This window comes from Perognathus longimembris, chromosome 15, assembly GCF_023159225.1.
Source record: "Perognathus longimembris pacificus isolate PPM17 chromosome 15, ASM2315922v1, whole genome shotgun sequence".
Lineage (NCBI taxonomy): Eukaryota > Metazoa > Chordata > Mammalia > Rodentia > Heteromyidae > Perognathus > Perognathus longimembris.
This window is the reverse complement of record NC_063175.1, coordinates 34,162,565-35,315,997: the sequence shown is the minus strand read 5'-3', so window position 1 is coordinate 35,315,997 and position 1,153,433 is coordinate 34,162,565. Positions and strand designations below refer to the sequence as shown.

The window sequence follows — 1,153,433 nt, the reverse complement described above, 5'->3', positions numbered from 1 at the left end:
TGAGTATTGCAGTTCAAAACCAGCCTGGGCAGGAAACTATATCTCCAATAAACTACTCAAAAAAGCCAAAGGAAGTGCTTTGGCTCAAGTGGTAGAGCACTTGTGTTAAGAGTTCAAGCCCCAGTACCTGAACTTACTTGGGTATTTTACCCCTCCCTCCCTCCCTCCCTTCCTCCCTTCTTTCTTCCTTTCCTTCTTTTTTTTCTTACAGTTGTTTAAAAGAATAAAACTGACATTGCTTTGTTATTTCAAAAATTGACCAATGTCACAAGCTCTAAAGAGACATGAATACAAGAAGAATTTATAAAATATTTTTTTCTTTCCAATTCCACTACAGAGCCTGAGCCTAAGAATGTGTTTTAAGGTCAATCCCACCATTTATTATTATTTTTCATTTACTTTTTGTCAGTTGTGGGGCCCAAACTCAGGGCCTGGGTGCTATCCCTGAACCTTATTGTGCTCAAGGCTAGCACTTTACCAATTGAGCTACAGTGCCACTTCCAGTTTTTGAGTGGCTAAATGGAGGTAAGTATCCCATAGAGTGGGGACGTTTCTTCCCAGGCCATCTTGGATCCACAAGGCCAGCTTGGAACTGCGGTCCTCAGATCTCAGCTTCCTGAGTAACTAGGATTACAGGCATGAGGCACACCTAATATTGCTATATGTTATTATTATTTATTTTAAATGCCCACTATTCATTATTAATTCATAAATATTTAAGGCTAGAGGTGTTGCTCTAGTGCTAGAGTGACAGGCTAGCAAGCATGAGGCTCTGAGTTCATGTCCCAGTCTTTCCAAAAAAAACAGGTGTCAGGGTCATGCTTAGCAGTAGTAGTTACCCTAGCTATTCAGGAGGCTGAGATCTGAGAATCATGGTTTAAAATCATACTGGGGCTCAGGAGACACTATCTCAATTTAATCATCCAAGAAGCCAAACTGTAGGCATGGTTCAAATTGTCCTGTGGCCGCTGAGAGTAAAATAGTTGAGCTAGAGAAAGCCCTGAGTTCAAGTTCTGAGACCACACCAAAAAAAAATAAGAAAGAAAAAGAAGAAGAGAAGAAAAGAAAAAATGAAGAGAAAAGGAAGGCTAAGGGCAATAGTGTTTAATAAATGGTTGTCAGGAGAGTGAAAAGACAGGATCAGATATGCAGTATTTTCCTATTCCTGAACCTCTGACTACCTGTGTCATGCTGTGCCAACGTCTTTGACTTTAGAGATCACAATGTGTTTACCACGCGTCTCTTTCCCCACCAAGTGTTGTAAAGCTATTAAAGAAAAGGAAATGTCCTTTTCATGTTTGTTTCCTAAGTACCCCACAAAATACCAGGCACCTAGTAATGTTTATTGAAAAGCAAAACCATTGGGCATTGTAACATCAGGGTATGACAATGTGGAAATGCTAAAGAAATTAATCACATTTAAAATAATTTTGTATGAAATACTTGGTTACTACTCAGTCCTCAGCCTTATTTACAAAAATGGAGTAGAGGGGAGGAATGATGGTAGGGGTGACATTGATCAAGATGCACTTCTAGCTTTGAAATCTCTTTGTAAAACTACGTATTAAAAAGAAATACATATTAACAGATATAGTAGATATCAGATTCCACATGATGAGCTGAAATATTATTGTTATATTGAAGAATGTGTCTTAGAAACATAAGCAATACTGGGATAAATAAAAAAGAACAGTATTTGTAAAAGAGGAATATTTCTGTGGTAAAGCTAAGTGCTTGGGAAAAAAGCAATTTAGTTTCCCAATATTAATTATTGGGCCATATCCTGTTATTGATTTGTGCATGTAAAAATCAATGCTAAGATAAGGACCTTCATAATTGACAGAAGTACTTTTGAGGTATATGCTCATTGACATTCAAAGAGCAAGAAAACAATTTGAAGACAATATGGATGGAAAACTTTGGTTTTATTTGAAGTTTTAGTATTTTTTTAAATTTAAAGAAGTAAGGGAGGGAATAGATAAGAAAAACATTTTATTCCATATTACTTTTAGGATCGTAAAAAATACTATACAACTGGCATTTGACAGTATCATACATAAAGCCTATTTTAATTTTGCAAAAATCCCTTCTCATTTATGTCAGATGCTCATTGTAACTTGTGGGTAGAGGCCGTGCAGGTGTTTTCCTCAGTTTTTTAACAGATGCAAAATGCAACTGCATCCCTGGACTCTGTCTCCTACTTACTGCTGTCTACTTTTTTAGTAGTATGTATTTTCTTTTTCATGAGTGTTTGTGTGAGTGCACTAGCCTTTTATTTCCTGTAAAGAAAAAGGTATGAAAAAATGTGTCAGGGAACCTTAATAAGCTTATATTTCCTAGTGAAGAAGATCTGATTTTGTATCCTACAGCTTCCACTTATGACCTCTCTTCTGGTTCATGATGCCTCTCTACCCGGTGATTTAAGCAAGCAGCATTGCCAACGAGAAAAGAAATTCCATTGGTTTAGGGTTTTATTGTTGTCCACTTGGATTAGTTACCACTAGAGCTTGGTGCAGTGAACCCTAAGAATTAGTTTTATGGCTCAGGCTTCATCTAACTTTATGCTATCCTCTAACAAAACACTCAAAAAACCATGCTGCTTTAAAAAAATTCTTTAAAGAATAAAGTATATAGATTTCTCTGCCTTATGTTTTGCTATTTCTTTTGTGTGTGTGCCAATCCTGGGGTTTGTACTCAGGCCCAGGCATTCATTGTCCCATAGCTTTTTCATTTCAGGCTGGTACTCTACACTTGAGCCACAGCTCCACTTCTTGCTTTCTTTTTTTCTGGTTATTATTGATAAGAGTCTCATGGGGTTTCTTGCCCTGGCTGGCTTTGAACCACAATCCTTAGATCTCAGCCTCCTGAGTAGATAAGACAACTCTCTATTTTAATTTTCTGCACTTTGATTCCTTATTATGCAAAATGATTAACACGAAAGTATCCTCCTTTAGTTTTAACACTAAATAATAAAATAAATCATTTCCATTTGTTCACTATGACCTGCAACTATTTTCCTACATAGAACTTTGGAAGATGAGTGAGTATAGAGTAATTGAGAACAAGCTAGAACCTAAAAGAGAAATGTGGCCAGAATTGCAAGATCAAGTGCAATGTAGCTACAAGGAATAGACAGCCCATTAAACTTGGATTGGATGGAGTTTACTAAAAGGCTTATTAGGCATTAATATGGCTAGTAAAATTCATGAAAATGAGTCCTTTCAAACAACTTGTAAATGGACTAGACTAGGTAAGATCTGTAACATCTGTCTAACTTAGAGTAGATTCACATGGTCTCTGCTTGTGTGCCTATTGTATGTCTGCACCATTTCTCTTTTGTTGCATAAACGAACTCATGTTCTATGTAGTCCCTTAATATTTTTCTGTACTTAACTTTGATTGCTCAACCTAAGAGCTAATGGTCTTCCTAATGACTGTTATCAAAATTCTGACTATATATAGCCACATTGCCCAGCAAAAGATGAATATTCCTCACTGGGACTACTATTTATGTAGTTGTAGATATTTCCCATCAATTCTAGGCTTTCAGCATAAGGTAAACTCCCCTAAGGAGTAGGTGAGGAAAAACATTTAGGGATTTGAAAATTTTTGTAAGTAGAAATTGAGTAGAAGAAAGCTCACCATAGAGAAATGATAAATGCTAAGGAGATGGAAATGTTAATTGTCCTGAATTAATCACTACACATCTCATGCATGTATCAAACCATTACATTGCGTCCTAGAAATATGGAAAAGTATTATTTATCAGAAAGGAATGAAGGCTGATATTAGAACTCTTTTGAGATTGGCAACTTTCTCCAGTGGTTTTGACTAAAGATCATACAAAGGGAAATAATGTTAGCTAAAGATGAAGAAACTTTGGTAATGTGTAGTATTATATTTTACTACAATAGTAATGTGAGCACATTGATGGAGTTTTGTTTTAGGGAACATTGTGTGGAGGAAATATCCAGAGGATCCAGAGGATCAATTATAGCCCGAAGGGGTGGAGACTTGGAATTATAGAGAAGGTGGCTATTACTACCTCAAACAATATTGTTAAAAATAATATAGTTATTATGTTTTATAAATAACATAGCTACTATTTAAAATATGACTTTGTTTTTTATTTATCTTTTTGGAAGTCAGTGTTTTTTGCTTTCCTTAAGCATACTAGGCTTTAACCATACTTCCAGTGCTGTTTTTGGCTCTGTGTGTGTGTGTGTGTGTGTGTGTGTGTGTGTGTGTGTGATATAGGGCCAGTTTTGAGAATTTTTTCTGTGCACAGTGGCCTCAAACTGTAATCCTCCCACTCTCTGCTTCCCAAGTAGTGAGGATTAGAGGTATGGGCCATCAGAGACTGGCTGATTTAATTTTTTTCATTGTTGTAATTTTTTATAGTTTTTCTCCAAATGGCAGATGGTATCTTTCTTCTCCCTTGCTCTCTAATGGAGAGAAATCATACAGTCCTCCTAAATGATTTTAAGTCATTTGCAATAATATATCACACCAATTTCATTGCATTTACCTACAAATTATCTAATAACCTACTACACTGCATAATTCTTGAGGTTATTGCATTTAAGCCATCATGCACCTTTTCCATCTTTGCATTTAATACAAAGTCTGAGATATATTTCCAATAAATAATTCTCTGTTCTTTTCTGGCATATTTTTCTTTCACTTACTGATATTCAAACTAGAAAAAAGAATGCTATGTTGTGATAATAGGATGTTAAAATTTGGTAGAAATGAGAAGAAAACAAGAGGCCAGTCATTCTTAAGGGTTCTTTATAGAGTACCTATAAGTATGATCGCTGAACTTGTCAACATCCTTTAAGCATCCTTGAACAGTAAAAGAGCTGGTAGGAAATACAGGGGTGTGGGGGGGAAGACATTGTTGTGAACTGAATATTAGAGAAATATAAATCTTTGTAATTTTATACATTCAGCCCAGAACTCTCATGGCAGGAGATATTGGACATATTCCATGTGCTTCCAGACCTAAACAAATAAGCAAATAAACAAAATTAAAAAGCAATTAACACTTAAGAGCATGTAGCTAAAGGTTTCCAATATTAAGAGAGGAAGAGCATTCAAGATGTTGAAGTACCCTGAATAAGACTGGTTTCCAAAATAACTTCTGTTAACAGAAAATATTGAAACAGAGGTTAATTCTGAGAGAGATAACAAAGATTGTTGTTTTAGGTTGAAAGCTATACTAAACTTCAAAGACTTTCCAAAATATGATGTTTATATATTGCACTTGCTTAAAACATAATCCACAAACATGGTAATGTCTGTTTTTGGGTGGGGGCAGAAAATATTCTAAGTAATTTCAGTACTCATTTCTTTGGTGTACTTTATGATTTTTTTCTCACAAAAGTTAGGAACAGGCATAAATATGACATTTTACATCATCTTGAGAGAAATATATATGTATGTATACATACATATATATATATATTATTTCTGAAAAGGAAGAACTGACAGGCTTGTTAAGAGTAAGGAAGGCTCCCAAGAAGATTAGCAAGTATGAATCATGCGTCAAGATCAGAAGGGTCAGTTCAATAAGGCGAGCTTTAAAAAGGTCTGTTGGTCTGATCCCCAGGAGACAGGTTATGAAATGACTGATGCCAATCAAATCTCAAGTTGAAGGCTCTGTGTGTGAGTGTGAGTGAGTGTGCCTGTGTATTTCAATGGCTGAAATGTCAAATCAAAACCAACGTCAGTCATCGTGGTGTCAGTATGGTGGAGATGGAGTTGACATGTAGCTGGAGATTGGAGACCTAAAAGGTCTCTTTAAATGTTGACAATGCATCTTATGGAATATTGGCAAGTAGGGGAGGATTTAAGGCATAGTACATAATTCTAGTCACGATGGAAGTATAGCCAACTATTTAAATACTGAATACTTTCTCTCAGACAAGTTTTAACTAGAGGTTTCTTAATTTTAACACATCTAAGCCTGCTATTTTTGTCTCTTCCTCCCTCCCCATGACTCTTTGTTGACTGTAGATACATATTTTTATTCTGCAATTTCCCCAAAGTTACAATGATCACATTTTCATCCACGGTGTCTTTTAGTTTTGAATTCTAGTTTTTACTCCTGTTTAGTTATTCCTTGCAACTTTAGGGTGTCATAAACCAGAAAATGCACCTTACTTTTAACATTATGATCTCATCATATCATGTTATACAGCATTAATTTCCTGCTACTTTAGCTGTTTCCTTTTTTCTTAGCCTATCCCAGTTATTCTTGTCCACAACTCTCTCTTTATCTTTATTGACTCACTACTGTAAAACAATTTAGCACTGTTAGGCGGAATTAAAACCAACCTAACAGGTAATTTTTTTCCTTGAGCATTTGTCTTGTGACTTCAATAAGTAATGCAAGACTTTTTGACATAGCAATTCTCTTATGATTTTCCCATATTTCCCACTGACATGGTACTTTTGCAGCCTAACACACAAAATTTAAGTTAAATCATTCTGGCTTATATATTAAAGGTAGAGGCTTAAATTTTTTTTTTTTTTTTTTTTTTTACCAGTCCTGGGCCTTGGACTCAGGGCCTGAGCACTGTCCCTGGCTTCTTCCCGCTCAAGGCTAGCACTCTGCCACTTGAGCCACAGCGCCGCTTCTGGCCGTTTTCGGTATATGTGGTGCTGGGGAATCGAACCTAGGGCCTCGTGTATCTGAGGCAGGCACTCTTGCCACTAGGCTATATCCCCAGCCCTAAAATTTTTTTTTAAAGCATGTGATATAAGGTAACTTAAACTATCACTAAAGCCTTCACTGTATCAATTATATTTGCCTGTTTTCATTAGGACTTTGGGTGTGACTTCTTTAAAGGCAGGGGCTATAATTCACTATTTAGGCAATATGACCTTTTTTGATGGTTAGTATATAAAGATACTCATGTATTCATCATGTGCACAGGTGTGTGTATGCATGCATGCATATATACACACATATACTCACACATGCGCTCATATTCTCTTGCAATAGGTGCTGGCCTTGTGCTCTTGCTTGGTTTGTTTATTCATGCTCTGACACTTGAACAAATACCCCAGTTGTGTCTTTTGGCTAATTAGCTGGAGATAAGAGTCTCTCATTTTGTCTTCCCTGGTCTGGCTTTGAAATATAATTCATTTCAAATCTCAGCCTCCTGACTACAGCTTACAGATTACAGGTGTGAGATACCCACTCTGCTAATTCATCCATTTCATAAATAATTTAGAGCCCTTATTATGGTGGTACCACTGTGCCAGGCTCTGAAAGAACAATGGTAAGGAAGGAATGAAACGGACTGCTTGTTACTATCCAAGGCAGACCCAAAGCAAAGTGAATAGTATTTACAGCTCTTTGAACATATGTAACATTGAGAATCCTGTTCAAGCTTCTTTTTTATTTTCAATTAGGAGACAGAGAAGTCTCATAGGTGGGGAGACCTTGAGGATATGTTGAATTTATACGAAGTACTTTGGCCATTGCCTGACTTACTTCATTTTAATTATTTTTAGGAGCATAGGATTTATAATCCACAGGAAGGGTGGACAACTTATCAATACCAGTGAGAGTGTGGCAAGGGTTATGAGAAAAGAAGTATGGAACACTGTGAAAGAACCCCATACTGGTGTCTTACCTTCCCCAGGAAAGTAGATGAATGATGGAAAGCTGTCTCTCTGATCTGCTCATTAAAGCCACTGGATTAATGTTAATAGTAAATTTCTTATCCTTATGGGAAAATTATCTAGATTGCATTATCCAAGTTTCCTCTAACTCATTCTTCTAATTTTCTGCTGCCAACAATGGTGGGCACTTGGGCCTTTTATATCCTCCAGAAATTTCTGATTATCAGATAATGGGTACATTCTCCTGAGGAGTGTGGCACTCTGTTGCATGCCCGTATGGTAGATTTGAATTTCATGTGAAAGTTACGGTGGTTGAACCAAGTGGAAAAGATGCTACATTGCAGAAGTGATGAGCTAAAGACAAAAGGCTAGGTACAGATGGAGTAATTGTTCCAGATCAGATCAGAGCAGAGACAAAATTGTGAACTAGTAGACATTTATCTTCATTGCTCTTTCCTTTTCCTTTTTCAAGAGCTTCAAGGTAGAAAAAAAAATTACGTTATGATTCTCTAGGTTATCCTCTATTCCTGGAAATAGTAAGTCAATAGAAGGACTGAAAAAAAGTGAGAATATAAATTGGTATGTAATAAGATTTTGAAGAATGAAAGATGCTAATTATTTTAGATATAACCTGAGAATGTCTTAGCCAAAAATATTAAAAATCTGTAGCATTTTGAACACATATCAGCATGTATTTAATAAATAATACCTCTGCCTCTAAACATGGTTTTATTTATAAAGACTACGAGAAAAAACAATGATACAATTTTAGACACATTAAGGATAAGCAAGATATTTAGCAATAGATCACATACCCTAAACCTGTTGAATTATATATTTTATATATGAAACTGAACATTGTCGGTGTATTGACCCCCTCCTTTTGTGCCAGCACTGGGGCTTGAACTTAGAACCTGGGCACTGTTCCTGAGCTTTTTTGCTCAAGGCTAGCATTCTACCACTTTAGCCACAGCTCCACTTCAACTTTTTGGTGGTTAATTGGAGACAGGAGTTACCTGGATTTTCTTGCCTCTGCTGGTTTTGAACCAAGATCTTCAGATCTCAGCCTTTTGAGTAGCTAGGATTACAGGCTTAAGTATAACCTTTACTGAATACAGTAGTATGTGTTTGTCCATGTTATCACCTAGAAAAGTTGGCGACTGTTTTATTTAATTTCAGACAAACCAAGAGAGCTTCACAATTAGAACTGGAATCAAAGCTAAACTATATCTAGTGGTGAATAATTCATAATACACTTCCTTTCCTCATCTCTCTTGCTTAACCCACACTGAGACCCACTCTGTGTTCCATTGCTCCTTTGAGAAATAATCACTCACCACCTTAGCCCTTTTCCCAATTTCTGTCTTTCTGACAATGTCGGTGGTTTCAAAATACCTCATTATCTCCACTCTCCCACTGAGCCTGCAATGTGATGGCATTTGCCTTGCCTGAGGAGGGAAGAGACAATTTTTCCTCTCTCAATCGTCCTGCATGTTGAGATCTGACCAAAGCATTCTCAAGCGGATTCCAAATGTATTCCCTGGATAAGGAATAGCAGCAAATCGTCCTGCATGTTGAGATCTGACCAAAGCATTCTCAAGCGGATTCCAAATGTATTCCCTGGATAAGGAATAGCAGACTTTCTCATCTCCATTGTCAACGACTAGGAGAATGCTCTGCCAGGACCCTGCACAAATTTCCTACTGAAAGAAATGTTGGGTAGTGTTTAAAAGACAAAGCTATTTCAGGTTGCATGGCTGTGAGCTCATAAACAAAGCCTGGACATGAGAGATGCAAGACACACACATGTGCGTGCACACACACACACACACACACACACACACACACACACCCCTCAGTTGAAGACAGACCTGACAGACTTAGTAGTCAAGCCACATTGCTTTTTCTGACCTGTTGGCTATATACTCAGTTGATAGCTTCCTGCTACCTATCACAAAACAATAAAAATCTTTTAAGAAGACAGCCCAAATTGCTCTAATACCTTCTTTAAAGAGAACAAAAATGCAGAAAGTTTGACTGTAGGGACTTCATTTTTCATAGATATGCAATTTATGGTGTTTAAATATTAGCTTTTGATTCTAGGTTGAAACAATCTTGTCAAAAAGGCACATGAAAGACATTTACACTAGGCTCTTTTCTACTTAGGGTTACAGCGGAGCCTTCGCCTGTCTTTTATCCACAGAACACTTGACTGGCAGCTGACTTCACTTTGCTTCAGTAGCTGGCTCAAGAAAGGCTATTTTCTTTTCTGTCCTTTTTCTTTTTTGGTCTTGGTTTTTGAGGGCTGGAGCTATGATGACATGAGCCAGAGCTACTTATCTCAAATGCATTTAAGGGAGCTCTCAGAGTAAGTTAATAATCAAAACAATAACAGTTCTTCCTAATAACCCAGAGAAATGATATTTTGATGTGATATTTACAATTAATGCAAAAATCCATGATGAACAATACATGGAAGTGTTCAGAAGGGATTGATATTTCTAAGTTTTCTTTTGTACCTTAGTCACTGACCATTTATGATATTGAACTGACTGCCATGACTATCCATCTGCAGGAGATGGGGGTGGGGTTTCTGAGGCAAGCGCACATCTATTTCTTCATCCTTCCTAGAAAGGGATTAGCTAAAGGCATCAGGAATCAAAGTCAACTAAGTCATGGAAATTCATCAAGCAGCAACTCTTATCTTTTCATAACATGAAAAGAAATGCATAGTTCTGCTCTAGGTTTATAGGCGGACATAGGGCCAAAGAAACCTTATTAGAGGATTGCACATCTCAGTGCATGGGTTCACTGGACAGGGAGGAAGGAAGGGCAGTGTGGGTCTTTGGACAGAAGATGGAGTCAGGCTCCGTGAATGGTGTCATGGGAAGATACAGAATTGGACCAATGTTTGTGTACAGTATCCTTGGTAATGGTTACATTAGTTTTGAGGGAAGGGTACTGAGCAAGGAGCCACAGATGGCAGCTTGGGCAACTTGTACTTCAGTATTTTTTTCTTATTTATTGTCAAAGTGATGTACAGAGAGGTTACAGTTTCATACGTTAGGCCTTGGGTACATTTCTTGTACTGTTTGTTACCTCCTCCCTAATTTCCCCCTCCCCCTCAGTATTTTTAGCTAGACAATGGACTTGGTAGTATATACGAAATATAAGGAAATGATATAGTGATCCTATGACAAATGTAGCTTTTATCCTCATATTTCCTTTTTTTTTTTTTTTTTGCCAGTCCTGGAGCTTTGGACTCAGGGCCTGAGCACTGTCCCTGGCTTTTTTTTTTTTTTTGCTCAAGGCTAGCACTCTGCCACTTGAGCCACAGCGCCACGTATGGCCATTTTCTATATATATGGTGCTGAGGAACTGAACCCAGAGCTTCATGTATATTAGGCAAGCACTCTTGCCACTAGACCATATTCCCAGCCCCTCATATTTCCTTTTAAGATATAAGAAGTGATTCGGAGCTGAGTTCTTTTGATTTTTTTCTTGATAATCTTGCTCATTAGAAAGCATAGTAGAGTAGATATATCATAAAACTTGCCATTTAAAAATGTATAATCCTGTGGCATTAATTGTATTCACACTGTTGTACAATATACCATCATCCATCTCAGAAATTTGTCATCCCCACAAATTGAAGTTCTGTACTCATGATTTTTTTTTCTTTCTTCATTGTCCCTGGGAACCAAGATTACCTTGTAAGAATTTTATGACTCTCTTATCTCGTGTAAGTGGAATCACACAGTACGTATTATTTTTTTTAAGTCTGGTTGGGTGTAGCTGACACAATGTTTACATGGTTCATGTCTGGCTTGTGTCAGAATTCCTCTCCTTATTAAATATATATGTATATATTATATTCACACATATAAATGTATATATTCAACAATGTTCAATAATAAGAAAATATATGTTCTAATTTTTTCATTTCTGGACTTGGTTTGCTTCCAGCTTTTGACTACTTTGAGTAATGTTATTTTTTAATATGAGTGTGTAAATGTCTTTTTGAATCTCTGCTTCCAATTACGTATGTGTTTACACCCAGAATTGACTTTTATAGAGGGATCATGTAATACTCTTATGTTTAGATGAGATTGGGAGTGTTCAGGGTGGTATGGACATAGACTACTCTTTCTTTTTTTTTTTTTTTTTTGGCCAGTCCTGGGGCTTGGACTCGGGGCCTAAGCACTGTCCCTGGCTTCTTTTTGCTCAAGGCTAGCATTCTGCCACTTGAGCCACAGCGCCACTTCTGGCCGTTTTCTATGTATGTGGTGCTGGGGAATCGAACCCAGGGCTTCATGTATATGAGGCAAGCACTCTTGCCACTAGGCCATATCCCCAGCCCCTAGACTACTCTTATGTTTAGCTTAAGAGAAGAATGAAACTCTCTAAATTATTTCCACAGTGTCCATACTAATTTCTATTCCCATTAGTAGTGCATAAGGTTTTCAGTTCTTCTAGATCCTTGACCGACTTAGTCTTTTTATTTCATCTTTCCCCCCATTACAACCAACCATCCTGATGGTTGTGTCTCATGGTGGTTTTGAATCAAGTATTTCTGACAACTCATGATGCTCTCTCTTTTACTGCACTTATTGGCCAATTGTACATCTTCATTAAAGAATTAAGTTAGTTTTTTTTGTCATTGAGCTTTGGCAGTTCTATATATACTCTAGGTATGAATATCATATCTGATATGTAATATATGAATTCTTTTTATTCTAGTGTATGCTTTGATTCACAGAAGTTTTCAGTTTTGATGGACCTGAACTAATTTTCTTTTCTTTTCTCACCTGGACATTTTGCATCATACTTAAGAAATCATTGCTAACTCCAAAATCATATAGAATCTTCATACATGTTTTTTTTTCTTTTTTATGTGCCTCACACATTATTTGGGCCTGTAGTCTGCCTTTGTCTATACTATTTCCACATCTGCTATATTTCACATGTACTTGGTTTCCTTGAATTTTTTTCTCTCTTGGGATCAAAACTATCTTTGTCCTTTGTTCTACTAGGCAACAAAGCTCTCTTAGAATTGTATGCTTAGCCAAGAAATGCAAGGGATAATACCTTATTGATTATTATACATGTAGAAATTGTTTGTCTTTGATCAGGGCCATTTAAAATCTTGTCCTCCAGTAATTAATTTTATGATGAAAACTTCAATATTTGTGCCACATGGGCTTGTTGGGGGATAGTTCTGGAGTGGGTGATGGTATGGACCGCATCTTTCTGCACTAGAGTGTGAGTATGCATAGTAAGGAGGATGGCTACAGTAGTGAGTTGGCCAAAGAGTCTGTGAGAGTGGAATTTGTTTTCTTTCCTGGGGGATAAAGCTAAGGGGTTTGTAGAGTGAAGGGTGGGATTGCTTTGGATGTTTAAACCGATTCCCCTCTGCTACTTAAGAAACCACTGTGGCATAGCTGTTTGGCGTGATATTTTTCACACTTTATCTAGCATCCTGCGTCTCTCTTGCCTGAGAACTGTATTTATATTTACACTGTGAAGCGTGAATACGCTGCTATCCTTTGGGGAAAGGGATTCATCAAATAATCCTTTTGCTTGAGTATTATTAAGTAGACCATGACACTTCCTCTGCTTGTTTTTGCTTGGAGCCTTTGGGACAAGTGAGGTGGCCTTGTCCACTTCAGTGGGTTTCAGCAGGGTGAGCAAGATCTAAAGAAACATAAATTTAGTTGAAAGAGAAGGTAACATGGCATAGCTGAATAATGGCCTTTAATAGGCAAACCAAATAGTTAAATGCAAGATACTCTCTGCATGCTAAAACTTAAGGAATGCATATTTAATGCAATGCATTATTAAATACAGCATTGAGCATATGGGTACCCACAATTAATGTATATAAATAGCTGATAAAATTGCTCAGTATTAGAAAGCTAGCGGCAAAAATGACCTCATATGTCAAGCAGACAAGTAGGCAGCTACCATTTTCTTTGTACACCTTACAGATGATAAATTAGTTTTATGGTCTGCATGGGGCTCTTATCACACTACAGCACCAAGTGCATGATAAAGAAAAAAAATGCCTCGGCTCAAAAATCGAACTGGAATTTGGAGTCCCAGCGGAGCTCATTTTTTAAATGTAAAGAATTTTACCTTGCTTCCTTTGGGGAAGATTTATTGAGACCAAGAGAAATGTAGATCTTGGTTATGTGTTTTGATTAAAACTTGATTTTTGTTTTTATTGACACTTGGTTGAATGTGAATCCGTCATAACTGGCTGCCTATTGATTGAGAGCAATTTGGTCCAATGGGCACAGGACAGGAAGAAGAAAGGGAGTCCTGGCTTTTATTTCCACTTCTACTACTAACAGGCAAAGCTGACCTTGGATACAACTTTGTAACTCTTTGCTAGCTCTGCTTGCTCTATTTAATTCCTCTCAAGAGTGGGGGGAAAAGTGTGCTCTTTCTCTTGGTTGATAGCATACAGGAAAATCAGCTACCTCATTTAGAATGAAAGGAAATGGACTAATTTATCATAATATTGTATGGAGTAGGCATTAGCTTAGTAAGTAGTATTACTGACCAGTATCTATGTGTGGGAGGAAAGGGGGTTTGTGATGCCTATTAAAAAAAACAACAACAACACAAAACAGAAGCATACTATGTTCTGACTCATCATTTGTGTGGGTTTTCTCAGCTGTCAAAGTTTGTGTTTGATTCTCTTTGATAAACATGACAATCTCATGCACTCCTTTCCTACAATTTGAAATTAAAAGATAAGCTAAATATTGTGACAAAACTCAATTATTGTAATAGCACAGAGGTCAGCTTTGTTTCCATTGATGGGAGACTCTATCCCCCAAATCCTTCTCCCTTGGAGCCACTGTTTTGCCAGCTGAGTTTCCTTAGTATTATTTTCATATCTGGCCTCATCAATGATTTATTAGTTTCTACCTAAGTCAAGGAGTAGTGCTATTCTGTGCACAGAAAGCCTTCCTGTGCCTTGGGGAGCGGAAACTTTAGAGGTGATTATATCCTTTGTTTTAGTAGCAGTATGAATCAGAGATCTGTGGGGTGAGAGAGTGCTGGTTAAGAGGTACAAAGATAAGTAGCTTGAAAAAGTAAGTAAATCCCTTTTCCTCTCTCTCTCTCTCTCCTCTCTCTCTCTCAGCCCCCTTCTCTCTTCTACCCTTGTATCCTTAGCTCCTCACCTCAAAATACTATTTCCCTGCTGGAAAATAGTATTTTCTTTTAAAAATAATGTTTGAAATTCATTCAGTGTCTACCAATAATTAAACAAAGTGTTTCCCTCTCTTCCCTTCCCACATGACAATCTGAAGTGATGTGTTTGTTCATCTCTGATCCAGTAGTTTGCTCTTTTCTGGAAGGAGCTGAACCCTGGGAGGAGAAAGGCGAGTCCAAAGCAAACCTACCTTCTCTGTTGACAGAGGAATTGTCTCTGGTTTTCACTGTGCAGTTGCATGTCTGATTTCCACTGAGATCTAGGGAGTAAATAGATACTATGCTTTCATGATTTTTTTTGTTTTTGCTTTCTAAGATAATGGAAATGGTGTGTAGGGGGGCTGGTTATCTTCCTAAACTCTAAGCAATGTGAACTTTCTTCCTGGTTCACATAATATTTCTTGGATTTTGTGTACAGTAGAACCTGGTGTCTGTAGATAAATTGTTCCAAGGAAGTTTCTCTAGTGGAAAATGTGCAAATCTTTAGAGGCATCTTTTAAACACAACTGATAATGATATGGAACTAAGAACTACTCTGTATTGATTGAGATGTGTAGTGTGCACATATTTAATTTTTAGCCATGCTTCGTCAAAACCAAATGTGATAAATCCACAAATCAGGCAGCTTACTGTATGCCTTGTTATTTCATTCATCTACGTAAGAAGCATTAATTCAGCATACATTTATTGAGCAATCACCCAATTCCAGAAGCCTGTGATGTGTGATGTGACATTCTTCATAAAGCAGCCTATCGCTTTCCCAAACCCAGCTTCACCTCTCCTTCCGGAACCTCAATTTTCCCAAGTCCATGTCACATTGCTGCCTTGAATAAACATCATATGGCCCTGAATGCATTATTGGCTTTCTTGCAATGAGCCTTCCTTCATGTTTTTCTATCAAAATTGTCTTCTTCCTCCTCTCCTCTCAACTCTTAGGTGGACATTCTTTATGTGCCAATAAATGAACATGTTCTTCAAAGCTTTGCCTAAACCTATCACACTAGTTTGGATGTTTTTGTTAAGTTTTCTTTTTGCAGTTGCTCAGCTGCAATCCATTTCTGCCAGTTCTATGAAAGCAGAAGCCTTTCTCCCCATTATATTCCCACAAAGCCTTGGCACATAGAAGACATTTAACAATATTTTTAAATAGTCTCTTTCGTAAGCTGAAGAAGGGCCTGAAGCTAGAGTTTTAAAATCCTAGAAGGGTAGGTTTCCCTTCCCCTAACTATGGGTACTTAGGATTGAGTGATTGGATGCGTTTCTTTGAGGTGAAAGAGGCTCACCCAAGCTGAGAGGCCCTTTTAATTCACTAAGTTTTAGACACAGTTACTAAGGCTATGCTTGGAATTGATCTTAATACATATCAATGCTCCACATCGTTTCATGACTATATCAGATGCTACCTAGATCATGCTAAACAGTGTTTACTAGTTGATGTACAGGGTATAAAACCACTAGGAATGATGAAGAAGTAAGAGTTTTGACTTTCTTCTTGAGATCTTGCATCTGGAACATGCCACATGCCACACGAGAGGAACTTTCATCTCTCTCTAACTGATTGTGTAGCTCTACATGGCAGCTACTACTACCCTTGGCTGACAATAAACTTAGTGTCACTTAGCAGACACTAATCTGGATAGGTAATGACAGGGATGAATAAAACCCTTTTGTAAATTTGTAACTGTGATCATTAAAAATAAGATCTTTCTCATGAGGCCGCCAACCTTGCCAGCTACTTGGCATTGTTTAGATCAGAAGGCAGTCAGTCCTGTCTGAGCAGAGAAGGAAACAGTAGGACTTCCAAATGAATACTCTATTTGAATTTTTTCCATATATGTGGTTGTTTGGCTTTGATTTTAAGTTTTACTTGAGTTTTGTAACAGCAGTGAAGCTGATTTGGAGAATTCCAGGAGTGCTCACAAATGGGGTTCAGCCAAGCAGCCGTAAGCAGTGTGGTCTGGGGCAATCACCAGATACATGCAATGAGATGATCCTTATTTCAGATTAGCTCATGACTGTTTCATCCACTCCCAACAAATATCTGGACCCTAGAGACTCTTAGAAAGAACCAAAATGCTTTGTTCATATCTTTTTGTTTTGTTTTGTTTTGTTTTTGTCTTTTATCTTTTGATGGAGTGACTTCAGAGAATGTCAGTGACAAAAGCATTAGGGATTGGTTTCTCTGCACAGAGATGTTAAATGAGTGCATAGTCACACAGGCACAAAGTAGGATTTATGCCTCTGAATATGGCTTGCAAAGAGGGAGTAAACCTCCTGAATTTAGCAATCAAATTTGTTAAGGCTTCTCTAAAGCCTAAACTTCCAATTAACAAGCAAATCATCATCAGACAGCCAGTGAATGGCAAATTCATTCCATTCAACATCTTTTCAAAAGTGGATTTTGTGCACTTATCTCCATGAAAACCCAGCAGGAAGATTTTCCCTGGGAGTGCTCCTACATCTGCCTGTTTTTAATGACGGTAATGGCAAGCAATATTCTACAATTACTTTGGTGATCTCATTTCAAGCATGCAAATCATATTATTGAAGAGCCCAGCAAAAGCCATTTGTTCCTTGGAACCACCAGATAAGTTTAGTGGGCTGAGCAAATGCTGCTTGGAGAGGTCCAGGTCTTCTGTCTCATAACCTGGACAGTACACTTGCACAATTTTCCTAACAAGGTCAGAAAAAAGGATGATTGGAATCTAGACATCAAAGGAGAAATTAAACTAAATTTTATTGCAGAAATGAAGGGGTCCTTTTGGCTCCTTACAAGAATGATTTGTTTTTGTAATGCATTTACCAGTAACAAATAACCTGATTTAAAGAAAGAACACAGAACACACACACACACACACTCACACACACATGCACATGCACAAACACATTCAAACACACACATCACTGACAAACTTAAGGGTGATATTGCTCAAGGTGCACTATACACATGAAAAAATGACATGTTGAACTGTAACTCCTTTGTACAATTACTTAAACATAATAAAATATAATAAAAAGGTAAAATTCATGAAGTCAAATCAAACATCTTATTCAGAAGGTAAAACTTCAGGAAGTATACTAAGGTTCCTCATGCCTTTTCTATTTTTCTCTATTTATATTTTACTTACCTGCAATGTAGTTTAGCAGGAAGCTCAGCTCCACTGTCTCTGTATTTAGAAGCAACATAAGTCAGGTAAATGATAGTTCTTTCTTACATAAACCTTTCTGCCTGCCTGAAGACACCCCATTATCACTTCTTGAAAGTTATGCACATTATCAAGCTCAGATCCTCTAGCTGGCCAGGGTGATGTTGAAGGACAGTATTCCTTCATCAGCCTCCTGAGACTCTTTGTCCTCAGATCTCATATCAATGGCTGGCCCATGAAAGTTGTAATGGCTAACTTACACCAACCACTTCATAGCCACCTCTAAAAGTCCACTACATCTCTAGAACTCCTAGAGTAGAGGCCGAGGCTTATGTAGGGATTTCATCAAGGGTCAACTACTTCCTCTGCCTAAACCTATACTGCCTTCTCATCTTATTAGAAGACCTGCTTCCAAAAGCACCCTCTTGTAAACCCCAAGCACACTGCTGTTTAACTGAGTTAACGTAGCATATGATCTTAGTTGAATTAGCCTCCCTAAAACAAGTACTTTAGTATTTTAGTACAAGGTATGTGCCCTTTTGAAAGGTCAATATTTGGTGCTGTTTTTAAAGTCATCTTTGCCTTACCACTTTTCCCTTAACATGAGGTAGGCCCTTTCTGCATGACAGTTCTCTTTTCCTGTTAATATCAACTAATCTATTCTTTACAACTTCTGTTTCATCAAGTTTTGCTTCTTTAAAGCTCCAGCTAGCTCATAATTGTACATGGTCTCTATCGTACTCTACAGATTGTATCTAGAAGAAATTTTAGCTTTCATACCTGGTAACTTTTCCAACTTTTATGGAACTCTCTTCTCATCAACTTCTGAGCAAGAGACTCTAAACACCACTCAGAAATTATTCCATTGGTGGCTGCTATTCTCATAAACTAGATCAACACCCAGTTGGTTGTAGAGCTTTTGCTTTTAAGAAATAGAGGCTTTGGGTATTACACTAAGATGCTGGGTCAGTATATCAACTTTGCTAATATACCCAGCCACCGCAGTAATCTATGAATATACAAGAATAGCTTACAGCATCTACCTATTTATTCTTTGAACATGTAAGTTACATAAAGGAATCATACAATTCCTTCAGTCACTACCCTGAGCAGCCCTCATCTCTTAAGATGGAGAGAGTCAGAGAAAGTATTGATTCCATTCTCCTGAAACCAAAACCGAACAATCCATTGTCTTTTCCTACTTTGTCAGCTGTTCTTTTTCAGTGACATTTGCACAATTCTCCAAAGTTCTGGTTGATTAAGAAGAATTTGGTTATGCAGGGCAGGAAAGTATGCAGGAATAAGAGTAAATAATCTTGGTTCATTCTACCTTCTACCTTCTTCTTTTTTTTTTTTTTTTTTTTTTGGCCAGTCCTGGGCCTTGGACTCAGGGCCTGAGCACTGTCCCTGGCTTCCTTTTGCTCAAGGCTAGCACTCTGCCACTTGAGCCACAGCGCCACTTCTGGCCATTTTCTGTATATGTGGTGCTGGGGAATCGAACCCAGGGCCTCATGTATACAAGGCAAGCTCTCTTGCCACTAGGCCATGTCCCCAGCCCTCTACCTTCTTCTTAAGACTTAGAACCAAAGGCAGAAATCTTTTCACTAGAAGCTATTACCTACTTTAGAAGTCAAGAGTGTCTGCAATGCCTAGAAATTCTGTGCATTAGGACACTCTTCATTCTGTCTGTAATGAGAAGGGATAAATCCTCAGAGTCAAAGCCACACATGAAGAGATTCAGCTGGCTCATGATTATAGCCACCTTGTCCCTCAACTCAGGCCTGGGTTACTTAGGTCAGGTCAATATCAAATGAGGCACTGGGCGGTAGGAGGACAGTGTGGAACAAGTGACCAAATCCTAGGCAATAAACAACAACAACAAGAATATAATTGTGTGTGTGTGTGTGTGTGCGCGCGCGTGTGCATGCATGCGCGCGCGCGCCCATTTTAGGGCTTGCACTTGGGCCTGAGCACTGTTTCTGAACTTTTTTTTTGCTCAAGGCTAATGTTCTACCACTTGAACCACAGCTTCACTTCTACCTTTCTGGTGATTAATTGGAGACACAAGTCTCACAGACTTTCCTTCCCTAGGGTGTGTTCATTAGAACTTTGATACTCAGATCTCAGTCTCCTGAGAAGGTAGGGTTACAGATGTGAACCATCTCATTGCCCAGCTGAAATGGCTTTTAAAATAGTATTTCCTTATACTGATAGCTTCTTACTGGTTGATTTTCATTTGAAATTATCATGTTGGAGGAACATCATTTCGTACAATATCTCTACCTCTGAGCTTTTGACTGCTGGGCATTGATTTTAATTTGCTCATTTTTTTGCCTTGACACATTATGCACATATTAATTGTCATTGCTCTTTATTCTGCCATTCCTTTTGTTTGGCAGAAATTGTTAGGAGCTGGCCTTGTTTTGATAGTCCTTTAAGTGGCAAAATGATAATTTCTCATCTGCAGCCATAAAATATATGGGACTCAGGGTAGGAGAAGTAAGAGTAGAAGGTCAAAAAGGAAATAATTTCACTAAACTAGAAAGAATTTGATCAATTTTCCAAACCAGGGAGGAAAAATTACACATTGATAGTGAGCTTCTATATAGGGCAGAGAAGGCAAGTAATCTGAGAGTAAGCTTGGACAATAACCAGCAAATGAGTTTCTGTTGATAGCAAGCTGTTGTCTGACTACTGTGCTGGGAAGGAAATGAGATATGATGGCAATTTTAAATGACTAGAGAAAGGGCAAATATTGGTTCTAAGAAGGTCACCTTTCTTCAATTTGTGATGTTGTGTATATTCATTTGACTTTAAAAATTTATGTTGTTTTATAACTAATTATCTTTTCTATGTGTGTATCTGCTTCTGTATTGTAAGTTCCTGGAGGGCAGGTAAAATCTATGTTCTATGAAACTCAGGGCGATTGTCCTCAACATTTCAAGAGGGGTATTTAGATTGAGTAATACAGCTTATTAGCACTCACTGCTGTGAGCCCTCCCATGCTATTTTGAACAGGTGGTAGTGATTTTACTGACTTCATATGGGCATAGTGTAAGATCTCAGTCTGAGGATCACAGTTCAAAGCCAGCCTAGGCAGAAAAGTCTGTGAGACTCATGTCCAATAAACTACAGCCCAATAGCTATACCCTTAGAAACACATAAGATGATGCTAATTGAAATGAACTCCATGTTATGGAAACAAGTGATATATCACAGTTGTAACCACTTTCAACGTCCTATGTGTATGTGTAGTTTCTATTATAGATAATGTTTTGTATCACCTTCCTATGTTTGTACCTACACTATCTCTGTAATCTTATCTGAGTATATTGGAAACCGTGTTTACTGGTATTGGAAGTAGGAAATTCAAAGGGAATACCAAATTCGAGAGACACAGGGTAAAAAAAGAGAAATAACTACAAAAGCAATACTTGCAAAACTGTTTGGTGTAAGTGAACTGAACACCAAGGGGCAGGAGGGAAAGGGGGGGAGGGAGGGGGGCATGAGGGACAAGGCAACAAACAGTACAAGAAATGTATCCAATGCCCAACGTATGATACTGTAACCTCTCTGTACGTCAGTTTGATAATAAAAATTTGAGAAAAAAAAAAAAAAGCCAGAAGTGGTGCTGTGGTTCAAGTGGTAGCCTTGAGGGCAAAGAGCCTCAGGGACACAGCACCTGGGCCCTGAGATCAAGCCCTAGGACTGGCCAAAAAAAAAAAAATCTCAGGAACAATTAGGAGGCAAACCAGTGATAGATTATATTCACCTCAGATCCTGGAGCACATTCACAAAACAGAATTATATCTGTTATGTAGTTAGTAACGAGAGAAGATTCTATGGGAGTATACTTATCTTCTTCCTCCTATTTTATTGTAAGCTTCTCAAGGTCTCTCAGTCAGAATATAATTCTCCTTATTTCCAAAGCAATATCATCCAGGCATTGATCCTTTACTAAGTATTCATGACTCATGACATTGTGGGTTTTAATTGTTGTTTTTTTTGGAGGGGAGGTTGGCTTTTAGGTGTAGAGATAGACAATTAAGATGGTGAACAAACAAACAAATGAATAACTAAGCCTCCTTTATGTAGGGTTCCTTCTAACTCATTGTCCATTTACATTAAACTAAAAAAAAATCAGAGTGTAGACCTCAGGAAATGGTAACGGGTGACTGGGACCTCTTATCAGTGGGTTGACAATTCTCAAGTCTCTAGTCTTTATTTTTCTGGTAGTACTCTGTTCTGCACTTTGATGATTTAGAATTTATAGGAAGTGGGGAAAGTAAGGAGATGGTGTTATAGTTTCATTTATAAAATGAGGCAGCTTTGGGGTGTAGGTTACAGCATGGCTAGATAGACATATTTAGTTACGTGAAGGATATTGCACATCATGTAATGAATTTTGAACATATTTATTATGTCTCTTCCAATCCCTTTTTAAAACTAAATACAAGTAACTTAAATGACTTGAAAGAGATGTCTTTTGGTGGTATTAAGGTTTTAATTTAGAGCATTTCATATATAGACACTCTATCACTTGAACCATATCACAGTCCTTCTTGCTTTAGCTATTTTGGGCACAGGGAATACACTTTTGCCTGGAGTTAACCTGGACTGACTGTATTACATCTTATGTTTCCTTTACAGATGGCATGACAGTCAGGTACCATCACAAACTGGTTGAGATGGGCAGTTTGGGGAGGGGGGGACATCTCAGCAACATTTTGCCCTGTCTGGACTTGAACTGAAATCCTCCTGATCTCCACTTCCAGAGTAGTTGATGTAGATATAGGCCATTTGGCCCAACCTGAAAGTAGTTTTATAAAGGATCATGTCCCTATATTTTAAATCCTACTCGTCCTATATCAAATATATTTTCTATTTTTAAATAATGAAATTAAAGTATTCATCTAGTCCCTTATATTTTCCTTGGGTATATAATGAAAAATCATTGACAAAAGAATCAGAAAACATATTTACCTTCTGATGGCTGCCTCATAGACTACATAAGATTTTGCCTCTTACTAGGTTCTATGTGTACCAGGAAGAACATGCTATGGCCATCTTTTGAAAGACAACTTAGAAACTCTAACCATGGTATTAGTTGTGATTTCTGTTATCAGAATTCCTGTGAAACTGGAAGGTAGAAAATAAGAATACATAATGTACAATTCCTCTTGCTGAGAAGTTGTCTTTAATTCACATGTTGAGATCCTCTGAGAGACTATACAGTGCCTGTGTTCTCTTCTTTCTTGCCTAGAATGAAGTTAGTTCTTTACAGATATAATACCTAATTTATTGCCTTGACTTCTAACAACTATTCATTAGAAGAGTAGATGTAAGTCATTCGTGAAAAAGTACATACAGAGATGAAAATGTTAACACAATTGGAAGTCTTCTGTCTTTGAAATGGTACTTAGTTCTCTCATGTAATTGTAGGTCCTATGACTGGTCTTTTGTCTTTCACATACTTTGAAGTAAACAGCACAAACTGATTGTTCTTGAAATGCAAACTTTCTGCTGCATCTATCTCCTAGAAGTAACTCAGTGAGGTCAGTATTTGGATATCAGAACCCAGCTCCCTCCACTCCCCCTTCTGTCTCTCCATTTCCCTGGAGTAGAGACCTAAACTTCTCAAAACCGTCAACATGGCATTTCTTAACAATGTTGATGAAAACCACCAAACAACAATGACAAGCCTCTAAAATAGATTCACAGGGTTTGTGGTGGCTAAGAGCTGGCTTTGCTAAAAATAAAGCTGCCTCTGCTCCTTCCATCATACTTTTTCGGCTAGACTATAATTAAAGTCCACATCTGAAATTCTTATTGAGCAGCAAAGTCCCATGAGTGATTGGCATCTGGCATCCAAAAATATTCTGCAAAGAGCAGGGCTCTCAGTGGCACATCTGACAGGCTTGGCTCACTTTCAGTGCTCCTAGTTTCTCGATGAGTGGCAAACCAATGGATGAACAGGAAGATTGTTTCAGTACAACATCAATCAATTGGTTGATTCTTCTTTCAATTGCTTGAAGCAATTTCCCATGCCTACCCTCACTTACCACATACAGGTACATGAGAGAAGTGTGATAGGGAAAAAAAAAAATCAGCCTCACTAATTGGAATACTTTTTTCCTCTGCCTATGCCAAGAAAGGGGACCCAACTAAGTTGGAAGAATGTGGTTCCCAGGTGAGAAGGAGAAGTGCACTTGCCTGCTGGCCCCCCAAAATATTAGATTTTAAAAAAATTCCATAGAAACGTTACCCAATTAAATGACTTTTATTTGAACCCAAGATTTGTGGTCTCCCTGGGATGAAGAGATTAGTTTTTGAAAAGTGGAGAAAAGGCTTTCCCATCATCTTGTTTTTCTTGCTTGCATCATTTGCATGATAACTAGACAATGTGTGATTGCACATGGGTTACTCCTCCTAGCATCCTAAATAAGAATATGTTGGACAATGAGGGGCACTTTTTTTCTCTGAACAGTCAAATAAACCTAATCATATGAATATACAATGAGATAAAACATCAGTCTTTTACCAAAAGGTTTTATGATTTTAAGGAGACTTGTGCTAAACTCTTATCATAATTGTAATTAGAAAGAGCAGACCAGTTTCCTGCTGCTTGTACTCACATTTGACATGTGAACAGTATGAGGTTAGATGCCTGAGCTGAATTCTTGATTTCATTAGTTTAGAATTGCTGTTTTCTCTGTGGCAAGCAGAGGTCATATAAAGTAGCATTAATGCTGCTAAAAACAAGTATGTTTCTTTTTATAATTGCTATGGACAGTCAGTAGCTAGATTTGTGTTAGAAAAACACTGCTAGCTGTATTACATTGAATAATTAAAAGTTGAATAATTAAATGTTCTAATAAGCTCCAAGTATAGAAGAATTATCAATGTGGCCTTGGGTAATGATTCCATGTTTTAATATTCATGTGATTCCTCTAATAGAATGTAAGCTAATGCCATGATGATTGGGATTGTTTCAACCCATTTCTCAGGTTTTGTTCTTCATGTGTCAGGAGAAACAAGTACACTGTACACATGGGGAAGAAGGTACTTGTGCAAGTCAGAAAAACAGTAAAATGCAATTTATGGCTGTATCTGCGTAAAGGACTGATGAAAACAACAAATATTGGCAGGATATGCTCTGCTGGAATCTTTTGGTGAGTTCCAATACATTGAGTTTGATGCTATTGCAGATTGAAATATTGGAACAAACACCAAAGGTATTACTTGTCTTTTATTAAAGAACCCATTTCTCTATCTGTAGACTAACAGAAACAAGAACAGTGGAACTGGAAATGTACCTGAGATCCTATAGTATTTGGTCATCTGATCGAGATGACCAAGGAAGACTAAAGAATGAATGTAAGTTTCATAGAAAATTATGACAACTCTAGGGTAGTATTATGGGCCCATGAATGTAATTCAAGTGTGCTTTCTGAATTACTGAATTCACCAAGAAACCAATGTTAAAGGTAGTGAGGTTTTCAATAAGCTAGTAAACTGGCATGGACTAACTAAACAGGCTAGATGTGCATATGTTTTCCTAACTTTAGTCTCTAAGCCCTCACTTGGGAAGCTTGAAATCAGCCTTAAGGAGAATGTGAGTGCTATGGAAATGGACAACCACTACAAACCAGGTTTGAGTGACTTATTTTTCCCCAACAGAAAGATGGAAGGCAACCATCTAGCAGAATGTTACTGGTATTATATTTTGTTAACATTAAAACCATTCATAATATTTAACATTTTATTCAGTAGAATTAATAAGTTCTTTAGAAATCATGTCAACTAAATACATAATTTTGAACTAAGGATATGTCATTGGTAGAAGTGAAGGCATTCTAAGATAACAGAATTCTCTCACCCCGAGACATAAGAATATGTTTTGGAATTAAAAAGCTCCAACCATAGTCTAAAGAATTGGACCTACTTTAGTTATCCATCATTTAACATGAAAGGCTTACACAATATCTACAAATATGATAGATGTTTTAGGGAAAGTAAAAATATACAAGCCTTCAACTATAGAGTTTTTAATCTAATCAGATAAAACCTACACAAAGTTGTCATGGAAGTTACCTTAAACACAGTAAGAATTTAAAGGAAAAAATAAGTAAGACGTCAGAATGTGGTGGGGTCATTAGATAAGAATCTGTGAGGAGGGGGAAACTAGAACCAAATTTTAAGGATGAATTTGGTATTTGGTATTTGGATGATGTTTTTGGCCATAGAGAGGCAATTGCTGATGTGGTGAAGGGCTGTGTACACAAGCTCACCTATGTAGGGCCTGCTAATACTGGAGAGTTTTCTGGCCAGAACCTAGAGGACAGGTGGGAAATGAGTGTGGTTGACAAAAAGGCAGAAAGGAAGGAGAGAAGGGGTGTGTTGTAATACAAAAAAAAAAAAAAAAGAGGCAGTAAGGGATCAATTCATCAAAGCAGAGCCTCCTGTGAAACAGTCCTCCTGTGCTGTGGGAGATATCAGGTAGTCATCAAAACATAGTTAAGAAAAAGTCAGAGTTATCATTCCCAAATGAGAAACAAAGACTGAGAAAAATGAATTCTTACAGCACTGGGTCTATAGCAGGATTTTTGCCACAATACCATATACCCTGACATTCTTGATTTTTGGAAAACTCCCACAGTTTTCGGAAACCACTCTTTTACTTAAATATTAATAGGAAAAAGACAGACATCAGGGCTGGGGATATGGCCTAGTGGCAAGAGTGCCTGCCTCGTATACATGAGGCCCTGGGTTCAATTCCCCAGCACCACATATACAGAAAACGGCCAGAAGTGGCGCTGTGGCTCAAGTGGCAGAGTGCTAGCTTTGAGCAAAAAGAAGCCAGGGACAGTGCTCAGGCCCTGAGTCCAAGCCCCAGGACTGGCAAAAAAAAAAAAAAAAGAGACAGGAATCAGACGCTGGAATGTGGGAGGTTTAACCAGGTGACTCTCTGGCAATCAGGCATATAAAAAATGTCTTGAGTATGGAAAAAACTCAACTCTTGGAGTGGTGGTCAAGATTTTCAAATAGTGCAATGCTTCATAACCAGAAGAAAAGATAGGAAAGAGATAATAGCCCTATGGTATGGAAGGGAGGACATTACATTTTAAATGGAAGAAGACTGAAGATTCCTGAAAGGAAATATCAAAACCCTGAGCATTTACTGTGAAGAGTACCTCTGAATCTTTCCGAAATGGCAGAGCTGCTGCAAGTTAGCTCACGAGGGACCAAAAGTTACTTTTGACAGAGCTACAAAATTCCCCTGGTAAAGATAAATGGGGTGTAATTTAAGAAGTCCCAAACTTTTCTGCAAGCTTCAAGATCACATCGCATTGTTGGATCTGTTCATAATGGCCTGGATGGGATCCCAAAAACACCAGTGGGAGAGACTCAAGCAGACTGGCCAGGCTAGAAAAGGAAAATGAAGCCATTTGGACTTGGCTGAGGCTATAGATGGTCTGACAGTTTGCAATTTATAATTTTTTTAAGTCCTTTTAACATTCTTTATCTGCCTTTATTTGCTCAACAGCCCTTTGCTCAAGTTCACGCTCAGCTTACCACATTCGGTGAAGCACACAGCGGTGGACAGGGGAATTTAATCTAGAAGTCAGTCTGACTTGTCTTCGCAATGTATTTTAGCTTCCAGGGCTGAGCTAGGAGGATGCATAAGCAAGAGCCTTGTCTAGGTCAGGTGGCCTGAGAGCCCTGCCAGAATCCTTAACAATGCCTTGTAGGCAATGCTGTCTAACAGATTCCCATCTCCCAAACTGACAGCAATGAGCATTGTAATAAAATGAGGTTCTGGTTGTTTTGAAGCACAACACGAGTAGAAAGGAGAATCTGATAAGCTTTCACTATGGCTTTCATAATTTTGATCCTTCCATCTGAATGCCTTCCTAGACATTCTGAATAGATCATCCTCAACTTCAAGCTGTCTCAGGTGCATCACTTGGGATTCTTTCAATATGCTTTGTAGCTTTCAGGTGGTAAGATGGCAGGTGTCTGGTCCTTATGGGGAAAAAAATGCCTTCATTGTTCATTGTGCTACTATATCAGCCAATCATTTTGTTATATCCTGGAAGCCTAATTGCTTGTTTAACTGCTGCCACATACTGGGAAAACATCTTTATTAAGAAGTCCTCAGAGCTGTGGCTTGAGTCCTTTCCCTCAGGGGACTTTTAAGTCTCTAACTGAGATGAAAAATCAGAATGTTTCTGTCTACTTGGTTATCTTCATGTCAAATGATTTCAAAGCCATTGGACCTTGGTCAACTTCACTGTACAAATTTGTATGGAACCATTATTATCTTCCCAGAAGGCACAACACAAATCCATTGACAAAAATTCCTAAATTAGAATTCTAAATATACACAACAGATCAAAATGCATGTACACCATTAACAATATTCTGATAGGACTCTTCACAATCAGGAGAAAAAATGGTTATTACATGCTACCAGAATGGACAAGAGTCTACATTGGTGGAACTCTCCTCTATTTCTCTCCTATTGCTTAGTATTTTGTTTCTTTTGAGAAGGAATGAGATTGTTTTCCACTGCCTAGAGTATTATTTGGGTTTTACATGTACCCTGTGATTCAAAAATACTGTGTATATTTTAAGCATACCTTTTCAAAGCAATATATCCTGACAAGATCAGGAAGATGACCACCATTCATCATTCAGATGAATTTATCCTGTTTTCCTGTTTCTTGTTGCTTTCAGAAACACTAAGGAACACAGTTATAGAGGACACTTTTGTACTCTGACCAATAGCTTTACACAAGTGCACTAGACACATATGTACCCAGGTGCCCACACAACTGTGTTGATGGACATGTTGATTCATTTGTTTGTGATAATTATTGCACAACGCATATACACACAAAAATGATCACATCACACAACTTAAATACATGTGTGCAATATGTGTTCTTCAGTTAGGTTTCCATAAATTTGGGAAAATCTATGACATATGTTGTCTGATTGGTAAATAAATCAATGTGATATAGGGATTGCATGCCATAGGCACTTAATACAAAGCCTGTCATGCATGAAGTGTTAATATTATTACATAAGTCAGCATTATAGTTATTATTCATGTTGTGCTTATGCCTGACTACCTTTATCACATTCTTCCTCAAACTTTTTCAGAGCCATTACCTTAGTGATGATTCTATTTCATATGTATGCTTATTTTATTTCATCAATTAGTGACATAAATTGTCATGTTGACATGGAGTAGTTATATACACAATTTTGGGGATGATGACAAACACAAAAACATAGAGTTTATGTTTCTTTGGGTCTGGCACACTTCCCTTAGTATGATTTGTTCCATTTTTTTCCATTTTCTTATGCATGGGACAATATCATTCTTTCTGATAGAGGCATAGAATTCCATTGTGCATAAGTACCACATTTTCTTGATCCACTAATCTCCTGAGGGGCATTTGGGTTGATTCCACATTTTGCAATGGTAAATTGTTCTGCAATGGACATGGTTGTGCTGCTAGCTTTAGTGTGGTCTAGCTTGTGATCCTTTGGGTAAATGCCCAAAAGTGGGGTTGCTGGGTCATAGCATGTTGGGGAGCCTCAATAGCTATGTACATATATACACATAAGATGATGCTAAATGAAATGAACTCCAAGTTATGGACATAAGTGATTTATCATTGTACTATGTGAAATTATGCCTTTTTCTTTTGTTTTGCTTCCCTATGGTTTTACCCATAATATCATGGTAATAATTTTGGTACCTGGGTAGTATGTATAGGTTTATCAGAAGTAGGGAAGTGGAATATCAAAATGCAGAGAGAAAGGGTAAAAGGTGAACCAATGCAACAGTAATACTTACAAGATAATATGCTGTTAACCATCTCTACAACTCGGGGGGAGGGGAACAGACAGGAATTGGGGTGGAGGGAAACTGGGAGAAAAATGAGGTGAGGGAGGAGGTAAAAAGTTTAATAAGACATGAACTCACTGCCTTACATATGAAGCTGTAATCTCTCTGTACATCACTCTGACAATAAAAAAAAACGCAAAACAACTCATGAAGTCACATAATTGTAAACAACAAACAGAATGTGCCTGGCACAACAATTTCCTGGTCCCTTGCTATGATTTTTTTTTCCCCCAAGATCCAAGGCACTATGAATAAGCAGGGACCATACATGAAAATCATCACATTCAAAAAAAGGGAAAATTCAGACTTACTTTAGGATTTACCTTAATTCTTTTTGGTGAGCTATATCAATATTTTGTCAATTCATCTGCTCTTATGGATTAAAAACATTTAATTGCATAAAAGACTGGAGATACCTTTACACATATGATGGCTTGAATTTTGCTTCTAGACTTTCTACTTTTCCAGGATATCCTAGATCCAAACTGGCCCATTTTTCTATTGGTTTTGAGAAAGTGCAAGACTAAGTAAAAGCAGAAGATCCTAGTACCATCAGCTGATTTTGCTTTTAGTAGTGGTTGTTTGTAACAGCACATGTTTTCTTTCAAGTATTTTCTAGTTAGATTATGTAAAATCATGTCCCTGAACTATAAATTTAATCTCTTTCTTAGCCTCTTGCCTCTTGCCAACTTGAAGTAAATACTTTGACTAAATGCTGTGCCCTGAGAGCCGGGTAAACTATGTTATCTCAGTTTTAAGGGAGGAGAGGGAGCCAGAAATTGCATCTATTGAACAACTCTTTCCTTCTGCTCCTCAGGGTCTACATCCCAAAACCCCAGAAAGAGGAGAATTTTCATGGAATTTATGGTGGTATTTACCAGGAGCCTAACAGGGTATATAATTCATCTGACTCTTCAATAAATATTAGAAACTTCAAGAACCTTGTAGGAACAATGTATGTATCAAGTAGGCATGTAAAATGTCTGTTTCACTGATTCTGATACTAATTTTAGTCTGTCTTCTGCCAGAAGTACTAAAAGGATTTTGAGACTACCTTTTTGAATTACAGTAGAGAGCATAAAGCATAGTTAAGCCGAATTTTCAAGGAATTGATGAAGAAAACTAAAGATAATATAAACTGGAGACAATATAGAAATTTAAAATTAAGAAATTATTCTTGTGGAAAATAAAATAGATTCTATTTAAACATACATACACAAAATATAATTTCTAACCCTCTGTTGAGACTTCACATGACAAGATTTATAAAGAAAAGGGCATACTTTATTTTTAACATAGCTGGGTAGTAATAAAACAGGAGATGTTTTACAACTTCAGAATGTCTACTTGTGGAACAATGGAATCTAGATATGTTGCGAGGCAGTTGAGCTAAAATAAGAGGAAATGAAACACAGTTACGGGTGTTCAAAAGTTTGGTGCAGTACTCATGCACATGGTCAAAAAAGATAATGCTTTACTTATACAAATAATAGAACAGAATGGACAAGAGTCTACATTGGTGGAACTCTCCTCTATTTCTCTCCTATTGCCTAGTATTTTGTTTCTTTTGAGAAGGAATGAGATTGATTTCCACTGCCTAGAGGACCTCACAGTGGAGGTGCAGAGAGTCTGCGGGCACTAACCTGTGCCAAGACACTGGAACCTGCTGGGGTCAACTCATACCGCCCCCCACAGCAGACTTGCGATAGGGCACAAGCACCCTCCAACAATTCAGGGCGGCACACCCCCAAAGGAAACACTAGAGCGCACGTGCACGTGCCCCCCCCAGAACCAGTGTGGGTCAGCGTGCTAGCCCTCCAGTAGGAGGACCTCTTGCCCAACCCCCCGTGGGAGCACATGAGCGGGCAAGCTGCAACACCTGCTCTGATAGACAAACTCCACACAGGTGGGTAGGGACCCCAGCGGCAGCGCCTGCTCTGATAGGTGCACTCCGCACAGGTGGGCAGGGCCCCCCAGCTATAGCACCCGCTCTGATCAGTGCACTCCACATAGGTGGGCGGGCCACCCCTCAACAACAACACCTGCTCCAACAGGAGCACTCTGCACAGGTGGGCAAGCGGCAATTCTCAAGCTGAGAGGTGAGCTCTTTTGACCATGGCACCTAGTGGGAAAAGAATCAAAGAAGAGAAAAGTCTCCACGTCATACTGAACCAACGACCCATAAACCCCTATCAGGGACACACTAGGGTCAGCACAACACAACGGCAGGGCACTGTCCTGCAGAGAAAGACACAGAACCTACCCACCCCCAAGTGCAGTGAGGGTGACGGCCTCAGCAACTACTGAGACGGTCATGCTCACCCATTGGGCAGTAAGGTTCAACAGCCAAACTCAAACCCAGAGCCAGGACACAAACAAGTCTCCACTGACAGACCAGCGGGAACCAGCACAAAGCCAAGCCAAGGTCGCCACCTACAGATCTCCAGATGCACAAATCACAAACAAATACTACAAACTTCATGAAAGGTCAAGCCAACTCACTAGCTCCAAAATGTAGTACGACTGAAGAGGGGATGGAGAATTAAAAAAAAAAAAAAAAACTGAGGCTATGATAGCAGAAATGATGGAAAGCCTCAGGAACAAATTCAGAAAACAATTCCAGTAGTTTAGAATGGAAGTCTCAAAGGACCTTCAGGAAGTCAAGAAAGAAATGAAGCAAAAATGGATACAGTGCAATCCTCCGTTAAAGAAGACTTTAACATCCTGAGAAGCGAAAAGCATGAAAAAATAGATTTAAAATACAACTCTTTAAAAGAAGAAATTTCCACGATGAAAGCTGATCTGGCAACCATAAATACCTTGCTGACATCCATAAACTCCACACTGGAAGCCACAGCACAAAGAACTGATCATATCAAATCCCGAATCTCTCTTTTGGATGATGATGGAGCTGATAAGGACCTGAAAAGAAACAGTTAAACTCCATGGTAGACAAATCCAGGAGCTAGTGGACAAAGACAAGAGATATAATCCATGCATACTTGGAATAGATGAAGGAGCCGAATACCAGAACAGAGGCCTACAACATATTTTCAATAGACTTATTGCAGAAAACTTTCCCAATCTCACAAGGGACCTCACCCAAGTAACCAAAGCCTATAGGACGCCTGGCAGACCAGACCCTAGAAAATCCTCACCCAGGCACATAATAATCAAGACTTCAGATCCTAAGAATAAAGAGCAAATTTTGAATGCAGCCAAAATGAAGAAAGAGCTATATTACAATGGGAAAAGGATCTGAATAACAGCAGACCTCTCCACACAACGCACGAAGAGCATGGAAGAGCACAATCCAAGTCCTCCAGGCCAACAATTGCCAACCCAGAATTAGATATCCAGAAAAACTAGAATTCACCTTTGAGGGAAAAAACAGATCTCTTTAAATAGCAAAGAGGATCTAAAGGAGTATGTGAATAAAAAACCAGCCTTACAGCGAATTCTAAGAGGGGAACCCCACCCAAAAGAAAACATACAGGACACACAGACAGAAACAGAAAGAAACTACAATAGCCAGAGCCCAACAGAAAGAGCAGCTCAATAAAGACAAGAAAAAAAAATGGAGAGGAAAAACAGCCTAACAGGAAAATAGAAGGGGAAAAAACACTCTTACCCTTGATCTCTTTGAATATAAATGGTATAAACTCTCCAATAAAGAGGAGTAGACTGACAGAGTAGATCCATAAACAAAAAGTTGCCATCTGTTGTCTTCAAGAGACCCATCTTACAGCAAGGGACAAAAACAGGCTCCGAATGAAAGGATGGAGCAAGATCTTCCAAGCAAACGCACCTATCAAAATGGCAGGAGTATCCATTCTGATCTCAGACAAGCTGGACTTCTCATTAAAATCTACTCAAAAGACAAAGCAGGACACGACATTTTAATACAAGGCAAAATCCAGAATCAAGACATCACGGTGATAAATTTATACTCCCCCAAAAAAGAGGCCCTACATATGTCAAGCAAATTCTCACAGAACTACAGAACAAGATAGACCCAAACACAATCATAGTGGGAGACTTTAATACCCCAGTCTCTCCAAGAGACAGATCCAACACCCAGAGGATTAGCAAGGGAGCTGAGGACCTAAGTAACACCATATCCCAAATAGATCTGATAGATCTGTACAGTCTTTTACCCTACAGAGACCCAATACACCTTCTTCTCAGCAGCCCATGGAACATACTCCAAAATAGATCATGTCATAGCCCACACAAAGAACCTCGGCAGGGGCTGGGAATGTGGCCTAGTAGCAAGAGTGCTTGCCTCCTACACATGAAGCTCTGGGTTCGATTCCCCAGCACCACATATATGAAAAACAGCCAGAAGGGGTGCTGTGGCTCAGGTGGTAGAGTGCTGGCCTTGAGTGGGAAGAAGCCAGGGACAGTGCTCAGGCCCTGAGTCCAAGGCCCAGGACTGGCCAAAAAAAAAAAAAAAGAACTTCAGCAAATACAAAAGTATTGACGTCATCCCATGTATTATATCTGACCACAGTGGAATAAAGGTAAACCTCAAAGCCATACAAATAATTGGAGCCTAAACCCCTCACTGTTATCTAACACTTGGGTCACAGATCAAATTAAGGATGACATTAACGAATTCATAAGCCACAACGACAATGAAAATACATCACAAAGAAACCTATGGGATACAGCTAAGGCAGTACTGAGGGGCAATATCATTGCCCTCAGCACTCACATTAAAAGAATGGAAGCAGAGCAGGTGAATAACCTCACGAAGAAACTAAAATATCTGGAGAAACAAGAAATAATCAAATATAAAATGACTACGAGGAGAGAGATCACAAAGATTAAAGAAGAGATAAATCTGATTGAAAACAGAAATACCATTCAACAAATAAATAAAACTAAAAGCTGCTTCTTTGAGAAAATAAATAAAATTGACAGACCCCTCGCAAGACTTACAAAAAAAAGAAGAGACTCATATCTGTAAAATCAGGGACTCTACTGGAAAAATTACAACAAATACACATGATATTCAAATAATCATAAGGAACCATTTCCAGGACCTCTACTCACTAAAAAACAATAATTTTACAGAAATGGATCAATTCTTAGAGAAGTATAAACTGCCCAAACTGAATCAAGAAGAAATAAATCAACTAAATAAACCAATAACTTACAGCAAGATATAGGGGGTAATCAAGAGCTTCCCAACAAAGAAAAGCCCAGGCACAGATGGATTCACCAATGAATTCTATAAAACCTTTAGTGAGGAGCTAATACCAATACTCCTCAAACTCTTCCGCGAAATAGAAACAGAGGGAGAAACCCCAAACTCATTCTATGAAGCTAATATTACACTCATCCTCAAACCAGGCAAAAACCCAACAAAAAAGAGAACTACAGACCAATATCACTAATGAACACAGACGCAAAGCTCCTCAATAAAATATTATCTAACAGGATCCAGAAACTGATCAAGAAAATTATACATCATGACCAAGTAGACTTCATCCCACAGGCACAAGAATGGTTCAACATCCGTAAATCACCACATAATCAGAACTAAAATCAAGAATCACATTGTTGTCTCAGTCGATGCCCAACAAGCCTTTGACAAGATACAACATCCATACTCATTAAAAGCTCTGGAGATTACAGGAATAGATGGAACTTTCCTGAAAACAATAAAAGCCATATACAACAGACCAACTGCTAATATATTAAATGGAGAGAAAGTAAAATCATTCCCCCTAAACTCAGGAACAAGACAAGGATGCCCACTCTCCCCACTTCTGTTCAACATAGTGCTGGAATCCCTAGCCATAGCAATAAGGCAAAAGGAGGACATCAAAGGGATCCACATTGGCAAAGAAGAAATCCAACTATCCCTATTTGCAGATGACATGATCTTATACCTGAAGGACCCAAAAAACTCAGTCCCCAAACTCCTACACCTAATAAACCATTTTGACAAAGTAGCAGGATACAAAATCAATCCACAAAAGTCAGCAGGTTTTCTGTGCACCAGCAATGTACAAGGAGAAAAGGAAATTATGGAAATAATACCATTTACAATAGCTGAAAAAAAAGAATAAATTACCTAGGGATCAACCTAACTAAAGACATGAAGGACCTATTTAATGAGAACTATAAAAATCTAAAAAGGGAAATCAAAGAAGACACAAGGAGATGGAAAGACCTCCCATGCTCAGGGGTAGGCAGAATCAATATAGTGAAAATGGCCACGTTGCCCAAATTGTTATACTAATTCAATGAAATCCCCATCAAGATCCCAGCTACTTTCTTCACTGAAATAGAGAAAGCAACCTATAAATTCATATGGAACAGCAAAAGACCTAGAATAGCCAAAGCAATTCTAGGCAAAAAAAAAGCAGTGCAGGATACCAGACTTACAAAAACAGCCTGGTATTGGTGTAAAAAAAGACCTGAACAGTACAAGAAATGTATCCAATGCCTAACGTATGAAACTGTAACCTCTCTGTATATCAGTTTGATAATAAAAATTTGAAAAAACAAACAAACAAACAAACAAAAACAGACCTGAAGACCAATGGAATAGAATTGAAGACCCAGAAATAAAACCGCACTCTTACAGTCAGCTGATATTCAACAAAGGAGCTAAAGACATACAATGGAAAAAGCAGAGCCTCTTCAACTACTGGTGCTGGGAAAACTGGGCAGCCATATGCAGAAAACTCAAAGTAGACCCTAGCCTATCACCATGCACCAAGACCAACTCAAAATGTATCAAGGACCTCGACATCAGACCTGAATCCTTGAAACTACTGAAGGACAGAGTAGGAAAGACGCTAGAACTTATAGGCACAGGAAGGAACTTCTTGAATAGAGTCCCAGGGGCACAACAGATAGGGGAGAGACTCTACAAATGGGACTACTACAAAATAAAAAGTTTCTGCACAGCTAAAGACATAGCTACCAAACTAGAAAGACAGCCAACCATATGAGAAAGGATCTTTACCAGCACAGCAAGACAAAGGCCTAATATCTGTCATCTACAGAGAACTCAAAAAACTAAGCCGCTCCAAGCCCAATAAACCAATTATGAAATGGGCAAAGGAGCTAAGGAAAGACTTCACAGGAGAAGAGATAAAAATGGCAAAGAAACATATGAGGAAATGTTCAACATCCCTGGCAGTAAAGGAAATGCAAATAAAAACAACACTGACATAACACCTCACTCCAGTTAGAATGGCCTATACTCTGAACTCAGGCAACAACAAATGCTGGAGGGGGTGCAAATTAGTACAACCACTTTGGAGAAGAGTATGGAGGTTCTTCAAAAAGCTCAACATAGACCTACCCTATGACCCAGCCATACCTCCTAGGCATCTATCCTGAACAACAGGCCTCAAGATAGCAAAGAAGACATCTCCACCTCCATGCTTATTGCTGCACAATTCACAATAGCCAAAATATGGAAACAACCCAGATGCCCCCCCACAGATGAATGGATCCAAAACTATGGTACCTATACACAATGGAATACTACATAGTGATTAGAAATGGTGAAATATTGGTATTTGCAGGGAAATGGTCAGAACTTGAACAAATAATGTTGAGCAAGACAAGCCTAGAACACAGAAAACAAAGGGGCATGATCTCCTTGATATATGACTGTTAAGGTGGGGGGAGGGGGAGATAGTAGAGACCAGCTCTGCAAAACCAAAAACTTCTTGTCAAATGGTGTTTCCCACAGGTTTGGGTCAGTGACCCTACATTATGCAGCTAAAACCAAACAAGTACTCAACATATAAAGGTCAATAATAGACCTCTCAGTGGATCACAATAGATCAAAAGCCATGTATATAAGACAAGGATAAGCAAACTGTATTGTTGACATTACATTTAAAGTCCTAAGTGAATTTCCTTTGGCGTAGGGCACGTGGATACTGTATATGTTTTTGGTACACTGTGTATTGTATATATGTCGACCTGATCTAGGGAAGGGAAAGAAAAACAGGATGTAAGATATCACAAGACATGTACACACTGCCATATTATGTAAATGTACCCCTTTTGCACAACACTGTGTCAAAATTTTTTTAATTAATAAAAAAAAGAGAACATGAAAAAAAAGAGACAGGCTTTCAGTCATTTTTGGTTAGTTTGCTTGTTCTCAGGTAGGATCTCCTGCTAACTGCTCAAGCTGGCCTGAAAGTCTACTTGTCCTATTCTTGCGTTACTCGGGGCTGAAATTACTGGCAATATTTCACATTCATCTTGATTTAAAAAAGATCAGAACTATGGGATAAATTGGCCATGCCACATTGAGATCAATAACAGGATAGCAGGACAAATCTAAACTAAAAGTACTCATAAAAAAGGGGGGTTGTGTATCAGAATCATCTAGAAGGCATTGTAAAACACACACACACACACACACACACACACACACACACACATCTCTCATACTTAACTGGTGCTGTTTCTGAATATCTGTGATTGCAAGGGGTGGAGATAGGACCCAGAAGGTAGGAGTGTTTTCTCACAGACATTCTATAATGATAGGTCCTTCTCCATTGTTTTGAAAAAACTTGGCCTCAGGTTTCTTGTACCAACCATAATAAATAAATAAATATTTCACATTTTCACTCATATTCAGAACATAAACCTAAAAATAAAGATAATGTGACATGATTGTAAAAGCAGAACTACTGCAAGAGAGAGATGCCAATAGGTGGTGGGAGAGGGAATGAAGAGGGTGATGGAGATGAATATTGTATAAGTATACATGTACATGAGAATACCATAAGGAAACCCACTAAAACCGTTGTAAATGGAGGATGGAGAGGGCTATAGAAGAGTAATGTAGAGGGGATAATTTTTGTCAGAATATATATATATACATATATATATATATGCATTCATGGGAGTATTATATTTAAAACTTTATGCGATTAATTTATGCTACTAGAAATAAATGAAACTTGGCATTGGCGGCTTAGCCTGTAATCCTAGCTACATAGGAGGCTAAGAACTGAATGATTGTAGTTTGAAGTTTACCAGGAAAGAAAATATCTATGCAACTCCATTTCCAATTAACCAACAAAACAATAACAACATCAACAACAAAACAGGCTATGTTCATGCCTCAGGTCTGACAAAACAAAACAGGACAGAAACCTTCAGCTCCTTGCTCTTTAGGAAGATTGTGGTTCTACCTACTCCTCTTTGTTTTCCACATTTGTAGCTTCATTTTGAGGAGCTCTTTTTATTATAAGAAATAAAAAGCAATCCCATAGAAGGGGAACTAATTTTGCCAGAGTTGGTTCATAAATTTTACATGAATAGAATTTGAGTGATTGTTGGAGTAACAGGTCATAATGGATTAGACCATGCAGGCAAGAAAGAATATCAAGGACTCACATGTAGAAAGAGCAGCTCTAGTTCTTCATTGCTGGTGGCAGAAATGAAGGCCATGGAAAAAACAAAATCAGAGAATTGAAGGAAAAGAATAACATAGAGAAACAAGTAAAAGTCTCTTTAAATTAAAAGAAAAACAAAAACTATGCACACCACTAGATTGGTTCTGAGGAAATTGTGGAGGCAAGTCTGAAAAAGGAAGTTCACATTATAATTCTAAATGTAAAGTAATTTAGAGAAAATATGAACCACGATAAATAAAAAATGTAAAAGACAAATGTAATTATGCTTAAATAAAAAGATACCTTATTGTACTATTTGCAGCTACTTCTTTTTACTTTCTTTTTTTCCCTTTGGTTTATGTCCCTGTTTACAATTCCTGTACACTTTGCCTTGTGCATGTTTATCTGATTTGGGGAAGAGAAAGGAAATAACAGAAATGGTGTGACAAAGGATGGACCAATTCAGCACTGATACTCACTGGAAACTATGTTGGAAAGTAACTTTGCAACTTGAGGGTCAGGGGAGTTTAGAGGGAAAAAGTGGGAGAAAATGAAAGAGGGATAACACTGTTCAAAAACATGTACTCATTGCCTGATTTATGTAACTGTAACTCCTCTGTATATCATCTTTACAATAACATTTAAATAAGAAAAAGATTTCAAGTAAACAAATCTGTGGTTAAATGTCAATTAGTATACAAGAATTAGTATACAAGAATACTAGTATACAATGTCAACTTGTATACTAGTATACCAACTAGTGTACAAGAATTTTTAATACTATGTGAAAATAAAGGAAGAGTTGGTGTAATTCTTGGGTACACAAATAAAATGGTAACAGAACAAATAAAAGGCAAACTTTGCTTAGCTTCTCTTTTGATTTCATGTCTTCAAGCCAGTAGAATGGATCAGCCATCCTTTAAACTAAAGTCTTCAGCATAGTGATATAGCCCTTGTCCTTGTATTGTTGTGATAAATAATTTTTTTATCATTTTATGACTGAATAGATTTTTATCAATAGAAATGTAAAGATAGATCATTATTAGAAGATATTCAGCATCTCTCATTCCCATTTCTTCACAGACCAATGTGAACAATTTGATATCCTTCAAGGTCACGAACACTGCTTTGGTTTGAGAATTACATTGACCTTTATAAATATGCATCACACTCATTTTAGAATTGATTTTTCTTTCTTTTATTTTTACACTTAACAACTGAAACTCCAGGGGGAAAAAAAAGGAGTTCCTTATTTTAGTTTGAATGTGATCTGAAGGTACTTAACCTTGGAAGGAAGGTAGAAATGAAGACAAACTTTCTTTCTGGCCTCCTGATGCTTCTGTGTGAATTGATGGATCCCTCAAGGATGAATGCGACACCATGACAAGCACAGAGGGAAAAGTTATGCTGAAGCTGACATTCACAGGGTGTATTAATTATAAGTATCCATCTCCCTAGTGATCATGTCCTTTTTTCCCCCCAGGAAGCAAACCAACCAAGAATTTTCCTTTTGATGGAAATGAAGAATGTTTGGAGTTCTTGTTAAGTTTGGAGACTGTTAACAAATTCATCTTCACATTAACTTTAAAGATCTGCAAATCTCAAATCTATGTAAGTATAAGGTTGAGGAGAAATATATTGTTTTTTTTCATAATACTGAACTGAACTTAGAATGTGTGCCAAATCCCATTAATTTGTTTGGAAGGAAAGTTGGATTGTAATTTATGGCTAAAGGAGACAGAGTTTCTTAAGTTATGGTGAAGATTTTTCTTTCTATGAAGCTAAGGGGGGAATATTCTTTGTTGAAGTTTTGGCTAGCAAATGTGTTCATGATCATGAAGCCCCCCTGCCACCCTCCAAAAAAAGAAAAGGAAGGTATGTGGGAAGTTACCTTTGTTATGCCCAAATCACTAGATGACCACCAAGAAGACCACCAAGACCCAGGAGTTCCGAAATGCAAAAGCAAGGCTTTATTCAGACGGGCTGCAGCTAGGGCCTCCTCCTACACTCTGATGCAGTGGAGGTTAGGAGGAAGGCCCTGAGCTGAAATTTCACAGGGCTTATAAAGGCAAAAACCACAAAGTTACAGCAATCAGGTGTTCAAGCAAGATTAGGATATGGGTAAAAATCTGATTGGCTCAGGGCTAGAGACATTCCGGGGTGGTTAGAGTTAAGCATTCCCAGGAGGTTAGAGTTAAGCAGGGAGTTTCCTGACCGGCTGGGCCCTAATAAGCTTGTTCTGCTAGCCAGGATAATTGGTGGCCTGGGTTACTCATAGTTTAAACAGTCAACAAAAATGGCTACTGCCTCAAAAATGGGGTTTACTTCAACTCTACACCTTGAAGTGTTCTTTATTTATCACATTTATAAAGTAAACCTTTAGAAGGATGTGGTGGCTCCCTGAACACTACCCAAGCCGCGAAGACATATTTTCACATCCTGAAACCAGGATCACCTATCTTCTAAAGACAAAAAAAAAAATCAGTCTTTCTGACTGTTAGGTTTAGAACAAAAAAGAGGAAGAAAATGGTGTCGTTGGTATGTTCACAAGGACGTCCTACAGCAACAAACTCATATATGTGTTTATGTAATCTTCTCAAACCATTTTAGTGATATGCCAAAACAGCCTTAGAGAACCTGTCTGGCTAATCCAGGTCAAACTGAATGCATTTTCTCAGCAGGCTCTTTTACATGAGTTAAGTGCAGCCCACAGTTCCTTTCCACAGCCACATTTTAGGTCTGCTGATTTCCATAGCCACTGCAATTATATCAATTTACTAACTTGATCCTTGATTCCTTTTAGTGAAGTTTTGCTGCTGCTTTGGTTTTCTTGATTGTTATTTGTTTGTTTCCCACAGGTAGTTTCACAACAGCAAAAAGAAATGACATTTCTTAACGTGAACATTAATATATCTTACTCATCTGAAACTTGCTTTTATAGTCTTTTTGCCCCTCCTTATTTTCTGTTGGGCGCAGGACTTGAACACATGATCTGTTCATTGTCTCTGAGATTTTTGCTCAAGGTTAACACTCTACCACTTGAGCCACTCCTCTACTTCTGATTTTGGTGGTTAATTGAAGATAAAACTCTCTTAGACTTTTCTGGCTTTGGAACTTGATCTTCAGATTTAAGCCTCCTTGGTAGCTACTAGCATTACAGGTGTGAGCCTAAGGCCTCTTTTCTTTTCTTAAAGCAATTATCTCAAGTAAACAAGCCTATGAAAAATATTAAGAGATAAGGAGAAGGTGTGGCTTAAGAGTACTGGCACTGAGAAGCAAGTCAATCAAGAACACAAGATGCTCAGTTCAAGTCCCATTACTTGAACAAAGACTGTTGAAAGATAGAGTAAAATATATTTCTACATCTTTTAACCAACCCCTTTGCAGATGTCTTCTATTTGTTGAGATGAGCATACGAACTTGCATAGATTTTCCAGAATGTTAAAACACTATTGTTAGTTTGAGAGAACTGTTCTTAAATTCTTTAGCTCTTTATCATTTACTTATAGCTCTTAATTATTCTCCCTTTACTATATGGGTTTTATAACATTTGGGAGTTCAGGAGCTGTTTTCTTTTAGTCAAATGTTTTCTTACAGGAAAAAGTCACTATGTAGATAAGTCACAATAAGATAAACTCATGAATATTCACAGGGCATATTTTGAGTACTGTATTACCCACTTAATGCTCTTTTACTGGCTAGATCACCCATATTCCTGATTACTTCCCCCCATTAAATCCTTAATTGGTATTTAAATCAGGCAGTTTCTCATAGTAATTCTTGCCCAGTCTGGTGTCCTGGTATTGCCACTTGATATTACATATGACGTACAATTCCCTCTCATTCTGTATGTGGGATTCATTTCTTGCATAGCTTTTTGAGTAGGGAAGTTTACTTTTTTTTAATTTATTGTCCATATTTCACAAAGGGGGAAAGTTTTGAGCTGTTGGAAAACAGATTTTAATATCGAAGTAATATAACATTCCCAGTTCACACAAAAACTGCTAGTGTAGATACTTTCCATCCTTCATTTCTCAATGTAGAACAAAGTATTTTGTACTCCATTATTTGTTATTCTTGATGCTAGACATATAGGTATACCATTTCCTGCTGATTTTACTCTTTAGGAAGTCATAAAAGCTACAAAACTTATTTCTTAGAATTAATATTTATCCCTAACCACACATACCTCTAATATTATAACACTGTTCCTTGCTTACAAGTTATCTAGAATGTATAGAGTCTTTATTAAATGCCTGCAGAAACACAATGCTATGTTTTATATTATTTATCTAGAGTTTAGGTTTTGCTAAATGTTTTTCAGTGGTTTATAAATTTTCAGAAATCTTAGCTATGTTTATGTAGGCAGTATTCGGTAGAGTTGAACTTGTCTGAAAATTGTCTTTTCTTCAGGAAAGTTTGAATTTTCTGAATTGTCAATATTCAATATGCTTCAACCAGGAAATTGTGGTTGAATTTCTATTTTGAACTGCTTAAGATATTTGAATTAATATGTATATGTGATTGTGTTCATTTTTATCATTCATTGTCTATTTTAATGAGAATATATTTCATTGGTTGATTTGCTGTTTTTTTGTGATGATTATCTTAATTTTATTTTTCTTTTTTTCCTCTGATTATTTGTATTCTTTTCTTTTTTTTCCCTTATTTATTGTCAAAGTGGTGTACACAGAGGTTACAGTTTCATATGTTTGGCATTGGATACATTTCTTGTACTGTTTGTTACCTCCTCCCTCATTCCCCCCCTCAACCCCTCCCCTTTCCTTCTCCCCTATGAGTTGTTCTGTTGGTTAACACCAAACAGTTGTGCAAGTATTGCTTTTGTAGTCGTATGTCTTTTTATCCTGTGTCTCTAGATTTTGGTATTCCCTTTCACTTTCCTAGTTCTAATACCAGTATATACAGTTTCCAGTGTACTCAGATAAGATACAGTGATAGTGCAGGTACAACCACAGGAAGGGGATACAAGAGGATCATCAATAATAGAAGCTACAGTTTCACATGACATGTTGAAAGTAATTACAACAGTGATATATCACTTGTTTCCATAACATGGAGTTCATTTCACTTAGCATTGTGTTATGTATTCATAGGGGCATAGCTATTAGGCTCTTGTGATCCTCTGCTGTGATTAGCCTAAACCTGTGCTATTCCCTATGAGGGAGGCCATAAAGTCCATGTTTCTTTGGGGCTGGCTCACTTCACTTAGAATAATTTTCTTCTCATTTGCTGGTTTTAATGATTAATTTTGGAGTTCCAAGGGGCAGTCTTTGCTACACTCATTGGTAATTCAATCATTATGGTCCAGTAGACAGATTATAACTAGAAATACCCTATGTACTCTATGATATAATCTGAAACATGCCTGATATAATGAAATAACCTTATTGGTATATTCCTTATGGTAATGGAACTTTCCCTAAGAGGGCAAATTAAAATGCAGTTTTTTTCCACTTTTGAGGGAACAAGTTACTCAAAGATATATTGAAGTCATTAAATACAGCAGTTTGGGGGTTAAAAAGACCTTGGAGTTGGTGCTTTATCTACCAGCTCTTTGGCATATATCATGAGCTAGGTACTCATTTTCTCCATAGAGTATTCTCATCTATCATACACAGAAAATAATACTTGCTGGGGTACAAAATACTTACATAATAAATAATACTTAAATAAGACTAGGATAAAAAGGCAATTTATGTAAGTTGATCTCATGCAAAGAAGTTGTTTGACTTCCAAGCCAAATAGGAACAAGTTAGGAGTCAGTGCTTTATGGCAAGACCTAGTTCCAACTAACTCTCTCCTCACCACATCCTCTTGCCAGAACAGAATGGGGTCTCCAAAGCAAGGATGCAGCTGTAGTGGGCTCTGCAATGACCTTACATGGTATCCGTGAAATGCAAAACATGAACCAGATTCATCCCAGGTATGGTTCTTTTTCACCAAAGTTCCAGAAAAGTGGGGAAGTTAAGATTTTACCAACTTTTATTTCTGTTTATATTCTAGTTCTAATGACAACAGTAGAAGGACTTTTATAATTAGGGTTTTACAGTAAACAACCAAAACGTTGTGATCCTTTATGAGATCTGATCATTCTGTTTAGGTGGTTCTAAAATACAGTAAGCAGAGGCAGATCTACACATCTATGTCCAATGCAGTCTCACAACTTTTCCCCAAAGAAAGATGCTCCAGTAGTTTAAAATAAAATCTTAATTATCCAACGTTACTTCCTTTAGTGTTTAAATTCATCAGATAATTGCTCAATTATCCACTTTGTTTTGTCTGTGTAGATATCCTGGCTCAAGTCCATTAACCAACTAATGTACAAAAAAAGATGAGAAAATTAGGAGATTGTGCCTGTGTTGATATTTCTGTTCGCAACTCAATGGTTTGTCGGTATCACTGATGTCTGCTGTCCTCATTAGAAGTTATCAAATAAAAGTAATGTTTATTGCACCCAGAAAATGAATTAAAGTATGTTTGTATTTCCTCTTTGCCTGCCAGCTTCATGATCTATTAGAAGAAGGAAGGCAGACTTCCCTTTGAATGCTTGCAGATATTTCAGAGGAAAAGCAAGATTTAAATTTCTGCAGCAAATATAAAGATTTGCTATATGTACCACAAATAAATTATATCACAGGCTTTGTTTCTAATGCTCCACCATTATCAACCCCTCTCAGTTGAAACTAATGATGGCCTTTTGTCATTAAGATCACCTCTCCTTAGCTTCGGTCTAGCAGATGTAACATCAATGCTTTCATCCAGCACCTGCTCTCTAATGCATTTCTGTGCTAGGTAACATATAAGATAATGTCCTCATTTTTATAACACAGCATTCATTTTCCTACTATGATTTTAATTTTGTCTTGAATTTCTGATTGGTTAGGGTTACCTTCCCTTCTTTGTGAGGAATTTTATGACTAACATGGCATGATATAACAATCATGATCACTGGAAAAGAATGTATATGTTCTCTTTTGCAAACTCATTTACTGTGGGCAAGTTACCTAACTTCCTTGATGTTTATGTTAATGTTACATTAAACTCAATGTCCATATCAGATTCCATGAGGGTAAAGTGGGGAAAAAGGAGCAAACGCACTATATCTGGCACACATTTTTTGGAAGTCTATTATCACTTGCAATAATAGATTAATTATTTCAACTTACAATGGTCTGCTTTTAAATTCTTCCTTTTCTAGTTGGTACCTAAATCATAATAAAATAGGGAAATAATTATTGGTTGGGTGGACCAACATCACCTTTATTTTTTCTTGTCTCTCTTATCCTTTTCTTTCACTATTCCTGTGGTCTACTGTCCTGATACAATGTGTATTATTCCACTGTATGAAGATTGTCCGGAGAGTGAGGCAGTCTTTTACTTCCAATCCCCAAAAGACTATCATTTTGACAATTCTAGATCATCTTGTTTTGAGAAACTTTTAGAAACTATTGTTAAAAACACATTTAATACTTCAGTTGAATTAATGTCTCTAATGTGGCTCACTTTATGTGAGATGAGATGTTATAGGCATAATAAGTAGTTGCTTTACTTGGCACCTACCAAGTGATTAATTCTCTACCCATTTGCACTATCATAAAGTAACCATGAAGAAGCAAGATTGCAACTAGAACTTCTTTACAGATTTCTGGACAAAACAGAACTTTGGGACCATAACATCTAAGCTTCTCGGAGGCATGGTAAGCCTGTGTATTTACTCATTAATATCTGTCTGTGTTTTTAAAATTAAGTAGCCTATGTAACTTGAGTCTACCAATGAAATGTGGGCAGAAATGCCTTTTGTCTCTACTTGGGAAAAGCTTTAAAAATCAAAGCAACTTTGACCTCTTCTTTTAAAACTTGCTTCTGTGTTTGTGATGCCACAGTTGAGATATTGTCTTTCTCAGCCTGCTTTTTAGTGACTACAATAATCAGAGATTACTGACAACCTATGACACGTATACACCCTTCATCAGAAATAATCTTTTTTAACAAGACTTTGAGATTATAAGGTTTATAATATTATAACAGAGCTTGGTATGTTCAAGAAATACATAGCACAGCTCTTCTATTTCTAGTCCAAAATCTCTAGGAATGAGCAGTAAAGAGACTCCTGACTACTGGTAATGTTCTGGTTCTTAACCAAACTTTGAGATAAGTAGATTAATGCATATTCCGGGATAACACTCTCTTGTCTCCCTTCTATTGCTTTTCTCAGTGGCAGTTTAAAATACATTATATAAGATATTTAGGGCAAAGCTGGGGAACAGGCTATAGGAGCAACTTTATATATGAACAAGTAGATGTACTGTGGTACGACAGCACTGAATAACACAACAGGAGCCTTTATTAAAGTTGTAAAAATAAAACAGAATGTATATGTTAGATATTGTATTCTTCACTTAAATCATGCCATATTTTTATGTTAATAATTTTTAAAATAATTTCATAACTTTAATCTCTAATATGAAATAAGCAGTTACATTTTGATGTGATTATTTCTTTCCACTTGAACCATGCCTCCAGTCTTGCTATTTGCTAAATATTTGGGCCATGGTATCTCACCGATTTTTCTACTCAGAACCACAGTCTTCCCACTCTAAGACTCCTGAAGAGCTAAGATTACAGGTTATAAAATTTGTGACAGACATCTGAGAAGCTATGTTAGAAAGCTTAATTTTCAATGAATCTCCTATTTCCCCAGTTGCCTAAAAGGAGGTTAGTGACAAATGATTTGAAAGAAGTTCCAGTTTGGGTTATGCCCAATAAAAAATAAGCATAGAAACCAATATAAGCAATATATTGTTTTAAAAACCGAAATATAACTCATATTCCATAAAATTGCACTTTTCAGTTCATCTAAACATTGTCGTTTTTTAGTAAAAAATGTAATATGGAAGTGTGAGTCTTCTTTATCAAAATTGTTTTGGCTCTTCTGATTCACTGAATTGCAATGTGAATTTTATAGGATGTACTTGTCAAGAAGTTAACTGGAATTTTGAATGGGGAACATGCTAAACATGTATATCAATTTGGAAAGTCTTGCTTTTTTAACCGAAGTGTTCTGTTTACTTGCTTCTTGTACAATTTCTTATCAGTGATTTTATTCCTAGTGTAAATGCATATATATTCGGTAAAACTTACTGCTAAGTATTTTTAGTTCTTTTGATATTATTCTGTTTAATTATCTTAAAATTTTCCTTTTTAACCATTGTTGATGTACAGAAGTGCAATTGATTTTTTTTTTTTTTTTCGTCAGTCATGGGTCTTCAACTCTGGGCCTGGGCACTGTCCCTGAGCTCTTCAGCTCAAGGCTAGCTCTTTACCCCTTGAGTCACAGTACCACCTCCAGTTTTCTGGTTAAATTGGGGATAAGAGTTTCATGAGAACTTCCCTGCTCAGGGTGGCTTTGAAACATGATCGGCAGATCTGAGACTCCTGAGTAGCTAAGATTACAGACATGAGCCACTGGCACCTGACAGTGCAATTAATTTTTTTTTTTTTTTTTTTTTTTTTTTGCCAGTCCTGGGGCTTGGACTCAGCGCCTGAGCACTGTCCCTGGCTTCTTTTTGCTCAAGGCTAGCACTCTGCCACTTGAGCCACAGCGCCACTTCTGGCAGTATTCTGTATATGTGGTGCCGGGGAATCGAACCCAGGGCCTCATGTATACAAGGCGAGACCTCTTCCACTAGGGCATATCCCAGGCCCGCAATTGATTTTTTTTTTTTTTTTTTTTTTTTGCCAGTCCTAGGCTGTGAACTCAGGGCTTGAGCACTGTCCCTGGCTTCTTTTTTGCTCAAGGCTAGCACTCTGCCACTTGAGCCACAGCGCCACTTCTGGCCATTTTCTGTATATGTGGTGCTGAGGAATCGAACCCAGGTCCTCATGTATACAAGTCAAGCACTCTTGCCACTAGGCCATATTCCCAGCCCCCGCAATTGATTTTTACTTATTGATTTTCCATCTTATGGCTTTGAGGAATTTTTTTTATTATTTGAAGTATTTTATTTTTGAAGTATTATATTTATTTTATTATTTGAAGTATTTTGGGGAGGAGGCCTTGGGATTTTTCTCTGTATATCTGTACCATCTACAAATGGTTGTAAATTCACTTCTTTCTTTTTACCTTGTACACTTTTTATTTCTTCTATTGTCTATTTTTTCTGGTTAGTAACTCAAGTGCAAACTTAATACTAATCTTCAAGGGTAAACATTCAGTGTTTTACAATTAAGTGCCATGTTTACTGTGGATCTTATCTAGATGTGCTTTATCAAGTTAATGCTATTGCTATTCCATCCCTATTATCTTGAAGAGCATTTTTCATTTTTCTTTTTTATAATCACAAAATGATACTGGATTTTGTTACCAAAAAAACACCTTTTTCTGATATCTTGAAATTATCATGTGGTTTTTTTGTGCTCAACTCTACTAAAGTGGTTTATTACATGAATTGATTTTCATATGGTCAACTAATACTGTAGTCTGGAGATAAGTTCCCCTTTTAATGATGTGCAAGCTCCACAATATATTAATGAGTTAAAATTATTTATATCTTCATTCTTTGTGTTATATTTGATTTAGGAGCCAGCAAAATTCTGGCCTCAGAATGAATCATCATCTTTTTCATCCAATTTTATTTTTTTCCCAAGAGTTTGTGAAGCATTTCTCTTAAATTCATGTTAAATATTCACTAATGAATATTCTGACTGTTTTCTTTGTGGGAAGTTTTACTACTACTATTATTATTATTACTAGTTCAATGTATTGTAGATCCATTGCAATTTCTTCTTATTTTTTAATGTCAGATTTGGTATTTTTCTTTCTATGAATTTATCCATTTGCCTAATCTGTCTAATTTATTGGTATAAAAATTTACATAGTATGCCTTATCATTTTTGTGAGAATGAAGCTTAAGGTATGATAGCAATGTTTTCTCTTTTGTCTCTGTTTGAAGCAATGTCTTTTCTCTTGCTTTGTCACTCTAGCTAAACTTTTCTACTTTCATAGGCTGTGATTATTATTAAGGTATATTCAGGATCTCTTGAATATTCCTTACTACTGACAATCTGAGTCTAAAATTTTTATATATTTAAGTAAAAACTATCTCATGCACTATTTTTAGTCAACCCTTTCTCCAAAATAGCTTATAACTGAGGTAGACTTTCTTAAAAATGTCCCCAAACTATAAGATATGTGATTCTCAAATGCCTAACCATATGAATTCTTCTTGATTATCTGTATTTGCAAAGTGTAAGACTTGTTGAATCAACAAATTCATCATTTTTAACATTAAGACTTTATTTTTTTTTGTATTTGTTTGTGGATGGAAGTGTCTTCTCCTCTGTGTCTGTACTCAGACATAAGGACCTTAATCAGTCCTCTTGATTATTTGGAACTTTTCCATAGTCATTATATCTCCCTTGAGGTAGAATGCCCGGAATTGCATGTTGTTTTCCAGATGTAAAATCACCATGGTTTTGTAACACAAAGAGAATAATTTCCCTCGTACTGTGGAAAGGTGATTTCAGGCTATGAGAAAATGGTGGTTCTGTGAAATAAGAAGGTATAGGATAGGGGTTGGAAGAAGAAAATAAAAGAATGTACTGTATTTTCCTGGGGGCAGATGATTTGTTTTTTTAAAGACAGCAGAATACACCTTCCAAACTGATTCTGATTTGGGACTAAAGTAAGCCCATTTGGGGGGAGGGTGGTAGTCCCTACTGCCTACCAAAGCATCCTTCTGTTGTTTGAAATCAGAACATGATTTGAAATCTGCATGTGCCATCATTCATCTTAGGACTCTTTTTTGTATCTCTTCTGCTGTTCAGTAGCCAAATGGAAGATTAATCACAGAATTAGCATTTTCAAATCGCCAACAATCTCTTTTGCAGATGTGCAGTTATATTACTGAAGTCTGTTGTTTTGCCCTACATTTATTGTTAATAATTAATGTACATTTCTGGGTGAAATTATGTGCTATCACCATCTGGTTAATTTAATAGAAATAGTCAAATCTAAAGCACTTTATTAAATATGTTGGAAATAATCATCATCATTACTATAATGTAGCAAGCATCATGTTTTTTTCAATAAAAAATGCCAGAAAACAGAACAATTCACCGTATGTCAACTTAGTTACTGTTCCTACATGCTCAGTTTTTGAAAAACTTTTTCTCATGTTATGTAGTCAATGTGGGAATTAACAGAATACAAAGTTTAAGGATTAAAAGCTAGACTCTAAGAATTCTATTGAGTTTTTAGATAAATAGCTTAGATAATAGAGGTAAACTATATTAGATAAGTGAAGAGAAATTATTTTCCACTTCTTCATATTAGTTGTCATATTGAACACCATATGGAAATTCTGGAGTGTAACAAGAATATAATTTAAACAATAATATAATTAGTTGGCATTTTTCTTTTTGGAAATGTCTTAAGAAAAACAAGTGACATGAAGTGAGTGTTCATTTCTGAGTTTGTGAAGTGCCAACATAATGAAGGAAACATCATTCAGTCATATAGTATTTTCTTCTTGATACAAGGTTTGCTCAAGGCTGAAGCATAAATCACCACTGGAGATTTTTTTACTATCTTGTTAATGTTATGTTTACATCCCATAATTCTGGGTTTCACATAAAGGAGGAACCAGTAATCTATCAGGGATCTTCCACTCTATAGTAATTAGTTATTTATTGCATTTTGATAATGGAGACTCCTCCAATCTCTCTCTTTCTCTCTCTCCCCCTCTCCCTCTCTCTCTCAATGGTTGAAATATGTTAAACTCATTTCTCCTCATTTCTTCTTATTAAAAGCAGCTTCCCAGCTGCTTGCCCTCAGCTGGAAGCTGAGGGCAAAACCATAGGGTGCATGCAATCTCATTTCACTCAGTGATGTTAATCTTCCCATTGTCTCCCAGATATAGATCTTTCACTAAGTGATGTCCAGTCATTTTTTTCCCCAATTTGTGTTGTTGAGGCTCAATTCTTCAAGGGTTTTCATTCTAACTTAAAAAAGACATTAACTGGTTTATAAATAGTAACCGATGTTCACTATAATGAAAATGAATATAAAATGTAATCCATGACCATCAAAAGAATGAAATAGTTGTGTCTTTTTTTTAATAAAAATCTTAGTTCTTATTTACAGAGCTCTATGCACTTTGTGTGGATTATATCTTTGAATCACGTTGAAATTCTATGAGGAATGAACCATTATTAATTCCATTTTAGTGACAGAGAGACTCAAGCCTGAGGGAATAAATTTACTTATCTGAAATCACATAGCAGGTAAATGGAAGCAGAGGATTCTGGATTTAGGTTGACAGTAGTACTAGTATTATGTTCAACCTTGGTTGTAACCTGGAAAATTCTGAAAAATAATCATATGTACAGATTTCAACACTAGAGGAAAACTTAACCTGATTTAAGGCTTGAAAATGAATATTAAAAAACACACAAAACTATTCCTCATCAAAGCAATCCAAGTAGAGATTGATCTTATCTTTTATAGATAAATAGGCTCAATGTACAGAGAATACAATCTTCAGCTAAGAAGCCACAGATTCTAGATTTTTTGAGTTATTTTATTATCTAAATAAAGGACATTTAGAAACATATCAGCATATGTATATACAGTAATAAATATTTATTATGTATCTGTTCAATAAAAGTAATGTGCTGTTATGTAAATGCATGAGACTACTATAGATGTGAGAATCAAAGTGTTTGGTCATAGACTGTATAGTACTGACTAGAATGCTGAGAGTTTTAGAAGTTTAAGAGAGGGCCCATTGCTGTCACGGAAAGCTTAGTTATAGAATTACTCAGAGAATGGGGCTGGGGATATGGCCTAGTGGCAAGAGTGCCTGCCTCATATACATGAGACCCTGGGTTCGATTCCCCAGCACCACATATACAGAAAATGGCCAGAAGGGGCGCTGTGGCTCAAGTGTCAGAGTGCTAGCCTTGAGCAAAAAGAAGCCAGGGGGGCTGGGGATATAGCCTAGTGGCAAGAGTGCCTGCCTCGGATACACGAGGCCCTAGGTTCGATTCCCCAGCACCACATATACAGAAAACGGCCAGAAGCGGCGCTGTGGCTCAAGTGGCAGAGTGCTAGCCTTGAGCGGGAAGAAGCCAGGGACAGTGCTCGGGCCCTGAGTCCAAGGCCCAGGACTGGCCAAAAAAAAAAAAAAAAAAAAAAAAAAAAAAAAAAAAAAAAGAAGAATTACTCAGAGAAAATAAGTGTTTACAAGCAATTGAAGACTTTAGAACTAGTGATCAAACTTTTAAAAATCACACAACTATTAAAAAATTTTAAAAAAACACAACAGCATTCAAGATTAGTTTTCATCATTCATCTACATTGAAATGATGATAAAAACTAGAAGTGGTCTTACATGATCATCATATTTATAAATGTCAAGAACTTATATTTATACGTAAGTATAAGAAAAGTAACCTAGGCCAAATACAAGAGAGGGTAATGCGTTAATTTCTTTTTTTTTCAATTTTTTATTATCAAACTGATGTACAGAGAGGTTACAGTTTCATACGTTAGGCATTGGATACATTTCTTGTACTGTTTGTTACCTTGTCCCTCATACCCCCCTCCCGCCTCCCCCTTTCCCTTCCCCCCCCCCCCCCCCGTGAGGTGTTCAGTTCACTTACACCAAACAGTTTTGCAAATATTGCTTTTGTAGTTGTTTGTCTTTTTTTTTTTTTTACCCTGTGTCTCTCAATTTTGGTATTCCCTTTCAATTTCCTAGTTCCAATACCAGTATACACGGTTTCCAATATACTCAGATAAGATTACAGAGATAGTGTAGGTACAACCACAGGAAGGTGATACAAGAACATCATCAATAATAGATGCTACAGATACACATGGGTCAATGAAAGTAGTTACAACTGTGTTATAACAACTGTTTCCATAACATGGAGTTCATTTCACTTAGCATCATCTTATGTGTTCATAAGGGTATAGCTATTGGGCCTTGTGATGCTCTGCTATGACTTGCCTAAACCTGTACTAATTATTCCCAATAAGGGAGACCATAGAGTCCATGTTTCTTTGGTCTGGCTCACTTCACTTAGTATAATTTTTTCCAACTCCTTCCATTTCCTTACAAATGGGACAATGTCATTCATTCTGATACAGGCATAAAATTCTATTGTGTATATGTACCACATTTTCCTGATCCATTCATTTTAATGCATTAATTTCTATCCAATGGTACAGTAAGTCCAATAGTCCCTGGTCTTTTAATATTTAGATATGACATTTCAGAATTAATACCATACAGCTTGAGAAGACCTTTTTTTTTTTTTTTTTTTTGCCAGTCCTGGGGCTTGAACTTAGGGCCTGAGCACTGTCCCTGGCTTCTTTTTGCTCAAGGCTAGCACTCTGCCACTTGAGCCACAGCGCCACTTCTGGCCATTTTCTGTATATGTGGTGCTGGGGAATCGAACCAAGGGCTTCATGTATAAGAGGCAAGCTCTCTTGCCACTAGGCCATATCCCCAGCCCCGAGAAGACCTTTTTTGTTGTTTTGTTTTTTTGCCAGTCCTGGGGCTTGAACTTAGGGCCTGAGCTTCTTTTTGCTCAAGGCTAGCACTCTACCACTTGAGCCACAGGTCCACTTCTGGCTTTTTCTATATATTTGGTACTGAGGAATCAAACTGAGGGCTTGTTGTATAGGAGGTGAGTACTTTACCACTAAGCCATATCCTCAGTCCTGAGAAAAAAAATATTTTTAGGCTGGGGAACTTGCACAATTTTTCTCAAATTATGGCACATTGCTAACAATTAGAGCCCAAATCCCTTTGTTTCTTTGCAGCATGTAGCCATGCTATTTTGGGGTTTAAGTTCACACTTACTTAATATAACTACCATTTTTATTGTTTATTGGCACATGGGATATTTGTTGCGTATTTACTATGTATGTGCCAGACACTGTTCCACTCAACAGTGACTAACAGAGAACAAAATAAATTTCATGTTATTCTGGAGGTTAACTTATAGTTGGGTTGATGATGAAAGAGACAGATGATAAAAAATGTGTTGGATGAAAGCAAATGCTGGGAAGATAAATATTACAGAAAAATATTTAGGGGAATAACAATAGGTACAATGCCTATGCGCCTCTAATCATACAAAATAATATGTATTGAAATGACCTCTAAAAAATGGAATCAAGAGGGTTTTATTTCTTTTGTTGTTTTTGTTTTCTTTTTGCCTTGTTTGTTCATGTATTTGTACTTGGGACAGTTAGGGTGGGACACAAAAATCTAGGGACAACGGGTGAACAAACGCAGCAGTGATATTCACTAGAGGAAATGAGAATGGCCAAGAGGCATATGAAAAAGTGATCTACATCACTGGCCATAAAAGAAATGCAAATCAAAACAACATTGAGATTTCATCTCACCCCAGTAAGAATATCCTATAATCAAGAAAACTAACAATAACAACTGTTGGAGGGGATGTGGCCAAAAGGGAACCCTACTAAATTGTTGGTGGGAATGTAAAATGGTTCAGCCACTCTGGCAAGCAGTATGGAGATTCCTTAGAAGGCTAAACATAGAATTCCCCTATGACCCAGCAGCCCTACTTTTGGGTATCTATCCAAAAGACCACAAACATAATCACACTAAAGCCACCAGCACAACAATGTTCATCGCAGCACAATTTGTCATAGCGAGAATCTGGAACCAACCCAGATGCCCCTCAGTAGATGAGTGGATCAGGAAAATGTGGTACATATACACAATGGAATTTTATGCCTCTATCAGAAAGAATGACATTGCCCCATTTGTAAGGAAATGGAAGGACTTGGAAGTAATTATACTAAGTGAAGTGAGCCAGACCCAAAGAAACACGGACTCTATGGTCTCTCTTATATGGAATAATTGGCACAGGTTTAGGCAAGTCACAGCAGAGGATCACAGGAGCCCAATAGCTATACCCTTATGAACACATAAGATAATACTAAGTGAAATGAACTCCATGTTATGGAAACGATTGTTATATCACAGTTGTAAATACTTTCTACATGCCATATGTAACTGTAGCCTCTATTATTGATGATATTCCTGTATCACCTTCCTGTGGTTGTACCTACACTATCTCTGTATCTTATCTGAGTATACTGGAAACCGTGTATACTGGTATTAGAAATTGGAAGGGAATACCAAAATAGAGAGACACAGGGTAAAAAAAAAAGACAAATAACTACAAAAGCAATACTTACAAACTGTATGATGAAAATGAACTGAACAACTGAACATCTTGTGGGGGGAGGGGGAAGGGAAAGAGGGAGGGGGAGGGGGGTATGAGGGATGAGGTAACAGTACAAGAAATGTATACAATGTCTAATGTATGAAACTGTAACCTCTCTGTAATTCAGTTTGATAATAAAAATATATTTTAAAAAATGAACTATACAACTTGTGGGTTGGGTCTTCAATGAAAAACTGGGGAAGGGAGAGAAAAAAAGAGTATTGGAGAGAGATTGTCCAAAAAGAAATGTGCTCATTACCTGACTTATATAACTGTAACCACTCTGTACATCACCTTTAATAACATTAAAAAAGAGAAAAAAATAATATGGGAGAACAGAGAGATTAGGAGATGCTATTTTGAGAGGAAGGATTGTGGGACGGCAAAAGAAAGAAGATGAATCATTGATTCATGTGTGGGTGAAGTTTCCTTGGCTAGGAAAATGAAGAGGGAGTGTTTTAAAAGCAGCATAGATTCCTCATATTTGAAACATAGCTTGAATGCAGTAGAGAGGGAGTGAACGGTGGATACCTCCAGTGAGGTGATGTGAAAGGGGTCATTTATACAGAACCCTAAACCTCAACCCACCCTCCACTGTAGATAGATGGAGAACTAGTGCAATTTGTACAAAATTGTTATGATCAGATTCAAGTTAAGAAATTTGCTTATGTTTCTGGAAGCAAACAGGTGGAGATCAATTTTTTTTGTCATTATGATGTCCTTACTTAGAATCATTGGGGATAGAAAACTGGTTACACCACCCTTGTGACTATTTTGAAATGTAGGCAATGGAACTTGGTTTTGGTTTAAAGGCCTATTATGTGTTAAATAGAAGAAGAAAAGTTGACTTTAAACTTGCAGACCTAAGTACATGGACAACTGGAATGGTCATTTAATATGAAGAATGCATCAGGGAACCTAGGGTTTAACGTTATACAGGTTAAAGTCTAGTTCCTGTGAAATACTCTGTGTAGATGTTGACAAGGTCCTTGGTTATTGGATTATGGAATTTAAGGGGAAAGGTCAGGGATGGATAACCAATGGCATTTTGAGTTTCTGTTTAAAGCCACAGGCTTCAGTGGAAGCACTTGACTCTATTTGTACTATATGTGGTAAGATAAAGAAAATTAGGAGAGGAACATGAAAAATAGTAACTAGTGTATTAGAAGACAAAGGAAGAAGTGTCCCAAAGGCCCAAAGAAGGAAAGGTTTCAAACTGGAAGTAATTGGATCTATTGAATACTATAGATGGGAGGAGCCAGATAAAAGCTTATCAATTAATAAAGACAGCCTGAGTTCAAGACAGGCTTAGTTCAAGACCCCTGATTGCTACCACCATCAAGAACAAAATTAATAATGACAAAATAAAACACTCACCTATAGCAGTCCAGAGATTATTGTTTAATTTTCAGACATTATATTAGTGAATTTTTCAAACGGTGACAAAGTTGCTAGGTACCAGTGGTTCCTTCCTGTAATCTCAGCTACTCTGGAGATTCAAATCTGAAGATTGTGTTTTGAAGCCAACCCTGGCTACAAAGTCCATGAGACCCTTCTCTCCAATTAGTCACTGAAAATATCAAGAGTGGAGCTGTGGGTCAAGAAGTAAAATGCTAGCCTTGAGCAAAAGAGCTCAGAGACAATGTGCAGGCCTTGAGTTCAAGCCTCAGGACTAGGCATACACACACACACACACACACACACACACACACACACACACACACACACACGCCAAAGTTGAAATATTGCAATGTTACTTTTGTTATGTCCTTAGGAGGACATTCTTATAAAGTCTACCATTCTCAATGTTACTGATGTCTTCTCAAATTGAATCAGAAGTTTAAAGTATCCTTAATCATGAGAACTAATCTCACTGACTAATTTTCATTTGTATTTTTTACTGTATTTTTTTCTTTTGTCTTTCCTCTTTTATCACAGGGGATCGAACCCAGGATGTTGCAATTGCTAGGCAAGCCCATTGCCACTGAGCAACACCTCTGTACTGCCTGACTAATTTTCAAATGGAAAAGTTAAATCTAATGTGTGGAAAAGAGAAAATATGTTCAAGAAGTTGTTTGGTTTATGTCACTTCAAACAACAAATTGAACTTCATGCTTGTCCATAATATCTGCTACAATACTGGTCAATGTAATTCCAGTACAAATTGAAGAACTAAGAGACAACATTATGAATCTAAAGAATTGAAACTACTCAAAATTGTTCTTAGCCCTTTGATCAGAGTGATTAAAAAAAAGTATCGGAAAGCTTATCATTGTAACTCTCCAAGGAGTTTGCCCACGTGCATGATTAAGTTCTTAACACATTGTTGAGAATGGAAGAAGTTGTTAAAGTTGACCAAATGCAGCCTGTCAGTGAACCTAATGATCAATTGATGCATTCCTCAAGGGAAATGCTCTGTTTGTAATGTGCTGAGGTTGTAATGCATTTAGATTCAGAAGTATATCTGCAGTTCCAAATTCTGCATTCCTGACATGGTGTCTTCCCTTTCTCTGTGTGCAGAGGATAAAGTGCCAAATAAAAGGTCTATCTTAAACCCTCTGAACAAAACAAGGAAACTTCTGAAACTTATTTTGATTTTCCTATGCTTTGACATCTGTCACAACTCTGGCTTCTCCTTCTGTACCTAAAGGTGACCCACTAATTCACAGCTTTTTAAAAAGAGCCATTACTGTTCATTTGATGTAAGTTTCTCTTATTCTTGAATTTTCATGTCAGAAAGAGGCATTTAACTTTTCTTGACCTTAGTTTCAGCTTTTTAAAATGGAAGTTTGGATTAGCTCATCTGTAAGATCTCTTCAGGTGCTGAAAAAAAGATACATTTTTATGGGTTTATGTTAATAAACATGAAGTAATGCTATTAGTTATGAAGAGTGACTTGAAGAGCTCCTTTTCTCCCACAAGGCAGGAATAGACCTCTGATGGCATTCAGTCACATTAGAAAAGGAGAAAAGGTTACATAGTATCTCATAATCCTGAGATATGGTGTGTAATTATCCATTTGCAAAAGGCTTTCTTTATGTTCTGTTTCACTGGGAAAGTTAGAGCAAAGTGAAAATAAAGTTCCGCAATTATGAAATCTGCTCACTTGGCTCTTTCTGCTCTTCAAAGTAAATTCTGTGTTAATAGAGAAAAGTTAGTTAGTGTAACAGACCCCTAATTTGTTACCATTGTAATTATTTTTTTTCAGACCCATTAACAATTCTGAATGAATTTAATGCTCAGGAAAATGACGATCTCAGCCATGGTCTGATCCAGTCATGGCACATCCTGCTGGGATAAGGACCTTTTCAATTGCTTCTAATATACCTAATTCCCACTTAAAAATTGACTTATTTTGTCCCTTTAGGTACTTACTTACCTGAGATCAAATGCTCTGTAAATCACCACATACCCAGTGATTCATTAAATACATACTAATCATGATGTATATGTTTTTGTTTAAGCACTAGTAATAAAGCAAGGCACAGGTCAGATCCTCCAGTTTTTTGAAGAAGATATGAACTTAGTTTTCTTCCCAGGATGTTGATGATTGAACCCATGACTCCTCAAATGCTGAGCAAGCACTTTACAACTGAACCATACATACCAAAAGCCCAAGTCACACATTTAAGGAAACTGCTGTGAAACGTAGTACAAATAATAGAGCGAGTAAGATACTTTGGAATTAAGGCCTAACTCAGTCTAGGGTCGGAGAAACTGGAGGTAGCTATGATTAGGCTGAAATCAATAGAAGAATTGGAGCAGGTGCTGGTGGCTCACATCTGTCATCCTAGCTACTTATGAGGCTGAAATCTGAGGATTGGGGTTTGAACCCAGTCTGGATAGGAAAGACCATGAGACTATTATCACCAACTAACTACTCAGAAAAAGCTGGAAGTGGTGCTGTGGTGAAAGTGTTAGAATGCTGCTAGCCATGAGCAAAAGAAGCTCAAGGATAGTACTGAATTCAAGTCCCCAGAACCAGCACAAAACAAGACAAAAAAGAATTGGAACAGCCAGGTAGAATGTGTGTATTTCTGTATTGTTTTTGGGTCTAGGCTTGCATATCTTTCCATGCGAAGAATATATTGGGGATTTAGATACCACAGCAGTGTTTTTGAAAAGGGAACTAAACATGAAACACCAAGGAAGCCTTCAGAACTTAATGTTATTGCAATATATGGGAAGATTTAAAGGGATAAAAATTAGTGGAAAATGATGTTGACGAAATCATCAGGGGAAAATTTTATAACATGTTACGCAGTTTTGCATTTAATACTAAAATCTAGGGTAAAAATAAAATGTAAAATTGGCAGCGAATTAAAGAAAAATCTCACACATTCTAGTGAATGTTGGATTGGAAGGGGTTATGCCAGAAAGCAGGAAAACCAGTTTGCAAATACCATGCTAGTTATACTATAAACCAGGATAGAAATAGTGGTGCCTGGGACTTGGTTAAAGATAGATACTGAGTCCTGATCCTTTGAGTTATTTTAGAGCTGAAGTCACTGCGGTTGGTAGATGTAAGCGGAGACAGAGACAGAGCCAATGAAGCATTCCTGGATGATTTCTGGATTTAATGAGTGGGATGATGGTGTGGGTTATAGTGTTGGCATTTACTAAGATGGGCATTTGGGGACTGTTGCTGAGATGGTAGAAGTCGAGAGGAGAAGGAAGGATCAGAGATACAGGAGAATGAGTTATGAACTTTGTTTTAGAATTTTAAAATTTAGTGAAAGACATGGAGTGGAGATGGAAACAGGTACATGGGCTTAGAAAGCAGGGGCTAAATCTGGATGAGATTGGAGACTTGCACATGCGTGTATATTAGTAGTGAAGTTTGAACTCTGGGCCTAGGTACTGTCCTTTAACTCTTTAGTTCAAGGCCAGCACTCTACCACTTGAGCCACAGTGCCACTAGTCATTTTGGTATACGTGCCTTAAAATTTTGAAGCATTGTGACTTTCCTCTCTATGGTGGAACTCAATTTACCTTGAGTTATTAACATCATTGAGCACTTCTCATTTCTAGTGGGTTCTTTAAGGTCAGAAATTATGTTTCCTATTTTTGTCATTCTCACATCTTCTGGCCTAGAGGCTACAGTGAGATATCATTCTGGATTGCTGACTAAAATAGAGTCATTTCGTATGATCTTCCTTCATAAACTGTCTTGGTTATAACCTACATAACCCTGTGTCTTGGTGCTTCCTTCCATGCTAAAGAAACATGCCTCTTCATTTTTCTGGATTAAACTCTGTTTTATTCTCTCTCTTTTTTGAATAATTTTTTTTATTATCTCTAAGTAGTTGTACACAGGAGTTACCATTCACCATGGCAGTTTATAAATACAGTGCATCTTGAGTAATGACACTACTTTCACCATTATCATTCCCTCTTTCCTAATCTACTCCTTTCCTTATTTTCAGAATATGTATCAATTTTTTGCCACTTAGCAAAGCAGTTTATATGTACAAATGCATCTTGATTTGTGCCATCACTTCACAGCCTATATCATCATAGTGTAGATAAAGTAGCATCAATATGAAAGTGGAGTTGAAGAGAGTGTTGAACAGAATCATTTCTTCTATGCTGGACAATCATCAGAAGCTTACATCTCTGATCCTCATTTACTTGTCTGCTAAAGAAATGGTCTCCAAGATCCCTTCTAAGTCCAAGAAATTCCTATTATTTGTTTTAATAACTTGTGTTCTATATTATGCATATCAGTGTTTATATTCCTAAATGAATAATTATTTTTGTATTTTATGGATTTTTTTCTCTGCTCAAAGTGATTCAATAGCTCACAAGAAGTTATATTTCTGATTCTGGGCTTATTGATAAGTCCATTAAGAGGGTCACTTTATTCTTGTTGGATGCAGTTGAACAGAAATAAGTTTCAGTTTTTCTTTGTATAACCCCAACTCAACAAAATGCCCTAAGGCAGGAATTAAGTACTGTTATTTTAAATGAATACCAGGAAGCTGATACCTAAGGTGTGTCTGAGGGAGGTCAAAGGGAAGGGAACAGGTGAATGAATGGAGAAAGGGAAGGGAAAACAGTTATAAGCAGTATATTCAATGTATATCTTAAGAAAATAGGAAAATTGAGGGAATGATGAGGTTGGGAGGGATAAGGGAATCAATGAAGTTGGTGATATTGATGAAGATGCATTGTATTCACAAGCCAACATATTGTAAGGTAAACCCTTTGCACAACTGCTTAAAGATAATAAACTATAATTTTAAAATGCCATATCTTTTAGACTTGATTAATGTTAAATGATAATCTCTGTGGGAAGTTTTTCTAAGTTTCTTCTAAGCAGTGTCATTTTTTAAACAGCAATCCATATTTCAAAATATTTTAGAAATAAAGCAGGATGAATGTCATTATAATGACAGGGTCTGGATTCCTCTTGTAATAATTTCTTGTTTGGAACCCACCTTTCTAGATACTGGGGAAGAAGTCTTACATTTCAGGAAGGATCAGCCAGTATTTACATTTCTAATTCTTCAGCTCTATAATTCTAAATACCAGTATGTTGTACAGCTTTGTATCTTGTATCAGAATTATATGAGATGCTGTAGCTTTTAGAGAGATGAAGAAATTATAGCCCCTGCTATTATTTAGAATGATAATCTGCCTCACATGCACAAAGCAAGTAAGGAAGCTTATGTAATAGCTGGCACATTTTCTTTCTATGGAAGAGTTGAAGCAGGTGACCCACAGTTTCTTATCGTTTTCACATTCTGTGATTCTAAATGTTAATGATGTGGCCATGTGCATTAAGTGCTTTGAGCTCAGGAGTAACACACTATATAAATTCAAGGACCATTACGTGCATAATCACAGCTGTTAAGCAGGGACAAATTCCCTATTTGCATGATATCCTCCAGAAATCCCAAGGGAAAAACTGGTTAGGAGCAAACCACTATTATCTTCTTTCCTTCTTTTTTTTTGAGGGGGGGGGAGAAGAAAGGAAGGAAAGAAGAAAAGAAGATAGAAAGAGAGAAAGAGAGAAAGAGAGAGGCTCCTTTGCTTCACAAGCTCTTCCTCAACACATTGCTGCAGGTAAATCATTCATTTGTCATTTAGCAAAATATCCCAAATAATAATCTCCCTTGATTCAAATAAAATTTCCAATGCCAAGCCGTGCTGGTTGCCAGAAGTGTGTTTAGGTTAATTGCACACCTGCATTTTATTTCTAGTAAATTGCATGGAGCCCCAACCCCCCTCTTTGTGCCCCTCACAAAGCAAGAGCCCACCTGTCTGGCAGCTCTTCGGGCATTAAAGGGCTGCAACAAAAAAATTAGTCATCCTCTTTTCTTCCCAATGACTTCTTTGACCTTGAGACTTCTAATGGCATCTCAGACAAAATGAACATAATCTAATGGACAGCGGGGAAGAGGGAACGGCTGGGTACATCTGTCGTATTACTGGGCTGTCTGAACAGTCAATGAAGCAGGGCCAAACCATAAGAGGCCTGTTCAGTTTAGCTCCAGGGTCTGCAGAGAAGGAGCACAATCATTTATCTTTATTTACTGAACTCTGCTTTCTGTTTAAGAAAAAAAATTGACAGGTTGACAAAAACCCACGTTGGTGCTGCCCGCTGCCCAGAGATAAATACTATTTGTGCTCTAGAGAGTCAAGGACAGCACACAATGCCCTTTAGCTGGTCTCAGTAGGTGCCTATCATATGGAAACAAAATGCCAAGGTACTACTTGTATCCTCTTTCCCCACCAATCCCTCCATCTTGCCTGAGAAGAGTCTCTGTAGATGAATCCACAAGAAGGGAGATTTCTTTGTAATGAGAAGATGAGATCTACCACACCATCTATAACAATACATACTTCCAGTTACACTAAGAAAATGGAGACACTCAGTCCTGCATGCACGAGCTATGGAGAGAACTTGGTCCCTGTGCTATGCTATGGATCAGAAATTCAGAAAACAATTTTTCAAGACCTGTTCACCAGTCTCTGTCTGGATCACGTCACTCATCTCTTTCATGTCTCAGCTACATTTTACCATGTATTCCTAAGATCTGTCTTTGTTAAGTTGTAATTTCTGCCCTTCAGAGGAAGTATAAGACATTCAATTGGGCTTGAGGAAAACATGAATGCTTTTTATTCTCCTCTTCTTTCTTTGTCTTACTATTCTCATTCTTTCAAATTTCCTTTTTGTGGATGTTTTATGATGTGTATATTCATGCATTAGTATCCAGGTAACATTTATAAATATGTAAAAATGGGCATGCACATAAAATCTTTTTACTGATGGCAATTACAATGCAAAAAAAAAAAATCTGACCTCATCTGAACTCAGAAAAGCATTGTGGCCATTATGGTTAATCCTCAGGTTAATTACCTTGACTCACTATGCCCTACTTTGTGTGTAAATAGCCAAAAAATTCTGATAAACACCTCCTTAAACCCTCTAATTTGTGATTGAAGATATGCATGACAATTGATACAATATCATTTTTTCTCCCTGTTAAGATAATTTCATGTTTATTTTAGTATTAGGAGATATTAATTTTGAAAATATTCCCCATACTTGTCACATGTCATTTGCAGAAGAAAAAAAGAAAAAATAACCCACCAAGCCATCTGTGGACAGGGATTGGAGTTGGGGATTTAGTGCAGATCAAGTTTCACTATTGGGATTTCCTGCATTTCGGATACGTGAAATTTGAATGTTTGGAAAGAAGCACAACCTTGCATTCCAGATCATCTGGTCTGGGGTACTGAAGATCCATCCATGTTCATCTTCTAGACTAACTTTGACAAGTATCTGTTTCAAGTACTCTTTTTCTAAAAAGTAAGTTTGACCTATAGATGTGTGCATGTGAAGATTTAGTACTTGTTAGAGCATTCATAAATGATGGTCCGAGCAGTGACAGAGGCTCAGCATTCTGGAGCAGGGTCAGTGATAGACAGCTTATTATAGGGGATCCATCTAATTTTAGCTACACTGTTGGAGAGCAAGATGAGGAGAGACTTATGAGTTTTAGGGCAGAAAAATTAGAAATGGAGCTGAAGGGATTTTACTGACACAAAGCCATGATCTTATTAGATGGGTATAATGGAACCAGACAGTGGGGTAAGTATGGGTAGACGGACCTCTCAGAGGGTATGAGTAGTAGGAAGGCCAATGAGAGTGACTCAGGCTGAAGTAGGTTGGGTTTCGAGTGATCGATCCATGAATTCTCAGTTGTGAAGCTGGAAGGAGGAAGCTTATGCATTTCTGCCAGAGACAAAGCTGGCAGCTGTGGTCGCCAGTAGGGAGGGGAAGGTTATGTTTCTGAAAGTCACTTTAAAAGTTTGTGATCCGTGGTTTCTGCTGGCTTGTAACATTGTCACAGTGTCATTTTGTGTCATGTTTAGGAAACCGGCCTTGACTGATGTAGGGGTGAGGCCACAAAAACCTGATACTCCAGACCAGAGCCATTAAAGAAGTGATGCCATGAACTGTTTGATTGTTGTAGATGGCACAAATGCCTGCAAGACTGACTTCCTTTCTCTGCACTGTTGGCTAAAATTGTTGACTAATATTTTCTATCCCCCCAGGAAATGAACAATCATCCATATATTATTATTCCATTAACCAAGAAAACAATAAATTTATTTTTAAAAGTATAGTTATATACTTCATCTATTTACTTAATGATTTACTTAAATAAAAAATAACAATTTCAGGACAATATGATGTGTTTCTTTCCAAATGTCTCAACTAATTATTACTTCCTATTCAGTTTGCTATATGTAATTGAATAACTCAACTCATAGCTGCTAAGAATAATTATTCTGAGATGCTTTGAGATATTTAACAAAATACCAATTTCTTGCTTGATTTTTATTTCTTAGATTATTTATTATTTCTTTATTTTTAATGTGCGTGCTAGTACTAGGACTTTAACTTAGGCCTCAGTTTCTTGCTCAGCATTCCACTCATGACTGGCACTCTACCACTTGAGTCATGCCTTTAGTTCAGCTTTTTTCTGATTCAATGAAGAGGAAATTTCATGGAGATGTTTGCCTGGTTGAATTTGAACTGTGATCCTCAGATCTCAGCCTCCTCAGTTGCTTGGATTACAAGCATGAGCCACTGGCACTCAGTTCTTTTATATAATTTAGATCAGCATTGTGTATTGGTATCTATAGATAGCTGTATACTTTTTATTCATCAAAATTGCTTACATTAAGAATCTGTGTTTGTGTTTACTTCAATCAGTACTGAATAGTGCATAGAACTGTGTTATGTGCTAGAATTTTATTTTATCATCCCTGATACTGTAGGGGGTTGTTTCATATGAAAACAAGCTCAGGGCTTAACACAGGCCTTTGTTCTAGGATGAAGAAAGGTGATGGGGTAAGACTGATGAGGCACATTGTATACCTGGGTGGAAGTGTTGTAATAGAAACCCTCCTTGTATGAATAATGTATACTAATACATGTATATATACATACATATATATACATATATATGTATATATATATATGTGTGTGTATATATATATATATATTTTACCAGTCCTGGGGCTTGGACTCAGGGCCTGAGCCCTGTCCCAGGCTTCTTCTTGCTCAAGGCTAGCACTGTACCTCTTGAACCACAGTGCCACTTCCAGCTTTTTCTGTTTATGTGGTGCTGAAGAATCTAACCCAGGGCTTTGTGCATGCTGGGCAAGCATTCTATCACTAATCCACATTCCCAGCCCACATTTTTGTTGTTGTTGTTGTTGTTGCTGTTGTTTTGCCAGTCCTGGGTCTTGGACTCAGGGCCTGAGCCTGTCCTTGGCTTCTTTTTGCTCAAGGCTAGCACTCTGCCACTTGAGCCACAGCGCCGCTTCTGGCCATTTTCTGTATATGTGGTGCTGGGGAATCGAACCTAGGGCCTCGTATATCCGAGCCTCCCAACAAATGTATTTTTTTTTTTTTTTTTGGCCAGTCTGGGCCTTGGACTCAGGGCCTGAGCACTGTCCCTGGCTTCTTCCCGCTCAAGGCTAGCACTTTGCCACTTGAGCCACAGCGCCGCTTCTGGCCATTTTCTGTATATGTGGTGCTGGGGAATCGAACCTAGGGCCTCGTGTATCCGAGGCAGGCACTCTTGCCACTAGGCTATATCCCCAGCCAACAAATGTATTTTTAATCAGACCACTTCTCATTAACTTTCAGTGTGTAATGTAGTCCCTGTCAAAGGACTTGCATCACTGAATTAAGGTCCAGGACTTTTCCATCTGAAGATCCTACCAACTTCTACACAATGGATTCTAAGGTCCTGTGGAGGGAAAGGGACAGACTATTACATGGAGTGGATTTCAGGTGTAGATTGAAAGTGACTTCATTGCTTCTCCCAGACTTTTTATTGGCCTAATCACCTTTCCAACAGCCATTACTGACTTAAATTATCCAACCTCTTCCTTCAGAGACAATAAAGTCAGAGACATGCAATCTGACTTCCAAATTAGAGCAAGCAACATTCAACCAAGAGCTTTTTCTCCTACCTCATATACATGATCATATTTCCAGCCTGTTTTGTTTTCAATCTGTGAGTTTTATTGGTTCTCATTGTTCAGATGCTCTGTCAGGGGTACCACACATATGGCATGCTTGTTACAGCAGCTCCTGACTACAACACTCATTTCTGTACTAGAGCTATGTTGTGTTTCTGTACAGATATGCTGTGATACAGCCACAAAGGAAGCCTAGTAGTAAGGATGAGCAAGAAATGTTTATAGGATCCATAGCATAAGAAAGGGAGAGAAATATAATTTAGCGGGAGCATATGGTTACACACAAGGAGAATGAGAGGCAAGCTGATTATTTAGGAGATGACTGCTGTACCTTGACAAAGAATAGCCAGGGCTTAAACCAAGGTTGTATGAAAGAAAGGAAAAAAAAGGAGACATTTGAAAGATATCTGAGAAGAAGAACATCTGGCTTTGTAGAAAAGTAGTCAATCAAAGTCAAAGGCACAGGTACTCATTCCAATTATTCATTCCACTTGCTGTTTAATTTCCTTTATCCTTTGAAGCATTACACTAAGATGAAGATAGTCACATTTGACCTATAGATTTTTAAAGTGTGGTGCTCAAATGATATTAAATAAATGAGAATGCTTCGTGAACTGTGATATATAATATAAATGGTCGTTAAGTAAAGAAGAAATTGTTTAAAAAATGGCTTCAAAGTATTGAGCTTGGATATCAATGGGAATGCTATGTGATTCTAGGTCAATGGGAATAATAATATCTTATTATTTCACAGCAGAAATAAAACGAGGTGGAAGATGGGACATGATGGTGAATTTGGGGCTGGACACAAAAGGTTCATTTAATCCAGATATTCAACTGACTTTATTTAGTAACAGTGGGTCATACTTGGGTTTCCTAGAAGACGATCCTGAAATGATTCTGTGCAAGAAATTTGCTTGGCAAATATAAAAAGAGAGCAGGACAAAACAGGAAGAAGCCAGAAATCCTATTTTTCAGGAAGAGAAATATCCAAGGTAATTTTAACTTGATCTTGAAATGCTGGGGTTTTGACTTGTGTTCCTGTGTTTGTGGCACATGATGGAGCTAAGCTTTCACATTGTTGTATCTCTACTGGTTAATTGTTGGCTAAAGGCCTGGGAAAACATAAATGCCCAGGTACTTCCCAATCTTTCTTGAGTTGTAAACTGGTTCCAGGAACTAATGATAGAAATTCAGGTGAAGAGGATTCATAAGTAGGGTCATCTGGAATCAGAAATGTGAAAGCAGAAATGGCAAAGGAGGCTTGAAGAGGGTGACATTGATCAAGACACATTATATTCATAAATTGCTTTGTTAAATGACAATTCCTTTTAAGATAATACAACTACTCAAAAATAATTTTTAAAAATCGTGGTTATTGTTATTGATTCCAGAAGAATCTTTTTCTCTATCCTTTCCTTTCCATTAGTTTCTCACTTTCTCTTTTTTTTTGTTTCCTTCCTTCCTTCCTTCTTTCCTTCCTTCCTTCTTTCCTTCCTTTCTTTCCTTGTTTCTTTGGTTTATTCCCTGTTGTCACTGTTTTTATTTCTGTACCCTTTGTCTTGCTTATACATTTATCTGATTTGTGGAGGAGATGGGAAATGAAAGAAATTGGGGGACAAAGGTTGAACCAATTCAGCAGTGACGGTCATTAGACACTATGTAGGAAATGAACCATACAACTTGAGGTGGAGACAGGGTGTGGTGAACCACAGGGGAAAAACTGGGAGAGAATGAGGGACGGAGTGACCCTCTTCAAAAGGAAATGTATTCATTATCTGACCTGTGCAAATGTCATCCCTCTGTACATCACCTTTATAATATTTTTTTTAAAGATAGAACGTAATTTTCAGGCACCATTCCCACCAAATGCTTTGCCCTAGAGAGCCCAATGGAATGATTTTTTTTTTTTTTTTTTTCCTTAGGAGTATTTATTTTTCTTATGTAGTAACACACAATGCAAATATTAAGTCTATATCAAAAACCCGAAATGCATTAATTTGTTTTCACACATTGCAGCTAATTTTATTTTATTTTATTTTATTTTTTTTTTCTCAAATTTTTATTTTCAAACTGACGTACAGAGAGGTTACAGTATCATACGTTGGGCGTTGGATACATTTCTTGTACTGTTTGTTGCCTTGTCCCTCATGTCCCCCTCCCTCCCCCCCTTCCCTCCCCCCCGCCCAGTTGTTCAGTTCACTTACACCAAACAGTTTTGCAAGTATTGCTTTTGTAGTTATTTCTCTTTTTTTTACCCCGTGTCTCTCGAATTTGGTATTCCCTTTGAATTTCCTACTTCCAATACCAGTAAACACGGTTTCCAATATACTCAGATAAGATTACAGAGGTAGTGTAGGTACAAACATAGGAAGGTGATACAAAACATCATCAATAATAGAAACTACACATTCACATAGGACATTGAAAGTAGTTATAACTGTGATATATCACTTGTTTCCATATCATGGAGTTCATTTCACTTAGCATCATCTTATGTGTTCCTAAGGGTATAGCTATTGGGCCTTGTGATGCTCTGCTATGGCTTGCCTAAACCTGTACTAATTATTCCCAATAAGGGAGGCCATAGAGTCCATGTTTCTTTGGGTCTGGCTCACTTCACTTAGTATAACTTTTTCCAAGTCCTTCCATTTCCTTACAAATGGAACAATGTCATTCTTTCTGATAGAGGCATAAAATTCAATGGAATGATTTTTGAGAATAATTATATGAAGATGCTAAGTAAAATAGATAGGCATTGAGCATGAGGATGCAAGCCCTCCATTTTGCAGGAATTCCTGGTTTTCTCATTGATACGCTGACTTCCTAGATTTGTCTTGAAGGCAATTCTGCCACAGGATGCTCTCTGAGCACTCAAATGAAGTTAGAAAGTTTCTTCTTTTTTTTACATCCCTGGGAAGAGAGAGGATTTATGTGGCAGAATTTTTACTTAGTAATTAATTTGGACCCCAACAGCGTGGAGATGGTGAGAAAAGGACCCTATTAAGACTTGATATTAAGTTAATAGCAGGTGACAGAGACTTCATCAAACCTCTGTGCAAAACATCAAGTAGATGGAAATTTCAGTTCTGGTACATTACTCAGCTGAGTACCATCAGACCTGCTTACAAGGGTCATAAAGATTATTTGTACATTAAAGAAGGGCCTGTCCATCAAGCTCAGTATGAAAAGAGAAGCAGGAAAATTACCATCTCATCAAATGCAAGAAAAAAAAAGTCAGTGCAATTCCACTAATGAAACACTCAAGACTACAAAAAAATTCTCATGGGTTATTTTTCATTATTTCCTCAGACACAAAAAATAAATATACATTAACACACACACATTCACACACTTGACTTTTCCTGGAAGAGTGAGGGACAATTATCACAGACATTTATTAACATTTCTATATCTTCCATGAATAATGACCAGAAGGAGAAATTATGGGAGAAATTTCTGGCAAGATTGTTGTGATTTTAACAAAATTTGCCCAGCTAGCAAAGTGGGGCAGCAGTAGTCCTAGCTAGTTAGAGGACTGAGATTTGGAGCACTCCACTTCAACACCAACCTTGGCAGAAAGGTTCACTAACTCTACTCTAAAATGACCAACAAAAAAGCGGGACTAGAAGTGTGGCTCAATTGGTATAGCACTATCCTCACAAACATCAGGTCCTGAGTTCAAACACCAGTAATCCAACAGCAAAATGACAAGTAAAACTTGCTAGATAAATAGTGGTAAAAGTCATGTAACAAAGTGGAAATTTGGTGACAGTGGGCAACTATTAAAGCCTCTTTGAAATAGACACCCTTCTCTTTCGTTGATGTACATAGGCCAGAGATCAGGATAAAAGCACTAAGAGAAAAAAATGTGGATAAAATTTTTCACCAAATGGCAACATTTTCAACATATAATGTTATAATATAAAAGGCTGATGCAATTGAATGTTACAAATACATGGGAATTTGGAATATCAAAAGATACATTTCTCCTTGAACCACTGGAGAATCAGCTATCCAGGAATCTGGATCACTTTTTATCCATTGTGAATTGATGCCACAATTTAGCTACACTTCTGTGTCTGTTGAATCGGAAGCTCAGAAGTTGGAAGTTGTGTGTGAGTGGTTTGCAACAGGAATATCTTTGTTTCTTACCTCTGTCCCTTGTGCCTTCTATAAGCCAAAAGGACATCTCTGATTAATGCGGTAATTAGATGGTTATTAAAAACAGTAATCATGCAGAAATTATTTGATGCCACAAACACCCAATACAGAGAAAATATTTGAACATTTAAAAGTCGAGCATTGAAATTGGCTTTATATGCAAGAAACCAAAGGGGGCATAAAGAATTTTTAAGTTCCCAAGGAAACACTCACATTAACAACAAGTTGTCTTCATGATCAGGTTGGAAGTTAGTGTTACACATTCAACAGATTCCCCTGGCGGCCAGTAGCAATGAACCAATTTCTATTAATGAAGAGCTCATGTTTATGGCTAATATAGAAGAAAATGTACTGAAGGGGGGAAGCTCAGTCATTCATTGGCGATAGCTTAATTCTGGTAATTTCCAATTTCCAAGCTTGTTTTAATTTGTTACCAGAGTAATCACTCATTCCAGCTAGAGTCAGAAATAGCTTTTTGCCGTCGGTAGCTTGACAGATTATTCAGATGGAACCCCATTTTTAAAGCTCACCTGCTCAGCATCTGTGATGTGCTCACAAGTTCCAAGTGCCATAGATTTCAGCATTAGAGCCAGGATGAAAAGAAGGGAGGCTGTTTTCCTGCAGCTTTCTGAGCCAGGAAGTATATATTTCCTATCTCTATTTCCTGATTGAAACTCACTTATAATGAGTGGAAGGTGAGGGACATGGGATGGGAAAGGAAAATGCGTTACCTCATCTGTGCTAAGTTAACCTTGCATCTGTCCTTGTCCACCATTGCCACAGGGAATTTTCACCTTGATTTTGCTATAAACCAGAGATCACTCTCACAGGATTGCTCTGGACTTTTCCAATTCTGGTCCTTATTTACTTGGCTTCACAATGTCCAGGAGAATGGTCATCTCAGTGTGTTTGGCCAGCTGCAGGAAAGTTTAGCAAATGATGTTGTAAAAATATCAAACACTATTTAGAAATCTCACTTGGACGTTTATCTTAGGGTCTGCAATTTACAAAGGGAATTCTACTAACAGAAACTTGGGCATTAATTTTCACAGTTTTATCAGACTGTTAGGGGCAAAATAGAAAAGCTTCTACGTTGTTCTATAACCAGTGAATGTAGGGTATATAAAAGCAAGTGGGATTTTCTTTAATACATGTTGTGGCTAGAAAGACTTTAAGATCAGTTCTATAGGAGAGAAGTAGCAGCCTGGCTAGGTTAAATTAACACATTTGTACAGCTTGTTAAGGTTAAAGTGAAGATTTGAGGACTGACTCACCAGCTAGAGCTGAGTTGTCATCCATCCATCCATCCATCCATCCATCCATCTTTAAGTAATGGAACAAAGGGGTTTCAATTCATCATGCCAGTTTTGAGTACAATGCACTTTGATCAGTCACCCCTTCCAGCATTCTCTTCTATCTCTAAAACACCACCTATCCCCCTCAATTTTTACCTCTTAATAAAATGAATAGTTTGGAAAGAGATGGTAGGAGAGGAGACAAGGAATGAAAATTTCAAGAAAGAGAGAGAAAATGAATGAAAGAACATCCTTTTTTTCAAAGACTCATTATTCTTCTATATCTGTCATCTCAGTTGATAGTCTAGAATATCTTTTTCAATTGATTTTATTTATTGGTTGTTTGTTGAGGGTAGTACTAGATACTGAAGCCAGGGTTTTGTGTATGATAGATAAGCATTCAACCACACAGGTACATCCCCTAGAATCTCTTTTTGCTTTTCATTAAAAAGTTATTTTATTATCTTTATGTAGTTGTGCAAAGGATGTGCCATATATCAAAGCAGTTCATGGAAATGATGCATCTTAATCACTGTCACACCTTCAACATTCTCATCCCCCTTCACTCCACCTTTTCCCTTGCTTTTCTTAGTTTTGTGGTACATATGATGCAGTGAATTTTTGACTGTACCTCACACACCTTTTTCCCGTGGTCCTACTTTCCCTCTTGGATGTAGCCACTTCCTGGTGTTGATTTTATTGGACTTTGACTCAGTCTTTCTAAAAGATTATAGTATTTGTTGACCCTCTCTTTCTCTCTTTTTAAGCAAAAACAGAACAGGAAGACCACAGAATAGATAAAACTGATGGACACTAAACTCCAGACGTGAGGATATTCTTTCTGAATCTACAGAAACAATTGCAGACCTTAACCACAGTTCCCTCACGGTCACAGAGTGGCTTCCAGGAGATGATAATGAAGAATTGCTTCCTTTATTGCTTTGGCTGATGCTTCTGTCTGTGAGGCCAAGAGTCTGGATCTCCCTGATCCAGGCTGAGGAAAAACAACACATCAGCATTAAATAATAGGATGTGGTGCTACATTTGCAATGAAGAAAGTGTTAACAGAGCTGGAGCTTTGTCTAATGAGACTTCCCAGCTATCATCTACTGTGTCTCTGAGCTGGGAGGAGGAGAGAGGAGCCTTGGGGAAGGGGGAAACACACGGAGTGTCCTAATCTTATGATAAAAATAATATGATTTCAATAGCTGCTATCTCTCCTTACCAGATTTCTGTTCCTTGCATAGAACTCATAGTAATGCTTTTAAATGTTGGTTAAAATTAAAAAAAAAAACAGTCCCATTACACATATGAATAATGTGCTGTATTAAATATAGTTGGTTTGGGAAATGTATGTTTATTCTTTCTAGCCATACTGCCTACCATGTCCACAGTGTTGAGTGGACAGCCCCAGTGGTCTGTTCACCAGCTCAGCCCTGCTGAAATTCTCACGGATGAAATATATCTTCCCAGATCTGAGAATTCACTGTGGGTTTTTGTCAACCAATGAGATGAGTGCTCTGCTTTTGTATGGATTCAGAGAAGCATAAACCACATAAGTGGGACATCCCTGGTGGGCTTTCACCAGTACTGAGATACTCAAGATCAAGCAATGATGGCATTGATGGCACTATTGAAACAGAAGCATCTGTGATGATGTCAGTAGTGTGGGAGGAGAGATGGAGCCATCAGTTCATCACCGATTTAAGAAATATTTCTTATTTACCCATCACAGGCCTTGGCCTATCTGAAGAGCACCCTCAATTACTGAATATCTTCCATGTGATCTACTTTATGAGGTAGTTAGAATTTTCCTCCATTTCTGTAGTAAGGAAACTAAGTCAGGATAGGGTTGTCATTTAATAAATGATATATTTTTGTACTCTTAATTCCTTGGTTCTTACACAAACATGGCCCTTCAGCCATGCTAATTACACAAATGAAGTCTGTAACTGACCTTCTGATTTTCCCCCCCTGGTCCTGGGGCTTGAACTCTGGGCTTGGGCACTGTCTCTGGACTCTTTTTGCTCAAGGCTAGCAGTTTCCTACTTGAACCACTGTTCCAGTTCTGGCTTTTTCTGTGATTCATTGGAGATAAGAGTCTCATAGACCTTTGTTCTTGGGTTGACTTTGAACTGTGATGCTCAGATCCAAGCCTCTTGTGTAGCTAGGACTTAAGGCATGGGCCTCTGGGGCCTGGCCCTTCTGATTTTTATATTGGTACTTTTTCTCCATGAATCTCCTTTCTATATGGCTCTTCTTTCTCTTTCTTCTCTTACAATTTAAACTTAAGATTTTTCTGCCAGTCTAGGTACAGGGAATGATGTATTCCTATAATCCTAGCTGCTCTAGAGCTTGGAATCATAATGATTGCAACTTAAGGCCAGCTTGTATAAAAAGTTCCCAAGTCTATCTCACTCATTTAAAAACCTGGGCCTGAGACTGTCAGCCCATTTGAACAGGAAAAAAAAAGGAGAATAGCAGTCCAGGTATGCTTAGGCATAAATGCAATATGCTGGCTTCAAAGAAACAAGGCAAAAGGGTTAGAAACATGATTCAAATGGCAAAGGGGAAAGTACTTACAAATAAGGAAACTGATTTCATTCAGGGTATTACAATAGGGAAGACACTTCAAAGATGGAGTACTTGGAAGGGTAGTATCACCTTGGATATTTATAGAAAGTAGTAGACAAGCACAGCTAGAATGAATTGCCATCAGAAGGTTCAGATAATGTATGGAATTTTAAGGGGACAATGTTTTTGCTCATTTACTAAATCATGAGATAAAGAAATGGCAATTGGAGAATGAGTACTTGGATATTCAGTAGGTTAGGGAAAAGGATGTTCAATTCTGTCCCAGAAAAACTGGGGAGGCACCAGTGAATCTTAAGGAAAGAATGAGTAGCAGGTCTTATCTGAAGTCATTGGGTCACCAGGCACTGGCAGATGACATTTGTGATCCTAGCTACTTAAACGGCTTAGATCAATCAAACTGTGTTCAAAACCAGCCCAGAAAGAAAATTTCAAGGAACTCTATCTCCAAAGTAAACAACAAAAGCAGGATTGACTCAAATGGTAGAGTACCCACCTAGCAAGCAAACCAAGCAAGTGGGCCCTGGGTACAAACTCCAATGGTGGTCAGGAGGGAAACTCTTCCAAAATAAATTTTATAACGCTAGATAGCACACCATAATCATATTCATTGCATCATTCCTTCCTATAGTTAAGATATGGAACCAACCCAGATGCCCTCAGTAGATGAGTGGATCAAGAAAGTTGGTATATATAGACAATTGAATTCTATGCTTCCATCAGAAAGGATGATATCACCCCATTCATAAGAAAACGGAAAGACTTGGAACAAACCATATTATGTGAAATAAGCCAGACCCAAAGAAACATAGATTCTATGGTTTCCCTCATTTTAGTATAATTATCATAATTAGTACATGTCTAGGATAGTCCTAAAAGATGACCACAATTATCTCAATAGCTATGTACATATGACCATATAAAATGATGTTAAGGAAAATTACCTCCAAGATATGGAAACAAGGAAAGTATTATAGATTCTATGGAGAGATCAAATAGTATTATTTTTTGAAGAGTAGGTATAAATCCCCCAAAAATCAACACCAGGAAATGTAATGGTATATGCAAGTGGGGGTGTGGGACCAAAGGGAGAGGGGAAGATGAATGAAGAGGGGAAGAAAGGGAGAATGAAGTCACAAATGCATTATTTATACTACAAAATTAAGAAAAGTAAGGGAAGGGGTGAGTCAACATGGGGTGAAAATGTTGAAGGAGGTGACCTAGATCAAGATGCATTACATTCATAAACTGCTTTGTTAAATGGCACCTCCTTTGTACAACTACTTAAAGATAAAAAGATGTATAAAAATAAGCTAAATGTGTATTAAAAAGAGTTTTTTTCTTTGTTGTTGTTTTTAATATAGTATTGAAAGTTATTTCTTTTTTGTTTTATTTTTTCCCCTACAGTTTATCCCCTATTGTCACTGCATTTAATTTGGTACCCTGTGTGTTGTATATACATTTATGTGGATTAGGAAAGGGAAGGAGAATAACAAAATGGTGAGACAAAAGACAAAGGGTGAACCAATGCACCAGCAATACTCACAAGATACTATGTTGGAAATGAACTTTACAACTTGGGGGTGAGTTGAGGGGAGGGAAAGTGGGTGAAAAATGAGGGAGCGGGTAAGAATGTTTGACAAGATATGTACTCACTACCTTATGTACATAACTGTGACCCCTCTGTACATCACCTTTACAATCAAATTAAAGTAAAAATATAAATAGATGCCAGGTAGTAGAAGGGTCATTTTTTTTCATTTCCCTGAACATGAAAGGTGGGGAGATTTCTCCCTGATTTTCAATCCTATGACTCTGCTGCATCTTGGTATTGTCATATTTCAGGACAATCCTCCAATCTGGATCAGCAGCTTCCCATCCTTACTCCCAGCATACCTTAGCCCTCCACCTATCATTGCACTCAGGACACTTTTTACTTACATGCTTGCTTGGCTGAGTTACCAGTTTACTATCCCCTAGAAGACACTTGTCTCCTTGTCTTTCTTTTTTTAAGGCCTACACTCTTAGCTCAGCACCTTGCCTATAAGAGGTATCATTAATTATAGACACAGAGCAGATAGACTGAGACTGGGATAGAGGATTCCAGAGGAAAGGCAGAGCTGTAACACAGGGAATGAAGCTGACTCATGCAAAGTGACAGGTGCAAAGGAAACTGAGGCTCTGTACCCTGATTTGGCTCCAGTTGCCACCAGGGCCTCTTGAATCTGGGCTGAGGATGCCCTTTCACATCCCCTGTGGTTTTTCCAGAAGCCTGGTCTTCTGCCATCCTGGGCTGTCACTTTCACCCTCTCCCCGGTGGCTGATTTTTCTGCACTTCTGATGACACTGCTGTCAGAAAGTTTTTCCTGGCAGTTCAGCAAAGGGAAACAGAGGGTATTGTATTCCATCAGCAGCACATGAATCCCTTCTCTTCTCACTGCTTCCGCCCTACAAATATTTATAGATATCATTATGCCTCCCTTAGCTATCATTTATCCAAGCGGTAACAGCACCAGTCTTTCCATCTTGCCTCATAAATCAACCCCTGTAGCCCCTGTAATCATCTCCCTGCTCCTCTCTGAACTCTCCTGGGTCTGACAACATCTTAATAAGGTACCCCAAACTGAAGCTGCTCTCCGCCAGGGTACCAAGGCAATTACCTGCCTATTAGGGGGATGGCATATGCTAAAAAGACATTTTGGCCTTGTGGATGCCATTGTGAAGTTCAAGCTCATTTCTCACACGAGGCCATTTCTCTCCTCCAGCATGTTTTCTGTACAAATGCTATCTGTGTACTTCCTGTCTCCCACTCTCAGCAGCCATACAAATTTTAGAAGTAGGCAGGTTGCTCTTGGCCTTTCCTCTTTCCCTCACATTGTTTTGAATTCTTTAGGCCTTCTTGGCACCACTGAAGTCTTGACTATGTCTATCTATCTCATATACGAGGTTTTTGCCCTCCCAAGTTCTTATAGCTTATGAACAGAGCCTTAAGTGTGGAGAGACCTGCATTCACATCCCAGGTATACCACACTTACATATGGGTGACATGTGGTAAGATAATTGACTTCATTGGATTTTGTTATCTTACCTAAACACTGGGGATGAAAATCATATCAAATCTCTAGCTCTATCAAGTGCTGGTAGCTTACACCGTTAATCCTAGTTACTCAGAAGGCTGAGATCTGAGGGTCACAGTTCGAAGCAAGCCTGGGCAGGAAAGCCAATGAGAATCTCAGTTCCAATTCACAACCGGAAAGCACAAAGTGGAGCTGTGGCTCAGAGTGGTAGAGTACTAGCCTTGAGCAAAGAAGCTCTGGGACAGCACTCCCCAAGTTCAAGCTTTAGGATTAGCACTAAGAAAAAAAATATCTCTAGTTACTTAAAAATCAAGATTTCAAGGTCCCATTGAAAGCCAGGTAGACTGAAAAGTACAGGAGACTCTTATCTCCAATTAACCAGCAAAATGCTGGAAGTGGAGCTGCAGCTAAATTGGTAGAGTGTTAGCCTTGAGTAGAAAAGGCTTAGAGGCAGTACCCAAGCCCTAAGTCCAAACCCCAATATTGGCACAAAAATAAGAGAAAGGAAAGAAAAAAATGTAATTATATCAAATATGTAAGTTGTGAAAATTAGGAGAAATTCCAATAAGGCCTCACAATTGTAGTTGCTGTCAGTGTTCTCTTTCTCTTCTTCTTGCTCATCCTCATTTTCTCTTCATTTCTTTATATGTTATGGGGAGGATTTAGACCAGGGTTTCATAAGTCAAAGAGGAAGAAATGTTCCTGTCTTAATATCTAGACATGTTAGAGGGAAAAGTACATTGAATCAGAGGAAATTTTTTTCATTATTCGTTCCTTGAGCATGTGGTGGTACTTCCATAATGATAAAGTATTTAGTGAAGACATCCTGATTTGCTTTATAATTCAATTACTTTTATGATAGTCACTGAAAAGATTCAGAAAGAAGAACATGGGAATTAAGTTACATACCTTCTGAACAGCCATAAGAGTGTCTAGGAATGTTAGTTAAGAAGTAGAAGCAGAAGACATTTGACAACATTAGAGGGTATTTAAACAGATGAACTGATAGATATTATGTGAGAGGAAACTCCACAGACATATCAGTCCCAGGCCAATTAGGAAAATAGCTTCTACCAAATAGTTTGATACTGGGAATTTATTTTAGACAAGTACTTAACAAGGTGTTGATTAAAATACAGAACCATATGTTAATAATGCTACTTTTCCTAGGACTACAGGGACCCTAAAAATGTGCTGTGACCAGAGGCCATGGGGCTGGAAGCCTGGAGTGAACTGCAATTATATTGAGGCCATTCCCAGAGAGACAGTGTGATGCTCAAAAGGCTTGCCATGAAGGAACAGGCAGGTGTTCACACTTATTCCAATTTCTTCAGCCATTTCTCCCTCTTGGTTGAGCTTAGCCAGAAATCACTTGGCAAAAGTACATCAATAAGTCTCGGCAATTAGAAAAAGAAAAGAAAAGGAAAAGGGGAAACAGGTCAATAGATCACATGGCAAGAATCAAAACTTAAAAGTTAATAAATTGCCCAAGGAGTTCGTTTAGCAGATTATACTAATGGCTATGTTTCCCTCTCTCCCTCTTGCTATCACTTTTGTTCTCCTCTCACTCACCACCTCTGACTCCAAGACCACTTCTACATTTATCTCTATCTTACAGATTAAAAGAAGATGCACTCCCTGTGAAAAAACATGTCCTGCTTATTGATCAAGGTCTAATCAGGAGAGAGTGAACCCTATTAGCATTGTGAACAAGGAACACATAATATGGAGAAACTCCTAAAAAGGCATAAGGAAGATAAAAGAGGGACATAAGGGGTAATAGAGGTAGTAGATTGAAAACAAAATGTGACTGAGAAAAAGTACCTGGAGACTTAGAGGGTGATCCTTGAGAATGAGACCTGCTTTTACCACCCTCTGCCCAGAAGACAAGAAGCAAAGTGACTTTCAGTGTCCCACCTGCATGATCATGAATGCAAACTTTTTTTAAAAAGGTGGGATCATCGAGAAGTGACAAATTAACAACTGGAAGATCTGCGAAATCCTCACAATTTGGATTTTCAACGTTCAAGCTTAAATCTTTCCATCTTATTATTTAAGGCATCAGCTAGGCATAAAATTCGAGATGAACACAGATCTACACATTTGATTAAGGCTAGAGTGACAGGCATTCACAAGTGAAGCTTTGGATATTCCACATGAATTTTGAAAACTTCCACCTGGTATGTATGATTCATCACACCAAAAAGATGCTAAATATGGAGTCTATCTTGATTGAATCAACAAGAGGAAATTCCCCTGTCTGTGGGCAGAATGTTCTAGTAGAAACTTAGGAAATTGCTTCCCTCTCCTTGTTGCTTATCTAAGTAAGATCCTTGCTTTCAGGTTCAGTTGAAGTCCCATCCTCTTTCTAGTCTGACATCACCTCTCATTGAATGTGAATCTTTTTTTATGGTGTTTCTTAGCCTTCATTTTTCTGTCTCTCTGTCTGTCTCTATATTTGCCTGCTTTTCTCTGTGTATGAGTGTGTGTGTGTGTGTGTGTGTGTGTGTGTGTGTGAAATAAGGGTGTTGGCAATCTGCACTCTGAATTTTCTGAGTCTGAGGAAGTTTATGCAGAAGGAAATAATATTTCAGCCTAAGTTACACATTGAAAGTGATTTGAGTTTTGATGAATGGAAAAGCAGTTCATATATGTATGAGAGAACATGGGGGGGGGGAGCTCTTTGTGTATATGTGTTAGATAGGGTGGTAAGTGTTCCTTCCAAACAACTGAAAGCATAGTGCATGATGTGGAATATAATAGGAAGAAGACAAGGTATGCAGGAAATACTATGTGTTTCAGAAATACTCTTTTCTCTTTTCCTTGTCAAAATTGAGATCTGGTACCTTTGCATTTTGATGCCCCCAGGAGTGAACAAAACACTCCTTTTTGATTAGCAGTAATCTCCATTCAGGAAATTATTTCCCTTTTCCCAGCACCTCAAGAAAATGCTAGTTCCCTTTGTACTGTTTGTCCTTGCTGAACAAATGTGAGAGATGGAAGATCTATCAGGGCATCTCTTCACCATCTTTTCAGAGTTGCATTGTTCACAGCATAATACGATCTTTTCCTCCTGCCTTTTGTCTGTTCTGGTTTTTTATTTGGAGAGCGGAAGCTGCCTGTACTTAGTTTGACAGATTGTCCCTGACTAATAAATCTGAGCATCAGGACCTGCTCCTTTGTACTCACCAAGAATTTTAGTCTTTATTTATCTGAGACTGGCTATACCAAAATGTGCTTTCTTTGGTCTTATTCATTATCTTTCCTATTTGGGGGTTTTGCTCAGGAATATTGCCTGAGAAGGTGGATTGAAATAATTGCCACAGGCACTGTGTTCCAGCACCCCACATTGCTGTAACTTAGAGAAACTCTGTGTTTAAAAATAAAAATTTAACAGACCAAGAACCCATTTATATACTTCAATTTTATCCTTTCGAAAATTCCCATTGCAAAATGAGTTGAAATGCTCCTTTCTTGTCTCTCCTTCCTTTCTCTTCTCCTCAAATAGTTCCATAGTATGTATGACATTTATCCAGGAAAGAAAGCTAAGTGAAATTCAACCTTGAGCTGTGGGGAGTGATTGTTCTTTGGATATCTATTATTTTCTGGAAATCTTATGCAAGTTAACTCATTTAATTTTCACAATTGGGCCAGACAAATTATCTCTACAAGTTCAGAAAATGAAATAATTTTTCACAAGAACTGTCAGAGGCTGAGCCAGATGCAGAATAAGTCAGGTCTTCCTAACGTGTCCACTCTCTCATCATCATGGCCCACCTGTGGGTAAATACACAATACCTCACTTCTCACGAGTTCTGTGGAGTTCAGTGTCCTGGGAGAAAACAGAGGAACAAGTTGCTCATGGATCTTCCTGTTTTCAACTTTCCTTTGGGGAAAAGTTTGGCAAGAGGTCTCTCTAGTGAGAGCAAGGAAGCAAATAACCATTAGGTGCACAATCACCTTTGTAACAAGGACAGCTCTCTTTCCTATATTTTCAATGGATCTGGCAGGACCTCAGTACTCCTGTTGGGTGCAGGGGTGGGGGTTGTTAGTGACTTGCAATCAGGCCATTTGACACAGCTGCTCTGAAATGTCATGGGTATATGAGGAATGTCCAGTGCTCTGCCCCCAGGAGTGCTGGGCACAATCCAGGTTGGGGATCTTTACTGTCCCTCCTTGTTCTGACTCTGTGATAAATAAATTCACATTCTCCCTCAGGCTTCACTCTTGATCTGTCAATGGGTAGCAATCACCTCTTTTAGTGATCATTTATTTCTTTTAGTTTATGATTGAAACCAAGAGAATGGAAACTCTGGGAGCCCCATTTCCAAAATAGATTTTGTAGAGCCTCATTTAAGAAAATCGATGCAATAGCATGGGCTCTCAGTAGAGCAAATGTACAAGGAAGGAGTGACTGATCTGGCATTTGTTAAATGAGTTGGAAACGTATTTCCTGTTGTTCCGGTGTCCAGGGTAGATAAAGACATCATGTAGATTAAGTTATTGTTTTATTGTAAGTGGACTAATATCTGAGCCTATATTCAAGCAATACAAACTACTGAAGAATAAAAAGGAATTTCTCAGAAAAATCACACACATCTTGAAATTTGAGATAAATTCTTCAAATGTACCAATATTTTACACTGTGATCTGTGCTTGTACTTAACTGAGTTTAATTAGTTTTTAAACTCTGAATTATGATAGTGCATATAGAACTTAATTCTAAAACATCTGGCCACTAAGAAACAAAACCTCAACACAAGATTCTAGAATGACACGTTTTAAGATCACAGCAGATGCAAAAATAATAATTAATATTATCAGGTTTTAGTCAATTCTGACAGAAATAAATTTAACCAACTTAGTCTAAAAAAGAGAGAAAAAATATATTCCTTATATTCCTCCATATATTCCTTAAATTAACCTACCACTCTTCCTAGATTTCTTTCAACTCCATTTTCTGGGGAGTAGTCAAGGATTTATTCAAAATCATGCAATGCCTAAAATAATCATTATTCCCTCTATTATAGGTGGCATTATATCCGGGGCCTTCTCACTTACAGGCATGTCTGTCAAAGGGACCATTTTTCAGGCTCCCAGTTCCCAAGACTCTGTCACTTTCTTACTTACAGAGGCCCAAAATGGAAACTATTTTTCTTTTCATTATGAGCTGTCACTTTTTCATCTTGGCACTGCAATGATAGACTTTCATTCATCTTCTATATTACCTTTCCTGAAACCTCTGACACAGACTGACACAATGCAAAATGCAGGAGATCTTGCAGCATACGTTGGCAATTTTGAAGGAAGGCAGCAGCTTGTCTTGCTCCGTGATTTTAAATATATATTGAAAATGCCGAGATTCTCGATGTGGTAGACTGGAAATGCTAATGTGCCACGCTCTGTTTTTACACGTCCTTATAATGTCTGTTCCCTGGCCTCAAATCAAAGTGAGGAGTTGGCAGAGGGCAGCAGAGTTGCCAAGCCTTTACCTGAGTGGAGGGCAAAAGTAAAAAAGTGTGCTCAAAATCCATGAGGATAAAAAACAGGCAAGGGGACCAAGGGTTATATTTTTTCTCAATTCCTTCTATGCCCGTTTAGGTGAACAATGATTCCTCTGTGTATATTGAGATACTCTGTGGCCCAAATCAGTCCTTTGGTCCATCTTCCTCAATATACAAACCCAGATATTGAGTAGAAAGGCAGTAGTATCTCACTAGCTAATATTCTCCAGTCCAGATGCATTTCAGTGAATTTGTTCTCAAATGGAGTGACCCAGAAGCCTTTCTCATGGTGTAGGAGACCAAAGGCAGAGAAGAATGGAAAGAATAGCAAAACTCAGATGCAATTTGCTCCTACCACTCTCAGACTACACTAAATTTTTCTTCTGCTAATTTATAGATTTAAATAACCATTGTGTCAACAAGCCTTACATTGCTTGGCTTCTGGAAAATGTAAAAGTAACATCTTACATTCTTGATAGTCATATTTCTTGAGGGAAGATATTCTTGACATTCACATTTCTGTAACACAATCCTAGTCATAAGAAAAGTTGTGAAAAGAAAAAGGTTGAAATCTTTTGTCCACTGGAGACTACATATTTAATTGCTTAGCAATTTTTTTTTAAATTTTTGGTAGATGAATGGACAGGATATGGGCACTTAACCATAAATGGGGGGGGGGCGGGGGAGGAGCGGCAATGTCCTTACCCATTGTCTGTGAAGCTGGTCTCCCACCTGCTCTGAAACTCTAAAATCCAATTGTTTAAACCCCAGTCTCATAACATCCTTCAATTTTTATCTCATCTCAAAATTCAACCTTACTTTCATGGATACCTTGTTCTTCATGTGGATTATAAACTATTTTTACTGAGGAGTTTGGTTTCAGTTAATGTTATATCACAGAGTTCTTGCTGAATAAGTACTTGAAGATTAAAATAATAAATACTGAAAGGTTTGCACCAGACTAATTACCTAATTGTTTTCAATTCTGAGCTTAAATATGAGCCATGGGTGGTGCTGTCTTTTCACCAGGGCAGCATTTTCAAAGCATAAATTGGAGTGCCTGTAGGCTGGGCATGCCCTTTTCTGTTCTTGTGATGCTCAATGATCTTTCTGCATGCATTTAGTATCATCTGTGATGTAATTAAGCACAAAGTTTAGGATTTTCCGCTTCCTCCTATACTAAAAGTCCCCATTTCATGGTGTTTTCTATTCTCTTCTTACCTTTGTTTTGAGCCTGACAAAGAACACAGACATTTCTTTTATTTGTGTGAGGTCTTGATCAATGCAGGCTATCTCTCAATAAGCTGCCACTGAGCCCCACATGGAGAATTTAGACCATTTCCTTCATGAATGAACAATCAGCCTCTGTACATAGTTAAATGTGAAGAAAGAGAAAGAAAAAAAAATTGAGGAGCACTAAATTCTACTTGCTAGGCTTATGATGATAGGGTAGGGTTAACAAGGCAAGAGGCTCAAGACAGAATGACCAGGCAAGTGGCTATCTGGGACAAATCAGTTTCCAAAGTAGAAGAGCCAGGATGATCTGTTTGGAAAAATGACCAGAAATCTGATGTATGCCATTGAACATAGAGCTTCAAACATGGAGGAGCTGTGAGGAGGAACTTCCCAAAGCAAACACTGCAGTGAATCCGAACATACAGCAGATAGATATGCAGAAAGATGTGATTCTCTCTGTTGGACTGAGATCAGTGATATTTTTGACTCATCCATTTAACCTTACTCTTCCTATTTTGACCCTTGACAACAATTACACCATTACCTGAGAATAGTATGCCATTTTATTGTTTTGCATTTCATTATTTAGTTCTGTTGTTTAAATCTCCTCTTTCTTTTTCTTTTTTTTTTTTTTTTTTTTTTTTTTTTGGCCAGTCCTGGGCCTAGGACTCAGGGCCTGAGCACTGTCCCTGGCTTCTTCCCGCTCAAGGCTAGCACTCTGCCACGTGAGCCACAGCGCCGCTTCTGGCCGTTTTTTCTGTATATGTGGTGCTGGGGAATCGAACCTAGGGCCTCGTGTATCCGAGGCAGGCACTCTTGCCACTAGGCTATATCCCCAGCCCCTAAATCTCCTCTTTCTTAAGCTCAAATTTTCAATTTTTTTTTTTTTTAGAAAAGAAGCATAAAGTAATTCTACATTCCAACTAACTTACTTATTTCTGTAGGACACATTTGTGTTCTAGGTGGGTCATGTCTTACAAGATTATTAAAGAATCTGTGACCAAAGGTATTTATGAAATGCTGCTCACTGGATCTTTCTTTCAGTAGATTCTCATGTTAAGGATCCTAAAAAACCTTTCAGCAAAACTCTGAGATTTTTTTTTATCTCCACAGAAGTGTTTTAGAATGCAGTTTGATTTTTTATGTAATTCCTGTTAATTTTTTGCAGAGATAATTCCTCAAACAAATATTTGAGCTGTGCTGCCTTAAGGTTTTTTTTTAATTCCTATAGTTATTTTCTCTTCATAATTCCTTAGACATTACTCATAAAATTGAGTTTTGGAGGAAAACATAGACTGTGATATGGGCTTTAAACCCAGAGTCTTGTGCTTGCTAGACTGGCACTGTATTACTTGAATCATACCTCCTTTCCTGCCATTTGCTAGTTGTTTTGGAGATGAAGTCTAACAAACATTTCTCTCTGAGTTTTGACATTCAACAATCATCCTCCATATTGTACAGAATTGAGGCAAATGTAGTTAACTTAGTTCTCGTGCTTTGTATCCATTCATATTTCTCTCTCTCTCTCTCTACAAATCTAAGCTCATTTATTATAGTCTAATGAGTTTTTAGTGTTCAGCTCTCTTTTTAAATTTAACACATGACTTGGCAGTTTGCACAGGAATTGACAGACACTTTAAATACATCAATAGAAATCTATTATTTTTAAAGGAATGGATTAATTTGCATATAGTAAAACTGTCCTTTCTGCAGTATCGAAAGCCACTGAGAGATTGGGGATAAGTGGTGATATAATTTATCTGTTCACTGACAGGATCTAAGTCGTCAGGATGCTTTAAATAAAAGAGGTCTGAATTTGTACTCCTCACTTCTAGTCTAATCAGGAGAGAATGATTTCATAGAGAAGTCATTATTTGGTAGGAAACATTTTCTTTCTCATCTCTTTTTCATTTAAGTCTTAAGTTTTTTCTAGGAACTTTATCTTTCTACTATTCATCTCATGAAATCTCATCTCTTTATTTCTTTCTATAAAGTTTCTTTAACTTTCCCTCCCTCCTTCCTTCCCTCACTCTTTGCCTACCTTCCTTCCTTCCTTCCTTCCTTCCTTCCTTCCTTCCTTCCTTCCTTCCTTCCTTCCTTCCTTCCTCCATTTTCTCAGTTTAGATGGCTTCTGAAACAGCAAGGAATAATGTGACTATTGTCTGCCTAACAGAGAGAAAGCAATGAAGTGTTTAAATGTTTTTGCATAGGTCTACTGACTTGTGTTTTCTTAGTAAACTCTCAAATCTCTTGGTCATTCTTACTCTCACTCAGCCCTTGTATTTGCATAACTTTAAGTGAAAACTTCTACTACTCTGGTGTGCTTACCACTATATACACCGGAATCACAGGCAAACAGCTGAAGGCAATTTTTTCCAGATATCTACCAGAGGAAATCACTGCTTGTCAGTGAGTTAGTGACAGGTCACAGCTAATTTCTCAAAAGAAATAATTAACCTTCAAGAATCTTGGTGCCTTTTAGGAGATTAAATCTTTTCTTATGTTCTCACCCTTAATAATGCTTACCCATGCACAAACAAACCTACAAATTCAAGCCCTCCTCGTCTCACGACCTCTTTGTATTTGCTAAGTATATTCATTCTTCAAGGCCATTGACCCAAATGGTATAAGTGTATATTCACTGACAGAAAGTAGATCATCTGTGTTTTAAAATGATAACAGCATAAGTTAATAAAATCAACCAGTAAAGGCTAGAGTTATGCACATTTCCTCATTAGGATAGGCTTGAGCTGTAATTTCTGGGTCTCAACTTCCTGAGTAGACAGGATTATAGGCCTGAACCATAGCTGTCATGATTATTAATCTTATTTTTTTCTTTCATTTCTAAAATTTAATCAACATTTTCTTTGAAACATTTCTACTTATATCTGACATGTACATGGTATTAGCCTGTGAAGGCCTGGTTGGCAAACATTACATCCTCTCTTGATAATCATAATTAATGCATAGATGAATGTGATTGCAACTTAATTTGATACATGCTTTTCTTATAAGGTTTAACTTTGTTTAATTTAGGGGGCGAGGCCACTTATATTTTCTAAGAGTCGAAATTGTTTTATTTGAACCCTCAAATGTACATCTGAATTATTCAGAGGAATCATTGAAACACGGAGAACTGATATACTTACTCTGGTAAGGGGCTTGACAATTTGTCTCTAAAATATCTCAGATGCAACTAATGCTGCTGGCTCTGGCTTCCCATGGATGGGGTAGATACCAACAAACCCTTATCTGCAATTAACCCTCCATATGACTGAAAATCTAAAGTATCCATTAAATAATTGTTGGCCACTTATTCATACTAAATAGAAAACACTCTATGTTTTCTTTTCTCAGTATTCTTCCTATATGATTGCCAAGAAAGATCTTTAAAACAGGAGATAAAGTTAAATTGCAAAGTGCCTGTTCTACTCTCAGTAAGGCCTATGATCAGAACAGGGATATCCAGGAAGTCACTGGACCTTCCTAGCTAACACAATGTAAGGACATATATTTCCTGAGGAATGATGACACAGCAGGTATCAATAGTCTGATGTAGGAGCCATGAAACTCTGAACAGTATCTTGAATATAAAAGAGATCTGTACAGAGGTTAAAGGCAGTTTTTTCTTTTACCTTCAAGAGAACCTAAAAGAATGAAGAGAAAGAGAATTCAGGTGACCATTACAAAACAGAAAGCAAAATAGCCCTGATGAGCTGAGCTTAATTTGTATAAAATCAAAATTTTACGGTCTAAAGACAAAGATTATGAAGTGAAAATACGTTTAAAGTATTAATGCCGTTGATTAGGTAAAGTATTTTCCAGAATGCACCTCAGTAAATAAACCAGCTAGATGATCTTTTTCCTCTCTTTCAAAACCTGTGGGGTTCTGGATATAGTTTTCTGTGCATAAGGTCACACATCTGGTCCCAACATGAATTTCTGTAGTTGTGCAGTAAAAATATGTGAATGTACAGGTCAGTGGTAATAAGTACACAAAGGGTTATCTATTCTTGAATTCTTCACTGGTTATGGGCAAGCAACACTCCCATAGAAATATTAATGAAGGTTCCAAGGTGTTAGCTAGATATGATTTCCAGGCTATCAGAGCTGGAAAATAAAGCTTAGAAATGAGCATAAACCAATGACTTATTGTAAGTAATTAGGGAAATGAAGTTCTGAGGTAGCTTGTGACTCACTAAAGACGGCATAACCTATGAAAATGTGTTCATCCCACTTCTAGCCCAGGGCTGTTCTCAAAATGACCTTGAGTCACACCTGCAATCCTAGTTATTCCAGAAACTGAGATCCAAGAATCAAATTTTGAAGCCAGTCTGAGCAGGAATCTGGGATACTGTTATCTCCAATTAACTGTGCCTCTCTCAAAGCTGAATGTGGAGCTCTGGCTCAAGTGGTAGAACAATAGAGGAAAAGATGCTCAGGGACAGCATCCTGGCTCTGAGTTCAAGGCCCAGAACTGGTATACACACACACACACACACACACACACACACACACACACACACACACACTAAGAGTATACTCTTTTCTAGACATTATGTGAAACTCAGTCAAGGACAATAAAAAGCATAAATCATAGTTACCTGAGGATTGTAAAGTTGAAAAATTAAAACCTTTGTTTACATAAAATCATGTTTTATTTACATAATAAAGCTTGAATATAATTTTTCAAATATTTTGTTGAAGGCTCCTACTGACAAAGGCTGTTTTTGCAGCAAGACACCTATTTGAAAAACTCAAATCACAAATTAATGTTGAAAGTCCCTGTAAGTTATTAACTGGCATGTTCAAGCAGAAAAGAATTCTGGGTCGCCAAGGCTCTTTGTATGTTTATAGCTCTAGCAACTGCAGAACCAGTCCTTGTAAATGTCACAGGAGATAATAATTGCAATGGAAAAGAAAGAAAATGTTTGGAGCTTATGAGAAAAGACCAAACTGGTCCCAATCACACGTCTGGAGAGGTCAAGAAAACATCCCTAGGGCAAGAGAGATGAAACTTTTCGATGGTGGAGAAATTAATGCTGACACTTCGTCAGTTAGGTAAAGTGCAGGGCAGAAAGAGCCAGCCTGGCTGTGTTGTGGCTTATGGATAGAGCTGTGTGTACAGTCCAAAGAGAAACAAGTGTAAAGATCATCTTGTCACTGTAAATAAAAATCACCTATTGCCCAAGGGACTGAGAGCTTAGTTACAACCTGGTCAGTCTCAGCCAGGCCATCACTGTGCTATTATTGATGATAATCTGGGAAGAGGGTCATTTTCACTACTGAGTGGGAGGATGTAATGTCCAGCGCTAATGTCCAATTACATTAATGAACATGAAATTTGGCTCTGTGTAGGCATTTCTCCTCATGCTCAGAATTAGATTTTAGAGGGCAAAATAAAAGGTAATAATAGTCTTGTCTCCTGAACTATTTTTTCTTTGTCAGAGGGTATAGGAATAGAAGTGAAGAAGCCATAGTTTTCTGGATTATGAAGCAGTCTGTACAGAGGATGTTCAATGGTGGGACACAAGGCTGATTTTTACAAGGACAGAGGTTCATTGTTTTGTTGGTTCTATGGGAAGCTTACATTCTCAAACTGAATGCATTAGAACATGCAATCTGCTTACCTGCATTCAGCGCTGCTGTTAGAAGGTGGTGTGAGCAGCTATCCGGCTGAGGCCTAAAATAAAAAGGCTCTGAGCAGTACATGCTGGACCAGTTCCATTTTGAGCAGCCTCAGAACACTTCGGTCACTAAATTGAGCCACTTCGCTCATGATGAGAGTGTTGCAAAAGTTAATACATTTGTAAGACACAGGGACAAAGCTGTCCTGAGCAGGGGGAATATGTAAATTGGAAAATAAAACAAGCAAGCAAAACCCACAACAGCCTATGTGTGGGAGAATAATGGCCTTCAAAGATTGTGTATCTAATTACTTAATTGATACTGGCTAAATGGTACTAGAGAAAAGTAGTGAATCCTTGGCATTTGTGGATAGGTTATCTTACATAGAAAAACGGACTTTATAGCTGGCAGATGTGATTAAGTTAATCTCAGGATGAGGAGATCATCCTGGATTATCTGAGCAGACACATCGTAATCACAAAGCTACTTACAAGGGCAAAAAGGAAGCTGGAGAGTTGGAGATTCTGTGCCTAAAGCAGAGGTCAGATTGAAGCACATGTCTCCTTTAGAGATAGACTATAACAACCATTCTACAGCTGGGAAGTCTCTAGAAGCTAGAACAACAAGGGAAAAGTTCAATTTTGGAGCCTCTAGAAGGAGCAATGCCTTTCCCTACACCCTCATTTTATCTGGATGAGAACTTTGGCCACTAGAACTGTACAATAATAACATTTCAATGTCTAAGTTACCAAAGGAAATGATCTCACACACACACACACACACACACACACACACACACACACTTGTATTAAAGGAACATATAACTAGAAACTGCAAACCAGTTGGCCTCCATGTTTGTTTTTTTTTTCAAATTTTTATTATCAAACTGATGTACAGAAAGGTTACAGTTTCATACGTTAGGCACTGGATACATTTCTTGTACAGTTTGTTAACCTTGTCCCTCATACCCCCCTCCATCCTACCCCTTTCCCTTCCCCCCCCCCACGGAGGTGTTCAGTTCACCTACACCAAACAGTTTTGCAAGTATTGCTTTTGTAGTTGTTTGTCTATTTTTACCCTGTGTCTCTCAAATTTGGTATTCCCTTTCAATTTCCTACTTCCAATACCAGTATGCACGGTTTCCAATATACCCAGATAAGATTACAGAGATAGTGTAGGTACAACCACAGGAAAGTGATACAAGAACATCATCAATAATAGAAGCTACAGATACACATTGGACGTTGAAAGTAGTTACAACTGTTTTCTTAACATGGAGTTCTTTTCACGTAGCATCATCTTATGTGTTCATAAGGGTATAGCTATTGGGCCTTGTGATGCTCTGATATGACTTGCCTAAACCTGTACTAATTATTACCAATAAGGGAATAGAGTCCAAGTTTCTTTGGGTCTGGCTCACTTCACTTAGTATAATTTTTTCCAAGTCCTTCCATTTCCTTACAAATGACCTCCATGTTTTTTTAATTTAATTTAAAATGATATTAGTGCTTCAAAGAACACTTTAGTGCCCTTACCATTACATGTTTGTTTCCTTTCTTCTTCTCCAATGGACCTAGAAATAGAGAAAAGAAGACTTGGTAACTGTAGGGCTCATTTATCTATTTGACTTCATTAAAGTTTGAGAGTTTAATTCCACCTACATTGATAGAAACATTTCCAGGAGTAGCCTAACTTGAAATTCATTTTAGTTTTGCTTAGAAGAACATGCACACACATACGTTATTGTTTCTAAACTCCATTAATTATTTTTTAGCCCTTTAACTTGCTAGTCTTGTCTTTATGTTAGCTTTGAAATAAAAATGGTCTCAGAGCAGTAGGAAGCCTGACTTTGGCCACTCATTTACTAAAGGACAGTGTAGGATTCTGATCTGGAGTCACATTCTCTTCTCTTTATCAAAGAACTCCCAACACCATCAACCTCACCAGCTCATGTAATTCATACTTCCAAACATGGTTGAACTGATAGTTCTTTTTAGAAATCCCATGGTTCAGTGTTCTGAGTAAGTGAAAGTATTTTTGTTATTTGAGAAGAGAAAAAATTGACCTGAGAGACAAAGATGACACCTGGAAGGCAGAATGTAAGCTGTGATTTGAGAAGAATATTTTTTTTCATTTTTCCTGGTTTGTGTAGACCAAATTCAAATCAGTTCCCAACCTTCTTGTCTACTCCCCTTTTCACAACCAGTTACAGAATGACTTTATTAGCCCAATGAAAGGAAGGATTCTGATATGATAGTATTTCACACATCCTAAGAATCTTCTCTATCTATCTGCTCTATCATGGATTTTGCTCTATTTTCCTTTCTATATAAGGTCCACATCTTTGTGGTTGTCTTGTGGTGCCCAGCGCAGGATGCAATGTGTTGTAGCCAATAACTTAGCAAATCATTGGTTCTGGATTGTAACTAGCTGACAGTAAACTATGGGAACAACCTTAGTACATTTTGTGTGATTCAATGAGGAAACAAACACTGAGAAGCTGCCATGTTCTTTTCATGATAGCAGGAATGTGATTGAAATCAAGAGATCCTTTTTTTCTTCTGTCACTGAGAAAATAACCTACAAGGCTGTGATATCATGCAGTGGGATATGTCTCCTTTCATCTGTCAATTCACCATGAGGGGAAAGAGTATAATGTTTAGTTCTTTAGAATATAAAGATCTTCATTTATCTCTCAGATGTGTATTGAGAGGTAGAGACAACCAGTTGAGACTTTGGCCATTGTCTTTTCTCTCTTATCACAAAGTTGTCTGATCATGAGTTTTTAACTTAAGTGCTACATCTCAGTTACTTGATCTACAAAGTAGAGATAATGATGTCCAAAACCACATAGTTTACCCATACAAATTAGACCATTTGCTACTTACTTAAAAGTGGAAACTAAAATGTTGTTTTCCTAGCAACTATAGAATCACGGTTGCTAGAGCATAGGAAGAATATTGGAATGGATGGATGGTAAAAAGATGGTTAATTGCACAGGGTTGCAATTGGATAGGAGAAATAATTTCTAAAGTCCTGTCGCATGGTAGGTTAACTATGGCTGACCTCAATTAATGGTGTTTCATAATAATAGATGTGATTTTGGATGTTCCTAACACAAAGACATAACCACAATTTCTTATGTAACAGGCATGCCCATTATTAATATCTGATCATTATGTATTTTCTGTATTGCCACATTATATATCACAGTACATCTCAGAAATATGTGCTATCACTGTATGTCAATTAAAATTAATATACATATATTTAAATAATACCACACAGGAGATGCACTGAGGATTAAATAAATTTCCTCATGTAAAGTAATTAGAATTAGCTTAGGCACATAATGCTCAGGAAATATAAACCTTAAACAATATTTTTGCTTACTAGATACCAGCCAAGTGACTGTCTCTCTACTGGATACAGAGGCAAAGAAAACAAACAAGACAGGATGTTTGTAGCTCAGAGCCTGCCATTTCCACACTTAAATTTCTTGGGTTTTCCCACCCCCTGGTCCATTTACATTTGTTTTGAACTCATGCATTCCAGGCCTCCTCTCCAGGAAACCTATGTAAACTTACACTGTACTCAGACTAGATAAATTGCCATATTTGTCACTGTACCTCGCTCTCCTGGCTGCAGTTCTGTAATTTAGACAGTCTCCAAAAGCTGTCTCCAGTGAAATCTGACCCGATGACAATCTGAACAGTTTTTACCTCCTCCCCCCCAAATTTCCTGATCTATAATGATTTCCATGATATCTGTCCTCCATGGATTTCCCTTCCAGAGTTTATTTTCTCTTTGGAATTGTCCCTTGGCACTTTTCTTGGACGGTACAGAGATTTTACCTCAGGGCCTTATGTTTTGGCTTAGCTTTTTTTGCTCAAGGACAGCACTCTACCAAATGTGCAATATTCCCCATTTCTGTCCTTTTCTTGGTTAGTTGGAGGTAAGAATCTCTGAGGTTTGTCTGCTTGGGATGGGCTTAGAATTGGCATCTTCAGATTTCAGCCTCTTGAGTATATATGATTACACACTCAAGCTACCAGCACCCAGCTCCCTCTCCACATTTGATCTGCCGTCTCACAACACATATCACTTTATACTTGAAAGTGAAATTTGGAGGTTTTTTTTTTTCCTCTGATTCTGGGTAACAAGATTCTTAAAGAAGAATCTATTACTAATTCATCTTTATAGTTCCCACATATCATAGATGCTCTATACATATTTTATGAGCAGGCACTTGTTGAAATGATGAATTGTGAACACATTTGTATTACTAACCTTGCTTTCCAGTTGTGAGCACATGTGTGTATATGTTAAAATTAAATGATGCTGTAGACTTTCGTGTGTTTGTTATACGAAGTTCATGAGTTCACTACTCATATACACAGAAAACCTTCTCAACTTTCAGAAGGTATTTGAATAAAAGTTACACAGTATTCAAAATTTTTCACAGTAGATACAGTGTTATTTCATTGGCATCCTCTAACCATCCTCTTGGTGGTGTATCATTCTCATTGTCAGACACATAGCAGTGGAAAGTTTATTTCTGCAGAACCAATGACTCACTCCACTGTGACCAGTATAGTGGAATTTTGCTTCTTTCTTGTGGGTATAAAAACTAGGAAACATATTCTAACTCTGAACACCTGAAGTGGGAGCTGGGGACACGTAGAAGATAAATTCATTCATGGAATAAATCAACAAGTAAATTAAGAGAGAAGACTGGATGGACAGGTCCAGTGAAGTGGGTACTTTATACTGGTCCCCAGCCTATGTCAGCTCCCTGAGTTATTTTGTTTTGTTTATTCTTCCATAATCATCAAGGTGCCAGCTTGTCCTCCTCAGTGGAAATAATTTTAGAGGATGAAATCTGTCCCTAAGCTCTGTTTCTGACACACTTACCATAGAGTAATCAGCAAACATTGCAGCCTTTCGCAGCAACTGGAATATTACTCATGTCACTGTAATGTCTCCACTTACCTGGATGGCAATTCATTTTAATACTTTTGTCTGAAAAGAAAAATGATTTCGATTTTTCTGATCACACATGGGTTCAACCATGTATCAATTTATTTTTAAGTTCAATATTTGTATTCCTCATTTAAGTGCAAACATAAAATCAAATAGAGAAAAAAATATATCCAGCCAAAGCACAAGCTGCAAATAGAGATAGTTATAAAAAGTCCATCTCCTAAAGAGTTTGTCTTTAGAACTGGGGCAAATGTTGTGGAATTATCATGAATTATTAATGATAGTAGTTGTGATATTGATTGCTTTATTTGATAACCTCATATGTTTATTTCCTTTTTGTTATTGTTAGTTTCTTTCCTTCTTTTAAAAATAGAATTAAAATTCATATGAAGTAAAAAATCTGGAGGAAGACAGTTTAGGGCTGGAATGCAGGCAGGTGGAAGTAGACAGAAGCAGGGATGAAAGAAAATCTAACTGATTTCACTGCAAATTAAGTGGTACACACATCTAATCTTAGCTCAGCGAGCTAAGAAAGGAGTTTCACAAGTTTGAAGCAAACCTGGGCTCTCTAGGATGGTCCCTTTTATGCATTTAATTTAATTTCTCTCCCTCTTTCAATGTGTGTGTGTGTGTGTGTGTGTGTGTGTGTGTTTCTTTACACTCCTCATTATTTAGACAGTTTGCTTTGGTGTGATTCTGATAATTATTTCTTCCCTAGTATTTTGATTAATTGACTTTTTTTTTTTTCCAGTCCTGGGCCTTGGACTCAGGGCCTAAGCACTGTCCCTGGCTTCCTTTTGCTCAAGGCTAGCACTCTGCCACTTGTGCCACAGCACCCCTTCTGGCCATTTTCTGTATATGTGGTGCTGGGGAATCGAACTGAGGGCTTCATGTATAAGAGGCAAGCGCTCTTGCCACTAGGCCATATCCCCAGCCCGATTAATTGACTTTTTAATCACAATAAAATACTTCTCTTTGGTGCCAGTATATAATAGCAGCTTTCTTACATATATTGTGTTCATAGTTTATTTTTCCCATTTTTGTGCTTACAGTCTCTCAGGTCTCTCTATTTTAAGTTCACTTTTCTACATGCATACACACGGCCATGCTTTGTTTATGCTGTAGACAGTCTTCAACTTATGAGTGGGGTGCTAATGTTCTATGACTTCTTAGCATTCTTCACTAAGTCTGAATGAGATAAAGATGTTTATTGCACAAACATGTCTATGGTATAAGCATAGGAACACAAGGGTCACTCAAAGTAGCTACCATCAACATTAAGAAATAAACCATTATTTCATTATTGCTCATTATGATTTCAATTTGCTTGATGTTAAGGGTGTGTGTGTGTGTGTGTGTGTGTGTGTGTGTGTGTGTTGGGATTTTTGCCTATTTTTTTCCAATTCTTACATCATTTCAATGGTGAAATGCTTGTTCAAGTGGTCTGGCCTTCTTTTTAATTAACTATTTTGCTTCTTATCCTTGTTAGTATGAATTTGTGGTTTATATGTCTAAGTTCTGATTCTGCTAGATACAAATATTTTCTCCAAATTTGTAGAAATATTTTCTTCCAGCTTGTCTTTTCATTTTCTTAATAGTGTCATTCAAAGAGAAGGTTTGAATCTTAATGACATCAAATTAATACTTTTATTTTTCCTTATGTGAATAATGGATGTAAGAAAGAAATCTTCCTCTTAGCTAAATTGGAAGTATTTCCTCATATGCATTTTATAGATGTATTATAGTTTATATTTTCATGTTTTACATTTGAGTACATGATACACTTTTAGTCATTTTGTTGTATTCAGTAGCACAGGAGTTATTTTCTGGCACATAGACCTGAAATTACTTTCATTCCACAGTTTGCAAGGATACCATTGGATTTTCCTCAAGACTTTTTCAAAGATATGCTAGCTATCCACTTAAGAACTTAATCCAGTACTTCTAATTTCATCATTGGGATTGTTTTGTGCTTGTTTCCTGGTTTTAACTCCATTGTCACTGAATTCTCCCCTCATCCTTTGTTTTTTTTTTTGTTTTGTTTTTTTTGTTTTGTTTTGTTTTGCCTTCTTTTTGCCAGTCCTGGATCTTGGACTTCTTTTTGCTCAAGGCCACTTGAGCTACAGCGCCACTTCTGGCCATTTTCTGTATATGTAGTGCTGGGGAATTGAACCCAGGGATTCATGTATATGAGGCAAGCACTCTTGCCATTAGGCCATATCCCCAGCCCCTCATCCTTTGTTTTTAGCACATAGAATATATTTCCAGTATTTCTTTTTTTTTTTAAATAATTGTTAGCTTTTCGAAGTTATATTTGTCTTCTTTTAAGTGGTTAGTGGTGATTTTTCATTTGCTGATTCGTTACCATCTACTTTGCATTAGTATTGTACCACTTCAGGTAGTTAACCTAGAAGATAGTATCTTATTTATTCACCACAAGTTTCATAATTGGTGCTATTATCGTCTAAAATTTTACTTCTATACACATTTAAACCCCAAAATAAAACATTACTCCTTTATTCTGTAAGTATTCAGTTAACTTGTTAAATAAAAACAAGGAAAAGCATGGTATGGGGTTTTTAGCCTCCCACACTCTCCTGTCCTGTGGGAGAGATGGAAAAACATGCCCCAACCGGATGAGCCAAGAAGAGGAAAGGGCAGACAGACTGCCCACACCCAGCCCAGTCTCCTCTTCGGAGGACAAACAGTCCGGAACCAAGTCTCATTTTAAATGGGTCAGAGAGCGGCAGAATGGGAGGGGTACATGCACCTACATAGGGGCTGTGAAGGGTGGCCTGAGATGTCCATCAAGGGTGGAGAGCCGAGGGACCAACCCTAAGAGGCGGCCTAATTCTACATCACAGCCCACAGGACCGCCTCCGGGCTCACCACCAGGCACCATCTTGGCTACACGTGGTCCCAAGAACCACGTGGGAGGCGGGGCCAGCTAGAACCACCTTTCTGGTTCTGCAGGAACCCGGGAACCTGGAAGGCAGGTAGGGCTATCCACATGGCCCCAGGGCTGGGAAAACAGGCCAGGCAGGGCCGGCTAATTGTCTCTTAATGATGCAAGGCATGCCCCACAGCATGGTAATATTTTATATGTACCCAAATATTTACTATTTCTACTGAAAAAGAATCTGAGTTTCCATCTAATGTCATTCGCCTCTGGGATAAAAAAAGAATTATTGTTAGCATTCCTTGTCATTCAGGTATGCTTACAACAAATTCTTTCAGTTTTTGTGTATCTGAAAAAGTCTTTATCACAACCTTATTCTAAGTAGGGTTTTCAAAGGATGTGGGATTTTGGTGCATTTCTTCTTGTGTCTTGGTTATAAAGGATGTTAATGGTGTCATCTTGCGGTTCCACTGTATGTAATATTCCTTTTCTCCACTTTTTCCTTTTATGATTATTCTCAATTTCCAGTAGTTTGATTTTAATGTATCCATGTGTTCTTTTTTATGTTTATTGTGCTTAGGATTTCCCTGGATGCTCACATCTATAATTTGATGCTTTTAATCAATTTTTCCAGTATTTCTTCATACATTCTCCTGTCTATTTTATTGCTATTTTTTATCAGCCTTAGTAACACATAAGTTAGATCTGCTGATATTGACTCATGCATCTTTGAGAATGTTTATTTATTTTTAAATGTTTAGTGTATGATTTTTGGTTTTAAAATTCCTCTCTTTACCTCTCTTTTTTCTAACACACTTTCCTTCCCTTCCTTGACTTCCCTTCCCTTCTTTGGCATGCCTGCCTGACTTTTTTTCTTTTTGCAGAACTGCATTTGAATTAAGGACCATGTGCTTGATTTAGGCAAATGTTCTAACACTTGAATTAAGTTCCAACCCTTTGGAAGCTTAAGTTAATTTTGGCTAGAGTTTTGCTCAATTTGGCCCATGGCCAATCATAGACTGTGTTCCGTTTACCCAGGCATTGTACACAGTTTCGGTTACAGATGGGAACCATCACACTTGACTCTTTTCAAGACTGAATTCAAAGAGTGATTCTCCTGATCTCTGCTTCCCTACTGGCTAGAATTTGCATGCACTACCGTGCCTGGCCCAGCTTTTTTTGTAAGTTTTTCTTCTGCAGATTTGGTATATACTATTAGGCCCATCCAGTGTCTTTAACATTTCAAAATTTGTGGCTGTCAGTTCTAGGGGACCAAATTTGTTTTTTTACTCCTACCTATTCAAAGTGGAACATTTTTATCAATAATAATGGCAGTGAGCAATGAAGAGTACTCAGCCAAATATCTACCCAATTACTAATAGTTTGTAAGCTGATTTTGACTAGTTTGCTTTATTTATTAGTCAATGCTCTAACTCAAATGTATCAGAGAAGGGAGACAATGAATGACTTAGTTCCTTGGCATATGTCTTTAACTGACATGCCTAGTTGATAGCCAACAGAGATTTGGATTCTGATTGGATAGCTGTTGCCGCCATGAAGACATGGTTTTAGTTAAATTCTGTACAGTTTATATATCCTGTCTATCTTTAACTGTACCTATTTTGAGACAAAAAGGGAGTTATTCTGAATTTTTGGAAAACAATATAGAATCAGTTGCCACTGACTCTTGAGGGGAGAAGATAACATGTTTTGTAAAAGAAGTATTTTTTTTTAACCTAAAACTTGTGATTTCTTGTATATTATTATAAGTGCTTAAAATGTTTGATTAAGACAGATTAAACTCATTCAGGGCAACAAAGAGTATTCAGCAAAAATATGTTCCTTAAGTTCAGTAGCAAGCATTTTGTAGGAAATGAAGTAAGAAATATCTAGATAACTCATGATGTGGAAATAGTGACTTCATTGCATGCTATGAAAACTTACCTTCCTGTGTAAAACAGTGTTGCTAACACCAGTTGGACTAAGGTGATCTTTAATTCTGTGAGGGAAGCTTCTGTCTAATCCTGTACTGAGACTCCTCTGAGAACCCATATCTACTTGAGTTGTTGTAAATGAAGTCTTGCCGTGGGGAACTGAGCAAGAGGTTGAATAAAAACTCACCATTTTCTTCATTTCTCCAATGGCTATGTGAGACTTGGGACAGCCTCTGCGTTACCTGTGTGTCTGGGGGACCAAAGGCAAGCTGATCAGATAAGAGAACATTCTGTCCATGTTTTCAAGACACAGTTCAGTCAAGTATGGCAGGCACTGGGAACAGTTGGGGGACAGGATGGCCTTGAACCAGAACTGTTTCAGGAAATAACATTATCTATAGTAGTAGACACTGCCACTGAATATCTTAGCCAGTGGGTTTCTGCCAGATATTTAGACAGAAAGGACAAACATATATTTTGTTGTGAAGAAGCATGATGTGTGGCTCATTGAAGGAGGATCTCAGAAATAACTGAGAGACAATCGATGACCTTGGGGCACGGTGGAGGAGAATAAAGAATGAGAACCTGTAGTTCAGTAGGTGTTACTGGAGGCCAGAAAAGAAATGGATTATAAATATTAATGTGACCTCATTTTACCCACAGACTGCTGAAACTAAGAAATTTAGGCTACACATAGTATCTTTCTTCTCCAAGCCCTTTCATCTCTTATTATTTTGTATTTGAGCATAGCAATCAGAGCCATACTTAGGAACAGAGATCCAAGGCTCTATGTGCATTATTCTGACACTTTTCAAGAGAAATCAGTTTAAAATGAATAGCACAAGACCCTTGAGGAAAGTATAAGGCACATTGGGCATGTTATGGAAGATACATCCCTATTTCTTCTTTTGCTTTTGCTTGGCTAGTGTCAATAAGAAAAACAAAAGGTTGATACTTGTAAACAACAGAGAGTTTAACCTGAACATGATTCCTTGTTCAGAAGTCTTCAGTGTGGTTCAGATATCTTAGGCAGGCTCCTATGGAATTCATTAGTAATAAGACATTAACCTGTTTTCACCACTAGAATATTAGCTCCATATTTTAAAGTTGAAGTATGGTCCCACAAAATTCACACAGTCAAACCCATTTATTAAGTAGTTGTACAAAGGTTACAATTCTGTAAGCTTACTACTATAATGAATCTTGACCAATGTCAGCCCTTCCATCATTCCTCATTTCCCTCCCTTCCACCCCTGCCCTCAAATTATATAGTTCAATGCTTACATTATGTACACTGACCAAAATGCAGTCATTATATTTTTTTTTCAAATTTTTATTATCAAACTGATGTACAGAGAGGTTACAGTTTCATACGTTGGGCATTGGATACATTTCTTGTACTGTTTGTTACCTTTTAACAAAAGTTTATTTTTAAAGAGGTGATTAAGTTAAAAGGAAGATGCCGAGATATCCCTCTCTAATATTAATTGGTAACCTTCTAATCAGGAAGGAACTCTGTGTACTGAGGGGTGACCATATGATTAGGCAGATAGAAGGTCAAGACAGAACAAGGAGAAATGCCACAGAGAAAATCAACCCTGTTAGCAACTTGATCTTGATCTTCAAGCTTCTGGTATTGTAAATGGTCCATTTCTGTTATTTAATGCAACCAGTCTATTGTGTTTTGTTATGGAACCTCTACTCAAATATTATAGTCAGAATTGTGAGAAGTGTGCTCTATTCCTTATGTGTGTTGGACACCTAGGAAATGTTTCTGGCATCCAGTAGTAACTCAAGTACTCTTTGCTGGATTAATAAAGATAGAGTTACTTAACAGGAAAGTTTTCATACCTTAGAAGTAGTAGTCCTAGAATAAAGGGTCTGCCTTCTAAAACGAAAGCTCACATGGCATAGCTGAAAAAGTTCCTTGATCTGCTTTTCACTTGCATGGTGTTTATTTTTATTGTTCTTCCATATGAATCCTTCTTATAAGCTTATTTGTCCTATGGATTATTTCCCACAAAAAATGACAATCACTGTTAGGTTTCTTACCCATTGTGCATATGTTATGACTGTTTTTCTGGCCCAGATAACATTGCGCCAGCTTCCTCTTTATGTCTTCTCTGATTGTCTCATTTCTGCTCTGAAATTCCATAGCACTTATTAACTATATTAGTCACCTGAGAATAATCAGCTGCTATTTTATGTTGATATTTAGTCCATTATACTAAGTATGCATAAGACTTAGCATAGAACTGTAGCACCCTAAGTGTGATAAGCTAGTAGTAAATATTAGCCTCTGTTAAAATAATTATGCTGGTGTTCTTGATAGAGATTGGCACAAAGAAGAAAGTTCTGTTAATATACTGGGCTACTTTACCTAAAAATACTGTAGGTTTCTATACTCCATTCGATCACATATCAGCTATAGAAGGAGGTTGTGTAGAATTTTTCAGTATTGGCTATTGTAGTCATGTAGCCATCAAATGCTGGTAATTGTGTTCTTGGCAGCCTCAAAAGATGGTTTAGCACCATCAACTTTCTCTAGGCACCGAGAAGAGTCAAACAACCACTTCTCCCTTGGGAAAGCTTCTAAAAGTACTGAGTCAAAAGCTTAGGGGTAAATGGCCCTCTATCTGGCACTAGACCAACAGTGAATATACAAAGCAGTATTTGCAAGCTATTAGGATGATAATTGCTTATGGAATTGCTAGAGCATGGCATCTTTTCAGACAAGTCTACCTGAGAAATTCAGCTCCAGTACACCCGGGGAGTGACTGAAATAAATTAGGAGATGAGAAAGATTCAGGACTGCATCAAGCTCAGACGAGTCAGAGGAAGTGAATCAGATAAATACATTAACACACACACACAGTGACGGATGAGGCAGATGACATTTTATGCTCCTTTAAACTGACTGATGAAGATCAGACAAATTAGAAATAGCTGTGGACAAGTTCAAGAACGTCTTTCTAGTGTGTGCTGCAAAAGAATTTTAAGGAGAAGAGATGTAAAATAAACCTGGATGGAAAAATGGAAAATGAGGCAGTGGAAAGATGATTTTGAGGGTTGTGTCTCTATGATGAAATGGTACAAACTTTAAAAAGATGCTTTAAGAACTATTTCTTAAAATATGACACTATTTTAAAATGTATCAGAATATAAAAATATAAAACTAAAAAACAAAGACCATTTCTATTGGGGTACAAGTGAGTAAGAGTAAGCTTACAGATGTTAGGTTTCATTTGTTTATTTATAATGGATGATGAAGCCATTAGTTTAAGCCAAACTTTAGATCATAAATACCATTCCAGAGATGCTGACTTGTACTGGCTCTATATCCAGCCCACATATGTGTGTGTGTGTGTGTGTGTGTGTGTGTGTGTGTGTGTGAGAGAGAGCGAGAGAGAGAGAGAGTTTGTGTGTGTGTATGTGTTCGTCAATTGTGGAGCTTGAACTAGGTAGGGCCTGGGCGCTGTCTCTGAGCTCTTTTGCTCAAAACTAGCTCTCTGACACTTTGAGCCACAGCTCTACTTTCACTTATTGAATGAGTAATTGAAGATAAGAATCTCATAGGGGACTGGGACTATGGCCTAGTGGTAGTGTACTTGCCTCATATACATGAATCCCTGGGTTTGATTCCTCAGCATCACATATACAGAAGAAGCCAAAAGTGGTGCTATGTCTCAAGTGGTAGAGTGCTAGCTAGCCTTGAGCAAAGAGAAGCCAAGGACAGTGCTGAGGCCTGGAGTTCAAGCCCCAGGACTGGCAAAAAAAAAGAAAAAAAAGAAAAAAAAAAAAAGAATCTTCTGCGGGCTTTTCTGCCTGTGCTGGCTTTGAACGGCAAACCTCAGATCTCAACCCCCTGAGTAGATAAGATCATAGGTGTAAACCACTGTTGTCTGGTTAGCCCATATTTTTGTTGTATCTAAACATTATTAAATCCCAATATCTGAGGAAAATATTTGGTTTATTTACTTAAATTGAGATGACATTGGCTTCATAGAGGGTTCCTATCCTGAATTAAGTTTTCACAACTCTCATACAAAACTGTATCACTTGCCTTTGCTTTCTGTTTTGTGTAGAATTCTATAAATATTTTTGTTCCCATTGTCATTTGTCTTGTCTTATCCTGGAAATTTGGAATGACAAAGAATAAAAGGAAATTTGTGGCTGATGCCAGTCTACACTTTTAAGGCACAGTGATTTTAGGAAATGAATGGCAAACTAACTTAGACCATAAGCAGAGAAGTGAGCATAAAATGGCAGAATTCATTGGTATTTCTTTTTCTATGAATTATTGCCCTGTGGTCACTAAGCCCTTCAAGTGTAGTGATTCACTTAGTTCTTATAGGTGGTTAATGAATATAGCAGAGTCATCAGATAATGAACTTGAAGTTGGTACAGACCTAAACAATCACCTACTGGGGGTAAAATGTACTCAAAAGTCAAATCTGAAATCCCCAGAATGCCGCACTTTCAAGTGTGTGGACATACAGGAGTCTCTGTATAAAATAAATGGGAGTAGTCATTTCTCCTCTCCACGCTTGACATTTTCCAGTCTAAGTCCTCTGTTGAATTGAACTGAAGTATATACTGAACTCGTCACTCTACGTCCATTCCGCTATAATAACAGACTACCAGGAAAGAAACAGCTATGTGACAATATGCTCTGGTGTTTGTGTTTGTATAGTCCATTGGGTATTTTGTGTCTGGTCCATTCCCCCAGCTTCATTTTGCATTGGTTATTGTTTCAAGAAAGATCTTGTTTTTAATATTGGTGTCAGCTTAAACGGTGATCCTCCTACTTGTATTTCCCTGTGTCTCTGGGGATGATTGGTACAAGCCACTGGGAGCAGCCAATGTGATGTCCTTCCCAGAACTGGGAAAACAAGCATTCACTAACATACCTATCTGTAGGTTGAGATGGAGTCTCATGAATTTTTATGCCTGGATAGCATCTAACCACTATATCCCCATCTCTACCTCCCAAGTAGTAAGGATTATAGGCTTAAGCCGCTGTTTCTAGCCAATTTCATTTATTAAAATACCATGCATTGGGGGAAAACACAGTGTGCATTATCACTGTCCATCAAGAGCAAAACTTAGGGCACTCCACTGAAGGACAGTTCAACATGGCAGAGATACAATATGACAGACAGTGGGGAGTCAGGAATTTTAAGAAGGTGAAAAGCAGCATGGTCAGTGTAGGGGGTCAGGGTGAGGGAATATTTAAAAGCACCAGAGGAAGAGTAGGCTATATGTAGTTTGATGTTTTTGCATTGGAAGGAGAATGACAGAGGACCTTGAGCTATGAGACTAGAGTGGTAGCAGGCACTAGATCCCGAGAGTCCTGAATGCCCCATTAAACACTAAATTCATTGCAACATTCAGTCAAGGGTGGCAGGGTTAGATTCCTGTTTTATTAGGATCACCACTGTCTATGCTGAATATTTTTTGCTTCAATTTCTAATTTGAGGCTATGGTCATGATACTATTAATCACTATTCTTTTTAGGCATAAAACTCATCCTTCTAGGCCTTAAGAGTTGTGACCAGTATTATATGCCTTGGGGAGAGCTATTACTATGTGAGAAAATTGTGGTATTATTCTCAAGTCACCCAAGTGGTTTGACTAACTATTGAAGGTCATCCAAACATTTTCTTCACTACTGTTGGAGTAAAGGAAGTATGTCTGTCTAGGTAGAAGATCTTCTAAAGAGAAACTAGAGTCCTAAATGCAGTTGACCCGTACATTTTAAAGATAAAGTGATAATGAGTTATAACACAAATACAAGAACAAAAATCAGTTTCCCCCTCAAATATCTATTAGCAAAACAAAACAGAAAAGAAGCAAACAAGCAAATTTCATTGTGTTTTCAATAAAAAACTAATTTTTCTTTTACTAAATCCCTAATATTGTGATTTAGGGCAGATGTGGTGTAAAGGAAATTTAAGATGTTAGAAAAAATGAAGAAGTGGCAGCTGGCTTAGAAATAAATCAATTAAAGCTTCATAATTATCTAGCCAGTGGCACCTGTCCCAAGCCATCTTAACTCTCCAGATGTCAAAGTGGGTGATTTGAAGCAGTAGTTCAGCAACTTCCTGCAGGTATTTTTTTTAATTTTTTTTCTTTTAAATTGTTGTTTAGAGGGGATACAGCATCATGGTAACATGGTAATGATTTTAAAGATATAGAATATGAGGGGGAAGTACGGGAGAGATATGAGACCCTGTAAACCTGATTCACTGATCCCCGAACAAGCATTTGCGCTTGAGAAAAATCTGCGGAGAAGAAACAAATGTAACTTTGCTCAAATGTCATTTTGAAAATCTGGAGACTCATCAGCTAGGGAGGTCATTAGCTACTCCCTCTACTGAATTGTTCTCTTTTTTTAAGCAGGTGGTAAGAATACCAGCTTTCCAGAAGAGGGATGTTTGGTTATATTGTTGAAATACAGGCCAGGAATAAGAGCAATAGCTCGTCTACTAGCGACTGGGATTAGTAATTGCTTCCATAGGGACCTGTTCCATCTCCAGTAAATTAGAAGACAGTAAAACCATTACTCATCAACCGTCTGTGTTCAGAGGTGAAGAAAAACATGCCATCCCAACCAATGCCCAATATTTTGGATGGAAGATGCACCTTTTTTACCCAGAAGTAATTTATTGGATAGGTTACAATGCGAAAATCAAAGCGACTCCAAACCCAGATTCCAAAATGAGACTAGTCTAAAGGTCTATTCCAGCCTCACAGGGCTGCTTGCTGGATGCTGTGTAGTCATGTTTGAGGTCCCTCCACTGACACTGCCATGTACTGATATGTAAAAACATGTGTCAGGGATGCTGAACAGTCTAATACAGAGATGACCAATGAGCAGACATCAAAATTATCTGCCTATTGCTATTTATTCATGCTTCATTCATTCGCTTACTCATTTAGGATGGTGATATTGTTTAACTTGAATGCGCAGGGTTAAATCAATGAGGTCACAGTTACAATCAACAAAATAAATTTTTTTTAAATGACTGCTAGTCCGTTTCTTTTATATTTATATATTTATTCCTGGTATGAGAGCTTGAATTGAGTGCTTCATACATGCTCAGCTATGATGGTTTGATTGGTGTTCTACTATTGGAGCCATACTTTCAGCTTGGAGTTTTTGCTGATGATTTTGGAGACAGAGTCTCATGGTCTTTGATACTCCAAGTGACTTCAAATGATGGTACCATTGCTCTCAGCTTCCTGAGTAGTGAGGATTATAGTTGTGAGCCACAAGTACCTGACTATTCAATGAGATCTACCATTCCAGTCATAATTTGTTCCACTTACATAATGATCTTTGGGATCATTTCCAATTAATATAAAAAAACATTGTTAAATGGGAATTGTGTGTGTGTGTGTGTGTGTGTGTGTGTGTGCTATATAGCTCAACTATCATGTTGATCTACTATATTTTCTTATTGCCAAATCAGTCAAGGTATTCTGGTAGCTTCTGGGAATATTTATTATAAATTTCTGAGTGGTGGGAGTTAGAGAGGAGGATGGCTGATGCCTAAATTATTCAAACAGAAACAGAATTTTGAGTGTCCTGCATAAATGCCACTATACTAAAGAATTAAAATTGTGCATTTTATTTGACATTTAAGGTTTTTCTTTTCCCCGTCAGTAGATATACTAACCAGTGGAGCCAACTAAAATTACTTCCTTATAGGTAGTAAATAATCCACTCTTGTTTCAATGTGGTTTGAAACTTTTGGTACAAAGTATTTTCCAAAGGGATACACACTGTTTTCAATATCATTGTGCCTCCTGTGGAAAAAGCAGAAGTAGTAGACACATTCAGCAAGCTTCTCTGAGATGGGTACAGCCCTAATTTGATGATTAAAACTGTTTTTCATATTTTGTCTTTATCTCTGTTGGTCTCTCCCTTTCCTGTAGGTAGTATGTAGTAGCTATAAGTTTCCCTAGAAATAACCAAAGCCATAAATAACTCATTGAAGAAATGGGGATCTTTCTATACCCACAGCTTCATAAAGCTGAGGGAGGCTTTCAAATCTCCTCTATTTTATTGCCTGCCACAGCTATCTTACATTGATAAGTAATGACCAATAGGGTTAACACTTCTCCAAAGGAAGAAAAAATCCAATAAGAATTTATCTTGGCTTCACTGTTCTGGATTTCAGGAATCTGATGAGTTTCTCCTGCTGATTTCTCATTTTGGTTGTGTTGGGTTAACATTTCACACCATTGTTTCATTCCGGTCTTACTCCATTTGGCTGCCCACTTTCTGCTTGAATTCAAGCTGTTTGTCAAATGTGATAATGGGGCAGAAAGACACAGTTTGAGAAGTTAGCCTTCTTGTCTTTCACTATGTTCCCCTGGATGTAATTTCCTTAATATTAATTCAACTCTACATTTGACTCACAAATTCTAAAGCCCTTCAGAAAGGGCGATTGCATCTTATCTTGAGTGTACAGTCTTATTTTGTGGTTTCAGTTCTCTTCATTTCAGAAGCTCAGGCTTATTCTGAAGGTGCAGAAGTGGGAGGGAAAAAAAACAAAAAGAAAAGAAAAAAATTAGTCACCTTACGTTTTAGAGGTCACTGTCATATTCCACCATGACCTCTGCTGCTAAATGTGGGCAACTCAATGTGATCACAGACTTTGTGTCATGCCTGGGAGGTACTATGTTATGTCACATCACATCTCTTAAGCCATCTTCTTTTTTGTGGTTGTTACTTCTGGCATCACTCTCCCTGGCCTTGCCACCAACCATTTTCATCATTTATATTTTCTTCCCTTCTTTTGAATGTCAAACCTTCCTTAAAGAGGGATAATCACCCGGAAATCTGAGGACAAAGGTGAGGTGCTGGAGTTTCTTCTGGGCCCTCTCTGATTGTGGCAGACACACTGTTTGGCCTTGTGCAGGTCATTCTGGAACTCTCCACTTCTGCTTTCCCATCTGTTAAAAAGTGGATAATAATATTTGCCTCACTGGGGTGTATTTATGCTTAATTACTGTAATTGCTTGTAAACAATTTGCTATCCTGGGATAAAACATATGACTGGAGAACGAAAATTAGAGGAGACAATTTAATATTTCTTTATTTATGTTTGAACTTTATTACATGATTGCCTTTTCCCAGCTAGTTTAACAGTGTGTGTAATGCCTTTCAAAACAAGGGATAACATAATAGCATGGAAAAACACCTTGTACTAGACGTCAACTTTTCTTCATAAATGCAGCCTTAAGTTGCTGTGTGATATTTAAACTTCTCTGTGCTTCAAATATTTATTTTAAAAGGGGACATAATACATTCTCAATTGATCTTACAGAGGCAAGGTGTGTGTTACATTCAACAACTAGTGTAAAGGATAATTTGAGAAATTAGAAACCTATGGTTAACACATTTACTTCTCTCTCTCTCTCTCTCTCTCTCTCTCTCTCATTATTCATGGGGCTTAAATGCAGGGCCTGGGGGCTGTCTCTGAGCTCTTTCACTCAAGGCAAGTACTCTACCACTTTGAGTCAAAGCTCCACTTCTGGTTTTTGATTTGTTAGTTGGAGATAAGAGTCTCACAGGGACATTTTTGCCTGGGCTGGTTTTGAACTATCATCCTCAGATCTCACCCTCCCGAGTATCTAGCATTATAATTAAACTGAGAATCAATGCATCAGTGAGGAAATAGGTGAGAAGAGAATGTCCAGAAAAATTATTTTAAAATGTTACTTTTATTAAGCTTGCTTGATGTGTGACTCAGATGGTAGAGAACCAGCCATGAGCAAGAAAGATGGGAAAGTGAAGCCCTGAGTTAAATTCTAGTACACACACACACACACACACACACACACATACACACACATCACACACATCCACACACAGAAGATCTTCAAAATCTTTCTTTTTTCTTCAAGGTTAGAATAGTTCTTGACACATGAGAAGTTCTCAATAACATTACTATAAGTATCATTAACTGCTATTATTATTTTTTGTCACCCAGAATTCATACAATATTCTGAAACCAATGATATCAAAGTCCGTAAAAGAATATAATTTTTAGTAACACCAAGAATGTTGCGGTTTGCATGTAGGGCTAGGCCTGTTAAGTGTTATTAAAGGAAGCTACATGCCCTCTACTTCAGATCTCTGACATCTTCCCTTTTCATCTTGAATTTTTCCAGAATCTTCCCCACTTGAGGTTTACTCCTCTCAGTCTCCTTACAAAAGGAAATGAAGTCTAAAGAGGGTTCACTAAAATAACAATTAGCTTTTCAGACTCATCAAGAGGCAGGTATGTGTGAAGTGCTGTATAAAAGTTTTGAGGATGAATGCGACAGTGAGGAAGGAGAGAGAGAGAGAGGAGAGAGAGAGAGAGAATGAGTGAAGATGGTGTGGGAATAGATATTGTCATGTTAAAGAAGAGACCAGGTAGAATTGATAGGAGACACTTATAAAGGAGAAAAAATCTCTTATTAAGCATGCTGGTGCAGACTGTAATCCTAGCACTTAGGAACGAGGCAGGAGGATCTTGACTGACTCAAAGAAAAAAAAGTCTAACTCTAAAACCTGTGAGTCTATACCTATATATGGATCCATATTTATATTTATATATGCATTAACAACAAATATATAATATTACAATAAGATATATTAGGTTTTTTCACTGTATATTGTCCTTCATAGGGTCCAAGTGTTATTTATTTCAATTTGTTAAAATAAACTTGGTATTTTCATCATGACAATACAGTTAATGGGTGTTATTTGGGGGAAAGATTCCTATGTACTCATTAGATGCTCCTTGCATTTAAAAACTTTCAACTCAGGGATTGTTGGAGCTCCATATGAGTCAATACCCAGGACATGCCACCCACTACAGGTTTGCTTTCTTTTTCCTCAGAGGAAATTAAGGAAAGGATTACACTCTGTAAGAATCCTAGAGAATTTTCCGGGAAAGTCACTAATATCCAGGTTTCAGCCTAGCATGGAAACAATGCATACATAAATGGCTGCTGCACATGGAGATAAACAAAGATACTTGGGAAGTATCACTAAATGATTCTGCCCAATGTCCACAGAGAAGAGAGAAGTTTTCTGGACTGTGTAAGTTAGGTAGCATCCAGGTTGGATACTTGCAGCCAATGTTTATAAAAAGTAAAAGTACATTCAGTATTAAACTCTTAGTTGTAGACATTAGTCAATGTGAAGATGGCATTGGAGTTCAGCCTTGGTGAGCCATGGGAACTCAACAGGGGTGACTGGAGTAAAATAGAGTGGAGTTAATCTCCTTTACCTATTATGTGTTTTATTGTATGACTGAAAGATCCTGGATAGGCCGAGCCAAACAGACAAAGCCATGTATCGATTCTTCAACTCCTCTTCATGATTTTGCATGCTCTGCCCTTAGACTATTATCTAAAAACACTGCCTGCAATTAATCTTCAAGGCAGCTTGTAATCTGGCAAGAGTTACAAGACTAGGGTTTCAAATAGTACCAAATACTAAGATGTGGCATTGTACAATGGGGACTTCTACGTAGAGAGTCAGCTAAATAGTCAAGCTTCCTTGGGCAAAGTACATATTATGTGTGATGGGTTGGGACAGGAAAACATGAGGACATAGGATATGAGTGAACGTATTTCTTTATAATGTATCTGTCCATAGAGGCGGGGGAAGGAGGAGGGGAATGGGAAGGTGAAAGCGTCCAGATGCTTGAGCGCAATAAAGCATTCCTGGCTGTTAGTTCCAGTAGGTCATTACTGCATTAATTTGGTGTTTAATTAAATGCCTGTGCAACAGACCATTTATTTGTTATCTAATATTAGCTTTAGTTCTTATCAATTAAATGCTAGCTGAGGGCTTGATTCACTTACATTTTATGTCCCCTTATACTCTATTCAGAAACAACAACCAAAACCAACAAGTCCTCACTGTGCTTGCAAAGATTTATACCCAGATTTCAGTGAGGGGAATACAATATGCTGGTGTTATTAGGTGAGAGTAATGGAAATAAAAAGAAGATGCCATTTCATTTTGAGAAAGCAATTACCCAAATACATGGTCTGTGGGCTCCTGCTCCTTTCCCCCTGCACCCTGTGCCTGGAAGATATTAAGAATAGGAAACTAGAAAAGGACTATAGTCCCCATGCAGTGCTTCCTGCCCAATCTATGCTCCAACCAACATAGATTCCTGATGAACGAAAAGGATGCTGGCTCTCCCTCGTGAAACTACTCATTCCCTTGTGTATAGCTGAGCTTTTAGTAAGACTTGTAGCATCACCACAAAATGCAGGAACATCAAAGAGTTGTGTACTTACTGTCAAGTCAATCAAAATGCACTTCGACAGAATGATTATTTTGGGCAAAAGGGTAACAAAATACCAGGGAAAATGGGAGAGAGCAATTCTGCAATGAAAATGTTGGGAGTCTGAACCAAGTCCTACTTTGTTACCAGCCATTTACATATCATTGTCAACATTTCCCCATGTGAGTTACTTCATATTTTCTTCAAACCCAGTCACTCTGGCTCTCTCAGAAATTCATTTGTACAGAGAAATTTGATTTCACTGGATCAAATACATGACTGGTATTCTTTTCTGCAAGAGAGTAATAATGTAAAGAAGTACAATGCGACTAAAAGCATTTAATTTCTAGGAGCCTACTATTGCCTGTAAAAGACTCTGAGTTTGAAGCATAGATTTTTGTGTGTGTTAAGAAAGCAGAAAAAACAAGTGTTTGAGTGGTGTTAAAGATGCAAAACTTCAGGCTGATACTTTATCCCGGGTGTAATCTGAAGGACCAAAGGAGACAACTTTCTTGCTCTGTGATTCAATTTTATTTGCCAGAATTGTTCACCACCTAAAATTATCTGCTGAATTTCACACATGAGGAGATACAGCTCTAAGTCAGCATAGTTTAGTTTGTAACTTATCAGAAGCTCCAAGAAACATCCAAAAAATGGTTTGGGATGGAGCAAGTAGAGGGGATAAATAGTCCACATTGGAAATGGAGAGTCTATTCAGGTTCAGAGAGACTGTCAAGTGAGGGGCTATCATAGAATGGAGCTTCTAATAGTTATAGTTGTTTCTGTGGAAGACCCAATTCTATTCACTCCATGCTCAATCTTTCTCCCTCAGTTATCTGGTCTCATCGGGGTTACAGCTCCAGGTATGTAATCTTTCCTATATCAACAATCCATAGTTTCAGCAACTTGCTGAAGTCCAAGAATCATTCATTTGAGGCACTTACTATGGCAAGTTGTCATATATCTTTAGTAGCACTAGTGCATCAAACCACAATTAATCATAAGTCTTATCTTGTGCAATGGATGACAGAATGTGGGATAACAATGCCAGTATATTTGGAAGAAGGAAAATGTTAAGAACACAAAATAGAAGTCTAGTGCTCTAGACTGAATGCCCACATCCCTCCCAAATTCATGTTGAAATCCTTACCTGCAGTGAGATGGTGTTAGAAGATAGGGTGTGTGGGAGGTGTTAAAGTCCTGGTGGTAATTAAAATCATCAGTGGGATTAGTGCCTTTATAAAAGAGACTCATACCATGCCCCCACCCCCCTGCTCCTTGCTTTTTCTACCATGTGTAGACATGGATAGAAGCCAGACAAGTATGAATCAGCTATCAGGCCCTCAACCAGCCACTGATGCTGCCAGCACTTTAATCTTGAACTTCCCATTCTCCACAGCTGCACTCTGTCAGAAGCTGCCCCATCCATGAGACTTGCATTATAACCCAGCGCAATCAGACTAAGATACCAGAGATGGTGAGCATGATGGGATACATGGTGAACCTCCTATGAGAGGTTTTGTACCAGGCTCAACCTATCATACTTTCAGGGTTAACTCCTCAAGGTTCCATGTTCTTTATTGGTCTTTCTCCTCCCACCTTCCACAACTTTTAATCGTGTCTCTTTTCATCTGCTAACCTATTCTATAGCACATTGTACTCAAAATAAAACAGAAATGTGAATTATCTCGTAATCACTTTGGAAATGGTCTCTAATTTTCATATCACAGAGTCAAGCTTGAGTTCAAGAAGCTGAAAGCACTAGGAAAAAAGAAGGAAAAATAAAACAGGGCCAGAAATCAGGTTTCAGGTCCCATTTAGAATGACTAGGGTGCTGGCAAGAAAGATTGTATAGTAAGTTCAACTATATTGGGTAAAAGCAGATACTAAAGGGATGTTACACTAAGTATAATCAAAGCAAGAGTTGCCATCAGTCAGGAAAAATAATAGGTTGAAGAATGGTGAGGATTTATAAATTTACTTTGGATGAATAATTGTTAAGAAGCCAGCATTAGGATCACTTCTAGATATTTAGAACTCTCACGTTTAGGCAAGCATGGTTACTCCAAGGAGTGATAGAAATTATCCAGATACTTGTTCCCATTGGATTCAGAACTATGAGGTTATGATCAAGACTGGAAGGTAATGATAGACAATCAGGTAGGAAAAAATCAAAGTTTGTGTCATCACTAACTGAAGCAGGATTTATGGATGGAGTCTGCATAGTCAGGGGTAAATGAACACATTAGGGCTAAGACTGATGCAGACCTCATCACCATCCCTTACTATTCCTGTGTTAAAATAGGCCTACTATTATGGTTTGGGGATTCAATGACAGTCAATGATTCAGACACCTATGACCAAGGAAAGGGTAAGTTACAAAGGAAGGAAGATGAGTGGTTAATTTCTACAAGCCAAGGATAAATTTATTAGCATTATGCTGAAGGAATAAGCTCTAAGAAAATATAAGGGAAAAAAGAAATGGTTTAGTATGTCAGAACCATGAGCATCACCACCACCACCTCATCTTCTTCTTCCTCCTCTCCTCCCCTCCTCTTCCTCCTCCTTCTTTATGCAAGACTCACACAATCCCTAAGTAATCTGCTTTGTTTCCTTTTTCTTATTATGTGTCCCTATTCCTTCTGTTCTTTCCTTTTTTTTTTTTTTTTTTTTTTTTTTTTTTTGGCCAATCCTGGGCCTTGGACTCAGGGCCTGAGCACTGTCCCTGGCTTCTTCCCGCTCAAGGCTAGCACTCTGCCACTTGAGCCACAGCGCCACTTCTGGCCGTTTTCTGTATATGTGGTGCTGGGGAATCGAACCTAGGGCCTCGTGTATCCGAGGCAGGCACTTTTGCCACTAGGCTATATCCCCAGCCCCCTTCTGTTCTTTCCTTTGCTTCATTCTGAGAAAGTATGTGCTATATGTGAACCAGAACAGCTAGCTATTCTTTCCTCTGTTCTTCATATCAAACATTCCCTTTCCCTTGTATAACTTCAGTCCAGGTGTCTCATGATTGACTAGCTGACTTTGTTGTGTGTCCTCAGATCATACCCAGAGCCTAGGCATTCTAACTTCAGCAGATCCACAACAGTCACTTTCCATAGGAATGCAAGCAAGCATAACTGTACTACTCTTGCTGTCTTACAGGATTCTCTGAAGGCCCAGAAGAATATACCTGGGAAGGTGTCCCATAAAATAAAAATGCTTTACAAATTCAGGAATGTTTCTTCTTTGGGTATTAGTTAGTAGTTTTTCTGTATATTATAGACCTTACTATAATAACTGGATTTGCTCTGGCCCAGTGGGAGCTCCCAGCTGCTCTGGAAGGAAGTGTACTCCTTCTGAAACTACTGACAGAGCCCCAGCTGCAGGGGTGGTAGCAGCTGGTGTTCTGATAATGTCGGCTCCAGTTGAGGTACAGGAAAACAGAGCAGCTGAAGACTGAAATCAGAGAGATAACAGGAAATGAAAAATGAGGCAAAGTTATATCTTCTGTTCCCTCATAAAGGCTCCTGTGACAAATGGAATCACAGGCATCGGGCAAACTGCCTTGCTGAGCTACTGAAGGCATGAGCTATCTTGACGGCAAATATCCGTCCTCTGGTTATCTGTGGGAAAATAATAAGCAAATGGTGAGAGAGAGAGGGGGGAGAGGGAGAAGGGGAGAAAGACGGGAGAGAGCAAGCAAGAGAGATCACAGTTAATCATCAAACATAATCATTATCTATAGCATGAAAAAAGTAGCCATCTATATCTCTAAGGGTCAAACTTGAATATTTTCATAATTAATATCTATGTTCTTCCTGATATGCTTCTACCAACTAACACATGGTAACATTTGCTACCTTGTTCTTCTGCATGCATGCTAAATTTGAAAGTATGATTTAACTATAGGTGGTCATTCACCTCATTATAATTCAGATGCTCTTAATTAAAGATGCTAATGTTTACTGTTTTGAGTAAATGTGTGAACATATACTTTTTCATTTTATCATTCATACTGAATTTGAAATTCATCTTTTACACCTGTGTGTATTCATATAAATGTAAACATGCAAAGGTGTCCACAGAAACATAATCCCTTTGACATTACTAGATTTGAAAGTAAAGTCATGATTCAATTGTGTGAGTGGCAGAGGCTCCATATCCTATAACACTGGCTACAGAATGTTTTTCTAAGAGAATATGGCACCAGAGTGAAGTCCAAGTGCCCCTTGCCATATTTGTGTTGGGTTTCAGCAAATAAAAAATGCCTACTTAGAATTTTGAAAGAGAAATAATTTGCTGAAGGCCATCCTCTCTAAATAGGGCTGTTTCTGAGGAGAGGAAGGGGAAGGAAATAGAGGAATCCATGCCTTGCTGGGGGGACAGGAGAAAGTGATGATCAGATTACTTCAACCACCACTGATGTAACCTTGAATCATTCTACAGGAATGTGGGTTATGGAATACTTCCAAAATGGTGTCTGTGATATACTGATTTACTCTTCCTCAAGGGAATCTCTGTCCCTACAGGGGCAATTCACCTGATCTGTACAAAACAACTGAAAGATGTGATTATTCCAATGTATGGTGGATTGTTACTAACTCATTATGATGGTTGAACTTGGAGCCTCTGAGCCCTGTTGCCAACATGGAATGCCAAGGTTGGTTAGAACTCTGACACCTTTGGAGTGATTTAACACAACTGAAGAAATTTCCCCTTATCCTAGTTAGTCTCCAAATTGTCTATCTTTATTTTAAAAAATGAACAGTAAAAGGGGAAATAGGATTACAGCACATCATATGTATGTATGGAAACTATCAGATATCCATAAAATAAAAAAAATAAACAGAAAGTTACTTGCTTCAAAATATGGGCCAGTATACATTTTTTGAACCCTTTAAAACATTTAAGATCCAAAGAACTCTATAGCAAGGATACACGTTTGGGAAATAGCAAAATATAAATGTCAATTACAGTTGTTAGGATAAAGCAAAAGGATATAGAAAAAATAAAGTGTGATTATGAAGCCTCAAAAAGACATTTAACACTCAGAGGGCTGAGGGCAAGGGGGAGAGCTATGAGGAAGGCTGAGAATGAACAGTCTGGGAGGTGGGAAGGAAACAAGGAAGGAGTGTATCCTGAATATCAGGAGAGGAAAGAACACAGGGCAACAGCTCTATGTTCACTCCTGCTATCCTGCGGGAAGATTTCAGTGGGATACTCGTCAAGAAGTCAGATAATGAAATGGAAAAGAGCTGAATTCAAGAGTAGAGATGGCTAGACCATTCTCTGATGAGGTTTGGATGACAAGGAAAGCAAAGAGAGCATACTGTAGCTTGTGGGAAATTCCAGGGTCTTGGGAGGCTGATTTTATATTACTTTGTTTTCATTTGCAGTTTAAGATGTAAGAGACAAAGTGTTCACATGCGAATGGAAACAATTGGGTGAAAAGAGTTCATGGTCTAGGACAAATAAGGGACAAGTGATAAAGTGAAGCCCTTGAGGAGGCAGGAGGATTTGTGATGCAGAGCACATGTGCAGAGTCCCCTTGACAGAGGGGAGACACTTAATCACCTGAACCAGAAGGAAGACATGGGGAGAAGGATATTTAGGGAGGTTGCTTAAGGGATTTGGATGTAAGAACATGGAAACTTCAGGCTGATAGCTCCTGATGCACTCAGTATACTATAAGATTATTCCCCTGAAAGTGGCAAGGAGAGGATAAAAACAAAAGGTGCGAAGTAGTCTGTGATAAGAATGGAAGAGCTTAAAGCAAGTAAGTCATCTTGTGGAGGGAGGAAAATAGTAGCCAAACCTCCCCAGTAACACAGAGAGATTAGAATGGATTTCATTTTTTTAATGTAAGTAATTTCAGATGTTATAATCTCACACAGGAGTGGAATGTGACAAAGGTCTTAGCTCAAGGAGATTGTCTAGGAACAAATCTTCCAGTGCCTCATAATTCTAAATGGGTCAGGAAGCCCCTCTAGTTCCCTCCACAAACATCACAGTAAACATAAATTGCCTTACAGGGTGACTTCATGCTTTGCTTTTAAAAATAGAGAGACCAAAGGCCTAAAATCAAATTTTTGTCTATTGAAAATCTATCCTTCCTTTCTTTGGCTCCCTTTCATCCCCTCCCCTCTCACTTCCCCTCCTCTCTCCTCATACTCTCCTCCCCTTTCCTCCTACTCCCTTCCCTTCCCTTCCCCTTTCCTCTTCTGCCTCCTCCCTTCCTGTCCCCTTTCCTCCTCTACCTTCCCCTTTCCCTCTTTCTTTATTCTCTCTTCTGCACCACCCTTTCCTTGCTTTAGTCCATTTTCACTGTCAGTTACTAAATAAGCAGCTCTGCCAGTCTCCATGGGGAATATGAGCTGGCTGCTCTCTGCCATCCCCAGGGCCTCAGTGTCCATTCCTCTTTCCCTGCTGACTGAAGCTTGCATTTTATCGGCCCTGCTATTCTTGGCAAAGAGGCCAATAAAATGGAGATAACAAGTCCCAAATCCCAGTGTTCAGGGAAGCTGCTTCTTGTCAATGAGAGATGAAAAAATAATGGCTGGGCCCTTGAAACACCGGCTGCAACCAACTTTAAAAAGTTCAGATCTGACCATCTGGGCTTTACATCATAACTTTTGAACTTCTCTCTCTCTCTCTCTCAATCTTTCTCTCTCTGTCTCTGTCTCTGTCTCTCTCTCTCTCTCTCTCTCTCTCTCTCTCTCTCTCTCTTTTGTTTTTTAACTCTCATTTTCCACTAGGTCTTATATTTCCCACCTTATTGTTATGCCAAGTCACGAAACAACCACCAAGAAGGCCTCCGAGACTCAGACATTCCCAAATGCAAAAGCAAGGCAAGACTTTATTCAAGCGGGGCCACGGCCCAGGCCTTGTCATACCCACTGACACAGCGGAGGTTAGGAGCCAGCCTCGAGCTTCGATTACACAGGGCTTATCAAGGCAAAAAACAAAGTTACAACAATCAGGTGTTCAAGCAAGCAAGATTAGGACACAGGTACAAATCTGATTGGCTCAGGGCTCGAGGCATTCTGGGAGCAGTTAGAGTTAAGCATTCCCAGTGGTTAGAGTTCTTGACCAGCTGGGCCCTAATAAGCTTGTCCTGAGTTTGCTCAGACAACAAAATGGGGGCTGCCTGAAAATGGGGTTTACATTTAACTCTTCATTCCCCCCTTCACTTATGTTTTATAGTTTGATGATGAAAGGAGAAAAGTACAGAGTTCTTGACTCTAAAATTTAATCATTGAAGAGTCTCCTTTGAGGTCACCAGATTACAATTAGATTGTACTTTGTCAAAAGCAAATAGAACGGTTATGATTTAGTGTTAAAAACCTATGGGAGCTTTCTGTTCCCCAGTTCTTTTCCTGGGGCTTGACAGCGGCACATACAAGCATTGGCCACTTTCCCCACTGTGAATTTAATATCTCCATCACACCAGGTCTTGGAATTAGCATTTTCTGCTTAACTTCCTATTCTCTGGATGGGTGAATGCCATCTCCTTTAAAAACTGTCTGTGTCCTCACTACTATGCAAGAGTTTAGAGAATGGAAAAACCCAGAACACATCTTGAGAATAATTTCTATCTTTTTTTTTCTGAATTCTTAAGGTTACAGACTCTAAAAAGAGACAGTTACAAGGCCTGACTGGGTAGATCATGCCTATCATCTCAGATAATTGGGAAACAAAGACAGAAAGATTTCAGTAAAAGGCCAGCTCCTGTAATGCAATGAGAAACCATCCTTCTAAAGCAAACAACAACAATGGCTCAAGTGGTAGAGAATTTTGCTTAACAGAATGTCTTGAATTTAACCCTGTGTTCAATCCACACACAGGGACATTCTTTAAGGACTATAAGTACATTGTACTGATCCTTTTTCAGGAGGAATAGAGACAGGTAAAAGAAACATTTTGAGAGGGTGAAATTGAGTTCTTAATGTCTAATTCTTTGCATTGATCAAAATTCCTATTGCCTATTCTCTTCTAATACAATATGGAATATTCATTCTTGCCCACCAAAAATTCAACATTTTATTTTGAAGTCTTTCTTTTTCTCACAATTTGTGGGAAAGGACACAGAAACATGAATTATCCACAATCCACACAAGAAACAGGAATGAGAAAGGAATGAGGAGGTCAGAGAAGTTACGGGTTTAATAACAAATATGGTACCCTAAGCTTGGCAAATGAGGTGCCACTTGAAGTAAGCTCTGACCTGAGCAGGTAAAATGGTACATCCCATTATGGAACCAAAGCTTCCAATCATTTTAAGTGAAGTTAAAGCTTTAAATTATGTAGAATCTCCAAATGTTTAAGTATTGACACCTGTAAAAATGCCATACAGGTCAAATAAAAATAGCTATAGGTGAGATCCATAGTTCACCTAATTTGTTCTTTTTACTTTGGATCTGAAGTAATATTTATTTACCACCATTCACTTTCTTATTAAGTCTTCTGTATTGTTAGTGGAATAGTTCAATTGTTCTCTCCCACTTCCAAGTTCCATGAAGGCAAGACATGTGTTTTTCCTTATGCTTCCACAACACATCTTACAGGATTTTATATGTTTAGACTCAGCATTAATTCCCTACAAAAATAAACGTGGAATCAGATGTCAACAATATACTATGAAATTATCTTTGTGGGATATCATTAAGGATGGAGATAGTGAAAATGATATTTTATAGCTACATCCCTTTCTTTTCTGAAGCTAAGGAATGTTGTCAATAAATATTAGCTTTTGCTAACCAGTGCTTTTTTAATAGACAAGTTCTGCAAACACAAGTTCTGATTTCTCATTTTTAATTATTTTTATAAATTGTTATTATAAGTGTGATGTACAGAAGAATTGCAGCTACATAAGTCAGGTAAATAGTACATTTCTTTTTGGATAATGTCACCACTTCCTTTACTCTTTCCCATTTTTTCCTCTGGTCCCCACCCATGAGTTTCTGTTTATTTTTCTAAAATTTTATTGTAAATGTTATGTGCAGAGAGGTTACAGTTACACAGTAAGGTAATGAGTACATTTCTTTTTGAGCAGTGTTACAGTGTCCTTCATTATCTCCCAGTTTCCCTCTTCCTCCCCAAGTTGTAAAGTTAATTTCCAACTTAGTGTCTGGTGAGTATGGCTATTGCATTCATTCATTCTTTGTCCAACTGTTTCTGTGATTCCTTTTCCCTTCCCCAAATCAGATAAAATTATGGACAAGACTAAGAGTACTGAAATCAGAAACAGTGATCATGGGGAATAAACCAGGGGAGAGAGAGAGGAAAAAAAAGCAAGACAAGAGAAATGACAGCCAACAATACATTAAAGAAAAGAAAAGAAAAGAAGAACACTCCCCAACCTCTTGTTTCCATACCATGAAGATCATTTTGATTAGTGCCACCTTATTTATTCATATGTACCTAGCTCTTGGGCTATTGTGAACCTCTTCTAGGACTATCTTAGGCATATACTAATGATTACAAATGACCTACCCATGAGTTGTACAGTTCATTTTCTGCATAGCATCCAGTGAGTACTGCTCCTGCATTTGTTCATTCTTTGTCTCTCCATTTCTGTGCTCCTTCCTTACTGATTCCTTCCATCCTTCCTTCCTTCCTTCGTTCCTTCCTTCCTTCCTTCCTTCCTTCCTTCCTTCCTTCCTTCCTTCCTTTCCTTTTTTTTTTTTTGAGGCACTCAGGCTACTATGTACACCTTCCGTCATTGATTTACAGAGCAGTGGTTACTAGAATCTTCTAGAAAACTCTTTCACATATTTAGGCTCATCTTTCAACTCTTGTGGAGCACAAAAGCTGAATTTGGCAAAGCTCCCTAGGTGATTTAATGGACTTCTGGTCAGGTAAGATACACTGACACAAAATCTAAGCCCTAGCTTCAAGCGAGGCTTGGCACTTCTGACATACAAAATAACTAGACATAGATAAGATTTGTATAGCATCTTTACCTCCCTCTACTTTTTACATTGATCCCCACATCTACATGTGTATGTAATATTGCAGAGCCCAATAATTCAAATGACAACAAGGTAACATGGCTGTGTGTTTGATGAATGATGTCTATGCACTCAAGAGTCTAACAAAGAATTCTATTCTATGTAGAACTCAGTGAATACTTGATCAGTGGAGATTTGTCTTTGATTCTTTATACTTTATTCTGAGCACATAAAGACAGTCTATGGTTCCTAATAGGTAGTAGGTACGTACTGTGAACAGAGACCCTACATTCTTCAGGAAGTGGAGATGTTTGGTGTTTTTGTTGTCTTTCATATGGGTTTGTGAGGAATGTGACATTGCTGTCACATGGAAAATTGGAATAATACTTAAGAGTAGAAATCATTCAGTTTCTTGTCCCATGCACTTTGCCTAAAAACATTGGCTACAGTATCAGCTGTTTGTTGTCCAACTCTAGCTCTGACATCTTCCTACCTTAAACATGTTATATCTGTGTCTAAGCCTCGTGTGAAACAGGTATTGAAAAGTTGCCATTATAATTTTAGAAAGATTAAATGAGTGGATGCACCTAAAGCATGTGGCTGGGGGCCTGAGGTGTAGGAAGCAGTAGGCCTTTACTATAAAGTTTTTAACAAGCCAAACTCCCAGACCATGAAATTTTTACCTTTATCTTTATATTCACTCCACCTTGGTTTCTGTTTCAATGCAACACTCTTCTTGCCAATTCCAAAGCTGGAAATAATGTGTTCTGCATGGTGTAATTGATTACCCCAGAGGGAGCCAGATTTCAGAGGGTTAGAAGGCCTTCCGCACCCGGATCACATGCCCTGAGTTAAGTGGATAATAACTAAAGGTTATTAAAGATGCAAGGAAAGGAGCACCCTGGCCAAAACACTGTAAGCAACAAGGGAAACACAAACTCCAGCACAGGTTGAAGTCAAGGCTGGGGATCAGGCCAAGCTGAAAAGAGTTGTATCCAGTCAGGTCAGGGAATAGAGGGAATAGCTGTACAGAACTAGAAATCCCACCTTTATCTTTGCAGTCACTCTATAGTGGAGCCACATATAGACATTGTCAGGTCTGTCACATGGATCCTGCCTAGTCAGCTGGTGCCAGAAACACCTACCTGTCCTGTAGTCTCGTTCAGTGACTGTTCACTGAATAGAAAATAGCATCAAGTGTTAAACATTTCCATTATGTAAAAAGAGGTTTCCAACTTTCCCTAATGATCTCACATTTTATTGCATGTTTGGTCTACATTTAAAACTCTAAAGGAAGTTAATCCCCTCATCTCACTCTGCCAAATCATCTCCTATTTCAATGCCTTTCTTGTGTCTATTATGCAAATTGAGCTGCAATTTGTAAATATATATTTTGTTTATTTGTCTGTTTGCATTTTCTTCCAGTTACCACATTGGAATAGAAACCCTATGGCCATAAGCATAAGATTTATCTTATTCACTATGGTAATTCCAGTATCTTGCCTAAGTGTTAATGTTAAATTTTTAATGAAAGAATAAATTAATGAATAATTTGCTTTTCTTTCTATCAACACCCTGAAAATAAAGGCATTGTGTCAGCTAGGAAGTACAGAGAGACCGTTCTGCTTTCAAACTTCACTGCTTTGCCCTTCGCTTCCGGTTGCCTCGTTTATGATGCACGAACATAGTTAGGCAAGGATGTCAGCTTTGTTTAAGGGAACACATTCAAGCAAGGCGGAATACAAAATAATAGATAAATTCAAATCAAGAGACAGTCTAAGCTTACAATATATATTTTGGAGGAAATGGCACCAAATTATCTTGATTTTCAACTTAAACTTCTCAGTTCCCTGAAGATCTTTTCCCTTTTGCAAATGGATTAGCTCTAATGGCCCACCATAATGTGATAGCAGCAAACTTGTTGGGTGGTAAATATCCAACCTTCTTTTCTAAAGACACTAGGGGAAGGAAATGATGCTCTGAAAAGGAGCCGGCAGTTACACTTGCCAGGCTAAGACTTACAAGGGCCATCAGAACTCTTGCTTCGGGGCAGAACTTGGTCACCAGCTGGGCTCAGAAGAGATTGCTCCAAGCCCCCTGCCCTGACACTGCACAATTAGGTGCATTTCAGTAAGGACTTTTGCCTCCCCCCCCCCCATACTCTTTTACACTGGCTACTCTCAAAGGCAAAATCCTGGGCTGGATGGACCATTGGTCTGGTTCCAGTGGGGCAATTCTTGTGCTTTGATGGTCTTAAACAACCTTGCTGAGAGATAAATGGGAGGATTTTTGAGATAAATTCCCACAGCTATGAAGAGAAAACACATTTGACTTTAGTTTTGATGTAAGCAGCAGCCCAAATATTTAAAGTCATTTGCCTCATTTTTTTCAACTGTTTCAGCACATCTGAAAGGATCTGACTTGAGTGTATGAGAGAAATTCCTACATTAATTCTGCAGGGAATCTTTCCCAGGGCCCCTGGAAGCTGATTCATCTATGGAATTGGCTACACTTGAATTTGCTTCTTTAAATGTTTTCTGTTCATGACATTGCTCTCTTCAATTTGAGTTGTGCTTTGTATTTAAATTCAAATATCTCTACAAACACATGTTCTCAGTGTGTACAAGTTAATGTGAAAACTAGCACAGGAAATAGATTTTTTTACTAAGTGATTTCTGTTAGGTCGTAGAAGCCTAAGTGACAATAGATCTTTATAAATTTACTATTTTACAAAGGATATTTTGATTTCCTTTTTCTTTTTAGTAGTATTGAGATTTAAGCACAGAACCTCACATTTGCCAGTCAGGTACTATTTCATTTGGATTCCTCTGTCTGTGCCTCTTGCATAGCTGGAATTCACAGAAGTGCATTAAAAATCCTAATCTCAAATGGTAGTTATTTGTTCAAGGGAAATAAACACACACATCCACTAAAAATGGGCATCCAATCATAACATTATGATGGAAATCAGACAAAATAGGAAAATAACCCAAATTCTCAAGTACTGACAAATGAGGTTTCTTTAAAAAAAAAAATAAATGCAGGGAGCTAATCGCTCATGCCTATAATCCTACCTCCTCAGAAGGCTGAGATCTGAGGATCATGGTTCAAAGCCAGCCAGTCAGGAAAGTCTGTGACAGTCTTATCTCCAGTTAACCACCAGGAAATCAGAAGTGGTGCTGTGGCTCAAGTGGTAGAACACTATCCTTGAGCTGAAGAGCTCAGGAATAACATCCAGGCCCTGAGTTCAAGAACCACGACTGGCAAAAAATACAAGTCATATGTTTACACAATGGAATATTATTTGGCCCAGGAAAGGAATGAAATCCTAATAGGTGTGACAAGATGAAATGTGAAAACATTATATTAAGTGAAGGCAGTTAGACCCAAGGCCTATATTACATAATTCCATTTTCATTAAGTACCCAACGTAGTCAACCCATTCATAAAGAAATAAATTAGTGGTAGGGGCTGAGGGAACAGGAATGGAGGACTGCTAAGAGTTACTGATTTTTTTTTCAAATGGAATGATAATGTTCTTCAATTAGAAAGTGCTGATGTGTGCACAATTTAAAGGGTAATTACTGCTATGTAAATTACAACTTAATAAAATAGTAACAAACAATAAATAGTAAGAAGGACATAAATAACTGAGGCATTAGGTAGTAGAATGAGCTCCATTGAACCAGATAGAAAAAATGACAATGAGGAACTTGCTATTTTGGATTAGGGAGAATGAAGGGGATGTGATTGAAGGTGTCTCTGAGGAGATGTTATTGATATGAGCTCTTAAATGAGGGAAAGGATATTGCTATGTAAAGATTCTGGGGCAGATGCATCACAGAAAGAAAGAACATGCTTAGAATATTTGAAGCCTGCAAGAAGGTCAATGAGCAAGGGAAGCAGAGAAAGCCGGGAGGGTGAGAATAATTCAAAAATCAATTCAGGGATGTAGGCAGAAGCCAGTTTTGATAGGGCTTTGTAGAACATGGGATGCAGAGTTTATTTTATTTTAATGGAAAAAAAATCACTGGTGAGTTTTAAGCAGTACTGGGGATGATCTTATTTACATTTTGAAAAGAACCATTTCTGCTATGTGTAGCATGGATTATGAAAGCAGAGATAGGCTAGAATTCAGTGTAGTATTTCACAGCAAAGATAAAATGGCTGAGGCTATGTCAGGAGAAGAGGACAGAAATGGACAGATATAGAAATGTTTGGAGGTAGAGCTAGGTGACTAAAATAGATTCCTGATTCTAAACACCACTTTATTGATAATGGAACAGAAAGTCAAATATTCACAGGATGGGTACTTCTCATCTGGAACAATGAGTTGTGAACAGCAGTGTTTAAAATTTGGTTTATTTTTCAGGCCTGGAAATATTTGCATAGATAATGTGATACCTTGAAGATGGAATCCAAGACGAAACTATAGATATACATGCATATATATATACATATATATACATACCCTTATACAAATAGTATAAATAGGATGGTTGATTGTGATTGTCAGTTTGATTGGATTAAGCAGTGTTTTAGAGATTAGTAAAACACATTTCTGGTTGTGTTTATGAGAATGTTTCTAGAGATTGTGAACCCATCCTGAATGCGAGTTGCGACCTCTAAAATTATGAGTCAAAATCATTCTTTCCTATTTTGTGTATGTAATTTACATAAAGTATTTTTTCATAGGCCTAAAGAAACTAACATAGAATACCAGATAAGTGGAATCATTGCTGTGAAACCTGACTTTGATTCAGAAAGCTTTTAAACTGATTTGGAAGAGGAGTTTCAAAAGTTTTGAGACACAAACTAGGGAATTTCTAGAATGCTACCATGAGAATTTAATGAGTGATTCTTGGGGACAACTCAGAAGGTCATCTGTGTTGCTGAGGATTCTGATGGTAAAGTGGAATCTCTTGGAGACAGACCAGAAGCCATTCAAATAACATTGAAGCACATTGGCTATGTGTGTCTAAGATCTGAATCATTGTGAGAAGCTGGATTTTAAAATGATGCAATAATTTGTCTGGCAGAGGAAATTTCACTGCAGCCTAATATTCCAATGGTGGCATGGTGATTGCTGGCTGTTTTGAGCCAAGTTTACAGTGAGACTCATAATACAAGGTAAAAGAGAGAGGTTTGAAAAACTTGCAAATTATTTCCAAGAAAAGGAACAGGTTACAAAGCTGGCACCAGTGAGTATGTGTGGGTTTGGATGTTATTAAGACCATTAAAAAGAACCTAATTGAACATGATAACTTTGACTCGAGGACATCTCAGAAAGTGGCCATACACTTAGTAGACTCAAGGGTATAAAGACATTAACTCACTTGAAAGACTCTGGGAGTACAGCTTGGGTTTCATTGTTCCAACAGGATGGCTGAGAGGAGCATTCCACACATTCGACCATCCATGTACTCAGAAGCTGCTGCTGCCATTATCCAAGGAGGTTTGGCTGTGGTTCTATGTGGTGGCAGACTTTGGTGTTATCCATGATGGTGTTTTTACAGGCATATGCAGTGCAAGGATCATAGAGTCATGAAAACTTCATCCAGATTTCAAATAAGCCCTTGGAAGCCAGGCAGCATTTGTAAAGGCCAAGATTCTTATACAGAACCTCTAAAAGGGCAATTCTTGAAGCTACCAGGGTGAAGCCAATTTTCTTAGTGGGAACTAAGAGGAGACAGATATATGGCAGGTGAAAGCTACAGACAGTGAACAGAGCTAATCACATCATTTGTGTCATTGGCTACATTTCAGACCAGCCCTTTGTTAAGTGACTTGAATAGATCATCAGAGTCAACCCACTCCATGCTTCCTCGTAAGAGTCAGAGAAGGTGACTAAAAGAAGGATGGGCCAAGGTTAGTAAGACCACTGCTCTTAACTCAGTTGGTTGCCTTGTACTTTCCTCAATGGCAGGGAGGAAACTCAGCACAGTTTTCCATGTTTTCTGATTAACTACCAATGCAACTATGTATATTTTATTGCAGATATGTAGGTTATTTGGAAAGTTTAACAGGGTGATCTCCCTCCAGTTTTCTAACTGTGGGGGCAGAAGCTGCCTGCCTGATCTCCAAATTACCTCTTGGAATCACACAGCTATGTCACCAGTAGGGGGCAGCAAAGAGGAGGGGAGTTGAGAAAAGGATCTCTTCACAAGTTATCCTTGTCTCTTCTTTTCCCAGCTCTTGATCCCATAGAGATACACGTTACTGGTCCCTTTTTCTTCCTGCCTAAGAGGATTTCTCTTTGACAGGGCTTTCTCTCTAGAATTCTGTGTTACAGGAAAGCCAAAGCAATTCAGGATTTCCTCTCTGGGAGACGGGGAGGGTATCCTTTTTCCTTTCCTTCCACAGTAGATGCAGTAGCCTCCACCAATCTTTGCATCTATTCTCTACAAACTCTGATTTTCCTGGAGATTTAGAAACTGGCTACTTTTTCTCATATTTTAATATAAAATAATTATTTCCAGAATGTGTTACACACACTGACAACGGAGTCTCTAGGTTGTTAATCAGTGAGTTGGGCAGTGTTCAGGAATTTGTTTTGAATAAGAATTCTTCCTTCTGGCTGTACTCTAACAGATCTATTCTGTAAATTATTTTACTGTTATACTTAGCAGAACAAAACAACAACAAAAAAAACACTATTGGAACCTGGAGAACCATTGTCTGTATAACTATAAATGTTTACGCTGTTTTTTCCTTCTATTTTAAGGTTTGATTCAATACTGTTATTGATAGGAAATTATTAACACTTTGATTTTATCTAGAGTAAATGAGCCAAATCCACAAATAAGTTTCCATGCAGCCACTAGGGTCTCCATTTCAATGTTAGTGCTTTAATCAGAGTATGGTAAAGGTAAATTCATACAATGTACAGGATAATTTCTAAATTTCTCCCCTTGTTTCTTTATTTGGGTTCAATGAATGTGAGCTGTTTGGGAATAATTTCAGACACTTTGATGAGCACATTGCAAATTAATGTTAGATAGTTTGGCATTTACCTGCACAAAATGTTTGCTGTGGAAAAGTCAAAGAGAAGGGCAGGATGTAGTATGGGATAATGAAGGATGTTGCTGGTCAAAAGTGCAAAACTCTTTCGCTCAAACACCCCCGCCCTTTTCCCTTTTTTTGTGTCAGTCGTGGGCTTGAACTCCTGGCCTAGGCACTGTCTCTGACCACTTTTGCTTAAGGCTAGTGCTCTACCACTTTCAGCCACAACCACTTATGTTTTTTGTGGTGGTTAAATGGACATAAGAGTCTCATGAACTTTCCTGCTCAAGCTTGCTTTGAACTGTGATCCTCAGATTTCAGCTTCCTGAGTAGCTAGGATTACAGATGTGAGACACCGGCAGCTGGCTTTTAAACACTACTTAAGGGAGAATATAGAACAAGACTAGCACCTCATCTGAAACTTGTCTTAAATATGTTGCCTTGACTTTTTGAGTAAGAAGTATAAAAATAATCTGAGCATGGGACATGCTTGTAATTTCAGCAATTGAGAGACAGAAGAAAGAAGATTGTGAGCTGAAGGCCAGTCTAAACTACAGAGACATTGTTTGAAAAATGAAATAATAAAAGTAAGAAATGCAGATCTAATTTAGCATAGTCATCATTCACTAAGCAAGTGCACTGGAAAATGCAAGATCATTCTCTTTGTGTTAAACAAGTGACATTTTTTAAGCTTGTTGACAAGCCTTTCCTTTGTCAAAATAATCAGTTTTGGAGAGAACTCTTAAGAGTTGAGTGTGCTCAGGGCCACATTCATTCATTGTCACCTTGTGAGTAGTAAATAGAAAAATGACATTTCCCTGTAACTCTTGGTTAAAGTGACTCACATTGTTAATAACATTGAAAGATCAAAATTATAGCCATAGACTAAAATTTACTGTGTGGTCTCACTATGTGTTTTTTGTTGTCGTGTTTTTTTTTGTTTGTTTTTGTTTTTTGCCAGAAGTTGGAAAGGCTAACAATACCATAAGCTTAATAGGAACCATTTAATCCATTTTATTTCATGAAGATGGAATGCCATGAAACCATGTGATGGTTCTATAGGAAGGTTTCTTTGCAAAGAAGAATTTTCCAGGTGAGAACCTCAGGATTAAGGAACCGAAATTTTCATCCTAACATTTTTCTGTCTAGCCAAATTGTCTACTACAAATAGAGAAGTCATCTACACCTGCCAGTTAGGAAGGGTGACAATGGGGGTAAAAGATTTCCACACATTTAAGAGCTGTTCAGAGTACCAGTACATAGGCACATTGAGTTTTGATTAATCAAAACTAGATTCAACACGTTATTTCTGTCATTTCTCTTGATGTGATCTTGAGAAAGACAAATTCTTAAGACCACAGTGCTTTCATTCATAAAATGGAAATGATAAAAGTAGCTACCAGGTGGTGAAGTAGAAGTACTTAAATTAGCTAATATATGTATATGTGTGTATGTTTATGTACGTATGCATATATCTATCTATCCATTCCTCAAGAGAGTAACTATCAACAAAGTTAGCAGTGGCACAGTGGCTGTTATCTTTGGTTACTGGTTATTTTGTCCTCTGTGAAGAAGGGACAATAATACTTCCCTTCTTAATTTTCTTTTTTAGATGTATTTTACAAGCTATAAAATGTTGTATCATTTTATTTTATTTTTTGTATTAGCATTAAGTGTATTTGACAGAAGTGGCCTTGTTGAGGATGCCCTGTGGTCCCAAAGATAAGCAGATGCATTAACACTTCAGCTACCACAAGAGCCAATACTGAACACCCAGGAAATAATGCCATGGGAACACATGACATGAGATTGGTATTTAGGTTAATGCCTCTGTGACACTACACTGGATGAATGCAGAGTGAGCCCAGGAGGATTAGAATCATGTTCCATGCAAGTAAAGAGGGATGACAGGAGGGTACCAAGCCAAACAAGTGCCATGGGAAATTATTTGTGCTTCCTGTGTGGATGGCTAATATTGATCTTTGGCCTTTTATAGAGTCCTACTATCAAAATTGTGACATCTATAGCAGGTTTCTTTTTTTCCTGAAACCCTTTCCATTTTTTCTTTGTTCAGTCTACCCCAAATCATCTTATTCTGAGCTTTATAGGGAATTATCAGTGCCCTAGGTAGAATTACTACGATGTGTCTGAGAGCGTTTGAAATTTAAATCGTTTTGGATATAAAAATCCAACATTTTAGGAAAACATGACAACTGTTCCAGAGTTTCTTTCCGATGCTGATCAAATATAGGCATCCATTAAGAAGCATAATACTTATTCCAAAGCCCAGCTTTCCTCAGGATAGAGAGAAAGTAAGAAAAGGAAGCTTTAGGACTAAGTGTGACTTGGCTTTGGAGCCTTTCCTTATAGCCAATCAATAACAAGGTCAAAGTCACTTGGCTTGAAAATAGGACAAAAATCTCATGTAAACTCCAGAATGCCTTTGACTGTGTGACTTCATTGCTTTCTCTCTCAGTCAGAATTCATTTTCTCCCATACCTACATTTGATTTCAATTAAAAAAGAGGACAGCTTGCTTAATCTTTCCCACAAACTGATATGGTATATACCTGAGTGAACGGGACAATTTTCCTTATAAATTATGTATAAAATCTTCAACTGGCACTGCTCTCTTAGAGACTCAAAAGAAAATTCAATTTCTCTTAGCTTATTTTTTCATGGTTCTTGGGATATTCATTTCAGATTTTCCACTCATTTTTATAAATGTCTTATTTATTCAAGCTCTTCATAGAGGAAAGTAATCCTGTGCATTGCTGATTTTATTACTCTGGACAGGTTACAATATCTTCTCAGAAGCCCGCACATTAATTGATTTTAAAGTTTCTGTAAATATGGGGAAGCTTTCTTGCCATACACTTAAGAGGGGAGAAGAGTGGCATTGTGGGTAGTCTCTAGCTCCACAAAAGGGAGGACACTGATTCACATCTGATGTTTCTCCTTGTCTCCTTCTGTGAATATCTCTGGGTCTTGACTGTGACATGGAAGATCCCTTAAATACTGGAACAAAGGGGTTTCAATTCCATTTCTGTAAGGACAATGCATCTGATCAGTGTTTCCCCTTTGATCATTATTCCCCATCTTCCCTCACCCACCCATCCCCTCAATGACTAAATAAATACCAGGAAGCTGAAACATGTTATGGGGTAGGGTGGGTGAGTCAAGGAGAGAGGTCAGATGAATGGAGAGAAAACCAGTGGTTCAAAACAAAACATGGAAACGAATTAACTGCTGAAATTAAATATTTGTGTTTCCAAAATCTTGTTCCTCTGAAACACTTTTAGAAGTCCTGTCGTGATCCTACTCATAGCCTTTATTGATAGATGTTGGCTTAATATACTCTCTCAGCCACTAATTCAGGGCAGCCACTAATGAGGACAGTATCAAGTTTCTAACCTTAACTCTATTGCGAAGTGTATTTCAAGCATGGATTGAGTTCTTAGAAGACCCCAGAGCCAACTTGAGGGGTAGAATCCAGGGTTGAAGGAAGGATTCTGGGAAGAATATTATGAACCATAGTTTATTACACACTGGCCTTTCTTTGCCTTAGTTTATGGCCATAATAGACTTTCAATTTCTTCATTTCCATTTTTTCATTTATAATTGAAAATATACCACCTGTTGTATTATATTTTTTCCATTACTAAGATCCTTAAAATAAACAAATGTTTCTTATCTTCCTTTGCTTTGTATTAGTAACCATATATATGTATATATATTAAAGATCTATGTATAGTAAAGATACATATATATGTATTTATATATATAACATTTATATACAAATGCTTTCAGGCTAATATTTGTATTCTAACGAGGGACAATCTTGGCTGTGGTTATTGTATAGTTCTTTGATTCCTCTGTCAAAAATATGCAAAGTAATTTTTGGGGGTAGAGCACTGGTCCTTATTTATAGAAGTTTTTTGGTTTAGTTGTGTAGCTGCTTAGATCCAGGTCTATTAAAGATGTGTACAACTATTCCTATGTACTGTCTTGGTTCAGAGGTTCCAGAAATGGCTGACCATTTCTTCAAGCTAAATTGGTTATGGATTCCTTTACCTTCCCAAACCCTTAGCTTTTGCAAACATGAGCAAGATTGAGCAAGTCATATCTATGGAAGTTTGAATGAATGAGCCTAATTCTATTTTTAATTATGAGAACAGTGGGAAATAATATCTACTTTTCTGTGCACTAAACATACTACACCTGAAATATGCCAGCTCAATATAACGGTTCGTTAACACATCCTGTGAGGAAAGTAGAGAAGTATAAGGAGTGGCAGGACAGCGATGGAATTTACAGTTCCACAGGAGAAAAAGAAATAATGAATAAGGAGGATTCAAACCAATCTAAACAAACTTTAAATGAATTTAGATATATCTTAAAGAACTTTAAAAATCTCACTGTGATATTGAAAGCTTGGGTATTTTTCTTCTAATGCTAAACTACTCATTATTGTCTTAATGTCCTGGCTAATGGTCTTTTGTGCCCTGTGTAAAATGGAATCAGAAAGGAAATTGAGCCTCTGCGGAAGGGGCGGGTTTAACCTTTCTCCACCCAGCGTGAGAGCAGGGGTCATTGTGAGGACCCACTTGCTTCAGGGACAGGCTTCACCTGCAGGACAAGTGCAAATGTATCACAGAGAGAGAGAGAGAGAGAGAGAGAGCCATTGTGTGCGCTCCTCTGAGTGCCCATGTTCTCTCATTCTGTGGCCTTCTTCTGTCTCTGTTTACTGTGTGCAGGAATTCCACAATTACACTCTTCGGATATAGGAGCACTTTTCTCTTCTCAGTCTGTGACTGCAAACATAGTCATAAGAAAAGGAAACAGGTTATTCTGTTTACTATGAATAAAAAGATGAGAAGAAACAATTTGAAGTTCAGCATGGAGGCAGTTAAGTAATAGTTTAGGAAAGATTTTCCCGACAGTGAGGATTCCATGGTATAAAATAAGTTTGACTTATTTATTTATTTTTCTTAGAAAAGCTTCCGGAAGACAATGAGAATATAAGATGCATCTGTCCGGAACGTTGAAGGTGGATGGGGAAAGAAGACAGACATCCCGGGTGAAGAGCTATCATCCAGAGGTGCAAGAAAAATCTGAAACCAATGTCCGCCTCTGAAATATGCTGTTAGGATGAGGGTCAAAAGGGCTTCTGTTTTATGGGTTCTACAATTTCTCTCTTGTTGACATACACATAGTAAGTCTTTTTTTTTTTCTTTTTTTGCCTCTGTAATCACAAAGTCTTTATTGCAAGCTCAAACACATATTAAGTCTTTTGCAAAATGATTTGCTGGATTCTTAGATAACCAAAAGTGGATCCATTTGGATATGCAATTGATACGTGAGGCGGAGGCAGCCCTCCCTCCCCCGACCTACCCCTCACTCACAGTGCCTTTCATAGGGCTGAGGGGGAATGCTCTAGCTTTGACATCCATAGGCCATTTTCCCCAAACTCCAGCTTCTGGAACATCTCTGATGAACGCATTTTGATAGGGGCAGGAGTCTCAGCAGCATAATGGCGCTAACATTTCTCCGCTGCCTTTTAAGTCATAGCTCGGTGGTCTTGCCCTTTCCTATTTCATGGATTTGCTTTCTCCATTTGTTCTTAGTTGATTAGGAAATTGCTGAACACAGAACTTCTCCCTGTCCATAAATATCATCCAAGTTACACAGCATGAGGAGAGAGCTGGTATTTATTTGGTTCACCGACTTTGGGACTTTTTGCAAATTAAAGGATTTGAGAGGATCTAATATGGCTCTATTGAAAGATAAATCGTTAGGGTCAAGTTCTCCCCTTGGGGTTTTCGTTTAAGTTCGTGTAATCGAAGGTGGATTCCGGCATCCAAGGGCATAACTTAGTCCTCTGTCAGTAACCAGATGCCACCGCCTAGATGCGCCTCATTCCTGGGTGGGCAGTCTTGCTTTGTGTTTCAGCATTTCAAATTGTCATGCTTCACTATGCAACGCACTTTCACTTTCTAGCGTAGTTTAGAAAAAAGAATTGCTATTTTGTGTTTTTTTTTCTTTCTTTCATGGTATTCTATCACGTTTCTTTTCTGAGAGCTTATGGGCTTTTCAGATGTAGCTGGATTTTGTGGTGATATTTGGAATAGATGAAATTTAGTAAATCTAATGAAAAAAATGTGTTGCAGGCTGTCTGTATGCTCATGAAAAAACAAACCCACATTAGGGTTTTTGAAGATGGAAAAAAAAAAGTTTCTGTCGGAAAAGAAGTGGAAATTCAGTTAGAAACAAAATCATACACAGGGAGCCACAAAGAAGGCAGAAACATTTGTGCTTATCTGTGTGGTCACAGATGGGGTGGGATCACAGGAAGCCAAGAAGCATCATGATTAAGCTGGGCAAGTGGTCTCTAAGGAATTAGTCATATTTTACACATTTCCAGCTGATTGATAGACCATACATTGCAGGAAAATAACATTTTCCAAAACTCTGCAAGCTGTTTCTAATTGTATGCTTGCAAGTAGAACCATTTGAATTTATTTAGAAATCTTATTTTCTCTAAAAAGTCTTTATCTTGTGAAATCCACAACAAATCGGCTATCTTTCCTTCCTAGGAGTATCTTGTAATTGCTGTTTCTTTTATACCTCTATGCTTTTCTTCACTTAGATAGTCTGTGTACAGCATCCTACAGGAAAGAACTCATACCACCCATTTGTTGTCTTCCCTGTTGTCATTGATTATTTTCTACTTGGTAAATTATTGATTGTTACATTAGTTTTGTCTATGTTGATTTGTATCTATTTATTTTGTTTCTGCTAAAGACCAGTCCACTGGTTGTTGTCAGGAAGCAATAAACAAACAAAAAACTGCAGGAAGCACACTTTTTGCTATCCGGAAACTTCATGGGGAAGGAAAAGCACTTGGAGACAACAAAGGAGAGCAAACGCTAAAATGATTAGAGTATCAAAGACTCAGGATAGAAGCTAGGCTTGGAAATGTTGGGAGAATTAAGAGATAGCATGGAGGATGGGACTCCAGGTTTTAGAAGAATTGTCAGATCTGTCAGTCATAATCATGAAGCATCCAGAAGGGACATAAATGGTCATGAGAGAAAAAGAAAAGGGAGAGAAGGCAGGAAGAACAAGAAAAAATACAAACATTTACTCTATCATTTTTCTTACAGTGAGGAGGTAGGTGCAATTATCTCCATTCTACAAAAGAAGCAATAGAGACTTAGAAATAAGTGGAAGTATTTAATATAAGCCTGAGACTTGATAATTTCAACATATTGCTTAGTGTGTTCTTTGTACCTGGGCATATCACTTCCTAAGGCATTTTTGAGGAATAAAAATAGAAGGAATAAAATTCTGGGTAACCTTTATGTATCTGCCTTGGGGAGAAAAGATGCACGCAGCATCCCATTATAATCAGAATAAAACATTTGAGAGATTAATGTGCTCTGGAATCATCGCAAGAGGTGGGAATTGGGCTGGGCAATGTGGATATGAAGCTTACAGGATGATTTAGAATTAGAATATATTTTGACAGATTTTGTATCAGCCTAGCGTGGTGGTTACCACAGGACTTTATGAGTCTTAGTAATTTAAGTATCCTGTGCAAAATAGCAGAACTTGCCTGCTGCTTTTCATGTCTTAGGACTGAATATCAGATAAGAGTTCAAGTTTCTGTGACATGAAGGAAAGTAGGTAATTTAGGGAAAAATACATGTGTTCAGGAAATAGAAGCTAGCAGGTCTGTTTATCTTTCCTAATCAGGTTTGGTTGTGGGAGGTGATTGTTGTAAGGGAAATAAGTAGAATAGGCAGTTTTATGCCCTAAGTATTTATATCATCTATTAAAGATATTGCTATAGTCCCTTTTCAGTGATTTGCTGGGTAGTTAAATTCAGACTTCAGTTCAGTTTAACATCCTAAAGTGGTTGTTCTACATAATTTATACTGCTAGAATTCCTTGTAAACTACAGTTCAACCTTCATGGAGTAAGGAAGGCCATCCAAGTGCTTTTTGGTCTTTCAGGACACTTACAGTAAGCTTATTGGACTTGACTTCTTCATACTGTCATGTCAGTTCCATGCACAAGGGATGTGTTGTAAGGCAGATTTATTTTGGACTTGATGATGTTTTATTCTGTTAGTATCCATCCCTGGACATTTCTATACATACATGTCTGTCTCACCTTTCTAATTAGGTTCTGACTCCACAAAGTGGCATCGTGTCTTATATCAGATAAAACAGGGTTACTTTTTGATTTCATCTGGCTTTCTCAAAGAGTCATTTGGTTTACTTCATGAAGAAGAATAGATGGAAAGAAGAAGAGGTATAGAAATTAGAAATGGAATGCTATGGTATCTATGCCTAGAATTTCCTTTGTAGTCAATTTGTTTTACCTATGATGCTACATATGCCTTACTTCCTCAAACACACACAGACACACAGACACATACACACATGCACACACACACTGCCTTATAAAACTTCATTCATATATTATTCATAGTTTTCCCTAGGTCTCCCTGCCTTCACTCTGTTCACTCTTTTCAGTTAAGCTGCATGGTTAACTGTTAGTGTCGCCTCAGTCCTGTGATGTCTTTTCTTTTCTTTTCTTTTCTTTTTTTTGTCTGTCATGGGGCTTGAACGCTAGGCCTGGGTGCTGTCCCATAACTCTTTTGCTCAAGTCTAGTGCTCTACCACTTTGAGTCACAGTGTCAGTTCCTATTTTCTGATGATTAATTGGAGAAAAGAGTCTTGTGTGGGTTTCTCACAAAAGGCAGCCTGGGCTGGCTTTGAAATGTGATCTTCAGATCTCAGCCTCCTAGGATTACAGGCATGAGCTACCAGCACCCCTCTTGCTATTTCTTTTAGGTAATTTGTCTCTTTCCTATCCCATTGCCTATGAAAAGCCACCCACATATATCTCATTCACTACTGGCATGAGAAGTGGGCAATTAATTAGACTGCAGATTTTCAGCCCGTGGCTCAGGGTGAGTCCAGAGCCACTTAGACATATGGAGAGTCCTGGCAAGAGATTAAATAGATGGAAACCAAAGAGGAAAGTTGTCTATTCTTCTGGGGTCACAGACAGTAAAAGCCATGTGCCAACCTGGAATGGGTGCTCTTTGTACAACTAGAGTTGTCTGGGAAAAAACACAACATCCTGAAAAATGAATACCATTCTCCTGGAGTCTGTGTAAGTACAAGAGAAAGTTGAGAAGGGTGTTGTTTTCAGCATATCAGGTATACATAAAACCAATGATTTTCCTGGAGTTCTCAGTAGCCAATAAATTCCTCCTTTCACATGGACTTTATTATTTGCAGCAGAAAGATTTCTGACCACTTCAAAGGTCAAGTTCACTGATGGACCACCTTGTTTATAAGTTAACCTTCTATCTCTACTCCTTATGTTTTCGTGTAATGCTTTTCTATTTGAATTGAAGGTGTTCACATTTTCTATACTCACCTTTTGGTGCAATGTTTAGTCAGCCACTTCCTTTTGACCCAATGGCTGGCATGGCTCAGGTTCGGTCATATAGTACTTGGTCAATAGAGGTGGTCGTTCAAGTTTGCATATTGTTTTTCTGAAAGTGAGGACCTAAAAAGTGCTTACTATTTTCAGAGGATGTGACTCTCTATAACTCTTGAGATACTGTGAATTCTGGGATTTGAACTGAGAATTTACAATGTCAAAATTGTCTCTCCCTTACTAGCTATCCTATGTTCTAGATTGCATTTTCTATCCCAAGTTTTGCTACTGTGATTTGATCTCTATGACATATGGTTCACCTGGACCATATGGGAACTTTCTTTTCTAGAAACGGCACCCATGGTCAGAACAAATCAGGTTTTAGACAAGGATTTTCTGAATTTACATACAGGTTTTTCACTTAGATGAGATAATCCTTAAATTCAAACATCAATAAAGTGAATATTTTATAATCCAAAAGATTATAATTTTTAACAGATTCATATGTGGATGAATATTATAATCTATCTTGGGTAAGGAACTGGAGATGATAATAAATAAAGGCACAAAGGGCAAGAAATTCTGTGACAGTATGATTTGAAATATGGACGATATTTTCGATTATCAAACTATCAATGTTTTACCTTGATTCACTATGTGTGGCCATGACTTCAACTCCATGATGGTCTGAAGAGGAGAAGGGCTCTACTAGAATGTTCATTCTCCATGCTTGCTATCTTTTTGACACAATAAAACACACTTGGAGCACTTATTACAGAGCTTGATACACACTTGGAGGCAACAGCAAATACACTGTTTTTCCGGGCAATATCTCTTTCCCTCAGCCTCTTGAGTGCTAGAATTACACACCATGCTCATTTAGTACATGTAAAAAGGACTTCCATTTGTATATTTAAAATAAAAAAATTGAACCAAAGTAAAGTAATTGAGTTCACCAAGTAACCTGCCCCTATATTCTTCTCTTTTACACGTATATACGTCTTTCCATTTCTGTTTCTGAAATTAAGTTTAAAATTTTCCTATCTACATATGCTATCTGACAGAAAGGCATAGACTTTAGTCCACAGATAGATCCAAATTAGAAGAAATCTTTCCAGCTCAGATCCCAGGACCTCTCCCAGGTACATTTCTAAGTCCTTTTGTGTCTCTGGAGATGTGCTTACCAAAGAATAAATAAAGCTTCTTCTGTGAGTCTCCTCACACTAGGATGCTTAAATATTTATATGTGGGTATATCTTCACAGCAAATCTTTGATATTTGTTACATTTACATTCATGAATAAATTTTGAGTAACTAATTCTTTGCTGGATATTAGTAAGTAAATAAAGATATAGAAAAATGCTACCCCAGCCTTTGAGAGCTCACAATATAGTTGAAAAAAATAAGAAAAGTATATGTAAAATAGAAGACAGAAATGAGTGGAGCTCAGTAACTGAGATATATGCATATTTGTTCAGAACAAAATAGAAAACTCGTACACAAACATAAAAGCTTCTTATGGACTGATCTATCACATTGTACTCCCTCCCCACCCCCCGCGTTCAAAAATCACTCCTGCAACTCCTCTAATTTCCTATTATCAGGAGCATCATAATGGAAGTCATGGGGATGTTAAGCCAAACTGTAGGTCTAATGAGAATACAGATGAAATTATTCTTTGGAGTAAAATAAATAAACTAAAATAAACCCGTCTTCTATAAGAGAACTCCCCAGCAGGTAGCTTACTAATGAAAACAATGATTTCCAAGGGGTTGTGCATTTCACAAGTTTTGGCAAAGTACTAGTTTCTCAGAGGCTGTTCACCCAAAGAAGAAGCAAACAAGATGATGACTCCATGTCTTGCCCTCACCATCTGAAATGGAAAGAAATGATGAGGACAATTACCCATTCCCTGTGGTACCCCTCCCCCAAAGTGCAGACTTGGTTGGAGTATGGTACAAGCCTGACATAACTAATTGGGGCAAATATTCAGCACAAGGCATGGGAAATTAACCACCAAAGTCTCATTAGCATTAATGGGAATTGCACAGCTAATTCCCTCCCCATTGTGCACAATATTTACTTCATAATGTTTATCCTGACATTCTACAACTTTCAGCAGGAAGTGATGACTTATGCACAGGGGGCTGAAAATTCTTTTGGGACACTGCCCCCTCTTATCATTCTTGTTCATAGGCTGAGACCAACTCTTGGCTTGTTGATAGCCATGTATGTCTCTAATGCACTCCCTAATGCCCTTTTGTTCCTCAGGTCTGACTGTACACAGTTACACATTGCAAGGATATATATTGATTTTGTCTTCATAGTTTTTCCCCCAGTATTAAGAATTCCAAACTTAAGATCTGAAAGAGGTGGAAAGATCAGTTTTCCTGAGCTACATATAGCACAGGACAGGTGGTACTACCTCTCTACTCTTCCCTCCCTATTTTCAACACTTCACCCACTACCATGAGAATCTCTCATGGCCGCAGTCTCTAAAGTGAAACAAGCTATCTTCCTGTTCTTTTGAAGTGGCATTCTTTGGTCCTGTGAGGGGTCACTTTACTTAAATTATTCCTTTTAAAAATGTTACCATTTCCTCCCAAAGTCTTTAGCTCCAAATGGTGCTGTTTGATAAGGGTGCCTTTAGTTCATAAGGCTTTGGGTCACAACTGGTAGCTTGTGTTGACACTGTGATTTATAGTGAACACCTGTGTGAGTAGGTGGGACTTAGGGCCATTACAAATTGGTTGGCCATTGGAGGGGCTGGAAATTGAGGAACTAATGACTATCATACAGACACTCAACAAGTACTTGATTTATCCCCATTCAAAATGAATACATTGAATAACAATCCAACACAAGAGAGTACAAACAGGGCAATTCCTGTGCAATAACCTTAAAATTAAAAATAAAACAAGCTTCCATCTGCAGATGTGCTGCCTAAATAAATAAAAGATTACAGGAAAATACAAATTTGAGTACTTGTATGAAACAGATAGTGGTTACTATTGATTAAAAAGAGAGGAGGTTTACTTGACCTGGGACATTGTTTCATAGATCCTTGATTATTGATGAATCTTGTATATTTCTCTGTATGTTTACTTCACAAGAACTCAAATGTATACAATTGAAATAGTTTGGTTCACAGATTTTCCCCCATTTTCCAATTATGTTGTGATGGGAATATTATTCATCACTCATTCTAATCATTCTTCTTTTTAATATGAGGTATGCAGCACATAGAAAAATAAAACAAAAGTAAATAATTTTGATTTTTATTATTTGAAATCTTAGAAACATTACAAGTATAAACATTCCAAGTATTACCTTTTCTGACAAGAGTTTACCTCAGGGAAGGACCCCTCACTCTGCCTTGACCAATGGAATCTGCCATTGGGATGATACACTGACTTGCATGATTCCTCTTAAAAATTAGTGGAAGGAAATTCACTGGCTGGTGTTCTGCCAGAAGCATCTATGCTCAAATTGCAATACAGCCAACTATGTCAACACACTGAAAACTTAGACAAGAAAGGTGCATCTTATTAAAAACTGATACTTCCAAACCTTGCTTGGGGGTTATCTAATGGAAAGTGTGGCCTTTCACCTATCAGACCCAAACCAGAATCTCTGAGTATTCTGTGAAAATATGCCACCAGCATTTTACTCAGTGAGCACCATAATAATAATAATAATAATAATAATAATAATAATAATAATAATAAAGTGCATGCCCTGGCTTCATACGCTATTCTTAAAAAAAAAAGTACCTCCTACCCCCAAAAAACTCCAAACCAAAAACAAACCAAAAAAACATCACAAAGCATTCCAAATTCACTATCTCACTGTTACTCCTAGGCCCATGGGAGCAGAAAGGCTTGTTGACTTTACATTTCCATATAAGCTATGGAGTGGCCCAGCAGTCAGAGTTTTGATCTTTCCTTATGGGCTTCTGTCGCACAGTCTTCTTCAGATAACTGGCAGCTCATCTCTGAACCCTGAACTGCAGCTAAACATAAATACTTTGTTAAAAATCACCCTTTTTCTTGCAAAAGGCAAAACAAATAACCACCTCAGATTTCAAAAGTTAGAATAGCAAGAAATTAGTTACCTACAGATGCAGGAACTATTTTCTATTCTATAACATTTCCAAATAGACCAGGGCTGTGTGCTTCTTCTAGCCAATCTCATGTGGTGACAGTAAATATGTTTCTGACCTTAGCTGGAGGATATTTTAGAGGATACTTAAGCTTCATTCAACCCAGTTTGATTTACTTGGGTAGCCATATTTACCACTAGACTTTATATCCACAATCTGTAGACTGCAATCAAGAAGGGTCAGAAGAAGATGAGACCAATTTATAAAATTCCCAGTGTTCAATGTGTTTCTTTCCAAACAGAGTGCAGTGAAATGTGGTCTTGGTATGTGAGGCAATCTCAGACTTAGCTACACCCATTTCCTCTTTTCAAAGACTTTTCTACAGCTCTTTCTTTGGTCTTGGAGCATGCTTCCTTTGTCCACATGAGGATACATGTTGCTTTATAAGGCAGTAAAAGGATCAAAGTGACCCTGGGCTCCTTAAAGATTTATATCATTCATGCACACATTTAATAAAGGCTGTGACTTGACAGATCTTGACCACTCTAGATTAACTATTTCATCAGATGTGTGGATTTAGAGGGATAAAATGAAGAAAAGACTTCTGTTAACCCTTACCTACACCAACTACTAGTAGTGGTCTCTTTGTGACGTATCAGAAAGGTTACTGAGGAGTCTTCACCATTTCAAATATTGCATTGATTTCTTTACAGAAAAAAAATGGGTGTAAAAGTGTGCAAGTACTAATTTGTTATTTCTAAAATATGGAACCAACCCAGATGCCCCTCAGTAGATGAGTGGATCAGGAAAATGTGGTACATATACACAATGGAATTCTATGCCTCTATCAGAAAGAATGACATTGCCCCATTCGTAAGGAAATGGAAGGACTTGGAAAAAATTATACTAATTGAAGTGAGCCAGACCCAAAGGAACATGGACTCTATGGTTTCCCTCATAGGTAACAATTAGTACATGTTTAGGCTAGTCATAGCAGAAGATCATAATAGCCCAATAGGTATGTCCTTATGAGCACATAAGATGATGCTAAGTGAAATGGACTCCATGTTATAGAAACAAGTGTTATATCATTGTTGTAATTATTTTCAACATGCCATGTGAAACTGTACCTTTTTTTGTTGTTGTTTCTCTCGTGTTCCCTTCCTGTGGTTGTACCCCTGCTGTCACTGTATCTCATCTGAGTATCCTGGATACTGCATATATATGTATTAGAAGTAGGGAAGGGAAAGGGAATATCAAAATTGAGAGACAAAGGATAAAATGACAAATGATTCCAAAAGCAATACTTACAAAATCATTTGGTGTAAACCAACTGGACAACTCATGGGCTGGGGGAGAGGGAAAGGGAGAGGGGCAGGGGGGGAAATGAGGGAGGAGGTAAGAGTTGAACAAGAAATGTACTCATACATATGAAACTTACATATGAAACTGTAACCCTTCTGTACATCACTTTGACAATAAAGAAAAAAAATATAAAAAAGTGTGCAGGAGCTTAAACATTTACAAAACAGAACTCTTGCTTACGGCATACCAGAATTCAGGTTTTGGAATTAAATAATTTAGATCAGGAAAAGGGTTTAATTGAAAGTGCATGTTTATCTTTCCATTATTTTGTTAGAGACTGTATTAATAACATTACCTTTTTCAGGGCATATCTACTAGTTCCTTATCCACTAATCTGCCCTTGCTATATGTAGAGTGTTGACTTTCCTAATTGTCATATATCAAAGGCCTGCATTTTAGGAATGTGCAATATAATATAATATTCTTAGGTCATTTTTAGTGCTCTTCTGAAAAGGATGGGGGGGGGACCCAGTACCTCTTGCTGTCTCTCTATCTCTCTGGCTCTCTATGAGAGGAGCAGTTTGCGGTGCCAAGTACCTCCCAACATTGCAATTTTCTATTCTCTCATCCTAGAACAACAAAGTCCTCTAATCTTGGTTGAGAATTTTCAGAATTGTGAAACAAAATTTATCTTTCGATGACTTGATTATTTTCAGATATTTCACTGTAGTAATTTAAAGGTGACTGATGTAATTCCCTTGTAGCGTAAACCCTGTGAATTGCTGAGACATTCTTTGAATGCTTCAAAGACAAATGGATAATGGGACAACTCTGTATTTTTCCTGTCTCTCTTTATCATCTTCAAACTTCTCCAAGTAGAAGCTGCATAGGTCTCAGTGTTCATACACATACTCTTAATTTCCAGATCTAACATATGAAGAATTCCCAAGAAGTGATTCCCCTTTTAGACTCCTATTAAGTTCTTTAGCATTCCAAGTAATGGCTTAATGTAACTTATCATATAGAAATATTGTTTATTTCATGTTTATATTTTATTTTTTTACTGTAAACGTGATGTACAGAGCAAATATCTGCTTAAATATAACAGAGCATGGAACATATGGGTTGGGAAATGGTTGAATGAATGAAGGGCTTATCAGGTTTCCCTTGTTCATGTGAATTATTTTATTGTCACAAAAGAATATATAGTAAACTCCAAATCTCTGTTGTAAATTTCAAATATTATTTCAAAGATAAGACAGAGGATAATGATTAAGAATCTCTCTTATCTATAATCAAGTACACTGAAAATATTTATTATTGACATAAATAAATAAAAAAGGAAAGGAAAACAATGCAGGCTATCTGGATAAAACCATCCCTAAATGCCAGGAGCAACAACAAATCAAAAGAGAAAACTTATACATTTATGAGGTTTTTTGGATGTCACACCTAGGCAAGCAATGTTATATAAAATATTAAGCAGCTCTAATGCTGACAGAGGAAATTTATGGAGTCTGAAGTACCTGTCTTAAATCATATCCACTGCTTGCCTTTGTTTCTCACTATTTAACCAAGCTCCTCTGAGGGTTTGAGTTGTGCCTCTTTGTTTCTTTGAATTTTACACAATGGCTAAAACTATGTAGTAATAAAGAACATGGGGAAAAGATATTAAGAACAGAGAAGAATGTTACCATGCGCAGATGTGCTCAAGTTGTTCTTGTCTGTAAGTGTTCATGTTGGATGATGAGGTTGTTATTTTAAAAAAAGACACATTGGTCTTTCCTGCCTTTTCATTTCATTCTTTACTTTATGCTATCAAGGAATGTTTATTTAGCAACTGATTGGTTGCAAATAAAATAGGAGAAAATATAAAGAATGAAAGTTACATGAAATATATTTTCCAGCCCCCAAAATCTTTCACAGTGTGGAAAAAAAATCTTATATGTGAATAAGCAATGTGTTACATTATTATAAGATAGGTGCTTAATTAATTGAATTAAAGGGCCATTAATTGGCAGAAGAAAGGTTATTCTTTTATTCATGAGTTCATTTATTCATTTATCCATTTATTTCAGGACTTTTTTTCTAATTCATAATACCTCTCTAGCCTCCAGGTACCTTTGCTCAATTTATAGGCTAATATTTTTAGTTATTAATATGGAATTGACACTTTTTAGGCAGTTAGCCTAGATGATTTTCAAGAATTTTAATTCTAATATAGAAGTTTAAAAGCAAATGATACAATTTTAGGTAGTTACATGTCTCCGAAGGAGTGAAAACATACCAATTTGTGGGTGAGTAGAATGGAAATTATTTTACATGGGCCATCAGAAAAGGCTTTTTTTTTAAAATGAACCACTACCAAACTAAGGAAAAGAAGCAGCATGCCTGTCCTTGAGGAAGAACTAGAGAGGAGGACAACTATGATAAATGATGTTAGAGTAAGTGAGAGTTAGAGTAAGAATTATCTGAGGTAAGCCTGATCAGTCTAGAGAGGGAATGAGGGACTTGCCACCTTATAAACTTAGACAAAGGATTTGGCTTTGTTTCTAATGCATTGGTAAGTTGGTGAGGCGCTTTGAGAGGAATGTTGGACAGTATTACCTTTTTAAGATGTTGTCTCTATCAGCAGTTTGGCAGGAATCAAGAGAAGAAAAATGATCTAGAGCAGTTCAGAAAGATAGGCTGATCTCTCAAATGGATGCAACTTCTTACTCTAGGGTAAGGAAGGGCTTCCAATATCTGTAGCACCTGTGGGCAAAGTTCAGGACAGAGAAGTCAGAGCCCTGGTTTTGTTTAAATAACATAGGACAGAAGCAACAGGTCAGAAAAATAAATAGAGAAATTTATTTTACAAAGATAATGAGTTTTGAGATGTTGGTGAGGTCATTGATATGTCTTGGGATGTAGAGAGTTTGATAATGGGACATACCAGGACTTTAGGTATGCCTCAAAGTTCTGATTTGAGATAAACAAACAAATGCTTTTGTAGCATGAATATTTGGTTGATATGTCAAATGTTAACGGAACACACTTTCAGGTATAAAATCAGAAGAAGACAGATATTAAGGACTCAAGAAAAGAATGTTTCAGGAGAAGCAGCATTCAGAGGATCCCAGAGAGCTGTAATGAGACAGAAGACAACTTCAGATAAGCTCAGAGAACACTACTGGAAGACCTAAGAGAGAAGAAGTGCTCTTCTCCATGCATTGGAGTTGTTGCTGTGAATCCTCTGTAAGTTCTCAATTCTTTATTCATCTTGCTAAATGTCAGTCAATAGACAGATCAACGTTTAGTTTCTAGAGTTTAGATTTTGAGAAGAAAGTTTCAATTTCTTCCTGGTGTTATTGAGACATGGTGGAGACTCTCCTGCTTGGAGACTTTTTCAACATTGGAGAAGACCATGAAGGGTATATTTGAACCCCAGGCTCCCTTATTCTACTCTATTTCTATTCCTAGTCATGAAGTGATGAACCTGAGCCATACATACGACTGCCATGAAGTGCTTTGCTCTCATGGGCTCAAAGTAATGGATCCAATTATTCATGGCCTAAACCCCCCAAAACTGTGAACCAAAACCAATCTTTCTTCTTTTTAGCTAGATATATTAGCTATTTGTTAACATAAGAAGATGAATGGCATGATAGAGTTACAAGGCTTAAACGTGGTAAGCTCCTTTCCAGTTTCTCAGGCAAACAGAAGGTGGCGCTGTTTCATATTCCCCATAGAAGTGAATGTATCTGGATTCAAAGTATGCATCTGGCTCAGTGATTGTCTATTAATATCCTGTCTTGCAATATATTTTCAGTGCTACTTCTTATCCCCCCCCCAACCAGGACTGACTTGTATGTTACTTGCCTATAGCTTCAGGAGTGGATCAGCTGGTGAGGAACTTTAGCAGGAGGTTAGAGAATGGATTTTGATTATATATTCACTCAGTTCCCAATTCAATAGAAGAATTTATTCCATTAGCAGAAGGAACAGCTCCTTCAGAGGGAAGGAGGGGATTTCTATGATTTTCACTTATTCTAGCTCCTTTTATCTCCTCATACTTAGGAAGTAAGGCCTCACTACTACTAGCTTTGTTGTGTATTGTGCTTCTTTATGTTCATCACCATTTTTGGTTGGAGAACATATTGAGTTACTTGAGAGGATGGCATGCCTGGAGATGCCTGGGCCCTCCCCCATGTTTCCCTATTTTTTTTTCCAATTGGTTGATTCCGAGTTGCATAATTCAATTAAAAAACAAACAAACATTTATCAGAAGTAAAGCATTTTATTGAGTTCTATAAATCACTAGTGAATAAAAGCACAAAGAGGATTCTGAAATCCCCCACATTTATGATTGGCTGTGGATTTTCTGGCATCTTGCACCTAGCTAGTATCTGAAGGTAAAATATTCAGCCCCAAAGGATTTGGTCATTTAATTAGAATCAGATGCTAACTCCAGCTGATGGTGCCAGAATTGAACTGAATTTTCTGGCTATAGAGTGGGTCTCAAAGAATTGGTTGTTGTAGTTGATGAAACCACATACTTACCCCATGCACCTCCCTCCCCAGCAACACTCAGAGTCAAAATAAGTGCAGTTTATTTCACTTTGTATCAAGATTATTTTGTAATGTGTAATCAAAATATTCTCAAGTCTGGGAGATGTGCAGCTGTCCACAGTTTCCAATAGTTCTCAACAGCAGATACACTTTTAGTAAGCAATGATGAAGATATAGAATATCCTTCTCTCCCTTTCCTTCCTTCCTTCTTTCCCTCCCTCTCTCCCCCTTCCTTTACTCCCTCCTTCCCTCCCTCGCTCCTTCCTTTCTCTCTCTTTCATTCTTTCCCACCTTCCCTTCCTTCCTCTCTCCCTTCCTTCCTACTTCTTTCTTTTTCCTTTTCTTTCTTTTCTTTCTTTCTTTCTTTCTTTCTTTCTTTCTTTCTTTCTTTCTTTCTTTCTTTCTTTCTTTCTCTCTCTTTCCTTCCTTCCTTCCTTCCTTTCTTTCTTTTTCTCTCTCTCTCTTTCTTTTTTTTTCTTTTTTATTGTCAACTAGAAGGACTTTAGCTAATGCTCCATAAAAACTGGCTTAATATACAGTTATTACAACGCTTCAGATTTTTTGACAGATTAAGTGCTATTAAATCACCTTACTGTGAAGGCACTGAAAGGTCATAAGATAAATTAGTTCGGACCATCTTCTCCCAGTCCCCAGAAACCTGCTCCCCCCCAGCAAGAAAAAGAACGATGAATAAAAGAAAAAGGAAGTAGAAATTATGACCCTCTAAACGTCTCCAGGATGGGAGGCTGTGAAGAATGGCACCACCTTGTCATGAAAGGCAGATAGGTTTTTATCAGCTTGGAAGGCAATTTTCTACTTTATTCCACCCTCGCCCCCTTTGGTTGACTGTGATCCATAATGTTGCATTCTGCCCTTTAGGAAGAATTTTCCAGTTCACAGACTCAACAGCCTCATCCTGTCCCAGTGCTTAGAAAAGGAAAAGAGAAGGAAGGACTTCAGCCAGACTCAGTATTTCTTAACCATATAGTCACAACTGTTTTGTTTTGTGTTTCAAGTATCTCTTTTATATCTGTATGTTTTCTGGAAGAACTGAAAGTCAAATTTATAGCAAATTGTTACTGTAGTAAATGAAAATTTGAAGGTGTTGCTAGAAAATATGTATCTATAACTATATATAAAGCAGTCTGTCCCATACATTGACGATTTGAGTGAAGAGGATCAATATTACTAAAGCTTAGCTGGGCAGATCAGGGATTACTAACAGCCATTGTAGTTGTTGTAGTTTGAAAACAGTAGCAGTGTTTATTTTTCAGCTCTTTTCTTTCTTTCTTTTTTTTTTTAAACTTACCTGAATTACTCATTTATAGAAAATCTCATACAGGAAAAGATGAAAGCCAGTCTGAGAAAATGGGAGCATTATTTTCTACAACGGCAACTTTGGAAGTTGTTTTTTTCCACACAGGTAAAAATGACAGACAATTCTAGGTTTTGTCTTTGTCTTTAACAAATCCAGCCCCATTTCCCAGGTGAGCTGGTATCCTACATGGCTGTGGGCTGAGATCTGTTAATACCTGGGGTCTTCTTGGTTTGATAGCTTTACAATAGCTGTTCTGAATGGCACACATCAGGTCCATAATGATCTTCTTTTCAGGGTTGTTTTTTGTTTGTATGTTTTTTCTGGTCCTGGGGCTTGAACTGAGGGCCTGCATGCTGTTTCCCAGCCCCTTTGTGCGATAGGCTAGGGCTGTACCACTTGAGTTACAGCTCCTCTTCTGTCTTTTTCTGAGTAGTTTACTGGAGGTAAGAATCTCAAGGACTTTTCTACCCAGGCTGGCTTTGCTTCGGGATCCTCAGATCTCAGCTACCTTAGTAGCTGGGATTACAGGTATGAGCTATCAGCAGCCAACTTCAGGTAATGTTTCATCCTTAACTTACTATGGACTCACGCTAGAGCACATTGAAACATACATACACATTCAATTTTGCACAAAAGTAAACAGTAATTCTTGCTTTTTGTAATTCTTTTACGTTTATTCTTTCTTTAGAAGTTTCAATGGCTGAGTTTTGCTGTCTTGGATTTTTCAAAAGAAGACCTGTCCAGAGCTGGGTGGCTGGGCCTTGGTGCAGGTTTTTAGCAGAGGTGTAAATCCACACCAAAGGAATAGTAGACAATGCTGCGTTACAGGTTATTTGGACACAGAAGGAAAGGAAGTAAACATTTTATTTATCACATTCCACAGCCTGGGTCAGGCATATCCTATTGAGATATGTTAAGTCTATGATGAAGCATCACCAGCACAATGCCAGAGCTTGTGTTTCTGAACTGTAGCTTTTTTGAACCACACATTAGCCCTTTCTTCACTGCCATATCCTGAATCTTGAGACAGATTTCATTTCTTAAGTTAGTTTTTGTAGTTTCTTACAGTGTGTAAGGGATTGGACCAAGAGATTGATCACCGTTAATCATCAGTAAAATAAAACCAAACCATGAGATGCACAGCAGTCTAGACTGTAAAGCTACCTGGTGGATAGTTAGTCACACTTACTAACTAGAGGAATAAACATGCTGAGAGGGTCTTGACCAGGAAGTGCAGAATAGAGACCCTGATTTAGGTCCTTTTATTTTTATTTTATTATTGTTATTTTTGTGTATTTAACAATACATTGTTGTCTTTTCTTTAAATTATTGGGGATTGAGCCTGGGACATTGAACTTGCTAGGCAAGAGCTTTGTCAATAAGGTACATCCCAGCTCATTCTTTTTATTCTTGATACAGAATTTCTTTGGTGATATTTCACTGAGTTGATGGTTCAGACTTTTGCTGATTTTATTTTTCTCATTCTTAGTATTTTTGTGATCATTTTTTCCCTGAAATTACATCAGAAAGTCATAGTACAAGTGCCCTATTTATTTACATGAGTTCTTTTTTTTTTCATTCTGAATACCTGATCAATAAAGAGATAAGATGAAGGAAGATTTCTCTTTCAAGGAAAACTTGGTGAATAATGGGTCCCTGAAAGTTACCTGTGGCAATGCAAGTACTCATTTTCTTCAAAGTATTACTTTAGACAGTTCACAAAGAGATATTCAAGAAGTATAACTAATTAACTATTTTATCTACATTGAACAAAAATGATTGAACGAAACCTAACATACTTATTCTAGGTAATTTTGACTAAGGCTAAGACTTTAGGTATATTTGAGATTCAAGTAAGAAAATTGGAGAGAAGATGCAGGAAGAATACCAAAGGCTAAAGAAATGTATATGCAAATGAGTCTCTGGATTTAGTTCTTAGATGTTTTCTAACTCTGTCTTGATCCTAAGTAGGCTCAAAGTAGCAGCATCTTCTAAACCTAGGTAAGTACCATCACCCAGAGGACATGACAGTTTACTGGGTTCTGGTTTGTCAAGGCAGAAGCTTCACAGAAACCTCCACATCTGCTTGCACTCTCTGGACTCTGGGTATCTGAGGCCCAGAACAGCCATTATGACACATCCTAGGGGTAAAATCGAGGAGAAAACCTTCCCTCTTTCTCCGCACTATCTTGACGCTTCCTCTGGCTTTTGAATTGTTCACTCTTGGCAAGATTGTGCATTACAATCTTTTTTTATTTTCTTTTCTTATAGTCTTACCAGTAAAGGAAGGAAGGAAGGAAGGAAGGAAGGAAGGAAGGAAGGAAGGAAGGAAGGAAAAAAAAGAGAGGGAGGGAGGGAGGGAGAGAGGGAGAGATGGAGAGAGAGACAGACCAAGAGAGAGAGCGCACACAACTGGGGTCTCTTCCCTGGACAGTTCTTGCTACCAAGAGGAAGATGCCTTACTTTACACATGCCAGTATTTTTTCTCCATTTATTTCTACTTTTTTCTAAAATCAGAAATGTCCTTGTTCCTATTTCCCCCATTAACTAATTCTCATAGTTGCTCTAAATCAGAAGGTTTCTTCAGGAATATCTTGTCATCTGGATAGTTTTTATAGTCAGCTTCCTTAAAATGGACTGCCCTGTCTGTACAATGACACTGCTCTGACATTCTTAACAGTTGGAGCACCCTATCTCCAGGACTTGGACTCTGCTTATTGGATGGATAAGCAGATTCTGTCACTTAATTGGTGATAACATTTATCAGTAGAGGAATTTGTAATATGCTTGGGGCCTAACTGTTAAGTTAGCTTTGTGATCCTGAAGGACCGCTGTTGTTCACCAGGTGGGAAAGAAAAGCCTATTATGCAAAGACACTTTAAAAAATATATATTTTAAAATTTAATTTTATTGTGAAGGTGATATACATAGGGGTTACAATTACATATGTAAGGTACTGAGTACATTTATTGTTAAGCTTGTTACCCCTTCCCTCATTTTTCTCCCATTTCCTTCCTCCCCCCACAACTTGTACAGTTAATTTCTAACACATGGTCTTGTGCATTTTACTCATCACCCTTTTTCCTTGAAGACACTTTTTTTTTTTTTTTTTTTGGCCAGTCCTGGGCCTTGGACTCAGGGCCTGAGCACCATCCCTGGCTTCTTCCCGCTCAAGGCTAGCATTCTGCCACCTGAGCCACAGCGCCCCTTCTGGCCGTTTTCCATATATGTGGTGCTGGGGAATGGAACCAAGAGCTTCATGTGTAGGAAGCAAGCCCTCTTGCCACTAGACCATATTCCCAGCCCAATTGAAGGCACTTTTTTAAATGCACAAACTCATTTACATTTTCATCTTTTTAACATACCCCCCTTGAAACTTAGACCAAATTCTTAATATTCTATAAGCTGCACTAGCCTACCTTTCATTAAACTCTCATGTGCTTATAGTATGGATAAGTCAGTGGGCATTTGCATGTGATAGTTTACTTATCAATATTGTTTTATTGAAATTCTCTCTCTTATTTGTGTTCTGCATGAATGTAGGGTGTTAAGTTCTAAGCCTCACATCTCTGAGTACTACTTGATGATAACAGGCACCCAGTAAAGGCTTGCTCTGGTCTTTAAACTCTACTTTTATCTTAGATATGCACCTGATGCTCATTCCATTATGATTTCCCTCAAGGAGATAATATCTGTATATTTCCACTTGTATGCTCTTGTCTATTTGAGGGTTATTCTCTCTGTTTCTCAGAATACACAATCTAGTGTTTTGCCCAGAGTATATGCACAGAAACTAGTTGATAATAAACATATTGCCTTGAATTTTTGTTTGGGGCAGAAAACAACATAATGCATGCAAAAGCAATTTCGCAACAGCAACAAAAAGTATTGTAAAATGTAAATGTATGAGATTAATGCTGTGATTCAATGAGCCCAGTCCTAGGCTGGCATGTGATTTGATGGTGATGATTTTAATCCCATAGGTCAATATGCAACAAATCCTTCTCAGAATCGCGGGCTTTTTAAAGGCATGATATGATACAGGTTTATAATCTCAAGTTTCCTGGTTAACAAAAGTATGTTTTAGATGAGTGTGTGTCACGCTCTGGGACCCTACACATCTAAATATTTAACAGGATTGCTTTATATACCTTATGCTGATGTTGCCGATATGTGATTTGGCTTTTGCCTTGTGGGTTCCTGGGCTTTTCATCATCCAGTGCATATATTGGCTGCAGAGCGCCTGGGCAGCAAGAATAGTGGGGTTGCTGAGGCGTCCAATGCAATCAGAATGTGATTTAGAAAAGCCGGCTTGGCAGCCAAGCCTCGCACACATCTTTTATTACACTGTATCTTTGTGACATATTATTTCTGCTTCACAAGGTCACCTGACCCTGAATGGGAACCTGCGGTCCATTGATAACACAGCTGGAGGATGGCTCTGGTATGAGTGAGGGCTAGATGCAGAGAGATATGAATCTCCAAAAGTCCTTGGCCACAGAGACAGAGTTCTTGACGCTTCTCCTGTTCCTTAACTCTCCTCTTTTGCTGTGATGGGTGTGTGAGGGAAGTTAGAACAGGCAGGAAATGGTTTCATCAAAAGCCTCTGTCTATAGTGAGGTGAGGTGAGGTAGAGAGCAATAAGAAGCAGGTGAAATTCATGACTTTGATGCATGAACTTCAGTCCTCATGCCAGCCTTCAAAGCAATGTTCATTCACTGGGCTCTTCTTTCTCTCCATGTGTCTGGCTGTCCATACCATCCAGTTTCCAGAGGCAAGCTCCGAATTCTACTGTGAAATCATTATGTGTCCTAGATGTTTGATCTCCTCACTAAGCAGAAGAGCAATTTCCCATCTGACTGATTTATTCCACTGTTATTTGTTCAGCACCAACTAGGTGCCAGACATCAAGTTGGGTGCTAACAAGACAGCATCAAACAAGACAGGAGTGGTCCTTTCTGTCAGCAAAGTGATGTTCTACTCAGAATAGAGAGACATAATCAAGCAAGTAAAATAATAATAACATGATATGTTATGATAAATAGTGTGGTAAAAACATAACCAGGTGAATGATGCTGATCTAGATTAAAGGGAGGATAGGAGAACCCCTCTTGTAAAGAAATACTTAACAGATCTGAGTGACAAAGTGTCAGAAACATGAAGGTCATGAGAAAAGTGAATGGTTCAGAATAGACCAGAAGATATAAGTTAAGCTTGCTCTGTTCCTGTAATTCATTGAAGTCATTAAAGTTGTGATTATTAAAGTCACTAAAGCAGAGGCCAAAGGGAAACCTGCAGTAAGGTCATGTCAAACAAGTAGCCAGCACTAGGATCTGCACAAGCTTTTGGACTGGGGAAATAAAAGAATTCTTCATAAATCTACAAATATTTTAGGCTGAATTATTTTTGGCACAGAGTTTGAAGCACTCTGATCCTTGTTCACCTTTGCACTTTGGCCGCCCATTGTTGCATCTCTAAACAACATGGATACTTACTTTACCTTTTGTGAATGAAATCTCCTTATATGAATTTTTAGTGGTTACCACTGTCTCTTAAAGGAGAAGAAAGTAAGTCAGTTTTTGTACATGTCAGGTTTCTGTTTACCTTTTTCAGAAAGTGATAGGAGAGCTTTGAGATACTGGGATGGTTTCACTGGAGTGGCGATTATACTGGTGTTTGTTTCATATTTAAATAGTTGCACAGGGGGCTGGGATATGGCCTAGTGGCAAGAGTGCTTGTCTTGTATACATGAAGCCCTGGGTTCGATTCCCCAGCACCACATATATAAAAAACGGCCAGAAGTGGCGCTGTGGCTCAAGTGGTAGAGTGCTAGCCTTGAGCAAAAAGAAGCCAGGGACAGTGCTCAGGCCCTGAGTCCAAGGCCCAGGACTGGCCAAAAAAAAAAAAAAAATAGTTGCACAAGTATTTCTGAATTATATTCCAAATAAAAGTTCTAAAAAGTAGCCTGTGACTCATGCCTATAATTCTAGCTAGTCAGGAGGTTGAGATCTGGTTTGAAGCCCGCCAGGGCTTCAAGTCCATGAGACTTATCTACAATTAATCACACACACACACACACACAGGCACACACACACACACACACACACACACACACACACACACACACAGCCAGAAATGGATCTGTGGCTCGATCTGTGGAAGAGTAATAACCTTGAGCCCAAAAGCTCAGGACCCTAACTTCAAGCGCCTCAGGACCAGCAAAACAAGACAAAGCAACAAAAAATTGAAAAGTATCACATTTAACTTTTCCATCAAAGATTGAATATTGAATTAAAGTTAATTCTTTCAAAGAGACTGCTTATCCTTCTCCAATTATTTATCCTTCTCACAAAGCAAAGAGGGAAAACAGAGAGAAGAAGACTATTTCTAGTTGAATACAGATGTGTAAAAAGTTGAGTTATAGGAGACAAAGGCATGAACATCCTGCTAGGAATTCAGGAAGTTACCAGACAGCCTCAGTTCTGTCTTTTGTTGGCTTTGTGATTTAGTAAGGGACTTCTACACTTTTAGGTTTGTTTCTCATGGATGAAATGGAAGATAATCTACCATAATGGTCCATGTTAACTAACCAACCCATATGTGTCTCTTTGGATATTTTGGTTCTAATAGATCTCTCTATCACTGAATGTCTCCTCCTTCCCAAACATTTCTTATCTCTGGATTCTTTTATTGAATAGCCTATATGGAATACCTCACTCACAGAACACTGTGTCTCTGTTTCAATTATAAAATTTTCTAATCTGATATTATTGTCAACTGTGCATGTTGGTGAACTCTTAATAACCCATAATACTCACTATGCTCACCAAATGATTTTGAATGTGAGATCCTTTTCATTCAAAGGGGAAAATTCTATCAGCTAGTTCAGCTGATGTAACATCATTGGCTAGTTTTCAGTCTCAGTATCATTTAGTTAGTAACTGATAGGCTGGGGGTCAGTTGATCCTTGTGTGTGTTTTGTTAGCTACGCAAAGTAGAGAATAAATACAATTGTAGCTATTGGACAATTAGTAAATTCATTTTAGTGGGAGGCAGAAGACAGAACTCTAACCTATATTTATCTTCTTGCAGAACTCTCTTTGTACGCATCTTCTGAAATCAAATTGGGAAATTACAAGTCAAAGAGGGCAAACATTTCAACTATCAGATCATTTTTCATCATCAGCATCATGGTGTCAAACAAAAATGTCACCTGTGCTTTGGAGGTGAATGCACAGAGAGAGAGAGAGGGGGTCAGGGCGAACAAAGTAGTATGCAATTTCCTTTTGGAAAAAAAAGTATTGTCTCACTGAATAACAATAGCATGCTTCTTTTGTAGTACTGAGCTGAAAAAGAAATAGTCTATATTTTCTCCTCAAAATATATTTTCCTGACCAAGTGGGTGCATTCTGTCAAGCAGGGCAGCTGCTGACAGCTAGGCACAGAAAAGAGAGGAATTATGCAGACATTTGGCAGTGTAAATGTTAGAACAATTCAACTGTATGTATGTTCAGGAGAATGCAATAGCTTAGGTGAAGCAACTCTAAGAAATAAAATGACAGCTTGCCTTAACCATTATGCTAATGGACAGGGTGGGAGATGTCTTCCAGTTGGAGCAGGGACTTGCGAGACAAAACTTCTGGGCTCAGATCCCACTGACAACATTTCCTACTGTGATCTTGGGTAAGTTGCTGAACTTCACTGTACTTTAGCTCTTTTTCTCCATCCACAAACCCAAGCTAATAATAGTTACCTTCTCTGCAGGGGTAGTACAAAGATTAATGAGTTAATGAGCAGAATGCACTGTGGAGAGAAGGCAGGCTGTAAGATTGCAATCATTTCCACAAATCTCTGATTTTCACAGAGTCTGCTGCAGAAGCTTTTCTGAATGCTCATTCCCCCGCCCCCTTCTTTGGTAATGAACTGTCCATCTCATTTCTGGTCCTCTGAGGTCTGGAGGCTTTTCTCCAGGAAGTGATGAGGTCTCCCATGGTCCCCAAGTTCTGGGTACAGTGTGAAAATGATAAGGAGAGAGAACTTGAGTGACAGGATGATGGAAATCAGAGGAAGATGTGAGAGGGAAGAGAAACTTAGCTATAAAATAAAATGGCCTAACCGTGTTCATGATTTTTACTCTTTAAAATAAATAGCTTAACCACCTCCATGATTTTGCTGCTCTAAGAGAACAATAAACAGTGATGAAGAGGGATATTTTCCAAAATGAGTGTCATAATGCAGAGAATGTTCAGTAACTTAAAATACTTTCAAATTTATTTGTGACATATTATAGAGAGATGCAGAATATTGTTACACGAATTAGGTTTCGCAGTAAAACAGTTGTGCTACTGTGTGGCTTTGCCTGGCTTTTTGCCCTCAGCAGAGGTTAGAGATTAAAAAGATAGAAAGAAAAACAGTACAAATATACGTCTATAAAAGCTTCAAATATGCTAAATCAATCTTAGGTATTCAAAGAATTTTAGGTTTTTGGTGTTGTTCTGACAAAGACAAACAACAAACAATAATTTAGATTTAAGACCAGGATGTGGAAAAATTCTACAAACCAGTCAAAGTGTGATAAACATTTAATTATGTTATATTTATGATCTTACTCATTAGTCTTAATTTTTGCAATTAAGTGGAATGTTTCTGGTTTTTTTAAACTGTAAGACCTGAAATTCATAACTATTCATGACTAGCCATAGTGATCTTTCTTGAACTCAAGTCTCAGTGAAATCAACTATCCATGTTTTACTTGCCTTTCCCCATTTTCTAGAAAAAGAATTTTATGACAGTTATTGTATACTGTATAGCTACAGGCTAGATTGAAAATATATCCATGCGTTGTAATCACCTACCAAATCTTTGAAGACATGGAATTGAGCAAAAGGAGAATATACCCACTTGCCTCGGTTTACCAAGCAGGACTGAGGTAAAGTTTAGCAGGTCCTAGGATGAATTATACTCTGATCCATTTGAGGAGAACAGAGGCTTTGAACCCTGACAGATGAAATGTCAAATGCTCTTACTATGGTTGAGATGTTAAGATTAAATTGGTGTAATAGAAAAAGAAACCAGGCACCAACGGCTCATGCCTGTCCTAGTTGCTCAGGAGGCTAAGATCTGAGGATTGTGGGTCAAAGCCAGCCTAGGCAGGAAGTGAATCTGTGCCTCAAGTGGTAGATCCCTATGTGGCTCAAGTGGTAGATCCCTAACCTTAAGAAATAAAGCTCTGATACAGGGCCTTGGCCCTGTGTTCAAACCCAGGACCAGCACACACACACACACACACACATATATATATATATATATATATATATATATATATATATATATATATATATGCCACAGATATGTATACCATTGCATCTTTGCTGCCTTTCACTTAATGGAAAGAAAAAAAATTCAGTCTATTAGACTAAAGATATGAGGACTCTAAAAAATCACTAAGATCAAATTGTGGCTTTTATACAGATTCCCCACTATTGAGCAAGTCTGTGCATTTTTTGACCTGTTGATTTGCAAATAGTACAGAAAATAGAGAATTCCAAAAGGCAATACAAAATCTATACAGGTACATATTCTTGGGTGCTAATTTTTCCTCAGAAAAACTATGTATTACTTTGTGTTCTTGGCTTCATCTGTCATTTGGCATGTATTTTTTTTTGCATGATGGAATAAAGGGAATGGAATTGGGCATCATTATGTAACCTGGGCCTAAATAAAAATCAAGGAATCATTGTTCTCATATATACCTTTATTTCCATATAAACCATATACCTGGAAAATATGCCCCATTGAAGGTTTTTAAATATTTACAGTATTTTCTCATTAACCCATACTATTGGTGAATCTACCCAGTGCTGAGAACTGGTTTCATGTGAAATTCCAATACTGGCACAATTGTATCAGTATATTCCATTTGACACTGAATGTTAATGTTTCTTTACACAATTCTCTGACACAATTCTGTTTACCAAAGTGTAAAAATCAGATCATAATTATTTCAGTTACAAACCAATTCTGACCACTACTGTTGCCTTTTTAGTCAATTTTTAGTGTCCTGTTTATTTACTTATGTCTTTATCCATTCTTTCTTTTTTTTAAGAAAAGTATTTCTTTATTGTCAAAGTGATGTAGAGTTTCATACAAAAGGCAATGAGTACATTTCTTATCCAGCTTGTTACCTTCTTTTATCCATTCTTTCATTCTTGAGAAAAATGACTTAACTTCTCTTATTCCATTCTAGCTAGCTAGATCCAGGGATTGCAGTGGTGTGCAGGAATGATAATGATTGGTGCTCCAGTGAAACTCATGGTTGAAGTATGGAGGCTTGCACTAAACATTAAATATATTCATATGAATAGGTACCAAGAAAGGAAGAGCAAGTTGAGCAAGTGACTGGGAGATCACAGATGATCTTTCCTAGAAGGTGACAAGACACATAAACTGAAACACAAATGACAAAATGTGTGCCATTCCAAGAAAACTATTGCCCAAAGTTTAGAATGTGAAAAGGGCAAAAGAAGGACAGGTAATGTACCAAGTATAACTGAAATGGTGTGTCATAAAACATGAGTTTGTCTAAGCTCGCAGGAGTTGAAACATTTGGGTTTTTTTTTTTTTTTAGGCTTTAGGAGGTGTTTCATAAAGGGCTGGAAAGGGCTAACAGAAGGGTCTAAGTAAGAGAATGAGATGATCACATTTTACCTGTCAAAGATGTCTCTGGGGTGCCTTTTCTAAATTATAACAACTATGGGAAAATAAAAATTTCAGTGTAGAGAAATTTTAGTTAAGTCTAGGTTTGTAAACCTAATTATTTTCAAATTCAGAAAATCTTTTCAAAGACAACATTTAGAAAGCTCTGAACAGCTTGCATTCCTGATAGAATAACTACCATATATGTTAGTTTTCCATTTATGTTGGTGCTTCACTCTGAGCATGCCACAAACATCTCTGGACAAAGGGTAAAATGCAAATCAATGCAACAGCAATACTTATAAGACTATGCTGTAAACCAACTGTACAACTTGGAGGTGGAGGGGAGGGAATTGGTGAGGGGGGAAGGTAAGAAAAAAATGAGGGAGGAGGTAACAAATTTGGTAAGAAATGTACTCACTGCCTTATGTATGAAACTGTAACCCCTCTGTACATCACTTTGAAAATAAATAAATTAATTAATTAAAAAACCCAAACCTCGGGACCTTAAAATGAGGAAAAGTTTGAATGAGATGATCTCCAAGATCCCTTTCATTTCTTACATTTATGACCATTTGAAATGGATTAAAATCTAAGCAGCTATGGAATAGCTCTTCTTCAACATAAGTGAAATAAATGAGTTATTGCTGTTGTTCATGGTGATCAACATGTGTGCCACACTTTAGAGCCTACTACAAATACACCCATTAAACCATTTGAAATCACAAAACTGGTCAGGCATTATTATTATTTCCATATTTACCACTGGTGTTTAGTGAAATTGTTTGCTACAAATTAGATAAAAAATTAACTAGTGGAAGAACCAAGATCAGTCCAGAAATTTACTGTATGGACAAATGGAACTTTATATTTCCATTGTGCTTTTATATGGTTATATTGGCTTACTTAGAAATTAACCTCCCACTTCCTTAGCAATTACACTTGCTTTGTCTCTCTGGCTTATTTATTAACAATTATTCAAAGGGACATTCAGGTTAGAATTACTGTCCTGTCTTACAGTTACAAATAAAAAGAAACATGAAATGAGGACAGTTTTATTAAAACTGCACTGTTATTCATGGTCTGCCGCATATGTATTCTGTTAACGTAAAAGTCACTGACGAAATTAGACAACTGCCAAGTTTCTATTGTTTTCCTTTGAATATAGGAAACATACACACACAACCACACACAATCTTTTCATAAGTTTTACTATTTTGCTTATTGTAGCCTCCTGTCGCTAACTCTTATATGGGTTGATACATGCAGTTATATTCACACCCCTCCACCATCACCATCATGGATTTTGAAAGCCTGGGTGAAGATAAAGACCTACCACTCATTTTAATCTGATGGAAACTCTGTCAATATAGGTTGAAAAGTTTCTCAATTGTATTTCCCTGTGTTTTTCCCCATTCTTTCTTCTAGGTCTGCTTTTAAAAATAAGGACCGCATTTTTTAACTAGTATGTTCATAGATGCAAAATGTTTTATTTAATCATGTATTTTTACACAGATCATTGTGCATTTGATGGCTCCTTACTTGCAAAAACAGTCAAGCAAACGAAGAGCCTCATATAAAACCACACGCGGATTGAGTCCAAATTATTTTAGAATCACCCAGAAGGGTTTGGTAGCAGAAATGTTTCCAAGACAAACCTGTTGAAATGGCTTACTTTTGACAGCCCTTTCTGAGATGAGCAGTCTCTTCCCCTCCTTCCTTTCCTTTTCTCTTTCTTCATGTCAGACTGTCCCATGTTTGAAATTCCTGAGCCCACCATGCATGCGTTGCTGTCTTTATATATACACTCATCTCTCCCGAGGAAAGATTTCAACCTCGTGGCAAAACTGAAGAAAGCATGTCAGAATGCTGTCGGCGAGAGAACCTTCTTTTCTACAACTGTTTTTGGATGCCAGCCAAAATTTTCCCTTTCTGGCTTTTACACTTGACACTATCTCCCCATAGACTAGAAGGGATATTTTAGCAATCAGCAAGTTTGAACCGTGCCCCTCAATGCCAGCATGGGCAGTCCAGAATTCAGAACACTGACTCTATCTTTGTGTCAATATTAAATAAGCATACCATTTTAAGACAACACAGGGCAACTTTTCATTTGAGGCTATCTGGGGAGATTTTTTTATTTTATTTTATAAAGGGTTTTATATAAGACATCAAATAGTTATGAGGAACGTGGCTGTGCTTTTTATAACACAAGAAAGGTTAAGAGAGGAAATTTTTATAGACACTGTAAGAACTTTCAAGGGACTAAAAAGCTCAGTGGACTCTAAAGACAGATTTCACCTTCAGGAAGAGGATTCAAGTTTACCTGAGGAACCACCAAGTTACAAGGGTTGAGAAGCCAGCCTGGGTCCCTGGTGTCTGTAGAGCACTACATCAGAAGTCAGCTTTGCAACTAATTGAAAGAGCATTGTTGTGTGTAGCGAAGTTTTGTAACAGCATAGCATAAGGGCCCTGGTGTCTGGGAATTGTCCAACAGTATGGTTTAGGCTCAGGATTTTCGGGAAATCAAAGCATTATTTCCTGTAGGCTTTTTTAATGCCTCAAACCAAATAAAATTATGGTAGATATTTGCATAGAGAGGATTCCTGGAAACAGGCACTTTTCTGTATAAATGTTTACACTAACATAGACTGGGTATCAGAGATACCCAGATTTATTTATCAGAGATAAATGATAGTTTGATGAAATTCTAGGAAGCAGAGGAAGAACAAAGTATAACTAGAAAAATCTCCAATGGAAAGAATAGCTGAGTGTGAAAGTGAAACTCAAGTGAAATATGGAGAGGGACTGGAAGCAACAAATAAATATTGAATAAAAATTAGACTGTGTAGAGCTCACTGTATGCTTACTTCAAGAAGGTACCTTCTCAGAAGTGAGAGATAAATGCTAATGGTATAACTTGATCTCATCTTCTTTCCAGAAAGAACCAGTGTTAATGATTCCATGCTGGTTGGCTCTATGAACAAGTTGAATGCGAAGAACAATTAAATTATCTATGCTTAAATTATTGCTTATGCTCTCTTTAGAATTGTTATTCCAGAAGAGGATCAAATTTAGTGAGTGCTACCTGTACCTCTGAACTAAAAGTCAAAGAGGCTAATCACATTTATGTTTTACCATGGATCTTACATTTAAAGACATTCAGACTAGAGGCCAGGTGGCTTAGATAGCTTTCTGAAAGGAAGAGTTGGAGAGAAGACAAACTTTGCTGTTCATATATGAAGGAAACTCTGTGACCATAACCTGATTTATGGGTTACCTTTACCAATGATGTCCTGGAACCCCAAAGTCTTTACCCTTCTGTGCCTTTTACCTGCAGATTTTGTAAGAAGTTTGAAAAGTATAATTTGCAGCATAAGTGAAAACCCAGTAATTCCAGTTCATATTGATTTCTCCTTCTTCAAGGTCTTTATAGTATTACAACCTTTGTATATAATCTGTCATTGAATTTTGTATTGTAAAATTTTCTGTAGACCTAGAAATGACTTGTTTAGTTTAATTACTTGCTTGGAATCCAGCAAGAGACCCCCATCAATTTTTTTTTTTTGGTAATTACATCATTCTCTTCACCCATACTAAACATATTGACAATGCTGTTATATGAAGCGGAGCCTAATACTGAAAACTGGCTTATCAGTATTAGCATATTGATAATTTAACATGTGACCATTTCAGAAAACTTGGAAAATATGAATAATACAAGAAAATAACAGCAGGATTGGAAGTGTGTTTCTGTGCTATATAGCATGTGTGAGGCCCTGGGTTTGATCTCCAGCACTATCAAAACAGAAATAATTAATAACCCATATATATATATACTATATCAAAAGCTTAATAAATTTATTCAAACTTTTTCTATATTTGTCCATTTCCGTATATGTATATGCACATAATTCCTTTATATGCACAGAAAGAAACTTCCTACAGGATATATATTTGATTAAAAGACAGATAAGTGTATGTTAAAAGCTATGCATTTGTGTGCCAAAATGAGTATATTTCCCTTTTAAATGTTTTATTTTAATTAATTTATTTACTGTCAAAGTGATGTACATAGGGGTTACAGTTTCATATGTAAGGCAGGGAGTACATTTCTTATTAAACTTGTTACCTTCTTCTTCATTTTTCTCTCACCTTCCCCCTCCCCAATCTCCCTCTCCAGATGTACAGTTGATTTACAACATATAGTTTTGTAGGTATTGCTGTTGCTTTGGTTCACCTTTTACCCTTTGTCTCTCCATTTTGATGTTATTCTTCCCTAGTTCCAATACATGTACATGTAATACCCAGTGTACCAAAGTCGGTTACAGTGACAACTGGGGTGAAAACATGGGAAAGAAAGACAAAAGAAAATGGCATAGTTTCACATGGTACATTGAATATAACAACAACAATGATATGCCACTAATTTCTATAACTTGGTCTTCATTTCCCTTAGCATCATCTATGTGTTTATATTCACATAGTTATTGAGCTATTGTGATCTTCTGCTAGGACTATCCTAGACATGTACTAATGATTATCAATGGTTTCAAGAATACATAAAAGATCTTGGTGCCATTGGTTCATGCCTGTAATCATAGCTACTAGAGACTGCAAATTTAAGGAACATGAGTTCAGGACCAGCCTGGAAAAAAAGGTTCGCCAGAACCCTATCAATCAGTACAGGATGCTGGGGACTATCATTTAAAGCAATATGCAAGGCTGAGGTTGGGATGATTGTGATTCTCGAATAGTTCTGAAAAAAGTCTCAAAGGCTCTATGTCAATGGAAGAAAGCTAGATGTGATGGAGCATTCCTGTAACCTTAGCATTGATGTAAAGTCTAAAATAGACTGGTCATGATCTAAGATGCCCAGGAAGGAAGGAAGGGCTAGAAATATGGCTGTAATTGTAGTGTACTTACATAGTAAATCTGAGGTCCTGAGTTCAAAGCCTATTACTATCAACAATTAATAAAATAAATATTTGTATACTCTACTTCCTCCTATTGAAAGCATGTCAGTAAATATTCTGCATATTTAACTGATTTTCTCTCATTCATATATAGACTATTTTATTGTTAGTATATATCACATCATAATAAAAATCCATCCTACAGATGATTTGTCATATGCAATACCTTTTGCCTTAACTTTTATTATTGTTGATGAGATGGAAGATGGTAATTTTGATTTCAGTTTATGTTATTTATGATGTTTCCTATTTTGAAACATCTATTTTGAATTTTTCTATTAATACATACTTTTGTTAAACATTTTCTTTTTTTATTCTTAATATGGCTCATGGTGTTTGCTGAATTTCAGTTCTTCTATTTTTTATAAGTATATTATTTCTCAAAGCCCTCTCTATGACTTCTACCAATTTTGTCCTTAAGAAGAGGTTTTTTTCCTTTAAATTCTGTAAAAATATAGATAGCCCTTGATATTTTCATGTAACATTCTCTGTTATTAAAGAAGGTTCTACAGATGTAAAATATTTTTTCTGTTTTTTTTTTTTTTTTTTTTTTCCTAGTCGTGGGGCTTGGACTCAGGGCCTGAGCATTATTCCTGGCTTCTTTTTGCTCAAGGCCAGCCCTCTACTACTTGAGCCACAGCACCCCTTCTGGTTTCTTCTATATATGTGGTACTGAGGAATCGAACCTTGGGCTTCATGTATGCAAGACAAGTATTCTACCACTAGACCATATTCCCAGCCCTGTAAAATGTTTTTAGTTCACATTTTCAATGACATTTATATATACAAATAAGTCATCCTTTCCCATTGATTTATGATTCTAATTTTCAAAATTCTCCAGCTTTTAATAGTGTTTTTTGTGCAGTGTTTTGTTCTTTCATTGTTGGTTGTTTTTTTTAATGTTGGATGATATACATACAAATGAAGGTATTTACACTTCCTCTTTCCTTTTTATCTCCCCATTCACCCACTCTTCCATATTCCCCACATATAGTCTTAAAATTTATAGGATTTTTGGTCATTGTACTACTATTATCAGGAATTCATATAAAACAACTGGCAGTCATTTCCTAGTTCCATGTAGGATGACACATTAATGCCAGTTGGGGATGTGGAAAAAATTGTACAATGCCTTCTTGGTTAGGAATGCTACATCTTGGCCTTAGCATTTTTATAAAAGGGTGCATTTAGTTTTGTATTAGTTTTTCTCAATTATTTATTGTGTTATTTGTAGTGATCTGTTTTCATGAGAATTATCTGACTAATTCCTTGAAAAAAAAGATAACCTTACTTCTTATAAGAAGTTGCTGAACTCACAAGATTATATGCTGGAAATGAACTGTACAACTTGGAGGTGGGGGGATTGGCAGTGGAGGGAAAATGGGAGAAAAATGAAGAAGGTGGTAAAAGTTTAACAAGAAATGTACTTACTATGCTACATACATAACTGTAACCCCTCTGTAAATTAAAAAAGGAAAGAAAGAAGTTGCTGAAGTTGACTGGTCCTGAGAAATCCAATTCTGAATGTAATTATTCTACATGATTTTGATGTTTGAAAAGAATGTATGATACATTATATTTCATTGTTTTGACTTTTTTTAGTTCAAAGGTATGTTTAGCAAGGCATTGAACACACTCTACCATTTTTGACAAAAGTTAGATGTCCTTCAGTTGAGCCTCTGGTGCATGGGCCCAGTTCCTGCTTCACTGTTCTTGGGGACATTGCTATCCAAGGCTTATGTCCTTTACCAATATCTGTCTCACTGCTACTCTCAGTTTTACAAAAATATGTCCTACCGGAAGTATTGTCCCAAGACCCTTCAAGTTCTTTCTTCACCTCACTTACCTCAGGTCACCTTTTTCTGTGTGAATCCTACTCGAATAACAATTCTTCTTATTGGTACTCATTCTTGAAACTTCTCTGGGCATCATGCTAGTACTCCTTCCTGGTTAGTCTTTATCACTTACGTATGAACCAAGAACAGAAATAAGGTGAATAAGTATTATTCTGATTTATGTATACACCTACATTCTAGATATTTGGGGGGCTTAAGAGCAAGCATAATGTTTGTCAACATGGCAGTCATTAGAATGCACATGCACGCAGAAAATTTTGAATATTCTTCATCTGCAGTACAACATGTTTGAAGAGAAAACAAAACAGCCATGTACCCAGGGCTCACGCTTGTAATTTTAGCTACTCAGGAGGTTGAGATCTGAGGATCGCAGTTCAAAGCCAGCCTGGGCAGGAAAGTCCATGAGATTCTCATCTCCAATTAACTATCAGAAAACTGAAAGTAGTGCTGTGGCTTAAATAGTGGTACAGTGCTAGCCTTGAGCAAGGAGCTCAGGGAAAGGGCTCAGGACTGTAGTTCCAGCTGCATGACCACCACCACCACCAAAAAAAAAAAAAAAAGAACAAAAAAACAATAACAATTTTATCTATTTCAAAAGTAAAACATCACTAAATTTTTATATTAATGATATCTGAAAATGGTCATATGTTGGCTATGCTCAGTTAATCCAAGCATATATAAAAAATAATGCCAGCGATGACTTTTTTAACATATGCTTAGTGCAGTATTTAAAATTACATTTGTGACTCACAGTTTTGGATTGCATCATACATTTTTTGGGCTAGCACTGTGTAGAAGTTTCACAGTGTTCATTTTTAGTATCATGACTGTTATCCTTGCAATTAAGAGAACATCTTTCTGTGCTCTGAAAATAGGTTGCCCATTTTTAGCTGCCATATATGAATATATGTATCAAATTTTTATACATTGATGCTCACAATAAACTTTGCTTTCCTCAACTGTATTCCTGGTTTATGCTGGTTTCTGTTGCTTTGATTAAATAAAGAGGATGTTTGGTGCTGCTCATTGTGTCTTCATCCAAATACTTAACTTGTATGCATGTGTGAGGTGGGGGGGTGAGGATGAGAAAGAGAAAGAAGGAGAAAGACTCAGCTTAATTTGACATTTAAATTCTTTTCAATTGGATGACAATCAATGGTGAGAAAATGCGATCTCTCAACCTGACATTTACTTTGAACAATGTGTTCTTTCCTTTTGTATTCCTAAGAAGTGAGCAAGGTCATGGTCTTTGATGTAAGCTACCAAACATGATACCCTGAGTTTTATGGACACTGCATAAATTATTGACTTTCCAATAGTCTCAGTTGTCACATCTCTAATATCCAACAATTGTAAATTTATTTAAGAGTTCTATCCCTCCTCACTCCTCCGCCCTCTCCTCTCTTCTGTGTTACTTCCTATATTCAAATCCACTTGGCATAGGATGAGTCTTCAGCCAGCAGGTATTAAGAACATGACATGATGATGGGGGTAACAGGGAAGAGACTTGCTGAGGAGTCCCCTAGTGCCTGCTAAACCAGGTCCCAATTCCAAGTGCCACTGTCAGAATATTGCATAATTTTATGCAACAGATTACAGAAAATAACAATTCAGCATGCCAACCATTGGCATCAGGCATGCCTTCAGACCTGAGGGCGATGCCAATCCCTTTAAGAGATATGAGGAATGGATTTGCCTTAAGCTTCTTGAAAGAGGCCAAGAAATTTCATAGCTTTTTAATTTTTGCCAAGTAGAAAAAAGAAAGATGTTATGAGTTTCTTGCATACCCTCAATAGAAAATAGCATTTTAGCACGACACTTGATAAATTATCCTACATGTGAGACCAGTCACTGCCTTACAAGAATGGCAGTCTCTCTGCCAAAGGTGCAATGTGGAAGGGAACGATTTCAGGGCAGCTTGTGGCAGGCTGTCAGGGCCTGTGGCCATTTTGGAATGAGGAAGTAAGTAATGACGGATGAATGGGAAAATGTTCTGACTGGCTGGATAATACCCCAGAAGGTCTAATATTCTTCTTGCCTATCTGAATCTCAGTACTTTGAGTCCTGCCAAGTTTCTCTGGATATTTCTGAGTTGACCATTTCAGGCTATTTATTAATATCCATTAAGTTACAGAATGTTAGCAAAATGAAAAGGAGGGAAGAATAGGAAGGGGAGATGTTTTTTTCATCTTGGATGGAGAAAAAGACTACTAAATCATTGCCTTTGAGTTCTAAATATCTCCCTACTCACTAATACTATAGAGAACACACACTTTCCAATATTGGATGATGTTAGCATATAACACTTATCGCTGCTTTCTTTTCTATTTTTTTATTATTATCTCTAGTTGTACCAAGGACTTTCGATTCATCATGTCATCTTTTGAGTACAATGTACCTTGTTCACTGTCACCACATTTACTCTGCACCAGTCATCCCCTCAATTTATCTGGCTCAGTGTTTGCATAGACACGTGAATATCTCGGCTACATTCAACCACCCTTCCTCTCTCTACTTTCTTTAGTTACTCTTGTTTATTTCCTGTTTCTGCTTTAGCTGTAGGATTTCAAGATTATATCTCATGAAAAATCCAAAGTTTAAAGGATTTTCACTGGAAGATATCCAACCCAGGTAGCCCAAAGGATTTGCATGTAAGAGTGATTGATGGGGCAGAAACCACAGAATACTACTAAGAAGGAGGAATCTCAGTTGCTGGAGTATATACAAAATAATCCACATGTATTTTTAAGTTAGATGAGTTGCATACAATATTTGATATGTGTAATGCAATTATAGATTTGTAAACTATTTTTGTAGGTAATGGGCCTTGAACTTGGGGCCGGTTTGCTGTTCCTGAGCCCCTTTGCTTAAGGTTAATATTCTACCACTTTGAGCCACACTCTACTTCTGACTTTCTGGTAGTCAATTGGAAATTAGAGTCTTGCAGGCTTTCCTGCTTGGGCTGGCTTTGAACAGCTATCCTCAGAAAGAAGACACTTGAATAGAAGGGGATAGAAAATGTTTATGTGCCTCTATGTGAACATAGCAGAGACAGCTCTTCACTAGGGATAACGGTGTTTATAAAATACAATTGTCAATTCGGTTTGAATTGAGGGCCACTGAAGGTGGCCTTCTTTTACCAAAAAATTATTCTCCACTGATCTTTGAATTTTACCATGTGCAGCAATTTTGCTTCATTCTGAGATTCAGCCTAACACTGTCAAGCACTGTGATATTTAGAACTAAGCAGATCTGGCTGCAGATTAGTTCTCTGTGTCAGTAGCAGAGTGCTATTGAGCCTCTGTTAGCCCTTCTGTAGCAAAAATAAAATAACTGATCTGGCAAGTCAGAGTTTAAATAATTCACTGAATTTACCATGCCTACCATATGATAAGAATCCCACCCCCACCCCACCCTGTGCTAAACAGTAGTTTATACTTCTGTTCACATTGATAAATTGTAAACAGTGGCAAAAGGATCTATTGAACCCTGCCAAGCATTCACCATACGTGATCTGATGTTTTATGATTCCTTTTGCCTTCTGTGTTTCTGAGCCTGAGTTTGGCCTTATACAAAGGAAAACAAAGGAAAAATGCCAGAATAGATGTCCTTGTGAGGTCAGAACTAAGAAAGCCACCAAGGAACTGAACACAGAGTACTGGGTTTTCTAGAGAAACATTACAATGACCTATTTTATCAGTGACCTAATCCAGATGTGACCTGACCCAGGTGAAAAATTAGACTCCTATATTTGTAGATGATTATGGGAACAACTGATAAGTAATTGGCAGCTAACATAATAAACATTTTCCTGTAGGGCCCATCCTCATCAGTAATACTGCTCTGTGTCATATACCTTGAACCTCTACATTTACTTTCCTATCTACCAGTTAACGTAGTTAGTAGGCAAAAGCCAAGACTGTCATTTTCTCCTTAATGGATATGAAAATTTCCTGTTTTTGTAGAAGATATTCTCTGAGTCTAAAGAAAAATCTTTCTGATAGAGTCTGGACATTCAGACTTTGTTAGATTGGAGGAGACATTGGAATATTTCCTTCTACTATGCCCCTGTTCTCTCCCTATTCATAAACATACAGTTGCTGATATTGCTGATAAACTTCAGCAAATAAGAAATTTAACACTTTTTATTTCCATAGACAGCTGAAGGCCAGATTTAAGGCAGTAAGGGAGGTTGCATGATTTCCTTCATATGCAGTGGCTAGAATGTGCCTATAAATATAGAAGTAAACACATTGGGTGGTATGCAAGTGGTTACAAATGAATTAATGGAAGCATAATAGATTCTATGTAGATATCAAATTGTATAATCTTTTAGAAAGACTACGTCAAAACCCAACAATATCAACACCAGGATATGGGCACATCCAAGTAGGAAAGTGGGGCCTAAGGGAGGGGAGTAGATGAATGAAGGGAGAAAGGGGTGGGGGCAGACTGACACCAAGAATTCATTGTGTAGATGAGAAGTAAGGAAAGGGATAGGTCAAAGGGAGGTGACAATGTTGAAGGGGATGATAATGACCATGATGCGTTGTATGCATAAACTGCTTTGTAACAGGGAACCTCCTTTGCACAACTATTTAAAGATAATAAAAAAGACTAAAAGAAGGTAGGGGAAATGTGAATAAAAGAAGAAACAGAAGACAAGAGAAATTAATGGATTAATTTCAAAATAAGGAGACAGTACTTATTAGGGAGTATTTTGTTGTTCTCAAACAAGGGGAAATTATTAATTTAAATAATATTTATCAATGAAGATACATTTTAGGAATTTTATGTGTGGTCATGAATACTTGGTGAAGGTTTCATATTATGTTTTATAAGCAGGAAGAGAATACATAATACCAAATCAGAGAAACAGTTTGTAGGTAATAAATTGCCTGAGACTTCATGAATACTTTTATTAGGGTAAAAGGAATGGAGAACTGACATTCTTTCTTTTCTAATATGGTTACTAGGAATTTGGGGAGGAGCTGAGACAAAAAAAAAAAAAACCAACTAGAAGTATTTGGATTGTATGTGAAAAGTTTTCCATCTATGTTTGTTTTTGCGCTGTGGGCAGGCCACTTGCCTTTGACTTCTATATTTTGGGTCTCAAATAACATCAGTGTGCTGCACCTTTCCTTCCTTTCCAGCTTAACGCCATCACTGAGTTGTCAGAAGTTTCTGAAGGCATCTCTGAGGAATTTCTCCTGGCTAGGAATACTACTGCTTAGGAAAATCAAGAGAATCTGAGGGAATCCAAGCTAACATGTCCTTGCAGTCCCAGGTGTTGGGAGTAAGATTGCCCACTACAGCCCACTTATGATGACTCCTGATTTCTTTCAACCCTCTTTGCCCAAATTAGCACTTGCTTTGTCCCTGAAATATAGACATTCTTTCACCAATTGTAATTTGTCATTCGCTAGACAAATCCATTCCCTTAATGTTCAATTTTAACATCCTATTCATCATCTTTGTACAGAATTTGCTTTATAAAAATAATTTTTTTTATCAAGAGATGTTCATTTATATAGTTTGCAATGAAATAATTTTTTTGGGGGGGGCCAGTTCTGGGGCTTGGACTCAGGGCCTGAGCACTGTCCCTGGCTTCTTTTTGCTCAAGGCTAGCACTCCGCCACTTGAGCCACAGCGCCACTTCTGGCTGTTTTCTGTATATGTGGTGCTGGGGAATCGAACCCAGAGCCTCATGTATACAAGGCAAGCACTCTTGCCACTAGGCCATATCCCCAGCCCTCTGAAATAATTTTTTAAAACTAAGTTAAATAAGTGTCACTACATTTCCCATTCCTTCTTTTTTTTTCTTTATTGTCAAAGTTTGATATGGAGGGGTTACAGATTCATATGAAAGGCATTGAGTACATTTCTCATTCTACTTGTTACCTCCTACCTCAGTCCCCCCACACTTCCTTTCCTTCTTCCCCCAAGAGTTGTGCAGTTGGTTTACACCAAATGGTTTCTGAGTTTTGTTTTTTAATAGTTTGTCTTTTTGTTCTTTGTCTCTCAATTTTGGTATTCCCTCTCCCTTCCCCAGTTCTACTACCCATATCAGACAATATCCAGGGTACTCGGATGTAGTACAGTAGTAGCAAGGGTACAGCCACAGGAAGGGACTACAAGAGAAACAAAACTAGACAAACCACTCAGTCAAACAAACAGACAAGGAAAAAGAGAAAAAAAAAGTAGTACAAGTTCACATAGCATGTTGAGAACAATTACTACAGTGGTATAACTCTTGTTTCTGTAACGTGGAGTTCATGTCACTTGGCATCTTCTTATGTGGTCATATGGGTGTAGTTTTGGGGGTATTTTGGTCTTCTACCATGACTAGCCTATTCCTGTACTAGCTATTCCCTATGAGGGACACCATAGGGTTTATGTTTCTTTGGGTATGGTCACTTCACTTAGTAAGATTTTTTTCTAAGTGCTTCCATTTCTTTACAAATGAGGCAGTGTCATTCCTTCTGATAGAGATACAGAATTCCATTGTGTATATGTACCACATTTTTGCAATCCACTCTTCTACTGAGGGGCATCTAGGTTGGTTCCATGTTTTAGCGATGAAGAGCAAGGCGTATGACTTGGGTTGCTGTTAGGTTTTGTGCTAATCCTAGGATTAGGGCTTATGTTAGTTTTAGGGTAAGGTTTGGGGGCAAGCATACTGTTATGGTTTGGTTTGGTGTTAGCGTTAGGTTTTGCGTTATGGTTGACTAGGGCTCAGATTTGGTCTAGGTTGGGCTAGGGTTAGATTTAGGGCTATGGCTCTGTTTATGTTTAGGTTTGGGGCTAGAGCTAGGGTTTGGTTAGCTCTATGTTTACGGTTAGGGATAGGGTTAGGATATGGTTAGGGTTAGGGTTGTAACTAGCTTCTCTTTTTTTAATATTTATCGGAAACTTCTATATAAATGTCCTCAGGCTTAGCTCTTAATGATTTTAGTTACTTGTGGTTAAATGTGAAAAATTTTATATAGTGACTAGTAATACTATCTTAAAATGATTGTCACTCTCACTTGTATAATACAGTCTTCAACCATTAACCTACTTTTTGTTCAACTTTTTTAAACTGTATACACTATTTCGCTTTTGTTATGTACCTCTCCTTGTAGTTCAGGTGTCATATTGGTCCTTGTGTCCAAATAATGCTTATTTGTGTTAATACAAGTCACAATGATGATAATTCAAACTTTCCATGAAGACACATTTTTTCTTTAAATATAAAGTGTTACATTTTTCCACCTAATCAGGAAAAAAAAGAACATTATAATGTATAGGTTGCTAAGATCTGTGTTAAAAAATACGTAAATTAAAAATAAACAATTCTTTCATTTGCAAATATGTTCAGCATGGGATATATATTAGTTACAGTTTTGCTTTCTCCCTCAACCTGGTAGGTTTAAGTGCCACTATGCTCAATAAGAGCTTAGTTAAGAAGTTAAGGGTTAGATTTCTATAAGGATATATGTAGATTTAAAGCAAAGTATACATAGTGTTCAATGTTAGCTATGTTCTCACACTCTTCCTGATGTCCTGGGTGTTGGGATCCAGCCTTTGGACTTGACGGGGGACTAGATGCCACCCTTCCTCCAGCCCTGGGGGAATGCGGAAGCAGGCCACAATTCTCTGGGTCCGGAACCAGAAGAACCGGCTTTGCAAACAACCCCCAACTTTCTCGCCAGCCCAGGCGCCCCCAGTCTCTCCCTGGCGCGGCGCTTTGAGTGATGTTAGCTCATGAGAGGATCATGTGACAAGCTCCCAGCCTATCAGCATCCTGGCCGATCGCCTTCCCTTCCTATCATTTCCCTTTACCCCCGCCTTAATAAATCAGATAGCTCTTGAAGCTTCTCCGAGACCCGCACATGCCTGGCTTTCTTTACTGGTAAGGAGGTGGGCAAAGCATTCTTGTTCGGCCGCGTGCACTTGAGGTCAGTGCTGGCTCCCCGGCCCCATCTTGGCCTTATCTGCCATCCGGGTGACCAGGGGAGAGGGTGAGAAAGGGAGTTGTGAGAAGCGTAGCTGAGCCTTGATCCCCACGCCAGGGGAGGCAACCCGAGCCCGACACTGGGTTTTATCCCCCATCGAAAAGGAGGTATCTCTAGTGTTGTTGTTACTTATTCCTACTTTGCAATATTAGTTTATCTCTGTTTTATTCTTTGCACCGGGCCATTCCATTTCTTGCTTTTCCAGTATAAACATCCCATAAATTTGAGATCATTATGTAATAGTTACTTCATTTTGATAATGCAGTTATTCCATGTAGTTGAGCTACATGAATAAGTATTTCCCTCACCCTTTCTATTTTATTTTGCTCAGTAGTTTGTTTGCATTTAACAGTTATCTTTCTCAATTTTTGCTTGTGATGATTCTTATGCCAATCAACAAATAAATCACTAGGAAAAAAAGAGAGCTACAGCATTCCTACCAGGTGACTTCAAGAAATCAGGGATTCTTTTCTTTCTCTACTTTTCCTTTGTTTCTTCTTTTTCCCTTGTTCTTCCTCCTTTGTAGAAAATGCTCCTGTGGATTTTCAATCTATTCAGGCTCATTGACCCCTGTGCTTTCTTTAATCATGAGTGTTTCCACTATGGGAAATTACACCATTAAAAACTCTCCTAGGGCTGGGGATATAGCCTAGTGGCAAGAGTGCCTGCCTCGGATACACGAGGCCCTAGGTTCGATTCCCCAGCACCACATATACAGAAAACGGCCAGAAGCGGCGCTGTGGCTCAAGTGGCAGAGTGCTAGCCTTGAGCGGGAAGAAGCCAGGGACAGTGCTCAGGCCCTGAGTCCAAGGCCCAGGACTGGCCAAAAAAAAAAAAAAACTCTCCTAATTTTATCTTCATATTTGTTCATTAGTTCACTCTATATTGAGAATGATCATCTTGGTATTGAATTGTTGTTGGTAAGATGAATGACATTGTAACTTCAGACTTTTTTGTATATACTTAGTGAATTTTGTGTCATGTCAAAGTTTTAGGGCTGTCTCTTTTGTCCAAAGTCTCCTTGAATTTTATGAACATCCATCGATCCATCGATCCATCCATCCATCCATCCATCTATCATCTATCTATCTAATTCCTCATGCTAAACATTAACTATTTCTTTTTATTTACTTATTTATTCCAAATGTTATTATCAAACTGATGTCCAGAGAGGTTACAGTTTCATATGTTAGGCATTGGATACATTTCTTGTACTGTTTGTTACCTTGTCCCTCATACCCCCTCCCCCGTCCCCCTTACCCTTTCCCCCCCTGAGGTGTTCAGTTCACTTACACCAAACAGTTTTGCAAGTATTGTTTTTGTAGTTGTTTGTCTTTTTTTTTACCCTGTGTTTCTCAATTTTGGTATTCCCTTTCAATTTCCTACTTCTAATACCAGTATACACAGTTTCCAATATACTCAGATAAGATAGTGTAGGTACAACCACTGGAAGGTGATACAAGAACCTCATCAATAATAGAAGCTACAGGTACAGATGGGACATTGAAAGTAGTTACAACTGTGATATAACAATCGTTTCCATAACATAGAGTTCATTTCACTTAGCATCATCTTATGTGTTCATAAGGGTATAGCTATTGGGCTCTTGTGATGCTCTGCTATGACTTGCCTAAACCTGTACTAATTATTCCCAATAAGGGAGACCATAGAGTCCATGTTTCTTTGGGTCTGGCTCACTTCACTTAGTATAATTTTTTCCAAGTCCTTCCATTTCCTTACAAATGGGGCAATGTCATTCTTTCTGATAGAGGCATAAAATTCCATTGTGTATATGTACCCCATTTTCCTGATCCATTCGTCTACTGAGGGGCATCTGGGTTGGTTCCAGATTCTAGCTATGACAAATTGCGCTGCGATGAACATTGTTGTGCTGGTGGCATTACTGTGATTTTGTTTGTGGTCTTTTGGATAGATACCCAAAAGTGGGGCTGCTGGGTCATAGGGGCGTTCTATGTTCAGCCTTCTGAGGAATCTCCATACTGCTTGCCAGAGTGGCTAAACCAGTTTACATTGTTCTTTCTGCTTAGGATTGTTTTTGCAATTCTAGGTCTTTTATTGTTCCATATGAATTTCTGGATTCTGGATAAAAAATGGTGTTGGGATATTAATGGGTATTGCATTGAATTTGTAGATAACCTTTGGCAATATTGCCATTTTGATTATATTAATCCTCCGAATCCAGGAGCATGGGAGTTTTTTCCATTTCCTTAGTTCTGACATAATTTCATTTTTCAAGCTTTTAAAGTTCTCCTCAAAGAGCTCTTTCACTTTTTAGTTAAGGTTATTCCTAGGTATTTTATGTTTTGGGGGGCTATTGCAAAAGGAGTTGCTTTCCTTATTTCCGCCTCATCTTTGGGTCGTTAGCATAGAGAAATGCCGTTGAGTTTTGAGGGTTTATTTTATATCCTGCAACTTTGCCAAAGTTTTGGATCAGCTCTAGTAGCTTGGGGGTAGAGTCTATGGGATTCTTTAGGTATAGGATCATGTCATGCTTTCTCTGCGATTTCAGGTCGTTCGTGCTCAGCCACCGTCTGGAGGATTTCTCCCTGGTCCACGCTGTGTGCTTTCGCTGCTCGGAGTGCGGGTTGCTGTGCTGGGTGCTGTGCCGGCACTGGGATGCCGCCCAGAGCACAAATCTATTTTTTCAGATGAGCAAAGTTGATTTTTCCTTCCTAGCCAGAATCCCTGTACTGTTAGAACTTACTCTGGCTGTCTTTCTAGGAGTAAAAGTTTCTATGGTGTGAGAAAACTGCAGTGTCAGAGGGGGCTCTGCAGCTCCTCTGCTGTCTTCCCCAACTATTTCTTTTTAATTGTTTCCTAATTATGCACTTTTTAATTTAAGGGAAGTTTTTTATATAATCATTTACATTCAGGATTTTTTGGTTGTTTTAGATATTTGTACTTCTGGACTGATATACATGAAATTCTTTTTGTTATGATATTTAAAATATTTAAGATCTCTTTATCTGTATACTTTGTATGATTTTTTTTCCCTCCTAGTCCTGAGGCTTCAACTCAAGGCATGGATGCTGCTTTTGAACTTTTGTTTTCAAGAATAGTGCTTTACCACTTGAACCACAGATCCCTTTCTGTTTTGTTGTTATTGTTTTGTTTTGTTTTAGGTGATTGGTAGTAAGAGTTCCATGGACTTTCCTTCCTTGCTGGCTTAGAGCTGCAATCATCATTCTTAGGCTTCTGAGTTACTAGGATTATATGCATGTGCTACCATCACCTGGCTAGGCTCCCATTTAATAAAGTTCCTTTATACCTGTGTTTACTATATCATATACCATATGTGACATGCATATGTATTTATACATTCAATATTCATTCGTGTTTTTATACTCTGTGTAGTCACATACCCACTCAAAGAGAAGCTGTATTTTAAGAAAACCATTCACAAAATAAGGTAACTAACAGATATAGTACATAGAAATGAATGGTTCTAGCAATGGTCGTGAGAGGAATGTGATGGACAGTTGACCAAGTTACTTGGCCCTATCCTCCTATTAAACCAATCAAATATTGGAAGTAAATATATTTTAAATCTTTTTGAAAAGCAATAAGGATCTAAAACAGGGAAAAGAATTACAGTCTGAGAATACCATTTTCCACTACAAAGAACCAAAGGACTTTGACGAAGTAAAAGAATCTGGGTCTCAGGTTTAAATTTAACAAGATGAGCCTGGAGCATCTCACCATATCAGATAGCAACAAAAGAGCTCCAAAGACTTGTCGGATTTGTGTACAGAGTTCAGACAACCAACTTGAAGAAGTTTTGATCACTAATAAAAGTGACAACTATGATAGACTCGATATATAAATCTAAGAATTAATAATGACATTGGGGGTACTTCATGGATTACACTTGGATTATTCTAGATAATAGCACATTTTTGTGAAAATTTACTTATAAATATAAATTTTATCATTCTTCTTATTAACTAGTACACAAACATTTAGCTAAATAACTTTTATTGTGGCATTTTCAGAATGCATATAATGTACTTTGATCATCTATCATTCACTTCTGTAGTACCTTCCCCTCCTCACTATCCCTACACTTTTTATCTTCTGTAATATTTCCCTTTCTACTCTTAGGAAAATCTTAGGAAAATCAGATATTTGCTTATCAATATTTTTATTGATTTATTTTTATTTATTTGGTCATATTGGGGTTTAACTCAAGACCTTGCACTTGCTAGGCAGGAGCTTGAACACTTTCACTACACCATCGATTTTGTTGCTTTAAAATAATTTTTTCAAAGTAGGGACATATTTTTAATGCATGGGTTGCCCTCAGACAATGATCTTTCTACTTATACCTCTTGCATATCTAAAATTAAGCATTTACAGAAACATGACAGGCTTATTTGTTGAGATTTGGTCCCATCAACTTTTTCCCAGGCTAAACCTTAACCAGAATACTCCTTATCTTTATATTCCAAATAGCTGGTACAACCTGAATATGCCACCACACTCAGCTTCTGGGAAAATTTTCTTTTTCTACAGAAGTTCTCCAGCTTGCTGAACAAAGGAAAAATTGTAGAATTAAATTCTTTTATAAACATTAAGAAATAGCTAGTTATACTGAGTAAGCAGTAATTGTCAAGGATTAAAGCATCACAAGAAAGGAAAAAAACTGGAAACTATATCCTTTCTGAGGGAAGTACATATGCACTACAAGAAATTTCTTTTCTTTTATATATTGAAACAAAGTTTGAATATGGCTCTAAATAGAATTCTCAATTTTCAATTATCAGGGGCAGAGACACATATGTAATAATACTATAGGAATACAAAGTACAGATTGCAAAATACTGTATACAGACATGAAGCAGAATCCTCAAGAATAAACTTCAAAGATGATACAAGGGGTCAGGAGATAGAGAAGGAGAGTGAACAAGTGAAAAAGAAAGAGAAAGAGGGAAGAAGGGAGGAAGAGGGAGAGAAGGCTAGAGTCGGAGAGAGAGGCACTATTGCTCATACCATCCACACAAAGGACCTTAGCACTTAACACAGTCCTGGATTTTCAATATCTATTGTTAAACAGCACCTCTGTCTTTGAGTAGGATGAATGTTTGCTCATAATTTTGCTTTTAAGCTCATCAATTAGATTTGAATTTGCAACACACCTCTATTTTCTCTTCCCATATTGTACTGTGAAGTCTTTTGTATGGTTGTTAATTTGTGAGGTTTATTATGTAAGTTACAAATTTTATTTCATCAATACATTTCTGCAATTTACTTAGGAATATGGCTCATCTCCTGTACACCAGCATCTATTTCTCTATCTTCATGGACCTGTGTTTTTGTGTGAAGATTGTCTGGTGTCTAGAAAGATACAATGCTGGCTTCTATAGAATCTCCTGAAAGCAGCTCTTCCAATATACCTCTTATCTTTTCAAATATGTAATTTAACAATATGTTCCTTCTCTGTTATCTTTCTCATTGAAATGATGCCTTTAGAACATAATTAATACCTTACATTGGTTTGGCACTTTGAGTTCTTCAAAGACCTACCTCATCTATTATCACCCTAAATTTTATTTTATTTATCACAACCTGTAAGTAGGAGGAGCAGACTTTTGTTATTCTCATTCAGAGATGTGAAAGTGGAAGTAGAGAAGGGTGAGGTGATTTCCTGAAGGCTATGTAGATGATTAGTGATGAACTTGGTGTGAAAATCCCACATTTCTGATTTTCAGCATCACCACTTTTCTTTATCTGTCTCTTCCATGCTATAACACAGTTGCTCACCCTCTGCGTTTAGATTCTACCCTGAGGCTGAGTGGTGCGACTGTCACCACCCCAGAGCCCACTGCCTTATTGCTTTAGTGTGGAGTTATTTCTTCATTTATCATCCCCTTGTGGCATCCACAGTGGCTCAAGACTCACATGCGGGAAGAAGACCTTTTAAACCTGCCATAAATCAGACACATTTTACCTTGCTGTTGTCTGTGGTCTTTGAAAAATCTATTTTTTAGTTAAGACATTTTTCTTAGGCAAGTAAAAGTCTCTTCTCACTTTAATGAAAACATTAAGCTCTATTTGATGCAATCTGATTTTTTTCCTCTTATGTGACAAGGTCCATCTACAGAGTGCATGTCTGCCCAACTACTGATAAGGTGCATCAAGCTCCATTACCTGCACAGCCTCCCTCAATTCTGACCCCACCTTTTTCTCTTGGAAAGAGTTGCATTTCTAGAAATGTATAGAATCGGTCTGCATCAGCAAATAAAACACTGCATAGATTCATCAGAGCTCTCTCTGTATTTGTCTTCATCTGTCTCTGTCCTACTTACCTGGAAGGAAAACAAGAGTCAACACACCGATTATGCCAACTCAATGAGAGACAAATAACCATATTTCTCAGGAGAAGGTCAATCTGGCAGCAAGACAAATGTCTGGGGTGTTAAGAGGCCGCAGTGCTATCAGATACTCTTGTCTCTCCTTGGGCAGGTCACACCTCTCTCTGTGATGCTGTTCAATCTGGGTATTTGTGATATTTAAGTTTCCCATTGAGTTGTGACAGTAGTGTATAGGTTATGATGGGCAGCTTATGGTGTGGAAAAATGATGGAGATCATTTTTCCCTAGATAATACTTTTTAGGAAAACCTTCATGGAATCAACATAGAAAGTTCCAATCTAAATATTTGAATACATTATTTGTATCTTCTTCCATTGTTATTTTTATTTATTTATTTTTGGTAGGTGTTCATATGCATCCTAAAAGGCAACCAGATTCTTTTCTAATTGCTCTATTTATTGGGGAATAGGGAATGTGGTATATTGGACACATTTTCATAAACAACTTCATGTTGAGTAGCCTGAGTGGTAGAATAAATGCAGGTTATTATTTTGAAGTGTTTGCCAGCAAATTTCAAACAAGGAGCATGGGTAAATATTAGCAATGCTAGCACTAGTATAGAGCAAGGCCATTTTATTACAGGGTTCAAGCATAGTCCGGATATATGAAGTAGAATGACTGACTGAAGCATTGCAGACCACCTCAAGCACAAAGACTTGGAAGGATAACCACACTCATAGAGTGCCAGGAAAGTGGCATCAGTGAGAGGAGAATGGTATAGTCACAAAGATGAAGAAGGGAGGGAAGATTGTGACTTTGAAGACTATGTGGGAAACGAGTAGTATGGGAAGCAGTCGGCTCATATGGGACCTTTGAAACCTCTGGAAATGAAGCCTCTCAGGACCTTTTCAAAGATCTTTCCTTTAACTCCCAGTAGATGACAACCAATTTTCAGAGAGCCTTATTTGAGTGCCAAACTTAGAAAATGACATTCAGTTGACATTTAACAATTTGCACACATTTTGCAAGGGCTTTCTTTTTCATGTGTGAGACCAAACTGAGTGAACATAAAATAAGATGGCATGGCAATACTTGATAGGAGACTCAATCAGAGCACTGTTTCAGTCAAAACATTCTTGCTCTTAAGGTATAGTCAAGAGCAATGGACTTTGATTTTAAGTCTGAAGATAATGTCCTCTGAATTCTTGTACGAATTAGCAGCAACCTCCTTATGAGATCATAACATCCTCAAGTTATTTGGGTAAGGGTCATCCATAGAATATAAGGGTCTTACCAAATGGCAGACTATGCACAATTTTTTTAACATCTCTAAATGTCACTGTTGTGTAATTATAAATACCATGTATTTCAATAGAACACAAGTGTCAAAGAAGAATAAAGGCTCTGCTTCATCATGTCTGCCAATATCCTGGCTATAAACATACCCTCACAAAGGCAATACGCTTCACAGATGTCACAGGCTAAGATAGTGGGTGAGAGTTGCCAATCTGACTTACAAATACTACATAGTGTTCTTTCCAAAATTTATGTACGTGTGTGTGTGTATGTCTGTGTGCATATGTGTATAAACATTGTATATGTGTATGTGTGCATGCTTTTGTATGCACACAGAGAAACACAAAATCTATCAATATATTTCAAAAAAGCAAAAGTTTCAAAACTCTTATTTTTCATGATACTTGTAAATGTCCACAGAGGATAGTTGCTAAGTTTGATGAAATGTTTCAACAGTAAAGAGATAAGCAATTTGAGTAAATTTAAAATGAAAAGATTTCTTCTTGACTTTTAATCACATTATATTGGTGTTACCTTAGAGTCATCATTTGTTGACTGTGATTTTTTTTCTTTTCTTCTATGTTTTACTTTCTTCTTCCTTATTTAACTTGAAAAATCATTATATGCCTGCAAACCCATGAATGCTATGGCAGATAATAGTAACTTCAATCCAGTACTGATACTGGTACTTGTTAAAATAGAAGTTCTCCACACTAGGTAACTAGCGTGGACATATGATTATATTTCTCCATCTACTAACTTATTTCACTTTAGCAGCATTTATTTCATTTAACATGATTACTCTGTTGGTTTCAAATATTAAAAATATAAGCTATACCAAGTAAGGAAGGTTATATATGAGTGTTGAGGATCGTATTTGTTGCAAGGCACTTAATGGAGTTTTCTCCATATTGAGATAAATAAGGCATTGTCTTTTTCCCTAAGTAATTGGGAGCCCAGTAGGAAAAGTCAGAAATACAAGTATCTTTATGTTGTAAATCACTCCAATTATCTTCTGAATGAGGAAGAGAAGAGCATCAGCTAAATCTGTATTACGCAGGCCAAATAGAGTGAGCCTCATAAGAGCAAATATTTGACTTGAATGGGTCACTGGGTGAATATTTAAAAGTAAACTCCACAAGATTCCTCAGAAGGCTAAACATAGAACTCCCCTATGACCCAGCAGCCCCACTTTTGGGTATCTATCCAAAAGACCACAAACATAATCACACTAAAGCCACCAGCACAACAATGTTCATCGCAGCACAATTTGTCATAGCTGGAACCAACCCAGATGCCCCTCAGTAGATGAGTGGATCAGGAAAATGTGGTACATATACACAATGGAATTTTATGCCTCTATCAGAAAGAATGACATTGCCCCATTTGTAAGGAAATGGGAAGACTTGGAAAAAAGTTATATTAAGTGAAGTGAGCCAGACCCAAAGAAACATGGACTATATGGTCTCCCTTATAGGGAATAATGAGCACAGGCAAGTCACAGCAGAGGATCACAGGAGCCCAATAGTTATACCCTTATGAACACATAATGCTAAGTGAAATGAACTCTGTGTTATGGAAACGATTGCTATATTACAGTTGTAACTACTTTCAACGTGCCATATGTAACTGTAGCCTCTATTATTGATGATATTCCTGTATCACCTTACTGTGGTTGTACCTACACTATCTCTGTATCTTATCTGAGTATATTGGAAACTGGGTATACTGGTATTAGAACCAGGAAATTGGAAGGGAGTACCAAAATTGAGAGACACGGGGTAAAAATAGACAACTACAAAAGCAATACTTACAAACTGTTTGGTGAAAATGAACGGAACAACTGAACAACTCATGGGGGGGAGGGAAGGGAAAGGGAGAGGGAGGAGGGGGAAATGAAGGATGAGGTAACAAACAGTACAAGAAATGTATCCAATGCCTAATGTATGAAACTGTAACCTCTCTGTAATTCAGTTTGATAATAAAACAAATATGAAAATAAACCTGACATACTGAAAAAAATAAACTCCACACTAATGCTATAGAGCTGTGGGCTGTGGGGTGATGACAGTTGTACCACTCAGCCTCAGGGTTGAATCCAAACTCAGAGGGTGAACAATTATGTCATAGGATGGAAAAAACAGATAAAGAAAATGGTGAGGCTGGAAATCACATATATTGGATTTTCACACACCCCTATCATTAAAAATTTACACACCTGAAAAAAATGAAAGAATTGGATTTAAGGAAATGGGAAAACCTTCCATGCTCCCAAAATGGAAGGATTAACATCATGAAAATGGAAATCCTGCTCAAAGCTATTTACAAATTCAATGTAATACCCATGAAAACTCCAGTAACATTCTTCAATAATATGGAGGAAGAAATAAAAAAAATGAAATAACAAAAGATGCTGAATAGTAAAAAACAATCGTTAGCAGGAAGAACAGTGTTGGAGGAATATCAACACCAAACTTCAAACTCTGTTATAACTCCATAGTAATACAAACAGCTTGGTAGTGACATAGCAATAGGCCTGAGGACCAATGAACAGAATAGAAGACCCAGAATTGAAACCACAGACCTATAGACATATTGGATAAGGGAGCCAGAACAAGGGATAGAAGAAAGACAGCCTCTTCAGCAAGTGTTGAAAGAGTTAGATGTTCACATGCAGAAAACTGAAGCAAGATCCTTACATATGACCCTGCAACAGAATCAGTTCTAAATGGATCAAAGACCTCAATGTAAGGCCAGATACCATGAAAATATTGACGGAAAGGGTAGGGGAAACACTAGTTTTCCTAGGCATGGGTCAAAACTTCCTAAGTGAAGATCCAGAATCACACACACACACACACACACACACACACACACACACACACACACACACACACACAAATCAAAGAGAGATTGGATAAGTGGGATTGCATCAAACCGAATGGTTTCTACAAGGTGAAGGAAACAGCTAGCAAGATAAATAGAAAGCCCACAGGGTGGGCAAATATTTTTCCTAGCTATGCATCAGACAAGGGCCTCATATCTAAAATATACCTAAAGCTCAATTAAATCCCCAAAACTAAACCCACCAGGAAACAATAACCCAATTAGTAAATGGAATGCAGAGTTAAAGAGAGATTTATCAGAAGAAGTAAGAATAGCCAATAGACACATTAATAAATGTTCGACTTATCTGACCATAAATGAAATGCAAAACAAGACAACATTGAGATTCTACCTCACTCCAGTTAGAATGGCCACTATCAAGATAAATAACAATAACAGATGCTGGTAGGGATATGGCTAAAAGGGAATACTATTACATATTTGGTGGGAATGTAAACTTATCCAATCACTCTGGAAAGTAGTATGGAGTTTCCTCAGAAGACTAAACATAGAGTTTCCCTATGACCCAGCAATTTTTACTTCAAGATATTTATCCAACAGACCACTATCAAGACCACGATCAGTATAACCATGTTCATTGTAGCATTGTTACTGTATCTAAGACATAGAATCTATCCATATCACCAGTGAAAAAAATGAATCCAGAAAATATTGTAAATATAACAATGTCATTCTACTTGTTTATAAGAAAGAATAACTTTGTACCTTTCATCAGAAAATGGAAAGAATTAGAAAAAAATTATACTAAGTAAAGTAAGACAGACCCAAAGAAACATAGGTAGCAGGGTTTCCCTCATTTGTTGTAAGTAGAATGTGCCTACAAATTTATAAGTATGCAGATTGGATAGTAAAGGATAAACATTTACTCTTGGTCATGATAAATTATACAAAACTCACAGTGAGATCAAAGGAGGATATTCTTAATAGAGGATCACAAAGGATCAATAGCAAAGTGCATGTGATCACTGAAAATAATGTTTATCAAAATGAACTCCAAGAAATGGAAACAAGAGGTTTTTTGTTACTTTTGTTTTTGTTTTGTTTTTTCCTCCTCGGTCTCTATTTTTGTTGTCTGTATCTTTTTTCTTATATTTAAGTGTATCTTATGGGGGAAGGGCAAGGGAGAGCATAGAAATGGTGGGACAAAGGGTAAAAAAAATACGCCAGTGATACCCAGAAGATGAACTATAAAACTTGTTGGAGGGGTGGTCAGTGGGGAAAAATTGGGACAATTTGAGGGAAGAGGTGACAGTGTTAAAAAAGAAATGTACTAGTTACTTGATTTATGTAATTGTAACTTCTCTGTAAATAATTTTTACAATAACAATAACATAATTTTTAAAAAGCCATATGTCATGTGAAACTGTAGCTTCTATTGTTGATGATCCTCTTGTATCTCCTTCCTGTGGTTGTACCTGCACTATCTCTGTATCTTATCTGAGTATATTGGAAACTGTATATACTGGTATTAGAACTAGGAAGGTGAAAAGGAATATGAAAATCAAGAGATACAGGATAAAAAGACAAACGACTACAAAAGCAATACTTGCAAAACTGGTGTAAATCAACTGAACAACTCATGGGGGGAGAAGGAAAGGGGGAAGGGGATAGGGGCAGTGAGGGAGGAGTAACAAACAGTACAAGAAATGTATCCAATACCTAACGTATGAAACTATAACCTCTCTGTACATCAACTTGACAATAAGAAAAAAAAAGCCATGTAATTTAAGGCAAAATATTCGTAATTTAACTGTGGAAGAAAATGTTTTTTAGAGGAAATCAGGAGCAATGATGTAAGAGAGTGTGAGCTACCAGGTATAAGTCGCTCATGCCTAGCTACTCACAAGGTTGAGATTTGAGGATCATTGTTGGAAGCTGGCCTGGGCAGGAAAGGTTGTGAGACTCTTATCTCCAATCATCCACCAAAGAAAAAAAAAACCCTGCAAGTGGAACTCTGGCTCAAGTGGTAGCTCTAACCCTGAGCCCTAGGTCATTCACAAAGGATAAAAAAGAGTATGGGCTAAGTTGAGAGAAAGGCAAGGATTTCTGTGGACCTTAAAGTTGAGGCACATAGAAAATGGTGAGTTAGGCTGAAAGGGCCTGAGTTGGAACCATGGAGAATCTCTGGGAAAATAATTCTTATACTTGCAAAGTTCCAAAAAGAGGGATGTGGTGGAACATCAGGGATGGAGCCTGTGGCTTAGAATTGTGGAACCCCACAATTTCAGACATAATCTGAGGCGCATGTGTCAATTCTCCCTCATTGTCCTCCATGTCTTTAATATCATCCAACTCAGAAAACAGAAGGACGTTTACTTCTGCCCCTTTATTTGATATAGAGTGTACATATTGAACGAAGACAACCACACACTTTAAAGAATATGAGTTTGAAACAGTGTTTTAGAGGGGAAGATATTATCCAAAAAGAATGGACTCTTTCTTTACCTGATTTATGTACCTGTTATCCTTCTGTATATCACCTTTATAGTAAAACAATTTAAAAAAGAAAGCAATAAAAAAGGACAATAGTATTACGGGAAAACCAAATAAAGTTTGGAGGAGTTTGCATAAAAGAAAAATGTTTGGCAACTTCTGTGAGTGAAGAGGATACTAAGATTCTTTTTTCTCTTTTGCACAGGAGGAGGAGAAAATAGAGGAAAGAGAAAAAGAGAGAGATACAGAGACAGAGAAAATGGAAAAAATAGAGACTTTTTATTTGAATTGTAGCTCAAAGAGGGAACTGAGAGTAAGTTTGATATTTTCCAACCTGAAATAATTTTATACCTTGAGTGATTTCTGTGATTTCCACTGATTTATCTCTTTCTCACCATTTCATACCAATTGTTTCTGTATATGTCTATAAGCTGACCTGTAACATCCCCTTGCACTGACATGAACATCCTTTGTAGACACTACAATACAAGTATGAGTGAATGAAGTGGGAATCATTCCTCAGTCTTAGACAGAAAGAAGAACCAAAAGATGAACATGATTTCTACTAAACTCTAAGGGTAAAAATTACTAGCTGCTAAAAGCTATGGAGGATGACATGAAGAGGGGAATGTAAATAGTAGAAATGATGTAAATGTGAGTCATCAAATAAAGGAAGTACAAGGTGAAAGAGTTTGTTAAAATTGCTGTGCATTGGTGTGTGATGAGGACACACCTTTTATTGCCATTGACTTATTGGGTACTTATGAAAATAGACATTTCTTAAAAAGACAGATTTTGTTTGTTCTGGCTGTTGCCACACTGGTGTTACTCTGAAATGAAAACAAACCCATCCAAATCTGCTTTTCTTTCTCCTTTTGGTCATACCAAAAGGCTGGTTATTTACCAGCCTCACTGATGCATGCTCACTCTCCTGCAAGCTGCAGAAGAGGCAAGTTAAATTTGAACTATTGTAAGCTTCTTTATATTTGATTTTTCTCCTTCCTGGTATGGATAGAAAGCATTAGGTTGTAATTTGTAACACTTAGTCCTTTTTTATAGGCATGTTTGTGACACAATTTCAAAAACGACAAAAAGTGGTGCCACTGAAGATTGAGATGACATACAATATTATTTCAATGGACCTTCACTGGTTCTGAGTTTAGGGCTAAACTTGAGCCCATCTGTGTTTCAGTACAATTATGACAGTGTAATGTATGATTTCTTTGTTCAGAAGGAAATAGCTTCATTTTTTAAAAGACCCTTGGGCCTCAAATAATTTCTTTAAAAAAATTGCGAATGAGTCAGACTAATGCTAAATGAACTGTCTTTAAAATAAAATTGAGTTCCACAATTAAAGGGAACAAACTACTCAAACCAATGATGCAAGAACTTGACATAGTCAATAAACGTTATTCACTTCTTGGTGGCTGTTTTGCCCTCTTGTAGCATCACTGGGGTGGGGTTGGGGCACACGTCCAAGAGAAGACTTAAGTTTTTCTCTGAATGGCCACCATCAGTTAGATAATTATTGGTTAGGGAGGGAAAGGAGAAGAATTGGCTCTCAAGAAGGAAAGAGGCAAGTAGATGAAACAGTGAAAAAACTAGCCAGTGAATATGAAGTCAAAGACTGAACTTATTCTCCAGTCCAATGATGAAAATACCAACAAAAGAAAATACCAGTATGGTCTAAGCTATGGCCACAGTATATTCTTGTTTGTATGTTGGCATAAGAAAATTTTATGTCTGTGAAAGGTAAGGAAGTCAGTGAAACAGAATGCTCCATTAAGGATACCCTTTCCCTTTTGACCTCCTCTTTCAAGATGTGTATTATCTACATATCATGGACGATTCCTAGCTTATGGTTCTCCATGTAAACTGTTTGAAATAATGAAGAGGAAGAATTAAAGCAGAAATGAACTGGTTAATAGTGATGTCTGAAGCCAGATTGCCAAACTTTAAACCGTAGATTTATATCCTATTAGTTACATGATCTTAGGATAGTTCCTTAACTGACCTCTAAAATGCAAATTATATGTATGGCAGGAAAGTTGGTAACACTGAACAGATTAATTCCTGGGATATTCTCTCAGGGGACCCTACCTAGTACTGATGTCCTTCAGTTGGTGTAGTGTTAGAAAATCCTAATTACTAATGAAGTAATATTAGGCAGATACCTCTTAATAATATGGATAATGTTCAACTTACATGAACTATGTTTTGCCTATACTTGGATACTGAAGATAAACATGAAATTTTAAATTAGGCCATGGCAAAGATTAACAACATAAATCACAAAATAGAGTGGTGCCAACAATACATTATAATCTTAAATAACATTTTGAATTGCTTATGTCTGGAGTTTCTCAGGTTATACTTTTGGACATATGCTTACTATAGGTATCTATATCTACAGAAAAAACTACACCAATAGGGATCTTCTATATACTGGGAAAATATGAAGTAATGGTTTTAGAGATACAATTTCCCCAACAGCATTCAAGATTTCATTTCTATCAGACCAGCAGTCATTAAGATCATTAAAATGGAAAAGGATCCATCTAGTCATCCAGTCATCCAGTCAGGAATTTAGAATCCAAATTATCTGTCATTGCAATATGTTTTGAGCAATGAGTAATGTTTGTTCTTGGACTTTGATAAAGCAAGAGTAGAAGATATCAGGAAAAAGAAGGATTTGGAATGAAGAGTGCAGATTAGAGAAAATAGTTCCACAGGAATATAAAAGCAGTTACTACATATAGCCAAAGCTCCAGGCAGTAACACAAACCTTGCTGACCTTGCAATTTTGCCATCAGGCACTCTGAACTCAGATATGAGTATTAATAACACTTATAGTAACACATAAAAGAAAAGGTTTTATGGAAATGAAGGCTGAAAGTGTTGAAAAATAAATTGTTTCCTCTCTTTACATTCATCCGTAAGTCTTCAGTTTCCAAATGTGTTTGGTAATTTTTCTTTTTTTGATGCTGTTGTTGCTTTACATTTTGCCAGTGGTTTGTGCATGTGTTGAATATTTATAGAGAAACTCAATACACCATAGATCTTGTAAGTGCCTCGAGGGCAGGACCTGGGTTAATAAAGTCATAAAATTATTCATAACCATTCTGGGTGAAAGCCATATAGTATTACAAAACTATATGAATGTTAATAAAAGACATAGAAAAAGACCTAAATCACAGATCACTGAAGCCAAAATGGTGGCCATAAGAGGCTTTAGTGTTCAAGTCAACCTGAAACGTTGTTTTAGAAGATAAGATAGTTTTATATACTAAGCATTTTTTTCCTATGGGAAGCAAAACTCCCAGTGGCTTTAAACAAGGCCAACTTTTCATTCATATTAAATATCTACCAGTGGCCAGCCATATGTTCGGTTCATACCATCTTTTCTCAGGAGTACATGATACTGAGTGGCTTCAGTTTGGAGCACCTGAATGATGGAAATCTGATATGTTTAAGGATTACAATTTATGGCTATTCCATGTGAGGGCATAAATAAATATTACCATTCTTAATAAGAATTTGACAAAATGATGAAGCTAGCAGTGGTTAGATGTCAACTACTCTTAACAGAAATGTCGTGGCATAGTGAATATATACAAGCATTTACTAAGCATTATTTATGGGTCAAAGGAGAACAACTCCAGTCTTCGTTGGTAAGCAAGACATATTGAAAACTTCATAGAAAATAGAGAGGCACAGCTCAGTCAGTGCCCACTGCAAATGTCACTCAGGTGTCAGCAACCAAAAGAGTATAACTTTCCAAATGTAACAGATTTGTTGGAGAACTATATTTTCTAACGTTAGTTTGGCTGTCACTCATGCCATGAAGGACTCATATACCTAAGTCTTTGCACTCTATTACTCTTGCAAGTAGGACTTTTCTCACAGTTGGTATGAAGTTACAGGCATTCCTCCACTTTAGAAAACTTGAGGAAGAGTCGATATAAGTTGTGGCTGTCCTCTTTGTAAGAAAGTAAAATCCTCTTAGAAGGCTACCATATTTTTAATCTCCTTTCCCCATTCTTTTTTTTTTTTTTTTTTTTTTTTGGCCAGTCCTGGGCCTTGGACTCAGGGCCTGAGCACTGTCCCTGGCTTCTTCCCGCTCAAGGCTAGCACTCTGCCACTTGAGCCACAGCGCCGCTTCTGGCTGTTTTCTGTATATGTGGTGCTGGGGAATCGAACCTAGGGCCTCGTGTATCCGAGGCAGGCACTCTTGCCACTAGGCTATATCCCCAGCCCTTTTCCCCATTCTTTAATCGTTAGTCTAAAATGTGTATAAGTTACCGGCAAATGAAAACACATGATTAGATTTGTTATCCTTTTCTCTTGTTTGTTAGTTTGTATCTGGGAGGATAAAAGGGATCACAGAAAAGGTGCAACAGCAGTGGTTCTCACTAGATACTATGTAGAAAATGAATTGTATATCTTGTAGGTGGAGATGGTAAGTAAAGACTGGGAGACAGTGAGGGAAGGGACATGATTCAAAAAGAATTGTACTCAGTACCTGACTCATGTTAATGTAACCCCACTGTATATCACCTCTACAATAACAATAACAATTAAAAATAGTTCACTTCTTGGGATAATTCACTTCTTGGGATAAGAATATTCCTTTAAGTGAGAGATAATATAAGAGATTTTTGTAAGAACAGAGGACCAAATCTATTTTAATACTCTATGAGATGAACAGTATCTACCCTTACAGTAAAAGTCAATTGTTGGGAGCTATGAAAAGTTAGGTGAGAGTTCAATATCACCCTCTGCGTTATGGCCAAACTTCTTCATGATGATCATACATTGAGTAGAACACTGAGGTTATTTACACTCAGGGATACTATTTACACTGGTGTGATCATTTCAAGTCGTAGTAGAAAGATTGCTAGGGCTGCAAACTGCAGTAGATTGGGTGGCTTAAAACACAAATTTATTTGCTTACAGTGATGGTACTTAAAAGCCAAAGATCAAGGTGTTGACAGGGTTATTTCCTCCTGAAGACTGTAACGAGAAGCATTTTCATATTTCTTTGCTGGCTTCTGGAGGCTTGCAAGCCATCCTTCGGATTCCTGTGTTCACATGGCATTCTCCCAGTGTGACTGTTTTTTTTTTTTTTTTTTTTTTTTTCCCCTTTGTGTAACTGTGCCAGTTATAGTGGATTTGGTTCCATCCTACAACCTCATTTTAATCTGATTAACTCTTTAAATACCTTATCTCCAATTATGGCTATTCAGAGTTTCTGGGGAACTTCAACCTAAGAATTGTGTGTATTTATTTTTTTGCATGGGGGTAGATATCAATAAACAGCAGTGGAGGAAACTGTAGACACAGCCTGTCTCTGAGATATCTTTAAAGCCCCACTTTATGTAAAATTACCATCTATGTGATATCAAATACAAGATACCAAATGAGTTTAAAAAGTAAGCGGAACAGTTTACTTACTCAAAGTATCAGACAATAAAATCTGCCCTGGAGAACAACTTGGGAGTAGAGGAAGGAAATTAGAGGGATCAGGTGTCAAAAGGTGATTAGATTCCTCTGCAGTGATGCAGACCTAAGGTAATACTAGTGGGAGGGAAATTAAGAAACAGCACCAGATTTGGGAGATGTTCACTGAAATGATAAAAGATTACTAAAAACTGATACTGATGAAACTTACTAAACTAAAGCCCTGATTGTCCACAGAAATTGGGAAGCAGTGCAAGGGTAGAGATTTTTGCTTGTAATTTCGCATATTCTTTCCTAATTCATTAAAAATCAGTCAAACAAAGGGTATATCCTTTTTTTAAGAAATGTGGGAATTAATGTTTATATTTCAATGACATTTTAAATTCTATGGACTAGATTGAGATAACCATGAGCCACATGAAAGGGCCTGTGGGGGGAAAAGGACTTGAAGTCACATAGGAATCATTGACATAGAAGTGATGGATATAGTAAAAAGAAGTTAATAGCAGTGTGGTGCATATTATTTAGATGCTTGAATAATAAAAGTAATTACTGAGTTCCCACCAGGTGCCAGAAACTTTATACATATTGTGTCATCAGTTCCTCACAATTGCTCTGTATGATAGGGGCATTATTTCTGCTTTACAGATAAGAAACGTGACTCTTTGAGACATTAAGCAATTTGCCAGAGATCATAGAGCATAGAAGGGTTGGGGAACCCAAGCCTTCAAACCCATCCTTGTCAAACTTAAACTTTATGTGCTTCAAGTCTACTTTGCTGGAAGATAATTACTTCATCTGTAGATAATGAATTCCTTTCATGGGGCAGAGCATTAAGAATCACATAGGAAATAAAACTTAGCTGTTTTCTACAGGTGGGTGGAAAATTACATTCCCTCCTCTTTATGTGACATTGGCCAGATGAGGGGCATGCAGAATATGAAATGTCTGACAGAAGGAAATTATCACCCATTAAGCCACAAAAGTTCTGCTCAAATCAAAGAGGAAATTACTGTTGAACGGTGAGAGGGACTTCCCTGGCAGACATAGTAAAGTTACTGGGCACAACCTCTAAATTCTCTACACTGGTTGTGTTAATTCAGCAATTCCTGATTTGGGGAGAAATCTTGCATAATACCCTGCCAAAGCTATTTTGAGAAGAATTAGCACTTTGAAATAGGCATGCAAATTTCTCATTTCAATAAAAATACCGTGGTGCTATAAAGAGAAATGGAGAGCAAGCAAGGCTTAAATTTACTCTGCTTTTGGAATGGTCATAGCAGAGAAAAACTAAAAATTTATTCCATTTGAGAGTCCCTATTGAATGAGTCTAAACTTGACAGGGAATCAACAAATAGATAAATATTAATGACAAATTTGGAAGAGCAAATGGGACCTAAAGTTCTCTCTAATCATAAATCTCAATTTTGCATAGTAATACAGCCAAAAATTTTAAATAATAATTATTTTGAAACAATAATTCTAGTCTATTCTTGATGACATTGAGCACATCACTCAACATTGCATTGTGAGGCATATGCATATTCAATCTATGAATAGGTAACCAAAGCCATATCAGGCAACAGCCTAACATTTATAGAACTGGTACATGACACTCAAGACAGTTTTCATTGCATATATCTAAATATTATACAAGTATAAATTAATAAAACAAACTGTTAAGTGTATTTTGGAATGTAGAATTTTCTAACTCCTTTGGGTATCTCCACCGAGACAAAATATGATGGCATATTCCTAGCCATATTTCTTGTTTTGATCTTTGGCCGTAAGCCCTTCTTTCCCCATCTTGGGTTTTATTCAGCATTGCAGTAAATCTCCTGCTTAGAGTATGGATACTGCATTCTACATACCCAAACTCAAACCATGTAGCATTGGGTAACTTGGGCTGTGAGGGAGAATGGCTTTCCACTGGGGCAACAGTTGATGTCTGGGAGAGAACATATGCAAAGGAATGTGTAGACCTCAGACATGCTTTCAAGTGCATGGAGAAATCATTCCTAGTTGATTGTAGAAGGGAGTATTGAATGTATGGACACAGTGAAATGACTGTTTTCTTCCTTCTTGTATGGTAGTACTGGGGTTTAAACTCAATAACTTGAAATCAAAAGGCTAGTATTCTATTACTTGAGCCACATCCTCAACCCACTGTTAGTTTTGTTGTTATTGTTGTTTGTGTGTGTGTGTGTGTGTGTGTGTGTGTGTGTGTGTTCTCAATCTCACTAACTTTCTTCCCATGTTACCCATAAGCAGGGACCCTTCCACTCTGCCTCTGGAGTAAGTAGAAACACAATCATGAGTCACTGTTACCCAACTTCCCGATCTCTCCTCTCCTGTCTTTTCCCATTCTCTCCTGTCCTCTCCTGTCCTCTCCTGTCCTCTTCTGTCCTCTCCTCTTCTCTCCTCTGCTGTCCTCTGCTCTTCTCTGTTCTCCTCTCCTCCCTTCCCCTCCCCTTCCCTTCCTTTCCTTCCTTCCTTTTCTTTTCTTTTCCTTCCTTTATTTAAAGAATCTTGCTTTATATCCTGAGACAAGCTGGAACTCTTGATGCTCCTGATCTGCTAGGGTAACAGACTTGAACCACCATTTCAACCACATTCTTGGCTGGAAATGCCATTAATCTACTTGGCAGGATTTGTTTTTCAAGGAAAAATCTTCAATTCTCTTCTTTTCAAAGTAGATGTTTATTTCTGTTCATTTTGATTTTGTCAAAAATATTAGTATAAAAATAATTTATGAGCAGTTATTTCAGATTTTCTCACTGTGCTTTTTTCTAAGTGAAAGCACATTTTCACATTATGTTAGCAAACACATACTATGACACTCACTGCTGGTCACAAAGATAGTTCTTGGAAGACTCTAGTTTGTTGAGTCAAATATTCCTCTTTTCATTTTCATTTAATTTACTACATTATGTGGGAATAAAATGTACCTTCATGGGATACTTTTCAATTTGAAAGTAGACAGTGCATCTTGGATTTACTGATTTTTATGGTAGAGTACCAGGCACACATTATACAGGAGGGAGACATTGGGACAGAATGTGTGCTATCAAGCCTTTGATGGGATGTATTACCCCAGAAGAAGTTGAAAGACAAGGGTCATATACACAGTGGAATTTTGTTATTGAAGTGTACCATATTTACAACATTTGTTTCTTCTTTGGCAAGTCTGAACAAAAGCAGAAGATACACAGTGACTAATTGTAATATAAGACATGAAGGAAGGATATTATCAGATAATTGCTACATGATACTGAGAACAAAGGCTAGGCAAGAAATATTGACAAAAAAAAATGAGATGCCCAATGAGAGAAATCATGCCATTACCTTTACGGATTCCATTAATGATGAAAATGCATTTAAATGACTACGAGTACTATTTTTTATTTATGATCATATAAAATGTTCAGAAGGCAAACATAAGTAAAAACAGATGGGAATTCTGCATGTATTTCAGTAATTTTAACATCGGCAGGGGGCAATAGTGTTAGTAAGCTCAGGATGAGAAGTTTCAAAGTTGTCTACAAAACAATAAATAACCTAGATTATGACTTTAGCAATTGAAAATGAATACTGAATGATTCCAAAAATAAAGCAAAAATTCATTTGAAGATTTGGTGATTGTGTTCCACCTTGACTTGGGTCCTGTTGAATATAGGCCAGATGGGAGAAACTGATAAAAACTAAACAGCAGATGTCAGTGGATATTTTGGCAGCTGTTTGATATCCAACCACATGAATTATAAAAAAGAAAAAGAAAAAAAAGACTTCATCTTCAGGGATTCTGACAAGAATGGAAATGTTCCTGAATAATACTACAACAATGAATTGTACTGTGATGAAGGATTTAAGTTAGTCCCTTAGGATAAACCATAATGGGTTTGGTGGGAAACAAAGAAAATCTTTGAGTTTCTAAAATGGTCCTGAATGTAACTATTGTAAGGATGTAATCTGCTTTGGATGAATAGAAATTTGAACTTTCTTTTCCCAGAGTAATTTTCTGTTTCAAGAATTCCATGTTATTTACACAGCTCTACATAAATAAAATATTATTGGTAATTGTCACCTCAAAAAACTTACTACATCATTTTGGTCAAACTTTATAACTACAAAAGGATCATTGTGGGTTTTCCACAAATCTGGGACCACTTCATTATTTATTTTTATATTTTTTGCTGTTTTATTTTTATATTTTAGTGACATCATCTTAATGCCATCATTAACCAGCAAAATCTAAAGCTTTCCCCCCCCCCCAAAGAACAGTCAATTATGCCAATGTTATTTAAAGTCAGGAACATCCATTTGGAATTATGAATCATAAAATCTCAGTAGGAACAAATGCTTACATGCATAAATATTCCAGTCCTGTTTATCTTTGAGTGTGATAATAATGACAAGTCATGACAAACAAATTTCTCTCAACAGGCAAAATTCATGGTTATTATGAGACAGAAATCTCTTTGACTTCATAAGAGAAAGCAGGACATAGTAACACACATATGTATAATTAATATTTGTATATTTTATATAATATATAAATATATAAAATGTATATACTTATATGTATTACAGTAACACATACTGGCATTTATAATACACCTGGTTTAAAATTCAATTTGCAAGTAGGAAATAAAGATTTTAAAGCCACTTTTCGAAGAGTGTATCATGTGTCATGTCATGTACTATAATGCAAGCCATAGGGTCATTCATCTTAATTTGCTTGACCTCAAACTGGGAGGCAAAAATCAATGACAAAAAAAAAACACAAAGGAAATGTAATTACAACTCAAAATGTACAACACAGACCTTTATTAGCTTTAGAATTTTAACAAAAGAAAAGGAAAGTAAATAGAGCAAGGACATTAGCGAAGTGTCTCTATGGAATAAGAGAAAACTCACACACATGGTGTGCACATGTTTTTGACATGTAAGTAGATGCTCACCAGAAGAGATTTCCATTTAAAAGTTAAGTCTATTTACCCTTTTCTTTTTTCAAATTTTTATTATCAAACTCATGTACAGAGAGGTTACAGTTTCATACGTTAGGCAATGGATACATTTCTTGTACTACCCTTTTTTTTTAAGTTTACAATTGTTTGGGTGAAGTCACTGTAGGCTTCAAATGATCTGACATAGGCATCTGAGCCATTTGTGGCTTCTTCCTTTCGGAAAATGTCTTGACTCTCAGCTGTGTCAGAGTGAAATAAATAAATAGTGGAAGAAGTAGTCTTCACCTTTCCTTAATTTCTTGGCTAAAATGATGCCATTGGAAACTTGGTAAAACAATCTCACTCATCTTGAAATTACAGAGGCCTTCAAAGCAAACCAAGATAGAAATAACAAAGGGCACATCAACATAATGTACATATTGTGGGGATTCTTGAAGGTCAGAGAGTGATCTTTTACTTTTTAGTGACATATAATGCCAATATTTGTCAGAATTTACTGAAGACTAAAGCTCAGGCAGAGAAACAAATGCATTGCATGACATTTGTTTTCTATCCTATACCATTAAATACCTTATTGTAAATAAACAGTTCTGATGATTAAATGATTGAGGCTAAAGTTTCTCTCTCCCTCTGAGCCAGAGTACTGACAAGATGACAATGCATACTTGACTCCATGAAATTCCTCAAGTTTTTTGTGACATAGGAAGTCATAAAACTGAAAGAGATTGCACAAACTGAGAATTGGGAAATGAATACTAGGGGAGATATAATATTCCTGTAATAATTTTCAGTGAATTACCTTACTTAGGTAACTATAACCCCTCTGTTCATCACCTTTACAATAAGGATGTATAAAAAATTTTCAGTGAAAAAAAATAAAATAAAACACTGTTCAGAAAATATTTTAAATCAATTTTTTAAAGGATACAGCCCATTAGACTACAATTAAATCTCTTAAAACTCTAGCACTAACAAATTTTATGAACATTTATGTTAAAGTTATCTCACTTCTTTTTAAAGTATAACACAACATATCATCTAAAAGATGAAGAAAAAGCCACATTCTTTCTGTTTGGAATCGTGTGCTCTTGAGCTCTCACAGATATGAATGAAATTGTGAGTTGTGATCACTTATAAGCTAGAATGGAGTATGCCATGCTTATTTGTAAACATATGCCACATGACCTGGGACACATAGGGAGAATGTATTTATTCAGTATTTAGATTAAGGAACTGAGCAATGACTTCTGTATGTTTTGAATGATGTTTATCCCCAAATAATGCAAACTCAGAAAAGATAATGTCTCAAGTGAGTCTCTTGGAGCAGAAATTTGTTGTTGTTTTGAGTGTTCATTTGCTGGATAACAGAATCATGACTAATGATTACAAGTGTTGGGGTTATCAACTACACTTTGTAGGAGAAGCTAACAATATCTAAGCACGGATTGTCAAGAGTTTGGTTGAGATTTATGAAGATAAACATCTTAGCATTCTTCCTTCCATTCAGCTTCCAGGCATTGCTGATTCCAATCGAACCTTGAGAACTAAGTAATCCTTGTAGACTAGCAGCAGGAGTGAGGTCATTGTGGTAAGTACAATATGCTCTGTCAGCAGAGCAAACTGTGTTCATATGACACCAACTGTGCCTACCGAGTGGTAACAAAGGTGAAGCTGAAAGGCATATTGCACAAAAGATTAAACGTTTCTAGTCACCCTTTTTCCACACAAAGATACTTTATTCTCTGATTTAAACAAATCAAAAAGAAAGCTAAGTGATTGTTTAAAATATTTTTAGATTACAAGACTCTACATTACCAGAAACTATTTACTACAACCTAATTTGGGAAAACAATGGGCTTGATTTGTTGCCAGTTGGGACTTGCTGACTGAACTATATATTTCTTCTCCATTGTTACCCTCTTTTTCTGGAAAATAAAGTTTGATCAGTTGCCTTTACTTCGTGATAACAAAACTGTGCATGTATTGGCAAATGCCATCTTCATCCTGATTAACAACTACATTTCTGATGAGCTAAATAGGCAATATACAAATGATAATGCTAACATCACCCTATGTTAATTTACTTTGTATTATTATGAGCTGTAGAATGTCTCTCATTCTAGCTAGGTGCTAGAACTGAGGATTCTTTTTTCAGAGATGCAATTTCCAAAGGGTATTCATATATAGCATAGGGGTGAGGGTCAAGACAAATCATAAAGCGTCTTTAAGGAAAAAAGTAAACAACAAAAATAGTAAACAACAAGGTAAACACAATGTTTACCTTGCCAAGAACTGCATCAACTATATTGGCATACTTTTATAAACTTTATCTGTATCAGAGTTATTTCTACCAAAAAGAATCCTGATTAAAACACCATGGCAATTACTTGGGGAGAAAAGTTGTGATTAACAAGCTATCAGCCCAGGAAACAGTTGAGAATTTTTTAGGTCCATGTTAAAGTGTGAAGCATACTCTAGCAACCAGTTTAAAATAATTCTTTATGTAGAACTTGGATTCTACTTCCTCAGCACAATTCTCCTTCCTTTCAGAGTGTGGGCTGCTGCAGTGTCACTTCTAATTCTTATGCATGAGTAATCTCACCATATTCAGTAATATATTCCTCTTATGAGAAAGTAATCAAGTACAATATAACTGATGACTTTCTTGATTCAGTAATCAGTAATTTGTGATCAATTTTACCTGATGGTGACAGCCTGGTGTGTAAGTTAGAGCTAATGTATATTACTGCTTTTCATTTCTGTGGTGCCTGTCAGCTAAGTAAAGGGGGGGGGGCGGCTATAGATGGAGAACTCCTCCCTCTCCATCCATAAGTGGCATACTACTTGCCTCCTGGTGTTATTAAAGGAAAATTGGAAAAAGTTTCCAGGAGATTAAGCAGAAAGCTTACAACTTGCACAAGACTCTCAATTTTCCAGGGGCTCTGACAGAAGGATAAATCTTCAGCTGTTTTAACTAAAATGTAAGCAAACCCAATGTCTAACTACAGTAAACAAAATTTATTATGATTCGGACACGGCTGTGGTGTTTACATTTAGGTTGACAAAATTGCCAATGTGTAAGATCCTTAGTTAAGAAAAATGTAGCAGGATTGTTCTTATCCATCAGACAAAGGAACAGAGATTTTTTTTTTAAGCTGCAGACATACAAAGTGACTTTGAACAGTATGCTTTCATTATTTGTATACATGAAACAGTCTATCTTGAAGCATAAGTGAATATACCATGTGATTCTATGTGTAACGCACTTGCACGTTCATCTAAAATGAAATAACATATAAGATACAAAAATATATTCTTCCCTTCTTATTTTCTTTTATTGGTTCTGAATTTAGTATTAAAGGGTGTTTTATTACTTCATTATCATTCATACCACCTGATGTGAAAACAGTTACTCATCTATTGTTCTGACACCAGAAGGAGGGTATTTTATTAGCTTTAAGTAGTTGTAAATGGAAGCTGCCACTTAAAGCAGTTTGTGAAGACAAGGCCTCTTGATCAGTGTCACCTCTTTCAACATTCTCACTCTTCTTAATTTTGTAGTATATATGTTGAATTTTTTTTTTACTGCATTCTCCTCCTGTCTCCTCTTCATTTTTCTACCCTCTCCTCTCAGACCTACCCTAATCTTGCAAGCACCTGTTTCCTGGTGCTTATTTTATTGGACTTTGTTGCCTTTCTAAGAAATTATGCTATTTGAGTTCTTACATGCACCTACCATATTTCAGTTCATACATTTGTAAAGTACTTGCATACCACCAATGTGTATACTTATAGGTTTATAGGATAATTATAACTTTTGCTTATGAGGGAAAGCAAGCAACTTTTGACTCAAAGTAAATCAGAAAAAGGGTTTTGAGTAGATGGGTTAAAGAATAGATTAAGGAGAGAAGACTAGAAAATATCTCATGATCAGATACTTGGACCATGCCACTACCTGGGGAAAATTCCAGAAAACTCAGGAGTATCTAGGTGTGAAAGGATTGGAATAGTTAGAAAGTTTATTATATTTCACATTTTGGGTGATTTTACTAGTGCTAAATGATTAAATTTGAATATGTTCTGTGTTTGATTGTGCTTAGTGCATATTGCTTTATTTATTATTATTTGCCCATATAGGGGCATGGACTTGGGCCAACACTCACACAAGGTAACAATGTTTTGTTTTAGAGGTAACTAGATTCAGGCCAGTCTGTAAATACTCCATCCCCACAGTATTTCCTTTATTGATCTAAAAGAAGTAATAGTCATAGACAAGCAAAAGAAACACGACCACACAGATTACAAAGCAAGAGAAAAAAAACCAAAACATTTAAACTTGGTTCATGCATGCCAGTGTTCTTCATTTCATCCTTGCAAAACTTTCAGCACAGATTAGAGCTGGAGCTTTCATTCAGTTGATTGCTTCCTGTTATGTTACTTCAATGTATATATTATTGTAATTTAGCTGTGTACAACCATAATGATTATCACTATACACAACTGTTGGCTGATTTAGAACATATGCATTCTTGTCCCAAAGTTCCCTAAGTGGTACTAGAACTTGCTTATGCATTTGAAATTTCCACGAACTAGTTTATATTTAATTCGGAATCATTTGGCTTTATCCCACTTTAGTTTTTTTCCCAAACTGTGTATTTCTTTTGCATTTATGCATTTCTCCTATTTTTTCCATCCACTTATGAACTCTAACAAGGACATTATCTATACAACTATATGCATGTTATTTAAGAAATAACTTATACATGTATTTCTTTTCTTCTTGCTCACCAAATTTATTTAGTGATTTCTCTTCTCCAGACTTCTTTTTTTTTCTCCAGACTTCTAATTCAAGTCATTTACTTGTCTTCACAGTCTATAGACTCATTGTTCTGATCACTGCAATTACTTTCCTATATTTTATGTACTAGTTATTCCAGAGTTGTGGTTTCATTTTATTATGGAAATAAAATTTGCCCATTTAAAATACTTTAAAATTTAATGGTTTCAGCCTACCTTTCTAGACATCTTTCTTTCCTTATCTGCATTGAATATTAGTGCTTTATCTTCAGATTTATAATTCTAGAGCTAATTTATTGGCATTTTATTTAACATCAATTTTCTGAACTCTTATACCTCATATTCTGACACAAAATAGTTCTTTTACTGTTCACTAGCTTGTTCAACACTGTTCATTTCCTTTAACAATTCACCTGGAGGATGCTACCTATCTATGAGCTTGCTTCCAACATGCAAGATACAAGATTTAAAATTAACACTGACTTGAAACCATGTAATATTCCTTCAATTAATTTATTGTTGCTTACAAAATCCTACAGGTAATTGTTTTTCCCTGTTAAATATATAGACCCTTATTTGCTGCATGTGGGTGTATGTGTGTGTGTAAACACACTATACATATTTACCCTAAAGGGTACACATACACAAACACTTGATTCTTATTCTACTCATTACATTAATAAATCTCATTGGCTTTCTGATGCTTAATGTTTTCCTGAAATACTTTTGGCCAATGGAGGTCATACTGTGGTACAGCATGATAATTTTCAAAATCTAAACTTAAAACCCTATATTTTATTAGCATTTTATGACATATGAAATGCTTTTACACCTATTATTTACTGTTTAAATGCTTACCTTTAATTTTCTCTAATTATAATGGTATTGCTTGAAGTTAGAGTGTTATTTTCATTGATCAACTGAAAGTTTTAGACTGAAAGATTTTCCTGTCTCTGAGTAAGCAAGCAGTTCTTCCCTCCATCCCCCCTCCCTCTTTCCTTTTTATTTGATTTATTCCTTTTTGTCACTGTTTATTATTTCTTATTCTTTGTCTTGTATATACATTTTTCTGATTTGTGGAGAGGAAGGAGAAGCATAGAAATCCTGGGACAAAGGGTGAACCAGTTCAGTAGTGAACCCACTAGACACTATTTTGAAAATGAATTATAGAACCTATGGGGAAGAAGCAAGGAGGAAAAAAAAACCGTGGAAATGAGGAAGGGATTACACTGTTCAATAGGAAATGGATTCATTACCTCACTTATGGAACGGTGACGCCACTGTACTTAAAAAATATGGTTGAGAACACTCCTGAGATGGTTACATCTTTCAATTGTTTTGCCATGTGACTTTATTTTTTTTTGGTCAGTCACAATTACCTTTCCTAGTTCTGAAAAAAAATAATAGGTATTGCCCTAATATTTGATATTTCCTTTTTATCATTTTTGCCTTATCTACTGAACTCCAAAGTCCTTGCACGCCAGTGCATATGTTACACTTATTGTGTAATGTTCATTCCCTAGTGCCTTGCAGAGTAAAATGTCAGTCATATCAGGTTTTCCTGTAGAACATCCACTAAATGATAAGACACAGGAGATTTCTACAATCTTTGCTCTTGTACAAATGTTCCTGAGCCCATATGACATGCCAAGTCCTGTTCTAGGTACCATTAGGCACACTGAAAAAAAAAAAGAACGCTCATAAAAGAATCTGTAAAAATGCTGGGAATAACAAAAAGAAACTGGTTTCTTGGCCACAAGACATGTAAAAACTTTCAATATGCTTATAAGCATTTGAGAAAGACGTGATTTGTTGGGCAAGATTTTCACAGTTTCAAACATTCTCAATTTGCAATCCATACAAAAGCTCACTTGCAGAATTTTATTTATGGTCCTTAACCCAAAGAATTTGACAGTTGATATGATGAAATTCATTACAAAATAACAGAGGCTTACATAATTCACTTGTATTTATATTTACAACCCTGGTTGGATGACTTTCTCCAGGAGTGACTTTCATTCATAAGATGCCAGCTTTTCTTTCAGATTCCAACATCAAACAAAATGTCAGCACTTGGTTTGTCAGGTTGTTAAACTCATTTTTAGCCAGTTGAGTTATAAAATTTCCCTCTTCTCTCCCCCCAAAGTTTTATGATACACCGATCACTTTATTTGATACTTTATTTAATACTTTAATCACTTTATTATAGGTAAGTAAATATTTGTCCTAGGAACTTGCCTATCAATTCTACTCAAAAAACGAATAGAGAGCTTATCTGAGAGTCAAACCTCTTGCAAGAGCATGATCTCAGTGCAAATTCACCAAACACTGGGGAAAAATATTTTGCTCCTGAACTACAAGATGTTATCACTATGAGGAGCTTCTGACCACATGGCTCTGGTGATAAAACAATGAAATACTAATTACCTACTGGCTGTATTAGATTGTCAAGATTGATGATTTTTCTAAATTGCCTTAACTAAGATTACAACATGTGAGTTATGAGTGTGAAATGAATAGCATTTTTCCAAGATAAAATGCTGAGGAATTCAAAACAAAAGAAAAAAAAGAAATGAATCAATTCTCAAATAAATATCATAATAACATATCATATATATGTATGCACAGACACATATGTAATGAAAACCAAAGAAAATAAGAAATTCAGATTAATTCATAATTACATTATTCATGCTTATGATATGCATGTGTGATCTGTGTGCATATATGGATATTGAGAGGTGGTATATGCAGCATTCATTATCCCTATCTCACTGATGAACAGCTCCAAACATGTTCAAGATGACATAACCAGTAAGTGGAAGAACCTAGGCCTAAGACCAGGATTCTCTCCTTTCAAAGAACATACTTGCACTATATCTACCTTCTCTCCACATTAGCTAATTTTAGTATCTGTCTTCTTTTATCTTAGTTTTTCCCCTTTGTTAAAAACAAGTTAGATGATTTCCACCCTGTTGCATTCACTTCTAATTCTCTTTGAAAAGAAATGCAATTCCCTCTAGTCATAGCATCTCCTATGAGGCAGAAAAGAATTTATATATATCATCTATCAATTCACACACACATACACACACACACACATACACACACACTTTTATTATTTTTTGCTGTATGTCTAGGCCTCCTGGGTCCAGCATCCCTTTTTTCCTGTCAACTTCTCAAGTAAAGTAATGCGTTTCATTACATTTTGGATGCCACACCAGTTTAATCCCATTGATAGAAGGCTATGCAATCAAGCTGACAGTTGGATGATGATTTGAATCGTCCCTGACTCATTACTTTGTGAAGGATTTGGCATGCCAATCAATGGGGAATGATGTGCCATGCCTTGAAGAATGACAGTAATCCATTTTCCACCAATTGACGTGATGAGTCCTTGACAGACTCACAAGTTATGGGGCCAAAGCCAAACATGATTTGGCACATGCCTCCCAGCACTGCCATTTTGCAGACCCTTAGGGTGTTTATCAAAGCAGTAGCCTTCTTGTTTTCTCTTGTCACTACCCTCCCCATTCTCAGGAGGCAGTACAATCTTAAGAAGCTTTTGCAGGTGAGCAATGGGCCAATTTTCTTGACCTCTCCTGATACGCTTACCCGAAGTGTATCTGTAAAGAAATAAATTGGACCTCCTAATTACACTAATCTATATACTGACTCATTTAAATTTACACATCCCACTGAAAGATATCTTTCAAAGAAGTCATTTTGAGAGTAGATGAATTTATTCTAATGAGGCTGTCAGCATTTAAAATGCATATGTTGAAAATTTTTGAACTTTTCTTCAGAAATAATGTCCAAGTACTACTACTTTCAAAGGATGTATTTTGACAGCAGAAGTGTATGCTCAGCTTGCTCATGATTCATGTTAACCTATTTATCCCTTAGCTTATTTCTCGAAAACAAATCATTCATGTGGCACTTAGGATATTTATGGATACGTATTTTGAAGTTCCAGTAAAAATTCAGCAGAAGCTCTAGAAATTTCCTTAAAAATGTCTGACCATTGAATTCTGATTCTATATTACTAAGATACTTAGGTTGTAAGTGTCGACATATCAATGTGTAATCTTCCTATTTTATACATGCCAGAGTGGATTTGTAACAGGAGTTTAAAAATCATCAAATTTCTTTTAGGAATTAGAATTTTAAACCCTTCTCACATACCATGATCCAATCAGTAGAGAATTCTTGACACATCTTACCTTGTCTATATTTTCTAAATAACTAGCATTGTTCCTATTCACTACAGGTGTTAAGATTGGAGTATTGCCTTTTGTATATGTTGGCCCGAGAAAGACAAAATGATTCTGTATAAAAAAAATTTACATTCACCACACACACACTCACTCACACACACACACACACACAGAGTCATTGTGCAAAAAAGATTAAATTGAAATCCATCATATCTCAAAAGGTAGCCATATCTCCATATGTACTCAGTTTTTATAATCTTCACTTGAATATATACAATCAGGGAGCATTTGAAGAAAAATTTAAATGCCAGAGACTAAAAGAAGAATCAACTATAAAATGACTTTGAAAAATTGGTGTGTGTAATATATATACACACACATATGTATGTATACATATATGTGCAATATACATATATGTTTCTATCCCGATATCCATATTTATGTGGGTACATATATATGTATGTATATATATATAGATAGATAGATAGATAGATAGAGAGAGAGAGAGAGAGAGAGACGAGAGGAAGATTTTGGTAACATTGTTTTAGCAATATTCCAATACTGCTTCAGCTTTGCTTGTTGATAGTATTCTTTTATATAATCTATTTGTCAAAGTTTAATATGTATAGAAGAAACTCTTGTCACATCACCATATATATTCTTTTAAAATATTTTATTATCATTATGTAGTTGTGCAAAGGAGTTGCCAGTCAACAAAACAGTTCATAAACGTAATTGGTTTTGATCAATGTTACCCCTTCAACATTCTCATTTATCTTGTCCAACCTACCTCTTCCCTCACTTTTCTTAAATTTTGCAAGATATGTACTTAATGTTTTTAATTGCATTCTCCCCACCCCTTTTCTTCTCTTTGACTATTTATATTATTAATATTAACAATAGGTGGTCTTTTGAATTTTCCTTTTGGCTAGAAGTAAATGCTTTTATTGATTACAGCACAGCAATACAACACTTTTCCATTTATTCCTCTATTAGTTTATTATTTAATTACTTTTTACATGATATTCATTATTCCTTTTCTCCTTTTAAATCTGCATTTAATTTGGTATTCCGTTTTTCATGTCTTAGTGTTCAAGATGAGATTACTGAACTGAGACCTTCTTCTCTCATCTAGGTATTCAGTGCTACATTTTCCCCTCTTAATTCTGCTATAGTGGCATGCCACAAAATCTCATTGAGTTTTCATTTTTATCCAACACAAAAGAATTTGATTTTCTTTTTGATCTGTTTGATGATACATAGGGTATTAAAAGTATGCTATTTAGTTTTCAAATGTTTCAAAAGAAGTTCAAAGCACCATTCTATTATTCAATTTTAATTTAATTCATTGTTGTCTCTGAACTATACTGTATATGGCCTGAATTCTTTCATCATTTAATAGGACTTGCTTTATGACCCCAGAATATTTTTATACGTTGGTTGTTGTTCGATTTACACTTGAAAAGAATGTTTATTTTTCTGTTCAGCAGAACATCTTTTAAATATCAATTTGTTGAGGGGATTGTGCTATTCAAGTCTTCTGTATACTTATTAATCACATAGCTACTTGTTCTACTATTAAAGTTGAAGAATATTGTAATTTTTGACTCTACATAGATTACAAGGTTGTATCTTGTAACTTTTTCTCCATTTTGCTTCAGAATTTTGTTCTTAGGTACATAATCTTTCATTGTTGTATGCCTTTTTGAGGACTTCTCAGAAGCAATATTATTTGTTCTGATATATGCTTCATCTGATATTAATAAAGCCTTTATAGGATCTCAAATTCTTGCTTCACTTTTTTGTACTTAGAGCTGAAAATTAACTACTTGAGCCACACTTCTACCTAGCTTTTTGCTCATTAAATCGATATTAGTCTCTCAAAATTATCTGCCTTAACTCTCAACTCTCAACTTCCTGAGTAATTAGGATTACAGGCATGAGACATCATTGCCCAGTTCCTGTCTCCATTAGATTTGTGTCAAGGAGCTCCAGTCGTGCAATCCTTCAGCGCGCGGTACTTATAAGATTAATGTTAATGTGGTAGAAATTTATTTTTTCATTTTTTGTTACTTTTCACCTGTCTATACCTTTTCTTTAGAATAAACTTCTTACAAGCAGTGTATTAGATGGGTCTTCCATATCTTAATCTATTTTCACAATCTTCTGATTTCCAATTTGGATGTTTAGAGCATTTACATGGAATATGATCATTGATTTCTGTGTCTGATTTTTGGTTTTTCTTTGTCCCATCTGTTGTTCTCTACTCTTACCTTCTTTACCATTATTATTGTTTTATTATTTATATTGTTTATATTATTAACTTAGTTGGCAGTATCTATTATCCTTTCATCTGATATTTGTGTGGTGGTTTTGTTACACTGCATAGCACATAATGCATACATACATACATAGTTTTTCTTCAAATATTGTATTACTGGAGAGTAAACAATGTTATAATAATGCATTTCTCTTTTTTCTTAGCTTTATGCCATAAAAATTTAATTTGTAGTTTTTGCACTTAGGCTATTGTAATGAGACTCAAATAATGCGAAAAACATCTTTCAAATTTTCTCCTTGAGTTCCCATTTCTGATGCTACCCAATCCCACACATAGATTTACATTTTTGTTCACTATTTTCCTTCTGCAACTAGTCTAGGGAAACTGTAATTTGAGAAACTGTAATTTTATAAGAAGAGGCAATAAAATAAGAATGGCTGAAATGATGCAAGATATGATTTGTCTTAGTTTGAATGGTTCCATGACCTTTTCATTGTAGTAGATGAGAAGTTGCCCAGATCAAGAATAAGGGGAAGTTACCAGAAGATTTTGGACCTAGTGTGAATGGCAAGTTTCCATGTAAAAATCAGGAATCACACATTTGTCACTCTAGAAGCAAGAAAACAAAAGTTAGTTAACCCCTAGAATAAAGGCATTTTTAGATGAGCAAACTCAGAACAACAACAACAACAACAAAATGTTTTGCTATCTGTTTTTATATTTTTTATAAAGGTAATATACAAAGCAATTAGGTTCATAAGTCAGATAATGAGTACATTTCTTTTTGGACAATGTCATTTTGCTATCCAATTTTGAAAAGTTTTTGATAAATGTCCTTACTTTAATTGATCCCAATTAAAACACAAAATTTAGAAGATCTCATACAAAACTGATAGTGAACAGAAACATAGAAAAATGACCAGTTTGGAAAAGTCTAAAGATCAATAATTTCTGTCTAGAGCAAGAAGATGAACAATGTTAGAAGAGTGTATATAGATATCTGATAGTTTACAAACATGCTAATGTTCCATTTCTGTGAGAGAATTGGGGCTAGTGATTGTTTAGGGTAAGGTACCTGGAATATTAATCAACTGAAAATGATGAATTTGAGTACCCTCTGTATAAACAAAAAAATCTTCCAAACAGGGAACACACAAAGTTAAATGATTTCATTTATCATTAGTATATGGTCATAAATAAATAAACACTGAATGTTTCTTTAACTACAAACTGTGACCAAGAAGAGGAATAGGAATGTAAAAGTGTGTTTCTGAGCATGTGTGGAAATGATAAAGAGAGCCAGCTACTCAACTTTTATATAAGAAACTCAGCAGCTAATAATTTTAAAAAATAAGCATATTTTGGTATAAGGAGAAAAAACAGAAAAAAATGTAAAATACAAAAGTAATTACTTCTGGAATTAGAAATGAAGATTACAGATTACTATTACAGATTACTATTTTGCATGAATTTTGAGAAAAAGTTTGGCTTATTAAGCTGTGAAAATATATGTATGTTAATATACATAAATGTACACCCACTTAAAAGTTAAAATAAGACCAGTACATTTTTATGAAAGAATGTGACATGCAAAATAGATAATTGCCATTAAAAGAGTTAATAATTATTCAAAATGTGTATTATTCTAGCTGGTAAAAGACAGTGGAAACTGGCATTTCAATAAAATGACTATTTTGTGTGAGCATTTATTAAAATCAGGAACTATTGTAAGCATTTTCTTACTTTGGTCTGTTATGTTATTTCAAGTACCAAACACACTCATTTCTTTCTCTCCTTTTCTCCCTCCCCTCCTTCCCCTACCATTCTTTCTTTCTGTCTTTGTTTGTTGGGGAAAACAAAAGTATAATTAATTAGTTTTGAGACATTGAGCCAAATACAGCAAAACCAAACTTCAAGCCAGGCCTCTCTGATCCTATAGTGGAAGCTTCAGTATGTGAGCTAATTGTCATGTAGAAGAATTCAGTTTCAATCATTAAATGGAATTGTACTAGTTGCTTTAAACTAGTTGCTCTGCTAATGATTCATTAATACAATCCCACAAATGTGGTATTTTTTTTTATCCCTACTCTTGTGAATCCACTTTATTACAAGTGTGCTCTCAAGTATATTTGAAGGTCTTTATTTTACTTGGGATTTTCTAAAATGAAGTTCAAAGGAAATGGCTAAGCAATTTTTTCACTTTTCTTTTGCATTATAATAAAAATGTGAATATTTGATAAGTCCAAGGAAAAAGTGTTTATTAAGGTGGTATGCTTACAAAGGAGAAGAATGGGAATGTAGAGAGAGATAGGCCAACACAAAGACACAATAGAAAGAGAACCTCTCTGTACATCAGTTTGGTAATAAAAATTTTGGATAAAAAAAGAAAGAGTGAGTATTGCACAAACTGAGAAATGTTAAAGAGGAAAAACAAGAGCAGGAGAGAAGCATCAAAATGGGAAGGGGCTAGGTGGTTACAGCAATTTGTGAACTGATAAACATTTGATCATTTAACTGTAAATACCTATAAGTAAATGATTCATGACTTTTGTCAGTGTTACTGTATTCTAAAATTATGAAAATACTTCTGTATATCCACACCCCTGATGTGAAGTTGATTATACAACTTTGTCTTTGCAGAGTAGTAGAAATCGGAGCATATTACTCGCTGCACATCTTCAAAATGTTCTGCAAAGCAGAGATAGAATTGCTTTTCCTTAAGTCATTTAAATATGATAAAATTCTTATGAATAAGAAGAATTAAGAATGACAGAAAAATCTACTAAAATCTTTGCATAACCAGTTCACCAGGCAAAGATCTGTCACTTGTCAAATTTTAAAGATTTATTAGTCTTTTATCTACAAAATTCTCCCCCTCCTACCTAAGGTCTGAATTGAAAAGACTCATCCAGTACTAGAATCTTCAAGGGCAGGAGCTGAAAACTTCTATCCCTTCATTAAAAAATCCTCATGTTATATTTTTAACTGAATTTCATATACTAGGGATGGGATATTCAGACTCTTTTATTGCTTTGCTGATCTCTTGCATTATATTCTCTGTCCAAAAAGACTCTTGTGGCCTAAACTACTCTTCTTTCAACTCCTTAGATTCAGCATCAGAGACAAGTCAGGATGTCTGATTTTATATTAAAGATAATAAATGGATACAAGTAGATTGCTGGGTTATAAACCAATCAGGAATTTGAGATATAGTGGCTAAGAGTTTATTACCAAGGTTTCATGTAATCAGCATGTGGACAGAATTGTGAAACTTTCACTCCATTGAGGGTTCAAATATTATGTTATTGTTACCATTGAGGTCTCATAAGATTACAAAATAATTTTATAGAAATACTAGCTGCAGGCTACATAAATATGCCACATGTCATCATCCACATGCACATAATCTGTCCGTGTCTCCAGTTTTGCTTTTGTAAGCCTGTTTTCATTACATAATTCTTTTGCTAAAACCTTTCTTCAATTCTTTCTCTTTGTAGAAATAACAAGCTTCAGGACCTCTCTAATCTTACCCATCCATCACCAATTTTATTTTCCATTCCTATTAACCCCTCTCCTTCAAAGCAATTCAGATATTTACCACTCACCTTCCAAATCTACAATTTAAAATTCTATGGAAAATAACTACATTAAAAAATAGAAACAAAGCCACATTATGATTCTTCTGTACTTATGTGTGTTCAAATTGCCATGATTTTTCTTCTTGCTCTAAAACCTTTCCATAGTTTCTACCAGGTTTCACTTTGTTCATAAGTAAATTCTCTGAGAAATGGTTATGAGGGAAAATCATGATTACTGGCATGAACTGGACAATTTTCCTATTGTCAAATGACCCATCTGTTCCTGGAAGGCTGAGATAGACTTATAAGAATATGTACCTTCCATTGTAAACTTGGATACCTCTCTTTCTTGTCACTGATGCAACATTCAATGTCAGGTTTGGTCACAGATCACCATAGGACTTCTTTCCTTGCCCACTCATATCAGCTATTAAAAAAAATCCATCCTATTTATCATGGTTCAGATTCAGATATGTTAACAGCTTTACTTCTTGCTACGCTTCCCTTGTTATTTAGATTTCCAATGGGCTTAATGTATAATTTCCCAACTAGATGTGTTTAAAAAATATTGGTTGCACAGCATCTAGTAATGTCTATTTGACCTCTGCTAAAATTTGACTTGGTTTAGAAACAAATATTAAATTATAAGGAGAAGGAGAATACTAGAAAAGAAGACAGCTAAGGATGGTCAATTTTGTGAAACATGAAAGAAGTCATGGGACATAAGAACAGTAAATACTTCTGACATGATGCAAAGGTCATAAGTATGTGTGACTTGGAAGGTAGAATGAATAATTATAAAAAGTTTTACTTTCATGAGATAGTGTTTTTTTAGTAGAAGGTTTAAAACTGACACCACCAAGAACACACATCTTTGAATCTATCCCAAGCCCTTTGAACTGTTCTAAACAACATCTGTATCCTTTAAAACTACATATCCTGTGAAGTATAACTGATTACAGAGCCTTAGACAAGAGACAATACTTTTGTCTAATGATAGTTAAGGATTCATTACCTTAAATTACTCGTGTATTCTGGTTGAATGGTATAATACCTCAGCTGTAGTTAGCGCATTTCAGAGCCATTGACATTCTATTTTTAAACGACACTGAAGCTCTGTGTAAAGGTGACAGTAACTAGAGGAATAATTAAAGAAACCCTAAGAGAGTAATCCCCTAGGTCATTAAAACATCTGAGAATGGGACAACCATGTGTACATAATGAGCACGCTGTGCCTCTCCATTGCACTTCAAGTTGGTAGGCGCAAAGCTGGCTCTGTCTTATTCTCTGAACTCGCATTTCATTAGTATTGAGTATGTCTTTGTGAATGTGCTCTAATCCACACCCAGTCTTCAAATATACCCAAGTAGAAGTTGTCCTTCAGGAAGATGGACCCTCTACCTTATGTTCTTTGATGGTGGTAAGATTAAACAGTATAAAGAGTCTAATCTGGAAGATGTAAGTTTTTCAGTTTGTGACTGCTGTTGATATATAGAAATGGATTGCATTAAAAATCATTTGAGAAGGATTTCTTACAAGGGGCTCATGGTAGATTTTAACAATATGATGATGCTCTTTAGAATATAACTGTGGAAAATGGCCTATGTAATTTGTGGGATGGAGGGAAAAACTGGTGGAAGAAGAAATTATGAGAGGAGGAAACTGGAGGAAAGGCAAGGAAGCGGTGACATTGTCCAAGAAAAGAAATGTACTTATTACATGACTTAGCACTAACAATAAAATTATATTAAAACTATTCTGTTTTACAAGTCCCTTGTATTTTGATGATGCTTTGTTTATGAAGTTGAAAACATTCCTTCTCTCTGTGAGTTCATGGCTAGGAAAGTCAATAATGCCTTTCTGAGAACAAAAAAGTCCATTTTCCCTTGTGGTTGCTCCTTTTGTGAGGTACACATCTTTGCGAGTCTCCATGATTCATACTACCCTTGTGAGAGACACGAAACCATACATGGAAACTTTTTCTGGTCAGTACAAAATTATAGTTATTATTCAGAGAATATTGGTAATTTATTACTATACACCACATGTGTATCTTTATTTATAGTGACATTTATTTATTACATATCCTCATAAATATGTTTGGATAGTTGATGCACATTTCTAAGCGCCTAGTAATATTAATGTCATAGTTATATTGTGAGCTCTAATGGGTAGGAGGAGGTAACACCTAGAATGAATCAGCCATCAGTGATTCTGTGAGGAAATATCACTGTTTACCCAAAGGTACGTCAGCAAGTACACAGATTTTAATGTGAATTTATGGTGATAGTTAAATGGAATTAAAAATTGGAGACCTAATTGTAAACACATTTCTGCTTTGTATCTAATGCACAATCCTTATTTTCAATGATGTTATTAAGAGCTAAGGATATAGCTCAATTTCTGAGCACATTTTACCATAATAAGGCCTTCAAATTGATGCTCAAGCATTAACACACACACACACACACACACACACACACACATACAGCAATCCTCTGACAGATTTATAAATTCACTCAGCCTTTAATTTTCTTGTGCTCAAGTAACCACCCATTCCCAAAGTAAGTTTTCAACACTTTCTTAGTGTTGAGCCGTAAGAATATATATATATATACATATACATGTATATATATATATAATAGAAAAAAGTCATTAACCTTAAAGAATTTATATCTGGTTGGATACAGGATCCCAGAAATTGTTGCGATAGTTAAACTGTAGTTTACTAATGATTTACTTGTCAAAGACTAGAAAGATTAAACTTCCTTATGCTAATTTTCTCCCTGTTTGAAGGAGCGTGTAGATGTTTTTTTTTTTGTTTTATTATTGCTATTTGTTGATCATAGGGAGTTAAATGTCCCTTTCATAAAACAACAAAGACAAGATAATGCAGCACATGCTTTCTTCATTCTAACACCGTGAATGTTTCTCTTAGTTCAGGTTAGCTATGGCTAATAGTGGAAAAAATATAGAAGGAAAAGTTATATTCGTGTGTGTGTGTGTGTGTGTGTGTGAGTGTGTTGAGTAGTGTGTAGTGCAGCATAGTAGGAATGCTAGTTGTGTAGAGCTAGAAGGTCCTTTAGATACTACCATATCTTACACCTACAGTTTAGATAGAAGACACAGAGATAGTCAGGTGACTGAATCATTTTCCCAAGGTCACATACTTTAACCTTCAGCTCATGGAAGTGATTGCTCCTACTGGTAAAATTCAACTCAGTACCATTTAAAAGGACCAGAACTCTGCCTCAAACTTTCTTCTTTCTTTTTCAGTGTCATCATAACCTGCCACTCTTTACAGTGGTGCCTCAGGAAGAAGCAAGGGAGTCTTAAAAACCACCCAGCTCTCCAGATTCAATTGGCAGGTTAATCGAAAACAATTTTTTATAGCACAATAAAGGGCCTGAGAACAGTGGAACATTAATATTTGTTTCCCAAAGAGTGGACCCTGAGAGAATAAAGCTGCATGCAATTGAATTACGGTACCCATAGTGTAGGGGATGCATTTTGCATTGCTTCATTTTATGCCACCATTAATCAGCTGGTGAAAAGAAAAGACTGCCTGATAAACCACTGCCAGGGTACCCCTAGAGGGATGTCACCCCACATCCTGGGCAAGACAAGCAGCTTTCCTAAGTATCGTATGTGATTACAATGTAGTGTTCATGATGCATTCTTAATAAAACAAAAGGTGGCCCTCTGACAAAAATATCATCTGGTTTTTATAATGTAAAATACAGCAATTTTATCAGCATTAATACTGATTGGCTGCCATTAGCCCCTTGCCTTCTAATAAAATTTATGATACCTTTCAGGAGCCCAATTTGATAGAAAGTGAAGTGATTGCACCCTGCTTAGATATCTCTCTGGCATCTATTCCAACAATAATGCGGTAATTTTATGCATGAAATAGCACAATTGGCATAAATAGTTATAATACTGAGTGCTGTCTAAGGAAACTGGCTGGTGGAAAATTAGAAAGCGCTTCACACTTCTGAAACAGGTAATTAGGATTTTTCTTCATGCTCATACAAGGCAGACTGGAGTTTCATTTTATATTTCATGTTTCATTAAAATATAGGTGTTAAAAATAAATGTTGAATTTAAGACTGCATATATTATGAAATTAAAGGTATAGTGCACAGCAGGGGTAAAAAGTGAGTGATAGGATCATGGAGGTTATATTTAGTAGGGTTGGGAGAATATTTTTTAAATAGGTTGGACAGGTGAATACACTCTTCTTTCAAATATGTTACTTTGAAAAGGATTGCTTTAGAAATAAGTTGCATTCAATCATCAGGTCTTTAGTCCAAGAAGCAGATGCTGCCTTGATTTAAACTCTAATGGGGACTATCTCTCTAATTGGCAGGCAAAGCTAGGCTTCAGGTCGTGTGCGATACAAGGAACGGTTTTGAACTTTGCATTGGGCTCAACAGGTCCAGGTCAGTTCCACATTTCTATTCTGACTTTCCTGCTCATTCAGATCCGAACCAAGCCCCAGTGGAACCGTTTTGATTCTCTAGAACTGTGTTGTGGTTTTGGGAGGCGGGCGAAAGACTGTAATGACACCATTGTATTAACCTCCACTTATGACCTAGCTGAGGGAAGGCTTTTAAGTTTTCCCAGCAGTGTCATTAAATTTGTTGCTTTGGCCTCTCTGACATGACACTATCACAATTCCAGCCACAGAGTAATGACCAGAGTTGTGGAGGGAGCATGTTGTAGGAAAGAGCACATAGGGTGAAGAGTCAAGAAAACGGGGCTTTCTTTCTTTCTTTTTTTTTTTTCCTTCACTACCTATGTGGCATTAGGCAGGGTGAAGAACTTTTGTGTGCCTTTGTTTTCTCACCTACACAGTGATGATTGTGCCATGAGTTCTTTTCTTTGAAGCCAGTTGTGAAATATAAATTGCAAAACAAATGGGAGAAAAGAAAAGATCAAGGGATCACACAACACTCCACAGGTATATAGTGGAATGAAATGGTCAGATCTTTTGTCCAAAGCATGTATGGGCTACTTGGGAACAACTGCTTTTATGGGGGAAAAGTTAACTTGGGAATTGCCCTGGAATCAGTCCTATGTGCTGGTAGACATGTTTCCTATGAACAATTTCATTTTCCAGTCCTCTAGAATGCTATCCTATCACTGCTTAGCGTTTGGTGCTTCAAATTTAGTGATCCTTTTCCATTTCTCTGAGGTCAAACTCATTCATGTTACAGAAAGACATCCCAACTAACTTAGTTTTCTTTTCCTCTTAATGGGTTAAGTACATTTTGGTCATACACCCATCCTAACTCAAGGGTTAGATAAAGCAACACTGACCTAGAAATGATTAAGGGCATGCTCATCATGTCCCAATCCTCACTTCATTCTCTTATCCTTGAGATTTCTTTAAAAAAAAAAAAAAAAGCATTGCTAACAATGTCATTGTAAATTCTGTTCATTATTACTATCAGGTTTTTCAGTGATTATAATATAAAGATTTACCCTACTAATGTAATGAATAATATATTCACTGTATCCAATAATCCCGGAAAGAAAAATCTAGTCTATGAGAGAGGTGATCATGCAGAGGAAATTGGGGACAATAAAACCTATTTTTATTGATTTTCAGTATACCCCTAAATTTCACACAGAAGTAACTTCCTCTTACAGTTGTTGTGGATCTATATTAGAAGGCAATTTACATTAAAACTTTCAAGAGGAATTCTACAAAGTCCATTGAAATATTTTGTTCTTCTTTACTTCATTCTCCATATGTTAATAGTATGATCTTTCTAAAATACAAAGATGATTGTACATAGTAACATGGTATGTCAATTATATATGCTTTCCCTACATGTTTCAAGTATTCTTTATCTCTTATATATTTATGATAGTATGTGTTATTTATTAGATTTAAAATACTTAATTTCATGAGTTTAATCATATGAGTACCAAGAAACTGGGCTGGGGATATGGCCTAGTGGCAAGAGTGCTTGCCTCGTATACATGAGGCCCTGGGTTCGATTCCCCAGCACCACATATACAGAAAATGGCCAGAAGTCGTGCTGTGGCTCAAGTGGCAGAGTGCTAGCCTTGAGCAAGAAGAAGCCAGGGACAGTGCTCATGCCCTGAGTCCAAGCCCCAGGACTGGCCAAAAAAAAAAAACAAACAAAAAAACAAAACAAGAAACTGAAACATGTTTTGTCTAGGAGTGGTGGGGTTTAAGGAGACAGGAGCAGATAAATAGAGAAGGAAATAATGGGCGCATACCGTCATAATATTCAATGGGCATATATGAAAATGAAATTAGGTAACTTGAGGGGATGAGTGAAGTTGTGATAGATGGGGAAGAATGATGGAAGAGGTGACAATAACAAAGTTGCATCACACTCATTAACTGACACACTGATATAAACTCCTTTGTACAACTAAGTAAAGAGAACTTTTTAAGTATAAAAACATTCAGTTTAAACTCAGGATCGAGGGACTCTACCAATGGTTTCACTCCTAATCTGAATTTTAGCTCTAATAATGTTGAAACATATTCTTGGAATTCTAATAAAGTGTATAATATGCTTTTGAAGGAAGAGACACCTACCTTTTTAGATATCTTAAATACAGGAAGTTACTACAAATCCTCTAAAGTATGCGAGATAATATAAGGATTTACACAAAGGAGTTTGTTTTTTCACATCCAGATGTAGCCATCACATATTTGGAAATTAACAATGGGATCATGTACTTTATGGAAAGAGAAATTCTTCAACTGATGAAGGAATTTCCACAGACATGAATCAGAAATTCTTGTCATAAAATTTCACAGAGCAAATGATATTTAGCTTTTGCTTGAAGAGTCGCCTTTTGTCAATTTTTCATAGGGAGAAAAATGCCACACAAACCGTGATTTTAGCTTGGGAAGTTCACATATCTATTTATTTAATGAAAAAGAATGTGAGACAAACTGTTTATATTTGCTAGGGCTTCACACGACAAATTATTTCCTCGGGACAACTTTTCTATTTTAAAAGCTGAACATAATAATGACTTTATCATGTTCTTGTCATGACTAATTAATATATTGTTGAAAGGATCAAGCATAGCATACACTGATTCTTTACTTTTCCTTCCCTCAAAAACATTTTCCTGTGCTTCTATCATAAGATTTGGGGAACCATCTAGGTATGTGATCCAGATTTTTTTTTAAATCTATCTATCTATCTATCTATCTATCTATCTATCTATCTATCTATCTATCTATCTATTTATTCCAGTCCTGGGGCTTAAATTCAGGGCCTGAGAATTGCCTGTGGTTTCTCATTGCTCAAGGCTAGTACTCTACCACCTGAGCCACAGCACCACTTCTGGCTTTTTCTGTGTATGTATGCTAAGGAATCAAATCTAGAGATTCATGTATGCTAGGCAAGCACTCCACCACTAGGCCATATTCCTAGCCCTTGTGATCTAGACATTTGATTGCTATTAGATATTGAGTTTTGCGAAAGAGCCTGGTTATTCAAAAGCAAAAGTTACTCCTCAGTGTGACAGGTGAGTATGCGGAGTTCTTTCTGGAAATCTTTCTGTGACTGAAACTTCCAGAGCAGCTGTCGTATAGGAAATGTAGCAGAAGTAAAGTTAATATCCTTCCCACCATTGCAGAAGAGGAGAATGTGCAATCACATTTGTTCGAAGCTAAGAAAAAAAGTGCTCATTCACATTCTCTAAGAAAATCAAATTCACTACCATCAGACAGATATTATCTATGTACTGATATAAAATGGTGAAGGAGTTATGAAAATGATATCTGTACACTTGAAACAAGAAAAGAAATAATATAATTATGTATTATCTTCAGGAATAGTGATATGAATTATGAAAGCAAGTCAAGAATGATCTTTATATGAAATAGCTAAAGCCATTGGGTACCAGGTTAGAATGTTATTGTTTAAATATTGTTACCTTCAAGCTTATGAGTTCAACACTTGGTCCCTTGTGTGGAACTTTTGGTGGGACTTGTGGAGATATTAGGATATGGGGCCTACTTGGGGGAAACAGACTATGGGAGGGAATTTTTGAAGGTAACACCTGACCCCTGTCTCCTGTACATCATGGGGATGAGTAGCCTCTTTCTCATGCTTCTGCTACCACAAGTATCTCAAAATCCACAAAGCCAAACAATTGTGGACTAAACCCTCTGAAATCATGTGCCAGAATAAATCATACTTTCCCAAAAGGATGACTTCTGGTTTTAGAACTAATTGAATGTGATCATTTATGCATATGAGGAACAAATAGGTTTGGGTAGGTGCCTGAGTTGGCAAAAACAGCTCTCAAGGGTTTCATATTCCACTATGAAGATCTTTCTGTCTGATAATAATTTAAATCTAAATTTGAAGGGAAATACCTGTGTTGAGGACACATGTGTAAAGTTACTGGATAAACAACTCTTAATACCATGAATTGTATAGACACTGTCATGAAGAGAGTGATCATAGACTACAGAGGGAAGAGACTGACATGCAAAGAAGGAGAAGGAAAGAGAATGGAGATGTCCAATTCTAGGTTGTTGACATTAGGACAAGGCAGGCAAGATGAGTGGCAAAGAAGGCAGTAGAAGAAGAGTCACCCCAAAAGCTAAATGAATAATCTACTCCAAAGATAAGGGAAACACTGTCATTACCAAATGCAGTTGTAAAATAAAGATTAGCATGCATCATCTAATAGCCTGAAAAACACTGAGTATTAGGATGATTTCACCAGAATCATATCATTGAAGTTAGAGTTTGAATATTTATTGAAATTGCTTCAAAAATGACTTGGAGTCAGAGATGAAAAGAAATGTGTACAAAGAACTCTTTCTATAAGTTCCTCTACAATGAGAAAGGGACCAATGTGAGACCAAGAGAATTGTTGAAATGAGAGCTGTTACATGTAGTAGATAGGCTGATGTGAATAAGTTGTACAGGGCATTGATATTGTACAGGGAACAGGAACAAAGCTTTGAGCATACAGGAGAAAATGGGTTCCACTCTTTTTATTTTATTGCCAGTCCTGGGGCTGGAACTCAGGGCCTGAGCACTGTTCCTGGCTTCTTTTTGCTCAAGGCTAGCACTCGACCACTTGAACCATCATAGTACCAGTTCTACTTTTTCTTCCTGTATGTGTGATTCTGAGGAATCAACTCGGGGCTTCATGTATGCTAGACAAGCATTCTACCTCTAGGCCACATTCCCAGCCCCGGGTTTGGATTTCAATATAAGTAGGAAAAAGTCAGTAAAACAGAAAAAAAAATACATTGTAAAATGAATAATAGAATTGATTAAGGTTTTTCTGTTGGGAGCTCTGGATTCTTACTTTCTAATGATTTCTCTGTTTCTCAGTGAAATGAGAAATAAAGTCAAAAGCAGAGGGCAGGATGAAGTTATGGAAAAGTCTGAGGAGGAAAAGGTTATAAAAGTGTTCTAGAAGAAAATAAGAAGTATCCAGACATACTACACAGATGGCCACAGAGGATGGATGGTTATGGACTTAAAAGTGATACCAATCAGCAGCATCATGTTTTTTGTACAGTCTACATCCCATAGCTTTAGTGCAAACATGGGAGGTAAGGAAGTATATTTAAAAAGGGGAGAGTAAAGAGGAAGGGCCATAAATCTAACCTAGGGTGTATTAAGTTGGAGGAGAAGAAAGTTTCTGAGTCTTTGACATGGAATCTTGACGGTTTATGGATTACAGAAGTGTATGGATTATTGGCTTGAAAATTGTGGCATTATATGTTGCACATTTGGGAAATAGGCATGTTGTTGAAAATTTGAAGAATGTTGCTAGAAGGTCAGCATTTATTTATCACCATAAATGCTGACTTATGAAAATATGAGGCTTTCTTTTGGTGGAAAATCACATAGTTTAATGCTGTAAAATTTTAGAAGGGTAGTAATTTGGAAAAGTAGATGTAAATAAACACGGAAACTGATTGACCCATAATACTCATTTGAAAAAGAAAATAAACAATAATGGGGCAATTAGACATGGCCTTTATACCAGAGTAATAGTACTAGCATGAAAAGAATAGCTATTTCACTTCACATTCTCTTGCAACCAAGCAAGGAAAAAAAGAATCTGCTAATAGAGAGAAGACAAGGTGAGCTAATATAGTCATTATATCCAATGTAAATTAATCAAATATTGGGCTATATAATTTGAGAGTTTGGATACAATTACAAGAAATGGAGGAGAATAATGGGCAAGGTGACATTGATCCAGATGTATTGACTTCTTGAATTGAAACCCCTTTGGTAAAACTTCATAGAAATTTTTAAAAGCACTGACAACAAAAGAAATACAAGTTCTGTGAAATAAATTCAAAATAATTGCTTTGTTTTCCCCAAAGATCTGTTATTCTAATACCAATTTTAAAAATTGGAAGGCATCTGACTTGCTACTTAATTGCTGTAAAGGAATGTAATTTTCATTAGTACACTTGTCCCATGGGATGTGTGGAGGATTGACTCTAATTCCCTTGTGGAAACCAAAATTCATAGATACTCAAGTCCATATTAAAAAATGTTGAAGTATTTGCATATAGACTGGGATATAACCATGTGCCTACATACTTTCAATTATCTCTAGATTACTTATAATAGCCAATAAAATGTGGATACTATGTGAACAGTTTTTTATATCATATTGCTTAGGGAATTGGTAAGAACAATGTCTATATGTTTTCAGAACAGTTATGTTTTTTGCAATTACTCTCCATACTCCATTGGCTAAAGTAAGCATGCAAAACTCTGTGGTATTTAGGGATAATCAGATTTTATTATTTTTGCCCTCTTAACATCACTGAAAAATCATGAATTAAAATAATTATGTGGTTTAGGAATATTTAATAGCCCCTCTGAATTTAACGCTAAAGGTATAAATCAATGGTGATTGAAAACATTAAAGGAAGAAGCACCAAAGTTACCTAATTCTATATTTAATTAATTTGTTTAATGTCTATTTTAAAGGTTTTTGACATAGTTACATTACTGAACATCTTTTAGATGGGAGAACATTTCATAATAAATAGGGTAGGAGACAAAGCATGTATCTATCCCTCAGTCATTTTTATTTTATGTCATAGTATTCCAACCCTAGACATCTCTTCCTCTGTTTAAGTCCTGGCATGGTGAAAGAAGAACGCCAGATTGTCATCCTGTGCTTATAACATATAAATTAGGACAGGTAAGTTTACCAGATGCAAAATCTGTTCTTGCCAGAGGCTACTGATGACTATTTTACGCCAGATCAGTCATGAGCACACTTCCATATGAATAAGAACATATGCTTGAAATTAAATGATATTTCTTAATATAAGAAAAATGATGCATACAACTGTGATCATGCAAAACACTATTCTTTTCTAAGATTTTTTTTACATATTTTTTCTATTGACTTAAATAAATTCATTTCCATTGTTAGAGAAACTATCATGATTTAGAAAGACCTCATTTGGCATCAGGGTAAATACATGAGCACATCAACCTGCCATGGGCCTTCTGAGCAGACTCACTGTGGGAAACTGCAATGAGATAAGCTCCACTGATCTCAAAGGTGAGAGTGGTCCAACTCAGAGCAGTTGATGAGCTGGGTCTGCATTTCACAAACTCCTTGAATATGCACAATTAGACCAGCCAGATGGAATTAGACCCATAAGAGCTTCTCTGCTGTAAAGAAGGGATACCTTTTTTTTTTTTTTTTTTTTTTGTCAGTCCTGGGCCTTGGACTCAGGGCCTGAGCACTGTTCCTGGCTTCTTTTTGCTCAAGGCTAGCACTCTGCCACTTGAGCCACATCGCCACCTCAGGCCATTTTCTGTATATGTGGTGCTAGGGAATCGAACCCAGAGCTTCATGTATATGAGAGAGCTTCATGTATACAAGGCAAACACTCTTGCCACTAGGCCATATTCCTAGCCCCAAGGGAGGGATCACGTTTTTAAGGAAAGGAGGATAGGCGTGAGACAGTTCTCTTGCCATCTGTCCAGTTTCTGGTTGCAAGCAGGATCACAAACATAATAAAACCCATCACTGCATTAAGATTAAAGATCTTAACTAAGTAGTTAAAATTGGTCCAGGACTTTTGTCTAGAGAAATGAGACATGGACAAGAAGATAATTTTTTTGTAAATTAGAAGAATGGATAGAAATCATGTAGAGTAAATGCACACACTTGTAAGATTCATATAAGCAAGATTCAAATATATGACTAAAGCCTGATTTCACTCTTTTCAGATTCTTGAGCATCCAGGAAGAATAACTGTAACTGTATTCTGTGACCGAGAAGTATTTTTTAATTAAAATTGTAACAGAATAATTCACAGAGTGATTAAGAAGACTAGCCTTAAGCACAAAGTCTTACCTACCAAGGAGATAATAATCTATTAGACAAAAATGTTTTTGGCCCTGTGATATTTTAATGCAAATTACCTTGGAAGGGGATCAGTTATTCCTGTAATATAAGAATAAACTTTTTTCAAAGAATTCCTTTTTGGAAAACAGTTGTCTATGTGAACTGTGTACATGCTGACTGTGTACATGCTGTGGAACCAGAAGTCTAGAACTCAGGTGGTCGTGGTTGGCTTAATATACCAGCTCTGCTACCTATTAAGCACTGTGTTCTGGTCAAATTTTTCAACTGCTCTTGGCATGGTTTCCTTGTTTCTTTGAAACTGTGATAAAAAATAGTAACCTACCTCTATTTCTACTTGTGGGGATCAAAATGGTAAAAATGAAAAGTAACTGCTGTGCTTCCTGGAATGCACATAACAATATATAAATGCATTCCCTTATTATTTTATAATGAGAAATGATAGAGAGCTAGGGAAAGAACTATGGAGGGCCTAAGGACTTCAGCATTCAGATGTCTCAATGATGTTAAAGAAAAAGGGTGTGCAAAAAGGAAAAGGAAAAAAATGAATTGATTCTGTGAGTTTTCATTGATTTTATATGTTCAACAAGTAGGACCATAAGGGTTTTGGTCTTTGTATCTGGACCACAAGTATCCTCCAGTTTTATTCTTTCACAAAGTAGTGACCTACATCTGTATTCCTCTTCTTTTAAATTGGTGGTTGTCAGTTAAAATTCAGGGCCTCGTGCTTTCCCTGAGCTTCTTTGCTCAAGGATAGCATTCTACCACTTTGAGCTACAGTTTTGAATGGTTAACTGGAGATAAAAATCTCACAGGGACTTTTCTGCCTGGACTGGCTTTGAACAACGATCCTCAGATCTCAGCCTCCTGAGTAGGTAGGATTACAGGTGTGAACCACCAGCACCTGGCTTTGTATTATTCTTGAATATTCCTTTTGGTCTATAGTTCCTCCTCATAAGTCTCTGAGGATGTTTGGAAAGTGGCCTTCCTGGTAGCCATTCCACCAGGAAAGCCATCACCTTTGTGCATCCAGGCTTATACTCTTCTGGTCCTAACAAATAGAGTGGAAGCTATCTGTAGGCCATCTGAATAGTCCTTCTTGAGTTCTTTCCCCAGTCATCTGTCATATGACCCAAACATTGTCCAAAAATAGCTCACACAGACTCCTCACACAGACTCATTCAAGGAAAGAATGGAACCAGTAAGTTTACTATAACCATGATTTAATGTGGTGGAGAATTTTAATGCATCAAGCAGCCAATGCAACCTTCTGAAGCTAGTTTTTTCCTTGGCCTCCCCAAAGCCACTTCTCGTGAACTTGAAAAAACAAACATCTGCTATTCTCTTCCCTATGTTTTCCTGTTCCAAGCCACAGGGAAATGTATTTTTCCTACTACAGGTCTGAGAAAAGAGTTAGTGGTTACTTTCCAACCCATTGGATAAGATGGGCCACTGTAACTAGGTGGAAATACTTTCTTAATTTGATTCATTTATTTTTATTTTAATACAATTGACTCACTATGCTTTTATTCATTCAAGATTTAAAAAAAATCTTATTTCAGACTCATTTAATATTTCTGCTTAGGAATCTCTTTTTTGAGCAAAAAATGATAGTAAATTTTAAGGAATTCTTTTAAAACAATCATTTGGAGTTGGAATTCTGAGTGATATAATCTCTGTTAACTGAATTTCAATCACAAGTGATATTAATATGTCTGTATTTTAGGAAAAAAATAGGAATCCCCTACACTGAATGGATTTTCATATGCATTGGGAGAGAATAATGAAGAGAAAATAATAGCAGAGTCAAACACACACATATACTAATATATACATATAAATATATTATATATGTATATGTATACATGTATAATGTAGTGCCAATCTGTGAATTACACTGAGATAATTAGGCTAGGAGGATATAGTTGAGAGGGATTCATGTCATTTGAGTATCCAGCTACGGGATTCACAGAGGGTATGAAATTAAACTGGGCTTTACCAGATGGATTGACTATGGATCAGCATGGAGAGTATAGGAAGGCAGTAAATTCAGATAATATCACAAGCAAAGATGCATCCTTGGGAGGGAACAGAGTGATGATAATGATGACATTCGCACATATTATGGAACCGTGCAGCTGAAGCAACATTCATTTATTCACCCCCTATTGCAATTAGAGATATTCTTATCATTTTCTAGAGAATACATTTAAATATATAGCGGTTGTTCTGATGGAGGCATAGAATTCCACTGTGTATATGTACCACATTTTCCTGATCCACTCGTCTACTGAGGGGTCTCTAGGTTGGTTCCATTGTTGAGCAATGATAAGTTATGCTGCCATGAACATAGCTGAGCTGGTGGCTTTAGTGTGGTCTTGCTTATAGTCTTTTGGATAGATACCAAAAACAAAAGCCCTGATTAGAGTGGAGTCAAATAATTATTGGCCTACATTTTATTTCCTAGTAAAAGAGGAGTGGAATTTTTGTTTTGTATTGGTTCAATCCATTTCTAAAATGACAGTGACAGTGTACTTGTCCCACAGGAAAGGTGTGAAGGATGATTAAAAGGTTAATGATAGTGAATCATAAGCTGTTTCTAGTTGTTTGTTCATAGTAGTATTCTGTTTAGGCATGGGTAATAATTATATGCATAAAACCTCAGAGTTTATAACTGAGATTACAACATAGTCTTGTTTACCTCAGGCCATCTCTATTTATACCTGTGGTAAAGTACCTTTTAAATGACAATCTATGTCCTGATTTGTATAATAAATTTTATGATGATGTCATTTATGACTGATGTAGAAAAATAAGGAATAGTATAGTTTTTTTTTGAGCAGGGGCCATGCTAGCCTGGAAGCCATGGTTTAAGAAGGTGTCTGTGGATGAAGAATCCAAGGAACTTAGAGGAGAAATGCAAGTCAAACACCAAGATGTCTCTTCCACAGAGGAAGGCACACCTAGATCACAAGGATAATGGCCAAAGGGGACTTGTGGATAACTGTAACCAATGCAGGGCTTGGAGGACTAGAACCCATGGTTCTTTAACTTGGCCATAACCTCTGATCCCTCACATTCCTACACACATCCCAAACCCTTCTCAGAAAGCAAGGAGAAAAATAAGCTATAGGCAGAACCTGAGTAGGACCACAACCTTTCATTGGTGGAAACTTTTTGATCAGGTAGCTAGTGCATGTCTGTCCTGAGAAGGGTAATTGGAACTCTAAGTCTCCTTACTTGGTAGAAATGTCATGACATAAACAATTATAACAGTGGAAAAATAATTCTTTTGCAATGATTATCTCATTTTCATTATTAATCTTCTGTCTAAATTGCTCTGAGGATTTGTGTGGAATGACCCTATGTTGCGCTCCAAATTTACTCAAAGGTTACTTGACATTTCCAAGCATGCCAATCTCAAAGCTAGAAAACTTCCCTGTGAAAGGCAGGAAAGTTTATATGAGATGAGGAAGTGGATCCATGATATAAGAGAAAGAAGGCAGAAGGGTAGAACTCAGCATTCTAGCAGTTGAAGGATCCTTCTATGAAGAGCTTAGCCATGACTGATAGTAGGGAGGTAGGAGCTGGACTGAAATGGGCAGAATTCTCCGGACAATTCAGGAAGACAATGGAAACAGACTCCAGCAGGATGAATACTGGAGATGAGAGTATGAGCAGGGTGTTGGGGAAATCAAAGACAGAGGACCTGTGATGCTTGGAAAGGGACTGGGGAGCTAAGACTTTGTCAGGGTATTTATTTGGTCACGTACTATGAGATCACCCTGTGTAAATCTCCCTCCATTTCACAAATACAATCATTCCAATAAAAGCATTCTATCTTACTGTCAGATACTTTTGCTACCTAGTCCTGTTTTCTGTTACTGTGGGGTAGAATCAGCCATGTGGCCACTGGTGAAAGTGAGGACACAAGCCAGTCCTCTAAGATCAGTTTCAATAGACTGTTAGAACTAGGAAACTGAAAGGGAATACCAAAATCGAGAGACACAGGGTAACAAAGACAAACGACTACAAAAGCAATACTTGCAAAACTGTTTGGTGTAAATGAACTGAACAACTCATGGGGGGGAAAAGAAAAGGGAGGGGGGAATGAGGGAGGAGGTAACAAACAGTACAAGAAATGTATCCAATGCCTAATGTATGAAACTGTAACCTCTCTGTACATCAGTTTGACAATAAAAAAATAATAGACTGTGGTTTTCAGACAGAGGTGAAATCTGAGCAAGAGAGCATCTGGAGGAAAATATCCGGCTTGCAGATGTAATACATCAAATCTGTGTACGCACAGATTTTTGACCAATCTCGTCAAAAGGAGGAGGACCTTGGTATATGAATCAGGCAAGACTTGGAATATGTTCCTCCTGGAAGCCCCCAATGACTTAAGCCTATAAACTTTTAAATACTGAAGAGTATTTCTTAATTTAAAGAATATCCAAAGCGAACCCTGTGGTAAAACAAGGATTTCTTTTGTAATGCAAATCACCCTTCCCCAGTGCCATTATCTTATCTTGTAAGTTTTTGATTTGGGAGAATGCTGGGCCCACCTGTACTCCATTCACTAGGCACTGAGAAAGCACCGCATAATAGATGGTGAGCCTTAGGAATATTTCAACCCTAGCAGCATGGCTGACTGTTGTCTATGACATGTTGTTAAATTATTGATACCCAGCCAGGCTTTGGGATACAGGCTTTGTTGTGCTGAGCTAACAAAGCCACCTGAGAGAAAGCCATAATGAGAGAGCAGGGACTTAAGGGTGAGAGGGTGAGGCTTCTGGGCAGCAATTCCTACCCATAACAGGGGAAGGCTACAAATTACTGGGATAGACCACCCTTGCAAAGAAAAAGAAAAGGAAAGAGGTACATTAATGAAATTCTTACAACAGATGGCAAACTGTCCTTGGATTCTCTGCTGGGGAAAAAGGGGAACAAAAAACTTTCAAAGAATATTTTATATGAGTGTATCTCACAGAATCCCCTTACTCTGAGGACTCACAGAGCGCAATCTAAGAGACATTCAGTTAAATTATTTAACAGAAGATGACAGAAAAGAATTAGAGAAAGAAATTTTCCCATCTAAAGTTAAAACAACAATGTACTCTCTATCCACGGCTAAATCTCTGGGTCCAGATGGTTGCCCAACAGAATTTTAGCAAACATTTGGAAACATAATATGGCCTGTAACAGGAGATAATTACTCACTTATATATGGCTCAATGTCCCCTTCTCTACATTAGTTTCTCCAGCAGCTTTATTTTTTTGCCAAAAAAAAGAAGCAGACCCCTGCTCTATTTTCTCATTTGCTATATTATCTTGCTGCATTCTGTGCACAGGCCAGGAAACATTCTTTTTTATTTCTTTGTCCTTATGAAGACCTTTGAGCACAATGAGAAGGTAAGGAAACATTAAATATTACTGAGATGGGGTATGGAAGCAGCCACTAGGAAATCCTCCAGGAAAATGGGTAAAGGTCCAATTTAATTGTTAGGAAACATCATCCAATTGATAGCTTTGGGCCATGGGGGTTTGTCACCCTTCTTCCTCATCTCCACCATTCATAGTCTCACGAGGAGGTATAAAATGTGGCATTTTGGGACCCTGTTGGATTGAACCGGAGTGAACATTCACCCAGAGCATAAAGAACAGAGGTCACCAACATTATGAACAGCAACTAGTTTATAGTCCTTTTACCAAGGACTTAATGGAAGCCAATGAGGTTAGCCACAATCTGCCCTAGGGCTTGGAAAATGAGGGTGGGGCTGCAAACCGCAGGCTTCACTGACAAGACTGGCTGTCAATGTTTCTGCAAATTACAGATGCTCAAGGGAGACAGCAAACCTGAGCTCTTGTAGGTTCTACATCTTCCTCCCTTGTAGAACATTTTACACAAAAAAGTAATTTAAGAAAGAAGGAAAAGAAAGAACTTATTAATCCTCTCACCCCCTCACCAACCCAGTGATTTCAGACACAGTGAGTTTTCCCCATTTTATAGATGCAGATGCTGAGGGCCAAGACTCTCTCCATGTCACTATCAACACATTTTGGAGCACACAGTAATTATCAAGTCATTGTAACCTCAGTCAGCCAAATCTGCCCACTAGTTTTCTGTTAATCAGATTGTGACATCCATGCACAAAAAGTACACTAATGTTCATTGATTAATGCAATGATAATAGCTATCATCTACTGAGTGCTTCCTGCATCCTGCTTTGTACTTCAGACTTCTGCCAAATTATCTTTTAGACCAGTAGCTCTCATACTTGGCTATGTTAGAATACATATGGATTGAAAAAAAAATCATGATGCACATTACTAGATCAAATACATTAGAATCTCTGTGGGGTGTGGGCTAGCCACCGGGACTTTTAAAACCTCTGTCAGGTGATTTCAATATGCAATTTAGGAACACTTTAGCTTTGAAGGCTAGAAGAGAAATGGGATGATATCCAGAGTTAATAATAGTCTTATTTTCTTTTATTTTGCTTTTTCCGTGCAAGAGACTTGAGTTATAGGATGAATAGCAAGGGCCAGTAAAGAAGAAACATAAAAGAAACAGACGGGGTCATTAACGAAATAAGTTCCCAGAGGAAATAAAAGAACTGGGATTAGTCTCTTTCTCCTTTATGTCTCTTTTCTGCACTTACAGATTTCTACTGTAGCATCTGTTACCTTCAATTTTTTGTTTACATGTTTGTCTTCTTTCCAGACTACAAATTATTTGGAGTATGGGGCACTGGTCTAGTCATCATCGTCATCATCATCTTCTTCTTCCTCTTCTTCTTCTTCTTCTCCTCCTCCTCCTCCTCCTCCTCCTCCTCCTCCTCCTCCTCCTCCTCCTCCTCCTCCTCCTCCTCCTCCTCCTCTTCCTCTTCCTCTTCCTCCTCCTCTACCTTTGCCCCCTCCCCTCCTTCTCCTCCTCCTCTTCCTCTTCTTCTTCTTCCTTCTTCTTCTTCTTCTTCTTCTTCTTCTTCTTCTTCTTCTTCTTCTTCTTCTTCTTCTTCTTCTTCTTCTTCTTCTTCTTCTTCTTTCATCTTGGATTAATATCTGGAATAAAACAGACTTTCTGTTACTTGGTAAATGAAAAAATTAATTAAATATTTCCTTTCCAGAAAATACTTTCCAACTGTTTATCTCTTGAAATTCATACCATTCATTATTAACTCTGCTAACGAGTCAAGAATTGGTTTCAGGGACATTATGATATTCTGATGATGCCTTCAATTATTAGTGCCTTCAATCATAAATCATTTTGGCTAATTAGCTAATCAGTCACCAACAAGACCACAGAGAATGGGAATCAAAATAGGTTATTCTTATTTGGGTATCTTTGAGCACAATAAAAAGTAGAGTCTATAATACTGGGATCTTCTCTTAGACTTCTGGAAGACAACTGGGAGGACTCTGAAAAGCCAAGGTCAAAATAACCCTGTCATGCATATATTGGGTGGTAATGTGGGTTAAAAGGCATGGAGGAAGAAAACTGCCAGATTGCTCAGTATGACAGAGGCTAAATCTGGAGCCAGACATAGCACGTCATGTCACGTGATGGTGAGTGCTGTCATATAGTAGATGTTCTTTGGTTTACTAGGTAGGGGCTGTTCAGGAAATAAATGAATGCAAGTTGCCACTTTCCTTGAGTTGTACCCTGTCATACTGGATGGAATATGGTCTGATGACTTGTGAAAATGACATGAATACATCCTATCATGCTCCAGCATATGAATGTTGCCTGCAGGAAGTTTCCCATTGCTCATTTCCACCCCTGATTGCTACCCCAAACTATCCCTTGGGTAAGTCTACACAGTAAGCCCCCTTTCTTCACACCTCATTGTGACCTTCAATGTCATACTCCACCCTAACTTACTGCCTTAGTTCTCTATATAGTGTTCCTGAACAGCCCATATGTTTATTAACTTATGCTCTTTCCTAAAAATTGTTTCTGGCTCTTTGCATTAATCTAGAAATGATTTTTACTTTCAAAAGAATCACTAGTTTAAATGTTTTGTGATAGAAACTCAATTGGTCCACTTTCCCACTTTTTGATCCAGTAATTTCATGACAAGCATTCATGTTTATGCCTTTAACCTTTGCTCATTTTGATACCAATGGTCTTTTATCCTGCATGAACTCTCCTTCCTGTTCTGTTTAGATTTCTTGATGTGCCCTTACAATGAGCCCTTGTGTGAATATTAAATCCTTTTGTCCCTTAGTCCTTTATTACTTTAACTGGGACAAACCTCCAACATTAATGAGACTTTTGGAAGCAGTCATCATGACTTCATGAAAATAATTACATAGTACCATGAGTCTACAGTGGGTGTATGATTTTAACCTTAGCTGAATCACAGTAATGAGATTCATTCAGGTAGTATCTGAATATCTTACTATGTTGATCATGTCAATTTTGCTTCAACTTTCACAATGGCTGTCTTTACCTTGTTCCATTTTCATTGTGTTCTAGGTCTTTGCACCTCCCCTGACAATTCTCAGCCCATTCTCAGCAAATGCAAAATTATTGTACTAAAGGTATTCATCTAGTCAGTCTATGTAAAACATAGATCTGTTGTTGTACATCTGAATTGTTCTGGGTCATTCAGAATCTCCATGAAATAAATTATGAGGTATATCATCTGTTGAATGTAAGTCTTTACTTAGAATGCTACATTTGCATGTTGGGTATATTGTAGGGCATAACTATAGTTTAGACCTTTGTGTTGCTAAGTAATATTCCACATATCCCATTGTATGGATAGATCTCAATTTACTTACCCATATTTTCAGTTGAAAAGAGTTTGAAACCTGCTGGATTTAGAAACCGTGTTTCCATCCTGCTAACAAAATTTTGTCACTGAAGATATTTTCATGAATGGAGTAGTGGCTTATAAAATATTATATAATGTTTTATTTATGTTTTCTCTAGATTGAACTGTAAGCCTCCTCTCTCCACTTCCTACATATCAGGTATTACAGCAAGTCTGAGAGAAAACAAGGACACCACTGCTCTCTCTCTCTGTATTTCACCTGCTCATCTGGGAACTTTCTTTAGATGTGCAAGGCTGATACACTAGAAGGTATCACATTTCTTACCCTATGTCTTCAAGAAAAAAATGCATCTGTTCACTTTTTTATTCTTTTTTAAATGAAAATAATTTGTTCAATACTTCTTTTAAGGATTAGGGCTAAAACCAATTCTTTTCCAATTAGGTAGCTTATAGTACAATTACACAGACTGTTAATTATCTTGTCTTTTTAAAAAATTCTATTTCAAAGACTCATGGTGAACTCCATCATATTATTCTTAAGTTCAGTGGTTAGAGCTTGGGTTTAGAGTAAAATATGAGGTTTGACCTTATCCTCACACTGTCTACTTATAGATCTTGAGCATGGTGAGTAGTTCATCATTTGTATTTGCGATTAAACACTTTACATCTTTGTAACAATTGACTATCAAATTTGGAAAGGCATGTCATCAATATCTGATGCAGTAGCATTTTGTCATTTGAGCACACAGGCTAGAAGGAATCTGGGACCCAGGAGGTCAGACACCATAGCACAGAGTGATGTGGTACTTTTGTGTGTTTCCAGGACCATTGGCGGAAAGCATCTAATTTTCTAAAAAGAAGAATAATGTTACAAAGGAAGAAATGCAGTGCTTAGGTTATAACTATACTTTCTATAAAAAACAACCAATTCCCTCAAAAAAAACACTATAGTATATGTTAATGGAAGTAACAAAAAATGCAAACGGTTAAGTCATCAAGTCTAAGCCATATATGCCACTAAGAAAATTAATTAGTCCAGGTATGACTCAAGGGAAAGGTACATTGCTCCCAGCACATGAAACACTGTTATAAACAGGATGGGAATGAGGAGTAGTAAAGTCATTATTAATCTGTAGAAACTTTGCCTGAATGGAAAAGAAGCAACTTCTTTGTATATCTTTGTCGGCCTTACTAAGTAAACTTGTGGAAATCATTACTAGAGGAAAACTCTGAAACCATGTCAATGTTTCTTCTTAATCGACTTTGTGAGATGGCTGAGGCCAAGTTGGATTTAGTAACTTTCAGAATCACCCAAGAGGGATACAAGGTTAAAAAACAAAGCTGACTAACTCTTTCTGGTTATGAGATCTTATTTCCCTGTTATTTTGGTATGCTTGAGAGAGGCTAAGTACCTGGAGAGATCAGATTTAAGGCTGTCTCTCATTAAAAGTTTGACTACACAAGTTGAAAGAACAAGGAAAGGTAATACTTGTCTAGCTATCATAATAATATTAGCTGTATTAGTTCGCTTGTAATAAGAGGAGAGTAAATAGAAATAATATGAATCTCTCATGCACATGACCTCTCAAGTGACTCCTCCACCATAATGAGAATCAAGCTTTGTATCCTCAAAACCAGCTGAAGAATAGCTTTGATTTTTAGCACACAGAAAAAGACCAAGAAAGTTGTCAGATGCAGAAAAGATACAGCCCTTACAACATCTCTGAGCCTACTGTTGGAAGGGGAACAAAGACCTATGGGAATGATGGCGTTGGATGTGGGAGATGATATGGTAGAATGTGGAAATGAGATAATGAGAGTTAAGGGCTGGGGACAGAGGAAGCAACATCAGGCAACATTTTTGACTTGGTGAAGCGTTCACCTGGACTCTCCAGATACTTAGAGAATGGCATTGTTTGTCTTAGTCTTTACGTATTCTCCTTTAAATTAAGTTGTCTTAGTGTGATATTTATTTCGAAGTCTCAGGTGATGGTATCACTTTTATCCAACTTAGAGACAAATAAGAAGATAGATATGAATGTGTTTTGAGCATTAGCAAAATACTAGTGCCATTTAGATCAATAATGAAGACAGAGTTTCTAATAACATAATACTATCATTATAAAAGGATCTGTTCACAGATTGTAAAAGATGGGTGAATAAAGAATAGCTAGTTAATATCACCAAATTAGATTCAGTCAGTTGTTAAAAATACTCATTTCCTGTCCTTAGCTACATATGAATATTTTTCCAGCTTCCTTCCTGTGACTGTGAAGATCAGAACTGATTTCAATTCAGGGTGATCTAAAAGTTCCGTATGAGTCTAGGAGAAGAGATACAAATGTGGTTTGGCTTGGATATGAAAATGGATGTAAACACCATGGTGGTGAAATGGCCATCTTACATATTTCTGAGTGTTAAAATGGTCCAGGGATGTATTACTGTTAATTCTGTGCATGGCTGCCTGTAGCATTGGCTGTATCAGCTGCTTTTGTCATGAACTAGAGCATCTTGGAGAGAATCTGCTAAGTGCCTACTGAGTCTATAGCACAGCAGACGTGTCCGCAAAGTTAATAGAAAACTGTTTTCCAGGGGCTGAGAGATCTCACTCACTAGTACGGAAGTGATTGAGAATGGCTGGAGCCTTGACATATTGGGGAAAAAATAAATACATAAAATAAACAGAGTAGCAGCTTTAAGAAAATCTTGAATCAACCTTGTTCCCCTCATCCCAGCTTTGTGAGTAGGTGCCAGGTCCGAATGTGAGCCACTGCAGGTGTGTGAGCACACTGGAAGTATGCCCATTTCCTCCCATGGAAGAGGAGCCCTCCTGCAGAGCCACACAGCTCACTACAGCCCCACTGCTCACAAACAGATTAATTAGCCCAGAGCTTAATGAAAGCGTCTGGAGAAACTGTTGAGAAAATACTTAAAAATAAATGAAATGAAGGAACGATAGAGAGAAGGAAGAGATGTGCTCTAAAATGGCTGGTAGGAGGAGTACACTTGAGGTAAATGGAGAAGGACCAGCTGAGGCTTAGTCTCCATCTACTCCAGGAATGCCTATGAATAATCCATAAAGGGATATGGGGGAGGAAGTTGGGAGTCACTATATTTTAAGGTAAAGAAACTACTATCTTCAATCTCTAGGATCATTTTAATTGGTTTCCTATCAAGCTTGGCAAGTCACCATTGAAATAACTTTCATATAATAAAGGAGTGGCTGGAAAGAGAAAATACTTTCCTTTTATAATATATATATATTTAATTATCATTAAGTAGTGACACATAAGGGGTTAACAGTGTCAATCCTCATTAAGTCAATTCTCTATAGTTTTATGGGATTTGTTTTTAAACCACACTCTGAAAAGTCCCAAATGTGTGGAGATGCATCAGAAAACTCCAAGACACTATTGGCAAAATTGCTTGGATGAATGTATAGCTCTTCGGGAAAGCACTTCAAAGTCCAGACATCCAGCAGGGATGGCTTTAGAACTAAGGGTCTAAGGAAGCCAAGCCCCATTGTAGTTGTTAAAGCCCAAGGTCATGGAGACAGCTGGTAGCTGAGTCAAAGGTGAAGTCAAGAACTTGTGACTTCAACTCCAGTGTTCTTTCCAACTCACCATGCTGAAGCCTGCATCAATTTCACAAAATTGAACCAAATAATTTATCAGGAGTTCACACACAATTGTCAGTGCCCTGAAAAATGCATCAAGACTTGGTAAGGCAAGAGATAAGTTAGCCATGTTTTCAGAGAAATGACTGAGTACAAAAAGCTAACCCAAAAGACAAAAGAAAATAGTAAGAGAAAAGCTAATATAATATAGAGGCATGCAGATGGCAAAAACCACAAAAGAAGGGCTTTGTACCATGACATGCAGACCTATTAATTTGAGATACTATTCTTTAAAGTAAATAACACTGTCACTGTGTTAAGTGTTTTCTCAAAATTATAAGTCTGAGATTACGATAAAGTAGGTGATAAGAATTTGGGGAACTGATTAAGACATTAGGTTTTACCTCTCCTAAGGAATCAATGTATTTATTCAAGAGTCAAGCACAAACTCTCTTGTCTGCTGCTGCCCTTAGAGTAGATAGCAAGAAGGTACCATCTCTTAAATAAAGAAGGAACTCTTATTAGTTACCAATTTCCTGACACTTTGATCTTGGATCTCCCAGGCTCTAGAATGTAACCAATACATTTCTGTCTATTTTGGTATGGCTTCAGGAAAAGAATACATCATCTATCAAAAAAACTGAGGCTCTGGGGGCTGGGGAGATAGCCTAGTGGCAAGAGTGCCTGCCTCGGATACACGAGGCCCTAGGTTCGATTCCCCAGCACCACATATACAGAAAAACGGCCAGAAGCGGCGCTGTGGCTCAAGTGGCAGAGTGCTAGCCTTGAGCGGGAAGAAGCCAGGGACAGTGCTCAGGCCCTGAGTCCAAGGCCCAGGACTGGCCAAAAAAAACAAAAAACAAAAAAAACTGAGGCTCTGAGAAATGAAGAAATTTGACTATGGTCACAGTAGGAGGAAATGGCAGAGCCTAGTTTCAAATTTGGACTTGACCAATGCTAATATCTTTTTCCTTGATACAGTAAGTGTAATGAATGAGTTCAATGTCAGTGAGTATAATGAATGACCACCAGCTACAGATAATAAAATTCCAAAGTGAATGGACAAAATGTGTAGAAAATGCTGTCAAATACAGTGGTGGCAATGACAATCAAAATCTTTAATCTTTATTCCCTGCCTGGACAGTCTGCATTGAGAACACAGCTGTTCCATTTTTCTCAGTTCCGTTAACTTTTCTGTTGCTCCATCTTTGGTGGCATGGCCTTACCTTTCAAAAGTGTCTGCTTACACAGATTGCTTGATCTGTATTTGATGTCCTTATATAGATTATAGATTTCTTAAATTAGTAGTTGTTAGTTGTACAGGAGTTTTGTTGCAACTATTCCATAAATGCATATAAGGTGTTTAGATAAAATCCATTTTCCCTCCCCACTTCGGAAAACAGTGTCAACTGGTTTCATTGTTCTATTTACATACATGCATATAAAGTCTTTCAAATGATATTCATCCTGTCCAATATTCTAGCCCTCCTCTTTCCTCTTAACAAATCATAACCTTCATCCAAGAGAGATTTACTTTCCTATCATTAAAGAAATGTACCCAAGGTCTAACATATGAAACTGTAACCTCTCTGTATATCAATTTGACAATAAAATAAAAATAAAAAAATTTTAAAAATGAACTTTACTTCTACAAAGGGATTCCACTATAGGATTTCATATACACACCTATTATATTTTAATCAGATTAACCTCATTGTTTATTCTCTCTTTCCTTATTCCTGAACCCCCTATTGTATTGCATGTTTCTGTAAGATTCTTTATGTCATGTACATATATAGACACAATGTATTCCAATATTACTCATTCCTGAATATTCTCTCCCCTCTTCCCTGTCCCCTTCATCTCTACAAACAGTTCTGTAATTAAAAACCACATTGTGGCTGGGGATATAGCCTAGTGGCAAGAGTGCCTGCCTCGGATACACGAGGCCCTAGGTTCGATTCCCCAGCACCACATATACAGAAAACGGCCAGAAGCGGCGCTGTGGCTCAAGTGGCAGAGTGCTAGCCTTGAGCGGGAAGAAGCCAGGGACAGTGCTCAGGCCCTGAGTCCAAGGCCCAGGACTGGCCAAAAAAAAAAAACCACATTGTATATGTTTATATGCATGCATATGTATCCATTCATACACATGTGCATTTAGATATAGATTTCACAAATGAGCAAAAACATGAACGACATTGTCTATTTGATTTTGATTCATCTTTATAAACATGATGATCTTTTGCTCCATTCATTGTACTTAGAATAACATAATTTTATTTTTATAGCTGAAAAATATTCATGTTATATATACATAAATACACACAGTTATGTATATATCTATCACATTTTATCTATTCATCATCTCCACTGACTCCAGAGTTTATGTTAAACAAACATTCATAGATCCCTTCCTTGGTATATTGATTTGCACCTCTTTGGATACGTGTCCAAGAATGGAATGGTAGAGTCAGGGAGTATTTCTACATTTTGCCTTTCAAAAAACCTCCACATCTATCTCATTTTAATAATATTTTAAATTTATTTTAATAAATTTTATTGCAAAGGTGATGTGCTGAGGGGGTTACACTTACGTCAGTCCGGTAATGCGTACATTCCTTTTTGAACAATATCTTCCCCTCTCTCATTTTTTCCCAGTTTTTCTCCTCCTGACTCCCTAACCCCCCAAGTTGTATAGTTCATTTTTAATGTAGTTTCTAGTAAGTATCACTGCTGAATTGGTTCACCCTTTGTCCCAACATTTCTGTGCTTCCCTTTTCCCTTCCCAAATCAGATAAACTTAGATAGAAGACAAAGGTTGCAGAGATCAAAAACAGTGACAAAAGGGTCATTTTTCTAGTTTATTTTGCCACCAGCTGCATCTTCATTGTTTAACTTCCTGAAAGTCTCAGTTCTTTTATGGGAAGTATCAATACTTTATCCACCTTAAGGTATTTCTATTTGTATGAATCTCCAAATGATTATAATACCACCTTTATTCTGTCACAGGGAAATCTTAACTTTGAAAGAGTTGCCTATGATTTATAACTTTCAACTATTTGTTTTCTTCTTAAGACAATATCAAAATTGTTGAAAGTACTGTTTGCTTACAGTGGTAAGCAAGCTGTTCAGGTTTGTCTCATCAAAAGTTTCTTCTGGTTGTATTAGATCTAGATGTAGGCAAAAATGATCAGTAAAAATATTCAAATAACATAGTGTCTTATTCTTCTTTCTTCAAATGTTAAAACATGGAGTTCAGGCATGGAGCACCAACATTCAGGGCCTACAGAGGGTTGTATTTATGCCAGGGATCTTTAAGATTTGAAAAGAGACCAAATGTTTCTGCACTTTCTTCTTAAATGTAGGGTTCTTCTGGGGTCAGAGGTGACATTAATACTATCCAGGAGAAATACTGGCCATCTCACGAGGAGGATCCAGAGGTTAGAAATAGGACCTCATGTGCCATAGATAGGAAGAGAATGATTCAGCTATATTTCAGGATCTGACACATTATTCACTTATTCTAAGAATGTTTATCAAGGGGTTAGGGGGAGATATAGAGGTCAGCCACAAAAGACAAAGAATGTAAAGCGTTATTCAATTCAGTATTCCTACTTTTAAATTCTGTCCTAAATGCATTTATGGGAATAAAATCTCATTTCCAGGGTCATTGGTGCAGGTTTGTTATCAGAGATGAATAGGTAGGAAACAGGAGAATTTACGAATGTCAGATGATGGACATACGTTCTGTGTGATATATGGGGATAGGATACAAACCACCACTGTAGTGTGGCCTCCTATCATCTAGGCTTAAACTCTGAATTTAGGTAGAATCACACAATATAGCTAATCTGATAGTATGGCAACTAAATGCTGAATGGAATTCTAGGTAACACTTCCAAGACTTTTCCTACATTGGTTTTGACCAACAGATCATGGATTCTAACACATAGTAGTATTTGAAAGTATTGGTCTGATCAGATGATCTAATCATGTAGACTCAGTGGGTAATGAAGGTGGTTAAGAACAGTGTGATAGAGATGGTCCATTGATAAGCTGCAGAGAAATTTTTCTTCTCATGGGTATTCTTCCTACTTCCCCTCATCTATTAATCATTTCCTGGCACATGCTTACCTGCTCACCTGGGTTCAGAGTATCTGCTCCAGTTGTACTACAGCTTCTGTGGTTTATGTCCCCATTGGAACTATCACTTGCCTAGTTACTATGAACAAAGCATGGACTGGAGACTGTAAGATTATGGATAAACCATGTCTGTCCTGACTAATAGCTTTGTAAATTGAGAGATATACTGAGCTTCTTTTTTTCCATCCCCTCACATGTGAAACAGAATACGTGTCGGGAATAATTAAAGAATAAACTATAAAATAGGTGTAGCATCTAGTAGAATGATGGATCTCCTCAAATATTCACCAAATACTTGCCTTTTCCTCTGACATTGATATTATAAACATTCATTGCTCATAGAAAGACAAACAAGAAACATAAATGTATTAAGGAAAGAAAATACTTTCAGCGTGTATTGCCTGAGTGCCTCCCTTTAATGTAGGAAATGATGGCAGAGCAATGAACCTTTCACTGAGGAGCCGACATGGCAGCCTGGTCCTCATCTTGTGTTGGTTCCTGTGGACTCACACCAGGTTTGCAGGAAACCTATCCTGCTCCTTATGCCACCTCCCAACAGTGCTCATAGCCAGCATATGCTCTGGCTGAATGACCTGGCTTCATTCACAACTATATCCGTACTAAAGTACTCTGAATGATAGATAGCAGCTTATCAATAATTGAAACGAAAGGCTCAGAGATGTCCCATTATCTGAATAATTAATGCTCCACTTGGGTTTTGTAATTCCTTAATAAAACTGACTGATTGATTTGCTTAATTAATTCCTCCTTTGACAGGCTTATTGCTTTCTTTGGAGACAGGGATGGGGAAGAAAAGGAAAAAAAAAGATAATTCAAGGCAAGAGGAAAGATTTAAAATCTTCATAAACTTTAACCCTGTCAGAGGATTATAGAAACAAGTTTTCCAGCAAATCTTCTCCCACAGTCTGCTTTGCTACAAAATGCTCCCACACCTCTGTCAACAGAAACATGCCACCTGGCTTTCCTTGGCATTGCAACAGATGAAACATTATGCCTTACTGTAAAGGCCTTAGCTGCATCTGTAGTAATAAACTCAGCTCTACCTTAAACACTTTTGAATAAATCCATGTGGATGAATGTTTAAAGCACTAAGCTCTGAGTAAGGCTGTAGCTGCTACCTTCATGTTGAGAGAGCTGATGTCTTTGCTTCCACAGAGCATCCCTCTGGCTTTGCATGCACCTGCTCTGATGGGGAACAGTGCCTGTCACTAGATTTGGGTCCAATCCCAACTCAGCTGCCATCCTTCCTATGATGACTGGGGTCCAACAGAGAGAGATTAAACTGCTACAGAAAATTAAGCAACAATGAAAAATGGATGGGAACAGGGCATATGGGGTGAGGGTAGGAGGGCAGAGATTGAAGAATTAAAGAAGGATTAAAAATGAGCTCAGTACATAAGTATAGGATGTGACAGAAAGAAGAGAACTGAAGTCATTCATTTCAAACTTTTGAAACTCATCTACGACTTACTGTTTAAAAATAATGTAATAATTACTAGGAATACATTACAAAAATGGTCCTAAAACCAATTACCCAGAAGAAAAAAATAGTATTTTAGACATTCCAATGTCTTGTTATTTTTTTTAGTTATAGAACTACATTGTGCAATAGTAGTTTCAGTCCTGGACTCTCTTTCAGTCATCTATATTCATATTGCACTGACTCCTATTAGTGAACAGTTAAGTGGTGGTAATGAGTGTAGTGGGACATGACTGTAGTCCCTGCTTTGGGAAAGGAGAAGCAGAAGGAAATGATCCCATTGTGGGCTACATAGTCCGTCTCAAAAAAATAAATTAAATTAAAAGCAAAGCATAACAATGGATGAGGCTGTGGCTTAGTAAATATAAAGTAGTACCTAGCATGTTCAAGGGCATAAATCATAGCAGCAGTATAAAATGACACAACATTAAAAAAAACAAAGAAAGGAATGAAGGAAGAGAGGGAGGGAGGGAAAGGAAGAGAGGGAGGGAGGGAGGGAGGGAGGGAAGGAGGGAAAAGAAAGGGAAATTTGATTTCCACCAACAATGTATAAGAATTTCTTTCCCTGCGTGTCCTCATTAGCATTTGTTTCTGTTTATATTCTTGTTGATGTCCTTGTGACTGAAGTGTGAGAATCTCAGTGTTGTTGTCATTTGCATTTGTTTATGTTGAAAGATGTTGAACATTGCTTCATGTGTTTATTGGCTTTTTGAACTTCTACTAAAAGGTATCTGTTTAGCTACTTCATCCATGTACTCATTGGCTTGTTGATTCTTGGGAGTTTATTTTTTTTTTAAATTCCTTGCATAGTCTGCTTATTAGACTCTTATTTGATATATAGCTAGCAAAGATTTTTCTCCTTTTCTAGAGGTTGTATTTTCAACATAGTCACTGTGCCCTTTGCTGTTCTGAGCTTAATGGAATCTCATTTTCCAATCCCCTCTCATTTGATAAGATACCGTGGTCCTGTTTAGGAAGTTGATTATACATGCATCGGACACCTTTTTGCAGATCTTTTTTCTACTTCTAAATTTTCCTTATTGGACAGAGCACTTCAAAACGAGAAAGAAGATACAACTCTTTGGCTGAACTACTGTAACTATGCACGATGTGTTCACCTTATTTTGCTTTTCAGCCCACATTCATTCAGAGGTTCCTTTCTAAACTCCAAAATGAATGAATTCTCCCCTATTCTTAATCACTTCGATGGCCCCCTTGCCTTCGTGTCAATATATTACTTTTTTACCATGAGTTATCATTTCCTGTAATCTAATTCCCCCAATGCCACAACTAGTCTTTCCCAAAGAAGGAATGCAACTTGAATTTGAGGCAGCATAATTCTTCCTTCTGTAGGACTGTAACACATTGTAGGATATTTAGCACCCTTGGACAGCAAGAACCCAATGACACTAATGTGCCTCATTTTTATGGAAAGAAATTTTTATGGAATATATGAATCTTCCTACATGTCTCCTTGGGTTTGCTCTAATGCCCTCACGAGAATTCTACAACTTTACTCTTTCTTTTTCCAAATATAGTAATGCTTTTATATATTCTCTATACCTATAGTTCAAAGACTAATCAGAGTTACATCATGACGACTTGCAATATATTGAATCGAGATTGAAAAATCCAGTATCAAGGGAACATTATATTTTATTTCAAAATTTAAATTGTTGAATTCTCTTTTTCAGGACAAAATAAAAACAAATATGCAAAATCAAATTATTATATGAGAATAGTAATCCAAGACAACCAATTAAAAGACCTCACACTTTAGTATAGGTTTAGTATAAGAGTAAATGTTTACAGAGTTAGAAAGACAATTTTCTGAAAATCTTTTGTAAATTCAAAGTGACTATTAGAAATATATAGGTATATAATTATTAGTAATAATACTAATGCTTTCCCCAAATTACACCAGTTCTATTAATATTTAATGTATATGAAGAGACTACTTTTGTAATTTTGCAAGTGTAATAGAGGGATTCTTTGTTTTTCTTTGTTTTCTGCACACAAAACACAGCATAAATAATAGCATCTCAGACATTTTTTATTGTCAAGATGATGTACAGAGGGGTTACAGTTACATACTTAAGGTAGTGAATACATTACTTGTCATACTTCTTATCCCCTTCTTCATTTTTCTCCCACCTTCGCTTCCCCAAACCCACTCCCTTGCTTTCATCATACTTTTTTTTTACTTTCCCAATGATGGACATCATCATTCCAGTTTACAATGCTTATGAACTCTATGAATATTATCAATAAAACGATTCTTTCCAGGTAAGGTGATATGTATATTTCTTTCCTTTTGCTTAGTACAATCTGTTCCTTCTTTTTCTCTCATTTCTTCCCTCCCCCTGCTGCCCTTGAGTTGCTTGGTTTGCTTTCGTTAATGTCCACTGCAGCTCTTGGGTCCCTTCTATTGTATTTTTTCTCCACCAGCTTCATTTTAGACATTTTAAGGGTAGAAGTAAATATACTCCATAATTATTTTCATTTAATAAAGCTGAAACTCAGTACCTTTCTTTAGCTCTTTGAAAACAAGCATTCATTTGAGTGCCTATTGTGAGACTTTTTATTCTATCCTGTTGTTTTGCTACTTGTCTTTATGTCAAAACCCCACTATTTTAATTAACATCAGGTTTGCACTGCATCTTGAACTTGGGAAGTACCCCTCTGGCTTTGCTCTTTTTAAGATTGTCTTGTCTATCTAGGGTCTTGATATTTTGTGTGAAACATTGTCTATGTAACAGATGCCCAATGTTAACTGACAGTGACTAGTTTTGTTTTCAACATAGCATGATGTTTGAAAATAATGTTTTATGGAAGAGAATTGGACTCTTTGCTATAAACTAATGGCTCATTTCATAGTGTATCTTGTGGAAGAATGTTAGCTTGTTGTCATGTTGCCATCAATACCTTAACCTCTTGGTGTGTCACTTCTGGTAAAAACCCTGTTAAATGTAGAACATGGAAGAAAGGGAAGAGTATTATTTTAAAGGGGATGTGGAAGCCAATCACCCAGTTTAGTGCTTCTCAATTAACTACCCAATTCAGTGCTTCAGGCCAAAGGCATCAACACCTATGTACTCACTGCCTTATGTGTGAAACGTTAACAACTCTGTACAACAATTTGACAATAAATAAATCAATTTTAAAAAGGTCTATTTCATCATCTTTGTGACTAGTGATCCCCACCTACATGCATCCTGCTCCTTTTATTAATGTGTATACCTTAATTTCCTTCTTACCTTTCTTACACAAGTAGTCCTTAAAGGGCTTTGGTTTCATGACAGACCCAGAACAATAAAGAGAGACTGGCACATATGGAAATCTAAAAATGCCTTTTCAGTACTCAAGTGAAGACAGCATGGAGATTCATATTCTCCTGATAGACAGGTGCATACCAACTGAGCAAGTTATTAAGATGAAGCCTCTCTTTGGAAATCTCAGGAAAAGCAGGTATTTAGACATCCTCTGAAGAGGCCTGTCATTAGTGCAGCTCAGACCTAAGAATACCTAAGGAAAGCTCAGTCAGGTTGCCTGTGAAACACCTGTTTCACAGAAAAATCCACAATGCTACAAATCTTATTTTTTTCCAGTACTTCTGAAAGAACTAAATTGCCTAGGACAGAACTTTTCCCAGGACTAAAAATTAACTTAGATGTCAAAATAAAACCCTACAATTTAATTTATCATAAAAAGCTATATTCTCGAATAAAATCTAATGGACCAAAACAGATAAAGCAATTAAATGAGAAATGCTATGAATTAATCTTATTTAAAGAGACAGTCAAAATGGAATTCATATTTTTAAAGATACAATAACCAGGGAGAGAAAGGAAATCTTTTTAGCTCAGCTAGTACTGCCATAATTTAAAACAAGAAAGCATTATAAGTGCCTAATTTATTCATTTTCTGCAGGTGCTATTTGTTAATTTTGACATTCCTCTCAGATTTGATTGCTGATAACTTGTTCTCTTTGGGGATATTTTACTTTTTTCCCTATTACTTGCTGAACTTGGATGACAGTTACATGTGTGATAAGTGGAGAAAGAACAAATCTCAGGAAAATGTTCAAATTTTAGTCCTGTGCTTCTGGAAATATTTAAATTTTTGTTTGGTAATTTTTAATGCTTATTTTCATTACCCTTATATAGCTGTGCAAAGGAGTTGCCATTTAACAAGACAGTTCGTGGATATAATGCATCTTGATGAATACCATTTCTTTCAACATCCTCGCCATCCCTTTACTCCCCTCTCCTTCCTTTATTCTTCTTAATTTTCTAGGACATATGCTGGCATCTTGACTGCATTTTCCTCACTTCTCCTCTTCATTAATCTATCTCATTCCCCTTAGATCATCCACCTCATCCCTCTCAATTACTTGCTTTTTAGTACTTCTAAAGTATTCTGTCAAGTAACTTCATTCTCCCTCAGTTTTCCAAGTGATGAGATTTTAATGTACTAATGTTATGGTAACGATGATTGTGAAGACACAAAAAAAGTTCTATTTTTTTTTATTATGGGTTGAATGAGCACTTTACCTTGAGGATTGCATTTAGACTTGTGCCACCATGGCCTGTATGTACAAATTGGCTGTCCTGTTGTGAGCAGTCAGGAAGCTCGCTCAGCCTGTCATCGTAATTCTACCTTTTCTTAGGTCTACAAACTTTTACAAATTTATTCTCTGCACTTTGGTTTCTTCATCTGTAAAACAGATACAATAAAGCTTACTTTATTGAGGTCTTTACCCTGACCTGAGGTCTTGTTAAATATGATTTTAACAAGAAAATATTAGAAATATCTGGTGCATAGTAAAAATCATCAAATAGTAGCTACTATATATTTTATTCCTTTAGTATTATCCCATTTTATTTGATTTAAGTCTAAATATATTTTCAAACTTTAAATGAGCTCATGTACCTTTTAAATCCCCTTTATAACTGTAAAATGAAAACAAACTACTGAAAAAATCCAAGCATTGCCAAATAGTAGACCTATAAATGAGTCATACATATATTATCTACATACATATAAATATACATACATATATATGAAAAGCTATGAAATCAAGTTACATATATTTAACCTTTAAAACAGTCTCCACTGTAATATACAATAACCTTAATGCTTATTAAATCTCCAAGTAAATAGTACCATTAAAAGCAATCAAATATAAAGCCAACATGCTTTGCCTTCCAGATTTGCAAAGTTGTCTCTTCTACCCACTTGGTCCCTACAGAAATGCCAAGATTACAGATTGCAATGTCTAATCATCCTTAGTTTCTCTTCTCTTCCTTCTTCATTTTTTTATATTATCTCTCCTGTCCAGTGCTTTTATATAGCTATCATGATTTTCTCCATGAAATGTTACTTCTTTTGTTTGTCCTCCATTGCTCACATGCAAAGGCTTTTCTTCTGGTCTTCGATATCAGCCATAAACTGCTTGCAACTTTGGGCAGACCACATTGCAGTCCTTGCTACACAGTTTAGTATTGATTCTTTCTCTCCTGCTATCTCAGTGGTCTTATCACCTCAAGTCATATTGCCTATAAGTCTAGCTACATTGAATTTTGTGCTCTTTGTACTTTCTGCTCTCCTCCAAATTTCTCCAATCCCACCCATGTACCTAACAACAAAGAAAGCCTCCAGACTCTCATAGGTTCCTTCCATTAAGTACCTCCTAGCAATTAAAAAGGATAACCCTCTTGTGCAAACTAATTTCTCCTTTCTGATGTATTTTAGGAATTTTGGGGGGATAGATTATATGTGTTTTATACCTAAGTACACAACCATTTTGCCTTATGCTCAAAATTATTGTTCAGTTTATTAGGACATTAAAAATTGAGATGTTTTCCCCTTTTCTTTACTATCCATACTGTTTTTAATGTTATGTGGCTGATGGTACTGTGCTCTCCTTTAATGCATAGGAGTGAGCCTGTGCGCATGCACGTGCGCGCGCACACACACACACACACAAACACACACATTGTTTATTGAAATGAGTTCTTATAAGTTTTTACTACCAACATATATTGTCTTAATAGTTACTCCTTGGAGTCATATTAAGTTAATGGAATTTCAAAATTAACACTATGGATAAATAGCTAGTTAGCTAAAGTCAAATTAGTTTATATTGCAAATTTCATTTTATAATCAGTTTTGCTTCCATTGTAAGACTTAGAATAGTATTTAGCAATAGTGAATAAAATAAGTACATTGATTATAATAAGAGAACAATGACTTCAATTTACTTTCCAGAAAATGAGTAGAGATCTAGAAGTGTCTAGTGAAGGATACAGGACCATTAGGCAGTTACTGATGATCCATTTCTGTTTTCACTTGCAAAGAAAAGTGGAAACAAACCTTGGAATGATAAATACTAATTGAGATTTATTGATTGATGATTACCTGAAATATCAGATGTATAGGTAATATAAAGCTGTGAGAGTGTTAAGTTATTCAATGTGATCAGATTTGTCTGATTGAGCCATAGAAGATCTAACTCTGAATTAATAGTATAATTAAAGAATAATTATGTTCTTATATATTTGGAATAAAAGTAATTAATTTAAAAACAAACTCACACCATGAATATAATTTGTCTATACTCAAAAAAAAATGATCAAAATGAGGAAATACAGTTAAAGCTATAAAACTTTGAACACATTAAACAGAAATATGCAATCTTGGAGATAGTATTGTACAGCTTCTCATTTCAGTGGCTGTATAACTGCATTAGCAATTGTTATGCCATCCTTTTGGTTTGTGTCAGGGAGATACTCTTAAACTGAACATCTGAAGTGTGGTTAGGAGTGACAGAGTATTACAGGAGGAATGTCAAAAATGGGACACTTTTGACGAAGATTGATAAGTAAATACACTTAATGGAGAGAATAGGTAAAGACCAAAGAACTACATTTTTCATGCCTGGGAGATTATAAACTAAAAGTATAAACCATTCTGATACAGACATAGCTCGAATTAATAAAAAACAAATAGAAAATAAACAAATAGAAATATCCAAATTGGATCTTTAGAATTCATGAAACATTTTTAAAAATATGAGGTGCTTACTATGCTGCCATGGTAAAATAAGCAATATCAAATTAACCATTTTAGTTATATTTATATTCACTTTCATTATTACATTCAAAATTTTGTACAATCATCACCACTATTCATGATGAAAACATTTTCATCCCACTAGAAAACACATACACGTATATATATATATATATATACAAAATAATAATTATCCATTCTTCCTTCCCTCTAAACTCTGCTAAACTTTTTATTTAATTTGCTATTTCCATGAATTTGTACTTCCTGTAAGTGGGATTATAGAATTTTCACCTCTTTATGTAATTATTATTTTTGTTAGTATAATTTTAAGATGCATCCATTTTTATCACACTTCAGAATTGTTGTCTGTTTTAAGGTGAAATAATGTATATATATATATATATATATATATATATATATATATGCAGCTATTAAAAATTCTACTGATGGGCACGTGAATGGCTTTCATCTTTTGGCTATTATAACCAAGGTTTTATAAACACTAAAGTATAACCATAGTAAATATTTCTGCTTTCTGATTTTCGAGGCATAAACAAAGATGAAGAGTATCTGGAAAATATGGAATTTCTATGTTTATGTCTTAAACCAATCACTATAGTCTTTCTAAAATAGCTTTGCCATTCTGCCTTCCCATTAACCACACATATACAAGTTCTAAGTTTTCCACTACTTGGCCAATGCTTATCATTTCCCATTTTCTTTTTCAATAGAATTTAATTGGTGTAAAGACAAAAATGAGATAATTCCCGAGGAATTTCTTTGATGAAAATTTCTAATTCTAGGAGAAGGTGACTTTGGTAAAAAGAGAATCTACAAATCATACTTAAGAACTTTTTTTTATTGTTTTATATCCTTTTCTCCAAATTAGGCACAGGTAAGCATTACAGAAAAGGATATAGTGTGTGTTTTTCAAATATTTATACTTTTCCTGTGCGTTACATATTCTGTTTTTTTCCTCTAACACATGGAAGGTTATGGACATTTTTTCATCACTGTTCTTTCCTTGCTGTGATGACGATTGGAAAGAATGCCTCTTTGAATGGGAACACAAGCTCGGAACCATGGGAACACAAAAGAAAATAGAGGTTTATGCATGATTTCTCAGTTTGAGCCTCATAAATATGCACAATAATTTGTGTTCATAAATAAACCAATACAAACATGGCCCAGGTGATGTTGATGCATTTGTATGAACTGGAATGGTCCCTGCTAAATGCATATTTGAGAAATAATTGTCTGCAATCAATTAGGAAATCAGCTGATCTCGTATTTTTAATAATAAACACAGAGTTTTGTCTCTTTCTTGGAGAAAGTTCAAAGAAGTGTATTATCTGTGCATTGACAGAACCCACTGTCTGTGAAAGCAAAGAGAATAGAACAGTGGAACATGACAACATAAAATTAGGAATAATGCCGTAGAAACTGCCAGTGTTGCAAGAATTAGAATGAAAGAAAGTTGAATAAAGATGTAAGTAAAGCTTCAACACAGATGAAAACTGAGAGGACTTTAAAAGACAAGAAAGATTTACTTAAGTGGAGGATGAAATGTTGTGTATTCTGAAACTGTTGAAAATCATGGAGACAAAGAAATGGCAATGTGTTACTGTGGCACTTGTAGAACTGTTAGGAGATAAAAGTAAGAGATCTGAAACAGAGAATGCAGGAAGCTGAAGAAGTGTGTACCAGGAAGTCAATGGATGAGATTCTTGGTTATTTAAATAGGTATAGCAGCAAACAGAAGACTTGAGCTGCTTGGTATTAGAGTAGGTCAATGCCTCTCATTTCCCTGTGGCCATGCTATATCAAAGGGTAGAGAGCTGTCCACTATGGTCCTTACATGATGGATCAAGAAAAACCAACTGTAATTTACATGAAACTGAAAATTATCTGATATGAATAATGAATATGATATTTATCACACTGTACTTGGCCTACTTTGAATAAAGGGAAAAGGTCTCACAAGTAGGGATAACTTGTTCATTCTGAGCAACCAGCAGTCCATATCCTGAACATGTAGTATTTCTTCTCTTCAGATTATTTTGAATGTGTATACACAACAACCAGTAAATGAGATATTCTAGAACTCAAGTTAATCCAAATATGCATGCAATAATATCCTAATTTTTCTTTTTACAAATGAAAACTTACTTTTGCATACACATTTGAAGAATCTACTATGATGTAATTTTACAGATATTTTAGGTGTTTTTTTTTGTTTGTTTGTAGTTATTGGGACTTGAACTCTCAAGGCTAGAGCTCTATCACTTGAGCCACAGTGCCACTTCCAGTTTTCTAGTGACATATTGGAGGTAAGAGTCTCAAGGACTTTCCTGCCCAGGCTGTCTTTCAACCTCGATCTTCACATCTCAGCCTCCTGAGTACTTAGGACTACAGGTGTGAGCCACAAGCACCAGGCAATTTTACTGATGTTTTATTCACTAAAGAATGCTGAAACCAGGGATGAGGTCAGGGTGGTAACTAATTATGAAAGCATGAGATCTAAGTTTTGGGGATTATTATGGCCTTGGGGAAGGCTGCCCATCCACCAGCCTTGGGACAATGGAAGTCCCTCCCACCTTCTGGCCTCCGCTCCTTGGGAGGTGAACACGTGTGTGCCACCATGATGGGGTTGTCCCGCCCACAAAGGAAGTTTCGTGATGTCACTTGATGGACATGGTCCTTAGCCTATGACTGGCCCTTTGGCCAGCCCCCTTTCTTTCCCGTCATTACTTCTATATAAGTGCCTTTCCATATTAAAGTCTTTGAGACGCTTCTTTTCGCCTCAGCCCTTGGTAACATGTGAGGGGACTGGGGGGAGGGGAGGCTTCAGCAACCTTTCCTCAACTTAGCGCTTGCCCATGTGAGCACACCTTTGGCCTTCCGCTGGCGGAGGGCCAGGCCAAGTGCTCTTTCATAGATTTTGTGGTTACCATTCTCCCCGTGGGGGGAGAAAGGGGTCGTTCAGACCCCAACACTAAGTTATTTTCCTTTCTCCTTATAGTCTTGCTATTTGACAATAATATCATGATTTGATGAGTACTACAATGAATTTCAGTTACCAAATAAAAACAAACAACAAAAAGATCTTCTTATTGCTATAGGAAATATAGTTCAATAAAGGTTTCCTATATTCTTAGGAGAGAATCACATAGGCAAAATAGCTATGTGCATCTGACCATACAAAGTAATATTTATCAAAATGAACTCCAGGAATTGGAAACAAGAGGATGTTTTCCTTTATTGGTGCTTTTATTTTCATTTCTTTTTGTCTTGTTTGTGCATTTTTCTGTCTTTGGGAGCATAAGGGGGGACACAGAAATGGAGGGACAAAGGGTGAACAAACGCAGCAGTGACACTCACTAGACACTAGGTTGAAAACTATACAACTTGTGAGTGGGGATGGGAGGGTAAAACTGGAAAAGAATAAGGGAAAGGGTAATACTATTCAAAAAAGGAATGTACTCTTTATCTGACTCATATGACCATAATCCCTCTGTATATCACATTGATAGTAACAATAAATAATTAAACAGCAACAAAAAAAGACTTCCTAGAGCTGAAGTAGGCCGTTCTTCACCCATCCTATGTTTTTTGGAAAATGGACTGACAATGGAAATGCACGTTTACTATGTATCATCTACCTTTGCCCCAGAGAGGAGAAAGTTGGTAGCAAACAACCTCTGTTCAAAAGGGAGATGAAATTACTCCCTCTAAATGCAAGTGTACACTGGACCTAATGTACTTGGGAAGGTTAAAAATCCCTGTAGCAAAGAAGTCATAGAAACAATGTTTACATGTAAACAGGAAAACTTGTAAGTTTAATTACAATGTGTGCGTGTGTGTACATGTGAGTGAATATTTCAATAGCACCGTATTGAACATAGAACATCTTACTCTTGATCATCTTTTTTTTTCTGTAAGGAAATTAATTAGAAGTTGTATTTATGCCTCTTGGGTTCCTTACATTGGCAGCTGGTCACTCTTCCCACGGTGGTAAGGAATGTCTTAGCACTATGTGTTTGAAGTCTGTGTCACTATTTGACTCTGCTTTGCCATATCTTCCCCCCTTTCTTCTTTTTCATTTTGTTTTTCCTTTATAAATTTTATTTTATTGTAAAGGTAATATATGGAAAGGTTACAGTTACATAAGTCAGGTAGTGAATACATTTCTTTTTGAACAGTATCACCTCTTCTCTCATTTTCTCCCAGATTTCCCTCCCACTCCCCTTTCTCACAAATTGTATAGTTCATTTTCAACATAGTGCCTTGTGAGTAGCACTGCTGCATTGGTTCACCTTTCTGTGCTTCCTATTACACTCCATCAAACAGATAAACTTATATAAAAGACAAAAAGCATCAGGTATCAGAAATAGTGACAAATGAGAAACAAATACAAAAACAAAAGCAAATAGCAAAATAACCAAAAGCCTCCTGTCTCTGTTTCTTGGAGTTCATGTTGATAATCATTTTATATGAACAAATGCATGTATCTATTGAGCCTTTGCTGATCAGCTTTTTTTTCTTTGCTAATAGCGGGAACTCTATCACTTTAGCATATTTCCAGTATAGTCTTTTGCTAGTCAATTAGACATTCAGTCTCACAGATTTTTCTGCCCAGGCTGTGGCTTCAAATCATAATCTTTTCAGTCTCAGAATCCTGAGAAGTTTGGATTACAGGTGTGAGACCTCAATGCTCTGCTTGTAAGTGTAGTTATTATAACACACATGAATGATAACTTCCCAGTTTTGCTCACCCACAAATTTATATGAAAATACATAGTACTATACCTATGTATATGTAGACAACAAATTATAATTTCAATAATGACTGATCATAATAATCTGTTTCTCAAATATTTTTTTCACTTTAAAAATACAACATGGAAACCAATTATGAATAAAATACAGCATCAAAAATTGCTCCATGTGAAGAGTCCTACCTTAACACATACAGGTGGTCTCTGATTATGTGAGATTGGCTTTTTATTCCATTGTACATAACATGCTCAGCTCTTGTTACTATTATCAATATATAACACATACGCCTTTGCTTGTGTTTTTCTTTTTTTTCTGTTAGACACATTGTAAGAAGAGGGATTGGCTGGATAAAGGAATTCATACTTTCATGTTTTCTTAGATATTGCCAATTATTTTCCCAATAGATTTTTATCAATCTGAAATCAAAAAGCTAAAATTCAATATTGTGATTTTCCCTAGTACTTGTCAAATCATTTGTTAAATATTTTTAAATACAGCTTTAACATATTTCTTGTTTTAGTTTTAACTATCTCTATCTATTTTTCCTGTGCTGTGACAAATATGATTTTTATGTTTGCCTTCCCTCCTTATTTATACCTCAGGGGCTTTACATATATATGAGTCATTGCTCTAAAGTGCTGTTGCCTAAATGTCTGTCTGACTCCTGCTACATATCCTGAGTTTCCAACATTTCTCACAACACAGTACTTGATAAGCAGAGTATGGTGGCATCCATTTAAAATCTCAGCACACATTCAGCAGAGGCAGGAGAGTTATGATTTTGAGGTCAGCCTGACCATATATAAATATAAAGAGCTTATTTCAAAACTAACTGATCAAATAAGTAGAAACACACACATGTTGTAAATAAATAAATACATGATTGTGACCATACAAGAATGAAATTCTTCACCTTTTGTACACTATTGTTGTTTTTTAATTTCCATCACTTTAGTTTCCTTTTTTTTTCTATCTGGAAATCATCATATGTATCATCTTGTATTTTTTTCATTAGGGTATATACTTCTGAGATGGGCTCAAACTTTAGATTTTCCAAGTACACAGTTATTATCATTATAATTTGTCGAATAATCCATCATTTCTCCTCCAAGTAGAAACACTAGCTTTTCTATCTACTGAATTTTCTTAAATTCCTGAAGCCATTTCTTATTTTACTTCTCTTTAACATCAGCCAGATATGTGCTGCAGAAGAAAACCCAATTCTCACTTTAACAATTGAAATAAAAAAAACTTCCCTTTATAATTCTTTGAAAAACTATTTTGATAACTAGCACACAGTGATATTTTAAATCAGTAACAGATAAAAGCATAGGTCAAAATATACAGTTATTTTTTTAATTTAACATTGGATACAGAATATATAAAAATCTGTATTTTCCAAACTAAGGACAGATGAAGAATAATAGGAAAAAAACATAGATAGTTTAGCAAAAATACCGAAAATCAAAAGTATCATGAAAAGAATATATGACAAACACTGGGCATCAAATATTTAAAATGGTCTATTTTAATAAAAATTACCTCACTTAAAGGTTTTGAGAATGTTGAAAGGTGAAATTGATCAAGGCACATTATATAAACTTCTTTTTTGAATGGCAACTCCTTTGTATAACTACTTAAACCTAAAAAAACATTTTAGAGGGCTGGGGATATGGCCTAGTGGCAAGAGTGCCTCCCTCATATACATGAGGCCATGGGTTTGATTCCCCAGCACCACATATACAGAAAATGGCCAGAAGTGGCGCTGTGGCTCAAGTGGCAGAGTGCTAGCCTTGAGCAAAAAGAAGCCAGGGACAGTGCTCAGGCCCTGAGTCCAAGGCCCAGGACTGGCAAAAAAACAAAACCAAACAAAACAAAAAAAAACATTTTAGAAAGCAAAAAGGTTTTGAAAAGTATGTATTTATAGACAGCAACTTAGAAGCATATTATAAGGAAAGAGAAGAGAAAGACAAAGCAAGTGATTATACTGAAAAGGAAGAAGTCATGCAGGAAGGGAGAACAGAAGGGACAACGAAAGCAAAAAGTAAAGGAAGAGAAGAAATTCTCTTTATACTATAAAAACGAGTAAGGCTAAAACTATTGTAGTGGGGAATTTCAATAAAGTCCTCCATGAAAGGTCAAATAGAAAATAAAGCCAAACTTGGAATAGAAAGACTTCCTTGTAAGGGGGCACACAGTCCGGAAGGCATATGATTGTAGTAAGGGAAGGGATAGTATTATATTAAGTAAAATACTCCCACATTTAGGTTTTCAAGTATCTCTACTATTAGGTCAAAGTGCTGGATTTTTTTTTTAATTTTAAGGGAGAAAATGACAGGAGTATAAAGCCAAATGAAAATTAGTGGGAAGATGGGAAAATAGATCAGAATGTGTTACTGAAACATTTTGCCAGGCTAGCCTACACTCAGAAAGACTGGTCAGAGTGAAGCTCTCTGCAGACTGGGTTTAAGAAAATACTGCAATTCAGAGACCTAAAGGAAAGAATACTTTAGCAAAAGTTTAGTTGACAAGTACTTTACTTTGCAACTGATTAGTGTAAACAAAACTGTCCTGATAATTACTTAAGTTTAAGGTCCTTCTTTCTTCCTTTCTCAAGATGAAAGGAAGAAATGCTACCTTGATCCTCCTTCACTGCTTTTCTCCTCCACTCCCTGCACTGTTTTGGAAGCCAGCCTTCAAGTCAATAATAATCCAACACTCTTAAAGTAAGAAAAACATAAACAGCACCTTCAGTTCCTACCATGTGGAAGTAAATATGTTGAATCTTTCCTCTGGTACAATAGTAGCATTAAAGAAAAGACATGTGCTTTAACTCAAACACATACCTATATCAATCTGAGCTTTCATATATCAAAACTTTTGTCATGTACATTACTTTTAATACAATAATAGCACTGAAGTATGTTTTTCCAAGGAAATTTGATAAAATGACTACAATTTCTTTAAAATATACACATATTTGCAGTATTATTCACAACAATGGAAATACTAAGGGGTAAAATAAAGCATAACCAAAGGACAATTTATACAGTCATTGGAAGGCACAATTTTTCCTAATTCACTTTCAAAAATATTTTATGACATGAAAATTATAGTATATTAATAATGTATAAGTATATTAAAAAGTAATTTTTAAAATTGCACAAATGTGTAGTTTGTATTATGTAGTTTATATTATTTATTTACTTAGATTAAAAAACAAAGATACATTTTCCTACATTTGAAAGCAGTTTTCTGCTTGTTTTTGGTAAACTACTGGGAAACATATAATAGCTGAGCAATTTGTCTCTGTTTTCCACCAAAAATATGCCCATTTTTACCAGTTTTCATACACAGTTTTATGCCTATGAAAGATGACCAGGTGTTGGTGGCCCCTGCCTAAAACCTAGCTACTTGAGATGCTAAGATCTGATGATCACAGTTCAAACTTCAAGTATTTTAGAAGAAAACAAGGTCAGATAATATAATGACTTGATTTCAAAGTTTTAAGCAGAACTCAAACTAATAGCAAACCATAAAGCTACAGTTTAATATACTCATTCTTAGCACAATTGAGTTTTGGGCTCATAATAAATTCTCTTCAAGATAGAGAAAATGTGGTCCAGAACAAGGAGATTGAGGCAATATGCAAAATAATAGATACCCAACCTATATAAATTATTTTGCATGTTAACACAAAAAAATCAAGTGTGATGACACCAAAAAAAGAAACTACAAACAACATGTAAACTTATAAAATGCCCAAATGTTTAAGAATCATTTTGAATTTCATTTAAATAAACATTGATTACTTAGTCAAGTCGTAGAGATGAATTGGAATGATTTTCTTAATGCATTAACACTCCCAATTGTCTGTGTTTATTTGGAAATGTAGGTGGCAGCTAAATTGTAGACTTTTTCTTTCATTCTTTCCCTTTCTCTTTATCCATTCCTTCTTATCTTCTCCATTATTTTCCCTCTCCCTTCCTTTCTTTCTCAATCCTTCTTTCCTTCTTTGCTGGCTTCTTCTCTTCCTTTTGCCTGCCATCTTCCCTTTACCTAACTTCTTTCCTCTCTCTGTCTCTTGCTTCCCTTTTATTGCTCATGTCTTCCTTTTATTTTCTCTGGTAAAGCTTGATACCATCTCTATGTTCTTCCAGTTCTTCCTCGTTGCATAAAGAACAAACTTTTTTTTTCTAAAACACACACACACACACACACACATACACACACACAAAAAAAAAAAAAAAAAAAAAAAAAACCTTAGCAGACTCCACTCCCTTTGGTTTTCATTGGCTGCCTGTGACCTAGTTAGCCACTGATTTCCCACTGAGGCAAGTTTAGAGAAAGTCCCGCAGGCCTTCTCAGAGGGAAGCTCCTGTTCAGTTTGTGGTGTCTGAAGAACTGCAGAGCAGGTGTCCAGGGCCTCAGCATCTGCCTCAGCATGGGTAATTTATGAGTTCCCAGCAAGGCAGCTAGAGGAGGAGAGATAACAGATAGGGGACCCTGCTAATTGGGCCTTTCAATTCCTGGCAGGTGCTGCAAGTGAGAAATTCCCAGGGCTCCGACTTCTCATGTCCTTTTTTCAAAAGGTGGTGAGACAGCTTAGGTCGGCAAATTAAAAAAAGTAAACAAATGGGAACAACCCTTAACTCTAGGGAGAGGCTGTCATTGGCTCTCGCTAGCCCGGTGGCCATCTCCTGACAATGGAGGGGCCATGATGTGATATTGGGTTTTATTGTGTGCAGGCTGAGAGAATGTGTTATCTGCTGGATAGAGAAGAGTCATACCCATTGATTAGACCCTCTATGCCCAGAGCAGTCCAGAAAGGATGGTCGACAGCCAATCATTCAATCCTGGTTTACAACGTGGCAGTCTACACCAGAAGCCAAGTCACCATAGGGAGTCAGTACCAACAAGCAAGAACTCAAAAAGAGCTTATGGCACTTGAGAGCTCTACCCCCTGCTAGCAGAAGCATTTTATGCCAAGATAATGAGCACCAACTCAAAACCCTTGTTTTACCCTCTACTTGTTTACCCTCTACTTCTCACCATGTTATTTGATCTGGGTTTAGCTCCATAAGTAAAAGGTCAACAAGGGGTAATGTTACTGTAGAAGGATTCATTCAAATTATTCCTGGAAATGGACTTTGGTTTAAGGAAGCAATGAAGAAATAGTTACTTCAGGTGAGAACAAAGGTTTACTTGGAATATTTTCTCTCAGAGTTTAGGTAAAGTGACATAGGAGAGATATAACAATCTGAATGGGGAAAAAATGATTTCCTTTAAATATTTTTTTAAATTATACACTGGTAAGGTGGGAGAAAGAAAGCTACTAGATGGTTACCATGATTGGGGTTATGAAGCATACTCAGATTAAAAATTATGCTGTACAAGAAGAGAACGCTTATACTTTTAAAATGTTAAGGTAAAATAATACTATACTAAGTAAACATGGTGAGAGAAGAGCTGTTACAGTTGAATTCTGAGAATCATCTAATTTCATTTGGCATTGTTATTACAGCATAGTTTTTTGAATATTTTCATATTTTCATCCAAATTCTTCTATATACATATGCTTAGAGAAGATAAAATTCATAATTATATCTTCAAATATTATTAATTAACTGAATTTTACAAAACATGATACTCAATACATTGTTTAGATGTTACCTGCAGAAGCTCCAAGATTCATAACTTTGGCAATTTCATTGAGGGAAAGTTTATAAAGGAGTATAAGGAATGTTGGATTCCTATTTCAGGCTAACCGGCTAACTATGTGACTTCTGGTAAAGTTATTCAATATCTTTTGCCCTCAGTTTCCATTTCATAACCAGTTATATTCACATGATCTATAGAGCATATGATAAACTCTCACATTTGCTCTTTGCTGCTCTAGTTCCTTACTGTAAATGTGTAAGGTAATTATCCATAAGGTAGATGAGGAAATGAGGCCCTGGGGAATAAGTTGCTGAAAATAGTGTGTGTGTGTGTGTGTGTGTGTGTGTAAGAGAGAGAGAAAGAGAGAGAGATTAAAGAGAGAGAGAATTAATAGTTTCTGATGCCTTTTTATGGGAGTTCTCCTTCACTTTCCCACTGTAAGTAATATTTTAAAATAAATATTTTGGACTTTGATCTGTGAGATGTTTCATGACCTGGGGAACGATGTGAATTTGGGTAGGGTTATGAATAACATAACAATTTTCTTCTGAAGGAATAGACTTTGGAAAGCTCAACTGAGTTGTTGATCTCATCTCTTCAGTTTCCAGGTAAAGCAAGAATCCTAAACCTGTGAATCTGGTTAGCTATAGGTTGAATTATAACAGGGCATTTCACAAAGGATCCCTTAATGATGGAATCTGAGGTCTGAGATCAGTGTCTCTGTTAAGCACTAGATCCATATTAGCTACTATTCTTTTTGTATAGAAAAGTTTGGCTGTCTAACCATACAGAACCAGTTTTCAGTTGGAGTAAAACTCTACACTTACCTCTGGCTAGAGAAAAGAACATATATAGGAAAAAAATATTATGGGTACCTGAACATATAGGTCATGCTAAATTAAGCCACTATAGTATCAAAAGAAGTAAAAGCTCCAAACACATCACTTCCAGCTTTCACATTAGTGAAACTATTCTTCATCTATTTTTATGTCCTGTCTATATATTGATTGTTTTATCTGAAATTATTGACTGGGTATCTTTCTTCAAACACATTGTGAAGTGTGTGCTCATGTGCAGTGACATAGTGTGTGATCATTTTCAAATCTTTTGAAGGACTGAACATGCTTTCTTGTCTCTGTGTATCCAAAGCAGCCATCTTGAAGCAAGAATCAAAGAAAAAAATAAAAAGAAAACAAAGAAAAACAAAACCGGACCAGGCATGGCCCAGTATCAGGATTCTCTTCTATTGCAATCTTCTTTAGAATTTAACAAAGTCCAAAATACAATTAATCACAACCTGTGAGGAAACTTGGAGTAAATCAATATATTTCATCAGTGTTTTAATTATCCTAAAAGTGTTTTGCCAACCAATGTTTCCTGCTTTTAGGAAATAAATGAATAAATAGAACTTCATTAAGACTTAAATTTATACTCCTGTTCACTGAAAGTAGAAGAGTGGGCAAAGATACAATGTAGAAAACTAATTATTTTCATCTTATTCCTCATCTCTTTTACTTTCTCCTCTCTTTTCTTTTCCCTTTTTCCCTATTCTTCATTCCTACCTTTAATCTTTTTTTCATGAAGTTACTAGAAAGTGATTTTTTTAAGATTTTCTTTTTTTTCAAATTTTTATTATCAAACTGATGTACAGAGAGGTTACAGTTTCATACGTTAGGCATTGGATACATTTCTTGTACTGTTTGTTACCTTGTCCGTCATACCCCCCTCCCCCCTCCCCCTTAGTAGCAAGTATTGCATATGTATAAGACTTGAGTTCAGTAGGCAAATAGAAAGGTAGGGAATGGAGTGGGTAGGTAGAGGGATTAAAGTAGTGGGATTACATTCCTTAAGTTACCAGTTATCATTAATGATAGCTGCAAAGACAGAAACCAGGGCGATGACACTGAGCAGATAATTCAGCTGTGTGGAATAGAAACTTTACCATGTGGAATGGCTATTTGGGAGCATCCTCAATTTGTTACAAATAAAAGGAGCTATCTTAAAGGAAAACAATACTCCTCACACACAATGTCTGTGATTTCCTTGCTCACTGTAAAGCAAACATCTCTAAATCACTATTGTGAATGAGAATCAAATCTGCTAACCTTCCCAGAACGTTCTCCATGGAGAGCACCCTCAACCACCCCCTTTCCCCACCAACATTAATGGTATCCTGATTTCCATAGGTTATATTTGCCTGCTTGAATCAATTAACTCCTATCCTCATTTTGTGAAACTCAGCATACTCTTTTTAAGTTAGCAAGTGTTTCTAGCAGTGGCTTTATTTATCTGTCTAAAGATCTGAGTTGTTGGGTCTGTAGAACATTCTCCATAATCTGTGGCAATACTAAATTCAGTCTCGGTACAGAAGAATGCCCTCAGAACTCGCCATGGATTGGCACTGGGATCTAGAGAATGGATCAGATGTATGCATGATATAATTGAGGAAGTCTTCTTTATCTGCATGTGCTGTCAGATACAGAAAATACATTTTAGGTGTAATACATGGTTCTGCAGTATGATTTTCATTTAAACTGTCATTTATTTGTAGACAGTGCTCCTTTCTTTGTTCTACCCATCTCATACTTTGTCAAAATGAGATACTAAGTACTAGATATTTCATTACTTTATTTACTCAACAGATATTTATTGAGCTCTTTCTCCATAATGTTGACCCTAGTGTAGAAGCAGATTTTTTTTTTTTCATTTTAGCAGCATATATTAGTTGTTTGAAGTTTTGGGTTTTTTTTTTTTTTTTTTTTTTTTTGGCCAGTCCTGGGCCTTGGATTCAGGGCCTGAGCACCATCCCTGGCTTCTTCCCGCTCAAGGCTAGCACTCTGCCACCTGAGCCACAGTGCCCCTTCTGGCTGTTTTCCATATATGTGGTGCTGGGGAATCGAACCAAGAGCTTCAAGTGTAGGAGGCAAGCACTCTTGCCACTAGGCCATATTCCCAGCCCCTGTATGAAGTTTTATTGTGTTTCCTAAATGCCTATGATATTTAAATCAAACCCATCCCAATTAATCACTTCCCCTTCCTTAGAGCAAGCACAATAAGCTTCATTGTTTTATTTTCATGCATGTATATAGAATACTTTGGTCACATTTCATTTAGAGAAAGGGGAAGGGATTCTGAGTGCTGGGTATGTCACCAAGTACAGAAGAGGGAAGCATATTGTTAGTGGCCAATGAGTTCATTGCCTGGACTTGTCAAACTACTGAACAACAACTTCAAGTTAGAATGTGGATGACCTTGAATGGTAGGAAAAGTTGTTTTAATGCTTTTAAAAGTAAAGGGGATATACACAAAAATGTAGCAAAATAGATTTATCCTTTGGATGCCTTCCTTTAGCGAAAATATAGGCATGGATGTGGAATGGACTACTGTTGATCACAGTGCTCATTGTAGGCACTAGAACTAGCTGTTCTTTCTGTATCAGTGTCAGATTGGGCAAATTCTGGTACATGGGATATTTCTTCTATTTTGTGGAGTTTCATTTTTAAATAAATCTATGTTGAAATGAGAGCAGATTACATTTATCTTCTTTCTTCATTTATATATTCTTGGTCTGGAGGTACGACTGAAATGAAAGCATATTTCTGTCCCTTTGAAGCCATGCTATGAGAGCCATGAGCTAGGTCATACAACTCCTTTTATAGGATAAGTATATATGAAGCCTATAAAACAATAATAGATAAAAACAAAACTGAGAATTTATCTTCAACGCTATCTAAATAACTGTAAGAAGAAACAAATGCTACTATCCTTGTGTTTCTGATAGCACAAAGACTTATATGTTGAGGGTAATCAAGCCATCCCAGCATGTATCCCCACCTTCCCTATTCACCCACAACTAGAGTTCAGAAATCACCATCACTGCTTAACAGTAGGTTGAGTTCTACAGCTCTGGAGCCCCTTTCTCTGGATCTATTCATTAATGAATTTCAGCATTAAAAGGAAACCATGATAGGGCATTGGACTTCAGAGAAAGGGGAAGATTGCCCTATACACAATTTTATGAACTACTTCAGTCTTCACCTTTGATAAGTATCTTTTCTCCTGATTTTCAAAGCTGTACTTCTGACTTGTTCCTATAGTATCACATTCCAAGGTAACTTTGAGTTAATCATTAGAGCATTTTTTCTCATCCTGAGTTCTTCCCTTCAAATTGTTTTCATTAGTCATAAATGTCTTACAGAATTGTACATAGCAGGTCAAATTTATCTCCCATGTAATAAGGTCTCATATAGTTGAAGTCAATTTACTCAAGAGTCTCCAAAGGAAATTAAAGAGTTCCTTTGCCATATTGTGAGGCAGGTAGGTTGTTAGAGAGGACATAAAGTTCTGGATGAAAAGCCCTCAAAGATGTCACATCTGTATCTAGCAAAATATGCACTTGTATTTACTATTGAAGATCTTTTACAGATAGGCTTGTCTAATCCTACTGTGGTTTCACTACAGACTACAGAAGGAAGTTACAGTGTTGTTCTGAGGAACAAAATATCACAGAAGAACAAAAGACTAGATTTCATTGATTTTCTTAGAACTCACAAAGATTGCAGTGGTACAGATCATGTGCTTTATATAGTGTGATGTTTTCTGTATCGACATCTTAAATTATGACCCTTATATCATCAATGCACTTAAAGAATAATTTTTAAGGTGCTACATTTGGAATTAAAATCTCTACCTGCCCAATATATAAACTTCTGTTCCCTTAGTACAAAAAAAAGTCAAGCTGGGTTATACAAGATTTATAAATACAAAGAGTAAATGAGAGACAGAGAAAGAGAGAGATTGAGAGAGAAAGAGAGAATATGAGACAAGTCATTCAGCATCCTGACCACTGGACAGATAAGTTGACAGTCACTATATCTCCTTTAGAAATGAACAACTATTTCACACTTTGTTGTCTAAAGATGTGTCCATAAGCAAGAACACCCCAGGACCCCAGGAAGCAAAGCAAAGCTTGGGAATACAAGTTTGAAATGAAGCTGAGAATATAAATAAAAAATTCTGTTTTCATTTATTGCCTATCAAAGGGTCAGGAGACAGTCCTATGTCATGAAAAATAGCAGGTGTCTCCTATACACTGAATTCATCAATCTGTCTTCTCATTCCCCTTTCATTACATTATACTTTTACTTCCCAATTACAGGGTTTATGTACAATTGTAAATAATTGGAAAGTGTACCTGGCATAAATAATGACTTCTGGATTTTTTTCCCTATAATCTCATTGAAAAACAAGGAATAAGAGGCTAAAAGAAAATTGGGTGCTTGTTTGAAGTATAGGTGTAATGTTACAGCTGGAGAGGCTATCAGGCTGGTTGGGGGAAGACTGGTAATTTGAGCAGGAGGGCAGACCTAAGGCAAAGAGTTCAGATGATAGGGCCCCCTGGTCCCTTGGCTATGATCAACCTACCTCCCCAGTATGCTCAGGAGAAGGCCCTGGCTCATACAGGGAGGAGAAGAAAAAGTAGAAGTTGCTCCCCTCTTGGCAGTTTTGTGTGTTGCCCCTAGCCACAAAGCAGTGCAGAGCTCCTGCAGGTGATGGAAAAGAGGAGCTGAATGTTTTTAAAGCATTTACTTTAAAATGTACATTTCCTTCTGTTTACATCTGCATATATCTTCCTACTGATGTGGCAGCTTAAATGCTTTATTTACTTTTTAGAGCTCTGCAATTGGCTTTTAAGTTGTGGTTACAGCTCCTGTCCTTTTCCAGATGCAACCCAATTGTACACAAACACATAAACAATTAAAATGGTGAGATGAGGTGGGAAAAGGGGCAGTAAAAATGGTCAGAGTCAATTAAACCAGTGAAATAAAAAAATTAAATCGTTGAATGGTGTACACAATAACCCATATTTTATTATTTTCCCCTTACAACATTGTAAAAAATACATAAGCCCTTGATGTATGTATGTTTCCTTGAGAAAGGTGCTCTATGGCTCAGAGGCTGATTGGCGGCATGTGATGTGGGCAGCTGTAAGGTAACAACATGTTTTCCCATAAAAAGCAGAGGAAATAGGCACATAAATTCCATATAAACTGTCAGTGTGTCAGCTATGCTAACACTAGGGAAGCCGGTGCCCTGGAGCTACACTAACTTATGCACCTTCATTTTTCAAACTCACACTTCTTGAATTCACAAAACTAAGCTGCAATCAGATATCTTTCCCTTGTTCTCTATCTCCTTCTCTGTCTCCTCCTTCTTCCTTCCTTCCTTCCTTCCTTCCTTCATCTTTATCTATATTTTCCTCCTCCTCTTCCTTTTCCTCCTATTCTTTTTCTGCTTTCTCACGCTATTTCTCCTCCTACTGCTTTTTGTCGATCTTCTCTTTTTCTTCCTCCTCCTCTTTCCCTTCCTCTTTTTTGCTTTTCTCTTCTTTTTTTTTGGGGGGGGGGCAGTCCTGGGCCTTGGACTCAGGGCCTGAGCACTGTCCCTGGCTTCCTTTTTGCTCAAGGCTAGCACTCTGCCACTTGAGCCACAGCGCCACTTCTGGCCGTTTTCTGTATATGTGGTGCTGGGGAATCGAACCCAGGGCCTCATGTATACGAGGCAAGCTCTCTCGCCACTAGGCCATATCCCCAGCCCCCTCTTTTCCCTTCTAGAAGCTCCATGCATGTTCTCTATTTCTACCCAACTTAGATATATTTTACTTCAGGAAAGCAAAGACATGGAGCATAAGCAAAAAGAAAATTGGTATCAAGAAATTATCCTTAAATTTAGTTATTACTTGTGTCAGTAAGCATTGTTCTTTCTGGGTTCTTTGTTTTAATAGCCAACTTTATTCCAATGGATCTGAAAAAGATCACAATGTTAGCTAGGTCTCTTTTCTAAACACAGAGGCATCTAAGAGTTTCCTTTCTCCCTTCTGCTCATTTCCCTTTCCATTGCCTCCCCTTCCTCCATTTATTGGTCCTTAGGGATGATCTGTAGGACTTAAAATAGACCTCAAGTTGTTTGACATTACCACTTAGGAAGTAAGAAGAAGGTTTTTGTTTAAACAGAACTGGGCTTGACCCCATGACTGAGCTTTCTAACCGGATCTCTACCACTTGATTCATGCCCACTTGCCCATTTTCCTTTTCATACTTTTTTAAAGTACAGTATTAAGTTCATGTATTGGCTGACTTGAACTCAGTCCCCCTACTAATATTTCCAGTGCAGCTAGGACTACAGATATGTGTCACACACACACACACACACATACACACACAATCTTTTTTTTTATTGAGATGGGTATTTTGACTACTTTTTTGCTCAGGCTGTCTTTGCCTCATGATCCTTTTGATCTTCAGTTCCCCAATAGCTAAGAGTACAGACATGAGCCACTATAGCTAGCTTTTGGAACATTTTGACAACCAATATGGAAAAAATCTAATATAGAGTAGTTACTTAAACTCAAAGTTGCTCTTAAATTGTGACAGATGACTTTATGCTTAGTTTAAACATGCAAGGGAAAAGTATCCAAGATCCTGAATTACTATGCAAAAATGCTTCCGGCTTTACCTTGTCTCTATTCGTCCACAGGGGCAAAACATGTGTATGATACAGCTTCATAAGGCTGTTGTGAGTCCTAAGTGAAATACTTGATCTAAATAAGTTGCATTGTAAAGTGTCATGGGATCTTCAGATGCGAGGAGTTATTAACTTTTGGGCACATTTTAGACCCATAATTTTGAATTCATATTTAGACAAGCTAGAATCAAAGGTACTTATTTATCCCCTTTAAATTTTGAGTCGAAGGATTCTACAAAGTTAAAATGTGAATCTCCCTAAGTCCATATCTAGAATTCTGTCCATGCTAAATGATGGGGAGTGAAAAATTAAAACAGAAACAAAAGATGTGAATGGTAGTAATAAAAAGCTTTAAAACAGTAAGTAGAATAAAAATCAAAAGGATAATCCCATAGCTGTGATATTTTTCACATAACTTATCTTCTTCTTTCAAGTATATCTTCTACATTGCAACATGTGTGATCACATTACTGTGCAAAAGCTCATCCCAAATCTAGGCTTGGCAGGATGTGGCCAGTCACTAAACCCTTAATTCTTTTATTTCCTTTTGTTCTTCTTGTCATAATCAAAGTCAGAGAGTAGTCAACTATCAAGTAGAAAATATTTAAGACTTCCAACAAAATAATTTAGGTAGACAAAAACTAATCACCTATTAATCATTGCATCATAAGATCATAATCAACCTTTGCTTCCATATCTTATTCCTGGGAAACATAAAGAGGCTACTGACTAATCAACACATTTTTGGAAGAAGTAATTGCGTTAGGATTTTAGGTTTCAGTTCAATTGATGCATAATTCCATGTTCAGATCATTTTGTCATGAATTTTCAAATTCGTTTACACATTTGTTTATTTCTTATTTGGGGACACATTAAAGGAGTTAGTATTATGTTCACCAACATAATTCAAGAGGAGAATAATAACAATATTTGGAGTTAATGAAAACTAAATTTGAGAGAAGATGATCAATAAATTAATGAGTTGTCTATCCTACTATATTTTGCTCATCATTTTAAGCTACTTGTAAAACCACTTCTTTCTCTTAGATCAACTTTGCATAAGAAGTCCCTTTTTAGTTCTTAGCAGAATATCCTGTTCTGCCGTAGAACAAAAGTGGTTTAAGTTTAATTATCTAGATACATTGCTCTCTGCAGTACCCTCACTATTGTTCGCACCGTAATCTACAACATTATTAATGTCCATTTTTTTCCTATTAGCTTGTAAACTGTTTTTTCTTTTACACTGAGTACTTTGCCAGCAAATTGTTACCAATAAAATTCCCCAAATGCCTAAAGGTTATTTTAAACACAGGGTGTGCAATGCAGGTTTCACTTCTCCATTAATTTTGTCGAGTCATTACCGGTATGCATTGTGTGAACCTATTGTATGCATTTTTTAATGCTGCTGGAATGGCAGTATATTTTTAATGATTCCATTGTAATATGAATGTCCTAAAAAATCATTAAACCCAGGGTTTAACAAGCAGTGTGCAAACTCACCTACAGCTTCTCTTTGTATGTCAAATATTGTTGAGTGATAACTTTAGAAACCTAATATATTTGGAACTCCTGGCTTCCATTTCTTTTAGAGCTATAATGCATACTAAAGGATGCAATAAAAGAACATTTTCCTTGCAGTAAGTGTTCTCTGCATCATATTCTTTAGTAGTCAGGTAACCAAAGAGCTCAGGCATAGAATAACCTTCTTTTTAAATGTCAAGAAAATGTAGCCATATGGTACACATTTTAAGGAAACGTTTTAGGTATTGAAGATCTGATTCAAAACCAACCATAAAATCTGAAGACATGTTGCTACCAATATTGTTACTTATGGATATGATTTCTGTTATGGCTATATCACTGCTAGCTTACATTTCCCTAAGGTTGACAAACTGAGCACAACTGAAATGAGTCCAGATTGATGAGGGGTTCTATTGGAAACACAAACGCACATATAAATGCAATGAATTTGATTCAGGATAAGAAAACCTGTGATATGGATGCTTGTCACATTTGTAAATATGTTGTGCAATAAAACGAACTCACTTTGCCACAAGAGAGTCTGGTGATTCACCTAGATTGTCTAAGATTCTGGTAGATAGTGTGTAATTTTATCCATATAGATAATTTGTCCAGGTGTTCAGGGAAGAAGATGAGCTTCATGTGGTATAACAAGAACCCAGTTGCAAGCATCATAGTAGTTTAAAATTATAATCATTTGTGCAAAGTATGTATGACGTGGAGAAAAGAGTAAGGTTGTTCAGCCAATAGGTAAGTAATTCATCCTTTCTTCCTTCCATCTACTAAGTCTTCTAGCAAATGATTCAAATTATGTACCTATTTTCCAAGCATATACCATGTACTGTGCCTCATAAATATCTTTCAGGTTACATCAATAAATAAGACAGAAATGGCCTCTTTCCACAGGAAACTTAAAAGTTTTATAAAGTGAAGTTTTTTTCCACTTGGTGGATAATATAATCAGACATAAACATGGTAAAGTAACAAGAATTTTTTCAGTCACAGCATGATCACACTTCATAGAGGTGTGAAGACTACAATCTCTTAGGATTTGGTTCTCAAATGTTGTTAACTTATAGAAAACTCAGGCCCACTTATCAGAATAGGAAGGGAAGGGGATGATAGAGAAGGAGGTCAACATTTATTTTCTTGGTTCTGAACAGAGGATTTCTTTGTAAAATGAACTAGTGAGGAACCAGCTCTCATACCCAAGCAAGGCAAAGGCTGATGACATAGATTCAAAGGAGGAAAAGAGGAGCTAATTGGGAAGGTAATAAAATGTGACTGAGAGTAGCTTAGACAATGGTACTAGTTTCACCTGGGTTTGACAGATGTTTGAGCAAACAGAGAATAGAGAAGAAAAAGGCTGTGTTTTTCATCAGTATCAAAACAAAACAAAACCAACAAGACAGCAGTTTAAAGAAAGCAATCATCTTTTGAGGCCCATAGTTTTAGAAGTCTATCATTGGCTGAGTCCATTTGCTCTGGATCTATAAAGAGGCAGATTTCATGATGTAACAACATAATGGATCAGAGCTGCTCAACTCATATCATCCAGAAAATGAGAGAAAGAGTGAGAGAGAAGGAAAGAGAGAATATGCTTGAGTAGCAGGCTTTCTTGTTCCTTCTTCCCCTTTTGCTCCATCAAGACCTACAGCCTATTATATGTCTTCACATCCCTTGCCCTTTATTTATTTCTAGAAACATCCTCATAAACACACTGGGAAGTATTCTTGACTCACCTCCTGTGAGTTTCTCAATTCAATCTATCTGGCAATCAAGATCAAGCATCACAGAGACTGTGGCTATAAGTTCTTCCCAAGGAATGTAAATGCTGTGTTTATTTGTAGTTAAGAAGTTATTAAATTTCACTTGGGACTGAATTTGCTAATCAGTTTTTCTTCTCTGGTAATGGATTGAAAAACCAAAAGGGACTGTGTCTATTTAAGGTGCTAAAATTGAAATTGTTCCCTTGTAAAACAAATACTGGAACGATGAAGCTTCAGACAATGCCATCACATGTATTTTTTTCCATATCAAAGATATTTCTTTTTTTAATTAATTTTTTTATGTGGTATGACTGTATCAAATCCAGGGCCAAATGTATGCTAGACAAGCATACTACCACTAAGCCCCATTCCCAGCCTCAGAGAGATTTCTTAAGCCTGCCTAGAGAGAGCGTTTGGACTATGGTGATAGTAAGAGCACTATTTAGTGAGAAACAAATAGAATTTAAAGTGCTGTCTTAGACCTGGTCAAAATTCCAGCTCTCGCATAACATGTACATCCAACCTTGGTGAAAGTTAGTCTTACTAACTTTAGTTAGTCTTCAGTGTCTTCATCTGAAAACCAGAAACTAGGAAATTTCTTATTACAGATGGCACTGAAATTCTGATGAAATATTTTTAAAAATTCTTTATTATTGCTGTTTTTAAAAATCTTCTTGAATGTCTTGGGATTGAACTCAGGGCTCTGTATATCATAGGTAAGTGCTCACTGAACCATATCCCCAGCTCCTAAAGGTATTGGAGTAAAATAAATAATAACCATTAAGTCAACTCTCCTTCCAATAATATACTGTTTATGTCAGTATTATGCATCAATTAGTCCAATACATTATCAGTGAGGTAAAGCATTAAACTAAATTTGTACTCCTTGTATGGTTGGCTGTGAGGTACTAGAGATAAGTAAATCCAACCATTTGGAAAGTGACTGCAATTTGTTGATAGCTGGAGAAAAGTGTCCTTCATCTAAACCATCAAAGAATGGATCAGAATAAAATATTTGAAGGGATTTTCATAGCATTATCATATAGATTACAACATAAGGAAATGTTGGAGCATATCATTAACAGCCTTTATGGATTTACATAGTGAATTAAAATAAAGAGGCAGACTTAGCTCTGAATTGTCCAACCAGCAACATTCAGAGCAAGGTCATCGTTTTCACTGATTTTCACTTGCTTGGAAGGGACCTGATGGAACTTTTTAATGGCATTAACAGTATGAAAATATCTAAAAATCTAGAAATTCCTGAAAGTCTTATCCTTTAGAAGGGTACGCAAAATGTAAGAAGCCCAGCTTCTCATCGGTGTTTACCTTATATATAAATTGCTGGGTTTAGAATGATATTGAAAGAATGATATTGTACGATTTGTTTAAAAAAATGGAGAGACCTTAAAAAATTATGTTATACCTATTTTCTCTTATACCTGGAGCCTAGATATACCTTACAAACTCATAAGCAAATATGTTAGGTGGTATGCAAGTGTATACAAATGTGTTAACCTAAATATGGTTGATGCAAAAGAGTTCTCAAATAATGTAATTCCTTAGAAAAGCAAAATCAAAGTTTAGCAAAATAAAACACCAGCAGGCAGGTGTGGGGTGGGGTGAAGTCAAAGGAGCAGGGGTAGACAAAAGAAGAAGAGGGGGAGAGTGCAGTCAAGAATCCGATGTATATCCTGCAAACTTAAGAAGAACGTGGAGAAAGGGTGGGTTTGGAGGGATAGGTGAGGAAGTGGATAGAGATAACATTAATCACAATATTTTGTATTCATGAATTGTTCTGTTAAATAGAAAAAAATCCTCTGGTCATTGGCCATATATGGAGTTAAAGTAACAAAAATTGGCTATCTGAAATATGGAACACTGCTTATAAAGGTAAGTCCTATGAACTCTTTCAGATTCCTTTTGTGGTCCTTCTAAATAGGCTTTGTTTTTTTTCCTCCTACTCAACAGCATTGGTTACTTTTTTCTTGATAAGTCAAGCCTGTGAAACGTTATGTAACTAATTGGATATCTTTAGCTACAGGATTTGTGCCAAGAGAGAAAAAGGTAAGTTTGTGATACATAGGAAGAATATTTGCATTTTTGTGAGTCTTAGGCAGTAGTAGCTGTTGCAAGGGTTTCTGAATCTACAGAAACACACACTTTTTCAGATCCTTCGGACATGAATATGTCATGAAGGCTCCCTATTTATGGGTACTAAATTATTCAAATATCTTTGAATGGTCAAACTAAATGTAAAAATATGGGCCTTGAGGCTGGGCAAAGTTGGCTCATGCCTACAATCTCAGGAGGCTGAGATCTGAGGATCATGATTCTAACACAGCCTGGGCAAGAAAGTTCATGAGGGTAGTCTCCAATTAGCCACTAAAAAGCAGGAAATGTGGCTGTGCATCAAATAGTAGAATGCTAACCTTGAGTAAAAAGACTCATAGAGAGTGCATAGGACATGAATTCAGAACCCTAGGATCAGTACTCTCTCTCTCTGTCCCTCTCTCTCTCATTCCATATATATGCCTTGAAATAAAGAACTAAGGAAAGAAGGAAATAATAAGGCCTCTCCTAAAAGATGATGACATTATCTTTATTGAAAACTTAGTGGACTTTTAATCTTTTTTGAGTAGTACTTCTAAGTGAGTTATTCTATTCTACACAGCAAGATTTAAAGAGAGGTATGATGTAATCTATTTGGTGTTTTCCAAGAATCAAAATAGATATTATAAGAGCATATGTTCATTTCTCTGTTGGGAATATCAGGTGCTCAGTATAGATTTATTGAACAGAGATGCTAGTGTTCAATGAGTAAAATACAGCGGTACCTGGATTCAAATTCCACCACTAACATTAAAATTTGTTTAATTGATCAAATCTATGAATAAAACAAATTTGTCTTCTAGATATTTTATATTAATGAAGGAAATTCGTTTAAAGGTGATTTTTATTTCCTATTTAATAAAAAAATCTTTTATTGTCTAATATCTATAATAGTATTGCTTCAATTTAATTACCTGCATAATAAGTGAAAGAAATAGTGGAATGTTTCTATTTCTTATCTCTCAGTAGCACCTACAAAATGTTTCTTCAACAATGTCTCTGTCTGCAATATCTGAAATAAGGTCTGAAGATTTCAATCTCCACTTCTCTCATTTGAAGACTTCCTTTAAATAGCATTAACCAATTAATTCAAATTTACCTTTAATTTCTCAACATATGTGCTTGCTTTGGTCATCACAGAGTCTTTAGCATGCTTTATACACCTATTCTTACTTCCGTAACAGATATATTGTTCACATGGGGCCACATAGGACACTGGAACACTTCTGACTTGAAAGCAGAATGGGTCAGTTCTCTCACAAGTTTTCTTATTTAAGTTAATTGATGCATGCTGACTTTTGAGAGTGGTGATGAAGACCAAGGTAAAGCTAAAATCCATTTATTACATATGGACAAAATGCAATCTGGCAAAGAAAAATCTGTTTAAAAGGGAGAGAAATAAGTCATACATTGATAATTTTGTGACCAGTTTATAACTCTGTTTTTTTAACTCATACCAATACCTTCCTAAGTCTGATTAAAACCCTAATCCAAACCCAATGGCTTGTACTGTTCAGGATTTTATTATTGTCTAAATACTTTAAATATTAGTAGGATAATATGATTACAAAATCTGTTGGATTTGTGTCAGGAAGAGGGAAGAAGGAGATTGGGTATTACAGAGGGTGAGTTTGATCCCTGCTGGGCTCGGGTCGCCTCCCCTGGCGCGGAGATCAAGGCTCTGCTACGCTTCTCACAACTCCCTTTCTCACCCTCTCCCCTGTTCACCTGACCCGCAGGTAAAGCCAGGGTGGAGTGGGGGGATCAGCATAGACCTCAAGTGCGTGTGGCCTAACAAGATCGCATTACCTCCCTTCTTACCCGTAAAGAAAGCCAGGCGTAAGCGGACCTCAGAGACGCTTCGGGAGCAATCTGATTTATTAGGGCGGGGGCAAGGGCTAATGGTTTAAAGGGAGGAGAGAAGGCTGATTGGCCAGGACGCTGATAGGCTATGAGCTTGCCATATGGCCCCCTCATGAGCTAACGTCACTGGGAAAGCGCCAGGCCAGGGGGAAACTGGGGGCGCATGGGCTGGCGAGAAAATTTGGGGGCTGTTCGCAAAGCCGGTTCTTCTGGTTCCAGACCCAGAGAATTGTGGCCTGCTTCTGCATTCCTCAGGGCTGGGGGAAGGGTGGCGTCTCGGGCGCGCTCCCAATGCCCATCCCCCATCAAGTCCAAAGGCTGGACCCCAACAGATCCCAGTACTTTTTATATATGAATGGAAATGTCACAATAAAACTCCTTTTATAGTTAATATATGCAAATGAAATGTAAATAAAGAGAAAAAATTAACCCCATTTTGATATCTTGATAATCTTAATTCCATTTATCTTATTTGATAAGATACTTCCTGCTTCATTTTCAGATCTTCAGTTTCTTGGATAACATACAAAGAATGTGGACTGAATGAAGCAAAGCAGAATGGATTCATACAGTAACTTTTTAGGTGAAGCAATGTGTAAAAGACACATCTCTCTAAATGAAATCTCTCTAAATATCCAAATGAAACACTGTTAAGAGTCTAACATTTCTCAGAGATGGCCCTAATTCCCAGCTACTCTGCACATGGAGATCTTTCCTGATCATAGGAATTCTACAGAGGAAAATCAAACTGTATAAAGTTTGATTTCCATCATATCATTTTCCCCTCTTTATTAATATTTATTTTATTTTATTGTAAATGTGATGTACACAGGGTTACAGTTACATAATTAAGGTAATAAATACATTTCTTATTGAACAATTTTACCACTCTCCCTCATTTTCTCCCACTTTCCCTCACCCTCAAATCTCCTCTTAACCAAATTTTAAAGCTTATTTCTAACATAGTTTCTTGTGTCAGTGTTTTATTGTTTCACCCTTTGTCCCTTGTCTCACCATTTTGTTATTCCTCTTCCCTTCCTCAAATCAGATAAATGTATATACAAGATCCAGAATACCAAAATTAAAAACAGTGACAACAGGGAATAAACACAAGTTAAAAAAAAGAATGAAAAAAGAAATAACTTCACACAATACATTAAAAAACAACACACACACATACACACACATTCATGAATGGCCTGAAGACCAATGGAACAGAATTGAAGACCCAGAAATGATTCCACAGACCTATGGCCACCTAATATTTGATAGGGAATCAAAAATCATCATCATATGGAAGCAGAAAGAGCCTCTTCAACAAATGGTGCTGTCATAATTGGGTATAAGACACTTATACATCACCCTGCACCAAAATCAACTCCAAATGAAGCAAAGGTCTCAATGTAAGAGCAGATACCCTGAAAATATTACAGGCAGGTTCAGAGGATACACTAGGCTCCTTGGTACAGATCAAACTTTCTAAATAAATATCCAGAAACACAACATGTCAAAGAAATCCTGGATAAATAGGATTGGATTAAACTGCTGAGTTTCTACATGGCAAAGAACATAGCTAGTAAGATAAATAGAAAGCCCACTGATTGGGGTATATCTTTACTAGCCATACAACAGACAGGGGCCTCATATCTAAAATATACATAGAACACATAAAATTAAATATCTTAATAACAAATCCTTAAAGAAAACAATCATGCTGTTGATAAGTGGGCTAAAGAATTAAAATGAGCCTTCTTTGGAGAGGAAATAAAAATAGCCAATAGACACATGAAGAAATGTTCAACATCTCTAGCCGTAAAAGAAATAAACACCAAAACTAGGAAAGTGAAAGGGAATACCAAAATCGAGAGACACAGGATAAAAAGACAAATGACTACAAAATCAATACTTGCAAAACTGTTTGGTGTATACCAACTGAACAACTCATGGGGGGGGAGAGAGAAAAGAGGAAGAGGAAGAGGGGAATGAGGGAGGAGGTAACAAACAGTACAAGAAATGCATCCAATGCTTAAGTTATGAAACTGTAACCTTTCCGTACATCAATTTGACAATAAATAAGAAAAAAAAAAAAACTACATTGAGATTCTACCTTACCCAAGGGAAAATGGCCATTATCAAGAAAACAAATAACAAGAGATGCTGGTGGAGAATATGACCAAAAGGGAACCCTACTACATTGTTGCTGGGAATGTGAACTGGTTCAACTACTCTGAAAAGCAGTATGGAGATTCCTCAAAAGACTAAACATAAAGCTCCTCTATGATTCCCACTCCTTAGCATTCACCCAAAAGATCACAAACAAGGCCACATTAAAGCTACCAGAACAATTATGTTCATTGCAACATTCTTTACCATAGCTAAAGTACGGAGCCGACCCAGATGTCCTTCAGTAGGTGAATGAATCAAGAAAATTTGGCTTATATACACAATGGAATTTTTTGCTTCCATTAGAAAGAACAACATTACCCTATTCGCAAGGAAATGGAAACACTTGAAACAACATCATATCAAGTGAAGTGAGCCAGACCCAAAGAAACAGACTCCATGGTTTCCCTCACTTTTCGTAGTATGTAAATGTCTAGGATAGTCCTAACAGAGGATCACAATAGCTCACAAGCTATGTATATGTGGCCATATAAAATAATGCTAATAAAATTAACTCCCCTTCCCTTTTAAAGATGAGGATATCTCCTCAAATAGATTTTGGCCTAGATGAGAAAGAAATGTCAATGTTCTAGTTACAAGAGATTTCTCTGGGTTTGTCTTACTAGTCAATGTGAAGCACATGGGACAATTGCTTTCAATCTTTTTAAGGGAGAGAAGTCCCCACATTTTAGGAGAGTCTTAAGAAAAATAATGTGTTTAGTTATAGTATTGTTTTATTACCTTCTAACTTCAAGTGCTTAGATAAGAACAGAATCCTTTAAACAAAAAATGAACAGGAACATGTGATGGCAAAATAATGGTAGATTTTGATTTCTTAGTGTCACCTTCATTTCTCCATTTTTAGTCTATTTTTCAATATGTTAATAAGTAAAAATCAATTTAAGTTTGTAAACTTTTTCATTTGAAATCCATGTTTTATTATGGCTATGTTCTAATTGAAAGCCAAGATAGGACTATAAATGATAATGTATTGCATACTATGGATTTTATTGAATTTTACTTTAATATATTCTCACCTTTATTGGCATTTTTTAAAGAGAGGCAATGCAGACAGACACATATGTGTGATGGAAGAAGTTAGAATGAATACATTTCAAAACCTGACCTTTAACAGTAAAGAGCATAGTCCCATTCATCAACCAACCTATTTGGCTGTGAATTCAGACAAGAATATTTAATTACTATCAGCAAACAGAAATCTAACAGAGTATTTTTGTCCATTAGGGGGAAATGATTCTAAGCCTTTCTGGATTGGATAGGATCAATTTGTTTTCCTTTCTCCAGCTTCCCCCCTCCCAACCCCCTCTCACCCTGCAGAAATGACATAGACTTTACTCAGCCACTCAAGCAGAAGAATGGCTGTTCCCCCAGGGAAGGTGAAATGGTTTTCAATCCAGCATGCTGTTTCAGACAACCACAAAACTCTGCAAAATGGCTGGGTCAAAAGTATTCCCCCCCATACCCTAAGATGTACCTTTCTGTCAGGTAAACTCCTCTTATCCACTTGGTCCACATGACTCACACTTAAGAAAACACTGCTCAGTACATTATTACAATTTCCTAATATTTTTGTATTTTTCATTCTGAATATTTGAATCATTGTGTGAATTTCATTCAACTTTGCTAGAATTTTCCTGGTCTTCCCCCATGTTGGTGTTTTGGCTTTATTTCTTGTCAGTGCTAAGTAACCTTGTGGAGTATGCTTTTCTATTTCCCTGAATGAACAATTGCTTTCTCTAAATGAAATTGGGAAATACATGGCCTATAACAAAGCCAAAATGGGAAAATTCTTCAGGAATTGGGAATATTTAAAAACATTTTAACCTCTTAGGGATTGGTTGGTCCTTCACTTTGAAGCCCCTGTATCAGAGCAGAAGAGACTCTTGCCTCCAACATCTGATTCTTCACACTTTATATTTTCCATATAATTTTCCATTTCTGAAAGCTACAGAGAAGAGATCAGAATTTTGCCAAACAACAACTGGAGTGAAAATAACGTGACTATGGAAAATATGGATCCTGGAATTAGAGGCTTATAATTCCTAGGTGCCATCTGCTACAGACAGTGATTTCTTAAAGTTTTGTTTTAAAATCCAGCATCTGAAGCTCTGAGTAAACTCCAATTGGACATTTGCACCCAAGGCCCTGCCCCCTCCAACAGACACACATCTTGTTCTTCTATTGGTATCTTGGAAAACATGTCTTCTATTTTTAGCTTCACACTTCTTTAGATTTCTATTTTGAAAAAATATGAAGAATTAGTAAATTCTTCTATATCCGTCAAAGTAAAGCATGGTAGTGTGTAACAGGATAGTTTGTATTCGCTTGAGGAGCATATATTAATTCATTTCTGCCTTTGCTCAGTCAGGAGGCAACAGAACAAGTGTTATAACTGACAGAAGAGGCCCTGAGTGATTGCCTTATTTGTACAGCGCCATCTTAAGTCATTGATAAAGAATGTGGTTATAGCCTCTAACTTCCACAGATGAAATTTATTTGACTACATATTTGTGATAACCTTTTTCAACTCAATTATTATTGGTTAAATAAGCATTGTTTTGTCTATGAATTCCTTTAATTCTAGTAATGCCTAACTCTAAAAGGCATATGACTTCGGGGGAGGGGGGGAGAAACAACAAGAGACTTTGGAAGACAATATCAGGAGAGCAAAGCAAAAGCTACAAATATCTTAGAATCTGAAATTAATAAAACAATTATAATGCTGCCTATTGAAAGTAAGGCTGCATATAGGTAACCAAGCCTGCTAAATGAAAACTTCAGTTTCTCTTCGGAATTGAAGTTTACTAAATATATTATATGTTCTTGAAATAAAGGAAGTGTTGCTTTTGAAAAGAGGTAATCCCGTCTGTTAATCTGGGCCTTAGATAATAAACTACACATGTCATCAAGCCTAGAGTACCCACAGGTTTAGTTAGAGGCATGGGTGCTGGGTAAATTGGTCATATATTTTCTCTGGTAGACCTGAGAGAAAACAAAAAGAAAGATACAGTTTTTTTTTCTACCTGTGGCATTTTCTAGGCGTGAAATTAAGCACTTAATGATTAAATCGATCACTTCCAGTTTGCTTTCACATCTTTAAAATAAAAGAAGGAAAACTTGTATTTTCAGTGAACATTCAACAAAATAATGTACACATAGGGTTTAATGTTTAATAACTACAAGAGAACAATATTATTATTTCATTTTCTTTTAATTCCCCCTTTTCTCACAAAAATGAAGCAGGAGCAATACCATTGTTACTGTAAGAAAATAGCCTTCTTCTAGACATTACATTGGATACAATACTTTAATTTTGACTCTTTATGCCTATTGACTCAACCAGAGACATGAGAATTTCTAAGTTGCTTACTCTCTCTCTTACTTCTGTGTAAAGTAACTCAGAATATGAAGGATCAGTACAATTCAAGTAAACTGTTTACTTAAGGAAAAATTGTTTCATTTAAACCCAAGTAAAAATCAGTCAAAAGTATTGTAGAACAAAATAAGGAATCAGAGAAAACAGGATCTTGATTGGAAACTCCTCAGTACATGGGATACTGAGAAGAAAAGAATGGACTGATGTTACAAAATATCTAAATTTCATGAGTATGAATTCTCCAACCCCAAAGGAAGAAGACTGTTTTGTTCTTTTCTTGTGTGTCTTCTCTTTTTTGGGGGGAAATTATCTACCTCCACCTGTCACATAGTTACTAATGGAATATCCTTATCACAATACTCTATGTGGCCTCTTTCCCCTTACACGTAGTTTGTAGTGTAAACCAGGCCTGTTCTGTAGAAATGTAGAAGTGGTAGCTCTGTTTCAATCTAATATTGCCTTGGTCCACAATTGATTGAACCAGCAATTAAAACAATACCACTAGAGAAGTGCCATTATCTCAACCTGCTAAGACTCCTTAATCAGGCATAATCTTTGCTAAGGTTAGAACATTCAGTATCTATCTGCTTCCGTACATTGAGAAATACTGTTACTTTTCTAATAGTTTCTATTGCTGTATCAGGTAGCAAGGTTCAGTAACTCAAGTTGAAGAAACAGTTAATAATTTTGTCGTATTAAAGCAAATCTAACTGCAAACATTCACATACATATCTTCTAAAGAGAGTCTAATTATTTTTTGAAGCCTACCTCTTTGACTAAAAATTGTGGACTCTTAAAAGTGAATAAATTCCACCCAAATCCTGATTCTACTACAGATAATTTTAGTGAACTTAGGCAAAACACCTAACTTTAATGTCTTTTTTTTTAGAATAGGAGTACCAGTAACATTGCCTATAGTTACTGAAAGAATTAAAAGAATTGAAAATGGCCTAGTGAACTGAACTTTTAATGTAGTATCCTGAAATGTAATCTAGACTTTTGCTTATACATTCTCTAAATCTTTATTCAGCTTTCACTCTCCTATGAATTCACCACCATTGAGCTCTTATTATATTACTTTAGAAACAGACTTATGAATCTATCTCCCCATTCCCACTTGTAACTTCCATAAGGGTCAGGGTTCTTGTATCATTTAAGTTCTACCTATAGTGTAGAGCTAGAATAATATCTGATAAATGATAGGGCTCAATGAAATACAATTAATACAGTTGCAAAAAGAAATGATGCAAAATCACATTGTTCTATGTAACTGTGACTTTTCTCTTCAAAATTTATTTAAGCATTCCTCTTTTTTCCCCTCCTACTTATATACAAACATATTTGGCAAATATTTGGAAAGAAAAGGACAGTGTGGTGTGTTCTGTGGAAATAGGAAATGAATAACAACCTCTCTTCTCTAAAGCAGTTTGCAGTCCAAGAGGGGATAAAACAGGTACCCAAATTGCAGTAATATAAAGTGGAAGGTGATAGGTTTTATAATAGAAGTAGGAGGAAATTGCTGAAAGATCTAGAAGATGTAGAGATCATTTCAAGCTGCAAAGCTTGAAAAAGACTTCAAGGAAGAAGTGCATGTGAGGTTGTTCCTCGAGCAATGAGTTTGTTTTCAATAGACTGAGAAAATATTTCCCCAAATGGGGAAAGGTCTGAAGGTTAATGAATTTCTTCTAAGCATCACTGTGGCTGACAGTTCCTGTCTGTCAGATGGACTTTGGTAAAAGCAACAAGTCTTTGGCTTGAGTTTGATAAAGGTAGAGGTCAGGCTGAGTGATCTGTATTTGCTTTGGTTTATTTTTTCCCAATGAGCCACTTTAACCCTACCTATATCTCTCTGAAGATTGAACAAATCGGCCTGTTTTAGTTTCACTTGGAACAGAAATCAATATGAGACAAATAATTTTTGAATCCATTATGAACAATGATGAGGGAACTGACATTCTCTTTCAGTTTTTTCTTCAATTTTGGTTCTAGTTCTTTGCAAGGAATGATCCTTATTTGATTCTTCCCAGGAATAATATCATCCAAAACATATTTATTGAATTCCCAGTATGTGTCAGGCATTCTGCTCTTTACTGGATTACTTTGGGGAGCCAAGAATATTTGATTGAGGTATGACTTATGGGCTATGGAGTACATGGATCTTAAAAATAGAGTTTTATAAGTTTTGACAACTGCCTGCACTTGTGTACGGTCTCTATCAATACAGAATTGCCATTTTTTCAAAAAGTTTTTCTTCTTGTCAATCTCCATAGTAACTCAAATACAACTACATATTCAGTTTCTTTTAACATATATGTATTGTACCTATTCCACAACTTCTTGCAGTGAGAATCATATCCTTTAATGTCTTACCTTTCATGAAAAATGCTGTTTTCCAGATTCCATTATGTAGTTTTATTTACCCCTTATTCTTTTTATTGATTGCATACTCTTCTTTCATGTTAATAACATAAAACATATTTGAATTTTGCCTTCTGGAAGTATATTTAGGTAGCTTTTGCCATTTTGTTGCTGTGACTAATTTTGTTATGTTCATTCTGTGTGTGTGTGTGTGTGTGTGTGTGTGCGCGCGCGCGTGCGCATGCGCCTAAACGGGACTTTTAACACAGGGCCTCAGCTCTTGCTTTGCTTTTTTGCTCAAGGCTAGCACTCTGCCACCTCAGCCACACCTCTGCTTTTGGCCATCTGCTGTTTGAGACAAGACCGTGTTAGATTTGTCGGAGTGGGCTGGCTTTGAACCAAAATCCTCAGATCTCAGCTTCCTAAGTAGCTACGATTCCAAGTGGAAGCCACCCGTGTCTAACACTATGTGCACACTTATACAAGTTTTGTAATACACATATATTACCATTTTGTTTGGGATAAATGCTTTGAAGTGTAATTTGCTAGGCCATATGTATACTTGAACTTTGTATAAAACTTCTACATCTACTTCCAAAGGGATCAAATAATGTCACACTTCAATCACTAAACTTTATGAGAGCTGATGGCTTAATGTTGTTACCACCTATCATTGATCTTGGCAATATTTTCAGTCTTAGCCAGTTTGATGGGTATGCAATAGTTGTACTTGATATTTTGTTTGTATTTTCTTACAACAAATAGTGTTAAGTACTCTTTCACACTCTTATTAGATGTTTATTATTTCTTCATTTCTGACAAGTTCACTGAGACCTACACATCTCAGAAAGTCTTTTTCAGTTGACTTTTCTGTTTACGTATTATGCTCAAGTACTTTGAGAAATATACATATTACAGAGATGTTTTCCCAGTATATGCTTATATAGCTCATGTTGTTACATCCTTCATCATGTTTCTTAAAGAACAAATTTTTAATTTAAATGCAATTAGGAGATTTTAATCATAGTTTTATTTTTATCCACAAAGACATTGTTGCTTATCCTACAATTTCTTATTTTCTTCCACAGCTTTGTGGAATTACCATCAAGTTTGGTATTGTGAGCCATTGATGATTTTTTTTTTCACTGTGTGAGATAAAAATTGAAGCTATCTCTTTCTTGTTCTGTCCCTGTCTCCATTTCTATCTCCGATTTACATTTGAAAATGTTCATACTTTGTGTTTCCCTTGTTCTTGAAGCTATTAAGTTCGAGAGTATTTTTGTGAATGTTTCTTTTTCCTCATAGAATGACTTAATTACCTGGCAATGAATTACAAATGTGAGTGTGTCTTTCTGGATTCAACATTCTGTTCCACTCATGTATTTTTGGTTACGCGATCAGTAACACATTTCCTAGATTAATATAGGTTTGTAATTTAACCACAGGTCCTTCAAAAGCCTGTTCTTTCTGGAGAACACTTTGGCCATTATTAAGCAATTTGCATTTTCATATTAGTTTTAGATATACTTTGTTATACACTTCTGTCTACACTTTTTACTGTGATTTTGTTACAGATTATGAGGGTCCATAGAATAGTTTATGCACAAGGGGCATCTTAACAGTTTTTCATTTCTTATCTGTGAACATTTATTTTGAACTTTTAAATTTTCCCTCAGGAGCTTTAGTTTTCAATGTGTGATTTGTATACTTAAAAAAATAAAGTTACCCCTTGCCATTTCATGGTTTTCAGTGCTATTTTTATGTTATCTAATTTGTTTTATTATTATTATTACTTATTATCATTATTATATATTAACATTCCATAAGTCATGTTATGAGTACAATGCTTTGTGGTGAGTTTTACCCCTCCCTTTGTTCTCTCCAATTTTTATTTCTAATTTGCAAATTATTATAGAATTTACATCATCTAAAATTTCAATTGTATGAATGAAAGTAGAATTTTCTATGTCAAATTTAGAGGCCTCAAATTTACTAATTTTACTTAATAGTAGTCTATATAGATTTCTTAGAATTTGCTACGTACATTATTCCATTGTCTGTGAAAGTAACTGTTCCATTTCTCATTCAAATCTTTTGACCTCATATGTTAGAGTAGATTCATAACAAGCACAGGCCTTGAGTTCAAACCCCAGTGGCACCACTTTTTGTTTATGTTCTATTGAACATTCTAAGATTCTCAGTACAAAGCTAAACAGAAGTGATGACACTGACGTTTTTAAAAAATCTTCTTCCTAAGTTGAAGGCATTCTTTTGCTGTTAGTTGCAGGTTTTGCATAGATGTTCTTTATCACTTTGAAGAATTTCTTTTCTATTCCTAGTTTTTGTTTGTTTGCCCATTCAATCATAAATCATCCAGACAATGGTGACCTAGCACTTGGGAGCACTGTAATCTCAGCATTTAAAAGACAGAGGCAAAAGGTGAGTTTGAGGTTAGACTTGGTTGCATAGACACAATCTCAAAAAGCTAAAACAACAAAAATTACAAAGGAATGTCATACTTTTAAAAGTATTCTTTCTGCTTCTATAGGAAAAGATTGACCATGTGATATTTTTCTATTTAAAATACTGTGCATAACATTGGTTTGATTTTGAATGTTAAGCAAACCTGAATTAGCATTCACGCTCATTTTGTTATAAAGTATTATTATTTAAAATATTTCTGAACTCATTTTGATAATAAATTGTTAACAATTTTCACACAGACTTAGGAAAAACATAAATATATAATTCTTCAATCTTAATGATCTTACCTACATACAGTTATAGTTATTACATAAAATGAGTTAAAATTGTTTTCTCTAAATTCTGGAAAAAAATTCTAATCTTGTTTTTTTTTTTTTTTTTTCTGGTCCTGGGCTTTGAACTCAGGCTCTGGACACTATGCACAAGGCGAGTGCTCTAACACTTGAGCCACAGCACCACTTCCAGCCTTTTTGGCATGGTTTATTGGAGTCTCACAGATTTTTCTGCATTCTGGTTTCTAATCAAGATCCTCAGATGTTAGCTTCCTGTATAGATGACAGGCATGAGCCACTAGCACCCAGCTCTAATATCTTATACATTTTTTCATCTGGAATATATTCAGATGTTAATGTTATTCATTTTTACGTTGAATTATTAAATTATCTTTAAAAGTGTTTGGCTGTACTAGGGCTTGAACTCTGGGCCTTTGTACTTATTATGCAGTCACTCCTGAGTCATCTTGTCTCAGTCCACATTATTTTAAACTCTAGAATTTCTGTTTGGTTCTCTGGTGATATTTTAGATCTCCAATTTGTTATTACTTTTCTTGAAAACTTTGAGAATAATTGTGGTATCCCCTTTGGAAGTCAAAATCTGCCAATTTCATCATTCCATGATCTGTCTCTTCTGACTCTCTAACATATACTCCACTGCTGAAAGTTTCATACGTTTGCTTTTGCATATGTCTAGTAAGCACTGTTTTTGTGCTGGGTATTACAATTTTCTTCCAACTTTTTGAGTAATTACATTCTGTTTCTTTCCTCGAAGGGTGTTATGTCTCATTTAGTCAGAAAATTAGTATATCTGCTTACTTGTTTAAAGAGTTGTTTAAAAGTTTTATAGGCCAATTCTAGTGTCCTTTACTCTAAGATCAGATAATTTCTACTACCTTGTTTTTCTCAGGTTGTTACTAAATACTTCATTTTTTAATTTCCTTCTACTTTCACAATTCAAGCTCAACATCCTTCAGTTCTGTGTAAACTAAGGTGGTAATTGATTTGGATACAGTTATTTCATAACAATTCTTTGCACGGTAGTCACTTTTGACTGTTTTGTCTTATCGCATCCTGCATGTGTAACTGATTTGCATTTGTTAGGCAACTCAAAGGGATCCTATGCAGATTCAGATTTCTCTTGCCTTCCTGATATCATGTGCAGTAAATTTCAGCTACTCTCATGGCATTGAATTATGGTCTTTGTTCTTCACAAGACCACCATGCTGTTTGAACTCCTCACTTTCTCTGATCTAGAAAATGTGTACATAAAAAAGTTGAGCAATTAAGGATTTCTTTGTTGTTGTTATTGTTTATCCGCTTTTGAAATTGCAGTTATACCATATTTGAAAGCAGTATGTTTCATAACCTTTGCCTTATTATATAGCTAAAAATGAGTCTGATAGTAGTTGCTCTATTATGGAGATAAACAAAATTATCTGATTTTATATGATGTCTTATGTAGTAGAGTCGTGTGATCTAGTGCTAAAGAATCATGTTAAATAAATTCAATAATCATAATTAACCTAATGGACTTAAAAGTAAACTCATAACACTATAAGTAAATTTTATTTATAAAATTATAAATGCACATAGTTTCATGGAAAATATGGTATCTGGATTATGATGATTTAAAAAACATGATATTACATTTTTCTTCCTCTTTTTCTATAGAAAAGAAGTATGAAAAACAAATGCCAACAAAATGTGTGTTTTCAAAAAATTATTGTAAAGATTATGTGTAGTTACATAAGTCAGGTAATGAGTACATTTCCTTTAGAACAGTGTTGTGTGTGCTTGTTATATAGTTATTCCAAATATGAAAGGTAGCTATTTGTAGTCTATAACTTTCTGCGTTAGAATTTATATTATGTGTATCTTTACTAGAGGCTATATACCTAATAGTTGTTTCCATATGGATGTTATAATTAAAGTTGAGTCAAAAATCCTTTATGAAAACGAAAATTGGGAATATTTATTTCTATCATATTCAAGCAATATTTAGGGTCTAGAAGCTTAGCTTAATATATTTCTTTCCAAAATTTATATCTTTGAAATATTTATTTTTCCTGCTATTTTTCTTTATTCACAAAAGATAAAGTGTTGCCTTTTGTAATGGTACTTTAGTAAGTTATTATTTATGGCAAGGAGATTATTCCTCAAAACAGGACTATTATGATTGAACCTTTAGATTCTAGATATAATGTAGATTTTCAGTATCATGATTTTCAAGTAAGGTGCACAAAATAGAATAAAAATGCCATTTTTGTACAAAATGATCTGCATTGTAATCTTTGTATATGAATCATAAGTTTTGTGACTTAGGGTGACTTGTTTTATCTCTCATATTTAACTTTTCTTTCGGGAAAAATGTATTGATATGCACTGTGAAACTACTGTTTCTGTAGTGCTTTGATGCAATTACATAAATAGAATAACGGGTGATTAAATAGAGAAATTACAAATAATAATTTGATACATATGCTGAAAACTCAACCGTAGTCCTAAGCCATTCTTAGGAAAATGGTTAATTTTATGTAACAGCTTCTTTCTGAGACACCCAGACAATGGTGGGTCTATCTGTTCCTGGATGAGATTACGTTTGAATTTATAGAGTGAGTAGAACAGTCTGGTTTTCCTAATGTGGGGTCCTTTATCAAATCAAGGGAAGACCTAGATTGATCTTCTAGAACAAAAATGACTAAAAAGAATCCTTTCTTTTCTAACTTCTTGGACTGGAATTTCATAATTTACCCAGGACCTTGTAGGAATTTGCATTGCTGGTTCTCATCTCCAGCTTGCCAAATGCTTGTTATGGGACCTCTGAGCCTTCTTAGTCATGTGAGTCATTTCAGCACAATGTGTGTGAGTGTGTGTATGTGTGTGTGTGTGTGTTGGTTTGGTATATCAGAAAAACCCTAACAAATACATGTCTCTCTAACTTTTCATCTCCATCCAAATTCTTCTAAATCATAGCACACATAATGGGGGATTTTATGTATTTCCAGGTATCAAAGACTCAGTGTCCAAGCATATTTTCTGGTGTTTGCTTCAATTATCACCTTATATATTGTTTCTCTAAAAAAAATATTTATTCACTTATGTAAGTTGAAAAGTCATGAACTAAATAGATGTGGAAGGAGGGAATAAAACTTCATCAAGCAAAAATCACTTTCCTGTTCCAGGGCCCATTGGCTAAATGTCAACAGTAGGAAGATAGCCCATTTCTAAATGGAAATTTTTGCCTTGGATATTTAATCAGCTTTTAATGAGATTAAACCTTTGAAAACAGAGCAGAGACTTTTGTTTTTGTTTTTTTGGTTTTTTTTTTTGCCAGCCCTGGGGCTTGAACTCAGGGCCTGAGCACTGTTCTTGGCTTCTTTTTGCTCAAAGCCAACACTCTACCACTTGAGCCACAGTGCCACTTCCAGCATTTTCTGTATGTGGTGCTGAGGAATCGAATCCAGAGCTTCTTCATGCCTGCGAGGCAATCACTTTACCGCTAAGCCATATTTGCAGCCCAGAGACTGTTTTAAAGGCAATCTGGGCACAATCATCCCCCAGACATACTAACTGCCCCATTGACAGGCAGTTAACGCTTGTTTCATGTTACCAGGGAAGTAATGAAGTACCAGTTAATGCTGAGAAACAGAACTTGAAATCCAACATACAATGTCATGATAACAAATCGCAACTCATTTTTTACAAAAAGAATTTTTTTGAGATGTGCTATTCTGATGAAGGAAAAGACAAATGGCTCCTGTCTCATGTCAACTAATGGCTCAGGTTGTGCATCTGGGGCCCAAACCTGGAGAGTAGGTATGTTCTGCACTAACAAAGCATTTGTCTTTTACAGATCAGTCCAGGTAGTCCCGCCTTGTTTTAAAGCTGGCAACCATCATTTACAAAGCATTGTTTTCAGCATTTTGAAGATGAATGGGTGATCAAAATACAATATCCCTTCTCTCATGCTATAAGACATTGAAGGAAACATTTTAACAAGCATTTATTGAATACAATTATGTGTCATATTGTTCTAGATAACTATGTGTAGACATGTACAATACAAAGTTGTGGACCACTACACCCCCCTGACGGAGAGTCACATGGACTAAATGACGTTTCTGAAACAATGGAGTGAGTTCAGCCTAGAGGGATATAATCTTGATTAGAAATAAAAAATGAAAAAAGACAGACTCATGCTTCATGAGCCTAGAACTTTCCTAGCATTGTAGAATTCACATTTCTAAATGGTAGAATTCACATTTATACATTATGCAGGAAGATAACTAAGTTGCTTAAACTAAAGCCAAGCATTGATATCCTGTCAGTCTCCCATGAGTCTGGCTTGATCTTTCTAATTTCAGACCTAGCAGATACCATCCTTTGAGCAACTTCAGCATGAATGGTCTTTATAATTTATAAAACCACTGATGGAACATAGGTGCTAAACACTCTGATGGCCATGTTCACAGTTCAAAAGCAGGGATTATAGTCTAGATTTCTGATGGTGTCAACACAGTATTTCTTACAAATAAAGGAGTGGAGTCTTGTTGACTCACAGGTTGGTGTTTTCTCCAGGAAATATGTTTCCTAAACTAACCTTTCTCAACTGGCATGGAGCCCAACCTTTGTAGCACTGAATAAGGAATGTCCCTCACCAACTAGCCTTTATGGTATCTAATACCCTCAGGATTTTTTTTTTGTCTTGACTCAGAACTTTCTGTAGTTTACCATGATTAAAGTTCAATACCTCACACATACAACGTATGAACCTAATTGTCACACAGAGATGTAAATGAACATGACTGATAAAAACATAAGGGCCCTACATGAGTAATAAATTATTATTCACTATCTGGGGAAAATATTTCTGTGGAATAAGAAATGAAGCATGAAAGGCCTCTTAATTGAGAATATATAAAATGATGATTGTTGTGTATCCATTGTTCTTTATCCAAAATAATAAAATATATGTGTGTAGATACTAAGAGTGGTAAATTTGTGTCCTAAAGGATTCTCTGGAATTTCAGAAATTCTCAGAGGTTAGTATTGCTTCCAAAAAATAAGGTAAGTGAAAAAGCTTATGCACTGAAATAAGCAGACTTCTTTTCTGGTTTCAGCTTATATAAGATTTATAGATAATTAAAATAGGTATAAAATCCAAAATCATAGCTGGGAGATGTGTTTGTGTTTGTGATAGGAATTAGCTAAATATTTTTAAAATTTTTATTGTCAAGGTGATGCACATGTCTTGTCATACTTGTTACCTCCTCCCTCATTTTTCTTCTACCTTTCCTCCCCCACCCAACCCCTGACTGGTACAGTTAATTTTCAACATATTGTCTTGTGAGTATCGCTGTTGGATTGGTTCACCATTTATCCATTGTCTCACCAGTTTTATGTTCTGCTTCCCTTCTCTAATTCAGTTAAATGTATATCAATACACATGATACCAAAATCAAATACAGTGACAACAGTGGATAAACAGTAGTAAAGAAAAAAGAAAAAAGAAAAAAATTCACATATTACATTAAAAATAACAACAACAATGAAAAAGCTCTTTTTTTTCCATATCTTGGAGTTCATTTCGCTTAGCTTCATGTTATATGACCATATTGTACATAGTTATTGAGTTATTGTGATCCTCTGCTAGGACACAGATTCAAATCTAAATGTGCTTACTTTCACAGTCAAAAATATTGAATATCAGGCATCAGTTGTCACCCCTGTAGCCCTAGCCACTCGGAAGGTTGGGCTCTCAGGATGCTTGCTCAAAAACAAATCTGTGAGATTCATATCTTCAATTAACCAGCAAAGAACTAAAAGTGGGGTGTGCCTCAAATGGTAAAGTGACAGCCTTGAGTGAAAAAGCCAAAGGAGATCATAAAGCCCTGAGTTCAATCCCAAACAGCAGTACTGCCCCCTCCCCAACAAATTAGATGCTTATTTGGTTTCAAGAAATGGGTTATATTTACCATCAATTCAATGGTCATTCTTTCAAATATAATACCTCGTACATACAAAACATTAACTTAATTGTCACACAGTGATATAAACTGATCTACATTGGACCTTAGCTGTGGCGCTGAAGAAACTCATACTCACACATGTATGCACATACTTATCCATACACATAGAATTATAAAAAATGTTGGATGGTTTCATTAATGTGTCTGCGTAGTTCATAAGATGCCTTTATAGTATACTATCCTTCTAAAAAACATATATGGATATAGGCACAGTAATGGGGATGAGAATAGTGATGAAGGTCACAATAGTCTTAAGGAAAGAACATGGTTAACCCAGACAATGCCTATGTGGGGTTATGAGAAGAGATCGAAGCATAAAACAGAACTGCAAAGACCTTGGTATTAGAGTTGAGAGACATGGTTTTTAGGTTTGAACAATGAGGAAACTTAAAGAGATTTTTGAGTAGGGAGTGACTTGGAAAGAAGGCCCATTTAGACTTGGGATCTGGGTGAAGTAGGCAATATGATTTTCAGAGAAGCAATAGAAAGTAGTCAAGATGTGAGAAATAACCAGATTTGACGTTATGAAGGTCAGAATTAAAGGCTCCAAAGAAAACTGTGTGGGCTTGTCTGGCTTCTGGAGTTAATCCAAGGCTTCAGAATAGCTTTATCCTTCTACTTTTAACATTTTTCTTGCTCTTTTTTTATTGTAACCCTGTAGGTAAGCTTATAAAACCTACATTTCCATTGAGTGCAGAATTATGAACAGATGTTTCCTTCTGATCATCTCCATTTTCAAAGACCCTAACAGAGTAGAAGTTGTGGTCTCAATGGTAGAAACACTTAACATTCACAAGGACCTTGGTTCAATCTTGAATACAGTAATCAACATAGCTAATTTAATTTCCCTAGAAAAAGTTTTGTTAATTCTTCCTCCTTGCCCTCTAAACTACCATTTCATGTTTTTAAATTTTTATATAAGTGAATACTATAAGAAGGTTGATATTTCATCATTATCAGAATTTAGAAAGTTTCTCTGTTTTTCCCCCAATACATCTCTGGATAGCCAAGGCTGTATTTTATGGGAACAAAACTATAACCCATCTGAAAACAATACAAGGTAGTTCAGAGACAAATAGGAAGAACCTAGCCTTAGCACATACATTGTTTAGGAAATGATGGGCTGAACACAAATTCAAATCCTCTATTTTCTGCTTGGCTCTCATTCACTGACATGGTACTGCCATTTTTTAAAATTAGATAAGATAAAGAAAAGGCAATGCTGCAAAAGCATGAAACAAGAATTCTGGATCCCAGGTCAGTTAGTACCTTATAGAAGTCTGCCATCTGAGGAAGCTGCTGCATTTCCTCTGATCACAAAAAACAAAAACAAACAAACAAAAAACCACATTGATCAAAGGTGGAAGCATAGGTCATGCTATAGCACGCCTGCCTAGGAAGGGCAAAGCCCCAAGTTTAAACCTCAGTTCTGGCCAAAGAAAATGAAAAGAGAAAAATAAATAAATGCAAGCTTTCCCCATTTCCTTCTTCCCCCCTTCCTTTCTTCCTTTTTTTTCTCTCCTTTCATCATCTTTTCTCTATCAAGCCTTCTCATTTTTGTAGGCCTCTCTTTCTAATGAGAAAATTAATTTTACATTTTGATTTCATTAAAAAATATTATGGGTGGATTGTATGTATTTCTGATTGTTGCAATTTTTTCATTTGCTTTCACAGAGAAAAGATCTTTCCCTTTGGAAGCCCAAAGGTGGCGCTGTTGCAAAAGGAGAAAGCCAGAGAAAGCCAATGAAGCTAGCCTTGCCTAGAGGGGGCCACCAATACACACAAGCTACACACACACACACACACACACACACACACACACACACACACACACACACAATTCAAATACATAAATGCAGGGTCTGCACCAAGGACCTGCAAATCTTAAAGGCTTTGCTTCCAAAACATAAACATTTCCTTTTTTTTTTTAAACCTTAACGAGAAATAAAAATTCTGATTACTGCAGATGCATTACTGCCAAATTCTGCAAAATAGAAGAAATAATAAGTGTCTGCTTAACCCCCTTTAATTGTTAATTCTATGCACTTTAGTAGATTCCAGTATTATCAAAACAACTGCCCAGAGAAAGGACTCAAATTCATTTGGATTCATTAATACTGCCATTTATCAGTGTAATGTCCTATAAGGAGGGTCCATTCCATTCTCTCCCTTTCTAGACTCCTATGTAGTGTGCTGAAATGTGATCGAGGTGGTTACATTTCAGGAGGAAAGACTTTAAAAAAAAAAAAAAAACAACCACTCGTGTCATTTTGACACACAGAAAGAAATGCCTCTGCATATGTTGACTTCTTAGGAAACTTCCCATAGAAACAGCATTTATCTTTTAGAATCTTAACAGGATATTTTGCTTTCAGTATAACCAAGAAGTAGCAAACTTAGAAAGCTCTTTTTTTTTGTGGAAAGAAGCGCACAGAGCTTACTGAGGTGTTCTAATTCAATCAGAGATCAATGCATTATCTCTATCTTTCCCCATAAACTCTTATCTCTTGGCTTTGTCTAAAAGGTTTGGCTGTTTTGCTTGAAAAACAAAAAAAGGCTTTCTGATCCCTGAATCATTTTCCTGTTCTTTTGTTTCTATTCTATAGCCAAGGCCTTCAAATTGCTGTTCACAAAACTATTGAAGTAAACAATTTAGCTAATTTCAAAATGTCCTTATTTACTCTCAAAATATGATTTCCTGCTCGCTGCTGGAATGTTTACTTTCAACAGTGAGTTGCTGGACTAAACAGGGACAAAGTAACCTGAGATGTTTTATGCCACTGAGACAAAAAGGTATTGATTCTTTTTGCCTCTGGAAAAACAGGTTTCTAATAATTTCCAGATATATTGTAGATTGCATTGCTATCTTTAATTAAAACATGACATAGGACAGAAACCAATTATTTACTCTTTCAACCCATGAGCCCACCTTTGTCCTAGCAGATTCTGATGTCCTATTTGCAAACTAGCACGTTTGTTCTTTATGTTGATGTGTGTGTGTGTGTCATGTGCTCATGCACATATGCTCCTGTACATATATAAACACATGGACTGATGTGCTTAAACATACTTAAGCTTGTGAATTTATTCTTGGCTTTGCTACTGGTGACATTTAAATGTGAATTTATAGTAGGTAGTTAAAAATATACGAAAGGCCGAGCTATACCAACCCTGACTATCATTTATGCCCCAAGATCACTGAAGAAGGGGGTTTTTTAAGTGGCTTTGTTTATGTACTTTTGGTGCACTATGAAATAGGACTTAGGAAGCTGGGGCTAAAGCAAAGTAGAGTGAAAAAGAAATGCCTTGAAAGGGATGGATTTCAGATGTGGAAATAAAGCAACCTCATCCTATTACAAGAATGCTTGAACTAGCTCAATCCCTTCCTTATGTTTTATTCTCTTCCTACTGTTTTCAAAAGGCACATCTCCTCGAAGGTCTCTGGGGCTTTTCCTCTGATCCAGACCTGGCCTGCATTCTGTTCTTTCCTTTCAGACGCTGCAGGTCCCGAAGACATTGCCACGGCAGCGTATGCCATCTGGAGATGTCTGCCTTCAACTCTGCTGTGTGGGCTTGGGCTCCTCAAAACTGTCATCTTGGAACATATTTATTATTTCTTCAAGCCTGGGCTTAGTGGTGTCACATTCCTTCTGTTCTTTGATTATTCAGGGCAAAGGCAGTATTATTTTACCATCTGAATTAGTGCTAAGGGGTACGGTTAGCAAGAAGCCTACTGAAGAAGAGGCAAGCATAACATGGGGTGCCTCACGGACAGACTCAGGCTGCAGATGTTAGCTGGTACTTCATACAGCTTGCAGCTGGCAGGCGGGGATACTGTCTCCTTCCTTTTGCTTTTTCTGCTAGTTCTGTGCAAGATAATTGATCTGAGGTGACGCTAATGTGACCATTTCTTCCTCTCACCAGCCTGATGATACACTCAGATTTATCTGGTGGCAAAGCTTTTTAGGTCATTTTCTCCCTTTGGTGGACTAGTAGACTCTTTCACAGACTGGAGGGAAGTGGTTGGTAGGGATGACAGAAGATGCATGGTCTGTAAAACCCTTTCCTCACAAAATGGCAGACTTGCAAAAGTCTTACAGATAAGATTGATCTAATCCACCATGAGCAGAGAAATCCATTTGCACATTTGTATTTGCAAAACTCTCCTTGAGATCCATGCCTGATGACCTAGTTGCATTTAATCCCATGGTATTGCACGATTCTCTCACTACTTCAACTAATAAAATTAGATTACCAGGGACGAAGAAAGGTAAAAGGAAGTACAACCGGAATGTCCTGCTGGGATGCTTCCTATAATGGCAAAAGCCATATCTCTTAGACATTGGGTGACAAACGGAACAGCTTTTACTTCTTTTTTTTCCCCCTTTAAACTTCACTTGGCTTGCTGTCTTCATTTGTACAATTGCTTCTTTGATTATGGTTGCCCTTTAATGGGTAGCATTAAACAAATGAGGAGGAAGTGACTGCCAAATGTGTCCCACTGCAATTTTTGACAGATGTTCTGATATGAGTTGCTGTCATAATGGACAAGGAGGGAGAGAGATCCAAAAGGATTTTAGAGTTCAGCTTTGGTTCAAGAGGTATCATTAGTCACATGTGAGAAATATTAACATTTTCCATTAATTCCAAGGAATTTCCCAAATTTATATGGCTCTCCATGCTTGACATCATGGTGAAAATGCAATGAGGCTTGAAGGAAGAGAAAGAAACTGAAATTCATTGGGTATATACCAAATGTCACGTCATGTCTTAAATTGATCAGGCTGTTATGTCTGATAAAATGATCTCAACAATCAAAATGAGGAAACTGAGGCTCTGTTGTGCAACAGAGATACTTGCTAGGTTGGGTAGGTACAAATGAAAGACCACTGGACCCATAGATGGAAAACCAAAACTAAGATCATTGTGACTTCCTGACAAAAACATATTCATTAGCACACTTGTCTGTCTGAACAGCATTACAGGTATGTCCTTTTAGGTATGCTGGCAACAGATAATGATCAAACAATTAGTATCCCAAGAGATCAGATGGGAAAAAGTTAGGGTCATAAAGTACGAAGAGGCAAAATAAAGATCAAACAACAACAACAAACCACATTGGTTGAATTTTCATTGGCCTTCAAGGTTGCAGGAATAGAGATGAGTATCTCAGCCTCAGGATCTACTTACGCACCTCTCCAGAAAGGACTTGCCTTGCCCAGGCTGTCTGGTGAAGAGCTCTACCAGAATGCTCTCTGATGGCTCTTTCTGAAGTGAACTAAAATGGTTTTGCCCGGTTCTTAGCTTATCTTCCCTTTGCAAAGACAGAATTGTAGTGGATGAGGAAATGAAAGGGTAAAGTTACTAACATGCTCCTGGATGAGGAGGGATAGAATCAGGTTTCAAATGTCATTAAATTTTTACCAAAGATAGAGAGAAAGTGAAGGGCCTATTGTTGAATTATTATTATTTTTTAATCGCTGTTCTCATTCTTTATGCTCTTAAGAATGTCATGGGTCAATGCCCTTAAAAGTAAAGGGAACAGGAAGAAAAGTGCAATGAAACACTCAGACAAATAAATAAAACATATGAGAAGTATAACTGGTGCTTTCTTAGCAATGGGAAACCCAAACGACCCTTGTTGTTTTGAGATTTATATGTTCGAATATCACAGATGCCCTGTTGCTTTATTCATACTGTTAAGGGAGTGAGGGAGCCCTTAACCATCAGCACCCATCATTAAATCATAACAAAAATGCCATTGTTATAGACATAGGTCTTTGAAACACACACACACACACACACACACACACACACACACACACACACACACCATGGTGCAGTTCATTTTCACTAGAACTCACAACATTTAGATTTTTTTTTGCATTTCCTGAGCAATATATAGGGTCTTCAAAGTTGCTGCTTTAAAGAAACAGTACATGAAATTTTTTAAAAAAATTATTTGTTACTTTTGCTAATATGATCATTGTTTGGGGACCTAAATATAGGGAAGGTTTAAAATAGATTTAAGGAAGCTACATTGATGTAAGTAAAATGCCACACCTAAAAGTGCTAAACTGGCAGTCTTGATTAGGAATGTTTCCATATTCCTTTAAGATATTCACTACTAAAATGATGTTTTCCCCCCTCTACTAGTTAGGTTATGGATGCTTTAATGTTGCTTTGAGGAGGCTACTATGTTTAGTACTACATGCTCTAAAAACTTTCTATAATGTCCCTTAAATCAAGGCAGAGATAGGTGGTAAAAGCTCAGTCTATCTCTAGGGAGCTCCAATGTGATGAGATGTCAGAGTGTTGATTGACATATATCTTAGTTTTGTAAAGAGAAGAGCACGCTTATGTTGACAAACTTTACAACAAGATGTAGAACTCTTAGGTCTCTTCTCCTTTTGGGCAATGCACATTCATCTGCCATGGAGATCTGATGAGTCATTGGAAGTTAGCATTGTTTTCATGTTACATACCGCAGAGATCTTAAGGAAATTTGCTGATGACCAACTGTTCTTCCCTTCTTCCTGCCCCATGACATCACACCATTGTATTTATTACTGTATGCTTCAAACAGAGTTTGGAACTTGAAATATACTTCCATATTAATTTAACATAGTTTCTAAAAGTGTTAAACTCAATGATTAAACTAATGTCGTTCATTTTCCTTAGAAGATCCCTGCTTCTGAGGATTCTAAGAAATGTTTCACAGAACTTCTTATTCATGTGTTCATTTATTTACACAACAAACATCACCATATACCAATTCATAGTAATTATATAAAGTCTTATGCTTGCATACATACATATGAGATATTTAGGGACTGGGAATCTGGAATCTGGTTTAGTGGTAGAGTGCTTGACTAGCATGAATGAACCCCAGAGTTCAATTCCTCAGTACCACATAAACAGGAAAAGCTGTGACTCAAGTGCTAGAATGATATAGCCTTGAGCAAAAGAAGCTCAGGGACAGTGCCCAGGACCTGAGTTCAAGCCCCATGACTGGAAAAAAATAAAGAATAAAAGAAAGAAAGAGAGAGGGGTGCAGGGAAGGAGGGAGGGAGGGAGGGAGAGAGGGAGGAGGAGAGATATTTACATCAACATAATATGTGGATGAACAAAATATATATTTGGAGACTAAAATTGAATGATTGCATGAAGTGATGAGAAAGGTGAATTGTTCAACACTGTTGTCTGTTGTCTATGGTGGTAATACAATATTGTAATGAAATTTGCAGAAGAATTTGTTTATCAGATGCATCTTTTTATCCATTGACAATTCCATTATTTTCATTGCATTGCAAAATCAACTGAAAATAAAAACAATAAAGACATGAGTATTATATTTTTCCAGCAGAAAAATGTCTGTGGCAAAAGTTTGAAGCACAGTTTAGATGCCATTAAACAATAGAAATGTAGGTGGAAAATAGTTTGCCTGTGGGATTTTGAACCATTTTACCTAACTGAAATCTACTCAGGGCAAGGGTAGAAGGGTGGAAGGAGGTGGGATTTTAGGCTGAAGAATCAATGGCTTTCTGAGGAAGGATGTGGAACTATTGTTGAGAAGGAGCAGAGGTGCCAGTTTGATCAGCTGAGTTACCCTGGAGACATTAGTTCCATAAGCATCTTCTTGAATGGTGCTTTCTGGCTTTGCGCCATGAAGGTGTGCAGGGCATAACCTGCAAGAGGACTCAGCTTAACCTCCTTGGCCTGGCCTTCATGTCCATGTCTGCTACTGCCATTAGAACCGTTATGAGATCTCTTATGCAAACATTTCTATCCAGGGCTGTGATGTTATTAATGGCCAAAGCGCATAGAGAATACCCTTAGAAAAATTCACTCACCTATCATTGCCCAGGAAATTGTTTCCTCTCTGAAAAATGTTACTGTTCACGTGCATATTCTTTGCTTTCTATCCCTTGGGTGCCACATACTTCATGTAAGGCTTTTTTCTCTCTTCCTTTTTGGCAATTAGTGTGCAAAGGTGCCCATGAGGACTGAGAGTTTGGCAGAATTTTACTAGTGAACACAGGGGTGCGGACTGCTGGCAGGAAGTACCACAACTTATTTTGAAAATGTTCATTTGGGGCAAAAATGATAAATCTGTATTTATCTTCTTAAAATGCTCCCAATGGATAAGAGAAAGGAAAAGAGAGCCTTGATTTGGAGAGCATAGAGACCAGAGAAAAGAAGAAGGCAAAAAAAAAATCTGTTTTCCCAATAATTTATCTTCTTTGATACTTCCCAGTGGGCATTGGGTACATTTCCAGTCTGTGTTTTGAAAGATAAAATGAATATTTCATTTAACCAGCTGTATTCCAGAATATGTAACCATGCAAAGTCTTACTGTGAAGAGCCAGAAGAGTTTGTTTTTCAGATCATATCTAAATGTTTTCCAAAGGAAATGTGGTGGCTCTCATTCCTGAAACATTTGATAGCTTTCTTCTCCCATTATTCCTTGAACTTACAACATGTAAGAGAGTCCACATTTCTAGCATATTCCAGGAGGTACCATAGTCATTGGTCCATAGACAGTGTCCGTATTCTCATCCCACTACTTTGCAATAATAGATACTCAGTAAACCAGTGAGTGAGCAAGTAGGTAAATAAATAAATGAATAAATATATAGTTTTGCTACAAGGAAAATAAGAAGCTAGCATTTTAGAAAGTGAATCTAATAGTAGGTAGATAAGTTAGTGATGCTACCTTATTCAACAGATTAAGAAAGAAGGACCAAAAAGGTCAAGTTCAGAAGTAAGTGTGATCAAAACAGAAGGTGTAATATAATCGTAGAACCCCTGAGAGGTGTTGGATTTGATGTTCAGAAATACAAGAAAAATATAACAAGAGGAAATAATTCCATGTCTGCTTTGGCTGGTTGAAAATAAAATTCAAAGGTTGAAGAGAGTCTTGGTTAAACCTTATTTTCATTGTAGGGTAGAGTTTGGGTGGAGGTATGTTCTTTTCCTTTTGCTGCTTTTCTATTTAAAGGAAGCTTACCTCACAACTGCTCTAGGTCAAAGACTTGGTTGGCATAAACCAATGAGAAACATCCTTCCTTAGACTAACTTACCAAGCATCCATCTTAAAAATCTATTTGGAATTGATTTCAGGACACATAATTGGGGAAGTTGGGGAAAAAATTCATTTCCTTCAGGTTGATAGTGGTGCAAAATGCTATTCCTGGATTTTTAGTATTGTATTTCTATTTGTCAGGGAATTCCCAGCCAAATCCTATTTCAGTGTTATGTTATTTTCCTTTCTCATCATTTAGAAGAATGGTACTTTTTTATTTATTTGTTTTTTTACTACTGGGATCTTCTTACTACCTGATTGGTCATGATCTGGCTTGTCACACCTTGCAGCCAAATGAAAGAATAAGAATTCCTGATGCTTTTATAAGACCTTGATGCTGTTACTAAAGAAATTGTGTCTGAAAACAAAGTTTAGCTTCCAAGGCATCATAGAGCCAGAAATTTCTCTCGCTGAATTTTTCCATCCATTAACAGAATTATTAATACCTAAGCAGTAGAACAGATATTTGTATGCAAAGACTATGAGAAAATTGCATCTGTTTCTTGCCATGGGTAAATACTGCTCAGGGAAGGGTCTGATAGGAACAAAGCACAGACATGGATATTAGTGGGCAAAATTTGTTTGGGGAAGCAGATGATAATGCCCTGGAGGTGTTACTCTGCTCTGGCACAATGTACTGATGATTTATCAGAGGCTGTACTTCCGGGGCTCACTCTGATATCATCAAAATCAAAATGCACCTGCTATTTTCCTAGGTTATTTTCTGGCAACCTGTAGGAACATGATAGGACCAAAGAAACAGTTTAGCTAGTCCTAAAGATATTATATAATCCAGGCTCTCTGATACCAAGCATCTCTAGTTTTAAAACAAGGCCATTTTTTACGTATTTTACAAAAACTTAAATATTTTATCAATCAATTTTCATACAAATTATCTTATTATTTTTGTGAATTGTGGCAGCCAGCTAATAAGATGGCTCCAGGAGGCCCTATCTCCTGACATCTGCACACTCTTAACAGATTGATATATTTGATAAGGATAACAGGAAGATGAGTGTTGAAGGGTGACCTTTGGCTTCTGTATGGGAAAAGCCATAAGAGCACAGACTTATCCTCAGGAGAGTGAGGCCAGAACAACTGAAGATGCTGAAGAGAAAGGATGACCCGTTCTATGAAAACTGAAGGGAAAAAAAGAATTTTCAGCTCCTCTGAGATTTAGAACATGAAGCAGAGTCCCAGAAAGCTGCGGAATAGACCACAAGGTCTACAAGGATTTACATTTTAGCTCAGCAACAATAATAAAATATGAAAAAGTAGAAGAATGAGCCTTGTAAATTGAAGTCAATTTGTCTTCCTCAACTTATATACCTATGTGGTCTATGTATATAATGGGTGATGAATGGATACATGAATTTAACTTTATAAACGTCTTTACTCGGGGAACATTTAGTTAATTTATACTTTTGAAAGGTACTGGTTTTGGTATTCATTTTGCCTCTGGTAAAATGGAAAAGGCATTCAATTGTATTCATCATAGAGACCTCGGATTTGGTAGCCATGAATCTATTTGAGGCTTGGCTTTTGCATAAGTAAAATGAAACCTGAAAGAAAGACTCTACAACTCTTGACTGACACTAACATTCTAAGGTTCTACTTTCACTCTGCTATGTACATTTCAATGCACAGAAGCTCTAAATGCAATTGCAAACAGAGGAATTGCGCTCCCCACCTTTGCCTGTTAGACCCTTAGCATGGAAGGGTTTAAGGAGTGCCATACCTGCTGCATGGCACATTCCAATGTGATCAAAAGGAGAAGAAAATAGAATAATTTTCCTCAAGTCAATAGTACAAGTTTGCATCAAGGGTTCCTGTGTTACTAAGGACAGTCTGAAAATTCTAAGTGACTTGTACTTAAAAGCATATATTGCTGTTTCGTTCAAGAAAGTGAAATGGATCACAAGATGAAAGTCCCATTTTTTTAATACTGTCACAAATCCAAATTAAGGAGAGGTGCCTGCAAAAGCCTTTGATTATAGATCATAAAATCTCCAGCTTATATCAGACACTGTAAAATTGCTCAGTGACAAATGAAATGCCTACACACTAAATATATCTTTTAAGCACCTTGCAATCCAGGTACGTTTATCTCTGAGATACAATAGTACTTCTGCAGGTCACAGGTACAAGGTCAGAAATGCTGGTTCTGCTGGTTTGGAATGTTACACTTAATGGCCCATTATTTGAGGACATAGAGCAGAGGCTTCTAGCAAATACACAGACTATATTTCATGTGGAAACTTCAGAAGCCAACCAACCAGCCATATTTAGAAATAATGATAGACCAGACCCAGCATGCCCACGTATGGCTCAAAAACCACAGAGACCCACTGGGATTCAGCTTTATAACAATAGCTTGCATCTGTGTGGTGTTTTGTAGTGTTTCAAAGAACTTTCACACACAGCATCTCCTTAGATCTTCACAGCAACATTGTGCAGTGGGCAAGGCAGGAATTGTGTTCCTCATTTTATAGAGCAGAACCTGGAGTCAGGGAGGTTAAGTGACTTGGCCAAGGTCATGCAGATGGCATGCAACAGAATCACAGGATTTGAATTTATATCTGATGACTTCAAGTTCAGTAATTGTCCCATGACAATGTGCAAAGGGAAGAGAACAATCTCTATTCAGCTACACAGTTGGCCATTTGTGTGTGTGTGTGTGTGTGTGTGTGTGTGTGTGTGTGTGTGTCTAAAAGTCTACATTATGAAGTGAAGTAAGAAATGTAGTAGGCATTTCAGAAAATTGCTTTATCTTCCCTTGCCATTTCGAAATGCCCAGAGGTGAAAACAGGTATATTTTGACAATGACAGAAGCAAAATATCTCAGTTGGGTGGTCAGTATGAGAGGTTTGCCAAGAGCAGATTTGGATAATTGAGGATAGAAAGCAGCATACCACTGGATATGTGAAAATGACAGCCAGAAGAAAGTGACAAAATCCCGGCATCCATAGAAAGTAAAACACAAAAGACATCCTTTCCCTTGTTACTCCTGAATCCAGTAAGCATCCACTTTACCGTCTTCCTCCTTCCTCCACTGTTTATCAGTATGTGAGACTTTTTGTATACTTCTTTCTATTTCTTAGCAGCTGCTGAGGAGGCAAAGATCATCTTCTCTTTCATCAGGCAAATGAGTTAAACATTTCCTTACTCTACCCCTTCTCTAGAAATGCCAAATCTAAACTTGCTCTAGACACAGCCTTTCTGATCCTCTTTCATGTGGCAATGCACTTTCAATATATCCCAGAAGCCCTTGCTCTCCTCATTGGGCTCAGTCGAAGCACAATGTATCCTCTTACTGTCAATAGCTGGTACTAACTGAGCAGAAAAGGTAAGGGAAATGAGAAATGCTTCCATTCAGACCTTATGGGTGGAACAAGTTCAAACCTTGCTTTTATCCCTGTTCCTCCTCTAGCAAAACAATCATGTATTTAACCCAGAAGGCAGAAACCATTGTAAGTTTTTTCTACTTTTCTTACCCTCATTATCATCAAACTTAGTTCAGTACATTCACAATAACTAAAAGAATGGCTTGTCATGAATGAGTTAGAATGACTGCTCCAAAACAGTGCAGGACAAAAAAAAATCATAATGTTTTTATAATGCTTAAAAATCTATACCTGAAATATTCGTTTTCTTTTTAATGCTGCAGTATTAAAAACCTACATTTCTAATTCTTTTGACTCTAATCAAAATGTTAATCAGGGGTGGGAAGCAACACCTGTGAGTCATACTTGACTGCCTACCATTTTCTGTGCATTATTTTTTCCAATACGAAGGGCAAAATTCTTTTTTCAGGTTTCATTTTTGGAAACTGAGAGAGGTGAGAGACCTGAGTATTTGGTCATTTGTCAGTTCCTTTGCAGAGTGGGAGGTGCACACACACACACACACACACACACACACACACACACACACCACTCTGTGTGTCAAAGCACACTCACCCTCTGGGTGCTGTTCTTTTCTTCACAGAGAAAAGCGTGGAGGCCCCAGATAGTCTGTATGCTTGGTTCAGATGATTAATAAACAACTTAATATTTCACCTTGAGGACAGGAAGGCAGTGGGCCCATGCATTGCTGAAGTACTGAAAATAGAATTCGGGCCCCTCACAAGAAAGATGGTAGTTTTTCTGTCAGTACTGCTTGCATTACAGCTCCAAAAGGATATTGCTGGTGAGAGAGAAGCTTGCATCTGTGGCTCCTATGAGGTGCTTCTTACGAACACAGGAGCAGACGCAGCCAGGCAGGCAGGAACCAAAACAACAGAAGGAAATACATTACATAAAAGAGCGAATAAATTCACTTGGAAGGGAGCTGTAGACGAACTTTGCACTCTGTTTTCCATGGTTACTTGTGGGAAAGAGTGCGGGGGTGGGGGGTAAAAAGAGACACTGGATTTTGTAAGGAGGCACATTGAATCCAAAGTTTCTGTGGAAGCTGGCAAGAGAGGGCAGTGTTGCTACGTCTAACGCAAGGCAAGAGAGGCTTATAGATGGAGCTAGGAGATGTTTTTTTTGTTGTTGCTCAAAATTTATGAATTCTTATTGTTGTTTGTCTCACCCCCCCCCAAAGTCTACTCTCACATATACATTTCTCTTAGAAGTTTTATCTGACCCCCCACCCTTCACATAAGAAGCCGTAGCGTAACATCTATCAGCAGTCTTAGCAAAGATAAAACTTGTGATGATGAAGAATGGAAAACAAATCAAACCTGGAAAAGGAAAGAAAAAAACAAAACATGATAAATTACTTGTAACTAAATGAAATCATTTCAATCAAAAGCATTTTTAAATGAATGAACTTGCTTCTTTGCTTGATTCTAGCTTTAGCAAGAAGATCAAAGAGATTTATGACCTGTGTCTCTTCAAGCTTGATGCCAGAAACGAACATGTTCTCATTAATAGTCATTTTCTCGTCAAAAGAAGGCTTTTATGCAGACAATGTGCATTCCTTTCATAGCTTCCTTGTTGGCAAAAAATAATTTTTATTAGATTGCATGGCATGTATTAAGGGATAATGTGTTGTATATATGCATTTGTGTGTGATTTGGGGACAATATAATTGCTTTGTTTCAAATATTCCAAACTTATGTGGACCTTTCATTTGAATTTTGAAATCGCTGCCTATCTTGTAGGGTTGGGAGATATACTGCCTTGACGTGGTGTGAGGCTCCATGGACAAAGGAAATTCTCCAGCCACTTGGGATGTCTCAAGTCTGATGATAGAAAGGGGGAAAAAACATTCCTCAGAAGTTTAAATTTTGCACATTTTCATAGGCTTCCTTCAAGCTGTGACACCACAGGGTGATTTGTGGTAGAGAATTAAACAATTGTCTGCTAAATTTAAGCAATGGAGTTCAAAAGCTGAATAATGGAAAAATAAAATAAATGCATACAAATCTTTCCTCCTTTCTCCAGAACATGATGGCTGGTTCCTCTTCATTGAGTGGTTTTTGTTTGCTTGTTTGTTGGGTACATCGGCCCCAGTCTGTGTCTGAGCATATATTTAGACACACAAAGAAATGATCAAGAAGAAATGTCAAAAAAGTTTAATTAAGCAACCAGCTTGAATTTTTGTCACAAAAATCAGCAACAGAACCAACATATGGGATGTGCTCTAGCCATGACATGTATTCAGGAAATCTGTTCAGGGGCTTGCAAACTTGAAGCTGGCATGATGGCTCATGCTTGTATTCCTGAGGTATTTGGGAGGTAGATATGGGGAAAAGGATGAAGGTTTTATTTTTCTTACTTGGGCACCTCAATAAATCATCTGCATTCCTTCCTACCTCAAAAGAAACAACCTTTAAAATGAAAATGATGTAAAAGCATCATTCCCCTTGCGACTCAAGTCTCTGCAGGCTGGCGTGTGCTCTTGCATGCACCCCTGAAGTGGTCTATATCCACGGCCATCTCAGCTCTTTGTTTTTAAGTCTGGTGTTTTAACTCAGGGACTTTTGCTTGTTCAGCAGATGTTCTGCTACTTGACCATCCATCCATCCCTTCTGCTTGTTATTTCCTAATAGCGTTGTGATGTTTATGCAGAAGCCCATCCAGAAGGTTGTCTTCCTATTTATACTTCCCAAAGAACTGTAATAACAGGCCTGTGTCATTACACTCGGTACTAGCTGGGATGGAAGGCTCCAAAACTGCAACTAAACTGTGATCTCCCTCATCGGTGACCTGGGTATCTACAATTACAGGTGTTACCAATATCTCCTGGCCTGTTATAACTTTTAAACCTTTTATTTAAATAAGATAGAGCATTTTTCTCCAATTTCCTGTTTTCTTTCTCAGAACATTCAATTTGCATGACATTTATAACACTATGCATTTCTAATTGCTTTGTGCTTTGTAGGCCAGTTGGGCTCAGTCTCTTTATTACCTGCTCCTCCTCCAAATATAACATTCACATGTTAGACTTCTACCAGTCATTTCTTTTTTGGGGGGCATGTATACTTCAGTTCTGCAGTTTCTTTCTAGATAATCCTATTTGCTAATATGACATCAAATGGTATTTTGAGGTCAATAACTGCCACTTTTTAATCTGATCCCAGCCTCTCCTTTGAACTTGATTCATATAATGACTATTTAACAAGATGTCATCATTTGGATGGTTCATTGACATCTCAAAATTATGATGATTTAAATGACATTCTCTGTTTTCCTTTTTCTCAGAACTATCTTCCTCTTTAATATTATTCAGAAAGGCTATCACCGTCAGGCATCTGCTAAGTGGGATTGTTTCTTCCATTACCATCTAACTACAGTCATCTAGCATAGATGAATATAAACAGAGATGCTCCAATGCATGCATGTATTAGTATATTGCAAAAAAAATGTTTCACATTACCTTTATAATGGCTTAATTATAAGTCATTACTATTGATCATCTAAACATTTTGCACTTTAGCTCTCTTTGTTATCATTCTTACCCTTTCCATTCTGAAATAGTCTTTTAAACTATCTTCTGATTGTTTTTGCATCCCTCTTCAAAATTATTTGGTATTTTCCATTTCACTTTAGGTAACATTTCACCTCCATATTAAAAGATGACAAGGTTTGTGCTTTGCTTGGGAAATCCATCTCGCACATCTCTGTCTCTTCCTCACTCTGTTCTATTACCTAAGGCTTCCTTTTAGTACACTTGATAAATTCTAATTCAATGTTTCTGCACAAAATATTCTCTTAGCTCTTCCCAGGAATGATTCTTTCTGTCTTCCTATGTAAGTGAAAAATTCATTCCCAGAGACTTCCCTTGGTCACCAAACAAAAAAAGCCCTCCCTCTTCTTCATCAGTGTATCTTGGTTTTTATCTCTTGACATTGTCTAGGACAGCAAGAGCACATGTGTTTATTTACTAAAGTTACCCAGAATCTAGCATTAGTGTCACAACTAGTTCTTCAATAAATGTATATTGAGGGAAGAATACTTTTAAAGTAAAGGTATTCATTTTATGACTAAAGAAATGCTTATTTTTAAAGATATACTAAAAATGGTAAATTTTTGGTATTTCTCTTTCTCTCTCTCTCTCTCTCTCACGCTCTGTTTCTTCTTCTTCTTTTCTTTTTTTGGTTGTTGGCCATGGGACTTGAAATTGGGGTCTGGACACCCTTCCTGAGCTCATTTTAGCTCAAGGCTAGCACTGTACCATTTTGAGACACACCTGCACTTCTGGTTTTCTGGTAGTTAATTGGAAATGAAAATTCCACTGGTTTTTCTGACCAGGATGGTTTTAAACTGTAATCCTCAGATCTCAGCCTCCTGAGCTAGGATTATAGGCATAAGCCACCAGTATCCAGCTTTTAAAAAAGGGCACATTTTCTTAATACGTGGCTTTCTTTCAGCCATATGAAAAGCTCTATAAAGCAAAATATCTTTTGTAGTTTGTAGGAGGTTCAAAAAAACAAAGCTGTTCCTTCCTTGTCAGGCCGTGCGATCTGTTCATGATATAGAGAATGATAAGGTCATCTGACAGTTATAAATATTCCTGAAACTATGATGCATTTTCCTAAATGAGCACAACAATTTCTTGAAAACATATAATGGGATAGTGAAAATATTTTACTTAAATAATTCTCACATAAGACTACTGATTCAAAATTATCTGTGTGTTATGATCAGAAGAATAAATTAAAATAGATAATAATGCTATGCATATACATCAGTGGCCATACTTTGTATATCTGGAATTTGGACTAGCCTGCAATTTGAAGTGTCTGCCCCCAGGTGGAGCAGTTCCCTGTCAATTTACAGAGTCAAAATCTTTCTATATAGACCATCTGTAGAATAAGTTAAATAAAGCAGGAAACTGGTGGGTCAGGCCTGTAATCCTAGCTACTCAGGAGGCTGAGAGCTGAGCACCATGGATCAAAGCCATTTCAGGCAGAAAATTCCATAAGACTCAGATCTCTATTGAATAAACTACTCAGAAAAAGCAGGAAGTACTTCTGTGATTGAAGTGGTAAGAGTACTAGCCTTGAGCACGAAGAGGCTGAGGGACAGCACTCAGACTCTGAGTTTAATCCCCAGAACCAGCACACACACACACACACACACACACACACACACACACACACACACACACACACACACCACATTCACATTAGATGAATAGAAATTATGGAAAGGAAACAGAAAAACAAAGCAAACAAAGGATACTTTGGAGATTTCTTTCCTATCATTTAAAATTTCAGAATGAATTAAAAATTTTCCATGGGAAAACAAGACAGGACAATTAGTATGTGGGGTGATGTGGAAGTTCAGTTATATTTGAATCTGGTGGAATCTTTATGAAGGTACTTAAATTATGAATAGATTTTTAAACAAACTAACAGCTCTTCTAGTTGATGTACTGAGATTTAAAAATTAAACTGGTTAAAGATAGTTCAGATTCTAAGGAATTACTCTGCTGAAGTTTTTGATCAAATCAGCTAAAAAAAAAATACTCCTTATATCAACTTCATACATACACAGTAAATAGCTGGAATAGAGGAATCAATGTTTTCACATTTTTAAATAACTGCATTTTCACATCAAAACAAAATTCTGGAATGAACAAATTCAAGGTACAAGGACATCATTCATTATGAGAAAATGAAAGTGAAACCATAATCTGTAATTATGAAAGACATCGAAAGGTACAGTGTTTAAACGATGATGAATTGAGGAGTTTTCCTGTAGTCTGCACAGATTTGGGTCTGTAGAGGGAGGTAATAGAATGTGTGAGGTGTGTGTGTGTGTGTGTGTGTGTGTGTGTGTGTGTGTGTGTGTCCTCATAGGTAATATTTCAACTCCACAAATAAAAGTGAGTGTAAGAGCAAATGTCTGCTTGTCTTCTTCCAAATGTGCCTAATGCAATCCTTCAGAGTTTTTCAACTCTTTACCTCTACATGTTTACACAAATATTTCCCATTTACTTCTTTTTTTTTTATTTTAGAAATATCCCTAGCAGGAAAAGTCATCTGGTTTCTTGTTCACAGAAGACACACACACCTGTGCAAGCTTCCTATCCCAAAGCATTCTGTTCAAGTGGTAGAGTGCCTGCCTAAAAAGATTGAGGTCCTGCATTCAAGCCCCAGTATCACAACAAATAAATAATGCATTATTATCAACAATTAAGAATTTATATGTACAGATTCCAGCCTCAAGAAATGTAGTTGAAGATGGCTATAATCTATCTATTATAATCCCATTTACTTCTTGAAGATAGTTAAACTTCTCATTTTTCTTTCTGCTTGGCCCTCATGATTTAACTATCTTTTCATTGTTTAACCATCCTTTGTACTCACAACTTTAGTTGCACTTTTCTTCACCGTTACATTTAGAGATAAAGTCCTTTTAATTCCTAGTATCTATGCTTTGAAATGGACATTTAGTCACATCCTAATCTAACTCTGTGTGTGTATGTGTGTTTGTGTGTGTATGTATGTGTACCAATCTTGATCCTGGAGCTAAAACTCAGGTAATAGGTGCTGTCCCTGAGCTTTTTGGCTGAAGGTTATCACTCTAGCACTTGATCTATGGCTCCACTTTGGGCTTTTGGTAGTTAATGGGAGATAATGGTGCCATGGATTTCCCTGTTACAGCTGGATTCAAATTGCGGTCCTGAGATCTCAGCCTCCTGAGGAGCTGTGATTGCAGGCCTGAGTCACTGGTGCTTAAATAACAACACCTTGACTTTTGACATACCTTGGACTATTAGCTTGAACTCAGTTTGTGATTTGAACTTGTATTATTATCTCTTTCCACAAACATATATTGATATACTTAAATTGGAGTGTAAATCTAAATAGCAAAGGCCATGAATCATGCTTACATTGTAATTTTTTTTTGAAATTCAGTTCAATGCTTTGGCAGACATCACTGAATATCTATGAGTTTCAGTTTTGAACCACCTTCACCTGCTAAGTTTCTTCCATGAAAATCTCAGATTGTGTTTCAAATATCGAGAACTCTTTTGCATCTAGTACAGAGATACCTATTCTCATTCATTTTTTTTTAATTTTGACTTACTTTTTAAATTCAAATAATAAAGTGTAAAGAAGGGAAATGACTGTATCTGAGAAGGTACAGCATATTCTTGGTGGAGCTAGAAATATTGCATCTCAATTTTACATTTATTTCCCTTAATCTTTCCAAGCTATCTTTAATCACTTGCTTCTCAAAGCCTGGAATCTAAATGGTAGAAGCAGACTCCAGTGTTGTCCCCTATTTGTTATGCAATTTATTATATATAGTAGAGAGTTTAATGTTCTTAACTCCTTTATTGTCCACTTCATAGATGAGAAACTTGGGATTCAGAGTTTTATCTAGGATGTCAAAATTAAAACAGAGAGAGTGGTGTTTTGTCTTATTTTGTTATAACAGAATACAGAATTTGTTGGGCAACAAATACAAAATAAACTCATCTAAATAGGGACCTAGAGAGCTCCTCCTATTTTGCTCCAGTAACCCCTAAGTGTCCTATCTCTACCCTAGTAAGTCATTATTTTGCCAATCCTGTAGGAGGAGTAAAAATGGTGTCTGGAGGTGAGGCTGGGTGACAGAAGTAAAAAAGAATCATATGGGCTAATGTTATTTGAAACCAGGTGTCCTGGCTGTATTGTCTGTCTATTTTGATATTCATGATCTCCACTGGCTCTAGGCTTTTCTGGTGAAGATTTATGTGAACAGTCAAAATTGACAGGTGATGGTCTTCTGGTTTACATAAAGGAAGCATGTGAGTGGTTTTGCTTTAATGGCAAGAAATGACAGGGCAGTGACAGTGTGATATGACACAAAATCCCTTCCATGAGTAGTATATTCCAAGCCAAAACACTGTTGTGTACAGGGCTTTCGCTGGCCACCGTTAGTGACAAAGGTTGCCAGGACATGTAGCTTTAAGCACTGTTAGTGAGGAAGTGGAGTTTTATATTTGGGGAATAAAAGACAGAGAGGAGGGAGAAAGAGAAGGAGAGAGAGAAACATAGAGGGAGGAGAGATAGCTAAGAGAGCAAGAGAAAGAGAGAGAGAAAGGGGAGAGAGACAGACAGACAGAGAGAGAGAGAGAGAGAGAGAGAGAGAGAGAGAGAGAGAGAGAGAGAGAGAGAGAGAGAGAGAGAGATCAGGAAAACAGTCAGTCCCTGGTGCTTTTCCTGGGCATTAGAGTCCCAGGGATGACATCATCACCAGCCTATCAGAGCTCTTCAGCTTTGTTCAGGTTCCGAAGGCATGGCATCATCGCTGATGTAGCCCAGAAATGAAAATAGAACCATCTCTAAATATACAACAATGAGATTCAAGCATCGCTTTAAAAAGATACGAGAACCAAGAAAAAGAAAAAAAAAAAAAAAACCACCTCCTTAAATCATAAAGTCCGCCTTTCCTAAAGAAACCAGATTTGGTTAGAGAAGCCACTAACCTTGGTGGTTATTTTAGTCTGCTTGAGACTTTGCAGACCGGCAGTGAAAAGTAATTAATACACAACTGAGCTCCTTTCGTTCCCCCCGAACCCCTCCCAACATTTCTCTTGGTCCTGGAGTGGGACAGAGGCAAATATAAGTTTCTCTATAAAACAGTAGGATCCTGGATTCAGTGTCAAAAGGCCAGCCTGTGTCTGGAACGGGGCCAAAACAGGGATTCAAAGGCTCCCCAGTACGGTGGGCATGTGGCTGTCATTGTCAATACGTTTCACTTAGCTAAAAGCACAGTTTACAGTTGTTGAAGTTTGATTGATCTGTTGATAAACACTAATGTTTTCCAGTTGACAATTTCTCCATGTTAATTTCTTTAACGTTGGCAGACCTGCCTGGCAGGGACCTATAAATAGTATCAGTGTCATCATCCTTTTTAAGTTATTAATGAGCCTTCGAGTTTCAAGGGGCTGGGATTTGGGGACAGGTTGTGCTTGACTGCCGTTTCTGACATTGATACGTTAGAATTTGGAACTTAGTTGAGATGAGAACATGCTTTAAAAAATATATAGCATTGGCCAAATGCATCCATGAAAAAGAGAGTTGTTCATAATTAGTGCCTAATTAAACTTTGGAGAAAGGACTAACGTGCCCAACCCCATATGTGAAATGTGTCCTTGATGCTGAGATACTCGGACTGTCCCCACTTCAGTGACATCTGCCCCTTCTACTTTCCTTACTACCTCTCTCTGCACATAGCCTGTTATCACCGAGATAAATGAATGCCTGACTCTAGAAATCAGGTTTGGCCCAGACTGTTCTGTCTGCCAACTGGTGACAGGGGACCAGAGCAGACTTCTCCAATTAGTAGATCCCCCATCAGGCAGCTGGACGCACTGTGCTGTCGCAGCTGAATCTCTGATGGAGGAACTCCTGCATGGATAAATATGTGCCTGCAAGCAAGAAAGACAAGTGGAAAGATAGCATGGTATCTTTTGGAGGTAATCTTCAAATTCCAACCCTCCTCCCTCCTTGGGGGTTCAAATGAGCACCAAAGGCATCATGTGATTCGGAAAGTAGAGGTGACTTGTGTCCTGGCATCAGGACTGATGAGTGGAGATGGGAGCATTGTTTGCTGATAAGCACCAATTCAAATGGGCCACCTGACCCAGCTAAGTTGATGCTAACAGTGCCAGGTATTTCTCTGGTTAGTCCTCATTTCTTGCCTTGCAGAGATGACCCTAAATCAATTTCCTTGGTAAGGACTTTCTAGTTAGATATTTGTCTCACACTTCTTTCTAATAATCCTATTTCTTTTCACTTTGAATCACTGATTTCTAATAATTATATTCATCTGTTCCCTTCAGGAGTTGCTTTCAAAATCCAGGCTCAATAGCTATGTACAGAAGATCATATAAAATTACATTCTATGAAATGAATTCCAAGAAAAACAAGCAAGAGATATTCTTTAGTTGCCATTGTTGCTGTTTTTGTTTTCTTTCCCTTTTGTCTTGTTAGTTTGGGCAGGTAAAAGAGAACACATAAAAGGGAGAGCAAGAATGAACAAATACAATAATGATACTCACTATACACTATGAGGGAAAATGACCTGGTTATGTTATGGGTGGAGGCAGGAGGAAAGACTGGAAGAGAGCAACAGATGGAGAGACATGGATCAAAAAGAATTGTACTCATTACCTGATTCATGTAACTGTAACCCCTTTGTATATTAACTCCTCAATAACAATTAAAATATTAAGTTAAGCTGGGCAAAGGTGGCTCACGCCTGTAATCTTAGCACTCAGGAGGCTGAGATCTGAGAACTGTGGTTCAAAGTCAACCTGGGCAGGAAAGTCCTTGAGACTTATCTCCAATTAACCACCAGAAAAGTAGAAATAGCTCTGTGGCTCAAAGTAGTAGAGTGGTAACCTTGAGCTGAAGAGCTCAGGGACACTGCCAAGGTCCAGAGTTCAAGCTCCTTGGCCCCTCCACCCCCTGCCCAAATAAAAAGGTTAAAAAGGAAAAAAAAAAAGGAGGAAAAAACCCTGGCTCATGAATAAGTATCTCATGTTTAATGTCAGATTTCCTCTATACATTTTCAAAAATCTGAAATTTAATATGGACTTCCAACCTGTGCCTAATATTCTGCTAACAATTTCAGGAAATGCCAGGGGTGGAGGGTCTGGTATCATAGAATGGCAAGACAAGTTCCAGCTACAATGCTTTGTGTCCACTGAAGTTGGGTAGCTCATCTGAACCAAAATGAAAACCACCTTTCAGTTGCACCTCTTCATCTCCCCATTTCCTATTCCTTAACAAGAGAACTAAGCAAAAATAACTCATGACAAAAGACAAAGATACTTTACCATTTTTCCCCATAATAATCTAATTAAGTTGTCTACCATTCAAAGAACATTATAGCAAATTTGACTCGGTACCTTTGTGCAAATCAACAACTACCACTACGTAATTACTAGCTATAAATTGGCACAAATGAAACAAGTGTCTGAGTTCAATAAGTTCAGTTATATTTAGAAGCAGTGCAATGTATTTTTGAAAATAAAGGTCACTAATCTGTTCACAGTTATAATGAGAAATGACTACATAATACTGACATTTGTTTCCTCATAAAGGGAGATAATATAAAGTATTTAAGGAATAAACAAATTCAAATGAATGAAAATTATTTGCCCCAAGGACTGTACAATAAGAAGTTTGATCAAGGCTGAGGTATATTTTTAAAACAATATTTTTTAAGAATATAAGGCTGGATTGGGTATTTTGTGCCCATAACCCTAGCCCTCTCTTGTCGATGAAGGATGATGCAAAATTCAAAGTCATGTTGTCATTAATGGTTATACCAGTAAACTTAGCTACTGGGAAGTGGAGATCAAGAGGATTAAAAATTTAAGGCTAGGGGGCTGGGGATATGGCCTAGTGGCAAGAGTGCTTGCCTCGTATACATGAGGCCCTGGGTTCAATTCCCCAGCACCACATATACAGAAAATGGCCAGAAGTGTCGCTGTGGCTCAAGTGGCAGAGTGCTAGCCTTGAGCAAAAAGAAGCCAAGGACAGTGCTCAGGCCCTGAGTCCAAGCCCCAGGACTGGCCAAAAAAAAAAAAAAAAAAATTAAGGCTAGTTAAAATAATAAATAGATGAATAAATAAATAAAGTACCAGCAAGTGAGACCCCATCCCAATAAAAAAGCTCCGTGGGGTGGAAATGCTCAGGCGAAAGAATGAAACTGTCTCAAAAAATAAAAAAATAAAAAAGGATGGGGGAAAGTGGATGACTGGTAATTTTGTGAATTGATCTGGGCTAGTAAATTTTCCAGAAAAGTCTGTTAAGACAAATTGTAACCTAAGTAGTAACAGCTCAAAACACCAATATGAAGGGGGCATATAGTTCAGTGAGATTTCAAAAAAGAAAATTTGTCAACCACTGTATATTCTTTAAATATCACTTCCAGGATGTCCAAGAAGATCATTGGCAGCTAAAGGATAATGAGAATGGCTGAAAAAATGTTGGGTAAATAAAAAGGAGACAAATGGTTAAATTTACTTGATTTTAAAGGTATTGCCTAACAATGTGGCTTCTCCTAGCAGTTCCATAAAATTTCAGAGAAGTTGGGAAAAAAATAACACGATGGTGTGGTTAGAATAACAAAGAATAATGCAAAAATTTATTAAACAAAGCCTATGACTAGAAATGAAAGACTTGCAAAAGCAAGTCACCATATATATGCATATGTATTACATATACGTATGTGTATATATAATATATATTACATACAAATGTGTGTGTTCGTGTATTTTTGTGCTCATCTTCAAAATGAAAGAGACTATACTGAAAGTTTCCCTTTTTATATTCTATTATTTGGGGCTTTCTGATTTTTATGTACCTTTCCATGTATACATATACATGTATATAAATATGCACACATATACATGTAAATATATGTATGCAATTTTGTAAATAACTTAAAATTATGTTATAGATGCATACATATGCAATTATATAATATATTCATATACATGAATATTTCTGTGTGCACATATACAAAAAATTCATGAAATCACAATACAGCCAACTAGTCACAGCAGTTATCTTCCTCTTTATACTTGCAGTTTTAATATATCTCATGACAATCTCCAAAGGAAGTCTATATTTTCATATGTTAGAATACATTTCTCCACCCACAAATTCTTTCAAGACTTGATTAAAATGTCTTTTCTCAGATGCAGAACAATTTAAACCAAGGGAAACAACAAAAGAAGAATCTGTTTTAAGAAATCTTCATTGTATCTTCGCAGATTCTGTGACTTCAAGGTAGCATTATAATTGAAACAGGACTCAGTCAAGTGTTATTTTCTTTGTAGAGGAGACGGTGCTCTCAGAAGCAACCCCTTTTAGACCTTGATCTAATAAACGTCTCCCTTATGTGCAACAGGAGTGGTGAGAATGGGGTAGGAGGCTCTGATGTGTTTTTCTTTTTCCTTGCCCTTACCAGCAACTTTACATCAACAATAATCATATTCCTGGTGCCAGAGAATTACTAGTTTAATTTTAGAATGAAAAGGGCAAGTTACAAAGAAAGAAGTGTCACTAGGGACTTAAGTTTTGTTTTGTTATACACACTCTCTGACTACAGGCTTTGGTTATTACTTTTCAAACTATTATGCACACAGATTTTTGGAAATAAAGGCCATACACGCCTCAAATTACAAACATATCCTTTCTGTCCGATGCCCACAGTTCCTGCGGTTACAATGTCATTTTCTTTTAGTGTATACTGCCCATCCTACTCACTGCATTCAGGGAGAGCAGTGCATTGGCCACCAATGTATTCACAGGATCCCTCCCAGAATGGTTGATACTCATGGTCTTCTAGAACGCCCCAGGCCTAATGCATGCTAAGACACTTTGCTTCTGATGCTATTCATTCTGTCCTATCAACCACTTGGAAACTGACAAAGGGTGAGTGTTAAAACAGAATGGACGAAACCAAGTGGAGAGTTTAGTAATGTAGAAATATTATCAAGAGTTGTAACAGAAGCAGTTCCCAGCAAGACCAAACAGAATAGTTGCTCAATGAATGTGAGGTTATATACATAAGCACATCTGAAAATTTGGGATAGGAAGTTACAGTTAAACACTCTGTTGTTCAGAAACTCTGTGTATTTGTTACTTGGGTTGTTATGACAAAATGCTTTAGATTGGGTAAGTTATAAACAGTAGAAATTCATTTATTACATTTCTGGAACATGGAAGGTCAAAATCAAGGCATCAACAATTTCAGTTTTGTGTGGATATTAGTTTTATAGGGGCAGACTTCTTGCTTTGTCTTCACATGGGACATGGCAGTAAACCCTAATGACTTAGTCACATCCCAAAGTCTTTACCTCTTAATTCCATTACCTTGGAAAATTATATTTCAGCATAGGAATTTAGGATGGATTTGGCATAGGTATTCACATCATAGTATTCAATGAATCTCTGCTAATTCAAATTTTATAGTATTTTGTATTTAATTCTCATCATAATCTTTCTGAATTATTACAATCATAAATATTTTTTAAATATTTATCATGTGGTTGTTCTTGAAAGCTACAAAAGTAATCAAATCACATTGGATTTAAAAGTCTAAATGAGTATTTTGTTGTATAACAGAGTTATGTCTACAGAAACTATCTAAATCTAAACAATAAATAGATTCTTAATGAGTTTGTTTATAGAATGATTGGATAGTTCCTATGACTTGTTTTACCTATTACACCCTCCATATGGATTTTGCAAGTATTCTAGTAAATATCCTACCAGTATTTATACTAAAAGCCTTAATTTGAGAGTCCTGTGAAAGAAGGTCACTAACATTAATTTTGATCATGTGTTCAGAAGGACACAAAGCAAGAAGCCTCCTGATTTCTACATCAGGTGATATTTCTGTGGTGGTGGCACAATGGCTTTTATAAATGGTAGGCGTGAAGTTCATCAGGTTTCAACTGTACAGACATTAGCAGCCAAGGTAGCGCGTTCTATGCCACTGTGAGTGGCATACATTTAGAGACAGCACTACTGCCTCAGGATAAACATAACCTTAAAACTCTCCATTCCAAAATATAAACTACATGCTCCCTTCAGCTAATGCCTTCCTGGAATACTCTGTGCTTTATTGATTTCCCTCTTCTCTGAGCTCCCAAAGCTGTTAAAGTCTGTATCACCCCATTAACAAAGCTTTCTTAGACCATCTTGTATAATTAACTAATTGTTTTATGCATAGTAGCCTTGTTCAATGTGATGGCTAGGGCATCATGGGTAGAAACTCTCCTTTCTATGTTTACCATTTATACTGAGGAAGTATAAGGATATAATTGACATAGATAATACATTGAACTACTGCTTAGTTGATCAATATACTTAAGTTAGAAATTGTATCTACAACTTGGGTTAGACTTTTGGTGTGTGCTGGATTTTAGTGGGAGAAGGACATAATGACAGGTCAAGAATCTGAATTTAAAATTATAGCACCAAGTAGACCTGCTACTAAGTCTGTTCCTAAGGAAGCCCACATTTTATAAGACAATAATTATATCTTTGCAGGCAAAACAACTTGAGAACATGAATGCAACTAGGAAGAGGATCCAAGACTCTGAAATTTTCACATAAAAACAAAAAACAGTGTTACTCTAGACTATCATGGTAAAAACTGTCAAACAAGGTGATGTCTTTGCCCTTAAGCAGACATGTAAATGAGGGTTTGGGGTTCTGTAGTAGAAGCATACAAGTAGAAGGAATTTGTATTATCCTGGTATGAAAGGTCGGGGAAGATAAAGAAAAGAACATGGAATTTTTTTAAGTACCTTACAGAAGTATGCAGGGTCACATTGTGACATTGAGAAATGAATTGCTAGATGATAATGCCATCTTCCAACCTCAAGAAGCAGAAGAGAGAATTAATGTTTCGTGAGCCTCAATGACAGCTAGAACAAGGCAACAGACTATTGCTCATCTAAGAACTTAAGTCTTTGATAAAGGAAACTACCAGACAGATGGTTTTGAAGCAAGAGGGATTAGGGAAGAGCCATGGCTCTACTCTTGCATTTTTCTTTTGTACTGGTGCTTCCTACTATCACTAAACTGGAAACTAGCTGGACATAGTGGAATAGGCTTAGAACCCATGTCTCAGGAAACAGGGACAATTTCAAGCAAGATAAGCAGTGTGCAACGAGCCAGGAAAATGACAAACAGGGATCAAGCCATAATCCCTTTGTTTTCCAGTGTTCTTGCCCTTCATGTAGATGATGAAACTATAATTTCTAAAATAGGATAGAAATTAAGTCCTAGGAGGTACTCTGCCTCATCTCAGTGTTGAATCTATTTAAGACTACTCCAATTCTTCTCATTAGTATTATTGATTACCTCTAGCTAGAAAAAAGGGCAAAGGAAAGAGGTAAAAAGAAGCAATAAATTGATCAATGCTACAGACACTATTACTACTCCCTAAGTCTTTATCTGATTATAAAGTCAAAATAGTAATTTTAACATAAATATATCAATGCCTGTTCTATCATATCCTTACTGCCAACCTTACCTGGGATGAATCAGACACTCATCTTACAGGGTCTGAGCCTTAAGTATCTTGGCAAGATTGGTTTGCTAGAAATTTTCCATAAGCTAAGCTAGTATTAGTACATGACTAAGAATACTTACAATGAATCCTGTGGGTTCAAAGCTTATCAACCTCTTCCCTTATACTTATGGAATACCAGCAATCCACTTTCCCCTGAGTGTTGTTGAATGGCTGAGGAATACAAACTAGCCAGAGGCAAGTTTCAACTTCCAGTTTAATGAAACCATACCCATAGTCTCAAGTGCTTCTCTATCAATATGAATAGGTTTCCTTATGCTGCAGCAATAAATATACCATAAGTCTTTGCTTCTTACAAAGGTGGTTTTGTTTTTATGCCATTTATTTGTTGTTGGTTGGCTACACTTCTGATGCACATAGTTTTCATTACAGGATCAAAGTTATTAAAGTAGCCTCCATCTAAGCAGTGTTTGTCTTGTGGAAGATAAAAAAAAGAACATGTGGAATATTTCCTTGATTTTGGATGTGATGAAGATCTCATCCACTGAAAATGGAAGACACATGACCAAGCCTGAAAGAAATAGAGAATGAAAGTATAACCCTCAGCTAGGGCAGACTAGATCACAGTGTGAACAATGATGCAATTTAGCACTCTCACTTACTGCAGAGTTATTAGAATAGAAGGCTAATTCTTGACTCTGACTCATCTGGCAATGTGAGTAATAATATGATATATTGATTCTTTGTTTCTTGAATTTACAGGGTGCTATCTGTCAGATCTTTCTGAATACATGCGTAGCCAAGAGGTGAGTTGCCCCTGTAATGCTGTCTCCTTATTTAACCTGATAGGCTCATTTCCTGTTATTCTTTTCCTTGTTCTGACTTCTATGGATTTCTCCAGCTTGTTCTTTTCTTCTTAGAAAGCACTAGCAGGAAAGGGGAAAAAAAAGGAGAACTTCTTCCCTCCCTTTGATATCTAGTAGGGGTTCTATTCTCCACCAACAGCTGGAAAGCCTTGTGTGCATAATGACTTTGCCAGCTACATATGCTACACCATCTCAATGCCTGACAGTGGTGTCACTGGTTAGTTTACACTCATGAAGTTTATAGATCACTGTTGAAAAATTGATTCCAGCAATGTGTCTATGGAGGCTAGAAGAGTAAATTTTGTTTGTGAGGATATCCTAAGTTATATATATCATAACATAGTATCCATATGCTATTGTTTTATATCCTAAGCCAGCTGTTGAGCTATTTGGACTTCTATTCCTTGACCATTGTTTTTCTGTTTGTTTGTTTATGTGATGGTATTCTAGTGTTCTCTTGTATTCTTTGGCTTTTGGAAAAACACATATCTTCTTACACGACTGAATAAACTAATTTTAATTTGCCTTCCACTGATAACACTATTGCTCTATTAATTTTGTCTTATAATTCAATGAGTAGAATTATTGTGTACGTGGGCATACACATAAGAATTATTCTTTTGTTTTCCAGTCCTGGAGCTTGAGCTCAGGGTCTGAGCACTGTCCCTGGCTTCTTTTTGCTTAAGGCTCGCACTCTACCACTTGAGCCACAGGACAACTTCTGGCTTTTTCTATATATGTAGTGCTGACGAATTGAACTGAGGGCTTCATGTATACAAGGCAAGCATTCTACCACTAGGCCATACTCCCAGCCCATAGGAATTATTCTCATGTTGACTCATTGAGGGTACTCATGTTATTATATGCAAATTTTACTTTGAGATGTTACCTAAGTAAGCATATAAACACTCTCTTCTAACCATATAGTTTACTTCTTCCAAAATATTTCCTTTGTATTATTTTTTAATTGTAAAGGTGATGTATAGCAGGTCACAGTTGCATAAGTCAGGTAATGAGTATATTTCTTTTTGAGCAGTTTTTTCCTCTTCCCTTGTTTTCCTCCTGTTTCTTCCTCATGACACCTTTCTCCCACAGATGTATAGTTAGTTTTCAACATAGTATCTCATGAATGTCACCACTGCATTTGTTCATTTTGGGTGTTACTGGTATAGTGGTAAGCATAACTGTTTTCTAAGATATTCCTTACAAATTATTATTTTAGAGTATCCAGAGAATGCAGTCATCACATCAGGACATTTAGAGAGAACCTTTGGAAACTTCTAGAATTTTGAAAGATCAAAGACTTATTCCTTACTAAAATTAATTTTTCATTAAAACAAAGAATCCTTAAGTGAATAAAATTAGGGGAGGGTCCCTAGAAAAGGGTACAATTGGAAGCAAATTTTTAGAGGATGACAAACAAAGATACAAAGTGTTCTAGTGAGAAAATAAAAAAATCTTTGCCCACATGTTACTGCGTGTCTGAAATTTGTTTCAATGAGAAGTATTTGCTTTTTTGATGATACTGTTTATTTATAAAGAGCCCTCAGGATTTCCAAAAAATACATTAAGTCATCCTTGAGAACATGGAGAGCTTAGTTTCATTCACCAGCTCTTACAGTCCCTTTTGCAGGTATGTTTATAGCTAATTGCTGCCTCTAAACATAATTTTTTCTTCCTTCAAAGTCTCCTATTCTCCCTTCCTAAAATGCTTTTCCTGTTCCTTTCCATCTTCAACAATTCTCTCCATTTAAAAATACCTTTCCGTGTACTATCCACTCAAGCGAGCCTTTCCAGTTCACCCCTTCCCTGATACAAGTTCTACTGTTGTATTGGGGATGCTCTGGCTAATAAATCATGTACAGTTACATTGCCCATCCTGTTTCCCCACATTATCATTTAACTTTTCACACACACACACACACACACACACACACACACACACACACACACACATTGTCTTTCTACTGAAGAGACATATTGAAAAAGCAATTTTACTAGGCCAATCCAATTTAGTATACTGGAGACTATAGAGTGCTGGTGTGGGTAATATACTAAGTGGTTGAACAAGTCTGACAGTCTTACAAACAGAGTGCTTATTGCTCTTTACCATTTGAAACATCATTAATGAAAATCTCATAGTTTGATTTTGCAAGGTGGAGCATATTTCTAATGTAATTATACATTCCCTACTTGCCAAATCGATGGAAAGACAATATATTTATCTAACAAAGAATTTCAAGGATGGAAGGAGATTTGCTAATGATATGTAAAAAACCTTAGAAACACATCAAGCCGATCAGTGCTTGGAAATCTGGAGTCAAAAAGAAGATGACATTTGAGTAACTAATATGTTTAACAGGCTTTCTAGGACTTCCCATACTTTCAGTGGCCCTGAACATAAAGTTTGTCAGGTTTTCAGTGATTTACTAAAGTTTTATTATCTGAAGGCATCCGCCAACTTAAAACTTAAATTACAAAGGCTAGACTACATTTGAATTGATATGAGCAGTAAAATACAGAACGAAGCAATATACTATAGCTCAAGAGAAGTGTGAGGTAGTTTGTCTAAGTCCCAGGAATGTAATTTCTGTTTAGGAGGTACATTTTAATGGGAAAATAACTACAGAGAAAACACACAGAACAATGACTGTCCTTGACTCATTTAATTATCACCAATATGTTAATCCCAATTAGGACATAAATCTAAATCTATTGATAAGGCATTTAGGAAACGTGCAATAATGCACTTGAATATTTGCATGTGTTATTTGCCCCAGTATAAGGTTTAGTCCTTAAATACACAGTGAAAATTTGTTTAGCTTCAGCCCTTGATGGTTTCTGTGAGCTTTCACCCTCCCACCAGGGACCCATACTGGGAGCCACATGAAAGGAGAACTTAGGCTCTTTCTCACTGTTCACAGCCTTAGTTCTGAACTGTTGGTCCTGACCCATTTTTTTATAACCCATCCCAGCTTGCTTTTGATCATTCCCGCCTCAGCCCTCATTTCTCGTTCTCTCCTGTTTGAGCTTCACCTTGCCTCACCCTTTGTTCTTGATGTGTTACACTGTCTTTGCCTGTCCTCCCTTCAGTAATACTAACTCTACTGCCACAGGTGAATGCTTTTCCTGTGGTGACCCGGTCCTGGAACCCCTGGAAGTGAGCTGTCTCCCTTCTGCCCTCCTCTCTTGAAACCTCTCCTGTGACCTCCTTATAGACAGAGCATCTTTTTGGCTTATCATGGCTTCACATGGGCTCCAGGAATACTGTAGCTCTTCATGTCTCTGTGATTAAAAGGTCATCTTATTCTTACTTTTTTTTCACCATATTATTGTGCATGTGAAAATATTGGGTACATGTTCAGAGTTAAAGACAAGCCTCAATGACGGGGAAAAAATGAATAATAGACAAAGGCTAAGGAAAAATCTCACGGTTTCATACCCGTATAAACTTTTTTTTCTTCTTCTTCTTCTTCTTCTTCTTCTTCTTCTTCTTCTTCTTCTTCTTCTTCTTCTTCTTCTTCTTCTTCTTCTTCTTCTTCTTCTTCTTCTTCTTCTTCTTCTTTTTTTTTTTTTTTAGCTTGTCCTGGGACTTGAACTCTAGGTGCTGTCCTTGAACCTCTTTTGCTCAAGTCTAATGCTCTACCACTTGAGCCACAGCACCACTTTCAGCTTTTTCTGAGTCTCATGTACTTTTCTTCTGGGCTGGCTTTGAACTGTGATCTCAACCTCCTGAGATTAGGTAGGATTAAAGGCATGAGCAACCTGCACCCATCTTCAGAGTTATGTTGTCTTTCAGTTAAGAGCAAACTAGTGTTTAGGTGGGTGAATGAATCAGTGATTGTAGATTCGGTTAGTTTCTAAAAGGCAATGGATTACCTTGCTTCATGTATCCCTGGTTACCTTCTTTCCTCAGATGGAATGATCCTGCTCTCAGAGGCTTTCTGCTCATCTTGTCTACTCCTTCCTAGTATTCTATACACTGAACCCATGCAGAGAGTTCCTGTCCCTTCCCCAGCACTCACTTGCTGTTCTAAAGATAATTTTGTTCAGTGGATATGTCAGATAAGACATATTCTGTTACCCTACAATTTTCTGATTACATTTTCTTATCAGGTTAGTATTACAGTTCTCATAATGATTCTCAGGTGACTTTCCTGACATTGCTTCATATTTAGCCAAAAACAGGAAAGGAAAAATTCTTTACACCATGGATTCTGGGGAAGGAAAAATGGTAACAGATCATAATAAATTGAGATGTGTACTTTGCTGCCATGAGTAACAAGGATGTTTATTACCTATAGAAATTTGGGAGATACTCAGGTAAATAATATCTTAGTCTATAAACTCAGAACTGTGGAAATAGTGTGTTTCTCTCTGTACAAATAAGTTTATTAAGAATAAGCAACCATGCTGCCACAGTTCTGTGAAATTTGATCTTAGTAATTCTAGGAATTTTCTCTTTGATCTATTACTAAGATAAATCCTGAGATTTGATTCATATATATGTATACATATGTATATACATGTGTATATATGTATACATATGTATATATATGCATACATATGTATATATGCATATATATATATTTATCTATTCCCCATTGCTACATTAACTCACTAAGGGGCACTAAGAAAGGAATAACTCAACTAATTGTGATGACAGACCTCTAAAATCCTAGATTTAGAAGGCTGAATTGGGACGTTTACAAGCTGAATACCCACCTGGACTACGCAGTGAGTTTAAGTAACCCCAGGCTAGGTAGTGAGACATTGAGACAAATTAAATAAGTATGTGCCCCCAAATGCAATGGTTACTCTTTGCTAATACTTTTTATAACTTACTATATATGAAATTATTGTGCTTCATTTTAACTATTAGCTTACCATAGCAAAATAATCATGACCAACAAGTTCCAACTACTGAGAATGATTATAAATTAACCTACATGTATTCACATGGATTATAGCCATTTTAGAAAAAATAATTTAGAGCATCAATATACCCTTAGAAGTAAATTTGACTCTTCTGAGAAGTTCGGAACCCATGTCCTGTGTTTTTGTAGCTTATTTGTTCTAAGTACAGGGAAATCTTTGGGAACACAAACTAACCATGCATGCATATTTTACAGTTCTTTCAACATTGGATCATTGAGCCATGATAATTAAGATAGAAATTAAGATAAAAATTTTGCTTCTAAGATAGTTGCATTAGTTAACTTAACCCATCATATTCAACTTACATACGTAACCTCTCAAACAAATCCAATGTGAACACATTTGGATACCAAATATCAATATCTTACCATAAGGATTATTTTAATTTCTTTATTTTCTAAGTGCAAAATTACACATAGTTTAAGTAGCTTCATATTTCCTAATGTGAAAAAAACATCCTTTTAAGGAAAGCTATGACTGAAAATATCCCAAACCAAATTATCATAGTATTCAGATGAGTCCTGAAGTCTCTTCTAGTGTCCAGTAAACAGGGCCAAGGGGAACAAATAGGAACAGATTGAAATTTTGCTAATATATACCTGTTACTGATAGAAACAAGTGCTTACTTGCTAGTCAAACAGTGAGTTTTTTGAAAAATGTGCCATTCTTATTTATGAATTAGACTAAAGAATTCTGAATTAATATTCTATATTCATGGTATGACTGGCAAATTTAGAGCACTCAGATAGAAGAATCTGTGGAGTCATTTTCTACATCTTAGTCACATGAGAGAGCCATGGGCATATCAGCCAGTCTTTGGGATAGTATGTTCTATTTCTACTCACCCTGCATCTTTGATAGTAGTAAAATGTGATTGCAGTCAGGTATTAAATGAGACATAAAACTCAAATCTGGAAACAGGTTGAATTTGGGGAACTAGGGACCAAGTGGACTAGGCATACGAATAAGGACAAGCACATTTCCTAACTAACTTTACCAGGACACATTTTATAAACTTTGCTTTGTCTCTCTACTTTTTTTTTTTAACAGTCTAAGGCTGTGATCCACATACACTGATCCTCAGAGGAATCATTCTGGTGTTTAAAAGCCCTGTGGAAGATCCTTCCTGAGAACTGAGATTTGCCACTCTAAGAAAAGAGAGAAATAGAACTATATTAGCATAATGCATCTGATTTCCTCCTCCACCCTAGACCCTCAGAAAGTCTGTTTTAACCCACAGGGAACCCAAGCAAAGCAGCAACATCAGAAATGTGAGAAAAAGGAGTTTGGGGATGCATTAGCCCAGATGGATAGGAATAAAAGGAGAAGAATCAGAAATGAGATGTGCTTTTTTTTTTTTTTTCTTTTTGCTAAGACAAGGAAAGAGTTTCTGTGGACCTGGTTAGAATGTTGGCTTGGAGATACTAATTCATGCTGTGTCTCACTCCTTCTTCACCATGAAGGATTTTGAGGAAAACAGCATTGTTGCTAGAGGGGAAATCAGAGCTGTTTCCTTAATCCCCCAAAGGAGTCCTCCCTATGGACCACCTACATTCTGGATTTGCTTCAGGCATTCCACCCACCAATATATAGCCCCAGGGCAGAGCTCTTTATTCATAAGCTTTGAGCAGTGGCCTGAGTAGAAGGAAAATTCACTCAACCAAGGTTGGGAGCCAAGAAATAAGAACTACTCTGTCCAGACATGATAGTTTAAATACAACAAGAAACAAGGAAAGCATTTGGATGAAAATGGACAGAGTTCTTTCCAATCTGTTTTTCTGCCTGCCAATCCTTTCACTCATCTTTGCAATGATTGATTTAGGCAGTGTCCTCACAGGTTCAGAATTGAGATTCTTAAGCTTCTAGAAGTCTTGGGTTCCTTGAATAGTGTATTTGAGGCTATGAACTCCCAAAGGTGGGAATAGGCAGTGAAAGTGACAGAACCTAAATGCACATAAAATTTTGTATTCAATTTTAATGGGTTAGTAAAACCTTTAAAGTTAATTTGTGAGTACTTTAAATATTTATTGGATGTAAGACTAAGACCCTTGCTCAAGGTGTGTATAAGCCAACTGTTGTGTACAAGTGTGTAAAATAAAACAAAAAAACCTGCAGACATTGTGGGGCCTTACATACTAGTGGTTCAGGATACAATTCCAGTGTCAAAAGCAAGTGCTTTATAAACACTGGTCATTAACTCTTCCTGGCACACTGTTGAGTACCTAATGTCCTTGTGCCTATTATCTACAACCTCTGTGTAACTTGTAAGAATGAAGAAAATACACTTCCACAATATGGTTTGTGACTCCCAGTCTGTTTCTGTATAAAGTGAATGACACAATATCAATGGAAAGAATAGATAATTAGTGCTTTGCATTGAAAGTGGTATAGATAATATGGGAAGTGCCCAGCACTGACGGTCATGATTGTAATCCCAGCTACTCAAGAGACTTAAAACTGAGGATCAAAGTTCAAAGCCAGGCTCCACGGACAAATTCAATAAATGCTTACCTTCAATTAACTAGCAAGTTGCCAGAAATGGAGGTGTGGCTCAGATAGTAGAGTGCCAGCCTTGAGCAGAAAATGTCAAGCATGAACATGAGGCTCTGAGTTCAAGTTTCAGTACCAGCACATGCATAAACAACAATAATAATGATAATTACAATAATAAACATGTGAAGATGGGGAGCTTCAACTAGATGGAGAAGCTTGAAACTTAACAGTATCCTAGATGAAGAGTGTGATTTTAGGAGAAGGAGAGAGAAGCAGGAAAATGTAGGAAAAGAACATGAAAAGATATTAATGTTGAAATATAAGGCAACCTGCAGAATCATCCTAGCCATGGTAGTGAATAGGCACTATAGATCAGTAACAATCAAAACAGAGATCAATATGTTCAAAAGAGATTCATCACATATTGTTGAAGAAATGACAATGAGCCATGCAGCCTAACTACAGGATATTGAGCTTTAATGGATGTAGGAGAATTATTTTCTTCTTCAAAAGGTCCAGCCAACAATTCAATATGGTATAGTAATCAACACCATTGGATGATGATAAACCTAGGAAAATATGGCAAAGAAAAATATTTTAAAAAGTAAAAGAATAAAAGAAAGACTAAATCACATTTAAGGCAGGAACCATAGATTCTTGGATATCTTTTGTGCACTTATCCTTGCCTCATCTCCAGTATTTTGCATGACAACTCTGGATAGCCTTTGGGTCAATAATTCTCCTCCCACCTGTACCCTTGATAAATAAAGGAAGTACTTTAATTCTTTAAACACATCTATCATTCTGTGGCTTAGAATGAAGCATTTTTTGAAATATTTTTATTCAGAGTTTTGTGACTTACAATATAACTCTAGAAATTATTTTAAGGCTTATTAACTATGTTAAGTAGGTGTGGGAAAAAGTACAATAGTGTTCCCTTACTTATGAGGATATGTTTCAAGATTTCCAGGGGATGCCTGAAATATAGGGCCATATCAGATCCTGTAAAAGTGGTGATTTTTCCTGCTAGCTAAGCTAACACATAAAGTTTAACTTATCAAGTAGGCACAGTCAGACATATAATAGTTAATAGTAAAATAGCATCTTTATGAAAACATGCTGTGACTAAATTGTGAGAATCAAGACTTGTGTGGTTGTATACTTAAGTAAAATTATCATTACGTACTTGAAGAAGCACTTCAATTCTATCAAGTGGATCTGGCCACTCAACTGACAACAGAGTGACTCTTGGGTGACATTTTGGACTGTAGTTGACTATGAGTAATTGGAACAAGGCAACATCATGTATCCTTGGTTTGAAAGGATTAATGTAAAACAGTTGGTCTTCCCAGGCTGAGAAGTAGAGCCTAAGTCTCCTGCTTCAAAATTCAGCCTGCATAACTTTCTGTTTTCTCTCAGGAAGCAATAATTATCCTCCCTCCAGTCGCATATGCTTTCAGTATAGGTCCAAGAGCAGAGCGATTGTGCTACTAGCTATGTATAATAAATGCTGTAAGAGGAAACTCTGAGTACATAGAGCTTCATAGAGACATTTTGCATAATGAAGTCATTGTTGTATCCCAGGGGACCAGTCCACAGTAATAGAATTTTGTCAATCTGGTCACAACAAATAATCTACAATTAATATTGCCATATCATGAATGTTTTCTTTTTATCTTGGCCATTGATGAACATGTAGTATCTAAATCAAGTACTTGTTAGTTTATTGCTTCATTGCTTTTTTCAATGGAACAGCATATATTTATTAAAACTACAAACAAGAAAGTGAGATCTCCAGTGCTGCATTTCCAGTGCTCCTCTAACTTTACTGTCTTTTCTGAACTACTTTTGACTACTCTTCTAATCATCCCCATTGTCTGTTCCTTACTACTGGGTTACCACTCTCCTAGAAACATTGCAAACCTTGGTGGAGAAGAATTGTGGGATTAGCAGTGTCATAGCATACTTTTCACTTTAAAAATGATTCCATAAAATCATTGTCTAATCGGTAAATCAATTCACTGAAAATAACTTAAAGGTCCTTCACTTGAACTTATGTATATATTTTGGGCTTTTTTTCCCCTCTAACTCATGCTATAGGTGAATGTGGTTTGCAGGAAAGAAAGTCATGAAAAACAAATCAAGTAACATGAATGAATGATTTGCAGTGTCTGTTATAATGACGTATGATTGGTATTTCTTTCGATGGTGCATTCTTATCCAGAAATGAAAAAAAGAGGCAGTTAATTCCTTGTCATTTTTAAAACTAGAACTTATATGAGACTTATTATTAATATAATATTTTATCACTATTCTTTAGTATGTTCCACTTCTTTAATATTTGTCCTATAAATCTTTTCTTCTTTATTCAACTTGTACATTATTTTCATGGAGATATATAGTTCCAGTATTCTATATTTTAATGCATCTTTTTTAGTAGTATTAAGTATTTTTGTTATTACGGATAGGAAATACAATTCAATCACTACTTAAACTTTTCCTTAATTAAGTTTAAGCACATTTAATTGACAATTTGTTACTTAGCATCATTAGCATCATGTTAACACATGAATGAAATACTTGGTAACACTAAGTTGCCTTAAATTAACACTTCTTTTAAATTCTGATATATACTGGAAGAGAAGACACAATCATTTTTAGAATTATATATTAGCAGAAGAAACAAAGGACTGAATTGTAAAATAACCACAACAGCTAGAGAAGGGATAGATAGTATATTTAAAAGTTAAATACACACATACATACACAAACACATACAAACTTTTAATACTGGCTTATATGAAATTAATATGCTTTCTTTTTTGTCCATACTAGAGTTTAATATCAGGTACTCATGCTTGTTAGACAAATACTCTACCACTTGAACCATCTTGTAGCCCTTTGATTTTTAGTTATTATTATTTTAGGCCTACCTAAAAATAAAAAAAATCACTAATGATAATAGTTATTAGTTTTAATCAACAACAATAATAGTAGCTAATATTTCAAAGATGTCAGATATTATATGCATTTAGGCAACCCATAATTTCCTAAAATGTTCTGGATTTCTTGAGCCTTACAAATAAAGACTCATGAAAATCAAAATCAAAACAATCTCTTTGAAAAGTGAAGAGCTAGGAAGGAGCAGGACAGTGTTTCATTATAGTATTGAATTGAAGGCTGGCACTCTTCATGGGCCACCAAGGATACTGTGTTGGTGTCTCTGAGTTCCTTCAATTCACCTATTCTGATTTTATATTTTTCACTGTCTGTAGAGGTCTTGCTCAGCAAAAAGCACATTATTGCATTTAATTGATTGCCAAGGCTTTCCTTCAGTGAATGCATAGAGTAAGGATAACAGAACATGATCACAAGGGAGTTGTTAGACACTACAATTCAAGTATTTTCTTAAAATAAAGTTATATGTGCTTTTATAATTTTGTTTTTAATCTACTCATTCTTTCTCTACTGTGTTTCTCATGTTATTAATTCAATATGACTGATTACTAACCATCATCAAACTTTGGGAAAGGGATGAGAGAGAGAAAGAGAAAGAGAAAGCCAAGACAGAATACTGTGATAGACAGAGCCAGAGAGAGACAAAGAGAGAGAGAGAGAGAGATCTACCATAATAAAAACAATGCATGAAAAATAAACACATAAATGAAATGAAAGCAAAATGCTAAGTACTATGCAAAAATAAGAATAAAGCTCAAAATTTTACATGGATAAAATTTAAGGAGCATATTTGTTTTGGACATGTACAAGAAGTCTTCATCTAATTATTTATTTATAAACGTATTAAGTTCTTCATGATGTTTAACTGGTGGCTAAAAGTTAATTTTATCTTCCAAAATTTCATCTAAGTGGTTTATTTTTCTTTGTCTGAACTAATTTAATTTAGTACTTTGTTTAATGTCAGGAATGTACCATAGTCTCTGCCTTCTTGGAGATTTGGGTCTCAAATATAGCTCGTTGGTAGAATCTTATGTAGGCCCAATGCATTTTTATCTTAATAAAAGCAGATCAACAAAATGAATTAATAAACTAGCTTATTTTCTCTCTTATTCCTAGTTCCTTGGAGAATGAAATGTCAAGACTCTGTGGCATAATGCTGTTGCAACATGCCCTTTGCTGTCATAGAAAACCCTGCCCTTTATCTAGCAAAGTCAACAAACATCTTTGCATATGGCATGTGATCCAATGGAGTAAGCTCTTCTTTCTTTCTTTTTTTTAAAATATGTTGTTTGTAGCCAATCTGCAAAAAAGCCAGAACACAAAACATTTAGATTTATGTAATCTGTAATCGTCTTTACTCTTGCTACTTCATTTATAAGTGAGAGTCTCAGCTGGAATGAGCTATTCTAATCCACCAGCCTAAAGACTAACTACCAGACAGTAAGCATTCACAACAGATATTGACTTCCCATGCATAAGGATTCATTTTATGTGGAAAACATTTCATAACATTTCAGTCACAGCTCACTGACTCTTACTCCACAAAGCATATCTGAACCACTAACCAAGCTTTCTATAACAAACTACATTAGGCATCCCTTACTTGATTTTCCAACTTTCTTAAGAAATGAACGCAAGTTGCAATAACATATTTTAGATCTACTTTTTCAGGAATAGAGTCAGTAAATGTACTTATCAGTTGGGATTGTGATTACTTTTAATGGGGACAGGAGTAGTTGTGAAAAAATGTCACCAACAAGTTTCTGGACTTTTGTTAGTTTTGTCTTTCATAATTTTGGAGATGATTTGAGATCATTTTCTGGAGTTCATTGAGCTGTATGATTTTTTTCCCCACAATTTGTGAATGTTTTACTTCAAGAAAAAGTTTGTTACAAGTTTATAAAAAGAAATGAATACAAGTTTTGAGTTATTGTGTATCATTATTAATAATTATATCAAATAAATAAGGTATGATGAGGCCAATGGTAGGAACCTGCTTCTCTTCTGAGATTGGCAGTTTCCAGGAGAAATATAATGTGTTCTATAGAATACCTAGAACAGGATATCTAAATTAAAGGGTCTGGAAAAATAATATGTGCTACATATCCTTTTAGAAATAATTGCAAACAGCTAAAATTGGAAATTGAGAGACCTTTCCTTCCTGAGACAGCTCTTTGATCTTTGACATAATACCTGCACTTAAAGAAACTTACATGGATCTTTAACTATCTTTTTGTTATCTATGTCTTCTTAAAAAAAAAAATGCTGCTGCCTGAAGACTCCAGTTTTCATTTTCTTATTTGCCAAATTCAGGTGAAAATATCTAACATGTCATTGAAGACATAGAATTTGTATGAAGATTAATTATGGAATATCATGAAATTGAATTAAAATTGAAAAGCAAAGCATATACATTTGGTACTCCTAATATTTCTAATGTAAGAAATATGCAGCATGTACAACCCAAAACACCATAACCAAGAATTTTTTCTGTTGTTTGTAGATCTCATTTGTGTGTGTGTGTGTGTGTGTGTGTGTGTGTGTGTGTGTGTGTGTGTGTGTGTTTGCTGGTCCTGGGGCTCAGGCCTGAGTGCTCTCCCTGAACTTTGTGTTTGCTAAAAGCTAATGCTCTACCACTTCAGCCAAAGCTCGATTTCTGTTTTTACTTATTAATTTATTTGTTTGTTTGCTTGCTTGCTTGTTTGCTTGTTGTATTTTGTGGTTGTGGGGCTTGAACTCTGGGCCTGGGCCTGAGTACTGTCCTTGAGTTCTTCAGCTCAAGGTTAGCACTTTACCACTTGAGCCACAGGGCCACTTCTGGTTTTGAGTGGTTAATTGGAGAGAAGGCTCTCAAAGACTTCCCTGCCTAGCTTGGCTTTTGAACTGAAATCTTCAGATCTCAGTTTCCTGCATAACCAGAATTACAGGCATGAGCCAGTAGTACCCACCTGTAGTCTTCTTTTTTATATCAAATTTTTACCAAAATAAGTTTTCATTAGTATGGTCCTTATTGAAACAAAGTAAGATATTTTGTATCTGTTGTAATGTTGCAAAATTTAGACTCACATTAGTAATTCAAACAAATCCAGTGGTATAAAACTAAATGTCGATTTTGTTAAAAATTAAACAATGACTATATCTAGGCAGAATTAACTAAGTACCATATAGCTATTTATGAGGTTGATCTTGATGAAAAATCTATTCCTTTTAATTCTATAAATGTCTTATATATTCCATTTATGAGATATACCTCTGATATTTGGAAGAAGCCAACAGTTCTTGGCAAATCAAGATTCATGGACATAACAGGGAGCTATATGCTATCAGCTGATGCATGAGCAAACTGTAAAGAGGAAACTATTGGCACATTCCCTTGTTTTCCTGAGATCTTTGCTTAAACACATGTAATGATTGATGTTACTTCACCGATTGAGCTTGTAAGACTTAGATTTCAAATTACTACTCCTGTTACAGCTAACTTGTCAAGAAGTCAACACACAGGCCTGTTTGTGGTCTACATAGCTTGGATTCACACTATTTAATTATCTTAGAATGAATAATAAGCATTTCTGATTTTTTGACCTTTACTTCAGTCAAACCAAACAAATAAAAATCTAGTAGCGACATTTGCTGGACAATACTTGAACAAAATCATATTAACATTGTGTGTGTGTGTGTGTGTGTGTGTGTGTGTGTGTGTTTTCTGCTTTCTCACTAATTGGGAATGATCGTCAAATTCTGCTCAATTTGACAGCTCTTCTCCAAAATACAGGTTAAGAAACTTCATTAAGGTTTTCAGGTAATGAAAACACTGTTTAGTAAAGGTTGGCTGCACAGTTTTAACGCTCTATGTCTTTATAAAACAATACTGCTACAAGTGCTTTTTTTTTCAGTTTTAGGCTAAAATGAAACTTCCATATATAAGAATGATTTCTTTCATCTCTAGATTTCATCTCTGAACTCTCGAGCTGTATTTAATATTTAGTTGTAAGCTATGCCACTCTCTCTTATCATGGCTAACCTTGTGCCACTCTTTTGACTTCAATTAGACCTTGTATTTTCCATGCAGAAGAACCACAAGACAGAACTTCTCCTTGGTAAGAGTGAGGCATGATCCAGTACATGGAAAGTAGGACTTCAGGGTTTAGTGTTGGGTGTAAAATTCTTCTAAGGAATGTAATCAGCACAGTGACCATCTAGAGAATATGTGGGATTATGTTTGCCATTGCAGCTCCTAGGATACCCTGCTTCTACTTAAGTGAACCAGGAGATCAGTAGTCCCAGAAACATGGCCTGAGGCTCCACATCTCCCACAATTTTCTGCAGTTTGTTTTCCTCTAATCTGGGTCTCAAGTTACAGGTATGAGAACAATGTATCAACAGATGGCTACATTATCCCATAAGGGAAGAGTAGAGAAAACCTCACATGGGCTTATTTCTCATATGACCAACACCACAACAGTTACATTTTGAACACTTGTTCACTTCAGCTACTAGCGCTGAGGTTTCATGATGAGCTATCTTGCCAATGGTATACACTGACTACCTGAGCAGGCCCTAGCCTATATTGGGGAATGGCAACAAACCCAAGCTTTTAGGACACAAGACTTCTAGAAATATCACTACCACCATGCGGAAAGCCTTTGTTCTTTGATTCTGTTTCTGTTTTAAAAAGAAATATTTATGTTTCAATTTTGCTCATTTCCTCCTTTGCAAATATCATTGGACCTATGTTCCAAATCTTTTAATTCATCTCAAATCTGAGTTTACTTTTTTCTTCCTTCCTTCCGTCCCTCTTTCCTTCCTCCCTCCTTTCTTTCTTTCTTTCCTTCCTTCCTTCCTTCCATCCATCCTTCCTTCCTTCCTTCCATCTTTCCTTCCTTCCTCCCTCCCTTTCTTCCTCCCTTCCTTTCCTTTCCCTTTCCTCTTCCTCCTCCTCTTCCTCCTCCTCCTCCTCTGCCTCCTCCTTCATTTCTCTCTATCTCTCTCTTTCTCTCTCTTTTTCTCTCTGTTTCCTTCCCTCTCCTTCCCTTCTTCCTTCCTTACTTGCTTTTCTGTCCTTTGTGAAAGTACTGGTGCATGAATTCTGAATGTCAAATACTTTCCTGGCTTTTTCTTTCACAGCTTACACTCTACTTATGCACTTACTAGAACAAAGAGTTCAGTGGGTGTGTCTGCCTAAGATGGATTCAAACGTCAGTTCACAGTTCTTAGCCACCTGAGTGGCTGGGTTGAAAGGCATGCACCATTTGTTCAATGCCTTTTGGGGCTGTGTTCTTTTAGAGAAAAGAAAGAAAGAGCTAAATTCTTAAAAAAAAAAAAAAGTCTGCACCTTTTGCTCAGTACCTAAGGCATCTTAGTACTAAATCGAAGTCATCAAATTAATTTACTTGTGCTTGGAAAAAAAAATACAGGATTTTCTGCCCTATCTCAGTTTTACCCTTAGCTGACTTCCATGCCTCAAGCCATGTACTGAAAAAAAAAAGCTGTGGGTACTTTAAAAGAACATAAATGCTGTAGGTGAATATATCACTTACCATTTCTCAAGCCTAATTATCTGGAAATCTATAGTAGTGTCTTGCATATTTGCTTCAGAAGCTATTTGCTTTTTCAAATTTCTTAGTTCAAAAGCTGACTGTGCATTAATGCACTCTCATTCTCTGCCCCTTCTTCTCTCAGGTTGTTTTCTTCTGAACTTCCATCCCCCTCCCTCTTTTAAAATGTATTAGCCTTTATGCCAATTTGCCCTCATTTTTTCCCCACAAATATTTCTGTGTGTATGTCTGGACCCTGTAATAACTAAACTAAGCAATTTATGTTTAATGAATTTCAAACTTACCTTTGGAGATAGGATCAGTTTTCCTAGGCAAAGTGAAAGAATTTACAAGTTTTCTAACGAATATACCCCAAATTTATCTGCAACATGGTCTTCTTGAACGTGCCATAACTACATCATTGACAAAACCAAAGCTAAGCAGAATGCTATTTTCTCAAATAGAAAAGTGATTGGAATAGTTCTCATGCTGGAATTTGATTTTACTTATATGAAGCCTTAATATGAACCTTCCATTGAGGGATATTGGCTCATGCTGCTTGGTTCTTTGTATGCTCTTCTTAGTGGGGTTTCAAACAATTTATCAGCTCTTGAAAGAAATCTGTGTTTTCATGCAATATAAAAGGTGACATTGTGGTAAAAGTCAGAAAGAGGAAAATGCTGAGTTTTCTGAGCTGTTACAAGAATTTTTTTTTTTAAATCTGTGGTTCTTACAGAAATATTTGGCCTTAAATCCAAGCACTGGGTACATAAAATCCATTTAGTGATACTTTACTGAAAATGAGGAAGGAAGGAGAGAAGAAAAGAGAGGGGAAAAAAGGAAAAAAATGATGGGGTAGAAGAAGGGAAAAGAGGGGAGAGAAAGGACAGAAGGAAAGAAAGACCCAAGCAGAAGACAAACAAGGATACTGCTTTCAGTTCCTGTGACGTGTTTGAGTACATAAAAGAATGACTGTGTGGAAAAAAGTTTCAAGAGAAAACTGTTAATAAAGGCATTCTGAAATTCTAGTACAGTATAATTCCACAAATTTCTTCTCTTATCTTCTTTAGCCTAAAAATCGTACCACTAATTGTCTGTTTGGACCCCTATCTAGAGACCTAATGAGGGGTCCAAATTGGGGGATCAGATCCCAAAGACCTGGAGGGCCAAAGGCCCGACATCTGGAACAAAATTGATATACCAATTCCTTGCCTTTTAAGGACTCTGTGGTCTCATAGGTAGGTGAATAGGAAGATATTGACTTTGAAGTTCTCTGAATTTGAACCTTAAATCAGCTATGGGCCTATTTCTTAAAATATGGCATCAAATGATTTTGAGGTATGTGCAAGAATAAGAAGAAAGTGTCTCTCCTCTCCATTTATTATTTGAAGCACTGCAAAGAATGTGTCACACATTTGTTTTGAGAAGGAGACAGATCTGAATGCCCTCATCTGCCTTTGAGTTTTCTTGCTTTCTGAGAGCTTTCCCTGCTCTCCAGTATGAGGCAGCAAGGGAGGATGATGGCTCAACTTGTGCCAGCAACTGAGTTGGACCAAGCACATTCTCTTTCCTGCAAGTCTGACCTACACTCACCAATGTGTTTTATTGCCTCGTTTGCAATTTAATGCTAAGAATTTGCGTAAGTCATTAATTTGCTCTTAGAGGAAAAAGAATATTTTAAATATTAAGAAAAGATTTGCATTTCTTTTATGGCCAGTGATGTAGAACACTTTTTCATATATCTCTTGGCCATTCTCCACTTCACACCAGTGTGAAAGTCCATTATCAAGAAAACTAACAATAACAAATGTTGGAGGGGATATGGCCAACAGGGAACACTACTTCATTGTTGGTGGGAATGTAAACTTGTTCAGCCACTCTGGAAAGCAGTATGGAGATTCCTCAGAAGGTGAAACAGAGAGCTCCCTTATGACCCAGCAGCCCCACTTTTGGGCATCTACTCAAAAGACTACAAGCAAGACCACACTAAAGCCACCAGCACAACAATGTTCATCGCAGCACAATTTGTCATAGCTAAAATATAGAACCAAGATGCCCCTCAGTAGACGTGTGGATCAGGAAAATGTGGTACATATACACAATGGAATTTTATGCCTCTATCAGAAAGAATGACATTGCCCTATTCGTAAGGAAATGGAAGGACTTGGAAAAAATTATACTAACTGAAGTGAGCCAGGCCCAAAGAAATATGAACTCCATGGTTTTCCTCATAGGGAATAATTAGCACAGGTTTAGGCTAGTCACAGCAGAAGATCACAAGAGCCCAATAGCTATGCCCTTATGAACACATAAGATGATGCTAAGTGAAATGAACTCCACGTTATGGAAATGAGTGTTATATCACTGTTTTAATTACTTTCAGCATGCCATGTGAAACAGTAACTTCATTTGTTGATGATCCTCTGTATCCCCTTCCTGTGGTTGTTTCTCCGCTGTCACTGTATCTCATCTGAGTACCCTGGATACTGTATAAACTGGTATTAGAACTAGGGAAGGGAAAGGGAATATAAAAATTGAAAGACAATGAATAAAAAGACAAACAACTCCAAAAGCAATACTTGTAAAACCATCTGGTGTAAACTAACTGAACAATTCATGGGGGAAGAGGGGGAGGGGGAGGGGGGAGGTAACAAATAGTATAAGAAATGTACCCATGGCCTTATGTAGGAAACTTTAACCCCTCTGTACATCAATTTGACAATAAATAAGTAATTATTTAAAAAAATAAATAACTACAAAAAAGAATAAAAAAGTAAACAATAGTTATATGATTTCTAATTCTTTGCCTACTGTATTATCTGTCATCAATACTCAGCAGCTAGACTTTTCTTTATTCTATCCAGGATTCTCTTGTAGCAAGTTTTAAATAAATATGTGTTAATTTATTGCTGTCAAGTATGGTTCCCAAGATTAAATCAGGTGGAAAAGCAAGATTTTTAAAAGGTCCTTCTAATCTTAATTACTTTTTTTATGTAACTATACTCCTCACTAACCCCACAAACCTGAAGCAATATAGGAAAAGGAAAGTGTTAATTTAGGCAGTTTTTGGTGACGTTGATTAATGCAAAAAGATATTACTCACTAATTACAGACAGAACACCCTCATTTGAACTCAATAACAGTTTTAATTAAAATTCTTACTCTCCCAAAGCATGGCTTTTTTAACCTGGTTTAATTATTTTGTGGGTCCTGCTTTTGACCTTTCATTAATTTGCATGGTACTAAACATGTTTCTTTATTTTTCTGGCTATGTGCTATTATGTGGAAATTTCACATTTTAGCTAATATCAACATTAACCAAGAAGGCCAGCTGATTAATTGGGCTTAGAAATGTGTTACACATACACTTAAAATGCAAATAAATAGTGGAGTTTAAATGTGAATATTTAGCAATAATAATGCAGATAATTTCAGACTATTGATATAATTTTTATTAAATATGAACTTGTTAACTATATACCATTTAGTGAGTAGCAGAAGGCAGTCTTATTTGAACAATTCTGGAACCTCTGTTGTTTTAAAATGGTGTAAAAATCAAGTCGGTGGTTTATATAAAAATTGAAAATGAGCACACTGCACTTTTAAATTTAGAATGAATTGTAAACAAATAAGAAACTATAGAAATTTATCCTAAGCAAGAGAGTTAAATAATTAATTATTTGTAGTAGACAAAACTAAAACTGCCCTAAATGTCTATCAATAGTATGTATCTACACAATAAATCGAACTTACAGGTATATTCACAAAACTAAGTTGATACAATGTGAAGTATTTTAGATGGGTTGCAAAGATGAGAAAAAATATAGTACATGAAATAAGGATGTAATTTATATATCAAAAGGGACAGATCTTTAAAAATGGAGATGGCATCATCCAAGAGGAGGAGGCTATGAATGCCTTGATCCCTTTTGTCCCTGCCTCTGGAAATTTCCCAGTGAAAGCCTGGGCCAAATACCTGTCTCTAGATAGGATTCCACTGAGAAATAGAATTTATATTTCGACAAAGTTTTTGCTTTGTCACTGACTTTGAATATTCTCATTTCTATTACCATCCCAGAGGAATTTAGATTAATAACATATACCTTCTTTTTATTATAAGATCTATAAAGCTTAACCCCACTGGTCTTGAGCTGAATTCTGCACCAGCAAGATCACATCCCAGCAAAGCATTCATCAAGTTAAACTTAAGAGGATGAGTTAACACCAAGTAGTACTTTCTTTATTTTTTCTATATGTTCCTAGTGTAATTTAAGTAAACATGCAATCCTTATAATCCAATCTTGAGACAGCTAAACTCAATCATCATCATATCTTAAAAAAATCATGTAAAAGTTAAGAATATGTAAGTTTTCATTTTCTCTTTAAACATACACACAGTAATGAATGCGATTCATTTTCTTAATGTAATAGGTACATATTGTTTTAATGACTGTGTATCAGATATTAAGTGATGAAAATTAATTTGCTCATCAGAAAACAATATGCATATATTTACATCATTGAGCCACAACAAAGAAAAACAAGCAAGTAAAACAAACATGATACATGTGTAATAAAATAAAATTTATCATTTAAAGTTACCTTTGGAGTAGAAAAACAAGAAAAACTGAAAAAGCAAAATAACAAACAATGTTCTTGTCTCCATTTCTTTGATTTTCATTTTGATAAACATCATTTTATATGATGATATGTACACAGGTGTTAAACCTTTGAGATCCTCTCTAAAATTATCCTCCTTTGGTCTCAATATGTGAATGTCAAGAGTACCATATAATTTATCATGCCCAAGTGTATTTTTTTCTTTTATCATCCATTATATTTACTTGTAGATTTATAGTCACATTCTAGTTACAACAAATGAGGGAAACCATGCAACCTAAGTTTCTTTGGGTCTGGCTTACTTTGCTTCATATAATTTTTTTCCAAGTCTTTCCATTTCCTCACAAATGGTGAAATATCATTTTTTCTAATGGAAGCATAGAATTCCATTTTGCACATGGACCACATTTTCTTTATCCATTAGTTGACTGAGAGGCATTTGGGTTGATTCCATGTCTTGGTTACAGTAAACAATGCTGGACATCTTATTTTGTATGTAAGTTTATCTGTTTGGGTGAAGGAAAAGGGGGGTACATAAATGGTCAGACAAAGGTTGAATAACTGAAGCACTGATCCTTACTAGACACTGTGTTGAAAATGAACAATATGAGGGGCTCAGGAGGGAAAAAAAATACTAGGAGAAAATGAGGAAAGAGGTAAGAATACTCAAAAAGAAATGTATTCATTCTCTGACTTATGTACCTGTACCCTCTCTGTACATAACCTTTACAATAAAAAAGTAATATATATGTATGTATATATATAAATTTAAATAAATAAGGTCATTTTTGGAAAGGTATAGAAAGGTGATGGTATGCTGATGCTTTGGGACTGATTCTTTTGGCAGTATTGGGGGTTGAACTCAGAACCTTTGTTCTACCACTTGAGCACTCTTCTAGCTCTCTTAACTTTAGATTTTATTTTCAGTTAGAGTCTTACACGTTTACTTTGGCTGGCCCAACTTACCAAGTAGCTGTAATTATAAATATGTACCAATTGGAAGTGGAGCTGTGGCTCAAAGCATTAGAGCCCTGTCCTGGAGCAAAATAGCTCAGGCCCTGAGTTCAAGCCCCACAACCTAACTAAAACAAAAACAGAAACATAAAACAATGAACTTGTCCCCAAGATTTTTGTTTTGCTTATTTTGTATTAAAAAGACAAAATACAGTTAAAATAAACGCTTATAATTTAATTGAATTCCTCATAATCTACCAAAACACATACTTCTCAGGAAACAATGGCATGCATGCCTTTGTCTATCCACTGAAGAAGCATTACATTTATCAGGAAATGAAATTGAGAAATGACTTCATAGATTTAGTAACCACAAACATGTCCACTTACATGGCATGTTGACCTCACTCACTGTCCATCCTCTCCCATCTGAAATTCAAATGTGATATGTGTGAGAAGAAAAAAACCATAGGTTACCATCAGCATTGTTTTACACATTGTAGTATAACTGATTTAGAAATTGAGGGTTATGAATTAGTAGAGTGATAAGATTTTAAGATGAATTTTAAAATGAATTTATTATTTTAAATAGAAAATCTGACTGCCCTTGTAAAAATTCCAAATTCCTTAGAGTACAAACATTTGATTCTGGTCATCTCCATAAAGGAATGAAAATGTGTGGAAATGCTTCATTCCACCATACTCTTGTAATACTCACTTGAATTCAGTGTTCCTTAATTTTGTCACGGAAGCTGTCACACATGGAAGAGTGTATGTCAGTCCTCTCTATCACAAATTTCATGTTCTGCAATTCTTGTTAGCTTTTGTTAACTCAGGTGTCAAAGTATTTACAAAAACAATTATGAAATGAAGACATTCATATATTTTCAATCGCATGACATTTTTCTGAGTAGCATGAAAAGATCTTGAACAGTCCTGCTTTGTGTAGGACTTGAATTCTCCCTTTGTGCAGCACAGCATTGCTGTTGTAGTGCAGAAATACTAATAATGGTCCCAAAGCACATAATTAGTGATGCTGGCACCTTGGATATTATAAGTATCCTATCAAATGCTTCCTTCAAGTGAAAACAGGAAAGTTTCCAATGGTAAAAGAGAGACAATATGCTGAGGTTACTAAGAAATAAAAGGAATGTTCTTGTGAAATCCTAGGAAGGACACTGAAATTTGTGTTAAGTTTGCTGTTACACATAAAATTGCAAAACTTACGGTAAGTGTAGATAAGTATGAATTTATAAGAAAAAAATATTAAATTATAAAGTTCAGTATTAGCTACTTGTAGTTTCAACATCTACAAGGATGTTGAATTATACCCTCTCCAGAATAGGGGGAAGTACTAGAAGATCTTTATAAAGAACCCTAGTAATTTACTATAATCCTACCATTTTTTCCTAGAGCTATTCTCAATATATTTTATTTTTTCTTTTACTTCCAAGTCAGTGCTTTTCAGAATTATCAGTAAATAGAAGGAACTCATCTTTAATTACTTTTGTTTCATTTTGTTTTGTTGGTACTAGAGTTTAAGCTCATTTACTCATTCTCTCTTACCCTGCTTGCTTTCTTGACTGGTATAACACTTGATACATGCCTCTAGCTCTGATTTTTGTTGGTTATTTGAAGATACAGTCTAGCAAACTTTTCTTCCCTATGCTGGCTTTGAAACACTGTTTTCTGGAGTTGTTAGGCTTGCAAGGAAAAGCCATCAGTGCCTACTGAGATATTTTTATTTAGTAAATATATTATCATTTCTGCTTTTCAACTATTTGATCAATACTCTATAAGTGCCCCTACCAATATTCCTAAGATTCATTTATTTGAACAAATTACAGTCTTTTCCTTTTCTATTCGATTATCCTCCTGGTGTAAAACCTTGTAAATAATTTAAAGAAATGTTCCTTTACTCCCGTCCTATATTTGTTAGATTTTGATTTTTCTCTTAATCAAATCTATTCTGTTTTAAGTGTAAAGGTGACTCTCCTTGTATAACTAACATTAACAAAATAGAAGGTTTGGCCTTCTTAAGGTACAAATTTCACACTGCCATAGAGTGTTGAAAAAAAGCACATAATCAAAACTGAAAGAGAAAAGAAAGAAACATCATACCCAAGTCTTGCTCCTAGTTTTGTTACTTAATCTACCAGCTATGGGAATCTGTAATTTTTACTATGAAACAGTTTACAAGTATTCTCATGCTTTTAACTGGCAGCCAGTACAAAAATCAGGAAATCTCAGATTTTACCTTGAAAATAATTATAGACTGTTGTGATAGGTGTGATATCCAACTATCTTAGAGGGAAATTTACTAAAGTAGGAGCCAATAGAGTATAATTTTTCTTCTTTTCTAGGCCACAAGCAAATAATATTACCTAGTAAAGCTAATATACTTCATTCATAAAATCCTAGAATTGACCTGAATCAGTGAAGCAGCCACCATAATTTGACAACTCAACATGCCTGAAATCTCTTTCACTTTCTGTTCTTTATTAGTTTAAAATTTACTTACAGTGGCTCCACAACAGTCTTGCTCAGTGAAATCTTTTAGTCCTCACTACCAAGTGTTCCCCTTGTGAAGACTAAAAGGTAAACTGAGACATGATCAATTTTTAAAAAAGAGTTTAATTGAGCAACCAGAAAAATCACGGATACAACAGTTTTAAGAGAAAATTGATTGTCTTCTCTAAGGAAAGAAGAGATACAGGAGCTTAGTAGAATTAACATATGAATATGAATGAAGTAAAGAAAGCATTTGATTTTGGCTATACCATACCCTTGGTTTCTTTGGTCTCTCTAGAAAGTCACTTTTGATGTAATTATAAGAGGCTCTATCTGGCTACCCTGAAACCCTCAAATTTAATTTTCTTTTAATATTTATAGGAATTGTCCCGGGGTTAATGACATGAAGATTTGCGAACCTAAGAAAGTTAAGACTGTCTCTACCACAAGCGGCCCTCCCCACAGGTGCTTGCCTTTGTCTTCAAATCTGCTAGCTTAGTTAAATAAGCAACTTTAGTTTTTCCTAGGGGAGGAAAAAGGAACAGATGCCCTATGGTTTCTTTCTCCTATTCTTTCCTACCTTGAATAAAGGTCTTGTATATGGATTAGGATGACAATTTTGCCATAATTTTTAAATCAATGCATATGAGAAAAAATCCATTCTGATTTGGAAAATGGGCTGGAAGTATTCTCCTACTTTGAGCCCCAGATTTGATTCCTAGTGTTTAGGATCAATGTTAAAAAAAAAAAATCATAGTGTTCAAGTTCCAGTTTTCTAAGATCTCTCCTTCAGAAATTCCATTGCTATAGGGATAGGATGAAAGACAACACCTATATAATTAATACAACTTCCGGATGATTCTCAATGTTTCCCAAAAGACAATCCATCTACAAAGCGTTGTCAATTGTCTAGGAATTCAGCTCTATTTCTCCAGGATATGTCTGCCAATACAGGTTCAAGGTGAACTAATAAAAATAGAGAGTCAAGCATTTTTTTTCTTACAGGTGCTTCACATCACCTGGTCTGTGGTGACACATGGCTTCCCACCGTCTTTCCTGACCCCCCTCCTCCCCTCCCCCCTCCCCCCCCCCCGCGACACACACACACACACACACACACACACACACACATTGTCTTTCTTCTTGGCCTGCTGGAATATTTGCTTTCCCTGGAATATTCAAGTCTCATGTGTCACTTTCTCACATTACAACTCTCCTTCATTCCTTCTGTTCCTCTTTATTCTATGATTGACTCTCCCAGAGAAGCCATTTGTGATCCCTTATAATGAAGAATTCCCTATAAAAATAAATTATATTTTGCTGTGCTTGGAAGATAAACTTGATGGGGTAAACAGCTGTACACAGCAGCTTTGTACAAACAAGTTTAAAGCAAAATCCAACCAGCTGCTCAGCATGAACCCTTTGAGAGCTGAGATCAGCTGTTGTACAACCCAACCACTGCCCGACAGAAAGCCAGGCTTGCTGGGAGAGAAATGAATGAACAATATCACCAGGTGATAGAGGAAGGGTAGAAATAACAGATAATCTTTCTTTACACACGTTGGCATAAATCATCATGCGCAAGCCATAATTATGTTAGGAACCGTTTAATTTGTAAAGCGAGACATAGATATAAACATTGTTGAAGCATTCTTGTGCATACATATCCTCCATTTTAGAATTGAGTTATAGAAGTTAGAAGTAGAAATTTGGATCACCTACCTCATGGGAGGTTGTGTCTATAGGCTTTGATTAAATAGCTTCAAATTCAAGAGAGAGGGAGAGAGAGACTTTTGAAAGTTTCATTTTCTTCATATTAATGTTATTTTTCCTTTAATAAAATTAAAGTTATATATAGCAAGGATTGTCTTGTGTTTTATTGGGTTTCTAATCTAGTTTCTTTTTGCCACTTGAGCCCTTTATAGCATGTTTTCTAAAAATTGTGAAGGAAAGTGAAACCTTTCCTCTAAATTCAGTGCCAATGGTTTCCCCAATAATGAATGTAGTGGCATCTAGATGTATAATGCGTCATAAATAGAAAATACTATAAACTAAAAGCCAAAGGGACAATGTATTTATTTCTTTGTTTGTTTGTTTTATTATCTTTAAATAAGTGTACAAAGGACTCACCATTTAGCACAGTAGTTTATGAATACAATGCATCATGATCAACCTCAAGTACTTCCTTCCTGCTTCTTGGTGTTTACTTTGTTGAACTTGGACTTTGCCTGTCTAAAGAATTACATTGACTTCTCTCCTGAATCTACCATATTTCAGTTAAAACATTTGCATATACTTACATACAAGCCAACATAAGTTATTTTTAACTTTATAAGCTAATTCGAGTTTCCAAAACAAATGTGGCTCTCTGGGCCTGACATTTAACATATTTTTTCAAGGTCTTTGTATTTCTTTACAAATAATACAATATCATTTCTTCTAATGGACAAGTAAAATTCCATATATTTCTTGATCATTGAGGGACATCTGGAATGTTTTCATGCCTTGGCTATGGTGAAGAGTGCTGAAATGAACATGGTGACTTTACTGTATTTAATACACCAAACATGACATATTAGAAACACAGCATATTGTAGAATATTGTAGAGTATTTTCTTCTTTTATCACATATATATCTGATAGCTGTGGCTTGCTGCTGCTATTAGGCACTGCAAGTTATCCCAGAACATATAAATATTCAAATTTGAAATACAGTTTCTATTACATATGTTTTACTTTTGTACCTAATACAGTCAAGAAGTCTAAGTCCAATCACCTTGTCTGGGGATGTTTGTCTACATTTCTTTTTTTACCAATTCAGAGTTAAAATATTCTACCCATTAAATTTCTTCTGCTCAAAAAGAATACCTGCAGTTTTGTCAACTACGAGAAGTCATCTAATGTTTATACAACTCTCCCATTTCATCCTTATTCCTACCCAAATATTGCTTGTTATTCAATAAAGTCTCCTAGATCATGAATTTAATTCCTTTAAGCAACATCAATTGAATAACTTTCAGCTACTTACTCCTAAAAGTTAAAACTCAGGAGTATGTAAAGTAGGCAGAGTGAATTCTGAGAAATAAAGAATAAAGTTTGGTGGTTTTTTTTTCCCTAACTTGGGTAGAGAGCTATATTAATTTATGATTTGGTGCATGTTTCTCAATAATTCCTTCACATTTGGCATTAACTTCAATTATTTTAGTAGTATTTTTATCCTATTCTTGTATATAACTTCTATAACCTCTAATTATTATTAATTTGTGGAAGTAGACGGCTCAAAGTTCCAAGCAGTAACTTTTGACATGTTAAATGTTGCTTTTTGTATCCAAGTTAGATATAGATATATCTTGATTTTGCCATTCAATATGATTTCCATTCTTCCAGTATTTATACATCAAAATATTGAACTATCATTTTTCTAGAAAACTTATAATTACATTTCCAGCTCTCTTTTAAGTTAAATCATCAACATAAAGATGAATATCCAATCTTTTTTTCTTCTTGTTCAAACCCATTCACTTCCTACAACTACTCTCAATATTGTTTTCATAATTATATAACTGAACTGCCTCTAACCATACTTGTATTTCATTGATCAAAGAATAGTTACTTCAGGGAGAATGCATATGATTTTAGTAAGATCTCTATGGGCGTGAGACTTGTTATACTGCACAATGTCTGCCTATTAAGCTCATTCTTTTCAAATTATTTTCTGAGGTAAGGAAAGAAATGAAAAGCTGCCAAAATTGAAAACTTTTCTTTTAAGCATAAAATGAGAGTTCTGTATGACTCGAAACTCCCCTTTTTGCCTCACTGCCGAATAGTTCAGAACAAGTTTGTAGAAATACTGTACAGTTTTTATTTATAAGAACATTTTGATGGCATTATTGTTTTATATTACCCTTTATTATTTTGTTATTCTCTTTTATCATATTCATTGTTTGTTAGATTTTAAACTGCATATTTATATACACAGGTAAAATGAATTAGCTTACATATTGGCATAGTTTTCAAAAGAAAGAAGATTAAATACAAATGTTCTTCTCTGTTTATGTCATCATTCTGGTAAGTTAATTTTAACCTACTTACATCCTGTAAAGGATGTTTGCAAAGTTGGTTAACATAGTGTATACCCTTTTTAAAATGTAAAAATGACAAATTGTGCTGCGATGAACATTGTTGTGCTGGTGGCTTTACTGTGTTCTTGCTTGTAATCTTTTGGGTAGATGCCCAAAAGTGGGGCTGCTGGGTTGCAGGAAAGCTCTATGTTTGTTTAGCCTTCTTAGGAACCTCCACACTGCTTTCCAGAGGGGTTGAATGACCAGATAAGAAGATGCCAAGTGAAATGACCTCCACGTTACAGAAACAAGAGTTGTGCTACTGTTTTGATTGTTCTCAGCATGCCATGTGAACTTGCACTACTTTTTCCCTCTTTTTCCTTGCCAGTTTTTTTGAGTGGTTTGTCTAGTTTTGTTTCTCTTGTAGTCCCTTCCTGTGGCTGTACCGTTGGTACCCCTGTGCTACATCCTAGTACCCTGGATATTGTCTGATAGGGGTAGTAGAACTGGGGAAGGGAGAAGGAATAGGAGGATGGAGAGACAAAGAACAAAAAGAAACCATTCAAAAAGCAACACTTAGAAACCATTTGGTGTAAGCCAACTGCACAACTCTTGGGGGAAGAGGGAAAGGCGGAGGGGGAGGGGGGAATGAGGGAGGAGTTAACAAGTAGAACAAGAAATGTACTCACTGCCTTTTTTGGTTACTGTATAATAGTTTTATTGTTCTCATTTACTATTTTTACATTTTATGCACAAATGTTTTTATCTGAGTAAAAATAGAAAATAACTTTTTTATGTAAAATTACAAAAACACAACGAAATATATAATTGTTATTATGAGAGTATAAGAGTCTTTATTTAAAGAGTAAAAATGTATGCAGAAATCCTTCTTCTTTTACAAAAGATTGCGAGTATTTTTTTTTCCTGGAAACTAATGAAATATTGAGGTATCCATATTTTTATATGCTTTAGGTCTAACGACATTAAGCTCCTTTTGTAATTAAGAATTTTTAAATATTCTTGTGCTACTTCAAAGATACATAGTTCTTTATAAAAGTAGCAAAACTGATGAATGCAGAAAACATCAGACCTCACCAAAAATATCTGGAGGCACAGCCCTTAAAAAGAAGTTGTGGGGGCTGGGGATATAGCCTAGTGGCAATAGTGCCTGCCTCGGATACACGAGGCCCTAGATTCGATTCCCCAGCACCACATATACAGAAAACGGCCAGAAGCGGCGCTGTGGCTCAAGTGGCAGAGTGCTAGCCTTGAGCGGGAAGAAGCCAGGGACAGTGCTCAGGCCCTGAGTCCAAGGCCCAGGACTGGCCAAAAAAAAAAAAAAAAAAGAAGTTGTGGAGTGTGGTTAGATGCTCACTGCCCTTCATATGAATCTGTAACACCTCTGTATCACACTTTGACCAAAAAAAAGCAAAAAATGTAAAATTATGTACATTCATAATCTATGTGTATACATTCTATATTCATTCATCAAATCTAGTTAAATTGGGTTGGTTTCTTTTTCTGTTAATGTCACTAAGGTCATTAAATGTCTAACCTTAATAATTACTTTTCAGGTCACATTCTACACAACTTATCTGGAAATACAACTCTTATGTAATAGGCAACACTAGGCATGCATGACATTTCTTCCTCATCTTTATCTATCTGGCTCCTTCTTCAATTAAATCTCAGCTTATTTTATCCTAAATACCTTACTGATTTGTCAAATCAAATAATTTATCAAAACTTTATAGATTCCCTACTTTCATTTGTTTTCTCTTTATCTAGTTATTAAAGTATGCTTTTCATGATAGTAGGATATTGTCTTTGTTATTTACCTCAGTATTCACAGTAACCAGCCCTTGGGAGACAGTGGGAGTTCAATAAACATATGCTGAATGACCAAATAAAGTAGAATTTTGACTTTTCAAAAAAAAAAAAACTCCAGGAAAATTTTGTTCAAACTTGGAAGCTTTAACAGATTTTATGTTTTTTTTTCAGTATAACAAGAAATACAAAAATAAATCCCTCAGAATTTCCAATTGTTTAGTTTTGCTGAAGAAGGTACAGGACTATTGCTCAGTGACAAGTGATATTTGAGCTTCCACCATTCAAAATGTAGTGGGTCAATGTATTTTAATAACATTTTACAGTTTTTTAAATGCTTTCCAATGCATTAACTAATTGAACTTTAGCATTAACATGGGAAAATATCCTGTGATGCTATGACTTTTATGTTTCAGATGAAAATCAAACATAGAACAAGACTAAACTATGGTTAAGAGAATCTAGTCTGACTGTTGTATGCTTTCCCAATAATGCCAGGAAAATTCAGAGACCTTCATTCTAGATGCATTTTTTTTTGTATTAAACCAGTTATGCATCTTCGGTGAGTCATTATTCACTGAACTGAAATTGTATTTCTCATAAAGTTGGAATAAAAAATTCACCCTTACTAATATTTTGAAGAAAATTAATGGGACTCTCTTTGATAAATACTTTTAAAACTGGAGAATCATATAACTAATGAGGCAAAAAAAATCTGCAAATACACACATGTAAATTCACTTAGGTTTCATAGTTAAATGGGCTGCTGGAATCAATGAATAGTCTGTCAAGGATATGGGAACAAATCAAATACCCAGAATTCTTGGAAACAGGCTCTTCTCACCACATATCCCTATGTATGTATGTATGTATGTATGTATGTATGTATGTATGTATGTATGTATGTACGTGTGCATCTATCTATCTATCTATCCACCTATAGACAAGATACATAATTATAGATCTATCTATCTACCTTTCTATGTATACTTAGGTAGATCATAGAAATGCCAGTACCATTGCTTAAACTCAGGCCCTCTTCACACTCTCTTTCAGATTCCTTGCTTACAGATGGGCCACATTATTAGCTCAGCAATTTGTAGACTAGTAGGAGGTAAAGTCTCATGAACTTTTTTGGCCAGTGTGGCCTCAAACCAATCCCCTTGGTCTCAAGCTCTTAAATACCTATGATTATGGGTATGAATTTATGGAAACATGCATATAGTGTTAGATTAACATCATAGTAATAAACCTTTTATTTCAAGGATATATTCTTACTATTTTGACAGACATCTTTCTAAAATAAATATTAATAGCAAAAGAATGAATAATAGTAAGATAATGACATTGTATGTGAAGAGTGGATTGAAGATTAATGCAATGATCATAAATGCTTTCACATTCATTTTAATATATTAATAAACAGTTTCTCCTTTTATGGTTGCTTTTAGTAGTGGACAGAGTCAGGGGATTCTGTTAGAAAAAATATTGCTCAGTTATGTTTGTTTTACATCTCAGCCAAAGAGAACCATCAGATTATACCCATTGTACAGTCATAGTGAAAAAAGAGACTAATAAACCACTTGTTGAATACTCTAGAAATGTTTGAGTGCAAAAGCACTCAAATCTTATGCAAAGAGTAAGGATTAAGTCAGAGTAAGGACTGGTCAGAGAACACTATTTTAATATATCTATGGCAAGAAAGTACTTTATTTCCTTCTCACAATTGAGACTTCCTAAGTGACTCAAGCACTTATTATTGTAACATAACTAATGTCAGTGAACTGAGTTCTTTCTGAAAAGGAACATTTCTCCCATTTCTTCAAGTACATAATTTCACTGTTTTTTTTTATTCATTTAACACCTACCTTTAAATGCCTTCTCTATATTTAGTACAGTATTTTGATATACAATGTGGTCATAATGCTTAAAATGTAATATAAAAGTTCAATATTAAATAAAATTAAGTGATTATTGTGCTAACATAAACAAAGTAAAGACAGCTAATAAAGCCACTGAGGAAAGTGTGCAACCTGGATTGTAAAAACCAGGTGCAAAAAGAAGGAAAATGGATTGGAGGAAAGTTTTGGGAGGAGAAGTATTGTTTATAAAAACCTTTTTGAGAGTCTAGAATTTATCTTATGAACACTGTGCCATCTGTTGCCACCTCATTTTTGGTGGTACTGAGGATTGAGTACAGAGTCTCATACCAGAAAGCACTTAACCACTTCACCGGTGCCCCTGCTCTCTCAAGATTTTATCTGACTGTGAATAAGTCACTTAATCATTCGGCATGTATTTTCTAAACTGTAAAATGGGGCAAAGAATTAGAAATACATTATCTTCAGCTTACTGTATCATGATGTGCAATCAAATCTTTTGACATACATCAAACCAAGACTGTGGGTCACACTAGAAATACAGCACACTATAGCATGGAACTGTACATAATTTCCCACAGCTTCCCTTTTTAATAAACTATGTGTACTTTTGTTTTGACCTTTATGCGAAGAATGACGAACACAATTTTATTTTAGAGAAAAAGTGAGAAAAAGGAGATAAAACTTTTTCAAATATGGGAAATCCTGTCATTTGGTGCTATAGTAAGATTTAATTGCCCTGAAGGGTATAAGTATGTTATTGATACCACATTTATAAGTGAGAAAATTTTAGCTCAAGTTATGTTTTGAAGAATTTGTAATATTTATTTTTTGTTTGTTTATTTATTTTCATATATTGCCAGACCAGGCGCTTGAACTCTGAGACTGGGCACTGTCTCTTGTTCCCTTTTCTCAGGCTTAGCACTCTACCATTTGAGCCACAGGGCGACTTCCAGCTTTTTCTGTGATTAATTGGAGCTAAGAGTCTCTTGGACTTTTTTGCCCTGACTGACTTTAAAATCATGGTCCTCAATTCTCATCATCTTAGCAGCTTGTATTATAGGCATGAGACAAGAGCACCCAGCTTGTAGTATTTTTAATATAAAGAATATGTAATATTCTCAATATATCTATGACAATGAATAGTCACAGAATCTTGACCTAGAAATATGTCCCTCATAGATAGCAGAGTTACTTCTTTGACTAAAGATTTTTTTGAAAATTTACCTTCATTCATATACAAACTACTAAATTGTCCCAATATTACTGCTTAGATCATAGTTGAATGAACAAAGATATCTGAAAAGTGTTATCATTTAGGTACTACCTTCACAAATGAAGCAATAGACTTTTATTATATGAATCACTTTTATTATATTACAAATAAGGAAAATGCTACCAGTTGATACTAAGACTAGAAAAAAGGTATAGGATGAAGGAAAAGACAGGTATAAACTTCAAAAGTGAACAGGAATAACATTATCATGAATTGGAATTGAAAACATTCCCACATTAAGTTGGATAGACATTTGGATTGCTGATATCTTGGATTGTTATCACACACAATATATAACAGCATATATATGTGTACCCCTACTTTTTATAGCAGAAATCTTAATAAAAAAAAAACTAAAACAAGTACATTTTAAAGAGAAGTGAAGTTACGTTACTTCTGTAATGTTTATTCCTTTTGCGTTTTCTATCTTTCCCCCTCAAGCCTAAAACAAAAAAGAAGGTGGAGGAAAAAAGAAAAAGGAGGACAAAGAAAAAAAAAACACATGAGAACTACACATTTGGTTGAGAAACAATGGTAACCACCCGAACTGCCTGAAGCATTTGTGCTACAAAAAGGAAAGTAGACAGCAAAATTCTGGAGTAATATTGTCTTTCTTGAGTTCACCTAACCAGTGCTTTAATCATTTCCTTAGGCTGCAATTTCGCTATGGAGCATTAATAGTTGGACAATTGTCTTGTCATCTCAGTGCTCATGAGATGGCCCTTGCTGTCTGGTCAGCATTTTGGTCTCCAATATTAAAAAAATGTTTTGTTGTGTTTTTCTTTAAATTTTTTTTTTACACATTTTCTTTGCTGTTATGTCAAAGGAACTTATTTTCATAAACCAATGACAAGAAAACTGGTTGTTTAAGCAAAATCTTTCCATTGTTTAAGGGGCACTGTGGGAACAGATGGTCAGCAAAGATAAAAATGAAAGTTATTTTTTCCCCTCAAATATATCCATATTTTATTCTTTTCTAGTTTTCTTACTAGACCAAACCTTTTCCATGATATTTCATTAAAAATTGAACTGAGTTTTTAAGGATTTTTTTCTCTATAGCAGAAAATCAGTGATGAATCCACTAATTTGGATATTAGGAAATTTCAATTATAAACTTTTGTCATTTTAAAATTATTTTGTTGTTTAAAAATGCCTGGGTAATGATAATAATACCTTAGACTCACTTCATTTTTTAACTTTTTAAAATTTAGATTAAAAAAAAAAACCAAGTTCTCATTATTGACAAACTTAGTAAACATCTTGGAAAAAAAAAAAGTCTTGTGATCTCCCTGTATAATTGCCCATATTTATTATTTAACAGTGAAGGATGTTGAGAAATCAAAATGTGACTACACAGGAACTAAGTAAAATTACTAATGTTTCAACAATCTACTAAAATTATAGGTTCAATGACTGTTGCATTTGTTTACAGTTTAATTTAGCTATAGTTTGATAAATGGAGCTGGATTTTGGTCATTTGAGCTATTGGAGATGGCTCATTTTGTGGATATGAGACAATAATTCAGGAAAGATCTAGACTACTTTCATAACTGGTTAATCCTACAAGCTGAATTTGCCTCTGGTGGCCTCCTTCCTTTTATTCTACTCCATTAAAATGTAGACTTAATTGAAAAAACCTAGAACTTGCATTTGACTATGGTTTATCTTCACCAAAACTCAGTGATGCTTAATTGTTCAGTGTAGTGCTGTTGCACCATTTCAGAGGTTTTTGGATCAAAATCTAGCCTTATCAATAAATTAATATTGCTTTACTCTTGAGATTCTATTCCCACTCTCTTCAGTACCAAGAGTATGGTGTTATATAAAGCAACCCTGGTTACTCTCAGGCTCTCTGCCACATGCTCTGCAGACACGTAATCCCTTTTCCCATTTCTTCATTTAGATATGATCCTGAATGTGGCCTTCACCTGGTCTCAGCTAGATGCCAGCATCATGACCTTGCCTCTCTAGTATTGTGTTACATGAACCTTCTTTTTAAAAATAAAATAAATTCTAACTGCTCTCTTTTGTTATAGCAACAGAAAATGAATGAATAGATCTGGCAACAGGGCTGGGGATATGGCCTAGTGGCAAGAGAGCTTGCCTCGTATACATGAGACCCTGGGTTCAATTCCCCAGCACCACATATACAGAAAACGGCCAGAAGTGGCGCTGTGGCTCAAGTGGCAGAGTGCTAGCCTTGAGCAAAAGGAAGCCAGGGACAGTGCTCAGGCCCTGAGTCCAAGGCGCAGTACTGGCCAAAAAAAAAAAAAAAAAAAAAAAAAAAAAAAAAAGATCAACAATTTTTCACATTCCACTAGCCTTATCTATTGAATATTCTTCCCTCCTGGATATGGGGCAGGTCTTCTAGTACATTTTAGTAGTCAGCTCCCACAGTTGTAACCAAAGTACAACCAAAGCATAAAGGAGGGACATAAATATTTTGGCTCACAATAGTAGAGGACTTGGCTCTGTTAATTCTGGGCCTGATGTAAAGCTCACCCTACAGTCAACAGAGAACAGAGAACAGGCACAGAGCATGGTAGCCTCGGCAAGATATAGCTCCCAGGATATACTCCCAATGAGCTACTTCCTCCAGCAATAGCCTGGCTTCTATATTCACCACATGCCAATAATGTCAACCTATTATGAATCCAGCAAGGGACTAACCTATTGGTTAATTCAGCATCACTTCTTCAAAGCCCACTATCTAGAAACAGCCCCCAGTATATAAACCTGCGGGGAAATTTTTCTTATTCAAATCACAAAGGGCATTATAGATCAGAGAATTTCTTTATGAATGTCTTTCTGATTGAAAGGCTAGTGGAAATGATGATTCTACTTTAATGGCTGGCTTTGTGGTTCTATGGAGTTTCTATGACCCACCTTGGGAAGAGAAATTCTAGTTTCCATAGCTTCTTTGGGAGAATAATGGGGATTAAGGAATAGGAGGGCAAGGGAAAGACAGAGACCTTTGTTCTGAGGTTTCATTTCAGTTCAAAGTGCTCACCATGCCACAATGCCATATTTTTGGGGTGTTGTTTTCTGAGGCTCAAAATAGTTGTAAGGGAGGACAAAAGTTTAAAGAGAGATAAATAATCTGATGTATAACCACAAAGGTATTTCTCAGCAGCTGAAAAATCTAAGAGCAAGTCAATAAAAGGACTGTGGAGGAAACACAAATAGGAAGTGAGTAAAAAAGAAGGAACACTAGTTTTTACATTCATATTATTCATTGAATAGATCTCAGCACTTTTGATGGGTTGGCTATCAGGTAGTTTTATTGATTGCACTTCTTTTGTATCCCTCTGTTTGACTGTAAATCTGATATTGTCCCTGTGTGTTAGATTTTCAAGAGTTCATAGGGTTACAAAAAATTGCCCAAAATATGAAAAGCTAGTACAGTATAAAACACAACACTTGTATTGCAAGTAAATACACTTTGCCTTCCTGCGGTGTTCTCTAAATTAAGCTACAACCAGTATTTCAGTGTACCGTATTTATAACTTATTTTGCTATTTTAAAACTCTATTTCAATTTGTTCCTCAAAGGCAACACCATACTAGAATCATTTAGATTTTCCTTTACATTTTTTTCCTCCAATTTAGATGACTACTAATTAGGTCTTTTTCTTTTCAGTGCCCCAGAACCTAGCTGGCTAAATTATATATGGAAATATACATGAATACATAAGAGCTGAAGGCTTCTGTTAAATATTCATAGACTTTTATATGAGAAATCCAGTTTCAATATTTGGGTAAGTATTTCAGTTTAGAAAATTCGTTTTTATAATAGCTGATTAAGACTTTTTGTTGTTGTTTTTGGTTACAGGTGATTTGAAGTTTATAGAAGAGGGGGAAAAGAACTTTTCTCCTTCTAAGTTCTCAGCTGGAAGTCTGTCACAAAAGACTTATTAATAAGAAGAAAGCAAACTAGAAATAAATTAATATTATATCTCATATAAATGGAATGAACCCAGCGAGTTAGCCACCCAGAGCTGGCTTAGAATTCTGACCTTACTACCATTTTCCACTGAGAATAAAGAAAGAAGGCTGTGGGGGAGGCCCCTTAAGCCAAAATGAACAGGGAAATACAGTAAACATTGATAAGTGTATTACATAAGTAGACATGTTACTTTCTCCACTGAGTGCTTTATAATTTATATTTATTCTTCCTTTCTTGCTTGTAGAGACATTCTTCAAGAGGTTTGCCATACAAATACAAATTTTCCTTACAAACATTTAATTTAGCTGGGTTCTAGTGTCTCATGCTTTTAACCCTAGATACTCAAGAAGCTGAGATTTGAGAATCAGGTTCAAAGCCAGCCTGGGCAGGAAAGTGTGTGAGACTCTTAGCTCCAATTTACCACTAGAAAACTGGAAATGGCACTGTGACTCAAAGGGGTGGAGAACTAGCCTGAGCAAATGAGCTCAGGGACAGTGTCCAGGCCTTGAGTTCAAAGCCCACAATTAACTACCAAAACAACAACAACAACAACAACAAAACAATGTAACATGTCTTATTGAAGTTTTTTTTCCATTCAAAATAATCTTCAAGCAAAAGAAGACATTGCTGGTATGGCATATTCTGGTTTCTTCTTTTCACACTTTGAGGTACCATGGCCTACTCTCCTACAACTATATTTCAGTGGATTCAAGCAAATGAGGGGTTATAAGAAGAGATTAGTCTTCATATCTAGACACTTCTAAAATTTTGTACTGTCTCATTTACTGACTTAAATAAACTGGAATCTATTTGAAGCATGATAAAGCAGGTCAAATGGCCTTTTCATTCAAGGAGATTCATAGACCCACAGGAGGCAAGTTGTTCTACAATCTTTTCTAGTTCAATCCATTTGTTCTTTGGAAGAGGAAATCAGATGAATTCAAATATATCCAAGCATCATTTTCATATTTTAATGCTCATATCTTCATGATATAGAGTATATGATTCCCTCTTGCAGTTTCCTGCTCATAATCTATTTAACAAGGTGGGAAATAACGTCTCCATATTCTATAAAAGAACTTCTTGTCTCTTTGAAGATCATTTTAGAGTTACCAGCCATTACACTAAACACATCTAGTTAATGTCATTGAGAACAATACAGATAATTTTTTGGACAAAATACAAAAGTAACATTCCACCTATGTATGTATTTTGGAAAGAGTTAATAATTTATCATGTAAGGAAGAAATGAAGGTAAATAGAAAATAAAGTATTGCACTTTGCACACGATTGTTACTTTGCCTATCAAAATTTCATTTGCCCAGATAAAATATTTTAGTAACCAGTTTTCTTACTTGCTATTTACAATACACCCATTTTTACTCAAAAGATGTGTGCTAGCTGGAGAAGTTACCAATATACTTAAGATGATTCTCTTTGTGTATCGGAAAATGCATATATCCTTTATTCCCACTGATGTTTTACCAAATCACTGCCTGATAAAAGGTTGCCATATTTTCCATAAAGAAGATATTTGGGTTTTTTTTTATTACAAGAAGTAACAAAATAAAATCTAAGATCTGAACTGTGTTGCAGCATCTAAATTCAAATGACAGGCCATATGGTCAACAATATCGTTCTGAGGTACAGTTCTATATATAAAATTGAAATGACAGTCTTTACTTCTTACTAGCTATATTTACATATGTAAGTGAAAGTGTTCAGGAAATAACATCACAAAATGTGCCTGGGCTGGTTTCAAACTTACCATCCTCCTGCTTCTGATTCCTGAGAGCCTAGAGGAATACAGCCATGACCCACTATCACTAGTTCATAAAGTTGACCTTCTCTTTCTGATGTGAGTACAGGATGCAGAATTGGTAAGATTTCAGCTAAAAGGGAAATTCCTGATGCATATTCAGCCTAGCAAAAGCTTCTTCTAAGTTTACTATTTCTTATTTTCTTCCGTTCAAAATAAGTCTTGTGGAAGAGTTGTATATTTTTTAGAAATACAATAAATACTGACTAAAACAAGTGTTTGCTTTTTAAAAAAGTCATTGCTGAATGGCAAACCTGACTGTGACCCATGACAATCTGAAATAATAGAATTGAAGTGATGGAGTATTGCCCAAAGTCCTGCATTTTAGTTATACAAATCTGGAACTTCAGAATTTTGTTTTTTCTTTCCCCTGTGATAAAATAGCTGACCAAAATAAATAAAAGGAGCGAAAGGTTTACATTGGTTTATGGCTATGAAGGATTATGTTAGGCATGTCAGGATGCATGGTAACTAGGAAACCAAAAAGAAAACCCATTATGAAGGTCAGTCTCTACTCTCCCACTCTCCTGATCTTCTTTTATCTGGTTTCTCAGGCTATGAGACACTGCTAATTTTATACAGTGAATGTCCTTAATTAATCTTCATTGTATACTTTTTCATATATAACCTAGACTTTACTATTAGAATATCTCTCACGCCAATCAGATCAACAATCAAGATTACCCATAAGAAGACTATGCTTGCAGCTGGGAATGTGGCTTAGTGGTAGAGTGCTTGCCAAGCTTGCATGAAGCCCTGGTTTTGATTCCCCAGCACCACATACACAGAAAAAGCTGCAAGTGGCTCTGTGGCTCAAGTGGTAGAGTGTTAGCCTTGAGCAAAAGGAAGCCAGGGACAGTGCTCAGGCCGTTAGTCCCAAGACCCAGGACTGTCAAAAAAAAAGTCTATTCTTTGTTAGACTTGAAATATTACCAAGTTAAATTCTGTATTCCATCCTTGATCCACAAAAGGTACATGTCCATCTCATAATATGAAATTCACTCATCTGCCTTCAAGCATACCTATAATCCTTACAGTTCCAATATTGTTCAAATATCTAATTTTAGACTATCCATTGAGACTCAAGATGAACTTTTAGTTATAATACCCGTTAAAGAAAAAAATGTTACATGATTTTAAGGTGAAATGACATAGAGTATATACTTCCCTTCACAAAGGGAATAATAGTGGTATAGAAGAATGGGGGTAAGGCAAAACTGAAACTCAAGCCCCAGAGGTTTCCACCAGCCCTGATCTTATATCCTTACAGTTTGCAACCCAAACAATCTATTTCTTTGCTTCATTACATTCATTGCCTTTGGCTTTCTATGTCAGAAAATTCATATTCTTGCCAACTTTAGCTTCCTGGGGTCTCCACTGCATCTTGACTTCACTCTCAAAGCTTTACATATGGTTATACGAGGATATACACAAAGAGACCCTGATGCTACCACACATTGGCTGCCCAGGTTTTCCTTTGAATCTGGATGGAAGCCTCCATGACCTTGTGCATCTTCATACATGTCTTGATGATCAAAGTAGGTGACATTATTGAGAGAACATATTTCTGAATCCTTAAACTGTGCATTGTACAAAATAAAATTTTCCAACTCTCATTTTACTTCCAGGGTAAAGGGCTTTTTATACTTTTAAATTTTTAGCTTGTTTTGTCCAAATTTTTATCCAAGGACAGTTCTGATCTAATTCCTAGAGTGGTGTGAAGAGTCATGTATGCTGGAAATTGGTATTGACAATCTGTCCAAATGATTACTGTAAATCCAAAAGAGCAACACATTTTCAATTCCTCAAACTCCAGCTTTTAGGTAGCTGGGAAGGGGTGGGGGGGGGGAGAGGGGTGGGAAGAGAGTGGTACGGGGGGGGAGAGAGAGAGGAACAGGGAGACTTATTTAGTTAGAAGCTAAATACAGATTTCTTGGGTCCTATAAAATAGGCTTTTCTTGAAGGAAGATTTTTAGTTTGTTAATTTTATTCAGTATGCTTTAAAAGAACAAAGTATGCAACATGGAAACATAATATACAGATGACTATTGTAGACATATTACTAAAATTTCCATGCAGCAAATCAACCTTGGTCCTTGTTTCTCACAGGAGAAGAAAGCATTATTAGGAATGAAATATACCAGACATAATGGATTCCATGGCATGATACTCTGAGAAGAGGGCACTTTAGTTCATCTTCAGCATACAGACATGGTGTTGTGGTTAAACAAAGGAAGATTTCAAGTCAGGAAACAAATGTATTCATAGTTTAAAAGTCTGTAAAAGAAGTGTTCATCATTATATCAGTCTGGTTTTCCTAAGTTCCAGAAAGTTCTTGCTGTCATCCCTTGAGGGAAGCAATCTGGTTCCCATGGATGATTTTTCTGACTCTGTGGTGAAAATTGATCATTATTGGCAACTTTACTCATCTGATTCCTTAGGGATCATTTCAGTTTTTTTTGTCATGAAGTTATCGATCATTTCTCTCTATCCTAGAATCCAAAATGATTACAAAGTGACTGGACAGAATAGTTTAGAACAGTGACTTCATGACTACCATAGGTCTATCTGCCTTGTCCCTTCCCCCTCCCCTCTAAATCTTGATTGTTAGATATCATGAAGACAGTATCCACTCACTGGATTTCAGTAAGTTATAAGTCTCACTAGAGATTTGGAGACATCCACTTACAGTCTGCAACTGATTGCTAGGTCCCTAGTAAATCCTTTAAGTGGATCTCTCCTTGTGATTGTTAGAATTCTATATCTACATCAATTTGCCAGGATAAATGATTTTCCTCAAGTAAAAATCAAAGGTTAGCTTGAGGGCTTAGAATCTCCATGCAAATCTTTCTGGGACTTCAAAATTACCTTATATGGTCCTTTCATCTCAGATATCAGCTCTTGAGAAGGAAGGCTGAGAAGGGAGGCAGAATTTTTAATGAGACTATTTGACCCCACTAACTCTCAGAGCAGCAACAGGATTTTGAGTGCTTGTGAATAGGAATGCTGCACACCTCTGACATAAGAAGTGCTAGAGCACAGGACCATGTGAGGTTTCATATACAGAGGACACTGGAGCTCCTCCTGAAAGATGGGTGTCCTGTCCTGGATCCTGGAAGAAGATCATCAAGAATATCTTTCTCTTCCTCTTCCATTTTTTTTTCTTTATTGCCTATGTTTGTGTGTGTGTGTGTGTGTGTGTGTGTGTGTGTGTGTGTGTGGTGTGTGCGCACGTCTGTGTGCGCACGTGTGTGTGTGTGTTTGTCTCCTTTTAGATAGAGAGGTACTGGTTCAGTGTGATAAAGGCATATATATGTATGTATGTATGTGTGTGTATATATATATATATACACACACATACATATATATGTTTGTGTGTCAACTTGTTCTACTTGGTCTTTTTTTCTTATAAAAGAGATCAATTTAATTGTACCATTGTATTAAATTATAGACTTCCATTTTGGACTGCTTTTCTTGCTCCCTGAACCGATATTGGGCCCTGGATAGGCTACATTGTAGTGAAACTGAAGGCAATTATTCTTTCTATTATCAGGAGTAAAGAGGGGCCAATGTGCTAATGTGTTGGGAGTAGAAATCCTTCAGATTAAATATTTCAGTTTCCTAGGATAGGAATAATTGGAAGGAATGTGATTGTGGTAATGATAGTGGAACAATTTAAGAAAAATAAGAAATTTTTGGAAGGTATTTGTGAATGTACAAGATTGCCATCCCATGTATTAAGTGCATGCATGAGATGCAACCCATGTGCAGAAAGCCTTAAATAGGAGCTTGTTGCATAAGGGCTGGTCTGAGGATTCAGAAATTTCCTCAGTATTCAGCTGCTTCAGTTTGGTGACAATAGGCTGGGAGATTTTCTGCCTGTAGGGTGAAGTGCTAACCACAAATTTACCCCTAACAATTCCTAAGGAGGATTGCTTTTGGGACTCAAAGGTATCTTCTATGGCATAACTGTAAAGAGGGGTTGGTTTTAACATTATTTCCCTATAGCAAATCTGCCTCCGGAGCACAGATGCTAGGTTATTCCGCATTTTAGTTAATTCATGACATTAAAAAAAATCTTAAAAAAAAAAAATCTTGGCCAAGCCCCAGTGGTGGCTCAAACCTATAATCATAGCTACTCAGGAGGCTGAGATCAGTGAAAGCCAGCTGTGGCAGAAAACTCTGTGAGACTCTTCTCTCCAATTAACCACCAGAAAATCAGAAGTGGTGTTGTGGCTCAAAGCAGAAGAGTTCAAGCTCCAGGACCAGCAAAAAAGAAGAAAAGAGCAGCAGCAACAGCATTTGAATAGACTGAAAGTGGGTTGTTTCTGGGTTTGAGTACTTATTGAGACAGCCTGGGAGAAATTCCTGTCCCTAGGTCTACTCTGTGAGTCAGGAAGTTTACTTACAATGTTTCCTCTGAGGTTTGGTGTTCTTGTCATCCATTTTATATTCCGTTTGTATTTTCCCATGGCTAGGTGCTACAAACAGGGACTGGTGGTAAATATTTGTCATAAGTACATGTAAATTGTTGAAGAATCTAGCCTTCATATGTATGCTGTTATGGCATATATACATGTGAAGATACTGATTAGTATAGAAACTTATCTTTGAATTTTCAAGGTAGATATATTATCAAAGATTACCTAAGAAAAATCCCTTTACATTAGAGGAAATGAAATCTTCTTAAAATAATGCTGTAGCAAACACAGGGAAAATATAGGTCTCTAAACTCTCCTTTACTTTTCAGAGATTCTTCTTGTTCAGTAAGCAAATTATATACATTTTCTTCTCTGCTTGATTTTTGCAAGTGGGCACTCCTTAACTCCTTGTCAGCTCTATTAAACTGGGCTAGCTTCCTAAGGCTAAACATACAACCATTTTTCATTTCTTGGCAATCTGTTCTATTAAATTTACATATTCAAATATGCAGTGTTTATGTCTAATTTCTAAAAGAAAACACACTAAATTCCTAGTAGGATTATTCACTCCTGTTTGGCTGGAGACCTAGATTTGAATAACAACCAAGAAAAAGGAAGAAGGAAGACAGGAGTTTCATAAAGGAAATTATCAAGTGTCTACAATTTAAAGGTTCTATTTGTAATTCTAAAATCCTTTTCCCTTTCTCCTTGCTTAGCTTTAGGCATGAAAAAAAGTGTTGGTGAGAGGAGAAATCTCTACTTTTCTTCCTCTTAATGAGTAAAAGATAACTAAATGCTGAATTTACAAAATATATTGCCAGTTCTGGATTGTATGCACAAACTGTATGTCATGGTTTGGATCTTAAGAATTAATATCTGTAGGGGTGCGCGTTGGGGCCAGGGCGACTTCGGCTGTACTACCAGACAGGTGCTTGGCAATGACACAGTAAATGCAACCCCGTGTGCTGCTGCAGGGTAACATCTGGACTGGACGCCCCCACCCCCTGGAGGCTCAACTGCCCACAAGTTCCCAGGTCATCTCATTGAAAACACTTTTGGAGTGCTAGGAACCAAAGCTAGGAAAAGCATTCGGCCACTGAGTTACACTCCCAAGTCAAGCCTGAAGTAGTACTGAGGTATATGGCTGTCGGGGGTTTTTAGCTTCTTGGGATTTCCTGTCCTGCAGGAGAGATGGGAAAACATGCCCTACCCAGACAGGCTAGGAAGAGGAAAAGAGGGCTGACAGACTGCCACCCAGCCCCCCTCTTGATGGAGGACACACAGACATTCCGGGAGCCAGTCAGCGCTAAGACTCATTTAATGGTGGCAATGAGCTTCTTTTTTAAAGGGGTTGGAGGGCAGCGGAAGGGGAGGGGTACGTGCACCTACATAGGGGCTGTGATTGGATGCCTGAGCTATCCGTCAGGGTGGAGCTCCTAGGGACCTCCCTAAGGGGCGGCCTAATTCTAGGTCACAGCCCACAGGACCGCCTCTGGGCTCACCACCATGGGCCATCTTGGCTACACGTGGTCCCAAGGCTGGGAGGCAGGGCCAGCTAGAACCACCTCTTATGATGCAAGGCATTGGGTGGGCATGCCCCACATATGACCAGATCTGGTCATTAAGAATCTGTTTCAGGGGAGAGGAAGATGGCGCCGGCACAACAGGGAGGCACCCCGACTCGCTCCAACTGAATAGCGAGCTGGGAACCTCAACACCCAACACCCCATCAAGAGACCAGCAAACCCAACAACCTGAACAAACAAACAGAGGAACACAGGAAACAAAAAAGAAAAAAAAAAAAAAAGAAGATCCTATAACCTGCACAGAGCTGGAAAATCTCCATGGTACCACCCTTCCCCCCCCGCCCGCCCCTGCCAACAACGGCCCGAACAGGGCCAGGCTTGGAAAGGGGACCCGGCACCAGTAAACGGGACCACAGATTGTAAGCGACCAGAGAAGCCACAGCTGAAAAGTCATGCCAGCAGTGCAGAGTCCAGACAGCAGGAGCACCACGGGCCCCAGACGGAGAGCAGACCGACCAAGACAGACAGCAGCATGAGACTAGAGGTGTGGGACCGAATGGCTGGGAACAGACAACAACAGCAGGGGAACCAGGCAGCGCAGACAGGGACAGCCAGACGGGGAGAGCTGGGTCCACCACCACCAAACGACCGATTGCCACACCCCAGCACCCCAGCCCTGAAAAGCCCACAGCAGTGCGGGACACGCACACAATCCAGGACCAGTAAGTTCCCCATTGCCCCCCCATGGGAGACCAGCTCTAGCAGAGATCCAAACACTACAAAGAAGGTAGAGCTACCTCCCTCCCCCTCCCTACCCCAAGGGAAAAAAGGAGCCCCATATCTGATCGCTACAGCCTCTGGGAGGACACGGGAGCTAGCAGAGGTGGAACAGCCTCAACAAAGTGACCAGAAAACACCTTAGATGGGCGTCCCCCAAAGCCCCAACTGGGGAGCCCGAACCTGTCTGCACCAGCCCCCCTCAGCAGGGACCCGGGGACTGGTAGGCTTTGGAATGCCCCCTGAGGTGTCCTGGTCCGCACAGACTTTTTGAAAAACAGTCACAGGCTTGCTGGTGTGCAATACTAGCCCAGGAGGGACACCTGGGCCCGAATACACGCTCCCTCACAGCGGAGGTGCAGAGAGTCTGTGGGCACTAACCCGCGCCCAGACACTTGAACCTGCTGGGATCCACGCATACCACCCCCCACAGCAGACTCGTAAGAGGGCAGAGCACCTTCCAACAACTCAGGGCAGCATGCCCCCAAAGGAAAAACTGGAGTGCTCTCGCACATGCCACCCGGATGGCCAGCATGGGTCAGTGTGCTAGTCCATCAGCAAGAGAATCTCCTGCCCCCCCCCCACCCCGCGGAAGTGCACAAGCAGGCAAGCTGCCCCTCAGCAGCAACACCTGCTCTGATAGGTGCACTCCACACAGGTGGGCAGGGTTCCCCAGCGGCAGTGCCTGCTCTGATAGGTGCACGCTGCACAGGTGGGCGGGCCATCCCTCAACAGCAACACCTACTCCTACAGGAGCACTCCGCACAGGTGGGCAAGCCACCTACCAGCGGAAATTCTCAAGCTGAGAGGCGAGCTCTTTTGACCATGGCACCTAGTGGGAAAAGAATCAAAGAAGAGAAAAGTCTCCATGCCACACTGAACCATTGACCCGCAAACCCCGATCAGAGACACACTAGGTTCAGCACAACACAGTGGCAGGACACTGTCCTGTAGAGAAAGACACAGAACCTACCCACCCCCAAGTGCAGTGAGGGTGACGGCCTCAGCAACAACCAAGATGGTCACGCTCACCCATTGGGCAGTAAGTTTTAATAGCCAAACTCAAACCCAGAGCCAAGACACAAACAAGTCTCCACTGACGGACCAGTGGGAACCAGCACAAAGCCAAGCCTAGGTCGCCACCTACAGATCTCCAGATGTGCAAACCACAAAGAAATATTACAAACTTCATGAAAGGTCAAGAATACTTGCCAGCTCCAAAAAGTAGTACGACTAAAGAAAAGATGGAGAATAAAAAAAACAACTGAGGCTATGATAGCAGAAATGATGGAAAGCCTTAGGAAAGAATTGAGAAAACAATTCCAGGAGTTTAGAATAGAAGTCTCGAAGGACCTTCAGGAAGTCAAGAAAGAAATGGAAGCAAAAATGGATACAGTGCACTCCTCTGTTAAAGACCTTAACATCCTGAAAAGCAAAATGCATGAGAAAATAGATTTAAAATACAACTCTTTAAAGGAAGAAAATTCCACGATGAAAGCTGATCTGGCAACCATAAATAGCTCACTGAAATCCATAAACTCCACTAGAAGCCACAGCACAAAGAATTGATCATATCGTATCCTGAATCTCTCTTTTGGACAACAATGCAGCTGAGAAGGACCAGAAAATTACCACACTCCAAGAAATGGTTAAACTCCAGGGCAGACTAATACAGGAGCTAGTGGACAAAGACAAGAGATATATCTGCGCATAATTGGAATAAATCAAGGAGCCAAATACCAGAGCAGAGGGCTTCAACATATTTTCAATAGAGTTATTGCAGAAAACTTTCCCGTTCTCACAAGGGACCTCACCCAGGTAAGCAAAGCCTATAGGATGCTAAGCAGACCAGACCCTAGAAAGTCCTCACCCAGGCACATAATAATCAAGACTTCAGATCTCAAGAATAAAGAGCAAATTTTGAATGCAGCCAAAATGAAGAAAGAGCTATATTACAATGGTAAAAGGATCAGAATCACAGCAGACCTCTCCATACAAACCTACAATGCATGAAGAGCATGGAAGAACACAATCCAAGTGCTCCAGGCCAACAATTGCCAAACCAGAATTAGATATCCAGCAAAACTAGAATTCAACTTTGAGGTAAAAAAACAGATCTTTCCATAGCAAAGAGGATCTAAAGTACTATGTGAATAAAAACCCAGCCCTATAGAAATTCTAAGAGGGAACCCCACCCAACAGAAAACGTACAGGACTCCCAGACAGAAACAGAAAGAAACTACAATAGCCAGAGCCCAACAGAAAGACCAGCTCAATAAAAACAAGAATTGAAAAACAGCCTAACAGGAAAATGGAAGGGAAAAAAAACACTCTTATACTTGATCTCTTTGAATATAAATGGTATAAACTCTCTGATAAAGAGGAGCAGACTGACAGAGTGGATACGTAAACAAGAAGTTGCCATCTGTTGTCTTCAAGAGACCCATCTTACAGCAAGGGACAAAAACAGGCTCCAAATGAAAGGATGGAGCAAGATCTTCCAAGCAAACGCACCTACCCAAACGGCAGGAGTAGCCATCCTGATTTCAGACAAGCTGAACATCTCATTAAAATCAACTCAAAAAGACAAAGAAGGGCACTACATTTTAATACAAGGAAAAATCCAGAATCAAGACATCACAGTGATAAATTTATACTCCCCAAACAAAAGAGGCCCTACATATGTCAAGCAAAATCTCACAGAACTACAGAACTAGGTAGACCAAAACACAATCATAGTAGGAGACTTTAGTACTCCACTCTCTCCAAGAGACAGATCCAACAACCAGAGGATTAGCAAGGGAGCTGAAGACCTAAGTAACACCATATCCCAAATGAATCTGATAAATCTGTACAGAGCATTTCACTCTACAGAGACCCAATACACATTCTTCTCAGCAGCCCATGGACCATACTCCAAAATAGATCATGTCATAGCCCACACAAATAACCTCAGCAAATACAAAAGTATTGACGTCATCCCTTGTATTATATCCGACCACAGTGAAATCAAGGCAATCCTCAATAACAAAGGATACCACAGAGGTTATACAAATATTTGGAGGCTAAACCCCTCACTGTTATCTAACACTTGGCTCACAGACCAAATTAAGGATGACATTAACGAATTCATAAGCCACAACCACAAGGAAAATACATCACAAAGAAACCTATGGGATACAGATAAGGCAGTGCCTAGGGGCAAGATCATTGCCCTCAGCCCTCACATTAAAAGAATGGAAGCAGAGCAGGTGAATAACCTCACGATGAAACTAAAACATCTGGAGTAACAAGAAATAATCGAATCTAAAATGACTAGGAGGAGAGAGAACACAAAGATTAATGAAGAGATAAATCTGATTGAAAACAGAAAGTCCATTCAACAAATAAATAAAACTAAAAGCTGGTTCTTTGAGAAAATGAATAAAATTGACAGAACCCTTGAAAGACTTACGAAAAAAAAAAAGAAGAAGAGAAGAGACTCATATCCATAAAATCAGGGCCTTCACCAGAAAAATTACAACAAGTACACACGATATTCCAACAATCATAAGGAGCTATTTCCAGAACCACTACTTTCTAAAAAACTATTTTACAGAAATGGATCAATTCTTAGAGAAGTATAAACTGCCCAAACTGAATCAAGAAGACAAATCAACTAAATAAACCAATAATTACAGTAAGATATATGGGGCAATCAAGAGCCTCCCAACAAAGAAAAGCCCAGGCCCAGATGGATTCACCAATGAATTCTCTAAAACCTTTAGTGAGGAGCTAATACCAATACTCCTCAAACTCTTCCGCAAAATAGAAACAGAGGAGAAATCCCAAACTCATTCTATGAAGCTAATGTTATACTCATCCCTAAACCAGGCAAAGACCCAACAGAAAAAGAGAACTACAGACCAATATCACTAATGAACATGGATGCAAAGCTCCTCAATAAAATATTAGCTAACAGGATCCAGAAACTGATGAAGAAAATTACATATCATGAGCAAGTAGGTTTCATCCCACAGTCACAAGGATGGTTCAACTTCCGTAAATCTATTAATGTAATTCACCACATAAACCGAACTGAAATCAAGAATCACATTGTTATCTCAGTCGATGCCCAAAAAGCCTTTGACAAAATACAACATTCATACTTATTAAAAGTTGTGGAGAGAACAGGAATAGATGGAACATTCCTCAAAACAATAAAACCATATACAACAGACCATCTGCTAGCATCATGTTAAATGGAGAGAAACTTAAATTATCCCCCCTAAACTCAGGAACAAGACAAGGATGCTCACTCTCCCCACTTCTTTTCAACATAGTGCTGGAATCCCTAGCCATAGAAATAAGGCAAGAGGAGGACAACAAAGGGATCCACATCGGCAAAGGAGAAATCAAACTATCCCTATTCACAGTGACATGATCTTATATGTGAAGGACCCAAAAAACTCAGTCCCCAAACTCCTTAACTTAAAAAACAAGTTTGGCAAAGTAGCAGGATACAAAATCAATCCACAAAAGTCAGCAGCTTTTCTATACCCCAGCAATGTACAAGCAGAAAAGGAAATTATGGAAATAATACCATTTACAATAGCTAAAAAAAGAATAAATTACCTAGGGATCAACCTAACTAAAGATGTAAAGGACCTATTTAATGAGAGCTATAAAAATCTGAAATGGTAAATCAAAGAAGACCCAAGGAGATGGAAAGACCTCCCATCCTCAAGGGTAGGCAGAATCAATAGAATGAAAATGGCCATATTGCCCAAATTGTTATACAATTCAATGCAATCCCCATCAAGATCCCAGCTACATTCTTCACTGAAATAGAGAAAGCAACCCATAACTTCATATGGAACAGCCAAAGCAATTCTAGGCAAAAAAAGCAGTGTAGGAGGTGTCACAACACCAGACTACAAGCTCTACTATAGGGCCATCATAACAAAAACACCCTGGTATTGGTATAAAAACTGACCTTAAGACCAATGGAATAGAATTGAAGACCCAGAATTAAAGCCTCATTCTTACAGTCAGCTGATATTTGACAAAGGAGCTAAAGACATACAATGGAAAAAACAGAGCCTCTTCAACTACTGGTGCTGGGAAAACTGGGCAGTCATATGCAGAAAACTCAAAGTAGACCCAAGCCTATCACCATGCACCAAGATCAACTCAAAATGGATCAAGGACCTCAACATCAGACCTGAATCCTTGAAACTACTGAAGGACAGAGTAGGAAAGATGCTAGAACTTATAGGCACAGGAAGGAACTTCCTGAATAGAGTCCCAGGAGCACAACAGATAGGGGAGAGACTAGACAAATGGGACTACTACAAAATAAAAAGGTTCTGCATAGCTAAAGACATAGCCACCAAACTAGAAAGACAGCGAACCATATGGGAAAGGATCTTCACCAGCACAACAACAGACAAAGGCCTCATATCTGTCATCTACAGAGAACTCAAAAAACTAAGCCCCTCCAAGACCAATAAACCAATTAGGAAATGGGCAAAGGAGCTAAAGAGAGACTTCACAAGAAAAGAGATAAAAATGGCAAAGAAACATATGAGAAAATGTTCAACATCCCTGGTAGTAAACGAAATGCAAATAAAAACAACCCTGAGATACCACCTCACTCCAGTTAGAATGGCCTATACTCTGAACTCAGGCAACAACATATGCTGGAATGGGTGCGGGGAAAGAGGAACCCTTCTCTATTGTTGGTGGGAGTGCAAATTAGTACAACCACTTTGGAGAACAGTATGGAGGCTCCTCAAAAAGCTCAACATAGACCTATCCTATGACCCAGGCATACCACTCCTAGACTTCTATCCTGAACCACAGGCCTCAAGATATCAAAAAGACATCTGCACTTCCATGTTTATTGCTGCACAATTCACAATAGCCAAAATATGGAAACAACCCAGATGCCCCTCCACAGATGAATGGATCAAAAAAATATGGTATCTATATACAATGGAATACTACATAGCGATTAGGAATGGTGAAATATTGGTATTCGCAGGGAAATGGTCAGAGCTTGAACAAATATTGCTGAGTGAGACAAGCCTAGAACACAGAAAACAAAGGGGCATGATCTCCTTGATATATGACTGTTAAGGTGGGGGAAGCGGGGAGACAGTAGAGACCAGGTCTGTGAAACCAAAAGCTTCTTGTAAAATGGTATTTCCCACAGGTTTGGGTCAGCGACCCTACATTATGTAACTAAAACCAAACAACTACTCAACATATAAAGGTCAAAAATAGACCTCTCAGTGGATCACAATAGCTCAAAAGCTATGTAGGTATGTTCATATAAGTCAAGGATAAGCAAACTCTATTGTTTACGATACATTTAAAGTCCTAGGTGAATTTCCGTTGGCGTAGGCCACATGGCTACTGTATATGTTTTTGGTACACTGTGTATTGTATATATGTCTACCTGACCTAGTGAAGGGAAAAAAAAAGCAGAGTGTAAGATACCACAAGAAATGTATACACTGCCCTATTATGTAACTGTACCCCTTTTGCACAACACCGTGTCAATTTTTTTAATTAATAAAAAAAGAATTAATATCTGTAAAGTGGTATTGCTGTGTGTACATATAAAATCTATAATGTTTAACTTGAAAATATTCTGGAATGGTATCCACAAGTATTTAGCATCAAAAAGTTTTGTTTAGAACTTGAATTGCTAATATTGCATTTCTAATTCAAGGTTCTAAAGCTGTAACAAACTAACACAGAGACACACATTAATATAGAGAACAAGTCTCAATTGAAAAGAAAGACTAGCCTAGACCTTCACTTGGTTAAGTTGCTTCCTGGAAACCTAAGTGCCCCTTACTCAGTGATTTCCAGTTGCTTCTACTTTGCTCTGCGGTAAAAAGTTTTATAGGAAATATTTATATTATTTTTATCCAAACTGAAAGAGAAATATATGCTGCATTCTTTAAACAAAGAAAAACACTAACAAAAACAATAGGAGGGTGACCAGCCAGCTCCTCAAAAATACATATTCTTTTCATCAATTATTATTTTCTTCTCTTCCTTTTTTTCCCTTACCACATTCTATATTAAGAATGAAACCTCTGCAGTTGTGCTGATTCATGTGTAAAGTTTTCAAAATATTTCTCTGTGTACTATTTGTTCCTTCTACGATGAATTTCCTAATTCTGCAGGTATTTGATACCAATTATTAGAAAGCAACCAATTAGGGGGAAAGAAGTATACCTATACAGCTGGTAAATGGCTGATAACCAAAACCTGCCCAGACAAAAAATAATGAGGAAGGAAGAATAAAAGGATGAGGAAATAAGGTTGGGGACTAAATGCTTGGTATCACAACCTTATAGGAAAAGAAACACACCAATCAGAAAGCTATTCATATCTTACTATTTAACCCAAGGCCAATAGCATAATGAAGAAGATGGAAAGAGACCATCTAGATGGAAGTCATAGGTGAAATTGCTATAGTCCCTAAGCTATATCTATGCTTGGGCTCTCTTTATCTGCCATATTTCTTCTTTTCTAATAATCTTTTCTATCATCTTTACTTAAATTTTCATCTTGCCTGAATTCTTCTCTTTCCAGACAATAGGGATGGAGGTCATCTTAACTGCCCTAAATTTCTGGTAATATATGTTTGTACTTTGGCTGGGCAGTTAGGAATTTAATATGTCTTTTTCTGGTTGAGATTCATCCAAAGAAAATATAGTAATATCCTCAAAGTAACCCGTTGTTGTTATTCTGAGTGCTTTGGTCTAAAGAACCAGTTTCAGAGTTAGTCTCTCTAACCTTTTACTTCCCTGTCTCTCATTTGTTACCCTCCTTAAATGTCTGAAAGGACTTTTTCTGAATTTCTCTTATCTGACTGAAAGCATTTTGCACAATGCAATGCAATTGTCATGAACTCTCTCCCTGGGATCCCAACAGTTAGAGAAGATTAACTCGTATCATAAGGAAGAGTGAAGGTCAACACATGTCCAAAGAGACTAGCACAATCTATCACCTATTATACTGAAGGCCAGTACCTGAGAGACTTTCTCTGAATAACAAGACAAACTTTGTTCATCATGAAGTCTATCCCCTTATTTTCTTTTGATGATACTCATATCATGTTGCTTAGTCTCCCTGAGAACAGCAAAGCCCTGGTCCTTTCTGTAACTTACGAAACTGTACACTACAACCACTTGGCTTTTTTTTTCTTTTCTTTGAGATTCCAGGATATTTGTACATAGCAATGCGCAGGCCTTTTATCTTGTTATTCTGTCTACTCTCTGTTTATTCTGAAGGCTAAACTTTTAAAGAGGGAAAATTTAAAATCATTTATCTTATACATTGCCATTGTCCATGCTTTATTGATCATAATTGTTTTAAGCACTGAAGTTTCTTTTCCTTATTGTGTTACCTCCTAAATAAAAGCATTCTCAACCATGCTAACCACTGCACATTTCTGCTTTTTTTGACAACAGTGAAAAATCAAAATCGTCATTCTTCTTGACAAAATTAATGTGCACATGTTATCAGTCTTATATGAGTTTGCTGAATTACAAAGTTCAACAGAGATGATGAGAGTAGTTATCCCTATAGATTCAGAGAACCCAAAATGGTTAGCTAGAATTTTCCCTTCCTTCCATTTAAGGACATGTACTCAGGAAATCTGCTCTCACATTGAATACTAGAACATATGCCATTGTGAAAGCTTGCTAGTCACCTCGCCTCCATTTTACCTTGTTTCTTCAAAGGTTACACCTCCACGTTACACCATAAGTTACTCTTTTAAAATCCATCTCAAAGATCAAAACACCATAACCTGAGACAAGCTGAAAAAGGGAAATTATTCATGGTGTATGAATTTTTTTACTTTTCCCAGAATTCTCCCAGGGTCCTTATGCTTTAAAGATATTGCTTTTAAACAACAACAAGAAATAGTGAAGAAAATCTCAGTTAATCATGGAAAATATGATGTGTGCTGACAGAATACTGTTCTTTAAAGAGTTAGTTATATGGCTCAATCTCTGATCTCTGCAAATGAAGAAATTAAGGTCATGGGTGGAATTAAAGACGATCATTAGCTGAAGTTTAAAATAGTGATAGTATTTTGGGTTATCCAGTTAAGTTACATTTAAACACTATGATTCTTAAAAGAAAAGCAAAAAAAGAAGGTGAATCAATGTGAGATATAAATGGAAAGAATGGTCAGAGACTTAGGATGTTAACTGACTTGGAAGATGAATGAAGGGGCTACAAGCCAAGGAATGTGGATTCCTTGCTGTTAAAAAAAGGGACAGGGATGCTTCCCCCATACCTTTAGGAACAAATTTATTCACATTGTCATCTTTCATGAAGACCATGTAGGGATTTTACCAGATCAAAAATGATATGACAAAGCATAGTGCTTTGTCATACTGAATACAGGACATTATAAGGCCGTAGAAGTACAGTCTCTAGCTAACCTTTCTTAGATTTCTTTTGCTCTGTCTCTTGTTTTAAGAAATCTCCCACTGAAAAGAGACATAGATATCAAGATTCCGCCCCCCAAGGCAGAGAAAAAAATTAGAATCTCTCCCTGCCAAAATAAATCATAAAGTCTAGAAAGGTCATGCTCTATCTTCTACTTCCTTTTTTTTAAGAACTCTGTTTAAGAAATGTCCCACCAGCAGGGTGCTGGCAGCCCACAACTATAATCCTAGTTGCTCAAGAGGCATAGGTTTGAGGATGCAGGTTCAAAGCCAGCGGGGACAGAAAAGTCTGTGAGATGATTATGTGCAGTTAACCATCAGAAAACCAGAAATGGTGCTGTGGCTCAACGTGGTAGTGTTAGCCTTGAGCAAAAAGAGCTCAGGGACAATGCCTAGGCTCTAATTTCAAGCCCCATGACCAAGAAAAAAGTGTCCTACCCTATGCAGAGGAAGAAATAGTAGACAAACAGGACAAAAAGATGTTGAATAGAAAAACTTTCTGGGTTCTCTAGGTCAATGATATTAGGCTAGATGGACTTGTTCAATGATATTTCTAAATGGTTAGTTATTTCTCCTTAAACTTGTGAATAAATGTAATTCTCTTAGACCTTCATTATCATTCCAAGTTTTCTGCCACATACAATACTAAGTAAACAAATTAATTATGCCTTTATCTTGATAATTTGTCTTTTGCTACAAAGTAACTGGTATGACATTTATGACTAGTGAGAAAAAAAAAAGATTTCATACTCTTCTTTCTCTCCCTATGGATTATAAATAGCTCCTTAAAGTGAAGTGAGCCAGACCCAAAGAAACATGGACTCTATGGTCTCCCTTATAGGGAGTAATTAGCACAGGTTTAGGTAAGTCACAGAAAAGGATCACAGGAGCCCAATAGCTATACCCTTATGAACACATAAGATGATGCTAAGTGAAATGAACTCCGTGTTATGGAAACAATTGTTATATCAAAGTTGTAACTACTTTCAACGTGCCATATGTAACTGTAGCCTCTATTATTGATGATATTTCTGTATCACCTTCCTGTGGTTGTACCTACACTTTTTCTGTATCTTATCTGAGTATATTGGAAACCGGGTATACTGGTATTAGAACCAGGAAATTGTAAGGGAATACCAAAATTGAGAGACACAGGGTAAAAAAAGAAACAACTACAAAAGCAATACTTACAAACTGTTTGTTGAAAATGAACTGAACAACTGAACAACTCATGGGAGGGGGGAAGGGAAGTGTAGAGGGGGAAGGGGGGAATGAGGAACGAGGTAACAAACAGTACAAGAAATGTATCCAATGCCTAATGTATGAAACTGTAACTGTAATTCAGTTTGATAATAATAAATAAATAGTTCCTTAAGATCATACATGCTGCTTGTTTAATCTCCTAATTTTGTAGCAATTTTTAACAACAGTATTAGGAAAATAATATACTATCCCATAGAATAATAGCACAACATTAGTTACAAATGAAGAAACACCCATGTAATATAACAACTAGTATGAGAAAAGTAAAGCAACACATGGAACAATGAATTATGATCCGTGGTTCCCAACTTCTGTAGATTTATAAGCTCTCAGGGAAAAAAAATACATTAGTATTCTAGATGGGATTGCTGGCATGTTATAATTTTTGAAAAAGTAAATTGGTATCTCAGGCAAATATACAAAGTCAACATAACCCAAAGCTATTATTTAAAATCATTACTTAGTTTGGAAGGGGGTAAAAGTTAGGATCTCTTTGAAAAGTACTTAATGATCTGAGATATTTAAAATAAGTCAGCAACTAAATACTAGGATAATACTGCTCAGTTATACAAAATCTATTTCAAACCAACTGTCCATAGATCACTGTGATCATCTTTACATAAAATGATTATACTTCTATTAGATGAAAATGTGAAGTTTATCAGGACACATCACTGACTTGGAAACATTTTGCAATTTGATAAGCTATATATCCGTGGGCCCTAGTGTTTGTGGGGACCCTTCAATCAGTCTGAAAGACTACCTCACCCACAATTTTTCTTCATTTCCACATTTCAGCTGACTACTGTGACAGGAAAAATAAACTGTCATTTAAAGAGTACAGAGTATGAGGCAGTTGTAGTATAATAAACTAAAAAATTTGAATAACGGTGTCCCATACCTATGATCCGAACTATTCGAGAGGCTGAGATCTGAGGATCATGGATGAAAGCTAACCTGGGCAGGAAAATGCATAAAACTCTTTCTTCCATTTAACCATGAAAAATGCCAAAGTGAAGCCAAAGTGACTCAAGTGTTAGATTGATAGCCTTGAGCAAAAGAAATATGCAGGAACAGTGCCCATGGCCTGAGTTAAAGTCTCAAGACTAGAACCCTCCCCCAACAAAAGGCTTTTTATTGGTAAGCACACAATTTTTACCTAAGTAGGTAAGTCATTTTATACCATAAGTGAAAGTATTCTCAAAAAAGAAAGAAAGAAATTTTCTAAAAGGAGTTTTTAAAATTTATTTTGTCTCTGTTTTATTTCTCCATAATGCTAGTATAAACACACACACACACACACACACACACAAACACACTACTGCCCAAATCTAGTTGTCTTTGATATAAGTGAAAAGTAAATCCTATTTCTAGATTAGTCTGAAAAGAATCTTAAAATGATTTTATTTAAATATTGATATAAATCAAATAGGAGAAGTCTCCATATAAATTTGAATAAAGTTATAAAAATATTGGGCAGAAACCATAAATATAAGAAGGTATTATCCATAAAACAAAAGAAAATCATCACAAAGAAGGACCACAAGACTGTTAAATAACTGGAGTATGAGATAATTGACAAATTAGAACATGTAAAGGAAAGTTACCCTAAATTAACACAAAGAGATTAAGATATAGCAAAACTGTCATACACATGTACATATTCATAGACATACACACATCTGTACACACAGAGCACACATATAAATGCAATCACACACACATATATGCATACATGTACATATACATATAGATATGTACATCTAGACAAATATACAACCACACTCATACATACACATACATATATATACACAGATACACATAAATAAACACACAAATATTCAAATTATGTGTACTTAGGAATATAAATACCTACATATGCACAGAGCACACATATACACACCCAAACACATACACATAAAAACCCACACATACAACACATACATATATATGTATGTATATATATATTTATATCTACCTACATAAATACACATGTATACACATGTACAAAGTCATATATACAGGCATATGTGAACATACATTCATGCATATATTTTTCATGTATACACATATTCACCTGTGCCAACATACATGCATACGCAAAAGACAGGAGAACTGATAGATACATTCCAACAATCCTAACAGATGATGCAGAAAGAAAAACTAGAGGAAAATAAGGTGATATTTGAAGAGATGGTTACAGACTCCTCTAAAAAGTAATGGTCTGATGAGTCATATTTTAAAACTTAAAATGCATGCCTATAACTCAGCAGCTGAACGTCACAAATTATTTTCCAGTGCTACTGTGGAACAGTAGGTTATTTTGTCTATGTAGATGCAAACAGTGATTGTTTCATCATCAACAATGATACTGGATAGAGAAACACCAAGAAAAAGAAGGGAAAAGATAAGAAATGTGGTAAAAATTTAACTCTTTCTGCAAATTCAGACCAACTAATGTAAGACAATGGACAAAACTATTTGAGAAAGTAAAACTCCAACTCTCTTATTTTGTTTGGCCAGGGGAAATAAGAAAATGCATTACTTTAGATTTCACAAATAAACATATACATGTATGATATAAATTGTGTATATTTGTGTGTCACAATATACATAATCAGTTAAAGAACAAAGAAAATATGTGTATAATATATTAATCATAGCAAGCATTCTGTTCTCTTTTTGAAAAAAGTATATATTATTACTGATAAAAGAAAAATGTAGAGGAAACTCTAGAATAAATGTACAAAACTCTAAGCAAAGAAAATGATCCACATAATGAAAAATAAATACTCATTGAAAGCAAACACAGGTTATGACTATTAATGAAAATTAGGAAAGAAGTAACAAAATATATTCTATTTGTTGTTCACAAGAACATGCCTTCAAACAATGTGTCTTTACAAATAATCAAATAAGATAAAGTTTAATTTCAAGCAACATCACTAAAAGGCCTAAAAGAAACATTTATAGTCAGAAAATACCATGAACTGGATATAATAGATGTACTCTAATATGCACCTAAGTACATAACATCAAATCTACAAAGCAAAAGCTCTGAAAAATGAAAGAATAACATAAAATTCATCCTCATATTAGGAGAACTTAACAAAAATAAAGTAGAACAGTGTAGCTCAATAAAATACAAAATGCACAATGAGTAAATATGAAAATATGATTTACAAGTTTCATTTAATATAATCCAATTTTGGAGATGTGTGGTTTAAGAACATTTACAAAAGAAAGATCATATGTCACCATGAGTTAGCATGAATCAACTTCATATAAGCCTCATTTCTAACCACAATTTCAAATGCTTAAGTATGGCTAATGAAAATCTACCTGAAAAAAAGCATTATATATTTAAATCACATAAATTTCCATACTTAGAGAAAATAGTGAGCTGGCTGTCTATTGTTTATGACTGCAATTCTAGCTCCTCAGACTGTTGAGATCCAGGAGGGTTATGGTTCAAAGCCAGGGCAGGAAGAAAAGTTCTTAAGACTCTATTTCCAAAATAATGAGCAAAAACTCAGATTGGAAACACAGCTCAAGTGGTAGAGTGTCAGATGAGCAAGTACACTTAGCAGATATGAGATCTAGATCCTGAATTCACACCCTGGAACCAGTGAAAGGAGAAGGAGGTACGGAAGGAAGAGGAAAAGGACGGAGGAGAAGCAGGAAGAAGAGGATGAACAGGAAGATGAGAAAGATGAGGAGGAGCATGGGAGTAGTTGATGGAAGAGGAAGAGGAGGAGACAGAGAGAGAGAGGCAGAGACAGAGACAGAGACAGAGACACAGAAACAGAGAGAGACAGAGACAGAGAGAGAGACAGAGCTCAATTGAAAAGGTATTGAAGATATGAAGTGTTTAAAATTCAATCATCACAATATTAAAAATATAGAATGAAATACAAATAAAGCAATACTAAGATTATTAGCAGTACTAAGATTAATTATATTGATTAATGGTTTGATTATAAAATGTATTGATTAATTAATAAGTATATTAGTTAATAGTTTGATTAGAAAAGACCAATATTTGAATAGGAATGAACTGAAGTTCTACCAAGTTTATGAGGATGCCTATATCAAATTCTGTACAAATAAGGTCATTTTGTTGTGGAATGAATTGGTAGATCATTTGATAAGGTTACTATGGTGCAACAGCAGAGACTGCACATTTTCCATAACTGTAAAAATTTCATGCACATTATGAACATTGGGACACTTTTATGGTAGGTGCCAAGAGCACTTAAGTCAAATAGATGCCAAATAGAAGCTCATGGAACCTATAAAATGTAATGGCTATTTTCCTAATAATACGATTACTTTGCTTTTTAGATCTTGATGTAATAATGAAAAGCTCAAAGATGTCCCTAGGGAAGTAAATATATTATTTTTGTTTTTGGTTCAACATTCACATAAACAACCATATTCAGGGTGCCAAACCATTATACAAAAAGTAATGTTAGTTACTCAACAAAAATTTCTTTTTACAACCAAAAACTAGGTATTATTTATAAAGACAATAAATTCATTTTACCATTTTGATAGAAAATTTTCTTATTTGTAATTATTTTCATTTCGATTATTATGATTAGGAATTTAAAGGGGAAAGGCTCTTGCAATATACTCTATGGTAGTCTGATTTTCGTACCAGAGTAATATTAGCTCATAGAATAAATTTTGTGGAGTTAGTACCTTCCTTTTCTATTTTATGAAATAGCTGGAGGAGCACTGGAATTAGTTTCCTTTACAGGTTTGGTAGAATTTAGTGTTGAAACTGTCCAGTCCTGCACTTTTCTTCATTGGGAAAATGAAGTACTGATTCAATTGTGTTGCTTGCTATAGTTCTCAAGTTTAGGAGGCAATTTTCATCTACAGATTTGTCCGTTTATTTTAGGTACTCCATTCTTCTAGATACTCCATTTGCTAATATTTTTTGAAGTTATTTCCTAATAATCCTCTGAAGCTCATTGGTATTTTTGTAATATCCCCTTTCATATCCTTAATTTAAAACAAATTCATTATTTTTCTTTTAATTCTGGTCTTTGGATACACATTAATGTGATGGCTATCGAAATCTGCCATTGGGGAGACCAGCTTCACCTCCTGGCTTTAAAGCAGAAATTGATATTTTCTGTAAAAATCTGGGTAACCATTATTTTCAAGTTTACAGGTCATTTTATATCTAAAAAGCAGATATAGACAAAATGTAACCATATTTAGTACACAGGCTACAATCTGCTGATGAAAATATTAGAATACTACAATATGATTGTGTATGAACTACAGAAAGTATTAAAAACTTATCCCTAGGGTGGACATACATACATTCAGTATGACAAATTCAATAACAACAAAAAAATGTGTGTGGGATGGATAGACATTGACTTAGCATGCTAGTTAGATTTCTGTTTTTATAACAAAGACCTGAGAAAATTCACTTATAAAGTGGAAATGTTTATTTTAGGTCACAATTTTGGATGGTTAAATCTTTGAACAATTGGTCCAATTACATTGTGCCACACACACATTACAGCAAATGTACCACAGAACAAATTACTTTCTTTGTGGCAAAAGTGCAAATGAGAGAAAAGGGCAAATGAGAGAAAAGGGCTGGGGTCTTACTATCCATTTGCAGAGCATGCCCACAATGATCTTAAGACCTCCCACTAAATCCCATCTCTTAAAGATTCTGCCAGTCTTACCACAAGATGGGAAACAACTCTTTATCACATGGCTTTCTGGAAACATCCCCAACCCTAACTCTTTTATTTAGAGATATTTTGAAAAATATTACCTCCAATTTAGTTATCATATTTAAATTACGTTTTTCAATAACATAATTTAACTGGGATAAGAAGGTATGACTCAGTTTAAAATCACTGGAAGATAAGTGAATAACATGGATGAAAATTTTCATAAATAGAGAAGACTGAGGAGGCTGGAGTCAGTCAATCAATATAGGAGACATTAAAATGAGAAGTACAGCTTTAATCTGGGCCATGAAGGTTAGGTAATATCTAGACTGGAAGAAAATTGACAATAAGCTTTCAAAAAGAGCTATAAGCATTAGAGATTATTACATTGTTCAGGGCCTTGAATAAAGCAAGGGAATAAAGTGGTATGGTTTTATTGTTGTTATATATACCAAATAATTATGAAAGTAGGGAATTTAGTACAACTAGAGTTAAGTATATGGCAGTGTTGGTGCTGCTTTATTTAAAAAAATGCAATCCTAAAAAATTTGATCTCATTCCAAAACAATATGGAATCCCCAAGATTCTACAATTTATAGCACCCTGATTAGCAATAAGGTCTTATGGGGAAGTCTGTGTAACAGTCTCTTACATAATGCTGAAGCCACATTATTAGCAATTTTATGAATTTATTCTCAGAATCCCATCTAAATATCTGACCACAAAAACTCTTTCAATTCACCTACTCCTATCATGTGCTTTACACTGTTACCAAGTCATAATCTGAGTTGATACTTCTGACTTTGATGAACCTCACTTTGTCCTGAGGAAAATTAGCTTTCATCATAAAAGAAGAAACAAAGAATCATATTATCACAGATGTATCCATCCCCCCCCCCTCCTTAGGTTTAGTGGTCTTAATTCCCAGCTTTCTTGAAATATTGTCCTCAATACAGACTGGCTTGAGATTCCTCTTTTCTCCTCCTTCTCCTTTTCCTTCTGTTTTTATTTTTTTTCTTTGTATCTCCCCGCCCTCCCCATTATCTACAGTCATTGATAGCTATAATGAGTTAGGCACCGAGTTGTGAGAGTTGTCTTCAGACTTATTTTTTTACTCTTAAATACTATATATCAATGGTGTGTATGTGTGTGTGTGTGTGTGTGTGTGTGTGTGTGACACAGAGAGAATATACACTAAAATAACTAAAACATGTAGTGCTAGGTGACTAAACTAGGTTAAATGAGTGTTGGACTCAGTGAATCAGAATTAAAAATGGCTCACAGGACTGTGATAACTCCTGAGATTATTTCATTCCTTACTTGGATAATCTAATGACTCAAAACACCACATTCATCTCATGCTCTCTGCCTGCTCCACCTCCAGGACTTTCCTTACTTCCATTTCCTTTCTTTTTCTTTTATGTAGTCTTATAACACAAGGGGAAGATGTTTTCTCAAAATACATAATGTCCCCTAATTTTTTTATTTATCATTCCAAATAATCTTCTTCAAACAAGAAATGCATGTTATGTCTCATTCCATTGTCAGCAAAAACTTTAAAAAGTTATTGAAAATGGTATGTTTGAATAAAGAAATACATGTGAATCAGGAGAAATTTTTACATTATGGCTTTAGAAAGAAAGATGAACAATTGATATTTAGGAGGAACAGCTTATATATGGAGCAAAAGGCAGGGCAGGACTTCTAGTTAAATGACGACATGTTGGCAAAAGATAATATATATGACTCCACACTGGTGAGAGCTTTGACTCTGAAATCACATTAGATGGGTCAAATTGCAGCGGACCACCATCAGGTAGTACTGATCCTTTTATAGATTATTTACAACTTTAAGTCTATATTTGACCTTGTAAAACATAAGGATATAAACTCCAAATAATTTGAGAAAGATTCACCAATAAAAATCTTTACAGAGTACCTGGTAAAGCACTGAGTGGAAAAATAAATCATAGTCTCAATAAGTAAATTAAAAAAAAACTTACTCTAAATCACATAACTAATATATCATTGTCACGATTGCATCTACAATTGGCTGACTGCGTACTCCTAGATCACATATGATCCCCCTAGATTAAAATTATGATGTTGCCTCTAAGTCTACTTTAGGAGACAGAAATGGTTCTTCCCATTTCTCAAAAATTAAAAAAAAATTCTAGATCACCAGCCAGTAGGGTCCATTTGCAATACTGATTTCTGGAACAAATTGCCAGAGTTACAGCTCCAAGTGGCATCCAGACAGCAGCATTCCCCTCTACAGTGATTAGGAGACAAAGCATGAATATCTTATATTTAAGTTTTTGCCAATTTCAAAGAGCAAAGCCAAATGAGGAGAGACTTGGCAGGTGACTGGCCTAAGCGGAAAGAATGAAGTCAAAGGTTCCAAAAATTCAACGTGATCATGCCCAAGGGCTCTGTATTGTTGGGGTGGGTGGGGAGAGCATGGCTAAATGTGCCAGGTCACATGAGACATTGTTTATTCCCTGCATATGAAAAATGGGAGATTTAAACCTTCAAACACCTGTGCTCTCCCAGCTTGCAGTCAAAACTGGTGTTGGATGACAATTCAATTGAGCCCTGCATCTGAGGCGAAGGTAGCTCCCTGAGCCAAGATCTCTGAAATCTACATGCAATTAGTTGATGTGCTTACTTTTTACTTTTGAAAAGAAACCAAAAGGTGAGAAAAGAACGCGTTTCCAAAACTCTTCTGTCCATCTCAAATTATTTAAAATATACATGATTTATCATTGGAAATCAGAAGGCAGAGTATTTGCAGCATGTGAATTTACTCCCAAATTCATACAAAGGGAGCAGGAACAAAGGAGCATGGTTTCCTGAGAAGGATCCTGCCCTCAGCAAAACCACACAGCCACATCCCATTTTGCCTTGGCATGTGGATGCATCATAGGGCATTGATTCATTTGAATGAACAAGGAAAGCTAAGTGTGTGTTTCTCAAGCAAGTGCTATAGACGCTCAGAGCAGGGAATAATAAATAGGAGTTCTAAGCAGCACTAATTGACTAAGACCCAAAAGGATAACGGGAGTGGAAAAAGAGGAAAGTTGGTAGAAAGAATACCTGGAAACCACAATAATTCTCTTTTATGTGTCTTTAATATTTGCTTAGTACTTCTATTCTCTTACTTTGTACCCAATCATAGTAAGGATTTATTTGGCAATCACATAGTCTATGCTTTTGAATTGGGTTTGCACCCTTTAACCTTTATTTTCTCTATTATCCAATAAGGAGAAATTTGGAAAACTGAATATGAAACTCTTAGTTTGTGTCTGAACTGATACTTCTTGCTTTGGTTTAGCTGAATTCCACTTCATTATATGTAAAATTAAAACACACAGAAAGGCAATCAAGAAAAATATATGTCTGCTTAACTCAACTCTGTCATTTTATACATAAAGGAAATGACATGACCATTTTCTTCCTATTTACTTTTTTCCTCATGTGCAATTGGGAAATTGTCTAGCATATCTATACAAGGAATTGTGACATTGTCTACTTATCTCCAACATTGGTTAAGACTGTTTAAATGAGATGATAGAAACAAAATGCATTGAAAATCATAATATCAGATGCAAATGTATACACCCACAAAATGCTTTACGGAATTCTATTGGTTTTGTTCTCTGTATCTGCAATTGTTTGCTTACTTCCCTGACGAAATAAAATAATAACTATCCCCATCATATTTCCCTCTGTTACTCACATGACAAATCTGAGGTCAATGTGCATTACTTCCTTCAAATCGTCCAGAAAAAACAAATCCAGTGGCATCTCGAAGATGCATACTCAGGTGAACCTGTGCTATCCCTTATTTTACGCACTTACTTGAAACCATTTGCTTTGTTTATCTAATGCTTTATTTGCTTATTACTATTTTATGAATCTTCTCTATCACCTGAATATGGAGTTCACTGGAATTTAGTAACCAGGTTATTTAGGCAGTAGATAAAGGGATGCTCTAAATCTGAAAGAAAGCTGTCAGTGAGGTCAAGGAGAAGCAATGCAGGCACTCCAGTATGGTATTGTAGCTGGTTACACGCATTCCTTCACTCAGCTATAGAATGATTGGAGATGAGTCTGTAGAGATTCAGATTATTCTAAATTACTCACCAAATTATGCTTTTTTTATTCTGCTTTTTTTCCCCTAATACCTGGACCTTGGTGATGGTTTGCCTCATTTTGCCAACTTATTTGGTAGTATTTTATTTTCTCAAAAAAAGATTGATTGCTAATGATAAAGGAGTAATTTGTAGGACATACACAGACAAGAAAATATTTGAAACCAGAGAGGCAATGGTCATTTTGACTTGTTGAGTTATGTGTAGAGAAAATAAAATAACAGCATAAAACCCTGAGCTTGTAACAACATTTCCTAGAAGATGCTTATTTTAAGAATGAAGACACTCGTGTTACTCAGAGTTCAGGTACCTGAAATTTGATCCTTTCTCAAGTGACTGTCTGAAGATTTCATGACAAGTTACTTGGAAAATGTATACAAGTAGTGGTTTAGTTTCCAAGAAACACATTGACTAGCTGACTCAGTGTATCATATTGAAAACCCCTGATACACACTTTTATACTATTTACACTAGATTTTTATTTTCTGTTAAACAAGTAGTTCCTCTTACTTTTTGAAGAAGACAAGTTCTTTTATGCTGGAGGTTTACCAGGTCTATGAGCCTGCAGAAGTGCCTCTTATCTTTAGGGACTCAAATTACTGTCCTCACAATTTACACCCACATTGGGCACTCAAAATAGACTGACTAGAAGTGGGCAAATACTGTCCTGGGATATTGTTAGCATGGCTTCTTTCACATTCAGAAATATTTTGGCTTAGGAAATGTAATGATGTGATTGTCATCCATCTGGGTTCACATGTACAGAACAAAAAGAAAAATCCACACATTCACAAAGAAGCCTCTTTATTATGTTCCTCAGGGAACTTCCATATTCACCAGCATCTACTAAAACTAGCACTTCATTAATTTATTTCATAAGATGACAAAACTCAGAGTCTATGTCTAAACTCCTTTGTTTAGAACACATAACAGTTCTTAAAAAAATAGGGCTATAAGGGGACAAAGATGAAGAAAATCTGTGCAAATGTGGTACAATATGAACAATTACCTTTGGCAGGTGATTGAATATGGAACTATACCCTAAATTGATTTTTAAATTAAGAGAATTACAATTTTGGGAGGTTTGATTTCAGGGTTTGATTACTTAGGACTGTGTTCTTACTAATAATGTTCCATCTCATCACTGAGAAAGTACTCATAGATATTTTCTTCTGCTGGCCTGGAATCATGATCCCAACAATCCCAGCCTCTCAATTATCTAGGATTACAGACACAAACCAATCTGGTGTTAAGCCTCAAAGTTGGAATTCTTTAAAACAATAACTTGGAAGCTGATTGCTTGTGCCTCCTATTTACTCATAAGGTTAAACTATGGAGATAATAATTTGAGATCATGTCATAAAGAAAAAAAATGTTGAAGATTCTATGTAAAAAATAATATACAGGGGCTGGGAATATGGCCTAGTGGCAAGAGTGCTTGCCTTGTATACATGAAGCCCTGGGTTCGATTCCCCAGCACCACATATATAGAAAATGGCCAGAAGTGGCGCTGTGGCTCAAGTGGTGAAGTGCTAGCTTTGAGCAAAAAGAAGCCAGGGACAGTGCTCAGGCCCTGAGTTCAAGCCCAGGACTGGCGAAAAAAAAAATCTACAGAAAAGCAGGGCTAAAGGCCCTGCTTAGGTCAGTGAGTCCAATGCTCTCTCAAGTAGTACAGCACTAGTTAAAAGTGAGACTCTGTTCAAACCCCTGTACTACCACCACAAAAAAGAAGCAAAGAGAGAGAGAGAAAAAGAGAAAGCAAGATAAAAGAGACAGGGGAGAAGAAGGAAGAAAAGAAGGAAGGGATGGAAGGAGAAAGGGAGGGGAAGGGAGGGGAAGATAAGGGAAGGGAAGGGAAAAGATGGGAGAAAAAGAAAGACAGAAAGACAGAGAGACAGAAAGGAAGGAAGGAAGGAAGGAAGGAAGGAAGGAAGGAAGGAAGGAAGGAAGGAAGGAAGGAGGGAATGAAGGAAGGACTAGGTACTGGAATGCCAAACCCGTTGTCACTGGGCCCAGTGCTTCTTTAAGTAGCTAATAAATGAAATATTTCACCTCTGAATCAGACGAGATGTGTATAACATTCATATGGACTGGCATCAAATTTTATACCATTTGATCACTGTTGATTCCTCACTGTCTGATTACAGAGTTTTAGTTATATATTCTGAAATCAAAATGTAATTTATTTCTGATGCACATTTTTAGCAAAAACAACAATATGTATGTGATAGTTCTGTTAACATAGCAACTTTTAAATATTTACTAAAATTTAACTTTCAATGATAACAGTGTCTATAGCTAACAACTTTCTTACCAATATTACAACACAAACATAGCACAACTAAACCAGGGATGATTGTGTACAATTGCAGTCGTTACCCTTATATTGAGAGAAACAAATAGATTAGTTTTATTCAACTCAAAGAACTTAAATTAGTATTGAAAAGAGTTGAATGTGAGGAACTGAGAGGGTGGATTTGAATATAAATTAAACTTTACTCACACTGTGAAGGGAATAATTTTGGCAATCTTCCAAAGTATTTGTTCATTGCATATTTGATATTAATGAATATATAAATTTATGTACACTTTAGAGTTAGCATTTTATGAAGTGTTCCTTGAAGTAATTATCAGTCTAACACCATACCCTAGCTAATAATATTTAATCACAATAAGGATGCTTATGCTTTTTTTCCAAAGATTGCTATGAATTACCAAGCAGTTTATTAGTCTTCAACATTCTGACTGCATGGAATTATATCCATGACTTGACTTTATAAATGTTGAAGCTGAAACCAACAGGTGTAATAAAGAATGTTGTCATACATCATTAAAATTCCAAGGGCAAATGACCAATATCTGAATATAGGAGTACCTTCTTTGCAGTAAATATAAAATTTCGATTAAGAAAAATTGAAATAAGTTATTAATAATATCAGTTATAATGATAACTTTTATACAAAAGTTTTGATACATTGGAAGAGAAAATTAGTTTATAAGCCATGTTCAGCACAGTTTTGAAGTAAAACCAGATTTCTACAGGTACAGTGCAGTTACTTTGGATAATTCTGGATTAATACAAATCACATTTCCACTGATGTTAGGGACAACTTCATTGAATTTAAAGTTATCTTCTTAACTGGGCTTATTCAACTAGAGGATCAAGGTAATGACAGAAAGACTTCATTATTTATAGTGCATCAAATATTGCATGCAAATCTGAACAATCTGTAGATGCTGAGCAAGTAGTGGGTAAGAAGAGAGGAAAATGAGAGGATGGTGAAGGGGAGAATATTTTGAAAAATATGTATATGTATAAAAATGTATTTCATTCTGCCAAAATGATTGAAAAGGGAGAGAGAGTAGTTAAGGAAGAGAACAGAACAGGGTGACATTGTTTTCAAGTTGTGTCACAATGAAACACTATTATAAAATTAATTTATATTAATGAAGATATAGGAAAGATAAATATGAACAAATGGCATAATTTAAATTTATCTTTATATGTACTACTATTTAACTTTTATATGAAAAAGGAAAAATAAAATTTCATATTTATATAAACATAAAATAGTCATCCAAATGATCTGGAATTTTCCTTGTTTGGGGAATAGTGAATTCTCAACTCAGGGTACTACACTTAATTGACAAGCACTCTAATACTTGAACCATGCCTTTAGCCTTATTTTGCTTTCTTATTTTCATTTTGGCAGTATTAAGATTTAAAGTCAAGACTTCATGTTTCTGAGACTATTACTCAATGTCTCTAGCCATACTTACCTCTGTTATTTTTCTTACAGGATATTGCACTTTATGCCTACAATAGCTTTTAAGCATGATTGACTTAATCTGCACCTCTCAAGTGGCTCAGATTATATGTGTCAGCCACCGCACTTAGTTTGCTCTAGCAGTTAAGCACTATTAATTGCATAGAATTTTCCTTTTGTCTTTTGTTAAAATCAAGATCACCTGTATATGTAAGTGTACATTAAAACTCTCTACTCTCTTTTTGTTGAGGTTTTTTCTCTTGCCATTTATTCACTGCTTTAAATATTTTACATCTGTATTTCAAAATAAAATAATGTATTTCCCAATTATGTTCTCTGATTTCAAAAATATTTTTATTTATCTAATATGTTTGGACTTGTATATGAATTAGAAAATTAACTCAATGTTTAAAAGCCAAAGCCTGCTGGTATATTGATTTGTATTGTACTGAAATCTGTATACCAAATGAAGAATAAATCCTTTAATACTGAATTTTTTAATTAATTAAAAGTATATTTCTCCATTTATTTAGTGTGGTTTATACGACTTCAGCAAAATGTTACTGCTATTACATTATAGAATTTTTAGGTATTTTTTTTCCCTGTACGTGTTTGGATGGCTTGAGAATACTTTAAAAAATTAACATTCAATAGGTCATTTCTGTTATATGTCTCATGTTTATAACCAAAAATTTTGTCAGTGTTATTTTATCCTTCAATATTAACACAATTACATGTTAGTGATCATGACCATTTTGGTAAATTATATGTAAATTTCTACATAAACAATTATGTAAACAACAAACAAAAAATGTACTTTTTCCTTTACAATCAGTGGTCATTTATTCCTTTTTTTCTGTCGTTATTTACCCTTACTAGATATACCAGGAAAAGCTCTAATTATAGATATGCACAAAACTTTCTAATTTTGTTTGGAAACTATTAATCTGTTTTAGTTCATTTTCTGTTTCTATAACAGTATATAAGAGATTAGGAGTTTATAAATATAAAAAATACTCAATAGCCTTGGCAGTCATTAGGGTTTAGTCTAAAAGCATGATGCCTGCATCTACTTGAGATATTTTTGGCTAGATCATAGCATGATCAAAGGTGACAGAGCAAGTAAACACCCACTCTCGAGATAGGTAATACAGTCCAAAAATAATGACAACTGTCTACTCACCTGTAGTTTGTCCTAACACACCAGTGAAATTCCATTGGCAATTTTCTAACATAAATTTTAAGTTTCAATCTAAGCTATAGCCATCATTTTTGGAGTTGTAAGATTTGCTGAAAGGAAGATGACCATGTGTTTCAGGCAGAAAACAGTTTCTTGGGGTGTGGGCAGGGGGAGAACAAATTCTGGCCTGCACCAGATAAAGTTGTGCACACAGTGAGAACTATTATAGTTATATATGCAATAACCATAAACAAATTAACTGTATAGGGAAAGGTAGGAAGAGTTGTGATATAGCGGATGCAGAGTTATCTCAGAGCCTGGGAAACCTCTCAGTGTCTGAAGGAGGAGTGACTGGATGAGGCAATGACCTCAGAGGATGAGGAAGTGAACTCAGAGAATGTGGAAGTGACCCTAAAGCGGAGGGTCCTTTGCTCACTCACAGTCAGGTGATTGACATTCAGTTGATTACTGGTTTCAAGAGGGTTTTCTGGTAAGGCTATGTGCTGTCCTTCACAAAGAGGAGTGAGGAGGGTCATGGTTTCCTAGGTAGGGCTAACTGGACTAGTAAGTAGAATATTAACTATGACCTTTTTTCTATCAAGTTGAGGAGATTTTATTAGTTTTCTACTTTGTTTAAAATTTTAATCATGAACAGGTTTCGATTTTGTCGACTTTTGCATGTGTTCCTACTAAGATGATCATATGGATTTTTCCTTATTCTATTAAATATAGTATATTACATTAATTGATTTTAGATATTAAACTAACTATGCATTGCAAGATAAATCCAACTGGGTCACAGTGTATAAACCTCTTCTTGTATTGAAGGATTTAATTTGGTAACATTTTGCTGAAAAGTATTTTAATTTATAAATTGACCCAATGTTTTATTTTCTTTTGATGTCTTTGTTGTCTGGCATACATTTCAGCATGAATGTAATTTCACAGAGATGTGAACTGAGATGTGTTCTCTCTTTTCTGAGAGTGCTTTTCAGATCAGCTCTTAATTTATAACAAAGGAATGCTGAAATTTGAAACTAGCTTATTTACCATCATGTTGGGAGGGTAATTTTACATAGTGCACAATTCTAGTGCATTGAGGTGCTCTCTTAAAAATTTTTGGTTGTATCATATTCCACACTCTTCTGATCATATTACTTCAAGATGACAAGTTGAATTTTTATCTTTTGGATTTTTAAAAATTTTTTAATGTATTTATTTTTGATGCTTTAAGACAAATATTGCTATATAGTCCAGGCTGGATTGAACTTGCCTTATGTTTCTGCCTTCCAAGTGCTGAGATTACAGGCTGTGCCACTGCAATCATTGAACAGCAGATCTTGAGACATGGCCCCAATATTTTGGATGAGTCCAAGTCAGAGAAACTAAATACTTAATCCCTTACTTCTCAGCCAACACACTATTACCAGAATGTTGAGGGCAACAAAATAGTGAGAAGATTTCTGGTAAGACAGAAGTATAAGCAAAGATTATAAAAAAACTTCCTAGAAAAATATAGCAGGAAAAAGAGCAAATATATGCACAGGAAAGAAAGAAAGCAGTTTATCCTATGTCTTCCATATTGGCACCCTTTAGCTATCTTCTTTCTTTCAGAGTTGGCCTTGGTTTATATAGTGGATGGCTTTCTGATTGGTGAGTCTCCTTGCTGTTCCCTGCGATGTTGTGATGCCAGATATTCACTGTCCTGTCTTTGTTTCCTCATTCGTTTGTCATTCTTTCTTCTTCATTCTTTTGTAACGTTCTTCCTCCATTTCATTGTCTGGTAGGTTTGCATTAACCAACTTATCCTGTCATCTGCAAGCTGTATAGGCAGAAATCCCTTGCCAGCTTCTCTTTCCTTCCTTCCTTCCTTCCTTCCTTCCTTCCTTCCTTCCTTCCTTCCTTCCTTCCTTCCTTCCTTCCTTCCTTCCTTCCTTCGTTCCTTCCTTCCTTCCTTCCTTCCTTCGTTCCTTCCTTCCTTCCTTCCTTCCTTCCTTCCTTCCTTCCTTCCTTCTTTCCTTTCTTCCTCTCTCTCTTTCTCTCTCTTTCTTTGAGTTGAGGTAACTACATATGTTTTACAGTGCACATTTTAGCCTTAACATGTACAATGTAATTTTACACAGTCATTAGAAGGGATAAAATAATGTCACTTGCTGGGAAATGAATGGAACTAGAACAAACCTTTTGAGTGACATAAACCAAGAACAGAGAGACAAAGGCCTATGATCTCTCTAATATGCACGTGTTAGAATTAAAATGGAGTAAACAGGACTCAAGATACCAATATACAGTGAGAACAAAAGAGGACACAGCCTTGGGAGAAAAGCTCCAACTCTTAAGACCCTGCCAGCTTTTCTAAGCAAGCCAATATCATCATCACTCAGGGATCTCTTTGTTTCAGTAAGTGAATATTTTAAAGTCAATTTAATTTTATATTTTTGTAAACTATACAAACTATGAATGATAGCCAATACAAAAATCACCATTTAAAACTGCCATCTGTGATTAGATCTTCTTACTCCAGCTGTCTTTGGGGCATATGCACATACTTTAACTCAGAAGTTTAGCCCTTTTTTTCTTCATTTTTTTGTGTCAAACATTAAATGATACAATGTAATTCCAACAAGTAGTATATGATTACTAGTAGGATTACGACTACTAGTGGGATTACTCCTAATTCAAATCATTTTGTTCCTACTAAGCCTACAAAATCTAGGCTCTATTTTGTATTCACGTATTATTTTCCCTAATCATATTTCCATTGCCCAGTAGCCAAATCTGGCTTGTGACTACCAGATGAAATAGTGAACATCGAGGGAGTGACTCACTATTGTAAATTCCAGTATTCTAAAAGACAGGGTTGATGGTATCAGGGCCTGGAAACAGAACCAGAAAAGATGAGAATAATAGAAGGTGGCAAAATCAGTCCATGTTCATAAGGCTGACGAGACTTCAAAGGTAACCATCTAACCAAAATGTAAAAAAATCTACATTTGTTTTAGAGATACCTCCCAACTCTTGTAGATTATTATACCATAACTCTGGCTGTGGATTCCAGAACCATTTGACTAACTTCCTATTTGTGTGTTGGGAAGGGAGCAAGGGTATGATGACAGTATTTTTGATGAAAAATAGGATCATTAATTACCTATAATGGTCTAATCTGCTTCAGTCTTCTTTATATGTATGTGTACTCATAAATATATTTATTAATCGTTTAATTTTATAACTAAAGAATACTTTTTCTGAGTTGTTTAATAAGTATGTTCTTGATAAATATTTAAATTAGTTTGAAATTAAAAAAACATGAATCAATTCAGTCTACATTTTTCTATATGTTAGAAATATTTGTTGCAGTATATATTTTCTAAAAGTAGAAACTACAAATTAAAAAAATAACTACAGGTGTTTTCATTTTGTGCATATTGAGGACAGATACTCAAATCAGTTTGAGACTATCCACAAAGATTCACATTTCCTTATATCTTACTTCACATTATAGTATTATCAACTTCTAAATTATATTGCAAATTTAGAAGGCAAAAGTAATATTTTATCTTTTTACTAGTTCTGAGGATGCATATGTCTTTATATATTCATACTTGAAACTAATACCCATTTACTAAAAACTGTACAGCTTTGTAATTTGATTCTATTTAACTAACTGGAGATATACCTTGCAAAATAGTACTATATGTGTTATAAACAATACAAGTGAAGAGGGATGGCGAGAGAATGAAGTAAGGAATTTCTTGTATATAAGGGTGAAAATGTTGAAAGGATGACACAAATGAATATGTACTGTATACATCAGGAACTTTGTTAAATGCCAAAAACAGATCTCAAGGTATATCCTACAAAATTAAGAAAAGTGAGGACAAAGGAGAGTTGGGGTGTGGGTGAGAATGTTGAAATGGGTAATACTGATCAAGATGTGTTCTATTCATAAACTGGTTTGTTGAATGGCATGTCCTTTGTACAACTGCTTAAAGATAATAAAATATTTTAATACAAAGATTTTTGTCTCAGATTATCTGTTGCTTTTACCTTTGACTACTCTTTGCATTTTAAGATGTTTATGTTTTATGTGATAAAGCATACCAATATGTATATTGGCTAAGGGTTTAGAGACATGATTGGAATAGACTTTCCTACGTGGAGATTTTAAATAACTGTTTTCAAATATTCTTTCTAATATTTTTATGGATTTCTCTATTTACATCTTTATTGAGAATTAGTGGATTTTTTTTGAAATATGGCGTAGTGATCTAAATGATACTTGTTTTCTCTAATATGCAACCCAGTTTTACTGACACTATTTCAGTTATTTTGAGTTGTGCTTTTAATGCCATATTATGTAATCTTAAATACGAGATATTGTGATTCCATGAGTTTATATGTACTCAGAATGCTGTATTTTTCCCATGGTCTCCATAGCTCATACCTAAATTGCTCTTGTCTTACAGAAAATAATAAATATTTGCTCACTGAAAGAATAACCAGTTGATTAAATTTTGAATATTAGTAATAATAATAAAGTTTCATACTTACATCACCCTTTGTCACATACAAAGCATTTATACACAAATATTTAACTCTCCTAACAACCCTGTGAGTTAAATAGGGCAAGTATTATATTCCTCAATTTGGAAATGAGGAAATCAAGGCTCAGGAAATGAAGTGATTCATTCAAGAGATAAGTAATGATTCAAACAGTTCCACAGCAAACCTGCTCAGATTGTGCACATTCAGTCTTCTGTTTCTTCACCAACTGAAGACCAATGCTGAGACTATGTTGCTTATACCATGACAATCTTCTTCATTAAAAAAAAAGTGTTCTGTCCTCATTTGGGTCAGATATGTAACTTTTATATGGCAAAAGTCAGGAAAAAAGCCACCCTTTGCTATCTGTATGATAATTCCTCACTTCTTTTAGGTGAATGGTTATAAATTTGCTTATTATTGTTGGTAAATGAATTGCATAAAAATGTGCTTTGGTTCAGGGGTTTGTAGGTTCCTTTACTTGGCAGGAAGAGACACCAGATATGTCAATTCTCCAGTTCTCATCACCAGACTATTTCTGGATGTTACAGTCATAGCTTCTATGTTCATCCTCCTTAACAGAGGAGAAAGTTAGCATGTAAGATAGCAGAGCAAGAAATACATGAAAGTCATGATAGAGCCTGTTCCCTGTTGGTACACAGAAATGCAAGTAAATATTTTCATTGTCCATGCCCATCCTGATCAGGGCATTCTAAGAATTATTGTGAAAGCTTATTTAACAATGCTAAGGTCCAATGAGTACACAGCAGAAATATTAGAGATGGGGATGTCACCATCTCAATAGGTTTTGGGAAATTACTTCCTACCTTGAATAGTTGAAGACCTTTAGTACAGTTTCCATGCGGCTACCAAAGCTGCAACCATTGGAATTTGAAAATATGTGATAACATTTTTCTATCTCCAATGAGTTCTCTTCATTTTACAAATATGGGAAATACTGTTTTATGTGTTACTTTGAAGTATTTTGTATTTATTATTTTGTATTTAGTATTTTGTGTTTAGAATTTTGTATTTATTTATTTTAGTATTTTTTGCATAACATATCTTCATTGTTTATGATGTAACTTACTAATGAAATAAAACGAGTCACCACTTTCTCTGCTACTTTCATTGAAGGTCACTTTACTCAAGCCCCTCAGTGAAAGCATCAATGCAGGTAGTATCAAAATTTTCTGGTCTCTAGACTATTAATAGGTTCTCGAATCCTAGAAGCCACATATTATTGGATTGCTTTTATTGGTTGCTTCCAGCCCCACATGTAGCACTATTCCAGGAATGGTGAGATTCCTCACTTAATACTTTCTCCTAGGTAAAGTGTTCATAGTTTTCTTAATGCTGTTCTTTGTCACTTGCCTGTTGTCCTCTGGCCTCTCAGAACTGCTGCCTATTATTACCCTCCTGCTACCCTTTCCCCTGATAATTGTAGTGGATGCCCTCCATCTGCACTCTCCCCCAGGCTAATTGCCTTCTGTTTCTCCCTCCCCAGTGGTCACATGCTTGGCTCTGACTGTCTTGTCACCCTTCTTACCTGCTCACCTCTGCATGATTTGCTGCCTGGACATAAGCAGTTTGGGCCTTTCTGCCCTTCATACTGCCTGCTGCCTGCTGATTTCCCACGCTGCCCCGTCCACCTGCTGCGCACCCAGGGTCACCTACCTGCTGTCTGCTCCACCTGTCCCTGAGCTGTTTGATTTCACCCCCTGAAATGCACAGATGGGATCTCTCCAGCTTCTATGTGATTTTCTAATGGGGAAGTGGGATGCAAATGCCTGCACAGAATAAATGGATGGGAAGACAAAAACAAAAGGAAAAGGAAAAAAAAAAATAAAGACGACAGAGATGCAGACAATTATTTAGAATCCAGAGTAATTTGGCTAAATAAAGTTATGTTTGTGTCAGAATCCAGGATGTGAATATAATGCAGAAAGAGGAGAAACCTACTGGATAATTGGCTAAAATAGGCTCCCTACTGCGTGAGAAGAATTGCCAGAGGGTGAAGGTTCTCTTTCTTGTCTAACCGTGTGAGTAAGCATCAGCTTTGGTGGAACACAGGGCCTTGCTCATAGGTGGTGATTGCATCTCCCTGCATGGCATAATTTAACTAAACCCCAGGGACCCCTGAAAACTGCTGCTGAAAATTTGCCACTTATATCTGGTATTTAAGCCTTCCACATCTAGTATTGTATGTTCTATTTGCTTTAGGAGCAGGAATTCCTTTTTGGGTGGTGTTTTCTTTAATTGTTTAGATTGGAACTGGGCATATAAAAATAGACATAGATGAGAACTCATCGACTTTTTCCTTTTGAATCGAGGATTTTGTTCTAAAAGAGTTTCATTTCAAACAGAGAAATTACTTTTCAGACAAAAACTGTGTTACCCAACTAACCAGACATCTTTTGTATTTGAGCAAAACTGTGCTGAATGAATCAAATGGTAGATCTCCAAAATTAGTGAGGAACTCACAATTTTTGAGAGGAGGAAGACAGGAACATGGATTTTGGATAGAGTAAATGAGATGTGGTTTTGGTCTCCCTCCTGGAGGCAGAAAAAAATTGGGGATGTTCATAATAACACAACTGAGGTTAAACCATTAGTTACTCCCAATTGTTCATCAAGCACTACTCCAAGATAAAATGTATTTGTTCTCTCTAGCAGGAAGTCTCATCATCAAACTAGCAAGCAGGAAGTCTCATCATCAAACTAGCAATCAGGCTGATCAGCTGATTATTCCATTAATTTGTTGTTAAAGTTATTTTTCCTCCTAAAAATCAGTTCTTCATCTGGTAGTAGCATTAACAAATGATAAATAGACATAGATTGCCTTCTTTTGACCTCACTATACTCATTTGAAGAAAGTAACAAATCATAGGGTGAAAGTCCTGCTGAGCTTGAAGACACTGGAGTGATTTTATATCCTACAATTCCTGTCACTTAAAATGATCACATAAATACAAAAATATGCCATCCTTCTCCACTGGTAATGATTGGTTGTCAAAGGCCATTTTTGCTGACCTTGAAATTTTTAGAATGTGAGAAAACAGACTGTAGAAGACCCAACATTTTCTGAAGATGAATATGCAGAAAAATGAAACTCAAGTCAAATAGGTAAAGATATAAAATGTGAATATGAGTTACAGAGAGTCTGGCATGAAGAAGACATTGACTATCTAATACACACACACACACACACACACACACACACACATATCTTGTTTATTCTTTCATTAGAAACATATCTCCCACATGTTTCCAGCTACTGGTAATCAAACTTTTCTAATTATAACTCACACTCTTTCTTGTTTCAGTGTTAATTTGTAGCAATATTTCTGCACTGGCTAGATTGAAACCCCACTGGGAAACCCTTTAGACATGTACATGGGAGCTTTGTTAGTTTATTTTCTCACATGGAAAAACATAGAGAAGATGGATCTCCATTTCTTTATATAAAAGAGATACACAATTCCAATTACTTGTGCTGGGCACTGCTTCCTTGTCAATGTGTCCTATGTAAACCTCACAGTCAAAGTTGTCAATGTCTTAAGATGTCATTATGATCTTACAATTATGGTATATCATTGAGTGTGTTGGAATTTGCTGGAGGTGTGAACAACAACTAAGAATGAAAACATATTGCATTATTTTCTGTACAAATTCATTCTGAGTTCTAAATAAGTGACTCATCTAGAAGATCTGACTCACCCTCAAGAAGTAAATTTTGGTTTTATCCCCACATGATAAAAAACAAAAGAGCTATTTCTAAAGATCTAAGCAGAGGGGTTACAGTTACATACATATGGTAGTGATTACATTTCTTGTCAAATTTGTTGCCACTTTCCTCATTTTTCTCCTACCTTCCCTTCCCCCAACCGTCCACCACCCCAGCTGCACAGTTAATTTCCAGCATATGGTCATGTGAGTAACAATGTTCCATTTGATTGCCCTTTATCCTTTGTCTCATCATTTGATGTTCCCCTTCCCTCCCCTAATTCAGAAAAATAAACATATATACAATATCCAGCATTCCAAAATCAAATACAGTGACAACAGGGGATAAATGACAGGAAAGAAACATGAAAGAAAACAGAAATAATTTCACATAGTACATTAAGACAGTTACAATGAAAAACTTCTACAATTTAAGAATGCACAAGTTACTGTTTTACAATATGAGCTATATTAATGTGAATTTTCTTTGAGTGCCTTGCCTCTAGGCCACTTGAGTTCCTTTCAAGGAAGAGTAATAAGTAATTTGTTGGTCACTACTAATGTACCTAAACACACTCATCAAATTTTCCAATATTGGATTGCAATCTAATGAAGAACAATTTGTTTTCCTATAGTTGTCCTGAAGACTGGAACAGAACGCCTCTTCCATTGAACTGCCCTTCCCCCTAAGGATATGATTATACAAAATAATCTGACAATTTTATAAGCATAGATACAACTAAAACTAAAACAAAGTAAAATGATCTTATCTGCAATTTTCAACATGGAAAAAAATTTAAAACTAGATAGTTTTACCTGGTAAGCACTCTGGTATTTTCAAAAGTACATTGTGTAACTCACATTTATTTACTTATTCATGAGCACTGCCCTGGGTACTTGTCATGTGGTAGAAAACTATGTAAAGCTCTTTTTTGTCTGTGTGGGTTTGATAGGAAAGAGAGGTAACAAGGAAATGTGGATTGAATGAAGGATCTGTCTATGAATAGACTACCTGAGTCCAGACTCAGTGGTGTGAAAGTTATAAGCCTGTTCAGTTCAGCAGAGAATGATGGTGGGTTGAGAGTATCATAATGCAGGACTAAAACAGCAGAACTAAATTGGAGGTTAAACTACATCCAATGACAGCAAGTATGATGTGCATTTCATACATTAATTGTTTTTTAAAATCATTAGTTTTTCAAATATAATTCTCTACAGCTAATAGAGAAGAATAAAGACATCAACTGTGCAGATCTTAGTTAACCTCACAGTCATAATATTGATCAGGAGAAGGTCTGATTACAAAGCTGGACTTTCTAGTGGCTGGGATCTTGACTCTGATAATTCTTTTAGCATTCCTAGCCAAGGTCTGTTCTGTATGCATGGGGCACAAGATCTTGCTATTAGCTCATTACTAGGTTGTTATTACTGTTTTTAGTGGTGGTGGTGGTGTGAGTGTGTGTGTGTGTGTGTGTGTGTATGCATGCACACACACACATATGCAAATAGTATGTTTTTTGTTCTCCTGCTTTCCTTCTGGTAATTCTGACTGGATGTATAAGCAGAGAAGTTTTATGTGACTAGTCCTTAACAAAACTCAGCTACGGTGATATTAAGGGGGAGCAATGCCCATGTCTGATTTTTGTATTCTGGAGGAAGATATTACTCTATGTGACTAACTTCCTTCAAATCCTGTGAATGCTTTTAGACTGCTGGATACATCTTTGTTACCTGATGATCCTTTTTGTGTATCTTTCTGACTGTAATAAACACAGTGTTGGGTGTCATTTTTCTTTATGTTATGGTCAGTCTTTTGAAAGAGTCACCAAATGACTGGTGCTGAGACCTGTTAAAACAGATATGAGCCTGGTAAATTAGGTAGAACTAGATAGGAAGCAGGATGAAGGAAAAGCATAGCAGTCGGCTATTCTACCCTGTAGATATTGCTAGGTTCTGACTTACATTTTTTTTTTTTTTTCATGGCAAAAGAAATATAGGACATATTTTTACCATCCATGCATTTTCAGGAATCACAATGTAACTAATTGGTAAGGGTGATTGCTTCTTAGCAAGAGAACACCAAGATTGTATTTCCAGGTGGAAATTGTACTAGGAGATGTGTCTTAAGATAAAACGTCAAGCATTTCATAATAAACTACATGTCACATGCTTCTGGTGCCTGTGTGCTTTTTGTACTTGGTTGCTGACACTCAGCACATCTTTCCTCTGCTCCAGTGATGTTTCTCTTTATCCTATGCAGAGCTGTAACTGCTTTCTGGACTCTAACATATTTGTATCTTTTGTACTTCTGTCTGATAGGCTCCTCACAAATTCATATAATTAAATTAACATAATATCAGAATATTCATCCTGTGTTAATTTTATTCCTTTATCATGTGTCATCTTTCATCCATAATCTCTAAATGCACTATTTGTTCATTTTATTTCTCTTTTAGCCCATCTGTTTTTCATCTCATATACTTTCTCACAATATCTTATGTCCATTTACTTATTTCCTGTTTGTTCTGTAACAATTTTAGCTCTGTGATAACAGAGTGTACTTGGTTTATCACTCACTAGTGCATCACTAGTGCTTATCATTAAGCTTGGTATATGTGTGGAATTCAATAGACTTTCAATTAAAGAATAATCAATGAAGTGAAGAACGCTATCTGAGATACTTAATTTGTAGACCCTAACTTAAATGACCTAACTTGTAAACTAATTACCATAGGACACTCTCACTTTATAGAAATTATATTTCTCATAGAAAATTGCAGTATTTTGATACCTTCATTTTTCCAGTAGCACAAAACCTTTAGAGAAAAATGCATTTCACAATGTGAATTTTAATAGCACATCTGAAGAATCACTGAGTGTGATGTTTTCACATCATTTAAAACTTGGTTGAGATTTGAGTTTCAGAGAAAAGAATCATGAAGTATCAGACACCAGCCAAGCAGGAAAAAATAACAGATTATTAAGTAAAAATGGACTGGTAAAATGCTGATCTAATTTCCAAGTCAACTGTTTCTTTTGTCTACAATCAACAAATCATTATCGATGAACCATTATTATTTGCAAGTTATTGGGTAGGTTATAGGAGGCACCAACAGTGTATATAAAGAATGACACCTTATAGGAACTCAAAATTCAGTGGATGAATGAGCAAAGTCAACTTTCAGTGTCAGAAAAGAAATTTAGAAGATTCTGTGTCCAATAAATCAAATGTGTTTGTTCAACATAGTATTAAGCCAGGATTAAGACTTACCATAGACCACAGACTATATTGAAGGAGTCCTATTCTTATCTGGATCTGATTAGACACAAAATTCTTGAGATTCTTGAATCCAATGCTGTAATGGCATAATACTCCAGTGACTTAGAAGGGTGCTAATGTCTTTTGCCTACAGGCTCTCTGTCTCAGATACTCTTTACTGAGGTTGTTCAGGAATGCTAACCCACCCCACCCCACCCCCTCTGCTCAAGTCCTTGTGTGAATCCCTTTTCTTATGTATGGATAAGATCTGGAATTTATTGGTAGATGGTAGGGTAGACATGGTTTTGTGTGTGATCTCATCTTACAAATGACTGCCTATAAGGCTGGTGTTTCACTCCCACTATCTCTTGCTAAGATGATGAACCGAATGATTGTGTGGACAGTTCCAATGGCAGGGTATCCGATGTACTTGTCTAGAATCTGAAGGAAGCTTTTGATTGACAATCAGAAAAAAAATACAAACATAAAGCTTTCAATCCACAAAAAGAAATAGTTATCTTATACTCATGTGAATGGGGAAACATGCTTTCAAAGACAAGCTTCAGAAAACTCCAGAATTGGGAAACACCTGGATTTTTGGTTATACAGAGACACAGAAGCAAAGACATGAGATGAATCAAGACACTTTTGTTGAAATTACAGCACAGAAAACTTTAATGTGTTCTTTTAAGAAACTCATTTTTTTTTGCCAGTCCTGGGGCTTGAACTCAGGGCCGGAGCACTGTCCCTGGCTTCTTGTTTTTTGTTCAAGGGTAGTACTCTACCACTTGAGCCACAGCACCACCTCTGGCTTTTTTATATACGTGGTGCTGAGGAATTGAACCCAGGGCTTCATGTATGGGAGGTAAGCACTCTAACACTAGGCCATATTCCCCAGCCCTAAGCAGCTCAATTTGTAGTAATGCTATATATTAAAAAAATACTGAAATAATTGCTCTGCATTCTCTGTAGGCTTTAATTTCCTCTGATTCTTGGATCATGCTTATTCATATTAAGCTGTATCATTAAAATCAATAAAATCTGTAGGTCATTATCACCACCAATTTCATATTCAGGGCTTATATGAAAGGACTGAACTAAATTTTAGCACTTTTCATGGATTTCAACTAATCCTCATTCATTTTTGCCACTCATCCTGTGGCCTCCATCATTTCTTGTATGGTTATATGTACATGCACTGTTTATTTTAATCTTTGGACATGAACTTGGGACTTCACTCTCTTACTTGGCTTTTTTGTCTGGTGCTCTACTACTTGAGCCATAGCACCATTTTCCAGGTTTGTTTTTGACTAATTGGTGACAAGAGTGTCTTGGCTGTGTAGGTCTCAGATTTTGAGCGCAGATGCTCATATCTCAGCCTCCCAAATGGTATAAATTATGGACTTGAGTCGTTGAAGCCTGATTATAAATTAATTTTAAACCAAATATTTAGAGACCATCAATTCATCAATTGATGAATACACACTTCCACTTTTCTGATAAAAATCTCAAAGGTAAAAATGATAGATGTTCGGCATTTTCAAGGATTTTTAATCATATATGAATTAAAGAAAAAGTGGTATTTTTCTTCATGCTAAATCAAAGTGTGAGAGAATTATATTTTATAGAAGCTGCCTTTCCTAATAATGCTTATATATTTTGATGTTACGTCAGAAAGAGTGATGCAACTATGTAGGCAACTTTCCTGAAGGGTATAGGCTTTCAAGTGGGCTTCTACACAAGCCCTGAATATTTACGTTTATTCTTGTTCCTCACATCTGAAGGTTATTCATGTCTTTTGAATCAGTTACCCTTAGAAACCTTACATTTAATGCATGTGTGAGATTTATTTGTTCTACAGATTAACACTTGAAGATATTAAATGAATTGTCCTTTGTCTCTTCTAGGGAACTCTGTTGTACATTATAGGTTAGTTTGATAGCCTCAGTCATTGAGCTTGAGGTTGGAAAACTAATAATTAAGATACAGTAATGAGTCCCTGACTCTTCAATTTTGACATTAGTATATGATAACCAAAATAACCTCTAAAGAAGTGGTTCAGAAACATTAAGAATTTAAACCCAAATTTCTTACAAAGCATTCAGATTTGATCTAAAAATATCATACAAGGTCATTTTTTTCAGAATTATGACTTGGAAAGGAATAGGGATTAGGGTAGGTGAAGGTGTAAATAAAATGTTGTCATAACCAAGGGAGAGGGAGAGAAAGAAATAACCCACCATTTTCTAAAATCAAGGGAGCGCTTAAACAAATAATTCATCTTCTAACGATCCTCTCCACTCAATATTCTACCCTTGTGCTATTTTAATATGGTCATTAAAGTAAGTGGGCACCTTGTTTAGTCACCCAGAGAATAACCTTCGAATGGCATCCTCTGGGCCAAGATCAGTGTCATCATGAATCTCTTCCTCCCTATTAATGTCATTTATTAAATGTATAAAACATTTTACTTCTCATTAATGTCTGCCATTGAATTAGAAAGAAAGCCTCTGATGTGTGTATTTTTATTAAAATCAATGGAATTCTAAATTCAGTGGGAAATTTAGGCCATGATACATGCTGTGGCACATTTCTTATCAGAATACCCTAACCATAGAAAGGCAGAAGTAGTTTCAAATTGTGCAGAAAGAAAAAAGGAATAAATCACTTTAAGGAATAAACTCTAAAGAGCTCAAATTCTTTCTGTTGACATGTTTTATAAGCAGAAATGTTTATAAACAATACTACTGCATAGAGAAATTTTAATCTCCACTTCACCAAGCTAAATGTACCAGGCCATTTCCTTGTGTATTTCCACACAGGAAGGGACAAGGGGACAAACATTTGTCCAAGTTCCCATGGTACTTTCTGTCTCCTGTTGGCACATTTGACTGGCATCTTCCTCTCACATATTTAAAAGTGGATAGATAGGAAATCTAACAACAATCATCAGCATAGCCCAGAATTTCTTCTAGCCCTAGGTCTAGCCATTATTTGCTTGGATAGGAATCACTGCAATTCAGTCAGCATATTTATAATTCTTACATTTCCGTTATCTATTAAGGTCCATGAAGATAGGACCACATCTGGCTTGCTCAGTAGAACATTGATACATAGAGATTGTCAACATGTATCTGACGACTAACATGACCTAGAAGAACAACATGAGAAACTTGTCTATATAATCTCTTCCCACTTCTAGTGAGTGTGCACTACCGTAATTCCAGGATTGGCCCATCCCACATCACCAAAGAGAGGACAATGAGACTTTATCTCCACAGATTTGGTCTCCAGTGGAAATATCCCACAGGAAGATAAAATCCTAACTCATAAGAAACTTAACCTGTACCTGACCTCATCGTCCTTTGAGGTTTTGATACTTGTTTTATGATTCCATACCTTAACCAACTCAAGATTTATCTTCTAAATGCTTCAGTAATAGTAAGTCCAGCTAAGACATTACAAGGAGGCAACACATGTGAATTAATTCCAGAGCTGCATCCATGATTTATGAGCATAATCATGACCAAGTTTGTATTTTCTTAAATAAGTAAATTTCTGGTAAAAGTAATATTTTGATCTCCTATAGATAAGTCAAGCGAATCCCACTTTGACCTGTACCCAAAATAGGAAAAGGGGCCATTTTTTATAGAATTATTTTCTTGTCTTTAATGGGTATTGAGATGTAACAGAGCTGTAACTTTGAGAATAGGTCTCTCCCTAACATAAAAAATATCCTTAGAACTGAAAAATCTTTCTGCATTTCCAGACCTTCTTATAGCTGCATTGATTAGTCTTGTAGGAAGCGCAGCTGTGGCAATAATCCCATCTCTGCATGTTTGCAAGCAGGAGGGAAGGCAGGAGATAAGAGTTGCCACAGGGAGTCTATATTTAATCTACAACTGGCTTATCCAAGTGTCTTATTGCTCCCCTAGGGTCTACCACATACACTATTGTGAGAAAAAAAATGATAGAGAAGGAAGAAAAGTTCTCCCAAGACTTGTCTTCAGCTAATTAATTCATTTCAGAATTGGCCCCGAAGTTTGTGCTTTGCTAGTAATGCAGATTGAGAAGAAACCAGACTTTATGTGAGCAGAGATCACCTTTCTGGCTTTTGTCTTGTGATGGCTTTTGGGAGATGCTTTGCCTTTCCTTGGCAGCAAGGATTCAAGCTGCTGTGGGGGAGGGGGACAACTTGTAAATGGTACCTCCACTCTCCTCATCTAGGAAACCCCATTGTTACACATTGCTATTTTTTATGGATATTCACACAGTGGTACAAAGTAGGTATCTGAGACACTCATCGAATCAATTCTGAAATGAATACATAAGTAATTTAAAAAAAAAACATAAAATGAAGTAAATAAACTTTCAGCCTCAAAGGGAGAGATAGAATAAAGCCACTGTTTTTAATAAATATTTTCATGCTTTTCCTTATCCCAAGCAGGCTTGACTCTGCAAGTCTCTATTCCAACCCCATGCTAAGTTTTAAAATAGTTTAAAATAATGCTAGTGTCATTTTCATGAAATCAAATCCCAGTCTATGTGCCTGTCACAACTTCTTAGAATGATCCTAAATACATTTCCCCCATAAGACTTGCAATCTTTTTTTTCTCCTTTCTCTAAACACTTTTGGCATGTTATTTTTATTATCATTATGTCTCAGAATTAGATGGTGCTGAGAAAGAAGGTCGAGGACAAAGTAGAACTAGACTAAGGTCAGTAAGGACTGTATAATTAATGTGTTTAGCCAAATTCACCAGATGCTATATGCTTTTATCATTTACAATAAATGATTAAATGAGTTCTCAGCATTTTTTTGAAAAGACAATTGCCAACAATTTTGAGCTATCCACTTTTAGAATCTATTAATATTTTACTCCCCTAGAGAGAAAGGTAAAATAGATTCAAAAATCATTAAATAAAAATTATGGGAAATAAAATTTGTCACCAAATCCATTCAGCTTAGAGTCAGTGAAATTTGAAGTGAGAAAAGGCAACAGATTTCTAGTTTGTAATCAGAGGCTGAACAAAAAGAACACCTGACAAATGAAAAATATGGGATTCATAAACAAAATTAGAGTAAGACTACAATGAGTCTTGTCACTGAATTAATATGAAGTTCTAGATGATTGTTTTATAGAGAGTAATAATGCATATCTTTTAAAATTATGTTTCTATTACATTTAAGTACAAAGGAGTTACCATTCTACAAGTGAGTAGCTTGGCTGAAGCCAACCATTATGATGCATATCTTCAAATATAGAAATAGAAAAGCTGGATAAGGAAAAGCATACAAATCATGAATGCTTTCTAAAGAGACTTTGGGAGACAATGATGAGAGACTGGCATGCATTCCCCCTTGGAAAAGTACACAAGGTTCAGACAGCAGCTCAACACATATCCCTCATTTCAAAACTAGGGAACTAGTAGAAATGCTTTTACTGTTCAGGGGAAGTGAGTTGAAAAATCATCCTGGAAATGATCACTCAAAAAAGTCATACTGTTTAGATCTTGCCTCAGTGTGTGTGTGTGTGTGTGTGTGTGTGTGTGTGTGTGTGTGTGTGTGTGTGTGTGTGTTTGGGAGTGTGTGTGTTAACATATCAAAAAAAGGTTCTATATTGGGATAACAAATAGAATACTTCTAGTTCTCTGAATACTAAACTGAATACTATACTAATGCTTCAGTGTGTTGTTTGCTTAATATCTTTCAAAAGTTCATGTAGGCCTTTACTCACCAGTATCAGGTTTAGCAGGCTTTGATAGTTTTCATAAGTGAATAAGTTAGTAAGTAATATTCTTTTTTAAGTTCCTATTTTTCTCCCATAAATCATAGTTTAAATATTTGATTTCTGTCATCAATTTCTTATTATCAATAAGTAGCTAACTACATAATAACCAAACATTGAAGGTGGCTTATCATACTGAGACAGATGTAATTTAATCAACAAATGAAATGTTTTTATGCATAAATATAATAGAATCGGACTGTGATTGATGTCTCATAAGTTGCTATCATCATAGCATAGACTTTCAAAAAAATAGCTTTGAAATTTAGTACTCAGGATTTTAATCAAATATTTTACTCTATGTTTTATATAATATTTAAAACAAACACGCAAAAAACTAGTTTTGCTCTAGGATCAATATAGAATGTACTCAAATTTCCATTTTACTTTATTTTGACATGAATCATTTGAGTAAAATTTCCTAGTCACTTTCAGGTACCTAATAATATAAACAATTTATGGTATAATTAACAGAGTATAGAAACAAAATTCTCTCTCCTGGAAGGCACTGGTTTATACTTGTAATCCTAGCTGTCCAGGTGCCTGAGATTTAAAGATTGCAGTTTGAAAACCAGCCCAACAGATAACTCCATGAGACTATTATCTCCAATTACACACACACACACACACACACACACACCTCTCACTTTTCCTTATTTTTTATGTTTTTTGAATTAAAATGTAGAATCAAATAAAACAGACATTCCCTTATAAATGTGGATGATAGTAGCAGTGGTACATCGTCTTTTTTTTTTTTTTTGGCCAGTCCTGGGCCTTGGACTCAGGGCCTGAGCACTGTCCCTGGCTTCTTCCCGCTCAAGGCTAGCACTCTGCCACTTGAGCCACAGCGCCGCTTCTGGCCGTTTTCTGTATATGTGGTGCTGGGGAATCGAACCTAGGGCCTCGTGTATCCGAGGCAGGCACTCTTGCCACTAGGCTATATCCCCAGCCCGGTACATCGTCTTTTTAACATAAAGATGATCCTTTCATTGTTTACATTTCCCTAGCCTCAGGTCCTCAGCTCCTCCCACTAGCCCCCAGATTCACCCATACCTAACGAGCCACTCCTACTCACTACCTAACCACTTCCCCTTTATCCCCAGAGAGAAGCTGCCACCTGGGTAAGGTGCAGATGCCATGAAGCTCCCTCTCCCATGGGAACTATGGCCCCACTAATAAGCCTCCTTTTGAACCTTCTTCTCCTGTCTGTGATTATCTCCGCATGGTCCTCTGGTATGGCTGGGACTTATGCTTTCATTGGTGCTGAACCCAGGGTAGGTACCCTGGTGAATTTGCTCCCCCATTTCTGGGGGGTTCAAGATGCCCCCAGAACCTATTCTGCTGTCCTAAGCCCATCCAGACAACCACCGAGGTAATTTCTCCTGACCGAGCACCCTACTTCCATCCACCACAACAATCTACAAATTCACCCTCACACACAGGGTAAGTGATCATCTAAATGAGGGCTCAGATCCAATTTTCTGATTTACCATAGGGCCACAGGGACATGGCTTCAAGGCCACACTAAAAATCTTGGCGCCATGTTCCGAGCCCCACTCCAAATGACCTTAGCATAGGGCCACAGGGCCGTGGCTTCAGGACCACACTCCGCTCTGGGTCCGGGACACAGCAATTGTGGTGATGACCACATTGCTGACTGTCTCCTACATTTCAGCTGACCAGAGTAATACTGAGGACACTTGGTATTTAACTCCTCAGCTCCACTAATCACTTATCATGGGAGGGGTACAATCATCCACCACAACAGATTTGAAACTCCAACCAGGGTGAGTGACCATTAGCTAGGAGCTTGTATTTTCTCTAGTTCAGCTCCGCTGGTCACTCATCAAGTGGGGAACAGTCTAAAGCTGCTCTGGTTTGAGCACAATCTTACAAATTTGGAATATTTTACAGGACTCACATAACTTCTGTGTGGGCTCAGGCAGATGGAATTCTCTCTCTCTCTCTCTCTCTCTCTCTCTCTGCCTCTATTTGTTTCACAAAGAAAGGTTTTCTGTTCTTGTTATTGATGTTTGTTAAGCTTGGAGATTCAGTTAAGTTCTGCTTGTTGTTGGCTAAATCCTGTTTTCGCTAGCATTGACCATGTGGTGGACAATAGAATTGATTTTAACAAGCGCCATCTTGGTTCCATCAAGTTTCAAAAACTCTTGGAGGTGGAGTCCCACCCACTGCCAGGTAATGGGCATGCCAAATTCCTCGAGGCTGGGCAGGGATGTGGAGAATCAAGCTCCAGGTAACCCTGCTCCCCACCCTGAACTCTGTAACTGTGGCCTTGGAATTCAAATGTGCCTTGCAATTCAAATGCTCAGAGGTGAAGGTGTCTTGCTGTGAGGCTGCTAAGGCTCTGACCATCTCTGCAGCCATTATGCCGTGCTACATGTCTGTGTTCTGTTCGTGTCCTGTCTCCCATATCTTGTAACTTCTCTGGTCATAGCATCCCACTTCAGCTCCCCATTGGAGCTGAACTGGTATCTCAAAATGTGGCTTCTCCATTTCCTCGCCGGATAATCTGTGAAAATTTTTGTTTGCGGGAAAAGTTTTTTGTTTTCTAACTTACCACATGCTTCTAAAATATGGGCAAAATAATATCATTTTGCCACTGCAATTCCAGAAAACTTAAATGGCCAATTAAAAAATAATAATTCTAAGTGCTCCCCAAAGCTTGTGCACAACTAACTGTATGTATGTCTGTCTGTTTGTCTGTCTGTTGGTAAAATGTGTAAAAACTGGCATCAAAGTTTCAAAAATTACTTGCTTTTGACTACTATTTTAACTTACTTTTAAGTCTTATGTTAAACTGACAGAGTTGCAAATGAGACTTACTCCAAGGTTAAAAGCATCAGAGTTGTGTTTGGTGGCCACAGAGCTGCATTGGGGTAGCATTGGTGTCTTCCCCCTCCATGTTTCAGAAACTGTCATGGCAGCTGCAGAGAGAAGACTTGGTTAGTTTTTGGTCTGTGTGGATTTTGTGACTAGGAAGATGGTTAAAGGCCCAATCCTTCTAAAATCTGTTTAAAATTGTCACCAGCCTACAAAAGCCAGAGTACTCAGAGTAAACAACCAGGGAATACTGGGAGATTTCAAATGTCTTTAACCAGTCAGTGTAGAAATTTGCAGGCAACCCAGCAGGAGGTGTGGCAATCTATCCAGGGGACTCTGAGATGCCACTACAGCCTCACCCAGATCCAACTCATCGCTCCTGCCTGCCTCCATCACACATGAATAACAAAGCCTGCTGATTCAAGATGGAAGACACAGCCACTTCAAATCCGCTGAAGCTGAGACTTTTAAATTGTCCTGACCCTTTGCCCTCTTGATTGTCATTCATTTGTGTTGTCTTCCACCTGCCGGTAAGGTTAAATGATATGCTTTGATTTGATGGCATGTGGATCTCATTCAGTCTGCTGTTCTCTAACTGTTACAGCAGAACTATGGCAAGTACTTGTTGGTCAATTCTCAACAAGTTACAGGTAAGCTCTACTCCTATTGTTCTCCTGTTGCTTTAATGGGAAATGAAAAGGGCTTTTACAGCTAAGACTCCTTGGATTGCAGTTCAAAGCCAGCCTAGGCAGAAAAAAAAATCCCTCTAAAATTCCATCTCCCAACTAACCAGCAAAGAGCCAGACTGGAAGATTGGCTCAAGAGAACCAGCCAAATGCTGAAAGTGGCACCGTGGCTCAAGTGGTAGAGCACTAGCCTCGAGCAGAAGTGTTCGAGGACAGTACCCAGGCCTTGAGTTCAAATCCCATGAATGCCAACTGGGACAAGCTATCCAAGCAATGAGCACCTAGACCTTCAGGATGAGGTCTTTCCTGACAACGAAAAACTATGGAGAGGATTAAGAGGAGATGAAGTCTCATCTTAAATGGAGTCAACTTAAACTTGCCCTTCCAAAATTAATCAGAGCCGGGAGATCAAGAGGAATAGTTGTTTACCCACCTAATGTCCATACCTGTCCATTTTCCATCTGGATAGAAACTTGCATTCTTGCCTTTGTTATTAGCTATATATATATATATATATATATATATATATATATATATATATATATATATATATATATATATATGCCTCTGACTGGTTACTCCCAACCAGTCTACTATCCCTAAACACTTCCTTCCTGCCCCCAGTCTAGTTATTCCTCCTTCCTTGTAATGGGCCACAATTGGGTTTATGTTCCAAATGGAACTTTTCTGGTTTGTGCCAAGGGTGTGTTCTCCCATGTTGTTCATGTTAACTGGTCCTGGGAACTTGTCAGCCTTTTGCTTGACCTTTTCAAAAGTCTCTTTTAACAGGATAACATCCCTCACCCAGGACACCACCTGGGAACTTGCAGTTCAAGGCCATCCTCTTACTACACTGCTCTTCCCAGTGCAGATCTGTACCCTGAAGACCCCAGACCCAGTGTCTCTTTGATGTGCCCAAGCTGCAGGAGGTAGCCAGAGGAGACCATGACACACATTGGCCCTGATAACCATTCTTGTGGAAATGATAAGGACTTTTACCAACCAAACTGGATGGTACCAGGCCAAATGACGAATCCAGGGACCCCTGACTACTTTGCCCCTTTACAGCAGGAAGTAGCTCCAGAAGAAACAACCGCCATCCATACTTCCAGCCTGGTACCCCTCCTCTGTTATTAATAAACAACAAATGGGGAAATGTTAGCCTTTCCCTAGCCTCAGGTCCTCAGCTCCTCCCACTAGCCCCCAGATCCACCCATACATACATAATGAGCCACTCCTACTCACTACCTAACTACTTCCCCTTTACCCCCAGAGAGAAGCTGCCACCTGGGTAAGGTGCAGACACCATGTAGCTCCCTCTCCCGTGGAAACTATGGCCCCACTAATAAATCTCCTTATGAACCTTCTTCTCCTGTCTGTGATTATCTCCGCATGGTCCTCTGGGATGGCTGGGACCTATACTTTCATTCATGACTAAACAACTCTTGCATTTAGTTTCTAAAGGCTAATGCTCACTTGTTTACATATCTCTAATTTTGTTTATTAGTTATTTTCTTCCTCCACATAAATATTAGGTATTAGTAATTCTGGTTTTATTTCCTCATAATTCTTCTTATCTTTAGGTTTTATACTGCTACTGCATACAGCATTCACGTTCATGTATCTAGTTGGAAATCTTGGGTTTAAATCCATCGTTAATTCAGCATTTAACCTTTTCTTCTCTTGTTATCTAATGCCACTTAGTGTGATAAGTAGGTTCTGACCCTGTTACTAAATTAGGGTTTACCTTATTCACTAATAGATATTCTGTAACTTTCTTTTGTAATAATCAACATATTCACAATATGTTAAATACTTGAAGCCAGTGTAAATTAATTAGTGTATGGCTACTGACAACTTTCTTGTCCTTTCATACACCAAAGCAAATTCTGTTTTTGCTTGCTCATAAGTTTCTAAACTTATATTCTGCTGATTGTCGAATTTGGTGAATTGGTGAACTGAGGAAGTAGGTGAAGCAAGCTTGATTTATATTGTAGAGGGCAGACTTATTCTTGGGAAAGAAAAGGAAATTTATTGTCACTGAGAGCAAAGAAGACATATTTCAAGGTATACTTTTCATTTAAGGATAGAGTTTAGGAGTAATTTGGAATGGAATGAAAGACTTTGAACGAACCTCCCTACATAGAAGCTACTGAGAATGATTCAGGATGAATCAGCTTTTCTTAAGTCCTCATCTAGTTATTCTTATGTCTTTCATTCCCAGTCAGCTAGGAAGTTTGATGGATGCAGATACATGTTTGCCTTCCTCTTGCTACATTAACATACTAGTAAATAGGCCTGACTAATCAGATGCCTGGCAAAACTTCTTGGTAAACAGTTAAACATACGCATGCTTGTTTCTATGTGATTTACTGATCTGTCATCATTAGTGTCATTGCACAGAATGGCAACACAGAAAATAGATGAAAAGAGTCTAGACTCTTTCAGATAAGTTTAAGTTCACGAAACCAAACTACGTTGAAAAAGGATTAGTTTTATTATACTATTTTAAAAATAAGATTAAATAGATTTGTGCTTGACTAGTCAAAGAAGCCTTCTGAGAAAGGATTAAATATGAGGCTAGCAAGATTTATGTTTTAACAAGTGGAATCGAAGAAAAAAATTAAACTTTCTATAGAGAGGAGAAAAATTTTACTTTATTGCAGTTATTTGTACTTCTTGGAGTTAACCATCTTGACAATGCTATAGGTGGTACTAAAATCCAAAGGGAATTATCTTGTAATAAGACATAGGATATAGGAATTAATTAAAAAAATGAAATAATGAAAAAATAATAAGAGTCAGTTTGTTCTAAAGGCAAAGGTAATATGATAAAGAAACACAGATTGTCATGAAAAAGGCTTAAACTAAGGCCTTGGCACTATCCCTGAGCTTCTTTTGCTCAAGGTTAGCATGCTCCCACTTGAGTCACAGCACCACTTTTAACTTTTTCTGTTTATGTGGGACAGATGAATTGAACCCAGGGCTTCATGCACATTAGGAAAGCGCTCTACCATTAAGCAACATTCCTAACCTCTCATTATTTATTTATTTGGTTTTAGTTGATTTTACATGTTCTGGATGCTTTTTTTTTTTTTTTTTTTGCCAGACCTAGGGCTTGGACTCAGGGCCTGAGCACTGTCCCCGGCTTCTTTTTTGCTAAAGGCTAAAACTCTACCATTTGAACCACTGTGCCACTTCTAGCTTTTTCCATATATGTCATTCTGAAGAATAGAACCCAGGGCTTCATGTATGCAAGGAAAACACTCTACCACTAGGCCATATTCCCAGCCCCATATTCTGGACTCTTTAAAGCAGAAAATAACATGGTCCCATGCGTTTAGAAATGTATAGACTTTATATACTAGATAGATTGAATATCAAATGACATATAGCTCTAATTGTTTCCATAGTTTGTGTAATGTAATTCAACATCACCTATAAGCAAAAATTAAATAATAATGTGATGACTGAAATGTTTATTACAACAGAAAGAAGATGAAATAGATTTGCTTAAAAAACTTCACAAATAATTCAAACCAAAACAGGGAAAAGAAACAAAAGTAAACACTAAAATTTGTATGAGTCAAAATAACCTAAATAAGAAAATTATTGATGATATTGTGATTTGATGGCACTGAGGAACTGAAGAGCCTCAGTCTTGATTAGCAGGTACTCAACCACGTGAGCCTCATCACTAGCTCTAAATTTTAAAAGTTTTGTGGTTATTTTTGAAAAGTAATTTCCAACTATATGCTTTTCTAAAAGATACACTTTAAATAAAAAGACTAGAAAAGCTAAAACAAATAGATAGAAAAATATAAAAAGTGATTTCTCTTAGTGTCATCTTATGTGATCCTATCTATATAGCTATTGAGCTATTATGATCATCTACTAGGACTATCCTAGACATATATTAGTTATTATTAATAAGGGAGAAAATACAGTTTAGGTTTCTTTGTGGCTGGATCACTTCCTTAGTATGATTTTTTCTATGTTTTTCCATTTTGTATGAATGGGTCAATGCCATTCTTTCTAGTGGAAGCATAGAATTCCATTGTATATGTATACCATACTTTCTTGATCCATTCATCTACAGAAGGACATCTGGGTTGGTTCCAATATTTTAGCTATGGTAAATAATGCTGCTATGAACATGGTTGTACTGGAAGCTTTAGTTTGGCCTTGTTTGTGATCCTTTGGGTAAATACCCAGAAGTGGGGTTGCTGAATCATAGGGTATTTCATTCATAAGATAAACTAGACCACTGTTGAACATATTTATAATTTATAATTTTCCATTGAAAAAGGAAAATAAATCTAAGATCAGGTAATTTAGTTTCAATGTTAAGAAGTTAGAAATAGTGAAATGAAAGTAAGACATCATTTTAACCAATAGGAGGAATTAACACAAGAGAAAAATTAATGTCAAATGTCAGTTTTTTTTAAGACCCACACAATTGTAACATGTTAAACTAGTTGAGTGAGAAAGAGAAATTACAAATGCAGGCAGTGAAAGAGTGGCTATCATAAAAGATTTTGAAAGTGCAAAAAGAATTAATAGAATATTATGCCCCAAAAATTTGGATTCAAAGGGCAAATTCTTTGACTCATCAAATAGCAAAACTGAAAGAGATAAAATAAAAAATAAGCAAGGTTTGAATTTCTTCTAGAAGAAGCCTCACATCTCTTTCAAAGATAACGTTCAGAAATGCTTAGAAATAGGTAAATAGAAAAGCACATGGTATTGTTAGGAAATATAAGGACAGCAGTCTACAGGGAAAGTTATACTTGTTTATGACTGTGTACATTAGCAAATAACATCGCAACCTTTACAATTGGAGAAATTAGAACAAAACCCTCAAATATACTAAAATAATGATGAAAATAATAAGAAAGGGATATGTTAGCTGGAGAAATATATATATATATATATATATATATATATATATATATATATATATATATATATCTATATCCTTCCAGGTAAGGTATTTTTATTTTTAATTTAATAAAACCTTTATAAGGAAATAAATGATTATTTCAGAAATTACATTTCAATAAATAGAAATATTTGCCATCTAATTTTATGGATTTAACATAAGACATATACCAAATGTTTAGTAGGATAACCTCACTTTCTTCTTTTTCTTCCTTTAATGTTTTACCTAGAAAACAATACTATAGCTCATTTGAACTTTGGGATAACCCACCTGTGACGTAGAGGCAAAGCTGAAAAGCATGTGATTATAAATCTAACAGGTGCTCACAAGCACCAGTATCAATCTCAGTAGCCAATAAGTCATGAAGTGTAATGGACTGAATTATCGTTGCTGGAATCATTATGTTAATAATAGCAAAGGAAATATATATGACCTCTTAATAAATATTCATGTAATTATCCCAATGAATCCTCAAGGACTTGAGAAAGCCCAAAGTAACTTATTAGCTTTTCTGACCCTTTTTGTTTACTAACACTTTGTTACCCTAACATTTTCAAAGAGCCAAACTTAAAGTAAATTTATTCTACTTTGATTATTTTAGAGTTTACTCTTAAATAAATAAATATATATTTATTTATGCTCTTAAATATATATATATACACATATATATTTATACCCATTATTTCAGGTAAGTATTATGAACATTTATAGCTTTCTCTGAAAACAACTTTATTATGTAAGTTTACCTTTTCTTAATTAGCACATTTTAATTGTAGGCTATTTGAAATTCTGCAACAATATTCTTTTATTATATTTTTTTCTTCTTTATGTTTTTCCTACATATTTTCATTTGTTTTATATATATATAAATTCTCTCAAAGATCACCTGAATTTTTTTTCCAGAAGTGTACCTTTACACTTAAGGTCTGTCCATTACTAGATTCCTGAGCTTTTTTGTTTGTACAGAAATAAATGTAAACACTATTCTAATGTCCTGATGATAACCTCAATGAATATATAGTTCTCGAGTAGAATATTTTCAGCATGATAAAGGTATTTTATTCAATAGAATGCTTTCCTCTATACTTAAGAAGTTATCATTCAGTCATTCCTTTTCAGTTATCTAATTCTTTTATTTCTGGACTACTGTAAAGATCATGTTTTAATTTTACTGTGAATTACATGTTTATAAGGTTGATTTACGCACTTGAAAACTTTATAGGAAAACATTAATTTTAGGGTCAATCTTTGACCAGTTCTGAAAAATTCTTAACTCTAAGCTTTTGAATTTTCCTTTCAAATTAATTTTTACTTAGGTAATTTTATCTTTCTGTATATCATATCTTCAGTTCAAGTTGTCATGGAATTTTTCATTGTAAGGCAATTTGCTTAACCTTTCTGTTAATCAGAATCTAAACTTTAGCCCGACTCTTGCTTTTCCTGTTCTTCATGTCCGTTTACTTTTTTTTTTTTTTTTTGCTTTGAGGGATAAGCTCTTATCCTTTGGTAGAGTATGCAAGGTTTGACATTTAAGAAAAACTTGTTCCTTCAAAAATTGTTTTCATATGTTTTTCACAAGCATATGTTGTTATTAGCCTCCATCTGTAATCCCTTCAACTAAATTTATGGCTTGAGTCATGAGAACCATCACACAGAAAAGAATCAGTGCTACAATATCAGCATTGCTCAATATGCATATGACATCTTAGAGATGTAGTTCCTCTTTGGAACTTTTAATTAATTAATTAATTTTATTTTTAATTGACTTATTTATGGCCAAACTGATGTGCAGAGGGGGTTACAGTTTCATACATAAGGCAGTTAGTGCATTTCTTATCAAACTTGTTACCTCCTCTTCCCCCTCCCCAATCCTCCTCCTCAGTTTTACAGTTGTTTTACAGCATATTGTCTTCTAAGTTTTGTTGTTGCATTGGTTGTCTTTTATCCTTTGTCTCTCCATTTTGATGTTCCTCTTCCTTTGCTACTTCTGATAGACTCATTTGCAATAACCAAAATCAGTTACAGTGACATCCGGGTAAAACCATGGGGAAGCAAGATCAAAGAAAGTTTTTAGATGTGACATCTATTTTTTTAGAGCCTCCTGGTTATATATACTGAATGAGGAGTAGGAAACATTTACTTCTGATGCTTCCTTAAATTGAGAGTGAGCCCTTTGGCATAAAAAGGTATTTTTTGAGGAAGCCTGGTATAATTACAGTGCCAACATTGGGTAGGCATTAAGCTTTGTCATTTGTTCCATTGATTTAATAAGAATGCAAAGGCAGTGAGGCAAGACTTACTGGCTTCAGATCTTATCTCTAGTAATGAGTAACTGTGAGTTATTCAGCATGTTACTTTACAACTTTTGTACTTCAGCTGTCTTAATTCTAAGAATGGAGAAACAGTTCATCTATGTCACACAGGTGCTTTATTAAGTTGGATAACATATATAAGTAAAATTTACAGGAAATTCTGGACAATGTAATTATTCCGTTAATATTAGAGGATTTAATATTTCACCTAAAATGATTTATGATGTCACAAATTCCAAATGTATATGAAGAGTTCTAATATAACTACTTTCCATAGGTACTACCCTGTAATATCTCTTTCTTGTCATGACAATTTGAAAGAATGAAAGAATATTCCACAAAAAGTATGATAAACACTGGTAGAAAAAATCAATACAGAAAATAGTCATGTTTTTCTGGATTAAAGTATTATAGAAACAAAGACAGGTTAATTACCTGTCATTTCTCAAGCCATTTTTACTAAGCCAAAGAGACAAACAGGCGCAATACAGACCCACAGGGAAACAGGTCCTCACTCCTATGTGCTTTAAACAATGGATGTGGAGGTCTTCTTTTGATCTGGAGTTTATTTTGTGCTTTAAACATGTGCAAAAAAAAGTATGCATAAAAATTTTATAAGTAAATGGCATATATCTATCTATCTCACATATATGTCATATGATATATATCATCTTTATGATAATATGTATATATGTCATATATACATCATTTATACATATGTACATATGTACCATAAAAATAAAAATGATATATAAATGTATAAATGGGTATTTAGGCATTATTTTTCCCCCAACTATGGCTGAAAACTGGACTTTAAAGCTTCCGATGTCATAAACAACTACCCTTCGATTTGAGGACAAAGGCAGATTTTGTTTTATTTTATTATGATGATTATTATTACTTTTGGTCACAGCCTTGAAATCACCAAGGGACAGTTCTAATGCAGTCCTGGCTCCAATGCCCTGGATGCCCTCCTCCGGCATCTGCCTTTAATCACAGACAATATGGTTTGTGTTTAGAATCGAATGACTGTCATCATCTAGCACTAATGTTCTCTGTCACAGGGACTTAACAACCCATTTGGGGAACACTCTCAGAGACTTTCAAATTCAATATTCTCTCCAAACTCTGGACTTTTCATTAAGCATGCCACGTGGGTTTCCAAGGCATGATGCCCAAAGGTATTCTTCTCCCAAAGAGGTCATGGGAAAGAAGGATTTTTTTTTTCAAGTGCATATTTTAACACTTCTAAACACACTTGCCCACTGTAGTTCCTATGTGGAAGTCTGCATTCACAGATAGCCAACACTGAGGACTCAGCCTAATTTTACAATAGAAAGTGTACTCGCTTTTGGATTGCATAATATGCAATTACCCAGCACATGATTGAACTGAATTACAAACTGTTGTTGATTTTCTGCATGGAGCTTAGTTGGTTCTTTGATATATTTTTTCTCATTAGTTTTCCCCTGATTTATTTATGATATTGTTATGCATATAAAGGGCAGATTGCTGAAGTTCACATTGCAATGACCGAATTAGCAGTTGAAAAATTCACAGTTATGATGTGCAAATGATTCTGTAAGTGTTGTGAAGGTATTTTCCAACCCTCCCCAGAAACTGTGAAGCTGCCAATTCTGTCTTTACCACCCTTCTCACATCTACTCTCTCTTTACCCTTCCCATGACCATCATTTCTGAACCTCATCATCCCTTGCCTTGAAAAATTGTAATATTTTTCTTTCATTTTCTCCACAGACAGGCTAATCCCCTTGAAGTTCATGTTTCTTAGTGCTGCAAGATTGATTTTTTCTCAAATCAGTCTCCAGCTTATGTGACTCCCAAGCCCAAGAGGAAAGAGAGGAAAGCAAAGACAATAAAGAGAATAAAAGGAGGCATAAGGAAAATGAAAGAAAGAGAGAGAGAGAAGGACAAGGAAGGTTTTTTGGGGGGGAGAAAATAGAAAATGTAAAGAGGAAGGTAGCAAAGTATGGAAAGGAACACAGGCTGAGAGGAAGATTGCTGTGTGTGACATGGAAATGTGGCACAGTTCTGTCCTGTTGATTTCTTTCTGATAGCACCCTTCTTTCATAAGACTCATTTTTATGCAATTGGAACACAGGCAGATGATGACTTCTGCAGTTATATACTTCAGTGCAACATTTCTATTTTATCTGCCCAACTAGATACTTCTCCACCTGTGTGCATCTCTCTGCTTGGCTAAATGGAAGGTTATTCTCACTGCATCCAAGCCCAGGATGATATAATTTGGCCAATTTCAAATATTTATGTGAAAAAAGTCATTCTTCTCTAGTCCCCTCTCCAAAGGGGTATTATTGATGTAGTGGTGATGAATTAGTGAGCTGTCCTGTGAGTATAGGCAGGGGATACGGAAGACATTTCTGTTAGAGCTAATTAAGCCATGGGCATTGAAAATGCAAGGCATACAGTGAGAATAAGAGTGATATTAGCTGCTCCAATTTTTCACAGTACAAGAAATCATCTAAGTTAGGATACTTAAAAAAACAAAAAATCACCCCACATTGTGAATGGAAACAATAATTATTTGATTGCTTTCTTTTTGTTTGTTTCTAAAAGCCAATATACAAAGAAGAGTCATATATACAGAATTTAAACTTTTGAATACAATAATTATTTGGTGTCACACAAAAGCAAATTGGGAAAGTAAAAATCTTGCTAACTGCTTTTGCAAAAAAAAAAAAAAATCGGCAAGTGTTCCATAGTAGTTATAAGTATAAAATCTTCAAACTGTAAAGTAGTTTTTTAAAAATGAAAATGTTTTAGGGATAAATTTAGTTATACTTCCTTACCAGTAATTACATCAAATCATATTTAAAATAGCAGAAACTCAAACAAAGAGTGAAAATGTAAAAGGGGAAGAAGCATTTTTCTCCATTTAATATAAATGCTGCTGTCTTGATCATTTCTACTCTAATGACACCAATTCATGAACATAAGGATTGAAAATGTGCTTAATTTTTCTTCAATATATCTCTATTCATAGCACAAAATTAAGGATGTAGCAATTATTTCATTATTCTGGTTTGCATGGATAAGTGACTTAATTATGTTTGTGAGCTGTATTGTGTCTTCACCATTTCTAAAGAGAGATGAACATATGGGATCAAGTGTTTCTGTTACTTTGATTAATGATCAGCCTAAAAATATTGTTGAAATATGTTTTTTTATCCAAAATATATGTGAAAATTAAGAGTAAAAATGTGATTCTTACTGGGGTATTTGAGAAATAAAAAATGATTTAATGTTCCTACTGGAAAACAGTAGTTTTAAGCTATTAATGGTAAATTAAGATTCAAAGTGAAAGCACAGCAATCACAAATGAACAAGTGCATAGGATCTGCTCATCTGGTAGGATGTAATTCAGAAGTATGCCAAAATAAACTATAAAGCCATGCTACTACATGAAAGAACTTGCATGTTATAAGTAAACAAAACAAGTGTGAAAAGCCCAGGAACTGACGATTCGAAATACATGACATTTTGAAAAGAGAACACTACTACGGAAAGAAAAGAACAAAACAAAATATCAGTGGCTATTCAGAGTTGAGGACAAATGAGGAGAATAGGAGGATAGGTGCAACTTGGGGGTTCTTAGGAAATTGAACTATTCTATATCATACAGAATTGCATGTTCTTGTTGTGGTAAATTTGTCAATGCTTTTAGAATATCTCAACATTGAGAATGAATTTTATGGACACTGTGTACTTTAGTTCATAATAGAGTATCAATACTAGTTCATCAGTTATGATAAATGGACCATAGGAATGCAAAATGTATGACCGGAAATTATGGAGCAGAAGGACACTAATATCAAGAGGACTTTTATATTTTCTACTTACTTTTAATGTATATCTAATACTATTTTAAATAAGAAAGACTATTTCATTTTTAGTGAGGTTGGCAAATAGACATGGCAGAATTATAGCTGGTGGTTTTTGTGAGTGAATCTCTTCAGTAACTGAGGCCCAGGAGCAAAGGAAAATAAAGGAGACTTAAAAAAACCAAACAAACCTAGAATTGACAGATGTGCCCAAATGCTATGAAGACTTGACACTTAAGAGATAAAAACTGAATTTTAAACAGAATGTTGGTATGCGTTGAACAGAGTTCAGGAAACAGAGAGATAGCACAAAGCGTTGAATTAGGTTACTGAGCTAGCAATATGTACTATGTATTCATTTCAGTGGTCAACAAATGCTTATAAGTTATTCCTTGTGATGGGTTAGACTTCACGGACACAGTGGTGAACAATGCTAGTATGGCTGTCTGGCCTCATGGAGCTTCTGTTCAGTGAGTTAATTAAGTGTGTATAATGGTTTCAGGGGCAACCTCTCAAGGAGTGATTGCCTGCTGAGAAAGCTTGAAGGAGGGCTTAAGATACCCTGCTCATCAAAGTGACCCTTTCCTTGGTCTGTCTGTCTATCTATCTGTCTTTCTTTCTGCCTGCCTATCTGTCTTTATGTCTTCTGTTATTCCTTCTTTCCTTCCTTCCTTCCTTCCTTCCTTCCTTCCTTCCTTTTTTCTTTTCTTTCATTTTTCTTTCATCAGTCATGGGGTTTTTACTGTGGGCCTGGGCGCTATCCTTGAGTTCTTCAGCTCAAAGCTAGCACTCTACCACTTGAACCACAGTACAGCTTCCAGTTTTCTGGTCGTTAATTGGAGAGAAGTCTCAAGGACTTTCCTATACAGGCTTTGAACCTTGATACTCAGATCTCAGCCTCCTGAGTAACTAGGATTCCAGGCATGAGTCAGCAGCACCCAGCCTGATAATGTTTGTCTATTAGACCATTGTTTTCTTCAAAGTTTGATCAGACGATTATACACATGATAAGGTTTTAATGATAGTGCTACTATACTTATGAACTTCCAATGTAAGAGTCTTGTTACAAATTTTATATATTGATCCAGTCAATCCAGGTTATGATGGTACACTGCAATAAGCTGAGGGGCTTCTACTAACAAATTTTTTTCTCACAGTGAAGATAGCTGGGAAACCCAAGAGTTAGGAAATGGCAGGTGTGAGGTTGCATGAATGCACACACTGAGGTTTGCTTATGACCACCTTCTCCTTTGATCCTAACATGGCAAAGAGCAGAGTACAAAAGCAGCCTTACCATCATCTCTTTGTATAAGGCCACTGCTTTAATCTCTACACACATGATTTTGTTACCTTCCAAAAGACACACTTCATAATGTCATTATTTAGGAGTTAGGATTTCAACAAATGAAAATGCTAGCAATACAAAAATAAAGTCCATCACACTTACATTGTAATACTTTTCATAGTTGCTTCATTTGCTAATGTAAAATCATTTATAGGTCAAGAAAAAAGAACCAAAATTTTTTCTCTGTATCAGTTAGAGTCTTCAGAATGCTAACTGCATTCTGCATCAGTGCATCACTGCATTCTGCATCAGTGTGCCTGGTCTGCTTTGCTCCAGTCAGGTCCAGAATATGTGATGTAAAAAAGTACTTAACCACATCTGGAATTACTTCTTACATTTATTAGTTAAAGGATATATTCTAGTTGGTCACTAGCTCATGACTTGGACCAATACTTCTCCCAAATTGTAGTTGTCAAAACAAATCCTTTCCTACTGACAGAGAGCTGTATTTATAAGCCTAGAGTCAGTAAATTTTGTGCTATTCCTAATTACACACATTGAACACAAGAACTATAAAACATAAAAAGTACTGTCTAATAATGATGGGAAAATCACTATATGGAAGTACAAAGCATATAGACACAATACTTTTTGTGTGATTTTATGCAACTACCAATGCAAAGGTCAGTGATTAATCTATCATCTGTCTATCTATCTATCTATCTATCTATCTATCTATCTATCTATCTATCTATCTATCTCTATGTGTCTATAGATACCTCCAGGAAAAAGACCTTGGCTTTACACTGAAAAACTTGTAAATTAAGCCAAATTTATATACACAAGTTAAAAAGTTAAAAGACACAAACTACAAGTATTCTTTCCACAATTCCTAGATTATCTCAAAATTTTCTATTTTGGGCTAATTTCATGTCTCTAATTCATCCAGCAAACAAACATAAATCCTTCTACTATATGTTAATAACACATACAAGAATCCTATTGCTGGAAAAGCAAGGGACCGGGTGAGACTATTGAGAGGGGAGACAGTGATCAAGGTGTACCGAGCTCATAAACTGCTCTGTTTAATGGAAATTCCTTCGTACAACTATTTACCTATAAAACAATTATGATGATGGTAACAATAATAACATAAAAGTTGTATTGTGTGTGTGTGAAGAGGATATGTTTTTCAATTTTATGTATTTAAATTTTGAGAAAAATGAGAAAATGTTCTTACCTAAAGACCGTCCAACTTACTTAGTGACAGATGCTAAAATTAGAGACAAACAACTAAAGATAAATGACATTCAGTTACCTTCAAGGAAAAAAAAAAGTCCAAGAAATCTCTGAAGCTGTCTTGGAAAAGGCAGTGAGAGGCTAAAAGAAAGGAGAGAACACATAAAGTCAGTGCGTGCTGAACATCTGACTTTAATAAAACAGGTCTGTTTTACTTGGTATATATTTCAGATTTAAACACATAATTATCTTTATATAAATTCTTTCTTGCCAAGAAAAATAATTTGAAAATGATCAATCCAGCAATTATTCTTTGAAATTTTAACCAAAGATGATAATGGCATATGTCCCAAAATCAAATCTAGAAAAAACTGTGTAGGAAAATGTAAAGAACAGTGTGAGATAATGCTAAAAAAGGATTGTGAACATGAAAAATGCTAAATAGATTTTACAAATGTATAGTGGGGAAAAGTATTGCAGAAAAGCATGTCTTCTAATAAATGAGAACAGTCACTGAAAAGTAATAATTTAATTTTTTCAGGTATAAAGCTTACTTACATCAATTTAATAATACCATACAAGAAAGTTGGTGCTTTGGAAGGAATGCAAACAATCATTTAAAATTGGATTAGTGTCAAAATTTACACCTGCATAATTCCTTACAATATCACATATAAAGAATGGATTTTAATTTACAGCTATTTGATGATGCACTTTGTAGTAAAAATTGGTTTCGAATCTGTTATTATTATTAGCAATTATTTAAGTAGCTGACAATATAAACTGTATCCTAAAATGTTTAAATTCAAAGACCTTCCAGGCTAGAGCAAAACAATACTAATTTTTGGATTAAGATAAAGCACTTTTTTTCTTTGACATAGGGCTTTGCTTTCAGGGCCTCATATTTGCTAGGATGTTCTACCACATGAGCCATACCTCCAGTTCTCCTTTTGTTTGTTGATTAGAGTGAACTTTTCTGCCTGGGGTGCTCCCAACCCTTGAGATCTCAGCCTCTTGAGTTACAGGGATTACAGGTATGATCCTTCAGTGGATAAATCTATTAATGAAGATGGAAGCTTCATTATACACTCACCACACAATGATTGTAGCTACCGTCTGGGGACTATGCCTTCTTCATACGTGCCTTTGGGGAGTATATTCATGTACAAATCACAACAAATATGCCTTCATAATTATTAGGAAGTCGTTAAATACTGGATAAAGTAAAGTAGTGTATATGCATGTACATGCAAAGCAACGGACATATGAACAATGAAAAATATTACCTACTAGACAAAGAAACCTCGAACATTGTGGTGCATTGGTGTATGCTTTGTGAGGCAAAGCTTGGGAAGGTAAAGGTTACAGATAGCCTGCATCTGTGAGATCCTGTCTTCATGGAGAGAAGCTAGGTGAGGTGGCACACAATAATCTGACTATTTTGTATAATAAAAATTCCACAGGAGTCTGAATGGTTCAAATGCTTCCCATGCAAGAAGAAAGAAAGACCCTACTAAAAATAACGAGGAAAAATAGAGGTAGGAGGTGCGTCATTCATGTTGTACCAGCCTAGGAAGTGAAAGATTCTTGAATACAAAACTCAATGATACAAGAAAATAATATATAAACCAAAACCAAATCAAGATTAACTTTAGATCAGATTTAATTAAGAGATGGCTAATAACTTCATATTGTGAAGCTAAACTTCATATTGTGATGCTAAAGAAATGAGAGTCCTATGTGGTACATATACACAATGGAGTTTTATGCCTCTACCAGAAAGAATGACATTGTCCCATTTGTAAGGAAATGGAAGGACTTGGAAAAAATTATACTAAGTGAAGTGAGCCAGACCCAAAGAAATATACATGGACTCTATGGTCTCCCTTATTGGGAATAATTAGTACAAGTTTAGGCAAGTTATAGCAGAGCATCACAAGGCCCAATAGCTATACCCTTATGAACACCTAAGATGATGCTAAGTGAAATGAACTACATGTTATGGAGACAATTGTTATATCACAGTTGTAACTACTTTCAACGTCCCATGTGTATCTGTACCTTCTACTATTGATGATGTTCTTGTATCACCTTCCTGTGGTTGTATCTACACTATCTCTGTAATCTTATCTGAGTATATTGCAAACCGTCTATACTGGTATTAGAACTAGGAAATTGAAAGGGAATACCAAAATTGAGAGACACAGGGTAAAAAAAGACAAACAACTACAAAAGCAATACTTGCAAAACTGTTTGGTGTAAGTGAACTGAACACCTCAGGGGGGAAAGGGTAAGGGGGAGGGGAGAGGGGGGTATGGGGGACAAGGTGAAAAACAGTACAAGAAATGTATCCAATGCCTAATGTATGAAACTGTAACCTCTCTGTACATCAGTTTGATAATAAAAATTTGAAAAAAAAAAAACAAATGAGATTCCTAACAAACAAAACTAGAGAAAGACAGTTGATGAATTTGTGTGTGTGTGTGTGTGTGTGTGTGTGTGTGTGTGTGTGTGATAAAGGAAACCTCAATTGAATTATAAAACTCAGGCAGAAAGCTCAAGTCAGTTCTAGTGACTTTTCTCTGGGTCTCAGGTCCAAGTGGTTATGAGCCCTTCTGAGGCTGGTTGTGATATCTAATTCAGTACTGTTTATATATTTTCTTATATATCAAATTTGAAATAATTAATGTCAAATTGTAAAATAAAAAGATCTGATGTTCTGATATACATCTTTTTGTAAGATAAGTGGAAAAAATTAACTTCTATATGATAGGCTAATACAAATAAAATAAACTAAAACTCTGAACATCAAATTCATTAGGTAAAACAGATCGAAAAGAGTAGACTTGTATAAACCTAGCCATTTGTATAGAAGTGTATGCAGAGAAGAGAAGGATGATAGATCACTAAGCTCCTGCAGTTTTTCAGCCCTATGAAGAAAAGAACTGGGTTAATTTGCCAGACAATACTGCAGAAAAAGCTACTGGAGATACAGAAGCAAAAGAAGACCCAATGTCTGGCAGTATGGAAGACAAAAGCTGGAATTGAATGTGGCTAAGAAAGTTGGCAAGAGAGAAAGATGGCGCCGACAGAGTAGGGAGGCACCCTGACTCGCTCCAACTGAATAGCGAGCTGGGAACTCCAACACCCAACATCCCATCAAGAACCCAGCAAAACCAGCAGCCAGAAGCAGTGGAGAAACACAGGAAAAAATAAAGGAGCAAAAAAGAAGAGCTGAAAACCTACACGGAGCCGGAGAATCTCCTGAGCACCCTCCCCCCACCAGCCGACACTGGCCCAAACAGGGCCAGGCTGGGAAAGGGGAACCCAGTGATTGGCAGACAGGCTGCCAGGAGTGCAGAATCCAGATAGCAGGAGACCCCATGGTCAGGGTGGGTCTGCATGGGAGGGTGCGGACCAAGACACACACCTGCAGTGATGAGAAATTCGGGCCCACACCGGGTTCAGACAGGGGGACCCAGCGCAGCAGAAGGAGGGAACCGGGGAAGCCACCACGACACTTTGCCACCCACTGAGGGACCAACGGCTGTGTGGGACACTCACACAATGCAGGATCAGTGAGCCCCCATTACCTCCTCACCCAACAGGAGACCAGCTATCAGAGACCCAAGCCCTACAAAGAAGCTAGATCTCCCTCCCTTCCCCTCCCCACCCCGTGGGAACAAAGAACCCCCAAATCAGCGCCCTTCAGGCGCTGGGAAGTCAGTTTAGCTGGGGAAGGGCGGAGCAGCACCAAGGCCCCAGAGGTTCCTGAACTGGCAGAACCGGCCCGCCCCCTTCGCAACAGGGGCCGGGGGACGGCTGGCAGTGCAAGCCCCACCCGAGGCTCCTGGACCTCGCGGACTCTTACAACTAAAATCACAGGTGCTGGTGGGCAATACCAGCACAGCAGGGACACCTGAGCCTGATCACGTCCCCCCCTTGCAGCGGAGGTGAGGTCTGAGGGTGCTAACCCACATCCAGACAGTCGATCCCACTGGGCCCCACACATACCACCCCCCCAATGGACTTGCGGGAGGGCGCAAACACAACCCAACAACCCGGGGCTCGCTCTGGGAGGCATACCCCACTAAAGTGCCTGTTGTAGTGGACGCACAGCGCACAGGAGGGTGGGGCCCCCAGCAACAGCACCCGCTCTGGTAGGCATACCCTGCACTGGTGGGTGGGGCCACAGCAGCAGCACCTGCTGCCATAGACAGAATTACAGAACAAGATAGACGCAAACACAATCATAGTGGGTGACTTTAATACCCCTCTCTCCCCAAGAGACAGATCCAAAACCCAGAGGATTAGTAAGGGAGCTGAGGACCTAAATAACACCATTTTCCAAATGGATCTAACAGACCTATATAGAACCTTCCACCCTACAGAGACCCAACACACCACCTTTTTTTCAGCAGCCCATGGATAATATTCCAAAATAGACCACGTCATAGCCCACACAAAGAACCTCAGCAAATAGGAAAGTATTGATGTCATCCGTTGTATTATATCTGATCACAGTGGATTAAAGGTAACCCTCAACAACAAAGGATACCACAGAGGCTATACACACTCTTGGAGGCTAAACCCCATGCTGCTATCCAACACTTGGGCCACAGACCAAATTAAAGATGAAATCAACAAATTCATAAGCCACAATGACAATGAAAACACATCACAAAGAAACCTATGGGACACAGCTAAGGCAGTACTGAGGGGCAAGATCATTGCCCTCATCACTCACATTAAAAGATTGGAAGCAGAGCAGGTGAATAACCTCATGATGAAACTAAAAAAACTGGAGAAACAAGAAATGACAGAATCTAAAACGACTAGGAGGGGAGAGATCACAAAGATTAAAGAAGAGATAAATCTGATTGAAAATAGAAAGACCATTCAACAAATAAATAAGACTAAAAGCTGGTTCTTTGAGAAAATAAACAAAATTGACAGACCCCTTGCAAGACTTACAAAAAAAAAAGAAGAGAAGAGACTCATATACGTAAAATCAAGGACTACACCGGAAAAATTACAACAAGTACACACAATATTCAAACAATCATAAGGCACTATTTCCAAAACCTCTACTCAGCAAAAACCAATAATTTTACAGAACTGGATCAATTCTTAGAGAAGTACAAACTACCCAAACTGAACCAAGAAGAAATAAATCAACTAAATAAACCAATAACTTACAGTGAGATACAGGAGGTAATCAAGAACCTCCCTACTAAGAAAAGCCCAGGCTCAGATGGATTCACCAACGAATTCTACAAAACCTTTAGTGAGGAGCGAATACCAATACTCCTCAAACTCTTCCAGGAAATAGAAACAGAGGGAGAAATCCCAAACTGATTCTACGAAGCTAATATCATACTCATTCCCAAACCAGGCAAAGACCCAACAAAAAAAGAGAAATACAGACCAATATCACTAATGAACACAGACGCAAAGCTCCTCAATAAAATATTAGCTACAAGGATCCAGAAACTGATCAAAAAAATCATACATCATGAGCAAGTAGGCTTCATCCCACAGTCACAAGCATGGTTCAACATCCGTAAATCAATAAACGTAATTCACCACATAAACAGATCTAAAATTAAGAATTATATTGTTATCTCAGTCGATGCCCAAAAAGCCTTTGACAAAATACAACATCCATACCTATTAAAAGCTTTGGAGAGAACAGGAATAGATGGAACATTCCTCAAAACAATAAAAGCCATATACAACAGACCAACTGCTAATATCATATTAAATGGAGAGAAACTTAAATCATTCCCCCTAAACTCAGGAACAAGACAAGGATGCCCACTCTCCCCACTTTTGTTCAACATAGTGCTAGAATCCCTAGCCATAGCAATAAGGCAAGAGGAGGACATCAAAGGGATCCACATTGGCAAGGAAGAAATCAAGTTATCCCTATTCGCAGATGACATGATCTTATATGTGAAGGACCCAAAAAACTCAACCCAAACTCCTACACCTAATAAACCAATTTGGCAAAGTAGCAGGATACAAAATCAATCCACAAAAGTCAGCAGATTTTCTGTACACCAGCAATATACAAACAGAAAAGGAAAATATGGAAACAATTTCCTTTTACAGTAGCCAAAAAAAGAATAAAGTACCTAGGGATCAACTTAATCAAGGACGTGACGGACTTATTTAATGAAAACTACAAAAATCTAATAAGGGAAATCAAAGAAGACACAAGAGATGGAAAGACCTCCCATGCTCATGGGTAGGCAGAATCAATATAGTGAAAATGGCCATATTGCCCAAATTGTTATACAAATTCAATGCAATCTCCATCAAAATCCCAGCCACATTCTTCACTGAAATAGAGAAACCAATCCATAAATTCATATGGAACAGCAAAAGACCTAGAATAGCCAAAGCAATTCTAGGCAAAAAAAGCAGTGCAGGAGGTGTCACAATACCAGACTTCAAGCTCTACTACAAGGCCATCATAACAAAAACAGCATGGTATTGGTATAAAAACAGATTGGAAGACCAATGGATTAGAACTGAAGACCCAGAAATAAAACCGCACTCTTACAGCCAACTGATATTCGACAAAGGAGCTAAAGACCTACAATGGAATAAACATAGCCTCTTCAACTACTGGTGCTGGGAAAACTGGGCAGCCATATGCAGAGAACTCAAAGTAGACCCAAGCCTATCACCATGCACCAAGATCAACTCAAAATGGATCAAGGACCTCATTATCAGACCTGAATCCTTGAAACTACTGAAGGACAGAGTAGGAAAGACACTAGAACTTATAGGCACAGGAAGGAACTTCCTGAATAGAGTCCCAGGGGCACAACAAATAGGGGAAAGACTCTACAAATGAGACTACTACAAATTAAAAAGTTTCTTCACAGCTAAGGACATAGCCACCAAAACAGAAAGACAGCCAACCATATGGGAAAGGATATTTACCAGCACAGCAACAGACAAAGGCCTGATATCTGTCATCTACAGAGAACTCAAAAAACTAAGCCCCTCCAAGCCCGATAAACCTATTAGGAAATGGGCAAAAGAGCTAAAGAGAGACTTCACAAGAGAAGATATAAAAATGGCAAAGAAACACATGAGGAAATGCTCAACATCCCTGGTAGTAAAGGAAATGCAAATAAAAACAACCCTGAGATACCACCTCACCCCAGTTAGAATGGCCTATATTCTGAACTCAGGAAACAACAAATGCTGGAGGGGGTGTGGGGAAAGGGGAACCCTTCTCCATTGTTGGTGGGAATGCAAATTAGTACAACCTCTTTGGAGAATAGTATGGAGGTTTCTCAAAAAGCTCAATATAGACCTACCCTATGACCCAGCCAAACCACTCCTAGGCATCTATCCTAAACAACAAAGCCTAAGATATCAAAAAGACATTTGTACTTCCATGTTTATCGCTGCACAATTCACAATAGCCAAAATATGGAAACAACCCAGATGCCCCTCCACAGACGAATGGATCCAAAAAATATGGTACTTATACACAATGGAATACTACATAGTGATTAGGAATGGTAAAATATTGTTATTCGCAGGGCAATGGTCAGAACTCGAATAATGTTGAGCGAGACAAGCCTAGAACACAGAAAACAAAGGGGCATGATCTCCCTGATATATGACTGTTAACAAAGGGAGACGGAGAGACAGTAGAGACCAAGTCTGTGAATACTATATATGTTCTTGATACATTGTATATTGTATATATGTCTACCTGACCTAGGGAAGGGATAGAAAAACAGGACGTAAGATATCACAAGAAATGTACACACTGCCCTACTATGTAAATGTACTCTTTTTGCACAACACCTTGTAAAAAAATTTGTGTTCAATTAATAAACAAACAAAAAAAAAGTTGGCAAGGTCCAGATTATGAAGGTCCTTATGTGCTTGTGATCAAGTATCATTGCAAAATCCTCCCCAAAAGTTGAAAAAATATTAGCCACAAAAATGACCTAATCAAATATCTTTTATTTAAAAATTATTTTGGCCACAGTGAGAAATACTACTCTTTCTGTAAAAAAGAGTATCTTTATCTTGGCACCCCTAGCTGATTTCTAGTAACGTCTTTGACAGATACTTTGGTTGTTGTTTGTTTGTTTTTTTCCATTCTATCCACGTGACTCTTCCATACAAGTTTCTCTATGCTTTGCACTAAAGCCAATGTATGTTCTGCATCTTTATGCATTGCTTTGCTTAAAAATCCCACCTCATGGGCTGGGAATGTGGCTTTGCGGTAGAGTGCTTGCCTTGCATGCATGAAGCCCTGGGTTAGATTCCTCAGCACCACATAAACACACAAACAAAAAAAGCCAGAAGAGGTGCTCAAGTGGTAGAGTGCAAGCCTTGAGCAAAAAGAAGCCAGGAACAATACTCAGGCCCTGGGTTGAAGCCGCAGAACTGGAAAAAAAAATATAGAAACAAAAATCCCACTTCATGCCATGGTTTTAACACAGGCTGATGGAATAATGATTTCCAAATCTAAATCTCCTAGGCTAAATCTTCTTGGCTTTTAAATCTTCATGGCTTCTGTCATACACATCTGCTTTCCAGCTGAACATATTCATTTGAATATCCATAGATGGCTAAAATATAAATGTTCAGAACAGAATTAATTCTTTCATCTTTCACAGAGTGACTCTTCCTAATTTGTTTTCTATCATAATCTCAGGAAACTGAAATAGGAATTGTCAGTCCACATTCAAAACATGACATTCAATTGGATTTTACACATCATATCGAACAAATATGAATTCTTATGTTTCTCTTTAATTCTCTCTGCTTGACCTCAATTCTAGCATCCAAGCTCTGGCTCAGATAATCATTTTCCTTGATTTTACTGTCATTGAGGCTTCCTTCTTTGACCTAAACTTGGCCTTTCGTAGTATCCTTTTGGAACAGTTTGAGCTTTCAAGGCTTAAATCTAGAAACATGAGTCAGGCAAGAAGATTCCATGACGTACCTCACAATGAGATAATTAACATAGGGGAGACCTAGAGAAAGCTACACACTAGAAAATCTCCTGGACACATTGTTGGACCCTTTTCCCACTGGTTTTGCTGTCTTTCAAGTATTCTTGTTAACATCACCATCAGTGGACCTAGTTCTTTCATTAACCATTCACAAAATACATATATTATATTACATCAGTCTGGAGTTAATAATTCTATGTAATACATTCCTAACTCATATATATTCAGATTTACAGACATAGTTTTATGTTAAGACAAATTTTTTTTTCTAGTAGTTCTAACACTGGATTATGACTTTCTTGCCTTATATATTTCTCCTCATGAAATCATACCAGGAGTCTAGCACTTTTTAAATCTGTATGTTCTTCTCTTTTGTGTTTAAGTTGACATACATACTCTTATGATATATTGGAAAATTAATAATTGTATTTCCAGATCAAATGAAATGTAGCTTTTTCAAGGAATTCCTCCCCAATCAGAGTATGTCCCATGGCTATATAATCATAGAGGAAAGTGTGTCCTCTACTGTTAGAGAATCACAGTTAGATTATATACTACATGACAACCAGAACCATGTTGGACCTTATTTTTAATTTTCTAGTGCATAGTGTAATGTTAAAAATAATTAGGTGAAAGAGAATGGAACAATAGAATGAATATAATCCTAAGAATATTAGAAAGTTAAATATTAATTGCTGAAAAACATACAAATACTAAGACTAGAAAAAGTAAGATTCATTACATGTGGAAATGTAAAAGAGTGTTGAAAATCGGGCTCAAGATAAAAGCAAACAGGCTAGAAAGAATTTAATGCTTTTGCCACACGAGTTAGAAGTGAGTGAAAGGATAGAAATATCAAATGGATTGCACAGAAAAGTCACAACATGTGGTATGTAGGCAGAAAGCACAGAGATATTGGAAACAGCCAAAAAAAGTGAGATTTGAAAAAGAAAAAGACAACTGAAGAAGTATGTAAAGTTTAGAAGCATGATGAAATGATAAAAAAAAAATGTAGTGAGAAATAAAAAAAAAATATAACAAAGGCCACTATAAATCCATGTATAAATGTATTTGAAATGTGAGGGAAGACACAGGTCAAAATTGAAAAAGGACATGAAAATTACAGAGCTCTAAGTAGAAGAATTTTTAAAAGTAATTTAACTCTGTTTCAATCAAGATTCTTCAGAGTACGTTGCCCTGTTCCTACTGGATGCAAATCTCTCTCTCTCTCTCTCTCTCTCTCTCTCTCTCTCCATATATATGTACACACACACACACACACACACACACACACACACACACACATTAGTCCTAGTTCCAAGAAAGTCTTCTGCAAGGTGAAAAGGACACAGCTTAAAAAATCATTTTCAGGGCTGGGGATATAGCCTAGTGGCAAGAGTGCCTGCCTCGGATACACGAGGCCCTAGGTTCGATTCCCCAGCACCACATATACAGAAAACGGCCAGAAGCGGGGCTGTGGCTCAAGAGGCAGAGTGCTAGCCTTGAGCGGGAAGAAGCCAGGGACAGTGCTCAGGCCCTGAGTCCAAGGCCCAGGACTGGCCAAAAAAAAAAAAAAAAAAAAATCATTTTCAACTGTATACTAATTTACCAAACGGTTTGACACATAATACAGTAAACATACAAATATAGATCTGTATTTCTTAACAGAATAAATTGCCAAGATGATATCTACTTCCTGGACAATATTTTGTTTGTAGTCCTGTAGTCAAGAATGTCCATATTTGTATCCATAACCAAAGGTGCCCAGAAAGAAACGGTACTGATACATGTCTGTCATCTACTTCTCACAACCTTTCAAAAGGCCTAGTAATGTCTTCTTTGTCCAAAAAATTTATGTAGAATCATGAGTTCATCTGTTTTTATATCTGTTTAGGTTGCTTCAGACTAGATGCCTTTTCTACCTTCTTTCTTTCCTTCCTTCCTTCCTTCTTTCCTTCCTTCCTTCCTTCCTTCCTTCCTTCCTTCCTTCCTTCCTTCCTTCCTTCCTTCCTTCCTTCCTTCCTCCCTCTCCTCCCTCCCTTCCTCCCTCCTTCCTTCCTCCTTCCTTATTCCTTCTTTTAATGTTTCCTCATGTCTGTATTCAGTTTATGTTTGTTTAGCATGATATATATCCCAGTAAATCCTCTAACTTCTTCTTATACCCCATCTAATAGTACATAATTTAATTTCTATCCTCATTTAGGATTTTCATTTTAACGACTTGGTAAAGGTGTCAGGAAAACTACTCGAAATACAACTATTCTATCGTCCTTTGTAAAACAAAATAAAGTATTTCTTGAGATGGTACATGTTAGTAATATATTCTGCCCATTTTCAAATCTTTCTTGTTTTAAATTTATATCTTTATATATTTATGGTACATCACTTTTTTTTTTTTTTGGCCAGTCCTGGGCCTTGGACTCAGGGCCTGAGCACTGTCCCTGGCTTCTTCCCGCTCAAGGCTAGCACTCTGCCACTTGAGCCACAGCGCCGCTTCTGGCCGTTTTCTGTATATGTGGTGCTGGGGAATCAGACCTAGGGCCTCGTGTATCCGAGGCAGGCACTCTTGCCACTAGGCTATATCCCCAGCCGTATGGTACATCATTTTAATTAATGAAACTATTTTCAAAACAATCACTAGAAAACTCTTGAACATTCAAATTTAAAAAAGACAAAAAAAAAAAAAAGAAACTTATCCTGTGTTTCTCTAATAAGAATTTCTGAGAATGAGTTCCTTGGATTGGTATTTAAGTAATTACTCCCGGCTAAAATTTGAAACCACTCAAATACTGTGTTTTAAAAACAAATGATGTAAATCTGATAACTGACTCGAAGGGAGTTTATTTGGGTATAGGTGGCTCAAGTAGTTAATCAGGAAGCTGAGATCTGAGGATCACAGTTTAAAAACAGCTTTGGCAGAAAGTTTATGAGAGTATTATCTCCAAGGAACCACCAAAAATCTAGGAGTAGAGTTCTGTCTTGACGACAAAAACCCACGGATAACACACAGGCCTTGAGTTTTGGTGCATGCACACACACAGAAAAAATACAGATTTGGGGGTCTCATCCACAGTACACTTGTTTTAATCTAAGGCAATGACTTTTAAAACTTCTTTATACCATATCACATAGCCCAAGCACTAAATTAGCTTGCTCGAAATTGTGCAACATGAGCAATATAAAAGTATTAATTTTTAATATTATATATCCATATGCAGTATTCAAGTATCTGTATATGGGAGTTGTCATTTAACAAAGCAATTGATGAATGTAGTGCATCTTGATCAATGTCACCCCTTTCATCATTCTCACCCATCCTTCACCCACCCACTCCTTCCCTCAGTCTTCTTAATTTTGTAGAATATGCATTCAGTTCTAGACTTTATCTTCCAGCTCTTCTTGTTATTTACCTACCATGTTTTTAAAATGAATTTGCTTTGGGTTATACTAAACAATACATTTGTATTAACTTAGGTATCCTCTTCAGACTAAAATTTGTGTCTCCTAAGAGATTGTTAGAAAGGCAGAATATTAGTATTTTAAGCAGGACCCCCAAGTAATTTGTACAGTAAGCTTAAAGATCTGTTCAAACTGATTCCTAATAGAGTAAAACACGTTGACTACAGTCTGGTGTGACATATGGGAAAGTTGGCATTTGAGACGTGGCTAAAATCCGGCGAGACATATGAGAAAGTTGGCACTTGGGAAAGTAGGTGAATTTAGGTAAGTTTCAGTTAAATATTAACTTGTGCAAAATTCTTTATCTAGCCAGTCATCTTCTAGCTGTCATCTTCTTTTTCTACATAAATTTATTTTTTTTGTTATCAAGCTAATAAAATTTCAGGTGAGCTCTAGCCTTGATTATCCAAAGATTCATACAGATAGATGGCTGATAGTTTTCTTTTAAAATTTTAAATAAAGTTGTTACTTATTTTTTGGTAGAGATTGTGGTTTTTCATACAGTGTTTGTGTCTTTCTAAAGTGGGCATTTTTCAAAGACAATAGAACATATGTAATAGCAGGGTTGGGTACCCTCCTGAAGCCATGTCTTTGAATAGAAAAGAAAGTACCATCTCATGTCATAACACCATCATAACGAAAATACATTATCCTCATTATCTGACATGGCATTCTTAGTTAACTTCATTCCAAGTATATAGACACCATTAAGAGTTTTCAAGGCATAGTATATGGCATTCATAATTATGAAGATTCTAGCTTCAATCTTTTAGCTACTTTGAAATTTGGATTGCTCTTATCATGATAATATCCTTTGCATTGTGTGCTCCTTTTACAGTTTTTGGCTTGTTCCCTTGCCCCCTCCCCCTCACCCCAATGGCATTGAAAATTGCTCTTTATGACATATTTGTGGAAGAACAAAAGGTTGTAGAGAAGAGAGAATGTCATCAGAAAAGAACTGCAAAATAACACCACGAAAAGGATAGCATATTGTAGGAGGCACTGATATGGTAGCTAGTCCTTATTCAATGAAGAGTGAATCTAGGCCTAACGACCAGATGGCAAGCTGAACACAGAAATTCCATATGTGTGGTGGCAGCGAGGGACGGCCATTGACATACTTGCTTTTCCAGCCAAATGCCTCAGCAGATGCAGAGTTTTACACTTTAACATTGCAATATGGCACTAAAACCCAGGAGAAGAGTTAGATGCACGATTCAAAGCTGATTTAAAGTGGCAGAGTTTAAATCGGATCCTAGCCTATTAGGGTGAAAACTATGAACAGAAAATGAAGGGGAGATTAGTTCTATTGTCGATTGTATTTTGGTTGTGCTTGTCTTGTCACATTGTCTAAAGAAGAGCTAAATCCAGTCATATTACTTGTAGCCTCCCTCCTGTCCCCAAGCCTTCCTAAAAAGCAAAGAAAATGAAATAAAATAAAGTTTCTGAAATGGGTTATTAAAGGAAGCAACATTAATGTGTTCTGCCTGGAGTTCAGAAGCTCATAGTACAAGTTATTTTTCACTTTGAATAAATTGTGTGAGGTGTACTTCTAAATTAGATTTTCATTTAATTGAATTTTTCGTATGAGGTGCTAGAGGCAGCCATACTTGAAGAAAAGGATTTTGTTTGTATGTGTTGCACTCCCTAGAAAACCCTAAGAAAAATTTAGAGTAAAAAATGTTAACACACACACACACACACACACACACATATATACATACATACATACATACATACATATATGTATATATTGTTATACAATGTATTTTTAAATTATTAAACTCTATATGGTATAATAATTTACATTATTATTTTTTGAATCTCAGTTTACTTATATAAAACATGATTGTCAAAGACAACAAAACAGTTGTTTCCGCAAAGACATTTTCAGTTGAATAGGAAAAGAAACAATCTTCAGTTTTGCCAGCTTCTTATTGTAGTCTTGTTCAAGGCAATAATGTGTGTCAAATTTGTTCCTACCTCTAGTTGCTTCTGCAATGGGTATTCATGTCCTGCTCAGGCTAGGAAACATCTTCCATAACTACTGCCTTTCATTTTTAATGAAATTTCCTGTCCTATGCAGAGCTTAACATTCTCATATTCAGACCTGGATCCAAAGCCTATAGGCATCTGATCATACAAAATAATACTGATCAAAATGAACTGAAACAAGAGGTTTGTTGTTGTTTTCCTTTTGCTGTTTGTTTTCTTTTCTTTTTGTCTTCTTTGTCTATATGCCTTTGGGTGTGTTAAGGTAGGCACAGAAATGGAGGTCGAGGGTAAACAAATGCTGCAATGGTAGTCACTGGATATGTTGAAAATGAACTGTATAACTCCTGGATAGGATGGGAAGGAAAAACTGTGGGAGAGCAAGGGAAGGGGTGACATTGTCCAAAAGTAAATGTACACTTTGCCTGACTTATATAATTATAATTCCTCTGCTTTTAGCATTAAAAAAATGGTGTTTCAAACTGCACTCCATTCACTGGAAAAACCTGGTACATTCATATTATTACATAATGTTCCAGTGAAGTTACCTCAACCATTCTTACATTCTTAGTTACCTTTGTTTAATATGGATGAAAGTCATCATTGTCCCCTAGTGGAAATGAATCAAGGGTTCATTTCTTGTACCCTATGGTACATTAATGTTTGTGACAGTGAATTAGTAATCGTGAGACTTAAGAAGTCTATTGTAGTTTACTGAGTAAACCTCAGTGAGAGAAGAGAAATATCAGGTAAAGTTGCATGGTGTAACAATAGAAGCTCCAAAGGTACACACCATTTGTGAGGCCTGTCATAGGTCTGATTGCCCTTAGATAGTAATGTAACCACCACACTCATTAGATCATGCCCAGGTCAATATCAATCTCCCCAGAATGTTGTCTCAAACAGAGCTAGTGAAAGATGTTTCCTCTGCCTCTAATTAATTTGTAAAGAAAATAGTTTAACATAATAAACAACAGCAGCAAGTGTGCTTGTAGTCTCAACATATTTATGAGTAAGACTTACATGTCTAATATTGCAATCAGTATATATTATCTAATTTAATAGTCCCAACAATTTCATGATATATAATTCTTTCATTACTTTTAAGAATAAGGAAAATACTCCTAGATTTATTAGATTTCAATGCCTCTATATTGTAGACAGTATGTAATCTCATTAAAACCATACATGTAGTAAATAAGAAAGCTAAGAATTAAAGAATATCTTGCTTAATTATGAAAATTAAATTATTTTGATATTATCCTAAAATATTCTCATTAAGCTCCTATGTAAATTTCTTTTACAGTCTTTTCTGACTGATACTTTGAAGTGAGTCTTAGTAGATTTAAAATTTAGTGTAACATTGGAAATCTTTCAAATAACATGAAGTCAATCAATGCCATTTTTCCTAAGATTATCTTTTTTTTTTAAAGTGTTCCCTTTATCAGACCAACTACTAAGATTATCTTATACACCTTTCTCCCATAAGCATTGTTTCAGGCTTTTCAATATCCTGGCCAATTTCCGTATCCACGCTGAAATTTCCCTTGACCTTTGAAGCTGAGAATGATCAATTTATGATTACTTCCCTTCCCCTCCAAAGTGACTTCCTTAGTTTTTACTACCAAACAATTCACTGCTAAAACAACTCCTTTTTAGATAAACTCTTTTTCACATGTGGCCAATCACTCTGACCTATTACCCATTCTTTCCCTAAAGTGCTATTTTTCAGCAGAGTTAGACCATCAAATCTGTACCGTAATCTCAGAGTGGTTTACAGTCTTTGTAAGTTTCTGGCTGCTCCTGTCTTATGTGTAACTTCTCCCTGTTTGATGTACTCAAACTATCTTTTTATCATTGACTCTTCTCTATCTTCCCTTCAGTCTTTTCCCTCAAGATTTTCCACAAAATGTTCCTCCTTTCTGGAGTTACTCTATCTTCCTACTTCTTTTCTCTGCATCTTTCAAATTTAGAACATTTTGAATATGAAGAAGATCCAACAAACCAACTTTTGGTCATAGGCTAAGTTTGATCAGGTAATAAATTCATGGTAATAGAGAATTTGTTTTTCTAGTTAGGATTCAATCATCAGTTTTAGTAAGGTTACTTCGATTGAAGGCAGAGAATTGATTATTTGCAGCTTCTTCCTCTTAGGAGAGGTTCATAGAAAACATACTCTTCAAATTTAGAATACAAAGTCTTTCTATTTTTTTTTTTTTTTTGCCCATGCCCTACAACAGTATACATCATCTCTTATGTTTTCCTTGCCTGTGATCTTGACATTCCTCTCACTCAGTAGTGGGGTCTATGATCTATTTGATTGATCATAGGCAGACTTATGTGACTGTGTTAAGGAGAAGAGTAAGGTTGAAGTGAAAATGATGTTCTGGGACATTAAATCAATCAAATTCCTCTTTCTATAAATTTCAAAACATGGATCCACCACATGAGAAAATGGCCAACACTTTCTTCTTGATCTTTTGAGATGTTCTATCTTAGAAATCGGTTTTTGTTGCTGTGATTAGAATGGCACAAGTAGATATTCCAAACTTCAGGCTTTATTTCCCTTTTTACAGCCAGCATCAATTGTAAGATATACAAGTAAGAATACTGTTAATGTCTCTATGCCCTATGTAGCAAGTAATCTCCAATGTAGGAGGACTCCTGGCTTGAATTTGTTTGCAGAATAAAATGGTAATTTACATGATCATTTTTGAACAGATTAGCTTTCTGGCAAAATGTGTAAAACAACAAACTAATTTTAAAGGTGATGACTGAGTTTCTTTCTTTCAAACAAGTTCAAAATATTATGAATTTTAAGTAACATAATACGTGGGAGTGATTCAAGTAAAAAATAATAATCCTAAAACTATTTTCTTACATTATTGGCTGCAGTGGTTTATATGGAGATGCAGTGCTAATATAGACCCAGGCTCAAGTTCTGCTTTTGAAGTCCTAGTAAACTCATGTCCTGGTCTAAGGTGTTGGCTACAGAGCTAAAGGCTAATTCTCCTTGACATTTCCCACTATGCCCTGTATCTACCTGAAAAAAAAAAAATCGACATTTTGAGTCAGCATAGTGGCACAAGACTGCAATTGTGGTTATTTGGGAGACAGAGATTGAGGGATCACTTGAGCAATATACCCCATTTCCATCATTTTACTACTTAATTGCAGGTAAGAATCTCAAGCATTTGTCTGCTTGAGCTGATTTTGAACCTAGATTCTCCAACTTATCCCTCCTCCCCCCCCCCCCCCAATAGCTCGGAATATAGGTGTGGGACACCAGGTTCTACCTATTTAAAAATATTTTCATCCTTATCATATAGTATTTGAAGTATTTTTGTCCTTGTTCAGGTTCAAATATGTTGTATTTTAAATTTAGATCTAGTCACTAAATTACTTTCGTTAGTAAATCAAAATTAAGGTGCATTTTCTAATTGTTAAGAATATAATGTTCTTTTTATTTTATTTTTGATTTATAAGAAAAATGCATTATGGTCAAAACATAAACACTACAAGAGTTCATTCACTTGGTTTTGAAAGAGTAGACTTACAGACTACTCTATCTTTTAATTTTAGATTATTCCACTTAAACCTAATCATATAATTTAGATCATTAATTCAATTTCAAACTACATTCTTACTCAAAAGCATTTATTGTTGCTTTATGCAATATATTTTTAATATAAGTTAACAGTGTTTTTGGATTTCCTGTATTCTCGTCCCTTTACTTGGGATAATTTTCCTTCTTCCTAAGAAATTATCCGAAAACGATTTCTGTATTGTATTTCTTTTTTTTTTTTTTTTTTTTTTTGGCCAGTCCTGGGCCTTGGACTCCGGGCCTGAGCACTGTCCCTGGCTTCTTCCCGCTCAAGGCTAGCACTCTGCCACTTGAGCCACAGCGCCGCTTCTGGCCGTTTTCTGTATATGTGGTGCTGGGGAATCGAACCTAGGGCCTCGTGTATCCGAGGCAGGCACTCTTGCCACTAGGCTATATCCCCAGCCCCTCTGTATTGTATTTCTAATGATCATCTTTTCATTTTTGCTTAAAGGGATTTTCCTCATATTTTAGTTTCCTTGTATTTGGAAAAGATAGATTTTGAAATCTAGATAAAAAATTGTTTAAATAATTCAGTGAATTAATGATATATTGTATTTTGCCTTCTTCCTTATTGTGTTAAAGATAGTTGTCAATTTTGTTGAATCTCTAGTCAAGTCTCTTTCTCCTGTTGATTTTAATATTTTCTACTTGTTTTTATTTTTTTGACAGCTAAGATTTTCAGGGCATCTTGTCTATATGGCTTGTCTTCTTGCTGTATTCTGTATTCATTATGTACTATATATTTTTTAAATGGACATTTTTGTATTTTCATTTCATATATTAACTTCTAGTTCCCTAATGAGTTTCAACTACTCTGAGTATTACTTCTTTTTGTTCTCAGTTATTTTATTTCTGTTGTAGAATTTCATGTTATGTTTCACTTATAACTCTTACAAAAATTCTCCATTTTTCACACAATAATCACATACATTCGCACGGTTACAGTCAAAGACTTCAAAGACCATTTATTATGGTTTTATCTTATAATAGAAAAAGAATATACTGTACATTTAAGTATCCAAGCAAGTCTCAATAGTGTTTAATCTATGATGGACATGGAAAGAGAAAAAGGATCTGCAGATATATCTGTGGCCGAGGGTGCTGTGTTTATTTCACTGATGACTTAATTTGGCTATAGATAAGCAACTTGGAGACACTATTAGGCCATTGTTGTCCAAAATGGGGAGGTTAGGGATTTGAGAATAGCCTTTCTACTTTCTAGGATCCCTTTATTTGTCTGATGCTGCTGTTTTGGGGGTTCCACATGAAAGAAGTCCTATACCATTTTGGCAGCATCCTGGATATCAATATGTATAAACTTTGTCTATCTGATGTCTCAAATGTGTTTCATAATTCCTCAGGTTCCATGTCCAGATTTGACAAACTTCTCCAGAGGAAAAACAGCCAACAATAGTTGAAATAAAATTGTTAAACCAAATTCAATGGTTCCCTTTTTGTGAATTTCTCATGTTTTCCTTGGCTTTCTAATGTTTTACATACTCACATGCACATACATACAAAATATTTTTGTTTACATACTCAGATATGGGTTTATGTCAACTTGTTTAAGCATATATTAATTTTTCCATCACTTCTAGTGATCTAAGTTATCTGGCTTGCTTGCTTGGAGAAGGAAACTCTCTCTTTTTACAGGAATACCCATATCTCATCTGATAAATTGAATTCCCAGAATTAGGACATTAATACCTGGATCTCTAGATGCATATAAAATAAATATCACAAGTATACACATTCACTTCCTTATCACAATTGATTAACAAAAGACCCTCATTCACATGCAATATGGCACACATTAATAACATATCTACAGTATGGTTTGCTAGTTTAGGAAACATATATAGAACCAATTTGATAAGGGTGGGAATTAGGAGAGAGACTTTGCCAGCGGTGATTATATTAACTTCAGACAAAGTAATAATTGCTAAGGGAACATTAGACAAATAGGAAGTCAAGGGATCAATATAAAGCAAGTTATCAGTACAAAGGAAAACGTCCCTCCTACTTCACTAACATCTAAAAGAAAATGTCTGTGTTGTCATGCTGTATTTTCTCCATGCAATCATTAAAAATATCAAAGCTGTTTACTGAAATTTAACTTAAACTTCTAATGAGGTTTATGACATATGTATGCCTGCTTTTCATTATCATTTTATATTCAGAAATTAGTGAATTTCAACTGAGTTCTCATTCAGCATCTCCTTCTGGCGTTGCCATTGAAAATCCCTTTCCCATACCCATAACCTTCTTATAGAGTCAATAGTAGCGAATTCTTTTAAATCTACATTTTTTGTTGTAGTAAACCAACTGGTTTACTAATTTCTATATGGTTATATCTTTAATTTTTAATTTTCTATTAGGAATACATATTTCAAGGATATTTTTCACTTTGTACCAAGTAACAGTAAGTTTTTTTTTTTTCAGGTCTGGAAACAGGAAAGGTATATTGCTGGTACGGCAAATTTCTTTCTTTATTTTTGCTGAGTGTTTTATCCATTTGGGCTAGTGGTACATATTGCAGTCTTTAAATTATGACTTTTCTGTTCATGTAACCATGATGTATAACGAATTGGACATCAAGCTGAATGGATGTACATGCTTTACTTATTTATTTTGTTCACTAAACTAAACCAATCTAGTACTTTGCCTGACCTCACTACACTTTTAGAGAACTGGATGCATTTCTAAAGAAATGGGAATTTGTCCAAGAAATACTTGGTTTGCTCCCCCAAGCATATTATATACATCTAAAGGTGGAGATGGAAAAAAAGGCAGGAATAATATTTGCCAGACCAGCATCTTTTGCTAACATAGATCACTAGTCATCCATGCTTCAATAAGTTGGCGTTAGCCATTATGTGTCACCTTTTCTTCCTATTAAGAAAGGTCATTTTATACTTGGAATTGTCTTGAAAATGTTGCTAGAAAGAATAGTGCATAATATAAGTGTAGATACCTTGGAGAGACTCAGAATTTGTATGTTCCCCTTCGGTTTTACTGAGCACAGAGACACTAATATTTCAGAAATTTACGTAATCCTATTCTTCTAGTTAAGAAACTGAACACTTTGTAAAAGTCTATTATATGTTATTTCATCTCCAATTTCAATCTACAAGTACTGCATCATCTTAAAATGCATACGCTTAAGCTTAAATGTAAAAAACCAAACAGAAAACTATTAGTGTATCTATTCTAAGGAAAAACAGAATCCTTTCTAGTCTCTAATGTCCAGATGTGAAGTATGCTAGTTACCTTTGCCATGCTGCATGACAATCTTGTTAGGTTTCTTGTTCATGCTTAACATGTTACCACTGGAGAGTCATGCCTCCTACACTAGCATTTTGTTGCCTAGCTTTGCATTGATTCTCATAGACTTTTTCTTCTTAAGCTGGCCTGAAATTGTGATCCTCCATTTCTCAACATCCTAAATAACTAGGGTTATAGATGTGAGTTACAGGGAACCAGCTGACCTTTACACTCTCTCTCTCTCTCACTCTCTCTTTCTCTCTCTCTTTCCCTGTATGTGCATGCATGTGTGCAAGTGTGTGCATGCCTGTATGTGACAGTATTGAACTGACAGTATTGAACTAACGGCCTTCACTTTTGTTCATATCTGGAGCTTAAACAATTTAACAATGCAGCTGACACTCAAGAAAATCACACCTAGAAATTTAAGGCCAACGCTTATTAAAGGATGGATTTAGGAAGTGAGCAAATTGAAGAAATAATAGAACATTAGATGGATGGGAGTACAAGTGTAGATTCTCTACTTAAAAATTAGGAGATAAAGCACAGAAATAAAGACAATAAAAGGAAAGTGAATATGGATCACTGGATTTAGAAGCCCTTGTCCTAGAATCTATAGATTGGGTTAGCATTCAAAGCTTTTTCTGCCAATAATGAGACAAAAAATAAGAATGAGAAATAGTGGGAGGGAGGAGGTAACAAGTTTCACAGGAAATGTACTCACTACCTTATGTATGTAACTGTAACCCCTCTGTACATTAACTTGGCAATAAACATTTTAAAAAGAAATGAGACAAAATTAAAAAAAATTACCTTATAAATGTTCCTTAGGTTCCTATATCACAGATACCTCTTTGATATATTTTTACCTGAGAACATATAATTTTTAAATCATTGTATTCATGGGACAGTTATTGAACTCATATTTATGGAGCCACTGTGCTAGTATCTGCACATTTAATACCCAAAAGTCAGAGAAAAGGACTTCCGAAAGTTCATAGCCTCAAGAAATCAAGACATCTACATATTCCATCTTGGTATATGGTAGGAATTATCCTCAGTCAAATATATGTGAAAGTGCTGATAAAAATATAGTTACTATAAGTGTAATGTGACTCTCTCAGGCACTGAACATAAAACCCCTCAAAATGGAAAACATAATTAGTTTCCAGATCCAAAGATAATAAGTCATCAAATCATCAAAATTAACTGTATTTCAGTAGTTTTTTTATTTGCTAAAATGGATTGAAAACTGTGAAGCCTAGAGAACATGTATTTCCCCTCTAAAGTTGACAATAAATATTCAAAAGACATATCTTGTTGGCAGCATAGTTAGATTTGGAAAACAGCATCAAAAAAACAAAATTAAAAATTCTTTTGGCTTATTATCCTTTTTGAAAAATGTGTATAAAATTGAAGTTTTAATGTTTCCTTACCATCTTCAAAATGAATTGACACAAACTGCTATTTGATTCCTTATAGTTTGTGAGCTCTGCCTTCTGAGGAACGACAAGATACCCAATCATTTTCATCAGGGCATGAACAGGTCAGACAATTGTGTTCTATCCAACTCTTAAATTACCATGATCAAGTTCTTATTTTCCTAAAATGCCAGGGAGGATATTTTGAGGTTGGAATGTAAAACCTATTTAAATTAAGCTCAATTACATATTCTTATTGCTAATCTGTCTCCTGAATTTTAATCTCTCACTTTTATCTGCTTGTGGGCAATTTCCACTTAAATATTTTTCATATCAAAATAGGCCCCTGTAATGTAAACTCATTAACAATGTCCTTGTATGACCCCATTTGAGTTTATGGTGATTCTCTATTTGTATGATTGCAGAACTGTATTCTTGCTATTGTTAAAGTGCTGAAAATCATGAAGCAAAAATAGATAATCTACTTAACACTGCCCTGCTATTCCAACACATGTATTGGGGTTCTATGAACCCCATCTCTGTAATGAGAAATTGAAATACTTAAACTATGGCTACATTTAATGTTAAATTATTTGTTCTATAATTATTATTTCTTTGTCAACCTCATGTAATCCTCTCAGCTTCTCTTTCCATTTAATGTATGGCTAATTAACTTTACCTTTACCATTCTAATTACTATATTTTCCCCTCTAAATCCCTGAATGTCCATCAACTAAAGCTGTTATTAAAAGTCAGAAGTATTATTTCCCATCATTGAGCAATTACACTATCTTCTACTATGGATTTCCTGGTTCTTCATACTTTGCCTATTTGAAACTAGTTGTGTAACATATGCCATGATTCTTGTCAAGAGATTTTCTTTGCTTCTAGGGCAAAATTTAAGTTCATATATTGAAATACAATTCATTCTAAGACACATTACACTGTTCTTCATATTTTCCCCAAAGTTTCTTATGCAAATATCTCCTCCAACTATAATGATTGGGAAAAATCTCAATCTCTGTTTTGAAAATTGTAGTTTTCACCATTGTTTAAAAAAATGGTAGCTTTTTTGTTGTTGTTGATGATCCTCTTGTATCCCCTTCCTGTGGATGTCCCCGTGTTATCATTGTATCTCATCTGAGTACCTTGGATACTGTCTATACTGTTATTCAAAACTAGGGAAGGGAAAGAGAATATCAAAATCAAGAGATAAAGGATAAAAAGACAAATGACTCCAAAAGCAAAAGTTACAAAACCGTTTGGTGGGAACCAACTGAACAACTCATGCCGGGAGAAGGAAATGGGGAGGGGAGAGGGGGGAAATGAGGGAGGAGGTAATAAATTGTACAAAAAATGTACCCACTGCCTTATGTATGAAATTGTAAACCCCTCTGCACATCACTTTGACAATAAATAAGTAATTATTAAAAAAATAAAGATATCCCTTAAGAGTCATAAAAAAAATAAAAATACAATTCCTAAATCTCCAAGGAAGTCACTATGAATGGGTAACTATAGGTGGGATGCTATTTTCATCCCTGACAGGGGATGAAATTCAGTAGCTTTCCTTTCCTGGAGCCTCACTAAGTTATTTTACAATACAAGATGGAAATCCAGCATCTTTTCAACACATATAATGCTAATGGTCAGTTTAAGCTTTAAGGGAAAGCAAAATGTGCAGTCAACATTTATTTTATGTCAAAGTAGCTCTCAACTACAAATTGCTTTATGTATTAAAACAATGTAGACTTCATTAAAAAGTACATTTAACTTGATAGGCAAAGGGTTTTATCCTGTAATACATATTTAGAAACCTGGGCTTCCAGTTCATAAATATATAGCCCAAGGATCCATGACTTTTAAAGTAGAACCAAAACTTCAATAAAAGTAAGTTTAAGATTTTTATTGTGAGCAGTTTATATACCTATCAAAGCACTTGTCACTTTGTATGAAAACAATATTTGAGTTTAATGTTTATACCTTTTCTTTATATTTTAAGTTGCTTTTGTTGAACCTTTTTATTTCCTTAGATTGATGCCACTCCCCTCCCTGTGTCTTTCTCCAGGGAACTTCTTTCAAATGTCTCTATTTTCAACTTCTAACCACACATCAACTTGAACTGTTTTAAAGGGAGCTGTTATTAGCTAGTTACTTCAATACTATAAAAATATTAATCACTCTATCATGTTTTACTCTTTGAGTGTGTGTGTGTGTGTGTATGTGTGTGTGTGCATGCATATGTGCTTGAGACTGGAACTCAGGATCTCAGTGCTGTTCCTCAGCTTTTCTGCTCAAGGTTAACACTCTACACATTAAGTCATTTTTTGGTGGTTAATTGGAGAGAAGAGATTCATCAACTTTACTGCCCTTGCTGGCTTCAAACCATGACTCTGAGCATGCCCTACATATCAGGTCCTTAGCCCTTCCCACATTCCTTACCCAAATCTGAACTCCACCTTGCCTTTCCCAAAGAACTCTCCTGGGGCTCTCTCTAGTTCCTCCAGAATTGGTTGGAATTACTAATCTTCACATGACTGTCTCTGAGTGGTATTCTGGGACAGCTGGGATAGATGCTTTCAATGACTCTCATGTCTTAGCCTTCTGAGTAGCTAGTGTAACAAGCATAAGCCAGTGGTGTCTAGATCGAGTTTTACTTATATGGGAAATTTATAATTTACCAAGAATCAATGCCATGGCAAGAGGAACCAGTTTCTAGTGGAATAATAGGTAATTTGGTAAAGAGAGAAAAGAGATGTTTATGAATGAGACTTCTTTTCAACTACATTCATAGTTATTACCTACCTGACCACACCCTGAAATTTTACACATTTCAATTTTTTCTTTTTTTTTTTCTAACACTTATTTTTGTATTCAGCACAAAGACAAAGTTGTAACTTTAAAGTTGGCAGAAAATGTAAGACAAGCTGGTTGTATTCTCAGATGGTTTTAGACATTCCGTATAATTTTATTTCAACAGCCTACAAATCTTTCTTAACCTACTATTTGCAAATCAGACAAGTATTTTCTCCTTTCAAACTTTTTCTAAAATCAGAGCATCATTATTTTTCCATTTTTAATTCTCTCTTAAAATGCATAGATATTTGAACATGTATTTGTGAGACCATGTTTACTATTTACTTATACCTCAGAAAATGCATTCATTGGATCTTTGTATTTTGTTTTTAATTTTGATGAAAGCGGTAAGGTATAAGAAATAGAAGGAAATAATTTCATGTAGTAATTCATTCTTTAAAATAGAGCAAATTTGGAATATTAAAAGATAATCTTTCTTTAGCTTTGAGCTGGCAAAATTTCATCACTGATAATACAAAATGGTACCATGAAAACAAGAGGGTGACCCAGAAAAATTTTCTTATCAAATGGTATGCTTTTGGGGGGTTCAATACATCATCTCTGGGGTCTTTATTTTCCTGAAAATAAATTCTCTCAGAGAAAGTGCACATTCTAGAAAATAAAATGTTCAAGCTACAGAATGACATCTCAATTACTTGCACATTCAATCATTCTTACAACTAAAACAAAGTTGATCAATAATGTTTGCCATAGTGTGCCCCATTAAGCAGGTTTTCTTCCTACTCTATCTCCATAAAGCTTCTTATCCCCAGAAGGACAAGCTTTGAAATAATAAAAAAAATATACATCATGGAGGAGGAGAGTATATGGTGTTTATGCTAATCCTAATACTAATTTATCTGGCTAAATTGAATGACACAAAATTCTTCAAGCATTCTCTTCTCATTTATGAAGTTGCTTCTTACACTGCAAGTCATCTTTCTTGAGATGCCTTTGAAATAATGCAGTTATTGGTATACCAAATAGTCACTTGGTTCACAAAGTAAGATGATATTGACCTTTTGGTGACAAAGTATACATTTTCCCAGGTTTACATACCTGCATAATATAAACTGATGAAAAGAGTAGAAATTAGTTTTGCCACAATTCAATCACAAATCACTACCTTCCTGCTTCATATTCACAGGTGAGAGAGAATGATTGGGAGATAACTTATTGATTTGATTTTTATAAGCCTATTGAGACTGCTATATTAGGACCTTTAATAACTTAGAAAAATATGACATCAATATATGAGTTTTTCGTAGTTACAAATTAGCCCATTACGAACCTAAAAAAAATCAAAAATCTAAGCAGACTTCTGTAAGAGATTCTAAAGGGATACATTTATGAATTTACTTGTCTTCAGTGTGTAAGTGTCTACTAAACAGATATTTCTGATATGAATGAAGGCTAGGAAGTTGAAAGGTACTTTGTGTTGGGGTTAGTTATTTATCCATGAAATGTACTACTAACTTGCCTGTATCAATGTATGCAAAATGTGCTTCCCTATTGCATTTCTGATAGGCAGGCCTTGACTCTTCTTGATGAAATACATATAAAGGAGAAAAAAGTAATTTAGTTTCCCCATTCATCATGAGCCACACCTGATGCCTGTGTTAACAAGAACAGCAACAAAACAAGTGATAAAAGTCAAGATGCATTGGACTCACAAAATGACATGGTGAAGTGAAACCCCTTTCTAAAACTACTAATATAAAAAGAAGAGATGGAGTAATAAGAAGAAAGGAAAGGATAACAAATGTATTTTACCCAAGTTTTATTTGACCCAAGAGTCTCTAGAAGTGTACATTCAAAAAAATCAGAAAAACTGACTTGTTTTTATGCTAGGTCTGTTAAAGAATAATTAATATTGTAGAAGTATCATACTGTGAAAACTCTATAGCCCAATGGTAATAATACTGGGAGAGTAGGCGAGGAACTGGCAAGGCTTGCTTGTGTTGATGCTTCTTTGCCTCTAGGTATAAGCAAAATACTTCTAGAATACCATTATAATCATCAAAGGAGGTACTTCACATAGATAAAGATAAGATGCCACAGTTACCTATCTTTCTATGCAGTATTCTTTATTGGCAAAGTGCTATACAGGGTGCTATCATCTTTTGAGCCCTATATTCACAATCCTTAAGAATAATTGTTAAATTTTCCCCTAAAATCTACAAGTTTCCTGGCCAACCTAGGATTGACAGTGGATATCCAGCAGAAAGACCTTCCTTCCAGGGAATACATTATTTCTCCTTATTCATGAGAAATGCTTTCATATAGACAGGATATCCTAGAAATATAGTAAGAAACTTATGAGAAGCTTTACATGCATGTGTATGTGTATTTGTGTGAACATGTAATACAGAAAGAGCTATGACAGAAGCAAACATTTATATATAAGATGATTTTGCTATCCAAGATATTATGGTGATCATTCCAAAATTGTGTTTTCTCAAGGATAAGTTTGGATAAACGAAAATGCTCCATGAATATTCAGCTGTGCTTTTGGATGGAGATTTCCACTGTTCTGAATAAATTCCAAGAGCATGTCTACAACTAATGTTCCATTACTTCTTGAAAAGCTAGCTAGCTGTACAAAAGGGAGTTTGATTTGCTTATTCTTCAAGGCAAGCTTGTGAGCTACATCAAAGTTACCAGCTGGAGAAATAGTTGTGCTGTAGGCTCATTTTTAGAGGGCAAAATCATTTCATCATTTGAAATATGGGAGACTCAATATCATCTCAATTTTCAAGCAAAAAATCAGGTATAGCATGAGATTCATATATGTTTTATAATTTGTAAAGTGCACAGTATTTATCAATTTGCCAAGATGGTAACTACCAAACTGGGTGCTTGCGGAAAATCATAATAACTGATAGTTTGTTATCATGATCAGAAGCCTTGACTGAAAATAAGAAATAAAATGTTGTGTTATCATTGGAACAAACCAGTTGAGTTACTTTGGGCAAATCATTTCTGTTTTTGTCTATATGAGCAGCAAATGAAAAATGTTATTGATTTGACTAATGTTTAGAGAAAAATTTAGTAAATAGTATACTACACAAAATGATGCTTGGTAAATTAACCAACACAGTTCACATTTAAAGTAGATTTTAAACAATCTACCACAGAAAAAAATCATCTACAATATATTTGAAAAGATGCTGGTAAGAGAGGAAATGCAAATGTATACTTTAAATACATTTCCTGAGAATGGAACATTGCACATATTAGACTCTTAGAGGTCTTTCTCTCTTTTAAAAACATTGAAGAAGGAAATCATCATTTGTCAAAAAGAATTCCACTGGAATTTTTCTTTTTACTGTTTTCGTTTCTGAAGTTCCCTTGTGTGCTAGGTGTGGGAAGAGGCGAGACATCTGGAACCACCCATTATCCTGGCTGTGGTTTGGTATCTCCCAGGATGCTTCACATTTGCATATCCCTGGATGGCAGAAGTGAGCATGTGCCTTTATAAGCATAACTTACACATTTTGGAAGGCATTTCTGAGAACAGATTTTTTCAACAATATGCATGCCAAAGTCTTGACATGAAAAGTACTTATGCCTAATGTCTGTCATTCTCTCTCTGCCAGTTCATCTTTCCTGGGCTGGCCTTCTGCCACACTGGCACCTGAAATGCAGCAAACAATGTTGATGGATGCTGAAAGTGTGACCGTCAGTTGCAGTTATCTTCCAAGCTATTACCATATGGTGTACAATTCAGCTCTTCATCTCTTGGTTCCATGATAAAATAATAACAATGAAAATAATGCAATTTAGTAATGTGTTTTGTCTTTATGGCCGTTTTACATCCGTGTTTTGGTGCCTCTAGATAAGTGGTTACATGGGAATCCTAGGCAAACATTAAAGTTCAGTCACTTCTCCAAAGTGGGAGGTTACTCTGTATGAGACAATTCTAAAGAAGCCTTGATGAAGGAATGAGGGAGATTAGCATATTGAGATGGAATTAGAGGGAAAATTAAGAATGGAAAAATTACCAAGTGAAGCATATCATTATATGAAGAAGGCCCTTGGCATGCCCATGCTTCTGTTTGTCACTATCATTTCTGAGAAATATTCTCTAATATCTGTACAACACAGTACAGATTATTTTTTCTAGAGCAATAATTATCTTGTAACTAAAAATTGAGCTTTGTATCAAAATTTGGGTTCAAATTCCACCACTGTGGAATTTTTAGGGCACTGAACCATATCGTACACAAAATCACAATGGAGATCAATATACCAAACATCTCAGATGTTATTCAATGCGTCCTAGGACAATAAACATTTAATGACCATCAGTGTGCTGAAATTCAGTAGTTGTCCAGATTTGTTTTTCTTCAAATAGAGATTTTGCATATTAATGAAGGTGATGGAAAAGGAGTTGAGAACATGATGTAGCATGAGAGGAATTAGGTGTGTCTATAAAATCTTCTCAGATAGGATATGTTCCATATTTTAGAAAAAAATATGCCTGAATCATATATGAACATGTTGCTTCTTCTTTTAGAAATCATGCACAAAGTTGCTAAGGCTTAACATCCAATACCTATCCAAGAACTAGAATTTGAAATGGAATAATAAGGGTTATATATCTTAAAAATATTGTTATGATTTTTATTTTTAAAGTAATCTAACCAAGTGAATGCCTTTTCCCATTTTATACAAAAAAGGTCATTTCAGGAGGCAAAGTTACCCTCCAAGTTAAGCTATAAGAATTAGGAAGTCTTGGTGGGCTGGGAATATGGCATAGTGGCAAGAGTGCTTGCCTCATATACGTGAAGCCCTGGGTTCGATTCCCCAGCACCCCACATATATAGAAAGTGGCGAGAAGTGGTGCTGTGGCTCAATGGCAGAATGCTAGCCTTGAGCAAAAAGAAGCCAGGGACAGTGCTCAGGCCTTGAGTCCAAGCCTCAGGACTGGCAAAAAAAAAAAAAAAAAAGAATTCACAAGTCTTGTTCTCCAAGACCATCCTTCCCATTGAACATTGACAACTCTGTTTAACACATCAGCTCGCATTAATTCATATTCCATGAGAATAATGGTCAGGATAAAAAAGCTACAGAATGATTAACACACAGGATGGAAAAAGGTTTTTTAAGGAATTCACAGAGATGACAAATAAGATCTTTTTAAATGAACTTTAAGTAGTTAAAGGAGTTGCCATTAAACATAACAGTTTACAAAAATAATACATATTGATCAATGTCATCCCTTTCATCATTCTCTCCTCCCCCTCCCAACCCAATCCCTTTCCTCAATTTTTTGAATTTTGCAAGATATACATTGAATTTTATGTGTGCATTCCATCTCTTCCTCTATTCAATACATTTTTATTGAAATCTGCTAAGATTTTCTTTCTTTTGTCCACTCGTTACATATAATTTTTTTTCTTTTTCCTACATAAACTCTAATCTCATGGATTCTTTTTTTATATTTTAAATATTGATTACTAATTTTATAGGGTTTTCTAACAGATGATACAACATTCAAAAGAATCTCATAAAGTGTTATTGAATAGCATTTGTGAACAAAATATTTTTTAATATTTCTAAAGAAAATGTGTGGGAAGCTTATAAATATGAGCTTGTGTTCCTTGTCATGTAGGAGACATTGTACAAAGAATACTGCCTCACAGTAGCTACAGTGAGAGCAGAATAGGTACATACACAACACTTATACTCTGGGAACTTGAAGATAGGCCATTCTAAATTCACTGCAAGGCTGTATGGTAGATTTTGTGGAAAAGGCAGAATTTGATCTGAAATCTAAGCAAACCATGACTTTAATAGATGTTACTGCATCAGAATGGCTACAAAGTGAGGAAAAAAATCTAAGGCAAAGCAAGGAAGGAAGAAAGCCAAGGATAGACTTTGTAAAATACTTATTAGCTGAGATTTTACTATCATGGAAGATCCAAGTGGTAAACTTATAATCTGAAGCATCCCCATATTTCAGATGGTTATGAAAATCAGGCTTCTGCTACACTTATTTATTGACCTTCAAATATATAGAATTATTTGCATGTAGGTAAATATATGATCTAATTGCAAATACTTAAACTTATATGTCCATTAGACCTGAGAGAGTTTTTAATCTCAATTCCACCATAGTAAGGGTCTCATATAAAGTTATCCTGATAGCAGCAGCAGCAAACAGGCTATACATGAGTTGTGAATGCTTCAGTCTCTAATATTGCAATGGACACAGGGAGAGAAATGGGCTTTGCGGGGGCATGAAAGCTCTCCTAAATCTTGTGTCTATTTACATTTCAAAGCCTAAATTCTATCAACATAGTCCATTACTCTCTTTATATTGGATCTTCATTGTTCCTAAACTCTCATATAAAATTTTTCAAAACACTGAAAATGGTGGTCCTTCTTTCAAGAAATCCTTATTTTGTATGAACCCTCACATATATCCACCCAGTTCTGTGAAGGAAAGAACTAGGGTAAACAGACTACCCTGATGCTAATCATACAGGATGGGGTGGGATGAGGATGAGGGAGGGCAAACCTTGAACTAGGTAACATCTGGATGTGACACTGAGACTTATGTATTTATATAGTCATAATTTATAACCTGCTTACTTATAGACAGGATTTGATTCAGTTAGCTAAAAGTTAAAATACTTGGGAAAAAATCCTATTTTGAACTTCTTTGATGTGAAAATTATACTGCACAAGTCGACGCACAGAGAGTTTCTCCTCTGATTTTTTTTTTTTTTGCCTCCATGTCTGATCCATTTCAGCAGTGCAATTGCTTGATGATTTTTTTTAAAGAAAATTTAACAGAACAACTCACCCTCTGAGAAAGTCTTTGATTTTACTTTGGTTTGTGCCCAAGGCAAAGATTAGTTTTTTCTTTCGTTTGGGTTTTCCAATCTACAATCACAAATTCATTTTTAAATAAAATGCAAGAGGAAATCAATGTTTAGTGTCTTGGCTGCAAATTAAATGAAAACAAATATTCAGGCTGAACGAAACATCCAGATTTCTGTAACTAACATGGAACAACGCATCAAATGCAAGAAATCAAGGAGCGTCTACTTAGAAAATAACTATTGGCCATTTAATTAGGGAGCTGAGATATTATTTTCCACCATTGCATATGTTTTGCATAAGATATGTTAAGTTTACTTATAGTGCTTCACCATTTATTGTTCATCTTATGATGCTTTCAAGCTGTTTCTTCATATTCACTTCCTCTTACTGAATTTGCGTTTAAGGTCCTCTTGATGTGATGAATTGCTCCAGAAATGGGCTTATAATATGATATAATGAAGCAAATTAAAACATGGCTTGAATTTGTTTTTCATTAAATTCCTCCACGTCTTAGTTACTTAATTTAAAACCTTTTATTTGGTAAAGTCTTAAGTAAGAAGCATAGCTTTCAAATACATATAAAACCTGCAATCATAAGCAATCTGTGACAATTGTCTTCAAAATAGACAGAAAAAGAGAAATCATCAAATGAGGAGAGCTTTAGAATAATTCCCTCCTAACATTCTATTGAGGCAAAGAAAAAGAAGGAAGAGGAGGAGGACATGGAGGAGAAGGAGGAGGAGGGGGGAGGAGGAGGAGGAGGAGGAGGGGGAGGAGGAGGAGGAAGAGGAGGGGGGAGGAGGAGGAAGGGGGGGAGGAGGAGGAGGGGGGGAGGAGGAGGAGGAAGAGGAGGAGGAGGAGGAGGAGGAGGAGGAGGAGGAGGAGGAGGAGGAGGAGAGGAGGAGGAGGAAGAGGAGGGGGAGGAGGAGGAAGGGGGGGAGGAGGAGGAGGGGGGGGAGGAGAAGGAGGAGGGGGGGAGGAGGAGGAGGAAGAGGAGGAGGAGGAGGAGGAGGAGGAGGAGAGAAGAGGAGGAGGAGGAGGAGGAGGAGGAGGAAGAGGAAGAAGAAGAAGAAGAAGAAGAAGAAGAAGAAGAAGAAGAAGAAGAAGAAGAAGAAGAAGAAGAAGAAGAAGAAGAAGAAGAAGAACAAACTAACCAGGGTTGAAAAATTAAAGAAAGTATTGAGCTTTTAGAACACTGAGAAGTTTTATAGCTTATCAAATAAGAAGTCAAATCTAAAAATGGTAGGGTAGGAAGTGGCCCCATGGCTCAAGTAGTAGAGCACTAGCTTTGAATTGAAGAGCTCAGGGACAGCTCCCAGGCCCAGAGTTCAAGCCCCAAGACCAACAACAACAGCAGCAAAAACAACACCTCCCAACTAAAAATGGTAGGGTAACAATCAAACTTTATACACATAGACTTCATGATGGGTGGACCTGTGTCTCTTCTGTTCAGTTGTATTAAAATATTTGATGGTTATCCACAAATAAAACACAAAACATGCCTTCTGAAAATGATTGAAATTGAGGGGAAATTTTTGGACAGATTGCTTATGGACATATCACATTCTTTAACACATGACAGAAATGCATAACCTTCTTGACTTTTCTCACAATCAACTCCTCTGAATTTCTTACTTCTCTTTCTTTTCATTCCAAACTGCCTTTTACCTCCTCCCTATTTCCCAATCCATACTATCATAGCTTTTCATATTATATTCCACTTTTTATTTCCAGAATTCTCCCTAAATATTTTAAGAAAAAATAACGTTGTTAGGTTTTTAAAGTAGGTAGCTGGTAAAGGAGAACGCCACACGGTATTCAGGCAGGAGAGAAAGTTTATTACCGAACTGCTGGCCTGTGGCCAAGGTGATCCATGGCCGGAGAGAAGGGAGAAAGAGAGAGTGACCCCCACGCAGCCCTGCCTTATATCTAGGGCAGGGGCAAGGGATGTGGCCAGGTGGATTAGGATGTGACCTCAGGGAAAGGGGAGGTAACTGCCTCCAGGTCTGCAGGTTACCCAGGTAACTGTGTGGAGACTTAATGAGGTGGGGGCATCTGCATGGAGCCCTCAGGGAGAGGACCTAACAACATGTGACTGCATGGGACTATAAAGAAAAACCCTGGAATAAATGAACACTTAGGAACAGTCAGTTATTCATTTTTTAAATATTTTATATACTTCAGCTTGGCCATGTACCAATATACTAAAAATCCAACTCACCCTTTATCACAGAAAATAAAAGCAGAGTATGCAAGAATTAGAAAAATCTAGTTTTCTGAGATGAGGGCTTCGCTATATGTAGCTCAGGGTGCCCTTGTAGAGATTATCCAGCCCAGGGTGGCCTTGAATATGTGAGCCTCCTGCCTCTACTTTTCAAGAAATGTGATTACTGGGATGTAACATCATGCCTGACTGGATCATTTCCTATTGTAGAAACACCCTAAAGTCAAAGGCCTGGGAGTCATTATCTTCAGTTAACTCACAATGAGTGATCCATTAACAACTCTTTCAGTCGTCTTGCCTTTTGTTCCCCTTCAATCTTCTTGTCTTTTTATCCTTTCAAAGGCGCTACTGTAACTAACACTTCCACATTGAGATAAGAAAGCCTGGGCTGGGCCAAGAGGAAGCAAAAACAGTAGAACGGTATCTTTGACCTGCTAATTGTCCAGATAGTTCCCGCTATCCAGTCAAGCAAATCAGATGGACTTGAAGAGAAGGGTCCCAAAAGACTTTCATGAGGCAGTCTGAATAAGTGTCCACATTCCCGGCCCTGGGCAAGTGGGTATGTAACATTGCTTAGACTGACTTGACAACTGAGGATAAGGGAGGCTAGCAAGATGGACAGTAGAACTTCACTGTATCCAATATAATCCCTCAACAGGGGTATAGACTTCTGTACAATTGTTCATGAAAGAATTTAAATTAATCAGACAGGGTAAAAGCCAACATATGTGGACAAGGAGGTAGAAGGGGGAAACTGCTCAGGAGGTTTATCTCCACATTTAGACAGGTCACAGCACTCCATGAATTCCTTGTGAGAGACAAAACATAGACTTCAAAGTGGCAAAGTGTCTATGGACTTACTACTGTGCTCAGACACCACCTGCAACTGCCATGTCACATTCCTAGAAACTCATCACATCCATGAGAATCCACAAAGAGCAGCTCAAACCCTAGGAATTGTTGCCAGCTCACAGGATCTGCCCCTAGTTTAGAATATTCTTTACCTCATGATAGGTCTTTAAGAGATCTTCACAGAGATTCACATTGAATTTCTATAGCTTTGGAAGTCATACTTTGTTTTATTAATAGACTGCCATGAAGGTGTCAATAGAATTTAGCAAAAGAGAACCAGATCTGGACCTTATGAGGTTTTAGGTACAAAGGTTAATGACATACAGCTGGTGAACAGAATGTCAGGATCCCTTTTTAGCCTAAAGGGCCAAAAGAGTAGAAAAGGAACATAACACCCTGGGTCATAGAACTGATCTGTGAGACAGCTCTGTGTCAGACAAAGAGTTTATTATTGTTGTTCATTTAGGACTCTTTCCCCCTATTATATTATTCAGCCTTCTGATTCTCTACCTTTCAAGAATACAGAATCTAGGAAATAATCTAATGGAGCCCACTAAAATAAAACAAGTAAGGGCTGAATGAAATAATTCATGAACTCTTGAGTCAGTAATGAATTGCTAAGGTTGAAGCCAAGATTCCTGAAAAAAAAAAGTTGCCTGAAAAATAATTTCCCAAGACTGTCAAAAGCAAATCTTTCCGTTACTTAAAATGGGAGCATAAAACATCCAAAATATTTGATAAGTAGGCAAAAAGAAAGCTCTTATGTATACTGCTTTCAGCTGAGAAAACAAGCTAACATCATGTGACTGAAACTTCTCCTGTGACACACTATTTACATAAGAAAATAGTTTGAGAAAGAACATAATGTAGATTCTAAGGAAACGGTTACAAGACCTTTAATTTATTAATTTGTCAAATATTTTTATTAACCTACCAATTTTGGGAAGAGGTATTTATATCAAATTCTACAACCATTGCGTCTCCCATTCTGTTATGCAAATACAGAAACTTTGGTTCTACACTATAGAAATGGAACTGATGTCATTTCTCTTAAAATTATACTTGAGCTATGAAGTGTACCTCACATTTTATGCTGAAATTTAAGTAAAGCAAATATGAAATTGAATCAATTTCCCATGGTTTGAAGGATGTATGTGTACATATTCATAGTTATGGAGATAATAACAAACTACATTTGTGGTTTTACCACTTTCAAAAGATATAAGGGTAAAATAAAATGTGACTAATCAAGCCAACCAAGTCTAAGCAATCATAACATAAATTATGATTAAATAAATAATTAATAAGGAATGTGTCTGTGGTTCCTACAGACTGGATCATAAGGCTCATGAATTTTTGTCAATTTAAAGTCTGAAACTATGGTTTGTTGTGAGTACAAGAGGAACATGTGCAGAGCCAAGTAACAATTTTAGCCTGTTTCTGAAAAGGAGAAAATTCAGTCACAAATCAGGTTTACTTTGAGGGTCAAATAATAGAAAGGATCAGAGGTAGGGTGAAAGTAGGGAAATGAATGAAAAGAACTAGAGAGAAGATAATGAACTGTTACCTAAATCTCAATAGCAGAAAGTACTATAAATAATTTTAAATAGAAAAAATATCTAAAAAACATAGAGTGTCATATTTCTACTTCATCTCCACTGTGTAGGCCTGGCTAAAGGCAATTTTACTTTTGTTAAATGTAGCTGGTTAGAGAAAAATAACAGTGACCAAATCTGGCTTTCAACAACAGAGGAGCACAAAGATAATCCCATTATGTGACTTTTCATGCTAAACAAAAATAATATTCCTCTGCTATTCTTTGTAGTTATGTGGACTCTAATCTTTCCCTTTCTCTTTTTACTTTCAATATTAATAATATCTGAATTTCAGATCCAGACTTTGCTGCTTCTCAACTAAACACAGACTTAATCCTGTTTATACTAAAAACAATCGTGTGTGTGTGTGTGTGTGTGTGTGTGTGTGTGTGTGTGTGTAAGAGATAATGTGTTTGAAACCTATGCATCTATGGATGGGCTCAGATATAAAGGGAAAACATCAGGTCTCTCGGATAATTAAAAGAAGCCCTGAAAGTAGACGGAAGTGAAAGCCAGTCTGAGACCTACCAAAGCACCTTTATACTGAGTTGATCTAGCATCCAATGACCTTTGTACCAAAGCACCTTTGTACTGAGTTAATCTGGCATCCAATGACCCACTGTTACCTACTCCTACATAAAGGAGGATTGATAGTCAATTCGGTATATAACACTGGCTTATATGATGTTTCACCTTTCCCACTCCCATTGTACTGTCCGGACATACCCATTAGAAATACTACCAGTGCTGGTTAAATTTTTGAGCCATGTTAAAGAGATTAGAATGTTTTCACAAATGTTCATTCACAAGAACACATTAATGTCTAACTTTCACAGGGAAAATGCTGTAGGGTCAGTAATGTTAGATACTCTTGTATAAACAGTAATCACATCCAACTAAATTAAAAAGTGGAACTGTAGGGGCTGGGGATATAGCCTAGTGGCAAGAGTGCCTGCCTCAGATACACGAGGCCCTAGGTTCGATTCCCCAGCACCACATATACAGAAAATGGCCAGAAGCGGCGCTGTGGTTCAAGCGGTAGAGTGCTAGCCTTGAGCGGGAAGAAGCCAGGGACAGTGCTCAGGCCCTGAGTCCAAGGCCCAGGACTGGCCAAAAAAAAAAAAAAAAAGTGGAACTGTAGGATGAACTTTCAAGATTGAAAGCAAAGTTCATGTGAGTTGTCAACCACTCACAAATATTGATGAAAGTAATTGCTGATGAGTCCATGGTGTGGATGTCAGGAGACATTCTCCTTTGTTCAACTATAGGGGGAGCAGGACTATCTGCATCCATTCACAAAGGAGGCTATGCCTACAGGAATGCATCCTGTTGCCATCTTGATATTTTTTTAAATTTATAAACAGTATAAATTTTCATTTTGTACTGGGCCATGCACATTTTTTTGTTAGCTATATAGAGACCATGTTCCCCTTGAGGTGTAGAAAAAGGAGGCTTCAATATTGAAGAAATGCTACATTTTAATTAATTTATTTGTTAATTTATTATTTTTCTAGTGCTCTACCACTTGAGCCACAGTGCCACTTCCTTTTTTTTTTTTTTTTTTGAGTAGTTTATCAAAGATATATCTCACAGACTTTCCTGTTTGGATTGGCTTTGAACTGCAATCTTCAGATCTTGGCATCTTGAGTAGCTAGGATTAAAAGTATGAACCAGCTACCTGTGCCAGGCTAAAATTATAATTTTTAAAATGATGGAATCATTTTCAAAATGTGTACCAAATACCTCCCAAATCTAACAATTTACATATGTGTGTCTAAAGCCAAATAAATCTCTGGGCTTACTTTTGCCTTCTGGTCCTTATGAAATGGAGGTGGAAACAAAATAAGAATCCTAAGTATATAATACTATTGAAATGCTTCCAATAAATTTGCATGGTTGGCTTTTTATATGTAGCAGTTTGTTTGTAGAATACCATACATAAAGTTACACAACCTGAACAGCTTACATTTACTTCCTTAGTAAAGAAATTGGTTATTGCATTTTCCGGAAGATTGAATTGTTATAATTACATTACACATTATAATATCCAAATAGCTCTAGTGTTTGGCAGACACTTGTCATTTCTATTCACAAGAGGTTGTTTCCTTGTTTGTAAATTTATTTGTTTATTGTTGTTTTTTTCTGCTTTGAGGCACTTTTCGTATGCAGGTAAGGGGAAATTGTGGTACGCATAGGATGGGGACACCTTGACTTGTAAAACAAAGCACACATCATTAATTTAGACTGACAAATGGAATTCTTGTTTTTCTATTCTCAGTTGAAAGAAAACCACTTTCTTCATTAGCTTGCCCTGTGCATTTCTCAAATGTAGCGACTAATCATTACTATTTTCCTGTGATTGGGAACAAAAAATATAACACAACTCTTTTAAGTGGAGGGAGTTGGAATTTGCCTATTTCAAATATTCAGATTAACAGAAACAGAACCTTATCTCATTTCCATATCTAGAAATTAAAAAAAAAAAACCACCACGTTTGAACAGGTGCATCTGGTGATTTTTCTCTCTGCAATGATTCTTAACCTTTCATTTGGGTTCCTTTTTAGTTCTTTTTTTCTTTATTTTTCTTCCTGTCTCTCTCTTTTTGCCAGTGCTATACAGAACTGGATAACTTTATGGGTGAATCTGTCCTTTGAAAAAAATAATCAATACCAAACCTTCTTAAACTCACTGAACTACCAGACATTGTACTGGGAAAAGATTTATATATGGTAGCCTGAACTGAAATCTAAAAGCAGTCACGTAAAGCTACACCAAACTAAAAAGTTTGCATATCAAAGTAAAAACAAAAAAGAACAACAACAAGAAAGTAAAACATGGATCTATAAAATAAGATGAAATATTCAGAGATTGTATATGGGATAATGGGTTATATCATCCAGCATTTAAGGAGCTAACTTATCAAATAGATAAAATGTAGTAATTTTAGTATTTGGAAGATGTTTGGAAATCTTACAAGGCCTTCCACAGAAGACATGTATAAAATGTATGTGAAAAAGGAAATCTTCACTACCAATCATCAGGAATATTCCAATAATACCTCAACAGTGAGATCATCTCAGATTTTCTGTAGTTACTATCCAAAAGAGTGAATGAGCCAAAATGTTGATAAAGATAAAAAATAAAAACTTTAGGATAGGAAACAAAAGTAGATTAGTTAAATCCACACTGAAGAAGAAACCAAAGATGATTACTAGCAGAAATCCAGTAAGGCTCAAATACTGTGGATCCAGAAAAGAAGAATAAGGAAGATAGCATGGGAATAAATAATGCCACTGCTGTAAGTCCTGCTAAAAAATTTACACTGTAATCTTAGTAGTAATGGTACCAGGGGTTGTGGTTCATGCTCATAATTTCAGCAGTTGCTGAGATTATAAATGTATAATTTTATGCTGAGCTCATAAAGAGGCTGAGAAAGAAAGATGCTGAGTTCTAGGCCCATCTTGGTTATTGAAGGGATAAAAGTGGACATGGAATTATGACTTATCTTTTCCTTGACATACGTCTCAACTTTTCTCCCTTTCTCTGAATTGAACGTTATCCTCAGAAACATCTTTCCTTTGATGCATACTGCAATCCTTTACTCACAGATAAAATTATGTTTCAACAATTCCCTAACAGAAGCAATGCTGTTATACTTCCTTTCATAATTCAGGGTTCTAACCTCTGCTCCATGGCGAAGGTAGGAGAAGGATTCATCTAGCTTCTCTCTCTGTGATAACTTCAAATCCTCCTGAGAATGTTTCTATCTGGTATCTTGAAGATGGCTCCTTTTCTTTGGAGTAATTAGCCTTGCAGTCTTCTGTGAGTCTTTTAACTTCTTGTTCTCTCTTACTATGAAAATGAGTATGCTAAGTTTGGCTAGCCATTGATTTAAGATTAATGAAAGCAAGGCTCTCCACATAAGATTATTGATATATACAACATATATTTAAAAAAAAAACAACAAAGAAAGTTTCTGTTGAAAATTCACATTGTGCCTTTGTGGAAAAAATTATTAGTGTTGCCTTTCATTTTGACTTCATATAAAAAATGTTTAACATCTCCATCCTCCAACCTGTTCTATTGATGTGACAATAAAAGAATACCATACTCACTGGTAAGAATCTATCGTCTTGGTGGGGAGTCAAAGATATATTCATTGAACTCCTATTCAAAGAAAGAAGACAGAGTTGGAAGTTAAAGAAATATAACAAATGCCTACAGTAAGTTCTAGAAATGAAAAGAGAATGAATGTAGAGACAAATAAAGGGTCTTCTTAAATGGTCTTCAAAAGATTACCTATAGTGATAGCACGGGGACAACCACAGGAAGGGGATACAAGAGGATCATCAACAAAAGAAGCTATGGTTTCACCTGGCATGTTGAAAATAATTACAACAGTGATATAACACTCATTTCCATAACATGGAGTCCTTTTAATTTAGCATCATCTTATGTGTTTATAAGAGCATAACTATTGGGCTCTTGTGTGTGGGCTCTGCTGTGACTGGCCTAAACCTTTGCTAATTATTCCCTATGAGGGAAACCATAGAGTCCATGTTTCTTTGGGTCTTCCTCACTTCACTTAGTATAATTTTTTCCAAGTTGTTCCATTTCCTTACAAATGGGGCAATGTGGTTGTTCCACACCAACACTGTATCTCATATGAGTATCCTGGATACTGTATATACTTGTATTAGAACTAGGGAAGGGAAAGGGAATATCAAAATCAAGAGACAAAGGATAAAAAGGCAAATGACTCCAAAAGTAATACTTATAAAATCATTTGGTGTAAACCAACTCATGGGGGAAGAGGGAAAGAGGGATGGGGACAGGCGGACAAGAGGGAGGAGGTAACAAATTGTACAAGAAATGTACCCATTGCCTTATGTATGAAACTATAGCCCCTCTGTACATCACTTTGACAATAAATAAATAATTCTTCAGAAAAAAAGACACTACTGGGACTTCATTAACCCATTCCACCATGTGCAACCTATCAAGAAAGCACCATCTTTGAAAAAGAATATGCCCTTACTGGACATTGAATCTGCTTCTCCCTTTATCCTGGACTTATCAGCTTTCAGAACATCAGAAACAAATTCATGCTCTTAGGAGAAATAAAAGATTATATATAGGAAGTGAATGATAGAGTACATTTCATGCATGAAGTTAAGTATGCAATTTGATATTTTATTTTATTCATTTTATTTTTATTAACTTTAGCTAGTTGTACAAAAATTTCAGTTCCACATTCAACTTGTGAGAGCAAGGCATCTTAATCAGTAATCAATGCCACCACTTTCAGCACTCTCCCTCCATTTCTCTTAACCCTACCCATACTTCAACTTTCCTGATTCTATTTTTACATTTCTACATTGAATATAATGATTGTATTCTTCCACTTATCTTCTTTACACTTGTCTATTCACTTCCCTTTTGTTTCATTCCATCAACAATTCATGTTCCAGATTCCTGTATTCATTTTGTTAGAGTGAAAATTTTTATTCAAAGAAATTGTACCATCGTAATCCTCCCTGCATGTATTAGTTTGTAGTTAATATGATTGTGTATATGTGCTTATGAACCTGTATATATTTTTGTGTATACCTAGGTTTAGATCTAACTTTCACCTATGGGAAAATACATACATCCTTTGTCTCTGAGCAGATTTGCTTCACTTGACATATTTTTCCAGGTTTATCTATTGCCTTACAAATAGTATAGTATCATTCTTAATAATGGGTGAGTCAAAATATTCATGATGTGTGTGTTTGTATCATATTTCTTGATCCATTCATCCATTAAAGAACATGTGGGATGTTTCTATAACTTGGCTCTGGTGAATGGTGCAGCAATGAGCATGAGTGTACATATGTCTTTACTGTACCCTGACTTGTAATCATCTAGATAAATACCAAATAGCATTTATCTATGAATCATAGGGTTGTTTTACATGTATTGTTTTAAAGAACCTCTAAAGTGTCTTCCATAGTGGTTGTTCCAGTTTATAGTCCCATCAACAGTTTCATAGGATTGCTTTTCCCCATATCCCTACAAATACCTGTTTTTGTTTGTTAAGATTCTTGATGATGGTCATTCTTACTAGGATGAGATGTTATCTCACTTGTGATTTTGAGTCACATTTCTTTGTGGCCAGAGTTATTGAACATTTCTTCATGTGTCTATTGGACATTTTTATTTCATCTTCTGAGAAATTTCTAGTTCATTTTGACATTTATTATTTGGGTTATGCATTCTTCAAGGGTTTTGTTTCATGAGTTCTTTCAATATTCTGTATATTAAACTGGTGTTCTGACTTACAAGTCATGAAGATGTTTTCTCATTCTGTAGACTGTCTTTTTAGCTTATTAACAATAAGCTTTCTGTGCAGAAATCTTTTATCTTAATTCAGTCTCTTTTGTCAATTCTCTCTGATTTGTTGTTCTTACTGATGGTGATAAGCTTTAGTGTTTCTTGGACTATTTCCTACAGGAGTTTCAAGATTACAATATTGTTACAGATGGTACTCACAGCTTGAAGAACAACCATGGTCTGGGTCAAATGTAATGATCATACCTACAGATTGAAATTAGATGCCACAGACTCAAGCTTCACAAAGCAGCATAGAGGTGGGGTAAAATAAGTCACAGATTGAGATGTTGAATAGGGTACAATAGACACAAATTTAAGACTTTCAATTTCTTGAAGATAATTTGTGTTTTGTTAGAAAAAATTATCTCCAAAAAGTATATTCCAGCTGGGTGCTGGCTTCTCATGCCTGTAGTCCTGGCTACTCAGGAAGCTGAAAGATCTGCGGATCATGGTTCAAAGCCAGCCTGGGCAGGAAAATCTATGAGACACTTCTCTCCAATTAACCAGCAGAAAACTGGAAGTGACACTGTGGCTCAAGTTGTAGAGAGCTAGCCTTGTGTTAAAGAGCTCAGGGACAGTGTCCAGGCCCAGAGTTCAAGCCCCAAAACCAAAAAACAAAACAAAACAAAAAAAACAAAACACCCCCCCCCCAAAAAAAAACAGAGTAATTGTTTATGTGGAAATGAATGGGAAAACAATTTTTAATAACAGGGGAAGGTTAATTTTAAAAATATATTCTTAAGGGAGGAAAAAATAGTAATAAAATAGAGTACCTTCCTTTGGGATATAAGTGATGGTAGCAGTCAACATTTCCCTATTTTATTGTAGTACATCATAGTGTTTGTGTTATGTTGACTCCTGTGAAACTGTGTGATGGTTAATGAGATATCATGCTAGGCATTTACTTGCTTCATCTTTGAATCCTTGAAAACTCCTGACTCACTCCAGGAGTCATGATGCAGCTCCTCATTAAGCAGTTTAAGAAAGAAAGAACTTTTAATTAGGTGGTTTGATAAAAATTCTAACTCATAATGGATTATGTAAGCTTTCTGCTCTGCAATAATTTCTACTACTAAGTGAATCCTCTGAGATTAGCTCTCTCTGATAGCCTAATAAATAAATTCATGCACCAGAGAAGCCTTCCTTCCTTTTATCCACTCTTTGAATTCATTTACCCAAATGTGACAACAATTTCAGCAGTTTTGCAAAAGCTTGACAAGAGCTGAATTATCTCCCTTTGATACTCTTTTTATGAACATAACAGGTATTTTTCCATCTCTTCATTTGGGAAACTCTAAAATTCCTAAGTAGAATTGCCGTTTTCATGGAAACACTTTGCATTATCTTTTATAGGACATGTATTTTATTTTTGTAAAGGGATATGTTTTTATTAGGAAGAATTTGATCTATTTTTGTAAAATGCATTCATTGGTCATACAGAAGTGTGGGCAAAATACATCTTTGATTTGTCTGACATCTATCTAATCTTGTCTTTCATGTGGTCAATATGTTGCTTCTCATTCAATAGTCACTGTTCTGATTCAGAAATACTACCACCAATAAATCTCACACATCCCATCTACTGGAGAGTTCACAACTCTGTCACATTGGCTTATGTACTTAGTTTCTCAAAATGGAACTTGCCATCACTGCTTCTTTTTTTCCAAATCTTGAAGATTCTTTTCTCCCTTTTCTATGATAATAATAGCCGGGATATCTCACCAATGTCATTTTCTTTCAGGACATGTATTCTGCTATGTACATTTCTTGGGCCAACTATTGAAACTCTATTTCTTATCTTTCCTATATCACATATGCATGTCTAATTTTATGATATTATTTAATAAGTAGCAGTAAAAGGTTCTTTTCATTCTTTTCTTCTTTCCAAGACATCCTTACCTATTTATAAATAAATTTCATGATCACTTTGTCATCTTACAAATTAATTATGTTTGGACTGTAACTAAAATTTCAATAAACTGTGAAATCAAAGACATTTAAAATAATCACACTATTCCATAGTAAGGTAATGTGGGAAATATATATCTGCTGAAAATTCTGGTCTTTTCCAGATACCTTGAAATTTCTGTTAGCTTTTCCTTTTTATTGCACTTACAAATGTATTTTTGTTGTGTTTGAATTATTTGTGTTAATTTCTTATACTCAATTATTTTATGTATTTACCATATGTGTTTTTTCTTTTGTCAATTTAATATCATTAGTGTATTGTTTTCTGTATTATAGAAATATTATTCTATTGTCTAACTTCTTCAATTAGTATCTGCAAATATTTTTATTGCTATATACGTTAGAATTTTATGAAGCTACAGAGTGCCAGAAAACAAACATGATCCTAAACATTATAATAATTTGTTCTATAATGTGAATTAACACATAATATCTTCTGTTATTTTGAGGGTTGGTATCAATTTTTTACAGAATTACTAGGGCTATCTGATCTTCCCAGGAAATGAAGCATTCCCAGGAGTTTGTGGTATGCATGGGTGTTGCTAGGTGCTAATAGCTAAAAGAGAATGTTTTAGTTGGTTACTGAGTATAATTTGCTAGACAATGAACTTTAATGATCTGTACAAACCACACGCTGGTCATGGAAAGATGAAACATAAATTTTTAATTAAAAACTGATTGAAGGTTGGACACTATAGTAAACATTATAGCTGTTTTCAAGTATTTGAAAGTTCAGTGTTGACATTGGCTTTTATTTTTTTCTTACTTTTCTCTTCCTATACCTAACCTTGTCCCTGTTTCTGTCTCTGTCTACCTCTGTCTCTGTTTCTGGCTTTCTCCCTGTGTCTTCTCTCTCTACCTCTGTCTCTCTGCCTCTCTCTCCCACATACACAGGCACACAGACACACACTTATACATGAGAGGAGATAATTTCTCTGAAAGAAAATAGAGACCAAAAGACATAGGTAACTAATGCAAAGTAAGAGGAGTATTGTGTCATTTGCATTAAAATTTTATTGATCTCAGTATAAGATTCTTGCCATTGAACCTATCTGATTTCCCATAGTTACTAAAATCCAAAAAGTGTTATGAACCTATAAATGAAAAGAATTCCAGCTGTTAGATTTAGAATTTTCTATGAACAATTATCAGGATGCTAAAATTGATTACATGAATGTGTATCTTTGGATCAAAGTAGAAGATATATTTCCTTTTTAGTACCAAAATAACTTTAGAATTTCATTAATATGCTAAGATAAAGAAAGAAAAATTGAGCTTGACAAGTTTATGTTGCCTTTGAAAAATCTGATAAACCTGTCCTGATGAGATCTGTAGATATGTCACCATATTGCTCTTTCCTTATAAATGTCTAAGATATCTTTAGGTTTAATTATTTCAAATTCTGTAAAGCTAAATAGGAAAATTGCTGTAGTTGCTTAGTAAATTCAAGATATTTGTTGCTACAAATCTGAGTATATAAAAATTTCCCCAATTAATCCTGATCTTTTCTTTATATATAAACATACTTTACAGCAGACATCTATGGTGAGCTAAGTGTTCTCTTAAATCACCAGTAGTCCTAGTTACTTAGCATTAACTTTTTATCTAAATAAAATCGTAGAAATAGTCCTTAATCCCCCATGCTGTTTGAATTGTTCCTATATTGAGTGTATGCATGTGTGTGTGTGTTTGTGTGTGTGTGTGTTGTGTGTGTGTGTGTGCATATGAGAGAGAGAGAGAGAGAGGTGAATGACTTGTAATTCAGAATTTGGCTGTGTAAATAGAATGAAAAATGATACCTGAGAGGAGCCTTAAATTCTTCAATGTTTTTAGATGGTAGAACAATATCTAGATTACTCAATGTTGGATGACAAAAATTTCAAAGGCAATATTGACAACTACTGGTTCATGGAGAGAATTTACTTGGTTTTGAGATGGATTAAAAACCTTGCCGTCAGTGTTCTTAGCTAACTTGGTATTTTACATTTAAAAACATGGAAATATAAAAATCAGGGACATGAGGTAGCTCTGCTCAAACATTTGAAAGACTAAAATAGGGAAATGTGTCAATGAGGGAAAGTATATTCTGTGTGACCAAGAAAGGTATATCAAAGCCAAAGATAGAAATTACAGTGGGGGCTGGGGATATGGCCTAGTGGCAAGAGTGCTTGCCTCGTATACAAGAAGCCCTCGGTTCAATTCCCCAGCACCACATATACAGAAAATGGCCAGAAGTGGCGCTGTGGCTCAAGTGGCAGAGTGCTAGCCTTGAGCAAAAAGAAGCCATGGACAGTGATCAGGCCCTGAGTCCAAGCCCAGGACTGGCCAAAAAAAAAAAAAAAAAAAAAAAAAAAAAGAAGTTACAGTGGACAAGAATTAAAGGTTATTTTGACTTTCACAAGCAATGAAGTTCTTGTTATCAGAGATATTCAAGCTGAGGAATGTGACCTTCCTATTGGACAATCACAATGGATTTAGTTTATTGGTGTGCGTGGATGAGATCAGATCTTTCATGATCTCTTCACATAATGCAACTACTGTTTTAAAAAACATCATACAAAATCACTTATCCTATGCTCCTTGATTATAATTTTAATTATGCAAAATATTTAAGACCTGTGCAATCAGACCAATAGTATCAATTGCAAGAGTTCTTCCAGTCTTTTTATCCCCTTGGCTAACATACCTTCCTGTTTGGAACAAAAGGGGGAGAAAGCCCAGAGGTATCATACAAATCTAAAAGCTCTTGAAATATTACATTTTGAAGAGTTCAAAAGTGAAGCAGTAAGAAATAAGTATAGATTAAACGTCTTTTGAAAAAAATGGGTGCTAAAAATTGATGGAGCTGCATCTGGCACACCACACTGAGGATTTGGGCAAGCCCCCAGTGTTTGAAATATTTTTTTGTTACACTTGACAAAGTCAACCCTGCCGAATTTCTCCAAAGATATTATCACTATAGGTTGGCAAAGAAATCCATAAATCCACAGTGCAGGTTTTCAAACACTATCTTCCATTCAGAAATAAAATACCGTCCAAGTCTATCTAAGTCAATGGATCTTTTCCAATAGGAGGGAAATATATTTGGGAAATCATACCGATTGAAAATAATATCCATGCTGCACCCAATCAATAAAAAAGAATCATGTTTCAGTTTCATATAGTAGATTGCTATAGACCTTTTGTTTTCACTTCTGTATTACATCAGAAGGATTTATTTTGTTTTGTATATTTCATGACACTTGAATGCAAGTTATTACTTACTGGTTGGGTGGCTGTCTGTCTGTCCGTGGTGTGGTTTATCATTTCTTTATTCTTTCTCATAACTTCTGTACTTTCTTATTCCCACCACCTGATCGCCCTTCATTGGCACATTTTGCCTCAGACAGGAAGAATTCCATTTCCATTTTAATCTTTCCCTTTCAGTGGATTTAATCACAGGTCTCAACAGAACAACCAATAAAAGCAGTACTAAAATGAGAGGTCATACAAGGAAGCACCATGAATGGAAGAGGAGAATTTCTAAGAATTAGGGACAACAGACCCAGCCTAGGTCAACATTGAGGAATTCCTTTCAAACAAATTCTAATATTCTTCTTTGCATTTTTTCTTCTCTCTCTCCTTTTTCTTCTTTTCTACATCCTTCTCCTCCTCTTCCTTGCTCTCCCCTCCCTCTGGTTTTTCCTCACTCTCTGAGTCCTTTGAATAGTGGGCAGAAACTCTTCCCTAGAGACAAACCCTCACCTCTTTTTTTGCTTTATTTATTTTTCAGATATGATTTTACTTTGTGTTCAGATCAGTGTCAGTAATCTTCCTACTTATGCTTACTTTAGAGCTGGAATTACAAATATGCACCACTATAACTGGTGCACAAGTATTTTTTTATGTTTGCTGATACCAAAGATTAAATTAATAGCCTCCATCTGATAAACTTGCTTGCTTGCTATAACCTATAGCACTATAACTTAAAACAAGTCTCCAGTGGGGTTTTCTGATGATTATCTTTCTCATGGTCCTATTTCCTGGCTTGCTTCAAACCATGATCATAGGAATTTGAGTCCCCTGAGTAAGTAGAATTATGGTTCAAAACAATGGCTCCAGGTCCAAAAATATTAGTTTTTCTAAATCATTATTAATTTGAGTGTTTGGTTATACATGTCACCAGATTTCTTGCTAAATATTTTGTCATTAGCCTTAGAAAATAAGGTAATAAAAAGTACAAACTGACAAGCTCAATGCAAGTGATATCAACTCTGAAAACTATTGATTCCAGAATCTGCTAACAGTGCCCTTTTTTTTGTGCTCTTACATTATTTTGGTGACAGTATAAGTAGCAGTACCTTACTTATTTGAGCATTTGTTTCTCCCCTCTTCTTCTTTCTTTCTTTGTTTTTTTTTTTTTTTTTTTTTTTTTTTTTCCCAGTCCTGGGGCTTGAACTCAGGACTTGAGCACTGTCCCTGGCTTTGTTTTGTTTTTTTTTTTTTTTTCTCAAAGATAACACTCTGTCAGCTTGAGTCACTGTGCCACTTCTGGCCTCTTCTATATATGTGGTGCTGAGGAATCCTATGTTGAAGCTAGACCTAAAATACAGCTGGACATAGTAACCTGTACAGGACTGGAAGCATTCATACATACACACAATCAGACTACATGAGGACTCTTTTAGGGCAGGAACTCAAAAGCATAATTCCTCTGAACATTTAAAATGATATTTATCAAAACTATTTGGAAACATATTTGTTTTTGTTGGTGGTGATGTTATTGTTGGGGTTGTTGTTTGCTTTTGCTTTTTGCTTTGCCTTTTCAGGGGACGCAAAAATGGGTACCTAAATGGAAAGAAGAAACTGAACAAAACACAATCATGGTATTTAATATACATTATGAAAAAATGAACTATGCAGCTTGTGGGAAGGGACAACTGGGGAAAAGGGAAACTGGGGACAGCAAATGAAGGCGTGACAAAAAGAACTGCATTTATCACCTGACTTATGGAATGGTAGCCCTCTGTACAACACCTTAATGACCACAATAGAATTGTTCAGGACCATTCCTGAAATCAGAATAAGGCTCAGTGAGAAAGAATAGAAGGGCAAAGGAGGATTTGAAGGCAGCCCAAAGAGAAGCAGATGACCCAGGTGCCCAGATGCCTGTAAGGGATTCATGCAGCACATGTTGCTACTGAGCACATACAATGTGGCTAGTCTGGATGGAAGTATGCTCTCAGTGTCAAATGCACAACATTTTTTGAAGGTAGAGTTCAAAAAAGAATCCAATTCCTCTCACTACTAATTTCCAATTCATTTTATTTTGAAACAGTAGCTGTGAATAAGCTGTATTATTAAAATTGATTACAACACATAAAAGTTTTTATTCTTGTGTTTACCTGAAAACTTGAGTTTCTATCTATGCCCTATATTTGTATCTAGGCTTATTTTTATTTAAAATATTTTCATTACCTTAAATACGTGTACAAAGAAGTTGTCATTCCAAAAAGCAATTTATGAATACAATGAGTCACCTAACATTGTTACCCATCCTTCCCAATCCTTCTCTTATTTTTCCTAGGCTCATTTTTAAATATATGATTTCTACTTCAAAAATATTTAGGTGTTAATACCTCAGATGGTACATTTGGCAAGATTGGAAGACACTAAAGGCAAGAAATAGCAAAACATTTCTTCAGTATTTTGTTTTCTGTTTTCCCTAATGAGTGTATCTGTTAGCAATTTTAAAATGCACATTTTCAGTTGGATCATTAAGTCATCCAAGTTAAACATTTTTCTTTATGCTTCTAAAATGTTGAGGTGCTTCATAAATTTCCCCTGTTTTTAATTTCCATTCAGTATATACTCTGTATTATTTCATATGTTCCAAGATAAGCAAATCCTATCCTATGCAGATGAGGAGAGTTGGTTGGTATAAATATGCTTCCTTCCCACTTCTCTCTATGTGCTTACCAAACTTCATCAATCAATTAATGCCTTTTATTTTGTTATTCCCTCAAATATGAATGAATATTGCTTCAAGGTGTCTGTTTAATTCATCATTCTGGGAAAATGTGACACAAATCAAGATTGGAAAGACAATTATTTTTTTAATCCATTTGTGAGCCATATATTATATATCCTCCAATTTGCATCACTACCTTATGTCTCTTCCTGAGTTTTATGGACACAAACCTAACTGCTTGTGTGTCCAAAATAAAGGTCTCAAAATTGAGTTCAACCTTTCCTCTCCCCTCTAATGTTTCCTTTCTTGACAATGGCTCTCTGGGTGGCCTCACGCTGACATAGTTCTGCTCCCTTTCTAAATTGTAGTTATCAATAACAGCCACCTAAGTGCTGAGAATGCAATATCCTGAGATATTTGTAAGTATCAGGTCCCACTGTACTTGAACCCAGTGATTCACATGACCCCCAAGGCACAAACCCAGGTGAGCAGATGCTTTATGAACCTAAGTTCTAGTGGAAGAGGTAGATCATCTGCTCTCAGCCACTTTTGTCACCCTGGGGGAATCTTCTCACAATGAATCTCAGACTTCTTTTATTTCTAGGTATCCATGTGCAAGAAATATGTAAGCTTTATGTAACTTGTGTGTCAGAATATATCAGTTTGATGTAAGTTGTATTTTCTTATGGGACTCAGAAAAGTTGATAGCCACTGAGTAAACAGTGACTCTGGTTTATGCCCTCATCTTTTCAGGTTTCTAAGCAAAATCTTAACATTAACCTTAACCCAGCTGGTCTCATTTATCTACCGGTAATCTAGCTCTACCTATAATTATAAGATTTTTGAAAATTCTACTTTGCATTTAGATCTCTTCATTCTTTTGTTACTGCTTTTTTGATCATACTTTAAATTTTGATTGTCTAGATTATAAAATATACTCGTGCTTTGGTTCTTTCCAATTCATTCTGTATATTGAAGCCAGAGTTATCTTTTGAAAACTCATTTTGATTTGTATTTTTCTCTGTAAAATCTTCCTCCTTACCTTAGCATAAAGTCCAACTTCATAACAATGATTAAATATCATTGTAATCCTTATTGTAGTATACATACCCTTTTGGAAATAATAATATAATTATATAGAGATATTTCAATGTGACATTCCCACTCATGAATACAATGTAGTTAGTCCAAATCCACCTCTCCATTATACTCTGTTATCTCCCATTACGGCATCTTCAAACAATTTTGATGAGGTTCAGAAATGTATATAAAATACCTAGATCATATTCACCTATTTTAGCCTATTCTTTTAGCCTCCCCCTCTGATATACAACCAAAAATAGTTCAAATACTTTATATTTGTAATTATTATTATTGATATTTTACGTTTAAAATCCATATTAGATAGAACATGTAGTATTTGTATTTCTCAATCTAGCATATACAGCTTAACATTATTTCCAATTTAATTCATTTTCCTGATCAAAACAGGATTTCCTTCTTTTTTATAGTGAACTGATATTCAACAATATATGTATGCAGCACTTTCCATCATACTTCTATATGACACCTTCCTGGTCACTTGTTGGACAACACATCTGGTAACAAGTTGGATAAGAAATGTACTCACTGCCTTACATTTGAAACTGTAACCCCTCTGTACTTCACTTTAACAATAAGCAACCACAACAAAAAAGATTGATCCATAGTTTCAAGTGGATCACATTTACATTGCCAAAAATATATTAAAAATAGTGTGGCTACAAAAACAGGTTCCCAGTTATATCTATATAGCAGAATTGAACTAGTTCAGCTCCCTGTCCGAGAGTGACACAGCACTATCATGTAGGAGTTGTATTTTTGTGTTTTTGAGGAAACTCTATCTTGATTTCACAGTGATTACACTAAGTAACACTCTCAGTGATAAGTTGCTTTTTCATCTGGCCTTCCTGTTATCAATTGTTTGTTTTCTTGATATTAGCTGTTTTGACTAAGGTGAGATGAAATTTCAATATCGTTTTGATTCATAGCTCCTCTTTGACTAGAGATGTCAAATATAGGTAATTTGGATCACTTATCTAGTGGCCAGACTGAGAGAATAAAGCATATGACTACTATTACATAGACACCAAAGTCTATATGTGCTTTCATGTCCATTCATTTTTCCTTTATTACACTTCTGTCCTGATGTTGAGTATGTAAATAATTGCAATTTTTATTATATCCTCCTGAATCCTTGGTTTCTTTATTAGAATGAACTGTTTTTTGTCACTTTTGACTAATTTTGGCTTGATTTTTTTTCACATACATGTAATGCTATTCCTGCCAGATATAGGATTCCAGTTGCTAAGGATAATCTTTTTGTGGTCTTTTACTTTAGACTTGTTATTGTCAGTGAGGTATATTTCTGATAGGCAACAAATAGGATGTTGTGTTTAAACAAATATACTAGTTTGTGTCTTTTGTTTGGAGAACTGACATCTTTAACATTCAGTTATTTTTCTTTCTGATGTATTTTCCCTATTTCTCTCCTCCGTATAGAATAATTACTTGAATTCCCTCTTTGTCAAGTTATAACAGGCTTGTAGCTCAAAATCTTGACTTACTCTAGTTACTCGACATTTTCCCTCTTTCTCATACTCTTCCTATACTGTGTTCTGACAATTTCAATATTTCCTACATACTTTTCATTGTCTCTACTAAGTTTCCTTCCTTTTGAAGACATAGTTTGTATTCCACAAAACTCTTGGTGGATCTATATGGTCTTCATTGATTCATTTGTTAAACACAATCTGAGAATATACCATGTGTCTGTTTGTTGTGCTGCTGACCAAGGAAAAGTATAATATTGTTCTCTCTTCGTTCAGCTACTAGTCTACTTAGAAGACATAATGTAATCAGTAGTTGCACAAGTAACCATTTAACTATTTTAATAACTACTAGATAAAAATTTATTTGTGGGGATGGGAATATGGCCTAGTGGCAAAAGTGCTTGCCTCGTATACATGAGGCCCTGGGTTCGATTCCTCAGCCCCACATATACAGAAAATGGCCAGAAGTGGCTCTGTGGCTCAAGTGGCAGAGTGCTAGCCTTGAGCAAAAAAGAAGCCAGGGACAGTGCTCAGGCCCTGAGTTCACGGCCTAGGACTGGCCAAAAAAAAAAAAAAAAAATATATATATATATATATATATATTTGTAATAGGAGCTTTTGTGCCTACTGACTTTAGAACTAATATTTTCTACCAAGATGAAAATAGAAACAAGTCACTCTGAATACCTACATATGCACACTTGGCCTCTCATAAATTTGCAGGCTCAACATTAGCAATCAGGCTCTGCATGGAGATAAAGAATTATTGGATCTGAATTATGTGTATATGTACATATTACATAAGTATGTGTCTGTGTGTATACATATGTGTATATCTCCAAAATGTCCTCTCATATTAAAAGAAAGAAAAGGACTATTTGACAAACATACAGATAGCACTTATGTAAAGAAGAGAATTATATTTCACTATCTCTTCTTTAGGAAATAAATTTTAAGATGAAGCTAACAAATGTTGGTAGCAGAGGAAAATCATGAAGGGGATTATACTGAAGGGAACATAAGCTAAGTTAACCTTGTTATTAAACAGAGGCTTAGAGTTCTTGGGTAAGAATTAATTATTTTGTTGTAGTTATTACTTTATTTTATTTTATAGTTAAGGCCTTCTTTCTACTTATTGGCAAGTGTTTTTTCACCTACGGTACACTTCGAGCTTTTCTTTTCTTTTCTTTTCCTTTATGCCAGTCCTGTGGCTTGAACTCAACACCTGAGCACTGTCCCTGGCTTCTTTTTGCTTAGCACTCTACCACTTGAGCCACAACTCCACTTCTAGCTTTTTAGATGTATGTGGTACTGTGGAATTGAACCAGCCCGACTCTAGAATTTTTTTTTTAATGTTTTTGTTTTTGAGATAGCGTCTTCTAAAATTGGTCTATCTCAGCCTAGGATTGTGTCTTCTGCCTCAAATTCTAAGTATCTGAGATTGCAGGAATGTTACACCATACTCTAATGGATAAGAACTAATTTTAATAGAATAAATGCCTAAAGTTAATTGCTTCTGTGGGATCAGTCCTATGTCTCCCAGCATAGGCTTTGGGGACTGTGAATGTAATCTTTTAACTGAAGTATAGGCAAAAAGAAAGCAAGATGAGAGGGAAGTACCTTTTGCCCTTCAAATAGTATCCACATTTGACAGGGATACCAACTAGCTTTTGTTCTTGTCATCTGAAATTACTCTTAGAGATAAAGTAATCTTCAATCTGAACCTAAAGTTACCAAGAAAGAGGATTCTCTTGCTAAAAAGGATCATGTGAGGAAAAAAATGTGGAAAAATGTCTATTTAATTTCATGTAAGTGAAATACATTTAAATAATTGCATCATGATTTTTAGAAATTTCTCTAAAAGGAAAGTGTAAAAAGTGATTATTATGATTAGAGTTGCTTGCAAGGTATATTGTGCTGTGTAAAGGATTGCAGAGGAATGAGACACCTTGAGAAACTCAGAATTGAAAAAGAAGGAAGAATATATCTAGAGTCATAAAGTGGAATTATTTGCAGAATAAATCAATTACATAAGCAAACAAAACGAAGAAAGAATCAAAACAAACCTTGTACATCTTTCATGGGAGAATCCTGTTAGTGTTAACCCCTTTAATTGCTCCTCTGCTCTTACTTTCCCAGGTAAAGCAATGAAGAAACTAACCCACCTCTCTCAGAGATAATCAAAGACATGTCTAACAACTACAGAACTCAATACATATCCCAAGATTCTCTGTTTCATCTTTGATTGGCATGCTTGAAGAATGTGCAACCAGAAACCCAATATTCTGATTACCCATAAAATAAATATTATAATTCCCAAGAAAGCACTTTGAGAGAGCAGTATCGCTGAGAGGGACTGATGGTTACAGACCACAAAAAGACAAGGTGAGGATCTTTTGCTTTCTCAGGGGCTAAGCTCCATAAAGTGTAATTGGGAAGCTCTGGAATGGCTCACAATTTCTCTCTTGCTACCAAAGGCGAATGGGGCTTCACTGTTGACATTGCTGATCAGAACACTAGCAGAGGGCAGCAAGAGGCGCTTCTTGCTGTCTCATGAGACCGAGCGTAGCATGCTTTCCTGGGTACAAGGGAGAAAATCCGGCTCATTAAAGCCAGAAAGTTTTCTCTGACATTTTGCTCTCTTTCTTGCACGTTTCCCCTCTTGTCTTCATTTCTCTGCCTGACCCTCTCATCTCACCTCTGCCCACGGGGTCAACATAACTTCATGGTTGACACTGATTTTTCTAACAGCAGCAATTTTAACCCAGTAAAAAGTATCCCCCAAAGCACAAAAGGTATCAAATTAAAGTGCCTCTCCAACAACTTGATGCCCTGGCTAATTCACAAAGGCATCAAGTGAAGTATGTGTTGTTTTGTTCTTGGCTTATGAGAACAAGTGGATGTTCATGTGCCCTTGTCTCACCCTTTGGCTTTTATGAATAATCACTTTTCAACTGTGGTGTTTGTGAATAAAAGTCACATTCACATTCATTTGTTCTGAAGACTAATACCTTCATGTTTTTGCCACTGTAATTATCTTTGTACATAGCTATCTATAAAGCTCACAGGCACACAAGGATTTAGTCATGGCCTTAAATTATTTGAAACTGTGTAATTTTATAATGAAAAGTTTACAATATAATCAATATATACTGATACTGATACAGAAGCAATCACTATGAACCCTTTGTCTATGTTAAATTTTCACTAGCTCCCATCCAGTGTGGTTCTGTCTATATTATTCTCTTTTATTTATTTATCATTTTTATTGTTTTGGCCCATCACAATTATTTCAAGGTATATATCCTAAAACCTATATTTTTCTCTCTAGATAGTTCAATGTATTTCATACATAAATATCATAATTGTTGTTATTTTCAACGTACCGTGTGAAACTATACCATTTGCTTTTGCCTTTCTTCCTCAGGGTTTTAACCCCTTTTGTTACTGTAACTGATTTTTGTGCCCTGGGTATTGGATATATGTTTATTGGAACTAGGGAAGGGAAGAAGAACATCAAAGTTGGGAAACAAATGATAAAAGATGAGCCTATGCAACAGCAATACTTACAAAACTATATGCTGTAAACCAACTGTACAACTCTTGGGGAGCGTGGGGAGGGAATTGGGGAGGGAGGAAGATGGGAGAAAAACAGAGGAGGAGGTAAGAAGTTTGAAAAGAAATGTTCTCTCTGCCTTACATATGAAACTGCAACCCCTCTATACATCATATTAACAATAAATAAATTAATAAATAAAAAAAAAGAAATTCAACATAGCCAGGGTGCTGGTGGCTCACATCTATAATCCTAGCTACTCAGGCTGCTGAGATCTAAGGATCATGGCCAAGCTAGCCTGGGCAGGAAGGTCTGTGAGACTCTTATCTCCAATTAACTACCAGAAAATCATAGGTGGCTCTATGATTCAAGTGGTAGAGCTGTAGCCTTGAGTTGAACAGCTCAGGGACATTACCCAGGCTCAGAGTTCAAGCCCCACCACTGATAATGAAAGGAGGAAAGAAAGAAAGAAAGAAAGAAAGAAAGAAAGAAAGAAAGAAAGAAAGAAAGAAAGAAAGAAAGAAAGAAAGAAAGAAAGAAAGAAAGAAACAAAGAAAGAAAGAAAGAAAGAAAGAAAGAAAGAAAGAAAGAAAGAAAGGAAGGAAGGAAGGAAGGAAGGAAGGAAGGAAGGAAGGAAGGAAGGAAGGAAGGAAGGAAGGAAAAGAGAGAGAAAGAGAGAAAGAAAGAAAGAAAGGAAGAGAGGAGAAAGAAAGAAGGAGAGAAAGAAAGGAAGGAAGAAAGAAAGAGACAAAGGAAGACAGAAACAAACAAAGAAAGGAAGAAACAAAGAAAAAAAGAAAGAGAATGGGAGAGAGAGAGGAAGGAAGGAAGGAAGGAAGGAAGGAAGGAAGGAAGGAAGGAAGGAAGGAAGGAAGGAAGGAAGGAAGGAAGGAAGGAAGGAAGGAGGGAAGGAAGGAAGGAAGGAAGGAAGGAAAGAAGGAAGGAAGGAAGGAAGGAAAGAAGGAAGGAAGGAAGGAAAACAGAAAGAAAGAAGAAAGAAAGAAAGAAACTCAATATAATAAAAGTATCCCACAACTTTGGGGTGAAAAATGAACATTTAATCTTTCTCATAATCATTTATTCCAATTGCTTCAAAAATACTTCAAATTTTATTCATTTAATTACAATTACAATTTATTCACTATGATTTGTGCAATGCTTCTAATTGCTTTTTAAACTCCATATGATTCCTTTACATTTTCCTTCCTTTAAAGTATATTTCTTTAAAGAAAAGTTTGATATCCTAGTCTGAATTTTCCTGATCACATTTCAAATAGTGCTATTTCACATTTTCTCTGCCTCCTTCAATTTGTAAAATTGCTCAATTTTTGATGAAGGGGTTTAATCAGATTGAGGTTTTATCTTTTTGACAATGATACTTGTAAGTGGTGACACACACTTCCATCACTAAGTGTATAATACCTCGTCATCTTTCTTTGTAACCGCATGCTTTCTTTCCCCAAATTGAGTTCTTCAAGACCTAGATTACTTTAAATTTTATTAATTTTATTAAATTTGTATCAGAAATTTTTCTGCTTATTTTACACAGTGATGTGTTTCAAAAGCTGGTATAGTCTTTCCCAATAACCAAACACATACAAATGTTAAGAAAAGAGAAGCAGAACTGATTTAGAAAAAAATAAAAAAAAGGGCACTGGATTAACTGTCTTGAAGAAATTAACTGGCATTTGAAATCCTAACATAACAAATAAATATGACTTATCAAGCAAGTTACCAACTCTGAGGTTGACATTGGATTATCCTCATAGGTTCGTTCACATTTTAATGGGTGCATAAAGAAAAATGGCACTGTGTTGATGTTGGATGATCAAGTACATGTCTGATGTGTGATTATGAGTACCATGCAAAACAAAGACACACAGCACTAATATTTTTTATATAAATTGAGATATGTTTTTATAGAAGCATTGACATGTAGACAAATCTGGATAGATTGCATTCAGTCTTTCTGTTCTAACGTATCGTATAAGCACACCCCTAACCCAGAATTTCATCATTTACCCAATGCATCCCTTATTCCACTGCTAATAACTAAATGCCTTTGAAAGGTTCCTGTTATTGTGACTTCTAATAATGCACATTGATTTTGCTTATTTTTGACCCTTTATACAAATGGTATTGTACACTGTAATTTTTATTTAGTTTAGTTTCAGTTGCTTAATATTTTGCTGGTAAACATACTTTTTTGAAATTACATGTGCTTTCCAGGTTAGCCTAATGTCCCAGTTATTGTATTTTGTTTTTCTTTCAAAAAGATTTTTGCAATTTTGACCCAGTTATCCTTGGACCATGATATTCCTACCCAGTCCTTCTGTACAGCTGGGGCATAGTTCCATTTATTAATTATAATAATTATAATAACAAATAATACAATTTCTATATTCTACTCTTAATGCAAGATTAAGGTTTTCTAGTTTGGTTTTTACTATTATACTATTGTAATCAATTGATTTTGGTATTTGTGTATATATTGATTTATATACCTGAAAGTCAAATATATGCCTTATAAATACACACGAATTCAGGTTTACTATCTATTTTCGAGGAGTTTTCAATGGTTATTTCCACCAGTCTACATTTCCTTCATTAATATCTGAGAATTGTAAAGAAACTTACATCTGTCTGTACTTCGGAATCCTAGTCATGTACATTGTAATATACATTTCACTGACATTCTTTTTTATTTGTTTTACTTTTTGAAGAAGGTTAATAAATGTAGAACTTTATGTTCATTGGCCATATGATTTTACTCTTCTGTAAATTGCCTTTTTATCCTCCTTCCAGTGATTTTTTTTGGGGGGGCGTTCCTTTTGGTTTTGATGATGACCTATTGATTTTATTGGTAATAGTGAGACAAAGGACAATAGGTGAACCAATGCAACACTGATACTCACAAGACGTTATATAAGAAATGAATTTTACAATTTGAGGGGAGAGTGATTCAAGGGGGTGGAAAAGTGGGAGAAAATGAGGAAGGGGGAAATAATGTTGAACAATAGATGTACTCATTACCTTACTTATGTAATTTTAACCCCTCTCTACACTCACCCTTAAAATAAAATAAAATAAAATACTAAGGATAAACACAATGTGTTACAATAAAGAGTAACAATTTAACTTGTGTATATTTCATCAGTTTTTTATTGTAAAAGTGATGTACAGAAGAGTTACAGTTAAACAGGTCAGGTAATTTCTTTTTGGACAGTGTCTTTCATCATTTTCTCCACATTTTTCTCTCCAGAATACCCTCCCTACCAAGTCATATAGCTCATTTCCAACATACTCTATACCTTCTGAATTAATTCACCCTTTGTTCTACTATATTTTTATGCTTCCTGTTCTCCCTAAACAGATAAACTTACAAACAAGGCAAATCAAAAACAGTGACAAAGGGGGAAAAACTGAAACAAAACCACATGTGGGTATTATCGTAATATTTCCATACATGACTACAAAGACCCCTCATATCAAATTTACCTCCTTCATCATGCTCCATTATTCTCTATTCTCCACTTCTTAAAGTAATTGTTAATATGATTAATTTTCTATTTTCATATATGTGTATAAAATACCTTGAAGATAGTTACCCTCATTTACTCTCTTGATTAGCCTTCCACCTCTCACTAGTATCTGTTTCTAAAAGAACCTATTTTACTTTCTTGCCCTTCATTTTTCCAGCTTTTATGGTACAGTAATTGCAAAAATGTGTTTTACCGTGGTATTTTACATGTGCTTATAATTTATTTAAACTGGCCTCTCTATTACTCGCTCTTTCATCAGTTTTACATTATCAGTTTTAGTGATCAGTGTTTTTAACTGTAACATTGTTCTTCAGTGACAAAGTGGTGTTTCTTAATTATTGGTACACATTTAGAATATATCTCTTCTAATTTTACATCTAGTATTTAATGAATTTGTTTCTTTTTAGTGACAGACTCATACATTAAAAAAATCATCAGAGGACTCTGATATTATTTTTTGTCTCCAAATACATATGTCTCTCCAATTAGAGCCTAAATATATGAAATTCTAGTTAGCTGTAATTCATAAAATTCATTGATTACTAAAATAGAACTGAAGGTTACATAGAAATTGCCCCAATGCCCATGGCTAATGCCCAAGTCCATAAGTCTCTTTTCTCCAGTTAAGCACCATATAAGACACAAATGCTGCTATGGCTTAAATGGTAAAGCTCTATAATTGAGTAAAAAAGTTCAGTGACAGTACTCCAAGTCCTGAGTTCAAGCCCCCAAATTGACACACACACACACACACACACACACACACACACACACACTAAATAAAAATCACTAGAAACTATACAGAACTTTAAATTCTGCTTGATGAACATAAACAGAAAAAAAGGAAATAATAATCTACTGTAGCTTTTTTTTTTTTTTTTTTTTTTGGCCAGTCCTGGTGCTTGGACTCAGGGCCTGAGCACTGTCCCTGGCTTCTTTTTGCTCAAAGCTAGCACTCTGCCACTTGAGCCACAGCACCACTTCTGGCCGTTTTCTGTATATGTGATGCTGGGGAATCGAACCCAGGGCCTCATGTATACGAGGCAAGCGCTCTTGCCACTAGGCCATATCCCCAGCCCCAATAATCTACTGTAATCACAAGATAGTTGTGGACCAGAATCATTCTTTTCACTTTCTTTGCTTTTTCTGAAAAAGAGAACACTGATTTTTTCTTACCTGTTTGGAGAATCAGATAGTTTAACATATAGGAACGTATTTTAATGAAAGCAGTTTTACATTTTTAGATGGCATTATTAAGTTGACATATACTTCCTTAGACGTATTAACCATTTACTAAAATACAGGTTAGAATCAGACTATTTTAATGGTGAGTAAATTAAAGTATAAATTAAATTAGTTATCCAAAGCCTTGCTGCTAGTTTGTTGTGAATGCTCTTCTTCCACCTATAACTAACAAATACTGAGTTGTGAGTGGGTCTTCACAATGTCACATATCTCGTGGAACTGCATTGCTGCATATTGAAATTGTCCTTATGAAGCTAGACTATGGGGACAGGAGGAGAGACAATTAAACAGCTCACTTGCTGATGCTTCTGTTGTCCAGAAGTACAGATAGGGGGAACTGTAGTATCGTTATTTTATTCATGTAGATCTGTAGAAGAGAAAGTCATTGGAGAAGTAAAAAATAAAAAATAGGTGTTTTTTTTTTTTTACATATTTGGAAGTCATTTGTGTAACATACTAAGTTTAAGTAATTTATGATATTAGAAGTTCTCTTATTTATTTTATGGATGACAAAATCAAGGCTTTAAAATCTATATAGATTTCTGAACCATCAGTTTAAGAGAGGAGACTACAAACACACTGCATCTTCACAAGCAATCTACTTGGAGAGGAAGACATTGATTTGTGGGATGGATGGGGATTGGGGGACTTTGGTGGCTGGGTCAGCAGTATATTGACTATGGTGAGCAGGGAACTATCTTTTGTAGTACCTCACATTGCCTGAAAATATGGTCCAAAGAAGTGTTTTTCTTCTCTTAGGAAACAAGATAATCAAAAGAAAAATCCACTTGGCAATAAATCAAAGCTGAGAAGCTAAGAAAAATAAAGAAAAACATGTTGTCCTTATTTAGCGATACAGTATATAATAAGAAATGACAGCTAATGATGGATACCAGATTAACCAGTGATTTGGATAACATGGGAGAAATTTTCAAGTGTTAAAAAAAATCTTAGTTATCCTGAAAGCTCATAATCAATCTTCTCAGAAATGTGAGGTATTTTAATATGCAACTATAAAACATTAGAGAGAAGAAAATAAAATAAAATAATATGATCAAAGTAAAAAAGAATTAAACGTAAGACAGTTATATTTATTGTAAGAATAACTTGTTTAATTACTACCAGATTCTTGGGAAATGTTACTGAAAGAATGCATACAGAGACCACCATTTCTGAAAATAACGCCTATGACTAGTAAGGCTGAACAAGGACAACCATAAAAAAAGTCACTGTTCAGAACCTCTATCTCCTTAGTGAGGAGAAAAAGATCCCACTGGAAACTTGTGATGTATATGATCTCATTAAATTCATTGAATTAATTTTATCAATCTTTATGTTAGATTTGCCTAAGTTTATATTACAAACTACTATTACTGCTTTTTCTTACTGCTGCTTTTTCTTTTCTTTTCTTTTTTTTTTGTCTGTTTGCATTTTGTCCGCTTTATTTTCTGGTCAATCTCCTTAGGTCCAAGTTTCTGTTTTAAAATATTTCATTCAACTATTACTGGATGCAATGGTTCATACAACTACTCAGGTACTCAGATGGCAGAGGTTGTGGAGATTGTGGTTCAAGGATAGCCTATAGAAAATGTTAGTGAAATTGCTTCTCATCGAATAAGCCAGCCAGTGGTGGTACGTGCCTATAATACCAGCTTGGGCATAAGTTACCAAGAACAACAAAAAGACTCCACTGAAAAAGTAACTAAGCATTTTTTTAATGCCTGAACAAAAGACTTCAAATACTAACAGAGTTGTCATGTATTGGTTTCATATGTGTCTTCCAAGATATTAATTACATGCATGTTAACTTTAAATAAACATTACTGAGGAGGTTTGACAGGAGTATATTGTAAATATATATGGATAGAGCACAATAATAAATCTCCTGTGTAACTAATGCAAGCTAGGAAAAACTGAGCATCCAAAATGATCAACTCCCTTTTATATTGTAAAGCAGTATCCCTCTACTCTAGCCTTCCTTCACAAAAAAATTAAAAAAAAACAGGTTTCAATGAGTGAGTCAAATCTTATAATAGTATATTACAATCATCTTTTAATAGGATATAAATCTTTTGGTTTTGAAATACCATTTTAAAGTTGTCATTGAAACATGATATATTACCAGTTCTTAAGACATTTAATGACTCCATGTGAAATTGGCCCAGTTTCTTGGTTGATAAAAGAGCAACCTATTTATATTTCTTTAATGAACATTAAATGTCTTTCTGAAATGATGAAGGAACAGATAGTAATACGAATCATCTGAAGAAGGCAAAAGAAATTGGACATGCTCATGAAGGTTGTTCCCCACTTTAAGACACTCCATTATTGTGTGTACCACAAAAGTGGCTTCCATCGATAATCATTTGGCAAGAAAGGTTAAGGCCCCCCCAAAGGACACATAAAGTGTTTCTAACTGCAGTTAAACTATACCAGCCTCTCATCACCATGACTAGGAATCTAGATAATACATACACTTACCTAATGCACAATTAGGTATGAATGCTGTTCATACTTCTGCCATGTTAGTTTTTGTTTGTTTGTTTTCTTTCAGTAATCGCTAACACAATGTAGACATTTAGCTCTGTCCTCCTTTACCATCATTGCAATCTTCTTTGTAATTTGTCTCATTTATATCTCTTCATTGTCCCACCCAATGTTTATATTGATAGACCTTATATGTGACTCTGCTCACATCAACCTTTCAACCAAAGGATTTATATTAACTTTTCACTGTTTGAAGAATACAATGCAATATCTTTAAATAACTTCTCCAGCTCCGTTTCTCACCACATGTATTGACTGCAAGACCCTGGTCAGTCATTGTATCCATTTTTTGTTGTTGTTTCCTTCATACATAATTTAGGAATCTGGAAGACTCATTGTCATTCTAATAATGACTCTCCATGGTAATGATGGTGTAAAAACAAAGTCATAGCTGGGCATATGGGCTTATGTTTGTAAATCTACCTTCTCAGGAGGTTGAGATCTGAAGATCATGGTTCGAGGCCAGAGTAAGCAGGAAAGTCCATGAGAGTCTTATGTGAAATTAACCAGCAAAAAGCTTGAAATAGAACTGTTGCCCAAGTGGTAGGGTGCTCACCTTAACCACAAAAATGATCAGAGACAGTGCCAAGCCCAGTATCAGCACCAAAAAGCCCAAATAAACAAAATCACTCACAAATTACAAAAAATCCCTTGTGTCTCTCCAGAATGTTTCCCTTTTACCTTTCTGCCTCCATCCACCCAATGCCCTTTCCTCAGGTTTCTCACATCTCACAGCCTATAATGACCCTCCATCCATTTCTCTCAATAAAAATGATCCTTTGTGTAACCAGGTTTGTTCATGCTTGCAGATGTGTATCTATTCACACCTCTACCTGACCACTTCTCCTTTGCTATCAACAAAGAGGAAGACAACAATGGTTAAGCTATCGTATGAAAGGGTGGGCTTTGTATTCATCAGTTTCCCAGAAAAATGGCACTAGAATCTGAGCCTATACATATACACAGACCTATGTGTGTATATGTATATGTGTATGTATATTCATATGTATATTTGTATATGTGGATATACTGCCTGTATGTTTGCATACATGTTTATATGAAAGAAATGGTGGAATAGCCACATAATTTATATTATACATGTGATATATAATGTGTTAGGTATGCACACATTTGCTTCAATGCATAACTTTATTTTATTCTGAGGTCAGGCATGTTCAAAATTTGCAAACCATGATGGAATCTCAGGAATGAGTCCATGCAGCACTCTTGACCCAGAATTTCCTTCTCAGGGATATCTTGGTTTGATTTGTGTGGGATTTCCTGTGACTGCATAATTTCTATTACATATGGAGACTAAGATCATTCAGTGAAATAATTGTAGATTTTAAAGAATAAAGCCTCTTCATAACAGTATCTAGACAATAGTATGATTAAATAAATAAATTACTATACCTAAAAAGTAGATAAAAACCCTAGCCACCACTGTGTGAATGTTAGTTCTTCAGCAACTGAAATTTGGATATGTACTTTTACCTCAACTGATCCTATCTCAAATAGTGTGCAAAACACTATCTGATAGAAATCTTTCTAAACTTGCTTCAAAGGATAGATAAAAGTAGATCATAATTAAGCATTAAATGTTGATATGCTCCTAAATTTTACTCCAAGATTGAAAGAGGTTTATTGTCTTTAGCAAATTAAATACAAGCTAAAATGTTGATAGTGCTTTAATTCACCCAAGATGAACATATTTTTCATGGTTTTCTTTAAAGGTGAGTATTCACCCAGCTTCATTTTGGATTATCATCACTTTGAAATTACTGGAGTGAATTTTACTGGGGTTTAAAAAGTGTTATGACTTTAAATTAAATATTTCTATCAGGGCTTGACTGTACAAGCAGTTAGGCATCTATCAGGGCATCTAGCAGGGCATAGATGCAGCAGTCACATCTTAGGATGCAAAGTTCCAAATAGCAGAGGCAATTGATATGGTTGATATTCAGCCAAAAGCTATGAACTCCTACTCATCGGTTTTAACTATATTTACTATTACCAGAATGAAATTCAAATCATTCAGTGTGTAGCCCTAATAATAATCCTATATGACTAGAGGCTGCTTCTTCCGCATTATTTCCACCTAATTTATAATCAAGATGTTCAATTAATAATTTCAGCACTTTACACAGTGTTAAGTCAGCTGAAAAATATGTGATTTTTTCCACTTTTCATTTTTCACAATGCTGAGGAATGCATAATAACCTGACAAAATGGGCATGCCAGGAAAGCAACGATTATTAACAGACTAATAGGAAAAGGAAAGGATTTTAAGAAAGAAAAAAAAAAAAAAGCTCAAAAGTTGATTGAGTTCTATAAAAATGTAAAGTCAAAATAATAAAACAGCTATGTTTGTGCCACTATTTTAATGATTAAAGACTCCTCTGTAAAAGAAAATGTGTCTAGAAATAGAAAGTTGTACACATCTATGCACATTTCTGAGAAATCTGTGGAAATACATACATTTGCTTTGCTCTCCCATGTAATTTGGAATATTGCCATCTTTTTTTTTTACTCCATTCTTCTACCCTGGTGTTCTTTTCTGTTATAAACCTAGTTCTCAAATGATAATCTAGGATAATTCAATTCCTTACCAACTTGATGAATGTATAAAATATATTTGTATTTTTAGATTTTATTTTTGATGATTGTGTCTTCTTTATTTTTAATTATTAATTGTCAAATTGATATACAGAGGGATTACAGTTTCATATGTAAAGCAGTGAGTACATTTCTGGTATAACTTGTTATTTCCTCCCTCATTTTCCCCCCTCCTCCCTCTCCCTTTCCCTCTCTCCCCCTGACTTGTTCAGATGGTTTACACCAAACGGTTTGTAAGTATTGCTTTTGGAGTCGTTTGTCTGTTTATCCTTTGTCTCTCGATTTTGATATTCCTCTTCCCTTCCCTAGTTCTAATACAAGTATATACAGTATCCAGGGTACTCAGATGAGATACAGTAATAATGCAGACACAACCACAGGAAGGGGATACAAGAGGAACAACAACAAAAAAGCTATGGTTTCACATGGCATGTTGAAAGTGATTACAACAGTGATATAACACTCATTTCTATAACATGGTGTTTCACTAAGCATCATCTTATGTGTTCCTGAGAGGATCACTGTTGGACTTTTGTGATCTCCTGCTATGACTACCCTAAACCTGTACTAATTATTCCTTATGAGAGTATGGTCTATTAGCATATCTAAAGGGTGAAAAGTGTAGCAGTGGAACTCACTGCACATGGATGAAAGTGAAGAGTACAAATTGTGGGTAGAAACAGGAGAGAGGGATTGGGAGAGAATGAGGAAGGGAAGACCCTGTATTATTACTTGACTCATGTACTGGTAATCCCAATAAAATAATTAATAAAAAGTACATATGTGTTCAGAAAAGCGAAAAGGATATATATATATATACATACATATATAAATAATTACATATATTTTATCATTATAAGATAATTGCATAAAACAATTTTCTAAATATATATGAATATATATATGCTATATATACTTATAAATATATAAATGTGAAAGAAGTTTTTTAAATTTTTATTGCAAATTGGATTTAACTGAGAGACATACTGGGACATTCTTAAAGCACATTTCTGGATGTGTCTGCAAACGTATTTCTGGGTGAAATTCCATATGAATGGATTAATCTCTTGATGAACTGATAACAATATGGTAGTATTGGGAGGTAGTAAAGGGTAGAAGATCTGGCCTACATTAATTTATTTTTTTCTTATTTATTGTCAAAGTGATGTACAGAGAGTTTACAGTTTCATACATTAGGGCTTGGGTACATTTCTTGTACTGTTTGTTACCTCCTCCCTCATTCTCTCCTCCCATCTCCCCCATTCCCTCTCTCCCCATGAGTTGTTCAGTTGGTTTACACCAAACAGTTTTGCAAGTATTGCTTTTGTAGTTTTTTGTCTTTTTATCCTTTGTCTCTCGATTTTGATATTCCCTTTCCTAGTGATATTTCACTTTCCTAGTTCTAATACCAATATATAAAGTTTCCAATGTACTCAGATAAGATATAGTGATAGTGTGGGTACAACCACAGGAAGGGGATACAAGAGGATCATCAACAATAGAAGCTACGTTGTCACATGGCATGTTGAAAGTAATTACAACAGCGATATAACACTCATTTCCATAACATGGTGTTCATTTCACTTAGCATTATGTTATGCATTCATAAGGGCATAAGTATTAGGCTCTTGTGATCCTCTGCTGTGACTAGCCTAAACCTGTGCTAATTATTCCCTATGAGGGAGACCATGGAGTCCATGTTTCTTTGGGTCTGGCTCACTTCACTTAGTATAATTTGAGAATGGCCAAGAGACATATGAAAAAGTGCTCTACATCACTGGCCATAAAATAAATGCAAATCAAAACAACATTGAGATTCTACCTCACCCCAGTAAGAATGTCCTTTATCAAGAAAACTAACAATAATAAATGTTGGAGGGATGTGGCCAAAAGGGAACACTACTTCATTGTTGGTGGGAATGTAAACTGGTTCAGTCACTCTGGCAAGCTGTATGGAGATTCCTCAGAAGGCTAAACATAGAGCTCCCCTATGACCCAGCAGCCCCACTTTTGGGCATCTACCCAAAAGAAAACAAACAAGAACACACTAAAGCCATCAGCACAACCATACTCATCGTAGCACAATTTCTCATAGCTAAAATAAGGAACCAATCCAGATGCCCCTCAGTAAATGAATGGATCAGGAAAATGTGGTACATATACACAATGGAATTTTAGGCCTCTATCAGAAAGAATGACATTGCCCCATTCGTAAGAAAATGGAAGGACTTTGAAAAAATTACACATTAATTTCTTATGAAGTTATTTAGAAGAAGTAAGTAACAATGTGTGTGTTTGCCCCTATCTCCTCTTATGTTTCCCTCTCTGCTTCCTGAGTCCTATGACCTGAGCTGCTTTTCTCTGCCAGGATCACCCCCCCCCCCCCCAGATACATTCACATTACTGAAATCTTGAGTCAAAATAAACAATTTCTCCCATTAGTTGTTTCTGTCAGGTATTTGATCAGTAACTAACACCAAGCTGCTTGCTTAATAAAGGTAGAATCTATTCCTGGGAGAAATGAATAGTTTTGTTTGACCCAACTATAGAGACAATGGAGAAGGAGAAAGTTAAAAAAGGCAAACCTAAAATGTAGAGAGAAATTTGTTTACCATATCAGCTACTTTATCAACATTTAATACTAATAAGCACTTATTACAAAAATAAAATAAACAGACTGACCACATTGCATCTTTCAGCTTCTGAATCACGTAAGCTAAGGTGATGCAATTTGAGACAGAACCAATGCAATAAAATCTAACCAGGTATTGTACACTAATAATTGGTAAAAATTGCTAGATTTAACCATTGTATTATGGTAATAAGATTTCCCACTTAGGGAGGGTCATTGATCAGTATTGTTGTGTTTATATGTTTATTTTTTGTCTGCAGTGCTCTAAGAGGTTCATTCACATCTTGGTAGCTAAGGTATCTGGAACAGAAGCAGGAGATGTATGGACAGGTACAGCAGGCCTTTGAGAGGACCAGGCACTTGTGGGGTGTGGGGTGAGTGGGGAATAAGTGCATCAAAGTCATTGGAGAAGAGAAGTAAGACCTAGCATGTTTACTGACAGTGTAGCTATTCAGGTTCTTTTCTGTTTCTTTTATATACAGACATATGGAGCATAAGGAGATCACTTCAGAAATCAGGAACAAATTAAGAACTAGCCTTGACATTTTATAGCAATTCCCTTTCATGTGTGATTCAGAAACAATTTCATTCTTCCTGACCTAGGCTTAGATCAGGGATCAATTACTCAAACTACTGCTGGGTTACAGAGACTAGCTATAGATAAAATTAACAAGCAAATAATTAAAAAAACAACAACACATAATTAGAAGAATTAAAAACTTTACATTTTTAAAAAAATTTTATTGTCAAACTGATGTACAGAGAAGTTACAGTTTCATACATTAGGCATTGGATACATTTCTTGTATTGTTTGTTATCTACTCCCTCATTACATTTATTTTTAAGACAAGCATTGTTAGACTACAGGAAGTTATATAGTTGATGTAGTAGATCAGAAAACATTTTTCAAAACATTTAGTCCAATTCTTCACTTACTTTTTTCCAAATGAGAAAAAAATACAGAACATTTAGTCAAACTCACCAATTATTTTTATAATGTGAAAAAGTTTATTTAAAAAGAACTGAAGGCAGTACAAGGCTTAGTGATAGGGATAAGGTGATAGCAAATGAGAAACTGTTATTTACAAATAAATATTCCACAATGCCACACTGACTCTCACATTAGGAGAGAATTTTTTTTCTTCTTAAGGATAGAAGGGCAAAATGAGGATTTCACATTAAAGCTTTCTGTTGAAGCGGTAACAACCTTGTATGTGATTGTCTCTTACTGATGAAGCAGGAAATTCATGATGGAAATTAATTCCCTTGATACCTTAGGAGCCAGAAACTCCTTGAAGGAGAAAACAAGCGATACCACTGACTCTTGAATATGGTCCAATGCCGACTGTACTGAAAGAAATCCAAATCTTTGAAAGAATGGGAAATGTTTGGTTTTCTTTTTATTAGAGAGAACAAATAATAATTTCTTAATAGACATCTCCAGGGGTAGAAATGACTATTTATATAAACTCAGCTGAGCTGTTTGGAATTAGTTATTGAATGGTGGCCTCAATCATTTCCAAGGTCAGATGAGAATAATTTTTTTTTTGTTTTTCAAATATTAATAGTATTTATACCAGACTGTCCAGCAAGACTCCACCACCTATAAAGTTTAATTTGAGGGGTACAAAGTTTGTACCATTACCCAAATACCTCTATATCAATGTCACCAAAGCTGTAGATTAAATCTTTAAACATTTCCATTTTTGGATCTGTGTTTAGTCTTCATGAATTGCTTTTTGAAATGCAAATACCTTCTATGAGCTAATACTTTAAGCCTTTATCAGCTAACAATCCCCTGGAATTACTTAAGAGTGAGCTGGGAGCACATGGCGACCTAAGGGTAAGAAAAGAAAAGCAGGCACACAAAGAATGTGGGAAATATTAAAAGCTGAGAGCTGAGGCTATCAAAAGTGAACTTTGGATGTGGCATGGTTTTGCCTGTGGCTTAGTTTGACCTCTGGAAGGAAAAGAGGGATGAATAGGTATATCAGGAGTAACAATTTTCCCCTCCCAATTGTCTTAAGTGATATTAATTTAAATTAATTTAAAGCAGGGCTACTTTAAATTAACTTTTCCTCCTAAAAACATTTAGCAATCATTTTTGCAATGAAATTTTTGGACATATTAATGGGTTTCTCAAGCTATCCATTTGCGTTTGAGATAATGAATTACAGAGCACTTTCTTGTTCCAGTCAACTGCTCTATAAACACTGTGGAGGTATGAAGTGAGGACTGTGTAGACATTATAGGAAGACAGAGTCATAAGTTAGGAAAAGCATACTTTTTTCACTAAAGAATTTGTGTTTCTTCAACACTAAGTGCAAAGGAGTGGATGTCCTTGGTTTTAAATGAGATGCTACATCTTATTTAGCCGTTATTTTTCCTGTCCTTATGTGTACAATGCTGATCTATACACAAGTAAAATATGATGACTTTTGAACATACCAGAAAATAGGTGCATGGCAGTGAAAGCAATATGACTAATGAAGTCCCTCTTTCTGCATCTTGCTGCAGAACCAGCACCTTAATGTCTGGCTGTTCCCCCATCATGTGACTGGTGCTTTGGCACAGAGATCACCTATGTCTTCCTAACCACCAAATACCTACAACAAAGTTGGGTCTTCCTTTGTCTCTGGCATTTGTACTCTCAGTCATCCATCATTTTTTACACTGTATTCTTGGATGTAATCACAAGGAAGTATACTTTCTCTCTTTTTTTGAATTTGATTTTTCTTATAAAGGTGACCTACAGAGGTGTTGCAGTTGCATAAGTGAGGTAAGGAGTGCTTTCCTTCTTGAATAGTGTGACCCCTTCCTCATTTTCTCACTTTGCCCCACCCTCTCCAAGATGTAAAGTTCATTTCAAACATAGTGTTGATGAATACCACTGTTGAATTTTTGACCCTTTAGCCCACAGTTTCTGTGATTCTCCTTCCTTTCCTCAAATCAGAGAAACATATATAAGACGAAGTGTACAGAAATAAAAAGTAGTAACAACAGGGAAGTATTCTTACATATTCAAATTTCTGTTCCTTTTTCCAATCTCTCACTCTTCTTTTCTTTCCTACACTTTTCTGCACTTTCAAGAAATTATAATGTCATTGATTTCAAATGTGACATTTAAAAGGTAAAAGAAGAGCCAGGTGCCAGTAGCTCATATCTATAATCATGGCTACTCATGAGGTGGAATTGTGAAGACCAGGGTTCAAAGCCAAAGGGCTGTGATGAAGCCCAGGTAAAGTGCTTAGCTAGCAAGTGCAATGTCCTGGGTTTGATCCACAGTTCCAAAATACAAAAAGGAAAGGTTCAAAGCCAGCCATGAAAGGAAAATATGTGAAACAATGAAACTCTTATTGCCAATAAAAGATACTAAAAAGCTACAAGTGAAGCTATGATTCAAGTGATAGAGCACTAGCTTTGAGTAAAAGAATCTCAGGGACAATATCCAGGCCCTGAGTTCAAGCCTCAGGACTGGCACAATATAAAAGAAAAAAGAAAACAAAACAAAACAGGAGAATAATTTCCTTTTTTCCACATTTCTTTTATACATATTAATGGTGCCATGTGTGGGTGTTTATCCTGATATTTTCATACATGCATCAATATACTCTGATCATAATCACCTCCTCTATTACTCTTTCTTCTGTTCTTTTTTACCCTTGTTATTTTTAACTTGGCTTTATTATGAACTTTTCATACATGTAGTATAAAAATTCAAGTATACAATTTACTTGAATTTTATTCTCCCCTAGCCTCACCTTTTGTTCTGTCCCTCTCCCTGCTGATTCTTTTCCCCTAGTTTCCATTTGCCCATTTATGTTGCTTCTTGTTGCCTTTTTGTTTTGTTTTGATCCAATTCTCACATATTAGGAAATATATACTTTTTCTCCACCTGACTTATTTTGCTTATGTACTACTACCCAACGTCATATATTCTAATACCACTTTATGATGATAAATACTTCCAAAATATTATGTTTTTGGATCTTCTTCTGAACTACAACTGTAGAGTTTCTATACAGATGTTCTAGAAAAATATCATCATAGAAATATTTTCAGACTTATCTCCCATCTGGAGTCACGACTGCCAGGTGTAAGCTTACTTCTGTAGTCTGAGCTATGAAAAAGGCAGAGATCAGGAGAGTCATAGACTGAGGTCAGTCAGACTCCCGTCATAACCAATTAAGAAAAGTTTAGAAGGGTACCCTGTCATGCTAGTGACATGGGAGATATAAACAGGAGAATCATAGTCTCAGATGAACAGAGCAGAAACATAAGGTCTTATTCACAAAATAAATAAAGGAAAAAGAACTGGAGATGTCATGGTAACACAACTGCCTAGCAATCACCAGACCCCAGGTTTAAACACCAGCACCAGAAAATGATGGGACTCAGAAGTTCACTTAGTATAATAATAATTCTTGTCACAGTTCTTTGTTAGGCTCAAGCAACAGGAATTTACTTTTACCTTCTTTGTTTTCCATATGTAATCACTGAATATTATCAATACATAATTTTTTGGTCTTCAGCAGCAATGTTTTCTATTCTGCAGGAAATGTATTAGTTTCTTATGTGGAATTTTGGAGGGATTAAAGTATAGAGCTACCTCAAAGGGTCTTTTTATCTTTTGTTTGTACTTTCTTCTCCAAAATATACATCTTAAAGGACATACATACATGCATATGCTCTCACACACACACACACACACACGCACACACACAGACACATGCACAGAGACGCACATGTTTGTGACTGAACCACTATAAGAGTTTTATTTTTCTAGCTACTCATTTGCTCCAAAATAATTTCTCTCCTTGGGAAAATATTGCTTAGAATGCATAAATATTTTCGTGTGTGTGTTTGTGTGTGTGTTTGTATGTGTGTGTAAAGAGAAAGAGATGTAAAATATTACAACCGATAGCTTTGCAGAAGCTTTAGAAAGCCCAGCAATGCTTTAAAAGCCCCAAAGGGGATATGTGTGTTTTTTTTTTTAACTTATATAAGTGTGCTTAAGAAGTAAGATAAGGGTAATTTTTCAAATGGAACTTCAAAGTCTAAGTAACAAAGCAAACAAAGTCCATCTGATCTGACTACTTCTCTAATATTTGAAAATGAAAACAAACATCTGTTGTTGTCACATGCTGCTACCATTGAATCTGTCTGGGAACCAATGACTTGGTTTACTAAAACAGACTACCCCAATGTCCTGACTCACTTGGCATAAATTGGGGCCTTGGAATTTGCATTTTTCTTAGGTCCCCAGTAGATTCCCCTGCTGCTTTGGAGAGGCCCCTTGTAGAACCACTTCTCTAGTTAATGGTATATTGGGGAGGCAAATGTTACTAAACTGTCATGTTTGGAATGTTCTCTGCTTTTACAATAGCTAAGACTCCTTCAAGGTTTAATTGGATTACTAAAAGTCACAACTAAATCCCTTCCTTGTAGACATTCAAACTTGATGCTGGTGGCATACACAGCACGTGTAGCAAAGCAGGGGTCAGAAGGGAGTATGTTGCTACACACACACTTCTCAAATAGAAGTCCCTTCTAGTGGGATTTCAGGCCAGGAAGATTTTTCTGGAGATTATACATTTCTCTTTCAAAAATAGCAATCCTTTTTGGCACAAGTATTAGCTATTCTGTTTCCCTTGACCTTCTGATGTGAACTAGCTTTTATCCCTTGAAGAAGGGTTATATTCATCTGTGTGCAGAAATGCAAAGTGGTAGTTTCCTCTACACCAGGAGCCTGGATGCTAACTGCTTAGTTACTGGAATCCTAGAAACATAAACACAGAAATATGGACCAAAGTTGTTTGATTGATTTTGGTGAACTTGAGAAAGATCAGAATTGCAAGGTTAGTAATATAGAGAACCATGTAAAGAGAGCCATCTTGATTCCCACCCCCACCCCCAATTTTTTTCCAGTTAAGTTCTGTCCCTGAACAATGAGATACTGCCTGAATTACATTTGTTTAGTCAAGATGAATTTTAATAGTGAGATAGAGAGTGAGATAGTTAGTAAAAACTAACTTTTCAGGGGAGTACTCCAAACAGAGGTAAATCAAGTTTAAAAGTTAACATAGATTTTTTTTTCTAAGTTCAAATAACATCTCAAGAATACAAGAAAACCATTTCCCATTTGGTACTTAACAAGTTCTGTACAAACTCAGTCTATCTCCAACTGTGTCTTTGTGTCTAAAAATGCCAGGCTACAAATTAGCACTCACTTGCCTTTATTGTGCCCATGGGTATTTAGCTAAGACTAGAATGTGCTGTCTTTTACTTGCATGAACACCTTTAAGAAGCAAGACAAAGTGAAATTTTTAAAATAGAGCTTCAAAGCCTAAATAACAAAGCAAACAGAAAGCCCATTTGATTTGGCCACTTCCCTATCTTACAGATCGTGCTATTGATTCAGTGCACATAGATTAACTCCAATGCACTAGTACTCATTGTCTGAGATAAGCTTGTATTTGCCTGCCTGGGTCCACCTGGCTTCGTGGATAACAATACTCAGGAAATGAGGGAGGCTGTGGCAAAGCCTTGGATAAAGAGAGACACTGTGCTTTGTTTCTCCTATCTTGCTGTTTCCTCAGCTTTTCTTCCTGCTCCCTTTCATTTCTGTTTGGCAAAGGAAAGAATTAATAGAGTGGAAGGTTTAGATCACAGGCAGATTTCATTGGTGTAGGTACTTTGTTCCCAAACTATTCTAGCTAAGTGGCCAGTCACTGAGAGACTGTCTAAATGCTAAGTTGTTCTTTTGGGAAAGGCTTCTTAAAGGTGGTGATTATTATGTGTCAACTACTGAAAAGCAGACATATCATGTATCCTTACTTTCGAAACCTTTAATCTACTTATTCACACTTTGGGATTAAATAGCAATTTACAATGACTGGAATGGATGTAAACATACTGAATGTATACAAGCAGTAATCTTCATTGTATGTCCCAAATTTCAGGTTGTTTCTAGATTGTCTTCCTGTGCTTGTAGTATTATTGTCTTAGTACATGCTTAGGAAGAGGTTTTGTTTCTATTTCAACCCTTAAACTATTATAAAGTCAAATAATTCTTCCTAAATACACTTTTATTTTGTACTATATAGCTGCCATTGGTTCTAACACTAGGTCTCATTGAACTCATGGTCTCATGCTCTCATTTATTTTGTTTCACTCACAACTGGCACTCTACCATTTGAGTTATGCCTCCTTGACGGTTAACTGGAAATAGTTTTATGGAAAATTCCTCCATAGAGAAGCAGGATCACTTGGCCACAGATGGATGGCTGTAGCTCCCATTGAATGAAGCAAAACTGACAAAGAAATAAATGTCATTGAGAAAGTAAAATTCAAGATTTGACAAGTTTTGAGGTGTCCATTTATATATCTTCTTCAAAAGAAGACATCATGTATTTATTGGACATATGAGTTAAAAGTTCAAAATATGTTGACATTGTATTCTTGATGACTTGATATTATGAAACGATGTTTAAATTTGCAGTGTTAGATGACCTCACTAAGACTGTGAATGCAGAAAGTCAAAACTTCAAGTCTGGGTCATTCTGGCATTAAGCTATTGAACAAACGTGGAGACAGAAATTAAAAAGGCAAGACAGATTTTAACATCGGAGGTAAAACTTAAGTATAGTGTGTGAAATATACTTTATGGCCTACTTAATTTACAAAGAAGGAATGGTCAGCTGTGTCAAAAATGCTATTGTAAGTTCTTTTGATGAGGACAGGTGATTACCACTTGGCATGTCAAAAATTCAGGTCATTTGTGACTTTGAAAAGGGGTATTTGCAAAGTGCTGCAAATTTAACTCAATTGACAGCAGGTTGAGAGGAAATTGTATGTGAGTGAAAGGGTGCCATTAGTACAGGAAATCATTTATTTATATTATTAGTTTCTGCTGAATGGCAAGTGGAGAGGTGGGGCAGAATAGGAGATGGAAGGGACATCAGGAAAGATTTTATAATCCTGATGCTATGCAGTCATGTCTTTTGATTAAGAGAAAAAATACATGTGGAGAAAACAATTGGTAGTATGAGAGAGAAAATTTGGGATGAACTATAGAGACAATGGTTGGTCTTGAGTACTAGGAAGGGGATGAGAACTCAGGGCCCAAATGGATGTGTGGACAACAGATGTATAGTGGAACATCTGCTTCACTGTAAGACAAAAGGAGGAAAAGCAGTGCATGTAAGATGATTTATTGCTTGGTGTACATTAAAGCCATTTTCCTCTTCATTTTCTTCATGAAACATTGGATTACAAATGAGCTGTGAATCACACCATAGGGATGAGTAGGGAAGAGATATTTGATTGAAAGGTAGAGTGTATGAAATAATAAGGTTCTACAATGAGAAGGATGTTTTCTAATGAGGTATAGTAAGGTATTTTCTTTAATAAGGTAAGCAATGTAGGGGATATAGAGAACAGGATAGTGATAGTCTGTAGTCATATCTGATACTTAGGCATAAAAAGAGAAAAAGCTGTTAATCAGAATCAGAATGCGTACTTTGTGTACCTCTCCTAAATATATCCCCCTTTGGTATCACAGTGTGTGAATGCCTAGAATCCTGTATAATTTATCATGTCCCAGTGTTTTTTTTTTCTTTGCTCCATCTAGTGTACTTGCTTATAGATTTATAGGCACATTTCAGCTACCAAAAATGAGGCAAACCATACAACTTCTATTTCTTTTGATCTGGCTTACTTCATTTGATGCAACTTTTTTCCACGTCTTTCCATTTCTTTATGAATTCTAGGATATCATTCTTTCTGATGGATAAGTAGAATTCCATTGTGTGTATATATGCCACATATTCTTGATCCATTCATCCACAGAGGGGCATCTGCGTTGATTCTATATCTTGACTATGGTATATAATTCGACAATGAACATGGTGCGTCTAATCACATAAAATAATAGCTATCAAAATGAATTTCAGGAAATAGAAAAAAGAATTTTTCTGTATCTATATTTGTTTATTTCTGGGTTTGTTTGTTTTTTTGCATTTGTTCATTTATACATGTTTGGGAGGGTAGATGAGACCAAAATGATGAGATAAAGAGTGACAAATACAGCAATGGTACTCATTAGACGTTATGTTGAAATGAACTATACAATTTGTGGCTAGGGAATGGGAAGGAAAAACTAGAAAAGAGAAGAGCAAGGGAAAGGGTGACATTCTTCAAAAAGACATGTACTCTTTAATCTAACTTATGTAACTGTAACTCCTCTGTACATCACCTTTATAACAATTAAAATGCAAGAAGGAAAAAAAAACCAACACAATTTGAAAAAAAATGGATGCTTTATGTATGTTTCAGCAAGAGAAAGAAGCATGAACACATTTGCAAAGGTGTCCTCTTATTATTAGAAGACTATAAAAATGACACCAGCATAAGAGGGAGTTAAAGATGAGATTGTGACATCACACATTGGAAAAGTTGCAGAGTCAACGGATTGGATGTGAAAGATCAGTGCAAGTGACCTGAGATGAGAGATGTGTTAGTAAGAAAGTAAAATGCTTGGATTCAATATTTCAGTAGTATTGGTGATGGCATCATCAAGATTGTAACCTTGGGAGTGAAAAGCTCATCTGATATGAGTTAAGCTCATTCTGAGGGAGCAGGTCAGGAACTGAGAAGAGAGGGTTTTATATACATCAGTGGATTTGAGACTTCTTAGAGGTTAAAGGTGAACCACTTAAGTAGACAGCCTGAAATCAAGTTTCCAAAGGTTTTATTGAATTGGGATGCTTATTTTACCTCTAACATTCTACTCTAACTTTTTTCTCTCTTTTTCTTCTTTCCTTTTTATTTCCTATAGAAATAATTGTGAGTTCTCGAAAAATTAAGCTTTCCCTTTTCCAAGTAAGAGAAATACTTAGTTTATATAAAAATTGTGATAAAAATAAATAAAAATAATCAGAAACACTTCTGTATTTAATATTAAGCAGTGAATATGAGGGAATGAATGATTCTTACTATTTTAGAGATGAAACCCAAATTATATGTATTATAATGCTTTAATTTACTACACAAAGTAATTGAACCCACAAGTATAATTACTCTGTATTGTATGGCTTATTCAGAAATAAATTGGGGCTACATCCAGATAATAAGCCCAAGGCAAGGAGGAAAATTTTCTTAAATACATGGTTAGCACATAAGCATTAACATTTAAAATAAAAAAGGCTAAAAGAATAGATTACAACCAAATTTTAATGTCCTTGATGGGACATACCCCAACCATTTGAAACTTCATAATTGTATAGCATTTCTGCTTGTCCTTTTGTTTATTTGCAAAGCAAAATTCACATTAAAAGAGTGCATAACTTTCTGATTGTTCCAAGTAAACTAGTGGGCAGGGAATATAAAAATTGAACCAAAGTGGTACTTTCCACAATGCTTTGAGAAATTCCCCGGTCAGATGTATTTGCTACCAAAAGTTGGAAAAATTGGGTATGTCAATAAAACATGAGGACAATTCGAGAGCCATAGTAAAATAGTTTATGGGATTTACACCTAAGGGAATTCACCAGTGAAAGACCCAAACCAGCTAAGAAAATAAGGTTTCTTTACAATTATTATTTCTCCCATCCCACTACATTGGCTGTATTTGTGGTTTATTTGTTAATAGCAGAGTATCTACTTGCATTATAACAGCTGCTAGCCTCCAGTTCATAATTCTATGTCCAATGGTGAGAACAAAGTTTAGTTCTTACTCATTTTTTTTTTAAATTTGAGGAATATGTAAGCAAACTTGACTTTTTCCTCCTTGCTTCCCAAATTAGGAATTCTCCATTCTACACTCTGGAATTCAAAAGGCTAATGAGCTATGTTCAAAACATTGTTTTGTTTAGTTCTGTTTTATATTTCAATTGTCCTATGCCAAAAATATCATGGAACAACAAAAAATGAAAAGAGATTAAGAGGCAGGGAAGGAGAAATGATCCTTTTTTTTTCATTATCTTTTTCTTTTCCTGTGCTATAAAATGTACTCTAAGAGGTGAGGGGTGTGTGTGTGTGTGTGTGTGTGTGTGTGTGTGTGTGTGTGTGTGTATGTATGTGTGTATGTATGTGTGTGTATTGAAAAAAGGCATTGATAGTTCTCTTGAATATTGAGCCAGGATGCTGAACTTTAGTTCATAAAACAAAGATAGCTAGGCAAAATAATGAGGTCTAGAAGTGTTTTTGTTTTTGTTTATTGATCTAGTAAATGAGGTTGATAATCTCTTATCCAAAATACTTGAGATCCGAATGTTTTAGGCTTGAGGTTTTCTTTTCCTCCTGCTTTTGGAATATTTATGTAAGCATAATGATGTCTCTAGAAATCTAAATATAAAATGAATTTATGCCTCATAGCTCAGTCTAATTTTACTTATGAATTATTTATTTATTTACTCACTTTTGCTTGTTCCTGGGTTTGAAATCATGATCATATTGCTTGCTACACTGAAACACTACCACTTGAGCCATAGTCATACCTCCAGTCCTGCTTTTTGACTGGCTATTTTGAAGATGGAGCTTATCAACTTTTTATCCCAAGGTCATCTGAAGTCATGATCTCCTACATCTCAGCTTCCTAAATATCGAGGCTTACAGTCATGCGGGATGCCTTAATTCCATATATATACTTTTTTTTAGTAATTATGGGGAATACAAAATATTTTATGATATAGTGTTTTTGTGTTTAAGCATGTGGGTACTCAAAAATTTTATTATTCAGAGCATTTCCAAGTTCAGGTTTATAGGTGCTTAATCGTTAATGCCTTTAAAGAATATATTCACAAAGGATATATTAAGACATTTATAAGGAGTCAATGTAGGGTCTACCATTCCCTTTTTCCCTGTTAATTTCTTCTTTACACAAAGAGAATAATTTATATACTCCACAAATATGTTGTATACAGTATATGCTGCATTCATTTATTTTTTTTCTATAATTGGTATCTTAAGTGTATCTGCTTATGGATTCAAGTGGTTAAAAAAGCTGAATGCTATTGATGTCATCACACTATATATATATATATACATATATATACATAATTAAACTTGTTTCTAGAATACTTGCAATTTAGCTAAAATGACAAAATATTTATGGAAACAATAATTATAATTATTACAAATAATGAGCATCTAAAATAGCTAATGCATAGTTCAATCTGCATTAGAAACAGTAAGACTGGTAGGATTACTACCCATATCAATGAATAAAAAAAATTAATGAAGACAGGACAGAAGCAGAATCTATTGCAATTATATTAACAAATTATACTCAGTACACGAATATGTGAAGGAAGTACATTTAACTCATCGATTGCCGGACAGTACAAATATATCCCTTTGACTCAAGCAAAATTACCTTTTAGAGTTAGTCCATTTGATTGTGACATTAACACTGAATCATTAAAACAATACAAGACAATACATTTTTGCTGTTGTGTGAAAGAGAATGATTCATCTTTACAGCTACCTAATGAGATACATTAGCTACTATCTCTGCCTTGAGCCTTGATATTCCATTGATACAAAGTTCAAAGACTCCATCAGTAGTATCAAAAGAAACTTCCAAATTGATGATTGCTGAAGGAGGACTCTGTTTGACATCAAAGTTGAGCATTGTGTGGCTTCTGTTAATCAAAAATCCTTTGGAAAAGGATGAAAAGTTGAAACATGAGATCTATGGGGTGTATGTCTCAGTAATCAATATAAATTAAAAGCCAACATCTATATTTCTTAGAATATCAAAAGTGAATCCTGTATGCCTCTAAAGAAGAGAGAACACAAGAATGGGTCTCCTTTAATAAGTATCTGTGGTTGCCAGTGGGTATTTTATAATGTGAAACACAAAGAGTTCTGAAAAGAAATATTTCATATAAGTCATTTTCCCCAGTGATTCCTACATCAGTACTTTTTCCTGTTTCAGGCCTCTAGGCCAGATCCCCATAGCTTGACAAAGTGCAGGCTTCCACATGTAGTTTAATAAAACATACCCAATAAAATAAGAAGCATTAATAACCAAAATGGCACACCAAAAACAAGTAATTCAAAACAGAAGAGGTGAAATCTACAGGAAATAATAACAATTTCCACAAGGCTGGAAAACTTGAAATAATTTTTCCATTATTGATGAAATTTAAAACAGTTTCAAGATTTCTATGCTTTCAAAATGATATTTTATGAATCTATCACACACATACACACATATATACACATATGGTTATATGTATGTATACATTTTATGTGTGTATATTTTCAACTAACCTTTATAATCAAATTTAGTGTCAATATTTCAGGAATTCAGATATTGCTTAAGCAAGCATTCTAGGGCTTTTTTTAAGGGTAGAATGCTCACACATATTTTATTTTATTTTATTTTTTTAGAAATAAATAGAATGCTTTATTTAAAAACATCTACTGCAATATTTTAAACAATACCTTTTTCATCTTCAATCCCTCCCATGAAGGATGTTAAAAAATAATTGTGATGTGTAAATACATATCACCAAGAAATCCCTGAAGGTAACCCTGTCAATTAATTGGAATTTAAGTTTTTTGGTGACACACAGGACGTTGTTTCCCTTCTTATTTTGTCCTCATCCTAGTGACTTAAGTTGGGGCTTGGGGATGGAATAGGAAGGGTGAGGAGCACCCTGTGCTTTGAATTCAATAAGGAGTCTTGCTTAAAACTCAACTAAGTATCAACTGATATTTCAGTTGAAGTTCCTTAAAAAGCTAATACAAATAGCAACTAACAGGTATTTAAAATCTAAATGGATAAAACACTTTTTACATTATGGATGGAATTCATGTCTAGACAAGTAGATAGAATCTATAGAATTCTCTTTCCCTTTTCTTACAATTCCAGATCCCTTCAGTGTTCTCCTATTTAAATGATCATTGTAATAGATGCAACACATAGCTCCATGGATACAAATACTAGGGCCATTTACTATTTAATACATACATACATATATCCATTATAGAATACATAATATAAAATGTGCATGTGCATATATATGCTAATATATACATATGGAATGCATATATATGTTATTTATATATGCATATACATGCCCATTCATTCTAATTAACCTTTTTGAAACTACTAGAGAATTTTTACTAGCAATACAAAAAACAGCGATCATCAGTTCATCTGGAGTTTAGATGGAAGTATCAACTTTCCTACTCAAGCTTCAATTTGAACTATTCCCTTTGCTCAGCTTTTATATATTCACACTCACTAGTATCTAGCTTTCTTTTTTTTTTTTTTTTTTTTTTTTTTTGCCAGTCCTGGGCCTTGGACTCAGGGCCTGAGCACTGTCCCTGGCTTCTTCCCGCTCAAGGCTAGCACTCTGCCACTTGAGCCACAGCGCCGCTTCTGGCCGTTTTCTGTATATGTGGTGCTGGGGAATCGAACCTAGGGCCTCGGGTATACCGAGGCAGGCACTCTTGCCACTAGGCTATATCCCCAGCCCCAAGTATCTAGCTTTCTTGATCATCAACTATATCACTGAACTATCAGTAATAATTCTGGTCTTTTAGCAAGATCAACGTATTCTAGACAATGAACCAAATTGTATCTTCTTGAAACAGTCATGCATAAGAGTACAAATTACATATACACACACTTTAACTTTACTTCATACCTGGTATTACTATGACGTTCTGCTTATATTTTACATTTGTAACTGGAAGTAAAGATCGAAAATCATGACTTGAATGGGTGGAATGAATTTGCTTAAGTGATGGGAGGTTGGTCCTACTTAATCCCCAAACTCAGGAGTTTTTTGTCTGTGTTTTATATTGTCATCTTTATTCCTTAGCCCTCTTATGTACATTAATGGTATCAATTTCTCTCTATAATTAATCTTGCCCTTAGGGAGGATTTATCATGAGGTGTGCATTAACATTAATATAGTCCAGTTGGATTTTGTTTCCAGAGGATTATATGTGTTTTAAGGTATAGTACAGGTCATTAATGAGATAATGGAAGTGTTGTGAGAAACACTCTATGGCTTGCCTTACCTATAGGTTAGTTAACAAGTCCAACTGAGGCACAAATTTAGCTTGGGGAATAGCTGAGATGATTGTGTGAGTATTGTAATGCTACATTGTGAAAACATCTGGATTGTGGATAGAGGAAATTAAATTTTGAATGTAGTAGGTCAGTTATAATTGATCAGTATATTGTATGGTTGGATCAAGTGATGGAAAAGTTAAATTGTGTGGGGAGGAAAACAGAATGAATAATGATATATTAAGATACTTTCTGCCTCTATTTCTTATTGTATCCAGTAATTTTTCATCCTTTCTTCCATTTCCACCTTCCTCTTTTCTTTTTTCTTTCCTTACCTTTAATGTTCTCCCTCCCTCCCTTCCTCCCTCCCTCTCCCTCCCTTCTTCTTTCCTTCCTTCCTTCCTTCCTTCCTTCCTTCCTTCCTTCCTTCCTTCCTTCCTTCCTTCCCTCCTTCTCTCCCTCCCTCCCTTCCTCCCTCCCTCCCTTCCTTCCTTCCCTCCTTCCTTCCTCTCTCCCTTCCTTCCTTCTTTCAATTTCTTTCTTTTTTGCCTTAGGCCCCCCCAAATCATTTTCCTTGTAGGCCAATCTTTCAATTATTACCTAGCTTTTTCCCACCCATTCCTCCTTCCACCTTCCCTCCCTCTTTCTTTCTTTCCCTCATTCCTACTTTTTTCTCCCTTATACATTGCTTATTTGTCATTTATTTAAAATTAACCTCTCTATGTTAAAAACAGGAAAACAAGAAATACACATATTTTAGTCAGGTGCTCCACACTTCCAACCCTGAAATACACATATTCTAAAACCAGAATTGTGTCTATTTTCCATGTAGCACAATCTCTGTATTCCTGCAAACACAGAGTAGGCATGTCAATGATTTTGAAGATGTTTGACTTGTAGAGAGCAACGGTGATGAACTTTTCTTAGGACTCACACAGTAGAGGTGACAGTGCTTGACTGTGGAAAGACTAGAGTAGAAAGAATGAGGTTATTTCAGAATCACACCTACTCTGAGCCCTAACTCTTAGCCCTCCTCATCAAGCGACCAAGAACCTCCACCCAAGTCTATAGGGAACAGCCATCTCACATTTCCCTTGTCCCTTTCATGGCTGAATCTCCATCAATATTTCATGTGAGTGATACAGAAACTCTTAGGGTTTTGCAGAAAAACATACTCAGTGAGGTTTGAAACGTCAAAAATAATCATTGATTCTGATCATTTCAAATGGAAATCTTCAAATTATAAAAACATTTTTACCCAGAGTCTGTCACTCACAGTTCTAATCTTAGCTACTCAGGAGGTTGTGGTCTGAGAACCAAGATTCAGATCCAGTCAGGGAAGAAAAATCCACCTTCCTCTTTTCACTCCCCTATCTTCTAGGTCTGTAATGTTAAGTTGATACCCAGTAAGAATCCTTTTCTTGATTACATTTATTTTGTTTCACATCTGTTTCTGCTTTAGGACTTCTAGAAACAGAAACAACATTGCATAAGTGCATCCTAGGCAATTATGACAACACTAATTGATTGTCCCTACAAATTATTGCTGTCATCAGTAAACATGAAAAAGAAATTCCTGAATCTATTCTGAAAGTCAGCCATCAGAACTAAAAAAAGGAAGAAATAAGTTAAAAGGAAAAGTCTGAGTTTGAGATTTTTATCTATTTACATTAACAGAAAATGTCCCATAAAACCTGATTGCTTAAATAATTTGATTAATTTTTATTTAAGCACATTGAATAATAAAAATAAAAAACTTCTTAGGTCTTTTAACTTTGTCTTCCTTGTTGCTAGTATATTGGAACACTTGGTAGTCACATATTTTATTAATGTTTTAAAAAGCTTAATATAATAAATAGTTGAAAATAATGGTAAGCATGATGTTGTGCTGAAGCAGATACTACTTTTTATAAATATATAATATAATAAATATGATCTATCATATAAATATATGTTAATATTATTGAAAAATTACATGGTAAAGTACTTCAAAGTTGCAGGAGGTAAATTAAAATATTTTTTCTTCATGCTCCCAGTTCTTTATACTACATTACTTCAGTTAATGGCAATTTGTATAATTTGTGTAATGACATAAATTCCCACAAATTCTCACTCAAGGAAGTGCTGTCAGAGTCATAAATCAGAAGCTTTGGGAAGCAGACTCCGTCAGTGTTGACATGAAAGAGGAAGGGTCAGGGTAACAGTCATTCAATGGGAAGTATTTAGAAAGGCCTGACATGGGACAGTATGACTGTGAGCTCATCTTCCATGTCAAGTGGAATCATACTTCATGATTACATCATCTGCTGATCTAAAATTACTTTCCCAGACTCATGATTGATCACTTCCCTACAAGGGTCCAAGAATAGCATTGAAGATACATCTCTATTTTTTTCCTGAGATTTTCAATGCAGATCACATATTTTAAAAGTATGTTTATGCAGATATACACAGTTACAAATATACAAACAAGCATGTATACTACACAATGCTGAACAATTTTTCTGTGCTGATGAACCTTGCCCACCAGATGCCATATTGTAATTCTAGTTCTCCACAGTATTTGTCATGGGGCATGTAGGCAAATTTACTTGTAGGCAGATGGAACACCTGAACTTTAATATCTATCTATCCATCTATCTATGTATTTATCTATGTAGCCATCTATTTCAGAACAAACATATATATGTCTGTGTGTCTCACTGTCTCTGTCTCTCTCACATCCCTTCATTCCTTTGTTCTCCTTTTTCCTCTTTTGTGTTCTACTCCCACCACACTCAAACTCACTCTTCTTGGAATTCTTATTGAGTATGGAATTTTAGAACTTTTACATTTGTAAAATGCTCCAATGAGTATGTATTTGCAAGTAGTGAGGAAAAAAATTCCTTTCTCAGAAGAGTATTTCATATAAAACATCACCAACTTCCTCATTTTTGTGTGTATGTTCAAGCCTTTGCTATTTTCCCAAACTATCAAGAAAAAAGCTGAGCTCACCCCATTGTCATGGCTCCTAGCAGAAGAAATGAGAAGAGACAAAGAACAGTGCTGTCCTTAGATGGTTATATTGCTTAATAGCAACTCAAAACAGTGTCAGATGACTCATACTACAGAGAAAGACTACTAATCATAAAGTATTCAAGTATTTTGTAATGAGTAGTAAACATGCTTTCCCTTTGTAGTATACAGAGATAATGTGTTTATTCCCCAAGAGGACAGGAATCCTGCCTTTGGAGGTTTATGTACAAAGATCCTATATGAGATAATCAAAACCAAGGCAATTCAATGCTTATGTTGCTATGACATAGAGATGCAAAAGACACTTACGGAAAAGGAAATGTTTCCCAATTTTTTCATAAATGGAGAAATACTCTAATAAATTCAACAACTTTGACTCACCTCGGGATGTGAATCTATGTTCTTGTTCTCCTAGAGAGATATTTCTTACCTCCCATTGTCCCTATTCTTGGAACTAATGGACTTGAGCTACCTAGACAGTGGAAAATGAAACAAAACATTAACTTTGGTCTTTTAGCATTGGGAGAGGGTCTAAAGCAATAATCCTTGACATTTATCTCTTTACCTTTTATTGTCTAAGCACTTTGTGAAATTATCTAGTTAGTTAATCTTTCTAGCACATTTGTGCGTGAGGTTCAGTGATGCAGTTTCTAAAAAAAAATATATATATATATATAATAACTTATATATAGTCTAGTAATATATAGTCTAGTAATATATAGTCTAGTAATATGAGTTTGGACTATGTTCCTGGTGTTTGGTGGGGATTACAGCCATTTTATGGGCCACTGTTGTAGTTTCTTCTGCATGTCATCTGTTTTTATGGTCTGGCAGGTGAACTATCCAAAGAGAGAGTGGCTCAGTGAAACCACTGTCTATTTGAAGTAGGTTTATCTTCAAAACATTGCATTTTAAATATATATATTTATTTCTACTATTGTCACCCATAACCCTATGTTTAATTCTAGAGATCATTATTTACACAAAACATAGACTATGTTACAGTTAAATATATAAAAGAGATTACCTTTAATGACTACATTATTAGTACTGATGAATTTTTTTTAATAAAGTGCAGATTAAGTAGAGTATTTTGTTATAAGAGAGGTTATTTTCTTTTTAGTATTTGGTTAATGTAACCTCATATTCTTGAGAGTTTGTAAGGCTGTTAGTACAAAAAAAATAAAGATTTTTGTTTTCCCAAACTCATGTACAATTTATCTGGCTCATACCAATAAAATCACTAGAACCTGAAACAATGGCTCACATGTCACAAAAATGGAAGCATGGTTTTAGTGAATAATATCGCATGGTCTTTCTACTATGACAACAAAATTCAACTCGAGTCAAAATATGTAAATGTGTTCCATTATGAGTGATATTTCTTTGTAAAGTATTATCTCTTTTCTCATCTTTTCAGGTGTTGCTCACAAAGACATTCAAGACCTCCCTCTTACAAGGCATGTTAGATTCTTCCAAAAATGAAGTTTTGCTTCCACTTTTACTAATGTATCTTGCCACTCAGGAACTCTAAAAACTGGATATAACTGAGGAGAAATGACTATGAGATAACCTTTTTCAGTTCTTAGTCAAAAATTCTGTTTTCTGAAGTTTGAAACCGAAAGGAAGCATGGATTCTTTTCTGCTCTTTCCCACTGCTCCTCTACTCTTCTTCCTGTGTAGTGATCTACAAAACTGTCTGTCTGAAGGCAAACAAACTAATTTCATTTTAAAGCTACTTCTTCCTATCTCTATCATTTGAATCATGACTTAGCTATAGTATCACTTTACTAACATATTCTTTACTGAATACTCATGGAAAAAAACTACATTATTTTTGTTTAGGACAAAGAAAAACATTTAATTATACACTGATTGAATTTTTTTTCTGAAGTTATTTTCTTAGCCCCCTAAAAAGTAATACTATTTAGTATTCTGATACAATTTAATTTTATTTAGGTCTCACAAAGCCTGTTGCATATCAAGTCAAGTAACAAAATCATTCGTGCTTTATTTCTTGCTGAAATATGACATTTTATTTCTTCTTTTTTATTATATTTTTATAAGCCTATGTTTTCCAGTTTAATCTCAATAATCAAATTTATACAACATCCATTCTGTTTTTCTCCATTTTAGTGAACATATTATCTGCTTTACTTAGGTTTTAAGAAATTGGTTTCCATTTCTTGATATTTGTAATCTCTTCTACTCTTCCCAGCCTTTGTAAATTATGATAAATGTAACCAGCCTCATCATCTAAACTTAGATAATTGTAGAGACAAAGATAAGAGGTCTAAAAAATAAAAGTTCAGCTTCCCAGGAGCCAGTGGCTCATATCTGTAATCCTAGCTACTCAGGAGGCTGAAATCTGAGGATTGTGGTTTGAAGCCAACCCAGACAGAAAAGTCCCCATGTGACTTTTATCTGTAATTAAGAACTTAAAAATCCAGAAATGCCTCAAAGTGGTAGAGCATTAGCCTTGAGCAAAGAGCACAGGGACAGCTTCTAGGCCTTGAGTTTGAGACTCACCACTGACAAAAAAAATCAGCTCATTTTTGACATAAATGTCAAGATAAGTCAGAAGTCTGTCCTCGAGGCAGATAATTATGGAAAATTGTCAAGCCTACAGTTTAATCCTGTGCACATCCTGCTCAAAGTCAGCTCTGAAAACTATAGGATCCAAGAGGAAAATTAGCAAAGCCTGCACTAATTCATAATTTTACAAAAAATGATCACATCCAGTTTGAGTCAACCAAAGGGTATCTGTCAACAGCCAACTTCCAAATCCTCCAGGAGCTGTGGCTCATTGGTAAACCTTGAATGTTGTTTAAAGAGCCCTTTGGCCTTTTAAATACAAAATCATTTTTACTGACTGATAGGCTTCTTAGTGTTACAATGGAGTAGACAATTGAAGTAAGGAAAAACAGACCATCAGAAGTATTCACAAGCCATGAACATGAGGAAGGCTAAAACCCAGAACATATCATCCATAATGTCAGTGTTTTGCTGTGCAATGGTCAATGATGAGTGTAGCTCATGAAGGGAAAACTCACATCAACTCTGCCTGCAAAATTCAGACTTTGACTTTTTAAAGGAAACATTGTGAATATTGCACCCACAGCTATCTCAGTGCTTGTATGTGCTGCTTACCACTCTCTGTCCCACTGCTGATACTATCTCTCCAAAGTCTTGTCTCCAGTCATTCTCAAACACAGATGCGAGAATTGTCTCCCACCATTTTTAAATGGAATCAAATCAATTCATTGGTTTGTTTCTCCCTTATACTGTAGTCTAATTCAAATCTTTCCACAGTACGCTATCCTTAGCTCCTCTATTTGAAACTACTCTTTCCTAACCTATGACCACACCTGGGACTGTCTTAGTAACACTTCCATGACTCATTGCATAATTTCAGTCTCAAGTTAGTTTGAAATCAACTGTGCTTACTTTGGATTCCTGTTGGATAGACCCACTCAGTTTATATCTTCATTGAAATCATTCAGAGGATGCTTTTCTTTTCTTCTTCTTCTTCTTCTTCTTCTTCTTCTTCTTCTTCTTCTTCTTCTTCTTCTTCTTCTTCTTCTTCTTCTCTTCTTCTTCTTCTTCTTCTTCTTCTTCTTGTTTCCCATACTCACAAACACATCCCTGCTCATGTTTATCATTTCCTTCTTGCAAGACTGCTCTCTTAATCCCTCAGCAAAAGCATTTTCTGTCATCTCTTTCACTTTCTTCTTTCAGAGTTTCCTCTAAGAAATCACATTCAATGGAGTCCCTTCAAATTTTTCCCAGCCCTTCATTTTCTGTATTTCTTTCTGATTTATTCCCTTGGCTCCAATTGCTTCTTTCAAGTTGATGATTCTCATTTTGTATCTTCAGCAATTTGATCTTTGTCCCATATGCTCAATTGCCTAAAGGCATTCTCACTTAAAAAGATCTCACATTTTTGCCCATCTCAACATATTCAAAAGTGAATTAATCTTTTCCCCACAATTGGGTTCTATTTTTGAGCTACATTTCAGTAAGTCAATTGTCCATGCTTGATTTCCTTTCTTTGTCTACATTTAATTTGTCACAAGTTATTTCATTTCTTTCCTTGAAAAGAAAGTTGTGTTGGGCATTGATGGTGCATGCCTATAATATAAACTACTTGGGAGATGAAGATAGGAGTCTTACAGTTTGAGGCTATCATGGAGAACGATCAACTACAAAATTGACTTTCAAAGTGCAAGCTGGGAAGAGTAGTTCATAATTGTAATCATAATATGAATCTGTCCTAATCAAAAGCAAAGGATCCTTTGAAAATAAACAGAGAACTTGGAAGGTAGCTCAAGTAGTAGAACATTCATCTACCCTCTAGGATGCCTGAATTCAAATCTTAGTATTATTATTTTCTTAGACATCCTAGTCTGCTCTGATTTTTCTTCCTTTTTTTAATATAGTTATTTTTGCTTCAATTTAATTACCACTCCGGTATAGGTTTTCTTTTCTCTTTTAAAAAATATTTTATTTTGTTGTAAAGGTGATATACAGAGGGGTTACAGTTACATATGTAAGGCAATGAGTACATTTCTTGTCAAGAATTGTTACCCCTACCCTCATTTTTTTCCCAATTAGGTTTTCATAACTTTTCTGCTCAAATTAAGAATAGATTCATTTTGCATGTGATTTTGTAGTTTTTATTGTATTTCTAAATTTGTATGAACATCAGCCCTATTTCATAATGTTTTCATTACTCTTAAAGTATATCAATTAGTAGTCACTCTTGATCTATTCTTCCTCCCTATACCTCAGTCTATCTCAACTACAAAGTATACTTTCACCCTTTGAATTTTCTTATTGCGTACATTTTATACAAATAAAATCAGCATGTGATCTTTTGTGTCTAAATTCCTTCCTCATAACAATATTTTCAATGTTTAACCATGTTTCAGGAGATTTCAACTTCCTTCCTGTGTAACTGCTGAATGATATTCCACTGTGTAGATGTACTACATGGTATTTATGTATTCATCTCTTGATAGACATTTGTGTTTATTATCACTTCTTGGTCATTCAAAGAAAATTCATTTTTGTACTCACTAGACTCTATGTTGAAAATGAATTATACAACTTGTAGGGGAGGAAGGTTGGCAGGTAAAATTACTGACTGGGAGAAAACAGGAGGAGGCGATGCTGTTCAAAAAGAAATGTCTCATTGTGTAATTACAACCCTTCTGTGTATCACCTTGACAATAGAAAGTTTTAAAAATTAATTTCTTACGTACAATATGTAAAACTAAATGAATATAGAACAACATAGATAAATGGATGTCTACATTTGTGATGAAAATTAACTAGAATACTTTATGGCTTGAAGAGACAGATGATACAGAGGACAATGAGTCTCAATTGATAAAACGATGGAATCATTGTGGCACAAAGAAAATAGGGTTTGCTGGAGGATACAATAAGTTCTGTAAGTTGTATATTTGACTTTCTTATTATTTAGATATTTGACTAGTCCACAGAATTCATCTATATAATATATTTAAGCCTGAAAGTTTCCAATATACATTAAAAGACTTGTGGAAAGGTTTTAAGTAAATATAGATATACAAAGCTAATGCTAAACTTTAAAGGCCTCTTACAGATACTTTGGTAATATGGTATTCTTTTTTTTTTTTTTTTTTTTTGGCCAGTCCTAGGCTGTGAACTCAGGGCCTGAGCACTGTCCCTGGCTTCTTTTTTTGCTCAAGGCTAGCACTCTGCCACTTGAGCCACAGCGCCACTTCTGGCCATTTTCTGTATATGTGGTGTTGAGGAATCGAACCCAGGGCCTCATGTATAGGAGGCAAGCACTCTTGCCACTAGGCCATATTCCCAGCCCCAATGATATTCTTTTGTGTTGTACATAGTGCTATTTCTCTCTCCTCTCTCTCTCTCTCTCTCTCTCTCTCTTTCTCTCTCTGTCTCTCTCCCTCCCCTCCTACCTTTCTCTCTCTCTAACTAATGCTTGGCTTAACCTACATCCCACATCTATTCTTTTCTTTGCTCTTGGTATATATATAATTGCCAACTACTGCCAATATCATCTCTGAATGCTCAGTATAATCCACTTCACTTGTCTTGCACTTCTTATTCTTACAGATTCTCCATCTATGACCCCCTCACGTCTTTCTCTCTCAATCTCTATATTTATACTTTATATGTGTTATCAGAACAACTATAAGTATGGTTCCAAAAAATCTATAACCTTTGTCTGTCTGGAAATAGAAATGTTCAGTGATTCCTATAGCCAAAAAACAAACCTACATTAGTGCCTTCCACTTCTTCAAATACATTATGAACTATTAGTCACATATGTATGTTAGGCATTCTTATTATGTTTGTATATTTCACATTTTATAAGAAAAAATTTAAATCCTATTCCTGTCATGACTTCCTATAGATTTCACTTACTATTTTATATGAATGCATTATTAGACTAATATTAAGTAAATTTTAAAAACTATCATTCCTACTCTACACACAAATAAAAATATTTTACTGTCTGGATGCAAGAATAATGGGCCATCTGAAATCCAGTGCCTTTAATCCAGTGCCTGGTTACACCTTTCCATCAGATCTAACAGCATAAATTATAATACCTGTATTTATTAAAATATTAAATAATTTAGTGTTTCAAGTCAAAATTTTTGTATATTTCTTTTTCTCTACTTTTGGTACACAATAAAATGAAAAAAATACTTTACCATAAATTGTCTACATAAAATAGAAGAGTGGCAAATATTACAAGAAAACGAGCAACTACAGAGCTCCCAATATGACAGTAGTGTAGTAAGTAACCTTTCTAAAGACACTGAGTCATTCTGAGGTTCAGATTCTGGTGTTTACATGTAGTTCATATAATATCTCCATGTTTTGAGGCTGAAGTTAAAAGTTTCCTACCTCAAAGTTAGTATCTTGAAGCCCAGATTTTGAACTTAGAAGACCTTTAGTTAATGTCAGAATTTTCCATATGAAACAAAATCCCAAATGATTCAGTTGAGAGTAATGAAGGAGAATGATGAAAGGGGTGACATGGATCAAGATGCATTGTACTCATAAACTCATTTGTTGAAATGAAAGCCATTTGTACAACTACTTATATGCAATAAAAAGTAATTTAGACAGATTTTTATGCTTCTTCCAGTTCTGAGACTTTATTTTTTTAATTTGTTTTTTTTTCTTTATATTCTAAGATGGAGTACTTACAAAGGATTGAGCCTCCGGCAAATTCTTCCTAAAATTTCTGAGATAGATATTATATGATTACATGGATGCTCATCTCCCAGTGTGCAGCTGCCAAACACAAAAAAGACTCTGTTAATTCATGTTAACACTCTTAAGAGTTAATCAATTATACTTCTTTCAGAAAGCCTTTTATAATTAGTCTAATAATCATTTTAATTATCAAGCATCTACATATTTTTAATTTGTTTATTGTTATTATAAAGGTGATGTACGAAGAAGTTATGGTCATATAAGTTCGATAAAGAGTACATGAAGATCCTCATCCTCATTTTCTCACAGGTTGTCCCTTCTATTCCCACTCACAAGCTACATACAAAAAGTCCATTTTTACCATGGTGTTTAATGAGTATGTTTGCTGCATCTCTTGCACTGATCCTGTGCCTGTTCTTCCCCTCCCAAAGACAGATAAATAAACAATACAAAAGGAAATGAACACACAAACAGCAACAAAGAAAAACTCTTTTAAACTCTTGTTTCCAATTTCCTGGGGTTCATTTTGATAAATATTATTTGATATTGTCAGATTCACACAGCTTTTGCACTTATGTGTTCCTTTCCTAAGAATACCCCTCTTTGGTTTCACTATGTGAATGCCTAGACAATTGTTTCTTACATTCCAGTGTATTTGTTTTTGTTTTTTGCCATCCAGTGTGCTTACTTGTAGATTTATAGGCAAATTCTAGTTACCACAAATGAAGGAAACAATGAAATCCACGTTTCTCTGGATAATTGTTCTGTCACACAATATAATTTTTCCAAGTCTTTACATTTCCTTATGGGAGATAGAATCACATTCTTTCTGATGGATGAGTAGGATTCATATATAAACATATACTTCCTACATATATATTCCTTTACATAATATATACTATATTATGTAGTATTATTTTATATTACTTATTAATAATTAATATATATTCGCAAATGTATGACATATAATAATATATTAATAATTTATATATTGTATATGATATATATCTTGACTATGGTAGACAATGCTGCATGTGATAAACGTAGTTGTGCTTGCAGCCTTAGTGTGGCCTTGTTCGTGGTTTATTGAACAAATGCCCATGAATGGAATTACTGGGTCTTAGGGGAGATCTATGCTTAGTCTTTTGATGAACCTCCATACTGCTTTCCAGAGAGGTTGAATGAGTTTACATTCCCACCAACCATGTAATAGAGTTTCCTTGACCACTCCCCATCAGCATTTGTTATTGTTAGTTTTCTTGAAAATGGCCATTTTAAATGGGGTGAGGTTGAATCTCAAAATTGTTTTGATTTGCATTTCTTTAAGGACTTACATGTTTTCCTTTCTCCCTGATCAATTTATATCTGTTGTAAGTCTTGCTACAACTATCTTCTGGTTGTTACTTTGAGCCTATAATTGTGGAGTTTGTGGTGGAATAGATGAATGGTATCGAGCCCACCTATGAATTCTGGTGAAATGAGGTTTGAGTAGACCATGTTACCTGTCTCTTTTTTCCTTTTTGATGATTTCCCAGGTACCTTAATAGCTTCCTTCACCATCAAAAAACATAATCTGAATAGAGAATACATTGGTGTAAGTAGTTACTAGAAATGCAACCTTACTGGCCATTGGGGAATGAATGATTGAAAAGACTCATCCAACTCTGATTATTTCCTTGTAATATCGAACATACACTAATTTTCTCCCTTAAATGAAGTTGTAATGTTATTTCCTTTCTTCTTATTATCTCCCACAATTTATGGTTTTCATAACCATCTCCAATGTAAATTATATAGTACATGTTAATTCTTCAAAGCCAACTTTTGAATAAATCTGATATAAAAAATAGATTTGCTTGAGTTCCTCATGGTGTGACCCACCAGAATACTATGACTCAGAAACCACATAAAATTTTTAAAAATCTATTTGAGAACAGGAAAAAAATCAATGCAGTGATAATATTATAAAGGAAATGTATTTCTCTTTCTTTATAGCTTTTCTGTTTTGTCCTTCTGGGAGCTCTAACAAGTCTCTTGGGAGAAATAATTTTCAGTATATTTTGTATTATAACAAATTTATGGTGGCATATTCTAATTTCTTACTGGACTGAATTTTGCTAGAGACACCATCTGTTCAAATAATACAGGAACAGAGATTTTCCTTAAACCATGACGGAATTATCATCTTTATTCTCTGCTGTTCATCAATGGATGGGAATAACAATCCTATTTGAGGTTCAGAATGGTAGAAATGACCAGCGAAGAGTATGAACAGCACTGCTTATTTTGCTACAATTACTCCTATTCAAACATACTTTCCATTCAGTTAGTGAGACATATTGCTATTTACTAAAGCTAGGCGTTACTACATTTTTATTGTTGAGAACGATTGGATGCTTTTCCCACTGGTAAATTTCTAGGAGGATGGTCACATAAGAATACTTTGATGATCATTTGTTAGGATTTTGCATTGCAAATAAAGTTTTATTGAAATGTAGTCACATTTGTGCATATTTCTTTACAATGTAGCAGAGTTCAGTAGCTGCATCTGTGAGTATCTGGCCTAAAAGTCAAAATGATTTACTCCATAACCTTTATAGAATGACATGTCAAACCTTAGTTTAAGTAAGAAAATTTACAAGTCACACCATGTGAAATTTTCTATCCAGGTTTTCCATTAAGTGTATATACCAAGATAGTAACAGAAGATGACTTAAAGAACAAATAAATGTCTCTTTGAAAGTATAGAAATTATAACATTGGTAACACTTTAGAAACTATCTGGCAGCTAATCTCCTGGGACTATCATTATCACTTTAATAATGTTATGCAAGTTATCCAATCTACAATTGTCCACATATAGTTTTTTTAAATTATCTTCTTGTCTATTTTGTTTTAAAAACCCAGTAGACTTCTCCCATGAGAAAATCAAAGAAGTTATTATTTCTTCCAGCTTGTGTTTATAATATAAACACCACAATTGGTCTACCAGGCATCCCTGGCTGTAAATTCAATGATTTTGACTTTTGAAATACTTTACTAGGGGCTGGTTTTATTGGTTTGTATGGAACATAGGACTTTGGCCTAATGCCAATACTTCCCATATCACATCATACTGAATGTTCCCAATAAAATCACCAATCAATTTGCTATTACTGTCAACAGATGGACTAGCAGTTTTCAACAACACCATGATTCATAACTTACTCCTGTTTGATCTTGATTATAAATAATTGCTATTGACGTAAAATCACTTAAGCAATTAAGACAAGCAGTTGGGTTGATTCAACTCAAAGTTTACTTCATAGAATCTTTTAGAAGATGGGCAAATTTAATGTTGAAGTTGACCTTTATGTTTGCAGATTTTTACCTTCATCACAGATAGTTGACATTATGTAGAGTTTGTTAAATCTCATCAGCATTTAAAACTCTTGAAAATCTTCAAACACTGTTCAAGACTCTGTTTTTCTTACTGGGGGAAATTTATTGTGCTGAAAGGGCTGGGAAATTAAATGGAACTAGATGTCAGACATTGTGTTAGCAATCTTGGACCACATGGTTCAATGTTAATGGAGCCCAGAGTGTTATTTTAGGTCTCCTAGATAGAGAAGCGATAGGTCTAAATTTCAGTGATCTACATAAGGCAACAGTGGGAGGAGGAATTCATTCTAAAGACAAAGGCATGTTAAGAGTTGAGCTTTAATGTTGAAGGAGTTTTCATCAGGTTCTGAATCTAGAGTTTCAAGTTTCCCTCCCTCTCACAGGGAGGGAAAACACACACACAAACACACACACATACACATGCACACACACAGTGCACATGCACTGCACTTACAAATTGTATTTGTTTATTGTTATTTATTATCTTTTTTATTCTAATATAGATTTTTTTGTGCTCATGAGACTTTTAGGCACAACATATAAATCAAAGATTCTTTTTAAATATTTGTTCACCTTTATACTATACCTTTATCTTTTCAGGTAATCAACTTCTACTACTCAGGTTGAATGACAAGTCCCTTCACATTGGCATTATTGCTAACTTCCCATCCATTTTAGGCAGGTTTTTTTATTGTTCAATTGGTACACAAAAATCCACATGTCAATAAGTTTCACACATTTATGTTTTATACCTTTCAATAGTTTCCTCCCTTCTCACCATAATTTATATTTCTGTTCTGAACATATAGTTTACATTTCATAGAATTACTTATGTATTTAATAATAGAACACATGCCTTTTCTAGCTGCTTTTACTTGGCAGAGTATTTGTGAAATTCACCCATATAATTACAGGCATCAATATTTCATGTATATTTACTGCTGAATATTCTTCCACTGGATGAACCTACCTCACTTTGTTTATCTTCCCCATTACAGCTAGACATTTGTACTCTATCCACTTTAGAGATTATGTAGTAAAGCTTCTATGATGATTGTTGCACAGATCTTTGCAAGGTCACATGCTTTTATTATATGTGATAAAAAGGGCTAAAGAGGAGAAGGATGGGGGTCATTTAGTATATGTGAGCTTAAACTCTTAAGAAATTATGAAACTATTTTCAAAAGTAATTATAGTACTTTATACTGGGCCAGTAAAGAAAAAGCAACCCATTTTGTCGATATCCTAGCCAACATTTGTCATTTTGCTATGGAAATATCTTGCATATTTGTATCTCATTGTGGTTTCATGATGGTGACTTTCATATATTCCTTTTTTTTTTTTGTTTGGCCAGTCCTGGGCCTTGGACTCAGGGCCTGAGCACCATCCCTGGCTTCTTCCCGCTCAAGGCTAGCACTCTGCCAAACCTGAGCCACAGCGCCCCTTCTGGCCGTTTTCTATATATGTGATGCTGGGGAATCCAATCAAGAGCTTCATGTGTAGGAGGCAAGCACTCTTGCCACTAGGCCATATTCCCAGCCCCCGACTTTCATATATTCTTATCATCCATTTTCTTGTTCCCTTTGATGACAAGTTCATTACCATTATAGGTAATTTTCAAATATTTTCTGTGTTTATAGCCTATATTGTGATGATACATTTTAGAAAAGATTTCCATAACCTGGAAATATTTGCAAGTTGCAATCATAGTTCATATGCGATAGTTCAAGTTTTAGGAATCAGTGTCCTTCTACTTAATACTTGGTGATGGAAAACACAGTACAAAAAAACAAAAAGACCACAAAGACACACAGAGAGAGACAGAGAATGTGAGAGACAGAGACAGACACAGTCAAGGGAAAAGAGACAGAGACAGTGATTGAGAAAGAGATAAAAATGGAAGGATAAAGAGAGAAAAGGAGAAAAATAAAACCTAACATTGCACATATCTTGTCAATTCCTTTTGGTTTTTAATTTAATTTCATGTTCCCTTATTGCACTTCACTTGAAAGACCAATCCAGAAGTCTAATGCCACCTGATGTTTCACCTCTGTTTGGTTGTTTATTCATTTATGTACTGACTTAGAAATAGGGTATAACCTTAGTACCTTGCATTTGTTGGGTGAGTGATCTACCTCTTCGAAGAGCTGGACCCTTGAATCCTATTTCTACAGTTACACAAAAGTCAGGTAATGAGTACATTTCTTTTTTGCAATGTCATCTCTTCCTTTGCCTCTTTTACTTTATATATATATATATATATATATATATATATATATATTAGTGTGTGTGTGCATGCATCTGCACACACACACATGCATGTGGGTGTGTGTTTGTCGGTCCTAGAGCAACCCATACCTTTGTTGAAATGTATTTTGATGCTCAGATGCATTCAACACCTTGAACTTCTATGTATTCAGACTCTCATCAGCACTGGACACAATTGGCCTCTCTCAAAATAAAATACCAATTTCTGCCGCCGATAGGTCCAGGCTTCTGAGTATCGCAGGAATGTTCCATCAAAATTTAACTTTTTCTACACATTCCTTTCACATGTTTTTTTAGATCTCTTATTTTTTGTCTCTTCATCTCTCTTCTAAGAATCTGCTTCATATTCAATTCTTTGGCTATCTCAGAGATTTCAATTCATTCTCAAGGCAAATTTAGTCTCGTCTACTCACTCTATCAGAAAGCTCGGTTCAATCATTAAAATAAATCAAGAATCTGATCATCTTTCTTTCTCATCAAGTATAATTTCATTTTGTGTCACCATCAACTCTCATCTGCCTAGAAAACCAGATTTACCACCTGATTGGTCTTCCTTTTTCCATTCTTACCCATTTTTATACTTGTACAATAGTCTCCATTATTCTCACATAACCTATTGGCTTCATAATAGGTGAAATGTTGCTTTAAACATCATTTTACACTATTATACTAACTGATATGACTTAACTTTTTCTCTTACTCTCAGAAGATATTCCAGTGGCCTTTGCTTGGCTACCAAGCTTGCTGCTCATGACTTACGCAGTGATTTATAGTTTCACAAGGCATTTACTCAATGAAATCTTCTCAATGAAATGAATCTTCTCAATGAGCCAGTCTTTTTGTTTGCCCAGTAAAATGGTAATGTCTGGAATTTTCTCTTTTTCAATGTCTTTGTACAGCATTCCAAACCTTGTCTTTGAGGTCTTTGCATATCACTTCCTTAAAGACAACTGTCTTGATCAACTTTGATAACATCTGGCCAGTCAACTCTGATATTTGATTGTTTTCCTAGAATTGTCTACAATTATCTTAACTATAATTATTTCAATCTGTTTTGATGGGCTTTCCAGTGAAAATGGAAGAAAAAATTTTCTTTGCATGTTCAATTCTAAAATAGTGTTTAACTCAGTAAAGATCATCAATTACTGAAGGAGTAGTTGAGTAGTTGTTTCATTCACAATTTGTTTGGGGGGACCTTTTTTATTTTTTTAGCTCTAAGTGTATTTTAGATATGATGTTCTTCTCTATTGTATGGCCAGTAATAAATCTTCTCCCAGTTCGAGGGCTTTCTATTTGTCTTGTTAGCTATATCATGCCCTGTGAAAAAGCTCCGCAGTTTGATTCAATCCCATTTGTCCAACCTTTCTTTGATTTGCTGGGTTCCTGGACCTTATTAAGAAAATTTTGACCTATGCCAAGGAGCTCTAGTGTTTCACGTATTCCTTCCTGCAGTGTTATCAGAGTATCTGCTTTTAATTGATATCTTAGATCCATTTGGAATTGATTCTGATGCAGGGTGAATTATAGGGATCTAGCTTTAGTTTTTGACATGTGTTTAACCAATTTTGCCAACACCCTTGGTTGAAGAGTCTTTCTTTCATCCTATTTTTTTTTAGCTCCCTTATCAAAGATTAGGTGGACATAGGTCTGTGGGTTCATTTCTGGGTCTTCAATTTTATTCCATTTCTCCTCAGGCCTGCTCTTGTCCCAGTATCAGGCTCTTTTTATTACTATAGCTTTGTAATAGAGTTTGAAGTTTGGTATTGGTATTCCTCCAGCACTGTTCTTCCTGCTTAGGACTAAATGGGCTAAAGTGTTAGAGATTTCTCTGAGGAGGAAATGAGAATGGCCAAAAGGCACATGAGGAAGTGCTCAGCATCACTGGTCTTAAAAGAATTGCAAATCAAAACAACATTGAGATTCAACCTCACCCCAGTAAGAATGGCCATTATGAAGAAAAGTAACAACAACAGATGGTGGTGGGGATATGGTTAAAAGGGAACACTACTACACTGTTGGTGGGAGTATAAACTTGTCTAACCACTCTGGAAAATAATGTGAAGGTTTCTCAAAAGGCTAAACATAGAGCTCCCCTATGACCCAGCAACCCCATTTTTGGGCATTTACCCAAAGAATTACAAGCAAGATCACACTAAAGCTACCAGCACTATATTTATCTCAGCACAATTCACCACTGCTAAAATATAGAACCAAGCCAGATACCCCTCAGTAGATGAATGAATCAAGAAAACACACTGCATGTACACAATGAAATTCTATGCATCTATTAGAAAGAATGACTTGGCCCATTCATGAGGAAATGGAAAAACTTGAAAAAACTCATACTATGTGAAGTGAGCCAGACCCAAAGAAACATGGTTTCAGTCATTGGTAACAATTAGTATTTGTCTAGGATTGTCCTAACAGAGGAGCACAATGACTCAATAGCAATGTATATATGATTACATAAGATGATCCCAAGTGAAATGAACTACAAGATTTGGAAATAAGTGGTTTATCTTTGATGTCTGTATTTCCAGTGTAGCCTACAAAATTGTGCCTTTTTCTTTTGTCTTCCTTCCACATGGTTTTACCCCTGTTGTCAGTGTAACTGACTGTGTTACATCTGGTTTTGTATGTATATTGGAACTAGGGAAGGGAAACACCAAAATGCAGAGACAAAGGTGAAAGATAAATCAATGCAATAGCAATACTTATGAGACAATATGCTGCAAACCAACCATAATCCCTCTGTACCTTACTTTGACAATAAAACATAACAATAAAGACAAAAAGATCATTAATTAGAAAAAGAGTTGGATATTTTCTTACTGACCTGAATTTGTACACTAAATACTAAGTATATCACCAAACACTGTTGAACTTTACTTTCTACTACTCTTTGAAATCATGGTTAATTACTCCCTGTATATCTGTCATTTTCTTTTCACTACTTCTACACATGGTACGTTTATTTCAAGGGTGTCTCCAATTCTCCATCCTTTAAGCCTGGCCTTGCTACTGTGTTTTATCTTTTCTTTCTTTCTTTTTTATTTCTTTTTTAGATTTACAGCTTATTTTACTTTTGTTTTTAACTTGAGCTGAACTTGTATGGCTTTGATAAACAGAAAATACCAGAAATGACACCATTCCCATTCTAGGCAAACAGTGTACTTTCTATGATTTTCCTCTTTCTGGCTCAAATCCTGTCCTTACCACATGAAGAAAAAAATCTAGGCTCCGTGCCAACTAAAGAATGTAAAGTCCAGTTGTTTCTGTTTTGCTTGCTGGATCTAAGTGTAAAGCTAGTTGACAGACATAAAACAGTGCACAGTCAATGTTAAAAGATTACCTTTGCCAACCCACAGTTACAAAACAATCCATTTCACCTATAGGCTGTGAGCACTAATTGTAATGTTTGTTTAAACCATTGATGTTGGGGTGCTATATTACAAAGTGATAGGTAGATAATAGACACTAGTTTCTACTTTTCCTACTAAAGTAAAGAATCACATAGCAAATGTTTTAGAAGCAGCCGAGGTGATCTCTATATAGGGTGATACCTTTTAAACATGAAGGATTTTTAACAAATTCTTTTTTATTTATGTGTTAGAATCTGCAGTTCCTTTTAGTTCTTTCTATTCTTAGTGTATTTTTTACATACATTACATGGACTTTTCCTATACATTCCATGTTGGCTATTATAAACTTCTGATATATACTTATTCAAAATGTGTACACTCTCAATAAACAGACATTTTTACAAGAAATAATATTATAAATCATATTTGGATGGCACATATACTTTCTATTGTAAGCAGTTTCCAATTCTTCTCTACATCTGAATTTGGTTATTAAAGAAAAGAAATGTACTAATTGCCTTGCTAATTGAACTTTGACCCATTTGGACAACAATTTTACAATATTTTTTAAAAGATACTTCTGATCAATTTTTCTGTTAAACACTGGGACTTTCACATGCTTTTTTAAATCAATGAACAAGACATGAAAAGTCAAGCCCTTTAGAAACTTAAAGGAGAGTATAGAAGATAACTAAATACATGTTATGAGAATCACAAAAACACACACTTTTTAAAGTTGTCTTTTTTAGGGGGGGGCGCTTTTATAGCCTGATAGTATTTGTTATAAATTGAGACAATTTTTCTCTATTAGCTTTTACATGACATTGATTGATTGGAAGTTATTATTTTTGATAGTGTTCTTGTTAGTTTTGTTTTTTTTTAATCTATCTTCATTTAATATCCCAATACAAATATCTCTACAATTTAACTTCATTTTTGTTTTAATTCATGCACTAAATGCTGTTGGTTATAAGAGTGTATATATTCTTTTCTTTTTCCATTTAAAAAGTGCTACTTTAGCAATTTCTTTCTTGAACAAATTTAAGCTGTGACTATTCCAGAAAAGAGAAACTGGTAAGCTCAGATAAGTATGATCACAGACAAGTGTGTGTGTGTGTGTGTGTGTGTGTGTGTGTGTGTGTGTGTTTGTGTGTACTCAGCAGAAGGCTCAATGTTAGATTGAAAGATCAGTCTCCCCCTCAGTCCCCCTCCCCCTTGATTTCTGGTAGCATTCTAGGCCATGACAGTAGTTCTTTTCTTCCTACTGGAGATTTTCGTTATCACTGTGATTTGCTGAGGAGCTGCTAAAATGAGGAAATTAATATTGCCATATACAAACAGGATCTGGAAAAGGAAGATAAATGAGGATCACTTGGAAAAAGAGTGGTGACTGAAATCTTCTTTGCCCTTGATATTCAGAACTGCACCAAAGCTCAGTTTGACTCAACTGTTGAGCTTTCCAAGGTGACTTCCACTCAAATACTGCATCTGGCTTTAATCTCAGCTAGAGTAAAATGAACACAAATCCTTTTCTTATTGTCTTGAAATCCCACTGACACATTTGTATTTATCAAAAATGGATTGAAAGTTTCCTGATTATGAATTGAAAAGGCATGTTATGAAATATCACTCTTCCATGTATTTATCAAACTATATATTTTATTTAAAAACTCAAGGAGCTTTTATTAAAGATGGCTCCTTTCTTATAAATTTTACTCTGCTTGGGTCATTTGCCAAGGCAGCCTTTTCCCCCCAGTACAAATGTGTACTTATGTAGAGTTCCAACTATAAACTACCATTAAATGCTGAAGTAAATTAGGAAGTCCTCTTTTATTTATTTATTTATTTATTTATTTTATTTCTTTCCTTGATTTTTTTTATTATTTTAGGGATTTCAAATAGCAGTTTGACAATGGAAGTTGGGGTATTTGACAAATTTGCCCCAATAAATGGGAATTTAGGTGATAAAAATGTATTTTTTATTTATGTATTATCTTTTCCATACCTTACCTCAATTGGCCATTTAAGTAAAATACTTAACCCTCTCCAAAACTTTTTGTTCTTTAAATTTCTTCAGGTTTTGACTATGTGCTTGTACTTGAACAAAGTTATAAGACCTAGATTCTAGCTGTATTGCTTTATAATATTCATTGTTTTCTGAAAATTTTACATATCACAAACCTAGTAATTTCTGTGCACAGGTTTTGTCATTTATGTGACTAGCCATGTATGCTGGGTAAATCACAATACACAGGTCCAACTTGTTGTAGGGAGAAAATGTTTTAGAAATATATATATATATATTTTTTTCTTTGAACATTTAAAATTCCCTTCATTTCATTATCTCAGGATAGTCTATTGGATTCGCATTATCACATGGTCTGAAGTGGATCTACATTTATTTTTGTAATTTATTTATTAATTAAACAAAAATTTTTTGACAAGGTGTTGTGCAAAAAGGGTACAGTTCCATAGTAGGGCAGTGTGTACATTTCTTGTGATATCTTACACCCTGTTTTTCTTTCCCTTCCCTAGGTCAGGTAGACATATATACAATACACAATGTACCAAGAACATATACAGTAGCCAAGTGGCCTACGCCAAAGAAAATTCGCCTAGGGCTTTAAATGTAATGTCAACATTAGACAATATGTCGACAGTAGTCTTATATGAGCATACATACATAGGTTGTGAGCTATTGTATTCCACTGAGAGGTCAATTTTTGACCTTTATATGTTGAGTAGTTGTTTGGTTTTAGTTACATAGTGTTGGGTTACTGACCCAATCCTGTGGGAAATACCATTTGACAAGCTGTTTTGGATTCAGAGACCTGGTATCTACTGTCTCTCAGTCACCCCATCTTAATACTCATATATCAGGGAGATCATGCCCCTTTGTTTTCTGTGTTCTAGGCTTGTCTTGCTCAACATTATTTGTTCAAGTTCTGACCATTTCCCTGCGAATAACAGTATGTCACCATTCCTAATAGCTATGTAGTATTCCATTGTGTATAGGTACCATATTTTTTTAATCCATTCATCTGTGGAGGGGCATCTGCATTGATTCCATATTTTGGCTATTGTGAATTGTGCAGCGATATACATGGAAGTGCAAATGTCTTTTTGATATCTTGGAACCTGCTGTTCAGGATAGATGCCTAGGAGTGGTATGGCAGTCATAGGGTAGGTCTATGTTGAGCTTTTGACAAACCTCCATACAGTTCTCCAAAGTGATTGTACTAATTTGGACTCCCACCAACAATGGAGAAGGGTTCCTCTTTCCCTGCACCCACTCCAGCATTTGTTGTTGCCTGAGTTCAGAGTATAGGCCATTCTAACTGGAGTGAGGTGGTATCTCAGGGTTGTTTTTATTTGCATTTCCTTTACTACCAGGGATGTTGTACATTTCCTCATATGTTTCTTTGCCATTTTTATCTCTTCTCTTGTGAAGTCTCTCTTTAGCTCTTTGCCCATTTCCTAATTGTTTTATTGGTCTTGGAGGGGCTTAGTTTTTTGAGTTCTCTGTAGATGACAGATATTAGGCCTTTGTCTGTTGCTGTGCTGGTAAAGATCTTTTCACATATGGTTGGCTGTCTTTCTGTTTTGGTGGGTATGTCCTTAGCTGTGCAGAAACTTTTCAATTTGTAGTAGTCCCATTTGTCGAGTCTCTCCCCTATTTGTTGTGCCCCTGGGACTATAGTCAGGAAGTTCCTTCCTTTGCCTATAAGTTCTAGTGTCTTTCCTATTCTGTCCTTCAGTAGTTTCAAGGATTCAGGTCTGATATTGAGGTCCTTGATCCATTTTGAGTTGATCTTGGTGCATGGTGATAGGCTTGGGTCTACTTTGTTTTCTGCATATGGCTGCCCAGTTCTCCCAACACCAGTAGTTGAAGAGGCTATGTTTATTCCATTGTATGTCTTTGGCTTCTTTGTCGAATATCAGCTGAATGTAAGAGTGTAGTTTTATTTCTGGATCTTCAATTCCAATCCATTGGTCTTCCAATCTGTTTTTATACCAGTACCAGGTTGTTTTTGTTATGATGGCCCTATAGTAGAGCTTGAAGTCTGGTATTGTGATATCTCCTGCACTGCTTTTTTTGCCTAGAATTGCTTTGGCTATTCTAGGTCTTTTGCTGTTCCATATGAATTTATGGATTGCTTTCTCTATTTCAGTGAAGAATATGACTGGGATTTCAATAGGGATTGCATTGAATTTGTATAACAATTTGGGCAATATGGCCATTTTCACTATATTGATTCTGCCTACCATGAGCATGGGAGGTCTTTCCATCTCCTTGTGTCTTCTTTGATTTCCCTTATTAGATTTTTATAGTTCTCATTAAATAGGTCTGTCATGTCCTTGGTTAGGCTGATCCCTAAGTACTTTATTATTATTATTATTTTGGCTACTGTAAATGGAATTGTTTCCACAATTTCCATTTCTGCATGTACATTGCTGGTGTACAGAAAAGCTGCTGACTTTTGTGGATTGATTTTGTATCCTGCTACTTTACCAAATTGGTTTATTGGTGTAGGACTTTGGGGACTGAGTTTTTTGGGTCCTTCAGATATAAGATCATGTCGTCTGCGAATAGGGATAGCTTGATTTCTTCCTTGCAGGTGTGCATCCCTTTGATGTCCTCCTCTTGCCTTATTGCTATGGCTAGGGATTCCAGTACTATGTTGAAAAGAAGTGGGGAGAGTGGGCATCCTTGTCTTGTTCCTGAGTTTAGGGGGAATGATTTAAGTTTCTCTCTATTTAATATGATGTTAGCAGATGGTCTGTTGTATATGGCTTTTATTGTTTTGAGGAATGTTCCACCTATTCCTGTTCTCGCCAGAGCTTTTTTTTTTTTTTTTTTTTTTTGGCCAGTCCTGGGCCTTGGACTCCGGGCCTGAGCACTGTCCCTGGCTTCTTCCCGCTCAAGGCTAGCACTCCGCCACTTGAGCCACAGCGCCGCTTCTGGCCGTTTTCTGTATATGTGGTGCTGGGGAATCGAACCTAGGGCCTCGTGTATCCGAGGCAGGCACTCTTGCCACTAGGCTATATCCCCAGCCCTCTCCAGAGCTTTTAATAAGTATGGATGTTGTATTTTGTCAAAGGCTTTTTGGGCATCAACTGAGATAACAATGTGATTCTTGATTTTAGTTCTGTTTATGTGGTGAATTACATTGATTGATTTACGGATGTTGAACCATCCTTGTGACTGTGGGATGAAGCCTACTTGCTTATGATGTATAATTTTCTTGATCAGTTTCTGGATCCTTGCAGCTAATATTTTACTGAGGAGCTTTGCGTCCATGTTCATTAGTGATATTTGTCTGTAGTTCTCTTTTTTTGTTGGGTCTTTGCCTGGTTTGGGAATGAGTATGATATTAGCTTCATAGAATGAGTTTGGGATTTCTCCCTCTGTTTCTATTTCCCGGAAGAGTTTGAGGAGTATTGGTATTAGCTCCTCACTAAAGGTTTTATAGAATTCATTGGTGAATCCATCTGGGCCTGGGCTTTTCTTTGTTGGGAGGTTCTTGATTACCCCTGTATCTCACTGTAAGTTATTGGTTTATTTAGTTGATTTATTTCTTCGTGGTTCAGTTTGGGCAGTTTGCACTTCTCTAAGAATTGATCCATTTCTGTAAAATTATTATTTTTTTAGTGAGTAGAGGTTCTGGAAATAGTTCCTTATGATTGTTTGAATATCCTGTGTACTTGTTGTTATTTTTCCGGTGGAGTCCCTGATTTTACGTATATGAGTATCTTCTTTTTATTGTAAGTCTTTCGAGGGGTCTGTCAATTTTATTTATTTTCTCAAAGAACATCTTTTAGTCTTATTTATTTGTTGAATGGTCTTTCTATTTTCCATCAGATTTATCTCTTCTTTAATCTTTGTTATCTCTCCTTCTAGTCATTTTATATTTGATCATTTCTTGTTTCTCCAGTTGTTTTAGTTTCATTGTGAGGTTATTCACCTGCTCTGTTCCATTCTTTTAATGTGAGTGCTGAGGGCGATGATCTTGCCCCTCAGTACTGCCTTAGTTGTGTCTCATAGGTTTCTTTGTGATGTGTTTTCCATTCTCTTCACCCGTGGTAGGTTGGTGTAGAGAGGCCTGCTGTTATTCAGATCCTCTTCCCATTGTAATAAATTTCTTTCTTCACTTTGGCTGCATTCAAAATTTTCTCTTTATTCTTGAGATCTGAATTCTTGAATATTATGTGTCTTGGCGTGGCTTTTCTAGGATCTGGTCTGCCAGGTGTCCTATAGGCTTCGGTTACCTGGATGGGGTCCCTTGTGAGATTGGGGAAGTTTTCTGCAATAACTTTATTGAAACTATGTTGAAGCCCTCTGCTCTGGATTTCAGCTCCTTCTTCTATTCAAATTATGCACAGATTATACCTCTTGTCTTTGTCCACTAGCTCCTGGATTAGTCTGCAGTGGAGCTTTACGGTTTCTTGGAGTGTGGTAATTTTCTGGTTCTTATCGGTTGCATCATCATCCGAGGGAGAGACTCTGGCTTCAATATGGTCAATTCTTTGTGTTGTGGATGCAAGTGCGAAGTTTATGGATGTCAGAGAGCTATTTATGGTTACCAGATCAGCTCTGATTGTGGAAATTTCTTCCTTTAGAGAGTTGTATTTTAAATCTATTTTTTCATGCATTTCACTTTTCAGGATGTTAAGATCTTCTTTAATGGAGGTTTGCACTGTATCCATTTTTGCTTCCATTTCTATCTTGGTTTCCTGGATATCCTTCGAGACTTCCCAATCTAAACTCCTGGAATTGTTTTCTGATTTCATTTCTGAGGCTTTCCATCATTTCTGCTACCATAGCCTCAGTTGTTTTTTTTATTCTCCATCTCCTCTTCAGTTGTGCAGCTTTTTTGATCTGGTGAGTTGGCTTCCCCTTTTATGAAATGTGTTATATTTCTTTGTGATTTACACATCTGGAGATTTGTGGGTGGCTTCCCTGGTTTGGCTTTGTGCTGGTTCCCACTGGTCCATCAGTGGGAGACTTGTTTGTGTCCTTCCTGGCTCTGGGTTTAAGTTTGGCTGTTGAACCTTATTGCCCAATGGGTGAGTGTGACCGTCTCGGTTGTTGCCGAGGTGGTCACCCTCACTGCACTTGGGGGCCAATAGGTTCTGTGTCTTTTACTGCGGGATAGTGTCCTTCCACTGTGTTCTGCTGATCTTAGTGTGCCCCTGGTAGGGGTTTGCTGGTTGCTGATTCGAAGTGGCATGGAGGCTTTTCTCTTCTTTGGTTCTTTTTTCCACTTGGTATCTCGGTCAGAGGAGCTCACCTCTCAGGCGGTTCTCCCTCCTGTGTGGTTTGCTCCAGGGCTGGTGTTGTTGAGGGGCGGCCCACCCACTTGTGCGAAATGTGCCAAACTGAGTGGGTGCTGCCACTGGGGGGCTCTGCCCTCCTGTGCGGGTGCGCCTATCAGAGTGGGCACTGCTGCTGGGGGGCCCTGCCTACCTGTGCGTTGTACGCCTACCAGAGTGAGCCCCGGGTTGTTGGGGTGTGCTTGTGCCCTCCTTTGAGTTTGCTTTGGGGGGCAGTATATGTGGGCTCCAGTGGGATCAAGTGTCTGGGCGCGGGTTGGCGCCCACAGACTGTGCCTCCTCTGTGAGGGGGGCATGTGATCAGGCCCAGGTGTCCCTGCTGGGCTTGTATTGCCCACCAGCACACCTGTGACTTTTGTTCAAAAAGTCCCGAGGCCCAGGTGCCTCAGGTGGGGCTTCCAATACCTACTGGTCCCTGGACCCCTGTTGGGAAGGGGGCGGGGCTCGTGTGGCGGGTTCAGGCTCCTCTGCTGTCTTGGAGCTGCTCTGTCACTGCTAGCTCCTGTGTCCTTCCAGAGTCTGAAGGGACCTTTTACCGCCTGATTTGGGGTTCTTTGTTCCCTCGGGGTAGGAAGGGGGAGGGAGGGAGCTCTAGGTTCTTTGTAGCGTTTGGGTCTCTGATAGCTGGTTTCCCATTGGGGGAGGGGGTAATGGGTAACTTACTGGTCCTTGATTGTGTGTGTGTCCCGCGCTGCTGTTGGCCCTTGGGGGTGGGGTGCTGGGGTGTGGTGATCGGTCATTTGGTGGTGGCAGCCCGGGCTCTCCCCTTCTGCACCACCTGGTTCCCCCACTGCTCATGTCAGATCCCAGCCATGCTTTCCTGCACCTCCCGTCCTCTGCTGTCTGTCTTGATCGGTCCACGCTCCCCCTGGGGTCCGTGGAGTCCTGCTGTCTGGACTCTGCACTCCTGGTGTGACTTTTCGGCAGTCGGTTTGTTGGCGCCTGGTCCCCTTTCCCATGCAGGTTATAGGCTCTTCTTTTTTTGTTCTTTTTCATTTCCTGTGTTTCTCTATTGCTTCTGGCTGCTGGTTTTGCTGGGTTCTTGATGAGGAGTTGGGTGCTGGAGTTCCCAGCTTGCTATTCATTTGGAGAGAGTTGGGGTACCTCCCTAATATGGCGGTGCCATCGTCCTCCAGATCTACATTTTTGAGCTTTGCTGTATCATTCTGGATTTGTAAGAAATTCAAAAAATAGTTTTCATTAGGTTTGAGAGGTAGACTGGAGTCAGTCGACATATTCAAATATCACAAGATTGAGGAAGTGCAATAGTATATAGTTTCATGTTAGAAGTGTCCACTATTGTTCCACTTACAATTTTAGCAAGACAGCAGACAGATTTACAGACCATGAACCTCACTTTTAGACCCTGTTTCATCTTTTCTCACTGCTAGGACTGCTTCAGATTTTGGTCCAGGAGAAAAAGCATTAGTTCTCCTGTAAATAGTTTGCCAAGAAAAATAATAATAAAATAAAACATATATGTAATAAAAAATGCTCAGTTTTCTTACCAAAGTTCATAAGAGACAGACAGCCTTACTAGAACAATCTTATGTTTTTCTTTTACATTATTTATGCTGAAAAATAATAATGTAGAGTTAAAAATAATCACAGTATCTTTCCAAGAAATGCACATATATTCTTGATCCAAATATAATGTTTAGAAATCATCATTATGTTTCTAAGTAGAACATGTCAAATTTATTTCATCTTTTCATCTTCAACCTAAGATGTTGAATTCTGGAAATACAATTTTTCAGCAACATTTACATCTGTGTATGTCTAGCCTTAAGTTCTCCAGAATTTAATGTCATCGTTTAGGTTACCAGGCATCCAAATTCTAAGAATGGAAGGTGGTTCCAAGTAACAAATATTCCTAGTAGTTCTGCTTTCTCTAACTTCATATGGCGCTATAAGCATTAATAGTTGAGTGAGATCTAAGAAACAAATAAGAGGGAATGATACATATCACAAAAGAGGACCTTATCATTGCGGTAAAAATAAGCGATAGAAACATAAAGAATTGAAAGGATTTTTGGTGTAGCACATATTGCTAATGGATAAAATAATAATAATAATTCCTTGTCAATGGTAGTAGACTCAGTGCCCTGCTAACTATATGGAATTTATTTTTCGCTAGTGAGGATTTAGGAGATATAACACTTATCACTTCAAATGTGAATACATCAGCGTACTGTGTGTAACACACACACATATTGCAATGAGTTGTGATCTTTAAGGATCATGTGAATTTCATAACAGAAATTGAGTATAAATGTGGATGTTAGCAACATAAAGCCCTCTCAGAGACAGGAATTTCTATAAAGAAATTGCAAATTTAAGATAATCCCTTGGAGACTATTTTTTTCAATCTTTCTGTTTGACCTTGTGAGCTACGAAAGTTAAATGGAACAGAGGTTGGGAACATCCATTGTTCTCATCCCAGATGCTACAAACTCATACAGCACATTGTCAGTGAATAGGAAAAAGAAATTAGCAGCTCATTTTGTGCAACATGAACTTTTCTTTCTGTCCTTCCCAGGCTTGATGGGTGCACTCTCTTTGATAAATCAGTCCTTATGCCTTATTGCCATGCAAGGATGGAAATAAGAAATGTGTAGAAGCACTCCCCTGTTCCCATTAGAACTAATCAAGTTTTTCATCTGCAAAGGTGGGTAGTTAACTTTTATTCAGATGCCTCTTTTGGGGGTGGATCAGGCTGTGGGGGAATTAGGTAGATAACAGAGGGTAGATCATTCAAATTGTCCCAAACAACTAGGCATTGAAATAGTGATGTGCTGTTATGTTAGCATATCATGTTAGTAGCAACAGAGGAGAAAGGCATAAGGATATTACATCTCTGAAATTTTCTAAACTCTCTGTACATAGTTCAATTAGCAGTTAAGGATAGACCCAAAGAGATCGAAAGAATTGGTAAGTTTTTGAAAGCTTTGTGGTTTTGCAACTTGGTAATACTTCAGCCAGCCAAGGAAAGAAAGAAAGAGAAAGTCAGCAAGAGCTAGCTGAACGTGCAGATGTGGCATCATTGGAGCATCTAGAGATGAAGGCAGACTAAGTATCTGCTGAGTAGCCAACAGTTCCAGGACAGTAAAGCTGTTTTAAGGTCACAGGAATCACTGTGGAAATACAGCATATTGGCAGTAGCAAATATTCAGGGAAAATTGGTACTCAATAAAGACTGAAGGTCAGCATTTCTAGGAGAAAAAAATGAAAGTGAATATGTTCTTTATGAATTTGCATTTCATGAATAATACCTTGGAAAAGGTGACCTCCTCTGGCAATCCAATATAGGGACATTCTTCTTAATCACTCTGTGCTGGTGTTCAAAGTACAAAGCCTGGAAATGATCAGAAAGGATGAGTTTTATGCAACTATGCCAAAATGTTTGGCTCTTATTGGCAAGAAGAATAACTACTGGGAGAGAAATAAGAAACAGAAATTGTTTGGTTTGGTTGTCTCTAGAACACAAGAGAGCTCAATAATCATTGAATTCTCTTTTGCTTTTTATTCTGTCTCTTGTTTCCTCTCTCTCCTTATGTTTGTGTGTGTGTGTGTGTGTGTGTGTGTGTGTATGTGTGTATCATAACTCATTAACATCACTAGTTTTAGGCAGAAATTACATTAAGGTAATTTAATAGAGACCTTAATAAAACATCTAAATATAGTTATTAACCCTAAATTTCCAGGGATCCATTCTATTCATGGTTACATTTTACCATATATCTATACATTCCTGTTGCAAGAAAACTGATAGCATTCAAGTTCTCATATTCATGTTTTAGAGACAATACGCAGGATAAACAGAAGAAAATAGGACTTATCCCGCCTGCCCCGGCCTCCCAGTCCCTGAGGCTTGTACACAGTGTCTGGGTATTTTTCCTGAGGCTCTTTGTGTTTAAGGCTAGTGCTCCAACACTTGAGGCACAGGCACTACTTTTCCAAGTTTTCTGAGTAGTTTATTGGAAATAAGAGTCTCACAGACTTTTTCATACAGGCTGGCTTCAAACCATAATCCTTTTGAGTAGCTATGATAATAGTCATGAGCCACTGGTGCCTGGCTGATTACTGTATATTTTTACAAATAGACTATGGTTTCTCTCATTGGGAATAATTAGGTTAGTCCTAGCAGAAGATCACAATAGCTAAATAGCTAATGTCCATATGAACACATAAGGTGATGTTAAGTGAAACGAACTCCAAGTTATGGAAACACGTGGTATATCATTGTTGTTGTTATTTTCAACGTGTCATGTGAGGTTATGCCCTTTTTCTTTTGTATTTCTTTGCATGGTTTTACCCCTGCTGTTACTATAACTGATTTTAGTACCCTGGATATTGTATATACATGTTTTTGAACCAGAGAAGAGAAAGGGAACACCAAAACTGTGGGACAAAGGATAAAATACAAACCAATGCAACAACAATACTTACAAAACAAAAAACAAAAACAAAAAAACAACAACCCAAAAAACAACTATGTGGTGTAAACAAACTGTACAATTCAAGGGGAGGAGAGGGAAATGGGGAGGGGACAGGGGGAAAATGAGGAAGGAAGTAACAAGTTAGATAAGAAATGTACTCACTGTCCTACACATGAAACTGTAACCCCTCTGTACATCACTTTGACAATAAAGAAATGAAAAAAAGAAAAAGAAAGAACTATAGTCCCACTTCTTTGATGAATATTGATGGAAAACTTCTCAACAAAATTCTGACCTATCAATTCCCACAACTCATCAAAATTATACTCTATGATCAAAGAAGATTCATTCTAGGGATACAAAGCTGGTTCAAAATGTATGCAAGTCAATTAAGGTAATTCATTACATGAATAGGAGCAAGGACAAGAACCACATGATCATTTCCATAGATGCAGAGAAAGTATTTGACAAGATCCAAGACTCATTTATTATGAAAGCTCTGGAGAAACTAGGAATTTCTGGATATAGTAAAAACTGTCTGTGACAAACTTACAGCTAGCATTATACTTAATCATGAAAAGTTAAAGCCATTTCCTCTCAAATAAGAAGCAAACAAGGATGTCCACTCTCTCCACTCCTCTTCAACATAGTACTAGTATTCCTAGCCAAAGTAATAAGGCAAGATACAAACACAAAAGGGACCAAAGAGGGAAAGATGAAGGACAACTCTTTCTCTTTGCAGATGACATGATCCCTATTTAAAGAACTCCACAGACTCTATTCCCAAGTCACTCTAGCTGACTCACCACTTTGGTAAAGTTGCAGGACATAAAATTAAACCTCAAAAATCAGTGGTTTTTCTGTATGCCAAACATGCAAAGAGTGGAGCTGAAATCAAGAAAGGAACTCCTTTTGCAAAAGCCTCAGTAAAAATAAATAAAATAAAATAAAATACCTAGGAATTAACAAAGATGTGAAGAACATCTGTGATGAAAACTTTACAAACCTGAAGAAGGAAATTGAAGCAAACTAAATGTAGAAAAACTTCCTATGGTCCTGGATTGGGAGCATTAACATCATGAAAATGGCAATACGGCCAAAGGCTATCTACAAATTTGCACTAATATGCAATATGCACTAATATCCCAATACCATTCTTCAATGAAGTACAGGAAGCTATCCTAAAATTCATATGGAATAATAAAAGACCCTGAATAACAAAAAACAATCCTAAGCAGGAAGAACAGTGCTGGAGGAATATCATTACCAAACATCAAATTCTTTTACAAAGCTATAGGAATAAAAACAGCTTGGTGCTAGCACAAGAAGGCCTATGGACCAGTGGAATTGAACTGAGGACCCAGAAGTGAGCTTGCAAACCTATGGCCACCTAATCTATGATAAGATTAAAGCAGGATGGAAAGCAGGATAAGAAAAAGCAGGATGGAAGAAAAACAACCTCTTCAATAAACGGTGCTGGCAAAATTGGTTAAACACATTTAGACAACTGAAATTAGATATTTACATATCACCCTGCACCAGAATCAATTCTAAATGAATCAAAGACCTAAAAGTAAAAGTAGATATCCTGAAAATATTGCAGGAAGGAATCAGGCTCCTTGGCACAGGTGGAAACTTTCTTAATAAAGACCCATAAACACAACAAATCAAATGGTATTGCATCAAACTGCAGAACACCTGTATGATAAAGGACATAGCTAGTAAGATAAATAGAAAGCCCACAGATGGGGAGAAGATCTTCACTAGCTATACAACAGGCAATGGCCTCATATAAAAGATACTTATTACTCAAAAAAATTAAGTTCCCCCAAAACAAGTCCTCAAAGAAACATCCAGCCCATTAATCAATGAGTTTTAGCCCATTGATTAATGGGCTAAAAACTTAAAGAGAGACTTTTCTGAAGAGGAAATGAGAATGGCCAAAAGACACATGAAAAAGTGCTCAACAGCTCTGGCCATAGAAAAAATGCAAATCAAAACAACATAGAGATGCCACGTCACACCAATAAAAATGGCCATTATCAAGAAAAATAATAACATGCTGGTGGGGAGGTAGCCAGAAGGGAACACTACTACACTGTTGGTAGGAGTGTAAACTTATTCAATCACTCTGGAAAATAGTGTGGCAGTACCTCAAAAGGGCAAACATAAAACTCCCTTATGACCTAGCAACCCTGCTCTTGGGCATTTACCCAAAGGATTCCAAGCAATACCACACTAAAGCTACCAGCAGAACTATGTTCATTGCAGCACAATTTATCATCACTAAAATATGGAACCAACCCATATGCCCCTCAGAAGATGAATGGATCAAGAAAATATAGTACATATACATCGTGGAATTCTATGTTTCCATCAGCAAGAATGACATTACACCACTCTGAAGGAAACTATTAAGAATTTATAATCTCAGAAATTGTTAACAATCTCAGAGAATGTTAATAGAGATATCAGAGTAAGCAAACTGATAGACAAAAGGTATAAGTAATGTAAATATGTGCAAATTATTAAAAAAAGCTTGGTAACAAACATTTAGTATTACAGCTTAGAATATTTCCTGGTACAGAATAGGAGATAAATGCAATTTGAGCAAATAGATTATAAGTACTGATATATATTCATTGAACAAATAATTTTATTAATTCTTTATACAATGTCTAATAGAATGAATTAATACTTTATAAAAAATAACACTCAAAGACTAAAATGATAAAGAGGGACACTCATGATGTTTAAGTTATTAAGTCATTAATTTACCAAGGTCATATAATGGTGATAAATAAACATAATTAACAGCATAAGGTTTGAGGAGAAAACTGACAGAATCCAGAGGATAAATAGACTGCTCTACAGTAACAGTGAGAAAGTTCATTATACACATTTATTTAAAAATTGATAAGAGAAAATTATTTATATTGACTGATCTTGGGTAATGAACTACTATTCTTGTGTTCTTGATGTAAAACTCGCTTGATTATAATATGTAAATAAATTAAATTAAGTAATATTTTGTTGCAACACCCTCTTTTCTTTTCTTTTTTAAAAGTATTTGGCTATTAGCACTTTTAATTCCTCTTTTTTGTTTTGTCTGTCATGGACATTCAACTCAGGGCCTGAGAGTGGTCCCTGTTCTCTTTTGTTCAAGGCTTAGCCCTATATCACTTTGAACCATAGCCCCACTTCTGATTTGTGAGTGATTAATTGGTGATAAGAGTCTCATAGGGACTTTCCTCACCAGGCTGACTTTTATCCACAATCCTCTGAGATCATCTCAGGGTAGGATCACAGGCTTGAGCCACAGCACAGGCTTGTTAACTCCTCTTTAAGTGTTTGGTAGCATATTATGATGAAATGATCTGGGCTTTTACAATTATTTGTGATAATATGTTTCTTTTTACTTTGAACTTTTCTGGTTGTAATAGAGTACTGTAATTATTTGTCCAGAAGAGCTTCAACAGTTAACACTTTTCATGGAATTGATTTTCAATTTATAGGTACAGTCTTCTTCAAATTCAAATATTTAACTTGTAATAAAGTCTATAGTGAAGACTAATTACTTCTTTACTTAATTACTTCATCATTTAATGAAATACTTAATTGTATCACTCACTAGCAAAAGGACTCACAAAGACATGAATTTCAAAACTGGGAAAATGCAAGGGAAGGGGCAACATAGTTCAAAAAGAAATGTAATCTTTACATGAATTACATAACTCTAAACCCTCTATACATCTCCTCTACAGTAATAAGAAGATATAGTTTTTTAAAGATAAAATTTTCAGGAATATATAAATATCATAAAATTGTCAAAGAAATCTCATCATTATGTGAAGGAAGTCTGTGTAAGAGAATATGAAAAATTCAAGTCATCCAGAAATGATAGACCATGAATTTACATTGACGAATGCGAGTTAAAGACAATAGGTGAAACTACTTTGGATGACAGGAAAGCAATAGTTTGGTAAATATGGTGAAACACAAACTTTGATTGTGATGGGGAGAAAATATTGGCAAATATTGGGAAAATATTCTTAATCTGACCTTTATACATCAGTCAAAATCAAGTTTAAGCCTAATTTCATTCTGAATGTTTTAGAAACAAGTCTAACCCTCCTTTATGAAACACAATTAACAAGATAGTTAATTACCATCTTCTGAAAATATTCCATAACTTTGTAGAGCTTTTTGTCTTCCTTGATTTTATGTACTGCCAAATTATATGCCTAATTAATTCGTTTTTCTGTAATTCCTTTGCTAATTCTGTAATCAATACTCTCAACATTCCCCCTTAAACTTCTAATGCTTTAACATGTTTCTTACACTAGATTTCATCCCCCTCCCTCCAAGAATTCATGTTCATTTCCCATTTTTTACCAATTTGTTGCTTATTTTGCTAGAATAATGTGCTTGGAAATCCATATGAATCACCTTCTTTCTAAAGTCTTTTTCAATGCTTGCCTGTCACTAAACAAGCTTGTTCTTGCCTTCTATGTATTTTTACCACCTATTATATGCCTTAGACTGAAAACTGTTGTTGCTCTCTAGCATTTTTTCATCCACTTTTGAATATCTATAAGCATAGTCTTATTCTGAATTATATCTTTGATATGCTACTTATATACTTGGTACATTAGTACTGTGTATTTCATATAATAGTGTTGCCAGAGTCACTCTACATTGGCATAAGTTGCTAATTGCTATTTGTTGATGTAATTTATCTTCCTATTCTTTTATCCTTGACATAGATCTGATCATCTTTTCTCATTCTGTTCACTGTACCTAAGGGGGGAAAAAACTGTGCATAGAGACATTGTTAAATGGAATTGAAGAACTTGTTAAATGGAATTGAATTGAGCTGGAAGTTTTAGAAAAAGAGGAGATAGCCAAATTATTTTTCTCTGTTTTCCCTATTGATTGCAAAACTTTGGACAGCTCACCTAAATACACAGTACTTCATTTTCTTCATCACTTAGCAGCAGTAATGATAGTTACTTTCCTCTCTGGAAGCATGTAGAAATAACTAATGTCTTTTGTAAAGGATTGGAGAATTTTGGAGAAGCACCCCATTAATCATCATCAGTAGCAGCAGAAGAAAAGACAGGTTAAGCACTGATATATGCATGATTGTGTATACAGCAAGATAAGCAAGTTCCTTATCCTCCGGAAACTGAAAATCAAAAATAGACGACACATTCAGAGGTAACAAACTCAGAGAAAGTACAACCTTAAGGATACTGTAAAACAAATGTCCAAATAGGTTATAAACTTTGTGATACCAGGTACTAACACAAAATGGATTTAACGTAGTAAATAAAACAACCACATGAGGAAAAAAAATACTTTGGTAGATGTTATGTCCTATAGGTACCAATTCTTTGACAAAATTTAGTCAAATTAACATAGAATTCATGCAGATAAAGAAATATCATATTCATAAAAATTTCTGGATTGACTAGACTGCTAGAATGGAAAGAAATGGAATATGCATGCATATCCTCATGTACATGTACAAGAGAGAGGAATTGTTAGAATGATTAGCAGTGTGAGTTATGGAAATAATACTATGAAGAAATAGGCTGTCATCACATAAAGATAGCCGGTATTTTAATGCTCAACACTCTTGCTTGAAGGGAAAAAGTGAAGGTGGGAGTTGGTTGGTTCTGGCGAGATAAATTCTTTGACAATTGTGATGGTATAAATAATTCTGAGACTTTTAAAAAAATGATTCTGGCTTAAGTAAAATTACAAGGTTGAATAAAAGAAATAGATATTGACTTTTCACGAGCTCGGTAGGATGTCTGTCATGTCAGATCAATGACATGGATATATCCCTGTTATTTGGGGAAAATAAAGAACAATCATGACACAGTGCTTCAGTGAAATGATCACATAATTAGTCTATTACATAGATGTAAAGCATCATGAAAACCTAGAGAGAGTGTTCAGTTTTTGACCAGGCATGACCATGATGTATCCACCTATAGCCATGGCACTGGTTCCTATTAATCCTGGGTCTCTGATGGTCTATAATGGTATTAGTTCCAGAAAAAAAAATTCAGTGAGACTACTTAGCCCCTGGCTGCAAGGGGCAGCTCAGGACCAAAGTGGATGCTTCTTGAGTCTGCTTTCCAGGGGGCTGGCAGGACCCTGGCACTTCACAACTGAATCACTTTGACCCAAAGTCATTTGTTCAATCATGGTTGACAAAAGGTAACGGAGACTTTCTACTGTTTGGAAAACAAATGGATCTCTTGACTGTTTTCATAAAGATCGACGGGGACTTAAAATAGCCTGAGGTTAATATTATAAATCTTTCTAAAAGAGATTTTCAGAACATATTCTTTATCCGAGCATTGGATCAATCTCACAAGATGACATATTTTCAAACTACAGTAAAGCAGAACAATTTGTTCGTGAAAAAGTTGAAAATCCAAAGAAATCTTTTCCTTTCTTGCCTTTTGTTTTCATTTTTTTAATTTATTATTTTATTCTTGAGCATCAACTGAAATAAAAAGAATTTGAACAAAATGTTTGATGAATGAGGATTGACCTTTGTGATAGCTTTGCAGCTATCTTCCTTCTCTTCAAAGGTATCTAGGGAGTTGCTTGAATGACCACACTGAATATGAACCTGTGTTAGGCTGTTGAAAGAGATGGGTTGTTCAACACTGTCTCAGGGTGCAATATAAAAGAAGAAAGAAACAACAAGAAGGAATAAAATACATTTATATCTCTAATTTTTATAAGCATGAAGATCTGTCACAAAATTAATACTTACTATGAATATTGATTAATAAATACTTCTGGTACTATACTAAGCATGTCAAATAGATATAATCATGTTAATGACAAAATTGACTTCAATTATTGGATCAAAAATATGAAACTGAAATCAGGTATAAGGAGTCAAGTTTAAAAATATTACAGATAGAACAAATTTTATCATATTTGTAACACTAATTGATGCATTTTTTTCAGATCCATTGTAACGACTAAATACTATCTACCTGCCCTTTATTCCTCTTGTTTTTTTCAGTCAAAATGTATTGATGTATTCTCTTGCATTGAAAATCTTTTGGAAGACTGACCTGATTTTGAATTTTAGCAGAATCATCTATTGGAAAACTTAATGTCTGAGTACTCACTCTGATGAATAGTCAGGTATGTTTATAGACTTCTGCTATCTTCCTCACTTGACTCTCAAGACTCACAGTCTGAATATGTTTATTCTCTCTCTCTCTCTGTGTGTGTGTGTGTGTGTGTGTGTGTGTGTGTGTGTGTGTGTGTAGAAGAATTGCATGGAAAGCCTTCCTTCCATCTGAAATGCAATTTGTACTGAAGACAGAGTGCAACTTGTTACTTTTGAGATTGAAAAACACCGTGGTAAGTATAAAGATTTGTTGTTTCATAATTATTTAATTTTAGGCTAGATTGGCTGGCTGGTGACCTACAGCATGAAGAATTCTGCAGGGTCATCTACACCATCTTCAGCATTCAAGCCACTGAGGATGTTATTTTATTTTTAGGAATGAAAATATCCCCGTTGTCTTTCATTTATTTTTCCCTTAACACTAGTTTTGAAGTTGTTTTAGTAGAGTATTTATTTGTTTCTTTTTAAATTTCATTTTTATCTTTAAGAATTTGAACAGAAGAGTGTAATACCATACATACTGATCAATGTCACTACCTTCATCATACTCCCCCATCCCTCCCAATTCCACCACTTCCTTTCTTTGTAGAATATGCATTGCATTTTACAGCTGCATCCCTCTCTTTATTTGTCTACTCTTGTCCTGTGCTTTATCCCACCCATTTTTGAACAACAGATTTTTAAAAAATAATTTTATTGTTAAGGTGATGTATAGAGGGTTTACAGTTACATAAGTAAGATAATGAGTACATTTATTTCTGAACAGTGTTACCCCTCCCTCCTTTTCTGCTGCTTTTCTCCCTAGCACTTCCCTCCACCCATTGTAGAGTTCTAGAGTTCCTTTGCAACATAGTGTCTAGGGGATATCAGTATTGAATTGGTTCACTCTTTGTTCCACCATTTCTGTGATTCACCTTCACTTTCCCAAATCAGATAACCTTATATACAAGACAAAGGGTACCAAAATCAGGAACAGTGGCCACAGGGAATACAGAGGAGAAAAAAATGCCAAAGGAAAAAGAAATAATTGCAAAGAGTACATTAAAAAGAAAAAAAAAAAAACCAGAAATCTAAACCAACCCCTTTCCCCCCCTAAAAAACAAAACAGAAAACATAACCACAAAATAATTCTTATTTCCATTTAGTGGAGATCATTTCAATTAGTATAATTTTATGTGGTCATATGTACATGTCTATTAGACTGTTGTGATCCTCTGCTAGGACTACTGTAGTTGTATAATAATTATTACAAGTGAGGGAAACCTTCGAGTCTATGTTTCTTTGGGTCTGACTTACTTCACTTAATATGATTTTTCCAAGTCTTCTCATTTCCTTATGAATGGGTCAATGTCATTCTTACTAATGGAATCATTTGCTTAATTCATTCATCTATTGATGGTCATCTGGGTTGATTCCATATCTTAGCTATGGTAAATAATGCCGCAATGAATGTAGTTATGCTAGTAGCTCTAGTGTGGCCTTGTTTGTGATCCTTTGGATAAATGCCCAGGACTGGGATTGGTGGGTCATTGGGGAACTCTTTGTTTAGTCTTTTCAGGAACCTCCAAACTAAGCAACCAATTTCTGGAGTATATTTTGTTAGATTATGAGTTAGCTTTCCTAAGGAATTGTATCATTTAAATTCTACCTTGAATCTACCATATTTCCTTTCATACACTTGCATACAATTGGATTCAGCCCTACAGTGTATATTTATAAATTAATTCTAGCTTCCAGATACATTCTTTTTCTCTCTGGGTTTGACTTACATCACTTAACAGGATTTTAATAAATGAAGCTTGGCCAAGAAAGTCTTGTGCAAAACAGACACAATGAAATAAAGCCAGCCATTCTTAGTAGTGGTGATGAAAAATGGTAGAAAGGATTACTAAAACATAAAATTAAGAATAAATTTTAAAACTGGTACCAAATTTCATATCTTTTTATATTTCTGATATAAAATGGAGTCCATGTTACAGACATTCATTTGTGTATATGTGTTCTTGGTATATAAAAATACAATTAAAGCAAATATACTTTTCAAAATATAAGATCAGGACAAACATTCCTTTCTAATGTAAGATAAATGTTTATCAAAAGTTGGAAAATAAATTCACCTCTACTGTAATGATATATGCAGGAAATGAATGGCTCTCTGTAGATATGTAAAGCAAGAGAAATTTATTTCCATAAATTCAGCCTTATAGTCATTAAGAGTGAAAGTCACATGTATTTAGTACATTATAGCCTTTTATAGAGGACATTTCAGGGAAATTTATCTAATTCAGAGATTAAATAATTCTTTTTCTCACTCTCAAATATCAGCAGAGATTGTTTTCACTTTTCTTGCTGCTTTATACATGTCGATAGTTTGTACTGTAATATCAACTGGAAGTTGTTTTCATTAAGATGTTATTGACTTCTACATACTTCTCTGAGAGCAACCTCTGAGAGGCCTCCTTCAATTATTTGGGATCAAGATTGCAGTCCCCCAACCCCTTAGTGATGTTTTGGAGGCTTGAACTCCAACACTGCTCTCGTGCTGTCCCTAAGCTCTTTTTGGTCAAAGGGAGCATTCTGCCACTTGGCCCACACCTCTACTTCCTGCTTTTTGTAGTTGATTGGAGATAAGAGTCTCATCAGCTTTTTCTGCCCTGGCTGATTTTGAACTGTGATCCTCAGATCTCAGACTCCTGACTAGCTTGGTTTTACAGGCATGAGTCAGCAGCACCTGGCAAGATTGTCTTTATATAAGTCTTATCTTGATTTCTTCTTCTAATTCTTTTTCTACTCTTCCTAGACATTTTTTAAACAAAATAATGGTACTGAGAGGTAAACACAGTGCCTCATGCTTGCTTAGGTATATACATGTCCACTTGATCCAAATGTCCAGCAGCTCCTACATAGGCTTTGAATCTTGAACCCTTCAGAATCTCAAATTTTCCATCTCTAAAATGAGGTAATTGAGTGTTGTGGTTTTTAAAGTCATGCTTAATATTTAAAAACGTAAATGGAAATGATGTTGGAAAAGTAAGTCAGTGGGAAACCTTTCACTCTATTTGCTCCTAGTCTGGTAGGGAGAAATATTATTTGTTCTTCTTTTTGCTACAGAATATACAGTAGAAAACTAGGTAATATAACTCAAGAGCTATGTGGTTTGATTTCCTTTGGTGCTAGGTAGAAGCACTGCTTGCCTGGAATTGTACTTCAGAAATTTATGCCAGTGCATATGCACACATAAAGAATTCAAGGTTCATTGTACTCATATTCTATTTTGTTGAATGACAATTTGTGGTGCTACTACTTAAAGATTAAAAGAAAAAAAAGAATTCAGTTGAGACATCTGTGTTCAGGTAAAAATTAAAATATCTTTGACTTTCCTGAAGATAAGGCAGTATTGTGATTCACAATGTGTGTGCTTGAAGTTGTCAGGCAATGGTATTACTTATTTCAGATACTTTTCCCGAATCATGGAACCATGGCAGGAAAAGAAATGGAGAATAGGATAAAAGATTAGAATGTGCTGTCTTCATTGTTTTTAAATGTTAAAAGTTATACAGAAGTTTTAAGTTTCATATGGAATTTGGGATTTATGGGCTTTTCTAGGATGAAAAGGAAAAAAACATGGGAATTCTGATTTTAGGAAATGTTGCTAATCCCAGAAGTTTCTTGTGCAATCACTCTTTTTGGAATGATAAAGTTAACTCTGTTTCTCAGTTCTTTCTAAAGGAGTTTACCAAACCAATGTCTATGGGTAAGATGACTCAACCACAGATGTTGTTTCCCTGGCAACTGTATTCCAAAGAAAAGAAATGATGAAACAGAAATAACTGCATGGCATGCAAATGTCTTATCTAGTCTATAGGAAGCTAGTTTTTGTTTGTTTTCACTGCAAATCACAGGTGACAGTTTGACTTAGAGTTGTTCAAAAGAGTACCCACAGAAACAAAAGTCATGAGGAAGAATTACTTTCTATCCAATTGGTATTTGACTTCCAAATCCCTTCATATCAGACCTCTATATACGTTTGTGGCTTTAACTTAGTTCAACCTTTGAAAAAAAATACTTCAATGACTGCCACGTTTTGTTTCCTTCAGAGAAAATTGTGCAGTGTGTTCTGTGATGGCAACTGTGCTGTGTTCCCTCAAACAAGATTATCTCTCATCTAGAAAGAGAAAATCAATTTTAATTTTACAAAGAAAAGCACCAAGTGGTATTTGATACTCAAAGAAGGGTCATTAAGCACGTATTTTATTTTATCTATCTGTCTTGGGACTTTTAGAAGGGAATAGTCAAGAAAAAGAATGTAGACATGTAGCAGTGCATGAAAAAAATGGTAGTACATGAAAATGACATCAACCACTGAGAATAATCCTAAAAGTAAAGTCAAAACAATGGTGTCTACCTACTGTTGGTTTAATGACAAATTCAATAGGGCATAACACTTACAACACTTAGATGATACGTGTACTCCAGCGTATATGTTTACATACTAAAGTTTTGCTTTTTCACTAGAGAACAATTTGATCACACATAAATTGTCTTGGAAAAAAGTCAAGAATGCAATTTCACCTATGTTAACCTCTTAGGTCCATTCAGTTATGGAAGATTGTAGGAAGTTAATATCAAATATGTATTTTATGTAATGAATAAGTTATAACCCAATAAATATTTGGAGGAATGTAGGGATCATGTGCAATTTCTATTCTGCTGAAAAGAGTCTATCTTAATTTTTAACTATGATAATCTATTTGTGAACTTTTTTCTTTTTTTTTTGGAGATGTTTTTCCATCCTTCATTCATTGGGTGCATGATAGTAAAATATGTCAATTGTGAAGACAGGTACTTATATGGATAGGATAACATATAAGTACTAACATGGCCCATGCCTCAATTTTTTTAGTCAAGTGCTGTCTGATTATATCCAAGCAAAAAAAATGAGTGCTTCTCTTGGCATTAAGAGCTAAATGAAAAAATAAGCGATTTAGCAATATGATGAGCAAAAATATCATGTACCTATGTAGCAGAGAACTATGAAAAGATCAATAAGTAAACCAACTGATGTTATGATAGACAATCAGACAACATGACACAATGTTTAAAAGTATAATTTAGCGTCAGATAAGTCAAAGATTAATTTGAAGTTTAAGAACTTTCTAATTCTGAAATCTAGAGCAAATAACAGCAACCTTCACAAGGTAACTCCAGTTGACCAATAAGGTAGACAAAAATATTAATTTTATATTCTGGGAACAGTGTGAAAAATATAAATATAATATCTATGACATAATACAAGGTAAAGGAAAAGATTTAACTCTGGAGAGACACATTCAACTATCATTGTTTCTTTTTTGTTCCTACTAATTTAATTATTATTGCTTATGGATCTAACAACTTCCATCTTTAATATTGATAAGAGGCAATTTTTGGTTCTGTAACTCAAAGCATATATGTACAAAATATATGTATGTATGAGAAAAAAATTATATGTGGTAACACATTTTATATAAACAAAATATCATCTGAAGTTTGACACTCTATCAATCATTTTTCTAAGTATACATTTAGCATCTTCTAGAAACTCCCTTCTTACATATATTGTGATGTTTCTGAAGACTAATTTAGCAGAATAGGTAATAGCTAAACACTTTAAACCACTGAGACTCTTCATCTATAATTTACAGACCTCATAACAAATTATTGTGCAGATTTGAGTATATTATGAATTGGGGAGGAGAAAAAATGGCATCTTTCTCTTCATTAATCTCTTACCAAGAATTATCTTTTTTTTCATATATAAATGAAAGTGACAATACACAGTATTATTTGTAGAACTTGAGGCTGCCAACAACAGACACCAGAAATATTTTCACATTACATTACTATTGTCACAGGTACCTTGAAGTATCTTTCAAAATTATGGTAGTTATTAGATCTGTTGTTAAATCTTGTTATATGTGTGACATTCATACATAGTACTGCATTGCAAATTTGACTTTTACAATGTATTTGAGCTGTATTTTAATATAATTGGTTTCTTGTATATCTTAAATATTTTATTTTATCACTTAAAACTTCTTGTTCTGAGAAAGAATCATAGCCTTTACGAAAGTGCTGATGGAATTCATTCAAAAAAGTGATTAAAAATCTCAAGTATAAAAGTATGGATAAGAAAAGAAACATGATTATTGTTGAATAATTAAATTATATTGTACAAATGAGTAAATATTCTAATTACCTGAAAAAAGACAGCAGACTTTTAGAGTTATCACCTGTCACTATAACAAAACTATAACGGAATAAGTATAACTCAACTCAACAGACTTAGTGTATATGATATGTTCTGGCAAATGAACATGCACATTCTAGTTATATAGTTCTTAAGAGAAAATTTTACTTGTCTTCTAGAAATTTTATTGTAAATGTTGATAGTTTAAAAGACTAAATACATGTTATTTTCTTTATCCATCCATTGAAGGGGAAAACATGGTTGTGCCGGTGGCTTTAGCATATCTTGGTTTGTAAACTTCCGGGTAAATTCCAGGAGTAGAATGTTTGATCATAGTGTAGATCTATGTTTAACTTTTTTAGGAAACCTCATATCACTTTCCAGAGTGGCTGGACAACCGTAGATTCCCACCAACATTGTATTAGGGATCCCTTTCAGCCACAGCCTTGCAAGCATCTGTTAACATTTGTTTTCTTGAAAATGAATAGTCTAACTGTGGTGAGGTAGAAACTCAATATTGTTTAGATTTGCATTTCCTTTATGGCTAGCGATGTGGAACAGTTCTTCACATGTCTATTGGTCATCCTTACTTGTTCTTCTGGGAAGACTCTTTTCAGCTTATTTGCTAATTTATTAACTTGTGTATTTTTGAGAAAATGCGGTATATCCACAATGGAATTTTACTCATCCAGAAGAATGATATTGTACCATTTGTAAAGAAACAGAAAGACATGGAAGGAATTATGTCAAGTGAAGTAATTTACTTCCAGAAAGACAATGGATGCATGTTTCCCCTTACATATGAAAGCTAGACTTAGCTTATAAAATTGTAGGGGTACTTCCACTTTGCCTTGGTTAGTTCTTATTGGCAACTATGAGTAGTGGCTGACCTTTTTTTTTTTTTTTTTGCCAGTCATGGTCTTTAACTCAGGGCCTGAGCACTGTCCCTGGCTTCTTTTGTTTAAGGCTAGCACTCTACCACTGAGCCGCAGTGCCACTTGTGCCTTTTTCTGTATATGTGGTACTGAGGAATTGAACCCAGGGCTTCATGTATGCTAGTCAAGCACTCTAACACTAAGCTACATCCCTAGCCCCAGTGGCTGACTTTCTGAGGATCATTTCTCAGGCACTATAGATCCACCAACTCTAGTTATCTTTAAAACTGTTTTAAACATGCTGTATCCCACCCTGTCAAACCATGTGAACATAGTATATACATTATTTCCACATTTTAAAGTATTTTGTATCTTAGTATACAATTACATGGTGTTAGATAACTTTTTGTTTCTATGACAAAATACCTACGAAATCCAGCTTGAATGAGGAAAGAGTTATTTGGTTCACTGCAGTCAGGATTAAGAGATATATGGTGAGGATCTAGGGCCAAGGTTTAACTTTTAAAGACAAGCCTCCTGTAACCTCTTTTCTTAAACTATAAACTTCTCTCTAACAATTCATTTAACTACGAACTCACCAGTAGAATAAACAACCTTTGAATGAGGTTAGACTCATGACGTAATCTTTCCGTAGCATGAGCTGGAAATCAAAACTTCAAGGCATGATTTGTTGGGGAAATACTTCATAGCTCAGTCATATAATTTACCCAAGAAAGTAGTCAGTGATGAAGATCGATGGTATTGGCAAGTTAATACAATGCAAAAGTCGCATTTATGCCACTGAGATGGGAAGACTGGATTCAATATTCCTAGATTCTTTCAGGCAGAAGTTCCATATTTTTGCTAGAAGAGTATTGTGCCTGGCATGCTATGGAAATCATTGTTAACAAGTGGTAATACGGGAAATCACTTGAAGACAAATACCTATAGGCTGACTTCATTGGAGAAAGCTTATATAGAATGCAGGTCCTGAAATGAATTGTCTAACATGCATACCAGTGGTTACATGGAAAGGCACACGATCAATTTCAAAAAAGTAAATGAGTAAGGAAAGGCATAAAGAAGAAATTAGACTTGATTCCAGAGAATTTACTAAGGATATTGAAGGGAAAATAAATGGGTACTTGAAATAAATAAGGAAATAAATAAATAAATAGATAGATAAATGACAGGATAAAAGCCATAATGGATCTTGAAAGCTAGACACATATAATCATGTAAGTGGAAGAAGAAATTTGCTGAAACATTAATGGTATTTTCTGAACTGACACTAAAAAATGGGTTTAATTATATGATCTCAGGAATATCTCATTCTAAAATTTTGCTTTTCTGTAAATTCTAAGCATTTTAGAGATTCTAGAATTATAAGAATAATACAATGAATCTCTAACATTTTACTTACACAAAGACACACAGATACACACACGCACACACGCACACACACACACACACGCACAATCTGCCTTGGAATCCTTAATATTCTCCTGTGGCTTAGTGAGATCAACACAATAAATTTAAATAGAAATAACAAATAAACTATTTTCAGCCCAGGGAAACTAAAGAGAACTCTGGAAATGGTCCAAGTATTTATTGCTGTAAAGAATTACATCAATGTGATTCTCTTCCCATTTTTTTCTCTATTGCTCTTTCTCTCTGTCATTGTCTCTCTTTCTCTATTATTCTTGGTGTCTTTCTCATTTTCTCTTTTTTTAGGTCTGAATTCTCTGTCATTAATATAAGAAGAAATGGCCTTAATATTTGCCTTTTGCAAATAAGGACTTTAGGGCTGGGAATATGGCCTAGTAGCAAGAGTGCTTGTCTTGTATACATGAAACCCTGGGTTCAATTCCTCGGCACCACATACATAGAAAACGGCCAGAAGTGGTGCTATGATTCAAGTGGCGGAGTGCTAGCCTTGAGCAAAATGAAGCCAAGGACAGTACTCAGGCCCTGAGTTCAAGGCCCAGGACTGGCCAAAAAACATAAACTAACCCAAAACACGCAAATAAGAACTTTATTTTTGCGTTATGTTTTGGAATATATAAAGTATTCATTTTTTAAAGTCACCCTTATTTTGTTTGTATTGTGGGGAGAAATTGGGTCTCTTTTACATTGCTTTTCTGAAAACCTCTTCATAGAATTGAATGCAACCTGGAAAAGTCTCTTGATCTCCAAAGAAATACCAAAGGTCACTTATTTCTGTCCATTACATGTGCTTTATGTGAAGTATATTTTTGGTTATTTATAAAGTAACTCATCTACAACCAGGTACTATGAGAATTATTTAATTCTTCTCATTGCAGGGCAAAGTAGTTGTATTATTCTGATTTAACCTCACAGTATTTGTAAAATAGTTTTTCTCTAATGGAATCAAATAAAAATCTTAATAGAGGGGGAAAAAGTAAGTGAGGTAATACCTCACTTAAGTACTTACAAGTACTAAAAGTACTGAATACAATAATTTACCTAGAGCAAGAGCCTCACAAGTAGTTATCATTTATTTGAAATAGGTGATACTGTATTAAACATAAATAACAGGAAGTGTAAAATTCATATTTGATTCAGATTGCAAATCAAAGAAGCAGCCATGATAGATGCATTGCTTCATGATATTTAGGAGGGACTCTTTGTGGAAGTAGTTTGCTCTTAGTCCCCTTCTCTTAGAGTTTAATTGGTTTTATAAAAATCATGATAAAATGTCACAGGCTTGATGATACATTTTGAGACAGGATTTCCAAAGTAAGTTTATTAGATAGTTTATCAATACTCAAATAATTTTCATTAAATGATTCAGTTATCAGTGCTGCTTAATATGATGTATTTTTCTTCCTTATTGATTTATATATCTCATAATACATGATCATGCACATACATCTACATTTCATAAACTGTGGGACACAATCGATCACATAGTAACTGACAATATAAATTTACTCATTGGTGGTATGCACTCTTCAAGGTTCCTCAGAGAATTTCCCACTCTCTTGCATCTAGAAGAGATGATCACACATTTACTATGAAATCAAGATGTGAAAGGTATATTTTTGCTTTGTTAAGAAAAGGCCCTATATCTTCCCCATTTGTAAACACATACCCACTTTTAAAGGACCCTTGATAATGTCATGTGGTTATGAGAAAAGACTTGTAGCTCTCAGGTTTTTACTTCTGAAGTTCCATAAGTAGTAATATGAAAAAAAATTGAATCCCTTATTTTATTCAGTATAAATATAGATTTATAAATTTCAAAATATCTTGTGCAGCCCATTAGATTTAGTAAAAATTCTTATCATAGATTTGGCTTTCAATGTTGTAGGGGATGTGGCCAAAAGGGAACCCTACTTCATTGTTGGTGAGAATGTAAACTGGTTCAGCCACTCTGGCAAGCTGTATGGAGATTCCTCAGAAGGCCAAACATAGAGCTCCCCTGTTACCCAGCAGCCCCACTTTGGGGCATCTACCCAAAAGACCACAAACAAGAACACACTAAAGCCACCAGCACAACAATGTTCATCACAGCACAATTTGTCATAGCTAAAATGTGGAACCAACCAGATGCCCCTCAGTATACGAATCAGAAAATGTGGTACATATACAGAATGGAATTTTATGCCTCTATCAGAAAGAATGACATTGCCCCATTCATAAGGAGATGGAAGGATATGGAAAAAATTATACGAAGTGAAGTGAGCCAGAATCAAAGAAATATGGATTCTATGGTCTCCCTCATAGGGAATAACTAGCACAGGTTTAGGCTAATCACAGCAGAGGATCACAAAAGCCTAATAGCTATGCCCCTATGAATGCATACCATAATGCTAAGTGAAATGAACTCCATGTTATGGAAACGAGTAATATATCACTGTTGTAATTACTTTCAACATGCGATGTGAAACCGTATTGTTGATGATCCTCTTGTATCCCCTTCCTGTGGTTGTACCTGTACTATCACTGTATCTTATCTGAGTACATTGGAAACTCTATATACTGGTATTAGAATTAGGAAAGTGAAAGGGAATACCAAAATCGAGAGACACAGGATAAAATGACAAACCACTACAAAAGCAATACTTGCAAAACTGTTTGGTATAAACCAACTGAACAACTCATAGGGAGAGAGGGACAGGGGGAGGGGGAGGGGGGAATGTGGAGTAGGTAACAAAGAGTACAAGAAATGTATCCAGTGCCTAACATATGAAACTGTAACCTCTCTGTACATCACTATGCCAATAAATAAGAAAAAATAATTTATAAAAAACAAAAGATTTGGCTTTCAGTAAATAGGTAGAATGGGTAATGACTACTTCCTTGATTTTATAACGTCAATGGAGCTTGTGCTTGTCTTTTAACTTTCACAGACTTATTTGCTATATAAATTCCCTGTCACTTAACTTTATTGTTTGGAAAAGAGTAACCTTCAAGAATTTTTATCACTTGTGTGTAGATAATCAACAATAAAGGAAATATGAAAGCTTTTATGAAATATGTTATTGCTTCAGATATTTTCTTGAAGTGTTTGGACCATGTTAAAACATAATAAATAAGCCAAGGCTACTGTGCAGAATAGAACATAATTACAAAAGTAAATCATGATAGAGTTTTAGAATGAAGATTTCTTTTGTATCTTGCAGATAATTTCCACATGACCAAAGAAAAATTATAACCTCTGTTGAACAAAGGAAAATTATAACCTCAGTTTACCAAATGGTATTTACTGGTACTAGTAGGTTTTGATTTGTGTAAAACATTATGGTCAAGTAGAGGCTATTTATGCTTGCTCTACTGGAGTTCAGGGGAGAACTCACAGTGGACTATTACTTGATAGTCTAAAATTTTGAGGGGACCATGAAAAATGCATGTGTGTGTGTGTGTGTGTGTGTGTGTGTGTGTGTGTGTGTGCTAGAATCCAGAAATGAAAAGACTAAGGAAATCATATTAGTCCATAAAAAATTAATACATATTTTTATCACCCTCAATTTCTAACAGGTTGCAAGAAATGACTAGATGAGTCAGTGCATCTTCAAAGAACAGAAAGATGCAAAACTAGGCTCTAGTGAATTATTAGATATGGTTGAGTAGAGCCAATTCTATAAAGCCTTAATATATGTTCGTGTGTCACCAGATTTCTAGCAGATTCTGTAATGTAATGCCTGAAGTGAGACAAGAAGATTCTCATAAAATAAGATATGATAAAGTAGCAGCAACAGAAGAATTAGACACACTTGAAAGTAAATTAAGATCTAATATGTATTGTCTGGCACAAAATTTAAAAAAAAATAAAAAGAACAAAACACTATTTTGCTAATAAAGTTCTGTAAATGACATTAGAATTTGTCTGCATAAGAATTCACTTGCCATGTTGGCTCCAGCTAAGTCATTACAATGCTCTCCACTTCATCTATGTGGTTATAATAAAATTTTAGTAGGATTTAAAAAAAGGCTATTCTTACACTGTTACCATTGTGGCAAACAAAAGCCATTATACTGATTGCCACTCCTCCCTATGCTAGTGATTGACTTCTGAGACTATAATACTTTTGTTTCTGATTCCACACTTCACTTAAAATCTCATCTACTCAAAACTTTGTCTTCCCTTTGTTGCCATTTTCTTTTTTCATATGCGCTAACTGTGGTTTGACTTCAAATCCTAACCATTGTCTCTTAGCTTTTTTACTCCAATCTGGAGCCACAGCTCAACTTGCAAATTCTATCTGTTTTTAATATCTACCTGCTTGCTCCTCAGTGGCTTCTGATTGTGTACTTAGTGAAATCCTAGGACCTGTACAGATGTGGCTCATTCTCATGGTTGGCAATTTCATACTTTTGTGTTTGATAGCACCCTTCACCTGGCATTTGAATCCAAAGATATGTCCTTCTAGCTATGTGATATATATAAATAATGTTGGCTAATTTGATATTCTGTAATAAACTCTCCTGCTGAGGTGCTCTTTTTAATTCAAAATACATAATTTCGCCACTGATTCCATTGCATATACTTCTTCATCTGCCTAAAATTGTTCACTTTTAGTTTCCTTCATTTAACCTCCTTCCTTTAAAGAAAATTTCTTACCTCATCCCTTACTTACTTCATCTTCTCGTACTCTGAATTTTTTTTTTATTAATTGGTTAGAACTTTTGAAAGTCCCTTAGTTTATTTACCTCCTATCTCTTTCTGCTTGTGTATAATTCTACAACCTGGAACTGTGGAACTATCTAGAGAAGAATGCACAGCCATGGGGTTGAGGAAACTTATTAAGAACACAATCTGATTTCTGGTGGTTTATTAGACCTATGGGAAAGTAATTTTTAAAAAAAACTTTTTATTTTAGTCATTTCTGCGTTTTCCATTAATTTCATCCAAATTTATTTATACATGTCATAGTAGTTATTGAATAGATAAATAAATAGAGGTTATTTTGTTGTGAGTCTTATCTCCCAGTGTTGAATTTTCAGGAAAGAGGAATTTTTCTTTAATGCAGTGTTTAATCTTATAAACTGAATTATAGAGGATTTTGAGCAAGAGAATGAACTTTTCCCCTCCTCTCTTCTAGCTTAATGATTGGTAGATGGTAGGGTATTTGGTAATGATGGTGAAGATATGGTTAAGCAGAATAATAATAAAATACCTATAATAGAAATAATTTTATTCTATTATCAACTGATGAATTTCTTCCATGCTGTCAAGCTATGTTCTTTTATTTTCAAAGAAAGATCCAATGACAAAAACTGCAACCAGTGGAACTATTATGATCACAATTGACTTTATATTTTCTACCTCTTCAGTCTCATGTCTAAGAGCTCTTAGTACAAAATCTTTGAGTGCCACTGGGTACATGAGCCTCACACTCTGACCTGTATCCATGCATGTTTACAGACTATCAATGGCTCTCAGGGACAAGAAGAGTCTGGCTAAATTTATTGATATTCACAGTCTGTTCTTCCACAATTAAAGATTTTTACTTGGAGTTTAGGTAGTAAAGGTTGATGCTCTTATTGTTTCCATCCTCTTTAATATCATTCTGCCCTGAATAGAATTAAAAAAGCAATAACAATGCACCCACAAATACAGGAAAACATCTTATCCTGTTTAGAAAAAGTAATACCTATTAAAACACAGTCAATCTTTGTCCATATGTCAATTTGTGTAACATTATGAATAGCTCCTTCCTCTCTAAATAATTCTTAAGAAGATTAATTTAAAGTTTTGATATTTTAGTGTAAATCCATTGACTGGTGCTATTCATAAGATTTGTTTAAGAATGATCAACTCAGTAAAAACAAATCCAGTCTGTATCTTACGTCATCCAGGTGAAAAGATGGTAAGTTATTAACTTCTCTTCAACTTTCTTGCTAACAGTTTGTGTCAAGTTCACATTAGGACTGTTTCCACTGTATCTAACACAGACATCAAATATTCTGCTCTTGCCCATATACTTTAAATTTTTACCCTTTATTGTCAAAGTGAATTACAGAAGGGTTACCATTTCATATAAAAGGCAGTGAGTACATTTCTTGTTCAACTTGTTACCTCCTGCCTCTCTTACCCCCCCACCTCAAGACTCTCCTGCACCCCCCTCCAGTAGTTGTCCAGTTGGTTTACACCAAATGGTTTTGTAAATATTGCTTTTAGAATTTGTTGTCTTTTTATCCTTTGTCTCGCACTTTTGGTATTCCCTTTGCCTTCCCTAGTTTGAATACACATATATACAGTATACAGGGTACTAATACCCATATACTTTTTTCCAGTGTTTATTTAAAGTGTAAAATTTTAGCTCTTGATAGATAAAATGTTACAGGTCTGATTAGAAAAGATTCAAATGAGATTTTCAAGGTTTGTCTATTTGTTGTATCATTTTATCTAATCGATATGAGATCAGCTAAGATGAGTTAAGATATGAGTTAAGATTAAGATTTCAATTTATAGTTTCTGCTTTGATTCATTTAGTTAAATACAAGTCATAGTCTTTCTCCAGGTGTTAGGATATTTCAACTACCCTGTCCATAATTTCTTATGAATTTTAATGATTATAGCTTTTCCCCATAACCAAATTTCCTATATCTATATATTTCCTATATCTATTCCCACTGTACATTAAAGTTGTAGTTTGAACATTTTTTTAGCAGTTGCTTGGCTGGTGCTCTACTACTTGAGCCATGCCTCCACTGTTCTTTTTTTTTTTCATTCTGTCTCTACTTTCATCATACATCTTTTTAAAATAATAATTACTTATTTATTGTCAAAGAGATGTACAGAGGGGCTACAGTTTCATATGTTAGGCCTTGGGTACATTTCTTGAACTATTTGTTTCCTCCTCCCTCATTCCCCCCTCCCCCCTTCCCTTTCCCTCTCCTCCCATGTTTAGTTAGTTTACACCAAGTGGTTTTTGCAAGTATTGCTTTTGGAGTCATTTGTCTTTTCATCCTTTGTCTCCAATTTCGATATTCCCTTTCACTTCCCTAGTTCTAATACCAGTAGATACAGTATCCAGGGTACTCAGATGAGATACAGTGATAGCATGGGGACAACCACAGGAAAGGGATACAAGAGGATCATCAACAAAAGAAGCTATGGTTTCACATGGCATGTTGAGAGTAATTAAAACAGTGATATAATACTCATTTCCATAACATGGATTTCGGGCTGGGAATATGGCCTAGTGGCAAGAGAGCTTGCCTCATACACGTGAAGTCCTGGGTTCCATTCCCCAGCACCACGTATATATAAAACGGCCAGAAGTGGCACTGTGGTTCCAGTGGTAGAGTGCTAGCCTTGAGCTAAAGGAAGCCAGGGACAGTACTCAGGGACCTGAGTTCAGGGCCCAGGACTGGCAAAAACAAAAAAACAAAAACAACAAAAACCAACCATAGCATGGCATTCATTTCACTTAGCATCATCTTATGTGTTCATAGAAGCATAGCTATTAGGCTGTTGTGATCCTCTGCTGTGACTAGTCTAAACCTGTGCTAATTATTTCCTGTGAGGGAGACCATAGAGTCCATGTTTCTTTGTGCATGACTCACTTCCCTTAGTATACTTGAATGACTATTTTGGTGATGGAATCTAGTGAACTTTACTGCCCACTGAGTTTTGACTACAAGCATCCAGATCTCAACCTCCTCAGTAGCTAGGTTCATAGGCCCAAGTTACTGTCACTTAGATTATATTTTGGATTTTAAAAGGTTAATGACTAAGTGAACAAAATGGCAATGTAATAAAGCAAAGCACAGTAATCATTTATGTATTCTGACTTACAATAAGGCAAAATGCAAAAATCAAACAAAGCAAAAATAGATTTCTTTATTTATGGAATAATGCTAGATGGCAGTTTGAGAAGAATATTTTGGATGAGGAAACTGAGGTTCATAAAAAGACTTCTTCATAGACTTGCAAATAACAAAGGTTTGAGGTAGAACATTATCAGGAGCTTCTGATACTGAAGCAGGTGATTGTCATTCCCTATGCACTGCTCTACATCAATGTAACACTGGGTGATTGCTCCCAAATATCTTCCAAATCACAAATGCATTTTAAGCAATCACCCAGGTTTCTAAAAGCCAAGAATAGCCCTTTTTTATTCACAACCAGCAGCTGTTGATAATTTAGCTGTTGATTAGAAAAACCTTAGAAATATACTTACAATTAGAGTTATTTGAATATGTAAAATTTTGCTCCATAGATTTCAAATTCATGTCAAAGCAACTTATGCCAGATACTGGAGATTTGCAGTATCATCCCAGTTTCCTTTCTCATTCAGATTTTCTTCACGAAGACAGCAGGGCATGTTAAAATAAAACAAAAACAAAAAACCAAACAAACAACAAAAACTACCACTATGTTCATTTCTGTGGTGTACCTTAATGCCTATTTTTGAGTTACTGTCTTTCCCTTGGGTAGGTGTCACTATCCAGTGACACATTTAAACATCCATATGTATGTACACTTGTCATTATTTATTAGGGATATTCATTTTAATCACATTTGTCATTTTTAATAAGAGATATTCATTTTAATCAAAGTCCTAATAAGATTTCAATATTTTGATAAATGATGGTAGAAATCAACTTTTACAAAGAAGAAAAAGTATATTAGTTTTTTAATTTGAAGTTCTATGCTTCCCAAAACAGATTTGTTGAAGTAAAATGGTCTAAACGTAATTAATATTAACTATAATTTTGTTTATGAGAGATAGTTTATTAGTATATTATAAAAAGTATAGAAATGATGGAGAAAAAAAGCACTTGGGGAAGAGGACAATGTTCTCTAGTCGATCATCTCAGGTAATTCCTCATGACCTGTACAGAACAAGAATGTAGGATATATTTAGCTTGTATCTGTAATTACATAATGCTGAATAAAAAAAGAGAACAGTATGAGACTTTTAATACAAACTTTCACTCTGAATTCACTTCTAAACTTTGCCCTTATAACTTATCTTTGGTTAGAATAGTACAGTAAGAATTCATTTTAGCATTATACTGAAAACAAGGTCTTCATATGTTGAAAACTTTCTCATTTCAGTCAAAACTATCATCCTTGTAACTTCATTGGAATTCTTCAATTTGAGTTATGTGGAAGAGAAGAGACTGAAATCAGTTGGACTTCAACTTCTGCTTTGGGCATTAATCATCCTCAGTTTTGTCATCAGGATGTGTATAACTATTTCCTTTGATAGCTCTTTGAGAATAAGAGTTTCTAGAACATTTGCAATATTGAACAGCTTTCTCTGACCCTCACTTCTACTTTCACAAGTGCTTCTCAAAAATGCAAAATCATTAATGAGGCATGAGCCTCAGAGGTGATGTGACCTCCACAGAGCTATTCTTGTTAAGTTAACAAAATCTATACGTTAATGAAGTCTTAGTTTATTTGCATTACATGTGGCTTCCTGCTTATTGCTTGCTGGCTAACTATCCAAGCTCTTTTTGCAAAGAAGTTCTAAAATTCAGGATTTCACTACTCCTAATCATTGAACGAATCATTTTGGAAATAACTTCAAAACACAAAAATTACTCCAGTTTAATTCTATGGGTAATTAGGTATTGTTTCAACTAGGAAGGAATGTTTGACTCCTGATTCAACTATGACAAGGTTTATTGTTCTTAGTTTTGTATAATTCCAATTTTTAATAAATATAACTTTGATGTAATTGTTTAAATATTTGTAAAATATGTGATTCTTTATTGAGTCAGTGGTAAAATTCTGGAAACAAAATGTATGTGGATGACTATTCAATGCTGACAAAGAATGGCTATTATGCCATTAAATGAGGAGGAGATGGAGTCCGTTTTCCAGCAACGTGAAATGTGTCTCTCATCATATGCTGTATATTTCCTTACTAAGCTTAAAAGATGCTCTTGAAGATGGAGAAAAGTTTAACAAAAACATCACCACCTAGATGTAACAAGTACATTTTATACAGCAAGGTACTTTATAAGAAGATAGTTCAAGCATGACAGATCAAACATGACTCATAATCTATTTAATAACAAGTTTCAGAATTACAACACTATCAAACAATAAAATAGCGCCTCTAATTTCCAATACCTACAATTTGTCAAGAACCACTATTAACACTTTGTTAATTATCGTATTCTGTCATTCATTAATTATATTCTTTGCAGAAAATAATTATTTCCTTTCAGATTTTAAAAAATGTTAGTGAATTATTCCATTTAAAAAAATCTTGTATTTTCAGAGACTCTGCTTTACTTTATTATTATTACTCAGAGGGTTCAAACCAATTACATAGCAATAGAACTTCTGAATTCAAACCTTAAACTACAGTGAAAAACGTGAATAAAATTTGATGGGTGCCAGTAGCTCATGCCTGTTATGCTAGCTACTCAGAAGACTAAAATCTGAGGATCACAGTTTGAAGTCTGGAAGAAAGTCTGAGACTTTCCCAATAAGTGATCACCAATTAACCACCAGCAAGTCAAAAGTTAAGCTGTGGCTCAAGTGTTAGAGTATCAGCCTTAAGAAAGAGTCACTGTGTCAGCCCTCAGGCCCTGAGTTCAATCCTCATGACCCAGAAAATAACAGAAAATTCCAACTCTTTTATAGGAGAACTCCAGATAATGTTCTTTCTTAAAAGGTTTTGAAGTTAATTTTCTTCAAGTATTTTCAAATGTCTCCTCTCCTTTACTCCCTACTATAGTCTTATTTATTTATCTACTTAGCCAGTAGTGGGGATTGAACTAGGAGCCTTGTGTTCTTTCATAGCTTTTTCATCATGTCTGGTGCTCTACAACTTAAACAAGGTTTGCAGTCTGGCTTTTTTTCTGATTAGGTAGGGATAGGTTCTCTCAGGGTTTTATGCCTGGACTGGCTCCTCACTAAATCCTCAGTCTCAGCCTCCTGAGAGGGCATGAGCTATGATCTCTAATTTGTTTAAGCTTATTTGTTGTTATCTAACCAGTCAAGTAACCAACCAATCAACAAACTGCAATAGCCATATCTTAACATTTTTGTTAAAAACATTTTGTATTTTCTGTTGGCTTCTAGGATATTTTAATCCTATTTTTTTGTGATGTAATAAAGTATTTAATATTGATGCATAGCTTATTTCTGGAGTTTTCCACTTAATATTTGCAGACTACTGTTGATCTTGAGTAACTGAAACCAAGGAAAGGCAAACTGTGAATTAGGGGGGATTACTGTGCAGCAGCCCCTCAATATCCAAAAGGTATTGATTCCAGGATTCCCCAAGGATACCAGAATCCCTATTTTCGACATGCTAATTTGATGAAGTAAAGATTCACCAAAAAAATGTGAAAAGGACTATGGAATAACAAAATAGGAGAGGAAAGTCAGAGATTTGTTATATGTCTAATGTTTCTATTGCATAATCATTATTTCAAGGTAATATGGCTCTTCATAGTGAGCTATTAGAATCTAAATTCTAAATAAATTGCTCTTGTATAGATTCAGAGATTTTTATTCTGTCATTAATTAGGACAGCACTCAAAGAAAAGGTAAGTGACTGTTCAATCATGTTACTAATAAGCAGCTGAAAAGGAGGCAGCAGGAAGTCAACAGACTAAGAATAGTAAAGACATATAATGAAGAGAAAGAAGTGAGATTGACTGGATCTAATTATGTAGCAGAACTGGATATCACCTATTGAACGTAATGTAAATCTATGTAACACTACAAATACTTTGGGCTAAATTCTTTTGGAGGGTAAGAATTCCTTGCTCTATGTAAAACTTGGCTAGTTGTACTGACATTGCAAATAGATTTCTCTGCATTATTATCTTTACTTGAAGCCACTTATTGTTTCTCTTTCACTGATGTTCCTTTTGCCAAGAAAATTCATTTTCAATTACACATTTATCATAATTCTGCAGCGTTAGTTTCACTTGCCTCTGCTTAATAACTCACCTAACACTCAAACATCCATCAACATAAAATCAGCATAACAACTTTTATGAATCCTTTTATCATCAGCACATTCTAAATGCTTACACAATTCACTCTCTGGGTTCATATAGGAACTTGCTTAATAGCCCTTAAAGTTACTATAAACCTTGGTTGCATTCAATCATAGGAATATTATTCATGTTTTCAGACTGAGCATATTTTAGTTATTTCTAAAGTTTAAAAACCACTGATATAGAGATACATTTCCCTGTAACACAAATACATATATGATTATATATATATGATTTTGTACATATGAATGTATATATATATATATACATATATTAAATTTCCACAATGGTCACAGTTTTCACCTTCATTCTGCCTATAAGAACCTTTCATATTCATCTTGAATGTAGGTTTGAACCTGATAACATGTACATATCATGGGTGATTTCAATCAGAGAAATTTCTATTATGTGTGGTTTTAAATGACACTGGAGCAGTCCATTCTCTTTTGTTTTGAGGTAAACACACAACTATGTCTGGAATTTCACTTCAGGAGTCACACACTAAGGGGATATATCTTGAAGGATTAAAAGATCATGTAAAAGAAAGGTCAGATGTCACAGTGATATACCTCCTCTATATTTTATTTGTTCTTGAGACCATTCTTGAATGAAGCTAGCTGTTTTTCCTGCAATTCAGCAGTGATGCATATGGAAATAGTATAAGCTATTTAAAAATAATTGTATTCATTGAAAGTGGCAATAAATATGACAACAATAGATACAAAATGAATTTTAGATGTCATAATTTTTCTGCCTGCCACTAGCATTTTCACTCTATCTAGACTAATCTAAGATGAAGACATGATTTAACAAAGCTTTATTCCTATAATCAACTTGTAATATTTCTCATTCAGTTTAGTCCATATTTTCAAGATGACATTTAGGAATTGTGTGGGAAGAAATAGAACAACATAAGGTGATCACATTTTCCTTTATTAATTCAAAACAAACTTGTGAATTGACTTGTGTAGAAAAGATAAGAGAAATCGATGCCAAATCTCTTAGCTTAAGAACGTCATATTTCAGTAAAACAGGAACAATTTATTACCCTAATCAATTTCTATGGCACAAACTAGGGAGTGGACCTTGGACTACTTACAACCCAAATCTCATTTTTGTTGACTATCTCTAAGATACTTCTACTCACTAATTTGGATGATAATATACTTGTATATTCTAGTTATAGAGGACATTATGCAAAGTTTTGAGCTAGTTTCCAGAAATTCCTGGAGAGACAACACAGATATGTAAGATATTTTCCATTTTCGGTAGGCAGGGTATGTAACTTTTTTTATTTGAGATTTCTCTTCTGTAGTTCTAGTTTTGTTGACACCTTTTCGTCTCTTCTGTCTGCTCTTTCCTCTTATTTCTTTTTGTCTTCCTCTTCCTCATTTCCCCCTCTCTTCTCTCATGCTCCTTCTTTTCCTCCTCTTCCTTCTCCTTCTTGTCTTCTTCCTCGGCTTCGTTTAGCTGCTGCTGTTATTATTTGACATCCTAGGAACACAGAGAAAACAGATTTTGCACTGCAGCATGAATAGGATTTCACAGTTTCAACATAATATTTTAACAGAAAAGTCTGTGACTCTACCTATTTGCTGCACTCTGATGCTCAGCGTAAGTGACACTGGCCCTTGCACAATACCTGAAAAATTTTGGCAACTGTACCATTTTACCTAAAGGTCTTCTGAACATAAACAACCCTGACTATTTATGTGCTAGCTTTGAGGTGGAGATACATAACTAGGAGGCAACATTCTTCTAAGGTACAGCAGCAGGAAAGGACAATGAAAGTCTCTGAAGAGAATGGCTTTGGCCTAGGCAGTCCTAGAACTAGACTTAAATAAATAATGCAGGGCTCACTGGAAGAAAAGGCTGGTCCAGAATTCAAAGTCCCTTCTGACTCACTCTCCCCCCTTAGTGAAAAAAATCCAGATAGATAGATAGATAGTTATATAGATAGATAGATAAATAGATAGATACATATATATGTATATATGTATACATACATATATACATACATTTGTACACATACACATATATACATGTGTTATGCATATATATACATACATACATACACACATGTGAAGAAAGAAGATACTTATATTTAACCCATTATCTTTCTATAACTTTTAAAATTTATTATAAAGGTGATGAACAGAAGGGTTGCACTTACAAAAGTGAGATAATGAGTAGCTCCCTCCCTCATTTTTCCCCAGAAAATAATTATTTTTTTTAGTTATCAATTGGTGACACTACAAAATATTAGTACATTTTGACATGCAATATGCAGGGAGCCTAAACAAATTTCATTTCCCTTGCTTTGGATTCTAGTTCTGAAGAAATGACATCTCTTTTCCTAAAAGAACTATTGTTCAGCATATGATATCAGGAAGCAATGTTGGAGTTAGTAATAGTGGACAGATCTAATTAGATTTCTACCTCTCTCCCTCCAGAAAGGTGTTTGAGGCACAAATTGGTTTTGTTTTGGAAAGTGAATAAATTTCGAATAGGAAGACTTGAGGCAAATTAAACAGTAATTAGAAAAATTAAAGTGTTCTAAGTATGTGTACTCCAAGATGTAGAGAAAGTCATAGCATGTGTAAAAGGCATTAGTAAGCTATACAGAAGTTGATTTAAGTGAACTCTATTGGATTGTTGCATAAGAATCTAATGAGAGATAGGAATGATGAATTCTGAAGCAATGGAGGATAGCGCCAGTTTTGCTGGGATGCAGAAAGATGGGTTTGGAAATACACGGGATTTCAAAAGTCTGGAAGAGAAGAATGTGTGGGAATATTCCATTCAGGATGATGGTCTAAAAAGAATATACAGTGAAAACATTGTATGCAATATATGCTCCAAGACAATCAGATTACATTAACATAAATTACAGCAAAATGGCTTAGACCTAGTTACTGAAGTGATAGAACATAACAGAATTCATGACACTGACCCATCCAGTAGCATCTGACCAATATGAATATTTTATGCTAAAATAATATAATATATAACACTGATATTATGTATTGCCTACGATTTACCAAACATGGGTCATGTATCTATGAACATTGTCAGGTTGATCTTTATTCATTTCATTGGGCTAAGCCCCATTTCCTCTATTTAAGTAGAAAAATGGTTACTGTTGACTTTAGTAATTCCAAATCCCACAGACACTAACACATTTCACAATTCCAAAGGCTATCACTCACCTCTTTCCCATGTAAGGATCCCACAGTGTCTTGAGCAAAGTACAGTATGTATAAAGTCCGCTATTATGTACACATAGGTAAGTGGAATGCCAAAAAGGGGTCTAGAGCATGGGGACAGTATTTTCCTAGGCTCTTTTAAACATGCCATTTTAAATCACATCCTTAAAATCTATTCTAAGTAAATATTATGATCCCCTGTAACAGAAAAAAAAATACTAGACTTTTGTTACCTCTTAGCAAAATTCGGTTCGGTATGTGTATTAACTGGATTTCACACTGATATCTCTTTTTCAAAATTCATTTTCATTAGCTTATATTAGTTACACACTAGATGTATTTCATTGTTACATCTCCAAACATTTTCACCCTCTCAGAGATCTCTCTTAATCCTTATTGTATAAGGTGTGTGTGTGTGTGTGTGTGTGTGTGTGTGTGTGTGTGTGTGTGTGTGTGTATGTGTTTACGCTTTCTTTGGAAATAGACTGCAATATTTGCATGTCATTATTTTATGCTGAGAATTGGATTTCAAAGGACATACAAAGAACTGTCATGAAGAAAGTTTCCTAGAAGAATCAAGGTTAAAGAGATATGAAGTTGAAACAACATACTCTTAAATAACAGTACCAGAGTTTAAAAAGTACAATAAAAAGCAATGCATGCACCTTGCAGCAGTGACCATTATGAGATTCTGTATTCAAGGGGAAGGCTGTAACATCATTCATTTATTCTCTTGTCCAATGACTTATTTCTTGTCTATTATATTGCACCAGAATTGTCATGCCAAGATGAGTAATATATTGCCTCGAAGACTACACTTTTCGCTGTTGCTTATAAAGCAGAAGGGGGGGCTGGGAATATGGCCTGGGGTAAAGTGCTTGCCTTGTGTACATAAAGCCATGGGTTTGATTCCTCAGCACTACATACATAGAAAAAGCCGGAAGTGGTGCTGTGGCTCAAGTGGTAGGATGCTAGGCTAGCCTTGAGCAAAAAGAAGCCAGGGACAGTGCTCAGGCCCTGAGTTCAAGCCCCAGGACTGGCAAAACAAAACAAAACAAAAACAAACATACAAACAAACAAACAAGAAAAACAAAAACAGAACTGAAGCCCTAGCATGAAGAACTGGTGAAGATTATAGTATCACAAAGGTGATTTTGTATTATCTGATCTATTGGAGCTTTATTGTATCTTATTCCCTTTTTTTCAAATTTTTATTATCAAACTGATGTACAGAAAGGTTAGAGTTTAATACGTTAGGCAACAGATACATTTCTTGTACTCTTCGTTACATCGTCCCTCATTCTCCCCTCTGTCCTCCCCCTTTCCCTTTTCCCCCATGAGGTGTTCAGTTCATTTACACAAAACAGTTTTGCAAGTATTGCTTTTGTAGTTGTTTGTCTTTTTTTACCCTGTGTCTCTCGATTTTGTTATTCCCTTTCAATTTCCTAGTTCTAATACCAGTATACCTGGTTTCCAATATACTCAGATAAGATTACAGAGATAGTGTAGATACAACCACAGGAAGGTGATACAAGAACATCATCAATAATAGAAGCTACAGATACACATGGGACGTTGAAAGTAGTTACAACTGTGATATAACAATTGTTTCCATAACATGGAGCTCATTCACTTAGCATCATCTTATATGATCATAAGGGTATAGATAGCTATTGGGCTCTTGTGATGCTCTGCTGTGACTTGCCTAAACCTGTGCTAATTATTCCCAATAAGGGAGACCATTGAGTCCATGTTTCTTTGGGTCTGGCTCACTTCACTTAGTATAATTTTTTCCAAGTCCTTCCATTTCCTTACAAATGGGGCAATGTCATTCTTTCTGATAGAGGCATAAAATTCCATTGTGTATATGTACCACATTTTCCTGATCCACTCGTCTACTGAGGGGCATCTGGGTTGGTTCCAGATTCTAGCTATGACAAATTGCGCTGCGGTGAACATTGTTGTGCTGGTGGCTTTACTGTGATGTTGTTTGTGGTTTTTTGGATAGATACCCAAAAGTGGGGTTGCAGGGTCATAGGGGAGTTCTATATTTAGCCTTCTGAGGAATCTCCATACTGCTTTTCCAGAGTGGCTGAACCAGTTTACATTCCCACCAAGAATGAAGTAGGGTTCCCTTTTGGCCACATCCCCTCCAACAATTGTTATTGTTAGTTTTCTTGATATATGACATTCTTACTGGGGTGAGATGGAATCTCAATGTTGTTTTGGTTTGCATTTCTTTTATGGCCAGTGATGTAGAGCACTTTTTCATATGTCTCTTGGCCATTCTCCTTTCCTCATCAGAGAAGTCTCTTTGTAAGTCTTTAGCCCACTTGATGAGGGGGCTCTTGGTTCTTTGTGGTTTTGTTTTGGAGGAATGTAATTTTTTTAGTTCTGCATATATTTTAGATATGAGGCCTTTGTCTGTTGAATGGCCGGTTAAGATCTTCTCCCAGTCTGTGGGCTTTCTGTTTATCTTGCGAGCTATGTCCTTTGCCGTGCAGAAGCGCTGCAATTTGATGTAGTCCCATTTGTCCAACCTTTCTTTGATTTTTAGCCTTTCTGGGTCTTTGTTAAGGAAGTTCCGTCCTGCGCCAAGGAGCCCAAGTGTTTCTTCTACTCCTTCCTTTAGTGTATTCAAGGTGTCTGTTTTGATTTCAAGGTGTTTGGTCCATTTGGAATTGATTTTGTGCAAGGTGATATATAAGGATCTAGTTTTAGTTCGTTGCATGTGTTGAGCCAGTTTTGCCAGCACCATTTGTTAAAAAGGCTTTCTTCCAAACTATTGTTTTAGCTCCTTTATCAAAGATTAAGTAGGCATAGTTCTGTGAGTTTATTTTTTAGTGTGTTGTAGATGATTCTTACTTATAAGCATAACCTGCAAAGTTGGATAACATATATATGGTATGAAGTTTGCTTTAAACTGAATACACAATTTTGTGTTAATGTTAAGGTAGATATATTTTCACTAAATATTTGTTTCACAACTATCTCATTAAATTATGGCAAAATATTTGACAGGAAAAATTAGGTTGCACTTTTAATTTTCCTCACATTTTGTTGAGTATACTAAGACACCATTTTGAGAATTTCTGAAACATCATGGAAATTGTGATACAATACATAGCATGCAACTAAACATTTTTAATTTTTGTATTAGATTCCATTAGCTATATAGAGCAACTCCATTGTTATATTTCTGCACAGGTTTACATTGTATTACAATCAATCTTGACCCTTCTATCAATCTCTCTGTATTGCCCTCCTCTCCAAGCAACCCCAGTAATTTGTTTTTGTTCATTGCTGCAAATAATCTATTAAAAGAACATTCAATGAATTCATCATCCCTGTTAGCCCAATCCCATTGTGACTTTTAATTTTGTAATAATCTGTGATTTTTTTATGTACTTGTGTTGTCTTCTAAGTAAAAATCAAGTTTGGGGGAAACAGGATCTAAGTGATGAGCTCTCCTAAAATCACCTCTCCACTGAGTCGTGTACAGTGTTAGACATACAGATATTATGCATGTTATTTCTACTTAAAGTACTCACTAATCGATTCTCCTCTCTTTCTCTTTCTCTGTCTCCCTGTATCTATCTTTCTCTCCTATCTCTCACTCACTTATTTCTATTCATGTTTCTCTCTTTGATAAATATACATACATAAATGTGCATTTATATTCCTATATAATTTGCATTTTTCTCAAATTAAATACAAACTGGGTGGATTTTAACTCATTGTTATCAAGCTATACTTTACAATTATCAATGCTCAATTCAAGTTAAAGTAAAAGAGAAGACATAGAAAAGCATTGCTTTTATTTCTGTATGACCCTGTGGGAAATTGTTCTCCTAAAATTGTTTAGAATTATGAGTTTTCATAAACTTTCCCGTGGGACTTACATTTCTTTGATCCTAAGGCCCATGAACATAACAGAGAAAATAAGCAATTTGGTGCATAGGACTGCTGGTATAAATGTGATTTAGAGCTTTGTGATATGAGTGACACTGTGTCTTTTTCACATTTATCCTCCTCATCATGTACTAAAATCACCTTATCTGGTGTTACACTCATCCAATCACTTCTGTAGTATACATCTTCCTAAAGATCCCCTGGCCTGAAACAGAAATATCATCATGATCAGATCATATTCTCTGGTTTCCTCCAATCTAAACTTTTACTGATTTCAAAGAGAATTTTGCTGAATGAGTGCTGTAGTAATTATTCATCTCTGGGCCAGAGGCATATTTCACCAAGACTGATGGACAGTATTTTTATAGTTGTTCATAGAAAATGAAATCACTTACTATCATTTGATTTTTCTTTTGCTGTGGTTCGATAGAGGTGAGTGTCAGCTACCTTGCTTTTAGAATTGAACTAATCTGGAAGCATTCACAAGAGCTGATGCTCTCACAAAGGAAAGAAGGAAATATAAATGTATGATATAATTTGAGTGCACCTGATAATATAATATATAGCCAAACAATGAACAATGAAATATGTTTCTTATGAAGTTGAGCTTACTAAACATATATTCACTTTGACTTATAGGTGTCATACTTTTTCAAAGCTACCATCTTAAGGGCAATTGTCATGCTTCCTATAAAATTAGTCACTCCTGGCAATGGAGGTTTATTAAAATGAAATGATGATACAGATAATGATTCCTCTATAGATAAAAGGTCACAGAAAAACATTCTTGCAGAGTCAGCAGGGACCTGTACTTAATATCTAGGGACAGGCTTGCTGGGAAATGATGCATGAGTTTGCTTATTCCTCTTTTAGGAAAATAACCTTAAGTTGCTTTACTATATGGTTTCTATGGCAAGGTATCACCTATTAGTACACCCACATATGCTATCTCTTTATCCTTTTAGTATACAGGGAAAATATGGATAATATGATGTAAGTCTTCACACCACTGTAAGAAATACCTTGATAATCAACTTATAAAGAGAGTTTATTTAAATAGTAGCTTTCCAGGTTTCCACCCATGTTCCATTCCCCTGGCTCATCTTGAGGCAAACATCAGGGCATACCATCCCTGCAAGGCAGTGAAGACCTTAGGCAGTAGCATCAGTTGGAGCAAAACCATCTCCTTCATTGCTATGATACAAAAAGAAAGAAGAAGGGATTGGGGCTGGAGATATGGCCTAGTGGCAAGAGTGCCTGCCTCATATACATGAGGCCCTGGGTTCGATTCCCCGGCACCACATATACAGAAAATGGCCAGAAGTGGCGCTGTGGCTCAAGTGGCAGAGTGCTAGCCTTGAGCAAAAAGAAGCCAGGGACAGTGCTCAGGCCCTGAGTCCAAGCCCCAGGACTGGCCAAAAAAAAAAGAAAGGATTGAAGTCATACAATCCCCCATGAGAGCATAAACCCTGTGGTTGGAATAACTCCCTTAGGCACCACTTCTTGATGTTTTCACCACACTCCCAAATCATGGTGGCCTAGCATTGAGCACAGGGAACTTTGAGAAACTCTCAGCATTTGAACTGTACCATTGACTTTTAAACTAGAAGAGCTTTTGGAGTTTTGGATCCAGAGTTTAGTTCAGTGGTGAGCCTTTCTAAAAGTCACTCTTCTATGCTAAATTATATAAAGTAGTTTTCATTTTTAGGAGAATCTAATGAAATTTTATATGAAATCCTTCAGTGTTTTTTCATACTTTATGCCATGCATGTTCAATAAGTAATAATTTGTGTTCTTTGATTAGTTTTTTAAATAGATAAATGGTCAGCAGAGTAGCAGTTGAATAGAATTGTGAAATTACAGGTTCTGGAGCATGCTGGGTTCAAATCCAAGTTGTACTACTTATCTAACATCTCTTTTTTTTATCTACACACCTCTATGCCTCAGTTTTATTATTTCCATGATCAGAATCATGACCATTTTTGATTCATAAGATTTGGGGGAAATGCTATATATATATATATATATATATATATATATATATATATATATCTCAAATGCTTAGAATAATGCCTGGTTTTTGGTAGATGCAATTCAAATTCTCATAAAAACTCAATAGGAAGGATTCTTTCCCTAAAAAAAGAAAAAAAAAATTAATGTTACCAGGAGATAAGGTTTAGAGGACATTAGGTTACGTTGACCCAAAGGTAAAACTTTTCAGTTATAGATTATTTTATAAATGTAAGGATGGTACACTGGAATTTACATCATTATTTTACAATCATTATTGAATATAGTATGAATGCAAGGATATCTAGACATTTATGAATAGATGTGTGATACCCATTTGTTTATTAAATATTTTTAATTGAAAAACTTTCAAGAGAGAGAGGGAAGAAAGAGTAAATACTGTGCATCATGCCATGTGTACTATACTTTTTAGTTGTTGGGTACTACTTCATGTGCAAGTAGGCTGGAATTGTAGAGTCAGAAACCTTAATCTTATTTTTACTGAGGATGAGTGAGGAATATTAGCCATTTATTTGGGGAAATGACCTGGGAATTTGGAAGTTTACAATGTCTGACAATTGACCTTTTTTTTTTTTTTTTTGCCAGACCTAGGCCTTGGACTGAGGGCCTGAGCACTGTCCCTGGCTTCTTTTTGCTCAAGGCTAGCACTCTGCCACTTGAGCCACAGCACCACTTCTGGCCGTTTTCTATAAATGGAGTGCTGGGGAATCAAACCCTGGGCTTCATGTATATGAGGCAAGCACTCTTGCCACTAGGCCACATTCCCAGCCTGACAATTGACCTTTAATGAAAGGTCAAGAGGAATATAAACAGGAAGCCCCAGACATTACCTTCTCGATGTAGTCAAACACTGTGTGGACTCTAAAAAGTATCTATGTATGGAGTGAAGGTGAAGAACATTCGTATCTCAGAAAGGCACAGTCTTATTTCTATATAGAAAAATTGGATGTGCCTTATTTAATGTGATGTTGGAAAAAAAATCCAACTCAGGCATCTACCCTTTCTTGAAGGATGCTAGGTAGCATAAATTGAGAAGAGGTGGAATATTTATGATGCAAAGTGAAAAGATAAGTGAAATGCAAAACCACAGGATTTAGTTCAAACACACTTTATATAATTTCTCTTATATAACCTTATCTTATATCTTATAAAATTTAGACCTTGTCTTACACAGTAGGAAACCGGGACGATCTCTTTAACCTACCCATAACCTACCAATTTTCTACCCACTTTTTCATGAGCCACTTTGAAGGTTATGCAGTCATCATATACAATGACTACATAATAGATTATATAGTCACTGTCCATGAACATCTATGGTGTATGATGTTTCCATATGCACAGGGGATTCTTTAGAAAAGGACATCTTTTCATGTACTCCTCAGTGTTCATATATGACTGACTTTAAAGCAGGGTATTGTTATTTAGGGGAAAGATGGTCCTTCCAATCATGTGAATTCTACCTTCTTATGTGGACCAGTCCCGACACAAAAATCATCCTATATTCTCTGTCAGAGCCCTCTGCAGGAGAAGAGAACATTTAGGTCACTTCAGCCTGGAACATTAAAACAAATGCTGATAGTTCAAGGTTAATAGATGCATAAAACAAAAGTAATTCCGTGTCAAAGCTGAGATGACAGGCGATTTGACTTGAGGCAGCCTTACAATCATTCTTTTACATGTGCTCCATGCTGAGACCAGGCGAAGACGTTATGTTTCTGACATTTACTTGTCAGGATGGTATGACAATAGAGATTGTTTCTATCTCTGCTGTTCCTAGATGTTAACCTTCCAGCTTTAGTTTGTAATTGGGGTTCTGTGGAACTTTAACATTTTCTATTGATTCAATAAAAGCGATAACATTTCCAATCATAAGACAGCATTATAGAAATATCAGGCAATTCACTTATCAGAATGTTTGATAGCTGGGCTCACCGCATTAATTTCTGTCACCTTTGCCAGAAACCCTTTATCCTTTTTTTTTAATACTGAAGGACACCTGGGAGTAGTTGCTGCCACTTTTATTGTTCAATAAAGTAGACAAAAGTTTCAATTAACAACCAAAGGGCCTCTAGGAAATTGTGAATGAGAATATATGTTATTCATTTTACTATATTTCTTTTTTCTAATATTCCATCTGTGACTTTAAGGCTGTATTTCTCTCTCTCTCTCTCTCTCTCTCTCTCTCTCTCTCACACACACACACACACACACACACACACACACACACACACAGTATTCCTAATCCAATTTGATGCATATTAAAATATTTGGGGAAGGGAAGTAAAAATATATGTGTGTATAGGGGAAAACGAGTTAGAAAAATGAAAGGAATTTGAAGAGGAAAAACAAAGACAATTTCAAATAAGGTGATGTAGGGCTTTTGTCTTCAAGACTGAGGCAGAACGTTCACAGACTTCATATTTCTGACTTTGAGAATAAAGAACCGAACTATCCCCTCTCACTGTGTAAAATTGAAACCACTTTGCAAAGAAAAAAGTAGCTTATGTCATTGGTTTGCCTTTCATTCAATAATTGTGTTATGGTGGGTTAGCAAGTTCATTATAATTTTTGAAAATAAATAATGAATATTATAGAAATTGAGATGTAAAAAGAGAAACCTGAGAACATAACATAGTTGTTTTTTTGTTGTTTTTTTTTTTTTTTAGAATACTTGTCTTGTCCTACTCGAACAAAAATTTACAACATAGCCAGGTACTGGTGACTCATGCCCGTAATCCTAGTTATTCAGGAGGTTGGGATCTGAGGATCATGGTTCAAAGCCACCCCAGGCAGGGCAGTCCATGAGATTCTTATTTCTAGTTAATGACCAGAAAACCAGAAGTGGTGCTTTTGCTAAAAGTGATACCTTGAGCTGAAGAAATCACGCACTGTGCCCAGGCCCAGAATGTAAGCACCATGACCAAACAAAAATAAATGCACCTATATATGCAGAATTTGTGCTAGGATTCTGCACAGATCATGTGTATTTTTGACACCACATATTTACTGTTATTCCCCTGAATTTTAACTAATATAATGATGTTACATTGTTATCTCCTCCATTAAGCATATAATTATTGCCAGCTTTCCTTGATAAAATATCCATGTAGTTATCACCCATCAGATCCTGAATTTTATAGTAATTCTTCATTTATAAAAGAAATAGACACTTCAGATGATCTGATCATTTTAATGGATATTAATATAATAAATTTGAGGTTTCAGTGTGGCTCAGTGCCTACCAAGTACAAAGCCTTTAGTTCAAACAACACAACCACCAAAAATGAAAAAATAAAGCATGCAATCATTTGTAGCAATTATCAAGGTCAAAGTTGCTAATTAACCTTATGATAAAGTCACCCAGACAAACACATTCTTTTCTGTTTGGTTTTTTGTTTTTGTTGCCAGTCCTGGGGATTGAACTCAGGGCCTGAGCACTGTCCCTGGCTTCTTTTTCCTCAAGGCTAGCACTCTGCCACTTGAGCCACAGCGCCACTTCCGGCTTTTTCTATATATATATATGATGCTGAGGAATCGAATTCAGGGCTTCATGTATACGAGGCAAACACTTTACCACTGGCTATATTCCTAGCCCATCAAACACATTTATTGATCTATAGTTTTAGCCTATAGTCATTTTAGTCTATAGTTACCTTTTTATCTCTATCATCTTCATGTTAGATTATACATAGATATCCAACAAGTGTTTCATAGATTAATACAAATTTTAAGCTAAAAAAGATCAGGAAAACACATCAATTCAGTTCTAGAAAAGTCTACCCTGTGCATCTTGATCAGTTAAAATGTTTAATAGTGTTATTCAAGTATTAATAAGTAAATATAAATGTCCTTTAACTTATATTTTCCTCTCAAATTTAATTAAAAAAGAATGCCATGTGTTTGTTTGAAAAATCTCAACTAGAAATGCATACCACTGAAGAATTCTTACATTAGAAATGTGACTTTTACTTAGAAATAGCTCAGTAATCCTTCTTTTGTTGGTCCCTTTTCTTAGGCATTGATAAGACAATTTCTTAGTAAATTATTCTAAAATTGTGTCCAGAAATTTGATTGCCCTTACTATAGCTTTCAATAACTTCTTTTTTATTCTACTTTTGAACATGATATTGAAATTTTTCTCACATATTATTTTTGCATAAGTTAATCAGGTCATATTTAAGAAAAAAGCAAATTAATAATTCCATTCCATTTGAAGAATGATGGTTTCAGTTTTTCATCCATACACAGAAAACACCCACTGTGAATAGATTCTAGAATTGTAGAAAAGACAAAGCAGTTTCTACTTTTCTATATTTACTGAGTAACACTTGTTTTGTCCAGTGTAATAAGTTGGTGAAGATATTATCCCCATTTCTTGAGGCTTGTGTAACATTGCACAACTTTGCCTCCAATAACATCACTTGGGATCTTGCTAGAAAGAAAATTTTTGGTATACCTCAAGAAACATGGAATTGTAGTTTGCTCTTTATCAAGATTCTCAGAGATTCCTAGCTAGTTTAAAATTTCACTCATGTAGATTGTGATTCTGTCTTCATTCTCATTCCCTTTAATAAATTCTATCAAAGCCAATTACCTATCAGTTTTTATCTGACACAAGAATACCTCCATTATCTTCAGATATCTGTGAAGTGTCCAACAAGATAACTCTTTCTTCAAAAGCTAATTGTTCTCTTTAGCCATTAAACAAAATAGGCCAATGTTTCTAGAGGTAAAAGTCTCTATGAGAAAATATTGTTCAAACTGATTTCACATGATCTACAGTTGGGGTAACATTAAAGGCTCTTCATCAGAAGATTATATATACATTATCAATTAGCACTCTTAATATTTTGTACAAAATTGGTAAAAACAAACAAACAAATTTTCATGGAGACAATTAGAAATTTGAAAGGGATCTTTCTGATTGAGCAATATGGATAAGCCATAGTACGATTTATGGAGAGAATGTGTGATCTGATCATACAACAATAGCAATTAGACAACAGCCTACTACTTTTAGTGATTCACTCAATTGACCTCTTCTCTTTCCCCCAAGGAGATAGTATGTCCCTCTCAGGCTCTGTCATGCAGACATTTCTTTCCATCACAGTACAGAAGCCAGACACTAGCTCTTTCGAAACCAAACAAATATGCAATTTGTCAGTGTGCAGACAGAATGCTTCTGCCTTCAGATTCAAAACAGTTTTCATTTATTCATGTAAAAATGAAGCATTTCAGTGATAGTTGTAATATTTACTTATCTGGTTTCCTCATGATGGATAACAAATGTATCCAGAACTTCCATGTGTCAAAAAGATGCCTCTTCATAAAAATGGCAATTTAATTCCATATTACAAGAAAAACAGATACAATTCAAAATGCCTGAAATAGTTCCAAAAGCAATTATGGCATTTCAGAAGTAAACATTCCTCACAAATTCATAACCACCCATCAAAATTGTTTCACTAGGGTAAGTTAAGGAAGCATCTGCTGCAATTGTACATTTGAGTTTTTATGTTTTTATTGCTATTCATAAAAAAAAATTCTTCCAGTAAGTAATTACTCCAGATTGGAATCAAACATTTTTCCCATTTACCTGGGAACTTACACCTGTCTTAAGTTGTGTCTTGATCCTTTTACTGTAATAAAAGAATATAATTCACATTTTCACCCAAAGGAACTAGATATCATGAGTACCATCTGCAAGTGGATAGTATTTGAGATTAGCAGCCTTGTTTTTTGCCTAAAAGAATAGCAGAATAAGCTTCTTTTAAAGTCTGAAAAGAGTCATTCTTCATATCCTGTCCAAAATAATGCTGAATTATTTCTCAACTACAAGTAGCATTTCATAAATCACAGAAAGAATAAATCTTATTAAATCTGTTGTAGATTATAAAAACCTAAAGGCAAGGTCTAATCTCCGAAGAAGAGAGCTGTCCTCACTGATTTTTTATCCTTTTACTTACTTAAGAAGAGACACCTTCTTTGAAACCTACTTAACTAAAATAAGAACCTGATTTTTTTTTCTTTTTTACACAGGAATCAAGTGACAAATAACAATGGTAGTTTAATCCATCTACTAGCTAACTATTATAACTTTAGTCATTTTATACATACATGCAAAAGGCAATGCTAACATATAAGTACATAATTTTACCATAAATATTGAAAAAACATTCTATGTATAAATTGCACTCTGAGTATAAAAGGAACAATAAAATAACATTTGGTATATATTATGCTGGTAAACAAGATCAATCTTACAATTAACATTGTTACAAAAGAATGATAACAAAGAATCTATCATTACATTGTCCATTACATTGTCTCTGTAATATAGTATAATATTTACAAAATTTTAGTTTTGTATTTTGGGGGAAAAGACGCCCACTTTAACATGTCACAGACCAAAATATGAATGCAAAACTTATGATTCTCTTAGCAGTGTGAACTTTGCACATTACAAATAACACATTGAACAAGGTAGATTTTTATAGCCTGCCTAGTGATGAAAAATTCAATATGCATATATTTATGTGTTGAGTAGATTTATAGCCAACACGCCCACTGTCACTTGGCCTCAGTTCGCTTTCACGTCCTTGAAAAGAACACATTTCACACATTTTAAAAAAGCCTTTAGAAGATTTAAAAGCATTTGCCAATGTCACAAGGCAACAGCAAATGGTGTACGCATCTCTAATAAGTTAGTCTAGAAATATGGAATATGAAATGTGCAGTGGGGTGTTTTGTATTCTGAATTGAAAGGCTTTCCGTCATTATTGACTCACAGGAAGGAGGAGAACTGGCTTCAAACATTTTGGAGGGCTTGGGTCAGTTTATTCTAATCTGGCACAAATGGGGTGTCCTTCCTCCTAGATTTGAGAGGTTAACCTTGACTGAAAGTGTTCCTCCATTGTAATATGTGGGTTAGAACAATGTGAAGGTTATTTTTCATAGTGCATTGTTTATATTATACTGTTCATAGTATTCTCCTACTGAATATTTTGAGGTAGTAATACAAAATACAACACAAAGATGAGCAATAGTAAGGGGTGATTCACTATGTATATAACTTGACGTTATACATAGAAAACTATAGAGGTAAGGAAAATCTGACTTTGTTTCCCCTCACTCAACTCATCAGAGCTTGTAGCCTTGCCAACCTGGACTACTGTTTACTGCTCTCTGGTTCTTGTAATGAATGACTCATTATGTATATTGAACAAATACTATTTTCTATGTTTCCATCACAAGATGTTGGGAATGTAATTTTATAGTGAATACAAGTTAAAACATAGTTTGCTGCTAATGGCATATATGCTTAACAATAAGAAAAGGAATTCCCTTGGATTCTAAATAGTATACATAGTAGCTCTTTCTCTGAAGTACTATATTCTGGACTCAGCATTCAGCATACCAGTCTAGTTATATACCCTGATTGAACATTTCATTGAGAAACTTGGGTGAATTAAAATGATACAAGTTTACTCTTTGTTTATAAACTTACATTATTTAACACATGGGTAAGTATCAGGAATCCGTATTACAATGTACCAGTGTGCTACATTTGCTAATGCACTTAAACACAGTAAAAGCACTTCCTTGCTTCTATAAATCTGTTATTCTGGAAACCATAGTCCTCTCATGTACACATAGACAAAGAATGAAGGATGTATAAAGGAAGGTAAGGTAGGATTAAGGGAAGATTTGACTGTGGGCATGTGGCAACTGTGGAAATTAGGTGAATGTTACATGGACACTCTACCTGTTCCTGAACTTCTTGTCAGTGTAGTATTGTTTCAAATGAATAAGAAAATTTCTAAGGAAGGTTTACATTGCCATGGTACAAATGGCACAAGTAGCTCCAGACAAGTTACCCTCCATGGTTGACTTCTCCATTGCTTCGAGGTCAGTTCTCATTTCATGTAAACTACTGTGAGACATGAAAAGTGGACCAAGTACCTGGAAAGCTAAAAGAGACATAGTATGATTCTGACATTGTGCCCCCATACATGACCTTGAAGTGGCTTACCATGTACTCAGTCCACCTTTGCAGTTAAATTAGGTAGAAACCAAGGAAACAAGGACAGACTAGAGTTTTCCTTAGTAATACAAATAATGTAAAGAGACATAGATAACAGGGAGAAACCTTGAGCAGGGATTGGTAAGTGAGACTGCTGGTTTAATAAGAAGTAATAAGTATATATGCACATGACATATAATCATATGAAAATACACAGGTTTGAACTCAGAAACTTGTGTTTTCCAAGCAGATGTTCTGCCACTTGAACTGCTTAAGCTCTTGTCTTAAAAATTATGCTGCAGAAAGGGTCTAACATTTTTTCTCAGTATAGAATCAGACTTATTTGGCCCTCTGCAGTAACTGGGTTGATAGATGTGCTCCACTGTGCATAGCTTAAATATTGGTGTTTTTTTGATGGCAGATGTGCTTAAATGGTGTCATTCAAAACTAAGTGTTTGCTTACTATAAAATAGGCTTTTGACAAAATTATTTAATTCTAGTAAAAGGTAGTTTACTTGCTAAACTTTTGCAAAGTATAAATTTATAAAATTTGAACCTATTATTTATTTTTACTTTCAAATATTTCCTATCAAGAAGTCAATAGAGGGCTGGGATGTAGCTCAGTGACAAAGTGATTGCCTAGCAAGTGCAATGTCTGGAGTTCAATCCCCAGTACCAAAAAAGAAAAGACAAAAAAAATTATAGTTAAACAAAAAAGAGGTCAATAGAGAGAATTCTATCAGTCTTCCTTTGGCTTTCTTAGATGTGCTAACTTACCCAGTTTCTTAATAAATGGGAAATAGATGAGGCCCAATGGCAGCTGTCTCTGAGGGGTCTTGGCCTGTGCTGTGGGGAAAACCATCACAGAAAAAAAATCATTAAAAAACACTCTTTGCTCTTTTTTAGCTTGTCTTTTTTCTTCTGTAAGTCTGGTCTCAGGAGCTAAGTTGTGAATGAATTTACTTGATGAATTTTCACGAGCTTCCAGTACATTGATAGAAACATTGCTCTTCTTTGGATTCTAGTTTGGGAGCCATTATATTTTCATATATTGCTCTTGTCATAATATAAATGCTAATCATTTTTAAACCACTAAGTTCCTTTTGTTCTCTTAGGTGAAAAGTTCTATAAAGAGATTCCAAAAGAATATTGGGAACTTTAATTATTTTACTACAGAATTGTTGCTTCTTTAATTTTATGGGTTTTATGGCTCTTGCTAAAACCAAACTTAAGTTATATTCCAGGATTTTTTTAATATAAGTGGTTGCACTCAGAATGCCCTCCCAACTTCTAAGTTTTTGAGTTTTTTTTAATAGTCTTTGTGTAAGACATTGCATCAATATCTATTTTGTATTTTAAATCTCTGTAATTGTATTGAATAGAAGAGTCAAGACTTTGAGTTGATCAATATTAGTTTAGGAAGAGATGTGAATATTATTAGAAAATTTGTTTGATACATATATGTGATATATGGTTATTTAAAATGCTACAAGTGAAGGCTTTATTGAGGTCAGTCTCTTTTCATGAAGTTAAGCCATTTTTTTAAAATGAAAATCTGCAGGCTGAGAGTATAGTTGAATGAGGATAAATGTCTTATGTTGAAACAAATAAAAAATAAGATGTTAATTAGGTATTTTCAATAAAAAATGAGCTGCTCATGAAAATATAATTTAACTGGAAAGAGAAAAGTCAAGGATGTAGGATAACTGATGCTTAATAAATAGGGTCTGGAATCAGTGATGATTAAAACCCTACTCCAGCATTTTCAAGCTGTAGCTTTAAACAGGCTTTGAAAAAAACTCTCTTAAATTTCAGTTACTTTAACTATTATAAAGCTCACCTGGGATAATTCATGTCCTAAGAAAACCCTACATTGGGAATGGCAGGTAGGAAGTGGCTACATTAGTTACTGTTACTAGATACTTTAGTTACTCCAGTTAAATAGCTAGTGTTAGAATGTGCTGTTATTTTCTCTAGTGTGATGTAGCTATTTTAATGTAAGTCAAGTTCTCTCAGTGGAGTAATATTTTATTTCTTTTTCTCTTTCTAATATTCTAGCACTTGTTTTGGATTTACCTCTTCAATACAATTTACAAAACAAAAAATTCTTGAGTGCCCGGCAGTTATCAAGCTTTCTGATAAAAAAAAAAAAATCACAGCCACAAACACAAATACTTTCAAAGCAGAGGGAAGGAGCTGCTTCAACACACAGCACATTTTAGTACGTATGGCAAGCGAAATATCTGTGAGGATGAGCAAGTCAGAGGAGGCAGCTCAGACTAGAGTAGCAATGAAGGATGCTGAGGGGGAGTGATATGTAAATTGATAATTCATGCACAATGATGAGATACTTCCTATGAAACAAGAGAAACAACAGGAACCCAAGAGAGAGAACATGTCCCAAAGCCTTAGGATTTAACAAAGCTGGCCATGTGTTTAGAATTCTCCATTGTAGGTAATTGTAACAAACAATCACCACCATGAAAGATTAGAAAGCAGTAGCTTCTATGATTGGATAATTAAGCAAGGACCAGGCTGTGGAAGGAATTGTAAGTCGTGATGAACGTCTTCGCTTTAGTCGGAAAAATGATACAATTTCTTTTAGCATTTTTTCATTATTGTCAAAGTGAAGTACAGAAGGGCTACAGTTTCTTATGTAAGGCAGTGAGTACATTTCTTATCCAACTAGTTACCTCCTCCCTCAATTTCCCCCCACTTCCCCCCCCCACCCTCATCCCTCTCCCCCCCCATGAGTTGTACAGTTGGTTTACACCAAATGGTTTTGTAAGTATTGCTTTTGGAATGGTTTGTATTTTTATTCTTTGTCTTCTGATTCTGGTATTTATTTTCCCTTCCCTAGTTCCAATACAAGTATATATAGTATCCAGGATAATAAGATCAGTTACAGTAATAGCAGGAGTAAAACCACAGTAAGGGAATATGAGAGGAAAAAAATGTACAGTTACACAATACATGTTGAGATTAACTGCAACAATATACCACTTAATTCCATAACATGGAGATCATTTCACTTAGCATTATATTATGTGTTCATACGGGCATAGTTATTGAGCTATTGTGATCTTCTGCTATGTCTATCCTAGAGATGTACTAATTATTCCCTATGAGGGAAACCATAGCATCTGTGATTTGGGGGTCTGGCTCACTTACACATGGGGCAGTGTCATTCTTTTTGATAGAGGCATAGAATTCCATTGTGTTTATTTACCACATAAGTGAGCAAAGCATAACTGAGGAACAAGTTTAAGCAACATAGAGTAAATTGAAAATGTGTGTGAAGGTCGACAACAGTTTGAGCCTATCACAAAATAATAGTCAAAAGCAAAGAAGATGAAAACAAGGAATGGTGGAGAAAACCTTGAGGAAATTAGTAAAATGAAAAGGTTACAAGTATTCTAAATGCTTGTGACATGAGGGCAAGGCATTTCAGATGTGAAATGAGCAGGTTGTCTCTGAGTCTCTTTCAGGGCAGAAGAGTAGTGGTTTTTGAGCACTGGCTCTCATTCTACATATCAGGTCTGCTGGTTGTGTTCTTCATTTACTGATGTTCAAGAGGATTTTAGGTATAGGCTTTAAGCCTAGTGTAAAGCTTAAAACTAGAGACTATGTCTGGGGTAGCATAGAAACAGATGGTGATACACAAGAAAGGTGCTATAGTTTGAATTTTCTTCAGTCTCCCAATCTCACACAGGAGTATAATCTCCTAATGCATTTGTGGAGTTTAAAAATGGAACCTTTGGGAAATCATGAGATGAATATATGGTCAAATCATGAAAAGTTTATGATTTGAAGTCATTGAGCCATGACTTTATAAGAAGGGAGACAGAAGTGAGACCCACAAACCCTTGACGCATGGCCAATCTCTTTCCATGTTGTGTTCTGTGATGGTATAGGGCTTGGCTAGTTGGAAGCCATCACCACAGGCAGCCCTAGACTTTTCACTTCTAGACAAGCCCAAGTCCACTTCTTTTCTTTCCAAAGTAGGTCTCCTTGGGTATTATATATTATGCCAATGGGAAACTTACTAATACAAATGTGGGGACAGAATGAAAGAATAAAGAGGCTGATACATTCATAACAAAGAGAACTGAGGCAACTGTGAGACTTGGCAAGTATGAAATCAGGAGAGTTCATCAGTAAAGTTCAAGGTTAGGTAAGATGATATATAAAACATGCTCATCGGACTAGAAATGTGTGTGCCTTTGCCAACGCTGTTTTCAACACAATGCCCATGAGCTAATCCATAAATCATAGTCTGTAAATGAATGAAAGTTTCAGAGAATAAAGATAACTAGTATGAATTATGTTAGCATACAATATCATAAAAGTCATAGGCACAGCAATGTACACCCAAGCCACAAGTGTGATATGATAACTTTTTTGCTTGTCTTACTGAGCCCCCTTCAGCACACATCAGTCAGCATATAGCTTTGCATCACTGAATGCTAGGAAAGCAGGGTAGATGTTCTGACTTCTAATGTCAACCACCATCTGAGTCTCCCGAGTTCTTTGATTTTGAGCTGTCAACTTGAAAGTGGTTGATGAGCAAACCTTGTAAATCTACAACCACCACCCCCTGCTGGAATGTCCACATCTAAAAGAAATTTGTTTTTCCAACTTCTCAAACTGGTCCCTTGGACTAGAAGGGTAAAGTACATTATCTCTTGCTATTTCATTTTTATTAAAACTGTTTGAACTTGGAAATGAGGCCTGATAGTCCCATTTCCTGAAGGCTGAAGGTCACTGGGTGTTTCTGTTCAAAAAGAGAAAACAATGTGTAACCCCGATGGCACCATAATCGAAAGAAATAGTGTGGTGATTATGGCCCTGTGCTGAGCTGGCGGGAGCTGCAAATACTGGAACTGAATTTGATAGGATCCTGTATTACCTTATAACAGAGTATCTTCCTTACAGTTCCAAGGTCAATGTCTCTTTCTCAAATAACATTTTTGGACCTATAATTGTTCATCTACATGCCAGCAATTATGGGGGAATTGATCAGCCAGTAATTAATGTTATGCTATTACACTTTTTAATTTGTAGATTATGCAGCTGCAAGCGTTCTCACATTTTTAATTTGTATATTATACAGCCACAAATGTTTACAATGCCCTTTTTAATCTCCTTACACTACCACTGCCATTATTCACCATAGATTAATGATACTCCGGATGCCGAGGTTTATTTCATTTACCACTCTTACCAGGAGAGCAGTTAACATTACCGTGCTCTATTACTTAATGTCTTACTGCAGCTGCTAGTGAGCATTGGTTACCCTTTAAAATATAACCAGACAATTATTTTTTTTCCAATTTTTTAGCTCTCTTGTCACCAACAATATCACTCTATGGTAATGTTATACTTGATTCCTAAATTTATATCAACTGGTTCTATCAGAGATGGTTAAATAAATCATTTTAAACATCACAAATGACCTGAAACCCTCCTTAAGCATCTTTGTGTGTCAGATAGACTATTTGTAGTTATGTGTGCATTACTAACCTTCCTTTATTATTTTCGTTCCAACTATGCTTATGCCTCAGTTCAACAAGCCAGATAAATTATAAATGAGACTATTAAATAGTACTGGCCTTCTTTTCAATTAGCCAGCGATAGATATATTGATATTGTCTTCTGATATATATGAGGTGGTGCAGCTGCTTGGGAATGGGGTTATTGTGGAGAACATTACATTGTGTGTGTGTGTGTGTGTGTGTGTGTGTGTGTGTGTGTTCCCAAACTTGTCTCAAAGTTTCAAGAGGCAGTCACAGCTAGCTAGACAGATTTGACAGTGACACAGCTCTAAGCTACTTAGATAGGCAACATCCCAATCACAGCAGAATTCTATGCAATGAATTTTGGATAAAAAATGTTATCTTAGGAACTATTCAGGGAACATGGAAGTAAAAGATATAACATTTATTTTCAAGGCATTTATATTATTCTGTGTCATAGTCTTAATTGTGTGGGAAAAAAACAATGCGTGCACAAAGTACAGTATTGAAGGAATTTTATGAGGCAATTAAATGGACAAGACCTTTATAAGCAACCACGGAAGGCTTCCAGGACAGTCCAAGAGGAGTGCCATAACCGAGCTGAAGAAGGAGTCACCAGGCCTGGGTAAAAGCAAAGAGATATTTGCCTTAGAGAGGAAACAAAAGGAATATGCACTTCATGTGATCCATCTTTGCTTTATATCCAAGGGGTTTTAAGTGTTGAACACAGCTTCAAGAGGATGCTTGGTGAAAAAAAGCAAGACTTGAAGCTGGAGGGGAGGTTCTTTTAGATAATAATGGCAATGCATCAGAGTACAAGAACTTGAAGTACTGTGTTCTGGTACAGAAAGTCTTTGTGGCTTTCTGTTTGTTATTTGTTGGTTGGTATTTTTTTGTTTGGTTTTGTTTTTGCTATGGGAGTTCTATTATCATAGCAGAATTCTGAGCAAAATAAAATTAGAAACACTGGTATCAAGACCATTTAGGAGACTGATGAATTAATTCACACGGAAGATGATAAAGGTGTGAACATTGACAATCTTTATGAAGTTCACAGACACCTGGGTTCCTCATTTCTCCTTCTAAATACTGTATGCCAATGCTTCCCTGCCCCTCCCCTAATTCATTTTCATAATTTTATCCACTTTTATAAGTTCATAACTTCATACTGCATCACCTTTATTCCCCAAAAGATTCTTATGTGTTTTAATAAAATATCACACACACACACACACATTTTGTTTTCTAAGGTAAAATATCATAATCATCACAATAGAAGTCTGACAGCATAATAATTTTGTATACATAATTTTGTTTTTTCCAATAATTACAAAAAGGAGATATTTTTGTTTCATTTTAAAGGAAATTAGTCACATTAGTGACAGTTAGTCACATAAATAATTGAGAAATAGTTTAACAGCTAGTAACAAACATGGAATAGGCATAATTTAAAGCCCAGTCTACCAGCTATCTACATTTCTTTTCATGTGCATTTGGTCTTTTATTTACTCTGCTATCCATTAAACTTCGAGTTGGTACCATAATCTGTTTTTTTTTTTTTTTTTTTTTTTTTGCTAGGGATATCTTGGTTAAAAATTTTAAGTGGGGGGGCTGGGGATATGGCCTAGTGGCAAGAGTGCTTGCCTCATATACATGAAGCCCTAGGTTCGATTCCCCAGCACCACATATACAGAAAATGGCCAGAAGTGGCGCTGCGGCTCAAGTGGCAGAATGCTAGCCTTGAGCAAAAAGAAGCCAGGGACAGCAGTGCTCAGGCCCTGAGTCCAAGGCCCAGGACTGGCAAAAAAAAAAAAAAAAAAAAAATTTTAAGTGGGGACTCTCCCTCTAAAGATGGCAGAGAAGCAACAGTGCCCTAGCTGATCTCCCTCCAACAGCACAGTTTTCCCACCCCAGAGAAACTTTTACCGCTAGATAGACAGCTCAAATAAGTTCTAACAGTACAGGGATTCAAGCCAGGAAGGAGAAATCAACTTAGCTGGTCTGAAAACACAGATTTCACTGCGCACCCTGCACAGCTCAACAGAGACCAGGGAGAAATTCTCCAGATGGCAGTGTACATACAGATCACAGGCTGAGCATGGACGGGCTAAAATCACAGAGACAGTCTCACTCTCACCCAAAGAGCAGCTCCTCCCCCCAACCCTGAGAGCAAAGTGCCATCTTTGACACTGGCAAAGGGGCAGACCAGACTCGAGCTAAAGCCCGCCTGGGGAAAATGAGGACAAAGTGGCCATCTTTGAGAAGGGCAAGAGGGACCAATTAGTGAGAGCCAGCTCCACCCAGGAGAACGGCCCCCTACCCAGATGGGAGGTGTGTCCTGGGCCCCGGCTTGGCTAGAGGTGCCCGCCCTGCCCACCGGAATTCCTAAATTAAAAAGCGAAAGCGGCCAGCAGCTATTGGCAGCACAGAACAGCCACATGGGAGAACAAACTTCTCGAGACAGATAAATGGTCCCATCTAGAAGCCCAATTCCCAGCCTGAAACAGAGCTGAATTCCATACCAAGCTCTGCCCAGAAGGCTGCCCCGCCCAGGAGAGAGGAAACTCCCCAAGGCAAGAGACTCTCAGCTTGGTAAACCAGGCCAGAGGCGCCCCGCCCTGCTGAGTTCGCAGCCTATTCAAAGCCAGGCATTGAAGGCAGCGGCCCCCACAGCAGAGGGGAGGAGCCATGGCCCCGGAGAACGCTCACATTGCCACCTACAGAGCACACATAAGTCTTACCTGCAAGCTGTGCGAACCACAGAGACCCAGGATGACACCAATAGGGAAGGAGGGTCAGAACAGATCCACCCCTGCAAACTGAAGGCATGTCAAACCAGCCAAGTGGCAGAATAGACTGCAGACCGTCGCAAAGAAACCAGAGACTGTAGACAAAGCCCATCCAAACAAGGAAGACTTTTTTTCTTTTTTTTTTTTTTTTGTTTGTTTGTTTTGTCTCAAAAGTTTTTTAAGCTTTCATTTTTATTTTTTTTCTTATATTTTCATTTCTGAAACATGATTGGTTTGTTTTTCTTTCCCATTTTCACCTGTTGGTTCCATCATTATTTTTGTTTGTTTGTTTTGTTGTTGTTGATCTTTTTTTTTCTTTTGGTGTTTTGTTTTGTTTTCCCTTTTTATTTTATTTTATTTTTTTCTTAAATAACTCTTCTCGGTTATGTGCATCTGTCTTCCAGTATTCTCTCATTATTTCTCTACATGTACTCTCCTTCTTCAAAAATTACTTTCCCATGAATCACATCTCCACTCTTTACTGGTAACTCTCCACTGTCTATCATTTTAACCTTGTTGTCTCTACTGATTCTACTCTCCTCCACATTTCCACGTCACTGAAACTAAACCAAAACCATCACCCCCGCCCCATACATTTTACTCTAGTTTCTTTATTACCTCTAACTTACCCTCCTGACTAACTACTAGGTCCTCCAGATCCCATTGACTCCTCGTTATTGGATAAAGGGTATCCCCACTTAATTCAAGTGAAACAAAGGGGTTCATAGAGAAAGCCAGTCCAAAAGGAACTTAATATAAGAACAAGAATTGCTCATAGGGTAGTAACAGTAAATAAGTAACTACTGAATACAGGGCGCAGGATTGGTTGTTATATTGAAATTGTATTCTTGAGGAACACCAAATCTAATTTTTTACACAGGTATAAAAGGTATGTGTATTTAATTGTGAACTTCTAACATTTACACAATAGTGCTTGGTAAGGGCTGCTTTGGGTCTTAAACGGTGCTCACAGGTACTGGTAGTCTGGCATTCCCAATCCAAATGGGCAGAAGGAACACAAGAAAGATGGCAAACAATGAAGTCTTATCCCACACTCAAAACAAGCAGGAAGCAGAGCAGTCAATCAAAGACATAGAAGAGAACCCCCAAAATGCTCTACAAAGTCTACTGATAAACATGATAAATGAAAAGTTTGAATCTCTTCAGTCAATTATTGTAGAGTGTGAGGAGGCAAAGCAAAAATTAATGGAGAATTTCATGGCATCCACAAATAGAAAGATAAATGAACTTCAAGAGTCAAATGAAAAGATAACTACCCAGCTTAAAGATTTGAGAGACAACACTCAAAACCAAATTAATGAAGTTAATGAAGTAAAGAAGTCCATACAGGACCTAAGAAATGACATGGAAATCATCAGGAAAGAACAGTCAGAAGGAAAAGAGATTTGAAATCAAGCCTAAAGTCCCGACTAACTGAAGCAGAGCATCGAATCTCAGGAGCTGAAGATTCCCTAGACTCTATGGAGAAAGATCAAAAATCAGTACAAATCCAGTCCAATCAATAAAACAGATCATTACAGGAGATTCAAGACACGATGAGGAAGCCCAATTTAAGAATAATAGGTATTGAGGAAAACGTGGAGAAAGAAGTTAATGGGATAGGCAACATATTTAACAGAATATTAGGGGAGAACTTCCCAAATATCCAGAAGGAAAGGCCTATATAGATACAAGAAGCATTTAGAACCTCAAACCAACCAGACAAGAATAGGACATCCCACTGACACATAGTGATCAAAACAGGATCAGTGGAGTACAAGGAAAGAATCCTTAAAGCTGTTAGGGAGAAGAAAACAATCACATATAAAGGAAAAGCAATCAGAATTACCCCCAGACATCTCAGCAGAGAGCATGAAAGTGAGGAGAGCCTGGAATGAGGTATACCAAACCCTAAATAAAAATAACAATCAACCAAGAATACTGTACCCAGCTAAACTCTCATTCATAGCCAAAGGTCAAATAAAAGTCTTCCATAGTACAGAAAAACGGAAACAATATATCTCCACCAAACCAGCTTTGCAAAAATCCTTAAAGGTATACTATACAGGGAAAAATAATCAAGATCCCAATACAGACAGAGAAATGAACCCTAAATAGTAAACATCAGATCAAGAAATGGAAAGACACAGCTTTTAACAAGACAGTGACAATTGAAGGAACAAACGATCATCTCTCAATCCTAATGCTCAACATTAATGGACTTAATCTTCAATCAAATGACATAGGCTCATAAGTTGGATCAAAAACCAAGATCCATCTTTCTGCTGCCTCCAGCAAAAGCAAACATCGTCTAAAAGTGAAAGGCTGGAATCAAATCTATCAAGCAAATGGCCCCCATAGCCAGGCTGGAGTTGCAATCCTAGTATCAGACAAATTGACTTCAAATTAAAAAAGGTAAGAAGAGACAAAGAAGGTTACTACATACTAGTAAAGGGATCTCTCCTACAGGAAGATATAACCATTCTAAATATCTACATATTTACACACCAAATGCAGGAGCACCCAACTTCATCAAACAAGCACTACTGACTCTAAAAACACTCATAGACACAAACGCATTGATAGTAGGGGACTTTAACACTCCACTATCAGTTCTGGACAAATCAACACGCCAAAAACTGAACAAAGAAACCACAGAACTAAACAATTTCATAGACCAACTAGACTTAATTGACATCTACAGAATATTCCACCCTGCAACAACAGAATACACATTCTTCTCTGCAGCACATGGAACATTCTCCAAAATAGATCACATCTTAGGGCACAAAGAAAATCTGTACAAATTCAGAAGTATCAAAACCATTCCCTGCTTTCTCTCTGACCACAATGGAATAAAATTAGAGCTCAACTCAAACAGCCACCACAGAAAATCCTACAATTCATGGAGACTAAACAACACACTGCTGAACCATCAGTGGGGCATCAAAGAAATTAAAACGGAAATTCAATTGTTTATGGAATTCAACCAAGATGAGGACACAAAGTACCAGCTCCTTTGGGACACAGCAAAGGCAGTACTGAGAGGAAAATTTATATCTATGAGCGCATACACCAACAAACTGGAGAAACAGCAACTCAATTTAAGGAAGCACCTTAATTTCCTTGAAAGAGAACAACAAGCCAAACCCAAGTCAATAGACAGAAGCAAATAATTAAAATCAAATCAGAATTAAATCAGAGACGAAAAAAACCATCGAAAGAATCAACAAAACAAGGAGTTGGTTCTTTGAAAAAAATCAACAAGATAGACAGACCCCTGGCAAACCTGACCAAAAAACAAAGGCAGCACACTCAAATAAACAAGATAAGAGAAGAAACAGGTAACATCACCACAGAAATAACCAAAATTCAGAAAATAATAAGGGACTATTTTGCAAACCTTTATGCCAACAAATTTGAGAACTTGGAAGAAATGGATGATTTCCTAGAAAAAAATTCATATTCCCAAACCCAACCATGAAGATTTAAACGTTCTAAACAGACCCATATCCAGTATTGAAATAGAAACGGCAATTAATGATCTCCCATCCAAGAAAAGCCCAGGTCCAGACGGATTCACTGCAGAATTCTACAAGGCCTTCAAAACAGAACTCACACCAATATTTCTCAAACTCTTCAATGAAATTGAAAGAGAACGTTCACTACCATACACATTCTATGAAGCCAGCATAACCCTCATCCCAAAACCAGGCAGGGACTCATCACGGAAAGAAGACTATAGACCAATTTCCCTGATAAACACAAATGAAAAATTCTCAACAAAATTCTGGCCAATCGACTTCAACAGGTCATCAGATAAATCATACACCGCGATCAAACTGGATTCATCCCAGGGATGCAAAGTTGGTTTAATATACACAAGTCAATTAATGTAATCCACCACATCAACTGGAGCAAGCTAAAGAACCACATGGTTTTATCTCTGGATGAGGAAAAAGCATTTGACAAAATCCAGCACCCATTTATGCTAAAAGCCCTGGAAAAACTGGGAATCCAGGGAACATTCCTGAATATAATCAAGGCAGTTGATGACAAACCAACAGCAAGTATAACTCTAAATGGTGAAAAACTAAAGCCATTCCCTTTAAAATCAGGAACAAGGCAGGGATGTCCACTCTCTCCCCTTCTCTTCAACATAGTACAAGAATTCCTAGCCAGAGAAATTTGGCAAGAAGAAAATATAAAGGGGATCCAAATAGGAAAAGATGAAGTTAAACTTTCTCTCTTCGCAGATGGCATGATCCTATACCTAAAGAATCCCATAGACTCTACCCCCAAGCTACTAGAGCTGATCCTAAACTTTGGCAAAGTTGCAGGACATAAAAATAAACCCTCAAAAATCAACGGACTTTCTCTATGCTAACGATCAGAAGACCGAGGCGGAAATCAGGAAAGCAACTTCTTTTGCAATAGCCCCCCAAAACATAAAATACCTAGGAATAACCTTAACCAAAGAAGTGAAAGACCTCTTTGATGAGAACTTTAAAAGCTTGAAAAATGAAATTAAGTCAGAAGTAAGGAAATGGAAAACCTCCCATGCTCGTGGATTGGGAGGATTAATAAAATCAAAATGGCAATATTGCCAAAGGTTATCTACAAATTCAATGCAATACCTATTAATATCCCAACACCATTTTTTAAATTCAGGAAGCAATCCAGAACTTCATATGGAACAATAAAAGACCTAGAATAGCAAAAACAACCCTAAGCAGAAAGAACAGTGCGGAGGAATTACAATACCCAACTTCTAGATGTATTATAAAGCTATAGTAAAAAAAACAGCGTGGTATTGATACCGGAACAGGCCTGAAGACCAATGGAACAGAATTGAAGACCCAGAAATGAACCCACAGAACTATGCCTACTTAATCTTTGATAAAGGAGCTAAAACAATAGTTTGGAAGAAAGATAGCCTCTTTAATAAATACTGCTGGCAAAGCTGGTTCAACACATGCAACAAACTAAAACTAGATCCTTATATATATCACCCTGCACCAAAATAAATTCCAAATGGATTAAAGACCTCAAAATAAAAACAAACACCCTGAAAATACTAAAGGAAGAAGTAGGAGAAACACTTGGGCTCCTTGGCACAGGATGGAACTTCCTTAACAAAGACCCAGAAAGCCTACAAATTAAAGAAAGCTTGGACAAATGGGACTGCATCAAACTGCAGAGCTTCTGCACGGCAAAGGACATAGCTCGCAAAATAAACAGAAAGCCCACTGACTGGGAGAAGATCTTTACCAGACATTCAACGGACAAAGGCCTCATATCGAAAATATATGCAGAACTAAAAAAATTGCCTTCCTCCAAAACAAAACCGCAAAGAACCAACAGCCCCCTTATCAAGTGGGCTAAAGACTTACAAAGAGACTTCTCTGACAAGGAAAAGAGAATGACCAAGAAACATATGAAAAAGTGCTCTACATCACTGGCCATAAAAGAAATGCAACTCTAAACAACATTGAGATTCCATCTCACCCCAGTAAGAATGTAATATATCAAGAAAACTAACAATAACAACTGTTGGAGGGGTTGTGGCCAAAAGGGAACCCTTCTTCATTGTTGGTGGGAATGTAAACTGGTTCAACCACTCTGGCAAGCAGTATGGAGATTCCTCAGAAGGCTAAATATAGAACTCCCCTATGACCCAGCAACCTCACTTTTGGGTATCTATCCAAAAGAACACAAACAAAAAAACACAGTAAAGCCACTAGCACAACTATGTTCATCATAACGCAGTTTGTCATAGCTAGAATCTGGAACCAACCCAGATGCCCCTCAGTAGATGAATGGATTAGGAAAATGTGGTACATATACACAATGGAATTTTATGCCTCTATCAGAAAGAATGACATTGCCCCATTTGTAAGGAAATGGAAGGACTTGGAAAAAATTATACTAAGTGAAGTGAGCCAGACCCAAAGAAACATGGACTCTATGGTCTCCCTTATTGGGAATAATTAGTACAGGTTTAGGCAAGTCACAGCAGAGGATCACAAGAGCCCAATAGCTATACCCTTATGATCATATAAGATGATGCTAAGTGAAATGAACTCCATGTTATGGAAACGATTGTTGTATCACAGTTGTAACTACTTTCAACGTCCCATGTGTATCTGTAGCTACTATTATTGACGATGTTCTTGTATCACCTTCCCCTGGTTGTACCTACACTATCTCTGTAATCTTATCTGAGTATAGTGGAAACCATGTATACTGGTATTAGAACTAGGAAATTGAAAGGGAATACCAAAATTGATAGACACAGGGTAAAAAAAGAAAAACAACTACAAAAGCAATACTTGCAAAACTGTTTGGTGTAAGTGAACTGAACACCTCATGGGGGGAATGGAAAAGGGGGAGGAGGCTGGAGGGGTATGAGGGATGAGGTAACATACAGTACAAGTAATGTATCCAATACCTACATATGAAATTGTATCCTCTCTGTACATCAGATTGATAATAAAAATTTGAAAAAAAATAATTTTAAGTGGTTTCTGTATTTCTTTGATTTGTAACTATGCAGAATGTAAGTTTGACCTATTTGCAGAGCAATTCCCACTCACAGAATTTCTTCTGAAAGTATTTTTATTTCTTTTCTTCTTATGTCTTTTCATATTTACTTTGTGTCTCTGAATAGATTGTAGGTACATTCTAGTGTTTTAGAGATAGATATCATGGACTATAATATTCCACTTGTGAAGACTAGAGTCAGCAGGAATTACCACATAACACTGTATTCCAAGTTCTGGTGGCTCCCCCTCCCTAATACAGAGGTTTTTAAGGCAGCCCTCCTCAGTGGGTGAACATCCTAGGTGTTATCTGTAGGACCTGGATTATGAAAAGGTTTCCCTTCCTGTTTTCTAACTTTGCCTTGTGAAGCACCTTGCAGGCTCAGAGCTAGGAAGTGGGGAACAGAAAAGTGAGTACAATGTTTACCTGATTAAAATGTGAGATAGCTCTACTTTCTGGGAGTAGTAATTTGGTAAAACTGACTCTTCCTCAAATTATGCCGCTAATGATCCTCATGAATGTCTTTCTAATTTATGGTGAATCCAAAAAATTTGGGTGGTGTTTAGTAGGGTACCAAGTGTCTAAAAGGAAGTGTTACACATTGATAATATTTCCTTCACTCTAGTATTCCCTCAGACATAAACCTACTATTGTCACATTGTGATCAGGGAACACCATATCTTTTGAAAAGGTTTCTGGAAGCCCATTCTGTTTTTCGTTTAAAATGAGGAAGAATAAGCTCTATTCTTAAACTTTACCGAAAAAAGATAAATGTTAGAAAGCAGATCAGTGAACTTCACTGTCAACTTTCTTTCTGTACTCTTTTCAAGGTCACTCAGAATTATTTTATAGCCTGGAATTCAGTGGTTCCAAACAAGTGCAAATTGATTTTCTTTTTTTAAAGTTCAATAAATATTTTCATTTTTATTACACTAGCTTTAGGTAGTTATACCAATGACATACCATTTAACAAGGCAGTTTATAAATGAAATGTATCTTGATCAATGTCACATTGTTTCAACATTCTTATCCATTCTTACCCATTCCTTCCCTCTTTCTTCTTAATTTTGTAGGATATAAATTGGATTCTTGACTGCATTCTCCCTTTCTTGTCCTCTGTGTTTGCCTACCCTTTCCGCCCCTGATCCCAAAACACCTCTTTTGAGTATCCATTCCCTGGGTACTATATTTTGCTGAAATGTACTTTCAACTTTAAGGAATTACAATATTTTAATTCCCCATTGAATATAGTATATATCAGTTTAAACCTCCTTTTTTTTTCAAGTCTTGTACATGGTGTCCAACCCCACTATGGAATATGGTGTTTATTGATTTAGGACCTCAGTTTCCCATCTTGCATCATGATATCAAAACCAATTCAAATAGCGATGAGTTCTAGCAAGAAGACACGAGTAACTAACATGACAGAGAGGGATGAGATAATGGAATGTGATGGAATATTACTATATTACTGAAGGTATGATATTTGCCAACCAGCAACTTGACTGATGAGGAAAAAGTCATTTAGAGATAAATGAAATCAGGCACAAGCCAAGTCTAAGCAGATTGATAGAGGACTGAGGTGATGACAGCAGCGTGGATCCAACTATTCTAAAGTTAGAAAAGTGCTAGGTGCTAGTGACTCACACCTTTAATCCTAGCTACTCAGGAGGCTGAGATCTTAGGATGAAGCCAACCCAAGCAAAACCTTATCTCCAATTAATGACTCAAAACCAGGAAGTGACTCTGTGGACCAAAGTCCCAGAACACTACTAGCCTTGGGAGCAAAGAGGTTCAGGGAGTGTGTCCCAGCCTCACAACTAAAAAATAAAAATTAACAAAAAATCCTTAGCTCTGGGTCAAACCAAGAAAGAGATCAAGTGCTCTGAAATTGGTTTCCAAATTCCAAAGTGGGAATTAGATGGATGTCTGAGCCTTAATGCAATTCCACTTATCTGGGCCTCCTACCACAATATAACAGATCTGGATTGATGCTACTCCCAGGTCATGCTGCCCCTGTGAATGAACAGGATGTGAGGGTACAGCATGAATAAGGAAGAACTCAAAGGGACGAGTTTTCTTTTAAATTCCTAGGAAGTTTCTAGACTAACTTGAAATTTCTAAATGTAATTCTGGCTAGTTAGGAGGGTGGGTATCTAAATAGAATAGAGTTACAGCTCAAACTTAATCCTTCAATTTGCTCTGAAGGATTTCCATCCTCAAGAAGAAAGTTCTAAACCAGGCACTGGTGGCTCACACTCCTAGCAACTCAGGAGATGAGATTTGAGGATGGTGGTTCAAAGCCAGACAAAGTCAAAAATAGAGTTGTGGCTCAAGAGATAGAGTGTTAGTCTTGAGCAAGAAAGTTCAGAGACAGCATCTAGTCCCTGGGTTGAAGCCCTAAGACTAGCACACAAAAGAAGAGTTTTGAGGGGGTATCAAGTTGGACACAGAATGTACTCATTACCTAAAGTATAGAACTGTATCCCTTCTACAGTTCACCTTGACAATAAAGACAATATATAAGTTTAAAAAAAGAAAAAAATAGGTTGGTCAGTGTGAAGCATCAAAAAAGAGTAGGATTTTTCCATGAATCCCCAGGTCATGCTGAGAATAGGGACCTCTGGTCAGTGTTCCTAGTATTCCAGCACTAAGAGGTAAGGCCTGAGTTTGGGGCATGTACTCCCTCTGTTTTTATAGTGACCCCAATAAAATATTTTTCAGCTTGTTCAATTTTCTGTTGTGTAATTTTTTTTAACTTTTACATCAATTTTGTTTATAGAGACAACCTGTATGAGTTAACAACCCCCCACATTGCCAACTGCTGTAGGAATCCTATCCCTTCTTACACATACCAAAATCTCCTGTTCCACAATGAGTTCTTGGTTGCAAGAGAGGATTTACTGTTTGCACCTGACTGCAAGGCTTTGTTACAAATTAGACAAACACACACACACACAAGTGTTCCCTGTTATGTAATTTTTTTCAAACTTCTCCAAGAATGCCCTAAGGGACTGGTGATAGATAAATGTATTTTATGCATTTATGGAAAGATAAAAAAATAATAATAAAGAAGCTTTTCCTCTTAATATAGAGTTCACTTTCCCTTAATGTAAAATCTATTTGATTAATGTGATTGTCTTTCATCATAAGATGACATTCTTTCTATATTTTAGTATTAAAATACCATCAGTTTAATGAAAACATTTACTATAGTGCCATAATTTTTATAACTTTAGAAGTACTTCGAGTTATGAAGCACTTTGACTAGAATTTCCTCAAATTATTCTATCTCATAATCACAGTAAGAGCACTTTAAGAGACCAAGGAGGTAGAATTTTGTTTTCTTTTCCTAAATTGAGCTATGGGAATGTTATGTAATATAGCTAAGGTATTTTCCCAATTTTCTTTGTTTCATGAACTAAATTCTAAAACAATAGACAAGGACTAATAACTAATTTTAAATAGAGAAACATTTTAGGCAGCATTAACTTAATGAGCAAATAGAGAAAAATAGATTCTGCATAGTTAAAAGAAAGGCAATATTCCAGTCTACTTCTAACAAGGTTTATGGAGAAGAGAAATGATGAAAAAGATGGCAAATCTAGGTAACACTAATTTGGGGAAAAATCTTGAATATCAGGACAAGGATTGTGAGATTTATTATGTTAAGATAGAAAGTAAGAATCAGAAAAGCAAGCAAATACAGGAAAACTGGCAGAGAAATTTATTCTTGCTTCCATCCAGTCTTTTCTTTGCTACAGTTTGTCTAATTCCACACAAAGAAAATACCATTATCGTACAGCCAACAGAACATGAAGCTTATTGAGAAAGAAAGCCCTGTGTCTTTTAAACTTCTGATTTGGTTTCTAGAGCATGATGGTCAGTAACAAAGAGAATGCCAACCAGAATTTGGCAAAAACATTGCTAGATATCACTGTAATGTCATGAACATAGAACCATCCCATGATGAATCTCATTCCATCTCAAAGATAAAAGGCTTTAAAATTAAGGTATATGAATTATACCCTCAAAGTTGCATTTAGGCAGAAGCAACCTTTGTTACCTTGCTAATCTCACTGTATCTACATCCATCTTTTTCACTGTCACTTACTTACATCAACGTGATTGGACATTTATAAACTCCAAACTTCGCTGACTTCTTCAAAGAAGTAAAACAACCACTACAACAACAAGTCCTTGGTGAAACTATATATACCTGGACTTCTCATTCAATCCAGAACAGAAGACACACAAGTCACCATTTTGTCACTGAAAGCAGTTTTTGGAAAAAAAAACTATATATATATATATATATATATATGCATTATAGCTAAGATATATATACATCATATATACGTATATACTTATATATACGTATATATACTCATATATATACATATATACATATATGTGTGTGTATATATATACATACACACACACACACACACACGTATCCCACTCAAATTTTAGCTTCTTTGGTTTGAAAGTGTGAAGTTTTCAATTATGATTCATACCGAGAATGTGATTTTGGGAACATCCCTGATCCCCTTAAATTGGTTTCCTTTTCACCCTCTCCCATCACCTCTCTTCCTATTGAGATTAAGGAATGTATAAAATACAACCTGTTACTGCCAGGAGGGATTACTACTATATATTATCACTCACAGCTCATTAACCTCGAAGCCCTGCTAACTAAGAAAATCCTTTCTAATGAGGTTTCCCTTGACTGCACTAAAGAACAAAAGGTCTAAAAGTTTTCCCTATTACCAATGCTCCTCAAATTATTGCACTGTAATTAAAATGTAACTTTGAGACCAAGAAAGAAGACAAAAGAAAAGTTTAAAATTGGTTGAAAATCTAAAACAGATTGTCTCAAGAACTTTTGCTTTGACCTTGGGAAGCAACACAAACTTTGAATTTGATTTAGTTTCAGAAGGATGTTTTTGTTTTGTTTTGTTTTGTTTCCACAGTATACCTGGTATATATCAAACACCAGTCAAAACAGTTAGGCATGGATCCACATGATGTAGAAGGAAATATAATACTACTTTTACTAGAAAAAGGAGAAGCAGAGAAAAAAGTGTATTTCTCATCTCAATTACCTAAAGAAACATCTCTTGATACAATAATGCTTTCAAAATAGAAAAAGCCAATTCTCCTTGACTGAGAGAGGTCTAGTCCCTATAGTTAGAATTGGCAAAATGATGGGTACTCACATACTTTTTATTCAGAGCCCTAGAGTCAGGGTTATTTGTATGGTTGCATCACAGGAATTTTAAAGAGCAGAGTTGTAGATAAAACAAACAGAAGGAGCAGCATTCCCAGGAGAAATTTATTATCTGGTGAAGTAGCTAGAATTAAGTATCCTCACCTCTGAGCTTTGAGGCTTTAAATGCCCAAAATGCAAATAATAATTACCTCTTTTAGCTTCCTTGGAAGCCTGATTTATGTGTGTAGCATGCCCCCAGAGGAACAGAATAAAGAGTTAGGGACTCTCAAGCTGGTAAATGAAGGCTGAGAAGGGAATACAACTACTCCTTCTGAAATGGTGAAGGAAGTGGCTTCAGGGAATAAACCTTGACCACTGAATCCTAGAAGACTAATTAGCAAGCCAAGGCTTTCTTGAAATTCAAACAATTTAAGTTTAAGATAGTAAAGATAAGTCTTATTGCACAAAGGGAACATAAACACAAGGCACCCATTAAGCAAAAATCATTACACTTTGAAAAGAGGGAAAGCATCTAGATTTTGACCACACTTTCATAGGAAAGTTCTAATGGCTACTAAACTGCTTAGGACACATGCTTGATCTTTTAATTTTAATTAAAGGGAAAAACTCATGAACTATTCCATAGTGTAGCGGTAGAGTTTTAGCTATAAACCACACTGTATTTTTGCATGGTAGTTTTGGTCGTGTTTTTGTGGATAATACAAATACTTAGAAACAATGTCAAGGTAATACAATTGGAAATGACACCATTGTGTTAGAAGTAGGGACAAATGAAAAAAGCAAGTAGGTAATAATCTACCTATATAGTTAACACCAATACCCTTATAACCGTGTGTTTGCTAATTTAAAATAATCACTATTTATAGATAACAAAAAGTACATAAATCAAATATTTCAAAGTAAGAATGGTTTTGCTGTATTGAAGCAACAATGGAAATTGAAATGTACTCATTTCTGTCAAAGGACTGTGGAAATAGTAACTGGTTTGTAGGTCCACAAATATCCATTCAAAATATGCCACTCATTTATTTATTACAAAGACATGATTTGATCAAGCTGGGATAGAAAGTTTTCATGATAACCTTGGAGGAAATAGTCATCTTCTAAAAGCAATTAATATATATAACAAATAACAAACACATAAAACTTCTGTGAAAAGTAACTATATTTAGTAAATAGTATATCCACACATTATATTCATGAGCAACAGTATTCCATAATTCAGAAACATTTCAAAATCTTTATTTGTGTGGCATTTCACTAAAAACAAAACAAAACAGTTAAAAAAATATGCCATCACTACACTTTTCAAAACTGTGCAAGATGGTTATAGAGTCATTACTTCTTGTTTTTCCTTCTATATTGAGAAGTTTTGTCAGAGACAAATGCCCAACCAAGGCAATTTCTGAGTACCTATATCTTGAATTAGTCATGCACAGCTAACTTTATTCTGTGATATCTTGGGAATTCCAGAGAAATGTCAGGTTGCCTCAGTTGTTTCTGGTTGTTGAAAACACACATATGTGTACACACACTATTAATTGAACCTAATTAGTAGCTAGAAAGCTACAAAAACTTAACATCGCATATGAATTTCTTACCAGTAAGAACATTTTTTTCTTCATATTATTAAATGTCTTCTAGGTGATATAAAAAGATGTGAAAACAAGTGCTGGAGGAAAACTTAAAAGAAGTTCCAAAGTCCTCTACAGTTTTATGCAGTCACCAGTGGGTCAAAAATATTCCAATCACAAGAAGTTCAGCTTTCTCAAGACAGTAGGAGACTGGATATATTCACCTGGAAGGAATACAACCTGAGCTGCAAAAAATTAATAATGTGGTAGTGATATGCTCTTACCTGGTAGACATACATGCACACTCACACACAGAATTTTAATTCATTTTCTTTTTGTACATTTTTATATAACAAAGCATGGGAAGGAGGCAACTTCTTATACAATATGAAGGAGAGAAAATACACTTTGAACTTCATCTAGTAGTCCATTCTCATCTATGGGCAGAAGCTGCCCACAATGTGAAAGTATCATTCTTCCAGATGGAAACACCTTGAAGTCAAGTCAAATGAAGAATGCACCAAACTCTTCCATTGTCATAAGTTGGAAATATAAATTAAGAAAATATTGAATTCTGAAGGAGTCACTTTAGTATGTGTTACAAGGATAAGCAAATTGACAAGCCAGATTGTAAATATGTAAAAACGCAAATATGGCTTTACTGGATAAATGGCCTCAGTTACAAATACTCTACTATGCTATAGTTGCACTAAAGCAGCCACAGAACACAGGTAAATAAGTGAGCATGAGTGTCACCCAAAAGGTCTTCATTTATGAATATTGAGATTTGAATGTTTATAATCCTCAAATGTCATAAAAGTCTTTATTGAAGTCTTTTTCTCTCTTCCTCTTGCTTTTGTTATCTTTTTCTTTTCTACATAGTATTTCTTGGCTGTGTTTTTCTGAAAGAATTCAGCATATTGTGTGTGTGTGTGTGTGTGTGTGTGTGTGTGTGTGTGCGCGCGCGCACACACACACGCGCTCTCCTGGGGCTTGAACTGTGGGGCCTGAGCACTCTCTTGAGCTTTTATGCTCAAGGCTAATGCTCTGCCCCTTGAGCCACATGGGCTTTACTGTTGGGTCTGGCTTCAAACTAAGATCCTTAGATCTCAGCCTCTGGACTACCTAGGATTACAAGATTAAGCTGCAGGGACTGGCATATTCAGCAGATTTGATTTGGAAGCTGTGCTCTATCTTACAGCCTCTGATAATGATACATGCAGTATATGAAAGCCTACTTGATGAATGTACTTTGATTATTATGAAACTATAACCCAATTTGTGTCCATTGCAGAGGGAAGAGAAGTATGCCCACACACAGTGGGAACTTTCATAGGGAGAAATGCAGGATAAAATCAGAATAAGGACACTGTAGCCAAAGCCTGAAGTAATCAACGTAGCTACAATTTCAGATAAGGACACAGGTTGCAATGACATCTTCTGAAGGCTATGTTCATAGAGCTCCTGTGGAAACTGGAAAATATTCGTTAGGTTTCAAAAAAAAAAAAAGAAAAAAAAAAGAAACTGCATTTGGGAATAGAAATATCTTGAATGTCAGGAGGACTTTACTTGGCTCTGTGGAAATCAGTGAAATTCAAGTTTTATAATAAACTCAATGGCTCCATTTGTCTTCATCTTGCTTCAAAAAATAAGATATTTTGAACTTCAAAAGGATTCTTACATGAAATCCAAGTTTTCCTTCAAGTGTCTATTGTTTAGAATGAGCATATTGTTTATTTTTGCCTCATAAATGATTTTACAAATATGCACTTATCAAATCAACCTTCTGTCATAGTCTTATAATTTGTGTCATTTCTGATCTGTACTCCTGATTTGGCAAAGTAGTAAGTTATGGCCATATTGTAATCCTTCTAATAACACTAATATAAATATACATATTAACACAAGTTTGGCCACTCAAGGATTCTCTCTCTCTCTTTCTCTCTGGCCTTGAAATTGTAACCTTCCTTTCTCTTCCTCCCCAGTAGTTAGGCTTAAAGGCACATAATGTCATGACCTGTTAAGTAATGTGTCTTTGTTTCTATACAGGCTACATCATATCCCAATTATTCAACGATAATCTATGCACACCTAAGTCATTTTGAATGGTAATGACAATAATAAAAGGCATAATTATTCTTCAGCTTAAACTTTTAATGTGTATGTATATCTGTCTGTTACCAGATTAAAAGAGATTATTTTATCTGATGAAACTATGGTCTTTCTATTTTATATTATTTATTGTATCATAAGCAATATCTTTAAGAGGGAAATTGCCATTGATTTTCCAGGGCTGTTTTAGATTATTTTCCCCTTCTAGTTGTAATCTCATAATCTGAACAAAATAATCACAAAAAAGTTTTTTCTAGACCTTCACAGATTCAGACTGGATTACAATGGGGTGGCTCTTAGATTACTTTAATTAGAAGGATTTTTCTATATAGAGAGAGAACTTTTGGGTTAAGATTTACTTCAGAAGCTTTGGTCAGTGTTTCAGCATTTCTTTGTCAGCTCACTTCTTTTATTCTACAAATATGATAGAGTTCAGTGAAGGTCATAGTTTTATTTTCTTTTGGAGCATTATTGGAGCATTTTTTTCCCAGTCTAAATATATTTCTAGAGTATAGTAGGTCAAGAATCCTATGCAATTTTCTGGATTTGATAAACTCAGGTTCAAGACAAAATAAAAAACAGATAACATCTGAAAATAAAGCATTGGTCAAGAAAGAGAATATATTTCCTCAGAATCATGATACTGTAGCCAAAGCCTCTGTGGTTATTTCCTGCCTATATTCTTATCATAATTAAGTGCGCCAGAAGAACAGAAAGTAAATGTTAATAGAAGAGTATTAGAAAATATTAGACGACATAAAATGATTTGAAGAAGTCTATTGTAAATATTTTCAAATATGTAAGAATTGGAGGAATTAGAGGAAATGTGGAGGGGAGGGGGGAATTAGCCTGCCATCTTTTTGGAAAAACATATAATTAAATTAAGAAAACTAGTTAAGATAGAAGAATAGCAGGTTTCATGATTTCAAGGCAAGAGATAACAAAAAAAATCAGAAAGAAAGGTCAAGGGAAGTGGTGGCATTGTCCAAGAAGAAATATTCTTTGACTGACTTATGTAACAGCAACCTCTTTGTCCGTCACCTTTATGATAACAGTGAAAAAATAACTAAATAAAAAATTCAAGGAAAAAACCAGAAATACCTCTTAACTTGTGGCAAAGTGTTAACATATGAAGTTTTTCAGTCATAGCAGAAAATATATTAGGAGAAATATAAAGAAATGATCAGAGAAAATGAATATGAACTTTCACTCCAGAAAGACTGGAACATTTTCCCATACTTAATGGAGCACAGAGATAGAGGCAAAGGGCATAAAGTATATTGAGCATATATTTTTGGCAAATCCCCACAAATTGAAAGCAGTAGAAATTCCCACGTGTAACCACTTAAAGTGTGTACTCTTTCTTTTTCCCTGGAAACTAAGCCAAAATGTTTGGGAGGGGGAAGAAAATATTTCAAGGATCAAAATAGAACCTACATACCTGCTTAAAATGTTGAGCCATGCTGAGAAATGGTGGTTCATTCTTGTAAACCTAGCTACTCAGGAGGCTGAGCCCTGTGGATAGCAGTTCCAACCAGCCAGGGCAGGAAAGTATATGAGACTCTTATCTCAAATAAACTGCTAAAAAAAATCCAGAAATTAAGCTATGTCTCAAATGGTTGAGCACTAGCTTTGAGCAAAAAAGTACCCAGACCCCTAGTTCAAGACCCAGTAATGGCATAAAAAATAGAAAAAAGGAAAGAAAAGTTGAGCCAATATATAATCCAAAACAGTAGCTATAATTGTTGGCTTGGAAGGGAGTCATACAAGGCTAAACCTATTTAATTAGAGACATCTATGGTACACCAATCACTAAAAAAGAAAGAACGGAAGGAAGGAAGGAAGGAAGGAAGGAAGGAAGGAAGGAAGGAAGGAAGGAAGGAAGGAAGGAAAGAAAAGAAAGATAGCCACAAATTATCTTGATTCTTTGAGAGATATTCTTCCTCTGCTCCCTTTAAATGTATAGTGTATCCATTACTGCCTACCAAAAGGAATTCATAGGTGATTAAATATCAGATTTGAAGTCCTTAAGATAGTTTCTTTTTGTTTTATTTTTCTGTTTTTGCCTTTCTCAGGACACAAAGATCAGGAATCCTGAGCTACCAAATAATAGTCTAACTACCAGGAAGTACTTGGAAATGCCCTGAAAACTCATGAAGGGAAACTCAATTGAATCCATTTTTCTAGCCATACCCAGCCTGGTGTTGCATGTGATAGAAGCTATTATGTATCTGACAGACCAAACTGGTTGCCAACTAAATATGAGTTGAGCCCAGCCAAACTTTATAAACCACCACATGCTAGGATGGCATGATTGCTGGCATTTTTTAAGTCATCAAGTTGTCAGAAGATTTCTTACTCAGCAACAGGAGAGCCAAAGTAGAATTCTTTTTCTGAAATATTTCCAACACACATCTGTAGAGAAGAGGAAAGGCGATTATCCTTTATGAAGTGGCCTGATTTTGGTCTACATTCTTGTGTGTGATAACATGACATTAAGGAGGAGACCCAATGAACTCATGGGTCCCATCGCATAGATAGTTCAGAAGAGAATGTAAAACTTCTATGGCTTTTTAGTAGCATCTTCTCATCAACTATGAGAGAAAAAATGAAGAAAAATATAAGAATATCTTAGAAGAAACCTAAAAGTGGGAAGAAGGAAGCAAAGGTTTGACATAAAATGTTTTATTCCTACTAAAATATAGATTTTTCATTTTTAATTTAATTTTATTGTCAAGGTAATGTACAAAGTGGCTACAATTATATACGTAATGTAGTGAGTACACTTATTGTCAAACTTGTTACCCCCTCCACCCTTTTCACCCACCTTTCCTCCTTCGAAGCCCACCTTGCCCAGAGGTACAGTTCATTTCCAACATATTTTTCAAAGGAAGAAATCATTTTAGGGTAAAACCAAATCCAGCTCTAACAGACCTTGACAAACATCTCCTTCATGTGATTGAAAGATTCCTTTATTTGAAACTCAACAATTTACAGTTATGCTCTATAAGGCTTATTTATGGTTTGATATGAGTAAGAGTTTGTCTTATATTGATCAGTAAAATTTCTAAAATTCTAAAGGCACCATTCTGCAGTACCCTCATTGAGTGACAAATATTTAAAAGATATCCCAATGATACCAGCATTAGATAGTTTTATGTAATGGAGTAAGCTATGGAGAGAATAAAACATGCAGAATAAGACAAAATATTAAAATGGCATGGGGACTCTTCACTTACTACTTCAGAAATAAAAGGAAGCTGCTCATTTATAAGCCAGAGTTTCTAGTGGGAGTATTCAGAGTTCAAAGCCTTTAGAGGCCTGATGTATTTTCAGGAACTAACAATAAAACACTTTGCACAGTACTAATACCCTGTCTGCTTAAGTTTCTGAAACCTAGCGGTTTACTAATGTTATCTTCTCTCTTCTTATTTATAGAGTTAGATAACTAGTCTTTTCGATCCCAAGACCTAGATGTTCTCTGAGAACATCAACTACTCTCAAGTTCCTAGAACCCTATGGTAAGAATCATGACCCCAGACTCTCTGATGAACCATGATTAGCTCACAAATGTGTGCTGCCATTTGTAAATGGATAATTCGGCTTCAGTTGCAATGACTAGATATTAAAAATATGATGATGAGGAGGAAGAGGAGGAGGAGGAGGGGGAGGGGGAGGGGGAGGGGGAGGGGGAGGGGGGGGGAGGGGGAGGGGGAGGGGGAGGAGGAGGGGGAGGGGGAGGAGGAGCCATTTCCCAGGGAATACTCATACAAAAAACAATGTATTGATATCATCATATGCCACTGGTTTTATAGGTCTTATCATATGCAGATACATATTCTGTACAATTTCAATAAATGCAGAAAAGGAAGTCTACACTGTCCGTGATTAGCAGAACAGGAAAAATGAAAGTTACAAATCTGACAGATCTCATACAAAATGTCAAGTAACAATCCATAATATAAAAGTGGTAATCATTATCACCCTAATTCAGAGCTTCCATAATGATAATCTTAGGAAAAAGACTTTATGATAGCAAAATTAAAACTATTACATTAGGTTAGTATCTTAAATTATTGACAATGTCATTATATAGAGGCCATATATTCTGTGTTATGATACGGGAAGGAGTTACAACTCCGAATAGGTGATACATTGTCTTTACCAAAATGAAGAGACAGAAGACAGCAAAAAAGCAAATGTCCTCAATTTTCAAGGAGAGAATACATTAGAAACAATCCTGATTTTTTAAAATACCTTTTTTGTAGGTTATTATTATTGTTTTGAAGAACATAGTTTGCTTGGACAGATGATATGAAATCACCAAGACAAATATAATGTCTAGTAAAGAAGCTTGAGATCTTTGAATTCATGACAAAATGACAGTGCATTTGTCTAAACCAATACTTTTTAAAGTTCTGTCATTGAAAGTTTATATAGCATTTTTCATTGTTTTCTTGATGAAAACCTGGCCAGGAAGGTATATTCATTGAGAATGCTGAGAATGCTGAATCTTTAAAAGAAAAAAATCTTATTTGCACAATAATGTTATGTTTTTAGTGAGGAATTTGTAATTCTTCATACTGACATTCTACAGGAATGTCTTTTACACCACCCAACACTGAGACTCATGGAGTTGAGCGACTGGGCTTTATTTTGCTGCATCATCTGAGTTATATTTGAAGTGAATCCTGGTGAAGAATATATTTTCATGAAGTAAAACATTTAAATGGGAAGAAGTCCAGTGAACAAAGTAATTATAAACACACATTGGCTGTGCCAAAGCAATATTTATGTTATTGGTTCTATTTTAGGGGTAGAAGCTATTCAAATAGCCACTAATCAAAATCTTCCTCATTCAATTTTTAGGAATAGATGTAAAGAACATCCTCATTTACTTGGCAAAATGAAAGTCTATGACTGAAATTAAAATGCATTAGGATCCTTTTATGTAACTACACAGGTACATAGGTTAGATCAACTACACTAGATGTTCATGTTATATTTCCTGTATGCAAGACTAATGGCAACATGCCTATTAAGTCTAGGTTAGTGATGGCACATGAACACTGGGGAAGAAAAGGCTCTTGTCACTATTGGAAGTCAGATTTAGAGCACTGGTGACTGAAAATATAATATGAAATTAACATTTTTTATTGGCATATAAGCATGCTCAATGAACTGAAATCAACTCTAAACTGTCTCCAAGACTCTTTCCTTTCTTCCTTAGTAGTGTATTACACTGTGAACTCCCTCATAACTGTTTTCTTGGTTTTAGCTCTTTTTAGGCTTTCCAAAAATTCATGTTTTGAAAGGATTTTTGTAGCTACTTCCCATATTACTTATGTGTGGCACCATTATATTATGATTTGCATATTTCTTTGATTGTTTTCTGTGTATACCCCATATCTAAAACCATGCAAGCAACAGGTACATCTGAAATGTCTAGATGGCATATATATGAGGAAACGAGATCTATACAATATTTAATTAATCCATTAAAAAAATCAGCAGGCATCAGTAGCTGACACTTGTATTTCTAATCAGGAAGCTAATTTGTGGAGGATTGTGCTAAGGCTAGCCATAGCAAAACGATTGCCAGATTCCATTACCAACATAACCAGCGTAAGTTTGGCCAGTACCAGTTAAGCAATAAAACTGAGCAAGTACAAGATCTTGGGTTCAAACGCCAATACCACAAAAAAAAAGAAAGGAAGAGAAATAAAAAGAAAGGAAAGAAAAAACAGAGAATAGAGGCCAATAATGAAACAGAAAAGTAAAATATATATATTGAAAAATCTTAACCTACTACAGGTTGCCTTACCAGTTTTCTCATCTTTATTGATGAGTCTGTGATTCCTGGTGGTGTAATTTCTCTACAGCCTGGTTGATTCTGAACATGGTTATGTCTTTTGAAGACCATTAGTCTGAAAATTAGCAACATTCTCTTCATGTTTTAAATTCTTTCTCAATTAGTGTGAGGATGGAAATTTTAAATTTGTCCTTTCTCCTCTATTATACTTCAAATAGAGCAAAAATATTACACTACCTGATTCTGTTTTCTTCCTTTCCCCCATATCATTGGTATCTGCAAAATCTGGTGAAGAAACAGGTTCCCCTAAGACTTCAATTTTCCCACGTGTCTAAGAATTCATCAACTTTCATTTTCCCCTGGGGGGATCATCAACTGATGTACGTATTGTGGATTTTTCCAGGGCTGAGAGAATATAATTATCAAAGTTAAAGCCAAATACACATGTAAAATGTTTCCTAGCAAAATATATAAATCAGTACTAATCATCTTCACCACACAACCATCTAAAAGTAGGTGGACAGCTGGATCAACATGTACAGAGTTTAAACATTCAGAAATTAAAGTAGGTTTGAACTTAGCCATAGTAGGTTCTAATCCGAAGCTTTCTGCTTTGGTCATTATTGACCATGTGAAGGATATCAAATTTTCCTCATGGAATTCTCTTTGAAAAAAATATATCTTTAAGTAATTGTAGATAGGAGTTACCATTCAACAAAGTAGTTTATGAATACAGTCCACCTTGATTACTGTCACTGCTTTCAACATTCTAACCCACCTCTCTCACTCTATTTCATCCCATATTTTCTTAATTTTTAGATGATATATTGAATTCTTGCCATATAACAAAGCAATTTCTGAATACAATGCATCTTCATCTGAGTCACCTCTTCAATATCTTCACCACTCTTCAAACTACCCCTTTCTTATTTTTCTCAATTCTATGGTATATATATATATATGTATATATATATATATATATATATATATATACAATACATTCTTGCCTACATTCTGCACACTTCCCCCATTAAGTTATCTACCTGTTTCCTCATACCAATCTCTTATATCATCTCTTACCACACTCTTGCAAGTGTCAATTTCTTTGTACTTATTTTTGCTGGGTTTTGACTTAGTCTTTATAAAGGATTATATTATTTGTACTCTCCAAACAGTCTATATTAATTCAGTTAATTCACTAATATAGATAAAAATACACAAAGTAAATGTATGTAGATTTTCTAAAATGTTATAAAATTATATAATATTAAAATATTTTAGATATTATAATGTTTAGGTACTACATTACCAAAGTAAAATCATGTATGGGTAAGATGGATGCAAAAATGATAGAAAACTTAAAAAAACACATCTAAGTTATAATGGACACATAACATATGCCATTTAAAAAAATCAGTAGCTTTATCTGTTATATGGCTTATTCTGTTGTCCAATAAAATTCAACCTTACTTCAGATTTTTCATTGGTTAACAGGTAAATTTAATGAGATATTTGATACATTTCTCTAGGATTTACATTTGTTATGGTTTCTAACATCCTATACCACCATATTCATTTTTATTTCATTTAAGAACTACAAAGGATGAAACCTATGTACTTAGAAGAACTGAAGGCTGAGTATTCTGTGATTGCTGTTTCTGAAATCACTGAGCCTAACAGGGTTCCAAGGAACAGGATTTTCTCAGCAAAAATCTGCAGTCACTTAATCTTTGGGGATCAGGGGTAGGTAACACATTTCTTACTGCATCTCTCTAGAGTGTAAATTAGTATCATCATTTGAATAATGCATTTGCCAATTAGTCTTTAACACAAAATTCTGTTTGCAGAAAGTAAATCTCCAATTGCTCCTGCGGAGTGAAATATAGACTGGTGCTGTTATTTATTTATTTATTTTTACTGTTTTCCTAGAGATGATGCTTTGCAGCTTCCAAGAAACTGTGGTGGGAGAGTTAGACTGGCTTGGCTTAGAAGGAAAAGGAATTCAAAAGTCAGATCAGGAAAATCCTGGTATTCATTGGGCGTGAGTTTCCTACTTCATGGCTGCTCTGAAAATAAAGAAAATACAATGATAAGGGTTTGGAATTTAGTCACTATCTTTACAAAATTCATATTATTATCTTCTGTTTATTGACTAGATGTAAAATAGTGCTGAGACCAAATAAATGATGAAGATAGTCTCGTAATTACTGGAATGTGTATACACAGGATCAAACCTGACTAAATAATTGGCTTTTGCATACTTTTAATGCAATTTTTTAAAGTATCAAACACAAATAGAGAGAAAAAAACAAATGCCTTCATTCCAGGTTTTATAATAAATGAACTTATGATAGAATTCAAGAGACTATGGAAAGACATAATCACATGAATTCTAGAACAAAAATCTGTGGTGGTTAGATGAGAAGCTCTCCTTTTTACGTGAGAGTAAAGGCATCAGGGCATTAGGGAACTGTCCTAAGGAATTATTTTGTCAATAAAACAGTGGACAAGATTAGAGAGAACAGTCAAAACATGAGATTAATTCCTGCCCCAATGTAAGAAATGGTCCCTATGTGAAGACGCACTGTATTCAGAAACTTCCACAGTAAAAGTTGAGGTATCAAATACAAGCTTGATTCTTTCAGGCCATGCATCGTCAATACTACACTGAGCATCACCTTGAGTGTTGAGAAGAACCACCTGATATATATATATATTTTTTTTTTGGCCAGTCTTGGGCCTTGGACTCAGGGCCTGAGCACTGTCCCTGGCTTCTTCCCGCTCAAGGCTAGCACTCTGCCACTTGAGCCACAGCGCCGCTTCTGGCCGTTTTCTGTATATGTGGTGCTGGGGAATCGAACCTAGGGCCTCGTGTATCCGAGGCAGGCACTCTTGCCACTAGGCTATATCCCAGCCCTCATTTTTTTTTTTTTTAATAAATTTAACTTTATTGTCAAGGTAACATACAGAGGGGTTATAGTTACATATGGTAGTGAGTACTTTCTTGTCATAGTTGTTACCCCATTCATTTTCTCTGCCTTCTCTCCCCCTGTCCACTTCCTCCTAAGTTGTACATTTAATTTCCAACATACTGCGTTGTGAGTATCACTGTTGCATTGGTTTGCCCTTGTATCCTTTGTCTCATTAATATGATGTTTTACTTTCCTTACCTAATTCAGATAAACATCTGTACAATACCTATGGTACGAATTTTTTTCTTTATTTTTTTGTTCATTTCATTTTTGTTTTCAACTTTCAATGCTTGCTCACTTGAAGAGTATTTTACTTCCTGTATTGGAGTGCTCAGCAGACCTCTTGAATTTGAATATATTCTTATCTGTCTTAATTTATGTTTGAATAACATGCAAATACACCAGATTTCACATCATTAGTGATATTGAGCTCTTTCTTTTTCTCACCCATTTTATTATTTACTTTCAATATTATTTTAAAATTTAAGATAATACTTAAGTGTTTAAATAAATTTAAGGTAATATTTTATTGTTTCTGAGAGAAGGTAAGAATAAAAATGGTAAAGTTGCCAATTTTACTGACTCTTGGAAGAAATTGGTTCCTATTAATGATTAAATAGTAGTATGTTAGAACCAGTGCTTATCAGCAGACTACAATTGTTATCTTTTTGGGAGGTCTCACAGAGTAAATATTTGTCAACACACAACTCATATTCATTACAGTCAAAAGACATCAGATATATACAGCTCCAAAGCCTGGAGTGAAATTAAGGTCACAGATTGAAAGACAGTTTGAGCCAATACATAAATAAGTAAAGTGTTTCAAAAATTTATTCTATTTTTCTATAATCAACAAACAGTATCTTATAATTATTTAATTAATATAGAAATTACTTAAATTATGATCTTTACTGTTCTACACCAAATATGTTTATTTCATTGAGAATTGCAGAAGAGAACATGATATATCTTCTGTATGATAAAGCTTGAGGCCTTACTCAGATTGTTACAATAAAAAAAAGATGCAATGTTAATCCTTTTATCTTTCTACATCCTTAGGAAGCACTTATAAACATGAAGGCAACGATGTCAGCTGCAATAATAGTGCTTATTAAATTAAACTCAGTTTAACTATGTATCCTTTGCAGGACATACTAAGTTCCATTGAGCCCAAATGTTGCTCATATTGCTGGTATATGACAAAAAGAAGCATATTTTTCAATAGATTTTAATACTACTTCCTGCCAAAGAAATGTTTTCCTTGAAGGCAAGCCTTGTGTTAATATCACTCTTGGCTCATTTTATTTTCTTAGGTAAGTGTCAGAAGATGTACCACAGCCTCAAGCTCATTGCTCTACTACTGCACAAGCTCAGCTTCATTGAGGTTCTACCCTGGTTGTCTTCCAGATGTTCAATGTGATCTCCTCACTGAAGGTTGTGACAAAACCCCAGAGAGTAAAATGATGGCAATCTGTCAACCAGTCATCATTATATAGTTTTTTTTTTCATTTTCCATTATTTTCTACCTTATGTCACTGTTTTTAGTGTGCAAATTGCTCATTGTTTATTTCTGCACATTTCTGCCATGACTGTTTTTATTTTTAATGGCATTCAACTGCAGAGAAGATACTTCAGAGCAAAAGTACACTTTCCTTCATGGAGGAGAAAGACAATAAGGGCACATCCATTAGGCTGAGAGATCCAGAGGTGCAAAGAGTTCTGTGATTAGCAGCAGAAAGTGTGATGGATGCCCTGATTTACATTTTAATCCCATCAGATTGTTGCTGAAAATTATGATAGAGTAGTTATTTATCCACTAAAATCCTCACAATTTAATTAGAAGAGGTTGAATTTCAATCATCCTGCAAGTAACCAGAACTTGGGAGTAGTACTTAAAAATATAAAAGGTTAAGTGGTTATTCTCTTGTTGTTGTTGTTCTCTTCTTGTGCAGGTCTCTTTTATGCAAATCTAATTCAATAAATTGGCAAACTTTTCAAACTAAATTTAAATGGGATATAAATTAATAATTAGAGGGACAACAAAACAAATGTGTATCAAAGCTCTTGGTCTCATAGATTATATATCTTAACTCATAAGTAACATAAGTAAAATTCTTTAAAATAAAATTGTGACAGTGGATATATCCTACATAGAAAAAACGTGACTGTGGAAAACAGAAGAAACAATTTACATTTAGAAAGAGCAGAAATGTTTAAAGAACCAACAATATTATATCTGGACAATGAACTAAAAAAGCAAGTTTACTATGTACATGTATTAAAAGGAAAGATCTGTGCACCATGGAAAATGTGACATAAACTAACAAAGAAAATGGTTATTGGCCTGATAGAATAGGGCACAGTGAATTTAGTACAAGGGTGGGAGATAAGGATAAAAATTAAGTGAAAGATAAATTGTGAAAACCTTCAAGTGCAGAGCTAACTTTTCTGAAATGTATCTAATAGGAGTTTCAACCCTAACCCACCCTTACCAGATCTTTATCATTTTTTCCTTATTTATGAATGAGCAACATAAAGGATTTAAATTTAATCTCATTTTGATTCATTCTCTGAATATAAAATGAATATGAAAATAGAACATGTCTTTGGTGCAGTAACCCTTGGGTAGAGGCTTCCTATTCAGTTTAGTTATGTTTCTGTGCATCTCTGAACCCTACATTCACCCATGTTATAAAGTATTGAAGGGAACAATACCCACAAGATTCATGACATGACAGAAAGTTTTATTCTTTGTCAGAATTATTACCCTGCTGGGAATGTCCATCACACAACACAAGATGCATCTGATTTCATATATACAGGAATCAGGGAAAGGTTGAAGATTCTGTAAAAAGATGCCATTTTTGATTACCTTATAAAACTCCACATGTCATTCATAGATCCAACTTCCTGTTCCTGAGTCATCAGACATGATGAGAAACTTTCAAAAACATTGATTAGTTGACTTTTTGAAATTAGCATAGTATTAACTAAAATAATTGTTTGATACTTTTACATGCTTCTGAGTACTCTTACTCTTTAGTAATATTTTTAACTTTCTAATTTGCCTCTATGTGTACATCAGGAATCCATTTTTTTCTTCTATTTCAAATTACTATCAGCCAATTTAAACCCACATTTATCAAACCCTAAGACCAAAGCATAAAAAAATTAATTAACAGATTTGACCCCACTTATTCATATCTATTCTAGGTAGGGACCAAAATAAGTTATCAATGAGGCCATAAGTTCTGTATTTATATCTATACAAGTATCAGTAATCAAATAAGTAATTCTAAATCTAATTCTCACTAATTCTTAAAATATAGAGATCAGATGGAATGTAAGTGATAGATGTTTGTTCTTTTCTTGAGGAAGTGAGAGGTAATTTTCTTCAAATCAATCAAATATGTTACATGAAAACAAGCCTCTATTTCCCTTTTGATGTGAAAATTGAGTAGATTTATATACTCCTACTCATTTGATGAAATCAGTCATTTCTGTTTGATTAGCGCTCAACATTAAATGTATTCCTGCAATTAAGTGAAAAATTTCACTAATGAATAATATTTATTTTAAGAGCAAAGTTTCAAATTTTACTGTACTGCAACAGCTAAGTGAAGAATAGTAACAGATGTTTCATCATAAAAAACAGGAAAATCTCATATAAATTCAACAAAACTTACAAATTTATAGACTTTCAGACAAACATCTAGTCTCTTTTTTTTTAACCAAATCAGTATGAAGGGCTAAGGACAATAGCCACTTTTTAAATTATTTTATTTTATTGCCAAATAAATGTACAGAGAGGTTACAGTTTCATACATTAGGCCTTAGGTACATTTCCTGTACTGTTTGTTACCTCCTCATTCCCCCATCCTCCCTCCCCCTTTCCTTTTCCCCCCATGAGTTGTTCAGTTGGTTTACACCAAATGGTTCTGCAAGTTTTGCTTTTGCAGTCCTTTGGCTTTTTATCCTTTGTCTCTTGATTTTCATATTCCCTTTCACTTCCCTAGTTCTAATATCAGTATAAACAGTATCCACTGTAATTCAGATGAGATACAGTGATAGCATGAGTATACCACAGGAAGGGGATACAAGAGGATCATCAACAAAAGAAGCTATTCTTTTTTTTTTTTTCTTGCCACTCCTGGGGCTTGGACTCCGGGCCTGAGCACTGTCCCTGGCTTCTTTTTGCTCAAGGCTAGCACTTTGCCACTTCAGCCACACTGCCACTTCTGGCCATTTTATGCATGTATGGTGGTGGGGAATCGAACCCAGGGCTTCATGTATACAAGGCAAGTACTCTTGCCACTAGGCCATATCCCCAACCCCAAAAGAAGCTACTCTTTCACATGGCATGTTGAAAGTAATTATAACAGTGATATAATAGTTGTTTCCATAAAATGGAGTTCATTTCACTTAACATCATCTTAAGTGTTTATAGGGACATAGCTATTAGGCGCTTGTGATCCTCTACTGTGACTAGCCTAAACCTGTGCTAATTATTCCTTATGGGGGAGACCATAGAGTCCATGTTTCTTTGGGTCTGGCTCACTTCACTTAGAAGAATTGTTTCCAAGTTCTTCCATTTCCTTACAAATGGGGCAATGTCATTCTTTCTGATAGAGGCGTAAAAGTCCATTGTGTATATGTACCATATTTTCCTGATCCATTCGTCTACTGAGAGGCATCTGGGTTGGTTCCATATTTTAGCTATGACAAATTGTGCTGCAATGAACATTGTTGTGCTGGTGGCTTTAGTATGTTCTTGTTTGTGGTCTTTTGGGTAGATACCCGAAAGTGGGGCTGCTAGGTCAAAGGGGAGCTCTATAGCCTCTTTAACAAATGGTGCTGGCAAAACTGGTTCAACACCTGAAACAAACTAAAACTAGATCCTTATATAGAACCCTGCACCAAAATCAATTCCAAATCGATCAAAGACCTTGAAATAAAAAGAGACACCCTGAAGACACTGCAAGAAGGAATAGGAGAAACACTTGGGCTCTTTGGCACAGGACAGAACTTCCTTAATAAAGGCCCAGAAATGCTACAAATCAAAGAAAGGTTGGACAAATGGGATTGAATCAAACTGCAGAGCTTCTGCAGGGCCACGGGACATAGCTCTCCAGATAAACAGAAAGCCCACAGATTGGGAAAGGATCTTTACCAGCCATACAACAGACAAAGGTCTTATATGTAAAATATATGAAGAACTAAAAAAATTAAATTCCTCCAAAACAAAACCACAAAGAACCAACAGCCCCCTCAACAAGTGGGCTAAGATGTAAAAGGAGACTTCTCTGATGGGGAAATGAGAATGGCCAAAAGACATATGAAAAAGTGCTTTAGGTCACTGGCCATAAAAGAAATGCAAATCAAAACAACATTGAGATTCCACCTCACCCCAGTAAGAATGTCCTTTATCAAGAAAACTAACAATAATGAATTTTGGAAGGGATGTGGCCAAAAGGGAACCCTACTTCATTGTGGTGGGGATGTAAACTGATTCAGCCACTCTGGAATGAGGTATGGAGATTCCTCAGAAGGCTAAATGCCTAATCTTTATTTCCATTTTATAAAAGAACTATTTTCACATAAAAAACAATATATACACTTACGTAATCTTCCTCTTGTAGTTGTTTCATAGGAATTCGCTGAAAGTTGAAATTTTTCTTTTCTCTTTTAGGCCTTTAAGGCTCTACAAACATCAGAGCTCTTCTGCTATTACTACAGAGAGAAATGGCAATTTGAATGTAAATGTAAATTGAGTATGCCAAGAAATTCTTCTGCTTACTCATACACAACAGACAAGGCTGGAGGGGGCATCGTAGTGTTAAAAATTGAAAGCACAAATTTAAGTCTGTGATATTATGATCTGAGATCTTATACATAAGGACATCAGACATCCCAGAAAGCCAAATAAGACATATTTAGTGAGCCCATTTCTTTAGCTTCTTTTGTTTGTCTGTTTTATTTCATTTTCTGAAATTCCCATTGTTACTCAGTGATTATATGTCACTATTTTCTACGAAGACAAAATGACACAAAGCAAGATAAGTGTGTAATTTTGAAGAAAGCAAGAGTCTATCTTTAAAAGACATTAAAATGAGAACAGCACCAACAATCTGTAAGTTCCAGCCAATGTGATGGAGACCTGACTTTTGATTTGTATTACTCACTAGTAGATCTTCAGCAAAAGATGTTTCCTTTTATTCACAGAGACAACCTTAACCATGAAAATCAGGTTAAGTTAATTCCATTTCATGATCATCCTCAGAAAGGACACAATGTGTTCTTCTCATTGTTGGACTCCTCACATTCATTCGCATGCATTAACCTTCATGGTATTTGTTGAGTTATTCGACTCTTTGTATAGCATGAATAATTTCATTAAACATTAAGAATTTACCCACACTGTATCTTTGTGTATTTTTAAATATTTACAATTTGTAATACTGAATAAATATGTAATAGATGGGTAAGGGTTTCTAGAATTCAATATTGCTTAAACCTGTCATGTTTTATAACCTTTTGGGGCTTATATAATATTCAGTTCCTTAATTCAGCGTCAGAGCTGTTATCATATGTTGATGGGAAAATAACAGCCATGTTGGGACTCTCCAGCCACTAATAATTCCTATTTTGATTTGATTAGCATATAAATGTTCCTAGATTTATGCAGTGTCAGGGGAAAATGTATTAAAAATACTCCTCAGGGTTCTCTCTTTCTTTCATTTTAATAAGGCAAGAGGGAAAGAATCTTGTCATGCATGAAGTCTAACTTGCTTTTCCTTCAAATCCTTGACTTGCAGTAGGTTTCACAGACACACAAAAATTGGCAAAAGATGACATCAGAGAAGTTTTTCTTCATGATTTATGAGCAAGGATCATTGATGAAATAGATCTTTCCTTGTTTATTTTGGGAAGTACATATTGAGATGACCATGTAGATATAGGTTCAACCCCTAGAGTAATTTCTACAGAGATCTCGCTCCATCAGTCCACAGAAGACAATATCTTCTGAGAGTAATCTTTAAAAGTGATAGTGTAGATAACTCAAATTCTAAAATGAATTTCTAGAAATTTTTTTTCTGTAGTAAAATAAAAAATCAAATGCATCTATTTTGCCTCTTTTGATATCATTAAAATAAAAAACCTTGTCACATATGTAATAATAAATCCCCCCTAAAATTTTCAGAATTCATTGTGTTGCAAAATATCAATAAACTTGGTAAGGAAGAATTTAAGCTATTAAGTTTTATGAATTGGCATTATGTTCTATTACATTAAAACAATTGATATAGCTAATATGCCAATAGTTTAAGTGAGCACCATATTTTTCAGCCCTAACTGTCCAAAGAGAACTTCCAAAACAGGAATGCCCCCCCACAAAAAAGCCCCTCTATAATGTGAATCATAGTGAAATAGAAGTTAATATCTAGCTAGGGTATATGAGTCATTTATCAACAAGTACCATAGAATAAAAAATAAAGTAGTTTAGACTATAGTAAGAGGCAGAAAAATATCAAGGATAGAAATTAAATCTAAAGTTTAGAAAGGTATATGTAGTAAAATAAAATGGAAGTTATATTTAGAAAGAAATACAGAAATTAATGTCTCACACTTATATAGTTAAATTTATATTAATTATCATTTTTAATTTTATGTTGCGTGTCTTTATGTCTTATCTTTCTGATTACTGATGATAATCATATTCACATCTTATTGTTTCTTTCTTTGATAGCATTGGAAACTGAACTCAGGGGCTCCACTTGTTATGTAATCACTTTGTCTTTTGGGCTATGTTGTTCTCGCCAAATCATGCTGTTTTTACATATTTCTTAGGCCATAGTTTGAACAATGAAGACTTTATAATCCCAAATTATTTTCACTTTCAAGTTTTAGCTTTTTTATGCTGTCTGACATTCAAACAAATATTAACTATTTGTCTTCGTGCAAAATTGTCTTGAGTTAACTTTTTTTGTTTTTTGTTTTGTAGAATGTCTATTTTTTAAAAAGTTTAGCTTTTTCGATTGCAAGATTCTTGTATATACGTTTATTTGATTTGGGGATGGGAAGGGAAATCATAGATATGGTGAGACTAAGGACAAAAGGTGAGCTAATGCAAGAGCAATACTCACAATGCTCTAGTGTGGAAATGAACTTTACAACATGGGTAGGGGATGGGAAGATGTCGGGTGGGAAGCAGGAGAAAATGAGAGGGTAATTTTTTTTATTTGTGTAACTGTAACCCCTCTGTAGACCACCTTTACAATAAAATTAAGACTAATAACCGTGGAGTAGATTGTTAGCCTTTCTTAAGAATACCATTTTAAAGTGTGAGTGTTTTAACTGTTAGAATATTCTGGAAACTGCTTCTGAGAATTTGTATGGTTTTCCCATTTTTTCCTTTGTTTATAAATTAAAAACCTGTACAGTTACCTACCATTTGAATTACTTGCAATCTGCCATTTAAGTTTAAGTTTAGGGCTTAAGCTTTGTCTTAGATTTCAATGCTATAGAAGATGTCATGATTGCTTAGTCCCAAGGTTCCTGTCATAGAGTTACTTTCCTGTCACATTAGACTTATTTTTACACTTATTTTTTTCAACTTCACTGCACCCCTGCTTCTCATATTTACAGCCAGACTCATAGAAATCCTATAATTTATTTGCCTTCCTTGAAGACAAATATGTCAATGAATATATAAAGAGCTTACAAGAGTAAACAGGATATCTCACCAAATTGTATACTTGGCAGACATCTTGAAAATATTTACTACATGGAATTATGGTGATGCTTATGTTATATTTTAATAAACAAGAAGACACCAAATTGTATTTGTAAATTGATGGAAATATTATAGGGAAGAATTTAGCGCTATGCAGCAAAATGACGTATATGTAGTGGAAACTATTTGCAACTTTATGTGACAACAAAGAGTAGAGAGTGTAAAATAAAATTTTATATAAAAAGTCAGAAAATAAGCAGGCCAAAGTAGATTATCAATATAATAGCAGCTAAGAAGGTACCATTTTCATAAAAGCACAGGATGTGCACACTTAATCACAGCAATAATAATGAAAACCAGATACATGGCAATGAGTATAGACAGTGAAGGTCATGAATACAGGGTCTGAGGGTCAAATATTAGAGTTACAAACCCCATGGTGACAGCCTTCAGGCTTTTTAGGCCTAAAAGACAAGAAACAGTTTCAATAAAATTTCACAATACCTCATAGGGTCCTATGGTATACTGTTCAAGAACTATTTTCATGAGATAATATTCAGTAAAGGGGACTAGAAATTGCTGTTATTAAATGGCTAGCAATGGAATCACCACATTAAAAACTTACTCAATACTTTCCTATACTTATTTTTAAACTCAGAGGAACTTCGGCAAAAGCAGTTTTGATATTCAATACTTGTTGAATATAAAACTATATTTGTTTATATTTGTATATTTGTTGAAATAAAAGTAGGAAACAATATGGCTAGAGTTAGGAGATATGTGTTGAGATATGTTAAAAGGGTGACAGTGGTCAAAAATCATTGTACTTGCAAATTAACAAGTTAATAAAGCTCCTTACAGAACGACTTAAAGATAATAATAAAGTAAACATAAAATTGAATGGCAACACGTTTCTCAAACTCAGCTTAGATCACTTCTTTGACCAACAAATTAAATCATAAGTTTCCTCTGTGTGTGCGTGTGCGTGCTCGCACACACCTGCGCTTGTGCAGGCACATGAACACATGTGGCTGTGCACACCCACGCATGTGCAGGCACATGTGTGCCTGTCCTACGGCTTGAACTCAGCAGCTGGGTACTGGCCCTGAACAGCTTTGTTCAAGGCTAGTACTTTACCATTTGAGCCACATCTACACTTCTCAGAGGTGTGTTTGTGTGTGTGTGTGTCTGTGTGTGTGTCTATGTGTGTTTGTGGTATTTAAATAGAGATGAGTTTCTCGCTCACTTTCAAGCTTGGGCTGGCTTTGAATTGTGATCCTCAGACTTCAAACTCCTGAGTAGCTAGACTTCCAGGTGTGACACACTGGTGCATAGACATGGATTTTTTTTTTTTAATTGTCAAACTGATATACAGAGCATTTACAGTTTCATACTTTAGGCATTGGATACATTTCTTGTACTGATTGTTACCTCATCCCTCATTCCCCCCTCCCCTTTTCCCTTTTCCTTTCCCCCTGTGAGTTGTTCAGCAGATTCACACTAATCAGTTTTGCAAGTATTGCTTTTGTAATCGTTTATCTTTTTTACCTTGTGTCTCTCAATTTTGGTATTCCCTTACATTTTCCTAGTTCTAATACCTGTATACATGGTTTCCAATGTACTCAGATATGATACAGAGATAGTGAAGGTATGACCATAGGAAGGGCATACAAGAGGATCATCAATAATAGAAGCTACAGTTTCACATCGCATGTTGAACGTAATTACAACCGTGATATAACAGTCATTTCCATAACATGGAGTTCATTTCACTTAGCATCATCTTTTGTAAAAGGCGAAAGATTTATATGCTCTGAAGAGAAACCAGAGTATTAGCATCATCTTTTGTGTTCACAAGGGTATAGCTATTGGGCTCTTGTGATCCTCTGCTGTTACTAGCCTAAACCTGTGCTAATTATTCCCTATGAGGGAGACCATAGAGTGTCCATGTTTCTTTGGGTCTGGCTCACTTCACTTAGTATAATTTTTTCTAAGTCCTTTCATTTCCTTACAAATGGGGCAATGTCATTCTTTCTGATAGAGGCATAAAAGTCCATTGTGAATATGTACCACATTTTCCTGATCCATTCATCTACTGAGGGGCATCTGGGTTGGTTCCAAATTCTCGCTATGACAAATTGTGCTGCGATGAACATTGTTGTGGCTTTAGTGGTGGCTTTAGTGTGTTCTTGTTTGTGGTCTTTTGGGTAGATGCTCAAAAGTGGGGCTGCTGGGTCACAGGGAAGCTCTATGTTTAGCCTTCTGAGGAATTTCCATACTGCTTTCCAGAGTTACTGAACCAGTTTACATTCCCACCAACAATGAAGTAGTGTTCCCTTTTGGCCACATCCCCTCCAACATGGACATTTTTGAAGGATTGCTAAAGGGCAATCGTTTGCTCACATAGACCAATCAAATGATACCTAAAGATTAGTAATACAAAGTAACAGACAATCTTATACCCAAGAGGGAAAACATATCAACAGTCATCATCTATTAGACTAATCAAACTAAACTTCACAATATAACAAGTAGGAAATAGATGTGGAAAGTATTTTCTACATATAAAGGTGTATTTCAATGCCAATATTAGTCAAATCCATATGTTTAAAGAACTAAAGGAGTGGAATAGTAGTTGAAAAGTATCAAGAAATGAGAATCAAAAAATAAACTAACATATTTAAGACATGTTTAATATTTGTACAGATTTAGACAAACCAACTAAGTTGATTAAATGTCAAGAAACAGATATACTCATATTAATTTATTTTTGACAAATAGGTCACTAAAGAAGATGTGATCTGTAAAATAAATAATGCTGAGTAAATCACATATGTATAGGAAGGAAGAACATAAAGTTTGACCTCTACTTGACATAGTAAAGTAATTCCAAATGTATTTTTAGTTCTAAAAGTGAGAGGTAAATCCATGTTTCTTCTGGTAGGTAATCCAGGATATATTTTTGATATTGACATAATAAAATTTTCTTAGCAGTAACCATTAGGCATAAACATTTGGGAGAAATATAAATTAAACTAGATTGAAGCTAGGGAAATCTCTACATTAGAAAAAATGAAAAGGAAACAAAGTCTTTTCTCTCTACTTTCATTATACATAAACAGAAAAGAGACTTATTCAGAATTTAGTTTTTAAACCTGTTGTGAATCAATGAAATAAAAAGAGGCAGTAATGGAAAAGTATCATTCTTATAGTCACAGGAAAGAAGCTATAATATAATATGAACAGATATTGAGGGTATAATTAGGACATATGATGCTGACTGGCATATGCACCAATAAGAATATTTTAAATGAATTACTGAGTGCCACGCAGTGGTTACATTGGAGCACAGAGCTCTACAGAGAACCTAGTAAAAATGCACTCCAGAACAGAGATATCTTTGAAAATGTTATTCAGTGATTTGCACTGGAGATAGGAAGAGCAGCATGTCCCAGATCCACTGGGCTTTACTCCACTATTGGTTTAGTAACTATAAGTCTTAACAAATTCCTAAAAGGCAATAATAAAATCATATGTGCCAGGGGTTGGTTACTCAAGTTTTAGTCCTAGCTTGTGAGGAGGCTGAGATCTCAGCATTGTGGTTATAAGGCAGGCTGGGCAGACAGAGCTGTGAGATTCTTACCTTCAAATAACCAGCAAAATTCCAGAATTGGAGGTGTGCCTCCAGTGGTACAGCACCGTGTGTGTACACACACACAAACACACATACAAGAGTTCAATTCCTAGAGTTCCTAGAGTTCAATCCCCAGTCCCAAAAGAGGGAGAGGCCATGTATAATGAGAGTAATAGTTGAAACCCGATTCAGGTAGAAATAGAAAATGGAAGTAATCACTAAAGCTCTGTCTGGAAGCATCTAATCTATTTTCTCGAAATTAAGAACAAACTTTCCCACAGTGAGAAGGGAATCTGAGCTCTAACTCCACAATGTACTTGGGTTTGGATGGGGGCAGGAAAAAAGTATTCTTTCTCTTAGAAGCAAGAGAATATCAGCTGGGCTTAGCACTGAATCTATAGCAAAAGCAAATCAACCATTAAAGGCAATGAATGTGAAGTAATCCTGGTGTCAGAGATCATTCTCTGGATATGTGTTTCTGCCACGCTAGTAAAAAATAGTGCCACAATGGAAGTGAGAAAGAATCTAGGTATAAAGATCTTCTCTCAAAGCAACAAATAGACTGAAACCCAAATCCCAGTACACAGTCTTAGTAGAAAGAAAACTTCTGTCATAGACTAACTCCTATCTAGAGTTCAAAAATGTTTTTCATTAAACGTCTAGAAAATGTTCATAAGGTCTTCTGCAAGCCTAAAATTATTTAAATCCGACTCTGACCCATATATATCTGATAAATTTCACTTGATATGATTGATTATATGTGTCCCTTTAATGTGGATGACTATGATCAATGTACGTGTAATGAATGTAAGGAAATACTGCATTAAATGCTACTAACTTGTACAACTAACGTGGTAACAAAATGTTTAGACTGTGCTTATGTTCCACAATATTTCAATAATATAATGGCATCTTTAAATATTGTGATGTGTATAACAAGTATATACATACAAATATTTCCAGTCTCTTTCTCTATCATTCAGTTTGCAGTTCCAAGTTTTTCTTTGAGTCATCAGTTTTGGCTTTAAAAAATATTGTATTTAAAATGTTTCCTCTTCATAATTGCTCTTCAGATAAGTTTGTAACCTTGACCATACTTTTAGATTGCTGAAGATGTTTTTATTTTTCTGTTAACTTTTTTTTTTTTTTTTGGCTAGTCCTGGGGCCAGAGTTCAGGGCCTAAGCACTGTCCCTGGCTTCTTTTTGCTCAAGGCCAGCACTCTACCCCTTGAACCACATTGCCACTTCTGGCCTTTCCTATATATGTGGTGCTGAGGAATCGAACCCAGGGCTTCATGTATGCGAGGCAAGCACTCTACCACTAGGCCATATCGTAGCCCCTTTATGTTAACTTTTAAAGGATATTTTAACTTGGTGTAGAATTATGCATGTTTAAAAATGTATTTTTCTTAGCACTTTATTTTTTTCCATTATTTTCTTGCCTGCATGCATTCTATTAAGAATATGTTAAAATTGTTATTCATTTTTCTACTGCAAGTGATAGGAAATACTCTTGCTGTTTCTATTAGTTGATTCTCTTTGCCTTGAGTTTCTAACTCTTCAGATGGTATACTTTTAGTGATGAACCAATGAAACACAACTAGAACAAAGAAAGAACTATGAACTAGCAAAGAATACATAGAATATATAGGAAACAACTCACAATATAAACTATATAATAATCCCACCATATTAAAAATAAACTTTAAATGTTAGTGGTTTCTACAGGTTGAAGAAACAAAAAAAATAGACTAACAGATTGAAACTTTAAAAATTTTAATTTTTACACACATGCACGCAATCAGATATAGATGAATAATTAAATAAAAATTAATTCCAGAAGAACTTCAATAAATATAGAAGGAATAAAAGAAATGGAAAATCATCATTAGAGCACCACAGTAATAATTACTTCAGGCAAGATGAAAGATAAAATTACTGGGTAAAACTTAAAAGGGAGATAGGAAATTTACATATCCATATAGCAATTTCCCATTTTGCGTATTAATAAGTGACTGAGGTATCCTTTACGTATGTTCCCAAAGACTTGATACTTCTGCCAGGGGGTCGATCTCAATTTCTCTTTCCTTTATTGTGAGCTAGGCACTCTATCTCACTTGCAAAGAATACAGAAATAACATAGTAACTCAAAAGTGGAACAATCTGGCAGATCACAATCAAGCAATTAGAATTACCATCACCAGTAATAAGCCATTTTGATAGTGTACTCACTGATATGATCTAATTAGAAAAGAAATTCACTCCAGTGTATTTTACAAAAATCTAAAATTCCACACCACTTCAAACTGAGTTATGCTACAAAATACCTGGTAAGTTCTTGTCAAAGTGTTAAGTTTATGTCAAATAAGAATCTACTGAGAATCGATCACAGAGTCAATAAGATTTGAGAGATAGACAATTAATAGCCATGTAATATTCTAGAGTGTAAAAGGACACCATGAAGTTAAGTGGGGAATTAATTTTGCAAGTGGAGAATTACTCTACCTGATTCAATTATATTTTCATCACTTCCTGTTTTTAGTAGATTTTCCTTGTTTACTAGTGTGTATATGTTTGTTTTTTAGTGATAAAAATTACAGCTGATTACATTGCCAAATAACCACCACTTTTGTCCCACTCCTTACTGCTTTGTCTAGCCAAGTGATTCTGTATCACTCTGATATGTGAGTAAAAAAAGCAGTGTATATGACTTCTGGAAGCTTCTTATAAATGGTGAGTTACAAAATTTTCTTCACCTCCATCACTATGAAGAATCCCATCATTTTGTTTCTCTGCCTTCTTACAACCTGCACCCAAACCCATCCGACACCATGCAGCACGTGGTATCAATAGTGGGATGGTTGAAAAAAGACCTGGAAGTTTACTATGTTCATCCCATTGTGAGGAAAACAAAAAAGACTCATGTTGCTGCACTTTGGAAAGAAGTACCTGCTTGATTGGTTGAAGATAGTTTATTTCTTTATTCCATTGATTCAAACTTAAACTTCCCTGATGAATGTTTCTTTATGCTCATGTCTTGTTTTTTTTTAATTTTTCCTAATTATTAATACCATAAATACTTTAAATGTCTGTTCTACCTCAAAAACATCACAATGATAGGTAAAAATGCCTTTCATTAATCATTAGTCTGCTCCCCCAAAGACCCAAGAAAACACCTACCATTGTAGTAGTCATGAAATAATTTCCATGGACAAATCCGCAAATCAGTGATGTTGAAGAATCAGACTACTGTCCTGCAGACAGTGTTCGACTATATTGTTTTTCTTAATGTATTCTACATCCACATAGCAAATATTAAATTCTAAGACATATTTTCTGTTAAGAACCCTAATGGTTGTTTGTGTCGCTGTTCATATATTGATATGGCACATTTTATTGATTTGTATGCTCTGCTTATCACTATGACATTAATCCTTATTAACACTAATGCAGCTTACCCTAAGTCTAATTAAGATTCACCAGGATAAAAATGAGATTGGGACAATTCTTATTTTTCCTTAAACCGGCTTGTCCATTCCCATTTGTTGAACTTTCCCTATTCATTTGTTGAAATTGTTGCTTTTCATTAATTCTGTAAAGTAATGTGTCGTTTTGATAGAATAGTGGCTGAGAAAATCAAATGGCATTTTAAAAATTCATTTACGAAAAAAATGAAGATAAATGAGCATACAAAATGAATCAAATATTGTTATTACTGTTATTAATAACAATAACTATCTTTCTGAATTTTTCTCCATAAGGATCTTAAAGTTTGAATTATGTTAGCTGGAAATTTCACTGCTTTGGTATGAGATGGAGACCAATGTAAATTTAAATCTTGGGGAGAGAGTAGAGAATGATTTTAATTTGATTGTATGTTACTTTTAATATGTGATTTTTGAAAATGGATGCCTTATGACCATTTTTGCTCTATTCAAGGATTCCTTTTAATCAGCAGTGTTGTAGTTTCAAACTAATTTTACTGCAATTAAGATTTTATTTCATTTATTTCATTTCTTATCATGATTAAATGTTATACTGCTATACTGCTTACCATTGCATGTACTATAAGCAGCTACATAGGTTTGTCTATGTCTCAGCACCACAAACACATGAGCAACATATTGTGCCTCCATAGCTTTACATTATTAATTAATAAAAGTTTTTCAAGTCTGTTATAAGCTAGTGTCAAGGGTATACATGCAATGAACTGTTGACTGAAATGTCATTTCAGAGTACATGATTGAACTTGCATGGAGAGTTGCTCCATCCTAAATAAGTTCATAGAATTCTGATATCTGACAGTACATAATTTCACTACATGAAGAGATGAAAATCCAAACTGTCTTATGATACATTTAAATTGATTACAATCACAGGCTATTATTCAAAATATGGAAAGAACATTCATATATAAATTATCTTTTATTTATGTCTGAAGATATTTGTAGGATTAAGCAAATTGCATTCCCTTTTTCAAAATTGCAATCCCTGTTTAAAAAATTGATTAGATATTGTCAAATTTTACCTCACAAAGCTATCAATCTGAACTCTGTAGCAGTTTATAGAAATCTTCATTGCATGGTAATCTTCTCAACACTTGGAATAGTAAGTTTTATTCATTTTCAGCAGGATCAGACATATAGAATATCTCATTGTTTTAAAGTGAATTTAACTGTCTGGTTTCTTCTATTTTCTTTATTTTACTTACTGATTTGTAATATATATATACATATATATATACACACATAAAGAAATTGATTTTTTGCAATAAGAATTGCAAATGTTTTAGAGTTTGATCTTTATTTGTATTTTTTAGAAAATTTTGCTTTCTATGTAGATGAACTTTGTCAATAGTCTCTCTTACACATGCTGAAAAACTGCCAAAATCCACCAAGCCTGTAAGAAAATATTTTAAAATCTATTATATTCCTATTACCTTACTATTTTTCAATCATTATCATTTTTATATTTCTAATCTTGACCTAAGTGGATTTTGTTTTGATGTTGACTTAAAATGAAAATTTATTTTACTATTTATATAAGCAAAATCAGTCATTATCTCCAACTAATACATTCAATTTCCTACTTAAAGTTCTATATTTACCATGATGAAAACACTACTTTAAATGTTAGTCTTTAGGAGCAGCTAATATAGGCAGGCCTCCTCTCTTCTATTTTCACATAACACTTCATTTTATTCTTAACATCATCATTTTCTGAATCTAAGCATGTCTCATTTGAGAAGCTTTTCCCTGATTCCCAAGAGCCAATTGTTAAATACAGCTCTTAAACACAGCTGATATCAGAAATTAAATTGCTAGCAGAAGTTATGTACATTGTACTAAAACAAAGTAATATTCTGAATCATCTTTTAATTATTTTACTATTACTTTTCTCCCTGAGATGATCTATTACTATGCACCTCTACAGACCTACATACACATCTTTCAAGTTATGCACTGATAACAAGTAATTCATAACTTGGGGTTTACCATTTAGTGCTATGTCATAGAAATGGAAAGATGCTCAAAACCAAGCACTATTTACCTTCCAGTTGAATATTTTAAATATTACAAATATTTAGTATATATTTCCTGGTGTGAAATTTTTTTACAAGTGTTTTTTGTTTATATGCCACTCTCGATGTCCACAGGTAAATATTTATATGAGTGTGTACTGTTGTACATAGTTTCACATAGTTTTTACATTTATGGTTTGTTTTAATGTCCTTGTCTAGTCATCAGCTACTAAATATTCCTTTTGATTTTTGAGATTTTAGATGGCATTTCAATATTCAGTGATAGTATCATGAATTACTTTGTTTTCAGGACTTGTTTCTTCTGTTAATGCTTGTACCCTCTCTGTACTATTTTATGTCATGTTAAACTAATTTCCTCTTACAATTGCTGTGCTATATCTTCAGTGGAATTTTGTTAAATTTGTAGATTATTTAATCACCAGCATATATAAAATGTTGACTGTTTCTCCCTCACACACAGTATTAGTTCATTTACTGGTATATAGATTCCCTGTCCTTTCCTCTATGTCACTAATATATAAACTATATATTTATTTTTTATATATTTATTTCTATAGTTTGCTTTATTCAGAAACTTTCTGAATCTTTATTTTTCCTCTGCATTCTTTTTAAATCATGCTGGTACTGTTTGTTCCTTAAAGATTTGGTTAGACTTTTTTTTTTTTTTTGAAGCCTGGGTCTATTTTTCTTGCTTGTTTTGTTTTGTTTCAAGTGTGGGAGTTGGTAATGGTGGTAGTAAATCATTTGGCTATTTTCTCTTTTACTTCAATGGAATTGGCCTGTTTAGATTTTATTTTCTGAGTTCAGCTTTAATAATTTTATATTTGTCATGGAAATAATCCATTTCATGCACATTCTCAAACAGATCTGAGCAAATCCATCCAGGGCACAGCAGCAGTCTGTGCCCTGCCAATGTCCCTCAGGAATTCTCCAGTCAGCATCTTCATCTTTTTGCAAGAGGCCTTTGTCTGAACTATGGAACACAGCCTAGAAATGCTTGGGAATTAATGGATGGCCACTGCAATCATTGCTAAAACAATGACTGGCAGATGCTGGTGTGTGTGTGTGTGTGTGTGTGTGTGTGTGTGTGTGTGTGTGTGTGTGTGTGTGTGTATTCCAGTTACCTTGCCCTGTGAATACATTAATGTTGACATTGGCTTTAGATTCTTTCTCAGATTAAGCTTCACTTACCTACCCACAGGGCTAATTCCAGTAATGACATTCCTACAGCCCTCTATTGCCCTGGATATTTTTCAGATAAGGTCTTTACGCCCTGCTAGTGGGAGTTTCAGTCCTCTTACCTGTACTTCCCTGAGTTTCTGGGAATAACATCATTGTGCTTCGCTGGTAGCTGGGATAATAGGAATACAATAATACACCCAGCCATCGATGGAGGACTCAGAAATTTTCATGCCCAGGTCAGCCTCAAACTGTTATCCTGGATCTCTGCCTCTGATACAGATGGGTTTATAGGCTACAGCCACTGGTCCCTAGTGTGATTACTTCTTAAAGTTGTAACTGCTAGAATTTTGCATAGTAAAAATGACATAAACTTTTGTAATTCAAATGGGGCCTGTGATTTTAAAAATTCCTTAAAGAGTTTTTAACACCTATGAGTATCCATTAATAAATCAGTACAGAATAAATTGTTTTATGAATAGGGTAGGATATATACTTTGCATTTACCTTTCTAGCTTTGATACTACATTGGATCTTACCTGTGTTTTATGATTTATTTACAAAGACTCGTTGCATAGCCCAAGCCACATTCAAATTTACAATCTACCTGGTTCTGTAACCCGAATGCTGTTATTTTGGGTGTGTTTTACCATACCTGCCCTCTTATCTTCTTATTAATATAATGTGTTCAGTCATCAGTCTCAGCAAAATCCATGATGCCAAACTAGAATGTCCTCTTTAATGTGTTCTGCCTCCGTTAGACTTGATCTTAGTGATAGTCTCAGTATTCTAAGTATTTGTAGGCCAGTCTCACTTATGCATTATCTGCATGGTCTTCAGTTTCCCCTGAATTATTCTAAGAAGTTCCTGCCTTGATTATTTGTTTTACTTAATTCTTTTATAACCACCAAGATCTCTCATCTTCTCTCTTGTTCTAATGTCAATAGATTTCTACTTAGAGATCACTAAATAAAAATCTCACTTATACCTCATATTTCCCTTAGAAACTCTTAACAGTGCCTTTTCAGGACTAATCTGAAACTGCTTCTACTAATAACATTAAAAATGTACTGAAAATCTGAGCATGAATTGGCAGCACGGATCCATCTGCTGAAACAACCTTCCTAATCAGATGCACAAAAATGAATGAAGACAGTCATATTTCTAATTTTGAGGAAGAATTCTTTGTGTTTTACACCTAACCTTTTTCTTTCTAGCATTTACTTATCAGTAAAGCAAACAAATTCATTTCAGGAGCTCCAGTGGTGCAATTGGTTAGTGCGTGGTACTTATACAAATTCATTTCAATGTTCTAGGTAGACATTCCTGGTCACCAACCAGCTCTGGGAGGAAAACCATATCTCCTGCAGTGATTTCCTTTTATCAAAACTGTTATCATAGGCTTATTGGGTGGCCTCCTCTCTAGCTTATACTTAGTATACAGGAATTTATTTTTCTCTTTTCCCATTTGCATGTCTAATTCATGATAGAGTGCTTTATATGACATAAGATATAATCTTTTGGACATAATGAAGTATGTAATTATTTTAATAAACCCAAAAGAGCTTTAGAATTTAAATAGTATTATTATCACCTTAAAGTTAGATAATAGGGTAATATTATGTTGGATCCCTTCTGTCAAAAATAGTAGCACTCCTTTTACTCACACTTCTCATGATGAAAAATAGTCAAATATCAACTACTGGTTAAAAAATTTTAAATGTAATTCTATCTGAACTTTACTATTTACTTTCATTTTCTTTAATTTTGGATAAAATAGTTTGTGGAGGGGCTGAGAATATGGCCTAGTGGTAGAATGCTTGCCTTGCATACATGAAGCCTTGGGTTCAGTTCCTAAGCAGCACATATATCGAAAAAATCCAGAAGTGGCACTGTGGTTCAAGTGGTAGAATGCTAGCCTTGAGGAAAAAGAAGCCAAGGACAGTGCACAGGCCCTGAGACTTTAGGTCTTATTTTACAAAGCTACCATTAGGATTAAAATATATGTATCATGGATGTACCCACATACAGATTGGTAGAGTTTTCTCTTAATATTATTCAAAACATATTATCTATGATTCTACGTTGTATAGTTGTTATTGACAGCTAACTGAATTTTAGGGAGTAAATAATAAAATTTATTTATATCTGGTAGAAGTTTATATTCCTGGTTTATTTGTGACTTGGGGCACTATTCATAAAACAGAAACATCTGATTCCATAAGTTGTGTGCCAAAGGATGAGTCACATTTAATCCTAAAGACATAAGGAGAGAAACAGTTCGTGGAGAATTGAATTGTACATATTATTTATTCATATACATTCTCCTCTTTCATATGCACCAACTGGTCAAGATATTGGGTTTATTTTTATAAATGAATTTGATAAATAATTGAATACAAAACTGTCCCGTCTAGTCTGTCCTTGGATTCCCAGTACATTAAGAATTCATGCCTTTGTTGACCTGTGAGAGTTTACTCCTAGCAGGTAGCACTGTGTGTTGTCAATGAGAAGACTTGCTGCTCAATCTCCAGATTGAATGATGCTATTGTGATGTGTAAAATGTTGACTGAAGGGGAATTTCTGGACTCATTTTCATTAGTGACCTAAACATATTTGGAGAGCAGGGTAGGGGGTGAGCAGCAGATGATTTGCTTCTCAGCATGGCAAAACTACTCTTACTGTCTCTGCCTACTGCCTTGGAAGAAATCAGGAAGCTGCTTGTGCATTCATAGGGTTGATTTGTGCAGTTCACAGGTTCCTGGGGGTCATCATTGAGTACCAGCTCTTCACTGGTTAATCAGGAAGGGAAAAAGCCTCTGAAAACAGAGCTTTGGCCTCTTTCTCCAACCACCTTAAGTCTCTGTTTGCATTTATGTTGAGTTTTGTGCAGGCTAAGAACGGACTCTCGATAACACTGAAAATGGCCGTGTCTTTTTTTTTTTTTTTTTGCAAGTTATCAGATCCTTCTATTATTAACTTAGTCCATATCTAAAAATCAACTATGACCATAGTCAAAATGAAGATTGTTTCTCCCTTGGCAAGTGTCCAAGCATCATTTTTTTTTTGTTTTGAATTCATCATGAGTATAAATGGACTGCATTTTCCTAATCTTCTATGGTTTTTAAGTATAAGAAACTCAAGGAAAAGCAAGAGGGTAGATACATTTTAGCCTATAGTTAGAGGCAATATCAGGAAGATAATGATAAAGATTGCTTTGGATATTATAAACACCAGAGAGAAAAAGTAACATTACTTCCATAAAGTTTCACAATATATGAAAAGGAAAATAATGAAATTTCCTTCTCCCATTTCCAGAAAATAATTTGGTTTTTTCACTGCAGAAGTTTCTGTCACTGTCCCTTTCTTCCCCCCCAAAAAGAATTTTTCTGTTAAATGAATTTCTTTAAAATACATCACAATGGATCAAAATTGTTCAAAGCCCATTTGAACACCAATTATATTAATTTTCAAATTGTTTCTGAGATTGTTGGTGAACTGAATTGAGCCCTGGGCAGGGCTATTTAGCAGTGAGCCAAGCAGCAGCAGGGGCTCCAGCCATTCAATCCTTTTCTGAGGCCATGCAGAGATGATCACTGGCTCTAGGCCTCCTGCTGAACTCTGCTGAATGTGTCTGCACATCTCTCAATCCCCCCTCCCATTTGCTGCCCCCATCCTGCCCCCCTCTCTCCAAGAGAGAATATACTTTTTCTCTGGGCTAGCCTCTGTTTTGATGGACATGGACCCAAGGGAGAAAGGTGAATTTACTGAAGAGAGCTAATTCCCCAGATCCTAGCCAAACGATTTCAATAGAAAGGATATGATATCAATGAATCACCAATTTTATTCAGTACTTGAATTGACTCAGAAACAGAATCATGGCATAGACTTGCAACAAAATAGCTATAGGGGGAGAAAATCTGATTTTTTATTACAGTACTTAATATCATTTATTTTTATTATAAAGGTGATGAACAGAGTGCTTATGATTACGTAAGTCAGATAAAGCGTACATATCTTTTTGAGCAGTGTTACCCTTTGCCGCACTCTCTCCCTTTTGCCCTTCCAACCCCACACAGGAGTAATGTGGTTCATTTCAAGATTGTGTTAAGTGAATATCACTGCTACAGTTGTTCATTGTTTGTCTCACCATTTTTGTGCCTCCTCTTACCCTCCCAAAGACATATGAACAACAAGAATAAGTGAAAACAAAAACAGCAACAAAGAAGAAAAAAACAACTCTTATTTCTATTTCTTGGAGTTCATTTTAATAAATATTATTATGTATGGTCCAAAGCTATTGCTCCCTGTGTGATACTCTCCTAAGAACATCCTCCTTTGGTGTCACTCTGTGAATGTCTAAAGACCTGTATATTTTATCATGTCCCAGTGTATTTTTTTTCTTTTACCATCCAGTGTATTTACTCTTAAATTTATATGAACGTTCTAGTCACCACAGATGAGGGAAACCATGCAGCCTATGTTTCTCAGGGTCTGGCTTACTTCTCTTCATAATTTTTTTCCAATTATTTTTCTATTTCCTCATGAGTGATGCAGTTTCATTCTTTCAGATGGATAAACAGAATTCAACTGCATATATCTACCACATTTTCTTCATACAGTTGTTCGTTGAGGGGGATCTGGATTGATTCCATACCTAGACTATGATAAACAACAATGCAATGAACATGGTTGTGCTGGTAGCCTTAGTATTGTCTCGTTTGTGGTCAACTGGATAAATGCCCAGCAGGGAACTGCTGGTTCATAGGGAAGGTCTATGCTCAACCTTTTGAGGAACCCCCATACAACTTTTTAGGTGGTTGAACAAGTTTACCTTCCTACAAAACTTGTATTGGAATTGTTTTGGGGCCACATCCACACCAGCATTCCTTATTGATAGTTTTCTTGATTATGGGCATTCTAACTGGGATAAGGTGGAATCTCAATGTTGTTTTGATTTTCATTCCTTTTATTTACCAGCGAAGTTGAACATTTCTTCACATGTCTATTGGTAATTCTTACTACTTGTTCGTTGAAGTCTCTTAAATCCTTAGCCTATTAATTGAGTTGTTGTTTCTTTGAGAGTTTAGTTTTTGGGGTTTAATATTTTGAACACTAAGTATATTTTGGCATTAAGGCCATTGTCTGATGCATAGCTGGTAAAAATCTTCTTCCATTCTATGGCCTTCCTATTTATCGTGTTAGTTATTTCCTTTGTCATGCAAAAAAATCTTCAACTCATTCAATCTCAGTTATCAAGGTTTTCTTTGATTTGTCTTGATTTTGAATCTTTATTTAGGAAGTTTCAACCCATGATTAAGAGCCCCAGTGTTTTCTCCTACCCCTTTCTCTAATATTTTCATGGTATCTGGCCTTACATTGAGGTCTTTGATACATTTGGGATTGAGTCTATTTTTTGAATGTGTATAGCCAATTTTGTCATCACCATTTATTGAAGAAGCTGCCTTTCTTCCAACCTGTGTTTTGGCTACTTTATTACATATTTAAAGGAATTATATATGATGTTTTATGAACTTATATGTAGAGAAGTAGTTACCATCAAAAATTAAATAAAATTAGCATATCCATCATCACACAGGAATTGTCTTTTATATGAACGTCTGATTACTGCATGAATCCATCTTAGTAAACTTCTAAGTTATAATAATTTAATATTAGCTAACACAGTGCGTTGGCTTGCTGATGTACATGTGAATGCTCAACTTATCCATTCTAAAATTACTGTATTTCCATTTCAATTTACTTTTCCCTTTTTCTCCCCACCTGCCTCTAGTAAGCAGTGTTCTACTTTCTATTTCAGTATGCTTTGACTTCTTTAGATTCCATGTAAAATTCTTTTGAACACAATTCTTTTGGTACTTAGCTTTCTTTCTTTGCATAATGTTTTGACTTATGCCTTTTGTTGCAAATAACAGGATAGATAGATAGATAGATAGATAGATAGATAGATAGATAGATGTATAGACCACAATATCTTAATCCATCAGCAGACATCTAGGTTGGTACCATGTGTAAGTTTGTGTGATTATGAATAAACATGTAAGCACGAATAGCACCATATAGTTCTGATTTTGTTTCTATGGATGTTTACTCAGAAGTAGGATTGCTGTACTTTGTGAAAGTTCTAAATTTCAATTTCTTGAGGAATGTCCATCCCGATTTCGAGGCTATACCAACATACATTCTCAAAAATAGTGCCAAATTCCTTTTGCAAAATAACCCTGGGCAACCTTTGCCTCTCTTGTTCTTTTGTTGATAGCCACCCTAACAAACTTGAGGTGATATCTCACTCTTGTGTTGGTGTGTAGTTCCCTGATGATGGGTGAGATTCAACATTTTTGCACAAATGTATTGACCATCTGTGCATCTTCTTTGAAAAACATCTTATTAGAATCTTTGTCCATATTTGGCTGGATTATTGTCATTGTCATCTGCTATTGTACATTGTGGCAGCATGACCTTCTTAATTTTGTGTACCAAGACCTCATCACACAATATGGTTTTCAAATTTCTTCCCCAGTCATAAAGTTTCATTTTTATTTCATCAATTGCTATTTTTGCTGTGCAAAAGCTTTCATGTTTCATGCAAAATCGAATGCCTGTCTTACCTCATTTACTACATTTTTGGTATGTTATCCAAAAAACTATTGTTGACCCCAACAACAAAGGTTTTTCCCCTTATATATTACCAAAGAAGATTTACAAAGCAAAGGCATGTTTTCTGCTTTTTAAAAATACAATGCCTTATGTTATCCTGATGTTGCAAGATAATTTAAATCTATTGTCACATATAATATTCATAAAACTCCTGTGAGTTGGGCATAGCTATTAACTGCATTGATCAGGTGGAGCTGGTGGGGAATCTGAGGTAGACGAACTTTAAGTACTTGCCCAAGGTTACACAGACAGTGCCCAGCAGAGCGGGGGGGAAAAGATCCCAGTCAACCTGACTAAAAATCCACCTTTTCCCTCCAATTCATGCTGCCTCTTCAGGTAAGGAGTTGCCAAGTTGCTTGCCAATGAATCTGGCAATCTCTCACCTTGGCATTCTCTCTGTCTCCTTCCTACATCTTTCTCTACATCCTTCTGTGCCTCCATAAGGACTAAATATCCATAGAGTGTTTTCTGTTGAAGACAAAAATTGTGCAAAGCCAAAAGAAAAAGTAAGAAGACATTGTTTGCTCTCTAGGATTATATATTTTATTGGCAAAAGTAAGTATCACACCTAACAGTATTTTTAAGAGTAAATGACAGTGTGATTATGACTTGGGACTAACTTGGTAGTGAGTCAAATTATGTCCTAAATTTATATATATAGTAAATGATGATGTTATAGACTTCATCTATATAGCAAAGATGTCATGTGTCGGTGTCTGAAGTAGAAGGTTCAAATTTTGATTTTTGCTCATAAATTTTTATCTCTAAAAATTACTAGCATTATATTACTTAACATGAACATACATCTAGGAAACCTTGGTCTCATAGAAGGACTGAACTGATTATAGCACAAATGGCTCACATACAATAAATATCCACAATGTAACAGAAGCAAGGAGTTAGAATGAGAACAGCAAGCTGAAATAGAGAATCCTTAGAACACAAAGATATGAAATAATCTGAATGATACTATAAAATGGCTTTGAATAATACACACTTTTAAAACCAAGCTCTAAAGAAAGAAAAATGCAAAGGTACTAAACGTGAAAAGAGATATCAAGGCATAATAAGCACTACAGTGAAGTTGACACACTGAAATTTTCTAATAATCTATGAGCCTTAAACAATACAGATTAAGATTATTTATATGCAGAGAATAGAAACAGGAAATTTTTATGTGCCTGCAACATAGAAAACCCTTTACTCTTTGTAATATGATTGTACAATATTCAAATCAATTCTAAGGGTATTCCTAACCCAATAAAACAATATTTTGTATGTGTTCTATTCTAATTTTTATAGATAAGTGATGCACCCAAATTGAAATACTCAAGCTTTATAAGAGTGAAGAAACTAAACTTGAGATAATATGATGTGAAAATAAATTCATTCTCAAATGTTTCTAAAGGAAAGATATTTACCCTGCACATGGTGGTGTTGGCTTGAGACATGGACATTGAGAATTCAAGGTTAGAATGAACTACATGTCAAGAAACTATCATCAAACAAACCAAAAATAAGTAAATAACAATGATAAAAACAAATTCAAGTTTGTGAAACTTAGGTCAAATTTTAAGCAAATTAGGCTTGTTTAACATATATTTAGTTCAAAAATAGTTGTTCTATCTTCTTTAATTTGTTAGAATTAAATATACTAAGTGTTAATGTATTTTTTAAAAATTTTACTTGTTCTTCCCAAATGCATACAGCTCTGTTAAACTTCTATTAAATATTTGATATCACTGAAGTTCTGAGACCATGCTGAACCATTATGGTAGCAAATTTTTATTTCAGTAGCAATTATGTTCGCACTGAGACAAGTTTTAAACTATTTAAGATCTTTAGGCAATTGAACAAAATCAAAAATGTAATGCCAATTTGAGTTAGTTAATAAATATTCGTGTGTAGCTAGATAAAATACTGAAAAATAACTGATGAACAAAACTTTAGGTTTATTTGTTTGCTTTGATTTTGTATAGTGAAAAAAACTGTTTATAGTTGGGTCCAATGGTTTATATGTTTGCTTTGCCAATTAGAAATTTGTGGTTGTACCTGCACTATCACTGTATCTCATCTGAGTACACTGGATACTGTGTATACTGGTATTAGAACTAGGGAAGTGAAAGGGAATATAAAAAATCAAGAGACAAAAGATAAAAAGAAAAATGACTCCAAAAGCAATACTTGCAAAACTATTTTGTGTAAACCAACTGAGCAATTCATGGGGGGAGAGGGAAAGAGGGAGATGGGAGGGGGGAATGAGGGAAGAGGTAACAAACAGTACAAGAAATGTACCAAAGGACTAATGTATGAAACTGTAACCTCTCTGTACATTACTTCGACAATAAATAAATTTAAAAAAAGTTGTATAGTAAAAGACATATACAGACACAGAAAATTTATAGAACTTGGCACCGGTAGCTCATGCCTGTAATCCTATTTTGGAGGTTGAAATCTGGTCAGAAGGTAGTCCATGCAGAAATGCCCACTAGACTCCATCTTCAAAAAAACCTAGTAAACACTGGATTAGAGAGTTGACTCAAGTGGCACAGCTGAGCAAGGAAGCCAAATAAAAGTAAGTCCTTGAATTCAAACCTGACATAAAAATTAACAAAAAGAATGTATTATAGTTTATGAAGATGAGATTTACTTATAATGAACAAATTCACTTATATAGCTGTCAAGATAGTTTAGCATCAAAAGTTTTACTATGGTAAAACTAGAATTTGCTATTTTTTCAACAGAAATGAAAAATTGACTTTTTAAAAAAATTGCCCTTAAAATAAAGTTGTAAAAATTAACTTCATTTTCAGTATAATGTGCCTAGATGTTATTCTACTCTTTTTTGAAGTCTTTAAAGCTTTATTTTGTAAGGATTAAATTTCATGTTAAAAACATCACATAAAAATGACAAGTAGGATAAACATGACAGAACTATTTTTCTAGTGTATTTGTTCTCAGCTTTGCCTAGACTTTTTATATATAGTTGATAGGACTTTTTTCAGTCCTAACTAGTTTCTACTTCCTTACAATATCCCTCAGCCTCATCTACATCTACTCAAAATTTATTCTCAGCCCTTTGTTTTCTCTCAATCAATTGTAGAACAAGAGTATAGTTCAGATAGGGCAGCACAAGCTACTGGTGTCTTTGTTGGTAGAATGGTGATTCTTTAAATTTTAAAATATTTTTACTATTTAAGCCCCAGATAGGTTATATCAACTCGTTAAAAATCATATTGACTTATTTGTTTTCTCTTTTTTTCATGTAACTTTAATTATATGTGGAAGGTAGATTTAGCATGTGAGTTTACAAGCTAAGTGACACATTGAGTGTTATATGAGAGTATACAAATGTAGTAATTAAAGTATGGTAGATTCAAATTGTGTAAGTCCTCAGAAAGGCAAAATCAAATTTCAACGAAATAAACACCAGGAAGCGGGTACTTAAAATAGGTAGGGTGGGGTCAAGGGGAATGAAGTAGATAAATGAAGCAGAGAAGAGGGGAAGTACAATAAGATTTTGTATATCCTACAAAACTAAGAAGATTAATGCAAGGCACTGGTAAAGAGGAATGGGCATGGGTGACAACGTGGAATGGGATGGCATTGATTAAGTGTCATTATATGTATAAACTATTTGTAAAATGGCAACTCCTTTGTACAATGACAACTATAGTCAAAGTGCTCAAAAATAGTATTGTATAGAATTCAATTATCTTAGTAATAAAATGTTCAAACCTCCTGACAACTTTTGATATTTTGCCTTCCCTAAATCCAATTACAAAGAGTATTTTTGAGTGAAAACTATCCTCTTATAATCACAGTGAATTTCTAGAAAGTCATGAGAATTTGTTCTTTCACCTATTGAAAAGAGGGTTGAGAAATATTTCAATTTATTGATGTTATACTTGATGGCATGTATGTGAGCTGTCAGATCAGAAAGCTTTCCTAGTTTAAATTTTTATATATTTATATGTATATATATATGGAACACTTTAAATTTTTATGGGATATATAGATTATTCCTGGAGATTTGTCACTACTATGGTATTTATCAATCCTGTTGCTTTTATATATGAAATTTCTTAGAAGTTACATATGTCATAAATCATAATTCTAATTATTTTTTAAAATAATGTATTAGTCCTACCTTGACTTTTTAATGTGACTATCCATCTTCTAGGCCATTGATTTTTCTATCAGAAAATCCACTAATTGTTTATTTTTATTCTGCTAATATGTAGATATTTACAAGTTATTTCTCAAATTAATTAAATTTCTTTTTTGATATATATATATTTTTTTTTTGGCCAGTCCTGGGCCTTGGACTCAGGGCCTGAGCACTGTCCCTGGCTTCTTCCCGCTCAAGGCTAGCACTCTGCCACTTGAGCCACAGCGCCACTTCTGGCCGTTTTCTGTATATGTGGTGCTGGGGAATCGAACCTAGGGCCTCGTGACTAGGCTATATCCCCAGCCCCTTTTTTGATATTTTTTATATGTCATGTATGTTCTTACTATATAAGTAGTATATTGGTGATATTTTATATCTCAGTATTATTTACACTGTCTCTAATATTTTGTCCATGCAAATTATCCAGTTTTAAATTCAACTTCTTCTTATGAAAATTGAAAACCAATATAGTTATAAATTTATAAATATATTTTGGATTATCTTCAGTATCTTGTTTCCTGTGTTCTATCAAACCAATATTCATTGTCATTTATATTATTCTTGCAATGGAATCTCAGCACGTTTACTTTTGAAATATGAGTGCGACACTCCTACTGACATTTTAAGTCATTTTGTCATATACACATATTTTTTGTGGCTGATTGTTTCACTCCAGTGCTCTCCTGAAATCTCTTGGAATCCACTACAGGCCAGATAGAGTGTTTCCTCTTCAGGAAAGCTTGACTCGTCCAGAGGCAGTACACCCACTACATATATGTTGGGGCTTTTCATGGTATCTTTTGAACAACGTTGAGATCATGCCAGTGGTGTAAGTCAGGGATTCCAGAAAGAACTAATAAAATTCATGAAGTGTGCCTCCCAAGATCTGAGAAGACAGGAGAACATGCCAAGCAATAAACCAATGAAAGATAACTGCCCTCTATAATAGGGCAGGGCCTTTAATGTACTACTTTCCTAGTTATTTAAGGAGCTCTTCCTTCCTATCAACCTACCTAACTATATTTTAGCCAAGTAAGAGATTCTATTTACAGACTAAAATTCTTTCAACTTTAATTTCCTGAATGACTACTTTAGAATCAGATAAAATAGAGAACAAATCGGCATAAAATAATCAAAGTGCTAAATAAAATAAGATCAGAAAATATTATCCAAATAGTTACAAGTGTATAAAGAATACAAATATGATTTCTCAGAATTATTTATATATATACATATATATACACATGTATACTTGGGATAAGATAAAACTAAATAATTAATAACTAAGGGCAAGGAGTAATGGCACACATGTATAATCTCAACTACTTGGTAAAAAAGCACAGGAAGATTTAGTACAAGGCCACTCAGCCAAAAGTACAAAGTACAAAACTCTATCTAGGAAGTAAGTTATAAGCAAAAAACAACAATAACAAAAACCTGAGAGTCTGATGCAATTGTGAGACCCTATGTTGGATTCCAAGTACAAAATAATGATTAAAGTAAGAATTATAGAAGAAGATTTAAGAATAGTTCAATATTGACCCTACTGATACACAAAGATAAACTAATGAAGTCTTTGTACATTTGTGAAGCATGTACTATTTATTGGGTTTGCACTCACATGTCCACCATAAGCACAATTCATTCACATGCAGATTATATATTTTTAAATGAGCTCTTCTAGGGCTCTTTGAGTGCCCTCTTCAATTGCTACATTGTGCTTGCATACAGATAAAACTACAAGTGCCCAGGAATAAATGTCTATTAAGACAAACATCAATAAATATTAGATGGGTTGGAGAATAATTACTGTATGTGTGGGCCACACTTGACAATGTCTTATTGAGGAAAGTTCAAAGAAAGGAGATAGAAAAATGAGATATTGGAAACTCAACACAATTAAAAGCTTATGTGTTTATATATTAAGATTTTTATGAATCAGCTAAAATGTAATAAATATGATATGAGAAGGGAAGCAAAACATGTTAATGGTTTACAAACCAAACAAACAAAAAATCTTTAAAAACTTGAGGAAAATGCCCAATCCTAAAAATAAGAAGAATGAAGCATATTAAACCTTACTTATAACAATTTTATACTTAATACTGTATTGTCAAGGTTTTAAAAACAGGATCTTTTGAACATTGCTTCTAGATCAATAAAATTATTACATATTTAACACATATACCAGGGAAGGGAAAAAAAGTAAGAATGAAAGTGAGCACATCACTACCAGCTCAATAGAACTACAAGCACTGCAAGGGAATACTATGAAAACTTTATGGCAAGAATCTCCACAATTGAGATAAATAAATTACTTGAAAATTTTATCAGCAATAGCCTTAATTGAGAAAATGAAAACATGTTGAGTAGATTTGGTTAAGCAATGAAATTGAAATAACTTTTTTTTCACAAAAATAAATACTGGAAATATTTGAATACACACACACATATGAATCACTTTACTAGTGAATTTTTCAGAATATTTAACAATCACATAACAGATCTTCCTGATCCATTCATTATTGCAGGGGACCTCTACTGGTTTGAAATTTGTTGGTGGTACATCCATACAGTTGAGAATGCAGGTGTGTTTCTTGTATAGTATGTCCAAGAATGATATGGCCTACATATAAAGTATAACTATTTCAAGTTTTATTGAGGAACAACGGTATTGATTTCCATAGTCATTGCACTAATTTACATTTTCCACCCACAATGTGTGAAGATTCCTTTTCCCTTCATCTTTTCCAGCATTTGTTGTTGTTTGTTTTCTTGAGGTTTGGCATTCTGACTGAGATGAGACAGACTATTAGAGAGGTTTATATTTGTATTTTCTTTATGGATTAGGATGTTGAACATTTCCTTGTATTTTTATTTGCAATCTGTTTTCCTGCAAACAATCTGATCAGCTAGGGTGTCCAATCAACACTGAATATATTAAGGAAATATGGAACATCTATGTCATGGAAAACTACTTACCCATAAAAGAGAAACAAAATCATGTCATTAGTAGACAATGGATGGAACTGGAAATTACCATGTTGAGCGAGATTAAGTCAAGATCCAAAAATCAAATCCTACATGTTCTCCTTCATTTATGGAACTTAGACAAGAAACACAAATGGTATAAATAGTAGTAGTATTAATGACGATGATGATGATGATGATGATGATGATGATGATGATGAAAATAATGTAATATGAAGGTAAAGTGAAACTGTTAAATGGAGGGAGGCAACAGTGGGAAGAGAGAGAGAGAGAGAGAGAGAGAAAAAGAAAGGATAAAAAAAGATGATGAGGATTACAATATGCCTAGACCACAGACAAATAATTACAGAATAATGAACTTCCACAAAGGGATAGTGGGATGGGAATGTAAAGCAGTTGAAATTGTTTAATGTGCACTGCATCACATATATTGGTATAACAAGTATGACATATATTATTAATATAAGATAATATAAGTAAAAAAGAAAAAAATAATGAAAAGACAAGAATCATTCTCAAACCCTCTACAATAGATTTTAAATTTCCTTTCCAATAAATCTATGAAGTCAGTAGTAGAATGATACTAAAAGCAAAGAAAATTGTATGGAAAAGGAAACCACAGGTAAGTAACATCTTTCAGTATAGACAAACAGTCTTTGCTATTTTTTAAAGAAATGCAGCAATATAAAAGATATGCATTATGATCAAAGAGGATTTATTCTAGTAATGCAAGATTAATTCAACATATGGGAAATATTTAATACAATACATCATACTTACAGAATATAGACTAACATTTACATGATCACCTAAGTGGAGAGAAGAAAACATTTGCCAAACTAATGGAGCCTCTCAACAAAGGAGAAATAGACAGAAAGTTACTCAACATGATGTATAATTCTAAAAACCTTCCAATAGGATGGTAAATAAAGAAAATCTGAATGGTTCCTCTGCAATAAAAGCAATGAGTCAAGAATGTTCACAATTACCACTTCTCTTCAACGTTAAGCTACAGATTCTAACCAATGAATTCTGAAGACAAAATTACATGAAAGGTATTTACAACATAAGAGTCAAATTATATTTATCCACTCCTGGTATAATATTGTTTCTTGGAACCTCTAGGCAATCCTCAAAACAAACAGCATCCCAGACAACCAAATCATAGCACTAGAACTAAAGAAAAAGTTTAACAAGGATACATAATTCATAATGCACCAATTGTATTTTAATAGTCAGTGATAAATAAATAGATCAAAAGCAATTTCATTCCCACCTAAATCAAACAGGTTGAAAGGTTTAAGAATAATCTTTAGAAAGATTGGAGCAAGACTAAAACATTAAAACTGCAAGTGTGACAAAAGTACTCATTAATTAACATATATAAATGTAACCTCTCTGTATATCAGTTTGAAAATAAAATAAAATTAAAAAATGCAAAATATAAGTAACTGAAATTGAAATCTGTTTCAATAAAGTAACATTCCATGTTCATGGATTGGAAAAGTCATTATCACTTATGACTAAAATGGTGAATTATTCTAAAGATTCAACAATCATTGTTAATGATAAATATGATAATGGACCCTGCTTAAATATGCCCTTGTCAGATTACAAATTTAATTTAAAAAAATACAAATACGCTATTTCTAAGTAGGAAGATGTAAATTAAACTGAGATGCTATTTCACAGTCATTAGAATAATTATAACAAAAAGTTAGGCAAACAATGACTATGTGTAGAAAATATAAATGTTAGATGCTCCTGACAGGAATACAAAATATCAAGGACAGCTGGATCTGGTAGCATGTGGCCTTAATTGCAGTTCCCAGGAGGTAGGATTAAAGGACCAACGGGGACAAAAGCTAGTGAGATCATATTTTAAAAATAAAGTGAAAGCAAAATGAGTAGATGACTTTGCTCAAGTTGTTGAACACTGGCCTAGCAAATAAAGTGATCTGATTTCAATCAATTAATTTTTTTGTTTATTTATTTTTCAATCCCCTTATTCACTTGAAAAAAAACAACTACAATCACTACCTAACGTAGTAACTATAACCCCAGTGTACATCACCTTGACAATAAAATTAAATTAATAATAATAAATACAGTAAGAACTGTTTGGGAAATAATTTTGAAAATTCCTAAATTATGTAATTATAGACGTCAGTTTTATTATCAGGTATTTATTTGTCCAAGAAAATAAAAATCTGTGTCTTTTAAGAAAGAACTATACTCATTGTGTGTGTGTGTGTATACAAATACATATAACACTGTTATTTATAATACTCTGATGTTGAAAATAGCACCATTAACAGGATGACAGTTAAAGCAAATGTGATATATGCATGCAATAGAAATCTAGATAGTAATGCCAAGGTAGAGAATAATAAAAACACTCCAGTGTGTGAGCTACCTCAAAACACTTAGCAAGTCTGGGACTGGCAAATTTTGTCTCTGAAATGCTATATAATTTAAAAATAGGCTTGTGTGGTGATACAGCATTTGCTTCACCTATGCAAAGTCCTGCCCCCTCTCCCCAGCCACTGCCTGAGCACTGCAAAAAAGATAGTAAAAAAATTTCAAATGGGGAGATAACAGGCAGAAATCATGATCATCCACGAGTTTCATCTTGCAGAGATCCAGGCCAAGTGAACAAAGCCAGAAGACAAAGAACACCTCTTGTATGATTTCCTGTGTAGGAACTTCAGAAAGTGTGAAACTGAAAGCAGAGTTTAACAATCTAAGGCACTTAATGGATGTGTTCAAAGTGATGAAAATACTGGAACTAAACTTAGATTTTGCTGAAGGCTCCCAGATAAGAAAATATTAAACTATTTTCATTTGTAAATTTAAAATAGATTGGGTTCATGATATACAAATTATATTAGCCAATTGTGCTTATAAAATACCTAAGTAAATATAACAAACTGTTTGCAATTGTTAAATATGTGTAAAAGATATATGGGTGTAATATCGTTTAGTTTACTCTTCCACGTTATTAAAATAATTCATAATTAAAATGTGAAAAGTAATTATGTTAGGTTTTCATCACTCATTTTGAATACAAATAGAAGAACATTCAGAGAAGTTACATTACTTATTTGGAATTACATAACTAATTAATATTGTGACAAGACTCCTACTTAGTCCTCCTTGTGTTCACTTCTTTGCAATGAAGTTCATTTTTTTTATTCGTATTGATTAGAAAAAAGGTTGTTTTCTGTTTCTTTTCCCAATTTCTCCATGTGGAATTTATCCATAGTAAGTAACAGCAAGAATAAGAGTAAGCTCTGAGATTAGAAATATAAATTCAAATGTTAGATGTGAAAAGGTGTGTTGGCCTGTCATTATTTTTGTGTGTGTGGCCAACAAGTTTGAAATATTGGAGTATTAGAACTGTTGGAAGAAAATCATCTGAATAGAATTATAATTTTTTATGGTAGGAGAATCTTTTTCTGAGAGTATTGATGCATTGTTCCAGTTTCACAGAGGTTCCTATCTTTCGTTAAGCATGTATAATCTTCAAGAATACAGTATAGAAGTTGTTGTCAAAAAATGTTTAACTTTCTTCAGTATATCACTGTGTTATTTGTGTGCATGTGATTGTTTTATATGTTAAATAGCATTGCCAAATTTACCACCTACTAGAAAGAGAAACACTTTATTCATCCTTGTTTTCACATGCTTTCAAAATGACAGAATTATTCAAATGTTAGATGTATGCCAGAATGATTAAAAAATGATGGAAAGTTCAATAACCATGGTGGTTGTTTATTATTATTTGTATTGATTGCATTCCATTTGAATGTTTGCCTTTGACATTTCTTTAGATTCACAAAAGTCATCAACATAATTTCATTCTGTATTGATCTATATAGGGTGTTTGTTTGCTCACAGTTCTAATAACTTAACTTCATTTCTCATGAACGGTAGCACGAACCATTAGAATGGTAATCTGTATCCCCCAAATTTTGTGTCCAAATCACTATTTTACTGTTTTGCAATATGTCTGTTTGTAAGGATTCCATGTGTGTATTTGTCTCTGAAAAGGAAAGAGGAAAGGGTAGCAAAAATATGAATCACATTTTGTAGAAATCAGCAATTATTTATTCCATGAACTCATTGCAGAGGTATGCAAAGGGAATAAACTTGGAGGAATATTTAGAACATTTTCCCTTTCTATACTTTCATCTTTAACAAGAAACAAAACTTGAAAATAGAATAAGACAAAATGATAATACTAACATCAAATAAAAAACATCATAGAAATGTGTGTAGGTGATTAAGAGAAAGTATTTTAAATGTTAGAAGAAAGCCAAGCTCCTTTAGTAGCAAGCTGAGTTAATTAGGATACAATGGAACTATCCGTGCTATTCTCTTAGTTTGGATTTGAAGTTATTACTGGAGATTAGTCAGTGTACTACAAAGGCAGCTAAGTTTCATGTGGGTTGTTTCACTTCTCTCTTTAAGCCGTGTATATAAAATATCTGCATATTAGATGAGTCATACAGGCTTTAAATAGCTTTTTTTTAGTGAGAATACTTAGTAGCATGGAGAGCTGAATCTTCATGAGTTAGACTCCCATCCTAACAATGCTTTTTTAAAGCAACAAGGGATTAATTCTGCTCCTCTACCCACTATGGGCAATCGAACAACTCTCTTTTATAAGAGACAGTTTTAACATATATTGTCGGTTTTACTCACAGTGGTCTGAATAAAAAAGAATGTAAGAAAAATTAACATTTTTTTTGTTTTCTGGCCAATTTTAACTATGTACACAAAATAAATAATATGAATTCTAAACAGTAAAATAAAGCTGGTTTTGAATGATTTTGGAAAAGATACCACTGCCAAATACCAATTTACAAATTTAGGAGATTGTTTCAAGTTAGACATTTCTTTCTTCCTTGGGGGAGGAGCATGAGGAAGACAGGAAGAGCACCTCTAGATAAAGATAATGAAAAGGGTGGTAGACAATGCTCCTAGCCACAGTGAAACCAACAGTTGTGTAGTCTGGCATTTGTGTCAACTCTTTTGCATATAATGCATACAATTTCATTATATCTTCTTTTTCAACAGTCTTTATTTTAATATTAGCTAACTTTTTTGTTCTTTCAGTTCTAGATTTGAATTCAGAAAACTGAACTTGCTAGGCAGGCTTTCTGCTACTTGTGCTATATCTCCATCTTTTTTTTCACCTTAGTTTTTCTCTAAGGTACAAAATACCTTCTCTCTATGGCTTCCCACAAACCAAGTTCTCTATATAGAATAGGTACGTTTTGGAGCCTTTTAAGTACAAGTCATTTACTTCTTTCAATGACTCGTGATTATACAGATTTTTCTTGACCTCCTATTTATTTGAGTCCCTATATATCTATTGATAGCTGAAAAGGTCTTATGATAAAAAGCATTTAACATACTGACTACTGAAGAGCATTGCTCAGCAGCACAGTATACTTTAGATTTTTAGTTGTTTCCCCTTTTGATCTGTGGCTAATTGGGATATGTGGCTCTCTACTTCTGCCTAGCATCACTAGTAACCTAGCCTGGAATGTGATTATCATGCAAAATATGAAGTACTGCTTCTACTCAATACATATCACCTTTGCATTAAAATAAAGTCTAAAGGCTTTAAGCCACACTTTGAAAGTTGGAGAACACTGGTCTGTTATTCTAACTTTAGATAGTAAAATAAGTAAAAATAAACACACCAAGATCCTATTAATCTTAAGAAACACTGACAATATGAGCCTGAGCATTGTCATTTAACTTTATAGGAAACTGAAATCCTGTTACAATAAAAGGTATTCTTGAAAAAAATTCCATCATCAGCTCTGAAGGCAATATATAAAGAACCTCTCTATTTGGAATGATATAAGAATTTTATGGGATGGGCATATTTACTCAGGTTTAGAGTTGGTTAATTTTTTTTAATGTGAAATTCCTACAGTTGTATAAAGCCTGTTTGGCTTCTTTGCAGAACTGGGGATTGAACACAGGATCTACCACTTGCTAAGGCTAGTGATCTATTGAGGGAGCTAGTCCACCAGTGCTGTCATTTTTAATCTTTTCAGATAAAGTCTCTTGGTTTGTCAAGGCCAGCCTTGACCTGCAAGTCTCCAAACCCCTAAATCCTTCAGAGTTATTGAGAATATAAGCATGAACCACCATGCCTAGATTGTTTTTGAAATATGCTCTCATGAGCTTTTACCTGGGCTGGCTTGAACCTCCCCTGTACTGCCTTTGGGGTGGCCCACACTACAGATGATCACCACCAAGCTTAACTGCCTCTTGTATATTTTATAAACAAAAATAGCATCATTTTGTCATTCTTCTGATGCTGACAAACATGACTTAATTTCTGCTAAAGCATCCTCCACCACACTGTCCTTTTTCCTCCAACGCCCAACACACATAATCTCTCTGTGGCATTATCTCTGCTTCTCTCCTGTGATCCCCTTTCTTTGTGTATGTTAAAATATGTGAGGACCTCTCTGTTGGATTCTCTCATGCCAATTCATTTGGGAGACTGGAAGAGAATCTCACTTCACCCCAATCAGCAAAACTTTATCCTGAAATATGTCATTTAAGTGAATGCAAGGAGACCAATGAGAGAGACATTCTCCACCCCAGATCTGAAGGTTACCCTGGCCCTGCCTTCAAATCAGCAGGATAGCTAGTAAGTATATACAACTCCAGATATTTTTACTTCTGGCTAATCAGGAAAGAAGCTTGCATAATGAGGGAAGATGAATGCAGATCTGGAGCTAAGCCTTCATGGACATTGAGCTCCCTACACTGGTCAACGAGACAGTGAAAGTCTTCAAGGGTGATAGGGTCAATACTTACTGCTAATCTCTGCAGCCCTCTGCATCTGGCCCAAATTCATCATATGATATAAACACCATTATTTATTACAAATTGTTTAGCCGTTCTACAACATGATCTTCCAGTATTTGACTCTGTGACCTATTTCTAAAGGGACTCTTATGGGTTGACCCCATGCTGTGGGCAGAGTACAAGTTTGCCCTTTATTGGTTAAACTTACTTCAGTCATTAACCTTTTGCATAAACCTTTGATCACCCCCTACCACTGGTTTCAGCATCAGATACAGAAATAATTGACCTCTTTTCCAGAATCATCCTAATAAGAAACCCTGCTGTAAAGCCTTCTTGTAAACAGTCTCTTCAATTGGAGATAAAGTATCCTGGTCATGGTGTGGTGTTAATACCGTTCACACTAAAGGTAAATGCAAGTTCTCCAAACTGCCCAGATACTCAGTAAATTATTCCACATTTTTCTCTGATGAGAGTAATAACTCCACATTTGGAAGTCTATGCCTTATTTTCTTTTCTGAACTGGGTTTTCTTACCGTGTTTTCTATAATAAAACAGGGAGATCATAATTTACAATAAACAATGTTATCATTTGTAGTTAGCATTCTGGATTAAAAGAACAAAATTATCTCATTTTCAGGAAACAAAAGGATCTGGAGATCATTATGTTACGCAAAATAAACCAGACTCAGAAAAAGAAATACCACATTTTCTCTCACATCAGAAATTCAGATCTAAGCAAACAGATAAGCAATGATAGGTACATAGAAAGGAGGATTTTTAAAGTGGGGTATGAGCCACTATAAATGGCAGAGTGAAGAGAGTAAAGCAAGGGTGTTTTGAATCTGCATAAACTTCAAATCACATGTAGTTTGGTGGCTTCATTTTTCAAATTTGGAAGATCAGCAGCACCATTTGATTTTCTAAATATAAAGGTAAGAGTAACAGCACCTGTAAATTCAGTAGAATTCAGTAGAATGTACTCTAAAGCCAGCTCCAGGACAAGTAAAATGGAAGGGTTGGGAATGTCTTTGTATTTTGAAACCTGTTTTGACAGTGAAAGTTAACTAGCTTTTAGTACCATGGTATTTCATTTTTTCTGTACTTCAGCTATCTTCAAACAAACTTTCCACTGTATATACTTGATAAAATCATGATTAGGTACAAAGTTATTTGATTTTTTATGTAACGACATGGTGTAGATATATGTGAATATGAAGACTATCGGTTTTTCTGCATTTCTGGTAACAATGAAGAATTTATTAAGAAGAACATATTTCATAAACCTAGAAATTACTGTCTCTGTTTTCTTCCTCTTTGTCTTTTTCAAAGAAAAATTGGTGACACTGAGGTTTGAAATCAGGATCTATCATTCACTTTTGCTTCCTTGCTTAGCTGGTGCTCTGCCACTTGATCTATGGCTCCAGCTGAATTTTTGCTGGTTATTTTGAAAATCAAGTCTTACAGACCTTGTCTAGGCTGTTGTCAATTTTAAGTACTCAGGATTGCAGTCTCTTGATAAGATATGATTGCAGGAATAAGCCCCCCAGTGCCTGGCTTCCTTTCTTTTTTTTTTTTTTCTGCTTTCTGTACATTCGACACAACCAATTTTGATTTTAAAATCATGCTTTTCCCTTATATACGTTCTTGAGTTAATCTTGGTAATGACCACATGTAGATTGGGCTCTATGGCACACAGAGATACTTCTTGCTTTCTCTGGGGCTCTATAAACCATCTGGCATAACTGAATTAGGAAGCCAGAATCTCATCTTTAAGGGCACTTTGGGGTGGATGGTGCTCTGGAGCTATGTAAGCCATTCTTCTTGGGTTGGGATAGGCTTTCTGAACCTGTTCCCATTTAATTGTGGGTTGATAGTGCCATTAAAGAGTTTAGGAAATTAGAAGTAAAAGAAGCTTAGAAAGTAACTTGGAGATTTTTGTTATACTATTTTCATCATCTAGAGACTGTTAACTCCAGCTGGTAAAAAGGACTTATTGGTTCATCTGTTGATCCCACATAGAGGGTAAAGTTTAATTTCATTTTGTGTACTAGAAGAAAGAAAACCTTCTGTTAATAAGATATTATTTTCATTTCTTATTTGCTATTGCGGACCAGTTTTTTACTTTTTATATCTTCTTCTGAGTCACATGTATCTCGTGGGCCATGGGTTTCTAGTTGTCCTTCTTATTGCATTTAGTTCACTGTTAGCCCCTAGCCATCCTCAAATCTCTCTGAGAAAGCCCCATGACCTATGTGCATCTTCCTTGGGCCTTCACTAATGGGTTCTATCATGTGGATGAATGCTTCTTGTTCATCCTTCAGTGGTAGCATGGTTATATGTTGATAAAATAATTTCTCTAACTTTATTGTCCTACTTTATTAGGCTTTAGGGAATCCCATTCTCTACTGATATTATCTTCAGTGGTTTAAACACAATATTGCCTGTGTAACTACAGGGAGAAGCATACTCTGGGCAAGGTGGTCAGGGAAGGTTTTCTGTATAAAATGACACCCAAGCTGAGGCCTAAACGTTGAGAAGCAGTCATAGGTATATAAACTCTTGGAACAAAGATCCAGGGAGAGAAAAGTCAAATCTGTTGAGGCAGTAAAAGCATCTCAAACTAAATGTAAAGCAAGGGGCTGGGTAATAGTACTCTATAGGGTAGGAGTTAGGCCTCGGGGCAGCAGGCCTCGGTAAGTAGTTTGGATTTTATTCTAGGTGCATGGGGAGACTGGTGGAGAGTTTTAAGCAGTGACATGATTTGAATTAAAGGATCACTTATGTTACTAGTGGAGAATGGTTGGCAAACGGATGGGAGAAAAGCAGAACCAGTTAGAAACGTGAAGCAAAAGTGCACGTAAGGCACAATGATGGCTTGGTTGAAAATGGACAGATTCAGCAAATATTTGGAAGAGGAGTTTTCTGGACCCTTCTAATGGATTTGTTGCACTTCAATAAAACAAGTGAGTTACATCCTAGTGGAATTAGTCGTTTAAGTGTAGAGTCTTTAAACCTGAACAGCTTTAATTCAAATGAATGCATCGTTAATGGTGCAATTCTATTTAGGGGCGTATTAGGGCAGGTGTCCTTTATAATCCTTCAAATAACAACCATAGGTGGACCAATTGCACTATTTAATGCTCAGTAAGTCACTTAACCAAATCCAGACTTTTTCTCATCTGCATGACAAACAAAGGCTAATTACGCTTGCCGGGTGACTGCGATTTACTGAGAAATAAATAACAAAAAGCTCAATTAAAAACAATACAGGAGTGTGGGGGGCAGGGAAATAAAGAAGAATGTAATACATTAGAAATAATGTTTTGTTCCTTTTCCTACACCATGTTATTGCATTTGATTTAGGCCATAGAGGAAGACCATGTTCTTTGAGCCCTGCTGTCTACCAACAATCCCATAGATGGATTTGGTTGGAAGACACCTTGCCCAAGTCAGAAGCAACTATGTTAACTTCAGTTGACCTTCTGATCACTTTCAAAACAACCACAATAACAACAGTAGTCACAGTGGCAGCAGCTATAAAAGCCCCTGGCCTGACTCTCCCACCCTTTTATTTTATTCCCCCTCCTATGGCAGTGAACACAAAGGACAAATCTGTCATTAACTATTTGCAAATGATCACTTACTCACTGCAGCTGTTTGCTCACCCGATAGCCATGCCAAGCACAGCTGCTCAGAGGCAGCAGCCCAGTTTGGCTGGGCTGTTCCCCACCCACTTCCGACTGCCCCCAAACTGCCTCAGGAAGAATAGTACAGAGAGAACCTCAAACCAGCCATATAAAATCTGCTTTGTCCACCTCAAAGGATCCCCACGTTTCTACATCCCCAGGCCATTTTGGACCACATGGGGAGACTGGCTAAGCAGTACTTGACCAGCAACTTTCCTTCCTGCTGCTGGTTCTGTGGATGAAGGGTAATAACTATGCAGAGGTTTTTGGCCAGTTTCGAAGAGAGAGAGTCTAACTGCTACCGGGATCTCTGTTCACATTTTTTAAAAAGCAAGCAGCAGCTTTGTGTGTGTGTGTGCTTTCACTTATTAATTTTTGCCAGCTTCTAAAGGTCAACGACCTGGCAAGCCGAGATTCACAAATAACAGGTGCAGAGACTCTCCCGTCTGCCTCCATGGGACATCGCTCTGTCACTTTTATTTACTGAATCAATCCACCAGTGTCCAGCAGGAGAACAACAGCTAAATGGCCATTAATTGTGGGCTGATGTGCAGATGAAACAAATCTCCAAAGGGACTGTAAACCTTTGTTCCTTCCCTTCCTCCTGTTATGGCTATGGGATTAGCAGTAAATCATTCAGCTGCTGCATCTTATTATAAATTTACCATTAGGGTTATCCCAGGCAAGTTAGTAGTACCCTCTGTTTCTTCTCCCCCATTACTTCTTCCCTTGTTTTCTTTCCTTCCTTCCTTTCTCCCTCTCTTTTTTTTCTATTTGTGTGTCTACCTCATTCTTCCTTTCACCTTTTTCCATCTGTATTTTTCTATTTTACCTATATATGTTCATTCCCGAAGATATTGGCATTTTTTTAGTTACTTCCTGTCCTAGAGAGTACTATTTTCAATCTATGCCATTGTCTTTGCCCTTCTCTCCCACAGTATGCCTACAGCTGGAAATTACTATGAAAGATGAGGATAACAACAAGTACAATAAAATGAAGACAAAGTTCTCTTCAAAAAGAATACTTCTTCTCCTCCTCCTTTCTGTCATTATTCTCAGGAAAAACTCTTTTACTCTTCAGATTCAAAAAAGGAGCTTAATTAAAGTGTAAAAGGGAATTTGAAAATAAATAATAGACAAAGAAGAAGTACATTGGATCTGAATTAGGTCAAAGAGTCTGGGGAATGCAATGGAAGTCTTTTGCATTATCTTGAGCACTGACTTGGCCCCAGGTGATCACTCATTGGTCCAGTTTGATTTGACCAGCATGACAGAGGCAGCCCTACAGCTACATAATGAATCTCCCTCCATATTGTTCTTTATTATGAACCCAATCCATAAAAGAATTCATTACATTTATGTTTTTTTCTATTAACCACAATCTTTTGTTTTGAATTCATGCGTGTTTTGTGTTGCTTAGTCACCTATACTTAACCATATAGAATTCTTTTTCTGGGGCCATCAAAGGACTGTTGATGGGTTGAATTCATGACAGAAAAATGATTAGGAAAAGCCCCAGAGAAAAAATTTGCTTAGCCAAAAAATGTTGAAGAAAATGAGGGGTAAGGTTAATAAAGGCAATACCCTAAAGTTTATACCAGACTTAAAGACTAGGGAATAAAGTGCTACTAACCCCATCTAAGGAGAGGAGACTTTAAAAAAGTTACCAGTTCAGTAATTCAATTCCAAGGTGGACAGAAGCCTGTCAACGATGAGTTATTTGTGCCAAGCCTTGGTGCAAGTGCATGGCATATTACAATGTGTAACACACCAGAGGCAGCTAAACTAACTTACAGAATTGTAGTAAAATATTGATAGCGAGGAATATTCACAGATGGGATTTCCTGGTTATTCACAATTCCAGGGTAACTGAAGAATAACCAGATTTTAAAAATTCATATTGGAAATGTATATTTAATGTTGTTTCCTTAATAATGTTTATAAAATGTGTTGGAGAAGAAACACAATGTGGTTTTTAAGAATATAGTCTCTAAATCTAAACAACCAGAGGTTATGTCCCCTATGTATTTGTATTTGCACCCTGTACATTTTGAACTTTTAATTTATGAAATAAATTGTATGAATTTGATTTCTGGATTTTCAATCATAAACATAAAATGACAATAATGTAGCCTCCATCAGACTAAGATTTTAGTGATAAAATTCTGATTCTACAAAGGGCTAAGAGGTACAAAATGACATGAGACAAAATAATTGGATTTGACTTATAGGACAGGGACAGGTAGTTCACAATATTTTCCTGATCACGGGGAACTTTGGCCCACTTTTCTCTAATCTCTATATAGTTAGGAAAGTTGCAGCTTGTTGAGGATCCAGAGATAATTGTTCTTGTTGTGAAAAATATCTTAATTCTCCTGTTAAAGCTTTTGATTACTGTGATGTCAAAAATGTTGTAAACAAAAGAGTTAAGGAGTTATTCATGATGACATTTTTTTTACTCTAGCACCTATATGAAGAATATAATTACAGTAATAGCCCCTATACTAGGATAGTTTTGTAGCTCAGAACTGGTATTAAATGTTAGTTCTAAGTAGAGTATGTAAGCCTTTCTGAAAGCCAGTCATAGAATGATATGCTGGGAGAAGTAGCTATGAACACATGTTCAACATTCAAGGCCTATTCCAATTTGATTTCCATGAAAAGCGCTTAGGCCTTTGAACTTGTTACGTGTGGAATAAAGCTGGATTCTGATCAGTGTTGATTTATATTTGATCCCCACTTGGATATTTATGAAGTTGAATACATTTCTGGTATATATAATTATCGGAAAACTAAGGCTTGAAGAACCCATTTGGGACTGATAGAAAATTAAGTATAGAGAACAGAGAATACATTGGAAAAACTTATGCTAATTATGTTTGCTCTGCAATGAATACATCTCACTTCACATTTAATACATATATAAAATGGTCCCTCAGCTTCCTTGGTGATAATGCAGATTCATTTTATGTAACAAAATATGCAAGAAGACAGGCCAACACCTTAGTTTAAAAAAAGTCCCTCATTTTGCTTCATGCAAGAATCATCTGTATTCAACTTTGCATAGAATATTGTTGAATAATCAATATTTATTGATTGAACTATCAGTTTGTTCAATAGTTCATTTGCTAAACAAAATCATTAAGTTCTTATCATTTTCCATATTCAATACTAGATATTGACAGATAGAGACAAGTTTCTCCCTCCTTGAAATTCATAGCTCATATCTGGGTATTAGGTGAAATGAAGATACTGGATCTAACTGGCTCCATCTTGGCCACATGGTGAATGATAGGGAATTGGGCTTAACTGGTGCCATCTTCTCTTGATGGCAGAGGCAGGGAAATTCAACCCCCAGGTGATGGGTGTGCCTGAATTCCTAGAAAGCAGGGCTGGGGACTTGGATGGTTAATTACTGGACCTGGCAGCCTGGTGCTTTGAACTTGGGAGACTCTCCAGTTTCCTGTTACCCTGCCTCCTGATGTTGACCAATTTAGGCTCAGACCAGCTCAGGCATTATTATGCTGACCCTCATGTCTCCTGGCTCTCTTCCTGTGAATATGGCATCCCACTTCAGCTGTCCACTGGAGTCGATTTGATTTGTTAGTATTGGGTTTCTGCTCTTTTTTCCCCCTCTCATGCTCTTATAATTCAGTTTTCCAACAGTGTTAAGTGCATTCAAGGGGCTGCAGGTCTTTGTGACAAAAGTCCATTTGTGGTCTCTGGTTTTCCAATAAAGACTTCCTATTCAACCTCTCAAAATATGGCATCTTTATTTATTGCGACTAAATTCCCATACAACAAACACATATAAATGTGGACGCAATCTTTGAGCTGAAAACTAAAACAACAATCTATAAGCAATGCCTAGCAATACAGGAGGGCTTGAACTTCTTAAGAACTGTGAAGCAATTCAATCTTGAACTTTTGTCTTCATTTCAACAACAACATTCAAGACATAAATTTTATCAAGTTTAACAGAGACTACTTTCCTATAGTACTTTCTTAAAAAAATAAATCACGTGGGCATTGCCATATATGTTTAATCTTCACCACTATTAAGGGACTAGACATGAATATTGTTTAAATCTTTGATCATTTCAGGAGGATGAGATGGAATAGGAGGAATCTTTCATGCTGGAACTTCTCATGTCATTGTCCAATACATAACAAATCTGTCGTCTTTACAGAAAATGCTCCCTTGCCTTTTAAATATTCAGCCCTAAGGAACTCTCCTGTGACAGGTGACCTGGAAGTTAGATAAATATAGGAATTATTTAAGTATAGGAATCCTAGGTCTTACTGCTTTGCAATGCAACCACTGCCAGAGCTAAGAAAGAAGTAGCTATTTAATTAGAGAGATTAAACCAAGAATGTACTTTATTCCTAACAAAAGAAAATCTCGGGGGACTTCTAACTGTCAATACCTGACCAAAAGGCAGGCTTTCCTTCAGAAATGACTTTCCCACATGCCTGGATATAGACACTCTTCTTATTGCTTTTATTCATACTTTGGAGTTACTATCTAGTATCCATGAAATAGTGGACACACTTACTTAGCAGTTCATCTCACTAATGTGATTCAAATTACAATAAAGAAACTCTAAATTGTTTAGTAGAACAACCTGTGATTAAAAAAAAGTACCTGTTAAAAGGAACCAGGGGAGAAAAGAAAGGCTACATATTTTTATAAAATTTACAGACCTCACAGAAAGCATTTGATTTGAAAAATGTATTCTTTGATTTATTGTTTATTCATCACTATGGATAAAAGTGATGTACAAATCTAATATACATAGAAATTATACATGAGAATAATATATAAAAGTTATAGTTCGATTTTGCAATGTCCACTCACAGAAGGTGGCAGAGACCCATTCATAGTTTAGATGAGGGACTACTGTTCAAGTGTTGTTGTTTTTTAAATAACAATTCCCAAAAATGTGGTTTCAGGCTCATAGAGGAGCTCTATGTTTAGCCTTTTGAGGAACCTCCACACTGCTTTCCAGAGTGGTTGAAAAAATTTACACTCCCACCAAGAGTGTACCACACTAAAGCTACCAGCACATCTATGCTCATCGCAGCTCAATTTACCATTGCTAAAATAGGGAAGCAACCCAGGTGCCCCACTCTAGATGAATGGATCAAGAAAATGTGGTACATACACACAATGGAATTCTATGCTTCCATCGGAAAGAATGATATTGCCCCATTCTTACGGAAATGGGAAAACTTGGAAACAATCATATTAAGTAAAATGAGCCAGACTCAAAGAAATATAGACTCTATGGTTTCCCTCACTGGTAATAATTAGTACATGTCTAGGATAGACCTAGCAGAAGGTCACAATATCTCAGTAGCTAGTACATATGAACACATAAGATTATGCTAGGCAAAATGAACTCCAAGGCATGGAAAAAAGTGGTTCATCATTGTTGTTATTTTCAATGTACTATGTGAAATTATGATTTCTTTTGCCTTTCTTCATCATGATTTTACCCTGGATGTCACTCTAACTGATTTTGTTACCCTGGGTATTGTATGTACGTTTATTGGAACTAGAGAAGGGAAGGGAAATATCAAAATGGAGAGACAACGAGTGAACCAATGCAACAACAGTACTTAGAAGACAATATGCCGTAAACAAACAGCACAATTCACGAATGTCGGGAGAGTGGAGAGGAGGGAAAGTGGGGGATCAATGAGGAGGGAGGTAACAAGTTTGATAAGAAATATACTTCCTGCTTTACATATAAAACTATAACCCCTCTGTGCACTACTTTGACAATGAATGAATTAATTAATTAATTTAAAAAATAACAATGACAACATCTTAGACAATAGTCCAATGTGATGGATCCTATCACATTTCTTTGTTAGCACTGTAAATGAGATCTTTAAGGTGAACGGAATTTCAGAAGTACCCAGATGGCCTGAATGAAACTCAAATATGATTGCTACCAACAAGTCTTTCACTGACACAATTTTTTTTTCCTAGTCCTTGTAATCACTGAGGCTTTTATTGTATAAACTATGTAAGACTGCATTTTACTTCAATTCCAACTTCATTGCTCTATTAGATACGCTCAGGTAACTTGACCCACTCACTTTAACCGCAGCAACCATCCAAGCCTCCTGCTGTATCCAACAGTGCCATCCTGATGAAATCTTTGCACATATTTTCACTTCTGAATACTCTCAAATGGTTTGCCTTTCCATGTACTGTTCGCTTTGCTCCCAATTTCTTATTTTTCCCTTTTCCTTTTCTTTTTAATCCATCTCCAACTTAGTTTTAGAAACATATCTAACATTACTTTTGTTTTAAAGAATTTCCTCAGCTCTTTCAGGTTGATGAAAACTTTCATTCTTGCTTGAATGTGAAAATTCTGTAACAATTTAGTCCTTCATTTATTTAACAAATATGTATTGAGTAACTGTTGTGGACTTGGTGAGGTTAAACAAAAATTACTCTTAAACTACCTTGGGGACATGCAATATTACCATTGTATTTTGTCATATGAGTTCACCACAAACCAGAGATTATCTGGATGAAGGGCTTCAGTACACCATAATTAACTAGCACAGTTCTTTTGCTTTAATAAAGTGCTTGGTCATTATCAGATTAATGAATTGAATGACAGTTATATTTTCAGGAACCCTTTATTTATAATACGATAAAACAATCTGCATGCTTTGGTATCAAACTATTGTCTACTTTATGTTTCAGGGAGTTTGGCAAAATCATTAATTGATTAACTCATTAATCAAATCAATTTTGATAATCTAATCCAAAATTTTCACTTATCCTTTTATTTTCTTCATAGCATTTTTTTTGTTCTTTGTACTCCAATAAATTTCCTTAAGATTCACTTTTTCTGAACTTTCCTCTCTATCCAGGTAAATGAAATAGAAATAAGTAGCTAAAGAGAACATTTTAATAATCATATTCTCATTGTATTAGGGGACTACATGGTGTATGACTTATAGAATCAGCCATTCATATTTCACATTAGACTGGTTGGAGTTATACAATTGGAAGATTTTAGAACTGAAGAGCTCTTCAAGACTACCTGACACCTTTTCCAATACATTTTTCTTTTAAGTTTTACTCATTTACTTAAATGATAAATTGAAGTGAATTGGCCAAATCACCTCAACCACCTCTTTGTCTTATTTTTACTTATTATTTTTTTTTTTTTTGCCAGTCCTGGGACTTGGACTCGGCCTGGGCACTGTCCCTGGCTTCTTTTTGCTCAAGGCTAGCACTCTGCCACTTGAGCCACAGAGCCACTTCTGGCCATTTTCTGTATATGTGATGCTGAGGAATTGAACCCAGGGCTTCATGTATACGAGGCAGGCGCTTTTGCCACTAGGCCATATTCCCAGCCTCCTGACACCTTTTCCTTTTATTTCTTCTCCTATAAAGCTCCAGCTTCAACTTCAATGCCTTTAGAATTGGTTGCTATGATATTTAAAATATATTTGTTGTTTTTAGAGTTGCTTTTATTTTCAGATGCTCTTGTATTTATTCAGTCAATCCCCTTATAATTTTCTGGAATTAGAAAGTCATTATAATAATTATGAATTAACATACCACAAGTTGTATAATAGTTTATGAAAAAAACCTCTCACCTTAAAATAAGCACGTGGAAGAAAATTTTGAGTTGGTTTCCAGGCTTAGTTCGTGGCCTAGATTTTGTTCCTCAATGGTACAGGTTAAAGGGAGGTGTGTCATAGTTAGCAATTACAGGATCTTGGCAAATTTCTACTTGGTTGGATCACTAGAAACTTTATCTAACCCCTTTTGGGTAATTAACTTGCCTGTTGGATGTTGTCCACTGACACATTTTAATTTCCTAGTTGTCAGTTAATCAATAGTTACAGAGTGACTGCTGAGGCAGAATTCTGTTCTAGGCTCAATGGAAACATTAACCAACAGTGGCCAAGGATTTCATGTCTTTCCACCCCCTCATGCAGGGGCTAGTGTTAAAGAGAAGGAAGGACATGGGATGTGTCACTTAATTTCTCAATCTTACTGTTTTTTTTCTCATCAACTTTGTGGACAATCTCATTGAGAACAGTATGATGGCTTATGGAATACTCTGGGATTTAGGGGACAAATACTTTGTTAAATTATTCTTTACAACTATCATTGTCACATTATGGTTTTTCCATTGAAACTATATAGATATCTAATTCTATAGAGAGAATAAGTGAATGCCCATAATTCCTTCAAATATTGGACTTATCAGTCAGAAAGTATTGAACTGGATATATTATATTGTAGACTGTAGGCCAAGATTCTTTTTTTAATATATATACATATATATATATATTATTATTATCAAACTGAATTACAGAGAGGTTACATACATTGGGCATTGCATACATTTCTTGTACTGTTTGTTACCTCATCCCTCATTCCTCCCTCCCCCTTTTCCTTTTCCCTTCCCCCTCCACCATGAGTTGTTCACTTGTTCAGTTCATTTTCACCTAACAGTTTGTAAGTATTGCTTTTGTAGTTGTTTGTCTTTTTTTACCCTATGTCTCTTGATTTTGGTATTCCCTTCCAATTCCCTGGTTCTAATACTAGTATACCCAGTTTCCAATATACTCAGATAAGATACAGAGATATTGTAGGTACAAACACAGGAAGGTGATACAGGAATATCATCAATAATAGAGGCTACAGTTAAATATGGTACATTGAAAGTAGTTACAACTGTGATATACAATCGTTTCCATAACATGGAGTTCATTTCACTTAGCAACATCTTTTGTGTTCATAAGGGTAAAGCTATTGGGCTACTGTTATCCTCTGCTGTTACTGCCTAAACCTGTGCTAATTATTCCCTATGAGGGAGACATATAATCCATGTTTCTTTGGGTCTGGCTCACTTCACTTAGTATAACTTTTTCCAAGTCCTTCCATTTCCTTACAAATGGAACAATGTCATTCTTTCTGATAGAGGCATAAAATTCCATTGTGTATATGTACCACATTTTCCTGATCCACTCATCTAGTGAGGGGCATCTGGGTTGGTTCCAGATTCTAGCTATGACAAATTGTGCTGCGATGAACATTGTTGTGCTGGTGGCTTTAGTGTGATTATGTTTGTGGTCTTTTGGATAGATACCCAAAAGTGGGGCTGCTGGGTCATAGGGGCGTTCTATGTTTAGCCTTCTGAGGAATCTCCATACTGCTTGCCAGAGTGGCTGAACCAGTTTACATTCCCACCAACAATGAAGTAGGGTTCCCTTTTGGCCACATCCCATCCAACAATTGTTATTGTTAGTTTTCTTGATATATGACATTCTTACTGGGGTGAGATGGAATCTCAATGTTGTTTTGATTTGCATTTCTTTTATGGCCAGTGATGTAGAGCATTTTTTCATATGTCTCTTGGCCATTCTCATTTTCTCATCAGAGAAGTCTCTTTTTAAGTCTCTAGCACACTTGATGAGGGGGCTATTGGTTCTTTGCGGTTTTGTTTTGGATGAAGGTAATTTTTTTAGTTCTGCATATATTTTAGATATGAGGCCTTTGTCTGTTGAATGGCCAGTAAAGATCTTCTCCCAACTATGCCTACTTAATGTTTGATAAAGGAGCTAAAACAATAGTTTGGAAGAAAGATAGCCTCTTTAACAAATGGTGCTGGCAAAACTGGTTCAACACATGCAACAAACTAAAACTAGATCCTTATATATCACCCTGCACCAAAATCAATTCCAAATGGATCAAAGACCTCAAAATCAAAACAGACACCCTGAAAACCCTAAAGGAAGGAGTAGGAGAAACCCTTGGCCTCCTTGGCACAGGACGGAACTTCCCTAACAAAGACCCAGAAAGGCTACAAATCAAAGAAACGTCCGACAAGTGGGACTACATCAAACTACAGAGCTTCTGCAGGGCAAAGGACATAGCTCACAAGATAAACAGAAAGCCCATAGATTGGGAGAAGATTCCTTGATCCATACTGTATCTACAAATATTTTCATGCCTTCATTCTTTCCCAAATTATATAAAATGTATTTTGTATCCTAAAAGATTTTAGTGTAGGGAGTTCCTCATATTCACCAGAAAACAAATGCTAGATTATACAACCTGCACAAAAGTGTGACAGTCAACACATATAAAAGAATAACCCAGAACCTCATTTCCTTCTTATCATGTCCTTAACTTTTGCTCACCTAAAATACAAGATAACAAAATAAAAGTCTAGTGGATACAACAATAACAAAGCCTTGTGTTTGCCTATTATTCTGTGAGGACATATGAAAAAAATAAAAAGAGAGCTGTTGAAATTTACAAAGCAGAAACAAAATAGCCAGTCATCATTTAGTTGAATATAAATACGGATTAAGTAAAACAACGTAGATGCAAGCAAAAAAAAGGGACAGTGGGTAAAATTAGTGGCCAAATGTTATCAAAAAGCCTTGCTTTATACATTTTTAATTTTCTTATGTGTTAGATTCTCTGTGAAGAGAAGCAATATTCTTTATGGTTTGAAAAATATTTATTATTATCTTTAGTTGTACAATGGTGTTGCCATTCTACAAAGCCCATTATGAATACAAAGAGTCTTGGTCAACAGTGTTTTTATTATGTGCATATTTATGCTGTTCTGCAGCTTGATCTCCAGGCCTGGGTGCTGCCCCTGAGCTTTTATGCTCAAGTCTACCACTGTATTACTTCTGGGTTCTTGATGGTTAACTGGAGATAAGAGATTCACTGACCTTCTGCCTAGACTGGCTTTGAATGCAATCCTTAGATCTCAGCCTACTAAATAGCTAAGATTACTGGCATGAACTACCAGCATCTGGTTCTTCCATACCCTGAAAAAAAAAAAAAAAAAAGGAGGAAGGAGATGGGGGGAGGGGGAGGGATAGGGGGAGGGGTGGAGAGATTTGAGTTCATGTGCCTTGAAAGTCAAGTGAAACAGAGGTAAATTCTAGCTGAAATTCATGGAGAATAATTTGTTGTTGGCAGCATTTGACACAGGAGCCTGTGGCAATGTCTGCAGAGTTTTCTTAAGAGAAAAAATGGAAGAAAAGAGTCTTTAAAACAGTAGGTATTAAGGAAGGAAGTGGATAGCAGAAAGTGATGGAGGTCTCAAATGAGTTTGGGGATTTAGGAAGGAGTTTTAATAGACTGAATAGCAGGTCACAGGTAAGGAAGTGAAAACCTGAGCCAGAGACATCAGTAAGCCTGCACAGTGTTAGCACAAAAGCTGCCAACCTAGAGCAAACTCAAATTAAATAGTTTATTATTCCTCTGGCTGCTTCTAACCATAATAATGTGTTTCCCCTCAAGATCCAAGTATTTTGAAAATCCTTATTAGTCAATGAGACCAGTGTTTGTGCTTATCCCCTTGGCATGCTATTGTGGACAATATCGGATTCCAACCGGGTCCCTACTTTCCTAGAACAGCAAAAGAAGCTTTGGTGCTAAGGATCTCCTAGGCCATGGAGGCCCATTTTCACATAGACTAACAGGGTCACTGTGACATGGAGCTCGCCCTGTCCTTTAGCTGTCCCAGAACTCTACTTTGCCTTCCGTTCTTGGGAGTAAGAACAGCATCTCCACGGGGGACAACAGAGGATAAAAGCCATCAGTGGAAGGGTAGAAATGCTTCTTTTTAAGTGGCCAGTGTGGCGGCCCACTGATTTTGCTTTCATTCTCATCTGCTTCTGGCAGTGCCACAAGCTGTCCAGAGAACGGAGGAGAGAAACACGGAACCTATTATCCATCCTAAAATCCCATTGGCTTACTGCACACATAGTAAAAGCCCAAGGCTGTCCTAGGCCTCTGGCTTGATGTCTGGTGCCTGTTTCAGTCAGATTTCTGTTGCTGTGTCAACATACATGAAAAAAAAAAAACACCAAAGAAAAACAAATTATTATATTTTTCTTTCATATGATTTAGCCCCTGTTGTCACTATATTTGATTTTGGTACCCTATACATTTATCTGAATTAGGGAAGGGAAGAGGATCATCAAAATGGAGAGGCAAAGGATAAGGGGTGAACCAAACCAACAGCCATACTCGCAAAACAGTATGTTGGAAATTATCTGTACCACTGGGGGCAGGGGGATTTTGAGGGCTGGAAGGTTAGAGAAAATGAGGGAGGGGTACTCACTACCATATATATGCAACACCTCTGTACATCACTTTGATGAGAAAATTAAATAAATACTCAAAACAATCAGCTCAAAAGGAAGAGAAGATTGCTGTAGCTTATGCTTTCAGGGTTGGACAGTGGAGGAGAGGAGAGAAGAGAGGAGAGGACAGGGGAGGGGAGGGGAGAGAGGGGAGTAAAAGGGAGAGGAGAGGCCATCCTATTTTCCTTTCACTACAACCTTTATCTTGAAGATCTCAATCCTTCCTCATAAAGCCACAGGTTGGCTATCACACCTTCAACACATGGCCTTTGGGGAACATTTAATATTGAAACCCTAATAATTCTTAAAGTGGATCTGTGAAGAAATTATTTTGACTCAATCTGGGATATTTTCACTTTCCATTAACATATGGGGTAAAGCATAGAAAAGACTGAGAAGGGGACTAGGACTGAGCCAAGTTCCCTTTTGGTTCCTTGTGCTTCCTGTTTCACCACTCTCAAGCAGTCTAAACCTTCAAGAAGAATGAGGGAGGAGGTAACAAACAGTACAAGAAATGTATCCAATGCCTAATGTTTGAAACTGTAACCTCTCTGTAATTTAGTTTGATAATAAAATACATATGTGTGTGTGTCTTTATATATATATATATATATATATATATATATATATATATATATATATAAACCTTCAAGAACATCTGTTTTCTGGCAGAAGATCTTGCGCCTGAGCAGGAACTAGGCTGTGGGAACTCATACGAATATTTGATCATTCCAGAAGGGAGTAAAAGTACCATAGATTGAAAGTATAAGTGAGCTTGAGCTTAGTTTTCACTGCTTGCAAGGACTCCTCAGAGTTGGAGGATTTACATTTGAATGCAGTCCCCCTGCTTGATACCTTTGAGCATGTACATGAACTGTTAGGTTTCTGAGATTTTTCAATTCCTTGTCTTTTAAGATGGGTTGTTGCATTAGAAGAGATGACATACATGTGCACTAGACTAGAGAGGAAACAAGTCTCATATTACAGGAATGTTACAAACTGCTACTAATGCTACGTTATTGTCATTGACATTGTGTCATAGGCATATTTAGAAGTTTTTACATGTGTTACTAATTTTATCTAAGCAATACCACCTGGTATGTGTTTCATCATGTAACAGGCAAAGTTGATATGCCAATTTAGATTTCTAAACTTCATGCTTTCTCCACTATATAAGTAATGGAAGCCTAACTGAAAGCTACAGTATTAAAATTTCTGTCATGATGACAGAGAATATTGCAAATAGCTGAAATTCTAGATAATTGATAATATCTTTCTTTTATTTATTTCTTTTTATTACTTTGTTGCTGGATGCTATATGAAATCATCAATATTTCATTTTATTATTAAAAAGTCCTACAAGGCATCTTTGCTTATTATTTCCAATTTTACAAAGTAGAGGGAGTTCAATTTTTAAATCGGTATATAGTTACTTAGCTGGTAAGGGATAAAGGCAGAATTTGCAGCTCTATTTCAGACCTGGGGTAGAATATAGCAATCAATGAATGACATTGGATGCAAGTTTAAAACTGGAAGGGAAATTGGAATTGTTTGCAGTTTCGATTAAAATAAAAACTTAAGCTCTGGCATTCAATAAGGCAAATTATAACAGTGTGGCTCTTAATGAAAGTGATGGGATTACCTGTTTTCTAATTATGGCAAGCACTATTGTCACCTTACAGACAACATATGCATAGAAATCTAACTAGTACTAGCAGGCATACATTTTTAATATGAATGTGAAATATCTAATTTATCTTTACTACATACCTTTGAGACTCTAAGAATCATTGGCATCTGAGACATAAAGAAACTGACAGCATAAAATGGCTAAAGCTAGTAAAGATTAAAATTATTCAGATCTTTGAAATTGCATGATCATTCATGCATTTCTCTTAATGTGTGTGGTGTTGTACTCCTGAAAAATAAAGAAAAACATATCATAAAAAATAGTCTCCGATTCATCCCCCAAAGTAATTTTCAATTGGTTCTTGAGATTTAAAGTACACATTTATAGGCATTAAAAGCCATACATGATAGAATAATAAAATAATAAAATCTTAAAAATTGGATTTTAGTCTCAGTTTTTAATTTTAATGTTTTCATTTGGAAAACATGCCTTGTGTGATTATAATTTTTTATGCAGAGAATTTTTGCACAATTGATAAAGGTAATGGATGTGGTCTCTGATATCATAGGTTTGAAAGTTCATGAGTAAAATAGGGTGCAAAACATGGCACATGCTGTCATAGTGAAGTGACCCTGTGCTTTGATATCTCTCTTTAGTTATTAAAAATGACTCTTGTTTTAGAATATCTAAAGGTCACAACAAAGAACAGATAGTATTATAGCTGGGGATGATAATCTGTAATTCATCAGGTAGAAAAGGCTAAGAGAAAAGGGGTATTTTGTGCAAAAAAAGAGGACCAAATACACAATTTACTTTTATTCAATTCATCTCTCTTGATTAGATATTGTTTGGTGATATCTGAGTGTAGGATCATTTAGTCAAAGTTAGTTTTGTTTTGTTTTACAAGTGAAATTATTTGAGAAGAGCACAGACAACTTGAATGTAGAATTTTTAATTCTACATTCCTACCTCAATAGGTTAGCCACATAAAATTAGGGCAATTATAATACCTTATCTTTTTTAAAAAAATTGTTAACAAATATATTGGCTTAAGTCTTCAAAAATTTGTTCCTATGTAGATATAATTCTCCAAGACATGACAGAAACAACTATTCCTCGCCATATTCTGTGGAGGATCATATGATCATTACTCCCAGGTGTTTTTGTAATTATGATAAATTGAACAAACGCTGGATGCTAACTGACCTTCAAAACACATCCTGCCACCTGTGTGGCAGGCTGTGCTTCTAAAGAAACCACCCATCCACTGACCTACTTCCTTTGCCTGGGATTTTTCAGACATATAATTTTATAAAATTTTAATAGGTTAATGAAATTTTTAGGTATTTTTATAATGTGCATACAAAAACATAAGCATGGAAACGAAGTCATATCTTCTAATGAACAAAATATCAGAACTCACAAAAGAGAGTTTTTACTGTAGCAATTCGACATTACATTGGACATTTTTGGCTAAACTTGAAAACAATCCAAGGAACAAATATCCACCCATCCTATATAAATTTAAAAGAAATGAGTAGATTCATGTTCTCATCATGCACATTTGACATAAGTAAGGTGGTCATCATAAAGTAAACCACTGTAAAGTTACAGGTAAAGAAGTAGTGAATGCTGCTCATCCAGACAGAACAGAATATGGAACAATGATGATAGTCGTAAATGTATGAAATTGTGAAACTGGAAACCAAATCTGTGTAGTGGGCAAGGGAAAGAAAAAAAAGACAAATATTGTTTAAATTTGTAATCTGGGAAGAGTATGATCGTATTATTTAGAAAGGGAAAATCAAGGGGCTGAGGATATGGCGTAGTGGTAGAGTGCTTGCCTCGTATACATGAAGCCCTGGGTTCAAGTCCCCAGCACCACATATATAGAAAACGGCCAGAAGTGGCGCTGTGGCTCAAGTGGCAGAGTGCTAGCCTTGAGCAAAAGGAAGCCAGGGACAGTGCTCAGGCCCTGAGTTCAAGACCCAGGACTGGCAAAAAAAAAAAAGAAAAAAGAAAGAAAGGGAAAATCAAGAAGGAATGTGTAGGTAAAATTACATATTTAGTATCAAATATAATGAATGAGAAAAAATGTATAGTATAGCATACACTAAAGTTTTTTTTTAAACATAATAGGTGTAGAATTTATATAAAATATCTGGCTACATCAGGTGCTGCTGGCTCACTCCTGTAACCCTAGCCTCTCAGGTGGCTGAGATTTGAGGGTTAGGGCTCCAAGTCAGTTTGGGCAGTAAAAGCTGTGAGGCTCAGATTCTCAAAAACTACAAAACAAACCAAAATAAATCAAAAGAACAGAAGTTGAGCTGTGGCTCAAATGGTAGATTGCTAGCCTTGGGCAAAATAAGCTCAAGAATAGTTCCCTGACCCTGAATAGTCCCAGGATTGGTACAAAGGAAAAAAAAAAGTACGAGAGAGAGAGAGAGAGAGAGAGAGAGAGAGAGAGAGAGAGAGAGAGAGAGAGCACACTTTTGTATTTCTCATGCAGGTGACATTTAAATCTAAAAGAATGGAATTTATTTTGTATAGTCAGTGCAAAAGGACTAAAAAATGAAATAACTTATCTTTCTGTAACAGTACAAAAATATATTAAAGAATAAGATGGTAAAGAATAGCAAGTGAGCGTATAGTGGCAGAGAGAAAAGGGAAAACATGTAAGTATAGAACAACAAGTAAAGATAAACATATAAATAGTAAGGTAATTAAAATATATTTTCTGCTGCAACCTTCGAACAAAAAGTCATGCATGGCATGAATACCGGGAGAAAAAATATGAATAAATAAGAAATCTGGAGCCAGGCGCCAGGGGATCACACCTGTTATCCCAGCTACTCAGGAGGCTCAGATCTGAGGATTGCTGTACAAAGCCAGCCCAGGCAGGAAAGTCCCTAACATTCATACCTCCAATGAACCACCAAAAACCCAGAAGCAGCCCTGTGGACCAAGTAGTAAAGTGCTTGTACTGAGTTGAAGAGCTCAAGGACAGTTCCCAGGCCCTGAGTTCTAAGCCCATGATCAAAAAACAAAACAAAACAAAATTCTGGAGTCAACAAACAAGGCAGTAGATGATTTGACCAGCCCTCTGTCTCCAAAACAGCTAATGGCATAAAATTGAAGAATATAGTATCACCTTTGATTTTATTCTTTGTGTGTATCTTATCATCAATGAATTCAGGATCATGATATTCAAGGTGATGGAATGCAGCTGTACAACATAAACTACTAAAATCTTACCTAGAATGGTCCATGTTGCATCCAAATATGTACTTCCAACTAACTATAAAAAATGAAAACTCATGTCAAATAAGCCCTCTAGTAGAACTCTGTGTTCTTGTCTTTAAATGCAAATTGATTCAGTATGATAAAAATGAGCTTAACAAAGAATTTTTTCTCTTTGCAAAGGGTATTGATATTTTTCTTATGTAAGTTGTTAGCATTTTTAACAGCTGCTTCTAATCCAGCACTGGAGTTGAGATAGCATTTATTGCAAAATTAAGACAGTGATGGAGATGAATACAAGTGCTAGGTCACCTTTTATAGCTGAGTTACTTGAGACAATTATTTATGAATTGTATTTGGGACAAAGTTTGTATCTGGTGACACCATCTCCCTTTGAGCTCATCAGCTTTCAACAAACATGGTTTTATAATAATACTGCTTAGCACTTCCCTTACAAATACTTGGAAAAAGTTAGCTAATTAATTCTTTAAGTAAAAAGGAGAGGTTTCTTAAAATGACTTATTATATAGTCTATCTTCTCATGAATAGGAGACCAGCCACCTATATAATGATTCCAGGTATAGAATAATATCAAGAATGCCAAGATTTTATGCCAGATATATAGAATCTTGGCATTCTTGATATTATTCTCTCTTGATATTATTCTCTCTGTGTATGTATACACACAGACACACACAAACATCACTTTTGATGGTATAATTTGGTCAGAGGACTTTATGTTTAAACTTCTATACAAAACATGTAATAGTACTCTGATATAACTGATCACATATCTGAGTTCTAGCAGTATATAAAAAACTGGTTTATTACTTTGGCACTTATGTTCTTCCAGTAACCCCTTCGATTGTATGCATATAACATTCATATTAGTTTGAATTATTGAATTATGGTTTCAGCATCACTAAGGCTGAGAAGGAAACATAATCCTTATCTAGAGCCATAAGTAGCTGGACTTTATTCTTTCATCCTTCCTGAGTGGATCTAGTCTCCACCATATGTAAATATAGTTTTGGATCAGTAAATAATAGTGCACATGATTGTTTTTTTCTTCCTTAAAAGTTGGTAAATTTCTGGTTGCATTTCAACAAATGTGAGGTACTTTTTACTTTGTCGCTTAAGCCCATTAGATAAATTTTGGTTTGGTTGTTTGTCAGAATTGGGGCATTCTACCACTTCAATCATAACTTCCCTTCTGGCTTTGTGCTGACTGGTTTGAAGTAAGAGTCTCTTTGACTTTTCCTTCTCCAGATGATTTTGAATCATGATCCTTACAACTCAGCATCTAAAGTAGCTAGGATTACAGGTATAAGCTACAAGCATCTAGTTATGCAAACTTTTTGATTTGTGAAGATTACTTATAGATTTATGATGAATAGGGATACTATTTGCTTTATGCAAGGTATGATTTTACAAAATTAATTTCAGAGAAACACTAAGCACATGAAAGGACAATTGACAAAACCTGAAAATAACTTGGGATTGAGTGAGAGCTTCTTCACATTAAATGTGCTACATAGTGCATGCGTAAGAATTTAAAACTTTAGTTCTGAAATTCTTTGCCTTTTCTTTTTTTTCTTCCCCACCCACCACATTTTTTTGCCACAGTTGGATATGTATGACATGTATCAAAAATCTACAAATAAATTTACAAATAAAACAGATTTACCTACATTAGATTTTTTTCTGTATTTTGTTATCTATATACTCAATTTGATTCAACAATTTTTTTCTTGTTTTAAGACTAAAGAATCTTATTCTTGTATGAATCTTTAGTAAATGCTTGGCCTAAGAAAATTGAATCTTACTTAGTTGACTAAAGAACACAATGGGATTAAGGATTAGTACACTTAACATTAATTCACATCTCTGCTGACATAGAGGAAATAACCAGCTATTTAATGACACTGAAACATTATGTCCATTTTTTTTTCTTTCATGTCTACATGTTTTTCTTTTGTCATTGATGTTCTGTTCATTGATGTTTAGTGGAAGAACAATTCTGAGTGGAAATAAGTAGCTATTTGGATTATATAGTTGTACCTGTATTAATCAGATTGTTATGCCTGTATTACAGAGCCCACAGTGTCTATTACCTGCTTTAGTTCTGTATATACCACTGCAGTATATGTTCTTCAAGGAGTGATGTGCTAGCACAGGATTCAGCTTAACACTAAATGGACAGCTTCACACTAAATGGACAGGCCTAACATCCTACATTAGCAGTAAAGTCTTATTAAAGAAATATTCAACCTTTTAGAACAAAGTACATTGTGCAAGCTTCAGTATTTATCTATGCCTTTCCCTGGGGATTATAATGATGATAACATACAGGGAAAACAGTCTTGTTTAGAGAATGTTTTGGCAAAATGTATATATATATATGTGTGTGTGTGTGTGTAAGTATATATATAAATAAATATATTTATAAAGATATAAAGAAACAAATATAAATAAATATATGTATATAAATATATATGCACACACCTATGTACATATGCAAATAATATTTTAATATCTTGAAAATATCTTGATTGCCTACAATGGAATGTATACCTGAGTAGTTAATAAATGTAAAGGACAAGAGATATAAAGTGCATTTGTGTAAAGAAAAGAATTACAGAAAGATGAAAATAAAATACATGATCTAGAATTTGGATATGTTGATTCTCATTTCCCTCTGGGCCTATAAATCTGCTTCTTCTAATGTCCTATATTTATTCATATTGGTCAGCCCAATGACTTTATAAGTATCCTATTAGATTGTTAGGATATGTAGATAAGTGTGCTTATGAATGAGTTGTAAATTATGCCCACCATTTCGTTAATGCTAAACCAGAAACCAAGAGGGCTGCTGTTATAGTGGGTTATTATTTCTGCAAAGGAGATGACAGCAAAGGCAGAGACTATTTGGAGCTCAGACTGAATTGCAGTTTTAAGCACATCTGATGTAGTGCATGTCTGGAGGTGGCATTTCTAACCTTTTTATCAACTGGGTTCCATGGATCAGAATAAATGATAACAATAGCTCACCGCCTTCTGCTGGACAGATTTGCTACTTGAAAAATGATCAGGGCCCTATTAAGAGAAGCCACACCACCCTAATGGGGAACGGATCACAGGCCAGGTCTCTCGGTGCCTGTCTCTCTCTGTATGAAGGGACATGACCTTGCCTGTCATTTTCCCTGGAATCAGTTGAATGATAGACTTCTTTTCTTTCCCCAAATTGTTATAGCAAGAGGAGAGGAAGGATTGCAGAGTTTTTTTCCTTCCTTCAGAAAAGAGACATGGCCCATTTTAACATCCCTATTATCTATGAATCTGTCCACAAAAGCTCTATTTGAAAGGGCCCTTTGGTTTCACAATGATGACAAGCCCTTTCCAATGGGACTCTTCCTGTTCATGGGGTACCTGGGGCTCAATTTTCATACTTGGAAGGATAGCACCTTTACTAACTGCCCCTTAATCGTCCTTCCACTAGTCCACCCCTCAGATTTTCCTCTGTGCTTCTATTTCATAAATCGTATCTTATCTCTCTTTTTATGTCCAAATTTTTCAGTTCACCTTCAAGTCATGGTTCACATTCGACTTCCTCTATGAAGCAATCCTTACCCAGTCTGACTCACAATGCTATCTCCTTTTTTGAACTAGCTATGTTATGCTCAAGAACTAATGTCACACTGAAATTTATTATACCTGTTTACTTACCACACAACAATACAAGAACTGATCTTACATTTTATTTATTTTTTTCCTTCATTTCATATGCTCATTTTCATCTACTCCAGAATTACCCAATTCTGTGTGTTCTATCTGCAATCATAAAAATTCATATATCTATTAAAGTTGTAGAATGTTGTGTTGGGTATATGAAGCTTTTATTTCTATATATGGTATTATGTACTACTTCTTTGTTACTTGTTTATATTGTACTCTATACTAAATCATTAAGAAAACAGAAAATTGATGATATATAAGTAGATAGATACAAAATTTACATATTAGTTTATTTGGTACTTAAAAAACTCTGTGAAACAGTTACTCATAGTAACAAGCTGAAAAATAACAACTAAAGTTCTTTTAATTGTATTATCACCACAGAACTCAGTAAATGATATAATGTGGTAAGATCTTGTAGTTTGTTTAAGTGATGTTGGGTATGGAATGAGGCCTCACATTTTTGCTAGACAGACATTTTCCACTTGAGCTACACCTTGAAGTACTTTCACTATGGATTATTTCTAAGCTCTAGGTGCTGGTTGCATTGGAATGCATTTCTGCTTTTGCTTCTCCATATATTTTTCAATCACAGGTGCACACCACTGAGACCAACCCCTAGTTGAGATGGGATCATAAACACTTCTTTCTTGTTTGGGTTGGCCTCAAATGGAGTAGCCTTGAGCTATGATTTCTAAGCAGGTAGGGTTACAGGCTTGAAGCATGGAGTCCAGCCTGTGTCTAAAAGTGCAGTGCAACTAGATATTTTACCCTATGCTAGATTCAGATTTGCATCTATCTTATGTTTTGTTATCTCATCACAATTTAGACAAATTATTCTGCCTTTTTAATGACAGAGAGAGGCTCATTGTACTCCATATAGGTTTTATCAGATATATAAATATGCAAATTTGTTAAATAAATGTGCATATTAAACTGATAAACAATAAGAACAGATTTTTATGCCATCCATCTTTCTGTCTTAACAATTGGTACCATCGTTTCTGCTCAGTTCCCTTGCCTCAAAGCAAATGGAAGCAAACTCTAATGCTTCTTATAAAAACTTACTTTTGAAAAATTACATGCCCTTCAAAGCTTAAAATAGTTATTGGCCTATTACCAGATTGTGTCTTTGGACACAATTTACTTTTGTAAAATATCTGAACTCTGTAAGGTTTATTCCTGGGTTGGATGTGGGTAACATCATTTTCAGCATCTGAAAGTGTATACAATAAAGCTCTCCCTGCTGTCTGAGAGTTATTCCCGTGTCTCTGTGGAGGAAACTCCATGTAGTAGACTCTGGCCTCTGTAACACCCAGCACCGTTCATCTGTCAAGTTCTTTCATTTGAAAATAATGAGCAGCCAAGAGTTTGAAAAACTAAATCTATTAAGAATATTTATGCAGGAGAACTATCACTAAACACCTCCATTCACTCATGTAATGAGATTGGCATCACAATAAAATTCTTGTCTTGTAAGATAATGATCTTATGGCTTTTTCTGGCTCTTAAACCAAAGATAATTGGGTTAATCTCTGCGGGAAGTCCATCTGTTTCCAGTAAACCATTTTAATTGTGGATGACTTTATTTCAGAAACGTGGAAAAAAGATCTTGCCACTTGCTCTCTGATCCTGGGAAATAGAAGAATAGATGTCAAAATTTAAAATGTAGATGTGTGGAAAATGTGACTGCCACAGTGGAATTGCCTGTCTGCAGACTGTGATACTGGCAATATTTCATATTTGTCGAATGCCTTTCATTAATAATTTAAATGATAAGTTTCTGGCATTAATAATCTCTAATAATTACACCATGTTCCTAGAATGAGAATGGAGAACAATATTAATAATTTTCAGAAACATGAGATTGTATACAGGAAAAGTTATAAAACTAAGAATATAGGTTGAAATTGTAAGTGTTGTATACGTACTGCCTTGCATGTAGCATTTGATCATATACAGCAATACATTGTTTTATGTGGCAATGGTTTCTCATATAAGAATCCAATTTATTCAACTTAGTTTTGTAAGTTGGTTGAATATAGAAACTAAACATAAAACTTCCCTTTTATAGTCTCAAACTTCAAGGAGTTTAATACAATTTAAATATCCATTTTCTGAATTATGGTGTACTTAACATATGTACTTAATAAGAAGTAATTCTCTTAAAAATTTAGCCACTTTTTCATGGTACATTAGAAAAAAATGCCACAAATATTTGCTGAGTTTATGTTTCCTTCCAAGATATACTGGAATGCTGTTGATTTGGGAGGACATGAATATACATCTGCACATGTGGATATGTTATTATTCAGGTATATTACATACCTATGTGTATGTGTGTTCAAATTTTCTGTCATAACTAATGGATTCAAATCTCAGCACTTTCACCTCCTGGTAAGATCATCCTGGCAGTATCAGCTATACAGGAAAGACATTTTTAGCATATGTCTCACATCATGTGTTTTAGTGGTCTACTCAGTTGTCACAATCCAATTATGACCTCAGAGTACACAATGCCTTTTGCACAGACTTTTGGTTGAAGACCAATTGCTGAATATTCCCCTCCTTCTCTTAGTCTTTATCAACATGAGAAGAAGCTAGATGAAGAAGTGTCCCTCTGACTGTTGGTCTAGATCAGCAGTCCATTGTATTTTGAGGGAAACAGATGCTGCTACAGTAAAACAGCTATATTGATCAATTTTTTTTTCAGTTAGAACAGATATTGTGTTGTATTTTCCTCACTTTCCATTTTGGCTTATTATCTTCTTGTTGTGATACAAATAATCGATAGGGCCACAGAAAGAAAAATAGGGTTGAAATCATTGACTTCATTTCATATAATTACAGGAGAATAAGGCAGGCACTATTCTGGAAGCAAACCCAGTGATGCCTTGGTTATTCTTTGTCATTACAGTCAAGGAGAAGAAACAGTCAAAACTCTGAACTACACTGATTAAAACAAAGGTATTAATCTAACTCTGTAGTGAAGAATTGCTCAGGGCAAAAGCAATATAGCACATAGAGCTTTAAACTAGAAGAGGTATGCAACACAGGCTTTTTTTGTGGTAATAGTTCTGGGATCTGTGTAGCCTGCCAAAGGCAGATGGCATGTAGGATGGTAGTACTAGAGATATACCAGGAGCAGAAAGCGTGGGGCAGAGCATATTGCACAGATTAGAAGCTTTCATGAAGCCAAGGTAGGGTGCAGAGTCAGAGTGATTGTCAAAACATATAGAGATTAGATCATTAAATATCTCAAGACATGACAAATAATGTATGAAGTGTGTTTACCTCAATCACTTTTTACATTAAGTGAAATATACAAAAAATGTATAAGTTGAACCAATTCTACATGAACAATCTACTGGCACTCACTGTATTAATAACTGTGCATTTACTGTTACTACAAGTTTTAGAATATTGTCATCATCTCAAGTAGAAACTGAATTCATTAAACAATATCTACCCATGTTTACCTTTATTATGTTTGGGCTTCTATAATATACTTTGAACTGGTTAGCTTAAAAAAAAAAACCAGAAATGTTCCTCATAATTCAAGTTCAAGGTAGATTTGATGTTTGATGAGGAAGGTTTGCTTTCCAGTTGATAGCTGCCTCTTTCTCACAGATGGAGACAATTGATACCTTTTGGACCAGTAGTAATCTCATTCATGAACTGGTAATCCTTCATGGGCCGTATCTTTTAATATTGTCATGTGGAGGGATATGATTCCAACATATGGATTTGGAAAGAATATAGACATTTGGCTGTAGCTTTTTAAAGCTACTTTCTGTCTCTATAACTCTGCCTATTCTAGGTACCTCAATTAAATGGAATCATGACTTTTTTGTCCTCTCATAGTTCCCTTATTTCAGTTAGCATTGTGTTTTCAAGGTTGGTTCATATAGTTCAATGAATGTGTCTGTTAAGTAAAGGGATATAGTGTAATTTTTGCTCCCAACTTCTCTCCACAATCACAATGGGATACATGAAGACAGAGAGAGAGATCCTAAATGAGGTTGTTGTGATATCCATAGTGACGTTGATAATGTAATCTGTATGAAAGGGTCGTAGTGGACAGAAAGAAAATGGTGGATTCAGAAGGTATTTTAGAGGCCCCAATATTGCCACCAATGAGCTGACCATTTTTACTCTTGGACAAGAGACAGACATAAAAAATAATAATTAGTTCACTTTAATATTGTAATTCTATGTACAGCAATGCTATATCAAGTGATAGAAGTCCTATTAAACAATTGTGACTGATCTATACCAAAGATGGTTCAGATATGAATATCGGACATGAATTACATAGCAATTAGAAAGTAAGATGAGATCTCAAGTTCAGAAAAGACCTAGGACAGCAATAGAGTAAAAGAATGAGTAGGAGATATAGGTAATCAGAATTGAGCAACTTAGATGGATGTCACCTGACTGGTTGAATGGGCTTATGTGGACAGAAAGGAAGAGCTTTGCCAAAGAAAATGAAAGCCATCATTTTTAGATGACAAATTAGACCAGGCCCAAATAAAACTTTAAAAATATGGATAAGAACTTTCTTAAGAAAGAGAGGAAATGTCTCCACATATATTTAGACTGTGATAAATAATTCAAGAAGAGAAAAATCAATTTAATGAAAGACAATACTTATTTAAACCTACCCTCAGTACATCTGAAAATGGTTAAAGTAGACAATCTTTTGCCCTGAAATGACTCTATCGAGCTGAGGAGAAATATTTTTTATTTAGAGAGAGAGAAAAAAAAACTCAGTTCAATGTGAAGAGACTTTACTATTTTTCTAACTAAGTTTAATGTATTTGAAAGTCTAAAACAAATAGGCAGAAAATAAATGCTTTCTGGATGATGGGAAAACTTAGCTCTGACTGTTAAAGAGTTGAAGTTACTTCACACTGCCAGGAAAATTGCATTACTGTATGGGAAAACTAATATCAGTGGGTGAAGGAGATAAGTAATAAGGCAGAATAAACACAAGAAGAAGACTGGATTTACAAAGCAGTCCATGGAGAGGTAAGATATTGATTTGAAATTACGGATGATTACACTGGTAGGGGGCAAAGAAGGCAGCGTTTCCTCAGATGTTGTGAACAAGTGACATTTCAAAGCATTTCTTGTGTGTTTGAACTCAGACTTCTCATTGGGCTTCATGTTGGCACAGAGAAAAGAGAGAAGTAATTGCATGAGGTCAGCTCTGTTGGCTTAGAAACATTTTGTGGTTAGTATCTCAATTGGAACAATTGTGCAGGAAAATAATTTACCTTAAAGCCATATCATTTCCCCTTGTCTTTAACTTGAAGGTTTGCTATAAATTCATTCAGATTCTTTATCAGTCACTTTACTACTTAGAAATTACTTTCTGAATATAGGATGGAACAAAAAAAGCACTGGATCCAGCACACCTCTAAAAACTGGGCAGAGAATGTAATAGTGTACATCATAAAAAAGTATCAGAATTAAAAAAAAATCCCTATGGACTGATGATATCAAATGCATCATAGACGGAGTTGACCACGGGCAGATTCTTGAACAGTGTTTAGTATTCTACCAGGCATGGAGAAAAAAATATCACCTTCAGAAAGGCAAACTTGTAAGCACAGAAACTGCCACATTTCTGAGGGATAGAGAGAATGAGTGTCTATGATTTCCAATAAGTTCCTGGTTCATAGATTGGAATGAGGCTGTATATGAGGGAAGTATCAAGTTTCAGGCTACAAAAACAATGTAACTTTTTGATATAGGTATTTGAGATGGTGATTTTTTTGAGACAGCTAGGGATAATGATGATGATGATGATGATGATGATGATGATGATGATGATGATAATTGGTGCTATAGTAAATGGGAAAGGAAGAGATTGGAAGATATGCTGAAGTATCTGGGAAAAGCTTAGCTTCTTTGGGCAGTAATGACATGGGAATGAAGAGCACTTTAAGTTATAATAAAGCAGGCAGAATTAGGGAATGAAGCAAAAAGCTGGAACTATTAGTACACATCTCATCTTCTCTCTTACTAGATGGGCTCAGCAAACTACCCTGGAATTAGGCATTCCAAAGTTAGATCTTTAGAAGATAAAGGTGGAAGGTACAAAAAGCCTACTATCCAAGATAACCTACATAATGGTTGAACACCTCTGGAGCTCCTGGAACTCGGTCTGGAACTCCCTGATTATAAAGTCGTCATGTGGGAGCCACATGAACACAGGGAGGTCAGGGGTGTGGTTAGCATAGCTACAACCACTGGGTGATGATAGCAGAAGGTAGAAACCTGGTTAGACAAAAGACAACAGTCACAGGAATCTACGGGGCTTAGGCTATGTGAAAGGATGCCAGTTGCTAAAGGTTTCCTTTTTTTTCCTCAGCAGCCCCCTCTGTGTGATAGCCATTCATTTGTTAAAGCACAGACCTTATTAAGGGTATTGACTCCACAGAGATAGATACTGGTGGGTTTAGTTAATGAAATTCTTTTTTTTGTCAGCGACAGATCTGGCTGCTAGAGGGTCTAGTGTTGTGGAAGATTAAAATTATTCTAAAACCTACCTCCACTTTAAGATCACTATAGAAGCTTTACAAAAGATAACAGGACCTTGCCTCCCTCAATGCAATTAAATATGTCTTTGGGGACAGAGTAATATTATTACTATTATTAGTTTTAATTGCACAGGTAATCAAATGGGGCTTACAGAGTCTAGATTCATATTTATGTCAACATGAATTGCTCCTGTCATTCTTACTTTGGCACTTGTTAAAAATGATTTTGTGAGGTCTCTGTGGGTAGGCTTAGGAGGATCCACTTCTAAAAAGTGTTGTATTTGGAAAGCAAGTAGCAGAGATGGATGTGGATTCTATTAACTATCTCCATTGCAGGGGCCCTCATAAAGAAAGATCTGGAAGAGTTCCCAAAAGTGAAACAGCAAAGCTAGCTGTGATTTTTTTTTCACCCACTAAAATGTTATCCCTGTGCCTAGCAGTTGCATCCTGAGCAGAGAGCAGATCCTCTTTGTTACAAAAAAAGAGTTTTTCCTAAAACTGCCATATATTTTGGATAAATGATGACTGAATTCCTTGTAATATTGAGGATGTTAATGAACCAACAGCTGTATCTGCTGATATTGTCACCTGCAGTATTTTTTATGTCCTGAACATAGGGCACATATAAAAAAGGACTTTGATATGTTTCCTATGTGAAGCATTATCATGTGTTCAGGAATATTAGTTATGTGAAGGGAAAAAAGCCAAATTAAAAAAATCCGTTTTTCTAACTTTATATTTCAACACTTTTAGATGGAGGCTGAAGTCAAGGAACTGGTACATTTAGTTATTGCTTCCATTTCATATGGACCTAACTTGACATGTCACTTGATTTTCTATCCTCTCCAAACAGAGCCTTTCCATACCTAAGGCAAACACACACTTGTTCTTTCTGAGTAATGAAAGTTTTAAACACATATAACTTTCATAGAAATCATAAGCTAATGAATATAACCAGTCTTCTGAGGGATTTATGAATGTATCTGTTGTGGAAACACAAGCCCAGGAGGAGCTCTTGCAATTTACTCCACCCATCATTGTGTTAATTTGATTATATTTAAATTTATGGAACTTTCATGATGTCAAATCAATTTCTTCATCTGTTGATTTCTCTTTGTGTTAACCTCTGTGTATATCCCAGAATATAACACACAGAAACCTGTACCTATCTTTATCCAAGTTTTATTGTCATTGATTAAACTTTGTAATTTTCAGAGATATGAAACCAAATAAACCTCTTGCCTCTACAAATCATCCAGTGTCTGGCATTCTGTTATTATAACAGAAAACAGAAGAGAATGGACCTCTAAAACAAGTCCCCATAGATAATATTTTGTAAACAATACCCATTTGTTTCCCAGAATTTTGAGCATGGAAGTTCAAGCTCAAGGTGCTGGCAATGTCAATGGCTGATGAGAGCTGTCTTTCTGATTTGCAGATGGACTTTTAGATATATATCCTCCCATGGCTTTTCCTGGTTACAGGCAGGTAGATAAAGTGAGAGGTCTTGTTTCTCCTCCTCTTCTGTAAAGGCATTAATTCCTTCATGAAGGCTTCATTCTTATGATTTTTCTCTCTTACTAATTACCTCCCAAAGGCCCCAGATCTCATTACCATCATATTGAGAATTAGGGCAGCACCATATGAATTTGGAAAGATATAAATATTCACTTGAAAACACTGAATTACAACCTACATACCAGGGACTTTCCTATTTGATCCTGGGAACGAGTCTTTCCTCAGGAACCATGTAAGTCAAGTTTACCTTTATTGTCTGTTTAAAGAAGTTGTAAGTAAAGGATCTATTAAAAAAAATAAAAACAACAGAAATTGTCTGCTAAAATCAGCTGATAAACAAGTGAATATACAATTTCCTTTTAAATGTTTTCAAACTGAAAACAGGTAGACAGCAAGACTGGCTACCCATATATTTTTGCCTTACTATACTTCAAAATTGAGACTGCCTAGGACAGCAACTATTATTTTCTCTCATGTGCTCTAAGTGTTAACCCTGAAATCAGTATCATACAGAAAAGAATCATAGATGTGTTGTTCTGTTTTATTTTGTTTGCTTTTCTTTAGCTGTATTTATTCATAGGAAGATTCTTTTCCAAACTAAAGACCAGTGTTGATCACTCCCATAACTCCTGAGGAATTGGATGAATAGTGGCTACTACTTCCTATGTCCAAATTTAAGTTCCAGCTTATGGAAATGGAGAGGTTGAATGATTTCTTCAGGCATTAATAAAACTCAACATCAAGAATGCTCTGCCTTAGAGGAGATGCTAACAAAAATGCTGCAGGTGATCGCTGTAGGTAGGAAGGATGGACTCAACCTAAGACTCAGCCTAGGCCTCAGATGTTAAGACAGAGGCCTTCAGACAAATACTAAGATGTTATTATCTCTATTTACATAAACTAGCCTTATGGAGAAAAGAGAACAGTGAAGTAGCTTAAAAGTGAACAAAAATGGCTATTAGTTCCTGGGCATGACTGTAGTGAAGTGTTTTATGAAGAGGTAGGGATTTTCACACCTTGCATCTCCTGTCTACATGAGAGAGAAAGACTACATGAATATTCTGATTAGCATTCCCAGACATTAGCTCAAAGAAGAGCAAGGGATTAGTACTAAACATTGTCAGTTGTCAAAGATCACACACACACACACACACACACACACACACACAAAATTTTATTATAGACAGCTGAATATAGTGCTCAAGAAGCTTTAAAATACAATTGTCACTGCAAAAATTATGGACAAAAATTTAAAGCAAAAAATGCACAGCACTCAGTCAATGTTAAGTAGCTAAATTTGAGTGATTATCAAAAGAATGTTTCTGATAATAGATTAATATTGGGACTTTGAAGATGGACAAATTTTGAACTAATATCATCGGAAAGTACTCCAGGAAGTTTAGAAAATGATAATTTGTAAAAAATTTTAGAAAATGATAATTTGAAATGTAATCTGGTCTTAACTAGGCCCAGAGAAACAAGGAGAAACAAATTGTCCTTCTTAATCCCTGATTTTAAAACAGGCTTTGTTTCCTTCTTTCTTTCCTTCCTTCCTCCCTCCCTTCCTTCCTTCATTCCCTCCCTCCCTGCCTTCCTCTCTCCCTCCCTTTCTTTCTTTCTTCCTTCCTTATTTTAAATCTGAGTATACACAGTACATGCACATAGGACAAATAGCTTTGAATTATGTTTATGATAGATTATTTCACTCACTCTGCAAAAAATTCTTCAGACAAAGACAAAGAAAAATGTATTTTGAATTTTGAATAGAGTATTTATTGTTTTCTCTGATTGTTTCCTTTTCCCCTCCATTGTTTTCCCTTTGCACAGATAGGTGCAGGAAGAGATGTCCAAACCATAAAGCAGCTTCCCCGGGGTCAAAGCAAATCACTGCATAAATCAACATACATGAGAATTTCACAGTCCATGGGCCTCAGGAGGACTTTTGAAAAGTGACATGCTGGAGCTTTCAAGTCGCCTTTGTGTAATTTGCAGGATATTCTCAGCATTACTCCTTCACTACTTCCTACATTAAAAAAAATACTAGAAAACTTCAGACAGCAGCGTTTGCCTTTGAAACTTTATGATATTTTTTTTTCCACGCATAGCTTTGTTTTTGAACCTCCACTACCACGAGCAGCCTTATAAACTGGATTGTCAGAGCCTGGGGAGAGCGGTGCGCACCCTCTCCCTCAGTCAACTAGGAAGGAAATTTCAAGAAAGAAAGCTCCTGGCAGAATCTCCCCATTTACAGGGAGAATTTGGAAAGGACTCCAAAGTCCTCCCTCACCTCTCAAAAACTAGGCTCATGGAGTTTCGAACAATTTGTAAAACACAAGAAAAGAAATCAAGTTAAAAACTCTACACACCCTCAGGCCAGGATTTATCTCATTCATACATGAATGCAGTGGGCATTTCTCTAGCTCCATGGGTGGAACTGAGCCGAAGAGATATTATTTCTTCAAATCTGTGTGTTTGTCTGTCTATCATCCGTCTGTCTGTTGTCTATCTATCTATCTATCTATCTATCTATCGATCTATCAATCGATCGATCTATAGAGAAGCCATGCCATTCTTAAGGTGTTAAGATGAAAAAATATCTTTAAAAACTAGTTTAGTTTATTTTAGCTTGGTTGACGAGTGCCCTGCTAATGAAAAGGTACTTCATTTCTAAAGCAAGACTTTTCTTCTGGAAATGAAAAGGTCTTGAATTTTTTTTCTCTTTATTGAATGAGATTGTTAATGTCAGATTTACTATTCTGTTTCCTGAGTATTCAAAATTGAATATACTATAATGTTCCTTCTGTTCTGAGGAACTGTTTATTGGAGAAAATGTTTTTCATCAACAGATAATTGTGAAATCATTTCTTAAAGGTAATAGGGAATGTGATTTGATGAAGAGATGGGGGAAGATGTCTAGTAAGAAAGAAATTGTAGCCAGACATTGGTGGCTCACACCTGTAAGGCTGAGATCTGAGGCTAACCATGCAAAGTCAGACTGGGCAGAAAAGTCTGTGAGACAACATCTGAGCACACTGCAAAGATCAGTCCAGTAGAGGTGAGGAAATAACTTTCTGAATCAGAAGGAAGAAGAGATTCATTTGAAAGGCAGAAATGGGATGAATCCATGGGACAGTAAAAAGGTTTTCATTGAAGGGATAAGTAGAAAAGAAGAGAAAAAAGGCCAACACAGATGCTGAGAGGTTTAAGTGAATAAACAGAAATAAAAAGAAGCTTTAATTTAGATAATGTCATGATATTAAGCAAGTTAAGTTACCATATGGGAATAAGAATATATCAAAATGGGCTTTAAGACAGAAATATAAAGACTGCTTGGAATATTAAATATAAAATGATGGGGAAAATGAAGTATAAAGTGAATGAGGAATATCTAATATAAACAGGTGTATATCATATATATGATACCATATATCATATATAGTATATATGGTATCATATATATGATATCATATATCATATATATCATATATATGGTATCGTATATACGATACCATATTTACAATACCATATATATGATATATACACACATATATTATATATACAATATAAACAGTGAATAATGAAAGGTCAGACACAAATCTACAAGACAAAGTAAATGTCCTTGCTGAGAACATTGTTTTGGTCTAAAATGAACAGTACTCATTGTAGTGAAGATGATAATTAAAGGCATAGATTTCAGATACAGCAAATGGTGGCATGAAGGTGAAATAAACTACTCAGCTGTAGTGAACAGGGCAATTTTGAAACTTTTGATTCAGATAATATAATTTTAGGATTGTATTTGACAAATATATGTCATGTTAAGTAAAAATTAATCATAAAAATACAACTAAGGTTCAAAATAATAATAAAATAAAGACGTCAGAATATTTTAGAAATGGAAGAAAAATTGGCATCTACAATCATAATGAAAATTTTAATTCATTTATATGACACTTAAAATATTAAAGTGGAAAAGCCTAAATGTAGGTATATGAAATTTTAACTTCAGGATGAACACATTCATTCCATCTATTAGCTATAAGTATTTTGTAGTCAACAAAAATGAATATATATTATTTTGTGCATATGAAAGACTGAAAATTGATTTGATACTTTGGCAAATTATGCTCTTCCATACCTTTTAGACTTATTTAGAGATTCAAGCATCTCACATGATTCTTGGTCAAGGAGTAATCTGTCAGTGAATGCTGTCTTTTCCTAGGGAGCACACAGCTTTTGGATGGATGTAACCGAAGGATGCAAGAAAGGAGGGTGGTACCATCTAATCAGCCAGATCCACTAAATTAAGTGCAAGATAAAATAACACTATATAGCCAGATCACTCTCACTCTCTCAATGCATTCTGTGTGTGTGTGTGTGTGTGTGTGTGTGTGTGTGTGTGTGTGTGTGTGACTGTCTTTCTTTGTTATGGGGTTTGAGCTCAGGGACTGGTCACTGTCCCTGAGCTCTTTGCCCCAAAGTTAATGCTCTACCACTTGGAGCCACAACACCACTTGTGGTTTCCTGGTGGTTCATTCATGATTAGGGCCCCATGACTTTTCCTGCCTTTGTTGGCTTTGAATGGTGATCCTCAAATCTGTCTCTTGAGTAGTTAGGATTACAGGTTTGAGCCATTGGCACCTGGATTCCTCCTCCTCCTCCTCCTCCTCCTCCTCCTCCTCCTCCTCCTCCTCCTCCTCCTCCTCCTCCTCCTCCTCCTCCTCCTCCTCCTCCTCTTCCTCCTCCTCCTCCTCCTCTTCCTCCTCTTCTTCTTCCTCTTCTCTTCTTCTTCCTCATCCTCTTCTTCCCCCTCCTCCCCCTCCTACCCTTCCTCCACTCCCCCCTCCTTTTCTTCTTCTTCTCCTTCTTCTTCTTTCTTCTCCTTCATCTTCTTTCTTCTTCTTTTCTCAGTGACCCAGAAATCCCACTCTTGAGCATTTACCTAAATGATCCAAAACGATGCCACACTAAAGCTACCAGAACAACTATATTCATTGCAGTAATATTTACCATAGCTAGGATACCAGATGATCCTAAGTAGTTTACTTGTTTATTTCTTAAATGTAAACTTTATTTTGAAATACTTCAATGAAATCCATTGCCCCATTACAAAGTTCCATAAATTCCTTAACAGATGAGAACAAGATATGGTAATATAGACCACAGGGCAGAACAAGAGTAGGTTTTGTTATGTTAAGGGAAATTTAGAATAGATAGGTAATTTTAAGATAAGAGATCTCAGGACTTGGAGAAACTAAGCAATTATTACCCTGGAGACTGACTTAATGGAAGAAGAGGGCCTAGAAAATATAATCAGTCTTCTGAATTATGAAGAAGGAAGAATTCCAAATGACCTAGTTGTTGGTAAAATACAATATTTTATTTCAGTTGCCCAGATTATTTTGTCAAAAACATTACTTCATGCCTGTTACTTATTTTACTTTTAGATGTATTTTTTAATTTTAAGAAAAACTGCAAAACATGAGTAATTTCCATAGAGAAAATCAGAAAAAAATATATGTAATAGTAAACTGTTAGTGCATGTTCTCAACTCTAAATTTTCTGTTTTTTTTTTAATCTTTAGATTTCTCAGCTACTTTTTCTGATCTTTATATATACTAATAGTAATTATTTTTTTCATTCCCATAAAAGGTGTGATCATTATATGTAATTATGAAAACAGACTAATGTACAATTGTATCCAGGGATTATATAATACCTTTTTCACGCTTTAGTATATTTATTCCTTAAGTAATTTCTTGACATTTGAACACCAGTTATTTCAAAGTTGAACCCATGATGTTCTTTAAAAATGATATCTGTCTTATGTTAAAAAACAAACACAAAACAAAGGGAACATTTTTAAAGTTATTTAATTTTGAAGACAAAAAATTTTAACCTATTGCTACAAAATTAATTTTACTTTTTCATTGACAAATGTGTCTAACAACAAGTTAATGAAACAACTGAACATGAGCTTCATACCATATAAAGGAAAATTTTCTCTTTATAATAATATTTCCTATGTGTTTTAGTTTCTAACATTTATTTCTCAATTTGCCTAAAACATTTGTTACAAAACATCTCAATTCATTCCAATATTAATGTTGATGGCTATAGCTCTATATTTATGTACTAATTACATATAATTTGTAAATACACTGAAATATGTATATATATGTATATATGCACACAAACATATGTATAGTTCTTCAGTGAGTTCTATGACAACCTTTTTTTAGTTTCTTTCATTATTACTTTATGTTTTATTTTATGAAACTATTTTTAAATAACCTTTATTCAATTTTTATTGCAAACTTTCTTTTGTTATATATACATTCAAAAAAGCATGCAATTCCTTTTTATTTTAATCTATTCAGTTTTCCTTACTAGAGGAAAATACCATCATGGCTCTGGTGGCTCACTTCTTTAGTCCTGCCTACTTTGGAGTCTGAGAGCTGAAGGATCAGAGAATAAAACATCGAAAATCAGCATTGGAGTTGTGGTTAAAGTGTAGTTCTCCAGCCTAGCAAGTGCAAAAACCCTGCTTTCAAACTCTAGTAATAAAAAAAAGTGTATGCACACACACACACACACACACACACATCTATTTATTTATTTATGTACTTATTTTACGGGCTAAACATTTCTTCTTGTGTAGCAAGTTTGTCGCCAACCACGACATGGTATTTATGACCTAGTTACCTTACAGATAAAACCCCACACCCTCCCCCAAAAGCCTGTGATAAATACAAAGGCGAAGGATATCATGGATACATTATATGGGAAAGAACTATACTGATCTCCATGTTGATCTGTAATGGATTCTTCATGAGTCTTGGAGACTATGGTTTTGGCAATGTGTGTACAGTGTAAATTCAGCCTATGGGGTTCATTGCTATTCATTGCTCATTTATGTTCCCAAGGGATTGTACTTCAGTTTCATTTTGACTTTCAAGCATCACTGAATGGGGGGTGGGGCGGAAGCAAAGAAAATCTTATTTGAAGATTGAATTTGGGAGTTTGACACTGAAATAATGGGAACACAGAGGAATGCTTCATTTTGTTGGAGATGCTTCTAAAGCCAAGAGCCTTGTCAGGAATTGAGTTTGAAGTTTGGGTTGGTAACCAAGTAGAGAAATCAGGTAACTAACTGGTGGTTATCACCTAGATGGGGGTTTTGCTGCAAACATTTTGCAGAGCTCTGACTGTGATGTGCATTAGTCATGCTACTGGAGCAGAAAATCAATAAAACCAGGTTCCAAAAATAAAATATTCTTTTGGAATATTGCTCTACACTAATTAGCAATGACTCATTTAAATGGACTTACCTGTCATTAGGGGGTGAAAGAAAGTATTTACAAAAATCACTTTCCAGAGAAAACTTATTTTGATATTAGAAGTGGAAAAAGGAATAAAAACAAAGATTCACAAAATGACTTTTATTTTGACAATAAATAACACAGAAGTCACATTGTAAAATGAGAGACTTAATCATTTTTTTTCTGTCACCTTATTTGTCAAAATGTAGAGGGGAGAAATGATAACACATAAATAAAAAGTAACTTTACTTCTTGCTACTTGTAAGTTATAAGGGAGAAAAAAATACAGTCTTCCCTTGTTAATAATTTTGGATTCCCTACCAAACATAGTAAAAATCAATGAAAGGTGCTTGCCTTTGAAATTTACATATGGCAACCATTTAACTTTTCTAAGTACTTCAAATAGATAAAAATTATCTAAGTAAATGATTCTTTTCAATCCACTGTAAAAATATATTCAATAGTACAAATACAGAAGCTACACATGGAGAGAGATTCTATCTTCAAATAAATATAATTTGTATATAGATGTATATTTATAGATATACATGTAAGCTACTATGTTTTATTGTTAACATATAACTTGTATTCAGTAGTACTATAAACCATTTTTGTTGTTGTTTTTCATGGGCCTCCAACCCTGGGCCTGGCCACTGTCCTTGAGCTCTTCACCTCAAGGCTAGCACTCTACCACTTGAGCCACAGCACCACTTCCAGTTTACTGGTGGTTAATTGGAGGTGAGTCTCAGGACTTTCTTGCCCCAACTGACTTTGAATTTTGATCCTCAGATCTCAGCCTCCTGAGTAAATAGTATTACAGGCATGAACCATCAGCACCAGGCTCATAATGTTTTAATATTGTAAAATCAGACAGGCTTCATTTGCCTGATTTGTTTCCCATTTAATAAAACATTTAAAATATGGAATTTCCAAGTGGCTTGGAAATAGGACACAAAATTTTTCTTAAAATTCAAAATATATAAGATTGGTTTTGTTCCTTCTGAGATACATAGGTAATATAGTTATTTACCTGTTATTTATTTCTAGTTAGTTGTTCAATCCCTCTTGATGACTTACCAGTCACATATTGGTAAAAATTATGAAGGGATCAACATAGATTCCTCTCTTTATCTCTTCCTCTCTCATTTACCCACCCTTTCTTCCACTATCAATTCTTAGACATATCTGGGGAAAGACTTCTGTTTTCATTTCACTGTTTCACACAGAATTTCAATCATTTCCCTTGATCTACTTCCATTCCAAATATCACATTCAAACTCATACATAATCTCCAAGCCAATTAGATCTTGTCAACAGATTCATATAAAATATGTGTATGCATGCCTGTTGCCCAATGAACATATTCAGGAATCATCTAATTCCTGGTGGAACACTGTGGAATCAATGCTAGAACTAAAGTAATTCCAAGAAAATCATCCTTCTGAAGATCTGGAGAGAATGAGTAAAAGACAAAATGAAGTGGGTGATGAGTCAGGGCTGGTATAATATAAACAGTGGAATAGTACAGAGTAGAGGAGAATAGCCAAACTATAGTTTTGTTTCTGATAAACAACAACAACAACAACAACTATGCTTTTAAACTTGGACAGCTACACGGTTTTCACAATACCTATTGGGCCTGAACACCAGAATAAAATATTTTATTCCTCTTTCTACATTTAATTCAACACATAGACAAATCTCATTAAAATATTGATTCTTAAATTACAGTAGAAATAAGTGAAAATTTTACTAAAGGACTTGTGAGCTTATGGAAGAATAATCAATTGTAACTCTCCTGCACTTCAAATACCTCTGTGTACTGTAACCTCTCAGTAGGGAAGATTAAAATCTCCTTTGAATATATTGGGCAGACTCAACTGCAAATCAGCTTCCATTAGGATGGAACATTTCTTTCAGAAATGTGTTCTTAAAAGATGACTTTAAAGGAGCTCTAAGCTTGACAAATGACAAATTAACTATTTACTGTCCAGATTGACTTAACAAAATGTCGCAAAGAATCAGATGACATTCTGAGGAAAGCCAAGAAGAGGATATTATAAACCAAGGAGAGAAAAGTTAAAGCATACATTTTATCAAATTAATGACTACAAAATGAGCTGATGACAAATGGGCAACCATAAATTATATGTGGCTTCAAATTTACATTGTGTTGTAGAATTGAATATGAAACTTTGCTTACAAATTAATTTAAAGCTATTCAAGAATTTTTTTCATCACTTTGGCAAAGAATTGAGAAAAAAGGAAAAGACAAACTAAAGAGAAATCTTAAGATACGCATTTGGGAAAGGTGCCAATGTTAAAACCTGCCTTGTATAATATTTAAATGAATTAAAAATACATAAGATTGTGGATCAAATTAAATTAGGATGATTCTAATCCCTTGAGGACTATATAAATCTCTGCTCATAAATCGAAGCTTTCCTTTCAGCTTGTTTTCATAGTGTTGGCAATTTCATTCTAATTGTGCCTCGGGAAGTTGTCAGGCAATGCTAGCAGTGGGAAGAAACTCACAAAATGTGAATCCTGTACAAGACTCATTTTCAACTAGATGGTAATCTTATACCATTTAGAGTCCAGAATTCAATATTTTCTTGAAATAGCATGAAACTAATAGTGTTATGTCCATTAACTTTTATTTTGATGAATAAATAAAGAAATAACTAAGCCTGTTTCATTGGTGGAAAATAATAAGACTGAGGTTTGAACTTGGGTCCTTGAGCTTTCTAGACAGATTATCTATAATTTGAGCCCCAGACCAACTGTTTAAACTGCTTACTGAGAATCATGAGTAATTCTGTTCAACAAATAGTTATTTCCCTCGTTTGAACAATTGTAACTCAAAATGATAATTTTCCCAATAGGAAAAAGCAGCTCAGAGAGCTTGGAATACAATTGTTCAAGTAAGCAAGTAAGCATGCATAATTAATTACAAAGACAACTCTGTAGCATGTTAAATATCCAAAATTCTATGTCAGCACTCTTTACATTCTATCATTCAATCTTTGTTTTCGCTTCTTTACTTTTCTTTAAAACTTTTTTTTTCTATATAGCTCATGTTGAATAAAAGCATTGTGATTTCTTCAGTCTCATGATTTTAAGATAAACATGCCAAGGTCTTTGTAGAGCAATTCATGTGCCTATAAGCCCTATGTTCTTGAATACTCTTAACTGAGGTCAAAACCATAGTTAATGAAAATCTGAGATTTGTTTTTCTTCATTCTTTGCTTTTCTCCCTAAAGAATATGTGGTTGTAAATATTGTGTTGACATTACCTAAAAGCTAATTCTTAGTTATACATTATCCATTTTTGTGTATTATCAATTTTTACAAAAAATAATGTTATATACAATGTGTTTTGCACTTGTATTATTTATATGGACACTACTTATTTCTAATCATATCTCATATTCACCTATATATAATGATATATTTTATGTATTTGTCATTAATTTTTTATGTGTGTGTAGTAGTGTCAGTTCCTTAGAGGCCATAGATTACAAATTGAAACTAACAGAAAAAGATTGTCTGGGACCTCTGAAGAAGGAAGAAAACCAGCTTGATTTTGGTAAAAATACGAATTTGAGAAAGAAAATGGAAACACAGGAAGATCCTCATCCTCACAATTTTAGTGTAAGGACAGATGATGTTTAACCACAGTGAAGCACATACAGTGCAGCACAAATTTATGTATACACACACACACACACACACACACACAGAGAAAGGAAGGAGGATGGGAAGGGAGGGAGGAAAGAAGGAAGGAGGGAAGAGAGGAAAAAGAAAAGAAAGGCCTATTGTAGGAAGAACCAGAGGGCATAGACAATGGTGAATAAGACAAAACAACTGGAAACTGTAGGCTGTTAAAATATAAAGGAGAAAGGCACACACACACACACACACACACACACACACACACACAAACGCAAACAAACAAACAAAAAAAAAAAACACGGAACTGGGGCTGGGGATATGGCCTAGTGGCAAGAGTGCTTGCCTCATTTCCATGAAGCCCTGCGTTAGATTCCCCAGCACCACTTATATAGAAAATGGCCAGAAGTGGCGCTTTGGCTCCAGTGGCAGAGTGCTAGCCTTGAGCAAAAAGAAGTCAGGGACAGTGCTCAGGCCCTGAGTCCAAGGCCCAGGACTGGCAAAAAAAAAATATATATATATATATATATGTATATATATACATATATATATAATATATATACACACATATATTTCCAGGTAGATGAAAATTAAGACAGTTTTTCTTGACAGTTTATTACCTCAAAAAAACACTAGGAGGAAAATTTTCGGAGTAAAGCAAAATACTTTCAGAGGCAATTTGGATCTCCAGAAAGAAATAAAAAATAGTAGAATTGTTTAATAAACATGTGGAAGTAAAGTACATACTGTAAAATGAAATTAATCAATGGAAATTATGTCTTTGGCTATGTATAATCATCTAGAAATACTATATATGATCATTATACTACATAATTCCAAAGAAGTGTTAAATAATTCTCTGTGAATACAAGGTTCTATAACTTAAGTTAAAAAAAAAAAACTAGCACTAAATAGTGCAAAAATGTGAAGAACATATACCACTACCCCTAAATCAAGCAATAAAGAAAGAATGAAAAGAAATAGACCTAGGAAGTCAAAAGCTACATTAAAATGCAATTCTTAAAAAAGTTCAGAGAATTCAAAAAGAAGGCAGGAAAACAGGAAAGGGAAAAAGAGAACAACAACAACAAAGCAACAAACAGGAAACAAAACTAATAGATTTATGTACAGATAAAGTAAGATAGACATAAAAATACTGCAGATTGAACACTCCAATACAAAGGCAGAATGTGATAAAATAGAAATGACTAGTCAGATGGATGCTATTTCATTTAAAAAGAAGAAATGAAAGTGGTAAGGAGTAGATGTTTCAGGTTGAGAGACTCATTAGTAAATATTATTTTATTGTGAATTTCTTTTCTTATTATTTTTGTTATTTTATTGCCAGTTCTGGGACTTGAACACAATTTCTGGGCACTGTCCCTGAGCTTCTTTTGCTCAAGGCTAGCAACTCTATACTTCTGCAATAGTGTCACTCTGAGCTTTTTCTGTTTCTGTTATATTGAGGAATCAAACACAGGGCTACATGCATGCTAGGGAAGCACTCTACCTATAAGTCAAATTCACAGCCCTCTTCTGTATTTCTTTTTGGATCCTCAATGTTGTTTGAACAAGTTTGGATGTTTTGTTTCTTCAGCTAAGATATACATATACATATATGTATATGTATATGCATATATGTATATGCATATATATGTATGTATATATATATATATATATACAAGTACCATTTGTTTCTTACACATTCGTCAAAGAAAAATTAATAGATAGGCCAGCTTTAGTCCATCCAAATGTCATATTCATGCTCATGTTTTCTTATGCTGACTCCCTCCCTTTCAGGAGCCCATTATAAATGCTACCCATGCTTGCTTCAAAGGCTAACTTAAATAAATTCTCATTTATTAAACCATACATGACCTGAGTTGCTCTCACGAGTCATCCCATTTACTGCAACATTTGTCATTAATATTACCTGTATTGTCATCTAGTTGTTGAGCATGTACATCCAATCAATTAATTATTCTTTAGCTATTGCAGCTTCCTATCACCCCAACAAAAATGAAAGTCCTTGATCAAGTCCTTGAAAGTCATGATCAAATCCTTAATCACCTTTTATGATGTTATCTTTCATCTGGTCTGGAGCAAGTCCCAGTTTAAAAAAATTTTTTTTTAGTTAAACAACAGTCACAAATTGTGTAGGGGCTTTTACCCCTGCAACAACACAGTACAATAGGTGAGATACATACGTCATCCACGTAGAGCAATGCTAGTCAGGGCCTGAGCACCATCCCTGGCTTCTTTTTTGCTCAAGGCTAGCACGCTGCCACTTGAGCCACAGCACCACTTCTGGCTGTTTTCTATGTGGTGCTGAGGAATCGAACACAGGGCTTCATGTATAGGAGGCAAGCACTCTTGCCACTAGGCCATATTCTCAGTCCCATTTAAAGGTGTAGCACAGGCTGGTCTCAAACTGGTGATCCTCCTGCCTCATTCTCCTCGTTGATAACTGGTGTGCGCCACCATGGCCAGCATGCCATGTATTTTTAAGTGTACCAATTTTACTTAAATTTGAATAAACCTACTTAAATACTCTTATATAATCCATTATCCAATATTCAACACTATAGGTGCCTAAATTTGGTTATTGTTATTGTAACTATGGCATTGATTTGTTTATACTTGTTTTCTCTTATTGCTGTACTTCTCTCTAAACAGTGGTTTTTCCATGTTCACAGTCAGAGGAATGTTTTAAAATCTATTAAATATGTCATTTTATTTTTGATATTATCCAATATTTTCCCACCACTATTAGACTTCTGAACTCTCTATCACCTAGGGCTTCACTGATGTTTTCAGTCATTTTCCTGTGTTCACATACTTCCCCAATCATAATGTACTCGGCTTTCTTAACCTAGCATTTTCCCAGGCCTCAGCCTTGGCATGGAATCCTCAAAAGAATGGCACGATTTTTTTTCTGCTTGTAAATGCATACATATCATTTTGTGAATGTTTGTGAAGAGTGTACAAAACACATATACAGAATAAAAACATGGTTCCCTCATTCTGGGAACAAAAAATTTCTTAATTTACAAATTTACAGAATTTGGTGGCTCACCACTTTATATAAGATATAATTTAAAATATTGTAGATATATACAATGGAATTTTACTCATCCATTAGAAAAAATGGTATTCTTATATGTGTAAAGAAATGGAGAGACTGGGAAAAAGTATGTGAAGTAAAGTAAGTCAGGCCCAGAGAGACAAAGGATCATGTTTTCTCTTATACATAGAAGCTAAATTTTAGCTTATAAACTTATAAGTAAATATGTTCTGGGATGGGCATGTGCATACTGATATATTAACTGAAATATGATAGATGGGAAGGAGAACTCAAGTAGGGTTATTCCTTAGAAAGGCAAGGTCAAAGTTCAGCAAAATACAACACCAGAACAAAAGTATTGAAAGGGGTTGAGAGGGGTCAAGGGGAAAGGAATAGACAAATGAAGTGTTGGGGGATCCAATGAATAGCTTACAAAATTAAGAACAGTAGTAATAGCAGTGGGAAGGGAAGGGCTGAGTGAAATGTTGAAAGGGGTGTCATTAGATCAACAGGCATTATATTCATAAATTGCTTTGTGAAATGGCAACTTCTTTCTACTACAATCTAAAGATAAATTTAGAAGAGAATCAAAGAAATAAAATTGAATAGCTGGGAACTAATCAAATTACTGATACCCTATCATCTTGACTGTGAGATTTTTTCCTTCATACTGTGGAGCAGGCCTAAGAAATGGGACTCATACAGAGAGAAGGAATTTTGTTAAGTGAAACTCAGTCATTGAGAGGTCTAGCCTGGAGAGTTTAAAGTGTTGAGTAAGTCTGCCATAGGTACATGGGAAGGAAAAAAGAAAAGGTGCATCAGGAAATGAATCTTGTGAAGTATAGCCACAACAACATGCTAGCCTGTGATTCTTGTCTCCAATAAGTGAAAACTTGTTGAGGTGTTAGTATGGGAGTTCAGACAATGAGAAGGTGCAGGTAAAGGAAGAGAGGAAGGGTGGCACACTGCAGTCATATAATTCAATGTATATATGTGAAAATAGAACTAAGAAAATTGGAGAGTAGCTTAGTTTGGGAGAGATTGGAGAAAATGATAAAAAGGGTGACATTGATCTAGATGCACGGTACTCATAAACTTACTCGTTGAATTGAAATCCCTTTGCACAACTATGTAATTTTTTTTTAAAAATGAACAAGAATTCCTCTGACAACTTCTTCCCATTTCAATTAAAATTAATTTGCCTTGTAGGATATCAGAGATGGATATAATTATAGATCCTTTGCTTTGTGTGTTGGGACCATTCATAGGTTGGTGGTAAAACTCAATGCTAGAGCGCAGAGTGCATGAGTAGCATACATGGGTCTCTGGGTTTGACTCATAGGACAGAAAAATAAAAAAAACATCATATAGTGGTCAGGGTGTCCTTAAGTCATTTCATTTTACTTTGTTTAATGCTAAAAACACAACAGTGTTGGGAAATTTTGTGTTGAGAAATTTACATTAATATTTAATCATCTCTGGAGAATAAAGGTCTTTATTTCAGGAGTGGTGGAGTGGATTTGCAGTTCTCCATTATATAAATACACACACACACACACACACACACACACACACACACAAACACACACACACAGAGTTTAATCCAGAATGCTGTCTTAGAAATACCTTCTAGTTATATTCATATCAACTTTATCCTTATTTAAATATTTAACATAGTTTGTTAAAAATTATCAGAATTATGTATTATACTATATTAAACAAATGGGTCAATATCAATATTAAGACAGAGAGGACTGGTACTCTGGGAGCCTTTACAATTTTTTTGAAATATTTTTATTTTAAATTTTTATTGTAAAGGTGATATACAGAGGGTTGGAGTTACATGGTCAGGTAATGAGCACATTTCTTTCCTAAGGGTGTCACTTCTTCCCTCATTTTCTCAGTTCCCCCCCCCCTCCCGACACACACATTGTATAGTTCATTTCTACCACTGAATCCTTTACTCTTATGTGGTATTTTGTAATGTGTGTGTGGGGGTGGTGGTGGCTGGGTTTTAAACTGGACTCAGGGCTTTGAGCATCTAGGGCATGGCTACACCACTCAGCCTCACCCCAGTGTTTTATTTTTCAGTTTATTTTACAGGTATGATCTTATGCTTTTTGTTTGTTTGTCTTTTTCTAAGAATATGATTTTCTTACCTGTGCCCATCAAGTAGCTATGAGTACAGGATAACATACTCAGCTATGGTAACATCTTCACTGTGATAAGAAACAAAGACCAACGCCAAAAGTCAAAACACAAGGTTATTACTCATAGTTTAGATTTTAGAAAGAAAGGAAAATAAAGGTCCTTTCTTGGTTTTAGCCCGTGGTAAGCCAATATGTTCATTATTAACATAGACTATTAAAATCTCTTTCCTTCTTGCTAAAGAAGATACGATGTTATCAGTCTAAATCTTATCCAAGACACTTATTTTTTCATTTATACACACCAGTTTATATGGCGACTTTATCTGCCTAAGACACAAGCGAGCGAAAAGCTTCGAACTTTTCTTATGACATTAATGTTGAACAACTCGGTGAAGACCGATTTCATGAAAATTCATAAAAAAGAGTCTAAGACAAACATTTGAGCCTTAAACACAGATCAGATGTGTAGACTTAGAAGCCACAGTGATTGAGTTTGTTAAGGAAGAAAAGCAATGACAGAACTAATAGTCCGGTAAACCCTTTATTCAATCTGAGGAAATAAATTCAAAGAGAAAATATCATAAGTCACAGTCAATAGCAATAAGAATGTCTCCCAGTGGGACATTTGATGCTTATGGAAGAGGCCTATAATAATATGCTATTAAATAACTGGGTGCTCTCTCTCCCCCTTCTCTCTCCTTCTCTCTCTTTCTCCAAGACTGCATTTCTCTGTTACTCCCTTTCAGTTGTGTGGATTTGACCAAGCTCACCGGGGCAGGCTCAGCTCTGTCTCAAGTCCCTGGACTTGTGAGTCTTGCTGTGACTCTTTTCTGTGAGGCATTTAACATCTCAGTATCTTTCCTCACTTTCCTGAACATAAACCCAATTAGTGAAACTTTTTTTTCCCCTTAACATTAGAGGATTGAGGCTTGTTCGGTAGCCTGGATTCTAGGTGCTCAGGGCATTTCTTTAGCATGTTAACAATACCAAAAATAGAATTCTCTCCACACAGAGGGGTTAGGAGACTTAATTAACGTGTACCAAACACCTCAGATCCTCAGATGAAAGGACTCTGAAGAATTCTCTCTTTTTGCATGAGATGTTATGACATCATCTGATCCTGAGGTGAAGTAAAAGTTAAAAATAGTGCTTTTAACAGAGTAACTCTACTTTTAAGTCTGTAATGGAGGTAAATTTTGAGCCTATTCTGTCTTTGGAAAATGGTAGTTATTAAATATTTGGTGTAGAAGGGAAGGTGTGGAATTGATGATCTATACATCTGTGAATTGTGCTATTTTCTTTAACAAGAATTTTTTGCTGACTCCTGGGCCTTCTCCTTAATTGGTTAAGACAGTTCCTTTCCAACCACAAACATCAAGAACAAGTGGTTTATCATTTTATACTTTTTCCTTTATTAATTAATATATTTGCCATACATGTTTCATAAAGTCATCTAAATCACTTTATAATGCAAACGCTTTTTTGATACTGTGAAATTATTATGCCTTCCGTAACTATTTGAACTTTTATGAACAATTGGGTATTGGAAGTTTCAGTATATGCTCTACTAATACATTTGTCTTTGGATCACCTAATAAATATTTTCTACTTTGCACTGTAAAAACTGACTTATTTTTAAGGTCTTTGTTCTGACAGGTGAAATGCAATTATAATAAAGTGCAATTAGAATGGAAGAAGAGAACAAATGTTTGGTTTTTCACATCTTTTTCAAAGTTTCATAGCAAAATAATATTGGTATTTTATTTACAAAAGTAAAAATTTGGTAAAGCTTGAACTGATACCCTTGAAACAATGTAATTCACATACAAGTCCAGACTCAAAAGATAAAAACTGAGTTTATGGGAGCTTTCTCAAATCAGAACATTAAAGAATATTTTTATTATTTAATATGATCTCTCTGCACCTTTGTTAAAATTTATTGAATCAACACAGAGTTAGTACAAGAAAATTAATTGGAACTTCAACTTTTTTCTTCCCTGGAACAATATATTTGACTATTCAAGGTGTTCTTTCTTTCAAAGCCTACTAATAACATCTGCTTTTATTGTGGAAGTTGATTTACTCACAGAACTTTTTGAAGGCAAAATAGCAGACAGAAACTTATTATTGGTGATAAATATTAAAATATAGCATTTGGATATCAATTGGCATACCACAAAGACTGTTTCACAATACAAACTTTCAGCCACACTCTCATTTAATTCTCATACTGACCTGAGATGTTAGATGGGAATATGATTAAATATATGCAACTGAAGATTTGAAAAGTGGATTCACCTGACAAAGATTTGCAACTAGAATGTTGCAATGGGAAGATTCAAACTTGCCCCGGAAATTATATGATGTTGCTAGGCCACATACCCATAAAGAAAGTTAGTTCAGAAAATGAATTCTGAATGTTAGGAATTATAAGCATTTTGTATTAAAAGAAAAGTAAGAAAAAGGAAGAGAAAACCCTCCCTATTTAAACCAGTTTGTCGAAAAAGGAAGCATATTATTATTTTCTTCCCTTTTATCAGTGCATTGAGAAGATACTGATCCTCATGAAGTGCGAGCATGGCGTTCTGCCAAATGAAAACCTTAGGCTGAACAGCAGGACTGACTGTGGGCCCACAGACAAAAGAGGACTGTTCACGCTTGTTCTCTATTTGGGCCCGTTCCATCTTTGCCAGACAAAACTGTGTCCTTGGGTCTCTCTTTGAAGAACTCGCAGTTGGCATTCTGTTATTGAGTGTCTGGAGAAGTTTGGTTATCTCTCCACTAGGATTTCTAGGTCTGGACTCATGACCTTGTCACAAAGACTAAGCCTTGTGCTTCCCCTAAATAAAGATTAACAGATGTGTCTCCCCTGGTTAAATGGGGTGTAAAACAGCACTTAGGCTTGTCACTGTTCCTCCCAGTCTCCATCAGCATCGTGCTATTAAATTGTGTGCTCCCAGTAGAGACAGCTGCCATCAAGGTAGGAGGTGACAGACTCTTGGATGGCAAGAAGTGTTTTCAGATGTTGGCAAGTCCAGGGAACAGACATGAGTAACCGGTAGGAGAATTTAGCAGTAGTGCTGTTATTTCCAGGGTAAGGAATCAAAAGGAAGGGCCCACCTATGTCTACTGGCATTCAAAAGTGGGAAACTAGTAAGGAGATGATTCCAAAATAAATATTTGTTTTCTGAAGAGACCTAGAAAACATGCTTGTCTTCTCCATATATCTCTTTTTCACATAGGGATAAGTAAAGACTTAGAGAATTTGGAGGGTACGCTGTCAGCTGCAGCCATGGTGACTCGGGGCAAGGGTCAGAAGGAGGCCTTGGCAGCAGGCGCTGGGTTGTCGAGAAGCTCGAAAGCAGTAGTGGGCCTCTTGCTCCTGATGGCAGCCATGGTGGTAGGCATGCATCTGAAGCAGTGGCAGGACTGGCAGAGGCTTCGTGATGGTGTAATCAGAGACATTGAGAGGCAAAATTGGAAAAAACAAAACATTGGTCTTTTAGGAGAACATATTATTTTGACTGAACAACTTGAAGCAGAAATAAAGAAGATGTTGTTGGAAAAAAGATCTCAAAAAACATGTCTTTCAATGAATGTGAAATACCAGGACATACAGTGCTGAGTTGTGTGTGTTGTGTTATAGAGAATAGCTTAGTTGGTTTTTTTGTTGTTGTTGTTGTTTTGTTTTGTTTTGTTTTTAACAGCCATTTTTTGGTCACTGTCCTAAATTCTGATCAGATAGAAAGGACAGTGTATCCTATATTCTAGTTTGCTTCTTTAAGGACTCATTATGTTTGAAGTATTTGGGGCAGATACTTATATAAAGAGTTTCTGTCTGTAGGATTCTAGTAACAGCCCTTGGCCCACTCAGTGTCTTGAGCTTACAGTTATTACTAAAAAGCTCTTCTGAACCTGTGAAAAGGAAAGGATCGATAATAATTTCCACCTGAGCAGTTTGATAAGTCAACATGATGATGAAGCCACAAGAACATCTAGCTCAGTAAGGCTGGAGGAGGGAGTGGTGGAAGGAGACACTCTCCTGATCGTAGAATCGGGGGATCAGACATCAGTGGACTTATCACACGACCACAGTGGGGATTCCCTCAGCAGTGATGAAGGAAATATATCATGTGTGGAAGAGCAGCTGTCCTACTTCTGTGGCAAGTGCCAGAAAGAGATACCAGACAGTCAGCTGAGGGAACAGATCAGTTACCTTAAGGGTGATAACCTTTTCAGGGTTACTTGTTCAGATTGCTCAGCAGATAGCAAGGAACAGTACAATTGGCTGAAGCTAACATGGCAGCAAGTTGTTATGTTGGCAATGTACAACTTGTTTCTGGAAGGAAGTGGACATCAAGGTTATTTCAGATGGAAATTGAATATCTGTGCTTTTATTGAGAAACATTGGACTTTTTAACTGGGAAATAGGAAGAAGACATCAGCATGGTGGAGCACAGTAGCAGGCTGCCTTAGGGTGGGATGTCCTATGTATTTCCGTTCAGGTGCTCAGGACTTTGGATAGGGTGGGATGTCCTATGTATTTCCGTTCAGGTGCTCAGGACTTTGGAGTACCTGGATGGTGGAAACTTGTTCATAACAAGCCTCCAACAATGAAACCCAAGTGAGAGACGTTGTCTGCCTCCACTTTGAAAGGAAAAGCCCCCAAAACTAATGTTGTATTTCATCATTACTGTGGAGGGTCTCAGAAAATGGGCAAGTCTAAATCCTGTGAAATCTGCCATGGGATTAAAAGAGAAAACATCTTGAACGCAGGAAGCAAAAGACATTCGAAGAGCCCAGAAGGAAGGAGCAGGCTTTCTTGACAGAAGCACCTCTTCCACCCCTGTAAAATTCGTAAGCCATGACTTTAGACCAGATGTGATTCTTGAGAAAGGAGAAATGATTGAATTTTCATCCTTGAGCTCTTCTGACAGAATGCTCCTGACCAGTTCTCCTTCTCCATCACTGGATTTCCCTGCCTCTGGGACACCAGCCTCTCATTTTACCACACCTAGTTTGCTATCAGAACCAGATCTGATTCCAGATGTGATGCCCCCTTAAGCCTTGATCCATGATGATAATGAAATGAAAAGTGATGGTGCTATAGACCCAGGGATTATGTCCTACCCCTAGCTGGGTCTGCAGCTTCTGGACCAGCAGGAGGCAGAAAGAAAGTCAGAGCCCCTGAACATATAAAGCAAGAGGTAGAGAGTGAGGAAGAAAAGCCAGGTAGTATGGATGCAGACAGCAAAGATACAGATTCAAAAACCTCTATGCACACAAGGGCTTGAGAAAAGAGAAAACCTCCCCTGGAGAAGTACACGAAGCCTAAAGGGCACAAGTATATTCCTGTGAGGATCTTTGAGGAAAAGCTGCTTCTCAAGAGGCTGGAAGCTTGTCCCAGTGCAGTGGCCATGACACTGGAACCTCGGAGACTGAAGTGGAACTGATTGTCAGGCAAGCGAAAAGAGGGGATTATTCCTTTTTTTTTTTTTTTTTTTTGGCCAGTCCTGGGGCTTGGACTCAGGGCCTGAGCACTGTCCCTGGCTTCTTTTTGCTCAAGGCTAGCCACTTGAGCCACAGCGCCACTTCTGGCCATTTTCTGTATATGTGGTGCTGGGGAATCGAACCCAGGGCCTCATGTATATGAGGCAGGCACTCTTGCCACTAGGCCATATCCCCAGCCTGATTATTACTTTTTGATTAGGATGAAGTTGTGACTGTTGTCTTTTTTTTTAGTTGATAGGATTTATGGAGCCAGAGAAGGAGGAGTTTCCAGGCTTCCATCTGGACAAGCCACTTACAGGACTATCTGTCAGGACTTCAGGTTCCTGGACTGATACCAGACTGCTTTACCATCTAGGAAAGGATTTTGGCATCAGACAACCAAATTTTTATATTGCTTGGTGGGATCAGAAGATATGGCTTTGGACCAGAGTATTATCAGCCCTTATACTTCTGGAATCTTTAATCCTTATATCAGGTGTGATTATGAGACAAAGCCACCCTAACGACAGCTCCTGTCACAGATTCATTCTCACTTGCACAAGAGTGACCCTCACTGAACACCTGAGCATGAAGCATCTTTTGAGTACTGCTATGTCGGACCAAATCACATTCCAACAATCAATTCTATGTGTCGAGAGTTTTTCTGATCTGTCTGAGTGCTTGCGGGATCCAGATCTTAGTGTTGTTGTCCTTTATAAGAAATCATCATTGCCTTTGGCTTCATGGCTCCTGATGGGAAATATAATGAATTTCTGTTGGTGCATCCTGAATGGAGAAGAGCAGGGTTTGCAACTTTCATGATTTATCAACTGATTCAAGCCTACATGGGCAAGGATGTGACCCTTCACGTCTCAGCAAACACCCTGCTATGCTGCTGGACCAGAAGTTTGGATTCAAGATTGAATAGTATGCTTTAGATTTTTCTGATAAGTATTACCCATTGGACAGTACTGAGTGTACAAATGCTTTCTTTCTGAGGCTCTGGAGCTGACATGAACTCAGCTCTTCAAAAAGAACCATTTGTTGTCAGAGAATAGCATCATGGGTTGGGTAGGCAGTTACTCATCTCACTGTGGGCTCTAATTGCTGTGATTATATGCTCCTGCAGGCCCCTTAGCTGCGTGAACAAAGCAGTAGGCAGTGGAATGTGCAGTGGACACAGCCACTGTCCTGTCCTTTCTGAAGTGGCTTCTACGATTAACTAAAAACTGACAGTATTTAAGAATAAAGAATATATTGATAATCTTGGTAAGAGAGAGTCTCACTGTCTTAGAATTAAGAGGACAAGAAGACACAGGAGCTGCTGAAGATCTGTCTGCACAGTGCAAGGCAGCACTGTGCTGTCTGGGACAAGAGATATGAGATTCTTTTGTAAACCAGCTGGTTGAATTTACTTCAGGGGGCTTCTGGGGAACTGAAGTTGTCTGTTACTGACTTTGGTCACAATCCAAAAAAATAAACCCAATGTCTGTGTCTAAAAGGGAGAGAGAGAGAGAGAGAGAGAGAGAGAGAGAGAGAGAGAGAGAGAGAGAGAGAGAAGTTGAGTCAATATTCTCAGATAGTAGCACTAGCAGCAGGATCTTCAATCAGATGAGGTGTTTGACCTGCGCTGGTCTTAGCTCTTTTGGTTTAAGGCTACTGGATTAAAGAGTTTGTTCAGTGATCTGGTATTGAAAAAGAACCCTGAGAGACACTTTCATCTGGCGGGGCAGGGGGGGGGGCGGGGGGCTGCTAACAGACTCAAGAAGAAAAACAGTGATTTCATTTCATTTCATGGGTTTTAGATTATGTGGGTCATCACAAAATAAAGGTTATCTATAGATCATAATCAGGGAGCAAACCCTTCCCATAATCTTAAGTCTTCTATGACTTGATTAGATATTATGGATACTCTCTTGTTTGGATTACAAGAATATATACAGCTTTCCATAGCAGTATATGCTACATTGTGATCAGAAGGAAAAAAATAATAACAGTTTTCAGCACATGAAATGTCAAGTTTGACATTGTTAGTTTGTCTATTTTTATTTCATCCATATTAATGCTTTTAAGAAACAATATAAATAATATTTTTCCTAGGCCATAGCAAATAACATTTTTCAATTTGGACTCAAAAGTAATCCTAACCATCATGCAGAAAACAAAGCTTTCCAATTGCTCCTCATATATACTTATGCAAATATGTTTAAGCCAAGGTTTAAAACAGTAGCATTACAATTATTACATAAAGTAATATGGAAAAGTATAAACTGACAGAAACTTCTCACTAAACACATGTTATAAGTTATTGTCCTTGATATTAATATTGTATTTTAGATGAATTATAGATAATGCAGTCTGATATTCTTAAGGTCAAAAATAATGTTTAAAACCCCTAAAGATTTTATCAATGTCATTGAAACCTGAGGTGTAGATGATAATTACAGGAAAATAAAATTATCTTTGATATTTTCACTCAATCAGCATGCTTAATTTACTTGGTCTGTCAGTTCCTGGCCATAGATAGGTGTTCTTTTTTCAGATGATTGTATTGGAAAAGATAAAATCACACATATCAATTGCTTTCCATTGAATGGTGAAAATTTCTTTTGTTTTCTTTTAGCTTATGTGTATTCTACTTATCTTACAAGGACAATGCTTTAATATATATATTACTCATATAATTGGCAAAATGAGAAACAAAGATGGTTTTTGATTACTCTGATGGTCTACTACTTAACGGTCTTCTTTAATTTCTCAGGATTTTCAAGGATGCTGCAACATAATATTTCCTTTAGAGACTCTCCACCAGACAGTGACTTGAGTGGAATATATCACATTGAAACTTCCCATCATGCTCTAGTTCTGAAGGGCAAGGGCTATTTTCTTATTCACTTTGCATAACTTTTCCCATGAGTCTAGCACAGTATAATATAACTGTTTCTCTTGCTCTTCTCTGAAAGAAATAAACGAAAGAAAACAGAAAGCATTTGCCAAAGGACTACAGGTAAAGGGGCATACATAAATTTACATCCTTATATTCAAATACACTTTCAGTTTGAATCGTCCTACTTTTTCTAAGTAACAATGTCCATCCAATAGAAGTTGCTAATTAATAATTTACTATTTCTTCCTATGTTATTTTTTTGAAAATGAAAGAATTGAAAAGAATGTTATTGCATTATCTTTGGAAGGGGACATAATCAAGATTTCACCACTATATTTCCTTATATAAGCTGACTGTTATCTTTCAGAACATCAGACCTGAAATTCCTTTCTGCTAAAATGCTGAACAGATGTAGGAGGGCACCTTGGGAGCCATTCATTGCAGATTGTGGCTGAAGAACTATTTTCACACTTCTCTCAGACCCTGTCTTCACCTGTTTTTGCTGGAAACAGACCTGTGGATTTTAGTTCATCTGGTTCCACGCCAATGGATTCCCAGTGGCTCCAGACAACTGCTTTCTCATTTCAAGTTCTGTTCTTTTCCTCATCATTTTTTTTTGTTCTGACAGTTGCTGAGTTTTAGTGGCTGCTAGAATTTCAGAGACCTTTTTGCTACAAGTCGGGTTGACTCATTTTAAAACAAGTTGGAGAACGGAAAAGATTCTAAGAATGTGAATCAGATATAAAGGTGCTATGAAGTAGGCAGGGGAGCCTCACTATGTAAGCTCTTTCAGAAAGATGAATGGATGTTTGGTTTTACATCTCCTGTCATGTGTCTATGATCTTGAACACAAGAGGGGAAGCTTATACCTGCAAACTCCAGGCATATGTCCATTTCCATCAATTTATAAAACCACACAGCATAACAACATTTAAACAGCATCCTGTAACTAATGATTTTTGTGTGAGGTACTCAACCAAATAATCAAATGTCCTGACAAGCTTATATGTACTAGGTAACCATATTAGTTGTACTGAAGTCTAACAATTAAATATGGAGTTACAGATTCTGTCTGAAAACAAATGAAGAAATAAAATTAGCTAGACATTTATCTATAAAGCTCTACCCAATACTGTACTATTTATTCAATATCCCTGTGTATATATTTTCAGGCCATGGTTATTGTAAGAAGGAAAAAAGGTAGCTTATAAAATATTTAATTTCTATGGGGCTGGGGATATAGCCTAGTGGCAAGAGTGCCTGCCTCGGATACACGAGGCCCTAGGTTCGATTCCCCAGCACCACATATACAGAAAACGGCCAGAAGCGGCGCTGTGGCTCAAGTGGCAGAGTGCTAGCCTTGAGCGGGAAGAAGCCAGGGACAGTGCTTAGGCCCTGAGTCCAAGGCCCAGGACTGGCCAAAAAAAAAAAAAAAATTAATTTCTATACTACGTATGTGTAGCAGCTGAATTGTGAAGGATCGAGTGGTTACATGAACAATATCAGAGGCCTCTTAGCATCAGAAATTAGATACAAGTCATCTTAATGATACTCTTTTGGTTTGGGTTTGTTGCTGTTTTTCTTTAACATAAAGATAGTTGTTGTTTTTTTTTTTTCCAGGAATGTGGGTTGAAAAGACATATTTACACCAGAATGCCTGAGGTACTTGGAAATCATTCACCATAAATTGAGTCAGACTTAGATTTACAATTTTGCTATAATACCTAAAGACGGGAGGTAATCTCACAACAAAGATAATATATTTAATAATTCTTAGATTTTTAAAGAATAAAGATGCATCAGAGTCTGCCTATCCTTAAAGTGGCAGTGTCTTTAGATCATGTTGAGAATCAAAGCAACAGAACATAACCAGGAAAACTGGAAAAAAAAATACCAGGCAGATTATATCAGAGATCAATGAATTATTTTATTCCCTGAAGATACCAGAAGTTACATATTATTGGCAATAAGGACTATGCAATCTCTAGGATACCCTTCTTACTTACCATCAATAATACATATCAAAGAAGTGTCCCTTAATTTCAATAAGACTTGATTTTAATAGCACATGGTCAACTGAGTTATGCATGTGGGTTATGATTTACTTATTCCTGGTCTAAATCCCTGTCCATAGTGAATTAATGGTCCTGCTCAGTAGGCAAGGGAATAACACACAAGTAGAAAATTAATGGCAATTATATATGAGAAATCAGTGGTATAGATATTGTTTTAAAATTTGGAGGAGTAAGCAATTTTTAAAAAACAAGTTTAGAGAAGTAAGCAATTCTCAAAATAATAATTCCACTCTATACAAGCCATTGAGTAGGATAACTAGTATGTGTTCAAATGTTCTAATACTAAAATGAGCTACCATTATTCATTTCTCCTGTTACATAAATCTCTTTGCCTGGTTAAGTATCACTGAATAACATAGGAGGATACCTTTTTCTTTACAAGTGTTAGGAAGAAAATTTCTACGGAAGAGGTAAACAAATCAAGAGTTCTGAGATCATTTGATGATTAAATCAACATTAAAATGCCACAATACCAAGATTGTCAAGTTGTCCTCTTCTCCAGTTTATGTGTCCTATAAAATTTCCTGAAGTCTCAGAGATTGATTATGGCATGTGTAAGAAAACTATGTGTGAGAACTCTTGGAAATATTTTGGCTCTCTGTTTTCATTACTGGCAAACATGGAGTCCTTTTCAAAAAAAAAAAAAAAAAGAAAAGAAAATCAAACTTATAACTCCAAGTAAATGTTGTGGCCAGACACATTTATTTTTGATAAAAATGAATGTCAATTTAATTGCAAATAAGGTTCTTTCCTTAGACTCCTGGCAAATTGCAATCCTGGCCCTTAGTGCCGAATGTCTGGATATATATATATATATATATATATATATATATATATATATATGTATGTATGTATTTTTTTTCTGACCTGGTTTAGAAAATAATGCTGAAAGTTTTGCCAAGTAAGATTTAAAAGGCATCCTGTGCAGATGGTTTTATGGAGATGTGAAGGAAAATGAGTCTAAGAAGTCTCAGAGCAGCTGTAGACTCTCATTGAGAGCAACCACAGATATCAGCAAGGTTGCATGAATGCTGAGCACTTGGCCATCTTCTTTATTAGAATGGAAAGTCTGATACTAACAGGAACAGTTCCCCCCCACCCTTAATATGATCAAGATGCTATTCTTAAGGTGAAAGTTGATGTACATTAGTAGAATGATTAAAATCAGCTTTCTATTCATTTCTATTTAACCTCACCACAACAGATAAAAAAGATTTTAGACTCTGGTGAGCTGACTCATTCTCTTTCTCTCTCCATGAACACTGAATTTATCATTTAAATGTTAAAAAGGGAAACCAGATGCTATAGTTATTAACTTTTGGAATCAACTATAATCTTCCTATTAAATTCTTCCATCCAGGTACGGGCAATTATTTGCTCGATCTAAAGGTGCAGAAAATGCAGGCACACAGGGTTTCAGAAAGTCCAGTTTAATAAGACAGGTGGGTAACTAATAATGTGGAAAATTACCTGCAGATTGAGGATATTGGGAATGACTAATGGCCAAAACTAAGCGAGTAAATTAGTTGCAAAATGATACCATTTGCAGTAGTTGTACGAATGGGGGACGGCAAAGCACAGTGGCATGTGGCAATGAGTGGAGCTGAGCGGAGTGTGAATGTCGCCCAGATTCAGGAAAACATGCCATCAATGGATTCCCCACCCCCTGTTACAGCTGCCACAAGATTTTATTGATTTATTTTTGCTTATTGGGCATAATCTGGGCACTAAGTGTAAGGTTTAGTAGTCCAGGCCCTAGATTCTAGTTAACTTTGTGAAATTTAATCCAATGTCACTATCAAGGTCAACGCTATCAGTTAAAATTTTGAATTTAGTGTATAAAACCAGTGTATTTCAGAGTGAAACACAGACAGTATTTGGAGGTAAGGTCAAGTGTTGGACTTTGGCAAAACAAACCTAATTTAACGAGTAAAATAATCAGGTTTAGCAAGTAGAAAGCAAGATGTCAGAATAAATGGAAATTTCAAGAGGAATTAGTGGTTCAACTTTAAGGACCTAGAATGATGAAGCTGATGTTTTGCAAAGACTGATGACACTGATGGCTCACTTACCTAATCCCAGCTAATTAGAAGACTGAAATCCAGAAAAATCGCAGTTCAAAGACAGGCCAAACATGCCTGAAAGATTCAATCTCTAACACAACCAGCAAATAAAGAGTTCTAGAAACTTGGCTAAAGTGTTAGAGTGCCAGTTGAGTAATTTCAGACCCCACAGTTATCTTAGAGTATAATATTGTCACTAAAATAAATAAACAAATGAGGGCTCGGGATATGGCCTAGTGGCAAGAGTGCTTGTCTCATATACATGAAGCCGTGGGTTCAATTCCCCAGCACCACATATACAGAAAATAGTCAGAAGTGGTGCTGTGGCTCAAGTGGCAGAGTGCTAGCCTTGAGCAAAAAAAAAAAAAGAAGCCAGGGACAGTGCTCAGGCCCTGAGTCCAAAGCCAAGGACTCTCAAAATAAATAAATAAAAAATAAATAAACAAATGAACAAACAAACAAAATTTCCCATTCATTCAGGCTCTCTAGAGAAATCCGAATGACTCCCAAGAAGATTTAAAACAGCTTGAAAGAACAGGAACTTGGCTTGGTGTTCTGGGAATGTTTCCAGTACAAAGTGTTTCCATACATGTGCAAGGGACTTGAAGAATAAGAGGCTGGAACTCTCTGCCTGCACTAAAGTAGGAAGCACCCAAGTTTTCAAATTCACTTAATCAGGTAAGATGCAAAGACTAAATGGGAAGAAAGAGGAGCTGTTAGTAGGGGAAAAAGTCAGACTATCTTAGTTAAATACTATGAATTAATTTGTTTTTATTAAGCAATATCTTTTTTGATTATCACAGGATCTCTTGGACTTTGTAATCATCCTACCTCATTCTTCTAAGTTTACCTTAGTTTTTTCTGAGGTTATTTTGTTTCTTGTTGTTTTTTTTGTTTTGTTTTGCATTTTTGTTACTTTTTATATCTCTTTTGTTATACTTTACCAAAACCCTTTTACATGAAGAAACACAGTCCCTTTTGTATTCTTGCATGAAGTTTAGTAAATGTTTTCCACATAGTAGTGGCTCAGTAGATTTTCACTGATTTTATTTTTTTAAGTAATAAAAGAAAATAAATTATCATTACACTTCTATTGACAGAGAATAGGTCTAAGCCATGAACTTGTTAAATAGACCAGTTATCACAAGATAATAGTTTTTGTGACTTTCATATTTATGCTAAAATCATTGAACAAAATTGCTTTCTAATGAAATGTGGAGTGTCTTTCTTCATCCTCAGGACGTGTCAGACTCTGCATTTAGAAAGAAACTGATGAATTTTCTCTTCAAGAAATCATCAAAGACTCACAAACACAAATCTTCAGGGTAAATTTTTATGGTGAAGAAAATTAGAATGTTAAAGAATGCTCTGCTCAGATACAACCAGTCAAACCCCTCTTTATATGTACTGTTTTGTGGAAACATCAAGATTTCTTACTGGCCCAGAAAATGAAGATGTTCACCATCCAGGAGTTTTTGAATTTCTACTGACTGGTATGCTACAGTTGCCATCAGATTTGCATTGGCTTCGTCAGACTCAGAATTAACAATAAAGGTATATCAGATGTTGTGTATGATTCAGAAATTGAGAGCTTAATGTTGGTATCTTTACCCCTCTGTATATCAATTTTTCTTGCCAGTCAGTCTTTGATATATGAGATCCTTAACCCATCTGGTATAAAGTAGGAAACTAAAATAAAGCTTCTCACTCACAAAGCAGACACATGGACAAAGACGGCTGCCGTGATTGTGCATTTCTTGAAACACTTGCTGCAATTCTCTGAGGTCCTATAACCTTCCCTGACATCAGGGAAAATTATTGGTTTTGTTCTCTGCTGTCATGTATCATGGTTACCTCTAATTGAAATGGAGGTGTTCCGAATAGCACAATCAGTTAAGAATCTTGCCAAGTGCCTCATTTGGATAATTTATAATAGGATTTGTAGCTGATGAGTTCAGAGCCCATGAGTCCCTGGTATCCTTAATCTTTGATCATATTTTGTGGTGGGACAATGCTTGATGAAAGTGGAGTTTGAAGATAACTGATCCCTGCAAATGTATTTATCAAATACCAATGCTCCTAGCAAAGTGATTTGAGATGGGGATTACCTATCACTGGAAATGAACCACAAGAAGTATTTTCATTTGAAGAAAGTATGGGCTTGATAATTCTTAATAAATTCTTGATATTGAATTAAATGTGCCACAACTCTTGAGTTTAAATGGCTTTTTTTCCATCAGAGAAAAGTAGAAAGTAAGAAGATGGCTAAGAAAGATATGAAGGAATTAATGTCTTTGGATAAAGTTCTGTTGAGAAGTGGCTATGAAAATGGGAGACATTTAAATGTCAGAGACATTTAAAACAACACTGCTCCTCATGCCAGGTCTAAGGTCTTTAAATTAGGGTCTGTGTGCCAAGAGCATTTGCAGCACAATTAGGGAAAGAAAATAATTAGGCCTTACAAGTTTATTGTACCACTTTCAAATACTTCTTCCTAGAATTTGTTTTATAAGATATATGCAAAGGCATAGTACTTGTGTAAATACATACCCTGTTCAATATACCCCTATTTGTCAATGCAAATTGTACCTAAGATAAGTGTGCAGTTAGAACATGGTTCAAATAAAACTGTAGTGCAATTTCTTATGGAAAGTGATTGTGTGATAGCAAGAATAATTGAGCAAGTATTCCACACTCTTGTATGCTTTCCCTGAGTATTTTTATTTAACTATAGATACACTACGAAAAAAATTCTTAATTGATGTGTTTGTCTTGCCTTACTTCTAGGATTTATTTGTATATAAATACATTACTTTGAAAAGTAATACTTCCATGTTTATTGTATTTTTATACCTATCCCCTTCACAAGTACATGCATTAAAATACATGCATCCCTCACTCTAAATTTCAAGATGGATTCAAAAGTCCAAATGACCTTTTTCTGCTTTTTTGGTATTGTATGTAGTATACTCATAAATAGTTTAATGTACCCAATCCGCATATAAATAATGATTTTTGCATTTAATTTTTGCACTTTTCCTTTGAGTGAATTTACTTTAGGGCTATTGATTAGTTGTAATGCTACAAAATTTAGAACTACATATAACATTATTTTTATAATATATATTAGTTAATACCACATGCTGTGCTACACATATATTTATTAATTTACTTTACAAGTATTTGTTGAATATATAAAATGCCCCTAATTTTATAAAAAAAACTACTTAAATAAAGGTATAATTACATTGACTTCATAACACATTCAGTTTAATAAGAAATAATTTTATTTTAATGTCATCATCTTGGAGAAGGGTTATTTAGAAGAATAATAAGAAAAGAAGCATGATTTAGTGTGGAAGAAAAAATTTCCCAATGGAAAAGTCACTCTTAAATCACAATGAAGAAGATTATGCACAAAATAGAGATCATCATGATAAATATCATTATGCCAAGTGCTAGTTTTTATTATTTGAGTGTCAAACACTGTCATCTTCATGTGATTTAATTTTCCTGATGTGTTTATATGATCTAATTTGTTTAATCCAAGTACTATGCATAGCAAAATAAATTAATATTGTTTTTCATGGTATTTGAATGATGAGATTGAAAAGTAGAAAAGAAGAAAAATTTTTTTTCCATAGTGATATTGCTATCATATTTGACTACAATCCTTCTATGGAACTGTGTGATGCCTATGCCAGCAAATACAATGCAATGACAGTGAGGGTAAGGGTTGTAGTCACTCGGAATACTATTCAAACTAATATAGTTCAGAAAGAAGATGGTACGTGTGATTAAGTTTAATCCAGCATTTAAAACATGAAGATAAAGGAAAAGAGGGTAAAGGAAAGGAGGCATATGAGAAGACATGAGGCATATGTGTAAATTATAGATTTACTTTTAATACAAATAAAGGATTTCAGATTTACAACATTATGGTAATATCAAGTCAAATGAAAGTTTGAAGGATGTGCATTTTTAGTATTTGATATATAGTATTTAGAAAGGGATCTGGTATTCAAAATAGTATTCTGACCTCTGTATGAGGGATGCATTGTCAGTAGCCAAAACAAGTGATAAGTTAATGTCAGCCAGCCCATTAAAATAATATTGGAAAAAGACTTTGGTGACTTCAAATAAGAAACAGGGGTGGAAATTTTAGTTCCTCTTACGGTTGTTTTAAAGAGAGAGATAAATAGTTAATATTGTTTTTCTTGGGGCCTAAAATAAACTAGATTCAGTATGTTTTATATTTAAGGTTGATGAAAATGAAGATATGAAAGGAAAAAAGTTTCTGCTCCATGTAACTAGATAAAGCATGTTTATTTGTCAAGTTCAAAGAAAACTGGAAGTAGACTGTGCTAAAGGCAACATCATGCTACAAGAAAGAGCACCAGACTGAATCTTGAAGGATGCTCCTGTGAGGGACAAAAAACTAATGATCAGGAATGTTTCAAGAAAAATCAGAGCATGCAATCAATGAAAGTTAAGTGAATAGAGTGTTTTAAGAAGAAGGAAGTAGTCAATAATCCATTGATCAAATGCTGCTTAGAAGTCAAGAACGAAGGCAAATTGAGCTTGAATATAATGTCATAGACATCCTCATAAAACTGAAAGACTTTGTAATGTGTAAAACGTTTTAAGCATTGATAGGTGTGTCCTTTATAATCAGAAGCATTTGGTTTATTTGCCTGAAGAATAAGCAAAATTAAGATGAAAAATAACTAGAAAACTTGATCGCGGAGTTTTTTGGTAGTTTAAAAATTCTTTGATAACATTTTGGTTCATTTAGATACAGAAAAATAAATAAAACACAATGATAATTGGATGATGGATATTCACTACAGTGATTTTGTGAAGCAGGACACATTCTACTAGTTGCCACTGTTGCCTAATGATTTGAATTACATCAAAGAAATAAAAGATTGGAAGAGGCAGAATTTTCATCTAGAAAGCTGTAAAATGAACAAATGTAGATGATCATTATCACATGTCTTCCTTTCATCATTTGTGCAAAAGAAAGTTCTGGACCATGAGGGTCCATCCATTATCATTAGAATCAGCTAGATACCCTGTGTCTATACATTCATCCTCTAGCCATGGCACAGTAGTTGTTTTATGAGTGTATGGAAACAATTGTGAGAGCTAGAGATCATAACTACATTATAATATACGTTCACTTGTGACCAAATATTCTTAAATTTCATACATCTGTACTTCAGTATATGGTGAAATCTATTAAGATTAGAAGTGTCAAAACAATAGACTATTTCAAATGCAATACATTAATTTTGTTTTAAAAAGCATTCAGAACTAAAGAACACTATAATAAAAAGCTCATAAGCTATTCAGAATTAATCTGGTCAATCTTCTATAAACCTCTCTTTTATAACATGTACATTATGCTATTAGTCTATTAATAAGGATATTAGTAGATAACCAACCAAAAGAATTAGCACATTTAGAGATTTATAGATTCACATAGATAATTTCAGCATATATTTTATGCAAATTTTTTTCTTCTGGGCACTATGGATTGTCTACTTATCCTCCATTCTCATATGAGAGGACAGAGAGTTAAGGGGGCTGGGAGTGTGGATTAGAGGTAGAGTGCTTACCTAGGATGCTTGAAGCCCTGGGTTTGATGCCTCAGCCCCACATAAACAAAAAAAGCCAGAAGTGGTGCTGTGGCTCAAGAGCAAAGCCTTTGCTCAAGAGCTAGCCTTGAGCAAAAAGAAGCCAGAGACAGTGCTCAGGCCCTGAGTCCCAACCGCAGAACTGACAAAAAGAAAGTTAAGTAAGCTTTTTGACCTAGAATTAATGTAGCCATATACAGAAGACTTGATGTAGAAGAATTAAGAGAACTTTCTTTGAGCAAATGATGTGTAAATTGTAAAAGATGAATCATCAAGAAGGTATACATGGGGTTGGGGATAGAAGGGTTAATGAAGCAAAAGAAAGGGAAGATCCATATGACTAGGAATAAGAAAAAAATATATATTTGTAGTGTTGTCTAAAGGCTAATTTAGGTGGAGAGCTGAAAAGGATGATGAAGCTAAGATCAAAGACACAAGTATGAAATCCAGGCATAGACCACATTTTCCATACTGGTGGTAGGTTTTAAGAGATTCTCTTGTATTTGAAGTGATCCTGGATAAATTTTGTTATGAAATCATTTTATGGACATAAAATAAAAGGTGCCGTGTAATTATCCTAGTGGATGATGATGGACATTTGGATTAAAGATTTCATTGTAAATAAAAATAGGGAAGTCATATAATAGAGATATATGGAAATAGAAATAAGTGAGTTGAGAACAAAATGTACATTAGTTTGCAAAAGTTGTTAGAATCTGGGTGGGGTCACCGGGGGCTTATAGAGAGGCTTCTCCTTAGAGTAAGAACCAAACCGGAAGGGTGAAAGTATTTGTTGATGACACTAAGTACAGAAAACATATAATAAATATTCACATATTAATGATTAGACTTCAGAAGATGTAATAAGTAGTAATAAAGGTAATAATTGACTCAATGGGAGTTGATTTTAGGCTTTCTAGTAAATGCATTCAAAGTATGGGGTAGAAAGGAAAATACAAACAGAAGGACAGGAAGAAACTGAGAATTGAACCTCACAGAAAAGATACAAACACTAAAATGGATTAACAGTTTGGACACATAGATGCCAAAAGGTATAAAATCTTTCAAGCAAAAGAAGAATGCTTACAGTGTCAAATACCATGAAGAGGATAAAAATAATAAATCCACCAAATTTCATGCATGTCACCTGTTGGAAGATATTGAAGAAGCAACCTCAGAGGCTCTGGTGTGATAGATGTCATGTAGCTTTGCTCTCAAACATGAGTGGAACACTAGGCAAACAACAAGGATATTGTATGAAGAGAGTTGTCTGAGCTGGCTTAGGTGAATGACCTCAATACTTACAGTAGGTGCTTATGATGAGAAAAAAGCTATAGAGAGCTTGATTGAAGAAGCTATCTGTATTGAAGAAAGAATTATCCTCTGGAGAAAAATGAATTTGGGGAAGAAATTTCCTTCTCTGTAAAGAGAGAAATGCAAATTTCAGTAAATTATATCCCAATAACAGAGTAAATAAAATATTAAAGAAGCCAGATTTTATGCTTGGTTTGGTTTAAAAATCGTCTTTCCTTTGAACCACCTCTGTAGCTTATTTGAATATCGGACTCTTTTTTTTTTTTTTGGTCAGTCTTGGGGCTTGAACTCTGGGCCTGGGCACTGTCTCTGGGCTCTTCAGCTCAAAGCTAGCACTCTACCACAGAACTCCTTTTTTTCTGGTGGTTTATTGGAGATAAGAGTCTCACGGACTTTCCTGCCCTGGCTGGCTTTGAACCACAAGCCTCAGATCTCAGCCTCCCAAGTAACTACAATTACAGGCGTGAGCCAAACATACCTAGCTACTTCTACAAATTTCTGTTCGAGGTACTTAAAGTTTTTAATTTCTTTTTTATTTTTTTCATCTTGGGATTTGATCTTGAGGCCTGGGATTTACCTAGAAAGTACTCTAACACTTGAGCTCAAGTCCTTTTCATTCTGTTTAGTTTTTCAGAGAGAATCGCACACTCATTTGCTAAGGTCAGCCTCAAACCAGGATCTTCCTACCTGGAATGACATAAACACTTCCACACACACACACATACACACACACACACACACACACACACACACACAAAGTGATTAACTCATGAAGAAAATATTTAAGTTTCTGCAGACAATACAGTGAAGGTCCTTATTTCTTGAGCATCAATAGTACTAAGGATAATATATCCATTAAGCTAGATGGCTGTTGATTTATAGAAAAAGCTAAGTGACAAACAACTCTTTAGCTTTGCAGTCAACAAGGTCATTTAGACAGAAATGAAAGGATTAACTTCATTTGAAATAAGATTTCTTCTAGCTCATTACCACAAATATCCCCATGTTTTAATTTTGCTCAGGTTAAAACCTTCACCAAGGGCACTCTTGCAACTCACTAAGAAAGGGCACTGGAAACCAGAAGAAAAAAAAAAAAAGGAATGTCTTTTCTTTCTTGGCACAAGTACTCTTTCCGATTCACTACAGTGTGTGAGCACGCTTACGGCATTTTCAATATAACATTACAGTGTGAAAGAGAAAAGCAGCGATCACCCTGAGAGAAATGCTATTGAGAATAACTGGGGAAAAAAAGTCATGTTCTTCATGGTAAGATTCACAAAGTAATTCCATGGCAGAAAAGTCAAGGTAAATATTTACTCCAAGTTTCTTAGAACCTGCAGGAGGCTAAGACCTTCAGCATTTCCATTTTCATATTTATCTCGTGCTTTTTTTAAATTAGTTTCATGACCATCATTTCCCAAAGGGTCACTATTTGAGAAAATTGCTGCTTTGGGGCCATATTCTGATGCTGATATGAAACAAAACTTTGTGTGTGTGTGTGTGTGTGTGTGTGTGTGTGTGTGTATTTTAATAGTAAGAAAAGAAGATTCCATTAGACCTTCTGCATAGAAAATATCTAACGTTTCCTGCAAATGTTTTAGTCACCTCACCAAGAACTTCAGAGGCTCCTATCACACAGGAAAATATGAGCTATTTAGCTATCTACTTTGTGAAGAAAATAGAGGACAGGTCCCATGGGGGGGGGGGGCAAGAAAAAAGGGGATGTGTGTTAGTAAACCCCAGAAAAAGAAAATTTGAATATCACAAAGTTTCTCAATTATTTCTCAACATCCAGCATCACAAAGCTTTTTCAAATGTCTGATTTATCTTTCAGGCAGGGATGAAAAATCACAAAACCAGATTTATTTTTGTTTCTATTTCTACAGTTACTTCCCTTAGATGCATGTTTTTATCTTTGTTTTGTTTTATTTTTATTTTGTTTTCAAAATATCTCCTAGTAGAAACTGTTCCTAGATGTTTAGTTTTAGTTCATTCATGGATACAAAACTATTTATAAATAAAATGTGAGCCATGAGCTTCTTTTGTATGAAATAAAGTTCATCTGGCTGTGTTTGGGGAAGGTGTGACTATTTGTAAAAAAATAGTTTCGGGCTGGGGATATAGCCTAGTGGCAAGAGTGCCTGCCTCGGATACACGAGGCCCTAGGTTCGGTTCCCCAGCACCACATATACAGAAAACGGCCAGAAGTGGCGCTGTGGCTCAAGTGGCAGAGTGCTAGCCTTGAGCGGGAAGAAGCCAGGGACAGTGCTCAGGCCCTGAGTCCAAGGCCCAGGACTGGCCAAAAAAAAAAAAAAAAAAAATAGTTTCTAGTTTCTTAAACTTCTCAAGTCAGTACAGATAGAGATCAGTTTTATTTTGAAGAAGAATCAGCATAGCAGGGAAAAAGGGGTCAAGGTGGCTGCAGACTCCATTGTGCTATGAATTAAGGGCGATTTTGGAGAGAAGAATCTACAGAATCAGGGTGCTTATAGCTCACTCATGTAATCCTAGCTACTTAGAGGCTGAGATCTGAGGATGGTGGTTCAAAGCCAGCATGGACAGGGAAAGACTATGAGACTCATATCTCCAATTAACAACCAGAAAACCAGAAGGGGCACTGTGGTTCAGGTGGTAGAGCACTAGCCTTGAGTTGAAGAGCTCAGGGACAGTGCACAGGCCCACAGTTCAAGCCCAATGACTGACCAAACAATTAAAAAAATATACTCAGCTATAAAAGAGGAACACCAAGGGGCAGGGAATATGGCATAGTGGTTGAGTGCTTGCCTCGTATACATAAAGCCCTGGGTTCAATTCCCCAGCACCACATTTATAGAAAAAGCTAGAAGTGGTGCTGTGGCTCAAGTGGTAGAGAGATAATCCTGAGCAAAAAGAAGCCAGTGACAGTGCTCAGGCCCTGAGTTCAAACTCCAAGAGTGGCAAAAAAAAAAAAAAAAAAAAAAAAAGAGGAACAACAAGACTTCTGAATAAAAGAAGTTGTATACAGTATTCTGGTTACACTTGGCTACATCAACACTTTTAAATAGAAGTTGAAAATAGGTTATATAACAATGGGGATTTAAATTTTACATTTGTAAGTTAGTAATATTCTCATCTCAGACAAGTCACTATGTTCTCAATCACCCACTATTTATCAGTTCTACAGAGGTGGTGATATCTATTGAGTTAAGAATAAATAAAATAAAGTATATGAAATGCTTTTAAAATTATGAAACAAAGCATACAACTACTTCTTTTGAAATCTACAAACAGGTATTATTCTGAAAGTTTTTCCATGTTTCATTGCTGAACTAAAGGAAAAAATATGAAATATATAGCTTGATCTCCCAGCATCCATGATAACAAAAAATTCTATGTTTACTTCTGGACCATTAGCTAACACCTGTAAAGGTACAGTGTCCTAAAAGGGACTGATCTAATTTCACTTTGTAACAGGGAAAGAAGCAGATTCCTGTGAGTTCACTTCTGCTGTGACTTGGCATTGCTGTCAACAGTTGGTTGAATGGATTCCAGTGGGTGCCAGGCCATTGCTAATAACTGATACAGGTTTCAAGGGCTTTTCAGTGACTTGATCCTAGATTCTCAAATTTTCCTTACATTACATTTAGTTGACCTTAACAGTGCAAACAGACCCTTGGAATGTCATTCATCTTATATTCATAATCCATATCATACTACAGACTTTGATTTCCTATCCCTTAGAGTCTCAAGAACATTCATACTTTTCTCTTAAACTGCTTATCCTTATTATCCTTATGCTATAGTTTTCTCCTATGGAAAACTATAACTCCAGACAATTTTAGTAGTTACTTTGTTGTTGTTGTTGTTAGCTTATTTTTTTTAATTTTCTATTTTCTGGGCCTTTTGCATGCCTGCAATTTAGATATTCTACCACTTCAGCTATGTGGCCAGCCTTTTCTTGTTTGTGTTTTGCTTTTGTTGTTCTTCAAGGAGGTTCTTCCATTCTGCCCAAGTTGGTCTAGGCTGTTTTCTTCTTATTCATATTTTCTTCAAAGCCAGAATATCAGGCACATGCCAAGCTGCCCAGACTTTTAGTAAATAAAATTGAGCCTTGCTAAATTTCCACCCTGGATAGCTTCAAACCACAACCCTTCTAATCTTAACTACTCACAGCTAGGGGAGCCACATGACTGACTCAACAATCTTTACGTGTGTGTGTGTGTGTGTGTGTGTGTGTGTGTGTGTGTGTGAAGACTATCTTCTAAAATTATTTTACTAAAATTTATTTTTGCTTCTGATCCTCACTCTGAACTCCCCCCCCCATTTTAACTACTTTTTCATTCAAGAAGCAAAACCAAGAACAAAGCCAAATAAGACATTTAAATTTAACTTAACTCTCCCCACTGAGTGTCCAGATAGCTCAGTTTGCAGTAAATCAAGCATTTTTAGTACCCCATGTATTGTTTGAGTAAAGCAACTGCCATATTACACAAGTAGAATTTCATTAAATTACTATAAACCATATCATTTTTCTTTTGCATATGGCAATCTAATATGATTCTCCTTTCAAATGGCCTTTGTTTTTGGCCAATATATTAGGACATAAAATACACACTTGTTTCTTAATTAATTTGCCTCAAAAGTTATTCCTCTTATACTTTCATTCCCTAGGTAGAAACTATATAAAGCCTTGTATAACAAAGGTTAGGAGAGTGGGGATGTGAAAATACAACACTAGCATAAATAATTGTCAAGGGCAACAAGTCAGTAACTTACAGAGGAAAGCAAGAGGCTTTGGTAGACAACAGTCACTCTCCACAGTGTAGTGATTTTGCTTCTTGGCATTTTACGTGATCTTCCAGAGTAAAAGCAATACCCACCTTTGGAACTCACGTGGTCTTACAATTTGATGTGGCAAGAAAAATGTCAAACTTCAAGTCTAAATGTGGCTCATGGGAGTTAAATATAATTAGTGTAGCTTGAAGGGTACTCAGCTTCATGTACGACTTCAAGAGAACTTTGGCATTTGAATTATAGGCTGCCTAAATTATGGGGAAATGAATTACTGAAAGAATGAAAGAGAAATTAAAAAAATACAACAACTCCTCTACAACACCTGTGCTTCAGTTTCATAAGAAACACTGAAAGGCATTGCAACTACCTTTGGTGAGTTTCTTTAAATTAGCATCTGGTTATTGAGATAGGTCATTTCCAGTTCATGTCAGTTACATACTGACTGAACTCTTTTCTTTTTATTTTTATTATAAAAGTGACATACACAGGGGTTGCAGTAACATAAGTCAGATAAAGAGTACATTTATTTATTTTATTTTTTTTCCAAATTTTTATTATCAAACTGATGTACAGAGAGGCTACAGTTTCATATGTTAGGCACTGGATACATTTCTTGTACTGTTTGTTACTTTGTCCCTTTTACCCCCCTCCCTCCTCCCACTTTCCCTTTCCCCCCCTGAGGTATTCAGTTCACTTACACCAAACAGTTTTGCAAGTATTGCTTTTGTAGTTGTTTGTCTCTTTTTACCCTGTGTCTCTCAATTTTGGTATTCCCTTTCAATTTCCTACTTCTAATACCAGTATACACGGTTTCCAATATACTCAGATAAGATTACAGAGATAGTGTAGGTACAAGCACAGGAAGGTGATACAAGAACATCATCAATAATAGAAGCTACAGATACACATGGGACGTTGAAAGTAGTTACAACTGTGATATAACAATTGTTTCCATAACATGGAGTTCATTTCACTTAGCATCATCTTATGTGATCATAGGGTATAGCTATTGGTATAGGGTATAGCTCTTGTGATGCTCTGCTATGACTTGCCTAAACCTGTACTAATTATTCCCAATAAGGGAGACCATAGAGTCCATGTTTCTTTGGGTCTGGCTCACTTCACTTAGTATAATTTTTTCCAAATTCTTCCATTTCCTTACAAATGGGGCAATGTCATTCTTTCTGATAGAGGCATAAAATTCCATTGTGTATATGTACCACATTTTCCTGATCCATTCATCTACTGAGGTGCATCTGGGTTGGTTCCAGAGCTAGCTATGACAAATTGTGCTGCGATGAACATTGTTGTGCTGGTGGCATTACTGTGATTTTGTTTGTGGTCTTTTGTATAGATACCCAAAAGTGGGGCTGCTGGGTCATAGGGGAGTTCTATATTTAGCCTCTGAGGAATCTCCATACTGCTTGCCAGAGTGGCTGAACCAGTTTACATTCCCTCCAACAATGAAGTAGGAAGCAATCCAGAAATTCATATGGAACAATAGAAGACCTAGAATAGCAAAAACAATCCTAAGCAGAAAGAACAGTGCTGGAGGAATTACAATTCCCCACATAAGGCTGTATTATAAAGCTATAGTAATAAAAACAGCTTGGTATTGGCACCGGAATAGGCCTGAAGACCAATGGAGCAGAATTGAAGACCCGGAAATGAACCCACAGAACTACGCCTACTTAATCTTTGATAAAGGAGCTAAAACAATAGTTTGGAAGAAAGATAGCCTCTTTAACAAATGGTGCTGGCAAAACTGGCTCAACACATGCAACAAACTAAAACTAGATCCTTATATATCACCCTGCACCAAAATCAATTCCAAATGGATTAAAGACCTCAAAATAAAAACAGACACCCTGAAAACACTAAAGGAAGGAGTAGGAGAAACACTTGGGCTCCTTAGTGCAAGACGGAAATTCCTTAACAATGACCCAGAAAGGCACAAATCAAAGAAAGGTTGGACAAATGGGACTGTATCAAACTGCAGAGCTTCTGCACGGCAAAGGACATAGCTTGCAAGATCAACAGAAAGCCCACCGACTGGGAGAAGATCTTTACAGGCTATTCAATAGACAAAGGCCTCATATCTAAAATATATGCAGAACTAAAAAAATTACCTTCTTCCAAAACAAAACCGCAAAGAACCAATAGCCCCCTCATCACGTGGGCTAAAGACTTACAAAGACTTCTCTGATGAGGAAATGAGAATGGCCAAGAGACATATGAAAAAGTGCTCTACATCACTGACCATAAAAGAAATGCAAATCAAAACAACATTGAGATTCCATCTCACCCCAGTAAGAATGACATATATCAAGAAAACTGGGCTGGGGATATAGCCTAGTGGCAAGAGTGCCTGCCTCGGATACACGAGGCCCTAGGTTCGATTCCCCAGCACCACATATACAGAAAACGGCCAGAAGCGGCGCTGTGGCTCAAGTGGCAGAGTGCTAGCCTTGAGCGGGAAGAAGCCAGGGACAGTGCTCAGGCCCTGAGTCCAAGGCCCAGGACTGGCCAAAATAAATAAATAAATAAATAAATAAATAAAAATGTTTTATTCTCTCAAAGAAAAATAAGGAGGGTGGTAACAAATTTGACAAGAAATGTATTTATTACCTTTTGTATGTAACTATAACCCCTCTGTACATCACCTTGACAATAAAATTAACTTGAAAAAAAACCCTCTTGTTCCATTTATTGGAGTTCATTTTACATGGTCATATGCACATAGCTATTGAGCCACTGTGATCTTCTCCTAAATATAGCTTCCTTTGTTCTTACTGTGTGAATGTTTAGAGTTCTGTTTAACTTACCATGTCCAAGTATACATTTTTTTTTTTACTATCCATTGTGTTTTCTTGTAGATTTATAGACACATTGAAATTACTACAAATGAAAGAAACTGTGTGATCTATGCTTTTCTTGGGTCTGGCTTACTTCAGTTTATGTATTTTTTCCAAGTCTATTTCCTTACTAATGGGTCAATATCATTCTTTCTGGTGGAAGCATGAAATTCCATTGTTTGTGTATACCATATTTTCTTGATACATTTGCCACTGAGGGTATCTCTGGGTTGATTCCATATCTTAGCTATGGTAAACAATGCTACAGTGAATATAGCGGTGCTGCTAACCTTAGGGTGGCTCGGTTTGTGGCCAACTGTAAAAATGCCCAGGACTGGCATTGTTGGGTCATTGGGAAGCTCTTTGTTGAGTCTTTTGAGAAACCTCCAAACTATTTTCTAGAGTGGCTGGACAAGTCTACATTCTCATCAACAGTGTAATGACATTCTCTCTTATCCACATCCCCAGTATGTTCTGTTATTGCTAGTCCTCTTTATAACAGCCATTCAAACTAGGATGAGGTGAGATTTCAATGATGTTTTGATATGCATTTCTTGTATGACTAGACATGTTGAACATTTCTTCTTGTGTCTGTTGGCCATTCTTACTTCTTCTGAGAAGTTAACCTTTAAATTTTAGCCAATTTACTAATTGGGTTGCTGTTGTTTTTCGAGAGGGGGGATTTTTGGAGGTATAAGTATATTTTAAGTATGAGGATTTCTCCAACACACTCTGGTAAGGGCAGCATTGTAAAAATCATCTGATGCCAATTTCTATTTTTTAGCTACCCACTGTAAGTTCAGAAGCTTTGTTTACATTCTATGTGCTGATTTTGTCTTTCTCTATCACCTTTGGCATAGATGTCACTTCAGCCTCTTCAAAATCTTCCAATTTCCCATCTGTACTAAGACATTTATCCTCACACAAGGAAAACTGGGTGAACTTTGCTTATGTTTAAAAGTCTATTAGGTTTATACCATACACTTTTGTAAGTATTGCTGTTGCATTGGTTTTTCTTTTTATCCTTTGCCCCTCAATTTTGGTATTCCCTTTCCCTTCCCTCGTTCAAATACACATATATACAGTATCCAGGGTACTAAGATCAGATACAGTGATACCAGGAGTAAAATAGGGAAGAAATACAAAAGAAAATGGTCATAATTTCACAACGCATGTTGAAAATAACAACAACAATAATATACCACTTCTTTCCATAACCTGGGGGGAGAGGGAGATGGAGAGAGGGGAAGCAGAGGAAAATGAGGGAGGGGGTAACAAGTTGGATAAGAAACATATTCACGGGGCTGGGAATATGGCCTAGTGGCAAGAATGCTTGCCTCCTACACATGAAGCTCTCAGTTCGATTCCCCAGCACCACATATATGGAAAACGGCCAGAAGGGGAGCTGTGGCTCAGGAGGCAGAGTGCTAGCCTTGAGCAGGAAGAAGCCAGGGACAGTGCTCAGGCCCTGAGTCCAAGCCCCAGGACTGGCCAAACAAAAACAAAAACAAAAACAAAAACATACTCACTGCCTTAAGTATGAAACTGTAACCCCTTTGTACATTAGTTTGACAATAAAGAAATGAAAAATAAAGTTTATTAGATCCTGAGCACTGGTGGCTCACCCATGTAACCTAGGAAGTCAGGAGGCTGAGATCTAGGATTGCAGTTCAAAGCCAGCCCTTTTGTCATATCTAAAGAAAGTCTGTGAGACACAGTTTCATATGTAAGACAAGTACAATACTTATCCAACTTGTTACCTACTCCCTCATTTCCCCCCCATTTATCCTCTCCCCACTTCCCTCCCCACATGACTTGAATGGTTGATTTACACCAATTGGTTTTGAAAGAATCACTATTGCAATGGTTTCTCTTTTTATCGGTTGTCTCTCATTTTTGGTATTCCCTTTCCTTCTACTAGTTCCAATACATTTCTATACAGTATCCGGGGTACTAAGATCAGTTACAGTAATAGGAGGAGTAAAACCTTGGGAAGGGAATATAAGAGAATAAATGTGCAATTTCACATGGTATGTTGAAATTAATTACAGCAATGATATACCACTTATTTCCATAACATGGAGTTCATTTCACTTAGCATTATCTTATGTGTTCGTAGGGGCATAACTATTGAGCTGTCGTGGTCTTCTGATATGTCTATCCTAGAGATGTACTAATTATTCCCTATGAGGGAAACCACAAGGCTTATGCTTCTGTGGGTCTGGGTCATTTCACTTAGTATGATTTTTTCCAAGTCCTTCCATTTCCTTATGAATGGGCCACTATCATTCTTTCTGATAGAAGCATGTAATTCCGTTGTATATATGTACCACATTTTTTTGATCCACTCATCTGTTGAGGGGCAGAAAGACAGCCTTTTCAACAAATGGTGCTGGCAAAACTGGATTAACACCTGTAACAAACTAAAACTAAGTCCTTTATATCACCCTGCACCAAAATCAATTCCAAATGGACCAAAGACCTGGAAGTAAAAATCAGATGCCCTGAAAACACTACAAGAAGGAATAGGAGAAACACTTGGGCTCCTTGGCAAAGGACAAAACTTCCTTAACAAAGGCCCATAAATGCAACAAATCAGAGAAAGGTTGGACAAATGAGACTGCATCAAAGTGCAGAGCTTCTTTATAGCAAAGAACATATCTTGCTAGATTAACAGAAAGCCGACAGATTGGGAAAAGATCTTTACCGGCCATATGACGGACAAAGGCCTCATACCTAAAATATATGCGGAACTAAAAAATTAAATTCCTCCAAAACAAATCTTCAAAGAACCAATGGCCACTCAACAAAGGGGTTAAAGACCCAAAAAGAGACTCCTCTGAAGAGGAAATGAGAATGACCAAGAGACATATGAAAAAGTGCTCTACATCACTGGCCATAAAAGGAATGCAAATCAAAACAACACTGAGATTCCATCTCACCCCAGTAAGAATGTCCATTATCAGTAAAACTAATAATAACAAATGCTGGAGGGGGTGTGGACAAAGGGGAAACCTACTACATCATTGGTGGTAACACATACTTGTTCAACCACTCTGTAAAGCAGTGTGGAGGTTCCTCAGAAGGCTAAACATAGAGCTCCCTGACAACCCACCAGTCCCACTTTTGGGCATCTACCCAAAAGATTACAAGCAAGACCACATAAAAGCCACCAGCACAACTAGGTTCATCGCAGCACAATTTGTCATTGCTAAAATATGTGAGACTCTTATCTCCAAATAACCACCAGAAAGCAGAAGTGGTGCTGTGGCTCAATTGGTATAACACTATGCTTGATCTAAAGAGCTCAAGAAGTAGCATCCAGACCAGAGTTCAAGCCTTATAACCACCAACAACAAAAAATTAGGTTCTCATGCAAACATGAGGTGAAATATACTTTGCTTACAGTATAAAGAAGGGACACTAGAACACAGCTCAGAGTTACAGAGGAAGCTAATATATGTTAGGTACTTTACATTTTCTCCCTAATATATACACATGAATGAACATTATTTTATAGAGTAGAATACTTCAGAAAAATCTTTACTACTTCCCAAAGCCAAGAGTAAATGGCCAAATACATTGTTAGGTCTTCAATTCTTTACAAGTCTAAGTCCCTATACGATGTGTCTTTCATAGGTAGTGTGATATACTTAGGCATTTATACTTATGCATGCATGCTTGCAGTACATAATGTTTTTAAATTAAAGAGTGGTGTGTGCTTTTACTTTATAAACATTTAATCATTTTTAACTTTGTACTTTGTACAACAGTTAGTACAAACACATGTGTATAAGCATACACTATTGTTTCAGTACTGGAATTTAAACATTGGGTCTTCTGCCTGCTAAGTGAGTGTTCTACCACTTGAACCATAACTTCAGGCTTTTTGTTGTTTTTGTTTTATTTTTGCATAAGGGTTCAAGTTTTTACTTTTGATGGACTCATATTTTAGTTCTCCTATCACATCTCCCAACTATCAGTACAGATGTATGTCACCACATCTGGCTTATTTGGTATGACTTGCCTGTCCTCCTCAATAATATCAATCTCCACCACTTGAGCATCTAGGTCACTCAGATAAACTCTTTTCTTATGGATTGAAGTTAGTGATTCATATTTATTAAGTAAGGACTCTACCATTTAACCCATAATCCCAGACATCTTACATGTTGAACTTTTCCTTTTCTCTCTTTCTTTAATTTTCTTTCACTTTTGAAGTTTTGTTAATTAAGACATAAATGCACACATTTACAAATACTACACAAGGTCAAGATAATCAATATCTCTGTGTTCCTTTTCCATACCTTATTCCAGTGGAGGTTGTCCCAGTGGAGGTTGTTCAAAGGATATATATATATATATATATATGTGTGTGTGTGTGTGTGTGTGTGTGTATTGTATACATATGTATATATGTACATATGTATATATGTATGTATATATGTATATATGTACATGTATGTACATATGTGCATACATGTATATATACATATATATTGCTCACTGATCTATCCTAAGATATCAGTGACTTTTGTGAAACCCCTACCTAACTACCTGCACTATACTGCAGTTTTTTTTAAAGTAAAATTAGATACAGTACACTCTAACATAATGCTGAAAACCAGAGTATACAAAATATATAAACACATAAATCAGTAGCATAGTGGTTTATTATTGTTGTCAATTTTAGGTCAGACAGTGCAGTAGGTTTATGCACACAAGCAGAACTACAAACACATGAGTACACTGAGCTATGATGTTATGACTTCTACTGGTGACAAGGTGGTGAGAATCTGTCTGTTCCTTTACAATCTCTTAGGAGAATTACTATACCTATATTCTGTCATTGGCCAAAGTATTGCTTCAAAAAGTATAATTGCAAGTAGACATGAATTTCCATGGGAGGCCAGGGAAAAACAAAATAAAATAAAATATGTGTGCTCAATGCCACCTGTGGGTCCATAAGAGAACCATTCTGAAGAAACAGAAAATAAGACATGACTGTAGAATATGGAAGATGGTAACAGTGGTGGGAATCTTATAGTCAGAAAAGACAAAGCTGTTTTAGAGAGAGGAATAGAGGGAGCCATTTAAAATAAAAAAACAATAAACCCGCAATGAAAGAAATCAAAATAAAATAAAATGAAGCTCTTCCATTACTTTGAGTCCCATAAGAAGCATGCAGAACAACAACTTTCTGTCAGACTGAAACACTGAGTGTTCCCATCAGAATCAAGTTACATTAAACAGAAGCTGCTCTCATGGTATTATGCTGCTGTCATTTCTTGGTAAATCCGTGTCATTAGCATTGATTTCTTGAGAAGAGATTAAAAGAGGTTTAGTTAGGAGAGTAAGGCAGGAGTGGATATTATCCAAGCCAATGCAGCTCTGGGTCTCAAAGATGACATTTTCCTTTCTGCTTCATTAACTTGCAGAGCTTGTTGAGCTTTGGCTGTTTCTAATTAATTCTTTTACTGGCTTTTTTTTTTTTTTTGAATGTGTATCATCACTGGCAAACCATATAAAATGAAGAAATCTCTCTAAGGTTTTACCCTTTTAATTATTATTTTTATTGCTTAAATGAAGCTCCAGAATTGCAAATGTTGACATTTTGGTTTATTCTAGTCGTTAGAGTTTTCCAAAAGGATGGGGGCGGGGGGGGGGGGGTTGGAGAGAAGAAAGTGGAGGGAAAGGGTAGGAAGGAGAGGTGATGTTGAGCAGAGGTAATGAGGTGAAGTTGAGTCCCAACTGCAGACAAACAAAACGATAGAAAAACAAACAGGTTTGTCAAAAGTGACTTCCCTGATTGCTTTGCCCTTTAAGAACAACACAAAAAAGAGATCAAGTAATGAAATATCTGTATGAATAACAGAAGTAAGGCCTACTGGTGTTAGATCAGCTGGTCCTCAGATCTCACCACATCCATGTCATTTGCTTTCACATTACTCTATTTATACTTAGCAAATTCAGGATACAACATTTTTACAGTTCTTTCTGTTTGGATAATTGCTATTAGAAAACTGGAGAATGATTCTGGAGTGGAGGGATTTTAATCACTGCAAATTAGTGGTCAAATAAATTTACTTCTCTTTGTTTCCCAGAAAAGTCAGCTCTAGACAAGCTAACTTAGGTTAAACTACTATTAATTGAACATCTATGTATAAACATCTAATCCTGGCCATGTGAGTAAATGTTGAAGCTAACAAGAAAGGGGATGTTACAAAGCAATTTTACAAAAATAAAAAATAAAGAAAAACAACCTACGTTTCAGTTTTAAGCATTGAGTCTGTAGTATGAGATATGGTCAAAGAAAAGCATAGCACATGCTATTAACAATAGTTTCCTTTGTATATATTAAAGTGTGAGTAATAAGTTTAGTTTTGAATTTGAGATGCAGTTGTTGTTTTATTCCTCCTGGGAAATTGTGTTTTAGATCCTTAGCCACTGACAAAATCCTATTTAAGTCATAATGCAGCTGAACTGTAGTAATAGTATCAAAACTGAATATAAAGTGATGCAATGTAATCAGAAGTGAAATTTGCATCCCCCCAAATTGGACTCTGCTTGTTGTGGTGGGAAGAGAGTGTTCTTAGCTCCAAGACCTCACAGTTCCTTTTATTTGTACTCAGAACTTCAACAAGGTAGCAACTGCAGAGTTGCAGAAGTGGGCACAGAAAAATTGTAAGCTACTTTATCATTACAAGGTAGAAGATTATTGCTCTAACCCACTACCCTGTGAAAGACAAAATATTAACTTAATAATGCAGAGAGCTAGCTGAATAAGTGGAAAGTGGAAAGAGCTATGATAAACAGCAAGAAAAATAAATCATTGTCTTAATAGTTCAACCTTTTCCCAACTACAGGGAGATCAGGGATGGGTTCCCAGGTAAACTTTTAAAAAGATAAGATGAAAGATGCCCAGAAATCCCACCCCTGTGGTGATGGCAGATGCCATCAATGGGCATTTGTGGGTCCACAATTTTTTTTTTTCTGAAAAAGTTGACAAACCTTACTCATTATGAGAACAGTCATTGGGATAGTCTGGTTTGTGGAATTATTGTAAAGTATGTGTTTTTTTTCTGCATTTGAAAGAAGAGTAAAATGTGTAGGTACAGATAATTAAAAGTAGGTAGATTAGATAATGAATTCTAAAAATAATATACCTTCTGTTGCAAGTAAGTTGGCTCTAGTACAATAGCTAAGAAAAGACCACAGAGTTAAATTAGTTCTGTACCTGACACAAGCCTTGTATTTGTATGTCTGTTCCAAATCTCTCATAAGCTGACCATGAAGCCTTGTTCACGGACATTAACATCATGCTTTATTTATTTGTTTATTTTTAAGGACAAAAAGTCACATCCTCTGGCTCAGTTCCCTCCTACAACTTCTCCAGATTGATTTGGGAAATAGAAAACTTTGGTTCACCATCTAGATGGAAGTTATCAATCTTTATACCTCAGAATAATACAATAAGAAACACCCAATGTACTAACTTTCCTCAAGAAATTCGCATTCTCTAGGTAAAAATTACCATGAAAAGTCAACACTCAATGAATCAAAATATAGGTTTCTTTACTTCCCTGACTTTATTTCACATGTCAACCTCCCCTTCTCTTATTACTGACATAAACCAAAAAACTTACTTTTTTAGATTGCACCTCTCACTTTTTCCTCTTTCCCAACTCTGTGAAATTAGTCCCAAGGAGACTATGGCCATGAGTACAAGTGTGTAGATGGCCCACCAAGGAACTGGTATAACTTCTGCGGCTGTGCTAATGAATCAGTTCTCTTAAGTACAGAGGCATTGGCATAGAGCATTAGTTGTGTCTCTGCACAGCACAAATTAAATTTCCAGAGTAACTGAACGATCCAAATCTAAAATGTTTACTTCTGCTTCTCTCAGACATCCAGTTTTCTTGTTCATCTCTTAACAAAACCCAAGAGTTCTGAGCTTCAAACTGAATCCACTTGCTCTTTCAAAATTCATATAGCTTCGTTCAAGTATCTACAGTTTTGCAAAAAGTTCCCTGTAATTTCTTTTCTCAGTAAAATAAACAACACAATTGTGTGGAGTTTGGCAAGAGGGCAGGATTATTTTTTTATATCAGTCAAAATTCCTTCTTTCTGGTCGAGATTGAGATTTTTGTCTATTTTCATGTGTGCGTTTTTATTATTTTGTGTTTCTCAGAGGAGAAACAGCAGCAAATTAGAAAAGAAGATGAGTTTGTTTCCATTTGGATTTCACCTTATATAACCATCAGGTGTTTTGGCAAAGGAAAATACTAAGATTGAAAGAAAGCTGAAAGGCAATCATCTGGAGAAAAATAAATTAGAGATTAAGAAAATGTCAGAGTTTTTGCCACACACATTTTTTCACTTAAACACCTTTGCTATTCATGAAGAACAGAATGAACACAATACAAACATGATCTTAGTGTTTGTGAATGTTCCAGTTTGGGAGAAGGAATCAAAGAGGTAACGGAAGGGGTGGAATTTGTTGGGAAGGAAAACTTCTTCCAGGCAGGTGGCTAAATCTTGAGAAACTGCCAAAACACTTAACAGCATCCAGCGTTGCTCAAGGCATTCTTCCATGCTTTTAATTTTTTCCAGACTGCAATACACTGAGCGATAGAAGCTGCCAGCAACTGTCATCAAGAGTGTCCTATACGTGACAGAAAGAGAGTTTGAGTAAGTGACTGAGCCAGGTGAAGCGACAGGTGAGCCTTCTGGTGATGGAGAAATGGCAAGAAGCCAGGTGAATGGGGGACAGTGAATAAATGTGTCTCCTCAAACTGTGGGATTTGCTTTTAAATCTTCCTAGAGGTTACACCGACAGTGGTGCCCTATTCCTCTTGCGAGCAGGGGTCGTGCTCATTATTTTACTGGGATGTCTGTAGTAATAATATTAATGCTTAACGTGAATTGAAAAGGTGGTAGAAGATCCAACAAGAGCCTGTATGAATCAGAATGTCATGGATAAGCTCATTGAAATTGAGTGACAGTGTAAAGAAAGTACATTTTAGATTTGAGTTCTAAGCTACAGAGCCCTGGTTTCTACTTCCAACTTCCCTTTGTCTAGACAGGTTAAGCAAGTTAATATCTTTATCCTCTAAATAAAAAGAAACAAGAGTCATGTAAAGTACTTCTCATTTTTTTTTGTATATTCTGTTCTTTTACTTTTTTTTTTTTTTTTTTTGCCAGTCCTGGGGCTTGGACTCAGGGCCTGAGCACTGTCCCTGGCTTCTTTTTGCTCAAGGCTAGCACTCTGCCACTTGAGCCACAGTGCCACTTCTGGCCATTTTCTGTATATGTGGTGCTGGGGAATCAAACCCAGGACCTCATGTATATGAGGCAGGCACTCTTGCCACTAGGCCATATCCCCAGCCCTGTTCTTTTACTTTTTGGTGTTTGTTTCAAGATAGTCTTTCAAAGTGGTATGTGTTCAAGTGGAGAAAAGACAAAATGTATTACAATATGATTAAAGCATATGCAAAATAATTTCAATTGGGATATTTTAGCTAATGATTTTACTCAATAAAATGGGGAATCAAGCTGCTCTGAAATGTAGCACTGATTTTTTTATCATTGTGAGCATGATGGAGAATTTATTTTTCAACTCTAGCAATGTATGATTTTGCCTAAAATAGTCCATGACAAAATGAAAACTTGAGCTGAAAAGATTTGAGAAAGCATGATAGATTTTATAGTACTGATATATTCAAGCTTACTGAATGCCCCCAGCCCTGACATAAGATCTGCCCTTTGGCAATGTGACTCCACCCTTGGCTGATGACGCCTGAGAGGCAGACAGAGCACCTCCCACCTTATTTGCATGAAGGTATAAAGACCCCCTGAGAGAGAGCTCTGGTGCCATTTTTCTTTACTCCTCTGTGGGAACTTGTCCTTGCTGGCCCTGCTGACATAAACTCTTTTGCTGTACATGACTTCCTCTATGGTCTGTGGTTTTCTGGGATAATTTTCCTTTCAATATGTATCTGTTGTGGGGTTTTTTCCTCAAAGTTTCATTAGTAGTAATAAAATTTCCCCAATCTCCCTCCTGCACTTTTATTTGTGTTGTCTTGCCCATTCAGGAAGTTTATATGAATTAAGACTAAGACAACCTTACTGCATGTGCTGGAATAAATGTTCATTCAAATGAGACATCTTTCTTTCTCTCTTAGTATGTATGAGGAAGACCAAAAACATGGCTACCAGGGTGATGTGGCCAGTAGTAATCCAAAATATGAACTGGCCTGAGAATATACTGGAACCAAATATTTGCTTCCCAATATCATACCCTAAAATCTTGAACTCATTCATAAAACTGAATTAGTGCATGATAAGGTAACAGCAGCCATTGGACATACATGCATCTGAAATTGTGCCAACATTTTTGTTTTCACATGATAGGTCTAAATACTGTAAGGACTAACCTGAGAACCTGAGAGACAAAATATAAGTTTCAGTGTTAAAATTATAACAGCTTCTAAACTCCGTTGATGACCCTATGCTAGAGGGGCTGTACCCCCACCAGTGAGACAAGATTTTTGTAGTCTGACACTTAAAAATATAGGGAGCCCTTTTTCCTCTCTGTACCTAGGTAGCAACCATGGTAACAGGCAGTAAAAAATCATCATCATCATAGACTATAGAAATAACCATAATAGTAGTAGAAATGTCACGGTAACTGTTGGATTGGTTTACTTATGATTGCCTACTGGATTGTTTTAGCCCCCTCAAGCTTGCTTAGTGGTAATGGGAAAACATGGTAGCAATTGTTAAAGTTGGTACTAGGTCAGTCTAACCACAAAGTTCTGCTTCAGTAAATGGCTTGCTTAACACATTTGTGACTTGCTCTACCCCCTGTATTAACCCCCTGCATCAGTGCTACATGACCACCTGCTATCAGTTCTTGATATCAAGGCTAATTCCCGATATCAAAGCCAAAATAGATAAATAGATAGAAAAAGGACAAGAATTGCTTGCTAATGCCATCCAATCAAGTATCTGCCAAGTTGGAAATACCCTGCCCCGGTTGTAATCACAGTAGAAACCCAGGGTTGGGGCTCTCAATCCAGATCCATGTGGCTCCTTCATGGGACACTGGACCCTTGATATTTCACAGGACTTACTTAACTTCTGTGAGCACTCGGGCAGATGGATCTCTCTCTTTCTCTTTCTGCCTCTCTAAATTCTGCCTGCCTGTCTGTGATAGAGAATGGGTCCATACAAGCTTCCAAAGGTACCAATGTTTGTTTAATATGTGCCCCAAAGGTTGTGTACAAGTGTCTGTCTCTATGTAAAGTATGTGCATCATGGTTTCAAAATTACTTGCTTTTGACTACTATTAACTACTATTGTAACCTAGTTTAAATGTTGTGTTAAGGAGAAGTTTTAAACTTGAACTGATCATGTTTGGGTGCAAGTAACTGTGTCTAAGAAAAACTCCAAAAGGCTCAAATATGCAGCAGATGGTATAATGACATTATGTAAAACCAGCATGTTATTCTTTACGTCCATATGAAAAGTCAAATGTACATCTGATCTTGGCAACTCTTTGGTACAGACTAAGATTTTGCTTCTCCATTTTCTCTCCTTGCTGTCATAAACTCTTTTAAATCAAGGAACCAGAGTCATCTTGGAATGAGTGTGCAGATGTGGGTGCTGACCTTGATTTTCCTGACCCGGGATCGATATTTTGCTTTTATGCAGTTAGTAGTGAGTCAGGATGTAGGTCGACATGTGTGCTAACAGTGTGGACTGTGAAGATCCATGGCTACAGGAAGCTTTCTCCACAGTCTGTACCCAAACTGCCTGGCTTCACTACTGGTGATTCCTTATTCTCCCTCTCTCTTGCATGGGAGACTGCTCAGGGAACAAATGAATTACATTTCATACCCTCCTCAACATGGGTGTCTCCCTGTGCCTGTCCAGACTAGCCATATATAGGAATCACTGGTGGTGTTCCTGTGAAGATTTTGAAAGGCTTAGAGCACTCATGCCTTAGCTCTGCCTGCCTCAAGTAGCTCAGCTCTGAAAGACTCAGTACTTTGTATACTTCCAGGTTTAGCGATGGGTTTACAGCAAGCCTGTCATGACAAAGTTGCAGCCAAGACTTCAAGTGTGCAGTAAGTTAAGACACATAACTGTGTCTCTTACTCCAAGGTTAAAAGCATCAGAGATTTGTTTGGTGGCCACAAGTTTACATTGGGGTAGCATTGGTGTCTTTGTCTTCCATGTCTCAGAAACGGTCGTGGCCGCTGCAGAGAGCAGACTTGGTTGTTGGCTTTTGGTCTGTGTGGATTTTGTGACTGGGAAAAAGTTTGAACATGAGGACCAACTGTGAATTTTAGACTGTACTTGGAAGAGATGGTTATAGGCCCAAGCATTCTAAAATATTTCTAAAGTTGTCACCCTGCTTAAACCACTACGGCACCAGCCTGCAAAAGCCAGAGTGCTCAGAGTAAGCAACAGAGGAGTACTGGGAAATTGCAAATGTCCTTAACCAGTCTGTGTAGAAATTTGCAGGCAACCCTTCAGGAGGTATGACAATCCATCCAAAGGATGCTGAGAGGTGCTACTTCAGCCTTGCCCAGATCCAACCCCTCTGTCCTGCTTGGCTCCATCACACATGCCTAAGCCTGCTGATTCAGGATGGAAGACACAAGCCACTTTGATCCACTGAAGCTGAAACTTTTATTGTCCTGACCCTTTGCCCTCTTGATTGTTATTTATTTGTATTCTCTTCTACCTTCCAGTAATGTTAATCCCCACAAGTTAGACAACAAGGAGTATACAAAGAAATGGTATGATTTTGATTTTTTTATGCTATTTTTCAGGTAGATGCATTTTGGTAAATAGCAAAAATAGCAAAAAAGGTGCCAAGTTTGTTTTCTTGGCACAATGCTAGTGCTTTTAATTCATGAATTAAGAAAATGTTTGTGTTCAAAGGTTTTCTGAGAGTTATTTCAGATCACAGAAAAGCTCAAGGAACTCTAAAGTGCTAATCAGTTGTTGTTTGAAAACTCCTATTATGTCTACTGAGTTTTTTCATTGCAGAACTCTGGCAAGTATTTGTTGGTCAATTCTCAACAAGTTACAGGTAAGTTCTACTCCTACTGGTCTCCTTGTTGCTTAATTGGAAATAAAAAGGGCTTTTATGGCCAATACTCCTTTGATTTCAGTTAAAAGCCAGCCAGGCAGAACAATCCCTCTAAAACTCCACTCCCAACCAATCAGAATAGAGTGACACTGGAAGCAAGGCTCAAGATACTCATAGTAACCACCCAAATGCTGGAAGCTACACTGTGTTTCAAGTAGTAGATCACTAGGCATGAGCAGAATTGCTCAGGGACAGTGAGCAGGACTTGAGTTCAAACCCCGTGAATGTCAATTGGGACAACACCAGTCCTGACAACCAGGAACAAATGCAGAGGAGTAAGAGGAGATGAAGTCACATCCTAAATAGAATCACTTCAAATTTTGTGGCTTGTGGCCAGGATGTGTTTTCTCATGTAGTTCATGTTAACTGGTATTTTGAACTTGTCACCCTTTTGCCTGACCTTTTCAAAAATCTCTTTTAACAGGATAACGTCCCTCACCCAGGATGCCATCTGGGAATTTGTGGCTCAAGGCCATCCTGTTACCTCAGGCAACTGGAGGCTTCACTTACATCACTCTTCCCAGCGCAGATCTGGATTCTGAAGACTCACGACCCAGTGACTCCTTGATGTGCCCAAGATGCAGAAAGTAGCCAGAGGGACTATGACACCCATTGGCTCTGGTAACTATTCTCATGGAAATGATGAGGACCTTTACCAACCAAACTGTCAAGCATATACTTCTTGGATTGTACCTGGCCAAATGATGAATCAGGGACCCCTGACTACTTCACCCCTTTGCAACAGGAAGTAGTTCCAGGAGAAACAACCTCTGCCCATACTCCTGGCTGGGTACCCTCCCTAGTTATTAATAAACAACGAATGGGGGAATCTTAGCATTTCCTCCACCTCCTCTTATTAGCCTCCAGATCCACCCATACCTAAACTCTATGCCCAATAATTATAATAGGCCTCTCTCACTCACCCTTAAGACTTACCTACTTCCCCTCTAGCCCCAGAGAAGTTACCACCTGGATAAGGTGCAGAAGCCAGCAACCATGTTGCTCCCTCTCCCATGGGAGATATAGCCCCACTAATATTCCTTATAAACCTTCTTCTCCTGTCCATGACTATATCTGCATGGTCCTCTGTGATGGCTGGGACATATCCTTTCAGTTCTTATGCCTTTCTGCCCTTGAGCAACTTAGTATCCCTCAGCTCATGCATTTTCTTTGTTTGCTTGCTTGTATTAAATCTGAAAATTAGAGAAAATGTAACAATTATCTGTATGACCTTTTCCATCCTAAAATTTTCAACAGTCTATAATTGAGAATTAAATTGTATTGTATATTATTTATATTTAAAAAGAGCATCATTATATATTTATGGAATATAGAAGGACAATGGGACTTTCTACAGGATATTAGGAAATGAGAGTTTATAAGTAAGCATTGACTAATCTGTAGAAAATCCTGAGTCCTTAAGTGGCAATTTGATTTGGTACATGCTATATTTACCCAACCATTTAACAGCAAGATATATATATATATATATATATATATATATATATATATGTATGTATGTATATGTATATCTATCTATCTAATACCTCCAAAGTACTAATACCTGAAAAGTTCTCTACTTTTCTGTCAAGCATGTTGTTTATTTGAATAGTCTTTGCTTCAGAAAGCTTTATTCTCTTATTCTCCTACCTGCACAATTTAGTGTTGACTTATCTTTATTAAGACCCATGTGTTTTGATTTTCTTGTTTTTGCCATCTCTAATTTTTTCTAATAAATCATGATATTTATCATATGTGATTATATTTTAGGAACTGGGTATCAAAATCATGGAAGTATACCTGTTGACAAGAGCCTTCTTCCACTTTTTTAAATTCCTAGCCTTTTTGAGACTGGGTCTTGCTTTGTAATCCAGACTATTTTAAATTTTTTTTCTCTGCCTATGGAGTTCTGGAATTAAAAGTGTGTGTAAACATACTTGGCTATCATATGCATTCTACTAAATGTTTAAAAAAAGAAGTACACTCTTGTTTTGGTGGGTTTCTTATTTACATTTATCAAGCTTTTTAATAAAATATGATTTCTTTTGAGATTTTCTCATAAGGTGATGAAAGCATAGTGACATTACCATCTCTAATCTGATCTAGTAATTTAAGGAACTATGCACCATTATTTATTCAAATCATACAGTGTGATCTTTATTTTAATATACAGTATCTTCAGTGATAAAGGATGTAAACTTTCGATGTATTTTCCTGAAGTCATTCCATTATATAATATTTAAGCTCATACTGGGATACCTGCATGTCATACATTTGTAATATCTTAGTTTACAAATGATTCCTCTATCTGGCTATTTAAGCAAAATAAGAGACCTTTCTCTGACTAGCTGCCATATTTTTTTATTTAAATGAAGACTTTCCTAATATGTGTAACAGTGAGAAAAGTTTTCTGTCCTTAATAGTAATCAAATGGCCCACAAAGTTTTTCCACAGTAATTCATTTTGACAAACTATGTGACTAGCAAAGCTACATGAATTCTCAAATGGTTATTTTAAATAATCTATTAGTGATATAAAAAAAGAAAACCCTTTCTTGTATGGAAATGACCATAAATGTAAATGTAATCCATTTGGATTTTAAAAGAACTGGTGGCAATGATAAATCCAATGATTCAGAATGGAGGAAGAAATGAAAATAGAAAACAGGTGTGTGTGTGTGTGTGTGTGTGTGTGTGTGTGTGTGTGTGTGTGTGTTCGGGTTGGTGTTAGTGAGTGCACTCACCTTAAGAAAGCAGATAATTGAATTAGAAAAAAATGGGACAAAATTGCAGGTCTAAGAAGATGAAAAGTGGCAAGGAACTGGTTTTATCAGGTCAGCCCATTGCATGCCAATTTTATTTAAACCTTATCACTTTCCAGATTGGAAAGGTGAGTTTCTAATTAGCTTCTTTTCCATCAGTCAAGGCTCAATCTCTCTAAACAATCTTTGGGTAATGATCATTGCTCCACTTTGATCAACTTCAGGGAAAATTCTGAGCCAAATATTAAACAGGTGCTTATGAAATTGTGCTCAACCACCTGTTCTCTTGACCCCTTGGCTGACCCACTTAACAAAGACCAGTGTTCTTCAATTAGTCCAAGTGATACCAAATATAACCAAGTCCTAATTATCACTGGGCAGTTTTGTCTCAATCCTGAAATCTGATTCTTTCAAATTAATCTGCAGTATACTTTGTGTCCATTGAAATAATCACAAATAACCTGCAAATAACTTCTGAAAAATATATAAATATTGTTAAAAACAATGACAAAACCTCTCGTATTCAGAAATGTTAATTTGCTCAAATTTTCTTGTTTGGACAAAATTAACTGAGTGGAAATGTTAAATGCATTTTCCTTATGGGGAAAAAGAAAGTCCCAACTGTAGCATATATAAAAATCACCTGGGAATTCAGAATACAAACAGGATACCACGTTGGACTTTAGAAATATTGAATATACCTAAAAGGTTTGGTACCTAGATGGTTTTACTTGCAACAAAGTCATTAGGTGATTCACAAATACATCAAATCTTTTTTTTTTCTCAAATTTTTATTATCAAACTGACGTACAGAGAGGTTACAGTATCATACGTTGGGCATTGGATACATTTCTTGTATTGTTTGTTGCCTTGTCCCTCATGCCCCCCTCCCTCCCCCCCTTTCCCTCCCCCCCAGGTGTTCAGTTCACTTACACCAAACAGTTTTGCAAGTATTGCTTTTGTAGTTATTTCTCTTTTTTTACCCTGTGTCTCTCGAATTTGGTATTCCCTTTGAATTTCCTACTTCCAATACCAGTAAACATGGTTTCCAATATACTCAGATAAGATTACAGAGATAGTGTAGGTACAAACATAGGAAGGTGATACAAAACATTATCAATAATAGAAACTACACATACACATAGGACGTTGAAAGTAGTTACAACTGTGATATATCACTTGTTTCCATAACATGGAGTTCATTTCAATTAGCATCATCTTATGTGTTTCTAAGGGTATAGCTATTGGGCCTTGTGATGCTCTGCTATGGCTTGCCTAAACCTGTACTAATTATTCCCAATAAGGGAGGCCATAGAGTCCATGTTTCTTTGGGTCTGGCTCACTTCACTTAGTATAACTTTTTCCAAGTCCTTCCATTTCCTTACAAATGGAACAATGTCATTCTTTCTGACAGAGGCATAAAATTCCATTGTGTAAATGTACCACATTTTCCTGATCCATTCATCTATGGAGGGGCATCTGGGTTGGTTCCAGCTTCTCACTATGACAAATTGTGCTGCGATGAACATTGTTGTGCTGGTGGCATTACTGTGATTTTGTTTGTGGTCTTTTGGATAGATACCCAAAAGTGGGGCTGCTGGGTCATAGGGGAGTTCTATATTGAGCCTTCTGAGGAATCTCCATACTGCTTGCCAGAGTGGCTGAACCAGTTTACATTCCCACCAACAATGAAGTAGGGTTCCCTTTTGGGCACATACCCTCCAACAATTGTTATTATTAGTTTTCTTGATATATGACATTCTTGCTGGGGTGAGATGGAATCTCAATGTTGTTTTGATTTGCATTTCCTTTATGGCCAGTGATGTAGAGCACTTTTTCATATGTCTATTGGCCATTCTCATTTCCTCATCAGAGAAGTTTCTTTGTAAGTCTTTAGCCCACTTGATGAGGGGGCTATTGGTTCTTTGCAGTTTTGTTTTGGAAGAAGGTAATTTTTTTAGTTCTGCATATATTTTAGAGATGAGGCCTTTGTCTGTTGAATGTCCGGTAAAGATCTTCTCCCAGTCTGTGGGCTTTCTGTTTATCTTGAGAGCTATGTCCTTTGCCGTGCAGAAGCTCTGGAGTTTGATGCAGTCCCATTTGTCCAACCTTTCTTTGATTTGTAGCCTTTCAGGGTCTTTGTTAAGGAAGTTCTGTCCTGTGCCAAGGAGCCCAAATGTTTCTCCTACTCCTTCCTTTAGTGTCTTCAGGGTGCCTGTTTTTATTTCAAGGTCTTTAATCCATTTGGAATTGATTTTGGTGCAGGGTGATATATAAGGATCTAGTTTTAGTTTGTTGCATGTGTTGAGCCAGTTTTGCCAGCACCACTTGTTAAAGAGGCTATCTTTCTTCCATACTATTGTTTTAGCTCCTTTATCAAAGATTAAGTAGGCATAGTTCTGTGGGTTTAATTCTGGGTCTTCAATTCTGTTCCATTGGTCTTCAGGCCTGTTCCGGTGCCAATACCAAGCTGTTTTTATTACTATAGCTTTATAATACAGCTTGAAGTTGGGTATTGTAATTCCTCCAGCACTGTTCTTTCTGCTTAGGAGTGTTTTTGCTATTCTAGGTCTTTTATTGTTCCATATGAATTTCTGGATTGCTTCCTCTATTTCATTAAAGAATGGTGTTGGGATATTAATGGGTATTGCATTGAATTTGTAGATAGCCTTTGGCAATATTGCCATTTTGATTACATTAATCCTCCCAATCCAGGAGCATGGGAGGTTTTTCCATTTTCTTAGTTCTGACTTAATTTCATTTTTCAAGCTTTTAAAGTTCTCTTCAAAGAGGTCTTTCACTTCTTTGGTTAAGGTTATTCCTAGGTATTTTATGTTTTTGGGGGCTATTGCAAAAGGAGTTGCTTTCCTGATTTCAGCCTCGGTCTTCGGGTTGTTAGCATAGAGAAAGGCCGTTGATTTTTGAAAGTTTATTTTATATCCTGCAACTTTGCCAAAGTTTTGTATCAGCTCTAGTAGCTTGGGGGTAGAGTCTATGGGATTCTTTAGGTATAGGATCATGTCATCTGCGAAGAGAGAAAATTTAACTTCATCTTTTCCTATTTGGATCCCCTTTATATTCTCTTCTTGCCTAATTGCTCTGGCCAGGAATTCTAGTACTATGTTGAAGAGCAGGGGAAAGAGTGGACATCCCTGCCTTGTTCCTGATTTTAAAGGGAATGGCTTTAGGTTTTCACCATTTAGAGTTATGCTTGCTGTTGGTTTGTCATAAACTGCCTTGATTATATTCAGGAATGTTCCCTGGAATCCCAGTTTTTCCAGGGCTTTTAGCATAAATGGGTGCTGGATTTCATCGAACGCTTTAGCGCAGCTAAATACATCAAATCTTGATGCATAGCAATAACCATCACTAGAGGAGGCCAACTTGAAGTGAAGCAACTTAGCTTTGAATTCAGTGTCTGTTTCAGTTGTTTTCTTGCAAAGGGTATTTCTATGTATAATGAAATATTTTTTTTAAAGTAGAGAAAATTTCTAAGTAGAAAAGTTTAAGTAAAGATGTATTCCTCAGAGGGAGGGGGGTATGAGGGACAAGGTAACACACATTACAAGAAATGTATCCAATGCCTAACGTATGAAACTGTAACCTCTCTGTACATCAGTTTGATAACAAAAATTGGAAGAAAACAAAAAGATGTATTCCTCTTAATCTTTCTCCATGTCCATCACAAATTCCATACATTCATTAGTTGTCAAAAGCAGCAACAACTATCGATTATTTCCCAGGGAAAAATGCTATCTACACATTATGGAGTGAAGACTAAATGTTCTGTACAATGACAACTTGCATTTGAAATTGTGATTTTGCCATATTGCAAATCGGCAATATCTTTATCCAGGAGTAGTGTTCTCACATAAGAAAATGTCATTAATGGTACATTAGTAAGATTGACATAAAGGCAAATGTTTAAATTATAGGTATATCTTTACATATAATTTTTTCCTGAAAAAATAGTGTTCACTCGTTTTTATTTGTACTGCTTGAAATTAATTGTATGTTTAAAATTTACCTTTACCAATTTACAGTTTTATTTTTTATCAACTATTTGATTCTAAGAATACTATCTTTTTAAAGTATATATTTCTTAAGAAAAAAATATTTTTTAATACATTTACTATCTTATGGTACCCAGTGAAAAGCCAAATGCAAAAGCAGCATGTGGTCATAAAATGTTCATTAAGATGAACTATATTATTAACCAAAAAGTTGTGTGTGTGTGTGTGTGTGTGTGTGTGTGTGTTTGTATTGCCTACAATGTTTCAACAAGTGGCTTACAAATCAGAAGCTTAAAACAGGATACATCTGTGATATATACTTATATTCCCAATATTTCTATGATTTAGCAATTTTGACACATTATCTTTGTCCTCTGTTTCAGCTTTATTAAAATTAGGCTATAATCTAGATCTTTTTAGCCAGGGTTGTGAAATCATTTGAAAGCCTCACTTAGAAACACGTACTAAAGCTCACTTTAGTGGTTATTGTCTGAATTCAGTTTTCTAAGAATATTGACATGAAGGATTCAGTTCTTTGCAGATAGTTGACTTGTCAATCTCTCCTTTACTTCATTACAAGTGAACCACAATGATGAGCGAGATATGGGCACTACTGGCTCACAACTGTCACCTTAACTATGCAGGATGCTGAAATGTGAGGATAGTGACTTGAAGCTAGTCTGGGAAGGAAAATCTGTGACATGCTTATCTCCAACCACTACCAATGGGGCAGAGGAAAGAAAACTAAAACTGGTAGAGTGCTAGCCTTGAGCAATAAAACTCTGGGCACTACCCTTAGTTCAAGCTGTAAGACTCACACAAAACAATACAACAAATAAAAAAAACAATTTAAAAAAAAAAAACAAGTGAGAGAGAGAAAGGAGGAGAGGAGAGGGAGAAACCCAGCAGATTTTTTACTTGGATCAGGTTTACATATATATATATATATAATATATATATATAATATATAATTTTATTTTTTTAGTTTGATCAAGACCATTCTATGATGCTTTGTAGGCCATGGTCAAGGAGCATAAGGTTCATTTCATGAACACTATAAAATGGTGACAGTTCTAAATCTTGTCAGCAGTTCCCCATTACCATGTATGAGGCAAACTTTATACTGTAAACACTGAGCAGTGACCAATGATAGATCCATTATTGAAAAGACCTTATTCTCAACTAGTTTAGTCTGCTTTCAAAAAACATGGACCCATCTATGAGGTTCTGATTAAGTTACATTAGTGTAAAATCAAACACTTTTATGATAACAAGTCCTAAGATGATGCTATCTATTGCTGTTGGTTTTTAATGTAACTTTAAGAAAACCTGACTTTGAGCAACTACCATGTTGTGCTTACAAGGATAAGAACAGGTCAATTCCTGGGAACTAATCCACCAGCCAGTTTTGCTAATGTCCTTTCTACTGGGATATCAACCTATACATGCGCCCAACTGGGACTAGTTTTAACAATGATATTAACATTTTCTCCTTTATTTTCTTTATTGTTCAATGAACCTTTCTTTCCTAGCTCTCTTACCAATGAGAAACTAAGTGGAGTTTCAATGGTCACTCAGGGTGTGGAAAAATGTAGGCAACCTTTGTCCAAATTTCTTTAACAAGTTAACCTTATGATAGCATAGAAGTGTTTTGAGAGATAGCACAAAGGGTTTTAGTGAGTGGTTTAATACCATCACTTCTTTTGTTGTCTATCATAGTATACTCTTCACCTCCACATTAATAAAAAAAAGAATACAAAAATAAAAGGAAACGTAAAAGACCAATTAACACTCTGGAAAGCACCTTGGAATTGCTTTCTAAACTCTATGTAATGAAAACAAATGGACATTTTGATTAAATAGATATCATTAGAATGACATGTTATGATCTCAATCTCTGGTTTAATGATCTAATTAAGGCCAAGAAAAATTCATTATGGACTTTTAGATTAAATAATTCATTTTACAGAGCCACAGGAAAAATTAAAAAGACTGTCTGTTTACTTAGGACATGAAGATGGTTTGAATAAAGACAAAAAAGGTCAACCCTTAGATGTTTACAATTATCTTTATCTCAAAAGGGGAAAATGTCCCAACATGAAAAGCAACAGTGAAATGTATAAATTGATGCAGAAAGATCGATATCACACCATGGATAGGTTTTACTTCTGACCACATCTTCCCATATTCTTTCTCAGCCTCTCCACCTCTAAAGGAAAGAATAGGTGATAAAATGTTAAAGTAGATGAACTGGAGTAATTATAATCCCCTAACTTTTTATTGTAAGAAGGGACAAAGGCAAAGCAGGAAAACAGAATTTTAAAAAATGAAAGGAAAAATTTTAGTGCAAAAGAGATATAAATGGTAGTATGATATTCAGAGGTAATAACATTAGAACTAGAATAAAGAAGACAATGGAGAAATAAGCTACCAACTCTAAAGCAGGAAATATCTGTGGGATTTCTGAAGAATGCTTCCTGTATAGCCTCTGGAAGGAAGTATTTCTATCTCAATACCTTGGTAACGTTTATTTTAAGGACTTAATGGATTTAGAAAGATGGCTGCTTGTCATTTGGTTAAAATATTTACCTGGATATCTGGGAAAGAAAAAAAATTCTTATTACTGAGAAATTCCCATTCAAATGCAGTTAATATCAATTCACGTGAAACCTTATGAACAAAACTTTAACAGCATTGTTTATGGCTTGCCAATAGCAATCTGTTTTCTAGGTCTTTTCAGTACACATGAAGTGAGGGGTAATGCTATAGGCTGGCAGGCATTTTTCATGTTTCCCTTCAACATAGTATTTCAAACCAAATCATGATGACATTGCCTTATCTGCTCAAGCTTGACTGCATGGAGTGTTAGAACCTCAGCTACATAAGTAGGACAGTGGGAGGAACTGGGTAGGATAAAGGATGGGGAAATTAACCATAGATGTGGCTCATTAAAGCTAACTAATGGTTAATGCACAATATGAGTCAAATGGAAAATGATGCTTTATTTAGGCAGTGGAAATATTGCAAATCTTTATTATGAGTGCGAAAGAATGGCCGAGGTTAGAGAGTAAATGCATGATCGAATATATAAAATAAACGTACAAAAATTCGGCAGAATGTCAAAATGTTTACCTTGAGAATATATGAGCAAGCAAGGAAACAAGAATGAAAGCTGAATCTAAATATTAGAATACATCAAATAGAAACACATAAAGGCTATAACTTAAGGCATTAATGAAGAAATACATTTTATCCTCTGACATAATTCAATAGTTATGGAGCTAACTGCCTGGAGAACTGAACCTGATGATATCATTTTTAGATATTTTCTTACCCACATTTTCTATCTAGGTGTGGTAAGAGAAGCATCAAGGAAGCCAAGTAACTGAAAAAAAAATGGGATTGGACAACATACTATCCTACTTCATCTATGACACTGGCTTCCCATTCCTGTCTGGAGGGACTTTGTGTAATTTCCACCCAACAGGGCCTTGTTTTCTACAGTCCCTTCTTTCCATCAGTGTCAAAGTGGAAGTTATCACTTCCAACAGGAATGGAAACACCTTATTTTCTTCCAGTCATTGAATGTATTCCATAGTAGTACTGACATGATTAAATTAAAAAATATTTTTTTTAGCCACAGCTTCACATTCAACAAATGTGCATGTCCTATGTTCCATTTCTTATCATTTTTGCCCCTATTTTCTGTAACATTGCATGACATTGACATTCTGCCTTTTAATATACCCTGACTTTATGTCCCTCTGTGACATAATAATTTCATGTGGAACAAACACATATAGGCATTATTATACTTAAGTCTGGCCTGTTATGGTACATTAAGAAGACAAACTCTATGGGTGTCATTACCAAACAAATGGTTGAACACCTACAATTGATCAGTAATTAAGTACCTGTAGAATTTTAAAATTCAGAAGGATGTTAGGATAATACTAATGATGTACATGTACCTTGAAATTTTGTATGAACACTGCATTTACTTGTATGACACAAGTATAGTTTCAATGTCAATGCATGTAATTTGTAATTTATTTCAGAGTTTATGCACATTGGAACTCTCAGCCTTGAATCTTAGAAAAAATGTAGTAGATAGACCCAACCTATTCTTTTCTTTAACAGAGTTGTTTTGTTGGTTTTGATATGTTTTATTTTATTATCTGTTCCTTGGCTTTGCTTTCTTAAAGGTACAAAGATGTGGTTAAAATTGTATATTTGAAAATAAATGGGTTGTATTTGATGTCTTTTAGTCAGATTCTATAATGAGTCAAGGACCTTTACATTTAGAATGTTATTGTATCAGTGTGTGAAGTAGTTTTTTTTTGTTTGTTTGTTTTGTTTTGTTTTTTTTTAACTGAAAGTTATGGTCTAAGTCAGACAAAAGACCCTTTCTCCACACAGCTACACATGCATAGATTGTTATTGAAGGACAGAGTTGGGCTGTTTTTAGGTTCTCCAATAAGGAAAAGAGAAAAGGAAGCACCAAACTTCTTTGGATAGGAGAGAAAGTATTTATTAGCAGAGGAAGTCCAGTTTAGTTCCAGAAGACATGCATGTTGGTAGAAACACATGAAAAGGCTAAGAACTCAGTGGAGAAGGAGTGGGAAATATTGTTTTCAAGATAGCAGTAAGGGGCTGGTGATGTGGATTAGTGTTAGATTGCTTGCCTAGCATTCATGAAGCCCTGGGTTCAATTCCCCAGCACCACAGAAACAGAAAAAGCCAGAAATGGTGCTGTGGCTCAAGTGGTAGAGTGTTAGCCTTGAGGAAAGGAAGCTCAGGGACAGTATCCAGGCCCTGAGTTCAAGTTCCAGGACTCACACACGCAAAAAAGCTAACAGTAAGGCAATGATCCTTTAATGGAAATGTGTTGGACTGTATACACCAAATAAATGGATACATCAAAGTGAATGACCCTCACAGTCAATGAGCAGGAAATTTGGGGGCAAGAATAATATAAAATTAGAGAAATTGCCATTTCTTAGGCATCTCATAAGGCACGCTTTAAATTATTTCAGAATAATCTATTATTTTTCCCATGGAAAGAATCAGTCATCATCTCTAAAATATGGCAATGGCCCAAGGGAGGTCACACAAATACACTTGGTCAGGGATAGGATAGCTCCGAAATTGCTGTGATATCAAATGTGTCATATAGTTTAAGAGGAAGGCTGATCAAATGGTTTTAAGGTCCTATTTTTATAGAACTTTGAAGAACAAACTAAAAGAAATCTTTATTTACTGGCATGAAGCTTAGGAGAGAGTGACATTGCCAAGTAACCGCTGAATGCATTATTTATGATATTTTGTTCTCTCTCCCCTTATATAGGAATCTGTTGATAAGAAGGGATATTAATATACCTATTTTCATGAACTTGTAAATAAAAAAGAAAGATGACTTATTACAATAAAATGTCAAGTCTTTCTGGTGGTAAAAATTCTAGCTTTTCTTATGGAGCCTTATTTAAGAAAAGTAAAATGTGTGGTACATTTTTCTAGTATTTATGCAAAAAAGAGAGAAAAAATCTGGGTGAAATACTTAAACAGTTTAGTTAGAGATAACATAGTAATTAGAAATTGTATTTTAAGATCTCTGTACCTTTAATAAGTTTTTACCTTAGATACGATTTTAAAACAAGAGAAGGAAATCCAAAAACTAGAATACTAACACTGATTCTATCCACTAATCTTATTCCTACTTTCCCAATTTTTCTGTATTAATTTGTGTGCATCAGTGCATGCCTTTGAGTGAGCAGAGCATGTATGTGAGTAAACTTTTTTTTTCAAATGTTGATTTGTGTTCACAGTGAAAGCATAGTATTCACATCACCAAAAGGAATGATCACTTTGCCCTTTGACAGGCACAACCACATTCCCTTACTCTGTCCCCTTCCCTTAGCTCCTGACAATCAGTCACCCATATCTAAATTTTTCTGATATAAGTAATTGATGCCATACCATTTGGTTAGCCCAATATGTTCATACATAAAGTTTCAATGTAAGATTATTTAAATAAACGCAGAAAATACCTTACATCCTTGCTGTGGAACATTAAAAAAGTGGCATAAGCTTTTGTTTGAATCAACTTAATCAGTAACAATTTAAGGGTTCAGTGGCCACCTGAGTCAGGTTAGATATAGGGACTAAATCCACTCAGATTTTTCATACTATTGAGGTCATAAGTTTTAGATCAAAGGAGTTTTAGATCAAGTAAGAGTTGTGTTTAGATCAAATGAAAGATTAAAAACTCTTAGTATTTCCACAAAAGGAATGGTGGTTATAAAAGCTAATATAATATTAAAATTGTGCTTAGAAGCTCGAGGTGTTGGCTTGGCTGTGTAATCATAGCTAAGTGGAGAGCAGAGAGTCGAGGATTTCAATTCCATATCAGCCCTGGCATTAGATTCTACCTCAACCAATGAGAACAGACTTCTTTCGAAGCTACAGGGGAAGCAAAACACCTGATCCCAGTGACACAAACTTCTCCTTCCAGTGAAAAAGAGAAGCACAAATAGATAGATTAAAATTCAAGCCAGCTCAAGAGCATTCTCTGAGTATGTATGTGTATGTATAACATTCAACTAAATTATAAGTATTTCTTATAGGTCTTCATATATTGTATTGTACATACAGTGGAATAGAGACAATTAGCTATCAAATGCTATATTGTATTGCTAAATTCAAAATACAAATATACACAAATTATTATTATTCCTATTATTGTTAAGATTTTTCCAAAGCATCAGAGCCAGAGATTCTATTATGATAATTAGCAATGAAAGTTATATCTCAAAAATTCCTTAGTGCTAGGCAGGTTAGTATGGACAGTAAATATACATCATGCTCTTTCACTTCCTTTCTAAACATACATTTTTGGAGGTACTGGAGTTTAGACTCAGAGCTTCACAGTTGTTAGTCAAATACTTGAGTCACTCTACCAGTACCACTGGTTATTTTTGAGGTATGGTATTAGTATATTTATATGAACACAAATTCAAACTTTATTTGTGGATATGGGTATACTGGGTTAAACAAATTGTATTATGAAAATTAATTAATTATATGAAGAATATAGGTACAGATGAATGATTGGCAAGAGCAAGGGAAGGTGTTTGTCATACATAGTGAGAAAATGATAACAATATTCATTTTGGGGTATCACATTAACAAATCTGAATTATACAAAAGAAATATAGAATGAGATTATCGGAAGGTATGATTCTTTTATTACACGATTATAAATGGGGATAAGTAGCTTCTGTCAACCTCTATAGATCTAAAATTAGACAATGATAATTTCAGATAGGCCTTTTTATAACTCACACTTATGCAAAGTCAAGAGTTATTTCAATACCCATGAAAAATGTCTGTAGAGAGTATATGAAGTAAATTTGTCTTCAAAGTATCAACAATAGATGACTTTTGTCTGTGTTAATATAATTATAGAAAACTCAACAAAGGATTGTGTAAAACAAATGAACTTAGACAGTTATGAGGAATATTGAAAGGATGGAAAATTGTTTTACAATAATTGTGTTATTTTCTAATTTTTTTCTGTCTTAATTATTTACAGGTTTGCATTTGCCAAATACTTTATAAGTCTAAATTGTTACTTTAGGGGAACTGACCACTTGTTGTAAAACATATCTGTTTTATTTAGGTCATGAAATAGAAAATATTTGTGATTCTGGTGGGGAGATCTGAGGAAAAGAATCTTGTCACACTTCATTCTCAAAGGTGAATTACTTTAGCACACCACCAGTCTCATAATCCAGGTTTACATCTAAAAGAATGTAGTCACAATAAAGTTTCAATGATACATGGAGAAGTTTCTTTGTTCCTATTAAATAATAGCACTTACTTTTTCAAAAGAGGATAGAGGCAGAAGTAGAGAACTTGTGTCTTTTTAACTTGACCTTGAAACATGAGTAGAGGATGCAGAGGCGGATGGAGAGTTAAGGGCAAAAATTCCAGGTGTTGAATGTGTTCTAGATGGGAAGTACTAACATCCTGAGTTCCCAGAATAAAAGATTGTAAAAATGGAAAGACAGAATAGGATCAGGTTGAAGATATTCACATCAATGTGAGGAGTTTGAAAATTATCATTCATGTAATAAGGTAGTCCAGAAATTGTACATGAAGTGACATGAAAATAGCATTTGTACTCAGACTAATTTAATGCAATATTCAGTTCCCAAAGAAAAATGTTCTTTTCATTATTCTTTAGAAATTCCATGGAGAATCATGCTAACAAGGCAAACCCATTTGGCTACCATATTATCCTTAGATTGAACATTTTTCCCAGTAAATGTCTCAGTTTTACAAGAAAAGTAACTTTGATGATAGGACATCTTTTTTCACTTCATAAATACCACAGAATGCTATTTAATATTAAAAAAAGAATAGTTTCCTTTTCTTGGAGTTCATTTTGATAAGCTTCATTTTCTAAGATCATACACACATACCTATTGAGCCCTTGTTATGCTCTGCTAATAATAATCTCCTTTGGTCTGACTGTTAATGTTCAGAGTTCTATTTAATTCATCATGTCTAAGTGTATTTTTTTTTTACTATCCTCTGGATTTACTTGTAGATTTATAGGCACATAATAATTATGACAAATGAGAGAAACCAAGTAATCTATGTTTCTTTGTGTCCAGATTACTTCATTTACTGTAATTTTTCAAAGTCAGTTTCCATACAAAGTGATTTTTTTATTGTACTGTTTATAGTTTTTTCCTGTTTATTCCCTTTTTGCCTCTGTTTTTGATTACTGTAACCTTTGGCTTGTATGTAAATATAAATCTCCTGATTGGGGAAGGAGTAGGGGAAGCAGAGAAACAATCAGAGAAAGGCTAAAGTATTTCAGCAGTGATTCTCACTAGTCACTACATTTGGAACATACTATAAAACTTGGGGAAGGGAGAGGAGGAGGGAATAACTGGAACAAAATAAGGGAGGAGGTAATACTGTCCAAAAGAAATGTACTCAATACCTGACTTATGTAACTGTAACCCCTCTGTACATCACCTTTACAATAAAAAAATAAAAATAGTAAATAAAATGAAAAAGTATAACTGATAGCAAACAATACATACCAAAGTCATAAAAATTCATAGAACTTAAATCATTAAACATATAACAAATCCCACCTGAAACACTTGTGACTTATGTAGAGGCAACAGGTCCAGCTTAAAATCTCAGGGAACAATAGTAAAGTAAACTCAAGTCAAACCATATTTTACCACCTCAATTCAAAATCTTAATGGAAATAAGAAAAAAAAAATAAACCCTACAAGTCAGCCATATGGAAGAAAAATCTATCTCTCTGTAATATAAAATGAATAATAGCAAATATTCCATGAAATGAGATCAAACTTACAATCAAGCTCAAAGGAGACAAAGTAGAAAAATTATAATTTTCTTTTTGCTAGATAATATTACAAAGAGGTATATGTACAAAATACAACTAGAAACTATGTTTATGCAGTTTTCTAGAATGCTTTGGTTCAATGTCCATATAAATATATTTATTTATGAGCTTTATTAATTCACGTATGCAAATATTCATTAAACACTATTGTGCATTGGGTATTTCCCAAAGTATAAGGAAGACAAGGATATAATTGCAACTATGACAACTATGACAAGTGCGAAAATTCTAAATAATTTAATCTAATGCAAGATGTGTTGATAGCCAGAAATTGGTGTTATAAAGAATCACTAAACTTTATTTAGATAATGATTGTTCTTGATCTAGAAAAGCTAGTGATTGAAATCTCCTTTTTCTTTTGCTTAACTATCTACTTATCTTAGCTTTAGAATAAAAAAAAAAACAAACTAGCTGACAATGACACATTTATGTTCCCTATCCAATGCTAACGTATTTTCTTTGTAATTTCAACTCAAAGTAATGCTTGAGAATGTGAGGGAAGAAGTAACTCTGACAAAGAGACACTGTAAACATAAATGGACATGCTCAATTAAAATCTCTGTATAACTATTTGAAGAAAACAATCCAAAGAGAGTAAACGTAAACTAGGCTACTAGGCTGTCATATCCACATTGTATATATTTATTTATTATCAAACTGAATTACAGAGAGGTTACAGTTTCATACATTAGGCATTGAATACATTTCTTGTACTGTTTGATATGACTGTCTCTGTTTCTTTCTTTCTTTCTCTCTCTCTCTTTCTTTCTTTCTTTTTGTCTGCTTCTCCCTCTGTCTCTGTGTCTTTGTCTCTGTCTTAGTCTCTCTCCCTCTCTTTCTCTCTCTCCCTCCCTCCCTCTGTGTGTGTGTGTGTGTGTGTGTGTGTGTGTGTGTGTGTGTGTGTGTGTGTCTCCCTCATGTGAGAGTACCAGGGCTTGAACTCTGGCTCTCAGGTGCTTGCTTGTCTTTCTTGTTCCTGACTGGTGTTCTGACATTTAAGCCACACTTACAGTTCATTTTTTGCTGATTAATTACAGATTGAATCTCAAGGATGCTATTTCTGCCCTAAATTAACTTTGAACTGTAATCTTCCAGGTCTCAGTCTTCAGAGTAGCTACGATTATAAGCATGACCGCCAGAATCCCCCTTCTATGTTCTCTTGGATACTTAGTGATTGGTCTAAAGTAAGGCACATAACCTAGAAAATGCCATTCAATTAGATAAGCTGAGCCAACCGGAATCCCTCTTTGGAAATATCTGTTGGGTGAATAAATACTGTAGTTTTAATGAATAATGGATTTAACTGGGTATATTGTAAACTGGAGACAGAGTAGGTGGGTTTCACTCATGGTCAAATGGAAGAACAATGTGTCTGTAGGAAGAGAGAACATACATTGAATAGGCTGAACAGTTATGTTTTTCGGTTTTCGCTCAAGTCAAATGCTCGACCATTTTAACAATGACTGGATTTCTGGCTTTTGATGTTTAAATGGAGATAAGAGTCTTAGGGACTTTGCTGCTTGGGCTAGCTTTTAATCTCAATCCTCAAATTTCAGAAGCCTCCTGAGTAGCTGGGATTACAGGCATGAGCCCCATTTTCCAGTAGAATTATGTTTCTATAAGCCTGTATTTCTGCTTTTCAACATGCTCCACAGTCACAAAAACATTAACAAGTTCAAGCATATAAATAGTTCAGTCTGAGGTCAGTAGGTAAAGAAAATCTGTGTTTATCATTATTAGAGTGTCATTATGTTTAACTGTTAAATAAATTGACACAGACTATGGTAAACACACTCTCTGGAATTTTATATCTAATGAAGTATTTATCACAATATCTTTGTCCACAGTGTTATTCTTTCTAGATGACAAAAACCATTCTTGGCAAATAGAAAAATACCAAGCATATTTTTATGAGAAAATGTTTCCCCATCCATGGCCACGTTAAGATATAGAGAAAATGATGAATAAGAAAATAGAAGTTTTAGATTTGGAAAAAGTATATATTGATATATAATTTATAAAACAAATTAAAATTATATAAATTATAAATTATAAATGACCATATTTAACTCTGCCCACCTGTCTGACTGACTATCTATCTATCTAACTATCTTAGAGGGTACCAGTCCTGGGACTTGAATTCAGGGCCTGGGCTCTCTTCCTACTCAAGGTTAGTACTCTCCTATTTGAGCCATATCTCCTCCTATGGTTTCTTTAAAAAAAAAAAAAAAAGTAAACTGAAGATGAGAGTCTCATGGACTTTCCTACCCCAGCTGGTATTGAATCATGATGCTCAGATCTCAGCTTCCTGAGTAGCTAGAATTACAGTTGTGAGCTACTCACTCCCAGCGTTTATTCTTCTTTATAAAAGTAGGAAAGAAGTTTGATTGAGAAAGGAAAGATTTGCTATTAAGGGAAATGAGAACTTGAGCTAGGCAACTCAAGAGCCAGGACTTGTCTTTCTGTAAAGGAAGTTGCTCTTAAGCAATGACAGCACTCAGGAAGCCAGGTGTGTTGAGTTTCCTTCACACAGAGAAATAGTGTACCATCTGCTCCAGAGCCAAAGAATCTCATTGCAAACAATTTGTTTTCTACTTAAGAATGAATGAGGGGGTGGTATAAAACTGTGCTGGGTAATGTGGCAGACTGGGCAGTGATTCCAGGTCTTTCCAACCCTGTGTGCCAGAGGTGGGTTTTGTTGAGTTTGCCAAAGTATGTTGACACTCCTCCTCCACTAAACATCTGTGGGTAATCTATTCCCTCCCAAATGATAGTATCTGTCTTCTTGCTAGCTGACTGGGGAGAAGATATGCCAGACTCTCACAGCTGTGGGGGCACAGTTGACTATCCATCTTGAAAATGTGCCACATGCCAGTTGTTTGGATCACAGTAGCTTCAAAGAGTCACTTCTTACAAAGAAAACTTTATCTGAGAGAAGATCTTATGAGGAGCAGGTTTCTACTTTCCCTGTCCTTCCTGCACTTTAGGAGGACAGCTCTGCTGGGAAGCCCTCTCCATTAGATAATGACCTTGCCTCTAGGGTAGTCCTATCAACTTCTAGCAGAGTGATGGCATTACCTGATCTGAGTGCTTTTAGCAACACCCTCTATTCTGAATAAAGGTCAGGTTCATTTCAAGTGCATGATGACAACCAGATTTTTTTTAATAATTATTATTATCTCCGATAAAAAATTTATTTCAACTTTGTTCACTTGAAGAACATGTATTACTAGAAATTTGGGTCAATCTAAAGAAAGATCCTAGGTACTCATTTGTTTGACTTAAAATGCCTAATCAAATTCACTTCTACATTTTGGAGACAATATCATGAATTTATATGCTAAATTATAATGGAAATATACCTAAGTTCATTTACAAATGTGTACAAAGCTCTCTTAGATGATGTAGGCTTGTATGTTTAAATTTTACACATATATATGCACACATGTACAAATGTACAATATACCACAAATATAGTCATACACTGTGTGAGTACAAGGTGACATGTAAAGACACATATGTATTCTATAACCTAGACAAAATTCCATCTTATTAATGAACACACGAGTAAATATTCTAAGTATATTCTTCATCTGAGATTTTGTATAGACTTTTATGCCAATATCTGTGTGTCCTCTTTTAAGCATGATTAAAAGGATGTAGAAATGGCAAATTGTAATGCTCTGATGTGATATGTGCATTCAATGATGGCTAAGATTTTAGGATTGACAAAAGCATTGATTGACATTTCCCTCAGCTAATCAGTTCATTGAGAGAATTGAAGAATCATTCCCAACAAGAGCTATTTACTTTTCTGTCTAACAAATGACCCCTAAAGGCAAAAGTGCTTTTGATTTGCCTTGTGAATCTATTTTTTCAGATTCATATCTTGTATTATGCATAAACAGGTCATAAGGTATAATGAATATTTGTCCATAGATAAAAAGTGTAATATATATTGTAATAAAATAAGCATTTTATATTTTGATATAGTTCTTTTTAATTAAAAAGTCATTATGTATAAATTACATAGCATATTTCATGCCACTGAGAAAAATCTCAGTCAATGTTAGTATTATTTTGTTAAACTTATGAAGCTCTACATATAGCCATATCAGAAAGTACAACAGAAACATTTTCCTCTGTGTGTGTGTGGGGTGTGTGTGTGTGTGTGTGTGTGTGTGTGTGTGTGTGGTGTCTTTCTTTTTTTTTTGTACTGGCGATCAGAACCTGGGATGCTGTACTTGCTAGGCAAATGTTTGCCACTGAGCTACATCAAATTCACTATCTCTGTATTGAGGGAAATGATATTAGGGCTACATGAGAATTATACTCCATATCCACTCAGTTCTGATGTAGAGACATATCAAATATTTCTGTACATTCCCAATGAAACATGTTGGTATAAAATCAAGGAACAAGTCAGACCCTGGATGACTAAAAAGCAGACAAAGAAGTTTTAAGATTGAAAAATCTAGGCTTTATTGGCTCAGGAGATAAAATACAAAAATGAATCCTCTAAAATAGCTGTATTTAAAAATTTGTGGTTATTTTCCTCTTCCAAAGAGTATTTTGTTTTTGCTTTGAAAGTTGATTGTGTGCGTGCGTCCGTGTGTGTGTGTGTGTGTGTGTGTGTCTGCCTCAGGTTCTCCTTTGCTGGTCTTTTTACACTCATGGCTAGTGTTCTATCACTAGTGCCATACTGCTATTTTCACCTTTTATTGGTTAATTAGAGATAATCTCTTGGATTTATCTGCCCAAATGTTTGACCCTGGATGTCAATTCTCAGGTAGAGCTCAAGCTCCTGAATTTCTCGAATGATACACATGAACCACCAGTGCATAGAAGTGGGAAATTTATTTTTTCAAACATCATATTTTGATACATAACATTCAATTTGTTAGTGAGACTACGATTTCATTTTTTCATTCTCTGTGATTCGCAGATGCACAGGAGGTATTAGTTGGCCTGTTGCCCTATTGAACAGTTGAATAGTGGTCTAAATATTAGTGCATTATACTTGTAACAGAATTATAATTACTATGAAAGTAGGTACATGAAATATGTAATATTCAAAGAATGTAAGTCAAGGGTAAAATCCTCTGTGTAATTTAAACGGAAGTTACCACCATCTTATATATTTTTTACACAGATCAGGTAGCCAAAATGTGAATTCAAATGATTATCTAAAACAAGTATTATTTACATGACAAAATACGTTATATATGAATAACAACTTTTAAAATCAATTGAAAATTTGAGAACTTATGGTACTACTTTCCTAAGAATGACAACTCATATTCATGAGTTTATTGTAGTATTTTCTTTTTTAAACAAGTCATAGAGTGGATGTTTACAATTAAAATAATTTTAGATAGATAAGTGGAAGTATAGAAAATATAGGTTATGAAAGTTCACAGAGCAAATAATTTTCCAGCAAATTCCTTTCTTTGACAAGCATCACCTCAGGGGCATCTTCCCATCAAAAGTGAAGAGTTCTTTGCCCCAGCCTGCATCCACAACGCCTGATTAATGTACTGGTTCTTCCTCTCCAGTTACTTTTCCAGATTACATCTGTCAAAACCTGACTTGGACAAAGAACACCTCATGTATGCAAATCCATTTCTTTTTAGAAGAAAGAGGGAGGGAAATCCTGTGACTTGCATGTCTCTTCTTTCTCAGAATGATTCCTCTATCTCTGTTTGAGCTCTCCTCTGAACAATGAGGAATACCATCTCAAAGGAAGCTTTTCCCTCTTTGGCTGACCTACAAAAACAATCACTGCAGGCAAGTCCCAGTGAAAGGAATGTGTCCTTTTTCCTTTTGACTGATAAGAGTTCATAGTATTTTCAGAATAAGCAGTGCTCTTTTATTGTCTTTGTTAAGAATATGATAAATGTGTACAGAGCTATAAGGAGAGGAAAAAGCAGAGAAGACAGGTCCTCTGGGACTGTTTTAGAAATGGAATGGGCTGTCTTTTGAGAAATAGTGTAATACAGATGGCAACAAAGGGCCTTCTCTTCAGAAAATGATTATCTCTTATTGCCTTGATAAACTTTACTATAAGGAATGCTGCTTTGCCTCTTTATTTTCCTATAAGTGTCTTTCATGGAATAGTTCATCTACATAGATACTTCCGGTTATTATATGAGTAGAGATTGAATTCCTTTTATATAACTAACAAATATAAAAGAATAGGGACTCAAAACTTTATTTCTAACAGATCCTTATTTCCTTCTATCTGTTTGGAATGACAATTGCATATTCTAATCCTATTTAAAGTTCCATTCCACAAACTTACTAAAGATAAGAATTAAATAGTTAAGAAAGAATAGGAGGATGCCATTGAGAAAAGCTGCATTCATTAACCAAAAAAAGAGTTTGGGAAGAAAAAACAATATGTCACAAATGGCAAGACTTTGAAGAATCTACTTGTTATCTTTTCCACTTCGGTGATTTCAGACTTCCACACCAAATTGAAACACCATTTTCTAAGCAATAATGTAATACATTTTTTGACATCACAAAAGAATGCTTTTAAGGCATAAAAATGCATTTCCCTTATGTAATCAAAAACAAAACCCTATAAATTATAATGCAATGAACAGTCCAATTCCTCTATTGAATGTATTTAAATGATATGTGCTGATTAAGCTCTTAGTCATTTGTGTAAACTGTCTGGTGAAAGCTTTTTGAATCCGGTTTAACCCATAAGAAATGCCCTGGTGGTGGTCTTCAAATAATAAACTGTAGAAAATTAATCCTACTCTTTGTTTTGTTATATACTTTAATAGATATTGTGGCATACTTCTCATATATGTGTGTTATCCACAGAATGCTAAGTGGCTTGAATATTTTAATAGACTATCCAAGATATTTCACACATTAAAATGTAAAGCAATTTGACAATATAAGCAGTGTTTTTCTGGAAAAAGTCATGTTTCTTTGTTTGTTTTGTTTTTGAACAACTCTTCATCACCTTTTCAGCCCAATATAGAGATAGGATACTGCCCAGGAGAGTAGTAAGAGTGGTAAAAAGACCAAATATAAGACAGATACGTGCAAGGAATAATAGCACATTGAAGAATCATAAGTCTGCTTATGAGACATATCATTTAACTACTCATGTATCTATCTTACACAGTATTTTTTGTGATACAATCTCTTCTAGCTTTAAGGTTTTGTTTGTGAGTTGTCTCACAGTCTTCTATGGTATGTAGGATCAGCAATCCAGGTTTTGCAAAACCATAATTCCAGTTCTACAAATTATCAAAGATATTCTACAAAGGAAAAGAAATGCTATATCTCTTCTTTTTCCACCCTACAAAGATTTTGCTCATCAATGGTTTTCAGGGTATAATACCTGCTTAGCTTCTACATGGGGAAATTAAAATAAAGCCTATTACAATAAGGTAGATGATTATAATGCAAGTAGTTTTGTTATTTACTTGTCTCTATTTATAACTTATTTTCTATACTTTTGTTGTCAATATTTCCTCATTACTCTCTGTTTTAATATTAACAAATATACAATATGTTTAAGGGAAATCACATGCTACTAAATGGATAATACCATTCATTTCTATGTTTTAAAGCGTAACAGTAATGGTATTGAAAAACTAACTATTCTATTTACAGAAAAACTGGTAGAATGTAGAATGCTTTATGTACATTGCACAATTGGATCAGTGAAGCTTGTTGAAATTGATTTGGGAAAGCGATGAAGGAGATGGGGCACAGTGATGGATGGTGTCCTGTGAGCAAGATACGCTGTGTGTGTGTGTGTGTGTGTGTGTGTGTGTGTGTGTGTGTGTGTGTGTGTGTAGGTGACAGAATGAAGCAGTCTCAGTATTCTATTCTAATTGAAGTTATTTGTAGGGAAAATAAAGGGTAGAATTTTTTTAATTAAAAATTTAAGATATAAACTATGTGGCCGGTGGCTCATGACTATAACAATAGCTACTCAGGCGGCCGAGATAAGAGAATTAAGTTTTAAAGCTAAACAAGGCATGAAACCTCCATGTGTCTTTGTTCTCTAACTACCCAAAAGCCAGAAAAGAAGATCTGACTCAGCGGTAAAATGCTAGTCTTGAGCACAAAAGTTCAGACACATCATTCAGGTCTCAAGTTCAAGCACTGGACCAAGACAAAATGAACAACTAAAAAGAAAAAAGATCAATAGATGGTTAGTCAAATTTGCTGGTATATTAATTCAAAACAAGTATCATGACCATTTATTAAGCTTGAACAGTTAGGATTTCTGTAGTTTTAGTGACTTGTTATTACTTGTTTCTTCTGTACTATTTGATGTTTGAATGAAAATAACCATCTACAACTCTCTGTTTTTCTTATTCTGTTTTATCTCTTTAGTGCTGGTTGACAAATGCAAATATAAACACAATCTACTCTTGTTCCTAGTTTAAAAAATGAGGGAATCCAAATAATTTCTGAAGCCTAATTGTTCCTATCTTTATTTGATGTACTAATAATTGCATATTTGTGGGAAAATATAATATTTTTATTCTGAATCCTGCCAGAATATGCATTGGATTTTCACATCAGCTTTTTAGTTCAGATCCTATGATATACCTCTTCAATGATTTGATAATTCAATACAACCTACCTTTCTTAGGATTTATCTCTACTTCTTTATGCAAATATATATATATGCATATACATCATTTTGCACATATATTTATTCAATTGATAACATTGTTTAATTTTTTATTGTTTCTAGTTCAGGCTATTCCCTAGGTTTTGAGCACATACATAAATGCATATTGATAAAATTGTGAGTTTTTTATGTGATTATTTTCTAGACAGACTAAGTTTTTACTTGTCCTTAAGTATAAGCTCAGGATGTCCCTTGTATTTATCTGAATATAGTATGCAATTTAAAATAAAAGCAAAAGTGTCTTCAACCTTAAGGGTAAATATGTCAAGTGCTTTTGAACCTCTTACTGATTATTTAGTGAAGTACCATTAGACAAATGCTAATATGCATACATGACAATAATTGGGAAATAGGAGTCTAATACAGCTAACTTAATAATTCAGGTCACACAGTCATGGATTAGGAGAAGAAAACAGTGCAAATTATTTAAAATTCCATTCAAATCAATATAAACTGCTAAAACATATCATCAGAAAGTTAGACATGCAAGAAGAGAGACAACTCTAAGAGAATATCAGGATAGTTTAGAGTGAGAATCAGTGAAGAGACTTTATTATTAAGCACTGCACAATATCTCTGACTTTAAAGTAGCAGAGAATCTTGAATATGATGTCATATTGGTCCATGTTGTATTCAATATGCATGCCAGGTGGAAAATTCTATGTGATATTATAAAGCTTCCCGAGTATTTATTTGAAATATCTTTTAGGGCTTTCAAAAGTCATAGGATCTATCAAGAAGTCTTTCTGAAAAATCATCAAAATAGAATCTGATGATTTGGTATAAGATTTTGGACATCGATATTGGGCAATTATATTGGACTATTATATGACTACACAAGAGAATTATTCCATTAGGAAAAAATGAACATCAAGTTACCTACTGTCCCTCATTGGGAATCATTTCTCTTTCTGTAAAAAGGAATTTGAAAAAGAGCTTAACTAATATTTGTGTGTTTTTTTTTTTTTTAACTAGAAAATAGAAAGGAAATATCAAAATCGAGAGACACAGGGTAAAAAAAAAAAGGCAAACAACTACAAAAGCAATACTTGCAAAACTGTTTGGTGTAAATGAACTAAACAACTCATGGGGGGGGAAGGGAAAGGGAATGAGGGACGAGGTAACAAACAGTACAAGAAATGTATCCAATGCCTAACATATGAAATTGTAACCTCTCTGTGCTTCAGTTTGATAATAATTTTTTTTTTTAAAAAAGAGCTTCACAATAATTTCCCCATACTAAAATCTAACTTTTGATGAACACAGCAGAACTACGTACATGTTCCCATCAATCGATGGTATAACAATGACTCTGTAACTCTATTGGTCTGTAAATTCTTTCATGTACCTAATCTCCTATTCCTTCCTTCCTTCCTTCCTACCTTCCTTCCTTCCTTCCTTCCTTTTTCTTTCTTTCTTTCCTTCTTTACTGTCCCTTGTCTTCTTTCCATCCTTTTCCTTCCTCCCATCTTTCCTTGCTTTTTCTTTCTTCCCTTCAAAAATGAATGCCTAACAGGCTTAAATATTCATTTATTTATGAAAAAAAGAATATGCCTGAACAATCTCTGACTACCTTTAGTTTACCAACAACAAAGATCATCCATGAGTTTTTCATAAAAATATATTTAAATAAGTATTAAAAGTAGTAGGAAATAATACAACAAACTCAGCATAGATACTACCTGAAGAAGTAACACTGGCTGATAAACAATCACTTTAATTTTCCAATATATGCTTTTATCTATTCTGTAATTCCAATTTGCTTTATAAATGTTAAAATAGTGAACATTATTTCTGCTGACTAAATGCTTATTCATAGAGCTAAATAGAAATGTGAGTTATGTCTAGACAGAAATACTACAAACTTATATCAGCCTAAGGAGTATCATCTATGAGTTGCAAATATAAGGAAAATATTAATATAACTACAGTTGCTTGCATTTATGGTACTAAAGTTTAGAGGATGTTCTGAAAGCAAAGTTTTAAAGCTTCTCAAGTCTACATTAATGCTCTGATTTCATCTGTTAATGAAAATTATATTTAGAAGTTTAAAAATGTTACATTATTTCTCCTGACATATGAGGAACATACTAAACAATGTAGACAATCATAAAATAGCAAATGCAAATAATTCCTGTAATAGGCTTTTCCAGTTGATCAAAAGCAATATACAATATATTTATTTTAACAAACTGGATTTTGTATTTATAAAGGTTAAGAATATCCACAGATTGTTTGTACCAAGATCGAAAATACAAAAAAATAGGTGTAATTTGCTATCTAAATCTTATACATTCATGTGGAAGGATGAAATAATAACAAACAACCTCAATTAAAAATCTTGAGCATAAAATTATGTCTACTCTTAATCCTTTTGAAGAACAAACTAAACACCTCATTAATTTGTGATTACTGAAATTTGTATTTTTTTTAAGATACCAAATATCTGAAGAGCTAGTATATATGCAATTGGTTTAGAGTGAGTTGTCAGAGAAATTCACAAAACATTTTTAGAAGTATGAACACACTATTTTTTGAAATCCTTCTGGGTTTAAGAAGCTGTGGAAACTAAAGATAAGATTGTCTTTCTACATGTACCATTTTGGTATTTCAGGGAAAAATAAGTAAAATTTAAAATAAACCCTATACAGGCATAATATTATAGAAATCTTATTGTTTCTTCATAAATAAAAAAAATCAATAGTGAGTTTATTGGTAGTAACTTTATAGCTCTTTACTGGTTAGGGGTGCCGCCTCATCTTTTCTTTTTGTTGTTGTTGCTCAAAAATATGAACTTACAAAAAGCCAATTTCATGTGCTGTTAATTTAATTCTCAACAATAAAATCTTACTTCTACTGATAGAAAATGAAATTACCCTTTCTACACCCTTTTTATCTGTCAATTAAATGCTTTTTCTCCATCCCAAAACAAACAGTGCACATTATTTGTAATAAATCCTCATTTTTGCAACAAAATTAAAAATAGATGGGAAGTAATATACTGGAGAAAGTCTTGTCACTGAATAAGTTGGTTCATTGTCACTTGAATAAGTTTATACAATGACCATGAAAGCAATAATAACAGAGGACATTCCCTAGTGAGATAGTATTTTTATTTTTACAGAGACATATAACATTGCCTTTTATTTAATGGACTATATGGAAATATGACATTGTATTTGTAATTATATACTGTGAATAGACCAAATAGTGTTTCAATGCAGTTTTAAGTGTGTTTATTACATGTATGTCCTATCTTCTCAATTTTGTTCAACAGAAGGAATGTAAAACTTTATTTTTGAAATAGGAAATTTTTGTCTAAGTTATTTAAAAGGGAAATATTTGTCAATTTTACAAAAATAATATACATACAGCAGACACTAATTACAAATTTGGTTTATGTCAGGCAATAAAATTGGAATAATGAAAAGCTAGTTCACACTTGTTCTTGTAGACTGATATCTTTGCCAGGAGAGATAGAGAAAATAAGTGAAGAACTATTAGAGTGCATAAGTTCATGTTATGGTGGAAACTAAAACAGGGAAAACAATTTCACACAAAAAAATCTTGCTATTAACATATACCTGGGCTTTAATCTGGAAGTCTATTTCCTAAAGCAAGAAATTTCAGTAAGGACAAAATATTGTCAATAATACAAATGGTTATGTAAAATGTGTCTATGTAAAAATATAAAAGAGTAATGCAGGAATGTTTTTATATTCTGTACAAGAGAATACCATTCATGAATAAAAGGGATTGTAAATTCTTGGCTACGAAGAACATTGTACATTTCATTTTATAAAAGAAATTTGAAATAGGGAGATTTTTCTTTGTGAGAAGAATAAGAGTAAACAAAAATTTTGTGTGTGTTTACACATGTACACATAAAGTGCATCTATAAAACTGCCAGGTTCTGTTGGTTCATGTATGTAATCTCATGCCTCTACTCAGGACATGGAGATCTGCTTACCAAAATTCAAATCAGTGAGATTCTTATCTCCAATTAACCACCAGAGAACAAGAAATGGATCTGTGGCTCAACGTGGTAGAGCAGTAGCCTTGAACAAAGTAGTTCAAGAGCAGCACCCAGGCCCTAAGTTCAAGCCCCACAGCCTACAACTACTACCTCAAAGTAAGAAGAGATAGAGAATACACTAGTGTTCCTTAGCACAGACTGAACCGTCCTAAATAATGATCCAGAAACACCACAAACTGTAAGGTCCTCTCCCTGAGGGCTACATGCAGATGCCCCCACCCATTAAGTCTCCACCCAGTTACCTGGGTAACCAGCAGACCTGGAGGCAGTTACCTCCCCCTTCCCTGAAGTTACATCCTGGCCACACCTCCCCATCCCTGCCCTACATAAGGCATCCCCCCGGGGTGGTTCGCTCTCTTGCCTACCTCGTGCATCTTGAGCTTGGGAGCAGGTCAGTAGAATGAACTTTTCTCTCCTGCCTGAATACCGCGTGGCGTTCTCCTTTACCGGCTACCTACTTTAAAAAACCTAACATATATGGTGCCGTGACTCGGGAAGGGCTTAAGAGTCAGGACAGGCGGAATTCCCATCTATTTTTCTCCTTTTTCTGGGAGTATCCCCAGTCCTGACGGCCCTTTTTCCCACAAACCAAACTGCTGTGAGACGCCACATGGGACTTTTCATCAATACCATTGCTGGCCTCTGCATCCACGTCCATACCACTCCTCTACTCCGGTGAGTGAAACTGCTACGCAGATTTTCTGTTGCTTTTTCTGGACGTGGTACCGTACCAGAGAACTTCTCAGGCCCAGGGCCTGGTCACCTCCAAAGTGGGGACACTTGTTTCAGTTCTTGCCAAACTTATTTCCCTCTGTGGTTCTAATGGGGTGCTGCAAGTCACGCCCAAAGCAGGAAACCCCTTTGGAATGCCTTCTGCAATCGCTGGATGTCTTGTCCCTTAAGGACTGCATTGACCGAAAACGGCTAACTCATTATTGCACTGAGGTCTGGCCGCAGTACCGACTTGACAATCGCTCCCAATGGCCTAGAGATGGGACTCTAGATTATATTGTTCTCAGAGATTTAGACAGTTTTTGTCGCCGCAATGGTAAATGGTCAGAGGTCGTCCATGTTCAGGCCTTTTTTGCTCTCAGGAATAACCCAGCTCTCTGTCAAACATGTCTGACTTTCCCCATTCTGCTGGCATGTGGAAACACAGTTGCTGAGAGCTCTGAGGCCCCTCTGGAACCTGATATCTCTGACCCCCTTTTTGACTCCACCCCTCTTCCTGCCGAGTCTTCAGCACCTTCACCTTCTTCCCCTTCCTCTCCTCCTCCCTCACCTCCTCTCCCCTCCCCTCCTGCGGCTTGCACCCGATCTCGCACAGGTGACACTCGAGCCCCACCAAACTCCTTGTGTCCTTTGCGGGAGGTGGTGGGGCCTGAAGGGATAGTAAGAGTGCATGCTCCATTTTCAATGTTTGATATGGCTCAGATTGAGAAGAAACTGGGATCATATTCCCAAGACCCTAATGGTTATGTCAAACAGTTTAAGTACCTTGCTCAGGCCTATGACCTTACCTGGCATGATATATATTTAATAATATCCTCCACTCTTAGCCCGGAGAAAAAGGAAAGGGTGTGGACTGCCGCCCAGGCACATGCAGACGAGGCCCACCGCGTAGGTAATGACTTCCCAGTGGGAGCAACAGCCGTGCCCAGGGAGGAGCCCAATTGGGATTATCAAAGTAATGCCCCTGGGAGGAAAAGTAGAAATAGGATGATAACTTGCTTAGTGGCTGGCCTCCAAAAAGCGGCTCATCGCCCAGTTAACTATAACAAATTAAGACACATTACCCAAAGAGGGGATGAGAATCCGGCCGAATTTCTTGACCGCCTTACTGAAGCTCTCCAGCGTTATACTAAGCTGGACCCAGATTCAGCAGAGGCTAAGGTAATCCTCAATACCCATTTCATAGCCCAATCTGCTCCTGATATTAGGAAAAAGTTAAAAAAGGCTGAGGACGGTCCTCAAACCCCCCAACGAGATCTGGTGAGCATGGCATTTAAGGTTTTCAATAATCAAGAGGAGCAGGAGATCGCCGATAAGACTGCTCGCGAGAGGGAGAACTATCAGTTCCTGGCTGCTGCCATCCGGCCTCCTCCGAGAAGAAGCACCCAACGTAAACCATCCGGAACATGCTACAAGTGTGGGCAAGAAGGCCACTGGGCAAAATTCTGCCCTTCACTGCGACCACCGCCTGGACACTGCCCAAGATGTGGACAACTGGAGCACTGGGCAGACGACTGTCCCTCCTCGCCTCCACGAGGTAGGCCAGTCCCTCCCCAGCCCCAACCACGCAGGCAGGAGGAGCCCGACCCAACTGAGATTCTCTGTTTAGCAACACAATGACGGTGCCAGGGGCCACTGGCTCCCAAGAACATCACAATGGAGGAGCCCAGGGTGTGCTTTTATGTAGCCGGTAAGTTAGTATCCTTCCTCTTGGATACAGGAGCCAGTTTTTCGGTGTTATCTCAATATGCAGGGAAGACTTTTCCCTCCCAGATCTCAGTGGTGGGTGTTGACGGCCTACCTTCTTGTCACCCATCTACGGGACCAGTACCATGCAAAATAGACAACTTTCCGTTTTCACACTCCTTCCTAATCTTACCCCGCTGCCCTACCCCCCTCCTAGGGAGAGACTTGCTCTCCAAATTCCAAGTCTCCCTCTCCATATCCCCAAGCAGCCAACTCCTATTCTACTTTTATCTCTAGATGAACCCCCACCTGTAACCTCCCAGTTAGACCCTTTCCCCCTCCCTCCAGATCTTGTCAACCCTCTAATCTGGGATACTTCTACACCCACTATGGCTAGACATCATACTCCTGTTCTCATTAAGCTTAAAAACCCTACCCATTTCCCCAGCACATCTCAATACCCCATTTCCCTCAGACATAGGCAAGGTTTAAAGCCTATCATTCTCCGCCTTCTTAAACAAGGACTTCTCAGACCTACTAACTCCCCCTTCAACACCCCTATTCTGCCAGTAATTAAGCCTGATGGAACCTATCATCTAGTCCAGGACCTGCGCATCATTAATGCTGCAGTCCTTCCTATTCACCCTGTTGTGCCTAACCCGTATACATTCCTTTCACAGATACCTCCTGGTACCACCCACTTCTCAGTGCTGGACCTGAAGGATGCATTTTTTACAATTCCCTTGCATCCCGACTGTCAGGACTTCTTTGCCTTCACCTGGATGGACCCAGATACCTCCAGGGCACAACAGCTAACCTGGACAGTCCTCCCTCAGGGGTTCCGGGACAGCCCCCATTTTTTTGGACAAGCTCTAGCAAAGGACCTTCTCTCTCTCCAGGTATCCCCTAGTGTCATTCTTCAGTATGTGGATGATCTCTTGCTTTGCAGCCCTTCCCTTGAGTTGGCGCGCCAACACACGGCTGACCTCCTTAACTTCCTATTGGCCAAAGGATATAGAGTCTCTCCTTTTAAAGCCCAGATAACAAAGCCAGAAGTAACATACCTGGGTCTCTCCATAACTCCTACAGAGAGAAGAATTACTCTTGATAGAAAAGCTTATATTGAGTCTCTCTCTGTCCCACAGACCAAGGAGGACATTCTGTCCTTCTTGGGACTGGCGGGCTTTCTTCGCATTTGGATACCTGGATTTGCTACCTTGGCCAAACCGCTTTATGAGGCAGCCAAGGGCTCCCTAAAAGAGCCACCAGACCCCACAAAGCCCATCGACACCCCATTTAAGGTACTGAAACAAGCGCTTCTACAGGCTCCAGCACTGGCTCTACCCAATCTTAAAGAACCCTTTTTACTTTATGTCACTGAGAAGTGGGGAATTGGCCTTGGGGTGCTTGGGCAAATGTCAGGCCCCTCTTTTAGACCTGTGGCCTATCTCTCGAAACAACTAGACCCAACGGTAAAAGGCTGGCCAGCCTGCCTTCGGGCTTTGGCAGCAGCAGCCACCCTGGCACAGGAGAGCACAAAGCTCACTTTTGGCCAGCTCACTACTATTCGCTCTCCCCACAGGCTAAAGGACCTTTTATCTCATAAATCCCTGTCTTGCCTCTCCCCTTCCCGCCTACAGCTGCTTCATGTTACCTTTTTTGAGAACCCTGACTTCTCACTGGAAAGCTGCTCCCCTCTTAATCCAGCCACTTTGCTTCCATCCAATTCTAACCCTCTTGTCCACTCCTGTACAGAAACCTTGGATGATGTCACACCCCATTTTACAGGTATCTCGGAAACCCCCCTTCCTGACCCAGAAGACACCTGGTACATTGATGGCAGTTCCACACTCACCCCTTCAGTCAGCCGAGTTGCGGGTTATGCCATTGTTAGTGACTGTACCATTATTGAAAGCAGCCCTCTGCCCCCTGGCACTACCTCACAAAAGGCAGAGCTTATAGCTTTAACCAGGGCCTTAACTCTAGCCAAGGGCCGGAGGATTAACATTTATACAGACTCAAAATATGCCTATCATATTCTCCATTCACATGCTGCCATCTGGAAGGAGCGTGGTTTCCTGTCTACTAAAGGGACCCCCATTACTAATGCTTCCCTTATTCTTAAGCTCCTAGAAGCGGCTTCCCTTCCCCAACAGGTAGCTGTCATTCACTGCCGGGGACACCAGATGGGACCTGATGCCATTAAGGTGGGCAACTCAAAAGCAGACCAGGAGGCAAAGAAAGCAGCCCAGAGACAACTTCTAGCACCCTTACTTCCAGTATTGCCTCCAGTTCAACCGTCTTACACCCCACAGGAGCTGGAGGAACTCACTCATCAGGGAGCCTCACAGGAGGCACAGGGATGGTGGTCCCTAGCAGGACGATTTGTTCTCCCTGAGTCCCAAGCAGAAAATTTCCTTTCCCAGGTGCATCAGGCATTACACATTGGATACAAGCCTCTCTCCCACCTTCTCAAGCCTTTACTTCATTGCTCTAGCCTAACTGCTCGACTGAAGGCCATTACCCAAGCCTGCCCTACCTGTTCCCTTACCTCCTCACAGGGTGGTCTCCGACCAGCTGCATTCCCCACACACCAAGCCCGGGGACATACCCCATGGGAAGACTGGCAGATAGACTTCACCCACATGTCTTGATGTAAGCGGCTGAAATACCTTCTAACCATGGTAGATACATTTTCAGGATGGATTGAGGCCTATCCTACAACATCAGAGACTGCTGACACTGTTGCCTCTGTCCTAATAAAAGAAATTATTCCTAGGTTTGGCCTACCTAGGTCACTTCAATCTGACAATGGACCTGCGTTCATCTCCAAGGTGACTCAACAGGTAGCCACCTCTTTAAATATCCAGTGGAATCTTCACATTCCCTACAGGCCTCAGTCATCTGGAAAGGTGGAAAGAGCTAATGCACTCATTAAGACACAGCTTTCTAAACTTTCTTTAGAGCTCCAGCAATCCTGGCCAGAACTGTTACCTCTGGCGCTCACCCGCTTACGTGCCTCTCCCCGCAGCACTACTTTTCTCAGTCCTTTTGAATTAATGTATGGAAGGCCTTTTCTTCTAGGTAATTTCCCTACTGACAGTACCAAGACTCCACTGATAGACTACCTTCCTGTTCTAACCTTCCTTAGGCACATGTTACGCCAACATGCTGACCAATGTCTTCGTCAGCCACATCAAGGTCCCTTTCCCACTCCCCCAATCTTGCCTGGGGATCAAGTATTTCTCAAGACCCTTAATCCATGTGGTTTACATCCTAAGTGGACAGGCCCTCACCAGGTTCTGCTGACCACCCCCACTGCGGTCAAGCTTCAAGGACAGCCACAGTGGATTCATCTGTCAAGAATAAAAAGGGCTTCTGCTCCTGCCCCTTCTATACCAACGTTGACTTCGAGGTACACCTGTTCCTCCCTTGGGCCTACCAAGGTAAAGCTGTCTCGAATACCTGAAGACCCAAGTGAGTAACAGTAACACGGAGCCAGCTGCCTTCCATACACCTCTCTACCCCATCCCTTTGTCCTCCAAGCCATTAGTACCCAATTTTTCTCTTTTCATTTCAGTAATATTTTTCTTTTTATTATTGTCCAGCCCCAACCCCAGGAAACCTCTTGGAGACGTTACCTAAGGATCTACCACCAAGGGACACCTGCTGCTCGCCTTCAGGAGGGACCACACATTTCTGCCTTTTACCCCTAATGTCGACGCCCCTTGCCAGCAGGAAGCAGCCAGAGAGAGTCTTCGCCCTTTTCATAACTATTAAAAGGCTGGAATGTAAGGTCCTCTCCCTGAGGGCTACATGCAGATGCCCCCACCCATTAAGTCTCCACCCAGTTACCTGGGTAACCAGCAGACCTGGAGGCAGTTACCTCCCCCTTCCCTGAAGTTACATCCTGGCCACACCTCCCCATCCCTGCCCTACATAAGGCATCCCCCCGGGGTGGTTCGCTCTCTTGCCTACCTCGTGCATCTTGAGCTTGGGAGCCGGTCAGTAGAATGAACTTTTCTCTCCTGCCTGAATACCACGTGGCGTTCTCCTTTACCGGCTACCTACTTTAAAAAACCTAACACAAACCAAAGACAGGCTGAATAAAGGGAGCTGCATTAAACTCCAGAGTTTCTACAGGGCAGAGGATATAGCGACAAGATAAATAGAAAGCCCACAGATAGGTTAAATGTTTTTCACTAGCTACATAACAGACATGGGCCACATATCAAAAATATTCCTAGAGGTCAATGAATTAAACCACCACATAAGTAAGTGGGCTAAAGAATTTTAAAAAGACTTCTCTGAAGGGGAAATAAGAATGGCCAATAGACACATGAAGAAATGTTCAACATCTCTGGACATAAAAGAAATGCAAATCAAAACTACATTAGGATTCCACCTCATCTTAGAATGACCATTATCAAGAAAACAAATAATAACAGATGCTGTCAGGGAAAGTGGTGAAAGGGAATGTGCTAATGCACGTGTGATGGGAATGTAAACTGATTGAACCACTCTGGGAAGCAGTATACAGGTTCCTCAAAAGTCTGAACATAGATTTCCTCTAAGATTCAGTAATCCCATTCAAGGGCATATTCCTGTAATGGGGAGGCCAGATCTGCCCAGTGCCATCAATAGCTGTGGAGGGACTTCAGGTTGACTCCAGCTCAGATTAGAGCAGAAGCCAACTCCATCTCCACTAAGCCCTCCCCCACCCTATTCAGGGAAGCTCCCTTTACTATGTAGATTGACTACCTGAGGCCTGGGAGCTTCAAGGGAACCTGTGTCCTCCTCTTTATTATGATAAGTTATGTAGATTAACCACCTGAGGCCTGGGAGCTTCAAGGGAACAGGCTGTGAGTAGGCATATCATGTGAGCCCCGCCAAATCCATGCGTCAGTTCTAACTAGAATGATAGGTTAGTTCAAATAAATATTATGAGACAGACTGTAACTCTATTGGCCACCTGCGTGCGGCCTAGCATGCTCTGTAAGTGTTGTATCTTCATTGATCACCTGCATGTGACAACTTTGTCTGTGATGTTTGCCTTATAACCAGGCTGGAAGGCCACACGGGGCGGTCCCAGCTCCCGAGTCTGGGCCGCACAGGTGTGCACAGTCCCAGCTCCCGAGTCTGGGCCGCACAGGTGTGCACAGTCCCAGCTCTCGAGTCTGGGCCCTGATCCTGCACACGTGGTTGGCAGTTTCGGCTCCCGATTCTGGGCTGCGACCAAGGCCGGTCGGTTCACTTTTGTTCACTTTTTACTTACCCAATAAAACTGTCTTTTTGTCACCTTGTAGCTGGAGACTGTGTGGTGGACTCTTGGGAGAACCAGGAATCCCCTCCCTTGGGGGGAATCCTGTTTCATTGTAGCGAACCCCCACTCTACTTCAATACCCAAATGATCACAAACAAGGCCACACTAAAGCTATCAGCACAACTATGTTCATAAAAGGATTATTAACCATAGCTAAGATATGGAACCAACTCAGATTACCCTCAGTAGATGAGTGGGTCAAGAATATGTGGTATACATGTACAAGGGAATTCTATGCTTCCTTCAGAAAGAATGGCATTTCCCCATTTGTAAGGAAATGGAAAGATTTAGAAAAAGTCATATTAAATGAAATAAACCAGACACAAATAAACATAGGCTCCATGTTTTCACCCATTTGTAAGAATTAATATATGTCTATGATAGCACTAGTAGAAGATCTCAGTACCTTAATAGCTATGTACATATTGTTAGCCTTCTCCTGCCCTTAGGTCCTCAGCTCCTCCCATTAGCTCCCCAGCTCCACCCATACCTAAACTCCATATCCTAGAAGTATAATGGGCCACTCACCATTAAGAGCTACCTACTTCCCCTTTAGCCCCAGAGAAGCTACCACCCGATAAGGTGCAGAAGCCATAGGCCATGTTACTCCCAATCACGTGGGAGATATGTCCCCACTAATAAACCTCTTTATAAACCTTCTTCTCCTGTCCGTGGCTATCTATGCATGGTCCCCTGGGATAGCTGGGACATATCCTTTCACATATGACTGTAAAATGTGATGCTAATCAAAATGAACTCCATGATATAGAAATTAATGCTTTTGTTGTTGTTGTTGTTTTGTTTATAATTTACTGTGTGAAGTTATTTCTTTTCTTTTTCCCCTTTGGTTTATCCTTTGTTGTCACTCTTTTTTATTTTGGTCCCCTGTGTCTTGTATATAAGAAGGGAAGGGAGGAGAATAACAAAATGGCAACAGAAAGGACAAAGTGTGAGCCATTGCAACAGAGTACTCACAAGACACTTTGTTGGAAATGAACTGTACAACTATGGGTGGAGGGGAGACCAGGGGAAGGGAAAGTGGATGAAAATCAGGAAGGATATACAGTGCTTGACAAGAAATGTACTCATTACTTTACTTGTGTAACTGTGCCCCTCTGTAGGTCAGCATTACAATAAAATAAATATAATTAAAATAGTAATTCATTAATTTAAAATATATATGTAAATCAGAAATATGATATATTTTTAAATTAATACCATTAAATCCATACCTCCATTACTTAAGCAGCAAATATACAAATTTTTAATAAATGTGACTAATCTCAAAAAGGGGTGATAAACTTCTGCTGGGTGTTTCTGCAATTTTACTACTTGCTTTTGAAGTCCAAGAGCAAAAGCAAATGTGTATACCATCAAGAAACTCACATATAGTTTCACCTACTATTCTAAAAGAACAACTACAGGTTATTCTTTTTATTTTTTTATTTTTAGATGAAAACAGGAATCCATTGCAGAAAAATTAAAGAATAAAATCAAAATGGAACATCTAGCATTAGTACATACGGTAACACTAGGATTTGAATTCTACATCTGAAGATCAATTAGAATATTTGTTAAAGTATATAAAGACCATATTCTTATATATTATAGGTCACATATTTGAGGTAAACAGACAAGAATCACTTCTTTTGTTCTTTGTTTAAATAACCTCTTCAGTAAACATCAGCAAAATATTTTCCAGATCATATTTGAGAAATACATTAATAAAGACTTCATGTGGAGTAGGGGAGGCATATATGGAGCTAATATTGGGGCTTCAACTTAAGGCTTTAGGATATCCTTGAGCTGGCATCCTACCACTTGAGCCATAACTCCAGTTTCAATTTTTGCTAATTAGTTGTTGATAACAGTCTCTTGGACTTGATCTCCCAAGCTGGATCTAACCAGCTCCTCAGATACCAGCCTTCTTAGTAACTAGGATTGTAAGTATGAACCATTGGTGTCTGATAGGAAAAATACTTCTTAAGAAAGAGCCTCTGTTGCCATTTTCTTTGATTCTGGTATCCTGGGTATTTTATACATGTCTGTCTGAATTAGGGATGGGAACAGGAACACTAAAACCATGAAACAGAGTTAAAAGCAAACCAATGCAACAGCAATACTTACAAGACAATATGTTATAAAGTAACTGTATAGCTCTGGGAAGAGGTTGGGGAGGAGGGAAGAGGGGAGAAAAATGAGGGTGGCGGTAACAAATTGGACAAGAAATGCATTCCCTGCCTAACATATGAAACTGTAACCCTTCTGTTCTTCACTGTGACAATAAAATTAAAATAGAGAAAAGAATATATCTATATCTATATCTATCTATATCTATATCTATCTATCTATCTATCTATCTATCTATCTATCTATCTATATATCAGCTCCAAACTATCCTGCCATATTTTATGTCCTGAGGTACATGTACATCTCAAGTAGGTCCCCTGGGATTTTTTTGAACATATATGTACCTCATCTGTATGTCCATAAATTCCCCCTATTTACAAGCTTGACAATTTTTAGTTAATTGTGTCATTACTTTACTTGTATATTACGTATTGCAAAATGCCTTTAGTTGAAGTTGGGCTTTACCATTTAGTATGAATTCCTAGCATTAAAAAAAAATTCTAGCAGTTATTTTTGTTGCTTTGTATGAATCTATGCTGCTCTGATGGCCCTGAAAGAATGCCTAGGTTGGGCTGGGGATATGGCCTAGTGGCAAGAGTGCTCCCCACCTATACATGAAACACTGGGTTCAATTCCCCAGCACCCCATATATTGAAAATAGCTAGAAGTGGCGCTGTGGCTCAAGTGGCAGAGTGCTAGCTAGCCTTGAGCAAAAAGAAGCCAGGGACAGTGCTCTGGCTCTGAGTCCAAGGCCCAGGACTGGCAAAAAAAAAAAAAAAAAAAAAATGCCTAGGAGAATGCCTACATTTCAGACTACATGCTCAATCAAGGAAGCATCAATGTTTTAAACATTTTGCTTGGTATGATAATGTCACCGAAGCTTTAATGAGAAGAAAATATGAAACCATGCAGTTTTCTTAGGGATTTTTGTTTTGCTGTTTGAAAGACATCAAGTTGTGGGTGTTCTCAGACACTGTCACTGATCCCCAAGTTTAAGGTGGAATGATCAGAAATACTTGCTATGATTTGACAAATTCTGTGTTTCTATCTGAAAAGTGGGTTATCCCAACATAGTTCTTTGGACAGGTACTCCTGGTATCTTCAATGGAACTGGGTAGAAACACTGCAGATTTCTTTAGGAATTTCAGATACAGTAACAAATGATCACTTCTTTTTTTGGAAAATGTAAATCATAAACTTACATTTTCTTTCCTCTTTCTACCTTCTTTTGCTTTATTATGTCCACATGTGTGAGTTGGGAGAAACACATAAAATGGACTCTTCATTAAGAAAAGAAAACCAAAGCCCTTAAATCAAGGAATTTATGCAATTTTTAACTGTTTTTAACAAGCACAAAATGGTTCACAGGAATTATGTGAGTATAGATCATTTTAATTTGAATCATTGTGGAATCATAAAAGACTCAGTTCTTTAATTTTGTGCCTTCAAGTCAGCTACTTTGATTAAAAAATAATAAAGCATGAGACCCGAAGGGTCCTCACAGGTTCTCGGCGCTATCATGGCTCCCTGATCTTCTGTGCTAATTCTCCTCATTAATATTAATAAAAGGCTGATAGGCCATTGCAAAGCATGATATGAGAAGCAGGCAATTAATCGCTTGTAGTATTTTTATGCTTATTTTGCACAATGAAATAATGCCTTGGGACTGACTATCAGCTAATCAATAATATCAACTGTGTTGAAAATGAGCACCTTCAGTTTCTTTTTCATTAATCTCCCTTTAATCTCAGGAAAACAAAAAAAAATGCAGTGAATGTTCTTGAATTGACAGGATTGAATAGGATTTTTTTTTTTTTCTGTTAACCAGCTTTCTGCTCTATGGAAGGAAGATAGGCCATATCTGTACATACATATATATTTCAGATTAGCCAATCAAATCAATTAATACACTCTTAATGGTTTTTGCTTTTTGAAGATGACATTGGAAATTAGGCTAGTGAACATATTGTAGGTTAGATAAGACCATTTAGAGATTCAAAGTCAACGTTTCATAAATCAGCCAGGCTTGCTGATTTAAACAGCAACAACAACAACAAATTTTATAAAACCAACATTTAATATTTGAAGACCAAACTGTTGACTTGAAAAATGAGACTTTACATGTCTTAATGAGGTTAATTAAAAAGATTCAAGATTTAGAGAATAGAAGTGACTCCTTTCTACGGATAGGAGAATTTCATTTCTTTTTCTGGTGTTTCTATGTAACCTGAAAGAAATAGTATAAGCTATACTGTAAATTTATCTTTTAAAATTATACTAAACATAGGAAGTAATACATTTGCTCAAATCTGTCCTGATATGATCAAACTCATTCCTTCTGATCGCCCTTTCATTTTCATAGCATGGAGGGCTGTCCCTCCTCATAAGACCAACACCAGGTGTTTATAATTGAGTTGCCTCTATAAGTGTGAATCTAAACTTTAGAAAACAGTAAATTGAATAAATGAATCTTAAGAAAATGTTTTCTGGGCTTGGAATATGGCCTAGTGGTAGAGTACTTGCCTTGTATACATGAAGCCCTGGGTTTGATTCCTTAGCACTACATATATAGAAAAAAAGCCAGAAATGGTGCTGTGGCTCAAGTGGTAGAGTGCTAGCCTTGAGCAAAAAGAAACAAAGACAGTGCGCAGGCCCTGAGATCAAGCCCCAGAACTGGCCAAAAAAAAACCAAAATGTTTTCTGCCTAATGTGGTGCACACAAATGTATTCTCTACTACAATGGAAGTGGAAGAGGGTGGACTCTGATTCAAAGTCAGCCTGAATAAATATATCACATGCTCTTATCTGAAGCAAAGAGACTGTGTGTATTGTTTGTGAGTGACAAAACACTTGCCTAACAGTCAAGAGGCCTAAATTCAATCCCCAGTACTGATATAAATGAGTGTGCAAGCTAAATTTAAAATTAATTTATGTATTTTTCAGCAGAATGATCAATATAACAATGTGCGCAGATAGTTCAGCTTGTATAAATATTATGGTATTTGAAATAGCTTTACTGAAAATTCTGACAAGGACTAAGTGAATAATTAAATAAAAATTCTAATCCAGCAAAATGATTTTCTTGGCATAAAATTTCTCTAAATGAATTGCATTCCAATGAGAGTAGCTACTTCCAAGATTTAAAAAAAAAAAAAAGTTATTGAGTAGAACTCAAATAAGTTGAAAGCTAAACAAAAATTTAAAACATAATGTAACTCTGGTATAAGAATTGTCAGTAAGTGCTCCCACTCCCAGTAATTTTCACATGTTACTTCATTTCTTAACCAAAAAAGTCTTATAGTAGGCTGGGAATATGGCCTAGTGACAAGAGTGCTTGCCTCATAGAAATGAAGCCCTGGGTTTGATTCCTCAGCACCACATATATAGAAAAGGCCAGAAGTGGCACTGTGGCTCAAGTGGTAGAGTGCTAGTCTTGAGCAAAAAGAAGCCAGGGACCATGCTCAAGCCCTGAGTCCAAGCCGCAGGACTGGCAATAAACAAACAAACAAATAAATAAATAAGAAAGAAAGAAAAATAATATTCTATGTTTAGCAGAGCTAGTTCCAGAGCTGAAAACTGCAGCATTTTTTTTGCATCTTCAAAAAGGTTAAGATTTACAAAATATCCATCTAAAGATTGCTTTTTATTTTAAGTTTTTCTCATCATAGACTTTGCCATTTGATGATACACAGTATGGAAGAGAGAACTTTGATGGACTCATGATGTTTTAGAGGTAAATGGTTGTGAATCAGACAGAAGATTTAAGATCCTTTCCAAAAAACAACTTTATTAACATATTAGGCAACTCATCACAATGAAAAATAGTGAAACAATGGCAAGTTGTAGAAAATACTATTAGGTAAACAATCAGTTTTTTTTTCATTTGTTCTTCTAAAGGCATTTACAAATCAATAATTCTTCTCTTACAGTGGTGGAGACTTGGCTGAAGTGGCAAAGCATTGCTGGAAAGTGGTAAATGCTAAGTGAAATTCCAATGTCTAGATTTCTGTGTCCCAATACTAGATTTTCCAAAACAATTTGTTTATTTCTGTTTCTATCCACATTGAGTTATTTTATAATTTCCATAATAGAAATATTGTATGCATTTGTATTTAAAAGAATAAATACAATATTTTTCATGCATAATTAAATAAATAAATAAATACAAATACATAACCAATTCGAAACGTAAAACCCTATCTCTAAGAAGCCTCATTTTGCTTACATTTCTAATACTTAATCTTCCCTCCAAGTTTTTTAGAAACTTAGGGATAATGGGAAATACCTATATTCCATAACTTTCATTTTCATGTTTTTTTTGGTGCCAATACTGAGGCTTACATTTAGGACCCTTGACTCTCAGTCAACTATTTCACTCAAAACTGGTACTCTACCACATGAGCCATGTGACTCTTCCAGCTTTTTGCTGGTTTATTGGAGATAAGAGGCTTCCCAGTTAGAGTTCAAACTAAGATCCTCAGATCTCATTCTCTTGATTTTTGGGTGTGTGTGTGTGTGTGTGTGTTAGAAATTTTCTGCTGCTTTAAACAAAATGCTTATTTTTTTGAGAGGTTTTATTTTCTTGAAAGTATAACTTGGAAATTAGGCTCTTGAAATTAATTCTCCACTCAGGGTTCAAATTAGCCAGTTAGATTAATCTAGACAGAAAGTGAACAGTTTCTGAGTAAAACTTTAGAATATATAGAAAACTGGGTTTGGGATGTGGCAGAGGGTCGGGGGGGGGGTGGTGGATAAGGGGGAAAAGGAGAAGGAGGAGGAGGAGGCTTTTGTTCTAGATAGAAACCTAAAAGAGTTTCAAATATGAAATTTATTCTGGAGATCATCTAACAAAACTCAACATATTATGAATAGTTAAATTGATCAAGTACAAAAATTGATTTTTCTTTCTCTAGAGTTCATCTGGGCAACAGTACCAGCTCACCTAGAAACCACTGACACAGGCTCTGTATCACAATCTACTGGATCTCGATTTCTTTGGCCTCAGAACTTGAAGGGACAGCTTAATCTCCTCTTCAGATTATTCTCTCATCTCATAATAAGGTACTAACTAATAAATCAACACAAGTGCTTTTAATTAACTGCCTCTTTATTAGATTGCAACATAAATTCTTGTCCTCCTACAGTCTTAATTCCATTTCCAATGGATTTTTAGTTATTTAATTTGGGGTTCTAAATTGTGTCTCTTTGTATTTTCTTTATACTACAGGAAGACAGACTGGGTTCTACTTTGTAGAAATACAGTAATATGTTATAGCTAGAAACTTCCAGATACGGTTATCAATTCCAAGTATCATCATCACTACCACCTTCTTATCTGAATAGGTGAAAGCCTTTCTTATAAAACCTATGGATCGATCATTTTCTACATTACACAATTTAAGATGAAATATCTCTTAGACATATTTAAGTTAAAATTATATTTTAACTCAACTCTTAAATATGTACTTCACTTTGACATGAGAAAGTCATATGAGTTCATCATTCAACATTCAATAAATATTATGATGCATTTATTATGTTTAAGACTCTCAACAGTTGAGAATAGTAAAGGCAGGAAATGTTCTATATCATCCAGAAGAAAATAGCTGTAACAAGGCAAGGTTTTTATTTATGCCTTGTGAATGCTAGTATCTAAATATTATATGGAAACAAGAGGAGGCTGTTATTTCTGCTGAAAAGAAGTATAAAAATTTCCTATATGATATATTTTTTTCTGATTACTTACAATGATTGCATTGACTATTATGTAAGGTTGAGATGAAGTACTATTTCCTCCAGTCTTCTAACAAGAATGAAAAATTAACTATATCTTTTGATACAGTATTTTTAAATTTACTGTCTAATAGTGTTTGGATTTTACATATCTGTGTGTGTGTGTGTGTGTGTGTGTGTGTGTGTGTGTGTAATAAACTTTCTAAGGGCTTAATTTGTATATGAACTGATGTGTTCCTGGTACATGATACAGCCTATATGAAGGGTGTGCTGCATCTTTTCAGATGAGATATCTTACTTTTATTTATTTTGAAATCTATAGTCAAAGCAAGGAATGGTGATATCTCTATGTAATCTTGGGTCTTTGGAAGCTGCAAAAGGAAAAAATACCTATTAGAGTCCAACTTATGCTACATAACAAGACACTCAAAAATGAACACAAAATGAAACAAAAAGTAGTTAGGTGGCAATATCCAGGCAAGTAATGATTACCAATCAACAATTTTACAGTTGTCTTCTATTCTTTCTCAAGCATGGGAGCAAATACAATCTGCTATATGGCCATATTGATTTGTTTTTGCCTTATTTTAGTTTTCTTTTAGCCATGATGATAATATACTTTCACAGTCCTAACCTAGTTCCAAGGTAACATACAATAGAGGAATTTCCTTTACAAAACAGCTCTTGTAGGGACAACAGAAAGCAAGGGAGGAGAATAAGTCAGGAAAAGAAGTGTTGGCCTTTTCATTGTATGCCATGAAAATACAACCATTTTTGTTGGCCTGTTTAAACCTAAGTTGGGGGACCTTAACAATCAATGTCTTTCTAGTATTTACAAATTTCATATGTAAAATATGACAAAAAATCAAAGCTAGGGGAGACTGTAACTTTACAAAGGTGTGTATGGAGTGAATATGCACTTTATTTTCTCTGGTGAAAGTTCACTTTAGAATAGATTTTCACCTTGAGGCAATACTTCTCACGTTCTTGTGCTTTCTGGTCTCTGCAGAAATTGAAATTTTACTCTATCCTCAACATGCAAATCAAATTCTTCTTTCCAGCATTATCATCTATCTTGACATTGTTAAACCAAGTGGATAATTCTCACTTTTAATATTTGAGTTTAGATAGCATTTGGAACTGTTGACCATATTTTCTTCCTTCTAACACTTTCTTCCTTCAGCAATGGAATATTTATGACTTCTCTCTGCTACTTCCATATGATTATCCTTATTCATAAGCTCTTCTTCAGAATCCTGATACTATTGCATTCCTCATTGTTAAGTTCTAGAACTCTGTTTCATTCAAATGGCTTCGGATCTGTTTCAACAGTGTCCTATAAAGCCTAAACTCCAAACACATACATGTAATGCATATATTGCCCAAATTAAATTCAGTGAAACTTCCCCAAACTCCTATCTCCTCCATTTATGCTTTCTATCTCAGTAAATGAATCATTTACACATTAAATGAAAACACCCTTTTTTTTCCTTCAAATGTCTGTAATTCTGTTGCCCAGTAGGTTCTTTTTTAGTTTATGTAGCTACATGAAGTAACTGATTTCTGTCCATTCTTGCCACCTTACTTCACTTGTACTCTTTGTTCTATATACAGTTCAGTGTTCTTCCTCCAAAATTTGACGCTAGTCTTTTCCTTCCATGTGGGAAGACTGGAGTTTAAATTATTCATGATGTATAAATCACTCTTGATGTAGCCCTTACTCTTCTCCCTAGCCTGATTTTGTATTCCAGCCATGGTTCTGTGTATGCTTCAACCATGTTGATATTGTATGGCTCACTGTCTCATTTCTCTACCAACTAGACTCATTTTTTACATGATTGTTGCTATTTCTTTTCCACTATCCATTTTCCATTTTTCTCTTAGATTGAAATATTCTTGTCTTTATACCAGAGCTTTGATTTCATTACCATTGGGAAACCTATTGGATGCTGTGATTATATATGTATATGATTAGTATGTTCTCAGAAGAACAGCATAATAATTGAGTATGTTGCTTTTAACTTCTCCTATTAGTCCATGTTCAGTTTGAACAATCCATGTTCAATTTAAATAATATTTACTTTATCTTATTTCTTCTATATTACTACCTCGAATACAGCATGGCACCCAAAACAGAGTAGAAGTGCTCAATAAATAGTGTTAAGAGCATGCATAGATAAAATAGTGTTTTACTATCATAGCTATTATCAAATAAATTATAGTTAATGAAAACTTTATAACCCTCTGTCCTCTTTCAGACTCCTTGAATGACACAAGATGGATAGAATGTACACTGCTAAAAGTGTAAGTAATGTTGTTATTATCCTCCCACCAGCCATCACAAAGTCATCCTTAATTCTGTAGGGCATTGTGCTATCACAAAGAAATAAATTTAATCAAATACCTTCTGCACATGGGACCCAGATAGTCAATATGTGGTAAACAAGTTTGTTTCAATGTATAGTAGGGATACTGTATTTCACAGAAGTACATTGATCTCAAATGGCAGAGATAGTCTTCTTTTGTGAAAAGAATCTTTCAAATAAAGCTACAAGAGCATTTGAAGGTGTCAACACTTTGATGTTTCAAAGCCTCAATTATTCAGGTACCATGGAGCTGAGTGTTGTACATTTGCCAATGTCACATTTAAAAAAGCTCAGATGGCTAAGATGCCATGTTCTGTTCAAATCTTCTGATATTTGAAATTAAGAGAAGCATGCTTTCATTTCAGCAGCTCCTAAGGCTCTCTCAGTCTTCATGCTGTTGCTCTGAAGCTCAGCATTCATTAAAATGCTTGCTTGTAATTTGAATACATTGATAATGGAGTGGACAGCTTCTAAGGTTGAAAGTTCAACTTTTACTCTAGGGCACAGGAAACTTTTGATATTGCTGATTGAGATTGGTTACTGAATCAAAGATCTGATATGAACCCAAAGATGTACTAGACAAATTATCCAAGAAGAGAGAAAAAAATTATTTTATCTTGTGTAGCATCTGCTCAAGTTACAACCATGTTTCAGCATATGACACTGAAATAATACACAACCTTCCTAAATCATCTTGCAAATCTTTCACAAGCTATCAATTACTCTATTCTGATTTTCTACCAACATTTTGAAACACTGCTTTATACAATTTTTGGTGTGATCTAAAGTGTTGATTCTGTTGGCTCTGACATCACAACTCTAAGCCCCATCATGATGTCACCTTTTGATTGACAAATATAACACTTCTTAAGGTGATTTTTTTTTCCAAAAGGTATTTTCTCAAACTATCAGAATGTGTCATGCGCATTCACTTAAAATTCTTTGGAAATGAAATGGGTTTAATAATCTCACAATACAAATAGTTCTAAATATTTGGATGAAATAATGCAGAAAGCACAGTAGATGTAAAATCAATAATAATGACACAGTTTGCTCCTAGTTTTTCCATTTAATCCCATGCACAATCTGGGTTTAAACACATACTGAACAGACAAATGTTTAATCAGAAAAATGAAAAAAGTATTCCTGCTATGTGCTACTCCTAGCTGATTTCTTTGAAAGCATAACTTTCAAAAGTGCCTAAAATGGAACATGAAAATTACCTATAACTAACATCACATCATTTGTAACATCACATTTTTCGTTCTCTCAACTTCTGTGTATATTGCTCTACAGTAAGGCTTGTTGTTCTCAGAATAGTAGACCTCACCTATCCTTGAAGAGTTTGCTAAAGTGACTTTTCTATGAAGAATTTTCTTCCTGGCCCAACACAGAAATGAACTCCTCTGCCTCCCATTTATATTACTTACCATCTGCCACATTTATTTGGCATGATGGCACACATCGCCTTGTGACATCTGTTCTATTTTTGGCTGATATTGCTGTTGACCTTTTTTATGTACATATCTTGTCTGCCTAACTGGATGGAATGCTCCTTGAGGACAGGGTCACCAATTGAATCATAGATTTTTACACCTTGAAGAAACTTTAGAGATCAAACAGTTCAGCACCTCATTTTATAATTGAGAAAAAAAGAATCTGGTAGAAGTTAAATAACTGATATAAGGTCACACAATAATTTACTTAGAGGTTCAGAAATAGAATTTCTGGCTTAAAATACCTTGCTCTTTGTACTGTGCTGCACTGTAACTTTCATAATAAATTAAGTGTTAAAATGGGTATTAGTAATACAGCCTCCATGATTTATAAAGTAAAAAAGCAAGGCACAGAGAAGTTGTGAAATAGTTGCTAATATCATATATTGAGTTAAATCTGGCTGCCCTGAGACACAGTTCAGATTTCCTGCCAGTTAGCCGAATGTTTTGTCTACTGACCTAAACTGATTCTCTTTAGTTATTGCTCAGGGGTATATATAGAATAAATATATGGGAAATATCTGTTAAATTCCATACACAAAAATATAAATGACTGCATTATATAATACTAGAATCTGATATTTAGTGAATTTAGAAAAAAAAGAAAACACTTCAGAGTTTGATTTGGGATACACTATCACTGCTTCTATATTTTTAAGGAAATATTTGTAGTATTTTAAAGTGTGGAGTCAGAAATAACATTATTTGTGGGAAAAATTCTTCTCCTTTCTTATAGTAGTTTTATCTTTTCATAAATGTCAAGTTTTCCAATAAAACACATAATAATCAGGGTTCAGTTGAGATAACTTTATCCTTATTCTTAATTTTACTTAGAGTCGAAAATATAATCTCTGTGTTGATGAATTTAGCTCTCTGGAAATTTTAAGTTGTTCCTAAACCAAGCTTTCTAAATTACTATTATGAAACAAAAATTCAATCTTTGTAACTCTAAAAGGTCCAGAATTGTTTTTATTTTAACTTTATGCATTTTGGTTTCTTTGATGCTTTTTGTTCAATAACACTGAATAGTGGATTGAGTACTTTTCTCTATCCTGGAGAAAAACTATATCAGAAGGGAGGAATCTCTGCCAGTATTAACTGGGTGATTTAAACCAAGTCTTGCATGTCTCTGAACGTGTTCTTTCATCTGGCAAAAACAAACAGGCAAACAAATAAAAACAAAATTGGATCAAGAGGGCAGATTAAAGATATGGATCTCTCTTCCCACTTTCTAAAATCTCTGAAAATTATAGGAAATCCATTTTAAAATTTAAATTCTTAGGAGTGATGTGAATGACAAAATCCCTCACTATAATTCTAGGATATTTTAGGAGTTCTTAGATCAGAAAAACTCATATTTTCTGAGTTTAATGTGCTACGAATTTCTTCAACATTATTCTGCATAACAATTCCAGGCAATAACAGCTATTAATCTCATTTTACTTGTTAAATAAACCAAAAAATACTGGTTTAAAGTAACAGAGCACATTCTGTTAGTGTTTCCTTTCCCATTTCCTTTGCTTCTTTCTTTTGTTTTGTTTTGTTTTTAGTTACAGAGGAATCTGAACTCAAGGCCTTGCTCTTACTTAGCAGGAACTCTACATCCTGAACCACATCTGCAACCCTTTTTAGCATTAGTTATTTTGGATATGGTATCCCATTTTGCCCACAACCAGCATCAGAATATAATCACTTGACCCATGCCCCCCACAAAGCTGGAAGAACTGACCTGAGATACTACAGTGGGCCACTCAATAAGCATGTCCAGCTGAATTTCAGGGCCAGTCACTATAAGCCACTGTTCCCACTGATAGAGAGAGGAAACAAGTGAGTTCTAAAACTTCACACCCAAAGAATTAAAAATCTGCCACATATGAACATGTTCAGGCTGAAAACTACAAAGAGCTAGAAAGTGATTTCAAGAAAAGAACACTGGGAAGATGAAATGTTCAGTTAATGACAGAGAAGAGAAAAATATTTGTTTTCAGTAAGCATACTTCATCCTCTTTATTCCTTTCCTGATAGACTTTTTCCTTCCTTAAGTTGTATGTCTCTAGCACACTTTCCACCCATGTCTTAGTGTCTTCTTCCTTTGAACCACTCATTGAACAATAATTCAGTGATTTATTCTGTACACATTACTATAGGGAATGCAAAATAAATAGAAGACAGGTTTTAGGAATTCAAATTTTGTAATTAAAGAATCTAATAGAAGGAAAAAAAGTCCTTGTACACAGCTAATTGATATATGGTGTGCAAATGTAAGTGCATTGTTATGTTTTAAATACCGTGATTAAAGCAGCAACCCAGCAACCCCAGCTCTGTTGTTAACTGTGCCTCATTGGCTGAATCTGTTATTTGTGATATGGATGAGTTGAATTGTTTTATCTTTGTGATTCAAACCTTCTGGTTTGGTTTAGATCTTAGAAGCCTCCTGTTAGAGTTTCTACATTTTGTGATATTATATTTATATATTATGGTATATGGTATTCAATATTCCTGGTAAGGAATTTGGCATTCTTCAAAAAAACATAAAGTTACAGTGCACAACAGTTGATTTCTGCAAGAAACTGCCTATCATTTTATGTCTGAAATGAACATTTTCTAATTGGTTCTTTAGTCTAAGAAGGTCCATATTCTAGTTGATCATTCTCAAAAGACTTTTCCATAATTGAATTCTGTAGTCCTTTGGTTAGATAGTTGATATTGAGAGCTCATCTTCTTTAGGTAAATAAGAATGTTGAGAGTTACCCAATTTGAGCTCTTCGTTTATGGATTATCATTTATATCTAAGTATGCTTATTTCAGCTCCTTAGCTCTATTGTCACTGTGCATTCTACTTTTTGTAAATTATATGTAATGTGGTAGCTTTGAGAATTTTTAAGCTATAGTTAATAATTAGTTACTCATCAAAAGATGAGCTTGAACAGATTCCTAGTCATTAATATCTTAGCTATATTTACTCCAAGTTCCTGATGTCAGTTTTACTCATTCTATCTAATTTTTTGGTGGGTGGGTTTGTGTGTGTGTGTGTGTGTGTGTGTGTGTGTGTGTATTTAAAATAGAAACACACACATATGTATGCTTCTATTTTAATTATTAAGGAAGAGTCTTGCTATGTATCTCACACTGGGCTTGAATTCAAGACCCTCCTGCCTCAACCGCAGAGTACTATAATTAGATGGCTTTATTATTTAATTTTTAGTGACTGATTATGGGCTGTTAATTATAATATTATAGGTTTTAATTTTGAAGTTCACCTATGTCAAGATGTTGCTTCCTATTATTTGAATTTCATAACATGGATACAACACATGGTATTCTCTAAACTTAGCTTTGGAGAGCTAGGAAATGTAACTCTGTTTAATTATACTGATGGCAGGAAATAGATATTTGAGATAAAATTTTTAGATCAAAAATTTAAAACAGCTGGGGATATGGCCTAGTGGCAAGAGTGCCTGCCTCATATACATGAGGCCCTGGGATCGATTTTCCAGCACCACATATACAGAAAATGGCCAGAAGTGGAGCTGTGGCTCAAGTGGCAGAGTGCTAGCCTTGAGCAAAAAGAAGCCAGGGACAGTGCTCAGGTCCTGAGTCCAAGCCCCAGGACTGGCCAAAAAAACAAAACAAAACAAAACAAAAAACAAAATAAAACAAAAATTTAAAACAAACCCCACAAAATCACACTTATTGAGTTTATTTGTACATGATGAACTATTTTAACAGGCAATGGATTCAATAGAAGAACTAAAAACCTTCCCCACAGTCTGTGGCTAATTGTACAAAAATTTGACTTTCTATTTCTCCCCCATATTTAATACACAAAGATTTGAATTCCTAATCATGAAGCTTAAGAAAAACTGGAAATCTATTTGTTAATCTGCTTGAATTTTAATTTGCTGATCCATGCTTCTGTGTACTATGATTAATATGGCAGTACTAGAATCACTCTAAACATTTACTCTAAAACAATTTTTAAAAGAATAGAGATACTTGTAATTTATTGCATTCTTTGGAAAAAAATCTTAATTTTTAAAAAGCTTCAGGTCACTATATATTCTCATTAATTTTAGACATAATTTTATATTACTAAAAAGGCTAGGAGAAAATGGAGAATAAATATATCTAGCAAGCTAAAGCCACCTTAATTCTCCAAGTTTATTAAAACCTATTCCAATTTTGACGGTCTCTGAAATCATGATGTTCTATCAATTATCATCTCAAAAGATTTCTGAAATGTTTTTTTTTTCCTTCAGCAAGAAGTAAGTAAATTATGGGTTTGTCTTTTAAAATGTGTTTTATGATGTCATTACTTCAAATAATGTCCCTAACTCAGTACTAGTGTGAATGGTTATGGAACATTTGTAATTTAAGGGGGTGTGATTATCATTGTATATTCTGGTATATAAAAAGACTTTAGCCAGATTACTTTTTATCGGCTCATGAATTTAGATGCAGTTCTTTTAGTTCCATAATGCAGCTGTCTTGGGTTAGATATATGCAACTCTCCAGATTGGCTGCCATTGAAACTTGTAGCCTGAAATTTGATAGCTGGGGATGGGGAGGGATTGCTGGCTCTCATGGGGAAAACATTCTGAAACAAATAGCTACAACAATGACAAAAATGAAATTTGGGTTAGCTGTTTCCCAGGTGATATTTTTGTTCCTCTATATACATGTGAGTGTGTATGTGTGTGTGTGTGTGTGTGTGCTCATAATAGAGGTAGCCCTCTTTGAATGCCACTTTGTATATGACAAATGTCTATTTCTCTTTTCACCCACTATACTAAGGCCTTCCTGCCACTAAGATTCATTCACTTAACAGATGAACTTAATCTCTTCATTTAATGGGACTTAATTAACAGCATTTGCCATCAGCAAATTTCAGTCCACCAAGTAACAAAGAACGATCTGTTTTTCCTTTCATTAATGCTTACTTAAAACAAATAGAAAAAAAAATCCTAACCTTCAAAAGCAGAAAGTGTTCACACTGTGTACTCTTTTTTTTCAAATTTTTATTATCAAACTGATGTACAGAGAGGTTACAATTTCATACGTTAGGCATCGGATACATTACTTGTACTGTTTGTTACCTCTTCCCTCATACCCCTATCCCTCCTCCCCCTTTCCCTTTCCCCCCATGAGGTGTTCAGTTCACTTAGACCAAACAGCTTTGCAAGTATTGCTTTTGTAGTTTTTCTTTTTTTACCCTGTGTCTCTCAGTTTTGGTAATCCCTTTCAATTTCCTAGTTCTAATTAGAACACTGCGTACTCTTAAAAAGAAAAAGACGCACAATGAGGAAGTAATTTACACACCATTGGTCATAACCTTTGAGTGATGACAGGTTGTTGTCCTAGTTCACTCAGATACATCCCAACTGTTAATTACAGAGAGTTTCTATGCAAGAAACCACAAAACCACAGAACCTTAAAAAGTACACAAAGTCTTATTTACCACATACTCAGTATGTAGTAAATCTATGGTACACTCAATGAGTCCCACCACTTTTTCATACATAGATGTGAATTCAGGAACCTTGCATTTCTATAGACTGGTTTCTCAGGGCTGTATTCTATATCTTGAACCACCAATCTAAATCAACTTTTTGCTAATTATTTTGATGGTGGCATAAAGTGAACTTTCTTGCCTTCCTGATGTCAAAATTTGATCCTAAAAAATTTCAACCTATGGAGAAGCTAAGAGTGCAGTCAGGATCAACTGGTGTTGAGCTGTAGCATAACTCAATACATGGCCACATTCTGTACTGTTTTAGCAAGCATTATGATTTATTTTATGTTTGATTCTCAGAGAATTGGTCAAGGTATCACAAGATGGGATTTATCACCTTATATGTTACTTATGCCTAAGGCAATGTACTATACAGGAAATGATTCAAATGTAGAAACTATGGTAGAATGCTAGGCAACAGAGTAAAACCAGGCAACATTACAAGGAAAAAGCAAGGAGATTAATGGTTCAGGAAAATGCTTAAAGAATAACTTACGTTCAGAAGACTAAAATCAACGCTTATTGTTGGACTGAGGAGGTTTAAAATTAGGCCATCATCTCCTTGGAAATGTAATATATCAGTTATCTCAAGCTATTGGGAGGGGAATGAAGAGATGGGAAGAGTAAGGAAGGAAGGCTTTCTTATCACTTAGAAATAGGTGTGGTAGACTTGTAATGTTTGAAGTTTTTAGGACAAATGGCATATTAAATGTGTAGGGAGGACTATGAAAGTTTCCCCCAAACTGTATGAATCCTGGGAGAAAGCAAATGTAACTATTCAGGAAATGACCATCTCATATTTGTGCAAGTTGACATATTCCAAAAAAATAGTAAGCATACCACAAGTAATTTTTCATCAGGGATTTAAAGAGATACAACCAAGTACCATCATTTAAAAGAAACAATAGATATACGTGAATGAACAATAAAATGTTTAAATTGTTATATCATTTAAGAAGAAGAAAGACAGAAATTCGGAATCACTATGAAAATCCCATAGTCATGTCTAGTTATGATTCTACTTTAGAAAATATTTAAAGAAGTCTTAGTAAACGAGAAGCAGAAAAACAATCCACACATTATCTTAGACACAATAATCTAGAGAATTAGAGTAGATCCTACTGGGGGTATGGGAACTGATAAAATAATTGCAGAGGTACAGATAATTATGGTGACAAAAAACACAATAAAGCAAGGAAATTCTTATAGTGTGCTCTGGTAATTTAAGTGTGATACCTAGGAAAATGAGTGTAACTCCTGCCCTTGCTGAAACTACTGAAATTGAATCTTGTTAGTGTTCACTTGAACATCATGTTTACTTCCATGGTCTATAATATCATCCAGCAAGTTTGTTAGGTTTTGTGGGGGCCTATTTGCCATAGCTAAACATCTTCTAAATGCCAGGTACATATACACTTCAGCATACACATCTCAAAGGTTAACACTGGATACAATATGTTGAGTTGTACTTGCCACCACATCATTTCCCATCCTGTAATGGGAATGTCCATGTAGGGCCTGAATTTGAGCACAATTCTCTGTAAATTCCTCAAGGTATTGAGACATCATTATAGCCACACTCACACACCTACAACAGTAACATTGTTATGCATATTTTCTGGTCTCTTTTCTCTTTTAGCAACTATAGAGTAAAGGTAACCATGAATTGAAAGAGAAAATAATACATTTTTTATGTGCCATGGTATAGGGCAGAAAAATAAAACCCTTCAAAATGTCCTGAAATGACCACACAGAGGTTATTTATATTAAACATAAAAGTTTATTTGTTATACAAAAATAGCAGTAATGAAAACTGAGGGCATACTATGAATAATGAGGCTGTATTTTAATTTACAAGGAAACATGTCTTTACTAATCTAATATGTTCATCCTATCAGACTGAAAAGAATGCTAATCGAAATGTTATTCTCCTGACACTAGCAAGCCTTGATTTATTCTATTACGATTTCTCTCCATTCTTTGAAAGCCCAAAGAAAACAGAGAAACTGTTTATTTTTTAAATAAATAGAACATTTTCTTGAATGCAATGTTTATAGGAATATCCCCATGTATTTACAAAACAGAGGAAAAATCCTTAGTACAATAGAGCATCTATTTAGTCTACAACTGTAGAACATGAGGTATTACCATTAAAATGATTTCCTCCTTAATGCACAAAGCAATTATAAGCTAAAATCTGTACATGTAATAGTTTCTTGTATAGGAGGGTCTCCACTTTCAAGGAGAATATACTCTATCTGATAAAAATAGATAAATAATAGTGACATTTAATGGTCTTATTACCTATAAATGTAAACATTTAAAAGTTGTTCTTAGAAGCAACTGAATCCTCACCTAAAGGATGCAAAAGTATATAAATGAAGATTCAAATACTTTTGTTTCCTTAGACACTAGTGTCTAACACTTGTAGTTCTAGTTACTCAGGAGGATGAGATCTGAGGATTACAGCTCAAAGTCATCCCCAGAAAGAAAATCAATGAGACCCTCATCTCCAATAAATCACAAAGAGCCAGTAGTGGAACTGGGGTTTAGAAACGAAGTGTTAGTCTTGAGTTGAAAAGCTCAGAGGCCTTGGGCCTCTTGGGCCTTGAGTTTAAACACTAGGACTAGTGTGCACTCTCTCTCTCTCTCTCTCACACACACACACACAAATATTTTTGTTTTTTTTTTCTGTTTTTTCATTTATTTTATTGTCAAAGTGATGGGTTTCAGTTTCATATGTAAGGCAGTGAGTACATTTCTTATCAAACTTGTTACCTCCTCCCTCAATTTCTCCTACTTTTCCCTCACCCAATTCTCTCTGCCCCTTGAGTTGTACAGCTGGTTTACAGCACACTGTCTTGTTAGTATTGCTGTTGCATTGGTTAGGCTTTTACCCCTTTTCTTTCCATGTTGATGTTCCCCTCTCCTTCCCTACTTCTCATAAATGTTTATACAATACGCAGGGTACCAAGATCAGTTAAAGTGACATCAGGGGTAAAACCCTGGGGAATAAAGACAAAAGGAAAAGGGCATAATTTCATATGGTATGTTGAAAATGACAACACCAGTGATAGACCACTTATTTTCATAACCTGGAGTTCATTTTGCTTAACATCATTTTGTGTGTGCATATGGACATAGTTATTGAGCTAGTGTGATCTTCTGGTAGGACTATTCTAGACATGTACTAATTATTCCCAGTGAGAGAAACCACAGAGTCTATGTTTCTTTGGGTCTGGTTTGCTTCACTTAGTAATATTTTTTCCCAAGTCTTTCCATTTCCTTACGAATGGGGCAATGTCATGCTTTCACAGACATTTTATTTTAACTGGCACATGTTAATAACATGAGGGTATTTCATTGTGATAATATCATCCATGCATATAGTTTATTTTGAACACATTCACCCTTATAGTCTAGTTCCATTCCTTTCCCTGTTAACACCTCACATTTTTCAAAGTACTGAGTTTCATTACTCACTGCTTTCATGTGTATATTTGTGTGGTTGTGTGCATATATGTTCCTTTCAATTTCTCCTTGCCCCTTCTGGTGGTCCCACCAAGCATACCCACCTTTTACATTCATATCTTCTTATTTAATCATTACCATCATCATTATAATTTTAGATCAGAATTTCATTAGTGGAGCATATCAATAAAATTCTGACTTTTAAAATTTGAATTATTTCACTCAATGGTGATTTCTCAACATAATGATCTCTAGTTTCATCCATTTTTCTGACAAGACAAAATTTCATGGGTGTATGTGTATTTCATAGGTTATATGTACTGTCTTCTGTATCCATTCCTTCATTATTAAACACCTCAGCTAATTATATCATTTAGTGATTGAGAATAGAGATGTAATAAGTATGGTTATGTAAGTATTTTTCTTACATATTGCTTTACACTCAATATATGCCCAAGAGTGGTATGGCAGGGCACTAAAGTAAGTTGATTTATAAGTTCTTTGAAAATTTTTCTGTAGTGATTTTCATCATGTTTGTATTAGTTTACTTCCTCCCTGTCAGTGTGTGAGCCCCCAACCGCAAATACACATACAAACCCGTGTCAGTATTTGCTGTTGGCTTGCTTGATGATTTCTATTATAAATGTGGTAAGACTGAGTTTTAATGTAGGTATGATTTGCATTTCCTTCATAGCTAAAGCTGTGGAATAAGTCTTCTTATTTATTAACTACTTGAGCTTTTCTATTGAGAACTGTCTGTTCCATTTGTTTGCCCATTCATTAATCTGATTGCTTGGTCTTTTGCTACTTACTTTTTGACTATTTTATGTAGTCTGGATATTAATCCTTTATCTACTGAAAAACTGGTGATGATTTCTCCCTTTTTGTGGTTTGTGTGGTGTTTCTGGTAATTACTACTTTGATATATGAAATTTTAATTTCATGCAATTCTACTTGTCAAGTTTTGCTTTTATTTCTCCAGTAACTGAAGTATTATTTTGGCTTTATCTTCTAGAAATGTCCTTGTGTTTTCTTTCTTTTTTTTTTTTTTTTGGCCAGTCGTGGGCCTTGGACTCAGGGCCTGAGCATTGTCCCTGGCTTCTTCCCGCTCAAGGCTAGCACTCTGCCACTTGAGCCACAGCGCTGCTTCTGGCCGTTTTCTGTATATGTGGTGCTGGGGAATCGAACCTAGGGCCTCGTGTATCCGAGGCAGGCACTCTTGCCACTAGGCTATATCCCCAGCCCCTTGTGTTTTCTTATAGTAGGTTTAACTTTTAGGCCTTACATTAAGATCTTTGGTCTATCTGGACTTGTTTTTTGTAAAAGGTAGGAAACAGTGGCTAGGTTCAGTCTTCTACATACAGATACATAGTTTCCCCATATGTATAAGAGTGATTCTTCTTTCCAGCGAGTGTTTTTGGCTCCTTTGTCAAAGATCAAATGCTTGTATTTTTTTTTTAATACAAGGTCTTCTATTTTGTTACATTGGACTTTATATTCATTTTTGTGCCAGTAACACACTGTTTCTGGTACTATGGCCCTATAGTATAATTTAAATTGATTCATTTCATTTGTATTTAAACTTCTTAGCTACCCAAATGATCAAGTTTCAATCAATATTTCTTCAATTCCTTATAAATCTGTTGAAATGCTGGCCCCAAAGAGCCCAACATTGACTGTTCGCTGCCCCTGGTACTGAATTATATCCAAGTGGCACTGCTTCTTCAAACATCTATATAGTTTCATCAGACCATACATCCAAACTCTCTTTACTCTCCAATATACACACTAGTGGTTGGATGTAATTCTGGAGGAAGGATCTTAACAAGGAACTAGGGTTATTGATCAATTGAATATTAAGTTAGGCCTCAGATGATAAGTAAGATTTGAAAACCATTGGGGGAAAATTCCGTTTTAACCAAAGGAAAATATTGCAAGTATTCTGGAGCAACAAATGTGTGAATTATAAAATTAGGGCATATATATATATATATATGCATATTTCCTCTGTACTTGATAGGACTTCTAGAAACAAAGAGTTGACATTAGAAAACAGGAACAATAAGAAAAAAATATTCTTCTCCAATCTCCCTGTCACCAGTTTCAAGATTGTGTTTAAAAAAATGCAGCTTGGAAATGAATTTAAATTTTTACTATTCTAATAATAACTTAAATTCTCACCCACACTGGCCCTTATTTCCTTGTACTCCAACCACATTTCACTTCTTCAGCAAACAGCAGGATATTAGATGTAACAAAATTTAGACCTTAAGTTCAGGGAAAGCTTAGATATATAAGGTAAAAATATAGTTATGTTCATTTTCTCCCTATCTACCAGTTTTCTTACTATTTTTCACTCATGCAAATTTTCACATCCCCACATCCACATTGAGGCTATCATGTTTTATCAGCTCAAATATACATGCCTCATGCATTATTTAGCAAAGTGCTTCAAACTTTACATTTCATCTCAGATATTCACAAGCTTTGGAGACTTTTCATTTCCGTGGAAAAATGAGTTGGCCCTGTTCTCTCATCAGAATAGTTTGCATCATATCATTCACTTCCATATATTTTATAATTAACATGCGAAGATAATTTCTTCCATAGGTGTAGAAAAACACTCGTTATATTCACTGACATATTGTTGATAAGTATCCAGTCAATTAAAACTAGATATAAATATGAGTGCTGGTGGCTCATACCTGTGTTCCTAGATACTTAAAAATTTGAGATCTGAGGATTAAGTTTTGAAGCTAGTCTAAATAAAAACGTCCTTGACTTTTAAAAATTAATATACTTATTGTCAAAATCATGTACAGAGGGGTTACATTTTCATATGTAAGGCAGTGAATACATTTCTTATCAAACTTGTTACCTCTTCCCTCATTTTTCCCAATTTCGCCCCTCACCACTTCCCCTCCCCTCGAGTTGTACAGTTGGATTTACAGCATAGAGTTTTGTAAGTATTACTGTTGCATTGGTTCAACTTTTACCCTTTGTCTCTCCATTTTGATATTCCCCTTCTCTTTCCTAGTTCCAATAAATGTACGTATAATACCCTGGGTAACAAAATCAGTTATAGTGACATCAGAGGTAAAACCATGAGGAAGAAAGGCAAAAGAAAATGCCAAAATTTCACGTGGTACCTTAAAAATAACAACAACAGTGATCAACTACTTATTTCCATAACTTGGAATTCACTTTGCTTGGCGTCATGTGTTCATGTGTACATAGCTATTGAGCTATTGTGGTCTTCTGCTAAGACTATCCTAGATGTGTATTAATTATTACCAATGAGGGAAACCATAGAGTCTATATTTTTCTCGGTCTGACTCATTTCACTTAGCATGATTTTTTCCAAGTCCTTCCGTTTCTTCACGAATGGACCAATGTCATTCTTTGTGATAGAGTCATAGAACTCCATTGTGTATATGTACCACATTTTCTTCATGTCCTTGACATTTATCTTCAGTTAACCAGGCAAAAGCCAGAATTAGAGTTGTAGCTAAACTAGTAGATAACCAGCCTTTTACAAAAAAGCCAAACAATAAAGTGTGGCCTTGAATGGAAGTGTCAATACTCACACACACATGAACACACAAACACACACACCAAAAAAACACCTACAAAAATATTGTAATTCAGGCTGAGGATATGGCCTAGTGGCAAGAGAGCTTGCCTCATATACATGAGGCCCTGGGTTCGATTCCCCAGCACCACATATACAGAAAATGGCCAGAAGTGGCGCTGTGGCTCAAGTGGCAGAGTGCTAGCCTTGAGCAAAAGGAAACCAGGGACAGTGCTCAGGCCCTGAGTCCAAGGCCCAGGACTGGCCAAAAAAACAAAAAAAAATAAAAACTAAAAAAAAAAAACATCAAAAATATTGTAATTCAATGCTGACGCAGCAGATAATAGACATGGATTTCAAAGTATAAAAGCTTCATTGTACACAACAAATCCACATAGTTCTTTCCTTTATATAAGTAATTGTAAGTGGAATTTGTATAATATATCAGACCTCAAATCTGTGAGAAGAAATGATGTCCAAATATTATTTATTCTTCTGCCTCATGAATTGTCTTGTTCTATCATTATAATAAAATATGAAGCAACACAACCAGCCTTGGCCTCAGAAGGTAGTAACTGATGATAATGCTGAAGCAATCAGTGCAGAAAAAATCTCACAAAAAGTACACCTTTCCATTATTTGTGTTTGTTAAGAAACTGATGCCTAAAGATTTTTCTATTCGTGATGAATATTTTGTCTTAGCTTAGTTTCAGTGTGGATGTAGACATGGTTTCAGGGAGATTACACCATATTTCATGAAACTTTCTCTCTTTCTGCAGCAGTTATCATGAGATCTCCACTTGTTTAAGAAAAACCCCAAGAAAGTGAAATCCTGCCTGTCACTCTGCTACAAAAATCATAGAGGTTCGGCCATGACAACAAAAAACAAGCTCCATGAAATGACTGGCATTGCTGTCAATCATGACAAGGGTGCAAAGTGAGAAAGAGGCTTTTCTCCATAGAGGTTACAACTTGAGAAAAAAAACATGGTGATTTGATGGGCATGTCTGTACCTTAAATAGCTCAGTATTGTGAGAGAAATGACTCACTTTTATTTTTCTTCTTTATGACTTGATTTGCTCCGTCAAAAAAGAATGGTGCATTAAGTAGCATAATGTTGTTCTTACCAAGAAAATATAATTCTAGTGAAAAGCCTGGTAAAATGCATGTGTTCAATATGGCATGAGCATCTTGATTTAAAAGTTAATTTGTTTCCATTTCTGCACTGTTTATATATATATATATATATATGTATATGTATATATATAGTGTGTGAAATACCACAATGCACATTTTTCTTTTCAACTATTAATAACCATTACGTTTTCCCAAACTGTGAGGATTTCCCCAAATATACTGATTTTTAATGATCTTACACTATTTTTCTGAGTTTTAATTTGAGTAGGTAGAAACTTCAAAATAGAAGCTCAATTTCTTTTCTTAAGGGTTTGTAATATTTTCAGGATGGAAACAATCTAGGAATAGTCTGATCATTATTTGCAAACTATTTGTCCATAATACTGCAATTATTACATTACTTAAGCTTTTCACTGTATTTTATGCAGATCCAGATTCTAATTAGATCTAATATCTAACAAGAGACTCTGTGAAAGATGTGATTTTTTTCACATCTCAATTTACATTCAGAAGTCCAGTGTTGTGAAACCTAAGGGATATTTGAGCCACAATAGAGAAGTAAAATTTTACTAATATTGGTTTATCTTTGGGGCAGAATTAGTACAAGTGAATAAGTTAATGTTTGAGGTCACATACCTGATTAAAACAAAAGGCAAACTAAAGACATTAACTTTGGCTAGATTGACATTTTTCATTTAAAAATTTATATTAATGCCAATTATGATCGAAGCTTTCATTTGCTAAATGAAATAATAGTCACAGTGTGATTTTGTACACAATCTGTTTTAGTTTTGTGCCTTTCATCAATGCAAACTATACTTAGCATGAGCAAGCTTACAAATATATCATTGGAGACAATAAAGATGAGTAAAAGCAGTGGATATGTCTAGGAGGTAGTCCACACTTATGATTGAATAAGATTTTCAAAATCTATTATCTAACTGATATTGGCTTATTTCTGTTTTTGGTTTAAAGGTGTATATACTTGTACATATCATATTATTTTAAATAATTTTACAAAGGGATTTCAATTTAATATGCCAGTTATGAGTATAGGCGTCTTCTTTGATGGGATTCCTTCCATTATTCTTCCCCAAGTTACTGAGTACCATTTTCACATATATGCATTAAACATCATCTCTCTCTGTTTATATATAATATGGTAATATATAATGTATGATAATATATGTATACATAGTAATATATAGTTGTGTATATGTATGTGTGTACATATATCTGTATCTATATAGATAGATATATACATATATATCTTCCTTTGTGAGCCATAATGAGTAGGGTTGTCACTATAAATTCAACCAAATGCAGATTGAAAATATTCAGAAAAAGAAAAATAGGCTCTTATACAAAAAATGATTAAATAATAAAAAATTTCCTATTTGTCACTATTTGCTAAACAACATAGTATATAGCATTTATACAATATTAAATATAACTAAACTAGGAGTAACTTAAGATATATGAAAGTATTGTATAGATTATTGCAAATTCTCTGCCATTTTAAATAAGATCATGAAACATTTACTTCAGGTTTTGGTATCTACAGGGATTCCTATCATCTCTTTTGTACCTTGCATGAATTGTAATATAAAGCTTTCAATACAGTTCATACACAATGTGCCCACATCTGTACTATCTCTATTGTCCCTGTCTGTGATTGAGAAAACCTGTGTGTCTGTGTGTGTGATATTTTATTATGAAAAATGCTTCTGACCTCTAGCCCATTTTTGACCTTTCCTTTGAAATGTATGTGCAGCACATGAATGAAATCAGAGAGAACTGCAAAGTTATCTGGCAATGGAAAAAAAAAAAGAGTATCTGGGAGAAAATAGATGTGAGGGGGCTTTGGATTCAAAAGGCTTATATTTGAGAGCAATCTTTACAACTTTTTTTAATCTTCTAAATTGAAGTTAAAAACATTTATAGGGTTCAACGTTTAGCTTTGAAATGGAGGATTGGAAAAATCTTTGCTTCCCTTTCATAAAATAAGGGATGTGTAAAGAATAAAGACCAACTTTCCTCTAAACCTAATCTCTTTCTTGTAGGGATGAGGATGAATTAAAGGAGGCTGAGCATGCTGCAAGTGTTCCACCACTGCGACATATCCCAACTCAGGCCATAGTACTTCTTTTTTACAATACCAAATAACTCAGGTTTTAAGACAGCTGAATATTAAATCCAGGAAAAGACAGGTACTTGAAGAGAGAAACAGCCCTTCAACATGAGTTTGCCATACGAAATGAGTGTTTGCATCTACTTGCAGGTGTTTTCTTCCATGAGTTCCAATAGGAATGCACAAGGAAGATCAAACGGGAATAATGAAACAGCTCCTTTGTGGTATATGGTGCTCACAAGGTGAGCTGGATTGGGGAAAAAAAAAAAAAAGACTTTAAACACTAAAGTCTCTACACTGAAATCCACAAAAGCTTTGATAAGGTGGAGGAACATCTTCTATTTGACACAAAGCTACAGGTATAGATGGGGTAGCAGACCTTGTGCAGACCTCACTTGAGACCCAAAGATTTAGGGTATGCCAAGGAATGAAGTTTAGTCAGAGCAATAGAGGACATCCTTCCTTCTACTATGCAATCAGCAGTGTAAGGTGATGAATCTGTAGGATGTCAATGGGAAGGAGACAAGAGACAGAAATGTCTCAGGAACAAGGCACAAGGAGAAAAGCCAAAACTTGAAAGTGGGGAAGAGAGTGAGAAAATTACTTCCCATAATTAAGTTACCACACTCAACATAAGAAATCAATAGAGGAGCGTAATAAACCAACTATGTACATACACATTTTAACTCCTGAGTCAATTAAAACAAACCCACCCATTAAAGATTGTTTAATGTCATTTCCATCCATTACACAAAATAAGTCATCTAACGAATAATTTTTAAAAATGTATGTCTTAAAATGAGGACAAATTCAATACATTTCCAAGAAACAAAAACAAATCAGTGAAAAAACACATGTGACAAGTTTTAGGATAATCAGTCAGGGACTATAAAATAAACATGGTTATTTAAAATTCTAACAGAAAATAGAATATATATATATATATACATATATTATCAGTCAAATAACTACAGCACAAATTGACATAAAAGAAATAATCAAATGGAAGTGATAAAAATAGACTGCATATTAACAAGTTACCATCTATGGTGTGGTGAGACAATTCTATAAAATGATTTAAAACTTTATAAATCTGAAAACAAGGCAGTCTAATAAAACTAAAGCACAGATAGAGGAAACAGCAAAATAAGTTGGAGAATCGAAAAACTGTAACATACTATCAAATACTTTAATATATTTGTAGTTTTCTTGTGGGGTAAAAGGAAGATATCAGAGAAGAAATGATGGACAGACAATACCTGTAATCAGCAAAGATGTCCTTCAGAATTCAGGAGAAAGAAAGACTTGCTCAGACAAGGACTGAGGAAATACATTTCCAGTAGTCCAACGGAACAGAAAAGTTATTTGAGTTTTTTCTTAAAGAAAGTCCAGAATAAATAAGTTGAGCTATACTATAAATAATAAGTAAGGGAAAACTGAACTAATACTAGAAAATAAAATTATTTTTCTTATGTAAATATGATAAATTTGTCTAAATTGAAATAGAAGTTATTAGTGCTTATAGAATCTGTAAAACAGTAATAACCCCTAATGTGGATTGAATTCCTAGCCTCATGCTTGCTAGGCTGGTGCTCCTATCGCTTAAGTCACTCCATCAACACCTTTATTTGGTGGTTGTTGTTGTCATACCTGTGATGGTCTGATTATGATCTTCCCACTTGTGCTTGGCCATGTCACTGGCATGACAGGCACAGGTCACCAAACTCTGGCATTGTGTTTCTCCCACTTTTCCCTAGCAGTCAGGATTACAGCTCTATTATTTAAACTCGGGTGTACATTGATTAAAAATGACATAACCCCAAGGGTCACCATGAAAAAAATTAAATAAATGTAAATATAAAATAAACAGAAGAAATAAAACTGAATAATAAAAATTGCAATTGATGGTTGAAGCTAGCTTAGCTCATACAAGACCCTGAGTTGGCACCCCAGTTCCACTAAAGGGGAAATTTTTTTAAACCTTCTTACTCTGTAAGTATTCTGGCTTATTTGTAATGTCTTCTATAAAATGTATTAACATTATCATTTTTTCCTTTTAAGTGTGGTGAGCAGTATTTTTGTCATGGGAACACATAGATAACATATAAACACATGATTATATGACCTGAGAATTAAGTGTTTACTACACATTAACCATATTGCTTTAAACTTGCTAATGAAATTATTTTATTACATATGAAATACATTGTTTTAAAATATCTGAATTGTTTAATAATCTACCCTTAAAACAATATTTGAGATAGCAGTAGTACACCTTGAGTTCACGGTAGTGTAATTGCATCTTACGTTCTGTGAGACATTAAAGACAGAACCATTCTATGTCAATACTGTTAAAGAGGAGCGTGTGATATACATAGCAATTACAGCTGCTTTAAAGGCTAAATGAAGCTAATTTTTCTGAAAATCACTCCTACAAAAGGCATGGAACTATTTTTATTGAGAGTGACCATATTTCTTTTGGAAATTTCTTTCATAGTGGTTATGTATTTATTTATGTATAACGAGAGCTACACAGTTACTTTTAGGGCCAATACACAAAAAGTGCCTACCCTTTTTTAAGTTATTCTTATCCCTTAGCAAGAAATTTAGTTTTTATAAAAATATAGTTCTTACAAATATACTTATAAATGTCTAAAAGTGATTTACTTAAATGTTTCAAACATTGAGTCATAAAACATTATCCTGTGAAATGAAGCTTAAATGCATCTTTTCAGGACCAAATTCCTAACCTATAGCTTGTTATTCCACATATTCTTAAAAAGTATTCTCTTTTGTATCATTATGATGATTTATTTTTAAAGAAGTCTAAACCTATATGATATAACAAATATAACTGTATAGGGAGAAAAAATGACTGTATAGTAGTTTTTAGTATGGAAATTAGAGGTAATTGTGGGAAACAAAAAGGATTCCAGCAGAAATAGGGACATCCACTAGAGCAGGGATAAGAACACAAGTAGACATGCTATTTGGTATTTTAAAGCCAGTTGTCACTTTTAGCAAATTTCTGCTTCTGCAATTTTTGACGTTCAAATCTTCATACATATCAGTTTCTCAATTGTTAAATGCATCTTGAAGAGACTCAAAATTAAATGCATTTAGCATGATGTTTGACTCCATAAGTACAGAGATCTTGGGTTGTTTAAATAATCCTGTTATGAGATGCACAGTAGTTTAGATTAATTAATTAATATAAAGACCTGGGGGTATGAATGTCTATATAAGCATAAATTTTAGAAATTAATTTTGTCCTATCTAGCAAATTTGTATTAAAAGTCTACCATTTGCAAAGTAAATGCGTCAGTTAAATGAATGGTTGGCCCAAGAGAAACAACTGATAAAGCTAATGATTTGATTAAGTAGACTGCATCAGCTGGGGAGGTGGTATCATGAGGAATAAAAACAATATTCAGGGCTAGGGATATGGCCTAGTGGCAAGAGTGCTTGCCTCGTATATATGAGGCCTTGGGTTCAATTCCCCAGCACCACTGTGGCTCAAGTGGCAGAGTGCTAGCCTTGAGCAAAAAGAAGCCAGGGACAGTGCCCAGGCCCTGAGTCCAAGCCCCAGGACTGGCCAAAAAACAAACAAACAAACAAAAAAACAATATTCATCTTTACCAAAGGCACACATTTCAGTTTGCAAGGCCCTAGCAACCATAATATCTTTGTCGAAATTGAAAAGTTTTAACAGCGTGTTGATGAATTCAGAAAGTTCATTCAAATCCATCAAATCTGGTTCATTTGAAAAGAAAAACGTGTTGCAATTCTGCTCTGTCCTCTCCATATCCAAGACTCCAATCGAAGTCAACATAATCTTCCTCTTAGGCAATGTTTCCTTCCTGGCTAGCTAGCTTAATTTTTTTTTACCTAATTGTGCTACAATTTTTTCTCACCAATGCATCAAAAAATATTCCTTAAAAATGTTCCTTACAGGCTCCTGCCTGTAATCTTAAATGCTCAGGAAACACATTTGGCGGTCATAGTTTGAAGCCAGCCTGGGCCAGAAAGTCCATGTGACTTTTATCTCCAATTAGTTCCACAATTCTTGACGTGGAGCTATGTAACTAGTGGTAGAGTACTAGCTTTGAGGAAAAGAGCTCAAGGAACAGAAAGGCCCTGGGTTCAAACCCCAATACTGGCAGAAAAACAAGTGTAAAAGTAAACAAACAAACAAAAAATGTTCTGGGCTCAGATCTCCTCATTTCCCCAATTATATTATTACACAAATTCCTTCATGATATATACAGATGAATTTCAAGCCGCAACTCCAAAACCCACATGTGCTGCCTGGTTATGTTTTGTTTCTTTTGCTATCATCTTAAGTATTTCACAACCACAATACTTACACCGCAATGGAATTCCATTTTGGAAAACATTCTGTTCCATTCTGTATTAATCAGAACACTTTGAAGAAACCCACCAACAGTGTATGTCTCACACATTTATTAAGGATATCAAGCCCCAAGTTCTACAAATTGCAATCTGGAGACCCAGAATAGTTCAGAGTCAATGAGAGCCATGGAGTAGCCAAGACAATTCTGTCCTATTATAGCATCTTTATCGCCCAAGCTCCTGCAACGAAGGATATCTCAGCTACCAGCTACAAGCCAGTTGCCCCAACTCAAGTTTATTTATTTGTCCAGTTGTTGCTTTAGGTTTAGTGTTAGTAGCAGATTTTTCTTGTTGCCAATGTTCAGATTAGTCGTCACACTCTAATTTGCAACTTAACTTTTCTTCTCTTTATATATTTCTCATTTAAATTATCTTAATTTACTAGATTACTTTTTCAAGAGAGCACTATCTGAATTTCATGTATTCAAGATGGTGCTGGGATATTAATGATGATCTGGTATCTGACACTTGAAAAAACAATGTTACCATGTCAGCCAAGTCAGCACTTAAATGATCGAAAATGCTTCCATTAAAGATTGCTCGCAGATCCAACCTTATGTGGAAGATTCTATAGATGACTTCATAGATTACTAATGGGAATTCTATTAGTTTTCTAAGATTGGTGGCAATTTAAAGCATACAAATCTATCCTTTCAGGTACTGGAGAACAGAAATCTGTCATCAAGGAATAACGAATGAACCAGGGACAATCCTTCTTTTGAAAATCCTAAGGAAGAATACTTCCTTATCCATCCCCAGTATCTGAGAGCCTCAGGAATTTGTTTTTGTATGACAGAAAACATTCAGTCTTTGTCTCTGTCCTCATATAGATGTTTTCTCTTTATTTTTTCATCCAGATTATCTGGACTAAAACTGTTTTGATGAAGAAACCAAGAACATTTATCATATGGTATTATGGCTCACCTTGAAAACCCTTTATAAATTTCTAAATTATGTTACTTGGGTTATGGCTTTATTTCCAAGTAAGGTTTTATAGGTATTGTGTTAGACTTTTCAATATAACTTTCGTTTTTGAGGAAGATATAATTTTTTCCAGAACAAAAGAAGCATGAAAGTCACTAAATTTCCGTTTCCTTCAGTTCCTTCCTGTCTATAATCTTACTGTTTTCTGACTTTTGAAAACTGTTTTTTAGGGTCTAGAAGTTCAGCAAACCTGTCTCCATATATATATATATATATATATATATATATATATATATATATATATATATATATGTGTGTGTATATATATCCATATATATATATTTTCTTTATATGTTTGTCATTAAGAGCATTCCTTGAAATTCTTCCATGAAAATAGTGTTTTTTTTTTAATATTTGAAATAAAAAACAAAAAATATGGGCACTCTTTTATTTAAGCAACCAATATATCCAAGCTTTCTGCCCAACCTGACCAAGCTATTTCATAAAACTAATTTCAAATCTGTTTATTGCCAGGAAACACAACCTTTCAGAGAAGCTAAAAGATAGAAACTTTATCTGCAATGTCTGGCCAGGTATAGGCTATATTGTAAATTTCATAATGATTCAGCAGTTTACATTACAAAATAACATGGTCAATGCTAAAAAGACAATATTTTATTGGTTTCCTGGGGATTTTGACCTCACTTCCCCTTCTAACATTTTCTTAACTAAGGGGAATTCATTTACTGTCTTTATACATAGCTTCAAGTACAGTATTTTAAGATCTATTATTTACTCTTTTGGTTAGTAAGCTTTTATCTCTTATTTCTTGTCAAGTAAATTTTAATAGGAAATAGGTTGGACGTCGTCCAAGCTAGGTGGGTACTGTGGTCCCTGTTGTAAACTGATCTTAGGAAACACCTGCTTGTTGTGTGAAGTTATGCAAAACCATCCTTGAGCTGCTGCTTTTGATTTTTAAATTTTTTTTCTCCCTTTCATTTTTAAACTGAATCACTAAGAAACTTGCCAATTAAATCAAGGAAGCATAAATAAGTCTCTGAATTTTAAAGGGGCAGAAAAACTCTTTGTTTAAAGCATAATTCTCCCGACAAATTTATAATCAGTTTTATGCATTAAGAGGTTTCTTTTTTATTTTTGCCTATACCATCCTTGATGTAAAGGCATGTGAATCTAGCTTTAACCATGAAAAGCTCTAACTTTCTTTATTGAAGGTAAGAGGACAGACAGAAAGAGGGCTTAAACAATTTTTAAAGAGTCACAAATACGTTGGATTCTAAGTCCATGGTCCAAAGTTCTTAATTTAGATACTGAGAGTAAATAATGTTAATCTATAAAGCCAATAAGGACATCTTATTTAAAATTATCCATTGTATTTTCATAATTAGTGAAGAAATATTGCTTATTGAAATATTTGACTGCCCTTTATTATACATATGTGGTTGAGTTGTGCAGTTATTTTTCCCAATGTTGAAATAGTCACTTTTGTATATATATTCCACTCTCAATTACATGGGTTAATAGAGAGGAAAAATGGAATGATTCAAAGAAAAAGTGATTATTCACAATTGTCTTCAGATTATATAATATCACTTTTGCTGCTGTAGGAATGAGGAATTGCCTTCCTTATTCTGTCTGGCTTGGCTATCCAATGAGTTTACATTGAGTTATTTTGAAGTAGGAAGTCAGCCCCAATGGTTACATAGATATATACCATAGCTTAAAATTTATTACTATAAATAATCCCCAAATAATATAATTTTGGAACATGAATATGAAACATAGTATTGAAGTTTGATCTCTTCTACAGTTATTTCTGACAAAAGAAGGCCATTACTGAAAACATTTGTTCTGAATTTTTCCCTTATAAAATAAATCTTAAGGAAGTGGTGCTGTGGCTCAAGTTGTAGATCACTAGCCTTGAGATGAAGAGCACAGGGACAATACCCAGACCCAGAGTTCAAGCCCAAGTACTGACAAAAATATATCTATCAATCAATCAGTCAATCAATCTTACTCTTAGCACTAACGTGGATAGAATTCCTTGTGGAACCTTGTGGAATGTCAGATTGAATGACAGACTTAAAATGCCAGGCGGGCAGGGGTATTTCAGTGGCTATGATTGCAGATGTCCAGGCAAGTGATGACTTTGCTCTCTTGGTGCTGAATTCCTGATCTGTAACATGGGAAAGAAATTCATCCATATTAGCATCTCAGAGCCATTTTAAGTCAAATTCATTTTTGGCTTTGTTAATGATAAAAATATACTCTAAGCTTAAGGAAAAACTGTGATTGATGAAAACATTGTACTCTCAAGAGAGCACAGGTGTAAAAACATTCTGATTGCTATGCTAATATACATGCAATAATGTGGATGTATTAAAGTTGGTTTCTAAAGACAAACTTTCTTTGAGCTCAGTTTCCTTTGAGTTGAAGGCAGGTTTTGCAGCCACACCTACATTAGGGAGTGGTAAATTAACCTCTATTGTACATGTTGAGAAGAGAACTGGAGGAGCTACTGAATAGCATTAATGTCTGCCAACACCAAAGGTTATAAGTCATATACTGTTCTCCACCATTTACAGTAATTATTTCTTCCTACATTGTTCCCCTGTACATTTATTAACACAGTTCTTTTTTGAGTAGAGAAACATGGTGCCTATTTTAGAAATAGTCTAACTGTCGACTTGCAAAAAAAAATGGAGATGGACTATAATCCAGTACATGAACCTTCTCTGGATTATTATCTTGATTACTATTTCATAACTCAATACATTGTTGCTTCTTCAATACATTGATATTATCAAAGGGAGTCATATGTGAGTTCAAGAATGAGACCCTACCAGGTAGAAATTGGAATTTTCTATGGAGAAAATTTTATCAGTGAGTATGATTCATTTAGTCTCAATAAAGTCTTGTTACATGATCAGTTACTTCTCTAGACTTGGATGCAGAAATTCAGTTGCCTTGGAGACAGAACAGAGAGACTGAACACAACTTTTAATTTGTAAAAAGGATAATGCAGATGAACAATAAGAATACAATTATAGTCATCTGTTTTGTCAAGGTAAATAAGAGGGGGAAAGTCAATTATTATATCAAGTTAACAGAGGAAAAAACAACAAACATAACTGACAGAACACAGAACTGAAGAAATATCTGAAATTGAAGAATGCCAGGAAGCAATCACAAGGTCCTGAGTTCAAACTCTATTAGTATTGATCTCCATTAATATTAGTTAATAGCATTATTTTTCTTTCTATTCATTGTTTACCCTGTAGAAGAGTTGATAATATAGCAATTATGAGAAAAATATGTAACTAAATCTCTGTTTACTTAGAAATAAAGCAAAATTTTGAAATTGATGAGAAATGTAAAGTATTATAGTGAGTATATCTTGTTATTATGTTATACTTGGGATTTTAATCCTTCAGTAAAAGTATACATTGTCCTTGAAATATGGCCTTCAGAGTATCTCATTTTAAGACAAAGTTCAGTTCCTTCCTTGTGATCTGATTGGTTTTACTTAGAAGGAGGAACAAGGCATTTAGACAGGATGGATATGGCCACTGGATTTCTCACAACTCAGTAATATTGCTCTTTGAAGATTTTGCACAAACTCCTAAAATATGGAGAAGATCTAATCAGTATACTGAAAACCAGATTATTATCCTCTTTTGATATAAAAATTAATCCAAGGGAAGACTTTAATTTAGAAAGGATGTTACAAGTTTGTCTAGAATATTAGTATTGCCCAAGGGAGAAGTATGTGTATCTAATTATACTCATAGAGAAAGTGGTTATTCTGGATGTTTATTCATTCTCTGAAATCACACTTAATATTGCAGTAATAAAATACTGAGAAAATACCTGATATTACAGCAAGTACCTGCTCACAAAGACTATTAGGATAAGACAAACAACTATTACACTCAGTGCTTCTTTTTTCAAGGAGACCACAAAAAAACCCTTTTCTTTAATCATCTCTCTTCTTTTGGAATGCAGCCAAATTGTTCCTTGCCCTCTTGTAGCCAATTCAAAACAACCAAACCTTCCTAAAGAGCAATTAGAACCTGCCTCCCCTTGTCCCTCCACACTTGTTATTTTTCACCTCTCATTATCATTGAACACTTGTCAGTCCAAACTGTCTTGATATTTTTTCTCATTTTGCTCTGCTCAACTTACTCTGAACAAAATGCACCTTTTTTTTTGTTTCATTTTGTTTTTATTTTCCTAAACCCTTTAAACCTCTGTGAAACAAAACAGAGATTAAAAGCAGACTCTCTGGAAGAACATTTTATGAAGAAATAGCCTTTATGAGTTTATCTATGGCTTAATTTCATCTCTGCTATTTTGGTGCTGTCCTTGGATCTCAGTAAAACTCCTTATCGCTATAGAATGGCTTCTGAAAGGAAATAGTACTTGCTTATGTTTGTTGGTCACAAATGTTGACAGGAGTAAGTCTTTCCTACTGGTCTCATATTTGTTTATTTTTATATTTTTTCAACAAGATCTTTCTATGTTGTCCAGGCTGGCCTCAGACTCTCAATACTTCTACCTTATGCTCCTCAATGCTGAGTTTACATATGCAATTCACTATGCCCAATGTGACTTTTGGGGGGGGGGGCAAAGAAAGGGGGTGTAAGTTCATGTGGTATTTTATTCACTTATCATTATCATATGATTGCATTTTTGGAAAGTTTATATAGATTTATATCTCTGATGATTTACATTTATTTGTTGTATCTTTAAAATTTTTTTTCCTTTTTTTGGCAAAGATGAAAATCGTGTATCTTAGTTTGATTGCCCAGCCGAATTTCCAAATTATATATTCATTCTGAAGGCCTTGTCTCAATTCACAGAGCTAGAATCCTGATTTTCCACCTCTGTGGCAGAGGCTGGTGAAACACATATTGTCAGGTCAGCTGTGTATTCAGGGATGACTGTTTTTGGTCTTGGGCTTGACCTGCAGAAGTTTCATTTTCAACTGACTGTCACTAGCTGTCACTTGCTTTTTCTTTATATATTGTTTAAAAATTGTTTTTGGCAACTAACATAGTTTGAACTAAGAACTTTTCCTTGTTCAGATGGCCTTCTACCACTTGAGCTATTCTTCTAGATCAGGTTTGCAAGGGTTTTGGAGATGACATCTTGCAGATTTTTCTCTCTGGAACTGCCTGAAACAAGATCCTCCAGGTCTCAGACTCTTAAGTGTCTAGGATTCCAGAGATGAGTCACCAACGCTCAGTTTTATTAGCTCTTCTTAATTGAATGCTGTTCTATTTCCAAGAAAAACTCCTATAATCTATGTGTACTTTTGTTATTATCCTAACACTTGTTCATATTTCTTTAACAAAATTGCACCCATGTCATTTAGAGAATATCAATAAGGGATAAGCATCACTCTGAGATTTATTTAATTTAAATATAATTATTCATTCGGATTATTGTTTGGGAAATATGGGATTAAACCTATCACACACAATCAGCAATGGTTTTAATTGGTATGTTGAAGCATCTATAAGAAACTCAAAGCTGATGACAGTGGTTCATGCCTTTATTTTACCAATCAGGAGGCTGAGATCAGAGGATAATGATTTGAAGCCAGCCTGTGCAGGAAAATCCATGAGATTCTTTTCTCCAATTAACTTCCAGAAAACCAAAAGTAGTGTTGTGGCTAAAAGTTGTAAACAATTAATTTTGAGGGAAAACTTCAGGGGTCAGCACCAAGCATCATGACCCCCACCACCACCAATAATATAAAGAAAAGAAATACAAATTCTAAATTAGCATATCTAAAATATTTTTTATGAAAATAAACACACATATCTTGATTCATTAATATAACACCTTTCTAATGTACTTAAAATGTTCTCATATTTCCAATTTTCCACTGAGTCTCTAACTTCAGGACAACCTTTCTTTAGTTTCCTTTTGGGCCACAAGCTTTTTCCACTCCTATCTGCCAATTTCTTTATCAATCCTCTGGTTTGATGAGCATGGAATTCTCTCCTTGGCTGAAATTTAATCTTAGGAACTTAAGAACTGGAAATTAGGAAATAAAGACCTGTTATTGGGGATTATTCTAAGCCTGTTGAAGACAACATTTGGTGGAAAAAATAGAATCTTTCATAGGTTTTATAGTTCTGCCTTATCAGATTTGTATCTGTTTGTCTGTGTATTAGTAAATGTTAAGATATGGTTGAATTGAGACATTTTCTTGCCAAGATGCTTGCATCCTCTTTGTGATTAAAAAGGGGCTTTATCTTGTGAGCTCAACATGTTGCATTTGGACCTTTACGTCAAATAATAAGAGTACCGATTTATATAGAAATTACCATTGAAAAAATCCATATAAAGCATCATTCTACTAGTGAGTACACTATTCTTGTATACTATTTTCTGTAAAGTTTTAAAAAAGCAAAAGGTGATATTATTTTAACAAGAAAGTACCAAAACACTCAGTAACTCGAATTCCTATGGCCAAAAGAAGAGTTTATGTCCATTGTGGCAATTTATTAACACCTATTTAGAGACACATGAGTTTTTCCCTTAGAAGAACTGGAAAACAGGTACATGTAACTAGAAGAGGTAAATAGAAGACAGATCCAAGTAAAATTATGAATTTTTCCTTTGGCTTGTTGAACTGGATTTATCTCAGAACTGCATCAAGGCAATTTACTGTGACTCCAACCACAGGCTGCTGGGGAAAGCAAAGATGAGACAAGGACCAGTCTGATTGTACTGCTGTTCCTAAGCTTGCAACCAGAAAGAAACAGGTTATCTTTATAGAGCCAGGGATCCAGTTGACTTAGAGGAGTAGGAAGGTTACCTGAAAGAATATCCCACAAAAATCTTAGTTTCAGCAGACCCAAAGCAGCCTTCCACCAGGAATCAGCTGTGTGTGATGGAGTCCCATCTGCTTTTACCACATTAGAGGTGATCAGGATGAAGATGAAGATTCCTCCAGATGACCGTCAGGCCATCGTTGATCTTAACCCGAGTGGAATGGGTTTGGACCTCGGTGGCAGCAGGCAGCAGTGTCTTCACTGACTCCAAAAGAATGTCACACCTTCTGCTGGGCTGCCTGCAACTTTCCTCACAGACTGTTTAAAGAAGCTTATAACCCAAGGCCTGAATTTAGTGAAATGTCCTAATATTTTTCTGGTTGCTCTTTAAGTACACTTTCTATTGCAGACTGGCACCTCACTGGATTTCAAGACAAATTTAGGCAACAATTCTTGGCTATTTTTCCAGGACAATAACTTTTATGAATCACGTATTTCCAATTAGTCTAGGATTTTCTGAGCCAACATAGAAGGCTTGGAATGTAACCATCTCTCACAAGCGAAGTCTCCATTCTTGTACACTTATTACCACTGTTTTCCATGCTTCTAATTTATCCTGCCTCATCATCCAAAAATAACTCTGGTAAATTGATCTTAAAAGGGAGATGATGGGTGAAGATCATCCATCTTCTGTAACTTCTTCAGGTTGACTCAGGGACACTGAACCTACCTAGCCAGAAACCTGTAACCTTAGCCTACTTTACCAAGAGGATGCCATGATCAGACATCCATTAAGAGCTTTACTCCAAACTGGAAATTACATACAACAGTGAACTTTTAACAACTGCCCATAAATTTTCTTGGGCTACAGCAGAGAAGCCTTTTTAACATTCTGGTTTGCAAAAGCATTTTCCTGACTGGATGAGGAAACTTATCTCTGATAACCTAACAATGCCTAAAATACCTTTGCAGGCCTTAGGCAGATCTCAATAGGGAAACAATCTCAGATTCACAAGCTTCCTTTCCTGAACAGATGTGCCACTTCAAATTTGACTGCCAGTTAGGGCTTGGAGCAGAGGCAGGGGATGGGGATTTTAAACTATCTCCCCATTTGACAACCTTAGTTTTTGACTACCCACTATTACAGATGACTGGCAAGTTCTTGCCCAATTACTTAGTAGACAGACATGGGCATTAGAAAGGCATGCTTACAGACTATTCTCCAACGACCTCCTGGCTCTGAATAACTTTTTTTTTTTTTTTTTGGCCAGTCCTGGGCCTTGGACTCAGGGCTTGAGCACCATCCCTGGCTTCTTCCCGCTCAAGGCCAGCACTCTGCCACCTGAGCCACAGCGCCCCTTCTGGCCCTTTTCCATATATGTGGTGCTGTGGAATCGAACCCAGAGCTTCATGTGTAGGAGGCAAGCACACTTGCCACTAGGCCATATTCCTAGCCCTCTGATTAACTTTTGAAGGGCCAAGCACAAGTGACTCTAGGATCTGACACCATCTCTGCCATCCAAGCAGTGGCTTGTAACTGCCTCTGTGTGTTCCATCACTTTTGTCCCAGGAGGTTCTTTTCCATGCTGGTATAAATGCACCTTTTCAGTTACTGGACTTGAATTCAGGGCCTGAGTGCTGTCCCTCAGCTCTCAGGCTCAAGACTAGCACTCTGCCGCTTTGTGCTTGAACACAACTCTGATTCCCAGCACTCTGCTTGCTGATTAGAGACAAAGACTACTTACAGGGACCTTTCTCTACACAGGCTGGCTTCAAAATGCAGATTTCAGATCATGAGTCTGCACATGAGGCCACATTACGCCAATTGAAAGCAACAAGGTGGTCAACACAGACATGGTTTTTAAACATGCCTGGAACTTATTGATGGTCAAAGTTACATTTAAACAACTTGTAAGAATCATCTGTCCTCCTCTGTGGCCCGGCGGGAAACTGTTACAAAAACTATAAACAAACTGGAATAGCAACTAAACAATCATTTTGGGAGCTGTAAGTGTAGAGCCAGAGTGAAGGACAAGAATAACCCCATATTGTACTAAGACTCCGTTCTGTACCTGACTGACCTTACTGTAAGTCCTACTTCCCACCCCTCGCTTCCCAGTAAAGACCATATCTAATTGTGTGATTTCCAATCATTGTGAGTAGGATTTCCAGTATCTAATTGTGAGTGTAACAATTCTGTAACACTTCTGTAAAGTTGTTTGTTCAATGCTATAAAACCTGTGCTGAATCTATTCTCAGGGCGGATTAGCATCACCAGTTTACTGAGTGCGTGGAGGACCAAGCTAGCCCGAAATAAACGCCCTTTTTGCTGCTTGCATTGTTCTTGGTCTCTGGTGGTCTCTTGGGGGCTCTGAACTTGAGCATTTCAGTGGGGGCTCCTCAGGATACCCCCTAAGCCCACCCAGACACCCGACCAAGGGGTTGTGAAAATTCGGCTGGTAAGTTGAGTGAGGCATTGCCAATGTGTATGTGTAGTGTGTGCGTGTGTGTGTGTGTGTGTGTGTGTGTGTGTGGTTTGCAAAAGAGCCTTGGCGGATGCACTATAGGGCTGCCAACAGGATCTGTGGGAGACGTCTTAGACCCCCATGTGGGTAAATTGTTCCTTGATACAGACATTTTGGAGACAGACAATTTTTTGGATCCGTGTGTAGTCAGTTCCTCCATGTGTAGTCTGTTACTTGCGATAGAACAATTTGCCACACAATGCAACTTGAGTAAATTGTTCCTCAGTACAAGCATTTTTGGAGACATTTTTTGGAGAAATCTGTGCGTAGTCTGTTCCTTGCGTAGTCTGTTTTGAACAATTTGCTACTGCACTGCGATTTGGGTTTATGTTAAGTGTTTTGTATGTGGTCTGTGTGTATGTGTGCCTAACCTCCTCCACACTGGCAGGGGAAATTCCTCCTAGCCATCGGGCCTGAACTGAGAATGTGGCAAACAGAAAACTTCCAGGAGTGACTCCCACTTCTCTTTCTCTTTAGGTCCCTAGCGGAATTCTCCTCCCTTCCTTTTCTTAGCAGTGTTGCTTCTTCAGATTTGTCAAACTGCTTTCACACTTGCCATTTTTGTATGTTTATCTGGTTTATATCAAATGCTCTGAGTTGTCTGAATGGTGTGGTTAATTGGACTTTTATGTAAAAGAGAAAATGAAATTGAAAGCAGAAGGGCCTAGGACGAGATTGAGTACTGAGGAGTCTAGCTTCAGTGGTGAATTAGGAAAGAAAGTAAAAGTAAAAATTGCCTGTATTGTTATAGGACTGGCCTGGACTGTTCTTCTCTGTCTTCTGTATCTCCTGACTATGACGGATGAAATGGAAAAGTCTCTCTGTCCCCCCTTGATTTATGTTTAGCTCATTGGAAAGATGTACAAGCGACAGCTCACAATCAATGTGAGTGTCTGCAAAAAGAACTCTGGGGGACCCCCACCCAGCCTTCTTCAGCAGAAAATTATTTGGTGTGCTAAAATGTTTTCCTAAAACTATCAAGCCCTGGAAAATGAGGCTGGAGAATGCTAAAATCATTTGTTAAAAGTTTTGTCTTAAAATTTGTGTGTTGCAGGAGTAATCTTGGCAAAAATATCTTTTGCCACTGGAAAATGTACGGCCGATGTTTATTTTGCATGCTTTAAGATCTTTTGAATATGTATGTGTGTGTGCATGTGTGAGTGTGAACATGTTCAAGACTGTTAGCATGATGTAAAATTGAGTGAGTTTAAGTTTAAATTCAAATGGTCATCAAGTTTGGGCATTACCAAATGCTTTAAAAGATTATTGCATTGTTTTAAAGAGAAACTATAGTTTAAAAATGTATCTTTAATTAAAAAAAATCAGGGCTAAGTGTCAGAAATTTGGATGTAAAGGTTTATGACTGTTAATCAAAAAAAAAAAAAAAAAACTGCTTGGGTTTCTCAGTCAGAGACCAATAGGAAAGGACAGGAAAAACCTAGGACGGGCCTGTGTGCCTATCCACAGGAGTGAAGAGTGATCTGCCAAAGGTGCAGCTTAGCCAGTCCACGTGGTGGCACAGGCCCTGGAGGGAATCCAATTGGTGGGACAGCCATAAGGGGGTGTCCATTCATGGTGGAAGAGGACAAGCCGGCACCAAGACAGTTCATCAAGCTCTGAGGAGTAGGATGGAGACAGGTCGTTCTGTAGGACAGGCCAAAAGAGGCCTTTCTTTTGTCTCTTTTATTTTCAGGTGAACATTGGAATCCTGGTGGTAAAAATGAATGATTTGACTGGAATTTCTAAAACTGCCCCTTAGGATGGATTATTAATATTGGAAAACCTTAAAGGAGTATTAAAAGGTTTATTTGTATTTTGCAATTTGGATGTATTAAAAAAGAGAAAAGCTAAGTCTGGATTCTTGTGCTTGTAGTTCTGGTGTACACTGCTGAATGTACTTTTGTCACAATTGTTTTGGGTATAAGTTTAATGATTCAGGTACTGAATTTTATGTGTATACTGTGATGTAAGAGTAAGACTCTTAAGACTATCTTAAGTTACATATAATCAGGCAAGTATTTTAAAGTATATATGTATTAAACTAATGGGGATAGAAAAACTCTCATTAATTCTCTGTATGTAGGAAGAAATGGCAAAATGGGCTAATATTTCTCACTAATTTATTGGAAAGCTGAATGGATATTTCTAATTTTGTAATTGTAATTCTTGCATTAAGGAAAAATTGTCATTTGAGTTCAAAGGTCTTCATGCAGTAACTGGGACTGTAGGGAAAAAAAAAAAAAAAAGGCTCTTTTAAAATAGGCAGCCTGGAGGCAAAAGGCAGTACCTGGTTTCAGAATGCCTGTAAGCTTCAGAGTTTTTCCAATGCAGATTAAAGCTAAACTGTTAGTGTTAAAGCAGAGATTAGTAAAAGGCTTTGGAAACCAAGAATGCTTTTCTAGATAACAAATTTGGAAGTAAAATTGTCCTAAATGTTTGTTGCAAAGCAAGAAAAAGAAAATTATGGCTACCAAAATGAGTATCTAATTGCCATTTCAGTTTGTTTGTAAGTTTTTTGTAACAGTTTCCAGCAGGCCCACAGAGAAGGACAAATGATTCCTACAAGTTTGGCCCTTCATAAATTCCAGGTAAGAGCATGTTTAAAAACTACTTCTGTGTGGACCACCTTGTTGCTTTAATTGGAGTAAAGTGACCTCTTGTAAGACTGAAATCTGCGTTTCAAAGCCAGCCTGGGCAGAGAAAGGTCCCTGTGAGAGTCTTGTCTCTAATCAGCCAGCAAGGTGCTGGGAACAAAGTTGTGTGGAGCTCAAAGTGGTAGGGTGCTAGTCTTGAGCTGGAGAGCTGAGGGACAGCACTCAGGCCCTGAGTCCAAGTCCAGTGATGGACCAAGAGAAATGCCAAAGGTGCATTTATACCAGCATGGAAAAGTCACTCCTGCGACAAAAGTGATGGAGCATCCAGAGGCAATAAGCCACTGCTTGGATGGCAGAGATGGTGTCAGATCCTAGAGTCACTCCTGTTTGGCCTTTCAAATTTAATCAGAGCCAGGAGGTCCTAGAAGACTAGTTCATAAGCATGCCTTTTATTGCCCATGTCTATCTACTTTGTAACTGGACAGGAACTTGCCAGCCATTTGTGGTAGTGGGTTTGTTAAATGGGGGATAGTTTAAAATCCCAACCCCCTGTATCTACTCAAAGCCTTGACTAGCAGTGAGAATTTTAAGCTGATACATCTGTTCAGGAAAGAAAGTTTGTGGATCTGAGATCTTGTCCTTATTGAGATCTAAGGCAGCAAAGGTAGTTTAGGCATTTTTACATCATCATTTCCCCATCCAGAGAGGAAAATGCTTTTACAAAACAGAGTGCTAAAACACTACCATGTTATACCCCAAAAAGAGGTTTCAGTTGTTAAAAGGTTAGCTATTTACTCCAGTTTGGAGTAAACTTCCCAGTAACATCTAGTCCCAACAAACCCTTGATAAAGTAAGCTAAGGACCTATAGGTTCCTGGCTAGGTAAGGTCAATGCCCCTGAGTCAGCCTGAATAAGTTACAGAAGATGGATTATCTCTGCCCATCAGCTCCCCTTCAAGATCAAGGAATCAGAGTCATTAAAAAACTAATAATCTTAGCCTTATTGGAAATATTTGATTACTGAAAGTTATTGCCCTGGAAAAATTATGGCTAAAGGCCATTGCCTAAAGCTGTCTTGAAATTCAGTGATGTGCCAGCCTACAAAAGCTAGTGTGCTTAAAAGGCAATCAGGAAAATACTAGATTTCACTATAGCCAGGCTTTAGGTTAACTTAGGTTAAGCTTCTCTAACCAGTCTATGGAGAAAGTTACAGGCAACCCAGCATAAGGTGTGACATTCTACTGGAGCCACTGAGAGCCACTGCTGCCTGACACCACAATGGCCTCTGCCCATTCCAATTGAGTGAGGATCAAGGTGGCCTAACAGTCATCTGGAAGAATCTACATCTTCACCCTGAGCACCCCTACCATGGTAAAAACAGATAGGACTCTATCACACGCAGCTGATTTCTGCTGGAAAGTGCTTTGGATCTGCTGAAACTAAAAGTTTGGAGGGACATTCTTGAGTTGACTCAAGTTAACTAGCTCTATTAAGAAAATTGCATATTGTAAGAGATTTTCAAATAGACAATTCCATGGAACTGATGGCCTGCTGCTAAATCCAAAGCATGTATGACAGGCCAGAGAGTCACTTCCAGGCACTGCCTGGGGTGGGAGGTGTGTCCAAGTGTATTAGAGTGTGTCCAGGTGGATTAGGGTGTGACCTCAGAGAAGAGAGGGAGGTAACTGCCATCAGGTGTGCCAGTTACCAAGGTAACTGGACAGAGATTTAAACTGCTGGGGGCATCTTCATGGAGCCCTCCTGGGGGTGGATCTTACAGATGCCACTGACCAACCTTAGGCACTGGAAACTAGACAAATCCACTCTAAAATAGTAACTCATGATAGTTGGCTCTGGCCTGGTTTCTTAGGAGCAGCAGTCACATTGGACTGACCCTTGCCCCATCTTTGTTTTCCCCAACAGCCTGTGAGTGAAGTCACAGTAAATTGCCTTGACGTAGTTGAGATAAACCGGATTCCACAAACCAGAGGAAAAGAAAACAAAACAATTAATACAATACAAAAGGAGGAAAACACTCAGGCCTGAGAACAAGAAAAGCTATGAGTTGGAGATGGACATCTCCCGAGTTGGCCCACAACCTCCTGCAAGGGTGTAGAAGGAGTGGACCCAAGTTGGCCCACAACATTTTACAAGGGTACAGAAGGAGTGGTCCCAAGTTCAAGGCAGGATTTGGTCCCTATTCAAGGGACCCTGGATTGCCGAGTAAGCACGTCCGCTTCGACAACCCCTTCTAGAAATAAGCAAAAGCAAAACAAACAGACAAATTACAGGACAAGACAAATGAACAGTTTAAAACTCTAGCAGCAAAGAAGACCCAGGTAATGTAAAGAGGAAAGTTAGTATAGAAAGCCTTGGAGAAAGGGATAGAGGAAACAAAATGGTTACCTCTGGATAAGAAAGGGATTTGAAAAGTAAGAATTGTCAATTGTCACAGAATGTTCAAAAGTAAGAATTGTCAATTGTCACAGAATGTTCAAGTAAGTCGCTGATGGTCTGAGTAGAAGAGGGCATGAATAGGGATAAGGAAAGAGTTTAGAAAGAGAATTGGGGAAGACAAGTGATTCCCTTTAGATTAGAAAAAGGAAGACATTCCCTAGAAAGTTGAGCATGTAGCAAATGGTATCAGTATGTCTTAAAATTAGAGCATATGAGTAAAGTTGGTATGTAATCAAATTGGCTATAATATAAATAGGGTCAGAATTGGGGCTTTGGTGTGAAACTATGTTTATCTATCTGTACCTGCATCTGCAGGGCTAAGGGACTTGTGTGATATCATCTAAATGTAAACCAGAAAGATCTCATGTGAATATCTGTTACTACTTGATTCCCCAGCTGAGATGGTCTTGCAAAGTAGGTGAAGCCTGGTATTGCTCCTCATGTGTGCTGTGTTGACAGGCCCTTTGGTTATCCTACTTTAGGCCCTAACTATTGGCCCATGCCTCATCTCAACACCAGCCCCTAGACATGCACACCATTGAAATGAACAGAAGGGAGCCATGAATGGCTCCCAAGGTACCTAAGAGAAGGCAGGAAAATTTGGAGCCAGAGTGAAGGATAAGAATAACCCCATATTGTACTAAGACCCCATTCTGTACCTGACTGACCTTACTGTAAGTATTGCCCCCACCCCTTGTTTCCCAGTAAAGACCATATCTAATTGTTAGTGTAATTTCCAGTCATTGTGAGTGGGATTTCCAGTATCTAATTGTGAGTGTGATTTCCAGTATCTAATCAAAACCCTGCAGCTGTGCACGTCCCCCTTGCTACACCCCTATGGCTTAACCAATCCCGTAACACTTCCATAAAGTTGTTTGTTCAATGCTATAAAACCTGTGCAGGGCCTCTTCGCGTCACCAGTTTACTGAGTGCATGGAGGACCGAGCTAGCCCGAAACAAATGCCCTTTTTGCTCCTTGCATTGGTCTTGGTCTCTGGTAGTCTCTCAGGGGATCTGAACTGAGCATTTCAGTAAGTTTTCCTTTTGCAATTTGAAACAAACTTTTAGGACAAGTTTATTTCCAAATTGTGTATCTAGAAATCCATTCTTGATTTCTAAAGCCTTTTACTAATCTCAACTTTAACACTTACACTTTAGCTCTCATTTTCACTTGAAGAACCTTTTGAACCTGAGGCACTAGGCCCAGCCCATTGCCTAGAGGTGCCTCATTTTAAAAGGGTCATTTTTTTTTCCTGTAGTCTGAGTTACTGCCTGTAACACCTCTGAATTCAAATGACTGTTTCTCCTTAATGCAAGAATTACAAGCACCAGAATTACAAACACAAGAATCCAGACAGTATCTTTGCCTTAAAAAAAAACAACAAAAAAACCCACATAACCAAATTGCAAAATAGCATAGATATAAAACTACATCATAAAACTTTTCAACCTTTTAAAGACTTTGCCAATTCCTAGTACCTCCCAAGGGGCAGTTTTAGAAATACCAATCAAGTCATTCATTTTTACCATCAGGTTTTTAGTGTCCATCTGCAAGGAACAGACAAAAATAAGCCTCCATTGACCTGTCCTACAGAATGGGCATATACCCATCTTACACCTTGGGCTTGATGAATTGCCTTTGTGCCAGCTTACCCTCTTCCACCATGTATGGACTCCTCCCTGTCCCACCATGGACTCTCCCCAGGGCCTCTCCCAACATGTGGACTCCCAACTAGGGCCTGTACCACTCTGCAGACTGGCTAAGCTCCACCTTTTTCAGATCACCCCTCATCCTCGAAGACGGACACACAGGCCAGTCCTAGGTTTTTTCTGTCCTTTCCTATTGATCTCTGAGAAACCCAAGCAGTATTTTAACAGTGATAATCAAACATCAATATACAAATTTCTGACATTTAGTCCCAAATGTTAACAGTGGAGGGAAACAAATTTCAAGTTCACAATGCCTTTTTGCTAAACCAGATAACTTAATTACAGTGCCAACACCCTTATGCATTAAAATACCAATTTTTTTCAACAAAAATCAAAGAAATCCTTTTAACTATACTTCCTTTTTAAAACAATGCAATAATCCTTTAAACCATTTGGTAATGCCCAAACTTGATGACCTTTCTGGAGTTTAAACTTAAACTTGTTCATTTTTACACCATACTGAGAGTTTTAATCTTGAACATGTTAATACTCACACATGTACACAAAGATACATTTGTGCAGAAGATCTTAAAGCATGCAAAATAAATATTGGCCATTCATTTTCCAGTGGGAAGAGGTATTTTTGCCAATCTTACTCTGGCATATGACCAGGATTTAAGACAAAACTTTTTAACAAATAACTTTAGCATTCTCCAGCCTCATTCACCATGGCTTGCTTGTGTTAGCAAAGCATTTTAACTTCTCACATACATTTCTGCTGAAGAAAGCTGGATGGGGGTCCCCTGCAGTAAGACTCAACCTACCCAGTATTTGACTCTAGTCCCAGCCATATTTTGACTAGGGCATTTTACAGATCAACTGACCTTTGAATACCTTCAGTTGGAAGAAAGGCAGTTACTTGAGACTGATCTCTTAGCCCACCAGGTGGCCTGACTATCTTAGGCCAATTTTAGCCTGGAGTACTTCACAATTTCAATTTGCTAACTTTAGCTAGTTGTTAGTACAATGTCTTCAGCTGCCTGACCACTCCCAACTGCCTCCTTGCAGAAAGAGACACAGTACAAAACAGGCTCTGATTTTCCCCCATAGAGACACAAGACTAAACACAGCAAGAGACTCAAGACTAAGACAAACACAGCAAACAAAACAAAACATTACAAAACAAAACAAAACAAAAAAACAACAACTAAAAAACCAGCTGAGTTGGGGCCTCTCCCACCATGAGTACCCCTCCTTCCTGCCTCAAATGGAACCCTATGCCTAGTGAGCCACTCCCACTCAGCTCACCTGTTAGTGGAGTTGAGTAACATCTCACCACCTCAACTCTGAACTGAAGAGGATGTGCTGCATCCAGCCCTCTCAGATGAGTCCACCTCTGGGATCCCGCCCTTCCTCACCGGTGTTGCCTGAACCCTGGTTCCACTAAAAAGGCTCCATGTCTGTGAAATCCGGGGCTGCAGGATGTTTCTCAGAGGATTTCCCCTGGAGTCACATCTGGCCTCTTCCTTTTTGGTAGAGAGTCAAAGCTGGGGAATCTCCTCCAAGAGATGGAGATTATCTAGCTGGGGCCTCTAGCTGAAATGAGGCGACCCCTGAAAAGCTGCCAGACTATGCTTTGTCTCAAATCAAGGTTTGTTTATTGAATGAAATGACCAGCTGGGGCTAACTCAGCTTGGGAGTGAGTAGCCCCAAGCCTTAGTTGCAGGGGGTTAATAAAGGCAAAAGCCACATGTACTCACTCACAAGCGGTCTGGCATGTTAGGCAAAGCAAGCAAGCAGACATACAGAAGCAGAATTGTTGTTACTGATATAATTCCTGTAAACTCCATTAAACAAAACAATCAAAGCAATATAATTCTTGGTTCTGGGTGTGACTGGTATCTACCAATTTAGGTTAATTAATCTTAAATTTCTCTTTCTGGAACTTCCCTATAAACTAAGTGATTGGTCTTTCTTTTTTTTTTTTTTTTTTTTTTGCCAGTCCTGGGGGCTTGGACTCAGGGCCTGAGCACTGTCCCTGGCTTCTTTTTGCTCAAGGCTAGCACTCTGCCACTTGAGCCACAGCGCCACTTCTGGCCATTTTCTATATATGTGGTGCTGGGGAATCAAACCCAGGGCTTCATGTATGCGAGGCAAGCACTCTTGCCATTAGGCCATATCCCCAGCCCAGATGATTGGTCTTTCTAGTTGCTTTCTTTTGCAAGGTCAAGCAGCTCTAGGTCAAGCTGCTTTTGGCTCCTTTTTTTTTTGGCTTAGATTAGCCTGCTGTTTCTAGGGACTCAAAAAGGGGTTCCCTACACCTTCACTTGGTTTCCACATTTCCAACTCCTCCTTTGGAGACCTACCAAAGTTATCAGGGTAGTCGCCCACAGTGACCATTAGAACAGCAACCGATAAAAACAGCATCCTTTCTCTAAAGGAAATTAGGGTCCCATGCTAACAATTCATTTCACTCAGTGGACAAATGGATAAAAAAGTGAGCTATGCTTACATAAAAAAGCATGACATGGTCCTACATGAAAGGAAATGGAAAAACTTGGAAAAAATTACACTAAGTCACATGTGGAGAAACAAAGGCTGCATGCTTTCCCTCATTTGTAATAACTGGAATGGCTGGAATGTGTTTAGAAATCTACAAGTCAACCTAATGGACAGTAAAAGACAAATAACTACACATGGATATGATTAATTAAGCACCAATCTAAACATATACACGAGAAAAAAGAACAATATTCTTAGGAGAGGATCAAAAGGGCTCAATAGCTATGTGCATAGGTCATATAAGATGTCGTTTACAGAAATGCACTCTAAGAAGCCAAGAAATCGGAGTAAAAGATTTTTATTATTCTTGAAGGGCATCAGATTGACTCCATCTCAGATTAGTTAAAGAGAACAGAAGCTGACCCCATTTTCACTACGATCCCCCCACCCCAGCTTAGAGTTGTGGGCCCCACCCTGTCTGCTCATAATTCAGGGAAAATCCCACTGGCTGTGAACAATAGTACCCCGCCCCCCATGAATAAGCATCCAGCCTGCATTGTGTGGGTCCACCAAATTTGCGTGTCAATTCTAAGATGATAGGTTGGTTCAAACAGTTACTATGAGGCTGACTGTAACTTCATTGGCCACCTGCGTGTGACCTGGCATGCTCTGTAAATGTTATAACCTCATTAGCCACCTGCGTGTGGCAGGTGGTATTTGCCTCCCCCCCCCCCCCAGAAAACAGAATAACTTCTTTTTATTTTCTTATTTATTGTCAAAGTGATGTACAGAGAAGTTACAGTTTCATATGTGAGGCCTTGGGTACATTTCTTGTACTGTTTGTTTCCTCTTCCCTATAACCCCAACTTCAAGCTAGGTCCAAGGTAGCCCGGTCCCAAGCCCCAAGTCTGGACTGTGACCCTGGACGGTCAGTTTACTTTTACTTCCCCAGTAAGTCCATCTTTTTTTTTTCTTTTTTTGGTTGAGACTGTCTCTGAGTGGTGGGCTCTTGGAATGATGGGAATCCTCTCCCTGGAACCCCATAATGATGCTTTTTTTTCAGTTCTTCCCCCCCTTTTTATCTTTAATTTATTCCCTTCCATCGATGTTTTTATTTACTCTTTTTCTTGTATATAAGTTTATCTTGTATATAAGTTTTCTCACATATTAGTTTTCTGGAGGGGAAAGGGAAGCACAGAATCAATGGGACAAAGAGTGAACCAATTCAGCAGTTAACCCTATAGGCACTATGCTGATAATGGTCTATACAACTTTGGGTGGAGGGAAGTTTTGAGGGGAAACACTGGGAGATAAAAAGGGAGGGGTGACATTGTTCAAATTTGAATGTACCAATTACCTGACTAATGTAACTGTAACCCCTCTTTACGGCACATTTCCAAGAAAATTTCTAAAAACCAGGTAGAATAATAAATATAAAAAAATTTAAAAAGTAAAAATTTTAAGTGATGACACTCAGCAGATTACAAAATTAAGGTAATTAATCAGAATCACAGTCAATCTCTGGATTCTCATGGAGAGAATGATGAAAAGAGGAACACAGGGAAACTACTGCAGCAGCAAGTCCTGAAAGGATTATTATGGTAATTTGATCACAAAAAAAGCACCCTATTAACTTCTACTTACACCAGAAAATGGGTCACACAGAGAAAATACACACTTATAACCCTAACTTCGAACATGTTTCTCTTTGAAAATATTTCAGTGTGTGATTGTCCCCATACATTCAAGGAACCACAGCCAAATGCACATGGTGGTCTCATAGTTAACTTGGCTTTCATTAACATGAGCTCTAACTTCATTTGCCTTTTACATCATTAGTGGAGAGATAACTAGAAGTCACAAGATATCCCTCATGCCAAAAGTTTTCTTTTATACAATCCCCATGTAACATTAACAATAATGTTTCAAGATGGTTGTTATTCTTGCCTCATGCATGGCAATATATAGCTTTGTACAGTTTTAATATGTTGGGAATTGCATAATAAAATTTTAAAAAAGGAACACTAAGAGATTTTCAGGTGAATAGTAATTAGATGTAGTTTCAGCATGTCAGCTAGTTCTGAATAACAGTTGAGTTTCCCTTCTTTCTCACACAAAATACATTTATATCTACTTTGTCTTCTCTCAAGGCTCTTATATTTTAACATTCCTCCACATTCAGAGTAATACAAAAATATATAAATTTATTCATACCTTCTTCTATGAGCTGAATTTGCTAATTTATAAAATCAGACTTGAGAAATGTCTAGAGAAAAGGTAAAGACAGAAGAAAGGCAAAACTGTACTGTGAATTCATCTAATGAATATATAAAAATGTCCAATCTTTAGAGAAGTGATTTTTAATGGGGATGTTCCCCAAAGGAAATTTTACTACACTGCTGATGGGAATGTAAACTTATTTACTGGAAAGCAGTATGGAGTTTGAGATAGTCATGTCCTTTCACGTTAAACGTTTCTGCTAACTTTGGAATTCCTCAGTGGAATGTGACTGTGATAATTTTTTTCATTGATTTTTGTCCAACAGTGATTTAAAAAAAATACTATTTCTTACATTTACATTTGTTCACTGGAATTCTATGAGAAATAAAGAAATGCATTTTTTCTCTCATTTAATTTTTCAAATAACTTATAAGGAAATATGATCACTTATGATGTATAACTATGAACTCAAATACACTTCCATTCTATGGAATAAAATGCAGTTATGAGAGAGGAGATAACAAACAGTAAAAGAAATGTATCCAATGCCTAACACATGAAACTGTAACCTCTGTGTACATCACTTTGACAATAAATAAGAAAAAAAAATAAAAAAGAATTACATTAAGAAAAAAAATAGGGGAGTTGACACTTTCTCTATGATTTCATTCAAAAGATATACAATGTAAGAGGTGTCACCTGACAGAAGATCTGATTATAATATCTTCCTCTGCCCTTTGATAATCTTCAAGCTTTGTATTTTCAACATTAAAAAAAAAATTGAATGGCTCTGTCCCCCCTATTGTTCTAGATCTATAATTACACACAATAAGACATGGTTTTTGTGAGGAGTATAAATTCAAATTTATGTAAATAAAGATTTCACAAATCAGGATTCACTGTTTCTCACATATCTCACACACACACACACACACACACACACACACACACACACACACACACACACCATCATACACAGTGTGTAGTGCCATGCTCTGTTATCTCACTGGATAAAATGGTGAAAGTAAAACTAAATGACTCATAAATGTCAACATGTGCCCCTTTTCTGGCATTTTATAACTTCAGCTGGGCTGGAAGGAGACCAGGATGGCTCGCATCCATAATCACAATGGGTTAGGCTTCCCATCAACTGTTCGGCACTGTGATTCATTGATGACTGTTCACCTATGCTGTAGCCTCTATGATGTGAACCAGTAGAGGAGCAGTGCTATTTTAAACACACTTGGACTTTCCTTTCCTTATTTAAAGTTAATGAAAATATCACAATATGATTTCAACAGTGTTAGATTTTTGTTTAATTTCCTGGGTCATCAAATGACAAATATCCCTACATATTAGTTTTCCTTGCAAAAATATCCTTGCTTTGTGAAGGTATGAAGTAAGATGAGAATTCTGATGCTTTTGTTTGTTTGTTTCTTCTTCTTTTTTTTTAATTCAATGAATGCCTTACCATAGGGAATTGTGCCAGAAAGGAATGGGCAACTACAAGTACAAAGAGGTCAGTGTCAGTGTGCATAATTCTACTTCCTGGTTCAATTCCTTCAGCTGGCTCTGGCTACTTGAAGAATCTTTTTTTTTTTTTTTTCAGATATTTGGAAATGATTTCTTTAACCAAAGAGCGAAGTCCATATTTTTCCATTCCTGCAAAAATATGTCTTGCTTTATTGGTAACAAAGTAACTGGAAGAAATAAAAAAAATAGTTTAACAGATTAAGGCATTTCAGAAAGTTTGTTTGGAAATGAATCTACAAATAACTCTAACAGATTCCTCCATTCTGTAGGTACTGCTTGTGCTCTGGTGTCCTCTGGGAGCAATGTCTCCTCATGGCAGATTTAGAGATGGATCGTGAATTTTCTTGCTGTGGTGCATATCTTCCTTACCAAGTTGGGAAAATTATAAGGTTATTAATTCATGTTTCCTTTCAGCCTTATAAAGCTCTACATCCAAACTCATTGACCAAATAAATAAAATGTCTTAAATTCTCCATGATACAAACTGCAGTAGGCTCAAAAACAGGCAGTGTGAAAGTTTGTGGGGGAGGAGGTACGATTTTATAGCTTTACTGATTTAGTTGAAACTAGAGGCTCCAATGGCTTTGAAATGCTACAAACATTCCTGAAAAGGAGAGCATTAAACACTCTGTCCACACTCCCCTCTTGTGATGTACATAAAAATAATTCCCAGGGTTTAATCATTTTCTCCCTAAGAGCTTTAAAAAGTCATAAAGAAGTTGGGTTTGTGAGCATTATATCTTCCTCCTTTCAGCAGGGAAAGCGCTACTACCCACTTTCAACAAAGTACAGAAATGGAATACATGACTTGGTACTTTTTAGTACTCCTTGGAAAATATAATAAGATCATTCAACACTTGACACAAGAAAGGTTTATAAAATATATTTGTTATAGATGAGGTGAGTATGCTGTGCAAAATTAATATGTGTAGTATGTTGTCAGCTACCTATTCCATCCAGAGAAAAAGTGGATGTATAACTCTTGAACGACTTTGCTAAAATGCTAAACCACCTATGTCAGGTGTCAAAGTGATTGTTTAGGCCTGCTCTGCTTCAGGAAACCTGAATTGTACCCAAAGTAGGAGAGATAGGACTGTCAGATAAAAAAGTGAAACTTTCTGAAGAATAAGTTCAGGTTCTAAATTCTTTAGCATTTGTGAAAATAAATGCCTTTTTTCAACTCTTTTTTCTCTAGAAAATTTGAATGGATACCTTCATAAGACAGGCATTTAAATGAAGGTAGTCATATGTTTCCTCTTCAGCTGTCTGGAGTGAATAGTATTAAATAAAATGAATACATGTGTGCCCTTATAGGCTGCTATATGCTCTGGTGATACTTGAAATCACATCTTTCCTCTCCACTCTTTTCTGAGAAAGCCAGAGCAGCACTGTTGCATAAGTCTGACTCCCATCTCCTTTTACCCAAAAATGCCACTGGATGAAGAGAAAGCTAGAGACTAAGAGAGAAATATTTCACAAAGCATCAGCCATGGAAAAGCCATGGTCAATGGTAAAAATAAGACAAGAATGGATTGTTCTTCTATGCTACTCAAGTAAAGAAGAAATGGTACAGGGGTTGAAGCTCAAGCCAGCATCGAGGCTGAAGATTGAATATTTACAAAGGCATGATATATTTTCTATGAAAGTATGCTTTCATATATTGGAAAAATCCCAGATACTTGGTATATCACATTGAACTTGTAAAAATCCATTCACTTATCCATTTATTTCTGCATCCATGCTGCTTATATTCAATAGAGGTTTATTAAATTTACACTATCCAAATGGAAAGTCGGATTATAGTTCAATTTGTACTTGTGAAGTTCCTTCTATCATGGGTGTCACAGGGGATGGATACCCTATAAGCTTCATTCACAGAATTGGCCTTAAAATCCAAGACCGATATGCAAATGCTCATTAGTATCAATGAACTTGCCAAAATCATTATCTTTATAATAATAGGTATTAGAGGTGCTCCCTCTGAAGATGTAAAGCAAATTGACATTTCAATTGAGGTTGAATTATAGTATCACCATCATCTTCCTCAATATATTCATCAAAATGTTCCTTACATTCATGATAGATTATCCCCATCTTTCATGCATATAGGTAAATTGAATATGTGCTGTGTACTAGTTATTTTTCTTAACTGCAGGATCAATGGGATGAAAACCATAATTTCTCTTCCCTAAAGAAATTTATCATGTAATGAAGGATATTGATTAAACATATGAACTTCAATCAATATCATGTTTACAGTGCAATGAAAATCACCAAGACTTTCATTTTCATCTCTGGTATCTTCAGCACCATCAACTATGTTATAAGAAAGTTCATAAGTATGTGTGAAAACAAGAGAGGTGACATAAGGCTTCATGACTCTGAAATGCTGGTGAATTCCCAAAGCAGAGTCATTGAATTTTATGGACAGGCTAATTATCAACAGTGTGCCTACTTCTTCAATTGTGAATATAAAATATGATATTTTGACTTTATTTTCATTTGCATTTCTGCTAACCTACTCAAGCTCTTTTTAGGAACTTGGTAATTTTACATCATAGCATATGTTTCTTCTTCTTTGATTTTTTCTTGCTATCTCTCTTATCAATGAGGAAGAGAGAAAGACAGGAGTGGAGAGGGGAATGGAGAGGGAACTAGAAAGAAAGTGAAAAGGAGGGGAAGACAACTATCTTTCATGTTAGCAAAGCAACAGAAGAATGTACTTATTTGAAATACAATGATTATTGTTGGGTAATACTGTTTACAAAGTTTCATTTTATTTCAAAGTATTGTACTAGTAATAACCTAAAACATTACTGAAATTCCAATAATTATTTATGTATGAATACTCGACTTGGTAGCAGATGTGATTCATCTGCTAAGATGTCTATGAAATATTACAAACAGCATATTTAAAACAAAATTTACTGGGCTGGGGATATAGCCTAGTGGCAAGAGTGCCTGCCTCGGATACACGAGGCCCTAGGTTCGATTCCCCAGCACCACATATACAGAAAATGGCCAGAAGCGGCTCTGTGGCTCAAGTGGCAGAGTGCTAGCCTTGAGCGGGAAGAAGCCAGGGACAGTGCTCAGGCCCTGAGTCCAAGGCCCAGGACTGGCCAAAAAAAGAAAAAAAAAGAAAAAAAAATTTATACTCAGGTGAACTCCTACTATAAGCTCAGTATTTGGAAAAAAGGCATAGGCTTATTTTTCTCATTGTACATCCTGGATCTGATCAATTCCCACCCAGTCAAATTTGAAGCTTCCTTTGTTGTAGAAATCATCATCATTCCCACTCCGCCCTTTGAAACAATTGCATCAGCTTCCCAATAGGTCTTTAGAATTCTTTCTTCAGTAGTGTTCTAAATATGGCAGTGAAGTCAATCCTTTCCTAATGTGTACATATGAGATGTTCCATGTTTTTCCTATAACTGTCATGATTTTTGTGAGATTTAGTATAAAATGTCACCCCTGAAAGCATCAGACTCATGGGATATGGTGCCAACCAGCTACAACCTCATCTTCTCAACTTTTCTATCGTGCTCTCTCTGCTGACACCACAGCAGTTTTCCATTAATTGATTCCCAAGTAAAACAAGCATTATTCTTTTTTTTCCAATTTTTATTGTCAAAATGTGATGCAGAGGGATTACAGATTCATATATAAGGCAGTGAGTACATTTCTTGTTCTTCTTGTTACCTCCTCCCTCATTTCCCCTTCCCCGTCCCCACTTCCCTCTCCCCAAGCAAGCATTATGCAGTTGGTTTACACCAAATGGTTTCTAAGTATTGCTTTTTGAATGGTTTGTCTTTTTGTTCTTTGTCTCTCGATTTTGCTCTTACCTCTCCCTTTCCCAGTTCAATTACCCATATCAGAGAATATCCAGAGTACTCAGATGTAGTACAGTTGTAGTGAGGGTACAGCCACAGGAAGGGAATACAAGAGAAACAAAACTAGACAAACCACTCAGTCAAACAAACTGACAAGGAAAAAGAGAAAAAAGGTAGTACGAGTTCACATGGCATGTTGAGAATAATTACAACATTGGTATAACTCTTGTTTCTGTAAAGTGGAGTTCATTTCACTTGGCATCTTCTTATGTGGTCATATGTGTGTAGTTACTGGGGGTATTTTGGTCTTCTACCATGACTATCCTATTCCTGTACTAGCTATTCCCTATGAGGGACACCATAGGGTTTATGTTTCTTTGGGTCTGGGTCACTTCACTTAGTATGATTTTTTTCCAATTGCTTCCATTTTTTTTAAAATAAAGGAGGCAGTGTCATTCCTTCTGATGGAGGCATAGAATTCCACATTTTCCTAACCCACTCCTCCACTAAGGGGCATCTAGCTTGGTTCCATGTTTTAGCGATGACAAGTTGTGCTGAGATGAACAGAGTTGTGCTGGTGGCTTTAGTGTGGTTTTGCTAAAACAAGCATTATTCTGTTTCAGGCTTCTGATTAGTAGGTTTCTGCTTTCAATTATTTCAGATTTATTCTCACACTGTTTTTCATCCTTTCTGAATCAGTTCCTCTTTACTAAATTGCTCAGATTAATTTATCAAAATTATTTTTCTATTATACACAAATTCCTTATCAAGATTTATTTCTGCTATATGTGAATTTTCATTACCTAACACATTGTTTAACTCTTATGTCAACTGGACCAGAACATAGATCAAGTAGTGGCAACATTGTTTCTTCAAAGTCTAGAGGTTTCTAATATACAATAGTTGTTCAATAAGTTTGTTAACTAATATAAACATATGGATTTTAAAGGGCATAAGCATATACTGGAGTGTAATGATTATACTTAAGCCAAGACAGAACACCAAGATTTTAGTTCAATGCTGTCTCTATCTATGGTGATGAAGGTATTAGAAAAGTTAGTAACCTTTCAGGCATCATTCCTATATTTGTGAGTAGTATAAAATTCATGGGCTCACCTGTTATAGGTATCATGGTAGGTCCTAATAATAATTTCATGACTTCTCTAGAAATCACCTCAAAGAATCAGTGTGTAAACTCCTTGCCATTTTTAATTTCTCACATGCTGTGTAAATCACATATTACGTTTTTTTTTTTTTTTTTTTTTTTTTTTTTTTTGGCCAGTCCTGGGCCTTGGACTCAGGGCCTGAGCACTGTCCCTGGCTTCTTCCCGCTCAAGGCTAGCACTCTGCCACTTGAGCCACAGTGCCACTTCTGGCCATTTTCTGTATATGTGGTGCTGGGGAATCGAACCCAGGGCCTCATGTATACGAGGCAAGCACTCTTGCCACTAGGCCATATCCCCAGCACATATTACTTTTGATACACAGAGAAACTGGAATATGGCAATGAGAGCCATAAAGAATGCCATTCTTTTGCCTTTGTGGAAGAACTGAACATTTCAGCTCTGGCGGTGCCCAAACTCACTCAGGTGTGCATAACTGAAGCTGAAGCTAAGGAGTTTATCCCATGTAGGTGGATACATCACAATACTTTTAAAGCTTTGCGGTGGAAAGACAAATCTGTAGTATTTCTCGATCATTTGAATTCCAAAATTCCAACTATAGGAAGTTTCCTATTTGGAAAATGAGTTGACATGATACGTTTTGAGTGCTTTCTTTTTCTTTTTGTTAACATGGACTGTCTTCTTCAAGGAGCCTCAAGTTGTTAATGGGAGTTTCAATGCTTGTCTTAATTGTTTCTCTTTCATAAGAATGTCACTGTATCTGTTCTTAGTACCCTAGATACTGTTTATATATGTATCAGAACTAGGGAAGTGAAAAGAAATACCAAAGTCAAGAGACAAAGGATAAAAAGACAAACCATTCCTAAAGCAATACTTACAAAACCATTTGGTGTAAACAACTGTATAAATCATGGTGGGGAGAGGGAAAAGGGGAAGGGGAGACAGGGGGAAAATGAGGGAGGAGGAAACAAGTTGGATAAGGAATGTACTCACTGTCTTACATATGAAACTGTAACCCCTTTGACAATAAAGATGAAAAAAAGAAAAAAAATCTCAGGGCTTTGAGGTTGTTCCAACTTTTTTAATTAAACAAGAAGAATATCCTTAGAGGTGTGTGATAAGCATTCTGAAAGCCACCTGAGGCAAGCATCTGCTTAGGTTAAATGTTTGCTTCTTTCCAACCCTGCCTGGAGGAAGAACAACCTTCCAGAAGAAAACTAGGGGTTTCTGTCAATCAAGATGTCAACAGAGCCTTTTTCAGCCAGGGGCTTCCCTCTCCACTCCCTTTGCCAGCTGGTCAGGGGCTGCCCCTATTACTCACTCCAGGCCTTCAAAGTTCAAGAGCTTACTTAGGTTGCTTCTTCCCATCCCTGAAAGTACAAAGAAAAGAAATGCATAACATGTGATAATAGTCAAAGTAGTAAGAATTAAATGATATGACAAAAAAAAAGTGTTCCAAACAGGGTTAATAATTTTGCAATGTGTTACACAAAGTCAATTTTTTTTCCACTTACAGAGCAAATTTGCTAGTGGGTTTATTGGTTCACTCATTATTAGTTATATATCACTTTATTGTTTTACATTTTTGTTTATAAGTTAAGACATCATTCATGAATAAAACATTTGGCTCTAGACTGCCATACACTGAGTTGGTCAGAGAGATAAATCATCCCTGCTTTAAGATTATGAATTATCCAAAATAAAAATAACACATAATCTGGTGATGGAGTAGTGTAGAGGAGAAGTCTCAGGTAAATCCTTTCATAGAATTCCCTCCTATTCTCCTCTACTTAGAGCCTTTCTTATTTTCCTGAGACACATTCTGTATTTATGTATCTCTAATTATTTTAACTTTTCAACATTCTTACTACAATTCAAATTATTTTAATAAATTAGGAAACTAAACAAAATAATAAATTCATCCAAAATTAAATTCCATTTATAATGCTAAACTAGCACCACAAACTACTTCATTTCATTTCATCTTATCATTTTTAAGTGAATGGTCTTGATTTTTTAATTAGTATTTTACTTGACTATCTGCAGTGAACATGTGTGTTGCCGTTGTTGTTAATATTGGAAATAAGGTAGCATAAGATAAAAAATTTGATAACTTGGTAAATTAAAGGATGCTTATGGGCATTAGAAAATATTATTAGTAAAAGTTAAGACGCTTATTGGACATCATTGTTTCTCATTATTTACTATTATTATATTTCTTAGTAGGTTTCAAGTACTCAAGGCATTGTTTATATGTCATTGTGCTGGGGAAACAAAACCCCCTTTAACTTGAATTAAGTCCTCCTTCAGAAAGGAATAAATTAGTTAATCTAGTCAATCAAACAATTAACCCAGTCAGTCAATTTGATTATTGTTTTTCACCATATTTACATGATGCCAAACAAAAGATCTACATATTTTATTTTCATTTCCATAGATAGAATAATAAAAATCTAATGAATACAAAAGTGGCTTCCCATATTAAAGTCTTGGAAGATTAAAACAATGAATTTAAAAAGACCACAGGAAAAGGTTGGTTTAGATGCAGATTAGGTTTTCCTTTAGGGTGCAAAAAGAAAACACAATTCTATGTCATATCATTATAGATAATGTGCAACATAATTGTAGATATACTATGAGTACTTCAGCCTATCCCAAGAAACAACTTTTTTCCATAGTCATGGGAAGTAAAACATTTAAGCATAATGTACAATGGATATGATGGTTAATAATTACTGTCAACTGGATACAGTTAAGAAACTTGTTAGTGAGATTAATAAGTTAAATCTCTGGATATGACCATAATTTCATTCCCAGGGACAACTAGATCATAAGAACTATAATGTAACCAATGGATTTGTCATTTCCTGGATTAATAATATGATTTAGGGTATATTTATAATACGGTAGATTTGTAAATTTTATTATTGAGAAGTAGTTAAAGGTAAGATGTTGTGGCTAGTATGTCACACAGGATGTATCCTTGGGTCTCTATCCTTGCCCTCACCCATCTCTGTATTCTCCTGCTCACTCTCCTGATTCTTCCTCACTGTGACATACACTATGCTGCTCTGCCGTGATGAACATACACCTCAGAAACCATGAGCCAAAATAAATCTTTCCTTCATTATGTGGTTCTCTGAAGTATTTTGTCACAGTGACAAGTAACTAATATAAAATGGTTTTCCCAAATTTGCAAGCTTATGCAGCAAATCCTGTGGCTTGCCTGCAGAAGCAATGGGCAGCATATAAAGAACAGTGTTCACCTCAACAGTAGTTTATAAAGTGATCTGTCAAAACCTCCCTAAAAATCCCTAAAATTTAAAGACCTAACAGACTCATAAATATTAAGAAATATGACCCTTTTTGTTTTACTTCAAAAATAATTCCTTAGCTTCTTCAGTATGCATAGGTTCTCCTGAAGTCAATTGCCTCAAAATAGCTCTCAGTCCATGTCATGTATGTTAGCTTGACTATATTTCTTTATATCTTTTTGTTGACATTTAAGTTGCTCTTTACTTCACAGTTATATTGAGTCCTGTATAATTAGGACAATATTGACATATTGATAAGCAAAGCCTGTAAATAATGAAACAATGTGAGAATCATAAAACTGATGTATCTTCTCACATATAACTCAATAGAGCTTTGAAAATGAACATTTCTAGGTCATTGTACAATAAACATATTTTATACAGCTTTTCTTTGCAAAACTTTTAGATTAAAATTTATAAAGTATAAAAAGTGATGTCTAAAACTTTGGCTTCTTATTCATCATCATATGAAGCAAATATAAGAAGCCATATTTTGTGAGTTTAGATGGAAAATAAAACCAATTATTTCCTCTTCCCATTTTTTGGCTGTACTGATGGCTTGAACTTAGAATCTTGCTAGTCTGGTGCAACAGCAATAACCAGTCTTTTTCTTACTGTTCATTTTTAGGATAGAGTCTTGTTTCCTACCCAGGCATGTGCCTAAGCCATGATTAATCTTGTGAAGACTCCCTGTCCATGCTGACATCATAAACATGTCATTGATTCCAGCTACTTTCTTACAGAGAATATACAGGACTAATAGATAAAGAATAAACAGTAACTTACAGGATTTTAGGTAATCATTGAGTTTAATGATAACACTTTTATACCTGTGGAAAGGTAGGGAAAGATAGTTGAGAATGGGTCATGAGGAATTCAGAATTTTAAGCATCTTGATTTAATATACCTATTAAATATTTTGTGGAGCCAATGAAAGCATATTGGGAGATTGCACTTTGTAATGGAGTGTGGAAATCAAAATATAATGACAGAGATTTGGATATAACAATGATATAATGGATTGTAGAGGAACAACCGAAAAGAATAAAGTTTATAACATACAAGTATTTGACATCAGTGCGTTCACAACCAATGACTGATATTGGCACAGAGAGAGGATACTCAGGAATGAGGAAGTCTGACAAAGATTTCCAAACACGGCTATTTTAGCAACAAAGAAAAGAGAAAACTTAGTTTACAGCACTTGTAAATTGCACAGACTGTTGGTTTGGGTAAAATCTCAACCTAATATAAGTGTGTAACATCTTCCCCATACCAATAAAATTATTCTAATTACATGCCAATTATAGTATATCACAGAGTAAATTATTGTTATCGACATCCTGAGGAATAAAGTAATGGAGAAATTATGTCTTCTGATGATTCTTCATTGTGTATTACAGAAAACATGCCTTTTCAAGTATATGTCTTACTTTTTTCCATGTTTTTATCAATGTTTATGAGTGCAGACTCTCAAAAAAACTGTAGCTACTAACAAAGGTTTTCCAAACTATGAATGAAACTATTACTAATCCTATATGAGACTGTTAATTTATAAAACACAAAGGAGAATTCAGTTGGAATTCAGAAGAAAGAAGTGGAAGGAACTTTCATTTCTTTCTAACTCAAAAAGATTGCGTGTGTGTGTACATGTGTGTGTGTGTACACGTGTGTGTGTGATTGTGTATGTGCCAGTCCTGGGTCTTTAACTAAGGGTCTAGATTCTGGCTCTGAGCACCCTTTGCTCAAGGCTAGTGCTCTACCACTTCAGCTGTGACTGATTTGTGGCCATTATTATGCAAAGTTGAAAAGTTTTGTTTTTTACAGTAAAATATGAGATGGATAATCCACTACAAATGTGTGGATTGTATCAAGGAATGCAAGGATGGTTTAAAATATAAAACTTACAGCAATTTACTTTCTCAATTGACTATAAATAAGTAACTTGAGAACTATGATAGACTTGCACATTCATGATAAAATATTACAATAAACTATGAGTAGAATAATATTTAAAATTGATAAGGACGGGGCTGGGAATATGGCCTAGTGGCAAGAGTGCTTGCCTCGTATACATGAGGCCCTGGGTTCGATTCCTCAGCACCACATATACAGAAAATGGCCAGAAGTGGCGCTGTGGCTCAAGTGGCAGAGTGCTAGCCTTGAGCAAAAAAAGAAGCCAGGGACAGTGCTCAGGCCCTCAGTTCACGGCCTAGGACTGGCAAAAATAAATAAATAAATCAATAAATAAATTTAAAATTGTTAAGGACAAGTACAAAAATACAGAATATTTTAATCTCTAAAAAGTTAGAAATATTCTGCAGCAATATCTTTCTTCGTGTACTTTCTTCATTATGGCCTCATAAAATAGTGGAATTTATATCCTTCTCCCCCTTAATTTGATCAATGTATAATTGTATGTTCTGCTGTAGTGTAACAGAATCTAATCTACTTGACTCCAAAGTTGTCATAAAGGCTTAGCTTCTTGAAAGGGAATTGAGCTTTTATAAGCCTGAGGTTACAGACTAAAACATCTGACTAAACAAAAATCTCTTACACTGTTAGATGCAAGTAGAAGGAACCTTTGTCTCTGTGCTCCAGTCAAAAGTACCATCAACATTTCTAGCTGATAACAAGAGCTCAACATCAGATATGTAGGTTAAAATACATTAGATTATATTTTCTGTCTGTTACTTTGTTTTTCTCAGGTTTGGATCTCTCTGAGAAAAAGTCTTGAGATTTGTGCAAGAGACATAAACAACACCTGCTGCATCTTACTTGCATTTGTACCCCAAAATAACTGTGATTCAGTAAAATATTTGTTTTTTGCCAGTATAATTATAAAATTCCTTCCATCTCTCAACAGAGACAAAACAAAGTTTTCTGGTCTTTCACTAGCCATTTAAAAAATTATCCTGAATATTCTAAGTACTACAGTAAGAAATGACAACAAAGTAAAGGCATAACATAACGAGTACAAAAGTAACAAAACCAACATTTTATTCAAGAGAACATAATTACATACATTACAAAAAAGAAACCTAAAGAATCTACAAGGCAATTATTTACAATAACTAAATAAAATTTGCAAGGTTACAGGATAGGTTAATATAAAAATCAATCCAGTTTATATGTAGTGGGAATATACAATTTGAAAAATGAAACAAAAATTTATGTGTCATAAAATAAACTAGAAATATCTGGGGATATATTTACAAAACAGAACTTCAACACTTGATCTTAGCCAAAAGGCCGAGAGGCGATCAAAACAGAATTTCTGTATCCTTAATTGTTTAAAACATCATTCTAATTATTTAGGTATATTTTTATTTGGAGATGATGTTTTATAATGGTAACAATTACAGAATTGTAGGTTGCAGCTTATTTAGAAGATTTACAGTCTATTCTGAAGAGGTTATACAATTCAGAAATGATTTTAGGCTTATTCTGTTCTTAAGAAAATGGATAAAAAGACAAATGACTCCAAAAGCAATACTAACAAAACCATTTGGTGTAAACCAACTGAACAACTCATGGGGGGAGAGGAAAAAGGGGAGGGCAGAGACGAGGAGGAGGTAACATATTGTACAAGAAATGTACCCACTGCCTAACATATGAAACTGTAACCCCTCTGTACATCACTTTGACACTAAATAAGTAATTATTAAAAAATTCGATTTGAAAAAAATTAAATTGATATTACTGGGGTTATGCTTGGTAAACTCAAAAAGGGGACTGACAAATAATCAATAGTGATGTGATAATCTGTGCATAAAAGAAAATCTTAAAAGAGTATGAATATATCACAAGTAAGAAGAATTTAGCTAATGATAGTTTACATGATGGAAATCCAAGGATTGAGAGAAACCTGAGTATTGAGAGAAATCTGAGCATTGAGAGAGAGTGACAGTATAATGTGATCTAATGCAGAAAACAGAATTTCACAAGGCCTATGAATATAATCGCAAGTTAACATTGAAGAATTTGGAATAGAATTCTTTTTTTCCTGTAATCATAGATCAACTAACAAGTATATTCTTCAGTGATGGCTTAAATTAGTAGGAACACATTGAATTACACATATGAAAATTATAAATATGTAAAAAAATCCTCAAAAAATCAATGGTTTATTAAAAAGGAGGGAAATCTATAACTTTAATGTGGAAGAAACCAGAGAATTGCACCTTAAAAATTATTAAAGTAACTTCAATAGCATACTGTGTCTCCTGATACAGTTCCTGGAAAGAAAGCAATCCATTTTGGCAATTTTCTGCTCTAAAACTCATATCCTAAATGTATTGGTGGGCAAAAAACAGATATACCACCATTGTGTGGTACTTTGTGACATAACTGACTCTTAACAATTATTAAAGTTAAGGAAGAGATTACTAAAGCTAAGGGAGAGAAAGACATGCAGAAATGAAAGCCAAAGATATCAAATCTATGATGTAATGTGCATTCCTGTATCAAAGAATCATTACAGAGAACATCGTCAAGGTCATTTAAAGCATAAGCATAGACTGTTGGTTAGATGAAGGTAGCATGGCAAGTGTAACTTTTTTTGAGTTTAGTAAGTGCACATTGATGTAGTACAATGTCATTTATGTCATTGCAAAGGTACATGATATAATGTTAATCTCAGTGTACTTTGAACAGAAATGTATGCATGTATGTGTACATATACACTCATATAGAAATGCAGATACAATAATGAAGCACATAGGCAAAGGCAAACTGTTTTCGAGGTGAATGCATATACAAAACTTTCTTGAATTATTCTTTCCAATTTCCTTTGTTTGAAATAATAGAAAAAATACATACACAAAAGCCTTACACTAAAACTTATATTATTTTACTGGGTTGAGGTATAGACATTAAAGCGTCCAAATTGGTCATTCTGAAATAAAATGTGAAAAAGTTATATAGAATGACAATTCTCTTTTAAGAAGGACAAGTACCACTTTCATAACTATGACTGACAATTCTTAACAATGAATTTCTTTTTCTCCAGAGGACAATTGTACAGCCATGCACCAACCTGGTTAATCTGCTTCACCTTAGCCCCAATTGCCAGGGAAAATGAGAAGTTAGTTTTGCCTTTGGGGCCTATTCCATCCTTAGATCCTCTACACAGAATGACAACTGGAAGGGCATGTGAATGTGTTTTGTGATCTATATTCTTGTCTACTGGGAACAAGGTTGACACTGGATGTGTTTCACATACCTCCCAGAAATAGGATTGAGTTGGTATTGATCCTCCTGCTCCATTCATCTATGTTGACACTGAACCAGACTATGGATACTTGGAAGAAAATGACCATATGTGAACTTCTTTGGTCATGGCTTAACTCACACATAAGAATTTCAATATGCAGTCTCAGAATTTAGCAGCCTAGATGAGGTATAGGGAAAAGGACAGAAAGCATATGAATGATAAACTATATTTTGTGTTCACACCAGCCAAAGTTTCTGTTTCTCAGTGACTAACTGACATGATTTAACTTTCATATCCTTTTATATATTTCATTTCATTTCATTTTATTGTTTCATACAAGATTTCACTACGTAATACAGCCTGTTCTCAAAGAATGTTTGTACTTAAACAACAACAACAACAACAAAAAACGTGGGGGTTAGAGTTGCATGCCATCACACCTGAACTTTACTATCTTGTTTATATCCCTTCTCAAATTAATAAAACTAAGAGTGGGATAGAAAAGAAAAACACATATTTTTGTCAGGGGTAGTCAGTATGCATTCATGTAATTCAAATAAAATCAAGAAATAACAATTGTCATCATGTATGTAGTAATTCCTATGCACCATTTCACCTACTCCTTGATAAGTCTGTCAAAGTTATCTCAGAAATTTAGAATATGTTTGAATTATTTAATGGTAGTCATGCAAATATTTTTTAGTCATGCAAATTGTTTTTCAAGAAAGATAAATTTGGAGCATAATGGATGACAGTTAACAATTGTCATTTTCAAAACATGATATTATTACATTAAAATACTAGAGCACAAAATCACCTACTTAAGAGATAATCTGTATAAGTTAACATCTTTTCATCTTTAAACAATGACATAGACATAAACATACTTTAGTTAACATTTTGTGTAGACAAATAAAGGTACAATGTAGGCCTTCAAATATTTTTATGTGAAATACAATGTTATTAAAATTCTTTAATTTAAATACACCTAAAAATCAAAATACTATAAGAAGATAAAGGGTAACTGAAAAAAGGCACAAGTACAGAGATTAAAAAGTAGATAAAATTAAAAAATGTAAATTCATTGAGCAGATAATGAAATTCAAAATTTGGTTTTAGGAAACAAGAAATAAATTTAGGAGAAAAATTTAAGTAAAATACTAGAAATTATTAGAAGTGTTGAGATTTCATAAAGAAACTATAAAAATTATGACATGTATTAATTTCAGTGCTTTTTTCCTTAGGTGATTCATAAAACAATTATATTTCTTGTAATTAATGATAACTGAGGTTCAATAAAGTCCAAGAAGAAGAAGAATGTTTAAATAGTATAAGTACGAAGGAAAATAGGAAAACCAGTTAAATTATAACCTCAAAACATCTATTTTCAGTTGATATCAAAGCACACACTTATAAACAGGAGGGCATTATTAATAATATACTATAGTGGGCAGATGATTCAACCTTTTCCAAACCTTAGAAAAAGCAGTAAATCACAATATATATTTTCTTAACTAACGCGTTAGATAAAATGTCAACAAAAAAAAACTAGTCAGAAGTTATAAAGAAGCCTGCATGATACATTGAAAAGTTCTAAATAAAATATTGTCAAGTCAATGAATAATTTTAGATAATATACCAAGACCACATAGACTTTAACTTCATTAAGTGAACGGTAACCCATTTAAGATAACATCCTTCAAAAGAAGAAAATACATATGATTCACTTACGAGATTCCAGAAGGCATTTGTGAACACACACACATGAATACACACATATACATACATACATATATACATGCATAAACATGAGAAGTCTTAACCATTGTTAAAAAAAAAAAAGAAAAGTAAAGGTCTGTTTAAATTTATAATATTGTATGTTGGGCTGGGCACCAGTGGCACCAGTGGCTCTCATCTCTATTTCTAGTTATCCTAAAAGCTCACATCTGAGATCCCTGTTCAAAGCCAAACCAGGGAGGAAAGACTTTCGAGACTCTTATCTCCAGTTAACCACCAGAAAACCAGAAGTAGAACTGTGGCTCAGAGTGGGAGAGCATAAGCCCAGAGCTAAAGATCTCAGAAACAGTGCCCAAGAGTTCAAGCCTCATGACTGACACAAAAATAAACGTGTGTGTGTGTGGGGGGGGTAATTGTATTTTGGAAATGCATCCAGTGAAAACACACTGCAAAAGAATATAAACATCTAGTCGTTATTTCTTTGGGTCTGGCTCACTTAATACGATTTTTTTCCAAGTCCTTCCATTTCCTTACTAATGGGACATTGTCATTCTTTCTGATAGAGGCAAAAAATTCCATTGTGTATATGCACGACATTTTATTGATCCATTCATCTACTGATGGGCATCTGGGTTAGCTCCAAATTTTGCCTATGACAGATTGTACTACGATGAGCATAGTTGTGCTGGTGGCTTCAGTGTGGTGTTACTTGTAATCTTTCAGGTAGATACCCCAAAGTGGGGCTGCGGGTCATATGGAAGCTCTATGTTTAGCCTTCTGAGGAACCTCCATACTGCTTTCCAGAGTGGTTGAACATGTTTACACTCCCACCAACAAAGTAGTAGGGTTCCCTTTTGAACACACCCAGCATTTGTTATTTTTAGTTTTCCTGATAATGGACATTCTTACTGGGGTGAGGTGGAATCTTAGTGTTGTTTTGATTTGCATTTCTTTTATGGCCGTTGATTTAGAGCACCTCTTTATATGTCTCATTTCCTCTTCAGAGAAGTCTCTTTCTAGGTCTTCAGTCCATTTTTTGAGGGGGAAGTTGATTCTTAGAGGATTTGCTTTGGAGGAATTTAATTTTTTGAGTTCTACATATATTTTAGATTTGAGACCATTGTCTGTTGAATGGCCAGTAAAGATCTTCTCCCAATCTGTGGCATTCTATTTATCTTTCAAGCTATGTCCTTTGCCATACAGAAGCTCTGTATTTGGATGAAATCCTTTTTGTCCAACCTTTCTTTGATTTGCTGTTTCTGGGCCTTTATTAAGAAAGTTTTGTTCTGTTCCAAGAAGCCTAGGTATTTCTCCTATTCCTTCTTGTTGTGTTTTCATGGTATCTGATTTACCTCAAGGTCTATGGTTTTCCTCATTGGGAATAGTTAGTACACATCTAAGATAGCAGAAGATAGCAATAGCTCATTAGCTAGGCCCACATCAACACAAAAGATGATGCTAAGCAAAATGAACTTCAAGTTATGGAAATAAGTGGTATATCATTGTTGTTATTTTCAACATGCCTTCTGAAACTGTGACCTTTTTTCATATTTTTTTCCTATGGTTTTACCCCTGATATCATTGTAACTATTTTTCGTATCCTGGATATTGCATATAAGGATATTGGAACTAGAGAAGGGAAAAGGAATACCAAAATTGAAAGACAAAGGATAAAAAGACAAACCAATGCAACAGCAATACTTACAAAAGTATATGGTATAAGCCAAATGTACAACTCATAACAGGGAGAGGGAAATGGGCCAGGGGGTGGTGCGGAAAATGGAGGAGGTAACAGGTTGGAAAAGAAATGTACTTACTGCCTTATGTATGAAATTTTAACCCTTCTGTACTTCACTATGACAATAAAAAAATATAAAGATTAAGTGAAAAGTAGTTGCAATTATTATTTTCAGATTCCTTAGTACTATAACTGAGAACTTCAAGAGAATAAAAACCTCTTTCATCCCAAGAGAGATGTAGGTTATTCGTTCATGAAGTCACTGCTACATCTAACAATTTGATAGGCATTTTTGTTTAAATGATATCCCCAAACAAATGTGAAATAGAAAATACAACCTCTTGATTGAAGTTGTGCCCTATTTGATTTTTAAGTTCATACAAACTTTTCAGAAGAACTGAAAAGCCAACAATATGAAAAAATTCTCTTTCCAATATTTTCTCAGATTTGATTTTCTCCAATTTTTTCCCACTGTATAAAGTAAGTTTTTCTTTTGTGTGAGTAATAATAACAATGATTACCTGAATTTTATGATGGCTAGGTTTACCAAAAAAAAAAAAAAAAAAGAAAGAAAAAGAAAAAATGTGATTTTATTTTGAAAATGATGTTGTTTAAGGTAATTTGGCAAATTGCTTTTAAAGGTATCCACAAAGCACATTTTCTGACTTCTGGGTTTTGAGGGATGTTAGAATCAGCTAAGTCACTGGAGCATCAGAATTGCAAATACCAGGTCAGTCTAGTTATAAGATTTCTGGTGTGACTCTGTGGTGTTAATATTAGGAATTTTGCTAAATAGAACAGTCCCCAAAAGTATTGTATACACTAATTATTGGAACCTGTACATATGTTTGCCTATATATATAAAGGACTTTGCAGATGAGATTGATGATGGAAGAAGTAATTCCTCTCAAGATGCAATGTACACACAAAAGGACATGTTAAATTGTAATCCTCTTGTACAATCATTTGTAAATTAAAAAAAAATGAATGTGACTTTACAGTCCTGTGAGTGCTTACAACAATTTCTATTTACAAGAGGAAAACTAAATCAGAAGCAGGGCTTAGATGGATTAAAAAATATGCCAAGTAAAACTAACAAAAACAAATGCTGAAAGGGATGTGGCCAAAAGGGAACCCAACTACATTGTTGATGGGAATGTAAACTTGTTCAGCCACTCTGAAAAGCAATATGGAGATTCCTCAGAAGGCTAAACATAGAGCTCCCCTATGACAGCCCCACTTTTGGGCATCTATGCAAAAGACTACAAACAAGAACATAGTAAAGCCATCAGCACAACAATGTTCATCGCAGCACAATTTGTCATTGCTAAAAGATGCCCCTCAGTAGACAAATGGTTCAGGAAAATGTGGTACATATACACAATGGAATTTTATGCCTCTATTAGAAAGAATGACATTGCCCCATTCATAAGGAAATGGAAGGACTTGGAAAAAGTTATACTAAGTGATGTGAGCCAGACCCAAAGAAACATGGACTCTATGGTTTCCCTCACAGGGAATAATTACTACAGGTTTAGGCTAGTCACTGCAGAGGGTCACAGGAGCCCAATAGCTATACCCTTATGAGCATATAAGATGATGTTAAGTGAAATGAACTCCATGTTATGGAAACGAGCACTATATCACTGTTGTAAGTACTTTCAACATGCCATGTGAAACTGTAACTTTTTTTGTTGTTGTTGTTGATGATCCTCTTGTATCCCCTTCCTGTGGTTGTTCCCGCATTATCAGTGTATCTCATCTGAGTACCCTGGATACTGTATAATCTGGTATTAGAACTAGGGAAGGGAAAGGGAATGTCAAAATCGAGAGACAAAGGATAAAAAACAAAAAATGACTCCAAAAGCAATACTTACAAAACTATTTGGTGTAAACCAACTGAACAACTCATGGGGGAGAGGGAAAGAGGGAGGCGCAGGATGGGGGGGATGAGGTAGGAGGTAACAAGTTGTGCAAGAAATGTACCCACTACCATACATATGAAACTGTAATACCTCTGAACATCACTTTGACAATAAATAAGTAATTATTCAGAAAAAAATATGCCAAGGTTTTCACCAACTTCAGTGTCTTAAATTCAATAAATGTCCTAATGAATCAGGGAAAAAAGTACCAATAAACAAAAGCCCTACCAAACTGATATTTAGGGGAAATACAAGAAAAGATGCAATAAGTGAGTACCATTTGAGTTCATCAAACATTCTAGAGAATGGTTAACATGATGAAGAAACTCCAGTGTCTCAGGAAATATTTTCATTGTGATCTTGGGATGTACCGGGTAAGAAATTAGAAGTAGATAAAAGATAATTGCAAATAAACCAAATGGGTACCTACTTAAAAGGATCTTAGTCAGCAGATATAATTTAAAAAATTTAGAAAGCAAAAAAGCTATTATTTCAGATCTTGATAAATTATTTGAACTAAATAGACCATTAGAAAAATAAATAAATAAAAGAATCTATATACAGTGTTTTCATGCTTTTCCAAAGATGTAATGTTGAAGCTGAAAAGATTGAGACTCTAAATGTTTTTCCAGGGAGAGTTTTCCTTGAATAGTTTCCCATTTCTAGAAAAGACAACAAAATCTAACTCTAGTTATATGAAGGTAGCCTCTAATTTGTTGTAGTTGCCCACAGGGTGTGGCTCAGGGGAAACAACCAGCCACTCACTGTATTATGGTAGAACTTCAGCAATAAAAGACAATATGCCTTTCTAGGCCATAGTTTTATATTATTTTATTTTTAGGGTCCGTATTCGGGCTCGAAATCTGCGACTGGGAACTGTCCCTGAGCTCTTCAGTTGAAGGCTAGTGCTTTACCACTTGACCCACAGTGCCACTTCCCTACATCACACTTTCTTTGACACCAAAATCATTTTTAATAAGGCCCTTTTGGATTTCAGAGCACTAGCTAGAAATCAGTATGCTGCCCTCCTTAGAAGGTTTTCTGTACTTTATTTTCTTGAGTACTAATGGATAATTCAGAAAGTTGAAGTACTTTCAGCCTTTCTTTCCTAAGAAATTAGCATCAATTAGCAAACAAAGCTCAATAGTTTAATTTAGCAGCATACTGGTGAAACTGTACAGGAATTCGTGTATTATATACTATGCAAGATGAAATGGCAAAGATGAGATCTTTAGTTTGTCTTGATAAATCAATGGATCTGTGAATAGTTTCTGAAGCTAAATGATTTAATATGTATGAAGAGAATGTGTTACCAACTCAAGAATGACTTTACTCAGAAAAATGAAGCCATATGTGTAACTTGAGTAATTTGGTGAAAACTTTCTTTTCCTAAGTAAGGTGTTAAAAGACCATATCTTAGTGGCAAGAAATTAATGGCATCATTTTCCAAATAAAATATGGCCTATAGGATTATTTTTTTTCTTTTCCTTTTGGTGCATTCATTTTATTTTACGCTGAAATGTCCTCATTTTTGCTACTTTATGGAAGAATATTCTCCTGGAACAAAAAGAAAAATGATTCATTTTTACATATTACTAAAAATTTTAAGTCTTTCATCTTACCAATCATCAGTTTATACTAATACTTTAATATAGAAACATACATATAAATAAATACTTTCTAAGAAATGACTATTTCTCTCTTTATTTTTACATTTCTACTCCTGTGAATGACTAATCCTTGTAGAAAATTTCTCTACTATTTCATATTCAGTTTTGTACTATCAAAATGCAAGGTCAGTTCTTTTAAGTGACAATCCCAATGCACTAGATAAATGGTGAGATGGCAAAGTGCAAATAATGGATGACCTTGGGAGCTAGGGTCTTGAAACTCTCAAGGAAACAATTATGAATGCTTTGTATCATGGCAGTAAGTCATTGCCCTAAAGAAATGGTCTGTAGGCTTGTGCTGCTTCCTCAATAACACAGAAAGGAAATGGAGAGGCTGACAAAACTGGGTACATGCTTGCCTATTATCCATACTAAGGAAAACAACCAAAAAAATCAAGTAATGTTTCTAAGTGTCATCTTTCTCTCTTTCCTAATCATACAAGCATAGATCTGGGGAGAAAATCTGACTAGTGTCGTTGAGTTGCGCTATCAAACAACATGACATATTATCTTAGGACTACTAATGATTTTTATGTATAGTCTTACCCTATGTAAACATCACAATTGAGAATGTCATTACAATAAGGAAAAGGGTTTTTTGGTTCAGCAACACAATTGTCTATCATCTAACTAACATCATCTACCAGTCTAACTATCCTTCACATCTCTGGAATCTTTTTTTCAACCTCTCTTTTTCTCTCTTATGTTCTCTGTGTTTCTCTGTCTCTGTCACTGTCTCTGTCTCTGTCTCTCTCTCTGTCTCTCTCTCTCTGTCCCTTTCTTCCCCCCCCTCCCTCCCTCCCTCCTTCTCTCTTTGTTTCTGTTTATCTCTGTCTCTGTCTCTGACATAGTCATATACACAATTTTGTCAATCTCACTTTTTTGGAATACAAATATTATAGATGAATGAACACAAATTTTGAAAATTTAATTCTCAAGTACTTTTTATTCCAATGATAGAAACAATGATATCATTTGGCTACTTGAACTAATACAGTAGTTTTCCTTTCTGTTGGGAGTGTCCTTTTATTCTGTCTTTAATTTCCTCTGTCTTTCTCTTACAACGACATTTGTTTTTACACTTACACATTAGAAACCACCAAACTAATGTTCCTCATATATGGATATATTTACCCCACAGTCATATATAGATGACCTGAAGTGTATCAGGGTATGGGGAAATTAAAGAGTAATCAACAGTCTGATTCTCAATCCCCAAAGTTACCTCTTAGAACTGACAGGTAGCACATAAGAATCTTTTCAGGTTCTTCTTCCCTGTTGTTGATTTTACAATCATATCTATTCTAATTTATGGAAGACACACTTCTTTATCAAGAAAAATCCTAATTATTGGAATTCAAGATTCTGTGCTTTAGGAAATGTATGAAAGTATTTTGCTTATAAAAGGAGGAGTGAACTAAATCTCAAACAGGTTAGTATGAAACATTATATTGTATTCCAAAAAATTTTTGAGTCAGCAATTTTGAAGGAAGACAAAAAAAATTTGCTCTTTCAAAAAGAATTGAGGCAATGATAGTGTTATTGGCATGCTACTCACACTTCAAAAATATTGTTCTGGGACTTTGACCTATCTTTAGCTTCTGCCGGATTCTAGGTGGATTCATCTAGCTTTCCTTACTGGCAACTACTTTAATCTATAAAGCATAAACATCAGAAAAAATACTGCACTTCTTTCTAAACATTAATGTGCAAATTAATCACTTGAAAATCTTGTTAAAACCAAGTATCTTGCCTGAGTGCCTGACTCAACAGAAGTTATCCTGATATTCAGCAGTCCTAATAGTCTCACACATAATGCTGACTCTTGGTTCAAAGACAATACTTTTTGACTAGTAGGATAATAAGTGGTTATTAAACTTCTGTCAATGTACAGCTGGAAAAGGTATTCAATTCTGGAGTCTATCCTTCAGTTTTAGTAACTGTACCCTACATTGTGCAGAAGCTTTTAAGCTTGATGCAATCCCATTTGTCAATGCTTTCTACTATTTGCTGATCCACTAGAATTCTACTCAAGTAATTCTTGCCTATGCCAATAAATTCTAATGTTTTTCTTCTTGCTGTTGTAGTTTCAGGGTTTCAGGTTTTACATTAAAATTTGATCCACTTTGTATTTTTTATTAGTACAAGACAGGAATCCAGTTTCACTCTTTAGGATATGGGTGTGCAGTTTCTCCAACACCATATTTTCAAGATTCAAGGATAAGACATTTTATTTTGCCACAAACATAGAGACAAACCTGGTGGCTGAGGAGGTAAAAAGATTTAATGACTCTTTTTTAAAATTCCTATATGGGACACAAATTGCTCAAATAACACTCAGACTTACCCTTCCTAAAGCCATTTCAGTGTCTGTTCTAGCTGTTATAGAAAACCAACCCATGGTTTTCTCCCAATTAGCCCATTTTTCTTAGAAATGATGGACCTTGTCCCCCAATTAAAGGGATAAGAAATAGAGAGCAGAGATCCTGGGACAGGCTGGGGAAAGAGAACTATGTACTCTTGTTTTCAATTCTCCTAAATTTTTGTCTGTTGTTTATTTCACTTTACAAAATTACTTGCAAAGGTCAAACACAGAAACCTTTGGGAATTAGACAGAAATGTGGACAGAGAATATTTTCTCTCTCTCTCTCTCTCTCTCTCTCTCTCTCTCTCTCTCTCTCTCTCTCTCTGTTCTAAAGACATCCTTCCCTATGAAGTGATATACTTGTGTTGGGGTAAGGCAAGAATACCCATGGCATTGTGTCCATGAAAAGCAAAGTCATGGGGCTCTTGGGGACCATTTTCTATGGCCTTTGATTTTCTATTCATCATTAATACTACTGGCAATGATGCCCTACAACATAAATAAACCAAAAGATACTACAGAAAATATCACTGAAGGTTGAGGGACAAACAGACTGAAAGCAAACAAACACACATGGGAATTTTTGGTTTCAGGGAGTAATCTTAAGCAGTGTGTGTGTGTGTGTTTGTGTGTGTGTGTGTGCGCGAGAAAGAATGTCTCAGGTGCAACAACATAATAGTAAGTTTTCCCTGAGGTATTTGAACTGTCACATTGTTTTGGTTATGAATAGAGAACTAAAGATATTAAAACAATTTGTGTGTGACTGAAGAATTAATAAGACTTAGGGTTGGGATTTGAGCTCAAGATATTTTGTTTTGTTTTGTTTCCACAAAAATAGGATATCCTTTCACAAACAGTGTTGAGTAGTGGAATCTACATAGATCTTACTGGGAATATATTATTTGTTTCCTAAGACTCCTGGATATGAACTTAAATGCATGACCAAAGATAGCTTGAAGGTACTTGTGGACTACCCACAGGCAATTACCTACTTTGGGAGAGCCATAGGATTCAAATGGCCTGAGAAATCTTTGATGTGATGAATGTCAGCAAGATGCCCAACACTTGCTCATAAGGAAAACCAGAAGGAATTCTTCCCTTTGTCTACTATTACTTTTTAAAAAAAAATGTTTATTTTTTTTCCTGGAGGTTAATGTGACAACCCTCTGACAAAACTTTGTTTTAACTTGCTATTGAGTCTACAGACTCCTCAAAATGTGGCAGAAAAATCTCAGATTCTGATACATGTTTACTTCCGTTGTGCTGTAAATCACTTTATAAAAAATGAATTGTCACTTAGAACTGGGAAATTTTATTCTGACCTCCTACTCAACTGCTTCTTGACCATCAATTCTGAAATATTACAGAATGGAAAGACTGATATTTCATATTTCTTTGAAGCACAAGGTTAAGTGTAAACTGGGAACTGCATGAAAGACATGTAAAGAAATATTCAAACATATAAATAACTACAGAAACAAAATGATAATGTGAGAAACTCTGTCTATGCAAACAATTTAGCACTGACAATTATATGCAATCAATAATAGTGAAAATGATAGTAATAGCTGCATTTGTAAATTATGTGTCAAAGCTACTTTCAAATTATTTGTGTATCATTTTTATTCAACCTATGAGTTAACTTCAATAATAATTTTATTTGAAATAAAGGAATGAGGAAACGAATGGAGGGTATTCATCTTAAACAGGTTCACCCAGATAAACACACCATATTTTTATGCTTACAGGCTTAAATTCCTGTTATCCATAATCAGAGATAGTGTGTGTATGTGTGTTTGTGCATGTGCTTATATAAGTACATGCACATCCACACATGTTTTCAGGTAAATACCTATATTTTTAATAAATGGACTTCTAAATCAATGTAGTTATGATTATTCTAGCTACTAGTAAAGCAATGTTTAACTAAGCATAGGAACATATAAGTATACAATCTTTATCTGCAAGTAACATGGTAAAATATTATTAGTTTTATGTCTGTAAATTTTACTGCTTTATCTTTGACAAAGTCTGAAATAGTACACTTGTGACATTTAAAAAAAATTAGTCCTTTGCATTTAAAGACCACTCACTATTGTCATCTATCATTGTTCGGGAAATGTCACATTGATTTTATCCTCTCTGCAATAAATGGTAACCTCCAAAAAATACAAATAATGGTCTGACACTTCAAAATCAGCGGCCAGTCATTGGTAGAGCACAAAATGAATAAAAGGGCAATTTTACTTGTAGGACAGGGAACACAAATGAAAAAGAGTGAGTACAGTGCTCTATCAGACACTGACAATATTGACAATGGTCCAAAGTAATGTAAATTTTAATATTCTGTCTTTCCTATTTAAGAGATGCCACATAAATGATAAATATAGCATGTCTTATCATAGGTCCAATATATTTTGCAGATAATGGTGAATTTCTGATAATGGACCTAGTGATGGTAGCACAGTAAAAATTGTGAACTGTGAAATCAGTGAAACACAGAAAGCCCATTACCAGAAAATGTACACCCAAATTTCCATGCATGATGTCATGTTAATGATGTATGATCAAAGACAGAACATAGGAAATTCTGAGAATTACATTAACAACTCTGGCTATGAGTAGTGCAAATTTGACTCTTTGTGTAACTGAGTAAATTAAGAAGCATTGCAGAAGGAGTCTAAATATTTGGATAACACTGAATATGCAAGAGGTTGCGCCTTTGAAGATGTAAGTTTATTTGTAACAGCTTCTCCATTTGTCAATGATGTATACACTGACCATATTCTCAAAATATTTAGTTCAATGTACGTAGGTTTGTAGTTAAAATCCTCCCTTTGAATTTGAAACACAAATCAGACTAATTTGAGTGTCATCTGAGACTTACATTTAGTGTCACTGCTGCAAACGCAGGAAGGGGGAGAAAGTTTACAAAATAATATCTGATTCTGACTCTCTTTGCGCAGTGGGCATAAATCCTAAGTTGACTAAGAAGAAGGATATACATAGAATGTACATCAGTTTCTTTTTTAGCATCAAGGAGAGTCAAGAGCTATTTTAGGAGAAGAGTGTTGTGAGATATGAAATGGAGTAGTATACTAGAGAGAAGAAGGGTGGACTTTTATGTTTTTCATAAAGGAGAGAACAGAATTATCAGATAACTATTCACTTTCTAAAAAAGTGCTTTCTTCAATAGTCTTTTCTCTCCCACCCTATGAAAAATACTATAACGCTTAACAATAATGGCCAGAATACTTTGAAAGACTCTCCATGAAATGGAGAATTCATTTACCCAATCTGGAATGTGTGCTGGACAGGTGAATAGTTTTGACCGAAGACAGCAACAAGAAAAATGTGTTAGTATTTTGAGCCTAACATCTAGAAGTTTTATATGTATTCTACTCCTTTGAATTCATGCTACTTCCATGAACAGTCAGGGCCAATAAATGTAAGATGAAAGACTATGTGAAATAGATTTGAATCAGTACAGCTGAAATTCTCCTGGATCAATCTGTTCCTTGTGAATATGAGTGGTGAGCTTGGACAGGAGAGTGGCATTCATGTGCACACACAGATTCACACACAGCCACATACATACACATGAAAGAGAGTAAGTTCCATTGGCTGCAAATAAGTCAAATGATATCTCATAACAATGTGTCACACTCATATAATGACATGTTGGAAGGAACGCTTTACATACAATTTTTCAAAGATAATAAAATAAATTAATAAAATAATAATCTTTACTAGCTACTCATTTGGGGATTGTATTGAAAACCAGCTGTTACATGAGCATTGCTTTTTTTTTTCCAAATAAACTACAATTCACCTTACAAAAACACAGTTAGAAGGTAGATATGTTTACTTTGATAAAATAAAAATATTTTGCTTTACAACAAATCTCAAACATATTTATTTTCTGATTCACCACCTTAAACAAACTTTAGAAGCTCAAATGTAGATGAATATGGAATTTCTACGAAGTGTTTTTGCTTCCTCTAAGCCAATACATATTTGTCGGGCTTGGGTCGCCTCCCCTGGCGTGGGGATCAAGGCTCAGCTACACTTCTCACAACTCCCTTTCTCACCCTCTCCCCTGGTCACCCGGCCAGCAGGTAAGGCCAGGATGGAGCGGGGGAGCCAGCACTGACCTCACATGCACGCGTCCGAATGAGAACGCTTTGCCCACCTCCTTACCAGTAAAGAGAGCCAAGCATACATGGATCTCAGAGAAGCTTCAAGAGCTATCTGATTTATTAAGGTGGGGGCAAGGACTAATGGTAGCAAGAGAAGAGGGAAGGCTGACCACCAAGACGCTGATAGGCTGCAGGCTTGTCATATGGCCCCCTCATGAGCTAACGTCACTCGAAAGCGCTGCGCCAGGGAGAGACTGAGGGCGCCTGGGCTGGCGAGAAAGTTGGGGGCTGGTTGCAAAGCCGGTTCTTCTGGTTCCGGACCCAGAGAATTGTGGCCTGCTTCCGCATTCCCCAGGGCTGGGGGGGAAGGGCGGCGTCTCTGGTGCGCTCTCCAATGCCCTTCCCTGTCAAGTCCAAAGGCTGGATCCCAACATCTGCCCCTTTTACATTTATTTTTTATTTTTTCTTTGATCAGCAGGAGGTGCCCTACTTGAGAGCACGCCGTGTCTTAGGTTGCCCCCCCCATGGGGAGTCGTACCCGTCTTGGGCTAATGCCCTAGCTCTTCAGGCTGACCTTCCTGCCGGGCTGGTGGGCCCAATGAGAGGACTCAGCGAGAGTGGGATTGGCACTTGAAAAAAAGCCCCGATAATTTTCTCTCATGCCAGAGGACCTCAGTGAGCAGCAGGTCCTAGGGGTCGAGTGATGAGCCTCATGGGGTTCCTACATGGCTAAAAGGCCAAAGGCCACTTGGTACCTAGACAGCTCTGGCCTATCACTTACAATATAAGAGACCCATGTGTCTAGCACAGGGCAATGTAAACATAATATAAATGGGAGCATAAAGCAGACATGAGCATAAGCAATCGTAATACAAGGCAAATGCAAACATGAGCAACTCTAACACATGAGCAATTACAACACAGGCACAAAGCAATGGAGGGTCTCTTATCTGGCTCAGTCCAGAGGAAATAGAGGAATCCTGGTCCATTCTGGTGTCACTCAAGGTAGTGCAGATGGCTCTTCCTTCCTCGATGGTGAGGTAGAGGCAGGTTCAGGTCCTGGCGATTTGGCAGCCAGGGTGCTGGTAACTTAACAATTGAGGTTAGTAAACACTTTATAGTAAACATTGTGGCAAGGTGCCAATCCCTTGCTTATTGTAAACATTTATCATAAAACATTAAAGTGTCCAAGTCCTTTAGCTCCTATTTCCCTCCAATGGGGACCCCTAAGATAAGCAGCAAAGTGGGGGAGCGAAGGAAGGAACAACAATGTGCAAAATTTCCCTTTGGTCCTTGTGCAAGGCTGTGGGCCACGCTGCCACAGCAAACATTACTCCAAAGGGCGCCAGGCAAGGTCCAGGGAAGAAACAGGGCCGGCACTGGGTCCATTCCTGGTACAGGCAGGCTTTCCCATTTCTCCATAGAAAATTCCACCACGGTCTTTGCTCTCCTGAGAGGAAACAAGGAGAGACATCCCTCAGGGGCAGGTGCCCTTGGGTGGCTATTCTGCTGAACAATATTTTAAGTCTCTATCTTGTATCCAGATTGGATTCAGTTCCCCAGTTGGGAAAATGCAGGTGAAGCCCCTTCCGCCACTGATAAGTGGGTCTGGGCCTCACCATGCCCCTGTAAGGGGTCCTTCCAACGGACTTCCACCTTTAAATAGGGTGTTTGGCTTGACCAGTGTCTCTGGAAAGCCGACAGAGGTTGGTCCTTAGAGAAATTTAAAATATTCAATGTAAACATCAGCTGGTCATGGGGGCTTCCCCCCCCTTTTTGTTTTAATAATTGATCCTTCAGGGTCTTATTATGCCTCTCAGCATGCCGTGCTCTTTCCCCCGTATGCAGAGAGGCTCAACACGCGCCAGAGCATGTGTCAATAGACATAAATATATATTTTAACCTTCCAAAAGGAGCGTAGTCGGTTACATCAGTCTGCCAAATTACGTTAGGTTTCAAACCTCTTGGGTTCACCCCTGGAGATTGCAGAGGAGGGACTTGCACGAAAGGCATACACGATTTGCAAGTCCTTATAATCTTTTTTAAGTCTTTTATAGGAATTGAAGGAAATCTCTGATGTAACCCTCTCCAATTTAAATGAATATGCTCATGGAGTTCTTTGGCCATTTGAAGGTTTTCAGGTTGTACAATGGCCAGAGCTATAATGGTTCCATTAGTGGCCAGCTGGTCAGCCATACGATTACCTTGTGCCAGGTCCCCCGGCAATCCTTGGTGTCCACGAAGGTGCTGTAAAAATATAGGCTCACCCCGCTCTTTTAACAGAGACCTGACTTGGATCATCAGAGGAGTGATTGGGTTTTCCTCTCATTTAATGTATGAACATACCAGGTTGGGTAGCAAATTAACCACATACAGACTATCAGAAAACAAGTTCATTGGCTGTTTGACATGGGTCAGTGCCAGGGCAACTGTGTACAATTCTTTAAATTGTGCAGAGCCATTGACAGCTTCAAGTAATGGGTGTTTTCTTTCCCACCGGCAGGGGGTGAGGCGGAGCACACCACTACGGAAGAGCCGGCTTGTCCCCCATCTGTAAACACATTTGCAGCCTTGACAAGAGGCTTGGTAGAGAAAAGCACAGGAGGTGTCCATTGTAGCCTGGAAAATGAGGTCACCCACCTCGAGGTGCCATAGTGGCAAATCTACCTTTCCCATAAAGCCCTCCAGGGCACTGGACACAAGTGCATTATTCCTTCTGACCCATTCAAAATCTGACAACCGGTAGGGAATAGTTAGCACATCGGGATCTCTCCCATAATGTCTCAGGGAAGTATCCCTGCCCTTAATTACCAAGTCAGCTAGCTGGTCTAGCTGGGAATAAACTCTGGGAGCTCCTCCCACTGAGGCATGCACCCACTGGAGAGGCTCGCCTGACTGGGTAATAGCAGCTGAGGAAAGTTCAGACCCGGGGAGGATCCAAAGGCAAAGTGGGCACTCAGGCTTGTAGCGTGCCAGCTGTGCCTTATTTAGGGCCAATTGGATTTTTTGGAAGGCTGCTTGAAGTGATGGAGTTATTGTAATAACATCAGTGGGCGCTTTGCCCTTCAAAGAGTCATGGAGCAGAAGCAGCTCCTCTGTAGGCAGGTGAAGCCAGGGTCTTAGCCAATTAATCTCCCCCAGCAGTGTTTGCATCTCCACCAGAGTATAAGATGACTAGAAGGAGGCGAGAAAGTTGGGGGGTGGTTGCAAAGCCGGTTCTTCTGGTTCCAGACCCAGAGAATTGTGGCCTGCTTCCGCATTCCCCAGGGCTGGGGGGGAAGGCTGGCGTCTCAGGCGCTCTCTCCAATGCCCTTCCCCGTCAAGTCCAAAGGCTGGATCCCAACACATATTGTTATCTCTATTGAAGGGGAAATCAGAGAAAATTAATGCATCCCCATTAATTAATTTCTTCAAAAAGCATAGTTGTATTTGTATAGTGAGAGCAGTTGAGTTCGAATTATATAAATTAATGAACAAAGTAAACCTGTTACTTGGATTTGTGGGTCAAATAAACTATTGGAATAACTCACATCAATGGAAAATAAACTTTCCCAGTTGCATGTAATGGACAAAATCTAATGATGCATTTATAAATTCATCACTTCAACAATTAATTCATTTTATGGCCAAGACATTGCAAAATACCAAGAATATCTGTAAATAAAAAATATGCATAGTACTTGTCCACAAGGAATATTATGCACTATAAAATGGACAACATTTTCCTCCCTGGGATAAGATGGGCCAAGGTATCTTTTAGTCAAGAGCAAAACTTGAGATATAAGTGGCTTAAATGAAGATGCTATGACCAAAGAGCTAAGATGAACCAAATCAGACAACACAAAATTCCAATGCCAGAGAAGATTAAGGATAAATATCAAATATAAGAACAACTAAAGGTGGAGATTTTAAAAGGTGTCAAAACCTAAGGATGTTCTCTAGGAATATACATCAAGTGAAAACAGTTGAGAAGCAAATAGATGGCAGGAGGGATTTATGGATCTGAACAATGACTTTGGGTATAATTCAGAAATGGAGATAAAGAGGTTGGATAAATGCTGACCAAGGAGAGTTTATGCCTCAGTACCCTCATGTTGATTCCCTGCCAATGTTTCTACTGGTGAAAAACATCCTTAAAAGACACTGTCTAGAAAATCCATGGGTTCACAAAGCCAATGTACTTAGTCAGTGTAAATGTGCTGACTTGTATGTGTGAGTTTACATTGTGACTCAGACATAACTTTCATTACAGGAGAATAAAATAAATAGAACTATGTCTTCTTCAACAAAAGAATGAAATCAATATTTTAAAACTCTAAATGTAATTAGCAAAATGGAAATGTGTGAATTTCTGTAATGGACACAGTATTCACCTGAACAATAAGGATTTTTTTTTTTTTTTTTTTTTTTGGCCAGTCCTGGGCCTTGGACTCAGGGCCTGAGCACTGTCCCTGGCTTCTTCCCGCTCAAGGCTAGCACTCTGCCACTTGAGCCACAGCGCCGCTTCTGGCCGTTTTCTGTATATGTGGTGCTGGGGAATCGAACCTAGGGCCTCGTGTATCCGAGGCAGGCACTCTTGCCACTAGGCTATATCCCCAGCCCCACCTGAACAATAAGGATTTAAAGAGAAGAATCTACCACTAAGAAGTGTTGAAGTCTTGTTTGCCTATTGTTAGTCTTTTTTTATTTCCATTAATCTGTTCCATTAATTTTGCAAAATTTTGCATCAGATGAAGCTACAAGTGACAAATGCTGGTATGACCAATAATTATGGACTTGTATTAGATAACATTTGTGATATTCCAATAAGATAAGAATCACATCTATGAAAGCCAGACAGGAAATTGGAATTTCTGTAAGTTACAGTGTAAATTATTGCTTAAAGGAATCAGATACTACCCAATTGTATAAAAAGTTGCAGAAGTGATAGATCATGAAGGAAAGTCAGTTGTCCAAGAGTCACCGACCTGTTAGTCTGAAATGTCAAGACACTGAAAGTAACTATGAAAGAAATGTTCATGAGAGCTCTTTCAGAAGCTGCCCTTATCTAACCCAACTGCTTGCAGAGTAGCCTTGGCTACTGTTGATGGACAGGATCAGCAGTGTAGGAGAAATGCTACATAGAAAGAAAAAGGGAGAGTCAGAATCCACTTCTCTGTCAGCAAACGGCCTCTCCCAATTCAGCCCTAGTGGCCCTTGGAGGAATCATAGCTGCTTTACCTTTGGCTCTGTGATAGGAAAGGTACCAGGGAAGGTAACCTAAGCTAATCCAGACTGGTTTAATTTAAACTATCACTATTGCAGAATGATTAGTAGAACATGACTGGCAGTTGAAATCATGTTCCTGAATCCTGTTCATTTAAATTGAGACTTAGAAGAAAAGACTTGTTAATGTGTCTTGATCATAGTTGTCATAGACTTCAGTTTTGACATAGTACTGCATTGGAGTCAAGGAAATCAAAATTCAAATGCACCAAATAGAGTAAATGATAACTACATATACATTATCAAAGATGCTGAAAAGCAAATTATGTCAGCCACCTATGATGAAGCAGGGTATTTCCTGTCTATTCTAAAACCACTGAAGCTTTTCCTTCATAGAAGTGATGACAATGGATTGTCTGATTGCATCACCTATGTACCCACTACTATTTACTTGTGTCTGCCTACACTTTGAAGTATAAGATCTAACCATTTTTACAGTCACATTTTGATTTTTTTGCTATTATGTATAAAACTAATTTCAAGTCAGCATTTCTTTTATATATTTTTTTCTTTGGGAAAGTAACAAAGGGAAGCATGTGATTATGCAAAATACAGGTAATTACATGAGAAATTATCAAGCAATTATGAACAATGACTTAAAATAATATTTCCTTTCTCCCTGAATCATAATAAAGCTCTTCTTTTTTTTTTTTCCGCAGTCCTGGGCCTTGAACTCAGGGCCTGAGCCTGTCCGTGGCTTCTTTTTGCTCAAGGCCAAGCACTTTGCCATTGAGCCAAGTGCTACTTCTGGCTGTTTTCCATGTAAATGGTGCTGAGGAATCAAACCTAGGGCTTCATGTATACCAGTCGAGCACTCTTGCCACTAGGTCATATTCCTAGCCTTATCAAAGTTCTTTGTAAAACAGTTGTTACTATCTGTTGTTCTAAGCACATTCTTTTAATTAGGGAATCGAATCTCATTGTAGTTTTAACTTGTGCTTTGGTTATGATTAAGTATACTTCTTATGAATAATAGGTATATTTAAATGTGTAAATCTGTCATTAACATCACATTTTTGTGAAATACTTGACCAAGTGTCATATTAATTTTAAATGTTTATTATCTTACTAATGAATTATGATAGTAACTCATACATTCTGAATAGAAAACCTTAATAAGAGATAAGTTTGCATTATGTTCTCCCCTTTCTGTTGAATTTTACATTCTTTAAAATGTCTTGTACATATCAAACCAAGGAGAGTTGGTAATTTAAAACTTGACTTTTATTTTCCTAAGCAAATTCTAATATAGTAAGTTTTTGATATTACAAAAGACTTACAAAATGAGTTGTATTTTTCAGTTCTTATAACTAACAGAGAAAAAAATGAAAATTAATCAGATGAACATCCATCTCAAGAAATATGCACAAGAATAGCAAAACAAATACACAAAAATAAAAGGAAATAAGCAGTAATATAAGAGCATAAATTAGTGAAATAGAAAATGTTTATCATGCTATACTGTCTCAGCAAAGCCCTGAAATATTCTATAAAAAGAATTAATAAATCCATAAACTTCAGACAAAACTGATTAACAGGGACATAATTAGCTTATTTCAGAAATGATAAATGAGACACCAGTATACATCTTGAAGACATTAACAAATAATAAGAGAAATTATGAACAAATGTATTAATATACTTGAAAAGGTAATTACTTACCAAAACTTAAGCAGAAGTACAATACCTAGTCTATAATTATTTTAACAAATTGAATATATAACTTTACATCATTCTATAAAAATATAGAAAAGGAAATTCTTGGCTGAACATGGCTGTAGTTTTAACTTCTACTAAATATTTAAAGTGGAAATGTTTCAATATTATGCTAATTCCTTAAGAGAGTATGGAAAAGGGTATGATGCACAATATAGTTTAGAAATCTATGTGAATCTAACCAAACATTATTGAAATACATACTGCAGAAAAACTACAGGCTGTTATTAATCACCAATAAAATTCATGGATATTGGAATGACCTAAGGAATTTAAAAGTAGGTTAATACTAAATTGTCAATAATATTTGCTATGTTCTCCAAATTAAAGTTAAGTTTTATATGTCTGTGCATCTTTTAAGGGAAATTGATCAATCAAGTATACAAAACATCTTTATGTGATAAAATATTTTTATAAAAATGCAACAATTATGTAAGCAAGCACCTAAATCAAAGACCATTATACTTAGAGGAAACACTAGACATTTCTTGTGAAGCTGATATTTAGAATAAGATAGCAGTAATGTCACTTCCTCTACTCAACATGTTGAAAAGACTCAGAATAAAATAAAATGCACTCATGAATGTATACATATATATGTAAATGAGTAACTGCATAATGAATAACAATGATTAATCAAGCAACTGAAAAATAAAGATCATACATTTGCAAAAGATACAAATATGTATATTCTAAAAGAGAACAGAAATGAAGACATTTAACAAAGGAGTTTAACCGTTTATTAATATTCAAAGATAATTTTGTTTTGCATATTTCATTTGGACACAAGTTAGACTTCTAAAATTATACTATATAGTCACATGAATTATAAATTCAAAGAAGTAGAGCTAAAATATACTGTGGTAGACCTCCTACAATAGAAATTATTAAAATATTTTATGAGGGGTAATCACTATGAATCAAGACTAGCAAACATATATTTTCTCTGTATTAGGAATCAACATTTCAGATTTCAATGTGTTTGTGTGTATGTGTGTGTGTATGTGTTTGTGTGTGTATACATAAATGCTCTACTAAAAGTTTAAAAGACATATACAAAAAGCAGGGCTGTTCATTCTGAAAGAATCTTAGGCAAATCCAAATTACCTGCTATCTGCTTTAATATATATATGGTTGGCAATATTGCCTAGAGTTAGACTGCTTGCCTTGCATGCATGATGCCCTGGGTTTCATTCTTCAGCACCACATAAACAGAAAAAGCCTGAAGTGGCACTGTGGCTAAAGTGGTAGAATGTTAGCATTGAGAAAAAGGAAGCCAGGGACAGTGATCAGGCCCTGAGTCCAAGCCACATATATATATATATATATATATATATATATATATATATGCATATATATACACATATCTATATACACATATCTATGTGTGTGTATACACACATATATACACACATATACTATATATATTCTACTATATATGATATATAGTATATATAGCATACACACATATATGCGTGTGTGTGTGTGTGTATATATATATATATATATATATATATTAATGGTAGTCATGAGGCCTGGGTAATGCTGGCAGTCATGAGTCCTGAGCACTCTCCCTGGGTTTCTTTTGTTTAAGGCCAGTGCTCTACCACTGGAACCACAGTGCTACTTCCAGCTTTTTCCAAGTAGCTTATTGGAGATAAGGGTCTCATGAACTTTCTTCCCTGAGCTAGCTTCAAATCCTAATCCTTAGATCTCAGGCTCCTGAGTAGTTAGGATTACAGGCTTAAAATACCTTCCCGTTCTTAACTAGATTTGGTGAATGTCTATAACTACTTATTCACTCCTATATAGTTAAGCCTATTATTATATGAATTAGTAATAGCATCCATTTGCTTTGTGGTTCTCAAAATATGGGTGTTTGTCTGTTCAGTGCCTTGTCATGCTGTAGCTAATGGGTATTATTTTTAATTGGCAGGATCTAAATCACTTGATGGATATTATTTTAATCCGTACATCACACTTTCAGATAGGTATTAATATTTTAGAAAGTCCCCCAAATGGTGATTCATTCACAAATAACTTCTGTGAGTTGTACTTCCGATCTCTGAAGCAGAGATATCTCTGTCTTATTTATTTGAAGTCTAATACTGGATTGGCATGTTTAAATTTCAACCTCTCGTTAGAATGAAATTGGTTATAGGTAGAAATGATGCTGGCTTTCTGCTCCAGATCACCATTTGTTCATTTGGAACAGAGCAATTAAACTGTAAATGAGAGAGGACCTTTCTAACAGGGTCATAAGACTAATATACCACCACTTTCCCACCACATCATCCATTCTTCTGAGTAAGAAAATAACCCTTTTACCAGAACAAAATCCTATTTAGGACAGATGAGACTTGAAAAATGAAGACCTAGGAAAAGAGAAGTATTCTGATAGGCAGATTGTGTGGAGATTAGGAATATTTTACATAAGGCTAGAAAAGGTACTTTATTTTTTTTTTCTGAGAAGTCTGGAAGAAAACTGAAGGTGAGAGATCAAGGAAGCAGGAGAAGGTAATCTACAATTTTTGATGACATTATTGAAACACAAATTTTTAAGTGTGATGACTATAACATTTTTTGTGAAAATCATTGGAAGACCTGAGTCTTGAACCCTCAATGATGTAGGGCAAAATGGCACCAGTACAGAGCTCTAAAACATGTGGTTGTCCTAAGGGGGAAGTTGTATCTGGTCCCTTCTCATGGAATTAGAAGTATGCACTTTATATCAAGAAGATATCTAAGTGACATGAGGTGGTGAACTAATGATTGGATTTTAGAAAAATAAATAAATATGCCAGCAGTAAGACCACAACACACTGGAGGAACCAGAAACTCTTTTGATAGAAGTCAGTGTGCATATGTCATTGTGCATGTGTGCATGTGTGCAAACAAGGATATAAAATATTGAAATTACTTGGAATGGCAAGGGTTGAAGGCTTCCATAAAAACAAAACCCAAAAACATTCAAACAGGTTTTCTGTAGCTCTTATTTTCTCTGTAATAGGCCCTGGGAAGTAATAGAAGGGAAAATGAGGTATGCTAGGCCCAGCTCCCCCATCTTGCAGCACTAAGACTTTCCTTGGAGGTCACATACAACACTTAGCTTGGAGCTCCCAGGATTATTGATGGCAGCAGCCAGAAGAATAAAAATTCCATAGGTAGGCAGTAAATATTTGAAAAGACCTTTCAGTTTGGGGAATGGTTTATATTGTTGCTTAAAAATGTAGTTTGAGAGCCATGGGAGCCTACAATTGGGTGCGGCATGTTTTACAAATGATACCCATTTGTCCTGAGCGAGAAACATTCCACCCTGTAAATGTCAGTTTCACAGTGACCAGATATGATGAATGAGTCCTCAGACTCCTATTAATATGGAGGTCACACATTTAGAAAAAAAAATTAGGGACCATTGCAATATTAATTCTCTCTCTCTGTGTGTGGCTAAAATGATAGGGAAGGGTTTGTGAGAGCAAGTTTGTAAAAATATGAAACATCTCCTTGCTTTCTGAATGCCTCCTTGAGTTTCCAACTTCATAAAGAAATTATCTTAATCATATTGGGGGGAAAATGAAAGGGTTTGAAATACGATCACAGATGGAAACTCCGACACAGGGAGGTATAGCATAAATTTCTAGCCACTCAAGCCTGGGATATTGCAGGACTGATTCCATAGCTCAACCACTGAAAGGAATAATAATTACTATTTGGCTATTTGTCAAGGTGAGGGTTCCACTGGAGGAAACGTCTTATTCAATTTGGGAGCTGAAATTACACAACTGGTGTGATATTAAATAACAGCACAGAGCTGAAAAGGGAAAGGAGAGCAAGTAGCTGAATTGTAATTGAGGAGTAAGTAGAAAGGAAGTATGAGGAGAGCCTGAAGGAGAGGATGGTCCCCCTCCCTGGTGACAATTTTAGGCATAATCTGATTCTTTGTAAATCCATGTGATTTCTTTCATGTGTCATGCATCTGTGCAATAATGACAAATGATGTCACTTTGTAATTAGCAGGTATGGTAAATCAATTAATCAACCAACAAATATTTATAAAGAGCCTAATATATTCAAAGCCAGTGCCAAGCTTTGAACAGGATACAAGTACAAATTATAGTCTTTACCTTGCAATTTGCTTAAGGACTAATCTTATACACACAAAACATAGTGGTGGGGTACATATGAATTCAGTATGTTAGGAATGAGGGGTGCTAATCATTGTAGGAAATTGCAAAGAGGGAAAACAGTCTACTCTGTTGAGAATGAATGGAAGAAATATAATAGCTGAGGCTGAGATATGAGTTGCTCCACATTTGGGCTTAATAGAAAAAAAAATCCCATTCTTTTTTGGAAGACACAATTAACAAATGGCAATTAACAAACATGTATAATATAAATTTGCCATGTCTTAAAGATACTACTGGATACAAAAAGTAAGTGTAATCTCCGCTGTTTCATGTTCATAATTCAAATTAGGAAAAGCATTTCCCCCCTATAGTTCTTTTATTCACTTGTTTATTTATTTTGCCAGAGTCAAAGATATCAACTTCTACCTTTCCATAACAATTGGCAAATTCCCCGGAGGGGAAATTGCATGCCAGTATAGAGGGCATGCTTCTTTGTTTCCTGGCTTTATGTGCAGTCCTGCAGCAAGCTAAGCAACAGTAAAATTGTAGCAAATAGACATTAAAATTTGAACTGCTTTATTTGAAAATTGGTGTGTGGATGTTGGAAGTTAGTATTTAATCTTCTAGCACATACTTGAACTAAAGTCTGGTTTCAATATAAGTGATGGCAAAAATATTTAAGCTTTGCTGTGTTTTATGAAGGTGGCCCTTAAAGCCGCTAGGTAGGGGTTAGAGAAAGGACAGGTACTTTTTCTTGACAAAGGTATTAAGGTATCCATTATACCATTCTGACCATCAGATTACTCTCTGTTTGTCATAACATTTTAAATTTACATGGTACTAGGGCCTTAAATGTCAGGATTCCTGTTATAACTTAGACTCTAGTGTCTTTAATTAATGCTTCATGTTCCTCTTATGGTTATTTAGAATTTGCTGAAATCCCTAGAGCCATAAATTTCTTTTACAGGTCTTTGCGGTATGAACTTTAACAAAACAGCTATAAAGGGGTAATAGGCAAGCACAATATATCACAGAGCAGCAGTAGCAAGATGGGAGGAAGGAGGGAATATTTGGCAAACAGATTAAAAGATTTTGTTTTTGTCGAGGGGCTTGGAACTGGAACAAATTGGACATAAAACTTGGGATAGCAAAATCTTTCAGGTTTTGAAGATGTTTGTCTCCACTTTTCACAAGAGGCAACTACATGGAAATCTATTTCAATTCAAGTACATTTCATTCACTGAGACACATCTTATTTCAGTACCTACTATGTGCCTGCATGTTGTTTAGCACAAAAGTTACAAAGAAAAGAAAAGGCTCACACCTTGTTATTAATCTTTAAAAGCTAGGTTGGAAAGCAAAGTTAGCAACAAAGTATTGTAGACATTATTAGACACAATATAAATCTGCCAAAGGGTAGTTAGCAGTCTTTCAATTTCAAGCACTGCTGTATCACACAAGCAAAGATCAGTGGACACTGTTTGACAAGATATATACTTATTACGTTAGTTATGTATGTAACTGTAACCCCTCTGTACATCACCTTTACAATAAAATAAAATAAAATATCGGTTGAAATCAGAATAACCATGGGATCCACCCTAACCATGGCAACATGAGTGTCGTGTAACATGGATCTCTATTTAGAATGTGAAAATGTAGGTGAAGATCACTCGAGGCAAGAGTCTAGTACAAGGAAAATATGAAGGAATAATTCCAGAAATCATTTATGTTTTATATTGGAAAGAACATACTTGAGATAAAACTGTGTACAGATTACATACTAAGCTGTTTTATCATTTTTTAGAAGTGAAAATTTGTTGAACAAAATTGCTCTGCTTGGAATTTTGATATCAAAATGTTTAAATGGGTATATTTAAAGGAATATGTACATTTGAACAAGTGATTTACAGGTGCAAGGCCTTTTGTTTGCTTATTTTCTTTCTTTTGTTCATGATTATTTTTCTTTCAACTTTCTGTTTGTATGTGTGTGTGTTTCAGTACTGGGGCTTGAACTCATGGCCTCAAGCTTACCTTCTTCCCTCAAGATTGGTACTCTACTATTTGAGCCATAGCTACATTTAGAAGTTTTTGCTGATTAGTTGGAGAGAAGAGTCCAGGGACCTTTTTAACCATGAGAGAAGAGTTCAATGGTTTCTTTAATCTTTTTTTCTTTTAACCAAGCTGACTTCTAACCGTGATCCTCAGATTACTCTCTTTAATAGTTGTGATTTCAGGTGAGTGACAAGTACCTAGTTCTTCCAACTTCTCCTATCATTCCATTGCCTAGAAAGACAAGAAAGGAAGAGCTAAAAGATTCGGAATTAGTACACTTAATCTGTGAACCCCAAACCTCTGCAAGAAGTTCAGAAAGGGAAAGTAAATGCAGTGAATTTCTTCTCTATATACACAGAGCTGATCATGCCATTGACCTGACTCACTTTCTTTCTTCCTTTTTTCAATTTATTTTTCTAGGAAGATCATACATAGTGGAAATGCTGGGAGCTACTATAGGAATAAAGGGCCAATAGAAAGAATTATTGTAGATTGTTATTTCCTTATTCCTCAATGAATTATCATTTCTTGGTATATTGCAATTGTTTCTCAACTGAGAAATGAATTCATTGAATATAGATGGCTTGACTCCATTCTACAAATAATTAAATGTGATATTATTTAAGTTAGGTTAAGTTATTTTTTGCAACAACAACAACAACAATGCCAAAAAAGGCAAGCCCTTAAAACACAAACTGATTCAAGTACATACTTTTGTACTAGGTGAATGCTCACTCGAGGTCACAGATACTCAAAATTCAAGGAATTCTTTCCTAGGGAAGCACATTGTCAAAACCTCTACAATCTAAAATGTCTGTGATTTATTTATTTGGCAAAAATAGAAGGAAGACCTGCTCTGTAGCTCACAGATGTGTGTGTGTGTGTGTGTGTGTGTGTGTGTATTTATATATCTTGCCTTTGATGATCTACCATAATATTAAAAGCCTGAATAGGATACTATTATATTATTGTCTCTCACATGTACACTGTTATTAATCTTTTTTTCTTTCTATGCTCTATGCTTTTTCTTCTGTTCTCATATACTTTATATTTGAATAGTTTATTTAGTCATTATTTTAGAATAGGTGACTGGTGACAAATTTTCTTAGTTTTTTGTTTGTTTGTTTGTCATCAGAGATGGCCTGGGTTTCTTCAAGGACACGTTAGCTAGATACAGATGTGAGTGGTGTTGTTTTGGGTTTTCCACATAGGACTTTAAAAACGTGTGTCATTATTTGTTATTCCTTCCTGAAAAGAACTCTGCAAAAATTTGGATTGCTCTTCCATAAACCAGACGTTCTCAACTTAGAGCAGTGATATTTAGAAGACAAAATCTTCTATGTATCTGTTGCCTTTCTGTTTTCTCACGCCAGGAAGGTACTTGCTAATGTCATCTAGTAATCTAGTGGGTGTAGAAAAGATACGTCAATAGCATGCTAGAATGGCCTCCTACTAAAAATGTCATGTTTAGTCAGTCAATACTGCTTAATTTAAGAAACATTCTACCATAGGTTGTGACATTTATCTGTGCTAACCCTCAAATTCTTTGTTTTTGTTTGTGGGGTTTTTGTATTTTATTTTTTTAAATTTATGTATTATTATTAAGATGATATCAGGGGAGGTATACTTACATAATTCAGGTAAAGAGTCCAACTTTTTCCTTCCTATCCTACACACAAGTTATTTATTTCATTTTCAACCTAGTGTTCAGTGAGTACCATTGCTGCATTTGTTTAACATATGTTCCTCTATTTCTTTGTGTTTTAAAAAAATTGTCTTTATTTTTTAAATATTTGACTATAATGCGTCTCAATGTGTATTTCTTATTTTTTTATTTGTAGGGATATAATTCCAATGCAAAAGTAAGACAACGTTGCTTCAGAAAATAATATAGTTCTTTCTATATCTAAAATGCTTCAGGCTACCAATAACTGGATAAAAGCTTTTGCTAATCATTTAAAAAACAAAATGTACAAAGGTAGAAATATGCTTGAGAAAATTACTCTGCCTTTATTTTGCAAATAAAAGTCACAATAAAACACCACTATATACATCAAAGTGTTTGTCTAAATGAACACACTGGTGTCTAAAATATATCTAATATGAAAATATCAATAAAGATGTCTGCATCATGTAGAACAGCTAGGATTCTCCTAGACTGTTATGACAAAAATAAATATAACCAACAATTCAGAATTCAAATGCTTCTTACTACTAGCTAATTCTCCAGCATTTATTCACCCATGCACCAATATGTGTGAATAAATATTCCCTAGTACATACTTAAGAATATAACAAAACTATGAGCAACATGATTCTCCATCAAAACATTGAAAGGGTGGAAAAGTTTTCTGGTTATATAAATTTGTGCTGCAATATGTATTATTACCTCATGTGAACAAATATAATGGCATATTCATATACACATACTAAAAATCTAGATAGCTCTCATGAACATAACATTGACCAAATGAAAGTTGCAGTTCATGTGGTAGAGCACAAGTTATGAGGGGGAAAAAAGAGAAAAGGTTCTGAATCTCTATCAGCATTAAAAAATAAAGGAAAGGAAAGCATGTGGGAGAGTGGTGAAAGAAGAAGAGTAAAGTAGAATGAATTCTAGAGTACAGTTAAATTTAAGAAAAAAGTCTAGATAGACAAACTAAACATCACAAATTCTAGAACAACATATGTAATGGAGACTGACTCTGTTTAGTGACATATCAAAGCATTAAATAAGATTACAGTGTGATTAGCTTAGTCAATTTAACAGACTTTCCAGAGAACTATGGAAGGTAAACATTGATTAGATAGAACTGAGGTATAGATTGTGCATAATTAACTCTCATGAGCAATTTTACCTTTAAGGTACATACGTAATTGATAGTTGTTACTGAAGAAGATAGAATAGGTTAGACAAACATAGAGATGTGCCCATACATATATCTGTATTATGCACCCACAGAGAAAATGTGTGTATGTAAATTATTGAGATTAAAGAATGTTTATACACTGAAAATAATCTAATGGAACAAGTAAAATGTAGATGATAGATATGAATTCTGGAACTACTGAGAGAAAATAGGAAATGGAGCATACGGACAAAAGCAGTTTTCAGAGAAGATCAACAGAATAGGTAGAATATGAGGGCATATAATCAAATACATTGAAAAATTTGTGGGTAAGAAGTGGAGTTATATCTCAATTAATTACATTTATTTTTGAGTAGCTTCCAAAATCAATATAAGGAAGTTAGCTTAAAATTGGCTGAGAAAGGTGAAAGGCTTACAGAGATATAAAATAGTTTAAAGGTGTCAATTTGGAATGTAGACAAGTGTATGATTCCTATGGAATTTATAGACATTATTTTAGCAGCTTTGAGTGCTCATTTGAGATGTGTAGCATTTTTTACTGTCTGTTTGATTAACATATTGAAGACATTGTTTAATGATACACACAAGAACATGTAATGGTGAGTGAGATTAATTGTGGTTTTAAATGCTTGAATAAAATGAACATGCATAAATTATTCAGGCCACATTCAGTTGCCATGTTTTATGTGGACCAATAGAGCCTAAAGGAGAGCCTTAAGTCTGAATTACATAGATTTATTCTTAAAGAAGATTGTGGTAAGGACATATTAATAATAGAGTAAAGTATATTTTCATTGGAGTGCTTACATATCAATTGTCAGTCAGGCAATAGAAAATAGGACACTATTTCTCCCCATCTCCTCAATCATCTATTACAGAAAGAAACCTAGTGATAAATTATAGACTCTATTTTTCTTTGACAATTTTAAAAATTATTCAAATACTCTCTTGGCATAATATATCCTTAAAGTGAATTATGCCAGTAGCATGATATTCTTCACAGAGATGGAAAAGTTTAAAAAGAGAAATTGAATAAATTAATTATTTGGAAATAAGGGAAGTATGAAAGTCATAAAGAAGCAAAACAATTGATATACTGCTCCCTAGAGAAAGAGATTTTCTAACAAAACAGGAGCACATTCAAATTTTATTTCATTTTATGTTATTACATAAAAGTGGAAGCAGCCTTTGTCTTCATTTTTCCTAAATATTTTCCTAAATATCAAATACCTAAGAGATTATGGCCCAGAAAAGAAGGCTAGTTTGTGAACTTATGATGTTCAGATCATTTCAACTGTTCCTACATTAGCTTTAGTTTATATGAATTATGTCTAACTTCAATGCAGAAAATGAAAGTGAGGCATTTTTGTTATGAAAACTGTAGGAAAATAGAGCTAAATGTGCAATGAAAACAGTACTTGCTTATCATGTACAAAGCACTGGATTTGATCCCAGCACTGAAAAACATCTGGAAATTTTATATTAGGAGATAATTATGTTGTACAAATAAATACTATCCTTTAAAAATTGTCTTAGAAATTTATAAAGGTTTAGTTTGACAACTTTAGAAATGATGGTATAGTTTCCTGAATGTTTATTAACAAAGTATATCTAATAATGATCACCAATCTGTTTTCCACTATTATTTTTAATAGAAGAATCCAATATTGAAGTAAGTATGCTTATTTACACAACTATAGCATTAAATTTGAATATTAATTTAATGAATCTCATAAACAGGTGAACCTATGAAAATAGGTCATTTGATAATATATGCTCCTTGTCAATATAAACAAATATATGAAATCTAGTCATTTAAGGAAAACTTACTGAGCAATTCAAGAGCAAGTGTGAATCAAAAGTTGAGTACAACAAAAATGAAAAAAGTCTTTACTATTTGTTGCAGCCTAGTGGGAAAGAAATGAAACATCATGAATTTCATCTGTATAACACTCATGGAAAATTAATTACATACCATTGTAGAAAATACAGGTTAAAAATATATTTGATACCTTGAAGAGTAGAAGACAGGCATAATTAGTCTGATAGAGCTCAAATTCAGTTGACTGACCTTAAGCATGTTTTCTTTCTATAGCATATATTTGATTTCAAAGGACAGTTTTGCCAAGTATTTTACACATACTGTATATGCTAAAATAGTGATTATGATATAAGGTTTATACATTTATCTATTGGTAAGCATCAACAGTAATTAAAACATACCCGATCTCTTATTGGATATTGCTTACCTTTTAGATTTCTCATTATTGACTAAATAAAAGGGAAATGCTAACTGAATATGAAGAATAGTCTTGGCTTTTGTGCTATCAAGTAGTTACAGAAATAAATAAGAAAAGTAAAAGCTTTGGATAAATAAGAGAAAAAACAGAGAATTTTTCTTTTATCCTGTCTCCTCTTTGATATTTAATCTTGAGAATATTTTGATCTTGATCTCTGGGGGAAAATTTCATAAAACTAGGCAACCAATTCATGTCATGGCTACCACCTTGATGTTATGTCTAGCTGGAGGCTCTCCTTTCTTTCTGAGATTACTGTCTTCATCCATCACTCTTGTTATCAGGGACAGCAATCCATTACTAAAAAAGGAAAAAAGTAATAAAAACATTCAGCTTTGGGTGCTTTGCTATATGAAACTCAGCTATAGCAACAGCAACAATTATAGACAATTATAAATGACCAGATATAAAATTTATTCTAAAGACTTCAGTGGTAGTCTTTCTCTTCAAGATGTACAAAAGTGAGTTAAAATCATCTCCATTCAGTTATAAAGGGTAGCCTTGATAATATGAACTCTCTTCCTGAGAATTTCACTGACTCTTCAATAATTTCAATTTATAATATGGGAAAGTAAGGAATATTCAGTATTTTAATGCTCCTACTCATATAGTTTACTCAGTGTTTCTTTCTCTCAAGGTTAATAAAATATAATATTTTAGATGATGTTAAATATCCTGTTTTCCCCTGGGATAATATGATTCACTGGAGATGCTATGCAGAGAATTAACCATTATGCCAGAGATTTTTTTTATTAGGATCACTAATTTCTTAATTGATCTGAGTGTTTTCTTACTGTTCAGTGGTGACAAAATAGGAGACATATAATGGATAAATTTAAAGAAAATAAGTGTGATCCCAGGAATTCTGCATAAAATTATGCTACAAGGAAAGTGCTGGGGTAAAGTGAAGCCACTGCTTTCTTGTAGTATTGAAGTGCCAGACTTTGAAGTCAGGCCCCATTTTACCACGTGAACCCCATTTTACCACGTGAACCCCATTTTAGAATCGAACCCTGAGCCAATCAGATTTGTACCTGTGTCCTAATCTTGCTTGCTTGAACACCTGATTCTTGTAACCTTGTTCTTTGCCTTTATAAGCCCTGTGCAATCACAGCTCGGGGCTCCCTCCTAACCTCTGCTGTGTCAGTGGGTAGGACGAGGCCCGAGTTGCAGCTCACTTAAATAAAGCCTTGACTTGCTTTTGCATTTCGGAATGTCTGGGTCTCGGTGGTCTTCTTGGTGGTTGTTTCGCGACTTGGCACAACAGTATAAACTAAGCTTTCCTTTCATTCTTTATAGAATAGAAAGATATAGAAACCTGTTACGGTAAGTGAATAATATGAATTAAAAATCCAATTATATAAACCTTAGTTTATTTATGATCCTATCCTATGATGGATAATAAGAGCATTTACTGAGATGAAAGAGATGACATGAGTTCTGGGATGAGCAGAGCTCTGGATGGATGTTGTCAGAAAATTAAAAAATATATATTCCTTTGGAATTTGTTGTTAAATTTGTGCATATTTTGGATTATGCAGAAAATGCAGGTCATATTTTAGGTATTCATATCTGATTTTAAATACAATATTTGGATTAACACTCTGCTTACAGATATCTGAGAATTGATTAGATTATTTCAGATGAGATTGGGCATGTTCAGGGTGGTTTGGCCTTAGACAAATTAGATTATTTCAAAGATCAAAAGACAAAGCATTATTTAAACTTCTAATGTAAGAGCCATGACTGTCAAAGGATTTTGAGAAAATGAGAGGAGAGAGAGAGAGAGAGAGAGAGAGAGAGAGAGAGGAAGAGAGAATGTGAAAATAATATAGGACATGGAGAGAATGAAAAAAGGGAAGTAGTACCATGTTTTAGAAAAGATGACCAAAGAAAAGTCTACTAAAACCACAGCAAGAAATGTGAGGAAGAAGTCCAGGGAGGAGTGGAGGAATGGAGAAGGGTGACAGATAATAGAAGATAAAGAACTGTAGATAGTGGTATAGAAAGCAGTTTCAGGAAAGGGGCCTTCCTTTAAGATGTGACTTACAGAAGCTTATTTCTTTCTCTGTGGGAAATATCCTGCTGACAGAGGCAAAGCTGCTACCGTGGGAGTAACTGATGGGGCAGATGTGTTGAAGAGCAATGTCCACATATGAAGACTTTGACCTCTGATAAGAGCAGGAATATTTTCTTTGTTGTAAAAAGGAGAAAGGGGCAGAAAAGTAATGCAGATGGTAGTAGGATAATAAAATGCTGTTTAAAGGCTTCTATTCTCATTAAAGTCCTTTAAACATGTGAACCAGGTTAATGTGGTTGAAAAGAACGAGAAGGATGTAAAAGTAATGCTGACAATAAGAATACATTTGGAAAAATTCAGTAGTGTATGGTGAACTCATGTGCTGATATGTACTTATGTTCTGATGTTTGAGGTTAATTACAATGAGTAATAGGGTGACCTGCCTTATTCATTTTCCTTAATGAGAAACAATCTCAAACATTAAAGGAGAGCTTCAGTGAGAGCTAACACGTTTTTTTCCAATAACTTCTAAATGTGACAGTTTATAAACTGAAGGAGATCATTTTTTGGTAGCTCACATTCTAGAACTTTTCTGACATTAGCAGCTAAACATCAGATTTGCTGCATTTGTTTAGTACTTGATAACCTTCTGACATTCTTACATGACCGTACTATATAAGATACTAATACATAGTAAGTAGCTAATAAATACTTGCAGAATAAAAATTAGACCCATATCTATAGGTCTGAGCTACCAAAGTACACATAATGGAACTAATTTATGTAAAAATCAGAAGATGCAAAAAAAAAAAGAAAGAGAGATTAAACAGTACCACTCACCACATTTACAACCTCGGGAAAACCAGATTTTCAAAAAGATTGATTTAGTAGGATTGAAATTAAGCAGAGAGAACAAAGACTAAACTTTAGTAAATCTATTTTGATGTAACAGATATTAATGAGTATCTAGTCTTCGGAGATAAAGTGTGGTGCTATACTGATGAGAAAATGTTTAAGTACAGTATGAACTCAAGTAGATGCTATGTCCCTTATCTCTCCTTTAGCCCCAGAAGGACATAGAAGTCACTGATTTTAATAAGTTTAAGACAAAAAAAATCATAAATACTCTCTTGAAGGAGTATGGAGCTGTGGTTATTAACATTTTTACTAGAGTAGAATTGTACTCAGGGCAAAATCGTGGGAGTCACAAAGTCTATGGACATATAGCAAAGGTAGTACTGATAATAATCACATCAGAGCATCCTGGGAAACAAGTGGCAAGCGCCTTTGAGAGCAGCCTTTGCTAAAGGATGCAGACTTCATTAGATGGCAGCCTAACATCCATTATCACAACTTGATCCCATTCTATCAACCCATTCATTGTGTAGGAAGAAAACAGTTCCTGCCTACATAGGAATGACATGATCTTCTTTGCTTCCAGATAGAGAATTCTTCTACAACATTTCCTCAAGGGGTATGGATCTCTATTTGAGAGGCATGATGCATCTGACAATGCTTCCTCTGTGGAGAATGTAGGTTTGGAAAAAAAAAATTTTGCACTACTAGAGTTGTTGCTATGGGCAATGATGCTTGGGAGCCAGATACAGTGTTAGGAAAATAATGAAAAATGCTGATTAGAAGCTCAGGAAAAGAAATGGAACATTTGTGCTCAACAATAAAATGTGATGCTCTGTTAATCTATTTCTTGGCTGTCCTTCTTCTGTAGGTTTTTTAAATACACTTTAGTTCCTCATTTAGTTTCTTACACTGTATTTCCTACTTTCTCATGACTTTTCTTATTTTGACACCAAATTTAATTGTAAATGGATTTCAACTCTGCAAAGGCCTGAATATAAAATGTAATGTAAGCATCAAGAGAATCAATGCCTTTTGTGCCACATGAAATCAAGAATTCTAGATGTGTAGAGTGCATATGAGAGCCATCCCCAGCAGAGTGGCAGAGAAGATTCACAGACAAAGCCTTGCTTCGAATTTTGGAATATTTAGTGTGATTTAGAGAAATGGCTCATGCCCTTCAATATACATGGTATAAATTTAAATACAAATATATATGTAAGAATACATAAGTGTGTATTCAATATGTTTGTATGCAAAATTTATCAGGTATATCTACATAGATTTGTTGTGAGAGATTAGAGTAGAATGACTCTTTACGAGGTATCTCTTAATATTGTTCTAATTAGCTTAAAATAGCACTTTTCTTCAAGCTGTGAAATAAGAAATTTAGGAGGCAATGTTTTTTCTGGTATTTAGCCATAGCCTTTTCTGTGTGTGTTTTTCAAATGAAAACCTTACTCTCTTTGTAACATTCTGCTTTCTACTTTAGCACTTAACATCCTTAGGTCACTTCTATCTGATGCAATGTTTTTGCTTTTGCTTTTTTTTTTTTTTTTCCATGCCTGTAATGGGTCTTGAACTTAGGGCCTGGGTACTGTCCCTTAACTTTTTACTCATGATTGGTATTCTACCACTTGAGCCACAGCAGTCATTCTAGGTTTTTGGTGGTTGATAAAATTCTCACAGACTTTCCTGACTGAATTGGCTTTGAGTCATGGTACTCAGATATCAGCTTTCTTAGAAGCTAGGAATACAGATATGAACCAGTGGCACTCAAGTTTGTGATGGAAAATCTTAAGACTACATCCCATAATTCCAATTCAAGATGAGATATACTAACTATCCAAGCTCCATATTTGCTTTTCTAATTTTAGAAGGCAGTTTTATTAAATCCGATCCATTTTTGCCCTTTAATTTTCATAAAAGTTTCTGACATTTTAGAAATATATGCCAGCATCAACACCTGTGGTATTTCTTTAGATATCGAAGTTATTTTTACACTTTGCACAATTAAGATATCTACGTTCCCAAATGTCATCTCCATCCCTGAAGACTAAAACATCTGCCTGTTATTGGTAAGATGTCACCAATGTTGATTTTGCTATGGATGAAATCCAGAGCATGGGATGTGCCAGCGTACTTTTTCTTATGTGGTGATGTACACTGAGATTTGACATGAGGAAGAGAAAAACTAAAACATAAACTTCCCCAATGAACCTATTCTTTTTCTTTTTTTTTTGTATCCAAGGTGCATAAAAGCAAGGTGGAATATGTAAAGTCTGATTGCCCAGAACATGAACTTCCTGCTCCAGCAAAACCCTTTTTCTGAGCTTATTAAATGAAATCAGGAAGGAATTGCTGGTGGCCAAATTCCCAGGATTTTCACTGTAATCAGGTGGCAAAGAGTCAATCTCTAGGCATAGAGCTGATGATTTGATTTAAGATAGCAGTTGTTAAGAGCAGAAGGTACTGCTGACACAAATGGTGGCCTTTTTGGACACACGTGTTTTCCACCTGTCCTGTTTTTAAGAGGAAAGTAAAAAGAGCCCAAGATGGAGAGAGGGAGAGAGAGAGTATAGCAGCAGACCTATTGAAGAGTTGGGCTGTAGCTCACTCAGAGGAATTCCATTAAATGAACTCATCCGTCATCTTGCCTTTTATTGATGAGTGGCATTGCTTGGTGGCAAGTGACATAGCAGAACAAATAGCATCAGAGTCCTGGCTCCTGCTCTGAAGCGCACACAGAAGCGTGGGCCCCAAAACAATGAGTCATTACTTATCACATCCATTATTAACTCAGCTCAGCCTCATTAGGCTTAGAAATTGAGGAGAGAAAAAAAAATCTGAAGCTAAGTAGCATCAAGTACCCTTGCATTTAGGGGGAAGGGAATTTTATGGGAGAGACAGTGAACAAGTGAAGGGCAGTTAAAACCAGCAATTCAGCAATTGTGACATGTTCAAATCCAGAGGGTCATGGATAGTTGATTGCGTGTTTTCCATCTTCTGACATGATTGCACTGAGGGCTACATTTTAAAGTATTGAGGCTGAAGTTGAAGAATATAGGAAGTACATCATTAGCTAACATCAGCTTTTCAAGGAAAAGTTTAAAGGCAGTGTAGTCCTTTTACTAATGGATGCGAGGAAGTAGTTGTGTGCTAAGCTTATATTCATGAACATATTTTCTAAAAAGAATTTTAGAAGTAACTGGGACAGGCTATTTCTGCTTTACAAGACTATTCCTACATAACAATTGCAAAAATCTGCTTACTTATTATTGTCATTCATGTTTCTAACTAAGGAGCTTCCTTCCGCTGGATTGCTATACCCAGCATGTTGTAGAGGTAATCTGCTAATATAGAATCCAGGTAATTACAACAGAAAAAATATCTTCCCTACTTTATCAATAGTGCACAACAATGAAAACAGTAGAAAGAATAATTAGAATGGTTCTTTGGAAATGATTGTCTATTGGGAGAAAATATAGCCTTATTTATAACAATGAATAAGCACATCTCTTCTTTTATTGTTCACCAAGAGTAAAAATAACTTTTCTTAGGACTCCACATGAGACTAACTGATCAACTCTGTCAGCTAAATTTCCTAGCTAATGAATTCAGACTATTGACTGTGTTTTCTTTCTCTGTGAATATTAATAAAATAATCAAGTTTGCCCAAGTGGGCCTCGACTTCCTTATTGTAAATGGATAATTAGTGTATTTCCAGGGATCTCAAGAGCATTCTCCTTAAAAACATTTTATTAAAGATTTCCATTTTTAAGACAGATCATGGCTGTATTAATGGAGTATTTTATCTTATTTGAGCTAACACATATTTCTCTATCAGCCTATTGGACTTTATAGTAATGCCAAACATGTAGCATATATAGGCATTGGTGTTCACTGTGTGCTCCTGAACAGGTACAATACTTGATAGTTCAGTGGGTAAAGAAAAAAGAATCCTTGTTAGTCTTCAAGATAAAACACTTCCTTTCATGGAGGTTTATTTTGCTACCATAAAACGTTAGAATGAAAACAAAGGTAAATTTGCAAGATAAACATATAGTTGAGGGGATATGTATACATATTAATTGTCTTTTTGGAGTTTATATGTCTATTCTTAGTTATACATTTAGAAATGTAAGTCAATGACTTTGAAATGTGCAGCTGTATATACTACATATGACAGGACAGTGCGTTTGATGACATATATACTTGCAATAACGTTTAATATCTCATAAAATCATTGATTTATTAAATTATAAATTTATCTAGCTAGCTAATATAGCCTTACTTTGTAACATAATGATTATAAATAATGCATGGTAAAATCACATTACAACTCTCTGTACCTTACAATGAGAAATGAGAATATTTTCTCACACTAGAAAGCAGGAAGGAGAACACAAAGGAAAGGAGAGAGGAAGTAATACAAAAGTATTTTATTTAAGCTTGATATAAAATGTTTCCTGAATTAAAAAAAATATCTCATGTAGTTCATTTTATTCTCTTTTACATTTTTATACTAACCCAATGGTCGTGTTTTGTAGAAGGCTTCAAATAATTTAAGATAGAAGAAGATATAAATGACTCCCATTTAATTTGACCTGTTCTTTTAAAAAAATTTTTATTGTCACACTGGTGTACAGAGAGTATACATTTTCATATGTTAGGCATTGGATACATTTCTTGTACTGTTTGTTACCTCCTCCCTCATTCCCGCCCCCCCTTCCCTTTTCCCTTCCCCCCCCCCATGAGTTGTTCACTTCATTTACACCAAACAGTTTTGCAAGTATTGCTTTTGTAGTCGTTTGTCTTTTTACCCTGTGTCTCTAGATTTTGGTATTCCCTTTCAGTTTCCTATTTCTAATACATGGTTTCCAATGTACTCAGATAAGATACAGAGATAGTGCAGGTACAACCACAGGAAGGGGATACAAGAGGATCATCAATAATAGATGCTACGGTTTCACATGGCATGTTGAAAGTAGTTACAACAGTGATATAACAGTCGTTTCCATAACATGGAGTTCATTTCACTTTTGACCTGTTCTTTACAAAACTTCTACCTCAAAATATATTCATCATTATTCTTGCATTCAGACTTACCACCATGTTTGACGTAGGATTTACAAATCTACCCATACAAATCTGGATTAAAATAAGTATACCTGCAGCAATAGCAGGCAAGGTCTAGTTTTTCCAAAGAATTATTCCTTAAAACTGCTGAAATCTAATTAATGCATTTCCTAACTTCTTTCTGCTTTCAGTCCAATACTCAATCAGAATATCAGAGTTCACTAGCATACACTAAGCAGTAATTTCAGATTAACCAGGAATAAGCATATATATAATCATATATGTATAATTATATATGGCAATGATTGTTTTCCAATAATGAATATATAATCCTTAGAGATCCCAATCATAACTGACAAAATTTTCTTGTTAAAGATCCAACCACAGAAATTGGCTGCTAGTCTAAGACATGTAATTTTTCACTGGGAAATACAACTGTGCTCTGTTTTCATTGTTGTTGTTTGTTTGGTTGGTTGGTTGTTTTGTTTGTTATTCTTTGTTTGCTGAGGGTTATTTAATAGAGATGCCCTTCTCCCGTCATCAGTGCTTTATGCTAGAGAACTGACAAGTGTCCTCATTTTTCATGTATACATACCAATAATATAGATTTTCATTGGATTTCCTTTTTGTTAGTCTCTTCTATTTCAGACTGACCCTGACCCAAAGAAAGCAGGGTCACAGGAAAATGTGAGTGATGTTTTACTATTGCATGATCAATAATCCTCATCCTGATCCTGACCCTTTGGCCCTATCAAGTTTAAGCACAAATCTCTCTCATGAAGGTGAGCTTCCAACTCATTCAGTACACTGTCAGGACATACACTTGATTTTTCATTTTACTCACAGACTGTGGATCATCGTCTTTGTATATGAATTTTCCAAGCAAATATATGATAATGATACTTGTTTAAAACTGTCTTGGAAAAGCCCAACTATTTCTAGATTTTCAGGGACTATAAGGTTAGAAACTTTCTTTAAAATCACTTCCACTGACCTGGACAGTTTTGCATAACTATTGGCCTCTTAAATTCTTAAAACTATTTTAGATGATAGATTTTATTTTATGAATGATATTTTGTAAAGTGTCATATTCAAGGAAACATTTTTCTAAGGCTGACATCTGTCTGTGAAGGACATAGGCATAGTATTTCTCTGATGTATAATTCCACTGTTTTTTCTACACAAGAAAAGTTTTTCACTTCATCCTCTTAAGATTCAAGACTATTCTACTTTAAATTCACTTCCTTAAAATTTCCACATGGAAAAGATGAATCGTTTGGTACTTGACTTAGTGAAACCAGGGTTCTTTTTTTTCCCTCCTTACAGGCAATGAATAATGGTCAATGGGCAGGGGGGTGTAGGGGTGTGTGTGGGGGAAACAGATGTCCAAGGTCCAGTAGAATGACATAACTATACAACCATACTTTAGTGATGGTAAATTGTGCTGCAACAAACATAGTTGTGCTGGTAGCTTCAGTGTGATCTTGTGGGTAAATGCCCAAAAGCAAGGTTGCTGGGTCATAGGGGAGCTCTACAATTAGCCTTTTGCAAAACCTCCACACTGCTTTCCAGAGGGGTTGGACAAGTTTACACTCCCACTAACAGTGTAGCAGGGTTCCTTTTTGGTCACAACCTCACCAGCATCCATTGTTAGTATTCTTGATAATGGACATTCTTACTAGGGTGAGGTGGAATCTCAATGCTGTTTTGATTTGCATTTCTTTAATGGCCAGTGATATAGAACATTTCTTCATATGCCCTTTGGCCACTCTCATTTCAGAGAAGTTTCTTTTCAAGTCTTAAGTCCATTTATTGAGGGGGTAGTTGCTTCTTTCAGAATTTATTTTGTGGGAATTTATTTTTTTTGAGCTCTAAATCTATATTTTAGATATGAGGTCCTTGCAGCATAATTTACCATTGATAAAATATGGAACCAACCTAGATGCACCTCAGTAGATGAATAGATCAAGAGAATGTGGTACATATACACAATGGAAATCTATACTTCCATCAGAAAGAATGACATTGCCCCATTCATAAGGAAATGGAAAGAATTGGGAAAAAAATCTTACTAAGTGAAGTGAGGCAGACGCGAAGAAACATAAACATGGTTTCACTCATTGGAAACAATTATTAATTGTCTAGGATAGTCCTAGCAAAGGAGCACAATAGCTCAATAGCTATGTACATATGAACAAAGAAGATGATGCTAAGAAAAATGAATTCCAAGTTATGGAAATAAGTGGTTTGTCTTGGTTATTGTTATTTCCAATGTACCCTATGAAATTGTTCCTTTATCTTTTGCCTTTCTTCCCCATGATTTTACCTCTCATGTCACTATGACTCACTTTGGTACACTGGGTATTGTATGTATGTTTATTGGAACTAGGGGATGGGAACACCATAATGGAGAGACAAAGGGTAAAAGGCAAACCAAGGCAACAGGAAAACTTACAATACTGTAAACAAACTGTAAATCTCAGGAGAGGGTAGAGAGGGAACCCGAGAGGAGGGAGAAAAACGAAGAAGGAAGTAACAAGTTTGATAAGAAATGCACTCACTGCCTTACCTATGTAACTGTAACCTCTCTGTATATTACTTTGACATTTAAAAAAAGTTTTAAAAAAAAAGAAATATACAACCAAGGGAGATCTAACACTGTGATAGAGACATGTTTTGAGTGATGCTTAAATATCCATGGTATTAGTAAATGTTGAATTAGTGCCTGTGGGCTGGTCTCATTGAGGATGTCACAGGTAATCTCACTGCCCAAATATATACATATCCCCTAAACTACCATGTTTTAAGTACTGAATCATTCCCTTGGGTATCAGTTCTAATAAGTCGTGATTAAAATGCAAATACTTTATCTAGAAGTAATGGAACATTAAGCCATTTACAGCCATTTAAACTTTAGAAAGGCTTATAACATTTACACAGAGGAAGTGTGAATCAAGGGGAAAAAATAAGGATATATAAAACAACTATCTATTCAGAAGAGAGAAAAGAATACCTCAGAAAAGATTGTGAGAAGGTGGACCTAGGAGAGATGGCATGATAAAAATAAGACAATTGGAGTAGGGCAATTTGAGGATCAGTAGGTACAATAGGGAATTTAAGTAGGATCAAAGAGAGCCATTCCATTTTATATCAATTTACCAAAGCTTATCCCAATGCTATGAGTTAAACCAAAGCTGATGACTGAACATATAGTCCCTGCTAGGTATAGTTGTTTGATTATTGTTTGGAAATAGGGTAGGAATCAGAATCCTCAAACATTAATTTTTTTCCTTGACATCTTTGAATAAAAATATACTAGGTTTTTGGTTTTTGGAAGAATAAATTGGGAGACTTTTTCTCAAAACTTAGGTCATTTTGTTTGTTTATTTGTTTGGTGGAGGTGCTAGGGATTGAACCCAGTGCTTCATGCAAAAAACTGAGGTCATTCTTATTGCTATTAATTATATGCCTTGACACTATACAAATATTCAGAATTTACAATTAAATAGACTTTAAAATGCAACCTGATAATCACTATGTCAAGGCTACCATTATACACAAAAGTGATTAAATATAAATAACAATGAATTATTTTATTTATTTATATTATTTTTTAAGTATTTGTACAGAGAAATTTCCATTTAACAAAGCAGCTTATGATTACAATGTTTCTTGATTAATGTCATCCCTTTGAACAGACAAATTGTCTTCCTTTTGTAGTATATACATTGAATTTTTTTAAAATCAATCTCAGGTCTTGAACTCAGAGCCTAGGCACTGTCTGTGAGCTTTTGTGCTGAAGCCTAGCACTCTAACACTTTTAGCCATAGCTTCAGTTACATTGAATTGTTTTGTTTAGGTATAAAATTATTTATTTTTTTTTTACTTTCTGGTGCTAGAATTTTTTTCTTTTTCTTATTATTTTAAGAAGTTGTACAAATGATATACATTGAATTGTTGACTGCATCCTCCCCCTCTCCTTCTCTTCATGACAAGCTCTTTCCCTTACCTCACTCCATTCCTTCTAAGAACCTGCTTCCTGGTGTTTATTTTATGGAATTTTGACATTACTTATTAAGGAACTACACTCTATGAGTTGTCCTAGTATATTTCTCTGTTAATACAGTTGTACACATTTACATAGCACCTATTTTTAAATGTGGAATGAGATGCTGAAACTGTGTTGGAAGATGGTGTATTTGGAGCAGTGGTCAATGTGATTAGGCAATTATCATTTTTTAATCATTTACTCTTTTATGAAGTCAGATTTCTATCCTCCTAAAGATCTGGGAAAGGAAGTCAACATCTCCTGTGATTATTGTATCTTATTAATGTATTTATTTTGGTTTTAATTTTATTTTAATTTCATTGTAAATGTGACGTAAAAAGGATTATATATACATAAATCAGGTAATGAGAACTTTTCCTTCTGAATAGTGTCACTCCCTCCCTCAATTTTCTCCCACATTTTCCCCTCTCAACACCCTCTCTCCTACCATTTTTTGTACTGCTCATCCCACATAATATCTAGTGGGTCTCACTGCTGAATTGGTTCACCCTTTATCACATTATTACTGTATTTCACCTTCCCCTCTCCAAATCAGATAAACTTATATATAAGACAAAGGTACAGAAATCATAAACAGCAACAGAACGGAATAATCCAAAGAAAAAGGAAGAAATAAGAGAAAGAGAAAAGAACCACAAATAGTATAATAAAAAAACCTCTTACATCTCAATAAGCATCATTTTATATGATCTTATGCATATCGCTATTGTGATCGTCTTCTAAGAATGTCTTCCTATTATCTCACTGTATGAATGTTTATTCTTTAATTAATCATGTCTAGGTAATTATTTGTCTTTTACTATCCATTGGGTTTTATTGTAGGTTTATAAGAATATTTTAGTTATCACAAATGAGGAAAACCGAAAGCCTATGTTTCTTTGCATCTGGCTCACTTCACTTAGTATATTTTTCAAAGTCTTCCATTTCCTCACAAATTAGCACTTCCATTCTTTCTGAGGTAAGGATAGAACTCCTTGTTGTATATGTAACGCATTTTCTTGATTTATTTGTCCTCTGAGGGACATCTTTGTTGATCCCATGTCTTGGCTCTGCTAAACAATGTTGAAATGAACATGGTGATGCTGGTGGCTTTAGGGTAACCTGTTTTGTGGACAATTAGGTAGATGTCCAGAATATACTCAGTGCTCAAAAATTAAACCTCCCCAAAATAAATCTTCAAAGAAACCACCAGTTAATAAATGGGCTAAAGATTTAAAGAGATACATCTCTGAAGAAAAAAATAAGAATTAGGTACATGAAGAGATGTTCCACATCACTGACCATGAAAAAAAATGCAAATCAAAACAACACTGAGACTCTACTTCACCCCAGGGAGGATGGCCGTTATGGAGAAAACTAATAACAACAGTTGCTGAAGAGGATGGGACCTAAAGGGAAGCTACTACACTGTTGGTGGGAATGTGAACTTGTTAAACTACTGTGCAAAGCAGTATAGAGCTTTTTCAACAGATTAAACATAGAGCTCCTATATGATCATTGTATTTTAAAATTACAACACATACTTCCCAGAGAAAACAACTTGATAAATTCACATCACAAAGAGACCCACATATAATTGATAAAACACACAAACACACACTCACAACACATTGTCTAAGTTAAGTCTGAGAACAGGTTGTTTGGAAGTGTTTTGTTGGGAAGGCCTCTATGCATTAGAAGTAGGGAAATTATTATTCTGTGGCAACTAAGAGAAATACTATAGGTTATCTCAACTGACACTCAAACTTTCCCCTTCTGTCTTCAATAATCCCATTCATTCTTAAAAGCTAAACTTTCCCCCAGCTTATTTTATATGTCTGTTTTCATGATTTTTCTAGTATCTGTTAAATAAAACAAAAATTATTTTAGTACTAATAACGAAAACTTTCCTTTAATTCATTATATCTAAATTATATTCCTCAAGCCTGACTAGAATTGAGAGCCAGTTCCGTGACTTTTCTATCTATTGTTATCACAGCGCTACTTGCCAAAGTTTTCCTAACACACACACACACACACTAAATGCTGCTTGTATATTCAGGAGTTACGTAGAATCTTATATTCATCATATAATATTGGTAGTACTCAACATGTGTCACCTGACAACATAGCTTTCCAATCCTAACCTTAGAGATCACTCTATTACATTAGTCTCCAGGTATACTATGAACAAAGCCGACACTTTCACGTCTCATCCCCATAAATGTGAAGAAGGTACCTTTCCTACATTGATTCAGTATGTTCCAACTCTTGAAACACAGGTGACCACTCCCATCTGCTGCTTTTCCTCATGTGCATAATAGAATGCCCACCTTCCACTACTATTCACTTATATCTGGTCCATAACAGCGGGTTCTCTCTGTGCTAGAATGCTGTTTATCTTTTACACTCTGAAACATGTACAAACAACTGGAAATGATGGGATTAGCTTATTATTTCCTTTGGATAGATGGGCAAATGGGGACATAGAGAATTGTACCACCTTGCACTATGATCTAAAAGTTGTAAGAGGTGGGCAATTACGCACCTCCATCTCTCTTGAAAACTCAGTCTTCCCTGAACTTCCCTTCTGCAAAATCAAACTTCACAGCACCACAGTGCAAGTTACATATTATGTGCCAGGTCGACGACCTCCCCTCAAAAACCCACCAAGGAGTGGATCCAATGCAAGGACAAGAGAGTCATTTAACTAAGCTGGAGCCAGTCCCACAACCTTTCAAGACAGCCTCCATGCGGTTGTGAGCCCCACCTCCTTGTTCAGCAGGGTTTTTATTGACAATAGGGTGGGGGGGGGGGAGGGATAACCATGACAATGGCTTTGTGATTGGGTGGGGGTTCGCGGGCTTACACTTGACTGGCGGGTTAGCTCAGCTCATGGGCAAGCTCTGTCTCTGGCTAATTGCCTAGGGGTGTGCTCATTTCTCATAAGGCTGGGGACTTTTTAGCTTAGTGGTTGTGGGATAGGAAAATCCAGCAATATTTTGGGGGGCGGCGGGGGACACTGTTGTTTACTGGGAGAGGGAATCTTCCCAGGCCTCTGATCAGGGGGGCTGGGGAGATAGTGGAGATGGAGGCAGCTTCTGCCCTCTTTTGCTGGCCAGATCTGATCTCCACACCACACATGTTCTATTTTTTCTTATGACCAACTTCCAATAGATTTTTCTCTTTGTTTTTTTTTCCTTCTTTATTGTCAAAGTGAAGTACAGAGGGGTTACAGTTTCATATGTAAGGCAAGTACATTTCTTATTGTGGTTACCTCCTTCCTCATCCGCCCCCCCCCTCCCCCTCCCACTTCCCCACTTCCCTCCCCTCCATGAATTCCATGGTTGGTTTATACCAACTTGTTTTGTAAGTATGCTATTGCAAGGTTTGTCCTTTAATCCCTTGTCTTTGTCTTCTTTGAATTATTTAGTTTCCACCTACTGGTGGACCATTATTCTTTCTCTCTCTTTTTTTATTTCTGTTTTTTTTTTTTTTGGCCAGTCCTGGGCCTTGGACTCAGGGCCTGAGCACCATCCCTGGCTTCCTTTTGCTCAAGGCTAGCACTCTGCCACTTGAGCCACAGCGCCACTTCTGGCCGTTTTCTATATATGTGGTGCTGGGGAATCGAACCCAGGGCCTCATGTATACGAGGCAAGCGCTCTTGCCACTAGGCCATATCCCCAGCCCCTGGTGGACCATTATTTATTTAAACAAGTCACTCTAACACCCTTTGAGAAAGAAATTTAAAACAGATAGAAAACATCCCATTAGATTAAGAACTCTCTAATGTGTGATACCTCTTTTATCTCACAATAAGTAGTGGTGATGCATATACTCTATACTCTCAAGCAAATCGGGTGATACATACACAATGAAAACTTTAGACAATTTTGTTTTGATGACTCTAGTTTTTTTTCTATTTTCTCTTTTTTTTTCAATTTTATTGTACAGGTAATGTACAGAGGGGTTATAGATACATTATTTAGGAAATGAGTACATTACTTTTGCACAGTGTCACCCCTCCCTCAATCTCTTCCAGGTTTTCCTCTCCAAACTTTCCTTCTCCCAAAGTTGTGTAGTTCATTTCCATCATAGTTCCTAGTGGGTTTCAATGCTGAATTGGTTCATCCTTTGTCCCACCATTTCTGTGCTTCCCTTCTCCGAATCAGATAAACTTATACATAAGACAGAGGTACCTGAAAAAAAAAAAAAAAAGAAACAGAGACAACAGAGATAAGGATAAAGGATAGAAGATAAACTAAGGATAAAGGAAAGAAGAAAAGATAAGAAAACGAACCACAAACTATAATAAAATCCTCTTATTTCCATCCGAGGGTGGGATTTGATTCCAGTCTTTTGTAAAAAGTTTAATATTACAAAAGGCAAAAGATAAAGTCAAAAGGCCAAATGGCATGTATGAAAGTGTCACTATGAAATCCATCCAGATATGTAAAAAATAAATCAATTTGTAAGTCACAAACAGGGCATTGATTACAGACCTATGAACTACTACTCACACAGTAGGAGTATAAAAATAGAATCATGAAACCTTAAGTATATTTATAAATTAAGATAAATCTTTCTGGGGCTGGGGATATAGCCTAGTGGCAAGAGTGCCTGCCTCGGATACACGAGGCCCTAGGTTCGATTCCCCAGCACCACATATACAGAAAACGGCCAGAAGCGGCGCTGTGGCTCCAGTGGCAGAGTGCTAGCCTTGAGCGGGAAGAAGCCAGGGACAGTGCTCAGGCCCTGAGTCCAAGGCCCAGGACTGGCCAAAAAAAAAAAAAAAAAAAAAAGATAAATCTTTCTTTGTTCTATGTGTACTTCTCATGAGCAACTGCAGCTTGTTAAATGCAGAATTTTAGGTTGACTTTTGTCACATTTATAAACATTCATTGATATTAATACATGGAGACTTATCAAGAAGGAGAAAACTAAATAAATATTCAATGACATATACATTTTCTCTATATATATGCTTGTGTTTGTATGCACATATGTATATATGCATGCACTGCAATTCCAACATGATCATATTTAGTAATATATTTTCCGTAAACATAACTTTTTTCATTTGTAAGCTTTTTTTTTTTTTTTTTTTGGCCAGTCCTGGGGCTTGCACTCAGGGCCTGAGCACTGTCCCTAGCTTCTTTTAGCTCAAGGCTAGCACTCTGCCACTTGAGCCACCATGCCACTTCTGCCCATTTTCTATATATATGGTGCTGAGGAATCGAACCCAGAGCTTCAAGTATATGAGACAAGCACTCTTGCCACTAGACCATATTCCCAGCCCCCCCCACCTTTTTTTCAAATCTATTGATTTGATATTTTTTTCCTAATAAACCTGCACAAGGCAATCATTGCATCTCTTTACATCTGGTCCCATACACTTGCTGTGCAAGACCCTGCTGCCATTGCTATCAGTAACAACGTTAGACTTTGTGTTGATTCAAGTTGATTTTTATTGTATTTGTATTGTGAAAATAACATATAGAGGTGTTACAGTTACATATGTAAGGCAGTGAGTACATTTCTTATCAATTTTTTATTGAATGTCAAACTGTCTTTCATTTTAAGCCCAAGGAGAATCGTTGCTAGTGGCACCTATGGGAAGAGAGGAATTAGACTACAGGAAGATGAGGTATGGGCCGTGATTTTCCCATGTTATCCTCTCCAGTCTTGACCTCAAAGTTCTTCTTGGCAAGCAGGTGAGTATCAGAATATCTCATACTGCTAATTAAATTTGAAAAGAAAAGACAAAGTAGAAGAAACTGTCAATGATGGACAGCTGCCTTGCCCATTATCTGTCAGTAGCAGTAACTGAGGCCACTGTTAAGCTACCTTTCAGATATTTTTATGAATCTATAATCAGAAGAACAGCAAGTGTTATGTAGGGCAGACTTATAAGTAAACACATTTCCTCCAAAACAATGAACTCAGTAGCTTGGTTATTATTTTCTATTTCAGTTATTGCTAATTTACATGGATCTCTGGTTATCTTCGATAGCAGCTACAAAACTGAATTGAGACCCTACCATGTATAAGAATCTATGATGAGAACACAATACAACATGATGTGAGAAAGACATTTTTCCTTAAAGTGCTTAAAATCACGACAGATTAAAATAAAGTATTACATCTAAAGTGGTATGAATTAAACACAAAATAATTTTCAATACAAGAAAGACCGTTAAATAAAAATGAAGACTTCAATGCTAAAGCTATAATTTTATAATCTACTTTCATATTGAATCAAATATTTCTTAAAGCCCTAGTGTTGTATTCCAGTGCAAACCCTAAGAACTAGAGGAAAATTCCTATAGGAGTCATTAAGTGTTGTTAATTAAAGTTTACTCTTGCATTCAGATGAAGGTACCATATTTCGATCAAAATGCTTGATCTAAAAATTGACTATTCTTATAGTTCAAAAGAGTAGCCCACTCATTCTATGAGTTTTAATAATGTGTTATCCATAATACAATGTATTACTTTATCGAGTATATACTCTACTACCTAATATCAAGTATATTTGTAAAATCCCTACAAAAATTTTTAAAGAAAAGACAATAAGTAAATAATTATTGACATTTAATAAATACAGTAGTACAAGCAGAAGACAGTTTTCTTTCCAGTGACTATTTAATAGGTCTATGCGCTGTCAACATATATAAATTTTAGAGTCTGAGTGCTATATTAGGAAAATAGCAGTTAGATTGAGGGAAGATATGTGCTTAGTCTCAGGCAAAACCATTCAAAGACAGATTTGAGGACAAATTTAAATTAAGATGAGACATGGTTAATTTTTCTTTATTTTCAAATGGCATATATTAGCTATCAAGGGGTTCATTGTTACAATTCCACATGTGTATGTGATAGAGTCCAACACATTCCAGTCAATACTCTCCATCCATCTCCTTTACTGCACATCTCACAAATAGGATCCAGAGAATAAATATAAATGACATCAATATTGAAGAGAATTTAATAACACTATGAAGATATGGCATCTAAGAAATGTAAACATCACCAGATTATGAAGTGATGGAGATCATTAAAACCACATAATTAAAAGAATGAACAAGAAAACAGGCTGAACATAGAGCAATTAAAACCTCTAGGTGGTAATGAGCAGCATTAGTGGGCATGGTTTTAATATTTTCTTGATAAGAAAATTGTTGCTTTAAAAATCCACATTATCTGTTTTTTTTTTTTTTTTTTTTTTTGGCCAGTCCTGGGCCTTGGACTCAGGGCCTGAGCACTGTCCCTGGCTTCTTCCCGCTCAAGGCTAGCACTCTGCCACTTGAGCCACAGCGCCGCTTCTGGCCGTTTTCTGTATATGTGGTGCTGGGGAATCGAACCTAGGGCCTCGTGTATCCGAGGCAGGCACTCTTGCCACTAGGCTATATCCCCAGCCCCACATTATCTGTTTTAAAGCACCTATTCTATGCCAAGTTTTGTAAAGATCACAATAACCAATGATGCTGAATTTCATGAAAATACTCCCCACATACTGAAAATATTAAATTTGTAAAAGATTATTTGATATACATCTGTATGTATAATATATGCATATTTCAAATTACATATATGTGTACTTATATGCATGTCCAGAATTAATGTTATAAAACTGATAACATTTGAAACTATGAGGTGAATTGACTTATAGCCATTTAATACTACTTAAGGTTTTTATTTCTTCATAATTCTATTTTTGGTAAATTAAATTTTTCTATATATATTTTATGTTTGCCTATTTCAAATGTTGTATGATATAAACCTCTTATCATACTTGCATTTTTTGTTTCAAGTTTGATTGTCTTTTACTTGCCTTTGCTTATTTTGTCTTTTCTGTTTTGTGTCATTCATCTCAATGTAGTTTTGAACATACTACAAGTTTCATATGGATCATATATTGTCCTTTTGAAAATCTTTTTCAAAGTTTTTTAATTCCAAAGATTTGAAATTTTAATGAGTTTTTCTATAGGCCATTTCTTTTATATTATGTACAAATATATGACACTTGAGATGATTTTATCTGATATGTTAAGTTACATAACTATGTATGCAAGTAAGATTTGTATGCAGATATTTCTGCATTTTCTATGGTTGGGTGCTGATTGTGCCAAAGTTTATATATCTGCATTGGGAGGAAGCAGGGGCCAATTATTATCTCATTAATTGTAAAAAGAAAACAATTGAAATTTTACATTATGATGTTGGATGTGTCTACAGTTTTACCTGCCATTCAGAGCCATTATTCTTCCTCCTACAGGGTAAGCAGGGTTTACAGCAGTGCTTTTTCCGTTTTTTTTTTTTTTTTTTTTTTTTTTTTTAGATATAAATTGTGAGTTTCTTTCCTGCTGCTTCCTACATCCCTTCTTACACACTACATGAAATGTCAAATAATTAATCTTTTTTCCTGTTCAAGAGATTCATTCTGTGGGATGAATGTTCATAATCCTCCTTCTAATTTAGTGAATGACATAGAACTTCTAAGTCCAAAGTCCTTGCTTTCAGTAAAATTTAATGACATGGAATTTTTATTATTACATATTTTGTAGCATAAGACAAATATTTGTTTCTTGTGAGCTTAAAGGTAAGGTCTGTATTCCTGCTATCATAAAGGTATTAGATCTAAGGACAAAAATATTTCATGTATTTTGGTGGGGTGAATGATTTTTTTGTTTCTCAGAATCCTGCAAATGAAGGAACATTGAATAAGTGAAGCTACAAAATAAGGAAGAAAGATTATCTATATTAATATAGCAAATTTCAGGAAATCATAGGAAGTTATATTATGAAACAGTGATTCTAGAACAAAAACACTGAAATGTGTTTTAAAATGCCAAGAAATTTACAATTATTTTCTTCTACTCACCATAATTCTGATAAATATCCTCATTTTGATAAGAAGGATAGTTGTCTTGGATAATGAAGTACTAGAAAAAAAAATATATAGAATTTTTAGGAAGATACCTGGCCTCTTAGAAAAAGGCCTTATTTAAAATCAGAAATCACAAACTCCTTTTTATAAAAACATTCTTGGATTTGTTTCACACTATTGTAAAAGCCCTTTCCCTTTTTGAGTCATAATAAACTTTAAAAAGTGTTTTTGGTCAACTGGTGTGAGGTTGCTGATCTCAGTGTCTTGCTCTCTGTAGACAACAACAACAACAACAAAAACTGTGCATAATGAATGCTTCCATAAGAAGGAAAGGAATTCAGATACTAATTCTCTGTGTCATGTATTGTACCTTAAATTATTTGTCTTCAACATTGGATGCACATTTATAATTTTCTACAATGACTTGGCCAATTAGTCATTAATCATCTAAAAGATGTGTATCTACTAATTTAGTAAGGATACACATACACACACACACATGTATATTTCACATTTGCATAAAAATCATCACAACTTCTCATTTTTCCCCCTCTGTCTTTATTTTTACCCTGCTCATTTTTCTTTGTCTGTCCATTGCTTAAAACATTTACTGTTTATCAGTAGTACTAAGGAAAATTCAGCAAAACTGTACCTTTGCCTCAAATCATGAGTGTTTCTTCATAGTGGATAAAGGAGCAGCAAGTTTGAGCTGCCTTGAGTAGGTAAAGTTGGCAGATATTTTTACATATTTAACAAATACCAAGTAACTCGCTTTATACTAAATATTATGTGAGCCCTGAGAAACACTAATACAAATAAGGGAAAATGCAATTTCTGTAAAGGGAGGTTCACAAGTATATAAATTTCATGCTTATTCTATAAGTGCAGCAGGTAGGGATGTCTTTGGATGTCATTGTGATGACCCGTGCTTTGTTTTGAAGTCTCCTGCATATATTTCTAGAGGAAATGGGACATTCTACTTGGGTTTCTCTGAAGTAGTACATGGAAGATCCTTTTTGGTGGAGGGCTGATCTGAAAATCTAAAGGACAGGAGATCACGTCAGTTTAGCATACTGAGAGATTATTCAGTATGACTGAGATGTGGAGAAAAGCATTGTATTCCAGTCCAAGACAAAAATAGAAAGTGCTGGGAAATATCACTGCATACTAGAAATGTTTCTCCCATAAAAACCACTTAGTAGTTAATGCTATGTGTTATTATATACCATTTGCAAGTTATTTCTTTGGGTCTTCTGTTACCAGGGAACTCCCATGTGTCCCCTATTAAAATGCAAATTAAGTTAGAAGGTATATTAATCACAAACCCTTTTGTAAGCTAAAAATTTGGTGGGTTTAGAATAGCTGAGGAATGTTGGTGGAAAATTGCCAAAGGAAACTTCTTGCTTCCTATGATTTTGCTGCAGGCCACCTCCATTTATAATTATCATACCCACCTTTCTTTCTCCCAAGGAGCAATTATAAGAATGTGTCAGAGCCAAGACCTTAGGGCAGAAGCTTCCAGGCTGACTTGAAGCAAACAGGGAAAATGTCATATGCACATCCTCAGTAGATTTCCACTGATTGTTGCAGTCTTTGTGCAGTGATTCCAAAATTTTCTGTGAAAGCATCCAACCTTGGCCTTCTGAGATTTGTCCATCACCAGTCTTTAATCCTTTCAAATGTCTGAAAATGATAATCATATCCATCTTCCCTTGAGCTTCAAAGATCACATTACACTTGATTCTTCATAAATCAATTCTTCTTGACGCATAAGCAGTGCCTATGCAGCACACAGATTTACAATTGCATTCTTAATTTAGTACTAGTTCAGTATATTTCTACATTCACATTACTTCAAAAAATAGAAAGAAAAATCTAAGAGAACAGACAGGGAGAAGGATGTCATACACAAACTCAATGATTATGAATGTCTGCATTGGTCATTCATTTCTTCTCTTAAGCTTCACAGATATGTTAGGAATCCCTGAAATTAAGATGTATACTTATTTCAACTGTCTCAGTGTCTATAGTATTCTTTATTTTATGGTTTTAAACAATTTTTGCAGCAGCCTGTACATGGAATGCTCAAACTAAAGATAAGAAAGTTATTTAACTGTTTTAGGGGAATAAGGAAAGCATAGTAAGAGGTTTGTTAAGTAACAGAAAGCAGAGGTTAATTTTTTTTTAATAGGAAACAATGTCTACTGGTGTCTTTGGTAGAATTCCTTAGACAATATTCAAGAGAATACTATGAACTCAGTTCTTTGGTTTATCTTGCTCTAATTTTTCCTTCCTTTTCTTTCTTTCATTCCTTCTTTCTTTCTTTCTTTCTTTCTTTCTTTCTTTCTTTCTTTCTTTCTTTCTTTCTTTCTTTCTTTCTTCCTTCCTTCCTCCCTCCCTCGCTCCCTCCCTCCCTCCCTCCCTCCCTCCCTCCCTCCCTCCCTTCCTTCCTCCCTCCCTCCCTTCCTTCCTGCCTTCTTGCCTTCCTTCCTTCTTCCTTCCTTCCTTCCTTCAGCATTCATTTCATCCCTTCTTTCCTTCCTTCTTCCCTTCCTTCTTTTCATCCTCATTCATTCCTTTCTTTCCTTTCTTCCTGCCTCTCTCTGTTTATTCCTCCCTCTCTTCTCTCTTTCCCTTCCATCCTTCCTTCCTTCCTTCCTTCCTTCCTTCCTTCCTTCCTTCCTTCCTTCCTTCCTTTCTTCCTTCCTTCCTTCTTCTCTCCCTTCCTTCCTTCTTCCTCTTTCTTTCCTTTCTCTCTCCCTTTCTCCTCCCCCTTTCCTTTTTATGCATACCTTTCCTTACTCCTTTCCCTTCCTCCATTATTTTCTTTGTTAGCTGATTTCTGCATTCTTTATGAATGCAGAATTTGACCATGGCAATAGGGAAAAAGTAATGTTCTTTAATATATTCACTAACATACAACTTGGACAAGGCTGTTTGGACTATATATATATATATATATTTTTCTTCCGCTTGGCAATCTGTGACCAAGATAACAAGGAAAAACTAAATTATAACATCAGGAATTACATTTATTAAAAACATAGCATTTTGATAGAAAACACTAAGACTTCCTGTATTTAATGCAACCTGATATTATATTCTGAGAAAGTGAACTAATTTCACTATATGCTTTTTTCTACCTGCAAGCAATTTAATTACTGAATTCAGGTTGTTTTTATTTTCTTCTTTTCTCTTTTCTGAAACTTTTTTTGCCTCACTAGATACATCCTGTGGCTTTCGAATTTGATGAAATGATCCATACAATTGCCAGGTTTCACTTTATTATGTGCCCATGAAGACGTAGTCTAATTAGACTATATAATGAAATGTTTAAATGTAGCCATACATTTTGCACAAAATGTAACCCCAAACCAATTCTCTTCCTAGAACTCAGCCACCAGGGTATTTAAAGATGCACCAGTGCAGCTGATGCAGAAGTTCTTTCCCAGATGTTCAATTTGACCTGGGGCAGCTCAATCAAAGTTTGTAAGGTTTCCAACATTCCTAGTGGGAATTTTCAGAAGAGGAGGCATATGGATTATTCTGGCAATCAGAATATGGAGACAGAAATTGGCATGAAATGACTTAGAGCTTCTGGTCTTTCCAAGAACAAGTCAAATCATAACATTATCTTTAGCAATAATATTAAGAAGTAATGAAAGAGTGATGTCAGTGAACTAAATCAACATTCTATAATGCAGTGGAAGTGAGGAATGGGAGGCAGGCACCAGTGGTTCATGCCTGTAATTCCAGTTATTCAGGAGGCTGATATCTGAGGACTATGGTTCAAAGCCAGCCAGAGTAAGAAAATCCATGAAACTCTTATCTTCAATTAACCACCAGAAAACTAGAAGTGGCACTGTGGCTCAAAGTGGTAGAGTGTTAGCCTTAGTCTGAGGAGCTCAGGAATGGTGTGCAGGCCCAGAGATCAAGTTCCATGACCACCACCACCACCACCACTCCCCCTTTGGCAAAAAAAAAAAAAAGTGAGGAATGATGCCACCTGCTAAGAGGAGACATAGAAGGAAGAAAACAAATCACAAAAGGAACTAAGTCCAAGAACATGGGAGTTGAAGAGGAAGGAACACAGAGTGAGAGATTTGGGACACATCCTTTTTTCAAAGGTGAGTAAACATATCCTGAAGTCACTGTTTTGTGTGCCGTATGTTTACAGAAAGACATAGAGTAACTGCTAAAATCAATAGGTATAGTAACTTATTTTCCAAATAAAATATTGCTCTGAAAATAAGAGTAAGAATAGTTCGACAATTAAAAAAATTTGAAAAGAAAAAAAAATCACCAGAAACAACAAATAATCTACCTAATGGAAGAAAACTCTTTGCCACCTATTTAAAAGGTAAAGTATTAATTTCCAGTATATGAATATATCTTAAGATTACATCAAAATTAAAAAAAATAATAAGACAATGAATAAATAGATAGATGAACTAAACAGAGATCTTTCAGAAGAAGAAATACAAATGGCTTGTGGAGACATGAAGAAATATTCAACATCCTTAGCCATTACAAGAAAATGTGAATTAAAAACTACATTACAATTCCAGGTCATTCCAGTCAAAATGAAAAACATCATGAAAACAAACAAACAAACAAGAAACTCACTGGAGAGGATGTAGAGAGGAATCCACATTCATCATTGGCAGGTATGTGATGGAGCACAAGCAAGATGGAAATCAATGTGCAGATTCTTCAAAAAAGTACAATCTGATCTACCTTATGACCCCACCATATCACTTTGGAAATACTTGGTGGATGTAACTCAGTTTAAAAGAAAAAATACCTACTTTCCCATTTTACTATAGCTCTGTTCATAATAGCTGAAATGTAGAGTCAGCTGAGGTAACCAACAACTGAAAAGGAAAAAAGAAAATTTGATACATGTATACCATGGAATATTACTGAAACTGGCATAAAGAAAATGAATGCAAGGAAATTGATGGAAATGGGATCATTATGTTGAACAAAACTAGCCAATCAGGAAACGACAAATATTGGATATTCAACACAACTGCGAATATACTCCTGATTGAAATAGAAATAGAAGGACATATGAAAAACACATACTTTATAACCTTGATTTAATTATGGAACTATTTAGAGGGATGACGGGAATGCAAAGGGCCAGTGATGATGTAAGGTATGATGAATACCCTTATTTGATGTTGTGAATGTATAATTCTTTGGTTCTGATTCATTGTTTCCCTTCACTCAGTCCTCTCTCAACTCCCTGGCTCCATGACTTCACCTTATCACCTTCGGATCTGTAGGAAGGCAATGGATTTGTGAGAAGGTCCAATCTGTGTGTTCGGCTGTGACCTATGTGTTTTACATGTGGAAGATGATGTATCTTTTTCTTCCTTCTCCTCTCAAGTAAATCTATGTCAAAAGATGCTGATAGGTAAAATTTCACATTTAAGTGAGATTGTTAACTTAGCAATGAAGAAATTAAATTGCTATAGACCCATTTTTGGTTAAAATCTGAAAAATCTATCCTATGGCTACAATCTATCATTAGGTGTTCAGAGTGTTGATAAAGATGAACACAGAATTGCTGTCAAGGGTTGGAAATGAGGCTGATATAGGAAAAACAAACAAAGAATTCCTCCAGGACATGTGCCATACACTAAGTGAAACACTTAGATATTTATTTCTTCGGAAATAACACTATGCCCAGAAGGGAACGGGAATCATCAAGCTTCTTTTGGGAGCCCATGACATACATTGTGTATGGTATTAATTTTCCAGCAGAGTTTATGTAATATTCTAATTTTCTTAAACTTTTTATTTGAAACTGTGATATAATTGTCTCCTTGGTCTATAGCTCTTCCATTAAAGTTGCTTAATTTCTTCATTTGCATATGTCCTTGAGTATCTCAATTTCTGGCATTTCTAGTAATTCACACAGCTGAAGTGATCACATGGTAGCAAGCCAGCTCACTCACAATGATTCTTGAAAAACAAAAAAGACTTCAATCACTTTTGTGGTCTCCTTTCATAAAAGTCAAGCTTCCTTTTATTTAATGACCTCATACTATATAAAGAATTCATGTTTGCAGCTTTTCTTTCCACGCTTTAACTGTGTTTCATGAATGCAGGAGGCATTTGTTGAAGGAAGGAATATTAGTGTATCTGCCCATGTGGTACAATGAAGATCCTTAGTGGTGTATTTGAAACTTCATCTGAATGTTTATAATTCACTTCAGAATTTCCCTTTCCCTTTATCACTTATCTATTCAGACCAGCCATCTATGAGTTTTTATTCTAAGAGGCCTGCATCAAGTCTCTTTAATCATCTGAAATTGTCTCTGTGAAGTTGTCCTTCACGTAGTCCCGTCCATTCTCACCATGCAGATGGAAAGATTGCTTCTTAAGATAAATCTAGTTCTTTGCAATTGTCTTCCTACTTTCCAATTGCAATGGTCAGTCTTTCTAGGCCAAACTGTAATGTAAATTATTGTAGGTTAAATCCACATTTTAAATGTTTGGAGATCAACCTAATAGTGAAAGGGAACAATGGTGCACTATTTTTCAAGAACGATATGGAACCAACCCAGATGCCCCTCAGTAGATGAATGGATCAGGAAAATGTGGCACATATACACAATGGAATTCTATGCTTCTATCAGAAAGAATGATATTGCCCCATTCATAAGGAAATGGAAGGACTTGGAAATAATGATACTAAGTGGAGTGAGCCAGACCCAAAGAAACATGGACTCTATGGTCTCCTTCATAGGGAATAATTAGCACAGGTTTAGGCTAGTCACAGCAGACCATCCCAAGAGCCTAATAGCTATTCCTTATGAATGTGTAAGATGATACTAAGTGAAATCAACTCTATGTTATGGAAACGAGTGTTATCTCACTGTTGTAATTACTTTCAACATACCATGTGAAACCATCACTTCTATTTTCGATGATCCTCTTGTATCCCTTCCTGTGGTTCTACTTGCACTATCACTGTATCTCATCTGAGTACACTGGATACTGTATATACTGGTATTAGAACTAGGAAAGTGAAAGGGAATATAAAAATCGAGATTCAAAGGATAAAAAGACAAACGAATCCAAAAGCAATACTTGCAAAACCATTTGGAGTAAATCAACTAAACAACTCATGGAGGGAGAGGAAAAAGGGGAGGGGGGAGAGGGAATGAGGGAGGAGGTTACAAACAGTACAAGAAATGTACCCAAGGCCTAACATATGAAACTGTAACCTCTCTGTACATCACTTTGACAATAAATAAATTTTAAAAAGAACGAAAACAGAAAAGACGTGGAAAAAGGGATATCATTTGTATTTAGTGTGATAATTATTTCAGGAAAGAGGTCCAAGTTTGTGAAAATGTTCATTTTAGCTAATGATCACAGCTTAAAGGTCTTGCAAACTCTAGCTTCTGAAAATCATTTTGATGTCTTGCTATATTTTGTTTCTTCCTAGTTTTGCTTGTGTTCCTTTGTAAAAAAAAACTTATTCCATATTTTCTATTTCATGGACTTTTTACATTAACTTTGAAAACTGCCCTTTCATTTTTGAGCCTACCTAAAGTATCATCTGGTTCTTTGCTTAAATAGAACCCAAGTCAAATTTTGTGACCCTGAGCTGACCTTATATTGTATTTTATTATTATTGAAACAGGTGATTTATTTTATACATGTTAATATGAATTTCCCATGATGTCTCATTATTTATTCAATAATATTATGTAATTTCTGTACTGGAGATTGTGGCATGTATGCTGAAATATTATTTATATTTTTAATAAGTAGGAAAATCCTGCCATTTGCAGCAAGAATAGATGGAACTCAAGGACATTGTGTTCAGTCAAATGGGTCAGAAACAGAAAGACAAATTCTGTGAAATCTTACACACATATTTAACTTTATAGAAGAAAGGCAATAAAGTGGTTTTCAGGGGCTGTAGTACAAGGAAATGTGTAAGTATGGTTCAAATTATAGTTGTTCAAATGGCATAAATTGTCAAATTTACCATGTAGCATATAATTTAAATTGGTATTTTAAATTTAAGTTGTTACTTTAAATTTAAGAGGTGGATTTTATATTAATTATTCTTAAACCCCTCCCCCCCACACAAAGTAGAAAGAATAACAATACTAAAGAAGGAGTTGAAGAGCCTTTGGCAGGTGATATATATCTCATCCTAGCTCATGGTGATGGCTTCACAGATACATAGATATCCACAAATGTGAAGATATGCACATTAAATATATCAACTTTTTATATGCCAACCCTATTTCAATAATTTATTTAAATTCAGTGACAAAGACAGGACATAGATATTCCTTACAAAAGTTCATGCTAGCTTTGTTAGGAAATATGTGGTCCCTTCTGGGGTCTCAAAACTCCTGATGGAAGATTTCTCTGGGAATGCAGAATGCTAAATTTGGGGTAGCCAAGTTTGATCTACGTGGCCTCTGGGTGCAGTGTCAAAGAACACATTAACATTTTGTCCTGCACTCAATTTCCCTGTCCTTCACAACCACATCACTATGCTGAAAAATAGGATTTTCATAAAATTGTTCAATTTTTCTGCTTAGAGACCTCGTAAGGAGGAAAATACCATTTTTCCACATTAACTATTTCTTAAATTGCCCACTTTAGCCAGTAAATATTGGCTTAGAATTTAACCACACCTGAACAACATGTGGTGGAATAATTTTTTAAACCTTTCATCTTTATTGTCCTTTGATATTTTGTAACATCATAGCATATATCTAAACAAGAGTAAACTAAATACCCAGCTAAATTCTAAACCGAGCATTTACACATTTTCCTGACTAGTGTAGAGATGCTTATAAATGTTCTGATTTAGTTTTGTCTTCATGTGGCTATTGAAATAGAAATAAGAGTTTGACAGTGAATCCCTATATATCATCACTACCAAAACAGATGGGAGATGCTTTTTAATTAATGCATAATGTAACATATTTATGCAACAGTGTGATATTTTGATACATATATACAATGTTACAATATATGATAAAAAATTACTTTATCCCCACTGTATACTCCCAAAAAGTACCTGAATGTTTTCATGTCAATAACAGCCTGCAGTTGTAATCATATTCTTGTTACTATCTCCTGCCAACATACACACACAGCCATGAACATACAACAATGAATTATGTTTTCATCTGTATTTCTGTTTGATGCTTTTCTAGCCTCCTCCTCATGCACCAAACTGACCTGTGAAAAACTTTTTCTCCCATGGTATAGCACAAAGTAGTAAAATATAGTCATACATACTTCAAAGTTACAAAAGACTTCACATCACAAGATAAAACTATATATTTATTAATCTTTTTTATCAAGTGTTTTCTGAAGTTCTCATTTTCAACTTATCTATCACAGTTCCTCCACTGAATATCCTAGCATTTCTAACACACTGCTTATTTAATCTTTTGATATAAGCAAAAGTGTTTATTTCACATCTTCTCTAGAATCTGGAAGAAATTTGAATGTCTATTTATATTTGAAATGCAGCTATACAAATATTAAAAAATACTCCCAATAAACAAAATATCTGTATCAGATATTTGTTTTCTTTCTGACTCTTTGTTTCAAGCAAGATCAATTCAGAAAATATTTATTTACTAATCAGCGCATTTGGAGAAGGACATTAATCATAGTTTGGGAGGAAATAAAATGCAAATAAAGTCCATGGACTGCGTCTAGATAAGATATTCTATCAGCCACCCTTGTCATTTATTATTGGCCTTGTTAATATTTCTGTTTTGTTTTACATGCTGTTATTGAAGTATGAACTGAGAGGCTCACACTAATGGCTTTTTCATTCAAGGCTAGTATTCTACCACTTGAGCCACATATCTACTTAGATCTTTTTGCTAATTAGAGATCATTGTATTTTGGGTTTGTCCATGCAGACTTTCTTTGAACCAAAATCCTCAGAACTTAGCATCCCGAGTAGTCTGGCCTTTACATTTTAAAATTATCGGTTGTTGATGCAATTCTAGCCACATTATCATTCCTATCTCTTTTCTTATCGTTAAGCACCTACCCAACACTGACTCTTCCCAATGAATTATTTTATATACATAAACAAACAAAATATTAGGCATTGTTCTCTCTGTCTTTAATTATCTAACAGTTTAATGATCGAGGAAAAATAACAATATATTTTAAGAGCTAAGAATAATCAAATATTAAAATCATTTTGTTAGGGACTCCAAATTTCCTATAGCAGGAATCCTTGATAATAGTTCCAGAAGACTCAGAAGGGATTCCTGAATGCTCTTGAGCTGAACTCAAAGGTAGGTAAAACTACTGGCTTACCCATGAAACTCAGTGCAAAGAGTGCATGAAAATTGGAATGAGACTGCATAAAAATAACATGAAGGACTGTACATTTTTAATGAAGATTCAAATTTCTTTATGCTAAGTTATATAGTTATAGTCTTATTGTTTCCAGGTTATCAAAAACAAACACAAGAAAGTCCATATGATTATTAAATTAGTGGTTTCTAATATTAGCTAACTATATGCTATGATTTCTTCGTTATTTTAAAGGAAATGATGGAATCTTAGAAGTGAAAGTCATAATTTATTTGTGCATATAAGGGCCATTTTACAGTTTAATTCCATAAAAACTGTTTAAGTGACTATGGAATATGAACTAGGTATTTTAGTGCAAATTAATACATGAAACAAAACAATACAGTAAAATATTTAAAAGAAAAGGAATATTTTCAAACCCCAGGTCCACTGTTTCATGGTGGTAATTTGGGTCCTAAATCAAGATGATCAGTTTGTGATCATCACTGTTTTTAAATTATTTTTTTCCTGGTTGGTAGTAGAGTGTGAATTAAAGGACTTCACACTTGCTCAGCTTATATGATCTGCTAATATGCCAACATTGGAGCCATATGTCCAATACAACTCTTTGCTAGTTACTTAGAGATAGGGTCTTAAATAATTTTCTTCCTGGGCTGGCATCAAATCATGATTTTCCATATCTCATCCTCCTGAGAAGTTAACATTGCAGGTATGAGTCACTAGCACCAAGCTGAAGATCACTTTTGGTTTTACCTCAGTCATTGAAAATAGTCTGTTTTACACCAAAAAGTAGATCTCAAAGCAAGAATGTAAAATATCATTTTCATCAAAACTTTGTTTTTAATAGTAGAATATATATCAATTGGACAGGTCATCTCAGACATAGTTTCTACTGAAAGACACAAAGGGAAGACAGATGATAGTTCGGAAAACTACAGAAAGTAATCCTTCTGTATGAAGCTGTATTAGAGATCAGCTAAATGCCCTTTGAATTGCCAATCCTGTTCTTCCAGAAACCAAACAGTTCTGCTTAATGCCCCAGAATGTGAATAACATGATTTTTTTTAAAAAGGTCAATCAAGAGATATTTCATATGGTTTTACTATGAGAAAGGTAGTAATATGCTCTACTCCCTCCATGAAGACACGTATTACATTGTTCATTCCTTTCCTTTCTAGAATACTAATCAGGCTCTACCTAAGAGAGCAAAGAACCAAGTGAAAAAAAGCTTAACCAAAAAATAGTGGGGAAAAAAGGCTAATGTTACCTTCTCACAATATTCTCATTTGTTTCATCCATGAACATTTTCTTCAAGTTCTGTGTCGATCTCCCCCATCCCCTGGGTGCCAGTGAGGGAAGAATCCCACTGATTGACTCATGAAACACATTTCCAGAAATGCTCTATTTTGACAGTGAAGGCCACAGAAGCAATTTGTACTTTACTTAGAAGTTTATTGCATTTTGATAATTGCTTTTCCCCTTGAACTGTAGGGTTTTAAAGTATAATTTTTGACTGAGTATAAAAAGGAGGAAAAAATCCATATAACTTTAAGACTATTTTCAAAGCTTTTAAAGTTCCCACTAAACTAAAACATCCAAAAGTTACTTGTTGATGTGTTTCAAGTCATCATTTTTTTAACCCCCTGACGTTCAAAGCATCCAAAGGAAAATGAATGTCAGAGGTAGTCTTTTCTTATAAAGCATTCTGTCCAGGAAAGGTGTTTCAGGAGAACCCAATTAAAGGGAAGAGGACATCAAATAGCTTACCAATGAGCTTGGCAAGCTTTGTATGGATGCATACAGAAAACAATGTGTATGAAATGCTTAAATTCAATGGAATCCTTGTTAGTTAAATAATGTTATACATTATGCTTAGTTTATAATATTTCCTGTGAATGATAAATTGCCAAACATGTTAGTGCGTAAGGGCAGCTAGTGAAATGTGTACCATTGTTTATAAGCATTAGGAAATAACAATGTACACTGAAGAAACTATACTGGATTTCATTTCATAAATTTTACCGTACATATTTTCTTATCTGAGAAATTTCTGCTTCTGTAGATCCAGGCATATAAGCAGAACACTTTGGATTAAAACATAAGCTCTTCTAAGGGGTTCTCTAGATTGCTTTGAAATGGTATAGTTACCTCTACCCTTGTAAATCTACATCCGGAGATACATAGTGTTTTGTTTCAACACAAAAAATCCATACAGATGTTGATTAATGATAGGAAAGTACCTATTATTTAATCAAATGTTTCTTTTTTTAATTTTTTTAATTTTTAATTTTTATTTTTTGGCCAGTCCTGGGGCTTAGACTCAGGGCCTGACCACTGTCCCTGGTTTCTTTTTGCTCAAGGCTAGCACTCTGCAACTTGAGCCACAGCGCCACTTCTGGCCATTTTCTGTATATGTGGTGCTGGGGAATTGAACCTAGGACCTCCTGTATAGGAGGCGAGCACTCTTGCCACTAGGCCATATCCTCAGCCCTAATCAAATGTTCCTTGTCTCACTTTACTTTTATTTATTTTATAATATTATAACTACTTCTATTTCTTGTAATAGTTTATCAATTTAGTAGAACCAAGTTAGTTACCAGGCATCCGTAGGCAGGTAATGATCGAGGACAACAATGGTTTATTTTAGATTTGAATTAGAAATATATATCATGACGAAGGTAGGGAAAATTACGTACAACAGAGTTGACATTCTCCTCTCCCTTAGCGAAAATGAAAATATCAACACAATGTGAAATTATATAGTGAGCAGTTTATATACAGTGACATATGGGAGACATTTCCACAAATTGCCAACATTCAGAGGAGATAAAGACATTTCAAGGAGGGGCAACTCAAAGAGAGGTTTCACTTTTGAGATGCATTTTATACTGCAACAAATCCCTTGTTTATTATTTCTCCTATGTAATAACCTCATAGATGATAGATTCATAACAGATGATAAAGGAAAGTGATATTAATAATCATAATTCTCATCAAATACTCTCTATGAAATGTTTTCATTTAGAAATGGTGTTTAGTAGAACATTTAATAATGTTGGCAATACAGATCTACAGTGTTTTGACAAGAACACTAGTTATGATAGCATTATTTTGGAGAAATGAATGTCTCATGAATAACATACCTTTCACACTTTTGCATATATATACATGCAATGTGCTCCATCCTTTTTATTTCAAGATGAAGAAATAAAGTTAGAAAAGCAAACCTTGCCTCACACAGTTAACACATGATGAGACATGGATTCCTTGAAGCCTAGATAGAAAGTGACAATTACATTTTTGTCTCTTTTAGAGGGACATCTTTGCTGGATGGATCCAGAGTCTGTTCAGTGTGATATTCCCTGTCACTTTTTTTAAAAGAAGGCATATTCTATTAGTATAAATGATTTATCTACCCTATGAGTTATATGGAAGACTCTTATTCTCTCTGCACTTCACAAGATTGTTCAATACAGTATTGGGAAGCACTTTGAGCTCCCAGAAAGAGAACTGTGACTTAATTGCAAAGTGTTATTAGTCCTATGGCTATCATTATGTGCCCCTGAACAATTTTACAGTTAATCCATCTCAATATTGCTGATGTTGACATCCTTCACTTTTTTTTTTCCAATTGGCTTCATGGCAGAATTGAATATCTCAGGGGACTGGTTATCGGAAATTAGATTCAGAGCCTTTTCCTTCTAGGTCTTTAATGTCCAACCCATTGCTATATTACCTCATATTGGATGGTATTTTAGTAGCATCAATGCTATACTCATACATGATTCACAATCCTGCAACGTTATCCCACAGATTTACTTGATGAGAAAAGATCAATTTGTAAAGATGTGATTCTTACTCAGACTTAATGAATACAACATTTCTACCTGCAGCAACTATCATTTATGTCACTGATTTTATTCCATTTCTTTTCTTTCCCTGTAAGAAATTTGTTGTTAAATTGCTTAATCTGAACTTTATAAGGCAGTCTTCTATGATATATTCATTTAGGATCTTACTTCTTTTTAGTAGCTCTACTCACAAGTAATTTAACAAATGTATTTCTTCTGCAAAGATGGAAACATCCCTTTTTGGTTTCTCATTTGTTGTCAATAACATGTATAAAGGCATTCCAAGTCTAATACATTAGTTATGCTTGTACCTTTCCTTCTAGCTGCTTCACTCTTTACCATATTAAGGATAGTATGTGCCTTGTGCTGTTTTGTCCTATCCTGTATCTATGCCATTAACTATCCCCCAAATTTCCAGAATCATTATCTTCTCCCACACTACATGGAGATTATTTAGGTGGTTTAGAGTAGCATTTTGATGAATTAACGACTGGATTTATTACTTTGGGGTGAAGAAAGTCAAATTCTGATATAGAAAGAAATATAAATGGAACTAAATATTCAATAAGCAAGAGAGGAACATAACTATTTCTGCTCCCAAATCAAAACTATCTGTGAGAACCACATATTATTTTGACATTTCTATTTTTTCCTTCCTATGAAAATGAGGTCAATCCAAGTACAATGGGTAAAGCCTGTAAATCCACCTACTTGAATGGTGGAAATCTGGGAATCGGGGCCAGCTCTAGCATTAAAGTATTTTTAAGACTCCATTTCATCCAGTGCCTTAGCATGGTGGATTATACTGGTTATTCCCATTATTGGTTAAGCACAATGGCAGGGGACAGTGGTTCATGCAGTATGAGAAGCACAATAGGAAAATCCCATTCCAGGCAGCCCTACACATGAAACAAATTCTATCTAAAATTAACCAACATACAAAGGAGATGAAACCGTAATGGATCTAGTGATAGAGTACCATCTCTGTAAGTGTGTAGACCTGACTTCAATCCCTAGAACCAACAAGAGAACACTCCCTAAACAAAGAACAGATGTTTCCGAAAGAGAACAATTACAAATTCCAGCAAATATAAGGATGGTATATGGAAATAATATTATGTGCTCTTAAGTCAGCACCCATGGCTCACACCTGCAATCCTAGCTACTCAGGAGGTCAAGGTCTGAGGATTACGGGATTACGAGTCAAAGTAATCCACAGAAGGAAAATCTGACTCTTATCTTCAAGTAACCACGAAAAAGGCCAGAAATGGATCTGTGGCTCAAATGGTAGGGAATCCATCTAGAGTAAGAAAGCTAAGAGACAACACACCAACCCTGAGTTCAAGCCCCAGTAGGGGCACAAAAGAGTGCATAATTGTTGAAGAACAACTAAAACCTTATTCTTTAATTGTTAATGGTCAACTCAGTTTGACTGAATTCATACATCATTCATCAAGCAACCAGTACATTTAATTATATATGTGCTCACCATCAAGGACCAAAAAATGTCGTTGGAAAAAATATACCTTATGTTCATTGAAAAATGATGAAGCAAGAAATATGAATTAGTAGATTTTGTAGGTAAGGCATATAACATGGTATAATTCAAATCACTATTATTATAGCATAATACATTATGTGACACATGCAAGCTAGACTTTAAGGAATCAGAACAGAGGTAATAAAGTGACTTGGTTGATGAGAGAAAGGTTTGTCAGGTGAAATTTTTTGTTTTATCTCTAAAGCTTCTTTGGAGTTTGGATGACCCTTGAGACAAAGATTCAATCACACAAGTTTATTTCAGAAGTGCCAGAGAGCTGCAAATGCCCCAGTGAATGAATCTAAGCGTAGCAGAGGTAATGGGTGAAACCTAATTTTGCTGAGACTCAGGAAAATATGAGAGACAATTATTATTCTCATAAGTCTAGGGAGCCTGTGTTTTTTGAATTTTTATTTTTTTTATTTAAACTACAAATGGTCATTGTTGGAGGTGCTGGCCAGAATGGTAATTTCTTGGTACTTCTGCACAGAGGAGCTAGCCTTTTATATGACCAAATAAGGAAGTTCTCAGAGACAGTAAGAAAACTTTCATGTTGAGAGAGTTATAGCATTGTTTTCCAGAAAGATATACTGGAGCTACCTATAGTCTCTACTGAGAGGCTACTTAACTGGAGGGGTGAAATAAAAATACAAAGAAAGTAGAGAGCTCATAGAAAATAAGAGTAGATGAGGAAACTGTAACAGGGCTGTATTAGAGAAAAATATTTAGGTACTTAAGTGTTAAAAATCAAAGTGGGTCATATATATCAGATGAAGAAAGTTATGGATTTAAGGTAGGAAAACTTAGCATTGATTTTAAGAGGCTTGAATAATATTAAGATTTATATTTATCACATAAAGAAATGATATAACATGGGTTTCCCCAGTATGTTCAATATATGGCCTGAGAAGCTATTATAATCTCTGAAAACACAGAACATTTTGGCTCTTGTCCCAAAACATATTGATCTGTATTGAACTGTTTAGCAATTTCTTAACACCAAACTGGACATCTGTTTCTGTCACTGAAAGCATAGCCTCATGATGTATATAAGACTTTCTTTAGTAAAAGTTCTTTATTGTAATAAGGAGCTTAATATCCCCTTATTGCTACAGTGAAGACTCTGGATTTGAAATCATTCATATGGAGAATTAGTGTCCAAATGATGGATGGACATACCTCAAACAGAGGAGCCTCTTCCTCTCTGCAATTCTTTATGTGTATGATTGTACTTTGGGATCAGAAATATTATGGATATGTAGATTAAAACCTTTGCTGGACCTTCATTCCTTGCGAACATAGCCCTGGAATGTCTTTTTATCAAAGTTGTTCTACATGTTGAAGGAGAACTAGAAGGCAGTCACTTGGTCATCAAAGAATAACTTTGAATTGGGGATACAGATGGAAAAAATTAATTCATTGTATTAAACTTTCAGTGGAAATACGAATTGGGTATGGTTTTTATAAAAGGGAGACTGTCAGTTATATTGAGGAACTAATAAGCTGATTTCTATCCACTGGGACAAAGGAGAGGAAAGTAGAATGAATCACCATTTTCCACTTTAACAATGACAGTTGGAAGACTGTTATGACTCTTCTGAGATGATAATAATTTCCATTTCGATGAGCTCCTTTTCCAAGACATCTAAAGTATTTTACAAGTGATTTTTGCCTTCCATGCTCATGTTTCAAAGAGAAGAGATACAAATACTCACATCCTCATTTCATAAGTAGCAGATATTTCAGAAGGCTTCTGACTACACTATGCTTTTCCAAAGAAACTTTTAATAAGGTATGCTGTGGAAACTGAAGCATTCAGTCATATCTAGGAAGAAAGAGAAAAAGAAGACAGAAGTCTAATATGTAGACATAAAAATGCTCTGCGAGCTCCTATTATCTGCTTATAAGATATCTATTGAAAAGGAGAAAATTGAAGTCTAAAAGTAATATTTTCTGCATATATATTACATTTCAGCCTTTGATTAATATCAGTTTTAGTCCTTTAATATTTAATTTTTATATACTTTGCTGATTCTGTCCTTTCCACTCTCATATCATAGTTTTCTCTTTATTCTATAATAACTTTCAGCACAGAACAAATATTCACTAGATGTTCTGTAAAGTTATTGTTGAGTGCACATAATCTTGGCTGTGAAGTAAAGGTATACAAATTATTCATCTAAAGAAATAAAATTAATGACTAACCATCAAGAGGCAGAAAAATGTTCTGTAAATGATACAGGTTTATTGATTCTTTCTTTCAAGTTCAGACCTACTTATACCTTTGACTTGTCTGTCTCTCCCAGTAATTTTTAGTCATGAAAAAATGATTTCTGGTCATTATATGCAATAATCAGAATAGTGGCTACTGAGAAATACTGATATCCTCCTCTGTGCAATTGCTGAAAATTATATTATATGTAAAAGCAGAGTTAAATCAAAATAAACTCACAATCAAAATAAAGGTTGGCAATCATCTAAACTTAAAATAAGTACAACCTCCTATATTATTTCAGAGGACATAATATGCCATCCTGTTTCAGCCCCTTGAGTCCCATTTTAATGTTCTGACCTCTAAAACTTTTTGACAACAAATTTGTGTCATTCTAAGTAAATAAGTCATGGTAATTTGGATGTGGCACTTTGCAGCACCATCTTTAAACAGGTCCCTTGATTTAAGCTTTAGCTAATGTGTTTTATGGTTGCACATAAATATTGTGGGCTAAGGATAATCTCGAGTGAAAAAAATGTAAGAATTAAAGACCAAGTATGTCTAAGATAGTCCTTGTTTAAGTTATAAGGATGTCCATGTCACAGAGTTTCACTTATATAGATTCATTTGAAAGGGAATGAGAGAGAAGAGCATGGAGACACAAAATTCACAGAAAAAATTACAATCTCACAGTCAGAGGCTTGGAAAGAAGAGGGGATTCTTGTAATTGAAAAAGAAGGCCCAGATGAAGGAAATATTTTAGGAAGATAATGTAAGTGGAGATATCTCAGGAATGTTACCAGTTTGTGTTTGAGAGTGGTGACAATGGACTTGATATGGAAGAGTGCTTTTGTAATTGATGGAATTGTATGTAGTCATCCCCTGTGAATCTGTGGGAATCTTAGTTCCATGATTTCCAGAAAATGTCAAAAGCCTTCCATGTCATGTGTCATAAAAAATAGTGTGGTGTTTGCATATTCTCTATACATATTCCCCTAGAAACCTTAAATTGTTTCTAGATCATTTATATCTAATACAATGTGAATCCTATGCAAATATGTGTTACTCCCTGTTGTTAGTAGACAATGCAAATAAAATTTTGTACATGTTCAATACAACTGGATATTTTTGAATAGTTTCCATTATGGAATCTACAAATGTCTGAATCTACGAATGTAGAATCTACTGATATGAAGGTACAACTATATATCTAAATTATTTAGCTTTATGAAAATAAGTGCCTGTTTTGTGTTTGGTATTCAGGTGATTTGATAAACCTTTAACTGAAGATTTTATTTGGAAGTGAATAATCTAAACCTTGCTGATCATAATCATGATTTTATAACATTAAAATAATCTCAACCAGGTGTGAATGGATGGCTCTTCTAATACTAACTACCTAGGAAGCTGAGATTTGAGAACTATAGTTCAAAGCTAGCCTGGGTAGAAAGGTTCATGAAACTCTTATCTCCAATTAACCAGCAAAAAGTATGAAAGTAGAGATATGGCTTGAGTGTGAGACACAATTCTTTGAGGAAAAAGCCAATGAAAGTATGAGGCCTTATTCAAGCTCCAGTATCATACACACACATAAAGAATCTCGATGGATAAGAAATGTAATCACTAACATGCATGTGTACCTGTAACCCCTCTGTATATCACCTTGGCAATAAAGTTAATTTTTAAAAAAGAATTTCAGCCTTTGTTGTGGCACAGTTCTATAATTCCATCTTCCATGAGAAGAATCCAGGAAGATAGAAATTCAAATTTAGCCCAGGCTGCAACCCAATTGCAAGGGTCTAGGAGAAAAATCTTGACTCAAATCCTCTTCCTCCTCACCAGCCCCCTTAGGGTAACCCTTCATTTCTTAAATACTACATTATTATTTTCTAAATTCATCCATTCATATCTTCATTTCTAGTCTGGTGTTGTTCTGTCTTTTAATAAAAATAGATGATTTGAAAATAAATGGCAACTCTTTTGAACAACCAGAAACAATGATATAAGATATGCCATGACCAGAATTCACTCTTCTCAGAGAATTTTTGCAGATCTGAATGAGAATCACCTTTTGAAGCTATGCTATACTTGACCAGATTTATTACTGTTTGTTACAAATGAATCAGCCAGCCACAAAGACCATTGATATAGACTCTAATACAAATATTATAATCTACAAGACTTCAATGAATTTTTTGTCTGGAAGTACATATGCTTCAGACATAAAAGCAAAGACATTATCCACCAGTTTAGCTTAATTTATGTTCTGCTGAAATCTGGTCCTTGATGGCTTACATCATATTCTTAAGCCATGAACATCCATACTATTGCCTGGCAATCTTCTTTCAATTGATTGCCCCATTTCTATGTAGTTTAACCATTAATCATACTTGAAAGTCATAATGGATGTGCAAATACTCATTTTTTTTAGAATCCATCATAATGCCTCACAATCCATTGCAAAAATTACATTCAATCATTATAAGAAAGCTCTCACAAAGTTTATCACAATAATGTTAAATATAGCTCCTCCTCTGGTCTTTAACCAAAGCAATTCTTAAGCTGTTTTTTTTTATTATTATGAACTCGTTGAATGCCAACTATTATTATTTACACCAAAGAGATTTCCAAATAGAGATATGGTTATCTGAATCTTCTTTTATCGCAACCTCCTCCAACCCCAGATCCTTAATTATCTCCTTTCTAATTCACCAATAAATCTACATCCATCTACCTTCTTATTTATTTTTATTGTAAAGGTGATATACAGTAGGGTTACAGTTATTTAAGCAAGGAAATATGTACAATTCTTTTGGAACAGTCTCCCCACTTCCCTCATTTTCTCTCAGTTTTTTTTTCCCCTTCTTATTGCCTGACACTCCAAGTTGTATAGTTCATTTCTAACATAGTGTCTAGTATGTGCTGAATTAATTCATCTCTTTCCCCTTACCCTCCCCAAGTCAGATACTGTCTTAGACATTTATTTCTATGTATCATCCTCCTACTGGAGTATAAAATTCCCAAAGATGATATGAATATAGAAAGCACACATACAAACACACACATACACATACACACACACAACTGAGATCATGTCCAGGTTCCATAAGATTCCCAATGTATTCACATAAATCTCACTAATACTTTTCTCATCTGGAATATTGATGCGAAAGCACCAAATTTCACACAAAGAGCTCAAGGATGTTTGCAAATTAAATGCAAATGTTTTATGAATGGAAGATGTTTTGAAAATTCAGCTTTTCAACTGACAGCCCATTTTTCCTGTACAATCCAATTTCCTCGCCCATTGTTGCCAGATGCTATCTAACACAGCTATGTACTTCTGGCATAAAATGGAAGGGATTACTAAAATTAAATGTCAATATGTTCAGACAAAAACAGAGCAACTTCTGCCTATTGTGCCTTTGAACAGGAAGAAACATAACAAAAAAAAAATAGCTCCCGTACACAAGAACCATGATCCACACCACTGTCAGGCCTTTCCCAAATTCCATTGGGAAATTAGCCCTCATCAGTGTCAAGCATCAATTCCCAATCACCACAACAAAGTGGCAGAAGTTGCTAGAGTGACACGGTCTGCTGCTGAGGCCAGGTCTCTTGTCACAAAAAAATGAAGAAGGAAAATTATCCTGAGATTTATGTCTGTGTAGACAGTCACCTTATATCACTCAGGACCTCAAGTTTCACATGGCTATAACTCCCAAATGACCATTACCAGTTAAAGCTGGATCAGTCCCTATAGTTTACATTATCTCTCACAAAAGAAATCGGTTCTAAACTTGAAGCCTACAGAGAGAGAAGACCACCACCACCAATTTACACTAGGTATCGTGACAGCTCTAGGCAACCCAAGAAGCCTAGAGCTGTTGTTTCCCTGGGGCCCCTTTCAAAAAATGACATATGTATCTCATGATGATATCCTAGCAGGTAGCATTGGAAAATAAATAAATAAGTCTCACTATAGAACACTGTCAAGTAATAAGTATTGAGTGGCTTCAGCAACTAAAGACATCAGCCTCTTGGGGATATGTTAATCTGGTTGTGTCTGCTAGGAGGAAGCATGAACTGGCAGATGAAAGTCTGAGACTGTCAGTGCCTTCAGGGAAGTGATGGGTGAACATCAAACTTCGATTCGGATGAACATCTCAACACCAGGGTACAAATTTCAGTGTCTGGATTTGTTGATTGGGAGGGACCAGAAAAGGAGGAACTCAACTAGCACAGTTCTTACATACACACACCTCAGCAAAGCAGTGTGGCTAATTGAGGGAGAGGGAGTGAATTTTTATAGAGGAAAACAGAAAATGTAGGTACAGAATAGTTTCAGAAAATAGTAAAATGATAACAGAAAAACTGCTTCATAACTTCATATGCGATTCAGTCATATTTTAGTACAGTAGAATAACAAATGAAAATACTGCTGATAGACATGCAGTTAGAAACAAGCAGAGAAAGTTCCAATTTAAACTGAAGTGTGTGTGTGTGTGTGTGTGTGTGTGTGTGTGTGTGTGTGTGTGTGTGATATTCAAGATAAATAAAGATGTCTGAGAAGCCAGTTTTCTCTAAGCCATCTTCCTCTATTGGTCAAGGTGAGAAATGTATCTAACATTAGTTCTATTCTTCAATGTCTTAATTTTTACCCCTAGTCCAGGGGCTTGAATTCAGGGCATGAGTGCTGTTCCTGAGCTTTTTGCTCAAGGATTCAAGGAAAATGCTCCACCACTTGAGTCACAGCTCCACTTCTGGACTTTTGGTAGTCAATTAGAGATGATGGTCACATGGCTTTTCCTGCCAGGGCTCCCTTTGAGTCTTGATCTTGTCACTGCTTTCTGAGTACTTACATGTCAGATACTGGCACGTTGGGAACAAAAATTTAAACGTATAATTTTTTTCATATCCAAATTGTAAATTTAAAGTTTAAGAAAAATTTGAATAGTTATCTTCAATTTATCATGTGACTGATGCATACAAATCATTTACAAATTAAAATTCTTAAGTATTTACTTCTCTTGTTAAAATGTTTATTGTTATTGTAAAGGTGATATACAGAAGGATTATGATTTTATAGACCAAATAAAGAGTACATTTCCTTTTGAAGAATGTCACCCCTTACCTTACTCTTTCCTGGTTTTTCCCTCCCATCCCCACCTACAAGTTGTTTAGTTCATTTACTACATAGTGTCTAGTGAGTATCACTGCTGCATTTGTTGGCTGCTTGTCCCACCATTTCTACACCCTTCCCTTACCCTTTCAAAGGCTGATCAATGAAAAAACAAGACAAAAGAAAATGAAAACACAAACATCAGCAAAGAAAAATAAACTATTTTTTTCCACTTTATGGAGTTCATTTTGATAAATATTATTTTATATGGTTAGATGCACATAGTTGTTATACATCTATGTGATACTCTACTAAAAAATATCACCCTTCAGTGTCTGTGTAAATACCTAGAGACCAGTATAATTTATTATATCTCAGTGTGTTTTATTTTATTTTTTACCATTCACAGTCTTTACTTGTAGATTTTTAGTCACATACTGATTACCAAAAATGAGGGAAACTATATGCAACCTATGTTTCTTAGGGGATCTTATTTAACTTAATATTATATTTTTTTCCATTTCTTTACAAATGGTAAAGTATCAATATAATTTCTTACTGATGGATGAATTCCATTTCTTGATCCATTTGTCCACCAAGGGACATTTGGTTGATTCCATATCTTACTTATGGTAAACAGTGCTGCAATGAACATGGTTGTGCTGGTAGCTTTAGTGTGGCCTTGTTTGTGTTCTACTGGATAAATGCCTAGGAGTGTAATTGTTGGGTCATAGGGAAGTTCCAAGTAAACTCTCAAAGACAACAACCCAATTAATAAATGGACTAATGATGTAAAGAGAGCTTTTCAGAACGAGAAGTAAGAATTGTCAATGGACATACAAATGTTCAACATCTCTGGTCAATGAACAAAAAAAGCAAATCAAAACAATATTGAGAGTCCACCTCACCTCAGTTAGAATTACCATTACCAAGAATATTAACAGTAACAGATGCTGACAGGGATGTCGTCTAAGTGGTGCCAGTGGAACAGAGCTAGTCTTGAGAACAAAGAAACTCAGGGACAATACCTAGGCCCTGAGTTCAAGCCCCAAGACCAGCAAAAAAAAGTTAGATTTCTCAAAACTAATGAATATATATAATCTTAAATATATAGTGATTATATTTTTGGACTAGAACTTAGAGATGAATGTCTGAGAAAAATTAAGGCAAAAGGAATGAACACATGGAATTATATCTGTCCTTTGTCTACATATACCTAGCTATTTAGAGAAAAGAAATACACCTGCTACTCAGTTGATGAGAGTAGTACTCAGTTGATGGGAATGTAAATTTGTTCAACCACTATGGAAAGCAATATGAAGGTTTCTCAAATACTTAATCCTGAGCATTATCTGCTCAACGTTAGGCTAGAATTATTTCTTATCAGTACCACAAAAGTAATTATATATACATATATATTATGTACATATATATACATACATGCACACATAATGTTTTTCTATTTCATTTAAAATAGATTATTTTATTTAATTTAAGGACATTAGCCATATAAATTCTATATTGGCCCCATGTACTGATCAGTAAACTGACTTTTAGAAGTCCAAAGACTGTATCCAGTTACATAGCTAGTAATCAATTCTCCAAGAATTTGAACCCAAGGAGAATAAAAGTATACTCTGAAGTTTTAGCTATGTTTCCTTCCCTTAATGGATATCATCAAACCCTATCATTTTGTATTGAGTTTACATTACATCAGAACACATACAGACTAGCCATGCAGTAGTTCAGAAAATAATATACTGCTCAGCTGACAATTCCAGTCTCTCAACACTGTTGATTTAACATCTCTAACAGCCAGCAACTTAACAAAATAAACCTGAAGAAGTTAAGCAATAAAAACAATGAGTTCTGTTGTAGTAAGAATACTATGCAGGTGTATTTCATTCCTCTAAAGAGCTAGGTCTATGTAGACAAAGGTCATGCTAAAAGTATAAAATAAAAAGAAAGGGAATGCTGTGGATATACTCATAGGGTATGAATTGTTATAAATTTCTTGGTCTCCTGTGACAGATAAAACTCCATGTGTTCTTTCCTTTTGCCCTAATTTTTCATCTCTAAGTTCTAGTCCAAAAATATAATCACTATATATTTAAGATTATAGATATTCATTAGTTTTGAGAAATCTAACTTTTTTTGGTGGTCTTGGGGCTTGAACTAAGGGCCTAGGCATTGTCCCTGAGTTTCTTTGTTCTCAAGACTAGCTCTGTACCACTGGCACCACTTACACCTCTTTTGAGTAGTTTTTTGTAGATAAGTGTCACACAGACTTTTCTGCCCTGGCTGGCATCATAATGTAATTATCAGATCTCAGCCTCCTGATTAGCTGAGATTACAGTCTTGAGCTAGTGGCATTTGTCTCATAACTTCATTTACATTTATAGAAAATAAACAATGTATATATTTGCAAAGGTGCATATTGAAGATAGAACTGTCAATGCCACAATATTTGCAGTAAATATAAGAGGTCATTTTATTAATTTCATTATGAAATTAAACAGCATATTTTGGGGAAACAAAGAAAAACGCAATTTAACCCAAAGACATAACATAGATAATGAAGCAGTTATTTAAAGCACATATTGAAATGATACTCAGTTGTCTAATAAAATACTAATGATACTACAAATATGTCATATTAGAAATGTAAACTAGTTATTTCTCTGTTATATGTATAGGAAAATTTGCCAAATTTCCACAGGGAAGAGAAGATTGACATCCTAAAGGGAAAAAAGATACAGTAATATAAGATTTGTGAACTTTTAAAAAATCTTTAGGCCCCTATAATCTCTAAAAGGGAAACATATCCCTGTCATTCATTCTTCAGTCCCTTGCCTAGTTGCTTATGAATGCTACTGAATTTAAGAGATTAAATAAATTGCACTGAATAAACATGGCAAAGAAGCCTGAATCTCTCCATGTACACCAATACACATGCATATTTAAGCATAGTTGTGAATTCTTGTGCTTTGAGAACACATGAAAAGTAAACACTTTTTTCATCTGCTGTAAAAATAAGTCTATGTTCACAGTATACAACAAAAAATGCAGAATAAAAAGGAAAGCATCAATCATAAACCATAATCCTCAGTTCACAGATGATAAATTGGTAAATAACAGTTCTCTCCATTTATATGCATATGTATTTGCTTGGAAATGTTTACATTATTACATCCTGATCATTTCTCCATAAGCATGTTTTTAAATATTTTTATGATCTGTTTATGCAATACAAATGTCCAACAAAGAATGATTATGTGTGTGTGTGTGTGTGTGTGTGTGTGTGTGTGTGTGTGTGAAGGAAAGATGGAGTCTGTGTCAAATAGATAAAGGGACACATTAAGAAATATTCCAATATTTTTACACAGCAACCATTAAAAGGAAACTAGGAAATCTGTACTTGATAGTCCAAGAAAACATTATTTAAAAGGAATGAAATTTTTCTGTTCACCAAGAGACTGATTATAGTAAATTATTCTTCAAGTCCTCTGAGGGATGTAAAGGTAATATTACTAGAATCAATTGAAATTCAATGTAATGATTGATTTCACCTCAGAAGTTTCTTTTTCTTTTATTGTGTAATTAGACACACTCATGTATGTCATTGTATGTACTTTTCCCTATTTGGTAATTTATGTATATTAATTTAAATATAATATTTTAAATATCTTACATGGCTGAGTATATTAATTAATATTATTATATTTCTTTTAGTTCCCAAGACAAAGAAAAAAATACATTGCTTATATCAGCTATGTCATACACCATGAAGTTTAAAACAAGGGAAATGAAGCTGATTTTAAGTTGCTAAACTAAAAGTAAATTCATAATTTACAATCCAAAAGACATGCACAGATACGCATTAGAATAATCACAGGGCTCATCTTTCAGAATCATAATCTGATTGAAAACCTATGTAACTAGAGTACTGAAAGAGTTATAAATGGAGTGCAATGGGTCTTAGGTAAAGGAAATATCAGCTAGAAATATTCATCTAAATTATCTTGGGATGGAGAACTCTCTGATCACAGGTTTGAACTACATTGATATTCCTCATGTTGGAAATATCAATATTTTGGTGTTTATCTATTACTATTATCATTATTGGTTTATTATCATTATTATTTCACTTCTTATATAACATTACCTCAAAGACTATATGGGAAATATCCCAGCTGTGTGGATGTCATTGCACTGTGTTAATTATATTGACAGAAGATTCTACACTTTAAATATGCATCCTTTTATCTTATGGGCGCTGAGTTCTGTGTAATTACCATACTTGCAAGAGTAAAGACTAGATCTTGGAAATTTTTATCTTTCCTAGCTATATACATCGTATCCAGAAGAATATAATTAGTAATTCATGATTTATCTTGCGTATTCAAAAACTGACACCTCAGTGACATTAACACAAGCCCCTGCACTTCTTTACTTGCAAGGCCATATATATATATATCCAGTGCTTCTGGGATCAGTTCTTGTGGTGATAAAAAAAAAAAGAATGAGAGATAAAAAGATATAAATGGACTCAGATGATTCTAGAATCTCAATGGATGAGTTATTTGTAAAAATTTAAACAAAATATAAAAAGCAAAACAACACACAACTACAGGTTGTACAAGATGATGGATATTTTTATTGTACTGGCAAAGCCTACAGATGAGAAAATTACTTTAGCAGGATGGAAGAAAATACCTATCATAGTCATAACTTTGCAATTTTGGGGGAAAAAACTAATAATTATTTTGAGCAGAAAGGGCACTTGCAAATATAAGAGTCCATGCTATAGTCGATTTTCAAACATCGTTCTGAACCTCCTAATTATGTGATATTTCATTATATTCAACATTCATTTATATAATTTAATGGAATGGAATATGTAGATGCTAAGTCATTAGTAGCATTCTATGATAATTTCATATCCTATTTTTAGCCAAATTCAACACAATTATTTTCAGTAGTAAAATTATTAGCGTTATGATAGTTTTATTTAATCCCTAGGGATTCATGTTCTCTTTAGCACTTGTTCTTGCATAAATAGGGTCACAGTAATGCACAACACATATGACATCAACAATTGCAAGGAGCATCTAAAAGATTGACAGTACAAAATAGACATGGCCATATGTGGTAACTTTCCCTGGGTTTTGAAAAACAAAGGAGGTAGTACCACTTCTTCCTTTTAGGTGTCCTTTGGATGTCAAAACTATGTGAGCTTTGAAGACAGAGAACTTCATTGGAAAATAATGACTTCAATAAGTAATGGAGCCAGAAATATGTGCTGAATGGTTTCCCTGATTTTAGTAAATTGAATCTACAAGTAAACACAATAAATGGCTAAAATAAATAAATAAAACTGGGACATGATAGATTATATAAGGCCCTAGTCATTAACATACAGAATCCAAAGTTGGCTTAACATATGAGTGTTAGAAAAGGCTGAATAGCTCTGGATAGATGATCATAAAAAATAATAGTGTATGAAATGTACTTCAATAAAAGGAAAAAAGAGACATTTTTTAGTTTTCTATTGTTGCTATTTTAGTTTCTTTTCCTTTTGTTTTGTTTGTAATTTTTTTCTAATTGGTAGGATAAGGGAGAGCACATACAACATGGAACAAGGATGAACAAACACAGCAGTGATGCTAGACAATATGTGGAAAAGGAACTGAATATCTTATGGGTGGAAATGGAAGGAAAGAATTGGAGAGAATGATAGAGGAGGCATGGTTCAAATTGAATTGTACTGATTGCACATGATTCATATTACTCCTCTCTATATCAACTATACAGACACAATAATAAAGAAGATCCAAAATTTATTCAAATACATATATATCATCAAACTTCTAGCCTGAGGACTTGGCCATGATGCAATGACAGTACCTTCTATAATATTGATTTTTTTTGGGGGGTGGGGGGGTCAGTCCTGGTGCTTGAACTTGAGGCTCGGGCACTGAACCTGAGGTCTTTTGCCCAAAGCTATTGCTCTAACACTTTGAGCCACACCAACACTTCCTATCATTTTTTAATTTAATTTTAATTACTTCTTATTCTGTGTTTTAAATTTTCAAAAACGAGATTCTTGAGAGGATACAGAAAGATATCAACTCAATGTTAGTGCCCCTTATATTTGCTTTTCATAGTGATAACACCAAAATCACTCTTCATTTACTGTTTCTCCATTTCCTGAAAACTTGAGAATGTTATATCTGCATTTGACATGACGTTGCTAGAAACTGTATTATATATCATAATTACCAAGCTGAGAGGTATTCATCTATTATTCTGGTACTACTAACAACAAACAACTCAAAAATATTGCAATTCTGAATACATAGATATAATTCAACTCATTATGGGGGAAAATCTGAGATCTAATCATCTCATTATGAGAATAGTCATCTGAACTGGAAATTTCAGATTCGTTTGCATTTTTTGTTTGTTTTCTTGGGTGCCCTTTAAACTTCAAACAAAGTCTTCAAGAGCTACAATATCTGTAATTGACTTTTCACTAGGGAAATATCTTGTAAACAGCTCAATTTTATGATATACGTACAGCTTTGGAAAAATCAAGTAGGCAAGCTTCAAAGAAATAATAGTTAAAATAAAATTTCCAAGGGAGGCTACCTTATTGATGGGCAAAACTCCAAAGTTTTTGAGGCTCAGTTCAGTGAAGAATCTACTTGTTAGAATAACCTCTAGCTTGTCGGAATATGTTGCAAGTGTAAACTGAATCTGAAAATATCCTCGGGATATTCTTTGTTTTGAAAATTGTCTCATATTAAAATCTTCTCTTCAAAATTTAAACAGTCAAAATAAATTCTGCCCATAATCTCCTCGATGTTTTCTGGAGTCTGCTAAGGTCCAGTTGAATAATAGTAGGTCGCTTTGCTAAACTTCATGCTGAGGACCATATTATAGAGGTGTTCAGTGATGATAAAAAAAGAGACTGAATCCAGATGTCAAATCAGACTCTAATTGATAGATGCTAATTAACTATATTCTACAATACGGAAAAAAGGAAGAAAAGTGGCATAGTTGAGAGATATAGATGGGTGTTTACAAGGGAAAATGTGCATTTTTATATGATAAAAACTCCATCCACCTATTCCCAGGAGGGAAAAAAAGCAGCACACATAATTATTTGGAATCCTGTACACTCATTTTTTGAAGAAACTTAAATTTTCTAAAAGGAATAAGATAAGAGAACACAAGTAGTATGTTCAGTAAATCACAAAGATGGAAGAGATGATCAATTTTGCTATTAGTTCTTCTGATCATATTCATAAAAATCAGTTTTGCCTCTTGGATGACTGTTAAATCTGTGGGGCATTGGAAGAAAACATGCTGTTTCTTAGAGAAAAATATTTTTTATATGTTTTTATAAAAGACAAGATTGCATCAGGGTATTTAGAGAGTAACAGGTCCTCACATCAAAGCTTTCAGATCCATATTTCAAAATTTTGAAAACCTAAGCAATTTTGTTTTAAACTGAGAAAATGTCTTTAAACATTACTGAGATATATTCCATTACAGGAAATGGAATAAAAATTACAGAATATATTATTATAAATCAAATGTTAGAAAATGAGTAAAAGACGCACTATTTTTTTTTATATCAGGAGGGTTGCTAAGGTATTGAGAAAGAAATACACAAAATATCTTGCTAACCAAAGACAAAAACTTCAAGGGGAGATGGTGTCTATTTGATATTTAGAAAAAAATGAAATAAAACACACAAGAAAATTAATCTAAGTAATATAAAGTTTTATAGTAAGAAATTAAGTAATACCTCTAAGAGTGGAAAATCTAGTTTTATGAGGAAATATTTGGGATATTTAGTAGATATTTTCACCATAAGCTTCATAAATTACCTGGTAATAAGCGATATATGTATATATATAAAATATATTACATATATCAATGGATGGCTGAGACAATTGTTGGAAAAAATAATTGACAACTTGCCATTGTTTTGCTAATTACTTCAAAGGAGACTATATATCATTTGTTTCATGAGAATTTAGTACCTGAAAGATAATCATTTATCCATATTAAAAAAATAAATACACCAATGGAGGAAAAAGAAAAAAAAACTTTCAAACAGTACACTAAAAACCCTCTTGTTTCCATTTCTTAGAATTCATTTCAACAAAAAGGCATCATTTACATGGTCATATACACATATAGCTTTTGAGCTATTATGATCTTTTGTTAAGAATATCCTAGACATATTCTAGTTATTACAAATGAGGGAAAGCACGCAGTCTATGTTTCTTTGGGTCTGGCTAGCCTCGCTAAATACATTTTTCCCAATCTTTCCATTTCTTTTCGAATGTCATTCTTTCAGTTTATTCCCTATCATCACTCTTTTTTATTTCGTTTTTTATTATCAAAGTCAGCATTCATTTATATGGATTTAGATTTTTTTAAACTGTAAATGACCTATTTTTAAGTTACAAGAACCATATGAAATTATATGACCACTAAATACAACTGAGTATATTTGGAGGAATCTGTCAATAAATATTCTAGACAGATAAAACTTTAGTAGAAAAAAATGATTATTTTAAAGATACTTAACTGCTATAAATAAATTAAAAATCAAAATATGCCAATCCTTATTCACTAACTCTAAGATTCACATGGGCCATTAAATGTCTTTCTTTTTAAATTTTTTTTTCTTATTTATTGTCCAAGTGATGTACAGAGGTTACAGTTTCATATGTTAGCCCTTGGGTACATTTCTTGTACTGTTTCTTGCCTCCTCCCTCATTCCCCCCTCTCTCCTCCCCTTTCCCTCTCTTCCCATGAGTTGTTCAGTTTTATACCAAATGGTTTTGCAAGTGATGCTTTTGGAGTCATTTTTTTCGTTGTTTTTTTTTTTCTTTGTCTCTTGATGTTGATATTCCCTTTCACTTCCCTAGTTCTGATACCAGTATATACAGTATCCAGTATACTCAGATGAGATACAGTGATAGTGTGGGTACAACCACAGGAAGGGGATACAAGAGGATCATCAAAAATAGAAGCGATGGTTTCACATGGCATGTTGAAAGTGATTACAACAGTGATATAACAGTGGTTTCCATAACTTTGTCTTGTATTTAAGTTTATCTTATTTTGGGAAGGAAAGGGAATGGAAAGTGTGATCGAGTCCAACAGTGATACTCATTGGATTCTATGTTGGAAATACACTTTACAACTTGGGGAAAGGGGAACTGGGAAGGGAAAGTGGGAGAAAATGAGAGAGGGGATAACAGTGTTCAAAAAGGAATCTACTGGGCTGGGGATATAGCCTAGTGGCAAGAGTGCCTGCCTCAGATACACGAGGCCCTAGGTTTGATTCCCCAGCACCACATATACAGAAAACGGCCAGAAGGCGCTGTGGCTCAAGTGGCAGAGTGCTAGCCTTGAGCGGGAAGAAGCCAGGGACAGTGCTCAGGCCCCGAGTCCAAGGCCCAGGACTGGCCAAAAAAAAAAAGGAATCTACTCACTACCTTACTTATGTAACATCACCTTTACAATACAATTCTTAAAAGAAACAAAGAAATACACAGTTCTGCTTCCTGCATGATTACCCCCTCCTTATTCTTTTCTGTAACCATTAGCAAAATTTCTGATTCAGTCATATTTCTGAAATACTATATCTCCCACCCCCTACCCTAACATCTACCTTAGGACCTTGTGCAAAATACCTAAACATGAAGAACATTTCTGTTTTCTGAACCTGATTAACAAAATCCTTCTAGCCTACATGAAGCTTTTGCAAATGACTGAAAGTCACCTTCTGAAGACAGCTGTACCGACAGATCCACACCGAGGAGAAAGAAATGAGGACTTAATTTTAACTCCAAATCTTAAATGAACTCAGAATTGCAACAACCATAGGTGGGATACAGAATAGTACAGGACACCCCAAAGGAGAGACACAAAAATTCATTAGAAAAGGTAGGAAATACTAGTAATTGAGAGAGATTAAAGGACTAACTACAGTGGCAAGGGTAGGGTTAAGAGAAATCAATAGGGGATGACAAAGCTCTCAGAGGCTAAGCCCAAAGAGACAAAGGAAGGGAATCATTATCAGAACTCAGAGAAAGTTGTAGAAATAGCTGTCACTGGGGTTACAGCAGTAGTTAGAAGGTAAGCAGATCCCTACAGAGAGGAACTGTGACCTTGTAGAAAAATAGAACCACTAACAACACATGTCCTGGTGTGAAACTTGTAGGTTAAGAGATACACAACTGCTTCTTTCCCTTTTCCTTTCTATCTCCTACCTTCTTCCCATTGATCAAATGCAAAGAGAAATCAGAGATTAAAGAATCTTGATGATACTGCCCCAATGGGCCAACATGTGACAAATAGGAGTTTGGGCTGAGGGAGAAATAGATCTACATAGGCAAATGGAAAATATTCTATGTAGTAATCCAGTGCATAGCATGATGGTTTTCACCTAACATAGACCAATTTCTATTGGCACACCTGAAATAATTTTCTGCTCTATTATTTCTTGATATTTCTGTCTGGAGCTGGAGGCATTCATCTTTTCATTCTTCTTCATCCCCCTTGAAGTATATAGGCCATTCTGTATTGTTAGATCTAATTGTTTCTTTTCGTTCTTTTTTCCCTTCCACAAATGAGGCTTTGTTTAAAAAATACATAGGGGGCTGGGGATATAGCCTAGTGGCAAGAGTGCCTGCCTCGGATACACGAGGCCCTAGGTTCGATTCCCCAGCACCACATATACAGAAAACGGCCAGAAGCGGCGCTGTGGCTCAAGTGGCGGAGTGCTAGCCTTGAGCGGGAAGAAGCCAGGGACAGTGCTCAGGCCCTGAGTCCAAGGCCCAGGACTGGCCAAAAAAAAAAAAAAAAAAAAAAAAAAAAATACATAGGAAAATATGTCCATTGTTATATGCAAAAAAGTCAAAATAAATTCCAGTCTTCCCTAGATATTTGATTTTGTTAGGGACCCTTTAATCTATGTATGTGAATCAATTTCTTGTTGAGTTGAGACATCCAACAACACAATTGCTCAGTTTGATCAGGGCTTATATTTAGTAATTCTGCCTGTCTATCTATCTATCTATCATCTATCTATACATCTACCTACCTATTTATCTATCATGTATGTATGCATTTATGCATGTATGTATGTATGCATCTGTTGGTCTGTTTATTTTATTACAGTACTTGGTTTAATTTCAAGCCTTGAAATTTAATCAGACATCTAGCCCTAGTCTTTATTAGTTACTTAATAAATAGTGTCTCTTGAACTTCTGACTGTGCTTGTCTTCAACTGTCCTCCTTCTATTATCAGCCTTCTGAGGAGCCCCCAGTACCTGGTAGAACTCTGAGAGACATGCCCCTTGGGAATAGTTCATAAGTTATTTAGAGTATTACTATTAAATAGATAGTTTAATATGTAATAAACTAACAGAAAATTACTCTTGAAAAAAGGCTTATGAATTAGCTGCAAAGAGTAATAAGATGATAGACTTCTCTCAATATTCAGCGTAGGCAATTTTCCTATATTGAATTTATACTGCTTTATATGCTTGGAAGCAGGAAAAAAGACAAGTTTTGATGTAAGGATACATTTCATCCTAGAAAAGATTAACATACCATAATTTAAGAAAGTAAACTATGGTAACTTCATTTTTTTTTTCTTCAGAGGGGAAAATAGTACTTAGTTGAGGAAATTTGCATTGTTTGAAATAATACAAATCTTAAAACTGTAATAAATTTTCCTCCTCCTCACACTTTGGTGTTGGTAGTTTAAGTTCCTATTTCCCATGGCTATGTTATTCAGGGAAATTTTCTAAGATTAAGATGGTAGAAGAAGAGCGTTTGGAAACTTAAATGCACTTGTTCTTGACTGCTTCAGTCAAAAGTGATATTTTTCAGGAAGCAAACAGAATGTTTGACAAATATTCTTTTGAAAAGAACACAAACACAAATTTTCAACTAAAGATTTTTTTTTTGGCAGAAGAGTGGTTGAAAGGGTACTAGAAAACATATTTTACAGTGATAAAAGAGTAATGATTTTTTTTTCTTTCCTGGAGGCAGCTGGTTCACTGAATACAAAAGTGTTGGGCCACAAAGCCACAGAATATATCTTGTTATACCACCTTGAAAGAAGTCCTCTTTGATATTTCTCATCTCCATAACAGTTTGGTACAATGTCCTGTAGTCACTTCTCATGTATAAAATTCTTAGTTTGCTATTAGTTAAAAAGACATTTTCAGGAATATATGATTAATGTTTAACAGAGAAGCAAAGATCTAATTTAGAGGGTGCATAGATCAAAAAGGCATATTGTTTGTCCTCGGAGAAAATGAAGAACATGTGGGACTGGATTTGGCTTACCTGTTCTGTGGCAATCAGGACAAAATCAGCACTACATAATCAACACAATGTGATTTCCTTCTCAAATTGAGGAGGCATATGGCTTTCCATTACAATTCAACAACCATGTCAAATCTTCAGATCTAATTGTAGCTCACACTTCGTGCTTTGAATTGGCTGACTCGGGCAAGCAACCAACAACAGAAGCATTAGGCAGGTGTTTCTGAATTATCTGCTGGTTTCCATTTGGTTATTCTTACAGACCCTTTGGCAAAGCTTCATGCTGATAAACTCAAACCTGTTCATTGTTTGGGATTCATGGTTCAGGAAATGAATGCCTTAAAGTGGGCGGCTCCATGTGCTGCTTACATCCAAAGATTTCTGTTTACAAATAAGAATATGCATGGTATCATTTGATTATGAAACATATGCCGAAACAGCAGGGTTTGAACAAAACACAAACAAAAAAATGTACCATTTGGCTTGGGCATATTGATCTACAAGAGTAAACTATGTTCCCAGATGATGTTTAGATTACAAATGGACCAATTAAAATTCTGAGGGGTGTCTTTGGGAGTCAAAATGGCCCAAAGTTATACTGATGGGGGGTAAATTAGCATGAAGGAGTAGAGGATCTGACGGCAAAAGCGAACTAACTTGTTTGACTGGAATCAATTTCCCCATATTCAGGCGGCTTTACTGGAAAGACTTGGGAGGAAATAACTTAGGTGATAACTGTTTTATCTACTTGAAAGCGATTTTCTTCTAAATGTATTGGATTCGCATAGGTGGAAAAATGAGTAACCTGATCTTAGAGCTGTGGTTTTGAGTGAAAACTGGACCTATCAGCATCTGCCATCTTCAGGGAGACTGAAACCACCAATATTTAACACAAAAGCTCGAAGAATTGGGGAGCGTTTGTCCTAATAGAATGGAAGATCAGGGAGGGTAGGATTTTAAGTCTGATTTGTCCTTAGAAACTTGCTACGGAGCCTTATGAACTTGGCATGCTCGTGTGTCACCATCCAACCCAGCTTTCATTGTTGTAGAGTATGAACAGAGCCTGGAATCTATAAGCTCTTCAAGCGATTCTAATTGAAAGCAAGAACCATAGTTCACACACTTATTAAGAGTGCTAAGTTAAAAGTGGATGAAAGTGTCAGTGTATAATATGTTTATATATATTGTAAAAACACTATCCTATGAATGTATGTGAGTCACTGGATGTCCAGATAATGGAAAAACAAGAAAAAATGAAAAGTATATTTTCATAAAGACCCTAGTATTGAATTTTCCTTTTATTGATTGTATATTTGGAAGGTGGTCATTGGAAAAAGAGTTCCTATAAGTTTTCTTAAGGTTTAGCATGCTGTATACTGTATTTTGGAATAGACACAGAGCAAAAGACAAAAAAAGTTATAGCTATTTTCTTTCATATCAGTTCTTTTAATCCTGAAAATAAAATCAAAATACGGGAATTTAAGGAAATTCCCTTTTAAATTTCTGTTGTTCATATCTTAAATTGGAGTCTTCCTTGTCTATGAATTAATTCACTTTTTCCTTAATCAATACACAGGGACTTTTTTTTAACTTCTCCAATTACTCATTTAAGAGGAAGTCAGATATTGGGCTCAGAAATTGTTACACTGAAGAATGATATAGATAGTACAGTTTGATATAGGTACCCACAGAGTATCCACAGGGAGTACAACTTGTCTAGTAAATGGCATCTGTTATCACTGATGATGCTTCAAAATGGACTTGGCTAGGATGCATCTGTGTATTTCAGACAGCGCAAATCATTATCAAAAAAATAAAAACAAACCAAATAAAAATCATTCTTAGATGTTGAAACAAATATTGTTTTCCTGTAAACAATGTGTAAAAATTTTATTTGCAAATCAGGAATATTTAAGTATACAATTCAGAGGATAAAACATGTGTCTGTCAGGCACTGAGGAGATTGCACCTACCTACTCTCAACACAGAGATCTGGGCAATCTCAGTTTGAAGCCTGAACAAAAATATCCACATGACTCTCTAATTAACTAGCAAAACTGATAGTCTGGAAGCATGGCTCAAGCGGTAGGGCACCAATGTGATTAAAAAAGTGTAGTGAGAGCCAACGGCTCTGAATCTGAGCCCAGACACTAGCAAGAAACAACAGCAAAATATACTGTATATCATGATAGTAGCAAAGAGTAAAACATTTTGTGAAAATGAATTTTGAAGACTGTCATATTAACATGTGTTTTTGTGCCCTATTAGTTATTCTGAGCTTACAGACAGTGGAAAAATCATATAAAAATCTAGGAAGACACACAATATATAGACTGTAGAAACCTTCATATTCATATTCTGGAAAGCAGTATTCAGAGGTCATTTTGAGTCAATGCCTCAAAGAAAGTGGTAAATGATTTTGTGATCTGTAGAGAATTAGAACAATTGCAGACATTGTTAAGAATGAGATTCTGCACTAGGCAAAGAATAGTTCATGTTGACACTAACGATGAAGAATAGGTGTAGGAAATCACGTAATTTAAATTGGATTTGTAGCCTCAGTGAGTATCCCACATATAAGTCTTCTCTCATTCTCCAAAGATTGTCTGATTTATATTCATTTTCTCTCTTTTGAACTCACATAATAAAAATCACATAAATAATTGTAAGTAGATGTCAGTGATATTTTGGATGAAATTTGGTTTATTTACCACTAATTGATGAAAACACAAATTAAACAAAGTGAGTTAGTCATTGCTAACTAGAGTTTTTTGTTTGTTTTTGTTTCTGTTTCTCCCCACCCATAAAGGCTCTACTCCAAACTAATTTATGCATTTAAAAATCAGTCAGGTATAGATTAGTATGCAGGAAGCTGGAAAAAGAGCTATTAACAACTTTTCTAATATTTTATATTTTGTATATGTGATACTTGCCCAGTAAGATTTTACATCTTTAAATATCAACCACCCCCTTTACAATGTGCACAAACACTTTGCAAACTTTAGGAGACATACAAAAATCCTAGTTGATCAATCAGTTTCATTAGTAACATGTTGGCTGAATAAAATAAAAATCCAGAGTTGTTTTGTTCAAACTGGTAGAAATTATCACCTCTGTCACATCTTTTCTCCCCAGTAATTTCAGAGTCAGAGTTCTAGCTACATAATATGTGAGCCTCTGAAGTGAAATAGAAGACAAGGAACATTCAGTGCAGGTGTTTTGAGAAGCCGAGAGGGTGTTGTGCTAGTGGGCAAGGTCTAATTTGAATTTTAATAATGGCATTCCTAAGTAATTAGCTGAACACACAGGGGGAAATTAAGGAGGAGGTGGAGAAAGAAAGGCAGTTTATGAAAGCAGCCTAACTGGCAGATAAGTGGTACTCAATTTCCTTTAACCAGAGGTAGGGTACCCAGGAGAATTACGCTGGAATGTTGCACTTTTTTGACTTAGCAAAGAGAATTACATAATCTCCTGGTGTAAATCTTAAAACCATCTTTGTTGAGGTTCTGGTTGAACCTAGAAATCCTATGTTTGCTGTTCAGGAACATCTGTGAGTTGAAATGCAGTGTGCCTGCATTTTTTATTTTTGCTAGTTGTTAGTTAAAATCAATAGAATACAGGAATTTCTTGAAAATCTTCCATGAAAATACGTGCTGGAGGTAAGAATGTTTCTTGTTCCTTGTACAATGAATCCACTTTCGACCCTAGAGAAAGAGCACTTCAACCAATATGAACTTCTTAGTGTTTGAATGTATGTAGAGAAGTCATGAATAACAGGCATAAGGTTGACTATTGAGTGGGATTTAAAAGAGAATTACAGTAGCCAAAATAAAAAATAAAAAAAAAACTATTTAAGAAGGAAGAGTTAAAGAGAAAACTTTTTTATTGCATTTCAAATTTCTTGGTAATTACATGTGGATATCACTTGGCTTATTTGGTGTTGTGTGAAGAGTTTGGATAATACATTTTTGAAGAAAGATTTTAATTCCCACTTCCGAAGCATGAAAGCATTGAAAACGATATTCCATTACAACTCTTTTTCTTTCTCTCTCTAATAGAATGGATTTCTATAGTCTCCCTCTAGAGAATCAGACTTTTGGTATAATAATTAGTTTACTTATTTGAGAAGCAAACTTTTCCGTGATCATTCAGGTTGACAGGAAAACGAGAGTAGAAGAAAATAATCTCTATTTTAATGGCTACAGATCCTACTTTTCATCTGTTCCTAGGTAAATATTTTCTTATTAGTACAAAAACTCAAGTGTATTTCTAATTTCTTTAAGTGTCACCACTCATTCCCCATGTAGTGGAGGTGTAATTAGAACTCCCCAGTGTAGATAAAAAACAGTCTGAATTTGTTTTTCTTTCCAAAGAAGGAATATATAATCAGTAAGTTCCAACATTCAGGGCTACACATACTGCTTCTTGTTTTCATATTTCATCTATACCACTTGCAAATAACATTACTTTTTAAATTTATACACACACGCATACACACGTTTCTATATCTCTATTGATCTATCAATCTAACTTGCTGGCTAGAGACATGGCACAATAGATAGTGAGAGATATACTGACCCATTTGCTGCCTGTTTTGATTATTTCAATAGTAATCTACTTATTTAGGTTTAATGCATTAAATTAATATGCTGAGAACTGTAATTCTGATTTTCAAGGCTTCTATAATATAGCAGATAAAAGAATATTGATGCGATGAGTATTTATTCTTTAATAAAGGTATTAAAGTGAAGATAAAGTCACATTTACTCTGAAGCTTTCTTATTGTACTTTGCTAAACTGAATGTACTCATTGATATATTTGCTTTTTAATGAAACTTAAACTACCGTAAAATGTGGCAAAAAATTTGGAAGCATAGAAGTGACTTTAAATATGGTAGATTTTTCCACGTGATGAGTACTTTTATATTTATTATCATTTCGGGTCTTTCAGTCCTGAATAAAAGTTTCAGAGTAAGTGACTCACTCCATCTGTGTCTTTATCATACTACTGTTAAACAATCTACTGTTAAACAATTTCTATGAATGCACAAAAATATCCTTGACCCTTTTAAAGAAGAGGTGTAACATCAATTTTTCTCTCACAACCCCCAAGATATCCTTGCAAAGTGTAAATGGCTGTAGTCTTCATGAGAATTCACAGAATTAAATTCATTTATATCAATTAAATTATAAGGTGTTAGTATGTACAGGTGACCTTCCAGGGTGTATCTTTATTGAACTGCTTGTTTTCAATCTATTCAGAGATAGATTTGTGTTAAATAGCATGAATTTCATTCCACTAGGCACCTCAAACCTATCTTGAACAATTCTCATGGAACACATTGAATATACCTATTTAATTATGAGATTTCCTGATTTCACTTAAGAAGGACTCAGTTGGTTGGAGAGTATTAACTATTCATCTTGACTGAATAACCATCTAATTTTATGAGTTCCTTTTCCACTGAAGTGCAATTTAAAGTTAAAAAGAGAAAAGAATATCACATCACAATTGAATTGATTTTTCTTCTTTTTTAATCAACAGAGTGTATCTGGGAGGGTTCTTTAAAAAGAGATGAATCAAACACAATGATTAAATTAAAGTGAGATAATTATTTTCAGCATTAATTTGTAACCAATGTCAAATGTCTATGGTATTATAAGGCAGTCCACAGAATACAGAATATATTAATAGTCTGTCCTGTGAGACTTCACATTTTAAAAGTCATTGCAAATTTATTCCAATTACATAAAGAAATCTTTTGACATAAATAAAGAAATTGTTTTCTACTAACCAAATGACTTAGCCTACTGCCTCTTCCTCTGGTGAATTTTCCATTTAACCTATTATGTTCAACTTGCAACCATCTCACATTTAAAAAAAACAACTCACTATTAGTATTACTTCAGCAAATTGCTGACTTTTGTGACAAACTATTATGATTTTTACTGATTTTTCTTGCAGAAATAATGTATGATTTATTTGAATAAAAATACCATTATGTTGTCATAGTTCAGTTTCTTCTCCATTTCAAATTTATAGTAATTAGAACTTTTTCTGTCATACTAATAACATCTGCAGAGAACAATATCCTCTTAACTTTCAAAGAAACCACAGTCAAAAAAAAGTAGGATAACAAATAAAAATTATGAGGAAAATAATCTAGGTTTTTCCCTATGGACATATTTGTCTATCAAAAAGAAAAAAATCCATGTTTTATTTGGTTAAAATTCTACATAACTACTTCATATTCTCATAAGAATATGTTTAGAAACTCTAAGAAATATCACTTGCATGACACAAAGATTTAGAAAGTTATATGTTATTATTTGAGTAACTTAAGACAGACAAATACTACCAAAGTTATATTTACAGAAGCATAAGCTGAGGCACTTTGTGGTAACTTCCTTTTCCAGGGCCTCACTAGTAGAATTCACATCTTTTGCCTCTAAATAATATTGTCTAAGAGAATTAAACTTTCTCAAACCAATCAACTAATGGAAATGGACCATTTACGAAGGGAAAACAACAGACATCCCTTTATGAATTTCTCCGAGGATTAAAGGCTGAAATAAATAAGTTGAACACTAAGACATTCTAGAGAAAGAGAAGTTCCCTGAAATATTGATTTTCAGAAATCAACTTCTACTTTGTGGCATTTTTTAAATAAAATTTAGGCACTTAGTGCTTCGGTGTGACAAGTTTTGAATATTCTATCAGTGTTAATGTGATCACCAAAACAGTCAGTCCTGAACTTAAGCATGCTTATGAGGTCACCAAGGAATTCACTAAAATATTAAATATGCATGAGGGACACAGCCTACAAATCTGCATGTTATATGGACAGTCTAAGTGAAAATGTAGATTTTTAGTGATATATATAATATATATTATGTAATATATAAATATATAAATGTATATGTATATATATGCATATATATGTATATATGTATATGTATGTATTTATATATGTATATTGATATAAATATATATATATATTTGAATTGATTCCTGTAATCACATGGTGATAAAACACAGGACATTGAAAATCCAAGTATATCATTAGGTATTGTTTAAGATAAATAAGGGTTGTCATCTATCATCTATCTACAAAAGAGATTCATTTGAAGCAGTAGGGAAGTATTCCCTTGCCAGGCCAGACTTGCTAGCCTCTTTTGTGGACTTTTAGGGAAAGCTTCTAGATGAAAGCTGTAGCTCAATTTTCATAGGCCGTTTAGTCTTTGCCCTCTCTGCTTGTCTGCCAGCAAAGGGGCCAATTAGTGAAGATAGTTTTGTGTTTTTTTTTTTTTTCACAGACAAATCTTTTCACATTAGGGATGGATATAAGCCCACCAAATACTTTGCATAATGGGAAAAGTCAGTTCTAAAATGGGATTAATATTCTGCCTATGAGTTGCGGGAAACCAATGCTCTCGTTTGTGTTGTAGGAAATGGTTGACCCATGTGAGTAAAGACTTGGGCTAGGGACATCTAAAATTTTTAATGTATGTTAATGCTACTGTAAAGGTTATGTGCAGAGAGGTTACAGGTACACAATCAGGTAATGAGTACATTTCTTTTTGAACATTGTCACTTTTCTCTCACTTTCTCCCGTACCCACCCACTAGTTATATAGTTCATCTTCCCTCCCTCTCTCACTCCCTTTCTTCCTTCCTGACCTGGAAATAAAACAACATGAATTTTAGAATGACAATAGTTAGAAGAGTAATATATTTGACTTAGATCTATTGGGTGGCATAACTGCAAAATTAATCTGAAATTATATAGTGCATATAATCAGTCTGATCCCACAAATAAGTTCAAATTACAACTTAAATGTTTCATTGAGAGTGGGAGGATCTCTTTGACCCTCAGTTTCTTCTTGTTAGTAGTGACACATTTCATGAATTTTGAAGATAAAAAGTATATGCAAATTATGTAGATTATTACATGAAACAAAAGCTTTTAAGAAATAGAAATTTAAATAAGTTTAATGAAAATGTAATTGATATACCATAAAAAGTTCTCATACTATATAAGCCACTCAATGACTTATTATTTTTTAAATTTTATTGTAAAGGTTATGTAGAGGTGTCACAGTTACATACGTAAGGTAAGGAGTTTATTTCTTGTCTAACAGTGTTACCCTCTCTCTCATTTTCTCTCAATTTCCCTCCCTCTGACTCCCCTCTCCAAGTTGTAAAGTTCATTTCCAACATAGTATCACTGTTGGATTAGATCACCCTTTGTCCTTTGTCTCACTGTTTTGTTATTTCCCTTCCCTCCCTCTAATAAGATAAAAGTATATACAAGACATAGGGTACTCGAATCAAAAGCAGTGACAATGGGAGATAAACCAAAGGAGGAAAAATGAAGAAAAAAAGAGAAAACTTCACACAGGACATTAAAAACAAACAAAGAAACTCCCTTTATTTCCATACCTTGGAAGTATTTTTGATCAGCGTCAACTCAGTGATTTTTAATAAATTTAGAAAGCAATGGTTTTAGAACAATTCCATCAGTAGCTTACATTAAGCTATTATAGTAGATGTAATGTAGGGTTGCATAGTTCTAATTTTCATTTCACTCATAAATAATGATGCTGGTAATTTTTACTATCTTTAATAATTTTCATATATGTTAGGGAAACTATTCAAAACTTTCACCATTAAAAATAGGCTATTTTATTCTTATTAATCTGTCGTGAGGATTCTTTATAAATTTTATGCATAATTCTTTTACCAGAGATAAGTTCATGAAGTATTTTCTGTTGATATTTGGGTTGTCTTTTCATTTTCTTAGTGCATCTTTGATCCTGTTCATATGCAGAAACTCCTTCATTCTTCCTATAATATCGTGTGGCTTTCTTAACGTTGTTCTTTTTTTTTTTAATAGAAGTTTATATAATCTGTAGGTAGAGGCAGTTTCCTCTGTTGCTTTTTGGTCCGGTTTCCTTTCTGATTAGAATGGCCATGGTAATGGTGAAGTTGTAATTTTGAGTTTCAGAGTAAACTAGTTGGCTATTTGCCATTAAGTACAATTTCAGTTCTCTGGGTTTTGCCAGTGTGTTTCCTCTTGAGGAAACTTTTTATTCCTAGTTTGTTGAAAATTACTTTTTCATTTTTGGGTGTAGGAGCTTAACTTTGTCAAATGCTTCATATGTGTTGAAATCAATATATCACTTTATTCTAATACACTGTCGTATGCCTAGGCTATTTATCTGTGATTCATAGGCTAAAGGAAAAAATCATAATTATTGTAAGAGAGGTTCAGTTCTTCTTTATTGAATAAATATTTCTTGTTTTGTGTATGTATGTGTTTTCCTTGGAGTGTGTGTGTGTGTGTGTGTGTGTGTGTGTGTGTGTATTCTATCTGCATACCTTTTGCCAACATCCAGAGTTGACAAGCTATTGTGTTGTGAACCTCTTCCTTGTTGTAACATTGCTTTTTAGAGCGTAACCTCTTTTAATTATTCAGTCATTCTAAAGTGACCTCTCACCACCAAATAGATGTGATTTTTTGATTCAATTATTTAATTTTACCTTTAAGTTTTCATTTTCTATAAAATGGGATTAATAACCCTCCATTGGGCTGTTGGGAAGATTAGATATGGAATGCATTTGAAATTGATCACTGAAGCATCTTGCTGACAGCATACTCTATGGATATTAATTGCAGTTGAAGCTCAGAAGACTGTAATTGGAATAAGCTCATTAAAGAGTGACTGAAGAAGATTTCGTGGGACTTCAGTATAACTCAGGTGCTCCAATGCAACTGAGAGTGAAACATAAAATAAATGTTGGGCAATGTATCTTACTTCTTTGTTTACTATGGAGAGATTTTTTATATTATTTTTATCTCATGCTTCTTATTAAATAAGTGTAACTATGATAATTTGCCTTCTCCTTCCCTCAGGACATTTGATATTCACTTCTACTTTAGTTAGTAAGTGAAGGAGAATTTTAGTATACATCAAATTTACTAATCTCATTGAAAGTAGCCAGTAGCAATATCATTCTAAACATATTAAAATGGCCTATGTAAAAATGTTGTTATGGACAGGTTCTGTATGTGCATCAAAAAACTGATAGTAATAATTGGGAGAAAAAGTTCATGCACATCCAGGTAGAAGCCAAACTTTGCTTTGTCCTTTACCCTTTATGATTTTGGATACTTGCCACGGTATAAATGTTGTGCTTTGGAAATAGTGATAAAGCTGTAGGGGAAGCAAATGGTGTGGACCGGACTAAATTCTGTGGGGAATTTTTTTATAATGTATATTAACTTAAACTAGTCTTTCTTACTACTTAGCAACATAACACAATTTAAATGATTCTTGTGGAATCAGTGCAACAATATTCCATAATTTCTCTTTGTCATTTTTCTTTCAATTATTATTTTATACAATTCAGTAGACATTAATAATTGCTTCCCAGAGGGAAAATGTTATCCTCATGAGATTTTACATTAATTTCATATGTATGTGTGTGCCATAATACACCATATATAATATAAATGAACAATAAAATACAATATAAAACACAAGAACTATAATAATGCATCAGTGTAATCATAATTACACAAATTATTTGAAATGTCATAAGAAAAAGAAGATAAGCAAATATGGGAATATAATTTGGGAATATTATGAATGCTGAGTGTAGTCCTCTAGTTTCATTTTGATGCAGTCTTTATTCACCTTCCTCTATTCCTACTCTTCCCTTAATTTTTAAAACTACATTTGGATCAAGATTTATTCTCCTTATTATTTTCTTCCTATGCAAATATCTCTATTTCTTTTCCACATAATACCTGATTCACACTTCTCGAATTTTGCTGCCATTCCAAATATGTCCAAGTATACTGGGAACAGTTTATACCCCACAAATAATTCACACTAAGAAGAAGCCAATGTTATCTTTCTAATAAACAATTTCAGTCCAAGTAGCCATAACAATCTCAAAGATGATTCTCTCTACAACATTTTCATTAAAGCCAGGGCTTTGTTTGGTGTTTTGGTTTTAAACAAACACTTGTCCCAGCAGAGCAGCTCACCAATATAGAACAGAATTACAATGTACTTCCAGCCAAATTCAGTTTATTGTCAATTTCAGTAGTGTTTCTTATGGTAGCAATTATTCTCTGTAAGCCTGCAAGCAAGCAGCAGAAAACTGAAATCATCAAAGAGTTTTTATCTGCAGCAATTCCAGAAATGGCAGGTAGCTTATAGTTTAAACTTTAGTTCTCTGCAGTGGAATAGTGCAAATAGGAGAATGCCATCTGCCTGCTCCTGGAGGCTTTGTGAAAAATATACCCAAGTTAATAAAGTTTTGGGGTGATTTTTGATGACTTCGGTTACTATTGCACTGAATGCTGTGACATGCACACGGCCCTCTACTGTTGCTGAAACAACTCCGAAGACAAATTTTGCAAGCTGGAATATTATCTTTCTTTCTTTCTTTCTTTCTTTCTCTCGTTCTTCCTCTTTCTTTCTTTCTTTCTTTCTTTTTTCCTATCTATCTCTATGAAATTGATACCTATATCTATGTCTTGAATTATACATGCATGCAAACATATAGCAAATTAATTCTAACAACAGGCAACCAGTGTATACTTTAACAAGCAATGGGTGGATTCAATAAGTGGCACAGGGGAAAGTGAATATTCATAGGAAGAAAATTTAAGTTGGGAACTCTTTGTTTTATCTTTACAAAAGTCAATTTACAGTGCATCAAACACAAATTGTAAGACTTGGAAATATGACACAACCAAAACAGAATATAACACAAGAGATTGATAGAAGCTACATTTTTTATATTAAAACCCCCGCACTAAAACATAACACAAAAAATCAGACAAATAAGGGCTAACAAAGTTAGATTCCTCTTTATACTTTAAAAACAGTGTTTAGTTTTTTATGGATTTATTTTTACAAGAAATATAAAGGTCAGTTCACCTATGTGCATCTATCTCTCCATGGTTTTGAAGATACTTTAGGGTGTTGCAGCAGATTTAAGCTCATCTCAACTGGGGTTTGCTGAAGGATTTTACATCTCTCAAAGAGGATCAGTATGTCTTTCTGCTTCACTTTGAACTCTAGATGATTACTTAAGAAGGAATAAATATGATTTGACTTCTGCTATAGTTATGAAAAATGACATTTCATGGTAAATTCTAAAATTTTATGTGTTTACTTTCTTTTTAATTTTTTCTTATTTATTGTCTCAGTGATTTACAGAGAGATTACAGTTTCGTACATTAGGCATTGGATACATTTCATGTACTGTTTGTTACCTTGTCCCTCATTCTCCCTTCCCCCCTCCCCCTTTCCCTCTTCTCCAAAGAGTTGTTCAGTTGGTTTATACCAAGCAGTTTTGTAAGTATTACTTTGTAGTCTTCTTATCCTTTGTCTCTCAATTTGGATATTCCCTTTCACTTTCCTAGTTCTAATACCAGTATATACAATTTCCAGTGTACTCAGATACCATACAGTTTACTTTCAAATAATGGATAAATTATAAATGAAATATTCTCTTTTCGTGTGTGTGTGTGTGTGTGTGTGTGTGTGTGTGTGCATTGTGTTGTGTTTCCCTGTCCTAGGACTTGAACTCAGGACCTGGACTCTGTCCTAAAGGTTTTTTGTTATGTTCACAAGGTTAGTATTATACCACTTGAATCAGAGCTCTACTTCCAGCTAGCTTTATGGTTTTTAGTTAGAGATTAATCCCATAGAGTAACCCATAGACTGGCTTTAAACCTTCATTTTCAGTTCTTAGATTCCTGAAAAGCTAGGATTACAGGCATGAATCACCAGTGTCCAATGAAATAGTCATTTTTGACTATTGTCTTTTCAACTTTGTTCTTTCTCATTTCCCTTAGCATATATGTATATACACACATTCAATGAGAGGCAAATTTATGAAGGTGACACAATGATAGGTTGAAGCTGATATGTACTAGCTTTTAAGAGCCCATTGCTATGGCTTTAAAATCTTGTATTTCTTTGTTTAAATCATCATTAATTTAAAACTACCTATTATAAGAAAATTTAGAATTGTCATATGTTGCAAACAATTTTTAAGGAAAACCACCAAAGCACCTATTAGTTTCTAGATGATATCTGCAGTATGTGATTTTTGTTGACTATGAGTAATATATGTTATATATTATGTTTGTATAATATATTATACTTACATATATTATGCATTATATAATATATACTAAATTATATGCAATATGTATACACATATATTATATGTAGCTGCATTACTATATATGTTAATATATACACATATTACACATATACCCATATATTATGTATTATGTATACAATATATTACACATAGCTATATATAAATACATATTATGCATAGTTATATATACACATAAACATATATATTTTTATGTAAAAACACTTTTTTCTTAATTTCATATGCAGATATTAACCAGAAGTTTAAAGTGATTCTGTGTCAATTGTATCTTTTCACAGTTGATATTCTCTTGCTGTTTTAGCCGTTTTTGACACCAGCATATTATAAACATGCATGATTTACTGATTAAATCCATGACCATCATCATAGTTTAGAGACATCATGGGCAGTTTTCTGAGATATGCAGATTTTAGCCATTCAAACTCTATTTTGGTGGATCATATCTCACTTCTAAGCCACAAGGATGTTCCCAATTCTTCATTCAATAGTGCATGACATCATTCTACTAGAGAGAATTCTGCTTGGGATTCCAAAACTATCCTTTGTTTTACAGTAGGTGCAAAAATATAGTTAAACAATGAAGCTGCCCAAGTGTTTTTTTATTTCACTTATTTTTTCCCAAAATGGTTTGAGTCCTTTTTTTAAAAAAAATCAAATTCACTCCTTAATACTGTTTGTTAGCAAACAAAATGGATATTAATTAAAATAATAAGTGAAAATTGCTTATATCAACATTATGGGAATGGCAGCTGTGAATACCATTTCTTTATTTTGATGTATTACATTTGATAATTGTAGAATAAATTTTTCAATCAGTAATGCAGTGCAGCCATCAATGTGTAGTAGTATAGGAAATGGCCTGTAGTTAGTAAAATTCTCAGTTTGCTTTCCATCCCAGTATTTCTCTTTTTGACTTTGGTAATGAACATTTGACTGGCTTTGGGCAAACAATATCAATTTAAAGGCCATGAATTGTTTCTCAATAAAAGTATTTCAGAATTATTGTGTTTTCATCTCTACTTTTCTCTTCATCTGGCAGAGATGTGTTGACATTAAGAGTGTACAATATTGAAACAATACATATGATTAAGTATCTCATATAAAATAAATGTATATGATGCTGGGTAAAGCTACTCCAGCGTCTAACATCAGAGAATCAGAACTCAGTGCTAGCCTGGGCAGAAAAGTCCATGAAACTCTTACACTCAACTAATTATTAAAAAGCTAAACATGGAGCTGTTGGTTGCTTAAGTGGTAAAATTTTAGCTTTGAGCAAAATGCTGAGGGATAATGCCCAGACACTCAGTTCAATACCCAGGACAGGCACAAAACAACAAACAAAAAAAGTTTCATAACTACTTTTGTAATATACATTAGGCTCGATGTCATCTTATTTTTCTATGGTAAATATCCATGCCAGTTTCTTCTTCCTTAATTTTTTTACACTATTTCATTTTTTCATTGAAGTGTGATTTCTAAATTCTTGGAGGTATTATCAATACTAAGCTTCTTTTTGTTCCATCATATCATATCACTTTGATACCAATATTTATTAATAATAAGTGATATTTATATAAAATATTGTTTAACTTAAAAGATCAGAGTCTTATACATTTAAAAAATGTCTATATTCAATGAAATATGAGGGTTAGAGTATAATGTATAGATTTTTCCTATCCTACAAGTACTTGTTAAAATACGTTAAACAGCAGCTATGGCAATAAATTTGTAAAATGCACAATTTACAAGAAAAATAAATTATTTGGATTAAATGGTCCTTCAAAAATAATAATAAAAAGCAGCTTGTGCTCATTTATTTGGCTATTCATCCTTTCACTTCAAAATAATACTGACTGGTTTCAGTCCAAACCCTTAAGCTACTGAACATGTTTTATAACAGATGTTTTATTGCCTGGCACTTTGCAAAACTCATCCATCCAAAATACTATAACATGCCCCTAGCCCAACCACGACAAAATAAAACAGCAAGAATGCAAAGCAACCCAAAATCGAACCCAAAAAGTCATTTTGGAACTTAGGAACTCTTCTGTAAACTTGAGATTCTCCACATGATATGCATTCTCTTTTTTAATTAAACTTTGGTTTTCAAAGTTGAGAACTGTGGGAGTTTGTTCTTCTAGCACTGCTTTTACTTGTGTTTTCTTTTATGAGAACTTATAATAATGGTTACATTACTTGTGGTATGTCACTGCTTTGACCTTTGTTAAATTATGAATAACAAGGAATTTCTACTACAGCTTTTAATGCAGTAACAGAATGTTGACATCAGAGCAGAAAACCTCATTTATTTTTTATTTTACACTTGGGCTAATAGCTACCTTACTGCTACCATAAATCCATGGTTTGTAAGTACAAATGCCTCAAGTGTTTGCACATACAAGGAATCAGTCAATGATGGTTGGAAGTTTGTTACATTTTGGCAGATAAAAAAAAAAGCTCCTGGCTAAAACACATGCAAGAGAAATATGTTACTTGAAGAAAATTTAGACCTTTGTTAGTTTACATGGTTTACTTAATTAATAGAGAATATAACTAGTATTGCTTGTGATTCACTTGAGAAATATTCATTTTGGAAGGGTTAGTTTCACTGGAATCTTTTAGTTAATGGAACTTTTGCCAACTTGGAGAATAAGACTGTGCAGTAGTGAATGACAACTGTATTCCTAGCTACTCAGGAAACATAGATCTGAGGATTTTGGTTCAAAGCCAGCCCAGGCAAGAAAGTCTGAAAGAATCTTGTCTCCAATTTAACAATAAAAAGCTGGAAGTGGGGTCGTGGCTCAAGTGGTAGAACACTAGCTTTGAGCCAAAAACCTGAGGCAGTGCCTAGGCCCTGAGATCAAATACTAACATCAGAGCGTGCACACGTGCTGCTCACCCACATGCCCTCACATTCATACACGCAATTAGTGTAATGACTTGGATTATGCAATACTTCCCCATAGGAGCCCTATGTTTTTGCTGCACTGATTCTTTTTGTTGTCTTTGTTGTTGTTTTGGCCAGTCCTGGAGGGCCTTGGACTCAGGGTCTGAGCACTGTCTCTGGCTTCTTTTTGCTCAAGGCTAGCATTCTGCCACTTGAGCCACAGCGCCACTTCTGGCCATTTTCTGAATATGTGGTGCCGGGGAAATCGAACCCAGGGCTTCATGTATACAAGGCAAGAACTCTTGCCACAAGGCCATATTCCCAGCCCCTTGATTCTTTTTTGTTGTTGTTATTGTTTGTCCTTCCATCATGCTTCTTATCTGTTAGACTCACAAATAGCATCTTTCTTTCCACTTCATTCTCTATCTTCTCTAATCATCCTCACATTCAAGTCATTAGTGGTACAAAGCAGAAGGTCTCTAAGACTCTGTGGCTCCATCCTGAATCAGTGGGCATAATTATCATTAATGAAAAACAGGCTGAGGATATTTCTACAGATCATTCTTGATAGATTCTCTTTTAGGACAGGTTAACACAGATAAAATGAATGTTTATTGATTTGGAGAAGATCCCAAAGAAGACAATCTCTTCAATGAAAGTGAATGGAAAATTTCTTCTTGATATGTACTCCACATTTACAGCATGCTGTTAGGAAACTAAGAGAAGAAAAGCACATGAATGATGTATTACTCTGATATCAGGTGATAAGGAGATAATGGTTTTCTGATCAAGCCCTGAGAGGCACATTCTTTATTCTGAAATTATTGTTATTGTTTTCTAGGAACAAATGGACTTATAAGAACTGTTCCATTAGGACTATGAAGTGGGAAATATTTTCAATGAATTAGAAACCCTTATAGTATTTGAAAGTGTCTAATGTACAAATTATGATCACTTTGTAGGTGATATCTGAAATGGCATATCGTCCTCAAAGTTGACCTGCATTTAAAGCACAAATGGTTGCTTGTTGTTGTTTCTAAATTATTAACAGGAATAAGTTACTTGATTGTATTAGGTAAGTGAAATGAGTCTTACTTTCTAAGGAATGGAGAAAATTTGCTAAATTGCAGGTGGGAGAAGTTCCTGGTGTTATTTGGTGTTTTGTGTGGGGGGATTATTTGGTTAGGTTTGTTTTTTGTGATAGCCTGAGAGGATCAGGATCAGACTACAGTGGTTATCATAAAATATCTAGCTTCTTTTTAAGAAGACTTTTCTCATTAGACATACAGAAGTGAATATATCCATATTTGTTTAATGTCTGGGTACATGTGGTTATATGTATATTTTTAAGTATGTGTGTATTTGTACACACACACACTCCTCTTGAAAAATACCTAGGAGTAGGAAACAATTAATATACTTTTGTTTTTTGTAATCCACTTTGAATTAGAAAATTTACTTAATATTGATTTCAAACATTGTACAGTTTTAAGTCTCTAGATGTTAAATGCTTCCTTAATTCATCGGTACATTTTCTCCCTAGCATCATTCAGGCCAAGTCTCTTTACAATCTTCATATTAGAATGAAGTCATAGTAAATGCATACCAAGGTTTTAGAGACCTAACTTAGGTTCCTTGTGCAATCAAAGGAATCTATCTGGGTTTCATTACACCAAAATTACAATTGGAGCCCTATATAAGCACAAATGACAGCACAACTACTTTTGAATTTCTAAGAAAGAACATGATTCGCAGGAGGATCCCATGACTCCAGCCCATTTATCAAGCAACAATTAGTACATGTCTAGTATAGTCCTAGCAGAAGGTCACAACAGCTCAATAGCTATATGAACACATAAGATGATGCTAAGCAAAATGCACTCCAAGTTATGGAAATAAGTGATCTATCCATGTTATTTTCAGTATGCCATGTGAAATTATGCCTTTTTCTTTGTTTTTCGTCCCCATCGTTTTACTACTGATGTCACTGTAACTGATTTTGTCCATATGTTTATCAGAACTAGAGAAGCGAACATCAAAATGGAGAGACAAAAGGTAAAAGGTGAATCAATGCAACAGCAATCCTTACAAGGGAATATGCTATAAACCTACTGTGCAACGTGGGGAGAGGAGGAATTAGGAAGGGGGAAGTTGGGAGAAAAATGAAGGAGGAGTTAACAAGTTTGATAAGAAATGTACTCACTGCCTTATGTATAAAACTGTAAGCCCTCTGTACATTACTTTTGTAATAAATAAATAAAACTACTTGAAGTCTTGTCTAACCAAGGGTCTGACATGTCTCTCTTGCTACAATTTGGCAAGAACCAAGAGATGAAAGTAGAATGTACAAGAAATGTATCCAATGCTAACGTATGAAACTGTAACCTCTCTGTACATCACTTTGACAACAAATAAGAAAAAAAAAAAAAGAAAGTAGAATGTAAGTCTCTGTAGGGGAAGAGTGATGAAAGCAAGGCCAGAGGAAGATGGTTTTGCCATTATATTTGTCCTACTATGGAATGACGTGGCTTCTTAGGAAAAAAAAAAAAAAGGTTTAGTTGACATTTAGATAGAGGCCAAAGAATAGACATAATTAGAGAAGTATGTGATCAAACTATTTTATTAGTGGATTCCACTTTTATCAATTCCACATTCACATTTTTTTTTACTTACCAAATTCTACATATAAACTTTGACCACCTTGTTGTCATTGCAGCCATATAGAGATTAGTGGGAAAATGAGCAGATCCCCACCAAGGGAGAACAAGACAGAGAGTTGTCATTATCTTATCTCAACTCTGGCATTTCAAACAAGCATCATTTTTGAGCACTATTTTAATTTTATTTTCTTAGTATTTCTATGTCTTTCACTGTTGATTCAACTATTTCCAGTAGCTCCAAAATGTACTGCTGAAATATCTAGAGTTCATAAATGTGGGAAAGATGTGATCGTTCTTTGCAGAGAAAGAAAGATAAGATTTGACCAGTGTGAGTTATAATATGGCTTGGACCTGAGTTCAAAGCCAATAAATCAACAATTTATGTAAAATAAGGCATTATTAAATAGAAGCACACAGAACATGGTACGTATTGACTGTGTGATGAAAATGTGACCAGAGGACCCTCCCCCTTTGTGGTTCAATATTTGCTAATTCAGTATTCATAGCAACTTGTGGAATGTAACTACTATGAATAATGACTGTCAACTGTAATTTATTATTTAATGTCTGCATTGGTCTTTGTTATTCCCAGCTGGAGAATGAATATCTTTCTGTTAAAATAAGCCAATGCAAAGACTTTTCTAAGAGGAAAGTATTGTGTTCTGGTCAGTCTCTAAAAATCTTTCCTGAAAGAATATACCCGAAGCTCTTATAAATTGTAAGCAGCCACACCTTTTCTTCTATGTGGAGATGAACATTTATAGTACCTTAATAATGTTTCAGTGGTGGATAGCTCTTGGATGTTAAGTTCTGAGGACACCTAACGGTGCTAGAAAGAAGATAGAATCAAGATGATCCTATCACCTTTCTAACACTGTCTTCTACTTATCTATCTAGCAACATTATCACCTATCTATACATCTTAGTAGTCACATTCTATATATACCTGAAGTAAGGAAATGACACCAACAGTCACAAAGCATTTTTGTATGGTCACTTTCCAATGTTTAGTTTCTAAAAATTACAAGGGTTGATATATAAAGAACTTCAATTTCAGTCTGATTTTTGTTGAATCGAATCCAGTCATCTTTAAGAGTAAGAGGATTTAGCCGGGTAACAGTAATTGTAGCTACTCAAGAGGCTGTGAGATCTGAGGATCACAGTTCAAAGCTAACCCAAACAGGAAAGTCCATGAGACTGTTATCTCCAATAAAGTACCCAAAATATGGAAATGGAGCTATGGTTCAAGTGACACATGCTATCCTTGAATGAAAAAGCTCAAGGACAGAGCTCAAGTCATATGTTCAAGCCCCAGAACACAGAAACACACACACACACACACACACACACACACACACACACACACACAATGTGAACAGATTTGGAGTTAATTTTCTGATCCTGACTAAACAGGTTTGCAAACTCACTCACCTATTTAACTGCCATTCTTTTCAGAGACTGTAGCTAGCCAGAATTCTGACACAAGCCTTGTAAATAAAGCTGCAAGATATCCACTTGGAATTTTGGAGTTATTAATTCATTGTTATAACATGGTTCTCATAAAATTATGTTTAAAAAAACCTCATTTTACGGTTGTCAGGGGAAATAACTACCCAGATAAATAGGCATGAAAGTACCCTAGCTACAGCAGAGAAAGCCAATTCAAAATTGGGCCCCAAACCCAATCTCTTAATTGGCTTTATTATAGTGTTGTAGGAATGAAAAGTTCTATTAGCAATGGTTTTACATTTAGTCTACTGTTCTATCACAGTAGCTTATGTGCATCATTGCTCAGAGATACTGCTGTATTCTGCTGTAGTACAAAAACTTTTTTTCGTACTGTTTCTCACATGATTTTGAAGCAATCTGGCAAAAATACCATGTGTTTGTTTAATTCCCACAAACATTTCTAGTGTTGGTTTTATACTAAGAAAGATTTTTTAAAATTGCATAAGCATCATAGTCTAGAATAATTTTAAATGCCTTTTTTCCTTTGCAGTTTTTCCTTATCATTTCATACCATATTCTCAAATAAATAAAAAATAGTATTGAACATTTGGTTCACAATTTCTCTTAAAGGGAAAAAATAATAGCTGCACTTTTACCCCTCAGTCTTTGGAGTTTAGGTGTTTTTGTATATAATCACTTGTAACTTGGGCTCTGAACTATTTTATTAAAAACTAGAATGTAAATGACTTAAATTTGAATATACAGTTACATGTATACAAGGCATATGTCTATATGCATTAATATGTGTATTGTTACATGTATATAACAGAAAATATTCATGTGATTTGGAATCTAGCCAAAAATGTTATATTATATAGTATAAGCTCTGTTAAAATATGTTTTATATCATACCATCCCCTAAACAGCTTTTCTCAATGAATAATATGAAACCTATCTCTAGGAGATAAAGGTATATTTCTTGTTTAACCAGAATCCGAAGACCTAGAATATTTTGAATTCTTTTCTCTACAATAACATTTATTTTCAAGGGAACTAATCAACTCAAGGTTTCTTACGCTAGGGAAATGATGATCAAGATTCAAATGTTTCCACAAAACTTGTCTCATTGGCTTTTGACCATTACAGTTCCATTTTTAATGAAAAGGGCTATGATTCCATGGCAGCTGGGTACTAAAATGAAGGATTAGGTTTTTATATTGTTTACATATGATATTTATTTCCAATTCAACAAAATAACACATGATAATTCACTGATGTTTTTTTGGTGATGACAATAAATGCTCTGTGTATCTTCTAGCTTATCCTAATGATATGTGATGTGGTAATTGAAAATGAACTAATCCACAAAATCAGGGTATTCCATTACTTCATATTAAATTAAACTCCTAGCATGTAGTAAGCAGTGCAGATAACATATCCCATCTGTACTACTTCCTCAAAAGAAAGAGGAGAATGAGGGACAGCCAGACAGCTAAACTGGGAGAAGCCGCAGCTCAGCACAATTCATCTAAGGACAATGGACACAGCTACAGTCTTATTTATTTATTTTAATTACTTTCCTCTTCCTCCTTTTAAATGCCTTCTTTTTTGTTCTTAATTTGAAAGCATCCCAAATCCATTTAATTACTGTGCCTTGTGATTGACAAGAGAGGGGTGGGGAAAGAGAAGAAGAAAACTATCTCCTTCACAGCCTATTTGACACAACATAATGAATGTGTGATGGCTAGTTTATTTTTTTCCTTGACAACTTAAATATTTGAAGATGAAATGTGGAATACAAGAGCATAATGGCTGAGAGCAAAAGAGAGAAGAAGAAAGGAAGTTAATTGGACCAGAAATCAAATACAACACTCATTTGTGCATTTGCCTAATAGTTTAATAACTGCCAATTTGGTGCAGAGATTCTGTGTAATTGTAATATGAATTTCATTTCAGCTCTTCCCAGGCAAAGAAGAGTCAGCAAATAGACTGTGTCCACTGCATGCCCAGGTCCTGTGTTTTATTATGTTTACTTTATAATCCCATCATCCCCATGCTACCAGCATGCTTGAGGGGTAGAGGAGGCTGCAGCGGCTGCTCCCTCTCGGCCCCCTGTCTTTCAGAGCTACCCTAAGGTACTTAAGAATGACAGTATAAAGAATATCTGTGCAGATGAGCCTGTAGATTTGGGGAATTGGCTGCTTATAGACAAGGTTTCTTTTGGTAGACTTAATTCCTTTCTCAAGGGTGAAGTACCATCTGTGGGGATTCCTGTCATGTATAAGGAAGTTAGTCATGCCCTCTGTGGAGTTGAGTTTCTTGAATTTTAATGAAAGCCATGTCAATCTGTCTCCTCTATACTCTAGTGTTAAAATCAGTGGTCAAGTCCTCAACAATCACCTCGGTAAATCATCTCAGATAAACCAACCAAGACAGCTTTGAAGAATTTAAAGTTGTGTTCCTCTTCTTCCTAACCCCTCCTCCATGAGGACAATGAGAGACTACATAAAGACTGGTGGCATTTCTGCTTTATTGGATCAGCATTCCCATAAAACCAGGAATCTGTTTTTTTAAATGTCCTCATTTGTTGGGAAGCTTTCTTACTCTGGTATTATTTATATTCCTTTAAATAGATCTGTCATGGTGTCTTGGGACCTTGTGCAACTTGTGTATGGTAAAAATGCTCAGAGAGAAATGCTGACTCTAACCAAATAAAATGAATTGTTATGCAGAAATTAAGAGAAAATGACATGCACACCACCAGAATATCAATTACCAGTGGATGATGTAACTCATGGAAGCAGGTGGCAGTTCTATATATTTACAATTAGCTGTATGCATCACTCGGAGAGCACAGCATTGGAAATGCCTCTCCCAGATTGGATTGGTTCTCAGTGGGTGATAATACCATTACAGACCTCGATGTAACTTCCTAATTCTCCCACAATGTGTCACCACTATCTCAAAGAGAAGGTCATTGGAACATAACTCTCATTGCCACTTTGTTTGCTTGAACAAGCCAAAAATGTTTCTATGGGGAGGACTGACAGAAAAAGTTGGAACTGAAAGTTCTTTTTGGCAGCACTGTTTTGGCACACAATGAAACTCTAACTGGTTCCTTAATGGTAAAATGTACAACCTCTATTTGTCTTCTTGTTTGAGCTAGTTGTTGGAATTGCTATTTGGCTTGTTTTATAGCCAGTAATTTTCTATCATTGTTGTTCTTTTTTTTGTTGTTCTGACTGGCGATAATACATAGCAGTAGAACAGGTTTGCAAATTATATCTTTTAAGATTACACTTAAAAATCTCCAGTTAAATTAATTAATATTTTCATATTAACTTCTAATTTTGAATAAAGGAGTTGTTATGCTAGTGTATATACCAACTTTCTTTCCATCTCCTTTTAAAGAACTCTTTATATAATTCTTGATTGATAGGTGTGTGTTTCCTTGTCATGTTCCATAGCTTTATCTAATTACTATCACTTAATATTTAAATGTGTCTGGAATTTTTCTGAGGCTAGTCTCTTCATATATAGACAAAAATCAAGAAGGAAAAATAATTTTATTCCTAAGAAGCAAACAGACTCCGCTTTAAAAAACAAAAAAATAATAACATACCCCAACTAAGTATTTGCTTTCTGATCATGCCATATATCCTGAGAGCGTAGTCTGTAGAAGGAATACAGTAAGATATTTCTTAAATGTAAAAGCCAATGGTGATATATGCATCATAGTTATTGAATTAAAGTCTAATCATAAATTTTGACTTCCATGTACACTTCATTTAATGGAAATATACTAATTCCTGTCTTTAAATCAGTAGAGTCCATAAATACCACATATTGACTAGCCATTTATAATATCTTTAGCCATTTAGCTGATAACAGTTCTGAGCCCTTCTTGGTTACCTGGGAACCTTACCACTTGGGAAGTGGGAGAGAGTACTATTGACCAAATGATTCACTATTCTGAATGTAGATTTCAGGAATTCACCCATCTTTAAATTATGCCAGGTTCATGTATCAAGCACACTTATGCTATTCCATAACATTCTAGTTATACTTTACATACTAGCTGTTATTTTATATCTACTAGCTAATTAAATTTCATTTAGCTAATTTGGTACAAATAGATATAGAACTCTGTACCTTACAGTCCCAATAGTTCTAAAGAAATTGCATTCCCATTGACTATCTCTTATTGATATAAAAAATTCCATATATTTCCTGAGTTCCTACTTTGTGCCAGACATTTACTTTGATCTTTGATTTAATCAGATTTTAACACTCAAAATATCCTAAAATCAAGACTACAGCTTGCTACAAAGTATAAGCTTCATTGATAACTTTATTTGAGTGCCAGAGTGTGTGACTGGGATATTTGTTGACATTAAATACATTTAAGATTGTATCTGAGGTTACATTTGAGATTGGGGAGGGGGAAGGTAGTACCCAGGGTGGTACCCAGAAACCCAAAACTGAATTGTCTATTAATACGCCATTAATTGCAATACAAGTAGAATTAAATCCAAAGGAATATAGCTCAATTTTACCACTTAATGTGTTTCTACCTAAAGTATCCAACATAAAGGGTTAGCAGAAATTCTAAATATTACTTTGCAGAGAATGCTTTTTCTTCATTTGGCCTCTGTTTCTTTTATCTGAATGTTTCTGATCTCACTAAACTCTACTTCCTTGGAAGTCATAAAACATGTATGATCTAGGGCAAAACTTTTAGTTTTACATTGTTTTGTACTGTGTAGGTTTTTTTTTGTATTCAAGAAGTTTGCTCATTTTTGCTTTTGTTTTCTAATTAAGATTCCTTAAAATATCTTTGAAGAAAAATAGCTATTTTTATCTTTTTATCATTCACTCACTTTGCCCGCTCCAGGACCTGACAGAACTTGAAAGTTTAGTAATGTGTCGTCGTTAGATAAAATTATTATTTTTTTTTGTAAAGTTGATGCACAGACGGTTGCATTACACAACTCAGGTAATGAGCTCATTTCTTTTTTTGAACAGTGTCACCTTTTCCTCCATTTTCTCCAAGATGTTTTCCTCCCCAGCTCCCTTCTCCTCAAGTTTACAGCATAGCATCTAGTGAGTTTCCCTACTGCATTGGCCCTTGTCTCAGTATTTCTGTGATCCTCCTTGCCCTCCTCAAAACAGATAAACTTGCATACAAGACAAAAAGTACAGAAATGAAAAAAAAAAAAGAAACAGCGACAAAGGGGCTGAAAACACACGCACAAACAAAAGTAAAATAATAAAAAAAACATTGTGTTTATTTGTAAAAGCCTTAAAATAAGTTGGAAAACCAAAACCAGTAAGTCTATTGAAATTTAAACACTTTATCTTATCTTTCATTTCTAGCTAAAAAATTAGCTACATATGTCATCAGAATGCAACCTATCAGTAATAATGTTTACCCTGCTTTCTACTATTGTCTATGAATAGCTATACTGAAATATTAAAATAAACAGCAGAAAAGCAAAGATAAATCAAAGACATTGATATAATGCTGGTTTTACTATATAATCACACAAAAAGAAGTTGACATTAAAAATGACAATCCACATACTTGATTCTATTCATAAATCATAATTCTCCCATCTAATTTCCATTAACAACAACCTGGAAACAGGATTTCTCATGGCTACTTTCACACTGCAATTTCTACTTTTACAAAATGTGGGTCTATGTTTTGACATTTCCAAAGTGAATGTTCTATTGTTGCTGCCATTGTTCTACTGTTGTGCTCTTACTCATTTAATTGTTTCAGTGAGGGCATAGTGTCTGGTCCTCAGTGTTTTTACGGTACCTCAGTGCTCCTTATCTTCAAGGAGGAAACCCATTCAATGCAAATAACCCATTTCTGGAATTGGACAGAGTACCATTTATTTTGTTAGATGCAGTCAAATAGCATCAAGATCCTTTTCCCCCTCTGTGATACAATGAATGAGGTGATTTCTTTCTCATTTTATTTTAGAAATCTCAGTAAAAATTAATCAAGCATGTTTTACCAAACCATAGTTGTTAAGTCTCACAATTGATCTATTCATTGCCTCTACTTAAAAGGATGGGTTGGGATAGGGCAGGCTGAGAACTCATTCCTTTTCATTAATGCTCATAAATAGATTGTAAGAATTTCAATTACATTATTTGCATCTATGGCTTTATTTTTAAGATAGAATTTTTGTGCCCCATGATTGCTTATTTATTATTCATAAAGTATGCTACTTTGATTTTGTACATTAATGGTCTTCTCAGCAGCAAAGTCATCACATCCAAACCACTTTCTCCATTCTTACTGACATCCACGAAGTATAGCTTTGAATGTTTCAGGTTTAGTCATTTTCAAAATTAAATAAATAAATCAACAAATAAATAAACCTACCATGTCAAGCCAAAAGCAATGTTTTTCTAAAATCAGGAAGAAGAATTCCATGTCACTGGTTAGAATACTAAAATATGGAATATAGGAAAAGACTAGAAGATACACCAAAATATGATGATATACATTAGAATTCTTTTTAATCATGTATTATGGTTCAAAGACCATTCTTATTCATTTCATGCTTATGTAATGATCTTTGCTCTGAATCATAACTTTATAATTATTCCACCAAGATAGAAATAAAATCTTCCCTTAAGTAGGTGCAATTCAGATGAACATCCTTAATTCTCAAACTCACAGAACTAAATTTTGTTTATATCTTCTTCCATAACCATGATAGTGCTAGAACCAGAGGAAGTGCTCTGTAATTTTTTTGTTAATGTATAATACAAATATTAAATAACTATATATCAACATGGAAATACAGATAAATGTAATTGTGTACTTATACATGTTTACCCACAGGAATATGTCCATATGTGCATAGTAAATGCACATACATTTACATATACAACAAGTGCATGTGTGTCTATGTATACATATGCATATATGTATGTTTGTGCAGGGTACACATATACATATAACGTACATATAACCTCCTGGAGAAGTCAGTTCTCTTCCAACATTTTTACTTTTGTCTCTGACCTCCCCCACACACTTTCTTTCTTAGATTCAGCTTTCCATTTGGTCTCTGCAGTATGAAATATGAACCGATGGTCTGGTAATCCCAGTGAGATATTAAATGGAACTTATATTTTAATATACATTAGTGAAACATTCCATCTTAACCAAAAACACAAGTATTGCAAAAGCCAAAGGAGTTGTTGCTATGGTAGAGCAGAGACATAAAAAGTTATGAATCCTGATACAAAGGAATCAGGAATTGTAACCTAAAGAGAAGATGGACATTTTTTTGTTTCAACTCTAATACATGCTAAAGTTGAGATATTAATTTTTTGTATTATTTCTTAATAAAGATATAATTTTCACTTCAAAAGCATAGTCGTCTCAGGCTGGGATGTAGCTCAGTGGCAAAGCGCTTGCCTAGCAAGTGCAAAATCCTGGGTTTGATCCCCAGTACCAAAAAAGAAAACACAAAAAAATACAGTTAAAAAAAAACAAAGCTGTCTCTTTTGAATTTGTAATCTATCATACAGGACCACTTATATGAAGTAGCCTACATTACCTGTCATACAATATATAATGTAAAATGCAATTTCCTCTCCTTGTCTAAAGTGCAGAATGAAGTCAATATTTTGCTGAACACTTCTTCCTGATTCATTTCAGAATTTAGAGCTATAAATGGACATTTTAACATCGAAACACATTCAAATCAGCAACTCTGTTAAACGAACAAATAGCTTTAAAGATTCTGATATCCTTTAACAAACCTCAGAACATTTGACATGCTACTACTATTTTTTTCTGGGCATTACACAATTCATTTAGAGTATTCTTTGATGTCTCAACCTAGTCACATAGTGTTTTATATCCATCGTTCAGTTCTTGACCAATATAAGGAGCAACATATGATGTTTTCACTTCCAGATTTTATGCTAGAGTGGAACAATATAAGTCATTCTAACTTGAAGGTAATTTCTTTTCAAATCTGTTTTTATATAACACTTCTCATTGTTTTTTAACCAATAATAACAAATCATCCTTAAAGCATTATGCTAGAATATTGTACTAAAATTTGTGGTTTGTTTCGATCTTTTGGGGGGATATACTGTAGTGCTAGCCTATAAAAGATATCATGTAAATCCTAGTTAAATGTAATTGGATTGATAATGACCCTTAGTTAAGTCAATTGAAATGAAAATTAAAAGGTGAAACATAACTAAGTTAAGCAAATTAATGGAAATTACTTGTCACTTCCCTTCCAACCATCAAGGTACACTCAGCTCAAACTTAACAATTTTTTTCCTCAACGTCTTTTCTTCCATTTACACAACAGGTCTTTGACCTTGTCTTGCCTTTGAAGACTTCACTGGAATGTTCAGTCCCATTTGAAAGAAGAAACTGAGAAGCTAATATTCCTCTTTGGTTGTCAGGGAAAGTTAAAAGTGAGCCAAATAAAACTACCAAAAACAAAACAAAACCATAAAGTGCCAAAGAGCAATGTTTATAAGTTCTCAAATAGAAGCTGAAAAACACCAATAAAGTTTGGACTCAGCTCAAATGTACCATCAACCTCAGGCAGCTTCCCCCCTTCATCACCCACCCCTTTTTAATGGTCCATTTGTCTAGTCCTCCTGGAAGATCTATAGAGAAAATTACCAGGGCAGAATGTAGATCCAATTGCACATCCTGCTACAGGAGAAACGATTCCTGTTCTCATCATTGGGATCAATAATTTGCTAACACAGTATTAGCAAGAGCAACAACTCCACCAGGTTAAAGGAGTTTTACACTGAATAATGACGGCCTTGGAAAGGGAAAAGCTGAGCGAGTAAATCCTGGCAGCCTTTTACTATTGAGAGAGCACATACCAGTGAATCAATAGTGGCTCTGGTGAGTCTGGGCTGTAAAGATACTTTATTGTTCTGCCTAAGCACATTGGCAGAGATGCTCCTCTTAATATTGGTACACAGTGGCCACTGGGATTTGGGCCTGCCCTATTAACACAAGCATTTCCTTTTCAGAACAATGGAAACCCCTTTTAGAGACTGCTGCTTGGCTGCATCACATCTCTTTGGAAACTGTAAGCAAAATGAGGAGTAAGATGAGAGGAAAAGTAAAGAAAACAGCAGAGGGAGGGGGAAGGAAGGAGGAAGGAAGAGAGAGAGGGACAGAGAGAGATAGAGAGAGAGAGAAAGAGAGAGAGAGAGGTGGAGGGGAGAAAATAGAATGGGACTTAGAACTAAAACTAAAAAATGTTGCCTTACCTCTAGAGCTTTTAAGACCTACTATCTCCTCTAAATCAACTCTTGCCAAGAAAATAAATTTGGAGAACAATGACTTGATTTACTCAATCATCAAATGTGTTGAATTGGGATATGGCTGGAATGCCATCTGTAGACAGCAGTCCAGACTGGTCATTCCACGGCCTGCAATTTATTTCCCATTTGTATTCTTATAAATCTTCTTTCAACAAGTAGTAGAAATCTGGTCTAATGTTTCTGGCTTCTGTTCTTTAAGAAATAGGGTCCATTGCATTGTGTCTTCATTGTTTTTTCAGGTGTTCTTGGAAAAGAGAAGTAAACTGTTTCTTCATTGTTTACTTTTGTGTGAAAACATCAAAAATATATTCTCCATCAAAATTAATCATAAGACGAACCCATTATTAAGAACACAATTTACATGTGCCTGGAAAGTAATTGGAAAAAAATCTATAAGATTACATCTAAAACAAAATAAACTATGAACATGTTTTTTGTCATATAAAGTTTATTTTATTTGAATAAATAACCGAATCAATTTTCCAGCCATACTTTCAACCACCAACATAGACTTCATACCAGTTGTTTAAGATTTAAGGCAGCTATTGAACTATCACACTATGAGCCAGAAGCAAAGCTAAGAAAACCAATTTTGTTTAAGTATCAGCTGTTGAAAGGAGAATGTTACCTATAAGGATCGCAAGCTTATTCTGACTAGTAGACAGCCCTTGCTATCACCTTTGTTGAATATCTAGGCAAGTACACCTATACTGTAGTAAGAGAAGTGGTTTCTGTAGAGATAATAAAAGGTTTCAAGTGGATCTAGTTGAAGACTTCTATGCATACCATCTTTGTGTATTGTCCATACCATGTGTTTTTAAGAACCTGAAGTTTTATCATAATGGACAAATTGAGAATTTGGAGGTGATCTCACTTTAGGAAAACAATAGATATACTTTGCTTGGGAAGAATGTATGATCTAAAGAATTTGATAAACCAGAGCTATTAATGCTATTTGAACTTATTTTCTCATCTCTGTCATCTGATTATGTTTATATACTGTTTCATAGACTATAAATTTAGTTGGGTGAACCCAACTGAGAGCTGATGTACTTTAAGTGACTGTACTGCTTGATACGTCTGAGCCAGAATGTTCAATGTGAAGTAAGCAACAGAAACCTTTCATTTGGTATCCTTCAAGGTGTCACTGCTAAACAGACAGAAGAGGAAAATGAAATAGTATACAGAACATCTTGGTCAACTTCAGTCCTACAGACAAGCAAGAATAATCTATTTTTAAGGTGAGGATGTTAGTTACTGCAGCATAATCTACCCTGTGCTGATCACTACAGATCACCTGTTATCACTTTATTTGTGTATCTAACACAAATAGGCCACTGTCATGCTTTAAATGGGTGGCTGTAATGAAAATATTGGGGAAATGACTAAATTAACAAATGGAACTTAATGAAAGAATTTTTAGAAAGTATTCCTACATTATCTATTTCTCTTCCCAATATTTTTCTCATTGTTTTATCTTGAGACTGGAAGCCTGACCTATGTCAGGTTTATGCCTACAAGTTGTGCATTTTCACCAATTGTAAGTAGTTCTCTTGAGTACTTTAGTAGGTGCTTTGTACAATGTCCAGAAGGTTTACAATGGTCCCTTCAATCTTCTTGTGATGTAGACATTCCTAACCAGGAACTGAAATGGAATCAATAGCATTAATTGGATTGTATGGGACACCATGAGCAGGAAATCGTCCAAAGAGCTCACTGCATCCTTTGAAATGTATCCCTGAAAATTACATTCTGAGGATGTCTGCTCTAACTTAAAACCCAAATTTATAAATGATATTCAGATGTCAGTCATTTGATGTGCTTTGATGACTTGGGGGTTCAATTGTTCTCTTGGAGTAAAAACTGAATTGAGATACTTCATTAGACGCATGTATTTGTATGTTAGTGGCAGTACTTTTGGGTCTTCCTCCAGCTTTGAACCCTGTGGGCTGGCATTTTGTGGCAGAAGAACTACAGTTATATAGGTAATGGTTTTCCATATAAGAAGGCAGATTAGATTTATATAAAGTTCTTTGCCTATTTGTTCTCCTAATGTGCTTACATTATGCCATTGCTTAAGAAAAGTGGTTATTGGGGGCAGTATTTTCCAAAGTAATCTACCTTCCTTGAGACACATCACCTGCATATTTCAGGAACACTTAGAGTATCGTTAACCACATTCAATAGTGCATGATTCTTTCAGAGTAAAACAAAATAAAATAAGTGTCTGGGATAAACAGCTCTGTTCTCAAATTAATCTTATGGTAATATTTTATAACCAAGTTAATAATTATTAGTTGAAACTTCATAGGAGAGGTGTTTTCTCTTTAATTCCTTATTTTTGGACTTTGCTGATAAGGAAATATGAATGGCATTGCAGAAAATTTACAAAATATTTCTGAAATCCACAATAGTCAATAATTGATTGTTGTTCTTGTGCCAACAAATGGGGAAAAGGGAGTTTCCAAAGGAAAATGATATGCCCAATTTTACAGAATAAAAGGACTGTAGGTGGAGGGAGTTTCCTATATTACCACATCATTTGTATAAAGACAAAACTGAGGTTCAATTATGCCACATTCTCCATAATTTCAGAGTGATAACTGGTGGAAACCATTTATTCTGGTTCCCTCTCTAATTTGTCATTTCTCAGAAAACATAAACATCCCACACTCATTTCTAAGTAATTTATAAATTTATATCATATTATGACTTAATTTCTTATATGTCACTGCAATTAATAAGGGAAAAATAAATTTAAAAAATTGAATTTATTTCATCATGCACATCATCTCAATTAGTTATTTCAATGTCTTAGCACAGTTACCTTAAGTGAGTCATTAAGTATTAAAAATTCTCTATAAAACACTACATATGAATAAGGATACATTTAATTCCCCCAAATAGGTAATTTCAACAATATAGTGTGACTGTGTGTATAATTTCACTAAGTTCATGGGCATGAACCTTAACTACAATGGAAAAATTGTTATGTACAATCTATCTTACTCATAGTCCACCAAAACAAGGGATATTATTTTTTAGCAAAGTATTTACTGCAGTTGGACAGTAGGTTTCTTCACTCTGGTTCAAACAGAAAAATGTCTGCATTTCTAGATTTAAATATGGAGTTCCCAGGCAAAATTATTTTTAAAATTCATTTCCATAATCATAATAACAAACAATTTGGAAACTTCTCTGAAAGACACATAACTCAAGACAGTGTTACAATGTAGTCAATACCCATACATGAGTCTTTCATGAACCAAGTCTTCCTTCTTTGGTGGGAAAAACAACAAAGTTGGGAATATCTGATATTCGTCCACATACAAAAGCTCCAGGCATCATTTCCTTAACACTACATGATCCACACATTTAATTTTATATTGGGTAAGAAATAAGAGACCATGACAGGGGAAATGTCAGTTTCTTCCACATTTCCTTCTTACTTGCATGTAAGACATTTCTAATGTAAATTTTCTCTGTATACTCATGAAGGAGATGATTTTCCAAAGCCATATGTAGTTGTATTCATAGGCATGGAAACATTAGAATATGTTGTTTAGAAATTAAACCTTTGGGAGGTAGGATTAAATGAGGTAATCAGGATAAAGCTCCTGTGATTGGATGCTCAGTAAGAGGGAAAGAAGTTGATAGGCTCTCTGTCTCGGCATGTGATGCTCTGTTTTACCTTGGATTCCACTCAGCAGAAGGCCATCACCAAAGACCAAACCAAGAGAGCCCATTGGACCTGGGACATTGAAGGTCAGCAATAGAAAGTGAACAATATAGCCACCATCACCAAAACTCACATTCAAATAAGAGGATCAAGAGGCAGACGTACAAAACAGAGTAAGTAAAGCTGAACTTCATTTTTTAATTATATAAACATGTTTTTTCCTGAAGAATTGTACAAAGAATGGTTTCCTCATCCGGTGGCCAGATGACTAATGTAGAGCTAGCTCTGTGTGTGTGTATGTGTGTGTGTGTGTGTGTGTGTGTGTGTACTAGCATGTGCATAAACACTGCCTGCATATTTGTGTATGCATGTGAATTGAAGAGTAGCTTAGGTATTCTGAATTGTTTGAAAGAGGAAAAGAAGAAATCTATTTTCAAGTTTCATTCTCCAATCTCCAAGGTGAAGTTTGAGACCAAGGGTATGTTTCTAGAGGACTGAAGCTATTGTACTCTCTTTCAATTCTACTAAATAAAATGATTTAGGGGGTGAAGGGTGAAGGGTGATTACTGAATTTCTCTTAACATGTACTTCCATCATTGACACATAGTCCCCTAGTTCAGACACCTTGGATAACTGAACGCTGGTAATTGAACTCTGGAAGCTCTCAGTCAATGTCCTCTCCAGTTGTAAGCAGCATGACTGTGTAACATGAAAGTAATATAGCCCTTCCCATGTGTGTTGATCACACTCATATTTCAAATTCCTACAGGTCATCAAGATGTGCAAAAGGTGACTTATAAAGTAATCTCATATATTTTAATGATACACAACCTAAAATGCTACTATTAATGTCTCCAAATCATTGATAGGCAAGGTGTTCAGCATTTTGTCCTGGACACATATGAAATTACTTAGCCACCTTATTTTCAATCTACCTTCTTTCTAATTATGGGACTGGAGAACAGGTGATATAACCAAAGGCATGGGAATGAGAAATCTACTCAATATTTTTCAAATTTTTCATTTTATTTTATATTGCATGAATTTTATTTACTCTTTTAAAAAATTTATTTCTTTATTGTCAAAGTGATGTACAGAGGGGTTACAGTTTCATACATAAGACATATATATACATACATACATACATATATATATATACATATATACATACATTTATCTTTTATTCAACTTTTCTTCTTCTTTTTTTTTTTAGCCAGTCCTGAGGCTTGAACTCAGGACCGGAGCACTGTCCCTGGCTTCTTTTTGCTCAAGGCTAGCACTCTGCCACTTGAGCCACAGCGCCACTTCTGGCCTTTTGTATATATGTGGTGCTGGGGAATCGAACCCAGGGCTTCATGTATACGAGGCGAGCACTCTTGCCACTAGGCCATATCCCCAGCCCTTATTCAACTTTTTACCTCCTACCTCATTTTGCCCCACCTTTCACCCTCCCCATTTCCCTCTGCCTCCATAAGTTATACACTTGGTTTACACCATATAGTTTTGTAAGTATTGCTGTAGTATTCGTTTGTCTTTTTATCCTTTGTCTTTCAATTTTGATATGCCTTTCCCTTCCCTATTTCCAATGCACATATATACAATATCCATGGTACCAAGATCAGTTATAGTGACATCATGGATTACACCATGGGAAAGAAAGACAAAATCAAAAGGTCATATTTTCACATGGTATGTTGAAAATAACAACAACAATGATAAACCACTTGTTTCCTTAACTTGGAGTTCATTATACTTTATAAATTTGCAGAGTGGGTTCAAATGACTGTTTGGTCTTACACGTGAGTAAGCCAACTTAAGGAAGGGATGGATTCATTCAAATAAAAGTTGCATTTAAAGGAAGCCAGACATAGCTAGTTTTCCAATAATCTACTTAGGCAACGATATTCATCATAACCTGCTCATTTTCAGTCTTCTAGATGCAGTAATAATAACCAAAGTTCATGGTTACATTTTTGTAATTTTATTTTACTCTGTGAAGCTTGACATAATCTTTCTCAGTTAATAAGGGACTTAGCCTATCCCATGTGAAATTAGAAATAAACTTTGACATAGGAAATAGTGAGAAAGGAACAGATTAAAATAGAAATATGCATTCTTGTTAGGCACATGCCTCTGAAAGAACAATATGATATCACATTTTGTTCAAAGAAAATAAGGCAAAAGGACTCTGCTTTTATATGAGTAGCCATAATTTGTCTCCATTCTAATAACCTGTTCATGTAAGAGAAGAGCACAAAGGAGAAATTATGTCATCAGTATAGCTTTATTTTACTTTTTGCTTTTCCTATGTTTATGTTTTGGTATCAAGTCAAAAACTTTTTTCATTCATTTCATAGTTATACTGTCTTAAATTACTTTTAAAATTAATAAAATATATGTGGCCATTGTCATACAGACCAGAAATACACAGAATGAAAATTAAAGTTCCCACTGCAGTGTTACTATTCTCCATAAACACACTCAGTATCTAAACTAGTCGAGTGTATTTGTGGACATTAAGTACATTATTTCTTATGATAAACAAACGGTGACCATTGTAAAAAGAAGACTTTCTGTCATTATACTTTTTATGTTTTTAAATAAAAAATATATATTCGTGTATGTTTGATTTACTCTTTAAAACTTAATTTACCTTGGAGATCTTCCTGTGCTAGTATGCGCTTCTTTAGTGACTGAATTATATTTTATAGTCTATTAGTCAGGACAGGCCTGTTTGTGCAACATTAATAATCTTAGTGACTTTAAAGTAGCAAAACTCTATTTGTTAACGATGATACATTTCGGCGTCCATTAAGTAGAAGACCTATTTCATAATATCCTTTTCTGGGACTAAGGGTAATAATGCAAGTGTCATGTGGAATATTGCCTGCCAATGTGACAAGGGAAGGATTGTAACTTGTCACTCATCCTCTCCTTAAGTTTGTTGCCCCAAAGAGACACGTTTCTACCACTTAAATTTTCCTAACCAAAGAGACCCTACTGGGTGACTACTTTAAGAGAATGGAGAAATAAATGTATTTCGACCTTGGGTCCAAACAAAAAGCAACTTAAAAAATTCATTAACTGGGGGCTGGGAATATTGCCTAGTGGCAAGAGTGCTTGCCTCTGATACATGAAGCCCTGGGTTCGATTCCTCAGCACCACATATATAGAAAATGGCCAGAAGTGGCGCTATGGCTCAAGTGGCAGGGTGCTAGCCTTGAGCAAAAAGAAACCAGGCTCTGAGTCTAAGCCCCAGGACTGGCAAAAAATAAAATAAATTAAAAAAATTATTAACTCATAATGTCTATACCCTTCTCTCACTGGAAGCAGAGTGGAGCTTGCATTCTAAGATACTTCAAATTTAGTGTTCAGGAGTCCACAAATACACTGAGAGTGTTCTTTCCTTCAATTCAGTGTCCCACTGGGCTATGTAAACAGGTCTTTTGAAGGAATGTTAAAAAGTTAGTTTTAGGGGGCTAGGGATATGGCCTAGTGGCAAGAGAGCTTGCCTCGTATACATGAGGCCCTGGGTTCAATTCCCCAGCACCACATATACAGAAAACGGCCAGAAGTGGCGCTGTGGCTCAAGTGGCAGAGTGCTAGCCTTGAGCAAAAGGAAGCCAGGGACAGTGCTCAGGCCCTGAGTCCAAGGCCCAGGACTGGCCAAAAAAAAAAAAAAAAAAAAGTTAGTTTTAGAGTAGTGGCGGCATTTGTGGCATCAACTATGCCACCTTCTCATTTAAAAAAAAATCAGACCCATGGTGATATTCAAGATCGAGTATTAGATGAGTAAGGGTGAGTTTATTGTGGAAACTGACCTCTGTTAATTGATCTATAAATTAATATCACTCCTTAAAAGACCACACCCTGGTACAGTTTAGATTTTCAATAACCCCTAAGTGCCAGCATTTTAGAGGTTTGGTCTTCAGGCTAGGTTTTAGTGCTATTGTAAAGTGCTGGCACTCTTAGGAGTTGATGCCTGAAGAAAGGTGAAAATTCATTGTGGGTAGAGCGTTGGGGCGTTAAAAGACTGGGAGTTCAGACAGGAATCTGAGGGAACTGGGGATTTCATCTTTCTTTATACACTCTGGCTGCCATGAACTGAGTAGTTTCCCCAACCACAGAGGATAGCCTTAATGTTTTTCTTTATCCTATGAACAAAAGGCCAAAGGCCATGGACTAAAATCTCCAAAATTATGATCCACAGTAATTATTTTATAAAGGAATTTTGTTGCAGTACTAAAAAAGTAACAAAGCCCCCAAAGTATCACTGTGCTAAATTCATGTTGAGTTCTCTTCCAACTTTACTAATGATTACAGTAGCTATACTAACATTAACTGGTACATCAACAATCCTATGTTACTGAACTTCTGAGTTCAAAAAGTCAGAAAGTCTGTTTTAGTGGTCACATCCCTGCCTTTTAAAGACAAACATTCATAGAGTTATGTTATCCTTAAAAATGTGCTACTCAATTTTGTCATTAAATGTACATATTGTGGGTCTTTACTGTATTTACAGAATGGAAAAGTGAGTTATATATCCAAAACCAAAGCAAATAAGAACAAAAACAATCCAGCCAATACTGTACTGTGGATGTTTAAGCTCTTGTTTTGCCATAGTAAGATGACGTTTCCAGCAGCTCATCTATAGATGGCATAGAAGTTATTATGTTTTAAGATAGAAAACTAATCAAACATTTGAAAAGCTAAGTCTATGCTAAATAACATAATCTAGAGTGTTCAATTGATATATCTTATATTTATATCCTCACTGGTTTGATGTATTTAGAGCAGTCTCTACATCCTTCTACACACACACACACACACACAGACACAAGCATACACACACATTTTGATTTTCTTTTCAATAGAAAATATTCATAAATATTTATAGAATGCAATATGACTTTTCAATATAAATGTCCAATGTTTACTGGCCAGAATAGGGTAGTTGTTACATTGATCGCCTTGAACATTCAGGCTTTATTTGTACTGGTAAAATTTTAAATCCCCTCTACTACATACTTAGAAATTTACAATAAGTTGTTGCCAATCGTTGTTATAAATTACTCCTCTATTCAACTTACACTCTTGTTAGTAGATTCATCTCGTTGGTCTTGAGAAGAATTGACAGACTACAGAAGGCAATTTCATCAGTTCTAAGTAACAAAGCTCTTCAGACAGGGAAAGATAACTGCCTCAGACCTCAAAGAAAGACTAACTTTGCAGGCAGGTTTGAGGCCCCATAAAAATCAAATGACCCTAGTTTCTCAAAATTTTCCCTTTCTTAGTGTATATAGCTTAAGAGATTTGAAATGTCTTCAACATATGTTGTAGTTCGATCATTGATGACATCAAACATGAGTATGATATTAATGTATTAATTTGAAGCTTGGAGAAATAAGGATTTTGTTAAGTTGAAAAAGTATTTCTCTGTTCTTTTGATTTTTAGCTTGATTATTTAAATCCTTTCATTTACCATTTTCTTTTGCTTAGTTTTCTGATTCATTTTTTCTATAGTCCAAATATTAAAGTATATTCTACCAAATTGTTCAATTCCAATAGCAAATTGGTAACCAATACATTAGTGTTACAGAAAGTTGGTTCTAGATATCTACATGTAATGATGGAAACTGCTCTATCATCTTCAACTGACCACAAGGAAAAAAGTATGAAGGCAAATAACTATCCATAATTTTAAGTCTAATGTGATCCAAGCCCTTGTTTCAGAATTTTCTCATTATTTTTCCTGGAAAACAGCTATCTGTCAGAAATACTATGTGAGTCAGGAAATAATTAAATTCTTACAATTATTAGATTTTATTAGTAACTAGAGATTTATACAACAATTGGATGAGATAAGGGACCCTATATAAAAGAAATTGTTACCAATAATATTGATTTACAACTTTGATTCCCAGGAACCCAGAGGAAAATGTAACTCTAAGGAGCCTCTGCTTAGTTGCCCATAGGGAAATATTTTGCTCAAGTGAAATGAAATGAGTTGTTACTTATTTTCACATAAAAAATGATTTTTTTGGCATTTTCTCTCTCAATAGGTGTGTCAATAGACACTTTCTAACCATTTTCCAGAAAATAATTTACTAATTGTAAAATTACTCTATGTGAAATTTATTGAGAATAAAAATATTTCATAGTTAAAATCCACTTTCAGCTTTCTTTTTGTTTTTTTTTGTGGGTCATGGGGCTGGCTTGAACTCAGGGTCAGGCCACTTTTTCCTTGACCTTTTCCATTTTGGAGTTAGCACCCTACCACTTTGAGCCATAGCCAAACCATTTCTGGTTTGCTGGTGGTTTAGTTGAAGGTAAAAGTCTCAGACTTTCTTGTGGGGGGTGGCTTTGAACCATGATCGTCAGATCTTGGATCTCTCAGTAGCTAGGATTTACAGGCATGAGCCACCAGTACTTGACTTCTTCCAACTATTTAAATAAATTCATTTCTAAGTAGGTGACATCTACGTTACTATGAGAATTTTCTATTGAGACACTTTTAGAACCCCCTTTAGAAGCCTTTGCTGTGGACGAGTTTCTCTTGGGTCGTGGCTCTAATCTTACAGAGTATCTGAAGAAGCAGATAGAAAATGAGGAGAGACATATGCATTTTTGTTTTTGATGATTGATTTGGTGCCAGCTCCATGAGTTTAACACCATCCACCATAGCCATTGCCAGTTACATATATAAAATATCATGCAGGCAATGGATTTGAAAAGACCTGCCAAGTACAGTGCTGAAAACCCTTGAGATATTGATTTTACAGTTTCTCCTGTGATTCTACATCATGCTCCTTTACTTTCTGGCAATCTTTATAACTTTTACACTGACATAAATTGCCATAAAATAAGCATTGAGCACACCCCTCCCCTTCCTCCTCTAGAAATGGTTAAGGACACTCCATTATTCTATTAACATGTTTGACCATTAATTCAGTTGATCTCCCTTGGAATGACGAGGTGACTCTAAACTTAGAGGGCAATTTGTACTGCCCAGCAGATTTATTATTATCCTCTCTAGTGGAAAGCACATGAATTCATCTAAACATTTATTTTCCTTAGTGTGCTGCTATTTTTCTTTTTATGTTTTTTAAAGTAGATTTAGTGGCAGAATATTAGCAGCTGAGAATACCAGATTTGTTGTCTATGTAGGAAGGCAGTCAGTTCTCTGAATTTTGCTTCAGACTACTAGCCTCCCCCTTGGCTGTAGTGAAAACAGGCCATATGGCAAATGGGGAGGGCAGTACAGTGTTCTCCAACTGGTGGGAAATTACCCAGACTTCAAATGAACATAAAGGACTATAGATCATAAATATAATACAGATAAGATGCTGCTCAGCCTGTTATTAATTGATAAGAAATTACCAAGAATTTCATTGCTTCAAAAAACACTTACCTTACAATCCTCTGAGTGAGAAAGAAGCCTGGCACAGGTCTAACAGAGTCAAAGTCAAGAAGTCTGTGAGTCATTCTGAAGGCATGAAGAAAGGATCAATTTCCTTGCTTTTTTCCAGATATTGAGCCATCTGTTTTCCTCAGATGCTGGCCTAGTTCCTCCACTCTCAAGACTCTGATGGTGTCTTCTGTCCACAGACCATGGTATAGCTGCAGTTACTCCAGAAAAACAAAACGCAAAATTATATATATACATATATATTCATATTCTATATATGTTGTTTTGTTTCTATGGCTATCTACTGTCCTAAAAGAATGCATTCCTCTTCTATTATATATATATTTTAAATAATATTTCAAAGACACCTCTATACCAGTTTTTCTCATAATAATATTGGAATAGTAACTGTGCTTTGAGAAAAACTACATTACTTCCTAGAAAGCATCTACATGTTGGAACCAGGAGGTGAACATTAGATCTTGCATGCTGCCTGATCCAACCAGATAACGAGATTGCAGCCATTATCTATAGGGAGAATGTCATGCATGCTGTGTGCATTTCATACTTCTTCTGTGATGTTGCAAATCTTGGTACAGAAAAGAACAAGCTTCTCCTCTATCCATCATTCATTATTCAGTAAGTAATAAAATCAACATTGACAGAGTATTTTGTTAGGTCCATTTTTTTTTTTCAGCGATAATTCCTTGCAAAGGAAAGAACACATCAGAGATTGGGATGTCCCAGAACTTGTTCCTAAGGCAGACATGAAATCTGCTCATGCAAGGTTCACCTGGAGTTTGCAACATGGAGGGGGCAGAGGCAACCAAATGGAAGGCAATATAAAGAGTGGACATCTGGCAATCGCCAGCAGAATGATAAGGCTTGAATTATATTTCTGGGAAGTTGATTGGGGGGGATTTAAATCGGTACTTGATATGAAAACACACAGCTAGTGAAAACACACACCATACTATGATGGTGTCTTATCTTCCAAGATATAATTTTGTATTGAAAGAAAAAAGTCCTATCTGCCATTAGCCAGTCTGTCACCATACTGTGTGGAGCAAAGCTGAGCATAACAATTCATGTATGAACTGGTCTTTTTTTATTACAACTATGTTCAATACCAATGATGCCTTCGTTTTCACCAAGCTTCCACTTATAAATCCTGCCACTGCCACTGCCTGTATTCTGCATTTATCTCAGCACTAGCACTGGGAAACCAGGCACATCTTCAGGCCTAGTTAGCTTCAGCAGTTGACAGGAATTGAAATGCTAATAATCTCTTTTTTCCCCCTGAATTCTTATAAAGATATAAATGAGTCACACAGCTGCAAATCATCTGATGGCAGGAAGAATCTCTGACAGCTTCATTTGAAGTTCCAAAGTTCCTGCTTTGTGGCTTGTTTAATGTTTGGTAAAAGATAGGCTGTTTAAATTAGCTAAACCTCGTGGTAGAATATAGAAGTTCATGGTGAATGACATTTTTCTCCCAAATACTTTTTCAAAAAGATAAGAAAATACACAATTTTGCAAGCTGTTGAAACACAGAATATTCCTCTGTGTGTGTGTGTGTGTGTGTGTGTGTGTGTGTTTAACTGTTTGCGGCATGTGCACTACTGTACAGCACAAATATTTTCTTCAAATATGCTGATTAGGTTGCAACTTCTTTAAGCTCTATTTGAATAATTTGAATATGTGAAACAAAATGAGAAAATTAGAGAAAATGTCAGATTTGTCCAGAGTAATAAGGATATTTCTCAATGAGGTGATAGAATTATTTGAACAATTAGTTCACAGTGACTCCATAGATGATTGTCTATGGTGTAGATATACAGGATTCTGTGTAATATGTAATCAGAGTGTTTTGTCATTCTCTTTCTTTTCATTCTCTTTTTACCTAGGCTACAATTCCAAATTCAACCTGAAAATTCCATTGTATCCTTGGGAAGTTTGAGGATTCACACTGAGACTCTAGAAGTATAATCACATCTTGGTGCTAGAGCTCTTTATCTAGGTTAGAATTGTGGAAATTGAGTTTATGTTAAGGTATTTGTGCCACTGGTTCAAACTTTTATTCCTAGGTACTCAGTAGACTGAGATCTGAGGATCAGGAGTCAAAGCCAGCCTGGGCAGGATAGTCCCTGAGATTCTTATTTCCAATTAACCAGCCAAAACTGGACATGGAGCTACAGTTTAAATGTTAAGCATTAACCTTGAGCAGAAAATTCAGAAATAGTATCCAGGCCCTGAGTTCAAGCCCCACCCCATAAAAATAAATAAAAAGAATATGTAATATTTCTCTGAAACAAAGTTGTCAACTAGGGCAATCCCTTTCTCCTTCACCAGTGGTTAACTGACAATGTCGGAAACATTTTCATTTATCATGCCATGTTAAGGTCCAAGCACATGAATCTTGCAGATAAAGACCAAGGATACAACTAACGTTACATCAAATGTGCATGACAGACCAATGTAGCTTATAAAAAACTCAATTTCAATAAGATTGTGACCAAGGTACCCTTTTCAAGAGCTAGAAAAATGTAGGACTAGAAACCAGTCTTATTAATTACTACTCTGGATCCAAACATTATATTGCTTTACTTCTCAGTGATAACAAGTTAACTACTATATCTCAAGAATGAAATAAAGAGTGATCTATAAGCAGCCAGACCTATATATAGAGATATATTGGTGGTCACCAGGTAATTTTGTGAAAACATACTCTAATTTATTATGGAAAGAGTGGAAGGAAGGTACTTGGAATGGCAGCTTTGCAATTAACAATGTATCTTGTCCTTTGATTTCAAAAGTTACTTTAAATTTTTGTCAGGAAGCCATTGCCTACGTTTGGTGGTTGCTCTCAAATTATTGCATGCTCTTCTCCTTGTCTACCTGCCTTTTCTAATGTTACGATTCTTTTCAAAACCTTCAGATGAATTGAATCCAAACAAGGCACCAGTAATTCAAATGCTCAGAAAGTAGTCTTACCACTGGAAGATGTCATTTGAGAGTAGCTGAATCCTAAAGTCAATACTCTAGATCTTCAGTAATGTACATTAGCCCTAGATGAGCAGAAAAAAAGTGTCTGTGTTGCATTTGTTATCCAATATTTGTAATTGCTGAAGAAGTTAATGGAATTGTCAGATCATTGAGAAAAGTGGATCCTGAAGAACAAGTAGTGGATTTAATGAGCAGCTCGCCTCTGTCCTTGCAATACAATATACTTGCTTTCTGAATCCTGACACCCCTTTGTTCCAACCTTTCTCAACATGTCTGACTTAACCAAAGAGAAAGTGGTCAGTTTTCTCTATAATTGCTCCAAACTTATGTCTCTGATAAGGGCTTTCATTTTGCTTGTTTGACAAATCGCCCCTTTTAGGCTCATTCTAAAAATGCTCCTTGGAGTATGTACAGTGATTAGATTGAATGGACTGCTTTAGGTAAGGTCTAACAAAACATACTGCATTTTTTCAATAATAATGGAGTTGAATAATCTTTAATATAGGTTTTTATTAAAATAGCTCATATCTCTCTCCAGGTCAATATGCTGTGCTACCTTCCCATTAAGCAGATATTATGTTCTTTTATTATGTTCTGCAAGACTCATTATTCTGCATTTTTCTGCATTGAATTTTCTATCTATTAGCCCAAGTATTTAAGTGAAGTAATTCTTTTCCTAACTGAGGATTGTTTTTTTCAGAATTGACCTTTCCTCCCAATTTAGCAACATCTGCAAACCAGAACACTACGGTAACAGGCTTGGAGTCAGTTATTTAAGATTGTTAATAGAAGGATATCTAATATCATTTCTGGTTCAAGGTAGCTCTGCCATATGTAGCTTAGCTGTGATTATGTACTCTTTATTTCCTCTTTCATAGGGTGGATGCCTTGATAGGAATAAAAGCAAGAAAAACCTATATCAATTAAAATTTAAAAATATTTTAAATTGAAACTCCCTGTGATCTATTTCTTTGTACTGTGATATCCTCGAAGATGAATACCCATTGCATCCTGGCAGGTAACCACTTTACAACCATGGGTCATCACAATAGACACCACTTACTCTAGAAAATTGGTGCAATTAATTCTAGGTTTATACTTCATGAGTCTCTGAACTGGTAACTGTGGGTCAGTGACTCTGGGAGAAGGAGAGAAGACGGAAAATGACCTCAGCCACACATCTGTAAGTGTTTGTATCTGCAAGTGATTTCTGTGTTGGAGCTGTCTTCCTATTCATGCACCTTCATTCATGTGCCTTCTTACAAGAAATCTTTTTACCTTCTAAGCTCCATTAAATATGGTCTGTTTTTTGTTGTTGTTGTTGTTGTTGTTGTTCTGGAATAAAATAAGAAAACAGTGGATCTTGCTGAGTAAATCATTCCTGTTTAGAAATCTCTCTTTGAACCAGACACTTCTGAATGGAAGCACCAGTGATTAGGAGGCCTTGAACAGTGACACCGTTTTTTGAATGTGAAGGTATAGTAACCACAGAGGTAAATACGTGTAACTCATGCATGTAAACAGTATGGTTTAAACTCCAAAGCATGAAGATAATGATAATATACTACATTATTAAAGGACTGAATTAGTTATCTATTGCTGCCATAACACATTACCATACATTTAGCAGCTTATAGCAATGCAAATTTATTATCTCACAGTTCAGTATGTCAGGAGACTGGTACAGTCTCACACCACGCTAAGATCAAAGTACAGGCAGTGTGGTCTTTCTGTCTAATGGCTCCAGGGGCCTCCACATCCATTTCCGGCTTATTCAGGTGGTTGTAAATTTCATTTTCCTAGAATTTAAAGCTGAGTGTCTTATCCTGAATAGCTACTACTTTGAGATCAATTTCTTTCTTCCAGAAGACTCCACTTTCCCCAGTTCTGGTCTAGGAAATCTGTGATTAAAGCCCACAATGCTCGGGGGCTGGGAAAATGGCCTAGTGGCAAGAGCGCTTGCCTCCTACACATGAAGCTCTCGGTTCAATTCCCCAGCACCACATATATGGAAAACGGCCAGAAGGGGTGCTGTGGCTCAGGTGGCAGAGTGCTGGCCTTGAGCGGGAAGAAGCCAGGGATGGTGCTCAGGCCCTGAGTCCAAGGCCCAGGACTGGCCAAAAAAAAAAAGCCCACAATGCTGAGTGAAGTCCCTCTCCCACTTAGCATCTTTCTTGCCTGTTCTACAACAAATCTTTGATTACAGCAGAACATAGTTCTGTGCTTGTAAAGATAATGTTGTTAGATTGTCTTTACCTGGAAAATCAGGGCAGCCCTATCTCCTTCTTTCTTCTGTTTAATTATTAAATTCACAGCTTCCAAGAATTAGGACTGAGATGTTCATTTGACTATTAACGTTTGTCTTTTGTGTGTTTGGTTGGGACTGAGTGTATAGTTGAACAGATTTTAACCATATTTTCTCATGAGTGTCGGCTTCATCCCAGTACGAGACTTCTGCTGGCCTTCTGTATCACCGTTCTTGGCCAATTAGTCAACCATTATGAACATGACCATGCTGGGGTTCTGATGGTAGCTCTAAACAGCTCCCATGAGATTCTAAAACATAGACTGCGGGCATTTTGTGTGGTGTTATTGTTCTAGTACACTTCTGACAATATTCCTTATGCCTAAATTCACTCATATATATTCTCTGATTTCTCACAACCCTGTCTATTCCATTATTGGTATCATTCCTTATCTATATTCTTTGAATCATCTTCAGCCCAAATTCACTATTATATTTTTAATTTTAAATATACACACGTTTACTGGCAAAGTAAGAGCTCAGAAAGTGAGTTGCTCAATTCCAGTGTTTAATATGTTCATATATTGTAGATTGATGGGAGTTTTGATAAATTTATTGTCTTCTCAATAATAATGTTATACTATATACCACTAACTCACACCTCTTATCCTAGCTACTCAAGAGGATGAGATGTGATCATAGAATTTGAAGCCATATTAGGCAAGGAAGCTGGGCAGGGGATTCCTATATCCACTTAATCAGCAAAAAGCTGGAAGTAGAGCTGTGGCTCAAGTGGTAGAGTGCAGCCTTGATAAAAATGAAAGCTAAAGGACAGAGCCCAGGACTTCATTTCAAGATCTAGTACCAGCAGAACAATAAAAGAATAAGTAAAAGCACAATATAAACAGCATAGCAAAAAAAAATTGTATGGGGGCTGGGGATATAGCCTAGCGGCAAGAGTGCCTGCCTCGGATACACGAGGCCCTAGGTTCGATTCCCCAGCACCACATATACAGAAAACGGCCAGAAGCGGCGCTGTGGCTCAAGTGGCAGAGTGCTAGCCTTGAGCAAAAAGAAGCCAGGGACAGTGCTCAGGCCCTGAGTCCAAGGCCCAGGACTGGCAAAAAAAAAAAAAAATTGTATGTATGAAAATAATGTTTTCCTTTCATCATTCTTCCAAGCCAGTACTCAATGTACAATGACTAGAGATAATGAGGTACTTCGCTAGCATTTCAACACCCTGACAACAAGGTCATCTGCAGCCATTCAGGTTTCAGTGACACTCTGGACATGTGTTTGATGTTGATTCTGACAGTACATCTACCCCTGATCTGTATTTCCTCTGATTGATTTCCAGGGAAACTAGAAATTTTCCTTCTTATTTAGGTGTTCAAGTTATGGGCTCTATAGAAAACAAGATAACTTTTCTCCAAAACTTTGCCCCATGACCATAACTCACAATTCTGTCAGATAACGTTGCAAAGAGTGGAGAAGTTTGAAGATTGAATACATTTTGCTTATGTCATTACCGTTTGTTAGAGAGATGATCGTGGATAATCAGGAAGACATAATCGAGAATGAAATTAAAAAGACAAGGTTTGTCAAAGTGATGAGATGTAATAAAGCTAAACCAGCTGTAAGATAGAAAAGGTTAACCACGGTGCTGGGAATATGGCCTAGTAGCAAGAGCGCTTGCCTCCTATACATGAAGCTCTTGGTTTGATTCCCCAGCACCACATATATGGAAAACGGCCAGAAGGGGCGCTGTGGCTCAGGTGGCAGAGTGCTAGCCTTGAGTGGGAAGAAGCCAGGGATGGTGCTCAGGCCCTGAGTCCCAAGGCCCAGGACTGGACAAAAAAAAAAAAAAAAAGAGAGAGAAGGTTAACCACCAAGACTCTGGAACTGGGAAAGTCCAGGAAAGGCATTCTGCTGCAGGTTTGCCTGAGGAAACAGTCCTGTAAATATTTGTCAGACATAGTATATATCTGACTCTAAGTGATTTTAAGGTAAAAAATTGTGATGATTTCACTGTTTGGTATAATTTGTCATGTTTGTGATAATAATCTTTAGAAACAAACACAATCTACTATGTAAAACACATGCTTTTAATCCTCCACAAGTGTTGAGTAAAAGGAGTTTGTTTTGATCACTCATAAATCATTTTCATAATCTTCAAACTATAAAGGATTGTGATGAGTATTTTAAGACATTATTATACCCATTATTGAAAATTTTTAAATTACTTAACCAGGTAATTTAAAAAGAAAAGTAAGGGCTGGAAATATGGCCTAGTGGTAAAATGCTCACCTTGTATACATGAAGCCTGGGTTTGATACCTCAGCACCACATAAACAGAAAAAGCCAGAAGTGGCACCGGGGCTCAAATAGTAGAGTGTTAACCTTGAGCAAAAAGAAGCCAAGGACAGTGTTAAGGCCCTGAGTTCAACCCCAGGACTGGCAAAAAGCAAAACAAAACAGAAAGAAAAGTTAGTGAATAATACATGTTATATAAAAAAATGGCATATGAATTACCTTTCCTGTGTGCCTTAATGTTCTCATACCTGAGAAAGTAGGTGGAGTGCTTTACGTAATGGCTTGTTTGATGAGTGTGATACAGACTAACCAAAATATAGCTCTACCCACCCAATCCAATTCTATCAATATTTCCCGTAATATCATCTCTAAGAGACTATTCCTGAATTTTGATATTAGATTATTACATTCATCTCAGTGGTCAATTTAATGTGAAGTAATATTTGTGATATCAGTGCATATAGACAAAGTGAAACATTTGTTTTTAATTTATTCATTATTTGTAATTAAGTGACAACACCTAGACTCATACATAACTTGGCAGCAAAGAATTATACCTTGGCTATACATTTAAGGTTTGGGCCAAATGCATTTAGTATAGGGACTAAGTTGTATAAGTCAAGAAACTACATCTAGAATATTTTCTGGCATTATTTAATTCCTCAGTCCATCTTGCTGTAACAATTTACATTATTCCTAATGAGTGCATTGTCCAGTGACCTTTTTACTTGTGATTTCACATTCTCCTACTATATAGTTATCTTTTAACAGTGCTGAATCATTTTAAAGTTGCCAATTAATAATGAAAAGGGAACCATGGGTACATTCTTTGCCTTGCTGAATGTTAAATTACTATAGGAACTGACAACAACAAAAAAAAAAACATTTTCCTCGGCTTATGATCTGTGTTTAATACTCCATGGCAAGATATTTGTATATCTGTTGGCATCCCAATGCTACATTTCAATAGAGCATAAAACTAACTTCCTAAATAATTACTACTAGCTATTTTTGCCATAGAAGTTGGTTTGAGATTCCTGTTATGAAGCATTGCCACATTATTTACACTCTGAGCACCTATGTCTTCTCAGGTGAAAATATTATGCTCCTCTTAGGACACTTATAAGAGAAAGCAAAGCAAAATACTAGTTGTTCCTTGATGAATGCTCAGGAAGCAGTGAAATCAACTTTAAAATAAATATGTTGGGAGGTTTGCAACCGTATACATATGTATTAACTGAAATACAGTATGTTGAAAAGAAAATCCAAATAGTGTAATTCCTTAGAAAAAACAAAGGCAAAGTTAAATAAAATCATGGAGTTGGCAAGTGAAAGAGGTACATGGGCTAAGAAGTGAAGCAGAGAAGAAGTGAAAATATTCAGTTAAGAACTAAATGTTTATAGTACAAAATTAAGAAAAATAAGGGAAGGTGTAGATAATGAAAGGATGGGTGAGAATATTGAAAGCAGTGACACTGACCAAAATGCATTGTATCCACGAATTGCTTTGTTAAATGGAAAAATCTTATGTACAACAACTTAAAGGTAATAAAAAATCAATCATCTTTCATTGATAATAATTAGTATATATCAGGGATAGTTCTAGCAGATGATCACAATAACTCAATAGCTATGTACATATGATCACATAGGATGATGCTCAGCAAAATTATCTCCAAGATATGGCAACAAATTTTTTATCATTGATGTTGTTATTTTAAGTGCTATATGTTTTTTTTTCTTTTTTTGTATAGTTAATCCCTTGTTGTTAATGTATTTGATTTTGGTACCCTAGGTTTTGTATATAGGTTTATCTGAATTAGGGAAGTGAAGGGAACTTTAAAAGGATGAGACAAAGGAAAAAGGGCGAACTAATGCAATACTGATACTCACAAGACAAAATGTTGGAAATTACCTGTACAACTGGAGGGCAGGGGTTGGGAGGAGGGACGGAGAGAGAAAAATGAGGGAGGAGGTAAGACGTATGATAAGAAGTGTACTCACCTTACATCTGAAGTATAACCTCTCTGTACATCAACTTGACAATTAAAAAAAATGAAGCAGCAGCTGATGATTCCTTTGGAAGAATACTGCCAGATATGTAACTCCCTTCTGGGGAAATAAGAAGCAGAGAGTTCATTAAAAAATAACAATATTTTATTTTATGCTCATAAAAACCCAAATCACCTGAAGTCCTCATCTGGTAAATGATAAAACCTGGACCCAAGTGAGATTAAATAACCTCAACTAGAAAATGAGATTGGAATGTTTGTGTCCCTCTTTTCAAAGTTTCAACATTTCTCATTAGACATCTAGCCTTCCTGGTATTATATACATATTACAGATTCAGATACTCATGATTCAGTGTTTTCTGGCCCAATTCCTTTTTGAAAATATTATGTATGGCAGATGCTAATCGCTGATGCCTGTAATCATACCTACTTACAAGAATGAGTTCTAAAGATCACAGCTGGGGAAGAAAAATCCATGAGACTCTTTATCTCCAATTAAGTACAATAAAACAGGAAATAGAGATATACCTTCACTGATAGTGCACTAGACTGGAGACAAAGCTCAGAGACAGTACTCATACTTGGAATTCAAGCGTAGGACCAGCACGCATGCAAGTGTTCGTGCTCATGCATATGTGCACTCACACATGCTCCCATCGCCTCCCAGCGCCTTTTTGGAACTTAGAGCTAACAAATTTCTATATATTACATGTTAATCAAATTAAGTAAATACTATGAATCTCAATACCATCTCTTAGTACCTTTTCAGTAAACGAGCAAGTGATAAACACAGGTAAATCCTATGCAGAATTTCACTGGGGTTACATTTTCTAAGTGTCCATTTGTGAGTTTCAGTTCACACCCTGGAATTTATAAAGATAACTGTTCCTGCCTGCCTTCTTCATTACTTGTGAAGGAATGCTCACTTAATCGTACCTGGGATGACCAATTTTATGGAGTCTGTGACTTGCAAGCAGATACAAAGTTGTTGGGGACTGCAGTATTCCTAATTTAAATATATCCTTTGTGTCTTGCCTAAAAGCATGCGGATGCCATTTCAGTAGACTCTTGGTGGCAATTCTAAATCTACAGAGTAATATTGTCTTTTTGTTAAGCATTTATTAGAGCTTACCCTCTGTTCCTTGAACCAGTGTGGCAAACATGCTCATTCCATGGCTATTTTTCATAAAAACTAGATCTACACAGAGGAGTTGTCTTCACAGTAGCTTAAGAAATGAGAACTTTTCCCTGCTCCTACCATTAGGAAGCTACTAAGCCTTAGTACACAAGTAACATTGAAGTAAGGAGGCCAGGTCTGGCCAGCATCATCTTGGTCATATGGTGAATTGTAGGGTATGGCATCTTGTCTTCATGGTGGAGGAAGGAGAGTCTCACCCCCAGGTGATGGGTGTGCCTCAATTCCTGGAGACAGGAGCCCACATTTGACTTATAGTTTGCACCAACTGTCAGCCCAGTGTCTGGGACTGGGAGCTTCCTGTGACTCAGCACCCTAACCTGACCCTATTTAGGGTCAGACCAGCTCAGGCACCGTTAGGCCATGCCACATGTCTTCGTGTTCTCATCCTGTGTCCTGTCTCCTGGCTTTTCTCTGGTCACCATGGCATCCCACTTCAGCTCTCTATTGGAGCTGAATTGTTTTGTTGGTATTGTTTTTGTTCTCTCTGGCCTGTGTCCTGACAGCATTACGGGCATTTGAGGGCTGCAGGTCTTTGTTACATTTGGCTGCTTGCAGACTGCTAATGTTCTTATAAAGACTCCAAGATCCAATCCTTCAAAATGTGACTTTTTGATAATCTACCTTATAACAACATTGCTTTCACAGCCAGCAAGGAAAGACAGTAACTTTATGTACATGTTGTTGATATAAATGATATCAACACTACTGTTTTCAATGTGATCACTCAGCTGACATAACAGTACACAAAACTCCGTTCTTTGAAGATGAACTCATTTTCACTTCAGAGTCTGTGGAGGAGGAGAAATAGCCTAAAAACTACCCTTAACTTTAATATTCAGTTGTGAATTTGTGTATCTATAAAAGTCCTTTAGTTTTGAAGATTAAGAACTTGTTTTGTTATCCACTGAAACCACATTGCCAGCTTTTACTAAGATTAATACAGTTCCAAAGAGGTCAACTGGGTTCAGTCACTTCTGAATCCTAAAGAAATGCCTATCTTTAGATCTGAAAAGCCACATAAAAAGAAAGAAAAGAAAAGAAAAAGAAACAATTAACAATACTGGATATGGAAAAGAAACAACATGCATTTCTTATTTGTGGTGAGCTGAACACTTAACTTTGTTACTAATTTTTATATATGCTTTGTATGATTTGAGAGCTCTCTCATTTACTGTTTGTTTGGTTTTTTTGCACAGACATACATACTTTCACAAATCAAAAAACATTGAGGTTATTCCTTTTAGTGCTTTCTAAAAGAACAAACCACCCAATAACGTCAATTTCCCCCTAAAGCTATCCTCATATTCAATGACATCTCAACAAGAAGAATGGCAGCAATAAGCTACAATTCAATGTTACTTGGTGGTGTAAAGACAATGTAATTGTAAGAAATAGATTGTTCAGAATTTGCTTGACTATGGGAGACCTACTTATAAAGTGTCATGGTACTTATAACTAGATGAAATATAGCAAAACAAATCGATGAGAAAACAATGAATCAACACAGCCTCATCTTACTTACCTTAATCTCATATTAAAGATTCAATATGAGTGTCTAAAAGAAAAGCATAAGAGGGAGAAGTAAATAAAATAATTTTCAGATGATTCATCTCTAACATCAGAATATAGATAGAACCCCCTTCTAGGATCTTAAATAATTTAAATTCTATCAAGTGCATATTTCTTCTTGGACCAGGGTCACAAGATGTTTCCCCAACACTGTAAGCTGTTACATTCTTTGGCTTTTGCTTTGTTGCACTCCTGAAGTTGTTCTCTGATGATTATTTCTTTGTCTTTATTTCATTTATTTATCTTTTTTCCCCAAGCCCCTCCTGTTCCCTGAGGAAGTATGCAGCCATAATGCTGAATCAGTGCTAAATGCAATAAGGGAAAATCATCCCTGCTTGATGGTATGTGAGTGCCAGTATTTTGGATAAAGAATGATCCCAGGAACAGAGCACAAGCCAGCCAAAAGGAAAACAAAATAACCACCCCTTCGCCAACAACAACTCATGATATATGTGAGAGAGATATATACACATATATGTATATATATACAAACATATAATCTAAAAACCTTTAGATAAAATAATGGGAATCATTGGATGACTATATTTGAAGGCAGGACTCTCACAGGGGACATGGAGCTGCCATGGTTTTGAAGGTTGCTTCTCAGTGTTGGGCTTTCTCAGCTGAAAGGTACATATTCAGTGTCTATGAACTTCAACATGTAAGTGTATGTCATCATTCTCCCAAGAAGCTGTGATGTAAAATTCAGTGTTTCTTTAGGTAGAATAGTTATTTTAGGAATAAAATTATTTGAAGAAGTTCTGGGTTTAAAAATAGAAGAGGGTACAATGAGAATAATTTATCTTGACCAATGTCATCCCTTTCTGAATTCTGCCACATACCTTTGAGTCCCATTCATAAACTGAAGTTGAAAAAAATCCCTTTGTTACAGCTAAATATTTTTAATAAAAAAGCAGAATATGGGAAAGAATGTTTTGTTTTAAGATCAGTAAGTTTAATTATTGTGAATATTTTAAAATATATATTATATATTAATAATAATAATAATTCTTAGTAAAAGTTATTCACTACCTGGAACATTCCCTTGTAATTTCCTAACCCTTTCCTTACATTTTTTCCATGTGTGTGTGTGTGTCTGTAGTTCAAACAGGTTTGTAATCTTATCATCATGGACACAACTAAGAATGCTAAGGGAATTTGCCTACTTCAGCTTGGATATGATTAAGCTATTCCTGTATTTCCTATGAAGTGGCTTAGTCTGCTTGCAATCAAAATAGTGCTTCTCCAAATATTTTCTTTTATTTTTATAATTGTATTGTTATTTTTTCCTTTTATTTTTATTAATTTTATGTTTATGTGGTACTGAGGAATTGAACCCAAGCCTCATGCATGCTAGGCAAGCACTTGTACCACTAAGCCACATTCCCTGCTCCCAAATGTAGCTTTTTCAACCTTAAGATTGCTAACTACTTTTCTCTATATATTACTGTAGGCTTTTTGTATACAGAGAAAGATTTGTTTACATTTTCTAGAGTAATCTCCATTCTGTCTTTTCCTATTTAATCTATTTCTCAATTTTATTTAGCTAGCCAGCAAGCAGCAAAACCTCTATCATGTTAGACAACCTGAGGGAACTTCCATTTAGACATTTTATAGCAAGATTTCAAATTGCAAATCTGAATTCCTAGTACTGAGTACTACATTTCACACCAAATTGCTAAGAATTCTGCACATATAAAAGGCCCTTTTCAGCTATTTTACTTCTGGATATTTTGTTTAGCTACTAATAGGATTTTAATGGTGGTATTACTAACTCTGATAGGCAGCAAAGCCTGGGAAGCAGCCTAGCTTGGGATTTTACATTTTTGTTTTCTTGCATTAGAGTATAAATTGCTCCTTCCCTATCTGCCATACTTTATTTTACTTTTGTTTTTTCCTTTTAAAGTCTCAAGTAAGAAAGGAAAATGACATTACAATTAGTAACTTAAACATACATTTTCTTTTCGAATTTTTTAAAATCTAGATTTCTGTGGAATCATAAAGATTCCACAGGGGGAACTTTGTTTTGTGCTACTATTCCTCCATGGCATGGCAATATCACAAACTAACAGACGGGAAAAAAATAAGCTAAAAATTGAGAACATATTTGCTATGCTGGCTGTCAAGCATTCATTTTTCCAAGTAACCAATTCCAAACCAATGCGTTTGTGGTCCAGTCTGCATTTGTAGTTTTGTTATCTACCTTGAATGATTTGGCCATGATCTTATCGCCCTAGTTTTGTCTGTTCGCATAAACAGACATTGACCTGCTATATTGTGCAGAGGGAAGGCACTGCTATGACTTCTGAAATTACCTGGGAATTGAACATTCAAATATTAACTCTAACTTGAATCACATAATAAGCAAATACAGAGGTTCTCCTCTCATTCTTTCTTCAGCCCTCCCCTCCTCTCCCCACTATCCTCTCCCTCATGCTCTCCTTTTCTCTTCTCCTCTTTCTTCTCTTCTCCCTTTCTCTACTCCTCACTGTGCTTTCTCTCTCTCTGCATGTAGAATGTATAAAGTAGAAGTATTTTCTATGCTAACTTCCCTCATAAACAATATCCAAATCTCATTCATTTAAAAATATGTGTTGTCCTTAGTTATGCTACAATCTGATATGCACATTCCTACTTAAGTGATTTTTTCCCATATATGGTAACTCTCAGAATAAATCTGAACATTCTGTAGCTCACTTGGTTAAGTAGCTGTCAACATTTCATTGTAAATTCAAAGCCACCAGTGAAGACGATTTTTGAAAGCCTCCAACTTAAAGAAATGATAAATGTTTGAGGTGATAGAAATGCCAATTTCCCTGATTTGATCAATGATGTATCATATATTTATAGGGAATTTCCTATACTAAATACACAATATACTTAACAATTTTATATGTAAATTAAAATAACTAAACAAATGAAAATAAAATCTATCGAGTGAACAAAATCCTAACATTCCAATTGATTAGCCCTTTTTAGAATTTTCTTACTCTGTCCATGAAATGAAAATAAAAAGAGAGCCTGACTCACTATATTGATGTGTGTGTTTTAGGGCATTCCCAGAAGCAGAACAAAAAAGAAATACATTCCATGACTACAACTTAGTACAGTTTTGAGGTGACATTGCCAAATCTAAAGTTTATCTGGGCTGTTAGGAGGGCTTCTTATATACTTAATGGGGAATAAGACAGAATTTGAAGAACATGTCATTTTAACTTTACCAAAAAGGATAAATCATAGCATTAACTCTCAAGTTGTTCTTAGAGTAACTGAGCCTTGAAAGACAAAGATGCACAAAAAGTTGAGCAAAATGGAGAATGAAGCTGAATAGGAGAGAATGACATTCTACCACGAGAGAAAAAGGAAAGGAAATCCATGAAGCCAAAACCACTGGGACTTCGTAAGCTATGACAAAGTCAAGCATGACCATCTGTGGAAGTGCTTCGTGGCCATAAAACTAACTACTATTTTTTTTTCCAAACACATTATCACAAGCATATTTCCTTTTACATGAAAGAAGTTTCTTCTAGGAGCTATTCCTCTCAGACAAAACCAACATCCATGTTTTGAGTGGAGGCAAGCATTACAAAAGTGAGAAGCTCTCGAAGAAATTGCATTTCACTGGGAAAAACTATACACCGACTTGTCTCACTCCTTAAAACACATGCACAGCTTCCTCCTCCCTTCAACTGGGACTGCTCCCAAACTCCATCAGCCTCTTTGTGCACACTTGGTCTTGAAAACAAGTGTGTGACAGCTATGACTCCATGGTTGTACACATCCCATCATCTGCGTATGAGTAGCTTTGCAGAGGCCTATGGAAGCCCTTTCTTAGAATATTTTGGTATGGCAGCAGCTAGAAGCTCATCATTTGAGGGAATTAATACTGAAATGAAGGGAATAATCCACACAGCTCAGAGAGCAAGCATGTTTCTTGCTTTCTCTTCTCCTTTCTCTGGTGTAAAGGTTCAAAGGAAGTGCACTTTACATGATGTGTTACTGTAAAGTATCTTTTATTTCAAAGCCACTGTTAGTGGTTCCTGTAAAAAAAAAAAAGCTATCTATTCCATATATTTTTTTCTTTTTATCCCTATAGTGCATTCATTGCTGGAGCTCAACTCTATCATAGAATCTTCAGATTTCAGTGGAGCAGCAGAACTATCATAAAATGAGTAATAAAACATTCTTGTGACAGTATATTGGTTTCAGCATGTAGTAAGTATAGGGCTTTCTCTGATGAGGACATCAGGGAATAATTGTATTGAGCCACCTTGTGAGTATCTTTCACAACATAGGTAGAAGAATCAAAGCCTCTATTTTTTTTTTTATAAAAACCATCAGTTATTCACCAGCTGTTATATTTTCCTTCTAAGAATTTATCCTTCATGGGTTTCTTAATTCACACTTGGTATTATTTGTGTCTCCATGTTATCCTACAACTTTCTATTTTAATTTATCTCATGAAATTCCAAACTGAGATAACAATCTATATTTCTTTCCTTTATGAGGGTGTTGGTGTGAATTATTTCCCCATAATAATTCCTATATCCTCTGTAGATCATTCTACTAATTTACTATCATTAAACAAGTATAGTCTTTCCATATCTTTTCCAGGCTGACTGATTTTCTCTCCTCTAATTATAGAATTACAAAAAAATGTTATGAGACCCTACCTCTTCTCCAACTCCCCAAAGGCAGTAAGGGAAAGAATTACACCAAGTTGTCTCTATCTAGAATTTTCACATTGACATTCTTTAATCAAAAGTAAAACGAAGTTTTATTCATAGCCATAGTGTTAGAATGATCATTTAGAATTCAAGAAAGAAAAGATCTAGAAAGAATATTTTGAGCATATTGATATAGTATAATTCAATTTATAATAATGAAGTTATAAAGTAACGAACCACTCTTAATTCCAACTAAAATGGCCTTCTTAAACTTTAAACAGAAGTTAGGATTTTGTTCCATACTTATACAGAAATCCAACCAATATGGAGAAAAGCAGAAATTGCATGTGATGGTCCAAATAATGAGACATTACAGTGTTGTACAAGAGTGATAAAATGAAAGAACCATGTTCCTACTACTTATAGACTTATCATATCTAACACCCACTCTCTATTTATCTGTTGGTCTATCTATCATCTATCTACCTTTCTATCATCTCTCTTCAATATATTACTTATAAAGTAAACAGGAATTCAAATATTGCCTATATTTTGAATTTATACACTTTCTTTCTAATAAATATTTTGTCCTGTGATTTCACACTCTAAAAATTGGATTAACATTTTTTAGCAGGGAGTGTGAATGATTCTACATACATCAATAATACATTACATCTGAAATATTAGCCTGGACTCCTCCTCAAATTATGATGCTAACTTGCTCGGGAAATTTGTACAAATCACACTCTTTTTCCCTTATTTTCTCATTTATAAAGAAGAAAATAATCCAAATTTTTTGTGACATAGTTTGATACATGTACAGAATCTGATGACTCTGTATGAACACTTCTCTTCAAACTCAACAGCCTCACTTTCAGGGCCCACATTCTTCCTCACCGAGCCAGCCATCATGTACTCAATATCCTGAAAAGAGAGAGGGAGAAAGAGACTGTTTTTCTCCTTCTGCATGGGTGTGTCATGTCCTTGGTTGATGGGAACTCAGCATTATAATCTCTCACTGCTCTTTTCTAGATGGCTTTAAATTTTCTAGGTTGACTTTCCCTCTGGCCTGGAATCGATAGAGATTTCTCCTGGACTGAATATCATTTACCATAGAAAAAATCTCATGCTACAATTTGAGTCTCTTTCCTGGGGCCCACACTCTAGCCTCTCAACAGAAAAAAAAAAAAAAAAAGGTGGTTTGTACTCATTTCTCAGTGAGCATTGAGATTTCAACCAACATCCAGACATGGGCTTCCTGCAGAGGAGAAAATGAGGAAAGAGTAAAGATTGAGTTAGTTATGGAGGGACAAGGCTATCACCCTCTCTGGCAGTTAATTATACCTGAAAATCAGTAGTTATTCAATATTTTTCTTTTTAAATTTTTAATTGTTATTTCAAAGGTGATATACAGAGAGGTTACAATTACATAATTACATAAATCAGTTTTCAATATTCTTACATAAAGAAGATTTTGCCAATCAGATGTAAAGTTAGCCCTTCCTTCTTCCTACAAACATCCCTGCAAAACTTTGGAAATCCTCAGAACGAGGCCCACTTTGACTTTCTTTATATTAGTGTTAAGAACATTTGAGTCGCAGGAGCCGGGCCTGACTGGGGTGTGTTGTTACTGCTAGCAGTGGCTCCGGAAGGTGCAACGGGGGGGAGGGGGATCGCCCCCGCACCTCTGGAGACACCCTGGTTTCCCCCCAGCGAGGCTCGAATTCAGGGGCTCCCAACTAGCTCTCCGCACCCCCTAGGCGGGATTTGGAGTGCGATGGTGCAGCCCTCGGCCTCGAACTTCCTTCCAGTGGGCCTCGTCTCCTTGCAGCGAGTTTGGGGGGTGCGGACGGGCTCCCAGAAACGAGGGATTTCATGGGTCCCAGGCTACTGGCTGCTGGTAGGTTTCTTGTAGCAGCACAGGTCACGCTCCCCTTCCCACTGGTTTTCCCCGCCCCCCTCGCCTCCCAGCATCTGCACCCTGGCACCTACTTACTTCAGTACTTCATCCCAAGGCTGGGTGAGAGACCTCCCCGCCTCCATGAAAATATAAGATGCATGGGAAAGGCGCCCCAGGTTCCTTTGTAGTTGCTCAGCCGGTGGGACCGGCTGTCCATCTTTTGTGTGTGTGTGTGTATGCTGGTCCTGGGACTTGAACTCTCGGCCTAGATGCTGTCCCTGAGCTTTTGTGCTCATGGCTGATACTCTACCGCTTTGAGACACAGCTCCACTACTGGTTTCCTGGTGTTGCATTGGAGATAAGAAGCTCACGGTCTTTCCTGCCTGGGCTGGCTTCGAACTTCGATTCTCACATCTCAGCCTCCTGATTAAGTAGGAAGACAGTCATGAGCCACCTACTCCTGGTTCCGCCCATCTCATTGAGACAGGGTAGGTAGGGAAGGGAAAATGACGCCTGGGAAATTAGCAGGCAGAAATGCACAGACTAATGCTACATGCGTAGTTACGATAGAAGCAGGTAGAGAAGGAGCTGGAGGGAGTGAGGCTGAGAGGGATACATTGTAACACTTGGGAAATTTCGCAGTGAAACCATCCTCGTGTAACTAATATAAGTGAATAAAAATACCACACAAGCACACACACACACACACACAAAACAAAAGAACATTTGAGACCCCTCAAACACTCCTGTGGGACTTAATGTTCAAAGTGATGCCACAATTCTTATGTGTCAGGAATTATATGGCTTATGTAACTGTGCTCTAAAGCTATAGAAGTCAATCCACTAAAATCCAACCACATTATTTGCATAGGAATAATGCTCGAGCAACAGTACACTTTGGTTCAACACTCCACTGGTACATACTGCTCACTTCAACAAATCACAGCGTTAGTACCTCCTAGAATCATGAGAAATTACAGCCAAGAAATAGCTGTATCATAGGAAAAAAAAAAAAAAAAGCTAGAACAGAGACATTGGTAGTATGAGGTCCTTAGGTTCCTCCTATGTTATCAATGCAGATCCCCAAAGTCACCTCTTTGGCGGTGTTCTAATTTTATCTCATCTGAGAAATGTTCTGTGAATAATTCCATTAAAAGCTATCAAAGACACTCATGTGGCTCTGTGGAAATGGATCAAATTTAATGGCCAATATTAGTAATTCAGTCAAAGACTTGGCGTATAAACTTCATCTCATATTTCTCTTCTGACTAGGAACGTGCTTTGTTCAGAAGCATGTTCTTCTGACAGAAAATCATGAAATGACAACACATGCAAATCCCATGCATTCATAGAAACAGTCAAGACTAAGGGAAACACAGCATCAATGTATTAGGTAATGTTGTGAATGAATTGTTGTCCAAAGCAGACACTTGATATGAATTTGATCATTATTAAATTAGGTACTCATACTCATTAGAATCATTGTATCTGCTTCTTTATTTGGGGCTAACCTTCTCAGATAGCTTATTTCATATTTTGTTTGGCATTCAATATTTGATTTTTCAGTCTGACATTTGTAAGAATAGCTCTGTAAATCTGGACAATTTTCTTGATTTCCCAACTGATGTTGGCAATGATCAATTGGAATCACATTCTATGCACTTGTCCCTATCCAGAACTTATACCAATGCTTTCATATTTGCCAAACAAATTAATCAAACCAGTATATCACCATCACAAGAATGAACCTTTCTATATCATCTTTGTTTCCTTTCATTTATAACTAGTGGTATCTGATCCAATTATATTCTGTTTATTAATTTTACAAAGATAGATCCTTTATCTTGCTAGCTGCATTCAAACTACCAAAGTCCTGGTTTGTGTGCCAATGTGATGGATTTTCAGGTTGCTTTATCTGTCTTATTTCTATGCATGTAAAATTGAAGTCTCTCTTTAGAACATAAACATAATTAAGCACAATATAAAAATCATTCCCTATATAGTAGAGGGCAGATTTTCAACTCCTAGACTCCTCATGTTTTCAACTCTATAATTTTCCAACCTTTCTCAAGATTCCTTCTTTAATTTTTCCTTAGTTTTCTTCACAAAAATACATAGTCCAATAAATCCTACATACTATGATTTTTAAAATATCACAGTGTTTCTTCAAAGGTGCTGTTTCTGCCATATGCTTCTATGGAAATAGTGGTTTATTTCTTTCCATAACCTGTAAACTTCAATTTTAAGTTGAAACACAAGCATTATTTTGAAGCTCTTTTTGATTGTGAGTAGTATTTTGATGTATTTTGTGTTTAGGTATTTGTTTGTTTTAATGTTGGTCTTGGGGCTTGAACTCAGAGCTCTGTCCTTGAGTATCTTTTGCTCAAGGCTAACACATTACCAATTTAGCCACAGTTCCACTTCCAGCTTTTTTTTGTGTTTTTTTTTGTTTTTGTTTGTTAGTTTGTTTTTGGAAGTTTAGTGGAGATAAGTGTTTCACAGACTTTTCTGCCCAGACTGGCTTCAAACTGCAATCCTCAGATCTCAGACTGCCAAGGAACTAGGAATATAGGCGTGAGACCCTGGTACCTGAATTTCTTCAGTTATTTTTACCCAATGATTTTTATTGCTTCTATTCTATTGAAATAGTATTTTGAAGTTGCTCCCCCCATACACACACACACACATGCACACACGTGCACACACAAATTCACTTATAGGAGATTAAAATGTCATTGTGAATAATAAGCCATAAAAAAACTGAGGAATCAACTGAAGGAATGCTTTGAAAAATATGAATGGTTAGTAAATTGGAATTATTCCTGAAAAGAATCTTTTGAGAATCACATTACAAAATGAAAACTATCTTAAAAACATAACCAGAAAATGGACCCAAAAAGGGTTTGCAAGTTTCTGTGGGGAAAACCATACCCACTAGTAACAGGACTGAAATTTGAGTTAGTGCATCCATATCTTATCCCAAATATTGGTGAATTTTGGTAAAATTGGTGAAATACTTTCATTTGATTTGATTTGATTATATTTTATTCTGGTGTCCTTTACATTAGTGAACAAGAAACCACCTGAATTTTATCTAATGACCATCCTGTTTTGTGAGATGCTTTGAAATATTGAAGACTGTACAGTATACACTATTAAAATATAAATGAAGGTGTGTGTGTGTGTGTGTGTGTGTGTGTGTGTGTGTGTTAAGGTATCTTCGTGGCCAACTTAGTTTGTATCATTGATGAGTCAATCAGCTGATACATAAGGCAGCTGCAAATGTGGATCATGCAGAAAACACTCAATTTGTGGGCCATATGTGGGCATAAGCTTTGTGATGAATAAGCAAGACAAAACCAAATCTTCTTGTATGGGGAGTGCATATGCATGTTGATGAGCCTTAGCATCCATCCTCTGCTGAGTCGGGAAAGCAGGAAAAAAAAAAACAACTCCCCACAACCATTCTTTAAAAAAGGAAAGCATGCAAACTTCCACCCAAGTTCCACTTGCCTAGAGGTTTAATTTATTCATACCTATTAAGGACACAAAAGCCATTCAGTCTATTGACTTCTGGAATCAGTGTATTTATTACTAAAGATTTGTACATGGAAAATGTGGTCAATGGAGACAATTCACTACCGCAGAAGGTCAATTGGACACATTAATGGCCAATCCTCTAAAGCATGAAGAATCATTTTAAGGCTCGTATTACTATTTGTAGTTAAAGAGTCAGGTAAATGTTAAAAGGGCAAACAAATTTCATTTCCCTAGACTTCAGCTAATGATCAGAGAGATCAGGAAGTCAAGCACATTTTTACTCAATGGTCTCAAGCCCTTTGACTCCAGATTTGGGAAAAGGTTACTTGTCAGTTCTTCCTTAAGCAGGATTTGGTATTGTTGGCCTTTGTCCTTGCCTGGCCCCATTAATGCCAGGCATCTTGTAAAGAGTGGTATTCTTACTGTGCCAAGTTTCAGCAGTAGGTCTTCTGTGCATGCACAGGCAGTATTTCAAACAGAGAAAACTGTATATTTTTGGATTTTTCCCCTTTAATCTTGACTTTATTTTCTGTATTCTTACTAGGTATCCAGGAACTTTATGCTCCCTATGTCCCTACAGAGAAGTATACCACTTTTCTATAGACCTTCTTCAAATAATTCTGCCAATGTAGGATGTTAAGAATGGGACCCTTTCTCCTTATCTTCTCATTATGGCTCCCCTGTCCTTTAGGCTCCTTCTGCGTATGAAATTTCATGTCAGGAAAAAAATGTATCTAGCCAAATTCTTTTTTTTTTTTTTTTTTTTTTTGCCAGTCCTGAGCCTTGGACTCAGGGCCTGAGCACTGTCCCTGGCTTCCTTTTGCTCAAGGCTAGCACTCAGCCACTTGAGCCACAGTGCCACTTCTGGCCATTTTCTATATATATGGTGCTGGGGAATCGAACCCAGGGCTTCATGTATACGAGGCAAGCACTCTTGCCACTAGGCCCCTCAAATTCTTGTGTTTACAAGTTCAGTGGTTATTTTACACTGTAGAGGAAATTTCTGTGGAATTCAGGTGACATGGCAGGGCATGAATAAATAGATGATGGATGGCAAAAAGTGGTCAAAAAGTGGTTTGGGAGATTTCAAATTATATTAGTTTTTGCACTGTTTTAACTTGACTCTCAAAATCACCATTAGAATACAAGTCAAGACGAAAAAACCATAGAATTTTTCTAGAATATTTAAATTCTTTCATCCACTGCAAAATTTGCTCCTTGTACATTTCAAGCAATAGTGGTCCTGCCCAAGATACTGGGGAAAAAAAGACATCATAAATAATGTAAAAGACCCTCATAATTCATTTCACTTGAAGGTTTAGGATGAATTTTCTCATTTAAAATTTGTTTTTACCCATGTTGGGCACTCAGAGTATTTTTATATGTAACTTCTCATAACTCAGAGCCATATTTTTCCAACTCTTTACTCTTGCTTACAATGAGGTCATTTGAAAAAAAATAGAGAGAGCTTTCTAAGATCCCAAAGGAATCCCCATTTGCAGAAGGCTGAAGACTGGCTCCAGGGCTTGCAATTACAAAGGAGAGTGTATCACTTCCACAACCTTGATTCAGAGCCAACTCAGGTTAATATTGCCCCAGAGTTATTTCCTGGCCTCCCCAAATGGTTGGAAGTAGATGGTGTGGTGGTGGCAAATCCAGACATGCACCTCCCAGATGAGCAGGGCCATATGAACGCAGAGCTAAAAGGGACACTAGGATGAGATTTCAGGCAGTGAGTAGGAATGGGTAAGGAAGCCATTTGCACCAGGCTTCTATGAGTAGGAGGGCACAAACGAGGAAAAGTAGCTTAAAGCAAAGAGCTTTTGGCTGGAAATCATGAGACATGGGTTTTCTTTTCTTTCTTTCTTTTGTTAAAATTTTATATTGCCTCTATTTAGCTAAGTGACCATGGAGAAGGAGCTTATTTTTTCTAGGACATTTTCCCATTTTTAATGTGTAAAATAAATGAACTTTATTGTTTATTGTTACATTCTCTCAGCTCCCACACTCTAACTGGGATACTTTATAATCATCAAATAATTGTATTATGCTATGGAAAATCAGTAAGCATGACTAGATCTCAATTTTTTAGCTTTTTTCATAGGAAATTTAAAAAATCCAATACAGAATCCTCTAAATAACTTAATAATAAATAAGATAAACTTAAATGTATGTATACAATTATCATTCATAATTACATATAGAATATTCTTCAGTCTTCTGAAGGATTCTAAGAAGTATGGTTCAACATAGTAGTTCAAGAAGGCCAACCTGAAGAGAGAGAAGAAAAAAAAATAGGGAAATTCCAAACAAATAATTCAGTCATGGTGGCAGTTGAATGAAATTCCAGCTACTCAGGTAGCAGAGGTAACAAGATAAATTTTAGATGCAAGCTGAAAGCCAAAATGTACACATTTATCCATGGATAATAAACTAAAGTAGAAAGGGCAGGTGGCATAGTGCATAACTCATGAGCTGAAATCAAACTACCAACAAACTAAGGAAATAATTATTGCAAGTATATTTTGCTACCTATATGATTAGAACACTAAAGATGAAAGACTAAACCATTTACCAATGTCATGTGTCAGATGGGAATTTAGGTTTTCTAATATTAAAGCCGCTTTTTTTTCCTGTGATGTAATAATTCTAGGTATAGTCCTATGTTTCATGATGGACATAAAATAGCACACTCTAAGATATCTAGGGAGCAGTGAATTCTCAGTGAAATTAAAACAGGCATACACACAGACATCACATCCCCAAAACCTAAAATAATAATATCAACATGGAGAATTTCAAGAAACAGTAAGAACAATATGAATTAATAGTTTATTAGAATATAGATTTGAAAGTTGAAATCCATAAAACAGCAATGATATGACCATGGAGATATGAACAGATAACAACACTGCTTATTGAATACCTGCCATATGTGTCTAGTTAGTGCCATGACAAATAGTTCAAATTTAGAAACAAAAACACATTAGCAGAGTAAATAATGCTGGTTCTCATGTGATAAATTAACATTTAGATGTTGGAAATGATTTGTTTTGGACTCTTATAAATGCTAGAACGAAATTTCAATCATATTTAACAAACCCCATAGCCTTTGACCTGACTAACGAAAGGATCCTTTGGAATGCTTTGCTACAGTTGGGAACTGTCATGAGAAACAAAGAGAGGACTAGCTATATTGAAATAACAGTACCAAACAATTCACAGAAAGATGGAACTGCAATTGAGGAGAAAAACTCAGGAATAACAAACCATTCTGAAGATCTATATGACATGTGGAAATACATTTGGAGAAATGGGAATAGAGACAGAAGACTATCACTTTGTTTTTGTTTACTTTTTTTAATTTTCAAACTAATGTACAGAGAGGTTACAGTTTCATACGTTAGACATTGGATACATTTCTTTTACTGTTTGTTACCTCCTCTCTCATTGCCCCCTCCCCCTTTCCCTTTCCCCCCCAAGAGTTGTTCCGTTCATTTACACCAAACAGTTTTGCAAGTATTGCTTTGTAGTCATTTGTGTTTTTTTACCGGGTGTCTCTCTAATTTAGTATTCCCTTTCAGTTTCCCAGTTCTAATACCAGTATACACGGTTTCCAATGTACTCAGATAAGATACGGAGATAGTGCAGGTACAACCACAGGAAGGGGATACAAGAAGATCATCAATAATAGAAGCTATGGGTACACATAGCACATTGAAAGTAGTTACAACAGTGATATAACAATTGTTTCCATAACCTGGAGTTCCTTTCACTTAGCATCATCTTACGTGTTCATAAGGGTATAGCTATTGGGTTCTGTGACCCTCTGCTGTGACTTGCCAAAACCTGTGCTAATTATTCCCTATGAGGGAGACCATAGAGTCCATGTTTCTTTGGGTCTGGCTCACTTCGCTTAGTATAATTTTTTCCAAGTCCTTCCATTTCCTTATGAATGGGGCAATGTCATTCTTTCTGATAGAGGCATAAAATTCCATTGTGTATATGTACCACATTTTCCTGATCCATTTGTCTACTGAAAGGCGTTCTATAAAATCCAGCACCCATTTATGCTAAAAGCCCTGAAAAAATTGGGATTCCAGGGAATATTCCTGAATATAATGAAGGCAGTTTGTGACAAACCAACAGCAAGCATAATTCTAAATGGTGAAAAACTTAAGCCATTCCCTTTAAAATCAGGAGCAAGACAGGGTTGTCCTCTCTCTCCCCTTCTCTTCAACATAGTACAAGAATTCCTAGCCAGAGCAATTAGGCAAGAAGAAAAAATAAAGGGGATCCAAATAGGAAAAGATGAAGTTAAACTTTCTCTCTTCGCAGATGACATGATCCTATACCTAAAGAACCCCATAGACTCCACTTCCAAGCTACTAGAGCTGATCCAAAACTTCGGCAAAGTAGCAGGACATAAAATAAACCCTCAAAAATCAATGGCCTTTCTATACGCTAATGACTCAAACACCGAGGCTGAAATCAGGAAATCAACTCCTTATGCAATAGCCTCAAAAAACATAAAATACCTAGGAGTAACCTTAACCACAGAAGTGAAAGACCTCTATGATGAGAACTTTAAAAACATGAAAAAAGAAATTCAGGCAGAACTAAGGAAATGGAAAAACCTCCCATGCTCCTGGATTGGGAGGATTAGTATACTCAAAATGACAATATTGCCAACGGCTATCTACAAATTCAATGCAATACCCATTAATATCCCAACACCATTTTTTTAATGAAGTAGAGGAAGCAATCCAGAAATTCATATGGAACAATAAAAGACCTAGAATAGCAAAAAACAATCTTAAGCAGAAAGAACAGTGCTGGAGGAATTACAACAGCCAACTTCAACTGTATTATAAAGCTATAGTAATAAAAACAGCTTGGTATTGGCACCGGAACAGGTCTGAAGACCAATGGAACAGAATTGAAGACCCAGAAATGAAACCACAGAATTATGCCTAATTAATCTTTGATGAAGGAGCTAAAAAAATTGTCTGGAAGAAAGATAGCCTCTTTAAAAAATGGTGCTGGCAAAACTGGCTGAACACATGCAACAAACTAAAACTAGATCCTTATCTATCACCCTGCACCAAAATCAATTCCAAATGGATCAAAGACCTTGAAATTAAAACAGATACCCTGAAAACACTAAAGGAAAGAAGGAGTAGGAGAAACACTTGGGCTCCTTGGCACAGGACAGAACTTCCTTAATAAAGACCCAGAAATACTACAAATCAATGAAAGGATGGACAAATGGGACTGCATCAAACTGCAGAGCTTCTGCAGGGCAAAGGGTATACATCACAAGGTAAGCAGAAAGCCCACAGATTGGGAAGAGATCTTTACCAGCCATACAATGGACAAAGGACTCATTTCTAAAATATATGCAGAACTAAAAAAATTACATTCCTCCAAAATGAAATTGCAAAGAACCAATAGCCCCCTCAACAAGTGGGCTAAAGACTTAAAAAGATACTTCTCTCATGAGGAAATGAGAATGGCCAAGAGACATATGAAAAAGTGCTCTACATCACTGGCTATAAAAGAAATGCAAATCAAAACAACATTGAGATTCCATCTCACCCCAGTAAGAATGTCCTATATCAAGAAAACTAACAATAACAAATTTTGGAGGGGATGTGGCCAAAAGGGAACCCTGCTTCATTGTTGATGGGAATGTAAGCTGGTTCAGCCACTCTGGCAAGTGGTATGGAGATTCCTCAGAAGGCTAAACATAAAGCTCCCCTATGACCCATCAGGCCAACTTTTGGGCATCTACCCAAAAGACCACAAAAAAGGACACACTAAAGCCACCAGCACAACAATGTTCATCGTAGCACAATTTGTCATAGCTAGAATATGGAACCAACCAAGTCTATCACTTTGACAGACACTATTTGTTATAAACTTAAACATGGGTAGGAAATGAATGCCAAAAATTTACAAAATGCTGACAAAAGAAACCAAATCCCTAGGCAGATGGAGACACACTCTAAATTCATTGATTGGAAAACTGTCATGGGAAAGATAATGATTCTCCCCAATGTGATTGATAAGTTTACTAGTACCCATCCTATCATAATCCAACTAAGAACTTTGTAGGACTCTACAAATAGGGTCACACCTGTAATTATAGCTACTCCTACATCTCAGATCTGATATAACAGTTTAAATCCATCTGAGTAGGAAAATACATGAGAGTCTTCTCCTCAACCAGTAAAAAAATAAAAATAAAATAAATAAAAAAAACATATATAACTAGACATGTGGTTCAAATGGTAAGATTTGACCAAAATAATTAAGAGATAGCACCCAGGCAATGAGTTCAAGCACCAGTACCAATACAAAATCTCAAATAGGTTCATAATATCTTCAAATATTTACTACCATTGCATGTAGATTTTTTCCCATTCAGGGAACCAAATCCCTCAGGTGTTCCTGTGTATGGGTTTGTATTTTGGTCTGAGGAAAGCTATTAGCTTTTAAGTTCATGGAGAACTCTTCTGGAAATAGTGTTTTACCTTCTGAGCTTTGCCCCACATACTTTGCATTCAAAGACAAGTTGTGATATTTGTCTGGTGAGATGTTCTCCACCCAAGCCTTTTGTGGCCCAGATTATCTGGATTGTCCATGTACCTTGATGCAGAATAAATTAAGAAACTTATGTATTTTTGGTATGTGTGGGGGAGGGAGGGTATTCATCCATTGAATTCCCTAAATATAAAACTTATTAAACTCTTTGTTCTTTCCTTTTTCAGGCAGGTGTGGATGGACGTATTTTCTGCTGTGAAGCAGAGTGTGTCTTTCCTGTTTGTTGAGCAACTCTAGGTATTCCCATACAGATGATCAATGTGGCATTGCCTTTCCTCACTTTCTTAAAAAAAAAAAAGGAAAATAAAAAACATTGCCTGGGAAATTTGCACATACATCTCAAAATGTTTTATATTAGATTTGGTTACACAACACAAATACAAGGCTTTAAAAGGCTTCATATTTTAAGGCTACTCACTAAAATATTGTAGCCTATGCACAATCAGTCCTCTTTGAGGGGTTTAGGAAAAAAGCCATTTTAATTTACCCATTCTGGAGTGTGGTGCCAAGAGGACTACAAAAAATAATGACAAAGAAACTGGTAAAAAAAATTTTTTTTGAAAAAGAAAAAAGTATCAGTGGGTGCAGGTCTAGGCTTTCTCTAATATCTTGTTGATACTCAGTTTTCTCTTCACATTGTATAAATCGTTTGCCTTTTATAATTTTTCCATTTTTTAAGAATATTATACTATGGAATTGAACCCAGGGCCTCATGCATGCTAGGAAAGCACTCTACTACTAAGCCACATTCCCAGCCACAAGCTAGTACTCAGAACCTAAACAGAAACTTCAGCTCTATGTTCTACCACATTTGTAAATGAAGTTTTATTGTAACTCAGACTCATTTGTTGCATTTTCTGTAGCTTCTTTTGGGGAAAAAAGTGGGAATAGCTGTGACAGAGACAATATGGACTACATTAATTGCTATCTCCTCATATACAGAAAATGTCGACTGTTTCTATTTAAAGAAGTAACTCAAGGTAATCATTAATAGGTGGTGATAACTGGGTACAACCACTGCCAAATGCTGTTGGGATAAAATGACAGATTATGGTCTAATTATTTTAATTAGTACACTGCAACAGAATAAACAAATATAAGTGACAAGGAAGTAAAACAGCCTTCATACAGGAATCTGTACCATCAAAAATGGAGAGAAAGAAACCAGATATTTAAAGATAGTGAATATCACTGAATTATTTTATGGGTGTATATGATTATGGAACAAACAAAGGCATTGAAATTATTTTAGCAAGGTAAGTGGAAGATAATGCATAGAGGAAGTGAGGTTGGTGGGTACTTTTCATGTATATAGAGAAATGTTACAATAAATCTCCATGTAAAAGTCATGTATAACAATAACATTGAAAAATAAATATGATTTAGATATTTTAACATGTACATATATGTATATGTGCACAACATAATACACACACACACACACACACACACACACACACACACATATTTGTCCCCGAAGCCTGCAGTTGAGGGTTATCAGGCTCTTAGTCTTGATCAAACCAGAAACTCAAAACATGCTGGCATATTTTTTCATATCATAGACAGCACTTTACCTCCACGAAGAAAACTATAGTGCATTTAAAATTTATTCTAGGACTGGTTGTGTGTTTTGTATCCTAGTATCTCCCTCAAAGAAAATCTCCAGGTCCAGGTTGTGTTAGTGAAGGAGAAGAATATAAGGGTAGTATCATAATACAAGTACAATTTTATATTAGGACTGTAGAGTCTCTAAAGGATTCACATTAAATGGGTATTTTCCACTTTATTTTGCTATAATTCTGAATAAGTAACCAAATATTGCAGGTGTGTTTGAATAATTGCCTCTGTTCAGATAAGCGTGTCTAGATGCCATATTGATTTCAGGCTTGTTTTTCAATGGACTGGTATTGGCCAAGGAACTGGGAAGTAGGATGTCAAGTGACAATGAATAAAAATGATCTTTGTCAAATTGTCAATTTGATATCCTCAATAACACCTGTATTTTTTATTTGTAGCAATTAATTCAATAACATGTTAATATCAGAAAGAAGTATATGTGTAGATCAAGAAATAAAAGTTCTGTATCATGAAAACCAAGAGAAAAGACTAGTAGAATGATTTTGTACATGTTTAATTTGGCATATAATGTTTTATATTGATTTTTATTGACAAAATGACTAATGCAAATGAATGATGTAAATTTAAGTTTGACTTAAAGAAAAATTTCAAAAGAGCACCTGATGTTAATTTAAAAATTTATATATTTTGCTTAACTAGCATCAATATAGATAAGATCAATATAGATAAGACACATTTAACATGTATCGTATTATTTTATTCTTGTAATAATTTTTAATCAAAAAAAGAAAAGTTCATATTTGTTATTTTCTATTGCACATGCACATGTTTGCATATGCACATACAATTCTGTTCTATACCTTACTAGGAATTGAAGAGTATGACTCCAAATATAGCTGATGACTTTGTATGAAGATAACTGGCATTTTAAAGAGATTTGTTAATGAGAAGAAAAGGTATGATCAGTTTTCTTTTCTTACATATGGTTTCTGAGATAGGCCTGATGACTCATGCTTCTACTCATGAGAAATGGATTCTCAGATTACAGTTGAGAGCTAATCTCAGTTAAATTTTAGGAGCCCCAATATGAAACTTGGGTGTGGTGTGGTAATACACATATCACTTTAGGGACAATGAAAACCCAATCAATGTCATTCTTTCTGATAGAGGCATAAAATTCCATTGTGTATATGTACCACATTTTCTAATACATTCGTATGAAAATGGAAGAACTTGGAAAAAATTATACTAAGTGAAGTGAGCTAGACCCAAAGAAACATGGACTCTATGATTTCCCTCATAGGGAATAATTAGCACTGGTTTAGGCTAGTCACAGCAGAGGATCACAAGAGCCTAATACCTATACCCTATGAATGTATAAGATGATGCTAAATGAAATGAACTCCATGTTATGAAAATGAGTGTGACATCACTGTTGTAATTACTTTCAACATGCCATGTGAAACCATAGCTTCTTTTGTTGATGATCCTCTTGTATCCCCTGCCTGTGGTTGTACCTGAACTATCACTGTATCTCATTTGAGTGCACTGGATACTGTATATACTGGTATTAGATCTAGGGAAATAAAAGGGAATATCAAAATCAAGAGACAAAGGATAAAAAGACAAACAACTCCAAAAGCAATACTTGCAAAACCATTTGGTGTAAACCAACTGAACAACTCATGGAGGGAGAGGGAAAAGTGGAGGGGGAGGAGGGAGGGAGGAGGTAACAAACAGTACAAGAAATGTACACAAGACCTAATGTATGAAACTGTAACCTCCCTGTACATCACTTTGACAATAAATAAGCATTAAAAAAAGGAGAAAACCCAATCAAGCTGCTCATGTTCACAATCAAATTTCACTCAGCCACAATCAAGAATAATATTGTGTTATTAATAAGAATATTGAATGACTTGGAAAAAATTACATAAGTCAAAGTAAGCTATACCCAGAGAAACAAAGTTTTCATGGTTTCCCTCATTTGTGGTAGATCAATTGTTCCTACACACCTATAAGTAAACATGTTGGATGGCAGACAAGTAGTTACACATAAATTAATTCAAGTATAATACTCTATGGAGTGTTCCAATAGAATAATATTTTAGAAGGACTAAATGGAAGTCCAACAAAGTAACCATCAGGAAATGGATATGTCCAATAGGAGGGGTGATGATGAGGGGAATGGGTAGGCCAAAAGAAGGGAGTGTAGGGAGAATGTAGTAAAGAATTTGTTGTATATAGCATAACATCAAGAAAACAAAGGGAAGAGGAAGGTTGAAGGGGAATAAGAATGTGGGAGTTATTGACACTGCTTAAAATGCATTTAATTCATAAATTGCTGTGGTAGATGGAAATTTCCTTGCTCAACTATTTTATTATTTTTAAAAAAAGTTTATCAAAGTCCAGGCTTGTTTGGGATTACATGGAAGAATTTGTTAAAAAAAAATAAACAAATCAAGAAAGGCTGAGTTATGTTTTATTGTAGAGCCACCTGCCTAGCAATTGCAAGGCTGTAAGTTCAAACCCTTGTACTGCCAACAACACCAAAAAGTTGTCTTTTTGTGTGTGTTTTATTTTTATGTTGTATGTTATCATTGCATTGCTTATATTACATGGTGATAATTTCTTGAGAATTCTGGAAAATTGTGTATATTCCAAAATGTTCAATTTGCTAATGAGATAATGCAGAATATTATTTCATTGATGGAGACTAGATTTGAGTATTTGTATTTTTATTTTTGTGTATAATTAAAAATGTGTATATTACAATAATTTTTATTCTATGCAAATGGCATAAGTATGGAAGTTATATATGTGTATTTGTTAAACTTGAAAGAACTGAGGATATATGTTCAACTTCATCTATGGTTTTCACTGGCAAGGTGTCATATTTGTCTCCTTTCATTTGATCATTTCAACTAGCATTTTTTACTTTGATCAATGAGGAAATGAGGAAAAGGGTGGCACTGTTCAAAAAGAAATGTACTCAATACTTGGACTTACGTAACAGCAACCCTTCTGAACATTACCTTTATAACAAAAAAATAAATATTTTGTGGTGTTTCATTTTTGTGTCACAATCAACATAATCAAGGCAATGAAACTATTCTCTACTCCCAAACATTTTCTTTCTTAATCCTCTTAGAGGTAAATTTTTCATATCAACAATCAACCAGGAGAGGAAGATGGCACTGCCACAGTAGGGAGACACCCCGACTCGCTCCAACTGAATAGCAAGCTGGGGAACTCCAGCACCCAACACCCCATCAAGAACACAGCAATACCAGCAGCCAGAAACAATAGAGAAACGCAGGAAATGAAACTGAACAAAAAAAAGAAGAGCCTATAACCTGCATGAAGCCAGAAAATCTCCAGGGTACCCTTCCCCCACCCTCCAACCCTAGCCCTAACAGGGCCAGGCTGGGAAAGGGGACCTGGCGCCAACAAACTGACTGCCAAAAAGTCATGCCAGGAGCACAGAGTGCAGACAGCAAGAGCTCCACGTACCCCAGGGGGAAAGCAGACCAATCAAGACAGACAGCGGCGATGGGAGGCACTGGACCACATGGCCTGGATTGGACATGAGCGGCAGAACCAGGTGGTGCAGAAGGGGAGAGCCGTGACTGACACCACCAAACAACCGATCACCACACCCCAGCACACCACCCCCAAAGGGCCAACAGTAGCGCAGGACACACACACAATCTAGGTCCAGTAAGTTCCCCATTACCCCCACTCCCACCGGGAGACCAGCTATCAGAGACCCAAACCCTACAAAGAAGCTAGAGCTCCCTCCCTCCCCCTCCCCAACCCGAGGGAACAAAGAATCCCTAAATCAGGTGGCGAAAGGTCCCTTCAGACTCTGGGAGGACACAGGAGTTAGCAGGAGCAGAGCAGTACCAAGGCAGCAGAGGAGCCTGAAAATTGGCCACACAAGCCACGCCCCCTTCCCATCAGGAGCCCAGGGATTGGTAGACATTGGAAGCCCCACCTGAGGCACCTGGGCCGTATGGACTTTTTGAACAAAAGTCACAGGCGTGCTAGTGGGCAATACCAGCCCATCAGGGACACCTGGGACTGATCACATGCCCTCCTTGCAGCGGAGGCACAGTCTGTGGGTGCCAACCCGTGCCCGGGCATTTGATCCCACTAGGGCCCACACACACCACCCCCCACAGCAAACTCGCAGGAGGGCACAAGCACACCCCAACAACCCTGGGCTCGCTCTGGTAGGCGTACCATGCACAGGTGGGCAAGGCCCCACAGTGCAGCGCCCGCTCTGATAGGCGCACCCGCACAGGAGGGCAGAGCCCCCCAGCGGCAGCGCCCACTCAGATTGACCAATTTCACACAAGTGGGTGGGCCGCCCCTCAACAACACTGGCTCCTGAGCAATACACACCGGAGGGCAAACTGCCTGAGAGGTGAGCTCCCCTGACCAAGATACCGAGTGGAAAAAAGAACCAAAGAAGAGAAAATCCTCCATGCCACGCTGAATCAGTGACCCGCAAACCCCCACCAGGGACGTGCTAGGGTCAGCACAACACAGCGGCAGGACACTATCCTGCAGAGAAAGACACAGAACCTACCCACCCCCTAGTGCAGTGAGGGTGACCACCTTGGCAACAACCAAGACGGTCATGATCACACATTGGGCAGTAAGGTTCAACAGCCAAACTCAAACCAAGAGTCAGGATACAAACAAGTCTCCCACTGATGGACCAGCAGGAACCAGCACAAAGCCAAACCACGGAAGCCACCCACAGATCTCCAGATGCTCAAATCACAAAGAAATATAACAGATTTCATCAAAGGGCAAGCCAACTTGCCAGCTCCAAAAAGCAGCACGACTGAAGAGGAGATGGAGAATAAAACAACAACTGAGGCTATGTTAGCAGAAATGATGGAAAGCCTCAGAAATGAAATCAGAAAACAATTCCAGGAGTTCAGAGTGGAAGTCTCAAAGGACATCCAGGAAGCCAAGAAAGAAATGGAAGCAAAAATGGATAGAGTGCAAACCTCCGTCAAAGAAGACCTTAACATCCTAAGAAGTGAAATGCATGAAAAAATGGATTTAAAATACAACTCTTTAAAGGAAGAAATTTCCATGATCAGAGCTGATCTGGCAACCATAAATAGCTCTCTGACATCCATAAACTCCACACTTGAATCCACAGCACAAAGAATTGACCATATGGAAGCCAGAATCTCTCTCTTGGACGATGATGCAGCCGATAAGGACCAGAAAATTACCACACTCCAAGAAACGGTAAAGCTACAGGGTAGACTATTCCAGGAGCTAGTGGACAAAGACAAGAGATATAATGTGTGCATAATTGGAATAGAAGAAGGAGCTGAATACCAGAGAGAGGGCTTCAAAATATTCTCAATAAAGTGATCGTAGAAAACTTCCCCAATCTCACAAAGAACCCCATCCAGGTAACTGAAGCCTATAGGACACCTGGCAGGCCAGATCCTAGAAAAGCCACAGCAAGGCACATAATATTCAAGACATCAGATCTCAAGAATAAAGAGCAAATTTTGAATGCAGCCAGAGCAAAGAAAGAAATTTATTACAATGGGAAGAGGATCCAAATAACAGCAGACCCCTCCACACAAATCTACCACGTGGGAAGAGAATGGAAGAACACCATCCAGGTCCTACAGGCCAAGAATTGCCAACCTAAAATAAAATATCCAGCAAAGCTGGAGTTCATATTCGAGGGGAAAACTAGATCTTTCCATAGCAAAGAGGATGTAAAGGAGTATGTGAATAACAAACCAGGCCTACAGCGAATTCTAAGTGGGGACTCCCACCCAACAGAAATCGTACAGGACACACAGACAGAAACAGAAAGAAACTACTATAGCCAGAGCCCAACAGAAAGAGCAGCTCACTAAGGACAAGAAAAAAAAAAAATAACGGAGGAAAAAACAGCCCAACAAGAAATTGGAAGGAGAAAAAACACTCTTTTCCTTGATCTCTTGAATATAAATGGTATTAACTCTCCAATAAAGAGGAGCAGACTGGCAGAATGTATCCACAAACAAAAAGTTGACATCTGTTGTCTACAAGAGACCCACCTTACAGCTAGGGATAAAAACAGGCTCCGAATGAAAGGATGGAGCAAGGTCTTCCAAGCAAACGCACCTACCAAAATGGCAGGAGTAGCCATCCTGATTTCAGACAAGCTGGACTTCTCATTAAAATCAACTCAAAATGACAAACAAGGTCACTACATTTTAATACAAGGAAAAATCCAGAATCTAGACATCATGGTGATAAACGTATACTAACCAAACAAAAGAGGCCCTACATATGTCAAGCAAATTCTCACAGAACTGCAGAACAAGATAGACCCAAACACAACATTGTGGGTGACTTTAATACCCCACTCTCTCCAAGAGACAGATCCAACACCCAGAGGATTAGCAAGGGAGCTGAGGACCTAAGTAACACCATATCCCAAATGGAGCTAACAGATCTATACAGAATCTTCCACTCTACAGAGACCCAATACACATTCTTCTCAGCAGCCCATGGATCATACTCCAAAATAGACCATGTCATAGCCCACACAAAGAACCTCAGCAAATACAAAAGTATTGACGTCATCCCATGTATTATATCTGACCACAGTGGATTAAAGGTAACCCTCAATAACAACGGTTACCACGGAGGCTATACACATTCTTGGGGGCTAAACCCCACAATGTTATCGAACACTTGGGCCACAGACCAAATTAAAGATGAAATTAATGAATTCATAAGCCACAATGACAATGAAAATACATCACAAAGAAACCTATGGGACACAGCTAAGGCAGTACTGAGGGGCAAAAATCATTGCCCTCAGCACTCACATTAAAAGAGTGGAAACAGAGCAGGTAAATAACCTCATGATGAAACTAAAACAACTGGAGAAACAAGAAATGATCGAATCTAAAATGACCATGAGGAGAGAGATCACAAAAATTAAAGAAAAGATAAATCTGATTGAAAATAGAAATACCATTCAACAAATAAATAAGACTAAAAGCTGGTTCTTTGAGAAAATAAATAAAATTGACATAACCCTTGCAAGACTTACAAAATAAGAAGAGAAGAGACTCATATATGTAAAATCAGGGACTCCACCAGAAAAATAACAAGTACACACGCTATTCAAACAATCATAAAGAAGATACAGAAAGTAATCAAGAGCCTCCCAACAAAGAAAAGCCCAGGCCCAGATGGATTCACCAATGAATTCTATAAAACCTTTAGTGAGGAGCTAATACCAATACTCCACAAACTCTTCCGCGAAATAGAAACAGAGGGAGAAATCCCAAACTCATTCTATGAAGCTAATGTCATACTCATTCCCAAACCAGGCAAAGACCCAACAAAAAAGAGAACTACAGACCATTATCACTAATGAACACAGACGCAAAGCTCCTCAATAAAATATTAGCTAACAGGATCCAGAAACTGATCAAGAAAATTATACATCATGACCAAGTAGGCTTCATCCCACAGTCACAAGGATTGTTCAACATCTGTAAATCAATCAATGTAATTCACCACATAAACAGAAGTAAAATCAAGAAGCACATTGTTATCTCAGTCGATGCTCAAAAAGCCTTTGACAAAATACAGCATCTATAGTTATTAAAAGCTCTGGAGAGAACAGAAATAGATGGAACATTCCTCAAAACAATAAAAGCCATATACAACAGACCAACTGCTAACATCATATTAAATGGAGAGAAACTTAAAAATCATTCCCCCTAAACTCAGGAACAAGACAAGGATGCCCACTCTCCCCACTTCTTTCAAACATAGCGCTGGAATCCCTAGCCATAGCAATAAGGCAAGAGGAGGACATCAAAGGGATCCACATAGACAAGGAAGAAATCAAGCTATCCTTATTCACAGACGACATGATCTTATATCTGAAAGACCCAAAAAAACTCAGTCCTCAAAATCCTACACCTAATAAACCATTTTGGCAAAGTAGCAGGATATAAAATCAATCCACAAAAGTCAGCAGCTTTTCTGTACACCAGCAATGTACAAGCAGAAATGGTAATTATGGAAACAATTCCATTTACAGTAGCCAAAAAAGAAAAAATAAAGTACCTAGGGATCAACCTAACCAAGGACGTGATGGACCTATTTAACGAGAACTATAAAAATCTAATAAGGGAAATCAAAGAAGACACAAGGAGATGCAAAGACCTCCCATGCTCATGGGTAGGCAAAATAAATATAGTGAAAATGGCCATATTGCCCAAATTGTCATACAAATTCAATGCAATCCCTATCAAAATTCCAGTCACATTCTTCACTGAAATAGAGAAAGCAATCCATAAATTCATATGGAACAGCAAAAGACCTAGAATAGCCAAAGCAATTCTAGGCAAAAAAAGCAGTGCAGGAGGTATCACAATACCAGATTTCAAGCTCTACTATAGGGCCATCATAACAAAAACAGCCTGGTATTCGTATAAAAACAGACCGAAAGACCAATGGATCAGAATTGAAGATCCAGAAATAAAACCGCACTCTTACAGTCAGCTGATATTCGACAAATGAGCTAAAGACATACAATGGAAAAAACATAGCCTCTTCAACTACTGGTGCTGGGAGAACTGGGCAGCCATATGCAGAAAATTCAAAGTTGAACCAAGCCTATCACCATGCACCAAGATCAACTCAAAATGGATCAAGGACCTCAGTATCAGACCTGGATCCTTGAAACTACTGAAGGATAGAGTAGGAAAGACGCTAGAAATTATAGGCACAGGAAGAAACTTCCTGACTATCGTCCCAGTGGCACAACAAATAGGGGAGAGACTCAACAAATGGGACTACTACAAATTTAAAAGTTCTGCACAGCTAAGGACATAGCCACCAAAATAGAAAGACAGCCAACCATATGGGAAAGGATCTTTACCAGCACAGCAACAGACAAAGGCCTAATATCTGTCATCTACAGAGAACTCAAAAAACTAAGCCTCTCTATGCCCAGTAACCCAATTAGGAAATGGGCAAAGGAACTAAAGGGAGACTTCACAAGAGAAGAGATAAAAATGGAAAAGAAACATATGAGGAAATGTTCAACATCCCTGGTAGTAAAGGAAATGCAAATAAAAACAACCCTGAGATACCACCTCACTCCAGTTAGAATGGCCTATACTCTGAACTCAGGCAACAACAAATGCTGGCGGGGTGTGGGGAAAGAGGAACCCTTCTCCATTGTTAGTGGGAGTGTAAATTAGTACAACCACTTTGGAGAACAGTATGGAGGTTTCTCAAAAAGTTCAATATAGACCTACCCTATGACCGAGCCATACCACTCCTAGGCATCTATCCTGAACAGCAGGTCCCAAGATATCAAAAAGACATTTGCACTTCCATGTTTATCACTGCACAATTCACAATAGCCAAAATATGGAATCAACCCAGATGCCCCTCCACAGATGAATGGATCCAAAAAATATGGTACCTATACACAATGGAATACTACATAACTATTAGGAATGGTGAAATATTGTTATTCACAGGGAAATGGTCAGAACTTGAACAAATAATGTTGAGCGAGACAAGCCTAGAACACAGAAAACAAAGGGGCATGATCTCCCTGATATATGACTTTTAAGATGGGATGATGGAGAGACAGTAGAGACCATGTCTGTGAAATCAAAAACTGTTTCTCAAATGGTATTTCCCACAGGATTGGGTCAACGACCCAACATTATGTAACTAAAACCAAACAACTACTCAACATATAAATGTCAAAAATTGACTTCTCAGTGGAATACAATAGCTCAAAAGCTATGTATGTACGTTCATATAAGACTACTGTCGACATATTGTCTAATGTCGACATTACATTTAAAACCCTAGGCAAATTTTCTTTGGCGTAGGCCATGTGGCTACTGTATATGTTCTTGGTACATTGTGTATTGTATATATGTCTACCTGACCTAGGGAAGGGAAAGAAAAACAGGGTGTATGATATCACAAGAACTGTACACACTGCCCTACTATGGAACTGTACCCTTTTTGCACAACACCTTGTCAAAAATTTTGTTTAATTAATAAATAAATTACAAAATAAAACAATCAACCACGATTTCCAGGTGCTGTAGTTAGCTTTATATTCCTCAGTTTTATGTAGAGGGACTTATAAAATATGTATTGTGTGAGATATATCTTACTTACAATAATTAGCAAAAGATTCATGCATGTCAGTATGCATATTTTATGATTATGGATTTAAATTGATGGAAAATATAGCTTTGTGTTGTTATGACACAAATCTTCCAATGCACATTTTTTTCATATTTACATTTGGGAGCTATGAAAGTTTGATATGAAGAGTTTTGCAAATTCATGTCAATAATTTTTTTTAGGAAAATAACTAGTAGAAAAACTGACCTCCATGACTACCAAGTATATTTATAAGTTTTAATAACTTTTTGAATTATACAGGATGAGACATATGTTTTTAGCAAGGGTGTTGATAATAATTATCTTAGGCTTCATAGACAATGGAAGTTTATGGTCTCATATCCTTTTCACTCTCTACTAATATGAAACATTATTAACCTGAATGTAGTATGAAACAGGACCTTCTTGACCATGATTGTGATTTAACTGCCATTTCTTTTTTTTTAAAGCTACATGATTATATCATTTGGAAATAAATATGGTTATATTTCTTACCTAATAGAATTGGCTAAGCTTGCTTTTCTCTCTTTACTTCCACTGTTTAGGATTTCTAATACAATGGTAAGGTGTATTTTCTTTTTTTTTCCTTGTGTTTAAGATAAAAGAGTCAATGTTTTAGAGATCTTAGCAGGTTGAAAGTAGCCCATTCACAGGCAAATTACAAAAATAGGAATAATAAGTGTAAATGGCTGAATTTCTTCCAATATTTCAACAATTACATAATTACTGAAATGGCAATTTAATCAAACAAAAACAATCACGTGACCCCAAACTAGAAGTTATATCATATTTTTTGGTTACTTTAAACTTACACAATTTTGATCATTTATGAGACTGATAGAAATCCCACTGTGACCAGAGGTCTCCAAAATAAATTTCATACATCTTATTTCATGACTTGAGAAATTATAATTCCTCCATAAGCAATTCATCATCCCAAAAATCTCACAATTATATAATTCACAAAGTATATGTCACCACAATTACATAAAAAAGAATGAATAAAAATAATTTCATGTTTCCAATGACTGTCATGTTTCCAGTGGCTGCAGTTGAAAATAACTCTTTTCAATTCAGAAAGAATGGTGATAAGTAAAGTCATGTGTAGTCAATCTGTTAAGTATGTTCTGATTTTGTTCAAGCATAGTCATTTATGTGAAAATATAAAAAATTTCCATACATTAATATTTGTTCCACTATATTAAAAGGTGAGGCCTTTTCATGTTTCTACTTTGTGTCATACTGACAATAACTTTGTGCTATACAATACCTGTAAGGCTAAACTCATTCCTTAGGACATAAATCACATAATACAATTCTGATGATATTCATTAATCTAGCCCTAATAGTAAAGGCAAGCTATTTTCTAGAGCTATCTATAGAATATAGAGGTATCTACTATGACATGAAGAATACACACATATGTGTACCTACCTACCTTACCTACATACATACACACACATAAATACATATTATATACATTCAGCTCAAATAACTTGTATTCTTTGTGCCAATATATTTAGTATCATTAAGCAAACATTTGGTAGGATAAATTGTTGAAGGACAGAATAAATGGAACTATATTTCAATTTCTTGCATTTTCAGTGAAATTAGGTATTTAAGTAAAAATACAACTTCATTATTCCTCCCTAGCAATTTCAGCCAAGAAGAAAAACTCCAGAGAATTCATAAAAATCCATAACCACTTTACAAACCTGTCAGTGGCCTTGAACAGGAGATGTAGATAAAAGATAAGAATCTGACAATCACTATGACTAAAGTAAGAATTGACAAAAAGGCTGGGCAGAAGATTTTGGCCTTGCATTAGAAGTCACAGAGCAGAGTTCTATTTTAAAGACTGAAGAAAAAATAAGTCCAGTGCTTAGGTGAGCTTGTAGAAAAGAGAAGGACAGGGTTGAAGTGTGGGTAAAAGAGATAAAAGAGAGCTAGACATCACCAGTCCTTTGTTTTTGTGTCAATTTCACTAAAGTGAATATGCCTTTATTCACATCCATGAAAGAACTGAATTTCTGAAATCCTGACATTGAAACTTTAGAACCTTTCATCACAAAGGGGTCATTCATATATTTCATTTGTTGTCATCATGTGATGAGTATGATAGTTTCTTTTTTTTCCTGGAAAATAAATTCAACTTTGAGTGCTTAATAATTTTAAACAAAGGGGAAAAAGAGGAAGAAGACACAGACTTTGGTTTGAAATGAAATAATTCAATCATAAAGAATTCCTATTCTTTGACAGGTCAATTTGATTTGCCTTCTCAGTTTGATAGTACAGATATGACTGGAGACAAAACATTTTGAGCACAACATCCTGAGCTCTAAAATATCCCACACTTTCATACATTATTAACATAGGAAAGGGAATTTGACCAACTGGGAAACATGCCCTATTGGCAACAATACAATATTCTTGGGAGTAAAAGTATCCCTATAAATTTGTTCTCTGAATACTTTATGCAAATATGTTGATGTATATGCACATGTTGGTGGGAAAATAAATGCAAAAAGATGGAAGTTCCAACAAATGAATATGTTGAATTGCTAAAAGCAACATATTGCAACTTATGTTCTGAGAGCACTTTGCTCATCATGAAATCCCCAAGCTGAATGTATTCAGAAGAATTGCAATAAGGTATGGAATAGTTCCAGGTTCAGATGTGAACACAGATACAAACACACTGAATGTCGGAATGTGTGTTTGATTCTGTTGTGCTATGTTGAGAAAATAAATTGGATGTTGTTCATGTTGCTAATGTAAAAGCAGAATGAATGTTAAAATGAAGTTATCTGCTGATTTTGGAATCTCATTTATCCCCTGCTGACTCATATCATCTGTTTTGGTTAGACACGATACAAACATTCCTCTCACAAAATCCCACTCCTAAAACTTCAACAACTTTAGCCCAGCAATGGAAAATCAGCAGTAGTTCAAATACAAGGAGTATAATGTAATTGATTTCCAGCTGGTCAAGTGAATATTTTCAGGGTTTGACATCAGGCTCTATGGAAGCGAAATTCTAATTTTTGTTGTTCTTTTCTTCCAGCCATAGGACTTAAAGCTTTCCTTGAGCTTTTGAATAGTTAATTGGAGATGAATCTCATTGAATTTCCTGTGCAGATTCGCTTTGTAACATGATCCTAAGGTTTCAAACTCCTGATCAGCTAGGATTATAGGAATGAGCCACTGGCCGCCAGCAAAATTATAATATTTTTCTAAATATTTGAATAAAAGAAAAATAAACTGAACCTTGCACAAAGTATACATATTTTAAATCTTTGTTAAATGAAGAAAAATACTCTATCCCAAATCCAAAGAAGTTTAAATAATAGAAAAAATCTGTTAGATAAGACACAGTAATTTTGTTCCATGTATTTGAGTGGCATAGATGCCTAAGGTCAGAAAATCCCTTTTCTTGACCCTGCCACATCTACTCAGCATTTCTAAGAGGTATGAATTAGCTACATAGATCATGAATAGATGGGTCATATTTTAGCCAGATTGGCTTTTAGTTGTTGCCCTTTACTATGCATCTGGACATCTGAAAGTCCAAAGATTTCCTAATTTGATTTGTCCTGGCAGAGAAACCCCTCTCCATATGTATACACTTGCATCCCACCCCCGCACACACATACACACACTTGCACACACACAGAGAATTCTTCATATACCACTGACTTTATATTAGAGTCAGAGTATAATAAAGAGGGTGCAAAGTAGAAGCAAAAGATGATAACAGATCTTTTTGCACAATATTTTGCTAAGAGCCACCTTGAACATCAATACATATTTACATCAAGCAAATTTGTAAGTGTGACTGAATAGTTGTTGTTGTAGCTGTAACAATCCGCATTTTAATTTCCGAACCTAAGATTTCCAAACACCCAGCAGTTAAATTCATTTCCAACCTTGTTACTAAGACTTTCACAGAAACAAATAATTGATGTCTCTGACATGTGAAAGCGTGGAAGCAGAAAGTCGAAAGAGTAATTAAGTAAACTTGTTCGATAGCAAGTGTATCTATTAGTCAGTGAAACAGGTGTCATCATGTTGATAAATGTATAAATCTTTCATAAAGTATTTGAATGTCTCTGATAGTCATTTGTCCCCAGATGTACCCTGTCATCCATGCTAGGATAAGATTAAGGCATTGAAAAAAATGACTGCTGCTTTCACTGTAAAATATACTGAAAGATATGAAACATAAGGATGTAGTCTAATAAATTATTATGAAGCAAACACAATTTAAGTTGGTCGACAAATGCGAAGTTGCCAGCATGCTCAAACCCCAAATGGTCTCTTCCAAAAACAAATACTTTTGCCTTTGTTTCTCCTTTAAAAGTGAAAGATTATGTTGATTCCTATGTTATTTTCTTACTTTCATTGTTATAGTATTTTAGGTTGAGTTTCTCCATTCTGTAGTTTTACTTGGCTTACGAGAACCACTCTTGTGAAAATTCTAATATTTGAAATCATCACTCCCATGACTTAGCTCTGTTAACATGAAAAACTTAATTGCTCCCAATTAGGGATCACTTCCAACAATTTTTCATGAGCAATTTATATGTGACATTGATATTTATTTATATGCACTTAGTTGTATATTTATTATCATATATGTCTTATATTAAATTTTATAACATATATTAAATTATATATATGCTTTACATGCTACTAGTTAAAATTATAAGTACATATTTAATATCACATTTCAAAGAATTTATCACTCGATTGTAAAATTTAAATTTTCATTCAATTAATAAAATTGTCATTGGTATGCTAATCAATTTTTGTTATGTCAATCCTTAACATTTTGCTTACTCTGATGGAGATACTAATTATAATTTTTCTTATTACTGAACTCATTTAGCAAAATTTTGTGTGTTTATTTGGTCTTCATAAAAAAGGAAATTTTACTGTTGTAAAAATCATGGTGAGTCTCTTGCAATTGTTTCTATTGTTTGTATATATTTTCTTATTGATTGATAAAAGTCTCTCTCTCTCTCTCTCTCACACACACACACACACACACACACACGTATATCACTGTCATATATGATAGATATCCCCATTCACTCATGCTTGGCAGAATCATCTCTTCCTCATATTTACTGAATGATACTTATTCATTTAAAATGATTCATAATTAGTTTTAATTCTTTGAAAAATTTGTTTAGCCATGTTTTTTCCCCTCCCAACCCTCTAAAAACTTTATTCATTAAAAAAAATGTTTTCTTGTTTGATTCTTTAAATCAGGTCTCACTATGAAGCTAGCTTCCCTGACAGTTATGTAAACTACATTGGCCTCAATTTTATAGTCTTCCTGTCACGATCTCCCAATTGTTGGGGTTACAGACTTATGTGGAATTTAAGTGTTGATGAATGTATTAATTTCTACACACATTTATATTCATTTCTACACTACTATTATACATAGAAACTACTAAATATCAAGTATAAATGGAACCTCAACTGGTCTGTCATTAACTGAAATAAACTTTCTTCTTCCATTGTCAAGAGTTTTACATTGGTTCATAAATAACCTTATGCTCCTGAGTTTGATTCTAGTCCACTGTACTGTTGGAATATTCTTGTGCTGATATTCTTCTGAATTCTGTACTATGTAATCTGACTGGATTTCAGAAGAGTAGATATTTTACTTTTATTTTCTTTACTTTTGGAGTTCCTTGACTGTACTAGACTCCTATAATACATGTGAATATTAAATTTCACATTCCATTAAATGCTGTTAGTGATTTTGTATGAAATTGCAGTCTAAGTATATCATTACTAGACTGTATTAATTGTAATGCTAGTTTATTTATGTATTACATTTGGGAGGTATTGAATTTGGACTCAGAGTCTCTTGCTTTCTATTCAAACCCTGAATCACTTAAGCCACTCCCATCATTTTTTGCTTCACTTCTTAAAATGGAGTCTAATGCTTTCTGCCGGAGACAGTGGTGGACCATGACCATCTTACCTATGTCTTCTGCATCGCTGAAATTACAGATGAGCATCACTATTTTCAACTTCTTTACCAATATGGGATTCCTCCTAAGTACTTTTTGGAAAATATTTGATAGGGCCATGAACAGAACAACAGTAGATTATTTTTAATATCCAACATCTGTTGGACATTTAAAATATATTCTAGTAATCAGTAGACTTTTGTAAGATTTTTCTGTCACAATTCATAGAAAATATATAAATAAAGCTTATCATTGAGCCTTACTTTACCAATATTCATACTTCTTATTTCTTTATATTATAGATTTCATAGCAGGCTGGACACCCAACATTCTCTTGAAGGGCAGAAGTGACAACTGATTTTCTCAATCCATTTTTAATGTCAGCAGAAAAACATGCCTGTTATCATCAGTTACTACAAAGCTTTCTGTCTCTTTCTCAGGCTTATTTTAACTGTTGAAAGTCATGTCTGCTATTCCCATGCTTCTAAAATTCTTAGAAACTAGTAGTAAATATTTTTCTGTGACTATTCATAGGGTAATATAATCTTTAAACTGTTGAATAATATTCTTGGAGTTTCATTTACAAAATTTTAAATATACACTCATTTTGCATGCATGGAATAAAAATAACTTTTGTTATATGTTTTATTTTTTTGAGTTTCACAATGACATAAATTAGGAATTTTACCTCTATGTTTTTGTTGGAGATTGGCCTTCATTATATCTTACTCCTAATATCCTTTTCAGGATTGATATTAGTTATTGTTTTGGTTGTCTCATGAAGTATTATACAAGCAAGGTGAAGTGGCTAACACCTGTAACCTCTGTTTCTTGAGATGGTGATCAGAATGATTGTGGTTCAAGGTAAGCATGAGCAAAAATTTAGCAACATTTGGGTTGGAGACATGACTCAAGTAGCTGAGAAGCAGCCCAGCTAGCAAGCCAAGCAACTGCAAGGCTCTATTCAAACTAGTATTGTAAAAAAGAATTTCAAAAACAAGAACAATGCAAAACTCTAAGTATGTTGAAGCCAAACTTGTAATGGTGACTGTAATCCTAGCTTCTGGGGAAACTGAAAATTAGAGCATCCTGTTTGAAAGACAGCTTTGGCCTAAAACTCTAAGGGACTCTATTTCCAATTAATCACAAACAGCCAAGCTAGATCCATGGTTCATTGGGCAAGCACCAGCTTTGAATAAAAGGTGCTGATGTCAAACCCTCATACCAGTATACAAAGGAAGTTAGCAAGACACCATCTCAATCAGTAAGTCAGTTTGGGAGGTACAAATCTTTCAGCCAAGGTATGTAGGAAACCATAGACAGGAGAGTTCCTTTCCAGGCCAGCCCAGACCAAACCAAAGACCCTACTTCAAAAATATTAAAGGAAAAAAAAAAAGGCAGGAGACATGCTAAAGTTGTGCAGCATTGGACAATTAAGTATAGAAGTCTGCATCCAAAAACCAATATTGTCACAATAAATAAACATGGTTCAAGTTTAGTGGCAACTGTCTGTGATTCCTGCTATGTGGTAGACTATTGGTAGGGAGATCCTAGACTTAAGCTAGACCCAAGCAAAAATTTGAGATTCTAACTATGAAATAACCTAAAAGCAAACAGGACTGAATTCAAACTCAGGTACTGTCAATAAACAAACAAATGAGCAAGTAAACAATATTCATAGTCATTTTTTGTTTTCATTTACTCAGAGCCCATTGGAATCAGACATTCTTAAATTTCATTCTTAAAAATTTAATAGGGTTTGCTGATTGCTCCTCCCCCATCTATAGAAGTTCTGTTTGTTAAGAGTTTTATTTCTATGTATTCAATTACCAGGCAATTGGACTGAAGATGGTCTCTTGTTCCTTAGGGGTAGTTTTCTTTTCTTGGAGGGGAAAAAAAGGATGGTAAGGATAAGTCCTGTCTTGCATCCCAAGATATGATTTCAAAATTACTGTAAAGAGAATGGCTTAGAGAAGGGATGGCCAGCATTTCTTAAGATTTTAGTTTTCATGGGACCAAGAAAATAAGGAGTCCTTCTTTTAGCCTAAAAATGTTTTAAGCACCCTCTTACGTGTTCATATGTTGTTGTTACTTTATGAGTTATGAAAAACACACCTTACAAATGTCTACATTCTGTATGTGACCTTTTACATATAGTTTTCTTTGGCAATCTTACTGCATGATATACCATCTATTTGATGTAGGTGAGTCTGTAAATTTGCTCAAACTTCTGACTAGCTTTGGAGATTTGAATCTTCCTCATTTTATTTACAACAATTATTTCAAGTTGTTGAGATCAACTTTGGCATAAGCAACTTCTCATTATGCTCCTAGAAGTAATACGATTGTAATATTTTTGCATTAAAATTTATTTTACTTGTTATTTACATGATGATGTTCTTCACTGTGTATGTTATTTTTGTCATAAACTTTAAACATCCCACCTCTCTCTCTCTCTCTCTCTTTCTCTCTCTCTCTCTCTCTCTCTCTCTCTTATTTCTTTACTTACTTTTTCTCTGGTCCTGGGATTTGAACTCAGGGCTGCATAGGCATTTGGCTTTGATTGCTTGGCTGGTCCTATAACATTTGAGCTTATGCATCCAGCTTGATCATTTGCTGGCTATTTTGGATAGGGAATCCATTGGACTTTTTTACTTGGGTTTTCTTTAAAGTATACTCTTCCAGATTTTACTATCTTGACTACATAGGGCTATAAGTCTGAGCCACTGACACTGAGCTACATGTCTACATTTAATGTATATCATTAAAATATTCACTATTTTCAGAAAATGATTATTTGTTGGATTTTCTATTCTTATTTAAATTTTATATTGCTGCTAATAAATTTTCCTTGAATATATATTCCTGTTGATGCCAACCTGAAATATCTAAAAATTACTTTTCTGAAAATTAACAAAATACCAACTGGTGTCAAATATAAATGTACATTTTGGACAAAATCCAAAGTAGCATAGACATTTAGAAGACTAATCCTTGTATCCAAGATTCTATTTTAAAGATCTCCTGGGTCAAAAGCATCAGAAACTTCATCCCAAACTTGTATTTTAGTGGAAAATCATGAAATTTCCAAATACTTAAAAAAATGACTTTGGAAAACTTACTGTCTGCAATGAATTTGCAGCATCCTCAATGAAAATCATTAGCAGGGTAATTATGTAAAAATTAAGGAGAAACATCTCAGAAAAGAATTAACTTCTTAATGATTTAGGATTATGCATTCATAAGATAATGTTTGAATTTTTAAATATTTTCATTGTCAAGGTGATGTACAGAGGGGTTACAGTTACATAGATTAGGTAGTGAGTACATTTCTTGTCAAACTAGTTAATTCCTCCCTCATTTTTCTCCCACCTTCTCTCCTCCCCAACCACTCCTCCTCCAAGTTGCCCAGTTGTACAGTTAGTTTACCACAACTAGTTTGCAAGTGGTTTATCATTGTTGTGGTTATTTAAAACATATTATGTGAAATTATTTTTTTTCTTTTGTTTCTATTTACTAAGGTTTAGCCCCTGTTGTCACTGTATTTGATTTTTGTACCCTGGGCATTGTATATATGCTTGTCTGAATTAGGAAAGAGAAGGAAAACATCAAAATGATGAGACAAAGGGTAAAAGGTGAACCAATGGTAGATTAAAAAATATAAAAATGTCTTATTAAAAAGATGTGTGCTATGCAGTATCAGTATGATATGTTTTTGTTTTGGGTGGTTGTGGTTTCTGTCTATTTTTGTGAGTCTTGGGGCTTGAACACTGGGCCTGGGTGCTGGCCCTAAGCTCTTCATATCAAGGCTAGCACTCCACCAATTGAGCCACAATGTCACTTCCTGTGTAAGTTGCCTTTGCACTGCAATTCTCTGATCTCAGCTTCCTGAGTAGCTAGAATTACAGGCATGAGCCACGAGCACCCAGCCACTAGGAACTTTTGTCTTCCAGATCTTAAAGATTCTTATGTGAAAGTATAGACATTCCCAGAAACACGAAACTTCACAATTATATGAATAAGATGTGCCTTAGGCTTGAAATTTCACACAATTTATTTATATTAAATGAAGCATGAAATAAAATCTTATGATGTTTTCTTTAGTCCCTTCTTTTTTATTTTTGCTTTTTAATTGTTTATTTTTGCCACAAAAGATATTTGAATGAATTAGCAGAGACTGACATAAAAATGAAAAGAAAACTAGTCCTTTGAGGAATATTTAAGTCCAAGGAATGATTGCAAAAAGTGTGTGTGTGTGTGTGTGTGTGTGTGTGTGTGTGTGTGTGTGTGTGTGTGTTCAGGTAGCAACTTGTAGAGAGATGTGAGCTTAGCAAAATCCTTATTGTGTGTAGTCCATAATAAATACAGGCTGCAATGCTTGAATCATGGGGACAAACTGTTAAAAATTCAAAGCAGAAAGTTACATTTTAAACACTGGAAAGAAAAAAATCTAAATCCCTACTTCTGCAAGCTAAGGCAGAGGTTGTAGAAAAAGAAGGGTTTTCCTGGTGTTTCTTTTTGCATTGCTACCTGAGATGGACAATAGAATGGTAAAAGGTGACTAAGAATGTGATTACAAAAAGTGGAAGTGGATTTTTGCTGATTCCATTAAGAGTGACCAATGTAAAAACATTTAAGGTGATTTTAGCTTCTGTAATTAAAGACACTTAATGTAATTTCTTTCTCAAAGAACTTTTTTTAGCATGCTATTTTCATAAGAGTCTACTTACCAAAATTAGAAACCTGACCTTCTACAGTTTCAATTATATACACCCACATGGGAAAAATAAAATCTATAAAAGATAAGAGAATGGAAAACAAGGTATACTGTATACAACAACCTCATCTCACCTCTAAAACTTTGTTTCTAATTCATCCTCTCTCTAAAATACTTGTCCGTGCCAAATATACCCTCAGATTTTAGCTCTTTTCTGTTCTTAGGAGTCTATTCTTTTCACTTTCAGCTCTAGCTCTGACAAGTTGAATATGTAAACTCCAATCTATTCTTTCTGTAACAAGTAATTGTGCTTATAGTCATACACTTAACTTTCATATATTCTGGATCTGCCCCAGATCTCTCTGCTGTATTATTCTTATATGATATATATAAACTATTTTTAACATGAACAGTTCAATCATTCACATTTTTATTAATATTGATATGACCTGGAAGTTGAAATGAAAACCTGCAAAGGAAAGGAATTTGCAAAAAAAAAAAAAAATACAATTTCTATTTTTTCATGCAGTGGACCATCAAATGTCAACTTGAGATTAAAATCAATTGAAATGGTTCTGTCTGTTTGCACCACTGTAGTCAGAATGATACAGTGAAATATTTTTGTTGTTGTTGTTTAAGTTTTTTTTTTTAAATAATTACTTATTTATTTCCAGAGTGATGTACATAGGGGTTATAGTTTCATAGGTAAGGCAGTGGGTACATTTATTGTAGAATTTGTTACCTCCCGCCTTATTTCCCCCTCCCCCCCCCCACTTTTCCTCTCCCCTCATGAGTTGTTCAGTTGGTTTACATCAAATTATTTTGTAAGTATTGGTTTTGGAGTCATTTATCTTTTAATCCTTTATCTGTCTATTATGATAGTCTCTTTGCCTTCCCTAGATCTAATACTAGTATAAACAGTATCTAGGGCACCCAGATGAGATACAGTGATAGCGTGGGGACAACCAAAAGAAGGGGATACAAGAGGATCACCACCACCAACAAAAAAAAAAAGCTACCATTTCACATGGCACGTTGAAAGTAATTACAGCAGTGAAATAACACTTGTTTCCATAACGTGGAGTTCATTTCACTTAACATCATCTTATGTGTTCATAAGGGCATAGCTATTGGGATCTTGTGATGCTCTGCTGTGATTAGCCTAAACCTGTGCTAATTATTCCCTATGAGGGAGACCATAGAGTCCATGTTTCTTTGGGTCTGGCTCACTTCACTTAGTATAATTTATTCCAAATCCTTCCATCTCCTTACAAATGAAGCAATGTCAATCTTTCTGAGAGAGGCATAAAATTCCATTGTATTTATGTACCACATTTTCCTGATCCATTTGTCTACTGAGGGGCATCTGGGTTGATCAAATTTTGGCAATGACAAATTGTGCTGTGATGAACATTGTTGTGCTGGTGGCTTTAGTATGTGCTTGTTTGTAGTCTTTTGTGTAGATGTCCAAGAGTGGGGCTTCTGGGTTGTAGGGGAGCTCTATGTTTAGCCTTCTGAGGAAACTCCATACCACTTTCCAGAGTGGCTGAATCAGTTTACGTTCCCACTAACAATGAAGTAGGGTTCCCTTTTGGCCACATCCCCTCCAGCATTTGTTATTGTTAGTGTTCTTGATAATGGACATTCTTATTGGGCTGAGGTGGAATCTCAATGTTGTTTTGATTTGCATTTCTTTTATGGCCAGTGATGTAGATCACTTTTTCCTGTCTCTGGGCCATTCTCATTTCCTCCTTAGTCAAGTCTCTTTTTAAGACTTTAGCCCACTTGTTGAGTGGGCTGTTGGTTCTTTGATGTTTTGTTTTGAAGGAATTTAATTTTTTTAGTTCTGCATATATTTTAGATATGAGGCCTCTGTCTGTTATATGCCCGGTAAAGATCTTCTCCCAATCTGTGGGCTTTCTGTTCATCTTGCAAGTTATGTCCTTTGACCTGAGGAATCTTTGCAGTTTGATGCAGTCCCATTTGCCCAATCTTTCTTTGATTTGTGGCATTTCTGGGCCTTTGTTAAGGAAGTTTCGTCCTATTCCAAGTGTTTCTCCTATTTCTTCCTGTAGTGTTTTCAGGGTATCTGTTTTTATTTCGAGGTCTTTTTTTTTCCATTTGGAATTGATTTTGGTGCAGGGTGATGTATAAGGATCAGTTTTAATTCGTTGCAGGTGTTGAACCCGTTTTGCCAGCACTGTTAGTTAATGTTTAGGTTTTTTAAACGACAGATTAAATAAAATTTGTCAGCCCCAAATTGGTTTTGTTGGGTATGTAGGTTGTTCTTTTATAGAAATGAAATGCTCTTGCTTTTCTAAAAGTTTCTCAAGAAATCTTTATCCCCCAAAACAGAAGCAGTCATTTCCATATCCATAACATGAATTATTTTTTTTCACACTCAAGTAGTTTTTCCCCTATCACTTCCACTACAGTATCACTGTTGATTGCTTCAGTCGGTTTGCTTTGCAGATTGTATTCTTTTAGAGAACTGCCTGCCCCATGAACGCATATTATCTCTCATCTTGAAAAATGCCAATAAAAAACCAAATTATATTTGTTCTCTAAGATGTTTGCTACAAACCATGACTGATTAGTGTTATATATGACATCCACAAGAACAGTAATCAAGGTTATGTTCGCATTGATTTTTTACAGAGGTGAAGTCCCTTTGATGTATTACTCCATCAACACCTCCATTGACAAGATTTGCACATGAAATTAATCCCAATTAATTATACTGTGTGGAGGTAGTGCTGGTTCTTTTATGTTACAAAATAAATATTAATTTAGTGACTTTTGTCACCTTGTGAGGCTTATTTAGTTAAAGAGTGGGGGCTTCTTATTGATCAGTATCTTGAAATATAAAAGAAAGGTTAGATAACTGAAGGGGCCTGGAAAGCTAATCCCACCACTTGGGAGCACCTCAAGTCTTAAAGCATTCCAGCACTATTTTATTTTCATTTTTAGTACTTAACTTTGAATTCAGGTATCTGAGAAAAAGCACTCAGTCTTATATGACCTATATTTAATATTGACTTTTACCAAGGCATAGTTTTATTATATTTTTTTCACATCACTTTTAGCTTGGCTACTATCTTATTGCCTTAACACAGCTTCCTCTGTAATAGGAGGACAAAAATATATAAATAAACCTCTTGAACCACATCATGACTAACATAGCCTAGGTAGTGATAGTTGTTGAGAGATTTTCTTTTTGCAATATTAATAAAAATAAAGTTCTATGAATATAGGAGAAATGGAGAGTAAGGCAGTTCTTTTATTTCTTCAGCCTCATGGGAAAGCATTCGGAAACTGTTGTTTCTGGAGTAGCTATATCTATTCTACATGTCTTACACATATCTGTAGACATGAAAATGAATAAAAACAACCTTACTTTGCACATATCTCTGAAGAGACTAATGTACTGACCTGAATGTGCTATTGTTCTATGTGAAAGCAGTATACAGGACTTTTGGCAGGGTATTGATTTTTGCAAGCATTTATCTTTTACCAAATGGCCCCAGCAGTCTTTATCATTTTAGCATTTCCTTTGACTTCTCAGAGTTCAGAGTTCCTCTTCACTGATTCTGATATATGGACTAATTTCATGTTTAATTGCCTACTTGAAACAGGATTTTTCTATACTTTACAAAGACTTATAAAGTTTTATAGTTACATTTCTGTGCACTCAGAAATCAGCCTAACATCTGAATATGTGTTCAAATTCTAGCTGACTGAGTTTATTGAGGGTCTGGCCTTGGGAATTAATACCAAGATCCTTTTTCCAGGTTAACATCATGTACTCCTCTTGCATTTTAATAAGCACAGCTTCCAATCTTAACTAATTGACAATTTTCAGTAGATATGATTTGATCATAGTATTGATATTGAAAAGGTCAATGAACTTTTTTTTTTCCATTTTGTTTTTCTGTAGTCCCTCTTTTTAGCAGGGAAAACTTTTTATCATTTTATCCAAAAAATCATTATTGGATTTTCATATTGAAAAATTCTCTGACTAAACACATCGTATAGATTCAGGTAGCAAGTAGCTCTTGTAGGGATCTGATGGATCCCTATGTCGGGGGGTTCCGGACCCCCTTCTCCTCCAATCTTCCGGGGGAGAATGTGTCAGGCCTCTGAGGACCCTTTCCCCTTCATCTCCTGGCGAAATGCCTGAGCCATTACCAAACTGCTCTAAGCTGGAGTGGGATGCTGAAGTCCCCTTCATCGCCAGCCCCTACTGACTCAGGAAGAAGACTTAAGGGGAACGCCACGATGGTGGAATGCATCTCAGCCCCCAGAGGGCGGGCCAGAGAAATTTATTACAATGACAAAGGCGGAAGGGGAAGGACTTGGGGTGACTGACTGATTGGCTGACTGGGCTGCCCCTCAAGTGATGTCATGGGACTTCCTTTGTGGGCTGGACAAACCTATTATGGTGGCATGCACATGTTTGCCTCCCGAGGGGCGGGGGGCCTCTTTTCCGGTTGAGGCTGGAAGATAGGAAGGGCTCCCTCCCACACTGTCACAGGGCTGGGGGAAGGGCAGTGTCTCGCTCTTGGTGCCCTTCCTCCACCAAGGCCAAAACAGTCCCCAACAAGCTCCTGTGACGGAATGTTTATCATTGGAATGTGATGGGGTAATGAGGCTCAGAGAACATTCTGATATCAAATCACTTGGCTCCTACATTTACTTACTACATACATGACCTTAAATTAATCAATAGGTATATTAATTTCCTTCATCACTTTATTATAATTTATCTTTCATACACTCTTTTTGTGGTGCTTTTTGTGGATTAAAATCATAACTTTGTACATGCTAGACAAACATAGTTCTACTGAGCTTGATTCTCTAGCCCCTTCCTATTTTATGAGACAAAAAATTACTCTGTAACACAGATAATCCTTAATACCAACATGTAGTTTATCTAAATTTCTGACTTTATTTTCCCACCTAGTACTTCTACCTCATAAATGACGGGATTACAGTTGTGAACCACCATGCTGGACTCTACTTCCAATAAATATTTCAAAGAGCTTGCCCAATACTGATTCTTGTCATTATACTGAGTGCTAGGGTTCATCATATTAATGAATTGTTGTTAATTTGATATCTTTGATATATTTAGCTACACTCACTTTTCATATTGCCCCTACAACACATTTTACTCTTTCCTCGGACAATGCATCTCTTACTGAGAGGCAATTTTGTTCAAATCCAGTTGTGGTAAATCAGTGTTTTGTAATCTCTTCTATCACCATGCCAGTGTGGATACTTCTATCAGAAAGTTGATGAATATGGGGGTGTAGGAAGGGGCTGTCTTTACCCATCTCTTCTGTTCATAACACAATACATTCCTGCTCTGGTGGACTAAAAGTTTGGTGAGATCATTTTCAAGTGAAGGCTCATGTATAGCATCATCACTGTAAGTCTATATGAGGATATCTGGTATAAACACTAAGTAATCAAATACAGAGCTAATAAATCACCACTAAAGAACTCCTTGTCTGTACCTCATGGATAAGAGCCTCCTACTCTGTGAATGCTTTCTGACCGGCACTGCACTGAGAATAACATATAATGAGCTAATTTCCATGAATGTATCCCTATGCTTCTTTCCAAAACCACCTTGTTCTGATCTTCCCATCTCACTTCTTCTATGTTCTGGATCAATGGTCAAATAGATCAAGGGTAAAGCTTTTATGTATTATGTTTTCCCATAAATCATCAATTTCATAGAATTGCCAATTTTTGTCTATCTGTTTTGGTACTAGGAATTGAACATGGGGTTTTAAATTATCTAGGTTAGCATTCTACCACTTGAACCATACCCTGAACACTTTCTGATTGTTTTTATGCCTAAGGTAGTCTGCATTGCAATTCTTTTATTTATGGTTAGCATTCATATACATTAAGTATGAGGTGTGTACTATTAAATCAAGCTGTTGGTTGAAATGAAATCTTCATAATGTCTTTTCTACACTGGCCTCTAAGAACTGCATTCCTCCCAACCTTGGCTTTCTGTGAAGCTGGAGACATCTGACAAGCTGTCTGTATTCCAGCTCATTGGATAGATTCCCTCCTAATGACCACCACCATTGGAGACTATTGTGTAGTCTGTATCAACATGACAGACTGACTTGTTCCTGATCCAGTCCTAAATAAGTTCTACCAATGTGAAAGGAAGGAAAGGAAAACTTTATTCTGTTATTTCTGATGTCAATGCAAAAAAACCCAAAACTTACAATATGCTGTTTCTTTGTTAAGCAACAAAATTTAACCACCAATCCTAGGGATAGTATAAAATCCACAGATTTGTGGTGCCTACTTAGCATGGGTGTATTTAACCCATCCAAATATCCCAGTGCCAAACACATAAAAATGCTTCTCTGTTAATACATATTAGCCACGTTATTTGCATATGAATGTAAAATAATTCTATGAATGTGCATTTGGGATTTAATTGTTTTTTAAACAATATACTCTTATCTTTCTGGAAGCAATTTAGGCCATCAAAGTGTTGTCAGTGATGAGCTCGCTAATTACTTTCTAATACTTAGCCTTATATTTCCCTTCATTATTAGTGCTCTGTTTCTCTTAGTTTTACATTTACTATCAGAAAGTTCATTTAGAATCCAGTCAATCTTCCAGGGCTAATTCTGCACTTTAAATTTTTTATTCAATGAAGACACAATGGGAATAAAGCTGGTAGCTGCCAAAAAGACGAATAATAATAAACTCTCTCTTGCATTTTCTGTTCAAAATTTCATGGAAAACAATTCAATAAGAATGGTTTACACCTATAGAGTATTTGGAAGGAGCACTATCATTGTGGGCAAGAGGATAATAAAAACAAATAGGTTAAAACATTATAATAATCTTGTACTCCTTAAAGGCATGGATGCTGATTGGTAAGTTTGACTTAACTCTTTTTTTTCCTAAGGACTTTGCTAATATCCAGGGTATAGGATGGAGTCTAGGATGATGAATTTTTTTTTTTTTAAGGAGGCTTTTTCAGCAACCGCATTGCTGATGTCTTTTCTGTTTTCCTCTTTTTTTTTTTTTTTGATGAAGATTTGTAGGAAAAGAACTATTACCAAAAGAGATTATTTGAGAGTTCAATGATGCCTTTCAGCAGACCAGAGTAATACCTCTGGATTTTTAGATACCAACTCAATAAAATATCTCTATCAACCATTATCCTTATACTTGCTTTTGGAATTGTACAAGTGCTACATATAATTAGTTCTTCCTCCAGTTTAAATAAAGGTAGATGTCGGCAGTCGGCTCACAATCTAGTGGTTGGAATTTTGTGCTTCACTTCAATGGCAAAATATTGAGATGAGGACTTCACACGTTTAACCAACTATCATACTCCAGCACACATTTTTACAATTTGTAGCACATACACAGAAAGTCTGAACAAAAATTTTGAGTGGAGAAAGACTTGGCAGATAAGGTAGAAACAATTAGGGCAGCCAAACTGAGATTAAGACTGTGATGACAGTTCATTTGAGAGATGATTATAGGCAAATGCCAGTTAATCTGTTGGAAATTCACAGTTTTGATGAAGATGCAGGGTTTGTGTGATATTGAAAATGAAACACCCAACAATGTGTGAGTTTATGAGAGGAGAATGCCCAGTGAGAGAGAATACAATCGCTGGCTTGTTGAGAGACATGCATATTAAGTGGTCAAGGTAGGAGACTTCTGTGGGATGGTGGGATATGAGCTATTGAAAACACACATTGGTTGAGCTAGAGGGTCCTGGAAAACATCAGGAATGGTTAAATTGGAGACTTTAATTTGAAAATAATATGTACTACATTCAACAGATTCTAAAACTTACAGAAGGCACTTTCCTTTTAGATGTCTGTGTACACTTGCTTAGAGGAGGAAGTTTCTAAACTTAGATGAGTAAAAGGATCCCAATATACAGTGGCTCATCCTCTATTCACAATGTACTAGAATATTTAGAATTCAGGCAATTAAAACACAACATGAAATTTCATCAAGTAAATAGGCTTGTTTCAAACAAACGAAAACAACTATAATTACTCAAATGAATGCCATGATTGAATAAATTGGTCTGAATTTCAGTGATTTTATATTTTAACCCAGAGTTCATGAAGGCAAAAACTTATTTGCAATATAAATATAGCAGAACTAATCCAAAATGAGTTGTTGACAAGTGACATTTCTATATAAAGAAATAGGGGATGATTAGGTTTTTCTAGGCCTGTATTTTTTTTTCTGCCTAGTAAACATATGCCTTGGGATATTATAGAGATAACTTGCTTTTCATTGAAATAATGCTCAATAAATCATTTGTCACCATTGCATGAGACTTTTTTCTTTGAGAACAGGTAGAGGTACTTAATAACTGAAATCTATAATAGAGACAGTGTGTAGATAGAAATACAACTTGGTTGGGGGTAATAAAGGAAATAGAATAAGTTCAACTCATATGCCTCACAATTTGAATGCATATTTCCCTGTATTTACCCTAATAAACACCTGAGTTAATGAAAATAATCCTTATTTGGACACATGTAATAGCTTTGGGCTCACCAACGAAAGATGCTACTTTGACTTATATCCATTGTATAACCTATAATTTTAGCAAATATATATAATTAGGAAGCGATAAAGATAACTTTGTTTATAAATTTTGAGCTAAACAACTTATGTGTGTCACCATGCAAATTAAATCAGCTTTAGAATTGTTTCAATGAAGTTCTACTGAGAACATTGCTTAGAACATGTATTTTTTTGTATAATAAATGAGCTAATACATTTCTGTAATTTTGATGTTATGAAGCTCTGACATTTTGAGTTTGAGAACTTATTAATACCTCCTAAAATCATGTTATTTGACCATTACACATTAAAAAAATAATTAATAAATAATAAAGAAAACCTAACCATGTTAACCCTTAGCAAAAGCATAGAGGCCCTGTCTTAGAACACTTGGACAGTAGGGTAAAAAGAACTATAGACCACATTGTAAAAAGTCACTGAAGTCAATCTGTACTCTCTTGAATACAGATTGAAGAAAATAATGCTTTTTTTTGTTTGTTTTACTTTCCCGCATATTTAAAAGTTTTGGGAAGGATATGGTTCTATTTAGAAAGCAACTGACAATATGCATGTAAATGCAATTATGTTCATAAAGAAACATTTTGCTTCATTAGATATATCAAAGAATCTAAAAGATGAAATATTTTTCAAATGAAATGTTCTGAACTGAAATAAATCACCATATGCACATTGTGTCCCATGAGGACTCCTTCTCATGCAAGCACTTGTGAGAAGAGCTAAAGCAAGGAAAAGTTCCTAAAGTTTCAATTATAACACCATACAAAAATAAAAATTTCTTTAGTTTTCTCATTTATTTTTATTAGTTGGATAGAAAGAGAAATGTGTAGATCTTCTAACAACTATAACAGTTTATGAACCATAAAGTTAGGTAATAGAAGTTGTTGATTAAAAATACAAGTTTTTTTTGAAATGTATTAAAATAATAAGCCACCCTGATGCTTTAAAGGTTTAGATTCATAACTCTTTTGTTTCGACATTTATATCATCACTGAATTCTCTTGATTAAACATTTAGACATCATTTGAAGTTTGTTTGTTCTTAAATTTTATGTCATAATTTGACTCAAGTCTTTGCTTCACTGCTTTAATAAAAAATACTATTAGCTGCTTGCAAATTATTACATTGCAGGGGTTTTATTGGGGATTGTTAATACATTGAATGAGCATAAAATAGCAGTTAGCTTGGAAGAAAAGTAATACTTCTGTTCTCTGCTTTAAACTTTCCCTGACTAGCCATTGCTGTGTTAACAGTAGGTATAGACAAAGGTCTTCAATAATTTAGAAAATAAGTTATTTCCTTGAGAAGAATAGTAGGTTATAGGCTGTTTACCTTTATATACACGAGTATACAGAAAATCAAGGCAGATATTAGCAGTCTGAAGTAACATATGAACACATTACTAGATAATGTAATTCCTTAGAAAGTAAAAGTTCAACAAAATCTAAACTAGAAATCAGGTATTTGAAAGAAGAGGGGTGGGGTGGGATCAAGGGGAGAGGGATAGATGAGTGAAGAGAGGAAGGGAAGAATGCAGTCAATAATTCAGTGTATTAGGTGACATAATTTTCCTCATTTGTTGCAACTTAGAATGTGACGATAAATCTACATCTGAACACACTAAATGGTAAAAGACATTATAAATGCACTGGGACATGATAAAATGATACCGGATTCCAGGCATTCATACAGTGTGACCCAAGGAGGATATTCTTAGAAGAGGATCACAAAGGCTCAATAGCTATGTCCATATAATCATATAAAATGATTTTTATCAAAATGAGCTCCACGAAATGGAAACAAGAGGGTTTTCTTGTTGTTATTTTGTTCTTTGTTTTTGTTTCTGGTTTTATTTTTTCCCTCCTTTGTCTCTGTTTCTGTTTTTTGTACCTTTTTTTTTTCTTTGATGTAAGTGTCTCTGTTTGGGGGAGGGTAAGATGAAGCCAGAAATAATGGGACAAAGAATGAACATACACAACAGTGATATGCATTAGACACTATGTTGAAAATGAACTAACTATACAACTTTTGGGGTAGAGTAGTCAGGGAGAAACAGGGAGAAAATGAGGAAAGAGGTGACACTGTCCAAAAAAAATGTATTATTACCTAAATTATGCAACTATAATTCCTCTGTACATCACCTTCTCAATAACAATAAAATAAGAATTCAATACATATTCTACAAAATTAAGCATAGTGAGAGAAAAAGTGAATAGGTAAGGGATTGATGAGAACATTAAAAGGGATAAAATTGATCAAGATGCACTGTATTTAGAAATTGTTTGGATAAATGGTAACACAGATGTACAAATACTTAAAGATAGTTGAAAGGAGAAAAGTGAAAAAAATAAACGCGGAAAGTGTTTTTAGATGCATAGATATATTATTTTGATTTCCATTGAAAAAGTAAGAGTCTTTTAAAGGGTGTTTAAAAGACACATTTTGTTTCAAAAAGGAGAATATGTTTTTCCTACTTGTAGAAAACTTCAAAGGTGAGACCTAAGGCTATGTGCCTTGTGGTTTTCTAGCTTAGTGTTCTTGAATGTATTACATCATTAACCCCAAGTCTCCTTAAATCATAATAGTAATTCTAATGTTTCATACATTTATTTTTCATTTGTCCAGACAATTAAATTAGTTTTTGTAGTTAAGATATTTAATATAAGTATTTCTTGAAATGTTTATCTCTACTAATAATATTATTCTCTAAATAGGTGATGACAGGTAAATAAAGGATAAAAAAAGAAATAGCAAAAGAACAGAAATAAAGGAAAAAATAGATGGGCAGATAGATAGATAGGTAGATAGATACATAGATGGATAGATAGATAGATACCAATTCACATTTTTTCTGATGATATTTCTTTCTGCATTGCAAACGCCTGCTTTCTTGCTGTGCTCTCAAATTACTCCTTTGAGTTAGGCAGAGGGAAGGCACTCTTACATGGAGCCAGTTCTATCAAATTAGGGCTACATACTTAGGACCTCATTTAACTTAATTATTTCTTAAACAATTTACCTAAAACATAATCACATTGACTTTTTGAGATTCAATAAAATAATTCTGTGTAGATATATCTCAAACCATGTTTCTAGTTTTACTTTCCACATCATTTTGTGGCTATTTATTATATCTTCCTTACTGAGTCATTTATATTATTCTTCTTCTCTTAGAATATTGACTTTGTTGGCCCAAGATTTATGACAGAGTTGATTTCATATTGAATCCAAAGGTGAGACCTTAGTTGACATTATACACACACACACACACACACACACACACACACACACACATACACACGACTTACATATGGAATTATGCTTATGTTTACTTATTAACTTAGCTATCCACTTAATAGATTAATAATCTGATTTTAAGGGACACATGAGGAGGTATAGAGGATGTATAAATAATTTAGAAAAGAAAACATGGGAGAAGAAGTTAATTTTTCTGACTTGGGGTGTTGGTAATGAGTTGAGGTCAAAGTTGTGGGCATTAGTAACACTGTCCAAGATCTGTAGATAATGTTAGCAACAATTCTAAGTATAGTGGGTGTTCATGTTATTAGGAAAGTCACCAGTGCAGTAGTTTAGACAGAGTGCTTTTTTATCTCCCTCATATCTTGTTCTAGAAATGAGCCTTCAAAGCAATTAGGAGATGCAGCTGCAGAAATCATCCAGTTTTTTGTCCTTTACTGTTCTGCCATTGGTCATTACTCATTCCACTATGTCTAGATGTCACCCCATGGTTTAACAAAAAAGAAGCTGAAAAGAATCCATGCACATATTTTTCAATGTTGTGATCTTTTAGTTTATACAAATTTCTATACACAGTAGTCCACAGGAAAGGAAGAGTAGAAGCTAGAGATGATAGCCAGTGATAAGTTTGCCTTTCACTTACATTGTTAAAGGGTAAAAGTGTGTTTGATACTGGAAATTGATTAATAGTCTGTGACAGCAAGAAATGTGGATTTTATTCTGAACGTGATGGTTAGTCACAGATAGTTATGAAGTTAAAATAGTTAAATTCACAGTTGTAGAAGATTCTTCAAGGGTTTGTGTAGATATATAACAGGACTTCAAGACAGATGAAGGGAGCCAAATTGCAGTAGTGTGAGAGAAGATCATTTGATGAAGGTGTTGTAGGTTGAGCATTTAGATACAAGGTATGATGGAGCTGAGTCAAAAGGTATTGCCAATGGTTCAATCAAAGGAAAAAACAGAGAATGATACAAGTTGCATCCTAAGGTTTTGAATTGAGAATCAACCTTCCTTTGTCTGAGAAATGGATTGTGAGATATATTTTCTCATTTACTAACAATAAAAGTAATGTATGCCTTAAGATTTTTTTTCTAGTTTTTCTAAAGCAACTATACCATTATTTATGCCAAGATCTACAGAAGTTCTCATTTGATTGTTCCATGATGTCAAAACACACTATTAGCTTTCAGTTCCAGAGTTTTAGTGAGCTATGCCTATTCTAAATACCAAGCATCAAAGAAGTGCATGAATATATCCTAGAGAAAGACAAACAACTCAAGATTTACTCCTGGTACTGTAAGTAAAATATTGCCTGACTTTGGGCAACTCACTTCACTTTCAGGAAAAAAAATATCCTCATCTGTATAGTGGGGATAATGGTACTAGTCTCAGTTACCTCAGAGGATCATTGCAGATCCCAATGGGAGACGAGATGTGAGAAGATTCTGTTTAAAATGTTAACATCCTAGTGAATAATTTATAACACATTTTAAATTTCAATTTGATTCCTCCCTTGGTACCACTTGGTAAAAGCATCCACTTCTCATGCTTGTACTCTCTAACTCCCATGGCAATCTGTTTTCTCAAAACAGGTCAAGCAGACCAAAATAAACTTGCAGTGCTAGAAGTTTGGGATCTTTCTTCCTTTCTTTCTTCCTTCCTTCCTTCCTTCCTTCCTTCCTTCCTTCCTTCCTTCCTTCCTTCCTTCTTTCCTAACTTCCTCCCTCCCTCCTTCCCCTCTTCCATCCTTTTCTTTTTCTTTCCTCTGTTCCTCCATCACTCTCCTTCTCTCCCTCACTTTCCCTCTCCCTCACTTTCCCCCTCCCTCCCACCCTCCTTCCTGCCTTCCTTCTTCCATGCCTATGTTGTTCCTTCCTGCCTTCTTCTTTTGTGCCTGATGATTCGAGCTTCCCTTCTTTTTTTTTTTCCATTTCCTGCCTGAAAGTTTTCCTTTATATTGTCTTTTTTGACAACTTTTAGAGAATCTGATTGTATTGACTATTTCAGAGATCTCATTAGTGGTATCATAAACATTAGTATATAAAATTTAAGGTTTATGACAGGAGTACCAGAGATGCTTGATCAAGCTCCCTTAATCAGTCAGTGACCATAAGTAATTTTAATGTATTTATGTAAGGTAATTTCTGATCAATATATGCTATATTTTTAGAAATAAGAATAAAAAAATGACAGATTTAAATACAAGACAATTGGAAATTGGAAATAATTCTTAGTATTCTGTTCCTGCCCTCACTAAAGGGCAAGGTATGCATTTTGTTATATCCTCAGGTTAGAATATCCACTTTTCTCAAACAAAGTTGTACTTGATTTTGGGGGTGTAATTTCATGTACATGAAGGTGTTGTATCTCCATATTATAAACACAGCATTGCCTCTTCCTACTACATTACATTTCAGTGGGAACTTTCAGAAATAAAGCATAAAAATTTGAGACTTTATGCTTACATTAAAATAAAAGAAAATTGAGCTACCATGAATATTAATGCAAAATATGGTAAGTATGAAAAGTGACAATTTAAGTAAATATTGCGTTAGTGCTGTCAGTCCAAGCTGAACCCCTGATTCATGGGTTTGAACTTATTTTTCTTTACCATTAGTAGAATATTACTTAAAAATATCTAAAGTTAGGGTCATAATAAAATTCCCAAAAAAGATTTAAAGAAATAGATCTTTCATCCAGTAGGGAAGGGGGAACTACAGCAAAGCGGACAGTATTTACAATATATTTTTCTTTTCTTTGAAGTTGCTTAAAATTAATATACAGGAGAAATAGTTCACCAATTACACTCTAAGTGACAATTACATACAGACAGTCTGATACACCTTGTGGATACAGCAAAATATGGTTGTTTTTCATCTTTGTACTAGATGTAATCCATGTAGGACATTTATTGTGGGGCATTGTACACAACCATAGGAATAAAACTGTATGGAGACATGAATAAATGAATTCAAGGGGATTCATTTTCAAGAATACTACAGGAATTCTGTGGGGGGTCACAGAAGTCTTTAGGACCACTCTGTGGGGGTTGTTATGGGGTTCGAGGGAGGGAGTGCCACATCCCTCTGAGAGTCCACCACTCAGAGACAGTCTCAAGTAAAAATATGAATTTATTGGGAAAGCAAAAAGAGAATTGACCCGCGAGGGACGCAGCACAGACGCAGAAGATGAAACTGCAACCCCTAACAGTCCTTGAGCTAGGGTTTATAATGGTAAAAGCTTAGCACAGATGTAGGGGGGTGACACAGGGAGTAGAGCAAGCAACAAATGAGTTAAGCAAGCCATTAACAGAAGCAGAAATTTGCAGTCAGGTTGACTTAATATTTAATTTTCAATTAAATAATTACTACCATGTTTCCCTAATCAAGATGGAGTCAGCTCTACTCCCCCCAACAGGGGTCACACACTCTTTTCCTGTACGTTGTTTTCCTACTTTTGATGGAGGGAAATAGTAGTCGTTCTCTGCTCTCAAATTATATTTATCTACTTAAAATCCCTGTGCAAAGAAGTATGTTTCTATTCCACTTCCTGAATGTAGGCAAAGAGATTAATCGTAAGATTGATTTGATAGATACAGCTTGGGTCATAATGAGCTCCCTGCATTTGCTCTGTTAGGAGTGTATCACCATTTTGATCACAAAAATGAAGGGTTTGTATGAAATGTTACTGGAAGACAGGATAAGGAGACAAAGCAATTAGTAGTCATCAGGGTAAGAAAACTTTGGAAGCAATGCAGCTTTTAGTTTAATATTTGTTGTTTGGTTGGTTTAAAACAGAAGAGTGGTATGGAGTAACTTTACAGAATCTACAACTGCTGGAATAAATATCATAATTATTCTCCCATATCTTTTACATTCCTGACATACTTAAATTCACTATTATACATTACAAGGAACCTCCTACCTCACAGGATTGCACAATTCATTCTCTGTTGGCTTGTTCTCTTAAGGAAATTCTAGTATAAGCCCAATTTGCATCCTGGTTCTTTGGTTTCAGTTTTGCTTTGGGGATGGCAAAGGCTACATAGACCTCTTCTCAGATCAGCCCTTAGGTTATTGGATTCATTATATTCTTTCCAAGTATTCTGTCTTCCAGCTGGACACACTCAATCTGTTTGGTCTACTGTCCCTGTCACTAGCTATTCTGATTTATCTGTTCTGCACGACTTTCTGAGAAGAAAGATGTATCTGTGTCTAGAAGGGGTTGGAAAGGAAAGAAATTAAAAGAAGGAGAAGAGTGATGATCACTGTTGGAATGATCACTTTCCTACATGTATAAGCCAATCATGAGACTGTGGAGACTTAGTAGTGAACTTACTATATTCACAGATCATAAAAACTTACTGTATTCACAAATAGTAAAAACTATAAGCAAATCACACAAAAAACCCTTTCTTGTTATAACAAAAAGATGCTGCATAAACAACCAGGATAAAATCAATAACATACCTCAAGAGAAGAATGTCTACCTAAAACTTAATCGTAGTTCAGAGCCATATCCAATCTTAACGTAGATACTCTTTTGTACATATATTCACTCACTTATTTGCTTGTCTGCTCCACTTCATAGCCTTCCATCTTCTAGAAAATGGGAATATGAATACAACTGTGATCATATTCTCTGTGCCACAAGGAAGATGCTAGCTGTCAATAGAAGCAAAATTGAAGCATTAAAAGAAGACTATCAAAATTTAATGTACAAAAACATCAGTTAAAATTGAAGTAAACATATCTTCATAAAGATATTTAAAATGATTAAGACTAGGAAGGCAAAATTTGAAAATTTTATAAGCTATCTTAAATGTGTAAATTGTTAGCATTTCCCTAGCCTCAGGTCCTCAGCTCCTCCCACTAGCCCCCAGACCCACCCATACCTAATGAGCCACTCCTACTCACTACCTAACTTCTTCCCCCTTCACCCCCAGAGAGAGAAGCTGCCACCTGGATAAGGTCCAGACGCCATGTAGCTCCCTCTCCCGTGGGAACTATGGCCCCACTAATAAACCTCCTTATGAACCTTCTTCTCCTGCCTGTGATTATCTACGCCTGGTCCTCTGAGATGGCCGATAGCTATGCTTTCATAAATTACTTACAAAGTTTTGAGAGTACCTTGTTACACAGTAGGCTTCACTTTAAAAGTATATTTACAGGATGTGCAGCTGGAATATTCACTTGTTCCCCTCTCCTGTGGTGCACACTGGAACATGGTGTACTCTGAAGAGTGGGAAAGTGCTCTACTGACGAGCTATAGCCAAGGTCTTTATTTATTATTCCATGTCAGAAATTAGCAAATTGCCACCCAGCTGTCATATCCAGCTTTCTGTCAGATTTATAAGTATAGTTTCTGATACCACAGGTTGAAGCAGTGTATGGACATACGTCGATTACCTTATGTGGCAAGAGCAAATGTGAATCCTTGAACTAAAATTGTGCAGCCACAGACCTGAAACCATTTACTCCCTGGCTCTTGGTTATAAATTGTCAATCCATGACTTATATGGTATTCTGTAATATTGTGCTGCTTACATAAAAAAAGGCATTTCTTAACCAAAACATTTTTAAAATTAGTAAACAATGGTGTCTGTAGATTGTGATTATTAGTAAAAAGAAATCAGCCAAATTAGTAACAAAAATCTTATCTGTGAAACAAATTTTCAGTGAGCTGGGAGGTTAATGAACATTAAAAACATGCAAGGTGCTTACAAAGGTCTCAGATGGTAATATGCACCAAACAAAGGTGGCTATACTGGTAACTTCTTTGAATTTAACAAATGGTGGGAGGAGGGATTTCATACAAGTTTTTTTAAACAGTCTAGGACTGGCAGTCAAACTGACTACAAGTTTATAAGATGATTCCCTGATTCCATATTCAACAGTGTTTCAGAATTCTGAAGAGTCAGACCATTTAGATAAGATTTTTGGATTATACTAGACAAACAAAGAACACCTTCAAATCATGCAACACTTGCATCCATAGTCCTGGGAGAAGAGTTGGAATAAGAAGAAATTGAGAAGAAATCAGACTCTAGTTTCAGTAAATACATTGAATAAAGTAGCAAGGGACATTGATTATAGAAAGGACTATTTCAGGCAGGAAAAGATGCTAAAAAACAAGCTGATATATATTGCAGGCACATAAGTATGGAGACTATAAAATGACAAAATAAAGTTCATGGGCAGATATTGTAGGTAAAGGTGCAACTTAATTCATAGATATTTCCAACTGCCTTTCACCTCTTCCTAGCCTCTTTACAAAATTTATCCTGCTCATCTGGAGGAAAGCATTGAGGAAGCAAGTCATGTGAGCTGTTAAGTGTCTCCTTTCTGGCTGAAAGAATAGTGGTAGATGGCTGATAAGATAGGAGTTGTCTGATTGCCCCCCCCAAAAAAAAATGGCCTGAACTTTCCTTCTCCTAGCTCACTTCCTTGTGAAAATGAAACTGTACAACTTGTTTCCTGAAGTCTTAACAACTTCAAATTTAAAGGTGAGCTTTGCTAAACTAATAGAACTATGTAGGCATATACTGCTGTAGTGGGGAGGCCAGATCTGCCCAGTGCCATCAATAGCTGTGGAGGAACTTGAGGTTGACTCCAGCTCAGATTAGAGCAGAAGCCAACTCCATCTCCATTAAGCCCTCCCCCACCCTATTCAGGGAAGCTCCCTTTACTATGTAGATTGACTACCTGAGGCCTGGGAGCTTCAAGGGAACCTGTGTCCTCCTCTTTATTATGATGTTATGTAGATTAACCACCTGAGGCCTGGGAGCTTCAAGGAAACCAGCTATGAATAGGCATATCCGCCTGCATCATGTGTGCCCCGCCAAATCCATGCGTCAATTCTAACTAGAATGATAGGTTAGTTCAAATAAATATTATGAGACAGACTGTAACTCTATTGGCCACCTGCGTGCGGCCTAGCATGCTCTGTAAGTGTTGTATCTTCATTGGTCACCTGCGTGTGACAAGTTTGTCTGTGATGTTTGCCTTATAACCAGGCTGGAAGGCCACACGGGGGCGGTCCCAGCTCCCGAGTCTGGGCCGCCCAGGTGTGTACAAGCCCAGCTCCCGAGTCTGGGCTCCACACGTGGTTGGCAGTTTCGGCTCCCGAGTCCGGGCTGCGACCAAGGCCTGTCGGTTCACTTTTTGTTCACTTTTTACTTCCCCAATAAAACTGTCTTTTTGTCACCTTGTAGCTGGAGACTGTGTGGTGGACTCTTGGGGGAACCAGGAATCCCCTCCCTTGGGGGGAACCCTGTTTCATTGTAGCGAACCCCCACTCTACTTCACTGCCACAACTATAGTATTTCAGTGAGATGATCTGTATTTATTGTACAGAGGGCAAAACAAGCCAAGGAAATGCTGAATGGCAAATACAGAAAAATAGATTTTATAGTCATGTCAACTATCCTAGGGAAGATTTGATATCTGTATCTTTTAGATGAGTTTTTTGGATATATATTTACAAAAATTGCAATTGTGCATGTGTATATTTTGTGTAGAAGTATCAAAATGTCAAAGAAAGCATAACCAAGGAAAGGCTCAGAACCTTAGAATGTCCTGATAGGTTTCTCTAGAAGCACTGATGCTGGGAATGGTAATTGAGTGAAGAAAACTCCATGAAGACTTGTTGTCCAAAATTCTTACAAAGACTGCATGGTGGTAATTCTATTCAGGAGGGAGAGCTGATAGGATTACAGTTCCAGGCTAACCCAGGCAGTGAAGTTCCCCCTCTCAGTCAACATTGTGTTGATTCTGTGTAGTGGCCCTTACCTGTCATTGCAACAGCTTAGAAATATAAATAGAGGTATCACAGTCCAGCTTTCCCCAGTAACAAGTGAGACATAATTCATTAAAAAAAATTATGAAAGTGAAAAAGGCAGACAGCATGAATCAGGTGGTGCAGTGCTTGGTTAGTCACCAGAGGACATTAGGTTAAAACCCCAGTATTTTCAAACAGGAAACAAACAAAAATTCATAAAGTCTTTCAAGTACAATACAGAGTGAATTTCCTATGTCAGGGCATGGGGCGAGGGGGGGGGCAAGGTTCAAATACACAAAGAAGGGGTAAGGCATGGCTTGCTGAGCTGCTTTAGAAAAAAATTACTAATTTAGATTAAAATAAATATGCTGGCAATCTACAGCAAGGATTTAAATGGAGTTATGTATTCTACTTTTAAAAGATTACACCTCCTTATGAAAAGATTGTAGGAGTGAGAGGTCAGGATGAAAAGTAGAAAATCCACTTAAGCATTTCTTCTAAATGGGATGTAAAATGATTATAATAACTTTAGTCAGCAAACTAGGAATAAGCAAGTTTCCAAAACACATTTGGGAAATATAACTGTTTTGTTTTTGAAAATAATTAATACTATTTTGAGAATAATACATTGGAGATACCTATTCGAATATGCAGTCAATACATATTTTAGTTTAAAGTCAAATCATAGAATTTTAAGTAGAACAAATTGATAACTATAAAATTCAGGTGTTCTTTAGTATAGAAAATCAAACTGAAGATGTTCAAAGTACCAACTTACTATGGGTTTTTATGTAAAATTATGATTCCCAAGTGTTAATGATCTCAATTTTATCATGAACAACATTACATTTTTAGCAACCAACCTTTAGGTAACAATTGTAAATGCATGCTCATATTCAACTGAGGTCACCAAAGATTTTGATTTTTGTTAGATATAATTTTTTTCTGTAATTTGAGTTTTATTCTTCATATTTTTAGAAAAAGACAATTTTTTAAAATTATGATTTATTATCACATCTAGATTTGCCATTATTTGGCAGCACTATGGGTTGTACTCAGTACTCAGGTTATCAACTGCTGAGCCATTATTTCAGTACAGCTTTTTTAAATTAATATTTTGAGGAAGTGAAATTGAAATTCTGCCTGTCATTCCACCTCCTTAGTTTGTAATCTATTCTTAAAGCTTTTAAAATATATCACATGATTAACATAAATTTTTAGTATTTTAAAGTATTATATTTGTATAACAGGATTGTGATAAAATATGATGATGATTATTCTCTATTATGTTACTTAGTTTGGAAATTTAACTCAAATAATTGAATATTAATTTCTATAATTACATAATCTAAGAAATTCCTCAGTGTGCATTAGTTAGTTGATTTAACCAATTAAACATTTAATTTAAAAATATTTTATATTAAACCGATTTTATGAAGTTTTAATCAAATCAAGACATTCAATTAATATAACTGATTTCACTATTTTTCAGACTACATTTAAAAATAAATATTAAAATTTGACAATAATTCATGTCAGTAACAGATTGAGATAAATACAGATATATATCAGCTTTTATCATTACATGAGTGATAATTCAGCCAGTCACATGATTATTCATTACACTAATTTTCAGGTATTACAGAGAGTCAGTTGTAACATACAGCTGTTCACTATTTGAAAGTCAAAATTGAAACATATGGGTAACCCATTATAGATACGGTTTATGAGAGAAAGTGGGTATCCGTCCATGAGCCTAAAGAAAAGGCAAGGGGCTGGGAATATGGCCTAGTGGCAAGAGCACTTGCCTCCTACACATGAAGCTCTCAGTTCGATTCCCCAGCACCACATATATGGAAAACGGCCAGCAGGGGCGCTGTGGCTCAGGTGGCAGAGTGCTAGCCTTGAGCGGGAAGAAGCCAGGGACAGTGCTCAGGCCCTGAGTCCAAGGCCCAGGACTGGCCAAAAAAAAAAAAAGAAAGAAAAGGCAAAATGTTCATGAATAAGTAGACACTTTATATTTAAAAGCAATCTAGTTCTTGATTAGCTAAACCAATTCCTACCTCAAACACTTCTCATTCACTTCATTGCTACTGGAGAATTAGTAAATGCATAGCAATTATTCTTCCCATTGCTTTAGTCACCATCAAAATGAAACCAACACTCAAGAAAAACATATTGCTTCATTTTTAACATTTCTTACCTATTGTCTGTTGCCCAACTTATTGAGTATATGGACTAGTGTCTTTTCCTGAATGCAAGTTGATTTTTTTTTCCACTTTCCCATAGAGGTAACATTCCCAAAGACATTCCTAAAGCTATTCCAGAGTTATTGTAAGGCCAATTATATCAAACAGATTATCTAGCTATGTTTTACCATCACATTCTCGGCCTTAGTTGAGGATGTTGCTGTGGAGGATATTGCTGTGTACTTGGGCACATAGTTGTGAAGTTCATATCACACTGGTAGGACCCTGAGATATGAGATGTCAAGACAGAGGCTGAAAATGTACCTCTGTCTGTCATGACAAGCAATAAGTTGAGTACAGTGTTGTCCTGAGATGATTTTTACAGCTCACGCTAAAGTGCAAAGGTTTATACAAACCGTGTCTGTTATCTCAAAGGTGATTACATAGTGGAAAAAGATAGCTTAAAACCATCGAGATAGTACATATATGTAGAGAATGTGTGCAGAAACTCACACACATATTCCTACAGAAAAACAGCATGGTAATTAAGTAGAAATTTGTTCTACTGGTATTTGGAAAACTGCTATTTAAACGAATTGTTTGCAGAAAGCTGATTAGTGTTCCTCTCTTTAGAGCAAGCCAGAAAAAAAAAAAGTCCAATTATTTTATTTTCTCAATAGAATCATTTTGAAACATGAAGGATAAATGTAATTTGTTTTCTATCCCCCTTTAGGATCAGTTGATTTATATTATTGAGCTAAATAAAAATATGAGATATTGAATCTGTTCTTCAGCTCAGCATCTGTTGTTCAGCTCAGGCGTATGGAAGGTTATTTAAACTTGTTCTCTCAGTGTGTTCAATTTAGTATGTGCATATTTATGCTGTAAAGTTCATTGACATAATTCTCATCAAACTTCTAAGTTTGTAGACTTTTGCCTGATGGGATTCAAACACTTAAGCCATAGATGACAGTTAGTTCATTGTTAGCTGTGGCAAGGTGATATTAGGTAAAGTCTTGAAAAAAGATAATGGAATCTCTACTCTTTTTTTTTTTTTCTTTTGGCCAGTAGTGGGGATTGAACTCAGGGACTGGGATCTGCCTCTGGGCTTCTTTTGATCAAGGCTAGCACCATACCATTTGCGCGGCAGCACCACTTCCAGCTTTTTCTTTATATGTGGTACTGAGGAATGGAACCCATGATTAAATCCATGCTAGGCAAGCACTCTACCACTATGTCACATTCCTAGTCCCGGATTTACTACATTTTTGTGTTGTCCTGTGTCTAAAAAGTTCCTTCCCCTGTACTTTACCAAAGAACTTTTCTTGACATAGAAGTGAGCATGACTCCCATGAGAGAAAGCAGTCATTTCTTCTCCATCCCCGCCATGGGAGCCCCTGGAGCCGGTGTGAGCGGTCTGAAATTCTAGTTGAAAGGTCCCATGTGTCTGTGTTTTCTTTTAATAAAAGTGTGCATTCATTTTTAAAAAAGTGAGCATGAGAAGAAACATCAAAACCTATGCATTGGAAGATGCAAATTTCTTTATTATGTAATGTAGAAACAAGAGACAATAAAACCTAATCTTCAACACTTTGTTCCTTCTCTTTTTCCTTTATAAAATCCATATCCCATTCCTTTCTTCTCAAGCTTGTAAATGCTATTCTCAGAATCATATGTAGAACATAATGGTTTTACTTTAATATATTGTGCTTTCATTTCTATGAAAGTTTGCAATTTCTAACTCTTACATGCAGTGACTTCCATTTATTATTCCTACGATTTACCTAGGATCAACACTATGGCTATAAATAGGGTGTTGTCTATTTGTAAGCATACATGTAGGGCAATAAGGGATTGCATTCTAGTGTGCTGTTCTCATCTGAAAACTTGGGCAGACCTCATCTCATGCTGTGTGTGTGTCTGTGTGTGTGTGTGTGTGTGTGCGCGCGCTCGCTTGTTTTTCAATGTACTCTGTGAAGTTTTGTTTTGTTTTTTTCCCCCTTTATTTCAGGCCCCCTCTTTTGTTTACCCCCTGTTGTTGATGTCATTGATTTTGGTACCCTGTATCTTATATATTCCTTTATCCGATTTGGGGAAAGGAAGGGGAATAACAAAATGGTGAGACAAAGGACAAAGGGTGAACCAATGAAACAGTAATACTGTGTTGGAAATGAACTTCACAACATGGTGAGGGAGTCAGTGGAGAGGGAAAGTAGAAGAACTACTAGGGAGAAAGTAACAATATTTTACAAGAAATGTACACATTACCTTACCTATGTAACTAAAACCCCTCTGTACATCACCCTCACAATAAAATAAAAATAGATTAACATAAACAGTAACTGCTTCCAGAGATAAAGCAAATTTGATATCAATGCAAATATATTCTTTTACCCTTATAATCAGAAGCAGTTGGATCAATGGCCATTTTGAATACAATGTATCTGTTAAGATAATGCATAAAAAACAAAGTATACACATAGAACATGGTAAAAACCACAAAATAGCTAAGAAAAAGGTCACATATAGTATATATTATCAATGAAATTACTGGAGTTATCCGGAATGAGAAATATGTAAGTCACTAACTTCTAAAATCTAAATAAAACAGTTAAAATTAACATGTTCTTAGAATTTTATAATGCTGATTTGTGTTTCTTTTTTTAAAACTATGCTCAGTATATATCTTTTGCTCATCTCTTGAGAAACTATTACATTTAGACACATTGAACCCTGAAATACATTAGCATAAATTGTATTTTAAAGAAAAGCAAAAATGCAGTTTTTGTTAAGAGACTTCATTCTACTTTTAAGGAAATAAACACTGCTATGCACAAATATTTATATAGAAAAATATCACAGAATTATTTATAATAGTAAAAAGAATTGAAGGAGCCTAAAAGCTTGATAAGAGGAGATTGGTTTTAAAATTAATATTCATATGAGCCACTGAATGTATTTTTTGCAGAATGCAAAAATAAATAGAAAAAAGTATTAAACATATTTTAAGTGTGAAAAAGGTTACTTATATCAAGAATGGCCTCAATTTCATTTTGAAAACATAGAGTCATACACACCAACACACACATACACACATTCACACACAGTCGCACATGGTATTTGTGTGTATGTTCACATTTGTACAATACTTACTTAAAAGTGCTACAATTACAACTAGAAATTTGTCCACTATCTATATTCTTTACTATATTTTACAAATTGAATAGAACAACTCCCATTATTTTTTACAATAAAATGTAAAATAAGTTTTAAAGTGGAATACATAAAATTTTACCCTTAGGACTCCATTTTTTTACTGCTAACATCTATTTTATTTACCTAGGACTTTTACGGAACTGTGAATGTTCGCTGTTTCATATTGTACAAATAAAATTTACTGTTCCTGTCAATGGATACAACTAATTTACTATAATCCTATCAGGCTTTTACTGTTTATGAAAATAAATATTTTTGTGACTAATGAGGAGAGCAGTTCAAGGAGAAGAAAAAGCAACATGGTGGGTAAGAGGAAAGGAGAAAAAATGCTGACTAACAAACAATAGTAGAATTTAAAAGGGTTTTTGATGTCAACTATACTTCCCTGGCTCCATAGGAGGTAAAAATTCTCTTCTTTATCAACTGTACGTATCAAAAATTACTAATTATACCTGTTTATGTTGTTAAAAACTTCAAATCATTCTTTTTATTGTGTAGAGGTTTTGTAATAGATTCTTTAGGGACTTCTCACTTCAATTTTTTAAGTACAATGTAAGACATGATCCCTAAAAATTAATTTCACTGCTCAGAACATTCAACTTGCCCAATCAATAAGTTTTTCTCTGGTTATATTTACCTTTAAACTTAAGAAGAAATGGAAACCATCTGCTCCATGATGTCTCATCAGTTTCAATGCCATTAAAAAGGTTTCTTATATATGGATTTTTAAAGACCTTTACCAATAGAGATCAGACTACTACTCATAATGATTTTTTTTTAATCTAGGATACCAGAATGGGCCAGAAAAATTAAAGTAGGAATTTGTACCTAAAAGTAAATACAAATCATACCTTATGGAGAAATCTCCAATGTGCCAGGAGCAGTGCTTGGCATATATTTGTAATTTCTGGGTTTGGCATTCTGATTGCCTATTGCCTTTTTTGCTATTCAGACTGTTAAAATGGAAAATAGTCTTTGCCAATGACTCCATTAGATATGAGCCTAATGCTGACCTTTCTGTTTTTGAGTGAGGGGATTAAAGTATACCTGTACAAACCTATATAAAATTGACCTATCATTATAAAAAAAAGATACAAATATGAAAGGAATTTGTTTCACTAACACTGATGACATTCACAAATCAATATAAAAGATAATTATTAAAGAAGAATCAGAAAAGAAAACACAGGTAGAAAAGTGACTATTTTTTTAAGGACCACTATTTTATCATACATACAAGTTAAACTCACCAATATGAATGAAAAGCAGTAACACATTTACAAATTCAAAGTTACTCAGAAATTCAGGGCAACAGTAACATAACTGCATCAGAAAGTATTTCTGAAATTCATTTGTACATACCTGTTCCTAAATGCATCAGTGTAATTATAACATATGCAGTTTTATCAGGCAGTGTTGTTTGTGTGTGTGTGTGTTTGTGTGTGTGTGTTTCCTTTTCAAATAATATTCTTTCTTTCTTTTCCTTTGTACTTTTCTGATATGTACAAAGAATATTTACTATATTTGTCTTTATCTAGCTCTCTACCAGAGGAAAAATATGACATTTTTATAAGAATATTTTATTTATTATAGAATATCTTATTATGGGTATTCTATAATTTACTTATCATGAACATATTGATCGTTGTTCCTTTAGACATCCTCTACAAAAAAATATATTAATAATTTTAAATTATAGTTCTTTGACTTCCATATATTATTCCTAAAATTCCTAGTTTCAGGGATAAGAAGGTTGATTATATATTTTTTTAATTTAGTTTACCTATCTGAATGCATTTCATTTTGTTTATCCAAAAGCCACTTTCCCCATCTGAAATATGTTATCATTTTTCAGAAAATTTTCCAAGTCTGACAGTTGTAGAGTAACATTATTTCCATTTGCCTAATTTCTACTGAGTTGAGATTTTTATGTTATCATTTAAATTCACTTATATTGGAATGGGATTAAAAATTATCATCAGTATTTTTGATATTAGTTAAACAAGAAGCTATCATACCATTGCTAACTGAAGGACTTGCCTCCAAAGAAGGAATATGAAGGACTTGCCACTCCATTCTAGTCCCATTTTTTTCTATGTATTCAAAGATGGAATATGAAAGATTGACTCCCACCCTATTGCTTCAGGCCCATACAGATACCAGTCAGGAACCTCAATATGCGAACCTGCTTTGATATGCAGACACCAGGTAAAACCTTAATATGGGAACCTGCTTTGATATGGAGACAGGACATCTCACCTAGGCCCAGCTGTAAACAACCCTTTGTGGGCCCCAACTTCCTAGACCTAGTGGAGTTTTCAATAAACTGCCTCCTTGATCAGACCACATATAAACCTGGTCCCAAATTCACCCCCTTGCACAACCTCTAGTCCCGTGGGAAGGTCTGTGCCCCTTGCTGTTCCTCAATAAACAGTTTTCTCCTGTTGATGATCAAGTCTGGCATATTTCTTTCTGTTCTCCTCCATTTTCCCAACACTAACTTTTCTATAACTCTAGTTTTTTCAATCAAGGTTTTAAAATTTTCTACATCAACTTTTGATATTTTATAATGAAGTTATATTAAGATGTTTAATTTTTGTGTTAATATTTTCTGAATATTAACACTTAAGAAATTAAATCCTTGTCAGAGAACAGCTGGAGGATTTTTCTCTAATTCTGTAGTCTGATTCCTCGTTCAAATAATTGCTTATTAATTTGATGCCATCCCATTTATCAACAACTATTGATCTAATTTTTGAGCAATTGGAATTCTATATAAAGTAGTTAGGTTGCCTAAATCATATAACGTCTTCCTTGTACTTTCTCTAGTAGTTTCAAACTTGCAGGATTTATATTAATCTATATAAATAACTTTTTCTTTTCTTTTTTTTTTTTTTTTGGTACTGGGGATCGAACCCAGGATATTCCACTTGCAAGGCCAGCACTTTGCCACTGAGCTACCTCCCAGCCTGACTTTTTCATTCTTATACCAGTGCTACCATTATCAATTCAGTGTATGTTCTGATATTAGATATGGCAATTTCTTCATAGTTTTTTGTTCCTCTATTTTTCCTCAGTTACTCTGAGAATTATGATATCTTTTTTTCACTATAAAGTAAAATAGAATTTTAGTATGATAATTTTGAAATTATATTTTTATTGTCTTTAAGTATGGGCAAAGGGGTTACCATTCAAGAGATATAGAAGTTTTTGATGAATTGATTTCATTTTTTGAACTTTATTAACAAAGTCTCACTTGTGAGCTTATACTTTAAACCATGAAGAACTACTTTATTTCCTTTGTACTTATCACTAGGATTTTGATAGGTAATTTTTATAATTACAGCAGAAATGCATTATCTGATTTTACTATAGATTATATTTATTTAATATTAATTTACTTTAGCGCAATTTCTTTATTAATTTTAATACTTTTAATCATTGATAATGGAAATGTATTACTAAAATAAATATTCATATTCATTTCTAATACTTATATCACTTATTTGTTTTTCTTTTCTTATTACATAATCTACAGCCCCTAACTCAACATTTATCACACAACCTGACACACCAGTCTTGTTATTCACTTGATCCATCATTGTTTCACACTTCAAAATAATATCATGTTTGCATTTTCGTCCTTTCCTTTTACGACTTTAAGCAATGCTCCTCTAATTCTATAGAGTCTTTATTAGAAGATTGTTTTCTTCAAGTACCTTTTAAGAACCTAATTGAGTTTTCTCCTTTAACTTTTTAATTTAATGTCTCATTTTACTAGACTTTTATGCACTGAAGGGTGCCTCAGAAAACTGTAAAATCTGGAAAGAACCCCTGTGTAGATACATAAAACACAGAGAGAAGGCAGGTGGCTTCTTCCCTAATAAGTGTTCTTTGAACTATCTGGTTTTGCTGTTCTGTAAGAATCTGTCAATTAGCTAATGATGTGTGAAGAGTGCTTTCTGCCCTTGAAGTGGAGAGGCACACCCTAGCATTCCCCCTCCTTTAAACTGAGTAGACTATGAGAGAACACTTAGCAAGTGAAGAGACACCTCACTATTGCACAATGTCACCCACCCAGACACAGTGACACTGCTACTTTCCTGTAGTGATTGCATACTTGCAGCCACAGAATCTGAAGAAAACTAGTGCCACATCTGGCAAGCAGAGGAAACAAAATTTAAAGTTCCTTTTAAAAATCCGAAGTGCAAAGAGAAAACAACTAAAGTGTATCTGTTAGAGATAGATTCCCAGTACAACAAAACTGCTTATAAGTCAATTAATAACTTAAACACTTTCATGTGCACACACACACACACACACACACACAACCACATCCACATACAAAAGCTATTAAATACATTATCTATTAAAGAAACATGATCATTCTATACTGTGATATAAAGCCCAAACTGCTAAGTAAAATATTCAGTACAGAAAATGTATGGACAATAATTATAAATGAAACATTACTAATTGTGCTTAAAAACAGCTGGTAGAATTTTTCAAACCAAATAGGTGGTGAAAAATAAAAAGTTGAGGCAAGAAACTTGAAAAGGTGAGTCATAAGACCCTAGTAAATTCCCAGAGAGGAAGGAGAACAAGTGGAGTAACTATCCATATTTTAAGTGTGGTGTAGGAAAAACATTTGTTAATATAGATCAAATGAGTATCAACTAAGATTTCATTAAGATGATCTAGAAACATACAAATCCTATTCCTTGAACCACACTAAGGAAGGTAATAACCAGTACATTAATTACATTCATGTGTTGGAAATGGATTCTATTGTATACACTTACATTTATTAAGTTGTATTTTCTTAGATATAAGGAAATATGAGAAATGTTAACACAGCCTCATTAAAAATCAGCACAAGCTGACAGTTTCCTTATCTAAGAGTGGATCTTGAACCGAAATCTATGATCTGTATAAAATCTTTTTGACTAAGTGTCTGAAGCCTGTAGGCAAATGCTACTTAAATTCCTACATCCAAACTCAGGTTTCCAAATTCTGGTCTAGGCTGTGAGCTTTTGTTTGTGGAAAAACAGAAATCATAATATGAGTATGATTTAATATTAAAGATTGATAGTAATATTTAAATTCTATAGTAATAAAAGACAGAAAAGAAATAGAAGGAAAGATAACATTGGTGTTACTATATGCCCAAATTCTTAACTAACCAATATATCAGGATTTATCAAGTATTCTCAAACTACTTTGTAGGGAAAAATACTTGCACTATTTTTTTTCCAATTTAATTTTACTGTTGAGGTGACAGACAGAGGAGCACAGTTACATACATAAGGTTGTAAATACATGAGAGCAAAAATATCAAATAATTATATTAGATGGTTTTCTATAATAAACCAAAACAGTGAAGAGACTTCAGTCTTAAATGTATCCTTTTTCTTTATTTTGTCAGTCATAGAGCTAGAACATAGGGACAGGGTGCTGTCTCTGAGCTTTTTCACTCAAGGCTAGCACTCTAGCACTTTGAGCCACAACACAACTTCCTAAATATGTATTTTTGCATAAGGAAAATGAGAATAGAAAATTAGAGTTTGGAATCAGAGAAAAATTAATTTCTTTCTGAGTGTTAGCTCAAGAGACAAAATAAAATGCTAGTGTATTTAATCTACTTAAAACATTTAACAATAAAAATTAGAATGAGTTAAAAACAAACTTTTTAAATACATGTGAGATATGTTAATTAATGTGTATTTCTAATTATAAAATATAAATGACTTAGAAAGAAATTAAATTTTAAAGAAAATTCCAATTCCAAGAAAAACTTCTAAGTAGTCTGAACATTTTACTGACAAATAATGCTAAATTTTCAATGAATAGATATTACATGTGGTATATAAACTATTTATCACATTAAATAATGGAAAAACTTTAATTCTCAAAAGCAAACAAGGTACCTCATGAATCTTGAGAAAGTTTATGTTGACTCAATGACAAATTTAAAGAAATCTTACTTTAAAACATATATGAGAAAATAGCTTAAAAGAAAATGTAACATATTGAGATATATTTGTATTTGTTTCATTTTTTAACAAACACATTAATAATATAAGGTTGTTTCATTGTGATAATTCCAAACATGCATAACCTCTCCCCTTTCTCTTTCTTTATACAGCATATAGTGGGTTTGATTATGCAGTTTTCCAAACAACACACACACACACACACACACACACACACATACACACACACACACACACACACACACACCTCTATAGTACATATGATGGGCTTTGAACTTCATTTCCCAGATTGTTTTCCTTTCTTTCTCTATTCTCCCAATAACTAGCTCCCATGTAGTTCTTTGATCACCATTTCCTATTACTACTATCTTAATCATCATTATTTTATGCCTAGATCTCACAAATAAGAGAAAATTAGCAGTATTTGGATTTTTAAGCTTGACCTACATCAATCAACAATATGAATTCAGTTTTATCCAGTTTTAAGTAAATTAAGGTTTTAATGTGTGGTGTGGTTGGGTGGAGGGGGGTTGTGTTGGTTTGGGACAGTGAACTCTGTTCCTTGGCTCTTCCTCCGAATATTTTTGCTTAAAGTTAGTACTATACCACTTGAGCCACAGGGGGGAAAAAAATTCTGGCTTTTCTTTAGAAGTTATTGGAGAAAAGAGTCTCATGGACTTCCCTGACTAGGCTGGCTTCAAACTGAGACTCAGATCTGAGCTTCCTGATTAGCAAATTTGTCTCTTGTGCATTTAAAGCTTTGCATTGTTACCTTGTGACTTTCACATAAATGCACCTCTGACCCTATGACTGACTTCTCTGGAAAACACATGTATTTTTAAAAAAAATATTACGTGTATTGATCCTTTCTTATTGTCAAAGTGAAGTACAGAGAGGTTACAGTTTCATCAGTAATACAGTGAGAACATTTATTATGCAATTTGATACCTCTTCCCTCATTTTCCCCTGCTTTCCCCTCCACAATTCCCTTTCCCCTGGATGAGTTGGTTTACACCATAAAGTTTTGTAAGTATTTCTGTTGCATTGGTTTGTCTTTTTTATCCTTTGTCTCTCTATTTTGGTGATCCCTTTCTCTTTCCAATACATGTATATACAATATCCAGGGTATTACAATCAGTTACAGTGCTATCAGGGGCAAAACCACGTGGAGAGAATAATGAAAAAGAAGAACAAAAAAAAAAAAAAAAAAAAAAAAAAAGGAAGGGCAAGATTTCACACGGCATGCTGAAAGTAACTACAACAGTGATATACCACTTGTTTTTATAACTTGAACTTCATTTCGCTTATGATCATCTTATGTGTTTGTATTAGCATAGTTCTTGAGCAATTGTAATCTTCTTCTAGAACTATCCTAGATGTGAACTAGTTATTCCTTATGAGGGGAACCATAGAGTCCATGTTTCTTTGCATCAGGCCTGTATGTTTTTATCTCTATCATAGGAAAGTGTTCACCCTTAAACCCTAGATTGATAGTGGCAGATATCAACCAGTATTAATTAATTCAAGAAGAATTCTACCTCACCCATCTGATTTCCTCAGCATTCCTGTAATTGTAAACTTTGCCTTTGAGCCCCTTCTACCACCTTTTGCTTTACTCAGCATAGACCTTTGCATAAGGGAATATACTTTTGCATAAGGCAGGCTCCCCAATACCTTTTCTCTCATTATTATCATCACCTATGTTAAAAAAATCAAAGCTGTGCCCCACTGGCTTAAGACTGTAACCTTAGCTGCTCATTCCTGAGGCTGAGCTCTCACAATAACAGTTCGAAGCCAGCCAGGGCACAAAAGTCTCGTGAGACCCTTATCTCTAATTAAACACTCAAAAATAAGAAGTGGAGCTTTGGCTCAAATAATACAGTGCTAGCCTTGCAGACAGAGTCTCCTGGACGGTGTGCAGGCCCCAAATTCAGGGCCCACGACCAACAGCAACAACAACAAAAGATCTTCTCCAAAAATTCCTTCATGGATGGAAGAATATTTTGAGAATGTCAGATGGTCATTAAAGTGAACATCTCATCTCTAAACAAGATGAATGGGACTATCAGATATTACGTATATTTCCACAAAGCTTTCAGTGGCCATGGGCATTTTACTCTGTATCTTTTTTGTCACTTTCTGTGGGTCTCATACAGTCATTCAGGGTAGTCTGTCTCTTCTCCTTTTCACCCTCAGCAAATGGATGCTTCTCTGTATTGAGATTGTCCTTATAGATCAGAATCTGTTGTATGTGAAGTAAAACTGAGGTCTGCAGATTGTTGATAAACTTGCTTTATATTAAGAGGAATTGCCTTGGAATGTTCGAATTTTTGTTATACTTCGACTGCTTTCTGTACACGACAAGCATTTGCCCTGTGCGACCACAGTAGCCCGAACAGATGGCACAGCACCACTCTTGGTCATGAGGGATAGTTTCCTAACAACAATAACAAAAAAAAGGTTTATTCTCCCCTGTTGTTCCTTGAATATTATGGTCTTTTCCATCTCCTACGTTTCACGTTTACTTATTTACTTTTTTTGAACAGCATACACTTCCTTGACAAGAGCTTTATGGCATTTTACTCACTGACCATCATTAGCAAAGAACTAATAATAAATCTCTTCTCATTTCATCCCACTGGGATGAATTAAGGTTATGGCTTTGGAAAGTCAGTCACACCAGCTCTCTGGTGTGGGGTGCTCTCTATTGTCTGTGCCTCTGGTGGCAGGGTGTCATCATGAGTATGCATTTATGAATCCCAGAATTGCTTTTTTTCTCCTTTCACCCAGACAGTGGATTTATACCATGTAGCAGGTATGACACTGTCACAATGATTATGGGGAAAGAAGCAGCAGCCTTAACCTTTGGAGTTGTACGAGCTAGGTAGGAATTCCATTGCATGGGATAGGCTCCATGCTTAAGAATCCTTCAGGTGCTTTAAATTCAATGATTTCAGCATTGATAGGCCAAGACATTTGTAAGAAAAGAAAGTAGCTTCCTTACACTGATTGTAATTGGTACTTTTGAAGAGTATGTCCTAATATCACTAATTTATTTTAAAATATAACTTATTTTATGTGACCCTCCAATGTTATCCTTTCAGATGCACACATAAAATATTAATAAAGTTTTCAACACAGTTTATGAAGAGAAAGATTGTGTTCCCATAAGAATATAATCTTTTCTGTTAATATATCTGTGTGATATTCAAGTCCAATGAAGGATATCCTAAAAATCTTAACCACTTGCCAAGAGATACCATACATTAAAACTGACACAGAACTAGTGTTGCTAATTTTAAACTTATTATTCATTGGTTTACAACTCAGAGGTAGCCAAAATGATCATTTCTATAGATTTAAGCAATAACAAGATGAATGCTAGGTAGTGAGTGAAAGTGGCAGGTACTGGTTTTGAGTCCTTGTCTCAGACCAAATGAATAAAAAACACAAATAAAGACACAATCACAGTACAACTTACAGAATGTTTGGTTATCCTCTAGCTTATTGAGACTCTTACAGTAGTTAAGGACATCAGAATCTAAATATAGTTCAATAGCACAGAAGACAGTTCTAAGAACATTCCTCCTTGGACTTTGCCTTCAGGACTCTTTTTCCTGAGTTGCCTGCTTTTCTGTTCCCTTGCTTACCATATATCTCCAAAGTTAAGGCCAACTAAATGAGAGAGAAATAGAGATAAACAACAGAATCCTTTAAATATTTGAAATAAAAGTTAATAAAAGGCTTTGTTACTTTCAGAATAAAAGAAATCACTAAGATTTTGATTAGTTTTCAGTTTTCTTTAGTGTACATGCTATCAGGACATGTCTAATATAGCATGATATGCTTATATGCTATGCAATATTATGTGATAGAAGTTATGAGAATGTGCATTGCCATCCATTCAAAGATGAATCTGTTTTTACATCATTAATTGCAGCTGGGATTTCATAAACATAGTGCCTTTCTCATGTTGGAAATGAGAAAAAGTGATTCGCTAAACTGATACATTGTGTACTCTTAATTTCCCTTCTACTTTGGAATGCCTGAGAGAATGTTTTAATTACAGATTTGCCTTTTTGGTGATGTTTTTCTTGGACAAACAATAAAATTAGTTTGCATTAGATGAGTACACAGCAAGTGGCCACAGGGACAGTCCCAACTTGGCATTACATATTGTTGAGATAAAACCCATATGCACAATTGAGAGTTTCCATAACACAAATAAAAGAGAATTATATATGAAGAATGCATGTGCTAAAAGCACATTTCATTTTGTTTTGTTTTTATAATTTGGAAAAGGAAGAAAATCAAGAGAGAGAAAAAGTTGTCAGCATCTCCTTGGTATATCTAGGATGATTTTACTGAGTGAAGAAAGAAACCAAAGTTGTCATCCCCTGACTTTTCTTCCTTTACATTCTTGAATAATGATGGCAAGGCCCCCAGAAGCATGATTTTTTTATCAGGATGGAACCCAGAGGATCTAAGCACTTTTGTCTTACTAACTTGTGCTCCTGCCAGCAGCCTATGATGTGTGCTCTAATTTGGCAGTTGGATATTCTGCTGCATTTGTTCCTTGAAGGAATGGAAGCCACTGACCATCTCATAATTAAAACACAGAAACTAGAAAACTTACAGATCCTGCCAGTGTAGTCTGGGACAGCTAAAGAAAGGCAAATCAAAAATCAGAAGAGATTTGTATCAAATTAATTTAGGGGGGAAAGGAATATGACAAAATGCCACCTCAATTTTTCTGACTCTGTGGAGCAGGTCCCTTAGTTTTCAATATGAACCAATCAGAAGAGATATTCCTGAAATTCTCATTTCTAGTCCTATATGTGAATAAAGCTATCCTTCCATTACAATGGTTCTTTTAACTACCTTTCCTTAACTATTTCCTGAAATATTTGATTGTAAACACCTGCCACACTAATTAAATGGGGGTAAAAATAAAAGCCCAATAAATAACTACACCATCTTTCTAGGTTCTGAAGCCAGAAAACTTAAAATCTTTATAAATTGCAACTCTCTCCTTTGTAAAGTCTGTATAACATCTACTTGATCCAACCAACAATAAAATAAGGTATCTGAGACCATAGAAAAGTTACTGAGAGAAGTAAATAATTAAATAAATATTGTTGTATGCATGCACAAACACTACCGCTCACATATTTTTCAATCATATTCTTATTTATCGCAAATGTTACCATTTTTAGGATTTTTTAAAAAAGGAATTAAGCTCTGCCCAATTGAAATTTTTCTGTAGCTGATCCTATGAATTTTCTCAGCCTTTTTTGTGGAGCTTATCCAACCAAAAATATTCTTGTTTTATTTCCTATCCACTAACCATAGGCTCTATGAAATTTCTTCCCATTAAATTTCATCTCTGGAAAATGAACATCTTGATGAAAGAAGCTGATTCTGGCAAAATTCATACATGAACAGCAGAACCCGATGTGATCGAAAGATTCAGTACATCCCACTCAATATGCCTCCTTGGCAGTAGTCATAGACAATCTCTATTTCACAGCCAAAATGGGTCTTGCTTTGCCAACTGGGGACAGACAGGCAATGAAGTAACAGGAAGAGAATTGAGAAAGGAGATTAGAGAACTGAATTCTAATCCAGTTCTCCTTACTAGCTTTGGAAGTTGTGCATGAATTAGTAGGTGTCATTTGGTACAAGTTTTCTCCTCAGTAGCAGAGAGTACCATACCATATACGTACTTTCCCATTTATGCAATTTTTGTAAAGCTAAAATGTAAATATAAGTAATAAATATAAGTAACAAATCTATAGGTTTGTTGTGGCCATGAAATAATCTGAGTTAAATATCATTTTTCTCTGTTCAGCAAGCCAGGAATCTAATAAATATGGAGTGAAGTGACTTTCAGTGAGTGTCCTTGATGTTTGACAAAATGGGAAAAAATGAAACCAAATAGATTAGTTTTAAAATACTATATGCTGACACAGAGATGAAACTCTAAATCTATTTTCCACTTTTTAGCTGAAAACGCTTTACCTGCCAAAATTGGTTTTGGCCAAGACTTCAAAAGCTTCCTAAACAGTAATTACTATAGTAAAAATAAGTATGCTACAAGAGAAACAAGTAAGGGGAATTCAGATTTTTCTCCCATAAGCAGATGAGGAAAGAAGAAAAGGTTATGTTGACCAAAAATAATATCACCTAAAATTAAGGTGCATTAATCTTTAGCACAACAAATGTGAACCCATCATATATTATTACATATTATTCCTAAGTAATTTTCTGAGTATTTATTTAGCCTTATTAAGGAATATCAAACTTAAACTTAGTATTCAAGATATTTACAGATAAGAAAGGAAAAGATATCTATGTGCTTACAAAATTCATTAGGTATGGAAAGAGGCAAGTTCAGAAGATCTAAGCAAGAAATGGAAGATATTCTTAAGAGGAAATCTTAACTTGGATATGTTCTGACACAAGACTGTCAAAATATTTTACAACCTGTCTAAATATGTATTCATCCCTCATTTTCTATGTCCATTAAATTATTGAAGCCTTATAAAATTACATAGTTCTATTTTATAAATGGCATGCCCATAACACTTTTGATAATCACAATGACATACATTTGTAAAAGCTCTTGTAGTAAAGATTAGTAATTATCTCTTTACTACAAACTCACAGACAAAGAAAAGTTTAAACTATTCCTTCATAAGTGAATACTATATACAGGATTGCAAAATAATTCCTGGAGAGGGAAATCATAAGTATTCTCATAGTGTTATAGAAGCAATTATCTAGAATCAAAGACTTGCTGATAATTGCAGATGGTTACTTAAAAACTAAAAAGTAGCTGAAATAAACTACAAAATAAAGGGTTTTCATTCACCATAATGGAGTCCTTCTTTTTGTTGATTACAATGGAAAGACACTGACATTGCTTGAACTCTTACCATCTTCCAAACAGAACAACTTCCTCACACCTCCACAAGCATGCAAATGAATATTCATTCTAAACAACTTTCTTTACTGTATACTTTTCTCAAAGTTAGAAATCTGTATTCACAGATTTATTTTTAAACACCACTCAAACATCTTGATTAGAACACCTTCAAGACCTAGATATTTGTAACTGTGGCTATACCTCTCATATCATTTGTGTTTGGAACTTGAAAAATGAGAAGTTTGATGAATGGAAAATAAAGAAACGGAATATATCCATGAATGGGGAAAAAAGAAAGAAACTGGAATGTAGGAACATAATTTAATAGAAGAGTAGTAGTTTAAGGATATATATATTAAAGTAATGTACACAAACAAACCATTGACCCCAGAGACTGAAAGAAAGAAATGAGAGCTTCAGATATGTTACAGAAGAAACTCTTCTACTCCATTTTCCAGCATCTATCGACTATAACAATTTGTCTTGATACGTGTACATTTTGTTACATGTAAATTTGAAGGATCGGGATTCATTAGATGTTATGTTTGTTTTAAAGAGTTGGTTCTGTGGAGCTACATGTTCAAACTCCTCCTTGTATACAATCCTCCTTGTATACAGTTTGTGTTTCTATGCCGGAAACCCTGTCTACATTCTCATGTCATATATGCTTGTATTTTATATCTATATTTCACATGAAAGAGAACTTATAACCTGTTAAATGGAATGTTTACCTCTTGGTATGATTACTTATGAAAAATTTAAAAACAAAATGTTGATTTGCCTTAGTTCTGATTATGGAGTTCATTCCACAGGAGGATGTTATCACACATTAGATCCTCAATTATAAATGGAAGAAAGAATGGAAATGAAGGCAATGCCATATTAAACTAATCTCTAAGCTTTGAAGTTACACTCTGTTTGAAAATTAACTTTAAGCTCTCATCCATCCTGCTCACATTTTCTGTGTTTGCTCATTTTGTTGATTTTGTCTATTTCTCCCCCTCTGGACAGATAATTGAACAGCCAAGTACAAATATTAACTTCTTTCCTCTGACCATTGTTTCCTTCTTGGTACCATTATCAGTTTTCTCAGCCTTTGCCATTTGTTTGTGCCAAGAAATGTCAAGAAATCTGTGGAAATCAATACTTAATATGTTATAGTAGTATTTCCAATATTCTGTCATCCTCTTTACTGGACATGTGTTTCCTGTCAGACCTCATCACTCAACAAGTCCATCTTGTAATTAGTTAGACACAACTTAATGTAAAGTTAATCCTTTTCTGAGTGACCTCAGATTTTCACTCCACCAGAGCTGGCTCTTCTGGACCAGTTTTTTTCTTTGGAAGTTGAGAAAATTAGAAAGATAATGACAAAACAAAGGATCAGATTCATTTCCCATAGTAATAAGCCCACTCTATAACCCTGAGATAAAAGTTAATATTTTGACAAAAAAGATAAACAGTAATATGGCCTGATGATTCTTACTTGTTCATTTCAGCATGGGTGACAATGTGGGCTCCTTCCCCCATCGCACCCACCAGCCCCACCCCCGAACTAACTGCCAGGTTCATAGTTCCAACAATGTGTATATATAAATTGGACACATAATTTCTAGAAGTGGTAACTTAAGTGGATGAGCATTTTGACATAATTTCATAATAGACAGTTGAGTTTCTTAAACAAATAAAATCTTTTCCATTCAACAGAAAAACTCCAGTGTGTTAGGATAGTTTTTTATTGTGTGTGTTTTCTGATATATTCATTGTTTCTGTATAAATACTTTATTTATCTTTTTATTTTACTCTCTTAATTTCAACAACTCTTTATTGCATTGTAAATGTATGCTGTACTCACTATACGATACTTGAATAGAGCAAAAATGAAACCAGTTTCAATTTTCCTACTATATTGTATGACATTATACACATTAGGACCATGTTTTATTAAAATGAAAATGAAACTACTATATGTTGTTTTAAAAAGAGTTCTTACAAATTGATAATGTGAAAGTCCTCTGTAAAATATTCAAATGCTCTATAATTACAGTAAAAGAACAACAATAACAATTTGTTGCTAAGATTGCTAAGATAGGAAAAAGAAAAAGAAAAGCAAATTTTAGATGCTAGAATCAAAGTCACTACCATCTGTAATTAGTAGTTTCAATGACCTCAATGGAAGGGAAGAGGCATGAAAGGCAGTCATCTGAGTATTAAAGCAATGCATATTCATAGCTTGTGATGCGGGAGCATTCAGTACAGAAAGCACCTGGATAAAAGAGTTTAAGAAATGAGTGAACAAGTTGTACAAGAAATGTACGCACTGCCTTATATATAAATCTGTAACACCTCTGTACCACACTTTGACAATAAAGAAAAAAGCATTTAATAAAAAAAAAAGAATAAGAAGAAATGAGTGAACAGGACAACCAACTCCAGATAAGACTACCTGAAGCTATTCCCTGCCTCTTTGTTCCTCTACCAATAAAAAAACAAACTAACAAACATTTTGAACTTCTCTTCAGAAGAGAAACTACATAAATTTCATCTAAGAGGTGGTAATGTAAGATTTCGGACAAGAGTTAAATGAAAATCTACAGAAATAAAGATTCAAATCACAGTAATTCCAGGATCCTTAATAAAGATAGCCTTCACAAAAATAAAGAGACAAAAGACAAAAAGTCTATCAGTGAACAGATGCCAGTAAATAACATCACCCACAACTTTTCTTCTGCCTGGTTTACCCACAATTCTTTAAATTGGCATTTGTACAATGGATAGTTTTTTTTTTTTTTTGGCCAGTCCTGGGCCTTGGACTCAGGGCCTGAGCACTGTTCCTGGCTTCTTCCTGCTCAAGGCTAGCACTCTGCCACTTGAGCCACAGCGCCGCTTCTGGCTGTTTTCTGTATATGTGGTGCTGGGGAATCGAACCTTTGCCTCGTGTATCCGAGGCAGGCACTCTTGCCACTAGGCTATATCCCCAGCCCCCAATGCATAGTTTTTAAACAATGAAGAGAAATCTTAGTAGAAAACCTCAGTTTCTTTTATTAGGGGAAATTTTGTTTTTTATTATTTCACTATGAAGTATACATTTCATCATTGTATTGTTTACTTTTGTATAGGCTTTAGTTATGGTTTCAATTTTTTATTTAAAAAATTAACCAATCTACCAAAATTCTCCATTATATCCCTCTACCATGTTTGGCTGATCTTTCAGTGTTTGACGTATTTTATGCATAATTCTGTCGAGTAGTGCTTCACAATTTAGAAATAGTTTACAAGGATTGGAGGCATTGGTCAGTTGGTAGGGTGCTAGCCAAGAAAAAACAGGGTCTCAGAACAAATCAGTAAATAAATAAGTGAAATATTTTTTCAGTGGGTAAAAAAGACCAATGACCAAATGTAATAACTGCTTAGGTGGCATGCCCTCACCACTAATATTTCTTAAAATATTAACTAGCAAATACAAAGAGGTTTGAGTTTTGTACTTTAGATAAGTCAATCATAGATAGCACTTTCCTTTAACAAAAGAATGTTTTATTAGAGCTATTTTGTTAAGTGTTTGTTCTAGGAACCTAAGTATGGCTATCAAAAGAAATAGAATATAAAATTATATATGATTCAAATCGTATATAATATAATTTATCAGAAAGATTTAAAGGGAATAGGAAGAAATGTTCATGATCATGTACAAGAAGGATTATTATCTAAAGCTAAATAAGTGTTTTCTATTAAATTAACGTTTTAGCATGGATAGTAATGCAAATTAATGTTACAAAACACATAAAGCAAAAATTGTCTGTTTACAAAGTCTTTTGATACTGTTTCACAATTTTTCCCATCATTATTGTTATAACTAAGATGTATTTTAAATCTTATCAAATGATTACCATACTTGAGTCTACATAGGATGTTACTCCTGTGAAAAAACAAAAGAGAAATAGAGGAAGTCATTTATTTTTAGAAACTGAAAATAAACTACAAAAATCACAAAGGTACTAATAAGCAATGAGAAATGAATGGACCTGCAACCCAATTTATCTTTGCTTTCTTATTGTCTTTTTTTTTCCGCCCCCAAAAAAGTTTATTGAATTGTATTTCTCTTATGGCCAGTGATGTTGAGCAATTTGTCATGTTTCTTGGCCATTCCCATTTCTTCTTCAGAGAAGTCTGTTTTTAGGTCATTAGCCCATTTTTTGAGGGGGCTGTTGGTTCTTTGAGGACTTGTTTCAGAGGAATTTTAAGTTCTATGTATATTTTAGATATGAGGCCATTGTCATTTGTATGGCCAGTGAAGAGCATCTTCCAATCTGAGGGCTTTCTATTTCTCTTGCAAGCTATGTCCTTTGCCATGCAGAAGCTCTTCATGTTCCATGCAATCTCATTTGTCCAACCTTTCTTTGAATTGCTGTGTTTTCTGGGCTTTCTTTTTTTTTTTTTTTTTTTTTTTAGTTTTTTTTTTTTCCTCAAATTTTTATTATCAAACTGACATACAGAGAGGTTACAGTATCATACGTTGGGCATTGGATACATTTCTTGTACTGTCTGGGCTTTCTTAAGAGTGTTTTGACCTGTGCCAAAGAGTCCAAATGATTCTTCCTATTCCTTCTGCAACGTTTTCATGGTATCTGACTTACTGACTAAGACACTGGAAGAATAAAACTGAAATGTCATTCCTATACAGAGGAGACAAGTTAGAGTGATTTTTCTTCTTCATATTATAGATATATTCCACATGAAATGATTCATTATCTTCCTATGCTATGCATGTTTTTTTTTCAAATTAGGCCAAATTGTGTTTGTGTGTGTGTGTGTGTGTATGTGTGTGTGTGAAAATATAATGCAACTGATATAGAAATGAAGGCTATAAAATTTCTAACAATCACAGCATATTTTTCTATAATTAAAGATCATAATGTATTTACTACTAGATCATTTTATATAGTAGTAAATGTTTTATAAATGATTCTGTTGTATCCTATGACTTAATTGATAATCATTGATATAGTATCAAATAATATTTCTTTCAAAATATGCTAGTAGGCATAATTCAAGAAGAAAAAAACATGAGATACACAGGCAACTTTGATCCAAGGACAGCAATTAATTTTATTGTATGCAAACATTATAAGGAGTTATTAAAAATTATCGGACTAATTTCTATGTATTATTTCATTGAAGAACACCAAATATGGCATGTGTGTAAAAACAACTCAGTTTCTTTTTAAGAAAACACACTGGTCATCTCTTCATAACCTCTATTCTGTGCTTCAAATATCATTGAAATCTTCAAGAATACTTCTGCTTCATGACAGGAGAAATGGATAAAGATATTCAGAAATGTATGTAGGGAATGCATTCCTTTTAACCATTTCTGTACCATTCTGACTTCCAGAGCTCCCAAGATTGTTCCCTTGGGAGAACACAATTCCTTCCTTCCATTTTCCCCTCAAATTCCATTCTCCACCATCCACACACAAACCCCATATTCATGTATATATATATCCTGCTGCTTAGAAAACATTTTATTTTATTGATCCAAAATGTAACATCTGTTTGTATAAAAGTTTGTAAATAGAGGGTGTGTCATAGATATCCATGTTAATAATTTTATATGACAAAGCCATATATGCACACATATAAATATTTACATATAAATATGTATCTATCTATATATGCATATGAGTATATGTAATATATATATATATTTTTTTCCACCTCTCACCAAGTATTTCATTGAGCTTCTCCTTTACTATATGAAATCAAGATTTTAGAAGACATTAAGTCACACTACCTGTTAAATTGTCTTTTACTCCCTACTTGAGTGAGAGCTGCACCCGAAAAATATCAAAGTAGTGCTTTCTTTAAATCTACATGAGTTTTAGGGATGTCTCATCATCTACATTTGTTTAATCTGGTATCAGTGAGGATCAGACAGATCACTTGAATTATATGGGAGTTGTTCTTATCCTCACATAGAGTAAGTCTTGTTCTGCTTTCCTATCTTTTGTTTTGAAGTTTGGGAAGAAGTTTTACAATATCTTTCTTACTCTCTGCTTCTCTATAGGCACACATACATATTTGAGATATTTAGTGTAATGATGTTGCTTTTATTTAAAATGTAAAAATGATTTTGTCATATAAATTAATTTGGATGGATTTCTATGGCCCACCCATTATTTCCAAATTGTGTCTTCTCTCTTCTTTCATAAAATTGGTAATGAACAGGAAATTAAATGCCATCATAGAGAACATATGAAAACTGTTAGTCTTAATGAAAACATTGATTTACACTAGGGTTGAAAATGAAGTTCAATTGGAAAACAATATATTAAGTGAAGTAAGTCAGAGTCAAAGAAACATAGGTTCTATGGTATCCCTCACTTGTGGTAAGTAGAATTTGCCTATAAGTCTACAAGTAAACAGTCTGATTGATTAAAATAAATATATATGTATGGAGAAATATATTTGTAATGTTTGTCCAGGAGTTTAGAAAATAATTATGAATATATATACATGAAACAATATGTTTTCTTACTATTTACAGACTGGATATATTGTTTATATTTGTCTCAGAGCTTTCTTATTATATTACATTTTTAGCAATAAAAATGCATTTATGTTTGTGACTCTTGGTGTAGATTATTCAATAGGATAAATTTCTCCTAAAAGTTAACACAAATGAAGTTCACTAAAATAAAATATGTACTTTGCTCATGAGATAAAAGTGTAAAGTCAATTGATGCTTGCATAATAGAAATTCCTCCAAAGGTAGAAGTTTCCAAATGGTTGAAAATGTCATGCAGGAAGAATAAGAAACTTAAGGGAAAATTCATTTTTTAAACTAGTCTATGAAAGTTCAAACAAGGATAAAATAGTTTCTAAATTTTAGAAATCCATATATTCTCAGATCCATGTAGAATCTAGGCCATCAAAATACTTGAGGAATGTACATGTACAGTGCTTCATAAGTAAGTCATGTAAAGGAACCTTTTTCATGTGTGTAACATCAAATAAAATGAGTATTTCCTTTCTTAATTCCTGTGTGATTTTGTCCCTCAAAAATTGGACAGGTTTTACATTGGAGAAATCTCATCTTTGCAAATTTCAATAAGAAAGTTAAAACAATAATAGGCATATAGGGTCAATTAAGCTTCATTAAAACACAGATAATACTAACCAAGTTTAACATAGAATTGCCTCACAATTAAATGTTTTCGGCAGAAGCATATCAATATTTCTGCTAAAGTCACTCAAGATTTACTGTCAGACATTCTAATTCAGTAGAACCTAAAAACTTAATAGAACTTTATAAATTAGTATCCTTTAGGATATTCACTTTGTTGAAATACAATTCTAAAAATCCACCTTTCTTACTTTCCATGTGTCTAATACTTTCTTAACCAAATAACATGAATGTAATTTGTACTTCACTTTTACCTAATTTATTTCCAATCACTGCTCACTGAATGTTTAATCTCCTAGACATCTATCTTATATCTGCCATCCTACATGCCACTGACAAGAATATATATACATATATATATATATATATACATATATATATATCAGGATGCTTTTATGATCATTATTTTGCTGGTTACAACTCTCTAGGATTTTGACACAGATCTACATTAACACATTTGGGGAAAAGGTCTTCCAATAGTCAAATAAAATTATTTCTATTGCAACATTAGGTTAAAGTGGCCACAATAAAATAAAAGTTTCTAGTAGCAGAGAAGAATCAGGTTTATATATCAGCAAATTTCCATCTGAGACATAACTCCAAACTACAATTTGTATTCAGCTTTCCGATGTTGTGTACTTGTATATAGTCTAATGAAAACAAGCCCTTGATTACTCAGAGATATCCTTTTCAGATGTAAGAATATTAACCAACTTGTGAATATTCTGTTTTATTAACTGGCTCCAGCCATTATTCCAACTGCTGCATATATAGATGAGCCTTCCTCAGGGACCAATCCACCTGAGGAGATAAATTTGTCAGAAAAATGCCAACTGGTTTGAAAGCAGAGCATTCTACTAGCTGACAAAGATGTCTCACTGGTGGCCTGTATTCTACCATCAACAATTCCCACAAGAGAACAGCATAGAGAATGTTCCCTTCTGACTCTCCCCTTTTCTTCTTTGTCTTTGTGACTTTCTTTGTCTTTTCTCCTTTATTTTGTCACAAAGAGAAGAAATGGGACAGCTGAATTTCAGACAAGTGCCCTCTAAAATACAAGCATATGAATTGATCAAGGTTTTACAGAATATTTCTCTACTCCTTCTTTGTCTTAACACTGTAGTCAATTAGAAAATGAATTATCTTTGCCTGAATTAAGTTTTCTCATACACACAAAAAAATTAAAATTGCTACATTCTGTTTCACTCATAACCTCTGCCACCTACATACCCAAAATTATATTGGACTCTGTAAACAATTATCTTTGATGACTGAAAATAATTTTGTCAGGGTAAGCATTAAAATTATGGTTCAATTCTGTGCTATGATTAGAGGTGATCACTATTACTATATACATGATTAATTTACCTCTTTAATTTTACCTGACCTATTTCTTTCTTTTTGGTATATTTATTTTGGATTCTAGAATCCTACATATTTTATGATCTATAAAACAAGTTCTTTTGGAGAGTTTAAGTATTGAGTTTCACAATTAAAACCAAAAATCTACTTTCGATGTTGGAGGAAAAATATGAAAAAATTTTCCCACCATTTCCCCAGAAAAGTTTCTGATATGCTAGAAATCCTTGGTTAATAGGTATACCAACTTAATTCTGCCTCCATCATGTTCTATTTTTTTTTCTTTTCATCTATGTTTTCTTACAAAAACGAATGTCCTATGGGATTTTTTTGATTATTGTACCATATAAATTATCTAAACTTGGAACTTCCAGGAAGATGGCAGAGGAGCAACAGAGCCCTAGCTGAGCTCCCTCTGGCATCCCAATTTTACCACTCCAGAGAAACTTTTACTCCTAGAAAGACAGCCCAAGTAAGTTATACCACTATAGGCATTCTGGCCAAAAAGGAAAAATTGACTTTGCTGTCCTGAAAACACAGATTGGAGCTCGACACATTGTCCCACAGCCATGCCAGTGCCAGTGCCTGCACAGCACCTGACATTCTGCACACCTAAAGCACACAGCAACAACGAGGAATAAATCCTCCAGACAGCGGCAGACAGACGCAAATCACAGGTTGCGAACAGATGGGGTGAAATCACAGAGAAAGTGTGAATACCCCACAAAACACATTCTCACTTGCACCCACAGAGTAGCTACTGGAAGCTAGCCCTTCCACCACTGCCAGAGCAAAGCACCATCTTTGACACTGGCATAGGGTCAGATGAAACTGGAACTAAAGTGGGCCTGGGCAAAGCGAGGACAAAGAGGCCATCTTTGAAATGGGTAAGAGGGACCTAACAATGAAAGCCACCTCTATCCAGGAGAACTACGAGTGCCCAGGCGGGAGGCTCATCCCAAGCTGTGGCTCACAGACTCAGGTGAACTCAGCCAGAGGTGCCCTGCCTTGCCCCCTGGAATTTCTAAATTCAAACTGAAAGCAGGAAGGAGCTACCAGCAGCAAGGAACAACCAGACAGGAGAGTAAACAGTTCCCAATACAGAGAAATGGTCCCATCACAGAGGAAGCCCAATTCTCAGCCAGAAACGGAGCTGAATTCCACAGCCAGCTCTGCCCAGGAGGTCTCCCCACCAAGGAGGGAGGAACCTCCCCAAGGCAAGCAACTCTCAGCCAGGTATGCCAGGCCAATGGTGCCCCACCCTGCCGAGTCCACAGCCTATTCAGAGCCAGGAATTAAAGGCAGTGGCCCCACAGCAGACAGGAGGAACCACGGTTCTGGAGACTGTTCAGTATCCCCCAACTACAAAGGATACCCAAGTCCTACCTGCAAGCTATGTGAACTACAGAGCCCCAGAATTTCATTAACAGAGGAGGAGGGTCACAGCAGATCTACCCTCTGCAAATTGAAAGCAAGTCATACCAGCCAAGAAGGAGAAAAATAGACTGCAGACCATCGCAAGGAAACCAGAGACTGGAGAGAACCCACCCAAACAAGGAGGACTCCATTTTTTTTTAACTTTTTTTATTTTCTATTTTTCACTTTTGAGATTTTTTTTATTTGTCTTATTCTTTTTTTTTTTTTCCTAGTCTTTTTGGTAATTGTTCTGTGTTTTGTATGTTGGCTTTCCAGTATTTTTTCTTTGTTTCTGTCTTCACATTCTCTATCTTTATAATTACTTTCCAATGACTTACACCTTCACTCTTTTCTGCTGACTCTCCATTGTCTATCATTTTACCCTTGTTCTTGCTACCAATTGTACTCTTCTCCACATTTCCACTTCAGTGAAATTAAACCAAAATCAACACCCTCCATACATTTTACTCTATTGTCTTCACTACTCCTAACTTACACTCCTGATTTACCTCCGGAATCTCCAGACTCCATTGACCCCTGGTTATTGCATAGAGGGTATCCCTGTTTGATCTGAGTGAATCAAAGGAGTTCATATAGAAATCCAGCCAGTCCAAAAATAACTTAATATAAGAACAAAAATTGCTGATAGGGTTGTAACAGTAAATAAGTAACTACTGAATACAGGACTCAGGAATGGTTGTTATATTGAAATTGTATTCTTTATGGACACCTAATCTGATTTGATATACAAAAAAAAGAAGAAAGGTATCTGTATGTAATTGTGAATTTCTAAGATTTACACAACAGTAGTTGGTAAGTTCTGCTTTGGGTCTTAAATGGTGCTCACAATCCAAATGGGCAGAAGAAGCACAAGAAAGATGGCAAACAACAGAGTCTCATCTCCCACTCAAAAAAAGCAGGAAGCAGAGCAGTCAATCAAAGACTTAGAAGAGAACCCTACAAAGTCTACTGATAAAAACATTAAATGAAAAGTTTGAATCTCTTCAGTCAAATATTCTAGAGCATGAGGAGGTGAACCAAAAATTAATGGAGAATTTCATGGCCTCCACAAATAGAAAGATAAATGAACTTCAAGATTCAAATGAAAAGATAGCTACCTAGCTAAAAGATTTGAGAGACAGCATTGAGAACCAAATTAATGAAGTAAAGAAGTCCATGCAGGACCTAAGAAAAATTATAGCAAAGACATGGAAATCATCAAGAAAGACCAGTCAGAGGAAAAGAGATTCGAAATCAAGTAGCTAGCCTACAGTCCAGACTAGATGAAGCAGAGGATCGAATTTCAAGAGCTGAAGATTCCCTTGAATCTATGGAGAAAGATCAAAAAATAATACAAAACCAATCCAATTGACAAAACAGATCACTCCAGGAGCTCCAAGATACAATCAGGAAGCCCAATTTAAGGCTAATAGGTATCAAGGAAAACCTAGAGAAAGAAGTTAATGGAATAGGCAACCTATTTAACAAAATATGAGCTGAGAACTTACAAAATATCCAGAAGGATAGGCCTATACAGATACAAGAAGCATTTAGAACCCCAAACCGACCAGACCAGAATAGAACATCCCACTGACTCATTGTGATCAAAACAGGATCAATAGAGTCCAGGGAAAGAATCCTTAAAACTGTTAGGGAGAAGAAACTAATCACATATAAAGGACAACCAATCAGAATTACCCCAGACTTCTCAGCAGACACCATGAAAGCAAGGAGAGCCTGGAATGAGGAATACCAAACCCTACATAAAAATAACTATCAACCAAGAATACTGTACCCAGCTAAACACTCATTCATAGCCAAAGGTCAAATAAAAGTCTTCCACAATAAGGAAAAACTGAAACAATATATCTCCACCAAACCAGGTTTACAGAAAATCCTCAAAGATGTACTATACAGAGAAAATAATGAAGATCAAAATACAGACAGAGAAATGAACCCTAAATAGAAACTCAGAATATTAGATAAAGAATTGGGAAGACACAGCTTTTAACAAGATAGCCATAATGAAAGGAACAAACTATCAGCCATCAAACCTAACTCTCATCATTAATGGGCTTAATTCACCAATCAAATGACATAGGCTCATAAGTTCGATCAAAAATCAAGATCCATCTTTCTGCTGCCTCCAAGAGCCACATCGATCCAGCAAAAGCAAAAATCTTCTAAAAGTGAAAGGCTGGAATAAAATCTCCCAAGCAAATGGCCCCCATAAGCACGCTGGAGTTGAAATCCTAGTACCAGATAAAATTGACTTCAAATTAAAAATGGAAAGAATAGACAAAGAAGGCTACTACATACTAATAAAGGAATCTCTCCTACAGGAGGATATAAACATCCTAAATATCTACCAATATACACGAGCACCCAACTTCATCAAACAAACACTACTGACTCTAAAACACTCATAGACCCAAGCACATTGACAGTTGGAGATTTTAACACTACACTGTCAACTCTGAACATATCAACACAATGAAATCTGAACAAAGAAACCACAGAACCAAGCAAATGCATAGATCAAGTAGATTTAACCAATATCTACAGAATATTCCATCTAGCAACAGCAGAATACACATTCTTTTCAGTAGCACATGGAACATTCTCCAAAATAGGTCATATCTTAGGGCACAAAGAATATCTGTACAAATTCAGAATTAAAATCATTCCCTGCATTCTCTCAGACCACAGTGGAATAAAATTAGAGCTCAACTCAAACAGCCACCACAGAAAATCCTAAAATTCATGGAGACTAAACAACACACTGCTGAACTATCAGTGGGTCATTGAAGAAATTAGAACAGAAATTCAAATGTTTATGGAATTAAACCAAGAGGGTTATATAAAGAGTACCAGTTCCTTTGGGACACAGCAAGGTAGTACTCAGAGGAAAATTTATATCTCTGAGTGCCTACACCAACAAACTGGAGAAACACCAACTCAACAACTTAAAGAAGCACCTTAATCTCCTCGAAAGAGAACAACAACCCAAACCCCAGGTCAATAGATGGAAGCAAATAATTAAAATCAAATCAGAATTAAATGACTTCGAGACAAAAATTAACAAGATTGACAGACCCCTAGAAAAAGTGACAAAAAATGAAGGCAGCACACCCAAATAAACAAGCTCAGAGATGAAACAGGTAACATCACCACAGAAACAACCAAAATTCAGAATAAGGGACTATTTTGCAAAACTTTATGCCAACAAATTAGAGAACCTGGAAGAAATGGATCATTTCCTACCAAAAATTGATATCCCCAAACTCACCCATGAAGATTTAAACCTTCTAAACATACCCATATACAGCATTGAAATACAAAGGCAACAAGTATGATCTTCCATCCAAAAAAAGCCCAGGTCCAGACAGATTCACAGCAGAATTCTACAAGGCTTTCAAAACAGGGCTCACACCAATATTTCTCAAACTCTTCAATGAAATTGAAAGAGAAAGTTCACTACCAAACACACTCTATGAAGCCAGTATAACCCTCATCCCAAAATCAGGCAGGGACTCATCATGGAAAGAGAACTGTAGACCAATTTCCCCAATGAACATTGATGCAAAAATTCTCAACAAAATTCTGGCCAATTGACTTCAACATGTGATCAAAAAAATCATATACCATGATCAAACTGGATTCAACCCAGGAATGCAAAGTTGGTTCAACATACACAACTCAATTAATGTAATTCACCACATCAACTGGATCAAGGTAAAGAATCACATGGTTATATAGTACTAGAATTCCTAGCCAGAGCAATTAGGTAAGAGGAAAACATAAAGGGGATCCAAATAGGAAAAGATGAAGTTAAACTTTCTCTCTTTGCAGATGACATGATCCTATACCTAAAGAACCCCATAGACACTATTTCCGAGCTACTAGAGCTGATCCAAAACTTTGACAAAGTAGCACGATATAAAATAAACCCTCAAAAATTAATGGCATTTCTATATGCTACTGACCCAAAGACCGAAGCCAAATCAGGAAAGCAACTCCTTTTGCAATAGCCTCTAAGAATATAAAATACTTGGAAATAACCTTAACCAAAGAAGTGAAAGACCTCTATGATGAGAAATTTATTTTTTTTCTAATTTTTATTATAAAACTGATGTACAGAGAGGTTACAGTTTCATACTTTAGGCATTGGATACATTACTTGTACTGTTTGTTACCTCATCCCTCAAACCCCCTCCCTCCTCCCCCTTTCCCTTTTCCTCCATGAGGTGTTCAGTTCACTTAGACCAAACAGTTTTGCAAGTATTGCTTTTGTAGTTTTTTTTTTTTTTTTTTTTTTTTTTTTTTTTTTTTTTTTTTACCTTGTGTCTCTCAATATGAAAAATGAAATTCAGGTAGAACTAAGGAAATGGAAAAACCTGCCATGCTCCTGGAATGGGAGGATTAGTATACTCAAAATGGGAGTATTGCCAAAGGCTATCTACAAATTCAATGCAATACCCATTAATACCCCAACACCGTTTTTAATGAAATAGAGGAAGCAATTCAGAAATTCATATGGAACCATAAAAGACCCAGAATAGCAAAAACAAACCTAAGCGGAAATAACAGTGCTGGAGGAAGTATAATACCAAACTTTAAGCTGTATTATAAAGCTATAGTAATAAAAACAGCTTGGTATTGGCACCGGAACAGTCCTGAAGACCAATGGAACAGAATTGAAGACCGAGAAATGAACCCACAGAACTATGCCTACTTAATCTTTGATAAAGGAGCTAAAAAAATTGTCTGGAAGAAAGATAGCCTCTTTAAAAAAATGGTGCTGGCAAAACTGGTTCAACACATGCAACAAACTAAAACTAGATCCTTATCTATCACCCTTCACCAAAATCAGTTCCAAATGGATCAAAGACCTCGAAATTAAAACAGATACCCTGAAAACACTAAAGGAAAGAAGGAGTAGGAGAAACACTTGAGCTCCTTTGCCCAGGAGAGAATTTCCTCAACAAAAATGCTACAAATCAAAGAAGGATGGACAAATGGGACTGCATCAAACTGTAGAGCTTCTTTCAGGTCAAAGGACATAGCTCACAAGATAAACACACAGCCCATAGATTGGGAAAAGATCTTTACCGGACATACAACAGTCAAAGGCCTCATATCTAAAATATACGCAGAACTGAAAGTATTAAATTCCTCCAATACTAAACCACAAAGAACCAACAGCTCCCTGGACAAGTGTGCTAAAGACTTAGAAAGAGATTTCTCTGATGAGGAAAGTAGAATTGCCAAGACACATATGAAAAAGTGCTCTACATCACTGTCCATAAAAGAAATGCAGATCAAAACAAAACTGAGATTCCACCTCACCCAAGTAAGAATGTCCTTTATCAAGAAAACTAACAATAATAAATCTTGGAGGTGATGTGGCCATAAGGGAACACTACTTCATAGTTGGTGGGAATGTAAACTGGTTCAGCCTCTCTTGCAAGCACTATGGAGATTCCTCAGAAGCCTAAACATATAGCTCCCTATGACCCAGCACAAACAAAAGACCACAAACAAGAACATACTAAAGCCACCAGCACAACAATGTTCATCACAGCACAATTTGTCATAGCTAAAATATGGGACCAACTCAGATGTCCCTTAGTAGACGAATGGATCAGGAAAATGTGGTACATATACACAATGGAATTTAATGCCTCTATCAGAAAGAATGACATTGCCCAATTCATAAGGAAATGGAAGGACTTGGAATAAATTAAACTAAGTGATATGAGCCAGACCCAAGGAAACATGGACTGTATGGGTTCCCTCATAGGGAATAATTAGCCCAGGTTTAGGCTTACAGCAGAGGATCACAAGAGCCCAATAGCTCTACCCTTATGAACACATAAGATGATGCTAAGTGAAATGAACTACACATTATGGAAATGAGTGTTATATCACTGATGTAATTACTTTCAACATGTCATGTGTAACGTTAACTTTTTGTTGTTGTTGTTAATGATCCTCTTGTATCCCCTTCCTGTAGTTGTCCCCGTGCTAACACTGTATCTTATCTGAGTGCCCTCGATAATGTATATGCTGGTATTAGAACTAGGGAAGGGAAAGGGAATATCAAAATCGAGAGACACAGGATAAAAAGACAAACGATTACAAAAACAATACTTGTAAAACTATTTTGTGTAAAGCAACTGAACAACTCATGGTGGGACAGGGAGAGGGGTAGTGGGGAGGGAGGAATGAGGGCAGAGGTAACAAACAGTACAAGAAATGTACCCATGGGCTAACGTATGAAACTGCAACCTCTCTGTACATCACTTTGACAATAAATAAGAATAAAAATAAAAAAATAAATTACCTAAACTTGATTGTCATATCTTAAATGGCATTGCTTATAATAAAATTGCATGCTGGATTTAAAAAATGATTATGAATATGGGAAGGAGGTGTTCCTAATTTTTCAGTAAATTCCAAACCTCTATCCTCAATTATATTTGAGGTTTAAGGCATTTGAAATTGAGCCTGCATGAAACGACTCCTTTGTTTTGCTGCCTCAAACTATCTCTTTCCACATTCTCTATGTCACAATTCACAGTTAACTTATTTCTCCCAGTTAGTTTGCCAACTAATTGTGAAGGAATCATTTATCCTTTCTTTATCAAATACAATATACATAATCATTTAACCAATTCTAATATTTTGATGAAAGTACCAAAGACCAATTTCTCCTTCCCAGTGCCTAGCTTTCAAGTCCTACCATATGAGTTTGCGAACATCCTGATTTGTATCTGTCCACCTGGACTCTATTCTAACCCATACCCTGAGAAAAAAAATATGATAGCATTTAAACATAACGTGTGTGTATGTACATGTGTGTTAGGCATATCTCCTTCCATGTGCTTCTGTATTTGGTCTCCTGTCTACTTAGTTTCTCTTTCAGAGATGGCTTTTTGGCTGGCTCCATCATTTCCCTCAAGTTTTTATTTTCTTTATTTAAATTTCTCCAGGAATACTTCCTGTGTAAATCTTCCCTATTGCAAACCCTGTATTCTCCTTCCCAATTACATTGTTCTTCATAGTATATACTGATATATGAGACTTTGCACTTTCTGTTGTGCTTATTGGAATCTACAGTTTTGAAATCAAGTATGAAGAGAACAGGGATTGAATGTGTGTGTGTGTGTGTGTGTGTGTGTGTGTGTGTGTTGCAATGTACACTATTATAGCTGCTTTTTGAATAGTACTTCACAATAATAACTATTACTTTCATCATGGAAACCATGGGCTCTGTCTGGTGGCAGGAAAGAGAAGGTAGACTGGAGAAACATGTTTCAAAGCAAGTCTGAGTTCTGCCTCTAATGCATGAATAGCATTTGTTCTTCTTCAGTGAGTGTCTTAATCTCATAAAATATTCTGTTGTAAAGACTACCAGTCCTCATTGTGCAAACCTGATCTTTGAATCACTGAACCAGAATATAGAACCAGTCAGTCTGGCTGACTCATGATTTTCTGTGCACGTAGAAGACTCATAAAAGACCAATGTTATACCACAAATAACCAAATCCTCTATTTGCTGTGGTTGAATGGATCTCTTTCCTATTATGAGTCTTCTTAAAGTCTCAAACAGTGTTTCTGAAGCATGGTCTGTGTGTCTCTTCACAGACAGTGTGTGAGCCTTCACCTCATTTTAATGTATAAGAGTTTACAGGTTTAGATTGAGTTGGATCAAAAGGATATAAGAGAAATGTAACTGCTAACGGGAAAAAATACCAACTAATTTTCTTTTCTTTATCCTGAAGACAATAAAATGATACAGATCACTCAATGAGGTAACTGTATTACCTTGCTACCAATTTGCATATAAAGATATTTTAAAACCATTGTTTCTCTTCTGTTTTTAATTGCTTCCAGGGTTAGAATTTATCTTTGTAATATGGAAAATATTTTTTCTACAGAAACTGTAATGTTTTGGTAAGGGAAAAGTATTTCCCAAAGTATTATTTTAATGAATGTTTATGAGTTACAGTTCTGGCAATTCAAATGACTCCTGAGATACCTATTCAGAGAGCTCAATTCAACAAGACAGACATTTAGTTTTACAATAAACCAGGTTATTTCATGCAAGATGTGGATCTCTCCTTCAAATTTTAACTAATTTTTCCCATTCTGGACACTGATCACCATGCATTCATTGTTATTTCCCATTCATACAAAAATGATATCAAATAGCATACCTCTATAGATCAACACTATGAATGGTTTTGAAGGGCTTCCAATTATTTTTGTGTTTTGGAAACCCAATTAATTAGGAGTAGAATTAGACAATTCAAGTATGAAAGAAAGAAAAAATCTCCATAGGGGTGACTATTCAGTCACTAATTGGTTCAAAAACTTTTTTTTTTTTTTTCTATCACATCCTGTGTTTCAGGAACTCCTGATCCACCCCAGGAAACATTTGTGCAAATGTGGGTAGGGGGAACTACAGACAATATTTTTCCAGATTAGAGATATTCAACAGCTCCACTAACATTCTATGAGAAAAAAAGGATTTCTGATAAAAATGAGGTTTTAAATATTAATCACAGCTACTGATTTTTTTAAAGAATTTTTCCCAACAATTTGTGAAGTGGCTTTTGATACTGTGCAAAAGAAAGGAAAAATTATTTCTGTGATCTATTACTTTTCTGTCTCCAAGAGATGCGTTAAAATTCTCTCTGAATTTTTCAGAGACTGTGAAACTCGTGCCCCCAGTAGGTGAATCATAAAACAATAAGTGTTCTGATTATTGAATAAGGCACATATTAAGTTGGAACAAATCCTACTAATTTATACTAAGGCAAAAATAATTCTACTTTAATTAAGTTACTTCTATTGATTGTTCTTTTCTCTATTTTGTACAGCAGCAAGAATCTGATGCTCCCTTGAAGGCAATACAATTCCAAAGGCATGAGATTAGGATGCTCTGAAGAATGACAGAAAAGGGGTTTAGAGGTCCTAGAGATGGAAAAGAACATGGTGTAGACTAAGTAATGACTCAAAGCATAGTGACTGATTACTTGTAAGTACAGTTATTTTTGAGACTGGGAGAAGTATCTAGCACTTCTCAGCTTCTGAATTATAAACATGGATTGATGATGGGTCTAGTTAATGGATATACATTGGAAAGGAAATAAGCATATCTTGAAGGGTAATATATTTCATGCATGCATGTAATCATTACCTAATTGAATTGCTGTGGCCTCAAAAAAAGGAGGTGATTTTTGAATAGAAATTGTATCATATAGGACTGCCACTTACAAGACATAGTAAAGCAACTGAAAGAGTCAGAATGTTGAAAAAAAATTAAAAAGAGGGACTAAAGGGAACCGTGTAGATAATCTCTAGAATTTCTGAGTATATATGCCCAAAAGAGTCATCTACTCCCCCTACTTCCAGAAAGAAAAATGCCTGAAGGCTATTTCATCATATACTGGGCCATAAATCTCTATGTACTTATGTACTTGCAATGTAAAGGCCAAGAAATTCTGTCCATCATCCCAGACATACCATAGCCTAGACTCCATTATAAATTTACCTCCAAGAATTTCCTCTTCTATTTTCAAGTCTTCTATCTGACTTGTTTAGATTTGCTACCAAGACTGCAACACTCTACATTGCACATAATTATGATATATCCATGTCTTACCTTCTGTGCCTGTTCCAACTTTCTTCAAGGTGTAGTTCACTTGACCTAAATGTTAACATGAGCAAGGAGCTTCTTAGCGTCTCCTTTTTATTTGTGTAGGGATCTATTTACTGTTGATTTATCTAAGTTTAGATACAATGGTCTGTGTTGCTACATACATAAACAGTATAGAATTACCATTAAGCCTAGAATGTTGCTTATGCTCCAATACTCTCAGGTAAATTTTCATTTGTGATAATATGGTAGCCTTTATAAAGTGCAAAAGTAAATTAGACTATAATACTTCTTTTCTTACCATTATCCTGATTTTAGAAATGTCAATTAACTAACCTTTATCTCTCTCATTAGAGAATTTAGAACTTAATAGTCTCCATTTCTGTCTACAGTGTTATTGTTTCTAATTATAATGAAGTCCATAAAATATACTTGAAAAATTGTAGCTTTGCATATGTTTTAGACATACTGCTTTTTCTCATACTCTCTGAAGATATGGAAGAGTCGATTGAAAATTTTAATTCTAAATTCTACTCCCTGTATTTCTATTGGAACTTCTCACTTGTCTTGGCCTCTGAGGTTTAAGGTTGACAATCAAACTTCAATTCTCTTGCTGCCTGAGTACTTTATTGGTCCTTGTCGATACCTTTGTAAGTACTTACTGATCTCTCAGTAATCCATTATTTGTGGCATACTCCCTACTTGGATCACAAATAATACTTTATCAACTTAAGGAATTTTTAAGATACATTTGCCTATAAACACAAATCTGTATTGCACTCCTACACACATAGTTACATTTAAAATTCAGATTTTATTATTATTAAAAAATCATTATAGAAATGTATAACATGGAAAATAGGATTTATATTCAACTATTAAAATAATCTACTTTTGGGCTGGGGATATAGCCTAGTGGCAAGAGTGCCTGCCTCGGATACACGAGGCCCTAGGTTCGATTCCCCAGCACCACATATACAGAAAACGGCCAGAAGCGGCGCTGTGGCTCAAGTGGCAGAGTGCTAGCCTTGAGCGGGAAGAAGCCAGGGACAGTGCTCAGGCCCTGAGTCCAAGGCCCAGGACTGGCCAAAAAAAAAAAATAATAATAATAATCTACTTTTAAAAAAATAGAATTTTTTTTCTGCCTTTACACCTGACATAAAACCATTTGTATAACAAAATATATCCTCCATTTATGAGAGGAGTAATGTCCAAGAAAGAGAAATTAGAAACATGGACAACTTCCTAAACATCACCACGTTCAGGTTCAGGGTGTTAAAACAGTTTCTAAGTAAACATTTTTAAGGGCTTAGAGGTCTCTCATTAATGGTAAATTAAACAAGTAACCACAGATTACTTTTGGATTTTAATGATTCTATGAAATAAAAATGTATTTAAAGATTACAGTTACAATTGTAGATATATAAAGATGTACTTTACATATATTGCATTTAATATTATCATAAACATATGTCAATAATTAGATGTTATTTTCATAGCTGAGTGCTGTTATCAATGTTGTCTTTAAGATAAAATCTGAACATTATGTAAGCAATTTCTGTTGACCAGATCTTCATGCATTTATGACCAATATTTCAGAGGTATACTACACACAGCTATTTGTCTGAAATGCTCATTTTTATTCTGAATATCTGTTATCACATAGATTTATTCATGATCCCCTTGCTGTCTTCACTAAAGCTAAGAATATTTCTTTCTTCCTATTCTGATGTAGAATGTACTCTTTTCTACATATCTATTCTTACCAGTATCACAGTATTTACCATGTCACTCATAATGAGGATGGCTGTACAGTGCTATGTGGGTAATGGACCTATTTTGACATTATAATATGAGATACCAATTGAAATTATCTAAATTTAATCTTATTTGAAAATTAAGGGGGAGCTGTAAGATATTGAAAATGAACATACAAAACAATTTAATTTAAATATAATTTTGTTTGAATAAAAAATGTTCTTGTTTTATTTTTGTTCCATAACTTTATTCAACCAAATTAATTTACTGAAAAGAATATTTTCTATTAAGAGTGGATTTAAAAATCATTCATTTATCTTGTTCATATAACCACCCAATTATACTGATGCATGCTGATTATACTGATGCATAGCTTTGTTGTGCTCTATAAAAATTCTCAAAATCTGACTCTAAATAATTACTTATTTATTGTCAAAGTGATGCACAGAGGGGTTACAGTTTCATACATAAGGCAGTGGATACATTTATTGTACAATTTGCTACCTCCTCCCTCATTTCTCCTCTCCCCCTCCCCATTTCCCTCTCCCCCCATGAGTTTTTCAGTTGGTTTACACCAAATGGTTTTGTAAGTATTGCTTTTGGAGTCATTTGTCTTTTTATGCTTTGTCTCTTGATTTTGATATTCCCTTTCCATTCCCTAGTTCTAATACCAGTAGATACCGTATCCAGGGTACTCAGATGAGATACAATGATAGCCCAGGGACAACCACAGGCAGGGGATACAAGAGGATCATCAACAACAACAAAACAATCTATGATTTCACATGGCATGTTGAAAGGAATTACAACAGTGATATAACACTCATTTCCAAAACATGGAGTTCATTTCACTTAGCATCATTTTAGGTGTTTATAAGGGCAAAGCTATTGGGCTGTGATCCCTTTAGAGGTTTGTAAACTACACAGATACCAGTAAATTTAATAAGGAAAGTCAAATTTATTATTCCATAAAGTTGAAGAGTTGCACAAATTTGTGGGTCTATAATTTCAGATTTGAATATCACCTACACTTTTGCTCTGCCTAATAAACCAGCATTTTTCCTTCAATATCATTCATCAAATCTCTACACAATTATTTTTTAATTATAAAATGTGTTCTCTAGCTGGGCGCTGATGGCTCTTTCCAGTAATCATAGCTACTTAGGATGCAGAGGATCACTGTTCAAAGCCAGCCCAGGAACAAAAGTGTGGGAGACTCATCTCCAATTAACCTCCAGAAAACTGGAAATGGTGCTGTGGCTCAAGTGGTAGAGTGCTATCCTTGAGCTAAAGAGCCTCAGGAACCCTGCCCAGGCCCAGAGTGCAAGCCCTACAGCCCCACCCCCCACAGAAACCAAACAAAAAAGTATTCCTATATAACATGCTTTTATTTTATATTTCAAAAAAGAATCCAGTCTCCATTGTTCCATGTGTCAAGGAGTACTTTCCTATATTTTTCTTCCTCTATAATCAATTTGTTTGTATATGTGTTTTAATTTATGTATATGAGTGTGCCATTCCTTTGCTTGCTGTAACTCAGGGCCTGAGCATTGTCCCTGAGTTTTCTTTTGATTGACTTTAAGTTTGTAGTTAATTTGAGATAAGAGTGTCATGGAGTGCTCACTTCGGCAGCACATATATTAAAACTGAAACGATACAGAGATTAGCATGGAAACTATATATACTGGTATTAGAACTAAGGAATTGAAAGGGAATATCAAAATCGAGAGACAAAGGATAAAAAGACAAACAACTACAAAAGCAATACTTGCAAAACCATTTGGTGTAAACCAACTGAACAACTCATGGGAGGAGAGGAAGAAGAGGAGGGGGGAGGGAGGAATGAGGGAGGAGGTAACAAACAGTATGAGAAATGTACCCAAGGCCTAACATGAAACTGTAACCTCTCTGTACATCACTTTGACAATAAATAAGAAAAAAAATCAATATGGCACAGCTTTGGATCCAAGATGGAAGGAGTGTTGACCTTGGGTTTTCTGGACTCCTTTCAGATGTACCCGAAATATAAAGATATAATCAACTTGTTATTAATAATGTGAAGTTCAAAAGAGGTAAATTTTGAGATCTAGGTGCTGGTGGCTAATACCTATAATCCTAGCTTCTTAGAAGACTGAGATTTGAGGAACATGATTTGAAGCTAGTGCAGGCAGGAAAGTCTGAGAGTCATTGATCTCCAATTCAGCAAAAATCCAGTAGTGAAGGTATGGCTCAAATGGCAGAGCACTAGCCTTGAGCAGAAAATATCAAGCAAGAGCAGGAGGTCCTGAGTTCAAGTCCCAATACCAGCACAAAAAATAAATTTTAAAGTGGTAAGTTCCATTATTATAGAAATTTGTAATAAACAAAGTTATGGTTGATTATATTAAATATAAATATAAACTAGTGATAACATAATAAAAGAGTGTCATGGACTTTACTACTAATGCTGCTTTTCAGAACCTCCTGAAAAGCTAGGATTACGATTACATGTGTGAGACAGTGCTCATGGATCAAACTTCCTTCCTATTATCATTGTAAAATAGTTGTACAAAGGAGTTGCCATTTACCAAATCAGTGTATGAATACAGTGTATCCATTTTTTTCTGAATAATTACGTATTTATTGTCAAAGTGATATACACAGGGGTTACAATTTCATACATAAGGCAATGGGTACATTTCTTGTACAATTTTTTACCTCTTCCCTCATCCCTCTCCCTTCCTTCTCCCTCCCATGAGTCGTTGAGTTGCTTTACACCAAATGTTTTTGTAAGTATTGCCTTTGGATTCGTTAGTCTTTTTATCTTTTGTCTCTCAATGTCTCACCTTCCAAAATTCTTACTTATCCCTCCTCTACCCAACCCTTCTCTTATTCTTCTTAATTTTGCAGGATATACATTGGATTCTTGACTGCATTCTCTTCTCTCTTCATTCCTCTATCCCTTTTCTCTTGTCCCCACCCATCCCTTTTGAGTACCCATTTCCTGCTCTTTTATTTTGATGAGCTTTGATTTGGCTTTCCAATGAATTATGCTACTTGAGATTTCCTTGGAATCTACTATATTACACTTAATACATCTTATTTCTGTAGTAGTAGGTTTTGTAATGTATATTTTAATAATAAGAAATTTCTAATCATTTAAGAATACAATTCAGGAAATTTTCATGGATGTATGTATCAGTTGAAGTAACTGTCAGTATGACTGCTTTAGCATCATGTCTTTTATCCAGTCACATACTACACACACATTTATGCACATTTATAAGCAAATACGATTCCTACCTTCAGATCCAGGAAGCCAAAATCCAACTTATGCCTCCATAAAATCTTTGTCAAGTCTCTTAATTTCTTGAATTTCAGTTTCCTTAAGACAAAATTAAGATGTGTTATGTAGTTTTGTGAACAGGAGACAAAATAATGTTTGTGTAAACACAAAATACATGAACACAATAGTAATGATAATATAGCCATGGGCAGCACTCCAAAAATGAAGATAAAGAAACGAAAGAAAACTGTAATCCCATATGTACACTGGCATTTGAATTAAGGATAAAATGTAAATTCATCCATTACTACACTTTACCAACTAAAGCAGAATGGGCTGAACAATCTCTCACTGTTCCAAGCTTCTTCCTCATCATGCCCAGAGCAATTCTAAATACTGGCTGTGACATTAGACCTCACTTGAATGCTCATCTTTTGGCCTGTGAACACCTGTTAATGTAGCCAATTAAAGGAGAGAATGACAGAGATTTGGAGGAGATGTTGACACTTGTCTAGAAAGGACTGTTTAGAGACTACACATCAAAGACCTAAGCAAACCACCAAACAGCTGTTAAAGGATATGGATTAGGACAATCTCAGCACAAGCCAAACTTTAGGAAAAATAATACAGTCAGTACTTTTGGATCCTGTTGTTGTGGAAGTGTAATTTCTTCAATATGGAGACAGCATACCAGTCCTGCTTCTGATGTTACACTTTCTCACTGGACAAGGAAACTGCTAAATATATCTATTTTCCATAAGCTAAACATTATCTGTACTTAGTGAGGCAAATAAGAGGAAGAAATGGGGATATGGCTGCAGTGTGTACTAGAACAATCATGCCTTTGAAATAAAAAATCATTTTCTGCTTTGGAAAAATACTTCTTAATGCTTTGCATATTTACTCCACACTGATAATAGAGTTACTAGAAAGTATGTACAAGTTTTTCAACTTTCCAACATTAATCCAAGAAGGGAACTTAAAATGAGTAGTTCTCAGTGACTTTATTCATAAGCATGGACTTAAATATATTTAATTAAAACAACTAAGTGGAACATGGGAGGGAAAAGGAAAATTGAACACCTCTAGATATTTTTGGCTTGTTTTTTAAATTATCAAGATGATATACAGAGGGGTTACAGTTCCATATGTAAAGTAGTACATACATTTTTTGTCAATCTTGTTACCTCATCCCCCATTTTTCTTCCACCTTCCCTCATATACACCCACCCCCAATTAGTTCAGTTCATTACAACATATTGGCTTGTAAATATTGATGTTACACTCGTTCACCCTTTACCATTTGTCTCAACATTTTGTTGTTTCCCTTCCCTTCCCTAATTCAGAAAAATGTATATACAATACCCAGGGTACCAGAGTAAACTACAGTGAGAACAGAGGCTAAACTATAGGGAAGATTAAAAAAAAAAGAAAAAAAAATAGTTTCACATAGTTCATTAAAAATAACAATGATAAACCACTTGTTTCCATATCTTAGAATTCATTTCTCTTAGAATCATCTTATATGATCTTATGTGCATAGCTATTGAGCTATTATGATCATTTGCTAGGACTATCCTACGCATATACTAATTGTTACCACATGAGGGACACCATAGAGTCTATGCTTCTTTGGGTCTGGCTCACTTCACTCAGTATGATTTTTTCCCCAGGTCTTTCATTTTCCTTATGAATGGGGCAATGTCATTCTTTCTGGTAGGTATTTTTTACATAATTCTTTTAATACAACACAAGTTTCACTGTAGTGCTACACTTGATGAAGTGCTTCAATAAGGACTTGTACCTACAACCTTCCACTGAATGAAAGAGGACTATGGACAGGAAGATTTACAAGTAATGATATTTCAGAATTATTTGATGTCTCTATGGCTCAAACTTAAATTCTCTAATCAATAATCTCTAGTTTTTGTTGTTTGTTTCTGTGATTTGAATTTTATTCTTCAGAGCATTTTCCTACATGCTCTACATTTAGGCAGCCATCAATATCATCACATCCATTTGGCTCATAAATAAAATAATATCTTGATTTCTGTTGGGTTATATCCTATAGTAAAGACTTCTTACACCATAGTCACAGTTTCACTCCCAAACTCTCATTTATTTATGGAAAATTTAATCTCAAAAATATTAATATTTTTCATGATGATTTTAAAAGAGCTTTTATTACCATATGTTATTGTGATTTTTCAATGTTAACAGCTGTTGTTACTGTTGATATTTTATGTTAAAAACTGGAAGTGAAAGCAGGAAGGGTGATATTGCTTAAATAAAAGAAATGTAGTCTTTACCTGAATTATGTAATTGTAAACTCAACTATCACATTTATAATAACAATAAAAATATGTTATGTTAATACTTATATATTAAACTTTCTCATAGGCATGTATCTATAAGGAAAAGAAACACAGAATATATAAATAGTTTGGTATTCTCTCTAGTTTTAGATAGCCATGGTGATCTTAGAATGAAAATAAAGTAGAAATCCTGAATTCGGTTTTTCTATAGCTATTGTCTTTACTGCAAATTTACACTATAGAGCAACATACTAAAGTGACTTACTTGTTGCTTGAACAAAAAACAATCTTTCAAAAAAATAAAATGAAATTTACTTTTATTTTGGCATGTATGTTAGAGAAAAGATCTTGTTGAGTTTAATGTCGAAATGTGAGTTAAGATGCATCTCACTAAGGATATGTAACACATACAAATCTAGCTAAAGGAAGGTAATTGATCTCATTAAACTACCAAAAAAAAAAAAAAAACCCAAACTCCCTAAGGTATATTCATAGTTGAATCAGTAATTTCATCTATATTATAAAATAAATACTAGAGTTTACTACCTGATGTTTCTCTAAATACAAGTAGTACAACTGGTCCTTAACTATATCAAAATAATATTGAAATATCAATATCAAATACTAATATCATAGTACTTTTATCTACAAATCATACACAAGAAACAATCATGAAAACCTATCTTTCCCTGTTTACCAAACATTTCCTTTGTTGAATTTGGGTCACAAAGGTATATGTTTAATGTGTTGTAAGTATATTCTAATGGTGCATGCTTTCTAAGCAAGCATTCTACCACATGTGTTAAATCCCAAAATGTTGTCCTTTACTTATTTTTTATTGAGTTCTTCCACCTTTTGTTCATGATTGGACTTGGATTGTGATTGACTTGTGACTCCTTCAAACCTAGGTTTACTATATTTGACTTGCATTTTGAGATAATGTTTTATAATCATTCTTGCAAGTCCTTCCATTTACTTATGAATGAGGCAGTGTCATTCCTTCTTCCAAAGGCTCATGACTGTCATCCTAGCTACTCAGAATGCTGTGATCAGACTTTATGATAAGTGCTATCTTTTCTTGTGATAATATCCTACTTAAAGTCATCCTGTAATTATTTTTATCATTGTAGTTGATATTCAAGAAAAAAACATCTGGAGATAGAAGTCTCACAGACTTTATTCTCTGACCTGGCTTTGAACTGTAATCCTCAGATCTTAACATTCTGATTAGCTATGATCCCAAGCTAGAGCTTCCAGTGCCCATCCTCCTGCCTCATTCTTTAAAACATTTCTTACTGCTTTTCTGTTAAGCCACTCAATGTTGGAGATTCTCTCTCATTCACTCTTGCCCCCTAATGACTAATTCTTGCATATTATTGATGACATAAGCTGAACTAGAAGTAATAATTCTTGATGTTAGGTATTATATTGTTTTTTTCTTTCACAATCAATAAAAAGATCAATGCTTTATACAGTATTAAATATAGGAAAGATATTTTATACATCTATTTTGATTTTTAGTATCCATCACTTTCCATCAAACTATTGCAACTTTGTGCTACCACCTTGACCTAATATATTTTTAATTATGTGTACTCAGGAAAAAGCTGTAAAGTGTTAGTAAAAATTGCTCCCACCAGTAGATAATCATATAGATCCACATTTACACTTAAGGGGCAATTGCTACATTTTGCATTGCATGTGTTTGCTTGTGTAGATGCATGTGTTTATTAAATCTTAAAATATCTGGTTAATCTGTTAATGAGTATTATGTACCATTTCAAATTACCTTGAAACGGAGAGTTCAGGAAAATAAATAATAAGAGTTAGATTTGGAGAATAATGTGGAATTAGTGAGCCTAAGCAAGTAAATATGGTAGTAGTGCTATTTTCTATTTTTCTTCTACTCTTAACTTTGTGAAGCTTTGATTGACGTCTGAATCCATCTCACCTTCACTTTGCTATCTACATTTCCTATAGGTTTACTTTCTTCACAGTAACTTATACCATCTATTTGCCTTAATTATTTGCTTTGTTCACTTCTATCTTTCTTTACCATTCAGATTGTTTGAGAAAAACAAAACTGTGTAAATCCACATTGAGGACATAAAACAGAAAATAACTTGAGGACTGAGGACAAGGAAGGAAAATTAAATCTGGAGAAGAGCAAAGTTAATTTTCATTCCTCCACCCTGAATCCCTGAAAGGAATTGTTTTACCTAGAGAATTGTTTTCTGATATCAGGCACTTACCTCAAGCCATTCACATCTCTATTACAATGTTCACAGACTGGTTAATTGTTACTTGTCATTGAGCCAAAAGAAGAAGGCAAAATAATCTGGGCAAGTGCAGAATAATGCTGCCAATAAAGACTTTAAACAAAACAAAGAGAAAAATCTAAGTGTTTAGGCACTAAATCTGAAGAAATATCTGCCAAGAAATGCTAGAGAGGTGCCCAATTTGATCAATTTATTGCTTAATATCCCCATTGATGTGAGCCACTCTTTACCCCTATTAGCCACATTCACATTCTATTCTAAAGCAGTATTTGCAATCTAACTTCTCCCACCCTCAGAAATGAAATGATAATTGAAATAACATAATAAATGCAACATCTTTTCTTTTTCTCCATCTTAAATTTTTCTTTGCATTCCAGACATTACAGAACCAAATTACATTTTTGCATATTATATCAAAACAAGTGCAATCACAATAACCATTTATTTCTCAGCATTTTCATTTCTTTTTTAATGAACTTTCCCTGAGGACATTCTCGCAATTGAGTATTTATTTATTATAAGCAACAAAAGAAGTCTTGATTGCTCCAGCTGTGACAGAGAAACTTAGTTTGGTAAGCATACAGTATTTGAAACAAGTAATAATAATAACATAAGCATTAGGGATCTGGAATTCAAAGAAACAAAGAAAAGAAGATTTGGGTTAAGATATTTTCTTTCTCAACCCCTTGTAGAATATTTCTCTTTCCAAGACAAAATGAAAGTTCTGTGACAAATTATTAAGATTTACTATAAATTTCTTAAGAAAAAATTACTGTTAAAAGGGCAACAGTAAAGGCAAGTCATTCCTGGTTTTTTTGGGTTTTTTTTTGGTAGAAATAGTAATACTTGTATCAGGTAGGTCCTCTTTGTTCTTGTATCAATTTATTCGTACACTGTTGGCTCATTCTTACATAGCTATTTAATATTCATCTTTCCATTTATTCATTTGTTATACCTTTCATGCTGGAAGGGAAAAATATGTTATTCTTAAATCCCTAAAAATGAGTTCAATGACATTATTCCTCATCTACATCCCTTATGATAAGAACTACTTATATCAATTGGAAATTATTTATTGTAACAATTCTAAAAGTTGCTGAAATTGTAAGAGTTCAATAAGTTAATGTAAATATTGAATATAAGAATGAGGGGAAGAGAATCTCTCTGTCTTCTTTTTTTATTGCTATTTTAAAGGAGATGTGCATAAGGGTCACAGTTACCTAAGTCAAGTAAGGAATGTATTTCTTTTGGAACAATGTCAGATCTTCCCCCATTTTCTTCCAGTTTTTCCCTCCTGTAGCCCCATCCCCAGTTGTATAGTTCATCATCATAGTATCTAGTGGTATCACTGCTGCATTTGTTCACTCTGTCCTACTAATTCTGTGCCACACTCTTACACTTCCCCAAACAGATAAACTTACAAAAAAGACAAAAGGTACAGAAAACAAAGACAGCAACAAAGGAAAACACATCTCTTGGTTCCATTTCTTGGATTTCATTTCAATTCATACCATTTTACAAGATCAAAGGCACATAGCTATTGAGTCTTTGTGATCTATTGAGCTTTTGCCTGGGTCTTCTGTCTCGACATATGTAACATCAAAATATTCTACTTACTGAATTTCTATCTGTGTGTGTGTGCATGCGTGTGTGTGGTGTTGTGTCTGAAAGTATAATCAATGAAAGCCATTCCTATCTCTTCAGTTGTATATGTTTTATATTGCTGTTGTTTCCTTTCTTTCTAATTTTCTTATGACTAACAAAATCCCGTTTGCATTTGTAACAAGAACATGTCTTTATAAATGTATGAAAGTTCTTGGATGAAGGAAAAAAAAACAAAACAAACAAACAAACAACCCCCCCCCACCAGCAACAAAAAAAACAGTTAACCAACTGCCTGACTTCTTAAATACACAAAGTCTAGACAATCCCTGGCAGTTCTTTCTTCTTTTTAAGGTAAGCAGAGAAGCTGGATGGCAGAAGAGATAACAGAGGTGCAATTCATCATTCTAGGAGGCAGCGTATTTTAAACATAGCTTCAATTTGTGGAACTTAGAATAATGGAGATCTTTCTGTGTGATATAATTTGAGTGTGAGAACTACCCGAACTTCTTTAAGAAATAACTATTTAATAACAACAGTAACAAAGATAACAACAAAAACTACACATGGACCAAAGAACTAAATGAGAATGACAAAAACCCTAACACTTTTAGAAGAGATTATGTGTTAAAACATAGGAAATATATTTTCTGGACTCATTCAAATGGGGAACATTAAAGACAATGTGCCCTAACAAATATTCTTTTAAAAACAATAAAACAATACACACACACACACACACACACACACACACACACACACTTCTAACTAGTAACAAACCACTTGCATTAATGAGTTGCTTTACTAAAACACTGGAAAATCCTTCCCATATTATCCCGTAGCCAATGGCTTACAAATGTCAGGTAAGGAAGGAGTTATCTTCTCAGACAATTTATTCTGCCTTCAATGAATGGATGTTCATTATTAGAAATTTATTTTATTTTCACTTTATACCCCCAGAAAATGTTCCTTGTTGACTCTCCAATTTTATACTTAAGTATTTTACTAAAAGAAATCCTGCAATCCATCTCAACATGTCACAGCTCTTATTCTTCATAAGAGTATGGGATAAGTCTACATGACTGGCCTCAGATGATTGAACAAATTGTATTAAATATTTGAGTCTTCTTCCAAGGTTCCTGCAAATAAACTGACTCCAACTAAATACAGTCTATTCTGCTATTTTTATTCCTGAAAAGTAAATTACATCTCAACATCTTTTGTTGGTTATTTGTATTTTTAATGAAAAGCATTTTCATAAAATTTTTACTGAGATATATTTTCTCAGATACAGATATAAAATTCAAAGATACATATCATCACCATTTTGTATGAGGATGTAGCTCCTGTATATCTTTCTTTCTTTGTCATAAATTGAAAGAGGGAAATTTGAATAACGTTTCTTTCCAGTCTCCAGTTCATGGTTCTGTTCCTCAGGGGTTCATTTTTATCCATATGCCTCAGTAGTCAGGGCCAATAGATGCTCATTTTGCTGTTTTCATGCCTGAAAAGAAATATCTAGGTACTACTGTCATTTATACTCCTACAGTAACTCCTCTGACTTTTGGCAGAAGGAAACCAGGAATAACTAGCCAGGACACAGAGGCATTTTAAAATCAACTGTAAGTGAATGGTCACTTAATGGGATAGCTTTTCACTCCATTCTAGGAGGAGAGGGGATTGACAAAATGACCTTTTGAGGATGATTCCAAGTCTATGGCTCAATAATAATACTTACCAACCTGTTCCAGTCATCAGGCACTAAAATTAGGAGTGGGAAGAACAGGCTATTATTAGCTACAGGATTCCGATTAATCTTTTAAGCTAAGGGAGTTTGTGCTTCAGCCAAGATGTGAAGCTGTCTCCTGAGGTAAGGCCATTAACATGCCAGGATTGAGACAAGGTTATCATTAAGGAGACATTAGGCCCTGATGACCATCATGAAGTTAAGAACGGCTGGCTAACTAGCCAAGCAAAAGTGGTTAAGAGCTAACACAAGGTCACTATAAGCAATACCAATCCATATGTTCAAATTGAGGTTAGCTATACAATTTTTCTTTACTCAACATTGAGGGGATGCTGGTAAACAAATGGAACACTAATTCCTTTTTATTAAACTTAAAAAAAATATTGTCAAAGTGTGGTACAGAGGGGTTACAGATTCATATGTAAGGCAGTGAGTACATTTCTTGTTGAACTTGTTACCTCCTCCCTCGTATCCCCCCCTTTCCCTCTCCCCCCAAGAGTTGTGCAGTGGATTTACACCAAATGGATTTGTTAGTATTACTTTTGGAATGGTTTGTCTTTTGGGCCTTTGTCTCTCAATTTTGATATTCCCTTTCCCTTCCCCAGTTCTAATACCCATATAAACAGTGTCCAGGGTATTCAGGTGAGATATGGGGGTAGCATGGGTACAACCACAGGAAGGGAATACAGGAGAAACAAAACTAAACAAAACAATCAAACAAACAGACAGGAAAAAATTTAAAAAAAATACAAAAGGTACAGTTTCACTTGGCATGTTGATAATAATTACAACAGTGGTATAACTCCTGTTTCTGTAATGTGGAGTTCATTTCACTTGACAACATCTTATGTGATTTATGGGTGTAGCTATTGGGGTATTTTGATTTTCTATCATACCTAGCCTAATCAATTACTAGCTACTCCCTATGAGGGACAACATAGGGTTTATGTTGCTTTGTGTCTGGGTCACTTCACTTAATACGACTTCTTCCAAGTCCTTCCATTTACTTATGAATGGGGCAGTGTCATTCCTTCTTCCAAAGGCTCATGACTGTCATCCTAGCTACTCAGAATGCTGTGATCTGAAGATCCCACACTTTGAAGCTAGTTTGAACAGGAAAGTCTGTGAGATGCTTATCTCAACTAAAGTATCAAAAAAGCCAGGAGTGGGCTGTGAATATGCCTATTGCCTCCTACACATGAATTTCTCGGTTCAATTCCCCAGCACCACATATATGGAAAACGGCCAGAAGGGGCGCTGTGGCTCAGGTGGCAGAGTGCTAGCCTTGAGTGGGAAGAAGCCAGGGAAGGTGCTCAGGCCCTGAGTCCAAGGCCCAGGACTGGCCAAAAAAAAAAAAAAAAAAAAAAAAAAAAGCCAGGAGTGGAGCTGCAGCTGAAGTGGTGTAAGCTTAGCCTTTAGCAAAACAGAGTTCAGGGAAACAGCCCAGGCCTAGAGTTCAAGTCTCAGAACCACCAAAAACAAAAACGCACCAATGAAAAGAATATTATCAATTTAAAATGCATGGCTGCTAACAAAATTATATGATCTTTCAAATTGTAATTCCTCCTGAATAATAACAGAGCTAATGTTTATAAATGTATATTTGATTTTACCTTCTTAGTTATGTATTAGAGACCCATCATCCATCACTCTTGTATATTACCTTACACTAATAAAGAGTCTGATGTTAAATCCTTTGAAAACAACTATATAGTGTTTAGGAAGTGACTTTACATAGATTTATTAGTAATCAATGTTCCTTACTCCTATTCCTTGGTTATTTTTCTCTTGATTGACAAGAAATACAATGGCTGTTTTTGACCCAAAGGATAAGTTACTCCTGTAAATGAGACATACATCTAAAATTCTTGTGGATGATTTCCATAACATACTTCCATGTAGTTTTGGTTATGAGCCTTGGTGTCATTACATGTTAAATGGGCAATGTTAATTAACACTTTTCTATATAATTATCTATAGAAATGAAGAAAACATGTGTGTGGAAGTATTTTGGAAACTAGAATGAAGGTATACAAATTCTAGAAATTCATGTCTTTTTTTTCATCATCATTGTTAGAAACAAACTTGTGGGTAACATCTTTACTCTAATGAGACCCATGTCTAATAAGAAGGGTGGACATAAAATACACAATAAATGTTGAATTGGTTAATGCTCAACTCTATATTTGTATAGCAATTAGTGGTATAAATGTGCACAAAGCATGACATTCTAAGTATATTTTTAATTAAAAATATACAAATAAATATATTCCACTCATGAGATCCAGCTAATTTAATATGTTTCATATTTTGTTCTTATAAATATTCGTATTTCAAATTTTGATACTCAATCATTCATCTATCCACCCACTCTACACATGGAAAAGCAAACCTGGCAATAAAGATCATGATTATATATCATTAATCAATCACTGTTGTTTATTCCCCCTAAACATCTATTTTCCCATCGCTAGGAGGAATACAAAATGTGTTTCAGTTTATGATTCAGGACTGGAGAAGACCATTTATTTGTCATACTGGTGCCTAAATATAGTTACTCTAATTTCAAACTATTCATTCAATCTCCTGTTTCCAAGGGACCTTGTCTTGCAGACTAGGCTCAAACCCAGTTAGATTAAAATCTACTGAAATTCCTCTTATTTATATGAAACTCAAGAGGTTTTTTTTTGTCCATTGTTTTGTCCTTTGTACTCACAGTGGCAATAACTTTTTCAGTCTAATTTTAAGCCTGCAATCAATGGGGGTAGGTAAAGAGAGAATTAAGAGGAGATGGAAAGACACAGAAATAGGATAATAGGTGTAGAGGCTGCATGATTTGTCTTCTGCTCCTTCCCATATGAACCAAGTACAAAACTACAGAAAGCAGCTTCAAAAAATTCGAGTTCTGGATTAATTCTCTCTTTAGTATTTGCCCCTCTGCTTGAAACATCAACAATTCTGACATTACTCCAATCAAAAATAAAACAGGAATGTTAAAGAAAAAAAGAGCTGAAAAACTACCTTGACAATGCAAGATTGTTATATCCAGAAAACAAACATTAAACAGTGTAAAGAAGGAGTTTCATTTATCATTTTGCTCTTTTTATTTCAATATTTACTCATGTTACTCACTCTTGGTGCAACTATATATTAAAAATTTACAAGTGTATGTAGTAAAATTTATTAGTATGATGCATTAATAAATATTAACAATCAAGATAAATTACAAGCATTCTTGTGTGTTCTGATTCATGTACCCTAAAATGTAAACATATATATGTGAATATAAATGTCATAACTTTCATGAATCACAACAGCCCAGTACTTGCCAATTTATCTTATTATTTAATATTAATTAATATATACTTCATTCCTATAAATGCTTAGGTTCTAACTGATTGTTATATCTTAAGAGTGTGTCATTTATTCATTGTATGCTGAAATGGATCTGTAACATTAGAAAAGGAAATAAATCCATGGTACTCAGAGGGGTAAAAAATGAAAACTGAGCAACAGACACCATAGCTGAGTATGATTATGCCACTTTGTATTTGTGCAGCATCAAGGTTGCATTAACGTACTTTTTAAGGTCTGCACCCCAGTGTCATTGTTCTCCGCCCTAACTAGGCACCAAAATACTCTCCTTTTGCCAGTTATTTAAAATCATGCAATAAATACATTCATATTTATATAAGTGGTATTATAATTTGCACTTTCACAAAGACCACTGGGAGAGGGAAATGTTGAACTGAGATAAATTAAATGTTAATAAAGAAATTGCAACTGGGAGCTGGTGGCTCATGCCTGTAATCCTAACCACTGAGGATGCTGATATCTGAGGATTGTGGTTTGAGGCCTGGTTGGGAAGAAAAGTCATCATGAGACCCTTATCTCCAATGGACCATCCAAAATCTGGAAATGAAGCTGTGGCTCAAGGTGGCACTAGCGCCGAGTAAAATAAACTCAGGGAGTCCAGATTTCAAGCCCTCCAACTGACAAAAAAGGAAAAAAAGGAAAAAAAAAAAACCTTATAGTTATATAATAGAGAACTCCAGGCATGGAGGCTTTGACAAGACACCCAGCTCATACTAATGAGAAAAACACATTAGTGCCCTGGAATGTTGCCAAAGTGGAAAAGTGAGCTCAGTGCATGTTTCAGTGTTGTGAGGGTAAAACCTTAGGGAGGAGCAAGGCTAGCACACTCCTCCACCACTTACAGGCATGCAGGCTAAATTAGATGAACACTGCTTAGATGTCCACTATGAAAATGCAGTTAGCATTTATCGTGATTAATTTGGCAAGAAATGTACTCATCACTTCACTTATGTAGCTTTAACAGTTCTGTATATCACCTTTACAATAAAATAAAATAATATTTAACTTAATATAATTTTTCCAAGTCTTTCTACTTTCTTACAGATGTGGCAATGTAATTCTTTCTGATGGAAGCATAGAATTCCATTATGTATATGTACCACATTTTCTTGATCCATTCATCTACTGAGGGGCATTTGGCTTGGTTCCATATTTTAGCAATGGTTAACAGTGCTGCAATGAAAATAATTGTGCAGGTAGATTTGATGTGGTCTTGATTGCAATCCATTGGGTAAATGTCCCAAAGTGGAGATGCTGGGAGTTCTATGTTTAGCCTTTTGGTGAACCTACACACTACTTTCCAGAATGGTTGAACAAGTGTACATTCCTACCAACAGTGCAGTAGGGATTCCTTTTGGCCACACCCCATCCAGCATCTGTTGTTATTTGTTTTCATATATATATATATAATTATCAAACTGAATTACAGAGAGGTTACAGTTTCATACATTAGGCATTGGATACATTTCTTGTACTGTTTGTTACCTCGTCCCTCATTCCCCCCTCCCCCCTCCCTTTTTCCCTTCCCCCAACCCCTCCCTACGAATTGTTCAGTTGTTGAGTTCATTTTCATCAAACAGTTTGTAAGTATTGCTTTTGTAGTTGTTTATCTTTTTTTACCCTGTGTCTCTCGATTTTGGTATTCGCTTCCAATTTCCTAGTTCTAAAACCAATATACTCAAATAAGATACAGAGAAACTGTAGGTACACCCACAGGAAGGTGATACAAGAAGATCATCAATAATAGAGGCTACAGTTACATATGGCACGTTGAAAGTATTTACAACTGTGATATAACAATCATTTCTGTAACATGGAGTTCATTTCACTTAGCATTATCTTATGTGTTCATAAGGGTATAGCTATTGGGCTCCTGTGATCCTCTGCTGTGACTTGCCTAAACCTGTGCTAATTATTCCCTACAAGGCAGACCATATATTCCATGTTTCTTTGGGTCAGGCTCCCTTCACATAGTATAACGTTTTCCAAGTCCTTCCATTTCCTTACAAATGGGGCAATGTCATTCTCTCTGATAGAGGCATAAAATTCCATTGTGTATATGTACCACATTTTTCTGATCCATTCAACTACTGAGGGGCATCTGGGTTGGTTCCAGATTCTAGCTATGACAAATTGTGCTGCAATGAATATTGTTGTGCTGGTGGCATTACTGTGATTTTGTTTGTGGTCTTTTGGATAGATACCCAAAAGTGGGGCTGCTGGGTCATAGGGGAGTTCTATATTTCGCCTTCTGAGGAATCTCCATACTGCTTGCCAGAGTGGCTGAACCAGTTTACATTTCCACCAATAATGAAGTAGGGTTCCCTTTTGGCCACATCCCCTCCAACAGTTGTTATTGTTAGTTTTCTTGATATAGGACATTCTTACTGGGGTGAGATGGAATCTCAATGTTGTTTTGATTTGCATTTCTTTTATGGCCAATGATGTAGAGCACTTTTTCATATGCCTCTTGGCCATTCTCATTTCCTCATAAGAGAAGTCTCTTTGTAAGTGTTTAGCCCACTTGATGAGGGGGCTATTGGTTCCTTGCAGTTTTGTTTTGGATGAAGGTAATTTTTTTAGTTCTGCATATATTTTAGATATGAGGCCTTTGTCTGTTGAATGGCCAGTAAAGAACTTCTCCCAGCCTGTGGGCTTTCTGTTTATCTTGCTACCTATGTCCTTTGCCGTGCAGAATCTCTGTAGTTTGTTGTAGTCCCATTTGTCCAACCTTTCTTTGATTTGTTGCCTTTCTGGGTCTTTGTTGAGGAAGTCCCGTCTAGTGCCAAGGAGCCCAAGTGTTTCTCCTACTCCTTCCTTTAGTGTTTTCAGGGTGTCTGTTTTGATTTCAAGATCTTTGATCCATTTGGTTTATGAAGGAAAAATATTCAAATGATAGTCTAATATTATTATAGGCATACTGGGCTGAACATTACATACTGGAAAATTTCAACATTCTAGGCTCAAAACCTTAACGAAAGCAAAGAATGTCACAGAAAAAGTCAGATGGACCATGTGGTGGTATGTGTTAGCACCTGTACAGGGGACAAATAAACAGGAGTTATATCATGCCTCAGACCAAGTGTCCTGATGAGTCTAGGTTGACATTAATTTTAAAATGTCTGAATAGATATGTAAAGCATAATTAAGAGTTAAAGGACATTGCCTTTATTAGGCAGGAGAGAAAATCAATTACAAATATACATTTTCAATATTCCCCACCTCAAAACCCATTTTGAGGGAAGTGAAATAAAAAGCTATATATTTAGGTACCTCATAGAGTATACTAGTGTAGAGAGAAAAAGAGATTTAAAAAGCACAACTCTTGATTAAGTTCTAGTATTTTTCCTGTGTTTATTCATATAGTATACAATTATTTTTAGGGCCCTACTTTCCAACACGTCAGTGGTATTGTCTTAAAGCACATGCACTTCCATTTCTCCCTTAGCTCAACCTCTACTGAAACAATAAACTAAACCCAGGAAGCTGTCTTGGCACATGCTGTTTTATTTGGTGTGTTTGAAGGTCAGGAGCATTTGGTGCTCTCCTTAACCGATTAGGCAGATCATATGCACAATTAATCTCCTTAATCCCTCCCCTCAGTTAGACCATAGGAGAAAATGCACATGCAATAAGGATAATGCTTTTATACATCTGAGGCTTCTTTCATCTCAGGATCTCAACATCCTTGTTACACATGTCAAAAGCTTCCTATCACTCTTTCGAAATGGGTATTACAAGATTAATTTGCAGAAGGGCAAAGTCAGGCATGGAAATGTTAAGAGACTTTCCAAAGTACATATGCTCAGGATAGACTGCAAAAATTACTCTCAACTTTTGGGTTTCTGTGTCTGGGGAGGGAGGAGGATGAAGGACATTTCCATCTACAGAAAGCTTATCTTTTAAGAAATGACATCCTCCTAAATAGAAAATGGATTTCTTTATGTTGCATATGTACAGATCATACAGTAGAACAAAAGATTTCAGACTTGATTTGGTGCTTGCCTCTGTCTTAGTGTCTTGTACATTAGGGAGGAGGCAGAGGGAAAGCTGCTCTCACTGTTTCTGAGATGCTCATATGTTGGAGATATGCTGATGGGAGTATATGCCCACAAACTTCACTGGTTTTACTTAGAAGACTGAAAAAAAAATGTTGGTAGAGATCCTTAAAAATGTAGTGAGGGAGAAGATACTTTTTTGATAGTCTGTCATTTCATCATCACTGGGGTTTAGCTTGTTTTATTTATTTATTTGCTTTAATGTGGTTTGCTTTTTCTTTAAGTCTTGCTGTGTAGACAAGACTAACCTTGAATTCAAGATGCTCCTGCATCTACCTCTCAAAGTACAGGCATGAGCCACCAGGCACAAATTGTTTTAGCTGTTTAACAGTGGACTATTTTGATGGTTACCATAAAAAGCCCAATGAAAAGGATATACTAACATTAAAAAATCATGGTCAGATATGCAAAAAAAAATCCTATAAAACTCTTTGGGAATTATATATTTGGAACACAGAGTTTATGTTTTCATTGGACCCATGTTATAAAGGAAGTTATATTCTGTGACTAACTATATACATTCTACTTTGAAAATTAGTTTGAGTTACCTCACTACATTTTTCTCGTTAGCATCTAACAATTATTGTGGTGATAATTACATAAATGGGTTTCCATATCTAACTCACCCAAATAATCACCTATCATCACATGCCCATGGAAGAATCAGAATGAGTTCTGTTTTCTGCCTACACTTCATTAATTTGTAGGACAAGTGAAGCAGTTATATCTAAATTTAAGTTGGGGACTTCAACATCTGTGGAGGAGGATGGTGCTCACAGAGGCATTTTCTTCTTTTTTTTTAATTAAGTGATTTATTTATTGTCAAAGTGATGTGCAGAGGGATTACAGTTTCATATGTAAAGCAATGAATACATTTCTTATCCAACTTGTTACCCCCTCCCTCATTTATTCCCCTGCCTGCCCCCTCTCCATTGGCTTCCCACCATGAGTTATATAGTTGGTGTACAGCATATAATTTTGTAAGTATTGCTGTTGCATTGGCTTGTCTTTTATCCTTTGTCTTTCCATTTTGATATTCCCCTTCCCTTATGTGACTCAATTCCTATCCCAACAGGGGGCTTATTTGTCTAGACTTGGAAGGTCAAGGTATGAGATCAATGAGTTCCCACACAAGCCCAAGGCCTCCCTGGGCCAGGAGCGTGTTCAGTGCTTGCACTTCCTTCTCCTATTCATCTCTCTATTCTTATATGAAAGAAGATGTGCTCTTCTTTTCTTTCTCTTGTAACATACATCAGCATCTTCCCAATCCATGTTTCTTCACATTCTGCATTGCCAGAGTATAACATTCAAAATACCAAATCCTTCCTGATTTCCCTGGTACTGTGCGAGTCCATCTTCCTATGACTGATTTTTATGGCTTAGCTTCTAGAAGTCATCTTTGCAAACTGAAGCATGTAGAACTTGTGTAGCATGGAGTACATTTTAGTTAGCTATATCTTCCAAAATTATTGTGTTGTGATGTTATATTTAAAGTTCTAGGTGAATTTCCTTTGGCATATGCCACGTGGCTATTGTATATGATTTTGGTACACTGGGTATTGTATATATGCCTACCTGATCTAGGGAAGGGAAAGAAGAACGAGGTATAAGATATCACAAGAAATGTACTCACTGCCCTGTTATGTAACTGTACCCCTTTTTCACAACACCTTGTCAACAAAATTTAATTAATGAAAAAAGAAACATGAAAAAATATATTGTGTTGTTTAATTCACCTGAATATATAACTGGGACAATTTCTTCTTTCTTTTTATTTTTGGCTGGATTACTGAGTGTACATCTTCTCAGAGGTTGACTTGATCCCTTCAGATAACAGTTCTAATGGAAAAGGACTAAGCTTCTCAATAATGATACATGTGTCTGGGTTTAACCTGTGCAGGGATATTTAAAATGATTAGCAATTTAGCCAATGTCTTCTTTATTTGGTTGGGTACAGAGAGAAGCAACTGCTAGTTTCCTCCCCCACATAGAACAGCAGAAGAAACAGACTAAGCCAAAATCCAATGCACACGTTATCAAGTATATAAGTTTGCAATGATTACTGTGAGAAAACTGTGAAGCAAAGGAAGGACATCAGGCGACTACATAACCAAAAACTGGTCGACTTTTGCTTATAGGATTAGGAGAAATAAGTTAGGAAATAAATATCAATATATTATTGTTATTTATGGACCCAATGTCAAATCCTACAATGTCCCAAATATACTGTTATATTTTGATATGTGTGTGGGGTGTGTGTTTGTGTGTGTGTGTGTGTGTGTGTGTGTATTTTAATTGTGACCCTCCCACCAAAAACTGAAACTGAAAATTGTCAATGTAAGATTTGGAACACCTTATAGAATGGGGTTTAGTAACTCACTTTATAGGCAGGCTTAAAAATATTGCTTTGATTGTTCAGAAGATCATAACCTAATGCAAAACATGACATAATCATTACCTGAGTTTCAACTATATATGTATCATCCATCAGCTCATCCATCCCCTGTTTAAAAGTCTTATCACCATAAATTACATTTGAAAACCTAAAGTAGATGTTATTCATCCCCATTATTATTGCACAACAGGGGATGCACTTTTTTAAAAAAATCAGAATGCTCACTCTCTATTCAATAAAGCCTTTCAATATCTTATGGGATATTCAATTGGCAAATTAGTAATGAAGTTTTTCTAAGAGAAATGATGCCCTTAAAAAATAATTTCAACACAAAACTGTTTTGCAGAGAATAAGCATTCTGATAATGGTCTGATGTTCCCTACACAGCTGGGGGGAGAATCTCTGCCTTTCAATCTATTCATTTTGACTCCTGTGTGTGTTTAGAAATACCACATTATTATTCTACCCACTGAATTTATCAAAATGCAGTTTTGCCAATCCTTAAGGTTATTTGGAAGTTTTCACCAAGGGCATTCTATATTCCTTAAACTTTCCATCTCTTTCCCACTAGCAAGCACCTAGGTGCCACTGACTTGGTATCACTTCCTCCACTGTCATTGCTATTGTCATTGTCAACATCATCAATAAAACAAAACCTTACTAAATACCTTTTCAATACAGAGCAGTAAAATAAACTGTCTGAGGGATTTATATTCTTTATAGGAAGTTCGGTATGTAACACATCAGTTTCCTAGATGCTTGGAAATTAGATAATATATTTGGAAGAATATTTATATATGATCTTCAAGTATTGTCATGTTTATGAAATCTAGAAAGTTTCTTCTTAGGATCCGTTGCTTTCCTGAGCATGCACCTTGATGATCATACTGTTGTTACCAATGTTATCATGGATGTGTTTACACTGAATTTAGTATTCCTTTAATTCTTTTTCTCAATTGCTAAATAAATACCCTTTTTTGATTTTGTATATAATCTGTCCATCTGTAACCTCAATGAATACTTGATTGAACAGCAAAAATACTTTCATAGCCAGCATTGCTCTCTTAGTAGTAGCAATTTGCTATATTCATATTTCTAGTAGCCAGTAAAAGTGCCTAATGTCATTCAATTAAAATAAACAAAACCAGGAAATAAATAAAGCACATAATATGTAGAAGAATAAATATACGGATACTTAAGAGGTGCATTTACTAAAAATTATTGGGAAAAATCTGGGATATTTTCTGATCAAAAGGGTTTTCGTTTTCCCTTCTAATTTCTCAAATTTCAGAATGTGTAAAAATCCAGGACTCACAGCAATTAAGAAATTCACTAAAACTTATCTCAAGAATGAGAATTGATTACAACAGTGATATAATAATCATTTCCATAACATAGAGTTCATTTCACTTTGCATCAGCTTATGTATTCATAAGGGTATAGCTATTGGGCTCTTGTGATTTTCTGCTATGACTAGCCTAAGCCTGTACTAATATTCCCTATGAGGGAAACCATAGAGTCCATGTTTCTTTGGATCTGACTCATTTCATTTAGTATAATTTTTTCCAAGTCCTTTCATTTCCTTACAAATGGGGCAATATCATTCTTTCTGATAGAGGCATAAAAGTCCATTGTGTATATGTACCACACTTTCCTGATCCACTCATCTACTGAGTGGCATTTTCAACATGCCAGGTGAAATCACAGTTTTTTGTTGTTGTTTTTCTTCCTCTTGTATCCCTTGCCTGTGGTTTTGCCTGCACTATCATTGTATCGCATCTGAGTACCCTAGATACCGTATATACTTGTGTAAGAAGTATGGAAGGGGAAGGGAATATCAAAATCAAGAAACAAAAGATAAAAAGACAAACGACTCCAAAAGTAATACAAAACCATTTGGTGTAAACCAACTGAACAACTCATGGGGAGCACAGTTAAACAAGGAGGGGGTAGTGGGAAATGAGGGAAGAGGTAATAAGTTATACAAGAAATGTACCCATTGCCTTATGTATGAAACTGTAACCCCTCTGTACATCACTTTGAAAATAAATAAAAAGAATGAGAATTGCTCGTTTAGAAACAAATGCTCTGCTCTATTACAGCCTCTTTTTTTTTTTTTTTTTTTTTTTTTTTTTTGGCCAGTCCTGGGCCTTGGACTCAGGGCCTGAGCACTGTCCCTGGCTTCTTCCCGCTCAAGGCTAGCACTCTGCCACTTGAGCCACAGCGCCGCTTCTGGCCGTTTTCTGTATATGTGGTGCTGGGGAATTGAACCTAGGGCCTCGTGTATCCGAGGCAGGCACTCTTACCACTAGGCTATATCCCCAGCCCTATTACAGCCTCTTTTATGATTAATCTGAGTTGATTTTTTAAATGAGGGTGATAATAATTGTCATTTAATAATAAATAGTTAAGATTATTCAAGTAATATGTACTTTAAAAATAAATTACTTATTGTGAGAAAAAAAATCTTTAAAAAAATTAAAGCAAAATCCCACTACCAAATTTTTATTCCTTAAGGTATAATCATAAATGATGCAATGCCCTTTATTGGTTTCCTTGTTTATGGGCTAACAATAATCAAAGTGGTATTCAATATTGATATTGATGATAGTTGGTAACCAGACCCTGTTCTTAGAGCTTTACTGAGATGAAGATGTCCCATCTTTATAACAATCAGAGGATGTTAATCAAAGTATTTTCTAGTGTTTCAATGAGAAGACCTATCTAGTCTGTTACAGTTATAGTCTGTTATACTTATATAGTTTTATATAAGTATAGATAACTGGTATAGATATCTATTCTGGATAAGAAACGCAGGAATTATTAAAATGAGATTAATGAAAGGCTTTTGATATTATCCAGTGTTTCAATGAGAAGAACTATCTAGTCTGTTATACTTATAGTCTGTTATATGGTTATATAAGTATAGATAAGTATAGATACCTGTTATAGTTATCTATTCTGGATAAGAGATGCAAGAAATATTAAAACGGGATTAAAATAGGCTTTTCCAAATTTTTCCATGTTAGTATTTATGAATAAATAAGCAATGTTAAATGTCCAACTTTCTACTCCAGATCCAAACTAATTAAAAGTCTATTACAGGTAATTTATTCACTTTTATCGAAAATAACATTTTAGGAAATTATGTTTTTAGAGTACTGGGGATTGAACTCAGGACCTTGGTAAGCAGAGCTTGAATCACACTCCCATCACAATTGCTTTTTGGATGGGGATTCATTTTTGCTTTTTTACTAACATGTACTGTCATCGTCCTAACTGCACCGTAGATTTTCTGAGATTACATGCACACACCACCATATCTTTCTTATTTTTGAGATAAGAACTTCTTAACATGTGTTGGGCATGGTCTTAAATTGATAGCATCCTATATCTCTGCCTGTTGAGTAGCTAGGATTACAGGTACACTCCATCGCTATACCTGGTTACCAAAATTATATTTATAATCTAATAGTTTACAATAAGTATATGTCTTCAAATAAGTTTGCCTCTGAAAATGTTCATAGAGCTTATTATTCCAAGTTCTTTTATAAATAAGGTCGTTCTGTTTTCCCACAAAAAATATTTTTTGGCTGGAGGCAATTTGAAAATCTTAAATATAGGCTTGTTTAAGACCAGGCATCTGATGATACAAGAGGGAGTTCTGAAACCAGACTCAGCACAGGGAGGGTTGACTTTTTATAGGTCCTTAATGCATCTCTCTTACAACAAAACAAAACAAAACAAAACCCCTCAATCCTGTCGTGGAGACACATTGTGTCAAAAGCACTTCCATCAGTGCTAATTTTAGAGGCTCACAAAACTCACCAGTAGATCCAGAATGCAGGGAAAGTCAAGTGAAATCTCTCCATTGTTCCTAAGAGCATTACTTTATATCTCCAAGTGCTAAGCGTCATTGTAATTGAGTAACTTGAAAATGATTTTGTAAACATTCAGATAGGAGGTAACATTGTTGAAAAATATCACAAAGAGATTAAGACTCATCTAGTAGCATGAATATAAAAATTTGTAGCTGTGAATAAAATCCTAACTGATTACTGAATATTGTCCTCTGAACTACATGGAAGATCTTAGGAATGATAAGAGTTTTATATTGAACTACAGCTAATTTGTGTGGTTGTTTTTTTTCTTTCTGTTTTACATTTTATTTAATTTTCAAGGTGATATACAGAGGGCTTACTGTTATATATGTAGTGAGTGTACTTTTGTCATACCTGTTACCTTCTCTCTTGTTTTTCTCCCACCTTTCCTTTACCCCTAGTTCTCCACCCTGAGTTAATTTTGAACATGTTGTCTTGTGAGTACTGCTATTGCATTGGTTTGCCTTTTATCCTTTGTCTCACCATGTTTGTTTGTTTCTTATTTGTTTGTATCTTGTACACTTCATTTTGTAAGAAAAGAATATTTGAAAGTTTATACTTTCTTATAGTTCAACATTTCAGATTAAATCATCCTAACATGATTCTAGTACTAATAATGAGGTTAAATGTCAAGAGTTTATACAAAATTACTTCACTATTTGAATTAGAGGAATAAACCTAATTATAAAGTACAAGTTTTAAAATACACAAACTTTATTTCTGGGGAAGTGGATTAGCAAATTTATTGTCACTAGTAGAGCTTGTTTAGGTTATCAAGGCTTTTAATTCTGTTTTCTCATTAAGAAAATATAGAACTGGATTTTATTGAGTCATCACAGATTTTCATATAATTGGGCACATATGGTATTTTCTTCTGTGACGATACATCCTTTGGATTCCATTATTTCAGTAGGGGATGTTTAGATATCATGAATTAATTTCACTTGGTATGCAATGAATTCTTTCCATCTACAGTAGCAAGTTTTCTGTCAGTTCAGTGTATTAGTTCTTCTATCATCTTTGTGGGAGCTTTTTCTATTTAGTTTGTCTTGGTCTCTTCTTCAGGGGTGCATGTTTTCACAGCATGACATCAACAGGCATTCCTCATATTTATCATCTGTCACTTTTCTCTTGGCTTGTTGTGTAGTTTGTCCTCAGACCCATGCTCCACATCAATTACTTGATTTTTCTTTTTGGCCAACTCCATTCTAATAGTGAGTCCTTAATGATACTTTTTGGATTTGGATTCTTCCTTGTGATTATGATTACCATTAGGTCCTCTCTTCCATCAATTTAGTCTTTTGAATAGCCCTTAGTCTATTATTTTGCCATCTTTTTATTCAGTTCATGTTTATTTTATTTTAAATGATAAAGCAACCATTGCTTGGAACAATCTCTGCTTTGTTCTTTGACATCTCTGTCCTTTCACTGTTCTGCCTGAGGTGAGTGAAAAGTTCCAGTCTTCTTCTTGAGTATGTTATGGGAAATGGTCACATTTAAAAATATTTCAGTTGCCCTTAAATTTGTGTTTGTTGATGCTCATGTTCACTGAACTTCCTCTGTTGATATGAAATTCAGGTGTGAAGATGCTGGTGATGTGATGTGACCTTTCAGGCTTTCTCAGAGCTTGCCTGTAATGGTATATCAGATATAGATCACTGTGGACCTGAAAAATGGAGAAGTAAATATGGAGATCTTTTTTTTTTTTTTTTTTTGGCCAGTCCTGGGGCTTGGACTCAGGGCCTGAGCACTGTCCCTGGCTTCTTTTTGCTCAAGGCTAGCACTCTGCCACTTGAGCCACCGTGCCACTTCTGGCCATTTTCTGTATATGTGGTGCTGGGGAATCGAACCCAGGGCCTCATGTATATGAGGCAGGCACTCTTGCCACTAGGCCATATCCCCAGCCCTGGAGATCTTTTCTGTATGAGCAGATGTCTCCCAATATGCGTTAAAGTAATTGTTCCTTTACCAATAAATTTCAGAATAAGACTTACTCAAATACAAATAAAAATGACATCTATGCCTATCCTTCAACCTTCTTGTGGTATCACCCCATAAGATGGTGTGGAAAATTTAAGTCCATCCTTGATAAATATCTTTTCTCAATCTACAATCTCTTTTCAGATTTCTATATGATCTGAAGAAAAGTGGTATTTGCTCTTAAGCCTGCTTTCTCAGATGACTCAAATAAATACCAAACTAGATTAAAACTATTTTCTTCTCACAGTGTTGAAGATATATGGCTATCAAGCACTTCTCATATAAGACCAAGAAATTTACCCAAACAAAAGAAAACCTTTTTACAAAGTCATCCACATGAGACAACACAGTTAAAGTAGAACCTTAGGTAAAAGGGAAGTGCCTCCTGGGAGATCTATTTTAACTTACCTGGATTGATTCTTATGATTCAGAACACTATCAGAGTAATGAATACAAGATCAACTCTCCCAGATTGTAACTTATGCTGCTGGGTAGGTGTCTGGGGTGAGGAAGGGATAGCTGCTGCAGACAGCAATTCAGATCTTCGTTTCTGCTAGATTCTCTTTTCTATGTGTGACTACTGTCCGCTTGGGAGCCATTTTCCCTTACCCTTTACGTGATAGTCATGTACAGTTTTGTCCTGTCTTCAAAACACCTACGAGATTAATGCAGCTTTGAATTTCATAAAATATTACAATATGGATGGTGGGATGTTGTTCATAATTTGGCAAAACAATGCAACATTAACAAGAGAAAAAAATTAACAGTTCTTAAAAGTATGCATCACATAAGGCTTCCTCAGCCTCCCTTAAAAGCTGACACAAATGCATATCCACCAGAATCCTGTGATGTGGGAAGATTTGATATTTTCTAAGCATTTAAGAAATGGAAACATGCTGAAATTGAGATGTGGAAACCACAGAAAAACAACAGAAGGCACCAAGAGAGCTAACAGCTTACATTTAAAGTATTATGACTTATGTAACTAAATTTAATTGCACACATACTATATGCTTAGTTGCTTACAGGGATAAAGATGTGATAGCTAACACAGGAAGAAAAGAAGAAGTATGGAAAACAGCTCCCACTTTCTAAAGTTTCTGGTATGGTTGTGAAATATAAATCTCATTTAGATTAACAGCAAACAAGGAAGTTCTCTGGAGGAGCCTCACCCATGATTAATGATAAATGAGCATATTGCTATTTTTATTCATTAATTTCAATTTTCTATTTTTCTGTCTGCCTGCCTAAATGTCTCTTTCTGTCTCTGTCTGCATATATATATATACATATATTATATATATAACATGTAAAGTATGTCAAATATGGATATTATCATAATTGATATAGTAATAATTGCCAACACTATATTATCATCATTTTGGTCTACATTCTGCATATAAGCAAACCCAGATTTATTTAGCATTTTAGCTTGGTATATATAAAACAAGTATTATTTTTAAAAAGAATACTTTTTGTAAGTAATTATACATCATCATGATGTATACTACAAAAGACTACCAGAATGTGTTTCTTCTAAAATTATTATTCTCATCATAAAATACTTCAAAGAAGAGAATTGTGCAGATTGATATATTCAGAAAGACATCATAAGGAAATAAAAATTTGAACGAAGGCCTTGAGAAGCAGGTAAGATGATATCAAAGGCAAACTGCAATGTTAGAACAAATGGAATATGGGATCAAAAGACTGAATGTAAGTTCTTTCAATTATTAGCAATTGTGTTATTATTGATTATTTTAACTTCCTTCTATGGCAGAGTTTCCTTCACGATAAGGAAAATACAACAATAATCACAATGGTTCCCATCATTACATGGTACAAACTTCTAAGACAATTTACCAACATTACATTCATGGGTTATAATGCACAAGGTTAAATATTCAAGTCTGTATGCATATATATCCATGAAGGTGTGAGTATATGTAAAAACATCTGTGTGTATAACCCACAGACACCAAACAGCCAATACAAAACCATAGTAATGTTTAAAGAGGAATACAGACACCATTTAGGATTCAGAAGCACTGAAGAATATAAGCCTGAATAGAGTTTATTGTAAGAAGTTCAGGAGAACTGACCCGAGGGTACAGATACAATTGATCTTCATGGCTCTTTTCAGTCCAATTTGTATGTTTCTTTCTCTTTGCCACTAACAAACCCTGCTCCCTCTTGAGCCCTGTTACTTCCTCTGATCAAACCCTGTTATATGATAAGAGTGCTGTCAGTCATCTATCTTTAACAGAGCTTGGCAAAGAGGACATTCCTTTCCCCAAGAGTCCATTCATTACTACCTTTCTCAAAGTTGAGTGAGAAGTTTTGCTTCATTGTACCCTACGATGCAGCAATAGAGATTAGCTTGAATACATGCTACAAAGGATAGCTCTATGTGTTCCCTGTGTTTTTAATAGTGGAAGGAGCCTTTGTCCTTTGTCTAACTTGCAGGTATTCTAGTGTTTGTTTTTTTATTGTTTGCTTATTTTTTAGAACTCTGCATAGAGAAAGATAGGAAAATAATATCGATAATTTTGTCAACATACATTACAGGTGTGAGCCACCAGCATCTGATTCAAGCTTTGCATCTTGAACAGTAGCTCAGAATTATCTTGAACTAACCATTCTCCTCCTCAGTCATTTGAGTGCTGGATTACAGCTAATTACTATCATACCTCAAAATTATTTTAAAATACTATTTGTACTTTAAGCTGCTTAGGTTTTCCAGTATCTTTTATGATTTTTTTCCCTTGGCATTATAAATGAACCATAATATTAAGTTATTTGAATTTAATCTGTATTCTTCACAAAGGTAGCAAGACTGAAATGGAATTATAAAGGACAGAACACATGGAATTATAAAGGACAGAACCCAGTGGTAATGGCAGATAACCTTTGTTTTATATAGGTGATTGGTTTCTTAGGCCTTTACAATCTAGAGGTGATATGGATGGATGTTAATGGCTAACATGTATCAGGAACTGAAATTAGAGGCTAATACTGAGTTTTGTCAATTGTCTCTTGTTTTTTCTCTAGATTTCCCGCAAGCTCCTTTCTTCTTTCTGCAGTGTTCTCTTGTTATTGTATTGGCCAAAGATTGTGATCCTACCCCCAAACCCATGGTACCTTCATTAAAGACAGAGTAGTTGACCTTAGATCTTGTTTGTTCATTTGTTTTTGTATAGGTACTGACATTTGAACTCAGGGATGCTCATTTGGCTTTTGTTACTCAAGGTTGGTGGTCCAGTGGTTATTCAACCACTTGAGCCACACCTCTGCCTCCTACACTTCACTGGTTAATTCAAGATTAGAGTCACTTTCAATTTGCATGCACTGACTGGTTTCAAATCAATATTCTCAGGACTCAGCCTGGCAAGTAGCTAGGATGGTAGGTATGATTGCCAACAGGTAGCATAAGCCTAAGATTTCTTACCTCCCATTAACTTGGTATATTTATCTTATACAGTATATTGAAACATTTCTTAAATAAATGAATGAATCACAGAAATTATACTACAAACAGATTTAGGAATCAGTGCAAGGTTAGTAGAAAATGTTCTGGTAGCAAGTTATGTGTGGTGTTGCTTCTCCTAGAATCCCTTCTCCTCTACAACTTGTAACTATGGCATAAGCAGTTTATTTCCGTTCACGGAGCACTTATTATGACAAGTGTTCTGAAAGGTTATGGAGAAACAAAATGAAGCAAAATATGGTTCCTTCCAGAAGGCAGTTATATTCTACATTATGCAACAGAAAAGGGAATTACATAAAAAAGCAATGGAGAAAAATGCATGTAGGAAAGGCTCATGAACTGCAGTTAATGATACAGATGGGTACATCTCGGTCTTTACTCATGAAAACCATCATACTAAAATCAAACATTTCTGCATACATATATACATATATGTTTTATTTTTTGAGGTTCAAGAAAAACTGTTTTGTAAGCTAAGTAGTAGAAATTATATGAGTTTTTGTATAGGTATGTGTGTGCAGGCATGACCATGAGTACTTGAATAAGATTTGAATTCAACAAGGCATGTGCACATGAAGTTGCTTGGGAGTACACTCATGGATATTTATGAAAATGTCCATGCACCAGTCTGCGTGCCATCAGGAGAAGAAGTAGTTCCAGTGATGAGGTGGTGATTTCAATGAGTGTAGGTTGCCTGTTGGGCTGATAAATTCATATTTTCATCATGAACTTGTAGTAATAGAAAATGGTAGGAAAATGCTCACAAAGGAGGTCATCTTAAACAGAAGTTAGGAAGCAGGAAGTAGGTAATCCCTCGAAAATGCAACTGGCCTTGGAGTCCAGTCTTCTCAGTGTCGTTACACAGGTAAGTAATGGCAAAACAATAATTCGAGTCCTTTAACAATATAGATTTGTTTTATTTTTCCAAGAAATTTAGCCTTCAAGATGTTGATCTCTTTCTGACATAGACATTGGTTATAAGGATTAATTTGTCAACTTGGCTGCAGGAAAGGATGCCTTAATAACTAGTAAAATATTAATTCTGGATGAATCTGTGAGGATACTTTAAGAAAAGTTTGGCTTTTTAAAAATCTTCTAACTCCAGGTTCTTCGTATTCTATTTATTTTTATTGTTCAGGTAATGTATGTAGGGGGTTACAGTTATATTCATAAAGGTAGTGAGTACAAACTTGTCAAACTTTTTACCACCTCCCTCATTTTTCTCCCAACTTCCCTCATCCCCAACCCTGCTCCAAATTGTACAGTTACTTTATGACTTATTGTCTTGTAAGTATTCCTCTTGCCTTGATTCACTCTTTGTCCTTTGTCCCACCATTTTTATCTTCCCCTTCCCTTCACTAATTCAGATAAACATATGTACAATACCCAGGGTACCAAAATCAAATACAGTGACAACAGGGGCTAAACCATAGGGAAGAAAAAATGCAAGAATAAAGCAATAATTTCACATAGTACATTAAAAATAACAACAATGACAAAAAAACACTTTCCTATCTTGTAGTTCATTTCACTTAGCATCATTTTATATAGTCATATGTTCATAGTCATTGAGCCATTGTGATCCTGTGCTAGGACTATCCTAGATAATTACCAATGACCAGTGACTGAAATAATAGAATACATATATATATATATATATATGTATGTATGTATATATTTGGATCTGGTTCACAGCACTTGGTATAATTTTTTCCAAGTCTTTCCATTTCTTTATGAATGGAGCAATGCCATTCTTTTTGATAAAAACATAGAATTCCTTTGTGCATATATGCCACATTTTCGTGATCCATTTATCTCCTGAGGGGCATATGGGTTGGTTCCATATTTTAGCTATGGTAAATAATGCTGCAGTGAACATGGTTGTGCTGATAGTTATAGTCAACCAGTCTGGAAAGCAGTATGGAAGTTCCTCAAAAAGCTAAACATAGAGCTCCCCTATGATCTAGGAACCCCACTTCTGAGCATCTATCTACCCATAGTTTGGCAATTTGAATTTTTAAATTCCTCTTACTCATTTTGGTAACTGTAATAGGGATGGATAGAGTAAACAGGACACAAAGGGTAAATCTGGTGAGACAGGCATCTCTTGTTTTGTTTTGTTTTTAATATGAGTTTTCCTGTTTTGTTTGACTTTTGGATATAAGATGCACATCATTGGCTCTCTAGTTCTGAACCTCATTTTATTTGAAACCATTTCTCCTAGCATATTCACATATTTTCTTGATAGTTATGAGGCAGAAATGGCATGAGTTCATATGGACTTTAAAAATAAAAAAAGTAATCTCTATGCTGTTTATGCTAATGTTCTTGCTCATCATTTTTTCTCTTTAATTTGGACCGTTGAAGTCCAGAGTTGGTGATGTGATAATGTCAGGAGTCATCGCAGAGAGAGGCAGCTGGGTCCTTCGATTCAGCGAAAACCTAAACATCAGAACTTCAAGCTCGCATACACTATTCTGACTGTCATGCAAAACCCCATATGAAGACAGATCATATAACTAACTTTTTCTTTTTTTTCCTTTTCCTTCACAGAAATGAATGCAAGGACAGAATAGGTAGCTCTTAAGATCTTTGGTCAAAAGGCTCTGCAAAGCCTTCCATCACCAAGATACTCTTTAGGCATCAAATACTCCCAAAGGGGAAGAAAATGAGTAGCTCATTTTTATGGTATTCATATCTTTTCTGTAATACAGGTGACATGAGGTTATACAAGGAAAGAAGGTAGCCATTTAATTAGGGAGAAGAAAATAGGAAAGCAACTTATATGTATGCATATATGGTTACATATTATACATATACATATATAATTATTAGTATTATTTGGAAATGTTCAATTTGATCAAATGATTTTTAAGAACTTTGTGTTTACACTAGAAGAAACATGTCTTTTTAATGTCTTTTCCTTCTCATTCTCTGCTCATTCTCCACTTATCCCTCTCCTCTCTCTCTGCCTGGAAATTCTGGTTTTCCTTGGTTGGGGGTACATGCTGTGGTTTATCACTGATAACCACACTCCTGTTCAAAGGTGCTGGAACACTTCCTTAATGCAGAGGGTGCAGCGACTAACAATTATATTTCAAGCTGCATTTAATGTTGAAGTATGAGACAACAAATTGATCTTAGATTTCTCCAGTCAAGCATGACTTCACCTCTGACTGTAGCACAAGAGGCTGCTGCACCAGAGCAGTTGTGTCATTGAAAAACAAAAGGGGAGGAAAACAACAGCAATGCCTCATCCTTGTGGAAACAAAGCAAAGAAAAATGATATATAGAGAGAATTAGCACTAGTTATTGTTGAGGAAGCAGACAAGAAAGCAATAGCAGGAATGTGCCTGTCCAACCTTCTGTGAAAACTGCCAGGCCTCGTGAAAACCTGATCTTAAGAATGAAGCCCATGGATATATGCTGCTTGCTAGCAGCACTTTTCATTAGAGAATAAAATGTATAATATAGATCAAATTGCATGCACCCAAAGATATCTAGCAAAATGTCTATTCAATGTTTAAGAATTATCTTCATTTGGCTATTTATCAAATCTTTACATAACAATAGCTCCTGCACAAAAGGAAAAGTGCCTTGTTCTGACATCAAACATTCCACATTATTTCATTACTTCTTAGATAGTTTCTTTGAGGGGAAAGGGCAGTGTTATTGCTTTATTAGAGACAAGATGATGTAACAACCAAAGAGAACTCATAGATCTGAGAATTATGCAGATTTTCATTGCTGATATCAAGAACTGAATGCGAGATAATGAAAATAGGCTATATTACAAGAGGACTAAAACAATAAATAACAGTAAGAGACCGAAGAAAAGGAGGGAAAAATGTTTTAAATGAAGCATTTTCTCCCAAACCAGCCATTGAAAGATAAACACAAATTAGTTTAAAACATGTAATCACATATCAAGGTGTCCATGACACATTTCTCACAGCTTTGTTGTAAAGTAAACAGGGCTTTGTCTTTGAGGTCTCTGTTATGAGATTTTTTTCTGAGCTCAAAAATACTACCTCAGATACAGAAATAGGAAAGGAAGTGCTACCTCTGTACCTTCATTTTTAAAATCAGCATAAGAAGTCAGAGTAAAATGTGCATTAAAACACAAGTATTGTCTCATCACACACACTATAATACAAGATTCATTTTTATTCCCTGTTGCAAAATTTAAAAGCAGATCTTTCTCCTAAGTTTCAGAATGTATATAAGCAGCTCAGTCCCATGCAGCCTATGTTCCCCAAAATGCCTGCTATCCCAGGATTAGCTGCTGTGTGGCGGTAGTCCCCTTTGAATGAACAGATTTTCCTTTCCTCCAGTTTCATTGCCTGTGCCTTGTTGCTTGAAAATGGTTCTCTCTGCTGTCACTGTAACAAACGGTTCTAATTGCTGGGTTGACTGTTAGGGTGGAAATTACAGCAGTCCATAGTTGAAGGCTTTAGGTCTGCTTTTGTATTCACACGGAGAGTCAAACCGTTTCTCCTAGGAAAGACGAAAAGAAGATGATCTTTAAAAAAAAAAAAGAAAAGAAGAAAAAATAGCAATAAGTAATACATCATTTTAAAGGCAACAGCAAACCAACACACTTTCAGAACAGTTATAGTCACATCTAATTGTAATACATCTTTCCTCATGAAGAAATGAAAGTTCATGAATATGTTTTCTTGTACTCTTGGTGATGGTGATGGTAGTGTTTGTTTTCATCTGGGAAGTAATACATGGTAGGCAATGATTTGGAATTGTAAAGTTTCCAATTTATTTTCATGGCAATCTGTGAGATGTGTCCCTGGAGGTAGGCAAACAATTGCAGTTTTAGAGCTGAATTGGTCTCTCTCTCTCTCTCTCTCTCTCTCTCTCTCTCTCTCTCTCTCTCTCTCTCTCTCTCTCTCTCTCTCTCTTCTTACATTAGAAATCATGCAATCTCATTTTGAGTAGGATTACAAAATTCCTAAATTCTAATAAAGTGCCAGAGTATTATGTGCCAGTCTGAGATAGTCTAGGTGTTATGGCAGAAATCCTCCAGGAAGGGAGAGTAAAAGTGAGGGTGATTATTGTCAGATTTTTACCACCATTACAGAATTCAGGCACATAAAAGGCAATCCGTAATTTGGGGATTTAATCAGACAGTGAGCACCAAGGACAGCAGCTGCTATTACATTAGCTTGGCTAAAATTATAGGGACTATCAATTCTGAAGCTTCAGGGTATCAGCTGGTCACCAGCTGAGGTCAGGAGAAAATTTTCCCATTGACAGTCATACAGCATTATATCCATTATTTGAGATTTAACACCTACCCCTAAAACATGTGATGTGATTCATTACCAAATATGTACACACATATAAGAAGTACACACAGTGTATACAGCTTGTACACTCCAGGGACTAGAGAGGAATGGAGGTAAGCTAAGATCTGAATGCCTATCTTCTTGGATGAGTTCATAATGGGACAGAGAAAACCACCTTCAGCTTGTAGGCTTTGCATACAGATTCTTTCATTTTAACTCTGAAATCTGTGAGTGGATCGTTTTCAAGGGTCTAATCTCATCTGAGATTCATCATCGCTTAAGTAACCCTAAGAAGGAGTCACCAGGGTCCCTTGCTATTGAACCCTACAGTCAGTTTCCTATGCATTGTTCTGGCTTTGTCCCAGGCATTTAGAATGTGGCTTTTGACTTCAACACCAGAGAAACATAGAGTCCAATCACTGGATTTACATTCTTCACATTTGCAAAAGGGAGTGTTCAAAAGAAAGGATGAGAATTTGAGGGCTACCTTGAAGTTTTGTCCAAAGCAAAGCTCAGGAAAATGGGCATTAATACTGAAACTCTATTTGATTTGGCTACAAGAACTCTTGAAGCTATTAGGTAGGCCTAGCCAGTAAACGACTTTGTGGTATCTATTATTCCCCTAGAGAAAAACAGATCACTAGCAACATTTTGAGTACAGCTATATAAAAGAATCTCAAAACAGAAATTAGAGGAATCTGGTTCAATCATCTTTGTGGAGGATAGAGAAACTTAAAATCAACAAAATCAGCATGTTGGAATAATGAAGTGCAATATTTAAAGCCAGGAAAAAAACAACAACAACAAAAAAACTTGTTCTCCAGATATTCTCAAATGTCATTCTAAAAAAGCAATGCAAGGGCCATCAAGGTGTCATCAGGGTCTTAGCCCATTGTGAAGTAATTACTTTTGTGGAGTTTACAAGTATCCCCACTGACCACCTAGTGGGCGGTGGGGCTTGCTTTGAAGGATAATAAACTAAGTCATTTTGGATACTAGTGACTGAAGTGGTATTGAGGAATACTTCCTATGCTTGAAAAGGTAGCAATATTGTTAAAGAAATGAACTCACTAAACAGAGAAAAAAAGTTCTCTGATATTCTTAAAGTTGAATTTCCCATTAGAGCAAAAAGTCCAAGTTTGCGTGGACAGATTTTTTTTCCCCTGTGGGCCTTTGAACCCTGGTACTGGGTGCTATCCCTGAGCTCTTCAGCTCGAGACTAGCACTCTACCACTTTGAGCCACAGCACCACTTTCAGTTTTCTGGTGGTTAGTTGAACATAAGGGTCTCAGGGACTTTCCTGCCTGGGCTGGTTTTGAACCATGACCCTCAGATCTCAACCTTCTGAGTAGCTAAGTTTACAGGTGTTACTCATAAGCACCTGCCTTGATTTTCTTTCTTTCTTTTCTTCTCTTTTTTTCTTTTGACTAGTAATAACAGAACAAATGACTGGGAACTGGCTGATACCGAGTAAAAGTATGGCAGAAATGGAACAGTTTTGTGGTATGCCATTTTTTCAATCTCATGATCAATCTCATGACTCCGTACACTAAATTCTTATTGGTTATTGGGTAACATATAGTTTGAACAAGGATTGATTAGAAATTTATTGTTATAAACAATGGGCAAGACAAAGACTTGCAAAGCAAGAAGTGTTCTGTTAAACAATATTGTGCTTTTCAAAGAAAATGCTGAGATCTATCCTACTTAAAGCAGAAATAACAAAGGACATCTCTTCTGTTGTTAGAAAAGAGACAGACTTTCTGAGTCAGGGGTGTAGCTCAGTGGAAGAAAGTTTGCCCATCACAGGGTTTGATCACCAGCATTATAAAAACGAACAAACAAACAAACAAATGCAGCAGAAATATGCAGAATGCACTCCTTGGTTGTCAGTCATGGATGAGAGTTTTGAGTGAGTAAACCTCTGCCAGTGACCGAGAACAGGAACTGCTAGTTTTAGATTCTAGCTTTGTAAAAGACAGCAATTAAGATGTATTCCTGAAAAGCTGATGGTAATAGAATGCCTGTGCAATGTTTTATTGTCAGTATATATGATTCAGAGGGATTGTTTGTTTCTATAGTTCTACGACTGAACTCAGGGATTCATGCATGCATGCTTGACATGCTTATTTGTCTGGCATTCTACCATTTGAGCTACAACTTTCTGCCTGGCTTTCTGCTGGTTATTTTGAAGAGGGAATCCTTAAACTATTCTCCCTGGACTAGCCTCCAAACTGTAATCCTCTACATCTCAGCCTCCTGTGGAGTTCTGATTACAGGTGGGGGCAAGTAGCACTTGGTTCACAGTATCAAAAAGTGTGAAATAACCATCGTAGTTACACAGATTAGCTCTCAGAAAAAAAAAATATTTCTTTAGAATTATTTTGCTCTCAGTCTCAGTCCTACTATTGTGGTAATCAATTCTTTCTGCATGTTTTGCCTTCTATATAAATAATTTCTTATTACTAAGCTCACAATGTTATTCCACATTTGTGAGGGCTATCTATTTTAGCATGTAATTTTGAAGGTTCAAATTTCAAATAGATTGCCAAACTCAATAAAAGGGGTAACTTTGCCTCACAAGCTTTCAGTAGCTACAACAATGCCTAACACAGTTCTAAAGAGAATGAACAGTTCTGAAATAAGTATATAAAATTACATTAATAGTGAGTGGTCACTGTTATATTTTGAGGGATTATTTTTGTTGTCATTCTTTTCTTTTTCTTATTGAGCAGGTTAGTTTGGGTTTTGTTTTAATTGACTTATGTGTCTTAGTTTACCTATCACTAGCAACTTGAACTAAATTTGGTAACAGTTAATAAATTACTATTCCCCTTACTTTTTTTTTTTTTTTTTAGTAATACTGAGGTTTGAATTCAGGACTTTTTGATTGCTAGATAGGCATTCAATCACTTAGGCCACAAAGCAAAGCACATTTTGTGTTTGTTTTTCAGGTAGTGTTTGTGGTTTTTATTATATGGCTAGTCTCCAACCAGCGTGTTTCAGATTACAAGGTTGAACCATACCAGCTAATTTGTTAAATTTGGTTTCCAAGTTTTACCTATGTTGCTATTGAACTAAGATCTTACCGATGTCTAATTCCTGGTAACTGGGTAAACAGCATGTTTTACCACTCTATCCTTTACCATACTATTCTTTTTTGCTTGTTTATTTACTTGTTTATCTCATGTTTCACTATAGACCTCAGATTGACTTGAAATTTATAGTCCACTTGCATGGTATTGTTTGTCCCATCATGCCTGATTTTCCACGTATTTTTTTTCAGATCTTTTTGTTTTCCAGATTCTTTTATTTCATTTTTATCTGTACATAGTTGTACAAAGAGTTTCCATTCAGGGAGAATACAGTGAATCTTTATCAATGTCACCCTTAATCATTCTTTCAAACCCTTTCCCTCAATTTCCTTAATTTTGTAGGATATGCATTGAATTTTATGACAGTATCTTCCCTCTTCAATATCCTTTTTTTTTTTAATTAAAGTAGTCATCTATGGGCATTCAATTCAACATGTCAAATTAGGAGTACAATGCATCTTGATCTGTTTTACTCCTTTCATCATTTCTTCCCAATCTAGTCCAATCCCACTCTCATTTTTTGTAGTTCTATTTTCACGAATGTACATTAAGTATTGTGACAATATTTCCCCACTATTCTTCTCATATCATTCTTGACAGTGCAGAACATACAACATTTACAATGAAATGAAACATAAAATGTAGCTATATGTAGGGGTAGAATGTATTTCTACCAATTTAACTTGGTTCCAATATCAAACTTGCAAATCTTCCCTAGCTTTTGATAACTCTGGGGTACATATTTGTGCTAAGGGTAACCTGTAAATGAACACAAAGTGATAAATAATCCCATTTTAAAACAGAGAAGAGAATCCATAACACATATAAGATTTTTTTTTCCTTTTGAGTATTGTGAGGTGAATAAATACCTCTTAATATTTTGTTATTCAGGAATCTATTGTGCAAGGTTCAGGCAAGGCACACCTGTAAAAAGAAGACTCCTAGGTGTGATTTTTCATTTGCTCTGCCTTCCAGCATGCCAGCAACCAATAGCTTGGCCAGATCTACAGTCACATATACCTTAAGTTTTAATGGTTACCATGGCAATGAGAAAAGACATTACAAAATGCACAAGCTGTTAACATGTTGCTGAAGCCAAAAGAAAGAGCTAAGAATAAACTTCTGCAAATTCCTGATCATACCACATTTGAAGAAAACTGCTGTTAAACCTGTGTCTTGTCCCAATGAAATAGCTCATTCATTTGAAGTTGGAGCTGTATGCCCCTTCCCCCAAACTCTCCATCAGCTGGAGCTGGGCTGACTTCCTTTGCTAATCTGTGAGTATGTCAGTGTAAGCCGGGATGTGAGGGTGTTGAGGAGGAAGGGGCAGATGAACAAAGAAATAAAAATAAACAGGCTGAAAATTGAGTCTCAGCCCTTTCATCAACAGGAAAGTAAACCTTCCTGATTTTTCTAACTGACATGACAGACAAGAGAATTTAAATGAAGCTAATTTAGATAAATCTATGTTTTAGTGGATGAGTAAATCATTATAACCATAGACAGAGAAGAGGAGTGCTTTGTTTTGTGTTATCTTTTTTTAGAGAGAGAAAAGCCTGACAGTCATAAGAAGAAAAGATGTACTCACCAATGTAATTCTATGCCTAGAAAACAGCCTTGTTTGTTAAGTAGGTTTCCTAGAATTAAATATATGTGTGAATGCATATATATATATATATGCATAAATAAAAAGGATAAGTACTAATTTTGTTTAAGAATGTAAAACCAGCCAGAAATAATGACGTTGGGGAGGGTACGGTGATAATATATTAAATACAAAGATATATTTGTTCTAGAATATATATAACACTGTACAGCAAGTTGGAGTTATGGATTAAAGGTCATGGGATGAGGTGGACAATGAGGAAGTTAATGAGAGTGGTGGTACCTATCCCTATAGATACAAAATATAAGACCAATTTCTATTCCTTGAATGAGTACTTTGCTAGTTTACTGTTTCTAAGGAGGGAGATCACTGAGGTTGTGTGGTGGGGAGAATGTCATGTCTCAGAATGTCTCAGAATGTCATGGACACTAACTTCTTATATCCATTTCTTTTGTGGGGGATCTTTCATTTCCAGACACTTTCCTAACACCCAGATTTTGGAATTCCTTCTGCATTGTGCTGCATTTCCATCCTTGCTCAACTCTCTGATGCCTGCCAGTTGAGTTTCTGCTCCCATCCTCATCACTTTGTGAGGCAGTTTTGTTCCCAATGTCTATTCTCCATACTCTGAGCTTAATCTACCTTGTTTCCCTCAACTGAGGACATACAAGGCAATGGCCAGCTGGGGTCTTTTTCTGGTTACTCTCCTTTTCATCACTGCTGCCACGCTTACAAGGCCCAGCTAAATTCATGATGTTGCTGCCTGGCCTCCTCAACAACCTGGCCTCTCTAATCTCTCAAGATATATTTATAGCCATCAAGAAAGCAAGTTCTTTCCGCTTTCCTTTCTTGTTTGTAATTTGATTTTGTCAGTTAGATCTTAGAGCCATTTGTGAAAGCCATTTCATTCTGTGTTTGCTATGTCCAAACATTGAGTCTCCAATAACAACTCAATGCATCAGCTTCTATTTTAATTCTCAAAGTCCACGTTCTCTAGCGTCACAGCATGCCTTGGAATTGTATGCTAACACCTGTTATAAATGGAAAGTCTTGAGTTACTGAGCTATATCAAATCAAGATGAAACCACAAACAATAATATTACATAATTTTTGCCAATAGTTTATATTATACAGTCCCAAATGATGTGGATATTGGGTTCTCTTGACCTAATCCTCTTTAAAATAAAAACCAAAACAAGCAACAAAAACAAGTCCTTGGGCCATATAGGTAAATCAACCAATGAGAGAAAACAAGTTATATGCATGTCCTCCTTGAGTCCTCTCTGATGTCATTCTACTTAGCACCATGACATGGTCTTTTTTTTTTTTTAATTCTTCAGATAAGCATTTTTAATCTATTTTTTTGTACAGGTGATATACAGAGGGGTAACTGTTACCTAAGTCAAGTAATGATTGCATTTCTTTTTGAACAGTGTCATCCCCTCCATTTTCCCCCCACTATTTCCCTTCTAATCCCCCTTCCCTCCAAGTTGTATAGTTGATTTCCAACATAGTGTCTAGTATCACTGTGGAATTAGTTCACCCTTTGTCCTACCTCGGTTTCCTCTCCCTACCTCCCAATCAGATAAAGTTATCTACAAGAAAAAGGAGAACAAAATCAAAAGCTGGAACAAAGTGGGGAAAAAACAGAAGAAAATAAAGGAAAGAAAGAAATAAAAAAGAACCACAAACAGTAGAATTTAAAAAAAACCTCCATTTGGTGGAGTTCATTTTGATAAGTATCATTGTATATGCTCTTATGCACATAGCTATTGTAGTAGAACAAAGGAGCTACCATTCAACAAAGTAGTTTGAATATAATAAATCTTTTAAAAAAATTGTATTGTAAAAGTGATGTACACAGGGGTCATAGTTACATAGTACAATGCATCTTAATCAATATCACCCTTTCCAACATACTCACCCATTCTTTCTATACTACCACTTCTCTTTTGTTAGTTTTGTATCATATACATTGGATTTTTGACTCCATTCTTCCTCCCAGCTCTTCTTTACTTCATTCATCATCTGCTTCTATTTTCTACTGTACTGTGGCATTGGGAATCTATGCTATATACTATCAAATTTATTTGATATGCTATTTTCCTCTTTTAAAGTTTCCTTGCCAGGAAACAGACAATAGCTTTCCCTAAAATATCTTTGACATATGGATAATTTTAAACCAGTTGATTTTTCACACAATACCTATGCATTCACAAATGAAATTTTGTTTTAATCCAGACATACACTGGGTATTTGGGATATAGCATGACATGCATTGTCACCACCTGCAAGAAGCTTTGTGGTCACAAAGAAGATTGGAGAAGAAAACTTCTATAGGAAAGGTATGTTAAGTAGAACTGTCCCCTGTGACAGAAACTAAGCACTAGAAAGATACAGATTCACAGAGAATGGGAGCCAAAGTTTCCTCAATGTGTTACTGAACAAGCACAGAGCAGTAAATGAAAGTAAAACCAGTGTGAAGATCGGGAACTGAAATTAGTTTAATTTATGGTGTGCATTAAGAGATGTTTTGAAGTACATAGTCAGATAGGAGAGCTTGGAGGATTTTCATTCAACTGCATTTCAATTTTGAATTTACTCAGGGGACAAAACTTGCAAAATGATGTTTATAACATTTTAATTGTTAGTGTAAAAAATGGAAGAAAAGATGTCCTTCAGCATGTGACTGGACACAGACTCTGGCCTAAAACAAAATTGGAATGTTATTCAGGTAAGAAATAAAATTAGTTATAAAGCAAGAAAAGACATTGAGGAAATGTGAACAATATCACCTCAAACCAATTATGACAGGGTTTGTATGCAATGATTATAATGAATGTCATTCCAGCAAAGGCAAAATTGTAGAAACTGGACAACAGCAGGTAGTTTTCAGCAATTGTGTGCACAGGTAAAGAAGATATGATATTGAGCCAGTGAGATTCCATATATACAATAATGAGGGAACATGTCAATGTACATTTACCAAAACACCAATGTGATCTGTGGTCTTTGGATGATAATAATGTTTTACTAATTGATATAAATCAATTGTAACAACTCAAGACTGTGCATGTATGCACAGAGGCAGTATATCAGAGATATCTGTGCTGCCCTTCAATTTTATTCTAAAGATTCAGTCAATTAAAAACACTCAAAAATATTTAATGTGTAAATAAAGGAGTAATAATTACACATCTTGGGGGAGGTGTATCAGAAGACTATTTTGGTGGCAATGAAAAAGACTTGACATAGCTTTTCAGTCATAGAAAAGTTTCACTGTATGGCAATAATCCAAAGGATATATTAGAAATTTTTGAAACAATGTAGAAGCAATAAGAATAGAGAGACAGAATGAAAATATTGTGAAACCAAAAATCTTATAAAATAGAAGTGTTACCAATCAGCTTGCTGTGGTCCTTGTACTTAACCTAGATAGAATAAATGAGTAAATAAGGAAAATCTTAGTTCTGGAAGACCAAGTCCGTACATTTGCTCATGGCCAAGAATTTGAACTAGCATACCTGGATTATTGCAATTCCAAACTCAGAGTTACTGAGTTCATTGATATAGGGGTAAGGAGGCACAGATTTGTAGCTATAGAAATCAGGTTGGAGGCCCATTATTCTGGGTTTTAAGCACCAATATCACTGTTTTTAAAAGGAGGAACAAGGAGGTAACAGCAAGCTTAAGGATGAGTATTAGATCAAGAAAAGGAATTTTAGAAATGCAAATCAAAACAACATTGAGATTCCATCTCACCCCAGGAAGAATGTCCTATATCAAGAAAACTAACAATAACAATTGTTGGAGGGGATGTGACCAAAAGGGAACCCTACTTCATTGTTGGAGGGAATGTAAACTGGTTCAGCCACTCTGGCAATCAGTATGGAGATTCCTCAGAAGGCTAAATATAGAACTCCCCTATGACCCAGTAGCCCCACTGTTGGGTATCTATCCAAAAGCCCACAAACAAAATCACAGTAATGCCACCAGCACAACAATGTTCATCGGAGCACAATTTGTCATAGCGAGAATCTGGAACCAACCCAGATGCCCCTCAGTAGACGAATGGATCAGGAAAGTGTGGTACATATACACAATGGAATTTTATGCCTCTATCAGAAAGAATGACATTGTCCCATTTGTAAGGAAATGGAAGGACTTGGAAAAAGTTATACTAAGTGAAGTGAGCCAGACCCAAAGAAACATGGACTCAGTGGTCTCCCTTATTGGGGATAATTAGTACAGGTTTAGGCAAGTCATAGCAGAGCATCACAAGGCCCAATAGCTATACCCTTATGAACACATAAAATGATGCTAAGTGAAATGAACTCCATGTTATGGAAACGATTGTTATATCACAGTTGTAACTACTTTCAACGTCTCATGTGTATCTGTAGCTTCTATTATTGATGATGCTCTTGTATCACCTTCCTGTGGTTGTACCTACACTATCTCTGTAATCTTATCTGAGTATTTTGGAAAGCGTGTATACTGGTAGTGGATGCAGGAAATTGAAAGGGAATACCAAATTTGAGAGACACAGGGTAAAAAAAGACAAACAACTACAAAAGCAATACTTGCAAAACTGTTTGGTGTAAGTGAACTGAACACCTGGTTGGGGGGGAAGGGAAAGGGGGAGGAGGGAGGGGGGTATGAAGGACAAGGTAACAAACAGTACAAGAAATGTATCCAATGCCTAACGTATGAAACTGTAACCTCTCTGTACATCAGTTTGATAATAAAAATTTGAAAAAAAAAAAAGAAAAGGAATTTTAGTATGCTCTAAATTGATGTATATCCTAGATTTCATGGGGAAGTAAGGACTTAATGAAGCATTTCTCCATTAATTAATTTTTTTCATTTAGCTTTTTGATCAGAGCTGGTCCTCTACCACTTGGGCCAAACCTCTAGGATGGACAAGAGCTTATGTGGATTTGCCTATTCACTTCTATTGAAGCCTCAATTTTCAAATTTTACCCTACTGAGTACCTAGAATTATGGTGGTGAGCCATTAGCATTGGTGTATTATTCCATTATTAAAGCCAGAAAACAAAATATAGAAGAAAGAGCATGTGCTTTTCACTCTTGCAAATAACCTTTTATTTCTACTCTAACCAATATTAACAGAGTAACTTGATTGAGGTCTCAGGAAATGAGATCCCATCATTGGTAAAATGGGAATAAGATTAACTTATATACATAATTCTAGGTGAATATCCTGTGAGATAATTTGTGAATACCTCCAATCAACTATCCTATTGATCTGATATAAGTTCCCTATAGCACTAAGCAAAAAATTCCATTTGTCAGATTATAATAACATATTGCCATAAAAACTTACCTTAGTCACATTATTTGACACATTAAGCCGAAGCTGAATTTCATAGAGGTTAAGTTAGTAAACCAAATTTTTAAGGCTAGTAGTTTACAAAATAATTATTTTAACCTTCTACTATATAAGGAGAACATAAAATTATTTCCACAATCATTTGCCAAATCAAAACAGGACCACAAGCCTAAATCCTTTGACAGACACCTCCAGGATTACTAGCACATTAGTGCAGACCACAGGTAAAGGTCACATTTCTGGGAAATCTGTACCAAGATGTCCAATTCTTTATCCACTTATTGCCTCATATTCTCAAAGTCTCCCTTCTTGACAAACCATGATTTAATCTTCATGTGGAATGGATTGGAGGCTCAAGCTTGTAGTGGTACAAAACAAAGCCACCAATCTTATCCATTTCTTCCAAATATCCTTTGTATCACTACTGCCTCATCCCAATCCTAATTGTGAAATTGGTGTAATCAGAGACAGATATCTGATTTATACACTGACGGTTGAGCTTGATTATTCCATCCTTTAAGAGAAGCCAACTAGGCTATCTTTTTAGCCTATTGCTGTCCAGTCTCCTCTTCCCACATTGTCCACACTTGAGCTTCAGATGAGAATGTCTCCCACTGAAGTCCAAACTACCATGCTCCATTTCGTCCAGCAGAGTCAGTGAGTGCTCTCAAGCTGCTTTCAGCCTCCTAAATAAGTGAAATGTTTGACATAAAAGCATATGTCTTTTGGCAACTTTGTTTAATCCACATTTTAAAGGGAAAATTGAAACTGCACAAGGTGTGAAAAAGATTAGTGGAACATTTCAGTATCTGGTGGAAGACAGACCGTGCTCTCCCCTCCTTCTGTTCTCTTTCCTTTTCCTTCACATGCAGATATTTGTTTTTGTGATGCTGCCATAGAAATGAATCTTTTAATTATGAATATGAGCCACCTAACTACAAAACAGAGAGAAATATCAAATGACACAGGAAGCAGAGCCATCTGCACAACAAGAAATGGCACATGTCAGTCCTCAAGAACAGTCACCTTCTCAAGTCATGTACGGGTCACAAAGTAACAAGTTTGAGGAATAGAAAGAAATGTAATTTCTAACAACGTCAGATTACATACTGTAAATGAAGAAGCCACTCCTTGTTGTGTGATAAGGGGTTTTCAAATTTTGCCTATTCTTTTAGTGCATGCCGGCTGAGAGGGTGTTATTTTTCAGATCTCTGTTGGTACAAGTTGTTGAACGTACAAACTTGGACTCCAGTGGACATGACATGGATACTCCTTGAGTAAAACAGATTTGTAAGGGCCTAGGGAGGGCAGCTGGTGGTGGTTAGACAGGAAGCAGAGAGAAAGTCACACATTTTCTCATAGTCTCAAGTGCATAGGACCTGACTCTTCTGTGTTCATAATAGTCCTGATCAGTATCTTGCCAGAAAGAGTTCTAAAAACTGTTTCTGAAGAACCATGGAAAGTTTTCATAGTAATTTAAAACTTGGAACCCAAAATAGGTCTCAACTACATATTGCTAAAGATCTATTGATCCTCAAAACTCTATTTAAGCTAAATCATGACACTGTTATTACAGTTGACATTTTTACAATTGTGCAATAACTTAGGAAGCAATATGAGGATTTGAAAGACTGAATAAAACATGTTTCTAGAGACAGATTTTTCCTATTCAAATCTAAGGTCCACCTTTCCCCTGAACAGTTAATCAGCCTTGTACCTACAATTTTAATGTGGATATAAGAATATTAACTGTCTTCCCACACTTATATTTTGATGATAAAAATAATGAAGGTGAAACACAATATGTATGGCACAAAATAAAAGCATTAAAACATCCCACTTTCCTCCTATGATTTATAAAGTTCACCATGGCTTTTTAATATTTTTATTATAATAAAAACATAGCTTGAACTTCTGTCATGTTATTATTGCTTTATGGCATGAACCAGTAGCCTTATGTACACAGACAGTGCTGGGTATTGCATAACTATCTCTACAGTTGATTTCCAGGACTTTTCCTTTACCTTAAACAGAAATTGTGTTTTCCTTTGTGGAGTCAGCTATAATGTTTATTCTACTCTATCTCTGTTGATTTGCCTATTCTAGGTACTTCATATAATTGAAATCATGTGATTTTTGTCCTTTGCTGCATAACTTAGTTCATTAAATATCATGTTTTCAAAAGTAAAATATATTGTAGTATGTAGTGGAATTGAGTCCCTTTGCATGATTGAATAATATTTCCATCTTCATGTGTACATATATGCTGAATTTTCCTTAATCATTCCTCTGGTGATGGACAGATTTTCACCGACTTTTTGGCTTCTGGAGAAAATGCTTTGTCAACATTGACATACAAAAATGAGTGTGAAGGCTGGGAATATGGCCTAGTGGCAAGAGTGCTTGCCTCGTATACATGAACCCCTGGGTTCGATTCCTCAGCACCACATATATAAAAAAAGGCCAGAAGTGGTGCTGTGCCTCAAGTGGCAGAGTGCTAACCTTGAGTAAAAAGAAGGCAGGGACAGTACTCAGGTCCCAAGTTCAAGCCTCAGGACTGGCAAAAAAAAAAAAAAAAAAAGAAAAAGAAAAAAGAAAAACAAGTGTGAGTTTTTCAATCCTTTGTGGAAAGCTAGAGCTTCAATATCATTTGACAATGCTAGATTTAATTGGTGAGGGGCCAACAGACTATTTTCTACATCAGAGATACAATCTTATGTTTATGGTAACAATGTGTAAAAGTCCCATCTTCTCTGTACCTTCCTCATCAATACCTCAATACCTGTCATTTTTCTCTTTACCTGTTTCTGTTGGTCTCTCTCTCTCTCTCTCTTTCTCTCATTCTCTCTCTTCCCTTCTGCTCTCATATAATAGTGACCCTGATGTGTATGAAGTGATATACTAAAGTATGAAATGTTTTAACTTGTTTATAGTAATTTTCTGATTATTTGTATATTTTAGGAGAATATGAGCAGTCAAACTATGTGATGTTTTTGAGCAGGATAAGGTTTGTATTGGAAAGATTAATTACAGGTTGAACTAAACATGAGAGGCATAAAAATCAGGGGAAAATTTGGAGTTTTTAAAATGAAATTCTTATATTGTATAACTGATGAAGCTTCCCAGATTTTGATGACTTACATAATGGTTTATAATATTAGACAAAAATGTGAATATTGTTTTTAGTATATGACCTCCCTAATAGCATGTGTTCCTGCATTTAGTTGAAAGCACATGTATTGATTGTCCTTTGGCTCTTATCCTATGCTAATTTCTTAGTCAAATCTAAGACTATGTCCTTGCAGTTAATGATTTGAAAATCTATGACAACACCAAAAAACTTATAGTGGAGATAAGACATTTCATAGTTAGAAGTTGATTTCCTTAGAGAAAGGTTAAAGGTTCTTTAGTTAAGAACATTTCATTGCTCACAAAGGTGTTATTTTCCTTATAACTAGACCTCTGACCCTGTGTTTCCTGAGCTTAAGAATTACCTTTCTGAAATTAAGGCCTGACAAAGATCTATGCAGTTATCCAATAGTGATGCATGTTGCCTCCCTTTCTCTATCACCTCTGAGATCTCAGCTCTAATGAACCATGCAGATTCTTTTATATTCCGTGTTTGTTTTTGTTGTTGTTGTTGTTTGTTTTTTCATCTAAGCAATACATTCTTTCCCCACTCTCCTATGCACGTCTGCGTAAACCTACCTCATAATACTCAGTATTCCCTGCCTGGGTCGTACCAATTATCTCACTTTCAAAGTTTATTCTACAAAACTGTTTCTTAATTATGGACTTTGTGAATATTCCTTCACAGGATACTGTTTATATTGAACAATGTCTGAGGAATCAGCACATATGGTATATTTTTATCTATTGGCATAGATGGAGGAAACTTCAGGATATAAAAAGAGATTCTAACAGGAAAATATCTTATTATTGTCTCATTTCATAGAACTGATTTGAGTGTGGCTTAGTAAAGTTGTTCTTATTTTCCACACATTCCAAAAGACTGGGAAGCAGTGATCAGCAATGTTGCATCACACCATATTCTCCCCTCAACATCAGTACCTGACAGTGAGTGCTCTATATGATATCTTCTTTATGAATCTGGCCCACATTCTCATAACGGCATATTTTATCTATGGTAACTCAAAGTCCACTAAATAGATAAAGGATTGGCAAGTATGACCAACAGGCCCATTTCCAGTCAAACGATTTCCACAGTCTCTCTTATTTCAAAATTTCAACAATGCCAGCTGTTTTTGTGTTAACCTGTTTCTTTATATACCATTCCATCAGCTTCCATTTCCTTTATATGGTCAGAAGACATGATCACATCCACCAGTCTTTCTCATTTGAAAAGCTGCTGGAGTCTGGGAAGTGCTGAATATATTGAGGGTGCTTATTTAACACTTCCTCCTGTGCTCTAGCCTTAGTCACGTTCTAATTCAAATCTATAATTGACTTTAAAAAAATCTAAAGACAACTTCAGCTGCACTTGGGATAAGACACTAGCCATAATTTAAGTAAATCTTGAAATACTGTACAACATAAACAGTTTATTCAACCCACTATGCAAAAAATTCTACTCAATTTTACCTTAGTAAATTTTATCAACTGTTGATTTATAAATTCTGAAGGTATGCTTCAGTCATTGTTTATGCACTAGGATTTTTATCATCTCAAATGCACTGAAAATATACTGTAGTGACACCATTTCTACTATTTAAAATTCCACACATTTCCTTTGATCACCTCATTAACCATTATGCTTTCCAGGCTGTAAAGATTTTGTACTAATTAGCCATCTCCCTACACTCTTAGGCCTTTGGCCACAGTCTGTCTCTGTCTCTGTGTCTCTCTATTTCTCTCTCAGTCTCTCCGTGTCTATCTTATCCCTTTCAATAGTGATTTCTGAGAAGCTGTGGAGAATCCTTTGAACTGAAGGAAGAGCTAGTGGCAGCATCCATAATCAACATAATCTCAGGAGGGGAAAACTGCATTGACTAACCAAGGGAATAATCTCTTTGCTTTTTCTGTGCTATATTTTTTTTAAAGTTCATGGATTTACATGGGTGTGGATTTCTTGGAAATGTTACAGATTTTCTATACTTTAAGTTCCAATGGAGATTTCAAGGCTATGGAATATCTGCAGTCCAGATCCTGTATTTACCTGGTACAATCAACATACTCTCATTATTTTACTTGGCTCGTCTGCCATTCGCTTCACTATTTACAAGATTTCACAACTCAAAGTTGTTACTCATATATCTTGTTTTTTTTTTTCAAATTTTTATTATAAAACTGATGTACAGAGAGGTTACAGTTTCATACGTTAGGCATTGGATACATTTCTTGTACTGTTTGTTACCTTGTCCCTCATACACCCTGCCCTCCTCCCCCTTTCCCTTTCCCCCCTGAGGTGTTCAGTTCACTTATACCAAACAGTTTTGCAAGTATTACTTTTGTAGTTGTTTGTCTTTTTTTACCCTGTGTCTCTCAATTTTTGTATTCCTTTTCAATTTCCTAGTTCTAATACCAGTATACATGGTTTCCAAAATAATCATATAAGATTACAGAGATAGTGTAGGTAAAACCACAGGAAGGTGATACAAGAACATCATCAATAGTAGAAGCTACAGATACAGATGGGACATTTAAAGTAGTTACAACTGTGATATAACAATCGTTTCCATAACATGGAGTTCATTTCACTTAGCATCATCTTATATGTTCATAAGGGTATAGCTATTGGGCTCTTGTGATGCTCTGCTATGACTTGCCTAAACCTGTACTAATTATTCCCAATAAGGGAGACCACTGAGTCCATGTTTCTTTGGGTCTGGCTCACTTCACTTAGTATGATTTTTTTCCAAGTACTTCCATTTCCTTACAAATAGAGAAATGTCTTTCTTTCTGATAGAGGCATAAAATTCCATTGTGTATATGTACCACATTTTCCTGATCCATTCGTCTACTGAGGGGCATCTGGGTTGGTTCCAGATTCTAGCTATGACAAATTGTGCTGCAATGAATATTGTTGTGCTGGTGGCATTACTGTGATTTTGTTTGTGGGCTTTTGGATAGATACCCAAAAGTGGGGCTGCTGGGTCATAGGGGAGTTCTATATTTGGCCTTCTGAGGAATCTCCATACTGATTGCCAGAGTGGCTGAACCAGTTTACATTCCCATCAACAATGAAGCAGGGTTCCCTTTTGGCCACATCCCCTCCAACAATTGTTATTGTTAGTTTTCTTGATATATGACATTCTTACTGGGGTGAGATGGAATCTCAATGTTGTTTTGATTTGCATTTATTTTATGGCCAGTGATGTAGAGCACTTTTTCATGTGTCTCTTGGCCATTCTCATTTCCTTATCAGAGAAGTCTCTTTGTAAGTCTTTAGTCCACTTGATGAGGGGCCTATTGGTCCTTTGCAGTTTTGTTTTGGAAGATGGTAATTTTTTTAGTTCTGCATATATTTTAGATATGAGGCCTTTGTCCATGGAATGGCCGGTAAAGATCTTCTCCCAATCTGTGGGCTTTCTGTATATCATGCGAGCTATGTCCTTTGCCATGCAGAAGCTCTGCAGTTTGATGCAGTCCCATTTGTCCAACCTTTCTTTGATTTGTAGCCTTTCTGGGTCATTGTTAAGGAAGTTCCATCCTGCGCCAAGGAGCCCAAGTGTTTCTCCTACTCCTTCCTTTAGTGTTTTCAGGGTGTCTCTTTTGATTTCGAGGTCTTGAATCCATTTGGAATTGATTTTGTTGCAGAGTGATATATAAGGATCTAGTTTTAGTTTGTTGCATGTGTTGAGCCAGTTTTGCCAGCACCATTTGATAAAGAGGCTATCATTCTTCCAAACTATTGTTTTAGCTCCTTTATCAAAGATTAAGTAGGCGTAGTTGTGTGGGTCCATTTCTGGGTCTTCAATTCTGTTCCATTGGTCTTCAGGCCTGTTCTGGTGCCAATAAAAAGCTGTTTTTATTACTATAGCTTATAATACTATATTACTATAGTTTATAATACAGCTTGAAGTTGGGTATTGTAATTCCTCCAGCACTGTTCTTTCTGCTTAGAATTGATTTTGCTATTCTAGGTCTTTTATTGTTCCATATGAATTTCTGGATTTCTTCCTCTATTTCATTAAAAAATGGTGTTGGGATATTAATGGGTATTGCATGGAATTTTTAGATAACCTTTGGCAATATTGCCATTTTGACTATATTAATCCTCCCAATCCAGAAGCATGAAAGTTTTTTCCATTTCCTTAGTTCTGACTTAATTTCCTTTTTCAGCCTTTTAAAGTTATCATCAAAGAGGTCTTTCACTTCTTTGTTTAAGGTTATTCCTAGGTATTTTATGTTTTGGGGGGCTATTGCAAAAGGAGTTGCTTTCCTGATTTCAGCCTCTGTCTTCGGGTCGTTAGCATAGAAAAAGGGCGTTGATTTTTGAGGGTTTATTTTATATCCTGCAACATTGCCAAAGTTTTGGATCAGCTCTAGTAGCTTGAGGGTAGAATCTATGGGATTCTTTAGGTATAGGATCATGTCATGTGCGAAGAGAGAAAGTTTAACTTCATCTTTTCCTATTTGGTCCCCTTTTATATTTTCTTCTTGCCTAATTGCTCTGGCTAGAAATTCTAGTACTATGTTGAAGAGCAGGGGAGAGAGTGGACATCCCTGCCTTGTTCCTGATTTTAAAGGGAATGGCTTTAGGTTTTCACCATTTAGAGTTATGCTTGCTGTTGGTTTGTCATAAACTGCCTTGATTATATTCAGGAATGTTTCCTGGAATCCCAGTTTTTCCAGGGCTTTTAGCATAAATGGGTGCTGGATTTTATTGAACACTTTTTCCACATCCAGAGATAAAACCATGTGGTTCTTTACCTTGCTCGGGTTGATGTGGTGGATTACATTAATTGACATGTGTATATTAAACCAACTTTGCATCCCTGGGATGAATCCAGTTTGATCATGGTGTATGATATTTTTGGTGACCTGTTGAAGTCGATTGGCCAGAATTTTGTTTAGAATTTTTGCGTCTATGTTCATCAGGGAAATCGGTCTGTTGTCCTCTTTCTGTCATGAGTCCCTGCCTGGTTTTTGGATGAGGGTTATACTGGCTTCATAGAATGAGTCTAGAAGTGAACGTTCTCTTTCTATTTCATTGAAGAGTTTGAGAAATATTGGTGTGAGTTCTGTTTTGAAGGCCTTGTAGAATTCTGTAGTGAATCCGTCTGGACCTGGGCATTTCGTGGATAGGAGATCATTTATTGCCGTTTCTATTTCAATACTGGATATGGGTCTGTTTTGAAGGTTTAAATCTTCATGGTTGAGTTTGGTTATATGGAATTTTTTCTAGGAAATCATCCATTTCTTCCAAGTTTTCGAATTTGTTGGCATAAAGGTTTGCAAAATAGTCCCTTATTATTTTCTGAATTTCAGTTATTTCTGTGGTGATGTTACCTGTTTCATCTCTTATCTTGTTTATTTGAGTGTGCTGCCTTTGTTTTTTGGTCAGGTTTGCCAGGGGTCTGTCTATCTTGTTGATTTTTTCAAAGAACCAACTCTTTGTTTTGTTGATTCTTTCGATGGTTTTTTTCATCTCTAATTGATTTAATTCTGATTTGATTTTAATTATTTGCTTCCGTCTATTGACTTGGGGTTTGGCTTGTTGTTCTCTCTCAAGGAAATTAAGGTGCTTCCTTAAATTATTGAGTTGCTGTTTCTCCAGTTTGTTGATGTATGCACTCAGAGATATAAATTTTCCTCTGAGTACTGCCTTTGCTGTGTCCCAAAGGAGCTGGTACTTTGTGTCCTCAACTTGGTTGAATTCCATAAACATTTGAATTTCTGTTTTAATTTCTTCAATGACCCACTGATGGTTCAGCAGTGTGTTATTTAGTCTCCATGAATTGTAGGATTTTCTGTGGTGGCTGTTTGAGTTGAGCTCTAATTTTATTCCATTGTGGTCTGAGAGAATGCAGGGAATGGTTTTGATACTTCTGAATTTGTACAGATTTTCTTTGTGTCCTAAGATGTGATCTATTTTGGAGAATGCTCCATGTGCTTCCGAATAGAATGTGTATTCTGTCCTTGCTGGGTGGAATATTCTGTAGATGTTGGTTAAGTGTAGTTGGTCTATTCAATTATTTAGTTCTGTGGTTTCTTTGTTCAGTTTTTGGCATGTTGATCTATCCAGAGGTGATAGTGGAGTGTTAAAGTCCCCAACTATCAATGTGTTTGGGTCTATGAGTGTTTTTAGAGTCAGTAGTGTTTGTTTGATGAAGTTGGGTGCTCCTGCATTTGGTGTGTAGATATTTTGAATGGTTATATCTTCCTGTAGGAGAGATCCCTTTACTAGTATGTAGTAACCTCTTTGTCTCTTCTTACCTTTTTTAATTTGAAGTCAATTTTGTCTGATACTAGGATTTCAACTCCAGCCTGCTTATGGGGGCCATTTGCTTGATAGATTTGATTCCAGCCTTTCACTTTTAGAAGATGTATACTTTTGTTGGATAGATGTGTCTCTTGGAGGCAGCAGAAAGTTGGATCTTGATTTTTGATCCAACGTATGAGCCTACATCGTTTGATTGGAGAGTTAAGTCCATTAATGTTGAGAGTTAGGATTGAGAGATGATCGTTTGTTCCTTTCATTATGATTATCTTGTTTAAACTGTATCTTCCCATTTCTTGATCTGATGTTTACTATTTAGGGTTCATTTCTCTGTCTGTATTGGGATCTTGATTATTTTCCCTGTATAGTACATCTTTGGGAATTTTCTGTAAAGCTGGTTTGGTGGAGATATATTGTTTCACTTTTTCCTTACTCTGGAAGACTTTAATTGACCTTTGGCTATGAAGGAGAGTTTGGCTGGGTACAAAATTCTTGGTTGGTAGTTATTTTTATTTAGTGTTTGGTATACTTCATTCCAGGCTCTCCTTGCTTTCATGGTCTCTGCTGAGAAGTCTGGGGTAATTTTGATTGCTTTTCCTTTTTTTTTTCCCCCCAGTCCCGAGCTTTGTACTCAGGGCCTGAGCACTGTCCCTGGCTTCTTCCTGCTCAAGGCTAGCACTCTGCCACCTGAGCCACAGCGCCCCTTCTGGCCGTGTTCCATATATGTGGTGCTGTGGAATCGAACCGAGAGCTTCATGTGTAGGAGGCAAGCACTCTTGCCACTAGGCCATATTCCCAGCCTGCTTTTCCTTTATATGTGATTGTTTTCTTCTCCCTAACAGCTTTAAGGATTTTTTCCTTGTACTCTACTGATGCTGTTTTGATCACAATGTGTCGGTGGGATGTCCTATTCTGGTCTGGTCGGTTTGGGGTTCTAAATGCTACTTGTATCTGTATAGGCCTTTCCTTCTAGATATTTGGGAAGTTCTTAGCTAATATTTTTTTAAATAGGTTGCCTATCCCATTAATCTCTTTCTCCAAGTTTTCCTCAATACCCATTAACCTTAAATTGGGCTTCCTGATCGAGTCTTGAATCTCCTGTAGCGATCTGTTT

At 35.8% G+C, this 1,153,433-nt stretch overlaps 1 long non-coding RNA gene, 1 other non-coding gene and 1 pseudogene across 2 annotated transcripts; 2 read left to right on the top strand and 1 right to left on the bottom strand.

Moving 5' to 3' along the window:
• The first annotated feature begins 243,147 nt into the window (after positions 1–243,147).
• LOC125363779 lies at positions 243,148–248,075 on the top strand. Its single transcript, XR_007213343.1, has 3 exons — positions 243,148–243,159; positions 244,003–244,005; positions 247,934–248,075. It is a non-coding gene; the product is annotated as an uncharacterized LOC125363779 (long non-coding RNA).
• A 360,362-nt stretch (positions 248,076–608,437) lies between these two features.
• LOC125364357 lies at positions 608,438–608,569 on the bottom strand. Its single transcript, XR_007213510.1, has one exon. It is a non-coding gene; the product is annotated as a small nucleolar RNA SNORA40 (small nucleolar RNA).
• Positions 608,570–715,968: 107,399 nt separating this feature from the next.
• LOC125364012 lies at positions 715,969–718,480 on the top strand (annotated as a pseudogene).
• Positions 718,481–1,153,433: the final 434,953 nt, after the last annotated feature.